A 1091144-nucleotide genomic window follows, 5' to 3' on the forward strand; every position below is an offset into this window, starting at 1 on the left:
ATTTAGTTGATTTTAGCCTAGCCTAGTTTAGATTATATTTTGTTTTCCTAAATCTTTCAGAGCAGTGCTCTGGTGGTGCGAGAGCAGTGCAAGAACCCAGCCAGAAGGGGCCTGACAAGGGGTGGTGCTCAATGCTACAGAGGACAGGCAACAATCCCAGGGCCACTCTGGGGCCACCCTGGGAGGCCAGAACTCTGCCTCCCCCCGGGTGCGGGGCACGAGGGCCAGCTGCGCGGAGCACGAGCCGCTGCCTTTGGGCTACCATAACCCAAAGGAGCCCCGTGAAGGGGCTGTGCTCGGCTGCGGGGGAAGGCAAAAAACCCCGGGGACACTTGCTAGTCCACCTGGGGGGAAAAAAGCTCTTCCCTCCCCCAGCTGCAGGACACGAGGGCCACCTTCGTGGAGCATGAGCACCGGGCGATAACCAAGCCAGACTGGATCGAGGAGCCCTGACAAGTGGTCACGCTCAGTGCTCAGAGGAAGGCAAAAAACCCCCAGGGACCAGTGCCAATCTGCCCCGGGGGAAAATTCCTTCCTGACCCCAGTGCTGGCGATCGGCTACTCCCTGAGCACCTGAGCAAGACCTGCTCCCGGTCCACTGGCTGGTTATGGCTCTTGGGGAACACTGGCACTACCTTTTCTGCCTCCACCTGGAGCCATCTCAGGGGCTTCCAACAACAGCAAAGTGACCCTGGCCTGATCAACCCCGGGGCAAGAATCCTTCCTGTGCCCTCCAGCGGGAGCTATAAAGCACTGGGGGAGGGCACTGGGCCATCTGTGGACCCTATTCCTTATGGCTGCTGCCACTATCTCCCCAGAAGATGAGGACGGCGATCCCCCTGCAGACTGAAGCAGGATTTCCACCCATCCGATGAGCTGCGAGTGTGGCCCCTCCAGGAGCTGGAATTGCAGCAGGGAACCTCCCGCACCTTCGGGCAGTCTTCCCCCCCTCTGCCCCTCCAAGTAATTCCACGGGTATCTCAAGGAATTCTTCTCGGGTGCCTTCAGGCTTCCAGCTCTGTCCTGGTGGCAGCGCCGGGTACTCTGGCAGTGGGACGTGGGAGGATGCTGCCTTATACTGCCCCGGAGCATTGTGATGCTGCGTTGGTGGGTGGTGGCACTGTGACACGGGGATGACGGGGCTTCCGCAGCCCTGCCCACCACAGCCCTGCTGCTGCTGCCCCTTTGCCCAGCATCCCTTGGAGAAAGGCCTCTGAGGCAGCACCTGTGCCCAAGAGGCCCCCGGTGGCCACCCACTGGGCACTGCTGCTGGGTGTCCATGTAAATTAATCTGTGTGTTCTGACTGTATCAATAAAGAGTTTATACCACATACGGTCATTTGACTGTGGCGATCCCAGAGGTGAAAGAAAGGGGTTCTGGTCCCCTCTGAATGAACTTTGCAGAAACTTAGAGAGCATACAGGATTTCCTCACCACTCCTTATTATCACACCAAGAGGCATTTGCTGCTACGCTGCTTATGGTGAGGTCTTCTTCTTGGAAAGAAGAAGAATTTCAGAAATCTCTTCTGCATTTGTGACACAGGGTGTTTAGATATTTGCCTGTGTTCATTAACATTCATGCGTCTAGTCTGGGGGTTTACCTCTTGTCTTACTGGTTTGATTGCAGCACTTCACTGACTGCTGCCTACTTCCATGTTCTTGATAGCTCTAAGCGTTTTGATTCCAATTCAGTTTAAACCGCGTGGACTGAGCAGTTTTCCCCTACGACACTCAGGAAGAACAAGTAACTGACTCAGTTGTGTAGACCAGTTTTAAAAACGTCAGCTAAGTATCACATGAGGGTACTGTATAGAGGGCAGAGATTTAGAGAACGGCAACAAAACTCCCCAGCACATTTGCTCAAATCCTTGAAACGCAGAATGACCGCTGGTCTCTCTCCCATAGGCTTATTTCTTGTGTGGTCTATCAGGGGCGAAAGGGAAGGTCACCGAGTTTGCTACTGGAGATGCTGGTGTAGGTTGCAGAAGACAGCTCCAGCTGGGTTCCTATCTGAAATGAGGGAATCTTTGTGTCTGCCTGAACAAAGTGTTCTTTTAGGCAAAACACCTATGTTTTTCACATACAATAGTAGAAAATGCTATTGCCTCTGCCCAGTTGCAGTAGAAAGTGAGCATAATCGCTTCTTGAAAACAAGAAGGAAAAAACAATATACCCAAACAGAAACACACCCTTCTCTCTCTATAGGTATATCAGCTTTCTCTATATATCTCTACATCTGTATCTACATCTCTGTCTCTCTCTACCTGTCTGCTGGGTTAGTGCAAATAAATCCTCACATCACAGCAGCACTGGTTAAGTGCAATGGAGGGCATGTGCTGAGGATGCCGGTTTGAAACACCAGAGCTGCAGCCAAGGCAAAGGGAGACAAGCTGCAGGGAACTGCAGCAGAGATGCTCTTGCAAAAGCTTTCATAATTGAAGGCAGGAAACAGGAGAAGCTATGAAGGGGCAGCTTGATGCCAATTCACACGGTGTCCTGAGTTGGTACCGGAAGGGAAGGGTGGGATCCAGAAGGAAAGGATCAAGGAACAGTGACCTCCCTAGGTGGGGGAAGAGCAGGGCCATGGGGAAAAGGAGGCGATGGATTGAAATCTGCTCTCTGTGTTACAGAAACACATTGCGTGCTCGGTTAAGGGAAGCACTGATGAGTTTTGCTCTGCCGGGCAAAGGACTGGTGTCCTTGGGCACATGCTGGCATGTGTATTCGTGGGCCCCAGTGTCAGCCCTGCACCCATGGCCCTTTACAGAAGAATTTCTCCTTCCTAGTTTCACGGGGATATGTCTGTTTATGTGAATAAATCAGATAAAAGGAAACTAACTGAAGCCCCAAACTGAAACTCTGCTCACATAATCCAAAATGAATTACTTAATAGAAGTACTATTTCTTAGTTACTCAAAGAGGTTTCCCTTATACAACTATGATTTCACCAACAGACACTTTTCTGAAACACGAAGACTTGAAGCTTGTCTGCAGGCTTTTTTTTCGTTTCAGGTCAATTTTATGAAAGAATGGTAAACAATCCACTGAACACAAAACCCCGGATTACAGTGCAGTCATCTGTGGGGCCTGGTAGAATCATTAGACCTCGCTTTATTCATTATGACATCTCTTTTACTGTGGACATGTAAAATTGGCATGTTTCTCAATGTGATCATCAGGCACAACAGTCAACATGGGTTCACAAAGGGAAAGTCCTGCGTAGCTAGTTTGAGACCCTTTGGTGATAAGGTCACCTGCTTAGTGAGTGAAGGGATGGTGGTGGATATCGATTTTCCAGGTTTCAGCAGGGCTTTTGGTACTGTCCCTCTCGGCATCCTTCAGGACACATTGCCCAGCTGTGAGACAAACAGATACATGGTGCACTGAGTGAAGAACTGGCTGAAAGGCAGGGCTCAGAGGGTTGTAGCGAATGGGGCTACATCTGGCTGGCAGCTGGTCACAGGTGGTGCTCCTCAGGGATAGATTCTAGGTCTAGTTCTGTTCAATCTTCTTATCAATGATCTGGATGCAGGAGTTGAATGCCTCATTGGCAAATTTGCTGATGATGCTAAGCTGAGAGGTGCTGCTGACCCTCTTGAGAGACAAGAGGTCTTGCAGAGGGATCTAGATAGACTGGAGCATTGGGCAATCATCAGTGGCGTGATACTGAACAAGAGCAGACGCTGAATTCTGCATCCGGGATGGAGGAATGCCAGCTACAAGTGTAAACTGGGAGAGGGGTGGCTGGAGAGCAGCCCTGCAGAAAGGGCTCTGGAGGTGCTGGTTGGCAGCAGGCTCAGTGTGAGTCAGCAGCACCCCTTGGCAGCCAAGAGGGCAAAGCGCATCCTGCGGGGGCATCACATGCAGCATGACTTGCCAGTTAGAAGAGGTGATTGTCCTGCTGTAATCAGTGCTGGGGCAGGCTCACTTTGAGTACTGGGGGCAGTTCTAGGCCCTGCTATTTAAGAAGAACATGAAGGTCCTTGAATGCGTCCAGAGGAGGGCAACAAGGCTGGTGACAGGGCTGGAAGGCACGTCCTGTGAGGAGTGGCTGAGGACACCGGGTTTGTCTAGTTCACCTGCCTAGTGAGTGAAAGGGTGGTGGTGGATATTCTTCTTAGCTGAATAAAGTGTTTTGATCCCAATTCTGTTTAAACCATGTTGACTGATCAGCTTTTCCCTAGAACACTCATGAAGAACAAGTAACTGACTCAGTTGTGTAGAACATTTTTAAAAACCTTAGTTAATATCATGTAATGTTACTGTATAGAGGGCAGAGATATAGAGATTTCAGGTTCAGTGACAACTAAATTCCCCTGAGGGTGCTCCTCGACATCTGTCCTTCAGACACTCATCTGCTTTTGCCTCAGATCTAACTTAGAACAACCATAATTTAAGAGATCATAATCATATCTTTTTACATGATTCATACTTGTTTTTTAAATAGGGAAAGAAATCAGATTGCCTTTTGTCATTGTATCTGATGTAACAAGAGACTGTTCCACTAGCTTGCTTAAAAAGCACATAATCACAGTATGATTGAGATTGGAATGGACTTCTGGAAGTCATTTTGACTAACCCTCCTGATCAAGCAGGACTACTTAGAGGAGGCTGTCCAGGACCGTGTCCATATTGCTTTTTAATATCTAGAAGAAGGGTTTCCACAACCTCTCCAATCAACTTCTGTCATTGCTTAGTCACTATTACAATAAAAATGTCTTTCCTGATGGTTAGGGGGAACCTTCTGTGGTTCATTTTCTGCCCATTGCAGGGCCTGTTACTGGGTACCACTGAAAACATTAATAAGATCTTTCCTGGGCCTTCTGTTCTCCAGACTGAACAGTCTCAGCTCTCAGTCTTTCCTCATAGGAGATAGGCTCCAATCCCTTCATCATCATCTTATTGACCCTTGTCTGGACTGCCTCTAGTAGGTCTATGTCTTTCTTCTACACGGGAGACCAGAACTGGACACAGTACTCCAGATTTGGCCTCACCAGTGCTGAGCGGAGAGGAAGGATCATCTCCCTTGACCTGCTGGCAACACTCCTCCTAATGCAGCCCAGGATAGCATTAGCCTGCTTTGCAACAAGGGCACACCACTGACTCATGTTCGACTTGGTGTCCAGCCAGGATTCCCACATCCTTTTCTGCCAGACTGCTTTCCAGTTGGGTGGCCCCCTGCCTGTGCCAGTGTCTGGGGCTGGTCATCCCCAGGTGCAGGACTTTACAGTTCTCCTTGTTAAACTTAATGAAGTTCCTCCCAGCCCATTTCTTTAGCCTGTCAAGGTCTCTCTTGCTGGCAGAACAACTCTGGCATATCAGCCACCTCTTCCAATTTGTTGTTACCAGCAATCTTTCTGAAGGTCCACTCTGCCCCATCATCTGGATCATTAATAAACACGTTAAACAGGATTAGACCCAGTATTGACCCCTGGTGTATGCTGTTAGTAAGTGTTGTCCAACTGGATTGTGAGCCACCAATCACTACACTCTGGGCTCAGCCATTAAGCCAGTTTTCAATCCATCTCACAGTCTGCTCATCCAGCCTGTACATGAACAGCTTCTTTACAAGGATCTTATGGGACACCATGTCAAAGGACTAACTGAAGTCCTGGTAGACATTATCCACTTTTCTCCCTTCATCTACCAGGCCAGTCACTTCATCATATAAGTGTGACTTCTAATTGGTGAATCCTTGCTGGCTACTCCTGATGATTTTCCTGTTCCTAATGTGCCTGGAAGTGATTTCCAGGGTCAGCTGCTCCATCATCTTCCCTAGGATCAAGGTGAGGGCTCCCTGAGCCCTCCTTCTTGCCCTTCTTGAAGGCAGGGGGTGACACTTGCTTTCCTCCAGTCTTTGGACAAAATAACTGTTGGATCTGGGCCTAAAGAAATATGTGCTCCCTATGGCCTTAAATGAATAGAGTATAATTCTCAGTGCAGTATGCTCAGACACTAAAATACTACACAACTTAATGTAGATTTACTTCATCATAAATGGCATTTTTGTTTCATCTGCTTATTTGCATTTCAATACTTCTTTTGTCCCTATATTTCCAAATTATTATCAGATTTCTTTTGCAAGCAGCTCTGTGTGTCACTGGGTTGCATTATCAGAAATCCTGAAAATAAATACAGTTAGAAAGTGCTATAGTGTCTTAATATTTGTGAAAAGTATACTGTATTTAAGTATTTTTGTGATCTAAATCATATAAAGAACGAGCAAATACATATTACTTGTGCAGTACAAGTCAAGATTTTTTTTTTGCAAACATCTGCATGTGTATTTAGTAATACTTGCAGGAGAACAAATATTTATAAACTACTCAGGATTAATTTTAAGAGTAAATTAGAAGATTCATTTCTGAACAAGTAGGCTCTGAAACAGCCTTCTCATCAAATTAGCAGAGGCAACAAAGGCAGCTTGTTTTAAAGAGTCTAGATGCTTTTCAGATTGACTAATGTAATTACACAGGCATGTAAACTACAGAGCTCAGTGACTCAGGAGATGTCCTCTACTCTTGTTTACCCAGACTTATGCACATAAATGGAAAATAATAGACAGTGTTTGCAGTGTCAGAGATTAAATAATTGTTGGATAGTTAATTTTATAGGAAGCTTGCTGTCTTAACTTCAAGCGTAAATTGACAAATTTGTCCTTGCTTGTGTATGTAGAGATTCTTTCTCATTACATTTTATAAAACATTTTCAAGCTACTTCCAGTAAGAAAGTATTTTAAAGGTTAATATAATAGTTATTTTTTGCTTCACATTCCTATGAAAAAATGGTAATTTGACTGTGTTCATTGTGATTTGAAATCAGATAAATAATGAATAGTTCAAGTGATAATTACCTTATTTCAATATTTACAGAAAACTGGCACTTCATCATCAAAGCACATCGAGAATTGTCTTATTACCTACACAAGTGCCTGCTTTCTATAAATATTGAAATTTGGCAATTATCTCTACACTATTTCTTCCTTATCTACTTTTCAGAATCGAGCAAACAGAAGTATTGTTTAGTCATTAACATTTTCCAAATATGTATCTGGTTTCTTTTTTATTAGAGTGCATAAGTAAGAAAAGTAAGTTGCAAAATAAGGTCAATGAAATGGAATGAAATATCATTGTATCAGAGGCATCCAAAAGAATGAGTTAAGAACTTGCTATTAAAATACCTGGATTTAGCCTGAATACATTCCTAAAAGGAAAGGCCACTTCTTAAATAACAAAAAGAGACACTGACTACCAAAAAAGGAGCCATTGACATATATGCATGAAATTAAAACCTCAATTTTTTTCTATCACATATTAGAGCCAGGCTGCACAGTAACATACAGCCTTCTACACTGGATCAGGAAACATAATATTTCCCCAGATTGTTATCTCTTATAAGTCTATCTGGGAGATGATAGACAGGATCAGACTGAATTAAGGTGTATGTTGCAATTATGCTTTCCCCTGACTTTAGTTTATGTTTACACTGATCTATACCTCAGATAATCAAGAAAAATTAATCCATAGAAGAAAATGTATGGAGATCTTTTATATTCTCATCATTCATAAGATACTATGAAAAGTAATGGGACCCTATGAAAAGAATTTTATATGGATTTTAGGGAGCCATTCATAACTTGGAGATCGGGCACAGGTTACTCCACATCTGTATTAACTGCATTTTGCTGTTTCCAGAGAAAACATATATCAGTAGATCCATTAATTGTTCTAACTTCAAAATCTCTTGTTTTGTCAATCCATTAGGCATGCTATGGTGTTTAGCTCTATTCTGGAGGAATCTTGGGCTATGTCATGCTTGTTTAGAAGGGTTGGACGAGATGATCCCTTAGGTTCCTTCTAACCTGGTGTTCTGTGATTCTTATGTCTGTACTAGTGTATAATCAGGGCCTGAGAACAGCCTCAAGCACTGTCCAGTGGTTGTCCAATAATATAATTGTTTGCCTGCTCCCTAACAGGTTTGGCTCATACCAGCTTGCACTCTCCCATATATGATGGGGAAAAATGTCAAGAATGCTCCCGAGAGTAATTTAGATTATTTTCTTATTTACTGGTTTACATACTTATTCTCAACATTCACTTATCTTCCTCTGAAACTAGATGAATTGACCGCCAATTTTTTTTATGAAGCTGGTTGGATAGAATTCGCATCATCTAGCCTGAAATGTCAAGAGACTTTATTATCTTAACATTGTATGAACTGTAATCAGAAGTGTTTCTTTCACTGAATACAGATGGAATCAATACATGGATGTCAATGGCATATATTATGTCTATAGTATATATTTGAAGGTAGATAAGATTAATCCCTCCCTTTACTGCTTTCTTAGCTTCTCCTTTTAAACTTTAAGTCTCATTTCTTAGGGTTTAACACCCCTAAGGTTCTTAGGGGTATTACAATATATTTCTTAGGGCTTAACACCCTCCATATGCTTCAAATAATTCATTATATCTGCATTAAAGAGGAGTTCAGTCAATTTGAAATTTTCAAATGCTTCCTTCCCTATGAAAGAATCACTTGAAATGAAGAAGTATTGGGGATTTTTTTTACCACCTTCCACTACACAGATATCATAAAAGGGCTGTCATATAGTCACAGAAGTACCTGATGCTATAGGAGTCCAACATGAAATTATGCCATAATAAAGATCCTACAAAATAATGTTAATTCCCTTCCTTCTCTAGGATTCTAGTATCTATATACCTAGCAAAGATGAATGTGCATTTTTGGAATTTGTTCCAAAACCTATGTCTTCCCATTTGAAAGATGAGCACTAGTAAAAAAAAAACAAACCATTATTTATAACTTGGAGACACATAGCCAGTCCAAGCTCTCTGTGGAATTCTCTACAGAACGAAGTATGGAACTATTAGCTCTCTATGTAGCGAAGTATGAAACTATTTTTCCAGTTTGTTGTGATAGTGAAAATAAATGGGAAGTCCTTGTGCAAATACTGGACTGGTGAAACTGGTAACAAAATTCTTGGGTATCCCTTTACTGTCATTTATTTTTCCCTCTTCTACTGAGGGAAGGCTGAAAGGAAAGTTACTTCCCTGGTTATTCAGTATATTACGGAAGACAAATACTAGTATCAGTCCCTGTGCACTTTTCAGAGGGCAACAGGAAAGCTATGAACCCCCTACATTTTCTTCAGTGTCCTTTGAGGTAGGGAGAAGGAAATTAGGAAGATATAATTTTGACCAAATATACACAGAATGAGATCAGAGGTGGAATTTATTAAAGGAAACTAGAAGCGCATATCACAAAGGTGCTCATCTTACAAGTATATCCTGTTATTAAAAAATACTTAAATATATAAAACCAGTAATATACCAGGTCTGGGTTATGAAATTTTAATAAGGAATAGGTGAAAGCACCAGCACTGTGAAAAAAATATATTTCCCACTTGTATGATGCCTCTTTTTTTCTGTTATGTTGGCTGAAATGTGCTTAAAAAAAAAAAAAGGGACTGCTATTCTACAAAACAGCAACACCTTTCTCAAAATGTATAAACCTTCCATTACTCTAGTCATCTTTGCATAGAAAGCATAAAAAGGACTACAGATAGAAAGTAGAAGATGGAACATAACAGGAATAAGAAACTCACTAGGTAACGTTATATCTTACATGCAACACTCATGTTTGGTACCATAAAGCGTAGTGGTTGTCTATTCCTACGCTCCTGCAAGTTTCTCCGTCTTAATGCTGAGATGCTTGCGTTGGTTAGAGGCAAGAATCCACTTTGACAGGCAAACCTCTTTCTGCAGAGCCTCTTAAGTAGGGCTTTGCAAAGACCATTTCAACAATTCAAGGACTTTGTCAGAACAAAGAGTTTTCCCTACATGCAACTGTATCACAGAAATTTAGTCCTTCACATTAGCATGGCATCCAGTTCCTGAAATTCTGCATCCACCGTAATTCATGAAACACTTCTCCAGTCCTATTAATGTACGATATCTATAGCAAAGAAGTGTAAAAAACATAAATTATAATGTGCCATAAAAAGAGACAGGAACTTGGGTGTATATGCAGCAAAGTCACCTAATAAAATGTGACATATTCCAGATTTCTATACCATTTTCCAAGGTTCTCAAGGCAGCTTTACAAATATTGTGAGTTTATTACTTTGGCAAGGGAAGACGATATGTCCAAATAAAGAACATTGCAAGCATTCTGTATTTTTACAAGGAATCAGAAAAAAATATTCCAGAGTTTCTGGAGATCAGATTCTCAAAACTTTATCATAATTCTATATATTATTCAGAAGTGGAAAATTGTATTCGCATCACAATAATTGTGACAGAAAAAAAAATCTGTTTTCAAGTTACAACTGCATTATCTTCCCTGTTATAAATAACTCAAAAAGCTGTTTTAAGTTTCATATTTCAGATCTTTAAAATAAGAAGCATTAGTTCCAAGTAATCATGCCATTTTAAAATGTTGTGCAAGAAACAATCTTGTTTCTTGAAGGTACTAAAGAAGATAATAGACAAATCAGAAGTAGATTTCTCAAAGTGTCATAAAGGTTGTCTGTCCATGATTTATGAAAAGTTAATACATTTATAAACATGCATAACTTACAATAGATTTACAGAAAGGAATAGTTTTAACATATTTACGACTGCTAATGCATTCTCTATATTTAAAAGATTCATATTTCATTATAAATGGTTTACTGAATTAGGAGATACCTTTTATATCTCTCTTTATTTAATTTTGAATGTATTAGGGTTTATTCTAGCCTGCCAGAAACTACAATTCTCCTTACTTCGTTTTCAGAAAACACCATTTTCATTACACATAGCTTCTAAATATATTTAAAGTATCTACAATGAATTTTGAAATATGAAAATATATTTTATGTTATTACAGTAGAATTTTGTGTCAACCATAAGTGTACTATATTATAGTTTTTAAGGTTTTGTTTATTTTTACGTTTATTTGCAAATGTTTACATATTACTGTAATTGCTGTGTGAAGAGCTGATTGAGTGGCAGGGCTCAAAGAATATGGGGCTGCATCTGGCTGGTGACTAGTCACCAGCGGTGTTCTTCAGTGCTCAGTCCTAGGACCAGTCCTAGTATAATATATTTACTAATGATCTGGACGCAGGGGTTGCAGCACCTCCAAGTTTGATGATACCAAAATGGGAGGTGGTGTTGATTCTTTTGAGGGGTGAGGCCTTGTAGAGGGATCTAAACAGAGCATCAAGCAATCATCAATGGCATGAAATTTAACAAGTCCAAATGCCAGATTCTGCACCTGAGACAAGTAATGCCTGGTACAAGCATAAACTGGGAGAGGAGTGACTAGAAAGCAGCCCTGCAGAAAGGGATCTGGGAGTGCTAGCTAGCACCCCCAGACTTTGGGCTTGTCTAGTTTGGAGAAAAGGAGGCTGAGGGGTGACCTGAGGGAGGTGCTTATCTCTTCTCCCTGGGATCAAGTGACAGGACTTGTGGGAATGGTTGAAAGCTGAGCCAGAAGAGGTTTAGACTGAACATTAGGAAGCATTCATTTACCAAGAGGGTGGTCAAACACCAGAACAGGCTTCCTAGAGAGGTGGTTGATGCTTGAGGTCAATGTTTGAGGCATTTGCTGCCAGGCTTCCAGCTGTGAGTCCAGAAGAATACAGTTCTGTTGTAGGTCTGGTATAATATGTCATCTCTGAGCAAATGCATCTCCTCAAATGGCACAAGATGCTTTTGCTTATGCATCTGAAGAAAAGTCTCATTGGTTGAATCATTCCTTTACTTTCTTATGGAGGTTTTCATGGTTGACTATAATGGTAATTTAGACGAGTATAGCTCACATGTAAACATCTGCACTTTAAGTATTAGGGCAGTTTGAACCTCATGCCAACTGCTTGCCACTGAGTAGTTTTCTAGGATTGTACATTCCCATGTCACCTACAGTTGAGTTAGATGTTTGATTTCTTTGTCCCATGCATACTATGTCATCATTAATCTCCCAAATTCTGACAATACTAAGTAGTCGATTGAGTCAAAAAAATTGGCTGGGTAACAGTAATTACCTACATTAGACCAGAAACTTTTATCCTTAAAACAATCCTATAGGAATAAAGTGATTTGAAGATAATCTTAGGTGAAATACTTCATTGAAGATAGTTCAGAAGGGAGATAAAAGATGAGTTTTATTTTGTTTATGATAATGTCTTCATTGTTTTCTTTGTTGGTATCTGCCTTGTAGATATTGTAGATTTTGACATCACTGGGGCAATTAATATGAGGACATCAAGCAAGATTAACCAAAAGTTAAATTAAGACAAAAGCTTGTTTCTAACAGCAATTAAAAGTAAACATCCAGAGAAAACCCACAACAACATATGGTAATACTTCTTCTAGCCTACAAGACTACCTGAGGCAGAAATGGTTTGTATGATTTTTCTGGCATGAATTTGTCTAGTCTTCCTATGAGCTCATTTACATTTTTATCATCCACAACACTCTGTGTCAAGGTGATGCAAAATATATCTGTAACTGTGTTTTGAACCTGACAGGTGACAGCTTAATTTGATGCCTGCTAGTTCCTTTATCATCAAGGGGTAAAGAACAATAGATCAGTTCTCTACATGTTCTGTCATTTCCCCCTTAGTCATTTCTTGTTCAAACAGAAGAGTCCCAGACTACTTATTTATTCCTTGTAAAGACACTGTTTCATACATTTCATATTCTTTGTTGCCCTTATCTTAACCTTATCCAGTTCCTCTATATAATTTTATTTTCTGAGGGCCTACACCAGACATAGTAAACAAAATGATTTATCCAACTTTATAATGGCATTCTCCATATTGTTCTGTGTTTCATTTCTAATTACTCAGTACATATTGTTACGGAGATTCACTTAATATCTTAATGATTTTCTCTGTTATAACTTCAAGATCTTCACTCTGATTCACTCTGATAGTGGATGACTCAGAGCTCAGTGTGGAAGGTAATTCTTCACCATGAACACCACTTTATAGTTATGTACACTGTGCTTTGTTCTTTTCTTCCCCAATGCGACAAGAATACTTGGTGGATTCTTTACAGTTGGCCTTCATCTTTTCTACTTCTGATGGCTTAGTATCATCAACAATGTTTTCAATTTGATTTTTCACCTCTTTTCTAGGTCATTTATGAATATTTGAATGATATGGGACCGAGAACAAACTCTTATGGAACCTCATTGATGGCATCCACCCACCATGGAAACTGGCCATTTACTGACAATTTCTGATTCTCTTTTTGAACCATGTTTAAATACTTGCAAAGACCTGTTACTCTGTTACTGTTATCTTTGGTGAGAGTAATAGTCAGCCATTTCTTCTTCAGCACTTGCTTGTTAGTCAGTCATGGAAATACAGGAGTAAAACTGCGGGGTATCTACCTCCAAGAGGTGAGGATAGGTGATACTAGGGCCTCCTTGGCCCAGAACTCTGTGAGACTCAGAAGGCAGCTGCCATCTGAGAATGAAGAAGAATATGAAGGGCATAAACATAAGAGATTCCGTCACTTAAAAAAGGGAGGATTGTATTTATAAACTAACAAGCTCATAAAAGTATTATCACAGTATGCTAGAGATTGGAAGGGACTAAAAGATCATCTAGTCCAATCCCCCTGCCGGAGCAGGAACACCTAGATAATGTTACACAGGAATGTGTCCAGGCGAGTTTTGAATGTCTCCAGGGACGGAGACTCCACAACCTCCCTGGGCAGCCTGTTCCAGTGTTCTGTCACCCTCACTGAGAAGAAGTTTCTTCTCAAGTTTAAGTGGAACCTCTTGTGTTCCAGTTTGTACCCATTACCCCTTCTCCTATCATTGTTTGCCACTGAGTAGAGCCTGGCTCCATCCTCATGACACCCCCCCTTTATATATTTATATACACTAATAAGGTCACCCCTCAGTCTCCTCTTCTCTAAACTATAGAGACCCAGCTCCCTCAGGCTTTCCTCATAAGGGAGATGCTCCACTCCCTTAATCATCTTCGTTGCCCTGCGCTGGACTCTCTCCAGCAGCTCCCTGTTCTTCTTGAACTGAGGGGCCCAGAACTGGACACAATATTCCAGATGTGGTCTCACCAGGGCAGAGTAGAGGGGAAGGAGACTAGTACATTTTATTATTAAAATGCAGTCAAATCATACTGAATCTTCACATTTTTCCCTACTTGATCCAGTAGGCATTCTACAGAATAACTACAAGAACAACTATGAATCAAGTATAATTCTGGCTGCATTAAATAAGATCAACAAGCATCCCTAAGAGTAGCTCCAGCACAGCAGTTTACCATCTCTTTTATTAGTTATATAAACAGCCTCAAGATATTTGTCATACGATATCCCCATGGCATCTTTAAGAAAAAAAAAAAAACAAAATCTTTTAATCTGCCTATAAAAGTTCATAATGTGCAGCTCAGCCTTGCAGCCCTTTGCCTTATCTCCATGTACAGCTAATTTGTCCCCTTTAAGCCTTTCACTGCAACCTGATGCTCTCTTAATCACCCCCTGAAACTCTATTCTGTTTATCCTCTTTTACAAAGACAGGTGCAAGGGATTTTATTAATGCAATACCTTCTTAAGTGGTTTAGTTTTATCCTTTACTATTGATCCAATGGTTTAAATCCATTAAGATGGTGTTAACAGGCACTTTATTCCTTGCTTAATAGAATCCACTCTAGAAAAGATAGGTCAGAGTATTTTGTCCTCTTCTATGCATTTTTTTTTTCTGTAGAAACAATACAGAACAATAATGTAGAACAGTAACATGAAATCTCTACTTACTGCATAATTTTGGTTGACATGTTTGGTTTTCTGTTAATATTTGATGTATGCAGATTTTAAAGTAATCATATATTATATTTTTTAAATAATTTAAATATTCTAAATAAGACTACATACTTAAAACCAACAGAAGTTTTCATATGGTTTATATGTTACACTGGATCCTTCTGTTTCCAGACAATGATGCGACAATGGTGACATTCACAGTGATCATATGGTAGTGCTTTTCAAACACATACCATGTTCTATGTGAGGATATAAAGGATAATTTGGATGATGGGCCGGCATACCTTCAGAAAATTTGCTGATGAGAGGCTGATGGGCCAGAGAGTTGTGCTGCCAGCAAGACAGACCTTGACAGGCTAAAGAAATGGGCTGGGAGGAACTTCATTATGTTTAACAAGGAGAACTGTAAAGTCCTGCACCTGGGGGTGACTAGCCCCAGGCAGGCTGTGGGCCACCCAGCTAGAAAGCAGTCTGGCAGAAAAGGATGTGAGAATCCTGGCTGGGCACCAAGTCGAACATGAGTCAGTGGTGTGCCCTTGTTGCAAAGCAGGCTAATGGTGTCCTGGGCTGCATTAGGAGGAGTGTTTTCAGCAGGTCGAGGAGATGACCCTCCTCCACTCAGCACTGGTGAGGCCAAACCTGGAGTACTGTGTTCAGTTCTGGTCTCCCTATTATGAGACAGAAATGCACATATTGGAGAGACTGCAGTGAAGGACCACAAAGATGATTAAGAGTCAGGAGCTTCTCTCCTATGAGGAAAGGCTGAGAGAGCCAGGACTGTTTAGCCTGGAGAAGAAAAGGCTCAGGGGAAAAGTCGTCAATGTGTGTGAATACTTGAAGGGAGATTGCAAAAAGGATAGAGCCAGGATCTTACTGGTGGTACCCAGTGATAGGACCAGAGGCAATGAGCAGAAATGGAATTACAGAAAGTTCCTCTGAACATCAGGAAATACTTCTGTACTGCAGGGGTGACTGAACACTGGAATAGGTTGCCCAGAGAAGTTGTGTAGCCTCCATCCTTGGAGATATTCAAAAGTCGCCTGGACGTGGTCCCAGACCACAGCTTTAGGTAGCCATGCTTGAGCAAGGGGGTTGGACTGGATGACCTCCAGAGGTTACCCCCAAACCTGACTTTTTTTGAATCTGTGTTTCCTTGCAGGAGTTAATGAAAATTCAGTCTTAGGTAATCTGAACATGTATTACTAATAATTTTTTGAAGAAGGCTCAGAGGTCCCATTCATTCAAGATAATACTGACTTTTGTCAGTCTGGGGAAGTCTTTAATGCATGTTTTCTACATGAGTTATGATACATAGCTGAATCAATCCAAACTTATAGTGTGCATTGCCCTAGAAAGAAATGCAGCGATAGCTTCCTGCCATGAACATTTTAGCAGCTAAAGTAAACAAGCATAGTAAGAGATGGCAGTAATAATAAGCAGTAATAAAACAGGAATATATTTTTTTTAAACTTTTCAATACCAGTAAATAAAAGTAAGTAGGTTATGAGCAGTGTCTAAGCAATTGCATGTTTAGCCATGGAAAACACCAAGTCCTTACGACAATGGCAGTGGAATCAGCAAAACACACTCTCTCCATTAACATGACCTCAGGGATGCAAGCTAATTCACCTATTTACTTGTTGACTTTTTAAACACTTCTTCCAGCATGACTGTCAAAGAGTGATTCATGTATATGTGTAAAGGAAGAGATTTTAGAGCAGTCCAGGCTGTTCTAATGAAAAGCAATATTTGATAGCATCAAAGAAAACACTAGTGCGCTATTTACACATTCAGTGGAGATGTACTTGGGATGTGTGTATTGGTAGCATAACAGAGATACATCTATTAAAGTTAAAACAGTCCATACATAGCAATAGGGAAATAGTTCTATTATGAAACATCTATGGTTTGAAAGCTACCTTTTTTTTTAAGATATAAACTATCTGTATAGAGGGGAAAATCATGTTCTTTACCCAAGTTACATAAAAACCTAAGTTTTCCATGAGTTTTTATATTCTGTTTGTTATATAAGGAATTTCATCTCCTCCAGGTTACATTACTCAGGGAAAAAAAAAAAAAAAGTTTACTCCCTTCCAGTAGGACAAGAGGAAGTTTGCAGTCTCTTGCACTTTAGCACATGCTCTCAATGAGGTTATTATGCTGCTATTGGCTCTGCAACAGACTGAAACCTGGGTAAGCATGAAATAGTCTGGTTTGTAGAGCTAGATTTCTGAAAAATAATTTGGTTGTATTTTATATCCCTGCTGCCTGCAGGAGTTCTGTTCTTTCTTTAAAATCCTCTCAACATCTTGCAGTCTTGCAGATGAAATAGCCGCATATTTACACAGGTGCTCTCGGTACCAGAATATAGAATGACTTACAAGTACAGGCAGAAGCTGAATGACAGACATGGATATGTTCTTCTTCTTCCTTTCCCATCTTTTCCCCTTGCAGTCTGGTTAATGTCAGTGTGAGCTGACAACACACGACACATGCAAACTGCCACCGAGTCTGTCACGTGCCAGCTGACTGCAGTTCATGCCAGCTCTCACTGAAGGCAGCAGAAAGGCTCCTTCCAGCCTGTTTTTCTTTAAAGTCTGGGTTTTCTGTCTTGTGAGAATTCATGTACTTTAAGAAAGGTCCAAAAATTTCCAAACTAATATCTTGTTAGAACACTGCAAACCTGAGTCATTAATAGACACAGGCTAAAACATTGAGGCTTATGCATAGAGCAGCTAGTGAAAAGGATTAAAGAGGAGGTGAAGCTTGTTTTGCTTTCTCTCAATATACTGATTCTCAGATTTCCACTTTTTACTCCTGAAGGAATTTTTTAGGGTGCTGACAATGCAGTACTAGTGTAAATATATGAAATCTTTTTTGCTAATGCAGGAACCGAGCATTGTATCAGCTCTTTTTTATCAGGTGTCAAGGGCAATTGTTTATGCTCCCAACTATTGGAATTGGAGAGGTTACTGCCTACTGTAATTGCAGTCACCCTCCATTTTGTTACTGCTGCCAGTTATACTGAGCCAAATAAATTCTGACAGCTGGCCAGATGCTTCTTGTGCCAGTCAGCAGGACTCCGGTCTCAAAAGAGCATCTGGTTATAAGGAAGTTCTGCAGCAAACTATGCAGCCAATCTTATTTTATAAAAATATCATCATAAACACTGAAGAAGTATTTAGTGACTTCACTAATACACCTTTATTTTTAAAGGTGAGGGTGATCCCTTTTTCACAATGAATTCTATTTATAATGGTTGTGGGTTTAAGGAGACTTATATGAAGCAGTTTTAGTTGATAAACTGTATATGTCACATCTTCATTACAGTCTGTGAAACCCACAGACTCAAGAGGATCTGCTTAGAATATAAGCCAACAGCACAGAATACATTTTTCCTAGTATTTGTTTAGTTAGGTCACAACATTCATTTTAATTTGGAAGGTCTTTGGGGCATGGACCCTTTAGCTGCCTTAAAAAGGTTTTTTTTTTACTACATTATAATTAGCAAATAATAGGGTTTCTTTATTTTTACTGATCAAAGCAGTTAGCACAGTACAGAACTTTCCATAGAAGACATCATTGGTTTAATGTAACTTCTTTAGATGAATCTGGACTTGTTTTCTTACAGCTTATTTTCACTTTGTTCACAAAACATTATATGGGAAAAATGAAGAATGGATCAGGAAAAAGGAATCCTCTTTTTTTTAGTACTGTTTTCACTGCTTCTGCTTGATGAAGTAGCTTATATATTACTGGATACAGTAAAAAGTGCTAAGGATGGATAGGCTGCCTGGTTTTCTTAATTTCTTTTCTTTCCTCAATTGGAAAAATTGGGATTATGATCTGAAAATATCTTTACTCATCCAAGGATTGAAGAAAAGGAAATAAAAGTCCATACTTGACAAAGGCTGCTGATGTAGTCATAATCAAAACTATTTTTTTTTCTTATTCTTTTGGTGCATATGTAAGTATGTATGGTTTGGATGCCTCTGCATATGCTGAAACATTCACATATGTTTCTTTCTTGAAGAACTGGAAAGCAGGTACAAATGGTGACACCCTACTAAGCCCTCAAAGAGGCCTCCCACTGCCTGCTTGTATTCAATTGTTCTAACAATACCACATAAAATGGCTTGTTCTGCTGCCATTTTCTGTCATGAAAACAAGCTGATATTGTCTATATATAAATTCCAGCATCTGAACTCCACATGCTGGATATAGTTGTTTCTTCTTTGCTGAGAATATTTCTCCTGGGGAAAAATGATGCCACAAAGTCAGAGTATTTATGGTGCAATTTGTTTATTGAGTTAGCATGATACATGTCAACAAAGGTATTTACAAATTGCAGCCTCCTTCCTATGGGAACTTCAGGTTTTCAGGTTTTTCCCTCTGCTGGATTTTTTCAGTTTGGAAGTATAAAAACATCCTTTAGAGTCATTATACTAAAGAAACTCCCAAGCTGTGTAGTTCAAAGTAGTGGGGAGAGAAAAATAGTAGGGTAAAACCAAGCATTAAAACTCCTGGATTCTCATTGTTCACACTTAGAAATAAGTGCAAGTGCCACCTGCATAAAAACAGGACTTTTGTCATTACCTTGTTCTTAAGTTTTCTCAACTTATTTTTACCATATTCAAAATGCAGTTAACATATGTCTGCATTTTTTTCCCTTTTTGACACAGGCCTTATACTGAGAGCATATGTTAATTGAAAATTTCTGAGGTTTGTATTGGTGTTGTGAGTGCTGTCTGGTATTAAATTTCATGTCACTATGCAGTAAATTCCCCACACTCATTCTTTTTTCCAATTAATGGAAAGCCATGATTTGTGAAGTTTAAATATATCTTACATTTACATCACTTCAGAAATACAGCAACAGGTGTAAATATCCTATTCACTCAATTTCATCCTTATTTCACCATTTTCATAGTCTAACTGAAATGCTGGAGATTTTACATCTGTTTACCAATGGCCACACATCATTTAATGTAATAACAGCAGCCAAATGAATCTCTCTTAAGTATAATGCTGTTACGTATGTCACAACTGAGCAGCAGTTGTTATGACCCTTAGCTTAAAGGTAGTGAAATTAGCTCCTAGGGATATATTCCTGTTAAGCAGCAATTAGCATATAGTTCTTTTCTTTGCCATTGCCAGTACAATCTAGTGTGACCAGTGGACAGCAATTCAGAAGATATAAACATCAGCCCAATCTTTCTACTTATTGTGCTAGGAAACAATAATTAGCCTCTTTGCATTCCCTCTCCTTTACAGCAAAGTGATTCTGAGCTTTTATCAAAAAAAGCTCCATATGTGTGGTGTATTCTCATTATTAAGTTACCAGAAGCTATTTCTGTTTAAACATTTTTCCCACAATGCATGGTCTTGTTTGTTTCTTCCATGACTCAACCCTGCACCACCCTTTTGGTATACTAGGAAGCTGCCCTGCCCGTCCCATGATTAATTGTTTCACATCCTTTAGGTCAGGGTCAGCAGCATCAAACCCGCTGACTGAAAAGGCTGGAAGCCTGCTGCTATAGAGACCCAGCTGAGGAAAAATGACTGGTGGTTTGATGTTACCCGGAGCAGGAGAAAACTCTATGCAAAAGACTAATAAGCAAAACAGTACAGAGGAGTGTCCTGGGTTCAGCAGTAGCAGTCATTTTTCTCCTTCTTGGTAGCTGGTGCAGTGCAGTGTTTTGACTTTCGGCCTGGGAACAGAGCTGATAACAATGATGTTTTGGTTTGGCCAAGGACTTTGTGAGCCTCATGCTCTGCCAGGGAGGAGGGGAAGCCAGGAGGAAGCAGAGACAGGACACCTGACCCAAACTGACCAAAGAGGTATTCCATACCACAGCACGTCATGCCCAGGATGTAACTGGGAGTTACCCGGAAGGGCTTGGACTGCAGGGTTGGAGGAGGTATTGGTCGGTGCTTGGTCAGGCTGGGGGGGAGCGAGTTATTGGTTGGCTGGTGGTGAGGTGATGTATTCTCTTCCCTTGTTATTTCCTTTATCATTGTTATTATTAGCGGTAGCAGTAGTGATTTGTGTTATACCTTAGTTACTAAACTGTTGTTATCTCAACCTGTGGGAGTTGCATTCTTTTGATTCTCCTCTCTGCCCCTCCGGGGGGGGAGAAAGAAGGTGGGGAGTGAGTGAACGAGTTGCCTGAGTGGGTTTAAACCATGACCAGGAGCACCCCTGTGACTTGATCCTGCACTTCAGGACGCTAGGAAGTATGGACAGACTGCTCAGAATCTATGGCTAGTAGTCAAGAAAGCAAGCTCTTCCCCTTCCCATTCTCCTTCTCATTCCCATTCCCTTTTCCATTTCCCTTTCCATTTCCTGTCCCCCATGATGTGTAGCATAAATTGAGGTGTAAATTACCAGTATGCTGTGTCTTGAGATCAGACACTATGAATAATGAAATTTTAACTTGCTCATCTTGGTGTTCTAAAAGCGAGGCTTTCACTTAGAAAATTTACTTATTTCAACTAGCTACCAGTTGAATGGCTGGTGAAAGTATAGAAATGTTGAAACAGGAACGTTTGCAGAGAGTAAGTTTTCTTTCATTTTCTTTTTTCAAAGGCCAATCCAAATTCTACTAAGTGATCAGTGGCATAGCATGATCTTTATTTGTGTACTTTTATTTTAAACTCGTAAGAGACTTTAAAATGTCAGAACAATGAAGATATTTGGTTATTGGTAAATATAGCATTTGAAAGCAGCTGTCTGTTTGATTGACGAGTAAAATATTTCTGAAAAACATGATTTCTTATAGAAAAGTATTTTGTTTATACGTCTTAAATTATTTTTATATTCACTCCTCATGTTATTTCATGAGCTTTATGCTATATATACGTTCACTAATTAACCCCCAATATTGATTTTAAATCTGCCTGAAGAAGGAGACCTTGTAGAAAATATTGCAAAAAAATAGACCTGACATGTCGATGAATAGGCAGAAGTTAAATGAGTATAAGTAATTTTTAAAAATAAATCGTTTACAGTTTATTTTCATGCTTAATAAACCTATAAAATTTAAACACATGTCTTATAAAACTAATTAGTTACAGTTCTACTTGTTTCTGTATATATTATTTAGTATATAGCATAAAATCCTTGGTTGTCTTTAATCTCAAAATTTAATTAACTTTAAAGTGAATTAAGAATTGTTGGCTAAAAAATGTCATAAAAATATATCTATGTGATTCAAAGTCTGACCTCCAATATACACAAAATATTCAATTGAAATGAATGTTGATTGACTGCCACAGATGAGAAGCAATAGCAAACAGTAGGAATGGGAGCATATCTGACTGTGGGCTGCCCTGGGATCCTTAAAGTGCCTACAGCCCCCCATCTGGGGCTCATGGAGTTGAAGATAAGGCTTCAGCTTATCTGTTCAAGGGAAAAATGAAACACCTTTTTATACCAAACTTCTGTGGTGAAAGCTTTGATTCAGGAAGAGGAGACTGGATGTTTGACTCCCCTGGAGGGATGAAACAGCCACTGGCTGGATGGTAGGTGAGTTGCATGCAGACAAGAATTCAAAAGGTATGAAGGCAAAAAGGGAGAATAACAGCAGTGGTCAAGCAGTATTTATTCTGCAGCACCTACAAGTCAATCTGTGTTACTTCCCATGACACTATAGCTATTCTGGACCATAGTTTATTTCTATTTTTAAATATCTTTTTGAGAGGTATGTAAGAAAAAAATAGCTTCATCCCAGCTCACTGAAGAAAATTCAAAAACAGTAATGCATTGAATTTAATGTCTTTAAGCAGATGTTTTCAGACATGTTTCTGCCAATGACTTATTTCATATGAATCAAGGAAGAAGTGAGTTTCCAATTCATATTCAAATATTTTAACATGTCAGATCTCAGGATTTATATTCACCTCATCGACGATCAGAAATATTACATGAGACCTATCTAATCTATCAAAAATAATTTAGAAACTTGTTGAAACTCAAACAAATGACAGAGCAAGAATTATACTCAAAGTTCTTTGGGAAGAGATTTCTGATCATTTATATCTTAAAAACATACAGATGATTTATGTAGCAAAATAGTGACATTTGCTGAATATATTTTGGTAGTTACTCATCTGTCCTAACTTAGTGTGGCATTTTATTTAAGTCATATATTTGCAGACTTCTAAAACAAGAACTTTATTGTTAGGAAGAGGAAATTGAGCAAACCACACATTTTTAATATAACCTCTTGGTTTTCTGTTTGTTTTTGGTTTTTTTTTTTAAAGTACATTTTGTTTTGAAGAATAAAATTTTACAGATTTCCAGAGGCTATTTATGTTGCAATTTATTTAACCTAACTTTAGATGTCTAAGCTACTACAAACTTACTACCCTAAGCTACTTCAAACAGTTGTAAGAGCAGTTCCAAAGCACCTAAGGCGTCTAATACCTCTGTCTTATGCATACTTATCACAATGAGATGAATTGTTTTGGGAGACACTTTTCTCTACATTGAGATAAAGGCCTCTTTGAGCCTAGAACTAATTCCGGTACCCAACTTGTAGGCATATGAGTTAAATTTGATTTTCAGCTGTAATTTAAGTGCATTCCTGTCAAATTAATGATTTTTTTTTTTCCTGTTCTGTAGAAAGGCTTAACATGGTATCAATTTTTTGAGAAGGCAAGAGTAAGATGAATAATGTTCATGCTGTGTTTAGAATAGAATCAACTAGGTTGGAAAAGACCTTTCAGATCATCAAGTCTAACCATTACCCCAGGACTGCCAAGACCACCGCTAGACCGTATCACTGAGGGCCTCATCTACATGGTTTTTAAACACTTCCCACACCACTTCCCTGGGCAGATTCCAATACCTGCTCACCCTCTCTGTGAAGAAATGTTTCCTAATATCCAATCTAAACCTCCCTTGGCACAGCTTGAAGCCATTGCCTCTTGTCCTATAACTTGCTACTTGGGAAAAGAGACCAACCCCCACCTCACTCCTTCCTCCTTTCAGGTAGTTGTAGAGAGCAATAAAGTCCCCCTGAGCCTCTTCTCTAGAATTAACCCCAGTTCCCTCAGCTATTTCTCATAAGGCTTATTCTACAGACATTCACCAGCTTTGTTGCCCTTTTCTGGATCCATTTGATTCTCTTCCCCTTTCCCTGTGCCTGTAATAGACTTATCTATGATAAACTTACTTTCCTTGCCCACTCTTCTAAGAGGGTTCATCTACATTTAAATTTAAGATCAGTTTTCATACTGCTGCAATAAAGATAGCTCCTGAACCATGGCTCTCATAAAGCTTCAACAGAAGCTGGGCCATTCAGGAGTGCCAGGTGGGAGGACAAATGTTTAGCCCAAATGCTACGTATATTCGTCCTTAAATCATAGGAGAGAGAGGACTTCAGGAAACTATAAGAGAGAAAACAAATCAGTCTTTCACTCCTTGTTTGAGACCTGATTTGAAGTGTTATGATGTCATATTGAATCTTTTAATGTAAGTTTAATGATAGTCCAGACATCCTCGAAGAAAACTCATTGAACTGGAACTCAGCTTCCATTTTCCTGCACAGCTCATAGAGAAGATTAAAGGCCTGAGGTATGAATTTATCTTAACTAAAAACATTGTTTGACTTTATTAGTGTTAAGTCCTCAATTTTTATTTTTTTTTTGTCTTTTCTACTCTAATTGAAAAAGTAATGAGCATTAAGAAGTAAATTTAAGTGATTGACACCTTTTTTTTCATGGAAAAGGGATGTTGCTTTTCTTCAAAGATCTCCTGCTGCTTTTGAACACTGAATACTCTCACTGGTGAGCTTTTTAACAGTTGAAATAACTGTGATCTCTGAATTGAAGCAGGTCAGCCTCCAAGCAATTGGAATTCCTTATTCATGTCAATACTATATTTATTTATTACAAACTCAAATAAGAGACAAAATTAGATACGGCAAGACCCAATTTCCTGTTTCCCAAAAGTTTAAGATATTGCAAGACCATAAGGGTAAAGGGCAACCTCTAATTCTGGAAAATGTTTTCCAATGTCTCTGCTGCTTCACACCTACTGTAGATAGATTTATGTTGCAATTTGAAATAGCAACAGAGACTGATTTTTTGCAGACATAATCAAAGAATGTGTTCACTAAGATCTGTAAATCCAAAGACACTTCATTATATATAACTTCAGTTTTTCAACAGTAACTAACACAAATTTTCCAACAATATTTAATGGAACAAGGTCTCTTGGCCCACAGTTGACATAGATTTTATCAAAAGTGCAGCAACGGCTGTCATGAGGTTTTACAAGGTAGACATGTTTTGTAATATTAAATTGTTTTATCAGATAACATTCTTCCATTGTTCTGTTTTCTACAACAGAACCAGTGCCTATATAGATAATAAAACCCACTGCTGTAAAATGAACAACGTAATATTGCATTACTTTAGATTTATGCAGCTGTATCCCTACTGTTGTCAATGAAAATATATCAATAATATCTGTTTTATCACCAGCATGAATTACACTCACATTAGTAATTTAGCTCTTAGGGGATAATATTCATAGTTGAAAATACATTATCTCCTATTAATTGTAAGATTCTGTGTACATGTATTGAACTGATTTTAGTTCTTGCTAGCAATACTTAAGATTCACTGAATACCCTCTAAAGTTTTGTTTGCTTGTTTTAAATTTTAATATTTAACGTCACTAGACTTATTTTTATAGGCTCATTATAGTGGGATAGTAATTGTTTGTGCTGAGGAGTATATGAAAAGATTAATGGGTTATGACTCAGTACCTGCCTAGGTTTCAAGGAAAATCATTTATGCATTCCTAACACACTTATCTTTGAATTTACTCCCCAGCAAAAACTATTATCTAAGGTGAAAGCTTTCATTGACTTGTAATGGTAATAATGTTATCTGGATTTCCAGGTAATATTATGCATATTATTGGTGTTAAAGATAAGATAAAGGCTGCAAAAAATCAAAATGTGTTGAGTCTAGCCATAGAGGTCAATGTGAGAGAGAAGTCTTATACAAATACATCAGTGGCAAATGAATTACTGGGGAAAAAGTAGATCTATTAAAAGGATAAAATATTGAAGGCAATGAAAAGAATAGTAATCTAAAAGTAGCTGACATTTTAATTTAAAAATTCTTCACAGAAAAGAAGTAATATGAATAATTAGCAAGGAAAAAAACACTATAAAGGTACGGTTGAACATGTGCAAATTATCCAGCTGAAATCTTTTGTTTCCCAAGATATTAAAGGATCTATTTAAAAGGTAGAATTGATTTTCAAAGGTGTGAAGGACAAATGGTTTCCTACTCTCTGAAAGTCAGCAATAGTCAAGAGCGTAATGACTTCATGTTTTGCTATGCTTACTAAAAGGAGATACCAGTTAGGTCTTTTCACCCTAGAGAAGAGAAATCTCAGGAGGATCTTGTCACAGTTTTCCAGTACTTAAAGGGTGGCTACAAAGATGATGGAGGGTCTTTCTTCACAAGAATCCACATGGAGAGAGCAAGGGGCAACAGGTACCAGTTGCACCAGGAGAGGTTTCATCTTGATATAATATGGATTTTTTTTTTCCAGTGACACAATCAATAGCTAGAACAATCTCCCCAGGAATGTGATAAAGTCCCCATCACTGAAGATTTTCCAGTCACAACTGGACAGAATGATAAACAATGTCATCTAGGCCCTCTTTTCCATGAAATGTTGGACCAGGTGATCCTTCGAGGTCCCTTCTGACCAGGGCTGTTCTATGACTCTGTTTCTGAGGAGTCATAAAAAAATGCTGGTACTATAAAAACTCAGTGTAAGGCCCTTTCTTAAAGAAGGTAACAATATTGGTACAATACCCAGCCATGGGTACTGAGGAGCAGTAGCAGCAAACTAAATACAGACCTCGATAGTCTTCCTTTTTTCCTTTTCTTTGTGAAAGGACGAAGAAATGGGCATGGTGGGCAGAATCCCACACATGACTTCCATTCTGGCAATACTAAAACAGGTGTCCTAGGGCAAGAATAACAAGATAATAAAGTCCTGGAAAGCAAGCAACATGGAATTATAAAGTCATTTTGGTTTGCAAATTACATTAATTTCTCATACAGCCTTGTAGAGAAAGCCTTCTTATTTTATGAGATTATGGTGACCAGCATTGGTCATAGATGAAACAAAACAAAAATATCAGTCACGCAAGAAGGAAGATTTGTGTGGTAAGAAATAAGTCTTCTTTTATACATGGCATACTACTTTAAAGAACTTATTTTCATGTATCTTTTAATAAATCAGCTTTCATCAGTTGAATATGTGTGACCAGCATCTTACCAATGCTTGCAGTGCATGTGGTGGGTATCCATATCTTGCTCTCAAGAGAGTATTTACCTGTCGCTCCCCTGCATTGTGTAGCAGTAAGCATATACCACATTTATAGCACTGCTCTGGATGTGAGTCTAGAGAGGATCTTTCTGAGCGAAGAAGATGAATTGTCACACAAATCATCTCATATTGCACCCAAAGGCCTCATTCTAAATAGATCCACAAACTAATGCAACCTTCAAGGTACATTAATGATGTATTATTTTCTTATTCTCAGGCTATTCACAATCTCTCCATTAAAAGAGTTGTCCTAGAAATCAGGGCCTGGGTCCAACTTACACTGCTGACAACAAAACAAATATTCTTGGTAGCCTATTCTGGAAATCAAGTCCATGGCAATCCATATTCTGCACCTGTCTGAACTACAGGCTTCCAGACAGAATCTATGGAAATATTTAGAAAGATACAAAGAAAGGATTCCAAGGGAGGAAATATCTAAGTTATTTGGCCTGTTTAACTATGGAAAAGCACAAAAATTTCATAGACATGTGAACTACACAGAAGGTACATTTTAGGTGCCTTCTACAGTCTTTGCTAATGGTAATGTGCAATGGTAATGCTTTGGTGATGTGTAATGTAACTGAGGAGGTGGGGTTTATCACAGATATAACTACATCAAATTATATGAGATGTAAATCTTCTGTTTCTGCAAACATTGTTTTGAGGAAAGCTGGGAGTATGTGATGTACAAGCCTGACACATTGGGATGTACTTGAGCAATTGTCTATGAGCTGCACAGATGGCCAGAACATATACAGTATGTTTTACATGTTCTAGATGCATTGCACTGATTGCATATGCTCAGCGGTGTTATTCAGAAAGTTTAAATACTTGGCTACAGATCAAAGTTGCAGCTTCTGCTCAGGCCTACAAGGAAATGCAAGCTGATACTCAAAATTTTGCCCTAGAGATGTGTATCTCTCTTTGTAACCACAAGAGTATGCTAAGACAACTCTGGACTCCAAACATCATTCCCTTAGCTAAGCACTGAAAGTGATGATGGTGACTCTGAAAGATATGAATAATAAAATTCTTTGCAGTTAAAGTATAAACGATTGAATTTTGAAAAAAGAAGTATTGAACAGAGACAAGGTCTTTTCTTCCCTGCTCTCTACGTAATACAGAAATAAACAGAATATTCCATTTGTAAGCTGATGTGGTTGTCTTTTATGATATTCTGAATTTCCTCAGCCAGACATGAGGTACCTAGGTGAATCACAACTACCCCTGTAGAAGTTTGAGGGTTAATGTAGTCTAAAATAATGAATATTCTTCATCAGTTGACTCGGTAAATTTGTTCCTGAGTTATTTATATCAAATAGAGAATAAGTGTTAAGGTACATAACAATGTAATTGAACTAAGTCTCTTTCAAAAGCCCGGTGAGAAAAGCACCACTGTACCTTTTATCTATTGTGATATAATCATTCATTATCCACTTTACAGTTGTTTATTAGCTCCCTGCAAAACCATTTACTGTTCAGAATTTCTACAGGTGCCTTTCTGAATATAAGTATACTGGCTCTAATGAAAAAAAAAATTGTCATTTGTGTGAGGCAATCAACGCATCAAACATATTGTTATAGAGATATAAATCACTCAAAACAAGCATTTAAATATTCCTAAACTAATAGTAAGGCAGACTCCTAAAATAAGAAAAGGAAAAAAAAAGTTGTGAAAAGCTTTCCAGTACTTGTGATTGCCTCCATTTGAATAATAAACCTGGATTCATTTTTTTTTTTTCCCTTCCTAAGTCTGAAGAACACTATTGATTTTGAAGACTAATGACTAAAGGAATTATGGGTTTTGTCATAAGGGCCAAGTCTTCACCTGCTCCAGTAGAAGATTTGACCTTCATAAAGGTCATAGTCATTTGGAGCCTAAGAGCACTGGCATTACACTAATGCTTTGCTGGATATCTTCAGTTAGGCTTCTTGAAATCAGCATTGTTCCAAAAGTCAATGGCCATCTTTCTGTCTCTGATGTACCATGCAGAATGCTTACAAAGGGCAAAGGACTGATTTTAAAGCTAGCTTGATCAAATAGCTTGATTAGTTCTTACCTTCTACCCAGCTCCCTAAATAGGGATGTTCCAGGGCTGAATTTTCATGGCAGTACCAGCATTGCCCACATGTAGAGGAACATTAAAATTATTTTCATCTTTGATTTCTTTGTTTGATGTCCAGTAAAATTTAAAACCAAGAAGGTTATTTATTGTATATAGGACCCAATCCTGCATGGGGCTGGGCATGCCTTACAAACTGATTATGCCTTTAATGCCTATAGACAATGGTGTTTATGGTATTTGAAACCTGATAGGAAACACTTAGCTTATTACAGGTGAGGAAAAAATACTTCATATAATAATATCCCATAGGAAAATTCTTAATTGCTGTATCTACTTTTATGACTTTACTGAATATATATAAATCCCTGTGCACAGATAAATCTATTAAAAGGTGACCTAAGTTTTTAATTTAAAAAATAAAATTCTGCTGTCCCCCACTATCCCCTTTTTATGATCCTCAGCTAAGGGAAAATAATGCACCTGGGATTAGGAATAACATGATTACATTTTAAATACAAAATTAACACCTGAAAAGTTTGAAAACTGCTCCTTTTAAAAGCATACACTTTGAGGCCAACACTAGGAAAGATAACATAAAATCACGTGTTCATATATTTAGAGCACCATAATGATTAATTTATCCATCTGTACTGCAGTATCTTGTGATCTGAACACTAAGAATATCTGAGAATATAAATTCACAGAATTTGAGCAATTTTTTGGGAAGACTTGCTCAAAATCTCTGAAGAAAAAAAGTGTATGGTCTTTCAGCTTTAGGGAAAGGCTGAAAAATCATCTCATTTAAGTCTTCATCTTGACCTACTCTTGTCATACCAAAGAGTACAGGTCTTGAACCTGCTTAAGATGAGAAAGACCTGGAGGACAGGTTTTCACACTTGTAGATTAGCACTAGACATTACTACCCTGTTTCTTCTCCTCAGATGTATTTATTATGCCTCTTTAATAATTGATAAAACATGCAGGAGACCCGACTTCTGCGATCTGAAGTAGTCAGACCAGAAATACAGATATTGTGTAGCATGAATGGCTGCATTGAAGCACATGTTTAAAGCTGGCTTGAAATGCTTTTCTGTTACACAGACAACTGAATGAACATTTCTCATAGCTCAGACAACTACCAGGAGAAAAGAGAAAACTTTGTTATTTAATCCCCTTGTCTTTATATTACATATGGCTCACTGTGTTTTGTCTGCCAGTGAAATGTTAGAGTCTGTTTCTCTGCCTTCCTTTTTTTTTGTTTTTCTTTTTTTTTATTGTATACTATATGAGACTAAAACCATCTCCAGCAAAAAAAAAGAAGAGGCAACATTTCAAGTTACTAGAATTTAGGTGGAATCTTCCAGTTTGCTTGTCAAATATATTATGTTAGTGGAAGTTCAGGTGACAGCAAGCTGCTGGATGTGTGTGTGCATGTTTTACAAGGGAGGAAAAGGGAGGCAGCCAAGCAGCAGGATTCTGGCTTTCTTCCATGGTAAAGCAGGAGGTAATTCTGATGCTACCTTATTGATTTACTCAAGGCATTTGTTGGAAATGGCTGCTGCCTTACCCATATATTGCACAGTGTGGACATTGACCATGTGTATTTGTCAGAAAGAATATTCTGGGTTTTCACAGTGCAGCATGAGTTCTTTCCTAAAACAACTGTCCTAGGTCTCCAAAGCAGATGGTGCTATTTTATTCACAGAAGGGTTTTTTTGTGGACTCTCACAAATTTTTTTTTGCATTAAGTAATAAATATTATTTCAGAACAGATGTTTGAAAAGATAAAAAAGTCCATATCAAGATGTTATAAGTCAGTGTAACTAAAATCCTTTGTGCTAGGAAAGTGATGAGATAAAATAATCAGCACTACTGTAGTCATAATTTGATCCTTTTCCTGGATCCAAAATACTTGAGAGCAAATACAATTAATGTTCTCATTTCTCTTTTGCTTTCTTACTGTAATTCAAAGAATTCATCCTAAACCCACGAGTGATGAGGAGGCCTGTTTTGAATGTCATGCAAATTAGGCAGGAGTTGGATATGTATTAAGAAGTTTCTGTAGAGGACATTCCCTAGTTGTGAATGTTGCTAATGGAAACAATAGTTGCTTTAAAGAAGTAAAATGAAGTTTCAAGAAGAACCATGACTTGGTTAAGGGTTTGAAAGAAATTAATGTAGAACAAAGAAATAGAATGGTCTAATGTGTCTAGCTTGTCCAGATGCCAATTAAAAGTAGATATAAAACTTATAAAATAGAGGTATTTGAAACAACTGAAAATACAGTTCTATAACAGATGAAGATAATTTTAGGTGGTGCTGATGCAACTGCTTCTTCCCTCCTGTACTTATTTGTTCATTTCTGACTCTCCTATGCAGTAGTTGATGGTCTCCTGTCCTTTCTTGTGATTATAGAAGAGAACTAAAGCAGAAGAATGCTAATAGATCTAGGCAGCAAAAAAATACACTCTGAAAGGCCAGAATAATAAACAAAGTTTTGAGAAGGAGGAAGATAATCTTGGAATATTCTAACTAAATATTGTTTAGTTTTAATTTTAAAACATCTAGGATTAGGTAATGACACAGGTTCTCTTTAGAAAGTCTCCTTATCCAGGATGCATTAAACTTTAACAAGAGAAAATAAATAGGATATGGAGAAAAATCCCACATTGGTTGTGGGAATAAAAAAAAGAAAATCATACTTTGTCACTGTTTTTGTTAATTTTTATTATTTGAAAACATAAAAAATAGTAAGCAAGATCTAGATATTTCCAACTGCTAGAAAACTTGTGGAGGAATTGGAAGTGAGAAGAAGTGTTCTATGGTTCAGTTCTAAAAATTGTCACTAGCTTCAACTTTTGTTCAAGTAATATAGATAATTTTTTAAATAAAAGCTTGAGAGAAAAAAAAGCCTTGCAATGTATCCACTACAGAGCTATTTGCACTGATCATTAATTATTATAGCTGTTATTATTTACTTTCATATTCAGATTCATTAATTTAAAATGTCTTTCCAGTTCCATGCAATTATATATTTATTTTGTGTGACCAGCTTCGCCTTTTCTCTTATTAGTAGAAATGTAATACAGCACTGAGTATTTAAAGCATTCAGGGAAAACTAGTCATGGAGTTGAAATAAGTTATTCTGGATATATACTGATATAATGGATAGCCAATGAACACAAAAAGCTTGGATTTCAGCCACTAAAATCCATCTGCAGAGCATTAATTTAGTTCCAAAAGGCAAAACCTGGGAAATCCTACCAAGAGGGAGTGAGATGATTCTGTGTGAATGAGGACCACGAAGAAAAGACTGATTGTGCTGTGCTTGAAAGGAAGGACTTACAGCTTTATTATACAGGTTTGAAATAATGAGAATTAAGTTTATCTTGTGAATAAAATTTGAACATTCCTTTAGCTGCAACTGCATGCAGGGAACCACTGGCAAACACAGATAATTTAGATGCTTGTGAGTAAAAGACTTGCTGTTTCTAGCTGTTCTTTTTCTGCCCCTATTACACTGGCTATTTGAGTACCTCCAGGGCTATGCCACTGCTGACTTCTGTGCAGCAGGCTCTATGAAGAGTACCTCAGGCAGGGTTTCAACACTAGCCTCCTTGTATATTCCCAGCAAGAATTATTCAGGATGGCTGTGTGAGCGTATTATAGACTAGAGTACCACATATGCAGAACCCTGATCTCTCTTAGGACACAGGAACTTTGAAGAAAATAAGCCATTAATTTAAGAGAAGTCCTTCATGTTACTTTCCCAGAAGTCTAGTCACCAGATACCTTTATTTGCCTATTGTTTTCATGGCAGAAGGAAGTATCTGTTATAGTTCTAACTCATTCCTTTGGTCTCCAAGGTTTTGTATTTTATTTAGGCTACATCAACAGCCTCAGAAAACGACCCAATAAGAAACCAAGCTGAGTAAATATTTTCTTAAACAGACATCAGGAAACCTGTCAAAAAGACATGCTTAACTCATTGTGCACAGAGTTTTAGAGACCCCAAACTCATCAACAGTGTCTCCCAGCTGGTAACTCAGAACCACACAGCCACTCTCTCACTCTCCCCTTTCTTCCCCTCCTGCTCCCAGCTGGATGCAGAGGAGAATCGAAAAGATGTAAGCCCAATGGGTTGAGATAAAAACAGTCAAATAAGTATAATATAAAACTACTACTACTACCACTAATAATAACAGTGATAAGGGAAATAACAAGGGGAGAAAACATAAAACTAAAAGAAGGGGAAAAAAAAAACAATAAACTCGAGTGATGCAGCTAGTTATCATTACTTCTGCTCAGAAGTTGCTCTGATATGATCAAATTCAGATTCCGAGCTGTGTTTTTTGAGTATTCTTCCTTGCTGCTACTGAGAGGTATGAATCATTAGTCATCGAGGCTGATGCAGAGACCAGTAAACAATTTTTTAAGACAGAATATTCACAGATTGTCCACATTATCATATGCATTTTGAGAGAGTGACTAGGTTTTATTAACAATAAATTAGCTTGAGCTGTTATTAAATAGTTCTCTTGGGCACAACACGGATAATGCCATATGTTATTTCTTGGTGTCCCTCTCCCTCCCAGAATTTTTAATTAAGGATGCATGGGTGAAAACAGTGAAGTCTCATTAATTTAATTAATGGATTGAAAGGCCAAATGACCATGAATTAACATGAATTACTCTATGGAGACAGCGTGTTTTTGAGGAAAGAAACATTTCAATGACTTCTAGTCACGTAAGTAAAATGAACAGAGATAATCAACAACCAGGACTCACTTATTAACATATAAGGAAATTTAAATACACTTCAAAACAATGCTCAAACCTGAAAGTCTTTTAAAATAGACACTTCAGGTTATGGATATTTGTCATTTTATTTCAGTCATCATTTAATATTCACTGGTGTATTTGCAAAGGAGAATGAGCTCTTTTTAGTCAGGCTAGATGAACAGAAATCAAGATATCTGTAAGAATTTTTATTTTACTTTTCCTGCTAATAAAATGTGAGACTTGATGAAAGATTATCCTGTACTTTAGGTTTCCCATCTGAAAAATTAAGATTTTTTTTATAGGCAGGTTTATTAAGAACATACTAATGAAAAATGCTATACATATGAAAAAATAAGGTCTTTTTAACATACAAACAAGGGGTAGAGCAAAAAACCTTGCAATTTTTAAAGAAAGTACTTGAAGAATTTTTAGAAACTTCCAGATACCTCTTTCTAGTGCACTAGTTGATACCACCATATGACACCTAAAGAATAGCTAGTTTTGTTTATTTTATTCTAAAACTTAGATTTGCAAAAATGAGGCTGCTGAAAACCATTTTTTTTATAATGAATATACACTAAACTGTAGAGTGAATTTTTTAAATACTTATTTTAAAGGAAGAAATTTTTGCAGATAATCAGCAGGAAGTTAGTTATTACTATATTTAGGATGTGTAAAGTTCTGAAGGATGGGTTATGTAATTGACTTCTTGTTGTTTAATTTTTTAATAAATATTTTTATGATGTTTAAACTGGTTTGTTTTATATATGTGACATTTGTCATGGATTTCTAGAGATGTGAATAGACACATTGTTACCTACATAGTTGCACATCAGAGTTGTCTGTATATCTTGAATATCTCTATATCTGAAATATGAAAACATGTCTGAAGTAATATAAATTATTACTTCAATAATTTGGACACAGACTTGTTCAAATATCTGCAACAGACATGAGATTTATGTGGACATAACAAATGCACCTGGGTCTTGTCCCAGAAACAAGAGCAGTCATATATCTAATTACACAACAATAAATAAGCATCTTTTCAGAAGAACATTAAAGTAATTCTTGTCAATTTGCCTAATTACTTGAACTACTTTCAGTATTTGAATCAGCTTTTTTATCAGAAAGGTTGTCTTGATACAAACATGCGTTGGTTTTTTTTTGTTTACAAAATACTACTGGAGTCACTTGTGGATCACTTACAGATGTATACAAATGAAATTAAGTCTGCATCTGAAAACTACACAGAATGTTTTGAGGGTTGGAGTTTTTTTTCAAAATATGGTTGCTATGCTACTAGCAGTGTCTTGCCTGCAAAGGACTCTTGCACCAGTCCTGCAGTATTTTCTCTGTATTCCCATTTTTTTCCAAGTACAGTTCATAACACCTTTTAACATTTGACTTCTATGTATCTTAGAAATCTGTTATGTCTCTATTTTATTTCAGTATTTGAGATCAGCTGGGACATTTAAACTGACTGCCTCTATATTTAATTTAACTGTCATGGGGCTGGTGACACATTCTTACAACAAAGCCATAGATTTCTACAATTCACTTCTTCAGTTGTTACATTAGAATTAATCTTAGGCAGACTTCATTCACTAGCTGTATTCAAATAGAGCAGGTTGCTTAAGAAGATTTCTAACGGACTGGGGAATTCTTTCTTTCTCACTGTCAATCTGTATTTCTATGTGACATGTCATCAAGACATTTTTCTGTATTTGTGCCTACACTTTTTTCCCCTCCTCCATCGGGAAAAAAGCAGTTTTACTTGGAAATTGCCAGGACAGCAAGAATGGGCTCCTGAGCAGATACACAAAACTTTTTTTTTTTTTGAGACCTTTGCTGAATAGCAAGTAGTAGTAAAAAGTATTTTATAATTTTAAATGTATAGAAAAACTCAAAATATTCTCTGCAGTAGGCACAGAGCATCCCTCACAAAAAAAAAAAAAAAAAAGAACCCGTCACTTCTCTTTTGATCAGTCTTCCTTATCTATAATACATTTTTATCCTCTCTTGTACCTTCCATTAGACTTTGGAATATATGAAGCTCACCAGCATGAAATGTTCTTCATGATACCCACTGAGATATTTTAGCTACTAAATGTTCAGTTAAAATACAAAAAGCAAACATGTTACAAAGTAGTTTGGAAATTTTCTGTGCAGCCCACCTCTTACGACTGTCTGCAGTATGATTCATAATGTAAATGAGGATGATGTGACCAAAATCTTACAGATGTAAAAGTTTACCCATGACTGTTTCTGACCTTCAGCTTAGGGCATGACTGTATACTTTCTGAGTAAGTCATTAAAATAAAAAGCAGTTTTCTTCAATGTCCACTTGTTTAGCTTAGCTTAGTTCCACTTAGTGTTATTTAGTAGAACGAGTCCTCTGATTCTTATTGGTAAAGGAGGTCAATTTACTAATGCAAATACACCCTCAAGTAATTTCTTTTCTGCACTTAAAAAGACTTTGACACTGAAACTCTTTAACAGTTAAATGGGAACAATGTTGTTGGACCAAAACTGAAGTTTATAAACGTCTTTGAAAATCTAGCAAGTAATTGGAGTCACATAATATCAAAAAAACTTTTCAAAAACTTCAACTAATTTGTCTGTTTGTCTGGTTTTTTTAATTAATATTCGGTTGGTTTTGACATCACTCTATCCCTACATTTTAACTGTGTCGGCTACCTACATTAGAAACTTCTACCTGCCTTTTGTCCCTCAGAGAAGATTATAAATTCCTGCTGATTCACAATAAATTAGGTAGAATTCCATCAAAACTCATTTCAAGTTAAACTGGATCTTATCTCTTAAGTAACTTCTGCTCTCCAAGTATCAGTTTTCCCTCCTGATTTCCTGGCTGTTCTGATATAGATTGGTAGGCAACACGAGAGGTGAAACTACAGGGGAAGAAACAAGAGCATAGTCAAAAATTATGGAAATTAAATTGGGAAGGTTGACAGGTTATGTAAAAAAATAAGTCTGCATATCTGTATGTGTGTATACATACATATGTATATACGCTATCCTCCTAAAATCTGGAAAGTATTTTTTCTAAAATTAAAAAAAGAAAGATATAGAATCATAGAATCAAAGAATAGTTAGGGTTGGAAAGGACCTTAAGATCATCTAGTTCCAACCCCCCTGCCATGGGCAGGGACACCTCACACTAAAGCATATCACCCAAGGCCTCATCCAACCTGGCCTTGAACACTGCCAGGGATGGAGCATTCACAACCTCCTTGGGCAACCCATTCCAGTGCCTCACCACCCTAACAGGAAAGAATTTCCTCCTTATATCCAAGGTAAACTTCCCGTTTAAATTTTAACCCGTTACCCCTTGTCCTATCACTACAGTCCAACCCCAGCATCCCTATAGGCCGCCTTCAGATACTGGAAGGCTGCTATGAGGTCTCCACGCAGCCTTCTCTTCTCCAGGCTGAACAGCCCCAACTTTCTCAGCCTGTCTTCATACTGCAGGTGCTCCAGTCCCCTGATCACCCTTGTGGCCCTTCTCTGCACTTGTTCCAACAGTTCTGTGCCCATCCTTTTTATGTTGAGGACACCAGAACCGCACACAATACTCCAGGTGAGGTCTCACAAGAGTAGAGTAGAGGGGCAGGATCACCTCCTTCCACCTGCTAGTCACGCTCCTTTTGATGCAGCCCAGGATACGGTTGGCTTTCTGGGCTGCAAGAGCACATTGCCAGCTCAGGTTCATTTTCTCATCAACCAACACCCCCAGGTCCTTCTCCGCAGGGCTGCTTTGAATCTCTTCTCTGCCCAACCTGTAGCTGTGCCAGGGATTGCTCCAACCCAGGTGTAGGACCTTGCACTTGGCATGGTTAAACTTCATGAAGTTGGCATCAGCCCACCTCACGAGCGTGTCAAGGTCCCTCTGGATGGCATTCCTTCCCTCCAGTGTATCAACTGAACCACACAGCTTGGTGTCATCAGCAAACTTGCTGAGGGCGCACTCAATCCCACTGTCCATGTCAGCGCTGAAGATGTTAAACAAGACCAGTCCCAACACCAATCCCTGAGGGACACCACTCATTACTGGTCTCCAGCCAGACATTGAGCCATTGACAACTCTTTGCGTGTGGCCATCCAGCCAGTTCTTTATCCACCGAATGGTCCATCCATCAAATTGATGTCTCTCCAATTTAGAGACGAGGATGTCATGTGGACAGTGTCAAACGCTTTACACAAGTCCAGGTAGATGACATCAACTGCTCTACCCCTGTCCATCAGTTCTGTAGCCCCACCATAGAAGGCCACCAAATTGGTCAGGCAGGATTTCCCCTTAGTGAAGCCATGCTGGCTGTCACCAAGCACCTTGTTTTTTTTCATGTGCCTTAGCATGCTTTCCAGAAGAATCTGCTCCAAGATTTTGCCAGGCACAGAGGTGAGACTGACTGGTCTATAGAAAAAACACGTTTATTTTAGATAATAATTTTATAATGAATAACATAATACATAAAGTATAAAATGCAGTTAGTAAAATATACATATATATAGCCTAATGACTACATTTAAAATCACAAATCAAGTTGCCAGTGGAAAAACTTATTTGCTTTGTTAAATATCCAGGGTAACACAAAGTTGTAGGTTTTTGGATTATAGGGCAGAGAGTACTGAAATTGTACCTCAATAACGTATATGGGCTTCAAATATAGTTACATTAATACCTGCATTTATTTCTCCTCTGAAAAACAGTAGAAGGTTTACTAGAAAGTTGTAACAGCCACAGTGCTCTAGTGGTTTGTCGTGGTTTAAACCCAGTCAGGTAGCTTGTTCACTCACTCCCAGTGAGTGGTGCCGAGCTGACAACAATCGAGGTCCGTGTCCGTCTCCCCCCCCCTGCCTCCCCGCACCGGGGCTCTCCCCTTCCCCGCTCCCGGAGGAACGGGGAGGAGGATCGAGAGAGTGCAACTCCCACGGGTTGAGACAAAAACAGTCCAGCAACAAATCACCACCGCTACTATCAGCTACAACAATGATAAGGGAAAATAACAAGGGAAGAGAATACGATACCACCGGCCAAGAGAAACGAGCTCCACCCGGAAGCCCCTGTCCTTCCGGGTAACTCCCAGTTACCCCTCACCCCGGGCATGACGTGCTGTGGTATGGAATACCTCCCCGGCTAGCCCGGGTCAGGCGCCCCGTCTCTGCTTCCCCACAGCCTCCCCTCCTCCCTGGCAGAGCATGAGCCTCACAGAGTCCTTGGTCAGGGTAAACATCACTTAGCAACAACCGAGAACATCGGCTTCACCAACACTGTTCTCAAACTGGAAGTCAAAACACAGCACTGTACCAGTTAACACAAAGGAAAAACATGACTGCTACTGCGGAACCCAGGTCATTATCCACCCCTTATTCCATACCATTCACGTCGTGCTCAGATCCCACATTTTCAATACACCATCGCTCTCCCACATATATACATCCATATACATACAGACCAAGAGGAAAAATCATTTTCTTAGTGCATGGACCAATCCCTATAATGCTGCCGAGTCCATTCGGTCCATGATGTTCAAAGTTCATTCTCTGTTGGGATGATGGCTGGAGGGAAGTCAGGGCCAGTCGCTGGTGACCTGGAGACATCTAGTTGATGGGCTATAAAGGCATTACACAGCAGGCAACAGCATACAATTGAGTTCACTGGCTGTTTTCCCCTAAAATCAAATCCCCTTGAGGTATACATCGGACTTCCCCATCTTCCCGCATTACCCACCAAGTATATCCAGGTCCCTGAGCAAAAGCAATCCCACGAGTGGGTTTGCCTTTACCTGAAGCAGGAATTACCCAGACTGTCTTCCCCAGCAAATTCTTCATATGCACCACGGGAACTTTGTCCCCCTCTACAATATGTAACAGTTCTGACTGGGCTGGGCCAGCCCTGTTGGCAGATCCTCTGGTGTTGACCAACCAGGTGGCCTTTGGTAAGTGTGTATCCCAATGCTTGAAAGTTCCCCCACCCATTGCTCTCAGTGTAGTTTTTAACAGCCCATTGTACCGTTCGATTTTCCCAGAGGCTGGTGCATGGTAGGGGATGTGATATACCCACTCAATGCCATGCTCTTTGGCCCAAATATCTATAAGGTTGTTCCGGAAATGAGTCCCATTGTCTGACTCAATTCTCTCTGGGGTGCCGTGTCGCCACAAAATCTGTTTCTCAAGGCCCAGGATGGTGTTCCGGGCAGTGGCATGGGGCACGGCGTATGTTTCCAGCCACCCGGTGGTTGCTTCCACCATGGAAAGCACATGGCGCTTGCCTTGGCGGGTTGGTGGCAGTGTGATATAGTCAATCTGCCAGGCCTCCCCATATTTATACTTCAACCATCGTCCTCCATACCAAAGAGGCTTTAACCGCTTGGCTTGTTTAATTGCAGCACATGTTTCACACTCATGAATAACCTGGGCAATAGTGTCCATTGTTAAGTCCACCCCTCGATCACGGGCCCATCTATATGTTGCATCTCTGCCCTGATGGCCTGAAGTGTCATGGGCCCACCGGGCCAAAAATAATTCACCTTTATGTTGCCAACCTAAGTCCATCTGAGCCACTTCAATCTTAGCCGCTTTATCCACTTGTTGGTTGTTCTGGTGTTCCTCAGTGGCCCGATTCTTGGGTACATGGGCATCTACATGACGTACCTTCACCACCAGGTTCTGCACCCTGGCAGCAATATCTTTCCACAGTGCAGCAGCCCAGATGGGTTTACCTCTGCGTTGCCAGTTGCTCTGCTTCCATTGCTTCAACCACCCCCACAGGGCATTTGCCACCATCCATGAGTCAGTATAGAGATAAAGTACTGGCCACTTTTCTCGTTCAGCAATGTCCAGGGCCAGCTGGATGGCTTTCACCTCGGCAAACTGACTCGATTCACCCTCTCCGTCAGCAGTTTCTGCAACTTGTCGTCCAGGACTCCATACAGCTGCCTTCCATATCCGATGCTTTCCCACAATACGGCAAGAGCCATCAGTAAACAAGGCATACTGCTTTTCACTTTCTGACAGTTTATTATATGGTGGGGCCTCTTCAGCGCGCATCACCTCCTCCTCTGGTGACATTCCGAAATCTTTGCCCTCTGGCCAGTCCATGATGACTTCTAGAATGCCTGGACGACTGGGATTTCCTATTCGAGTTCGTTGTGTAATTAGTGCAGCCCATTTACTCCATGTAGCATCGGTTGCATGATGTGTAGAGGAGACCCTGCCTTTGAACATCCAGCCCAGCACGGGCAGCCGGGGTGCCAGAAGGAGCTGTGCTTCAGTGCCAATCACTTCCGAAGCAGCTCGAACCCCTTCATAGGCTGCCAGTATCTCTTTCTCAGTTGGGGTATAGCTGGCCTCAGATCCTTTATATCCCCGACTCCAAAAGCCGAGGGGTCGACCTCGAGTCTCCCCTGGAGCTTTCTGCCAGAGGCTCCAGGTAGGACCGTTCTCCCCAGCTGCAGTGTACAGTACATTTTTTACATCTGGTCCGGTCCGGACTGGTCCAAGGGCTACTGCATGAACTATCTCGCGTTTAATTTGCTCAAAGGCTTGTTGCTGCTCAGGGCCCCATTTAAAATCATTCTTCTTCCGGGTCACATGATAGAGAGGGCTTACAATCGAACTGTAATTTGGGATGTGCATTCTCCAGAACCCCACTGCACCCAAGAAAGCTTGCGTTTCTTTCTTATTAGTTGGTGGAGACATTGCTGTTATCTTGTTGATCACATCTGTGGGGATCTGTCTACGTCCATCTTGCCATTTTATTCCCAAAAATTGAATCTCCTGTGCAGGTCCCTTGACCTTACTCCGTTTTATGGCAAAACCGGCTTTCAGCAGGATTTGGATTATTTTCCTCCCTTTCTCAAAGACTTCTTCCGCTGTATCGCCCCACACAATAATGTCATCAATGTATTGCAGGTGTTCTGGAGCTTGCCCCTGTTCCAGCGCATTCTGGATCAGTCCATGGCAAATGGTAGGGCTGTGTTTCCACCCCTGGGGCAGTCGGTTCCAAGTGAACTGGACACCGGTCCAAGTAAAAGCAAACTGTGGCCTGCACTCTGCTGCCAAAGGGATTGAGAAAAATGCATTGGCAATATCAATCGTGGCATACCACTTGGCTGCCTTTGACTCTAGTTCATACTGAAGTTCTAGCATGTCCGGTACGGCAGCACTCAATGGTGGTGTGACTTCATTCAGGCCACGATAGTCTACTGTTAGTCTCCATTCTCCATTAGACTTTCGCACTGGCCATATGGGGCTATTGAAGGGTGAGCGTGTCCTGCTGATCACCCCCTGACTCTCCAGTCTACGGATCAGCTGATGGATGGGAATCAGGGAGTCTCGGTTGGTGCGATATTGCCGCCGGTGCACTGTTGTGGTCGCAATTGGCACTTGTTGTTCTTCAACTTTCAGCAACCCCACAGCACAGGGATCTTCTGAGAGACCAGGCAAGGTGGACAGCTGCTCAATTTCCTCAGTCTCCAAAGCAGCAATACCAAAAGCCCACCGGTACCCTTTTGGGTCTTTGAAGTACCCTCTCTTGAGGTAGTCTATGCCGAGAATGCATGGAGCCTCTGGACCAGTCACAATAGGGTGCTTTTGCCATTCCCTCCCAGTCAGGCTGATTTCAGCCTCCAGCACAGTCAACTCTTGGGATCCTCCTGTTACTCCAGAAATATAGATGGGTTCCACCCCTTGACAGCTTGATGGCATCAGGGTACACTGTGCACCGGTATCTACTAGAGCCTTATACTTCTGTGGGACTGATGTGCCAGGCCATCTGATCCACACAGTCCAGTAAATCCGATTGTCCCCTACCTCCACCTGGCTGGAGGCAGGGCCCCTCTAACAGTCGTCACAGCATTGGACACTTAAGTCGCGTTGAAAGGGATTATTCTTCGTTATCACAGGAGCTGGAGTAAAATCAGCTCTTCCACTCCATCTGGGAAACTGCTCACCAGAGACTGAAGCCGTAGCTCTCATGGGACGATCAGTCTTGGCCCTTGCTCCCCTCTTCAGTTCACTCACCCGTTCCTCCAAAGCTGAAGTAGGTTTTCCATCCCACTTTGTCATGTCTTCTCCGTGATCCAGCAGGTAAAACCATAGGGTACCCCGTGGCGTATACCTCCTGTATCTCCTCTCTTGAACAATAGGACGCCTTTTGTTAATAGCTGAGACGCGTGTTGGTACACGTGAGGAGCCGGATAAATCAGATAGATTGTCCTTCAATTGTTCGATGTCCTGGGACAGTTTTTTCACAGCTGAGATGATGGAAGGGGTGAGATTGTCTTCGAACTCTCGGAGTTTATGAACCATTTCATCCACTGTTAGTGGTACTATGTCATTCCAGGTTACTGTTGCCAATGAATGGGCATATGATGACGGTGCATTCCGTGTAAGTTTTCGCCACATGGGTCGTGTACATTCAACTTCATCTGGATCTATAGGTGTATCCCCGTTATTCGGCTTGATGTGATAGATCATCTCTACGATGGCTGATTCCCTCAGAGACTGGATGCCTTTGTCTATAGTATTCCACTTGGCCGAACGACTCGTAACATCGTCCTTGTACGGAAACCTTTCTTTCACAGCTGCCAAGAGCCGCCTCCAAAGGCTGAGGGACTTTTTCTCTCTTGCAATTGCTTTGTCAATTCCCCCTTCTGTAGCAAGTGATCCCAGCTGCTTGGCTTCTGTACCTTCTAGTTCGTGACCATCAGCCCCATTGTCCCAGCATCGGAGTAACCAGGTGATGATGTGCTCCCCTGGTTGACGGGTAAAATCTTTTCGCATAGTCCGCAGCTCGGTTGAGGTCCGAGGTCGAGAAGTTACCTCTTCTTCTTCTTCTTCGTCATGTGATGATGACTCCTGATCAGATTCTGGACCGGGTGGTGAATTCATTGGTTCTTCATCTCGCTTCACCCTTTTTGCCTCCTTTTTGCTTGTTCTCTTGCGTACAGGGGCAACTGATATTGGTACGAATTGGTCCTCTGGTTTGGCTGCAGTGATTATCACTGTGGTTTGAGTAGCAACTGTACTTGTTACTGGGGGTGGTGTAGCTACTGTGCTTGGAGCTGGGGTAACCGCGCTGTCTGTTGCAGTTGAAGTTTGAGCAGCTGCTGTACTTGCCACTGGGACAGCTGTGCTGTTCATTGCAGCCAAAGTTTGAGTAGCGACTGTTGCTTTGCCCTCAGATCCGCCGACATTCTTTTCCTTTTGAAGGTGCTGGATAGTGTTGAACAAGGCCCTATAAGCATAGGCCAAGCCCCAGCACGTTGCCGTGATTTGTCCATCTCTGGTATGGCCAGAATGACCACACACCTCATTTAAGTGTTTCACTAATTCTTCTGGATTTTGCAGTTGTTCGGTAGTGAAATTCCAAAGTACTGGAGGGGCCCACTGACCTAGATACTTGCCCATACTATCCCACACACCCTGCCACTCATGGCTGTCCAGCCTCAGGGAAAATCTCTCGGTCCTCCTACATCGTCGTTTGACCCCAGACAAGACCCAAACCTGAATCTGCTTAACTCTTGAAATCAGTAGTGGGTAAAACACACTCTGTATGCGTGTTAGCATGGCGATTCCCATCACCATCAGCAAACAAGTCTCAACAGCATTAAAAGGCCATTCAAAAAATTCAAAACTCTCAAATGTAAATGGTCTGGGGGGACGACTAGGAGGGTAAAAGGATGTCTCCTTCCCAGGTTGAGCACCTGAGAAGGAGAAAAAAGATGTGTAATTGCTAAGCACCTCCATCATATACCTCCCAAAGTATAAAGGTGGTGACCACACTGGGAACATAAACCAGATCAGTTTCATGATCAATGATTCTATTGTATTACAAGTCATTACCATAAAGTACAATAGGATAAAAACCTTAGCCCAAGCCCCACACTTGAAAAACACTAATACAGCAAGTACCGGATGGACGTAAGATATCATATACTGAAACTGTGAGATCAAGAGGAACAACCTTGAGAGCCAATAAATCAGCATTGTGACGAGTGACTATCAATCCAGTCAGATCTGTTCTTATCTCAACCCTTCGTGCCCCACGTTGGGCGCCAAAAAGAACTGTCGTGGTTTAAACCCAGTCAGGTAGCTTGTTCACTCACTCCCAGTGAGTGGTGCCGAGCTGACAACAATCGAGGTCCGTGTCCGTCTTCCCCCCCCCTGCCTCCCCGCACCGGGGCTCTCCCGTCCCCGCTCCCGGAGGAACGGGGAGGAGGATCGAGAGAGTGCAACTCCCACGGGTTGAGACAAAAACAGTCCAGCAACAAATCACCACCGCTACTATCAGCTACAACAATGATAAGGGAAAATAACAAGGGAAGAGAATACGATACCACCGGCCAAGAGAAACGAGCTCCACCCGGAAGCCCCTGTCCTTCCGGGTAACTCCCAGTTACCCCTCACCCCGGGCATGACGTGCTGTGGTATGGAATACCTCCCCGGCTAGCCCGGGTCAGGCGCCCCGTCTCTGCTTCCCCACAGCCTCCCCTCCTCCCTGGCAGAGCATGAGCCTCACAGAGTCCTTGGTCAGGGTAAACATCACTTAGCAACAATCGAGAACATCGGCTTCACCAACACTGTTCTCAAACTGGAAGTCAAAACACAGCACTGTACCAGTTAACACAAAGGAAAAACATGACTGCTACTGCGGAACCCAGGACATGGTTAAAAAGCTTTTTCTAATTTCCCATTTAATACATCTTATGCACAACCCAGTTTTCCTTATGTTCTTCTACCAAAATAAATCTTATCTGAAATGTTTAACTCTTTTGCTTTCCAAAACATCTGTAGACAGCAAGTACACCTCATCTGTTTTTCTTCTTGTAGATAAACTAAATTATTTTAGTCTGTTTAAAGATACTCGTTATTCAGACATCCAGACTTCTCTATCATACATATCTAGATATACTATACTAGTCTAAGGGTACTCGTCTATATGTCAAGTAGCTATCAGTATTAGCATAGCTGCAAAGTGCATATAAACACTACATACAGCACTATGATTTTCACTTGAAATAATATCTCCTACAGCACATAGGGAGAAATAATCCAAATAAACTCTAAATCACTCAGAGCTGTCTGTCTCTCTTCTGTGACAATAGAGGCACCTTAGAGCACTAACAGTGCTAAATTAGGCACATTCATTAGATTTATAAAGTTAGGAAATTTAGGAAGTGAGTACTTAGACTTTGGGCACTGAAAACCAACTCTTGCAGGCCTAACCAGGCAAGTTTCTCCAAACTCAGGTTTTAATGAGGTTGCATGCAGGCAAAAAAAACATTTTGATCCTGTGTCAGGCTTAAAATTGCATCTTAGATGCAAAAAAGTACCCAAAATGCAGAGCATATTTTTTAAAGTTAATTTTGCTGGTCCCCACTTGGCTCTATGTTTGTTTGATTAAAAAAAAAACAAAAAACTACATTTTAAATTTGTTGTTATTCTGAACTGTAAGGCAGGATAAGAAATTTCTCAAAATGGAGGGAAAAGTATCATTAATAAGTAACGCAAAATCTAACTAAACTTATTTCTACACTGGAATAAGACATTTATTTTCTCTGCAGGGCTTCAACATTTCTTTAAAAGAAAGTATTGTTTTATCAAGCACAGTGCTAAAAGTTATGATTCCCAGGATAACACCTTTGCTTTTCATTTATTGTCTAAACTACCACAAGTCTTCTAAAGCTGTTTTCTTCTTAGACTCCCTTCTAATATAAATATTTACTATCTAATTAACTGTAGTTTGCATGCAATGTGAGAAGTAAGAAAAAGTATGGTAGTTCAGTATTTTTCTTGAGGGTAGAATAAAGACTGGAGGATTTGTCACCAAATAAATTCTGAGATTCTATAGTTTAATAATGGTGTAAGTCAACTTGCAAATAAAAACTTTGGAAACCATCAAAGCAGTTCTAGCCCTAAATCATTAGACTTTCTGTCATGAAGTACATTTCATACATCATAGTTCATAAAATAAGAAGATAGCAGACCTGAGCTAGCTCAGCAGCATTCTGATGACAATCAGTAATAGGTTGACTCTAGCTCAGAAAGGGGTTGACTTCTAGAAGATAAATGAGTCTCCAGAAAGAAGAAAATGACCATCAGTGACACTCCCTAAACCAAGATGATTGTCCAACCTGTGCAACACCACAAGCTTTGATCTTGAAGAAAATTTGCTGTCCAGTGCAAAGCTTTAGAGAATAATAATGGAGTGTGTTTTAGAACACAATTCTTAACTCTGCCAGTGGGATTTATTAGGAGAACACAAAAATCAAATGACTGAAATGGGTTTAGAACTGGAAGTAGAGTAAAACTATCACTGACCCTCAAGGTTGTCTGAAATTGCTGATGACAGATATTCTACAAGAACTTTAATCTGGTGTTTCCAAGTGTCTGCTGGTAAGCCTATTCTGAGTGTCCTGGAGAAAACAAACAAACAAACAAATGGTACAATTTTGTACTCAGTAAAAGTGTCAACTCAGTCTAATATACATTGAACATCATGAAATGTTAGGTCACCGGAAGCAGTTACCACCCAAGCTTCCTTCCCCAAACACACACACTGTGTCCTGTGGTAGGGGCAATCAAACAGTAGGCGACAATGCAATCTCACAGCAACCCACATAAACTTGCATCAAGTTTTGTCCTCGTGTCATGGTTTAACCCCAGCCACAATCTGCTAACTCACCATCCCCCTTTCCCCTCTCCCTGGGCAAGATGGGGTGAAGACTCAAAAGAATGTATAACCCACAAGTTGAGATAAGAACAATTTAATAATTAAAATAAAGTACAATATAATGCTAATAATAGGAAAATAGCAAGGAAAGATTTAAAACTAAGAGGGGAAATGGGAAAAAAAGACAATAAACATAAGCAATGCACAATACAATTGCTTATCACCTGTTGACCAATACCCAGCCTGACCCGAGCAACAATCAGCCCCTTACAGGTGACTCCACCCCATTTATATACTGGGAATGACATGCTGTGGTATGAAATACCCTTTTGGCTAGTTTGGGTCAGGTGTCCTGTCTCTGCTTCCTCCTGTCTTCCTGTGCCCCTCCTCACTGGCAGAGCATGAGATTGAAAAGCCCTTGATCACAGTAAGCATTACTTAGCAACACCTAAAACACTGATGTGTTATCAGCATTATTCTCAGAGTAAAGCCAAAACATAGCACTGCACCAGCTACTAGGAATAAAATTAACTCTATTCTAGACAAAACCAAGACACCTTGATACAGGATTTCATAATTCCTCAAAAGAAAAGAAGCCATCATACCTTGGAGTGACCACTTCTGATGCTGTACTTCAATGTCAATGAATGTTAAACACCCAAAGTCTCACATCTTCTGGGGTACTTGCATTTGTAACCATTTTAATAAAGAGAAATGAGCATAATAGGCACATTGCTATGTGCACACCCAATATCGTTCCTAAGGTTATGAACAAAATCTATGGCAGAATGTCTAACACAACAAAATATTGAAATCTTGACTAATTTTAAAACAGTGGCAAAGATCAATCCACTTCAATAGAATTATTATTAGTATTTCATAATAGGTCTCCTTCAGTTCAGTATTGGACCTTGGTTTTAGGTATATGACATACTATATAAAAATATAATGCAAAAAGGAAAAGGCAACATACCCAGACATAAAATGAAATTACCAGTCTGGAAGACCTCCCACAAACAATGCGGAAATGCCAAGGTTGTCAAAGTCTTCTGATGACACATTAAGGAATCTTTCATCTTATATTTTCATGCTAGCATTACTGAATGTTTTCTAAGAAACTGGGGAAACCATAAACGTATGAGGCACAATTTCATATACCATAATAATGACAAACTGTACCTACTGCATTAAATTAATTGTGAAAGCATGTTTTTATCCATTTTCTAGCTATTGCCAAGTACGACCTGGAATGTCAGTATTGTAGAAATCATTAATTATACCCTGTGCAAAATTATCATCTAATGCCAAGGGAAGAAGAAAATATTAGATTGGATTGTATAAATTATTCATCCTCTCCAATTCAATATGAATACTGTTCTAGTTAAGTGTTATCTTAGAAGGTGAACATTTTTCTGACATTTGAATACCGGAAACTATGATCTGACATTTATAAAGTACAGGTCACAAGGAATCAAGAAGATGTATGTCAGGAGAAGAAACAAAAAAAGAATTTGTTAATTGGGTCATATAAATATTTGCATAATATCTCGGATCACATCGATTCATAACAGATTAAGATTCTCAAAAATAATTTTAGAAATCTCTCACTATGTAATGTCGTCTCTCCACTCTTCTAACAATTTTTTTCAGTTGTGTCTTCAGAGTTAATGCACATAGCCTGTTTTGCATGCACCCTTTAGAAGACTGACCTCTTCCTTCTGTGAAGGAAATGCATTCCTAGAGCAATCCTAGAGCAATTGTTGCTACTGTTCTGGTGTGGTAGCATTTTGCCTGTACTTTTCTGAAAGATGCATATGTTGCGGGAGAAATGAAGAGGGCTACTGTTCTTTCCATCTGTGTATTGTTACCGTAGCTACATTTCCCGAATTTAAATGCTTAATATCACTTAATGGAGGTGCTATTTAGATAAAACATTATTGTCACATGACTATTTGATAAACTTTCAGATTTCATACTGCACACTTCTCAAGCTCCTTTGCTAATTCAAACAGATTTAGGTTTCACAGATTCCACTTCCCAGACTGATGTTAAGTGTTGCATGGGAGAAAAAGTAAACAAACAAACAAAACCGACCAAACAAACAAACCAACCAACAACAAAAAAAAAAAAAAAAAAACAAAACAAAAACCAAAAACCAAAACCCACAAACAAAATAAAAAACGGCTCAAAAAAGAGATAAGTCACTGTAACCAAAATCCAGTTGCTAAGCGATAAATGGAATTTAAAAATCCCATGATGACCTGATGATCTGAAAAGCCTATATTGCAAAGGTTATGCAACTTGCTCTCTGAAACACGTTTTAATATGTTTAGTTTATCTGGTTTTTATTTTTTATTTTAAATTAATATTAATTCATGTTTAGAAAATTAATGTATACTATTATTGATTAGGAAAAATATTAGGTGTTCTTAATTCATCATAGTAAATACTGTCCCACAAAAGCTGCTTTACATACTATTTAAAAAGTATCTATCCTCCAGCTGACCTTAGAGTCTGCCAACTGGTAGGGAAAACTGTAGAGAAATGGAAGGATACAACAACCACCAAATGAAGTACGGCAAGAACGTTTGGTCCAGGAGACAGAAATAGCCCCCTAAACCTTATGTTCTTTCTGTGTCATACTATGCAGTACTCAAGTTCTGAAGTTTTCAGTATTTTCCCTACTATTTAGTGAGTAATTCTCTATTAATTCTTTATTAGTTTACTATAAGGTTGATTGTAAGCATTAGTGTGATAGAGTTCTTCCTTTGCATCTTTAGATACCATATCCAGCACATGATCACTGCTTTATAATAAATAATGAAACTTTTCTGTGAAACTTAAGTTTCAAATAATATCTTCAAATAAGTTATGAGTAGGCAGGAAAATAGGAGGTCCTCTGAATCATCACTTTCCACAAAAAGATCAACAATCAGCCATTCCTTATTTCTAATTTCCTGGTAGAGAAAAAATGGAGATATAGAGGAGATAAATGCAAAGAGATTTTTTTTTCTTATTTTTTTTTCTTTCTCTTTTCTTTATTTCTTCCTCACCTCCATCCTGGCACAGCATGAGAGACTGAAAAGTCCATGATTAGGGTAGGCACTACTTAGCAACAATTAAAACATCAGTGTGTTAGCAGCATTATTCTCAGACTAAAGCCAAAACACAGCGCTGCACCAGCTACTAGGAAGCAAATTAACTCTATCCCAGGCAAAACCAGGACAATCATATTTGATGCTTAACTCTTCACTTCTTCTCTTTATTTTGGATCACCATTCTAACCTACTTCTTGGAAGAAAAAAACTGTTATAGAAGAAAACAGGTCTAAGCAGAGTAGGTAGAAGATAGTACTATGGATGAATCAAGCCTGTTGCACTTGACTCCAAGCTCCAGGTCTGATATCTGGCCACTTTTTTATTTAGTGGGCCAGGCACAATCACTCTCTCCACCTAGATTTCTAAGTCCAGTACGAGCTTGAAACCAGCACTTTGAAGGCTAGGTGATCTTAGCCACCTATTCATCTTACAAAGACAAGCACCTGCAAAAGGCAATATATTCACTTCCTGAGGAGACTTACCTAAAAATAAGGTTAGAAGCTGTCTATCCCTAATTTAGTGCCTAAACCAAGATGGTACAAATTTAGTGCCTAAAATGAGATGGGACAGCTATGTAAAATATACTTTTATACTAAAAATTTAACAATAGCTCTAATGCTTCCGAGAAGCTTGGTTTGTAAGGGACAGAAGAAGGTGGTCAAACTAGCTAGCTCTTCAAAATAAATTAGTCCAAAATTATGACAATGAAGATCCACTTGCTTCTATTTAATCACATTTTTTCCAGTGTCTGTTTAATGAAATTGTAGCTTGTGAAAAGGTTCCTAAAGTATCTTTAATGATTCAAGAAAGACACATAACATGAGGGACTGTCATTCAGATGATCACCAGGCACTATATGATGATACTAGCAAGTTACTGAATCTCTTTTAGGTGATTGTCTGAGACCGCAGTTATGCAGCACAGACTAATAGCACATCTGCTATGGTTTATAGCTATATGGATAAATATTTATCTACAGCTAAATTTTGGTACACTCTGATACTTGAACAGTGTGGAAGTAAAATATCTACTTTAAAAGAAAAGTGCCAAAAAATACATTAATGCATAAATTTATAGTTATTTTTTGCTTTAAAAGGTCAAGGGTTTAAAACAGCAGGCATATATGATACAAAAACATTATGTTATTTCAAGTATATCCTGAAAACAGAAACATGTATACACTGATCCCTACATTGTAACATAGCAATTCTGGTTGTCATGTAGAATTTCTGCACAAAAGCGTAATAAAAACATTCAGTTAAGAAAGAATCTGGAAGTTCCAGAATCATAGAATCATAGAATTGTCAGGGTTGGAAAGGACCTTAAGATCATCTAGTTCCAACCCCACTGACATGGGCAGGGACACCCTATGCTAAATCATATCACCCAAGGCCTCATCCAACCTGGCCTTGAACACTGCCCGGGATGGAGCATTCACAACCTCCCTGGGCAACCTATTCCATTGCCTCACCACCCTAACAGGAAAGAATTTCCTTCTTATATCCAACCTAAACTTCCCCTGTTTAAGTTTTAACCCGTTACCCCTTGTCCTGTTACTACAGTCTCTAGTGAAGAGTCCCTCTCCAGCATCCCTATAGGCCCCCTTTAGTGCAATATGCTGCACCTACTGTTATGCAAGAGTGGTTCAGAATGGTAGAAACTATTTTACACAATAGTAAATAAAAAACAACAAACCTGTAGCTTCAGAACATTTACTTTATGGAAGACAGTTTATTGATAGGTGTACACAGAAGCTTGATGCAGCTATCTAGATAAAAGCACTTAATGTTATTTGAAACGCTCTAGAGAAGATGAGACAGCTGCATAAGTTTATCTACTGTGACACAGAATCTGTAGCAGAATCGACTACCATCAGAGGACAATCACCTTTATGTGGGCACCTGAATTGGGCCCAGGGTAAACCATTAAATAACAGTACAAGAATGAAAAGCAAAATTGGGGGGGGGGGGGGAGGGGGAGGGGGGAGAAGGCATTTAGTTGCTTGAATATAGGTGTTTCACACATTTTTAAGCATTGAGAGTTCTCCCACCTAGCTTCCATGTCTAGAAAACCACAGGTCTCATGCTTAGATCTGTAGTAGATGATATCTAAACCTTCTCAGATGTCCTAATTCAGTAGGCACTTGCGCTAACACAACTGAATACAACCTCTAAAACCCTATAGTCATACTATGGTTTGATGCCAGATCGCTTCTGATGCCTCTTATTTCCACTCCCCCTTTATTTTAGGTGGTCAACTACTTATCTATATCTATGAACTTCCTTTTCTGAACTGAGGCATCTCCAGCAAGAACTGGAGGTGATGCATAAGTATCCCAAACACTACAAAGTTTTTAAATATTTCTGTAATTCAAGAATAAAGATAATTCTATCAAACCCCACAAAAAATAGAAAAATTAAAAAAAAAAGTGTCAAATTTATCTAAAGAGTTTTTCTATTTCATTTTCTAAAGGATTTTATATACGTATGGTGATAAGAAACACAGAGATATGTGTTTCAATATATCTAATACTGCTACTTATTCTGGTTTTGAGGCTGCCCCAGCAGCCAGCGACCTGTGTGAGAACCTGTGCTGACAAGCTCCACAGGTATCCAAGCTTAATGTAGCTCTGGAATGCTTTTAATAGATAAGCATATTCTATCTGTTCTGGCAAAGAAAAATAGAGCAGGCAATCAGACAATCGTCTTTCTTAACCTGAGTGGAATACTTAACACAAGTCAAGGGTAAAGAAAACAATCTTCCCAGATTGTTTGATGCTTTGAAATACTCCAGAAAAGAGATCACCTGTGTTTATACACGTATGTATATATATATATATATGTATGCATTCATTTATAACAATAGGAGTACAAAATTAGATATTACTCATTTGCCTGCTTAAATATATTACTTGACAAAGCAGAAGCCCTTTCTAAATAATAGTCTAGATATTGTATCTAATAAAATAGCTAGAAAAACATGATGACAAAAAAAGTGTTGACCCACCAGAAAATGAAGTTTTCCTTAGTCATTTCAGTTTTCTAAAAATTATTTTAATGCTACTGCATAAGAAGGCACACAAAAAAAAAAATACTCATAAGATTTCTTTTTTATTCTTTTTTACATTTTCCCTTTTACTGCATTTTATTCCCTTTTTATTGCCAATAGCAATCTATAGTAAAATGATTCTGGTGTAATTCTGTGTATTGCAAATTCCCTGCTACTGGATTGCTGCTTTTTTTTTTTTTTCTGTTGGTTTATACACAATGCACCTGAGAGTAGTGTACAACTGATATTTTTCTTAATTTGTTGGATTTAATATTATTATTACTACTACTACAAGATTTAAAACCTAAGTTCTAAAACGTTACCTGTTCATCCTTAAAATTTATCATGTACGTTTCAAACAAGTTTCTATGGGGAATAAAGTCTACTGTAATGAATTTAAAAAAAAACAGAAGACAATTTATTAGCTTATTGGTTACAAAATCTTTAATCACTTTTGAAGTACAACACATATGGGAATTAGAAAAATATCTCCATGGACCAATGAGGTTGGAATATCAATAAGCTGATAAAAAGTCCGACAGGGATAAGAAGTTGTTAGGGAGTTCCCATTCTCTCTGAACTGTCATCTCACATGATACGATCCATATCTTAGTAACATCAGTGTGAATGTAAGATGAATAATTCTGTGGAAGTGGATACTGGCTTCCAGTCAAGTTTTTGAAATGGTACTAAATGAAAATTGTAAAAGGGGGCAAGTGAGGGGAAGGGGTAAAAGGTGTGTGTGTGAAATTAATTACTGGTAGAGAACGAAGGAATCCAGGAAAGAAGAATTAAGTCAGAATCCTACTGAAATAAATCATAGAAAAAATTTTTATGATATAGAGGAAGACTGCCCAAACATGCATATTTCCTGACCCTAAATGTCTAAAAATCATGAGATTTGTGAGCTAGCAAAAGGCTGTATTCTTCCTTATGAGGTGGAACCTACTTAGGTCTTCAGAGCTGTAAAGATTACACAAAGATTACATGCTTTTTCTCTTCCATGAAATTTGAGATATTTACATAATCATCACTTTCAAGAGCTAGATATTTATGTAAAATATCAGCTATTGAGAGATCTATGACAACAGCATGAGAGTTGACAATGCTATATGTGCAAGTTTGTTAAAAAAAATGAACAAAAGGAAAATTATATGTATGAATTGCTAAGGTCCCTGTGCTGCTGTAATATCAAAATCAAGTGGTATAACGTTCCTTAAACTCACACTTATTTATTATGACTTAGCAAGCTATCATGGTAAAACAATGTATGCTCTCACAACCACAGATGTAAGAAAAAGAGGTGTGAATAGCACTTTGTTGAGAAAAAATAAACTTTTTTCAAATTTAAATATTACTTTTCTCTCTGGCATTTACTTTATGATCCTTCCCATATTTTAGGCTCCTTTTTACTACACCCAGTAAAAACATATTCAGAGATGATAAAACAAGGATAGGTTAAATATTGATAAGTAAAAATTAGTCTGAAGCCTACATCTGTGAAGAGCAAGGGATGTGTTTAATGTAGTGCTCTTTAGTTGTCTCATTAAAGTGGTGATGAAATTCACACTCTGCTGAAATCAGACAGGGTTTTTCCATGATGCCAGCATTTCACTTACGGATTCGACATCCACGGTATTTCAGAGTGTGTTGGCTCAGTTTTTCAGTTTACTCTCTGTTCCATCTCCTAGAGACTGATATCATAAAAGGAGGTAAAGCTGATCCTGAACTGATTGATGATGGATGATACTGAACAATGAAGGTATCAATCAGGAATCTGGTGTGATTTGACATTCCTTAAGGTGCCCAGGACCACACAAGGAGCTGTCATATAGGATATACAAAGCCTCTGTCCTTCTGGAGTTGCAGACCAGGGTCAGGGAGGATATGTAGCTCAAAAGGAACTGGACATCTTAGGCAATGCAACTGAGCTTTACAGACTGTATCTTCATACTGATAGGGCACTTCCTTTTGCTCATTTATCACAATGAACTTGGAGATGTGCTCTGCAATCTGCCACCAAGTAGTTTCTACCTGAGCCAGAAAACAGATTAGTTTTTGTCTGTAGGCTTTTCAAGGAAGGACCATCTTCCTTGAAATACATAGCTGGAGTTGTGTAGTTGTTTTAGAGGAGACTGAGCTGGTCATGGAATCAATAACAAGTCTTTAATATCTTTGCATCTGTTAAAAGATGAGAACTCAAATTATTTTGCTGCCAAACCTAAGTTGGGTTTCAGAGACTTCTGACAGCCTCAGATATTTGTATAGTGAATGAGGCTTTTGCAATATATGCATCTTTACAGAGAGAAAATTTGGCATATTGTGTAAATGTTTTGTACAGCTAACGTATTCCCCTGAAGAGAAAGTGAACTCCATTAGAAATCTGATTTGCAGGATTCTTCATTGCACTTTATTCTTGTGTTAAATTCCCCCATGGTTTCCTTTACTACTGTATTTGGTTTAATTGTCTTTTTCCTTATCTCAGAACACCAGGAGCTTTACAACAGACAGCATCTTTTAATGACAGTGTTGTTTTCAGTTTTGCTTGAATAAAAGGTGGCATTTAAGTTCTATTGAAAGAAAAAGACCAGAGGATAAAAGAAGGTTTTGTTTGCTTGTTTGTTTTGTTGACATTTGCTAGCGTCCATTCGGGGATGCAAAATACAGAACACAGTGGTAGAGGCTACACTAACACTATGTGATGGGTTATGGAAACATTTTATCACATTGAGAAACAAAGACAGGAGGTTATATCATAGTTGAACAGACATAAAACAGTCAGCCATCTCATTGTGATTAAGGGAATACCATTTAGGGTTTAGAATAAGTTCTTCCAGGTCTGTGTGCCATGCTTTCTGCTGGAAAGGAAAATTCATCCTGCAGAGAATCCTGACAGGTGACTCTCCTGTGGACTAAGGAAAAACACTGCATCTTGAGCAGAATTGCTTTTCTTTTAATCTCCTTTTATAGAATCTTATTTTCTTTCATCAAACAAGCAATAATATATTGTGCTAAGATACTTCCATTTGAAATATCTTCTGCACAACCAGAGCGGGGGCATATGATTATGTTTACTCACCCTTTGATGCTCATACGGTAAGGTCAATGATGAGTCAGACTCGGACTCTGTTTAAATCCTGCTTTCCAATCCCAGTTTACTTAATTCTTGGTTGAAAGACAAACCAAAATTTTGTCTTTTCAGACTTATCGGAAGCATTACATGAAGTTAACTTCCAGGGCTCTTCTCCATATAACGCTGTTAAGCACGTATTAACAGTTCAGAGACTGCTAGAGCAAGACAGTCACAGAGAAAAGCACCACATTGTTTCTCAATAAATTAATGTTCACTGTAAATCAAAGGCACTGAAGATGCTAACAAAAGACTAGTATATAGAACTCACTAGGTGTGCTTTAAAAGGAGGTACAGTACTCTTTGAGAAAGGATTAGATACAAAGTATCATTGTATTTTTATTCACATTCTACTTGTTTTTATTGGTTGAGTATAGTACACCACTGCATGCTGTCAAATGCTTAAAAGAGCACCTGTATACATTCATATTTCGCTTTAAAAAAAAAATCTGCTGTTCTTTTGATGCATTATTTTCTAAAAATTTCTGCTTTTTAGCTATCCATATTCTGAGTAGAAAACATATCTTTTGATTTCAAAACTTTGTTTTGTGGGAGCAGTAGTTTATTGACAAGGATTTTTCCATTTTATTAATTTATCTTTGTCACAAGATTATCCTTTCTTTTACAGTTATTGTAAGTTTTGTTATGAATGTACCGTTCTACTGTTTGACAGCTTTGCAAGCAACTCAACTGTAAAATTTCTCTTGAGAGAATGTTTGGCTTCCAAAGAGTGTATCAACACAGGTGGGTTTATTCAAATTAAAACACAGCAGTAACTTTAGTTCCTTACGACTAATGACAAACTAAAAAGCTAAAAAGTGAACAATGGGAACATATAGAAACTGTTAACCTGACAGCATACAACAACCATGGATTAGGTTCTCACAGATTTTAAGAATGAAAACAACCCTCATTAAAGAATCCTGCTGATGTTACAGACATTGTGTCATATGAAAGTTAGGTATTTATTTTAATGATGGGTGAGATTGTCATGATTACGGATTCTGAAGCATTAAGGAGATAGCAAGTATCAGCTTCTTGATATTTAGACGTAATGCTCCTATCCCTAGAAGAGGGATTTTATGTGATCATGTTCCTCATTCTACCCTTAAGTGCAGCAACTTGCTTATTTCAGTGTGAAAGTACGTGTGAAATACAAGATATAAAAGATATGAGTTTATACACCTCCCTTGGCTTTTTTTTTTTGATGAAACTGCAATATTGCCTGAACATTATAGAAGAGCAGAGACAAAGGATTAACTATGTAAAGTATTTCTTCTCTCTAGTAATTGACTTTTAGTGTTGAAACTATATTGATTTTCATCTTAATATTTAAGTAGCAAATCCCCTTCTGTAGTATGATATGAACATTTCTCTGCAGCATCTATTTGACACAGTATCCTTGTGTTATATTCTACAGTGTGGTTTTCCACTGCCATATCAGTACAGGAGATTCAGTATATTCTAGATGAATTAAGAGTATATTAAGTACAAAATATCTGACTCAGCTTCATATTTTAAAAAAAAAAGAAATCAAACCCAAACTTGCTATTACATGGGCATCATCAATGATAAAAAAAAAAACCAAGAATTTTGGTGCATAAAAATGGTTCATAACACAAACAGGGTTTATGGAGTACATAAAATCGGAACATAAACATAAATGCAAGATAGTGCAAAAACCCAAGGATGTGAAACTACATTACCTTTGATTTTAAAAACAAGTGATTCTTGCTTGCTAGAAAGAAACATCAGCCGTACTTACACTGCATAACAGAGTGCAGTACGATAGCAGCGAAGCTAACACAGACCTGATTGAAGTTGCTAGGTTCAGCATTACATCAGGCAGACCTAGTAACATGCACCTTAAATGTGTGCTGGCTGAACCATCCTGTTGCTTCATGTCGGCAAACACACTGAATTCATTATTAACTGGGCTCTATACCAGGCTACAACCATGTTAATTACTATGTTGCACATACAGCTTATGTTTGGATGAAAGCTGGCTCATATAGTTATAGTTTGGGGTTTACACAGCCGTTTTTTTTCTTCCATCCTGGGGTGTCTTTCTCTATTTTTTGCCAGTAAGGCTATAACCAGATTGGTCCAAATTGAAAAGTTATGTGAAAGCTTTGCACCAAGCCTCAGTGCATATTGCTATGAGGTCAAAGAATCTTGTCCTTAAGGAACTATTTGTCCCAAAAGAGCACAAATCCTAAGCTGCAGCAAAGGTTTTCAGCTACCAAAGTAGATGTAGTACAAAGAAAGTGATTTATTTTTTTTTTAAGGTACTTTCATAGCAATTAGCATCTGTGAAATAGACAAGTAATAGAATTTAGTCTTAAAATTCAGTTCAGCCAAGAGACATGAAAGGCCAAGCTTTACCTTTACCTTCTACCTCTGCTGTAGAAGTGCTCTAAAGTAGAACATTTATATAATAATTGCATGGATTCGCTACCTGGAGTTTCATTTATGTTTCACTTTATATATCCATGTATTTATTTCAGCAGTCAAACATATACAGAAAAAATCCTAAAATGGAAAAATAGGAAAATGGAGCATAATTAATGTTTAAATAAAACAGTGTTTGTATAATCACATAACAAAAGTGAGTAAGTGAAATAGAAGAATTAATTGGTAGGTTTAAAACAGAAGCAAAAGTAATGCTTCCTGCTCTCTTTTGTGCCTTTAATAAGCAGTTAAAGCAATTTGGGTTTTGTTGTTGCTGCTGTTGTTTTTATTTTTTTTACCTGTCTAGTTCTTCTTTGAGCAATTATTTCCATGAACTCCTTCAACAATCTAGCAACTAGTTCAGATGTACATATCAACCCAGAGAGAAGATGAAGCTCCAAACTGTGGGCACCTAAACATAGGTTCCTACCTGTGAGTGGAATAACTAAATGCTCTTGCAGTTAATGCTTATCGAATTAATATAAGCACTGGTAACTGGTGGGTTAGTCAGTTTACCAAATTCCTCCAGATTTAGGGAAGCAGAAGAACTTTTCAGATGGCCAGACTGATTCAATAGCTCACAAAACATCCACTGTGGATCTAAATCCAACCATACATATTTGGGTCCATATAGTATCTTACATTCTGGTATAATGTTATTTTGTTCACAAAATGTCCCAGTGTTATAGCAACTTTTCAAGATAGCTAAACCTTCAATTTTCAAGATACTTATGAACTATTCTTGTCCAACATTTTATGGGGAATTTGAGACATATTCCAACATGTCTCAACTGGTCTAGATAGATAGGTAGATAGATTGAATTAGGAAGTTTCAAAACAACTGTTTTTCTAAAAGAATACAACAATCTTGTAAGTATAGGCATTTCTTTCAAACATTGTTCAGCAAATGTGAAGGATGGTAACTTAAGCAAAGGTCCCTTAAAGCAGATATCCACTGCAGATATCCAGTGGTATGACTACTGAACACAAGACTTAAATATTGACAAAATAATTCCTTAATGCAATTAATAGGTGCAGGTAGTTATGCACTTTAGGGAAGTCTGATTACTAATCCTTTTGTACTTGTACTAGTTGTCTTATAGCCTTAAGTGGTGGAATGAGTTCGGTGTTTGCAGTGAAGAGAAGATTAAATTTATGTAGATACAATGTCTACTTCTCTACAGCCATACACACTTTTGAATTGTAAGACCAGTAAAGTACTGGAGTAGGAGGCTAGGAAGGTTGTGTAGCCTCCTCATTAGGAAGCAAGATAGGCAAGTCTGTCAGGAATCATTTAAAGATATCTGAGAGGGAACGGACTGCATGGTTATTTGCATTTTCTACCAGCTATTTTGTTCCTCATTATAATATAACATTTAGTCACCACCAGTAAGCTTTTTTTTTAATGTTAAAAATAAAATTATCACCTTAAGATAAACAATTCAGTAGCATGTTAACGGGTACCAAGTGCATGTCACTGCTTCTGCTTTTTTCTGTAAGATAGCTGTGACTATGTCAGGTCTTCTATTTGTTCTAAAATTTAATTTTTTTAGCATTTGTTTCAAACTGCATACGCCAAGCTTTTAGAGACTTTTGGTTTGTGCATGTACTAAGCAAACCAAATCAGTTTTATCACACAGCTGAAAATTCATAGTCTCGTTTTAGTTTTGCATATTTTGCAATATTTGCTCACAATAACAGACTGTAGAATCCTGGACTGTTTCCACAGAAAAGACAATCCTAAATCTGGTTCAGGTAATTTTGCTGAGGTCTGAGTCATCACTCAGATAAAACATTTACCAAAGTTCAATCATTGCCAGGATCATAAATCCAAAAGTCTTTTACTTTGCATTTCTCCTTACTAGTTTAATCTGGTATTTCTCCCTTGCAGAGGCATATGGATGTAGTTCAGCTCAGACACTTAAATGGATGTGCTATGCACTGCTTTAGATGTCATAGAGTCTCTAAGATAACTACATGAGGCTGGTAAAAATGACACCTGAGCTATCTATGGGAGGTCTGCACCCTTTAGAAGGAGCAGCTGAAAAGCCAGGGAGGATGTCTTGAGGCATCTCAAATCAGTAAGCATCTGTGCTTAGACATCAATTATTTGATGATAACTGAGACATGCCCTTCAGGTCTTCATTTTACCATATAGTCAATAAAAAGCCGTCAAACAGCATATTCAACATCTGATAGAATATCACTCACTGATTTCTGCTTTTCTTGCTTTGTGCTATCACAGTCCTTTCAGTAAGATTTTTCCTGGAAGGACTTTTGCTTTTTTTTTTTACAAATAAATCTTGTTTGCTGCCACTTACAGTCCTTTTCTTGACTTGTTCTTTATTTGTGGCCATATGTATTTTATTGCAGAAGCTCTCTTTAAGTATCCAAATATCCACAGTCATTTGCAAAGTGCAATCCACTTTCAAAATAGGTCTGTGAAATTAATTATGTGAAGACATAAATACATTCATATTCCCTCTGAATAGCCCACGTACTAAGAGATTACAGGACTTCTCATACGTCAGGGCACAAACAGAAATGCTCTTATACCTCTAGTTGAAATAGTTTATGAAATTATCCCCCACAGCTGCTTGCTACCAGCCTCACAGCTGAGATGCCATGACCAATCATGTTAATTTCCAGTCCATTTCTGTACAAAGTGAAATAGATTAGTTTAATCTACCACTGAAGCTGTGTTAAACAGATTTACTTCTTTGCATAGAAATGGAGGAGGTTTTTCCAATGAAACAGCTGTGTCTCAAAATGTTACATGCAAAGAAGTAAAACTACGTGGAAAGGAGTAAAACTGAGAGGAGATTTCTAGGTAAACAGTACACTTCAAACTGAGATTTAGTCAAAAAAGTAGTGAAAGTTTTGCTTTAGGAATAAAACCCCTCTGGTTACTCATACTGTTTGTCACACACTGTCTTGTTTTAACCATGGTTTCTCCTTGATTAAATAAAACATTTTATAAAGCCAAAATTCAGCATGACTTGTTCTCTGTATACTCCTTACCCCTGCAGTTCCTTAACATAACTGACATTTGCAAAGTCACAGAACAATTACACCAGAATTTTTTTCTGATCTGTAAAATGTTGCCAGTAGGTGGCCTGAACAACTAGCCATCAATTGCCTTGAAAACATAAATCCTCAGGGAAGAAGCTGATCACTATTGTTCCACATTTCTCTTATTTTTCCTTTCCCTCAGGCTGGCTTGAATCATGTTTCCTGTGCTGAGACTATATATTCAATTGCTAAACTTCTCAAGTTAAGTGAACTGATTTCTCTGCTTGCTTTCTTTCTTCCTGGTCTATTTCATATGATCAGTTACTTCCCTTTGGAAGCTAAAATTCTGTGGGGGAGGCAGCAGGGGTGGCGTATACCCTTCATCATCTTAAAGACTCTGCATACATTTGTATTCACAAGTATGAACACACTGCACAGCAGCAGAGATAGCATTATTGGGCACTGAACAGGTCTGGATCTGTATAAAATCTAAAATGACTTGTAACGTGAAGTACTACGGACTCCAGTGCGAGTATGTCTCATTCAGCACAGATACTCCTTCTGCACCAAACACAACTAACGCTGCTAAAATAAACCAGCCCGTTACCAGCTCCCAAATGAAAAAGTCAAGCAGCTGATATGGAAGACAAACAGGGCAGGGGTTATGTCAAGTGCAGCATATACATGCTTTTGCTTGCAGCTACAATGGGACGTTTCATGGCCAAAATTAATTAGGTTGGGAAGGCTTCCAGATTGCTCTCTGGGAGACACAGTAATTAAAAGAAGGCACTACATCCACTTCTTCAAAGCCTAGGCAGCTCTGACCTGCTCTCAGATATATGTGTTCTACCATCTGGGATAAGACAATACAACACACCTGGGCATGAAAGCATCATCAGGCTGTAGGAAACTCCAGCTGCTTCACAACTTACAGCACATCCTCTCACCAAATAAATCAGTAAGTGTAAACACACCCAGTTATCTCATTTATCTTTTCTTTCTCAGAGTATTGAACTATGTTGAAGAGTGAGTTATGTAAGCAGTAACTAAAGCTCTAGGAGAGACACTGCACCTTATGAACTAGTTTTTTGGGAACTTACTGTGACTGATCATGGATGGAGCTTAAGTGACAAAGTTCTCTTTGTGGATGCAAACTTACGGGGTTTAGCCTGTATATTAGTCATCTGATAGTATTCCTGAGAAGCTGGGAATTTTACATGGGCACAGGCTCCAATAGGTTGTGACCTGAACCAATATATATAGCATGCATATGCATAAAATCCTGATAGTTTATTTCTCTGAAATTTTCTCAGTTTCATTTTTACATGAACAAAAGAATTTTTTTTTTTGTGTTCACTAGAACTGTTTATCAAGGGAGTAATAGCAGTATGAATGATTAAGGTTATGTAAACACTGATTTAATCATAATATGGATCAGCTGGGCAAAAGGGTCTTATTTGAGCTCCATTACCTTTTCCCTTTCTTCTTCACTATTTTACTTTTCTAAAGCCTTGGAATAGAAAATAGAGATGTTAGAGTAAAGCTGAGCCTAATAAAATGTGCTTTTTTTTTTTTTTTGGTGTTTTTTTCTTTTAAATGGAACTGCTTTGAGTGTTGGTGGGCCTTGCCCCCTGATGATCCTGGCAGATAGATTACAAAGGCAACATTAATATGTTAAAGTATAACAGATATAAATACCTTCCTTTGAAGTTTGCATCAATGACCTCAGGAATGGGCAAGCAAAAGGTTCTTCTAAGCCCAGCTATTTTTCTCCTCTAATCTAGTTTTTTTTTGACTTCCAGATTGCATCTGCTCTGTGCTAGCCCAAGCATAAAGAGAAACTGTTTCTAAAATCAAGCATCCACTTTTGATACACCTTTGAATAAAAGCCCCCTAGCCATTGTATTCTGTTTCTCAGAAGCAGGCTTGTAAAAGATTCTGTGATGAAGCTTTGATCTTGAAATTTTACTTTCCCGATTTGTCTGTCTGCTTTCATTCTAAAATCAAATGCAGTTATCAGGCAAGTCCAAGGCTGCTTTTCATCTTGGATATAGAAAAGAGCTCAATCTGCATCTAAAAGCATGCTCAAACCATAGAGTTTGTTCCCATTATAGAGACAGATACTGAATTATGCAGCAAGTTCCCAGTGAGCAATTACATTTTAATCACTGTAAAGATTTTTCCTGCAAAGACACTCCTATAGATGATTTATTTCAAAAGGTAGGAATTGTGCCCATATAGCTTAACTGGAAAATTGTTCAGCTTCCCCAGACAAATTTCCTGGCAGGCAGAATGTTTAAGGAGACCAATAACTAATATTTAAACCACTTTTGTTATTATTATTTATTTTTTTTTTCAGTAACTACTTAACACAGCATGACCCATAGTAGCTAAGTCTCAGTCTACAGTTCCGTTTGGTTACCTGCAGCTTGCTTTCTTGGATTAAAAACTCTGAGAACTATTTTTAATTTTCTTAAATGGATTGTGGTGTTTACAGTAGTTGACTTCTGTGCTGCTAAATTGAATAACCATATAATACTTCAAAGAATGGCTGAAAATAAAAGTATATTATAGAAGAATGTACCAGTACAGTTGATGTTAAAATGAAGGTTTTACAGTAGGTGAATAGATGTGGTATTGTTCAGAATTAGTAATTTACTTGACACCATATGTAAGATTTAAAGTGTGTAAGCAAAGATTTAAATTAAAACTATATTAAAGATGCATAAAATGCATCCATTTATTTAGGTTCTGACTTCAGATAAATTTCAAACTGAGCTATCACAGTACTACCAGGAACATTTTGACATGGAAAAACATGAAGGAGACAATTGCAGTAAGAGATCAGAACACTTCATCTCTTGGTCTTTCCACTGAGAATTTGAGCACAGTCTTTGTATAGCTCTAATAAGCAGAAGTCTCCACATCCAGCTGCCTGAACATACACCAAAACTGAAAAGGGTTTCCTTTTTTGTTTCTTTGTTTTGATTGGAAAAAAAGATTACAGACTCTGGTAAGAGACATGCAAAATGAAGCAGTCCTTTGCATAGAATATGTTTTTATAGCAGGTAAAAGCAAGCTGGGCTGTGATTGCTTAATCCATCCCTGTCATTTTCACCAGCACAAAGTAGCAGGTTCTGAAATGGCAAATGCCAATCCACTTAGAGATTTACAAGAGCAAACCAAAAAGTTGCAGCTCTGCTCAGGAAACCAGTGGGCTGTGTGTCTTTTGAGGAATGTAGAATTCTGCCAGGCAGCTGGGGCTGCAGAGACACTTCTGTGAAGTTATTCTTAGCTACCACTGGTTGTATCACTAATTGCCTGAATCCACATATATAGCTATTTAAATAAATAAATAAATAAGGGCTTAACATGGATCAATGTTATGCATGGTATAACTATGCAGTTTTTACCACAAGAAGATACAGGACTTACATTTTATGACCTGCAACCAATTTTATTAAACTCTATAAAATGTAAATGGATGAAGAAATTTTATAACCTGGACTGCAGAAATTCTTGATCTACTCCAATAGCTCAATATATTTCTAGTGTTTTTCTACCGGAAAATAAACTAAATAAAAGAAAAGCTTTGATCATCACAATGGCTAGCTGTAAACAAAATGCACACTATGGTATGGGGAAAATCACTAAATCACTTAGCAAATCTTGTTCCGGTCCTTTTATATCCTGGAAGACATAGTTAGAAAGTACAACATAATAGTTATTATTTTAACATTTCTTTCTAAAATATTCACTATATAATTCACTATATAATTTTCAAGATTACTATGTTAATAATCAGTAATAACTAGGATTTAATTATACAGGGATGTAAAATTACTTCAGGACAAAATACTTTTAGCAATACATATTGTCCTTTCAAACCAATATGCTTGGCCAGTTGTTAGCTAAAGTCTTCACATTTTCTGGATATTTGAAAACCTTTAGTATCATAAGGAACTACCCAGGAGTAAAGATAATTCTGTCAGTAATCTCTATTAACCACACACAATATTTATCTGTCAATGTTTCCCAGTTGCTGACCCAGTGGAAAATTTTTATAACTAATTATTAAAAGAAAAGCTTCAAAAATGAATACACAGAGATCACAATAGGCTAGCTGTAAACAATTTTTTCCCCTTCTTGGTAATGCACTTTCACTTAAGCTGATAGTGATGTTTAGGTTTGGCCAAGGACTTTGTCTCATGCTCTGCCAGGGAGGAGGGGAAGCCAGGAGGAAGCAGAGACAGGACACCTGACCCAAACCTATTCCATATATCCTGGAAGACATAGTTAGAAAGTACAACATAATAGTTATTATTTTAACATTTCTTTCTAAAATATTCACTATATAATTCACTATATAATTTTCAAGATTATTGGCTCTATGTTAATAATCATTTGCTGTGATAATAACTAAGGTTCTTGTCTCACTGTATGGCAATTATACACGTGGCCGGGACGTAAAATTACTTCAGGACAAAATACTTTTAGCAATACATATTGTCCTTTCAAACCAATATGCTTGGCCAGTTGTTAGCTAAAGTCTTCACATTTTCTGGATATTTGCACACACACCTGTGTTTACCCACCACCATTCTGTCTGATCTCAAAAGTTAAGCAGAGTCAGGTTTGGGTCTTGTCTGGGATTAGACGACGAACAAGAGATTTTCCCCAAGGCCCAGTGGCAGGGTGTGTGGGAAAGATAATTCTCCAGTGCTTTGGAAGCATTAATCTCTATTAACCACACACAATATTTATCTGTCAATAAAGTAGCAATGGACACTATTTTTAATTCACTGCACACTGTCTCTCCTGCTCTGGAAGAGTACAAGAGATGCTGATCCCAGATGGACTCAGCAGCTTTATAGGGATATAGCTTTATAGTATAGTCCATGCACTTAGATAAGAGTGGAGTGATGGGTGTTGAAAATTATCTGAGCATTTTTGAATTGGAATAAGGGGTGGATAATGTCCTGGGCTCAGCAGTAGCAGTCATTTTTTCCCCTTCTTGGTAGGTGCAGTGCATTATTATGAAAAGAAGTGGCCAAGGACTTTGTAATGTGCAAAGCAACTGTAATATAACTGCTCAAAAATGAATTGCCTGTCTACACAGAGACTTCAAATCTATTTATGTAGTTTTCTGACTGTTTAAAGATGTTATGAATTTTGTGCCAGATTCTCTATTTTCTGAGTGCTTGAAGTTGTCAATGAAGCTGCAATAAAGCTGCGATTAAAGATTTTCCTGATGAGACCCATAATATTTGGTGTGCCAAATAAAAATAAGCAAACCAAACAAAGATTAGGAACTAGAAGTGAAAATGAAGCAGTGGAATTGAAGCTAATGCACTCAGATATATAGCAGGGTTTCTTATGAGCAAAGTGTTGAAATTCTAAATAATATCCTTTTTTCTCTTGTTTGCTCAAAGTGCTCTCACGCTTATTCATTCCTCTTCTGTAGTCAGCTTCTCCACCTTACCTTATTAAAGCCTCCATTTTTGACCCTTGTACATAGCTCACTACCATGGCAATTTTCCTTTCGATTCCTTGCCAGAAATGCTATTCCTTTACTTAGTGCAAATTTGTCAGCATACCTAGTGTATCTAATCCGTGTTTGCTCAAGGCTTTCAAGACAGAAAGTGGTATGTAAAGTTTAGTGCACTGTATTATACAGTCAGATTCCATTCAAATAATGTACCCACTGTATTTATAGAATAATTCAGAGGTGATTGGGTCCTTGAAATAACAGAATCACATTTCACTTTCCACCATCCTAATTAGGATATGTTATATTATTATTGGTGGATTATCCTATTTCATTGAAATGCAAGGAAACCTCAAGAATGAAGTCATTTGTATTTGCATAAAGCCCTGATATAGGGTTATATTGCTAATGGTACAGGTGTATCAGCTTCTCATTATGCTTTATAAAAGATCAATAGTAAAGGGTAAAATACTAACTTTTTTATGATTAATGCAAATTTTACTGTTGAATATATGGGGCAGGATTTCATGCAAAAATATTTGTTGTGGGAAATGAAGTGAGGAAGGTAATAAATAGTTAATTTTATTTATAAAATATATTTTGATTAGAAGCATGCATCAGATTAGTAAATGTGAGGGTTTCAACCAGATGGACAACTCTAACAGGTACAACAATGACAATTTATTGTATGAAGAGTAGGAGGAAGTTACCCCAGAAGCTACAAATATTGGTCAGACTCCTTAGGTTTGTTCTGGGTTTTTTTGTTGTTTTTTTTTTTTTCCATAGATGTTTCCATGTATTAAGAAACAGCCTAAGGAAAGGGATCTATAAATGGGATTTCTTCTAAAATTAAAATTTGAATAACTTTCTTTTTTCCACCTCAGATTACTTATTCATTTTGTACTTGTCAGCTTGTGAAGCCATAGTCACTCACCAGAAAACTTGCCTTTGCCATGGATTGCTTTATTTCCTAAGTCATGCTGTATTTATTATACTCCTGACTAGTGAGATCTTTAAAACTGTATTCATGGGCACATGACAAAAGCAACTAGGAAAGCTCTTTGCCTCTTCTTCTACTTTCATTGTGATATCTTAGACATATTTGGATAACATCAGTACTGTGATAGGAACTTTTCTGCATCCATACTTCTTCTAGACACTTTAGCGTTTGAATAGATATCATCCATTCACTTGCAAAGATTAGTTAGAATGAAGTAATTGGCACTAGACACAGCAGCTTTTGATTAACACTTAAAACTCATGAGAATAACTACATGGATTTCATTTAAAATGCAACCCCTCCCCCAAAACCAGTCAAAACTCCAAGCTACGTCTTTTGAATCCCATATAGATATATATATAAAACTGGTGTGGGAATAACTTGTAATAAGAGATAGCATAACCATTAAAGTTAATTTACTTAAAAAGTCCATTGTGAATTTCCCTTTCTATGTTAAAATTAAGTGTCTTTACTCTTTGACTGTCAGCTTAGAGCAAAGAGAACATAGCATCATTTTCTCAACCACTGCCAAGTCCTTGGATGAAGCTCTTTTCTCAAGAAAAAGGTGTAGGAATCATACCTTCAAATTTCAAAAACTCCATATGGAAAGGTAATGAAAATAAACACAGCCATGAGTAGTTGCTATCCTTTTCTAAAAAAAAAAATCAACAGTTTTCAAATTAGTTTTCAATTATTCCAAACCCTGAATATACTAGAAAGAAACCTGTTGATTAATTGATTCATCTACCTTTAATTTCTAAAGCATTGTTTGCTTATAACTGAGAAGGTTTAAAAAATGCACTCTTACAAAACATTTTGTCTGATGATCTCTGCTGGGCCAGAATTTTGACACAGACTAATTTTCCAACATTTTGGGTACTATTTGAAGGATTCTAAGATGGCTTATTTCTTGTATATTTTCCTTTTTCAATATTGTTGAGTTTGTGAGCAGGTTGGATTTTAGGCCCTCTCTCTAACTTCCAAAATTTGCTTCTCTGCTTTATTATGAGATTAGCAAAAAAATTACAGACTGCTAATAATGCAACTATGCATCATAAATAATGTTAAGGTAATGAATCACGGAATTTACAGTAACATCTGTTTTCTGATGCTCTTGCAATTTTGCTGCTTTCACTCAATCAGGAAATAGTCTGCTCAGGTCACCCAGAAGTGATCATATTTTCTAGTGGAATAAGGAGACTGAATGTCATGTTTCCCATTCTTGTTCAAAATCTCTTTACATACTAATGGCAATGAAAAAAGTACAAATGTTCCTGGAGCAAGGGCCAGAATCTGGTGCTATCCTCCTCCAAATAACATGTCTTAATCATCAGGTGACAGAATCAGGTTCCTTATTTGTGGTCACGCACCTGTCCTGGGCTGAAGTGATGCCTGTCTGGAATAAGAAAAGGAAAGCATTGGGGCTCTGCACATGCAGTTCAATGCCTTCTCAGTGACCTTGAATACAAATTCTCTCAAGCTGAAAGAGGTGGGGCAGAACACAGATTTTCTGTTTCTAGATTGCTTACCTGAACAGATTTTGTGTGAGGCTACTTGTAACAGCTGATATAGATATTTTTAATGGTGACATTTGAAAAATAAACAGGCTGAATTACCTTCTGCTGCTCTGAATTTACTTTGCCTGTTTTCTGAGCTGGCTGAACTTAAACTAGTTGTGGTTCGTGCTCCACACACATTAACAGCATGCTGTAACAGAGTGGATATTCTTTACCGAGAGGCAAGATGCATTAGGTCAGGCAGGGGCAGGATAAATGCAACTGTATGACTTCTGAGCTAGGCTGTGCCTGTTCAGCACAAACTGCAGAGAGAGACGATTGTGGCCATCCTAACCTATCTGTAGACAAGGCAAATGTGTCAAAACTCTGCCTGTAATAATCTTGAGCAGAATGTGATACTCTAAATGTCACCTCTAGAGTTTTGAGATTAAATTTTTCTCTTCATGAGAATTAATATGTGATATCCCTGGGTTCACTTAAGCTTTAAAAATATGGAATTTGGGAAAGGATAAATGTAATTAATGTCAAATGGTGTGAATAATTTCACTCGGTGGTCACGAGAGCTGAACTTTAAAATGGGGTAAAAGGGACTGAAATAGTTCAGATTTACCTACACTGTGAAAAAAAAATAGTTATGTGTAACTGACATAAGGCAGAATCACACAGAGATTTATTATTAATATTAAAAAAAGATAATAATTGCCAAGACAGAAAGTGCTGTGCTATAACCTCACACAGGAGTCTGCTCTGGGCCCAATACCACTTTCCCAAAAAGCTTTTGGGGGTGAATCACAGGGAAGAGTAATCTAATTCAAAGAGGAAAAAAAGCTGACAAAAAATGTAAATAATTTGGAAGCAAATGCTTTTGATAACAGAACTTTAAAAAAGTATTATTTTGGTAATCTGGAGGAATTGATGTGGCTGAACTTGTATTCAATTACAGTTTTATAACATTCACTTTTCTTTTAAAGGAAAACAAAACCAGAGAAACTTCATTGCAGTAAGTCAGGAATCAAGATATTATAACAAATAATTTGATTTTTGTTTCTTCCTTCACTCATACTTAATGAACATTTGCTGTAATTGTGATCAGGATTTCATGTTTTGAAAAGCACTTTATAGTGAGGTACTATGTATACAATAGATATCACAAAAATAAAACCAAGCTTTGGGAAAATGTCTGTAATACCCACCATTTCCAAAGCAAGAACTTGTTTTACACTATTACTCTGTTTAAAATAAAACATTCATGCACTCGTTGCAATATCACAGATGTTTCCTAAAAGATACATCATATTTTTTGGTTTTCACCTTTTAAAAACTAAATATCTGCAACAATTTTTGAGGTACTATAACTATACTGACACCTCTAAAATTCATTTTGGTGAGTTGTGTTACAAATAGCAAAATGCTCATTATATTTTAATTGAATGCACTGTTTCACTAATAGAAATTTCATATATGTTTTTTCAAAACAGAAAAAAAGTCAATCTTGTACATTTACTGCTGTGCTAGAGAAGCATATATTTATAGCTAATAACATAGTTTTTTTTATAAACCTGCAGCAAAACCTTAACTGTAGCATTGCAAACATTCTTTTAATTTACTGCAGCAGTAAACACCTAATCAGTGGATGCTCATTTTAAAAATATACAAATAGCAACAACAAAAACCCAACAAAAAAGATCAGTTTAATCAGGAGAATCTGCATGTTTTAAATAGCCAGTTGAAGGTCTTGTCCATCACTGTCTATTTCAATTCTGAGGGCACCAACAAGCAGCTCTGTGCTCCATTAAGAAACACTGGTGTGTGAACTGATTTGGAGGTCACCTGTCTTTTTAAAACACAATCAATACAATCCCAAAACAGTTCTCAGATTAATTTAATAAATAAGAAAGGAATAGGTCAATGATGCCCCAGTGATTTGCCTGTTATTTTGTGAAAGGCTCTGTTTTCTGTCAATGTAAATCAGGTTCACTTTGTGCTTTTAAAAACAACGGCATTTGCATATTTTCACAATGAGAAATTGCCTACAGAATATATATTAACACATTTGTTAATAAAATATGGGTGAGACTTCCCATATTTTCACATTCATGAACTTGCTTTTACTTCTAAAGTAAAAACAAACCCTTTTGCTGATTGCTAAGTGGTTTGTCAATCTTACACCAGAGAAAATAATTAAATTAATAATAGGCATATTAGGATGCAATAAGAACTTAAATGGTATTTTAAATTTTATGTTTGAAATCACTAACCTCTGTGGATAACAGCTGTTGTTTACAATAATGAAGACAATATCTTTGATAGGGCTTTCAGCAGCCTGGTCTAGTGGAAGCTGTCCCTGCCTGTGGCTGGGGGTTGGACCAGATGATCTTTAAGGTCCCTTCCAACCCTAAGCATTCTGTGATTCTGTGATTCTATGATTGTAAAAGACACGGGATTGTTTCCATTGAAAAAAGTTAATTGAAGCCATTCACAATAAAAACTTTTACTGGTTGCTTTGTGACAGGAGGAAATAGAAGTCGGCATAACAATGTTGAAAAGCATCTTTCCACCCATGATGCCTAACCATTTGCTGATTGGTCTATGTATTCCTGTCTACAGGTGGAAATTTAACATTTTGTGGAAACATAGAAACTATTTTGGGGTGTACTGTTGGAAAATAGCAGCAGCACTGGAGTCCATGTCTCAGCAAGGACGCCAAGCCTTGAGTGGCAACACAGGTGGTCCCAGGTGAGGACAAGTGAGTCTTCCCTTCCCACTGGCTCTGGTTCCTTCAGCAGGATCTAGGCATAAGGGAGTAGGGAATAAGGGGATAAGCCAAAAGGAAGGGGGACCTCAGCCTGTGCAGCTCCAAATTGTAGAGAGCTCTGGACTACTGGAGGGTGTTCTCAGTAGCTGGGGTCAGTGTAGTTCCCTTCCTTCTTCCTCATCTAGCCCCTTTCAAATGTAAATGAAACAAAGCTTATGTGCCCTTAATCTTGGCAGATGCCAAAACACCACACTCATAGCTAGCCATTACAAACAGCCTATCTTTCATCTGGAATGCAGCTGTCTCCTCCTAAATCTGGTGAGATTTCTCCTCTGCAACTTTATTAGCAGTCTGATCTTGCATGCATCCATCATCCCTCATCTCCTGTGGCATGTGCTCCAAGAAATTTGACCAGCCCTGAACTCCTGCTCACATGCCCTCAGCATTTGCTTCATCCTGATGTTTTCTAAGGGTTTTTGCTTAGCCTGCCCTGTAAGCCAGAGCCTATGGAGGGACAGAGCCATTTCCTTTCAGTGACCCCAGCATATGACCACCTTGGCTGGTAAGGATGTCCCCTCCAAGCATGGGAGATTACTGACCTAAATGCTAAGGGCTGCTGATTTTGACTCAGGACTAATTTCACACTTCATTCCTAAGCCACGTCATGGTGTCTGCAGGTGTATTGGAGGCTGTAAGATTTTAGGACCTGTACTTTTGTTCTGATTTCCTTATCTTTTTCAGAATCATCTTTTAGTTTCTCTTTTCTGCATTACAGCAGCTTGTGCCAGCTCAGGGGTTTCTTCAGATGTGCGATTATTGGTAAGGATAGCTTGCATCCTTGTATCTCACTGGATTCTTTTCATATCCCATAGGCTTTTCTGTTCCTTTACTGTTCATGCGAGTGAGAACTTTTGTACTATGCAACATTAATGAGCATTTGTCCTAAATATGATCAGAGACTAAGTCTTCACTAGCTGCTAATGAAGCAGTACCTCTTACTCCATTGTTCTGTGGAGTGATCTTGAATTCATTCACATCTTTTGATCACCTGTGAAGTTTCATACCCTTTCTAACCTTCCACATACACTTTGATAATTTTTAACAGCTGAAGTAGTGTTTCTTCTTACATTTCCCAGATAATCATCTACAAAGATGATGACAGAAGCCATGGGACACTTCTCCTGGCTTATGCCTAGCCCTTCTTTCTTTGCAGCCTATGCTCCTTATAATGATTTCGATTTAAGTTGTAATTCAAACAAAATTAAGAAAAATCCAAAGAAAAAATAATCCTTCATCTTTATTTTAAAATTATTTTACTTTAAAAACATTACTGAGTCACCTACAAATAGATTCTTGCAAGTATTGCCATTAAGAAAACAGACTATCATCACCTTGTGAGAAGAAACTGCTGATCTTACCCCAATACCCAGGCTTCAGTATTTGGGATAGGACACAAAAACTTCCCCCATGGGGTGCTTTTACCTTGCTACACTAAGTGATTTGGGACCACAGACCAACAAACATGAGGTAGACTCTTGCCCAGGGACTAAAACTGTAAAACGCTGACCTAAAAGAACAACTTAAATCGAGGTGTATACTGGATACAGTAGTATTTCTTCTTTTATACCCCTGTCAGTAAATGCATGAGACTCCATATGGCAACCCACAGAGCTGATCCCACTGATCTCATTTAATACTGAGCAATATTGCAACCAGATGCTGGTGTACACAACTTTTGTCCACATGCAGCAATACATGGTTTGGTCAGATTATTCAATCATAGATGTACTGCAACAGCCTTCCATATTTAAAAATGTTGTTCATGCGTGTAACCATTGTTCCCTTTTACCTTATATCAGTTAACCTACTATTTGAGATGGAGGAAATTAAAATCAATATAGTAGTTTTTTTTAAATGTTTCTTCTGAAACTACTGATATTAATAGTAATTTGGCTTTCACAAGGAGAAAAAGGAATAGAATATGTGTATTGACAGTAGAAGTGACAGGTTTTGATTCTCACAACACTAGCAAGAATATATTGCTTCGTGCTTGTAGATCCCCACATATCGTATAGTTCTTGTTCTATGTTCACTAGCTAGGCAAAGCTGAAAGCCATATTCATTTTCTGAACAGATGGATTTCTTCCAGGTTCAGCTGGAAACTTTCTTACCTTGGAAAGACTTTATCAATTTCAAGAGCTGTTCATATTGCTAAGGTAGGAATCTTTCCTCAGGTGACTAAAATGGCAATATTCTGTTTGTTATTAAGGAAATGAATGTGACTTTTATTGTCACTTTTGTACTTACTACATCTCTATGTTGTAAAAGTACAAGTATTTTAACTGACAAAATGGTTGTAACCATTTGCTCTTTCTGTGTAAAATAAAAATCCTTAGACACATTTTTACCACAGAAGTCTTCTCAGCTAGTGGTTTTCCAGATATAAAGGCAGGACAAAAAAAGAGTAAGTGTTCCCTAAAGAGGGGCAAATGTGCCAGGAGCAGCATAGCAATACCTCAACCTCAGACCTATCTGTTTAAATGTGCTTGAGCCAGACAGAATTCTAAAGATATAGTAAAGCTGTAGAACGGCCAAAATAGCTGTTCAGGCAGACACAAATGAGAGGGAGGAGAATAAAAAAAAAACAACACTGAATGTCTTTGTTGTGGATTTCTCTGCAATGGTATTTCTCATGGTTTTACCCACAGTATTAGGATTCTAAAATATTTCGGAAGACCCACTACTGTAACACTTTCTCTCATCCATCTCTACCTTGGTTTTTTCTTACTTTTCCCAGCATCCAAAATATACTGACAAATTTCACAGTTAACAGTGCTTTCTGGAAAGCTGATGAGCCTTCCTCAGAACACTTGCAAATCTATTCATGAATTCCTTATCCATGATTCATGAAAGTAGATTCTTGCTCAAAATCTGAATACTTTATTCATAAATAAAATGATATGAGATGGAGAGAAAATAATTCGTTTTGGTTTATTAAAACTCCAGGTGGCACAGTGTAGCCATCTACAAATACATTTCAGAAGTTTGTCACACAGCGTAATGTGTGCTGTACCCATGAGGGAGAGATTGTTATTCTAAAACCAGCATGCGTTAATTCAGCATGGATTTTCTGGTGTGGAGCATGGGGAGTTTATTATTGTTATGGAAACCTGGAGCCTCTTTATCCAACTATAGTCCTAGCTAGTCTCCTTCCCACTATGGCTGCACCTAGGCTACACCAAGATCATAACTAAGTGCCACGGTGCCTCATATCATGTATAGCTTTTTTGTCAGAAGAGGATGGCCTCACCCAAACTGCTGATGGAAACAGGTAACTTGAGCTTTCTCCACACCTAGCCATTCCTGAGGGACAGCTAGTTTCGTGGGCAAAACTGCTGTAGAACATCTACCAGTGATTAACAGTAGATCTAACAATAATTTATAATTTACCAGGAATTAATGATTTACTAGTAAAAAATTAAGACTATGGACAGTCCCATCCCTATACTCAAGCCCACTCACTGGTTCTCCCTATACCCAAGCCCACTCACCGGTACAAGGAAGGAGAAGCAAGACCTGTGTGCACTTGCTCACAGTGGGAAGGTGAGGCTGTAGGTCTGTAGGAGCAGGGGTCTGGTTGCTCTGAAATGAGCAGGAGCTACGGCAAGCTCTGACACAACCAGCAAACCATCATGTGTGCCCTCCAGCCAGTGTCTCCACCTCCACCACAGAGCTGATGCAGCTCACAAGGGTCTGGAAGGTCAGATGCTCCTGGGGGGGTCTGAAAGTCCCTTTTACCCAAGCCCTTAGCACCTAAAAGCCATGCTCTGTTGGTGAAATTACACCAGTGAGTGTTGCTTTTTGCTGCCTAAATAGCATACAACAGGGAGGATCTGAATAAAGTCGTTGGCACAATAATATTTTCTAATAATACTGTTGGTTTAGCTGTGACAATATAAACGGAAGAAAGGCTGTAGGGGGAGTATCCATTATTATGCCAGCTGCTACAGTTGGAAAAATAAAAATAGTAAGGACACAGAAGACACCCTGCTGGATTTTAGTTATTTCACACAATCCTAGTGAATCTGGACATGCAAAAAACATCACCTGCTCATTATATTGATTTCAATTTATTATAACTAATGCCAAAGGGAAGAATGTGCATAATTTTTCCTCACCAAAAAAGAGGGGTTTAAGTTTGAAAATCCTACTGACACACCCTCCTTCCCAAAATAAAGAAGAAAAGGCCTGTCTTGAAATAAACCAAATATGAGCAATCCCAAATTACAATGTTACTTTTGTTTGTTTCCTAAAAGATCAAAGGGGCTTGTAACCAAAAGCAATACAGAAAATGGAACAAGATCTTGCAGCTACCAATTAAAATATCTTGGGGGGGGGGGGGGGGGGCTGTTAATGTTTTGGGTTTTTTTCCCCACACTTTTAATACTGTGCTCACTTCAGCTCTTCTCTTGACCCACTGTGTCTTTTTAAACTATGCTGTGATTTGTATCTCATGTGTGACATCCAGTACTATGTGAACATTTCCCAGCTTCCCAAAGAGATTTCCACTTTAGGCATATTTCATGACCCTTAATGCTATTTTACAAAACTACTTTAATGTTTTGTCTTTGATTTTCAAGGCAAGATTTTCCTTTTGCAATTTTTTCTTTGCTGCTTTTAAGCTCTAATGAAGTATCACCCTGGTATTTTTTTTTCTAATTGGAGAATTAATAGATTGGCAAAAGGATCAGAAGTACTCATTTTATACATGTTCTAAAAAGCTTACTCCTTTGTGGTGCTGACTTACTAATTAAACTCGGATTGTTCTCAATTTTTTTGTAAGCTCATTTGAGAGGTACAGAGCAACAAACAATCTTAGCACAAGTAAAATGGGTCACCAGACCATTACAGATTCCTCCATTTGGGCTTTATTTTTTATGTGTTTAATATTTACAGTGATCTGCTGACTAACTTGTTTTTCCACCAAGTTCAAAAGGAACTGAAGATTCTCCACATTTTGTTGAACTGTTCATTTTTTTGTGAGGAGTCTCTGCTGCTTTCGCTGAACACCACTAATGGCATTCTGACTGGGAATTTGAACTTATGTTTGCCAACTATTTTCTACTAAGATGATATTTCTAGTCTGTTTATAATTTGCCAAACATGCCTATTTAGAAAAGAAAGGAAGAGCTAAGTTCCTAAGTCTAACAGCCTAAGATGATTCATACACTTCCTGAATATAAATCAATGCTTTAGATTAGGGTTTCAGCACACACTGGCATTCAGACAATGAAACAAAGCAGATGTCCAACGACACTTTGCGTTTAGCCTGACAGTTTATGGTAGCTGTCCTGCTTTCAGCAAAACAAAATATAAATTCACAAATGGAATTTTAAAATGGAAATGAACCAGAGTATCCTTGTGCATTCATACGCATTTATTCCTAGGTTTGTGTAGATTATATAAACTAAGTCTTTCTGTGGATATGAACTAGGGAACTCATTTTCCTCTTCCATTTGTCCAGCTGCATTGTTTTGAAAATCAATGGCATTATACATCATTAAATTAATTTCAGGCACAAGTGTCTGAGTGTATTCATACATAATCAAAATACAGTAGTATGATGAGATTGCTTCAGGAAAGATATATTCAGGTAAATTATTCTACTAGTGTTCAAGAAAGTATAGTTTCATTCAAATCTCTACTAGGTATATTGTAGAATAGGTATATTGTAGAAACTATAGTGACTTTTATGTCTGACATTAATGTACCTGAAAATGTTATACTTGAGGTTGAATCATCTTCTGCTAAAAGTCATTTGCAGTGCAAAATTATAACATAAATCTATGATAGATACTTATTTTTATCCCATTATGTAACAACATAAAAATCCCATAGTATATTTTTTTTCATTTTTAGTATTAAGACAAAAGATACACAAACACCAATACTAATGTGAGCAAAGTAGGAACAAGTAATACGTGTGTGAATATACTATTATGGATGTTATACTTTATTCTTATTATTCATGTACTGATGCACTATCAGGACAGATTATAGAAACCTCCTTGGAATGGCTCAAACAAGACAAGATATACTTCCAGTCGTTTTTGGCATATGGGATGATGTCTGCAAAGAAAATCTCTAACAATCCAGTAAGCATAATCTTCTCTTATGAATATATAACTTAGGTCTAGGAACATAAAGGTGTTACCTCATCATACACATATGATAAATGAAGAAAAAACACCAAAACAAACCCAAAGGAAAAAAAAACAAAACCAAATCAAGCTAATGCGTATATAGCAATTTGCCATAGGGATTTCACTTAGGATTGCAGACATGCTGAATTACTACATAGGAAATGCAGAAAAAAATACACTGTTGCCTCATACATTTTTTTCTATAGCATCCTAATTTGCTTTGGTGAGGTCCACTGTAGGAGAGGATCTGGTTCAAGCCCATCTTAAGAACCTGAATGCACACAAGTCCATGGGACTTGATGAAATCCATCTGCAGGTCCTGAAGGAGCTGGCGAATGAAGTTGCTAAGCCGCTGTCCATCACATTTGAAAAATTATGGCAGTCAGGTGAAGTTCCCGATGACTGGAAAAAGGGAAATATAACCCCCATTTTCAAGAAGGGGAAAATGGATGACCCAGGGAATTACAGACCAGTCAGTCTCACCTCTGTGCCTGGCAAAATCTTGGAGCAGATTCTCCTGGAAGGCATGCTCAGGCACATGAAAAACAACAAAGTGCTTGGTGACAGCCAGCATGGCTTCATTAAGGGGAAATCCTGCCTGACCAATTTGGTGGCCTTCTATGATGGAGCTACGGAACTGATGGACAGGGGTAGAGCAGTTGATGTCATCTACCTGGACTTGTACAAAGCGTTTGACACTGTCCCACACAACATCCTTGTCTCTAAATTGGAGAGACATCAATTTGATAGATAGACTACTCGGTGGATAAAGAACTGGCTGGATGGCCGCGCGCAAAGAGTTGTTGTCAATGGCTCAATATCCAGCTGGAGACCAGTAACGAGTAGGGTCCCTTCAGGGATTGGTGCTGGGACCGGTCTTGTTCAACATCTTTGTCAGGGACATGGACAGTGGGATTGAGTGTGCCCTCAGCAAGTTTGCCGATGACACCGAGCTGTGTGGTTTGGTTGATAGGCTGGAGGGAAGGAATGCCATCCAGAGGGACCTTGACATGCTTGTGAGGTGGGCTGATGCCAACCTCATGAAGTTTAACCAAGACAAGTGAAGGTCCTACACCTGGGTCAGAGCAATCCCAGGCACAGCTACAGGTTGGGCAGAGAAGAGATTCAAAGCAGCCCTGCAGAGAAGGACCTGGGGGTGTTGGTTGATGAGAAAATGAACATGAGCCGGCTTCAGTGTGCGCTCACAGCCCAGAAAGCCAACTGTATCCTGGGCTGCATCAAAAGGAGCGTGATCAGCAGCTCAAAGGAGGTGATCCTGCCCCTCTACTCTGGTCTTGTGAGACCTCACCTGGAGTATTGTGTGCAGTTCTGGTGTCCCCAACATAAAAAACACATGGAACTGTTGGAACAAGTCCAGAGGAGGGCCACGAGGATGATCAGGGGCTGGAGCACCTCCCATATGACGATAGGCTGAGAAAGTTGGGGTTGTTCAGCCTGGAGAAGAGAAGTCTGTGTGGAGACCTCATAGCAGCCTTTCAGTATCTGAAGGGGGTCTATAAGGATGCTGGGGAGGGACTCTTCATTAGGGACTGTAGTGATAGGGCAAGGGTTAATGGGTTAAAAATTAAACAGGGGAAGTTTAGATTGGATATGAGGAAGAAATTCTTTACTGTAAGGGTGGTGAGAGACTGGAGTGAGTTGTCCAAGGAAGTTGTGAACGCTCCATCACTGGCCGTGTTCAAGACCAGGTAGCACAGAGATGTGGGCGACATGGTTTAGTGTGAGGTGTCCCTGCCCATGGCAGGGGAGCTGGAACTAGATGACCTTAAGGTCTTTTCCAACTATTCTATGGTTCTATGATTTACTACATCCTGTTAACTATAGATGGAACTGTAGATGACTACATTTCTGCCTTAAGGATCTATGTTAAATGCCACAAGTGGAATTAATCATATTGTCGGGGTTTAAACCCAGTCATACAACTCATTCACTCACTCCCCTCCTTTCTTTCTCCCCCCCCCGGAGGGGCAGAGAGGAGAATCAAAAAGAATGCAACTCCCACGGGTTGAGATAAGAACAGTTTAGTAACTAAGGTATAACACAAATCACTACTGCTACTACCAATAATAACAATGATAAAAGAAATAACAAGGGAAGAGAATACATCACCTCACCACCAGCCAACCGATAACTCGCTCCCCCCCAGCCCAACCAAGCACTGACCGACACTTCCTCCAACCCTCCAGTCCAAGCCCTTCCGGGTAACTCTCAGTTACATCCTGGGCATGACGTGCTGTGGTATGACTGCTACTGCTGAACCCAGGACACAGATCAAACTAGTCAAGTACATGAAACAGGTAGCGTGTGTTAAGATTTCTGAGAATATGATATATGTAAGGCACTTATACATCACTTTTAGTGTTCATCCAAAGCAGACAGGCAAGAAGATCAGTCCGTGGGGTCACACAAGGTTTTGGCAAATGCTAGAGAAAAAGGCAGAGACCAGAGCAGTAGGATGAAAGTGTCACAAGAGTGAATTTGTCCAGTGAATACTGCAGTGCCAGAGCAAGAATTAAAATGGTAGAATTGACGTCAATATCTTAGAAAAACAAATATCAAAATGCTGCAGAATGTGCCTGAAGACGCAAGAAAATGTTTAGTATGATTACTTTAGTTAATTCTGAAGTAGGCAAAGATATAAATTTGGAAAGGACACAGTGTCCACATTGATAGACAACCATGAGCAGTTCAGCAACACACTCTCTAACAGAGGACTCCTTCACAACTGTAGTTCGAAGTGAACTGGCAGGAACTGTCAAAGGAGATGTCAGCAGTGACTAGTGAGTAATTGCATGCTCCAGCCTTTTAGCAGTGTCCTCAGTGCTCAATAGTCAGTAAATGTAAATAGCAAATGCTACAAGTCCCATGTTAAGGAAAATAATACCTATTACTGAGCTTCATACACTAATGATCTATTTATATAAATGTTATATATATATATATAAATGTTTTATATTTATTTATAAAAATGTTGGATTATCTAAATCAGTACTTTTGAAGACTACCTTGTATAAATCAATTAGGCAAAGAACATTACTTGCAATATAACATACCTACTTCAACATCACCTTTTTTTTGTTAATTAACAGCTCTGGGATACAATGTGCAATTAAGAATACTGTGAGTGGAATCACTTTGAGATTGTGAGGAGTTAACTCCCTCTGTTAACTTTGGCCATGATTTCTTGGTTCATTTTCCTAGTATTGATTGGGTTGGTATTTAGGTTTTTGTGCTTTCAGAAATTTTGATGTTTGCATTAAAGCAGGCAATATTTTCCCCTTCCCTGCACTGCCTGCCCTTCCCCACTCCCAGCAAAAGGCTGAGGAAGAAAGCCCTGTTTAGATGTAGATATAAATCTTCTACCTTTAGGAAAGTATCCTGAGGAAAATAAGTAAAATACATAAACGTGTTCTACCATCAAATAAGTGAGTCACCACTAAAAACAAGCTGTTGATTTTTTTTAAAAAGAAGTTCTGAATCCACTCTCTCCTGCTGCCAATCTCTATTTCAAATGTGAAGTGTTGACTTTCCCATAGCTACATTCATTCAGGTGACACCGAGACATGCGTGCTGTCAGTAGCAGGAATCTTGCCCCAGAGCTGCCCTTTTTGCCTTTGCCAGAAGCTTTGGGTATCAGATGTTTTAGCACTATGCACTGCCTAAAAAACTGATCTCAATTTCCCATTGGCACAGTACTTGCTTTTGCTGCTGCACACAAGTGTCCTGATGGGCATCTTAGTGGACTGGATCAGGGGCCCAGGCTGAGCTTAAGGGAGCCCCTGGACAGAGGCCTCAGGGGAGACTTCGTGCCCTCAGGGATCTGGTGCAGTGTTTCCTGCCATAAACATCCTCAGTCTTCAGAGCAGCTTCCCAGCCTGGCCAAACACCTCTTGAAATCTGCCTGATTCCTTTCAGCCATTCTTCATTACTGCCCACTCCCTTCAACTCTACACCTGGTCTGCTGCCATAGATATGTACTTTATTTTTAAGAAGAGGAGAAAAAAGCTTATTTTGCCTTCATGTTGGGGAAAGCAAAACTCAATTTTCTCTCACAGTGCTGAAAACAGCTTTGTACTGGCTTTGAAATTAAAAATAATTGATCTGAAACTTGAGTAATCACTTCAAGGTTTAGTTTAAAATAAACAGCTTCAGCAGCCTAGACACAAGAGTAAAGAATGAAAGGTTAAAGAAAAAAAAAAAAAGAAGGATAATTCATCTTGATTGAACAGAACATCTATAATTTTTAAATAACGTGGGTAGACAGGTGAAAGCTCTTTCTTGGCCATTTCAGGTGCCATTTGACTGTTAAATGATAAATACAAGTTTTGAGGATATAAAATTTTCCAAAGGATCATTTGTTATTTAAAAATATGTAAGCAGGCTTTCCCAAAACATTGGGGTAAAGCTTTTTACATTCCAAACAATTTCGTGGAGGAAAAAATACTATGTCACTGGAGGAAAATCTCAGCTTCCAGAATGTATGTGTTGTCTCACTTTTACAATATCCAGGTTTAATGATCCTAGATTAAATTAATCATTTTACACAATCTGGACTAAACAGTTCCTTCAAATGTTCTGCTAGTGTGGGAAAGATATTCTAAGACTGAAATCCAAAGAAATCAATAGAGAAATGACAAACAATTTAAAGGGGAAAACACTTTCTCTTAGAAGTCAGCTTTTTTGGAAGGTTTTATGACTTTTCATGGGAGCAAGTATCAATTCCTTGATTTTTAGAGATGTGTAAAAGAGCTGAATATTCTGGTAGAGTAGGAGAACTAGCAGTATAATAAGCAGTAATGCAAGCAGGAAACAAACCTCAGTTGTGCAACATCTTGAGTGTTAGCAACACTCAAAACTACCCACCCGGCATCCTTCTGCTGCATCTGCCTACAAGGAGCTTACATCTGTTTTTTAAATGGAACTAGGGGTGAGGCTTACACTGTATTCATTGTTCTGCCCTTTCCACATTTCCATGAAGGAGGAAGCTTTTCCATAGTTCTAAGACAGTTTATACTGACATCTCATTGCCAATAATTCAATGTCCTTGCACTTTAAAGGTTTACTTTGCTAAATAACCTTCTTTAGTGTTGAGGTATATATAGAAATTTAACAGTCTTTTTTCCCATAAGTATCAGTAGATAAGCTTTTTTTTCCTATTCAATTATAACACATACTAGCGTTTTAGTCTTTCCCCATGTCATGGTTTAAGCCCAGCTGGTAACTCAAACCCACGCAGTAGCTCGCTCACTCCCATGCTTATTGTACCCCCCACTCCCAGAGGGATGGGGAGGAGAATTGAAATAATGTAACTCTCACAGGCTGAGATAAGAACAGCTCAGTAACCACAAAACCACTGCTGCTACCACCAATAATAATAATGATAAGGGAAATAACAAGGGAAGAGAATACAACTACTTACCACCTGCTGACCGATACCCAGCCTGACCCGAACACTGATCTAGCCCTTCCAGGTAACTGCCCCCAGTTTATATAGTAGGCATGACATGCTGTGGCATGGAATATTCCTTTGGCTAGTTTGAGTCAGCTGTCCTGTCTCTGCTTCCTCCTGGCTTCCCCTCCTTCTTGGCAGAGCATGAGACTGAGAAAGTCCTTGATCTGAGTAAACATTACTTAGCAACAACTAAAACCATCGGTGTTATCAGCACTGTTCCCAGGCTGAAAGTCAAAAACACAGAGCTGCACCAGCTGCTAAGAAGGAGAAACAATGACTGCTACTGCTGAACCCAGGACACCCCATTAACCATCGCCTGCAAACTCTTCACTTTGTTCTTCTTCCTTAGCTCCTTATCAGATGTTGTGTCAAGCAGTTTCTTTTCTGTGGTCTTTTGGCATCTGGCTCCTCTTAGGCCCATTGTAGGCACCAGGGTTCCTAATACAAGGAATGGGGGGAATTATGCCTTTTCTAGGAGACGAACTGCAAACGACAACAGCAAGAATTGATGAGAATGATGTTTTTTCTAATATGGGCACCAGAACTCAAGTCAAATATGCATTTACTGTCAAAAGCTTTCATCGCTTAAGCTCTTCTAGAGCTTCTGTTAAAAAAGTGAGTTAGAGGAAGGTGTTAAATGCATTAGTAGCAGTCCTTCTGTAAACTAACCTGAGGTTTGCAGAAAAATTTAAATGGTTCTGACTGATTATTTCCAAGTTACACTATCTAATGCTTACAGCTGTGGCAAGTCCAAACAAAGATGAAATAACAGCATTCTTCATTTTCTTGCTAATAAGGAAAGTGAACAGTACAAAGCAGATCTATAGCTCTTGCTCATTTTTTTTTACTTTTTTTTTAAATTTTACGTAAAGAACAGGTTTTTAATAGTAATTCTCCCTTTGTTCATTGAGTATATCATTGCCCCTACTAGTCAGAAGATTTAAAAAAACCCACATCATTAACTGAATTCCTATAAGTGTCCACAACCTGTGATGTGTGAATGCTGAGCTGCAAAATGCATCCCATGAGTAGCAGAAAAGTATATTCTTTCAGGTACCTTTGCCCTCGTTACCCACCTTGTTCAGATTCATGTTTCTTTCACTAAGAGACTGGGCTCCCTGGGGCAGGCACTGACCTCTTCCTAGTGAAACATAAACAAGCCATTCATTGAAAATTAAGTGAAAGGAACATCTTTTTCTTTTATTGTGGGATCACTTTTACTTAGGAGGAAGAAAACACAGAAGTATATATGTTCTTTGAATCTAAAAAAATAATTGCAGTTCTGTGCTTGCCAACTCTTAAATAGAAACAGGCTGAAAACAAGAAGAAAAATTAAACTGTTCTCCTCACATGTTTTTTAACAGTCTCCAAAAATAAGCCATTCATTTTGGTATTTTTACAAGCAAAACTCCCAGCATTCTTCTAAAAAAATGCTTGTGTTTAGGGTGCAGCTTCTCACATTTTTTCATCACCACAGAGACAAGTGTACTCCCCATGCAAAGTCTGGCAAGTCCTGCATTACAAGACAAGGTAGCTTACTGCCAGTTGCAAACTTTAACATTTTCATCCTGTTTTTTCTATGATGGTAGTTTTTGCCAGAAAACCTTTTTGAAAGAATTAAATTCTCTTTTGGATATGCGTAGGCAGGAAGGTAAGGAATTTCACCTTACCTGCCAGTTTCCTTTCCCAGTCTGTGAATCATTTAAAACTAGAAAAATATGGTAGGATCCAGCGTTGATAGCAGAGCTGGACCACTGGGAAAATGTACTAGCAATATCGTTGGCCGGTGAAGGTCAGCTGATCATAGTGTGTTCAACCGGGAGTGTAGCACTGGGCTATAGGCATGATGCCCTTAAAGACCAGCAAATAATCAGGCTCTTTTCCTTCTGTCATTTCTTTTAATTGAACAGCAATGGATTCCCTGTGCCTTTCCTTGTGATAAAGTTTGAATGGGGAAAACAAAAGCACTTCATAAAGTCTGAAGTATAGCTGCATCAGTAATGATACAGTTTACTCACTACCTATGGCTCTGCTTAGAGTCACCACCTAGCTTTACAGCATCTTTTCTGTGTTATCTTGGAATTACAGAATGGTTTGGGTTGGAAAGGACCTTAAGATCATCTAGTTCCAACCTCCCTGCCATGGGCAGGGATGCCTCACACTAGATCATGTTGCTCAAGGCTGTGTCCAACATTGAGCACTGCCAGGGTTGGAGCATTTACCACTTCTTTGGGCAACCTGTTCCACTGCCTCAGACCCTCACAGTAAAGAACTTCCTTATATCTAACCTAATGACATCTAAAGAGTATGGATATTTTTAGCTGACCATTTCTTTGAGTTGAAAACAGCTTCCCTTTCTCTCTTACTATTGATGTTCAGTGTTGCATGAATAGTTAAGTAGACAGCCGAAGGCATGCTCCTGCTTTTTCTTCCAGCTGCTTCTGAGTGCTAGCTAGCATTGTAATGGTGTGCATGGACATCAAGTGCTATGACACGTGATGTCTTTATATCTTCAGGAATATTAATACAGCTGACACATAGGACCTTATTGAGAGAACATGACATTGTATTGTAAGATAAAATAATTTGGATATTAGTGTAATAGAAGTTCTTTCAGGCCTTTAGCCAAAGATTCTGCAGCGAAATGCAGAATGGGAAGGCGGTCTTTTGTTTTTTTTTCTTTTTTTTTTAGAGTATCTTTAATATAAATGGTGATTTATCCTTGGGTGCTAATATCAACATAGTGTCATATTGGTATATTGTAGAGAAATATCCACTTAGTTGAAAGTGAAAACTAAATATGAAGTGAAATAGAGTCATGTCAGCACTCTGTACTGCTGAATTGCTTTTAATTCAAAGAGACAGACAGTACTTTCAATTAATCTTTACCAATCATGGTGAAATTTAAAATTCCATTAAATACCTCCAGAAAGCATGAATTTCCAAAAATACTGCATTGTGCCACTCTGTAACTGGCACCAGCATAGATATGGGCAGAAACTAGAACTCTCCAATTAAACATCCATTACATTTTAATGCATCCTCTGGACAGAGGAAGAGTAGTGTTGTCATACATTTATTTTGGAAGGACTTTGGATGTTATCACATGACAGTCTTCTAAACAATCAAGGGAAAAGCTGTCCAGATTAAACAACTGTAATATGAACACAAAACTGGTGGAAAACTATTTTAAGAAAGATTTAGCTGTGGTTCATTGTCAGAGTGAAAAGTTGTTTATTGTGTGATATCACAAAAGTCCATTCAAGGCTCAGCAATATTTTTCACTCATGACAGTGAAAGAAAGAGCATCTTTATTAAATTTTCAGAAGTTATGAAACTCTAGTTCTGCAAGTACTTTGAAAAAAAAGGTAAAATTTCAAAAATCAAAATTGACCTACTGTAGCAATATGCTTAAGTAAAATATAACTCTGTAGGAGGAAACATTTGTACTTAGGGAGGGACAAATGATGATACAAATTCAAAATGGGAAATAACAGGTTCTGCAGAAAAGTACCTGAAGGTTATTACGGGCTGAAAAAATGAACTTTTGTCAACATTTATTGCAGTAATGTAAAGAAACAGCTTCTTTTTCGGGACATATAAACTACAATGACATACAAACTGTCTTTTAAAAGTTTTCACTTTCTTTCTTTCCCTTCCAATTCTTTGATCACTGATCAAAAGAAACATAGAATAGTTCAGATTGTAAGGGATATGTAGTTGAGCCTCCTGCTTAATGCAAGGTGTCTGCAATATGCCACTTTCTACCAGTCTCCAGGTAGGGTGTGACTCATCAGCCCAATCTGTCAGGTGGCAATTTGGCCTCATCCACACAGCTAAACTCTCTTAGACCCCAAAGAGATAATGACTGTGACCAAACTTATGGGAAATATTCCTGGAATAAGTTATGTCAGGAGTTATGCCCAGCTTTGCCACCTTTGTAGTAGCTGGCAAAGACCAAAACCATTAACAGGAACCATGTTAGGAATTAAATAGTATGACTAGTCAGGAAGTAGGCCTTTTACTTATATATGATCACCTCTGCAAAGTTCCTCCCAACCTGTTTTTTCTACAAATATAGTACATTGAAACAAATCTTTGCATATTATGTTCTCCTCTAATAAAATCCAGATAGGTTTATTAGCTGTTCTTTTGTCAGAAGGAAAGTCTTTACCTTAGTACTATGATATATTGTCCAGTGGTGACACAAAGAGTAAAATACTATTCCAGAAACAATTAGTCATTCCAAAAAAAGAGAGAAAACAAAACAACAACCAAATAGTTCTTTTCATTTATATGGGAGAAAAAGGATAACTAATTTTAAAGTCTCTGAAAAAGTTTGCACAGAAAACAGTCCTTCTAATGGCATGTCTATACCTTTGTGCATTCTGCAGGTAGTATTGATATATATTTGGAAAAAGTAGGAAAAGTCTCCTCTATGCCATTGAGATGAGATAATAATTCCGCAGTGTTTAAGTGTACATGCTTGGTTTTTTCTTTTTTTTTTTTAATGTTTAGTCTTTTTTTGTAGTTTTTGAGGTGAAATTAAGTTTAAAACTGTTCTACATACTTTATCCATTGTGCACATTTATTTTCATGACAGTTCTATTTGGTGAGAGAGGTTCAAACTGCTGTTTATAAATATCCTAACTCCACACTGAATAGGACAAACAATACAGCATACAGAAAATATAATAAACAGTGCAAGCTAAAATTAGGTCTTTTCTCCTTTAACAAATTAATTTTTAAATTGAGGATGCATATCAAAGAACAATAACTTTACCACCCTTTGTATTAATTTGGCACAGACATACATGTCATAAGTTTTCTTTGGTATCTTTCATCTCCAAAATCTGTTTTCTATGAGTATGATTAACATGATTAACATCCAGATTTTTTTTGTAAACTAACATATGACAGATAAATTAATCTAATTTTATATGTAATCTGCTGTATTTTACCTCTTTATGTATTACAGTGTAAAAAAAAGAAAGCAATTTTTCATATATATTCTGTTAAACCTTGTTGTAAATTAAAGCTTTCTATTTCTTTTGGAATTCATCTCTAGATCATTTTAGGTCTGCTATCTTTTGACTTAATATGTGATTTGTTAGCAGGAACCAGCACACAAAGGAATTAAATCACTAGATATTATTATTTATATGCAACTTGTGTATTTTAAAGGGCAGAAGACTGTGCTTGTATCTTACCTGTCAGCTATGTCAACAACACTGAATGTTGTCATCAATGCTCCTTTAACTCTGTGTTTCCTGTTATTTTATTTTGGACTTTGTATTGTCTGGAGAAAATACTTTTCTACACTGTTTCTCCTCTTTTTGAAATCTCTTTTCCATAATATGACTTTCATGAAGAAAGAAATGTTACTCTCTAAAAATGTTTGATTCCTTGAAAGTAAAAGTAATCCAAGTTTCCTGTGGATCTATAAGTGAACTTTAATTAGTCTGACCACATAATTTCTCAAAGAAAATCATTATTTCAGTAGTGTAAATGAAGGTCAACTTGCAGTTCACTAAGATTTTCTATCTCAGGACTTCACAGTTATATCTGCTTGCAATTCTTCCTTTGCACAGGCTTGTAGACCTTGTTGAATTGAAAGCTGCATGTAGTTTAAATAACTATTGGCAAAGTAGTTTAAATAATTTTTGGCAAAAATAGGTGAAAAGGATTGACAGTTCCTTTGAGTACAATACTTACTAAAATACTTGCTACATGCAATCATGTGAGATATAGTTGAAATCACTTCTTATGCAGGGTCAATCACAGACCCTGTTAACATTGCTCTTTTAGGGAACAGAAGGCCATAGAAAACATTGCATATATTTGGAAACTTTTGAAAAACAGTTTATGGAAAAATGAAATGACCACATAATAAGTCCCTTAGTGGGAATTTAAATACAGTTGTCTTATATCTCCCAATGACAAATTCCCAAGTTTCTTCAGTGAATGAACCCATGGCTTATGAAAGTGTTCTTAGTAGGAATCTGAGAAATTATTCCATTATGTCAGTGTTTTAACTCATGCTTTGCACTTTAAAACTGGTTGGAAAAGTAAAGTTTTCTTTGTTAGTATCAAATATGTCCGTGATGATTGCCAAATTCACAGGCAGTGGCAGTCTATTTAACAGAATAATGATCACATTTATCACTGTAGCATACATATTAGTACATAGAACCCAATGTACATACTGGTGTTGTGATATAGTAACTGAATTGATGTGTTCAATCATCTCCATTCCAGTGCACATCATTGGGTTTGTCAATTTATAAGAAAAGTATAAAAATACATTGTTTCCCAAAAAAGTTTTTTCTTTATATTTCTGAAGGTAAAGCTAGAACTTTTCTTACACACTTTTCTGAGAATACATGCATTATTTAGAGGAACTCTCTTGTCTTTTACTGCATTGTGATGCAGCTATTATTAAAAACCATCTACCCTTGAAGGAGAGAGGATTACAGAATTCATAGTATCTACATCTGAACTGGTTGCTTCACAGAACACACAGTGGGATTTTTTATGAGTGCTGAGATTGACCTAACTAGCTGAAGCTCATGGTAGGATCAGCTATAGAGGGTAGTTGAAACACAAAATAAGCACAAGGAAAGCACATAGTTAGGAGAGAAAAGGACAATAAACCTGTGATATGTTCCGGCACCACAGGATAGCTTGGAGCTTTGTTTAAGGACTGGTTTAAACAATTTCTGGAGAAACACTCAGTTACATCTATATTAGTAAATAAAACATTGTATGTCTTGATTAGAAGATGAATGTCAAGGCATTTTGAAGTTAAGCTCCTCCTCTTTTTCACCCCAAGAAGAAAAAGGTATTATTCATCTTGCCTGTTGAGACTAGACTGGTGTATTCTCTTCTTCAAATGACTCCTAGGCTCCATCTGGAAAAGTGGACCAAAATCATGCCAGGAAGTGTGCTAGCCATTACTGAGGACAGATAGCTGTATGTCAGTCATAAAACCTGTGCTCTGGATCTCTGTAAATTGTTGCTATAAATGGAGCTTGAGAGAGCATGTAAAGAAGGTGTTAGAAATAGCTGTGAGGTAGACACAAAGGTTTTCAGTACAGAGTTAATTTAGGAAACAGAAAGGGGAAAATAACCTGTTTCAGATACGTAGACTTAGCAGTACCTTGATGTTTTTCATGTGTTCATGCCTTCATATAGAAGAGATCCAACAACTCAAGCCACTGTATGGAGCAAATAGGTCCTCTATTTTAATAAGCCTCTAACTCTTTCAGGAGGAACAGTTTTTTTTCATACAGCAGATATTTTAAAACACTTCTTCTCTACTGATCTCACCTGAATTTCACTGAACTGCTCAAAAACCTTGATAATTGCTTGGTAATATTTTTTTCCCCTATTCTGACTTGGTCTCAACTTCTAACAATACACAGCACACTGTTTCCAGAGAACAACATAAAGGCATATGTGTTGCCATACTAAGACAGTTCGGGGTCTATCAATGGCATCTACTTTACCTATTATTTGTCTCCACTGGCTAATAGTAGCTGCTTAGATAAGGATTTACAAAAACAACAAGAATACAGCAATCATTGATTATTTCCTGGAATATTTTCCAGGTTCTTGTCAGTCTGCAGCTCAGGGATTTCTTGAGCCAGAAACAGTTGCTTTTGGTATTAGCAAAACATTAATACACTTTCATTTGTATGTCTCCATGCAACTGCTTAGATGTGAGCAAGATATCTAAGCTTTAATTATAGTTAATGGACTGACACAGAGTTAATGAACTGTCTAGTCAAAACAGTCAATAGGACCTCAAGAGATTCAGTTCATGCTAAACATCCGGGGTTCAGATGCAGAAGTGTTGTTTGAAGTACACGAGTTTGTCTCACCAACTCTAACCACAAAAGGAAAGGTCTCTTTCAGGTTTAACATCCACTTATATGTTTCTAGGGTGTCTGAAATGACAGTAAATGCCAAAGTTAAAGCAGATAAGCTGAGCCTTTTGTATATAATAGCTTCAGCTGAAGTTTCCTGCATCAGGTTTACCCAGCTGATTATTGAACTTCAGTAATACACCAAGTCCACAACATCTTGTGGAAAGGTTTTCCACAGACCTCATGTATGTTTTGTATGTAATAATTGCTCACTTCATTCATTCTCTCTGATCCATTTTTTAGCAGGAATGTTGAACAATTGTTTTCTTTCAGTCAGTCATGATTTTGTAGACTCCCTTATTATCTTGTGACCTGTCCAGCTACTAGTACTCCACTCTGGTGACTACATCTGAATATTCCAGACATTTTACTTTCTAAAACACCTCTTGCGGGATCAATTACAACTTTCCAAACACTTAGTTGCCCAAAAACACTGCTCATTCAGTCTCAGCCAATTTCCATCTGCTTCCATTTTGAGGCTTTATTCTCTTGCCAAATCCTAACTGTCATGGGATCTTTTAGTTTTTGAGACAGTCTTCTACATTGTCTCATGTACTGTCTCATCTACTGTCTGTCTTGAATGAAGTTACTTTCCTTTTAGGCACACATTAAAGTGCTTTTCTGAAATGATGCCCAATCTGCTAGTGTTCTCAAGCAATATTCTTTCTTTTTCTAATTTTATTTTATTAGTTTATTTATTTCAATAAAATCATGATTACATTCACAAATATTAAAGTTAGAAAGACATTTCCAGTGACACTGGAAATCATTTAAACTCAGTTTTGACTGATATACAATTTAGCTATTGGACACCGTTGAAACAAAAATTTTGGAGCTCTTGAATCTTTTATGGAAAATCAAACTAAGCAAAATATTTTTTCTGCCTCTTGAGAGTAGCATATATTTTGAAAAAGAGACATTCAATTTCCTTAAAAAAAAAAAAAAAGAGTTCTGAAAAGTTTGGCCAGCAAAACTTAATGAAATCAACCCAAGAGGATCATTAGGCTCCCTCATGAAGCCTTGTATTCTGATAGAAAACTTAAAAGCAAAAGTTGAACTTTAAAACTGTGCTTAGTAGTGAAAAGCAAAGGTTTAAAACTCAGAATATCACACCTGCCACAGATCAGGTAAGAATTCATATTGATGATCCTTTGGATGCCTACAGCTCAAAATCCAGAAATATTTTTAGAATAGACTATTTCACCTGGAAAGACCTACAATTATCATCTAGTCCAACTGCTTAATCATTACAGGGCTGACTAGGTTATAGCATGTTGCTAAGGACATTGTTCAAATGCTTTTTTAAACACTGACAGACTTGGGGCATCAACCACATATCTAAGCAGCTTGTTCCAGTGTTTGACCACCCCCTTGGTAATAAAATGCTTCCTAATGTCCAGTCTAACCCTCCCCTCTTGCAGCTTTAAACCATTCCTATGTGTTCTGCCGCTGGGTACAAGGGAGAATAGCTCAACACCTCCCTCTACACTTCCCCTCCTCAGGAAACTGAAGAGAGCAATGAGGTCACCCCTCAACCTTCTCTCCAAACTAGACAAGACAAAATACTCCAGCTGCTCCTCACAGGACATGCTTTCTAGCCCTCTCACCAGCTTTGTTGGCCTACACTGGATGCATACAGAGAAAGACCTTCAGATCCTTCTTAAATTGCGAGGCCCAGAAATGCCTATAGTACTCAGGGTGAGGCTGCACTGATGGGGATAATTACCTCTTTTGACCCACAGGTTATATTCTGATGCCCCCCAGGATGTACTTTGCCCTCTTGGCTGTCAGCATGCATCTTTTCTGTTGCGCGTCTGTTGTGGCTTAAGCCCAGTCAGCAACTCAGCCACGCAGCTGCTCTCTCGCTCCCCGCCCTTTCCTCCCCCCCCTGCTCCTGGAGGGATGTTGGGGAGAATCGAAAGAATGTAACTCCCACAGGTTGAGACAAGAACAGTCCAGTAACTAAGGTATAACACAAATCACTGCTGCTGCCACCAATAATAATAATGATAAGGGAAATAACAAGGGAAGAGATTGTAACTGCTCACCACTCACTGACCGATACCCAGCCCAACCTGAGCAGCGATCTAGCCCTTCTGGGTAACTGCCCCCAGTTTATACAGTGGGAGAAGGAGAAAAAAATGACTGCTACTGCTGAACCTAGGACAGTCAGCCTAATTAAATATCTCAACTATTGCAATGGACACAGGGACATTGCATTCACGTTCTTGTACAGAGATTATTTTTTAGTATTTAAAGAAATGCATAATGAGAATAAAATCTTTTTCAAATGAAAAATACCTTATGAAATTGTCTAAACCAAAACCAAATTAAACATACATGTAGAGTAAATTACATATGTATATATGTATATAAATATATATGTACATGTACACACAGACATAAATATACATATATGCATATAAACAATATGCATATAAACAGACATATACATATAAATACACGGGTAGGTAGGCAGGCAGGTTGCTGGATTTTTTTAAAAGATCTCATTGCCAGAGAGAGAGAAGCTTTATTTATTAAATCTAGGTCTTTTTTTCATTCACCTTCCTCTGTAGCATAAAATTTTGGAGAATTCTAAGAGCCCTTCACAAGAAGCAGTGTTTACCACGAAGAGGCAGAAAACACAGCCACACGTAACTCCTTAGAGGTATATCTTCATTGGCATTTTATATCAAAACATTTCAGAAAAAAAAAATAAACCAGCAAAGTGTAATGAAGAGGTACTGTAGTCTGGAATGAGGTATTCTCTTGATCAGTGCTGAACATATTTCTCACCTAACATTCTGTTTGTTGTAACACTAACATAAATAGAAAGACTTTTCATTCACATAAATGTCTAAATTTATCTGCAGAAAGGTACTTGTCTTAAACTGTAAGTATTTTGCTTTAAATTTTACCAAATTGTATTCTTCCTGATGAGTAAAATCAATTGAGAGTAAACGTCATTTTTGTATATCTAACAAAATATTAAAAATAAATCATAAAAGCTTTGCACATCTGCAAAATATCCATTAATGTATATAAAAACCTGTTTTTAATGTTCATTTTGAATATTTTTTCTTACATGACATAGTATTGAGATGAGCTATATTTTGAAGGGTACACTCAGTAAATGAGCAGAGAAAGCTAACAGCAACAGCTTGAAATATTTGATAAATAGTAGAGGTTCCTCCATTCAAGACTGTGACAGGGCAAAATGAGAAATATTAGTGACTCTCAGAGCAGAAAAGATTGATTCAAAGAATACTGTATTTTTCCAAAACACTAAGTATTCTAGCCACAGAGCACATAAAAATCTTAAACTGGGAGTTCCTCCAGTCTCCTATTTCTCCTATTGCCTCTTATTTAATCTTCTGAATAATAAAACAACAAGAAGAATCCCACACAAACTTAAGACAGCTTTCATTATAACTACGCAAGTCTTCTCCTATGAAAGTGCTGTGTACTTTTCATTCTCACCAGAGATGAAGTTATATTATTGAGAGCAATGTGTCACACTACACTAAATCTTTGAACACTTAATATTACTCTTCCATGAAAGTGGACTAGACTACAGAGAGAAAAGTTCTGTACAATATTATTTTTTTCCAGTACCCTATCTGGGAAAATCTTTGCCTTTTTTTAATTCCTGTAGCCTTGGAGATGGGACAAAGTATGACTCCATCATTTTAAAAACAATGGAAGAGAAAGCTGCATTGGTTTACTCACCTCCGTGGCTGATAATGAAAGAACATAGGTTTGTGATTCTGGATTTTGTGTTGAGGGTTTAGGCTTGTGGATTTTATCATCACATCTCTTTACTGCAGCTGTGTGGTTTGTTAGATTTCTTTTGTAATATCTGTATTAAAATATGGTTCATATTATGTTTTAATATCTGTTTGGTTTAAAAAGTTATAATGTTTACTGGATTTTTTTTCAGATTGTGAACCTGCTCAGAAACAGTTGGACAATGAGAACTTATATCTGTCATTTCATTATGATTTTTAAAATGTCATAGCCATGTTAATATATTGCTCTATGGGGTTTACCTGCAAAACTATTGCTCATGTTGACTATTTTACCACTCTATTCCTGAGCGAAATGCAATCAGAATCTAGTTTCTTCAAATTGTGTGGATACTTTAGCTTGTGACTTGCTTATAGGATAGGCTGACCAGTTAGCCAGATGGAAAATTCTTACTTTTCTTTCTGGAACAATATCATTCAGTGCCACAGGGGAAATGATAGTTTGCACACGAGAAGTTACTTTTTTCTATATTAAGGCAGGTGTCACAGCATGACTTTTGAAGAGAAATGTGAAAACAACACAACAATTAAAATGGACATAAAAAAAAATCCTTAATTTTCTGCAATATAAAATCCAAATATTTTTATTTGTTTAAGAAATTAAGTATTCTTTAAGCTGTAAAGAATAAAAAAAAAAGTAATTTATTTATAGAAACCTGGTATCAGTGATGATTTATTGCAATTTAGGGTTATCATTCCTATGACTTTCTGAGAAAAGTGGTTTAAGATTTTCTGTGTTGTCTTGGTTGTGATTCTCCATGGTAAATGCTATTGTTATGAATGAATATGTCATAGAAACTATACTACTGGAGTTTTCATAATGGTTTAGAAAAGAAACAGAAATTGGAAGAACAATAGCTTAGAGATTATGTCTCTGTATGGGCTCGTGCATGTTAAGCAAATCCCTGTTGCATTTGGGGCAGTAATTAGACTTGGGTTTCCCTCTTTTTAAGCAATCTATCGGCCTGGATTTATCCTGGCATTTATAAGTTTGCTACCTTTTGTCAAAAAAAAACCACAACCTAAGCTTAGAATCCTAGAATAATTTAATTTAGGTTGGAAAGATCTTTAAGATCATTGAGTCCAACCATTAACCTGGCACTGCCAACTCCACTGCTAAGCCATGTGCCTATAAGTGCCACATCTACATGTCTTTTAAATACATCCAGGTATGGTGACTCAAATGCTTCCCTGGACAGACTGTTCAAATGCTTGACAACCCTTTTAGTGAATAATTTTTTTTGTAATACCCAGTCTAAACCTCCCCTGGCACAACTTGAGGCCATTACTTCTCATCCTATCACTTGTTACTTGGGAGAAGAGACCGACACTCACCTCACTGCAACCGCCTTTCACGTAGTTGTAAAGAGCGATGAGGTCTCTCCACGGCCTCCTTTTCTCCAGACTAAACAACCCCAGCTCCCTCAGCAGCTCTTCAAGGGGCTTGTTCTCCAGACCCTTCACCAGCTTCATTGCTGTTCTTTGGACACCCTCCAGCACTTCAAGGTCTTGCAGTGAAAGGCCCAAAATTGTGCATCGTATTTGAGGTGTGGCCCAACCAGTGCCAAGTACAGGGTGATGATCACTTCCTTCCTGCTGGCCACACTATTTCTGATACAAGCCAGGCATGCTGTTGGCTGCCTGGGCACAAACTGGCTCATACTCTGGTTGTAGGGTTTGCTATTTTTTTTTTTCTTTTTTTGCCTACCATGAACATATAGCCACATTTTTTAAAGCATTTAGACGCCTAAACTCTGCTATGGCTGAAGGGGAGAGTTACTGTTTATTTTATAAAACTATTCCTAGATTTCTCCTAAAATAACAGACTCAGTTGGATAACAAGTAATTATTGTTCGCTGAGTTTAGAAAAAGGCTCTCATTCAATGTCTGCAGTTTGCAGAGAGTGCCCAATCCATGCTTTCTGTCATTATCACAGGCATATTCAAACTCTGTGCAGTTTTTTCAGGCAGATTTGTGTCATTGATAGTCACCTTGTAGTGGCTTACAGGGGACTGTTAAAAAGGGCACGTAACAGAGGAGCTGATTTATTCTAAGTGCTAGAAAAGAACTTCCAAATTTGATCTGAAATATAACACTTTAGGATTCTTCATAACTGCCATTCAAATGCCTGACAAACTAATCTGATCAGTACTACTACAAATATACCTTTCCTTGTTTTTCTGTTCATGTTTCATTATTAAAAATAAACGAAATATTAACAATAAAAACTCTAGAACCACTTTTATGGTAGGCTGTACATACAACTGCTTACTCCTTCAGGATAGATAATATTGAACAATTTGGGCAGACAGGAAAAAAATAACATTTGATTTTGAATTTAAAATTAACTCTTTGGCTATATAATAAGGTTTTGCCTATACTCATAAACTAAATGTGTAGGGGACTCATATAGTACTAAAGCCAACTGGCATGGAAAACTTAAGCCCTCTTGTTTCCCAACACAGAGGGTGGCCATATTCAAACTGGCTATTAACTTACATGTCTTTGCTCATACTACCTTACATCCTGTGACTGGCAGTGGATTTGGAGAGTTCTGTTCAGCTCAGGGCAAAAATTACCAGGGGCCATTCTGACAATATAGAATATAGATCTTTTTTCAGCACCTCAGAACACTTTCTAATAGTGCTTAATTAGTAACAAAGATGTAATAAAAGATCCAAATCAATTCTGTAGAAGTAAGTTTGATTTTTACATTTTAGGGTTTTTAACTGATTGAATTTTCAGGCAGATAATAATGCTTTAACACATTTTTTTTCTTCCTCTTTTTGTGTTTGTTTTTTTTTTTTGGTGGTTTGTTCGTTTTTGTTTTTTGTTTGTTTGTTTGTTTGTTTTGTTTTTCCCTAAAAAAAATAACTGGTAGAAATGACCACAGAATAAAAAGAAATCGCATAGTCATTTCCCTCATTCTTCAAGCAGCTACTTACATTGACTGTCAGTGGGTCTCAAGGTTTCTGATCTACTACAAAAGTGTCTGCTGTCTGAACTAAAAGATAACAACATGAGAAGGAAACCAGCAAATTCTTTTCAGCAGCAATTATACAATACCACTGTCTCTGCAATTCCAGAAGATGGTTCTTCTTTCTAGTGTGGGGTTTGGTACCCATTTAACCCAATGGTAACTGATTTTGTTTGATCTTTCTTTTCAATCATTTCCAGTCTGTTTAAAAACTTACCACTTTTCATATTTCCACTGCTTCACATTTTTCTTTCTAGCTTCATGTCAAAGTTAGTCTGCCTCAATAACTGATTTATTCCCTTTCATCAGATTCTGCTCCAGCATTGTTTGCCCAGCTACTTTCTTCATTCTTAAGTTTGGTATTCCTGTCAGTCCCACTGCCTCCCTTGTCACTTATTTTGAACTGAATGCCCTTTTCCAGGAAAAGAGTTTCTGGTCTTCCTTGTATTTCCTTCAGGTTCCAAGTTCTTCCTTCCCCTTCACTCGTTTCACAGTCTTGCTGTCACTTAATGGGTCTAACCAGTGAATTCCCTTCTCCACAAGATATTTGTTTCCACTGCATTTCACTCCCTGCAGAGTTTAAATTTACAGTAAATATTGAAGAAAATACTATAAACACAGGTTTGACCTGTATGTAGAAGCAATTCAAGCAGAAATAAAATGAGACCCTCAGATATTCACTTTGCTCCTAACTGTCCTCCTATCCACCGTTCTTGATGCACACAATATTTTTATGTGTGCTGTAGAGGGAGAAAGCAGGAACTAAATCAGTTCCTGTAATATATGCATCACAATGTACTTCAAAAAGAAGAAGAAGCAGATGTTTCTTGTGCAGGTATAAAATTCAAAAGGATTATAAAACTATCAAAGAACATGTAATGAAGTGTAGATTAAAGAGCGTGGTCTTGTTACAACATATGTTCTGAACTTTCATAAGATAGGATTGTATAACATTAGGCATGTACTCATGAAAACAAGAAGACTGAAAACACCTGCAAAAGATGTTTTCTGTTTATATTCTGACAGGTACAACCTACAGAAGGGGATGAATGTAGCCATACGAGTTGCAGAGGTGGTCTGATGCATAGTTATCAATTATCCAGTACTCTGAGACTAAAAGTGATCAAAGGTCATTATGACCAGGATATAGGTCTCAACAGTTCTTGGAATTGCTTTTGGTAGAAACAGTACGAATTCAATCATATATCTGTTTATTTTGATTAGCATTAAAATGAAAGGACTCATTTCAGATACCTCATTCTTCTCTAGACATTTTGGGTAGGATTAATTTTAATTATAGATGGAAGGATCTGCCAGTCCTTGATTATGGTGCCTAAACACATGCCTTCATGTACTTCTGTGCTAACTGGACACAATATACCTGTTTAGAAAAAATTAGATTACTTAGAAGGTTATGGGCACTGTGGTAAACCCAGGTGTCAGTAACACATGTACATCAGAATTTCATTTTTCATTTTGTCATCATCACACACCACTTAGGAAGTTGCAACAAAACCTGAGTTTCTACCTAATATCAGTGTTTTGTCCAAATTTGCATGCTTATAACTGTGACCATCCCACAAAATCTCACAAAACCCACAAAACAAAAACAAAAAAAACCACACCCAAACAAAATTAAAAACCAGCAGTTTTTTAAGTAAGTTGAAAATTATTAAATTTGTATTTCAGCTGAAGGGGGTTTGACATCCATTTTTGCTTAGTATTGAAACAAATGGAAAAAATCTTTACCCAAATATATTTATTTTTCAGCTAAGTATATGATTTGGCTAATGTACATGTATACTCCCAGCAGACAAGGTATACATACATTTACACAATTGCCTGGATTAAATGTTAGCAATCCCTATTGCCCCTGGAATTTTTCTCCAGATGCTCTGACATAATTAAATTCAGTTTAAAGCATCCACAGTTGTTGGGTTGGTTAGATTGGTTTATTGCATACTTTGAAATCATAGAATATTATTCCTGTTTCTTTCTCTGTGTGAATCCTTAATTCTATGTTACTCCATGCCAGAAACAAATTGAAATTGATGTGCTGAACACATGGATATGAAACAGTTTGCCCAGTAATAATTGTTTCATGACAGTTTTGTATTCTTCTAGTTTTTCTCCCATTGGAATAGTTTAGTGGTTTGGCTAGCATTAGTAAGAGAGAGATAAAAGTACTGTTCAAGCTAGATATTATTACTGCAGACTTGATAAAAATCTAAACATTTTTGAAACAATGGCCCTCTGAATAATTAAGTGGAGTCTCAAAAACCTCCAAACATTACTGATTTTTACTACACTTTACATTTTTCAAAAGATCACAAATGAATTCCATTCCTGGAGAGAAGTCAGTTTTGTACTGCAGTTGAAAATATTTCAAGAGCAGCAGCTATTCAGAGCAACAGTTCTTTTCATACACTACTTTTCAATATTGTTGATTCATAAATAATTACAGAAATGTTACATATAAATAAACGTTTTCTTGAAATTTAGCTTTCCAGCTTTTATTGGCATCTAGCAGAAATATTGTAGTCAGGAAATTCCTTGTTTAGAGTTCACTACAAGGCAAAAAACAATCACTCTGTCTCCAAATAAATAAATAGATAAATAACAGCTGTTAATAATTCTTGCACATCAGCTAGTCATTGCTGCTTTAACCAAAAGTAAGTTTTGTCAGGGAACTATGAAATCAATTTAATACAGAGAAGTTAAAAAATAACCAACCTTTTTAAAAAGTGTTTTGTTTCACTAAATTGTATTTTAGCAGCTTCACAGTAAGTCTGTTTAGAAAGCTGAAGGGAATTCTTCAAGTGTCATGCTTGTTTTAGGTTTAGGTCTTGATATTAATCTCAATTTACAGATGAAGGGGTCATTTAAAAAAAAAAAAGAAATCTCAACAAATAACACTGAAATACTTCTGCCATATAGTTTCCATCATCAGTAGTAGATCTTATAATATTTTGCAGTACAATATTTTTCAAGTGGAGCATAACTATTTGTATGGATACAGAGTCTAAACAAGTAAAATCTTTTCAAAGATTTAAATAATTTATAACATTTAGATGTTGATTTTCTTGTTTTATGGTGAGATAATTTTATATTTCCTTTTTTTTTCTTTGCAGCATTTATTAGGAAGTTAATCCAATAGATACATGGAAATCTGTATTGTGCATAGAAAGGGCTCCATAAATTAAGATTTCTAAATGTTCAATGGTTACAGAAGGGAAGATATTAAAAGCATATATCTTAGTTAAAAAAAAAAAAAAGTATATATATCTACTATTGATATATCTGACTAAATTTTTTGCATTTAAAGAAAAAAAAATATTTCTGCCCTATGCCAAATTTACAGTTTCGCTCAGGGAAGAAATGTCACCAGAGAGTAATTATTTATTTCTTTTAAGAGCAAGCTTTGCTAAAATATCAGCACTTTCACACAATGGTAACAGGCAGCCAGTATTTCACTGACTTTTTAAATCCTGTCTTGCCATCACTGGTAGACTCAAAACTTGATGTAATGAATCTTATAGTAGACTTACTGGCACATGCTTTGATTTCCATGTCTTTCTATGCAGACAGAGAGGCCACTGGGATAGTTTTTTGGGATCTTCTCTCTTGAATGGCATGCAAAATTGTTAGAGGCAGTATGTCTGTAAATGTCTGTACTGTTTCTCTGGGGGAACAGTGTTATAGGGCACAGCCATAATTAAACCAAGTGATGTGGACATGAGCAAACTATATATTCATGCAACTCGAGCATCTTTACAACATATATTCTTAATATTAATCTTGACTTTATATGAACATAACTGACTTGACAACAGTATGTTGTTTTGTTTTTTTTCCTTTCAATTTCTGTAAGGAGTATGATAGCTCTTTCTTTCTCTTGTTAAATATCTGGAAATATTGGAAACACACCAATAAAGAATTACGTATTTTGAATCATGAAACTCCTTAAGACTCTTAAGAGTCCTCCTTAAAATGATCGTCTCTAGCTGCATTTCAATTTGAGCCAAATATTTTGGAAAATCTGGTCCAAATTCTGAGTCACACTGTTATGCTGAGACCACAGTGTAATGGAAAAGGTATTTAAAAAAAAACAAACAATTCACATACCTTCTGTTATGCAAGCTGAAATTTTGGTCCAGGAGGTGCAGCTTTGGGTAGGCAATTTTTTTGTTTCATACTCACTCCACAGGGCAAAAATGCTGAGCACAACCTATCTGTAGTTTTAATATTGTTATTGAACATTTAGACCATGAATTAGTTTAAAATACTCATTTAGAAAATAGAGAGGAAGATATAGATCAGTTACGCAACAGGCACGGAGGAAGGCTACTCGTATCTAAATCGTCTTTTTCTCAGACTCTTAACACTAATAAAGATCCCACAGAAATCACCTACCCTCCCATAGGTGCAATATCTTTCTGTGGAAAGTATTTGCGCAGAAGAACACTTTGAAAAACGTCATCTGAATACAGAGTTTTGGGAAAAGACTAGGTACAGAATTTCTAGCATCTAAGTTGTGCTTGGGGACTTGACTATGACAATGTTCCATACAGTGCTTCAGGTTAAGATTCTATCAGCATTCAGCTAGTAAAGCCCTATTTGTTTCACCTTTATTCTAAAGGCATTTATCCCTTTAGAATTTACAAATTAATTTTGACACCAAAGTGCTCCTGACACAGTGTCTCATCATGAGAACCATTTTGTTTTTCATTTTACGTGGCTTTGAAAGATTATTGTCATTTGAGAATTATGAAAGTTCAGCAAAATATGGCAAAGAGATTAAATGGAAGAAATCTATGGTAAAAATCAAGTATTTAAAATGTCTTCATTGCTTTCAATTTTTTTTTTAAAATATGTTGCAAAGTATTTCAAGAATTAAAAATAGGCACCACAGGTCTGTTCAAGAAGAACTCATTAGGTCAGGCTATCCTGTACATGAGCACTTATATCTGATTTCATATAATTAGAGAGTTTTCATTTGAAGAGATAATGTGGAAGTCTGGCTAATAAGTATTAATTCCAGTTCAAGAGGATTCCAATCTGCACATAGATTAACAGGTCTACAGCCAAAAGGATTCAATTTTTATCATTTAGTCTTATGTATGCTGTGCATTACACAGGCTACTGAATTTCACTGTATTAAGATAACTGTACACATTCCAGATGTGTCATCTAAAAATATGCTTGGGAATGTATAATTGTTTAGGTCTGTGTGTCTCCATTTTCCTGTTTACAATTTCATGTCAGACAAATTTGAATGAGATTGACTAACTGTCCCTAACATGCTATTTTGGGTATTTGTGTCCAAGTGTTTTAAATACCACACAGTCAAAATAGAATGTACCTATAATAGACACCCTGCTGTGAGGTTGACATCTAGAATGGTGAGAGAATTTTTGGGCTTCATTTCCTCAGGAGAACATGGACAGGAGATATTTGGGGTAATGAAGAGGGAAGAGAAACCAACCACCAAGTTCTTAGGAAGAGTTCATAGAGAATAGCTTTCAGAACGATTTCTGGAAATAGTTCTCAGTCTCCTCCCTCCCCTTCTATGTCCAGACTTTCCTGGAAAGAGACACTGACTCACTGCATATTGGCAGCAAACAAGTATCTCAGAGGCTTCCATTTCTTTGGGAGTACTGTGTTCCTCAGGCTCCTCTGTTGAATATTGGCTAGGAACATAGATGCAGTCCAGGAACAGCTGGATACAAGATATCTCCATTGTGTATATTTGACAAAATTAAAACCAGCATGTAACTCCTTCTTAATGACTGACTACTGAATTTCTGCCCCCAGATGCTCTTTTCTCCCAATAGGCTTATCTGGAGGATAAAGTTCACAGCAATATATGTAGACAAGTGGATCATAGTCATTCACAGGCAGATTATGTTCTAGAAAAACATGTTGGAGTTAATCCCCAGAGAGTGAGCCAGCTGCTGCTGGCATGTACCCCCAATACCAGCAGGAATTCCCTGTGGCTGGCTTTAACATGCAGTAGTCAATATTGCAGCAGGAGAGGGCTGAGATGGGTGCATGCAACAAGGGGAGTGAAGGGAGATGTGCTGAGTGATGGACTCTACCAATCACCCGTTCAAATTGTGTGCTTGTCCCATACTCAGAAGAACAAGTGGAACAAGGAACTTTCTCAGTTTTAGGCATCCCTCTGAAAAGAGCATGAGATCTTGGGGTTTTCCTTGGAAGCTGGGGATGCTGAGAAACTTACACAAATTAAGAATTATTTTAAGACAGTTGCTATAAAGGTGTAATCATAGTCCCTATTCCGTGTCTTAATGGCCCTGACCAGCCTCACCTGCAGTTTCTACCCATGCCTTCTTGGCCATAGACCCAGTAGCTGCATTTCAACTCAGTTCTGTATACCTGGGCCTTCCCTGAGATATTCTGTGGATATAATTTCCAGTTCTGTCTCCTGAATGGCTCCAGACCAATGTTGAAAGAAACATATTCTCCAGTCCTGTCTGTGGCCCCATTTGCTGCTGCTGCTCCTGACTGGTCTTCATGGATGGACCTGGGTCTGATTCAACACCTCACCTTGCCTGGGGATCACTGGATAGCTGACTCTTACTGTCACCAACCCAGGACTGCTCAGGTGCCACAGGACTGCACTCCATCAGCAAAAACACGGACTGTGCTAGGGTCCCCCTCAGTGCTCAGACAGACATAGAAGCAATCCCCAGGAGAATTCATCTCTCCTTTCAACCTTCTGTAACCCTGCTCCCAGATTCACAGCTGTGTTTCTCAACAGCTTTCTTGGTGAAGTGAACAGACAACAGCTTGATCTGGTGTCTAGGAGGATGTAGGAGTTTGATACTCTTCTCCTGATACACACATTGAGCATCTTTGCTGCTCCCTAATTCCCTGCTGAGTATGAAATTGCTGGAGCATGATGAGGCTGTACTGGATATGTCCTGGGACTCAGCTTCCTTTGTGGAGGAGGAGCATGACATAATATCCACAAACCTGAAGGAAACAGAGGGCACAAAGGAGGAGGGCACGCCACAAGGGAGGAAAGAGATGTCATGACTACCATTTAAGCTTACATGACATTCACAGCTTTACAGTTTTATTGACTTATTAAAAACCTAGAGTCTGCGTTTTCAGCAGTTCAGTTCATTTGCTTATTCTGCTGAACTATTTTTGGAGAATTTCCTTTGTCATTTAACTTGCATTAGCTTTTGAATGCATTCATTCATTCTGCTCCAATTCTGCCTTTTTAGTTATGCAAGATTTCCATCCTTTCACGCCAAATTTCTGGTTTGTGTAAATTCAGTCTTGATCTTCTTATACTGGTTGTAGATATTGACGGTACTAGATCAGTAGTCTACTTTTCTTAATATCTCAATTGTGGCATTAGGTTAAGGCATGACCTTACCTCATCTGCCAATTTTTCCATAAGCTTTTAAAAACTACATGAGTGGTAAAACAAAAATAAACCCAACTTGGATATAGCTCCTAAAATCGAATGCTTTTGAGTATACAAGTTATTTTAACATAGAGTATGTAAGAGAAGATCTACATAAATAACTGACTTTTTCCTAAGATGCAGGGTTTTTTCACAATGTAGTGAATTATTTTTATTTATTTATTTTAGGACCCAAGCACTCTAACCTTTTACCTTATACACACAGTAATTTCCTCCAGAGCTCATATTTGGAGTCCCTCAAAAGAGAAAAGCCCAATAGTCCTGAGAAGATAGCTTGCTTCAGGACTGTCTGTATTGCTAGAAATAGATATAATTTAGACTAGGTTTTGCTTTTTCCATCCTGAACAATCTCTCAGACCTATGCCAATGACTTCATGGTCTCTATTCTCTTTAAAAAATCACAAATCTTTCGTGTCAGTCTGAAAAACAAACCTCTGATGGTCTGTGATGGTCTATACGCCACTGGATATATTCTCCTTTTTTTATTAGTTCCCCACAAATGACTGCCATGCTAAGGTAAGCACCTTAGCTTAAAAAAAAAAACTCTAGGAAACATACAGGAAAGACAGGGATGTGAATTACTGTTCTGACATTGTCTGGCATACATTCATAAACTTTCGGATATGGTCTTCTTGAAAAGCTTTCTCTGTTTCACTGCCCATGGGATCTCAGTTCAACCTTCCTTCTTTTCATCTAAAAGAATCAAAAAGTGAGTAGTGTTGTCTGCCAAGGTCATTCTTATCATCTCCCCTTCCCCTGCTGAATGGTGACACTTCACCAGAAAGCAGGAATGTGGTGGAGGAGGTGGTCTTGGTCTGCTGGTACTTATTTAATTAGAACATTTCTGCTTAAAGGACAGTGAACAGTCAAGATAAGAACTTGGTAGCTTAAAATAAAAAGAAAGCTCACACAATGACTCCATAGTGTATCCCCTCAGTCCCCATGACTCACCCATGCATGAAAAGCTAGTGCCTTTAACATTTTCACATGCCTCTTCACTGACAGTGGTACAGCTCAACTTACTATGTCCCACTAGAAGTAGGTCTAAAGCCAAAATTAGTGCCTCCCAACGCCCCAAAAAAGTGCAAACTTATGATACATTTAAAGTTAACTTTAACTACAGGTCCACATAGTGTTACTTCAAGTAGAGGTCACCTTTCTCTCTCTCTTCTCTGCTTTTCAACTCTCATCCATTTGTTACTCAATTCTTTCTTTCTTGGATCGATAACTTCAGGTTCAAAACTTAAACTCTGGAAGTTTAGCTGTTTCTATCTATCTGTTCTCTTTGAAGAGCTGTATTGTGACTAAAAACCTGTTTTGAAAATAGATCAAAATTATCAAATTAACATGAAATAAAAGTTCAGTTTCTTTTTTATGCTTAAGTTAGCTAAGTAGTTAAGTTTGAAGGGCCTTCCCCTTCAGTTAGAAGGAAGAAGCAGACACAGCTTATGTATTTTTAAGAAGAAATTCTTGAAACCATATAGATTTGCTTTTTGTTTTGGCTTCACTGATATCCACACTATCTGGAAAACAAATAAATCATCTTACCTCAATTTTTCTTTTCATTTTTCCCACATGTTATCTTGAGACTTGTTATTACATTATTTGCTTTTTTTGTTACAAGCCTGGAGACCGATATCTTGCTTTTTTTAGAGAGTACTTCCCCCCAGTCAGTTGACCAGAGCCAATCAAGTAAATGATCACCCTTGCTAGGCTGTGGGAGCATGAAGGGGAGAGCAGGCTTTTTCTGTTCAGGTACAAATGTCTGGGATCCAAACAGAAGCAGCATTATTTGTGTATTGCTGAATGGGAAGTGTGCATTTGTGTGAAACCTGCATATTGATATGAGTATCCCAACTTTCCTAGGGAGAGGTAGAACTGCTACAGGCACCAGGTGTATGCTTTAAATTGCCTGTCAGTTATCTCTAAACTTAAAGAATGCACTTATTTAGATGTTTAACTCTCTATTTCTAGTGACTTCAGGTCACAGATCAAAGATCTTGTACTTGTGGAATGCACTGAGACTCAAAACTTCCCATGGCATTTCAAAACACACTGAGGGATGCAGATCAATATTCATCAGCAAGCACTACAGTATTTATCACAGCCTGAAAGAAATTGAAATGCTCTGCCAGAAAGGACTGTCTCTGAAATCAAAATCAGAAAGCAAAAATTTGTATGAAAGACTATATCTTTAAACCTCATAATCTATTTAGAAAATGCATTTCTAAGACGATATCAGAAACTAGATTCTTTTGAGTCATACGCTTTTGAACCATTTTCAACACAACGGATGAGCTAAAACTTCAGGAATAAAAAGTTATGCTACAAAGGAGATTAGTGACTGAAGACAGTCTTATTTATAGCGAGAAAAGCTGTGCTCTCGTTTACAGGGAAGGAATGGAGACAAGGATGAGTACCTTCTTTACTGTTCCACACTTTCTTTATTGTCAGTATTCCAGTCTTTGGTGTGGGTTCACATCAGATATCAACAGTGGATTACACATTTTTCCCAGTCTGTTTCTGGGTCCTTTAAGATGTTAAGGTTAGCTGACAGTTTAAGTCCTTTTCCAGATTATAACAGCATGATCCTTCTCCTTTTGCCAGCATTCATCTGATCCCACCGTGGGGTGGTTCTGAAAGTAAGTTCAAGCTGCAGTAAAACTAACTCAGCAAGAAAAACCACAAGTCTGATCACCCACCTCTGGGAACAGGTTCACTCTGGGGATCTTGCATGTGCCAGTGCATGGCAACAGGTGGGTTTATAGCCTCCACCTGGCTGACATGATGAGGAAACAACTGCAAGCAGTTCTGCCTTAAATCAGCTTAAATTGTGGAAATATATCATTAAATATGCTTTACAGCAAAAAAATTAAGGACAGTTTAATGTATTAGTGTTTTGGGGGATTAAACTAATCTACAGGTTATGATTCTAACAGAAAATTGAATGAAAGGAATTGTAGGTGGACCAACCTGAAAAAAAAAATTACCAAAGTTACTTCATAATCTTAAAAATGGAAATAGGTTTAGTTCAGATTTCTTTTCTGGAGAAGGCTGATTTTATATCATTTTATAAATGCCATACAGACAAACAATAAAATAATGAACTGCTACAGTGAAACTGGGCCATAAACCTTGGGAACCTGAATGATTTTTTTAAAAAAATGATAAATTGAAAAATGTTTCATTTTCTTAATGGGCTTAATTGGTAATATTCCACTTCAACCCAAGTTTACACACCACTTTCAGGAGTTTCAGTTCAAATTCTTCTCTCTTTTCTAGATGGTAGTTTTGTATAAACCAGAATTACTGATTATAAATCTCCTACAGCAAATTGAAAAAAAGAGATTAAAAAAGAATGGAGAATAATTTATATGGGACATCTGACTCATAGAAGGGAATTAGTCCTGATCAGATAAAAATTCAAAGAATGAAGAATTTGCTTACTTTTTCTCAGTCTGATTTATGGGTCTTTAGCCTTATTATAATTTTGTATTGATTACAAAGCCTTTGCATAGGTTAATGATAAAGGCTAAAAGTTCCTCAATAGTGAAAAGGATTGAAAAGATGGATTTCTTCATTTAAAACAGACATTATTGACAATGCTGATTCTAGCACCCTGGGGCACTAATGACCAAGACTTATAATGAATGTGAATTTAGAAGCTATTGCATGAGAGAGCAACAGGAATAGATCTAATGAAGGTTACTGTGCTTCTGTCTAATTCAGATGAAAAATACAGTTATGCTTTAGTCTCTGTATGCAAAATGAAACCAAGCCTGTTAGACATCTAATATTTTGCTATATGCTAAAAATTACTTACAAGTAAAACTGGATGCATTAACTATTTCAACAAATAATGTTATCTCCTTCTGATTTTTAAGAAGGCAAAATAGATGGAAAGGTTTTGCTTTGTGACAACATTTGTGTTAAATTAACTCATAAAAGTTTTGTTTTCCAAATTGAAATACTGAGTTCATCAATGTATAATGTGGAACAAATGCCACTGTCAACTTTGAAAGAAAACTTTCAAATTCTAGACTAGAGACTTAATGTCTGCTGCTCTTGAGTTAAAATGACTTGCCAGACTTATATGTTAAGATCCTTGGTTACACTCTATTTCTCACATATACAGGTTTTTTAAAATATGTGCAGTTAAACATAATATGTTGGATTCATTTCCTAATATATCTTTAACCATGCAGAATTTTCTCACTAATGCTATTAGCCAGACTTCTTAATTACTTTCTGCCAATAACAGTAATACTATTCCTTTGTTTGTAGGTGACATTTCTTGCATCTTGATATTCCCTGTGCATTTTTAATTGCTATTTGTGTTAATTTGTATTATTGCAATGATCATTCAAATATATGAAGTCAAAAAAGGAGGATTTAAGATCTAATTATGTCCTCCAAACAAGTGCCATTTACCTGTTTCAGAAAGTTTCTTCATAACAGCATCTGTAGTTAGTGCATTAGACAGAAAGCAAAACCTTACAACAGCTCAGTACACTGTGTTTCAAAGAGGTCTTACCTGCAGCATGCTATGGCATACTACGTAATATGGACAGTGACTTCATTTTCCTTGGAGAAACTGGTGGAAATTCTGTCATGTGAGGATAGAGTGGATAAAGCACAAGAAAGTTGCTCTGAGAGATAAAGAAACGTAATGATGGCTTGATTATGACCACCTTTCATATACAGACTCAAAAATCCCAGTCACTGATAATGTCCCTTTGTAGAAGCAAGCTAAATGTAAATTTGCAGTTGGCTTTCTCCTGAGTGAACATCATCTTCCTGTTCCACATCACCCTGTGGCACGTAGTTCAGGTTCAGTCCTTTGGTACTTATCCTCAAGGTCCTGCCTCAGGTCTGATACAGGTTTCCTGAGGTTTTTAGCCATGAAACCTACACGATTGCATTTCACTGAAAGAAGTGACTGGCAAAAAGCAGAGGTGAGACACATGAGGACATTAAGAATTTGCTGCTAGAACTTATGTCATAGTATAGAACTTTCCTATGATTCTAAGCAATTCTCCAAATTTAAGTGATTTTACTGGCTATGTCTATGCTGTCAGGTAACTTAGCTTGTGAGTCGTCTGCTGTTCAGTTCCCATTACCCACACTGTATGCATTACTTCACTTCATGGCTCAGCATTAAGGAAAACCAAGTATGTCCCTCCAAAACAAACCTCAAGTTCTGTGGATAATTCATTCCAAGGACGCTTCCAAAAGGCAGCACAAACCAGACAGCTGAAGGCTTGGATTTCTCTGCCCTACAGTCCCTCAACAGCAGGCTTTTCTTTTTCAAAACACTTTCCCATGCCTGGTTATCACATCCCAGAGCCTGCAATGTGCTGCTTCAGTTTCATGTTTTAAAAGCCACCTGGTGGGCTGCAGCACAGCCCTCTTTTTTCTTTTTTTTTTTTTTTCAGACACTTTGAACTAAAAGCAAACAAACAGAATGGTTCTTTAAGCAAGTAGACCACTGTGTGTGACTTAAAAGAGATGCAGGCCATTGTACTATGTAGTGGAGATTTGTTTAGCACTTTCTTCTAGGTGTTGCTATCACTGAGCATAGTAGACAGAAGCATCACCACTTTGTGCGAAGGATCTCCTTCTGCATTTAGCTGCATTCTGTATTTAGCTGCAATGACTCTGTACTGTAACAGGATAACAGGAAACACTTTGCCAGAGCTATCTGATTTGGTATTGTTTTGCACTTCCACCAAAGATATAAAGCGTAATGACAGGGAATATGTTGAAAAATATTCTCTGGTCACTCAGTGGTGAGCCTGTTAATGTGACTAAATATAGGATTTATCTGTCCAGATTCAGACTAAACATCTACATCTGGACATTCCATCTTCTTCTACATTTATTTATTTCTCTACATTCATTATGATGGGAGCTGCAGTAAGTAACTTTGATGCAGGGCAGTATTCAGTTGTCTAAACAGAAGTGCCAAAAGCCAATGGAGATGCTCTAGGATGTCCAAGAAATCCTTAAAGGTTTTTATAAGCATAAGCCTTCTTGGGTTTGGTGGTGTTTTTTTTTGGTAAGGCAACTGTATGCCAAGTGAAATACCTCCTCCCCTGCACTTAAAATATCTCTAGATAGCTATGTTTAACCATCTGAACCCTAGCTGTAGATATAAACCGTACAGATATGAAAAACTAAGTGGAATTAATGATGCCCTACATATCATCTGTTATTATCTTCTTAAGCTCACCATTTAAGCATCAGCATAATGCCATAATCAGTGAAGCCTGTTTTCTGTGCTATTTCATTAATTTCATTGGCAGGGCAACAGTTATACATATGTTTGTGTAACAATAGATTCCATAATGCTAAAACATTCATTCTAAATGAATAATGTTGAGTCTTCTCTTCTTTTCTCATGAACCTTGTAGAAGATTTTGCTTCACTGGAAGAGTTGAAATATTAAGAATTCAGCTGAGTAAATTGATTTATGATTCAGATACCACAAACCACAATACTAGATTTTTTTTTTTTTTGGTCTAAAATTAAAGCCTAAAAATCCCCAAAGCTTCGCTGGAAAAATGGTTGAAAGTTTTTACATTCTCCAGCCTCTGTGGAACAGCTCTTAATTTCTCCTTCATTAAATGAAAATTAAACAAAATAAAGCAGAGATACATTTTTCACTAGGTTGATTCCTGACTTAATTCTCAGCAGAAAATCTCTTATATCACTGTTCACAACTTCAAAAATTATGTAGTCAAGGAATTGTAAGGCAGTGTATGTTCTTTCCCTCTGTACTACTTGTAGTGAGATCCAATGGGGTTTTTCTCTGCTTGTTTGCTCATGACTAATGCGGAATTGTGAAACATTTAATACTTACAGAATCACTGAATCACTGAATTGTTGGGGTTGGAAGTGACCTCTGACATCTTCCATTCCAGCCCCACTGCTCTTTTCCATTTCACTTACTGTGCAATGGAGAGGGCAAATGTTGCATTACATCACAAAACCACATAGATTTCCTGAAGAGGGTGAGTACATACACTGCTACATGTGTACTGTAAGAAGGGTATAAGTTCAGCATAAGTCAGACATAAGTCTGACTTATACTGAATATTTTTTTTCTCACATATAACTACTGTTTTGCTAAAGGAATACATATATTATTTAAAGTAGGAAATGCAAGTTTCCACAGCAACTACTACATATAAACTGAAACATGTCCAAGCTTTTTATATACAGCTCATGATCTAGTTAACATAACTATGTTTTGAAATATTTTTCATGATATTCTGTAGTTAGGAATGAAACTTGGGAAGAAAAAAAAAATAAATAAATAAACAAACAAAAAGCATACCACCAAACAGTAAAACGAATGAGACATCTATTAGAAGCTTTAAAATTTCCAGATGGTAAAAGATTGGCTAATTAAAAAAAAAAAAAAAGTTTAGTAAATAATATTTTAGTTTAGGGAATGAAAAATGTGTCGTGGTTTAAACCCAGCCAGACAGCTCGTTCGCTCACTCCCAGTGAGTGGTGCCAGACTGGAAGCAGTCGAGGCCCACGTCCCCCCACCCCTGGGGGCTCTCCCCTTCCCCGCTCCCAGAGGAATGGGAGGAGAATCGAAAGAGTGCAGCTCCCACGGGCTGAGACAAGAACAGTCCAGCAACCAATGTACAACACAAATCACCACCACTACCACCACCAGCAACAATGATAAGAGAAAATAACAAGGGAAGAGAATACGATACCACCCGCTGAAAAACAAGTCCTACCCAGAAAGACTCCGTGTCCTTCTGGCTAACTCCCAGTTAACCCCCGGGCATGACGTATGGAATACCTCTTCAGCTAGTTTGGGTCAGGTGTCCTGTCTCTGCTTCCTCCCGGCTTCCCCTCCTCCTTGGCAGAGCATGAGGCTCACAAAGTCCTTGGTCAGGGTAAACATCACTTAGCAACAACCGAAAACATCGGTATCACCAGCACTGTTCCCAGCCTGAAAGTCAAAACACAACACTGCACCAGCTACCAAGAAGGAGAAAAATTGACTTCTACTGCTGAACCCAGGACAAAATGCGAAGTAAATTTTTGGTTGTGTTGTTTGCTGTTTTTTTTCTCTTTTTTTTGTTAAAATCAATTATTGTTTTTTGTCTTAAGGTTAACTGCATAAAGTCATTCTGACTTAGAGGAATCAAACTAATATTATGTCATCCTTCATACTACAATAATATGGTGATACTAGGCAGTGTTGGTATTTCCTTGACACAGTAAGGAGATTGTCCTAGCTCTTGCTACCTGCAAAATCCTGAACTCATTGCTTTGGTGTTACTGTCCCTTCACTCCTCTAAAACATTATGCTACTCTTCTTTTTGCTTTTTCCTACAAGTTCTTCAGTTTACTTTATCAGTTGCATCCAAATTTAACTTCTGCTTCCCCAAAATATTATTGCTTCTTAATAGCATCTATCAATTCATGGCCAACATGCCTACATGTCAGCCATTTGCAGTTATCTTATTATTGTAAATTACATTTCCCAGTTAACATTATACATTCATGTACAACACATCACAGTTTTGGTCTATTCATCTGACCTTTACATATTTCATTAACATCTCATAAAGCTTCTTCTTGATCTTTCTTATGAATTTTGGGACAGAACTTCAACCAGTTATTTGTGCTTTTATTCACAGCTCATGTGTAATAAGATCCCAAAAATTAGCTTACATTTAATGATTGAAATAATTACTTGCCCTTCTAAGAAGAATTTTGCATACAACTTCAGAGGAGTGTTGTCTTGCAGAAGTTACATTACACTTTTTTTCCCTACCATCTGAAACACTGTTCCATCTTTAACTCAAATTCTTCCTCTTATTTGAGGTTTGAGGCTCATAGAAAAATGCTTGTACCATAAAAGCTGTATTTGAATCTTCCAAAACAATATAAGAATAATGCACGGCAATAATCCAGTTCTTCCTCCTTTCTGAGTCTTTGACATTGTTTGTATCCAGCAGGATTCCCACAGCAGCTCATTTGGCGGCTTTATTTCCCTTGAAGATCCATGTTAGTCCTGATATATGTTACTCAGCAGATAGAATATAATTCAGCAAGGTGTTTGAGGTTAGACTACAGTTACACAAACACTTTCTGGTTTTGTTTAAAACTAGTCCATTACTGGATAATATTCAATTTAAAATGTTCAAGATGTTTAATGTTAAAGCATGGCCCTTGGTAGGCAAGCATCTACTGCTCAAGAGTCATAGCCCATTTTAGTGATATTTTTAAAAACTTCATAGAAAAGCTCCATGCCAAATGAAAATCTTCCATGACTTTAGGTTTGACTCATCAAATGTAGCTTAAAGGCTCTTGCTGAATATTGTAAGGTAATTGTCCTGTTGCTGTAGCTATTCTGGAGAACATAACAGGTCAGCTTTCAAGGCTGCCAGTACCATTACCTATCACAAGACTCATATATCTTTAGAAGATCTTAAAAAGCATTAAAAGTATTCTGCTGCTATTATACTACAGTGAAATGCTGTAATATTTATCACAATGTCTGGTGAAATTCTTTTCCTGGTCAGTTTTTTCTAAACCAGAGCAGGACAGTATTTTAAATTGCATCCACTAACTGCATTTCACATCTGGTATTGGGGACAGGTAATGTGGAACTTCGCAGATTTGCTTTATGCAAACATTATGTTTGGATTTTAATACATATATATATAAAGATAGATATATATTTTAGATTGTAATTCACAAGCAATTTATCTTCTGTTCTGATGCAATTCTTATTTTTCTTCAGAAAAAAAGCCCACCTCTGAATCTCAGCTGAAACTTCTGAATTTTACCATTTTCCATCAAAATATATTTCATATGATTTTGATACTAAGATAGACATTTATCAGAGACAATTTGAAATAATTGGGAAACTTATATGTCTTTCCTGTAACACAACTCCAGCTTCTAGCATGTGAGGAAATTAAAACCAAAAAATTTTGCTTTTTGCTTTGGTGTATTCTGCTTCAAATATTTGGGTAGCTCTCATTGCAAGCTCGCTGTGAACTACAAAATTAATTTAGAAGAAAGGATAACTTCCATTACTAACTATGATATGTGAAAGGTGAATATATGTATATCCTAATGCATAATGGACAAGAGAACCTAATTTTTTAAACAGGAAGTACAATGTAGGTGTAGGAATTAAATTTATATTTAATATTATCTTTTATAATAAGTGATATCCTGGATGTTTACAATGTTTAAGGCCTTATCTTTCACTACTGTGACAGTGCATCTCTAAATACACTGGGAACAATCTACCCCATTACACCTATAGCAATTAGTGAACTGCATTATTGAATAGGTGAGACTTGAATTTTTCACTGTCTGTTGAAAGTAGTCTTTTTAAATATTGAAAACCCTCACTTATGCTCTGAAAAACTGACCCAAGCCATTTTTTTTGTCATTGTTCTACTTAACAAAACTTCCCTGAAAAAATCATCTTGATAAAACTTCTTTGGTGAGCTATGAAACATTCATTCAGTGCAGTGCTGAGTGACAGATCTTTTTCTAGACAGGTTACCAAACATGCATGATAAGGAGAAGTTGTATTCCCTCTTTCTCAACATCTATTAGCATTCTTCCTCCTTGTATGTACACTTGAATTGTACTTGTAGAGCTAATTTTCACCAGTTCCAGGCAGGCAAGATCACTGGATCGATAAATCCACAAAAAAATAGCCGTATATTCTGCTGTCTAAGTACAGCAGCAACTAAGACAAATTCATTGTAGAAGGCTTTTCAGACAACATGTTTGGCTTCATCTAACTCTTCCCTTAATGCATTTTTTCAGAGCTACAGGAAAGAGATTTGAGTACATACAGCAAGTTCACAAAGAGAAGCTTTCAAGCTGCTTTTAGAGAAAAGAGTATTTCTAACACAAGCACCAAAAAGATTGTTCCTTTTAAAAATGAGGTTTCTCTGTAGCTTCTGTTAAGCTAGCTTAAAAGACGATAACACCATGACTAAAGTACTTATACTTCATCACAGTCTTTTTTGAATACTACTACTAATAAAAAATCACTAGTTTATTCATCTTTCAAAATGATACAGAGGAAAGAAGTACCTAAACAATGAATAATAATGCAGAATCTCAGACTGTAAAATCAATATGTCAGCTCAGCAGAGCTTCTATTAATGCTGCTGTTCCAACAGTAGCGTTTACCATCTGAATTATAGATGTATTGACCTAATTACATAAATATTGACTTTGCTTTGTATGAAGCCTTTTTCAGTCTCAGTGTAATTACAATGTCAATATTTGTTGCATGTAATAACACTGAATTTAGACTTGTTAATTTTGATTGATAGTGGCATGCCACAACCTGTTGTATGAGATAAGACAGTTAGTCTAGAAGTATGCACAGCAAATACAAGCAGCTGACAATGCTGCCAAATCTGAATAGTCTCCAAGACCTTCTGTCTCCAATTGTTTAAACAAGCAGAGGAAACATAATGAGTGATTACAGCCTTCTTCCATACAAAGTGCTGTTTTGAGATGACAAAATATTTACCCTGGTCCAAAAAAGTACAAATATTCAGTAGGGAACTCAGTAAATGAGTTTCTGTTTAAAGTTAGCTTTACAATTTTGCCTAATAATGTTGTAAAGTCTCTTTAAATTGTGCTGAAATGAAGAGTTTACACAGCAACAAGTATACTTCACTGCATACCTTCCACAATGTATATGCTATTTTGGAATAATATTGGGACCCAGACACAAAAAGTTTCACATTAAATTATTTCACTTTTCCTTCAAATCCAAGAAAGACATAAGCGGTAGACTTCTAGGTACTACTGGGACTTGCAAAACTGTTCACTTCAGTCTGCAAATATTTGTTGAGATTTATTTCTACAAGAACAACTTTGTTCAGAGCTGGCAGATTGCTGAACTACTTTCAATGCTTCTAGATGCAATTATAAAGGATTTTGAATTTGGCAGTAACATAAGAATTACAAACCAAACTGTGACAGTATGTGTGCTGAGGATATTTAAATTTGTTCTAGCTATAACATGTTGCCAGTAGTGACACAGCATGCATCATACTGTATTTTCTTATTTGTCTCAGCAGGGATGCCAGACAAGATGAACCTCAGTGACGTAAAGCAAATCCATCAAACCAAAGATGGCAGCACTTTAGACACAACTGGAGCAGGATGTACAACAACGGATGATTATATGACATTTATGCTGATTAGTTTGGTAACACTATTTCTCAGTCTTTGGTAACTGTTTAGCTCTGGCTTGATATATGTGTCTCATTGTCATCTATTTATCCCCACTCACAGGCCTGGAATAAGAGAGCTGGTGGATATAGCAATATTCATGATAGCTTATATGATATCAGCCTTCTGATCTTAGGCCTCAACATGAACAGATTTGTTTAATATTTTTCCTGTGATCTTTTTTTAACACCTGAATAGTCACACAAAATCATGTTTCCTTTTGAAATATTTTATGTTAAAAATATGTTGACTATGATAATCTTTCTCTTAAAAACAATTTGTAAAAAAGAGATCAGAGAAACATGGAGTCATGGAGGGGCTGCTGGAGATTATCTAGACCCGCCTTGTGCTCAAAGAAGAGTCAACTAGAGCAAGCTGCCCAAGGCCAAGTGCAGTTGGTATTTGAATGTCCCCAAGGATGGAGGCTGTGTAGCCTCTCTGGGCAACCTGTTCCACTCATCACAAAAAAAACTTGAACACTCATCACAAAAAAAAAAGTTTTTTCTTACACTGAAATGTTATCTATCATATTTCAGTTTGTGTTCATTGCCTCTTGTCCTGTCACTGGTCACCACTGAGAAGAATTTGGTTGCATCTTGTTTATTCCCCCTATCAGTAATTCATACACTTGACAAGATCCCTCCTGTGTCTTCCCTTCTCTAAGCCAGAGTGCCAGCTGTCTCACCATCTCCTTGTATAAGACTTGTTCCCTTGCATCATCATGGCCCTTTGCAGGACTCTGTACAATATGTCCATGTCTCTCTTTTTCTTGGTACCTTGGGCATAGGCACAGCACTCTAAATATGGTCTCACTAGTGCTGAGCAGAGGGGGACAATCACCTCCTTTGACTTGCTGGCAGCACTTTTCCTAATTCACCCTAGGAAGATGTTTGTTGTCTTTGCTGCCAAGGCACATTTTTAGGTCATGTTCAACTTGGCATTCATTAGGACCCCCAGGCCATTTTCAGCAAAGCTGCTTCCCAACGAGCATGCATCAGTATGCACTGGCGCATGGAGTTATTCCTCCCCAGGTGGAGGATTTGGTGTTTCTTGAACTTGAGGTTTCTATCAAGCCTCAATCTGTCAGGGTCCCTTTGAATGGCAGAACAACTCTCTGGTGTATCACCTACTCCTCCCATTTTTGTATCCTTTGTGAGAACTTGTTGAGAATGCACTCTGTTGCATTGTCCAGGAAGTTAATGAAGAAATCAGGAAGTACCAACCCCTGGGATAAACCAGGAATAACTGGTCTTGTTGTGGAGTTTGTGCTGCTATTCAAACCCCTACATATAACTGATAGCAACTGTTTCAATAATTGATCAACACTTGAGTTTTGTATTTAAAGTCCTGTGTTTTGGGACGTGATCCCTGTAAAATAGAAAATGTTGAATTTGCCTTTCTGTCTTTTTCAAAAAAAAAAGAAAAAAATCCATAGTTTAAACTCAGCTAATTTTAGTAGGAATGACATTTCGTAGTTCAGAAAAAGCCTACATATTAGATGCTGTATATGCATACACAGATATATATATAACTGCATTTTATCTAGAGATAACAGAAATGTTAAGATTCAGTGTTGGATTAAGGTATCTTAATCTGCATACTCATTTGCCTGAAACAGAGTGTCTGGTGCACCTGAGATTTCCTGGAGTATCCAAGACATCCTGATTCCACTGACATGTATGATGCAGGATGTATGGGAAATTCCAGAGGCTTCTTTAAATGGGAGCTACCCAGAGCTGCAGGTGTAGGCTAAGTGGATTATCCTTGCGTATCTCAAAAAGATCAAGACATGCATATGTGGGTCCATGAAGCATAACGCCAAGTGTCCATCAATAATATAAGGAGCTTAGATACCTAATTGAAGCAATGACACACATGAATGCAAATCTGAATCACAACATGAATCCTAGTTGAAATTGTTATGCTTATAAGATGAGGCAAGCTAGTGTGTTCCACAGTACTAATAGTACATTATATATAACTGTTACAATATCTGATTATCCTGCCATGCCTAATTCCTATGTCATCTTAACCAAAAATTATTTAAGAATATCTTGTAGATATTTCTCCTTTAGAGTCCTTTAAAAGAGAAAAAAAATTAATTATTATATGCCATCATACTGTACCTAGAACTCTTCCTAGATTGTAAAAAAGTTAATTTTATATGAGACATATAAAGAAACATATGTAAATACTTTTATTCCCAAATGCATGCATTAGTCAGTAGTGCATGCAGTACAACATACATGTAAATAGATACAAAATTTAGAAAACAAGTGAACATTCCTAAGAGCAATTCCATGTCTAGTTAAACATCATTAATAGGCATGTGCGCCAGTGTGTACATTTTACTTGACCTCCTTTTTTTTTTTGTGGGTTTTGTAAACCAGTCTTTCAAATTCACTTGTCTCAGCATACATCAAAATGATGACATCTGTGATTCAGGGAAAAAAGTCTGATTTCACTCTTTTCCTTTTTCATGCCAGCTGAAACCAATAGCTGATCCAGTCTGGCAACATTATTTTTGAACAATGGTCGCTATCAGTCACTTCAAGGAAAATGGAACAAAACTTTGAATAAGAGATTCAGAAATGAAGAAAAAAAAATAATCTACCAATACTTATTACATAGAATTTTATTTATATTTTGAAGCTCCAGTTTTCCATTCCTCACTTTTGTGCGTTGCTCAAGACCTTATTGATAGCAGCAAGGAGACAAAGAGATACTGGTTTATTCTATAGTGCTTTGGAAACACAGTCCCATTTTCAAATAATGACAGTAATTAGGTCCTAAGGCCTTTTCAGGTATATGTTAGGTACTAGTCTGTTATCTCACAGTTTTATCCTGGCCTGTTCCCCTTATCTTCTACATTGCACAGGTGGTGGGATCAATTGCTCAACTGAAGCACATCTACAACAAAGCATGTAGTATGGGCAAGAAACAGGAGGAGCTAGAAGCCACTGTACAGCAGGAAAACTATGACATAGTTGCCACCAGGGAAACATGGTAGGATGACTCACACAACTGGAGTGCTGCAATAGATGGCTGAAAGGTCTTCAGAAGGGGCAGGCAAGGAAGGAGTGGTAGTGGGGTAGCCCTGTATGTTAGGAAAACATTTTGATTGTCTAAAGCTTAATGAGAGTGATGATAGGGTTGAGTTTTTATGAGTAAGAAACAGTGGCCAGTCCAACAAGGTAGATACAGAATCATAGAATGGTTTAGGTTGGAAGGAACCTTAAAGATCATCTAGCTCAACCCCCCCCACCTCCCCGAAACAGGTAGGGACACTTTTTGCTATACCAGGTTTCACAGAGCTCCATCCAGCCTGGCCATGAACATTTCCAGGGATGGGGCATCCACAGCTTCCCTGGACAACCTGTCCAGAGTCTCAGCACCCTCACAGTAAAGGACTTCTTCCTAATATCTAGTCTAAATCTGCCCTCTTACCGTTTTAAAACTTTCCCCCTCATCCTATCCCTACATGCCCTTGTAAAAAGTCCCTCTCCAGATTTCTTGCAGGTCCCCTTTGGCTACTGGAAGGCTGCTAGAAAGTCTTCCTGGAACCTTGTCTTCTCCAGGCTGAACAACTCCATTTTTCTCAGCCTGTCTTCATAAGAGAGCTGCTCCAGCCCTCTGAGCTTCTTTGTGGCCCTCCTCTGGACTCCTTCTTCTACTGGGGCCTCAGAACTGAACCCAGTACTGCAAGTGGGGTCTGAGAGCAGAGTAGTGAGAGTCTTGGTGGAAGTCTGTTATAGATCACCCAGCCAGGATGAAGAAGCAGACAATAAGTAGCTGGGAAAAGTCTTGAGATCATAAGCCTGGTTCTCATGGAGGACTTCAACTTCTTACCAAATGTTTGCTAGAAATACTATACAGCAGACAGAAAACAGTGTAGGAGGTTCCTGGAGCATGTGGAAGATAACTTCCTGACGCAGCTGCTGAGTTAGCCAACAAGGTAAGGGACCTCACTGGACCTGCTGTGTGCAAATGGAGTAGATATGGCAGTTAGGGACATGGCTTAGTGGTGGACTTGTCAGTTAACAGTTGGACTTGATGATCTAAAAGGCCATTTCTAACCTAAATTATTCTATGATTCTTTAGTGTACCTCCTGGGGAGACAGTACTGAAGTACTTTTTCTCATAACTAATGTCCTAGGATTTTAAATAAATATTTCAAGGTGCCATCTTTCCTAAGTGTAGCTGGTGAAAGAGAACAAAAAGCAATTATTTTCTTCAAAAAGAAATATAATTTTTCTTTTCATGACTAATAAAAGATGAAGCGTAGCTATAGCAATGTAATGTGCTTTTTTTTTTTTTCTGTAGGACAGACAGACAGATAGACACACATTTATTTCTCTATGCCTGCATTTTCATATGTTTACGAAGATAATATTCTTGTTCATATTATAGCATGGTTTGGTTTAGATTAACCTATCAAAGAGTTGAGTTTAACCTTAATATTTCCATAGCGTGTTCTCAGGAGCCTGAATTATAAGAAGTGGTTGAAACTCTGCTTAGGTTTTTTTTTTTGTTGAGTTCTTAATATACTTGTTATACCAGTGTAAACATTAATCTTATTCAGCAAACTATGCATTTTTCTATGTGCTCTGAGTCACCACTGATTATAATAGGAATAAAAAAGTAGTGTTCCTAGCTACATTAGACTACTAAACCCCAGATTCTCCTCCTGCAAATCTCAGCAACTTATTATTAAAGTTCTAATTCCTGGTGAATGCATGAACAAAAAATATGTCTTCACAGATTTTGACAGACAAAATTTGCATGTCTGGCAGTTGGAAATTTTATCTTTTTTATTTTGGAACCTGTAAATGTGAAATGCTAGACACTATACCTGCTATCCTGTGAACTCTTATCAGCTCACACTGAAAAGGAATAACATGCTAAGCTTCTGTGACTGGGAAGACTCAGTCAATGCATCTCATCACCTGCTGTGTGTGCCTAATTTAGGTTCCACAACTAAGTCTCTCCAGGTTTCTGAGGAAGTCTAAATCAATTGTTAGTCTCTTGAATTTAAGTCACATGGAGTTTTTTTTCTCAGTGGCAGTTTCTGAATTTCCTGCTTTTCTATGTCACTCTCTCCCATTTGTGCTGGTATGAGAGTCTACAAGACCATGCAGTGAAACTGGCTGAGTTATCTCTGACGCAAAGGATCTCCTTGATAGTGTTCACCTGGCATTTCCACAGGTTACAGCACTGATACAACAGACAGGATGACCTTAGGGTTCATGGCAATTTAGTTACAAATTTACAGCAAATGGACACAATGTTACGTGCTCATGGCAGTTCAGTTACACATTTACAGCAAATGGACACAATGTTGTGTCCAACAAAACATCTTAATAGCATAAACACATAATGTAAAAAATTATTTTCAGAGTTGCATGTTGTTCAAGGATTCATACTTCAGCAGCTAAAGCAAGATAAGGGCATTCAAAAAAATAATCATAGTAAAGTCTGATTTTATTCATACACATGCCACACATGAAAGATCTCTTGCCAATGGGCAATAACCTAATGTACATTAGTATATCTTACCCTGAGCCATTTCCCTTTCATTGTCCCTTATAGCTGTGTCTGTAAGGGATTGGTATTGTGTGGTAGGAGAATGTGTTTTCCTGTTTACTTTTGGTTTACTTTATTTCAGTATATATAGCTGATATCTTTGTGCTGGCTGTTAAAAATATTTTTCAAGTCTGTTCACATTCCTGCTTTCTAGCAGACAGAGGTGTTTGTGAAATTCTTGTCTTTTACCTTTTCATTTTTTAAAGATCAGAGGTTTATCAAATAAAACAAAATATAGGACACCAGGCCTTTGTAAAGGTTAAAAGCAATATGATCCTGAAGAATAATTGCTGTTTGTCATGTGTATCTTCACTAAACTACAAAAAATCCTGTATTTGTAATTCCAGAGCATTGGTAAGACTTGTAACTAGTGCATGAACTGTGTTCTTCTTTTAGACATTTTGATACTACTGAATTCTATGGATATAACTGCAAGCATAGCTTGATTTTGTATTCTCTACAAGGAAAACTGAAGTGATACATTTAATACAGTAAGATTGTTCTCAGAGAGGCATCACAGCATTACAGGTAATAGCAACTTGTATTTCTCTGCTCTATACTGGTTACATGCATAACATGACAAATAAAAAATTAATATATCAAATTAAAAAAAATCATATTGTGAAGACTTACCCATATGATTCCAAGGAAAAAAAAAAATCATGTCTTTTCCTATGAAATATGTAACCTGATGATAAAAGTTTCATCATTTTAGTAACCTAAACAGCAAGGGTAAGAGGAAACTACTTGTGTTCAAATATGTAAGTAGACTTGCACACTAATACCTTATTAAAACAAGTATTTTGAAATGCTGTCTTAATTGCTTTGATTTTAATCTTTTGCCCTGAAAATCCTGTTTCTCTCTAACACTTCAGAAAATCACTAAGACCAAAGACAACAGCTGACAATGGAATTTCCGTAAGAAATGTGTAGGTATACTCTTGACACATTTCTAAATTGGATCATGTTCATTATGGTGTTAGAATCATAGAATAGAATCATAGAACAATTAGGGGTGGAAAGGACCTTAAGATCATCTAGTTCCAACCCCCTGTTGTGGTCAGGGACACCTTATGCTAAATCATATCACCCAAGGCTTTGTCCAACCTGGTCTTGAACACTGCCAGGGATGGAGCATTCACAACCTCCCTGGGCAACCTATTCCAGTGCCTCACCACCCTAACAGGAAAGAATTTCCTCCTTACATCCAATCTAAACTTCCCCTGTTTAGGTTTTAACCCATTACCCCTTGTCCTGTTACTACAGTCTCTAATGAAGAGTCCCTCTCCAGCATCCCTATAGGCCCCCTTCAGATACTGGAAGGTCTCCATGCAGCCTTCTCTTCTCCAGGCTGAACAGCCCCAACTTCCTCAGCCTGTCTTCAGACGGGAGGTGCTCCAGTCCCCTCATCATCCTCGTGGCCCTCCTCTGGACTTGTTCCAACAGTTCCATGTCCTTTTTATGTTGAGGACACCAGAACTGCACACAATACTCCAGGTGAGGTCTCACAAGAGTAAAGTAGAGGGGCAGGATCACCTCCTTCGACCTGCTGGTCACGCTCCTTTTGATGCAGCCCAGGATACAGTTGGCTTTCTGAGCTGCAAGCACACACCGAAGCTGGCTCATGTTCATTTTCGCATCAACCAACACCCCCAAGTCCTTCTCTGCAGGGCTGCTCTGAATCTCTTCTCTGCCCAGCCTGTAGCTGTGCCTGGGATTGCTCTGACCCAGGTGTAGGACCTTGCACTTGCCATGGTTAAACTTCATGAGGTTGGCATCAGCCCACCTCACAAGCGTGTCGAGGTCTCTCTGGACGGCATTCCTTCCCTCCAGGATATCAACCAAACCACACAGCTTGGTGTCATCAGCAAACTTGCTGAGGGCGCACTCAATCCCACTGTCCATGTCAGCGATGAGGATGTTAAACAAGACCGGTCCCAACACTGATCCTTGAGGGACACCACTCATTACTGATCTCCAGCCAGACATTGAGCCATTGACCATAACTCTTTGTGTTCTATGAATAAAAACCACAAAAGATCAGGTTTATGGAAGACTGTAAGTATCTATGCAATTTCAAATCCTAGGGAACACCACAAACGCACTGAAGAAATAAACAATATAAAGCAAAACTGCCTTATACCTATTTGTTTCTTCAGGCAGAAGGGAAAAGTAGTTTCAACCATCTAGAATTTAAACCCTCAGTGACTGCACCTTTTCTGTCTTCAGGACTAGTCTAGTTGCTGAAATATAGGGGCTAGTTTTACACTTAGAGCTCTCTTTGAAAATATCTCAATGAGAGTCTGAGAGTGGTAATACAAATAAATTGTAATACATATGCCCCATAGTTGCTGTTGCTTTTCATAGCTTGATGTTCAGCCTTCCCTTGGCTTTAAACTGGTAGCTTCAGAATGCAGAAGAGGGATTATATTGGGTCATCATCATCAGAGGTCCTTCAAAAGGAGGAACATGATGTTGATGGTTTATTCTTCCTCACCTCAGGTTTCACTTTATGCCATTTTTATGTTTGCTAACACTCTTATAACTTTGTTCTTCCTGCATTCATCTGTTGCTTCAGATTACATGTGAATTTACTATATATGGTCCTATTTACATATGATAGATACTACCTCTTGGTTCTCTTTGTTGCCATTGAAGCCAGTTTTTTTTCCACTCCAGGTCTGCATTTCTTCAACTTACCATGGGAGAGTAGTTTATAGTCATAGAGTCCACAGGCCAGCCTCATGCCTTGTCTTCTAGTGTATACTAGTATCCTATGAACAACAGTAACTTTGTCTTTCAAATATTTCTGATGTTTGCCAAACCTCAGATTATTCATGCTTTCTTGACCGTAACCTCCTTAAATTCCTGCTTAAGTAAAGTCTTTTATGTGACTTATTGCTATCTATCAGTGAAATGTTCACTGGGCAACTAGACAGTACAGATGAGTTTTCCATTCTCCTGGGTGGGTTTTTAGCCACACTTGCCTACAAGTTTAACAAAGAGAACTATAAACTGAATCTAGACCTGTTTGCTTGGAATCAGTTTCTGTGAGGATTAATAGTTCTATAAACAAAGTGATTGCTAAAATAATTTCCCCCTATTTCACTACTAAATTTCATTCGCATCTCAGAAACACGCAGACGCTAGCTCCCTCCTCTTTTTCCTCTTCCCGCTCCTGGAGGGATGGGAAAGAGAATAGAAATCATGTAAATCCCACTGGTCAAGATAAGAAAAGTCCAGTACTAAAGTATAACACAAAATTGCTACTGCTACCACGAATAAGAATAATAATGATAAGAGAAATAACAAGGGAAGAGAATACAATTGCTTACCACCTGCCAACTAAGACCCATCCCAGCCTGAGCGCAATCTAGACCTTCTGGGTAACTGATCCCAGTTTTTATACTGGGCAGGATGTGCTGTGGTATGGAATACCCCTTTGGCTAGTTCAGAGCAAACATCCTGTCTCTGGTTCCTTCTGGCTTCCAGTGTTCCTCCTCACTGGCAAAGCATGAGACTGAAAAAGTCCTGGATGAGAATAAATATTACTATGCAACAACTAAAAACATAGGTGTTATCAATGTTGTTCTCAGACTAAAATTGAAAACAAAGCTCTGCACCAGCTACTAAGAAGGAGAAAAATGACTGCTACAGCTGAACCCAGGACAATGCCCTTCTTGACTACATTCGCATTTCTTTCTCACATCTCTTCCAGGGATTTATTGCATTAAGAATGAAGCTTTTTTCAGACCCTGCATGCATGACAGCATGAGGTCAAATGCTAACAACCCTATCAATAAAGAGCAAGAAAAAGAATTACAGATTATTTTCTTCTCTTTCACTCCAAATTTTAAAATTATGATGAGGATTAAAAAAGTTTTGAAAATAAACATACTTTATTGAGAAAAATTGTGTTGTAACTCTACAAAATATTAAAATTTTTGGCAGAATTTCAGGGTGAAAACAAGGGTCCTACTATAACAAAACCATAGAAGGTATTTGTGACTAAGCTATAAATCACACAAAGGCAATCTACTTCTACGTTTCTAGAGAATTACTGCAATTTGAGAGTTTAAAATCTCATAAAAATACTTGCTAATTTGATTTAGATAGTGTAATAATGAAGAAAATAAACCATGTCAAATTCTGTGTCTTTCTAAGGAAATGGAGATGAAATTTGCTTGTATCTGCTGAGAGTTTCTTCTCAGTTTTCTGTTAATTTAATACAAAAGCTTGATGCCAAATTCACTGTCACTCAATAAAATCTAAGCCAAAAAAAAAAAAAAAAAAAGAAATAAAGGAAGAAAGACCATTACATGAGTCCAATAGTCAGAAATCTGTGATGGAAATCCTGAGAAATTTCATTCTTGCTCCATAAGTGGTTTATACATTTTAGATGTAATTGTTCCCAGACAAAATACTGACACAGTCCAGAGACTATAAGATTTCTGACTCTCTGTGAGTGAATCTCACTGTCTGTGCCTGTTGGAACAGCTTTTTTGTTATGTGCCTATAAAAGATGTCATTGTCCACCTAGAAGATACCATGTCTGTTCCTGCATTACCACAGCTTACAGCCTAGTAATTTACAGAAACACTTTAGGGTCTAAATTGCTGTGGCACAGGCAAACACTCACATCAATGCTGAAAAGGTAGAAATCTCCAGGAGAGAAGAGCCAAAAGCAGTAATAATTTCACTGGTCTTGGTGGAAACTCTTTGCTGATGGGAATCAAAATTCCTGAGTGCTGAAACTCTAGCCAGGTACCAGTTTGGGCAGAAATTAGAAAAGGAAAATTATACACTAACTTTACATTAATATACATAAACATTCATTTACACATCAGGTATCAGGTAAGGGTCACCAGCACAATCGTTTTTGTTGTTTTTTTTTTTTAAGCAGATGTGGTTTCTTTTCCGTTAAGTCATAAGAAGATGCACCTTTCTGTATTAAAAGAAAAAGGCAACGCACAATTGACTGAACACCCAAGGAAGAAAGACAACATAAACACTTACTTTCACTATTTCTAAAGGATAAGCATACTTCTTAGCTATCTCTATCAGGTGTCCATGTACCGATCTTCAATGAGAAACTGGTTATTTGTGCACCAAAGCATCTGGTTTCAAAGACGATAATTTGTGAAAGAACAAAAGTCATCAACATCCATTGTTCTTATTTTTCCCAGTTAAACCTAAACCACACTTGGCCAAAGTAGTAATTAACATGCAAAACAATGTTACCCTTAAATGTTTTCTAAATCCCTGAATAACTATAAACTCTGTCTAGTTCTCTGGCAATACAGATAAAAGCACAGATGTATAACCACTGACTAGCATGGATATAGTTCATCCCCACAAGTGCATAATCACTTGTTGTCTCTCTTACATTATACTCTACTGCTCCTTTTGCATGCTAATTTTATTTAGTATTCTGTGTATTTGTCACTTTTAGCACTGCATTTCTAATCTGACTGTTGATTTTCAGAGCAGATCTGTTTCTCCGCAGGTTTGTTCATTGCCTACTGAAGGGGAATCTCAATCTCATTCATGTCTGCAGAGTTTACTTCCAAAAATTTATGCATAAAATTTACTAATATAAGGAAAAGCAAATCAAGAATCAGGTACAGGATATTATTGCTGCTGTGCAAAATTCAGCCTTTGTTCCCAGACACTTCTTTTTCATTTGGCATGTGTTGATAATTTTATCAGACTTGAGACCAGAAATTAGAATAATCCTCTAAATTCACTGAACTCTGAATTTCTTCATCAGATTTCCCAGCCCCAAATTTTGTGCTTTTCACATAGGCCTAGATATGTCTAGGGAAGTAATTATGTGATTTGTACTGATAGTGAGTAACTGCATTTCATGAATCGAGAGGTCTTCCCCAGTCCTGTGTTCACACCTACTTTTTACTCTATGATGAAGCATACAATGACTGTCACAGGATAAGGGCTAAAAAACCACATCATTAAATAGATACCAAACTCTCAAGGGTAGCTAAAATAAGGTGAGGAATTCCAATAACTTCAGACACTTTTTAGTCTCAGAAGGAAAATAATATTTATGCATCCACTAAGTGCCTAAGTAGGTTACATTCTCCATGTATCCTTCATACATATCTTTGTAGGCAGTAATGTTTGGCATTTCTGTTTATATATGCTACCTTCTTCATCAGTCATCTTTTCCACTTTCACTCTACTTTCAATTATTAGAGTGATAAGACATATCTTATCAGAAACCCTACCATCCAGAAGGACAAATTTACTTCTATCATACGCCAGCCTTTTCCAGGGAATGTAGCCCAGTAATCACAGGAGCTGGATAAGCAAGGGAACTGATAAGGTATTTTTGAGATGTTTCAGTTTTAGATAGGTTCTACAATTTTAGGCAAATTAGCAGCACCACCTCTTGTTTTGATTCTTATCTTTCTCCTGGTTTATATTAAACACTACAATTTTAGGCATGTTTCTATTAGTGCATTTGAATGGCAGTTTCAGGAAAGAGGAAGAGGTTTGAACAAGCAGAAGCTGAACTGCACCAAACTCTGTCACTGATTCTTCCAAAATGGAGCTGAAGATGATGTTTTGACAGGGCAATGTCAGAAAGCCTACAGTGCTGCTGCGGGTGTTGTTTGTTCAGTGTCCAGATAAAAGATGTTAGATTCTTGCACTATCACTCTGACACATTTCAGAAACACAAAAATGGCTTGTAGAAAAGGCCCATAAAGCTATCAAATGTTAAGACAAAATTAAACCTACATTTAATAAATGTAATTATAATTTCTCAAACATTGCTAGCCGGTTTAGATAAAATGTTCCTGAGGGTTTGTGATCTACAGCACATTGTATTGAAATAGCTTTACATCAAACCCTGACACTGGCTTTTCACCAAATTGTATCTTTGCTATATGATGCATGTGTAGGGAGAGACTCTCAAATTGTGAGGTTAAAAACAAAAATCTTTCTCACGGGCTTTGCTTTGCCCTTTATTTCTATATCCTTCAAGCTATATCTTGTTTATTCACAAACCTTCAAAACAGTGAGTTTTGGAATTAAATTGAATTAAATTGACACATTCAAATATACAATCTAAATGTTGCTTTGCCCTTTATGACACAGTAAGTACATTGTGAGAGCTTATATTCTCTCCTTCATTGCAAGAACTGAACAACTCAAAATAGAAAATCCATAGTGTACTGTAAACAATGGCCAGTTTCTTATGCAGAGAACCTCCAGTAGATAAAAAATTCCTAAAAGGCACCACCTTATACCCTCTAAGAGAAGAAACTATCAGGGATTCACTCCTTGATTCCTTACAGGCACATGGCCCAGGTTTAGATGCTGAAAAGACTTATTTAGGAAATTACTCCAATCAAGCATCCAGGAGGCTACATAGAATGTTATAGCAGACTTTTTTTCCTGGAAATGGTTGTACCAGCAACTTGCAACTCCTTATTGCAACCTGTTAATTTCAGGAAGTGTGAAGTTACTAAAATGTTGTCTATCCGATCTGGGATTTTGCTTCTATGATTCTTTAGACAGAAGTATGTAATACATGGTGATTCCTCTTGTGGAAAGATTAAATATATATTATTTGTGCCTCTCTGGTAGAGATCATACTTATTCCTTAACATTGTGTGCATGCAACATGACTAAGTACTCAGGGTATTCACCATACCTCCGTATCTGGTTTATGATTCATGTTTTAATTAAAACTTTGAAAGTATGCAAAGGCTTCTTTTTACCATTACATGTGAATTTACATTTATGTTAGGACATTGTGAATGAATGCTCATTTTAGAATATCAGAATATTCCCCTACTCCCAGCTACAACTTACAAGTTTTTTGAAAAATAAAAATAATTTTAAAAAACTTTATTCACTGCTTTCTTTGAAATAACTTGATAACTTACAGTAACAGGATCAATACAAAAAGTTTCTGACTTCCAGGCCTCTTTGCACTAGATAATACTACTCTAAGTCTTTTCAGATATATTATAAAATCCAGACTTTCTTCAGTGCATGAGGTACAGCCCAGCTCACTCTGAACCTTCTGTCTGTTCTATCAGCAGTGTATACAAAATGTAAGTTTCCACTGGCACACCTGAAAAATGAGTGAGTGTAAAGATCCATAGTCACAAATAAGAAATGTAAGATTCAATTATAACTATTTTTTTTTCTCAAAGAGTAAGTAATACCTTAGGTAACAGTGAAGGCTATTAATTTTGAGTTACCTGGAGGGATATCTCAGCCTCTAGCATTGAAGAAATGCTTCATTCTATGATAATAAACTAAAAAAAATGATGGGGCAGGGGGAATTAGGTAAGAGATTTTAATTCTTCTGGCTTTTAGATAACAAATAACAAGATTCATCCCCACCTCAGGTGTCCAGCAGGAGTGAGAGAAGTAATACTGTCTTAATCAACCCTTTCCTTCAACTGAAGCAATCCTAATGCAGTTATGATTCTGAAAATCTTGATTGGAAGGTTGATTATCTATTATGTAAGAAAATTAAATTGATGCTTACCCTGGGTTCAGCAGTAGCAGTCATTTTTTCTCCTTCTTAGTAGCTGGTGCAGCCCTGTGTTTTGACTTTTGGCCTGGGAACAAAGCTGATAACACCAATGTTTTTAGTTACTATTCAAATGTTTAGACTAGCCATAGGACTTTGTGAGTCTCATGCTCTGCCAGGGAGGAGGGGAAGCCGGGAGGAAGCAGAGACAGGACACCTGACCCAAACTAGCCAAAGAGGTATTCCATACCACAGCATGTCATGCTCAGGGAGGTAACTGAGCGTTACCCAGAAGGGCACTCTCTTCTCAGTCGGGCTTGTTTCGGCAGGTGGTATCGTATTCTCTTCCCTTGTTATTTCCCTTATCATTATTATTATTGCTGACAGCAGTAGTGATTTGTGCTATACCTTAGTTACTGGACTGTTCTTATCTCAACCCGAGGGAGTTACATTCTTTCGATTCTCCATCCCATCCCTCTGGGAACAGGGGTGGGGGGAAGGAAAGAAAGAGGGGGGTAGTAGAAACTGTGTGCCTAACTGGGTTTAAACCACAATAATGCTAAATACACAGATTAAAAATTTTAATGCCTTTCCAAGGTCTAGAGACTAAATAAAAAACATAGGCTTAACTGCATCTGTCAATACCATTTCTCCAGTATGCTGCTTTCAACCAACCAGCACTGCATTTTTATCAGCCCCATAGGAAGAATGAACTGGTAATAGAACTTTGGACTGGGTACATTCATAAAGCCATGATTAGACCAGACAAAGAAAATATTTTTTAGAGATCCTGACCTTCCAGCTAACAATTAGCATTGCTACAAACTCAATTTAACAGGAGCACACATAAATTCAGCTTTCTGCTTCTAGCTGTAAACTTCAAAAACAACAAAGTCATTTCCAAGGGATATTAATGGAGATGCTCTGGACCTAAAATGAAAGGTTGTTGTATTTTATATCTTTGCTAATGAAATTAATGAAGTCATAATGTCTAATGGATTAAATATTACATTAGCATCCATTTCCAAAGGATTGATGAGTTCTTTGCTTGTTTCAGATGGTATTTAAAACTGACAAGTAAGACTGGCTAGCAGTCTGAAGAGCTGAATGTCTCCAAAATGCAGTATAAAAAGCACCAAATCAACCACAACCACTACCACCACGAAAATAGCAGTAAGAAAAGTCTTTTGTTGATAAAGTTTTGCTTGAAGGCAAGACTAGACTAATCTTCCCTCAGGATATGACTCAGTATCACAGATGCCTCATACAAAGGCTAATGAGCCTCTTGCCAGTACTGAAAACGCTACTTGCCAGTGGCGAAATTAACAGTAAGTCTATATTACAACTAATTTGCTGGCTATTTTTCTTCATTCACTAGCTCATAAATTCCAACAGTGTTGCTTCTAGGGAACTATAAATTGCTATGAAAAAGGCATGTAAATAAGTCATAACTGTAAGTGCTTTTGTGACAGGATTATTAATATTTGCAATTCCATATATCACTAAAGACATGAAAGTTAAACTTTTCTGAAATATTGAGTCAAGGAAATCTGTTTGGATTTAGAAATGAAGAGTAAAGAAAACTAAATGGCAATTTAAAAAAAAAAAAATCCAGGGTTGTTGTAACATCTTCAGGTGATTTCTGTTTTACTTGCCTGAAAGGAAGAAAAACTAATAATTTGCCAACTTTTAAACACAATAGTTTTCCTGAAAATACTGCTATACATATATCATCTAATAATACTTAAAAGGTAGATAAAAGATTTATTTCTGTGGGACATATTTTTGTCAACTGTTACTATTTTTATTGATGGAGAAGCCTTCTTAAAAAAAAATATATAAAAGTTAATGGTAGGACATTTTGACTATATTGAGCAATTGTTTTACCACAACACAGTAGAAGTGAACAGAGACCTGTACTTGCATTAGCTTGTGTTTTATCTCCAAAAAGTTTTGTCTGCAAACAGTCGAGATAAGCTTGGATTACAATCATGATGTGACTCAAGGAAGGAAGGAAAGAAAGACATTTGACTTCTATTAAAAAATAAAATGACTAACTGTTAATTTTGCACATTGTAATGATAGCATTTATTTTTTAAAATAAATAAAGGCTTACTTGTAGCAACAAAGATATTGAGCTATAGTTTTTTCGCATAAGATCGACATTATATTACTGCCTAGAGGACATATATTTTTTGTGGAACAAGTGCACACACAAATTGAAAGTCTCATAAAAAAATTTTTTTCAGATGTTATATGAAAGGGCAGCTATCCTGGAAATCCTAAGTATGGTACCTCTGCAGTTTTTGATGGAAGACCTGGTGTATATACAAACAATCTTTTTTCTTTTTAATTTGCCACTTGCTTTAATCTTCTGGCTTCATATATAAACTTCTGGCTTTCATTCAGTAAAAATGCAAATGTTCAAATTGACACTTGAAAGAGAAAAAAAGAAGAAAAGCAAGCAAACACTACCTACCTTCATCGCTTGCCAATAACACATTTTACTTTTCTTTTTTTTCAGGATGTCATAAAAACAGATATGTATCAGCAGAAAAAAAGTTAGTTCGTAACACTGAAAGTCAATGATGCAGACAATAGAGATTCAGAATCTCTTTGCAAAAAGTACGCTCCTCACTGTCAGACTCAGATGTACACAAAACCAGAAACTGTATTGTAAAACGAACGAACATACAGCAGCTTAAAGAAGTCTCCTTAGCTGGCTTTTTTAGCAAGATCTTTAATATACCACATGGTGGCTTAGCTCTTCCAAGAAGCACAAATCTGTGGATGAATGTACTGAAGTGTGCTGACCAGCACTGGTGGAAAAATTGAGGCCACCCAGGAGAAAGAAATGCTTTCAGCAGTATCTTTTACTCGCGTCACTTGTGATGCATGTCCAGGTAGTTCATTTTGCCTCAGTATGCTTTTAATCAAACCAGTGATCCCCATTTAGCCTGTTTAGAGGAATCTCTGGACATCTTGGTTACAAGAAATGAAGAGCATGTATAAGATTCATCATTTATGTAACACAGCTCACTTGTATCAGACTATTCTGTGTGGGAAATCCAAACAAAGGATTTACAAAGGTTTAAAAGCCATTATTCAAGTAAATGGAAAATAGGCAAAGCACACATTGTTTAAAGTGTTGGACAACTCGAGATAAATTTTTATTTTACCTGAAAATAAATTATTATACTTATTTTTGCTCATCATCCAGGGATAAATGCTTTTATTGCAGAGTTTTGTGTTTCCTTTTCATTAGGAACTATAGTAAATTATAGCTACTTTTTAGAGGAGTTTGGAATATGAAATGTAATACACATGCTAAATGCATCCTCAAAAATATTAAGTATAGTCTTAATTTCTCTCTGAAACTGCTAGGCCTTATTCTGTATTATTTAAATGCCTTTTTATTGCAACATTTTGCTCTCAGCATGATGTTACTTGTCATCTTGCAACATTGGCCAGTCACTGAAGATACAAAATAGAAATACTTAAAAGATACCAGCAGACACTCATTAAAAGCTGTATCCTACCTTTGAAGGCAGCAGAAAAAAAGAAAATGGAGGTTTAACTCCCTTCTCTGGCAGAGTGAAAAATGTAAAGTTACTGTTGCCTGAAAAATGTCATTAGCTTTCAATTCAAGGAAATAATTATTTTAATCAAATGCATTATCGACCAATGGATTTTATTGTTAATAATAGCACCAAGGCAAAATCTTAGCAAAATCCAGAGAGTAGGACATTGATAAGAACAATATTCAGAGTTTTGAAAGAGATGGTTAAGAGAAGTGTATTTCCTTCCTTCCTTCCTTCCTTCCTTCCTTCCTTCCTTCCTTCCTTCCTTCCTTCCTTCCTTCCTTCCTTCCTTCCTTCCTTCCTTCCTTCCCTCCTCCCTCCCTCCCTCCCTTCCTTCCTTCTTTCCTTCTCTATCAGAAGACAACAAGACATATTTCTGTAGATACGTCTCAATTTCTGATACATAAACATAAAAGCCTCTTGATATATTTTTGTTCCTTTTTTTCTGTAAGGCTTCCTTACTGAAAGATTTCAAGCTGTGTTACAGAGCGTTTTTTGTGCTTACCTCTGTTTGCAAACATACCAGTTGTTCATGGTAACTATTTACCCATCCTACATATGCTCCCTCATGTAGTTCTGTTACTTTTCAATAAGGCATAGCACAAAATATTTCTGTTAAATGTGTTGTTGAAAACACACCTTCTAGCATTTGGGTTGGTTGTGAGGTTTCTGTTTATTTCTGGTTTACTATTTACCTCATTTATTCTTTTCCTTTCCCTACTTGTTCAACATGATAAAACATAGAATCATAGAATATTTTTTTTACCTATTGGCAGTGAGGCATCCCAAGTGCCTCCAGCCTGTGTGGGAACGTGTTATGTTGAGAGTGCCAACCTCCAGGCCATGTCTGTAACTGCACACTTCCACTGCCTCCTGCATTTCAGGTAACCATGCAATGAGAGAGATCAAACTGTTAATCCCCCGGTAAATTTATACAGAAAAAAATCAACATTGGTTTTTCAGTCTCAGTACAATTTGCCATAGCAGCAACTGCTTGCAGGATCACCACTTCAAATCAACAAATGCACAGTATCCCCATATTAGAAGTGCCTGAAGCTTGAAAATTAGGGTGATGAGGACACACTCCTAGACTTTGAAAGATGTAAAATTGAACCCTCTTGGCCTGGAGAGGTAGGGATCCTTCACTGATCAATCATTCTAGCTAGTTCGCTGTCATGTAAGAGTGAACAGGTCTGCCATCACCACAAGCTGTTTGTCCAAGGGGTGCCCAATATGCACCTATCATCTGTGGCTCATGAACAGGTAAAAGAGCACACAAACACATACACCTAGAGCCCTACAGGACACTGGAATTTATGACATATCTCTACCCAACATCTTTCCTGCCAGGCAGTTCCCTGCACATGTAGGACCTGATGTCTTCATGTATATTGAATGGGGAAATTAGCTACTGAGCAAAATCTGCAGTCATAAATGTCAGACCTTATAGAGAGCTTTTAAATCCTTAATTGAATATTTTACTTCCAGACTTAATAACTTGGTGTTATCTTTGACTTGTTTCATTTATTATTCTTCACATGAGTCCCTTACTGGAATGTGAAACAATTTTCTTTTAGAATTCCCTCAAAAGCTGAGGGAGGAAAACACTTTGCAACTAAAGCTCTCTATGCTGTAGCTATTTTCTGTCTTAAGAATTACATTATTTTCATCAACATCTATTTTTGAGGGCTGACATGCTGCCACTAAAATTATCTTCTTTTTTTTATCATTCAGAACTTGTTTTCTACCTTTCTTCAGTCTGGCCACTGACTCCCTAATTTATTTTTCCATTTACCCTCTTTAAAGCACTCTATAGGTCCACCTTCTCTGATATCTCTCATTTTGTTTCCAGCAGCAGAGATTCCTGTTCCTGATACAATCTGCCATGCACTTTCTATTAAATAACCCTCTGTGTTGCAAAAGAAGCTGATAATCATGTGCTATATGACCTTCTCCTCTGTCAAATTGCTCCCTCAACCCCACTTACACTGTGAGAATTGTTCTCTCTGCTAAGGACGTTGTTACGGGTTTTCTATTGTCCATTACTTGCATTCATTGCAATGAATGTACCTTAATATTCTATACAGCAATACAACAATGAACACAGTTTTTTTTGCATTTCTTGGCTTTCTCCATGGTCACTGCAATCAGTACTTCTAAAAACTCTTTTTCTCCAGGGATTTCAGTGTTTCAATGGGCTTTGAATTAGGACTCTACATTGAGTTTTCATGAACAGCAACTTTGTCTTATGGGTATGACATTTGCACTCAATGTGGTTTTGAACACTGGGCGTACCACTAGTGTAGTTGGGGTAGGTCATGTCACTAGAAGGACAGGGAATGATTCTCTCCACATTTTGAATGAAACCCTGTTAAGGAAATGGCTGGAATTGCATCAGGTTTATAAAGGTCTTAGAATTTGAAAAAGGGCTCTATGGTTAATTTGAAGGATTGATGATAAAATTTAATATCAGAGCCACTTTAGAAGAGAACAGTTTTAAGTTAAGCATCTTCTTGATATACCAGCCTGGTACCACTGGATCTTTTCAACTCCTTATTGAAGTGATATTATTTTAAGTGTAAGTACTGATAGTATTACTGTAAGTGCTACTGTTTGCAACATTACACCACGAAAAAGAGGTATTCACAAGGAGAAGACTGAAAGGAGCAAAAACAGGATGGGAAAAGAGTAGTTACTTAGTGAAACTGTTAATAAATGTTCAATAAATAAACAATTACTTAAATGAGTGTTGTAATCCTAATCGTGATTTTAGCAATAATAATCTCTGCTTACCTCATCTAGAATTGTCTACAAAATACAGAGTTGTGCCTGGTATCTATTCCTGGCATGTGCCTATCAAATTTTAATATTTATTAACTCTTTTATGTGCATTTTGGGGAATGGTATATTTTATATTATGGTTTTGCTCCTTTTCATACACACATTTTAACAAGGCTTGGGCTTGCACCTGGTAAACCATCCTTCCTTGAAACCTTTCTCACTGGAATTAGTGATTTTATTTGATGTTTTGTCAAAATGCAATTATTTAAAGTAAGCCCCAAAGTAAACAGTATTTACCTTCAGAATAATCTAAAATCAGGTTTAAGCATTAGGTCAATACTGTAAGACAGTTTCTTCCTCATTTACAACAGCAATCTTTTATTTAAAATGAGTGTAAGGTAAGATTTCTTATACCATGTGTGCCTATAAGAAATTTCTATTGAACACAATTGTTTATCCTAATCATCATGTCATCCTTGCCCATTTTATTTTCCATTCTTTTGGAACATTATGGTGTAATAATAGTTAAGATTTTATGAGACAGGCAACTTTCAGAATTCCTTTTGAGCTTTGCAAAATTGAACATGTGAAAATGAAGTTGCCAGGTGTAAGAGCAGCGGAGCATTCTGCTAGTCTGGTTTAGAGGATGAAATCACATGGTGCTGTCCCAGGAAAACTGATTTTAGTCACTGTGAACTGCATCATTATTATCCAGTCTGATAGGTCAAAGAAAGTATTCACTTAATTTAGATCAAGTAAATCTACAACCAAATTATTCCTTACAGTTGGGTTCATGCAACCTATCTAATCTAAACCAGTCTGGTACACTTTTCCATTTTGTTACAAAATTAGACTTGTTCCCACAACTGAGGAGTAGTAAGTGGATGATAAATAACTCAATGATTGTCAGGCTATATGACCACAAGAGAATGAAATAATACAGACAATTTTTAAATCTTGCACGACACGTGGAAGGAAGGACACATTTCATTTGATTTTGTTTGAAATAGTGTTGGTGTCAAATTAGATGTAACTTCTGCCAAGCTGTTCACCCAGCTTTGGAAACAGGTGGAATATTTTTATATTGTCATACCAACTAGCTAAAAAATAGTTCACTTGGTCTGTTTGTAAACAACCCTCCATTATTTTATTAGACCACTCTCAAGAGACTTAACATGGCATGTGATTTGGTTTTGGATGTGAAGAGGAAATTTCTGAGTTCCTGGAACAGTGAACAGAGAGACAGTTGAACTTACAAATGTGTTATTCCAAGATTTTATTTCATATATTCTTTAGATTCATTGGCCAGAAATATATACATATTCTGAGATCTAGAATGCTCCTTTTTTCATACTTCACAACAAAGTCTAACTTTCTTTTGTATTTTTTAAAGCAAGGTTAAAATGTGATGATGCCAGTGAGAAAACTTCACCTGTGTGACACCTGAAAAACATTTTCTGAACCCTGTTTAAAACTCTAGTTTAAAACTCAAAGGGTAAAATGTGAATAAAACATTATCACTTCTTATATATTAATTCTGCCTCTAGCTAAGTGTAAAAGAGATCACCATTCATGTTAAGAAGATTCTAATCAATGACCTAAACCAGATTATGACCAGAGCCAGTTTGTGATGAAAGAGAACACCTCTATGGAACAATGTGAGATTTGATCCCTGACTTTCACCTATCTATGCCAAAAACAGTATTTTAACCATTTTAATGGATTATACAACTTTTGCTTTTTAACATCAATAACTGGTACTGCTACACAGTAATAGAAAGAAGGAACACAACATCTCTTCTTGCACCTCTGTTAGGTTCATCACGGATATTCCACCTAAATAGACAATGCTGACCCTCAGTCAGTGTTTTTTTTATTTTTGCATTTTGAAACAGAGATTATAATATCCTAACTGATTGACTAATAATGAAACAACCACCGAAATAGATTCTACCAGAAAGTATGTATCCTGTTTTCAGAAGTTAAGGGGCACACACTGAAAAACAGTGAAAATAAGATAAATTATCAAATGATCACCAGAGTTCTGTGGAAGGCTTGTTTCTGTTGGAGTTATTCTGATTAGAACAGCTGAAAAGATGTGCCAAGCACGGTGAAATCTTTGTAGGTGCTTATCCATAATTCTGGCATAAACATCATTGTAAAAATGAGCTTCCTAGCCTAACACATTAATTTTTATCTGAAAATATGACCAATGAAGAAGGATTGTGGGATAACAATGAACTTTATGCAATGGAGAAGTCATTAAAAAGTTTGAGATTATACTTGCTCCCAAACTTCAGTTTTATTCCGTATCATCTGCCATCTTTACCATTGAAGCCAAGCCATGGTGGAGTTAGGAGCTCAACATTTCTGAGTACAGAATAAAATCCAGATCCAGAAAGCTACTGATTCTCACTGAGTACGTTCATCGTGCCCCCACAGTTTTTACATATTTTATAGTAGATGGTCACTGAATACAGTATAGTTATACCTCAGAACTAAACACCAAAACTCTGTTTGCCATATATGTTCAAGCCCATAAGCACATTTCTCTAAATAATTTCAAGATCTACTACATGAACACAAGGATTTTGAGGATTTTTAGTCGGACTTGGGACTGGAATTTAGGCATTAAATTAAATTTCTGAATCTCTATATTTCACTTGAAACATCTTTGTGAGTGGTGTTTTTCTTGAATATGGAAGACTCTCTGTATGATCCAGCAGTTAAAGTATATATCTCAATGTAAAGGACCAAATGATGACCTCCAGGCAACTTTAATTCTAAGCCTTTGTATCTTCTTGACTTCCTGGTTTTCTAGCTTCAACATTCTTTTAAAACAAACATGTAAAATATTTAAAATATGTATTTTTGAGTAGTGAATAAAATTGATAGAATAAAGGGGAAAAAAAAAAAAAAGGCAACTTATTGCAAGAACTAAATCCAAGAGGGATTTATTTGATAATCCCATTTTATAAATAAAGGATGGATCTCTTCTACCTGTTCACTACCAAACATTTTCTCATTAAACAGGAGTACATGACAGGGATATTCCAGTCCCTGCTATTGCAGGCAATTTGCTGGTATGATGCTTCAAAAGAAAACTTCCCAAATAGATTACTTCTTTACAAAGATTAAGGGAAGTGTACTCAATGAAGGCTAGAGGATGGTGAAAAGAAGGAAAGGATTTAGGTCTTATAAGAGGGCTTAAAATGAAAATGCCTGGGAGATTTCTGATGTTGACTGTACTTATAGGTGAAATTAGTAACATAAATTCACCTGTAAGGTACGGGTGAGTGAACAAATGGTTCTGTGATATTTAGCTCTATGCCAGGTTAGACCATGACATTGTTACCTTCTTCCAACATTGACTACTGGTTGTGATCCATACACATTATTAATTTGTTTCATCTAAGGATGTTCTTTAGTATACTTCATCCCCTATAACTTATCTTAAATCAAAAACTAAAACAAAACCCAAAGCCAGCACAGCTTATCTTAATCAAAAACAAAACCAAAACCCAAAGCGAACACAAAAGCACATTTATATAACCTATGAAAAGATACCCCAGTATAAGTAGTTCTACAAAAGACAACCAAAGAATGACACAACTTATACTACATATTAATGATCTACAGTCTTTCCACATTTAACTTTTCATTTAATCAAGATGAGTACATAATGACTTCTTGGATTATTTACATTTCTTGGTCTTCTGGTATGACATGACTATTGTTAGATATAGAGCATCTAATAAAGGACTTTTTCATCAGTTTTATCATTCTCAACTTGCTCCTGCAACTGCTAGCACTACCAGTGAACAGTGAAATTGAGAATGATACAGCTGATAGGTTTTACCCTTTATCAGCCTCATGCTAATTTAATGCAACACAGAATATTATTTGCATTACTTCAAAAGTAAAAAGATACTTCCTGTGGGATTACATCACTATTAGACATTTCTTACTCTATTCTGTGTGAGTCAACACAGCACTCAAAACAGGGATTGTACAAACTTCATTTGTGATAATAAATTTACTGAGCAGCAGTGAGAAATGTCTAAAAAAATGAATTATGATGACATCATATTTGCCAAATAGAGTTTTTTATTTTTCTGTCTATTGTTTCATTAAAGACACACTAGCTCTTTTGGCATGCAATTGAAAATGAAAATAGGAATGTGCATTTTAGACATCTGCTATGCTGGGCAATCACAGGAAGGGAAACAATCTCCAAAACAGATGCAAGATGTAAAATTAGACCATTCAAACTTGTTCTCTATAAAATAAGATGGTTATACTGTTTGTTACGTTTCCTGTTGCTGAATCAGTAAAATTTCCTAGTTTCAGTGTGTATCATTGACAGGGAAAAGGAGGAGAGATCAATATAACAAGACCTCTTTCATAGAATCATAGAATAGTTTGGATTGGAAGGAACCTTCAAAGGTCATTTTGATCAACTCCCCTGCAGCGGGGATCAAGAGGAGCAGGGAATTAAGAGATGTAATTTTAATCGCTTGGTTTAGTATTGGGGGAGGGCTGAAAATGGTAGTACACCAACCAAAGTGAATGGCACCTAACCTGTTCACTATATGCAACCACTGTAGAAAATTAAGAAAAAAGATTTTTTAAGGCTTCATATGTCCAGACTGTGTTTTGACTGGTACCTACTGACCCTTCTGGACAAAATCTGAGGGAGATCTTCCTTATTTGCTAGCTTTCATGTCTCAGAAATTTAGCATATAGAAGACTCTTAAGAGTTACTATAAAAGAAACTTACCTCAGAAAGAAACAAAGGTAGAGATGAAACAAAGACTTCATAGGCAATATGTCTTCCTGAAAATGAATATATCAACTTTTGCATTAAGGTTATCTGAGACTTTTATATGATTCTAACAGTTATGATAAAAGATGTACAGGAGATTTTTGCCCTTCCAAAAGGGCATTTGAGAGCAGAGAGATTTTCCAGAGAATTATGAAAAGTTGAACTGAACTCTTACATGTAAAATTATGCAGATGCGAGGTGGGGGAGGCACAAAGACAACCTATATTAATTCTTCTATTGACTACAAGACTTTCTATACTCTTTCCAGAAAACTGTAATGAATGTCAGAAACGTGAGAAAAACTAGGATAGGTATGCTCTATATATCACAAATCATACTGAAGCAATTTAAAATTGAAAAATTAAAAATATTTTTGTTCCTATTTTTCATAAATTAAAAAAAAAAAATTCCTTTTAATGTTTGGGGTTTTTTTGTTTTTTTTGTTTTCTGCTTACCACATCTGGCAGTCTTTTTTTCTGTTTTGAAAACAGAAAAACAATTTCTGTTTTGATATTTATCACCACCTTCTCACTGTCCTCATTCTCATATTCTCATTTGTGTCAGTCTGCTCTCTATTCACGTAAGCAGATCATAACTTATTTACTCTGAAGGAAACAGCATGGTGGGCCTTGGGCACGTCAATAATTCATATTGCACAGCAAAAAGGATTTGAGAAATACTTGTGGTCCCTATAAATCACCTTGAAAACTGATCATATCTAGAATGGTGGAGATAAAAATGACCTGTGAAACACTGTATTTGGGGACAGAAAAGTGAGAAGACAGTTTTCCTAGTATGAAGGACAAATACACATTAATTTATTTATTTTATAGGAATGTTGGCACAACTTCCAATTTGTATAGCTTTTTTAAATCATTTCCCATGACTAATATTCTATTATTTCTAAAATAAAATACTTTTTTTGGTGTGTTTGGGTTTTTTTTTAATTATAATTAAAAAAAAGAAAACAAGCTGAGAAAGTTGGCACTGTTCAGCCTGGAGAAGAGAAGGCTGTGTGGAGACCTCATAGCATCCTTCCAGTATCTGAAGGGGGCCTATAGGGATGCTGGGGAAGGACTCTTTATTAGGGACTGGAGTGATAGGGCAAGGCATAAGAGGTTAAAACCTAAACAGGGGAAGCTTAGATTGAATATAAGGAGGAAGTTCCTTACTGTAAGGTTGACGAGGCACTGGAATGGGTTGCCCAAGGAAGCTGTGAATGCTCCATCCCTGGTGGTGTTCAAGGCCGGGTCAGACAGAGCCTTGGGATGACATGGTTTATTGAGAGGTGTCCCTGCCCATGGCAGGGGGTTAGAACTTGGTGATCTTAAGGTCCTTTCCAACCCTAACTATCCTATGATAATATGAAGGACAGTTTCAGACTACATTGTTCACCTGGGATTTTGTTGCTAGATAGGTGTATCTTCATTTTTTTTCTATTTATGTTAGCTTTGCTCCACAGAATTTTGACAAGACTGTATATGAAGAATCAGTGTCTCTTGTTTGACACCATATGTTTCTGAAAACTACATTTACATCATTTGTTAAGTCTTTAAGGCAATTTGCTTAAAAAAGAGGTCAATGTCATGTAGAAAGTGCTGAAGATGAAGAATCCTTGAATGGGATACACACAAGGTAGTCCTACTGAAACATCAGAAGATTGTAGTAACAATCACAATTTACACTGTTGATGGTAATTACAAATTCTGTATGCATAAGAAATGCAAAATAAAGAATGCATTCAATTCTGCCCGTGGTCAGGTAGGTGTTCAGCCATCTCCAGGAAAGCAGGGCTCCATCACATGGAACAGTTACTTGAGAAGACAAATGTCATCACTTTGAATGTCCCCCCTTTCCTTCTTTGCCCTGTTTTATATGCTGAGAATGACATCATATGGTGCAGTAGTCCCATAGCGTCTACTACAAATTAAAATAAATCTAGCAAAAATCTATCAGCCAACACGAGTAGACCATTGTAGTTAATGGTAAGCTTTCACGCTTTGGTAAGGACCATTACAAAGCTGCAATAGCAGAATACAATTTTTTGCAACCTACAATATGCTTAGGGACTGTTGCTACAGTCTACAGGAGCTAAGTATTTCAGACTATATACAACTTGCTAACTTTTTGATCCATCTTCAAACCTGGTTAAGGAAAATGTTTGCAAGACAATGTTTTGCTGCTCTGCTGCAGTCCACAGAGCTGTTTTGAAAGAGCTACTGTGTGTTTTGACGCTACATTGTATAGATGGAAGAGGAAAATGAAAAAAGCAAATAATTATAAATCACTTCGAATTCAGCCTGATCTTTGAAAATGATGTGAAAAAGCTGTGAAGATACAGAAAGTTTAAGTCTTGTTTGCAAAAATCAAAACAAATAGGTAATTAAAAAATTCGAAAGGGGAAGTGACTATTTTAACTATTTTAAAACTATTTAAACTATTTGAAAAGATTATGTCAATAACTCCTGATAAAGTGTTTGAAAGAATCTCACTAAAATGATACAAGAAACATCAACAGAAATTAATTTTTCAAGTAACCATAATATCAGGCTTGTTATAAGGAGTGTCTCCCCAGCAAACATATAGTCTCATTTTCTCCTAAGAATAAATGTCCTTTTCACTGCTGTACAACTGATAAACTAAGGGTTTTTTTCATGTCATTGACACATGTAGAAGTATTTAGACAGTATTTAGACAGCCAGAATTAATAGAGCTGACTTTTTCATTCTTGGCTTTTGTTGAAATAATAATAAAAATATATATCCAGCCAACTTAATACCTTGATTTATTGGCTTTTCCTTTCCAGCACTTCAAACCATTTTTTGGTTCACATAAGTATGTGTAAACTGAGCTACATTATCTCAGTATAATGCAATTCTGGGAAGTCATCCAAATCTGGGAATGTTGGTTTATCATCAGCAGATCAAAATTGGATAGAAAACTCACCCAATAGTCAACTAAGAAACTACGACCAAGGAGTTTGAAGCTGAGATTTTGTATTTTATAAAAATTATGTAAGACACTTTCCTATTTCCTTACTAAGAGTGACAGAGTTTGTACTCTTTGAAAGATTGCTTTCAATTTACAGTTGTTTTATTAACAGGTAATAGAGTTCCAATAGTCTTTTATACAGCCAAGATTTCTTCTGTGCAAATATTAAAGATTTGCAGACAGAACCACGACACAGAGTGGTGTTGTCTATTGTTTAAAATCTGCAAAGCTGCAATTAAACAATAACTCATTACTCGCAAAATCTTTGCAGTCTAATGGTGTTTCTGCTTCAGTAGTTTACTGGTTTCCTTACCCTGGAATCAGGTTATTTAAAAATAAACAGACAAACAATATGCCTTTGCAGGAGGAATGGGTTAGGGAAACAGTTTAGAAAGGATGAACTCGGGAAGTAGCAGAGATGAGTGTCTAAAGCAATGGTAGAAATTGCTTTCCAGCATGTCAGCTAATAAACATGACAACTCCAAGAGGGAGTCATGAAATAACAACAAAAACACCTGGTAAGGACAGAGTACCAAGAAATCCCAGAACTTAAAAATCACAGGTATATAACAGCAGAGGAAGGTAGCAAAGTATTAAATATGTAGCAAATCTTTCTCAAGTCTGTAGCAGGTTACTTGCAATGGGAAATAACCTGCAAGGCAGGTTTTCTTGTTGGGCTTTCTGCCTTTGTGATTTTGGGGCTTGTAGGATGCCTTATCACCTTAAATAATATACTTCGTTTTAGGTACAATGTACACTGATTGTCAATGTTTCTCTTAAAATCTTTTGTTTAACCTTTATTTCTTGCAACTGAAGGGTCATTTCAAGAGCAAGGAACATTGTATCAGGTGGAAGAAAACGTTCATTTCATCTTCAGGTACAATTTGCTCTTTGCAGATCACCCTAAATACTGTTGAAAGCTGAAATGCATCACACAATTATTATTATTTTTGCTAGAGGTTGAATGACAAAATCCAGGCTTACTGACAGAGGATAAAGTCCTCCAAAACTTTAAAGGAGCAAAAGTTACTGGTCATCTATACCCAAATGTTTTGGAACAATAGGTTGAGCATAATCAGCACAGGCACAAATAATCCAAAAAAAAAAAACAATAACCTCCTATAAAGACAAAATCTGAAGCCTTTCTTTGAGAAATTTAATAGAATAGAAAAGATCAAGCCAGTTGGATGAACATGATTCAAAAAATCTTTCACTCCTTGTCATGGAGTTTAAATTAAATTCAAATCCAGATAAGGAAAAGGAAGGAAAGGGAAGGAAAGGAAAAAGGAAGTAAAAGGAAGGAAAAGAAAAAGGAAGGAAAGGGAAGTAAAGGAAAAAGTAAGGAAAAGATGGAAAGGGAAGGGAAGGGAAGGGAAGGGAAGGGAAGGGAAGGGAAGGGAAGGGAAGGGAAGGGAAGGGAAGGGAAGGGAAGGGAAGGGAAGGGAAGGGAAGGGAAGGGAAGGGAAGGGAAGGGAAGGGAAGGGAAGGGAAGGGAAAGGGAAGGAGTCTTTTCTAAGTGAAAACATCTATTGCTTTCTTATTCTATTTTGGTTGAATTCTACATATTGTAAGATACATCTAATGAAGTAATTTCATGTACTATTTGGGACTACACAAGACAATGACCTGATTAGAGAGGAAAAACCGTTAATTAGACATTTGTATGGTGAATTGCAAGGTTGAAGAAAACTGTGGCAGATACGATACAGCATAACAGATAGAATATCATTTTAGCAATATTAGTAATACTGCAGATATAATAGTCAAATGGAAAAGATAAGTATGCCAGTTACAATTTGAAAGGGGCAGAAAGAAGCTGAACCTGAAAACTCTATTTGCACATTAATTTCAAAGTAGCTATCTATACACTGCAGGGGTATGCATGAATATTGGATTCTGAATCCTGTATTATGAATCATTCCATGTTCTGATAAGCAAGGTAGATATGGTGACTAATTATTATTCATATAAATATGTCTTTTTTTTTTTAGTAATGACAGAAAGTTGGGAGAACTTTAAGCAATGACAAGGTTGGGCTCTTCAGCCTGGAGAAGAGAAGGCTGCGTGGAGACTTCATAGCAGCCTTCCAGTATCTGAAGGGGGCGTATAAGAATGCTGGGGAGGGATTCTTTATTAGGGACTGGAGTGATAGGACAAGGGGTAACGAGTTAAAACTTAAAAACTTTAGATTGGACATAAGGAAGAAGTTCTTGACTGTAAGGCTGATGAGGCACTGGAATGGGTTGCTCAGGGAAGTTGTGAATACTCCATCTATGGTGGTGTTCAAGGCCAGGCTGGACAGAGCCTTGGGTGACATGGTTTAGAGTGAGGTTTCCCTACCCATGGCAGGGGGGCTGGAACTAGATGATCTTAAGGTCCTTTCCAACCCTAACTAATCTACGATTCTATGATTCTAATAATATTAATGTGTTAGTGAAAACTATAGGTTGTCATGTGGAAGATATATACATAACTAAAAATAAATTACAGAAGTTAAAATACAGAAAGAAGTGTCCTGGGTTCAGCAGTAGCAGTCATTTTTCCCCTTCTTGGTAGCTGATGCAGTGCTGTGTTTTGACTTTCAGCTCGGGAACAGAGCTGATAGCGATGTTTTGGTTTGGCCAAGGACTTTGTGAGCCTCATGCTCTGCCAGGGAGGAGGGGAGCCGGGAGGAAGCAGAGACAGGACACCTGACCCAAACTGACCAAAGAGGTATTCCATACCACAGCACATCATGCCCAGGATGTAACTGGGAGTTAGCCGGAAGGGCTGGGGGACTGCAGGGGTGGAGGAGGTATCGGTCGGTGCTTGGTCGGGCTGAGGGGGGCGAGTTATTGGTCGGCTGGTGCTGAGGTGTTGTATTCTCTTCCCTTGTTATTTCCTTTATCATTGTTATTATTGGTGGTAGCAGTAGTGATTTGTGTTATACCTTAGTTACTAAACTGTTCTTATCTCAACCCGTGGGAGTTGCATTCTTTTTGATTCTCCTCTCTGTCCCTCTGGGAGCAGGGGGAGGGCAAGAAAGGGGGGGAAGTGAGCGAACGAATTACCTGACTGGGTTTAAACCACAACAAGAAGATATGACAAGATATGTGTATCTCAGAAATACACTACAAAATGAAGTAAGCAAGACAGCAAGTCAACTGAACATGTTAAAGTTAAAGAATATAAGTGATTTCCCAGCTGCTCTTTTATGTAAAAAAAATCCTTCTTCATTCCCTATCTCTTCCAAACTTCTCTTTATTGAACACCCATATGTACAATTTCAAGATGCTGAAAGAGGAGTTTCAAACTTTTCTTCCAGAAAGAACTTCAGGATGAAGTTCTAGTAGTCCAGTCTAAAAATGTATGTAAATTAGTCAATGTTCCTGAAAGACAAAACAATTTTGTTGTGTACCGTGTACTCTGCTGCTCTTCAAAAATGTTGTGTTTATATGAAATTTTATCTTCCGGAAAAAATGTCATTCAAAATATTGAAATCATGGACAGGTAAGAAAAACTTCCATTTCAACAGGCAAAAGAGATAAAGCCTTTTTCAGCCTTTTTTTGATTTTCGATACCTGAGAATCTGAACCAATATAGGATTTTTTTTGCTTCTTTTTTTCTACATGCACTTTGTTATGAAGTAGAAAGTATGGCAAACATATGGAGAAAAATTTACAAGTCATTCAGACTGCTGTTTTCTCCAGATGTTGCTCAGGAATGCAGGAGAAATAGAAAAAGGAACAGTTTGTTAGCAATGAGGAAATAATTTACAAACAAAAGAGCCAAAAATACCACTTCTGGGTAACCCTGCTGCAGAATTTTGGCCTGGATACAAACTTCTGGGTAATCTCAGATTGAACAGTAACTTCATGAATACAGAAATAAACACCAAAGCATACATGAGGCCACAGTGTTAGTCATGCCACCAATCTCTTTTATATTTGTCTGCTGAAAACCCTTAATAGGACTGAAGTTATATTGTAAGAGACATATTTTAGAGAGTAGATTCAAAAGCAGCTGAGCTTGCGCAAAATCACTACAAAAATATTTTTTCTTTTTTCTGAAAGCAGCTGGATTAAATTGGTATAATGTTCTCATGCCTTGCAAAGCATTGTAATGACTGGTGCTAGCAGACAGAACAAAATGTGGCTACAGGCAGAAAAGGTGTCTGAATCACTACTCAGTAGGAGTACTGTCCTAGTTCAGCTTAAGCCAGTTGTAAAAACAAACCCCAAGACATTTAAGAAGAACTATCATCTCAAAGTGCTTAAATCAGTCTGTCAACTATGGAAGGTATGTTAAATGATCTAATTCAGGGTTTGTACAAGATTACATGAGCTAAATTTGGGTTTCAACCTCAAAATCAAGGCTTAAAAATGTATTTTGCAACTGAATAGCATTTTCCCCTTTTCTATCTAGTTTGTCTTGTCCTTCACCCCATGTTAGTAATCTACTCAGATAACAGTTCAGAGAGCCTTTATAGCCCTGAAAAGAGAAGGGTCTAAGACATATTCATCTCATCATTATTTCCTATTAATTAGTTTGCACTAGACATTAAGCAGTCTGGCTGCTGTAGATTTCAGTGCAGGTCATTAATAAAAATACTCATTTAAAAGCTGTTTCTTTCTGCTTGTAAAAATGGGCCACAGTTATGAAAACTTAACACAGCCCATTTTATGTTCCTAAGTTAGGTACTGCCATATTTGAAAAGGAGGTGTTAGTGTGAGCCACGATGATTCTGACAATCTAGTTCTGCTGCTTAATTCAAGATGAGGAAAAAATAACTTTGTTAATTGTTTTGTAAGCTTTGTTTCCTTATGCTACTTCTGTGAACAGAACCTGGTACGTACCACTGGTCCACCCTACGTATAGAGTTCTCTTTTTTTCATTCAAGTAGAAAAAATATTGTCTTTTCATTTGCATCCTGGATTGTTTACCAGAAAGACATCTGCTCACTACTCCCTCTAAATAGAACAGAGGTCACACGTTTGATTATTACATAAACAATAATGTCACAGAACACTCTTGAAAGAATCACCTCACACAATACTTTGAACAAATCGTGATGAATTAGTAACTTCTCTTAATATTGTATCATTTTAATCCTCCAACTGCTAGGAATATAGAGCAGAAGATATTATTCACTACATGCATACATATATAGACAAATTTATTTTGCATTTCCCTTTATCTCCAGTAAGCTAGAACAGCTCAGACTCCTTGGAGCCAGAGTTTAATGAAGGGCTGTAGCTTAGTCTACTTTGTTCATTAATTCTAAATTTAGCCTTGTTATTAAACTAAACATTGAAGCAATGGATTTTTTTTTTATAACATCATATCTTAACCCTTAAAATAAATTATTTGTATCAGTCTATTCAGAATAGAAAACAACAAAAAAAAAAGGTTCTTTTTACAAGTCAGAATTTATTTTAATGACCACATTCCTTTACATTAAGACTTTTATTTTGTAAGATTTCTGTTTTCTTAATGATTTGCATATTGAATGAGTGGAATCACTGGGTTTGAAGAGACCTTACAGATCATCTGATTCCAACCCCCTTACCATGGGCAGGGACACCTTCCACTTGACCAGGTCACACAAAGCCCCATCCAACTTTGCCTTCAGTACTTCCAGAGATGGGGCATCCATAGCTTCTCTGGACAACCTCTTCCAGTGCCTCAACATCCTTACAGAAAAGATTGATAAATGGTGGAAAATGGCTTGGTGAGCACTTTTTCCAGCTCCCTCAGAGCTCTGAAGTGTATTCCATCTAGCCCCACAGACCTGTGTATGTCTAAGTGGTGCAGCAGGTAACTGAAAATTTCACATTGGATTATGGGGACTTCATTCTGCTTCCCATCCCTGTTTTCCAGCTCAGAGGGCTGGGTACTCAGAAGAACACCTGGTTTTACAATTAAAGACTGAGGAAATAAATGCATTAAGTAGTTTTCCTCACCCTTTGGAACTATGTTTCCCCACATCCAATGAAGGATAAAGAATCTCCTTAGCCCTGTTTTTGTTGTTAATGTATTTGTAGAAACATTCTTTTGTTGTCTTTAATGGCAGTACCCAGATTAAGTTCTAATTGGGTTTTGGCTTTCTCATTTTCTGCCTGCATAAACTGACGACACCCTTGTAGTCCTCCTGAGTTGCCTGCCCCTTCTTCTAAAGGTCATAAACTCTCCTTTTTTACCCTGAGTTCCAGCCAGAGTTCTCTGTTCATCCATATTGATCTTCTCCACTTGCTCATCTTTCAGCACATGGAGATGGCCTGCTCCTGCACCTTTAAGATTTCCTTCTAGAAGCTTGCCCAGCCTTCCTAGATTACTTTGTCCTTCAGGACTGCCTCCCAAGGGACTCTGTTCATCAGGCTCTGAAACGGGCCTAAGTGTGCCTTCCAGAAAGCCAAGGCAGCAGTTATGTTGTCACCCCCTCCTCACTTTTTTGAGAATTGAAAACTTTACTACTTTGTGAATAATGTGCCCAAGACATCCTCCACAACAATCACATTACCTGTAAGTCTTATCCTATAATGGGAGGGAAATCATTGCCGCAGTCCCTACCCAGAGGTTCAGGGACTTGAGAGATTTGGGAAGAGTGATTAACAGTAAAAACTGAGAAAAAACAAACAAAAAACTTTGTTGAGATCCTCAGCTTTCTCCATGTTGTTTGTCATAGTTCTGGATTTTTTTAGGGGAGGTTGGCTTCCTCAAGGGCCCAGCTGAAATACTTCTGTGCAAACACACATAATATAGGAAATTAAACGAGAAATTAGAGACTTGTGCACAAGATAACTGCAGAGGAACTTTTTACAAGGGCATGTAGGGATAGGATGAGGAGGAATAGCTTTAAACAGAAAAAGGGTAGATTTAAACTGGGTATCAGGAAGAAGTTCTTTATTATGAGGGTAGTGAGGCACTGGACGAGGTTGCCCAGAGAAGTTGTGGATGCTCCATCTCTGGAAGTGTTGAAGACCAGGTTGGACGGGGCTTTGTGCAACCTGGTCAAGTGGAAGGTGTCCCTGCCCATGACAGGTGGAGTGAAACTGAGCAATCTTTAAGGTCCCTTCCAATCCAAACCATTCATAACCATGAACCATTGTTCATCATAGATCATCACAGATCTATTGTTCTCATGACATTTAAAGTGAGCCATATATTTACACACACATCCCAAAACTATCAGTCTTGTAGTCCTCCTACAGAATTTGTATAACTTTCCTGTGAACAGTATCACCGTTATCCATTATTCCAGTAAAATGCAGCAGAAAGTTGAGGTTTTTATAAAATATATTTATTTGGGTGGGTCCTTTTGAAACATAGCTAGACTGTAAACCCTCACATTCATAATACTTTTTTTACTTCTACTGTACAATTTCTGTTGAAGCTTTTATCTACTCTGTTGTGATCAATGTGTTGCCATCTCTTAAGTGATGCTTTAAATTTGTTCTGAATTTGTAAATCTGTTTGATTATGTCTTGCAAGTCACTTACTCTACATCTGTAATTGTTATGTGTATGAAGAGTAAAAAAAAAGAAACAATTTTTTTAAATCTCTTAGCTTCCTTTCAATATATTAGACACTGCATCAGGCAATGAAATATTTTCATAACCTCGTAAGACTTTTCATTGATGTTCTGTATCCCAGACAATATTCTAGTTTGATCTCTAGTTACAGTTTAAACCTCTACATATTATGAACTAAATATTGTATTGATAATACTAAGTGTACCATCTATCATAACAGAAGATCTTCAAACAGTTCAGACAACCATAGAAAGTCCAAAAGTTTTATTTAGATCTTAATATTAGCTAGGGGTAGGTATAAAGTTTTACGCCACAAAAATATGGAACTCAAATGATTCATTAGAAAAATGAAATTTAAAAAAAAATGTTAACAATGCTGAAATGCTGGGACCATCGTTTACAGGCTACAAAAAACTTCCTACTTGATCAAGATTTGAATAATCTGTAATAGCAACATCTCTTTTTTGTATGTTATATTCTTCACTGGACAGAAAGTTGAAACACTGCCAAGTGACAACTTGATCATTTTGTGCAAATGAAATATCTATCCAGTAATTCCAGATGGTTAGGTTGGGATATATCCCATCTAATTTTGGACATATTATCAAGGTGCTCTGTCTTTAGCTGATGATTATTTTCATGATTACACATGAAGGGAACACAAATCTGATGCTAACAGAAAATGTTAACTACCTTTGGCGCTACCAGTAGTCTGGACAGAAAGGTTAAACAGTGAACAGTGAACCTGCAACAGTCTGATCTGTAGAAAAAACATGGCCAAAAGATCTCAAGAGAGTTCAATTTCTAGGAAATCTATTTAGAAAAACAATATGAAAAGCAAATTAAATGTAGTAGAAGATTAGGAACATAGCATGAGAGCTTGATGGTCTTGCATATCAAAGGACATCTTAACAATTCTTTAAAAAATTCTTTCATGTGTGTAGTTCAAATAATAAAAACATGTACCTTTAAATGTTCAATTTGCTCTTAAGGTCAAAGTGAAAAATCTCTAATTCAGATACAAACCCGCTATTTCATGAAACCAAGAAATGAAAGAAGGCATAATAATAATAAATAATGGAATCATTTGAATGCACTGCAGTTTCAAAGCAGTAATTCTCAGATGTGAGTCACAAATCCCTTTGAGAGAAGCAAACTTTTCATTCTTTTTACCACCTATTTCTTCATCTCAGAATTAGAAAGGACAAGTCATTTAAATACAGAAGGAAGACATTGTATTACAGATATTCCATAGAGATTATATTGCAGTTACTCCCACTGGAAGACTATCTAAAGCTAGTTGCACAGCATTAAAACTCAGTATTTAATCTTTGAAGACCTTAGTTAATTGCAGTCAGTGAAGAAGCTGCATGCTTTATGTAGCTAAATATTAGGTTACTGAGTAATGATTGAGACTATATATTAAATTAAATAAATATTGTGCACTATATATTATACCTATTAAAACTATGATAAATGTTGCTATGAAGTTTCTTAAATAATTAATATTCATACTAAAATTGTCCTTTATGTATCTAATGACTGCTAAAGGATGCCCAAAAATAATATAAATTAATCAGACTGTTTTGTTAATTAACAAAGTCTCTGTTCCATTTTTTCTGTAGCTATGTTTCAGGAATTCCATGGAATTTCAATGTTTTTTGTTTTATTGACAGGTGTATATTGAGATATTAAAAAAAAAAATATTTAAGATTACTGGTATTTTATAGAATATTAATTTGAAATGAATGTAATTATGTCAATTTTATTTCATAAGATGTTGGAGTACTGTCCTGGTTTCAGCAGTAGCAGTCATTTTTTCTCCTTCTTAGTAGCTGGTGCAGTACTGTGGTTTTTAATTTTAGCCTGGGAACAGTGCTGATAACACCGACGGTTTTAGTTGCTTCTCAGTAATGTCTACTCTGACCAAGGACTTTCTGAGTCTCATGTTCTGCCAGGGAGGAGGGGAAGCCGGGAGGAAGGGGAGACAGGACACCTGACCCAAACTATCCAAAGAGGTATTCCATACCACAGCATGTCATGCCCACTATATAAACTGGGGGCAGTTACCTGGAAGGACTAGATCACTGCTCTGTCTGGCTGGGTATCAGTTGGCAGGTGGTGAGTGGTTGTATTCTCTTCCCTTGTTATTTCCTTTATCATTATTATTATTGGTGGTAGCAGTAGTGATTTGTGTTATACCTTAGTTACTGGACTGTTCTTATCTCAGCCATGGGAGTTACATTCTTTCGATTCTCCTCCCCATCCCTCTGGGAGAGGGGGGAGTGAGAGAGAGACTGTGTGTCTGACTGAGTTTAAGCCATGATAATTACTTTTTTATTCAACAGAAATTTCCATTTTATAATTTTAAGGGAAAACATAAGACAGATTACCACTAAAGAGGAAATTTGTGAAAAGAATCACTTTTCTGTCTAATCAAGATAAATGGAGTAGCTGTTTGGGGGGTTTTTTTATTCCTATTTCTGTTTCTAGAAATATCTATGCTTTTCAGAGCATTCTATCTCATTATACTGCCTGCTTGCTTTTATTCTGTCCTGTCTTTCAGTGAAGTAATCATATAGGACTGAAATCCTATATATAGATGGTTTATCATCTGACTTACTGCAGATCACAAACCACATTGGTTAAAATCAGTTTTGTGGGAGGAACAAGAGGTCATCTTCCTTAAATATCATATAAACATAGCATCTTCCCATTTTCAGGATCTGTGAGAGGCTCCCTAAGGAAATAAGTGTTGAATATTGAAAACTTGCAAAATAAATCTTTCTGTAGTTTATCATAGTGTCAACTGGAAGTTTGTGATTTCAAATGAAATTAGTTTGAATTACTTTCAGGCTAATTAATGTGAATAGGTATTAGTCTGTAGATACTCTTTGAACAGAACTTTTTAAGAATTTGGGTCTTGCTGATTAGATTGTGACAGGAAAGAGTCATTAAAATAATATTCCCCCCCCCCACCCCCATCCCCCAAATGAACATAAGTAATTCATATGCCACTGCTTTCTTTAATCCATTGGAATACCCATACTAATATCAGTTTTATGGTTACGTACAACTGCTTGTTGATATTAGTCCCATTGATTGCAACTTGTTCTATTTACAGCATGTGACTTAAGAATAAGTAAATACATTCAGCGACAATGTTTTTTATGTATAAATTCAGTTACAAGTTTAAAGTTTTCTTTGATAAAATCTTCCTGCCTACAGCTGTTTCTAGGAAACATATATGAAGATGACGGATAGGTAGCTGATAAGGAGACAAGAAATTTTATTAAATGATTAAAAAATTAATACATATCCTGTGTTTCTCATGTGCTTTCCCATCTTCTGCACTGTTAAGCATCCAAGAAAACTCATCATTCAATCCAATATTTTAAAACATTATTGTTATATTTACAGTTCTTCTTCTGTCTTTTCAATTATTGTCGTGTTTGTTTAAATGAGTGATCCGAACTTCTAATCATAACTCAGATTATTTTCTTATAAGATATTTTTATTGCATCTATAGCAAGTGACTCACAGTTTTATGCAAGAGCTAAGACACATGTATTTTTTAAAAAGGAATAGCTTTAAAACTCTGCAATATTCAACAGCAGGCAAGCTGCACTTTTTTAAATAATATGCCACACATTTTTATGTTTTTAATATTTCTGTGTAGGATCAACCAGGTGAAGGGGAGAGGAAATGAGTCAAAGTATGCCAAATAACTCTTATAATTGGCTGAAGCAGCAAAGAAATTTTTATAAAAACCCCTTAATACAGTAACTTACAGCAGTTTTAAAATTAAGATATATTTTAAATTGTCCCCTGATTTGCAATTTCTTTTTCTAAAGAAGACATATTTACAACTATACAGATCCCCAGCTAAGAAGCAAATTTAATATTCATTGCAGAAGCCTTCAGTTAGGAAGCAAAACCGATATTAAAATTCAGGTTTAAAAAATACTGGGCTTCAAAAAATTACAAAGTGTATTTGCAGATGTCAACAAAAGTTACTAAATATCTTTATACAGAATGCTTTATTTACATTTGGTACATTTTTATTCTATATTAATCTAATTCATATCATGATAAATATAACTATATAGAGAATTATATATATAAGTTAAACGTTTTTATATATAAAATTTTAAAACCACCAGCCTTTTAGTTTGATTAATTTTCTTTACTTAGTTCTAAGGTAAGGAATGTGTTCTCTCTTATAAGACTTTTTTACCTACACAATTTCAGAGGATGCCAGGATGCTGAAGATCCTTTTCCTGATTTTCAATTAGGCAAAAAAAGCTGGTGCCTAAGCACCATAGGCAGGACAAAAGGTACTGGGCTATGATTGGTCCAGGGTCCCACAGCGCCTGGCTATTGACTGTCACTGTGGCTGCTCACTGCCCATCCTTCAGAAGGCTCTCACACAGCCCTCAGCTGTGGTTCAAAGTTTAGTGTTTTAACCAGTCCTGGCCCTACCAAACAGAGGTGCATACCTGGTTTGCTCAAGGTAAAGCCATATGAGCTGTTCCTGATACTTCTTTTCCATGTCCCTGAAAAAGGTTTCCCAGATAATTTAGCCCATAACCTTTCCAGGGATCTCCCATATTAAAAGGGATTGTGAGTGATGCCTGCCTTTTTGCAGTCACCAGAGACCTCCCCTATTTACCAGTTACCCTTGAAGAACTGAAAGCCTCCTCACGATGGCAGCCAGGTCCCTCAGCACTCTCAGGTCTATCTCCTCCAGTCCACTGGTTTGCTGTAATGTTCCCTAACTGGATCATCTTCATCTGTGGGCAGCCATGCTTTACAAAATCTGGTAGCACTGTAGCTATGACAAAACAAAACATTGATTTGTGTGATTAATTCTACCTTGTCTCTGCGTTAATACCTGTTAAAAGATATGAGCTATCAGATACACAGAATATTTGGGGTTTGCAATTCTACCTAAAGTGCCTGTGACTGGCAGGTAGGAAACCTGTGATTATAAAAGGCAGAATAAAGACAACAAGTACTTCTGACTGAGCAGACAGTCTAGTCATTCAAGCAGCTTATACTGAAATAAAAAAGAAAAAATAGAAGCTTGATTTGTAAGATTACATTTCTGGTTTACAAGACCCAGTAACCACAGAGTCGCATTTGAGCTATCTGGGAATGTGTCCTGGAAGCCACCAATGCCTTGTATTGACAGCTGCCCTAATGTTATAAAGCTCTCCTTTATTAAAACCTCCCAAAACTTCAGAAATCATTTCATATTTTTCAGGAATGAAGTTTTATCAAAAACTGTTTCCAAGATAAGAAAAAAAATAATAAAATAAAAAAAGTTTGATTTCTTTCTCTGGATAGTAAAGGTAAAAGGAACGTCTCTCTTTTATCTGACTGATATTACAAAGTCTCTTACAATGTGCTAGTCCTGATGAAAATCTTTTATGTAGAAACATTTAGTGTAAAATTGTAACAGAAAATTCTTTTCCTCATCTTTCAAGATTAAACATGGGTTTGAACTAGAATTTAAAATTCTGATCATTCTTAGAAATGGACATGATTAAATTATTGATTTCAGCATTAGACTGAAACTGCGGTTTATAGGTTTCAATACAACAGGAATTCCTGGCACATTTTGTCTGACTTTCAGAGCTACTGCAAAAGCAAATCCAGTATTTCAGAAAGGTCCGCTTTGTTATGTGAGCGAGTCCTTTCTGGTAACTTAGGAACACACGGACAGAACACAACATAATTCCATTCTATACAGGTACACTGTAGTTAATAAAGAAAAAAAAAAAAGAAGAAGAAAACTAATAATGTACAAAACCAAAGGAAATATTGGTAGGGAAAGATATTCTTGTTCTACAAGTCATTTTCCTAATGGACTTTTTGAATAAAAGAATTAGTAACAATTTGGACACATCAGGATGCATCAGTCACTCACATCATTTCATTGACCTCCTCACCTCCAGAATGATGCTATCTGGGAGAAATCTCTAGTCTACATTTTTACTTTATTAAGGAGCCGCACTAAAATGTATGTACTTATGTAATATTTTATTATACTTTATATAGAAGCTGCATAATGTATTAAAGGAAACTGAATGATTTTTAATCACATATTACTCAGCAATGCACTCCTTTACAGACATAATTTTTGAGAAAGTGGCATTACATACATACTCTCTTTTAACTACATACTTGATTTTTATAGCATTTATTCATCTAACTGCCAAGAATGTTTAGCTTGATTGTGCATCTCAGTGTATTTCAGATATCAAAAATGTTACCTCTCATAGTAACTTTGCTGGTACGTTTTTCAGTCTGCACATTTGTTAGGTTGGAAAATAAAGTTGATTTACTTCAGACAGTCAGAACACCTCAAAGTGGACTTTGAAGGGAAATCTATATGCAAAACTTTCATGGGTCAAATAGCTTCCCACAGGATGCTTCCTCCCTCCAGATTCTTCTTTGTACACAGTCCTCTACGTTTGACACACCCTTCTCTGACAGTTCTTAGCATAGTTCCACATCAGCAGCACACTTTTAAGAGAACTGTAAGCTTTCCCATCAGCTTCAGTCATAAGCCTACACTTACTCATCCATCTGTCATAGTGGGGTGTTACATCCAGTCATTCTTCCAAAAACATTGATTCAGCAAATTCTTGAATAACATGCATAACTGAGAATATTAATCAATTCCAGTTGTAGAGCTTGGGGTTTTTTTAGGTTTTCCCAATTACTGTTATTATCTTGAAATGAATTTTTAAAAAAAAAAAAAGTGCCACTATCAGTAAGTTAGGGGTACTTTTGCTAAGCAGAAGTAAGCTACATTTACAGATGCCCATTTGCAATAAAACAGTAAAATAAATGTTGCCTGAAAAGGAGATCATCTAGACAATAGTGTTATTTTTTTTTGCTACAGACCAAACTGATATTGCTCAGTTACTATTTTCTTTATCTTATTTCTTTCTTTTCATTTATGAGCTATGGTTGCAGTAGAAGAAAATGTGGATAATGAAGATAGATAGATAAGAAGAAAAGTAGCAGGGAAGAGAAGCAAAGAAGAAAACGAAAAGGAATCGACCTTTGAGTCTTTTTCTTAAAGATACTGAGTACAGACGAAAAGTGGGAGAACAGAGAAAAGAAATATAATCATGATGCAAGAAGAAATGGAAAAATACAAAACAATATTTGCTGTTGATCTTATTGACTACTAATGTGAGCAGTTGCATGAGTATTATCTAGACTTTCTGCAGTATGCATTTTTCTCAGTGTCTAACATTTATGAGATTAAATCTAGAAATTTCAGTTCCAAAATTTAGTTGCAAGTTCACCTGATTGACCTGGTCTGCAGCCATGGAAGGGGCATTATGAACTGCTAATTGCAATATTCTGTATGTGCATAACAAAGTAGCAGGTGAACTGAAAATGCAGTGGAGAGACATAGCGTCAGTCCCAGATTAGACTCTAAAGGATTTGTTATTAATAAAGAATGGGGATTATTTTTACTGCCTGACACAGTAAGGCAGTAACTTGATGAAAAATTTCTGTAATATTTCTAATTATCTCATCCACAAGGAGTTTGAATTTTGAAAAATATAGAGCATAGATACTTAGTACAACCATAAATTATTTCTGCCTTGTTTGTTTCGCTTTTCCATGCTTTTTTCTATGATACATCTAATTTTATGACAATTTTTTTGTTTCAAAAATTATTTTTTTTCTTAACACATAAAAATACAAAGCCAAAGCAAATTGAAAAAACTCAGTGATGGAGCCACTTTCTAGTTCAGATGTTTATCAACTTTTTGAGATTTTTATGTTCTGCCTTTCATGTCAATAAGAGTTGTGGTAATAGCCAGACTGGATCAGAGAAGAAGCCTGAGTTCAGATAGAGGATTTGACATTGAAAATGTGATTCATTCACCGAAACACAAATATCTAACTGATTCCAGCAGTCCTTGTATGTTCATGCACCCTTATATGGGGTACTTCTGCAGGTAGCACACACATTCAGACTATAAAAACTAAAGCAGAACCTGATAGGAAATAGAGCTCTTATTATCTTGGTCATCTTGTGGAGGAATATTATTCACTGAAGAATCTGAAACTAAAGTTACTGCAAGTGAGGGGATTCCTCAGCCATCTGCAAGAATGCAGTAGGGTAGCTGCAAGACTGCAGTAGGGTAGCTGCTACACAGTGAATGGTTCCAACTCAACTGTTCAGGCCTGCTGAAATTGGCAGCCGATATACTTGCCTGCAATAATTATACAGGATGTAAATCTGAGGGAAGAAGAAGGAAGGGGTGGACATTCTTGTCTTTTGTCTTCTCGAGTAACTGTTAGATATGATGGAGCCCTGCTTTCCTGGAGATGGCTGAACATTTGCCTGCCCATGGAAGGTGGGGATTGAATTCCTTGTTTTGTTTTGCTTGCATGCGTGGCATTTGCTTTACCTATTAAACTGTCTTTACTTCCACCCACGAGTTTCACTTTTCTGATTCTCTCCTTCATCCCACCAGGCAGGGATAAGCAAGCAGCTGTGTGAGGCTTAGTTGCCAGCTGAGGTCAAACCGTGACACATAGGTACAAAGAACACAGTTAAAAATACAATTTAATAATAATATGAGCTAGACTGAGGTGATGAAGTGCAGGGAGCAGGTAACCTGGTTACACTTTTACCTCTTATGTCAGTTTCTCTCTGTTTTCACAGGCTTGTTCCATCCTTTTCCCAGCCTTTGGTTTTCCCAAGGAAAATTTTATAATACACCTTGCACATTCTCAGTCTCTTGAATATATTCCACAATAAATTTTAAGCAGTCCTAAAATGATCTTTCCACTGCATCCCATAATTAATCCTATATCCCTCTTCAGCAATACTCCACTTTGCTCCGTAAGGCATCTGGGGTGTAAGCTTCTTTTCATGACTTGAAGGATGAACACCCAGATACAGGGCTTGCTGTTCTTCTTGGACAGACCTGGGCCAAGCAGGGTGTTCTTGCACTCATGTATTTACTGGGGTTCCTTGGCCTGTTGTTGTTCCTCTCTGGGTCACATGATGAAGGTGGCAGAGGCTGTCCCAGCTGGTGAAATGGTCTAGAAGATTCATTTACTTCCACTTGCCCCAGTCCTCTCTCTCTAAAATGGGAACAAATACATGACCCTATTTTAAAGCCTGGAACAATGCATAATATCTGACAGACACTCAGAAATCATGCCACTACTGTAACAAACGAAGTAAGCATTTCTAATGGTAAACAGTGTTTCCTTTCCCAGGGAGTAAAGGCTATTTAGGTCTTGTATAAAAAGTCATTGGAAGTCCCATGTCTCCTTCTCCACCTGTATATTTGGTTTCCATCTGAAGAACAGCATGAGGCAGTGCAATTTCTCCATTGTTATTTCAGTATACGGTCGGTACATATGACTACAGACAATGTCAAAGGATTTGGAACTAAGAAGTGCTCCCTACACAAAGAACTTGCCACGTGCTCTTCAGGAACTTAAAACTCTCTTGTACATGTAGTAAGTAATCATGATTCTGCTTTGAGATTTTTTTTGAGAAAGTGACAACTGTAGCATGGTAAGGTTGGACTCCACTATTTACTTTTTTTTCCCCAGCTAGTGAAAGAGAAAGAGAAAATATAGGAGTCAAGATAATATTTCTCTAAACCACAGATTTGAGACACCAAAAGCGATGACAATTGTGATGTGTACTGTGAATACATAGACTTCTCTAAATGACTCACTTTCTGGCATGCTGAAAAAAATTATTTCCTGCCAAGGAAGATCAAACAACTTGCTACAGAGAACTACAAAAGACATATATAACAAATTGCCTTGCAAAGTAGCATATCAGGGAGTTCCTATGCCTACAGCAGCAAGAGCACCACAGCAGGAAGCCCAGAAGCAAGCACCTGGTTTTAGGACAAACACAATTTCTTTGGGTAATTAAGTAATTAAATTAATAATAATTATGCTGTTTGAAAAATATTACATTATCAGTGTATATTTTACACGTGCCACACTGAGATTTATGAGAAGCAGTTGATGTCCAAGTTAATACTGCATATGCCAACTCAGTGACATAGAAATTCCTTCTTTTCATCTCAGAAAAGTACTGTATACTGTGACATCTGAAAGAAATATCATAAATGGGAATAAACACAAATTTTATATGGAGTTTTTCAATTTTAAAAGTCACGATTTATTGAAAAAAATCTCTTAGTAAAATAGTTTCACTGAATTTCCTACATAAAAATAAATTTATAACTGTCAAAGCTTTTATAAGCTTTTAAAAATCTATTTTCTGCTCTTCAGAAGAAAAAGGCTTTTAATATTAAAATATAAATACATTTATAAAGTGAAAAGTAAAAGCCAAAACTGAGATGAAATGTTTTAGAAATTACTGCAGCAGAATGTTTTGATTAAACTTTACAGATGTTTTTCTCTCTTGCATTTTCACGGAGATATACTTCTCATATATTCCATGTTTTTTCCCAACTCGGAAAGAAGCAATTTAGTTGCTTAAAAATGGGCAACTAATGTCATTATAGACATTCTATTGTTTTTTCAGGTACTTGCATGGAGCTTGCATGGCTCACCAAAGGTCATGACAGATGAGGGGCAGCAGATGGGTACCTCAAACTGCTCTAAGTGTCTATGTTTAGGCAACTGAATCCTGCATTTTGTCACCCTAGCCAAAATTATTTGGTAAACATAGGTAAGCACATCTTCACATTCAGCTGTGCTGGTTCATTTGTCTTTGTTTGATTCTTGCCAGAAAACAAGTGAAAAAACTCCACTTTCCTTAAGTCTAATGAAAAATAAAGGGAATTTGCAAAAAGATTACCTACTTCTACTCCAATCAAGTAAGTTACAAGAACATTTCAGCTGTTTGTCTTTAATAAATTTATATTGTTGATCCCAGGTTTTGATGGGTTGAACTTGAAAATGGAGACTTTAACATCTCACAGTATTGTTCTATGTGAAGAATGTAAACAGGAATTAAGGAGGAAAAAAGAAGCTTAACTCTTCTGAATAGTGTTGCTCTGATTTTACATTTCGTATCTATCCATAATTTGATAGTATTAAATACAACATTTGAATTGACAAGGAAATCAGATGTTTGACTTTTCTTTAATGTTTTTTGGGGAAAAAGCAGTAGGAATATTTCCACTAAATTAAGTAAAAAACCCAAAATAGCAGACATTTGTGTGTTTAGTTGTTAGTATTCTGATCCTTGGTTCATAAACCATATTTCCCTTATGAGTATCTGAAACCAAAATCGGACACTTAAGAAAAAAATATTTTATGCTTACATTTATGCTTGTTACAAATCAAGATTGCCCGAGACCAATACTCATATTTCAGCCATAGAACATGACACAAATACAACATAAACTGTAGAAAGTTGTTTTCACCTTATCCTTAAAGCTACTTTTTTCTAGTACCTTATCTTTTTAAGGTTTTATCTAAACCTAATTCTAAAAATCTTCTTTCCTTCTTGGATATGTATGTATCTCAAAATATGAAAACCATGGAGGAAATGTGAAGAATTTGTTAATTTTTTTTTATTCTCACTACCTGGGGAAAAAAAATGCTAAATTTTTGAACATGTATCAATTTTTTTTGGTGGACATCCAGTGAATTATGTATTAAAAAAAATTAAATGCTCCCTCCAGATTTGTTTCACTCAAATTAATGGTTGCTCTGAACCAAAATCCCAGGTCTTAATATACATTTACTACCACATTACACAGATCTGCAACTTGACAACATAGTTTTAAATGTCCGTCATGGTCCAAGCCACAGTTCTATATCTCAGCTCTTACCAGCTTTGGACAAATGAGGACACAGCACAGTCTAACTCCCTTTGCAATTTTTACAAGAGTGATATATTCAAAGATATTCACTGGTTTTGAGCAAACAACAGTGTATTTAAGGGAAAAAAAGAAAACAAGAAAACCAGCAAACAAAAAAAAGACAACCCATGCTTTCTTTTTTTGTAAATATAGTCCCTTTTCTAGTCAGAAGAAATTAGTTTCAACCCTACTAGCATTTGTGAAAAGCTTCACATATTAATGAAAATAATGCAAAACCTGTGAACTTTGTCTATGAGCAATAAACAGGGCAAATGCTTGAAAATATGCAGTTAGGTCCATAATGACTAACAAACAGCCCTAAAAATGTGCTGTCACTAAACTAACTTGTTGAAGGACTTGGAGGTCAGTTTGAGACAATGGAAGAAGTCACATCACTCACGAAGCTGCCCTGTCATACGAAGTATTTGCTTCCAGAACTGACTTAATGACACTTCTTTTCCAACACAATGCATTCTTGATTTGTCAGGAATGAGACACACGCTGTTAAAAGAGGATATTGCTGAATGTCTTCACAGGGCAAGATCTGCTGAGCAGCCTGCAGAAGTGTCACATTTTGTTAGAGATGCTACCCTGTCCTCATGTTTCATTATTCATGTAGAACTACACTTGAAGGTATCAGTTAATCACTTGAAGGTATCAGTTAATGAAATTAATGTTGAAAATGAAATAAAACCCAGGATGACTGCATAATAATGCCACAACACATCTGCCCACTTTAGAACATTACAAAATAAAGGTACAACTCTCACTATTTCAATTGGATTTCTATGTTATAATTGGTTTTTATGTACTTGCAAATCACTTTAAATGGCTGTGGGAGGAACCTATTACTTCTGCTGTTTAATTTTTTCAAATGTGTCTGAATTTACTATTTTCTTTTCCCTCTCGCATACATTACTCTGTCTTTTTAACCTCCTGTTATGTCTTGTTAAACAAAGATTTTTTTCATTGTTGGCTTAAATAACCTGTCTAAGATGCATTGGAACCCACAGGCACTATTCACAATGTGCATAGTAGAAAACAACAAATAGCAACTGGGAAAATAATGCAAAATAATGCAAAAAACATCCATCATAGAGTGTGAGTGACACTGATGTTGTTTTACCTGAATATTCTACACAGATGTTATGGAGTTTTTCATTCTCGAAAAAAGAACGTGTCACTGAGGCATCCGTTATATCATGGTAAGTAATGCCAGAGTGTTACTACAGCCCTTGAACAAACGATATTCATCAATTCATCAACGATAGCTACTCTTTGGAGCATTTAGGCAAGGTTGTGTCATCCAGCATCTCTAATGCTACAATGATGGGGTCCTGAAGGAAGATAAGGGAGTCCACTGGTTTCACAATATGGGTTGGTTTATGCAGTCTTCCTAAATGGCAATTCCTACTGCTTTTGGAATAAAACACTGGGCAAGATTCATTTGATTTGGGGCAGGGTGGGCATTTCTTGTGTTCTTGTGATAAGGCCGAACCCAAATCCCCCAGATAAATTTCTCTTTTGCCTACCCTGCCTTCCATTTGAAAGGTTATATGGGAAGAGAAAGACAAGCATACAGAGGAGTTTCCTGTTGAAAACTCGGCACTGAGCTACTAAGTAGAAGAGATTTACAAGATAAGAGGCACCTGGACTTCAGAGTCTAGTGGTTAAAGGAATTCGTCAGGCTGTGGACTTCTGAATTATTCTCCCTGTTTTTTGTTTTGCATTGAAGAGTCATTGATTTTAAAACACCTGTACTAGTATGAAGAACTGATTCTCAACAGGGTTTCCTAGCCACTAGGATAGTTATCAATGCTTTAAGCCTTTAGCACTGAAGAGAGACAATTAAATAGTCTGGACTGTCATTAAATAACAACATAGATTCTTTAAGTTTTAAACTTTGATCCTATATGGCTCCATCTTACAGAGATAATAGTTAATGATAGTCATAATCTCTGTTAGCATCATGCAATTCATTTTATTTTCCCATTACATCAGCACTCATGGTTATAACTTTTATAAAATAATTTCACTCAATATTCTTCAGGGTCTTGATTCACAAGGGCATAAGGGAAATGGGAAGGAGAATGTAATGTATCATATAAAAAAATAGATATATTTTTCTTGGTATTGTTTAGCTCACTTTCTACTCAATCAAGATGTGTATTCTGCTGGACTTCTTTTTGTTTCTCTCTTTGCATCAGGTAAATGGAAGGAAAGTTATTTCAGAATATGCAACATTTTCACCTATTGTTTCTCAGGTAAGGAATAAAGTTGTGCACATTCGACACTTATTTAACTTGCTCATGTGTTAGATTGTACTTTCTTGAATAATTCATTATGCTCCTTAGATTCACATAGACAGGATATGTAAGGGAATCTGGGATAGAGACATGAAACTGTCGAGGAATTGCTAGCATCTGAGATAAGGTTATAAAACAAACCTGAGCCTCTAGTAAACTAAATATGTAAAAATGGTGCAGAAATGCAAGACCTTTCCTAGAAAAGCTGTACACTGAAGAATTCACAGTACAAAACTTTCAGGATGTAATTCTGTTAGCAGAAACGTAGTAGTAGATTAAGAGATGTCAATACAGAAACACTACACTATAACTGTTAGACCAGTGCCTGAAAACCACAGCCTTTTTAATCAGAAAGTAATCTACTCTTCTAAAAATACAAAGGTTATCTTGTACAGTGTTAGCAGAATGGCTTTCATCTACATGCTATTAAAAAGAATAGACTAAACACAGAATGCTCAGTTGTTTTTGTAATTTCCCATTTTGATTGTTTCCTTTCCTGTATATGTACAGGTGTCATTACATGAACCACTTGCTCAGATCCTACAGATGACTGGTAATCCAGAGATCATGACTTGAGAGACAACCCCAGATTTAGCTTCTCCAAGAACTTCTTTGATTAGTCCTTCTACTCAGATGAAGTGTCATGAGTAACACTGGTTGCTATAAATCTTTAGGAGTTATTCTGTTTTTTATAGAAGCTGTTTGATAAACCAAGGAACCAAGATCAGTGTTCTGTTACATCATCAATGTATGCTGTCCATCTTCACATACACACATGAATACACAAGGACACATTTTACAACGTATTCTTTTGAGGTGATGGAAGTTGGGTAATTAAAAAGGTGTGGTCTCTCTGAAGATACCAAGAGTCTAAAAGTTGTAAAATGTATTTATATCAGACATCACATGATATCTGATTCTGTGTTTAGAATTGCATTTCGGCAGCCATGAAATATGTGATTTTTCCTGCTGACTTCTTTGGAAACTGAACTGTACCTTCAGATCAAAGTAAACAGGTTTAGTAGAAAGACAGACATTCATGTGAATTCATAGATGACTAGAAACTAATAACTATTTCATTCTGTACTCAATATATTATGAGATGGAGTTTTGTACTGTTTCTTTTCATACTATATTTAGTATGAAAGCAACAGCAGGAGATGAGGGAAATACTGTTAAAATCCCCGTGGAATTCGTTATAAGGATAATTCATTGTAATACTGAAAAAAGAATGAAAAATTAGACTGAAAACAAAAGTGAATAATGTGGGGTTTGGCCTTATGGTTTAGGTTTTTTTTTGTATTCTCTTGTTTCACTGCATTTTTACACTTTTGTTACTTGTTCCTCATTGAAAATTTTATACGTGGTGCCAGAGAGGATTTGGAAAACTGCAAAAAGGCTGAGAGAAGTGTAATAGAACTCAGAGTTGAACTGATATCTTGAGGGAAAATGGATTTTCTTGTTTCTCTTCAACAAATCTTTCACTTGTTAATTTTACGAAATTTGATCCTTACTGCAGCCACAATGTCAAAATATGAGGAAAAGAAAATTAGAAAAAGAAAATAAAGGTACTACAGAATTTTGTAAGCACAAAACACTCAGGAGTTAGGGTGAAGTATTAACAAGCTTTTTTCCTGTTCTTACATTTGGTTACAAATTCTTGGGCAACTGGCTGAGCAGAGAGGCTGGACCAGATGACCTCTAGAGGTCCCTTCCAACTTTTACTATTCCGTGATTCTTTGATTCTGCGGTTAAAAACTTTACCATCTGTGTTTCACAAATGTCAATGAATTATAGAGTTTTTAATTTTTTTTTTCTTAATTCCTCTTTAACTGTAAGGATATTTCAGAGGGAAAACATATTTGTTTCACTGACTCTGTTTCTTCAGAAAGGAGTATGTAGGCAGTGTAGCTGAACATATTTTGAAGATGTCTGTCAAATCCATAAGAGATGAGGCTTGGATGTTGGGTATGAACGTCACGTTTTCGCTCCGGTGGAGTAGTGAAGCAAATTGAAATGGTTAATGAGTGCCAGAATCATCCTGCCCCATTCCCCTGCCTCAAACCCTTATAAAGACTTTAGCTAAAGAGATTCCTGAATTGCAACAATATAGGATAGATGAAAATCTATCTTACAATGCATCTACAGGATCTTTGGAAGGCAAGGAGAACACTCATCTGACAACAATCCCTCTAAACTGGTGTCAACTTTTGTAGGTTCAGCCAATCTACACATAGTGTTGCTGTTTCTAATGATTTCCCAACCTAGAGCAATAGTGTTTATGTTATATATATACATGTACATATATAAAAGCATTTAACCAATATGTGAAAGAAAGCAAAATATGGTTTTAGTCAAAGGATGGGTTTTCTTCTTATGCAAATTACTTTTTCAAATCACCTATGGGAATATTCTGCTTAGTTTTAAATGGTTTATTCATTGCATATAAAATTGTATTTAATTCATTGCATTACAGTTATGAATGACAATTTTAATATGCTTATCCATACCTAAGTGTACTTTTTCCTCGTCATTTCCCATTGACATTAACTCCCTATAATCACTAAGGGAGCCAACGATAAATTAGATCAGTTCATACTAACTGTTGTGGTTTAAACCCAGTCAGGTAACTCGTTCACTCACTCCCCCACTTCTTTCCCTCCCCCTACTACCAGAGGGACGGAGAGGAGAATCAGAAAAGAATGCAACTCCCACGGGTTGAGATAAGAACAGTTTAGTAACTAAGGTATAACACAAATCACTACTGCTACCACCAGTAATAACAATGATAAAGTAAATAACAAGGGAAGAGAATACGACATCTCACCACCAGCCGACCGATAACTTGCCCTCCCCAGCCCGACCATGCTCTGACCGATACCTCCTCCAACCCTGCAGTCTCCCAGCCCTTCCGGCTAACTCCCAGTTACATCCTGGGCATGACGTGCTGTGGTATGGAATACCTCTTTGGTCAGTTTGGGTCAGGTGTCCTGTCTCTGCTTCCTCCCGGCTTCCCCTCCCATCTGGCAGAGCATGAGGCTCACAAAGTCCTTGGCCAAACCAAAACATCATTGTTATCAGCTCTGTTCCCAGGCCGAAAGTCAAAACACTGCACTGCACCAGCTACCAAGAAGGAGAAAAATGACTGCTACTGCTGAACCCAGGACGCTAGCATACTAGAATGTATTCTGTTTAATGCAGTAGGGTATTGATTCTTGTTCTAAATTAAGGTATTGCAAAGTATTATGTAAGTGTGAAATGCAAGCTCTAAGGATTTTGATCTAGTTGACCAAAGTGCCAGTGAGCTCAAGTGCCATTTGAACTGCTTTGGGATATACCTTCTGGTCTATGGACACTTTTTTAAAGGTACATGGCCTATCTGTAGATCTCATATCAACTAGCCCTATGTAGATAACTGAAATGTCCAAGACATTCCAAAATGGCACTTGGTGCCTGTGTACAGGCACTAAAACCTTACTCCAAAGTTATTATTCACCTAAGTGCCAACCTCCCCATTACAGTGGAATGAAAGCTGGTATCATTTCATCAGCTGGATCATTCTGTACTCTCTATTGGCTAGAAAGCAGTAAGAGGATAATGTCTTAATGATAAGACATTAGTGACTCGTGCCATTTGAAATATTATGCATTATTGTATTGGGCCTGTACTCTTCCAGAAGGACATGGGGCAATCGCAGATTGAGTGTAAGATCTGCCAATGTGTGAAAATTCAAAAGACAGCAAAATCTCCAAAAGCCTTTAAGTGGGCACCTGAATTGAGTCTAAAATATTCTACAAATACAGTGGCATATTGGATACTAGCTTATAAGTGACACCTAAATGTAGCTGTTGAAATATGCTTTGCAGCTTCTCTACATTGGCAATTGTCTTGCATTCACTATAAGGGAAGTCACACCCAGCAGCTGTTCTAAAATTGACAATATAACATTTTATTTCAATGCAGGGCACGGTGTTTGTGCTACTTTTGTGCAGTCATTGGCCAGCAAGACCCTATGAACTGAAAACAGAATGCCAACTTATATTGCACGAAATTATGTAAAGGACAAAACCATTATAGTAATAAAAGCTGTTAATAAAAGTAGGTTTTGGGTTTTTTTTTTTGCAGAAGAAAGCCTCCTTATAATGAAATCTAAATTGAGATACTGTTGATTACAGATCTAAGATTGCAAGAAGCATTAAACATAGATACCTTTTCAATTACTTTGCATTAAACTTCTCAATTACTTTGCCTTCAAGTTCCTGTTTGTAGCTCATGGCATTTGTGCTTAACAATACCTTGTATCTGTTGGATAAAAAGCAAGAATATTTGTTTCCTTTTTTAATTTAAAATAATTAAAATATTAATCAATTAGCTTTTAAAATTTCTTGTGTAACTGGAAGCAGGTAGGAACCTGAATTATTTTATTCATTATGCTAGACAGTCACCACTTTATAGGCACCACAAAAGCTTAAGTATAGTAAGTACTTGCAGCTGTTTTGTAGCAGATGGCTATAGTCAGAAAACTGATTTATTTTTTTTTACTGCTGTTGAGTACACAACACTTAATTCAATAGCCCAATTAAAAAAAAATGAAAACAAAACCAAACAAAACACCACTCCCTGCTAAACAAAAATAAACAAAAACCCCAAATCAACCAAAAAAAAACAAAAACCACTGACTATTTTTGAAGATATAATCTGTCTTTTTTCTCCTTTTGTTTTATAATTACCATATACCTTCGTCATTCTTTTTCCTCAGCTTGCTTAATATTATTTTTGTTTTGCTATTTTTCAAGACACCTGTTTGATAGGTTTTTGAATTAACATCGTATGTACTGCCTGCAGACATTCTCTCCTCTGAAGGAAACTTATGCTGATAGTCTTAAGACTTAATTTCAGAGCTTTAAAAAATTTACAATCATTTCAGTCTTGTTTGGAGAAGGGCTGGAAGCAGGAAGGTAATAATCAGGTGAGATTTTACCAAGCAGACTATAAATCTAAAAATTATCCACTTGGTCTGTAATGCCAGAAAACAAGACAAATTAGTCCAAGCTACCTTAGTCAACTTCTAGCCCATTCCTCTTGGAAGGGAGCAGGGACCCAAAGATTATGAGGGACAGCTTCTTAAGCTATAGCCTGTAGCCCACTGCTGATCAGTAAATGAAATGTAAAACATTGTAAACAATATTGTCCTTGCAGTTGGTTTTTTTCCTCCAATAAAGTTCAATGCATAACTGTCTATAAAAGTTTATATATGCACACACACATGTATAAGTCCTTAAGAATCTATAACTGGACAATAAATAACCCTCCCATTAGACAGCATTTATTAATTTCTAGCTTCATAATAGCCTTGATTTTTTATGCTAAAGCCATAGAGAAACATCTTTTTGCTGTTTTTTACACAGTGGCAGTAGGCTTTTCATGGAAAAAACTGCTCAGGTCTGGCACTTTGAACTTCTATAAACTTTGCTGAAGGTCAGGAATTTCTACACTGCGCTCAAGAAGGAACTGTTGGGGGCCTTGAATTCAGGAGTGATATTAAGTATAAGGAGACAGCTACTCCTAAAAAGCTAAGTTCTGCCTTTGTATATTTTAGGACCTTCATAAAAGCAAAATCACTATATCCAAGGAGACATATTCGTGTCCCCTATATCATACAGTTTCTGTTAATCAGAATTTAGTTAATCAGCTGTCCACTTGATTCTAGAGTAATTCATTCTAAGATAAATTGAGCATTATTTAACAAATGTCTTAGAAGTATCTTAAAACTCATTCATAATTTGCAGGTTGATTGGTAGATACATCAGGCAGCTATAGGCTCGCTGTCGCCAGCCCTGCAAAAAGTATTTTTCTTTTCTTTACAACTTGTTCTAATGCAGTCTAAGCTACTGTAAGCATCATAAGAAAAGACAACAAAGGGAGCAACTCCAAATGAAAAATCTGCAGCTGTTTTATTCTAGTCCGAAGCATATAGAAGTAGAGAGGCTGATAAGCACAGAATTAAAAGTGGAAGAAAATCATTAAAGAGAGGAAGTCAAAAGATCTATAAACCATACTAAAAAAAATACCAGGTGAAGTGCTTGCTTTAGTACCGGTTCTCCCATGCAGACTATTAGATAGAATAATATCTTGATAGTTGGAACCCAAGGTATTGTAATTCTATCTCTCTATTTTCAACAGCATCTTTTATAGCAATTTTAAAGTTGTTAGGAGAATTTAATTTTTCTTCTCCCCATCCATGCAGCAGATGAACTAACCTAATGTAAGGAGAAATCACAATCAGGACTCTATTATGAAAGCTGCTGTAACATAATGTGGAAAGAGATACTTTAAAAGACAGTTGCTGTACTATCACTTGGGAAAACTTGGACCTGCTTTGAGTGGGGTTTTGGAGAAGATGACCCCCAGAGGTTCTTTCCAAGTAAACAGTGTGATTCTAAGGCCTGGTTTGTTTTTTTTTTCAAGGAGTTTGTAGCTTAATTAAAGACAGATTATAATGGCCTATCTTGGAAAGATAGGATTATTAAAGAAAGTAAGGACTGGAGCAAAACAGTACAAACTACCATACTACTGTATCATGCAGTGGTCCTCACATGTAAATCAGCAGGACTGATTACAAGGAGGGTGAGGTGTAAGACTAATATGTCCAATTGGAAAATTCTGTCAGTCACTGTCCCTTACTTAATTCAGGGTTTATGCATAGTTGAAAGAAGGACAGACTCCAGTGCAACATGTTGTGACAGGACTACTGAAAGCTCATTACTTCACTGATAAATCCACCTGAACACAAGACTACTGCTACTAAATATATAAGCACCTACCACTGTACTGGCTGTCCTTGGTACAGGTTTTAAGCACTTTCTTTACTGTTGTGTGGGTTAGAAACTGAACGTGGTGAAGGGAGATTTTCCCTTCTTGTCATAACTTTCTGTTGCCTTATTTAATCAAAGACAGATATGTCAAAAATAGTTCAGATCCAGAAAGAAGGACTAAGCTTAAGTCTGAATCTGCATCTGCCCTTGGAATTTTAAAACATGATGAATGTAATAGAAATATTTTTTCTTCTTTGAAGTGCTTATCATAGTTATGCTGTTCTAATGTAAAGGGCATAGTTTGCTATCTTGAGCAACAGCACTAAACCACATTGATCTGCTTGCATTGTATCTCCCCATCATTGTCTTGTTAAGAGTACACTGAAAAATTTCATTCTGTAGGAACAGACTGTTACTTGAACATGCTTCTCTGAAATTGTTATGGGTGCTTGAGTGATAACTGATTGAATGACCTGCCTACACTCTAATAATGAACAGAATATAGAAAGTAATACAGCGTATTAAATTGAGAATATAAATCTCTTTCTATTACTACTGTCTTCCACAATACTAATGGAAACTTCAGCTTTTTATGGCAGCTTAAATAAGAACTGGAGAATGATGAACCAGGCAGGATTAATTGAATGCCCAGAAGACATCGCTGTTGGTCTGCCTCCTCTCTACTAGTCTCCTGCTTTCATCCTACATCTACACATTCAACTACAAATTCATCTGCAATTTAAATTGCATATTTGTTGCAGATTTAGTTTAAGATTTTCTTGCTTTATTTGATGGGATTAATTTCCTGCAAACTACAGGGGCCGTTCTCTTGTTGATTTCACATGTTTGTGCATAACACTAAAAATTTCCAGTTAGGATACTTGCCCTCTCTGTAACTACTACAATTCAGTGGAGTCAGACCCACAGCCTTGTTGCGAAAAAGGAAAAGGTTGTGCTGGTTCTGTGTCCAGTACAAAAGTGTGTCTTGATCATTTCCCTGAACCTCAGATGCATAAACTCTGCTTGAAACTTAATATCCTTGGGTTTACCTGTATAATATGCCACCTGATGTGCATACAAATTAACTCTGTGAAGATAAACTCAATTTAGGAACTTTAAAAGAAACAACTGTATCTGAACTGACAGTTCACTATTGCAGATGTGGGTTGCCTGTTGGGTTTTGATTTCTTTTTCAGAGTGAATTTGGCTTTGGTAATAAAAAGAGGTTTTTTTGTTGGCTTACTAAACTCTTTTGCTGAAGTGTATTGACTTAGGGTTCAACACAAACAGCCAAGATAGTAGTTAATTACTATTCAGTACCTTTAATTGCAAGCTACAGTTCAAATACTTCAGGTTAAAAAGTAAAGCAAATAACATTTGTCACCAGTAATTACAGCCAGTTTTCACCACCCTCACTCAAAGGCATTGAGCTGCTGCTTTCTTAAGAGGTCACAAAAGATAAATGAGTGAAAAGATCACACTTCCAAAATATTCAAATAACACTTCACTTTGAGAATTCTTTTTTTATCTTCAAACATTGCTTGTGTTCACCTTTAACATTGTTTAGACACAGAGAAAAAATGCATTTAATTTCAGTTCTATTGTTGTTAGGCATTCCAGGAAGCCTCTATACGATTTAGTTTTGCTTATGTGTAATACTAACAAGGTCTGAGGTTAGGAATGAGTTAGTGGCTGTGCTGTTTTTTTTTTTTCACAAACACCCAGAAAGACCTGATAGGCAAACACCCTTGTAAGTAAAATATACAAGAGAAAAAATGAATAGAAAGCTCTATAATAATGAAATGGTCAAAGGGAGAATGTGATTGTTTCTAAAATTCATGCATACCTCTTTTTCTCTATGCCGCATGTATGGAAAACATAAACGAGTAAATGGAGGAAGAAAATTTACATCAAGCTGTTTCTTAATTGAGCTCTAATGGATTCCTTTTGAGACATCATAACCGAGAAATTCATATGTAAACTCATTTATATATGCATTGAGCTGACTCACAGGTGTTTACCTTCGCTATCTAGCAATAACAGCCAGTTTTTAAGGCTAGCATGTGGTCTAAATCCTCATCTCTTCTAAGCAACACAGCCGAGAGCTTCAAAAATAAGTGTGCTGATATGCTGGTTCTGGCTGGGGTAGAGTTAATTTTCTGCATAGTAGCTGGTATGAGGCTGTGTTTTGGATTTGTGCTGCAGTGTTGATAATTCAGGGATATTTTAGTTACTGCTGAGCAGTGCTCGAGCAGTGCTAAAAACTTTTCTACCTCTTACCCCACCAGTAAGCAGGCTGGGAGTACACAAGAAGCTGGGAGGGGACACAACCGGAACAGCTGACCACAATAGACCAAATGGATATTCTGAACCATATGGTGTCATGCTCAGCGTATAAAGCCTTGGGAAGAAGAAGGAAGGGAGGACATTTGGAGTGATGGTGTTTGTTTTCCCAGGTAACACCACATGTGATGAATCGCTGCTCTCCTGCTGATGGGAAGTAGTGAATGAATTCCTTGTTTTGCTTTGTATTGATCTGAAAAATGTTCAATGTTCAGTCTGTTGATAGATGAAACAATGCAAAGATATAAGTAGAGCTTGCATTGCTATTGAAACGACTTTATGCCCAAAGAAAAAACTTTTACCCTGTGTCTTTTCTATTTTCCTGACTTTTTATGTGGAGACAATCATGCATAAATTGTCAAGATCTGGACATATATTGGAATAAAAGAACAAATAAATCCTTGAGAAATAAAGCAATTTAAGATGGCAAAGCTAGTCCAGGGCTATGCCTTACTTCTCTTGTATCAGTTTTTGCACCCTGTAATTTTCTGTGTATCACCTTAGCTGAGACTCCTCAGCACCCTCAGCAGGTTAAAAACTTGCGGTGGCAGTAGCAGCACATCAAGCATGAGCAGACAATAGGCATCAACAAACCTGAGCTGAACCTGTCTTCATCACTAGTTTGGTTACACCAAGTGCTTTGTCAGCAGAGTCCCTAGCATATATGCAGAGCATGGCAGCAGAAAATGCTTTCCTGCCATCATAGTTTCACTAATCCTCTGAATGACATAAACAAAGTATGACAAAAACTCTCATCTATCAGCATAAACATCTCTGCATAAGGTATTTTTCTGACATAACAATGTCAGTAAAGGATACTTTTTTTACACCCTCAGCTATGAAAGCCCTATTGATAAAAATTTTGAGTGCAATTTAGATTAAGACTGCAAGACTAAGAAATCAACATTAAAATCCCTAAGAACCCTCCTTCCTTTGCATCTATGTGGAAAAAAGTTGAGATGGCAGAAGAAGGATTTGTGAGCCACAGAAGGATAACATCAGGATGAGTTTGATGTGGGGCTGTAAAATTAAGTGTTCATGTTACCTTCATTCAAAGATGATGTCAAGGAGTTTGGGGATAATTAAGTAGTGTTTGTGGACCATAGTGATTTTAATCTGCGATGAGGTTATCAAGATACCACTTTCTGCACAGTGATGCACTGTAAAGTTGTTTCTAGGAAATAGTCTACATAATGGGAGCTGTTTTCTTTTGTTTTCGATAAGATGCTGCTGGGCCAGTTGCCATTGCTCTTAGTTCAATGCAAGTGAGAGTGCTCTGTAATACAAAATTAATTTATTTTGAATAATGTCAGAAATTATAATATTTCATACCTTCCCTTCTTAGGGAACAACCAAAAATGTGCTAGTCTAATGAACACATAAAAATATAGGTAAATAATGTGTGCTATATACCCTGCATACAGACACATACATATCTAGATATAGTATAAACCACTGTAGCATATAAAGTATATGTAAACATATACATATATATATCCATACTCTAACTCATGCCTTGAGATGCTGTCGTGGTTTAAACCCAGTCAGGTAACTTGTTCACTCACTCCCAGTGAGTGGTGCCGAGCTGACAACAATTGAGGTCCGTGTCCCCCCCCCACCGGGGTTCTACCCTTCCCCACTCCCGGAGGAACGGGGAGGAGGATCGAGAGAGTGCAACTCCCACGGGTTGAGACAAGAACAGTCCAGCAACCAATGTACAACACAAATCACCACCGCTACTATCAACTAAACAATGATAAGGGAAAATAACAAGGGAAGAGAATACGATACCACCGGCCAAGAAAACGAGTTCCACCCGGAAGCCCGTGTCCTTCCGGGTAACTCCCGGTCACCCCCCACCCCGGCCATGACATGCTGTGGTATGGAATACCTCCCTGGTTAGCCCGGGTCAAGCTCCCCGTCTCTGCTTCCTCCCGGCTTCGCCTCCTCCCTGGCAGAGCATGAGCCTCACAAAGTCCTTGGTCAGGGTAAACATCACTTAGCAACAACCGAAAACATCGGCTTCACCAACACTGTTCTCAGGCTGGAAGTCAAAACACAGCACTGCACCAGCTACCACAAAGGAAAAAAAAAAACCATGACTGCTACTGCTGAACCCAGGACAGATGCTAAGTTTTAATTGATTGTTTAGACTTATTTTGTGAAGCATAAAATGCAGTTTTACTGGAAGAGCCCTGATATTTCACTCCTTCCAGTGACAGATTCTGGTGCCGTTTTAGATACTCTAAGGTCTGATCCACAAAATTTGTACATTTTAGTCAGTTAAGTGTTTGTTTATCATTGCCATTTGTCGTGGTTTAAATTCAGCCAGTAACTAAGTCCCACACATCCACTAACTCACCATCTCCCTTACCCTCCCGATTGGGATGGGGAGAAAAATCCAGGTCTTCTCTCATTACTACTCATCCTTCTGGCTCAATGTCTCTTTTATCAGTGGTTACAGAGCGAAACACGTTTTCAAAAGTGGAAAAGGAAATTTCTCAAAAATATTCTAAAACTGAGGATGCTGCTTTAGGAGGTGAAAGAAGAGACAGACTCTAGGTAAAGCTGTTATTCAAAAGGTGAGAACTTACAATCTTTGTATGACATTTACTCTTATGACTTGATTATCTAGAGCATGAATGGTGCTTAACAGACATCTCTGACTTGGTATACTGAATCTGGGACAAGCCTGTGCTTCACCAGTCCTGTCTCTTTGGCGTGGGAAATCCTTCCTCAGCTAAAGAGTTCCAGCATTCTCAGAGGGTGGATCCCTGGTCTCTCCCTGCTCTTAGATGAGACTCTGAGGTCTGAATCATCATCTAGTGGGAGGTTCCCTATGCCTGTGTCTGGTTAGATAAATGAATCTCACCTTTAGCTGATAGAACATACTATATAGTATCATATAATGAGACTTAGCTGTAGTATTCATCTAGTTAAATTAATAAATTGTTGCCAAGATGTGATTGCCTTTCAGGAAAAATGTATAGTATTGAATATAAATGCTAGAATTCATGGACAATTTTTTTTTTTTATTTTACTGTAGCAACTCTTCAATCTGTAACTTTCTTTACACTTTTTCATGCACCACATTAAGATGAATCTTCAAAATCAAAGGCTGTCAGTGCAAGTATGGTTTCCAGACTGTGCAACAAGGATTTGAAAAGCAAATCTCAGCTAATAGATTCCCTGTGAACTAGAACAGACCTATTTTTAAACCTATTTCAGTAATTTCTTGAGAATATGCAGATTGTCTCGTCTTTTTCATGTGCCTGCAATTCTGAGATGTCAATTCGATCGGCATCTTTTCTATTTCTTTAACTTCATAGCTTTCTTAGACTTGGTCATCTATGTGTTCTGGCAAGTTACAATCTCAGTATTGCAAAAGTATTTTGATTTGTTTCTTCTAACTACAGATTTATGGATGGTATCTTTGTTACCATCTCTGTATATGAGACAGTCTGTGTTGTCTTTAACTGAAACAATAAGATTTCACGTAGTTCACTTTCAACGCTCTCTCTAAGGCATAATTTCTTATAACAATTACTTAAACAAATGTAAGATTCAGTTATCTGTGGGGTTTGATTCATTTTCAACATGATGGACTATTGTTATTGTTCCATTCCTATTGGAAAGATATTTCATAGCTTTTAGCTACAGCAGTGGGAAAATCTAAACAGTATTTCAGATTTGATGCTGATGATCCTGTAATAATTTTTTACATGCATAATTTCATGCATGTAAATAGCTTAGCAGGTACTAAAACCTTTATAAAAAAAATCCTAATTGTTTCTTAGAATGCAGTTCAGTACCATTTTAAAAGTAATGTTTTTCAGGAAGCTGAACCTCTTTCAATATGTCTAAACATTGACACTCCTTTCTGGAGTGGCAACAGGCTGCACAGCATGCTCTAGGATTATAAAAATGGCTCCAGACACCTATCTTAAGCACCTGAAACAGTCCCTAGTTGAAGTTTTGTCATGCATATAAAATATCTGAATAACTGTACTTTCAAAACAAGATTTAAAAGTTTAAATCTCTCAGAATCTCATACATTCAAAAGCATTACCATAAAATAAATTTTATGGGCTTTTTTCTGCATTTAACCTTATTTTTACTACAGATTTTATTCGAATATGCAGGGTGAAGTGTAGTAGGGTCTTTTTTAAGTATGTATTAGACATTTCATGGAAAAATATGCACAGACTATTGCTGCAGAAAAAAAAAAAACACATCCAAAAGGACACAGAACTGAAGCCCCATTGAAAATTAGAGATAAAACTAGTGTATCAAACTTAGTAAGTATTTAGGTTTGTGCAATTGCACTTGCACAGGGACAACTGAGAACAAAGTCTTTCCTCCTAATATTAGTTGGAAGGTGATGAGATGTATTATGGATTTAGCAATTATAATAAATTTTTTCCACCAATTAAAAAAAAGCCTCCAGAACAACAACAGCAAAAGTAAAGCTGGATTTTTTTTTCTGGCATAAAGGTATAGCTCTCAGCTCCAACAAGAAGAAATTCCTTGTCATGACAAATCCAGTATTAGATCTTGCTGTCCCAGTGCTGCACTGTATTAAACTTATGGTCAGAGTGCTTCTGAAATGAACATCATTTATACCTGCAACGACTGCCTGTAATCAAACTATTTCATGATCTCTGAGTCCTACAGAAAGGTTCAGAAGAGTAATTAACACTCTTCACTACAGCAAAAAGGGTTATCAATTGACACTAAAATAAACACATGAAAACAACTGTAAAATAACGGGTTGGTAAATACATGGGTTTATAAATACATAGGTTTGCAATGTGAAGATCTGTAAAGTTTAGCAGCCATTTGAGAACTTACTGTAAAAACACTGCAGTATTTTTATGTTCCTAACAGCAAAGGTGAACTGTCAATCTTGTCTGAGTTAGATAGATCAACAGTTGTGACTTAAATGTTGCAACACAGAGATAAGCATCGGTTTGAATTTGCCATCTGATGTGATTGATTGCATCTCAGCTGTTTCATTTGCTAACAAAGGGAATATTTTTGAAGGCTTCTTAAACCTCTCAGTAGTCACGTGAGATTTATAACAATTTTGCACCAACCTGTAGGTACAGGTACCTGCAGGCACAATAAATGTATCAGAAATTTCAATGTCTTATTTGAAATGTCTCATTTCTATTATGTACCTGAGCTATGCTGTACGTATGATCATGCTTGACGTGATGCCAGCCTGCTGACTTGACTTCTTTGCTTCACTTCAGACTTGACTGGCCACTGCAAACTTGCCCAGTGATTACAGGACTCTTGGCTGACTGTGGTGACTATCAGTGGTCCTGCTCTGCATACTTGTTTGCATAGTGCGGAGCAGTGCCCTTCCCAGGAAGAGCCTGCTGACCTGTCCACCTCACTGTCACCTTTGGCATCACATGGAGGGAGTGGAGACACTGATGGTCAGAGGGAGCCACTGCTGACGCTAAGCTTCCTCTGGCAGGGCAGCACAGACTGGATCAGGACTCCTCTCCTGGAGCAAAGGGGCTCCTCAGCTGAAGGCTGGGTACAGGCACAACTGCTACATTGCGCAGGTGAAAACCAAGAGCAAGGGCTTAGATGAACCTCCTGAGCAAAGAAATGGAAAGTCCCTGACATGCTACCTAGCAGGTAGCTTATCCACTGTCCAAAACTGAGGTGCACCTTCTCTCTACCAAATGATTACCACTTTTTCTTTTAACATTTTATTGAAGATCTGTGCTTTTTTTATCAGGTCATGATGAAAGAATCAGTTGTTATGGTTGACATGGATTGTCATCCACTAGCACTCAAAAATCATTCTGAAACTCAAGGGAAGTTTAAACCAACTCCGCTAGTTCTCCTGCCTTCAGTCTTCTCTATTTATGTATTCAAGCTTTTCTATGCAATAGAATTTTTAGAAGTTGTATAGAAGTTTTATAATTTTGAGTTTCTTTGCCTCTTAATTAAAAGCTCACATTCTCAGGTAATGATACAGGAGTTAAGACATATGAAAAGAAAGTATTTGATTCAGTGAAATCAGTGACTCTGGGAAATGGTTTCATGCACGTCATCTAAACCAAGGTTGTTGGTATAGTGAGTTTGGAAAAATCCTTTACCAGCAGTTACACAATGCTTCCTCATCTCTGTGTCATATTGTTAACATTATGAATGAAAAGCTGAGAAACCTTCCAAAATTTTCTTTGAAGTAATTGGCTCTCCTATACACTGGCATTCAGCCTGACACAGTAGTTGGCATTGCAAATGATTCCTTAAGTTTCTGCAATTCAGTTTGAAGCCAAATCAGCTGAGTAGACCACATTCATGTAGATCAGCTGAAGATGTTGGTATAGGGGAACTTATTTTTGCTTTCAGCATCACTCCATACATAAGGTAGCTGCAGCTCTGCCAGCCAATAAAAATTTCTTGGAAAGGAGTATAAAATAGGCAGTTTTTAACAATGAAATTTGCCTTAAAAATGACTTTCTGTAAGCAAGAAAAGATACAAAAAGAAATTAAATGTTAAATAGCTTCCATTACATTTCTTTGAGCATACAATATATCAGTTTTATCTCCCTGAAGCTGTATGAAAAAAAAAAAAAAACAAAACCAACCAAACAAAAAAAAACAAACAAACATAAAATGGTTTTAAAACTCAAACGCTGTAGATATAATTATTGGACTCTCTGAACACTATTACTATTCATTATGAACATGTCATCCTGAAAAAAGCCTTCAGCCCTCTTTTTTGTTTGTTACAATAAAGACATGCATACAACACATAGGTTCATGTTTTCCTAATTGTGGTTTTATGAGCAGATAGTTGAACTTTTACTTGAACATGGAGAACCAGGAAAATTAATAGGGAAAACAGTACGTCCCCCACAACATCTAGCACTTTCTCCCTTATCCTAAAATTGTCTGGCAAAAGCAACAGCAACCTTGCTCACTCAATTTTTATTTTTATCAGTAGCAGTAATTCAGCATCCCCGCCTGCTTTGAGAGAGATGGGTTCCAGTGTTCAAGGCACACGGAACTTAGTCCACACTGAATATCAAGTCCACACAGAAGGGATTGGACTGACAGGAGAACAGAGCAGCTTCCCATTATGATCGACCAGTGACACCATTTTCTGCAGTGCCATTACAGCCTGTGGCTGCGGGAACATTCTTCCATTTTCTCACGAATGCATTTAGCTCAAGAATATATGTGCTTAGGTACTACTAAATACTGAAATCAACATCATATAGCAAGTCCCATGAATCAGAGTCATTGCGATTCACTGCTCAAAGGCCATAAATGCATGTAGAAAAGAAACAAAAAATGTCAAAAACTGTAATCCCATATATATATTCATTTGTTCATATTATGAGGATGAAAACAATGTGCTATGATTTAAAATGTTTAGATTGCCATGTATTTCTTAACATGATTTTTTACCATTGCAATCTATCCTAGGCAATACCAAATTTTCATACACTGTTCCAGATTGCTATATTTCCTGACTGGGGTATTTTGTGTTTGTTTGTTTGTTTTTTTGTTTTAAATGGGAAATATGAGTCTCCTAAATGGCTGCCTATGTAACTTTTCCCTAGGAGCAAAAGGTATTTGAGCAAAAGCTTGCATTAATTTTATTTTATTTTTTTTTTTATCATTATTGAGTTATTTGATTAGGAGGTCGGGGTTTTGGGGTTTGTTTTTTTTTGGTGGGGGCAGGTTGTTTTTTGGTTGGGGTTTTTTATGTTTTGAATTATCTAATATAGCAGAATATCAGGGTTACTTATGAAATGGTGTATCTTGTTTTTATTTACAGGAGATTTTTGCATTTTCTACTGGACTGTTTTATACTGCACTTTAAACTTCATTTATTTTTCTGTAGAAATTGCCTAAAAAAATATAATACTAATGTGGAAGTGCAACTGAGAAAGGATTGGACTATTTATTTCGTATGATTAATGCTTGAACTCTTTTTTCCTTATTGCAAATAAAGCCAATGTTCAGACTCCTAATGAATGCAAGTATGATTTAAATGTGAAGCAGAATGTTTCTGACCCTGTGACTTTTATGCAGATAATCTGTATGACCATTATGCCCAGTTTTCTTTGATCTCCTAAATTTATTTTTATTACCAGAAAGATTGTGCTGATACAATAAAAAGTTTACAGATAAATTAATCTCTTACTTTACCTGGAAATCCTTAACAACTTACTTCCTTACAAAACAGTTGATGACAGTAGATACAAAATAAAATCATTGATCTCTGTATAATGCATGCTGAGTTTGGACTGTATCTAGGAATTATGTTACTTCAATATACTGGTCAAGACAAAAATCTTTGAAAATTATTTTGACTGCTGTTTGGACACACTAAAATAAGAAGCATCTGTCCCTTGCTACAAATTAATGGTTTGTATCTTTCCAAAATCTTCAGGTTGAAATTCAGGTATAAGCTTTATATAATGTCAAAGTCTTTCCTCTTTGCCCTAAAAAAACTCTCACTTTTATATAAAAAGGATGTGTAACCAGTTAAAATAAGTAACAACATGGATCAAAATTTGTACAGCAGACTCAATAACGCTCACTGTTGTAAATCAGGTTTTAAGTATTTGTCTCCTTTGTTTTTTTCAGGAACTTCTCTCCAAGCTCTATAGATCTATATAGGATAGCTGTTTCCTGATCTGGGATTTCCAGGGTCCTGTGACAGAAACAATTAAGTTTCTGACTTCAGACTTTGCATCTTTGAGTTTTACTTTCCCTTTTCATATGGACATGCTCACATTTCACTGTGCTATTCCCCACATGTTTTGTACCATCTTCTCAAGAGCAAATGGAGGGGAGCATTATATCGGCTTTGTCAGAGTGCAGTGCTAATGCAGTTGGACTGCTTCTGGTATATGAGGTAGCTCTTTCCAGCTGTATTTTTTCTTGATTCACATGTATTTATAAAGCAGAAATGGCTTTGGATTTTTGTTCTTATTTAACTTGCATCAGTCTAACTCAGGCTTACTTCAGGAAATTTATACCTGCACTTACATCTTTTATTTCCCAACCAGTATTTTCCTTCTTATTCCCTTGAAATTTACTCCTGATAACGTTACACTTGATTTTTCATGCAGGAAAAGCCATGATGCCTTTCCAGGAGGTTTTTCCAGGATACTCATCATTCTTTTAAGTGTGAAGTAGTCCTGGAATTTCTATGAATCAATAGTCATATAAATCAATGCTTAGCTCCTCTGTGCAATATCACCAATTCCCTAAATTCATTGAAAGCTGGTCATTTCAATCTAGGAACATGAGTTACAGAGCTAATTTTTTATATACAATTGACTTAAATTGAATTATTTAAGGTTATTTTCTATTAAATCCTTATAAGGATATCCATCTCAGTATAGAATTCACACCACTTTTTGTTGGTTCACAATGACTTAGCAAAGAAATCTGCCAGCTATAACAAATCTAAATAGCCAAGGCTATTCAGCACCAATATCATTATTAGTTGTATTTATTCTCCAATACTGTGTTTAAGAAATTAAATACCTTTGTAATGATACGTTTATAATGATACCATTCCCAGTTCACCATCTGTTGAATTTTGACTGGTCTTTATACAACACTTACAGCAAAATTAATATTGAAGTCTTCTATGGTGATTCTTGAAACATAAGCTACACAGCTTCACAAATGTGTCTTCAGAAAGATAAGAGTGAGAAAAGAGCCTAAAACCTTTACAAATTTAAGAGTACATCAAAAAATGTGAATTGGGAAATGCCGGTTTAAAAAAAAAAAAAAAAAAAGGAAAGCTAGAAGACCCAGTATAAACAAACAAAAAACAACAACAAAAAAAACAAACAAAAAAACAAGAAAGTGGGTATGATTGTCCAAAAGCACAGTCATCAAATTCTTATAACAGCAAGTTGAAGACTTTAGCTTACATATGCTAGAAAGCAAAAGAAACAGTTTCCTAAACTAACTAGGTGACACTAAGGCATTTCAGGAAGTACTTTGAGGATGATCTGCCTTTGTGTTTTCTTTACCTAAGGTTTCTTTTGTAATGCTTTCTTAATGATACCTTTTAGTTTAAAATCCCTGTAAAGCGTACAGCAATTTTGGAAAGACCTGGTGACAATAACTGGGTAAATGAAGTGAGGGCAGGGACAGCAATGAACCCATTCTCCAGTAGAGTGGCATATTGCTCAAGGGTCTTTTCCTAATCCATTTTTTGCATGCTTGTAGGCTTACATGAGAAAGGGCAGCTCCTAGAGGCCTGGCATATCTGCATCTAGCTGCAAAGGTTCATTTTGGAGTGGGACCTCCCAAATGTCTAAACTGTGGAGCATTTTTATTGCTGTTGCAACAGACAAAGAGTATAAAAATGACTATGGTATTCATGATTGTCATGCTGGTCATACTATCCTGATCTGGTTCAAGGGACAAAAGAAGATTCCCAAAACAAACCAGGAAAATTTCCTTCATTATTTTTTTCTGTTTTGTCCCCAGAAGATTTTGACACACAGTCAGTGTGCTGGTGTTTCTATGGCAAGTAGGATTCTTACAGACGAGTTTCTGATAAAAGGGAAAGAAATATTTAACAGAAGTATCAGTTGGAATGGGTGATAAAGAAACATCCGTATTTTCCAGAGCTAAATCTTTCAAGATCAAAATTCCTGAAACAAGCTAATTTATCTTCGAAAGATGCATAAAACAGAAGTCTGTACTATTTTCAGGACTCAACTTCTGTGTCAGACATATATCTCCTAACCTGCTGTGATAAAGCAATTACCTCAAGCTTTGAAGTCAGCTATAAAAGAAAGATTCCACAGTTTGATGGAGTCATCAGGCTAGAAGATAGAAATTAGTGCAAATTTATTGCACTAAGCTAAGATACATTCCGGCCAACAGCCTTAGCAGGCACCTGATGCTTTCTAAGGCTGCAAACGTATTATAGAAAACAGAATGTCTATAAACACAGTGGATGTTAAGGCCCTAAAATAAATTATCCACTGCTTTCGAATTGTCTAAACTGCCTTATCTTAAGCAACAAAGCCACAGAGATTAACTGTTTAGTAAAACATAAATATTATTTTATCAACAATCGTTGATAAATCAACAGATTTAACAATCTACCTGTTGAATTGGGTCTGGCAGAGATGGAGTTAATTTTCCATATAGCAGCGTCTTATTGCTGTGCTTCTTATTGGTAGCTAGAGAGGTGTTGATAACACACCACTGTTTTGGATACTGCTGAGCAATGCCCACACAACATCAAAGCTGTCTCTCCAATACTCCCTCACCAGCAGGCTGGGTGTGGGCTGGGAGCAGACATAACCAGGACAGCTGACCCAAACTGATCAAGGGGGTATTCCGTACCACCATATGGCATCTGCTCTGTAATAAAAGCTAAGCGAATGTAGGAGTGGAGGCATTTATTATTATAAATTTTGTATTCCGGAACAATCAGTAAGCATACTGAAGTCCACCTTCCCAAGAAGCTACTGGACATTGCCTGCTAATGGGCAGGAGAGAATATTTTTTTTTGTTTTCCTTTGTTTCCGCACACATGAACTTTGCTTTTTCTTTATTCAACTGCCTTTATCTTGACCCATGAGTATTTTTCCATCTTACATTCTCCCCCCTTGTCTAACCGATGAGGACAGTGACAAAGCCGGGGAGGGATTGTGTACATCCAGGGTCAACCCACCACAGTCTTTTCTGGCACCCAAAAGACATGAGAAATTTGAGATAAGGCAGAGGTGAGGGGTGGAATGTATTGTGTGGCCAGGGATGATTGCTATTAGAAGCTATTAGAAGCTTCCCCTGTGTTCAATAGACCTAATGCCAGCCAGCTCCAAGACGCTGCTGGCCATGGCTGAGACCATCAGTGACACTGATAGCACCTCTGGGATAACATAGTTAATAAGGTGAAAAAGAAAACTGCATGTTTTTCAGATGGAGAGAGGAGTGAGACTACCTGAGAAGCAACTCTGCAGACACCAAGGTCAGTGAAGAAGGAGGAGGAGGAGGTGCTCCAAGTGCTGGACCCCATGGTGAAGACAACAGTAAGCCAGGCTGGCCCCCTGCAACCTGTGCATGGAGGTCCATGATGAAGTAGATATTCACCTGCAACCCATGGAGGAGCCCACACTGGAGCAGGGGGATGTGCTTGAACAATGTTGTGACCCTGTAGACAGCCCACACTGTAGTAAGCTCTTGGCAGGACCTGTGGCTCCATGGAGAGAGGAGCCCACTCTGAAGCAGGTTTGCTGGCAGGACTTTGGGGACCCACACTGGAGCAGTCTGCTCCAGAAGGGCTGCACCACATGGAAGAGACCCAGACTGGATCACTTTGTGAAGAGCTGCAGGCCATGGGAAAGACTCATGTTGGAGAAGTTCATGGAGAACTGTCTCCAATGGGAGGGACCCCATGTTGGAGCAGGGAAAGAGAATTAGGAGTCCTTTCCCAAGAAGGAAGGAGCAGCAGAGGCAAAGTGTGATGAACTGATCTCAATCCTCACTCCCCATCCCCCTATGCCACTGTTGAGGAGAAGGTAGAAAAATTGGGAGTGGTCAAACCCAGGAAAAAGGGAGGGGTGGGGGAGGGGTCTTGTAAGATTTGGTTTTATTTCTCATTACCCTGTTCTGACTTGGTTAATAATAAATTAAACTTATTTCCTCAAGTCAAGTCTGTTTTGCCCAAGATTAACTGGTGAGTGATCTCTTCCTGTTCTTACCTTAATCCATGTGGCTTTTGTTATATATTCTCTTCCCTGTCCAGTTGAGGAGCAGGGGGTAAGAGAGTGTCTAGCCAGGATCAAATCATCACACCTTTATATTTATTAAAAGAAGACCAAATTCTATTGATAACATGGATGAAAATCCTCATGAAGTTTTCAATGATTTTCAGATCCCATAGGTGAGATACATCATTCTGGATGACCTCTCTTTACATCATTTGTGAAGGTAAGACTTCACACGTGGCTTAAAACAAATTCATCATTTTCAGGGGGTTAAAACTGAATGAGATGGAGTGTACCTTTACTGATTAATTTAATATTTCTAATTTTGCCATCTTTCCTTCTACATTTCCGTTAACAGTTTTCAAGATGTTTAAAACAATATATCTTGATTTCTTTCTTTCAAATAAAATTAAGTCAAATTATGCCATTTAGAAAAGGTAATTGTATAATTTAACCTTTAATTCTCTTACTTTAAAAAAATAAATTTCAAACTGTGCAGAGGCACTGAAAAAACACACAAGTAAACCCAAAGTAAAAAGCCCCGAATTATTTTCCTAATCTGCAAATAAAGTCAAAGGTTTTCCTGTCTTCATGAATAGAAACATGAATGGTTTTATCTGAGCAAATCTATGGGAAAATTGAGATTAGTTGGTGCAAGCTGCTGTATTTCCCTTTACCTTCAGGTTTTAAATCTTCTTCAGTATGTAGCATAATCCCAAAGCTATGTCCTTTTAATATTCACTTTCCATGCTTTATATTTTTAACTTGACCCATTTTCTTACTATCATGAATGAATCATTAATTAAATATTACTACTTTTTGCATTAAATTATCCAACTTGTTTCCCTTCTAAAGCTTTTACTGACACTCAGTGATTGTGACAGAACGGTACTAGAACCTTTGGGTGGTTACCTCTTCAGATGTAGAATACCAAAATTTTTACTTTCTAATTTTTACTTTAGTGTTTAACCTTAGGGATTTAAATAGCAGTTTTCTTAAAAGGTTAATTCAAAGTCCTAGAGTTTGTTCTATTTCCAATGCACAATAAACGATTCAATTACACAGTCCTGACAACTTTGATGGAAATATTTTTTTCTTATTCTTATAAGGTAAAAAAATCTATTAATTTAACATAATATTCATAAGACACTTGTTTAAAAACTGTATGTGGTATAATATGCCTGTTAGGTGATATTGGTATAAGTGTGCTTCTTTCTTTTTTATAATAAATTATTTAATGGACTCTTCTAATGGAACTTTGGATCATCTAATTTTCCTTTGAGCTCCATTTACATAGTCTTTGCTGACACAGAAAGCAGATGATGCACAATTAGCTGTTCACTTCAAGCAGGGTTGAACTAATCACCTTGCTAAATGAACAAGACTTAAACAATAGAATAATAAAAAACTGTCAGCTTTTTCATTCTGTTCATAACACTGGTAGAAATAAGAGAGGTGCACAGACCAACAACTGTGAAAGAATTCCTCTTTTCAGTAGTAACTGTTTATGTTGTCATTGAATCATGATTCGATGATTTCTAAAAGCCTTATGGACATTTAAAATAAATGTTAATAACTTCTGAATATCTATGCCTTATTATGGAGAGTGTAATGTGCTTCCTTGAAATTAAAACTTTCAGCTCTCCATTCTTTAATTTTTTAACTGTGTATGTGTACTGTGACCTCTGTTACTCCAAGTGACTCAAATGCTACCGCCAGGCTGAAAAAATACAAATAATCCCATACAATTTGACCTTTTCAAAGCCACATTTATTTTTAGATTAAGAAGAGTTAAGTATTTTCATCATTTGTAGAGGCAGCTTGTTATAAACTTCTGACCTTTGGTAACAAAATTATATTCTCCTGTTTACTGGAGAGACCAGAAATAAATAACAATGGTAAGGTACTTTTAGAGGCTAGCAAATTGACATTTGCTTTAAACTAAAACTATAGATAGTGACTTGCCAGTAATTTCTAATCAGAAACTGTATCTAAACACTCTGTATTGACACTGCTACCATTTATATTTTCACTTCATCTGGCATCTATGTTCTGTGTACCTGCTTTGACAATACGTTATATATTTGCATTTCATAAAGCATGGAAACAGCAAAAAGATAAAAATCTTCCCTCAGTTAACCTTTAGATACAACAAAACCTGAAAACAGATAAAGAAGATGGACAAGGAGATGTAACTAAGGCAGTTTAGCAATATAAGCTTGCTCACATGATTAGTTAATTGTTTTGCCAACACAAGAGAGAGGCGTGTGAGTGCTAGGATGGTTGACTGAATTTTCCCAGTTTACACTGATGTTTTTTTTACCTTAAAAGTTTCTTTCTCCTTCATTTTCATAACTTTAAATGATACTCTGCAATGAAACATAGGTGCCCTTTTCTACTGAAAGGATAAATACGTACAGAGATGATACATGCAACTGTTACTGTCTAAATGGAGGTAATATCTCACTGAATAAGAGGTGAAAAGAGAAAAGCTTGAAGTATACATAAATATTGTAATCAGGGGGATGTTTTAGACAAGCTTATTCTGTACTTTACTGTGTGTTCACTTGTGTTAAAAGGGAAGTCTTCAGGAAGTATCTCAATAGTGTTAACAAAGTCCAGTCCCCCGTATCATTGATTGAGAAAAAAAGCAGGATCCTGCTTTGAATCATCCTCTGGAAGAACCTAACTAAATTAACAACTGAGAAGCCTTTGTCTTTCTCCATTGACTGTTAAAGAAGAAATGAAGATCAGACTCTTTAAGCACAAATTAATCCTTAAGAAGACCTTTCAGTTAACTGAATCATGCCTCTAGATGATGTCACAGCACAGGATGGTTCTTCAGTGGTTCCTAATGCAGGCAGCCCTGCATGGTAACTGGCTCTAGGGACAGAGTTGCAAAGGCAGGGGGTAAAGGGACCAGTTAGCAAGCTGTATCATGGACAGAAAGCAAAGAACAGGGTATTTCAGAGTCAGAACAGAGTTCTTTGGAACACAGGACTCATATAGAAACAGGAATTTTCTTGCTCCAAATTGTCAAGACTTTCTGGAATTTTATTCCAGCTGTGTAGAGAGAAGGAAGACTGTGAACATATTCTTTTCTAATTAAACTGTTGTATAGGGCTATCACCAATATTTACAAGATAGTTGATAAAATTTTGTTCAGTAAGATTTTATGAACTTGGAGTTGTGTTTTGTTCTTCTACATGTTTGGAAAGTTTAAAAAGCCCTGCTTTGGAGGTTGTTTTCTTCTGAGACAGCTGTTGTCAGACGCATTCCTAGTCAGTGATACAGATGTTTGGAAATTAACTGAACGTGCACTTCATTGCAGGGAGAGTGCTTTCAGATGGAAGAAATTTTTCTCCAGTGGCACTCAGTTCTGCATTCATATGAAATACAGGGGTAAATGCTTGATTCCCATAACCAGTCTCCTTAATCATCTGTGTCTCTGAGATAGATACAAAACTTTTTAACACATATTCTCCTCTGTTAGTATATTCTGCCAAGACACTCACTGCTGACATACTTTCAGAAAATAAGCATTTCACTAATCGCAATCAATTTTGAACGTTTCACTTGCTAAACAGATACCCAAACCAGACAGGTTTCTATCTTAAGAAGATTTAAATGACAGAATAATAAGAAACTGTAGTCAGGTCTCCGATCAGATCAAGCTATGGTTTCTAGTTAAAGTGAGCTCAGAAGTGAGCTCAGAAGTGAGCCCTTTCAGCCCAGAAGTGAGCTTCTCTTTCTGACTGGGAATGGAGTTGCATTCTGGCAACTCACAGTCTCAGTGGAGCTGAATAAAAGTTGAGCTAATGCAACAAACGTTATATTGAACTAAGTACAAACTCAAGCTGTTGTGTGCTGGAAACTTAGAAATACATACGAGAAGTACTTCAGTCATGTTTCAGTCTCTACTGGACTACCCTTGATAATGGCAAAAACTAAGGGAAAACCCTTTTGTATTACTGTAGGGTACCAATTCTCATACAACTAGAGTCAAAGTAATGTTGCTGATGTGAAGATAAACCATTTGTAAGCAACCATTCACAGTCACATCAAGCAACCGTGCTTTTTCTTATGAGGGAAGACAACCATAGAATCAGAATGGCTTCAGTTAGAAGGGACCTTAAAGCTCGTCTAGTCACAACTCCCCAACCTTCCGATAGACCAGATTGCTAAAAGTCCAATCCAACCTGGCCTTCAACATTTCACCACCCACAGCTTCTCTGGGTAGCCTGTTCCAATGTCTCACCACCCTCATAGTGAAGAATTTCTTCCCAATACCTAACCTAAATATCCCCTCTTTCAGTTTAAAGCCATTATCCCTTGTCCTCTCACTGCATGCCCTTATAAGTGGCATGAATATCTATGTTCACATCTCTAAGCTATGATTCAACTCATCCTAATATAAATGTCAAAACCATGTGAAGCGAACTCATTCTAAAAGCATCCAGCTTGGGTTTAGACATCCAAAATTAGGAAAGATATTTCTCCTACTATGTGATCTTGAAACAAGTTCTGTTTAGGCAGTTCCTCAACAAGGAAGCTTTCTTCAGTAGTGAAATGATTTTTTTCCTCATGGGTAGGATACACGTCACTCAACTTTAGACAACTAAAATGGAACTAGTTTGCAATGCTCTCCTGAGAGTTAATAGAGATAAACAGGCATCTTGAAATCAGACTCAGTGTCTATAAAGACAGTCTGGACAACTAATCAAACGTAGACATTCTAATTCACTTATTTGAATCCTAAAATGCAATGTTAATTGTAGATAAAATATTTTCAGTGATAGTCAGTGATATCTCCCTTTTTCCTTTTTATTTCCCCTTACAATTCTTACTCCTCATTATATTATGAAGATATTTTGCAGTCCTATTAAGAGTGATTAAAAACTAGTTTAAGTAGATAATCAATGTCTGCTAAGACAGATCACCTTATTAAAGAGAAATTTAATTTTAGCTATCTCCAGAAACTGGGACATTGTATAGAACAAACGTCAGGGCAGTTCATCAAGGTCAGTTGCAGAAAGAAATGTATTCTATTAAGCAAGTGCAGAAATAACTACACACAAAGAGTCCAAGTAAAAGTAAAAATCACAGATGTAGGTGTAATTTATGTCTCAACATAGGCAGTGTAGGACTATGTTTTATGAATCTCTTGCTTAACCTTAAATGACCTTCTGACTCTGCACTTAAATGATCCATAAAGAAAGAACGTTTACTTCATTATATGAGGGATTTGGGGGTTTTCAGCTAGTTAGTGATAAGGCTTGCACCGAGAAAAAAATCAGTTACTCCAGCTGTCTGTTTAAATTCCATATATTTTCTTCCTTTCTGATTAAAGGAGGCTCAACTTTTCTTCCTTTTTTATGACTTCATATATCATCTGATCTACTTCTTTAATGATGCCAAATTGAAGGGATGTTTTGCCACCTCTGATATACCAATGGCTCCAGAAGAAGACTTTCTAATGACCCCTAATCTGTATTTAAAAAGTACACACTCTCTCGTCACAATCTTTGTTTGAAAATATGGGATCTTACAATGAACATATGTGGAAAAGACATGCAGTGTGGACTGCTCCAGATGCAAAGGAGCAACCATGGATCATTGTCGTGGTTTAAACCCAGTCAGGTAGCTTGTTCACTCACTCCCAGTGAGTGGTGCCGAGCTGACAACAATCGAGGTCCGTGTCCGTCTCCCCCCCCTGCCTCCCCGCACCGGGGCTCTCCCCTTCCCCGCTCCCGGAGGAACGGGGAGGAGGATCGAGAGAGTGCAACTCCTACGGGTTGAGACAAAAACAGTCCAGCAACAAATCACCACCGCTACTATCAGCTACAACAATGATAAGGGAAAATAACAAGGGAAGAGAATACGATACCACCGGCCAAGAGAAACGAGCTCCACCCGGAAAACCCCTGTCCTTCCGGGTCACTCCCAGTTACCCCTCACCCCGGGCATGACGTGCTGTGGTATGGAATACCTCCCCGGCTAGCCCGGGTCAGGCGCCCCGTCTCTGCTTCCTCACAGCCTCCCCTCCTCCCTGGCAGAGCATGAGCCTCACAGAGTCCTTGGTCAGGGTAAACATCACTTAGCAACAACCGAGAACATCGGCTTCACCAACACTGTTCTCAAACTGGAAGTCAAAACACAGCACTGTACCAGTTAACACAAAGGAAAAACATGACTGCTACTGCGGAACCCAGGACATTATCCACCCCTTATTCCATACCATTCACGTCGTGCTCAGATCCCACATTTTTCAATACACCATCGCTCTCCCACATATATACATCCATATACATACAGACCAAGAGGAAAAATCATTTTCTTAGTGCATGGACCAATCCCTATAATGCTGCCGAGTCCATTCGGTCCATGATGTTCAAAGTTCATTCTCTGTTGGGATGATGGCTGGAGGGAAGTCAGGGCCAGTCGCTTGTGACCTGGAGACATCTAGTTGATGGGCTATAAAAGCATTACACAGCAGGCAACAGCATACAATTGAGTTCACTGGCTGTTTTCCCCTAAAATCAAATCCCCTTGAGGTATACATCGGACTTCCCCATCTTCCCGCATTACCCACCAAGTATATCCAGGTCCCTGAGCAAAAGCAATCCCACGAGTGGGTTTGCCTTTACCTGAAGCAGGAATTACCCAGACTGTCTTTCCCAGCAAATTCTTCATATGCACCACGGGAACTTTGTCCCCCTCTACAATATGTAACAGTTCTGACTGGGCTGGGCCAGCCCTGTTGGCAGATCCTCTGGTGTTGACCAACCAGGTGGCCTTTGGTAAGTGTGTATCCCAATGCTTGAAAGTTCCCCCACCCATCGCTCTCAGTGTAGTTTTTAACAGCCCATTGTACCGTTCGATTTTCCCAGAGGCTGGTGCATGGTAGGGGATGTGATATACCCACTCAATGCCATGCTCTTTGGCCCAAATATCTATAAGGTTATTCCGGAAATGAGTCCCATTGTCTGACTCAATTCTCTCTGGGGTGCCGTGTCGCCACAAAATTTGTTTCTCAAGGCCCAGGATGGTGTTCCGGGCAGTGGCATGGGGCACGGCGTATGTTTCCAGCCACCCGGTGGTTGCTTCCACCATGGTAAGCACATGGCGCTTGCCTTGGCGGGTTGGTGGCAGTGTGATATAGTCAATCTGCCAGGCCTCCCCATATTTATACTTCAACCATCGTCCTCCATACCAAAGAGGCTTTAACCGCTTGGCTTGTTTAATTGCAGCACATGTTTCACACTCATGAATAACCTGGGCAATAGTGTCCATTGTTAAGTCCACCCCTCGGTCACGGGCCCATCTATATGTTGCATCTCTGCCCTGATGGCCTGAAGTGTCATGGGCCCACCGGGCCAAAAATAATTCACCTTTACGTTGCCAATCTAAGTCCATCTGAGCCACTTCAATCTTAGCCGCTTTATCCACTTGTTGGTTGTTCTGGTGTTCCTCAGTGGCCCGACTCTTGGGTACATGGGCATCTACATGACGTACCTTCACCACCAGGTTCTGCACCCTGGCAGCAATATCTTTCCACAGTGCAGCAGCCCAGATGGGTTTACCTCTGCGTTGCCAGTTGCTCTGCTTCCACTGCTTCAACCACCCCCACAGGGCATTTGCCACCATCCATGAGTCAGTATAGAGATAAAGTACTGGCCACTTTTCTCGTTCAGCAATGTCCAGGGCCAGCTGGATGGCTTTCACCTCGGCAAACTGACTCGATTCACCCTCTCCGTCAGCAGTTTCTGCAACTTGTCGTCCAGGACTCCATACAGCTGCCTTCCATCTCCGATGTTTTCCCACAATACGGCAAGAGCCATCAGTAAACAAGGCATACTGCTTTTCACTTTCTGACAGTTTATTATATGGTGGGGCCTCTTCAGCGCGCATCACCTCCTCCTCTGGTGACATTCCGAAATCTTTGCCCTCTGGCCAGTCCATGATGACTTCTAGAATGCCTGGACGACTGGGATTTCCTATTCGAGTTCGTTGTGTAATTAGTGCAGCCCATTTACTCCATGTAGCATCGGTTGCATGATGTGTAGAGGAGACCCTGCCTTTGAACATCCAGCCCAGCACGGGCAGCCGGGGTGCCAGAAGGAGCTGTGCTTCAGTGCCAATCACTTCCGAAGCAGCTCGAACCCCTTCATAGGCTGCCAGTATCTCTTTCTCAGTTGGGGTATAGCTGGCCTCAGATCCTTTATATCCCCGACTCCAAAAGCCGAGGGGTCGACCTCGAGTCTCCCCTGGAGCTTTCTGCCAGAGGCTCCAGGTAGGACCGTTCTCCCCAGCTGCAGTGTACAGTACATTTTTTACATCTGGTCCGGTCCGGACTGGTCCAAGGGCTACTGTTGCCAATGAATGGGCATATGATGACGGTGCATTCCGTGTAAGTTTTCGCCACATGGGTCGTGTACATTCAACTTCATCTGGATCTATAGGTGTATCCCCGTTATTCGGCTTGATGTGATAGATCATCTCTACGATGGCCGATTCCCTCAGAGACTGGATGCCTTTGTCTATAGTTTTCCACTTGGCCGAACGACTCGTAACATCGTCCTTGTACGGAAACCTTTCTTTCACAGCTGCCAAGAGCCTCCTCCAAAGGCTGAGGGACTTTTTCTCTCTTGCAATTGCTTTGTCAATTCCCCCTTCTCTAGCAAGTGATCCCAGCTGCTTGGCTTCTGTACCTTCTAGTTCGTGACCATCAGCCCCATTGTCCCAGCATCGGAGTAACCAGGTGATGATGTGCTCCCCTGGTTGACGGGTAAAATCTTTTCGCATATTCCGCAGCTCGGTTGAGGTCCGAGGTCGAGAAGTTACCTCTTCTTCTTCTTCTTCGTCATGTGATGATGACTCCTGATCAGATTCTGGACCGGGTGGTGAATTCATTGGTTCTTCATCTCGCTTCACCCTTTTTGCCTCCTTTTTGCTTGTTCTCTTGCGTACAGGGGCAACTGATATTGGTACGAATTGGTCCTCTGGTTTGGCTGCAGTGATTATCACTGTGGTTTGAGTAGCAACTGTACTTGTTGCTGGGGGTGGTGTAGCTACTGTGCTTGGAGCTGGGGTAACCGCGCTGTCTGTTGCAGTTGAAGTTTGAGCAGCTGCTGTACTTGCCACTGGGACAGATGTGCTGTTCATTGCAGCCAAAGTTTGAGTAGCGACTGTTGCTTTGCCCTCAGATCCGCCGACATTCTTTTCCTTTTGAAGGTGCTGGATAGTGTTGAACAAGGCCCTGTAAGCATAGGCCAAGCCCCAGCACGTTGCCATGATTTGTCCATCTCTGGTATGGCCAGAATGACCACACACCTCATTTAAGTGTTTTACTAATTCTTCTGGATTTTGCAGTTGTTCAGTAGTGAAATTCCAAAGTACTGGAGGGGCCCACTGACCTAGATACTTGCCCATACTATCCCACACACCCTGCCACTCATGGCTGTCCAGCCTCAGGGAAAATCTCTCGGTCCTCCTACATCGTCGTTTGACCCCAGACAAGACCCAAACCTGAATCTGCTTAACTCTTGAAATCAGTAGTGGGTAAAACACACTCTGTATGCGTGTTAGCATGGTGATTCCCATCACCATCAGCAAACAAGTCTCAACAGCATTAAAAGGCCATTCAAAAAATTCAAAACTCTCAAATGTAAATGGTCTGGGGGGACGACTAGGAGGGTAAAAGGATGTCTCCTTCCCAGGTTGAGCACCTGAGAAGGAGAAAAAAGATGTGTAATTGCTAAGCACCTCCATCATATACCTCCCAAAGTATAAAGGTGGTGACCACACTGGGAACATAAGCCAGATCAATTTCATGATCAATGATTCTATTGTATTACAAGTCATTACCATAAAGTACAATGGGATAAAAACCTTAGCCCAAGCCCCATACTTGAAAAACACTAATACAGCAAGTACCGGATGGACGTAAGATATCATATACTGAAACTGTGAGATCAAGAGGAACAATCTTGAGAGCCAATAAATCAGCATTGTGACGAGTGACTATCAATCCAGTCAGATCTGTTCTTATCTCAACCCTTCGAGCCCCACGTTGGGCGCCAAAAAGAACTGTCGTGGTTTAAACCCAGTCAGGTAGCTTGTTCACTCACTCCCAGTGAGTGGTGCCGAGCTGACAACAATCGAGGTCCGTGTCCGTCTCCCCCCCCTGCCTCCCCGCACCGGGGCTCTCCCCTTCCCCGCTCCCGGAGGAACGGGGAGGAGGATCGAGAGAGTGCAACTCCTACGGGTTGAGACAAAAACAGTCCAGCAACAAATCACCACCGCTACTATCAGCTACAACAATGATAAGGGAAAATAACAAGGGAAGAGAATACGATACCACCGGCCAAGAGAAACGAGCTCCACCCGGAAAACCCCTGTCCTTCCGGGTCACTCCCAGTTACCCCTCACCCCGGGCATGACGTGCTGTGGTATGGAATACCTCCCCGGCTAGCCCGGGTCAGGCGCCCCGTCTCTGCTTCCTCACAGCCTCCCCTCCTCCCTGGCAGAGCATGAGCCTCACAGAGTCCTTGGTCAGGGTAAACATCACTTAGCAACAACCGAGAACATCGGCTTCACCAACACTGTTCTCAAACTGGAAGTCAAAACACAGCACTGTACCAGTTAACACAAAGGAAAAACATGACTGCTACTGCGGAACCCAGGACAATCATGGACCTCTGCTACAGAGCAGCCAATTGAGAGCTTATTGTTCAGGATCAGAGAAGAGCCTGAATTGGGTCTGGCTAAGAAGGAGTCAGCTTTCCACATGGTAGCCCTTTTAGTGCTGTGCTTTGTAATTTTAGCCAGAATAGTGTTGATGACACAGCCAACAAAGATTTGGCTACACAGCATCGAGCTGTCCCTCCAACAGACCCACTGCAAAGGCCAGTAGACTTGGGGTGGCCAAGAGCTTGGGAGGGGACATAGCCAGGACAGCTGAGCCAAATGAGATAATCCATAATATATGAAATCATGCTCAGTAATAAAAGCTATGAGAAAGTTGGGGGAGGAGGGCAGGGGTCATTCATTAAGGTATTTGTCTTCTGTAGCAACCACTGTGTGTATTGAGGCCCTGCTTCCCAGGAAGTGGCTGGAAAACGCCTGCTGAGGGGAAGTAGAGAATAAATCTTTTTTTCCTTTCTTTGCTTCACTGCATGGCTTTTACTTTTCCTTATTAAACTGTCTTTTTGTCAACTCATGATTTTTTCATCTTATTGTCTCTCCCTGTTTCACTATAGTGGGGCAGTGATAAAGTGGCTTGATGGGCATCTTCCAGCCAACCAAGGTTAACTACCACAGAACCAAAATGGTGGTGGGCTACTCATATAGCCTAAGCAAATCAAGATGAAAAGGTGGATAATGTCTTCTTAAACTAGCAGAAATAATTGGCCCTTCACATGCCCTGGTTCTTACAAATGAAGCAGTAATGAAACCAAGTATCTGACTGAAAAACTGGATTTCTGGTGAGCTGAGTGACTTCTTCAGTAGCTGGTAGATAGTGGTGGGAATTGGAGGGTATCTTGAAGGGCAAAGGAATCCCAGAGAGTTAGTTTGTCTTCAAGGAGGAGTTTCCCCAAGGCACAAGAGTGGTTCACCCTCATTTGCATCAGAAAGGAAGAACATAAAGCCAGCTGGCCTGACTGGGGAGTTCCCTGCAGAGCCCAAATCATAGAATCCTAGAGAAGGGATGGGCTTCACAGACGGAGGGTAAAAGCATCACCTCTGCCATTTCCTGGGATTAATGATGACATTTACTCACAGAATTGAGTGTGTAAGTGAAGGTAGAGTTAAAAATGCAGTACTTTCCATTTGTTCTTCTTGGTTGCATCTATCTTGTTGAGGTGCATCTACCTTAGTGTTTTAGCTCACAGTAAGTCCCTTTTGATGAAAACACCTTTGTGTCTTTCTTGCTGCATGTCCAGAGCACTTACATGCACCCAAATGTGCAGATGCCGTTTCCTTTGTGTGTCATACAGCAGAACGCGTGCATTTCAGTGCCATGTAGCTAAAAGTATTTATGACAGGGACACAAGGTACAGAATTATGGTATGGACGGTATCAGTGCTGAGGTCCACCAGCACTGCCTGATGGAATATGATTTTGCTGCCGTTACGCAGGAATTGAGGTTTTCAAAAGGCCAGAAAGGAGATTAGTTGTTTGCCATTTTTTTTAGCATTTTGTGTGAGACAAAGTATTGTATACATCCATCACAGGCACTTTCTCTGGTTTTATTTTGGAAGTCATCATTGGTCTGCATTCAGCACTGCCAACTTTCATCTACCAAATTCTCATCTCCTGTGTACCTCAAAGCCCTCCAACTTCTACATCTGTAATTAGACATGGCAGCAAATGAGAAGCAAAAATCGGGAGAGGTATCTCTGTGGTGCCACCCAGACACCATCTGAGATAGCCATGCCTGTAAACCTTTCCAAAAAGTGAGTGTTCAGGGGCAGCAGGAGGATGGAACACAGCTCACAGGGCAGGATACCAAAATGCTAAACCGACAACCATAGGCTACCTGGAGACAGATAATGCACAAAATTTAGAAAGAAGAAGACTGTTTTTCTAGAGACATGGGATGGCATACATGACCAAAAATTTTACTCCACAGTTTTCCCTCATATTTTGGCATAGATGGCCACAGCCTCTGACAGTTTTAAACGAACAAAGTTACAAAGAAGCCACCTTTTTATGTCTGATTTTTGTATAACCAGTGTTATCCTAGAAGATGAGTAGAAACTTTCAAATGGTGAGAGGTGGAAAAGAAATATTTTTGTGTACCTGGCTGCTGTTCCTATAACTGTTTCCTACAGGGTGATGAGCTACCTGTGCTTCTACCTGCAGAACATAGATTTACATGATAGAGAGATTTGTTAACTGGTGGAACATTTCCTTTCAATGTCACATATAGTTGGGACAGAAACTTTTACAAATTTAATGCTTGGAATAAAAATGTCTTATTTGAATCATACCAGAGTCAGAGAATAATGTGGTCACATATACATGAAAATACTGGCATCTTCTCGTTCTTCCCAATACTGTCCCCCAACATCTCCTTAATTTGTAGTTTTATTTCTGTTTAGTTTAGTTTTGTTGTTAGCAAGAAGCAGACCGTGTCTGCTTTCAGTAGGCAGAGGATGGCAGTGGTAGGAAAGACTCAATTTCTACAGCTATCAGGCACAGAGAATGATTTTTCATAAAGTTACCAAAAGGAAATATTGGAACACATTTTAGTATCATTTATGAATTAAAGCATGCTGAGCAATAGACAACTAGTCTGTTGTCCAATAAGTGAATAAAATGTACCGCAGATGGCGGTACATTAGCTCTGACATGTTTATTCCAAGGCGCCCAGTGCCAGCTGCACTCACTAGAACTTCCCAATATTAACTTCATTGCCACATGCCACCTAGTGACTTAACACTGAATCGCAGCTTAAAAGCACTAAAACTGAGCAGGAATTGTAACATATCACGAGGACAACATTAGTTCTGAATGCTTAAAGACGTAAAACTGGCCATGGAAACAGCTAAACGCACAGCACGAAGCATAGCTTTACTTCTGACTGCAATTTCTCTCACAGACCCCCAAGGACAAAGAAGCAAAATGAAAAGACCAGGTGTATCTGGTCTGTGAATGATTCAAATTTTGTCTTCCATTATTTGTGCCCATGAAACTGAAATACTAAACCAGAGATCAGGTCATTCAGACATGAAAATAAAAAATAAAATTGTAATACAGCATGTTTAAAAGAAAAAAGCAATAAGAAAAAGAAAAAACAATTGCTTTTGAAAGAAAAGGCAGTATATTCAGTAAATGTATAAAACTATCAAACATTCCCTTCTTCTGACTTAGACTTCTTAAACATTTTAAACAGCTGGGTCTCTATAGTTTGGAGAAGAGAAGACTGAGGGGTGACCTTATTAGTGTATATGAATATATAAAGGGGGAGTGTCACGAGGATGGAGCCAGGCTCTACTCAGTGGCAAACAATGATAGGAGAAGGGGTAATGGGTACAAACTGGAACACAAGAGGTTCCACTTAAACTTGAGAAGAAACTTCTTCTCAGTGAGGGTGACGGAACACTGGAACAGGCTGCCCAGGGAGGTTGTGGAGTCTCCTTCCCTGGAGACATTCAAAACCCGCCTGGACACATTCCTGTGTAACATTATCTAGGTGTTCCTGCTCCGGCAGGGGGATTGGACTAGATGATCTTTCGAGGTCCCTTCCAATCTCTAGCATACTGTGATACTGTGATACTGTGAAGATTTTACTTAATACTATCTCATTATATTTTCAGCTTTTTACAAGTTATGTTTTTGTTCATATGAGTTATGTGGTTTTATATTTCTATTTTCTAAGAGAATATAGAAAGTGAAAGTCTCTCTGACAGTGATCTAATGCCATATTACAAAGATGTTTCAGTTTTCAAACACAGCATCACATTTCTTACACAGAATAGTGACAGTATGGTCTTTGCCTTAGAAATTAGAGATCTGTAAGGCATTATTTTAACTGCTTTACCAGTAGCAGCAGCCCCAGAAACTCACAAATTGATGTAATTATAATAACTTTAAATAAGAACTTTTGTCCTTGAGCAGGCATTTCTAAGAAGAAAAGATGTGGTGATCTCTGGATTATTCCTGCTTAGGAAACAAAAAAACAAACAAAAGAAAATGGGGTACTCATGATGCTTAGCAAAATATTGTGTCTGCTTTCTCTCAAGTGTATTTTGATTGAACACTGTCTGAGAGGTTCTTCATTACACAGGCAGTCCAGACATTAGAGATGCAGCACGACTTTATGTAATGCAGATCAGAAAGCATTTGATGGCAACTTTATATTTGAACTCTAATGAATAATTTACTGTGTGGATCCAGAAAATTATTCTCTAACTTGCTGCGTTAATAAAATTAAACTGCAAAGAAGAATCATCTCAAAACAAAACAGTATATCATACCAAATCAAAATGACATTTAGCATACAAGTCTGTTAAAAGATCTTGTAAATGAATACTGCAATATATTCTCCTTTGAGGGAGGGTTACTGTGTGACTAGTAACATAATAATTATGCCATGTATAGTATTTATTTTCATCTGAAATCTCTTGACTTGTTCCCCCAGAAGAAACTTCCTCTAGTCTGCATCAAGGAAGCTGAAGTCAAAAGAAACAAAGAATCATAAAATCACAGAATCATTGGTTAAGGGACCTTAAAGACCATCTAGTTCCAACCCCCCCTGCCATGGGCAGGGACACATTCCACTAGACCAGGTTGCTCAAAGCCCCATCCAAACTGGCCTTGAACACTTCCAGGGAGGTGGAAACATCTATTCTGAACAACGTGTTCCAGTGTCTCACCACTGGAATCTGTTAATGGCTTATATTATTCAGCTGCAAGTGTATACTATTCAACATAGGCTGGTTTTCAACAAGATTTATTAATTCAAATCTGAAATATATTTCCTTCTCTCTGGAGTTTTTTTAAATGGTCGTACATAGCATGACTCCATGGCTTTAATGGTACAAGTTATTCCCTTGTCCAGCAATTGAATGTTTACACAGATTTCAGGGTCCATTCAATAAGCTGCAGTGTCAATAATGCTATGTGTGTCATGATTAGTATAACTGCATTTGAGAATTTGATCACTTGGTCTGTTTGCACTGGATATGACTAACCAAAATTTCTTTCATTACTACATTTAACCTCCAGCCTTCCTTACTTACGAAGTCTCAGATTTGCAGACATAATTCAGGCACACAATTGTGCAATTTACTGAAAAGATCTGAAATGTCTGAATAGAAAGCATGCTTGCAATGCTAATATTACATAAAAACAAACTTGGACTGGTACTTCACCAGTATTTGACAAAAAACACAGCAAGAGAAAGGTGGTTTTGGGCAGGCATTGATAGTAAATATTCAAAATACTCTTTTAATTCAGGGGCTAAATATTCTATGACCGTTGGTTCTCCTTCAGTCTGTCATGGATATCAGCCTTGATAAATGGGAGGATGGGAGCGATTCATCCTTCCTAATGCTGTGCACTACTGCTGACCTCAGTCTCTCCTGAGAGTTCCCAGAGTCTGCTGAATTTATTGGTATCACCTATGGCTCATAACTAAAATTCTGAAATATTTTTTTACTTCAATTTAAATATATGTATCTCAGTAAAGTTACATCAGAGAAGGTAGTGAGGACAACATACACAGTGCTGCAAAGAATATCTGCATTTTAAAGGCTGTGCGTTCATTTGGTGTTTAAAAACCATCTGTTTTACAGGGGAAGAAGAGAGCGCAGTGTAATACACCACAGGCTGTCAGTGCTGTATTTACTAGATAAAGACAATGCCACTCAAACTTTAATGATAACCTATTCTGGTTGAAGCAGTACAGAACAGTTTTCTCCAGCTTCTTTGCAGGTATGGCAGTTTAGAGAAAATCTCTCATGGTTTGTCAAAGTAACTCAGTGGTTAATATTGTCTTCCAGAAACCTCACAGAGGCAAAGAGAGAGAAATAAAAAAAAAAAAGGAGGAAGAGGAAAAGGAAAAAAATAGGTTTTGTGGTTTAATGACCAGCTCTGGCAGGACAGTAGGATCCTGACCTCCTTGAAGGATATTTACCTAAACATTGGAGAGTTTTCAAAATGATAAAGAAACAGCAGCAAATGTTTTTGGGGATAGGTTAATTTTTTTGTTCATAACAGTAGCCATTTGCTGCACTGAATCTGCTGAGCGTTCCCAGTCTCACAATCTCATAGGAATGAATGCTAATCATCCCTGTAGTAGTTTGAAAGTGTATTTTAAAGCTATCAAGGAATCACCATGTTGGCCTAAAAGTGTTACAGAGCTTTTTACAAGTGGGTAGTATATTAATAGTATGATTTAGGCCACCTATATTCTTCTGAGTCCTAAAGAACTTCATGTTGTCTACATCGCAAAGCAAAAGAGGCTAGGGAGCAAAACCAAGCATTGCCCTCTGATTATCACACCACATAATCGTAGCTCCTTCATTAGCTCACTGTTCAATTGTCCTAGCTAGCTTTTTTCAAGATTCAACCTGGAATCTTGATTTAGTCAATTCTCAAAAGCATAAGGGCAAGACTATACCAGGATTGCTTTCTCCCACCCTCCACATCCTCCAACACAATCCAAGGACATCTTGCCATTTCAAAAGTACCTGAAAACCCTTATCCCTTCCCCAGGGCATGCAACTAACACCATTGGTTTCACACTAAGACACCATTCTGGTGAGCTGCATCACAGCCCTACATTATTTCAGACTTATCTTAATGGAAACAGAAGTGGTAGCAGTGAGCATAGACTGTATGCATAGAGTGTAGGACCATATCTTATAGAACAGTCCAGTTTTCCCTTTCATAACATTATGCATGTGCAGAGCATTTAAAACAAATGAAAATGCCATCATGCTGCACTTTAGGAAAATGGGCTTGCTTGATCTATGCTGCAGTTCAGAGGTAGAAGTGGAGGAGCCTGAACTGCTCTTTAGCCTCTGGTAGGGTAAAACTGGCCGGCTCAAAACTTGTTCTCATGGTATCTAACAGCCAGGCAGCACAAGAGGAGCAAGTGACTCTGTCAGTCACTGAATAAACAGGGTCAGAGCAGTATGAGGAAGGCACATCCTAAATATCTAAATTTTGATCAGACAACAAGCTTGGAGGTAAAGAATAGTTCACTCTACTGCTAGTGACCTGCTGCATACAGCTTGTATGTGGAACATTACCAGGCTGTGCGTTAAAGAAAGAACAAATTGAAAAGGTGGGGTGAGTATTAAATTAACTTCTTTTAACCTGACTCATTATTAATAACTGATGTTATATCAATACAGTGTATCATTCTACACACACATTAGTAATATAATACTAACAAAATAATATAAGTAAGTTAAGGACTTCAACTGAAATCAACATAATAATGAGTGCGTTTCTTTTAAAATGCAGACTTTCATGCTGGTCAGCCAGAGGAAATTGACTGGCAAAAGGTAAGCAGAGAACTAGTTTATTAACTATGCATTTACAACCTATGATGCTTACTATACCAAAATACAGCAGATTTCAAAGCACCTTCAAGAGCTTGTACAAATGAACAAGCCATTGTGGTGCAACATCTTCAAGCACCTCAGCTGATTTGTGGCAGCTGCCTGTACACAAGGTCTTAGCTTGTGGTAAAGTAATCTGAGCTAGCTTAGCTTCCTTTCATTAACTTTTTACCCCGTGGGAACTTTTTCATGTATTTAAACTCTCTGGCTGACACCTAACTTTCAGACTAATGCACAACAGTGAAACACCACAGCCAGACTGGTACGAAAGCCTATCCAGATTTGAAAATGTGCACATCATTTTAACCTACACTGACGTAAAGAAGACTTCAGGGGATCATATGGTTTTATTTGTACCTGAGGAACATAATCAAGCCTTATAACAAAGAAAAACTTCCAAAAGAAAGTGAAAAAGATCACGATGCATGTGCTACACATATTTTACCGAACAATGGGCTAGCTTAGTAAAAGCAGAATTCTCTAACAGTTAAAACTCCTTTACCTTATGAAGTTGTCTTCAAGGACATAACAGCTCTTAATAATTTTCTTGGTGAATGATCTATTGAGAACAATATAATTACATTAAATAAATATTAACTTTGGGGATGGGAACTTTAAAAAAAAACAATACTTTTATTTTTATTAAAACTAAATATTTTATAGATTTTTTTTTAAGATTCCCTCAAAATAAAGTTATTTCCTGCTCAGCTTATCCCATTTTCTCAGATGACTTACCTGATTTTCAAGTTCTACTCCTTTTATCTGGTTCATGGAAGAGCTAGAAACTGTCTCTCCTTAGTCTCATTAAAGCTCTTTATTCACAGTTAGTCTCTGTGCTTTGTGTTGAAACCAAGTTTGGAAGGGTTGAAAGCAGAAATGTACTAGGTGAAGGGAAAATATCACACTTTGAAGAATGAGAAGGGTGTGCATACAAGCTTTTATGAATATAGGTAGGAGACTTGGAGGGAGGGGTACTATTCTCATCTGACTGTAGATATCCAAAATGTTATTTAAGCCTGCCATCATCAGTTTTTACTGATGGCAGAAAGAAAGAGAGGTCCAAAATAAAATTTAGTTCACCTTAACATAGATACCTAAGACAGGACAGACTGACCTACAGGTTCTTGTTTCTTTCCATCACCAAAAATAATTTGGATGACACCTTCTGACTTAGAAAACTAACTTTCAGACATCTAACCTGTGAAGGAGAGAAATGTTACCTTTAGAATTATTCAGCCTTACTGAACTAATTAATTTCATGCTGCTGAGAATAATATGCAACCAAGTTAAGAAGAACCCCTTTTGTAAGAAGTTAAGAAGAACCCCTTTTTGAAGCATTCTATAATAGATATACTCCCAGTACTCTAACAAGCCCATTGTTTTCATAATTTATTTAGGCAAGTCACCCAGTTACCTTTTAGACTGATTTCCATAGCTTCCCTTTCTTGCCCCATAAAGTAAGTCAATTTTTTTCTACTGGAGTATTACATCTGAAATAGTTTTTGAGCTGTAGCACCTTCCTTTTAGCATCCCTCAATTAATCATAGAATCATAGAACAGTTAGGGCTGGAAAAGACCTTAAGATCATGTAGTTCCAACCCCCCTGCCGTGGGCAGGGACACCTTATGCTAAATCATATCACCCAAGGATTCGTCCAACCTGGTCTTGAACACTGCCAGGGATGGAGCATTCACAACTTCCTTGGGCAACCCATTCCAGTGCCTCACCACCCTTACAGTAAGGAACTTCTTCCCTATATCTAATCTAAACTTCCCCTGTTTAAGTTTTAACATATTACCCCTTGTCCTGTCACTGCAGTCTCTAATGAAGAGGACTCCCCATCATCCCAGGCTCCCTTCAGATACTGGAAGGCTGCTATGAGGTCTCCACTCAGCCTTCTCTTCTCCAGGCTGAACAGCCCCAACTTCCTCAGCCTGTCTTCAGACGGGAGGTGCTCCAGCCCCCTGATCATCCTCGTGGCCCTTCTCTGGACTCATTCCAACAGTTCCATGTCCTTTTTATGTTGAGGACACCAGAACTGCACACAATACTGCAGGTGAGGTCTCACAAGAACAGAGTAGAGGGGCAGGATCACCTCCTTCAACCTGCTGGTCACGCTCCTTTTGATGCAGTCCAGGATACAGTTGGCTTTCTGGGCTGCGAGCGCACACTGAAGCTGGCTCATGTTCATTTTCTCATCGACCAACACCCCCAAGTCCTTCTCCACAGGGCTGCTCTGAATCTCTTCTCTGCCCAACCTGTAGCTGTGCCTGGGATTGCTTCAACCCAGGTGTAGGACCTTGCACTTGTCATGGTTAAACTTCATGAGGTTGGCATCAGCCCACCTCACAAGCATGTCAGGCTTGAAGGATGGCATTCCTTCCCTCCTGCATATCATCTGAAACGAACTAAAATTCAACCTGTCTTCATATCCCATTTGAAAAAGGCATTCTCTTTACAATAATCTTAACCTGGCATCTATCAACTGCCCAAAGAAATCTGGAATTTCCTCATCATAGCTAAACTATTAAAAGATGTCAATTAGCACTATATTTTTAATATATATTATTTTAACTACTTCCTGTTATGTTATCAAGAACTGTTTTATAAAGAGAACGGTGCCTTAGTGTTACATCTGCAAAATATTTCTGTAGCTATTCCTTTAAGTAAAATGAACATTGACCAAATGAAAATATTTATGTGTAAGCAGGACCTCACAAAAATACATTATATGTGACTAGGAAAGGAAAAATGAGCAGGGCTCAGAAGAATAACAGCAGCAAGAGATATCACTATCAGAAATAAAATTAAATGTAGACAGGAACATCAAATAAGAATGCTGTATTATAAATAACTCTATCCCTAACTGAAAACATAAATCAGACTTACCTTCAATCTCTCTTTTGAACATTGTAGATGTAGCTTCAGCTGCCTAACTGCAGCCCTGAGTGGCATTTGATCCTTGGGACTGTCCGGTCAGCCTTGAAGCAATACATTCTGCCTCACATTAATCCACGTCCTGGACCAGATTTAGGCTTCATATCTGCTCTAAGTCATATCTCTTCCCAGGCTGCTTTTAAATGACTTCCCTGGATCACCTCGAGGAATATTTTGAGAATATGTGTTTAGCACTACTCCTCAGCAATTGTCATGCAACCAGTGTAATGTGCCCTGTGCTCATCTTGATCATGTTGCTTTCTTCTCTGCATCCCATATCTGGCTACCCATTCTTAGCTCAACTATAAGCTACTTGTTTTTAAAGGGTTATATAAGTATACTCAGCTGCATTTTGTGCTTGAATACCTGCACATCAATACATTCAGGCAACCCAAACTAAACTTTTTAACAGATTTCTGTTTGTTTCTTAACATGGTTCACCTTTCAAACTGCTTATGAGGGTTGATTACTGTTGAAATCAGTTTAAAAATGAGTAACAAAAATAAAATGAAATTGGCGTGAGGAGAATACAATAGAGTTGAAGAAAAGTCAAATCCAAACATTTTAGGTCCAGTGGTACACTACTTATTGCAAAAACAAACAACACTGACATGTTTCTTTACATGAAAAAAAAAAAAAAGGGAATGCTGCACATCTTTTGGTATAAAATTATTTGTCCTAACATCACTGTAATTTTCATCGTAACACACCTATAAAAAACACACAAATTAGAACAAAATAAATTAAATATGAAAAAACAGTTCTATTTTAGTATAGTGCACTGCTATAATGTCATAGGACAGAAATAGTGATCAAGCTAATAAATAAGAATGAGGTATGTTAGAATTTTAAAAAGACAAGATGACTAAAGGATTAGATATATTACATCTATGTTCATTATTTTTTCATTTAAATTAATAAACATAGTAATAAATATATATTCAAAACAGTAATTTTCCCCAGCAAAGGTAAAAATAGTCAGAAAAATTTGGGTGTAAAAAGAATAAATGTCTATCCTCCTCTCCACTGTCCCAGGTAATCTGCAACATTGTTGTGATGAGTAAGTCAACAGAAGGCACTATAAAGTCAAGGTATTAGTTTTTGAGGAGTGCTGCAAGCAGAAGTCGTATGAAGAGGGTGACATGTTGATGGAAGTATTTGAGAAACAAATGTGAAGAAGAGTGGCAGTACTCGGAATCTTCAAAGCTTATAATATTGAGGGTCAAAGAAAACAGTATGCACAGCACCACTTAAAATCTTCTAGTTTTGTCAAGCTGAGTGCTAATGAGAAAAATGCAAACCATGATAGATGTGCACTTCAGCTTCATGTATCAAGAAAGAAATTTGACAGCAGGATCACCCTGTGGTTCAGCATGCACTGTGACCTTCAGGGATTCCATTTCATTTCATTCCAAAGTCAAGCTAGCCATTTGCTTTCCTAAATAAAATTGTACTTGTGCATATCTTCCACACAACAGAAAACAAAGACACACTTTCCAGGTGTGTTTGATTTTTATTAATAACAAACATTTATTCAGTGATCAATTTTCTGCAATTGTTATTAAAGCGACATTGTGAGAGAGGCTGCCAGCAATTAACATACTCCTTCATTACTTGGTTTGAAATAAATAAGTAAACACAGGAATAAGGCTTCCACAACCAAAGCTGTTGATTCAGCTGAAATCCTAGGGTTGGATACCATCTGAAAGTAAATTAGAATAATTATTTCAGGAAACTAAGTGTCCATTAATGACATTTTGTCAGCATGTATGTGGGCACTTGCTAGCTATACAATTAAAATGAATCTTCATTTATTGCACATTCCATGGAGCAGATGACTTTGAGCCGAAAGAGTAAAGATTATATCAGTCAAAATAAAATGACTGGTCATATGCAACTATATTCCTATCTTTTGCTTAAAACACAAGTAGAAAAATACCATTTTTTTCTTTTTCTATTTTTTTTTTTTTAAATTTGCTTTGTTAGTGCAAAGACTTGCATTGTTATTTGAAACAACGGACTTAAGAACCCTTGAGCCAAACAAATTGCCATGACAGAGAACTGCAAAGGAGTTTAATCCCTTCATGGAAAAGTGCATGAAGAATTAAAGAAAGATTTACACCAAGTTATTTGAAGAGTGAACAGCAGTTAATTCTTGAACTTGTAACTTGAGCATTGTAGCTGCTGTCCGGGATTTAACATCCATGACTGCTGAGTGCTCATTCAGTTCACCTCAGAAAATTCGGGACCAAAGAGTAATTCAGTTCTCTTACAAATACTTTTGACAGTAGAATAGGTTTTCTTCTAACATAGCCATTAAAATCAACTTGGAAAATTGAAAAAAAAGAATACTTTTGACTGTCATATAAACAGTTGTTCTCTGATAGCTCCAGTTCTAATTTGCAAAGGACCTTAGTGCAGACATTCAGTTTCTCTTCCATTTTATTCTGAAGATTAATTACCAAACACATAACAAATGCATTAATTAATATAATAAACCATAAGTTTATTGTAAATATTATAGAACAAAAGGGTAAGAACATACTTATATGTCAAAAATTATTCTCAGAGTGTCTCAAGGCAGTTTTAAATGCTTGCATTTTGGTAATGCAATTAATGTGCTACCTTTGAGAAGATATTCACAGAAGAAAAGTGTTGCAATAAATCTGGCTACAAATAATTAGAACCATTTCAGGTTTTGTTCTTGTTTTTCATATAAACAAATGGTAGTTTCTATAAATTTTACCTATAATTCCTGACCAACCATGTCCTTTGAAATTTCCAGAACATAGAGTTTTTAGTCTCCTGAGGAAATTGGGGCTATTCAAGCTGGAGAAGAGAAGGCTGTGTGGAGACCTCATAGCAGCCTTCCAGTATCTGAAAGGAGCCTACAAGGATGCCAGAGAGTGATCCTTCATCAAAGGCTGTAGCGACAGGACAAGGGGTAATTAAAAAGGGGAAGTTCAGGCTAGATATAAGGAAGAAGTTCTTTACTGTGAGGGTGGTGAGGCACTGGAATGGGTTGCCCAAGGAAGTTGTGAATGCTCCATCCCTGGCAGTGTTCAAGGCCAGGTTGGACAGAGCCTTGGGTGACATGGTTTAGTGTGAGGTATCCCTGCCCATGGCAGGGAGTTGGAACTAGATGATCTTAAGGTCCTTTCCAACCCTAACCATTCTATGATTCTATATATAATATTGTAATATAATCCACAAAATAAATCTTCCCTTTCTGAAATTAAACCCCACATAGTCTGTGTAAAACAAGCATAGAGAATGCTTTTCTTCACATCCAGCATTCACAATTGTACCTTACCATGTTTTTAATGTATTGCTGAAGTGTTTCATTACAGGAATATTACAACTGCAGCCTTCTGGACTCTCTTTTCCTGCTGTTGATCTACCCTTCTTTGCAGGTGAAAGCATTTCAGACAATTCCACACAAGAAGGAACTCTACCAAGCAAAAAAGGTGTATATCCTGTGCCTGTGAGACAGTGGTCCTATATACATATCCTAATAACAATTATACTTTTTTTTTTTGCAATTGAATGACATTAATCGCTACTGATTAGATTTATTGCATAATGCTACCAAGCCTATCATTCTTACCTTTGTGGAGTCGTGCAGAACTTTGCAGTGTATTTGGAGAATTGCATCCTGTTTAGGTTGAGGATCTTTTTCCAGAGTATTTATCCATTGCATCAGGACAACTCTGAATTTTCATCTTATCTGATAGTGTGCTTGGAGTACCTACTAGGTGTTATATTCTCTTCTATCATCAAGTGTTTCAAGGCATTCAAATCTAAACACTTGGGATTGAGAATTTATTTTTCCATGACAAAATGTTCTTAGATGATTCTTAATAACAGAGGTAGAAATAAGCTTAAAAGTATTTTGCTGAACTAATGAATTATCGTGTTGATGTATGATCATTGCCAGTGCTCAATGACATTTTTCCAAGAAACACTTAATTCAGCAAGTGGCATTTTTGAGTAATCAAAATAATTTGCAAATTTAGTGAAGAGTTTAAATAAAAATACATAAAATTTATATTTTAGGTACTATTTGTTCTTTCTTCAAAATGAAAAATCATTTCTCTGATGTTTTATAACTTTTTAATCTATTGTGTGGTTTGAATATTTATCTCCATTAAAACCAGAAAGGGCTCAATGACTTGAAAATTAAATCAATACTTTCACATGACAAAAAGAGGGTGTTTGATTTACTGGGGGGGGTGAGGCACAAAAGAATTGGTAAATGCTTTATCCTTGGCAGAGTTCAAAGCCAGGTAGCACAGAGATGTGGGAGACATGGATTAGTGTGAGGCATCCCTGCCCATGGCAGGGGGTTTGAAACTAGATGATCTTAAAGTCTTTACCAATGCTATGGTTCTATGATATTAGTTGGATTGGCAGAGTTTTCAAAAAGAAAAGAGATGAGGTGTGATAGTTTGACCCACAATAATTGTATTTCTTACAACTATTTGGGGAAAATATTTAGTATTAAACAAATTTTTTTCTAACTTATTTATGTTAGATATTTTACTTTCATTGTCAGATCATAATGTTGAAATCAGAATATTTTCTTTCACATTTTAAAAATACCAATAAGATTAAGCTAAACATAACTAAAATTCATAGAATCATAGAATAGTTAGGGTTGGACAGGACCTTAAGATCATCTAGTTGCAACCCCCCCTGCCATGAGAAGGGACAGCTCTCACTAAACCATGTCACCCAAGGCTCTGAAAAATAATCCTTCATATTCTTCTCCTCAGCTCTCCCAGAGTAAATATTCTGCCACTGCTACTCAAGGATGAACATTACTGTTAATCAAATAAATGTATAAACAATTGTATCAGAATAAATTGAAAAAATATAATTAAATCAGTCCAGTGTGCAAATCCTGCTGCACCTTTTCTGGCAAATCTTATTTCATTATGGACTTATTATTCAACTCCAGGCAGCGATAAACAACAACCAATTTACCACAACAGTAGTTAATTCCCCCTCATGAGTCCTTTTCAGTCCATTTCCTCTGATCTAAGAACTTAACCGCCTGAAAACCCCAGCAGGTACTTCTCCTTCCACTTTTACTGCTAGGACAGTGAGGGTTATTTCATTCAGTTGACAAATGACAACTCTGCTTTTCCCTCACCCGAGTAAAGTCATATCAGTGACCCAGCCATGTAGGTTACAATCCTGTCCTAAGAGCCAGGAGTCCAGCATCTTCTAGTTGCATGCCTAGGCAAAAGCTGGGCATGTTCATAGTCCCTAGTCCCTAAGGCTGTCATTAGAGGATCACCTTTTGCAACCACAGGTGCAAAAAAGAGACTTCATTGTGCTGTAGCAGTTCTTCTGAGGAGAGGCCAGGACTGCAAAATGAAGTGGTGAGCTACACTACCAAACTGCTCACTAGCAATCACAGGCTTTGCAGTTGGGTCAATGCATTCATTTATGTATTTTAGTTTTATAATTTCAAGACAGCATTTGAAATTCCAGCCAAGTTTGTCTGCATGTAATTGCTTCAGAAGTTTGCAAGGTGAGTGGAATATTTCTTTTCGTTGCAGTGTAAGAGAAGAAGGCTGTAGGAGCACCAGACAATATTATCATTTAGAATTGAAAAAATTACCACAATTTGTTTACAACAGCAGATGCTTACCAACATTTTACAGGGACAAGTCCTCACGTGTAAGCTTGAGCAAAGGCTTTCACCTGAACAACACAGGCTGAGACTTGACCTGGGACTGTACAGCTACTGTATGATATAGAGTAATATACAGTTATTCCCATGAGAAGCCATCAGGGAGCTTGGAGACACACTGTACCACTGTGTGACAATAATTTATTCAGATGTTGTCTGAGTTGATGTCCTGTTCTTTTCTGAGTACTGCTGATACTGACTGCTTTGGGTTGTTGTCTGGAAAAAGACAAAGGATCGTTTATAGTTAACTACTTATGGAAACAAATATTGTGAAACCACTAAATTAATCACTGAAGCCATACATTTCATTTCACAGATTTCAACAGCACTCTCTTTTGAAGCTACCATGAGCTACGTAAGAATTTGTAGCTATCATCAACAGATCTTATTCCTACATAAAAAGCAGAACTATTTCCCATTACGATTTCCTCCTGGAAATACTCCCTGCAGGAAGATAAACATATGGTATATGTGAAAAAGTTAATTGGCTATATATTGGCTATAAAAGTTAATTAGCTGCATAGCTTTCCATATATTGGTATTTTAAGAATTTACCTTCAGATGTCAAAACTGGTCCTTTCATTTTCCTAGGTCTGTTACCTCAAAATGAGCTTTCAAAAAAATTCAATGCAATAAACACCTTTCTGTCCAGATACTGTGGGCACCTTACAGAGAAGTATTATACACTTTTGTTAGTCATCACCATGAAAAGAAGTGCAGCCTTGGGATTCTTGCCATAGGAATATGTGAATGGCCAGTCAAAAGCTAACCTGTCGACAAAAACAAAGTTTTAAGTCAAATCAGCTCCCTGATCACTTCATTGTCTGGACACAGAAGCACAAAGTCTCAAGAAAAGAGGTAGGAAGATAGTGTCAGGCATGATTTGTGTGGCCTTAACTTGCCAAGAAATTATAGTCTAATCCTCCTCATACCCTGTTGCTATGACTAGTCTACTTTTTAGCTTCCTGTGCTCGTTTGTCTCATATTGAGGCTTTGAGCAAGCTTCAAAACATGGTGTGTATGGGAAAGAGGGGAGTTTGAGCTCCAAGGACAGCTTAGGACAGTATATCAAGGACCTAACCAAGATGTATAGACACCTGGTAATGGCTATAGCCACATTGTATTTCTACATTTCTCACACTGCCTACAGATGTAATGTGGCTAATGTCAGGCAGAAAACCAGACACGCTTCTTCATTAGAGGCACAGTAGGACAAAAAGAGAATTCTTAATTTCTCAGTAGCTGAACAAAATCTGTCCGTATTACTATGCCCTGTCATAGCCCTGATGTTATGCTCCTGAGAAGAGCTGCTTTTGTAGAAATACACGGTTTCTACTGGAAATGTCAGATACTTAAGAATCAGGTGTCAAATCAACTAACAATAGGCTTCTTAATGGGGTTATGCCTTACCATACTCCTGAGTCTGAATTGTGCTACAAGGTTGGAATTTTGAAGTTTGGTATCATGCTTAATATCCCACTGGTCAAAACTCTGGGCACTGCTAACAGTGTCAAGACAGAACTCAAGACCTGAACCCCTGAACTGCCACAGTGATTATATTTTAAGTTGCTCTTTCATGTCTGTTATGGACTCCTCCAGCTAGCTGTTTCCAATGCAAAGCTACTGTAGAGACAGATGGAACCAACCAGTGTGGAGGCAAGACAGTCTGCATTCCTTGGCTTTGAGGTCCTCTTTAATTATTATAATAGTACAATAATCACTTGTTTCTCTTTTACTTATGAGACTTTGGTCTTACAGTACTTATGAATTTAATGTACTCATGCAAATTCCTTGTTGAAGTTCACTTTTCCAGGTGGCTACGGGTTCAGAATACAGCTACCTTGTCAGTAGCAGAATAGGTACTAGATCACCAAAGTCATTCTCCTTGATGTCAGGTAATTAATCAGAAAGGAAAAAAAAAAAACACTGGATGATAAAAACTTCAGACAGTGTGTTCAGTTTTCATTAAAGCTGGAGCTACATTTGTAATAAAATTTGTAATATTCAGTAGAAATTCCCCTCATTATGTCTTCAATTCTTCTCCAACTTCACATGTATGATTACTTATACTATTGATAGATCTTCTGTAGTTACTTTTCAAATAAAGACATCCTTCCATCAGAATCTGAACACTGAAAGACTGATAATCTTTTCCTTTTCATTAGATGTCTTAGTTGTCATGAAACTGAGAAAAATAAAATACTGTCAGTAAATGCCTAACAATGACTAACCATGTCTTCTCACCACTGCCCTAGTCTGACTTAACTGGCGAGAAATTCCATGATGAATGCTTTTTTTTTTCAGATTTTAATTCCTTCTTTCTATGCAGATTATTCCCAAAGACACAATAGAATTTTCTAAAGTATTTTAACTCTGTTTATTTCTGCATATTAGAACAATTCTCCTTGGATTTTATATGCGATTCCAGTAAGCTTTTAATTCAGATTTTACATAGCCAAAAAAAATCTGCCTTTTTACTGCTCCATTGGCAAAATTGGAGTAGCGTAAAACGATCTTGTGATGGTCAAACAAAGCAGTGACCTCTTTGTTCAATGTGCATTTGACAAGAATCTGAGGTGTTAAACTAGAAACAGTTCAGCAAAAAGACAAATGTGGACCAATTACAAGAAAAAAACTCATGCGTCTTAAGTCAGTATAAAGCAAATTTTAAATACCCAGGTGCAAAACTAACAGATGGCCATCTCTACAGACACTTACAGCTGGGTACCTCTTTGTCTACATCAGACTATTTCACCACCAAATTGCTTTGCAGCGGCAGCACTTTAGATCCCTGCAATCCTCATAAAGTAGGTGTGCTTTAAACACATTTGGCCTTACTAAAGGCAAATTATTTTCTTTTTAAAATACTGAAAATGAGTATGCCCACTATCTTATCAAATAGATGTGGGTGATCCAGATTCCTGTCCCTTCTCAGACTAAGGAACCATAAATCCACACCTAAAAGCTACTGTTAGAGCAAGAAACTAGTTTTCTTTCTATGCAATGAAGCTGTGGCAGTGTGTGTTGAAGAATATAAAGTTCCAGAAGCCAGAAAACAAGTTAATCAATGTGTCCACAGGGAGATGGTGCTCCAATTTCATTCTACCTGAGTAGAGAACAGGATCCACGCTTTTCATTTTTTTGTTGAATGTTTTAATAATTTTGTAAACAAGTCCTGAAAAGTGGAAAGGGTGTCATTCTGTTCTCTTGATTCTACATCTGCACACTTCAGTCTTTCAGTGTATAGTCACTTACATGGTTTCCTGGAGCTGGATCCTAAGTAGTGAAAGTGTTTGTGTTTGGTTTATTTCTTTTAATTTTTGTTTGCTAAGAAACCAGCAATTCCAAAAGAATTGGGATTTCAGGTGTTGGGTAGCCATTGGGCCTGCCACTGCATTAAATATTGAATTTTAGGTATTTTTCCTCTAACGAGCAGACTTTCTTCTTTGGCTAAATTAGGATTCCCCTTCTGAGTTCCTCTTTGGCAGAGGAGGGAATTGGCCTTCCTGGGGTTTGGCCTCCATCTCTTCTGGGAATGATGAATTCAACACATATTCAGTGGTAATGCAGTACCTGAAGGCATGACTAATAGTCTTTCTGAATAAAAGGGAACTTCCCTTTAGCATGTCTGCACTGCATTCAGGTTGAGTCCCCTGGTCTGGACAAAAGGACCAAAACTGTAACATGCTCAGGGAGGGCATCTGCTTCACCTTCCTGACACAGGGTCTGCCAACAGAGAGCCTAGTTAGGACCTTCACAAAACACTGATTTAAAAAACAACAGCTCAAAAGCAAGCCCTTGTACTCCTAGCATGTATAGAACACTGTATGTAAACACAAAATCCCTCACTTTGAGTATAAGCTACTTACACTACAGATGGGTTGAGACAATCTGTATGTCAGTTTGAATCACTCTTTACAAATATACCTGGAGGAGTCTCCAGAATGCTAAAAGTTGCCCACAGGGTATGGGTATCCTATATTTGTATGTCTCAGTGTTCTCCTGAAGAACCAGGGGCTGGTTCTATCCTTCTGGTGACTGATATGAAAGGTCTTGCAGGTTTGCCAAGTCAATTTGATCATCTTCAACACAAAGGAACTCTCTCCCTCTTCAGCCTGGATGAAGTCCTCAGATATGGTTGTATAGATCTGTGACTTATGCCAGGGACTGGAAAGAATCTTTTTAACACTTCATACATGTTGTTAGATTTTTCTCATTCTTTCTGCAGCTGGTACTCATTTATAGAGGGCAGCTGAGCCTCATTACCAAATCAGGCAGGCAAAGCAGGTAGCCTCAAGTCTATCTAACAAGCCCACTATCAAAAATGATAAAGTATACTTGGCTGGGCAGTAAGAAAACAGGATGTAGATTGTAAATGTTGCTTGAAAAGATCAGAAACTATGCTATGAAGGAGTTATTAGTGGACATTTGTATGCTGTTAGTTTTCCTAGAAGTTCATAACGTTAGATGCATCTGGACTAGTGCTTGGAGACTGTGATGCTGTGAACTTCAGAAAGCTGCCAGTGGGCTCTGGGTCTGCTATGTCTTTTCTTGCCAGTAAGTCTGAATATAGCATAATTACTGATCCTTGCTGGTTTTGATTATTATGGATAAATATGATTGTATTATAACTGCAGTATATTTGGCTTTGCTGTCTTTCCAAATCGGAAGCTGATCTGTGCTGTTTAATATCCTTTTTGCTGTTTAGTATCCTTTTTGCTGTTAATGCTTCTATATGCTATGTGTGTTGGACAATACAATTACACAGTACTTCAGTTATGCAAAAGCAGTCAAACAGACTCTTCCCAAGTCATCCAGATGTAAATCATAAAATGACTTATATTTATAGTGAGAAATACTTGCATCAGTTCAAGATGAAAAAAAAAAAAAAATCTGAAATATTGACATTTCATGGATGTCTAAATAAAACTCTTGTTCTAAAAAAAAAGAATGTGCATATGCAGACTGCCCAAAAATGCAAGAAAAATCATGATTACAATTCTTGTTAGTTTGACAAACCAAAAATTAATCACTCAAGCTAATTTTTTTTACATATTAGTTAGGGGTAAAATCAATGCAGAACTGTAAGTAGCAAAAACTCAGAACTAAGTTCTTTTCCAGAGTTGAAGAAAAAGGAAAACTGCAGTAAGGAGTAGCTTGTCATAGACACACACTTGCTTTGATTTTTTTTTTTTTTTTAGTTTGTTTTTTTGTGGGGGTTTTTTGGTGTTTTTTGTTTTTTGTTTCTTTTACTGTGACACGCAAGTTTTCTACTCCATTTTAAACCTGCTGACCTCCAAAGCTCACAGCATTATTACAGCAGACTACCTGTTTTATGTACATTTTCTGAAGTAATTTTTTGGACAAGGAAGCGATATCCACTGAAACTAGGGCTGGTTTTGGAAACATAACACTGTCATAGAATCATAGAATCGTTAGGGTTGGAAAGGACCTTAAGATCATCTAGTTACAACACCCCTGCCATGGGCAGGGACACCTCACACTAAACCATGTCACCCAAGGCTTCATCCAACCTGGTCTTGAACACTGCCAGGGATGGAGCATTCACAACCTCCCTGGGCAACCTATTCCAGCGCCTCACCACCTTAACAGGAAAGAATTTCCTCCTTATATCCAATCTAAACTTCCCCTGTTTAAGTTTTAACCCATTACCCCTTGTCCTGTCACTACAGTCTCTAATGAAGAGTCCCTCTCCAGCATCCCTATAGGCCCCCTTCAGATACTGGAAGGCTGCTATGAGGTCTCCACTCAGCCTTCTCTTCTCCAGGCTGAACAGCCCCAACTTCCTCAGCCTGTCTTCAGACGGGAGGTGCTCCAGCCCCCTGATCATCCTCGTGGCCCTTCTCTGGACTTGTTCCAACAGTTCCATGTCCTTTTCATGTTGAGGACACCAGAACTGCACACAATACTCCAGGTGAGGTCTCACAAGAGCAGAGTAGAGGGGCAGGATCACCTCCTTCGACCTGCTGGTCACGCTCCTTTTGATGCAGCCCAGGATACGGTTGGCTTTATGGGCTGCCAGCACACACTGAAGCCGGCTCATGTTCATTTTCTCATTGACCAACACCCCCAAGTCCTTCTCTACAGGGCTGCTCTGAATCTCTTCCCTGCCCAACCTGTAGCTGTGCCTGGGATTGCTCTGACCCAGGTGTAGGGCCTTGCACTTGGCATGGTTAAACTTCATGAGGTTGGCATCAGCCCACCTCACAAGTGTGTCAACATAGGAAGAAAAATTTCACTGTTGGCAAAGTGGTTTATCCTTCCTTCTATACATAGGTAAGTGAAAAACTCTTTCTATTTGTTAATAGAAAAATTAAAACAAAATTTCTAGGCAGCATATATGAGATTATAGGTCTGAGATGAAGAGAATCAAGCTCCATCTTGTACTTTTCTTGTTTAGGGTTTTGGCAGTTCTGAGAGTCAAGATCAACAATTTTTCCAAAAATACAGAATTGATACTGGAACTCAGAGTGAATTTTGCAAGTAGTTTAGGCACATTGCTGATGCAAGTTTGGGTAGCATATTGATTGCTCATCTTTTTTCTTACACATTTTTTTTTTTGTTGTGCTGATTCTTTTTGCAGCTCTTTCAAATTATGATGTGATGTATTTACTCCTATATTTACTTTTTTTCTTTCTTTTTTGTGAATAGGGAGTTTATAAAGTTTTTTTTTTTTAATGTCAATCTTGTGGTCATTTCATATTTCAATAATGCATCTTAATTTTGAGGTTTTGATCCAAATCTTCAAAGGAATCACAATTTCAAAGTACTGATTTTGTACTTTCTGAAGGGCAGTCTGCTTTTGGAAAGTTTAAGATGCAGCAACCAAAATCTTTACTCAAATATTAATTTTTATGCATGTCTTAAATTTTGTAAAGATTAAAGTATTATCTCCTAGTTTTTCTTCACTTCCAACTTGCCAAAGGCAATGCATGCATGAGTAAATAAGCCTGACAAACTTCTGTGAATATTTCCTGGTAATACATTTGTTCTGTTAAGCCAGAGAATTAATTCAATATAGCAATTCTTTCATTATTTCCTTCATGTAGGAAGATATTGCTACAACCTGAACTCGGAATTCTGATGAGTCTTTACAGTCTGTTCTGAATATTGGGTTTATTTTACTTAAAATTTAACTGTTCTTAACCCTTCCGGAGATGGGTTTCATTAAAGAACTTGCATTGATTGAACATCAAGTCCAGCTGTAAGGAAGTTTAGGATTTAACGTTACGTTAAGTTTAATTTTCCGTGTATACTTTTCCTGCACATTACAGAAGAAAAATAGATTTTTTTCTCCCTTTTTTAATATTAAGTCAATGTTTTTAATGAGATTTTCTGCTTTTGAGAGATAGAATCAGGCTAATAATTTACCTGAAGATTAATTTATAATCTGGTTATGTCCATTTTGCATATTTGGATACTATTTGCATAAACAATGAAGCTACTATTATTGGCTTTTCCCAAAAGATTACAAAAATACTAGTTAATCTAATTTACATGACAATAAAGATAGTCACCTGAGCTCATTTTATCTTATTTTTTCCCCATTTTTTGCATAATAAAATGTCTTTCTTTTAAATAATCACACTGTACTCTTATAGAACGGTTTTCCTATAAATATATTTTGAAGTTTTCAAAGATAGAGCTCAGTTTCCTCAAAATGGATTACTCTGTGATTACTTTCCCTCGATATTAACTGATATCATGCATGCATTCAGCTGAAAATGAAATCTTGGAGTCCTGAGCACTCTTAGGAGTATAAATAGCATCCTCTTTAGTCTTACATTCTCACATGCATGCTCATAAATGAGGAATTTCTGGAACAGGTTAACCCCATTGCTGTGCTTGCCTTTGAGCACCAAATTCTTCTTTTTTTTTAACTTTATGGTTTCTGGATATCTCTATATGCATGTTTTCTTCTCCAAAAAGTAGATATACAGCTATATTAAAATTTGTGTGAGTGAAAAAACATTTGCTTAATTGAGTGGCTAGCAAGGTTCAACAGCTTTAAGCTCTTAGATAACTGACATATACAACCTTTACATTCAACATCTTTGTAGTCAGTGAGCTAAAGGGTTTCAGAGAGAGTGAAAACAAAAAGATCATACCCCAAAAGATTTCTTCTCCCACCATCAGCAATAATAATCCTGAGTTTTATCCTTAGGAGACACCCACAGGGGGGAAAAAAAAAAAAAAAGAGTACATAAATGATTTGTAACAATTAAACATTAAAACAGAAAAGTTTGGGGATTTTTTTCAGAGGGTATAGCGTGTCAATGAAAAGAGAATAACAGCATACTTGCTGTACAGTCCTATTGGCATCCAAACTGAAGGGAGGATGGCACGGACAGAATTTCTAAGGACTGGCTGTGAGTAGTTACTTTAGTAATAAATGTGGGCATAAATTCATATAACTCGGTTCTTCTGCTATATGTGGTATGACTTTTTCCCTTGTGGTACACAGGTCACATTGTCTTGTGGGCTTAAGGGATGATTCACTAGAAGTGGAACAGTTGCACAGCAGCTAGCTGCATTCAGTACTATTTGTTGGGGTACCAGCTACTCATCTCTTGGTGTCAGGTTTTATGTTTTTGCTTACCAGGACAAAATATCACAGTTCCCTTACTTCTGGGTCAGACCTTGTGTACCATCTCTTGTACTCATGGTTACTGTGATGGCCTGGGTTTGGTACCTGGGATTCTGCAAGGATGCTGGAGCAGACTGATGACGCAATTTTCCTAATCCTAGTAGAAAAAAGGTTTCCTAAAGATGTGAAAAGAAGGAAAAAGCTTACAATATCAAATTGCATGGCTATTTTAACTTTCCTTAAAAGTGAATTTATTTCTTCAGGCACTACTCTTGTTTGTCCAAACTAGTTCATGTGGTTTTCTGGGCAATTAAGGGTAAATCTACTTACATTTGCAGTACCATGGCATTTCAGTATCAGTCCCACAGAGATGTTGCACTTTTCTACATGTTCCCTCTCCCCCATGAACCAAATCTTCCCAGACCCTTCCCTTTTGCTTGCATTTTTTTGAAAGAAGGTGAGGAAATGGTTTTCAGCAGGAGCAGGTCCCTGAATAAATAGTCATGCTGCATTATTTTTGATGCACTAATGCACAAAGTGATTGGAGGTGATGGAAGAATGATTAGCTTTTGGCAATTATTTTGCAAATGAGCTGACTTTCTAGTTAATAATTTTTCTCGTCTTCTCAATTACTATCAATTTTTTCATTTAGTTTAATGTTGAATGAAAACAGCTAAAATTACTTTGGTTTAGAATAAATATAGATTGTTGTATTAGAATAAAAGTGCAGCAAGGATTTGACATGTTTTAATATTCATTTTATTTTTAAGCAATGCTTTTCCATGTAACAGATGTATTTTAACATTCCTTTGCTGTACAAAGACTTATCTCTGAAATGTTATCTCAGCTTGTTTATTGGTCTGCTAATTTTGTTTCTTGTTTTAAGCTTCTTTGTGAAGTTTCAGCCTGCACTACATGAAAAAGTCACAGGATATGAAGCCAAAACTTTCATAAAATATGAAGATGAATAATATATTGTCAAATACCAACAGGGAAGAATAAGATACAGCATCAATAAGATTAATTTTTCCCTGTTTTTTATAGCCATAATTTTAGTCATGCTTTAATTGATAAAAAGTTTTAATTTTTGTGGTTTTTAGTTTTTAGCATTGTAGGCTAACATGAAAGAGGCAAGAGAACAAAACTTACATTTATCACAATTTTAAAACGGTATTATTTAAAAAACAAACAGAAAACCACCATGACTCCTTGGAGGAACTACAAATGTTGTAGTCAGAGTTCTGGGGCTTTTTTAATGCTAAGTAACAATGCTTCCAGAGATTTGTCTTGTTCTGAGACTTAATGTTGCTGCAGGACAGTACAGAGCAGCACAATAACCAAGGCAGGCCAGACCTTCAGTCTGCTCTCTAACACTCTCCCTGACAATCCTGATGTTGTCAGATATTCCTGGGAACTTCTCATTATCTATGTCAGCTGGGCAGCAAATGCTCTGAAAGATGGATGTACATTATACTAGCAAATAATGCTCTGATTTTGAATCTGGATGGTACAGTCATGACTGTCCCTGAACAGCAGCTGCAAAGAGAAAGACTAGAAGGCTTTGAGATGCCAAAATTCCCAGGCATGAAACAGGAAGGAAAGCCGGACAAAATGCTTATGGTCCTTGAATAAGAAATATGGTCAGAACTAGTAAAGCAAAAATGACAATGTTAATTTTACATTTTAAACTGCCTTATTTTTCATTTATTTAAAAGCAGAAAAAAGAGCAAGTGAGAAAAGTTTGAAAAATTCAGATTCAAATGAACTGTATAAAACTTGAAGGTTGCTTAAACTATGAGAATTCAGCAATGTGTAAGCATTTCAAAAATATGTTAGGTACTCTTTTAAGAAAAAAAGAGAACAGAAACACTGATTACTTTATGAATAGTCTTCTAGTCTTAAAAATGTGGCACCCATTAGTGCCTCATTTACTGATTTCAGTATGAATAATTTCATGCATGCAATGTGTGACTTGAACACATGCTTGGTAGAAATGATGCTGTCAACTGTTGTTGATAAGTTATTTCATACAACTTGGTATATGCTGAGGTGGCTCAAGTTCAGCAGGCAAAGTGAACTTTATAGCAAAAGCATTGAGGTGTTTGATTTACGAAGTTTGAGAGGCATTACTTGGCATAATTCAATAATTTAATACTGATTTCATAATGTGTGTTTGCAGTTGTAAGCATGAAAAACATGTCTCTCTGTTCCCAGATTTCCTACCTGTTTCAGTGAAAAATCGAGTCCTTGGGTTTACTCACTACAGACCCTGTGTATTTTTACAGAATATGTATTGTGCAAGTAGGTCACTGATAACCTCAAACTTTGTGGTGTTTGAATGTTGTTGTATGAACACCAAATTGAATTTCATTTGAAGGTATGCAATTTGCTAAAGGGGTTTAGAAAAAATTATGAAATTACACCAGACTATTGTGCTGTATTGCATCCTTTTTTATACTCCCTATTAGTGAAATAAAAATCAAACGGTCAGCATGGTAATTGTCTGAATTAGCTATATTAAATTATTTGAATCAGCTAATATTAAATGTCTGTTAAACTAATTTATAACTTCACCTACTAATTTTTATTAAGGTCAGCTCATATTTTTCAGTGTTGCTTAATAATACTCTATCTCCCCATTTACTAAACCAACTCTGAACTGTTAGGAAAAGGAAGTATTTCAGAGTATTCTGGTTATATCTTTTAAATCCCCCTAGTCTGTTTAACTGAATCCGCAATGCATTTTATGTCAACAACTGACAAACTTTACAACTTCACAATACAGTCAAGGATAACAAGTTGCATGGATATAAAGTAAATTGATTTGAAATATTGTTCTGTTATGGAAAGAATGAGTTATTGGTGTTTCTGTCAAGGGTTTGTTTCTGTGTGTTGTCATAGAATCATAGAATCATAAGGGTTGGAAAAGACCTTAGGATCATCCAGTTCCAACCTCCCTGCCATGGGCAGGAACCTCACACTAAACCATGTCACCCAAGACTGTCCAATCTGTCCTTAAACACTGCCACGGATGGAGCATTTACTACTTCTTAGGGCAACCCATTCCAGTGCCTCATCACCCTCACAGTAATGAACTGAGTTATATCTCTCCTGTTTGAACAAGTTTGAACCCGCTACCCCTTGTCCTATCACTACAGTCCCTAACGAAGAGTCCCTCACCAGCATCCCTATAGGCCCCCTTCAGATACTGGAAGGCTGCTATGAGGTCTCCACACAGCCTTCTCTTCTCTAGGCTGAACAGTCCCAGCTTTCTTATCCTGTTTTATGCTACTGATGTATTTTTACACCAAGCACTGCCCAGTGAGTTGTTTTCTGATATTTTTATTACTAAAACATAGCAAGGGCTGAATTAAAATTTTATCTTGTCAGTCTACATCTGGTGAGTGAATAGTCTTTGTTGTTTTTGCTGTACTGACCACATATTTGAACCCAGAATGGTAAGGATAGGATAAAGGAATTCCAGTCTCCAAGCGTACCAAATATAGTCTGAGGAAAGTATGGATTCAAGAAGCAGAGAATCTGAGGCTCACTGAATGGTCTGAATCTGTATCTTTTCTGCAGACAAAAGGGAAGTGGTATTGTTAAGGATAATGAGAAGGAGATATGGAAAAATGTATATAAAGTTTTCTGATTTGGGGTAATAGGTCACTCTTAAAGAAACCTTTCCTATACATTTTTAATACAGTGATTGCACTGTATTAATACTGTGATTATCATACAGTGATTATGCTTCTGTTCAGCTACTGAATCTCTTTGTATTATATTTCAGGAACTCTTTGTATTATATTCCAGGAACTGATTAATCTGATAAAACCAGAAGACCTCACTGCCAGGTGGTAGATACATCAGGTGAAGAGAATGGGTTCACATTCAATCTGATAAATCACATGTATGTCCTGAGTTATGTTTTCTGCGTGCAAATATGACTACTAGGTTCACCAATAGTTTCTTCCCAGCTCTGTTACATGCAAACAAATGCTTAAAAATAGGAGACACATTTAAATATCAAAACCCTGACCCTGTTTTAACCTCATAACTGCATAATATCCCACCTACTAATCCAGTCCATAACTTCCAGCAGGTTTTTAAACATATGCAACTGATTTAGATTTACAAGTGAATTGTAAGGAGTTGACCACCTCCCACAGTAAGCTGCCGTGTAAAAGAAAAACCTGTTCCCTCTGTTTTAGATTTGCACAGCTTCATTTCCCTAGCATTGAATCCTTTAATGCCTTTGAGCAATTTATTTGAAATCTTTACCTATATGGCTATAGCTATACTGTAATCCAACACTCTATTAACTTCTTTTAGGTAAACTGAAAAAACTGAGCATCTCAAATCTCTTATTATGAGAGGTTCTTTGCACGTGCCCTCCCAATCCTTTAATGATTCCATAGGTATCCTGATGGGTGAATACCACAACTGCAGATGGTGTTCCAGCCAGAGTAATTTATTTCTGATAACAGCTTCATGGCACAAGATATGTTTGTAAATGGCTGGATCAAGCATTGTAATAAATTACCCTGCGTAGTTAGAAAACACAGAAGTTGTTACTGATGTTTGAAAACTGAAGTCTTGCAGTTCTACTGAACTCTATTTGCTTTATGAAAAGGGTCCTTTAAACTTGTGTTAGCATGCGTTGTATATATTTTCATTTCCTTTTTACATAAGGTTTTAGGGTTTAGATTTTTCTCAATCCAATAAAAATAAGTAGAGACAGGAGAGCAGACATAGTGTAGCAAGTATTTTTTTTTAAATGAAAGGAATGATTTTCCTGAAAATAGGAATGTTAATTTATGCTTTTAGAATCATCATCTTTTCCTGTTCTGTGCTTTTTTTAGGGATGACTTAGATCTTTGAATAATGGTGAAAGCAGAAAGAGTGAAGCCACTGTAAAATTTACATGCTGTATCTCCTGTATCACAGAGATGGGGTGTAATTTTTGAGGTTTGTTCCTGCATTGGAATTCTAAATGCTTTGTAAGCTGGAATTCAGTATGTTAAACCATCTCTGATAAGTAATAAAATTGAGATGATTAAATACTATGTATTTTTGTTGGCATCTTTAAATAGGTAAATATTTGTCGGTAAAACTCTGTCCTTTTCCAGCATCTGGAGAATTATGCTGTGACTCAAATGGCATTCTACCACCCACAAAATGTTTTTGCTCAGAGTTCACAGAGACTGAGATGATAAAAACATATTCTAGCAATGAATGTGTTAGAGGAACATTTCTATTGCAAGGATGCTAAAACTTGAATAAAAAGAGCATCTACTTTAAGCCCTTTTTTCAAAGAAGATTATATCCATCCTTGTTTTCTATAAAACTCTAGTAAAGAAAAGGATTTACTCATCCTGTACAGTACTATTGTTGTGGAATAAATATTCTTTTTCCCATTTTCCTCCTGTTATCCAAGGTTTTGATCACTTGCTGTGAGTATCCTTTCTATATATTTTCAATTGTATTATTAAAATGGATATTGTTATTGCTTTGTCAACATTTCATCAGCATACTCCCTTATGAGAAATAGCATCTTCAGAAACTTAAAACAGTTTCACAAGGGTTTTCTTCTTCCTAAAAAGAGCAGCTAGCTTGGTTTTTCTTACATTAGTAAGGATTAAGTTTGTACTTTACGGTTTGCAGCATTTACATAATATCATATATAGGAAAATCAGAAAAGAGAAAGCACTAATATAATGAGAGGTAGCCCCAAGAAGGAATATTAATTCCATATATATTACACTCAGTCTTTTCCTTTCCAAAGTAGCGGATGGGATAACCAATACTGGGGGCTTCATACTCTGCAGCAGTTTTCAGGTTTATATTTTGTGAGACCTTTTAGCTGAAAATGTCTGGCTTCACCCATCAACTACAATCACTAACATTCTGGATTTGACCTTTTGGAGTCTGAGATGTATTTAGTGGCTAAATAGATAAGGTAACCAGAAATATATGGGGTCACTGAATAGGTCACTAATGTTTTGTTAATAATCATTTAGGCTGAGGTCACTGTCTCTATTTAGAGACTTTGTAAGCATCATCCTCCCCTGTTGAGCTTAAATATTCCAGTTTCTCTAGAAAGCATCTTGTAAAATTCTCTGGTGCTAATACTTTGGCCAAGATTCCTTAGGTGGTAAACTAATGCCTCCATAAATATGTCCCTGGTACAACTCTGATGGTAATTTTTCCCTGAGAATATTTTTACAGTGATCACTCTGGGAGAGATAGGGTCTGATTAACACTGGTCACCTTTGCTAGCTGTATCTTTAATCACAAGCTCTGCAATAAACAGAGAAATGAAATCAATAAAATCGTTGATACAATGAAGAAATATAGATGGGGACTGAAAGTCTCTTGATAAAATCTGGTGACTATTTGCCATCAAGACTTTAGGCTGCTATCTTCTTTACCTGTAACACAGCCTCGCAGAACTGGGTGGTTAATTGTTAATAAACACTGGCAAGTGAAAAAAATCACTGAAGAAGTTCCTCTCAGGTATGTTTCTTAAAACCTACCTTGATTTTCTTGATATATATATTTTTTTGTGTCCTTTATTATGTGGTTATTTGGTAGAAAAATCAATTATGAATGCTAATTTGAAGTGTGCATCATCCCCAAGTACAATTTTATTGTAACTTAACTTCCTAGGTAACCACATAACTTAAAGCATTTCTAGAAAATTTTTCATATTTCTTCATATGTTTTTCATATTTTCATTTTTAAAAATGGTTACAATTTTGTTTTGCTTTCCAATTAATAAAGTTGTTATTACTCTGAATGCTACAGTATCTAATCTTTTTATAAAACCACAATACAATTCCCTGGTGCTAAGTAAAGTACTTAAACCTAAATTTTCCTTTTTTTTTAACTTTTATTTTCTGGGAGGAAAAAAACGCAAGCCCTAAACAACAACAGCAAAATCAAACAAAGCCCCCAAATATTTAATGGGGTAAATGAGATTTTGAGTTACAACTCTCTTGTTTCTTTTTGTAGAAGTTCAATGCAACTGTCAAGGATTTTCAGGGAAAGAAAAAGGAAATTTATCTTAAGCTTGTCATCTTTATTAGCCATAAATTTAGTAATAAATCTTTCTATGTAACAAATGCTTAAACTCAGGTTATAATACAAAGTATATGTGCATCATATATAGAACACATGTTTGAAGACTCTAAACCTAAAGCATCATTTTAAAGAAGTAAGTTTATTGCTTAAATCTCCTTTGAAAGCAAAGAAATAGAACCATTGCTCTTGATGGTCAGGGAACAGCTCCAATATTTTCTTGATTTTGTTTTCTTTCCAAATAGGATAAAAGTATGATAAATGTGCCTACTATCCCATAAATTTATGATAAACTGCCATTCTTTTCCAGAAACAATTCATCATTGATAAATTTAAGCTAGCAGCTTGAGCATAAACTTCTTCGGGATGAGCATACCTTCTCTAAAGACACTTCCAGGCCTATTTGCAGTATTCAATACCTTGTCATTAATTATCTTTAAAACAATATCCTATTTTAATGTTTAAAAAACTTATACAATGACTGCAAGTGCAAAGCAGATTTCTTTCTTATGTTATCGGTGCTTACTTCCAAATAAGCTTAGAAAAATATGAAATAAGATGTGGTTTTCAAATTCAGATAACCTGCCACTTTTATAAGAACACATAAACATAATTCTAGGAACTTTGGAAAGGTATTTCAGAGCTGACTTCTAGATGACAATAGAGTTACTGAGTTAAATCTTTCTTACCCACCACAGCAGAAAATGTACACTGCACAGTATTCATCCTACTCTCTTTCACTTCAGTAATCACACTGTATTTCAAAATGCCAGTATAACTTTATTGCAAACTGACAAAAATGAAAAGATCATGTGGTGCACAGATTGCATATGGGGTATGGAAATGTGCTCTTCAGCTAAATATTTGCATGTGCCTTACACGTCCCCTGAGTTCAGATTTAAATTGTTGAGTCTCCTGTTTAATCCTTGCATCTCTGCAAGATGCATGTGGTTTAGCATTCAAGTGATGTTCAGACTTGTAGATTACAGATATGATTTTGCAAAGCTCTGCCCCAAACTTCCCTGACAAGATTGTATGAAGTTTTTGGCTTGCATGCAGATTAAGTCCTTGGATAGAAGCACAGAAAAGAATCACTAAGATGCAAACATAACTTCAGGGGCTTCCTGAAGCTCTTGGGCTGTAGCACTGGGTACTTGGGGCATGACTATTCTTCCCTACCAGAAACAAAGGCTGCCTTCTGGACTTATTTGCAAGACTCATCTTTAATAATCCAAAAGACTGCATAGACTTATTATTAAGTGGAATGTGCAAATTCTAACAGAAAGGAACCTTTTGGTGTTTTCCTTCACATATTTTATTCTGTGGTCTGGTTAGATATCTAAAGTGCATCAGACCATTCTGCATCTGTCAATTCTAGTTGTTACTATTTGTTGTTTGGCAGTAAGTTTTTGCATGTTATCAGTTACCTGAGTTGATTTTTCTGGCTATTGATCTGAAATTTTTCACCATCTGGAGTCATGAGACTCCAGCAAAGCTAACCTGAAGTCCAGACTAAAGGACTCTAGCTGTGCCTTGTTAGACTATGTGTGTCTAAATGCTACAGTTGGCTAGACTATTCAACATTTAGCATACCCATTTAAACATACACAATCTACATACATCTAGTAAGATACAAGCAGGGACAGTATGTGTGAAGAACTCAGTTGCAATAGTTCTACTGAGATCAGAGTAATTTAATACCTTTTTAAAAAAAAACATGGGTTTTGGAAGAACTTTGCTTAATTTTTGAGTTTTGCATTTAATAGTAAGTGCATGATACAGGAAAAGCATCAAGAGACTGTTTTGTAGCTTTCCTCTGGAAAAAAAGGGAAATGAGATTCACAAGATGGTCTCCATGGTGTATGTGCCAAGATACTAGGCTCACTTAAGTTGACATTAAGATACTTATGGTTTCTAAGAAGGTCTCCGAAGGCACTCAAGGAATAGTGAGTTTTGTCAGATGCGTATTTTATAAATATTTATTGTCATAGGATTTATACATGTTTTAGCTTGAAAGCAAACAGCAGGAAGACATTTTAGCTAGATAGAAGAACGTGCTTATTAAAGCAACATAGAAAGGTTATGAGCTAATGTTTATTCTTGATAAGTCCAGTTGCTACATGTGCACTGAAAGACAACAGAAGCCAATTAAGACATCCTGGAACAAAAGAATACAGAAGACTGCATTCAAGGCATAGACATCTCAGAGCTGTTGCTCTGCTCAGCCTCAGAGAACATCCCAGTTTCAGTCCTCCCAAGCCAGATTCATCATTCCATTTTGATAAGCAGCAAGAAAGGAGCCATTGCTGTCAATAGTCGTGCTCATGACTGCTATAGCTGAGATCTGTCCTATGGAAGAACAAAGAAAGATTGAGCTTGATGCCAAGTGATTTTCACTAACCTTTTGTGTTTTTTTTTTCTCAGCATATCACATTGAGGTCACAGGGTCATAGAATAATTTGTTAGAAGGGACCTCAGAAAGTCATCTGGTCCCATCACTACTGAAAATAGAATCATAGAATCATAGAATAGTTAGGGTTGGAAAGGACCTTAAGATTATCAGTTCTAACCCCCCTGCTATGGGCAGGGGCACCTCACGCTAAATCATCTCACCCAAGGCTTCATCCAACCTGGTCTTGAACACTGCCCGGGATGGAACATTCACAACCTCCGTGGGCAACGTATTCCCACAATACTAATACTAAAGTGCAAGTGCAAGGTTTGTTTTTTTTTCTAGGAGAAATCTTGGAGAACAGTACAAATAGGCTTATAAATGACCTTTGTATTCAGCAATCTTCATATACAAAACTCCTACTGGAATTGTAGATAACACAGAAAAATGCCTTTCTTCCATTTATTCTAAGGAATTGACGCCTGGCTTGATATTCTAACTCTGCAGAGAAACTTATCTTCAAAAATGTAAGGCTGAAAGTTACTCCCCAGCCACTGATTTCCAAGCCCTCCCTTACCTCAGCACCTTCTCTCTTCTAGGGAAGGCAAAGCACAAGCCTGCTGTCTTCACAAAGACACCACCCTAAGACTTTGTCAGATAACAGAAATGTTTCTGTGGCTTGTCAGGTTAGGCAAATGGTCTTTCACAGGCTGCCTGGAGGCAGCTGACCACCTGCCATGCTGCCTTACATGCCCACGGGATCATACATTCATTAGGAATCGCTGGGAACAAGCCATTTCTAAGGAGTGGGTAGACTGATGGATCCTCTGAGTATATGCACACCGTTATCTGCTGGGTTCCCACAGTCTCTCTACTATGTTTTATCTGCTTTGGAACCGATTTATTTTTAAAGGTTGGGATCTTGAAGTTGCTACAGAGGAAACTGCAAAGAACTACTTCCGGTGGGAAAAGAAAGTGTCCTGCTTTTTTCTTTTTTCCTTGCATTTTGCAAATAAACTCCTGCCCTTCCCACTCCAAACACTTTCTTGAAATCCTAAAATTAAGACTCTGAGCTTTGAAGAAAAAAAAAAAAAGAAAGAAAGATGGCAATATGATTATACTAATGATAATTTTGCTGACAAAGGTAAAAAGTATCAAAGGAAGACACACTGAAGCATCTTGATGAAGGGTTCATGTGGGGGTAATGAAAATAATCTCCAAAGAAAGAGGCATTCTCCTGAAACCTGTGAGCCTGGAAATTAAAATAAAGCATCTGAGCTACTTAACAAATACACATTTTATAAATAAAACCAGCCACTGTCTAAAGATAGGAGAGAGGCTGAATCTGATCCCTAACTTTCACAGAAGAGTTAAAGGTAACGCTGGGGACTACAAAGCAGTACTGAAGCAGTGCAGGAAAAGCTAGCTGTCACTGACTTAACCAACAAATAACTGAATAAGGACAGATCATTACCCGTATCTGATTTTCCTGTATCAAAATTGTAAATCAACAGAACTCTCTGAACATGACTATTGTTAAAAGAATACAGTCCTTTCTTTTGCAGCGTCTGAGAAAGAGTGTCCTGAAGGAAGTGGGGTAAACTTCTCATGAAACAAAACCACCATTTTTTTCTGTAAGCTTGGATTTGTGTCTTACTGAACGTGGACATAAGGCTGAAGCAGGCAGGTACTTATCTAAACATAGGTCGGTAAATATAGCAGAGAGGTTCTGTGAGCTTTCCACTCCCTGGAAGGAGCTACCCTTTTATTTAATTAAATGTGTGAAATTTAGTGTCCTGAGGATAAAAAAAAAAAAAACAAACAAAAACACAAAAAAACCACCCCTAACTCTTTTACATTGATATTAAAAAGTCTTATCAGTTTTGCCATTTAAAGGTCAGAAGGACATGAGCTGCATTGAATCAAACTAGAAACTACTGTTGGGACTGGAAAAAAATTCCCTCCCATGGAATACCACTTGGTAGCAAGTCAGGGGGACTTACTGGAAGAGAGGGGTGTGAGTGAGGGAGGGACTGTGCTTGTAAAGCAGAACATATTTTAGAAGGAAGATACTGTATTTGTACAGCCAGTGATCCTGCAGAATATGGTAGTTCCTGCAAACTGCCCTGACTGTGGGAAGTGGAAAAAAGCCAGGTTTTGACAATCTTTGTAACACTTGCAGGGTGTAGTTGGTAAACTGGAGGTTTATGAGGGATTTAGAAAGCATGCAAGTTTATAGGGGGTAAATGCACTGCTTCCTGCTGGAGGTCTGAATTCATGGAATGCATTTTCTAAAGCAGTTCGTTTACTTTATAGTTAGGTTATCTTCTGTTCTAGGTACATAAGATCAAAACCAGATTAAAAAATATAAAATACAAACGGCCATACTGTCTTTGACCAAAGAGTAGACCTAGCAGGCTGTTTCTTCTCCAGCAGTGTCCCAAAGCAAATGCCAATGGAAAGTACAGAAAAGGACAAATTTATAGAGATACTCTCATCTTGAGCAACTGGTTGCTCATGTTGTTCCTGAGCCAGAACGCAACTCTGTGTACTTAGCAATTCTCAGCTAATTTATTTCCTGTTAGCTTATCTAGTCTCTCCATGAACCCCTGTAAATCTGTATTAAATATCCATGGGAAAGAGACCAAATTATCTTCTTTTACACTCCATAAAATATTCTATTGTGATTATTAGGCATGTCATGCCCACCCATGACATCATTCTATTAAAAGAGCCAAGAAAAATTAACTCATACAAATGATTATACCTGAATTGTATTTTTCCATTTATCCTCACAATAGGTTTCTTGTCTATCTTTACCTAACAACATGGCCTGTCTTTTCTCTTAGCTTTCCAGTACACAGGAACGAATGCACCATTGCAACCTTCTCCCACACCTTGTTCATTGACATTCCTAAATCATATTTTGTTTTAGGAAATGGAAATACCCAAGAAAGCTGCCAAGGCAAGCATGCCAAGAAATGAAAAGAAAATTTACTTCCCAATAAAACCTCACCTATTATCATTATGAACATTCCAAGTCAAGTCTAAAATGTCCTGCATTTTTGCTGAATGTATAAGCTTATGTGACTCGTTAGGCATTGTGAAAATAGACCAGTAAATTACAGCTTTTGCAAATGGAATCATTATAGCTGCAATTTACAAAATACATTGAGCCCTTTGATCTTTGTCAGAGAACATATAATATACTTTTAAACCCATTGCTCGGAAATTGTAATTTAAAATCTATAAACCTCACATTCACAGCTTTAATGCATATATTACACTGTACTGCAAATTGATAAGATAGGGACGAAAATTGTCACCAATGGACACCTGTTGGCTTTTGCATTACTCAAGGCTATGATCTAAATAAAGACAGATTTTGTAGTGATTTTTCTACTGCATATTGAACATTTTTGACTCTGAAATATTGCTACAATATACTACGTGGTTTGGTGTCATATATGCAAGTTTAAAAGCAAGTAATATTTCTCAAAAATACTAATCTACAGTCTAAATGCTGTTAGAAATCAGCATTTTTCTTTGTGTATCAGGTGCTTTTTTGTTTTAATTCTTACTTTCTAATGATAGTAAGATGGTGTAGGAAAACAAAGATAAAAAAATGCTTAGCCATTTTTAGGAATCTTTCAGGTAATCTTCTTGTACAGCTAAGAATCAGAACAGATGTTGCATCTTATCCATGGATTAACTAGAGCAGCAGTTTCATAAAAGTATACCTCTGAAAAATCATCCCAGACTTGCATATATTCCTTCTTATGAAAAATGGCAATTGCTCTTGAAACATCTAGTAAAATGCCAAAATCCTGCCTGGGCTGGAGACCAGTCACTTTGAAGCAGAGCATCATAGTGGTACAGAAGAAGCAGTATGTAATATTTAAAATGTTATTCCTTGATCAGTGTAAGATCCACACAAATATATAAATAGTCAGATTTGGGAACTTTGCCAACATTTATTCAAGCTTTAAAAGTGCTTGAATAATAGTCAATGAAATTGAGTGTAAGAACAGAATTTGTGTATATTGGTGCACTCCACTCTGATGGTTTCACTGTTTATTGTAATGAAAAACCATGGTCTTGAAAATAATTTCATTTTTTTCCCCTTTTGTTGGAACCAGGTTTATTTAAAGAAATACAAACTCTATTAATTTTATTTAGTATATTTATTTAGTAGCAAGAATGCTACTGTGGTCCATTGTTCTTATTAAAAAAGGTCAGATTAAATGACACTACCTTAAAATATTACATAAAAAATATAATTTTTAAAAATTATTATTATGAACAACAGCCCTGGATTGTTTGCTGTAATCCTCACTTAAATGAAGCAATGGTTCTGCCCAGCCTTTGCATACTGTTGCTGCAGAGCCCAGGCATTTCAATCTACCCATTCAGTTGCTATGCATAAACTCCTAGCATTTGTTCACAAAAGGTTTCATAAAATGAACAGCTAAAATAAAGTGCTGCTATTTGCCCAAAATAGCATAGACTACAGATTTCAAGAGCAACCACTACTGCTTATAATTAATATATCACTGATTACCACTTATAAACTTTTTTTATGGGAGCCTAAGCCTCCGATATTATGCATAACTGAGCATATGGAATCTTAAATAATTTTTTACCTTCTGCCTCTGAAAATTTTCACAAGAATGAAAGCTAGTTGTATTTCATTATTTTGTGTATTTAGCAGGTCTGCCTTCTTGGCCATGAATCTGAAAATCTTTTCTAAGAGGACCTATCTAGCAGCTGTGTTGACAATTCTACTTTTGAGTGCAACTTCAAGAGCAAGATGAGTTCTTCACACCTGTGCCTCTAGAGCTCACTTTTTGGAAAGAACTGGACTTTGCATTAATTTTGCAGCAAATACCATACAGAGCAAATCAAAAATTAAATTTCCCCTTCTAGCATAAAGTGATAAGGAAGACCAGTTTCTGCTCTGTGAAGGAAGTTTTTCTATGAAGGCTCTGGACATAACAGAAAAAAAAATAGTTTGAAGGGACCTTTGATGCTTCAGTGTATGCCTTCATTGGCCCAGTCTTTGGAAAGCTCTACTGCGACAAAATCATAGCTCAGTTTCAGGGTGCTACCTCATCGCTATACAATTAAACATTTCTGGACTTCTAAAGAGCCATGTCCAGCTGGAGCAGACAATACAGACCTTGAATAAAAACGTTTTCTTCATGCAATTTTTTTTTATACTTGTCCACACAGTTTTACAAAAAAAGAGCATGTTTCGGATTTCCATTTTGGGGTGCACATCCTGGAATGTGGGTTACTTGTTCCTTAATATCGAGGATATGTTCTATACTCAAAAAATGCATTGGAAAACTGTGTGAGGATGGATCTGCCCCTCAGATGAAGGCAGGATCCAACCAGCTCTCCCTCTCCCAGAGCTACAGCTTCTACAGTGCTAGAAGGCCTGGGGGAGGAGACAGGGGTGAATTGCACAGAAGCAGTGCTCCACCTGCAGAAATAACCAACACATTAGAGCCACTTCACCAACAATAATTCTATTGGACATCTGAGAATCTCACTGATTATTGTCTCAACCTGTGAAACCTTCTTGCTAGAAATCCATTATATGAAAGCTGCAAATCTACGGAACACATTGATTTAGCGGTGAATCCAGAAGTCAGCGTCTTTTTTTTTCATGAAGTTGAGTTATAGAACATTTTGACATTTTCTAAGGCTTTATTGTCAAGTCAGGTGAAAGATGCTTTTGTGTATGCAGTCTTCTTAACACCCATGACATCAATGAGAGTTTTTTGATAACACCGACACTACATCACTGTGTCTTTCATTGTAACACCATTTATCCTGTTTCTAATGGGAAATAATTCAAAAACCTAAAAAAAATTGAGCAAAACTTCCTTGTACAATCTCAGTCTCACGCTTATGTGCTACACGTTATAATGTTTAAAATCCATAATCATATGTTTTCCACCATGTCCTCAAACTGCTCAGAGCTCAAGATGATGGCTGCTTGGCAAATGATGCAGCAATTCAATATTTATTTTTGTCCTTATTGTTTAGAGATTCCATAGCTCCTTTACTGCATAAAACTGCCTCAGCCATGTGGGGCAGAGTGTTTCAGTGGTTGGAGGAATTAATGCTGGCTGCTGCTCCATTTTGCATTGACGTCTTTATTATGTTGGGTTGTGAATGATTACTTTTAACCCAAATTTTAATAGAAGTATTTGGAAACAAAGGTTAAATACCATTTGTCTTCCACATTTTTTGCACAACTTTAGGAATAATTTGCAGAACAGTCAGTAAAACTGGGTACGAATGAACACCTTCAATTTGGAATAACAGAAAAATACAGAAAAAACACCTTCAATTTTGAATAACAGAAAAAAAAAGCCCACTTGTGGTAAACTTGGCCAGTAGATGGATTGCAAAATCTTCACTCTAAGCAATCGTCTATGTTACTACACTGAATTTGGTTGGTGGGCTCTCAAAGAGGGTAAATGATTGATTTTCAGTTCGACTGCCAAGCAGGCAGAAATAGTTTTTTGTTTTGTTTTTTTTTTTTTAAAGTGTTATTATTTCTTTCCACAGAAATGCAAAAGAAGCGAAAAATTCCCTGGTGATTAAAATACTCCATTTAACTAAAATAAAATGTTTCATTTTGGTGCTTATGCAAATGAATTGAATGTGGTTTTTTTTTTTTCCTCAAATTAATGTAGAAAAAGCCAGCCTTTTACCCAACAGCTTAGAGGTCTGAGCACTCACTAATACACAGCAGCTCAGAAACAAGTCCATCTCTACCAGAGAACACTTTAACCTGGAAGACACTAATCTCCATGTCAAGGAGGAGGAAGGAGGACTTTTATTCACCATCTTATTATACACATTAAGTTGTTTCTAATTCAGCAACCAGGGGTTGCTTGTGCCTCCTTCTGAGAGAACAAATTAAAGAGGTATTTTCATGTGTTGTGAAACACAGTTACATGGTTTTTTATAAAGTACACCTGAAATGATGAGTACGGTGTGACCACTTCAAATAGCTTAAGAGTGTGGGTTCTGAAACAAGTGAGCTTTTAGCTCGTACCTATGATATGCCTGGCAGAAGGTGTTATGTTTCTAAGGGATTGCGAAAGTCACTGGCTTTGAGCGTGTTCCGACCTGGGCTTTCTTTGGAGCTCTTCCACTTTGTACAAAATTAATTACACATGTACTGAGAACACACAATGATTCTCCCATGTGATGAGCAGGAGGTTTGTTGAAGCGGTTTAAATACCTGTGTTTAAATATGAACCCTTGGGAGAGTAAGGTGTCCTTTGACACACAGAACTACAAACGGCTGTCTGGGCCATTTTCACCTGAGGCAGGATTCAAGGATGGAAATGAGCCTGATGTTCCCGTTGTAGGTCTCCCACCTTACGCAAAGGTTATACCACATTGTCATTGCCTTCTGTAAAAGTGCTGTCATACTGGTATTTGCAAAAAATGCAGGAGTGAATAAGCCCCATTTTTCTAAGAAAGTTCACAATTTTCTTAAAAAAAAATAAAATTCCTTAGGTGCATTCCTGAGTTAATTACAGAATCTCTTCTGCTATTTTACGATGATTTCTGCACTTCAAACTAGTTTGCTGATTTTCTCATTTGCATCTTTGAGTTTGTGTCAAATTACTTTTCCATGGGTTGAAGAAATGTTGAAGATAGTTGGATTGTGGGGCAGTCTGTCATGCATGATAATGCTCTGTTTTGACCACAATGCAGAGGAAAGTTGAAACAATCCAGAAGAAATGAGATATATGTAACATTTGTAACATCCTGTCTTGGGGTGAAATGTGTGTATCTTACATACACTGAGATATTACCGACAGACCTGTCAAAACTTTTCCACACACTAAATAGAGAGACCTTGCCTGACTTTTCATCAGTATGGGGTTACTAACACGTATTATCATATTATTTGTAGTGGTCTGGTAAGACATGTTCTCTGTGGGTTGCTAAAGCAGTGACTTCACAGAATGATTGAGGTTGGAAGGGACCACTGGAGGTCATTCAGTACCACCTCTCTACTCAAGGAGGGTAGCCTAGAGCACATTGATCAGGACTGTGTCCAGCCTTCCAACCTGTCCTCTGGGAGATGAGGCTGAGTGATAGCACTTGATACTACTACAATACCTACTCATCAGTCCCCCAGTTCCCCAAAGCTAGTGCTACCGAGGATTGTGGTACATAATTATGCCCATGAAGCTTGTGGACTGGGAGAAAGGAAGGAAAGCTCTCTTCCGCTAAACTCCCTCCCAAAACTTTGCATTCCAACCTGACCTCACTGGGCTCTGGCATCTGTCCCATAAGACATCTTACCTTAGGAAGAGGTTGGAGGGACAGGTGCTTAACCCCACCTTTCTGACTGAATTGCAAGATTCTAATAAAACCCACTACTCACCACCCCTTCCTGACCTCCCCCCCAGCCCTGCACATCAAGGAGCTTTTCTAAGGAAGAGGGAGGACAAGGGCTGCACACACTCTGCTGTTTCTCTTTTGTGCACACAAGTAGTGTCAGAGCATCATCACTTGACTGATCAGGAAAAGGGGTGGGAAGAAGAAGGAATGACAATGTGGGAGAGGGAAAACAGTACAGGAGGCAAAGGGAACACACAGTATCTAATGGGACCAGCCTACGTATACTGGCCAGACCCCAAAATAACACTGAAGTTAATGTTACATTACGGCACTACTGACACCTAATAATTTCATTCTAATTTGAATGCATCTTCATGCATTCATATTATATTGTCCTATGGCTTCTCCAAGTCTCCAAGTTGATGGTGGTCTTTTATGTCTTCTGCTGGCCTTCTCCACTTCATCCTGGGCCTGACACCTCTCTATTTTTGACAAAATACCACAGTTCTCTACAGGACTCATAAAAAACACTGCAATCAAGACTTTGAAACTGTAACTTTGGATTTTACTATCAAATACTGAAGAACAGAGTAATTTTCTCTCTCCCTAAGTGGAGAGTGAACTCACCTTGCAGGAATTTTCTCCAGTTCCCCCATTCATTTTTTTGCAGATGCTCATTTGAACTAGAGAATTTATGGGTTTATCCCTTGCTCTTCTCTCCTAAGGTGACACAAGTTAGCTGGGTCAAGGACTTCCTTTCTTGTTTCCTCCTCATTCTTCTCTATCTGATGCACAGAAACATCCTTCCTTCTCTCTCTTTTAGACAATGGACTCATCCTCGTTCTAGCTTTTCAGTTCGGGTATTTAGGTGTGCAACATAATAATTATTGGGGCATCACAGAGAGCAATACCGAAGAAGAGTGCCTTTTTTGACTTCTCGCTAGCAGGCGATCTGTAATTTTGGGGCTAGAAGCAGCTGGATTCTTAACGCGGAGGAAGTTTTCGGGGCTGTGGGTGCTTTTCGTTCCTTCATCCAGCAAACAGCGATCCACACCAGGATTTGCTTTCTGCTCCCGTATTTCGGCGATGCAATTTGTAGCACGTTTCTATGTGTGTGTGCGTGTATGTGTGTGTCTGTGTGCGGCTCTCCCTCGCAGTGCCTGTCTCCAGGATTTCTTCTTGCCTGGCTCAGGAAGCTGCTCCAGCGCTGCGCGGAGCAGAGGTTTCCCAGGATCCCGTAAATACAGGCACACGCACCCAGTGCAGCACACGCACACGCACACACACACAGAGGCACGCACAGAGCCGCTGTCCAGTCCAACCCCACGCCGGCTGCTTTCCCCACCACCTCCAGCCTCGCAGAGGCAGCCGGCGCAGCTCCGCGGCCGATCGAGGGACTCCGCTCGCAGCAACACTCCCGCGTGTTCAATCTTCAGCCTACGGCCAGATTTTCACCCCCCCTTTTCTTCTTTTTCCTATTTTTGCGTTTGGAGAAGGACCGAGGGGGGACGACACGACGAGGCTGCCGCTCTCCTTCCCCTGCCGTGCGCGCCTGTGTGTGGGTGCGCGCCCATCTGCCCCCCGCCTCGCAAAAGTTTGCCTCGGCTGCCGGGGGACTCCCTGGCCGCCTTCTCCGCAGCCAGGGGGCGCGGCGGTGGCGCGGGACTTGCGCGCTGCGCGGGACTTGCGCGCCGCGCCATGCCAGCGGCGCAGGGTGTTGCGCGGCGCTGCGCCCTAGCGGGGCTGCTGCTGCCGCTGCTGCTGCTGCTGCCGCCGCTGCCGCTGCCGACCGCGGGCGCGGGTGCCGAGAGCAAGGCGCGGAGCTGCGGCGAGGTGCGGCAGGCGTACAGCGCTAAGGGCTTCAGCCTGGCCAGCGTGCCCTACCAGGAGATCGCAGGTAAGGGTCCAGGCGGAGCGGGGCGGGGGTATGCGGAGCGGGGCTGGGGGGAAGCACCCTTTGCGGAAGCGGGGCAGTGAATTGCCGCGTTGTTTGCGCTTCGCGGCTTGCCCTAGTGGCACCTGGGTGCTTCCCGGCGGGGCGTGTGTCTGTGAAAGTAAATGAGGAAATAAATATAAAGTCTAGCGGGGTTTAAAAAAATAAAATGAGAAAAAATAAAGGGGGGTCGGGGGTTCGGGACGTGGGCGAGCCTCAGCCGCGGTTCTTTTCGCCCGCAGAAACTTCTTGAGAGTTGCAGCCGGGCTGCTAGAGGCGGCGAGCGGTTCCGCAGCGGCTGCTGCTGCCGCCGTGTGCGGGGAATAACTTTGCCCTCTGCCAGCAGGGACGGGGCGTGAGGGAGGTTACAGCGGCGGCGGCTGCGGCGCGGTTGATGGGTGAAGCTCTGCTTCTCGGACCCACCTCGGCCCCGGGGAGCGGCGCGCCCCTCCGAGGGCCATTCCGGCCGCGCACCCCTGGGCCCGGCAGCTCGTCCCTTGGGGGCGCAGGCGGGCGCCTCCACGGCGGCCCGAACGGAGCAGAGGCATCGGCTGCTGGGGAAAGGCACCCACGCACATATGCCCCCCCCCGCTTTCGCCCGAGACCCAGGCAGCCTTTTACTTAGCTCTTCCTTCTGCTGGAACATGCCTACAACAGGTTATATCTCAATCTGCCTACGAAGCTGAGGAGGTTGTAGGTTTTTTTTTTTTGTAATTTTATTTTCCTGCTTTTCCTCGCAACCTGTCCCTCTCGCATCTTTCGGACTGAATGAATAAAAGGATATCCGGGGTAGATAACCCTGCAGCAGTCGGAGAGCACGACAAAAAGAGAAATGATATGGGAAGGCTTGAGCTTGGGCTGCTTGAATCGGACTGCTTGAGCCCTCGAGAAAGATTTCCGCTTTGCTGCTGGCACTTGCTGTTTGGTTTTGCTGTTTGTAAGAGTGTATTAGATGCCCCTTGGTTTGCTTGCTTCCTTTTTAAGGTTGGAAGCAGTAAATTTATCTTCCTTGAGGTGAAATAAAGCCACAGTTACTCACTGTGCAGTGTTTAGCAGTTTACATGAGGAGTGATAAATGTGGAAAATCTCTGGACAGCGAGGATGTATTTCACAAAACCATGGGAAACCTTGTTCCTCGTTGCCAGTGCAGAACAGATCAGATCTCTGCGCAGCCACCTTAGGCACCTTGAACTCATAGGTCTGACCCACTGACGAGCTTTAGGGCAAGGCAGGAGAGTAAAGGGCCTGTGTGTGTAAGTGACTATTCCACAGACACCTTTGTTCTTTCAGCTGACCGATCTTATTGTGGTCTTTTTAAAGATTTCTTTCCAGGTTTCCTGTCAGTTCCATTAAACCATGAAATCTCTCCTGTCAGCCACAGAGCCTTTGAATATGCAATAATGCTTTCCCTTCTCTCACTGTTAACTCCATTGGCTTTGAGATAGGGTGGTAGTATATGCCCTGTCCCATTTATATAAAAAAAAAAGAAAATAAAATGTCCATTGAATTCCAGACTTCCAGTAACTTTGGGTAAACACTTGTTGCTTTCAGTTCATGAAGAAGTTTTACTGTCTTATTTATTTTCTGAATGTACAGTACAAAGTCACCATGCAGTTTTTAAGTAAGCACAGCATATGCGAGTTTCCGTTAACGTCTATCAGTACAGGAAGACTTATGGTACTTAAATATTTAATAGTAAGTAGTTGAATCCCAAATTACTCCTCAGTTTCCTGCTAAATTTTGTAAGTCGTATGTACTTTTATGGTTAAGTACATGATTTATGCAGGTATGAGTTATTTTTTCAGAGCTTCCTATTGCAAGTTGTTTTCCTTGTGGTTTAGCTGCCTCATTGCTAGTTGGTGTTATCAACCTGTGAGCTGTTCTGTGTGTTTTGTAGTACGCTGGTCGTGTGCGGTGCTGAGAGCTTGTGCAATAACTGTGCAGCATCTGCTCTTGTTAATGTGAAAGATCTGTGTTTGAAAGCTGGTGCAATGTTGGGAATTTAATTAAAGCAATCAGTGTACAGGTTTCAGAATCTATATATTTTTTTTTTTTCATTCGTCTTTTTCCTCCATACTGACTTGGTTAAGGAAGCAATTTGTTACTGTTATGAAAGAAGTGTATTCTGTTAAATGCTTCATGTTTTAAAGACTTCAAAGAACTTTTAACTACAGTCGTATTTCTGAACAAAGCCTGTGTTTTCAAAACATTTTGCATCAATGGCTTGATAATATGATGGAAAATAGTAATACACAGTATGGTTTATGTGTTTTAATTTAATGGTAGTCATATGTTTTCATTTGTCATTTGTTTAAAAGCTGCTTTATAGCTAGGACTGCTGAAAGTTGGTGAACTGCAGAGGTAGTGTGTATGTGCTGATGGAAAGAGTTGAAGAATCTCTTTAAAATTGAGGGGCTGTGGACACAGAGATAGCCTTCTGTTGAATGGAGCTGCAAAGGCAGGCTTGTTAGATAAGTTTTGTAGAATTATTTATACTGGCACGTTTGAATGGAGAAGGTAGAAATTACAGATTCAAAAAGCTGTCAGGTTTTGGTCTGTAAGGTAAGGTTGTCCTGCAGTGTTCTGTTGCACATGGAATGTGTTGAAGTTGGTAATAACGTGATTGGTTATCTGCTATGCTTTTACAACAGTGCGAAATTGCTCCATGTAATTCGTACAGTACTTACTTGTAATCAACCTGCTGCATCTGACGTCTTGTCTGATCACTGAATTCTGGTGCTGTGACCTACATTGGAGAGCATTTAAAGTTGGTTGTCAAAGTAAGTCCTCAATAGAGAAACTTCAGCTGGGAGTGGGGGGAGGAAGAAAATTTGAAGTATATGTAGTATGCTGCCATAGGCTTGTTTCTGTGCATCACCAACATGCAGGGTGGGTAGCAGCAGCTTGTGGTGTGTGCTGCGCTATCCTTGTAAAACCTGCCCTCTCCTATAGCTGCTGTGGAGGATATGGCATATGAAGAAGAGTTGAACTGTCAGACTCAATGCTGCTGTGACCCAGCATTCATGAGCACTGAGTGGAGCTCCCGAGGACTTTGCAGGGAATGTTTTGCTGTAGGAAAATCTGTCACTTCAAAGTCAGTACAAAAGAGGAAAATCACAGCACATACCTATTAGCAACACTTGTTTAACTGCAGCCATGGTTTCAATAACTTGCAGCATCTTAGGGGAAACCCTGAAAGTGAAACATCAAAGTTAAAGGTGGAGTGTGTCCTTGCCTCAAAGTTTTCTGAGTGAAGGTGAATGTCTGATGGTTTAGAAGTAATGGATGTGCCTGATTGGTGCCTTTCCACTTCCAGTTGATCTAAAGATTTTGAAAGGAGAAGCATGTTTTGTTTTGTTTCTTTTTTTTTTTTTTATTTTATTTTATTTTTTTTTTTACTAGATGCTGAAAAATATTGTGTTTAAAGAAGGACCAAAAATGTTCTGGTAAAGCATCCAACTATAAAGATGTTGAATTCTAAATGCTGCTTAAGAAGTTGGTGAGCTTTGTTCTCCTGTGCAGGTGATGAACGAGGTGAGATTCTGGCAGCACAGGGACATCGTAGTGAAGGTAACTGAAATGAAAGCAGAAGCAAACTCTTCATTTTGAAGGTCAAGCAGTCCCTTGAAATAGTACTTTGATGAATGGGCTTCATACTGGCATAATACAGAGGTGCTGACTGAAGAAAGCTAGCAAGCATAACACAGTTGCTTGTAGCTCTAAAGTGGTAATAATAATAATCAAAATAAACTCAGCAGTCACTTACACAGTTGAGCTATTAGTCCATGTCAGATGTTCCCAGGATACTCTTTCTGAATGTTTTGCTTTCCTTTAAGTAGCTCTAAAATGTAATGATAGATTGACAGGAGAGCAGCAGAAAAGCCTCCTGACCGAGTTTGTATGAAAGCGCTTGTTAATTAATGCCTTCTTTTACTGTTTCTCTACTGCTGTCACTGAGTTGTGCAAAGAAAGTGCCTGTAGACCAGGAGGCAACTGGGGATTCACAGGCACGTTGTGTGATTGTCTCAGGAGTGTAAAAAAACCCAACAATAGCCTTACTGAAATCAATAATACAATCAATGCAAATTTGTGAAATGTGAATCAGGCCTTAGGGATGAATTCACTCCTGATCTCAGTGATGACAAGGAAGATTCACATGGAATTTCATGTAAACTTGTTTTGTTTTAGCATTATACAGTATATAGCCACATTGTGTATGGCTGCTCCTAACCTCTGTTTGAGATTTCAGTAACTGCAGCATCAAGAGACTCTCTGGTCACCTCCCCGTATGGTCTCCCTTATTTTCCCATTGCGAGTGTGTGGTGCATGATAATAAAACAGTGTAGTGCATTTAGCTAGGAGGAAGTACAGCTTTTCTAAGACCTGGCTTTGCTATCACTTTTGTACGTATTTATTGGTTTGTATTTGACTGATGCTGTTAAAGGGAATACAACTTACGTATGCACTTCTAAACCTAAAGGTGCTGTTTGTAAGATCAGAGCCTTTGAGAAGAAATAACATGTTTTTAGTGATCATAAATAATTCACTTTTGATTGGGGATTTTAAATCTGAGCATCTGGAGTTTCCCGATGTGACTTTATGGTAGAGTATCTTGGAAAGAGGGACTTTAAAAAAGAAAAGGCAATGCTTTAATAATTAGTGTAATGATAAATTTTGGTGTATTGTACTCTTTAATAATCTTTCTTCCTGTCATCAGTGTGATTTATACTCAAAAAGCATACCTAAAGCTGTAATATTTTCTGCAATTAAAAGTGCTAATGTGTTAACTGTTCTAATACTGTATCAGTGCTTATTTCATCATATGCTGTTGTGAAATACTCCTGAGATTAGGTGGTGTTCAGTTACCAGAGAGGTCAAGCACTATGTTAAAAGCTCAGGCCATTCTTTTTATATTACTGCAATAAAGAATATATTAATTTCATTTATATTACCACTTGGCTCTCATAAAAGGTCAGTTTCAGCTGAATGTACAGTTACTTGCAAATGGCAAATCTTATAACAAGTGATCAACAATAAAAGCTTTTCTGGGTAATTTGTCTTTAAAATTACCACCTGCCATTTCTTTTGAATGACTTGAGCATCTTGCAGTATCACTCAGAGATCTGTCTTATTCCCCATGATACATGTAAGAAAACTATGCATACTAATCTTCCTTTCTGCTTAGTAAAGTAAAAATGCATAATTACATTAAAGTTTCTAGTTGAAATAACAAGCGTGGTGCTTAAAACTCCATTACGGTATCAAAGTATCAGCACTCCCATTACTAGCAAAATGAAATTACGTTTTCAATGAACTATGACTGTATGCGCCCCTTCGTACCTGCTTAATGGGTGCTATCTCCCTGGGAAGGGAACCTTCATTCTGTGGTTTTGACTGTTCCTACTACCAGGCATAATTATTTCAGCAGCTTAAATATGTGTAAAAGAATTAACACTTCTCCACAAATTCCTAAGAACAGCATATAAAGGTTGGTGTTTAAAGGCAGAATAGTTATTATGCTAAACAGAGAGAGTACATTACAAGATGCAAAAGGAATTTAAAATGTGTTGCAGATGGCAGGAAAACATATGCCTGGTAAAATTCATAGCACTTTATTCCTCTGTATGTAAAACCAGCCTAAAACCCACTGAAACTAAGGTTTACTTTCCTCACTACATGCTGCTCCATAGCTCCTGCACACATCCAAAAAACCAAGCTTCCCTAATAAGATTTTTTTTAGTTCTTGTTAGAGGAGGCTGTCACAGCGACCACCAGCTCTCTCTGATGAGCTGCTTTCGGCTATCGTGACCTTTTCCTTCCAGCCAAGTGAAACAACGGTACGTTATTCTATTGAGCGGCTGCAAACTGCAGAAGACATGCAGCACTTGAAGGCAGGTGCTCCTGCAGATTGCAGGGGTGACAGCAGTTCGGACTCTACTGCTTACGCCCGCTGGAGCAAGTCTCCAGTGAGCAAAGCCAGGAGTTATTAGTAGCTCTGGGAGGGTTCGTGTCCCACTAGTTCACTGTAGAAACCAGGGTGCCCAGGAGGAGGCTCTGTAGGGCAGCATCAGCCCAGGGATGGAGACCCTCCAGCTGTCCGGCCTTGATTTTCAGAACGTGGGACAGGAGCCACTTTTGGTCCATCAAAAAGAAAAAGCAGCAAGGGCTGATACTCCTAATGCAAACAGCAAATTGCTCTCTGTCTTGCCTCGCCTGCGAGGTCTGTCGCCCTGCACTTCTAATGGCCTTTTAACTGCATCTCCAGCTGAGCAGCAGATGTAAAGGGTACTGAGCATCCTGAGCTGTGCTTTTTTTTCCCTCCTGAAAGAAGCATTTCTACAGACACTCGAACAGTGGAGCCTTGGACCTGCTCACTGACCTGTTGGGTTTAAAATAGGGCAAATCTCCCGGAATAAGTGAAAGTCTTGACTGCTTTTAACAGGTGCCCTGTAGGACTGTTAAATTAGGTACGCTTACAGAATAACATGGTCGTATCTGTGCGTATGTATGTGTGTTCATGCAGGGGTAAAATCATGGCTTTCACCTGGAGTGGCCTTAGAGTCACATTTAAGCACTGAAAGAGCCTGAGAAGCTGCATGTTATCAGGATAGGTGTTTGCAAACCAAGTAGAAACTTCTGTTTAATGGGCTCTATCTGAAAAACACATATGAATGCAAACATATGTACAGTAAAAAAAAACAACCTGCACAGGGCTCAGTTCATATATGTCAGAAAGAACAAGCGCCAAGTCAGTCATGCTAATCCTACTGTTTGGGGAGTCCTATTAGTTCAAGCCTGATGCTTGACTAAGCAGTAGGAAATACAACCTAGCTCCTCTGTTGCTGGAAACAAATTCTTTGTTGGTCTATGTCGCTGTGACTCTTGGATGTCTATGATAGAGAAGAGTCACATAGTTCTCTGGTATTTTTGGCCACATCCCTCTGACCTGTGTGTTGAGTTTCTAACATACTAGAGGCTACAGGGACACCCATCTGGCTTTTTTTTGTAAGTTTGGCTTGGAGGGAAGTCAGTGCATGGGATGAGTTTTTTGAACTTCTGGGTATCAGACTGTAGTATGGTATAGTGTGAGGATATAAATGGATACTTCTGTGGTAGTGAAACCTGTGGAAGAAAGATCTGGCAAAATGTAGTCTGTGAATGCCTCGCTATAGTTCTCATGTCATATGTTTGTGCTTGGCTTTTGAGTCACAGTGTCCCTTATGACCTTGGAGTTTTACTTTGGGAGTGTATAAACAAGAAACTAAAAAGGCTTTCTTAAACAGAATTATTTTTTAAGAAGTGAAGCATAACATTAGGGAAAAGATCTTTATGCCCAGTTATCCTACCAAAACGATTGTGCTGATTGATGGTCATGGCCAGGGAGACTCCTGTCAGGTCCTATGTACATTTCCTGTAGGTTCTTTTCAGTTCAGGATTCAGTTTTCTGTCTTCAGGAAATGTTTGTCTTTGAGCTGTTCTTGTATAAATTTCATTTTCCTGGTGATATCAATCAAGTAGTGTAGGTAATATTTTGCATAAAGCGTTGGTATTTATGGTTGTAGCATTTGAATCTGGAACAATCATTTCTCTTGCCCAGTAGGTGCCACACTGATCTGTGTTCTGGTTTTGGGTAGTCTTGTGAAGGTAGCAACGTGTGACTTTGGAGTCCGAATACACAGCTGTAAATAGAGGTAGGGAGCCTAGCAAAAATGTGACTTGGAGAACCAGGGAGAGAATATAGGGCAGGATGAATTGTTGAAGAAGGGACTGTTACTGAAGGGTGCATGAAAAACGAATGGGAGCACTTCTTTCTCACATTGCTTGAGTCACTTTGCATTCATTGTGTTAATTGTTCTCCCAGAGCACAAATAAAGCTCTGGGAGAAAGGAAAAAAAAAACAAAAGGGAATTGCATTCATGCTTTCATGCAAGGATTTGTATGAATAGGATGGAAAGAAGGAGGGAGGGAGCAGAAGTGCTCAGTTTCTTTTTCTAGATGTCTTACAATTATCATGAAACTGCAAGAGGACTGTCTATCTTCTCTCATGTGGCAGTAGTACACTACTCTTATGGTATAATAGAGAAGATACTACCAGCAGCTGAACATTCTTGTCTATTACTCCTTCTTTTGCATTTGACTTTCTAACTGAATCACCACAATTTGACAAACCATACTAGCAAAAGTCATCTGTTCTCCAGAACTGGAGGAGCCGACATCTGCCCAAGATGTGGGATCACACTGAGGATGCTTTGCTACCTTAGGGAAATTCTCTGCTTATTACTACGTCAATGTGTTATAGTTAATGTGGTCATATTAGTGAGTGTCTGCTGATTTTGTGGCACCTTTGGGGGCTTCTGAGGCAAATGGATCAGATTATTAGACCACAGGTTTTTATACTGCTATTTATTGTTTTTATGTTTTAAATCTTTTCTACACCTGAGGGTACCCATTCCTAGCTATATGTACCTTTGACATATAAAATAAAACTGTGAGTATAGTAGAGCTTGAAATACAAGTTGTTAAAAGCAGTGTCAGGATGCTGCTTTTCGTCATAAGTATCCAGTCGTCAGTCAGCAGACTCCATCCAGAAGCTGTTGCATGATTTTTAAATGTATGTTAATTTCTAGGTACCCTCATTTTTAAATGTGTGCTAGTCCCTAAGAAACTTAAACAGTTCAGTGACAGATCAAAGGCAAGGGATGGTGAGCACTCAGTGTCCATTGGCTAAACTTGATGTGTTTTGCATCTTTTCTTTTAAACTGACATAATGTTTCACAGAGGAAGGAGCTGTAAGTACAACCAGTGTCTGTGTCTTATTTGCACAGAACTGACTTACAGCATAAACACATAATGCAAATATTATTTATTTGAAACTAGCTTTTGACTTTACAACTTTTAACGTACAAGATAATGGTGTGTATGAGCAATTTAGATTCCTTGGATAAAAATAGTTATAATATCATATTGTGTGTCAGTATTACCTGAGACCTATGGAAAATACCTATTGAACAGTTTATGACTCAGACATGTGCTCTTTAACCAGTTAGTCATTGCAATTTACAGTATTGACTCTTGTCCATTCCAAACTTTATGTATCATGCATGTTTCAAAAATGTAAGAGGTGCCAAAGCTGACCCACAGTAAAACCTTCCTTAACAAAATCACCTCTTTTATTTTTTGAAGTAGACTAAGCTGTGGTAGCAATCCAGCTGCAAAAGAGAAAAAAAATCAGGGAAGACAGGTCATGCTAATCAAAATGGTGTAATAGGTTTTGTTGGCTCAACAGAAATTTAGGTGTTTCTGAGCAGAAAATAAAAATCTAATTAAAAAACCAAAGGTATTTAAAAGAATGGTGCAGGGGAGGTTCATTATTGAATTTGGTGTAAAGCCAGGAGCAATATTCCTTGACTGCTGCTCTTCCAAGATGGTCTGTCGTGCTGACTATGGGCTGGCAATGAGCAGTGTTAATTGAATACCTGGAACATAACTAAAATGCATTGATTAAATGCAAACACCTGTCTTTGCAATGTAGCATGGCTGGTGAAGTGAAAGGACTCACAGAAATGGCTTCCTGAAATTGAACACTGAAACAGTGATTAGCTTGTTCTTAAAGCTGATCTTCAGAAGTCCTGTACCATTCTTTGAATAAAAACTTCAAAGCTGTTTTCTTCTTTAAGACGGCATACTAAAAGCCATCTATGAACTGGCTGTAATCAGATTGGTTGTGGGGCATAAGAACATTTCTACTACTAGTTTTCTGAGATAAAGACCCCAAACCTGATTTCTGCATACCTATCTCCATTGGATGCAGCTGATGGCAGAATTTGATTGAGAATTAATTGCTGGTATTCTTACGCAAGTGAGCAAAGTAGTAAATGATTCAAGTAAATTTAGTAAATTCAAAATTGCAATTTAATTGTGTAAAGCCCTGAAGCAATGCAAAGAAGAGACAGTCCTGTCTGCAGAGAGATTCCATTTTATATTTATGCCAGTATTTTTGTTATGTACATACCATTTACACCTTTTTCTATTACATAAACAACGAACGTAGTAGAAATAGATATGCTGCCTAATTTTAAAATTTTCCATTTAAAAGACACCACCTTCATATCCTACTGAGATTGCCACAATAATTGATGGATACTTTGTGGAAGTATCTTTGTACCTTGTTAATTTGTATTTTAAAGTCTGAGTTTTCTTTTTAAGCAGCTCCAGCTGGACACTGTAAATCATTGTCTAGAGCACAGTCTATGCTCAGAATAGAAACTGGCCAAACTCTTTGCACCTTGTATACCAAAATCTGGTTACTGTCAAAACTTAAACACATAAATAGAGACCATTGCTCAAGTGGAATTTATCTGTATCTGATGAATAAATTTAAATTGCTCTTCTCTCAAGGTCTGCCCAAGTAACTAACCCTTTCTCTTAAACTGAGAAGAATGCACTGAAGTATTACGTCCACTGTGTGGACATATGTACCCAACAGCTCCTTTTGTTCAAAAAGTCTGCTGAAATCATATTATGTACCTGACAGGTTTTTTTTTCCATAAAAAAAAAACACTTTGGAAAACTTTTGCATTATAAGTGAGGTCCAATTTTCTTTTCAATATTTGCATAGTTTTCCATTCCTTTTTAGTTTTTGCTTCTTTGAATTTTTCTGGTGACAAGATGGTCATACTTTCATGCCTGCTGGATCTCACAAAGTAAACCTACTTTTGACATAAGAGGAAACTACAGAATTTCTCTGTCCTTTTTGCCTGAAACACCAGCAAAAGTCAAATACAAGATGAAGAAAATTCTGCAATTAAGAGGAGATTCATCCAGGTCTTAATCTTTAAGGTTGAACGAATCTGATGCAGCTCCATAAATTTATTTTTGGGCTGAAGAATCACACATGTAACTTTGCTATTGATTTATGTAGTTTTAGGTTATTTTTTTATAGTCCTTTCAACATCATTATTACAGTTATTGTACATCACAGGCAGTAAACCTTTCTAGAAAGACTAATGGAGTTGGCAAATTAGGATCATCATCATTTTAATGGCTGACACACAAATGCTTATCTTTTAGTTCCATTCTGTGGTTTGCCTGATACTGGGAGCTGATTAAACTGTGTCATGCAGTGACTGTTCAGATGAGTCAGAAGCACTGAAGTAGCAGACTAAAACTTCTCCAAATGGTACCTGGGGCTCTCTGTAAGCTTATGTCAATTCGATATAGATACACAGTACAAACTTAATTAGTTTGAGTTGGCAAATACGAGACTAGTTATTTATAATTTTCAACAGTAAGCATTTTGGGAAAATGATAGTAATAGCTAGCAGACATTTTCTGATCAACAGCTATTTGTATTTTTGGCATTCTCATATGAAAGCAAATTTGTAAACATTACTGATATTTATTCCACAAATACTTGTCTCATTTTTATTTCACCCTGCTGTGATCTGCAAGTGCTAATCATGTGGACCCCTTTGGAGCAAAGGTACTTACTAACTTGTGTTAGCTAGAGCAGGAACTCAACATTCAAACAGATTTTTGTTGAAAACACATTTTGGTTGTTCTTATTTTACAAGAGCGCTGCATGCTTGCCTTTCAGCAGTGAGGAGTTAATTTACAAAGACAAGCTAAGGAATATATTATGAATGTTTTCTCAGTTGCTTGAGGGGGGGTGTCCTCTTCTTCCTTTTCTTTCTAAATCATTCTTTTCTGTTCTGCCCCAAATATTTCATGTTTATGGTACATAGACACATACTTCCTCATTTCAAAAGAAGAAATAACAGATAATTTTTTAACATTGCTTGTGTTTGCTGGAACATTTATTGCTTCCATAAAGAGTTAGGGCATCACTGTATTTGCTGATACAGCCCCTTATTTTTTAGGCAGCTTCCTACCTTGTAGGATGAAGTTTTCATAAAGGTGCTTAAATAAGACTACAGGATATGATGCACAAGGAGGGTTAGTCACAACTGAGTAATCAGACAGTGAATCTAACATAGGAGAAAAATCCTGTGAGTGATGCTGATGAGTGAGAGAGTTGAGTCCTCACTCCTCACCTTTTGGGAGAACATCTTTGAGACCCTTTTTTGGAGGGAGTCATGCAATCTTTCCTTTTGAAGTGATCTCACCGTGCATAAATAATACCAGATTCACTAAGCCAGAGAAGATGCTTGATTTCCTCCCTGTTTGTCAGCACATTGGAGGACACTGTTCTGAAAGACCTGCAATATTCTCTCTGGCTTGAGTCCAACAAATGCATAAATGTGTAAGGTAGCTACTGGAAAACAGAGTTAAAGCAGGATCCCAGATCTGCAATTCTTCTGTAATGTGAGGGCAGGCTCTACTCAGCTAAATAGCTTCTTCACTCTGTTTCTGCCCAAGAAATAATTATTGCATGCAAAGCAAAAAATTGTAATAGAAAAGATTTGAGAGCAAGTTCTCAAAATCATTTTTTCTTTGCCCTGTCTATAGTAAATCTATTTAAACATAAGGTACCTTTGAAGTAGACTGGTATTGCTATTTGATCTTGAAGCTTATCTTAATAAAAAACTTAACTTGAAAATTGGTCAGCAAAGAAGTTGTTTTTCCCTTATTTTTCCCTCTTGATGAATGTTTAAACTTTTTTTTTCCTGTACTGATAATGTTATTTAAATTATTAGGAATCAAATGCTAGATTGCAAGCAGTCAGCAGTAATCTAAAAGGTATTTGGCAAATGCTTTGGTTTATGGCATAATCTGCTAAGGGATTTGATGGGAAACTTATTGCTTGAACCATTGTGTCCTAAATTAGACAAAGTGCCATGAATTGCATGTTTCTTTCACCGCATTATAATTTCTCAGTAGTGGTAGAAGACCTTTTTTCTGTAAGTACTCTAAAGGAACAAACCAGAGTGAAAACCAGCATCTACACCTTGAAATGTGACGTTCTATAGGGGCCAGTTGGCTTGTGGATTCCCACTAAAGGCAACTCAACCGCTTCAGAGATACCAGTTTTGCTCCCAGCCTCAGAAGGTATGTATTGCCTGCTCCTACTGGCCAGGATCCTCAAAAAGGGTTGCTGAGTCGTCATGAGAAATATTTTCTGCACAGAAGTATTTCCTGTTTTCTGCAAGAGTGACTCTTTTTTCTTACTTAAACGTGTGCACAAACCAGAAGGCATTCTTGGAAGATGTTTTTATTTTCCTTTTAGTGGGAGTGGGTGGTGGTGCAGAGCGATTCCTCATAGACCCCTGCTAAAGGGTTAAACACTTTGCATCCTTATAAATACGTGGTCTTTTTTTTTTAAGAATAATACTGTAAAAAAAAGAAACAAAAAATACTCCATGGAGACTCAGCAGCAGAAATCTTTGTGTTCTCTGCTGAAGATGAAGCTATTCGCCTTCTAAGGTGTTCCACTAAGGTTAAGGTGGAAGAGAGAGATCTTGAACATCCCATGGGTTCTATCTGTTTTCACTGAAAGTTTTATTTGCTTTCTGAGTCTAGGTACAAACACAGCAGTGGGAATAACAGCAGCTTTCAGATTTTCTCCTGGGGAAATTGCTTGACTTCAGAAACACCTTAGAAGGTTGGAAAGGTATTACTGGCCAACAGGCACAAAATAATTTGAAATAAAACTGAGCTCTAAGTTGCTGTTGGAAACCACCAGGATAATGAGCCCCTTTCAGAAAAAAAAAAAAAAAGAAGGTTCATTATTTTTTTTAATTGGGCTGTTTTCCAAGAAATGGAGAGGCTGCTCATCAAAATGCAAGAGGTTTCCAAAATTATGAAGTTTAAGGAAATTAAGTTCTGATTAATTCTGTATACCTGATAGGATGAATCTATTGATTGTACACTGCTGACCTTCACTACTGAGTTTTTCTATCTTTATGTATTTTCTCTTGTGAAAAACAAGCAGTACATAAATATGAACTGAAGTACTTAAAATGAAACTTTAACAAGACCAAAAACATTTTGGCAAGATTATTTCAGGGAACAGTTAAATAAATGAGAACAGCTTTCCTTTGTGATTAACGCCATTATAGTCTCATTCATTCAGGACTTTATATTCAGTCAGGACATTATATTCATTCAGAACTTACACAGCAATTTTCAGAGGAGCTTTGAGACTGGGGTATGTTTATATTCAGCTTGCTGCAGAACTGTGATGGGCAGATATAAGAACTACAGAAGCTTTTCTTGTGCAGTTACATAGATCTAACCATGACTGAGGAGGTTAGTATTTGGTGGAACGCTGATGGGTTGACTTACAAGGTTTTCTGAGATCTTTTTTTTTTTTTTAGCTTTCACTTTAAGTGTGAATTCTTTCCTTAGTGCCATCCATCCCAAAAATAAAACTGGGATCAAACCTCCTGTACAAGGAAATTTGTAATCATTTGGTAGGAGCTTAGTTAATGCTCAGCTCAAAAAATGGATATGAGATTTTAATCATGTATCTTTGACTGTGCTCCTGATTGACTAACAGCTGCATCAATCATAGAATCATAGAATAGTTAGGGTTGGAAAGGACCTTGAGATCGTCAAGTTCCAACCCTCCCTGCCATGGGCGGGGACACCTCACACTAAACCATATCACCCAAGGCCTCGTCCAACCTGGTCTTGAACACTGACAGGGATGGAGCATTCACAACCTCCTTGGGCAACCCATTCCAGTGCCTCACCACCCTAACAGGAAAGAATTTCCTCCATATATACAATCTAACTTCCCCTGTTTAATTTTTAACTTGTTACCCCTTGTCCTATCACTACAGTCCCTAATGAAGAGTCCTGTATGATGTCTTTCTGAAAGTCTCTTCCCTTAGTTTCTTCCCTTTCTTTTTCTTTGGTCCTTCTCTGAACATCCCATAAGTTTTCAACATCTTCACAGCCCCCTTAGCATATCAAAAAATTTGATACAGTCTCAAAATGCTTTTCCTTCTACAGTAAGAAATTCTTCACCTCTGTAGACAGTTTCTCTGGTTCATATGCAGAGCATTCTGGGAAGAGAGTTTCTTTCTTTGACTTATTTTTGGTTTCATATTAGATACAACAATCTCATCAAGAAATCGTTCTTCTTCTGTAGTCAGGGATGCTGGCTCAGTGTCATTGGTTTTCACTGACTAGGTTATTAGAGTTCCTCCACCAATATTGTTTCCTTGGTCCTTGTCAGGAGTTTAGTATTTAATTTGTTTTTCCTTTATTATAAAGATAGCATGACAGTAAATATCCAGTCGATTCACTCCATGTCACTTTTTCTCCAGTTGCTCCATCTTTTACTAATGATTTGTTGGTTTTTGTGTCATGTCACACACACACACACACACACACACACACACACACCCTTTCAAATTATCTTAATATTTTGCTTCTGCAACTCCAAACTGTTGTTTTATCTGCCAGTTGCTCCAAAAGAAGTATCATTGAGTGTGATCTGCTTACATTCATGATGTAGCCTCCTTTCAGTGCATTTTCTATCAGCCTTTTTTGGGAGTAGCTTCTTACCTTGTCAGGCACAAGGTTGGTTTTATCTGTATTTCTGAAATCATATGAGGATGGGGTCCATTACTGCAGCTGTTCCTGACTGGTGGATACACTGCTGATTTTTACCAAAGTCTGTCAAAACACTGTTGGATTTTAGTAGAGTCAGGATTTATTTCTTTGCATAGAATTTTCTTTCCTGAACTATTTATTTTAGGAGATTTAGATTATTTGCTCGACAGTTAAACCAGTATGTAAGAAACTTTTTGTCCTTGGGGGTATAGAGAAAAGTCCCATCAGTGTTTGTGAAGGAACAAAGTGTTGAGGAGCAAAAGCATGAAGCACTCAAGTTTGGTTCTGCGGAGCTATTTGAAAGTAGACGAACGTAGTCGAAGTCCAGCAATACGTACTTGGACAAAAGAAGCAATAGCTAAAACAAGCTGTCATAATTTTAGCATGGGTGTTACTGTAGCAATTTTGCTTAGATTTTGACAGAATCTTGTTTACAAACTCAGATTTTTATGATCCATCTATAATTAGACTCTGCATTTTATTCTTAGACTGTGACACTTAAAAGCCAGTGAGTTTCCATCAGTTTTTCAAAAAGGAAATGAAAACCACTAGCCATGCCTCCACATTCCTGACACAGCACTGGGAGTTACCTGTGGTATACCCACAACAGCTGCAGAAGCAGCCTTGATAGACCAGCAGAAAGGGCAGCTGCGTGAGGGCTTGTGGGTAGGAGATGCCAACGGCTTTCTAGTGGTCCCCTTGCTCTGCTGTGAGGGGAGTACCAGCTGTAATGAGCTTCTCTGGCACCTCCATCTGCCATGCAGCCCAGTTGCAAATGATGTGATGTGGCCCAAGCTGGGGCCCCCAACATCGGAAGGACGTGGAACTGTTAGAATGAGTCCAGAGGACGGACACAAAGATGATCGGGGGCTGGAGCCCCTCTCCCATGAAGACAGGCTGAGAGGTTTGGGCTTGTTCAGCCTGGAGAAGAGAGGGCTCCAGGGACACTTTCTAACAGCCTTCCAGTATCCAAAAGTGGCCTAAAAGAATGCTGAAGAGGAACTTACTTTTTAGAAAGGCATATGGGGATAGGACAAGGGGGAATGGCTTTAAAGAGAGGAGATTTAGATTAGACATTAGGAAGAAATTGTGCAGGTGGTGAGGGATTAGAACAGGTTGCCCCATCCCTGTGGATGGCTGTGAATAGCTCATCCTCGGAAGCATTCAAGGCCAGGTTGGATGGGTCTTTGGGTATGCCGGTCTAGTGGAAGGTGTCCCTGCTCATGGCAGGGGGGTTGGAGCTGGGTGAACTTTAAGGTCTCTTCCAGCCCAAACCATTCTATGATTGTATGATGATTCTGCATTCCACCTGACTCAGATCAGCCACATGCTGGCCAATGTGTAATACGTACATATGTAAGTGTGTTTCTGAGCTTAACAGAATGTCAGGAATTTAACCTTAAAAATGCCCTTAACAGCTCCTGTGCAGAATACATTTACTTATGTGGAGTAACAGCACTTCTCACTTTATGCAGTTATTTGATAGAGTGTGAAGAGTGCTATGCAGAGTTAGAAGAAGGTGTTAGGATCATTCTGAATTTGGATAGGACATGACATCAAATGAAGATATTAGGAATGAGAGGTTTATTACATTTGTTACCTTCACATTTGAAGGAGGGAGAAGTATTAATAGCAAACAGCAGTATGGATATATTTTTAATTCTCAGTCATCAACACTTTGTGAAGAATACAGACAAAGGGCAAAACAAGGAAAAAGCACAAGTGACAAGACAGAAGTGTGTTGAAAAGGCACCGTCTTTGCCATTCTGCTGTAGTCAGAAAAGTCCAAATCCTCTTCAGAATACAGGAGTAAAAAATGACAGTCTGCTAGACTGAAGCCTGACAAAATTGCCATGAAAATAAGCTAGCTCCAAGCAAAACACTGCTCATCTACTGTTTACCATTATGTTGATTTTTAAGATGAAAAGTCTGATTCTCTATTTGGGGAGAGGAAAATTATTCATTAGCATGGCAATTTTTAATGCCATTATTTCATAATTACTCCGTGAAGTTTGAAGCAGAGATGTCTAGCATTGCCAATAGCTTTTTCATCCTGTTGAATAACACTGAAAAATAATCAGCATAATCAAATCCAAATGTAAAATTAATGTAAAATTGCAAAAGCTGACACGTGGACTTTGAAAAAAGCTTCATTAAAAAAAAAAAAAGTATAACAATAAAAAAAAAGTATAAATTATCTTTTTAGTAACAAAAGTAGAAAGTGGAGGTTTTGACCCAAAGGAGGCTGTTTCAGAATAATGCATGAAATAAGCTGTTGCTACCTTAAAGCGTGGAACACTGAAGGCAGATGCAACTTCTATCTGAATCAGGACTGTGCCAGGACATAGTGTGTGCACCACAGGTTGAACTCATGCGCTAAGTGCTCCTTTTATCTCCCCTCCTTGCCTGCACAGGTTCAGCAGGTGTGAACTTTGTTGACATTTTTTATGTTAACTGTGATTTTAGTAACAGTGAATAAATCAAAATTTTAGGAGAGAAAAACCAAACCATTTTTTTAATTGTGTAAAAAAAAAAATACAATTTAACATGCTAGCATATTGTGATTGTAACCTAAAGCCATGTGATGTGAAAAGTATTGCATCAGCAAAATTATTCTTATGTTGTATTCTGGGGTTAATGTTAAGTAGTGGTGGTGTTCCATGCCACTTGTTTACCTGTGACTAGTTTGCCTTTATAATCACTATATAAAAACCACATGGTCAAGGTATGGCTGTTTTACTAACTTAGGTAGTCAGAACAGCCTAGAGTTCTGTCTTTTGGTATCATTCCATGTGTCTGTAGAGCAAGGAATGTTTATTTAAAACTGAAAAATCCACTTTCTCATTCCTTGCAAAAAATTAGTAGTTACTACTGATTCAGATTCTGGGCACAAACAGTACAAATACACATACCAAACCAGGTACTGTGATCAGCTGCTTAAAACTGTTTCTTGCACTACAGTTCATGAGTAGATACTGGTAGAAAAAGCTTTACTCTGAACAGAAGGTGGGGAAAAAACAGAGCTGGGGAAATAAATAAGAGAAGTCTCTGAACTGCGTGAGGTGTTGATTGAATTTGTATTTCTGTATGGTGCTAGTTGCAAGTAACTAAGATCCAAAGAGAAGTACATTTGGAAACCTGTTTGCGATAGGATCAAAAGGAAAACAAATGGAAAATAGAGAATGGGGAAAGAGAAGAGGTGCTCTAGCACTTGGAGGGAAGTGGAGGTGAAAGAAGAGGCATGTGGTACTTTCTCTAAGGCTGTGAGGCTTTAATTTGTTTTGCATGTTTTTCACATTAATTCTGTAGAATTGTATTTGCTTTCAAAATCTCATCAGTCACAAGTGCTTGTTGGAATATTTCTGACAGTATTGCTAGTCTCTGAACTTCATAGTTGTGATTAGTTCCTTCAACAAATCTTCCATGCAGTTGCTTTGATTCTCATAATTAATTACTCTCACTCAATCAAGTACTTTTTTCAAAGACTGAAATTGTTAAATATAAACATATTGGGGATCATTGTTCATGATCCCATACAAAAAGAGCAGTTTTAAAGGTTTTGAATCATAGAATCATAGAATCGTTAGGGTTGGAAAGGACCTTAAGATCATCTAGTTCCAACCCCCCTGCCATGAGCAGGGACACCTTACGCTAAATCATGTCACCCAAGGCCTCGTCCAACCTGGTCTTGAACAGTGCCAGGGATGGAGCATTCACAACCTCCCTAGGCAACCTGTTCCAGTGCTTCACCACCCTAACAGGAAAGAATTTCCTTCTTATATCCAACCTAAACTTCCCCTGTTTAAGTTTTAACCCATTACCCCTTGTCCTATCACTACAGTCTCTAATGAAGAGTCCCTCTCCAGCATCCCTATAGGCCCCCTTCAGATACTGGAAGGCTGCTATGAGGTCTCCACGCAGCCTTCTCTTCTCCAGGCTGAACAGCCGCAACTTCCTCAGCCTGTCTTCAGACGGGAGGTGCTCCAGCCCCCTGATCATCCTCATGGCCCTTCTCTGGACATGGTCCAACAGTTCCATGTCCTTTTTATGTTGAGGACACCAGAACTGAACACAATACTCCAGGTGAGGTCTCACAAGGGCAGAGCAGAGGGGCAAGATCACCTTCTTCCACCTGCTGGTCACGCTCCTTTTGATGCAGCCCAGGATACCATTGGCTTTCTGGGCTGCAAGTGCGCACTGCCGGCCCATGTTCATTTTCTCATTGACCAACGCCCTCAAGTCCTTCTCCGCAGGGCTGCTCTGAATCTCTTCTCTGCCCAACCTGTAGCTGTGCCTGGGATTGCTCTGACCCAGGTGTAGGACCTTGCACTTGGCATGGTTAAACTTCATGAGGTTGGCATCAGCCCACCTCACAAGCGTGTCAAGGTCCCTCTGGATGGCATTCCTTCCCTCCAGCATATCAACCCAAGCACACAGCTTGGTGTCATCGGCAAACTTGCTGAGGGCGCACTCAATCCCACTGTCCATGTCACCAACAAAGGTGTTAAACAAGACCGGTCCCAACACCGATCCCTGAGGGACGCCACTCATTACTGGTCTCCAGCTGGACATTGAGCCATTGACCACAACTCTTTGCGTGCAGCCATCCAGCCAGTTCTTTATCTACCGAGTGATCCACCTATCAAACCGATGTCGCTCCAATTTAGAGAGAAGGATGTTGTGTGGGACAGTGTTGAACGCTTTACACAAGTCCAGGGAGATGACATCAAGTGCTCTACCCAGTTTTTGTAATATATGTTGATTTGTAATATATATTCCTGCGATGAAGAGAACCTGACTACCTGAAAAAGAACCATGTTCTAAGATACTCCATTTAAGGATGGAGTAGGGGACTTTTATAAAAGATATTCTTGATGCCAGCCATTTTTTTAATACTTTCAAAATATTGGAATTGATTTTTTAAAGGGCAAGTTCTGCCTTGTGTTTGTGAGGTTCAGATGTATATATGTATAGCTCTGTATAGGTAGTTAAAGCAAAGGTGTTCATTTGCTGACATTTGTGAAACAGCTTTTTTTTTTTTACTGTATGTCTGAGGTTAGAGAGGCTCAGCATATGAAATGATGTGTGATACTAGCAAACAGAAAAGCAAGCAAAATGAAAGGTTGCTCAACCTGGAAATGAAGGCTGGATTGGAGTCTGTATTTTACATGTTTTACTGCATGCAAATTTGTAATCCACTTATGCAGGACCTGTGCATATGCAGACCTACTAAAATGGAATTTACAAGGACTGTATGCAAAATTTAAATACTAAAATCTTAGAGAGCAGTTGAGGCAGCTTCTCAAGAACCATGGCCTCTGTAAAATGTACACCCCGCCCCCCCTCCTCTCCCCCCCGCCCTGCCCCAAACAATTGCATTGTCTGTTTTGGGGCAGAAAATTCAACTTGCTAGTCATTAAGCTACTGAGATAGAGGAGTGCTATTCTCCTATGTGTGTTTATCAGCCAAAAAGTAGTGTTCGGCACTTGGAATCCCGACTGGATTTAGACATCTCCTTAATCAGGTTTGTGAGCCCTTCCATGCCTGGTTTTCTGACATATGTTTCCCGTGGAAATACATAGATTTCTATGGTCTATATGTTTTCTTCTTATAGTACATAAAAGGAAAATACAAAATAATACGTGGGGGTTTTCCCCTTTGTAGTTACTTGTAGTCACTGGAGAAGGAAAGACTTCTAATTAAGATATTCTGCATCATTCCCAGGAAGCATTCAGAGAACATACCTGCATTAGCAATTTTGTATGAATTAGGAATATGTTTTTGAAGTAAAGCTCCTCATTGTCTCTACATGCTGTGCTTGGATTCACATCACAGAGCAGTCTTGGAGAACACAAGATGGACTCTTTTTTTCTCTCTGGTTAACGAGAAGATGTGCTCCAACAATTACCAGATATTCAAATCCGGAGGCCCAGAGCAGAATAGGTCCAGAGCCTTTTGTATCTATAGTGCAGATGTCAGCTTCTACCCATATTTTACCCTAAGGATTTGCTCATATTTGCACTGCACTGCTTGCTGATAGAGATACAACTGAGATTTCTTAAATGCTTTGTCGCTTTTAGCTACAGGGTGAGTCTGGGTCCTTCAGCACAGGCAGTCTGAATTGCTCTGCTGCAGTGAGGTGCCTAAATCTGAGGCACTGAAATGTTCACATTAGCTATCTGAAAGTAGGTGATAATAAATACAGTTCATAGCATTCATATCATAACATAGAGCAAAGCAGTACAGGCAGCAGCTGTGTATCGCTTCTTACTTCAGTCCTGTTCAGTGAGTTATTCTCCCTGGGGGAAAATGCAGTGGGGATTGCACCCCATCTGTGCTAATCCAGCTCTTGACTGCTTGCTCTTTGAGAGAGACATGATGGTATTTAAAAAGAAAAAAAAAAAAGCAAAAAAGAAAAAGAAAAAAGAACCAATAGAAAATAGGGACCCCCCCGTCCTGCTTTTTTTTTACACACCCTTCTCCATACTTGCATTCAGCTGTTTGTAATCACTTGGCTGGCACAAAACAGTTTGATTCTTGTACTAGGATTATTAAGTAAACCATCTAAATTGTTACTAGCATTAACTTCTTTTTCCTAGCTTGTTCTGTTGAAAGCTGTTTGGTAAATCTTGTTTCACTGTCAATTTCGATATTGTTCCTCCCTCCCAGAAAACACAGACCTCTCAATTCATTCAAGGAATAGTTTAACAGTACACATTTCTTCTGTCAGGGCCATAATAAATCAAGTACAGAATGGTGCAGGCTTTAGTAATGTACTTTTCTGTAACTTACTGATTTTCATAGCCTTCGCAGCATATATTTCTACTTAAAACACTTAAAAATACTACATTACTCATATGTAGGACCAAAAAAAAAGTATTATGCTAATATATTATTAGGAAATCAGAATTTTGGCACCCACCATTAAAAATACAGATAATTAAGATTGGTGCAAGAACTTCCATTTAGCTCTCTTGTATATATGAGTAAAGATAGTTGTAGAAGTATAACAATACACAAATCCTCATATATGATCAACTGCATTTATATGATTAATTATTTTCCTTGTTTTGTACTGGATTTTTTTTCAAATTTTGTTCTAAAGACTATAAATATTCTCATACCCTTTTCTCTTACAACTGCCGTATCTGGAAACTGGATTAATTCCTTTTATCGTCACAGTACTTTCTGAGATGTTAATTTCTCTTTTATGGGTGAGAAAGAAACTTATTTTTAAAGTTTCAGATTCTCAGCTTGTGTCATATGAGTACTTAGCACTTCGTATTTTCAGACCTTTAGTAACACTGGTTTCAGCTTCAGTCTCCAAGTATATCTGTCTTCTGCATATCAGGCTCCATTGTGTCTGGTTTTGAACATCAGAAGTGGTTAATGTAAATGGAGAACCATTTGTGAAAATTTGGCTGAGACACAGGGGACTATAGCAATAAGAATGGTACAATGCAGTTCTCCATGGAAATGCTCTTGAGTATGATAATCTCATACTCATGAGATTATCCTTTCTTTAGCTGAAACTCCCATCTCCATTCACTAAACGCTTTCCAAGTTCATCAAAAAAAGACTTGCCGACTGAATAATACTCAGTCTCACTCATTTTAAAACCAGTTGAGTTCTATACCATTCACCATTGTGATGTATATGCATGCAGGACAGAAGGTGCGATTTTATCGTATGAATGCTTCCTTTTCTAACTTTCATTATGATCTTTAAACAGGACTATTTATTTGTGTATAAAAGTTATAGTGAAGGTGCCTGAATTTAAACTTTCTGATTGCCATGTAATCCTTCTGTACAAAATTCACACCATATCTGTCTTCCTGTGGTCTTTGTTCTGCCCAAATCACATCTTGGTTCATTAAAAGTGCTTTATGGCTCCTTTGTATTGTGATAAATTTCCCTGATACTCATACAGTAGTATCTTAGTGAGAATTGTATTTAAATAGACAGGGAATATGATGACAGAAATAGAAAAATGTGAGTTCAGCTGCACACTTAAGTATTCTGTGACTTTGACCAGTCGATAGGATTGGGAGATCTGCTTCAAGTGATACCCAAAACAACACCACATTGTGGCGCTCTTGCCTTGCAAGGTTAGGAGGAACCTTAGAAGGGCATTTAGGGGTGAAAAAAATAAACTGATGGTGTACAATTTGATTCTTCTGAGCATCTGAGTGGCATTCAGGTCAATACATACATGAAGAGGGTGGTTTGGGGTTTGACTTACAGGTCCTCTTCTTTGTGAAGCTTGTTCTACTCCAAGACTGACTGGCACTGGGGGACCAAAGACAACTAATGAGAAAACAGATTTTGCAAGCGGAGCAGACTCATCAGCAGCAAGGTGGGGGAAGGCACAGTTGAAGAACAGGTGTTTGGCTTATGCTTGATCTTGTCGAGAAAGGGGAAAAATGCAGTATGTTCAGGTCAAGTGTCAGCTGCTAAAGTACACCTTTAAGAATGTTGAAGTGCCAGGTTCATATGGGACGTAGACTTAAACACTCCACAAAAATGAGAACAATTCTTCAAAGCTGAAAGCTAACACATTAATTAATTTCAAATGTTTCTCTTAGAATGATTTACTTTTAGTCAACTAGACTCTTCATTTACTATTGAGTAGTTTATTATCGTTTCTGTTTCCCTTTGAGAGTTACTTTGGACATTATACTGCAAATTTCAGAACCTCCCTGAAAGGAGAAGCCTGGCTTATCTCCTCCTTCTCTCTGGTTAGTGAGGTTACAGCTACAACTGAATTGCAGGATATGAGCAAGTGGCAAGGTTTAGGAGACATACCGTATTATGGTACCTCTCATCTAATGCATTTCACTTGGTACAAGCCTCTTTACCACTTTTCCTGTTTCACATATCTGCCTTGAGAAGCCTTTCTCCTATTATTATTTTAGCCTTGTAAGGGTTTTGTTTTCATAGGTCTCACGAACATTTTGCATTATGCTGAGGTTTGCAGCACGTAATGCAGCTTCTATCTGCAGCTCCATGACCTTGTACCAGCCAGCGGTATGGTGTCAGTAAGACATGTCACTCGTTGTCAAGGAATGCTCCTCCTTCTCTATTGTTTTACCTGTCTCCACAGCAACTGACAGCTCAGATGGATTTCCCAGAAGCTGATCTTCCCTGTTGAAGGTTTAATTTCAAAGCTTAATTTTAAATTCTAATTCTAAAATGTGTGCCCTGCCCACATCTCATTCCATTTGTGCCTTCTCTGCATGCTGAAAAATTCCATCTTCTCCCTCTCCTGTCTTCTGACATAATTGTAGCATCTGGTGCCTCAGTAGATTTCAAGGAGCATAATAGAGGCAACCTCAAAAACAAATAAACAAAGCAAGAGAAAATGAACCACCCACCTTAACATGCTTTCCTCCTACTTCCATGCTCAGTCCCTACTATCATACATAACTGAGTATAGGTAGAGTCTGCATCATCATCCTGAAGAAAAAGGTCTAAATCAGAACTTGATGGTCTACTCAAAGACACGCAGTAAACAGACAGTATTAATAAAATAAAATCCAAATCGGTTTTGTTTTTTGCTTTGTTTTGTTTCACTGTTTAGGATTTTTGTTGTTGCTGTTGTTCTGTGTTGTGTTTTGTTGCAGGGTTTTTTTGTGTTTTTTTTTTGTGTTTTCTGTTTGTTTTTTTTTTGTTTGTTTCCCCTCAAATGAAAGTTTTTCAGTCTGCTTGATCTTTTCAGAGATTAGATACAGAGGCTTTTCCTAATGTTGATTCATTATGGGCTTCCTTCTCTATACCTTTGCTAAGTATGCCATCCTGTTGAAATTGTGCAGATGTTGTGCATTGTGATGTTATTCAGTAAATAATTTTCTGTTTGGTCTTGTTTCCTGTTAATTAATAATTCCTAAAATTGCATTTTGTTTTTAACTGCTACTGGGCATGAAAAGCAATAATCAAAGGATTTAATTTGGCTATTAATACTAATGAAATTTATAGGAGTCCATGACTGCTGTCTGTAGTTAGGGCTGTCCCTTCTTGCTTTGCGTATGCAGTGCTTGCCGATAGCTACTTCAAATTTCATCTGCCTTTTTTTTTCCAAGTGATTCAATATGATGAGATTCTTCTACAGCTCTTCAGAGGTTACCGTGGTACAAAACAGTGAGATTGCTAACTTGTGTTATCAGCATACTCAAAGAAAAGCCTCTTTCTTACAAATTAAGTTCTTAGGGTTACTTCTTTTATTTCAGACAAGAAAAGTGAAGACCTTGGAACACTATTCTTACAGACCCGTGAAGATTAGAGATACTACTGTAAGGAGGTCTGTTTGACTAGAGAAGTACAACCAAAATCTTCAGGCAAACATCTTTTCTGAAGCTAAAAGCACTTACAATAAGATACAGAATCACATTATTAATTCAGATGAGTGCTTCTTATAACTCACATTGCATTCATTTTCAAAATAAATCCAAATAGCGTTCTTACTTTCAGGTAAGCATCAGAGCTTTTATAGCGGCACTATAAATCTGAGGCAGAGAAGTCATGACTTCTATTTTGGGATCTATGGGAGTGGATGCATGGCTATCAGTACATAAATTTATCATTTATGCTGTTGGTCATACAGAGTAGAGTAAGATAGAAATTGCATGTGATATATAAAGTTTGTTTTGAATTTCCATATTTAGAGTTTGATCTTGCTTTCCAAGCAAGATTTATCTTTCCAAGCTCGTAACAGTGAAAAATTTCACTTTAGTTGATTTATGGACAAAAAGTGTAATTATGCTTATCTGGGGGTTGCTTTCTTCAGTGATAGAAGTCCTCAGATCAGAATATTCTAGAAATGCTGTGTAGAAATGCGGAGATTTATGTCATTATGGTAAATTCTTATGTTCTGCAGTACCAGAAATCTTCCTCCTTTTCTCCCTCCATCTCCTCCCCCCCCCCTTCAGTTTGTTTATTCTAACCAGTCTATTACTTAGGAATGTAACATTGAACTAACTTGGCTGTGAAAGTTTCCTGATATAGGTTGAAATTTCAGGGAGTGAGATCTGGTATCACTTGTTTGATTTTGCCCTCTTGTTGCAGGGATAAATATGTGCCAGTCTTAGCAGACTTGTGATCTTTGTAGGAAAGGGAAATCTCAACAGTTAACTGTGACTGAAGATCACAAGGGTGGGGATTTCTGTTCTTTAACTCGTTTATTGAAAAAAACGTCAGGTATATGTGAGGTCCATTAAATAGCCCTAGAATATTCTGTTGGTTTTTTTTTAAGTGGCTGAATTGTTGGCATTAGAAGATTAAACTTTAGATGTATGAAACTTTTAGATCTGCTTTCTCTGTTCCCATTTCTCCTAACCCCATGCCTGCAACTTGTCTGAGTCATTTTATTACAATATCCAATTCTGGTATGTTTGCACTGTTGAAGTTTTTATTATATGGCTTGCATATATATTATTTTTTTCCCTGGACTTTCATCTTCCGTCCTTATCCCATAACCCATGTTAAGCTATGGGTTTTGTTAGCCAACATTAACGGTAGCCTGCTTTCACTGTGTTCTTTGTGACCACATTTGAAGTGCCAATAAAAAGTTATGAGTCCCAGAAGCTGAGGACATAAAAGATACAAAATTCAATCCTCTACCTCCTAGTCTTTTAACCACAATATTATTTGAATCAAGGACACTATTATTATGTGCCATAAAGCCCAGTATTTTTAAAGAGTGTTTCCCAAAGTAGTTTTGACAAATGGGACAGACAAAATCTTTTTACCTGTTCATCACTTACCAGGGGTTTTAAAATATCTATATATGTTGTAAGAAAATAGTAAAAAAGGGACTTAACCAGTGTGGATACTAGAACAACTAACATGGTGATCTAGGCTCAAGATGAGCCTTCCTCAGGAGTGTTTCAGCACAAACCAGTTGAAAAAATACCCTGCTTACCAGAGATCACGGAAAAATGATAGCCATGCCTTGCCTGTATCTTTGTACAATGGTCAGGATGGGTCTTAGGCTAACCCAGAAACATTTATTTTGAAGGAGTCTAGTTAAAGCAGTTTAAAATTGTCTTGGAGCAAGATGATAATAAAGTAGTGTAGAATTGGTGCTTGAGCTCATTACATAGCCCTTTTTGTTTGTTTTTGTTTTTTTTTTAAGATAAATGTTAAATTCCAGATATTTAGAGAACACTACTAGGTGATTTAGTGACTGTCATGTCCTGTCCCAAAGTACCATCACTGAAAAATACCCTTCTTGCTCAGCGTAGTTACAATGCTCCCCCTGTCCACCTGTAACAGTTAGATGAGCATTCGTTCCCTGAAGAAGGAGATCAGTCTCCCTGGTATTTTTACTGTATCAGTATTAACTCTTCCCTTGCAGTCTCTTCTTTCTCAGGCTTTTGTTCTGCTTTCCAGAAAACCTTGATACAGCCAACTTATTTTTCTAACCTTAGACCTCAGAAACTTCTTTAACATCAGCTTATGACAACAGGTTATTGTGCCTTGTTTGTAGTCTAAAATCTGTGGAAAGTCACTGTCCAGGCAATGCGGAAGAGTTATCCTCGTTTCCCCCATATTGTGAGGGTAAAAGGGGTGTTCAGGTGGGGCCAAATGTCCCTGATGGGTGGAAACTTCACACATATACCCAACTTGTAGAGTTTGGGGAAAAAAACACTAGAAAGCCCTTGTGTAAATACTTTTACTGAACCAAAAAATAGGCTAGCACTTTTCCTAGCCAGAAGGACCACATTACTGTATGGATAAGAGGCTCCCAACCAGTCTCTGAGACTTAGACATAGGCATATATGTGTTTGTGTAAGAATAAATAACTATATAGATATATTGAGCTTTCTTCTTATTTTTCTCTAATTGTGTAGCTATGTACACCTGTGTATCTAAGAATGTGCATATAGTATGTAGGTGTATATATACGTAAGTATATATACTTGTATATAGTATATGTGTAGGCATATATCCTTGTCAAAGGATAATGTTTGCAGCTGGGTTGCCTCTGGCCACACATCAAACAAATTAGGAAGGTTCCCTTCTGTGAGGGATGCATGTGCATCACTGTACTGGCCATTACTGAAAGCATGTTAACTGTGAAGACTGGGTGTTCCTCAGTAATGAAATTACCAGTTTTCAAGTAAATAAAATTCAAGAAAAATGGTTTTATGCTGCAGTGGTTTTGTGAGCAGCATGATACATGCATGTGATAGGGACTGTGCAGGCATAGAGAATATAGCTAATGTTTTGTGCTCTCACTGTAACAGCATTTCTTGCACTGGAGCAGCATGGGTGCTACAGCTGCTGACTTCAAAAAAATGTGAGATTAAAAATGGAGTGACATGTCGCATAATGGGACTGAGATCAGATAGGCTAAATCTAGTTAGATCAGACATTATTACATTGCTTGTTAAAAGTCTGGACAGGATTTAAAATTACTGGATGAAATAAAAGCTGTTCACATCTCAGAATTTTATTAGTTTCTTTTGCCTTAATCCTTCTGTCATACACTAGTTTTCCTCTCTACTGCTGTGGAATGTGCCAGAGAGTTTTTCCTTGCTATTGCCAGGAAACCATTGGAAAATGCTTCTTCCTTTCCTGTTGATTGTTGTGCTGATTCTTAAAATATCCCATTCTGAAGAAATATATTTGTTATTCCCTGGATGCCCTAGAAATTGTCTGTTGTGGGGCTGGGCACTTTCAAGGGTTTCACTACCTGTATTTGAAGATTTGCCATGTACTTTTTATCAGGAATGTCTTCTGGTGTGTTGGGTCATTCAAGCAATGTTCCCTATTTAAGAACTAAATAGCATGTGTTTAAAATATAAATTTGCAGTAATCGATTCTCAATACAGAATTAAGATTCTAAATAGAATTAAGACAGTGCTTAATAAAAGCAATCTTCCTTGGCTTCTCTAGTCTCTCTGAAAGGTTTCATCTCTCTTACTTTTCTATCAAGACAGACTCTTCCTCTATTAATTGAAGATTATCTGCAGACCCTTTTTAGTTTGCTTTCACTGAAGAAAAATGTCTCCAAATAAAAGCTTGTGCTTTCCTCCTCTGCCATGCCTGGTCTAGAATGCTTCCATCTCTTTACTTGTCGTGTAAGATCGTAGACTCTTTTCTCCTTTTTCCTGAGCACTCCTGGTGGTAACTACCTCTGGCACCGAGGAAGGTATTACTTCACTTCTTCCCCAAGGTTCTCAGGGTAATGCTTCAGTGGCTGCTTACTTCAAAGTGGTGAACAGAGCAGTGCCTGGTGGAGGTGTGTCTGCTTAATTCATATGAGAACCACTTCTAAGAAGACTTACTGAGATTTGTCTGGGATCAACGGACTGTATAATGTGCCTTTTCATTCACAAAAAAGTGAATTTTGTGCTTTTTTTTTTTTTTTCTTTTTGCATGGGAAATAGAATGGCTCAGGTGTTTCAAGCTTTGGACGTAAGATGTGGTCTTTTATTAGGACACTCAGAATATGTAGCTTTAGCTTTTGTTGCATCTTAGACAACAAAATGTTAAAGCAAGTGCAGAATCTCAGACTAGAAAAAGAAAACAAAGTAACAACATAAAAAAAGAGAAGCACAAAAGGCGTCAATATTTCAGCAATATACATAAATGCAGAAACAATTTTTAATCCCGATAAGCTATCAATGATGCAGGTGTTGTAACTACTGTTTTCCCTACTTATTTCGGAATATTGATAAATAATTTTAGCAACTGGGACCTCTCACCTTCAGCCACCTTGTTCCTGGGTATTGCCTGGGGGAGATTCACTAAATGAGGTTGTACAAATTCATCCATTTTTTTCTGGCAACTCTTCAGAAACAGGAAGTCCACAGTCACAAGAACATGTGAGGGAGTCTCTAATCGTTGATCTTACGTTAATTAATGTCAGAATAAGCCATTTAGGAAACTCACCTTGCATCCTCTGTGTATTTATTTAGGTTAGGCAGCTGCTGGTACAGTTCAGCTTATCACTCTAGATTCAGAAAAATTGCATGACTGCTGTAAAGGTTTTGATTTCAGCCAGCGTGTCTCTAAATGAGAATGTCACCAGATAAGCAATACTAAAAAAAAACTTCCTTCTCCACCAACAAAAAAGTCTAGCAACATAGATTTCTTACAAAATGGGAATGATGATGTAATGGTAATTTTTACAAGACAGGGGATAAAGTATACCCTAGAGGTACATTTAGATCCTTTTCAAAACCACTAGAGAATATATGTAATTCCAGTAGTATTTTCTGTTATTGCTTGCTGTAAGTATACTGCACTCTCTCTTCTAAATAGGAACAAACTCTGTCCCTTCAGGTACATATGTAATTCCCTGAGAAAGTGATAGATCTATATGAAAGTGGTTTCTTGAAAGGGTTTTCAGCTGCTGAGATGCTTAGAAAGGAATGGTTGATGTCAAATTACAGGTGACCTAACAGCTGTGCTTTCAGGATGGAGTTTTCAAAAGCTTTTCTTGAGGACCTCCATAAAAACTCATGGGAACAACCAAAGACGCTTCTGTGCTGTTTTGAAAATCTGCCCTGAACAGCTCTCCAAATGCTACACAAGCATGTGAATTGGGCTATCGTGTCCCCAAGAGAAACCTTTGTGACCGCTCCTGATACGCCCTTACTCTGTCATGGGGGCATTTCTGCATTCTGCAGGCAGTGCAGAAATGGAAGTTGCCATAGCATCCAAAGGCTGACATAAAATTAAAACCTAGCAATTGAATTTATGTGGAATCAGCTGCATTTTCCTTTATTTAGTTCAGTTGTCTTGTTCTGTCTAACAGTAAACCATGTTATTCCTTCATGAGAATTTATTTCCCCTCTAATTCCTTTAATTAAATGGTACCAGGTAGGTAACAATATAGGATAAAAGCACTGCCAAATCAGGGCCACACAGATGTTCAAAAGACCCCTGAGCAAAAGTTGGAATTGTGGTCTGTTCTAAATCGGGATTTATTATTAGTGTCATCATACACAGCTCATTGTGCCTACTTAAAAAATTGCAGACTGTGTTTCCTGCCTCCTCAGCCTCATCTGGGCAGCCCTGGGCTGTATTTATGAGGCACTTATCTTTTTCTACTTCTCTTTTTCTCTGTTTTAAACTTCTCAGTATCCTTTTTCAAACTTGAAGTGTGGTCATTGCTATAGACTCAGTTGAGTATGTAGTAGAATGGTCACTTGTGGTTGGATTTAATAATAACTGGGAAGGCAATGTGAGGTCCATTTATAAATTGTAACAGCTTGAAATGCATTGTATATAATGGCTTGGGAAATACAGCAGATATATTGCCCAAGTTCAAGAGCAATTGATTAAAATACTGTCAAGAGAGACATACTTACAAGAGTGCAGTAACTGAGTCAGTGCTTAAGTTCTGTTTTCCTGACTGCTGGATCCAGCTGTTGTCTCTCATTTTCTATACACATCATAAAAGCTACATGAATGTGTTGCTGTTTCTCCAGCCTGATGAAGCCTTGTGCCCTAATCAGTGACACTAGGTTTTATCAAGATACAGGCAATAAATGTATTGCACAGTGAAAGGAGCAATTGGTAACTGTTGCATAGATGTTTTTCATGGAGGTGGCATCACTTTTGGTGAGGATCAGCTCATTCATCTCATTTCTAGACTATGCTTCCTGTTCATCTTTTAATTCCTTCTCACACTACCTGAAGTCTTTTACCACCTGCGTAATAGATTGGTTTTAAAATACTATATTAATAAGTATTTAAATATTTTATAAAAATACAAGCTTTATAGTTAATATGGTTTCTGCTGTTTCTGCTGGTTGACGTATATTGCTCATTCTTTTTAGATCTGAGGACAGTCTTAACTCTTAGGATTAGACATATGGGATCCTGTGCCCAAATGGGGTCCACAAAATGCAGAGATTTCCCAGAGCTTACTAAACATGTTGCTTGATCATGGGGAAAGTGTACTGACAGTGGACTCTCCATCACCACCCATTTCTCACCTGTCCTTTTCTAAGTAAGGTAAAATCAGGTGTGTAGTGACTTGAGTAAGGAATCTTAACATCTCAGTGTCTGTGTATTCTTCTTTCAAATGCCATTGTCAATGTACTACTTTTATATCCTTACCACACCTGCAAGTACATATTTCATTCCAAACCTTCTGTACTTTTCATGACCGCTAACTTTGTCTCTTTTACAATGTTGTATGTCATCTGTTTCTTTGGATGGCCTTTTTATGAAGGTTAGAAATAAACAATTAAAAAACTCTAATAAAAATAAGATTTTAGCTACTGAATGCTCTGCATAGCCACTGGCTAATCTTTAAATGCCAATATTGGAAGTTGCAGTAGGCATGACAGCTTTTTATGTCTTTCATGACAATCGTATAGGCTGAAAGGTTGAGAAATGGGTGCAAGAAAGCATAGCTCCTGTGGAGCAACCAGGGAGTCGAGGGTTTGAAACCTGCCTCAGGAGTGGTCCACAGAAGAACCTGGAACACATGGCTGGTCTGTCCCTGAAGTTACAGAATCATGCTCTTTCTTTTTTCTTCTCCTCTTGACTAAGGAAAAGGCTGGAGAGGGTGCTTTGCCAGACAGAATAATGTACAACCCACTTGTGAAGACACTTTCCAGGGAAGTTGGATGCTAGGGATAAAGGTTCAGCTCTGCCTGCCCAAAGAAATACCGAGTACATTAGGCAAATATATGTAGGAGAAGTGGAAACATCAAGTGGATTTTTACCTGTGTGAGCTCAAGAAAAAGAGTGATCCCAAGTACATTTTTGAAAGAGAGTTTCTTCTTCTTAGGGAAGATTTTTGCCTTGTGTACATCTGCAGAGATCTAGAGAGGGATAGCACTTAAGGTTTATATGGGTCTGCTAAGGTATGTATGGGTCTGTTTTGCTAGTTGCTGGCTACTTCCAGGCTGATTTCAGCACTGTTCTCCGAGGTTAATTGGATCCTCCTTCAGCCTGGATTGAGTATCTGTATCTGTACAGTGTAAAGAGCTGTACAATTGAGTATCTATGTCTATACAGTGTAAAGAGCTGTACAGAAAAGATAAAGATAAGACTGTACAGTGCAAGGACCTATGCCACTGATACCTCATTCCTTACTCAGGTCACATAGCTTGATGCTTTGCATAACCTCCAGAGTACTGGGAGACAGGGGTCGAAATGAAGTAGACAAAGAAAGGCACTGATCTGTCATCTCTTGAAATCTTCCTGAGTATATCCTTAACCCAGCGAATCAAGAATTTGAAGTCTTTGCTCTGAATTCTATTCTGGCTGGGATGTATATCTGTAGCAAACGTAAGTCTATTGGTGATGGGTGTCCTACTGGCAGCATGCACCTGATTCCCAGCATGAGCAGAGGGAATGAAAGGGAAAAGATATCTGACACTATGGACAAAAAAGAAAAAATAAAATAAGAGCTGTTGCCACAGAAATGAGTGAAAGCAAAGCTCATTTCTTTTTTTTTTTTTTTCCCTTGAGAATTAATAGGTAGGGAGGGATTAAATATCACTTATATTTCAGGAACTGCTATCTGAGAAATACTTTATAGATTTTGACATCTTTTGGCAGAGAGCTTGGAATTTGCATCTTCTGTCTTGAGAAATCTTGGAACAGAACAGTCTTATTTATAGTAAATACTGGCAGAATATTGGACATGTAATGAAGAATTATGCTACTTTGTGTAGCAAATAACTTTTCATACCACTTCCCCATGTCAGTGCATGCATTTCAACAATGAATCAGTGAGTATTTGGTGGTATTTTGGGGAGTATTTTTGGACCAGGCAAGGAGAAATTGTGGCATAGATAATTATGGTAGAGCATCTCAAACTAATCACCAAAGAGCTGTAAAAATGGATTTGGTGGAGGAATCCCTGTTCTTTAAACACTGTGTTGCTGCTTGGCTATAGAATATAGGCAACAAAGAGAAAAATCTTTTCTTTGTCACATATCTTTGTGCAAAAGTGGGGTTGTTTAATATGTTTGGTTGGATGCAGCTAAAAAGTGAAGCTCACAGTCTTCTATATGCATGTTTCTGTGTGCGTGTATGTTTGTGTATAAGAGTTCTGAACCTGGTAAAATCGGGAAGGGATTTAAATGTACATAACTTTAAAACTTGGCCATCCTTGTGTAGCTGATAAACTCCTTATTCCACCTCTTCTGCTACAATATGGATTTTGTATGACTTTGTTTTCATTTAAACTGTTCCTCCTTTTTATTTTTTCCCTCGTCAACCTGGTATCTTGGCTGTCTATTTAAAAAAGTGCTAAAAGAACCAGAACTAAGGAGGACCAGCTTCTTATAGATTTATGTCTCTTGGTTAATAATTTAATTATAGAGGTCTTCTTTTATCTCTGAATATACATCCGTTCTGGTACTGATATGCAGGCTGCCATACTTGACAGGAGAAATGGGCTGATAAGATTGTTAGCACCCTGCACATTAATGATAGGATCCTGGTTTCTCTTCTCTCCAGCAGCTGCCACTTTCAAAATCTATAAAGAGCATAACTGTCTTTGAGATTTCTATCTGCTCAGTCACATTTGGTTGAAATTGGGCTACTTAGTTCAAAAATTTCAGGGAGAGGACACACAGACTGTATTATACTGTTACGCAGCCTTGTTTCCTATGGAAACAAGGCTAAAAACAGCCTGATAAAAGCTTTATCTTCTGCCAAAAAATATCTCCTTGCAATCTGTGTGCCTATAGACCTATAACATAGTTGAGGATACTCTGAAGCAATTACTTTTTAGGAAGATAATATGCCTAAGCACATGTGTCAATGCCAAATACCTTCTGTTAGAAAGCAGCTTTTCACCAGAGCAGGTGTAGATAGAAGTCAGTCAACTGTGGAGAGCCTCCTGTGCCCAAACCTTCTCACGTTGTTTCTAGTGGATGAGGGTTGACGTTTTGTGTGTCTGTGAGGAGAAGTAGATGAAGGAAGAGAGGACTATGCAAAGGTAAAACATTTCTTCCATACCTGATGTTGAAGATCCAGATAAGTCTTTTCTTCTGCCTGCACTTTGCCTCTCTGTTCAAATCTCTATTTCTCTACAGGTGTAGAAACTAATTGAAAGTACATTATGAAACTAATTGAAAGTACAGTGTGAAAGAAACTGGAGGTATGACTTTCAAGTTGTATACTGCAGCAATTGCTTGTAGAACGTAACTGATGCATGACAAAGCGAAGGAAAGAATATTTGGCTAAATCACAAAAGAACTATCAAACCCCAGCATCCTGTAGAGATACATGATTCAGTAGCAGGAACTTTTAAGAATAGTTTCACATTAAAAGAATATTATATACACAAACCACTATTGAAATTTTTAATAACATGACTTCACACATCTCAGAAAACATTAAATTATCAGGAAAAAACTCACCACTATTTCAATGGCAAAAATTAAACTGTATTAAAAACCGGTAAGAGTCTATTCACCAAGTGCAACTAAATCAGTAAGAATAGCTGAACTTGAAAAGTACAAAATTTGAAGAATTTTGGTTTGGCAGACGTGTCAGAAATTTGACGAGTGTTTGTGAATTTGTTCTATATGCTAAAATATTTAATACATGTGACAAGGGAAAATATGGCAGCTTTGGATTATTCATTAATTATTGATCCTTCGGGGTAAGTACTGATCACTCAAGTCTATCAAAAATAACACACATTGTATGTCCAGTACATGTAACAGGCAAGGTATACAAATACCAACTTACTACCTTCACAAATATGTACCAACTAAAGGCTTGGTCAGTAGAAAGCATCTGTTTATTTTTAGAAATCCAAATAATGATTGCATATATAGTAATATATTTGGAAGTGTAAAATTCTGGAAATGACCTAGTATGTGTAACTGAAAACTCGCTTAAATTGAATACAGCCATAGATAATCCATCTCATTTGTATTAGACATGCAGAATGCAGTAAGTTTTTAAAGGGTTAAGCATCAAGCCTTAAGTTCGTTACCTCAAAACCCTCTGTAGTCAGTGGAGAGAAAGGGGCATCTCCGGAGTATGGTTCATCCCATGCTAAGTGTATGACTGCCATAAAAGTAGACAAAAAAGAAGAAAGGAGATATTCTCATTTTGAAGATAAGGAGTGTTTTTAAAAAAAAATTGTCACTGAACTCAGAGTGTCTTTCACCTTCAGAGCAGCACTTCAGACCCATGCTGATTTTTCTTGCGACATCTGGAGCATGTGACATACAAGCATATTAAGATGTATTTAGGGTGGCTTAGGAACTCTGCAAGGTGAGGATTTTGTTGTTTTTTTTTCTGCAGCATTTTGCAAATGGATGGAGGTTTATGACAAGATGCAGATAGAATATCTTTCACTCCAGAGTGCTCAGAGGTACTTTGATTGGCTTGTTGAATTCTAAAAGTCTTCTATTTTATCTATTATTATTTAATCAGGCTTAGTACGAGCAAATATATTCAATAGCAGTTTTACCATCTGAGGAGCAGACTCTGATTGCAGATTCCCAGAGTAATGTATCCAAGATACGATGTTATGACAACCACCATTTTTATTTCATTGATTGAGGACGGTAATGAGGTCAAAATCATACATCTATAACTGGTTCATTTAAACCTCTAATGAGCTGTGTGATATGAAAGCTTTTTCATGTCTTATAGTATAGACACATACTGTGCAGTTGGAAAAATACAGAAAAGGCAAAACATCTGAAAGAAATACATAATTTCTAAAGGCTACAGAAATAGCAAAATCATAGTAATATGGTTTTGAATTTGTTAGTCATTCTAATACCATAAAATAAATTCATGGTTAATTAAGGAGTTGCAGTGTAGTAACTTTAGGCTGCAATGTCATGTTGGCTTGCAACCAGAAATTGTTTGCCATTGTTACTGGAGGGATGTATATGCACCGAAATACATATTTCTGGGGTTTTTGCTGCCCACAGGTTGTGTATGCTCAAGGGTCCACTGTGTGGAGACTTGTGGAGGTGCACAGTAGGAAAGCGGTGCTGATTGGAGTTGTATAATAATTTAAGATGCAATTGAAAGGTTAGAAAATATTCCTGAAAGGACAAGTGAGAGCAGGAGGCTTCCAGTACAAGGGGAGCAAAGCCATGGAAACTAGCTCTGTTCAAGTCTCATATACATGGTTTTATTAATTTATTTATCAGTGCTCTTATGCCATTTCTAACTATTTTTCAAAGTTTACTGTAAAATCATAGGTACTTACTTGTTTGTATCCATTAAGAGACAAGTGTGTTCAAATGCCAAATCCATATGTATGTGACTTTTCACTTAGTTCACTCGTATTTTGCAAGACTGTATTCCTTTGGTTTGCAGTGCCTAATGGGCTGGCATACCAGTTATCGATACTGAAAAACATACACTGCAGACTGTAGTAGTTTGCAGTAGAATCACAGGTGTATGTTACTGTCTTAAGAACTTATCTTAATCCTTCTCATGGTACTGTGCTTCAAACCACTGAAACTTGGTTTTGCATTTAACAAAATTCCCATTAAGTCAACACCACACTGACTAGATTTAAATCTTCAAAGACCTCTCCTGAAAGACTGTCTTTCAGTGTAGAGCAAGGCTGTCACTTCTGTTTCTGTTATACTTAACCTCTTGCTGATTTTCGTGGGACCACAAGTAATAATGCACTGGAAGAGTTCTGTCTTGAGCGGGAATAATAGCCATTATTACAGGATCATTCTGTTTATTTCAGCCTCTTCCAGTGTTTTCTCCTCTGAGTCAAAGTTACCAGCCTGACCGGCCACAGAGGCCAAGCAGCAGTCATCCCTTCTCCTCAGGAGATGCTAGATACAGGGCAAAGAAAAAGGAAGCAGCCGTTACCGTTGCAACAGAAAGCCAAAGCCTTGCCATTTTGGTGTTGGCTCTACTTTCCCATTGCCCTTTTATAATTTTTGAAAATCTGTAATTTTTTAAGTTCATTCTCATCTCCATCCTTAGCTCTGCATGCCTGGAAAAGGAGAGAGAAGATCAGAACTGTTTTGAGCCAGTTTACCTTCCAGGAGTGAGAAGAGGCCCAAGATATGATGATGGATGTGCTGGGTATGGATGCAGAAGGATGTACTGAAGAAGTAGAGCTACTCAGGGCATCAGCTACCTGCTTTCTTCTCCTTATCTACCTGATGCAAGAATCTCCATCCCTGCCCAGTATGCTTAGTGTTTCTCCTCATCTTCCACTTCTCTTACGCACTCTTCCCACTCTTTTCCACCTTTTTTCTTATGTGTGCTTTCCATTAATGAGCTGTGCTGTCCTCACACACCTTTCTTCCTTCCTTCCTGCACCTCTGTCCATTTTACTAGGTCCATGTCAGCTTTCCTGTAGACTTTGCACCCCGATACATGTTTTATTCCAAGCAGAAAAAAAGCTGAGATACTTGTTTTTTTTCTTAGCGTCAGTCATAGCTCGTTTCTGAGAGGCTGAGCGGCAAAAAAGGTGTAACTCAGGGGATCGTAGAATCATAGAATGGTTTGGGTTGGAAGGGACCATTAGAGATCATCTAGTCCAACTCCCCCTGTAATGAGAAGGGACATCTTCAATTAGATCAGGTTGCTCAGAGCAGTGTCCAACCTGGCTACAAATGTTTCCAGGGATGGGGGATCTACCACCTCTCTGGGAAACCTGTTCCAGTGTTTCACCACCCTCATCATAGCAAATGTCTTCCTTTTATCTAGGCTGAATATACCCTCTTTTAATTTAAAACCATTACCCTTTGCCCTATCACTGGAAGCTCTACTAATGCCCTGTTTCACCACAGTAGCCTTGAACCAGGGCGTATTCAAGCACTGAAGGATTTCTTGGAGCATCTAGTTGCCAAATTCATTTCCACAGTGTATGTCAGGAGAGCAGTCTTCCAGAAGTTTGTGTTTTGTTCAGTCAGTACTTTTCCTCTAGGAACTACAAAAAAGCAGCTTTGTTTACACATTTCAGTTTGCTGCTCCAGAGTGTGAAGTGACAAGTTATCTGATGAGACTGGGGAAAGAATTTGTAAAGCTTTGGCAAAGGAAATCTTTTCCTGCCTTTCCCTGTCTAATTTAAGCCTGGAATTGAATATCTGAACAATTTTTGCATACTCAAACTATGAACCTCAACTAGAAAACAGGTGAAAGAGTTTTTGGCAAAATTGGAAATTCCTGGTGGTAGGGAATGTCATAGAAAATCTTGAGCAATACAGGTGCAGAAATTTCCCATGTCCTGTAAATAGCTTCAAGGTTTTGCTTTTAACAGTGTCTCTAGAAATAATGAGAAATAGAGCAGAAGATTAGTGACAGAGCCATTATCATAATACTGATTATAACTGGATACACATTACAATAGCTTCATACCATGTTTAGCTGTTCAGATTAGGATTATTTTAGATTTAGAGTTTTTGAATTTTACAAAGGTTTACCATGGTAGTTATCTGCTTTCTGTGACAGATTTTTTTTGTAGCTTTCCCAACATCAAACAGGGAGAAGTGAAACAAAAATTGTTCTTCCTTTATGCAGATTGCTGTTATTTGATATTCTGTTTATATGCTTATAATAGTGTCAGAGTAGCAGACCAAGAAAAAAATATTTTCTATCTTACATTTTAAAGACATTTGTAAAATTACTGTATGCCAAATCCTTCTTAATAACACTATGAAGGCAAAACAAGACTGCTACAAGGCTACTGTTAATGAATAGTCCACTTTCCAGCTCCTTTGAACTCGCTTTTAAAGTGTGGGTATGCATATAAATTAGCACTAGAAGAATCTTCCCTGTTTTCTAAGAGTTACTGGAGGGAGAGAGGGAATGAGAGAGACAGACAGGTGGACAGACAGGTGGCTCTAATACTGCACAGTTTGTGTTTGATAGTCATATACCCTCCAGCATTGATCTGGGGTATAATTTTTTAATGTATTCAGCATAATACAGAGTAGATGCTGTTTAATACACATGGAAATGCTTTTTATGTCTTCTTCAGATGTTTTCTTGTGGAATTTTAATTTAGTTATTCATAACCCCCTGAGTTCTTCAGAAGCCAGTATATTTTCAGTTACCATTAATGTCTACCAGTCTGTCTTCAGATTCCTGCGTTTTTCAAGGGAAGTCCAAAAACACAGCATAAAGTTTATAAGCCTCATTGAAAAACCAGTGCTATGCCATGCAGTTAAGTTTTACATAGAGATATCTCCACAAAAGTGATACTTCATATGAAAAAGTGTAATAAACCGGTAATTCATTGGGGAGAAGACACCATGTTTCTCATGCAAAAGCTCTTTTAAATGAAAATGCAGTCCTTTTCGGAGTTTTTGTTGTTAACAGTTTGTGGTAGTTCAGAGGATTATAGGGAATGCATATAGGAAGCAAAGAGAATTCTAATAATTTGATAAAAGTACTGTATGCCTCCTGAATAATCATGCCCTGTATGTACCACTGTCAGATCATCTTGCAGTCCCCTTTGGAATATACGTATTTTAAAAATAATGAGCGTTTTTTATCCTTTTTACTTACCCCTTTCACCCATGCACTGTTCCATTCTCACTTCATTTTGCATGAGCATGGGACAGAAGTATTCCAGACAGGGTGCATTGCAAAATAGCACAGGCTCTGTTCTCTTTCTTTTCTGGATTTCTGTTCCATATAGTCCTAGGATAGTATTGTACTACTTTCTTTTCTTTTCTTTTTTGGTCTGGTTTGGTTTTATCATCTTGTTGGTAGTTCTTAATCTTCTGGGCTGGATTTCATAATGGCCACGAGGATGATCAGGGGACTGGAGCACCTCCCATATGAAAATAGGCTGAGAAAGCTGGGGCTCTTCAGCCTGGAGAAGAGAAGGCTGCGTGGAGACCTCATAGCAGCCTTCCAGTATCTGCAGGGGGCCCATAGGGATGCTGGGGAGGGACTCTTCATTAGGGACTGTAGTGATAGGACAGGGGGTAACGGGTTAGAACTTAAAGAGGGGAAGTTTAGATTGGCTAAAAGGAGGAAGTTCTTTACTGTGAGGGTGGTGAGGCACTGTAATGGGTTGCCCAGGGAAGTTGTGAATGCTCCATCCCTGGCAGTGTTCAAGGCCAGGCTGGACAGAGCCTTGGGTGGCATGGTGTGAGATGTCCCTTCCCATGGCAATGGGGTTGGAGCTAGATGATCTTAAGGTCCTTTCTAACCCTAACTATTCTATGATTCTGTGATTCTATAATGTGTACTCTTGAGTCACCTGAAAGGTGAGCATCCAGCTTACATTAGTTGCTGAAGTGGAGAGAAAAAGACATGGATCACACACACACTAGATGCTTACTTAAGATATCAGTTTTAGTTTAGTATGAATTCATGAGCTAAAGATACTCTTCACTAACTGCAGGGAAATCCTCAATGACTGCCTTAGACTAGACATTTTTTAGATGTCTGAAGTGGGAAAGTTGTATGTGATTGATAGTCTGTGATCACTGTACACAAAGGCTTTTTCTTGCTTCTCATGGTAACAGAGAGTTCCCTTGTGCGAAAAGGCAATAGATACAGTTGTGTATACTGACAAGGAAAAAGCAGTCATCCCAGAGGATCGTTGCCTTTATTCTTGCGTCACTCTTCACAAGGCCATGTGATACTGGATATGCTGGAATTAAGTGTCAGTCCACTGAAAACATGATTACTGTCAGATTTTGAAGTAGCACACTACTGCTCTAAGCATTCTAAGACAGAAGTATGAATTATTCTGTCTATATAGTTACCCTCCAAAATTAGTCTTGGGATAAGTGGTGGATTTAACCTAAAATGACAGCCTGGGAGGATCAAACACTAGTTCCTCAGCAGAACTAAGATAGCAGAATTCTTACTATGACATCTGTGAAGAAATGTCAGAAAGAAGTTTATTAGTAAAGTGAAAGGCAAAGTTATGCACGTCTTGGTATGCACATCTTGAAAAATTGTGAAAAATTGACATTTCTGACTCTCCAGTGGTTTTCACAGTTTTCAAATTTCTCAGTGATACCTCATGTTGCAGAAACATTGATGAAATGAAAGTGTCATTTTTCCTAATGCTTTATATAGTATTACGGACCTCAAATGCAGTCTTTTAAACTTAAGTAATTGTTAGAGTTTAGAATAAAATTTTTAATGTCAAGTAAGTTACTGACTTTTTTTTTTTTTTTTTGTTCATACTCTTGGAGAGCTCATTCTTGTCTTTATTAGCTTGGCAGCTTGCTTAATCATTACCAGATGATTAACTAATTACCGAATTGAAATCAGTATTTGATTGTTCAGTGCTGATGCTTCATTGCTAACCGGTTATAATGTGAAATGACCTTACATTTTTTATACATAAACACTTTTTGTGGGTTGTATTAGTATGGATAAAAACTGTGAGTACTGCAAGATGTGAATACAGAATATAATTATTTTGAGTGATATGATGTACAGGTTATCTAAAAGTTGTACACATACAGACAGCTACATCTATCAGCCTTAGAGAAGCTTGTGATAAGGTAACTTTAGAAATCAGTAGAATTCTAATTTTTAGCTGGTTTTCTTGTCATTGTATTTGTTACCAGTTTTGCCACTTACAAGGGTCATTTATTTGTCGAGTAGCAACCAAAAAAAGTCCTATGTGTCTTGTAGCAGCAAGAGGTAATTATGTATTGGTATTTCCCTTTAATCTGGGAGATGCTGTCATTCCCTGATTAAAATGTTCTCTTATCTATACTACTTTCAATTTTGACAGGCTTGCAAATACCTAAGACAAGCACACAGTTTAAAGAAACCATCACTATGTTTCTTGAATCTTTTATGCTCAGACAACAGCAAGAGATCAAGACCCAAAGCTTCATGACTACTGTCTGTCAAAGGAGCTATGGGAACTGGTGATGACTCTGTAACCATAGCCATCTGCACTTGCAAAATGCATGAGCTTAAATCAGGGGCACTTAACCTTCCTAACTGGGTGGACAATGCTTATTAAAGGGCCCTAGTGATTTCTGTCAAGAAGCACCCATTAGATGAATAACATTAATAGAAACTGGGACAAAAGAAGCCTGGAGTGCTGGAGATATCCTGATGGCCTTGAAAGTGGTAATTTGTCTGATGAGACAAGCGTTTGCTTAAATCCCCTTGGAGTAGGTGATATCAGTTTTAGCTTTTAAGTTTGATACCTGAATAAATTAATTCCTTCTGATGTCACAGAAGTCAGCTGCTGCCAGGATTTTTTACATGGTGTCTTCTGCTGTTCACTTAAATAAACAGTGAAAGGAGTCATGCAAACTTTAGTCTTGCTAGCGTAGGTAAAATGTGATGGCGTGAGTCTCAGCGTGTGCTGTATGAAGCTAGTGGGATCTCCACCCACCAGGCTTTCCCACCACTTTTAGTCTCATGGTCGCCGTCTCTTCGCTGCTACTGCTGCAGGGTCACCTGGATTAAAGCTACTGTGAGCACTTCTGTCCCAGTTGTCTGAACAGCTGTGCACACTGTGTACAAATGCTGTGTTCCTGGTCATGGGTCATCAGCTTGTCTTTCATAGTACTGTGATGGGGACAATTATATTCGTACACAGGTTGTTGCTATTCATAGGATATGATCATAAACTGTTCTTCAGTTTGTGCATCAGAAATTATTTATTTAAATTCCATGCAAGTTTAGAATTTTTCTGTTGTAATTGACCTTTGCCATGTGCAGTTAAAAAGCTGGGCCTGTATCTGGGGTTGGATTTTTTTAAATTTTCTTTTCAAAGTCCTAATTCCTTTTATGTTTAGAAGAAAGAACCGTTACATTTTTTGCGTTTTATGTGCTAGTGATCTTTTTTATTGTTGTTACTTTCATTTTAGACCATATCCTTAACGTTTTTTATTCAGTGTTGCTGTTTCATGGAAAGGTGAGCACACTCATACTTTGAAGAATGAGCTACTCAGTCATCGCTCATGTTGCACACAGTAAAAGAACTTGGTTCATTTGACCCTGTTCTTCTTTTTTTTTTTTTCCTTAATCCATTTGAGCCCTTAGGTGAAGCCAGAACCTCCATAAAGATATGTTACATGTTTTTCTAGAAAGATTAATATTTAAGTTCAATTTGGACTTCTCCTTTTACAGAGAAAATGTAACTATAACTGTTAAAATATAACCACAAATTTGTTTACTTAAAAGGCCAAAGTGTTGGGGTGCTTTGTGTCATCTGAATTGTCTGCCCAGGTGGTGGAGATTATTCAGAGAATACCTGTTTGAGACAGCTTAAAAACTAACAAAGATGAGGATGAATAATTTACCGATACAGAAGAATACAGAAGCAGACCTATAAAGCACAAGTTCTGGACACGTTGGTGAAGTGAACGTAGTACTTGTTCGTACATTGCTGACTGGATGAGAAGGCAAATTACTGGTAAGAGTGATATGAAACTGAAGGACACATGGAGAAATACAAAACAGTGGAGATCATTCAGCATCGCTTTTGTGGAAAGGAGTTGTGGTGCTGTCTGCTAAAAGTTTTCTGAAAGAAGTAAGGTAGCATATGAACCAAGGCATATCTAGTTAGTCTGCTTGGATTTACAAAAATCTTTCAGCAAAATTCCTTACCAAGTCTTCAGTAAGAAGTTAAGCTTCCGTGGAATAAGAGGAAAGATCTTTCCATAGTACCCTGTTTAAAGATAGGAAGGAAAGAATAATAATGATATTAAAAATAATTTCTATAAATATTTATAAAACATTTATATTGCAAACATAAAAATATCTGCAGTAGTAGGGTAGCGGGATTCTGCAGCTATACATCCCAATGTAGGGAAGTGATATAGTTTTCTAGTGATACAGAGCTATGTAGGGGAGTATACTCAGAAGTGGATGGTTTTAAGATACTGCGTAAATAGGTGATAAAACAGATGAAATTCCATAATGATAAATCCAAAGACAGGCATGCTGAGTAAAACCAGTCTTACCTATTCACATAAAGGCTTGTCTCTGAACTGTCTGCTAAAACTGTGAAAATGCATTTTCAAGCTCTGTAGTTCTATAAAACATTGGAGAGGGATGACAGCTTGATCATAGGTATGGAGTGGTGTCTGAGCAAGGAGATCTAACTAGGCTTCAGTAAGAAAAAAGTAGTGACTAAAGATGAGTAGTGTAAAAGTGTACAAAATCATGCTGGGGTTGAGTAGATAAATGATTCTGCACTTTTTCTCATAAATGTCATGTATCATTAAATCAAATTACCAGGTAGCATGTATAAAACTAGGAAAAGCAAATATTTTTTCATACAGTGCATAATGAATTAGTGGATTTAATTTCCATAGAAGGTTCTGCAGGTCAAAAATACACAGGTTCAGAGAGTGACTGTCTATCTATCTGTCTATCATGGCATTAATTTTACATTTTCCCTCATAGTGCTGAGCTTTATACTGGTAGCCAGAAAGGTGTTGATAGCACACCAGTAGTTTGGCTCTTTCTGAGCAGCGCTCACCCAGCACCAAGGCTGTCTTTCCAGCATTCTCTCCCTACCAGCAGGCTAGGGCTGGGCAAGATCTTGGTAGGGAACATAGCCAGGACAGCTGACCCAAACCGACAGCAGGGATGTTACATACCATATCATGTCCACTCAGCAATAAAAACTTAGGAAAGAAAGCAGGAGGAGGGGGGACATTCATTATTACATTATTACTTGCTTGTCTTCCGGATCAGTCATTACGTGTACTGAAGCCCTGCTTCCCAGGAAGTGGCTGGATGTTGCCTGCTGATAGGAAGTAGAGAGTAAATCTTTTGTTTTCCTTTGCTTCTGTGTAATGCCTTTGCTTTTGCTTTATTCAGCTGCCATTGTCTTGACCTATGAAGTCTTTCCCATTTTATTTATGCCCCGTCCTGCTGAGGAGCGGTGCGATAAAGAGGCTTGGTAGGCACCTGGCTTCCAGCCAGGGTCAACCCACCACACTAAACTCCTCTCAAGCAGAAGCTGATCCATAACTTTGCTTATCTTTGCCATTTCCATCTTTGCTGTACATTCCCTAGTTGTTGTGCACCTGCAGAGGCACTTCAGACAGATCTTATGATGGATTAATATTAACCAAGTTTTTGCAACACTACTGATGAAGAAAGAGAAGTCTCACCATGTGTCTTGTATCACTTACAGGCAGGCTCATGGACTTCACTAGGAGCTCTTCCAAAGCAAAGTAACTACATGTTGTAAATTTAGCAATGTAAAAATGCAGAGATGTCTTTCAGTACTCTGGGTAGACATAAACTGATACATATACAGGACAGTCATCATACTGAGCTTTGCAACCACAGTAATAGAGAGGAATGCTGGAGTAGTATACAAATAGCTTAATTGTCTTTATGGAAAGCAAACATTTGGAAATACTTTTTGGTTTAATTTTTTTCAGTTCTGGTAGTTATGTTTTGCAGTCTAAAATGCATGTATAGGTTTGTTGAGATAAGGATCTGAGGAGTTCTGTCTTCGTTTGGCAGTTTAGTGGTCAGCCATGGTTTCAGATTTAATGAGGTACAAGTATAGTGGGTTCTTTTTTCATCCCATGGGCAAAAAGGCATTCCAGTGCAGCTGAGGAAGACTTGATCAGGAGGTCTAAGGGCAGTGGTCTTTTACCCTTCTTGTACCTTCATATAGGTGTCATGGGGAAGGTTAGCCTTCTTCAGTCCATGGCAGAGAAGCTCCTGCCTGTTGAAGTAAATCCTAGAAGACCTAAGACCATAAATTCAGTGTTTCTTAATGTTATACCCTATGTTAGGTGTTTAAATCATACTTGAGCTGGGATTAATTTAGCCAACCCAAAGGGTAGAGATGTTCTTACGTTTGAAGTACTCATCTGTATTGTTAGCTGTACTTATCTTCATGCAAAAGTAGTATTATTTCCTCATGTTTTTGTGCCTCCAGAACACTATCAGAAAAAAGAAAAATCTTTCTTTAAGCTGTGCAGCATGCTTTCCATTTCAGATTATCTTCAAATTCATTACAGGATTTGTAAAATCCTTCATTGCAGCATTAATCCTCTCATCCTTTTTTCTGATTTATTCTTCTTTACAATTCTGTATTTTCTTAGACTGTATAATATATAATCAAATATTATAAATCAGAATCCCCTAATTATGAAATTGTACTAAAACAAACTTTAATGATTGTAATAGGTCTTTTTTATATATGCTTCTTAACTTTATTTTTTTTTTCCTTAAGAGTGGTTCTTTTTTCAGATAAAAGCTGAATCATGAATAATGATGTTCAAATGGATATCTAAGGAAAATACTAAATAATCTAAGACTTCTGGTAACACTGTATAAACTTAAACCACTGATGATAGAAAAGACAACTTAGAAAGAATCATGCCTTGCCTATACCACCCAAGGAGACTTTTCGTTGTGCTTTTTGCAACCGGAGTTGCGTTTTTAGTCCTCAGCGCACTTGTAGTAAGCGTGGGTAAAGCCCTTCTGAAATCTTCATTCACGAAGTCAAGCCATGGTGATGATGATCTGTTTAAAATATATTTTAAATTTGCACTCTCTAATTTTCTGTGTTTATGTAAAAGAATAAAAATAATTTATAGCAGTGGAAGGTGAAGGTTTGAAGCTAAGATTGTTATCTTAATTTTAAGATTTTTTTAGTTCAGATATTCATAAAAATTCAGATAAGGTACAGCTGTTCAGTTACCTGAACAGTGAAAAAGGGCAAGACTTGACTTCCTCATGTTAAACCATTGGCTCCAGCATAGGTTTCCTGACTGACTTAAAGTGCTGCTTGTGTGTTTTGGCCCTCATATGCTGGAGCGCTTTATCTTTTCATTTTAATTACTTGAGGAGGAATGACATTTATGGTCTATAAGGCATAGTGGTAAAGGTAGACTTTTTTTTTGTTAAGGAAAGGGTTAAAAGTTCTATTGGCATCTAAGGCCAGTTTTCTTAAAGGCTCCTTTGTTTTATATGTATAATTTTACAGTAATAAATTTGTTTTTGATATTATAAAGGGAAGAAGCCAAGTTAAGATGGAGTCATAGAGTAGGTAGGGTTAGAAAGGACCTTAAGATCATCCATTTCCAACCCCCCTGCCATGGGCAGGGACACCTCATGCTAAACCAGCCTGGCCTTGAACACCGCCAGGGATGGAGCATTCACAACTTCCCTGGGCAACCCATTCCAGTGCCTCACCACCCTTACAGTAAAGAACTTCTTCCTTATATCCAATCCAAACTTCCCCTGTTTAAGTTTTAACCTGTTACCCTTGTCCTGTCACTACAGTCCCTAATGAAGAGTCCCTCCCCAGCATCCCTATAGCCCTCCTTCAGATACCGGAAGGCTGCTATAAGGTCTCTGCGCAGCCTTCTCTTCTCCAGGCTGAACAGTCCAAACTTTCTCAGCCTGTCTTCATATGGAGGTACTCCAGTCCCTTGAAAAGACTTGAAATTATAAATTGGTTAATTTTGTAGCATACCATCATCAATTTAGTTTCATCACATTACTGATAGCATTTTTTGATAGGCATAGCATACTTGCTAAAAATGTACTTTAATTCTGTGCTCGGCTAAATGTTAGTTTTTTTTCATAAATAATGCTACTTACAGAAATTATATTACTGTATTACTGTAAATTTTTCTATTTATTTTACATTTGTTGTACTGCATTTACTCAAACTGACTAGGTACTTTAAAAATGAAATTAAGCATTATTTTTTAATGTGCACAATTTAAGCAGAAAGCTGAAATGATTCCCAATCCTCTTGGATAAATGTGTATAAATATTTTTTAAAGCATAAATTGCAATTCTGAAAAAATATTTTTTACAAAATATTTCAAACCTGATATTATGTAGGTGATATTGCTTTAAATAATATTATCTGTGAAAGGTGGACAAGTAAAATGCAGGAAATCTAGTGTCAAGAGTGATGTCCTATATATATTTTTTGTGATACTTTCTATTAAATTAGACGAAAGCGAACTTTTCTTGGAGATGGTACTGATTTTCCGGGAATTTAGGCTGCATTCTTTAAGAACCAATTACTCGGAAAGTCTGGTCCATCCCTTTTTGACCCTTCTACTTATTTTTTTACCTCAGACTCAATTTAACCTGAACAACACAGAACAGATCTTATAACATGATTAAGAGGAAATTACATTGGGTCAGCACTATAGTACCTGGAGTGGTAGCAAGGTGAATAAATACAATTCTGATATTTTTTTCTTTTTTTCTCCTATTAATGTTCAGCGCTTCATGATCTTTGTTTTAAAGTTAAAAAAAAAAAAAAAAGGAGGCACAAAACCCCCTTAACAAGAACAACAACAGCAACAAAAAGTCTATAACTGCTAATTCAATTATTTTCACTGTGTACTACAATAACAGTGGTTATTCTTACGGTTAACGCTCTTAGGCAGTAGACGGTGATCTGCCAACATCTCTGTTGGTTTGATGTAAGTCTGAGAACATAACTGTTACTTCAGTAACAGAGTGGAGAGAAATTAAAAAGTTTCTTTTCATAATTTCAATCACTATGAACTGTATGGAAGGAATTTAAGCTCTAAAAAAACCCTTGTTTGGATTGGTTTTATAGGTATAAATGAAACACTGGTTTTCTTGAATTACTTGAACTTGTTGCAGCTTTTCCTTTTTCCAGACTGCAAGGAAACACACTTATTGAAATGGACACTGGGCTTTGTGCACAGGATTTCTAGCCATCACACTTGGCAACATGGTGCATCAAAGTGCAGGGCCAAGATAATGTCTTGATGGGTGGTCTGATAAGGTTGGGATGGCTTTGGAATACAGAAGACAGTGTAAGCGCACTACAGGGCTCACAAAGTGTTTGAGGACTGTATTCTCCTATCATGCCTCTTCTTTCCTGAAGTATCTGACAGTGGTCCTGGAAATCATGTAGTAGCAAGTGGAATATAAGTGTAGAAAGTATAAGTAGAGAGGTCTCACATTATTTTAAGGATTACTGTTGTCTACAAATTCCCAGTACCTTAGTGTATGTACCAAGACTCTCCAGTACCACTCTACAAATGGTGTTCCCTAAAAGCCAGATTCTGCATATGCTTGTGCATATATGAATTTTCATTTGCCAGGGGCAGTTCAGTTTCCTGCTCTGTCTCCTAGCGCAGGATTAAAAATTTAGTAAAATCTACAATGAATGAGAGTAGGTGTAGTTTAGACACTAGGAAAAAAAATCTTCACTATAAGGGTGGTCAGACATAGGAAAACGTTGCCCAGAGAAGTTGAGGATACCCCATCACTGGAAATACTCAAATCCAGGCTGGCTGGTGCCCAACCTGTAGAAGGCCCAGGATTGCTGCAACCTAGGTGTAGGACCTTGCATTTGCTTGGTTTATGAGGCTGGCATTGACCTACCTCTCAAGCGTGTCAAGATCTTTCTGGATGGCATCCCTTCCTTCTACTGTATCATCTGAGCTACATAACTCTGCGTTGTCGGCAAACTTCCTGAGAGTGCACTCAAACCCGCTGTCCATGTCGCTGACAAAGATGTTGAATAGGATTGGTCCCAACACTGACCCCTGAGGGACACCACTCATTACTGGTCTCCAATGGGACATTGAGCTCTTGACCACAACCCTTTGCATGCAGCCATCCAGCTAGTTCTTTATACACCGAGTGGTCCACCTGTCAAATTGATGTCTCTCCAATTTAGAGACAAGGATGTCGTGCGGGACAGTGTCGAACACTTTGCACAAGTCCAGGTAGATGACCTCAGCTGCTCTGCCCACATCCATCAGTTCCGTAGCCCCATTATAGAAGTCCACCAAATTGGTCAGGCAGGATTTCCCCGTAGTGAAGCCATGCTGGCTGTCACCAAGCACTTTGTTGTTTTTCATGTGCCTTAGCATGCCTTCCAGGAGAATCTGCTCCAAGGTCCTACCAGGCATGGAGGAGCCGAGTTCAGTAGCTCCATAGAGGACACCATCAACACCGGGTCGTCGGCAAACACAGTGTCCAGGAGCCTCAGTTCTGAGCGGCAAGAGCCACTGAGAGACCCTAAGAGGAACTCTCAGTGACTTTCCCCTTTCCCCCCTGATAGACCCCTCAAGAAATAAGCCTATAAGCAGTCATTCTGCATTTTAAGGATTTGAATAAATGTGCTGGGGAGTTTTGTTGCAAGTCTCTAAATCTCTGCCCTCTATACAGTACCCTTATGTGATACTTAGCTGATGTTTTTAAAACTGGTCTGCATAACTGAGTCAGTTACTTGTTCTTTCTGAGTGATGTAGGGAAAAGCTGCTCAGCCCATGTGGTTTAAACTTAATTGATAACAAAACGCTTTATTGAGCTATCAAGAACATGGAATTAGGCAGCAGTCAGTGAAGTGCTGCATTCAAGTAGTAAGACAAGAGGTAAACTCCCAAACTAGGCACATAATTGATAATAAACACAGGCAAATATCTAAACACCCTGTGTTACAAGCAAAGAAGAGATTTCTGAAATTCTTCTTCTTTCCAAGGAGAAGACCTCACCATAAGCAGCGTAGCAGCAAATGCCTCTTGGTGTGATAATAAGGAGTGGTGAGGAAATCCTGTATGCTCTCTACGTTTCTGCAAAGTTCATGCAGAGGGGACCAGAACCCCTTTCTTTCACCTCTGGGATCGCCACAGTCAAATGACCGTATGTGGTATAAACTCTTTATTGATACAGTCAGAACACGCAGATTAATTTACAGGGACACCCAGCAGCAGTGCCCAGTGGGTGGCCACCATGGGCAGGGACATCCTGGGGGCCTCTTGGGCACAGGTGCTGCCTCAGAGGCCTTTCTCCAAGGGATGCTGGGCAAAGGGGCAGCAGCAGCAGGGCTGCGGTGGGCAGGGCTGCGGAAGCCCCGTCATCCCCGTGTCACAGTGCCACCACCCACCAACGCAGCATCACAATGCTCCGGGGCAGTATAAGGCAGCATCCTCCCACGTCCCACTGCCAGAGTACCCGGCGCTGCCACCAGGACAGAGCTGGAAGCCTGAAGGCACCCGAGAGGAATTCCTTGAGACACCCGTGGAATTACTTGGAGGGGCAGAGGGGGGAAGACTGCCCGAAGGTGCGGGAGGTTCTCTGCTGCAATTCCAGCTCCTGGAGGGGCCACACTCACAGCTCATCGGATGGATGGAAATCCTGCTTCAGTCTGCAGGGGGATCGCCGTCCTCATCTTCTGGGGAGATAGTGGCAGCAGCCATAAGGAATAGGGTCCACAGATGGCCCAGTGCCCTCCCCCAGTGCTTTATAGCTCTCGCTGGAAGGCACAGGAAGGATTCTCGCCCCGGGGTTGATCAGGCCAGGGTCATTTTGCTCTTGTTGGAAGCCCCTGAGATGGCTCCAGGTGGAGGCAGAAAAGGCAGTGCCAGTGTCCCCCAAGAGCCATAACCAGCCAGTGGACCGGGAGCAGGTCTTGCTCAGGTGCTCAGGGAGTAGCCGATCGCCAGCACTGGGGTCAGGAAGGAATTTTCCCCCGGGGCAGATTGGCACTGGTCCCCGGGGGTTTTTTGCCTTCCTCTGAGCACTGAGCGTGACCACTTGTCAGGGCTCCTCGATCCAGTCTGGCTTGGTTATCGCCCGGTGCTCATGCTCCACGAAGGTGGCCCTCGTGTCCTGCAGCTGGGGGAGGGAAGAGCTTTTTTCCCCCCAGGTGGACTAGCAAGTGTCCCCGGGGTTTTTTGCCTTCCCCCGCAGCCGAGCACAGCCCCTTCACGGGGCTCCTTTGGGTTATGGTAGCCCAAAGGCAGCGGCTCGTGCTCCGCGCAGCTGGCCCTCGTGCCCCGCACCCGGGGGGAGGCAGAGTTCTGGCCTCCCAGGGTGGCCCTAGAGTGGCCCCGGGATTGTTGCCTGTCCTCTGTAGCATTGAGCACCACCCCTTGTCAGGTCTTCCCTGGCCCATTCTGGCTGGGTTCTTGCACTGCTCTCGCACCACCAGAGCACCACTCTGAAAGATTTAGGAAAACAAAATATAATCTAAACTAGGCTAGGCTAAAATCAATTAAATTAAGCTAAGCTAAGCTAAAATAAGATAAAAAATAGGATAAACAAGATAACTTTATTTATAAATAAAATACTCTTTCCACCTGTAACCTTTCTGATTTGTGTTTGAAAGTGGTTTTGGTGCTGAAAACCCCTTGGCATTTCAGGTAAATAATGGTCTCATCATCATGCAACTCATTGTGAGTGCAGGGAATGGGATAAAATGGAATGGAATGAACAGAACAGAACAGCTGCGATATGTCATGCACGTAGTCCTGCATGACAAGCTCTGACATAGGTCTAAGGGGCTGCCTGCAGTGTGGGATCCCAGGGGAGGCCAGTTCAAGGCATTGAGGCTTGTGAACACACCCTGGACCCTGACAGAAGTATACCTGCGCTCCTCATTGTTTAGACATGTATGGGGCGCCACAGGAGAGAGAGTACTGGTCCAGATGGACTCCTGATGGAGTGTTGTTGTTTTCAGGGTCTTGTGTTTTGTTCTGTTTCTCCAAAAGAAACAACTCGGTCATTTTTACAAACCAGTATTTGGGGGAGGGGTGGGGATGGGAGTGGGTGGAAATCACAAGGAAATGAGCAGGTCTTGCCCGCATGAACAAGATTTGCAACCCCACAGCTCAGGAGCACGTCCTGCTTCAGGCTGAGGGCTGGATCTTTGAGCCTCACTGATGTCAGAGATGTGGTCCTTTGCTATCCCATGGAAACCCAGAGAAACTGGATGAACACAGAAGAGTTTCACAAACCAGTTCACACGTGCTTTCACAAATCTGTTCAGATGCTCAAATGATCCAGAGACAATCGACATCTCTCACCCCCATCAGAAGGCACAGGCCTCCTTCCCACAGAGCGACAGAGCCAATGCCTGTGATAGGACGTGATACCCATTCAGTCCTTTCCACTAGTGCTGTCCTGGGAAGTAGTATCATCCAGTATTTCCTCAGCATGTACTTTTAGGGAAAGAAGGAAATAGGGAGAAAAACACTGGAAGTTGGAAGAGACCTATAGTGATCATCAAGTCCAACTGCTCGACAACTTCAGGGCTGGCCAAAAGGTAAAGCACGTTATTAAGGGTGTTGTCCAAATGCCTCTGAAACACTGATGGGCATAAGGCATTAGTCACTTCTGTAGGAAGCCTGTTCCAGTTTTTGGACATCTTCTAAAGAAATGCTTTTTAATATCTACTGTAAACCACCCCAGCACAGTTTTGAACCAGTCCCACACATCCTATCAGTGGATCCCAGCAAGAAGAGATCTGCACCTCCCTCTCCATTTCCCCTCCTTGGGAAGAGCTGTAGAGAGCAGTGAGGTCACCTCTCAACCTCCTTTTCTCCAAACTAGACAAACCCAGTGTCCTCAGCTGCTTCACTTGAGGAAGAAAATGATTTCCAAACCCTGAAAAAACATTTAGAGGCACATGGCTCAAGCGAAAGTAAAGGAAGGGTAATCCTCTGACCTTCATTGTGCAGCTGGTCAGATTAGAGGATCATAGAATCATAGAATCATAGAATCGTTAGGGTTGGAAAGGACCTTAAGATCATCTAGTTCCAACCCCCCTGCCGTGGGCAGGGACACCTTATGCTGAATCATATCACCCAAGGCCTCGTCCAGCCTGGTCTTGAACAGTGCCAGGGATGGAGCATTCACAACCTCCCTGGGCAACCTATTCCAGTGCCTCACAGAAATCTTTATGGCTTTACAATCTATGATTAACATATTAATTTTTAACTCTGTGGTTTGGTCCTGTTGTTTGCAACAATGCTCATATAAGCATGTCTTTGGAGCAGGTGGGGCCAAAGTAAGGAGTTAAAATGAGTTAAAATGAGGCTGATGTTGAAATGCTTTGCAGACTGAAGCTCGAGTCTTGCATTCTCTTTGTTTGTCAGAGTACTTGCAGTGAAATGTCATGTTTGATGTTGTGGTCTTCATAATTTCTACTTAAAAAAGAAATGAATTTTAAGGTTATAGTACTTTTTGTTTGCCTAAAGAATCATTCGCATCAATTAAGAAATGCATTAAAATAGGTTTTATTTAGATGGAATAATATAGGCCCCCGGGTTCTTTTCCACAAAGCTGCTTCCCAGCCAGGTAGATCCTAGTCTGCCCTGTACTCTTGGATTATACTTACCCAGATGCAAGACCTTGTTGAATGTCGTAAGGTTCTTGTTAGCTCCCTCTTCCTGCTTATCCAGGTAGTTCTGCAGGGTGGCTTCTCCTTCCAAAGTGTCCAGTTCTCCACTCAGTTTGGTGTCATTGGCAAACTTCATTGGGGTGCACCTGATTCCATCTTCTAGGTCACTTATGAAGACATTAAACAGCACTGCACCCAATATTGATCCCTGGGAAACCCCGTTATTGACAGGTTACCAGTTTGAAAAGGAGCTGTTCACCACCACCCTCAGGGTGCAGCAGAGTCAGCCAGTTCCCCACCCACTGCACAGATCGCTTGTCAAGACCATAACATGACAGTTTCTCTAGGAGGAGGTTGTGGGAAACAGTGTTAAAAGCCTTGGAGAAATCCAGGTAGACAGTGTCCACTGCTTGACCTTTGGTACTGTAGTTTACATCTCTGAATGTTTCTGCTACAAGTAGAGTTGCAAACTTAATTCATATCAATGATGCAATTAACAAATTTATTTCCATTTGCAAAGTTTGTATTGTCAATGCAATTGGAATCGTTACCCATGTTGCACTGGAAAATTATGATTAATGATCTCTTTTGAAAGAGGTTTCAAGTTTTGAATTTAAAATCTTGAACTTCAGTCTTTTGAATTAAAAAACCCACAACAAAACAAATTTTGAGCTACTTTCAAAAAATGTGAACAGCAAAAATAATGTAAAATTTCAGTGATGATGTAAATATCATAATACATCCAAAAGTAGTATTGCTGTCTTAGACACAGCATCACACTTAAAACACATTTTTGATTGGTCATTTAGCAATCGGTCATTAATTTTAAGTCCTTCTCAGTTTCACTGAATTCCACTGAAATTCTTCTGTCACTTGAGTATAATCCGCATTCCCTGTTTTGAGATGGAACTTTACATTTAAACCTCTGAAATTCACAGTACTCTAGGTATTCCACATTACCAAGGAATCTTAAGTTTTCTTTATAATTTACCGATTTCTTCATTGCTTTATGTCTGTAACAACTTTGGATTATCTACAAATATTTTCTATACTGATTTTTTTTAACTAGCAAGAATTTGTTCTTACCCAGGAACTACTGGGATGATTTCAGATGTTGCACATTCATAAATACCTAGGAAAAAAAACACAAGTTGAGAAAAAAAAAAATTACAGTGAAGTAGAAATAATTTATTTTTTTCCCCAAACAAATAGACTTTATTTATAGTGTGTCATTTAGGTGTGTTCCTTTAAGACTATTCCTATATTTATGCAGTTTGTCACTGGAAATATTTTGTATTTATGTAGAAATAAGAGAAAAATAAAAATCATGAGACAAATCTTTTTTTTTTTTTTTTAAGCAGGTGTTCAAAATTTGAAGTTTCAGGTACTTGAATACGTATGCAACACTCAGTAGAATAGTTGCATAGTTAATCATCTTCTTTACCACATTATGTTATCTGAGAACAACAGTATTTTTATGTACATGTGGGATAAGGGATAAAGAACTTAAATTTAAATCTATAGAAAAAAAAACCAAATATGTTAGTACAGCTGTTGCATTTCTGATGGTTGTGCCTCAAAATATATATTTTCGATTAAATCTTTCATTAGAGTATTTCAGCATCAATAAGTTAATAATTTATACCAGCTGAGAATGTAGCCTATGGTGACAGGTAATAGCTGGCATTTCCTCCATAACTTAGAGATAATACAGGGAGCTTCAGTCATTTACTTTTCACACAAGCAGGATTTTCCCATCAGTAGCTTTACAAGGTTATCTGTTTATAATCCTTCCTCACTTCTTGAACATGATTTTGCTCTTAACGCTAATGTTGAATCGTCTTGTAAGTATTGTCCTCAATCGTTTGTTACAGGGGGTTTAAGTAGGGTAATAAAATCTAGTGATGTGGTCATTGTCATATCCTAAAAGCCTGTAGTCAGACAACTTCTGCCAGAAGTGAGATTGGAAGCATTATCAATGATGATGTTTTGTAAAATAAGATGGGTTTAATTATGTTTTATAAGCACCGATGAGAAAGCAGTGTACTTGTTAACTACCATTTCATCCCATTTATTCACTGCACTTCCTCCAGCATACTATATGTGTTTCACAGGAAACATTCCAAAGACAATATTTTGAAATTAATTATTGTTATGACTTAGTCTTTTTGCTTTTAAAACAAATAGCACTGCAGAAAATCCCTGGACTTCCAAAGGGCACAGTACAGGGAGGTCTTTTGATGCAAGGAGTGTTGCAGGATGATAAGAATGCGGCTTGCACTTTTCCCTGTTTAGAAACCCTATGAGAAAAAGAGGATTGGTGAAACTATAGCTTAATCTGCATGTTGGTCTGTCTGAATTGTGTCTCATGAAGGAGATTCCTGTGCCTCCTTGTCAATGAAAAAGGACTAGTTTGTTGGATTTTGTTTTTGTGAATTGGGGATGCACTTGGTTGATTTTTTTTCCTTTTGCCACTGAAAATGCTAGACCGTTAACTGTTGCTTGGTAAATACCCTTATTCCTCTCTTTATGTTCTATGTTGTAAAGCTTGCAAGAAAAGGTCTGAAATCCTCAGATAATATAAAGGTTTTTCTAGCAGGGATGAAAATCCATTGGGGACTAACCATAAGTCAAAGCCTTGATTTTTCTTCTTTTACCTTGATAAGTGGGTTACATTCTAAATTCTGTCTTCACAAAAATAATCCCAATGTATTAGTTGATATAGTGCTCTTCAGAAGTGCACTGGCTTTGCCAGAAGCTCACTTTGTGTTGGCTAAGGGTTAACGGTGGCAGAGTAACAGGGACACAAAAAAGAGCTTTTCTTACCTGACTTTAGGTATCTGCATCGTAGATAACAGCGCAGTAACTGTAAATGACATTTAATAGAAAAAAATAAACACTTCTCAAAAACTGTTAGTCTGGTCAGCATTAAGATGAGATGCCTTCTTCTCTCCTGTGACTAGAGAAAGTGCCTAGGATGAATTCCTTAGAGGTAGATATCTATGGTATAAACACTGGGACAGATAGATGCCCATTTAGAACATCTGTCATTTTCTAGTGATGAAAACACAACACTTCATTAATGCTAACTGATCATTTGCATAAATAGAGGCAAATATACATATATAACCTATATTTTTGGTATTGCTTAAGGAATTATTTTTTTCCCCAACTAAAAATTCTATTTAAAGATGAATACTTCTGAAAAGCAGTTTTCAGCTTGTTTATGGGAATGTTGATTGAGTTGAGCAGATTCTTCATTAAATGACAGAATAATGTAAAGTTGTAATATTTTAATTCAAATGTAAGCCTACTTGGTAAAATGCATAAGGAAGATATTATTAAATGAAATGGAAATGGTTTAGTGACAGAGAAGCACTAGATACTAAGTGACTATATTTAGGGAACTAAATGAAGATTCAGGCTGTTTTTCAGGATGTGTAGAACATTACAGGCTCCTAATTTTCAAACATTTATATATTGAGTTAAATGCAGTATAAGTGTAAACAAATCAGCAAGGTTTATATGACTTATATCTTATGAGAACTTAAGGCCATGTGTCAGGTATGTGCCAAGAAAATGACATATTTGACTTTGAGTTTGAAAAGATATGTCAGAAGACTGTGATTTTTAAAAATGACTTTTCTTGTTCAGTAATTTCTTTGGGATAAAGAGGTGGGGCTTTTTTTTCTGATTTTAATTCATAATGTTTGAACCAAGTACAACAAATTAAATTCCATTATACTCTCTGTTACTTTCATAGGGAAGTAGTAATATTCTTCAGACAGGGCCTATGAACTGAAACATTTTTTAGGAAAGCTACTGTTCCAGCAATTTTCAAAATGTCTTCTGCATTAAGTATGAAATTATGGTAAAGCATCATATGTATCAGTGATCAAATGCTCCTTATAGAATATTTATAATCAATCAAGAATAATCAGAATCTCCATTGCAGGAAAAAATATGTGTAACTTCTCACATGCCTTCCTGGCTGTCTAGGATAAACAGGGTATGAACCAAAAGCCAATGAGGTTATGAGAAGGATGTCCCTATAGCTCAGCACCTTGGATTTGGATTGCTGCCGCTTGACTCGTCAGAATAGCTGCATATTTTAATTGTTTGTTCAATGGTGAGAGGCCTTTCTGTCTGATGGAGAAAGTAGCAGCATTGCTTCAATAGCAGGGCCTGCTTTGCTATCCAAATCATATGATCTATTCATATTTCAAGAGCTATATTCCAAGCCAAGCAAAATGGTTGTGCTGCTGAACGCATTGGTTTGTCAGACTGTGACGTGTCTAGTTTTGAATAAAAGGGCATAATAGATGAATGTGGATTCTTTCTTCTCTGCTTTCTTTGGACCTTCCTTGGTCTTCTGTTTGGCAGCTGACTAGACTGGTTTGGGAAGGGGCGCAGGTATCTAGATCAAACCTGAAATTGATGGTTAATGTTAGATTTTGTCTTTTAGGAATCACAGAATCATAAAACAGCCCAGGTTGTAAGGGACCTCAAAATACCATCAGGTCCAACAGTGGAATCCCAGATTGCCCCACTTGATCCCTGTAGATGTGCAGTATTGATCCATATAAGAAATACTACTACTGACTGATATTTTCTTATCACTTATTGAAAAGACCGAGACTGCTTTCTAGGGCAGCATCAAGGATCTTTTCAGAGTCACAGAATCTCAGAATAGTGATTTTTCACACTGGAATGTGAAAGCACGGGCCTCTGACGTCTCTGGTAACCAAGTTGACCCAACATGTGCTGAGAGCATCATACAAGATTGTCTAACAGCACATGGACATGCTACCTTGAATCTAAAGCCCTCATTTGGGTCAGTTTTATGCCCCATCTGGTTAAGTGTTAATTCTTTGTTGTGGGTCTCACACTGTTAACAGTTGCAGCGGTGTACTAATAAAACCAAGCTACTTCTGGCTCTTGACTTTGTGTAACTACTGTGGCAATTGGCTTGCACTGGCCATTGCATTTTCCTTGATGGTGGTGGATTGAGCTCATGTACATCTATAACTCCTAGAGATCACGTCATCTGAAGTATCCTCAAGCATTCATTCATTCATTCATCTATTTATTTTGCCTGTTGCATTTATTGCTAGTGGCTATATCATCTTTGAAGCCACAGTTGTTTTCATTAGCAATTTTATGCTGTAAACTAGGGGCAATTACATAAATTGTAACAAAGTAATAAGTGCAAAATGTGTCTACATGCTTTAACTTCGTTTAAACAGCACTGGGGTATAGAAATACTGCCTGATTTTAAATACAATGAGCGGAAGTATAATTAATGAAAATTAAGTGCTTTGTCCAAAGTGACACAACACTGCTGGTCTTTGACAGACCTATATCTGGGATCCAGTTAGCCTAGGCAACAGTTATAATGCATCCCAGGTAAGTTTTCTGCTCAACTGAAAGACCAGAATAAGACTAACAGAGTTGAAATGCCATACAATACATATTTTTTAAAGTAAATATAAAAAGAAATTGTAGCTAACTATTCCTTTACAACACATGAACTTTGAAACAGCCAGTAATGTAATCACAATCACAAAGCTGTACAAGAGAAAACCGATTATTAAGTTCACACTGAAAGTGCAGAATTATGATACAGCAAGAAAAAGTCTATCGTATAAATAATAGTCTCTCGTATATGAGAGATATGACACGTATATGATTGATGTGACATTGTTGGCTGTAATAGCTATATTATGCTCTGTACATTGTTTGGGGGTATATTTGCATAGAATACGTAAAATGCAAAACAGTATTGTATGAAAGTAGCTTTTAGAGACTGTTCAGGTCCTCTTGCATTCTGTATTTAGTTTGTGTGCTTTTATATATTGAATAAGAGCCAACTTACTCGCATTTAAGAGTATGGTATATCATTATACCATCCAAATATTTTTGTAAGATGTATTACAGAATAATAACCAAAAGCTTAAAAACTTTTTTTTTCTTTTTTCTTTTTTTTTTGGTGGCTAAACTATAGAAGGTGCACTTACTGCATTGATTATGTTGTAAATAGAACAATTATTTTAGATTATGAAAAATACCAGGTTTTATCAGTATTGTTTACCTAGAAGTCATTGTGAAACACTTATACCTGCCAAACAGAAAGTTCTGTAAATCCTTAGTACAAATAAACATATTAAGCCACAAAACTGTATGGGAACTGAAATGAAAAGGCTCGTGCTCTTTGATGGAGGAGAAACTTCAGAATATTAAATTCATGTTTAGTTTTAATTTTTTCTTAATATGTTATTAATGAAGAGTATACAAGTAACATTTTCTTTATGCAGTCTGAGGTAGTGAGTGAAAAATGTACCAACTTAGGGATCATTCTCACCCCCTACCCCAAAATCAATAAAAGACTGATCACTTTTTTATAGCGTTATTGTGTTTTTTCAGTCAAATGTGCTTCCTAATAATTGTTTGCACATAGCTATGCATTTTCACACTTGGTTTGAAGGTTTCTAGCATGGAACTTCTTCATACATGGCCTGACAATTAATTGGTTTAAGGAAGGAAAGGGGCATCTTATCTTGTTGATTAAAGCTTGTTGGTTTTATGAACAGATGAATACTTCAGCTGCTTTGGATGAATGCTGCCTTAATTCTCGGGTCATTTTACTGAAACGAGTAGGCTTTTCTCCTGAAAGAAGATGACAAATATGTTAGGAGGCAGACCTTAATCGTGCCTGATAAGATGAAAATATGAATATTTATCATTTGTTTTATACTTATTACACTAGTTCCCCAAATGTTTTGTGAAATAGCAATAAACCATATATCTTTCAACAGATTTTACTGGTGCATATATATGCTTTATATGTCTATTTGTGCAATTAGCTGCTGGCAGTGGGCGGTAAAATGGCTATTACGTACTCTCCTTTCCATATGGGAGTGAATTTCAGAATTAAATGTAGCTTGTTGAAGAGGAAATGTGCTCATCCACTGTCAGAAGAGTGTCATTTGTACCAATCTCTGCTCCTTGGGAGAGGTGGGGCAGTGGTAATGCTGGCACTGGGGACAGCAGCAACACCTAGAAGCACAGAAGCACTGGCCAGAGGAAAAGAGTGATCCAAGCAACACAGAAACCAGTATTTACTCGCTTCAAATGGAGGAGAGGGTGCTTGGCATGGGTGGTTTTTTTTATTATTATCATTATTGTTTCATTTCTGAGATCACATATGAAGAGTTAAAACATACTTGACACCAGGGAGAAAGGAGAGGAGAGTCCATTTAGTTGACACCGATCTACAAAGAGCTGGAAAATTGACATCAAGGGCAGGGAGCAGATGTCAGCACATCTGCATCCAACCTCTGGTATTATACAGGTCTCTAGTTCAGTGGCACTTAATGATAACCCATTCACTTACCTTAATATTGAGTTAGCCTATATTGTGTATTGGCCTTCAAAAGGTTTTATGCCTTTTTCCAAAGCTATTTCACTTTGGTTTGTCAAAAATGGAATGCCCCTGAATTTATGCCACTAACTCCTAAAAAAGTTTGCTCCATCAGGAGTCCTTAAGCCACTAACCTCAGCCACGGCTCCCACTAAATTCAAGGAATTGCATTGATGTAAATCTGCCATCTTTTCTTTTTATTATTATATTTATCTTAAAAGAGTGCATTTGAAATAGGAAAATTCATGTCTTTTATTTTATACTGTTATAATGTTTAAGCTACTTCCAAAGAAATTCTATACTAAAAAACCCTACATACACCAGTAATGAACAGATGAGATAAAACACTTCAGAAATAATGGGGAGCTCCAACAGTGGGGTAACCGTAATTTATTAGACTTGTGTAATAAACTGTGTAGTGATGTTATTTTTTTAAATTATGAATTGAGCATTTGTGATGACAGTGCTGACAATGTTTGTCAACAGAAATCCTGCTTTGATACATCTAGCCAGACCTAAGGCCTGAATGGTTCATAGAATTAGAATTGGGATAAAGAATTATAAGCTTTGCATTCCTAAATCAGGAATGTCACCTTTTTGATACCTGTTAATTGGTATCATAGAATTTGGTTTTCTCGCTAAGTTGCAGAAGAAGCTGGATTTTATAAGCAAGAATTCTCATCACAACTCCTAAGTTTCTCAAACAGCTGAGATCGTTAAATCATGAGAATGTAAAGCTCGAATTGACTTGAAGCGATCATCTAATTCATTACCTATACTGAAAGCAGGATCATGTGCATCCATATGTGACAGATGCTGGTGTATATTCTGTTCTTAAAGTGAGAAAGCTTTTCCCAAGATCAGACATAAATCTTTACTGCAAATTAATATAATCTCTTCTTATCCTGCATGGCTACAAAGAACAATTTATCATCATGTTTTCTATGCCAGCTTTTGCCTACTCTCCTCTTGCCCCTTCCCATTGCTGTTTCCTCTTGGCTGCCCCTCATGGACTCCTTTCAGTTTCCCTGCGTTAAAATTACATGTTTTGGTCATTTAGTATCTTCTTGGTTTTGTTTGGGCTCTCCAATTTGCCTAGGCTTACTTGTCCCAAAACACTGACAGTTCTCTGGAAAAGGTCCACTAGCAGTAAGCAGAAGAAAGTAAATACTTCCAGTGTCTCGTATGTTAACAAAGTCAAAGCGATAACTGCTTTTTTTCATGCAGCAGTGTCATGTACAATTAGTGATGACTCCCATGCATTTAGGGATCGATTATAAACCCCAGACACTTTCTATCATACTGCTGAGTTTCCAGGCTGTTGTCATTTTGGTATTATATTTTATGCCCCTTTTTAAGTATCTCACTGAAGATTATGTCAGATTTCTTTGGCTTGCCATGTTCACGTGGTGTTCCGGTTTTCTGCACAATTATTCAGAAACTTCCCCAGAGGCATGCTGTACCCCGTGAGCATTGTAAGCAAAGTCTATTCACCTCTCTGCTGATGCTGGATGAAACTGGGTCCAAGACTATAGAGGTCTGTAGGTCTGTAGGATTATGGTTGCCCATATGGTTGCTATGATTGTCCCACAGGTCATTAAAGAATCATCAGCAGCATTTTGTGTATTGTTTTTCAACATATTTTGCGCCATATGGGGCTCTGCTCACATGTCCCATATAGACACTGGATCTGTTTGAAAAAATCCTGTGTTCTACCTGGCTTCCAGCTGTGAGGTCTTGTGGTCCAGCAGGACAGGGTGCTCCCAAAAGGTCCGTGTCATGTCTATGAGCCTTGTTTCAGGAGTGTCTGGATACCTCTCTTTCTCTCTCTCTTATTCCCCATGGCTTTTCAGATGTTACCATAGACTTTTCTTTATTATTCCTTTTGCCTCTGACCCTATTTCAAAAACATACCTGTGGTATGACCTGACTTGATTTCTCACAGTGTTAAATTATGCATAAATATGTAAAATGTTCCTATAGGCTCTTTTTACTGATTTTCTTCAGACTTAGCTGAACTCTTCATTATTGTTTTGGGGAGATCTGGCGTGTTTTCGTATTTCCCTCAGAAGTGGACAGAGAAAGAATCCTCTGGTCCAGGTTTCTTTTCTTATGCCTTTTAATAAGATCCATCAATAAAGATTTTAAAAAGACATTACATTATTCCATTAAATTTTAGAAACACATTAATTCAAAATAAAAACAATTTGGTGTAGCAATTAGAAATACACCTGTTTGTTTGTTTGTTTTTTCTTTCCTCCTCATCTGTAAAGGGAAATCATTGTGTCCAAAACACGATGGTATCCTCCCTTGAATATTGTTAGACTGCAATGCCAGTATGTGCAGATATGTCATACATAAGTAAAACAATGGAATAATTGGTATTATATAAATTTCTATTTTTCCAATTTTAATTTTTCTTCACCTTTACAAAAGATCAAGTGCTTTCAGAAGAGATCCTGTCAAACTACACATAAATCTTTTGTAAAGACAGTCAGCAAAGTTGCTAAGGATAATTTTAGAAAGGAAGTTGAGTGGCTCAGGTTTTGCTATGAGAGATGTGTAACTTCAATAAATGAGAACTTTTTTATGTGGCTTGCAGGAAGATCATTTGGTTTAGTTGAAGCAGTTGTTGCTGATCTTACAGTTTCATTTTTTAATATAAATTGAAACATTTCTGGTAATAACATATATATTGATATTAAACTTTTCACTGAAGTCAGTAATCATATTGATATAAATACATTGTACACAGATAGTAATACTTGGAAGTAGCATATTTTATGTTCATCCAAAATGGATAGCTAGAAATAAGTTGAAAACTCTTCTTCAGTATCATTTTTCAACATTATTTTAAATAACGGGGATTGTTTGAACCTTTTTTATCAGTATGGCTCCAGGATATATGCATTCATTTTAGTTCCCTTTGAAGATGATTGCCACAGGAAATTAGTCTTTATTATTGCATTGGCTTTATGCAGCAGAATAAAGCCTGAAAAAACAAAGTTTGAGAAAGAAGAGTACTTTGCTTACTATGTCTTGATTTTTTTCTCCATTTTTTTTTCAATTGAAATCACTAGTTAACTTGTAGTTAAATTGCTTCTCACTTAACAGAGTTTCTAAATTATGTTTGGGATTATAGGTACTAGCTGTAGATTGGGTAGATACTGCTGAGATTAGAAATTGGATATGGATTCTTTTAAACATTTACACGAACATTTACATGTTCAAATGGAACTTCTAGCTGCCTTGTCAGGCTGTAGTCCTGATCTGAACTCTGTGAGCTGCAGTGGGAAAGTGTGATTTATGACTGATGAAAATGGAATAATGTTGCTATACCCAGAAATATTCAGCTAATTTTATCTATGGAGATACTGGATTGCATAGTCAGAGATAGTTGGCTGTTGGTGGTGGAGTAGAGAGCACCTGGGATGTCCTTTGTTCTGACGGAGAGTTAATCAGTCTCACAGGCTGTCTTCCAGTTGCTGGGTTGTTTGTCTGTCCTCCATCCATGTCTGGACACCCCTCCCCAGCCCCCCCCTCCTCTCCCCCCTTATTTACTCTGGCTTGTGTTATTTATTCGTTTCCAGTGTTTTGCAAAATACTTGCAAAATATCTAAGCTGTATATGGGTGAGGAAAATAATAAATTCACATGTTGCTTCCTAAAAAAAAATCCACTGTATCATGGCCTTATAGATCCTTTATTCTGGTTCTAGAGCTGAAGTGAATACTCAGGTTTACAAGGAAAATCAAACATCTTTTTATAGCAAACGTGATTATGCATTTTAAGTATGAGTACCTCAGCTATACCTCTTTCATGTGAGATTATGCCATAGAGATTATGTTTTAATAAAGATATTTCAGTAGTAAAGTCTTCTTTCTAGTGTTTTACTATTGGTTTAGGTTTCAGATGAAAGTCTGAAAAATAAGTTTCTCTTTACCATAACAGGAACATTTTTGTGATGAATCTTTAGCATACTAGCTTCTGGCAGGTAATAGAGATGCCTCAAGGAAATTTTAAAAGCTTTTAAAGTGCAGTGTTGCAAGTACATGGCTTGCAATACCCCAGTTTCCCTTTGAAGACTGACTCCAAAACGTACAATGATCAGTCATTATACATAAGAATATATGCTACTTTACTTCTAAAGCAAATGAGGTTATATAGAATGAGTTAAGCAAAAAATTCAGACAGACAACTAGAAACTTTATAGATGTGCTTGGACCAGAGAAAAAAACTAGAAGAATAAAGAAAGAGTGATCTTCTCATAATAGAGGCAAACTTGTGTTGTCTTCAGTTTTGTACAGCGAGTTGTAAGTAATAGTAACAAAAACTTTCGTAGGTTTACAACTTTAATACCATTATTACCTGTACATTGGAAATTGGAAATTGATGAATGATTGAATTATCCAAAGTGTATATTTTCAGCTACTGGCAAACTCCAGCCACCAGCTAGGAGAGGACAACAGCAAGCTGTGGGAGGGCTTGCAGAAAAACAAGTTAGGCAATATGGAGATGCAGGGCAGGGAAGAGACAGGGCAGAGTATTCAGTTCGTTCCTTGTGCTGGTTTTGCACTGGCAAGGCTTATCTCATGTCTGTCAGGTAGAGGAGCAAAGTTTTGGAGACAGATACTATCCATCAGAGACTGGGATAAAATTAAGGACTTTGCAGGTGAGCTGGATAGGCACAAGTCCTTCATGGGCAGCTAAGGTTGTTGTACTTTTGAAAGGTTGTAGCAACTTGAGGGATGATACAAGGGAGTTACACACCAATCAATTTCACCTCAGTCCCTGGGGAATCATAGAATAGGTTGGTTTTGAAAGGACCTTACAGGTCATTTAGTTCCAACTCCCCTGCCATGGGCAGGGACACCTTCCACTGGACCAAGTTGCTCAAAGCCCCATCCAAACTGGCCTTGAACACTGCCAGGGATGGGCCAGACACAGCTTCTCTGGGCAACCTGTGCCGGTGTCTCACCACCCACAAGCAAAACAGAAAATATGGAGCAGACTGTGGAGACAGTGTTCTCATGAGAGAATGGATATTTTGTACGTGAACTCTGAATAATGGCGAAAAGGTACAGCAAGGCCATGAGAGGCCTGAGGAAGCTTAAGCAAGCAAGATAAGAAGAAGCTGGAATTCACTGAGTTATGAGAACCGTGGACTGCTGGCAAGCTTTCGAGGTCAAGTTCTCACACCTGTGCTTAACCAATTATATGTTAGTCACTAAGGGTCTTCAAGACATGTATCCAATCATAATATGCCAAATCACTGTAAGTGCATGTAAGCAATAGTATATAAGGAGTTAAGGCTTTGCAATAAATGGCTTTTGTCTGATCATATTGATCTCTGACTGAGTCCATATTTTTTCTGCGGCAGCAGACTGTTGTGGAAACCACTTAGAGCTACATGAAGACAAGAAGGTGATTGAGAGCAGCCAGAATGGACTCACTAAGCAAAATTTCCTCCTGTCTGCTGTCTGAGGGGTGTTTCTCAGGGCTGAGACTGGAACGGATGATGTTTAATGTCCTCATCTGCAAGCTGGGTGGTGGGATAATGTCTGTGGCTGACACTGAAGAGGAAGGAAGGCAGCTGACAGGCTGGAGGACACGGCTGCCATTCGGAGGGGCTGCAGCAGGCCATCAGAATGGGCCTACAGGGATCTCATGCCATTAAACACGGAGTCCTATGCCTGGGTCGGTGTAACCCTGTGCAGTGTACACACGGGACAAACCACCACATTGCAGCTCCGCAGAATAAGGACCTGGGGTCCAGAAGGTTAACAATCTGCATGTTAATCGGTGTTGAACCTTTGCAATATTGCAAGTTAAATGCCTACTGGGCTGCACTAGGAAGTGCAGAATCTGCTGATGACAGGGACTGATCGATCTCTCTGACACCAGTCAAACTGCATCTGGGAAACTATGTCCAATTTTGGACCCTGCAGTAGCGAATTCTGGCAAACTGGACAGTGTCCACTGGAAGGCTCTCAAGACTGTTGGGAAGATAAAGGCTGGTGTACAAGTATAAGCACAGAGAAATGATTTTTTCAGCCTGATTAAAAAAATGTTGAGGGTGACCTGACTGCACTTTGCCACTACCTGTAGGACGTTATAGAAAAAATCAAGTTAAACTCTTTCAGAAGTGCATAATGGAAGGACAAGCAACTGTCACAAACTGCAATACGAACTATCACTTGAGTATAAGGAGTAACAATAATTTAGAGCAAATATGATTTATCATAAGAAAAAGCTGCCCAGAGGGACCCTCAGCCTCTTCCTTGGAGACTTTCAGATGTTCTCTGACTTGAAGCCGAGAGCAATCTGATTAAGTTTTGCAGTCAGCCTTGTGTTGAGCAGAAGCTTGGACTAATCGCCTCCAGAGGTCCCTCCCAACCTCATTTGCTTTGTGGTTCTTTAAAGGTAGATAGCAGGAAGCCCCTAGAAAAAATGTAGGTGAAAATACAAAAGGGTTCTGCTCTCACTTTCTTTAACCTGCTTAGTGGGGACATAAAATGATTTATTACATCAAAGAACAGAAAGTACAGATCATAATAAAACCAATAAATTATAAAAGAAACAACTGGTAGGGCTGATGGGTCAGATCTCATTACAAGTAAATCTAAGGGAAAAACATTTACAAGCACTGGCAGTTCGCCCTAGAAATTACATTTAAGGGAGACGCACAAACCAGCTCAATACTTTTGAAGCATAGAAGTAACTCCCTTAAGTTTTTACTTCAGTGGCCTAAGGCCCAGGAAAAAAAAATCCCTCAGAAAGTGAAAACTAGGTCAGATTACCATATTAGTATCACCAAATGTGATAGGTGACAAAACTGGAAAGACCAAGACAGAGGATTATGCATGTTGTGAAAGGAAACTACAATCATAAAATCATAGAATACCAGGTTGGAGGGGACCTAAAGGATCATCTGGTCCATCATTTTATAAACACATTAATAATAACAGCAAGAAAAAAAAGAAAGCTGATATGCTATAAAAAGGAAAAAAAAAAAAGAAATTGAAAAATAAATTTAAACCTGCAAAAATGTTCAATATCTTTTTCAGTTTTCCCTGTCTGGAGCTACTGTGCTCAGTTAACACAACTCCTAAGCCTAAGAAAAGGCTAAGATGTCAAATTGGAGTGATGAAGAAGCTTCTGAAATAGTACATAGAGAAATTAGATATTTTTAAGTGAGCTGTGTTTAATGAAGTTTATTGTATAGTATTTATGTAACTAGATGAAGCATTCTCAAGATCCGTTAGCAGTTCTCTGTTTTGGAAGCTGGAGGAAAACTCAAAAAGAGCTGGCTCAGTGCCTGCCTTTACAAAGGAGAGGAAGGAAGTGCTGTTTAGATTATGCATCAGCATAATCTGAATTTTCTAAAAAAAAATAAAAAAATACTGGAACAAATAATCATGTCAATTGAACTATAAGCACCTGCAGAGTAGTGGAGAGATGACTAATAGCCAAAATGAATTTATCAAAGAGAAATTATGTAATACCAGTCTAATATCCTTTTGTGACAGAATAATAGTTCTTGAGAAGAAGATGAACCAGGAGATGTCATTTGTCTTGACAAATAAATCTTCTGACATTATCTCACATCACGTTTTCATAAGAAAGTATTAAAAAAAAAAAAAAAAAAGGAAATTGCACTGCCATTATGTGAGTGTGTAGTTACTAAGGAAGGTGTGCAAAGTGTATTGCTCCCTGTCAAGCAACGATGTGTGTTCTGTGGGTATCCATCTTCAATCTTGTACTTTTGTACATTTATAGTAATGACATGGACAGTAGACTAAAGATTATTCTAATCAAATTTCCACCAAAATGGGTGAGAGAGTCAGCTGAATCAGCAAGCAGGATGAGACCTCAAAAATTGGTAAGTCAAAAAAACCCACCAAACAACACAGTTCTGTGCTGAGAAAGGCAAGTTCTCATTTTAGGTGGAAAAAAATCCTGATTCAGATGCAAGGAGAAGCATGTTTTAAATTTAACCTTAGATGACCTGGCTCTATCCTTTACAGTCAGTGATGTTATTTTCATGATTTTAATAATAATTCTTGTTCTTTTTTTTTTTTTTAAGAAAAGTTTCACATAATTTAAGTGAGATACTTGTACATTTAGTTCATTATGAAGGTAAACACGGGCAAATATCGTACAGGTCTTTCAACATTTTTAATTTTGATTTCTTTACAAAGTTGTTGCTAGTAATAATGATAGAGCTTACACCTTTGAATTTAAGGAAAAACCCCAAATTTAGAATCCAGGACATTCTGATTGAATCTTTGTAACTTCTTGATTTCTAGATAATTATTTTTTTTATTTTTTTTTCCCCCTACATGCTCCTCTGGAACAATTATGTCGGGTTTATAGTCCATGGTCCTGAGTTTAGACTACGGTGTCATAATAATATTTTTGCTAACTAATCAAAAAAAGCATGCATCTTTTATAATGTTTTCAGCCAAGAGTTTCCTAGAATATATTTAAGGTTTTTTATAAAATCCTCATAGATACTCTAGAAACTCTCTCTAGTGGATGAATGCAAACACTAATTTTAGTGCATGGGTTTTCACCATTGGTAAAAAACTGTTTTTATCCAAACACTGTTGGTTGATTTGAAGCTCAACATGAGCCAGCAGTGTGTGCTTGCAGCCCAGAAATCCAACTATATGTTGGGCTGCATCAAAAGGAGGACGGCTAGAAGGTCAAGGGAGGTGATGCTGCCCTCTACCCTGCTCTTGTGAGACCACATGGGCGGTACTGCGTTCAGCTCTAGGATGACCTCACAAGAGGGATATGGACCTGTTGGAGAGAGTCTGTAGGAGGTCCACAAGGACGGTCAGATGGCTGAAGAACCTCTCATATAAACACAGGCTGAGGGAGTTGAGCTTGTTCAGCCTGGAGAAGAGAAGGCTCCAGGGAGACCTTAAAACAGTCTTCCATTACTGAATTAAGCTAAAAGAGGGTGGATTTATATTAGATATTATGGAAAAGCTCTTTACTGTGAGGGTGGTGAGACACTGGGACAGGTTGCCTAGTGAGAAGCTGTGGCTGCCCCATCCATGGCAGTGCTCAAGGCCAGGTTGGGTGGGGCTTTGAGCAACCTGGTTTGGTGTGTGGTGTCCCTGCCCATGGCAGGGGGGGTGGAATTGAATGATCTTAAGGTCCTTTCCAACCCAAACCATTCTGTGATTCTATGATTTTATGAATTACAAACCCATTGGAAAGGAATCGGTATTTAATGTTGCTAAAATGATATTTTTATAGGTGTGGTTACTGTAGACTCTTCACTGTTTGCAGTTCTGTTACCATTGCCTCAACTTTTCAATTTTACACAGATAGGTTGTTTTTTGGCTGTTTTTTTTTTTGCATTTATTTTCGTACCATAGCAACCTTCACCATATGTTAATAAAGAGCATTTCCGGGAGATGTCTTGTGTAAAATACAAAAGGGAGAGTAAAAAGCAAATGTGACGTTCATCTAGACTGAAAAATGGTTCATTAAATAAAATCATATAATTTAATGGTGCTCCTAAATTTTACTAATGGTGAGCTAACTTTACTCTGAGTAAACTAAGAAAACATTAAAGCTAAGAATTCTGTGATCTCTGCTCAAAATATGAAGGACATAATCATAGAATCATAGAATGGTTAGGGTTGGAAAGGACCTTAAGATCATCTAGTTCCAGCCCCCCTGCCATGGGCAGGGACACCTCACACTAAATCATATCACCCAAGGCTTCATCCAGCCTGGTCTTGAACACTGACAGGGATGGAGCATTCACAACCTCCCTGGGCAACCTATTCCAGTGTTTCACCACCCTAACAGGAAAGAATATCCTCCTTTTATCCAATCTAAACTTCCCCTGTTTAAGTTTTAACCGGTCCTTTCACTATAATGATAGATTTAGAAAAGAAGCATTACCTCTGGTTCAGATTTGCTAGTTAAATACCACTGCGGTCTTTAAGAGGAGAACAATGGCAGTGAATTTTCAAATGCTTTATTTCAGACAAAGCATTTGGCTCTAAATGCTCCGTATTCAAAGCTGCGGGTGGGGGGAAGCAAGCTGAATCAAAACATTTGACTCTTACCTATTCCAGAACATATGTACGTGTAGGTAGTTTTAACATTTTTTAAATCTTTGAGTAGAATATGCAGAGAACCAGGAAGGGAAACAATAAGTTCACCACTGTTGTGAAGAAGAATTCTGCAAAATTAGTAGCATTCAGGTTAAACTTAGAGGCCTGGCTTTACCTCGCCCAATTTAAGGCATCTAGGTATCACACGTCATTCAACTCAGGCTGGGTCACTGTCACTGGAAAATACTTAAAGCACTTAGGCCTGGGGATGGTTTTGCATTCTTATTGCACAAACTGAAAATTGCATGTAGCATCTTTTGAGAGTTCTTTGAAGTTGCTGAATCAAGTAGTGTAGACCTGCTAAAGTCAGTGAGTACCTATGCATGAAAAGATGGTAATTTTATCTAGCAGGAATGAAGCATTTGCATCTAAATTAGCTGCATTTTTGGATAAATTATCAAGCACTGGCTTCTGAGTGTTGCTCTGTTTTAATAACTTTATCTTGAAACTAAGCTACACAACTTCAGCATAGATTTTTGAACTGTTAAAATTGTGCTTTTGATTCAGGACCAGCTTCTTTTGTACTGAGCACCTGTCAATGGGCAGTAGATTCAAATCATCTGAAAACAAAAGGAGCAGCAGTGATCATAGCTGCAAGTGGTTATCGTTATGACTGAAGGCTGTTTTTCTACCTACCTCCTTGGTTTTGTTACCATAGAATCACAGAATCATTTAGGCTGGAAAAGACCTGTAAATACCATCAAGTCTAAGTTGAATATTATCTCATTATTACATCTTCCTGAAAACATAGTCTTTTGGTCTGCCATAGTTCAGATCTTCCTGAAAATATGTTTTCAGTTTCTGTTTTGGAAAATCATCAGTGAAATTTGAGGTCTTCTTGTGAAGTGACACCTTTGAGTCTGAGGTTTTCATTCTGTCTTTTGCAGTCTGTATTGAATTGGGAAATTTATGCTTTTGTCCATGTTCGATCTATTTTTAAAAGAATAGCTAAAGGTAGATCTACACTGCAGAAGAATACCAAACAAAGGTTGATAACCTTAGTCTGAGTAGCATCTAGCATGTGTCATTGTGCAGTACTGTACAGAGACACTAGCTGGTGTCCCAAAATTCATATTAACCAAAACAGTTAAAATAGCTACACTTTCTAACAGAGGCATTGAGAGAGAAATGAGTTTTCCAGAAATGATGATGAAAAGGATAAAAAAAAAAAAAGGTTTCATCCCCAAAATTCATGCCTGGTGAGTGATTAAGGGGATTGCTGGAGGACGGTAGGAAAGTAAACAGAAGAGGTGATCAACCATGTTCCTCAGAAGCCAAAATGGTTATGTGTTATCTCTCTCCAGTGTCTGACAGGAGGTCTACAGTTTGTGAGTGAGAATATGGTATTCTACATTTTGGGGCTGAAGCAACAGATGATTGCTTTTGTAAGTGAAAAAGTCAGAAAGCAGACTAAAACCATAAAGTGTTATCATTGTTTTGTTTTAAAATCTCTTGGGTTTAATAATACCCTTTGTGACTGACAACTGAGAATAAACTTGAACAGAATTCAGCACTTTCAATACTGTAATTAAAAACAAAATTGGAAGTTGAAAATTACACTTGCTCAAGTTTTTCTCTGTTGTCAAAATCCACAGGCAGAGCAGACTGAGTTTTCCATCTTGTCCACAGACAGAACAATAAATACAAATCTAGTCCAGGTTGAGTGACTCAAGTTTCAAAATTGGAGACAATTCAGGTAAGATGTGGTATTAAAAAAGAAAATTTCTTATGTTATTTCACTAGACTATGAAATATTATTTAAGAAAGCAGAGAGCATTACTTATAGTTTTGCACACTCCCTACTTCACTTATTTTGCTAAACTTCTCTACTGTAACATAGGACAGTAAATGTTTCTGGGTAGACTTTATGAAGAAATGAAGCGGTAAATTGCATTATGTTTTGTATTATCTCTGCTGCTAAACAATGCAGCATCAAATTGAGCTCATATGTACAAGAGCTTTTACTAGAACAAACATCAGTTCTGATAAACTCATTCTGTAAATAGCAAGTTTTCTTCCTCATGCATCCCAAGTTGTTTTTCTCTGCTCTCTTTGAGTGTGTTGCACAAGATTGTGAGCCCAAGTTCATCAGGCTTTGAGGTCTGCGAAGATATTTCATTTAGTCTATCAAACCAGCCACATCCAGCTCCTGGGAGGTGCCTGAGATGGGATGGTAGATGCTGTGGTCCAGCTGAATCGTGCTGGCTGTGGCACCCCTCTGAATGCCCTTTGCAAGTGGATCTCTTCACAGCCCACCTGTGCTGTGTGCTGTGGGTAGCACAAGCTTAGTATAGGCATCAGTGCTAACAGCTCCAGTACTGCAGCTTTGGCCATGTGGCAGGAAAGGGGCTATAAACCATGATCTTTAGCTGCTGCTAAGGAGATATATGTCTCTGAAAGTCAAACCAGCTGAACTTAGAGTAAGAATTTAAAATGCATTAGTTGGGGGATGCTAAGTCACTACTTGGATATTTTGGTAATTAAGTGGTCTTTCTTCACAAGAAACTAGTCTACATCTCTGTGGCCACATGCCCACATTTTCTTACTGTGTATTAAAAAGACAGCCTTGGCCAATTGGTTTCATGCCCCATCTGAAAAAAAAAAAAAATTCATTGTACAAAAGGAATGGTACAGAGTAACAGTGATTTCTCTAAGCCCCTGCAAAGGTCAGAGCAGTCATAAAGCAATTCTTTGCAGTTAGTCCTTTATCTGCCTCTGAGCAAGTCAAGTTAAACTGCAGTGTTTATACTGATGGCAGTAAATCCTGAAGAAGATCAGGACATATTCTAGGTAAATAAATAAATAAAAAGAGCTGGAATTAAGTACCTAATTGTGATATACAGTTTAATATACACTCTATTTATGGCAAGTCACAAATTAGAGCTGACCAATTCTGGTCATCAAAATTCATTATTCTTCATTTCCACCCATTTAAAGATCATTGCAGTGCAAGTAAAAAGCACTTTTGAAAACAAAGTGGGATGAATGAAACTGAAAATTGTAAGCATCCTGAGGTTTTTATGTTTTGCTGCTGGTGTCACTTTTTAGTGGCCCTTGTACCACTTCCATTAAACAAATCACTTCTAAAACTGCGATCTTATCTTTCACCTCTAAAAATGAAGTTGCAGTGCACTGTGTCTCTTAGCTTGCACACAAGTACCTTGAAAGCTTTTCCTTGACAAAATCCTTTCAATCTGGGGGAGAGGAACAGTATGAGTCAAAAATATTCAGTGTCATTTGTCTTTGAAGAATTTGAAGGAAGCTTTTCTTTAAGGCTTTTTGCTATGCACTTCATTTCTATAACTTCCTCATGCGTGTTTTAGAAACTTCTCTGCTTTAACTGTAAGGATTTTGAAATGGATTTATTTTTTTAATTATTTACAGATAGCTCAAAAATTCTGACTAAAGCAGTGTATCAGAACAAAGAGATTGGCTAGTCATTGTATGAATATTATTAAAAATTACATACAGGATTTTAGAAATAAAAACCTTGTAGCAAAATCCTGCTCTGGAAGCTGCACTGCTTGTATGACAAAACTCTACTGATATGAAAGAGTTTAACTATGAAACAGCTGTGTGCTCTGATGGTTGAAGAAATTCCTTTTTAGTGTAATGGCTCATATTGTTGAAAAACTCCACTAAAGATGATGAATAAAAAAAGTACATTAAATGTTTTTTATTATAAAATATGATTAACTTTTCACATGATTGGGCCATATGAAAGAGATGAAAGAGGAAAAGGTAATTTAAAAAATAATTAAAATTGATATTTGCAAAAGGTTTATTATCTTGATTTTTAATAAGGTTTTCTGCTAGCTGCCCTACTCCCTGCTGCTCCAGATTTTTCTGCTAGAAATCAGTCATAGATTTTAACAGTAATTCGCCTGTCACCAGGAATTTTAATTGTCAGTGTGATCATTTATTAAAACCAGAGGTTGATCTGCCCTCTGCTATGCAGCAGATTCAAATTAAAGCAATTGTGCAAGCGTGTGTTATACAATAGAAATAACACTGCAGGAAGAAAAGCTGCTGTGTGTAGGCAGTTCTCTACTGCTAATAATGCTGAAGGTGTAGATAGATACTCCTGAGGGGCTTAATACTATGGGGCGCAGTATATGCTAACTTAGAGGAACTTCTTTTATACCACTAGGGATATTTGAAAAGACTTTTCACCAGAGGTGACCAGTCATTGAGACAGAGGGGCTTTAAAAGAAACTGCCCTTCATGTCAGCTCTGCTCCAGGCACCAATGGAGCAGGAGCCAGGTGGGGTCAGCTGCTGCTCTCCTGGAGTAATAGATTCTTGTATTTGGAAACTGAAACCTGTGGCTTGTCTAAGAGGCCACATGGTTAAATATAATGATCGTCACTGATAAAGGCAGCAAGGAAAAAAAAGACCTATAATGAGTAGTAAATTGAGATCTTTCAGGTCATATGGCTTCTAGTCTTGTTCTTTAACCATGGGAAAATAGTGTTTCACCTTTTTGTATATGAATTAATATTTAAAATATAATTTTTGTGCCAAACCTACACGCAGAAAGAAGCATGAGCTCTTAATTGGTGGCAACACAGGCCATCTCATTCTTTGTGTTAGGCACCTCATTGAGGCACTGAAGCTGGAAGAGTAGCTGGCTAAGAGCCCTCTGCCATTAGTGGAGAGTGTTAAGACTTGATTGCTCTGAGGAGGAGTGCGTATATCCTCTTTCATTGGCTCTAGAAGCAACTTCAGGTCATTAAGCTTCAAACTTAGATACATCGGATTTCATAAATGAAGCCACATATGGGGCACTGGCCTCTATGGCCCTGTGTTGAAACTTAGTTTTCTTTGACATTCTTCACCTCTTTTCTTTAGGTTTTGTTATATGACGACAGGTAAGATTCAAGGAACTAGGAAGAAAGAATACAAGAATATATAGGTGAAATCTATACATATTTAATAACACAGTCATGACTCAGTGAAAACTATGCAAGTAGTCCTGAATGCAAAGTGCCACCTTGCTCCCATATTAATGAAGAATCCAGCATGTATATCCAGCCATATAAAGACTATGGAATTTGTTAGTGTATGTAAATTTCTTGGTTCCCTTCCATATTCTCCGTAAACCAGACTTAAACTGGTGTTATTCTGTTAAATCAAATGGAATGGCACAGCACAGGTATGATCCATTACAGTCCTTCAGAATCATGCAAAGGTACCTATTAAAACATATAACTTTGTATTAAACATGCAAATAAACAGGCATCATTGCTTCTTTACCAAGAATGCTTTTTTTAGCATAATTATCTGCACCTGTAAATTATAATTATCTATAATTATCTGCACCTGTAAATGTTGTAGCATTCTCTATAAGTGCTTCTTTTTCTTGTGGACTTGGTGGAGTCCTTCCTGTGAATCAGAAATCTGGACTGTGACAGAAGGATGTTGTATATAAAGGGTGACAATGTTCCTGACAAGTTTTCAAAAAGGTGTATGGAAGTAGGAAATTATAGGGACAATACAGTGTTAAATCAGAAATCTCTCTTAGATCTAAGTATGGGAGAGGTCAAAGCTGCAGCCAGCCCATCAGCTGGGACAGCTAGCATTTGAGGGCTTTCAACAGTCTGATTATGAAGGAGATCCATCAGGAACTCCTTTCAGAGGTATGCTTTCAGCAGGAATCTCCTGCCTCTAGCAGAGCAGATTATCTAGGCGCTAAAATATACATGCCATATGAAATAGAATAAAACTCATTTCCATGTCCTTCATTTACCAGGTTTTGGCTAGGAGGATATTTAAACTGGGGAGTTTAAAGCAACTATCCAACAGAGATTTATGTTAGACTGGCAACACTGATGCCCAAATAAAAAAATACTACTGTGCAGCATGATGCCTGGAGTCCACAGAATGCAGACTGAGTTCAAAGAGCAGAGGCTGTAATTTTCTCTTCTCCTTTGGACACTAACCAGGTTTACATTTCCCTCCCTGTTGGTAGACACTCTTTCCTGTTGTTCTTTTTTATTCTTTTATGCCTCAATAAGGTTTTCTTGCTATATTTACTGAGGCCAGGTTCCCACATGCTTGGGTGACTGCCAAGGACTTGGAATTTTAGTTAGCAACAAAAATTAATCTATTTCTGGTCAGGAAAAGCACATTATTCATGGAAGTGATGGGTAAATTCTAAAAGGTAGAATTTATTAAACCCTCTTCTTTTCAAAGGCTGCATTAAATTAAAGATGAAGGATTTTGTAATCTGTTTTCTTATTTGTATGGAACATAACCAGTTAAAATTAAAAGGAAATGCTGTTAAGCTAAGCAGCAGTGTCAGTCATTTTATATGACTCCTAGCTCTTAATAAAAACAGTTGTTCGTGTAACTCGGTATAACGCTATTTAGCAATAAAATGTCTTCCTCATTACTGTCAATACCTATGAATAGCGAAGTCCTGCAGTGTGCCATGGCCTTTCTCCATAGGCAGCCTCACTTGGTGGTGAGGAAAATTGCTATCGTCTTGTATGAAACTATTTTAGCATCACCCTGAGCTTAATAGAGCAGTCTTTCATTGCCTGTTAACAAGCTGAGTTATTGCCAAGAAGTGTTTAAACTGACAAATGTTGTCAATGCTCTTTCCTTGCAAATATTTCTTTTTCTTTTTGGTGCATTTAGTGTGTTAATGTTAGTTTGAATTCTGTCAAAACATATGTTGATTATTTTATTTAAAGAAATCAGTCCATTAGTTCAGGGTACGGAAAGTCTCTAAATAACAATAGTCAGATAACAGCCTACTGGTGGTAAGTCAGAGCCTATATGCTTGTAGTTCATTTCATCATCGTTTCAGGTGGATCAGATAAAATGTGGATCCGATATGAACATTAAGGGCTGTGTTGCGTAACCCAGCCCTTTGCTCAGTAGTCAGTGGCCATTCCTATGCAATGTACAAGACATTGCTGTCACAGTGACAACCCACATTTATCAATGTGGTAGATTGACAGACGTCTCGTAAAGGCCAGATGTGCTGACATTATACAGGCATTTACAGTTGTATATGTACTTAGAGCTGCATATGATGCATACTGACAATAGCATGCATAAAATAGAGCAAAGGAAGGTACACAGTGTTTATAGAGGTTTTGTTTAAGGTGAACGGTTACATAAAGAAATTCAAAAGTATCATTCCATTACTTTCTGTTCTGGGAAGGAAAAGATGAAGCCTAAACCTGTTCAAATTAATTAGCAAAAGAAAACTAAAACATGAAGGCATTTTGGGAACATGCATCAATTTTATGATTTCAGCAGTTAGGGTTATAATAAAACTGCATTATTTGTGCTGTACCAACTTTAAATTACACAAATGGTCAAGCTGGCTTTGACCATCTGCCCTCCATTTTTGTAAAGCTCTCAAGACAGAGAAAGAAGCAAGGGGACACACTGAAAAAGGAGGTAGGTGTGAACTCCTCTAGACAGCTTCCTTCCTGCTTTATTGCATTGCAACCTCAGTTCCGTAATTTATTATAAGGTAACCCCCTTCATGCCTCATGACACAAAGTTGTGCTGTAGTGTTGTACTTACTGGCTGCCTACTTTGCTGAGTGCCCTTCAGGTAGAGCTGGTGGATGAGTGTCATAGAACTAGTAGTGGTTTTGTTTATAAGCCTTATGGTTAGGATGTTACTTTTCAGTAAGCCTGATAAAAGGAAGTAATAGTTTTTTATATTTTACAGGAAATATACTCATTCTATTTTCTACACCTCCCAAGGATCCTGTAGCTTCACTGGATTTCCTGAACAGTAAAGTGAAGTTGGATGTGAAGGGGATGAAGATGCTATTGCTAGTCTGGACCCTCTAATTTCAATTGGTTTTCAGGAAATAATTATCAAATTTATTATGGCTCTTTATTTTGGCTAGAACAGTCCTGGGTTCAGCAGTAGCAGTCATTTTTCTCCTTCTTGGTAGCTGGTGCAGTGCTGTGGTTTGACTTTCGGCCTGGGAACAGAGCTGATAACAATGATATTTTGGTTTCGCCAAGGACTTTGTGAGCCTCATGCTCTGCCAGGGTGGAGAGGAGGCCGGGAGGAAGCAGAGACAGGACACCTGACCCAAACTGACCAAAGAGGTATTCCATACCACAGCATGTCATGCCCAGGAGGTAACTGATTGTTACCCGGAAGGGCTGGGACTGCAGGGTTGGGGGAGGTATCGGTCGGTGCTTGGTCAGGCTGGGGGGGCGAGTTATCAGTCGGCTGGTGCTGAGGTGTTGTATTCTCTTCCCTTGTTATTTCCTTTATCATTATTATCATTGGTGGTAGCAGCAGTGATTTGTGTTATACCTTAGTTACTAAACTGTTCTTATCTCAACCTGTGGGAGTTGCATTCTTTTGATTCTCCTCTCTGTCCCTCCGGGAGTAGGGGGAGATAAACAAGGGGGGCAGAGTGAGTGAATGAGTTGCCTGACTGGGTTTAAACCACCACAATTAGGCTCTTTAAATAGAATCTGATATTTTCATGCAGTCCAAAAGTAACCAAAAACCCCCTTATGATAAATTAATATAAACTAAGTTGTAGCCTTTCTGTGACATGTGGTTAATGTGTAGGGAAAAGTAAGTCTTCAAAGATAATTGTTTTTGTTTGTGTTCTAAGGAATGACCAGAATACCGTAGTGATTTAAACTGAGGAAAAGAACTGATTTAATACCTTTATTTTGCCAGGTGTGGCTTCAAATCCGTATTTCTTGCCACTTTTTTCAGGATACACAGATCTAGAAATAAGGCTTCAGAGCAAGAAAAAGCTGAAACATAAAGGGATATAGAATCTCACAAAGGGGGAACTGTCTTCCTTTCATACTTGAAAAATCACATGGAGTGAAAAGGAGGACAGACCAGTGCTATAGTCCCCTGAGAAACAGTCCTCTCTATATCCTGGGGAATGAGGATGATGCATCAAAATGAGGCTCATGCTACAGCAAGGCTCAATACAAGCACTGTATTAGTTGAGACATGGGGAAAATGAGAGGAGGGAGCAATCAAAATGGAAAGATACAGGAAACTCCCACTTCATTTAAAACACTTCCAAATTGCTGAGTTCCTGAAATATGTTTCAGACAACTCTGAAATTTCATGCGTTATAATTACATACAGCAAAGTAAGATGCAGTGTTTTTTTCAAGAAGCTGATCTCCATTTTCCTTTGCATGTCTGTGAAATTCCAGTGATGGTTGAATGTACAGCCCTCTTGATTAGGGGACCAAGTTAAATTGAGTGCTGTTACTGCATAATAACTATGTTCTTCATAAAATGTTTCTTATATTATGGGCCAGGGGATTTAGCACAGTTGTGTTGGTGCTGAGAATATTATGCAAAACCCAGTAATTTTGAGTAGCTATGCTTCTGATATCACAGAGATACCAGAAGTTTTAACTAGCTATATTTTGTGCAGCTTGTGAGAAAAAAAATTGGGCACGCACAATTTAATTTCTAATTCTTCCTAAGCAGTGTTTCAAAGACACTTTCAAAAATAAAAAACCAACTTTTTTTCATAAAATACATTTTTGTTTATTTATAACCTTTTACCTGAGATACCTCATTTTGAATGTGTAAATGGAAAATGGCCCAAACCAAATGATCAAAAATAATGCCTATGGGTGCATCTGGTAGATAGAATGTAAAAAGTTAGTATACTGTAATCAGCTAGGGATGAGACCAACATTTTTGTCATCTGGTCCTCATGACTATTAAAAAGAAACATGCAGGAAACATTTATATACAATGTAATATAAAAGAGTTTGGAAGCAGAAATCTTTTTCTTCATAATCACGTAATTGTACTTCTGTTCCAAAATATGTTTATCCATACTGGTACGCTTTGGAGTCTAGTTTATTATAAGTTTTGAATTGGACTAAGCGCTTACACTTACTTTGAGCAGCTTTTAGTTTTTGGAGAAGATTCTTAGTGCTAAACAGAAGCATTTTCATTGAAGAGTGCATCTGCTGTAAAGGAACAGCCAATTGGTGTTAATACCAGTGAAGACATTGCACATGGGGGCTTTTCTTGTTTTTTCTTCGTGAAGTTTGCATAAAGTCTTTGGAACATTTCTCACTGAATCTTCCTGCACCAATACATTAAAGCTTTTCCAGAACAGCAGGGATGCTTCTCAGAGTTTGCATTGCATTCATAAAACTATCATCAGATTCCTTTTGTTCAAGTAGATCTCATGTGATCTTTCTTTCTGAATAGCTGCAGAAATCAAATCAAACAGCTTGCTGGCCACAAAAAGAAAGGATTAGCTGGAAATCTGAGGGTGGCCTTAGTGAAAGAATAATGTTAGAGAGTAAAAGTCCCGATCAAATAACAATTTCAAAAGTGTGGGGAGCAGGGAGAAAAAGAGGAGCTCTGTCTTCTGAGTCCTGGACTGGAGCTTTTTAGTAATGGCTGCTATGCTAATTGCTTAAGGAATCCTTGTTAGATTGCTTTTGGCTGCGTACAGGTGAAACTTCATGATTAAAAAAAATACCCCATAAAAACAACAAAAAGCCTATTGCAGTTTCAAGTACTTTGTGGTCAGTCTGTGGTTTATGGTGGTTTATGCATTAAACTCTAAGCAGTGTAGTTGGCTGAAAAAGGGGATATGCAAACAATCCTATGGTTTGGAAGCACATAACTGAAGTCTACAACATCCATTTATCTTCCTCCTACAGTCATTCAGCCTCTTTTGGAGAGATAATTTAACAGTGTGATTGCAAGAAAATGTATGCACAATTTAATGTGCATAACCAAGGTAATGCTGAGGTCTGCTAGGAAGGAAGAGGATTTATTTTGGAGTCTGTTTATGAAATGTATCCTAATTAATATCTCAGAATTGTGTCTGGATTGTGTCAGTTTCCTATTTTGGCTTGAATTTACACAGGATCTGCTTATGTGAGAACTGAATCTCTCAAAAATGCTGACATAAATTTTCAGGCTTTGAATCCAGTTCTGAGCAAAGCTTTTACTCTGGGGAGTTGAATTAGGGCCTATAAACTGTATAGCCTGTGAGGGGCACACCAAAAAGATGCAGTAGCTTTTTCTAATAAGGGCTTATGTTTTCAAATACTTGACACATTTGTTTGAAACTTCATAAATGCAGTCTCTTTTTCTTTTAATTTCCCTCTGAATTCTTGCTATCTGGTGCAAATCTTGCCTGAACAAACCAAAATTGTTATCCTCTCTCTTCATCTGAAAGTGATGACTGGAATCAGAAGCCCATGTTACTCCAGCCAAACTGTCCAGGTTTTCAAACAGGCTGTGAGGAGAAGTTTAAAAGACAGCCTTGCACTGACAGTTTGAATTGAGTGCCTTAAGGAGCATGTTGTCTTGTTGCATTGCATTTAGAAATGGTGTTGTACTAACAAGCCTCAAAACCTGCTGCTTTTCTGCTCATTTTCATGTAAGGATTTTATTCCATTGCTGTCTCAAAATCTATAGCTTTTGGTTCTCAAGCAGATCTATACTCTTCATATAGTCTGCAGCTTAGCTGTGATAGTAGAAGCATAATTTATTAATATGTGTATGATTTTGAGCAGTGATCGTGCTGGAAATCCTTGGTGGATCTGTGTGACTACTGAGCTTCAGAATTTCCTGTATAAATCCAGAAATTCACGTGTAGGATCTTCAAAGTCAGACATTTGAAGTAGTTACAGCATTTTGTGTTAATGAAATATTGCAGTAGCAGTATATAAGTGGTGATTATTGACAGTTATTGCTAAATTTTTGGCTTGCTTTGCTGCTACTGCTAGAAAACTTTGATTTCTGCAGCCTTCTTATAGCACAGGTAAACAATAAATTTTTGCAGTAACAATTTTCTCATAAAAATTCAGTGGTTGCATAGGGAGATGCTTACAAGCTGTTAACTAAGGGTTATTTCTAAAATAACAAAATGCAGTATTTTCTCATGAAAGATTAATCCTTTTTTCTAGGGATTTGTGGAACTGAATTCACAATAATATCAGGTAGTTCACTAAACTTGCCAACAAATACATAACCTTACTTCAAGCACAAAAATAAGTCATCCTTGTCATGGAAAACTGCATAGTCCAAAGTCTGTTAAACTCAGTGGGAGTATCTTAACAGAATGGATGTTTTCTTCATGCCTTTTCAGCTTATCTCCCCAAACCTTCTGTTTTCCATACCTACCATAAGTGCACTGTGTCTTCCATGATTATGAACAGATTAACATACTATATAATAAAATATTCTCTATGTCTCTTCTGCCTGTCATCCGCTCTTGCTCATGCAGTCTCCCAGAATTGTCTGTTTCTTGGTATTTTCCATGTTGGTCATACTTATTCTGACAGTGTGCTACATCTGTACTAGAAGTTGGTGTGTTGAATGCTTTGTGTGATTCACTATGTTTCTTAAATGTAGATGGTGTCAGGAGAATTAGCCAGTCAGAACTACTAGATATGTTCATTAAACCAATGATCATAGAAATGCAATGAGCAGATCTTTATCCATCTGTCAAGAAGGAGATCCAAAACTAGCTCATTAGGAATGGATTCCCCAGTGCAAATCTGTGCTTTATAGTCATTGAAAAATATGTCTTCATCCCTCAACCTTAGAATTGCAAGCTCTGAAGCTGATCAAGGTATTTCCTAAGGACAGAATGGTTTGTTGCACTTTGGATATTCTGGAATTTGTGCTGAGGAGATAAAGCACTTGTTAGCTTGTCAAAATAACCACTTATAAATATGGTAGGCGGTCCTGGGTGAAAAATCCTGGCAATTACTCCTACTTCAAAGTTGTTGTTGGTGATGATGATAATAATAATAATAGTCTGTTACCATTCTGTCTATTTTGCATGTTGTAAATGTTTTGAGAAACTGATGAGTAAGTAAAAGAAAAAAAGGGATTTGTTTTCTGACATCACAATTAAAACTGAAAGGTGTCTCTATGCATTACATAAAGTACTGCATTTTCAACATGGCATTCAGGTTCATTTTGGGAAAGAGCTGCTTCTTGTCAGAAGTGTAAGCTTTATAACTAACCTTTTTTTGAATGTCAGTAGCACTTTGGATAGATTTACATGTTCTCCTTCGGTTCTTTCTGTCCTATTAACTTCTACTTCTGTAAGGACTTAGTTTTACTGTTCCTCCAACTGAAACAGACATTTCCCTAAGGGATCAAACATAACTCTGATCGTCAGGTATCAAGTCCTGCATTTGATGGTCACCTCTGAGTAATTGAGGTGTGGTGTCACACTGCCCCCTTATCTGTTGACCTGCTGAGAAGTGTCTCCATCTGACAAACATCCACTTACATGTTGTATCAGTGTAGATACTGAGAATACATTTGGTGCAAATATGTGAAGGGAGTAATGTATGTAATCATTACTGAGTCATGACTGTTCCTAGACACAGCGTAGCTAACCACTTTGAGAGGACAAGAAATTTATGTCCTTGTTGATCTCCTCCATATTTTTTTCTAAATATACCACTTCTGAATCCCATAAACGCGTAATGAATTTAAAACCTACAAGGAAGATATAAGATTCGTAACACAGAAGTGTGGATCAGAACAACATATTGCAGTTGCCATACTGCTCATGTGAATAACCACAATTCAGTTATGGTGAATTAAAGGTGTCACAAATGTCTAGACATGAAATAATGCCATAGTTTCACTTAAGCATTAAGAGCATGAAAAAAGGTCTCAAAAAGACGAGGTAGAGTAATGCTGAATGACGGCGCTAAATACAGTAAGATTCAGCTGGAGAGTGAAAGTGATTATAGCATCTTTTGTTTCTACTGTCCTTTCTTTCCTTTTTTTGATGTTTTCTGCGCTATCCGGCTAAAACCGGAGCATCCATGTAGTGCACTGTGAAGCTCTGTATTTCCCACCCAGTACCCCTTGCCAGTCAGTCCTCTGGCTAGGTAAATTGTGCCATCTATATTTATGCTTTCATGATCTGCTGTATGAGAAATGCTTCATTCCAGCCAGTAACGTATAAATTTCTAATTAATGACTTTACTATTTGTGTTTTCAGCAGGATAAAAGTTTTACCAAGGCAAAATGAGATTTTGATATGCCCTCAAACTCTGAAAATTCAGACTGCTTTAAAGTTTTTGAGAAGATGACCCTTGAATTTATTAGGTATAAAATGCTCACAAATTCTCCATCTGGTGCCTATGTTTTCAAAAAAATTGTTGGTCAAGAGACTAATTAATGACCTTATATATGATTCTGAATCTTTGCAATGAGCAGATGGTAACTGATACTTAGGTTTGGTAGTAAGTCAAGAATCTTGTATTATGATATTTAAATATATCAGAAGGATTATTTTTTTTTTTTGGTACCAAAGTCTCCTTTAAACTGATTTTCATTGTTTCTCTGTGTGGTGGATCTGTACTGTGGAATTTTATGATAAAAAGCTTTCTAAAAGTTGTCTTAACTATGTTGCTGGAATTAATTCTTACGTAAATGGTATAAGAGTGTTAGATCCCGTATTATTTCCATAGTGTTTTTTTTTGTGTGTGTGTGTGTCTTTGCATATTATTAGTGTTATTTTCTCCAGATTTCTAATAAGCATAATGAGATAGATCTCATTTTCTTTTATTATTGTTCCATGTACAAAACAGTATAAAAATGTGCATTGAGGAAGGTAGGTGGCTTCAAAGATGCTGAATAACAGATACAGAAATGCTGTATCATGAAAGTACGTAAGTGTATGATTTTAGTAATGAAAAGGTTAAGAGTTGAATGACAATAATTAGGTAGACTGAAGTTTTGGATTAATCTAAATGCAGTTTAACATGGCTCAGTTGGTAAGATAGCTGTGGTAATACAGTCCTGTAAAAATACTCTCCCAACCAACTCTGTGGCATTATTTTCCAGATGCCATAGTAACAGAATTGTATTTCTAAGGATTCAAATGACCAAAGAATGCCTAAGAATGAAACTCCAATGACATTGAAAAAGAGATGGTACATCAGCAAGGTGAGTGAAGATTAGGCATCCCCAGTCAACTGGAGAGTGGAAAGGTCTTACAGAAGCACAGGAGCTAGACATGTATAGATTTTTTAAAGGATATCTATCATATTTGAAAAGTTTAGATTATAAACGAAACTAGTTTCTTTCAAGGAATGCTGTCATGTATCCATTCCTCAGTAGTAGATGTGAATTTAATTTGGTGTTGCTGAAGAATATTTGAGTATTACCTATGGGGACTGCAGTCAAAGATCATGTCTGACTACAAATGTCCTTTGCTGTGCTTGTGCTTCAAATTTATACATGAAAAGAGCAAGGAAGGAATAACATTTCTGGAGATCTGAGGGGGAAAAGTTCACTAAATTCTTAAAGTTAATTTGAATTCTCATGAATGATACCAGGTGCCCAAGTACTTAAATTGCATATTTTGGAAAGCCAGTCAATCGTATTCCAGGAGTGCTTTCAATCTATACTTTTCACTTTATGCTCTAAGTAGGGGAATGAAGTTGTACTTAAAGGAAGACTAAAAACATTCTGATTGCCTGTAACAGGAGTGATAGATTTTATGTTGTACGCCTTTTCAGAGGGTTTTCTCAGGGACCCTTGCTCACTACAGCATTTTAGAATTTTATGGGTTGATTACTAAAGCTAAAAAAAAAAAACGTTTTTTTTTGCTGCATCTTGCTTTTCTGTCAAATTGATATATGAACTTCAGTGAAAGGAACTTCTGAGATATGTGAAAAAGGACTATTCAGACTCTTCCTCCCCTAGTGTAAAGTGCATGCAATTCTTTTAATATCTCTTTGCTTACTACAGAGAAGAGTATTATATTATAGAGAAGTGAGTAAGCAGGTGAAACAGCGTCTATAAAGGATGCATAAAAGGATTTTTCACCAGTGAAGACAAGGTTCAGGATCTGGGAAATGCACAGGTTGCATATGTGGATATGAAAGGCTGTTTCTCTTAAAAGGTTTGCTGAAAAAGTCTGCAAGATAGAGATATATCCTGAATATAAGGAACTAGAGCTAACACTTGAGATAAGTCTTAGGGTTTGTATCGGAGGAGGATGGAAATACAGACATACAGAAAAGAAAGAGTAAAGAGCTGTCAGGCTGAATAGTCAAGTTGAGAGTTCTCTTTGAGCCATTATCATCTTAAGCCAGTAGTTAGGAACTTACTGAAATATATCAGAGTGTTATGTTAAAGCCAAATTAGAAAAGTAGTAAAAAATGCTGAAAGGAGTGATCTCAGAGGTTGAAAGATTACTGTATTTCAAGAAAATTCTTGTTTCAGAAGTGTTTGAAAAAAATAGAAGGGTGAAAATTAAGCTTGATTCTGCTTTTGCCTAATTAAAAACAGGGAGCCTTTCTCAGACAGTTGTGTTCATGGAATACAAGGACAGGAGTCGTGCTGAAGCAGAGAAGCTCTAGACACAAAGTATAATTAGAGAAAAAGTTTAACTCAGAGATAACTGTAAGAGTATTTAATATGTTGGGGAAAGCAGGTGGTTGATTAGGACTTGTTTCTGTTGTGTTTTTTTATAAAGTGGAAATGAGTGAGAGTTTTGGAAGGATTAGTATTGCATCTCCAGTGTCCAGAGCATTATTAGACACGCTAAGATTAAAGGGCAAAAATTACACACATGCACATATATTATATATATAATATATAAACTTATCTAACAGTAAACCATATGAGTGATAGCTCTGGATCAATCCCAAGAGACAGGTAGTCAAGTAGTATAATACTGTAGTATTGTATATCTGAGAGCCACCACTATCAGATGATGAAGCAATAGTGTGAGGCTGAGGAAGATACAAATGTTGTTCCTGACTACTTGTCCAAACTCAGTGAATTTATAGGTCTTATGTCTTTTTCTTCTAATAGTTCTTAACCTAATTCTCTTTCATGATTTAGGCAACATTCTGTTTAACATTACAGTAAATTTGATGATGGGGCATAGCCTGACATAATCCTTTCAGTCATTTCTGTTTGGAAAAGATAGCTACAGGTAGAAGCTGACATCTACCACAGTTGTGATCCTACCTAACTTGTTGCAGCATGTAACTTTCTCTTACACGTGCTTGACTCAGTCTATTTCTCTTTGCATGATTTCCTTGTAGAAAGCAATGTTCGTTTTTTACTTACTGTGATTTTTCCATGATCAAAAAAGTCAGGAGAGATGACAAGGTTTCAAAGGGTGACTCCTTTACTTGTGAAAATAAGGGATAGTTCTTTTTGGAAAAGTTTCTGTCACCACAGAATCTTTTTTTTTTTTTTTTTTTTAATATCTTTACAGCTTTGAATGTTCATAACTGTATGGTTGCCCAGCTAAGTACCTCTCAGATTTCAAGAATTCAGTCTGAGAATCAATATTTTAGTGTTGTACTTTCAAGCCTATTCCTCTCATCTCAGGTTTTAGAATAAAACCCCTTAACAGGTGCATGACATAAGGCACATCATACTGCTCCTGTCTTGAAATGCTATGAATTTTTTTTTTCTTTTAAGGGATTTTAAGTCTGTCATTTTAACTTTCTTTTTTTCTTTTTTGTTAATTTTATGCTGAAACTTAAGCTGTGGCATTTCTCATGAGTGACTTTCTGAGTTTGTTTTTTTTTTTTTTTTGAAAGAAAGAGCATTACTTTTCCGTCAGCCAGTGGGCTTTCCAAGATTGGTAATCAGTTACATAATATTCTACTATATAATGCATCTAGTGTGTCTTCTGATCACATGGCCATTGAATATCATATAAACAGCAAAAATTCTTCAATATATTTTTGCTACAGATGATTTTTTTAGTATTACTTTTTAATAGGAAAATGCATTGTAGTTCACTGAAAATGTTATGTGGTAAAGATTGAGAGGGCTGAAGAGCAGTGCGTTCTTTTGAAAGTCTGCTGTGTCACCTTTGCTTAATCATAACTAATGTATGTGCATTGCCCACAAAGTCAGGATTTACTGACTTATTAGTATCTGAAGGATTGTTTCTTCATTTTGTCAGTGAAGGTTGCAGTACTCTAAATTAAAAAGCAAGTCCATAAAACCACTCAATCCGTTCTGAGCAAGATGTGACAGAAACAGCATTAATCTATGTCATTGATAGCAGATATGCCTTTAGTTGAGTGAAGTTCAGACATTCATTTTGGTATTGATAAACCTAGTCATGTTGATTACGAAAGTTTTTTGAAGCCGTACACTTCCAGTGTTGACTTTGTTCCCACTACTACAAAAAAGCAATATGGCTAGTGCAGTCTTCGTTTTGGTTTGTTTTGTTTTTAATGCCCACAGATACTAATTCAGTCATGGAGTAAGAGGGCTGACTTTAGCTAAATTATATCCACATATACACTATTTGACCCAAGTCAGCTGATGGAGAGAAACACCATGTTGAAGTAAATCTGTTCGAAAAATGTACCTCTCAACCCACCAAGGCCCAAATTTCCAGCTGTAATGTGGAACAAGAAATAAAAATGAGAGAGGCAAATATTCCTGAGGTAGAAAATCTTAAAACCTTAAAATGCTGTGGGATTAATTTTAAGATTTATTCTTTTTGTAAAAAAAAAAAACAAAACCCCAAAAAATAACAACCCAAAATCAAAACCAAAACTATTTTCCTGTAACTTCAGTTTAAGAATCTTTGTTTCTGATACAGATAGTTCTTAATAGTAGAAGTAAGGAGAAAGCAAATATAGTGGGACATCCAGGTATCTAAGGTAGTAAGAATTACTGTATGACAAACATGACGTTCTTTAAGTGAGCATGAAAAATGCAGCTTCCAGATTTTGCACTCACTGGAATGCAAAACAGGCTATGTAGCTGAAAAAATATGTTGTCAGTAGCAGAAGTAAAAATCAGTGCCACAAGCTAATAAAAGAGTCATTGCAAAAATAAGCTGTCACTAACAAAGGAAGGATAATTACTAATATGTGTGCAAGTTATTTGAAGTGCCTCTTGTGAACGTTTGTACTTAGAAGAAAAATGGAATCTGGGACCATTTATTTCCCTCTGTCTTACATTTATTCTTAGGTGATATTGACTCATTTTGTAGTTTTACTATTTTAAGTCTGTTCTAAGGCATTTTTATGTTAGCTGCCAGACAATGCTTTAAATTATTCTATGCAAATTGACAATATTTGGTTTTATTTTATTTACAGAATAAGTTTGATTTATAAATAGCTTTGTTATGAATACCATGACATTTATAGCCTGCATTTATTATATCTTTTGAGTTACATAAAACAATTATTTTACTGTACTATGTACAGAACCTATAAAGCTACTAATCTATAATTTGATGAAATCCTGGAATCATTAGGAATTTTCTAATGATTCCAGGCATCAGAGAACCTGTCAAAACCAGAGAAAAGTCTTACCACAGATGGAAATTGTTTGTGCAAGGCAGGCAGCATTCCAGTTCAGTGAAAATGATCTGAAAACTGCAGTTGCGATTTCATGTTTGCTTATGCTCCTTTTGCATTATTTTATAACCTGTGGAAGCTGAAACAGTGGACTGTAGGATACAAAGGACCTTGGCTCACGTTTGCAGATAGTTTGCAAATGACTGAAAAGATCTTTATTTTTTCCCATTGCTACTATACCAAACACTTAGCTTTACTAATGTCAAGTGCTTTTGGTTTCAGTTTAGAAAATGCATGGGACTGGGAACACCAGTTACACAGGCAGCTTTTCCTTTCTGCTGTTCCTCATGGAACTTTCAGGAGAGAGAGGAGCATACAGCTGGGACAGTCACTGCTTCAGTGGTTTCATCATATCCTATATGTAAGCATTCATTGCGCAAGCCTGAATACTAGTTTTTCTCTCCCTAAATGTAAAAGAATGCTGTGATTTTGAAGGATGCTGAATTCTCAGGCTCAGTCTACTCTAGCAAATGTATGTTAAAGGTCATTCTGTGGCACTGAGGCCACTGGAGGAGAAAGACCACTGCAAGGCAGCACAGCCTGTCTTCTTGGTCATGCATACTCTAGGAAGGTGATTCAAAGAATGCCAGCTGGCATTTTGCATTACAGACAATCAAATAATCAATTATTGGATAATTTCAGGACCTGAATTTTAGCTAATAGTTATTAGCAATAATTTCTAAACTTTACCTTTGCTCTGTATATTACATGAATATGCTAGTAGAGTAGAAGATGTGCACCCTGTCACCTGCTGTATACCTCAGAGTAATGTATGGGGCACTGAGAGCTGGTTTGGAAAGTTGGCAAGTCTGTATGGGTGAAAGTCTTGTCTTTCACATTGCTGAATCAGCAGAAATTATTATTTTGCTGTCTTTTTATTTTCCTTTTTTTTCTTTTTTTTTTCCCCTCCCTCAACCGTCTTCAGGGAAAATGTGTATATTTATAAATATACTATATTTAAAAATGAACTATTTAACATTAACAAAAAATCCCCAAGCAAACAAGCCACACCCAAAATACATAGCAATAACTTTTTTTTCTGCAGTTCTGTCAGTGTTCTGACAGGTAACAGGTTAAATAGCACTCTGCTTTCAGCCTCAGAGTCCCTGGCTTGAGAGTTTTTAAGTGGGATTTTATCTGTTTCAAGTGCTGAAAATTGTCTTTGAGCAGCTCAGAGTGGATGCCCTAGTGACTAAGTCTCTCTCTACTTCTAAATAAAAAAGAGCTTTGCCTTCTTTCATTCCTTTCTGTTCCTTCCTCCCTCCCTTTCTCTCTTCCACCCTCCTTTCTTTCCTTCTTCCCTTCCCCCTTCCTCCCTTCTTCTCTTCCTTCACCTTCTCCAGTCCATTCATTTCTTCTGAGAGACCTGTTGGTGACTGAGTCTTCCCTTCTCTCATACTTACTGTTTCTCAAAAAATATGTTAATACTTATGTATATGTATATTTTGTATAAACAACTATATATTTGACTTCTCATATGTTTATATATATATATATAAGCCACAAACATATAAGCATATAAATATAAAGCATTATATTTATAAAGCGATAAATATATATACATGGAGAAGTCTTGACTCGAGGCTTATTTCCCTGCAATTCATCTTCTAAAAATGAAATAGAAAAAAAATTGTATACTGTATCATGAGGAATATTAAGCATTGGAGCTAGTTCCTTTGACTTGCTGCCATGTTTGATCTGTGCACAGGAGCCAGGACAGGTGGGAAAGAGCAGTTAGGTGTTAAATAAGATACCCTCATCTACTCATCTCTACTACTAGTTTAGGAGCCCCCTCTGGGGGCTCTAGGAATTGGAGCAATTGGACAGACTGAATGAAAACTATGCTGATTATAAACCAAAGAATATGAGGTAGCTCTGGGTGGAATCTCCTACCATGTGTTCAGGCTCCTATACTGTGAAGATTTAAGATACCAGGAATTCTCCTCCATTTTCTGGAATTCTTGGAAAACTTACCCCAAATTCCCTCTCTCCCAAGTAAAAGTACTTAGCATAAACTTTTCAGAGTTCATGCCACCGTAATCATGGGTTTCATAAAAATGTTCTGTCCATTCGATTAATTAACTAATTTTAGCTTTCGAAGTACAAAAAAAGTCTTCTAAAAGTGGTGAGTTTAGGTGCTTCTGCAGATTTCCTGAAAGGTGTAAAACTGCAGTATTAAAGAGTCACAGAATTGTTGAAGTGTGGGAATTACTTGTATTTCTGTATCTTCATCTTAAAATAGAAGATATGCTTTGAGAAAATTGTCTGCCATAATTGTTTCTGTTTGAAATTAGAATATGTGGCCTAAATATGTGGCCATAACAAGGGTGAAGCATTTAAAGCACTGAAAAATCTTTCATTAGGGACACAGACAAACCAAATTCATTTGTCTTGGAGTTGCAAAAACTATTGAGTGCTACTAAAACAAATGATCTTAATAAAATAAAAATTATATAGATAGATAGATACACATAGGATGTAGATACAGGGCATTGAAATTGTCTTGTGAAGTAGTGTACTGGAGTTCTAATTTTCATTACAGAACAGAATGATTATTACATTTCTACATATTCAAAAGTTGGTAAATATGTTAACATATTTTTTCACAGTACTATGAAAGAATATCCATTTGAAATGTATTTTTTTTGCATAACCTCTTGTATGACTTTTTATTTTTTTTTTTTCTGGATTAATATTTTTAATTTAGTATGAACTTGGAAGAGTAAAATAGGTTTGCATTGTATTGTATGGTTTAATAACAAGAATAGAAAAAAGAAATTTATTCCACTGTAGCTATACTGAAATATGTGTGGTTTTGCAATATCTGCATATATTGCGATTTTCTGAATATTTAAAAAATGTATTTCTTTAAATTCCTAAAGTTTAGTTTCATAAAAAGAGATGTATCAAATTGCGAAGTATTGGTGTAAAAATATTTGCACCAGAAGCAAGGATAAGAAATTCTTTAACATGGTCTCCAAACATTACAGTGCCTACAATTTATTTTCATGTTTGTGGTGCTGTTAGGATTACATTAGGGACATTGTTAGATGTGTGCTTAAATTACTTCTAGTAATGCTGCCTTCTGATCTGACATGGACAACAATCTTAAAAACCCTACAATGATACATGTCTACCTGAGAGTACAATTAATGCTATTGTGAAGCAGATGGTATTTTCAGTAAGTTACTCAGGAAGGATATGCCTTACATCACCACTTGAGAGAATTAAGTATCTTGTTTGCTACTTATATCACCTGAAAATCTTTTTTCACCCTTTTGTTCTTGGTGTATATGTCCAGTGGTATAAAATATATCCCCATAACCATATGTGTCATGGAGCACAGAGATCAAAATAATGATTTTTTTTTTTTTTACTTTTTCAAAGTAACTTATATGACTTATTTTTTTGCATATAATTAATGATTTTGTGAGCATATGAGAGTTGAAGTCTTACAAATTTATGACTAGTTTTAAAATTAGTATCACCTTTTGATCATCAAAAGTATGAGAAGTTGTGGGAGATATTTGAAAATGCCTTATTCTCTAGCAGTGTTTTTTGAAAAATGCTATAAATTACTTTCACATCTTCTAAATATATTGTTTATGTAACTAATATGATAAAGTGATCTTTATTGCTAATCTTGATGTGGGACAGAAAGAGCAACGATCTGTCTAATACAGACAGATAAACTAATAAAGGCTTTATAATGGGGTGATATGAGAAAGGGATATTGTCTGGACACTAGCTAAATATGATACTCTTATACTTGAAAGAAAGTCTTAGAAGGGATATGTTAGTGACTTGGACAACTTGTCCGCTAGGTTGCCTCCTAGCGCATGGATGAGCCCAGGGACTGGAGCGGTTTGCTACCTACAGATCTCTGCCACAAGTGGATCTCAACTTTCAGGACCCATTATCTGTAGCAATAACCTAACAGTTGTTATTATTTCCAAGCAGAAATAACTTGTCCTTTCCAGCTGTTTTATTTGGAATGACAAGTTTCAAGCTCAGTGCTATCGTTCCTAATTAGGAGGCCTTGGAGAGCTTAGCCTGGGGGTTGTTCAAGCAAAAGGTGTTCCCCAGCACAAACTTGTTTTATCTCCAATGTGAGGATGCTTTTGTGGTCTAGCTGCAGTTAGTTATTTCAGAGACATACACATTTAGCTGTGGGCAAACATGATGAGCAGCATTTGTATTCAAGACAATAGGCACTCATCAGTGTAAATTCCTCTCTACTACGCAAGGTGCGTCTTTTGATCTTTTAGAAAGAGCTGGAAAATTGGATGGTATTTGCAAAAGTCTTTCAGCTGAGAAGTGTCGATAAAATAATTGGTTTGAGACCAGTACATGGAATTGACTTCTTGGAGAGGCCACAGGGATGGTTACAGATGCAGGAATGAACTGTGTAGCTCTTGATTGCATAAACTGAAGTTCACAGGTGAGGAATTGCACAGGCTCAGCAACTCTAGGCTGTAACAGCCTGTCGTTTGACATGGTAAACTGGAGTGGAAATACTGGGATACAGTTTTTCATACTTTTTAAATGCAGTGTGTACCCAAATGCTTTGTAAATATATTGCCTTTAGCACACTAGTAAATACATAAAAGTAGTGTTATGGTGGCTGCCTGTTAACAAATAGGAGTAAATGCATAACATGATTTCTTACTGAAATATTCTTTCACATCCTGGCTCCCAACAAACACTTTTCCTGTGCGGATTTTTGCAAATTGGTAGTGTTTATTTAATGTGTCTTTCTGCAGGTCACTGCTCCTTATCCACACTACTTCCATAAATAAATAGAAATAGTTGCCGATGTTTTAAAATTATGAGTGTTCATCTATTGCATGGGTTTATTGTTAGTCCATTAACTTGAAAACATTACTGTTGTTTTACTTTTATTTTTAATATATCTGGGAGAGGTAATCTAATAAGTATACATAAATATTTTCCTTCTTAGACATTGCTACTTTGAATGTACCATTTTTCAAAGTTTATTCTTTTAATAATCCTGTAAAAATGTCAAGATGTTTGTGAAGTACAAATGAAAGCACTGTACTCAGTGCAATATTGCAGGATTGCCAGGTTAAGCTTATGGTTCATTAAAAGGCTGGTTTTAATATAAGAGAGAGGTAATCAAGAAGTGGAAATGAGAAAATAATCCAAATGGAAATACGGGGGGAAAAAAAATAAATCCTAAGGGAACATGTAATATCAGCGCTTCCTTGCTAAAAAGGTGCATGCATCATATGTAGGAAGAAGAAGGCAGTAGATTAGTGATTCCAGCACTAAAACCACAAAATAAAGGTTTTCCTGATAACAAATTAAAATCTTCAATTTTACTGGTTGATGCATGTCTCTTTGTTGTTCCTGGAGTAGCCGGCAGCATGTAGGAACTCAACAATGCTTACCTGAGCTGCAGAGGAGCACTTCAAAATAGCTTCTCTGTTTACATGTTAATATCTTCCTATAATTTTCAGTAATTTTTTTCCTGGAAAAGCTTCATTATTCAGCAGCCACAGAGCAGAGAAGCTGATAATGCTACAGCAGCTGCTGAAGTTACACATACCTAAAGATAATGTTTAATGCTGGTTACTGGTTGGTATTTTTTCCATACAGGGGATCTTTTTGGCTACAAGATGTACCTTTTAGCTCATTGAGATTTTCATGTGTGAGTTCTGCAGGAGAAATATTTCATATTTTTATTTCAGTTTGACTAAGTATTAAGCAAATGTAAGGTTAAGGAACAGTAAAAACCAGAAGATAGTGGTTTACTATCCAATACTTGGAGATTTCAAAGTACTAAACAGTGACATATATATCCAGTGACAAATTAGGGGGCAACAGCCACAAACTGAAACAAAGGAAGTTCTCTCTGAATATGAGGAAAAACTTCTTTATGTTGAGGGTGGCAGAGCACTGCAACAGGCTGCCCAGGAAGTTGTGGAATCTCCTCTAGAGATACTCAAAACCCACGTGGACACATTCCTGTGTAACCTGCTCTAAGTGAACCTGCTTTAGCAGGTCAGATTAGACAATATGCTCAGTCAATTCATATCTTGACTAAAATATACTAATTATAGGGTATTGATAGCCTAAGGAAGTTTCTAAGCTTAAAGCAACACTGCGCAGAAATTTTCCCAAGGCTTCCTGAGCCATAACGATAGGTTTGTATTTAATGATTCGCAAATGGGCTTTTTCCCATGAATTTGTCCAGTCAGGTTTGGAACCTTGTAAAATGCCTGCAGAGTTCCTTATGTTCATGGTGTTACGTGAGACAAGTTATGTCTTCCTGCCTTCCTGCCTTCCTGGCTTCCTTACTCCCTCCATCCCTCCCTTCCTTCCTAGCTGATGTTACTTACAGAGGGTCCATCACTTCTTTAATTTGTGAACAACTGAATTTTAAAAACTTATGTTTGAGTTTGTGTGAAAAATGTAAATGGAAATTAACTATGAGACTAGACGGAGTTAGAAAAGAATATTTTAAGGTTTGAGGGTTTTTTTACAAGACATAGTAAAGCAGAATTAGGGAGATTGCATTTGTTGACAGATGTCACACAGGATTTGCCATTTCCCAACTCCTAGCTTTGTGTTGAATCTCATTAAACAAATATTATTTATCTCTCAGTTTGCAATTTTGAGCTGGATTTTAAATACATTGTTGCCAGCTCTTTCTATGTATAATCTTACAGCTTTATGGATTCTGTGGAAACCCAAACTATGGGAAGGTGAGAAATAGAGTTAGTCATTCTGCAGTTCCCATTCTGCTGTGATTCCTTACTACCACACTTCCTACTTTGGTGTGTGGTATAAGAAGTAGCATTAACACCTTCCCCTAACTGTTTGGAGAGCTTAGCCAGATCCACACCTTCTGTGAATGATGCTTCTTTGATGCTGAGTAATTGTTGCACGCACAATTATGGACAGAGAACTTGTTCTTTCTTTAAAAAAAAAAAAAGGAAAAAAACCCAAAACAAAACAAACAGGAAAACCCCAAAACCAACAACAAAAAACCCAACCCAACCAAAGCAACCAACCAAAAAAACACAAAAAACCCCCACACCAATCTTAGGACCTGGACACATGCTAAAACTTGTGTTAGGAATGCAACCACCCAAACATTTGATTCCTGTCTAGATGGAAAATGTAGCCTTTGTTGCAAGGATCTGTTCTATGGTATTATTAGATTGCACAAGACTCCCCAGAGCAGTCTTCTACTGGCTTGTGATACTACTTGACCACTCCAGGACATGTATGGTTGATTTTCATGAGCTGTCTTAACTGACATAGAAAACATCTAGCTATCTTAAAACTGCATGCAAAAGACATAAACATTTCTGCATCTGCAGCAAGTTTTTATAGCCTATTGTCATGTGTCTTACCTACATGCAATTTGATCAATTCTCCAGTAGGAACTGACTGGGACACTCTACTCAGGACATTAATCAAGATATTTAACGTCTTGATTCAACGAAATTGAGTGAGGCACGGCAGGAGCTGCCTGGGGGAATCTCTACAGCTCTCTGAAATTCCCACCTGGAGAGCTCCTCAGTCAAATAATTCATCATGACAGAAGGTGGCTCAAAGTTCAGTCAGTCTCTTAGCTTCAAGTCAGTCCCTTGTCTCCAGCCAGTCCATTAGCCCATCTGAGCAGAAAACTGTCCTGGGACACTCAGGGAATCCATTACACGGGCCCAGCCATGGTATCCAGATGCACCACAGCTGCAACTCTGGACAAACTTGAGCTTCATGCTTGAGAGTTTACCTTTCATAGCCTGTGACACAGAAGAGCAACAGGGGAGGTGCCTTAGTTGGAAGGGATGTGGAAGACAACAGCCTTGGGATTTCCTGCTTCCCCAAACTCTGTTACTTTTTGCAAACTGTTACTTAATAACTGCAACCAAAAATTACCCCTCCCCCCACAAACCCAAAGTATTTTGCCTTCTTCCACTTACTAATGTGACAGTGTTTCTATTCTTAGCAGCTGTAAAAAGTCTCAATATCCCACCAAATTCTTGCATTAGGACCCCGTGGCATAAATAAAAATTCTGGATTCCTGGTAATATTTGTGCTGGCATTATTGGAGGTCTATCTTCAGATTTAGGAGATTAATTGCATAATGCGCTGCAGTTCCTTTTGCTAGATTATGTGGGTTTTGCCAGTGATCAGTAGTAGGACTCTGCCTTGTGAGTACAGAAAACTGAGTATGAGAAACAGCAGTGAAGTCTTTTAGTGCTACTAAATCGTTAAGAGCATGACTCCTGGTTTGTCTTTAAAATAAAATTTGGATTAAAATATACACACACCATAACTCCCCAAACCTCCTAGTATATATCTGTCTTACTAGTGAGAGCTGTGACACAGTTCTTGGGTCAATCGCCAGTCTGTCTGGTTTGCTTGCATAAATTTAAAATACCCCCAAAGAGCACACTGCAGCAGTTAGACCATGCCCTCTTGTGTTAGTGAGGATGCTTCAACCATCAAATGAAGCTTTGTTTTGAACCATATGCCTGGAATGACAGCATGATATTTAAAATGAAACATTGTCCCATCAGAATAAATATTTTAAAATATATTATTTGGTTTGCTAGTGTCATGATTTTAAAATTAAAGAATAGGGTCAGCACTGTTCCAAGGATCTCTTTGTTTTTAATTTGACTTTTACTAGGCCAGGTGGGTTGACTCTTGCATTGTTATTACTGCACATTAGCAGTAGGTGTTTCTTTTCCACCTCTTAATATTCCTGTACATAAAAAATAGTAAAAACAATAAATTCAATTTTATTGAAGTGTTACACAGTATTTTGTCCTTTCCTGCCAGTCTTTCAGTAATGTCAATGACACAAAATGTCAATGTCCCTCCTTTAAAGTTTTTGTGGAGATGGTGCACTTTGCAGTGCATTCTTCCAGACAGTTGTCTCCCTGCTGGGATTTTATGAAAACCTCCAAATTCCTATTTCCTTCAGGATGCTTCTTAAAATTACATTTAACTGTTAGATTGGTGGCAAGATACCACAGATGGAATACCTGATGCCTTAAAAAAATATTTTGCAAACCTTTCACCCCTCTGGGAACATCAGCTCCTGTTCACTCTGCTGATCTTCAGAAACAGCTAGTAACATACCACAGCTGAATTATCCTCAGATATGAATACTGGTTAAGTACATGCTTCTGTGTCAACAATTTTATTTGATGCAGTAACTTTTACGTTTTTAATCTGAGCAAAATTTCAGTTTGACAACCTGGAAGGTTGTCCCCTCCCTAAGCGGCAGATATGCCTTGGAGGTGCTGTAGTTTGTATGTCAGAGAAAGTCCGCAAAGACTGCCAATGAATATGAATGTAAATTGATATGAGCTGCCACACATATTTGCCTAGATTAAAATATGTCTTTGAGATATTTAAGCAATTAACTATATCTCTCAGTTCTTAGCCCAAAGGCCTTTATAGATTTGACTTTTTTGGTCTGCTTTGTGTTGTTTTATCTGACCAGTCTGTATTTTTTATTTTTCTTTTCCTTAATAGATGATTCCAGTCTTTCTGCTGTCATTGATTGGTTTTCCTGCGGAAGTACGATTCACTACCTCCTGTTCCCCACCTCCTTAGTCATGATAGCCATGCAGGGGAATCTTTCAGTGGTCAATCAACAGAAGGAAAAAGAGTTTTCTCTAGTCAACTCCTTCTTTTCTGTCACTCTTCCTGCGTTTTGTCCATTGGGAAGGGGAGGACAAAGCCTCTGTTAGTGCCTTACTTCTAGTTTTAACTAAGACATGTTCTTCCTTACTGAACGGAACTTCTTTGAGCAAAAGTAATTGACAAGACTCACACTAATGCAGTGTGAAATGCACAGATGCAAAAATTAAGATAGAACTGATTAATCTATACGGTGACTTCTTAAAAGTCATGGAAATATCAGAAATGTGAGCAAAAAATGAGAACTCTATTTTTTGGCTATGCCTATTTTGCTTACAGTGTTTTCAGTTACTGTCATCAAACAAGTAACAATATGTGAATGAAAATACAGTTGTTTTTCATAAAGAAATTGAGGAAGTCTGGTCTGGATTGAACAGCAAGAAGAAGAGACAAGAGTAGATTAAAACTGTATGAAGCAGAAATCCATACAGGGTGATAGGAATTGATCAGACACTTATTGCCAGAAACATAAACATGAAAATGCCTCCCACAAGCACATCTGTACTTGCAAACAGACCTAACCAGATATGTTAGCATATAGTGCAGAACAAACTTTTTTTTTTTTTTTTTCTCTTATAATTGGTGGAAGGGCAGTTGCCTACAGTACAGATTATTCTAAAGCGCAATAAAGACATTTTTCCAAGGCTAATCTAATGTTGCATTAACAGCACTGTGCACCTACAGTGCATAATGTTAGCCACTGCAGAAACACTGGAGCTGGCAGCATCTTACACTGACTCTGGCATCATGGAATGTAACTTACAATTAAGTAATTTAAAAGCAATACAACATCATTTGTATGATGCCATATTCGTTCTGTATTCCTGCTGAGAGATATTCTGTCTTAGGTGTAGTGTTGCATTTTTATTAGGACGTGCATCCTGCTGAGCTGCCTCATGCAGTCACAGAAGCTTGGTCAGCATTAGCTTCAGGACGTCAGTAATCTGCAGTGTGGTGGAAGGATGCCCTGTGGAGTCCCTTGCTTACACATAAGAAGAGTGCTTTCCCTGACTCTTCAGAAAGAGCTGTGTTTATTGAGTGTGCCACTGAGAAGCCTGTATGATGACTTCCTTTTACTTTCATGTTGATGGTGAATTATGTTATCAATATTCTTAACAGTTAATTGCTATCAAAAATCTCAGAATTATCGAAAACTGCAAATAAGCTTATTTTCTGTTCTCCAGAAGAACATTCATCTTTGGTCAGCTACATTTGGGCAAGACCTCTTGAAGCTGAAAATTACAGTTTTTTTTTCACAATATCCCACTGGGAGACACCAGCAACGTAAATACTAGGAAAAAAAAAAACTAAATGCAGTTGTTGCTCTTCATGTTGATATTAAGCTTTACATTTGTCTTCTCCCCTCTAACTCTCTAATTCATATTTCTGTGCCTGTCATCAAGCAGACAGTGTACAGAATCTTATAACACAGCATACTGCTGTGTGAATTGAGTTGTGCAGGGAGCCAGGCGGTGTGCTGGGAGAGTGGTTCCTGAAGGACATACCAATTTGTGCATTGTGCTTATACGTGATTCTGCCATGACTAGACAGATGGGTGGCTATAAATGAAGTACCTTCCTATTCCCTCTGAGATGCATGCAGCAATGTCCTTCTTTAGATGTTCTGTCATGGCAGTCCACACAATTAGCTACAGAATATTAGTTACTCTGCAGGATGCAAATCAACATCTTTCTCTAAGTGTAGTAAAGACACAAACCTTTCATATGGTATCAAGATACTAGATTTTCACATATACACAGTTTGTATTAGTGACTTGGTTGCTCACCAGCTGAGTCAGGGGGAGAGAGATTATAATGAATGGACAGTCTTATGTTTATTTGTAATGAAACACAATTTAATGTTTTCATCTCTTCGCATTTAAATGCAAAAGAGCACATTTCACTTTTTAATGAACCAGATACACTGATGTACAACTTCAGTGAAATATCAATTTCTTCCAGAGCTTCTCATTGAGATGTAATAGCTTCACAGTGGAGACTGACATTGTAGTTAAACGCCAGTAAGAATCTAAGTCAGGAGTAGACTCTTTAATATCTTTTATATAGAAAAGAGAAATACATCTCGCTGTTAAATTCAATATTTTTTTCAACCTGGAAGATTTCCCTGTAATTCTTTGTGACTTTAGCTACACCCATAAGTGCCTGGTTATCTATTATGAACTTGCTCAGCAGATTGCTTTAATTGAACAATAGGTAAACCACCTGTCGTGGTTTAAAACCAGTTTAAAACCACCTTAATCTAATATATGCGTACAAAGAAAGACCTGATCATTAATAGGCTGAGGAGTGTCATTTTGTTCCTAGATGTGAAGTCTAACTCATTTCTCTTGCACAGTCCTGCTTTGAATCTAGATGTCCAATAGGTGCCTTGCACCCTGAGAATCAGACTCTAAACTGAGACTTGAAACCTTAGGACATGACATAATTTTGGAAGCAGAAAAGGCCTTTTGATAGCTTTCTCAGTCGCTGCCCAAATGTAGCAATTCTATACATGCTTATTTTATTGTGAGCCATGTTCTGGGAAGATCTAGATCAGTCTTTTTGCATCAGTTCTGTCTTCAGCTGTTAGTCATCTCACGTTTCTCAGACAGAATAAGATTAACTCTCTGGAGAAGCTGATTTCTCCTCATTGATTATAAGGTAGCATAGGGATGACCAGCTTGATGAAGATGTCCGAAAGCTTGCATGTTATTGTTCAATAACCTTACTCTTAAATAAAGCAAAACCTTTTAATGATTACAGTCTGTGTCTTTGTAATATACTTTCTGCTATCATTTCCTCAACAGAAGAATACATTTATCCTAAAGCTTATGTATGGCTTTTGGAAGGACTAAGTCACCAGCAATGTTTAAATTGTAACATGGGTTCATAACTTTATTGGTTTACATACACTTTTTTCACTGCATTAAGGCAGTACCCATACCCATAAACACAGCTTCTTCCCGCCTACTACAGATAACAGTTCTGTATGTTCAGATTTGCTTTATTTTAAGCTTTCTCTTTATATGTGAAGTACCACAAATTTGCATGCAAATCTTACAATTTATTACATGTTAGGCCTTAGGAGTAGATAGACAATATTATGTTGTTAACAATTTGCTGCTTCCCTGTTTCCACAAGAAGTTGCTGATGAGCCTTGATGATACTGTAAAAGTAGGACAGAGAAAATATAGCCATAGCATTTAAAAATGAAAGGCCTGTGAGGAAATGAATCTCCGGCATGATATACCGGGACTGATCTTGAGTGTTGGCTCTTCTGGAAAGCTAGAAGACTGATCTCCATATCAAAATCAGATAGAGACCTTTAACAGCAATGCAAGTCGAATTTTAAGATGCTTCAGGGAGTCTATTAGAGTTGTGGGGTTTTTCACTCATTTTGTTTGTTTGTTTGTTTCATGCCTACTTTGCAACAAACTTGCATTTGTTTTAGAAGACTTTTCTGTTCTGTGATGGTTGAGACAGGTAGCTGTGTCTTCTGAAGCACAAGTATTCCATTCAACAATGAATTATTTGTTCTTCTACTTAGGCCAATATTAATGGTGTCTGCTGGGGGAACTGTTGAGGGTTAAGGCTTCAGCATTACACTGTTTGAACTCAAGTCTGTTGTATTACCACAACACTGAGAAATTTCAAAACATCTGTTAAGATACGAGATTCATGACTCAAGAGAGTTCTTGAAAGGAAGTAAAGCTTGCCCCAGCCTCAAGCTTCTTTCAACATCGACAACACTGAAAGCAGTTTAATAATAAGCATTGCCTTCATCTTCTGTTGCGTTTTCTTCTCAAAAAAAAAAAAAAAGAAAAAAAGAAATACCCTCAAATCAAGTTTTTTATTGTAAAAAACTGTTGCCTTCTCATGCTCTTTTTCATTCTTGTGCTGTCTTCTCTTGTACATATGTTCAGTTCTAGAAAGGTCTCAAAAGCAAGAATTCTAAAACAGAAGCACCTGCAAGAGTTGTCTTCAAGAACAATTTTTCTCTGCTGATTAAAGAAGTGGTTTCTCACATAGTCTGTTTAGAAAGTGATGTAAGTATGGCAAACCCAAATATGCACTAGTAAGATTATAATTTTATAAAGCTCTTAATTTCTGCAAGGATCCACTGGATCCAGTCATTTTGCATCACTTCAGTGTTCATTTTGTAAGCATAAAGTCAATGTGAATTACTATTTAGAATCATGTTAGGTTAATTTCCATTCAGATTGAAGATGGGTAAATAGCCTCATGCTATTTTTAAATATGTTGTTTCTAGTGGAACTAGCATACATTAGTTATGTCTAGGTGTAATAAGGAGGCTAAAAGTAGCAAGTAATCCAGTAATTCTTTGTTTAATTCTCTAAATGCACATAGGCTAATAATGGGTATACCATGCTGAATTTGTCAGTACAGCCTTTGCATTCATTTCTCTTGCCTGACAGCAGCTTCATTCTCTTGCACGGGCTTTGGGCAGCTCAGATTAACTACTTACTCTGAAGCATGTATTGCAAAAATTGTGCCAGGTCTGCATAATATTGGCAAGTTTTTGGTGAAAGCCTTGTGCCCCAGAGGTCTAAAATGTCTAGCCAATTGGGAGTGACCCCATTCCTGTTCCCTACAACCATTCATTCAGGCTGTTATTCAGAGAAAGCTCCTCCTTGGGCAAAATAAAAGGAAATTTTTGTTGGAACAGTCTCATGTCTCTTGCTTTGAGTGTCAGTATATTACAAATAGATGGCTTATAAATACAAAATCTGTTAAAGTATTATGTCAAGCTCAATTTTGTATCCAGATGACTGACATACACTGTATGTATGAAACATCATTTCTAGCTTTTAAATTCAAGTTATAGGTCACATCCATTAGCAAATTCAGAAGAAACGTTTGACTGGCATTGGTTATTTCACAGAGAACTTAAAATTATGACGGACAGGCTGCTGTTCATCAGTTCTTCTGATTCTTTTCTACTGAAGCCTTTGATAAATGCAATACAGCAAAGGTTTAGCATTGTTTTTAAAGTCAGCATCTTGTTTTTTTCAGAAATCGCCAGGTGCTGCTTTGATCCCTTTTTGCACCTCTTGTCTTTTAGTCTTATTTAAAATTACTGTGTCAATTTTAGAGTTTTTTAAACATGCTTGCATCTGCTCTTTTGTGGTTCATCAGAAAAACCTGTTCACAATTTTATCTTCTTAAAAATAAATTGTGTCTCCGACCAGCATTTCTCTTTCTTGATATGAGAAGTTAGTAATTACAGTCCTGAGGATCCTTTGTGTTAGAAGAGAAAATGAGAATGAGGTTGAATCCTTCTTTGTATTTCCTTTGTAAAATAAGTAGGGTTGTGTCAAAGTACTGTTTCTGAAGACATTATGATAGCAGATGTGCTTTTATTTGCAGATGCAGTTCTTCTGCCTGCTTGCTCTGTTGCCTGCTGCCTCTGCTTCTGTCTTCATTTTTTTAATCACCCTGTCTCAGAGATAGGTAGGACTTTGTACTATCCAGTGGAGCTGTCTACACGCTGTGCCCATCTTTGCTAGGAGCCTGCCTTTGGGTTGGGAAATGGGCTCGGTTTGTTCTGTCCTGAAACTCAACAAGAGTTCCTTCCCTGGAGCTGCTATGAGGCTGTCCCAGCCATTTGTGAAACAGTGCATTGGTGACAGCCCCGTTTCCAAGTCATTTAAGCAAAGCATAACCTATCTGAGAAACTTTGTATGACACATAGTTGGGGTTGGGCAAGGTGACCTGCACAGGTCCCTTCTGACTTCAGCCAATCTGTGACTGATTCTGTGACTGTGAACAAACTCTGTGCAGAAATTCCAAGATAGGAAACACAGTGGCCTTCAGCTATCCACATAGAAAGTGGAATTAGATGCAGATCTCCAATGACCTACTGAAGATCTAATTGCTGTATGCAAAACACTGCCTCCTCCTTGTTGACAGTAGTGGCAATGCCCTAACTACCTCTCTGTTAACACTTCACTTAGGTTGTATGACTCTCCCTTGATCTCCAGGTAGGTATTGGAGTAAATGGTTTGCATGAATTTGAAGGGACATCTGATTTTAAAAGACAAGTGTTTGATGGATTCTAATTATACCGCTCTGGAACAAAAGACGTAGAAGCTGTCTGTATTAATTAATCTTATTTGATCTGTTGACTAAATAAACATGTCTCCATCCCCTCCTTCATAACTGAACTTTAATCTTTTTTGCTAGAGCACTTGTTTTCTTTTTTGTTGTGGTATTCGACACATCTTCTGGCAATAAGAAATTGTCTTAAACAGTTTGACTGTTGGAACAAAAAAGGCAGTTACTAAAATCTAAACTGTTGAATATATGCTCTACCTTTAATGGACAATTTAGCGTATAAATTTATATACAGTTAGGATGAACCTTTGTAGCATGAATTTCTTTTTTGCAATTCCTCTGAATAATTTGGGAATAGAAGGCCTACTGTAAGTCATACAGATCTTTTTATATTTGCAGGCAATATTTATGTCTTGAAAGCAAAACAAGAAAGGAAATCATTCTTTCACTCTTAAGACACTTCTAGTATTTCAGAGTTTCTCCCACTATTGTACTGGAGTAAACCCATTACCTTCTGGAATAAAAACAAGATTATAAAGATGAAATTACGTGTCTGAATTAGGGAGAACAGCATTGTCAACCTGCCTTTCAAACATCACATATAAGCTTTGTGATCACTTTTCTATTGGATGAACGTGTGTACATGCTCCCTTTCGCAGTTGTTTCCATCTTTGGTAAAAATGACACAATGTTACTCTGGAAAGCTTCAGTCCTGCAGCCAAATGAGCCGTGATTTTTGGCTAAAATATTCCAGCTGTCTTTATCTGCAGTATTTTCCTTTGAAATACCAGCCTAACCTACCATAGAAAAATGGACATCCATACTTTTATCTTTTGCTGCTTTTAAATACACTTCAAGTAGCAGTTTTGCATGTTACTACCTAAAGGAAACACAAAACCAAAAGCTTCTCCTTAAAATTTCCTTTTGTAACTTCACCACAATCTTTCATTATGTTTTTAGTCAGTTGTTCTGTTTCCATGGAGCTGTACAAATTAGTAGAGATCTGGGTAGGGAAACAATAAAAAAAAAAAGGCACAAAGCTTGGGTGTGTATCTTATCTGACATTTTCAGAAGAAAAACACTGCAGGTTTTTTCACTATCAGGAATGTAGAAATGGGCACATTTTGAGTGTTTTGAAAGTTTCAGTTACTCTTCAGGCAGAAGTATCATTACTGGAGCGCTTCAGCAGAGCTCTTTTCTCCCCATTGAATTGTAAGTGTTCAGCATATTGTGGCAGCTGCAACGGGGTTTAGATTTTATCCCTTCTTTTGTTGAGAGCAAAATGATTCTCTTTCAGTGAAAATAGCATCAACAATACTTCTCTGTGTTTGTGGGACTTTTATGTTTTTGTGGTTGAGGACACTTTTTGTAACACAAGATTCCCCTTGCTGTTCAGGCATGCTGTGACATGATCACAGTGAAAAAATTCATTAATCAGTCCATCCATCAAAAAGTCAATCAATCTCTATGCTTTTACAGTGACTCATCAGTTAATCACTGCTAATTTAATTGCTGGTTGCCCCTTGCCAGGTTGGTAAAGATACCATTGTGGTCCCCATAAATTAAAAATAGTATTGTGCTAATGTAATAGCAGTTGTGATTAATTATTCATAAATTCTTATTTATGTGATTATTCTTTTGAGTGTGATGTAAATTATATTTAAACCCTGGACTCTATTCTTGGAAACCTTAATGGCAGAGAAAGAACTACCATTTAATCTGAGGTGAATTGAATCTCTAAAGAATAAAGGGAGAAAATAAACAGAACTGTGACGCACATCCTGTTTTTTTTTCTTCAGGTTTATGGACCATTGCATAGTGAAAGGTTAACAATTTTCTTCTAGAATAACAAGCTGCAGATTGTTCTGCTTTAAAAATGTGTTTGCTATCTTCTCAAGTGCTTGAAACTACCCAGATGACTTTTATATTCATATAGCCTTCAAATAATAGAGATATACACAAAATGCAAAACAGTGGGAGTTGTACTGATTTAAAATAGAACAGAAAGAGCTAACTAGAGGTAACAAAACAATCTGTCTGTGGACTTCTGTGCTTTAAAATGATTTTCTGCTGATTCTAGTTGCAGTATCTGTTGTAGCAAGGTCTCCTTGATACCCCTACACTTCCACCTCCAGAGGACAAAGAGACTTTGAGGTATTACATTTCTCATATAAAGGAGGGACACACGATCTGTCTGTTTCTGGAATTTAGTATAGCATCATCTGTCACGCTAGAAGGCGCTAGAGTTAGTAAGGGTGAAAACTGGTCGGGATCCTTCATTAATATGAATCTTGAGCAGCATTGATGTCCCTTTCAGGCCAGGGTAGGTCCCTTGACCCTGAATCCCAGGCTGTATTATTGCTCTGCCTTCCAGTTTCCTTCTGCTTTTTCGTTATATTCCTCAAGGAGAAATGCTCAAATTTTCACTAAAAATGTTGTGTCAACTTCTGGAAATCATACATTAAACTTCTACTCAGTTCTTTGGTCTCTCTAGTTTCTGGAGAACTGTATAAGGAATCCAGTTTGGTGAAAGCACAAGGTGCTTCAGCAGAAGTGTTGACATGATAAAGTAATACAGAAAGATAGCCACTAGGTATGGTATCCCTAAAGGAGCTGAACAAAGGAAGATGGCAGATTTCTGTCTGCTGCTGAAAATCAATTTTGCCAACTCTTTTAAGGTGACCATCCACAGCATTCTCACTACTTCAAGGTCAGTGAAGACTGCATAGCTTGAACTCTAGAATATACTTTTTTCTTAAGTGTTGGCAAATATTCTAACTAGTATAATAAAATAGAATATCTTTGGGGGGGATCACCAGACCTAGAACAGATAAATTATTTTTGTGAAGAATCTGCAAAATCCTATATAGATCTGCTGCTTTGGGTGGCTATTATAAATACATGATGATTTTGAAAGAAAATGAGTAATATAACTATGTTACGGGGAAAAAAAAACACCACCACAGGTGTTCTCTTTTATTAAAAACAATATCTCACATTTGTCCTTCATTGCCTCAAAGTGCAGTTACAGACACTTTACACATTCTTTTTTGGATTAGAAGCTCTACATCTCTTCCCATCAGCAAGAGGAGAACAGTGGGCTTTATGTTTTTCTTCTTAGAAATGTTAAAAAGGAGATAAACTCTTTCCCCCAGCTTCAATTAAAGTGAAAAAAAATGAAGGATATACTGTAATTACCAGCACTGGAATCTCACCAGGATTCTGGACCTGTTTTCTCTGAATTCCTCAAAAAAAGTATCATGGGACCCTCTAATTATAAGCAATCGGGACCACAGTTCTGTATTTGACATGAAAGACTCTGCCTCCAGCAACATAGAGCATGAGTCTGGTCATTTGCTCTGTACTGACTCAAAAATGCTATCTAATGACTCATTAGTCCTATCTTCTGTTGGTTTAGTTTGTTTTTTTATTTTTATTTTTATTTTGCCATGTAGAGCTTGTCACAATATCTTAATAACCAACATATGTACATTTTACAACACTGTTTTATACAGGCAGTAAACCAGTGCATATAATCCAGTCTATACTCCTTAACACTATTTTGTAAGATAAGTGTGTGGAAAATGCATGGCAGTACGTTTACCTTTGTTCGTGTGGTTTCATATGATAGAAAGTAGGATAGAAATGGTATTTTAATTGCAAGGAGTTTTAAAAACATTCATATATGATAAACAATTGCAAATTCAGCAGAAAAGAACAGTAAATTAGAAAGCTATATCCCATCATACTTTCAATGCTATAAAATGTGTCAGAGACTGTTTTATAACTTACTGAGAAAAGATACATTCACACTCCAGTCTCAAAGCTGATCAACATCTACAAATGAAAAATACTTGAATTTCCTCAGAATGTTGATAAAACAATCCCTGTTACTCTTGTGTAAAAAGGAGTCCCTGGTATTTTCAAAAAGGAGGATGCTAAACTCTAAAAAAACACTGAAAAAGGAAATTGAATGGGCTCACTGTCATAGAATTATTTTTACAACATACATCAAATAGTCAATGAAGATACAATAAATGGATCATGTTTGATGTGCCAGTTCAATTGAATAACTTTGTAAATTCCTGGAGTTGAGGTATCTAGGTGGAAGGGAGCGTGTATGTGTGAAAATCCTCCCATACCAAACTATGAACAGCCATAGTTTTTACTGTAAGAAGGGAGAACTGGTAATAGAATATTGATTGTAGAAAGCATATAAAGTTTCTTTGTTAACATGCTAAATAATTAGGAAAAAACCACAAAAGTTATTAGGTAGAACATATATTTACTCTTTAATTTACCTCATTCCCATTTATATGCAGTGCATGTGGTAAAATCAATGATCTGCGTGGGTAAATGAAATCAACATCAACATGTTGACTTCGTCAACATGAAAACAAAATCAACATCAGCACTGCTTAGTAAAATATTTTTGGAAATTTCTGTGATGCCTCAGGTTGTTTTCCATTTTAGAAATCATGCTTAGTCTTTCCTAAATTTCCTGTCAAAGTGTTAACCATATAAAATAGAAAAATCCCAGCTGTAGATGCCTGGAGAGAAGGAGATGGGTATTTTTGTTATTTTCATGTGTGAAGGAGGAGTGTGCATAAGGAGGTTCCTTTCTTCATAAGAGAAACCTGTAACAATTTTGTCTCCAGTGACATTAGAAGCTGTGGGGTTGCCTTGAATAAATTTTGTGGCCTTGTCTGGTCCTTGGTGCAGTGAGAGCCTTTTTGAAGTGCTGTTGAAGTGCAGTGGACATCGGTACCCTTAAAACCTGGTCACATAATCTTTGACTTCAGAATTTAGGCAGATCAGGTCCCTAGTTTCGGTAAATACAAAGTCTTTTAAAGAAGCCTGTGTGTGTGAAAGTAGGACAGAATAAGACAGGCTTTCATCCAAATTCAGTAGTTTCTTTTGGTGGAAATTAACCTGTAGCAATGTGATTATCAATGTAAATTCTTGCCTGTTGTATCAACTAAATTTAGGTTATATTCCTCTTTGTGGGGATGTCAAGCTGAAAGCAGGTCAGGACAGATGTATTCACAGATGTAATTCTCAAATTTTTCAGGGTATATGTAGGTGGCCTCCTATGAGGGAGACCCAAACTTAAAAAGCTGATAACAGACAAATAGGAAAAGTGGCATTTGACAGAAATGCAATTACGTGCTGTTTAAAAACTTTAATAATCTGGCAAAAGAAACCTGGCAGCATACTGTTACAGAGAGAATAATACTAAGTGCCTTGTATGCTTACTTGAAGTAGGGGTTGTTGTTATTACTACATAACTAACTTTTAAACAAACTATAACCCAGCTCTGGAGCATTACCACAGTGATGTTCCACAGAATGATTTAAGCAGAATAAAGATATATTAATCTGTTAATTGGTAGCAATTTAGTTGTAGTTGTGAAATATTACTTCACTGGATGAGCAAGAGAAAAGGGCAAGTCACGAAAGACATGCTTTTATTGGGAGGACCCACCTCCTCATTTAGTCAGTCAAGGGTTGTTATTCCTTTATTACCCTGTAATTTGAGGGCAAGTTCAGTGAACAATTGTAGAGACCATTAGGAGCTGTCACTGAGAATTTATTCGCCTTTGAATGGGAGGTGGAAGCAGTACAGCAGATGCTGTGTGGCTTCAAAGTGGATAATTCTCCTTTTGCAAGCTTTTTAATACTGTTTATTGTTTCCTAGTATGTCTCCCTAGACTGTTCTTTGATGCCTTTGCTGCTCTTGTCAGGAATAAAATTTATCAAAGTGTGGCCCAGGAGAACCAATCTTATTTTGCGTAGTGACTGTGCTACCAGCCCACAGTGTGTCTTACTGAAAACTTGCAGAAAACAGTAAAATTCACACCTCTGCAGAAGCTAAAGTTCTGGTCACATTTTCTTACTTCACTGCTGTAAAATACAGGTTGTCGTGGTAAAATAGACTCTTTATTCCAGTGGTTTAACTCCAGAGCAAATCTCATTAAAGTTTGTAAAAGCAAATTAATTCAGTTAAGTTGTTGCATCCTAGTTTAACAGTGTAAGCATCAGAGTTGCTATGAAAATAGTTGTTCTTTCCTTGAACATCGTTTCCTGATGTGTAATAGGTGTCTTGAATGAAAGAGAAAAATCTAGTATTTTCTTTAAACAATACATGGAACTGTTGGAACAAGTCCAGTGAGCAGGGGACCAGAGCACCTCCTGTATGTAGACAAGCTGAGAAAGTTGGGGCTGTTCAGCTTGGAGAAGAGAAGGCTGCATGGAGACCGCATAGCAGCCTTCCAGCGTCTGAAGGGGGCCTATAGGGATGCTGGAGAGGGACTCTTCATTAGGGACTGTAGTGACAGGACAAGGGGTAATGGGTTAAAACTTAAACAGGGGAAGTTTAGGTTGGATGTAAGGAGGAAATTCTTTCCTGTTAGGGTGGTGAGGCACTGGAATAGGTTGCCCAGGGAATGCTCCATCCACGAATGCTCCATCTGTGGTGGTGTTCAAGGCCAGGTTGGACAGAGCCTTGGGTGAGATGGTTTAGTGTGAGGTGTTCCTGTCCATGGCAGGGGGGTTGGAACTAGGTGATCTTAAGGTCCTTTCCAACCGTAACTATTCTATAACTCTATGATTATGTGAACTTAAAAGGCATAAGAAGACATGTTAATTTAAAGAAGAGACTGACAGCAATAAGTTCATCCAGTTGCAAATGTAGGAGAAATTTGCAAGAATCAGTGCTGCTCAAAAAAATGGAGGCAGTGATTTTGCTCTGACTGTGTTTTGAGGGTAGAGATGGGAGAGATGGAGATCTTTTTCTAACAGACACTGAATGTTAGATGTGTAAGATATCTGTAAGTAAAGATAAAATTTCCAAAGTTCGTGTCACCTGTCTTTCTGTAACTCACCCTGTGGATATGTAGTGTTACAGAAGTGTTGGAGGAATTTTTTTTATTTATTCTAAGTGAAATGAACCCATTGAGTTTTGAGCCATTTTATAGGTATGAGATTTCCTTACCAGGTTCTTTCTGCCAGTGTCTCAGAGAAAGAAAATTAAAAAAACAGTGGGTTTGAAGGCCTTAAGTTCATGGCTGTCTAGGGCTAAACTTGAGTCCTGTGTATTTCTCTTCCCAGTTAATGCTGCTTTGGTTGCCACTCAGTATTCAAAATTGACAGGATCTTACTGTGACATTGAGATCATTTATTCAAATAAATATAAACTGACAGTTGCAGTGCATCTGTATGGATTTATACCCGCTAATTTACTCATTCTTCTTAGTACTGAATCCAAATGGGGATTTTTAAATGAATGTCTGTGCATTCACTATTAGGCTTACTCTCTGAATCTAAACACTGTTTTGTTTCCTGAAAAGTGCAGTGTTGTTGAAATACTACTGAATGAATCTATATTCTTTAAAAACTATATCTAAACTATGTCTGCATTGTCATTCATCTGAAAAAATGAAATTGTTTGCAGATACACAAAATAATTCTTCTTCATAAATATATTTCCTGCCCAGCAATGCTCTATAATTATAGCATGAACTCTTAATAATGTTGATATACCAAATCTTCTAGTCCAGACAGAAGAAGACAGTCCCCAGTAGTTTATTAACTGATCAGCTGTATCGAATCAATTGCAAAGATTCTGGCACTAATTGTTTTCTCCTCTTACTTGCCTTATCAAGGAAAAATAATTAGTATGAACTTTTTAATCTGAAATTGACAGAAGGCATTGTCTGATTCCTTTTATAAATATCTAGACATTATTTAAAACATTTCTTTCACCTACTGGCTTTAAAGGCTTTGATTTTCTTCTTTTATCTGCAGGGTCTTAAACAATTTCTAGGGGCACTAATAGAGGTTTCTTGTGATGTTATTGATTTTTAACCTAAAGGGCAGTTTATGGAATAACAATAGTTGGTAAAGCCTAAGGTAGAAGAAAAGTTGGAACAAAATTGAAGGTGATAAATATTTTAAAATTGAAATTACATACGCTTCCAAAGGAGAGGCAGTAGTCATTTGCTAACCATCAGTTACTTTTGGAAAGGTTGGTTTTTTTTTTAATTCTGTCTCAATTTATGTAGCAAATAGCTGTGAAAGTGTAGCTACATAGATGCTACTCTCTGTGTTTAGTTCTGATGAACTGCAGTTCCTCAGTGAGCAATGTGCTCACCCAGTGGTAAATGATTAAATCATTAACGGGTGAAGAAAAGAGAAACATCTATACATATGAACAAGCATTATCTGACATTCCCAAGTCATCATGAGTCTGGGCTTCCCTTTCACATGCTCATTTATTAACCTGTTGTCATTTGTAGGCTACAAGGCCAATCACATTGCCCATTGTGCAGGAGTTGGGAGTATGCTATATCCCTGTTAGAGTCACAGAGTTATCTTCTTGGTCTTTTATGTTTTTAGATAAACAGTACAAGACCTTCATTACTCGTATACATGCTCATACTTCCCTGTTAGACTGCTGCCTTGAGGGGAGCAGTATGTCACATGCACTCACTCCCATCTGGTGTGATTAAGAGGATCAGGAGATGGCACTTCCATAGTAACAGTGTGAGCAGTGTTTGAGCTGCCGTGCAAAACTCATTTCCATCATTACCAGCAACCAGATTCTTAACGGCCATGGTGCCATTCCGCTGCTGCTGGCTCTGTCCTTAGTTGTGAAACCCTCTGCTGTTACCTTGGTGTTTTTCAGAGTGCTGGTGCGCAAGATGTGTACTACACAACTGGTTCCTGCAGCTTCTGTGAAAAGGATGCTTTGGATGCACTGTCAATGTCAAATAAATCAGCTACTTCTTTGTGAAGTAGTAGATACATCACTTAATTCCCAGGCTCTCTGGTGTAGCAAACCAAAGTGTTTCACCCCTCCAAGGTGAATGCAGCTACAGTTCAGGAGATGCTTCATTCTGAGGACAAATAGTTCCTCAGCCAGGAGCAAGCCAGGTTTGGTTTCTTCTGTCCTGCATGGTCATCAACACCAAACATATGTTCTGGTGCCATATCCTTCATTGCCTTAGCAGCATGCCATGTACACACCACTCTGCACTGACAGATTGCATGACAGCCTTCCTGTTATTTCAGGTATTTTGAACTGAAACTTAAAAAAAATCAAACAATTATGTCTAACAGCCACAAAGATACTGGATGAGGAAGTGGGACTGGACTGTAGGCTTCTGTATTGCAAGTCCAACCAAGAAGGAGGTTATTCACTATATGACCTGAGGCCCAGGGATGGTTAGCAGTGTAGTCCTTAACTGGAAGTGCAGTTGCCCTACATATTGCAGGATATTTACTTTCACGGTGTAGCTACATTAGCAGAATGATGTGAAAAGGTGTACCATGTATCAGAGATGGAATAATAGCCTTACAGTGGCTCATTTTTTTCACTGTCCACATTCCAGTGTAGGTGGCTACTAACAGGAAGGTCATCTTAGACCGCCTCACCTCCCTTGTATCAGTGTGAAAAAGTAAAACTTGCAATCAAGGCCTGAAAGAATAGCTGCTTTGAAGGCATGCTCACATATTATGCCTGTTAATTGCCTGATTTTCACAGAATGGGTTGCTCTGGCATGTCTACAGGACATACCAATGTCACTTTAGTGCATCATAGCTCCATATTGAACTCAGAGGGAAAACCACTCATTAAAAAGATGAACGGTGCCTGCTTTTCAGCACCTATTGCTATCAAGACATGTCTGAAATATGCAATGCACATTCTTAATGGGTACTGACAAAGTACGTTTAAGCACATTGATGTTTTAAATGTATATTTAGACTAATGAGCAAGATGTAGCTGAAGATTAACTTTCTGAGTCTTATCAGATCAGTGGGATAGCCTCCCCTGCTTTTGAATCTCACTGTTTTCTTTCTTAATGTTTTATCACTATAAGGGAGATAGTAAGGATCTAGCTGTCCTTAAAACATCCCAGATCATAGAGAGAAAAAGTGATAATCCACCAGAATAAAAAAGAACCTACATAGTAACGGCATAAAGGACACACAGTCAAGATTATTGAGAGTATGATTTTGACCTCCATATTTAATGTGTTTCAGATTTTTCAGCTAAAACTTGCTTAGCTGGAGAGTAAAGCAGTGTTGTTCTTCCAGACCTGCCATCCCTACTGATGTTGCCTTGCTTCTAGTGCCCAGCTGAGCTCTCTTTGGCAGCATGTTAGCAGTAAGGGTGCTTCTACTAATTGCCACCCACCCATGTGTAACCTTCACCTATTTATTTTCTTCAATTCCTGTGAAAGCCCATGAGAAGGCTCTGACCTTACTCTTGATGGATGGGCATGAGAACAACAGGTTTTAATGATGCTGTGAGTAGTGCTAGCAAGCTTTGGGAATGTGTAGTTTGAAAGGCAGGTGATACTGATGGCATCTCATGATGTGAGCAATCTGTCTGGGATTGTTTTCTCTGTACAGGTTAGACTGAGAGCATGACCAGGTCTGTCCTGGCATGCAACATGTGCACCTATTCAGTTAGGAAGGAAAACAGAGCTTTGATTACTTGACAGTAAAAATAGGAAGAGATGGCTATATTCTGTTTTAATCTGAAATACCGGTTGCTGTAGCAGTGTAAGAGCTTGGTGTAGTTTTACCTAAAACCTGGTTTGGAGGAAGAATATTTTAGCTCCCTAATTTATTTCGCCTGTTGTTCAATGTTCAGTTGTTTCTGCTAGTTTCTAGATCCTGTTTTCTATTACAGTTTACACTTTCCTGTAGTGCTGTGTCTTTGCACAACACATCACAAATGGACTTCTGTACAACAGGTTCTAAGTCCTTGGATCACTTCTTGTGAATGCAGGATCATCCATCAAGATAAAATGATGTGGGAGATCATAAGTGGTATTCCAGTTCAGTGTACTTAAAGATAAGCTTTGAAAATATATGACTTGGTTTACTTATTTTTTTCCTTTACTAGCAATTTACTTTCCTTTCTCCTTAGTATCAATTTTCATGACATCCAGCTTTAGGAATATTGTTGATGTTCCTAAACTAGCAGGTTATTTGCCCTAGACTGCCTTAATAATAGCTGAGGGAGATAGGTGTTTCTGACAGACTGATCTTCATGCTTAAATGTAAACATTAAATCTTATATTTTCTTTATCACTGCAGAGAAAGAATGAAAGTGGTTTTAGAATAGGAATCTATTAAAACGTGTGCCCCAGAGACTCTAATGCTAAGCCTTGCTGTGCTGTTTCATCTTTGTGCTTGTCTTATCAAAGATACAGAAATATGAGTCTTCTGATTTAGCTATATCCCTCTGAATATTAGTAAAATAACTCATAATATGTGAATAGCAGCTTTAGCAGTGTGGGTTTTTTACATTCATAGAGAACTATATACGTGATGCTCTTTCTTTTTTTTTTTTTTAAGTATGAGAAGAGTAAGGGCTTTAGTAGCATTGTATACACTAGACGTTTGGAACTTGGATCTTCAATATTGGTGTTTATTTCCAGCTTTCCATATCCTTGATGAACAGTTTTCCTTTATGTAGATTTAGTAAGAAGGAAGTGTTTATGCCTGCTGATAATGTGCTTGTAAGCTTTCCAGATTTTAGATGAATGTTTTTGCATGTGGTAGCTTGATCTCCCAATAAGTGGGCCATTCAGCCCAGGTTATTTCTTCTACCTGAAACTAACTTTCCTTGTACTGACTTTCTACTTGTTGCTTCTCCAGATACTTGTAGTTCCTCAAGAGCTTGGGATCCAGAAGACTAGAAGTAGTGGCAAAGATCTGCTTTTTGGTAGTGCAGAATTGATAGCTTCCATATCACTGATGTGTTCTGGGACATTCAGTGTTTCAGGTTAACCCAGTAAGAATGTTGGATGAAACCTTCTTAACAGGACTTCAGGAAAAATGTGGTATTTCTAGTAAAGTGCTGAAGATACAAAGGTTTGATTTGAGCCCCATTCACCTTATCATACACTGTTCAGATAAACAAGACCCAAAACAAGCTACAGAGAAGATGGCCTCAGTGAGCCTGGAGATTTCATTGCATTAAAATCCTTTTGCAAACAATGTCACTGAAAGGATAGTTAATTAGTTAAAAATTGGAAGACAAATCAATATGAAATTTGGATCTTTCAGATTATTCTCTTATTTTCTTAAAAAAAAAGAAAAAAAAAAAAGATTGAACTCTGTAGTTCCACTAAAATTTTGTATAACAAATAGTCATGTTATGTACCAGTACTTCATAATTCCACAAAATACCCTTTTAATTTAAGCTTACACATACTGTTTACTGATAAGCTTTTTGTAAAGTCTAGATAAATGCCCTATTTCAAAATAGAAGTCTTAGGCATTTTGTTCCTGGTACAAACGATCATTTACTTTACCAGAAATTGGTGTTTCTCATTCAATCTCCTAAGTTGTGCAAATCTATGTGAAGTTATTTACAATCTTTCATACTTCATTAACTGAAATGATCACCTGCAGGCTTCAATTATTTAGTCAACTTTCTCTTCCAGTATACTAATGAATAGTTTTACTTAGCATATTGACGTTAACTGTCTCTTTGAGAAAAGCAGTCTTTCATATTGTCTTGTGTTAACATACTACAGGATTTTTATTTATTTACCTATCTACCTATTTCTCTATTTACTTATTTATTTGACAAGTGGCCTTCTCACAAGGTTGTGATTTTTAATATTCTTCTGCATGCTAGATCATATTTTGTTTGCATACTTTTATAAAAAAAGAGCAGAAACCCTGCTATTGACTGTGTATTCTACAGTACTCTCTATACTGACTGCTATGAAAAAAGGGTTTTTTTCCTGGAGCTGAATATATAGACAAAAAAGATTTTCAATGAAATGGGGACATTAAAGCATGGTGTTTGCACAAGTCAAGAAATGTGGTTTTGTCTTGGTTTGGGATTTTTCTGCAACTGTAAGTGCAAGGACTGCTCTAATCACTGGCTCAGTATCCTGTCTCGGGAGCTATGGGCAATTGTCATTTACAATGATGTTTCTGTTACATTCCTTCCTTGGTGCGTGGCTTCATAGCATAACTGAATCTGTAGTGAATAACCTTTTTACAGAGCTGTCCAAGTATCTGATTTGCAGTCAGTGATTTGCTGCATTTAGGATTCTCCCTAGAGATTTCAATTTCTAAGGATCAGTTCCTGAAAAATGTCTTCAGGAGAGCACAGCAACTCCTCTTTCCCTCTTTAAGACTGACGATAAAAAATAAAATTAGCCACTGTGCTTCTTAACCATCATTTTTAGTTAGTATTTCTCCCTTTGAATTTCATTTACCTGATTTTCCTATCTGTATTTAAAAACATGCAATACTTATTTTACCATTAGCTTCATTATCTTTTGTCTTATGAAATACAGTGATGTGTGATGTCCATTTTCTGTTATCTCCATTGCTCCTGCTGAAGCTGTACATCTGTACACTTTTGCGTTCTCCTCTCCACTTCAGGGCTCATTAAAAATTTCAGTCTGTGCAGTAATTTTAACGTGAAGGAGATAGGAAGAGGGATCAGTTGTGTCAGTACTTAGCAGCAATCATCTCCTTATTAAGGCAAGAGCGGAGTAAAGCAAAAGCAAGTGTAGTAGTTGCTGCTGTCATACTTCAATCTGGTTTTTAAGGTATCAGTTTGGGAAATAATTTCCTCTCATTAAAACAGTACTTTCTCTTTACAATTGAAGAAACACTGAATTTGTATGTATTTTGCTATTGTTCTTAACACTTCCTCGTGTTCCCTTGAAACCAGTCATCATCAGAAATATTTAGATGGAAATTCCACATTTTACATCGCACATATGTTACAAAACAAATTCACTTGTGCTTTATTTTACTCAGCACCCCATTTTTTAGTTTGTATTTTCTATTTAATGTGTCCTAGCTGGGATGGATGAAGGTGGGGAACTGTATGAAGAATCTTGATAATTTTCATGTCTTGAGCAGTTATTTCTTTCTCTGCCTCACTCCCGTATATTGATGATCTGATCTGAGACATGGCATTTGCATTTAAGAAGTTGATGGAAAAATTGTAGGTTACACTAATGGTTCTGAGGTTCTGAGGCCCACTGAGACAGCAGCCTTAAAAGCCTCCTGGGGTTGATTACATAGGGATCTCACTTGGGCACGCAGGGAGGTGGCAGTAGGTTGAACCTTTTCTACCAGCTCTGGCTTAGTCTCTTGGGGCTTGAACTAGGCAATAATAGGGCTTATGTGCTCTTTCTCTTTTCCTATGAGAACTTTTGGCAGAGTTGCTGCTGCCAGGGACCTTTGTTCTGCTGTCACAGGGATTGAAATCTGCCTATAAATGTGACAAATGTCTGCCAGATGTAATTCCCCTGACTTCAATAGAGTTACACAAGGGATGATTTTGGATGTTCTCAGCAGTACTTTGTGATTTTAGTATCTGTATGCATACAGTTTGGAGCACGTATTTAATCTGCATAAGCAATTTGATAGCTGTCCCAGAAAGATAAGTCACCTTTTGTCAGAATTATTGCTCTGTATATTCCACAGTTAAGAGACCTTTAAATCATTTACTCTAAAAGCTTAACATTCTCCAACTCTGAAACTTCATTCAAGGAAATATAATGCCTAGTCCAGCATAATGTAAATATTTTCCTGTTGCTTTTTAATAAGTCTATGAAGAACTAAATAATTAATAATGCTGCGGTTGGTTTAGGACCTCAGGCAAATACAGTTTATTAGGACAAAGACCAGAAATGTGAAAGCTCCTCTTTTTCTCTTGGTGTGCTGCATTTCCAGGATATTTGTTAGACTGTGGCCTGGTATCTACCAGTCTTGTGACTAACATCATTTTCTGTATTGAGTCCTCAATATGTGACCAGAGCCAGGAATGAACTAACAATTAAGCAATTAAATGGGCGAAGAGAGATCCCATGCTTAAGCTTTCTGCTTGCCCTCTTTTAGTTTGCCGTATGGATATACTCAATTATTCAATCACAGAAGCTTTTAAGCTAATTGCATTTTTAGGTCTGTGAGGCCAAATTTCAGGTTCGAAAATCCTTTTGGAGGCTCTAACTATCATTGGGTAGCACTGCCTCAGCTCTGAAAAATAATGTCTGATGCTTTTTGGCACTCCTAGGAGTTGCAGACAGGCTTTTGGCAGTCTGGAAATCCGGTCTGATTTATCCATTTAAAGATGATAGGCCATAAAAGAAGGCTCATCAAAGGCTTATTCACCAGGACTTTGTCCTTAAAACATTAGGCATTTCAAAATAACCCATATCCTGCTGTTGCTGGCCCTTCGCTGAGTGTGATATTTGGCATTTGGGCAGAGGTGACTTTTGCCAGCCCTCGTCTTTATAGAGGCCTGCTGGGCAGCCAGCAGTGTTTGACTTCCTTCAAGCAGAGGACTTTTACAGAAGATACCCTTATTTGTAACAAGAAGCTTTAAATTTGAGAATACTCTGAGCAGTCCTGTTCATGATCTTTACATTCCCTTATTGCAGCCACCTATATAGCAGATGCTTTTGCGGTTGGTTAGTTGGTTGGGTTTTTTGCCTCAGGAAGGTTTTAACAGGGGACAGCAGTAGTAGCTTTTAAACTATTCCATAGCCTTTCCATGAGTGAGCAACATGATTTCCAGGGTAGAGAAGGCACTTGAGGTGTTTTCAGGGTTATGCAATTCTGTAGAGCCACAGTGTCCCAAGACGTCTAAATGCAGACCTGGAAGGTACAATGCATTTGAGAGGATTTCTTCTGTAACAGCTGTTTCTTTCCTTCTCTCTGTTATAGCATCTAAAGCACTGTGAGGTGGTTGAAAAGTGAATGTGCTTCATCTGGATACGGGTTTTTACAAGTTTTAAGAAATTAGTTTTTATTTTGCTTTTAGGGAATTTTTCTTTTCAAACTGCAGAGGAATTGTCCTAGAAGCATGAGAAAGCACTTAATGCACCAGATGCTTAAACAAAGGCAAAGCTGCCTGAGCAGAAGTAAAGGTTTCATTGCCATTAGCAGCAGCAATGCTAGCTGCTCATTAGGATTCTCCAGCACATTGGTACACTTCATGAGAACAGTTTATTTTGTATTCTGGGTTAGACCTTAGACCTTTCAGTGAACGAAAACTTCCTGCCATTCTGACAGCTTATTTGGTAGCAATGATTGTTAACCTTGAAGGTGCCTCAAATGGCATTTGAATAGTGTTATGGATTTATACCGCACATTGTACTCTTTTGCTCACTCTCCATTAAACCAAACAAGACATCTCCAGAAGGCTGTATTGATTCTTGACCACAGATCCCTGCTCTGCAGGATACCAGTCTATTCTTCAGAAAGGTCATGCTCTCTCAGAAGTCTTTTTTGAAGAAAATACATATTGCATTGCAGCCAAGAGCTGTGCAGATGACCACATAACCTAGTTTTAATGAAGGTTACTATCCTGCTCCTACTACATCAATAGTGCAATAACTTTTGCAAAATACATGTGTACACAATATTAGTCTAACAAGAAATAGACATATTAGACCCATCATTTTGTGTGGGCTTCAGTGAGTTCTACCTGAATTTTAGAGATAGAAACATCTCATTTGCTTCTGATGTTTTTCCTCTGTTGCCCTTTACCTCTACGAGGTAACATGTCCTCCTATGTCTTTTCCTGTTCATATTATATTTCTTTTCTCCTGAGAACTCACCACTGGGAGAAGCCACTACTCTGTACCCTTTTGACTCACCTTACAAAGGAAATAAGCCCTAGCTGTAGCTTTATGTCTTCTCTTGTACTTTGCAGAGATTTGAAGGCTTTTCTGCTTTAACTGTGCCCTATAGACATTTGCATCTAGCTTTCTTTAGACTTTTCTTACAATTAGAGGGAAGTCCATGTTCAAATAAGTGCTTTGTGGAACATGTTTTACCATTCAACAACCCATAAAAGCAGTCAAGGCAAAAGAAAAGAGAATTATCTACTATGCAGCAGTGGGCTTCAGGCTGATCTGTTACAATTTTCTGAAAATTGTGGGTGGTCTTTTGCTAAAGCAGTATCTTGGAAAAGCTATTCTATGCATGATGAGCCATGTTTAATGTGGCCTTTTAGAGCCACTGGAGGCAGACACATTTGCATCTCTCTTCTAGTAATCAGTAATGACCTCTGTGACTTTCTGGTTGTGTTTATCAGGCTACGTCCTGAAGTTTTGGTGTAAAGCAGCTATCAGAAGTGAAGACAGCAGAAGCGTGTAGGTATTGATGCACAGAAAAAAAACAAACGTCTAGTAGGCAAAAATGAAACAGGAAAGCATCTTCTAGAACATGTTCAGCTTAGTTTTCTTGTTTTGATGTTACAGTCAGCAGAAAAACATAAAGAAGAGAAAATGAAAACACAAGTTCATGAAGCTTGATGGAATGCAAAGCAAGAAACTAGAAACCTTCTAAGGTTATTTCTTCTTTAAAAAGACATTCCAAAGCAAATTACTTTTGGACTGCAGCCTTTATCTTTTGCATCTGCTAACGCATATTTAAATATGTGTTCATTTGCTTTGATACTAATGACATCATTTCCCTATTTGTAATAGTCTCATGTGATAAGTCTTGTGAATCATGGACTTTATTTCCCCAAGCCCTGGACTCCTTTGTACGTAAACTGAAGCAGTTGCAGATATAAACAAAATAATCAAAGCTACTAATCTGAACATCAGACCTCAATTAAAGCCATTAAGTAAAACAATGACGTTAGAGAGCTGAACTATAATTTACTTTAAATTAAATGAAATTGAAAACATTAGCATTATTATACTGTGAGAAATTAAATACTTCTACCTTCTAGACATGCATGAATATTGGTGAACTTTCCTAATTACATTTTATTGTTATCAGTTTAGGAAAAATGCAGTGCAACATGAATGATTTTTTGGCTCAATGAGAATAAAGGCTTCAAAAAGCAGACATTAGAAGTACTTCCTACCAATTAATAATGATATAAAAAGACATAAAAAGTGGCAAAATTAATAGATTACAAATTGTTTATATAAAATATTCTTAGAGGAAAATGTAACTGTGTTCCTTTTCTACTTAGTGCTGCTAATTACTGCCTAAAGTTAACCAGAGATCATTAGAAAATCCACTTCTGTTTTTTTTTTTTTTGTTTTTTTTTCAATTGAGATTATTGGGAAATTTTGAAATTAGCTATGGAAGAAAATTGGGGAGTGTAAAAAGTAGATTGGTCATTATGTTGTGTTTTGGTAAATTAAAATCTTGTTTTCCACTTTTAAATCATTTCCACTTTTAAAATCTAAAAATATGAACTTCAATAATTATGAAATATAAGAACATGCACTAGCTTAGCAGGTTGGTTTTTTTTTTAAATCAAGAATCACAAACATTTTGCAAACATTCCTCAAAATTTTCAGGATTTTTTTTTTAAATTTTTCAATTTTCTCAGATATTTATTTTGGGGGGTTAAAATTGTGGTTAAATATCTAATTTTAATTTTGTTAACTGAGTATTTGGAAAAGAAAAATATTTCCACACAGAATTCAGAACCAGCTGGTTTACTACCAGTACTTCCCAGCTTCCCCCTAGTGATAGTGCCAGGGTAAACAGCCTTTTTCCCCACCACTCCTGTGCTAAGAAGAAGCAGTGCAACCTCTGTGTCAAGAGGATTGATCCTTCTGCCTCAGAATTTGCTGCAGACAAACTGCTCAAGTGAGCTGGAGAAAAAAAATCTGTGGAGATTTTGTTGAGACAAGGGGATTATTCAGTAGCTATCACAGCCTGCTTTTCCTGCTGACGTATTTATTTGTTTGAGGCATCCAGTGGTTTATAAAATTCCTCTGGTCTCTCATTGACTCTTCACAGCTCTTTCCAAGAGCGCATGAAGACTCTTTGACACACTGAAGAGATGTCTGAGGATTACAACACAGGATTCACCTCCAAAAATCCGTATTCACAAGAAACCCCCACCTCTGCTCATGGGGTCTGTGATAGCACATAGAAGAGAGGGCTTGCCCATTGCTTTGTTGAATGGCAAGTGGGATTGAAGACATGCACTGATTTTTTTCTTCTGTTGCTATCTCTACTGCAGTTTACATAGTGTTTCTTCTCCCAGTGTTGATATCATGGACTAACATCACCATATTAAAAGGTACAGGTAAAATTTATCTGGAAGCACTGCATATGTATTATGAATGCTGTGGTTATATCCTGAGAGCAGGTAAAGACAAATTTGCTAACCTGACACAGTAGTTTACTGTTCATAAGTGCTTTATTGAGTTGAATTAAGTAAGCATATTTTCTCCTTTGTATGAGAAAGGCAATTATAATCAGTAAAGGAAGTATCAACTTGTGATATTGAAGCTACCATGCATTGGATGTAACAAGTAATAGATAAAAAAATTAAAATAGTACACATAAGGAATAAGGAATAAAAAGAATTAAGAATAAAGAATAAGGAATGGAATAAGTGATTACAATAATTAATAGAAGGATCCTCTTCTAAAGTTTAAGGCACCCAAGTATTGTTAAGTATTGTATATTATGTGTTTCTCAGAATAAACTGAATTGTTCTGGCTAATTAGAAATCAGTCTCCTGCTGGCAAAAAGCTATAACATGCTGGCTGGTTCCCCATGCAGGTTGTAGTGCTCTGTTCCCACACATACTTTGCACACCGAGTGGTCCCGGCTCATCCTACTCAGAGGTGTTAGACTCCATGTGCAGCACTTTGGAGTTGTGCAGATATGACTTGGGCATTTAGGAAAGTCACTGGTGACATAGAATCATAGAATCATAGAACACGTAGAAGATCTAGCTCTTCTGGGCTTAGCGGCAGGAGGCCATGAGGGGTTGGTTCCTTGGACATGTCGGATGGCACCAGACGCATAAATGCATGCAAGTAAATTGAACACTTGATTAACGTTGAGGAAAAGAAAAGACTCTTAAGGGCTAGGAGTGCTCCCCTTGTGAGTGACACTGCCTTGGGCAGGAGGTTGGACTGCAGACCACTGATGTCCCTTCAAAACTGAATTATTGTGGGATCCTATGAAAATAAGTTGAATTTGGCTTTTGCACTGGTTTCTGACTACAAAATACCACTTGGGTGGAGATGCTCCTGGGATTTTGGTATTACTGTTGAGTTCAGATTCCTAAAGGAGACTGTCCTTCAGCCTGACTGTCTTATTTTAGTACTCATGTTTATGCATAAGTAAAATTAGTAACTCTGAGATTATGCATGGATTCTACATCACTCAAGTCTCCTCTGCTGGGAAACTGAAACAAAGGGTTTGTGCTTTTTCACTGAGATCAGAATTCTACGTTACAGTCCTTCCTGTCACTGTTGGAAAGTCTGGCCAGGCACCACAAAAGAAGCGAGCTAGACCTGCTGGTCAGTCATTATAGTTTCCCCCCAGTGCTACAGAAAGTTATCTTAGATAAGCAGCTCACTACCTCAATTTCTTTTAAGTGTCTAGAGAAAGACTGTAGTCATACAGCTGAAAAACTATTTGGAACAAAACCACAATAAACTGAACTGAGCTTTGTTCCTGTTGTGAAAAAACAGCCAATATGACCAGTCAAAAATACTTGGATAATTAATCATCACTTGAGGAATGGCATCCTTCTGTTAATATCTATTTAACTGAGCAATAACTTGCTCAATAGAAGATTGATGTTTTCAGAAGCACACACCTGAATTATATCATGCTTGTAATTGACTTGTGGCTAAAGTGTAAACTTAGTTCTGTAAAAAAAATGTACCTCCTATCACTATAAATAATTGAGCCAATGAAAGTAGCAAAAAATGCTGCAACTTTCAAAATTGTTACATGGAGTAGTACATTGTGACAGAAGGTAGTAAAATGTCAGCAGAAACGAAGAGCGCATACTGAAGTATTTACAGAGTAGAGATATTTCACTCCCCTGGTCATTTCTGATGTGAGTGATTCAGCCAAGACGTGCATGAAAAGGCTGTGTAGGGATTGCCATGCAAAGACGTTGGGAGGCTGAGAAGATGGGCTGGGGTCATTTTAATGCTGTGGCTACTGTCTTCAGGGATGCCTTCTCATCACTGGGGAAGGATGGGTTATGAAATAAATAATTACCATCACCATTAAAACCAAATTTTAAACCTGTGTGATGGAAATCTGTGATGAGATGTTGATTATTTGCATAAGTGAATGTCAAGAGAAAAATAAGCTTCAAACCACTAATTGTTATATTTGAAATTATATACCTTGATGAAAACATTCACATAATTTGGGAGAAAAAAATTGAAATAGATATTTAATTAAATAGACTGTTTACATTCTCAGCTTTCAAATAATTTAGGTCTGAATATTCCTTTTTAATGACAATTTTTAAAGGAAATGTCCAGAGTCATACAGCTTTACTGGTGTGGGGTAAACTTTTAAGGTAGGAATGCAATATGATCCCTGTATAATTATATACATGTGTATACATTTACAGAAGACATTCCTGTTTGAACACTCTTAAAAAACTACAGAAAGTAGCATACCCATTCTAGCAAACATTGACAATTCTTGTTGATACTTTATTATTTATCAGGCACTTATTTTGAGGTTTTTTGTGTTTTTTTTTTCTTCTAACAAGTAATCTTTCTCATTATATTAGTGATAAGGATATGTCCTTTTTAAGTCAAAATGATTGTTAATATAAACCTATTCTCATGTGCTTCTGGGTTTTGTTATACCATAAATAAGTGTTGAAATAGTAAAGCTTTAGTTACAATAAGTAGTTATAATATCTATAGCTAAGACAAATTTCTTGGGATGGTTAAATAATGTTTTTGCAATATGCAATTTTAAGCTCAGTGAAAGAATTAATGAATTTGGGGCAAAACTGGTGAACAGTTTTCCCCAAGACATAAATAAAATCATAAAATTTAAAAAAAAAATCTAATTTTTCTAAAGACAGATTGAATTTCAATATGAAAATATTTTGAGATACTAACTATCTAGTTTATTTCATTAAAAAATCTTTACCCAAAGCTTTTTGGGGAAATCAATTAGAGCAGATGTTGCTTGAAAATGAAATATGCAGGAAAGTATTTTAGCTGTGAATCTGAAGAAGAAGCTATCCCCATGCTGCAATGAAAATTAAACAATGCTTATTTATTTTTAACTAGTTTTAGCATCACAATACTTAATAACATGGAGCTTTTACCCAGAACATTCAATTAGCAGATCTCAGAGAATCTGGAGAGGATTTAATTGCAATTATATTCTTTCCACCCCAGACCTTTGAAAATAATCAAGTATTAATAATCTGAAAACACAAAAGAAACCAAGGAAATGTCTAGTCAGACATTAGGTCTGCCTCCTGAGGGAAATTTCTGTCTGTGACATATTTCATGCACATTTTTTTTTTCCAGAACTCTTAATAAGCAAAGAAAAAAAAGTATTTTGTCTTTTTAAAATCTATTTTATCAGTGTCTTCAGGCAAAGGCACGTGCATCAGAAGATCTGTGACATACATTTCCTTTTTAAGGCATAAATAGTAAGTTATATATGTAAAGGTAACACATTGCACTGATGTTTTCAGTTCTCTGCTGGAGACACTGTGCTATTTATTTCCCATACTTATTATTCATCCTATTTAACAATTACACTTGATGCTTGTAAATAAAAACTGGTGTTTAGTTTATCACTAGTACAGACACTTCTTGACCGTGTGGTCTGTCAGTGCACTGTGTTGGCAAAGACAAGAGAAAAAGTTGACACCAAGAGCATAACACATACAAAATATTGTTGTAGGGTTAAAGAAACTTGTAAATTGTGTTCTACTGTGAGAATAGTTTGGTAAGGGAAACCACATTTCTACTTGTAAATGTCATTTCTAGAGGTCTTTCACCCAGCTGTCATATAAGGGACAAAACAAATCATCTCTGCAGTCATATTCTGGACTTTGGTAGTGTGTCAAGACTAAGGCAAATAAAGGTATTATGAAACATTTGGTTTATGATCAATATTTCTTTCTCTTTTAGGCCATTCCAAGGCTAACTTATATTTACTATTAAAATTTTTTCTGACCCACGTTCTTTAAGTAATACCCACAGTGCAGTAGTTAGCTATTGAGGATAACTATCTGATGTAATTACACCTCAATTAGCTAATTTTGTTGCTTTGTTTCACTACAAATAACAATTGCAAATCAATGGCTAGACAGTGATTCTTTCATAATATTTTGGGGTTCTTAGTACCAATAATATTTTTTGAGTATGTTAGAAACCCCCAATAACCACTTTCAGACCTAACTTGGCAATGCATTTGCTGCTCCTGTATAGTAAAATTAGGGTGGTTTTGGTTTAAGGTTTTAAAAGAACTCATGAAATCATGTGCTCTTTGCATGTGTGCCTTTTCGGAGTTCACTGGCTAACTTCCACCCAAGCTTAAAGGACAGTAGAAATCTCACAGACAAATTCACAAACATGGGGCAAAATCAGTGGTAGAGAATAGAAGAGAAACCAAAAAATTATTTTCTTGATGAAATATTCAGGATAATTCAGCTTGGCAGTGTATGGATGTGTAATTCTGTGATCACCACAGCTCCAGTCTTCCTTGCCAGTGGACATAGAGAAGGAGGCGAAGGTTACTGGGGTGAGGGAGAAAAGGGTAAATATTCTTTAGTTCCTAGTGCGTGTGAACAGCATGTTGCTCTTCTGCTGCTCTTTTACAGATGCATCACAGGGGTGCACCTAGCACCTGGCTGTAATATTTGTATGGAGTACATCCATTGGAGTGTTAACTATACGATAGGCATAGAGCAGTCCCATTGAAAAATACAGTTGGCTGAAGTTTATTAATTCAGGAGTCAACAATTCAGGAAGATCAATAGCTTCCTGACCATGCCATTGATTGTGGGAGTACCAAAACACGGTGCTCAAATGCTATTTTTGTTATCATCTGCCAATTTTAACAGCTTCTCTGGGCAGTTAACTGAAAGTCTCTTTAAAAATAATGTACAGGTTGCATTCTGCAGGTCTTCCACAGGTGAGCACCAGTTGAAAATAATAAGGGCAGAAATACATTTTCTCCAAGGAAAAAAGGCTAATGAAGAAATGAGCAAAAAAATAAATGTCTTTGTTTCACAGTATTTTCTATACAGAAAAACTGTGTCACGGGTGGGGAAGAAACAGCCTTCATAAACAGATATGTCCGCAGTTGTTCTGATAGCTAGTTCATAGAATCATAGAATCAGCTAGGTTGGGAAAGACCTCTGAGATCAGCAAATACAACCATTACCCCAGGACTGCCAAGACCACCACTAAATCATTTCACAAAAGGCCTCATCTACATAGTTTTTTGGACACAATTTTCATGTTATTTAATGCACTGGAGAGGTAAATAAACAATGAAAAATGCCTATACCTCTGTCGATTAGTGAAGATATACCTATTGTGCATTCATAAGGCAAGCATTATTGGTGAGAACGGTAGTTATACATCAGGGAGCTCACAGCCTGAAGACCTGGTGTAGAACTGTCATTAAAGTGAATACTAAATGAAGTTCATTCAGCTTAGCTCGTACATGATGCTGATGATTGATTTTCACAGTCAGGCTAATAGAACAGTTTTAGTCAGTCCTGCAATTACATTACAGGAGCATTCTTAGTTTTTTTTTTTTCTCTGGTACTGAGGTTTTAATAGAATTTCTGAGTCTTTTTCATTGCTCATAAACTTAGATGTAATTGGATCTTGAAATCTCAATACCAAAAATTTCACCTTTTACTCTTGGGAAGAAGAACTGCTTTCTTGTATTCCCACCTCCTCAACTGACTGACCTCTAAAGGATAATCAATGCTTTCATGGTGAGAGATATTCCAAAAAATATAATGCCTATGTGGCATAAACTCAGCCATGTAATTTATCAATAGGAATGCTTTATGAAGAAAAAAATTAGCATAATATCTCTCTGTTATTTTATGTGAGGTTAGAAGTCTGCAAATTTAGATCACAATTTATAATGAGAACATATTTTGTCATGTTATGGAAGTGAACCACAGACACCGAAAAACAGTGTTTGTTTTTAACATTTTTCCTGAAAAAAGCTTTTCTTTTAAATAGCACAGATCAGACTGGTCCCTAACAGAAACATGCAAGAGTCCAAATAACACAAAATGATTTCAGACTGATTAGTAAGTTATCAATGGTGCATGTGATGTTGTTAGCTCTGAAAAAATTAGACATACGTGAATGGGAAGAAAAGAGAGCAAGGCTGTCTGGTCAGTATCATCATGCTGTATCATCAGGTACATGCAGTTGGAGAAGTACTTGCATGTTTGTATACTGAAAAAGTGGCAGAAAAAATTCTTTTGTTAAATTACTATTTCAGATCTTTTGTTAAGAGTCAGTGCTAACATCTTTTAATACAGAGTATTAAAAGCAAGAGTTCTCAAAGTGATGCGTAGTAATTAATTCAGTGAAATAATGCTGAAAGAGTATTTTGATTATTTTTTTTCACTTGAAGAATGCTTCTAAATGAAGTTGGAGTTGTGTGGGTCAGTGCATAGTCATCATGAAGCAAAGCTGGATCTAGCGGCACTGTCTGTAATGTCATCACGATCCAAAACACATTGGTACACCCTGCACTGTGAAAGAACAGTGTCTCTTCTGGAGTCATTTGATCTCTGTGGCTTATAATCTGTGCAAATGCTGAATGAGAGAAGCTGGGGGGAGTATGCATTGATGATAAATTCTTCAAAGCGAATACAGATTGTGAACTTGTTTGTGCAAAAACTACAAATGATCACCAAAGAAAATATTTTTATGTGATAAAGCAGGTCTTTTGTGCTTCACACGATTGACCATGACACGGATAAGAAGGTAAAAACAAAACAAAAAAAGGAAGTGTTTTACATGGTAATTTTCACAGTAGCTGCAAGTAGATCCTATTTTCTCTTTAGGTGGTTGGGCAGAAATGCATCCCAGGATGATTGTAAGCAGCAGCCATGTAAATGCACAGGGGAATAGTTTGTATCATATAAGTTATGTGCCTAGTGCAAAAGACTAATAATCAGCAGTACATTTGCCAGAAGCAGCAGCATGACCTTTTCAAAAAGTATGTGGGCCCGCTCCCCAACTGCTAAATCTCGCAAGACTGTCTTTATGTGTATTTACGCATTGTATTTCAAGGTGTTTAAAATTACAAGAAGGTCATTAGTTTAAAAAATAATTAAGGCAAGGGAATTTCACTTTTTTATGCAGACAGTTGCCATGTGCATGATGCAGTTTCAGAAGGCTTAGTGTGAATGAAAATATCAAAAGTAAAAAAGTAAATTTATTTGTTTAGTAATGCGTGTCAGTCAAACCTAGAAATTATTTGGGTTCCTTGTCTGAAAATATATGTGAAATGATGGGAGATGGCACAGGAGTTCTACATGATAGGTAAAAGGTAAAGGTCTTATTAGCCTGTTGATACTTTCTTTGAGTTCGCCTACAGCCATCTCTCCATTTCTGTAGGTGTCCACCCCAGGGAAAGATCTTTGTTCTCTAGCCAAGGGATACAGAAAGCCTTTGTGGTTGCACTGAGTGTGACCAGGAGGCTTGTGTTACTGCTGCAGGAGCAGGACCTGTGTCCTTAGACCCGAGGACTGTCACAAGTGTTTCTCAAAGTCCCTGAAATAAAGTGAGGGCCAAATTGCAGCTCAGCAAAGTGATGTTTTCTTAGGAGGATAGTTGGTATTGTCTAGCGTACCTCAGGATGTAGCCTGAGAAGGGCAGCAGTTCAAGGTCTGATGATATATTAGAATCATAGAATAGTTACGGTTGGAAAGGACCTTAAGATCATCTAGTTCCAACCCCCCTGCCATGGGCAGGAACACCTCACACTAAAGCATGCCACCCGAGGCCTTGTGTTACTGGTGGTCATTTTTTTTTCTGCTGGCCATAAGAGGAAATTGCTTACCTACATTATTAAGAGGAGGGTGCCACAGTTATTTAGGAACAAGGGTAGACCTGATGGCTGCGCTAAAACGGCTAAAGAATCCTGTTACTGTATTTCCTAATTTTCAGTAGGAATGGAGGGCTGTCAGTCAAAAGATGTCTCTGAGGGGACTTAAGTGAGGAAAAAAAGCTGTGAAAGCAACAATTGGTCACTAACAACTCTCCTAGGCCTTTGGGGTAACATCAGTGAAAATCTGTTTTCTCCTGAGCTAGAAAGCAAGTGTTACAGAGAAGAGAGTTAAAGGGACCGGAGTTTTACAAAATGTGGAACAAGTAGCAATCTGATACTTGCTACTGAATTTCAAGAAAACATGTCTGTTGTTTTAAATCAAGTGTTTCAATTATGATGTGAGAAGTACAGGCCATCTTTTAACTCAGAATATTTGCTAATGAACTTACATATTGTATGAATTCATTGTGGTAGTAGTTGTAGATTGAAATAGTTTTTGTAGTTTTATGTAATGATTAATATTCATTAAAATGTAAAAACGAAGTAAGGTTGCAGCAGAGGCAGGCTTTTAACAACAGACCTTTTGAAGGCATTTTTAAAGCCATTCATAAAGTCAGGAAAAGTATCTTATAACCATGAATTCTAAAATATCCTGAGTAATTATTATAATTCTAAGAATATGTTTCATGCAATGAAGATTTCTGATAAAGTTGTTTCACTAGAAACAAGAAGGTAGAAGATGATGGATCTGGGAGAGAGTAAAGCAAAGGTATATGTGCAGTTTCCAGAGCATAGCAGTAAACATTGAGTATACTGTCAGTGGGAATATATGCTCTGAAAAATACGAACTGAGAAAGACTGGAAATAACTTTACTGCCTAACAAAACAAGCTGCTGCTTTGCTTTTAATTTTAAAGAGGACGTAGTTATAGCTCACTTTAGGTAATGCAGATGTTCAGATAAGTTAACATAATTATGTTGAAACCTTACCAAAATGATAAATTACCATGCTTTTAAAGTAGCCATTTATTTGTGTATTTAAAAGGAAAACAGAGATGTATAAAGGGCAACAGATTGTTGTGTAATTTAAATCTAGCAGCACATACCTGTTTATGAGAAAACAGAAAACTGACTTCTGCAAAAAACAATCATAACTATAGGTCAGAAACGCACTTTGCAAGCAATCCTTTTTAATCCAGTTCAAGCCATCAATTCTTTTCTAGGAGAAACTGTTTTATTTGATTGTTTGTGGTTTTTTTGTTTGTTTGTTTGCATTTTTAAACTTATTTAATATTTATGGAAAAACAATATTAAAAATAAGTGAATTTGAAAATTAGAAGATAGAGTGTGCAAGTAAGATGCTTTGAGGCAGTGGCTCAGAGATCCAAAACTCGCTATACACTATTTCCTATGCTGTCAAGTTCAGCTGGCCATTGGAGCCATTTATCTAAGGTTGTTTTCATGTTTCCATTTTATTTTATTTTGAGTAATACAATTTAAAATCCATTCAGATAGTTTTTCTCTGACATCAGGGGAGAAAGGGGTAGGTAATCATTTCATATACCAGAGGCTGTTGTTATAAATCACCAGCTTTAGTAAGGGCCAGTAAAAACTCTTATATTCAGACTCTGGTTCTGCATCTGCCTTCCATCCCTGCAATGCAGATGACTTTGGAAAGTGCCTGCCTTAAAGAATACATAGAAGTTAGTGTGTATGAAATGTTTGTTTGTGCTCATATCATGCTAAACCCTCTGATGACATCTTGCCAAACTGGGATGTTCAAATGCTGCCTTATAAAGGCTCTGAAGGAGGAAGGTCTCTGTTGGGATGCAAAAGATGTTATTGTGCCAGTACATTAAAGTGGAAGCTTCACCTTTTCCCTTCCACCTTTTCTTTGAAGCAGTCATCTCTATTCTTAAATTCTGGCAGTTATATATTTGAGGTGAAGTTGCTACTTACTTCATGTTTTACAGTTGTTAATGAGGTTTCTTTGCTCATTCAGCAAGTGTTTGTTAAAATGCTTCTTCAAAAATGTTGGTACATCAACTGTCCAGCTGCGAACAATCTTCTTTCTTTTTTTTTTTGTCAAAATAACTGTAGAGTAACCCCTAAATATTGTTTCCTCTCACAGTGTACCAATTAGATTACTGCATATTATATTTTTAAACATTCCTTGATAAACTCAGTTGTATTGCTCCATATTAATACTTTAAAAATACTTTAAACAAATTGTCAGCTGTCCAGGAACATTGGACTACCAGGTAATCCTGATGGATTAATGTGTTTACTATAAGTGTAATGAAGTGTGTTTTACCTGGAAAGGTTTTAATTAGGAAAGCAGCAGAGATTTCTGTAACATCAAACCATCGATCTAAAAATGGAATTATAGCAAAACCAGATGAACACACCTCATCAACTAAAACCAAATTTGCTATAATTACAGAAAATTACATAGTCTGTTTAATACATAAATTGCAAGATAATAAAATTAGGGGTCATCTACTTGAGTAACAGTGATTGGTTTTGGAGGAAAGCACACTATGACACATAATGGAGTGGAAAAGGGGTTATGGTAAAAGCTTTTCAAGCAGTCTCTGCTGATGCTAGTAAGCTGAAGGAGACAAACATGGTTTTGAAGTACATTTCTAGAAGGATGGACATTAAATCAGAATAATCATATAATACACTGTTGTGCTCACAGTATGTTATATTTAAGACGTTTTTGTAATTCTAAGGCAAAGAAGTGTTAAAAAAGGTCTTAAAGATCATATTCTACAAATAGTTTTGCATTCTTTTCTAACTTCTTTCAGTCATAAAACGTGATAGAAGGGCAAAAATTTTGCTAATAGGAGTGAGTTGGTGATAAAAGTAGCTCTATAAGTAGGTGACTAAAATGAGAAGGGCTAAATGTGTTAACAGAGTTAAAAGTCTTTCTGTTCTGTGAAGTCAGTATTGTTTACTTATAAATTAAAACCGTGTCTGTGAATATCCAAGTAGATAACAAAATAGTTACAGTGTATAACTGAGAGAGTTCAAAAGACCTGAGATCATTTGTAACTTCACATTATCAGGGCTTAACTTTTCATTAGCTTTGTCTTGTACTTTCCATCCATCTTGAAGTTGTTTCAGAGAAGTTGGGCTATTTTTAACTCTAACATAGATCTTTAAAAAGTAGTAACATTCTTTATCACTTTCGCCTAGGTACAGTGACCTAGGTAAGATAAATGACTAAGCTTATGACCTCATAGAAGCTTTTGAAACTTACAATTCAAATGATTCTAATGCAGACCTATATTCTGAGCCACCCTTTCCTTTTTGCCCTAGCCTAATGATCAGTGCCCAAATCCAGTGTTCAACACCTTTATATCTGCACTGCTATCGTAAGCAGGCTTGTATTTTACTTTGGAGGACAAAAATAAAATGCAGTATTTGTCTCTGTGGGCTGATTATTATCAGCATTGCCTAAATTTGGCAGTTTAGCAAAAAGCTTGGCAAAATGCAAAGCCTTTGGTAGATTTTAACCAGGTTCATGCCAAATTCTGACTGCGGCTGTATCAGCGCCTGGAATCCAGCTGCAAGATAAAAAAGTGCTACATATTTGAGATACATAATATGTAATACTGATTATAAGATCCCTTTTGTAAGTCATAAAGTGATAGTGTAAATAGATATGCAGCAAACAAACCTTTGAAAAGATCAAAAATGCCTTGAATGGTTTAGGTTTCCTTCTGTGTTGCGATAGATTGGCAAATCACCTTCTGGAAGTACATGCTACCCATCAGAAAGAAAAAAAAGCAATATGATATCAGGCTTCAATCTTTATACATATTTTTTCCACTTATAAAATTTATATGTATTTCTTGTGCATTATATGTAATGTATATATTACACATAAATTTCTTTTATGCTACATATATATACATGTATATATAGACACACATGTGCTTACCTGAGTTAAGAAGACTCATTAAATGGAAGGTGCCGTGTTTTGTGATCACAATTAACTAATCAGGTAAAATATAAGCATGCAATGCAGAGATATTAGGAAGTGTTCTAACCTATACTGTCTGGTTTCACAGACATCATGGCAGCTATGAAAACATAACTGTATTAAAATGCCTTTTCACAAAAATGCCATCTCAGCTCTTAATACTACTTTATGAAGAAGACCTCTTGCCTTGTAGTATTGTTACAAAGACTGACTATGCAGTATATTCTTTTAAAATACCTTCCTTCAATATTTTGTATGCTTCAGTGATTCATATGGTAAATGAAATTACATGTGCATGATGTAACAGTGATTCTAACTCTTAAGATTATTTCATCCCATTGTGGTTCAGTTTTAAACCTGAACAGTAATATTGTTTTTATTTTCTACTAACTGCACCATCCGAGAGACAGATGTTTAGCCTCAGCATCATGTTTCTGGAGGAATTTTGATTCCTGCAGTCATTAATAGAAATATAAAGAAATACCAAGGAGCCCTAAAGGACACTGAAAATCGATTGAGAATATCCAGCTGCTGTTACTTTTTATCAGGGAAATCAGGCATATTTGGATAGTGATTAACTTCTCCTGTGTCCCGTAAAATGGGCCAGCTAAGGTCATACTGAAAAAAGTTAAGACATATACTGGTAAGGAAAAGAGAAGTAAAATTTAAATTGTGTAAACTATTGTGTGAATTGAAATTATTAAATTTTCTAAGAATATTTTTTCTTCCTTATAATTAATGTCATAAGTATTGTAAGAACACTTAAATGTAGATAGCTGCTTCAGAACTTCATTGTGTGTATGTTTGCCCCTAATGCCTTCGGGCCACAGTGTTAATCAAATGAACTAATGTTTATTGCTCCTTTATTGTTTTCTCATCTCATTTATGTAAGGAGATGTCTACTGCTCACTTATATAGTTTAGCACCTCTAGGCTACTGACATGTTAAAGTCTCTTTAGAAGTGTAATAAAACATATGGGTCCACAGCAGCTGTGTACTCTGCATAGTATTAGACAAATCAATGTTTTTGTTTTTTTTTTTTTCCAAATCAGCCAGAGGATATTTATTTCATTATTTTTTCTTGAAGATGCATAAACAGAAATTCTCAGCCTCCAAAATGGTCTGTCCTTTTAGTTTTCTTTGTATTTTTACTTGCAGTTTTATCCTAGACCAATAAAAACAAGTTTAAAAAAAAATAAATCTGCCTAATACTGTGTCTCTTATCTTTAGATTAAAATTTTATTTTCTATTCCTGTGTATTTCTAACGTTAAGTTTTCTGTGAGAAGCAGGATTTTAGGTTAACATTAAAGAAAGCAATTCATCATTAATTATTCTAAAACTGTTGGGTCATCTTAATCTTGTCTTTAGCAGTGAAGAGCTTGGTACCGGTTGCAAAACTTGACTAAGAAGTGGGTAGATGCTTCATAATGCACTGCATAATCTTGTGTCTAGACTATCATGACTAGATTTTAATATAAATCTGAGCTACAACTTGGACTGTAAAGCATATGTTTTTCTTTTTTTTTAACGCTCCATTCAGTTCCATTGTCAACTACATAGAGCTGTGTGCAAATTCATATCCATTATGAGTTAAAACTTGACAGAAAACATTAACTCTGTTACTAAAAAAGTTTTGTGTACACTGAGCTGTTCCTCAATTAGCCTTCAGTACACCAGTTTCCTCCACGAATAATTTGTTAGGGTTTTACATATGTAAATGCCAGCCTCCAATAAGGTCTACACTGTGCCAGGGTCAACCAGATAATGCGTGCTCAGGCTTTCCTGTCAGTCAAATTTGGGATAATTGAAACCTCCAAATTTATGACTGAGTGCTTCTTGGACACCAATATTTGTTCATACTCTTTTTACCATGAAGTTAGTTTGTCTTCAGAACAGTAATTGAAAATGTGTGCCAGGAACAGCAGCTAAAAAGAGCATATAATCAAGTAGCAACGTTTTAGAGTTTTCTCTCAAACCAAAATATTTGCATGTCTTAATCTTCTCCAAATGTGCTCCCTACTTTTTCTCTTCATGATAGTTTATGAAAGAGAACCAGGCAAAAACGAGGAAGGAATCAGACAAAGCTATATTCCAGGTCTTCAAATTTAAACTGTTTGTGAATCTGCATAAAGAAAACTTCATGGCAAATGCAAAGGGCATAAAATATACATAATAATTATTATAACTGTTTACAGATATTATAGAAAGTCAGGAATTTATGGTCCATCTGAGGCTATTTTAGAACATACCCTAATTACAGCATAGCTATCAATAGGAAAAACAGATAAAACAGCACAACTCTTTAAGCAGTGTAAAATCACCCAGTATACGTTATAATGTGATACTCAACATTCATATTGTATTCATGGGCATAGTTAAAGAAAAGAAAGAAAAAGTTTCTATTGACAAAAAAGATTTATTTTTTTTTTTCAGTGATTAAAATATAAAAGGAATAAGACAAGGGGTAATGGTTTCAGACTTCAAGGGGAGAGATTTAGGTTAGATAGATACAAGGAAGAAGTTCTTAACTGTGATCATGGTGAGGCACTGTAACAGTCTGTCCAAGGAAGCTCTGAATGTTCCATCCCTGGCAGTGTTCAAGGCCGGGCTGGATGGAGCCTTGAGCAACCTGGTCTAGTGCAGGGGGTTGGAACTGGATGATCCTTTCCAACCCTAACCATTCTATGATTCTATGATTCTAACAGCTCCAGCAATCCTTCTAACATTACGTCTATTCATGTATTTGAAGTCTTCACATAACAAGGAAGTCTTAGCATTTTTGTTTCTACATAATAGAGACTGCTTTTATAATATATACACAGTATGCTAACACCATTAGAGAAATGTAATGTGAGGAAAACTTTGAACAGAATGATTCTGTATAGTATTAATAGTGAAATAAAATTATTCGTAATGACAGGATGAGGCTGCAAGGTATGAAAATGGCATGCAGTGTAGTACACAAAAATGTGAGTGTCCATAAATTTGTCTTTATTTTTTCGCTTGGCATTTTTCATTAAAGAACAATTCTGAGATGCCTGAAGTGTTGTCAAATGTAAATCAGAATATTTTGGAAGGATCACCACATGCTATTTTTTTCTTACTTTATTTCTTGAAGCTTCAGAAAATTCTATGGATGTCTGTAGACAACATTTAACCATCCTGGAAGAGTATTTTAAGTATAGTTGCTAACAAGAGTAGACCACATGTAATCATAATGACACTTCGCTTTCAAAGGAAAATGTAAGGGCAAAGGGAGCTGCTGGATGCATGGATTTGGCATTCTCCTGGATGTCATCAGTAAAAATGTCTTCCATGACATATGTCAGGCTTTTCAGACTATCCTGAATGTTCCTGGTGAACTGAGAAGACATTTGGATTTCACACTTTAACTAAGAGAAACATTTTTAACATCTTTTGCTAGCATCTTATTGAGGCTATTTGTCTATTCACCTGAGCCTGGAGAAGTTCTCAAACCTGTCACTCATTAGACTCTGCTCTGAAGGCATGATTAGATATCTCCTAGAAATGAAATATGTAAGTAGTGTCATAAATGACTGCTGTCTCTCAAGACATCCTCATTTTGCCAGAGGAGTAGAATACTGCAACTGGACAAGTCATCTCAATTGCAGTAACTAGCAAATATAGGGAATAGGTAAATATGCTGTGTCTGGAGGGCACATAAATATGACGTAGTAATAATAAGCAGCAAATCTCATTCACTGCACCTCAGAAATACAGTTTTCCTTTATAAAAATTCATGGTGAGATAACAATTGGTAAAATGCCTGTAGCATGTTTGAGGTTGGTATTTTCTGGTCTTCTGTTTGCTGGGTGTGCTAACACATACCTCTAAATTTACAGATTTGCTGTGTCCTCAGTCAAAAATAGATGGCATGTGGTCCGTAAACACTGATAATCTTTCCTTAAATATTTTTCATTTTTTATAAATTTCTCAAAATCATCATTTAAGTGACATACATGTACTTTTCCAAAAGAAATATAATTGCTGGAGATGAAGAATGAAATCCTGTCCAACACAGAATTGTCAGCGACTGCACTGTGCCTATGATTTACGTCAAATCACTGAGTGTTGCTTTCTGTTGGGACATACAGGCATATTCTGCAGCAATTCAGAGCACTACTAGATATTCTAAAACATTAGTTACTGTCAGTAGCAAAGCTTGAACCCTGTTGAATGCGCCAGAGAGAAAAAACAACCAAATGTTACATTTACTCAGCTTTATGACCCTAAGTAACTTGAAGTATGAAGCTCTTTTTATCTTAGATGATTTTTTTTTTCTTTATTTCTTTATTTTTCATTCTTTTGTCTGAATGTATTCAGCGTATCTTCAAGATTTCAAGGTTTACATTCAGGCCAAAGATCATGATTAGTGTGTCTGTTGTATTCAGCACTGAAAACCAAGCGGTTTTAGTGCTGCTTGGCTAGAATGGGAATCAGAGATTCCTAGAAGATCTTTGACATACTAGCGGAAGAAGTCCTTGAGAAAGGGAGGAAAATAATCCAAATCCTGCTGAGAGCCGGTTTTGCCATAAAACAGAGTAAGGTCAAGGGGCCTGCACAGGAAATTCAATTTTGGGGAATAAAATGGCAAGATGGAGGTAGGCAGATCCCCACAGATGTGATCAACAAGATAACAGCAATATCTCCACCAACGACAACAAACCAGGTATCAGGTATGTGAGCTGAAAATGGAAGTGAGGGAAGAAAGAGACAAGGAAGTAAAAGTAGCAAGATAGTGCAACCTCACACTCAGTCTCAGGCTGAGATTTTATTCTTCAGAAGCAAAGGCACACTTCTCAACAGATTCTAATACAAAAGGAAGAAACAATTAGAGGGCTCTAGACTTTCTGAATAAAACAGATCTTGTTGCATTAGTCAGTTTCCTCAAAATAAAAGGTTCTACAGTTTTGTTGGAATTTTAGCAAAAGAAAGTGTCAAAGAAGGAAAGTTTATGCAGAAGAGGAATTTCAAATTCTATAGCACTACCACCAACCGTTAAGGAAGCACTTTTACAAGCATATTCAGCCACTTCCCAAAGTCAGTCTGCAGTGATTGTTTGTAATGGTTTGCACAAAATTAATGCAGTAGAAGGATTCCTTTGCCTTTTTTTCCCAGCAGCTACTTGTATGCACCATGTAGGACACACATGTCTGCAGGATTGCAGTCCTGGAAATTGGAATTTTAGACACACACTTGTTAATACCAAGAGCCCATTGTAGTCACTGAGGTTACCATTTACAGGACCAGACCATGAAACGATTTCTGTCTGTTCTTTGCTCATGTTTCTAGCATTTCTTTTACTGAGAACTGCAATTTCCTCAAGGCTTTGAGACAGCAGCTTTATAGGGACTGGTCCCAGAAAGTGAAAAGCAGTATATGCCTTGTTTACTGATGGCTCTTGCCGTATTGTGGGAAAGCATCGGAGATGGAAGGCAGCTGTATGGAGTCCTGGACGACAAGTTGCAGAAACTGCTGACGGAGAGGGTGAATCGAGTCAGTTTGCCGAGGTGAAAGCCATCCAGCTGGCCCTGGACATTGCTGAACGAGAAAAGTGGCCAGTACTTTACCCCTATACTGACTCATGGATGGTGGCAAATGCCCTGTGGGGGTGGTTGAAGCAATGGAAGCAGAGCAGCTGGCAACACAGAGGTAAACCCATCTGGGCTGCTGCACTGTGGAAAGATATTGCTGCCAGGGTGCAGAACCTGGTGGTGAAGGTACATCATGTAGATGCCCATGTACCCAAGAGTCGGGCCACTGAGGAACACCAGAACAACCAACAAGTGTATAAAGTGGCTAAGATTGAAGTGGCTCAGATGGACTTAGATTGGCAACATAAAGGTGAATTATTTTTGGCCCAGTGGGCCCGTGACACTTCAGGCCATCGGGGCAGAGATGCAACATATAGATACTGGTTGTTTAACAAGGCAGTTTTAAGAAAATTTCTTATGACAAAATATGCATAAGAACCAACTCAGCCTTAAATAATGACATTTTAATTCTATAAAAAAGTTCTTTTTAGAGTTGATATTGTACCTTAATGGTTCATTTAAAAAAATTTATTTGGTTTCTGTAGAAATATACTTGAAAACATGAACAACAGAATTGCAGCTTTGTTAAGATTTTTATAGTCTTGGCTTCATAATAAGAATGAAGTGAATATGAGCTTCAACACTGCACTATCAGGAAAAATTGTATTTTCTGGTTGTCTTTTTAAAGTTGTAGTTGAATTTAACACTTCTGAACTTGATAGATTAATAAATAGCACAGGTATTAAATGGTCCTCATAGATCTCCCTATCAGCTTTGCTGGTATTCCCACTGCAACTGTTCTGAGCTTCTCTGAGCAAAGACTTGATTATGGGAGTGGTAATTTGTGGTCTGTTGAACTTGAAGGAGTCAGAGCACCATCAGATGCACTTTTCCCTTTTTCCTTACGGCTTAAGCTTGTCATCCAGAAGCACAAACCTGGTATACTTACTCTGTAGGTCTCAGTTACAACGTCAGGAGACTCTTTAGTAGTGGAGACTCTACTTTCTAACATCTGGATCCTCCTATGGAAATTTAGGCATATGTACTGTGCATACAAGTGTCCTCACATGCCAGTTACAGTTCTCAGAGTTATAATGTTGGTTGAGGTGTGGGGAGGGGACATAATCTCTGTAAATTTCATAGAATTGTGTACAGATGAAGAGATGTCAAATGAGAGAAGCTGATCAATATATACAAGAGAAATATTGTTCAGGACAGTGTCAGCTCACAAAAATGAGATAGACTTAGCTATTTACACTCTGAAATCAAGTTTAAGGTTTTTTTTGCCAGTAGCCTACAACCCATCACTTGAACTGAATCTCTCAGCAGTATTTTGGGTTGGCATTTATTCTATCTTTGCTTTTATTATTCTGTACTAAGAAAAAAAGAGAGCTATGGAGCAGTAATTTTCCATGAAACTGAACAGTTGATTTTTTTTCTCCATTTTCTACTAAATTGTCCTTTTCCTACTATATCAACCATTATAGTGATATAGGAATAAAAATACTCTACCAAGCAAAGCTAGAATTTAAGAAAACAGTAAAGGAACTTTGCTCTAATGACTGATGAAAATGCTTTCTCTTGTCTGTAGATTTTAGTGTTAAATCTTTTTTCTCTTTTTTCTATTTTCTTTGACATTTAGCTGTTACAGTCAGTAAGTATCATTAGGACAAAGGTACTATTTCCGAAGAAGACTGTGACTCTTACTTTACTTTTGCTTTAAGATTTAGCACTGGCATTATTTATACTTTTATCCAATAAAGAAAAGCTTTCTAGAAAGTGATTCATATTCTGTCTGTTTAAAGAATGAAGAGGCATATACACTGTGCAAAGAAAAAATTTAGGTTTTTTTTATGTCATATCTATCCTTTTTATACCATTTTAATGGTTCCTTCAGTTTTTATGGAATGGAAGCTTTATTGACTAGTCAGTCTAAAATATAGTGATAAATATTATATGTGAGCTAAATAAGTTGATTGTTGTTTTGCCAACCAGGTGTCTGAAAAATACGAAACTCCGCATTGTGGTCATCTAAAAAGAAAGCTCATTTAGTCTTTGAAGAAACTATAGAAGTGTTAGTTTTGGCGGTTTGTTTGCATTTATTGCCAGAAGTTAACTGAAGAAGCACAAAAATTCACACTGGGGAAGAAAAAGCAATATTTTAGGAAAAACATTTGTTACTTTGATTGAAATAATAGTTCATTCCTTCAAGTTCAAAACTTGTAAGCAGATTTTTAGATTACCCTTGCTCCAGTGATCTGAAATAAACTTCGGGTTGCAGAAGAGAAATACATTCTTCCTTAGAATATTATCCACATGCTGTAGAAAGAATCAGTATTGACTTTTTATATGTTGTTTTCCTTCTCCAAAACCATCCTTTCAACTGGCCAGTTATTTGCAAATGTTAAAGAAATAAAAGCAGGCCAACATGCCAAGCTTGTTCTAGCTCTTGAACTACTGCATGTGTAGAGTGGTAACAACTGTAGTTGCCTTTAGGACAGCAAAAAGAGGGAAATATTTTCCAACTAAAGAGACGAAACTCATGCTAAAAAGCTATACCACTGTAAATAAGTTATATGTAGGTGGAACTTAGGTGCTCCTTATGTGCAGGAGAAAATATTTTGAAGTTCTCACTAGAAGAGTTAACAGCTGCAGTGTTCCAACATTGGTGAAACTGAGCACTTGGCTTCTGTCTCCAGAATTAGAATACAAGGCAACTAGTAAGAGTGTAAAAAGTTTCACTGTAAAGAGAAATTCTTCACACATTGTCAAGTTTTATATACAGTTGAGTTGATTGATCAACTGTTGGTTTCTGGTCTTACTCAAGTTGTTTATCAATTACCTGGATGAAGGGCTAGAAAGTAACCTCAGCAAGTTTGCTGATGATACAAAGGTGGGGGAGTGGCTGATATACCTGAAGGCTGTGGTGACATTCAGTGGGACCTTGATAGGCTGGAGAACTGGGCAGAGAGAAACCTAATAAGGTTTGACAAGGGCAAGTGTAGGATACTGCCCCTGGGGAGGAAGAGCCCCAAGTACCACTACAGGTTTTGGGATTACTTGCTAGTGATTGGTTCAGCTGAGGAGGACCTAGGATAGATCATAAATTGACTTTGAAGCTACTTAAAACTATTTCTTCATAATTGTTCAAGTAGTACTGAATTTTGGAATGGGTTATGAAGGATACATGGATTGAGATGCAAGATGCAAGACTCAGAGTTCATAGCTTCAGGTTGAATAGTGACTGCATGTAGTGTCTTGGCAACAGGCACATCTATATTAGCATATTATTTACGATGGAAAATATTATATTGAAGCAGGTGTTCTGACCATCCCACCTTTAAATACTTCCATTACTATCGTAGAAACAGTGCTGGAGGGCAGAACATGAAGGCTTCTGGCACGAAACTTAACAAGACGATTTTCTGCAAATCTCATGTGTACCATAAGAATGAACTAGAATGAGTCTGTAGTAAAAACTCCCCAAAACTCAGCAGAAAGAGCTTTGTTCTACATATCACTCTGCTGAGGTGCCCTGTTTGCTAATGTAAAGATGACAAGGCACAGCTACAAGCCCAGGAATTTATTTTCTTTGTCTGTCACAGACAGCTAGACCATTTTGAGGTGGAAACCCCCATCTTTTTAAGAGGCAAGGTGACAACATGATGGATCATTTGTAGTAACAGCTTCCTTGTAGCACAATCTCTATGAAGTGTTTAGATGAAGTTTGCAAGTTAGAGTTTGGACAACAGAGGAGCTAACTTAACAGCATTTGGGCAGATGTTTGATTTCCTTCAATGCTGATGTATGTATGGGGATATGAGCTGTTTTCTTTGCAAATGTTGACACTGCTAAACTAATGATGTGGGCAAACTTACTGCAAGATATATGTATGTGTATGTACACACAGACACAAAAAATATACACATGCACGCCAAAGGTACTGTATTGTTTGTAAAGCCCTGTACTCTAATCACCTTCATTCAGGTTGTGTCTCACAGAAATCTTGCTGAAGGAACTTTTGCTGGTACAAATGTGGAAAAAAAAAAAAAAAATTCCCTGTGTCCTCAAAGAGCTGTTTCCATGTAAAATACACTAATGCAGTTAATTAGTATTGACCTTTTAGAATATTCATCATGCCATTGCTTTATTATCCTGAAAGTTCACTTTAAAGGGGGTATAGCTGGTCCTGCAGGGAGATGCTGAAAGAATTTCAGTTGGGTTTTATTTTTATGCTAATGTTAAAAAAAAGTAAATGGTTTCTGCCAAGTAGCCTCAATTTTCAACGTCATTACACATACCATATTTATTTAATGTTATTGTAAACTTTCTTATATTATTCATCAGATGATTACTTGGGTTGAATATGAAAGGTTTTTATACTGAAATTGCTTAACAGTCATGCTTTAGCATATTTTCTTGCAGAAAAAAAAAGTTTCTTTATTCAAATAAGCAAAGTAATAATGATCCCTGAAATACCATCACAAATCCATTGAAGTTTAATAATCAGGAGTAGTACTAAAGATCTTTTAATACAGCAAATGAAAGATTTCTTGTAAGTGTTCAGTTTGTGTAGAGATACATACAATTTTGTTTATTTGAGTTTCCATGCTTTCTGTTAATAATTTTCTGGAGCTCTACTCTAAAGACTTCATATGCTGTTTTATAAATTCAAGCATGAAGAACTAATCGTTAAGCTACCAAAAAAAGAGGTGGTGCAGGCCGTAGCTGTGCCTGGTCATTTTTTTACTCCTCTATTTAGACTTCCCTCATGAAAGCAAAATATCTCTTTAAGATACAGTTTCTATATCTGCACTATCCAAGTTACAAACACATCTGCAAAGAAACAGACTTAAAATCTACATGGCTTCTCATACACACGATCTTTTTATCAGAGTTCTCGCAGTGGTATCTTCCTGCTGCACTTCTGTAACATCTGAGTTTGGTTTTCTACAATTTTAAATCCCTACTGCTATACTGGGGTTATTCCAGTGCTTCTTGCCTAACTAGATGGTGGCACTACTAGTCTTTCCATTTTACAAGTTACTATGGTACCTTCCAAAGATAGGGTAGGGGACAGTCACTCCAAAACAGCTGCCATCTCAGCAGGGTTAATGGAAAGGCTGAGTATTTATTTATGAGCTAACCATATTTATCTCATTTTCGTATTAGTATCAAGTGTATTTGATAATCTTCAAGTTAACATAAAAAAATCATCTGATCTTTTGAATACAAGTGGAGTCACTGAAATTTCTGCTTTGACATTTATACACAGGCTGGAAAAGGAATTATCATAAAGCAAAGAGACTGTAGTTGGTCAGGTAGATGCAGGAAGCAACACTGCTCTGCTGCATTTCTACAGCAGCAGCACAACAACTTTTCTTTGGATGGGAGGGCTGTCTAAATCATCTCCCCAATAAGTCAAAGAGGTAAATAAATTTGGGAACTGGGAAGAATTAAATGTGTGTATAACTCCCAGAGAAATAGTCTATAAACCCCAGTATATTTCAGTAGGAACAGATGCTCATTAATGATGTGCAACAGGAATGCAGGACAGGAGGATCCCTGAGGGTGTCTCTGGGAGCTGGATATATAGAGAAATCTTTTAGATTTGAAGTTCACACATCTGGTTTAAGTACAGATTGATATAAACATTTGCAACTGCTTTCTATTTTACATTTGCTTTAAAGGTCTTTTTTATACTACACTAGTTGAATTAAAGGAAATGTGGAGGGTCATCAAAATGCTTCTTGAACATTTAGGGGAGAAATAATGCTTGTACACTAAAACTGGACCACTGGGGACACTGTTACATTCACCTAGCTTTATTTCTAGTTTTGACACATAGACATAACTTGTCCCAGTCTGAAAGTTAGCATCACAGAAGCTAGGAAAGGGACTTTCCTGCTCAGAGACGGATGACATTTAGGAAGGCTCTTTAGAGTAAGAGTAGTAGAAAGTTCACATGAATGTCCCAAGTCCCAAAGGTGCTTACAGTTGTACATGTTTGAAAATAGAAAAACAGCCCTTTACTAAGTGTATTTTCAAAACTTGCCACAGAGGGGCCACACATTTTCTGGAGTTCCTATGTGCTGCTGTTCTGCTGTATAAAACTGTTTCTGCTGGGTCACAAAAGGGTAAAAGTGGGCAATTTGGCCAGAGCTAGGCAGGTAAATACAAGGCTGTATAGAGATTCCTGTGTTCCCCTGAACAAGTTTGTTCTTCAGAGTCTGATTTAGTTTCCAGGAGCAGGCATCCAATAAAACATAATTAAAACTCCTAATCTGATTTTGCCACTGCTGCTGCTCCTATTCATATTGTCAAAGGACAATTACGCTCATTAACCAAATGAAAGTACTGTTTAGGGAAATGCAAATTCAACGAATCTTACTCAGCGCTTGGCCTGTCATAAAGGTAAGCAATCTCTGATTGTCTGCTAAAACTTTACACTTCCTATGGGCAGTAAAGCAGTGAATTTTTAACCAGTGTCATGCTTCTTTCTATACCTGATGATTAATGTGCTGGTAAAAACTTTATGCACACTTAATCATTCATAACCAAACATATCTGATTCTGTGCTGCTAAAAGCTTCAGCATTTATAATTAAATGACATCAGCAGAAAGAAGCCAGCTAAATCTGGAACTAGACAGTTTGAAAGCTTAATGATAACGTCTAAATCTTCCTCCATATTGCACTGTGGCATTTAAGGGGTATTCTTGGTGGATTTTTTTATTACGAAGGAAGGAATAGATAATAGCAGCTCCTTCACAGTGTTTTCTTGGGTACGCTGTATTTTCATAGCTAGAGGGGAAAAAAAAAGGGACACTGCAAGAACAGACTAATTATTTTACAGGAATATATATTACAGAATTTGAAGCCATGAGAATGAATTTTCAGCATGTAAATCTGAAGCAGATTCTCAAGAAGACAACTGTTGGCTGTGGAGAGAATGGGAAGGACGGTCTTGGGATTCTGCTTTCTCACCCAGGGACTCTGTTGTACTAAATTGGGGTGTTCATCAGAAATAAACTCATGCCAAAATCACAAGACACTCCCATCTGCTGATCCCTGTCTCGCCTTAGAAGAGAAGGAAATTTAACTTTAATCTTCCAGCCTGTGTGACAGGGCGCTTGAACCTCTGAAGGACTAGGTGGCAGATGAGGCATTAGCACCTCCTTCTCAAGCTCTGTTTTTAATGGCAAAAAGGGACTGTACAGCCACAGCATGTTCTTAGGTTGCACATAGGCTCAGTTAAGAAATAACACAGTTCATGAATTTTGACTAGATTTAGATTGAACTGCCATTTCTCATATAGTAAGTTCAAGAATAGAGGCTCATAATTTTTGTATTATTTTTTCCCACAACTTTTATGGTTTATCATAACTCATCAAATGCAGCAGATCTTAGATCAAAACCAATTATTATCTAAAACACATATGTGTGAGACAAATTACCTGTGGATGTAAATTGTTTTCTGTATATGTTTGGAAGCAGACTTTTGCATTTTCATGTAAGCTACTAAATAAATAAATAAATAGTCACACCCACTTTTAAATCTAGGTTTTTAAATAGACTGTCTGCTGTTTTTTTTTTCAGTTGGGAAGATGTTAAGCAATAGTAAAGGGGAATAAATTACAAGATGAAATGTTTCCATCCTGATTTATTTTTTTCATTTTTTTGTGGTCCCCCACAGCAGGTGCAATATATGGATCAGTGGTCTAATTTATTAATTCCCTGAAGCTTGAAAGAGATATCTTAGGGGAAAAGAATGTGGAGGCTATCTGAAGCAATGCAGTATTCAATTATTTATTTGCCTCCCTCCTTAAAGACTGCTTCAGTTCCAGATCTTCCCTTTTCTCCTATATAATTAATGGGAAGTATAAAATACAGCTCAGAGAAACTGAGTATGTATGCATGTCATGTCTTTCATTCATCAGAGAGAAAACATGGGCATATATGTACCTGTTTCTGCTTATGTGTTCAACAAATACTTTTATAAAACCCAAAGTAAATACAGTTTGCCTTTCAACAGCAGTATAGTTTAGGAATGTAAGGCAGTTTCTTCATTTGGAAAACTGCGTGAGCTGTGTGGGTAACAAGTTTCTTAATTTGCTCACATTAGGTAGACCTTCCATGGGTTTTTTAATGTTTAGGGCATGATGTGTGATGCTGGAAAAAGGGTGAACGAAAGCACAACCTCTGCCTCTCAATTGTGACAAAGGAAAGAGTAGGGAGGAAGAGAAGTGTCTTTAACAACTGCCATTGCCAAAGATTATTTAAAAGCTGTAAAAGCTTTCATTTGCCTTCAGGAGTTGTGACATATGGTCAGAAATGGTTTGAAGATTTATTGTCATCTTTGTTGGATAAGATTCAAAGTGTTTTTTAACAAGTATCTTGTCCCTCATCATCCTTGGGGAAAAAACCCTTCAGAAATGGTAAAGCATATAGAAAGCAGATAGAGCTTCAGATATTTTCTAGATTTTTTTTCTTTTCTTTTTTTTTTTTCAAATTTTTTTTTCTTTTTTGGAAAGATGATAAGCAGGGTTTCTAGATGAAATAAGAGAAACTTTTCTACTTGCAATTCATTTTTCTTTTATGTGGCACCATTTCATCATATGTATTAATGACACGTTCTTCCTTCCTCAGTTAATTCAATTTTCAGGTACAGACTGTGCACACTACACATCAGAGGATTTTTCAGTCATGGTTTGGAGGCATAAAGCTTCTCCATGCAATAACAGCTATCCATTTTGTCTGGACCTCCCTCCCCATAGGTAGCAGATGAGGATTTCATATTTTAAAGACATGATAAGACCTTTCTACCTACAGAAGCCCATCAAATCTTGTGAGGCTAACAAAGCTACAGGAAGGTACCAAATGTCAGGCCACGTGATCAAGCGAAGTAAAGACTAATGCAAAGGGAGGACAACTGCCTGAGCACAGAAATGCTCGGAACCAAAATTAGCTGCTTAAAACGTGTGCGTCTTAAAATGGTAACGGACAATTCTTCTCTAATTTCATTTTCTAAGCTGAATGTACATGGAACAACACTCTGCCTGCTCTTACTTCCACTGACTGCACACGAAAAATCACAGGTGCGCCTATGGGAATTTAGAATAAAGCCCATCATGATGAATATATAAAGGCACATTGATCTCAAGGTATATGTGGTACCAGTGAGATATGGCAAAGGGCACCTTTCTTATCCCTCTTAAATTTTGCATAAGTCAGATTGATTTAAGCTTTAGCTGAATAAAATCCTCCAATTTTAGCAGGATTGACAAGAATTTATTGTGTTCCAGTAAGAAAATAACACAGAAACATAATACTCCAATCATATTTTTAAAGGTAGCTTCACAGTATAAAATTATGGCGCTTGCACAGTAGAATTATAGTGACTTTCACATTCAGTGTCCTTGGTTGTTTCCAGAATAACAATAATATATCACATAAGTGGGAAATGAATCTTCTACATATGTAAAACTTCTCACTGCCTCCTAAGTGGGCTTAGAGCAGACCTGTTGCAAGCAGGATGGGGACAGGCCACTTCTGTGGCCATGATGTTAGTGCTCCTCAGGCTCATGGTGGGAGGAGGCAAAAGGCGCCATGCAAGCCATGCAAGCTTTTATGACAACCATATGAAGATTATAAGGAAGGTGATCCAGTAGTAATGACAGGCAGAGAAACCATGTAAATGCATTTTCACCAGGGTTTTTTGGAGCACAAAGAATCAGGTGAAAATTGACACAGGTTGCCCAGAGAATTTGTGCCTGCCCTATCCCTGGCACTGTTCAAGGCCAGGTTGGACGAGGCTTTGAGCAACCTGGTCTAGTGGAAGGTATCCCTGACCATGGCAGGGGGGTTGCAACTGGATGATCTTTAAGGTCCTTTCCAAACCTAACCATTCTATGATTCTATGAAGAGCGGTAAAAGGAAGACAGACTTGGTGAGACATTTGGCCAGGGAGTTTTAGCACTCCTTTGATTTTATTGCTGTTGTCATTGAAGTTTTGTGCTCCTTTTGCGAGGATGGAGAGCATCTAAATAATTCCTTGGTGTACTCTTTGCTGTGTTTCCAGGTTGGGTGGAATCTCAGCTGGGATTATGTAAAAATAAAACCATTTATTCCAGCATCCATTTACTATCTGAGATAAAAGAAAAAATTATGTTTGAACAGAAATGACTTCATCAAACCTGCTGGAAGATTCTGGCCACACAAGTGGCAGCAAATTAGACCTGCCCAGAGCTGTCCTCCAGCAGTGGGGCCAATACTGCCTGCTGATACCTGCCTACTGAGCTCTCTTTACCTCCAGGTGTTGCTGTATGCAACATGCCCATGGGCACAGTGGCTGCCACATGCCACTCCTAACTTTTTTTTTTCCATACAGGAATTGCCGTATGTCAGGGTTCTTTTTCTGAGTATGTTTTTTACCTGGTTTAATCTTTCTTCAAATTTTCCAGACTTTACATGGAGCTTCATACATCCTGGCAGGAGATTCGTTTTCCTGGCAGCAAGACCTTTCTAACCCTCAGGCTGTACTTTTAAATCTTGATTTGCATAAATTTGCATAAACCCACCAATATAGGGCCTCCCATCTGCTTGCACTATTACTGCTATGTGGTAGGAGCAACATGAATGTTCAAAACAGAGCTGCCAAACCTGCCTGAGCGACTCTCGTCTCTCACACAGGGGCTGCTGTAATGCAGCAACTTGAAATCAAACTTTCAGGCATGAACACCACCTACCATGATGAAAAAAGACCCCCTTCCATTCTACCCGAGGGTTCAAACTGGCAAGTGCTGTTCTAAGAACAACACAAGCAGCTGTGGAAACATCGCTGGTGAGAAGAAGCCAAGCAGTATAGATCCTCATGGACTAATGTGGAACTCCTGGTTGTGGCAGCAGGGAATCCCCTGCTGTCAGAGAGGCACAGCTATGGCAAATACATGATCAGCAAAGCAGCCACCTCTTCTGTGCCCTTCCAGAGTTCTGTCTTCCTAGGCCCATATGAATGTCAGGACTACGGGATGGATATAAGGAAGGAGTATATAAAATCAGAACTGTCCGCTGCAGAGTGGAAGGGGAACCAGTCTTGATAAGGAGTTAAAAAAACTTTTTCTCTCCACAACTACACCTTGAATAACCAAGATGAGTTATTCAAGATGACAGTAAAACAGTCTTGGCTTTTTCTGAGAGATGAATCAACACAGGCCTGTTCATGTTGCCTCAGAAATTGCTCCAACAGCCTATGCTTCACAGTATTATTCACAGTTTCTGAGATGCAGAACTAAGCCCTAACAAGTTTTCTGAATCACTTGAGATTTGCTCCGTATTAATACTAATTTATATCTTCTTGAGGGAGTTTGTAGCAAATCTGTCACAGGCAGAAAGTCTCCCTTTTTTATTTTTAGTTTTAAGGAATGATAGATTATACTTGGAAGGAAATATTAGTAATTTTCATTTGTGTTTTTTTTTTTACTTGAATCACTGAGGTACTGCTCTATGACTTAAATGAGCCTTGTTGACACAGTTATGTAGAAACTCACACTCTTCAGTAGACTTTAATTCCTAGGCTTTCTTCAAACACCTGTTTTTGAACACAGAGCCAAGGCATATATATGACATATAACAGTACATGTATATTAGTAGGAACTTCAAATATCCTGTCCCAAGGATTCTTATTGTCTTATTAAATAACTTGTAAAAAAGAGTTTGAATTACCCACAGTAAATGATAGCTAGGAGATCTGCATACTGAATTTAGAAGTTTATCCTAATAAAAAGCTGTTTTTCAGATATAATTTCTTGACTGAACCCTGGCCTAAGGACAGCTCAGTAGGGGGTTAATTATAGTGGTGCTGCTAGTGTGAAAAATAGTTGCTTTCTCTTATGGGAAAGTTTCTTTACACTACTAAGTCAAGATAATGAAACACTCATTGGCAGTTTTGAAAACAGCAAATTACAGATGCTTTTCTTAGAATTTGATGTAGGTGATTTTTTATGGAATTTATGAAATCCTTTGAAGTACTTGCCATTGTTTCCAGAGAGTAATTCCAGTGAGTAGGACAAGTAGGCTACTGTACTTTATTTAAAGATATTACATTAGAAATGTCAGCATGCATGAGTAACAGATCATGTGGGTGAAGGAACCATTGCTTCTAAAAGGAAATCAATATGTAATAACCACTAATATCAAGCCTCTATTCACTATAATAAGGGACAACATTTTCAAAAAGCCTTCAGTATGCCTGCAAAGAACTTTCACTTATCACTCCAAGGATAGTTGCTGTAACTGATCTTGCCATTCATTCATCACACTACCCATTTGTCTCTTACATCCCCTACATAGTGAGCTGTAACTGTAGCTACAGAGGAAAGGGGAACTTTTTTTATAGTTGTATAAAAACAGACTAGTTTTTATTGTTGTGCATACATTGTAATGGAGCAGAATAGCAGAGTTCAGATCTCTGGATCTGGTAATACGTATTTGGATAAACCTGAATTATATGGATTGCAGCATACTAGGACAATCAGGCTTTTGGTTTAGGCCTTTACTGCTACGCAGGTATTACCATGTTGCATACCAAGGGCAGGGAAGATTTTCTCTTCTTTTTCTGGAGTAAGGATGTATATTCATGTGGTCTCAGAGGAGGAGCAGGCAAGCAGATCTCTGTTTGAATTCTTAAGTATTGACTAAGTCTCTGAGGCTGGATTCTGAAACTATTTTGCATGTTTTTTATTGCCACTGCTACCTAGTCTAGTTTAGTTTTAATTTAGGGAATAGCTTAATATAGCACTCTCAGTGAAGCATTTGTTTCCTATTAAACACTGCCAATATTTGCAGTACAGAGTATAAAGTTAATGAAAAAAATACTGGTATGTGGTTTTCTAACATCAGATGCATTTCACTGTAGTTCCCACAGCTATGGTGTCTAAATGGTGGATGAATGAATGTGCATAGTTTATAATGGGATTAGGTCATATGGACCATTCTAACGTCTTTTATGTCAAAGCTCCACACTAATCTCTAAGAAATTTAGGAACTCAGTCAAAGTGGGAAGACAGAATGATCTTCCTAATATGCAAAACTGTCAGGGAATTTCTTACTACTGATTTGGTTCTGAGAGAATCATTCTTATTTTTCTATTTTTTTTTTTTGTTTGTTTTTTGTGGTTACATCTTTTGTCATGAAGAGCTATTTCTTACAAGTTCTCTGACTTAACCTTTCTAATTGTTATAGATGGTTGGAGATGTTTTGACTTTCATTTGTCTAAAGAAACGATGGAAAATTTGGTCTCCGTTTTATGTGCTTCTTTCTTTTTCACTCTTACTGGAGGGTAAAAAGAGAAAAAGGCTGATAAAATATAAGGCCATTCACAGGTTAGAGTGAAGGCTGCTTTTTAGAATGCAATACATAACCTGAAGTGAATATGAGGAAAAAAACACCCAGAACATTAAAATGGGGAAACCACAGAAATACAGTACACAATAGTTGATTATAACCCCATAATTCTTGTTTTACCTCAGGAATATTATGAATGGTGATTTTTGCTGTTTTATAATCAATAAAACATTTTCAGTTCTTACTAGGGACAAACAAAACCTCAGAAAAAAAACCCAAACTTCTCTAAGTATGCATATATAAGTGCATATATTCTACAAAGATGGAAACACAGACAATGAAGGGATGTTCATTAGGGATGAGGATAAAATAAAGTGTTGGTCTTCGTTCTACTGTTGTTGAAAGCGTTCCTAAGACTTAACCACACAGGTCTGAATACATCTTTTCTCCAAATTTTAGACCGCATGCAATTTTGAAGAACTGATATGGCTCCTTCATTGCTGCATTTAAATGCCAGTAAGAGCAGTGGTGACTTAGCATTTGACAGTCTAGTTTAAAGAAATCTGAAAGTAACGAGTGCATGTTTTTTTCATTGGTGCTCAGGAATAACCGTGATGAGCTTTGGACATAGTGAGCTTTGAAGCTTTCATTTCCTTTCAAAAGTAAGAAAAACAAACTAATGTGTAGGTCTCTACATTATATGCAAGATATGAGTAACCATGTCAGATTTACTCTTTCAGCATTCAGCAGACTACTTAAGGAAAGATATTAATCCATTTTTAATGTTAGGAAAATATAGTCATTAAAAAGCAGATAACATAAAATGCCAGAAATGCTTTTAACATTACATGAAGTGCACTACTTGCCTAAATAGCATGCTACTTTTGGAGATCTAGATATGCTGAGGTATTAAATATTAAAATAGAGGTTGCTTTTTAAAATGCAGTGTTTCTTATCAGAAAAACAGTTTGAACAAGCAGTGCTGTTGTATAATGCATGATGTTGCTAATAAGAGAGTCTTGGAAAATAATTTTTCAGGCTGTAAAAGTGACTACTGTTTTGAATAAGATTCTCTGTTCATGTTCTTTTAGCTCTTCATGTTCTTTTAGCACATGTATAACAGTGCTGTCAAACTTCATGCAATTATAAATTTGTAATACATTTTGGGTGACATGAAGTCCATTCTGGGTTTTTATCTTAATTTTTGTGTATTTACTCGTCATCAACTCTGTGATCAGGCTATACATAACCTTGATTGGAAAGTCTTTCTCAAAGATTAATCAGTGCTTCAGTGCTGGTTTAGATGAATATGTTGGAAGGGTTCTGCAGGGTCTCTTCTATATCTGGTGTTACTTAATATTCATAGTATTGATTTGGATGAGACTCTAGAACAATATTTATTCAATTTTCAGTGATACTAACCTGCTCATGGTTGAATCTGCAACATTAAAGATTCCAACAAGTTGGAGAAACCGTTGGGAAGAAAATATGGTGAATTCAAATTAAAAAAAAAAAAAAAAAGGGAAAATTGGGGAGAAATAGCAGTAAAAGTACAGGGTAGGGAATGGTTTATTATTTAACATTTTAAAGAAAAATCTTTTTATGGCCATAAGGCATTACAAACTGAGAAGAAGTCACAAATGGTGTGACATTGCCAAAAAAAAACCCCAAAGTATATAATGGGATGGATAGGCAGAAGCATTTTCAGAAAGATATATAAATATACTCCTTGCTGTGTTTCAGATTGTCCGGGTTTGGACACAGCTGAGAAAGAACAATTGCAAATAGTAAAGCCAGAGTAATAAGAATTATGAGGCAATATAATGTTACTCTGAGAAAAGATGGACGAAACTGGAGTTTTTCAGTTAAAAGAATGTCTTGAAACATGAAAAAAGTACATATAAGAAAACCCAAACCTAAAAGCTCTCCAGATGTATATTAGAAAAAAAGAAAAAAAGAAATAGGCATATGACATCATAAACTTTCTAACATTTAAGGCCATTGAAGCACTTGAATGAAAATTCAAGAGCAAATTACGTAAAAATCTTTCAACAATATCAGACACATCAAGAAGTGGAAGATGGATGACAGCTGTGTATTTCATTTTGAGAGAGATCTTGTCTGGGCTGGATACCATTCTTCATTCTGCAGAAGGCAGTAAACCATGGTCTCACTTCAGGATACACTTGTGATTGAGTAGAGCTTCCCAATCTTTGCCCTTATAAATCAGTGATATTAAAAATTTGCTATGATTTTTTTCATGGCAGAACTTATGTGAGCTATATGTTGGTAAGAACTAAGTAGTGTAGTTAGGACTTGGGATATGATTTTGAATTTGTATTCAAATGGACAGATTTTCATCTATTTGAGTATTTCTTTTAAGCAAATTCCCAAGGCATTGGAAAATTTCAGCCCAAATAATTAGAGATGTGAAGCAGATGGGAGTAACGCATTTATTATTGTGTGCTGAAGACTGTATGTTAAAGTCTGGTTTGGTTTGGCTTCTCTTAGTGGTAACATGCAGTGATCTGGCTTAAGAGCAAGTACAATAGCATTTTTACTCAACATTAAATAATACATGATCACTATTATGGGAAAGTGAGAGGCTTCAAATAGGCTATATGATAACGTGGAGCTAAATGACTTGAGAAAAGGGACCTCAGACTGGAGGGACCCGGATATAGTTTTTGCTTTTTACTTGCCATTCTCTTTGAGTGAACCACTTAGTCTCTTTCTCTTCCCTTGGCCCCATTTGCCTTATGTGAGCTAATTCTTTGGAAAGGAATACAATGTATGCTTCTCGCTGTGTGTTTAACGATTGGCCACCCTTGTTCTGCTGGGTACTTCACAGAGCCATTATTATTTAAGAACAATGTAATACATGACATAAAAGGAAAGATTGTAAGTAAGGTTCATATTCATAATACCAATCTAGATGGTTAGACATATAAAGCCTTCCAGTGAGAGATTAGTACTATTCAGGCAGAATCTGCTTTACTGCTTACTCCCTTTAAAAATACTAATATTCTTCACTTACTGTGTTATTCAAAGCAACAACGATAAAAGGAAGTGAGTAAAAAATTTTCATAATAGTCACTCTTGTTGTCTGCATGTATTCCTTGCATAATCCCAATCCTGTTCTCTTTCATCCCTTCTAGTATTATAAAACTCCTTTTTCAATAAGTGCTTTAATTAAGAAATATACTTAATGCTATAAATATTAAACTTGGACATTATGTGATAGCTTAAAGAAGGCACAGATTATCCCCAGACCATTTTATCTTTACATTTGCCTTCATTTTTGTTCTAGATCAGATGTCTTCATGTGGTAGTTTTATAACCCACTGGTTTTAAAGTCTACAATCCATAATAAATGTAAACATTCCAGTAATCCATTCTTTGCAAGCACTGTAAGTGAAATTTTCGGCTGCCTGTGAAAGCGTGATATTAGGTCCTTTGAGGCAATTTTTGGGTAACAGACTTCCCTCAGTGTCAGGTAGAATAGCTTTCCTGAATAATTTTAGTAGACTAATACCTCCAAACTAATCAGTTTTGCTGTTTCAAGCGGTCCGGTCCACTCTGGAGCCTATTGTGAGTCACAGCCAGGATTTTCAGGTTTGACAACACTATCACTTACGGGAGTCAAAATTTTCTGGGTTCTGGTGAATTCTTGACCAGCAGCTTAACTGGAAAACATTAGAATGAACTATTCAAGAAGAAAATTAAAGTTTATAAGACTGTAATAACTTTTTTAGAAAAAAAGTTCTAGTTGGGTTTGAACTATAGTAAAAAAAAAAAGTAAATAAACTTACTAGATTTTAAAGCATTTAGCCTTTGGGGAGGGCTGGGCAGAGGGGAGAATGTTCAGTACTTGCTTTTAAAGTATTTATCTGTGTTCATATGTTTCAGTCCAAAACCTAGAAATATTGATACATGAGATGGTGATAAATGGAAAGCCTGAGAACTCTACTAACACTTGACTGAATATTTACTACTGCTAATATATCAGCATCTGAAGATCTAAACTCCTGTCTAGGCCAGTTTCCACTGCAACCTTTGGTCTGCTCATGATTTCTCATGAAGAAGATAGAGTCTGACGTACAAGTTTAATTTCAGCCTCAGGATAACTTTGTTGAATTTAATGAAACAAGCAATGACTGAGGAAAGCTAGTTTTGGCCACACTACAACACTGAGTAGTGTGTTCCCTAAACAGGCCCATTGACACTACATTCAGCATAACTATGCCAAAGTGATAATGAAGCAATGTATCTAGTAGATCATACTCAGATTAAAGACTTCAGAAACTGTCAGATTTCTTAGGGGGTAATATATTTTGATAAGGTTCTTGTAAACAGGCTCACAAAATGTTTAGCCATTTATAATTTAAATTGTGCTCAAATACATTCTTTTTCTTTTCTAGAAAGATTTCTGTTACGTTTCTCAAGATTAGTGTTTACCTTCTGTTATAGTCTCACAATATAGACTGTTTCAACTTGATGCTTTTACATGCACATCAAGTGTCAGTAGTTTGAACAGTCTTTTGTATCTCTTGCAGTCACCATGGATAGCTTTACATCATCTTTTAAGTTACTGTAACCTCAGTGCCCAAGCATGAACTCTCAGCTTCCCCTTACAATCAAGGAAGACGTATTTCCAGAGAAAATTCCTCTCATCCTGAAATTGGTATCTATATGGGTTAAACAAATTTTGTTCTAGTGAAGTCGATTTTTTCTTCTTTCTTTTCCTAACACTCAAATTTAGACAATTTTTAGATGTCTGAAATTAGAAGAGATAAATCTTCTTACATTAGACAGATTACACACTGCACATAGGCAAATAGTATTTAACCAAAAAATGTTACCTGGAATTTCAAATGTTGTTCTTGCTCAATTTCATAACTAATTGGTTGAATTTCCAATGAGATCTGTTTATATTGGTCCCATACCTTGTACTGAGAGCAGCCTGTAATATTTAGCAGCTGAGAAACATTTTGATTTCCTGCTCTGAAGTATCAGAAATCACTTATTCCCAAGATTATATTGTATGCCTGTGTTGATGAAAATTATACAGACAATATTCAAAGGTGAGAAAGTCATACTTTTGTTTCATATCAACCAAGGAAGTAGGATTTGATTTTATACTATCTTTCAATTGGCAATCATTTACATATGTGACAAGGAAAACCTTCAGCAAATCAAAATAGTTGGCTTTATGGAATTCATTTCTGTCAAATGTCATGCACTGAACATGAGATTCCTGCCCTTCTGATTCCTGTCTCATGTTTCTTTACTATTACGCATTTATATTTGCTGTACACACCCACGGTCTCTCTCCCACTCCATGAATCCCTTCACAAAAAGTGCTGCATTGACTGGTCTCAAATCTGGTGACCAGCTGCATATACAATTTAATAAATAAAATATCAACAGTGCTGCCAGGGCATTCCTTGTATCCTGGTCTTGCTTCAAAGCACCCATAAGAGGCATTTTTCCTTTTTGCTGTCCTGTGTACAGTCTTGTAGCTGTCATGCTAACATATAGAACAGAGAGTCATGGAATCGTAGAATAGTTTGTTTTGGAAAGGACCTTAGGATCATCAAGTTCCAACCCCCCTGCCATGGTCAGGGACACCTCCCACTAGACCAGGTTGCTCAAGGCCCTGTCCAGCCTGGCCTTGAACACTGCCAGATATGGAGCATTCACAACTTCCTTGGCAGTCTATTCCAGAAGATTTCTATAATAGTATAGGAGAAAGCTAAGAAACATATACGTTTGTCTTTACCGCAGGGATAAAAATGGCAACTAAAGATGTAAAAAACTCTTGTGACTCAGACCCAACAGAGGCTTTTTGAGGTTTTACGGCAATACAGACATGAAGCAGATCTGAAACAAAATTCTTTGATTCTCTAGGAATTCGCACCTTCAGTATATTTTGTCATATGTAGCAGTGTTTTGTGGCTAAAAGAGGCAATGTAACCTATGACAACATAACAAAAATAATTTGGTAAAGCAAAGAGAAACTATTACGCCTTAATCCAAAGTGAAAGTACTGCATAATCACCCCAGGCCCAAAAGCAAAACTGTAAGAAAGTGAAGCCACTGCCTATCCCTTTCAGGGAGCGAAATCTGCCCACGAGAAGCATTTCTTTTCCTGTATGCATGAAAAAGAAATGAGACATTCAAATAATGGAAGAATCTGCATATTCATTACTTAAACGGAAATGAAATTTGCTATGATAAGAGCTGCGTTTCAGTAGCATTGATAAGTGAATGTCAAAGCATATATTTTTAGGAGACAATCTGGTTACTTTGGCAACTCAAGCTTTATTAGTCACTTCTGATAAGGCATCCTTCTTTCATTACCAACTGTGGCCTTTGTTGCTCTGTTTCCTAGTAACATCGAATTGTTTTGATAAAAAGTAATTAACATACTCTGTTGCAACAAGACTACACATAAACTAGATCTCTCTTTATTGTTTCTTCTCGAGGCAACATAACAACATTTAAAAGTATGCTTTGTTTCCTTTTCTTTTCTTTATTCCTAACCAAGCCTGAGACAATTACACTAAATTACCAAAGCATCCAAATATTAAAGCCCATTAGAATAATACAGTTTTAGGTTTAAAAGTGACAGGATTGCTGCTTTAGATCAGGGGATATTTGATTAACAAGGGTAAAAAAAATAGCCTTGAGTTAAAATAGAAAAATATTATTGTGAGAGCTTTGAGAAAATTGCAACAATTCAGAAATACAGAAAATTAATACCAACTTCAATATACAGTTGTGTATTACATTGGTTTATTTAACCCTATCTTAAAGTCGTGATAGTCCTAAGTCAGGAAAAAATCTAAATTTTAGAAAGGTTTGTACATGGAGTGTCGTTAGTTTTTTTTCAGGTGATTACTCATATTAACATACAGAAAAAAATACACATTCATGTGTATGTATATATGTACTAGGGACTCGATTTTTCAGGATGTACGATTCTTTTCTTCTGATGCACTTAATATGGCAGAGGAGTCAAGGCAGGGAAATTATACTGCTGGTGGCAGTAACAATTCTGTGAATTAAATTACTAATTCCTTCACTACATTACAGAATTAGGGAATGATTGAGTTTAGGATTCTCTGAAGACCATCTAGTCCAACCCCCTCTGCTCAAAGCATAGTCAACAAGATCAAGTTGCCTGGGATGGAATCCAGCTGGGTTTGAACAACTCCAAGCTTGAAGTCTCCAAAAAAAAGGTTTTTTCTTGTGTTTAAATAGGATTTCCTGTGTATCAGATTGTGTCCATTGCCCCTTGTCCTGCCACTGGACACCACTGAAAAGCATCTGGATCAGTCCTCCTTACACCCACCAAGTATACACTGAGAAGACCACCCTGAGCCTTCTCTTCTCTCATAGAACCTCTTCCACCATTCATACCTTCCCTAGTTTTCTATTTGCTATCAATATACCTATACAGATCCTTCTCGTTGCCTTTCCTTCCTATTGCCAGGTTCAGTTTCAGGTGAGCTTCAATTTCATGCCTGAATTTGAGACCAGATGTAATTTTTAGGGGAAAAAAAATGGAAAATATGTTAGTGTATCTGTGGATGTGTGTTTGTTTTTGTGTATCAGTGTGTATATACACATGTGCCTCTATATATTGTCAGTAAATTCTATTGACCATTCTAACAGACTGGAAAGGAATGCAGTCCTATTCTGTGTATGTCACAGAATCCAGGGGCCTGAAAGAAAAGAAACTAAAAATATGTACAGGTAGCAGGAATGAACATTTGACTGCCTGCCAGATTGCTGGCGTAGCAAGAAGTAACCACTCCATGTCCTTGAAATGTGACCTCCCTGCTCTTGAAAAATAGGTGTCGTGGAGGCAGTTACTCATGGAAGTAATTTTAAATTTGAATAGGTGTAATTCAGTTTGTAATGTGGAAACAGCAATTCAACAACTGATTAGTCAACACCGTATACATTGCATACTGTGCTCATAAACCACACAAAATAGAAAATTTGTGTCTGTAAATGAATGTGACTTTGAATATTGGAGTGATGTTGGTATCAATCCCATTGATTACAATCTAACAGCACCAGAAAATAGCAGTTTACAGAGAGATGAGAAGAATAATTTTCAATAGCTTTAATTGAAGGCAGAGAAATTAGCGAATGTTTTTTCTACTGCAATTCAGATATATTAATATTTTCAGCTTGTGGGTTTTTTTTTTGTGAAAAGTGAGAAATTCTGAATATGCTATGATGTTGCATAAATCTTTTTGTTAGCTATCTGTCACATCTGTTTTTTCTGTAGGTCTGTTTAGTTGCTAGAAAAGCCTGCACGTCATAACAATGGCATTTTCTGATTGAATCTCCTAGCAGCCTTCCAGTACTTAAAGGAGGCCTACAAGAAAGCTGGAGAGGCAGTTTTTACAAGGGCATGTAGGGATAGGACAAAGGGGAATGGCTTTAAAGTGAAAGAGGAGAGATTTAGATTAGATATTGGGAAGAAATTATTTAATGTGAGGGTGGTGAAACGGTGGTACAGGGTGCCCAGAGAAGCTGGGTCTGCCCCATCCCTGGCAGTGTTTAAGGCCAGGCTGGTTGGGGCTTTGAACAATCTGGTCTAGTGGAAGATGTCCCTGCCCATGGCAGAAGGGTTGGAATTATATTATTTTTAAAGACCCTTCCAACCCAAATCATTCTGTGATTCTATGATTCTGTGACCCTCCTCTATTTATTAACACTTTGTGATTTCATTTAAGTGTCCAGAAATGTGTCAGTAGGTTCCTACTGAGAATCAGCACTTGCAGAACATTGTTGTATGCACTGGCATTCTTTGGCATGTAATCTAGTTCTCAAAGACTGCAGAAGATTAGAATCAACTTGGGGACTCCTGCAAATATTCTGTATGAACTTTAGTTCTCTATACAGTTCTCTGTAAGGCAGTAGCATAGGGTAGATTAAAAGTAGTTACAGAATTTGCTTTGAATAATATTCATTGTTAAGTACCATTTATTGTTTCACTTCCATGATAAAATGGTTTTCAGAAGCCTAATGATGAATTTCTATGACTTTGTGCTATTTTTTTCTGATAAGTTTTGCAAATAAACTCTCCATATTCTTTGGAAGGAATGAAGGAAACCAGCTCATTTTATGTTATAACACAGGAATCAGGTGATTGCTTGCCATTATCAGCTTTATTTCTAATGTTAGTAACTGGGAATGTATTGCAATTGTATTCATAATGTTTATTCATTTTTTAAAAAAACAAAACCATTTTCTCTAACTAGATACGTCTCATGTTGGTGCATTGCTGCAACTGAACTGGGAAGAAGCTTAATGTAAATTGTGAATTGTGTGCAAATGTTACGTAGCATTTCCTGAAAATGAAACCCTGCATTTTCTGTTTTTTTCAAAAACTATTCACTCATAATGTATAATGTAAAATTATACTCAAAATTTGTTCAAACCAGAAATACTATCGACTGAGTCACACAATCTTCTTAGGGTGCAAAGAAAAATGGATTACAAATTTTCTATTGCTCAGTCTTTCCTGTTAGCTTTGAGAAGGGTATGAAGTCTTCATGACCAGAGAAAAGGACAAAATTCATCAGATAAATTATTCATTAAAAATGATTGCCCATCTATAGCAACATCATGGAGAGTAATGGTCTCTTTTTACTATTCAGGTCAAACTTAATCCACAAGTGCATTAATATTTGAATTTGATATTATAAACTAATTGGGTTAGCATTAGGAAGTTTAACGGAAACAACAATTTAAGACTTTGATCTTTCTGTTTGTTCCTAGAAATAGGCTTTTGCACTCATCATACTAGAAACTTCCCAATTTGTGTCACTACAGGAAAGATTAGTGAAAATTCAGAGTAATGTTGAAACTGTGATAAACATGGGAACAACTTACATACAGCAGTTGAATCCCAAATTATTATGTAATTTTACATAGTAAAAATCATTGGTGTTATCAGCAGAGGTCCTTACCATTTGTTGCAGTACTGAATTTGTGCCTGGAGCTACTAGGAATGATTCAAACACACAAGTAGCATATGTTCAGAAAGGGTTTTTTTTTCTCAGCTTAGCTAGAAGTCAGTACTACAATCCACATAATCTAATTTCTAAGTTATTTAAATCAGTCATTTTATCTAAGTTGTGAGCTAGGATGTATTTGTAGATAGGAGAGACAGTCAAGAGCACTGAATCCCTGGCTGTGTTCAAGGCCAGATTGTACAGAGCCTTGGGTGACATGATTTAGTGGGAGGTGTCCCTGCCCATGTCAGGGGAGTTGGAACTAGATGATCTTAAGGTCCTTTCCAACCCTAACTATTCTATGGTTCTATGATTTTATTATTCTAAGAATGTATGGAAGGCAGCTAAATTATTTCCATTAACTACAAAGAAAGGTCAGTAAAGAAAAGAAAAGGCACATATATGGACATCTGGCAGAAGAGAAATGCGATCACATGTGACTTGGAAGACTGGCAACATTTCTTTCAGTAATGTCATGATCATATTCATTTTACCCGGTGTAGACTTCTCTATGTTACTTTTTATCCCTCTGACTTTGAAAGTCCCATATGGTGTAAATGGGGCTAGCCCAAATGTAGACACCTACAATGTAGAGAGATATGTGGTCAGAGTAAATAAATCTTACTTTGCCTCTGAAATCTAATTACATTTACAAGAAGGGCCACTGACTGTGTTACAGTAAAGTCAGTCCAAAGTTTGTTACTCAGTTTCTTGACTGCCTGATAGAAGGCACTTGATGTGAAATCTCTGACCATCAGCAGCTATTCTTTCAGTCTTTGTAAATAGATCCTTTTGCAGCTCTTTCAGTTGTGAATAGTGTAGGAAATTAATTTATTTGCTTTGTGGTAAAACACTGCAGCTATATGGAATGAAAAAGAACAATAAACATGAATATGCATGTCTATTTCTACCAGAAACTTGATCTGAAAATTACACATCCAAAGCCAAATCCTAAACACTAATTGGGTATACTATATTGGTACTCCTGTATGAGATGTGTTGAAATTAAAGGTCTGTGGGCAAAATGCAATTTTAGCGATAAGGACTTAAAATTGGAAACAAAAATAAAACAAACTTGTTGATTTCAAGCCAACCAATCTCAGTATTCAAAGGAAGCTTCACAGGGAATTCCATCCCTTGATACTGAAAGCTGCTTGAAAAAAATCTTTATCCAGCAAATAGTTTTATGGCAATAAATTCAGGTACATTTTTAATCCAGAAAAATAAAAGTACTTGGATAAAATAATAACCACAGTGCATTCCTTTCAGAAATGAATATTTATAAACTTGAAAAAGTGTTTTTAATATTCCACTATTTATTTTTGTTCTCTGCAACCTTGGATTTTGGAGTTATGTCAATGTTAATAATGCCTATGCTTATCCATTTGAAAAATATAATTTCTATATTTTCTACAGAAAGCTGATTAACTTACCTTGCATGTTTGTAGGTTTTATTTCTTTAAAGGAAGTCCATTCAAATGGCACTGTGTGTTGGAGATTTGATGTACACACTACACCAGTATTCAGATTTTCAACACTAAAACTGTTATCAGAAATACATATGCTTGGATTATGATTTCTTTTCTGTAACTAGAGTATTTTTCATTTTTGTTTGAAGCTTGTTTACATAAGTGAAAGTATTTGAGAAAATATTTCCAAAAAAATAGCTGAAGACAGTGATGATATCAGCAAGAAAACAGTTGCAGCATAGTTAATGCAGCAGTATCACCTTGAGATTGGGAAGCTGTATTCAGGACACAGTAGGATATTAGGAAACCTGAGCTGTGACTATAAACAGTTGGTTAGAAAGAATGAGAACTTACTGTAAGAAAACAGATACTCAGCTTTATCCTTCTGTGTCCCTGGGAGTTGGTGTAGTGGAGCAAAGTTCTCTGCTGGAATCAAGGAGAGATGGCATGGCCATCATCAGTAAGATGAGATGCAGCTGACTCAAGATATTCCCTTTGCAAATAAATCGAACTTCCAGGTTAAGTCTAGGAAAATAATTTTGCTAATAGTATAGCACTGCAAGAACACAATGCTCCTGTCTCGTCTGTGTTTATGGTCAAACTCTTTGATGGGCAGTAAGTTGGTTTAGCTCTACAGACCTACAAGGACATGGTAACAGGTTCAGAGAAAGGCAATATAGATGAAAACCAACAAGCAAATAAGTAAAAGGTGAATATGCTTTATGTTTAGAATTGGATATAGTATGGTTTTACTACCTTCTGATTAGCTTTTGCTTTGGGGTATTCCTCTACACAGTTTTGAAAGCCATTGTGAGGGAAATACAGCCAAAAGTGTGAGAACTTAAATTACAGTTGAGTGGTGGACAAAGACCAACACAGGGCTAAATGATTCTCCATCTTATTTAAGTTTACTGTTGCTTTCTGGATGGAGTTGGAAGGAACTGCTTCAAATTTACAGGCCAGCAGAAAGCCCTGTTAAAAACTAGCAGAAATTGTACACCTTGTTTAAATTTCCTCACAGTAATGGGCGATGACAACTGCAAAATGACTGTTTAAAGGTGACTTTAATAAGGGGAATACAGACCTGTCAGTTTAACTTCTCTATTGGAAACAAAGTTGTAAACATATGTGTAGTTATCACAGAGAATAGCATTATTCATCCTTTATTTACGGAAGATCATTGAAAAAGAATTTATAAAGGTGTTAAATATACTTGATTTTCAAGAAGAAACTACTCAGTCCTCCTCAGGTTTTCTAGGGGAGTAATAACTGTTTAAAGGAGACTAAAGTTAAGAGTAAATGGTCAGTTTCTTCACAGGAGAAAGGTTCTGCTCAAGCATGAGGTGAAACTTATGCTGTTTAAGCTCTTTATGAATGACCTGAAAAAAAAAACAAATGATAGCAGAGGAGAGATAAAACTGAAGTGATTAAGTTGTTGTAAATTGTTGATCCTATCAAATTATTAAAGGTAATGAAATTAAAATAAACATAAGTAGTTTATATTATAGTTACAGCTGTATGTGTGTGTGGGTGCACAATGCTGATCTATTGATTAGATACATTTACTTTTCAGGAAAGATTTCTTAGAGGACAGATGTCAAATCTCACTTACGTAAAAGACAATGTCGTGGTTTAAACCCAGTCAGGTAACTCGTTCACTCACACACACAACCCCCCCCCCCGCTTCTTTCCCTCCCCCTACTCCCGGAGGGACGGAGAGGAGAATCGAAAAGTGCAACTCCCACGGGTTGAGATAAGAACAGTTTAGTAACTAAGGTATAACACAAATCACTACTGCTACCACCAATGATAATAATGATAAAGGAAATAACAAGGGAAGAGAATACATCATCTCACCACCAGCCGACCGATAACTCGCCCCCCCAGCCCGACCAAGCTCCGACCGATACCTCCTCCAACCCTGCAGTCCCCCAGCCCTTCCGGCTAACTTCCAGTTACCTCCTGGGCATGACGTGCTGTGGTATGGAATACCTCTTTGGTCAGTTTGGGTCAGGTGTCCTGTCTCTGCTTCCTCCCGGCTTCCCCTCCTCTCTGGCAGAGCATGAGGCTCACAAAGTCCTTGGCCAAACCAAAACATCATTGTTATCAGCTCTGTTCCCAGGCCGAAAGTCAAAACACAGCACTGCACCAGCTACCAAGAAGGAGAAAAATGACTGCTACTGCTGAACCCAGGACATTATCCACCCCTTATTCCATACCATTCACATCATGCTCAGATCCCACATTTTCAATATACCATCACTCTTGTGATGGCCAGTGAAAAAAGAAGCATCATTATACCAATTACCAAATAAATGTTTTGCCCTCATCTTAAACATTTCATTCAATTATGCTCACCTCTAATAAAATATAAATAAGAAAAGATTGAAAATGCCCAAAGGCAATCAGGAAAAGATCATCAGAAATACCGATTTCCATACAACCATAGGAAGTACTATTAAATAGACTAAGATTCTGCAGTATTGAAAGGAGATGATTAATTGAGGTCAAGGGAGATGCTGAAGATGTCCATAACACACAGAGAAAATGGTCAGGTTATGATGGGTCACCATGTTTTGTACAAGAAAAATTTATTGGTATTTAATTAAATTATCAGGCAATAAGTTGAATAGAAATGTAAGTAAGCACTTTTCTCACATGACCTACAGTTGTAGAACAAGTGTGGAACTCACAGGATGTTGCTGTGACCAGATGTATAAAAGCATTGAAAGAGTAATTGCATCAGTTTCAGCACAAAGTCTGTTAAAACTGTAGCTGAGCTGTTAAATGCAGTTATATATAGGGGATCAGCTTATCCTTGAACCACAGACTAGTGCCAGCTGGAAACATGTCAAAGGAAATGTATCGCTATGCTATTCCCCTGTTCTTATATTTCTTCTCTAGATATCTGCTGTTTACTCTAATCGTTACATCTGCAATGCTGAATGAATGAAATCTGGGGCCTTAGGTCTGGAAGTTAAGTAGCTCAAGACTGGCTCTTGTCCATTTTTGCATTAGCCCTTCCAGAGCAGGTTGGCCAAATCTGGCTCATAATGCTGAATCTCTTCTCAGCCCCCTGTAGTGTTCCTGTGGTCCTAGCACACAATTCTTTGTGTGTGTGCATTCTCGTGTGTGTTTGTTTTTTTACTAAATTTGCCTGAAATAATATGGAGATTGTGTTGCTGCCTACCAGACAGGCTCTTCCAGTATACTGTGGAGGGTATAGGTTGCATGGCAGCAGGTAGGAGGAAGTGGTTATTCCCTCTACTCACCATCCGTGGGGACATATCTGGAATATTGCATCCCCTGGATACCCAGGGTAGACATTGTTATATGTTGACATGTCATCTACCAAAAACCTGAAGCCATCTTCAGAGCTACTTCAGTCATATGTTGTTGTTCCATCCCAGAGACAGGACTTGTTACTTGTCTTTGCAGAGTTTCATGAAGTTTATGATGGCCCACATTTCTTCAGCTCTCAAAGTCTTTCTGAACAGTAGGTCTGACCTCATGCATATTAGGTGTTCCTCAGCATGTCATTTGTTAACTTACTGGAGGTCTGTTCTGAAGTATCATTCAAATCACTGACAGAAGTTCAGTGATTCATTCAGTTGGTTCATTCAGCCTCAGAATCAACTTGAGAAATAGTACCCCGAATTGGTTGCCCGTTAGACTGCACCATTAGCTTGATTCTGATTTGCACAACCAGTCAGCCACCCTGTAATTCACACACCCAGTCCAGCTTTCCCCAGTTTGGTTGCGAGGAGACTTTGCCAAAAACTCCACTAAAATCAAAATAAATGTCTTCCAGTGCTTTCTCCCCACCACCTCCACCATCCACAGAGGCCTCATAGAATGCAAGCAGGTTGATCAAGTGTAGTTTGCCCTTGGTAGATTTGTGATGGCTGTTCACAGTCACCTCTTGTCCTTAATGCACTTGAAACAGATCCATGGGGCCTTGCTTCATAAGCTTCACTAGGCCTTTATATTTTCAGGTTTCACACAGTGAAATACAAACTAAGGTATATGATCTCTTCCAAATATTCTTCTTTAAACCTGGTAGCACTTATTCAGACTTATTCCAGTTTGCATTCATCTTTTTTTGGTGAATTTTGCATAAAGTAGTCTAGATAAGGTTCTTCCTTACAAAGTTGGAGTAGCACTTCAATTCTGCAAATGCAGAGTGTGACACATAACATATGCATGTTGTAGCCTTCGTTGTCCTAGTGTCTCTTGGTTAGCCTCTCTTCAATAAGTAAACCTAGTTCTGTCATATCTTCTACTATTCGCTGTTCACTTAGAAATGTTATTTCCTAACTGTGTGGCCTTTGTCTGTTATTCCTGAAGATCCACATATCCCTATACAGTATCCTAATCCTTCTTTCATCTTGAATAAAGTTAGTGTACTCCTGCTCTTTATGCCCAAAAATCTATAATCAAAAGATTCTTAAGGTACTCCATAAATAAATTCCAGTGACATGCATTGCTTTCTTCCCTTGAGCTAGTTTTGTCTCCACCTCAATTATTGTAGTAATAAGTGTTAAACAATTTTATATAAACTAATAACTCTAATAACTTTTTGAGTCCTATAATATTTGGGAAAGTCTGAAAGAATATATCCGTGATACATCATATTTTCTAAATAATTTGTTTTCTAGATATAAAGCTAGCCTGGCACATGTGCTTAGTGCATACCTTTTTTTTTTTTCTGCTTATCAACATTATTTTAAAATATCTTTTTCTCTCAAAAATTACCCTAAATCAGCATTTTAAACATTCATCCTAAAGGAATGTACATTTTTCTAAGTCTTGTTTTGTCTTTCTCATAGGTTTTACATTTGCTGATGTCTGGTCATATGAAACCCTGGGCAAGATGCTGATGTTTCTTGCTAGACAAGAGCATCACAATTACATATTATCTTCCTAAAATAAAATCAAAATGTGATTGGACAGGAAGAAACCAGTGAGTCAGCTTGTCCCAGACAGCATCATGAAAAGGAGACGTCTGCTCTCAGTCAGTAGACATTGAGGATACTTGGCTTGTTTTCACTTGCCTTGAAAGGCTGAGAACTATCCTACCTTCTTTTGAATCTGTGTGATGGATGCACCTATTTCCTAGACCCTGGAGCAGATTTAGGGGGAAGAATATGAAGGACACTCTAGCTTTTCCTATTGATGCCTCCAAGTTTAGCATTGTAGTGTGTTGCGTTTGTAGCCACATAGCTGCAGGGTACAAACTGTGACTGTACCCAGGATAAAGATATTACAGGTACACAGGGCAAGCAGAATCAGAGGGGGAGAAGAGAAGCACTTTATTACAAATCTGTGGTCTATAGGTATGCCTGGGATATCTTGCTCAGACCTAACTCTGCAACATTACAGGATCTTGATCCACACTTACCCAAACTAACTACATTATTTGTCATCCCCTATGTAACATGGTTATAGTAGCAAACAACACAGTACAGGTGCAGGTATACCAGCAATAGCATTTTATTCTTCATGAAATCAGTGGGAGTTTTACCATTGAGTTCAGCAGCTAAAACACTGTATGATTTTGTAAAACTCACCTGACATTGAAATGTTAATACTTTAATTCTCTGGAATTAATCAACAGCCATTAAAATATAATAAATAGAAAATGTATGAGAGAATTGCCTTGACTATCCTTCCTACATGTCTTTATTCATTTTCATTTACAAAGAAAGTCACTTAAAAAGCCAGAAAATATACCAAAATGTTTCCCTGTGGCTAAAAGAGTGTTATCTTGCTTTCCTTTCAGACAAAATACTGGCTTATAATATTTACATTCAAACACTGTTTGGATCAGTGAAGTGGAAGTAAAAGTAACAGGGTGGCTGGGTTCTCTTATAATTGTGTGAAAAGAGCAATCACATCACTTTATGAACAGCAAGTTCTTAGGTCAGGGAGCATTGAGAGACAAGCCATAAAATAAAGAATAATACAGCGAGGATATCAGTAAAATAGTAGAATCAGCACTTCTTACTCTATTTAACTGGAAAGGATGAGGCCTGCCTTGGGAACTAATGCTTCTTAACAGTATTTGGGAAGAGAGCCAAAAGGAAAATGTATTTCAGAAAAAGAAAGATGGGCCAGTAGCTGGAAGGATAGGTAATCACAGCAAGCCACCCTAAAGCAGCTAAATCCAGGTTTTTAAATTGAGCATGAATGAGACTTTCAAGTCCTTGTGGATGAAACTAGAAATCAGTGGTGTATTTATTAGATTACCAGTGAAACAGAAGCTTGAAATTCAGACATTTGTTTGCTGTCCAATCCAAAATTGAATTTATGTACATAAGTAACCTAACTAGTTACATGGGCACTTAGGGACATGGTTTAGTGGTGGGCTTGGCAGTGCTAGGTTAACGGTTGGGCTCAATGATCTTTCCAACCTGAACAATTCTATGATTCTGTGTCTCAGGTCTCAGGTCTAAATGGGCTTTTACCTTAAAGATGTGCCCATCCTGGAATAGTCCATGCAGAGTTCACAAAATCTAGTTTTTCAGTTATTTACTGCTTCATTTTATGGTATTGTTTGTTTATTTGGAATTTATTACAAAATGCAATCAATGCAAATAGTTAAGTATACATGCAGATTACTGCTCCTTCATCCTTTTCTTCCTCAAGCTGTTTTCAACTTTAAGCCAAGATTATAAGTGCTTTCATAATAATCAGCAAACATAATTCTTTAGGCATACACCAGGGATTTTTTTTATTTTTTTTTCTCAGAAGTAACCACATTCTCAAGATCAAACGCATGTGAAGAGCTGTTGGAACAGAAATCTGTATTCATACTGATGAAAATCTTTATGTTGTACAACCAAGTGCTCTCATATTATAGCAAAGGTATGACATGAAAACTGCTGATATTAGGAAGACTGATAATTAAAGTACACATATTAGAATATTCATTTCCTTTTAAGAAATATTTGACATTGCTTTTAATTTGACTCCTAAATAGGTGCTAATCAACTTTGTATCAAGACCAATTTTGGTTCTAACATGTTAGTCTTTTTAAACAGAATATGTTTTCTATGTTTTTATGATTATTCATATGTCTACAGACCGCATACAGAAGAAGAAATCTAAGGGTCTCAAGTCTAAATCCATCCTTATATTAAAAGGTTAACAACCAGCCAAACGTTAACTTTCATACCTTTCTGTAAACTAATGAACCACCCTTAATCTGTTACCCATTTCTCTTCAAAAAGATTTTAGAGGTATATGATTTTGCTGGCTTGATCCAGAAGATTTTTTCCACCATTGTAAAACTATGCATTTTTTTTTACTATTTTTTTAGACTTTCAGTTTGCACTCACCTTAAACATACAGATTTCTTTTGTAGCAGGGTCCTAACAGTCCTTCAATCTACTACCAATACTTCTGTTGTCAGAGAGAGACTCAGAAAAATCTTGAATGCTGCACACCCCCAGAGCACCCTGCTACCTTATTAAAACCCCCAAACTGCATTGTATCAAATGCGTTACTAGATTATCATGGAGTTTCTCATTTTGAAGAGAGGGAAGTAAAAAAAAAAAACAAACCACCAGCACTGAAAATTTCACAGCATCTATATATTTTGTTCAGTGTGAAGATGCAGTTTTCCTTGTCACTGAAAGTGATCATGTAACTATTGATGTCACAGATAACTAGAAATAAATAGGCACATTTGTCATCATTTGGTCTTTAGAGTTGAAAGATTCACAATGCTGTGAATTACTAGTGATGTTTTTAAATATAATAAGCACTGAGTTTTGATTTTAGAACTTCTCCTCTGTTCATTTAGATTGACATCCATAGATACAGCAAAAACGTAAGTGAGCAGACCTTTTTTTTTTTTGCATAAGTTCTTGTGGGTTCATTTTGTTCTTTTATAATAGTAATTTTCATAGTAAATTATATCATCAATTTTAATCTGTCTGTAACTTAACATCCATCTTACACAGGTCTAAACACTGCACAAGCACAAAGGGAAGCTAACATACAGCCATGTCAAATATATGTATTACATAACGGGGAAACTTAAATTTCTTACGGTTCTGTCTAATCAATGGTGGAGGAGTTGCGTTCTTCATTTTCCCACAGGTAACTAAACAAAAAGACTGGGCAAGTACCTGGAAATTTTCAAGTCAGGCACTGACTGTTCCATGAAGATCTAATGTGAAAGTGGGGAATTATTGCAGGATCTTTGCCCTCACAAAAAGAATACTGCGCATTTACTAGAGAAATATTCTGAAGGATTACAATAATTTTTAAGCATGCTATCCTCATATTTACTTTATTTGTTTCATGGCTTATAAAGGCTAGCAAGACTTGAACTCTGCTTCATTTTGGGAAAAGTATCAAAAAAGATGCTAATCCAGATCTTAAGTAAAGGTCTTAAGGGATAAATGTGCTTCACTCTCCTGATTTATATCATAAGTATGCTATAACCTTTTTTGCTGAGATCAGCTTTTCCACAGGTTCATCTTTCATTCTCCTCCTAAGTAAACCACTAATGAAGTAATTGATTAGGAGAGATTGCATAAACATAGTTGAATCTTGAACTTTTTACCACCACTTCAGACAAGCTTCGTATATTATGCTGCTAGAGCAATAGTGAAAAAGGATGTAACAACCCTTTCCCCCTATTTTATCTAAAAGCAGCACCAAAATTAGTGATGGCCTTAATTGCCAATGTTTCTTTTGCTTTAAAATATTCAAAAAGGATATTTGGTAGGCACAGCAATAGCATGAAAAAAGAGTTATGTGGAAAAGACAGAAATTAATTTCACAGCAGATTTTGTATGCACCTGTAGGAAAAATAAAGCAATACTTTCAACATGAGAGAAACTTAATCAAACAAAAGCTCTAATTTTCTAAATATTCTATAAATACTTTCAAATTGATAGCCTTTTTGCCATAAGATTGCCTGTGTATTATAAATACACAGTTGCTGATGCAGCATAACTGCTTGCATGCTGTTCTTCTAAACAACAGAATCATGCTGTCTGTATCTGTTTTACATAAGATATTTAATATATCTTACATGACTTACACATGTTAAACTATTCACAGAAAATTTAATAATTTCAGGAGGAGAAATTGAGAGAGAGCCAACCTTTGACATTAAATATCCTGCCTGGAATTCATCTCATGAAACATTAACTGCTAAAGAGGTATTGAGGATTTTAGTCTGAAGCAGGAATTTAGGATGAGTTAGGTAATGGGGGAAAAAATAGAAATAGCCGTAAGACTCCATCCTAAAATGATCATCAAGAGCAGATTGCTGTTGTAAGTATTGACATTGATAACTATTGACATTTATACAGCTGAATACAATTGAAATGCATCCAGAACAGGTAATATAGGTACCAGGAGAATTTGAATCAGGTTTGCTGAGGCAGAGGTAGAGAACTGAACTGGAGTAAAGTCTCTAGCCAGTGAAATACACTTTGGTCATTTAAGGAAAGTATGTGAAGGAATAGTCAGTTTGTAAGTCCAGCAGTAGTTAAATGTGTGCCAGAAACCTACCTGCCTGCCTGCTTCAGTCAGCATGCATACAGTCTGAGTGTGGTCAAAAACTGAGACTGTGGTGCTGAAAATACACTGAAGTAGTTTAAGTACCTGGGGAAGTCATCTACTGCAACTGTTAGGCAAAAGAGCTATCTGGGGTTTTGAGGAGCTTTATTTTTTTATTTAGGCATTTGAAAGTGGCAGCTGAACACTTGTGTCCCATTTGGGAATTTGGTGTAAATTAAATTAATGTGTTCTAGCTATTTCCTAAGTCATGCGGGAATAAAAAGTCTTTGTTTTGCATGTTATTTCTGATCTATTTTGGAGGTAATTCTTGCCTTATCTTACTGCGTTCCCAAAGGATGATCATAAGAAACTATGTGCTTTAGGCCCTAAGAGCTTCTTTTTTATTATTATTTTTAAGGAAGTATATTCAGAGACTGTGAGTAAGTGTGTCCTTAGACACATAACAGAACTGCTATTTGCTTTGGCCACTTACATGAACAATTGTGTTTTAGTCATTGAGATTGTATTAAAATACTTCATATACTGTATATTTCAATGTATTTTATGCAATTACCTTTATGCTCCAAGGTATGTAATTATCTCTGCATGGTAAAGGAAACCAAAGAAGCTAATTTTGGATGGTGCATTTGAATTAGTCACCTGAACACTGGAACACATCAGCTTAACATCTGCTAGTGCATCTCTTATTCTTTAGTCTTCAGTGATGGTTTTGGAGAAGGGAGGTTGGGAGCAGTCATTTAACATAGATTCTCTGTGATCAAATTAACAGAATGTCATAACAGCCTCATTAATGATCCAGACTTTTTCCTCTCTGCTCAAATAATTTCATACTGAGTATTCAGAAAGATAGCAATTCCCCAGCTGATTCTGATCTCTGACATTAATTTTGATCTCTGTTGCCAAGCCAAGGACTGCTTTCCTTGGCTGCATTTTCTTTAGTCCTAGACCCTAGTAGCCAATAATAATAAAAAAGTATTAAAGGGAAGGTGAATGGTAAAGAACGAAATAGCATACAGTAAACTAATATCTACTGGAGCAGTTCAAATGTCGATATTTGGTGCCATTATCTTCCCTCTCAGATCATTAAACAGCTGATGATACTGAAATGGAACAGAGAAATGCTTTTGCAGTAGTTTGTATGTAACTATTATGCTTCCTTTCCTGGACTATTTGTAGACGCATTGGGTGGAGTTCTTACTTGTTCCAAGGAAAGCTTCTTTTACAATTTCATAAATAGCTGCTGAATTAAATGCCCAGTAATTTCCAACCTTTCTGGATATTTATGGGCTGAATCATTCTACACAAAGCTTTAAAAACTTACAGGCATTTGAATAAAATGCAGCTAAACTTCTGTTTTATCCAGCTTTTCTCCTAGAGAGGTTAAATGTGAAGCAACAAATTAATGCTTGATAAAGCATGTATTGTAACATCAAAGTGGGAAATACGAAAACACTAAAGTAAAATGGTACCAAAGTAACAAGAAAGATAATACTGTGCCTGTCATAGTACAATAACCAATAGAAACTCAATTTAAGTATGCAGCAAAGATTTAGAATATAAGTATGTGAAATGAAAGGATGATAGGATTACTGCCATATGAACATGCTGTTGTCATACAGATTCTCAAACTGTCAGCAGGACTGAAATGTTTATATTCACTAAAAGCAGAAAGGACACACATGAACGAGACAAATTCCATGAAATTTTGCTCTTCTCTGTCCTCTAAGATACCAGAAAATATCAGCTACTTTGTCTCTAAGAGATCTCTTATCCCAATGCAAGCCACAGGCAATGCACTAAACATTATTCTAAGGCCGTACTTTCAGCCTTATATCTGTATCAAGCTGATACTATAAGCAAGAACAAAAATAATAATAAACTAAACTACCAGATAAAATTCAGAGTAGAAAAAAAAAATACATACTTTCAAAATTCAAAATAAAGAGTTAACATCATAAAAGTGCAGGTCCTTATTTTACAGCTGTTAGGCTGCAGACATAAAGATCAAAAGAATCAGAAAAAATAGGAAGTCCTAGAAGGAACTTCAGAGGTTCATGTCCCCTATTTTGATCTAAGACAGAGACCTGTACCAACAACACTGCAGATCTGACCCTTTAATACCTCTAGCTGAGTTTAATTCTAACTGAGCCTTAGCTTTCCTAGCCTGGTCCCTAGCTTCCCAGACAACATACCTGTACTCTTCCCAGGCCACCTGTCCTTGCTTCCACTTATTATAAGCCTCTTTTTTCATTTGAATTTTCCTCAGCAGCTCCTTATCCATCCAGGGAGGTCTCCTGGCCCTCCTGCTGCACTTCCTTCTAGTTGGGATGCAACACTCCTGAGCTTGCAGCAGGTGATCCTTGAATATCAAGCAAGAGTCTTGGGCCCCCCCTGCCCTCTGGGGCTATATCCCATGGAACCTTCCTAAGCAGGTTCCTGAAGAAGCCAAAGTCTGCTCTTTTGAAGTCCAGGGCAGTGAGCTTGCTGCACGCTCTTCTCACTGTCCTGAGGATCTCAAATTTGACCATCTCATGATCGCTGCATTCAAGGCTGCCTTGGAGAGTCACATTTCCAACGAGCCCTTCCCTGTGGGTGAGCATGAGGTCAAGCATGGCACCTCTCCTTGTTGGCTGCTCTGTTACTTGCAGAAGGAAGTTGTCTTCCACACAATCGAGGAACCTCCTGGATTGCTTGTGCCGGGCCATACCGTCCTTCCAAGAGATGCCAGGGTGCTTGAAGTGACCCATGAGAACAAGGGCCTGTGAGGGTGAGACTTTTCTTATCTGTCTATAGAGTGCTTCATCTGCAGGTTCTCCTTGATCAGGCGGTCTGTAACAGATCCCCACAGTAATGTCTCCCATAGCTATTTTCCCTTTTAACCCTGACCCACAAACTCTCTGTGGACTGCTCACCTGTCCCCAGACAGAGTTCCATACTCTCCAGCCTATCCCTAACATAAAGGGCAACTCCCCCTCCCCGCCTGCCAGGCCTGTCTTTCCTAAAGAGCCTGTAACCTTCCATTCCAACACTCCAGTCGTAGGAGCCATCCCACCATGTTTCTGTGATGCCTATTATATCATACCCCTGTAGACATGTACACCTCTCTAATTCCTCTTGTTTGTTCCCCATGCTATGGGCATTTGTATAGAGGCAACTGAGCCAAGCTCCAAATGAAGCTGGCTCATTGGCTGGAGCGGCTGGAATATATCTACATTGCTCCAAGCATTTATTATAGGTGCTGGCAACTGACTGGGTGTGTTGGAATGGAATGATGCCCCCGTCCCCCAACACATCTAGTTTAAAGCCTCTTTGACCAGTCTGGCAAGCCTCCTACCAAAACTGCTCTTTCCGTTCTTTAGACCAGCTCCACCAGCCCCCACTAGACCTGGCCTACAAACTTGCGTCCTGTGTTCAAGACACCCAAACCCCTGACTATGACACCACCCTTTTAACCAGTTATTAACCTGGCTAATCCTCCTAGCTTTTTTTAGGTCCTCACCTGTATCCTGGAGAATTGATGAAAAGACCACCTGAGCTCCAGAGCCCCTGACCACCTCTCCCAGGGCTCTGTAGTCCTTCTTTATGTTCCCCAGGCTACCACTGTCTATATCCCTAGCACCCACATGTATCACCAGGAGTGGGTAATAGTCCGTAGGCCTTACTAGAGCAGGCAGCCTCACTGCCACATCCCTGATCTGTGCCCTCGGTAGGCACACATCCCTTGAGACGGGGTCTGGCCGGCAGACGAGTGCTTCTGTCCCTTTCAGTGTACAGTACCCTACTACTATGACCCGCCGCTTTTTCCTGGCAGCACCAGTAGAGATCTTCTTTACCAGTGCATCAGCCGGCTGTTTCTGGCACGACTGCATATCCTCATTAGCCTCCTGCAGGACAGCAAAGTGGTTCTGCGTGGGGACAAAGGGTTTAGGAGGAAGCCCCTTGCTTTTAATTGCCCTTTTCCTCCTTTTGTTTTTTTTTTTTTTTTTTTTTTTTTTGTGTCACCATTTCCCAGCTTCCCAGGTTAACGGCCTCCTTCTTTCCTCCATGAGCTATGGGGGACGCTTGAGGCCCCTGCAGAGTCTGGGCCAGGAGCAAGCATTCCTGCTTCCTCTCAGCTTCCCTGACATCTCGCAGCCTATTAACAGCATCCCGCAGCTCAGCCACCTGCTGCAGGAGCACCTCCACCAGGGAGCACCGAGTGCAGCCCTGCCCATTGTGCACCATTCCCTCACCAGACCAGTGCAGGCTGTCTCTACACTCAGAGCTCTGCACTGCAGCCTCCCCTCTCATCGGCTCTGTCTGGGTGCCTACGCTGGCCACCGCCGGGGCAGCCAGAGCAGAGCTCCCAGACCGGGCCCTGCTCATACGACGAGAGCTCACCATCCCGCGCAAACCGCCTCATTACGCTCCCTGGGGCAGGTTTTTACCCAGTCAGGGCTGGTGCCGCTCCTCCTGGCTCCGCCCCCTGTGAGTCAGCTGCTCGCTCCCGTCAGCTGAGCTGCCGGCTCCTGGGCAGGCCCTGTCGAGGACTTGAGGCTCCCTCGGTTGCTGTCGTCGTTCTGAGTTGAGGCTCCTGGACGCTGATCTCCCCCCCACTCCGGTGTTGAAGGCGGCCTCTCTCGAGCTACTCACCTCAGCAATTCAAGTAGCTTATATCCTTTCCAACTGCTTCTGGATATTAGAGACCATTGTTATATTCCAGCTTCAGTAATTTGACTTCTATGAACAATAAATCTGCCAGTTTGTGTAGGTTATGGTTATTAGACATCTGGTTGCTCCCCTGTAGGATCTCTAATTGGCCAATTTTTCTTTGAAATTCAAGGCCCAAAACTAGACTCAGTAGACAGAAAAGGTTTTGCCAATCCCAAAGAATTATTCCATGTGGCTTGCAAACATGTGGCTTGCAAACAATATATCTCTTTATGCATCTCACTATGATAGCCTTTTTCCACTCACCTGGCATTGGAGCTTACTATCAGCTGTCATGCCTTAGACTTTTCCCTTTACAGCTGCCACTCTGCCTGTTTTTTCCCATCTAGAATTTTTGGTGCTGATTATTCTGCCTCACTGAAGAGCATTGTAGGTTGGGTTTGGTTGTGTTTTTTTGGTGTTTTTGTTTTGTTTTGTTTTTTTTCTGTAACGAATCCCATCCTTTTTCTTTTTTTTGCCAATTTATTGGTCCTTTTTTCTGAACCGTTTCTTTTATATTGCTGTCTGTGAATTCAGTAGATACATTCTCTATTCTGTCACGCAGGTTGTCAATGAAGTATGAAGACTATTGACCTGTTACTGGATCTGTAACTGCTGATCATCATACATCTTTCGAGTCTTACAATGAACTACTGATGACTACTCCCTGAGTGCAGTTCTTAAACCAGTGTTGCAGGTGTCTTAGAATATTTTTTGTCTGTAACACTGCTTATAAAAATGTCGTGTGAGGTGATGTCAAAAATATTTTTTAAGCTAGTATGTCTTCTGCTACTCTGTAGCCTTATTCTTAGAAGGAAATTGAAATGACTTCTTTCTTGACAAATACAAGCTGGCTGCTATTCATCTTGTTATCTTTCAGGTTTCCGAAATACTTAATTTCTTCCAGTATTGTTTCAGGAACTGAATGTAAGATGACTAGTTTATAATTCCTTGTCTCTTCCTTTTCCCACTTTCTAGAGATAAAGGTTATGCTTGACCTTTTTAAATCTTCTGAAATGTCATCGTCCTCTCAAAGGTCTGAAAGATAACCACAAATGCTTCTGACATTGTTGTAGTCAGTGTTTCATGTACTCTAAGGCAAATTGCCTGAGATTCAGTTGAATTGACAACATCTGATTAAGCCAGATATTGCCTCCTTGATTCTTTTTCTGTTCTCACTTTTTTTCTTACCTCTCTGTTAAAAATGTTAGCTGCCTGATACCTACCTGATAAATGCAGTAACTGGCCCTTGATTTCTCCAGCACTAGCAAGGAATTCAGTACAGACTGCTCTTCAGAGTTCTTATATCTTTTTAAACCGAATTTGAACCTCTACTTACAGATACGTTTTTTGCGCTCAGACAGAACTAATCTCTCTCCAAGTAGCCATCACAATATTTTCTAAAGGCTGAAATTTCCATGTGGTCACTGATATGAAGAGTTGTTGTTTTTGTTGGAGGGTTTTTTGGTTTTTTGTTTTTTTACTGAAATTTCATCACAGAAACAAGATTTATGTCTCTAAATGGTCATTAAAGGTAGAATTAGGACTGTGATTCAGACACCTCATTGTAGGGGCTCAGTACAACTGTCTAAACATAAATACTCATTTTTTTCTGATACATGCTACAATAGCCAGAGCAAACTTATAACACAGGACTGGCATGACACAGGCTTAATATGCCATAGAATCATAGAAACATAGACTAGTTACGGTTGGAAAGGACCTTAATATCATCTAGTTCCAACCCCCTGCTATGGGCAGGACATCAGTTCAGTTCAGGCGTATGGTGCCATCTGAAATGGCCTACCACATGCTGTTAAACCTTCAGCTGCAGCTGCAGAACGTCATACACCTCTCATATGTCTTCCATCTTATCTGACAGTAGTTTCAGGTATAGCAGGTACACCAGAATGTGTCAGATGGCGCTTAACACCTATGTTTAAGCAACTGATTCCCCCCCATCATAATATATATATAGACCACCTATACCCTGTGAATTAGGAGTCTCACAACTTAAGTCCTACCCAGATTTCAGAATAATACAGTTATTACTAGTTGGAAATAATTCTGCTTCTTACGAAAAGTGCTTGCATGCCCTTTTCTTCAGAAATGGTCCCATGCTTTTATGTGCTTGTTTCGTGTATTCTTTAGTACTAGGGATATTAATTATAAACACCCATCCCCCAGGTTGTTTCTAAGAGTTAATCTTCTTGCTGATCTTTTTTTATATTGAAGTCATAATCTTCTATTTGTGACACCAAAACTGGTTGCTGTGGAAATAATTGCACTGTTACCAAACCTTATGAAAAGTTCAGGTAGAGAAGCAGCTGGGGAAAAAAAATAAATCTTATAAATATTCTACTTCAACCTTAGTATCTTTGGTAAGGAATGCAGTATTAAAACAAAATTATTTCTAAACAGAATTGTTTTTTCCTAAGTTCCCCAAGATGTATGACTATTTTTTCAGCCATCATAAAATATTTTTTCCAGATGTAAATATCTTTAATGAGAGAAAAAGAAATAAAAGAAGGAATATATGTAATACAGCGAACAAAAGTATTTCTAATATATATTCTGAAGTGGCAGGAAAAAAGCCCTGAGCTGCAGTTGCTGCTGACATGCATTATTCTTTCTTCTCTTCTGCAGATTAAAACATCCAAAAGTATTTTTTTTTTTTCAGGTTAGTGACTTTTTTTTTTTTTTCTCAGAAGGTGTATGGTTTTCATTCATGTATGATCAGCCTAAAATTAATACGAAAAAAAAGTGAAACAAGGTAAAACTAGATCACTTAAATAGAAAAATGCAATCGGGAAAAAGATTTCTTATATAGCATCCTAAGGCACTGGCTGCTTCAGGGTAAATTGAGTAATGTAGCCCATTTATCATATGTAAATAATATTGGCAAGCCTATCTCTTGTATGCTGAGAGCGCCACTAAACATTCAGTCACAGAGGTTTACACTAAAACACTTTGACAGCTTGCAGACATTTTAACCCAGAGACAAGTATCTCGGTGTGACCACTAATGATTCTGATGCATGAAAAGCAACGACTGAGCTGAAACAAAGCAGACAAAGCTACTAAATTGAATGTAACTACCAGATACTTGAAAGCATTGCTGATAGTTGCTGTAGTAGGTGTACACCCTAATTGTGAAGCCTGAGATCCAGACTCCTAAGTGCATATGATTTATTTGTACTTAAAAAGTACATCATGTTGACATTCTGTGCATTACTTTGGCTAAACGAGTAAGTCAAGAGGAGGTGAAGTCTGAGGTTTTGTTTGATCAGATGCGCTTAGCAAAAAAGAAGAATGTTAGAGAATTAAACCAGGCAGTAACAATCTTCAACACTTAGCTGAACTGCCTGATCAAGTGTAATTAATGTATCTTGGGTCATAGGTGGAATACAGCTTTAAATATACTGCATCTTCTAGCTGCAAAGCAATAGTGCATTTCTTATTTCAGAGAGAACTATATTCGGCACTCCACTGAACAGGAAAAAGAGCCTGCACCCAACACAGAGGAATTCATATTACAGTCAGGTTAACTTGTTCCCATTTCTTTGTTCTTCTCACTTGTCAGTATTTTTGCTCCTCTGTACGCTGTTACCGCCTCCCTCTTCTATGTCAGTACAGCTCCAGCTGCAGGAGATGTTTTGCAGACATGCACAAAGAATGAGTCCCAGGGATCCAAGAATACAAAGAAAAAGCAAAATGTGAAGGCAGGGAAAAGAGATAGAATCTAAAAAGTGTGGAAGAAAGAGGGCTGTTATAAACCATCTGTGTTTCATATGTGGAATTTCATATTCTGGACAAGGCACTAAAGACAAACTTCCTGAAAGCATAGCAATGCTTAAGCTGTGCTAGACTCCCTCCCCTGTTACTGGACACACCAAAAGCACCAGGTTGTGTTTGTAGACTTTGTCTGGAATAGTTTGTTTAGCAGTACCTAATCACTATCAGTCTGCCCCCTTAAGCCCAAACTGGTTTACAATATCTGAGTTCCAGTATAAATCACAGGGGTTTTTAGATTTGTTTTAGAGGAATGGAGCTCAGCATTCCTACTAGTGCATACAGGCAATGCACAATTTCAAATACTCATGAAGCAGCAGTGACCAATCTCCTTTCCTTAAATTTTTTAGTAGCACCATAAAAATGTCTCTAGTGGTGCCATGGAAAACCTCAAGTTTTAACAGTTTGCTGGTTTTTTTTTTCATTAAATCTGTGTGTGTTTGAGTAAGGAAGTTAAAATGTGGAACAAATTTCAGCTTATTGACTGCACTGTCAGTCAGTTAATATTGTCACACCTTTATTAGGACCATGTTTTGGCTGTGGAACACTTACAGAGAAGTAATAATCTGAACTCAGTTTGGTCTGAAAAGTGTAAAATCCTAAGTGTGAGGTAGATCTTGATTTCTCACTGCCTGATGCAGCAACATGAAAGTATTAGGTCAAAACTTAACACATATTAAATTGAATTAAATTGATTTTGTACAGATGAAATAAACTACTTTCTTTTTTAAATTCTACTCCAGACTTTGTTTCAAGCTTGAGAAGTGTTTTGTCATTGCAGTCAGCTTCTTCACACATACTTTAATTGCTCCCTTGGGATCTTGTAGGGTGTCTTTAATTTGTAATTGCTGGCCCTGGTAGTCAGTAGTGCCTTTTAAATTTGTGACTTCTAGCATTGCTAAGAGAACATGTATCATTAACTTTCCTATCACTGCTTCCATTTTGAGCCTTCTATTAGGTTGGGATTTTCTTTGTTTTGTTTTGGGTTTTTTAAATTTATTTTTATCAAACTAAAACAAAGCAGGTCACCAGTGGTTAAGAAATAAGGGTTATGGATATATTAGCAAATAGTGCAGTCCAGTAAGAGTAGATCTGCAGAGTGAAATAGCTGCTATTGAGGTTCCAGTGTCTATATTATGTGCATTTCAGGGTGTTTATTTCATTCTGGCTGTCGAATTTCTGTGGGCTGTATTTGTGTTAGATACTGGAATACTTTAGGTGAAGTCCTGGAGTGCATCTTTTCACTTGCTGCAGTTTAATTGGAAAGCAATGCAGTTTGTGCCTGCTGTCTGAGATGTGACAGGAATCAAAGCACCGCAGGTGTAGGCACTGCAAGATTCACTTCAAAAATCTCACTCCCCATCCAAACCAGAATGCTAAAGTAAACACACCCATGGATTGAATGCATATAGGACCACTGTGAAGCAGAAATACCTGGGGAAAAATGTTCTTCTTTTCAGAAGACAAAATATCCCATGATTCTTGATCAGACAGTAGCAACTCCAAAATGCCCAGCCTGTGTTCAAGGCACTGTTCAGCTGTGTATAGAGGCATGCAAAACTACTGAGATACTTGCTTATGGTGGATGGTGTTTTGCTCTGTCTTGAGCATACAAGTGGATGCTTGCTCAGCACCACCACAAAACCATCCTGCAACTCTGAATCTCCTAGGTCTATTGAAAGTGAATTCAGGGAGCTCAGCTTGAAATAGAAAATGACTTTGCGTTGTGCATGCCAAAAAAAAGGTATGATAATATGGCAAGCATGGAATTACCTGTCAAACTGGTTTGATTTTCTCATAATCAGCGGTTTTCATATTTTCTGTGCAAGAAATTTCATCTGTGTCAGTATATTAAATAGACATCTTGTTTGTCTAATAACTCCTGAACTCATTTAGAACTTTACCGCCCAAACTGAGTATGTAGCAATGAGTTAAATACTGAATATCTATTTTGTAAAGCCAATACATGATTTGATGCCTTCAGGGTTTTGTAACAGAAGATATGCTAACCATAGCAAGTAATACAGTGTGATGGAAATGAATATGTAGAATGAAACTGTTCATGCCGAGGATCTGATGCCCAGCGATAGGCCTTTGAAGGGGTTTTACTTCAAGCTAACTGTAGTCTGATTCCATGAACACCTATTAGTGGCTGGATCATTTTAGGTGAATATCTGGAGTGCGTCTTTCAGTTTATTTTCCCTTCAAAGGAATCTACTTCATGTGCACTGAAGCTGCTCTGTAGTGTGAACCAAAGTGGCTATTTTCTTCAAGTGTTCTTGAAACAAAACACTGATGTGGATTCACACGACCAGTAAGAGTTCCCTAGTCTCCTCTGCTATTCATCATTTTACAGATCTTCACATTTCCTCAGTAATCTCTTTTACTTGATGAAGAGCTCTATTTTATCTGTTTCTTCGTTGTATGGAAATATTTTACCATCCATGTTGCCTTCTTAAGTTTATTATCTCCTTGGGTACTGAACTGCAGAATTCAAATTCTTCACAGCTAAGAGACCTCCCTGACTGTGCTATAGCAGAGCTACACAAGGAAACTGCTCAGCCCCATTTGTGGGAGCACAGAGCCAGTGCCTGGAACTGAAGGCTTATCATGTTCTTGTTTCTTAGGTTGGCACATGTTCACTGTGGAGAAGCCTCATTCAAGTACAGGGACAAAATGGAGGAGAAGTGGAAGGAAGCAGACAGGAAACTGGCAATTTGTAGGACTAAAGGAATGAAAAAATGGCAAGGGGCAATTTGAGTAAATTAAAGATGAGGAAAATAGGAAAGACAGAGCAGGGAGGTCTAAAGTCACATATTTCCTTCAGAATTTGGAAGCAAAAACAGTATTCCTCTGCAAATACCTGTCAAATAGACTGGCAAAATAGCATCCTGCCTGCACAACTGGTTCCATTAGGTTGTGTCTACATACATTGTTTGCTTTGAGGCAGAGCTGAAGTTCTTGGCAGAGCCTCCGGGTCATCCCCACTTACTTGAACATCAAAGAGCTGGGTCACAGAGCTGTTTGCGTTTTTAGAGGAAACCAGTAAAGCCTTCAAAACATACCCCTCCAAAAAAGGATTCACTGCACGTGCAAGCCAGAGATACTCTGATCCTTCTCAGTGAGCAGCTAAGGGTCCTTACCAAAGACCAGTCCTTCTGTCTGTTGTTGCTACATGCCTGGTGGGAGCACTCAGTCCAGGGGACAGTATTAAATGTCACCTGTACCAGATATATCATTGCAGGGACCTCAATGCCATCTATTTTCATCTATCGATCCTCTTCTATTGCTCAAAATTACTTGCTAATGTATACATAGCCTGCAAAACTAACTGATAATTAGGTTGAACATCCAGTGTGTCTAACATTTAGTGTAGAGCTCATTATAGTTTCACAAAGCATTTGTGACATTTACTTTCTTTTGTTTATATACAGCAAAAAAGGTGATTTTTAAAAGAGCAATAGACCCCTGTAAACAGGATCTGGAAAGGCTAGAAAGGCTGGAAGGCCGTTCACAAATGATAGGAAATGTCAGTGTCAATCAGCAAGTCAAGTCAATTAGAGCAGAATTACATGCATTAAGTGTTAATGCTATTAAAATGCATGATCCATGCAGCTTTACAAAAAATGTAGCGCATAATTTGGATGGCTTTCTTTTCTCTTTAACAAAGTGCATATTACTATTAGTTCTCTAGCTGTTTTGGAACAACTCTGCTGACAAGGATCTCTGCATATTGATTGACTGCATTATAAACATACACTTACAGCTCTGTGAGTTTTGCCATCTTAGTCACTGGTAATCTATACCAAATTGCAATCAGAGCATTTTTTAATTACAGCCAAACTATTGCAGGACTGAGAATAGTCCTAAATATAAATCAAGCTGTACCGGCTGTCCTGCTGTGATCATGCCTTTCTCCCAGACAGAGTGGTGCACTCATGTTGGGAGTATGTTGCTGCTGGCTCATGGGTTTGCCATTGTCGTGCAATATCAGATACAGATTCCACTGGCACTTCCTATGCCAAGCCTGTTGTTTCTGTTTCAGTAAAAACATGCCCTTTAGAGGGAATCCCAGACTTTGTCCATTGTGTCCATGCTTTAACATGTGATCTTCTTTCCAGATGAATTTGTCTAATTTCATATTCTGTTCCTATTTCATATTTTACTATGAGGGTGGTGAGGCACTGGAACAGGTTGCCCAAGGAAGTTGTGAGTGGCAGTGTTCCCTGGCAGTGTTCAAGACCAGGTTAGATGTGACTTTGAGTAACCTGGTCTAGTGGAAGGTGTCCCTGCCCGTGGCAGGATGGTTGATTTTAAGGTCCTTTGCAACCCAAACCATTCTATGATTCTGTGATTTTATTCTAGATGGGACGAGGTGGTGAGAAGAGAGAAATGGGCATGGATCTGATAGATTCTCTCTTATGTCCTGATATGTTTTCCAAAGCTAATATTAGCTGAACTGACAGTATCATCATGTCAAATTTTCAATCTGTGTTTACAGGCATAATGTGAAATTTTTAACGTTGCCTAGCAGTGAGATTAAACACAGCTAAGTGAATCAAATGTATTGGCTTGCAATTCTCCTGTTGTCTGTATTCTGCTGTTTCCTCTAATGTTCCACTCACTGATTGTGCTGTAGCAGACACAAATTGAAAATATACGTACCCAAATTTAACTAAATGCTTATTTGGCTGTAATATTTTTTTGGAGGCAGTAAATACAATGTAAATCAGATTATGAAAGGTCTTTTAATGAGAATTTTAAAATGGTACAGAAAGATAATGTGCTTTTTCAGACACACTTCTGAAAAGATGCTTAAATAAATCTCCATTTGTGTAGGGTTTATCTGTTATGTAGTTTTGGAATAGAAATATACAAATCAAATGATTCTGAATACCTCTGTAAGTCAAGTAAAAGACATTGAAATACTTTCTGTGTGGAGGAGATGCTTTCAAATATCCAACAAATGTCTGCTATCCTGTTTTAATTTGCCTTAGTAAACTGACTCCTTTTTTATTTCTTTCTAGTTTGCATAAAAGTTACTTCTGCTCAAACTGCTCTTGTCTCCTAAGGAGGGTTTACAAATTGTATGAGTACTTTGATTTTTTGATGAGATAAACTGAATTCCTTTCATAAAAAGGTATCTTAAAGATAACATTGTGGTAAACACACTTATGCTAAAATACCAGGTTTCTTTAGAAGATATGACAACTTTAATTGCCCTATTATTGTGAATGACACTATAGCTATAATCACAAAAACCCCACATATTTTGATTTGGGGGTTTCTTCCCATTTTAATCCACTGTGTGAATAAGTTCAGCAATCCATGTTGAAAGGAAATCAAATTCATAGAAAAATATGGGTTACCTGTATTGGTATACCAATACATAATCCAAGTGTCAGATTGTATTGTAACAAGATGCTACAAAAAGTTGTCTCTGATAAGAAAAACCTGGTATATCAAGTTTTGAAATATTTCTTTATTTGTTGCAAAGAAAAAAAAAAGATTAAAAAATCCCATATAACATGAAATTGCCACTTAAGTGTGCTTTAAAGCACATGCCTTTCTTTGTTATATGCCTCTGTTTTTCACATTCTCCCTCCAATTTGGCTTTCACATAAACCTCAAGTCATGCCACCCCAGTTTCATCAGTAATGCCAGTCCTAAAGCCCAGCTGCTCTTCTGTCACTTCTGTCATCTCTTTGCATGCCTCTGCAATGCAGTGATTATGTTCCAATGAAACACATCAAGTACAGCCATCTGCCTGTGCTAACACAACAAGAAAACCTCTCTTGTCTTCTTGTCACTTGAAGCAAATCACTGCTTCCTTGTTTGTGCAAAATGTGAGTTGAAAAGGAATAAAATATCTGTAAGTAAGTTAATTCCTTCTATTGTTTTCCAAGCTGTCTGTTCTTGATCCATAGATTTCATGTTCCCAATGTGCATAGTCCTCTTGTCACTGGGGACAACGTTGCCAGTTGAATAGCAGTTTATTATTACCTCAAGTGATTCTATAATATGTGTAATTCTAAATCAACGTTTTAATCTTCATCTCAGTTATATTTGCAAAAGTTTACCAACAGGCCATAATATAGGCTATACATCCAGGCTGTATTTTGGTGTGCATTCCTTCATACTCTCAAAGTCAGTAACAACCAACCAATAACAATAAAACAAGTAATTTATTATTATGCTGCGGACAGAATTATCTGTATGCTACGAATATTCAGTAGTTCTCTGATAGCTTTAAGTGAAGGACTTTTATGATCTGAGACTGGCAAATCTCCCCTAAATAGAAAGCAGCATGTCAACTTAGGCCAAAATAGGCAGCTACAGTGGTACCTCAGAGCTCAGGAGGTAACATCATTTGTTTTCAGAAAGGTGGCTATGAAGCATCTGGAAAAAAAAAAAAGTATGTGACAGAGAGGGAGATAATTTAAATTAGAGAGACCATTAGGAGCAGATAGATGTCTTGGAGAAAATCGGCAGAATCACTAGCTATCCTGCTGCCACAGACATACACAACCTTTTCAGGATACACATACCTCTTTAGGATATATAATAACACACCATTCAGGACAGATCTCTTCCTTCATGGACACATATTCATTGTGCAAAAGTGGCACATAGACGAGCAGCATTTGCTGTTGTGGTGCATAATGTCCATGTAGGACAGTGATAGGGAGACTAGGCCTTTGCCTTTGAAATCCATGTCTCAAGGGGGAGATATGGGTTGCCCTTGTGCGCAACAGATGCCTTTGATCCTTACTCTTGTAACAGGAGAAGTCTACTTGTAAGTTACCATCTTAAATGAGTACGTGAAGTAGTTTGAGAGCTAGGGAGTGGTTAGTATTTTCATAATTTAAAAATGTCAAGAATAATTCCATCTAAATTATAGGTTTCATTTCCTTAGAAATACAAAATATTTAAAAATCTGGACATGAAACTGTAGAGATGAATTTAATTTTGATTTCCTGCTGATTCTGTAAGCAGAAAGAAGTTTGTCACAGCTTCATTTTTATTTTCTTTTTTAAACTTTTGGTTTATATAATTATTTAAAAAAATCTTTCAGGAGGCTCAGGTTTGCAGCAAAACTTGCCAGCGCTCAAAATCATGAAATAGTTTACTTTTATTACAGCACTTTATTTAGAAAAGCTGCACTGAGCTGGAGGATGAAGTGGGGTGATACCTTATCTAGTTATTCACCCCTGCTTTGGAAGTGTAGCACTGCAGTGCAATTCTCAGAGTAGTTGTTACCAGCTTCAAAGAGCAGTTCCAAACCACCCTGCTAGAAATGGGCTTGCTGATTTGATCTTCAGACAAGCCTCAAATCCCTACAGTCACATCTTCTTGTTTTCTTCCCACCAACCACCATATTTCATACTGTGATCATAGTTGACAAAAATTTACAGCAAGTGATTAGTGTTGATGTATGTTTCTTATTCCTAATAATTTGCTGCACAGCCTTATTACATCTCCATTGGGGTGATTCAAGCAAACTTTTTAATTAAAGATCGGAAGGAAAATTATGATTTGGATCAAAATCTCCATTTTATAATACATGCGAGATTTGAAACATGCAGAGTTGTAGCTTTGTTTTAAATGTGGGAACAGAGGGAAGTTGAAAGTTTGATGGTAATTGGTATCTCAGAAATCTAAGATCTAAACAATAAATAAAAGGATTTCTCAAATTGTAATCCAGATTGCCAAGAAATATCTGTAATTAGTAATATTCTTAATTAGAATCATAGAATCAGCTAGTTTGGAAAAGAACTTTTAAGATCATCAAGCCCAAGCATTTGCTCAGCACTGCCAAGTCCGCCACTAACCCATGTCAGTAAGGTTTCCCTATGACCAAAATCTGTTTTATTTTTTCTACTTGGTTTATTGAAGGCAATTTTAGGAAGAGTAGCCTTCAGGTATCATTATAAAGCAGCAATTCTTTAAAAACTTCAGGGAATAGTTTCATTCTTTGACTCTCAGAGGGAGTTAACTTGTTTGTATATTGTGCAAAGAGATAAATCCCCTCATTAAGAAAATTAAACTAAATCACCATATTCCTACTTCTCCATATACCAGTATAAACTTCTTATATGGGACCTGTGTTAGGAATTCTATCATTTGCAGGTATCCAGAGAAGAGTTAGTGATCAGTTGTTGACCACTGGAAATGAAAAAAAAATATTTTTTTTAAAACTCGTGCTCATGTGAATGAGATACCTAAAAATGATCACAGTATTAATGACAGGACATCTGTATTTCCTGTTTCTGTGGTAAAGATTGACAAATAAAAGGTTAACAACTGCCAAAGGGAGCACACCAAGACTTCAGGTGGACAACAATCTGTCTGTCGTGGTTTAAACCCAGTCAGGCAACTCATTCACTCACTCCCCCCCTTCTTTCCCTCCCCCTACTCCCGGAGGGACGGAGAGGAGAATCAAAAAGAATGCAACTCCCACGGGTTGAGATAAGAACAGTTTAGTAACTAAGGTATGACACAAATCACTACTGCTGCCACCAATAATAATAATGATAAAGGAAATAACAAGGGAAGAGAATACAACACCTCACCACCAGCCAACCGATAACTCGCCCCTCCCACCCGACCAAGCACCGACCCATACCTCCTCCAACCCTGCAGTCCCAGCCCTTCCGGGTAACTCCCAGTTACATCCTGGGCATGACGTGCTGTGGTATGGAATACCTCTTTGGCTAGCCTGGGTCAGGCGCCCCGTCTCTGCTTCCTCCCGGCTTCGCCTCCTCCCTGGCAGAGCATGAGCCTCACAAAGTCCTTGGTCAGGGTAAACATCACTTAGCAACAACCGAAAACATCGGCTTCACCAACACTGTTCCCAGGCTGGAAGTCAAAACACAGCCCTGCAGCAGCTGCCACGAAGGAGAACCATGACTGCTACTGCTGAACCCAGGACACTGTCCAACACCTAAATGATGATTATGGTTATTGTTGTTGTCAATCATTTACTTCAGTAAAAGTAGGTATGTAATTCAGCAAAAGCTATATGGCAGTTTTGATCTAACCTGGGAATCATTTAGTCTGTGGAAAAAAAATTATCTGACTGGTAAAAAAGAAGGAAGAAAAATTATTCTTTTTCTCATTTGGCTGCCAAATAAGAAAAATCCAGTGTTCTCCCACTAAAGCATGATCTTTTATATAGTTGATATATAGTTGATATTCTGTAGACACTATGCAGATAAAATTCTAATTGTGAACTCTCAGCAACTTTTTTTTTTCTTTTCTATTTAAATTTAATAAAGACTGGTTGGCAACCTGCACTGCTGTTTTCTGGTGAGAATACTGCTAATGAGAAGGAAAGAGTGGATAGTCCAGCCTTTAAAATTTTGCATAACATGGTTTATTTTTGAGGAAAAAAAAACTATTCCTTTCAGTAGTCTCACAGTGGAAGTTCAAAGAACTAGGAAGGAGAGAAGTGAAAGGAAATCCTTTAAGTGAAAAAAAAAGATTTAACAGAGTGTTCTGAATAATTTGCTGAAGCTGTCAGTCAAGATCTGTACAAGAAACCAATCATCTTCACTAACTGTTTTCCACTGCTTGAAAAATACGTTCTTTGGAAAAAAAAACACATGAAGTCATAATAGTGAAAGATACATCCGGCACCTTGGGAAATCATTTCTTCTGTAAAATTTGAAAATTAAGGACCTGTTTCTTCAATTAGCAAACAGTTTTTGTGTGCTGTTTTAGCTGAGCTGCTTTTTAAATTTAAAGTAATTGAATCTTACCCAGGAAACAATCCAAAAGCTTTAATCAATCTTGTTAAAGGTAAGCCCTGTTTCAGTGGTATGATGCTTGGGTTTCACATAGACTGACAAAGCTCACTGACAGTTACAGCTGATAAGTTGAAGAGCAGGTATCATTCAAGCTTCAGATTCTAAGATGAGGACTGAAATACTACCAGTATAGTTTTCTTATGAGAAGAGAGATTTTCAATAATGATCTTTCAAGTCCTTTTAAATACAAACATATTTAATTTCATTCTGTGTGTCTCTCAGGTACTTTTGAGTCTTCAATACTATGACTCAATCTTTTTGATAGCCAAAATGCTGTAACTTAAATTGACTTTTGACAGTGTAAGTACAGAAGAATAATTGGTAATGTGCTTGAGTTCTTCATGGAATTGTATTTTATTCTTTCAGTAGCATGTAAGAAACAGAAAATAAGCAAGATTTTTTCAGTGTGCTTATTATTGCCCTAATTAGGCCTAGAAATTTCTAATGGTGGAAATGAGAAATTGATACAGTGAAATTATTACCCTCTGGAAGCAGTGCTTGATGGACAGTTTTGCTGCACTTTTCTTTCTCCTTCTACTAGAAAACCTAATCAGGATGCCTTAAAACCGATAATGATAGAACTCCCAGAAAGTTACATATGAACTCATAGTTAGCTTAAGTCCCTGAAATCCATATGAGGCACTCAGAACTGAGATTTACGATTGTCGTGGTTTAAACGCAGTCAGGCAACTCATTCACTCACTCCTCCCCTTCTTTCCCTCCCCCTTCTCCCGGAGGGACAGAGAGGAGAATCGAAAAGAATGCAACTCCCATGGGTTGAGAGAAGAACAGTTTAGTTACTAAGGTATAACACAAATCACTGCTGCTGCCACCAGTAATAACAATGATAAAGGAAATAACAAGGGAAGAGAATACAACACCTCACCACCAGCCAACCGATAACTCACCCCCCCTGCCCGACCAAGCACTGACCCGTACTTCCTCCAACCCTGCAGTCCCTCAGCCCTTCCGGCTAACTTCCAGTTACCTCCTGGGCATGACGTGCTGTGGTATGGAATACCTCTTTGGCTAGCTTGGGTCAGGTGTCCTGTCTCTGCTTCCTTCCAGCTTCCCCTCCTCCCTAGCAGAGCATGAGGCTCACAAAATCCTTGGCCAAACCAAAACATCATTGTTACCAGCTCTGTTTCTGAGCCGAAAGTCGAAACACTGCACTGCACCAGCTACCAAGAAGGAGAAAAATGACTGCTACTGCTGAACCCAGGACAACGATACAGTTTAAAGATGCCATTTGAACACTATTAACTCAATCTCTGACTTCCCCCCCCCCCAAAAAAAAAAACAAAAACAAACTTAAGGTTCCTCCTCTGTTTGTAAATATCAGTGTGGCTGTTAATGATATTTCATAGATAAAGGCTGGTCTTTTGTGATGGGGAATAAATGACACAGAAAAGTGTTCTTATTAACTGAAATTTTAAAATTTTAAAACACTACTTAAGTTCTGTTTGAGACCAGGCCACAGTATGTGTAGAGCTCTGGTTGAAAACTTAGATGAGAATTTCCTGGCTACAAATCAGAACACTAAATCAAGTTGTTTTTCTGTTTGTGAAGAACGTACACATCACAAGTCATGAGCAATCCATGTAAAAATGTGTTTGAGCCTGCCTGTGTTTGTGACACCTCCTTGACCTCTCCAACACGCAAGTGATGTGTATTTTAAAAACAACATTAACAACAGCAAACCCAGACACTTTCAGCTTCATGGATTTCTCAGGAGCAGAGATCAGACTTAAAGGCTTTCAACAGTTGTCCTGTTCCTGGAGAAATGCTGTAAGCACAAATGAAGCATGTTGGAGAAGTATTAGCTGTTCACAGGTCCAGCTGATAAATAGGGAATAATCTCTTTTCAAGATGGACACTGATTCTGCAACACCATTTTAAGGACTTCAGATAATGGTATTTTTGACAATGCTACTTCTTTGTTTTAACTTCTGGTGGCTGCTTAGCTGCCATTCAAGAAAAGCTGTTTATTTTCTTAATTTGTAACTATTACTGTGTGGTGCAGGATTCAGGAAATACTTCCCTGACTTGATAACTTGTATCCTTCAATATGATGAAAACAAGAAAAGGAAAGTTGAACACACCTGCTATTTGCAGGCTTAGATTCTCTGGGGTTAGGAATGTTATTAAATATGTATTTTGATAAAAACTGAGTACTTAGATGAACTAACCTCAGTTGGTATGGCATTTCTGATGTTCTGAGGAAGAGTCTATGTACATCTCGTTGTCAGAAAAATATATTTAATGAGTCACAATGAAATAGAAAATAATCTGAAGAATCTCTTTAAGTGTAGATGAGGCTTAGTATGATAATCATATATATATATTGCACACCCTTATCACAGACCATGAAGGAAAGCATTGCTCAGGTGTAGTTCTGAGAAGGTAATTTTTTTATTTGTCCTTTTTCTACATGTACTTAGAACTGGGTCAGAAAAAAAAAGCCACAAATATTTCGCAATTACCTTTTTTGTTCTAATGCCTCCATATGAAAGTAACACCAGTGTTTAATGGCGAGTTCTATTTAAAATACACAGTGACGCAAATGTGAAATAGAAGGTTCAAATCCTGAGCATATAGAACATTCTCTTTCACCTGAAAAATCAAAGCACAAACCTGATAGATGTAAAAATGTGCTTTTGATACGTATGCCACATAAAAGACACTTTTTTTCTTAGTTAACTTTTTTAAGACAGTGTAGATGCATGCTTAATAAATAGGAAATTTCATATTGCAAAGACAGTATTAAATATGCCGGATCCCAGAGGTTTCTGGGATAAGAAAAGTTTTTTCATTCCCCAAGCTAATAACCATTGCCAGTTGACGACATACGTAGTAAAAGGTGTAAAATCCCAGTTTATTATATTCTTCAAAGTACTCTTTTTCCTCACCCACTGGAGTCTTAGGTTTATCTTTTATTCAACAAAGGCACATTTAGGAGTCTGTTTATTTTTTGTTTTTTTTTTTGGGGGGGGGGGGTGGGTCTGCTCTTATATCTCAAAATCTGGGCTTTGGTTGGTTGGTTGGTTGGTTTTGTGGTTTGGGGTTTTTTTTTTTGCATTTCATGATTTGTAGCTAATAATCAATAATCAGGAACAACACCATTACGCAATACCTTTGGTCAATATGGTATGGTATTTTATTTCTCAGCACGCAGAGGAGAAGAAGGTTCTAGAAGCTAACTGATGGTTATATAGTTTCAAAATGTGTGTATGGGCTTTGATTTTTAAATGTTGTTGCTATGACCTTGATATTTCCCAAACTTTCTGGTTTGGGACAAGTCCTTAGACAAGTCCTCTAAACATTCAGAAGTCAATTGTGCAATCAGTCATAAATTTTCAAATCATTTTATCAAAATAAAGTTTCTCCAGCATTTTGCAGGAAGCAGGGCTATGAAGCTCCATCATCAACACTCAAATGAAAGTCCTCAACCATAAAACCAGAGCTCTGCCGACTTAGGACAAATTTGTAGATAAGAACATTTAATTTTCAGTTACTGGGTGCAGACTGCTTCTGCATTGATCTAGCATAAAGAATTCTTGTTATATAGAAGTAAGTACAGTTTTATTGATATATTTAGATAGTACTGTCAGTAAGAGTACTAGCAAGCTATCAACAAGTTGTTAGAATTTTAACGTACCATCGTGTATGCGATTCTAAGCCAGAGCTTACAAAAACAAACAAACAAAAAAAGGTGAAGTTGTTAAAATTTGAAAAATAAATAAGAATAAAATTAATTAAGCTTACAAAATATGAAGCTTTTCAAATTGTTCGTGACAGGTAGTTTAAGCTACAGTGTAAGTCTTAACATTGATGTTGGATTCAGTGCCAAAGTACCACTCACTTTAACAGAAGCAAACTTAGCTTTGCATCTGTAAAGGAAATAATGGTTAATTAGAATAAATTAAAAAAAAATACCCAGAAGAGATCTGCCTGTTGTAATAAGCAGAAAGGCTTTTCCTGAAAAAAAAAAAAAAAAAAATCAAGGCAAATATAGAGTTGATTGGTTTTGGTTTTCTAATGTAAAATCAGAGAGGTAGCCTGGGAAACAAGAGAATGACAAATGATCAGGAAATAAAGGCAACCTAAAGTGAAAATTGTAGCAGCTTTAAAACAGAGAGAAAAATATCATTCATAGTGCTAGTTTAAATAGGTTCCTTTAAAAACATCTGTGGCAGATCATAGTACTTCTGTCTTAAAGTTATGTGGTAAGAAATGTCTCTTAGTATTTTCCCTTTAAATACTCTGACTTGTGGAAAGTTGGATTAATATTGAAAGCTACAAGAAATATTTTGAACCGTGCATTCTTTATGAGTGTTTACACAGCATGTATATGCAAGGGTGGTGGTCACTGGCAGTAATGATTTCACAATTTGGCATTATCTGCAACTTGTAGTTGCTATTACAAATATGTAGTATGGTAGAATCCAGTTACAACTGGGAGGGAGTAATGTGGTACATTAGTGAAATAGTGGTATTGTTGTCTGTAATTAAACATATGTAGTTGAACACTGTATGAAGGTCACAGAGCTTTTCCTTCTGCTTTCTAGTAAAGGGTTAAACAGATACAGCTACAGATTTAGGCATACTGTAGAATAAATATAAGAAGTACTGTTTAATACTGATTTTAACTATCTTAACTAACATATTTACCTAGCTTAACTAACATAACAAAATAAATAAAACCATTTAAATTAGTTACAGTGAAGTTTATAGAAGACAAGTGAAGGAAAAATATTCTTCTTGATTTTTTTATGTCTATCTAAATATAGTTTTCCACCAAAACTAGAGAGGGTTTGTTTATGCTGCCATTGGATTAGTGCTTAGTAACTGGCATCTGCCTTAAAATTATTTCTTTGGGAGGAATGACTCTTTTTTAAAGCATTTTTTTCCCATACGTCCTTATTTCTTTTCAACATTTTCATTTTTACAATTTATCCTATATTGTCAAAACAGTGAATACGTCCTTCAGGACCAAAATCTAAACATGTCGATACAGTTCTATTTATTGACACAAATGTATTTTTCTTATGGTCTTGTCTCTTCTTTTTTATCATCTACTGAATAAATGAATAAATAGAGCTTTGGCCATCACTGTTTCTTCCTATAGTCTTAGATGACAAGCCAGCTATGCACCAGTGTGCCTAGGAAATGTCAACAGTTTACCACTGCTAGAACTTTCTGTTCTTCTGAGAATATCGAGGTTTGCATGTAAACACTTATGAACTGAAAGAAGAGCATATGTAGGTTTCTCTCAGCTTCCAGTTCTTCACATTTGCAGTGCAAATTTATTCATATTAATGTTGGACATTCATAATGCTGTATTCTTACAATGCCAATATAAATAAATATATAAACAATCAAATAAATGTTCTTATTTCTTTGTAACTAACTGCAAGTGTCTATTTTTCGGCTAAGCTTTAGATCAACATTAACACATTTAATTTAACAAATGGGTGTGAGATAAACAAATGAAAAGAAAAATGTAGCCTAACATTGAGATTTGTTACAAAACTGGTTGTCAAAATGAGAACCGAAATGTTTTTTTTTTCTCTGTAGTCACTGAGACAAAATTTAGCAGTTAGACAGCAACTAGTGATCTAGCAGGATTCCCAAAGCAGTAAGGGAATGTTGAGGATGCTTTGGGAGCTTCCTAAACTACAGGGGATTCCAGAAAATATTGTAGCATTTGTACTTGGGGAGATGCTTTTCTTCTTCTTGTAACTAGCAGAAGTTGCATCTGTTTGACTGCATGTTGAGAGTGTTCACAGAGGAAATTTGCAATGGAGCTTGTCCCACATTGCATATGGTCTCAAACCATAGTGAAAGGAATTAATATCTTTCTAAAGTGGTATATATTCAAGCTGGGCAGTGTACATTTCTTTTGAATGAAGTTGAATGAATACTTGCCCCTTAGCTTACTGGTTGGATATCCTGTTTCTCATTTTAAAACTGAAATTTTGGTATATTTAGGGGAATTTTTTTCCTACTATTCCTTCCTTCCTGCTTGCTTTTTAACTCCTACTTCCAGTAAAGGAATTTGCAGTAAATATGCAGTAAATAAAATTTATTATAATGCACTGAAGTGTCTGAAGGGATCTGTATTGGAAAATAAGGCTCTTCTTTTTTTTTAATTAAAAAAAAAAAAAAAATGAAGTTTGGGCCAGTGTTAGCCTGTACTTGCTTGCATTCTTGTCCTTGACATAAATGCTTTAATATGAATCTTTGCACTTTACTCTGCAGAGATATAAGTCCTCACAGATGTAAGTTTATGGTTTAAGACTCTGATTCCAGTAAAACAGCTAATCTTTTGTCTGCACATGTTTGAGGATTATCTGTCTAATAAATTGAAATCATACAGCTGTTCTACTGTGTAGTAAATACAATACTTTGTGTAGACAATATGTGAAAACTTCTTTCCAAGTACTATGTACTCTTTTTTTTTTTCAAGGACAGTGAGATGATACAAAAACGAGAATAATTTTCAACATCAAAGCAAGTTTCTGAATATTTATAAGAGATGTAACATGGGGAGAGGTGAACCCAATAGATTATCACTTTAATAGACAGCTCATTTTAGTCAAATGTTAAAAAGTTGAAAAAGAATTTTAAATAAATTCAGATCTTAAATAAAGTCAGATCTTCCTGTTATTTAAATGTAATACTTAGATTGATGCCATGTGAATATACAAATTGTTGGCTGTTTTCAGAAATAAAAAGAAGAGCACTAGGAGTCAGAAAGGCAGCTTTTCTGAGACATCGTAAGAAGCAAAATGCATATGGAAAATATTTGTGCAGAAGAGGTTTCATAAAGTTACAGATTTTGAAAACTGGTAAGAAAAGAAGATTTTCAGTCTGGTGACTTATGCCAATCATCATATATGCAGCCTGTTCTACAGAATTGAAGAAGACAGAGACCAGAAAACTCCCTTTTCTTTCTGTTTGTATTAAATATAACTCATTAAAGCATCAATGTACTGAGAAGAAAAAATATTTTTATTTTCTCTAATTAATCCTTGCTGAAACTGAAAAGCATCTTAATTTATTTTGTGAGTAAAGAATCCTTGGTAAATTTGTCCCCTGAAGGCATCTACAATAAGATAATGCACTCAGCATGTAAATCTTTGCATCTTGGTAAGGCACTATCCTTATCATGGTTTGACAATGAAAACTCTTGTCTGCATTTTAATTTCTTAGAGGTATTAGATTGTTATCATGGAAAACAACATTTTTAGCTTGCAGCAGTATTTAAGTATATTATTGTAAAATACTGTATGAAGAACCGCAGTTTTTTTGTAAAGGCCTAGTTGCCTTAGCTGTAGTATAACAGCTGGGTTGCTTGGGTTTGCGTTTGTTGGTTTGTTGTTGGTTTTTTTGGTCAGATTTCTGACAAAACTGAGTTTTAATTAATATTTTTAAAATCTCAGTCTGCTGCCCTTAGATAATTTATAATTTTAAAAGACTGCTTGTCTTTGAACCTAACCCCTGTAGTAAATTTCAGTGAGACCAAACAGTCAGTTCTGAAAACTGAAGGTGTGTGTATATATATATATATATGACCATATAAATAAGGAAAACTGTATATATGAAGAACTTATATGTATCATATACCTAAAGTCGTATGTGTTTGGTTTTGTTATTACGGTACACTGACAAATACCAATAGTTACAAGTACAACTTTAAGGCAGAAACATCAGTTAGTAAAATAAAACTATCTGAATGAGATTGTTTAAATTGATATTGTTTAAACTAATCCAAGAAGTCTGGAATGCTAGAAATTACATCTAGTAAAATCGCACTGCATTTTCTACTTTTCAGCATTTCAAGAAAAGGCTAAATTTCATATGAAGAGTTATCTGCTAGCTCTTCCTCAATGATTTCACTCTTTCACACTCCATATGCTTGATTTGTCACTCATACCCAGTTATTTGAGCTCCTTGCTGCTACCCTCTTTTGGATGTGTTTTGGCATGAAAAAATATGGCTAATCAACATAACCTCCTCAAAGTTACTGTGGAAACAAGGTTTCTGTGAAAATATACCAAGGTATTGCATTTACAGCAAAGCTGTATAACATTGAGCAAAATCTTGACAGCAGAACAGAATTACCAGCTGCAGCGTATGTTTTGCAGAGTGGACCTTTGGGAAGGATGACTGCTGCTTACTGGAGATGAGCAGCTCTAAAGCTTCCCCTATATCCAAACCCTCCAGCCTTTCTTAAGAACCGTTTTTGAATTAAGAAGATGTAGAAGACCACCTGGAGATGTTTTCTGCTTGCATGCCTGGCTTAACCAGAAAACTGATGACAAAAGGGGCTGATTTTCAGCCCCAAAGCATGTGGCATAGTCAATCACATATCCACATTACTGTACATCTTCTGGAGCAGAAGCTGCCTACCTGATCCTACACTTGATATTGTTCAACCTTGACTCTGCTGTGATCCCATAATAGGGTGATGCTGTGGCATTACTGGTGCATTTATTAAGGTGATATTTTTGGTGCATTTATTCAGTACAGAGTATCTGAAACAATGTTTTGTCCTGTCTAAAGAATTAGGGTGATTTGCTTTTCTACTTTAGTTGAGAGCTCATGAAAATTAAAAAAGCAATGACATAGTTCTTTCTGCACAAATCTTACAGTATTTATACCCCCGATTATTAATATACTTTGTCTGTCTCTCTCCTTCCATTTCCCTTTCAGTCCCCCTTTCCTTCTCATATTTCATAAGCTTTAGGCCTTTGTTTGACAATTTAATTACACTGTCTGAAATCAAACTGAGACTATTTAAGGGCTGTGGTCTGATCCTTGGTCACATTTGAACCTCATAGTTATGCAAACTTATGCTTTGAACAAGTAAGTAAGGAAAATACAGCAAGCTTGACTAAATTTTCTTGAGGTTTGTGGCTTCATTCAAATTTGGAAAAGGGCAACTGAGGCAGATCAAAACTGAAGATGATATTAGCTCGACTCCATGAAAAATTAAATAAAAATTAAATAGGTAAACTTTGTGCAGCTCTGAGTGTCAGAATTCAAGTGCAGAAATGATCATGTAATGCTATGGGAGCATTTAATAAGGTGGGATGTAGTCAGTCAGGGACAACATGATTCCATGTATTTCTTTGATCAGTCACACTTTCACCAGTATAGACATTGCTCACTGTATTACTTCTACTTTTCATTTAATTAATCTGTTCTGATGTTACACCCTCTTGTAAAGGAAATTCTGCAACATTCAGAAATTTGATTTTCTCATAAAATAACTGACACAATTTCAGTTTGATTATTTTGTATTTTGAATGTGTCTTGTTAAACAAGTTTTTGGATGGTGTCTTGTCTCTGAATGATGCATCAAATTAGCATTAAATCACTGCTTGCTGCTTCTCTGTTCAAAGTCTGTACTGCAGCTTGACATGAAGTATGCAGTATCTGCCTTTAACAAATGCAGGGAGCTCAATTCGTATCTTTACTCTAAAATTCATTCCTGAAGGAGACAGTACAGCTAAAGCATTGAATCTTTTTTTTTTTAGTACTTATTTCATCTTCATACCTGTTGTAAACTGCAAATCAATTTAGAATTATTATTGTATAACCTTACAAGATTCTGTCACTAACACATATGCCTGAGTCTTATATGATTACCAATTTTGTAAGCTTTTTAACAGATTTTTATGTTAATAATAGTTTCAGATTAATACAGGAATTTAAAATCTTTATTCCACAATTACTTCCAGTTTCTTGCCTGAAAAGCTTAAGTATCACTTTGAAAGAAGAGGACAGTACAGGTGCTCAATTTGATGTTTTCTTAGGTATCTTAGGTGTAATCTGAGCATTAAGGATGTCTCAGCTGAATTTATCACCAGATTATGGTTAAGTAGCCATTTAATTGTGACCACACAAGTTACAATAAGGAAAGGCTGAAGCAAGAATGATAACTCTATTAAGATGCGATTTTAGCTTTAGATACTTTGTAACTATATTGTGAGAAGGCTAAACCTACTCAGCCATGCTGGATTGATTTTAGAAAGCAGGCTGTCCAAGTGGGAGGGGATTGAGAGTATTCCTAAAGTGATGTTAAAAGAATGCAAGTAGTAATCCGAGTCTTCCTTTAGGACATTAATCTTTTACCAGTAGTATCAGCTAAAATTGCCTTTGATAATTCAGTCACTTGGGAAGTGAATTTGCATTTGGCAGAAAACTGTTGGAAACATCTGCAACAAGTGTTGAAAACTGCTCATGTGCTGAATGGATGTAGAAAATAGCCATAAAGTTTCAGAATATTCATTAAACACAGTACTCACTAAGCAATTTGTGGACTCCACCAAATTAGTTACACTGCTTAGAAGTCACCTTGAAATACAGACTTTTACCTGAGAAAACAGTACACAAGGAAAAATATTAGCAAAATGCTTTTGTATTTTCTATTTAATCAAAATGTACAGGATTTGCTTTTCCTTTTTTTCTATGCATAGCTTTTAGTGAAGTTAATAGCACCTGCACTATATTGTTCCTCATTATAAACATATAAATCCCTTTCAAAGGCATAAAATGCTGTGAGAGCTATTAACCAGTAGTATATTGTATTAGGATCATGAATCCCTAATTCATAATTTAGAAAGGCGCCAACTCAGTGAAGAGGTTATTTCCTGTCAGGTGTGTCTTTTTCATAAACCATTCTGACTTGTATTGTTGATGACTGAATCTTGGCTTTTATGTAACATGATTATTGCCTTGTCTCAGAAACCCACTATAAGCAGACCAATCTTGATATTTTTCATCACAGAGGCAGCCAGATTTCATTTTTTCTGAGAATGCCTTTCAACAGTTTCAGAAGAAGAAAGTATATTTTTTCATGCCTTGCATTTAGTTACATGTATATGAATATGTATAAATGTTTGTAATTTATGCATGCTATTTTTTAGACTGATTATTTTAATCACCAGCCCAGAGTGACGCTACATCTCCTGATACGGAATCATAGAATCACAGAATCAAGTAGGTTGGAAAAGAACTTTAAGAGATGCTGTCTGGACATGAGGAAAATTTTTCACAATGGGAACAATCAACCGTTGGAATAGTCTCACTAGGAAAGTGGTGGATTCACCAATGTTGAACACTTTTAAGATTCAGCTGGACAGAGTGCTGGGTCATATTGTCTAGGTCATGCTTTGCCTTAAAAGGTTAGACTAGATGATCTTCAAGGCCCCTTCCAACCTGGTATTCTATGAGTCTGTGATCATCAAGTCAAACTGTTACCCCAGGGCTGCCGAGTCTACCACTAAGCCATATCAGCCTCATTTACATGGTTTTTGAACACTTCCAGGGATGGTGTTTCCACCACTTCCCTGGGAAGCCTGTTCCGATACCTCTCCGTATTGCCCATAAATTGGATCTAGAAAGACTACGTAGGCTCTGTCACGTTCAAGAAATGTGCCACAGTTGTGCAGTAACTTAGTCTTATAGAAGTGCTTACAAGGATGCTGGAGAAGGACTCTTCATTAGGGACTGTAGGGATAGGACAAGGGTAATGGGTTCAGACTTAAAGCAGGGGAAGTTTAGGTTAGATATAAGGAAGAAGTTCTTTACTGTGAGGGTGGTGAGGTACTGGAACAGGTTGCCAAGGACGTTGTGAATGCTTCATCCCTGGCAGTCTTCAAGGCCAGGTCGGATGGAGTCTTGGGTGACATTGTTTGGTATGAGGTGTCCTTGCCCATGGCAAGGGGGTTGAAACTAGATGATCTTAAGGTCCTTTCCAACCCTAACTATTTTGTGATTCTGTGATGAAATAGAAGGGCTGTTCCTGTAATAGTCAGTGGAGACCTTCCTTCAGATGCTTTACAGTTTACCAGATAACTTTATTTTTTTCCTCTGAAGTAACAGACGTTGCCTTTACTTGTCAAGGAGACAGGTACTCTGAAAAGGCTGAAAAAGACAATTTAATGTTGCTCACACATATAGTTTACCAGATGTATTCCTTAGCTGAAACTTGTCAGTTATCTTTTATATGTGTATTTGTATGTGGATGTACAAGGAAAATGAAATATGACCTCTTTTTGATAGTCAGTGATAAAGAATAGCATAATGTGAATTTTATTAGGACATTTTCTATTGAATATAATTTTATTGACAATAAAAGTTAATACTGTTGAACGAACATATCAACATATAGCAACATTACTAGAATTTAGCCATTACTAGTAACTCCTGTTTAAAGAACTTCAGGGATATTGTCTAGTATATTTTTTTCCTCTTTTCAAGTTTTCTTGCCAAGCAGCACACTACACAGGCCCCCTTGGTAGTTGGGGCTACACAGCTCCTTCTGAGAACAGCCTTGCAATAGAAGAAGGAATGGAGGGCAGGAAGACAAGGCAAAATTCAACCTGTTCTACCAGAAGCTCCTAGGGAAGCTGATAGGCACTTCTGCAGGGAATAAGAAATCCTTAGATTTAGACCTTCAGAGGTAACAATACTTGGAAGCTTTATAGCAGCATCTGTAATGCAGACTTGCACATTTTTTTATGAGAAAGTTTTAAAGTTGTTTTCTTTACAGTATTTGGGTAAGGTGGGCAAAGTCATTTGAGGTTTGTACAGACATGCCCAGAGGTTTCTTTAAATTTCCATCTGTCATTACTGTGCTATATCTTACTGTGGCTTCATCCACACAGTAGAGGCCAGGGAATGCCTTAGTCTGAGTAGTTTCTGAGAGAAGGAAGCAGTAGAAAAATGTGTTCAGTGGGCTCTGAATCTAGACAGATGCCTTAATAGTCTTCCTTGCACTAAAGAGAAGCACAAACAACTATGACATAGTCTTTGTCTATTTTTTCCTAGTTCCATGTGCTGTAGATTTGCAGACTTTTTCCTCCATGTGACAAGTATTCTCTTTGGCTAATACCTGTCCATCTTATGTCAGCTGAAGTACACCGAATAAATAGGATTAAAGAGTGCCTTTTCTTCTGTATAGGAAATAACCCATGTAGCCCTAATGAAGAAGAATTGCATACCTTCTTCAAGGAAAATACAGTGCCTATCAGACCCAGCATATGATGTTTCAGTAAATAAATTAAAAAAAAAAGAAAGTTAGTTGTTATTTAGGGGTTCTTTTTTCAAAAGCATTGGCCGTAAGCTAACCACAGGTTAACCAGAGATCACTGCTGTAAGCAGCCAGTCAAAAACTGTGACTGTACTGGACAAACATGCTGAAAAAGGCATATTAAGAAGGGAACAGTAATTCCTTAAAGGACTGATAGAACCTGTCTAGCTTATTACTGTATCCTTCTGTACTTAAATGTTTTGATTAAGTCTGTAAAAATGCACAGAAGCCTTTTATTTCTGCAGGCAAAAATGTCCATTCAAAAATATAGTTACTTAAGAGAAGACTTCAGACATGGATTTCCTTTCAAGCTGATCTTTAATCATAATGGTCAAACTCTGTTACATTCAGTTATTAATTTTGAAGACCCTGACCCTTGGCAAGTGTCACAGGCCATAGAGAGCATTAACAAATGTACAGTAATTAAAAGAGCTAAAAAACTTGTTGGGCCTTAATCCAATTAAACAAGAAAAAGGTAAAAAATAGAAAAACCCCAACACACAAACAGAAAACCCCATTATGTAGGACTAGCAGTAGATTCAGATCTCAAGCACTATTGGGAATAGTGGAAATCTGCAGTTGCTTCATCTAAGCTACTGTCCTCTTCTCTAAAAAGCTTTCATTTTCCTTTTGGCAGCCATTACTGTGCCTGACTGATATTATGGAAGCATAGTTTCTGTTAATTAGAGTGAGCTAAAGGTTTTCAGTGCAAATAGTGTTCCGTTAGAAAATATCGACATAAGGGAATACGATATTTTAAGTAGGTCTTTCTGTTAGACTGCATGACTGCCTACATTCCAAAGCTTGCAGCATCAGCAGTGCAGCACACACCTGGCCTGTGTCATCCTTCCAGCCAGGAGACCTCGTAAAGTCTAGGTCACTGTGATGCCTTCTCTGGCAGGTTCTTCAGTCCAGAGACCTTTGACCTCCGAAGGACCCTACTCTAATTGATTGTTCGAATCATAGAATCATAGATTCATCTACGTTGGAAAAGACTTTTAAGACCATCAAGACCAACTGTTAACACTGCCGGGTCCACCACTAAACCATGTCCCTAGGTGCCACATATACATATCTTTTAAGTATCTCCAGGGACGGTGATTCCACCACTTCCCTGGACAGCCTGTTCCAATGCTTGACAGCCCTTTAGGGGAAGAATTTTTGTCCTAATACCCAGTCTGAACCTCCCCTGGCACAACTTGAGGCCATTAACTCTCATCCTATCACTTGTTACGTGGGAGAAGAGACTGACCCCCCACCTCACTGCAGCCTCCTTTCAGGTACTTGCAGAAAGCAGTAAGGTCCCCCTTGAGACTTCTTTCCTCTGGGCTAAACGGCCCAGTTCTTCATTAGCTCTTCACAGGTCTAAACCACCTCACTCCAAGCACCTCCGGGCTTCTAGACACACACACGAGCAGCCTCCCTTTTCACAGGGATGCCCGTGAGTCCAGCTTTCCTGAAAGACGGTAGGACTGAACAGCTGGCCCAGGCTATAAAAGATCTAACAGCTGGTTATTGAAACTGAAAATCTTAACAGCAGCAATGAGCAAAGGATTTCAAGAATGACAGTCTGGATTGCTGAATTCTGAAATTCTTAAGGAAATACCATTTAATAAAAATGTTTCAGAATTTCCTGCTTATTCATCAAAACGTTGCCTATCCATGGTATTAATAATAGGATGCCTAGTCTTGTGCTATAGTTGATAATATCCACAGCGAAGCTTTAGATTCATACTGATAATTAGAAGCCTTGTAATTCAGAATATTTTTATTCATAATTTAATGCATGGGTTTTTTCAGTTCAGTGAAGTTTTAGTTTGTCATATAGGTGAATCAAAACCATCTAAAACTAGTCAAAATCAATAGGAAAAAAAATCATGTGCAAGAGAATTTTCCACTGGCACATTGTCAGTGGAATTCTTTTTCTGCCTGTGTCAGGTGGTATGTCCTTTCACTGAAGGAGAGTCATTTCAGCAGTGTGAATTTTGCTAGGAGTGGACAGAGAAAGGTGAGGTTTCCTTAACTGCATGAGATTTATTGCAGGAAGTCACAGAACATTCTTTAGCGCACCTTTATGAAAGAACTGAATACGTATTTTTGTAGTTCTGAGGCCCTCTCACCTGAAGGAGATGCCATTGTCAAAGAGCATCATGCAGAAAAAAGGCACTTCCTTACTGTGCTCTTTTCTCAGGCTTGTCCCATCCGGAGAAGCATCTGGGGAAGTTTTTCCCCTATCTCCTGGGAGTCAACGATGTAACACCAATTGGATCTGTAAAACTGAACCAAGGGCACACAAACTTCCACTAAACTTGTCTCACAAACCGTAGAACTCTTGCAGTGGGGTAACAAGACATTATGCATGTTTTGGACTCTTGTGCATTAAGTGATTCCACTTGTGGCCATATTCTTTGAATGTTTCGGGGGGGGGGGGGTGGGAGCGGATAGGAAGTAAGTTTTTTTTCTCCTTGTAAAGTCACACAGACTTGGAGAAAGTGCTTTGCTTTCTGCCTTTTGATTTGTGACACAGTAAGGTTAATACTTGGGAGCTGGTGGAGGCAGTTTGCTCTTTACACTGGTTGTTTCCAAATAAAAATGAAAGGACAAATGCCAGCATTTCTGGCCCTGAAATTTCATGAGTAGACCTTGAATCAGTACGATAACAGAACTCTGAGATCTTTATAAGTTGTAGCCTTCCTTTCTGAACCCTCTTTTCCTTAAGTGACTAGGAAAGAGATTAGGCTGACAAGTATCTCTATAAAGAGCTTATGGCAGTACCAAAATCTTACCACTGTCATACCCATTAGAGCCCTTGACTTAAGACCAACTCAACATACATTGTGGTTGTCTTTGTGAATTGTTTCTATGATTGGCATTGCAGGAAATCATGAAATTTTCAGACAGTGGGAAGGTAGATTCATGTTTAATGGTAGCATGTAGAGGTTTCCTTGGATTGACTGAAGCCACGTGAATAAGAAAAGAGCACTTTGATTAAAGACTTTTAACAGTTATTGCTTAGTTTAGTATGTTAGAAACATACCTGACAATATAGTGATCAGCAAGGCATCTACATAGCTTTAAAATATACTTGACAGTGCAATCAAATGGCATGACCATAGCTCATGCAGCCTTAACTTTTGATGCCTGTGTATTAGTAATGGTGTAACTATGTCAAGGACTTGTTTTGGCAGTACAGCATACCCAGTTAGCCTCAGGGAACTAACTGCAATCTGTCCTGCTGTGATTGTATTTCTTTGGATACATGAACAAAGTGATGTAAATCTGTGTCTGATACATCATGTGCTTTAGATTTCAGTTTTATGCAACAAATATTGATTAAAATCTGCATGAGTTCATGTGTGCATGCAATCTTACCCTGTTATCTTAGTAATAAAATTGTTCTGAGAGCAGCTGAAATACAAAGCCTGCATCATGTTTTATCATCATTGTAAAGAAATGTGCTGCTTGTATGCTACTTCACACTATAATGCCGTATGAGATATTTCTGCTATTATAGTAGGGGATATAACAAACAGACAGAATCAGTTGAGGGGGAGGGGAAGTTGGCTGCCATTCTCAAGAGGAAACATGCTTTGAAATCAGAAAATTGCAGACATGTAGAGAGCAAGATGTTGGAACTATAAAGCGCTGAATCACAGCCTTACCGTTTGCTTTTCATGAGGCACTGAGCACAACTCCAGTAATACACCCCCAAGAGGTAACTAAAGATTCTTCTCGCAAACTGTTCTATCAAAAACTAATTGTCTGACTGTATGCTAGGACAATAAAGTGAACCTGAGTGTCACAGTACTGGTACTGCTTCTAGTAGCTTAGTTAGGAAGACCCTAGGGACTTCATCTCTTTCTTTAGCATGTGTATAATCCTAGTCTTGAGCAAGTTTGGCTTGGCCTCTGCTTCTGTAACTTATTACTGAGGGCTTCCCAAGGACAACTGGGTCAGGACTTCTTGTAAATGAATGTTCCCTGTGGGACCTGTAATGAAGAGACTTAACAAATTACCCGTCTGTTTGGAAGGCATTCATTTTTTAATTGACCTCAAAGCATTCAAGGAACAAAAGGAATCTGGGCAAAGATGATTTGGGTCCAAGGCAAACAAATGAGTTATTTTCCTTTATGGGGTAGTTGCACAGGTTTTTTCAAGTCTACTGGACATACAAGTTTTCCAAATTCAGTATTCCATTGAATAAAATTAGGAGTGTTGTGCCTGACAACATGATCTGTATGATACAGACAGTTTTCCATTCCTTCCTTCAGCTGACATTTTCTGTGCAAATATTGCTCTTGTCATCACTTATCAGGCCAATATTACAATGGAATTAATTTAAAATATAATTTGTTGCCTTTTAGTTTGAGTAGGAAAGATCAATTCTGCAACTTGAATGTCAGGTGCAATTTTACAGAGGATGATTGCAGGGCTGTTATACCCCACAGAGAAGATAATTACAAAGTCAGAAGGAGCCTTAGGACTTTTTGGTTAGGGAACAGGTTTTGTACAACAAAATGATGTTTTAATTTTCACTATTTGAATACTGGCTGAAATGATGTAACTCTTATTTCTAATTTAGTTCTAACTGCTAAATAATTTAATACAGAAAACATGATACTGCTTAAAGATGATTGTGAGTCAAATTTTTCTATAGCACTGTTTTCTCTTTACATATGTGAGTGACAGAAGGGTATAAGTGTATTGGAGGAGAATAGCTTTTGGTAATAGAAAATTGATAATGTCATAATGAATAGTTCTCCCACGCTCCTCATTTCACCAGTAGAACACTTTGATTGAAAACTTCAAAAAGCAGGTATTCAGAAACATCATTGCCAGTACAGAATAAGATCCAAATCTCAAAACAGTGAGCAAAGGTTAAAACTGAATGAGTATTTTGTTTTAGCTTTCTTCATCATATTTTTAAAATAATTTAAAATAATAAAAATAAATACAGAAAATGATGTGGGAAATGTTAATTTAGAAACAAAACTCCATCTGTTCCAGTCCTTTATAATTCTCAAGGGTAGGAAGCTCTGAAGTGTGTGATTGCAGAACCGTAGAACAGCCCAAGTCGGAAGTCACCCTGACAAATCATCTGGTCCAAGACATTTTGGGAAAGGGAGCCTAGATGAGATTGTCTAGCACCCTATCCTGTCACATCTTGAAAACCTCCAGCAGTGGGGACTCCACCACATCCCAGGGGAGGTTGTTCCAGTGATTGGTAGTTCTCACTATAAAAAATTTCTTATGCCAAGATGAAACCTCCCCTGGTGCAATTTGTACTGTTGCCCCTTGTCTTCTCCATGTTACTCCTTGTGAAGGGAGAACCACAGTCTTCTTTGTAGCTTCCTTTTAAGTGCTGAAAAACTGTGATGAGGTCCCCCCCAAACCTTCTTCAGTCAGAAAGGACCAAAGTCCTTCAGTCTGTCCTCAAAGAACAGGTTCTCCAGCCTGTTGATCATGTCCTCTCCTTTGGACCCTCTCCAGTCTGTCTGTGTCTTCCTTAAACTGTGAGGACTAGAACAGGACACAGTGCTCCAGGTGCAGCCTGATAAACACCGAATAAAATGGGATGATCATATCTCTGTTGCTTCTTGTAATGCCCCTGCAGATCAAATCAGTATCTGATTTGCATTTGCTGCTGCCATGAGGCACTGCTCCTGTTCAGCTGCTTGTTCACCAGGAGCCCAGGTCCTTTTCAGCAGGGCTGCTCCCCAGTTGTACAAACCTATCCTGTAATGGGCTCTTTGGTTATTCTGACCCATGTGCAAGACTGTTAAACTTCATATTTAATAAACTTCATAGTTAATAAATTACACTGCCTTCTCTGCAAATGGTCGAATAGGAGCAGGTCTGAAGCAGGCATTTCTAATTTTAAAGAGAATGGTTAATGACAATGCCCAGTCACATTATTCTAATCTGCAAGATGAAGGATACAGAGCTATCTTCTCTTAGGCTCTGTTGATGCATGAGAGGTGACCACGTTTGAAAGCACACCTTGAATTTTTCCCCTTTAATTTATTAACATTTATTCATTGCTGGATTTATGAAGCAGTGTTGATAACTATGTTTCTATTCTTATCAGTCATACAGTTAGTCCTACCATTCTGTCAACAGAACAATATAAGGGTTTTTAATTCATGGTTGGGATAGAAACTATAAAATATTGACTGCTTCAGAAAGAATTGTTTTGTAAATTATTAAACTTGCAACTTGACCCCTAAAAAGTTCTGCTGATGTGAAATATTTTATGTGACCATACTTCCAGTTCTGATAATGTAACCAATGCTTATATCCAGTGTTCAGGAAATCTGGCAGTGAAATTGTCAAGGGTAATGTTATGTTCCATAGGGTTTACTGCTCCTTCAGATTGTATCTTCTGCAAGTAGTTACCATGCTCGGATCAATTCTGGCATTTTGATACACAGTAGAAGCATTTATTCAGCTTGAGAGTTTTAAGTTGCAATTCCTTAAAGACTTATGAGGTTTGTAACATGTTATGGGGACACAGAACTGCAATATATCTGAATATAAAACAAGTGCTTTATAAATTGTTTTATCACACTTCAAAGTGACATGCTAACAGGATTGCCAAATTCAACTGCAAAACTTGCCAATTTGGATCATGTGAAGGCAGGTGTGAGATTACAGCTGTAATAAAACTGAAATTGAATACTGGTAGCTGAATTTGTAGTAGGCAATTGATGTGATTTATATAACATGAGCCACATGAGGAAGGATATGTAGGTCAGCATCAGCTGGAAAGGGTGGTTAGACAAGGTGTGGCAGGTCGCTGGGAACTGCTGAGTTAATACTTGTTCAGTCTGGCAAATTGCTGGTGCAGCATAACTGCATTCTATCAAACTTATCTGGGGGAGACACCATCTACAACAAGGAAAAACTAGTCAGTTATATCCAGTGCCACTTGTGCCATAAAAATCTTCACTAAAATTAGCATAAGAGCGTAGACCATACGGAGTTTCCCAGGGCAGGAATTCGTACATTAATTGTGAGCACATTTTCAGTTTGCAAAATACTTAAGGTATATAAATACACAAATCAGTATTAATCTCCTTTTAGAGTAATAGAACAATATATTACAAAATGCAAATGGCAAATGATCCTGTTCAGGGAAATAGAGGAAGCACAATCAAATATAGCCTGCAGAGTTATTTCTAATCCAAGCAGTCTGTTATATCACAGATTTGCACAAGAGAAGCAAAAAAAAAAAAAAAGCAAAACAAAGCACATTCCCCTTAAATAAAAAAGAAAAAGCACAAACTAACTGGTAATCACCACTTTAAAACAAGGAATTAAGATTAAACATACAGAAATTGTTATTTGTCTGAGAATTTCCATCCACCATTCCCAGGCAAGGGTCCAAGATTTTGTCAAAGTTGTGAATGTTTGGAGACTGCAGCCAGTCCTGATCAGTACAAACATGCAAGGGCTTATAAGCCACAATTTCTGAAGACTTCATCTTTGCAAAATGTACTTGAATCTCTTAAGTCTACAAACACTCCACTGACATGGAGCAGTGGAAAATGCTTTTGCTTTATCTATAATCTGACCTGAACAAGAAAGAGGAGGAGGAAAAGAATTTTAAAGCATATTTACATTATTAGTTCTTGCTAACAAAATTCAGGGAGTATATGACAGGGAAGGAGAAGAAAACTAGAAATGTTGTTTTAAAAAAGGTTGATTATAGTTTAGCAAAGTTTTTGTGATGAATGGAGGTGGTTAATGTAGATGATTTAGGAGAATACATTGTTAGGAAAGGAAAGGAAAGCAATGAGGTAGTATAGGAGGTGTGAGCATTTCTGATAAATGTGAGGTTCATATGTCATCAGTCAGGACCCTCCAGAATGAATGAATGAAGATTCCAGTGAATTAAAAAGAAGAAATTTAATGGAAATACAAGTATAAGAAATAAGTACAGCAGGAATCTGAATGAGTTTGTAACAGCCAAGGTGGGAAGTTGATTTTGTAGCTAGAAAGCAAGACTGCAAATAAATAAGCAAGAATAAATAAAATAAATAATGCTACAGAAATTACTGCAATACTGATTCAATATGCTTTAATTTTTTATAATCCTCAGCATAACATAATATCTTAAAAATCTAGAGCCATGGCTATTACTAAGCACAGTGCTTTAATTATTAGCATTATTACAGTTGATAGTTTGGTCATTATGAAAAACACAGAGCCAGATAGAAGAGTAAAAAAATAAAATTGAAGTTAACAGAAAAGTGAATTTTATAAAAATTCTTCACTTCAGCAGCACTGCAGGACATCATCATTATCATTACAGGAAACATAAACCACCACCAGGGCTGGAACTGGGATAGGAGGTCTACCCAGTGCTTTCTGATGAGGAAACCCCTTTGGGTTTATTGAGGAAGGGGGTTACAGATGTTACGGATGTTTTTTTGTTTGTTTGTTTGTTTTTTTAACCAAGCACATGGCAGTGCTTCTGATGACATAGTTTTTCAGCTTTCCTTGTCTTTGTGACAGCTAATAAAAACTCAGAGCACTGCTGTTACTAAAAGAATTCATATTGTATCTTATTATGATGCCCCCACAGTCAGATGTTACCTGTTGAATAGTTTCAGTTTACTGTGACAGCAAAGTAGAGAGTAAGGCAACCATTATTTTGCCGCTATCATTTATATTTGACAGCAGCTGGCTCACCAGTCCCTGTATGTGTTGTTTATGGCTTAAATGTATGATTCTGAGAATGGAAAGGAAGTAATTTACTGTGTTGAAGGGTGTAGTAAACATGGGAAACAATCCTTACAATATTCTGATGGTCATCTCTTTTGATGTTTATACAGTGTTTTATATCATGGTGCTTTTGGACATGCTGGGGACATGTATGTAGGTAGTACTGTTGAACAGTAACTGATAATAAGGAAATGAGCCTTCCTGAAGATGTATAGCTGTGAGCTTTTAAAAAAGTCTTGAGACTGCTAAAAGAAATCTCATGGCACTATAGTTAATGTATTATGAACTCTTGCAAAAAGAAACAGATTAAGATGGAGTGATGGGTCAGGGTTGAGGAATGACTAAATTTCACATTAAAAGACATGATTCAAAACTGAATAGAAATTAGAGTGAGGACAAACTCAATATGATGTTTATTCTAAGCATATGGAAACCTCTTTTTGATGCTGTCTTCAAAATGCTGCAGCAGCTAAATGTATTATACCCCTGGGAATCATAAATCTTAGGGCCTGATTCTTCTCACTACATATTAAGAATGGTGAAAAGTATACTTAAAGTAGGTATAAATTGCATTTAAATCTTCTTTATGCCTCAGCAGTGCTAGAGTCTCAATATAAATGAGAATCAGGTCCCTGGTATTTATTTAACCCTTAGGCTTTGTATATAATTTTTTTTCACCTTTAAGAGATTTGCAAAGGGATTTTTAATCGGGATTTGTAATCAGTATTTGGTGCACAGTAAGCTAAATGTTTTCATTGCCTTACAAGTAACTTTAATCACAGAGGCAGATCATTCTTTTTATTTCTCAAGAGGGAATGGTAGAATTTTCTGCCTTTGTAGAAACTGAGCTAAATGTTTCTGACACCCATAGTACAGTGTCAATTGGAAATTCACATTTCATGTAATAACAGACAATTTTAATTTCATGAGCTAAAGGATTGGTTTCCACTTGCAGATTGTACCAAAGAAAGCAATATTGTCAGAAGAACTGGCACAGTGCTTCCAGAGATAAATCTATTGAATTAAATAAGAGGCTTTCATTACCTTTTACATTGCATTTCCATATAACATAAGCATTAATTAAACTCTTCATTGCTTTCTCCGATTCAGCAGAGTATTTGCTCTGTCTGACAAGAAATGCTGCCTAAGAAAACATGGCATCCAAACACAGTCATCAAAATACACTTACTCAAGCAGAAGGGAAAGAAGGGTAGAAGAGGGAATGCTCAGATACATTTGGGCAAGTGGGACCTATCTTTTTCAGCTTTTGACATCAATACAGCTTTGGTGACTTGTAACACCATCTCACTAGGTATTTGTTCAGGCATTTCAAATACAAACATAAAAATTGTCTTTAAATTTTTAGGTATATGTCTGTTTATGAGGAAGGCTTCTTCAGTGTGAAGAATCGCTTTTAGCATGAGACAGTTGTACCTTCTAAAGTATCAAAATGAGTCTCCAAAGTATGTCTTCCCTCCTGTGTATGGAATGCCCAACTATAGCAAAGTGGTAGATAGAGACTCAAAGTGTTTTCCCAATCAAGTGGTCAAGCCTTAAAGAGCTGTTCAGGTACCCCACCTCCCTTAACTCAAGAGACTTCATGTACGTTTGGTACCAACACACTTCTATCTGTATTCAGATATTTTAAACTTTCTTTTTCTTGTCATTCCAGGGGAACATTTGAGAATCTGCCCTCAGGAATATACATGTTGCACCTCAGAAATGGAAGACAAGTTAAGCCAACAGAGCAAACTGGAGTTTGAAAACTTAGTGGATGAGACAAGTCACTTTGTACGCACCACTTTTGTATCCCGGCACAAGAAGTTTGACGGTAGGCTGGTGGATGTCATTTACTTATTTTCAAGGTTATGGGACTTAAAAGTCAGTAACCATAATAAATTCCAATGTTCTTTGCTTTACGATTAGATATCACATTTGCAGTTGTCAGTTTGGCTAAGATAAGAGTTAACTTACAGCTGGTCTGCTTATCAGCCTTGTGAGTATTGCCTTTAATTACAATGACATCAAGAATCAGTCTGTTAAGAGCTTGCAGGCTTAGCTAATGTTGAAAAAAAGAGATTAGATATGCATAGAGGGGTTTATAATTTTTGTCTCCTAGTTTCAAACGCAAAATTTAGGTTTGCAATTATGTTCACTGTTGCAAGATGAACTATGACCTCCCATGATTTTTGTAATTGCAAAGCAGGTTTTTTTTTGTAGCCTTGAGGCAGTAGTTTTTTCCTGCATGATTTTCTTGTGGTGTACAGAGTCTCTTAGAGGGCTTCTGGCTTCCATACACTAAGGCCTCAGTTGCATTTGAGAGAGATTGTCATGCAAACTACTTAAGTAGGATGGAACACATCTTTTATACCTAGAAAGAATTGACAAGGACAGTTTGAGGTTTGTATTCGTTTCTAATCAGTACTCTAATCTCTTCTGATCCTCATCCTTTTTAGATCTTTGTAACATCAAGGATTCAGTGTCTCAATTTACTAAATGGTTGTCTTTAATAATGAACAGTAAGCAGATTTTATGGTTGTGCTTGTATTTACAAGTCACACTATATTGAGCTTTTCTCATAAACTGCATATTAGCAAAGAGTAAAAGAGCTTCAGAATATTCTGTCATGGTTTTATCTAAATATGAAATCTGTGTTTGCATAGAAAGTGCTCCCTGAGCATTTCTGCATATGCGTAAGCTCAAAAGGGTCTGACACTAAGAGGTGTAAATCAACATTGCAAAGAGCTTTGCATGAAGGTAGAAAGTCTGGAAACAGGTATGGTAAAGATGGCTAACCCCAGGTAACAGGGCATATGCACACATACAGGGGAATGGAGGAAAAGTTATCCCTGAAGTTGGACGATTACTTCAAAACTCTGAGGTTGCCTTCAGAAAAAAGTGAAGATGTCTTTAAGTCCTTAGGGTAATTCTGTATCATTCTCTCTATCTGATTAAAGACTTTTTTTTGCTAATATTGTCTCAAGATGACACAGAAGGGAAGATGAATTATAAAAGGAGAGAATGGAAAATGAGCATGAGCTGGGTAAAAGTTCCCAGCAGCAGATCAGATGCTAATATAATATAGAAAGTGTCCTAAGTGTCCTTAGGCCTTGGGAGGACTATGGTGTGGATGACTGCTGTTCTCTGCATTGTGATGGCTTCCCTTTTGGATGTGAAATTGGAACTTTTTATGTAGTGGATTTTCAAAATTTTACTTGCCTTTGAAGGGCCTAAAAAAAGAACCCAAAGGTTGTGTGCAATATTACAAGATGGGTATGCACACAGAGCAGACATTTCAAAACATCTATAGCACATAGAGGTCTTTCCTCTTTTTGGAGAAGGAAATCAAGAACAGCAGTGTAGTTTACTGCAAACACTGGGGTCATTGACCACAGAGCTCAGATGGCACCTCACTAAATCTTTGGAAACTTGAGGCCTTTTTATATTGAAATGAACTTAAGCACATTATGGCTTTCTGAGTAACCTGAAATTCTCTATCTTAATGAGAAGGTACATAGCTGAAAGTTACTGACCTGTTGTAAGTACTGTGTTCGGGGATTGTTAGGGATCTGCTCCGCAGGAAGTTGGATTAAAAGGAGTAGTGATTTGTCCTAGTTTATCATTGATGTTTTAAAGGTAATTTGCAATTTGAAGCCTTATCAAAGGGCGTTTGAACTTTGTGTATACTGTCACTATTTTGTTGCTATTCTAAAACTATTCAGTTGTTCACTTATATGGAAAAACTGCTTAGTTTTTCTAGAAGGCAAGTACATTAATGGAAGAATATATTTTCCTAACAGGTGGACTTTCACTAAAAAAAAAATCTAGATATTTAGTAGTTTAAAATAGGGTGACAATTTCTGGTATAAAGCAAATACTGGATTGTTAGATAATGTCAGTGTTTCAGCTCTTCAAGAATTATCTCTTTTTTGTTTTAATTGGTACTTTAACCGCACAAGGGAGTTCTGATAGATGATTCTGCCATTTGATGCTACTATACCACAAATAAGAAAACAAATACAGCCAATTGTGATGATTTTGTGAAAGATTTTTTGTGTACAGGACCTGTGTTTATCAAGAACAGTATTATCTAAGCATTAACTCCTGTGAGGAATTAATTTAAATGAGTGGTGCTGCCAATCTTTTTGTTCATGCAGACATTTGTATCATTTTTTCTTCTGCTGTACCAAACATGTCTTAGGCTGATGCTTTATAGGACTTTCCGGGGGTATGTAAACTCTTTGTTTAATTATGATCTGACCTTTATATGTCTCGCCTTTTTTATTTGCTTTCTGCCGCAAAACCATTCACTTAAGCATCGATGGAATAATTTTATGATTTTCATTTTGAGAAGTAATTTGATTCATGATCTAATCTACAAGGAAACTCAATCTTCCGTAACTTAAACATTGTCTCTTTAGCCTCTCTGTGTAAGGTACACATTCTTACATAGAATCACAGAATCAGAGCATGGATGAGATGTGAGATGGAGATGGCCTAGTCACTAGGCCAGTGTGACTAGGCCAATGGAGATGGCCTAGTCACCCCACCTTAGAGGAGGGTCAGCTACTGCATGTCTTCCAGGACCATGTGCAGCCTCAAGCCTTACTTTGCGTATCTCCATGGATGGAGACTCCACAGCCTCTTTGGGCAACTTGTGCCAGTTCTCACAGACCATTCTCACAGTAGAAAAGTGATTTCTTGTGTACTTTTTGGGTTTTGGTTGGTTGTTTTTTTTTTTTTTTTTTGGGGGGGGGGGGGGGGGGGTTTTTTTTTTGTTTTTTTGTTTTTTTTTTTTTTTGTTGTTGTTGTTTTGTTGGTTTTAATTTTAATTTGTGCTCATTGCTTCTTCTCCTGTCACTGGCCTCTATGATGAACATCCTGGCTCCATCTTCTTTAGTCTCCCTCCACCTGACATATATACACGTTGATGACTTCCCCTCCTTGAGCATTCTTTTCTCCAGTCTGAATGGTAGCAGCCCTCTCAGCCTCTGCTGGTATGAGAGATGGTTCAGGCCTTCCATCATCTTTCTGCCCTTTACTGGACTTGCACTGGTATGTGCACATCTCTCTTGTACTTGGAAGTGCAGACCTGGACCCACCACTCCAAATGTGGCCTTAACAGTGCTGAGCTGAGAAGAAGGTTCACCTCCCTCAGCTTGCTGGCAATGTTCCTACATAATTTCTGTGTAAGTTTTATATTTAATTTTATGTGAAGTGCAATACTTTCCAAATCTCTACAAGAACTAATTTCTGTAATAAGTAGGAGAAGCTAAATATTAAATTCATAACAGAGATTTGGAAATTATTAGGCATTTTGGAACCAACTATGATCAGAAGAAATGCATCCTAAACCTTATCCAATCTTACTCATTTCTTACATATTTGTCCTCCATATTTCTAAGAGGCTGTAATTGTCTTGAAACTTTTAACTGCTCCATTCTTCTAGATTCATTTTTTCTGAAGTGTTTTATTCTTCAGAGTATGTTACTTTCAAAGGTTCCTCAGAGCGAAAGGTCTGACAACAGTATTTTTTGTTCCATCTCCATATTCTAGGTAATCAGTGTGAATTAGCATGAGTCACTGCACAATACCAGCTGCCAGTTGTTTTTTGGCTGAGCCTTTTGTGATATTTATAGCTGTATTGCCTACACCTGTGTATTTGCCATTGCATTGCCATACTGGATGGTCGTTTCAAAACTATCAGTATCTGGAATTTCACTAATGGGTGAATGAGGATCCAGAAAATCTCCTGGGAATCTTGCCTAAGAAATCAAGCCTTGAAATGAGGAAAATCTCCTTGAAACAGTAGGTACTCAATGTTCCTAGCAATGAAATACCTGATTCAGCGATAGGACTCACAAACCCTTCCAAAAAATAGGAAAAGGAACAAAAACCTAGCAGATAGGAAACACGCAGGTGAAGAGTTCCATCAGATACAGTTCCTAGCAATAGGCAAGCAATCATGCTCCAATTCTTGGACCTCCAGTTCTTGGACCACCGCTGTATACCTCAGAGCAGCTTAAAATATATTATACTCTCAGTGCAGCTATAATAGCATCATCTTCTTATCACCAGTTCATGCAGAGTGACATTGCTGAGCAGCTGTTTCACAGACTAGCCAATTTCTTTTAAGTATTGCTCCATCAGCATCTGAAACCAGTCCTACCAGGAGGTTTTGTCAGGAATGTTAATGAAGAGACAAGTGGCAGTTCAATGACATTTTTTCACTAATCCTTTGAATAACTATAGGACAACTATAGCAAATAATTTTAATTTAAGCTAAATAGATCTGAACCTGATAATAGAGACACTGTCTCCTCATTAAAAGAAGGTATGGTAGTAGGCTTGGTAATGGTATTAGAAATGAAAGACTCTCTAAGAATAGCTGTCATGAACTTAAGTGGATATGGATAGCCTTCAGCAGAATGTGTGAGGCATGATGCCATTTAACGAAAATAACCTGAATAGTGTAAGAACCAATCTGCAGCTGCATTGATCTCTCTTACAGGCTCATCATTCCCTATGCTCCTCTTTTTTACAGTCTAGGAGAACAGTGATCCATACCCATTAGTGCTGGTTATATTTCTTACAGTCATTACTAGCAGGAGCAGGGTAAATTACAGGACAGGAAAGAAAGTTTCAATGATAATTTCCCAAAACAATACCTACAAGAATAGATACTATCCCAGACACCCTATATTCCCTTTTCTTTTCTAGCACAATTTATGAAAGAACTTGGGGAAAAATGGTGGGTTTGAAACTTTCCTTGATACTAGAACTGACAAATATGTGCTTTGTGAAGTTGCTTTCCAACAAAGAGCAAAGTAAGGAAGAAATTGTTTACTGTGAGGGTGTGAGACACTGGCACAGATTTCCCAGAAAAGCTGTGTCTGCCCCATCCCTGGCAGTGTTCAAGGCCAGGCTGGATGGGGCTTTGGGCAACCTGGTCTAATGTGAGGTGTCCCTGCCCAGGGCACGTGGGTTGGAACTAGATGATTTTAAGGTCCCTTCCAACCCAAACCATTCTATGATTCTGTGGTTCTATGGCCTCTTCAAGGAAGTGAAAACTTGTAGACAGGTATAATTATCTCATTAAACAAAGAAGAAAAAAAAAAAAGAAGAAAAAAACAACAAAAACCCAAAAGCATGGAAAGTGAGATAATGGAGATGCTGAAAGTTGGAATTCACTGAGATTCAGTTACATGGTCAATGCAAGTTTCTGCCCTCTGCTCCCCCTTCGTCCCAGCCTGCCAGCCCAACCTGAGCCCCAGTGCATGCCTGGAGCTGCACTGGCCTCCACGAACTTCTGCAGATGAGGGGCAGTGCTGCAGCACAAGAGCCCACTTGCACACCAGTTCTGTCACCCAGTGCTGTCATAGTTGGTGGGTGAAGGATACACTTCCAGCAGGATAATTTTTTCAAGCTTTGCTTACTTTGAATGTGAAAGGGCATGGTTTTTACAGGACGATTTTGGGTTGCTTCTTTGTTTTTTGGAAGCAGGGAATCAGAAGGGCCTGCCTTTTCCACAGACCTGTCTGGGAGGCAGGAGGCTTCTAAGGAGTCTGGAAAGTCAAATAGATACAGCTTAATCTCATCAGCTACTCATATTATTCTAGTGCTGCCATATCTGCAACAGAACATAGGGTGCACCATACGAAAGCTGGGACACCAGATATTTTTTGGTTTTAGTTCTGGAGAAGGTGGTGGGATTGTGTTCTGGTTTCTTTCCTTGTGTTACAAACTTCAGTGTCACTTTGCAATGTGTTTCCCATCAAATGCAAAGTCCATTGTAGGACAGGTGGATTTTTTGAAACTCCACAACTGGTCAGCTCTTAACAGTCCTAGCAGGGCCGCAGTTTCAGTATAGTTCATACTGGTTTAACACACTGCATAACTTCTGCACTTGCCCAAATACAGGCCTTAGAGCACTTAGAAGCCTTAAAAAAAAAGAAAGTTATGCTTGCTGGCTTATGTTATTTAACTGCTTGCAAACCTTTGTTGGACATCTGGCACAAGTCTGTAAACTTTACAGAGGTTCTTGATAAAAGATCCCTTACCTTATATTTGACAGGAAACAGTAATTTGAAAATAAAATATTCTACACCTGATCCAAATCCTGTCAGAATTGATAATAGCCTAAGAGGAATCTCTACTGTCTACAAATGATTTTGGGTTATAATCCTGTAAGATTTGTGCTGAGATTATTCGAAGTCCTCAGAGTTAATAATAGCCTAAGAGGAGTCTGTATTGCATACAAATGATTTTAGAGTCTAATCCTTTAAGATTTACCCTGAGATCACTGTTTATCAGTTTTGCATATTATGTCAAAATTTGTGAATTGCATTAGATCAAAATAATTTTTTAATTAACCAAAAGAGGAGAGGTGGCAAGCCTATGAAACTTGGAAGGGATGGACTGGCCCAGTAGTAAGAACAGTTTCCAGCCAGGGGTGCAAATTCCTGTAACCTGGTCAAGTCCCCTTGTGAAAGGCATCACAATGGGAACTGGTGTCTTCCACGTGTTCCCTGCAGCTGTAAATGCCTTTCATGCATTTGGATGGCTTGTTCTCTCCGCTTTTCCGCAGCTTCATTTGCTAACAGCGGCTGGTCAGTGAGGCATGTAATCTAACCAGCTGCATCAGGTTTATGAAGCTGCAAAGGACAAGCTGCTACCCTGTGCTGGAACAGGCGGACCTGACGCAGTCTCAAATGAATCTCCTTAGAAAGCGTGTTGTCCAGGTATAGACAAATCCAAACAGGCTTTGAGAGGGTGGAGAGCCAGTATTTTTCCTGTTAAACAGAAAGCAAAATTTGCCTTGCCAAATATCATACGTCCATGGTGTAGGGTACTTCTGTAGTTGATAGGGAATGATAGATGCAAGTCATGTTACTGTGAAGTTTACACCTCAGATACAGGTCAGGAAAAATATCTCCCTCAAATGCTTATTTCTCCGTATTGATTAGAGAGGGCATTTAGTTCAGACATACATGCCTATACTGTGGACTGACTTAAACATTTGTTCAGCTAAATTCCGCCCCTAGGAATGGAATAAAGGAGTGAAACATCTAAAATACTTCTGAGGTTCTCTTTGTGCTTTATTTGCCTCTTTTACAGAAGTAATCCTTTTTTCTATAGTATTTTGTGGGGGAAAAGACATTAAAAATATTGAAGCAAGTAAGCTGGTTGAAAAAATATCTGTCCTGTTAAATTTGAATGACATTTAATCTTTGCTGAAGCTCTGAATAGTGTATGTTTTTAACATTTTATGATGGAAATTGTTTTCTTAACTTAGAATCCAAGACTTAAAAATAGTAACTCATAAGTAAAATTACTGATTTACAAATACAAAAAATCCCGAGATTAAAGGTACTTTATATGCCTATGGACAAGAATAGGATTAATAAAGGATTTAGCCTCAAGTCCATAACACTGATGAAAGACATCAGCCTTCTGACAATCAGCTGTCAGAGGCGCTGTTACCCATATCTGATTCTCACTATGACAGTAGGTGTTCACCTGACACACAGCAAGGACAAAAACATGCTCTAAGAATCAAAAATAGAGATTGCATATAGAAAACAAGCTACAAAACAAGGGTATTCATACATAGCATCAGCACCCTGGATAATAGGAACTGTAGCCTTATAATTTCTCATTTGTTACCCTCAACCCTCATTAAATGCAGGAATACTATTTCTTAGATTAATATTTTGACTGTAATACACAGGCTTTGTTGTCTTTTTGCTACCCTTCTTTTCTTAACTCATTGGCCTGTGTGTCCAAACAACTGGGAAATTAATAGCAAACTTAATATATCTTGAGAAGGATTCTGGAATATTTGAAAAATCTCTGTCTCTTTATTTGCAGGGATTCATTAAATCTCTGTAGACAAAGATGCAAAAGACTTTTACAGTTTATTTTAAATAAGAGTTTCTTTTTTACTCTTTTACCTCTGTTCTGTGATCTACCAGAAAAAATATGGAAATGGCTCTTTTTTCCTGGAGGAATGTTACAGGAATGTCACTTTTAGCAGTAAGATAAATTATTTAGGGAGGTAAAGGAGCTATATACCTATGTGCCTTAAGAATACTTTCAGAGATGGTGGCCACTTGTGCTATACTTAGTGGTAACTGTGAAAACTGGATATATAAATCAGAGCTACCAGATATTCAGGAAGAAAATAGGAAAGATGTGGCACAGAGATACTGCTTCTGAAGTCTTCCCTGCTTGCTATACATAAGCACTCATTCTTTTCCAGTAGCTGAGAGGTAAAAACCCCACATATGGTGCCTACACACCCATAGTGCAATCTAGCTGCTTGCCTGTGTAGGTGCTGTTAGAAGGGAGCAGCAGTCGGTCTCTGTGTTGACAGCCTCACTCAGTGCTGGCAAAGGCTGTGCCAGGCAAGCTGGTTAGTGTAACACCATGCTTGCTGCGCAACTGTTGTGAGAGGTGACACCACCATAACTAGCACAGTTGCTCCTGGCCAGACCACTGCAGACAAAATCAAACTAAATCACCAAGATATAAATCCTACCAGATTATACTTACTTCAGGATTTCCTGCTGATTCATACTGTGTGTGAACATTCAGGTGTCATTTCTGAAACATTGGGACTTACATGCATGGCTCGGTAGATAGAGGAACCTCTATTATCAAAATGTTCCAATTTACCAAAATATACTGGAGCACTAAGTTTCACTGATTCTCCATAATGCTTTTTATGGAGTCTTTTTCTGAATATTACTGATACAGCTCCCACTCTGTCACTTCTTGGGATATTTACATAAATTGGGATCTTTATTTTAAACTTTCCCATCTTTTCTAAGTTACTCTGAAATGGTTTTCCTTAATGTGTTTATCATATATCCATCACATGCTCAGTTTACTCCAGGGTATGTATAGATTAATTTAGAAGCTTTATCAGGAATAAACTCTTCCATTTTCTTCTAGTTTAACCTGCATGCTTTGTGCATTCAGAATGATTTATCACTGAAACAGCAGCTGAATGTTTCAGCAATGTGCAGGTCAGTTACCTACAGTTAACAGCGCTGATATTGTAATGACAATGCATAGAGTTGGAGGTTAGCTGGAAAAGGGGGAATGAGAGTTAGGACCAAAAATGCTATGTATGTCATGAGTGATCTACTATGACTATAACCATGATCAGTCTTAGATGGTAACTTGATGCAGCTTTTGTGGAAGGTAGTCTTTATATCAGTGGAGAGACAGATGGTGGACACCATTGCTACTTGAAGTGTGCTTTGAAGCTATACTAAGAATTTTAATCAAATGAACAACAAACCTTAAGGCCTGAAATAGATCTTCTTTAATATATGGCAACTTACTAATTAAATATTCTTAGGTGAAATTATTTACTCTGAATGATACTTTTTTTGTGGTATCAAGCCATTTGCCATTTCTGAGTTAGGAAATTAATCATCACACAGCAAAGAGGCTATCCTTGATTCTGAAGAGCTATGCTCAAACTGAAAACATTAGACATATGTGAAGCAGGAAGGAGGTGAAAACAGCTTATTTCAGGGACATTTCAGTCAATGAAATCTCAGCAAGATCACAGCCAAAAAAGGCAAAGGGAGGCTACTGAGTTCTTACTTCAGTGAGTGGGTATGATATATGTGATTTAATTTTTACTCTTTTAAGAGCAACTTGACTATGCAGGTACTAAAATTGTAGTGAGGAAATAAATTCTGTTGTCTGGTTTTTCGTTTTTCTGACATCGAAGCATTTTTGTGGGGGTGTGTATCTTAAGGAAGATATCAGTTTATACATACTTGTTGAAGTTTGGTAGCTCCATAGATTTATCGCTGGAAGACAAGGTGATTTATGCCTGATGCAAACTAGTTTTTGGAGTATGTAAAATCTCTAGAGGGGAAACATATGAAAAGCTTACAAAGCAAAACAAGAAATAGATACATGTGAAGGAACACAGACTAGGTAATTTAGTGTTTTCTCAGAGCAATATACTACTAAGATTAAGCAAATGATGACTGGATTTTTTTAATTTTCAAAAACTGGAGACAGTTATTTGAAGAAAACACCTTTCAATCACCACACAAAGCAAGAAGCAAGATTTGAAGTTGAAATATGTATTTCATTTTGAAGGATTTCAAATGAATGTTGAAGATTATTTTCAACTAAAAAATACATTTGCATTTTAAAATGAGGAAGCGAGTTATCATAAGCTTTTTTCCAATAGTGTATTTTATGGCACAGTGAAGTTTTATGAATTTGTGAAAAGCATCAGCACTGCATTTTTCATTTTTTTCAAGTTTCTGATGTTAACACTTTGATCAGCTTTACAAGCAAATCTCAGACACTCTCAGGAGGTTTTTTCACTTTCTACTGATGTATATATCTCCATAGCTTTCCTGGCACTCCTACAAATAAGTAACATGTTAATTTAAGTTTTTACTGAATAACTTGCAGGGGAAACTTGTCTCACCTTCTCTTGTTCTGATGACGTTTTAGTACTGGCCGTGAGCTGAAAATGCTTCTAGGCTATGAGGAGTGGATCTCAGGATCATTTTTGGACTCTGCCCAAGCCCAGTGAGCTGGGATCTGCTGCCTCGTGAAGAGAGCTACAGCCAGTGGAGAGCTAGAGCTGTGAAGTCAGTCTGGATTTTTTTAGCGTGATGTCCAGAAGCCATCTTTTTCCTATATATAGTCTATATTTGAAATTTTTCCTGTATGTAGTCTGTATTTGAGATTCAGCTTCCTATTTTAATACCAAAACATACATGATCTGATATTTTAAAAGGCCACTGTGCCCTTTTAAGCCTGTTGGTAATCAGCTGCTAAAAGTTTTTATTTATTTATTTATTTACTGGATTTTAAATCTAAGTAAGGGTATACCAGGCTTCATCATTCTAATCTAATTATATATCACTGTGGGAGGAATTTTGTCTGTTTCTATTAGCTGGAAACTTGAACCAGTGAAAATTCATTGTTTAGTGAGCCTCATTACATTGCCACATCTTGCTTGGTCCAGTTTTGCCACATTAACTTAGAATCTGATCATTCTTGGAATGTTACTTCTTCAGACTCTTCTAGCACTACAGTCAGTGGGAATCATGACATTTCAGACAGAGGCAAGATGCTGCTTAATCAAATAACCTTTTTTACTCCCCAGTTTATCATGCACCCTGTACCACACATGGCATTTTTCTGCCCCAGCGCAGAGTTTAGATTGCCATGTCTGAAAAGTCACAGCAGCATGAGAACAGCTAGGATACAGGGGAGAAGAAAGGGAGCACTGAGTGTTTCCAGTAACTGTTTCAAATAAGCTGATGGGGAACACCTACTATCACATATTCCTGTCTCTACGATGGTTCCTGGGGTTTTTACCAAAATGTCATTAATAAATAGAAGTCTTCCAACACGTTCCTCCTTAAACACTTTTCAAAATTTTATCAATACCAACTATTAAGATATTGTAAAGATTCTATTTCATTGTCTTCATTCTGTTGATGTAAAGGTATTACGTAGCAGATAGATACACAGTTGTACTATTTAAATATCAATCTATCCGTGTTTATGTCATGCTTTTTACACTGGGCACAGATATAGCTCTAAATGCCAATAGGGGACTGAAATAAATAAGTTAGGACTCTGTGGAAGCTTGCATCCAAGCTGAAGTTATTTTAATGTGGGGTTTTTGGTTTTTTTTTAATCAGTCCTCTGCCACACACCAGCTTCTCAAGTAAGTGTATGGTGACATAATTAAAGATAGAATAAAATGCCTTGCATGTTAGGCATCCCTACGTGACAGCTTCTCTGATAAATAAAAATGAGATGTTGAGTACCAAGTGATCATTAAGGAATTTTAGATTATGAATTTATACAGCTCCTAGACTGGAAATAACATTGCCACAGACTTTTCTTCTCTCCCCTGTCGTCCCGTCCCCGTTCCCCCCCCTCCCCCTCAGTTTTACAGTCATGGTATCACACTTCTTGAATAAATATGGACATATCTTTAGCATTTTTAGCAGTGATGTGATTAGGATTAGGACCCACCTTATTAAATCTGCATGCCCTTGTGTAAGTACTTCTTTTTATGCCAGATCTAAATACCGTGAAAATAGGAGAGGGTTTGGAAAGTCAAAAAGAAGCAGGAAAGTTTTCAAATGGCCCTTCAATAATGCTTCTTACAGAAGGAAGATATTGGTGGTCTGAGGAATCTGAGTGTACCTGAAGTCTGGTTTTCTCTGATTTTACATAGTTTTTGAACAGAAGAAAAATATAAGTGTTAGTTGAAAGTAACAATTGGTCAGTTCTGGCAACAGAGCCAGGAGACAGTACTACTCTTGGCAGAATAATATCATGCTTAACTGTTCACAGGGAAGCCTAAAAGCATAGGGATTTATTTGGATTTTCTGGCTTCTTACATTCCTACTTTCTTTTCCTTAATGTGACTGGGTTTTTTGAACTGCTTTCTCATACATACTGAAACACTTGACAGTACATAAACTAGAAAAATTCCTGTTCAGTTCTTAGCTCAAGGATAAGTCTGTGCTGGACTTAAATATGCACAGGCTTAATGCCAGGCCTTTGCATGGGGATCAATTGTATTTTCAGCTAATGCAAAATGCAGCAGGCCAAAGCAATGTTGAGCCCACAGTTTTTTTTTAAAAGAAGCACTTTGAAATGAAACTCCTTACCCTCACCTTCACCTGGGCTGTGCACATGATTTATGTAGTTACATTGCTGAGAGATGTGTTTCTGTAGCGTGATCTAGTTTTCTACTTACACATAGTAGATTGCTTGCTAAAACTTTATCACTTCTGTAGCTTTGTGCCTAGGAGGAAATAGTTTTGTTAATCTGTTTCCAGTGAGGCATATGAAAGAAAAAACCATGCAGAAGAGTAAGGGAAGGGTATAGGTGAGAGAAGGACAGATGAGAATTGACTATATTTTTATGGTGGCCTCTGAATCCCATGAAAGAGTGGATAAGCATTGAACTCTGGTGGCCTGAGGAAGGTCATCTTGGCAATTGCTGCTGAGCTGTGGTGCCATTAAAGTCAGTGCATTTATTTTGCAAAGGTTGCAGGATCTGGTAAATCATCTAAAGTTATGAACAGAATAAGGCAGATGTTATCTGAAGATTGTTTGCCAGCAGGAAGTTTTCGTTGTTCTTAAGCATTATGTAGTAAGCAAATCTGCCTACCTCATGGCACCTACTTTTCCTCTTCAACTTGAAAGAGACTTCAGAATGCAAGGAGTGGCTGTAATTAGGCCTTCAGATGTACAGCTTGAAAGAAATCAATCTTAGCACAGTATAAAGACAATAGCAGTTTCCTGGTTTGACTAAAATTTCTAAATGTCTCCATCTCTTTAATTTGCTTCTCTAATTCTGAGTTTCACAAATTCCCTAAATAGAAAATGTTTTCCTATGCAGACTGAAAATGCCCATAATAATAATAATATATATTGTATTTATTTATTTTTACTACTTTAAGCAATAATCCATATCTAGTTAGGACTTTCAGTGATGTGAGAGGCTTTTAATGTTATCTCTGGAATTAAAACAAGTACAGTGTTAGGGGAAAAAAACACAGACCCGGTAACCATTTATGGGTGTGATTTGTGCATCTGTAATGCTGTAGGTGTGCAGAAGGTTTCCCTGGATGTTCTATTGGCTGGTCCCAAATCTGGAACTCGGGTGATAATATAACTTATGAGTTTGTGTGGTTCTGTTCATGCCCATGTGAAATGAAAAAGTTAATACTGTGGCCATGTGTTATTTCTTGTTTATTGCTTGCTCAATATTTTTGCTTGTGGATCACAGAAACTTAATTCTTTTGCACGATTACTAGACATACTAGTAGCAATATAATTTTCTGATGGCTATAGGATGCACAGATAGCAAAACAAGGCATCTTTATAGCAGCTGTAGATCAAAACATGAAAAATCATTTAAAAGACTAAATTTGCAATAAAAGGCGGGGGGGGAATACTTCTGTGTGCAAAGATTTAAATGATGCTGCCCAAAGTTACTCTTGTTTAATGAGTGACCTTTGTTTTCCTTGTCTACAACTTGTATACAGGACCTAAGTGTTCCTAGGTGTGTGTTCTTTATTTTAAAACACCCTTTTCCTACTCAGACCTTACATATCATTCTCACTTGAAATTTCCTTCATTAATATGATGAACATGTTTAGGCTAGTTGTAGTTAAACTCATATTGTTCAAGAATTATAGATGTGGAAGTTTAGGATCAACCACAAGGTCACCTTACTGTGATGTGCATGCATACCATCAGCCAACTTTAAACCAGCTAAGCTGGTTAACTTGTTAAATCAGCAAAAAATGTGCTGTGTTTTCTTCAGTTAAAAGAAAAGGGAGGGAGGTATAGAAAGAGAGAGAGGTGAAATTTAAATGTTCTGGCCATATAGTGTGGTAAATCTTGGAGATAACAAAATACTGTCAAGAGAGTAACAAAATTAGGAGGTGGAAATTTGGAGGAAGAACTTGATAACTTAATGCTTGGTTATCTGCTTATGTTCGGCTGTGGCATAAAACCATCAAAGTACCAATGCAGATTTCAGACTCCTAGGAAAGGACCAGACTCTGCTCCCACCAATGCCTCACTTAGTCTCTTTAAAAGACTTTATTAGGCTACCCAACAAAACATCACACTATCAAATTCAGTAATAGACCATCTACACAAACAAGTGCAGCAAGTTCTGCAACAGCTAAAAGGTTTCTTCTCAGCTTCTGTTTGCAAAACATGTGTGAGTTAATGGAGTATCACAATTACAGTCTTGGCACATTAATGTGAAGTCTCTTCAGGAAATAGATCTAGGTTTTGCTTAGATGTGCTGTGCTTTACGATGGAAGCAGCCCACATTTCATAGCAAGATGATAGTGTTATTTGTTCATTAAATGATAAAGGTGGATGACAACTTTTCTATTCCTAAATCTTTACCATCTATACATTACTATGCTGTTCCTTCTTGGAAGGAAGTTATCTTCCAAATAAGTCTAATTTTTCTGTGTTTCCCAACTTGATTATTGAGTAAACCAGGGCAGCTCAAAGTTTACATTAATGGTCCTGGTTTATATGACTAGGGGAAAGAAAAGAACCTGATTTTGTTTCCAAAGATTTCAGTGCCATTTGGGAAGGAATCTGGGGAATAGTTTAGAAATACCTAGAGAGTAGAGTACTTCTAAGGTCACATTCATTGTGAAAGCATGATTCTGCAATTAGTCTCCCAGATAATTAATAAACAGAAGGTTTTCTGATGCTGGTGTCAATCTATTTGTCATATTTTAATGGTAGAATATCTAACATGCTTATGGCTTGTCAGGCTTTACCATTCTTAGGTAAGATATGAAAAAAGGCTGAAAACAGATTTAGCGATGACAATTCAGTAGGTGAATTAACATTGTCTGAAAAATATTATCCCCATCCACTACCAAAAAAGACATTTATGAATTGCATGTTCGTTCACCTAGTAAGAGAACTTGTTTTCAAATCTGCATCTGCTTCAGACATTTCTGAAATTAGACTCAAGACACTTTGCTGAAAAGAAAATCTATAGTCAGATTTTGTGGAGTTGTCCTGCATTGTCATATTTTAGCCAAATACATAATTCTGTCCAGCCACATAGAAAGACGTCACACATATTATTGACAGGGGGAATAATATACCAAGGATCAGTGTTTCAGAATAACGGAGATGGAAATCATAGGTGTTAAGTGAGCATGTAAATCACACATCCCTAAAGCTTTGAACCATAAGGATGTTAACTCATTCTTTCAAGCAGTTTCACCTGTCCAGTTCTTGACAGTTCTTCTGTATGTGAAAGTATCCTTGGCATATTTTGTTTTTTCACCCCATGAATTTTTATTCTATTTATATTTTCCCCTTTAAAAAAAAAAAAAAATTAAATCAAGATGGGTTAATTAAAGTCTTGCAAGTTCTCTGTGAACTAAGAAAGTATTGATATACCTATAAAGATGATGAAGAAACTGAGGCACATAAAGGCAATCTGACTTACTTGAAGTCACAGAGTTTGGTAGCAACAAAATGACAAATGTAACAAGGGCTGCTTTTCACCTACATTGTCTTGGACCTTTAGATATAACCTCACCCTTCTTGAATTTAATGACAAAGTTTTTAGAGAAAGTCACAGGTTTTCCTCATTTTCATAGATAGAAGCTTTTTCTGTAAGCAGCAATACTTCTTATTTTCCCTCATGAGTTTAATTTTCTCTCTTAGTCACTTTTTATTACCTTTTGTAAATTCCTTTCAGTTCAGATGTTTGTCATAGAAGTGTCCAGACCTATACACAATATTCAGTGAGTGTACCATGTTGCCATAGAAGGGGTTTCTGATTTACAATGTCCTTTGCTTTATGAAATGAAACTGATTTATTTCCTTGCTGCAATAATGTGTTATGCATTCACATTACATTTATTACCGTCAGGTTATTTTTCCCCAGGTATTCCTGTTGGTTGTTTTTTTTCTTACATGTCTTAAATGCGTTCACTTATATTTTTCTCAGATAGAACCTATGCCACTACTGACTGCCAGTTTTTATTTTCAATCACTAGAAGCTTTTTGTCTTACCTCTATAGAAGTTGTGCAGCACCTCCCATTTTGGAATTATCTATAAATTTAATTAATGTGCTGTTTACTCCTTCTACCAGGTGATTAATAGATGATTCATTTTCAAAAAACTCCTTTATGTGACACCAGCTCTTTGGAATATACTACTAACATAACTAATTAAAGTGCTGAAATTTTGCCATAACCTCCTCTCATCATTGATCTTTTTGAAACAACAATGCTCTCATTGTATCAAATTTCTGCTATGCAGCTTCATGCCACAGCTAAAGTGGATTATTGAACCCCGGTTATTTATCAGACAAAGCAAGCTTTTTTCTTCAGACCCGTTACCAAGTTGCAGTAGACTTGTGGCCTTCTTAGATTAGGTGTTTATAAAGATATTTAAGATTGACTTGCACTGAAATTGTTTCTCTGAGTACTGCGTTAAACATTCCATTTTCTGGTTATTAAGGTGCTTAGTATGTCTGTAAACCAGTAAATAACTAGTCATCCTTATTTCAGTTGCCAAATACTTTATGTTTACCATGTTTCTATACAGAACTGGAAAATCAATGTTGTTGGCTTGTGATACCTAACAGCAGTGAACAACAGTTCAGCTAAGCTTCTGCCAAATAATGGATACTCTCTGATAAAATTGTTACAATCACTTTTACTGGATGTGGTATAAATAGTTGTGACAGCATACCCAGAATGTCAGCATGCCTGTATAAAACAAACAAACAAATAGACAAAACAAACAAAAATATATGCAGGTGAAAACCAGAGAAAAGGAGAAACTAACCATTACATCTTCATAAGGACCAGGAATACATAGCATAGTCAGGAAGAAAAACTATAATCAACCTGAAAGCTGGAAAAAGACGTGCATTCTATGCCATCAACATGTGAAGATGATAGGAAATTAGTTTGTAAATACTACAAATAAATGTCCATTCCTTCAACTGACAGCACACAGTGCACATAATTATTTTCCTGGCTAGCCTAGCACCTGCCTATTACAGCACTCAGCTCTGAGCTATCCAGCATCTTAAAGCACTGTTCTGAGAAGAGTGGGAATCGGGATGTCATCTTGAGCCTTTTCTCTTGAAATATCTGTACAGAGAACATCAAGCTAAATGTTCTATTCCTTATACAGCTATTGCTTGAAGATAGAATCATAGAATCATAGAATAGTTAGGGTTGGAAAGGACCTTAAGATCATCTAGTTCCAGCCCCCCTGCCATGGGCAGGGACACCTCACACGAAACCATCTCACCCAAGGCTCTGTCCAGTCTCACCTTGAACACTGCCAGGGACGGAGCATTCACAGCTTCCTTGGGCAACCCATTCTAGTGCCTCACCACCCTCACAGTAAAGAACTTCTTCCTTATATCCAATCTAAACTTCCCCTGTTTAAGTTTTAACCTATTGCCCCTTATCCTATCACTGCAGTCCCTAATGAAGAGTCCCTCCCCAGCATCATTATAGGCCCCCTTCAGATACTGGAAGGCTGCTATGAGGTCTCCACTCAGCCTTCTCTTCTCCAGGCTCAGCAGCCCCAACTTCCTCAGCCTATCTTCATACGGGAGGTGCTCCAGCCCCCTGATCATCCTCGTGCCCCTCCTCTGGACTTGTTCCAACAGTTCCATGTCCTTTTTATGTTGAGGACACCAGAACTGCACACAATACTCCAGGTGAGGTCTCACAAGAGCAGAGTAGAGGGGCAGGATCACCTCCTTCGAGCTGCTGGTCACACTCCTTTTGATGCAGCCCAGGATACGGTTGGCTTTCTGGGCTGCGAGTGCACACTGAAGCCAGCTCATGTTCATTTTCTCATTGACCAGCACCCCCAAGTCCTTCTCTGCAGGGCTGCTCTGAATCTCTTCTCTGCCCAACCTGTAGCTGTGCCTGGGATTGCTCCGACCCAGGTGTAGGACCTTGCACTTGGCATGGTTAAACTTCATAAGGTTGGCATCAGCCCACCTCACAAGCGTGTCAAGGTCCCTCTGGATGGCATTCCTTCCCTCCAGCGTATCAACTGAACCACACAGCTTGGTGTCATCAGCAAACTTGCTGCGGGCGCACTCAATCCCACTGTCCATGTCACCGATAAGATAGCTTATTAGTGAAATGATTGATCTATGCTTTGACCTTTACTGTTCAGTAACTGATCTGTTTGTCTTTGCCTCTGACAGACACAAATGCATGCCTTAAAAGGTAGCCCTGCCATGATTTCAGAACATGCTATTTTAAAGGGAAACAATGAAACCTGGTATTTGAAAATTCTGCATTAACAGAGGTGATGGTATTCACAATAATACAAACTAATTATTGCAAACACATATTTAGTTTACTTGTAAACCAAAGATCTACATGTATTGTATATAGCAGTATACTCTTGTAAACTTTAATAGATGTTATCATTTATTCACAGAAGACTGCATTAAGAATTGCTTTTAATCAGAAGCCTTATAACTAATGTTTAGAACAGCTAAATGACTTTAAAACACTTTTTCTGTTTATTACTCAATAATTTGAAGTTAATTTAATTTAGGTTTAATGCTTGATAAGGGAAACCAGAGACACCCCCAAAATGAGATATGGAGGCATTTAGGAATTTAATATTTTTATTATTGCTTGTTAATTTGCTACTATGATCCTACAGAGTCTATTGCCATCCCTAGAAACAGCACTCTGAAAAAAAACAAATACAAATCTATGATGTCCTGAATTGCAGCAGGTGCTGGTTATGTCATTTCAACATCAGTTTGGGGTTCAACAGCCTTACAGGACTGAGATTGTCAGTTTGCAGGTGTTAAAATTAAAAGACTGTGAGGCCAGCTGCATTCAGGCAGTGCAAGCATTCACGGCAGGCATTTAAGGGCAAATCATGCTTTTAGTACCTGATTGCCTCTCTGAGAAAATGGCTGGTGCTGCAGATGAAAGAAGAGCTGTGGAGGTAATATACCTTGACTTTGGTAAGGCTTTTGACACCATCTCCCGCAGTGTTTTCATTTGGTAGCTGAGGAGACCCTGGCTGCCTTATCGGACTGCTACGTGGGTAGAAAATTGTCTGGGCTGTCATGCTTAAAGGACAGTGATCAGTGGCTAGATGCCCAGCGGGTGGAGGCTGAAGAGAAGGTACACAGCATGCTAGGGGATGAATGGTGGAGCCCACCGTGTTCAGCATCATCAATCTGTGACCTTGATGGTGACACAGAATGAACCTTTTACAAAAGCACTGCACCTAGGAATGACAACCCACGTGTAGGCTGGAAAACAGGGGCCTAGGAGTTAATGCGGAAGCCAGTCTGAGTATGAACAGTCTGCTTTTTGCCTTACTGTGACAAACGTGCGCTTGGATATATGAAGAGGAGCATAGCCACTGGAGAGGACAGTGGCCACAAATTGCAGCTTGAAAGCTTCAAGTTAAAAAAAAAGTTTTCCAGGATGCAGCAGAGAGGTTGATCAGAGAGGCTGTGGCATCTCCATCTGTGGAGGTTTTCCTGGTCTGGCTAGGCAAGGTCCCAGCTGTCTGTACTTTTAGAGGGAGGTTGGGTTAAATGACCTTCAGGGGTCCCTTTCAACCAGCATTTCTGAGATTCTCTGGTATGTCTTGTGGCAATATCATCTAGAGAAGTGAGAACAGCAAGAACTTCAGGTATTTTAAAGATTTTAAATTCTTAAATAGGAGCAACAATCAAATAGTGTATATATGGAAAAGGAAGTGGGCTATTTTTAACCACGTATGTAACAGAGCTGTATGGGCCCAGAAGAGTTAACCTTGTGCAGAAGGCTGGGTAGTCTCCCTTCCTGTTGTGTTCCTGCTTCAGTGCTTTGTGCACATTTATACCTTTTTTTGTGCTTTCCTCAGGCTTGGTAATATAGTTATTCAGAGCATTTTCCTCTCTGCCTTTGGCAGTTAAATATATTCATCACCTTGTTCAGTTCTGAATTATGTCCCAGTGTCAATCTGTCTGTACTTTTTCCACTAGCATTTCAAACACTGGCCTCTCATTTTCTATTAATTTAAATATTTGTGTTGGTTCTCGATGATTGTTCTTTTTGTTTACATAGGACTTAAAAGATTAGTCACCTTTCTGATAATAGGCCTTTTCCATTTAGCTTGGTTCCTTTTGTTCTGCATCTTTGGTAACTCTCCCTCCATCTTTCCCCTCTCTCTCTCACTCCCTCTCTCTCATTTTTGAATGGGAATGTCAGCCAGTGCATGGATGACTTCATCTGAGCAAATTGTCTCAAATCCCTTGATAGTCAGTGGAAAGAAATAGGAACTCTCAGGGCATAACATATTTCCTACTTCAGAATAGGTTAGATGAATACATCTTATATGTGGCTCCTTTACTGACAATACGAGAAATTAAGATTAAGCCTCTCAGATGCATGTCAGAGATATCTAAAGTTAGGTAAGGTGATATCACAATAAATCAGAGTGATCACACCCAGAAGGAACCGTGCTGCCACTATCCCACTGTAATAGGAGATATTCCTTCTTCATGTTTTAAGGACTTGTTATTCCTTCCATGTTCAGATTCCCTGACTAAATTTCTGTGCTGGCTTTTGTGTTTCACCATATTTTTAAGCTTTTTATTTATAGGCACAGTGTATGGAGACATTATTTCCTTCCTTTTTGTACAGCATTTTATGTCTGCATGTGTCAGAAGGTTTCAGGTGCTGAAATCACTTGTCACACTCACAAAAAATGATCAAAGTACTGGGTACCTGACTGCTGGATTTGAAGATACAGATTTCATCCAACAGGAGGAGAATAGATTAAATACGTTCCTTTTTTTTTTTTTTTTTTTTTTTTTTCTTTTGTGGTAATTTCCTTCCCATCTTTTACATTCCAGATAACTTACTGGCCTCTGTTATGTTGAATACCGTCAATGTTCCCCAATCTGAGAAATGTTATAACATTATTAGCTGGTACAAAATGCTTCTGCTGTGTTTTAACTATAGCAATATACAGCCAATGAGATTTTAATGGCTCTTTATCACAGCTGGACTGTAGTAATAAATGTGTCAAGACTTCAGACACATTCTTCTTATACGTGGCTGAGGACATTAAACTATCCAAATTCATGGGAAATATAATTAGAATATTTTGATTTACAATGAAGTAGCCAATGCTGTAGCACTATTTCCAGTCTCCTCAGGTTTAAACTTGGCTCACTTCAGATTTTAATGCACCAGAAAATCAATATTAGGCTAATTTTATAGACATAGCAGCAAACCTCCAAATCTTTTATTTCCAGATATTCATGAAATCTCTGGTGATTCTTACAAGATGAGCTTTTCCAATCACAAGCGATAATGAAGCCATCTGCTTTAGAGATGTAAGATCATCAAGTATCAGGTTTCCTACTCTCCCAGATTTCATTAAAACTATGATATAAAAGAGAAAAGGTTGACCTAAAAGTTTGTTTAGTAATTCGTTGACTGACTTTTTGTCCTTTCTTATTACAGGGATGTTTTCATCCCATGTTAATCATTCTTGTGGCACAAAATACAGCCAAAGCAATTTGCATGCATATGTGAGCATAAACCTATGTATATTAATAAATAATATTGCACAAATATGGACACCTTCATCTTTCACTTGCACTGAAAAATATAGATTTGAAAAGATAAACTTGGAACAATTTTTGGACTGCAAGTTATTGTATATTTTAGATCATTGAAATTAAAGTCATTTCCAATGACAGTGTAAACAAAATTAAACATGAAGAAGCAAGTCTCCTCACACTTCATTTTAGAAAAGAGCCTGATAAAAGCATTTTTTTCCTGCCCTCTATGAATTTCATGTGAGCAGCAGAGTCAGAGACAATTACAAGTCACAGAAAAAACAATCTCCCACAATGGAATATTTCTCATCTTTTTTTAGTAAATGGTAATAACTTTACCTCTAAAATGACACCATTCTTGGTGTCTCATTCCTGTTTATCTCGCTGAGATATTAGGACTAAAGGGTCTGATGTTACTCATCCTGCCACAAGCCTCCGTATTTTGCATTTAGTTATTTGATCAAAAAGTTTGAGTGTGCCAGTGTAAAGAATGTGATGTTGTAATGCTGCTCTAGGATAATGCTGGTTGAGCCATAATGTAGGTATTTTATTTGTATCTTTCTCAAGAACAAAGGTGCAGTTGTATATTTAGGTTAGCCCCATATCCTGTTTTTGGATATTATGAAGCATCCACATTCATATTGACTCTGTTTTTTACTGCAGAGAAAAATTCCTCTTCACCGAGTCCCTGTGTGCAGCATGCATACGTGAACCCATGCCCATCTCTTTTATGCATGGTAGTGTTGCCTAGATTAATAATTTCTTATTTGTGGGTTTTCTTTTTCATGTACAGCTGGTTCTGTATAATCCACAGAATAAAACTGTTCTGCAGTATTTTAACTTTTCCACTTCCAGTCAAATGTGTGGCAAGTGTTGCAAAGTTTAAATGTTTTTGCTGTGGTTTCTCCAGTCCACTCTGTCTAGGAGGGCTTCTTTGTTCATTGTAAGGGTGTCCTGCATTGTGGAAAGTGCAGGACAATGCTGCACAAGCTTTTTCCTCCAGAACAAACAATGACTATTTCCCACTGTAATAGGGAAAGTGATGTCAAGATTTATAACAAAGATTTTATAACTTGAGTTAACCAAGATGCTGTTTCCTTACTACTTCTTACACAGCTGGGGTACTTCATATGACTTCATAACACCTCAGCCTATTTTCCCTTTACTTGCTGGCTGCTACATGTGGAGACAGTGTTCTCACGGGAGAACGCATAATTAGTACATAAACTCTGAATAATCCTGAAAGATACAGCAAGGCCATGAGAGGCCCGAAGAAGCTGAAGCAAGCAAGATAAGAAGAAGCTGGAATTCACTGAGTTAATGAGAACTGTGGACTATTGGCAAGCTTTCGAGGTCAAGTTCTCACACCTGTGCTTAACCAATTATATGTTAGTCACTAAGGGTCTTCAAGACATGTATCCAGTCATAATATACCAAATCACTTAAGTGCATGTAAGAAATAGTATATAAGGAGTTAAGGCTTTGTAATAAATTTGGCAACCGCTTGATCACATTAATCATCTCTGCATTGTCCGTGACTCCCACGTCAACAACTACACACTGTTGTAAGTAGTTTTGCTAGAAGATGTTGCTTAACCACAGTCAGGGGTTCATTTGTAGCATGCACAAGCGGGGATTTTAGCATGTTTTTGAAAATGGTACTTTTGTCTCTTTGCCCTTGAAAAGCAGAATGAAAACTTTCTTGACCCTGATTTCTTAGTCCTCACTTTTTTTGTTTTCAATATATAAATATGTAATTATAAACAAATCACTCCTTTTTCTGCCTACAGACATATTCACTATGGTTAAAGAGTTTGGTCTTTTAAAAAACATGTGCTTGCTTGCATACCAGACATCTGGTACTAGATAGATTAGACTTTGTTATGAACATATCCCAGTAACATCTTGCTATGGTCAGTGTTAGGCTGCTTTACATGGCTCATTATGGCTTCACATGTAGTTGTTCTCTCTCGTGTGCTGATAAGCAATAAATTGCATTTGTAAGTAAGCAAAATTTGCTGAAGGGCAGGGATAATATGTTTACCTATTATTATAGTCACCATTTATTCCTTTGCAATTATGGGGTTAGAGGATTTTCTTGGTTACCTCTCTTCTCCAAAATTAACAGGTTTTTGTCCTAATAAAATTGAAAACAACAGTATGCTATTTTAATTCATTTGATCATCAGAATGCTTCTTTCTAAAACTTTTTTATGAATGCATTGCAAATTTAAGTTACTTAGCCTTAAACCAAAATTCTTGGCATTTTAAATGAAAATGTGAGTTTAGGAACAATACATTGTAATTGCATTGTATTGTTAGTTACCTGCTGTCTCTGATTTTCTAAATGGTTATCAAAGTTAATAAGGTATGTTTAAACTATTTTGTTGAGAAAAATGTGCCTGTGGTTAGCTTTTTTTTTTTGTTTCAGGTGGTATTTCACCTCCAGATACCACACATCAAATTACAAGATGAGAGATTCACTCACCTTAAAAATAGACATGTTTGCCATTTAAGATGTTTCAGGATTCCAAGACACACACAGAGGCTTGGCAAATATAATACATGTGTGGGAGAGCTGGAGGGGCAGCTGGATGCCAGAAGGACCCATCTTCCAGTGTTCAAAGTAATACCGTATCCTTATATTTCAGCAACTGATTCACATGCAGAATGTCTGCTTATGAGCAACATTTCCTCCGAAATACACCTAGTGCCCTATGAAAAACCACCAGTTTTCCTGCCTGGCCTTCAGCTGTCCCTTCAAAATGGTATGGTTGACACGGAGGTCCTGCACCAGCCTTGTTAGACCTCCGAGGACATCTTGCATACCTTAAAACATGTCAAATGGCACCAGGCCCTTCTACATGGATGACTGAAGTGAGCCATTAACTTTTTTAAGTGCAGAATAAGCCTAAGTCAAGGAGATACTGACTGAAAACCCAGGAACTCCTTGTTTAAGAGAAATGGAAAAAGAAGTGTTTCTGTCATCAGATGACAAAAAGACAGTAGTAGAAAGAGCTTGTCCATGGAGTAGTCACATGTGTCAGGTTGCTTTATCAGTATATGGCAGACACAGCACAGTAGAAGCTGACTGTCTGGCATTTATGTTTTGAATTGGTGAGCATTAAAGGTGTGATAGTTTCAGCTGATGACTGCACAGTAATTCATGAATGCTAAAACATCCTGTGATGAGGATGTTACTGGGAATCAAAGCTGGAGTTGCTTAGGCAATGGTCAAACCCTGGAGCAGCCAGGAAGGTTTTGCCTCCTGCTATAGTGTGAAGGATGGAGACGGCCAAGTTAGATACCACTTTTAAACACCAACAAAGTATGACCCCAAAGTCACAAGCCTTAGAGGTCAGGAGGATGTATGGCTTATGATAAAGCAGAGAGAAAGTAATGAGAAGACAGTTTGGATATTTAGAGACTTTTTTGCCTGTCAGTAAAAGAAATAACAATAAAATAAATCCTAATGGGAAAATGAGGTTGCTTGTCAGTAGGAAGCTAATTCATACTTTATTACAGCTAATATTTTTTTTCCTGAGGGTTTTTTTTTTGTGGGGATTTTTTTTTTTGAACCAGTGTTTATTTTCTTACTTTTGTTTCAAAGAATGCGTTTTCACTGAGGTAAAAGCCAGAATCTGCATATAAATGTAAACCCTTCAAAACCATCACAGGAAAATTTCATTTTCTTGTCCAAGGATGGTACTATTATATACAGTTAATACTGAAGTGTAAAACAGAATATTTTATGTAAATGTAAGTGTAAAAAAATGATTGCAAGGGTATCTCTAAGTTAATGCAGCATCAAAATGTTGTTATTAGGTAAAAATGAATAAACACTTAAACAGTGTACTTCAGCTTTTCTATATATATCTTTTAATATAAATTTTTTTAACAAATGTGAAAGCAATACTACTCAAGACATCTTTATTTATGAAAATTGATTTGTGAGAGGTAGGACATAAGTCTGTAACTCTTTAGTTTCTTTCTAGTTTGTGTTTGAGAAAAAAAAAAGCAAGAACTTTCAGTATCCTTCTCAATAAGATATTTTATCAAGGAAATTACTATTGGTGTGGCTGCCAGTATTGTGCAAGGACTCTGATTTTCTTAATCCCAGTTTCCCTCCAGTTAGGTATTATTACATGCTTTCCCTGTTAAGACATCTGCTATTGTATAATTGCTGTTGCTGTTTCTTAAAGGAAGAACTGCTCTGGCTTGTTGAATCCAAGAGAGGATTCAAGTAATGATGCGGCAATAATATGGTAGTTCTTCACTCTCTTATTTACGTTTGTTGTAAATAAAGCTGGTTCAATACTGGTTTCTGGTACATTGAAATTAAAATAAGGTACTGTTTTCAAGATTCCCTTCATGTGTTAAAAGAAGAACAACAAAGCAGGTGAAGGGTCTAGAACTTAAACTTATGAGGAGTGATGGATTGGTGATGGATTTCACCAAAAGGGGTGTCAAGAACTGGAGCAGGCTGCCCAGCAAAGTGATTGAGTCACCATCCCTGGAGGTATTTACTTGTATAAATACAGCACTTCGGGAGGTGTCCCCACCCATGGCAGGGGGGTTGGAACTAGATGATCCTAAGGACCTTTCCAACCCTAACTATTCTGTGATTCTATGATCTAGTGGTAGACTTCAGTGTCAGGTTAACGGTCTCAAAAAATCTTAACAATAAAATAACTAAATAATTAAATAATTCTATGATTCTATTCTAAGTTACGGTACACATTCAATGTGATGTTCACAGTCATACCTGGCAGTTTGTATTTGCCATTTTTAAATTAGGGTGGTATTCGGTAACTTTATTAAGCTCCATGCACACCTGGACTGAAAGAGACTGCTAAATATTTCAATACTCTTTTCCTGGCTTTAGCAATTCAAAACCCACTTTTTGGTCACTACTGAGAAACAAGTTGCTAAAAAAACATGATGTTTTACATCTGTAAACAATTAAAGAGCTGCAAATAACTATTTTAACAGACTAGTATTGAATTTAAAAATACAGAAAAGTGTCATTAAAACACAAACTGTAGCAATATACAATTATAAAATTCAGCAGTGTTGCAAAAATAATAACAAAACACAGCTGCCTTTCAGAGGGATTAGTATTGACGCCATTAGAGATTTCTCACTATCTCTTTTTTGCAGTGACGTGATGGTACACTCCTTTTAACTCTTGATCTGTCATCTGCACTACTGAAATCTGTTGTATACCAAACCTGGCTAATGCAATTCTTTTCAATGTAAAATCAATAAATCATCAGGTCAACCACCCGCTCCTGCAAATAGAGACACATTATTATTTAGGAAACAGAGCCTTCAAGAGGTGGCTTTGAGAGACTTAGAGTCTGAGAGTATCCTCCAGTTCTTCCGAGTTCTTCAAGGGTAGGAGGATCAGAATCCGGCTCTATTAGATACCTGAGAAGGATATCTAATCTTTCATGCATAAGGACTCTAGGTAGTCTTTATGCAAGAAAGATAAATAAATGTCTCATTTTGCCATTAGGGAGGTTTTACAAAAAAAAAAAAAAAAACAAAAGAGACACAATGCTTAGCGTGATGAGTATTGTATTACAAATATTAATCTTCTTGCTCGCAAGCTGCAGTACCAGTGTTTGGATCAAATAATCAATGAATATATTTGAATTGCAGTATTTGTGTGGCTGCAGTTTTCAAGTATTAGTAAGTCTTGACATAATACATTTTTTAGAAGCCTGTTGTAATGCAAGCAATGAGCAGAAAGAAGTAAACAGATATAAGAACAGAAATACGCAGTGAAAATTCCTATAAATTGACATTAATGGATCTGTTTGGATTTAAGCAGTACTTTTGTTGGGAACTTGAGTCCAAAATTTTCACAGTCAACAGGAGCCTTTCTACACACTGCAGTGAGCTTTGATTTATTTCTTGCTATACAGATATGAAGAGACAATGTTAAGGATACCTGTGCATAGAAAGAGACCTTTCAAATTCTCATTGTTTTCAGGTTATTAGAATAACACAGATTAAAATTTTAGTCAATTGTAAGCTGCTAAGAGCATCCATATTATAAAAAGTTCTGCAACTTATTCCTGAAAAAAACCAAGCTTCATAAGCTTACTTTGTGAGCTCCTTTTCTCCTGTTACAGATTACCAACTCCAGTGTTATTGCAAATCCAAATAAACTCCCTGGTGATTACGGAGTACCGTCGCAAATCCAAACTGTACAAAACAATATACTTTTCTTAGCTAAATTAATTATTTCAGTTATGGGCAACTCAATAGTAAGAACTGAACCACCAGCTAGCTAATATGTACAGTCAAAACATTTAGCAGCAGGTTTTTACATTAGCAACAGCAAGAATCCATTTCATGGAAGACAACAGAGAATAAATGATTCTCATTTTAAGAGTCCTTAAGGCTAAAGTGCTTTATCCTCCTTAAATGTTCTGACTAACTAGCTCCACATGATGTCATCAAGATTAATTTTATGTAGGTAGATTGTATTGCAGAAATGCAGCAGAAATATGTACAAAGCTGTGGGAAGTAGGGGGGGACAGAGCAGAACAATTTATGTAAAATTAAATTTTTCAGCTTCACAATCAGCTCTTACAAGTCTTGGTTTCTTTAGAGTGTAAAGGAATCTCATTTTACCTATTGCTGATACTGTGTTTGTAAGCTTAATGTTAGAATGTACTAAGCTCTTCCTTACTCTCAGAAGTTTTCTTTCCCATGAGTCAACATGTAGGCTAGACTTTTTTTAAAGTTTAATTTGCAGCAAAGTGGTTTCCAAACATTCTTCTGGAAAATATGCAAAAAAACAGTATATCTAAGAATGTACACATTTTTGCTATTCAACTCAGCCAGCAAAGAGATGTGGTAGGTTGGGGTTTGCTGGGGCTCTTAGTTGATTCCCCCTGAGAAAGAACCTTTTATCATGTAGTTTGAGGGAGCTATGTTAGTTGTTAAAAACATTCACCACCACCACCAGTAGTACTTTAGCTATCTGAACTTCCATTGAAATCAAAGGAGTCACAAACAAGTTATGTAAGCATCAGGGTCTAGTTTCATTGGAAAAAAAACAACAACAGAATATGCAGAATATGCAGAATATATCTAGCAGAGTAGCAGATACGATGCAAGACTTGTTAGAGACATTGATGGGTCTGCTTTGCTTTATGTTGGTCTTTTTCATGAGTGGTCTAATCCAGGCTTGTTGCAATCAACAGGAATTTGTCCATTAATGTCAATAGAAAGACATGACACAGGATATTTTTGAGACCCACATTCTTCTGGTGTGACAGTTCAAAGCCAGGAAGATTACAGTAATGCATTTCAAATGACACTAGATATCTGTGATGTAGAAGCTGAACTGAGTGCTTGCAGTCTAGCCAAAATCATCATTAGATGTTGGCACTTCTTCAGCTATCCAGTAGGATAAACCGAGCAGCTCTCCAGATCCACTGATTCATTTGCCTGAACACAGTTACCTACATAAACGTAGAAATGTTAGTTGTCTAGCTGCTTGTGTCAAATTTTATGTGGGATGTCCTGTACAATCCAAGATACGTCTTTAATTATCTCAGTGGCATTAGTTTTTAGCAACTGGTCTTCAACAGTTCAACTGAGACCAATCAGCCCCCCAGTTCTTCAGCCAGTATAACAGGAGGCTTTACCATTCCCAGGACTTGATGTAGCTTAAAATTTAGCATAGTTGGCAAGGGAAATTGGATCTTCCAAAGGGAATTTCAGAGAAGGAGCTCCTATAAAGCATTTATTAAAATATTTTTCTTGCCCACTTCTTTAACACTTTGGTGGTGGTTTGGTTTGTTTGTTTTTTTTTTTTGTCACTGGAAGATGATGTTCTTCCACTCTATGAATTGTGGCATGGGAATGAATAAAAAGTTAATATTTTACTATGATGGAAATGATTTTAATATTGTCGTAAGGATACTGATAATAATATGATTGTTCATTTTATATATTTTAATCCATTGATGTTGAACTCTTTCTGTAGATATCCAGATAGTTTTTAGAGTTGAGGAAATGAGGATGCTTAAAAATCTAAGACAGAATGAGTCTGTGTTTGTTTCTTACACATGCACTTTTGTGTGTGCGCATATCTGTATCACACTGAAATCAGTGGGATACAGATACATGAATAAAGTATTCCTTACATGCACTGCTTAAAGATGAAAGACGTAATTCTGGTCCTGTCCTGACTTATTCTATCCTAATTAAGTTTATAGTTCTCCTTTTATTTGAACATTGATTAGTCAAATAAGAATAGGTAAGGGGAGGATGTATCAATTAATATACAGTATGTTTTCTGTAAAGTTTTCATGAATCTGAGAATGGATAACTTGAGAATGAAGATTTCAATTAAAATGAAACATTTTCTGGAGTATTTGGGCATTTTAAAATGTTTCAAATAACATTTCAGAGAACAAAGCAAGCACAAAATAATCTCCACTTAAAAAAAAAAAATCCCACTTTATTTGATCTTTTTTTCAAACCCACTTACATTGCTTGAAATTTACAAAATGTTTTTTTGGTTTAGGTAAACCCTGTGTTTTTCAGAAAAGTAAGCTGAATCCAATGCTTACATTTTGCCACTTTTAAACTGTGTAATGAGGTAATTTCATGCTGAACTAGTTTGTTGACTTGATGGGTCAATGTTTCAAATATCTCAGGTATTGAACCCCAAAATAAATTTTCCAGATATTTGGGCAAGAAGACATTGTGAAGGAAATCCAGAGTTTCACTAGGAAAAAAAAAAAAAAGAACTTAAAAATAGTGTTGTCATTGAATGTAAAATACTTTCCAAATGTTCGAGTAGAATACAGATGAGCTCCAGAACAAGTTGGTGCAGAAAATCATAGTAGGAAGAGACTTAAAGCAAGAGAATAAGTAGTGTTTTGAAAAACAAAGTTTGTGGAAGTATATCCTGTCTACCTCAAACCCTATGTGAACAAGATTATTCTTTAGAAGTGAACTAAACCCAGCTTTACCCAGCTTCTGAGACCAGTGCTGATCAGGAATTGACCTTTGGTGATTTATTTATGGTGCTGGAACTTCTGTTACTCTCTTACATCAGCACTTCCACAGCCTATGCTGTCATCCTACACTTGCACTGCTCTACATGACATTTTTATTCTAGAGTGAGAGAATATGTGCCATTCTGTGCCATTTTTGTTATAAAACAATGGATAATGTACATTCAGTACAGAATTACAGTGTGCTGTTACTATCCTTTAATTACGTATGTATACACATACACGTGTGTGTACAAACTGAAATTACCATAACTATTTCTGTGCCACCACAGAACTGCACAAAGCTACTGCTAGAACAAGTTAAGTTACAGCAACCTGGTTGTTAGATCCTGACATTAGAGATAAACCAAAACAAGATCCAGGACAGAATAGCAATGGCAAATCAAATGGAATACACAGCACAATCATTTTGCTAAATGAAGAAACTGAATTTGCAATTGTATCCTAATTCCTGGCTTCGAGTTTTCAGACTTCTGTCCAGTTTTGACTCCTGTAAAGAAGAATTTATCTTATTTTTGTACTTTTCATGTCAGTACAGGCAGGAATATAAAAAAAAAATTTCACTAACATAAAATTCTCAGATGCTCAAGTTGGAAAAACTGTTATCAGAGATACAGAGAGGTCTGTAGATCAAGGTGGTGAAGTCAGAGCATTGAGTTAGATTTTTTTAAGGAAAATCTGAGATAATATGACAATTTTGCCTACCACTTATCTTACATAAATACTGAAGATTTATAGTATGGCTTCTTTCTCTTTCATAGAATTTCATGCAATCCTGTTACATTATGAATACGTCTTTGTTTCTTGCTGTCATGCAGCTCTATATGACACAATAAAAAGATGATCACATGGCTTCATTTAGAAAGTAAAAAAGAAAATTGAAAATGTCAAGGTAAGGAAAACAAAATGGAAATGTAGGGTATGACTTTAAAATATCACATGGGCTTGTAGAGAGAAGTTTTCTTCTTTAAAATATCAGTTTAAGACAAAATCAAAAAAGGCAAACATTTGTGCTATTTCAGATATGGGATTTGGTTCTTTTTCCATTTCTTAACTCAATTTTTTCATTATTTAGGTTTATATTTAAACTGTCTTATTTTTGGATAAGAGTAGGAGGATGGCATGGATTTACTATTTGAAGAAAGAAATTCCACAAACATAAAAGTTTACAAAGTTAAATCCCTGAAGCTCTTTCAAAAGGCCATAGTACCTCTAAACTCTAAGAAGTTTAAGCTTTCTGATAGTTTTGACCTTTTAGTTGTATTTCTTCAGAGTGCTATCCCAACATACTTTGTTTTAAGAAGAATAAAGAAAAACAGGAACCTCATGCAGTTCGACAGTGGAAAGTGCAAAGCCCTGAGCCTGGGGAGAAACAACCCCAGGGACCAGTACAGGCTAGGGCCAACTGACTGGAAAGCAGCTTGGTGGAAAAGAATGTGGAGGTATAAGACACAGACATACTGAGGAGTCACTAAGAAGATGGGACTCTTTGGCCTGGAGCAGAAAAGTCTGGGGGCAGTGGGTCTGCAGTAGTGTCTTACCAGTTTGTACAATTACCTGAAGGGAGGATGCAAAGAGCCAGAGACAATGGCACAACCTGAAACACCCGAAGATCCCTCTGAATATCAGGAAATACTTTTTGACTGTGAGAGCAACTGAGCACTGCCACAGGTTGCCTGGGGAGGTTGTGGAGTCCCCATCCTTTGAGATACTCAAAAACTGTCTGGACATGGTCCTGGGCAACCTGCTCTGAGAAGCTTTGCTCGAACAGGGAGGTTGGACCAATTGACTTCCAGAGGTCCCTTCCAACCTCAGCCATTCTCTGATATTATATAAAAAAACAAAACAAAACAAAAAACATGAGATTAAGTAGAATTCATGGTGCTTTAAAGTTGGTGATTTGTGCAACTGTCTTAATTGAAGAACTGAGTGTCGTAGATAAGTCAGTATTTACTATCAAACAGGGCTTTATGGCAATCTGCAAAGCATCTGTTGATTTTAACTAGTTCTGTCTCTGCTGTTGTTTCTTAATTTGGGGAGAGTAAAGTTCATAAATTTTATGCCAAAACAGTAATGATCCAAAAAATAGCTGCATAAAGGGGAGCACCTCCCTCCCACAGGTAACATACTCCTGTAATCACAGAACAGTCAGTATAAAAGTAGGTTCACTTGAAATACCTTGTGAAGTTGTTGTGAGAATAGTATTGCAAATAATGAAAATTAAATGTGTGATTTATTTTTAATACAATAAATCTAAAGCAGTAAATCTATGTGAAAAACGTCTGTCTGACATTGGTGAAACAGCCTTTTATGTCATTTGAGAAAAAGCAGTAAAATAAAAGTTTTCAAAAGGCTTTGTAAGAAGTCTTTGCCAACTGTAGACATGCCTGATTTAGAACAAAATTCCCATATCCCAACAGGAAACCAGAAGGTATCTTATGAACTAACTTTAAATGTAAAATAGTATTATCTCCACAAGTAAATTTTTTGCCACTTGTTTACACAGATGTTCTGTGATTGTGAAAGAAAATAATTGCTGTAGAATATCTGAAATTCCAAATATAGCTCTAAAGATGGGAGTGTGTAATCATCTAATGATCTTTCAGTACTTAGAAGATCGAGTTTGAGTTTCATCAGCATTTTTAATTTAGATAAGCAACTTAGGAAAGTGCAGTTGTGTGATAACAATGAAAATTGCTCAGCAGTGTTTTGTAATACAGTTGTAATTTTACAGTGTTATTTTCTATATAGTTGACATTCTTTTCTGTTTCATTTGAATGAAATAGCTGTTACTGGGTCAGAATAAGCAAAGTCAGAAACTGAACCAGCTCCTTTCTATCACACTGTGAAACACAAGTATTCTCTTTCATCTTATAATTTAAATTCTTGTGAGAAAAGTTCCAGGGAAGTAAGAAATAGATGTACTTCTACAGAAGTACAAAACAGGTATGTTTAACTTTGAATGGCATGGAGCAAAAATGCTTTTCAGTGTGTCTTTCAATTCATGCCAATTTGCATTAGAAAAGTGTCTAAGTAGTTAACATATTTAAATAAGAGCTTTGAAGAGAGGTTTTATATTCTCCGTAAAGGATAGGTATTCAGCAGTGTTTACTGATTTTTTAAAAGCTTTGGGTGTTAAAAGAAAGTGTCTATCTTTCAAGAAGAAAATCTTATTTCTTCACATACATGCATGAAGATTTTTTTTTATGGAGACGTAATGCTAAATGCTTGAATTTGAGTTGATAATTTACAGAGACAAACAGTGTAAAAGCAATTTTAAAAAAAAAAACCTGTAATTAAGCTTGCAATTAAATGCAGCCTCAGTAGTATTTGGGGTTATATTTGCAGCTGTGTTTATTCGTGGAAATTTTGCTGAGAAACCACAAGTATTATAATTTTTAAATTAAATTATTATTTATCTCTTGTTGAATCTCTCTGACACCAACTTGAATTTCAAAAAGATAATTAGCAGCACCCCACCAATGTAGATCAGATATCAGTGTTACAGCAGCCACTTCAAATCTAAATACTGTTTTGAAGAAAAGCTTTAACACTGTGAGTAGATGATATACACATGTTTGATTGTATCCTGTTGACCTCATTTTGACGGGACATTAACTTCCATTATGCAGTTCACTTGGTATTTCACCTGGTATGTCAGCCACAGTCCATAGTAAAGAGTCAAGGCTTCACAGAGTGTTCAAATAATATAGCTAAGATTTGCAGGGAGATCAAGACGAAGTATTTGCTCTGAAGCACATAGGAGAGTGGTTTTAGTGTAAATAAAGTTGCGCAAGGAAGCATGAAATTGAGAAAGTTCTTGAAGCCTCTGGGAATGGAGGGAACTAGTGCTTCTGCCATATTTGACACTCTTGGTTGTGTGATTTGTCTTCAGAATGGGGTGAAATAAGAAATCAAGAATTGCCCATTATGCAGACCCTTTAACTTCTTAGAAGGTTATGTTGTGAGCCAGTAAAATGCGTGGCCAAGGGAGAAACTGTTCTATCAGTAAAAGTTTATGGTGATACAAAGTGAGTATATCAAAAACTTTACAGCAGTTTTATTTTGGTTAGTAGGGTTTTTTTTAATAGATTAATTTTTATTAGTAGCAAAATTCTTCAGTTATTAGTGCTGCCTTACTTTAGTTCTTTAAAGCAGTTCAAAAGTAGTCCTTATAATAAATTGTTTCACAGAACTTTGAATAGGTTCGTTGCCTACTAGGCATATCACTCCAACTCAGCTAGAGCATGCAAGAAAATTAATTAACCAGTGTTTTCTGAAAGAAGCAATTTCAGAGTGTCTGAACAAAATGCATCTGTGTGAAGCGATACAAGGTAGATCAGGGTGATAGCTGGAGAGAGCTTATCCAACTGAAGATTTAATCTAAGTAGGTGTTTACATTGAGGTCTTAACATTTCATTCAGAATGGATAACCAGTGATTGTAGACCAATTAATTTATAATAAATGGATTTTTTTTGAGGCACTGTTTCTTCTATTTTAATGAACAGCTTATATTCTTAAAGTAGTTTTGCTTGAAAGACTTCTCTATGGATTTTCTTTCTTTGGTTTGGAATATTTGGCTTCTCAACATTTAGCCATGCAAGATTTTGGGGAGCGGTCTAAACTAAATTATCTGTGATAATGCGGAAATGGCCTAATTAAAGTACCTATATATAGTCATCCAGTGCCATTTGAAATGCCATGGGATACTAGTTTTGACCTCCAGCTGTCACTTCAGAAAAGTACAAGTCTTGCTATATCTTAGAACATCCCAAATAAGACTAGATATCTCTGTTTAGGCACCTGAAATGACACCGAAGTTTTATTAGACTTTTGGAGAAGAATGCCATTGCTTAAACAGAGGTGCTTAATGCCATTCAAGGTGCATGGTACTGTACATACAAGGTAACTAGAAACTTATGTTTAGGGAAGAGTATTCTTTGGATACTAGAATACTTAAATTCAGTTGTGTGCTCTACAGGTGCTTACAAGTGAGCCAAGTGACTAAATTCCTATCATGTCAGTGGAGATCTGTTAAATACAGACAACCTAGTTATCGGTCTCAATTCAATGTTCATTTGACATCTCAGATGGAAATAGACACTGCTTAGGTAACTGAACCAAGATTAGGGGTTAGCTTCCAGGGCTCTGACTAAATTGGCCAAGAATGCCTTCTGGTTCTTGCACGTAGGTGCTTAGTGCTACTTGAGCCATTGCAGGCTTTCTGAGATGATTTTCCAGGGCTGACAGATATGGGACAGCACTTAACGTCACTTCTGGTGTAGCAGCTGAAGGGCAGGCAGGATATCTTAAAGAACTTAAAATGGTGCTAGATAGTTACATGCAGGAAAGTTAGTAAAAATTTTCATCCCTGCTGCTGATGGTGGGAGCTGGGGTGTGTAAATAAATATAGGTATCTTTACCTGAGAGTTGACATACCACATGTCTGTTTTCCCCTAATGTAATTGTTTGTGCCATTTGAGATTTGAGATGCCTGTGGTATTTTTCCTGTCCTCTAGCTGAAAGCCCAGAAGGCCATGAATCTCTCATAGATTTTGCATCAATTCAACTGGGATCATGCCAATATCTCAGATAAAATAGGGCATGTTGAAGGGCCTGAGACACTTTAGGTTAGGCCACTGTGGGAAATCCTTAGCATATATGTCAATGAAGTGATAACACTTCCAGAGTTTCAGAATCTGAAAGTGACCCTGAATTGAAATATAATGTCAAGTAGTTTTTAAGTGTTAATTTCTTAAGACTTCAGATCATTTGGAAACAGGAATAAAATAAAATACATATCTGTAAATTAAAAATAATAACTACAATTTTTAAAGTGTTATCCTTCCAATAAATTAGATAAGTCAGATATCTCCTAAGTAAGATTTACTAAGATTTTCACATCAGAAGTAGGCATACTATTCAATATAGGGGCAATTGTTGTGGTTTAGCCCCAGCTGGCAACTAAGCCCCAAACAGCCACTTGCTCACTTCCCCCTCATGGGATGTGGGAGAGAATAAGGAGAGTAAAAGTGAGAAAACTCATGGGTTGAGATGAAGACAGTTTAATAGGTAAAGCAAAACAAAGGGATTACACACCACTTCCCATCAGCAGGAAGGTGGTCAGTCATCTCCAGGAAAGCAGGGCCCCATTACACGTAATGATGACTTGGGAAAACAAGCACCATCACTATGAACATCCCCCATTCCTCCTCCTTCTCCCAGTTTTTATTGCTGAGCATGACATCATACAGTATGGAATATCCCTTTGGTTAGCTGGGGTTGACTGTCCCAGCTGTTTCCCTTCCCTGCTTCTTGTGCTTGTTGGTGGAGTGAGGTGAGAGGCAGAAAAGTCCCTGTCTCTATGTAAGTGCTGCTCAGTGGTACAGAAGTCATGCCTGAATTGTCAACACTGTTTCCAGCACAAATCCAAAACTTAGCTCCGTACTAGCTACTATGAAGAAGATTAACCTACCCCAGCCAAAACCAGCACAGCAATATCCATGATTGTTTAGTATGTGAATAACCCAAGATTTTATGAGATTTGGGGAAAAGTCAAATCAAAACACTAAGGACCCAAAAAGAAGGGAACTGCTATTCATTACAGAAATGTTACTGTTCTAAGAGTTGAGTGGTAATCTAGAATACTTTAAAAGGGTATTTTTTGCCTCAAAGTGAGGAGTAGAAGGAGAGGTAATTGTTTTCCCACTGAGCTGTTGAATGCTGTCAGTTTCATTCTTGGCTGTATTTGGTGTAGCATTCTTCATCAAAGTATTAAGCAAAGACTTGAATCTCCTCTGGGAACATGTAAGAAATTACCTATGACTTTCTTGAAAATAGAACTATTGAAAATAAAGAGCATTCATACTAGTAAGGGTAAAGAGAAAATAAAAGGATTTGTGTTTGTACTAAACATTATCACCCATGCATACTTTTTAGTACACATGCTGATTTTTCATGGTTCCTGTGGCCTTCATAGTAGCGTTATCAGGGTATGGTATCAACTAAGCAAGAATAGCTCTTTTTTGCTAGTCAGAGAGGGTCCACAAACTACCACAGAGGTATTTTTGACTTTAAAAGTTGAAGTGTAGATAGAACCTTTGTGAAAGGAGAGAAAAAAATCAGATGTCTATATACATAAGAGTATAAGAACATGTCTTTCTTATGGTTCAGAGGTCCACATCTTTCACTTCACAAGTATTTGCAGCCATGAAGTATTGCCAAGATGCCAAGTCTCTGGTAGCATGACCTCAGATGCTCCTTCCCTTTTTTGCTTTTGTGAAGTACTTGAGCATAGATTATTACCTCCAGTAAGCCAGACAGTCCTAGTTCTTCCTGCTGCTTGAAATAGTCTACAGTTTCATTACTTTCCAGTTTAGAGCTACTGGAAAGCTTTTATAACCTGTCCATTGCACATAATTTCAAGTTTCTGCCTATTTCACCGCAATTAACCTTGCACTAAGTGCCTTAGGTTCTTGACGGGCTCTTGCCTTTGCCATATTTGTTGGCTTTGGCTGATTTGCTAAGTGTTATCTGTAATCCCTTGTCACAGTAGGGTTTTTTTTATCCCTTTGAGCCTGGTATGTTGTTAACTGATTGATTCTGTAGTAGCGATTTGGATGTGTTACTTTTACAGTGTGTCCTAAAGTTTATGGCACTTAGCATTTACCTTGGTTCCTAGCTGCAGCTTCCTCTGTTTTATAGATAGGATTCAGTTACACGTAGCTGTTCATCTGTAAGTGACTTTAGGATCTGACTGATATTCATAATCAACCATGAACTGGAAGAGAAAATTGCCTGGTTTAAAAACTGTACTTCCATCTTTACACAGAAGTATCATTTTTATAATTAGACCACGACTCATTTTCTTTACTAATAGCACAGTTTTGTTTCTACAAATGAGGAAAAATAAATGCTTTATGTGACTACAGGGGAACTGAATTAAATCCACAGTGACTGGCTCTGATCTGATAATTTTCTGGGGTTTTTGTTTTATTTTGTTTTCATTCCCCAAAATTGGCTTCATTTAATACTGAATTAATGTTCTGTCTCTCCCTTGGTCCTAAATTCTGCATCAGAAATTCTGCTTCTAATGCCACACATTGTTTTTCCAAATGTCTGCTATTCTCAGAGATGTGACTTGATACCATGTGGATCAAAGTAGATTTTTATTTATACAAGGCAGGGAGACTATATACAGTGAGAGTCAGGCTTATCCTTATTAATTTATTTTTAGTTAAAGTATTTGCGTGGATACACATTCTTTGAGACCCTTTATTCTTAAGTGGGAATTTAGAAAACCATGCTTAAGCAACTTAGTTGTATATACATTTACTGCTTTTTCTTTACCTATACTGCTTAGGAGCAACCTAGAGCTCAGTTGCCTATCATAGTATCATAGAATACCAGGTTGGATGGGACCTTAAGGATCATCTGGTCCAACCTTTCTTGGCAAAAGCACAGTCTAGGCTAGATGTCCCAGCACCCTGTTCAGCTGAATCTTAAGAAGTGACCAATTTGGGGGAATTCACCACTTCCCTGGGAGATTATTCCAATGGCTGAATGTTCTCACTGTGAAAAATGTTCCTCTTGTGTACAGTTCAAATATCCTCAGGAGTAACTTGTGCCCATTAGCCCTTACCTTTTCCATGTGACTCCTTGTAAAAAGGGAGTCTCCATCTTCTTTGCAGCTACCCTTTAAATACTGGAACATGGTGACAGGGTCTCTCCTGAGCCTTCTTTTCTTAAGACTGAACAAACCCAGTTCTCTCAGCTTTTCCTCATATGACAGGCTTCCCAGTCCTTGGTCATCTTTATGGACCTTCTTTGGACCCTTTCCAGACTATCCACATCTTTTTTGTATAGCAGCAACTAAAACTGAACTGAACTCAGTATTCCAGGTGTAGCCTGACAAGCACAGAGCAAAGTGGGATAATAGCTAACTTATCTCTGTTGGTGATACTACGGCTGTAGTCTCAGTGTTTGGAGAATTCTGGTACATTGCTGTTGGAAGACTGATTCCTCTGTCTGCTAGCGTTCTGTTACATGGATTCTCAGGTAGTGCAAGTGTTAATTATACCCTACCTTTGTGGTCTGTTTCATAGTAGGGAATGGCTAAAGTAAAGAGTATGTGAGCACCATGATATGTCAAAAACTTGTAACCACTTTAACTCTGTGGGAACACAACAGAGTTGCTGCTGAAGGGGGTCTGGTGGTCCTCCTCTGCAAGCTCTGTTGTTTTCTAACTCACCTACACTTGAACTCACAATCTTACAAGTGCATGGGGATATATCTATTGTAAGATGTAATGAACTTCAAAATGTCATCTGTAATCATTTGCAATTGTTTTGCTTTGCTTTGAATGGTATTTTTTAAGGCAATGCAGCCTGAATTGCTTTCAAGGTAGAGAGACACAGATGGCTGTGAACTGATCTTGTTAAAGTTTGTTAAAATAAAATGACAGATCTACCTTAGAAATTGAATACAGATGCTGAAAAGAGAAAGTTATTACTTTGTATCTGACTTTGTCTGCAAACAGCTGGTGCTGCAAATTTGTTTCCTTTTTTTTTTAAATGGGGATTCGGGCATTTTGTTTGTCCTCATCTGATAACTCACTTTCAAAACATAGTTAAATGTCTCTGAAGATTACTACGAACTAATAAATGAAGAAGGATTTGATTCTGGTAATTGCCAACTATCCACAACTCCCAGTGACTTCAGTTTCAGATATTTTTTCTGTAATTTGTACCTTAGTCCAGGCTAATCAATATAAACATAGTTAGGCATAATGCCTATATATTTTACAAAGGAGATTTTTTTTTTTTTTTGGTAGAAAATTAAATAGTTCTGTAACTCCTGCATGGTACTTCATGTCATTTTTTTCAACTTATTTACTTTTCACCCTGAAAACAGCTAACTGAAGAGTTACACCTTGTATTATTACATCAGTACAGGAAGCTTCTGCGGGATTACGTGTCCATATATAAATTCAATTTACAAACCAGGAAAAAAAAAAAAAAAAGACTGTCTTGTTAGATTGATTGACTGAGCTGAGGAGAAAGAGGGCACTAAACCACATTGTTTAGATGTGTACCAGAAACAGAAAAATTAAAAAATAGCCACCAGTTAGAAACAGTTAGATTTACTTTCATTCTGCTAATCAGTAAAGCAATTTGAGAGAAAAGGTTTGGTTGGCAGTTATTGAAAGAAGGGGTTGTTATGAAAGCAGAGGTGGGAAGATGATAATTCTGCACAAAGCTGACAGAAGCAGGTGGTGAATGCCTATGAAATGTTCAGGGCTGGTTGGCAGATGTCACTGGGAAAAATGGAATGCACAATATCTTTATTCGGTCCATAACTTTTACTGTCTGGTATAATAATGGGTTTTGGTTTTCAGGCTCATATGTTGAAGATATTTTATAGGTCTCACTTGAGGTTCGGGACAGTGATATAGAGACTGTTCTGTGAAAAATGGTTTCCTCCAGCAACTGGATATTTCTGTCCTCTACCAATTGGCTTTTCTTTTTGAGATGTGGTGTAATTCGGTTTCAACTGTATGGCTTCAACAAGAACATTCTGTGCAGTGACTGAAATGTATTACACCCTGAGATGGATTGCTACAGGGCATGCAGCTTTTAATGACTCAGTTGTCCAGCTAATTAACTACAGCAGCTTAGAAGGTAAATAGTAAAGTTTTACTCTGTAATGGTCTCATGTCACTGATAGTTGTTAATTTTGGGGGATTCTCCCTCTAAGAGTGTTATGGGAAGTTAGAAGATGCTTTTAGGCTAAGAAAAAAGCACAGTACCAGGAAATTATGTTCTGATATGTGTAATTTCTATAAAGATTACAAATTACTTTGATTTTTTTTAATACATTTTAGAGTAGAACGTTATGAAACACTAAAAATGCTCTATTAAGCAAGGTTGGAAGGTGTTTTTCATGGCAGGGGTCAGTGGTGTAATAAGGGTATGTAGAATTCATGTATAATTCATGTCTGTTGTAAGATACGATCCTGTTTTGCCATAGCAGTATTGAGTGGAGGTCATCTTTCAGTTATTAGCGTGGCATTATCCTCAAATCAAATGCTCTTATGTTTGAGAATGAAATTGTATGTCACTTTATTTTGTCTGGGTCGTGCCTGAAGCTATACATGCCTAATGCTCCAAGAGAGGCTTACAGGCATTCAGCTGGACATTGAATTTACGGAACTTTCAGACATCCTGCTAATGCTGAAAAAAGACCTCATGACACATACTTAACTTGGAGCATCTTAAAATATAGGTATCTAAAATGATCTGTCTGCTTTGAAACATAATTGTTTGGTCATTATTAATTTACCAAAGTTTCTTTAGAAGTGAATATATCAAAATGCAGTATGAAATTCTTTTGTGTTCTAAATTTGGTAGAAATCAACATCACTTACATTAAAAAATGCAATAACCCTTGTGTGAAATACTATTTTTTCTTATATAAGTAGAAAAATATATTCTGGTGGACTGACATATCTCTCATAATGATGCTGGCAGCTCTGGGCAAAAATAATACTTTGTGGATGGTACTGTGAATCACTAGGTAATTTTCATTAACCACTGGAATAAGCAGAGATTTTTGAAGCACCACTAATGCAATGCATATATTCATATATCCCAACAGGTATAAAAGCCCCAGAAACAATCTTCAGTTTTCTATCTAGATTTTCTGTAAGTGGTACAGAGAAAGAAATATTAGGATGGGAGGGAGCTTATCAGATGCTTAATTTTTAAAAAAAAAAAAGATTGTGATGCATTGATAGTATTCAGAGCATGTAATTGTTAGGCATAAATTCATGCCTTTTGAGTTAGTATTTAATAGAACTGTATCAAGCTGGGAATAATATTTCCAAACAGAACTATAGAGAAAAGTTTGCTTTTAAGCTTGTTACATTAGTCCCGCTGAATATTGCTGATTAGTTCTGGTTTTTTTTAAGTAATAGAATAAAATCTGTTTCCTGTAAGGATTATAAGTAAAAAGAGTGAAACTGATTTTTCTGTTTCACTGTACTTAGTATGTGTCTGAATTACACTGTACCAGCAGCTGAAGACTTGCTCTACTTCACACCTGTTTCCCATTGGCCACAATTTGTTTTAAAGGATTTAAGGGAATCAATGAGTATATTAGCACCAAATTTAAAATAATTAACACCCCCCTCCAAGCATTTGAACCATAAATTGACCAAAATTAATGTTTCAATATGACAAATCCACTATGGTGAAGATGCTGGAAATAGAGAGACCCAGAAGTAACCAAATGAATAAGGAGGGACAAGGTGAGCTCTAGGAGGTTACAGTGTGATGCACACTCAGTAACTAGCAACCAGGATATCTCAGGTACCGGATTTCTGAAAATGATTAAAGTCATAATAGAGGCCTGATAGAGGCCTTTGAAATGATAATGGTAGTAATCCTTTAAATACGAGATATATAGGGAAAAGGCATTAAAAAGTTCCTTGAATTTTTTATTTTTTTTTCACTGCATTCTTTTATATATATCTGTGGTGGCTGGCTAAAATTTTCAATACTTGAAGATTGGACAGGTATCACACCTTTCCTTCCTCATTGTATATTCTAGTACAAGGGCAGTACAAAAATTGCATTCTTCCCTCATGAACTGCATTTAACTGTGGCTTCAGAATTCCCAGGGATGCTAGTTCATATGTCTTGATACAAAGTCCTCTGGAGTTACTGGAAGCCTGTTGATTTCAGTGTAATTTCAATCTGACTTGTATGCAATTATGAGCCCCTTTGTAAGAAAATTAGAATAGTTATCTATCATTTCTGCAAGTATAATGACTGTTGGCATACTCAGCTTCATTATGAGGAAAGACTGTTTTGGTAGAGAGATTTGAGAAAGCCTGAGTACTTACTCAGGTTTTGGCAAGGGGTAGTCCTTAATGTTATTCTTTTCGTTGTTTAACTTGGCAAGAATACTTTATCATCCATTGCTCTGCCTTTCTAAAAAATCATACCATGACCGTAATGACAAAACACTGTTTGCATACTGTTCCAGACCATGACTGGAAAAATCTGTCTTGTTTCTGTGCGATATGAAGACTACTTTGGAGGCAAATATGCCTTCACTCACACTTTTCAAAGTGTTTTATTCTTTTTCTTCTTCTTCTTCATTTCTTTTTCTATTTTACCTATTTCTTCCTCTGCTCTCTAATGCAGAGCCAGAAAAATTTCTTTGGTCCCTTCATATTTCATTAATTGTGACAGAGGGTGCCTTTGGAGGTGCTGTATCACTCCAGGTAATTTCATCAGTGTCGAAATGGATGTTAGCCAGTGGCCTTGACACTGTAAATTAGTCTTTTAGAAAAGATTTAAACAGACAACAATAAGGTGTAGGTATCTTTAGAACAGACCGTGGGAACTCAGATGGCAAAAGCATACAGCATTCTCTGTAGTGTTTTTCAAATTTTTTTGAAGGTTTTACATTTGCAACAAGACGCGCACTTTGAAAAATCAAAGCAGTAGTGGTAATTTCCCATGGGTTGTCAAATGTACATTTCAGAATCTCTCTTTCTCCTTGCTTGGATGTAATAAAATGCCATAAGGTCTGATAGTCATCCACACATACTAATATATTAAGTCCCTGTGAAATAAACCCACAAACTTTAAAGTGCTTACTTTTAGCTCCTGCAAGTGCTGTGTACTAATCACACAGATGCAGTATTTTATTTGTATAGTAAAAAAGATAACCTAGTATATGGAATGTGACAATACTGAAACAATTCTGAGTCTTTGAAATATTTAAACTGAAATGTTATTAAATATTTTTCAGCTTATGGCATTAATGCACAGGATAAAAAGGCTTCTACAACTGAGAAACTTGTGATGTATGTTGTTGGAATTTTTCATTTGTGTTTCACATTTTGTAATAAAAATGAATTCATAATGTGGTTTATTACATAACATTTTAGTATATATTCGGTAATAATCTGATTTTTTTTTTTGCAGGTACTGAGAATTCATTGGATAAACAAAAAAGTGATCTAAAGTTATATAAAAATGTCAGAGATTTTATTCTACACTTGAGTAATTTTGTTCCGTTTCTAAAGTTGCTTTTGCATCACAATTTCCACAAAGTCCATTGATGATAAGTGATCTGGCTATGTGAATAGGCAGTTACGCAAGTTGATCTAGAAACTGCAATTTTCAGCCCTTAACTAGATCAGCAATTTTATTTCATTTTTTTCGAAACTCACTGTAATGGGTTAGTTTGCCTCTTTTTAGGGTTCAGTAAGTTAAGGAGGATGCAGCCCTCGCTGATTAGGGCTGCAGATGCAGTAAAAATAAGTTCAGATAGGTTCAGGATAAGATTTTGTTTAAGGAACAGATGTGGTTTTTTGGTTCTGTTTGTACAGCTTAACATTAGATCAAGGACTGTCTAAGATTTAAAATAGTTATAAGCTAACAAATAATAGAAAACCAATTCAGACAAACAGAATCTATGTCACTTTACACAATTAGCTTCCAGGGAGACATCAGAAAATGAGACTGGGTGGTGGCTGAAGGGGCACTTCTTCCAAAGTATCACCTGTTGTATCTGCTTTCTTATTTTATGTTTTGCCAACTTGATTTACATACTTAAAAGAAATTTTCTTTTTATCAGTTTTGATTATGAAGCTAACTTTATTTAGGGTCTGTATTTTTGACAAGCTCATCATCCTCCATCTGTTAGAACTATTAATGTTGCATTAGTTGGTTGCCGTGGAAAAATTATCTGCAATCTGTCCACTTGAAGAGTGGCTTATACCTATTCTTTACCTGAACAGATCCCTCCTTTGTATTCATTGCCCATAGCACTCCGTAATACTTCTGGAAGAATGCTGAGATCTTGTATTTAAATCTTGGGTTTGGTTATTTATCCAATAATTCTGTAGTCATGTTATACGTTCATGCACAGTTATGTTATATTTATATTTTTACTATTCTTACCATAACATAATCTGTTAATAATTATGTCAGTGTCATCTATTGTAAAAAGAAGTTTAGGAGGTTTGGATGGTCACAGAAACAGCAAGGAAGCTTTAAAATAGTAAAAATGGAAACATTTCTTTGTGTTTTTAAACACAAATTTGAGGTAGGGGAACAACAATAACAAAAAAACCAACAAAATTGAAAAGAGATTTATCTGCCTACCTTTGACAAATGTGAAGTGTAGATATGTAAATCTCAGCCAGTTCCCTAGGCTTCTTTTAACGTCATCAGGGATAAGCATTCCAGAGTTTAATTCATCTTGCTCTTCTTAGACGCATTTCTTAGCATAAGATTAATTTCCCTTCATGAATTATAAAGGGAGCTCGTGTGACTACCTGAGACTTAAATTCCCAATCTGGAGTTGCCTAAACTAGGGCTAACTAGTCTGTGCATCATTTGAAGCAGAAGGCATTGTTAGCCCATTTAGTCTGAATTTCTGGGTATCACATTTCACTCAGTGTCTGAATCCAGCAACTTCAGCTAAAGCTGACTTGAAGCTGAGCCAGTATTAAGGTCAGATTTAAGCTCATCCATTGCAGAGGCTTTTGTCATCACATACCAATCTGAATTCCAAAACCTGTATTGGAACACTCATCTCTGAAAGAAAGTGGATGAGTGAACTCTTAGCCTTTTATTTTTCTCTCTCTCATGATGAACTACGATAAAATCCATCTCCTATGTAAGCCAGGTTTTCTGATAAATGATGAATACAAAGAATTATTCTATCCCAGCTACTAAGACCCTGTTTCATTCTAGTTAATTGTCTTGCCTACCTGTGGCCTGGTTCCAGACATGAAATAACTGTTGCAAATTTTTGCTCTGCTTCAAACAGCATTTTGTTCATTTCACATGCAGCAACTTTGTTCTCTCACAGCCAGTAACTTTCAATATCCTCTCAAAACACCATTTCTGCATATTAGGTGTGAAAAAGTCCCTCTGGATGCTATGGCTTCTAATCTATTTTTGAGAATCTGGTGCTTGCTCTATATTCAGTTTCATTTTCCCACCTTCAAAATATTGCCATATTGAGATACAGTTAATACCAAATGCAGCAGCTTAACTTCTGATTCCATTCTGTCTCATTATGATCCACCCGTTAAAAAAAAAATAAATAAATAAATAAAAATCACTGTACTAGTTTTCTGTAAAGTTTCTTGTAGACTAAAATGTGCTCTTTCTTTCCCCTTTACAAATGTTTTCACAATACTGGACTGGTATGCTGTGGGTCTCTGACCATCTTTTAGCACATGACACTAGTTCTCCATCTAGGCATGTATGCGTCACTCTTACTTGAAATGTCCTCATTAGCAGGTGTAGCTCTGACTGTAGAGTTACTCTATGATCCAGATTCAGCAAACTGACACCGTGCTGTCTTTCAAGTCCACATTTAAGTAACACAGGTATGCTGGAGATTTTTAATGAGTGTTTAATCTGTCAAGCACATGGTGTCTACTGTGAAGAAAGCCTTTGATGTCTGTGATTTCAGTATTGACAACAGCTATGATTTAATTTATAGTGTAATAGAATTCAGCAGAGGAAATCATATGCTATGTTTTGATTCAGTTCTTAAAATATGTTCTGTTTCAATATATCGCTGACTTCATCTTGTTTCCGAGATGGGGGCAATTCAACAGATTGACTGGTCATCTTGTAACATTGTCTCAAAATATAGGATAACTTAAAATGTAAAACAGTAACAATACATGGGGAAGTATTTTTCAGGTTGGCAGTTGTCAGGCTTTCAATGCCTGAAGATTATTTTTGGTTTAGTTTTTTCCTTATTATTTGTCAAGTTTTCATACTGATCTGACAACAAAGCTTTTTTCCTATCAAACTAATTTCAGTCAGCTTCTGACTCTTTAAACCAGAGTTTCACCTCCAGAATGCCTAAGGGACACAAGCTGTTTGCAGACATCAATGCAAATCTCAAACGATAGACTCTTGCTTTGCATAACTGGGATTTAGGTCCTCTTGTTGAGCCTCCTCCTCTGGCTTGCTCACCTTTCACAGAGCAGCTTAATCTTTCCCAGCTTTATCAACCATCACTGTCAAATGTATACAAAGTAATGCAGTGGTGTTTACAGCTCTTTCATCCCTGGATGCTATCCCACTTGATAAATAGCAGCAACTGATTGCACTTGGAGTCATGGGGTTCATCAGGGCTCAGATTTCTGCCAAACTCGAGCACTGCAGATGATATTTATGTGAGTATTGCAGGACACAAGAAGGAAACTTTTAATGAGGAATATCTCCTCCTCTTCAACCTTTGCTGTATCTTAATGTTAGTTGTTTTTTTCCTCTTTCCCTTTTACTCAAGCTCTAGTCTATTTATTCTGACATAAAATAAGAATTATATCAGTTGATCAGCAGTCCCATTAGCAACCTGTGCCAAAGTGGGATTTCCCATGGCACCCAGAAGTAGAAGGCTATCAGCTTGGGCAGCAGCATATCCTTCCCACTGACACTGGCTGGAACACTGGTGGGAAAAGTTGATGTATGATTCTGGAGAAGAAACAAGGATCTGCATATGACAAAACAAGATATATAAAACTTTGCATCTACTATGCCTGTACCTTCAGAAGGTCGAAGAAGTCGAAACAGCTACAAATACAACGGAATCACAGGTTTGTAGGGGAGGGCAGTGGTGGGTTTAGAAAATAATTTATAAATTCAGGTGAGAGTTAACAGGAGGTTGGCTGTCAGCTGGTCTAGATAGGTCATATTTAGCAGGAAAACAAGTACCTGGTACAAATAGGATGTCCCTGATTCTAGCAATCAGTTTATTTTAACTTTCTTTCTAGCTTCATGATTCTATATTCTGTAATTCTGTGATTCATCCATTTGCTATTAATGTACTAATATTAATTAAAAAATGTGCTTCATATTAACCAATTGGAATTACAATGCTTAAATATCTTTTTAAATATACTTCCAGATGATTCAGTGAGATTTGCTTATGTTCATAGCTAGCTAATAAAAAATATGAATCAGAGTCTGGGTATATGTATACTTTGTGACATATGTGTGTTTTACCTGTAAATATGCAAACAGTTTAAAAAAAAAAAATGTAGTAGGGGACATTACTGAATATTTACTTATCATTAGAACTTAGAATACCTAGCATTAGGGAATGCTAAAATTAAGGTCTGCACACATGACTGATAATATAGTCTTTGCTTGTATGATCATGTACACTTTTAACAAGAGCCTTAAGCCAATACCTCATTCTCTCAGGCTTCATTGAAAGAAAATGCTGTCTATAGGTTACCTGATTCATTTATTTCTGTTCTGAAGATGTGTAACGCCAGAAATGGAACTGGTGACTGTGAAACAGGATGATACCATCATTAATGCAGCCATGTTAAAAGCAGTATAAGTGGAAAAATAATAGAAGCTTTTATGAACCTGCGCTCTTTTTCTGTTCTTGACTTGAAGCAGCAGATTTTAAGATTGAATACCCCAGTTTAGAACAGTTGCTCAGATATCTATCAGTTATGCCACCTGTGGTAGGAAGAGGTAGCCTATGGAGCAGAAAGCCACAAGAGGAGAAAGTGAGGGGTGATAGAGTAGTTATCTTTTAGGGGAAAGAGAGAAACAGAGCTGTAAAGCATGACAGAGTCTGGAGGGAAGGAAAAGGAAATTCCTGGAACCTACATTTGAATTTCAAAAATACATCTTTCATCTAGTGCATTAAATACGCTTGTAAGTATAAACTGTGAAAAATGTGAGGTCAGATTTGCAGAACTCTTGTGTTTTCAATTGTAAATAAAATCAATTAAGACTTCCCTCAATGAGGACAATATTATAAATTAGCGTATGAAGAAGTCAGGTCTCAAGTGATCAAAAGTGTGTAAAGAAAAAACTAGTGGGCATCTTAGTACAACTGTGATTAATTTTGAAACTGAAAATTAGCTGTAATAAATCAAATCTTAGGAATTTGTGTTTTTGAAGCATTCATTGACTATAGCAAAGCCACCATGGAAACAGTGATGAAGAAAATAATTTCACTTTCAATACAAGGTTTGAATAGTGTGTGCTAAATAAGATACCGGGTCAAACACTGAATAAAGAAAACAACAAAAACGCTACCTTGAATAACAATAAATGCAACTAGAAGCTTTGAGGTAGAAATGTAACTAAAATATTATGAAGGATGTGTCAAAAAGGCTATAAACTTGCATATGCATAGGCATTTTTCTGACAAACTTCAGCGTGCTTGAATATGTAACCATGACATTCTGCTCACAAAGGGGTGTGCATACTCCAGATTAATAGAATTCTGCATATTTCTAACTTCGTAGAAAACAATCTGCCATCTGATCAGCTGTAACTGTGTTGGTAACGAATTAGGATCAGCATTTTTCCAGTCAGTGCCACAAACTGCTTCACCTTCAGGCAGTGGAGTAATAGGTAGCAGTAGTAGACTATGCATCATCTATGTAGCAGCTGCTACGGATAATGAAACATAAGGAACCCAAACTATAAAAATATTGAGGACCTTTGAAGATCATTACAATTTCTTTAAGGAAATGTACCCTACTGATTAGAGGCACTTCTACGCATATAATGTCAGCAAATCTGGTTCTCTATTTCTATATATATACACATATGCATCACTTCCTTGGTGTGTCTTTTCTGGCCTCTGGGTACTGCTTCACTCCCACAGCCTGGGACACCTGAGAGCAAACCTGGCTCATTGGGTACCTTTACCTTTTCCATGTCGTATATCACTAGTATTCCTGCTTCACTGAGCTGTGGACCTCTACTTCCCTTAGCTGCCAATATACGTATAAAAACTCTTTTTGTTGCCCTTCACCTCCCGAGTTCATTTCCACTTCAGCTGAGCTCTGCCTTTCTTAACAGCATCCTTTCATGCTTGGGCAGTGCCCTTGAATTCTTCTTGGGTAGCCTATCCCCACTTACACCTTCTCTGTACTTTGCTTTTGGTTTTGAACTTTTTCAGGTGTTCCTTGTCCATCCATGCTGGCCTTCTGTCTTGCTTGCTTGACTTTCTGCATACTGGAATGGACCATTCTTATGCTCTAAGGAGATTGCCTTCTAAGATGAACCAGCTGTTCTAAGCCTGTGCCTAGATCACTGAGCAAGATAAAGTCTTCTGAAGTTTAGTATTGTAATTATTTTTCTTGGTCACTCCTGTGAGATTTTTAAGCTCCACAATCTCAAGGTTACTGCAATCAAGGCTACCCTTGACTGCCTCATCTCCAAACATTTCTTGTTTGGAGTAGCAATTCCAGTAGACCGTCTTCCGTAGTTACATTGCCCATCACCTGTGTCATGGAATGTTTACCAGTACACTTCAGGAGTCTCAAGGGTTTACTCCTACTCTACTCCTCTTCTGTTCTGTTCTTTGCTATTTGCCCCTCCAGTAGATATGAGAATTGTTATGTACCATAAGTAATGGGGCTTGTTGTCACGAGGCTTCTTCCAGCTTTCTAAAGAAAGCTTCATCTGTTTCCTCTGCTCAGTCAGGTAGTCTATAGCAGAAGCATAGCATGGTGTCAGCTGTGTCAGTCTGTCCTCTGAACTGGCTCATCACCAATCGCAAGGCCAAACTCTAGGCATTCAGTTTACTCCTTTGCTCAGAGCTCACCTCATCGCTATACCAGTTGGTCTTTCCTGACCAACCTATGTCCATGCAGATTGCATATGCTGGCACAAGCTCCCACACCTCAGCTCCTTGCTGCACGAGAGATCATTTCAATGAAAATACCAATAAATAGCACAAACTATTTTACATTAGTTTTGCAGCCCTGGCTGTTAGGGTAGCTGCCAGATGTAGTCATTCCTTTTATGAAATCCTGTAATGAAAAAGTTACAACACTCTAGGGAGTCAGAAGCAATTGTGGAAAGCCACAGAGCAAAGTGGTCCTCAGTCAGTTTTTCAATTGGTCAACCGTATAGGCTTAAAGATTTGAGCTTTCTTAAAAGTGGGAGTGCACTTAATGGCGATTGAAAGCCTCTTTCTAAACAAATAAAAAAATCAGTCTTAGTATCTAATTTAAAAATTCTCTGATGAATTAGCCATCACTAATGGGGCAGAAGACTAGCTGTAAATATTGGAACTCTGAAGTGTCATGAGCCCTCTCCCCCAACAAGGAAATTACAGCTATGATTTAAATTGTCAGATTATTGCTATTCTAAATTATGTTTAGTTGCAGCAACTCTATATGTAGCTTGAATGTATATATTCATTCATTTTACTTCAAAAGAGGATCTGGCAGTTAAATCAAACACTGTAGTGTAACATGTTGTGAAGGCTGGTAATGTATATAAAATGAGAAGCTTGCTATTAAAACTTTTGTAATATCACATAATAATACAAAAATCTGTGATTAAGGAAGATCAGAGGAGGTAAGATCAAGGATAAACTTGTCTTATCTGATAACTGCTGTGTATGCTGAGGATATACCATATAGATTTGGCATATTTTGTATGAATATTTCATCATTACAAAAAATAGGGATGTAAGTTTGCCTGACGCCATACGAGTAGATGCAAGAGTTAGAGGTGGTACAGAAGAAACAAAAGAAAAAATTAATTTAGTATCTTTGTGTAATCACACGTTATGAGAGAAACATAATGACAATGTCAACACTATTATGTTACCTTAGGCTTAGTAGTATCATGGTTATTTAAAACATATAAGAAAGTGTGAGGAGGGAAGATAGATAGAGTGAAAAGTATGTTCCAAAATCCATGTACTCGTGGAAGTATCACCCTGTTTTGGTAACAATAATAGTGTGTATCTGGGACAGGGTGTGAAACTATTCCTAAGGCTGTAATAGCATGCAGCTTCCCAGTCATCATATATGGCAGTGTTCTTTTATCACCATCACAATTAAAGTACATTCATCTAAGACAGTCAGTGACGATAGATACCTTGAATTTAGATTTCTGAAGCACCATACTTTTTTTAATCATAGTTTTATCATTGTTCCAAATGTCATCAGTTCTCAGATGCAGCAGAATATTAACGTAAAGACTGGCTCACTGCCAATATATGGTACATTATACAATATAGAAAAAAAAACATTGTGCCTTTACCTTGATATGACACTCTTAAAAGAAACAGTTGAAAGCTGATGCATTGTTCAGAAATCATTCTTTCTTTTTCATTCCCTCATACTTCCCCTTCTGAAGAAATATTTTGTAAGTACCCAAAGCAGTATTACAAATTCTAAAGTAATTTTAAGACTACTTGTGATCCTACAGGTTGTGTTGTCCCATGGTATTCTGAACCTGTTGTCAACCAGAATCAGATACTTCATTGTGTTAATCCTGCTCAAATACCTGGTAGACTCGATTCTTACTCTGAAGCCCTGATCTTTGACTCCTGATTATGGGATATATTATAATGTTGCTGTTTATTAGTCTTGGAATACTGCATATTTCATTTTACTTAGCATTTGGTGCTATTCAAATATTCTGGGAAATATTTTTCTCCCTTTTTAATCATAGAAACTCTCTCTTTCTCTCCCCTTAAAGCAGGAGGCAAATATAGATTCGTAAGCATTTTGTTTGGATTGTTTTATGGGAGGAAGAAGTTGTACTCCATTAGGTCTCTTCCCACTCCCTTTAAATCCAATTTGTGTTTGGTTTACTATATGTAAGCAGGAAATTTGTTAATGCATTTTTTTTTTTTTTTACTCTATGTGCTGAGCTATATCCCCTTTAAGTTGAAACATAAGTCATGATACAATCAGAGAGAATTTAATTCAGAGAATTAATAAACATATCAAATTGCTTAATTTTCAAGTCTTGGTCATATTTGAGTTCCTTTTTCTGCAGTGAGACTCTCTTGATTATAAGGAGGGAGGGTAACCCACAGGACTAGGATACCTGGAGGAAATACTACATCAAAATTTAAAATCAAAGCAAAACAGAGTAACTTACAAATGCACTTTTAAATCAACTGATATATTTTCATTAACAAGGCAACATATGGACATTATTTAAGTGCTGCTTAACTGACTCCCACAATAGATCTGTTTTCTAGGTCAGCTTAGCAAAGTGCCACAAATCCCAGAAGTCACTGCAACTGTGAGACAAGAGATTTGTCTCTAGCATGGAGTAGAGATATGCTGCTAACAGCAGGCATGTAAATTTGAGAAAAAAGAGAGGTGGTAACTATTACTAGTTACAGCATAGTTTATCTACTAAAATATCGCAGAGCTTAAGCCCAGACAACACAATAAAATATCCAATCTGGTCTTTAGGTCTTTGCATTTGAGGTCTTGAGATGTTCTCAAGGCTCAGGTATTGCCAAGACAATGTGAATGTTCATCTATAAAGTTAGATGTGACAGTATAATGCCTGCGCAAGACATCAGTTAGATAAAACCACTCTAGCCTTCAGGAGACTAGGCAGTGTGCCAAAGGAAGAAAACTGTGCAATCAAAAGTGCAGCAAAGGAAGATTATTCGGATGAGATTTGGGTGTGGCAAATCTTGCCTTCTGGAACAAAAGTGTGAAAAAATAACCCAAATTATTTGTCTGAAGGGGGGGAATAAATTCCTTTCAGAGCCCAAATTAGCAAACAGTATGATCTTGATTTTTTTCAGGGTATTTATACAAAGTGTCAATCATCCTAATTATGATAAGCCAGCAATACTGTATTGAAAACTTATTCTTTTAGCAATTGCTAGTAATAGCCACCCAGTATTTCCCAAAGAACCTAAGGCAGCCTCATGATTCCCTCTGCATATATAGCATGGGGTGTAGGTGGTAGCAAGATGTTCCTGAATGCTATACTGGACTGTAATTTGCAGACATGTATTAAGAAAGAAATTCTTTACTGTGAGGATGGTGAGACACTGGAACAAATTGCCCAAAGAAACTGCGTCTGTCTCATCCCTGGGAGTGTTCAAGGCCAGGTTAGATGGGGCTTTGAGCAACCTGGTCTAGTGGAAGGTGTCCCTGCCCATGGCAGGGTGGTTGGATCTAAATGTTCCTTTCCAACTGTAACCGTTCTATGATTCTGTTATTCTAAATCTGCATGTCTTTTCCTGCTCTCCCATGCTGCACTTATTTTAGTGTACCGTTATGTTCTGCTGGATGAAATAAGTCATGTTGTGGAGAATAGTTTCTTTATAAGAGAATTTTAAAAATTAAGGGATTGCTGCTCCAAGTTTGAAAGTTCAGGGAACTTTCATGGTACAGAATTATACAAAGAAGGTTACAAATGTGATTGAACACAGCTATTCAGTACCTTTATGAACCTCTCATGTTTTCATTTCATTTCATTCCAGAACAGTAAAGTTGGATAAGTCTGATGAAGTTTCAGGAATGTTTCCAAATCTCTGACATTTACTGCTATGGTGTCTGAGTCCAGGTGTAAATGTGCTAGTGTATGTTGGCTCATCTGGACTTTCAGCAATGTCTGGGACTAATTCAGTGCCTCCTCCTATGTGTATTCTGGCAACACCAGGGGGCTGGGCAGCCATATGCTTCTATATTAATTTTGGCAAGGCTAGCATTGCTTCACTGCACATTCCACAGCACATTCATAATATCAAACTTGCTGTTGTCCCAGTTGTGCTGCTGGTGACATTACTTTGAAATCTTAGAGGTAAGGCAATAGGGTTTTTTTGCTGTTGGAAGAGGGGCTTGGTGTTTGGTTTTTTGTTTAGTCTTAAATGTTGCAAGTAAGTGTTGAAAAGATGTCACTTGTAAAATACTTCATATTTCCATAGGACATGAGAACTCAAAAGTCTTAGTTTTGCCTTTGGATGTGAAATACATGATGAGTCAGTGCAGCTGAAATTAGACCTTGACTGTCTGAGCCCGTTTAAAATAGCATTAGTAAATTTCCTGGGCTTTAAGGTAAAAAAGGGCTTCAAGTTTTAGCATACATTCTTATTCCTAAATAAAGCTAAAATTCCTACTTTGCTTAAACACCTGTCAACACAAAATAGGCTTCTGTCCATGTCCTTTTACTAACTGAACTGAGTCAATAGTTGTTCATATAAAATAATAATAGAATAGAAAAAATATAATTTTGATGTTTTAACTATTTTACAACTAAAAAGGTGTCTGAACAGGTCAGAGATTTTTTTTTTTTTTTAATTTATGAAAAGCTGATATATCTGATTCAGAAAGATTCCTCATCACAGAATAAATTTAATTATTTTGGTAAAATAATACTAATTTACAAAAGCAAGCAATGCAGCTGAGTGGGGATAAACATAATGGACTTGAAAGTTCTTGTGGATTTCTACTTTTACTGAACAATGCATCATATAAACAAATTCAGATCGGCTGTGGGAACTGTGGTTTATGGTGTCTTGGTCTCTAAGTGTTCATAAAAAGCGTTTTTAAAGAGTACTTTATTTTAAAGACGTTTTATTCTTAGCATGTCTCCTTGCAAGGTAGTTTTTATTTAAATGAGAATTGCCCATTTTATTTTATTGTACATGCAGTTAAGAAAAAGGTAGCAGTTTAATGCTGTGCAACAAATAATGCTACTGAGAAGCTGAACATATACTTTAAAAAAAAATCAAAATCTAGTTACTGAAGCATAATCATTTTAGCTATTGTCTTGGCTTTTACTGGTAAGTGAAGAAACAAGCAGTGCATCTTAAAACAGTGTGGAGCAGTAAGGAACATTTTAGAAGTTACTTTTCTCTGCAGATTCCTACTCTTTGCCAGTTATCAGGAAACATGAATGTAAACATTTTCATACTAACCTACTCACTTCCTTCTTGCTAATTCAAGTTACAGACTGTAGCAATCAACTTGGTCAGTAGTATGACCACTGTGGTAAAAAGTAGACCATAGAGAAGAAGAAACGTGTTCTTCCTGTTGAAGAAAGGTATTCAGTTTCATCGTTTAGTACCATAGCAGTGAATACATAATGAATCTTTCTGAAGCTTTAAAAAAAAAAAAAAACAAACCAAAAAACCAAACAAAAACGTGTACTGTACTTTTTCAATATTCTTTGTTTATTTCTTCAACACAAAACATCTCCTTTTAATTTATGCATAATTATGTGGAAGAAAATTCCACTCATCAGTCCTCTATTGAACTTGATCCAAATGGTTTGATGTGTGGAATGGCTTGGAGAGGAAAACCTACCTGATGTTTGTCTCTGCAAATTGATCCAAGTTTTAGTGTAGCCAGGTAAAATCCAGTTTCCATATATGCCTCATTAAACCAAGAGGAACTGTAGAGCTGTATTTTTAGAAGTGTAAAACAGTCAAAGTGTGCAGTAGTTCAGAGGAGAAGAATATATAGGTCTATAATCAGTGAGAAATATCTGGGGTAAGAGTATTGTATTAGTTTTCCTTCTCATTCATAATTTTGCTCCACAGCCGGGCAGTTGACATTTCCTTGTATTTCTTGTATTTCAGGTTCTTGCTGTTAAATGTATATCATCTCAAGACCTTTAAGGAGTGAGGTTGAGAGGGTTTTGCTTGCTTTGGGCACAGCAGCTAGATCTGTATGGTTAGTCTTACTATGTTTCTTCCATTGCATAAGCCCACATCTCTTAGTTCATCAGTTTTGTTTTTCAACAAGTAGTAATGACAAAGACTAATAGGAAATTCCTCCAGAGATATGTGGTAGGCTCAGTGAATATTTGCAAGAAAGGCTTTGGAACCACAGCTGAACCAGTACTTTCCTATTATATTTGAATTTTGATTTATATTGTGAAGTAAATCTTGCCACTGAGCATTGGAAATGAAATTGCACAGGAAAATATTTGGTAAGATATATGTCTATTTTCACTGTAGCACTGAGAGCAAAATCAAAGTAAAACTTCTTATCCATGGCTGGGTAGCACTGACCGATCTAAATGGGTTTGCAATTTGCAAAGACAATTGTGGCACTGAGGAATGAGAGTATATAAAACATTTTATCACAACCAAATGGAGTGTGTCAAAGGAGAGACATACTCCAATTCTGTGATTTTACAGAGTGTAAAGGAAATGCTGAAGTGACAGTTGCTTGTCTGTAAAGTTATAGATACTTTTCAGCAAGCTAAATCAGAATGGTACTCTGTAAATTGTACTAAATGTATATCTGGTATTTAGCTTATAAAAAGCAAAATGTCCCACAGTCAGGTTTCTTGTAAATAATTTAAGGGTATTGTTGAATTGCCTAATTTCTAGATGTGAAGCAGTTTTAAAGGAAGTGTTTTAGGTACATCATTCCATTGACATTTTCTTTCTCCTTGATTCTGTCCTTATAATGCTAGTGTTGACATTCCTTCTTTGACATTTATTTACTCCCTTCAGTAGTTTTGTAATTCTGTGAGAAATTAGCAGAAAACAGAATCCCCTTCATAGTTTAATTCAGTTTTATGTTTTTATTGGCAATACTGCTCCTTATTTGGATGAAAGAAGTTTATCTTGTTTCCTGCCCAGAAATAAGTGCTAGTTAAATGATGAAAACCCATTGGGATAAGCTAGTCTAATTCTCAAATGTTTATATTAATCCAAACAGGTAAATTTGCTTAACTACAGTGATGCATCAAAAGCCTTAAATTAGGAAGAGTTTGGACCTTTTTCTAATTAGCAATGACCTTAAAAGTCTTTGTGTTTAAAAATGGATTAAAGATAATGCACCATTACACTCAGAAGTACAGATTCTGTTCATGACAATTTAGGATAAAAATGGAGGTGATACGTAATACATTTTTCTTTAGTCATTTTAATAACATTGAACATAGAGCTTTCACAGCTTAATTGGGAGAGATGGAGTAGCACAAGGCCATTTATATTTTCAGAGGTTTGACTCAACTGGATTACCATTTTTTTCCTTTAAGTTATATGTGTGATTATCTACAGACTACCCTGTGAGCTTTTAATTTTTTTTAAATATTTTCTCTATTTAATATTGCCATGGTTTCATCTTAACACTGATTTTTTGGATATCATAATTTTGACTTCCAAACCTCAGCAGACATAATTTTGTTAAACTTGTATTTTTTAGGCATTATAGGTAGTTCGATTTTTCAAAGCTTTTGCTAAGCCTGAGTTTTTTGGCTGTGTGAGGGCAATTAAATATGTGTTTTCTTACAGAGATGGATTTTACAGTTAAGTGGCATCTTAACTCAAAGACAAAGATGCTGAATATAATTTTGAGGAAGGTATGTTGGTCAGTATCCATAACCTCCCTACCTCTAAACAGTTTTTTTTTGTTGTTTAAAAGAATAGGTATTAGCACCTGGGAAGGGAAGGTGCAGCAGCAGCAGCAGGGTTTTCAGGGTTAAGATTGCATTGGCAAAGGAAAAGCATGGATGGAGAGTACTGTCAAATTACTGCCAAGAAGTAGACAGTTAGAAGGGCTGTAGCACTCCTTCTGAAAAGGCAGATTATTTTAAAAAACAAGCACATTGTTTTTTATTAATAAATTATTGATTAGAATTTGGATGACTAAGAGGTTACAATGGTGGTGTATTATAAAACAAGCATGTGTGACTACATTATTCAACACCTTTTGAAATATTGAAATACTGGAAGAAAATGAAAGGAAAAAAAGAGAAAATACAAAAACAGGAGGAAAAAAATAACCATGGAATGGTCAGTTATCTTCAACCATTTAAACCTGCAGCTTTGTTTGAGGAGTACCTGCTGTAGTACAATTAAATATAAAAAACTATTTCTTGAAATTAGCACTGGACGTTGTACCTGCTCGTTATATCCTCAAGCGCAATGAACTGAAAAGGATCTTGATGTCAGAGTTGAAAACAGAGTTACCAGTGCTACAGGGCTACAGATAACAAACTAACTGTAACTACTGGGAGTTATTTCCAGTAGCCAGGACTAGGGAAGAAGTATTACTCAGTAAGCAGCATCAGTGATACTGTTACTGAAGTACTACATTCAGTTCTCCTGGTGATGTTTTAAAAGTTGTTGATGGAGACAAATTACTAGAGTATTAAAAGAATGGTTAAATTCATATTTATCACTCCTTTATGAATTTAAAGTAGTTCTCTAGTTTAGCAAGTAGAAAGCAAAGGGTGGCTCATTCTAAGGCTCCAAATTAATGAATGACTTCTGGCAATAAATAGGTCTATAATATAGCAGAAGTTAAAGTAAACTGTACATGAAAACTGAAACTAGATAAAAGATCAGTCTGAATGAAGGCAGTATATCTTCACAAGTAGTCACGGGGAAAATGTGTCCAGAGATCTGGTAGTTGTTTTCTGACTTTAAATTCAAGCCACCACCATTCTCTCAAACACGTATGATAACCCTGAAATAAATGAAGGACTTAATTCCGGAATTATTTCCTGACTTTCTTATAACCTGTGTTATTAAAAGACCAGATGACTGTTAAGAGTTCCTTCTGGCCTTTAAATCTGAATGTCTGCGAAGAGGCCACCGGAGAAAAGAGGTCACTGAAACTGGAGCTGACAGTGTAATCTAAACCCCATGAAAAAAAGGGAATGAAAACCGGTCCACTGGTAAAAATGAACATTCCCTCATATTCATGAATTTCATCCGACATGCCTAAATTGATGTCCAAATACATAGGGAGATTGATTTTTGCTGATTGTCAGAGCATAGCAGTATTTCATGTTGCCATCTAATAACGAACTTCTAGATCTGCCTTTGTTACTTGTGTTCATTACAAACAATATTGGATTCATACTGGTAAGAAGAATATAATAACCAAAATTATCAGATGTTAGATGTGTTTTGTTAAGGTGAATTAAATAATTTTGTGTTGAAAACTTCATCGGAAGATGAGCTGGGATATTTGAAGGTTTAATCAGGAAGCCTTGAACCTCTCTGGTCAAGCTTGACTTTTCAGGTGATTTTGCTATTGTGTCTAACCATGATTTGTCTAGGAACAATAATTAATTAGATGGTTTGGGATTATGTTGCTTATGGTTCATCCAGGCTGAAATTAGATGCTGTGAATTGATCGTACTAGTTTTTATGCAAAAACAGGTAAGTGGTATAGTTTTTATTTTGCTAATTTATATACATGACTAAGTTGTATGAGTCTTCAAGCATTAAATAAGCCTTATGAAGATGATCTACAGCTCCTCCAGTAGCATCATAAGTACTGATGGAAACTAGGAAAAAGACTCCCATTTTATGTTAATTAAAAATCACTTTGAAGCTGAAGAAATCCATTTGTAGACTTCTCAGAATTCATTTACATGAAATTAGTCAAAATGTTATTTGAGAAGACTTAAATTCATTTCAAGGAAACATCCAAATGTTATTTCCTGTTTTACAAGTATGCTTGAAGCGCTGTATGAAATGCAAATTTGTTGATAATGACGCAGGTTTCCAAAATGTCTGTCTTGTGAGCAAATGAAAAACAGTGGAACATTTTTTGTCAACAATCTTTTAAAAATCTTGTTAATTAATAGCTATTTTCTCTTTATGGAAAGCTTCTAGCATATTTAGAGACAGAACCAAATGCATAGGATCATCCTGAAGATTTGAATGACCACACTTTAAAAGAACAATTAGAACTGTTATTTGTTTCCTACAACAGGAATTACATTTTGTGCCACTTGTTCACTTTCCACAAGCCCACAAGCCACAAGATTGAAAAATCTATTAAGAGTCACATGTGAGTGAACCCACTAGCCTTTAATGTGCAAGAATAGTCATCAGTCATTCCTCTATCCCTTCTTTGTTCTAATAATTTTGCTCACTTATAGGAACGAGTACTGCATGAGTAGTATTGTATATAGGATTACCTGCTTCAGTGCCTGCGTCCGTTAAAGTTAATATTGATATGTGGAAGCTGTGCAATGCAAACTTTTTTTTTCAGTTTGGCAGCTTTGCATGTTCAAAATAAAGTGTCCATCACAGCTTAATTATTTGTATGATAATCCAAACAATTTTCATAAAGCCTAATTAGTTTTATGTTTGGATATAGAATTAGTCTTTTGCTGTCCTGTAGATGCAGTGCACATACCTCTTTACAAGCAAGGCAGGCTTCACTGTCATAAGCAGTTTGCATGTCTAAGTCATAAAGGTGTAATATAAACACGTAAGATGAGTCAAGAAAGCAGAACTAAAGCTTGTTGGAGAGAATATAATTTCATGTTCCCTTTAATGTGTCAAAAGCTTCAGTGTGTCAAAACAAAGACCTACCTAGCAGTGGTCAATTGGACATTCAGGGAAGAATATAAATAGTCTTAAACTCTTTTAGGTCAAGCTTTTGCAATAATACACATCACTTTCCAATAATCCTATGATCCATACTTGAGTACTTCATGAGCCAGGGCTATTGTCTTTATGTTAGTCGCCTGATGGATTTTAATTTCTGTCGATAGGGACCTTTTCAGCCCTATGCATATGCCATTCACAGCTTTCAGACAGTGGAAAGGTAAAATGAGGGAAAATGGTTTCAAAGGAGCTAATGAACATTGATAAGTGCGAATGAAGGAGTGGGACCTCCCAAGTGTGGAAAGCAATATTTAGGGAAAATATATTAACTGCTCGCTATGTGTAGCCCTTCTATTTCTAAGCAGCACTAATGAGCTTTCAAAATAGACAAAACATATAAATACAAAAACTAAATATAACTGCCTAGCCTACCTTGACTGAAATGTGGCTATTCCAACACTTCTTGTCATCAGTACAAAAGGATTGGCAGGAACACAGCTGGACTAACACATTGAGCTGCAACCTAGTGCATTTTCAGTTACCGAAGGGTAAATTTTTGTATTTGTCTATGATACAAGAGTTGTTGCCTTTAAATGAAAACATGCAGTGTAGTTTTACTAGCCAAGCTTGTCGGGGACTGGGATTGTATTTCACACCAGAAATATTATGTCCCCCACATCGCCATCCTGATGCTGCTTCCTGCATCTGACAGGTGTTTCATCAAAACAGAGGAGCATCCATACACCAGCTGAGCGTACAGGTCCGTTTAGCCCAGAATTTGTCTCTGACAGTTGCCAGTAATGGATGATTATAAAAGTGGGGCAAACAGTGATCAGTCACTACCTTGTTTAGGTTTTAGGCTACCAGAGAAAATAGCTGTACGTGCTGCATTTTGATATATTTTAAAGCTAGTGCTTTCTGAGATTAGAAACCACAGGTATCACTTCAGCTGTTTTCTTGAGCAGTAGGAATGCTGACAGCAGCTGTACAATGAAACCTGATATAACCATTGTGCATTCCCTATATCTGTTGAATTGCTAGCTGCTAGTATTTAGGGACTCCTCATTTCTATTTATTTTTTATTTGATCTGCTTTTGTAAGTGGGCTAGGCACTACACTGACTAATTTTCTCCCCACAGCTTCTGGTGATAAACACCAGCTGTCAACAGTGAATGCAGTGGCATGAGAAGCATGCAGTGATTTTCAAGACAAGGTCAAATGACAGGTAGTTAAATAATGTAGAAAGGATAATCTTCTGAACAAACAAAAATCTGAGGTTGGCTCAATGTTTTTCACAAAATTTGCAATCATCATATGACAATCACAGGTCAAGCTCCCAGACAAAATATATCATTTACCTGAATAAGTATTTTTGTATAAAAGACACTGTATTGAAACTAATTTTTGCTCTTGAGGTACCTACCTGACCTTCTGATGTTACTGTTAACACTCTTTAAGTAGTTGTCTTACTTGCATTTTAAGGTAGTGCTTGAACTCACGTTGCTACTGAAGCCGCATTCATGTTGTTAAATGTTTAAAGATCTGATGGTTTTGAAAGCCTGAAGGCTGTTTTTTTCTGTGCTGCTGCGTATCCTTATAAGTGTCTTATCAAGGGGAACATGCAGATGAAGGACTCTACAGACAGATAGGAACAGCCTCACGCTCGTAGGCCTTTGTTCTCATGGGGGACTTCAACCACCCTGACATCTGTTGGAGTGACAGAATGGCCTGGCACAAGCAATCCAGGAGGTTTCTCAATTGTGTAGAAGACAACTTCCTTCTGCAAGTAATAGAGGAGCCGACAAGGAGAGGTGCCATGCTTGACCTTGTGCTCACCAACAGGGAAGGGCTTGTCATAAATGTGACTCTCCAGGGCAGCCTTAGATGCAGCAATCATGAGATGGTTGAATTTGAGATCCTCAGGACAGTGAGAGGAGCGTGCAGCAAGCTCACTGCCCTGGGCTTCAAGACAGCAGACTTTGGCCTCTTCAGGAACCTGCTTAGGAAGGTTCCATGGGATATAGCCCTAGAGGGCAGGGGGGCCCAAGACTGTTGGTTGATACTCAAGGATCACCTGCTACAAGCTCAGGAGTGTTGCATCCCAACTAGAAGGAAGTGCAGCAGGAGGGCCAGGAGACCTCCTTGGATGGATAAGGAGCTCCTGAGGAAAATTCAAATGAAAAAAGAGGCTTATACTAAGTGGAAGCAAGATCAGGTGGCATGGGAAGAGTACAGGGATGTTGTCCAAGAAGCTAGGGACCAGGTTAGGAAAGCTAAGGCTCAGTTAGAATTAAACTCAGCTAGAGGTATTAAAGATAACAGGAAGGGATTCTACAAGTACGTAGCAAATAAAACAGCCTAGGGAGAATGTAGGCCCCCTCAGGAAGCTCTCGGGAGAACTGGCTACACAGGATTTGGAGAAGGATGAGGTTCTGAATGACTTCTTTGCCTCAGTCTTCACTGGCAAAGGCTCTGAGCAAACCACCCAAGTCTTGGAAGGCAGATGCAGGGATTGTGAGAATGAAGACCTTGCGCCCACTGCAGGATAGGAACTGGGTTGAGACCATCTTAAAAATCTGAACATGCACAAGTCCATGGGTCCTGATGAAATCCATCCGCAGGTCCTGAAGGAGCTGGCGAATGAAGTTGCGAAACCGCTGGCCATCATATTTGAGAAATCATGGCAGTCAGGTGAAGTTCCCGACAACTGGAAAAAAGAGAAATATAACCCCCATTTTCAAGGGGAAAATGGATGACCCGGGGAATTACAGAGCAGTCAGTCTCACCTCTGTGCCTGACAAAATCTTGGAGCAGATTCTCCTGGAAGTCATGCTAAGGCACATGAAAATCAACAAGGTGCTTGGTGACAGCCAGCATGGCTTCACTAAGGGGAAATCCTGCCTCACCAATTTGGTGGCCTTCTATGATGGGGCTACGGAACTGATGGACAGGGGTAGAGAAGTTGATGTCATCTACCTGGACTTGTGCAAAGCATTCAACACTGTCCCACACGACATCCTTGTCTCTAAATTGGAGAGACATCAATTTGATAGTTGAATCACTCGGTGGACAAAGAACTGGCTGGATGGCCGCAAAGAGTTGTCGTCAATGGCTTAATGTCCGGCTGGAGACCAGTAATGAGTGGTGCCCCTCAGGGATCGGTGTTGGGACCGGTCTTGTTTTTAACATCTTCGTCACTGGACAGTGGGATTGAGTGCACCCTCAGCAAGTTTGCTGATGACACCAAGCTGTGTGGTTCAGTTGATAGGCTGCAGGGAAGGAATGCCATCCAGAGGGACCTTGACACGCTTGTGAGGTGGGCTAATGCCAACCTTATGAAGTTTAGCCATGCCAAGTGCAAGGTCCTACACCTGGGTCAGAACAATCCCAGACACAGTTACAGGCTGGACAGAGAAGAGATTCAGAGCAGCCCTGCGGAGAAGGACTTGGGGGTGTTGGTCAATGAGAAAATGAACATGAGCTGGCAGCGTGCACTTGCAGCCCAGAAAGCCAAAAAGGGATTTTGCCTGGTTGGTCTAGTGCCTTTCCTTGCATATTCCTTTTTTGCTTATGTTTGGCTTCCTCTGTTTCATAGTGTCTTTTGAGGGGTATCCCTTTACATTGTCCAAACACCTACATTTTACTGACATAAAATTCACAAAGTGGTTTATGCTACTTCCAGAACTTAATTTTGATTCTCCCTTAAGCAAGAGAATCTTTAATTAATTTCTTTAAATTAAGAGCATTACATACACTTATTATGCAAAAGTTTAATTGAACTCAGTAAGTATCTTCTTCCTACCCTTTTAGAAAACAAACAAACAGATTGATCTTTTTCTAAAGTGGACCTCTTCTATAGGTTAAAAAAAAAATGCAGTAAAGCAATAATCTAAAGTCAGTATGTAACCATAGAACCCACAGTGAGCTGTCACAGACATAATAACACCAGTGAAAGATTTTTTAATGGAAATGTCAAATACAATTGTATTAATAGGAAGTTAGCTCCCTATGACAATATAAGTACTATTTCAGTGTCAGTTGGGATCTTAAAAGATTTCTTTGCTTTTACGTATTATATTTTAATAAAGGAAATTAAAATATCAATCAAAATCTATGCTAAAATCGTGTTAAAGGTTTTAAGGAGCTAAGCAATGTAGGGAAATTCACAGGTAAGGCTGCCACAATATCCAGAGATTAAAAGCAGTGAAACAACCCCCAGGAATTGCTTGCCTTCCATGAATTGTCAGTTGATGATGAGTTGATAGCAAAGTGAAATATTTCTTCCCCGTGAGCTGAAGGTGTGATATTGACTTTTGAAGGTGCAAAGATAACTTGATTAGATTGAATTTATTCTGAAATTTCTTTCTAGTTTTAAAGAGACAATCTCTCTTTCAGTTAATAGCATACTTGTAAGCACAATCTTCTACATTATATTATTTTTATCACTCAGGACATTCTCCAAAAGTAAAATAACATTTAAGAATTAGTGCAACCACACTGATTTTAAAGATCACAGAATCTTTGACTATCAAGACAGAGACGACAGTATTGAAGGTGGTGTTTACAGCTACACTGCTTACTGTTCTGATCATAATCTTATGACCTTGTTTCTGAAAAGGAAGTTAATATAGAATATGAAGAAGTGGCGGGGATTTTCCTGATAAAGCAATAAAGAAAATATACTGCAGTCACTTTGTGCTAGCCACATTCCTTTACTGAACCAGAAAATATGAATAAACTGTAAGATTCATATCCATCAAAATGAGAAAAAATGTTACTGACAGCTTGAAGATGATAAAAGTTATACATATGTGTATATATATATATATGAGACAAAAGGGATGGTATATTGAAAAATGTGGGATCTAAGTATGACATGAATGGTATGGAATAAGGGGTGGATACTGTTCTGGGTTCAGCAGTTGCAGTCATTTTTCTCCTTCTTAGTAGCTGGTGCAGTGCTGTGGTTTTGACTTTCAGCCTGGGAACAGCGCTGATAACACCAGTGTTTTTAGTTGCTACTAAGTAGTATTTACTCTGACCAAGGACTTTCTGAGGCTCATGCTCTGCCAGGGAGGAGGGGAAGCCGGGAGGAAGCAGAGACAGAACACCTGACCCAAACTGGCCAAAGAGGTATTCCATACCGCAACACATCATGCCCAGTATATAAACTGGGGCAGTTACCCGGAAGGGCTAGATCACTGCCAGGGTCAGGCTGGGTATCAGTCGGCAGGTGGTGAGCAATTGTCTTGTGCATCACTTGTGTTTATTTTCTTCTTTTCCTTTTCCCTTTTTAGTTTTATATTGTCTCCCCTTGGTTTTTCCCATATTGTTATTGGTGGTAGCAGCAGTCATTTTGTGTTATACCTTAGTTACTGGACTGTTCTTATCTCAACCTGTGGGATTTACATTCTTTCAATTCTCTTCCCCATCCCTCCAGGAGCAGGAGGAGGAAGAAGAGGGGGAGTGAGCGAGCGGCTGCATGGTTCTGGGTTGCCAGCTGGTCTTAAACCACAACATGGCTATAAAAGTCAAGTGTTTATGTAACTCAGACGAAAGCTGTTGTTAAAATGGCATTATATTCCAGTTCTAAAAAACGTTCTTGCAGTACCACTGTCAGTAGCTACAACTTCTGCAAATGCAATTAATTATTATTTTCTTCTTCATAACATTCAAATAAGACACATCCATCTCACGGATGATAATAAGAATGAATTACACTGTAATATTATATACACCAAGAGAAGCATAGAGGAGGTCATCAGGTTCTAATATTGCTGTTGCTGGCATTTGAAGATGACCTCTGATGGTTTAACATATGATATTTTTATGAGCATCTCTAGCTGGAAGCAGATAAAATTTTTTAATATATGTCTTTCTCTAGCTTAGCCGAGAAGGTTTGGGACTTAGAATGAGTTGTTTGCTTTTTACTCCACACTTCTATTGTCTTTGAAGTTGTTGCACAGTACTTAGAAGCTGACATTACAAATAACCTAGCAGCAGCATCATAATTGTTTGGTACTGGACATGCATTTCTATTGCTACCATCAGCTTCTGAAGAATGCGTTTGTTAGCATAGGCTGGAAATTATTGAAACGATTGAAATTCATAGCTGATGTATTAAGGTCTGTCTACAAGCAAAAGGTTTCCATGTAAATATTACTTCTCTTGGCATATTTTACCCTTTATAACACAAAGTTGCTGGCTGACAGAACTTGTGTATCACTGAACTGGTAAAAGGCCTGATAAAAAAAAAAACTAAACCAAAACTGGTAAAAAAACCTGAGCTGTTAAAAGGCAATTGAGAAGTGAACAAGGTGTTCAAGTTGTGTGTTCTGTATATTTACTTTCTGAATACAAGGCATTTTTTAACAACCATATTTCCCCCATTTTTATATGAAATTTGGGCAGAACAAATTTTAAGATGCAATAAAAGTAAGGAATCATTATTTTGGGGGGAGTTTGAGTTTGTTGTTTTTTTTTTTTCTGAACCCTATGTCTTCATATCTCTTCTCCAACTGTATTTAGCAATGGTTGCTGAAACAACTGGAGATCAAGAATGCAACTGTAGCTATATCACAGGTGAAATCACATTGAATTCAATTACTGTGTGAGTGTTTCCCCCCCATTTACGCATTTTAGTGAACCTGATGCTCCTGGGACCTTAAGTGATAGTCCTAAAGAATGAAGTCTTCTATTTAACTGCTAAATAGTTATAACCAGAAGCAACAAAACATGTGACACATAATGATGGAATTTATTTCTCTTCATTGCAGTACCCGCTAAGAGCAGTGAGAGAAAGCAGTAAGAAGGAACGTTTAACACCCGCTAAGAGCAGTGAGAGAAAGCAGTAAGAAGGAATGTTTAACACAGCAGCATATCATTCTTGGTGTTGCTGAGTATAATTAAAGCATGATACAATGCATGCTTTTGAGAGTTGTTAGCTTTTATAAACCTTTCTTGTATAGAAAAGTGTCTAGGGAGATAACAGCCGTTTTAAAGACTGTGTTGCATATGAGGAACATTTCATCGTCAGATTGTCATAGGTATTTAATCAAGTAAGTTGATGGGGAAAGGTCAAGAAAAGATTTTGATCTGTCAGGGAATTCTTCCAATCCCACAGTCTTAAAAGTAAACACTAAATATTGTTAAAGCCTTTCAGTTGCTCCAAAGCAGATTCTCTAATGCTGCCAATAGTGTAAAATGTACAGCAGGTGGGGTGCAGTTACAGGGAGCCATGATTCTCCTGTCACCCAACTTACCCTTTCTTTCATCTTTCCAGTCTTTCATCTGTTCCACCAGAATTATGTCTTCACCAATAGTCACTTTATATGATTCATGTCATAGTTCCGTAGTATTTATCCATATACATTACAATTTGTATTTTTACTGATGTCTTCTCCTCAGATGTAATCTAGTGTAAAACTAGTAACTGACTATAAGGAAAGGACTGTGGAGGTGTCAGTCTTTCTTTATGGATTGAAAAACAGAGCCTACACGATCAGTTTTGAGTGACTACCACCAGTTAAAGGACAAGTATAATTAGCAAAGTTTAATCCAAACCTGTGGTGTGGAATAATGTGTTTCCTTTGAAATTTGAATCTTACATAGAAATGAAGTTTTGAAAGGAGTGAGTCATATCAGTATAAACATATCCATATATGAAATCTTTACTTAAGATATTATTAGAATATTTTACAGCTCTGTTTTTAAGGGCAATTTAATTATAGAGAAGATTTTTCTCCCACCATTTATGATAATGTTCATGTTTGAATTTCACTGAGATTTTTTGTGTGTATTTTCTGTGGGTTTTTTTTTTTCTTTTATAGGGTTACAAATTTACTTTGGCCATAACAATTCAATATCTTGCTGTGTATTGAAGAAGCAGCCTTCTACTATTGCTTAAGCAACCTGAGGTTTTACAGTCCTGCAGGTTTTACATCCTGCAAAAGAAATAGATGACAGCAACAGAAATACTTTTCTACTGAATGATGAGTTTAATAGCTATGTAACTTCCTGAATGTTTGAAGAACACAAAACTGTAAGTTCCATACTGCTATACACAAGATAAATCTATAAAGAGCTAGGTAGTGTCCTATGTTACCATTTCAGAAATAGAACAAACAGCTGTGAAATCAGACTGATTAAGAAGGCTAAGGGTAACCAAAGTAAAAATGGTTGTTTCATCTGAAAAATGTCACATGAATCATGAGTAGATAGGCAAAAGTGATGCGTTTCTAGATGTGCTTATTGGAAAAAATATTTTGCATAACAAAATTAAAAAGGAAAATTTTTTTTTGCTTATTTCTTGATATTACCACATAATCAAACAAAACTGAATATAAATTAACTTGAAAACAGCTAAAAATCAACACTTAAACTCCATAAAAAAGAACACAACCCAGGATCAGTTTGGAAACAGAATCACTACACTATTCTATAATCCTTTAATGCATCAGTGGTGAACAAATGCTGCAGCACCACACTGAAGTTTCAGGGTTCAAACTAGGATACAGTAAAACATATGCTGGAGATTATTGGTTAAAAACAAAACAAACCACACACACAAACATGTACTCTCGGAGACGTGTTCTTTTTTTTCACCATTTTCAGATTATGGTTCATGCGTGGTTTATGCTGATTTACAGGAACAGCAGTCCTGCCACAGTTAAGATTCTGCTGCCAGCAGTGTTTGCACCATGTGGTGGGAGCGATGTGGTCAAGGCTTCATAGAAATGTAGGGATTAGCTTAACACCTTCTGTATTTTCCACAGAAGGGAAAACTGTACAGTCAAGCTTCAGTTTTCATCTTCATTTTCCACTATGGCAAAATCCTGAAGAAAATGTGGCTAGTATTTTACTTTTTCTTTCACTGTGGGACTACTGTCTAGAATATAGGAGATAGCATGGTAGGAGATGTATATAATTTGTCCTGGATATGATTCTGTATTTCAAGATAGTCTGTAAAGAGACAAAAAAGGATTTGAGGAGGAAGTTTCAACTCGTTTCATGCACAAAGCCTGTCTTCACATTTCTTCCTCAGTTTTTCTTTTTTTATCAGCTTATCTACCTTCAACACCAATTAGTGGTTAAAGGTGCTAATATTATAGTGCATGCATGAGCTCACTTCTACTGAATACATACTGCTTAGCGAGTTGTCATTACATCCTTTGCAGTCACATTTTTTCTGCACTTTTAAGTAGTTTCAGTTGTGCATGGAGAACATTTATGTACAAAGATCAATCTTGTACAAAGACATTGTGCATTTGTACAATTGTACAAAGATGTCAATTTGATAGGTGGACCACTTGGTGGATAAAGAACTGGCTGGATGGCGGCACACAAAGAGTTGTGGTCAATGGCTCAATGTCCAGCTGGAGACCAGTAACAAGTGGTGTCCTCAGGGATTGTTGTTGAGACCAGTCTTGTTCAACATCTTTGTCGCTGACATGGACAGTGGGATTGAGTGCGCCCTCAGCAAGTTTGCTGATGACACCAAGCTGTGTGGTTCGGTTGATATCCTGGAGGGAAGGAATGCCATCCAGAGGGACCTCGACATGCTTGTGAGGTGGGCTAATGCCAGCCTTACGAAGTTTAACCAAGCCAAGTGCAAGGTCCTACACCTGGGTCAGAACAATCCCAGACACAGTTACAGGCTGGACAGAGAAGAGATTCAGAGCAGCCCTGCGGAGAAGGACTTGGGGGTGTTGGTCAATGAGAAAATGAACATGAGCCGGCTTCAGTGTGCACTTGCAGCCCAGAAAGCCAACTGTATCCTGGGCTGCATCAAAAGGAGCGTTACCAGCAGGTTGAAGGAGGTGATCCTGCCCCTCTACTCTGCTCTTGTGAGACCTCACCTGGAGTATTGTGTGCAGTTCTGGTGTCCTCAACGTAAAAAGGACATGGAACTGTTGGAACAAGTCCAGAGGAGGGCCAGGAGGATGATCAGGGGGCTGGAGCACCTCCCATATGAAAAAGGGCTGAGAAAGTTGCAGCTGTTCAGCCTGGAGAAGAGAAGGCTGTGTGGAGACCTCATAGTAGCCTTCTAGTATCTGAAGGGGGCCTATAGGGATGCTGGGGAGGGACTCTTCATTAGGGACTGTAGTGATAGGACAAGGGGTAACAGGTTCAAAATTAAACAGGGGAAGTTTAGATTGGATATAAGGAAGAAGTTCTTTACTGTAAGGGTGGTGAGGCACTGGAATGGGTTGCTCAGGGAAGCTGTGAATGCTCCATCTTTGGTGGTGTTCAAGGCCTTGTTGGACAGAGCCTTGGGTAGCATGGTTTAGTGTGAGGTGTCCCTGACCTTGGCAGGGGGGATGGAACTAGATGATCTTAAGGTCCTTTCCAACCCTAACAATTCTATGATTCTATGATTGTAAGATATCCTTGTAAAATGAATAATGCTTTCTTCTATTTTTTTTTTATTCCTTTAAAACACACTAAATATAAATGTATAAAAATAGAATTAAAAAAGCACAGGAAGAGAGAGCAAGTTAAAAATACTTCAGCAGCAAAGAAGATAATCAGAAGTTATAGTTCTTGTCATACATCACTTTTAAACTTGTATTGTAGAATACTCAGATACCAAGTACCAATTAACTGTCCTATTTTCTGCTTGATTTGTGAGTTCCTTTTTGATACCAAAAGGCTATATTTGTGCAGTGGTTATAAATGGGCTACTGACTAATGTGAAATTAAGGTTTAGTTTGCATTTTGCCTGTAGTCAAATCAGAGTTTAATAGAAGCAATAGCTGAGATTTTAGGACCTTAGGACTTTAAGCATTATGGTCCTTTGTTGTGTTGTTTTCAGCATAATTCTCTCAGTGAAATGTGCATTTATCACCAGAACAGGCAAAAAGAGATAAAGGAGATATAGGCCAGGTTGGACAGGGCTTTAAGCGACCTGGTCTAGTAGAAGGTGCCTCTGCCCATGGCAGGGGGGTTGGAACTAGATGGTCTTTAAGGACCCTTCCAACCCAAACCATTCTATGATTCTATGACTGTGCTCTCTGACAAGTCCTATGCTGGATGAATGTATTTCATATTCATACAGTTTACTTTCACATAATGTCTTTATGTGTATCACAAGTATATATAAACATAAGGAAAATATGTGGTGTAGATCTGTGTTTGCATATAGCAAACGGATCTAAATTCTTGTAAATTCTTGTGATACTCAACTTCGCAATTACCAATGAATACCAATGCTCCCTAACTGTGGTCTAGTGCTAGGAATGTTTTTAACATTGCCAAAACCATGACTTTACAGGAAAAAAAAACAGATTATAAAAAATTAATGCATTCATTATAGTGGCTTTTTTTTCTCTCTACTGGAGAAATCCAGCACCTGTTAATAGTACTTAGACAAAGAGGAAGAGGGGAAGAAAATGTAATTTCACTGCACTATCCATTAGTAGCAGTTTTTAAATCATCAGCAGAAAGATGATGGTATCCTGTGATTTCCTCCATCCCTATGGAGGAAACGTAGGAAGTTTACAGTGAAATCAATATTTCTAATTATGTGGTGATAATCTAGTTTTAAAAAAGATGCTGCCCTTAACTTCTCAATTATAAATAAGTGAAAAAGCAAACAAAAACCTGGCAGTCAACAATATAAACACAATCTGATCAAACAAAATGTGGAAGTCAAAAGTGATAAGAAAAAGGGCTGATTTTTAACAGGCTGGAAAAGGGCAAAAGTAAGTTGCTTCAACGTTATATCAAAAGGCACATGGCATTTTAGTTCCCACCTCCTTACTTTGTAAAATTTTTTCCTGGTAGAAAGGAATGAAATAATAAGGAAAGGAAAGAAGGCAGAAATGTCTGACTGGAAGCTTAGACTCGGTAATGTGTTTCTGAAGCTCTTCTGGCTTATGCTGCCCATTAATGATGTGCACTCCCTATCCAGATCACAGCTGATCTTCAGCAGTTAACAAAATCTCATAATCTGGTAGTCTCATACTCTGTAATGCATAAGGCGAAATCTGATCACACTGTTACCAGTATCAGCAGATTTATATGTTAAGCGCAACAACATTGAAGTCTTGTTTTCATTAGAGAGTAACATATAGTAGCAGCATTCTTTAGTGATGGTCAAAACCACATAAAATCATAGGATCACAGATTAATTTGTATTGGAAGGGACCTTAAAGACCATCTAGTTCCACTGCCCCCTGCCATGGGCAGGGACACCTTCCACTAGACCAGGTTGCTAAAAGCCCCATCCAACCTGGCCTTGAACATTGCCAGGGATGGGGCAGCCACAGGTTCTCTGCTCAGCCTGTGCCAGTGTCTCACCTCCCTCATAGTGAAGAATTTCTTCCTATTATCTAATGTAAATCTTCCCTCTGTTAGCTTAAAGCCATTCCCTCTTGTCCTATCACTACATGCCCTTGTAAAAAGTCTCTCTCCAGATTTTCTGTAGGCCTCTTCAGGTACTGGAAAGCTGCTATAAGATCTCCCCAGAGCCTTCTCTTCTCCAGACTGAACTGCCCAAACTCTCTCAGCCTGTCTTCATAGGAGAGGTGCTCCAGCCCTCTGAGCATCTTTGTGGCCCTCCTCTGGATTCACTCCAACAGTTCCACATCCTTCTTGTGTTGGGGCCCCAGAGCTGAATGCAGCTGTCATGTTATAAGCCCAACCAGTAACTCAGAACCATGCAGCCGCTCGTTTACTCTCCCTCTTCTTCCCCCTGGCCCCCGGAGAGATGGGGAGGAGAATCAAAAGAATGTAAATCCCACAGGTTGAGATAAGAACAGTCCAGTAACTAAGGTGTAACACAAAATCACTGCTGCTACCACCAGTAATAATAATGATAAGGGAAATAACAAGGGAACAGAATACAACCGATCACCACGCACCGACCGATACCCAGCCCGACCCAAGCAGTGATTTAGCCCTTCCAGTAACTGCCCCCAGTTTATATACTGGGCATGACATGCTGTGGTATGGAATACCTCTTTGGCTGGTTTGGGTCAGGTGTTCTGTCTCTGCTTCCTCCCACCTTCCCATGACCCTCCTCACTGTCAGAGCATGAGGCTGAGAAAGGCTTTGATCAGAGTAAACATTACTTAGCAACAACTAAAAACATTGGTGTATTATCAGCACTATTCTCAGACTACAGTTGAAAACACAGCCCTGCACCAGCTACTAAGAAGCTACTAATTGCACTTGGCATTGTTGAACTCAGCTTTGCACAGGCCCACCTTGGTTTACATAGGCCCACCTCTAGTTAGATTCTGCTCTGCTAGTAAGGGCATATCCAAAATCATTAACACCTTTTTTCTCCAACTTCCCTTCTGTCAGTCTTATTTTCTTTTGTGGAATGTAATGATACTTTCTTTGCAGGAAGGTTTTATGTCTTGGCAATGTCAAGACATTTCTTCCTGTTTCTCCCAGAAATGGCACAGGGCTTTGTTTCATCATCCCTTCAAAATTCTGTCACTGGGAAATGTTTGCGTTAGTTTCAGCCTCCTCACTTTTTACTCCCTTCAGAGGACATATATTAAGGCTAACTATTGATGGCAAGTAGATTCCCTTTTTAGTCCATAAAAATAAGTTGCTTATTTTCTTGATTTATATGTTGTTAATCCTAAGAGTGTCCACACTTCAGTGCTGTCTGTTTGCGTATGTGTGTGCATATATGCAATGTATAGTCCTTATTAAATCAAATTTGTACTGAAGATTATGAAGGACCAAATGTTCACATTGATTTGTACTGTAAGAGATCTTAAAATTACATATTCTGACAGCTAGAAAGATTTTTTTTTTAGTTCTATTTCTTTTATTCCAAATGTGGTTTTTTTCTCCTTTCCCTTTCCCTTTCCCTTTCCCTTTCCCTTTCCCTTTCCCTTCCCTTCCCTTACCTCCTCTTCTCCTCTTCTGTTTCCCTTTCTTTTCTTTCCTTTCCTTTCTCTTTCTTTTCTTTCTGTCTGTACTCAGCCCTTTCATACCACTAGTCCCCTGGGTCAGAAAGAACCAGCATGACCTTGAACACAGATCAAAGCAAATGTAGTAAATTTGCATAGGATGTTTTCCTTGCAGTTTCCATGCAGTTTTCCTTGAAAGTATATCACCTAGTGGAAAATGGGAACATGCATATGCCTAGGCAATATGAAATGCGGGATAGCTTCAACCAGAGGTCTTTGACATATTAAACTGCGCTTTCTGAGAAATTTCAAACTTGTGCAATTGTGTATTACATCAGTTCAGTGAATCAGTCACTCAAAAGTGTAGTTGAAAGAAATAACAAAATCAAATGTCTACACTAATTTTTTTTTCTTCTGCTTAGACTGTAATGATAAGAAAACAGGAACAGGCAAGTATTCAGTAGCTGAGTTGTGTGCATGTGAAACTACAGAGTTAAGCACTGACTCTCCATGTGGGCTGACTAGAGCCTATAATTTTGCATGGGAAACTGCTCTTTACACTTCAGGTCTTTAAAGTGAAAAGCTAATATGTTAATGCTGTAGGTCAGCAAATGCTGTCAAGAGTTCTGAGAGCTGGTACCATTTGCAGATGTCTTCCTTCTATCTTTGCATTGCTCTTTGCTATTACTTTTTACTATATCCCTGAAATATTAGGCAACCAAGCATACTAAAGAGGTCAGACTTTTGGCCAACAGTTTTATTTCTCTAGTAAGCACACTGAGCACTACAAGACACAATGAAGATAAAAATTAATGTCCCTCTTGAAATAGAATAGTACAGATGTCTGCTATAGCTAACTTCAAACACCAAATGCCACGCTCCTTTGAAACCAAGAAAAGACACTGTGAAAGTTTAAATATAATCTCTTCATGGAATACATTAGACGATTACTGAATTTTTCCAAAAACTTTTACAATGCTTGTTGTTGAAATTATAGATCAAGAAAATTGTATAATGATGAAAATAACATGACAAGAGTCTGGGGAGTATTAACGTACATGAACAAACCATCTTGTGCTCCAACATATTTGACTGTGATATGGTGTTATGTTGGGCAGTTTCTGAAGAAGATCAACTTGGCACAGAAATGCTGGGTTTTCTTTTTAAAGCATCCTCCATAATTTGCTTAAGTTTATAATTTGGAAACACAGAGGCTGGAAGAATAATATAAAATTTTATGTTGGTTACCACTGAAAGGCTATTTATTTTTAACAGAGAATATAAGTTGGTGCTGACTAATTATGTGTGACCTGTATATCTGTCATATGTTTATTTTCAACATGTAATCCTGCATTATTTTATAATCTAGTATTTTGAAATTGTTTGTTCTGGTGACTGTACTTTATTAGTCTTTGTTCTTTAAGGATCTGATCCAGTGCCCATTAAAGAGTAGGATCAGGTACTAACAGAAAACTGGCTAGCTCCTTCAGGACTCAGTTTATGCAAGTAGCATCTGTGTTTATAGTCATTGTTTTGAGGGGAAAGGTTCTTGGAAAGTAAAAAAGAAGGGGGAAAAAAAAGCAGATTTAATTTGTGTATTATTTGAACTCTGTTACTGAAGAAATTAAAACAAAGATCCCCAACAACTGAAAGATTTCTCAACTTCATAGAGATATTGAAAATAACTGATTTTTAGCAGATTCATGACCTTTTCCTATCCCTCTGATAGGTTCCTTTTCTTATGAGCTGTACACACTTTTCACATAACTGCTATTCTTTAGCTATTTTTCTAGTTTATTTGTCTGCCAGCTGTTCTTTCTGTTATGGTCACAGCCTTCTAAGGAGCTGAGCTCCTATGTTAAACTAAGGTGTCATGAAGGCAACATACTTTTATTTATTTTTTTTTTTTCTTCCTGTATGGTGCAACTTTCCCTCTAGCATAAGGATTCTCCACACTTAACTAAAGAAATCTATAAAACAGATTGTGCTGGCCAAAGAGTTGTGAGGTTTGGTTTTTTTTTGAGTTAAAAGAGTGGTCATTTAAACAAAAAATATGTTCATCATTAGGAAAGGTGTGAAGACAGACCTGATAGGTTTCTTATTGTACAGTATGATTGTATGAAGAACTCTGAGCTTCATTGCTGCTAGTAACAGAGGAAAGTAGGAGGAAAAGCAATTCCAGCAGCTTTATTCATTTATTTCCAATAGTGAATCATCCATTACCTCACAAACTGTTTGGAAACGTAAGTAATCCTGCACTGACATCTTCTTAAACCTGTAAAATGCAAACCAAATGAGAAGTTGGTCAACTTGTAAAGTCACACTAAGACACTTCTTTGTCAGGTTTATGGCCATAATAACATGTCTCAGAGCCAGAGCATGACTATTAGTGTGCCAGGGAGAAATAACAGGTATGGGCCAACTTGGAGCACCCTGTCATGGGAGAGAGCTTGGTTGGGCTTTATGGATAGGCCTATACTGGTAAATCAAAGAGGACTGCTTCTTGTCCCTGAGAGCAAGTGACATGGGCTGCCTCACAGCTATACTGCCTACAATTTCTCTGCTTTCCACATCATTCCTCTCTTGAAAAAAAAATGTTTGGAACAGTTCAAAATGGAATCAGAAAGTAGACTAACAATGACAAGACTATCTGTTGTATGATCATATGACTTGCTTCACCCTTTATTTATGACCTTAAACTTAGCCTCAGAGGGTCATTGATACCCACATCAGTAGCCACAGCTGGCTTACCTTCCCAGACATACCCTCCCAGCTTGTCAGTCACATCACACCACAGTGCCCATTCTTACCTCAAGTACTTGGACACCTTTCAGCAGGTGATTGGCTGTTTCTGCCACAATGGCTTGATTCCATACCAACCGGTAACCTCAGTTTGCGAGTATCCACAGCATGTACATTTCATCTTGTGTATTTCCTATACATACATGTGTTCCTGTGCATTTACATTTTGTGTGCACATTTTGTTGCTATGATGTCTTAAGGACTAATAATACAGACCTTTTTTTTATAAAACCTAGAAGAGACTTCATCAGATTACAAGAACTAGCTGGATTTGGGAACGTATTAAGCCTTTCCCATCTCTAAGTTTGCAGTTACAGGTCTTGGTAGATACTGCTTGTTTTCAGTAGGTTCATATGTCTTAAAACGATCTGTAGAGCAGACAGTATTCATTCTGCTGTTATTGAACAATTTTGAAATACTAGCTGTTCATTTTCCAAAGCTTTAAGGTAATAACTTGGAATAAAAAGAAGAAGACCACTCAATGAAAAAAAAAATGAGCCAGTGAAGCAGATCTGCAGATTTTGTTTAAAAGAAAGAGAAAGCTGATATTTTAGAAGGCAAAGTGAAATCTTCACCATTTTCTGCAGCTACAAGTTTATGAGAATGGGGACCTCTGTGGGTACCCTGCTTTGCTTCACAGAAGTTTCTTTATCAAGATTGTCAAAAATATGGTAATAAAGGGTCAGGGCAGAATCAAGTGTTCTCATCTGAAAAGAAAAAATAATCTTGTTATGTAGATCTGTCTGCAAAAGGACCTTCTAAAACTTCAGTAGCAGCACTAGGCTTATTTTATTACCTACAACTATATGCATGTCAATGAAAAATCCCTCCTCTACTACATCTTTTCCTTTGCTACATGAGATGAGTTGAACTCTTGAGCTTTAAACACTTATGTTCCCCTTATTTTTTTATGTTGCTAACATGTAGTCATCATAGAAGTGAATGTACTGTGCTTGGAACAGCACATGCTCTAGAAAATTTTCTTGCAGGTGGCATCTATGTTCCTGATTTCTCCTTTGTAACCTGGGACACAAAAATCAGGGTGCACTTGACTAATTTGCAGGGTTTAAAGCCTCTCTTGCACGCAGTTTTGTAGCCCTGAATGACACCAAAAGCCACTTGAGCTGGCCAGAGTAGACCTTTTCAGGGAAAAGATCTGTGCACTCTTCCTGCCTATGGGGTTATAGTGACATGTAGAGCACTTTGTGTGATCAAAGAAAGCCAAGTTTCAGAGTCTTCATCTAAAGAGTCTTCAGTTTCATGAGTATTTCATGAGTATTCTGAGACTTAAGAGTTTAAGGAACACTGTATTTCTTTTATGGGTAGCCAATTTGTGTTGGCCAGTAAATCAAGAAACTTTTAACAGTTCTGTCTTATTCCCACCCATTTTATTTTCCAGCACTGAGTTCATGTACCAGTAAAACCTCTCTCCCACCAACTCTGAACACCACCAACAAATACAGTTGTTTGCTGGTTTGTTTTTTCCTGAGAAACTCTGTGAAAATACACTGAATGTTTTTGCACATACATAATAATGAGCATACGTAGAAATTAATTAATTACATGATCTTTCTGAATAGGATGCTAGCAGATTAAAACATAATTATGAAGTCAAATATAATTTTCAGTATATAGATCAAGTTTTAATTGCTAGACTAATTGCAGAAAGACAGGAGACCTTTGAAATTATTTGACTGAACAATTTATCAAATATAAGGTTTGTATTTTTCCTCTCCTCTCCCTGTTCCTTTGCAAGTAATACCAGTCTTCACATAGTCATGTAATAAAAGCTTTTTATTTAGTCATTTAGAAGTTTAAGTTCTTGGATAAGACCAATGAACCACTGCATTAGTATGCTAATTGGTACCTTAAGGGGTCTGGAAATGATTAAAGTCTTAAAATATTTATTGCTCTTTTGCTTTCAGCCAATGTAGGAAGAGAGCACACAATCTAAAGATTTGTTTGTTAAAGATTCTAAAATGGAGAGAACTTTTAATAGTATTAAGAAATATATCCAATTTGGGTATTTAATCCTATTGAATATTTTTGACTGAAATAAGACATTTTCTATTGCATATAATTTCATTCTTTTGGGACGTTTTTGCTAATTAAACCATGAGATGGTGTCATTCAGCAGCTCAGACTTTTTTTTCTGACAATGAAAAACAATGCCAAAATTACAAAATCTGTACTAATGACAGACTTTTCCACCAGTCCAGGAATGAGGTTCTGTAGGGGTCTGCTACAACTCCTGAACATCACAGAGTATCAGCGTGAAACATTATAGGCAAGGATTTATAATTAAATTACAGAGAGAAGTGTGAACATAAAATATTTTACAGCTACAGGAAAAAAAGCTACCTTATGAAAATCAGGATTGAGTTCCAAATTTCTTCAAAAAATGAAAATCGGATTTTATTTTCTGATTTTATATTTTCAGTAATCTGTGACTTAATGGTATGTTATCTAAAACCAGAAATAAGTATTTAAAATAGACAATGTAGGATTCATTTTTATTAAAAGGTACAGTATAAGGTCCCCTAATCTGGTTACATAAAACCACACCTACACCCTACACCCCACACCCCTACAGAACTGAGTGCTTTCCAAACCTGTTTAAAACAGTACATGTAATATGCAAAGAGCATGCTGCAGCTCTTTATGAAGGTAGAGGAGGTGTCTTCATTTTGGAGAGAGAAACAGGTGTGGTGATTTTCAGATTACAAAGAGGGAAATACCAGAGACAGATGTTGACTACGATAAGGAGATGATGATGTATATATGCTTAATATATCACTAAGTATGTTTTGGGACAGTTCTGTGTGACCTCTTTAGTCAGATTAAAAGCATGTGCTCTGAATAACAGTAGGCTTTTAACTTAATCGCATTTACCTTTATACAGCTAGGATTCAAATGGAAATGTTGTGGGCACTTAGGTTGATGAGACCTTGCAACAACTATATCATTCTTGTTAAGGACAGTAAATGGCTACATATTTGACCTCTCCTGTTATATCCAGTTACACTGTAGATTGAAAAATTATAGGAGCTGTAAATGTTGTCGTTATGTGCTTTGCCTAATACAGATCAAATCCTTTTTTGTGCATATCCATTTTGTTGTGATTCCTGAATACTGTCACAGAATCATAGAATAGTTAGGGTTGGAAAGGACCTTAAGATCATCTAGTTCCAGCCCTCCTGGCATGGGCAGGGACACCTCACACTAAACCATGTCACCCAAGGCTCTGTCCAGCCTGGCCTTGACCACTGCCAGGGATGGAGCATTCACAACCTTCCTGGGCAAAAAAAAAAAAAAATTTTTTTTTTTTTAATAGAAAAAAATTCCCCTTTTGTTCATTATAATCAGGCTTGAAATTCTCAAGTTCCTGTTTTAAGGTTGGTGCACTGACCTCCTGTTGCATTATTTGTCCTGAACTAGATTCAAGTTCTCACAACCCTTGGCACTGTTACGCCTGCCTTTCTGCTTCTTAGGCATAGTACATCCACTCTCAGAGCCACTTCCATCATTATCGGCCCCTTTCCCTACATAGGCATTGGTGATATAGCTGGAGTTATTGGTTACCACACCGTTTGAAATAGACATTCTCTCTGGCTTGTCTGAGGATTGGCTTTCTCTGTTTTCATAGGACTTCTCATTCTTGTTGTTCACATGGAATCTTATCTCACTCTGCTTTCACAAGACTGAAATTGAACGTATATGAACTACACTGTTTAACACAAATGCTGCACACTAATTCTGAATAAAGGCATATATTAGAAGTTGGATATCACAGTACCAGATTGTTCATAAACCCAGCAGAAATTCCATGCCTTGGAAATTAAATTCCATGCCTGTAAATTAAAGCCTTGAGTTTTATTGAGACTTGAAAGAAATCCAAACTATCTGTTTTCCATCAGTCTTCACCTTACCACAAAATGCATAGAAGACCATGTTGTATATGACTACGTTTTAGGATTTATTTTTTTTTTTAATTCAAGGATCATTCAAAATTTGTCTTGATAAACAGGAAAAGTCTATTTAGCATTTTATGTGTTCTGTGAATAGTATCATGTGATATTGATACATAATGCAAGAAGGAAAACTACTTTTTAGAGGCAGAACATACTGATAGAGCTCTGGTACTCTAGTGGAAAGCAGCTTTGCATGCACCTCTATGACAAGGCAGCCTACTTTTAAACAGCTTCTGCTGTTTAAAACAGTCTGCAACAAATCACTGCTCTGGACAGGATGGAAGTATCTAAAGGTAAATGCAAACATTTGAATTATCTATATTATGTCGTTAATGAAAATCTGGGATTAATTCATTTACCTAACCACAAGATCCAGTGCCACATGAGCCATCCTCTGATACACACTCTCACACCAGATACATCCCCATGGTGTTTTTATAGATCTTGCATCATTTCTACTAGTCCCATGTGACTATTCTATATTGCAGAGCTTCTCATATGGCATTGGAAGCTTGTGTGCTGACTTTACAATCTAGAGAGTGACTCACCTACTTAATAATGAGAGAAATGATCCCTGGAAGAAATGATCCTTGGAAATATTTCTAAAATCAATGGCAAGATATGGGTAACATACATGGTAAACCTATACATAGGCCTACATTCTGGGCAGATAAAATTTGAGGTGTAGACTATCCCTTTTGCTTTTTTCTCTTATCTCAAACATTTTCATAACAGTAAACACCATGCCACTGACATAATCATTTGTTTTCCACGTCATGTTATAGAAAACATTGTGATTCTTGAACAAATTGAGCTCACACGAAGTGAAACTTTCTTATACTGGATTTCTTTTAGTCACTACCAAATTCCGTTGATTAAAAAACCAAGATGCTTATGCAAATCAGTTTATACCTGCTTTCATTTGTAACCCTAATACAGATGAAGAAATATGTCTGTCGTGGTGAACTGTTGTGAAATTCCAATGAGAAAAAACTGTCAAAAAGAATTTAAAGAATTTAAAGAATTTTAAGAATTTAAAGAATTAGACCACTGATCATGAGACATTTACCTACTGAGAATACAAACAGAAGATGGCAAAGAGAGAAAAGAGAAGAAATCACATTTCTGAGCTAAGAGTTGCTTTTTTTCTGATCTGAGAGTTCTCAGAGATAAAAACAGAGAGGAGGTTTTCACTGGCCTTTCAGCAAATAAAGATACTACTTTATTTGATAAAACATGCCATTCCAGCACTCAATCTATTTTTCAAAATTAGAGCCTCTTGGAAGTCTTCTGGGCTTCTTTTTCTCTCAAGATGATGAACAAAGTCACTGTTGGTAAAGAGACTTTCAAGTGACTCTGTATCAGATAAATTAAAGTACAGGAAAATAGATTTATTCTTGAAATACCTGAATAAATTTAGCAAAGTTTTCAAAAGCTACTAGAAATAATGGAAGCCTTTAAACAGTCTTATAACTAAGTTCATGAAGGCTTTAATTATACAATCCTTCTGTGAGTATTTTCAGGCTAAATACCTGCTACAGTAGGGCTTTTTTTGACTGCAGTGACATTTGGAAGAAAAATCTTTTTTAATAAAATATAAAAGCATGAGTTTATGAATTTCAATTCATTTCTACTTGTCAAAATTATTTTATCTTAGTTATTCTGAGAAAATAGTCTTCCTAATTGCTCTGATGTATAGACTTTATAGTAGGTTTTAAGAACACAGACCTCTCTATAAATCTGCTTATACAGATTGCTCAGTTCAAATTAAATTTGGAAGTGTGTAATATAGAGAAAACTTATGTGTTTTCTGTGAAAATACAATAGAACAGATGTAAGTTATACATAGACCTACTCTAAATCATGAAAATATTCTCTAAAAAGACAAAGAATTCTATATAAGCCTGTATCAGCATTTTGAACTGAAGCTATTCCTTTTAAAAGCTCTCATTATAGCAACATCTTTCATTTTATTACTGTTTACAAAGTTTAGCTTTTCATTTTCTGAGGGGCATCTCATCATTTCTCATGCTTTTGAGTTGAGATAGACGTGAGCATGAGCGTGTGTCCTAGTGAAAAAAAGGTGATGATCTCCATGAATAAGAGGTGTGTCAGGCTTAGCATAGTAATGGCTGGCTTGTGTGGTGTATCTGTATAGCTGCAGAGAGCATACACGGCTTTATGGTAATGAAGTGAAGAACAAAGATGAATAGCTACTCTTGTACTCAAGCTATGGCATTTACCCCTTCAGTGGCACCGTCCTATATGACCCTCTATCCTCCATCTATCCACAGCCAAGCTTTGTAGAGCTACACTAGAATTATACCAATTGATGACTTCTCCTAATCACAGAGGAATCATTTTTTCTCCCTTTTGGTCAATTTTCTTCAGACAGATCTTGACTCACAGCTATATGAATTTTGTAGCCAAAGAACTTCCAGCTGAAAATGTGCTCTCTCAGTCATTTCCAATAAAAAATAAATGTGGAAGAAATAAAAGTCTAGGACTACAATGTGCACGTTTTTAGTTTAAGACCATAGAAAGGTTTGGTGAACATGGACTGTATCATCTGAAATGTTAGTCTGTTGCTAGGTTGCGGTGCAGTGGGATGCTTTGCTATGCTTGTCACTAAGCTTTCTTCTACCATATAATTAAGTATGGAACAGGGAACTACAAAGTAGCACTGCTTTAACACACTCCACAACTGGCAGCAATATAGGCGTGCTGGCATGGAACAGAATCCGAACTCATCAAAACTCATTCTACGCAACAAAGTTAATTAGGACCACAGTAATGAATTTAGACTGCTTTTGGGACCTCAGGTGTTTTTTTGACCTGGTGCCGCACCAACTTCATATGATCTGTCTCTTATTGGGATGTTTTGCATGTTTTTATGCTGTGCTCCATTGAAAACTATAGATATGCTAATGAAGACTGTATGAATTGGGTGCTCACAAATATGTTTGCCATAGATTAGAATATCAATGCATGATGGAATATTACTTTAAGAAAAGTAGCAAGTGTTCCCTCTGTTCATTAAGTAAGACACGGAATGTTTTTGGCTGATTTATGCAGTTCTTTTGAATAATATCCAGATGTGTAAATGTGCATGTGCACAATTTGTGGATGAATTCATGTAACTGAACACAGATATCTAAAATACAGATGTCTTCTTCTGCGTTAATCATACTTACTTCCACTTATAATCAGTGGAGAACAACAAAACTTGAGTATGATTCACTGCATCCTGAAATAGACTTCTAAATCTGACTATAGGATTACACCGCCTTTTTCTCCCCATTGACTGTACAAGGATCTTACCGTGACTAGCAGAGATATAAACTATATTGCAGGCATCTTAAGTGAGAAATCCCATGCTAAATGACCAAAATAAATTCTGTTTTAGAACATATCATAAGGATCTGAGTTTTCCTGGAAATACCATGATAATGAATAATCAGTGTAGTCATTAAAATATACCTAATTAACTCTATAATGATATCATCCCTACTGTATATTTGTCACAGAGCTTATGAAAATGATAATGCTTTCAACATTTTCTTAAAATATACAGTAGGTTTTCTTCAAATTGTGTTAAGAAGTTTAGAAGCAAAATGGCTGTACCACATTGTGTTGATGTGGCATTGCTTTCAAACAATTCCAGTGGGTCTACTCAGGTGAAACTGAGTTAGACACTCAGTTGATAATAATAATATATAAAATAATAATAATAGATAAGAAAATTAGAAGAATTGTACAGATGTGTAGTACTAGACTGTGCAATTTTTCTAGTTACCTACTAAGTGTCTGGACCAAAGGATGGCTTCTGTGTTTTTCTCTTTGTCTTCAAATACATTTCTAAGGTAGGAGCACTTGATTCAGGGGCTCTTTATGAATAACTGCACATTTTTATCAGAAGAGGCCAAGGAATATTCTTCCCAAATTACCTAACAATATTTACGAATGTACTGATCTGCATATATTTTTTCAGTATGCAGAATTACCTGACTTTAAAGTATTATTCCAAATTTGTGGGAGACTGAGGTTTTGGAAGAAAACCTAAGATCTACAGTCTCAGTGTCAAACATCTGTTTCCTAAATATCATGGGACAGAGTATATATAATCTTATATATATATATACCTATATATAAATTTTTCTGTTAAAAAAAATGTGCTGCTTATAAAGATAGTAAATGAAGGCAGTCCCTAACCCTAACAGATGCCTAGAAGTTTGAAGCCAGAACTTCAGTTGACTGTAAGTGTTAACGTAGGCACCTTTTGGACTCTTATTTTAGGATAAATTAATTTCCTTTTAGATCAATCTATTTGTCTTCAGAGACAATGAGTATGAGGAGAGTTCAGATTACTAGGTTCAGTGCTAAGTGGTTAGCTTACATGTCTCCATACATTGGAAACAGCATGCCCAGTTGAATTCAGGTGCCTTAAAGGCCACTCAAATAAGTCTAATTTAGTCCAGACTAATTTTCAGATGTATAATTACTTTCTTCCCCAAAACTGAGTTGGGCTGCTGCAAAAATTATGTGAAATGCAAAGAGATCAGACGTTTACTAGTCAGCTTTATAAACTAGCCAGAATAGATCATGGGCTCCCCTTGAAGCTTTTAATATTAGAGTTTCTTCTGCTCCTCCATCATAGGATGGAGACCTTATTCTTTCTTTTGCCTGTTCTGTGCCCTTTTCAATCTTAGAATTATCTACCTATATCCTAATGTGAGCTGCTTTTCTTTTGCTATGCTGAGTGTAGTTACCATAATTTCCTTGGATTCTTTTCTATGAAGGAAAACCACATGACTATTTAATAGTAACAATTTACACACTTGTGTAAATTTATTATTTACATTTTACTACATTCAGTAGTGATTTTGTACTTTTGAATTTTAATATCTTGAAATGCTGTATCATGGTCTGTCATGAGGATTTTTTTGGTAGATATAGCATAAATGGGAGGTTTTAATATTACTCAACCTACTAGTGAAATCATTAACACTGCAAATATAAAGAAACTGTCTTTCTGATTAATGTAAATCTCAGGAAGATGAAATAAAAATATGACATGTTATCATAATCATTCCATAACAAGGAAAGATGATAATATGATAAAAGAAGCCTCTGGAATAAATGATACCCAAAATTATTTTAATCTCTTATGGTAATTATTCTCTCAAACCCCCTTTTTAACACCTTTTCTTATAAATCCTGTACACTAGATTGGTGCAATGATGCAAGAGCATTTTTAAAAACTAAAAAAAAAAAACCCTTCTATTGTAACTGATAATATAATAAACCATGACAGAGATTGTCTCTTACTTCTGTCCAATCTCAAGATATTTATAATCTCTTAGTTCCCAAGCAATAGACATGTCAGTTCAGCGTAAATCAATAGCACTTATGTATACAGAGGTAAAGATAAAGAGGTTAAGTATAAATAAACTGACTACTAGGAATGATGTGGTTGCTGACTGCTTTTATTGTAGACAGAACTGACATTGATGCTGAAGCTTCCTATTGCAATCATCAGTGTTTTCAGTAGGTTGAGTAGCTGTGAGACATCAACAAACATTTGGTTTCTGCTAAAGGCAGATACTAGTCTTAAAAGTTTTATTCATCTGTATTTATGGCACTTTCTAAGCCTTACATTCTTGAATTTGAAGTATTACACTTCTTATAAGATGGTTGAAGGTTTTCTCATTTTATATAGCAGCGTAATTCGATAAGCAGGAAAATACATTGTTAGAGATAGCTATCAAAATATGTGCAGTGTTTTCTGTGCACTCTCCTACTGCAATAACTAGAAGACTTGCACACTTGATTTCAAAAGAAAAAAATGTAATAAAATTATTTTTTAAAATAAATTCATAGTGTCAGAATCTTTTGCTGTATTTTTTTGACTCTCATGAAGATTTGTGTAGTAGCATCATTAAGACATTGAATCAAAAGTATAACTTTCACTTTTCTTACTAAAACCACTTACTATGCTTTGCCCCTTTCTTGCACTCTCTCTTTAAATGCTTCTCTTCAGAATGTAGATTCTATAGACTTATTAGATTTTTTTCTATTTGTCAGGCTCTACCCTTGCAGCTCAAAAGAATGACTTTGCAAGTGCCATGATGCGTTGCTTCTACCGCTCACAGCTTTGGAAACCTCCTTCTCTAATACAGGGTTTTCATTATTTATTGTAGCTGATAGAGCATTATGATGCAGTAATATAAATGCACAAATAGGAAGACCTTTTTGCCTGGCAAGAGATGGAAATATTGAAAGTAAGTCTTGCCTTTTGTGATGGAATAAAATACCTTACCGCTCCACAAAAGTCCCGTAATTGTCATATGTGGTAGCATTTGAGGGGTAAGAAGACATTTCATCTGGATATATTCTCAAAGGGACTTTGCTAATATTGTAAGTGAAAATGAAGGGAAAATTACCGTGAAATATTAGAAATGCTAAATTTCTTCTGAGAAATATAAAATCAGCTTACTCATCTAATGATACTTGTGGTTAACCTTAGAAAGAGAAATAAATTAATATCAAATTGTTCTGTAAACTGAAATGTCCCACAAATAAATACTTTCTTGTGGGTAAATCTTTTTCTTTTAATAGGAAGAGGGAAACAGCTAATTCTGTGGTATTCAGATGCATTTTCTGCCTAAGTGGTGAGGGTATTGTGTTCCTCTCATTAACTCTTACCACTATTCAGACATACTGCCTTCACAAGAACATCAGGTGAACTATTTTTCAAGTTATATATGTTCATTTGTTGTTGTGATATCCTGCCTGATTTCGATGGTCATAGTAAATACTGATTTTGTTAGGGAATGAAGGAAAAATCCAACAAACAGATTGTATTCTTGTACCAACCGCAGGCAAGTCAGACTAAAATGTAGTTTATGAAGCACTAAATTGAAACTGTCTTTGTTAAAATACAGTCAAATGAGAGTGCACAGGCATGCTTTATTTTAGTTCATTTCCAGTCTGTCAGGAAAAAATGGGGATATCAGTCCTGCCCTCTGTTTGATTATTCTATTATCTAAAGAATGGGGAGTGCCAGAAACATATATGTTGATTTAATGTTGCACTGATGAAACCATTCTGTTTGTGCGATGTGTCATTTTTCATTGCTTTCTCATCAAGGTGTTTCACCTGCACCTAACCCAGGTCTTGTAATTGCTTCAGTTGCTTGTGGCAAAGTTATGTCAATGTCAATTGCTAAATAACTTTTGACTGCTTCATGTTTGATCTCTTAGAAAAGAAAGAGTGCAGGATGGAGTTTTACATACCAATGGTGCGCTACTACAGATTGCAAAAGAAGAATTTCTACCAAAGAATATGGCTACTAGTAAATGTATTAGATGTAAAGTATTAAACATGAAACTCTGATACAGGGTTTAGAAGAGTGAAAAAAACACATTTACATTAAAAAGAGATATAAAGCTATGAGGGGATCAGATGACACATTCACAAAATACCAAGTAGCCATCCAAAGGCAAACCCTGTTCTGCACACAGTCCCCAGCTGAAACTCGGTGGACATGCAATGCTCAACCGAAGGCAGAGATAATGCCCATTTGGGTGCTGTCCGCAGGCATTCCCACATTTCGTTCAAATGAGATGGCAGTGCAATAGGGAAGGGCTATATAGGGAAGTGCGTCAATGGTAATTAACAGTTACTGGAATATGGAAGCTTGTTCCTCCTGCTGAGTAGACAGCTGCTGAAGCAGATTCTGGAAGACACCACTGTTTTTCCTGATGCCCATTATGTACGGGGAGTGAGAATTTCAGATTCTTGTATCAACCCTACATTTTTTTAATATCATACATCAAAAGGAAAACGGAGTGAGTCTGAAGACTAAATGTGCTGTGTGTCAGACAAATTAATGCAATGTAGTATTTATTTCTTGCAATAGTCATGTTAACTGTATAGCTTACTAAAGTACAGGGTCGTATGTGTACATGTGAAATAGGGAGACAAGCACAATTATCTGTTTTGCTGTGATACAAGTTTGGAACAGAAGGTTGACGCTCAATTCTCAGATTACATTTTTCAGTGTGTCTGTGTCAGAAAACCAATGGGAACATATTTCTAAAAATAGTGCCACTTTTTTACTGCTCTGAATTTTTCATATCTATGTCATTCAGATACTGCTATAGCTCAGGTAAAACCTTGCTGAGCTCAAAGTTACTATGTTTGTGTTCCAAGAAGCTCTGACATGCCAGGAACTGGGATCTCAGGCTGTTGGAAACACAAGCAGTAGAAGTAGGTGCAGGAAATCTCTGGGGAAGAAAGACTGAAAAAAAGGAAGGGGCGATGGCAGACTGGTTTTCAATACCTGCCTTTGCTTTGAAGATATGCTTTGGAAGTACTGTGGATGCTTGGGAGTCAGAATGGGATCGAAGACAGAGAAAAAGATTTACTGACATGACCACCACTGGTGTGACCAGCTACCACTGATCAGTGACCTTTGCCTGTAACTATCCACAATTCCTCTACATCCTACTTTTGGCATGCCTTAGGAATGAAAGCCACTCAGTCTTCATTTTGGAGAACCTGAGGACCACAGAGGATGAATTACTGAGTTTCTAGCTGACTGCAAAATAAAAATTATAAACAGATATTACCATAGGATTTCTATTGGCTTTGTACCCTTGTTTAAACAGGAGTGAGCTCCTACCTGTTGGAACCTACAGGGCTTACTGAGTACTACTCATCTGTGTTTTCTTCACATTTACTGGGAGACATTACATTTATAAAATAGCTCTTGTGCCCTTGTACTTACTGTGAACTTTGGAACTGATTAAAGCAATATGACTCACAAACACATGCAAGTGAGATCACAGCTAAGATTCAAAGAGAAATAGAAAACATTTTCCATTACACAGACTGGACAACACAGTCTGGTAGAAGCAACATTTCTTGCCTGTATTGCACTCTCTGAGGCTGAAATCACTTCAGACATTTAGTTTTACAGACTCTGGTATTTAAAATAATGTGTTTCCTACACAAACACACACACAGAGGACACTACAGCAGAACTTACTTCCTACTACTTGACTGTGTTCAGTGGGAAGCAATTATGAATGTATTCTACCTGCTCAAGCAGGCTTTATAATCCATGTTTCAATGGCAGGTGCAAGAGCTTTCTAGTGAGTGCTTCCTGGGACTAAAAGAATAACTTTTTTCAGTCATGTACAGAGCAGTAAAGATACAGAAGATAAATTCTTCAAGATATGGTACCTATGTGTAGATGTCAGTGCTCTCAGGACAACCAGATGCTCTGTCAATATGACAGCATTGCCTTTTGTGTGTATTTGACAGCCCAGTTCTGCTGCATAGAGCAGAACAAATGATCTGGTTTCAATTTCCTGACCCCACCAGACACATATTCTTCCTGATTCCACCAAATCAAGTTAAGCATCTTCCAGAATCCATTAGCTTTTCTATGACCCCACGCACCCCACTGAGCTGTTATTCCTGTTGTGAATAATTATATATATACCACCCCCTAAAGTAAAACTCTGTAGAGTCACTGAAGATAGGGGCCTATAGGGATGCTGAGGAGGGACTCTTCATTAGGGACTGTAGTGACAGGACAAGGGGTAACAGGTTCAAACTTAAACAGGGGAAGTTTAGATTGGATATAAAGAGGAAATTCTTTCCTGTTAGGGTGGTGAAGCACTGGAATGGGTTGCTCAGGGGGGCTGTGAATGCTCCATCCGTGGCGGTGTTCAAGATCAGGTTAGACGAAGCCTTGGGTGAGATGGTTTGGTGTGAGGTGTCCCTGCCCATGGCAGGGGGGATTGGAACTAGATGATCTTAAGGTCCTTTCCAACCCTAACCCTTTTCAGAATTTCTATGATTCTAAGATAATGACAAAGATTTAGACATTAGTCAAGATCCTTGAGTAAGGGTCCATGATTGTGCTATTTAAAACAAAAAGGAGCCATTCTAGCTTCTCCATATTAGAACAATGTTAGAGATTCAGCTGCTGTACAAAATAGTGACATTTAATTCTTAGATGATTTATATTTGTCAAATTAACATGAAAAGGGCTCAGAGTTTCTGCTGACAATTCACCACAAAGTTAATTTAGACTTTAATCACAGGAAGACTTTCTAATTTTTTTTTAAATCTTTTAAAATTGTTCCAAATTATAGTTTCGTTATTTCATCCCGCAGATATGATTTTAGAAAGGATGTTCTTCTGTGCATTTTAACTGAGTGGAAAATTAGTATTTCCGGCAGCCTCCTTTGGCAGGATTTCATTTCTTTTTGTTCATTTAGCATTTCTTCTTAATCCTTCAAGACTCTCATTTCTGACCCATGAGATAGGTATGGAAACAAAGCAAGCTATGTCTCAGTTGGATGGAAGTAATACAATATTTCTTCCCCAGTTTTCAAAGTTTTTGTTAAATAACTAGTCCCAGAGTTTCATAACACTACTTTTCAGATTTTAGAGCCTTTAACTTTCCCATACATTGATAATTCTTTATAAATTTTCAGTGACTTACAGACTATTTTTGTGTGTTCTCTTCTCTTATGATTGCTTTTGATACTTTTATATTCACTTAAATCCTGTTAAGTGCATTGATATTTTTGAGTCAATAATTTCAGAAAAAAAAGCATTCTGGTGATTTTTAAATGCTACCTTTACTTTGATGTGCAAAAATTCTTGCATGTTCCAAGATGTTTATAAAACTGTTGGAGACCAAGAGAAAAATGGGAAATGTAAATATCTCTTTCTAATCTGTATCTGCTTCTAAGCTCAAGAAGCTGTCAGGACAATTTAATTGAGTTTATATTTTGTTTCTTAGACACATTTCACTGAGCAAAATCAATAGTTTACACAGGCAGTGAAAACACTTTAACATTTAAAAAATGTTGAAAATATTTTAATTGCCTGTCTTACTTAATATGCACTGCTCACCTGCAGCAGATGCCTGAATTCCCTTTTCTTTTTCCTGGTTATTCCACAGTTCCAGTTTGTCATTAACTTGCTTCTTAGAGGAGATCATTTAGAAAGGCAAAAAATTCTGACTGCTATGGACATTGATGTACCCTGAATAACTGAAAGAATAACCCTGATGTAACCTGAATAACTGAAAGAATAAAACTTTGCTAGAAATAAAATACTAACCCTCATTTGTAAGACAGGTAAGTATCAAATACTGTTGTAAATACATTTATAATACCAGATAATTAAAAGAGGGCTAGCTAATTTTCAGATATTGTGTCTATCACTATAGATTCCATAGGAGATCTTGTAATTGTTTGCAAACAGCAAGACAATAATAGCTAAATATATATTTATAATGCATCTTCCAGCGAAGTCCTGAGGAGAACTTCACACCATTTTGATTCTGATTGGAGTCATGTGTTATAGCCTAACATCTAAAATTGTAAGCTCATTGAAGACATCAGAAAGCCAATGTTTCTTTTATTTTCAGTCTAAAAGTCATAATAATGTAAATGTGAATTACTTTCTTAGAAAACTTTTAGGTGCTTTGCAAATAAAATGCAGACTAGGGACAATGTAGGCCCCCTCCGGAAGCTATCGGGAAAACTGGCTACCCTGGATTTGAAGAAAGCTGAGGTTCTTAATGACTACTTTGCCTCTGTCTTCACTGGCAAATGCTCTGACCACACCACCCAAGTCTTTGAAGGCGTATGCAGGGACTGTGAGCATGAAGACCCTAAGCCCACTGTAGGAGAGCATCCGGTTCGAGACCATCTTAAGAAACTGGAAGTCCATTGACACCAAGCTGTGTGGTTCGGTTGATACGCTGGAGGGAAGGAATGCCATCCAAAAGGACCTTGACATGCTTGTGAGGGGGACTGATGCCAGCCTCATGAAGTTTAACCATGCCAAGTGCAAGGTCCTACACCTGGGTGGGAGCAATCCCAGGCGCAGCTACAGGTTGGGCAGAGAAGAGATTCAGAGCAGCCCTGCGGAGAAGGACTCGGGGGTGTTGGTCAATGAGATAATGAACATGAGCCGGCTTCAGTGTGCGCTTGCAGGTCAGAAAGCCGACTGCATCCTGGGTTGCATCAAAAGGAGCGTGACCAGCAGGTCGAAGGGGGTGATCCTGCCCCTCTGCTCTTGTGAGACCTCACCTGGAGTATTGTGTGCAGTTCTGGTGTCCTCAACATAAAAAGGACATGGAACTGTTGGAACAAGTCCAGAGGAGTGCCATGAGGATGATCAGGGGACTGGAGCACCTCCCATATGAAGACAGGCTGAGGAAGTTGGAGCTGTTCAGCCTGGAGAAGAGAAGGCTGCGTGGAGACCTCATAGCAGCCTCCCAGTATCTGAAGGGGGCCTATAGGGATGCTGAGGAGGGACTCTTCATTAGGGACTGTAGCGACAGGACAAGTGACATTCAAACTTAAACAGGGGAAGTTTAGATTGAATATAAGGAGGAAATTCTTTCCTTTTAGGGTGATGATGCACTGTAATGGGTCGCCCAGGGAAGTTGTGAATGCTCCATCCCTGGTGCTGTTCAAGGCCAGGTTGGACAGAGCCTTGGGTGAGATGGTTTCGTGTGAGGTGTCCCTGCCCATGGCAGGGGGGATGGAACTAGATGATCTTAAGGTCCTTTCCAACCCTAACAATTCTATGATTCTGTGCTTTTCCCTTTCACGTGATTTTGCTGTTAATAATTTTCATTTGCTTATCAAAGGCAACAGTGAATAGTGTTCATTTGTTTACCAAAGATAACAATGGAAATTACACCAGAATCATTAGCTTAGTTATTGGTGACATACTCATTTCATCTAGGTAAGCTGGATCAGAACCAGCCCTCAGACACCTAGAGAGAGAATAATTTCACTGGGAATGAGAACATTGGACTCATCACTGGCAGGTTTTTTGGCAAAATATTCAAAATTCTTGTAAAAATGTACACTTCTCAACTGTGTAAAGCTAACATTAGGGCTCCAGTGAATCTTAGCAGACTGTTAATATTGCTCTTTAAAACACAGTGCTAAGCAGCAACACTATATGTCACTCTGGGATAATGTGAAACAGTTTTAACAACCAGTACTAAATTAAAAACCATTGCATAGAAAAGATTTTTTTGAAATGAGGAGGAAAACAATGAGGGGAAGGCTGCATAAACACTCCTTAAAACATGCCTAGGACATTAGCTGCCTAGCTCTGCTGAGGCAATGTTTTTTTCAGGTGTCACTCTTTTGCTTTATATCCTTATGTTACTGCATATGTACTTATGCCTAGCTTAGTGACCTGACTAAAATGTCTTATTTATATTTCATTAGGTAAAACATAAGCTTACAAAATAAAGATCTTCCTGAGCTGACTAACCGTAACACAATATATTCTTTTTCCTGTTTTATGTTTATGCAGTTCTTTTCTATGTCAAAACTATTTCTTTATAAAATTTTATATATAGACCATGTATTTTTATTTTTTTTCTGGGAACAGATTAGTGAATACTGATTAAGCACCAGGAAAATAACTGAAATGCTAATGGAGAGTGAAATTATGAACAAGATAAACATTATGCTATGGAGTGCTATCAGTAGAGAAAAACAAAACAAAACTTTCATTTCTTGTTTAAAAACCTTTAATAAACTACGTTGGTAGATGAAGAGAAGCTTAATGGCATAATCCATTTTCACTTTGAAAGAGACTCCATTGGAGTCTTTCACAAGTGGCAGTTAGCAGTAGGGTGTCAAAGACAAAACTCAGAAGTAATTTCAGTGATGTCTGACTAATAATTTGGAAGAAAAATTTCCATATTTGGAGGTGATACAAAATTATTCAGGTTATTAAAGAAAAAAGGAAATGGGTAGCACCTCAAAGCTAGGTGGATTAAGAAAATGGGATCATGGTTCCAGATAAGTTCACTGTTGAGAAATGCTAGGAAATCTATTTATGCTTGTATGATTCTATTTAAAGAGTATGTGAGATGTTTAACCAGCTCAAACTTAATTGCATAGGTTCAGGAGAAAAGTAACTGAAAATACTAATTTATGTGATGAAATCATAATAATGGAATGGGTGAGAGCCTATAAAGCTGCCAAAAAAAGAAAAAAAGATTAAGGCTTCTTACTTGAAGGAGACAAACAAAAGGATTAAACCCTGCAAAGACTAGGGGAAAAATGATAAAGACGAAGTAGAATAGAGAAAGTTGACTGGATGCTGTGGACAAGGTGCAGTGATCTGTCCTATACTTCAGAAGATGCAAGCAACAAAATAATATTTGGTACAAGAAAAGCTAAGTATAATCAGGGTGATTCATGGAATATGGGAGAGTGAACTTCCATTATTGTTGTCTCTTGTATTTGTCTTCAAAACTGGGCTCCATTTATTTTTTTAAAAAGACATGTCATCTCTGCCTCGGAAAATCTATTTATTTTTAGTGTTTCCTTTAAATACTCTGAGTGGTTCAGCATTTAACAACCTTTTTAACATTAAAATATTTTCATTCGTACCATATTTTTCAGGCTTTAAGCATGATACAGACATTGTTTGTGAATGAAACTACCAGCATTGTATCTCATCAACAATTACGTTAATAAACAGCTATTTTTTAAGAGTGCATTTGTTAGATAAATATTAATTTACTGGATCCATCTATTGTATGCACAGTACAATGCAATTAGAATTCTTTTTAGATTCATCATACAATTACATTTCTTTATGCTGTAGACATTAGTGGTTTTGTGAACTATTCCAATAAAATAGGGCAAGTTTAAGAAAAAAAGTTTCTTGCTATTATTAAAATTTATATTCAGAAATGTTAATCTTATGCTGTTAATATTCTAATAGCTAAGGCTGAGGTATTTTTATCTATGGAAATGTATTCAAAAGCATGCAGCAGTTTGCTGCTAGGCTTAAGGTAAAAGAGTTTCTGAACATTCTGTAATGAGAATGTAATCCAGCATAGGTTCTTTAGTAAAATTTTGTAACCTTCTGAATATGGCGAATGTACTTGAAAGGATAGAAATCGTTACTTCTCAGAGATATAAATGTTTTTCTCACTAACAGTGAGAAAACTTTGAGTAATTGGGGGTTAATGGACTAGGCAGGAAAATCATAAACTCTTTTACACACATCCTAGCTTGGAGAATAGCTTTTTGGAAAGGACACATTTTGAGAAGCTAGAAGTTTATAGCAGTAGATGACCATTTAACATATGAGCTTGGAATGTAGTACTTATTAAGAAAAATGAAAGATTAAGAAAAATATTTCCATTGAAGAAAGCATATGCAAAGGTGCTTAAAGTAAAGCTGACTCTGAAATTCAGTCACTAGTAATTTAAGTGGAAACACGTCCATGAATTCTTCTCTGGTTTAGGGAAAAAACATGCACGTCTGCTTTACAGTCAAATATACAATGAAGTTCTTTCCCAAATAGGATTTGTGAGCCGTCACATGTCTAAATGAGGGACTTCTCTCCACACACACGCCATTGTATATGGTGTTGTACAACTAAATTTATTTTGCTGCTGGTTTTAAGGACTAAAACAATGCATGAAAATGAACCAGCTTTCCAAAAAGTGTGAAGCTCTTGGATATGATTTTCAACAGGGTAGCACTAAACTCAGTTCCAAACCCTGTTATGCCATCAGAGGCCATATCACGGTTTAAGGAGCATTTCTGTTTTCCTTGATGAAACTTGATCCATTTCCTTTTCCAGTCCTGATGCTTCCCAAATGTTTCATATTCAATTAGGTAATCCCACAAACAAGGAGTTACTACCCTCTGAAGGTCATTGAATTTCATAAATTTTTATACCTGCAAATATTGCTCCCAAATGAGTACTCCCAAATCGGTAGCTCTCCTGACAAACACAAAAAGCTTTTGCTAGAGGTGATGGAACAAGCAATCCTAACTTAAGTCAAAGAGGTTTTTTTTCTTAGACCAGCTTTGAAGGTTAATAATAAACAAATTTTTGAAAGATGAAAGGTGTGCTTATCAGGATGACATGCTCAGAATGTGGCATTTTGTATGACTGATATCGTGTCCAGAGCTTTTGACTGTGCATATCAGACAGCTTACCCCTTTGCTGCAGAGTCAATATGAAGTTGCATTTGGAAGGCTTCTAAACCCAGTTCTACTTTGTCATTTCAGCCTCGGTTTGTTTTGAAACTAGCAATCAAGACTTCAAGTATGAGGACATAGTAAAAGGTGATTGTTAACATTTAATAGGGAGTATTTAATGTCTCTGAAGTGTCGCTACAAAATCTGCTAAAAATTGATCTAGAGAGCATAGTATCAGCACTATAAAACTAATGCATAAAAAACAATAAGGTGTGATTGGAGCAAGTTGAGCAGATAATTTTTTTAAAGACTTTGGGGATGGATAGGTGGCAGACAGGAGAGAGATGTGTATACACATGTGTGCACATGCAATCCCATGAATTCAGCTAGCGTTTGTGTTTCTCACTGCAGCAATTTTTTGCACAGCTCTCACATCCTCTCTTATGTGTCGTGATCTTCTGAAGAAATTAACTGCATGGAGGCTACAAAAGCATCAATATTCTCTTTTTTAAAAAAATTTTTAAGCTGCTCTTGTCTTGTTAATTTGCACTTTATAATTTTTATTGGATTTACATGTAAAGCGGGGCCATAAGCCTGCTGTGCGCAGGTCTGTGATGATAATAGAGAAGGGTACTGCTAAGAAAGCAAGTCAACAGTACTGAAAGAGGAAAATAAAAATAATCTGTAATTTCTTATTTCTTTGCATATTTTGGATTTTGTTGTGATTCTTCATATTTGAAAACATGCAGTTGTGTTCTACCTGCAGGATTGTCATTACTATGTGAACAAGAAAAAAAATCAAAAGAACACAAAACCAAATCACATTTTCTTTCTTTTATTTTCTTTTATTTTTTTTTTTTTAAGGTGTTCTATCCACCAGGATTTCCATTTAAACAAAAAAGGGTAGAAGCCTATAATCTCATATCTGTTTCCAGATTTTTCAGGATGTAGGGCAGGGAAAACATTGATATCAAGCACTTATTCAACTAGCATCTTCAAACAATAAAGACTGAGGATAGGACAGCCACAGTATGTATAAAAAAAAAAGTTTGTTCCAAACCATTGTCTGCATTTTAGAACATTACAAATGCTAGTGATGGTGCACATGCGGACCTTGTGTCATATTCAAGTAAATGGCTTAGTTGCACCCCTTTTTATTATGAATTCCACATGTAGAACTCATAGAAGAGATAAATTGATTTAGAGAGTCTCATTAATGTTATGAGTTGATTTATTGGCTTTGCATATGTTTTCCTAAATATCTCTGCATTTTATTTCACTCTTTTCTTCATGTATCCCATATCTACTTCCTTCTTAGAGAAGTACTAACTTCTTCCTGTTTCTCTTTTTTACTGAGCCATCAGATTCAGGCAGGTATCTACTTTTGACCTAGTCACTGGGTATGCTTAGTAAAGCATATCCATAAGGTGGGTCTGAGAACTGGAATGCTGCTTATCTTTTAACACACAGTCCTGGCATGGTTTTGGCCAATGCCACCTAGTCCTTTCATTGCAAGATGGTGCCCAAGAGTTGTCTGTGGAGGACATTTAAGGGGCCATTCCCAATACAGGATATAAAAAGGACAGCACCAGACCTGGCTCTTCATAGAATCATAGAATAGTTAGGGTTGAAAAGGACCTCAAGATCATCAAGTTCCAAACCCTCTGCCATGGGCAGGGACACCTCACACTAAACCATGCCACCCAAGGCTTTGTCCAACCTGGCCTACATAGTTCTTGAGCCCATACGGCAATGACAGTAATGTCCCATCTGTCCTCATGCTAATGGCGCTTCTGGCACAGAGGACTCTGTGTGATTTTTTTTTATTCACTGTTGCAGGTATTGTCTCTTTACAGCCAGTGGAGGAAACCAGGCATTCCTTAAATGGAATTAAGCTCATTTTGCTCTAAACATCTTATTTGAATTAGCGAAATTCTGCTGTAGGAGACGCCCTTAGTGAGGTTGGTCCCACCCCAGGTTCTGTTGCTGTATACTCTTTTGTAGTGTTTTTATTTTTTTGTGTGCGTGTGTGAGGTGGGATTTCTAAGGGCTATTACACGTAGTCTTTTACAACAGCTAGCCAGATTTCCCTGTTGGGAGAGCTGTGCCAGTTCAGGAGTGCTCCTTCAGAAAGTACGTTATATACTGAAAGTCTGCTGATAACTGCTGTATTTCTGCATTTATGCATCAGAAGAGAGTTTGCCCTTGCTTAAGAAAGGGAAATTCAAAAAAACATTTTCAAATTGCACTGTCACAGGTGTTGAATCTTATCTTATTGGAACAAATGTACAGATAAACCCCTACAGAGTTATCTCAGGTTCAATAAAAAGCTTAGTTATTAAGGTTAAACAGTGCTCCTGAGAGATATGCTAATGTCCACCTTGTTTTTGACAAACCGTTTGAACTGTTTTACACTCTGAAGGGACACTGGGTTGGAATGGCTCACATAGGGACGATTAATGATTGGATCTAGCATTGAAATTAAAAGCATCTTTGAAGAATTTTTTAAGAAAGGTATATGTAGCAAATATACTTTAAGCATATTGCTAAAAATCAACTGCATTGTACTTAGCAATTGAATATCTTACATTTTTTCTTAGTTCAGATAAATACCAAAAAATGTAATGCAGTTAATATTGGTATAAGTTCAATGTATGAATTAACAGTTAATGTAGTTTAGATAATACATTGATTTAAAATTGAAAAGACTCAAATACTGAATCTGTTGCAAAAAAGTAAAAGGTTTCCTACTGCTTCTGCTGTGTCAGTGGTGATATATAAACCCAGAGCAAAGCTATTGCAGCAGGTAAAAGACAAATATTTAAAAGCTTTCAATATAATGTTATGGTGTACCTTATTATAGAAAACACAGCTACTCTCTAACAAATATTCATAACTTCAATTCTTAAATAGCAGTCTTCTGAGTAGTAAATATTTCTTTAAAATATTCTTGGCTAAAGGGAATTATATGGCAGATTTTTAATGGATAATGAAGCAAGTTGTTCTTCTGGCCTGGAGAAATGACAGTATAAGTCACTGAAGAGCAATCAAATCTTTAGTTATGGAAAGACTGGATACAGGCTGAAAGGTTGTTTGCAAAAACAGCATGAGGAGGTTCAGCAATCATCATATCTTACTGGTTTTCTAGACGAACTGGTCTTTTGCATAAAGAAGAGGTGGTTTTGTAATTGTCAGAGCTGCAGAATAGCTCTAAACTGGTCATCAAGGTGAACTGTCTTCCTGCCATGCACCTGCTGCCAGAAGGCAGCAGAGCAGTTGCACAAGTTTCAACAGGGGTGTATGTCAAAGACAAGTATGGTTTAGCTGTAAGTTAGGCATCATGTAACTGAAGATGCTCTCCTACGAATTTTGTGCAGAATGAGAAACCTCAATGTCTAGAAAGCAAGAGGAGGTTAATTTTAAGGTTCTGTTTAGTATTTGTGTCCAGAAATTGTCTTAAAATCATCTCAGTGATAAGACCTGGGAAACATAGTGAAACTGTGTGATGTAAATGGAAGTGACAATATCTAAATCAGTAAAGTGACAATATGTAAGTCAGTAAAGAAAGAAGCATAAACATGAGATTATGCTGTCTTATTTCAATTCATATTCAGCCTGAAGTATTCGCTCTTACAAAGCTTATTTTGACCTAAATGGTCAGGCTTTTAAGCAGTGCTATCAATTCATTTGTTCTGATGATTGTATCATTAGATCAAGGATGCAAGTCAATGAACTTTAGCAGCCCTGTTTCCAAACCTGTGATGCTAGCATCATACTTAGGGGAGCAAGCATCCACTACATGCTGTGCAAAATATCATGGGTTTGGGTGGCAGCAATGCAACTATAAATACTATAAATCAGAGTTATTTAAGGCTGTAATTCCATATGAAAAGACAAAAACTACAAAACAAAAAAAGGTCCAGTAACTTCAGTATTGTGTTGTTCTGTCTTTTTACGTGCATGTTCTCTTACCAGGTGTATCGGTATTGTATAAGGATGGATATTTCATACACTTCAACGTATTTCCCTGCCTATGACAGGGGGTTTGGAATTAGATGATCTCAAGATCCTTTGCTACCCTAACCATACTATGATTCTATGATATTTAGGTTAGTTCTATAGGTAAACTCGTCACCTCATTCATTGTGAACTTGTGACAGTGCAGTTGTGGAAATAAGAAAATACTTGCTAATGGTAGAGCTTTACTTTTCTGATTGTCAGTGTGAAACTTATAGCACATACTTATTTACAAAATACTTGAATACTTTATGACTGTAACTAAGTAAATTAAAAGCTATACTGAAACATATTCTCTACAAATAAAGTTTAACACAAGCAACCATCACAAATTAACTAAAATAAGTATAATGAATAAGTAAAATGAAAATAATCCCAGTACAGATTTATGATTTGCCTACCAGAAGCTTCTAAGTAAGTCCATCAAGGTAATTTCTTTCTCCTCCCAATAGAATGAGAACAGTTGATACATTTTTTCTGTTTATTTGCAAGCAGAGCTTTTATTCTATCATTTTGCAACAATCAAAAAAGGACAAAGCTTTGAATATAAGGATGTGCATTTATGCATATATGTGTAAGAACAGGGATTGTCTGTGTGAATGTAGCTTTTCGTAACATCAGAGTCACTGTGAATAGATGGTAAACATGTTAGGCAGAAAATGCATTAGATAGAATAGGCAATGCTGTATAATTTATATATAAAGAAAAAAGAAACTATGAATCATTCCCTTAAATTTTCAGAAAGCTAAGATTCATTCATGATATGCCATCATCATACAAAAATGCAACAAATGCAGACTTCCTGCACCCGGCTGGAAAATCTTGGATGCTTTCATAATGAAGTCAGCTGTTTTAATTAAGATTTTTCACAAGAAAATTAGTAGATATTATTCTCTACTAATGCATAAAGATTTCCAATACATAACCACTAGAAGATACAGGAATCCTCAGTAATTAGAATTCCATTAAGCAGAACACTGAAGAAATTAGGGAAGAGAGGAATGAAAAAAGCTTTTTTTGCCAAAATCTTTTTTGGTTTGCTTTTTTTTTCCTTACACTGTAGATTCTCATTTCAGGAATTAAAAATATTCATCACTGTCATCGGATATTTTATGAGTGGGAATTTATTTTGTTTAATTAATATATATATATATACACACAACCCTGATGTACCACTATAAAAGGGGATGAAAATTAAAACAGCTGCATACATGTTGGTTCTGATCACAGCTTGTGTCCTGATTGTTTTTGTGAACTCCAAATTTGTCTAATTATTGTTGATAACTATCAGTTATTTTCCCTCGGGGTGTATGTGGTAATTCCTAAATCCTCTGGCATTTTACTTTAGATCCTGACTAATCTTTGAGAAAGCCTTTGTAGCTGCCCAGATTATCCTTATAGTTGTTTCTGACAGTTCTAGAAAAGGACTTGGGGATGTTGGTCGATGAGAAAATGAACATGAGCCAGCTTCAGTGTGCACTTGCAGCCCAGAAAGCCAACCTTATCCTGGGCTGCATCAAAAGGAGCGTTACCAGCAGGTCGAAGGAGGTGATCCTGCCCCTCTACTCTGCTCTTGTGAGACCTCACCTGGAGTATTGTGTGCAGTTCTGGTGTCCTCAGCATAAAAAGGACATGGAACTGTTGGAACAAGTCCAGAGGAGGGCCACGAGGATGATCAGGGGACTGGAGCACTTCCTGTATGAAGATAGGCTGAGAAAGTTGGGGCTGTTCAGCCTGGAGAAGAGAAAGCTGCGTGGAGACCTCATAGCAGCCTTCCAGTATCTGAAGGGTGCCTATAACAATGCTGTGGAGGGACTCTTCATTAGGAACTGTAGTGACAGGACAAGGGGTAATGGGTTAAAACTTAAACAGGGGAAGTTTAGATTGGATATAAGGAGGAAATTCTTTCCTGTTAGGGTGGTGAGGCACTGGAATGGGTTGCCCAGGGAGGCTGTGAATGCTTCATCCCTTGCAGTGTTCAAGGCCAGGTTGGGCGAAGCCTTGGGTGACATGGTTTAGTGTGAGGTGTCCCTGCCCATGGCAGGGGGGTTGGAACTAGATGATCTTAAGGTCCTTTCCAACCCTAGCTATTCTATGATTCTAATCAAAGTTTGACTACAGGCTTTGTCTAAGAGTCTGAAGTGATTTAATTACAATGGCCTAAACCATTAGGTATTCTGTAGGCAGAAACTGAGGATTTAAACTTTATTTCATAGATGAAATAAGGGAGATACAAGAGATTTCTTTTGTTGCTCTTGAGTAAATGACTCTGCTGGAGATGTGACCTACTACCTATTTTACTCTTGATGGATTTTCTTCAGTGACAGAGGCTTCCTGTCTAGACAATTTGTGTTTCTGTGTACAATGGAGGCATAATTTTGGGATCATCAGATGATATCAGGTCATCATCTACCAAGAATGGAATAAATTATTCTCATCAATTAAGATGGTATTCTTCATTCATTTATGAAATCTTTTTCCAATGAGTAGTCTAAGATTTTTCAGAACTGCTGACCAGCTGTGGACATGTGCCTTAAAACATTATGCAACTAACTTTTTTCCCTACAACTTTCCTTGGCACATTTCTCACATTATGCATACCATTCTTTCCCTGGGAGCTTTTGCTAATTTAATTCAGATACCTCCTGTAAGGAAGGGGGTATTGGGGGTGTGGAGAAAGGCTTTAAAGTAAAAGTACAGTTTCTTCTTCTCTGAAGAAGACTCCTTAATCTCGTAAATTATTTATTTATGGTGCTTAGCTGTGCACTAGAATAACCATCCATTTCATTGAAGTACCTTTTAAGAATGCTTAAGAACAGCTACAGAATATTTGCAGAAGGAGTACACAAGTTTCAGAACAATGTCTTAATATTGTATGCCTTGGGATGCAAAAAAGGACATCTAAGAGAGAAGAGCAGTTTAGCTTCTTCATGGTAGCAGCCATATTTCTCCAGTATTTCTATCAAAGGAGAATACTCATGTAGGCAAAACTTAGAAGAAATACTTGTAGAAGAGATTAATGAAGTAAATCAGTCAATAGCACTAATTGGAATTTAAAAGAATGAACAGATGGGTTTTATGTGAGTGGAAGTATCAGGATGAAAATCAGCGCATGTGTTTGCTAAAAGAGCTCTGCTCCAAGAAAACACACCTGTTTACTTTTCTGATAATAAAAATATTGTTAATACAATTTTTATTTACAATTATCTTTGCAGTTAAATTACTCTTCAGTGTTTTAGTCCCTTTTGTAATCACACAGATAATCAGCTTTAAACTACTTAATATTATTCATATAAGTGGGTTTCCCCATGGGTCCAATAACATTAATCATAACATCAGAATAGCAAGGTGATCTTTCCAGTTTCCTTAATCCTATTTACACCATATGGCAAATACAGTCCAACTAGAAATAGAACAAAAGTTGTGTCTTCACAACTGGAAAATAGAGTTTATTCCAAGCAATAGCAAAGGAAATTCCAGCTTTCACTGAAATGTATTGCTTATCTTCCTAATAACAATGGAATAGAAATGTAGCTACGACAAACTTTTCCTACATTGCCTAAAAAAAATGAATGGATGTTAAGTATTTTTCCTTAACATAGCCAAGACACAAGCAGTGCTCTGACAAAAGCATTCACACTGTGTCACCTTCCAACTGCTCCTTACTAAAAAGTGCCCATCATCAAAGGATTTGCTGTGGCAAAACCTTAAGCCAATTCTTGGAGTTTGGTGGGGAACATGACCCAAGGATTCCCAAGCTCATTTTGAGTTTCAGAAACCCAAGAAATGTAACAGCAACATGGCTTTATATAGAATTTAAGAAAACAGGTTTCTTTCTTTGTTCACATGACCTTGCGTGCTAACTGAATAAGTCTACTAAAGTGAAAAGAAACTTGACTATGCAACAGATATCTAAGTATTTAAATGCTTTGTTTGGAAGACAGCTCTAAAGAGGAAAATCAAATAACATGAAACTCTGTATGTCCTCACCAAACGCATTGAAAATCTTCCTTTGTTGCTTTCACATTTCTAGTAATTCTGAGAGAAATGGCCCCTACAGTTTTCTGAAACTGCATTTTCTTACTGAAATTGTTCAGGATATGAATCTCCTCTACTATCTAATCATCCCTAAGTGTCCCTAAATTATATTTCTTAATCAGCTTTTGTGTGCTAAGCTTTGTTCATAATATTCAATACATTTTCAAATGTAATAAAAATATAATAGTAATAATAATAATGTTATAATAAAAAGTAATAAATTACTTGTATATTTTCATGAGTTGCCTGTACATACTTCATAATATAATGAAGTTCCAGTAATTGATAATTAGAATTAGATTAAGACCGTATCTGCTAGCCATAGCATTAACCAGTTAGGCATGAGATCATGTTTTTCCTTTCCCTGCTTTCTTACATCCCTTTTACCAGTTTTATTGCTCCTGATGTCATGAGAAACACATATTGTGTCTTTAAGTGCAGCTCACATAAATTCAGGGGCACTATATCTATTAGTCAAATGGATATACATGATACCATACTTTCTGCAACTGTATTGCTAGCCCTGATGGTGATGAAACATCATTAAAAATTTGTAAACTCTTTTTTTTATGATATGTCAGAATTTTTTAAAAATGCACTTAATTAAGTACAGCATTTTAAAACAAAAGAAAAAAAAAGTGATGCACAGCTTCAGGTTTTAAATTTGCAGTAGAGTGCTGCAAACAAACAATTGCTACAAGTTCTACATTCAGAAAGATAATCTGTTTCAGGACCTGTCAGAGACGTAATTCAGACCAAGCATAAAACTTATGTTCTTTGATCCTAAACTCAGTAGATAGCTCAAGTGCTCAGGCTTGTTCTTAGATTTTGCTTTTAAATGATAGCCTTTGCAGGCATGAAGTCAATGATGTAAGGGAATGGCGCTGAAAGAAAGTAATACCTGGTGAATCATAAGTAGCCTGTAAAATAAAAGGCATCATAGGATCATGTAGATTGAAAAAGACCTTTCAGGTCACTGAATCAAACTGTAAATCTAACACTGCCAAGTTCACCAAACTCTTGTGTAACATTACTAGGCCTGACTTTTACTGGAAGATCTTAAAGAATCTCTGTGTCTCTAAGGTATTTTTATACTTGGCTTATCAATACTGTAGTGAAAATCAGTAATTCAATTGATAAAATTCAGTAAATAATGATACTAAAATCTTTTTATTCAGACTAGCTTTTACTATAAAGAACATGCCCGTGCACCTGTCACCATTTTATTACATTTATGACTGCATATGAACCATTTGAAAATCAAAGCTATTGATTCTATGCAAAAGTAGTGCAGTAATGGCATTTAATATATTTTAACTGCAATTTAAGACAGAAGAATGAAAGAACAGAACAACTATCTATGGGATGCCCTGTAGACTGGGGTTGTGAGGATCTATGATCTTTACAATCAGGCTGGAGTCTTGATCCATGTCTAAGCTGTTATATACATTACACTGAACGCAAGAATCTTGACTCCTAATAGAAATATTTTCTGTAAGATTGTGTATATTTTTAAAAAAACTATGAAAGCACAGTACTTTTCAGCTGTTAGAAATTCTTCAGTGAGAAAGCAGGTGAAGTTTGTTTATGATTAGATCAGTAGCAGTTAACAAAGCAAAACTTCATGGTTTCTTGAATAGTTGGTCCCACTTCAAATAGTTCAGAAATCAGGTCAGAAGAAAATCAAAGTACACATCATGCCCTCAAGCCAAGAAACATGTTCACTATACCATTTACAAAACTTAATTAAGTTATTTACAAGCCATGGGTAGTAAGTTACAGCAAAAAAAAGGGTAGAATAGAACAAAAGTAATTAGAAGATTGTTTATCCCCACATATATATGCCCCACAGTGCTTGACAGTTGGAGATTGACCCACACTGTGAGTGAATTTCATTTAAGCTTCCTTGTCTTGCTTTGGAAATTAGCGAGTGACAAAAATACACCTTGTTAATAGACATCAGAATACGTTTCACTCCACTGAAACATTTTCTTATCATGTACTAAATCGTATTATCCATATGGCTGTCATTTAGGCCACAGCTACCCCATTTATCTTTTATTATTCTTTAATTTTATCCATAAGTAATAGAATTTCAGAGAACTTAATTCTTGTCATCTATCACTATATGTAATGAGCATAAAATAAACTAAAGAAAACTAGCTTTGCACAGATGGCCAAGAGCTGCCTGATAATGGTTCACATGATGTCTTCCATCACCGCCTGGATATATATTGTTGCTTAAGTAAACTGTACCTACATATACCCCTTCTCACTGAAATGCTCTCACCTGCATGGCCCGAAACCTGATTCTAATACCCAGATGTGCTTTTTTAATTTTCTACCATAGCCCCAGTTCTACAAAGCATTTAAACCAGGGATCAGGTTAAGAATGTGAGCATCATTTGACTCAGTGGGATTACATATAGGCTGGAAGAAAATGTATTCAAATTACAAGTTTTCCTTTGAAAGGGTTTGGATCTTAATGTTAAAAATGCCCTAAGTGTTTTGCTGAATCAGAACTGCTAGGGAGAAACTCAGAAGGTGAAGAAGTGATTACCTCCGTCTTCTAAATTTGACACTGTACCATTCTCTTCTACAGAGCAATCCTTGTGGTGGTTTGCAGGAATTCTTGACAGATAGACAGATAGATAACCCATTCAATCAATTAAGTAGTTATCACCTCATCATTCTTTTTTTCACTTGTGGCTTATTTTAGAAAAGAAAGTTGTATTTTCAGTCTCTTTAAATGCTTTTAGAAGTGTTCAAAAGATGTTCTTTAGCAATTTCTCATGGGAGTAATTTGTACTTTATGTATTATTTCCATGGTAACTTCAGAGAACAGGAACAGGGCTGTATGCTATGTTACATCCATCTTAATTTAATTTAGGACATGTTGTTTTTTCCCAGGGTCAGTTTTCATTTAACAAAATATTAAAGGGCCTGTAAAATGAAGATTGAAAAGGCAAATGTCCTTTAATATAATACTGTGCTGAAGTCCTTTTTCACACTACATTAGCTTTCATCTTTGAATGAAATAACAGGGATCTTTTTATTATTATTATTTTTAGCAAAGCAGCAACTGAAATCTGTTGTAAGTTTTCTGTGACAACAATGTGGAATGTATCCTGAATCACTTGGAAACTTGCTCCCTGCCCTTTTCGCTGTACTGTTGCGTGTTAATGAAAGTACTAGTCATGGACAGAGGCAAGTTTTTTCAGGTGAATCCAAGCAGCAGATTGGTTTGATATATCCTCAGGAGGACACCCTCAGGTGCTTCTGTCTTTGCTTCTTTTTAGTCTACAGCTTTGAAGCACTTTTCTATGTTCCTGCTTGGCTCTCCAGCCCACACATTTTGTCAGTATAATTAACAGGTTTTGAGCTCTGCATCCTATTTAAACCAACCAAACATGCTTTGATTGCCCACAGTGCTTTTATAATCTTTTGGTTCCCAATTCTATAATCAATTACTTATAAATATATGCATCTGTGTGTATATATATATATATATATCACTAAATCAGATTCCTTATGCAAGTAAAGTTGGTAAAGTTGTTACTTAGTATTCTCACAAAGGTAATTTAATTCTCTCCAAAGTGAGACTTTTTATTGATTTTCTTCATCTGCCTATCCCTTGGCCAAATATGCATTCATTTCTAAGTAGATTACATAAGAAGTATTGAGCCAATAAAGGAATAAACAAAGCTATGAGAAATGAAAACAGCAGGTTCTACTGTTGCGGATAGTGGCATGCTATCTAGAGATGTTTAGGAAAAGATTAGGTTTCATTCTTTACCTGCATGTTTGTCCTCCTAAACATTAAGAAACACTATGTAAGATACCATACAACTTCATCATAAAGCTGTCAGGGTGCAAAAGCATGCTTTGCAGACCCTGAAATATACTGGATAGAGAGCATTTTTACAAAAATATCAATAGAAAATGTACTTCAGGGAACAGTTGTGCTGTGTAGAGACAGAATTACATTATAGTTGTCTCCATTAAGATGTTAGCAGTTACCGATTGGCTCCATGAAGTCATTTCCTGTTTGCAGTGGGAGGAATAGCTATCAGCTGTATGATGAGAACAATTGAGTTTAATTATACATAATGTTAATTTATCAGCAGTTTAATGACCATCACTGTATCTCAAGTACAACTTCAGAATATTTTCATGTTCACAGTGAGGCCATTTTTTTTTCGCTGGAAAGCCTTGGATTTTTTTAATATAAAATAACTCTTCATTTTGAAATTCTAAGTGATTATGGTAGATATTTTGAAGAGTAAACAGGTGAAAATTGAAACTATTTCAACAAAACTTTTCAAAACTGAAAGTTTTTATTAGGTTCTTCTTATTTTTCTTATTTTTGTAGGGAAACTGACTTGAGTTCCCTGATTTGTTAATTCTTTTTTTTCCTCATCTTTGAAATTTTGAAATGTCCCTATATGTTTCTCACTCACTTCTGTTTTAGATTTGGATTTTGCATTGATTTGGACATATGGTTTCAAGTTCAAGAAAGAAATTGTGTGTACTAAGTTTTGGCTGAAGCAGAGAAACATGGAAATAGGATTCTGTAGGAAGCGTTTTCTGTAACAAGTGACACTTTCATCTGTAAAGATGCTTATGACTCCTCAGCTCCCGTCTTCTGCTCTTTACAGCCTCTCACTTCTTACAGTTGTTCCCACTGTTTGCTCAACTTGGTGCCTAAACAAGGGGAATTGAAAGGCTTGAGCGTATTTTGGTCATTACGTGCTGTTTGTTGTGTGTTTCATTCTCCTACTATATTACAGATTAAAATAAAAAATAAAAAAATAATAGAAAACCACAGCTGACATCCAGGCTCACTCTCCTACGGAAAAATGATCCCTTTTGAGTAGCTTTGAGAGAGGGCATTGAGGTCATTGCATCTCTATGACTGTGATTTCAAAAAATAAAGAGGAGGGAGTCGAGGTAGTTGGTTGCCAGTGAGGGCACCAAGTTCATATATTGTGCATGTATTTTAAGTCCCACAGGACCCACAAGGTTTGGATATTGTGGTAAGACAAAAATATTGACAGCAAACACAGTAGCAGAATCTCAAGGGGTTGTTTGGGTTTTTTTTTTCTGATCCTTGTGATGAATAGTTTTACTGCCTATCCAGAAATAATGTCTTAACTGATGCAAAGAGAACATCAACATAACACTGAAATTAACAGAAAGTTAACACTTTGTCCTTTTGAGTATAAGGTTTGATTTAGCTGCTTCTTTGAAATTCATGTTTTGTTGTTCAAGTGCAGGCAGACCAAGAATCTAAGTTAACTTTCCTAGTTTTGTGAAACACAATTCACGTTTGTTTTGAATTTTTTTATTAAATCATTGTTAGAAAATAATTACTAAATGTTAACCAAGGTGGCATTAAAGCAAAATATAAGATCACATTTTGCTTGAAGTATATGCAAGCTGACTACAGACACCTCCCAAAGACCACCTCTTTGAAATCGTTTGACATAATTTTCACCTTTCAAAATAATTGCCTCACTCTTTTCTGTCAAAAAGCTGTTATATCAGAAGAGGCATCTGATCTCTTTTATTAGAGATTTAGGTTGGAAAAGATCCTAAAAGTCATCGAGTCCATGGGTCCCAAAAAGTGGCAGACCTGGGTTATTTTGTATGCTTTTTCTGTGGGGATATAATTTCATGTTTCTATGTTTGGGGTAAATTCTTCTTGAAGCTGGGTCTTTGTATTGCTAGAAATGTAATGTGTGTGGGACCATGGAGTAAGCCTGACTTGTTGGCCCTGTATGCAGGTACCAATATTGCCTTTCAGTCTGTGAACCTTCAGCAAAAAGAATTAGGGGATGCCTGCAGTGTGGATCATAACATAGCTGGCATTTCTCCACGGAACCCTTTCATTCCCATAGTTTATCCTTTTGATGCATACGTTCTGTGAAAAATTCTGTTCTCACACATCTAATGATTATTGTAACATGTGAAGAGACAAATCCTAATTCTGTTCTTAACCAGCATGTTGCTTCATGTTTGAGAGCATTAGACATCTAAAGTCAACCTGACCTACCCACAGCAAGCCTGAACTTCAGCTGCAGGAAAAGTCCTAAGGAACTCTGCGTTGTACCATGCCGTTATAGCCAAGATCTTCTAAAAATTTAGGAGTCAAAATCTAAGTATCTGCTAGAAAAAAAAATGTAATTTTGACCTAATGTGGGCAGATCTGTGTTAGAAGTGACAGGAATTATTCACTTGCACAGAGGCTGTGCAGATGACAATGTTATGCTTGCACTAGGTTGGAAGTGAGGTCAGTGTCTCAATTTCAACTTTTCTTCTAACTTGTAAAATTATATATGTTCTTGAAAGTTTTGTGTTCTAAATCAGCTTTTGAGGTCATTCTTGCCTGCAGTGAAGTGACTGTCTGCCAACTCTCATTAAGGTATATTTACTGTCATTTGCAAAAGTAAAATTAGTGCATTAATCCTCCCTTATAGTGTGACCTAATTGTATATGGAGATGGTGCTGCTGCTGTTGCTAGTATCACTGATTTCCTCCTGAAGGTGACAAAATGCCTTGAAGATGCTAATGAACACCCTTGCAAGAAAATTAGGTAACTTTATTCTGCATTATATGTGGGAGAAATTCAGATGCACAGGGGACTGATGATTTTCTCTGAAGGGCATATTTTGAGACAGGATAATTTATAGGGCCAGATTTGAACAAAGGCTTCTGTATAGCTGTCATGGTTTAAACCCAGTCCGGTAACTCGTTCACTCACTTCCCCCCCAACCTTCCTGCCCTCCTCCTACTCCCAGAGGGACAGAGAGGTGAGTCAAAAAGAATGCAACTCCCACGGGTTGAGATAAGAACAGTTTAGTAACTAAGGTATAACACAAATCACTACTGCTACCACCAATGATAATAATGATAAAGGAAATAACAAGGGAAGAGAATACAACATCTCACCACCAGCTGACCGATAACTTGCTTCCCCCCACGCCCGACCAATCACCGACCCATACCTCCTCCAACCCTGCAGACTCCCAGCTCTTCCGCTATCTCCCAGTTACCTCCTGGGCATGACGTGCTGTGGTATGGAATACCTTTTTGGTCAGTTTGGGTCAGGTGTCCTGTCTCTGCTTCCTCCCAGCTTCCCCTCCTCCCTGGCAGAGCATGAGGCTCACAAAGTCCTTGGCCAAACCAAAACATCCTTGTTATCAGCTCTGTTCCCAGGCCGAAAGTCAAAACACTGCACCGCACCAGCTACCAAGAAGGAGAAAAATGACTGCTACTGCTGAACCCAGGACGATAGCACTGGTCATTCTTATCATAAAAAGATATTACAGTGGCATATTTTCAGTGTAAGAATGTTTGCTTTCTGCTTTTCCAATCATCCCCTGCAAATTCAAATTTATTTCAAGATGGGGTTTTGAATTATCAAAAAATTAAAACTACTGCCATTATTCTTCTTGGATCTAACTTAAACAAAATTAAATAAATCTAGGTAGCAACTTCATCTGTGGAAATTTTCAAAGCCAGTCTGGAAAAAGCCCAGAACCTCATCTGACTGAGTGGCTGACCCTGTTTTCAGCAAGAGATTGGACTAGTGAGCTCCCAGATTTTCCTGTGTACCTATGTTTTGTACTGTTTAGTGATAGAAGGTGCATTCCCATGACAATTACATAGAATCATAGAATAGTTAGGGTTGGAAACGACCTTAAGATCATCTAGTTCCAACCCCCCTGCCGTGGGCAGGGACACCTTATGCTAAATCATATCACCCAAGGCCTCGTCGAACCTGGTCTTGAACAGCACCAGGGATGGAGCATTCACAAACTCCCTATGGGCAACCTATTCCAGTGCCTCACCACCCTAACAGGAAAGAATTTCCTTCTTATATCCAACCTAAACTTCCCCTGTTTAAGTTTTAACCCGCTACCCCCTGTTCTATCACTACAGTCTCTAATGAAGAGTCCCTCTCCAGCATCCCTATAGGCCCCCTTCAGGTACTGGAAGGCTGCTATGAGGTCTCCACGCAGCTGAACAGCCCCAACTTTCTCAGCCTATCTTCATACAGGAGGTGCTCCAGTGCCCTGATCATCCTCGTGGCCCTCCTCTGGACTTGTTCCAACAGTCCCATGTCCTTTTTATGTTGAGGACACCAGAACTGCACACAATACTCCAGGTGAGGTCTCACAAGAGCAGAGTAGAGGGGCAGGATCACCTCCTTCGACCTGCTGGTCACACTCCTTTTGATGCAGCCCAGGATACGGTTGGCTTTCTGAGCTGCAAGCGCACACTGAAGCCGGCCCATGTTCATTTTCTCGTCAACAAGCACCCCCAAGTCCTTCTCCACAGGTCTGCTCTGAATCTCTTCTCTGCCCAACCTGTAGCTGTGCCTGGGATTGCTCCCACCCAGGTGTAAGACCTTGTACTTGGCATGGTTAAACTTCATGAGGTTGGCATCAGCCCACCTCACAAGCATGTCAAGGTCCCTCTGGATGGCATTCCTTCCCTCCAGGGTATCAACCGAACCACACGGTTTGGTGTCATCAGCAAACTTGCTGAGGGCACACTCAATCCCACTGTCCATGTCAGCGACGAAGATGTTAAAAACAAGACCGGTCCCAACACCAGTCCCTGAGGGACACCACTCGTTACTGGTCTCCAGCTGGACATTGAGCCATTGACAACAACTCTTTGCGTGCGGCCATCCAGCCAGTTCTTTACGCACCGAGTGGTCCATCCATCAAATTGATGTCGCTCAAATTTAGAGACAAGGATGTTGTGTGGGACAGTGTTATATTTCCCTTTTTCCAGTCATCGGGAACTTCACCTGACTGCCGTGATTTCTCAAACTTCATCCGCCATCTCCTTCAGGACCCACGGATGGATCTCATCAGGACCCATGGACTTGTGCACGTTCAGATTTTTAAGATGGTCTCGAACCAGATCCTCTCCTACAGTGGGTGCAAGGTCTTCATTCTCAAAGTCCCTGCATCTGCCTTCCAAGACTTGGGTGGTTTGGTCAGAGCCTTTGCCAGTGAAGACCAAGGCAAAGAAGTCATTCAGAACCTCAGCCTTCTCCAAATCCTGTGTAGCCAGTTCTCCTGAGAGCTTCCTAAGGGGGCCTACATTCTCCCTAGGCTGTTTTTTATTCGTTATGTACCTGTAGAATCCCTTCCTGTGATCTTTAATACCTCTAGCTGAGTTTAATTCTAACTGGGCCTTAGCTTTCCTAACCTGGTCCCTAGCTTCCCAGACAACATCCCTGTACTCTTCCCATGCCACCTGTCCTTGCTTCCACTTATTATAAGCCTCTTTTTTCATTTGAATTTTCCTCAGGAGCTCCTTATCCACCCAAGGAGGTCTCCTGGCCCTCCTGCTGCACTTCCTTCTGGTTGGGATTCAACACTCCTGAGCTTGGAGCAGGTGATCCTTGAATATCAACCAACAGTCTTGGGCCCCTCTGCCCTCTAGGGCTGTATCCCATGGAACCTTCCTAAGCAGGTTCCTGAAGAGGCCAAAGTCTGCTCTCTTGAAGTCCAGGGCAGTGAGCTTGCTGCACGCTCTTCTCACTGTCCTGAGGATCTCAAATTCAACCATCTCGTGATCGCTGCATCCAAGGCTGTCCTGGAGCGTCACATTTCCAACGAGCCCTTCCCTGTTGGTGAGCACGAGGTCAAGCATGGCACCTCTCCTTGTCGGCTCCTCTATTACTTGCAGAAGGAAGTTGTCTTCTACACAATTGAGGAACCTCCTGGATTTCTTGTGCCGGGCCATACTGTCCTTCCAACAGATGTCAGGGTGGTATCTTTAGTATATGATTGTGTAGGAACCAAATATCAAAATAAGATTAATGGAGGATACATTCTATTTGTTGTAATATAATACCATAACACTAGAACTTTTTATCATTAAAGGAATGGTGGTATCTTCTAGAACTTCTCCTGCACTAAATTAGGAAATTACTTAATTATAAACAAAATGCTTTCTGATAGTAGAAACAGAGAGTAGTCATGGAATCTGGAACTAGAGGATGCAAAATGTAAATGACTCAGAAATTTTTCTGAGTATCTGTGGTATATATTTTCAAGTTGATTTAAAAGATACAAAAAATATGAAATCAAATTATGATCCATCTATCCCTTTCATAATAATGGTAAAATATGCTTTGTCTGTGAAGTTACAAGAAGTTATGCATAAAACTTATACAATGAATTTAAATGAGTTTGCATTGAGTGTAAATTTATCATCTGCTTGCATCATCCAAACACTGGAAGCCAAGCGACTGCAGCCTAGATATCATATCCTTTCAGCAGATTAATGCATTAATTGACACATAGTATACATAAACTTGTTTATTTAATGAAGTTCATGGTGGTCTCTCTGGGTGAGTGCGCACATTAAGATATTGCAAAGCATGCCTAACACTTTTTCTTCCTGTAATTTCTGGACATTTTTTGGAGTTAATTCTTGATTATTTTCTACTCTTCAAGCTTAAGGTGGAGGTAATCCATAATTAGGGAAATCTAGGGAACCCCTAAAATCATGGTGTGCTCTCTGTCTCTCAGCCTGTCTTGCTTTGTGTCAGCAGGGAACTATCATGACGCTCTGTGGAGCTTTGGCAGATGAGAATGCTGCCCTTTGTATTTGAAAGATTATTTCGCCTCCTACCTGTGTAGACAAGCTATCTTAAAAGTCAACTGTCTGAGAGAGAATAACTAGATACAGGCTTTTTAGAAAGTTCTTTTCCCAGATAGGAAGAAAAAGCAAAAGACCCAATGTCCCCATTTGAATGTGCAGTTCACAGTGCAAAACTGCAGTTTGTCAATCTAGTGAGAAAATTCTGCCAGTGAGGGCTGCTACAGAAATCAGTACCGAAACTACCAGAAAAGTAATTAACTTCATGTCGTGGTTCAAACCCAGTCAGGTAATTCGTTCGCTCACTTCCCCCCCTTTTCTTGCCCTCCCCCTGCTCTCAGAGGGACGGAGAGGAGAATCGAAAAGAATGCAACTCCCACCGGTTGAGATAAGAGCAGTTTAGTAACTAAGGTATAACACAGATCACTACTGCTACCACCAATGATAATAATGATAAAGGAAATAACAAGGGAAGAGAATACATCATCTCACCACCAGCCGACCGATAACTCGCCCCCCCCAGCCCGACCAAGCTCCGACTGATACCTCCTCCAACCCTGCAGTCTCCCAGCCCTTCCGGCTAACTCCCAGTTACATCCTGGGCATGATGTGCTGTGGTATGGAATACCTCTTTGGTCAGTTTGGGTCAGGTGTCCTGTCTCTGCTTCCTCCTGGCTTCCCCTCCTCCCTGGCAGAGCATGAGGCTCACAAAGTCCTTGGCCAAACCAAAACATCGCTTGTTATCAGCTCTGTTCCCGAGCTGAAAGTCAAAACACTGCACTACACCAGCTACCAAGAAGGAGAAAAATGACTGCTACTGCTGAAACCAGGACACTTCAGAAAGTAAGAATAAAGGAAAAGCTAAAGAAACAAAAATGTATTCCAGGACAAGCATTTGTTGCCAGCTGCTATAGTATGTTACTGTAAAACTTGACCCAGAGGTCAAACCCATTTAGTGGTGACTGTCTATAGGTAGTGTCAGGATCTCTTCTTCAGTGAGTCACTGTAAAGCACAGCATCTAAGGTATTAACGGGGAAAAAATAGTTTGACTCCGATATATATGAACTTTATAATCTGACCTCAGTTGTCCAAATAAGACCAAAGAGCTTGATCTAATTTTGTTGGCACCAAAGAGAATACATTTGGAAGAGGTAAAAGAGAATAGCAGAATGTAAACCAATCGCCTCCTTTGATTTTTACTTACATGAAATATTTATAACTAGCATTCACTTTGTATTTTCCACTCAAGTTGAAAGCATACAACTTAATACTTATGTGGAAAGCATACATCTTAGTATTTGTCATCTTGTGAGTGGGCCACAGTAGCAGTCTGAAATCTGACCTATCTGTTGTCTGGCTCTTTAATTGGAGCTGTTATGGGATGACCCTGCATACAGAAAAATGTTCAAAGTACTCTATTTTTTTGCAAGTATTTTGTATGTTTGATTATCACAACACTGGCAATGTACTTATCCATTATGCAGTGAATAAGCATAGTGGTGGCTATACAGCTATGGACAACTGGAAGCTTCTTTCTCCTAAAAGGAGATATTTGGGTGCTGTAGCCCCCCCCAGTCGGAAAATGTTCCATGGCAGAAGGGACACAGTGCTCAGGAAATATGCTGACTTCCCAGCTTGGGTATCTTATTCTCTTCGTTACCTATTCTGTGAGCACTTCTGAACAATATGGATAGTAGTCCTACAAAGAGCATGTATATGTTTAACACTCAGCAGACTTTCAGGGTCAGGGCCAATTAAAACCATGTCAGCAGCTAGCAAGAAACCTGTGCTGGGGCATTGACTTCCAGCTCTGATAACATCAGTGGACCAGAACCAGAATCAGCAAGGAAGCCTAATTTTAGAGAAATGGTCCATAACCATAACATTGAAGAGGTTTGCTACACACAGAGACTTACCAATTTTTTAATTTTTTCTTCTTAAGGAAGAACAAGATAACAGGAATTGAATTAATCTGCACAAAATTAATCTGGAGCACCGATGTCTTTCACATTTCTCCTGACACAACTGCACCAGACCAAAAAACCTTTTCTTCTGCCACCACTACTCTTCCCCAGCTGCCTTGTACAGCTCTGACCACTGTGGTTTTCTGCCTACCTCTTCTGCCTTCCCCTGTGCGTGGTGAGCATGCACAGCAAGTCAGATCAGCCTAGATGGCCCTTATTCCTAGTTCAGAAGTGACACCTTTGAAACAAATGTTGTGGATTTTTCCATCCTCTGAGTGTTAATGTGTAGCCTGAGCAGCCTCCTGAGTCCTGGTTTCTAGGTCTGCAGAGAGCAAACCAGGAGGGATTAATAGGCATCAGAAAGCTCCAGCCCTCACACTCTCCTTGCAAGGTATTTGGTTACCACCGCAGTCTTTAGGATTAAAGGATTTTGTCAGGATAGCCATGACACAAAAAAATCCCTTCACAGTTCAGATGCAAAGGCTGTGCAAGCCACATGTACAGATTCTATGGGGGTGTGTGAATCTTTCTTGCTTGCTTTCTGTATCAGCCAGCTCTCTCAATACAGATCAATAAATTTCAATTAGCTACAGAGGCTTAAAATAACCAGGCTTAAAATCTGTAGAGCAGCTTTTAGCACTTCCCTTTGTCATCTTTTATCTTAAAAAAACTTAGTGAAAGTGAAATAGGGAATATTAGTACCATGCAGTTAGATAAAAAAAAAAAAATAAAAAAAATCTTCATTTGGGTTCTTTCAGTCTTTGTAACAGGTATGCTTTCAATTTAATAAGACACCACTGAGTTCCTGTAGAAAAGCAGCATGCAACAAGCAAGCTATTCTTTGCAAGCTGTTGGGCTTTGTGGGTGCTTTCCTGTTCTGTATTGGGATTTAACTTGAGGTCAGACTACAAATGGGTTAAGATGATGCTTCATATACAATACTTCTGGACTTTTTTGCAATATTAGATAAAGCTGATAGGAAAGGTTTAGTAGGAAAAATCTGTATGTGTTTCTGTAAAAAGATTTCTGGAGAAAGAGAAACAAGAAATAGCAAAACATTTACTGTGATGATGGGCGTCCTACATTCAAATATCTTATTGGAAACTTGGACTGATATTTCCTTATATCCTGGTCTACCCCTGACTTTGTGGAGGGGGTGAGGTGTTTATTCTTTTCTATGTGATGGGAATTCTTTTTCATGATTTATCTTCAATGGGTTCTTCCTTCATTGCTCGATATCCCACTTCAATCAGAAAGGCAGAAGTTTAAATAGCCTGCAGTGGCAACACTGAACTATTTAATGTTTCCATTCCTACTTTTTCCTCTTGAATATATTTCAAAGTTCATAGAAGTTTACCATATATCTAAGTAAATTTTGGTATAAAGAACAGTGGATCAGATCCTTCCAAGTCTTAATTATGATACTGTAAATTCAAAGGGATTTTTTGTGCTTAGTGGTTTTTTGAGTACATGAAAAACAAGCAATAATTTGTCATGGAAGGAGTACATTTTAGTGGTGAAACTTCCCGTATTAGCTGGCATAACCAACGTCAGCAAGTCACACCCCCATTCTAAACTCAGGTGGGTGGGGGGTGGCATGATGTCCTTTCCTATCCCCATCTGAAATACATACATCACATATTTTCAGTGTCTGTATCTATTAAGTGTTGTTGGACAGTTTCCGTAACATTGGTTTCAGTAACATTTGTTTCAGTTTATAATAAACCACAATTAACTGAGTCACCAGTCTGGCTTCCAATGCTCTCTTATCTTTGTTAAAGAACATGCACACTGATGTGTTATTTCTGGTATAGACTAATATATTGCTTCTGAGATGTTTTGGTTTGCCATGCTGAGTGAAGTGCCGACTGTTTAGAAAACAATCTCTGCCTCTCGTTGCAAAAAACATTCACATAAAGAACTGTCTGCAATGTGTGGCTAGATGGGCAGTGACCCAGCTAGACTATACATCAAATTTACATGTCAGGAACTTCACTATTAATAATTTTTACTGTCAACTTTTAATATCAAAGAAGAAAGTGTTTTAACACACTCCAGAACACTTTATTAAATAGCATAGTGGTACACTGCTGTAAATTGAGGTCAGGCAGAAGGATAGGAGTACTTCACAGGCTTAGAACATGATGCTCCAGTATACCACTGGGATAAGTCTCCCTCCCAAGACTGCGGCTGACAGTACGTTGTGGTTTAAACCCCAGCCAGCAACTTAGCCCCACACACCCAAGAGAGAGGCTGAAGGGTAAAAGTGAGAAAACTTGTGGGTTGAGATAAAGACAGTTTAATAGGTAAAGCAAATGCCACATGGGCACAAGCAAAGCAAAACAAGGATTTCATTCATCATTTCCCATCGTCAGGCAGGTGTTCAGCCATCTCCAGAACAGCAAGGCTCCGTCACATGTAATGGCTACTTGGGAAGGCAAACACCATCACTCTAAATGTCTCCTCTTCCTTATTCTTCCCCCAGCTTTATATGCTGAGCATGATGCCGTATGGTCTGGGGATATCTCTTGGATCATTTGGGGTCAGCTGTCCCAGCTGCGTACCCTCCCAGCTTCTTGTGCACCCTTAGCCTACTCACTGGTGTGATGGGGTGAGGAGCAGAAAAGGCCTTGACTCTGTGCAAGTACTGCTGAGCAGTAACTATAACATCCCTGTGTTATCAACACTGTTCTGAGCACAAATTCAAAACATAGAAAATTAAATCTATCTCAGCCAAAACCAGCACACAGTGCTATCAACAACTCTAGCTCATTAAGACAACAATAATGGGCTGGGGAAAAAAAAAAAAGAAAAGAGAAGAAAAAAAATCAACCAAAACAAACCAACCAACCAACCAAACAAACAAACAAAAAAAAAAACCAAAGAAGTAATTAGGAGAGATATAGGTACAAAAAAAAAAAAAAAAAGGATTTTAGGATTTTTTTTATCTCAAGCAAAAGGGCAACCAAAAGGGACCCCTGGGACACCTGAGGGAAGAAACTCTAATGCTAATTGACGTGATTTAAAAAGATGACTCTGTTATTGCCAACAGTCTAATTTAGTCATTATCTCCCCTATGTTGAGGCAATCAAACCAGTTGTTATAATTTTAGTCGATGGATAACAAGGTATACCTCAGTGTACAGCTGTATATGCTAAAAGGTAGGCTAAATGAACAAGAAACCAGCTTTATAATAAATACATTTTGTGTATCTTTTTATGAAACATCATTTCTTAATGTTGTCCGCTGAATGAGCTTCATTATATTTTGTGTAAATTGTGTAGTAGCAACTTGTCGTAAGATTTCAGAAAAACAGCAAAACCAAACAAAATTGCCTGCATCTCCTTAATTTCAGCATATTTCAAATTAAAATGTTTACATCTTCTACATAAAACAAATTATTTGTTAGAGAGAAATTGGTTTTGCTGTTGGTTTGTTGGTTTGGTTTTATTTTTTTTCTCCCTACGCTGTATGCTTGCTTTGCAGCAAATGTCTCTGTATTAAAAAACTCTAGTGTTCACCTGGAAGTTGATGTACTGCCATGCTGTCCTCACATCTTTTCCCTGAGTACAATTTCCGCTCTGAAAGTGTCCTATCAGTACATACATTTTTACCAAATGATGTGACAATGTCCTGTAAAGTGGCACATCTGCTCTAACTAGCCTCTTTGTTAAAACATACATGGTTCAAATGAAAAGTGAAGGGGGGAAAAAAGGTAATATATAGGTATATATAGAGAAAAGTCTCTTCCCAGACCTCCCTGTTGTCCCAAAAAGCTCTCTGGGCCTTTCGTAAAAAATTGTTGTTCTCTCTTGACTTACTAAATTTGCTATAAACTTTTACATTTTTCAGTAAGTTTGTTGCAACTCAAAATGTCTGTTGTCATAAGAATACACTTTGAGAGAGGAGATAGCCTTTAATTTAGAAAATCCTTGGAGTGCACCTTGCTGATACAACACCGTGATGCTAAAAGTAGCAGTAACTTTATTCCCATTAAATAAGAGAGTCAGGAGCTTAAAACAGTTTTTTTTTATTTTCTGTGAGGGCTGCGCATGGTCCATGGGGCCCTTCTGCTACGTACTTTGCTTGAAGAGCACCTGCTGCCTTCCTTTACCCTCTTGTCCTGGGTTCAGCAGTAGCAGCCATGTTTTTTCCTTTGTGTTAGCTGGTACAGTGCTGTGTTTTGACTTCCAGCCTGGGAACAGTGTGGGTGAAGCCGATGTTTTCAGTTGTTGCTAAGTGATGTTTACCCTGACCAAGGACTTTGTGAGGCTCATGCTCTGCCAGGGAGGACGGGAAGCTGGGAGGAAGCAGAGATGGGGCGCCTGACCCGGGCTAGCCAGGGAGGTATTCCATACCACAGCACGTCATGGCCGGGGTGGGGGGTGACTGGGAGTTACCCGGAAGGACACGGGCTTCCGGGTGGGACTCGTTTTCTTGGCCGGTGGTATCGTATTCTCTTCCCTTGTTATTTTCCCTTATCATTGTTGTAGTTGATAGTAGCGGTGGTGATTTGTGTTGTACATTGGTTGCTGGACTGTTCTTGTCTCAACCCGTAGGAGTTGCACTCTTTCGATCCTCCTCCCCGTTCCTCCAGGAGCGGGGAAGGGGAGAGCCCTGGTGCGGGGGGGGACACGGACCTCGATTGTTGTCAGCTCGGCACCACTCACTGGGAGTGAGTGAACAAGTTACCTGACTGGGTTTAAACCACGACACCTCTGCATTTCCAGGGGTTATCCAGTTCATGCAATTTTGTCAGGCCCCAGTACAGCTGATATACTGACACCCAAAAAGAGAAGCTTCCATTGTGCTTTGTTTGCTTCTTTGCCAGAAATGTTGATGCTTTCAAATCAGTGCTCTGTCTCAGTGACAGGATTGTGTCAGTCAAAGAACAAATGTCTGAATGAGAAGGGGAGTAGCCAAAAGCCCCAAAGATAAGGTGTTTTTATGCCATGTGGAGTTAAGAGGTTCAGTATTTACTGACTCAAGCAAGGTATTAACAAATATATATCCTAATGTCCCTGTTTCCAAATTCTTCAAACATAAAATTCTCAAAGGTCTATTTCAAAAGTTCTAAGTTGTCTTTTTAAATTAAAGATAAAAATAATGGTTCAACCCTCACAAAAGTTGAATTTTTAAATTAAATGTTTAATATTAATAACAGGTTATTGTTGCTTACGCTATTTTCAGGGAGGCAGAATAATGTAAAAATACTAAAAATGAGCTTTAAAAAAAAAAATCTTATTTGCTTAGCTGTTATCTGCCAAGATTCTAGCAAATTCTATAGAGTTAATGCCCTTCTGTGACATTACTACACTTTATCCCTGGATGTTATAAAGAGGCCTTAGGAAATGATACTGCCAGGAGTGGATTAAGAGAATTAACTTGCATAAGGAATCAAATCTCTGACCTTTACTTAGATTCACCTCTCATGAGTGCCACGGTCCACTGGGAGAAAGATGGAAGTGATATCCTTTACTGATGAGCAATGATGTACAAGAGCAGATGAGTGCTCTTGTACATAGAAGGGCTTTTGAGGCCAATCTGAGACTCAGATTGCATCTGGGTCAGTCCAGTTACAATTTAACGTGGTATGGGCAATTTGCATAGGGGAGATTTTTATACAGCTTATTGAAATAAGTATAAGGAAATTATGGGAATATTAGCAAGCCAGCAATCTGTCATTTCCTGATAATATTTTAAAGCATAAGCTAGTCATAACCTACAGTGTACAGAATGGGAAAATGCCATACAGTCCCTCCTACCGCACAAATACTCCAGCTCTGTTTGGGGAAAGAGTAGCATCTCTGCAAAAAGGAGCCAGTAAGGCAGAAACCATGCCTAAATAGTGGTTCTTCACTAAAAAAAAATGCCAGTGTGCTTTGCTAGTCATTCCAAAAGGAGAAGGAGAATGAGTAAGGACAGGAAGAGAGTTCTGCAGCTGTGAGCATGGTCATGAGTCAGGGTTGGCTTTCTGTGAGGTTCACAGTTCTGGAAGTGTAAAGACATGCACAGTGTGGAAAGTAACAGTCATTTTAGCATGAGTTAAAAACAACCACAGTTCGCACCTGGATGCCAGCTAAGTATTTCTACCCCTTGATGTTAATATATTTTCTGTAGATATCATATGTGTATGTAAATAATTAAGCATATGCTTTCTGTCAGTTGAACTGTGTGATGCTGTGCCTAATAAGGGGAACATGTCTGTATCTCACATAAATGGATATCTGTAAAGATTTCTCTCTTGGCTCTTGTGTAGGGTTGTAAATAATTTTGTTCAGTTTTAAGAAGAAATTGAGCTAGGACTTGGATCTTAACAATTCTGATACTTGTAGTTGCATATTATTGCTACAGTTGAATTTTGAGTCCAGGAAATAGTTTTGAGAACCCAAATCTGTTCCTCTGAGGGGTGATGTGAATTCTCTGGGCAAGGGAAGATCTTGATGCTGCTGCAAATTACCTGCCAAGTGGGGCTTCGATGGCTCTAGAGCACACCTACACTGCTATAGTTTTGGTTGTGCAACTCTGATGTAGTAAAATCACAGTATCACAGTATGCTAGAGATTGGAAGGGACCTCAAAAGATCATCTAGTCCAATCCCCCTGCCAGAGCAGGAACACCTAGATAATGTTACACAGGAATGTGTCCAGGCGGGCTTTGAATGTCTCCAGGGAAGGAGACATTCAAAATGCTGTTGCTTTGGTGAGTGTGTGTAGAGGTCTGACTGGATAAAACCCAGTGTTGGAAATATTTCGCTTGTGATCCCCAGAGTGAAATCAAGATGCAAACAAGGCCACGTACCACAATCAGTCAAGATAAAAAAAAAAGAGGACAGATTGTGATACAGAGGGTTGACCAATGTACAGGGGGGTAGTACAGGGATATTGTACAAGGGGGTTGTACAGGGGGGTTGTACAAGGGGGTTAGAGGAATTTGCTTGCTTAAACAAAAGTATTGTCTGTTGTAAATGTCTGCTAAGCAGAACAAAGGCACCTGGTCCTATTGATAAGCAAAAGCAGACACCTGGTCCTATTGGTAAGCAGCTATTGATAAGCAGCTATTGATAAGGAAAAGCAGACACTTGGTCCTATTGATAAGCAGCTATTGATAAGGAAAAGCAGACGCCTGAATCTACTAACAAGGGGAGAAGCAGATGGTTTATGGCTGGGATACCGGGCCAAACCCTAAGGCCATATGCGAAGACTGAAAGGTGAAAAGTGCAAGGAGAGGAAGACTCATTTACTTCATCTTGAAGACCCCTACGCACAGGAGGAAGACTCAGTTACTTCATCTCGAGACCCCTGCCCATGACCAGAGGGGGCGATGCGCAGGCGCAGAGGACCTTCTGGCTCATTATAATACGAAGCGGGGATAGGATATGAATATGTATAGGCGTGTTGTGCAACCTTATGAATATATATAACTTTAGAGGATAAATGTAGAGGGAAACAACACTGAGGCACGCATGACTTTGAGGAATTATCCCTATGCGTCTCAGCGCTGAATAAAAGCATACCTACTTTGCAACTTTTAACGAGTTGTGGAGTCTATCCGCGCATCAATTGGAAAAGAGGATAGAAATTAAGAGATAGAAATTAAGCAAGCATTCAGAGTACAGAGAGCTAGTCACCACTATGGATCCAGTGGCATATAGTCAACAGTCTTCAGGGATGGGTGGCCACATGGGTGATTACTTTCATCCCCTTTCATTGTGTGTTAGGGAGAAGTACCTCTGTTCTTAGTGTCATTTACTGCTCATTCCTGGTTGATCATGCACATCCGGTTTTGCTGGTCTTGCAACCAGCTCTTCAACTGCATGTCTGTCAGCAATCCTTAAGGCAATGGGCAGCAATCTTTGAGACAGTGGACCTCAGTTCCTCACACCAATCCTTGAGACAATAAACTGTGGAGTCTTAGCTCCTCACACCCATCTTTCAGACAGTGGACCTCAGCTCCTCACACCAGTCCTTGAGACAATGGACAGTGGAGTCTGATTTCAGTTCAGTCTCTCACAGTTTGTTACTTTATTTCTCTGTTCAGAGCGGAGAAATCCTGGTGTGTTAGTGCATGAGGATTTCTCTGCTTTGAGTAGAGAAATAAAGTGTCACTGCTCACTTGTCCCATAACTGGTGTCCCCAGTCCTAATGCTCAACTGATGTAATGCACACCTTGCATGATATAAGTAGCATCACACACCTAAATCTGTCGGTTGGCATATGCTATAAATGACCACAATACAGAAACAGAATAATTCCCACTACAAAAGAAATTTCTGAACTTGTCATTCAAAGCTAGACCATGTTTGCACATAAACTCTGTCTGCTAGTAGCTTTCTTTCACTTATTTTATATTGAGTCCCATAGATCAAAAAGCTTGGGCTTGATGAGAAAGGAAGGATATGAGACCACATTTACTTGTAACTGTGAACTGTTCATAGCTTTCATGGGCTCTACCCTTCCTCTACCCCATAGAGTATCAAACATCCCAGCAAGGTCCTAGATAAACAACACAGTTCTGCAATGCCTAGCAGCTTAGTCTTTTCACAATTGCACTTTGGAATTTAAATATGATGGGCAAATGTGGAGAATGGGTCACCTTAATGGAATGCCTGGTGCACTTGTCTTATTATTGTCACAGGGAGTTAGGTGATTGTATGAACGTAGGACCTTCTATAAAAGACTGTCTAAATTATCTTCCTTGAGCTTATATCATAATACTGGTGATGAAATTGGGAAAGAATTAATTGGGAAATAATTAGAGAAATTAAATTAGGTAATTGGGAAAGAATTAGAACTTATGTTATTTCTTTGTTCAGTAGAGCCTGTAGGAAAATAATAATATCTTAGATCATAATCTTGAAGGTGAAAATTTCCACAAAATAGGACTTAAGAAAGTTGTTTTTCTGGGACTGCTACTAGACAATAGAAATACATCTTGCCTGGTTTTGATAAGAGCATATATATTAGCCATTACCGAGAAAACATCAGTGTTTGGTGTAATTTAGTCCTCAAAATCTCCAGTAATTTAGATTTTAGCATTAACACTTGTGCATTTGTATTATGATTTCAAAATACGTGAGTGCCTATATAGGCATGCAATAATGATTCTGCCTTGGAAAGTTAAAAGTCCGTCTGGGTCCAAACAAATTAGGGATAGAACAATGCGCTCAAGCACATATATATTTTTATATTTTCTTTATATTTTAAAATTACAAAAATTTTAATACACTTCAAAGATCTGTAATATTCCTCTAAAATGATATTTGTTAGAGCACATAAGATACTGCAGTTTCTTACTTTTAAAAACAGGGGCTCTTCTGAAAGAAGTCTAGTTATGATAGTGACCTACCTGCCCCTTAAATTACTTTTTCCTCAGCTGCTGGCCTCAAGTTGTGCCAAGGGAGGTTTAGACTGAATATTAGGAAAAAGTTATTCACCAAAAGGCATATCAAACACTGGAACAGGCTGCCCAGGGAAGCAGTGGAGTCCATCCTGGAGGTGGATACGTGAATGTGGCACTTAGGGACATGGTTTAGTGATGGACTTGGCAGTTTTGGGTTTACAATTGGGCTTGGTGATCTTAAAGATCTTTTCCTAACTAAATGATTCTATGATTCTACTAATATTTTGATAGCATTTGTAAAGTATTTAGAACATGTAGGGGCCCTACTCTGTAGGAAAGAATTAACATAATTAATCATGATAATTATGGAAGGTGTATGCTTAAGAAAGCACAATACAACAACTGTGCAACAAGGGGACTGTCACTGGTAAATCAGTAAGCAAACAAATGGGGCAACAGTCTTGTTTTAATGTACTACATTACGAGATGCAGAAGATAAGCCTGAGTGGCTTATCCCAAATACTCCAGTGGGATGTTGTGCATCAGAGACAGAATAGAGTGCAGATCCTTTGAGATAAGAGTCAACTGATCATCTTTCTTGACTCTCAGCAGGAAAAGAAGAGCAGTACATTTAAGCATGCAGATTGATGTGCTGAATGTAAGAACTGGGTTGAATGTCAGCAAGAAATGGGTAAGGCAGAAATATGAAAGTAGGGAGAATATGATACTCTCATGTTCTCCAACCAACATGCATTAAGGTAGAAGAAAGTCTGACACTATGGCTATATTCATCTGAGAAATCTATATTCATTAAGATAAAGTTCAGTCTTCCAGATAGATATACATGAAAATATGCACATACTCACAGACCAGCTGCACGGTTTTAGTTTGTGGTAGATTAAACCATATCTTTAATAATTAGAATTTACAAACATTTTATTTAAACAATGAATTTCAATACCATTTATGAAATATACCAGGGAAAAAAACCCACAAGTTATACCTTTGTAGGCCTTTGCATTTTTAGCTGAAATTTATACTAATCCAACTAGAAGAATATTTTTATGGGTTGATGAAGTGCAGGGCAAAATGACAAAAGAAAGTAATGACATTTCTTCATATTTTCTTTGTCATTTCCTCCATAAGAGGAAATTTGTGACCATTAGCTGTTAAAGTGACCTGCATATCTTTTTAGGACATCATCATATCCATAGGACTTGGTACTTATTGCCAATAAGACACTGCAGATTATTCTCACATAAAAGGTTAATCATGTGAATAACTGTTTGCAGGAAGAAGCTATTTGAATGTGCCCTGTATGCAACCCACTAGTAAGGCAAACCTTGAATAAAAATGAAACAGAAAAATTCCATTCTTTAGTCCTTGCTGCTTATCTGGCAATTTTTAGTGTTCAGCTCACACAGCCACATTCTGGAGGAACATCAAAGGGAGAGAAATCAGCATTGCAATTATTTGGAATATTTCATATCAAAGCTTATAACATAACTAAGAAGTGATCAGGAGCAATGTCTCACTACTAACACATGCGTTGGCTCTTCAAGGCTGAATGCCTTTTACTCTCAGTGATACCAGAAACAGAATAGTGAATTGCCTGCCTTTTGCCATAGGTTTGTAGAACAGTTGCTGTGCATCAGCCAATACACTGCTAACATACTAAAAACATTGTAAAACCTTCACACACTGTTTTCAACCCACTACCCATCAGAAGTGGTAACGCGGGCCATTCTCACCTGCATCTAGCAGTTCCCTCACCTTAATTTCCCTCCTAAAGTTTTTTTAGAATCCCCAAATCCATCAAGCAAAGTACCTTTCATTTTCTATTTTGAAATAAAATACAGACATTCAAAACCACATGTAGAAGCATGAGCTGCAAAAGCTAGGCACAGATTTAAAATGCCTTTAGTTCTAGTACATATGGTAGGATTTTCTGCAATTATAAATATTTTCATTGCTGCTTTTCTTGTAATCAGATCATAAGTGAAGGTTGAATCCTACCTCCTACATTTCTACCCTTGGAATTCTCATCTAAAGGATGCCACAATAGCAGACCACAATAACATATGTCAGGCTAAAATGTTTGATTTCTTAATTGCTGTGAAAGATCTGTTTCTCTTCACGCATTGTACACACAGCATTACAGCCTTCAAGTATTTTTAAGGTATCTCTGTGTCCTAGGTTTATTGGTTTGTTTGGTCTGGTTTGACTTTGAAACCAATCTTATGAAATATTTTTTTCCAAATTAAGCTATGACTTTCTCCACATCCATATTTGGTGGAAGAAGTTGATCACATTTGTTGTTTTATATTACAAAATATCTAGGTAACACTGTGCAAATATTTCAGAATGCTTCTTGTGAATCTGCATTTGCCAGACAATGTTGCTTTCCCTTTGGGTGCACTGCCTGATCCACCACAAATATATGAGCATAACTCAACTGTGGGCTACAGGCAGAAACTAGTCTCGTAAGGCTGCAGGGTCTTAACATAAAAATCTAAGCCCAGTGCAGCCAGTGGGGGTTTTCATAAGACATTTACAGCCCTTATCATGCTAATATATTGCAGAACACTGAACAGCATTAGAGGCAGCGCACTTGATGTTACACACAGAGCTGAACCCCCCAGTACAAGAGGAGATGCCGTATACTTTCTGTAGCTGGAATGGGCTCAGTGTCAAACTTTTTATACACAGCTGTGCCCACACAACCAAACAGCTACATGCACTTCAGATTCAAATACCAAGACCCAAGTCTGTGAGATAAACTGCCACCATGGAAACCACCTTTTGCCTTTTATTAAACATGCAAAAGAAGGAAATAAAAAAATCTCAAATGGCTGAAAATGCCTGATATCCAATAACTCTCGCAATTCTAATGACCTCAAGAGTTTCTAGAAAAACAATCTTTCTGCTCCACAGTTTTTAGGTAGTAATGCTGATATTATTGGAAAAGGTTAGCCAAGAAGAACTGCAGCTTTCACTACTCCAGTTCTGTCCTTTTTCCTCAAAGGCAAAATAAATCAAACACATGCAAAAGTGAGAGGAACAGATAAAGCAGAAAATACAGCATCAGTGACATCATTGCTTTTGAAAAAAAGCAGGTATTACACACAATCTTGTCAGCTAGTCTGACACTCGGCAAACTTGTGGCACTGTCAAGCTGTTTGGGATATTATCATTAGCTGTCTTTCTAGTGCTAAGCTTATTGCAGTCGAACAAAAATAGAATGTTTTAAGCAGCTAAGACTAGCAGGCTTGCAATGAAATGGATTAGAAGGCATAATCTGCTAAACACATCTGTTTTGACATTCCCTGTTAACAAAGTGTGACCTCTCATCATATAGCTGAAAAAGGTATTTCAACCATTAGCAAGAACCAGCCCTAACACGCTGAATGTTTCTAGTCCCCAGGTCTATGAAACAGATCCTTACTCTGGGGTAGAGTTCATCACATCCATAAATCACTGAGTTGGTGGATGCACCTGTACAAATACAGCTGTGGTCATCTCTCTCTGCCTTCTTCTTTTACTTGCACTTAATTTTAGGTCTTTTTTCTACTGCAGTGTTTTTCATGTTGATAGAAAATATGTTCAGGGTTGCTGCTGTGGCTCTGCAACTGGAAATGTTTGAAGAGAAGTATGATGTCAACACAAAATAAATACAGGAAAGCACGTGATGTTAGGAACATAAGTGTCGCGTAAAACTGGAGATCTGCCTTAGCCCAGGGAAAGCAATGATATCCTCTGTATGCCTTTTCGGGTCTTTTGGTCTGATCAGGATTCTAAGGATCAGGATGAGGAAGAGCAGTGTTAGGTTTGGGGGGTGAGGGAAGGGGGAAGGAGAAGAAACTCCAGGAGGTGGTAGAGTCTGTGGGTAATTCTCATTCTATTATTGCCAGACTATGGGTCCTGATAACTGCTACACTCCTTCTTTATTTTGCTTCCTAGTTAGGTCCCATGTTTTATATCGATTTAAAGTAAATAACTTATGATCTACCCATATGTTCCATAGTTTTTAGGTGATAGATGTAGAGAATTTAACTTTGAAATGTTCTGGTTTTATATCAGTCCTGGGTTCAGCTGTAGCAGTTACTTTTCTCCTTCCTAGTAGCTGTCACAGTGATGTTTTTTTGACTTTAGTCTGAGAACAGCGCCGATAACACACTGATGTTTTTAGTTGTTGCTAAGTAGTGCTTAGTCCAATCAATGACTTCTAGTCTCGTGCTCTGCCAGTGAGGAGGGGCACAAGAAGCCGGGAGGAAGCAGAGACAGGACACCTGACCCGAACTAGCCAAAGGGGTATTCTATACTACAGCACGTCATGCCCAGTATATAAACTTGAGGGGAGTTGCCCGGAAGGCCCAGATTGCTGCTTGGGTCAGGCTGGGTATCGATCAGCAGGTGGTAAGCAATTGTATTGTGCATCACTTGGGTTTATTGTTGTCTTTTCCCCTTTTAGTTTTATATTCTCTCCCCTTGTTATTTCCCTTATCATTATTGTTATTGGTGGTAGCAGCAGTAGTTTTGTATTATACCTTAGTTAATGGGCTGTTTTTATCTCAACCCATGGGATTTACCGACTTCCAATTCTCCTCGCCATCCGTCCGGGAGCCAGGGGGAAGAAGCAGTGGGGAGTGAGTGAGCGGCTTCGTGGTTCTGAGTTACCATCTGGGCTAAAACCACAAAAATATCATAATTGCTGACTGACTTTATAAATCACTTTATGCAAGAAGATGAGTCAGATTTTTTGTTACCTTGGACAATTAAAATAACTTTATAAAAATGTCTTCTCCATTCTTCACTGTGAATTTTTGTACAATTTCATTAGAATAATGTTAGACACAATTTCCTCTGTAGTCTCTCTGAAAGGCTGGGAAAGAATCCAACCAAATCCAAGATATAAATACTGAACAAAAAATAAGCTCAAGTTTAGCATTAATTAGCTTACAGTAAAATTGACACAAACTCAGCATACTGGCAGCCCCAAAGTATTGAATTCAAGATGGAGAAGTACACCAACACAAGAATGTTTGGTAAAGCTCAGAGAAAAGGGAGAGGACACCTGGAAAAGCATCCTGATTGTACTCCAAGGCAATTAGCCATCAAGTCCTGCAGGAGGTCTTGTTGCCTTGACAGAAGTCCTGGAAAAATTGTTGCCATTATAATTCTCCTGCTGAAAATAGCAGGGAATTCTCCTCAAAGAAGGTGAGGGAAAACGCAATGTCAGCTGGAGACAGAGGTGGCCTGATGAAATTCTTTAGTTACTTTATATGATATACCTCACTGGACCCTGGAGTGGTTATTTGCAACCAAGTCCAAACAGAGGACTTGCTAAAATGTAGAGAAGAAATAGAGGAGTACTATTTCCAGAGAAGAGCAAAGCTAATGGAAACCTGGAAGAGTTATAAAGAAACTGTCAGATGGAGAACTGTAATTGTAGTGTAGAAGAAGCAGGTTATCCCCTCCAAGTAATAGAGAGACTGAAACAGAGCATCAACATGCTTAATTTTTTTTTCTTTTTAATTATGGCATTTTGAATTCTTGTTCCTATTACTTGTAAATGTTTTATGAAGTGGGTCTTGGATACATATTATGCTGCTACTCATTGTGTTAGTACATTTAGTATTAAAAAATGAAAAGAAAAAAGAAATCAATTATTTCCAGACAGGATATTTCATGACCTGTTTAAGAACCTCTTACAACAAAAATCTGCTGTAATTCAATGTGGCTTCTACCTCTTCCCCAGACCCTAGGCCTGTTCTCTTTCAAACCCCAGTTGATCAAATTCCTCTCTAGGCAAGTGTGAGACTTGCTTAGTAATATACTTTATCTTTCTGGTCTCCTTGATATTACATTTCCAGCTGCAAGATGCATTAAATTCCCTTTGCAAAATCAATAATGATAAAGAAAGCATGCAAAGCTGTATAATCCAAGTGTCCTTCTATTTTGTGTGCATCACTGCCTTAAATCTCAAGAACTTCAAGTGCCTTGTCATTAAGGCATTTGACTCCTTCTGTTTTCTAAAGACATAATGAGATTTGTGAGCAAGGAGGCAAGATCTAAAAGCAGAGATTTCTTCATGGCAAAGTACAAGAAATCTTTCTGCTAACAATGACAAATAAGGATTGATACCTGGTTTGCTTTGTTCTTGTTTTTTTTTTAAATAAATTGTTGGGATTTTGAGAGAGAAAATTATCTCCACAAAAAAAAAACAGACTTTGAGAACAACCCAGAATGAAAATTAAAAGAGGACAGAAACCAGGTCATATAGAAAAAGGTTCAGCAGTAAAGTAAATAGTAATTCCAATTTTTCTGGTTTCTGAGAAATGAGTGAAATAATTGACTCACTGGCTCACTACCAGTTTTATTACCCCGATAAATAGACAGAAACAGTTTTGGGGGAAAAAAGTAAAAATCAGTAACAGAGCCACTGGAAAAGCTGTCAATTCCATGTCCACTAGTGAATGGAATGTATAATTAACTTGTTCTTTTTGCTTGGAAGGTGTCATCCCTTTCTGTGACAGTTTTGTTTAGAACAAATCAGCAGACCTCTAAACCACTTCCTGCTGTGAATGATTAACACTCAGAATTATAATAAAGGAGAAAAAGTATTATCCAGCATATGTTTCTCGTAGCTTTAGCTTAGCATACTAGCGTCAGCTTATGACTTCTGTCATATTAAGGGCTATATTTTACACTTAGAAGTGTCTCACAATTTTGACAGAACCACAACAAATATAATGCATAATTTACTTTTCATTGTCCATTTTAAACACCTTACAAAGGGGTCAGAGGCTTATGCTGGATGCTCATTCAGTGTTATAAATATCTGGAAAATGAACTTCAACATTTCAAATATTTGTTATTTCTTTGAAACAACTGTATTGTTCATGATTGGTGTAAAACAGTGTCTTTTCACACATTCCAATATAAATGCACATTTAGCTGCATAGATGCTTAAATGCATAGCTATGGCTCTGATTTTTGCTATTTTTTTTTTTTAGGATAGTATCATAAGATCATGGAACCATGGAATGGTTTGAGTTGGAGAGAACAGTAAAGATCATCTAGTTTCAACCCCCGCCTGCCATGGGGAGGGACACCTTCCACTAGGCCAGGTTGCTCAAAGCCCTGTCCAGTCTGCCCTTACACACTGCCAGTGATGGAGTACCCAAAACTTCTTTGAGCAACAGTCTTGGTGTTGACATCATATCATGAATGCCACAACATGATTCCTGAGGGAGGAAGTGTTAAAAGTCCATACAGGAATATAGGAATATTTTCTCTGTATAACCACTTTTTTTTTTTTTAATCTTTCAAATTATATATATTTAGTATCATTATATAGTTCATGTATTATGTGTAAGTAATTTATGAACACTTGTGTATTTGTGAATAAGGCTGCATGGAGACCTCATAGCAGCCTTCCAGTATCTGCAGGGGGCCTATAGAGATGCTGGGGAGGGACTCTTCATTAGAGACTGTAGTGATAGGAGAAGAGGTAACAGGTTAAAACTTAAACAGGGGAAGTTTAGATTGGCTATAAAGAGGAAGTTCTTTACTGTAAGGGTGGTGAGGCACTGGAATGGGTTGCCCAAGGAAGCTGTGAATGCTCCATCCCTGGCAGTTGGGATTCGAGGCCGGGTTGGACAGAGCCTTGGGTGAGATGGTTTAGTGTGAGGTGTCCCTGCCCATGGCAGGGGGGTTGGAACTAGATGATCTTAAGGTCCTTTCCAGCCCTAACTATTCTGTGATTCTATGATTCTCAACTGGGACTTTAAAGCACCAGAATTGTGTTATTCTGCTTTATTTTAGCACCTAGACCAGTATTACCTTCTTTAAAATTCAATTAAATATTTGGGGATATTAAAAATTGCACACATTTTGTCACTGAGGTGAACCAAGGCGAATAAATGTGTATTAGTAGAAAATGACTCCCAATAGAATCAATCCATGTTGTTTCATTAATTGAATAATGTATTAAGCGTTACAAAGTGTGATGGATTTTAACAGCTACATTAAAATAGAGGTATCATGTTGCAAATGGTGACATCTGTACTTTAGACTTCCTTTAATGTGTGTCATCTCTAATGCCCCAAACCATTTAACTTAGCTCAGCTACCCACATATACAAATTCTGTATTGGCTGAATTGCTTGCTGGAGCAAACCATTGTTTGGATTGAATTATGTATCCAAATATTTGTAATTTTGCTGCCAGTTTGTTTTCCCCAGTTCCTACCAAGATATACCCCGATATGCTGACTTTATTTACAGGCCTTTTGCCATTTTGTCTATTTCATATAAAGTGTTATTTACATAAGTTTAAAGTAAACTTGAAATTGAATTATACTGTATGATGTGACTTTTTAGCACCACATGCAGTGAATCAAATAATGCTCAAAGTTAAGATGTCATACGTAAGGGTACTCATAGCATCAGGCTTGGTGTTTGTTTTTGCAGAGGAATAATAGTAATTCTGTTTCCTAACTTGTGTTTGAGTCACTGCTGTGCCTATCAACAGGGAGCTTGTCTAATTATTCTCTGAATTGACATGAGTCCTTGGTTTCCATTATACAGCTGATAGAAATACGCCATGCTAACGTTGTAAAATAGAGGCGCTGTTTCTAGTAATTAGCTCTAATCAGATGTTTGTTCCCTAAATCACATATACCCGCTTCTTACAGTATAGCGTTCTGGTTGCTGAAAGACAGAATTCTGTTTGCCTTTTACTTGTTTACCTGGTATCATCATCCTGATTTTTGTAAATATTTGTGAATTAATGGATCCATTGTTTACAGGCTCTTCTACAGAGCTTGAGTGTAAATCTTCTTATGTGGTTCAGATCTTCTGTAAATTATCATACATTATCATAAGCGTAAAGAATTGACTAATGTTCCTTTATACTGTAGTCATCTTTCTTACATTCTATTAGACATATATTAAAAATCTCACTTGGGCACTCTTTGGGAAAGTTAAGGTTGTAAGGTCACAGAATTCATGTTAATCAAACCCCACATTAGTCACAAAAGAGACCATCCTATAGCTGTGCAAGATCTTGGGGAGTGGGTGGAGGTGGATGTTTGAGGAGACCAACCACTAACATACAGTATTTGCATCTTGAAACTTCATTCTAGCGGTGGTATCTTAAGGATAATCTGTACTGAAACTGAGTTTTCTTCAGCTAATTGATATTCATTGAACGGCCTGACTCACACCAATGAGGAATCCTTAATCAATTCTTTTTTTTTTTTTCATTCCAAGTCTTGATATTGTGGAAAAAGAGAAAAAAAGCCATCAGTTTTTAAAAGGAATTTTAGGTGATTTTCTCTCTTCTCAGAACCCAGAGTAGAAAGATAATGTTATTGCCAGTCCCATCAAGGACCGTGATGATTACTGGATAGATACATGGTGGAGTGACACAGTTATTGGGGTAATGTTACAGCATGACTGAACAATGCACCTGTCAAACCTGCTACTGAAGTTTTATAATTAATGCTCAAATAATTCAGTAAACTGTAACACATTCACTTGTAACTGGTCTTAATGTTGGATGGAATCAGTCCAGGAATTGTTTTGTGCAAATTAGAAGTGGCCAAGAACTTCATGACAATGTTTTGTTTGTTTTATTTTAGCTAGAAAATCCAATTAATTGAAACAGAAGCTCTTTATTGGTTTATACCAGTAAAGGACTGGCTTTTGCTGCCAAAGCCTTCTCAGCTCCTTAATGGAGCTTTTGGTCAAAACCAATAGTGAGAGAAACTGGATTTAATGTGTAGGCTTGTGGTCTCCAGCATGAGAAGACAGTTATTCTGGATTAGGCTTTTTCAGGTTTTCCTGCTGGAGCTGTTCCACTTCGTGTGACTAATTGTGTATGAATTGATGAATTAGTATCAGCAATGTCCAAAGTAACTTCCCTGGCTACTGAATTTATCCTTAATAATTTTATCCAGAGTAGAAGTTCTTCAAAACTGGACAGTCATAATAAGCAAGGTTGAAATCTGGTAACTTCATCAAAAAGAGCATCTGTGAACGAGGAAGCAAAAATGTACATACGTCAACCAGAGCCAACAGGAAACGTTGGTATAATTCAGAGCATGTTGAAGGCTGGACATCACTTATCCTCCAGCCATCAAAGCAGTGACAGCAGTAGGACTGAAGCAGAAGCGTTAACTTGTGTGGAGATAATGCTGTATGATACCTGAGACAGCAAAGAATTAAATTCGATGCTTTTCGAAATTAGTCCATTTGGTAAGGATCCCTAGGCACTACTGGCCTTCGGCAGTCACTCCTCAACTGAGGATTCCTGGCACATATTATGCATCCAGATTTATTTCTTCTCCTTTCTTTCTCAACATTTTGGAGTGGTTTTGCTGCCACTCGCTGATCAAGGTTTCTACTCTGTTCTCATGCAACCAGATAGAAGAGAACTTGAAGGGAACTACAGCACGAGGAAATCCACTAAGTGGGTTTAGCAGAATGGCTGCAGGATCCTGGCTGAGCTGCTTCCCCAAATAATGACTACAGATTAGATGTCATAATAACAGCTGTCAATGAGCAGTGTGCAGAAGAGTTTTTTTAAGTCACAATTATTCGTCAGCCTCTGTTCCCCTTGGGTACCAGAAGCATGTTTGATGTGCTGTCTGTTACCTCCTATCTAGCATTCCCACTGCTCTCGGCCATACATGCTTACTGCTGCTTGCAAAATGAGTCACACAGCTCAGCAAAGCATATCCTTCAGCTGTGGAAAATGAATAATAGTGACACCAGCATGCTGGCTACATAAGATGTACTAGTGCTTTCTCAGTTTAGAATGAAACTCTTTGCATTTGGGATTGGTGTTGACACAACGTTGGAAGTGACGACTCTGTTACAGCTTTTGTCTGTAATTGGCCTCTGCTGTCCGACATCTCAGTGGGAATAATTAATCTTTCACCCACTCAGGATATTGACTGTGTAGTTGGAGCTAAGATAGATCAGCTAGAATTGCCCTGAGTGACCAAAAAATTGGCATAGGGAAAAGCAGGATAAAAAAGGATAATGGTTTTCTACAGTCAGGAATGCAAGACCATGCAGGGAAAGAAAACACTTTCTTCTTTTGCTTTCCTTACAGAGCAGCCGAAGAAAGTGTTTTCTAAGTAACAGTGTAAAATATTGGGTTGATTAAGATCTACTATATGAAGAAAGTATTACTTGCTCTGTTTAGAAGGCAGATATCTAACAGTGAAAGGTAAAACATTATTTTCTTGCCTTAAAAATGATAAGATAGTTACCTAAAAATTGGTTCCATGTAAGATGAAAAATGTGCAAACCCTGATATAGCTCCAGTAATGTATTTCCTTGCTGTTGCTTCTTTCTGCATTTAAATTCCATCATTTCAAGTCTCTTAAATGGTATATAAATCAAGAAATCCAGGATTCTGAGAATGCCTGATGTGCATGAGGATACACACTTTGACAGTGCAGAAAGTAATACTGATTCAGCCAATTCTTCATAAAAGAAAACAAGTGCAGGAGGAAAAGTCTAAGAGTTGTTACTTGTGCTCCCCATGTTTCAGTCTTACATGGGGAAAGCCATTTGTGGGTGTGGCAATTACTGTTGGGTTCGTGTTACAACTCCTCAAATGATGTAAGCAGCCAAAGGTGTCTAAGAAACGGAAAAAATGTGTTTTTCACCTTTACCTTTTGCTGTATTCCAAGCATAAGGCTACCTACACTTCCAAGTCTGCTTATAGTGAGCAAGAGGTCTTTTGCACTGCCTGAAAGTCTCAGGGGGATTTTGGAAATCAGTACTCCTCTCCTTTATCCTGAATAGATCATGACACGCTATACTGACCATCTTATGTTAAAATTCTGTTTAATTCTTTATAAGCCAGCTGGACTTCAATACAGATTTAAATGCAAGAGGAAGAATGGAGAAGGCTGAGTCAGGAAAGAGTTACCTATCTTCTTCTCTTCTAGAATTTGAATACATCTAGAAGATTTCCTTGTGCCTATAGGATTTTGGCCAAGATTTAGTCAAATGTTTTCATTTTCAACCCTAAACCAACCTTCCTGTCTGAGTACATAGAATTTTCCATACCCAGTTTCAGCACAAGCACAGTAACAAAACAAAATTTAAAAAAAAAAAATTAAATTTAATTAAATGAAATAAATTTTAACAATTTAAAAATTATTTTTAGTGGAAAGATCAACTGGTTAAACCTGCTGGATTAAATTCTTCAATTAGGTTAAGTATGGATCATATACATGGGTATCTATATTCATATATTTTTTTAGGTGAAAGCCTTAGTCTTCATAAAGTAATAAATAATCACAAGATAGCAGATGACAACAGATAATTAAAAAAATCCATTAACGTGATAATGACTAAAGAAAATACATTGGTATACAGAATTTGGCTATTTCAATTTACAGCATCTGCTTTTGTTCAAATTTTCTAAGTTCTGATTAATAGAGCTTCTAGAAAATGTTAGACATTTTAAGACTGTCCTTCAACTAAGAAAAGATGTTTTGTTGAGTATTCAGTTTGGCCAGGTTATCCAGGGTTCAGATAAAGCTCATGACATTGAAACTTTACCTCAGCTATTATTTTTTTTTTAAGTTTTAGCAACATCATTTCTTTAGCTTTTTGTCTAAACTTCCGTAGACATCTTGTTAAAGTTTCAAAACTTGCTCCTTTAATCCCTGCTAAGGTTTATTATTTCTCTGTTCATTAAGCAATATGGTTTTGAAACCTTGGGGTTTGAGATTTCTCTAGGGTATGAATTAAAGAATTCACATTTCTTTCCAAAATCATCTCCATGGACTTCCAGCAACTTGTTGCCATTGCAGCTTCACATCTTCCTTTACATTAAAAAGCAGAAATTTGAGTTTTATAGCTGCAGACTATTAAGGTAAATAAAAGAATGTGCTGGAAGGTGAAATCTGGGAATGAGATATGCCCTGTGGCCATGTCAAAATTGTTAAATGTCCATCATACAAACTAATCTTTTGCTATTTTTTACCCCCTGAAGCAACAGGGTGTGATCTCATTGTGCTTTGTAAGCTAAGAAAGGTCAGGCCAGCCTTCTCAGTCACTGGATGAATGAAATCCCAAGAACTCAGCTGTGCTTAGGATGATGCTGATTAAGTTAGTGCATAGACAAACAAGATCAGCTAGAACAGTTTGAATTTACTTTTCGCAGCTGTTTATTGCTGCTTTTCAAGGTAAGCCTTACAGCCCCCACAGAGGATGCCCAATAACAGCTTTTGGGAGTCCTCTAACTCTGTTTCAGCACATACCAGCTGAATTAATTTCAGTCACTGTGAAAGATGACTCAGGTGACTTTCTAGTGCAGCTCAATATGGGGATGATGGGAAGCAACTATTAATAATGAGGGCTAAAGCTGCTATTGCTACCTTCAAAGTGAGTACTTTATGGGTCTGTAAGCTACATTGCATGGAAGGGTGATGGCAGGAGGATGTCCTACAGCATCACAGGTTGTTTTGGCAGATACAGTTCTTATTTATTAGAGTTTTGGCAATGAAAATGCCATAATGAAGACTTTAGGTACAGTTAACAGTGTTAGGTGCCACAATGGTTCAAATAGCTTCATATTCTTCTTTTTCTTATAAGAATGGGTCCTCTCTTCCTCTTAACTTCAAAAGAATCAAGTGAGAAAGAAAAAGTTTTTCAAGTAGAATTTTAATTTCTTAATACTACATTGGATTGATTATTTTTTCCTCCATGCAAATGAAAAGCAATGCTGTTTAATAAAAAGAATGAGTGAAGTGCATGCATTTGAAAATAATTTAAGTTTATCTCAAATATTATTTGTCCATGACTAATGCTAATTTTCTAATTAAATTTGGACTAAAACACAGGTTTTGTTTGGGATTTATATCCAACTTTATATAAATGGGAAATATCATTTAATATTTCTCTTCCACAGTACGGCATGCTGTTGATGAATGCTGTTAGGTATACCGTCATGATCAAATATATCGATGTTGATAAAAGAGACATGGGAAATCAGCCTGAAAATTCAGTCCCTGATCATCTCTACCATTTATTTTTAAGACAGTCTTTTGGTGTGTTTCAGACATCTCTAACTAGCTCACTCTGATAATCCTGAGCATTGTGAACACAGAGACTTGTGAGCAAAAATTTATTTATTTTCAAACCCTGATATTTTAGGATAAGGTAACTGACAGATGTTATGCAATCAGTGTATTAGACTATTTGTGCTTCTGTTTTCTAAAGTTCAGCTGTGCCCTGTCATTAAATTTCTGGTCATCTTTTTTTTCTCCTGAAGTTTCCTGAAAATCACCTGTTTCCTGTGGCACCCCTTGCCTCTGCATATGAGATTATGATTTGCACAGAAGGAGGAGATAAAGCTTTTGCTTAGATCATTTGTGTGGAGTCAGAGATAGATGCTAGCTCTTTTGACTCTCACAGATGAAGAAGTATATGCAGTCTTTGCAATACTATCATTACCTATTATTTATTATCTGAGAGAAAGACTATGCTTCTGGCAAATGAAGGATTGAGTTGCTGTCAGTACTGTCGTTCAGTGGCCATTGCTGAGGGACACATTTATTTCCCTCTGGGCTATTTTTGTCACTGCCTCCTATGCAAGGAAATGAGAAAAAGATACCTGGTAATTTTCTCCCATATGATCCGAAAGAACTCTACAAGATGACCCTTGGAGAGATTCTTAATTCCATTTATAATGACTGAATTGCAATTTATGAATTATGAAATGATGCTTATACCTACATAACTGTGTGTATAAATAAAAGTTTTGTAGTAGGCAGTCTCTTTTCTCCTAAACAATTTATAAAATAACTATCAACAGTACCATGCAATTAATGCCACCATTCAGTCAATGCCATAGCTTAGATATGGGTTTCAACTAAAATTGCATTAATTTATTCTTATTTGGCTCAGATTGGAGAAAAGACCTGCAATGCTCTGTGAATTATTTAGTTACTTTATTGTGGGGCACCAGTGAACAGCAACTCCATGATCCACTTCTGTGGAAAGGTTCATATTAATTGTGATTCATAAATGTTATTCCTCCCATTGTCCTATTTCAGAGTAACACTCAATCCAGGTAATTATGGCCCATTGACTCCACTGCAAGAACACACTATGTAAATCCTTCAGACAAGGTGGGCTTGCCAGGCTGAGAATAATGTGCAGGTCCTCAAAATGGGTTTATATTCGAGATCCATTCAGGAGGTGTGTTTTGCATTTTTTCATTTCTCAGAACTGATGACAAACGAAACTAGTTGGTTATTCCCCACCAATGCTATTCTAGTGATAGGATGATCGATAATCTGTGATTAATTTAGAGTCACTCATACGTTAGTACTAGGCAGTTTTGACAGCCATATTTTAAGTATCGATTTCTTGTGTAATTTACAAAAGAGGGGCATACCAGATATGACAATGTTTTGCAAGTTGTTTTCATTCTTCTTTTAGACACCCTCCTCCCTATCAGAAAAAGCCCTGTGGTATAAAGTTCACTTGAATGCAGTAGTACCCTGCTCAGGAACACTTATTTTATTTGCTCCATCTTTCATTGATGATGGATTTAAATTCAGCTTAAAAATAAACAAATAAATCTTTCAGCAGTGTATTAACAAGAGTCTGTCCCAGCAACATAATGTGCTAGTCCCTTCTTACTGCATGTATTCTGGTTGTACAAGGCCTCGCAGTCTCAGGGGCTGAGAAATCAAGACATGTTTTGCTTTCTTACCTGTTCCAAGAAAAGCCCTTCTCGGTCAGCATAACTAAGGAAGGACATAATGACATTTGAGAAAGTAAATGCACATTATGGTTGTGTTTTAGAAACAGGAATTTTTTCTTTTCCTGGAAAAACATGCGGTATTAAATTCCTTTTTCTTATTTAAGAAGTGCAGTTTCCATTAAAATTAATAAGCTTATTATGGCTGAAAAAAAGATTTATTAGTACTATGTCAGAGTGTGTGGTTGGAGCACATAGAAGTTCATCTGATAGGAATGAAGGATGATAAAAAACTGTAGTGGAGAATCCAGGATTTTTGCCCAACAAAACATCATTTTGGATAATACATTCTATTTGGAAAAACCAGACAAACATTTTGGAACTTTTAATGAGGCCTAAGGATAACAGCCTTCAGTTCATGGAAAAAAAATGAGTCATTTATAGCAAGAAAATGTTCCTCTCTGTTAATTGTGATAAATGGCTGTTTTAATAGTGGGTTAATCTTCCCTGACATCCCCAAAACTGTGAAGATTTGCTAAACAAAAATAAAAGATTCATGGTGAAAAAGAAAATAATTCCCTTCCTTTTCTTACTAGTGGAATCCTCAAACTGTAAGCTATGTAAATAATATTGCAAAAAGAATTCCTTCTTAGGAAATCTGCTAAAATAAATTTATCTAATTATTCTTTTTCATTTCAATACTTAAATTATTTAAATGAAGCTAAATCATAACAGAAACAAAACCCCTTGTAGCATTATATGAAGACAATGGACACCAGTTTAACAAGAGATCCAACAACTGTGCTGCTGATAATACTAAAACCAGAGCTCATTTTCTGGTTGTTTTTGTTGTTTTTTTTTTTTGGGGGGGGGGGTAGATTGGAAAACTGTCCTGTGGAACATTAATAGAATAAACTAGTTTGGGGGTGGTTTGATTGTTTGTTTGGGTTTTTTGTCATTAGATATCAAGCTGAATGTATTAGTACCTGCATCCTGCTGTTTTGCTAATTCATCTCCAACTAGCTCTATTCCATATAGCAGAATACAGAATATCACACAAACAGCAGGTAAATATGCAGCTGTGTATACAAAATGAAATCAGAATGCAATATTCAAAACAGCCATCCAAACCCATTGAGAACAGAGAGACTTCTAATGTGATCTGTAGAGCTGATATTTTCAGCAACATAGATAAAGGTTGCTATAAAGGTGCAATGTATGCAAAAAAATACCCAGCTCATGTTGGCTGTATCCTGTCACCATTTCTGATTACGTTTTCTTTTGCCCTCTCTTGACCAAACAGAAGGTGTCAGCCACTCAGCCTTTGTAAGAAGGACTGCTGCCTAGTCCAAAAACTGTTGGATATTGCTACAGAAAAATGAAGCACCCCAGTCAGGAGCTAGTGGGAGGAAAGTGGTAATACAGTTTACAATATAGTTTTATGATTACACCTGTCTCATGAGTACAGCAGTTTTAATTCTTGGTGAGAATTTGCCCACTACTGTGACAAACATGCACATCTCAGGTGATCAAGGCTGTGCCTGTACAGCATAAAGCAAGCATGTGCTGAAATAGTACTCATTTTATTTGAAAACATTGCGACACAAATATCTGGGTGATAGTGGTAAGGGTATACTTTATCCACATTTTGTGGCTTGGCTTGCAATATCAACCCTAAGGCTCTGATCCCACCATCTTTTGCTCACTGGCATGGTGATAAAGTAAAGCAGCACTGCAAAATATGGCAAACAGCATGGAAACAGTCAAAACACTGGACTTAGGCCATATTTATTTTAGAAGGACTTTACTAATAGAAATCCTTATCTTCTTCATTGATGCACTGAAGCCTAGGTTTATCCCATGTAATTTAGGCATTTGACAAAAATATCTAGGTCAGAATACATTTTCCGTAGAATCCCACACGGAGGAGAAAGAGGTGCACTTCCAGAGATTCAGATCTTAAATTTCAGCAGAGCACAGAAAACTCCATATTGTACAAGAAGTCTACAGAAGTTAATGTTCTTCATTTAAACTCCTAAAAGGAAGGCATGTGAATCTGGTACTACTGAGCTTTAATCTGTTTTGTAGACTTGTATTTTTATCACTTGTCATACCTGAAATAATTTGTAGGAATTAATCAAAGGAATTCTTAATCACACTGACATTAGATTTTTGTCAGAATTCTGAAGAAGCAAGCGTATTTCTATGCAACACAAATTATCATGCAGTAGGAAGATTAATCTCTCTTAATAATTTACCTGTGTGCTCAGTCAAACAAGGTAGGGTGGTCTTGAAACTATCACTACTGAGTGAATTGCTATCAGAAAGGTCCAGAAAAAAGTGTATTTCAGATTTTGCAGAATAAGTGAATTAAACTTTCTGTGAAGTTGTACTTTATACTGTAGGGGGGTTCATGAAATTCATGAGGAAACAAGGAACCTGGTTGTTGATTTCTGTCACAGACCTGTTATTTTTCTAGCTAGTATCTCTTATGCTGGCAGCTGCATCTGGCTTTCTTCACAGCCTGCTTCTGAGGGCTAGGCAGATGGGTAAGGGATTTGCACAGGCATAGGAAAGGAAGCTAAGGGTTATGAGAGCAGTGACCATAATAGCATGAAAATCCCAGGCAGGGAATTTCATTATCATGTTAGATCATATTTAGTGCTGTTCCAAAATGTTTTTATTTTAGTTATTCCTGCTCTTTTTCATCCTAAAGCAAAGAAAAACATGAGGTTCTGCATTTTCTTTCTTTGTTTGTTTAGTCTGCAGAAAACACAGTTAATGAAAGGGAAATTATATTTAAAAGGATGATGGGACTGACAGGAAGGCTAAGGAGGCTTTTATCTTCAGCATAGGTTCAGCAGCCAAGGTATTCCCGTGTTCACACATTTACTAGGGTATGCAAGTAGAAGTCCATCTTATGGCCTGGTAATGAAATGACATGCAATATTCTATGATTGCCCTCAATTACCCTATGCAAAGCAAGAATTAATTACTAGCATTGGAAAAGTTCACCTTTGGCCTGCATTTCAGGCTCTCATTTATACTGAGTGTTTCTCAGGTGATATTAATAGAGGTCTAAGTACTTGATAACTGGGTTTTTTTTTCCTTCTTTTTCTTTGTAATGGGGCTGATCCTTTTACATGATAGCTGTAGTCTAATCAATCAATGGCTGAAGTAAGCATTAAGGTATATACAGAGCATTTTAGAAGCGCTGAACCCACCCATGTACTGTTTGGCACTTTGTTGTCCAGAGTTGTAGTACACAGGATGGTTAATTTGATCCCTTTGTTTTGGAACAAAGACTGCCACCACCAACTTATTTTAATGTAATGCTATACATCAACTTGAAGGCTGAAAAGAAAAACCTAGAGATTCATCATATTTTGTCTGGTTTTCCCTGTTGAATCAAGAGATGTGTTTCTAAAAGAAAAACAATGCTAAGTGATCATTACCCTTGACTCCCTTTGATTCCCAAGTTGCCAATATAGTATTATATTGGTGGAATGAACTGGCTGCTTGCATGTGATTTTGAAATGCATTCTGTCTGTGCATATTTAGTGCAAGTCTAGACATTAATGCAGAGCCATGACCGGAAATTTAAACAGAAATTACTCTAGCCACCCAAAAAAAAAAAAAAAAAAAATTATGTTAATTCCTGCATGTAATACTTATCATACAGTGAAGTTGACCCTTTATTCAGGTCTAATGTGACTGGTAGAAGTGATGCTTTAGTAATAAAAGACAGTGTAGTAATACAGGAGAATAGATACTAACAGCGTTATTTCGTTCTAGACATTTTCATGGAAATAAAAATAAAGGTAGTGAATGGGAAATCAATTCCAGAGACTCAGTAACTTTGGAATCTCTAGTGAGAGCTGGTAGCGAACTGCTAGTGAAGTGGAAGCAGATTCTGAAATTGGTTGTTCAAATTAACCTGCTTGACTCTGCTGTGAAAAGTACTGTAAATACTTACTCGGGAAAGAGTAGGATGAAGTTTCAAAAGCCTTCTGTTTTTTCAGCAAAAATCCATGGAAGGAGGTCTCTGATCTGTGTATGCATCTATAATGTGTTGTCAGTATCTGAAGTAGTCATTCAAGCTTCCTTTATAAAAAAAGAATAGTCACATCTAGAGTGCTGTTTCCCTGATTTCTTAGGTAGAGATCTGATACAGACTACTTCAATTGTTCTCTAAAAGTCCCTACTTCTCACTACAACTGAAAAAAGAACATCTGGAAAACTAAATCTGTTGTAGGTGTGTACAGAGAACTACAGGTGCATGAGATTAATCCCTTCTCCAGTGATTTACCAGTGCTTCAGTCTCATCTGGTACTAAGTCAAACTGGTTATTTTGTGTGATAACCGAAGATTTAGGAAGCTGATCCTAACCATTTCCAGTAGTTAGAAGATTTCAATTGAAAACAATTTGAAATAAGCTATTCACCTTTGCACTGAAGGGGACTGGAATATATCACACACCAGCTATAATCAAGAAAGGTTTCAGAAAGCATCTCTCATCAAGAAAGTGGTATTTGACTGTAACAGAACAGGGAAGCATCCATGTCAAGTTGGCATATTAACCAGGAGATTGTGAATGAGTTCCAGATAGACAGCCAAGGCACATGATCAGGTAAATTTATTCTTAATTGCTTTCTAAACAGTAGCAACAGAGGTGTTCAGGCAACACAGAAACATTATCAGATGCTAGTCACAATGAAGACTCACACACTGAGGACTAGTTTCATTTTATACATATACTGCACTTTGTCTCTTCTTTAGCATTTTTTAGTGCAATGTTAATAAAAGATAACATACAAGTGGGGGGTGTGTCTTTTTCCAATAACTCATTATTTTCTTCCAACTCTATCTGTTCCTTGCTTTCTTATATTCTTATATTAAGGGATGGTGCTTTTTTAGGAATTTTTTCTGCTGAAAGGTAATATGATTACTTTTTACAAAAGTAAAGGTATATAAAACCAAAGAATTACAGAAGTTAGGCCATAATTCTGGAGTTGAGGTTTCATTTTCATGGAAAGGAGGATTAAAATCCTTCTCTTTCACACATTATAAATGGAAGTATGTTTTTAACCTAAATTATAACCTTCACAGAACATGTTTTTTTTGTTGTTGTTGTTGTTTCTCCTTGGTTCTTACCTATATTATTATGGAACTAAATGGAGAAAATATATATCTGAGACTGTTATTTGTTTTAATGAGCTGTGATCTCTGTAGTAACTGCACTGACTGCCTTCACAGCTAAATACACCAAAAGCTTTCCTGATCTGCAGCATTTTTGATGGAAGCACAAGCTCAGAAAAATAAAAACATTAACAGAAAGAACTTAAATCCTTGCATGTGACTGAATATAAAATTAAAAAAAAAAAAGTCATTCTATACAAGAAACTCACAGGTCTATGTTTTGTTGACTTTACTTAATAAATAGAGAAAAGTTGTAATAGCAGAGCATTGGGCTTGATGAGAGAACCAGACTGGCATACTGGCTGATGAGATGATACGTGTAGGAGTACTGCTAGCAGAGAGACTTCTAACAGAGGAGATACAGCAGGTATTAGCAAAGTCATGTAAGAATGCTGAGGCTGAATGAGTCAAAACCACAGTGCTTTTTCCTGGGCAATACATAGCATTAAAAACTTCTTGGGTAATCCTGAGAGTGGGGTGAGAAAAAGGAGAGCAACTACATATATTTACCTATATTTTATTGCACATGACATGGTGTGGTATGTCAGTGCAAGCATTTCAGTCGTTCTCACCTGCTTAGGAATCTGAGGCCAGCAGAGATTTTCACAGCAAAATCTGATCATCTTAGTATCTGAATGATTCTTTTTTTTTAAGACTGTGTATGTGGGTGTCATGGTAGGAAGCTTTGTAGTATCCAAATGGGAAACAAGTGTTCACAGATTTTGGATTATGATACTGTTACGGTGTACAGAATACGGACCAAATTTAAAGTCTGGCCCTGAAACTGTAAGCAATAGATGTTTCCCTGCCCTTCAAGTTAAGGCTAATTTGAAACTTCTAAGGAGAAATTAAATGTGTCATTAGAACACTGATAATATCCGATTATATTTCACCTGTAAATGAGTATGTTTCTACATAAACAACTGGTAAGAATAGAAGTTTCTGAAAGAATAGGTTTGTTTTCCATTGGTTTTCAGGAATCTTTATATGCCGTGAAACATCCCTAATGAATGTCCAATCTCAACACAAAACTGCTCAGTTAAATGAGCAGAAGCTCAGAGCAGTAAATTGTGGGCTACATTGATTTTCTGGCCTGCATACACAGTAAATTTTTTGCATTGAGGCTACCCACAAAGTCCTTTGTTTTCCACTTCTCAGATTTCAGTTTGGAATAATTGAGAGGGAGCTTTCAGAACCTCCTTTCAATAAGCATCTTTTGGAGGTGACCTTTGACTTATGAAAAGTTTGACAGTTAAAGCATCTCTTCAAATATTGCAAAATTACATTATTTTCAGGGAACTTTTACTGCTTGACCTCGCAGCTAAGATGTTGAAAATATAGTATAAAATTCAAAATTGTCCAGAAAATCAGAAATTCCCTTGGGTTCAAATTCCCTGGGTGATGATTGAGGAAGGAATTAGAAATGTAGCCTTCTCACTGAAAGTCAGTATTCTTCCAGCTGATACACTTGCATAGTCTATTTGTGATAGAAACAAGAGTTCCGTACATAAAGTTTTTGATCAGGAGGTAGAGATGATTTAAACAAAGAAAAAATAGGAATACCAATGCAGAAAGCAAAATTTTATATGAATGTTTAATTTTTTCAAGAGAAGCAGTTGCATTCCTTCCAAGATAGCAATAGTCTTTTTGTGTTGGCGTTAGTTTGGGGGTTTGAGGGGTGGTGGTTTTTTAGGAAGGGAGGGAATAATGTGACTAATGTGGTTTTAAAGGGATTTCATCCCACTAAAGCTGATGGGAAGCTTTGTGTTTGATCTTCATACTTCAAATAACCAATTCAAATCTTGCTGCTCAGATCCAGCTCTTTTCCTGTATCTGTTTAACTTCCGGGAAAACAGCTGGCTTTTTTGCATCACTGATTTAAGATGCAAGTTTTGACATGTTTTCAGTCTTTTTCAGTCTTCACTTTTCCTTGTAGGAAACTAGACTGCAGGAATTTCTGAGGAAGGTGAGAGAATGGAAAATAAAACTAAGATTGAGTATTGACTGCCTTATCATAATGAGAAAGCACTTTCCTATTCTGAAAAAAATAGTGAGACTTACAGCACATTTTTCATCCATGTATTCTCTGATTTGGTGGGAGAGGACATTTATGGCTAGTCTGGTAATCAGAGTCTTTCTAGCAGAGACTGTAAATATAATTTAGGACTTTGCTTCCAAAAGGTAGGTTGCTGCCATGGGTTAACTATCACATATCAGATGCAAAGTAAAAATATTGAGCTAAAGACAAGCCAGTGTTATTTTATTTGGAACTTAGGCTGTAGATGCCTAAATTAAAAAGAATAGTAGCTCTATTAGGTATTCAAATTCAGTTAGTGAGGAATGAGTATGTGAGTAATGTCATAGTAAGGAAAAACAAAAAAAGCACTTCTTTTCTCCAGAAGACAGCACTAGACCGTGATGGAAATTATTTTAGTGTTGCTTTATTTCTTTAATCAGCCTGAGCCTACACTGATGTTGATAGCAAATGAATTTCAAGTTTGGTTGATACCTCACAATATTTTCCACTGTGGGAGTAAAATTTTCCACTTAATTAAAATGGAAAATACAAAAAATATGAAAAATACAAACATTGCAGTTGGACTAGATGATCATTGTAGGTCCCTTTGAATTGTAATAGTTTAATTCCCTTCTCCTTTCGTCTCCTCTCCTTTCTTCTCCTCTCTTCTTCCATTCCATTCTATCCTCTGAAAGAATTCATCTTGTTTTCTCATGGCCACATCCTAAGATGAGCAATAGGATCAGGCCTGAGACCTGAAACACATCTCCAGCCCCTAGCAAAGAGCAATTACAGCAGCTCCTAGCAGGATGTCCCCTTCCCTTTAGCACTCCCAGTTCTGATGGAAGACTTTTACAGAGCTTTGATCCTTCATTACGTTTGCTGTTAACTGTGGTTAAATTTCCAGATCAATTTGTGTCCAGTTGATACTCACCTGGCTTTGTGTCAATATTGAACTTAAGCTTAGCTAGTTCTTTTCCATACCTCTCTGAAGAGTTACATAGCCATAAAGCTGTAAATATGTTACTTTTTACATATATATGTGTATATATATTATAGTCACATGTACTGTAAAGCACAAAAAATGAGTAAAACAGTTCAAGGTAGCAAACTATTCTTACATTTGAGAAACCAGGGACTTAAAACCCATGTAGTATTTGCATTTTGCAGTATGACTCACAGCTAGAAATCAGTCTGTACCTAGCAATTAACTGTTATCTGGTGAAACAGCTTAGCCAAAAGGGAATCTTACCTGTTCTTGGTGTTCATGGTTAGCACTTAAAAACTAGCTATTGTGCAGAAGCACTGTATTGCTTTAATCCTGGTTAACTTCTGAAACATGTATCTTCTCAGGCTCTCATATGCCTCTGAGCCATTTAGACTAAGTCCAGGTAAAATATTTTCAATTCAGCAATCAGCTTCATGCTGTGGTACATTGTTAGGAAGTACTGAAAGGTGCTTTCAGATTTGTAAATAACAAGGATGATGTAAATAATGATGATTCTTCTGTTATGGAAAACTTTATGTCGACCAAAGTATTCATTTTAGTCTTTGGAGATAGTGCAAGCATCTGGAAAGCCCTGTTAATAGAGAAAAGAAATCCTACAGATTATATTGCTAAATGTAAAGTTACTAGATTTTTTTTTTCATTAAAAATTTTCTCAGCTCCTATGCTGAAAGTGATGGTTCAAGAATACAGATAAGCACATAAAATTTGTCGCTTAAAGCCATTTAAAGAAAAAGCAGAAGATGCTGGAGTTTGGCAGTTGACTTTTGAAATACAAAATTGCACTGAATCCCTGCACTGAAATTTCCACTGACTGTACTACAGGTCAGGAGGTTCTCAAAGGCTTAAAAACCTCCATAAGTTTGATAAAAATTATTACACTCACGAAGAACAGCTATACCTTCTGAACTCTTTCATAATACTGATCTGGGCTAGTCCTTTTTGAAATTGTCATGTAACATAAGGAGAGCAAACCAAAATGACACCAACCCACTGGTGGAAGTTTATTAGACCATGATCTTATGCCTGTTTATAAAAGATATGAATCGTCACAGCTGCTTGATGTGAAGTCTTGATTTTGTTATTTCAAGCTGCTTCTTTTTAAAGCAAGATGCAATAAAAGAGCTAAGTAGTATTTGGACAGTATTTAAGCATGTGCAGGCAAAATTGCAATTCTGATGTTTTACATAAATTTCCTATGATGTACTTGGAGAAACTGAGCTCCTGTCGCACGCACCTTGTTTTCTGATCTTAAACTTTTGCACTTCCAGACCACTCAGAATGGCACAGACAAAGTTATAATCACAAAACATAGTTACTCCTTGCCAGAAGTTGCAGCTAATGGTTATTCATGGAGCATTCCTAAAGCAACCTGTAGGATGGGATTCCCCACAAAATGCAATGGTGATTTCTGTTTCCTTTCATGATATTGAAGGCTTCTGCAGTGACAGTTGTCGTAGCAGTGTTCTTGCTGTAGATGTTTGTAGATGAAGGACTCTCCCAGAAAAACCGATCTGTATCCACTTTGGTATGAGTAGGCACAGCTCTGTATTATGCAGGTTCTGAGGAGATGGTTGACATCATACCTCTCATCATCACCTGCTGCTTGAGCTGTAGCACGGTCTTTACATAAGATAGAAAGAACCTTCCCGAAGCTGGAGCAATTTGAGACAGTCTCAGTAGGTTCTTGTGAGAGTCTTCAATTTCAGACTATAGGTGTCTGCATTTAGGTATCTAGAAATTGGTGTCTATATGTAATGTTGTATCTATGGTCCCATTTTAGTCTGGAGAGATGTGGACCTTAATTCAGTTGCCCTTCTTGCCCATTTGAGGTGCTTTAATGTAGCCACAAGATTAGCAGGTGTGACAGGGTAGCTAGAGCTACATACAACATGGTAGCTGTGACCTGTAATGCATGTCCAGAATTACAGTAGTGAGTAGATAATCTGAGATACTGTGTGGCTCTGATACAGTCATGCATTCTTAAAATAAGGGCAGATAAATAGTAAAAATGAAATTATTCCTGATAGAAGTCATTGTCTATGGGTGACTGCATCTACAACAGAGCAATAGGGGCAGCACATTTTTGCTTTAAGAGTTCTCCAGAAGATGAGGTAACAAAGCACATGGAATGAAAATTAGTGTCAAAGCTACTTGAAGTGTAGCAGAATTAAAGAAAATCTATATTATTACATTTCTTGTAATGTACTTTGTTTTTTGTATTTTTGTAAACATTGTACTCATTGCAGGTTATATTTTCAAGAAAAAAATATCATTCTAGCCTTTCATTTTTATCTTGAAGTGGACTTTTAGTGATTTACCACAACTCAGATTTCTATCCCTGTGAGTTTTCACATGCTTAAAAACCAGTGTGAACAGTTGCAGTCTAAGAAATCAACACTTTTCTTCGTAGTAAAAGAAGAGAGAATTTCTCTTCACTGCTACAGGGGCTCATTTCAGGGTAACTTGGTTAGATGGTAAGCTATCAAGTTTTATGTCATTCAGCATTTGATATGGGACATGTACAACTGGGGGGCTTTTTGTGCTGCCCAATTCATAGGATTCTGGTATCAAAAGCTAGCAGGCTTTAGTGCCTATTTCACTACTTAATCTACATGCATTTTAGAAATGTTTACATTAAAGAAAAAATGTTGAGGTTTTTTGGTTTTTTTGTTTCTTTTTTTTTGCCTTGGTAACGTTACCGGTTTCCCTCATTCAGGAAGTCTTGCAGTTGGTGAAAGGAGGAAAACTGAAATTATCAAAAACAATGCATGGTGAGTGGGCTCAGGTACACTAAAGATCTGTGCTGAAAAGATTTGCATGATAAAATATTTAGGACTATAGGAAGATATGTGATAATTTACATATAAATCGATTTTTCTAAAGGAAAAGGTTAGCATTCAGAAATTTGAGGGAAGAGGCATGATGCAAATTATATTTTGTTGACTGCTGAACAAGCTCAAAAATTAAATTATAAAAAATGAAATTAGAAAAAAAAAAGACATTTTGAAAAATGTGTTTCCATAAAAGACACAGAAATTAGCTGTTAAAACAGTGAGCCTCCAGTTTCAGAACTTTGACAAAAGCAGAAGTTCAGAGGCTTTCTTGCCTGTGAGTTTTCAGGAACTGGGAGGAAGATATTTTAATACAGGTGAAATTTGCAGTGAATAGCATTTTGTTTTCTGTGAAGTTTTAGGATCATCCTTTCTTTTTATCATATATTACAATGTTTAATACAAGTGTTATGGATATGTTGCCAACTCAAAAAAACAAGCTCTCAAACTCATGTTTTTGTTGGCATTTTCCAAAACATTTCTATATTTAGGGATGTTGATTGTGTCTTTGTAAAATAACATCTTGTGAAGTACAGAAGATTGCTCACAGGGTATGGTGCAGAAATAAAGAGGCAATATCCAACTGACCAGCAACCCCTTTTTTCCCTTACTGGAGAATGTAAGTTTTCCCTAGTCTCAATTTAAAAGCATGTGCCAAATCGTTGCCTCTTCCTGTACCGCACTGTAGATAGAGCTACTATGTTTAAAAAATAGAAGAAATTTTATGTAACTAAAACAAAATCATTTAAAAACCAAAAAGATCTCTGCACAGCTAACATTTCTCAGGCTTAACCACTAGTAAAAGCCTTTTTTCTCCTCTTCTGTCTCTCCTTAGAGCAATCATCTTGTTTCAAAAAGGCGGTGATTAAATGTTTAGTGAATGCTGCATCACTTTTCAGCCTGGCAGAAAGTTCAGTTCTCAGTGAAGTGTTAAGCGACTTCAAATGGGCAATGAGCAAATTTTGCTGCTTGACGATTGCTGAAAGCAAATGATGGGTTCCCTCAAGGATTTTCTCTCCTGCAGGGGAGAATAGCAGAACCCAGCTCAAGCAAGCGAGGAGTGGCTGTGCATCCTCTCTACAGCAGGCAGGAAGAAGATTAGCCATTGCAGGTGAAATGTACCAGCAAAGCTACTTCATCCAGGCCATTTCCTGTTCATGTGAAGGGAGTGAGACAGCCCCAAAGTGTTCCATGGCAGTCAGGGCATTAATGCATATTTTTAAAGAAATATTTTTGATATTTTGCTGGCCTTTATTTCTAGGTTTTAAGATTACTGTAATTCCTGCTTTTTGTCAGCCTCTTTTCCTACACAGTGTATCTCCCAGTTCTCTTGTCTACTCTCCCATTGTCTCTCTTTCTCCCTCATTTCTTTTTCATATCCTTCATATGAAGCCTTGGTGCTGCTGTCTAGGAACTGGAGAACTTGAACAAGCAGCCAAGTTCAGACACTGAAAAGGGAAAGGGGTAGTTTTCCCAGGTAATATTTGCATGAGAAGCCAGCTCCTGCTGCCTTCTGCCACCATCACCCCTTCCAGGGAGAGGACACATTGTTCTTTGCTGCTGCTAGCCTGGATTTTGTTTCTTTACATCAATTTCTGGCCAGCAAGTCCAGAGAAGCACTTTTCTGAGACTAATTTGATCCTTCACTGGAAGCAATCCAAGCATTCTTGCTAAGGATTGATAATAGCCCTGTTCAAGGGATCCTTCAGTCTGCAGTTACACTCCCTATCTTACCTCTTAAAACTTAATGGTTTCTTTCAAATTCACAATGACATGATAAGAATTTATTGCTGAAAACCTGGGACAGGACCCTATCCGGTATTTATACTCCTAAATCAGAACAGAGGACAAATATTCTGCATAGTTAAGAGCTAAGAGTTAGTGTTGGACTTGCACATAACAGGGAATGTGACTGGGATTAGTTACCACTTCAAACTTCGAAATGCAAATAGGAATGCCCATTTTATACCAAGCATGAGCTACTCACAACATGGTGCTTTTCAGAGGGATTGGAAAATCCATACAGGACTGTCGTATTAACTTGGAAAAATGACCTATTTTAAAATGGACTCACTCAGGAAAGCCATACTAAGAGCTGCAAAGAGGCATGTTTAACACCGTAAGAAAAAAAAAAATCAATCCTAACCAACCAACCAGAAAAAAAGAAAGAGGTCTTCAGGTGCCTGGATAAAAACCTAGCTCTGTAAGAAAAATTATTTCCTGGCTTTGGTGGTTTCAAATCTCCTGCACTTTTGGTAAATAAACAGGACTCTTGGAAGAAGCACTAGTCATCATGTCTTTCTTTTTCTAATGCAAACAATTCCCCCCACCTTTGAGTACCAGTTAACCCCTTTTTTTTTAAGAACAGAAGTCCTAAATAGCTGCTTTCAGCCAAGCCCTGAGGAGGAGTATAATGTAAAAATTAAGATTCCTGCCAAGACAGGGTTGTTGTTTGCCCACAGTAATTTCAACCAGCATTTCAGAAAATATTGGGCTACGTATTTTATTTTATTCTCCCACAGTTATCTAACCCGAACCTTGAGATTTGTCTGTTATTGTTGTACACCTGTAATTCCAAGCAGGACAGCTTAAGTTCTTAATTACCTGTTCAATTCTCAGTTTTCAATTGTATAAATAGCATGTAATGTTTCCCAGTGTGCAGCCATATAAGTATTTCTGTACATGACAGGCATGAATGCTCACTGAGACTGCTAATCTCAATGGCTGTGCAGTAGGTCTTATTTCCTCTCCCTTCTTCAAAGCTATGAAGTTTAGAATCACTATTAAGGATAAGAGATTTGCATTTTAAATCCTTTAAAATCAGGTCAAGCAACCAACACCTTGTAAAACCAAGATTAAACAGCAAGTGATAGTGCTTAATCCGATTCTGTTAGATTTTACATCAGAAGTAACACATAAGCAATATAAATCTTGTACTGCGTTTTCCTCCAAAGTCCAAATGTGTTTGCTGTTTCTTCCCCAAGCTATCTTAAAAATATTAAACCTTGGCTAAATTAAATGTTTGTATATGCTTGGCATTTAGCTTCCTGAAGTATACTTTATGACTTCTGTCATTGTAATACCTAAATACTTCGTAGACTGACTGGGTATGTTGTTAAAGCTCTCAAATCCTCTCTGAGGCATGCAGAGTCTGATTAGTCCCATTTTTGTGAAGAGGGACTAAAACATAAAGTTATGCTTAGATCTTTGGCAAGCCGACACCTCACTCTGTTGGACCTACAAATAATGTCCTCAGTAGGATCTTACAGTAAAAGTTAATGTCCTTTACTTCGGAATCTGCCAAATCAGAATGCAGACAGGCATAATTTGACTCAGATTGCATGAGATTCTGTGCATAAGTGCAAAGAAAATCGGAGTAGAAGCTAGAATCTCAGCCTTGAGTGCCTACATTTGAGGCTACATGAACGCCTGACAGAGGTTTTCTTCTCTGGTGTTGCTTAAAACGAGATAGAGGTACTTGCTCCCTACTTCACATGCTATAATAGCAATAGTCATTTAATACTGATATGAAATGCTGAATATAATGGGATTCCTATACCTACATGCATTGAAGGCATGAGTTGTGACTTTTCATGGCCAATACATTCTTTGGAGGTATATAGAAACATCCTTTCCCTATCTAGTTACTGGGATTTCACTCACTCTTGTTATGTACGGTAGCAAGTTGCTGTCTTCACTAAAGACAGTGACCCAGTGGTAGTTGAAGTAACATGAAATTCCAGCATAAAAGGGCTTTCCATTGTTGCAGCTTATTTCTCAGACAAAATCACTACACATCACCATTTCCTTAAATATTAAACCACCATTGCTTACATGGGCTGCCTAAGTGCTTCTGGTTTAACCACACAGTCAGAGATTGCTTTTTGGCTTCTCATGATAGTACATCAGAGACACTTAGTAATGATAAATAGGTACCTGTAGCATGCATTATAAAGCTTTAAAATGATTTAAAAAGAGAGAAATTATGTATAGTCTTAGACATTTCTTGTGCTAAGCTTTGACTATGTGCTATAAAAAAAAAAATAAAAAAAAAGTAGAATTCAGGAACTAGTCCATGTCTCTTCATTCTTTTTCATTGCTATTTTGTCTGCCTTTTGATTCTTGCTAGCTTTTGTTTTGGGATGTATCTCTTCGGAAGAACCGGATGTTGCATCATAATTGCAGTTGATTTCTCATAGGATGTCACACTGTTGTAAAATCCTCATTCCATAGGAAGTTTTTCACACTTCCTGAAGAAAAATAATGATTTTTCCTACTGCAGATCTGTTCTATCTTTCTATCTTTCTTGTATAATGTGGTAACTTAGCATCTTCCAGCAAAATTTTACTTTAAATATACAAATATAGTTGCATAGCTAAAAAGAAATATAAAATACTGTTTTCTTGGCTGAGGTGGCAACACCAGCTGAAGCATGTTTGCTATGTTCACAGCGAACACCTTCTGGATTGGTTTAATTTCAACGGAATCTAGTTGCACAGGACGGGGCCTTCCTGTCATGTGAAAACATGATTAAGTGCATCCAAAGGGCATGCCTGTTCCAAACTAAAATCTCTAATGTAGATCCATCCCTTCACTGTAAGGAATAGTGTCCCCAGTCAGACACAAACTTCCCCCTTGTGGAATCTGCTAACTAATCACAAGTATTAAATCTGACAAGTAGTAATGATTTGGATGGTTGGACAAATAAGTCACCTACCAGATAGATAGGGATGAGATCACATATCAATATGCTCAGTGTTATGTCAGAAGGTGGCTGAAGTAAATACTATAGGTCAAAAAAGGAGGAAATTAACCTGTGAAAGACATTAGAAAAAAGATGGTGATGCTGCCTTGTTGAAAAAATTAATAGGTACTTACACAGAATATTTTATGAAATGGCAAATTTCCTAAAATATGTTTTGCCTCACTTACACCTACAAGAATGTGGTGCTTTTTCTTGTAAATTATTTTATCCGTGAGCCAAGTATGTGTAATGTGTTTTGATAGGTAAGGAAAATTACCAGTGTAAATAAAAACTGTGTTAACGTCATGTGACAAGTTAGAAAACTAGCTCAATTTTATTCTGTATCTCTATTTCTTGTTGTCATAGACAATTCATTTTTTAATTGTTATAAATATTTACAGAAATAGAAAGAATACTTTAGTGTTATCCATTGCAACCTAATGAGTAAAAAAATCTGCTGTCTGGTTTAGGCTGCTAAGGGGTCACTGTCTTCTACTAACTCAAGGAAAGATAACTAGACAAAATAGTTTTTTTCATGTGTATAAGCTTTTAATGTTGCCATTATTTTAAAATCCTCACTATCTTAATGAATAAGGATTTTTTTTCTTTTTTTTTACTCATTTGTAATGGAGTATTTTGTATAGATAATATTCATCAGGTTTCATTATAAATCAAATTAGCATAGGTCATCCACGTCTAAAGGCTAAAGCATGAACCTGTCTTCTTAAAAGCCTTCCTCAGCTTTATTGCCCAGTTATTTTTATTGGAAATGTGTTGAAGAAATCGCCTTTAATGTTTAATAGAAATTATCTAATTCCTAGACAAGCTGTTAATGGCCTTTTGTTCTTATGCATATTTTATCCATCATCTTAAATAGCTCTCTTTTCTCCCTGGTGTTTAACACTCTTACATACTAGAATGTAATCATATCTGGCCCCTACCCAACCATCATAATGTTAGGTTAAGCATGACACATTCTTTTAGCATCCCATGGTATGACACATTCTCTGTTCTTTTGATTATCCTAATAGTCACATTAAAATGACCAATTAATCCCTTGTTGATATGTTTAATTTGTTATTATATTTCTTTTCAAAATGCTGAGAAGACAACCGCAAATAAATGAAGTCCATTCATTGTACATTCATTCCAATGATCCTTTCTGTCCTTATTTTATTAGAAAACTGGATTCCCTAAGTAGCAAATAACCCCTAAACATAATTATGACGTTCTTAAACTGTGGTTATAATCAAATGAACGTCAGGAGGCAGCTATGATTTACCAGCTTGTTTCTGCCCACTGGGACTTCACTCTTTATCAGCGATCAAATCAGCAGCTACTAGAGCGGTTCACATGTAACTCAAATGCACCGAGTTCCACCTTATTTTAAGCCAGCCTCAGCACAATATTTGCTTGACAGTTTGTTTCCCAAATTGCTATCACCCACTTTGCTTTTAAGCTACAGGTTGACAAGGTCTGTTCCATGGAAAATCTCACATCTAATAGCCTAAAGTTAGAAGTAATGTTTCTGTTCCCTGGAGGAAATGGCTCATGTCATAGAAGTAGACTTGCTGGTCAATCAAACCAATTAGCACATGCCTACTTGCCTTTCTTATCTCCCAGTGTTTGCAGTGTGTTCTGTCATCTTTAGACATGTTTACCAGGAATGTGATTGCCAGAATGAAACTCCATTATAACAGCATAAAAAAAAACATACGGAACTGCCAGAGCTACCATTTTGGTTTGGGGTTTTTGTGGTGTTTTGTTTTGGGATTGATTTTTTTTCTTTTTTTTAAATAGAAATTCCTCAGAAGCTTCCATAGTTGAAAACAGCTTATAAAGTGCTTTAAGATCTTTAGATGAAGAATGGTAAATAAATGCAAAGTATTAGGTGCTTTTATTTGGGCTAGAATCATGCATATTATGCTTATTTAGGAGGAAAAGAAGAGTATCAATACAATATGCAGACTAAATATCATATAAATATTGTGAGACATGTATAGATAATAAGAAATGACAATGTATGGACAGAAATACAGTTTTATTAGTCTAAAATTTATTTTCTGCTCTCGTTTATATAAATGGCATGAAGCTCTAGCAAAATCTTGGAGGGGAAGATTTGGAATCACTTGGTCTCTTAACATCAGCAATCTGGGTAGGTCAAGTAATTAAAAGGGCTGAAGAATCTAGCTGGCAGATAATCACAAGCTTAGCTTTTCAAATAGGGAAAGTTTTCAGACTTTTCAAACACTCTGAATGCAATTCACATGACCAAGTACAATGTAGGCATCTTCATCTGCACTGTCGCTCTTGGTATTTTTATAGTAAATTAAGAGAAATAAGCACTTCAGGGTGCAGTTTATATGGAATCATAGAATGGTTTCAGTTGAAAGGGACTTAAAGACCACCTAGTTCCAACCCCCTGCCACTGGCAGGGACAGCTTCCACTAGACCAGATTGCCAAAAGCCCCATCCAGCCTGGCCTTGAGCACTTCCAGGGCAACTTCTGTAGGCAACTGTTTCAGTGTCTCACCACACTTTCAGTGAGGAATATGTCCTTAATGTGCACTCCACTGTCCATATTTCTAAGAAGCACTCTCTGTATTTCTAAGAAGCACTAAACCTATTTACTAACTAAAAAGGGACTCTCCTGTGACCAGTTTGGATGCACGTATCTGCACTGACAGCATCCCAACTTAGATGACATGAATGCACATCCTTAAATAGGTAAGTCACAAATCAAACCTTTCCCCAAACTCACTCTTCACCTTGCAGTATAAGCATAGACTTGTGAAAGTGAATGATACATTACGTGTGTTTCTGTGTCATGAATTGTGACAAAACAGCATTTTCAAACCAGAGGGCAACCATGTCTTTAATAAACTGTACAGAATTAGCACAAGCTTCACCCACCTTTGTATCTTGTCACTCCCATGCGCACTTGCACACTTCTCTCCCATGCAGCACAGTTTACACTGGTTTAACACATCTGACCATAAGTAAATTCTGTATGAGGGGGAAATAAAAGAATTAAAAAAATAAAAAAAAGTGGGGCTTTTTATTCCTAGTTTTATCAGTAAAAAATAAAATAAAATAATGCATAGTTTTTTACTAGTTTTTACCCCTACTATTTTCATGTTTTGGTGTTGTTTTTTTTTCTTGTTTCCAAGCTGGTCATTGTAACCTCAATGCTTTGTAACTATAATAGAGAGCAGTTTAGAGAAATGCTCCTCTCTGTCACACTCATTAAGTATTTCTCCAGAGACAATTTAAAGTGCTGTATAAGGGAAATAAACATTTAGAACAAAAAAGGAAAAGAGAGTCATAAGAGGTTAAGAATTCTAAATTTAACATTCAGTCACTGCCTATAAATATTTAAAGTACTATTGATGATGATGAATGAAGTGAAAGGGTTATCTGGAAATAATGAATCAGTCAGAAATTCTGACTATGTATTTGTAGAAATAAACATTTTCTTGCCAAGTAGGCATTTCTATGGAAAGGAATGCATTTTTTTTTTTTTTTTTAGCTTATACAGTTAGAAAAGACCTACAATGCATGTTATTGCAGGTTGGTGAGAGTAAGTCAATATTTTTAGCATTATTTTTATTGTAGCATAAAAAGAATTGCACTTAAAATTTACAAGTGTGGATCTAAGTAATGGTAGTCTTAAAAAGTGGCAATGAATTGGTAATCATGTCTATTTTTAACAGTCATAGATTTATTACTTTCTGGGGTTTTATGATAAACATTAGAAATACTCTGCACAGTTTTGTATTTTATGCACACTTGCTAAAGATGCTGTTGCTACATACATTAGTGTGCATAAAAATGTATAATACTGACTTTAAAAGTTCCATCTTTATGCACATGCATAAATATCCACACATGAGAGACAGCAAAACACGTTGGATAATGTTAGAATTGTGTTAGGGTGATCAGTAGCTTATTATCTGAGTGTGATATGTCAGAAGTCATGCTGAGAGGAAAATGAGAAAGAATCAGCTGCTTTGATTTCAATGACTCACTCTGCACCATTTAGGTTGATTCAGGCCTCTTCCTCAGCTCAAGGGTTTTGTTTGGGATGGGTTTTGGAAAGTTTATCTTTTGTGTGTGGAAAGGGTCAGTTACATGTTTCTTAAAAAACTAAGCATAATTCTACTTACTTGATGGTGATCTTCACTGTTTTGAACAGTGATTGGTGTAACCTTTCCTTCAAGGCTCCAGACCTCCAGCTCCAAAAGGACTGTGTGAATGACCTTCTTGTTACAATTTGGCATAAGCATTGGCATTTTATGTTCTTAATGCTTTTCTTTTTCCTTCTGTCTGTGCACATCTTGTATTGGGAACATTTTTAGCAAACTTTTATGGAAGAGAAAACTGTACTGTACTCAGAATTAATAGAATCTGATTTTTATATTGCATTTGCAAGTGATCATGCGAGCAATAAGAAGTTAAGCATGTTTGACAAAAACTGTCTGCTAAAGTATCCATTCACACCATTCAGACAGTCACAAAGAGACATTGTCTTTAGAGCTTGCTGGAGCAAGGTTATAATAAATAGGAACAAGGAAGCAAATTATATTATTTCTGTGGTTAGCCAGGAGTTGCTAACACAGTCCACCTGTTTTAACAGGTTGTCCAAAGTCTGTATGTTTCATTAACGGCCAAATGTGAAAAAAAAACAAACAAAAACCTGCCAAGAAAATCTGAGGTGGTGGATAAGTGTTGGTTTTGGTGCTTTTCTTAATCTCCTATGATACATGACAGTCTTTTTTAACCATAGGCACAATAAATTCATTTCTGGGGACAGTTCGTTCACTTTTGTTGACCTATGCCCTCAATGGCAATTCTAATTAGATAACAAGAGGGCCAGCCTTCAATATCAACAGCTACATGGCCAGCCCATATCTGATCAACCATATCTGCGTTATAATACTGTATGTGTATGTGAGCGACTGCGCTGGTTGTAGCCCTTAGTCTGGTGAAGAAGCATGGGGAACTGAATCTCTGTCTTGGTAGGTATACAGAGAATAAATCTTGGCAGGGATCGATAATGGTTTCTTTGTGTCCACTTGGCAAAGTGAAGAGACCACTGAGGTTTTGAAGTATGTTGTTGATCTTATAGCATGTGTGTTAAAGATAACCAAACTCAGGCCACAGAACTTGATGTGCAAATGAGAAGCAGAATGAGACAGCAAATGAGTAAAAGACCTTGTAACTTTGAAAGGTAGGGAACATTTCTGGCACTTCAGAGGACCAGCAGTTTTTTCCTTTTTCTGTTCTCTGATCCTTCAGAATCTCCCTCTCCTCCCCAAGCTAATTCTCAGGGGTGCCTGAGAGACAGTCTCCCACATTGCATCATTAAGACTTGCCTCAGGAATTTAAAAGCCTATCATTAACAGTTTCCTGAAATAAGGGATAAAAAATAAAATTAAAATCAATTCAACTGCCAAGGTCAATACCTTCTTGGACAAGGTAGGAAGAAAGTGGAAATAGTTTTCTGGACTCTTTTTTGGCTTCTTTCAGAAATGGCAGTTTACAGTAGTGAATTCACATACAGTTGATATTCTGAGCTTTTTAAACCTGTGTTTAAAATCCTTATTAATAACAATAACTGCTACAATTACTTGTTATTGTAATGAATTATTGTAATTTTGTATTTCAGTCTAGGATAGGCATATCATTTGAGGGGCAGCAACTTCTCATAAAATCCATGTTTGTTCGTTTGTTTATTTTCTTAAATTTTGGGTTTAGTAGATTAACAAAGCTGTATTTTATTTCTTTTTTTTTTGTTCACGTTATTTGAACAGCCAAAGTTTTATCAGACATGTCAGCCTAAGGTGATGTGTTCCTTAGAAGTTTGGCAGCACTGTGCACTTTGGTTCTACAGAACTTTTTCCAGCATTTGCTCAAATGCCTGTGGCCAAACAAAAAATGGATGTCAGAATACTGTGCTAACGAGAAGCATTGCCAAATGATAAAATATTTATTCTTTTACTTTAGATGCAGATACAAAAGAAGAAGCAATTACCCCCACTTTGTTTCATAGATGAGTACAATTATTATGTTATTCATTCTGTCTGCAGACCAAATGTAAAAAATAACATCCACATCGTATAGTCAGAGATTTCATTTTAAAGTAAACCTTAGCAGTGTTAGATATATTAAAGCAATAAACCAAGAGATTAAACTTTCATAAACAGAAAGAGCTCATTGTTTTGTAAATGGGCGTATAATAACATCTTTGTAGCTCAAATGAAACCATAAAACTGACTGGGTGCTTTAATCTTTCTGCAAACTTTTGATTTATCTTTTTAATCACTTGTTAGCTTTTTTGTATAGCAATTAACCATTGAAAATGGGCTCCAGTCTTCTTGCTGCATTATTCTTCTCTTATTGAACTGCTGTCATTCCTTCATGATGACAAGCAATTTAGAGGTGCAAAAAAAAAGCAGTTAAAGTGAATGTGAATCCCACTGCTACAGGCATCTGTTACTAATGAATGAAGTGATAGCTGTTGCTGGAATGTTAGATTTATCTTTCTTTGTTACTCGTGCCACAAAGAGTGAATGGGATACCTTTGAAAAGCTGGTGTAAACAGGCCACGATCACAGAAAGACTGTAGCTAGAGCTTAAATCCATAATGCAAGAGATGCTAGGAAAAGGTTAACTAGATTCATTAACTAGATTGCAGTTTTGAAACTTGCTGTAGCTACAAATAAAAAATGTATTAAAACAAACATTATGGTCGATCCATTACAGGAACCTGCTAATGTTCCAAACATTTTTTATTAAAACCCCACCTAATATTTAGATATATATCATTAAGAAAATGCAACAAAATAAATGATAAATACCATAACTGCTATAAAAGAATTAAACACTCTATAAAACTGCTGGCACATGAACTGTAGCAGCCATTGATAGCAGAAGCTATACCTAAGATTGGGAAGCAGTTTCTGGATATCCCAAATTATTTCAAAGTTCTCCAACTACACCTTATGATAACTGTTTGTTTGGTGTTTGTCTTTTTTTTTTGGGGGGGGGGGGAGAGGGCAGGTTTTTGGGGTTGGGTTTTTTTTTTTGGTTGGTTGGTTTTTGTGTTTTTTTGAGAGAAAGACTGTTCATGCCTAACAAAAGTTACTAGGACCCTCTCTGTCCCCCTCTGCCATGTTACTGCTTCAGAGCTAAAAGGACTAGAGGACTAAGAACGTATTTTGTCACTGAACAAATCTGTTGACTCAAACTGCCATTTTTTATGTGGCAACTTCTGAGAGGTGAACAGCACCCTAGAGAAACTGCTCTATGGAGGAGGAAAAGTAATAACAGCAGCAGAATTTCAGTTTTCATTTCACATTGCAATCCAGCTGCTTGGAAATGTTATCCATCTCTGTACCCAGCCCACAACGAGGAAAGAATCATAACCGGGGAATGCTTCAGTGCTGATAGGATCAAGTCTTTCATACATTTAAATGCTAAATGCCCTCAGTGACTTTCTGTTTTTTCTTCTGCTTTTAATTTCCAGCGTCCTGTCTTCATATTTTTTCATAAAGCATTTATTGAATTTCACATTCATGTATTTAAAATGCATTATTTTAGTCTATCACATTAATTACTCTCTGCATCCGCTAATGATTTTTTCTGTCAAATATAATCAGTGTGGCTCTGCAAATAAGCTTGACCTAAAAATAAACCAGAGAATTAACATCTAGATGTCATGGAAGAAGGTAGTAAATCCTGAAACAGAATCAGCTTTGAATTCTGTCTTTTTAGATGACTTTCCAGCCACAAGTTGCATCAGTCAGTCTGTGTATTGCTGGTTATCTCTACTTTGTGGTATTCTTTTAAATAATTTTAATTGTGTGGTGTTTATATAAGAGGGAATGGGAAAAGGAGAATTTAAGGGATGAGTCTGATATTTTTGCTTTCAGTTTTTTAAGCTACAGGCATTATTTGCGTGTAACTTTTGTGGTATAATTATTTGGTTTTTGTTCTGCTGACATTGTGGTGGGTTAGCAGCACAGATAGTAACAGATGACAGTTTCTTTTGTGGAAGTTAAGAACTAGCTGATTAATTGTTATTATGTTACACTCGAGAGGAAACCTTGTTTCCTTGAAACCCTAACCTTGAAAAGCTAACATAATGTTAAGGGTCTGACTTGATCCCACAAAAGCAAGAAAATTCAAAGTTAATGATGAAGAGCATGGTGTTATGGTGTTTTAGGCCAAGTGCTGTTCTTTGGAAAAGAGCTTTGTCTGACTATTGTGATTGTTTCTGTGTGTGATTAGGGCAGCTGCATTTGAATCAAGTAAGTCCTTTGACTTTTCTTTGCGTGTGCTTGCAGATTAGGCTTTATAGAAAAGATTATTGGCCACTTAGTTCAGCAGCTCTGGAGCTAGATCTGATGCTAGATTTCATGCTTCCAGGTACCTAGTCCTGGGTTTAAATCAGAGGATGAGCTCCTCAATAGTTCCTGTATTTGCAAGTATATTTCCTGAAAGCCTATCACACTTGTTTATGTGGCATGTTTTGAATTTCAGTAAAATTCGTTTCTTTACTTGTATAATATGGAAGAAGAGACACCTTTGTCATTTAAAGGAGGGACTGTAGTGATAGGACAAGGGGTAACGGGTTAAAACTTAAACAGGGGAAGTTTAGATTGGATATAAGGAGGAAATTCTTTCCTGCTAGGGTGGTGAGGCACTGGAATGGGTTGCCCAGGGACATTGTGAATGCTCCATCCCTGGCAGTGTTCAAGACCAGGTTGTACGAGTTCTCTTCTAGAAGCTAAAATCTTCTAAGTTTTAATACACAATTTGTTCTGGAGACAATTTTAAATTCTTCCTGCAGTCACACTTCCTGCTTCACATGTCTTTAGCTCTTTTATCACACCTGTATATACTGACGAGATTTCAAATGCTGTAGAGATGTCTGTGGAGACAAACTGCTGGGATGGAACATACCACTAAAATTTGTGTAGGTAAACGTTTGAGGTAAGACAGTTACTAGTCTGACAGGCTGATCACAGTGACTGCTTCCCCATCTCTCCTTCCTCCATTCCAGCCCTTGGGCCTTGAAGAGCTACAGGATCTACCTGCAGCCTGGGTTGTTAGTTGTCGTACCCTTCTCCACAGCTGTTTGGGAGCTTTGATATTCCTGAAAGGTCTTGATTTTATATAGTCCCCTTTTGTGTGAACAATTCAGGTAACGCAGACATTAATTCTCTATTGTCTAGCCTGTATGATCCTGTGGCAATTTAATACCCCATTTCACATCTGTCATAGGTAGAAAATTACACAAAGGTTGATAAGTTTGGCAGTGAAGTGGCAAAGACAGATGATTATCTGAAAAAAATCACATCCTCTAAGAAAAAGACATCTCCTTAGGCATGGGCATGCTCCCCCCTTTCATGCCTAAAGATTACATTAACATGTATTTACAGAAAAATTAATGTCCAATGCTTGATGCTAGGGAAAGAAACACATAAGTTCATTAATTGATTGCAGGATTCATGTGTAGTGGGTTATTTCTTGCCATTTGTAAAGACATGTACCATAAAATGAATTTCAAGAGCTTGTTACCATAAAGGACAGTAATGACAACTGAACTGTCTATCTTAAAACTTTATGAAAACAGAAACAGTTTTTTAAATATTGAGAACTCACTCAATTATGAAATTTAAGCAATGTAAATGGACTCCAGAGATACGATTGCAATTCTAAGAATAGAGTAGTTTGCAAGCTGTCACAGCTAAAACATTCAAATTGAAAATGCATTTTTAATGTAGTTCTAAGGCTCTAAAAACAGTAAAAGCAATCTTTAACTTTCTTTTCCAGTTTCCAGATTTCAGACTTAGTCCAGTACCCATTTTAGATGCATATTCCATCAAATCTGTCCTACTTAGTTATCATGTGAGCTCATCAACCACTGAATTTTATATATGATGTAGTTGTCCTTGTTTTGGGAAGCTAAAAAAATCCCATATTACCTCCAAAGGGTTTGTTTCACCCCTATAAGTATGCAAGAAGCAAGTCCTATAAAAGAAAGACAGGGTTTCATTTTTGAACAGTTTTTTTTGTTTGTTTATTGGGTTTTATTTCTAGAGCATACTTTTTTTCAGTGCTGTCCTAGATCTGAGCATGCAACATCTCTCTGACTTTCTCTGAGCTTTCCTGGCTCTTTTTATGTGCACTTCTAAATTGCATCATTTGCTTTTCATCCCCTCTCTCCCTCTCTCCCCTGGAGAGGAGTCTGGCTGCTAGCATCTGCACAGACAAGGTAGCCCCCAGCCTCCATCCTCCTGGCTACATCATGGAAGTGCAATAGTTTGCATACAACTGATACATCTTCATCTTTACCTTTCTGGTTTATATAGGCCTTTTAATTAATTTTATCCTTCTCCTAAATGAAGGCCAGACACTATATCACTGGCTTCAATGATATTTGTTCTCTAAGCAGACTAGTTATAATAATTTAATTTTGCTTTATTAAACCACAGAACTAGGTCAGTTGGTATTTTTTTAATAGATGCAAACTAGAACCTTAGAGGTTGCAGGAGATTTTATCTGTTTTATCCACAGAGGATCCTAATTGACGTATGTAGCAACAAACACCAAAACTATCATCTCAAGGAATCTTCTTAGAGCACCTGTAAGAGCCTTATCTTCATGTCTTCAGATACCTGACTTAAACTTGTCCTTGACAAGCATGTTAAAAATGGTCACTCATGAGCTACAAATCTCTTAGCTTACAGCTAATGCATACATTGCGCAGCTGGCTGTCACGATGCTAGCAAGATTTTTCTTCCATGATCAACCAGGAGCTTAACATTTGAAGCATTCAAGATGCTTTTCATTTATTGTCATTTCTGTGTCTTCCTGAAAATGATGAGAAAACACATCTCCATTGTCCAAGCACCACCCACCTAAGATGTACTTTTAGCGAAGTTGCCAGCGCCATGCTGAATGAGAGTACCTTGCTATTTTTGCTGAAACTAGACCTTTGCCAAACTCTGGCAGTTGAGGCCCCCTTAATTTGAAGTACGTGGAGCACTGTACAGAAGCCAGACACAGGAGGACACAAAAACTACATTGGCAAATGTACTGTCAAGTGACCCATGAACAAAATTGAGATTGAGTTGCCCTTTGAAATAAACCTATTTGAATTTTATTATCTCTAGAGCACCTTGTGTCTCTAATCTTGTGAAAGGTTAGTATTCCATCCATCAGAGCAAGATCAGCGCTCTCGTTGATGCCTGTGCTTGATGATAAGTGAATGCAGCAGTTTGGGCTGGAGGAAGGCGATTCATTACCATCAGCAGTTCAAAGAAAGATTGGGTAAACAGATGCTCAGGGAAGCAGGTTCACAACATAGACCATGTATATTCCAGGTCGAGACAGCAGAAATCATAGGAGCAAAATGTCAGCAAAGATTTAAACCTTTTAAAAATAATCCAGGCAAAGTAATTTTACCTTATTTCCATCATTTTATTTTGTGTCACAGATTAGCAGACCCAAATGTCTGCTGCCTACAATGCTAATCACTTCTATCCAGAAAAAAAGCTAAGACTGAAGGAATAAATGAGAAAATAATAAAAGAAAAAAAAAAACAAGGCTCATGACCAGATTAATGTCCACCAGACAGAAGAAAAGAAGGCAGACTGTGGTATTAAAACATAATGCTCTGGGTTTATTAATTCAGAAGTTGTCCCTCTCCTACCTCAGGTAAAAATCATTCCTCAGTGTTATGCCTTCTTAAAGCTTACCTGACATTTTGAAAAAACCTTTTGTGAACAGGCATCGTTTTCATCTCCTTGTTTGTCTGAACTTTCTAATTTTGTATTATGCTCTGATTTATACATATGATTAAGTTAATAATAGTGGTGACATTCCTTCTTGTTTTAAAAATAGAAGTATGATTTGGTTCTTCATTGTTCTGTGGCAATGTCAGCTCCAGCCCTGTGCATTCCTTTGAGAATATAGAAGTAATCCAAAGAATTAAAATGTGTATATTTTTCTAATCCTTTAGTTCCTCCTGGTGGGTCTGGATTTGTGCCTCTGGCTTTTCTGTCTGTCCACAGCAGACCATGTATTCATGATCTCACATTTAGCTTTGAAGGATAACAAGAGGCCCTTTGGCCCTGATGCCAATGTATCAGCCAGCAGCAAAATAACATGAGACTGAATTTTTTATTTGCTGTCAAACTTCATAACATCACAAAGGAAAAAGAAATAGAGGTAGTTCTGAGGTATTACATAGGCAGAGGCATGTTAAAGCGGTAGAAATGGTTGTATGCAAAGTAGGAATCTGTTTAGTTCTTAGGCAGTATCTGCAGTGCAGTCACAAAATTTAAAAAGAAAAAACAAAACCCAAGCAAAACAATGCCAAAATAAACTCAATTTGTAATAAATTATACTGAATTTGTAGTAACTTGTACTGATGCTCACAGTATAAAAAAATCATAACTTTCAGCATAATCAGATTAAATCAGAGCCTGTAACAGAATGTACAAACCCTGATGTCTCCTTAGAATAAATAAAAGTGTTTAGAAGAGGCCAATTTTAAAGCAAATAACAACAACAATAAAATCCAGGGTATTTATGGTGTTATGAAATATTTCTGTGCAACTTCATTCCAGAGACAAAAGCTGTTGTTTCTGTGTAATCAACAAAAAAGATTTTTCAGAACCCTCTACAGTTCATTTTCAGCTACTTAACTAATTTCCTGTATTTAAGGGACTGACACTATAAACTATACATGGGTGCATAACTCTAATTAAAGTGCTTAATGACTAAATATATACTAGGTAGGCTCTATGGCACCTGTTGCAATTATTGTGACATTAAACATAAAAATTTCAATTGAAATGTATTATAAATACACATATTACAGTCAAGTCTGAGTGGACATATGGTCTTTACAAGAGGAATGTGTGACTAATAATGCTTCTTCAGTGAAAGTGGACGATATTTTTTACATAATGGGTTGAACGAGCAATAGAATTTAATACTGAACCCTAATATGAAAGTCACCTGTTGGAAACACATTTCTAATTATGTGTTATGTAAATGAGGAAGCAGTGAAAGTATAAGGTCATCTAGGCTACATAAAATTATAATGTACTTATGAAGTTTCTCATTATGGAAAAGGAGCAGTGTAATTAGTGTCACTTAATATGTAGCATACCTAATGTTTTCATTTCAGAAGTTATTGCTGTTTTATTGTGAGCTTGAAAGTCTTCTCACAATTACTTAGTTCTCCATTCAAGGCAGTATGTTGTCTCAATTAAAAACCAAGTGTATTCTCTCTTGTGCCCTTTTCAAAGAAATACATATTTTTTTTCTAGCTGTACTGAAATATATGCCCCTTACTGTGTTTTATGTCTCAGTGTTTCTCCTAAATAACTAGTATATATACATTTGGAAAACATAAATAAAGAAGTTATTGGATAAAAAAATTTACAATCATTTCTTACAATAGGTATTTGTTTTACTTCCCTATCTTACCAGACTGCTAAAAACTTTAGTCTTTCAGATGAAGTTGTAGAAGAAGCACGAAAATCACCTTATCAAGCAATAATACATATACTCATGTGTATTAAATGAAAATACTAGTACTGATCCATTGGGGTCAATATGAGGAGAGGGTCCTGCGGGTGTGAAAGGGAGCTCCCATTTTTTAGTCACAGCCAGAATTCTGATCTAAAGCCTTCTTCCTCTCCCCATGGAGAACATAAAGGCAGAGCTGGAGCAAGGCTTCATGCGGAGGTTCCGCGGTCCCGTATCTGGAAAGAAGCATCATGTACCCTGGACTACAGATCCTCCTTCATTTGACAGGCCCTATGACTAAGGCCTCCTTAGAATTAAACCTGGTGAGAAGGGTCAAGGACAGCAAAAAGAGCTTTTTCAAATACATGGCAGACAAAACTAACACCAGAGGCAATGTAGGCCCACTGATGAATGGGATGGGTGCCCTGGTGACAGAAGATGCAGAGATGGCAGAGTTACTGAAAGCCTTCTTTGTCTCTGTCTACTCTGCTGCAGGCAGTCCTGAAGAGCCCTGTACCCCTGAGACCTTAGATGAAGTCAGGTCAACGGAGCGGTTTGCCTTAGTCGATGAGGAATGGGTTAGAGATCAGTTGAGCAATCTGGACATCCATAAATCCATGGGTCCAGATGGGATGCACCCGCGGGTGCTGAGGGAACTGGCGGAAGTCATTGCTAGACCACCCTCCATCATCTTTACCAAGTCTTGGGAAACAGGAGAGGTGCCTGAGGACTGGAGGAAGGCAAATGTCACTCCAGTCTTAAAAAAGGGCAAGAAGGAGGACCCGGGTAACTATAGACCGGTCAGCCTCACCTCCATCCCTGAGAAAGTGATGGAACGCCTTATCCTTGGTGCCATCTTAAGGCATATCAAGGATAAGAGGGTTATGAGGGGCAGTCAACATGGCTTCACCAGGGGGAAATCATGTTTGACCAATCTCTTAGCCTTTTATGAGGAAATAACGCGGTGGATGGATGATGGCAGAGCGGTAGATGTGGTCTACCTTGACTTCAGCAAAGCATTTGACACAGTCTCCCACAGCATCCTCGCAGCTAAATTGAGGAAGTGTGGACTGGATGACCAGGTAGTGAGGTGGACTGCGAACTGGCTGAAGGAGAGAAGCCAGAGAGTTGTAGTCTATGGGGCGGAGTCTAGTTGGAGGCCTGTAACTAGTGGAGTGCCTCAAGGGTCAGTACTGGGACCGGTATTATTTAATATATTCATCAATGATTTAGATGAGGGAATTGAGTGTACTATCAGCAAGTTTGCTGATGACGCTAAACTGGGAGGAGTGGCTGACACGCCAGAAGGCTGTGCTGCCATCCAGCGAGACCTGGACAGGCTGGAGAGTTGGGCAGGGAATAACTTGATGAAATATAACAAGGGAAAGTGTAGAGTCCTGCATCTGGGCAGGAACAACCCCAGGTTCCAGTATAGGTTGGGAAATGACCTGTTAGAGAGCAGTGTAGGGGAGAGGGACCTGGGGGTCCTAGTGGACGACAGGATGACCATGAGCCAACACTGTGCCCTTGTGGCTAAGAAGGCCAATGGCATCCTGGGGTGTATTAGAAGGGGGGTGGTTAGTAGGTCGAGAGAGGTCCTCCTTCCCCTCTACTCTGCCCTGGTGAGACCCCATCTGGAATATTGTGTCCAGTTCTGGGCCCCTCAGTTCAAGAAGGACAGGGACCTGCTGGAGAGAGTCCAGCGCAGGGCAATGAAGATGATCAAGGGAGTGGAGCATCTCCCTTATGAGGAAAGACTGAGGGAGCTGGGTCTCTATAGTTTGGAGAAGAGGAGACTGAGGGGTGACCTTATTAGTGTCTATAAATATATAAAGGGGGAGTGTCACGAGGATGGAGCCAGGCTCTACTCAGTGGCAAACAATGACAGGACAAGGGGTAATGGGTACAAACTGGAACACAAGAGGTTCCACTTAAACTTGAGAAGAAACTTCTTCTCAGTGAGGGTGACAGAACACTGGAACAGGCTGCCCAGGGAGGTTGTGGAGTCTCCTTCCCTGGAGACATTCAAAACCCGCCTGGACACATTCCTGTGTAACATTATCTAGGTGTTCCTGCTCCGGCAGGGGGATTGGACTAGATGATCTTTTGAGGTCCCTTCCAATCTCTAGCATACTGTGATAACTGTGACAAGATACACAGTTTTTGGGATCCTTGTTCTGCCTATGTGTCATTGATAGACGGTATCCAAGGAACCTCTGGAAAACTGAAATTTAGCTTTCTTCTTATTGTTTTCTCCCTTTTATTTAATTGCCATTTCCTTGGTTTTCTATTTTCTCTATTACTATTTTTGTCCCCTCTGGCTTTTGATTTCCCACGACACCTGTACTGCCTCATTTATGCTTGTTTATACTCCCATATTTTAATGTAATTTAATTTCTGCAGTAGTATAGTGCAGGAAAACAAACATAAGGCCTGTAGTCAACATGACTCACCCTGGACACTTCACCGCCTGCTGCTCACTAGGACTGATCAGCTTTTCAACTTGTTCCTCAAACTCCATCTCAGAGGGCTGTCACTCTCAGCTGGCATGATTTTTATGAGAACAGTTAGTGGGAGTTTCAGCTCAAACATGACACAGCATTAATGTTAGGGCAAAAAAGGGTGGAGAAAAACACTATAATATTACACAAGGAAATAATGTCTAGCACTAATTCTAGTCACTGAATGGAAACACTTTGCCAACAAAAGTGACATGGAATCTCCACTAGGCTCAGGAGGATGCACTGAACACCAGTGAGGAAAATTTGGCCTGTACCTACACTCCCCATCAAGCTGTCTGATAAAAGCCATATAATGTGAGAAATCACATCTGTCTGAGAGATAAGGATGAAGATTGTACAGTACAGAGAGCACACAATGGGGTCTCAAGATTGCAGAGATGGAAGAAGTAGTAAATGGAAGAAAGTCTAGAAGTCCAGTGGCTGTTCTGCAAAAAAAAAAACCCACCTCAACAGACAAACAAAACCTGTTAAAAAGAAATCCAGAAATAGGTTCTATATTGCCTAGTTTCTACTGAGACATACCACTTCATTTCATGATAGGACCATAGGAAGGAGCTACAGACATTGTTTATTTGCTTAGCAAGTCATCAACTTGTGGGTTCATTGAAATATTATCGTCTGTATGTTCAATATATTAAACAACTAATCCACAGACCAGCATAGAAGAAAAAAACTTCCTTATTACTACATGAAATACCCATTTAGATGGTAGCATTATATGCAATACAATTAATGCTAATAAATGGGAACAATTCCCCAGATAAACTTGTCCTAGGAATTTTAAGGCTACTCCTCTGTAGTTCAATCAAAGAAAAAGTAGATTATACTCTTTGGTATCTAATATAAGCCTAAATATATAGAAATCTTGCAAAGATCATTTTTTCAGCTCATGATACTACTGTATCTTACACTGAAGTTTCCTTCTGATTGGAAAACTTTCCCAGTAGACACACTCATAGGAGAAAAGTTTTTTCTTCAGAAGATAGGTCAGATAAAAATCGATCATGCAGTTTCTTGACCTAGTGAACTCATGTCTGCAGATGAAGATTTCTGTTGACTTTAAAGCTATTCAAATACAAACTTAATTTTTTGATCCCTGATCTTTGAAACATCCAGGTATGAAAGTTTATTGACTTTACAAAACCACACAGGGGACTCAAGATCTTCCTACCAGTACATGCAAGCAGATCCAGGTTCTGAAATAGTTTCCTTCAAAATAATAGATCTTTTCCGACATTTGTAACTTCTTTGAAGTCAGCTGTATTATCCTTAACCTTTGTTCTTAACCGTATGCTTAATCTATGATTTTATGTATTGCCTTAAGTCACTGACTGCCCAAATATGCTCTCCAAGACCATTGTTGCTCCTTAACTTTCCTACTATTACCTTTGAAAAAAAATATCATCCCTCTAACAATCTGAGAACATCTAAGTTGAATTTCTGAGATTTAAATTAACTTAATTTGATGTCACAAAAGAAAAAGTTTTTTTACTTCAGTGAAGTTTGTGTAGCTCAATTTACAAGCAAGAAATTCAATCATACCTCTGTATTATTAGTGTAACAAATAGTACAGCATGCAGTGTACAAACAGTCAAGAAACAACTGGGAAAACAGTCTGGATGTAATACTGCTTGGCCTTAATGGTGCATGGAGTTCCTTTGAGTGTGGATGTGGGGAAATTGGATAAGCTTAAAAATAAGCAAGTTATCTTGCAGGTAGTTTTATCCTTTTTTTTTAGTGGCATTAAACCATAACAGAAGTTATTAGCTGCATTCAGGGATGTCTGGAAAAACCATCAACATGGCTTCATTACCTCTTAAACTGCAGACTTATGTACAAAATTGACTTTATAGATATAATAATTTCAATAGGAAGTTAATCTTCAAACTGCTCTTACAGCAGGCTACTGCCAGTTACCTCAAATCAAAGTCTTTGCAGTTATTGTAGTAACATCTGTCTCTGGGCTCACATCTTAGAGGGTTTTTTTGATATAATATTCTGATTTCCTTAAAAACACTAAAATGAGCTTGTTTCAAAGAGAGAGAAAGGTGAAATGAGATCGAAACGAAAACTGCAATGGATTTACAGCAGTTACGTTAAATAAATATAACTGTGCAAATATGTCTTAGCTCTCTGTGCTTGCAAGTGTGATGTAAAAGTAGCTGCAGTTCTCATTTTAAACATATTGTGATACACCCAGTCTGACCTGTTTGATACCTGTCTTTCCACACTGGGATTCAGGAGCAGCACTTCCTACTCCTTTGCCAAACAGATATGATCCAGTGGATGCTTCAGAAAACATGCTGGTCTTGACGCTGAATAGGGCCCAAGAACGGCTTTTCAAAGTAGGAAGAAACAACAACAAAAAAGACACTGTTCAATTCTAAAAGAGGCAAAGAAGCCCTCCTCAATCTCTTACGTGTGTAAATCCAGTTTGAGATTTCTGCCTCCAAAGCCCAGTTCCAAAGTGTCACAGCTGTCAGTTTGTGGTTAATCACCACATGGTAAATAAAAGTAAATGAAGATTTCAGTGTTTTCCTCTGGTCAGCCAGAGCCTCCTTCCAGATGAATGACTCCTGCCCTTAGTCAATTCAAGCTGTCTACTCTGAGATCAGGTGTGAAGGATCACAGTGACTTCAGCACCACATTCCTTTCCAGCACAGCACCTGGCCTCTGAACACCACAGGACTGAGTCTACTGATAGCAAATGCTGCCTGTGATTTAGGACCGGCTTCTCAAAAAATTGCCTACTGTTTTTCTTTTTTCCTTCTTCAGGGAGAATATATAAATTATTCTGGCCTAAATCAGTTTTATCGGGATTCTAGCAAGGCTAGAAATGGTTGTTAATTTCCCCCATGTCTTCTGGTCCACCTTATGCTTCCCTATATTAGAAGTCAGCAACTTTTAATACATTTAAAAGATTGATACAGATTATAGGCATGGCAAAGAATTTTCATACAAAATGTTAGATGGTGAATCTCCTTAACTGTAGTACTAGATATTTAATAGCCTCTAGTGGTGTGTAAGGAAAAACAGAACAGTCTTTATATTTTAAAACAATTGCTGCACTGGGTCATATAGTTTATATTTTGTTAATATCATTTTCATGAAAGCTTTAAATGTTTCTCAGAAGAAACTGTGGTGACTCATGAATGTTTCATGAGGCATTATGCATTTTTATGAACATATGATGTAACATTCATCATTCTGAAATTCACAGATAGCCATGAAATGCTGCATGCCTCTTTTTGGTCATGGATATTCATGACAGTACTACTGCTGTAAGCATTTAAATGCCCATTTATAAATATTCTAGAATGTCACCCTTCTGATGCCATGTCACATTTTGCTTACATTTTATGAGTACTTCACTTGTGTATTTTCCACTTGATAATGAAAATCAAACCTTCAGGTATAGTTACTGGTATATATATATGTGTAGAACTATCTCATTGCTTTCGTTTTATTCCTAGCATTTTCTTTCTTGGTTATTGCTATGAGTTCAATAAATTCTTTGAGGGGGTCTTGGGAATTTCAGGTTTCATATTTATAATCAAGGATACATTATCAGTATAAAGTACCAGATGCAACATATTCTAGAAAGCTGTAAAGACTTCAAAAAGTATGTGTTAATATCTAATTTAATTGTTCTCATGTGAAAGTGTTACGTTTTGCCTAGTTGCAGGATTGTCTGTATAGAATCAATGGCAGGATCAAGTCTCCCTTTTAGACATACTCAAGTGTTAGTAAATGACCTTCTGCAGTGAAGAAACACGATGTTTAGCATTTAAATGTTGCACCTGCATCCCCTGAAGTTGTTAATAAAGTTCTTATTGATTTCAGTGTTGCAGAATAAGGTCTTATAGACCTTTATCAATGCATATAAATCAGCTTTGAGTAGATGACAGCTCATATAAGTCTATATTAACTTTCATTTGTACAGTAACTTCTTTGTACATCCATGTTAAATAATGCCTTAAATTCTTCATTGGATTAGGTTGCCATTGTGATAATGGCATTTGATGTATAAATATCAGCTTAAAGGTTTTTTTCCCATTTGCCCGCACTTGATCTAACCTGGCCAACCCAGCCCATGATAGATGTTCATGTTTCTTCCCCATCCTCATGTCCCTCATTTTAGCACACGACAATGCAGTCAAGACAATGCATTGTCTGCATTCTCCACCTTGGGGAGTGGTTAAGGTTCAGTGGATCCTTCTCCTGGGTGTCCTTGTTTCCTCACAGCAGGTTGACCCATAAGGGGAAAGAAGTCATGGACTCTGAGCAGGAGGCAGGGAAGATCACAGTGAATTGTCTTCAATTACAAGTGTTGCAGTAATCTGAGAAATGGAGGGTTTAAAGAGGAGATAGAGACCCTCATTTTTACTAACAAACATTGAGACTGTGCTGGCTTTTAACAAATTTAGTAGGCTCCAAAAGATTTCATAATGTCATGATATTTACAGGTGTAGTACATTCTAGAAAGGTATCAATATCCATGAACAGCTAAATCATTTCACCTGTAAATGATTTTACCCAAAACATATAAGTAAAGGATGTGGATCACCTATTTTGAAATTTGCAATTACACAATTATCTGACTTCTATTTCTTAACTTTAAATGCAATGTGCGTACATTCAAAATGAGGTAAAAAAATGAGAACGATTTTCAACAGACCTCATCACACTGCAGCTTTTGTTGTTCCTAACGGGAGATGAAATTGGTTTCCCCATTGTGACTGTTGAGTGTTTCTAAAGGTCAAAGATGTAAGGGAATTTTAAAATTAGTTATTCAGGCTCACTAAAAAGTAATAGCAATGGACTGGTAGCCTTATGCATACGATTAATTCACTCTTGATTATAAATACAAATGTAATGTTAAAAAATAGGGGAGAGCATCATCTGCTCTAAGTATTCTCCTTACAGCAATGTTTTCTCAATCAGGAAGTTAAATTGAGTTCTTTTTGTTTTGTAAGGTTAGTTACTGCTACAGGAATGTCTCTGGAAACCTAAAATAAGACACTTGGAAAATATAAAAGTATAGAAACCAGAGAGATTAATTTCATTTGAATTTCCTTGAGATAAATCACAGCTTTCACTAATTGATAGCATTGTGAAATACTTCTTTTTAAAAAAATAAAAATTAAAAAAAGAAAAAGAAAATCATGCCTTTGCAAGGATCCTGCAAAAAGATGAAAGTTCACAAATATTTTTTTTCATGAATGACTTTATAAACAAAGAAAAGCAGAAACAGGGCAGTGAAAAAACCCACACCAACCCAAAGCCAACAAAACTATGATTGATGTATGTCATGAATGTAAGTACCTGTACCTAAAGAACCCCCAAAGAACCTGTCTAAAAAGTCAGCTTACCTGAATTCTAATATCCTTCTTACCATCAGCCTTATCAGGACTGGGAAGTTCAAAGACATGACATTAATTTAGGTAACTAAAGCCCACATAGGGTGTAGATGCATGCAAATCTTCACAATAAATGGTAGATCAATAGATTTTATACATCTAAATTCTCAAAGCTCTTTGCAAATCAATGCCCACAAGCAGGAGAACAAGGCTGTAATAGGGTATTGCCTGTATGTTTTGGGTGGTGTTAGTCAATGATGGATTAAATCAGTATGCCACCCTGATCAATCTTTTCCAGAAAGGCTGATAAGGCTGATCTAAGATCAGACATATATCTCTGTCCACAGCCTCTAAAGTGCTCTGTGCAGCTGTGCTGGTTTTTTTCAGATAGGATTCAGACTGCTTGTCCGGTATATCAGATGCTCCATAGTATGGCATTCAGATGTCAAGTTCTGCTAAAAAAGAAAGCTGAGCAGACTATATGATAATTAAATGAAATTTCCTTTGGGTCTTTATGGTCTTAAAGCTCATGCATATCTTTTTTGTTTTGGGAATTGTACAACAAACTTTTTCTGGCTTGTCTTACAGTCAGGTGTTGGTTTTGCTTAAATTACAGATGGAAAAGAAAATGCAGGGGAATTTATCATGCTAGAAATGATGATGGAACATCAACTTCAACATAGCACAACTTTTTTTAATCTAATAATTGCCAGTAGATGGTTGTGAATATATTTTGTTGAAGGTAGGTATTACATCATGTCATACTCTGATATTAGCCCAATCCTGATGCACTGACTTATGGCAACTAGTCATCACTTTGGAATTGGGCTAGCTCCTAGGTTGAATTGCATAATGACACTAGATTACCTATGCTAAAATGGAGTGAAGAAATCAGCTTTCAGTTGAGAAGGTAGTGTGAGAGCTGGCAAGACACTGCTTTTAATCTAAGAGCAGTACCTACCATTCAGTAAAAAAATCTAGTAATGCATTGTGTCCTTTCACTTTGTAACTGAGTTGTCTTATCACAGACAAAACATTTTAAAGCAATTCAGACTTCATTTGCAGAGTCTGTTATTATCTATCTTTCATCCTTAATTTACAAATAATATTTAAAAATGAAAGCTAGCCCAAGTGTTATCCGTTGACTGGCAACCTACCATTTAAGCCTATATAGAGCATGTAATGGTTTGAAATAGCAATCTTCTCTCCGTCTTTTCAGTAGTTCAGTGTGCTTTAGAACTTATCTTTTCTAGCTACTTCATAAGCAGAATGGAAGGGGCTTCCTCAGACCATCTGGGTAATAGATGAGAACTGTAGAAAAAAGTGTTTGCAACATAAGATGTAGCCAGGACATATTCTGTCATATAAATGAATCACCACTTAAAATTAGGAAGAGTTATTTCCAGAGTTAATACTTCTCATGACAGCCTCTTTTGGCAGCAAAAAAAAATCACAAGATATATATTTTAAAACACTGTGCAGCTCTGTCTTATATAGATTCTCCTCTCCCACCCTAGTACTTGAGTGCCTTCCAGAAGCACATTAAGCAAGATGACTAATGTCTATCTCATCTTCATTCTTTTACTTTGAGCTGAAATATTACATTGTTTTTCAAAAGCTACCTGCAAGTTGATAAAATATCATCTTTGCAATGAACATAAAATCTTTGCATTACTGTGAAGACCATGGGAAAATTCAGCCTTTGGAGAAGCTAGTACAGTTTCTCCTGATCTAACTGGACAAGTGCCCAGTTATACCAGGACACAGTTTCTGTACATAAGATTACATAAAAAGATGCAAATCAGATATCCATCTTGATGTATGGAGGATTAAAAAAGCAAATAATTCTTCAGAGCAGCATTTGTTTTGCTGGACAGGAGTTGATTGAGAATTTTTCTAATTAGTACAATAGGAGATCTCTTTCTTTCTGGAACTAAAGAGTTATTCGATTTTGTAGTTGTTGCTTCATTATTATCCTGACTCTGCATAGTGTTACTGATGCAGATAACTCTCTTAAACTATCTTTTGTATCAAAGCTTGTAGACGACTAACAGTCTAACTTTTTAATGGCATCATAACTCACTCTAAGCAATAGCTCTCAAAAGACTAGAGACCTATGAGAAGACTAAAAATTGAATAAATGTAATGCTATTTAGAGGGTATTAGCTTTCCTACAGAATGTATATGTATGGTGTCACATTTGGACTAGCATGAAATTTTAAGCTTGTGAAGTTACTGATAATGTTTGTATCGCAGTATAAATAAAGATTGCAACCAGCATGACCACATTATGTTACATGCTGTAAAGCACAGATTAAGTATCTACCCCTCCCTGAAAAGTTTGATTGGCTTCCAGCAAACTGACTATGAGATTGCTAAATGATATCCCCGCACAAAGAAATAGTAGGCTAACAATCTCAGAAAAGAGCATCTGTCAGCAAGCTCAGTTATGCCTTGCTGTGACTGACTTATGCAGTGGCATCATTTTATAAGATAAATAGTGGGATTCCCAGTATAGCTATGGATTGGGAGGATCCAGCATGTGAATTGCTTAACAGCAGCCCCCTAGCATACAGGGAATTATGGAAGAGAAAATGAGGGTCCTGGATTTGCTTTTTTGTGATCGTCTTTCCCAGTTGTCATTCAGTTGCACTGTTCCAAAAGACTGGCTTAAACTTTAAATAAATTTTAATTCAAGCCTCAAGTTCTCTGCCATCTTTTTGCCTTTCAGATTGTGTGACTAGAGAGCTATATGTATTCAGCAGTACAGCCAGTGTACATTATTTCTTAGACCAAGAAATGCTGAATATATAAAATAGTATCAGGATGGTTCAGACATCAAGGATAACACCAGGTCAGGGTTAGCGTGAAAAACAGCTTTGTTTTGCTTTTCTCTTAAATAGCTTTGTTATAACTAGTGGATAATTTGGAAAAACAGCAGAAAAGACTGTGTTGTGTACCTCAGGTTATTCTGTTTGGCAACAAAGAATAGCATGGGTTTCTTTTTCATTGTGTGTTTTGTTGTGGTGATTTTGGGGTGGTGGTGTTTGGGGGGTTTTTCTGCTTCTCCTTATATAAAATATTTGGCAAAAGCATATTCTTTTCCAGCTGGAATTTGTTGCCTGTGAAGAACTATGGTTTTAAGGAGAGTTTAGACATTGATACATTTATTAGAATATATTTTGCCTTTAATAAATGCTTTGATGTAGTGAGTACATTCTCAATGTTCTGTATCTACATTTGCATGATAAACCCTTTGCAGTTATCTGGGAGATCAAAGACTGAAGCTCTGCACGATTTCTGCCAAAAAGATAGGCTCTTTTCTTACTGAGTCCTTGTAGACTGGTCCATACTGTTCAGTGGGTTCTGCTTTCAGCTGTTCACAGTTGCAAATCTTCAAATTTAGTGTAGATTTTTTCTTACACTGTCTTAGTCGCCATCATGTCTTTAGCATTGCAGTGTTTTTTCATTTTTATGAGTCACTGCAGCCACAGCAGGGCCCTATTTTTTAAAGAGTATTCACATTATAGCATTAGCCAAGACTGTAAGAAGTAAGCACGTCCCTGCAGTTAGCACACACAGATGTGTCTGTGGGCAATGACCACATATTTAGAATCTGGTATCCCAGAGTTGTCTGTGGAGATGACTTCTGCATCAGTGTGAATCATTTAATTGCAGCAAATATACATGTTTTGCCAAAGATGTTGCCATCTCTGCCTTGCTGTCTGCAATGCCCCATTTGCAGGCTGTAGCAGTCAATGAACTTTCTCCCAAAAGAGGTTTAAGAAGGTTGACAAGCGGAAGGTGGGGTCTTCTAAAAACCAGGATAATCTGTGCCAACTCTTAGCAGATGTGTTTAAAGAACTACTGTACATGTTCAGTTAATTTCTTGGGAAAACCTAAGCACCATATGGCTGTTCAAGGATCTTAACAGAAGAGATGATAACATATTTCCACTGTATCTCATGGGCTTGGTTTCCAGTGTGAATAAAATCCACAAGCTGAAATTCAGAAATAGGTTATAGTTTTGGCCTCAGCAGATAAAAGGCACAGAAACAGTAAAGTCTGATATCCTTTCAAAAAATTTTAAGGTCTGCTGTTCAAAAACCAGCAACTAGCACAAACTGGAATTAGAAGGCTGGCTGTGACATGACTAATGGAGGGTTCTAGTACTGCTCTTCAGCAGAGTAGCAAATTATTGAAAATACTAACAATTTCTTAGTATTGCCTAGACACATAATCCTTTTAAGAGGGATCCTGTTCATTACCACTCAGGTCTCTTTCAAATTCTCTTCAAGATTATTTGCAAATAAGTTTTCAGATTTATTTCAATTGTATATTGTCCTATAATGTAAAAACTTCAGAAAAATTGAACTTCTCATTATCTAGCTAGTCTGAAATCCTTAAATTTTCAGTTAAATCATCATATTAGTGACTTCACTTTTAGCTTAGATGATGTAGTATAATGCCTATGGAGGATATTGCAAGGGATAGAGATCGCCACATTCAAAAAGTCCATGAAGAAGAAGTGGAACTACCTTCCCTGAAGTTCTTTTATATGGGTTTTTCATGTTCACTGTTACAGGTTCTGCATATTTCTGCTTGGGGAATTCAGGTTATAATCTATTTTTCTTTACATCTAAATTAAGCTTTTTCCTGTCCAAATAGAAGCATTTCACTAGTAAAGTGCTGTGGTAGCAAAGTGCTGTGTGTAGACAAACTTTACTAATGGCCACAAGAATGCAATCAAAAACCCCTTTGTAGCTTACTGCTATATCCATTAACACTTGCTTGTTTCCCCTGCAGAATTTTTCCGAGAACTTCTGGAGAATGCAGAAAGATCCTTAAATGACATGTTTGTCCGGACATATGGCATGCTGTACATGCAGAACTCAGAGGTGTTCCAGGACCTTTTCACGGAACTGAAGCGGTATTACACAGGAGGCAATGTGAACTTGGAGGAAATGCTGAATGATTTCTGGGCTCGGCTGCTGGAGCGGATGTTCCAGCTCATAAACCCCCAGTACCATTTCACTGAGGACTACTTGGAGTGTGTAAGCAAGTACACAGACCAGCTGAAGCCATTTGGAGATGTACCCAGGAAGCTAAAGGTTCAAGTGACTAGAGCGTTCATTGCTGCACGGACCTTTGTTCAGGGACTGACAGTAGGAAGAGAGGTTGCGAACAGAGTATCCAAGGTAATCTGAAATCGGGGGGCAAGGTGTTAAGCTTGAATTTGTCTCAAACTTGCTAGACAATTGAAATGTGACTGTGCAACTTCATTTTTAATATGAGTGGTGGGTGTTTGATTTGTTGGGTTTTATGTCTACTGATACACCCATCCTAAGTTTATAAATAGGGGCGACAGTCGTTTTTAATTCCTTCTGGAGATATTAAGGCAATACTGACTGCAAAGCATTTCTCTGTGCTTAGGACACAAATACCAATATAAGTCAATGTTACAGCATGATACTGATTGTCATTAGTAATTCAAAACTGGCTGCATATATAAAAGATGATGATTATGATCAGAATTTAGATGTTTCAAGCAAATTTATGCTTCTGTTCATTAGGGCAATACAGCTCTGCCAGCATTCATTCGTCATGCAGCTGGGTGATGGATTTTGTTAGAAATGTCTAGTCGTGTTTGTGATGAGAAAATAGACAAACAGTGACACCTCTGAAGCTTGAGCTTTCCCAAAGGATGGTTTGACACGCATTTATTTTAGTTTTATTTATCTATGCAAATATTTTTGATAATTGTTATCTTTGAGGGCTTCACATAATTAAAGCTATGTAAGAAAAAAACACACAGAGAAATAACCCATCTGGCTACCAGAAATGTGCCTGAATTACTGTATCTTATGCAGTGGTTCAAATTCAGGTTTATTTTTATGAATTGCTCTTCCAGCTAGATACTTGTTCTGTGATCTGGCTATTTCACAGTCCTCGTAGTATATTTGGACCTTAACTGTATTCTGAATTCTGAAATGCTGTAGTGAGATCCACTATAAAATTCCCAAAGACATTTGAATGGTAAGTGCATGAATGATTTTGACATTTGCCCCATGCAGTACTTGCATTTACAAGCCTAAGCCATTCATTTTCCTCCTGACGACTGCCTCACTTTCTTCATTTAAATCACAGCCAGAAGGTGAGGTAGAGGTAGAGGCAGATTTTCAGTAGACTGAAAATTCAAGCACTCAAGATGAGGCTTCTAAACTTTTCTTATCCTGTATGATGAGATATTTCGCAATTACAAATTCAGAAGCCATGAAGACAAAGAAGTAGTCACCAAATGAGAGCCTGATTTTTATGTCTAGGTGACTGGATAGGAGGAGGGGGTCATTTTGCACTTGGAAGTCAGTGAATGAAATACATGATCCTGGTTACTCAGCTAGAACCAAGGTCTCTTCCTCCCAAGTGCTTCCTGGACTATAAGGTTGTCTTTCCTTTTCTTCTGACACTGTCAATACTTGCAGTCCTTTCCAAACAGTGGCAGGGCATCAGCATGAAGTCCAAGTCCACGTAGTCTGACATGGGGAAGATACAGCTTTTTAGACTCCAAGTTTCAGAACTCATAGATCTACAGCCCCAGATTTCCTCTGAAGAGAGATGATGTCCCCGTGGGCCAGGTTTTAAGAGATAAAAGTGCTGAGCTCTGATGTCCGTATTGTCAGTATGCATGAGGTCTTGCTGCATCTACTGGATCAGACTGTATGGAGTAAGCTATGTAATTTGTGCAACAGATGTGTAATTTGTGAATCCCAAACAGATTAAGGCTTTAAGGTTTGAATTGTCTGATGAGATGTCACTTTCCCTGTGTCTGTACATGACTACAGAATGTGCAGGTGTCTCCTCTCTCACGTATCCAGGAAATTTCATCTTTCCTGCTGGGGTTTGGGCACATAAGCCCTTTCAAGAATAGGGTTTGTCACAAGATCTGTAAATGGTCCTATTATCCAGTAATGAGAACTACTAGCCCTGTAATCATGTAGAGAGCCTTTTTGTTGTGTTACTACCAAAAGTGTAGTCATAGACAGACCAGCATAAATGACAAATGCAGAAAATGACATCCTTTTCTTTAAACATCATTTAAAAAACCTGCAGCCATATCTTAGAGTTTATATGTAATTTTAGAAGCAGAAAAGAGGCATGTAAATATTTTTAGTTGCTGTTTTGGAAGTCATCCAAATTCAGCATGAATTTCATTTTCATTGTACTCTAATATTGAAAGATTCTGTGATAAGGATGCCACATCTAGGAAAGTCAAGATAAAGGAAAAAAAAAAACCCAAAACCAACAGAAAATGAAAAGAGCTGTTGAAGCTCTTTTACAGAAATCTTTGTACATTGTCTGCACTGGCTAGGAACAGGGGGGGATCTCCTAGCTGTAACATCACAAGCTAAAATGATTCTTTGCTTTGTATTTGCAGACCCATTATCTCACTGAACTGTCACTGCCAAGTGCCACTCACATAGAAAAATGTTGAGTCCGTGCTTTCAACTCTGAGAAAGAGTTTTATTATTGAGAAGGTTGTAATAACATCTCCTTTGCACCTTTATTTTCTCAGCCTTTTATGGCCCATTTCTGTAAAGCAGTTGGTGGGCCACACACTCAGAAGTATTTGTTCCCTATCTAATGTCAGGGACACATAATTTCTAAAGATTTCAGAGAGGGTGAAATGTTGGTGCTAACTGAAAATGAGGCAGTCAAATTCTTTCCAAAGGAGCAGTACCCCCCTCTCTTTCCAATTAATTATGCACTCAAGCACAGGCAAAATAGACAACACATATCACAAACATTTTCCACTTGCAATAGTAGTTTGCAATTTACTTATATCACTGAGATTATCATTTCGATAAGTCCCATTTAGATAAATAGGGAGGGAGGGTAGTTAGGATGTCTTGGGTTTGTAACTTTTTCTAATCTTATATTTCAATTGTAAGTAGTCATAGTTACATTCAGTCTTTCTGAAGTTGTGCAGTCTTAGTTGAATGGTGTTTTCATGATCTCAAAGTTCAATTGCATTTTTTAATTTTCAGAGATTGTAAAGACATTTTATTTCTCATGCCACTGCATTAAAACTTTGTCAGTCTGTGTTGATAAGGGCTTGTTAAATCTCCACTCAATGCAGTGTATTTATTTCCACTGTTTTGAGTAGACCTCAGCTCATTAAATTATATATATGCTTTGTAAAGATGTGTGTGCCTATGAGCAAAAAGGAATTACAGTATTTCTTACAGTGAAAAAATGAAACCTATTCATTCATCAATATATAAGAATCATAGACTATCTCAGGTTGGAAGGGACCCATAAGGATCATCAGTCCCACTCCCTGCTCCTTGCAAGACTATCTAAAACTAAACCATATGACTAAAGAGCATTGTCCAGATGCTCCTTGAACTCTGACAGGCTTGGTGCTGTGATCACTTCTCTGGGGAGTCTGTTCCAGTGACCAGCCACCTCCTCAGTGAAAAACCTTTTCCTAATGTCCATTCTGAACTTCCTCTGATGCAACTTCAATATATAATATTCAATATATGACATAAGAACTGTCATTTAGGCACACCAAACATTTATTTAGTTGGAATTTTTTTCCTCAAAGCTCAGGAGCAGAGTTCTCACCTAGTATACTTTTTTAAACTATAGCTAGTAGCTGGTTTATAGACTTTCTGAGCCACAGTCTCAGACATAACTGGTAAAATTTTTTGCTGCCTGTTTTTCTACTAATTTGTCGGATCCTAAAACCCTGTAGAATGGGCTTTTTTGCTTTGTGACCATTTGGTGGCAAAAAAAAAAAAGTGCTGTCCTTCTCCTGTATGCTGTCTTCTAGCATATTCAAATTCAGTATTTTTAAATGTATTTTGTTTTTCTCAAAAAAAAAAAAAACAACAAACCCAAGCTGTGATTTAGTATTTAATGCTAAACTGAACAAACTACTGAAAACATTTCTGAAGTTGCTGCCAGCTGTGATTGCCAATAATATGATAGAAAAGATGTGCTCGTATTTTTCATTTTCATGTTTATCTGAGCTCTGGATACTTTACAAGAAAGTAATGCCTAGTTATTCTTTCTGATTCTAAGCAAAACATTCTCAGTGGTCAGAATACTCTTTCTTTGAACTGAACCGTCATTGGGTGGTGGAAAATGTAACAGAAAAAAAAAAATGGAGAGGAAAATTTTGAAAAGGGAGGGCATTTATGTCTTTTGAGGAGCTTATTATTCCTGAAATACTTTTCACAAATATATTCATAACTGAATTAAGACAATTATAAAGCTGCTTGTACTGGAGAATCTTTTTCATTAAATAAGGAAGAGTATGAGTTCCAGACCAAACACAGAATGTAGAAAATAGAACTAATTCCCAAAATCGGATTAAGACTGAAACTCAGGATAGCATTCCACCTAAGGAAGACTTTTCCTGGAAACATTTTCTTTCCATATACTTTTCATTGCAAGTTAAAGAAAACAGGAGGGAAAAAAAAAAAAAAACCACACAAAAACCCCACTTTTTTCTTATGTTTCATGAGCATAATTTCCCAAGCCTGACTTATGCCAATTTCATGTTTTAACCAGGGTAAACTCACATTAAGAACATAGGAGTTTAGTAGAAAGAAAAAACAAATAATGACTTATGATTGGTCAGTCCTGTCCAAAAGCACAGTCATTAGCCAGCTGTCATTACCCCGCTGCTGTTCAGAGCTCTAATTTAATCCTAGGCAGACAGTTATATCTTCATTGCCTCTTGCAGTGAATCTGGCTCACTAGGAACAGCACATGAATGCAGAGTACTTTTATTTACATAGAACTAGAGGTTTAGTTATTGTCTGCCAGTTTTGCTTTTCCCTAAGTTTGACTGGTTTGTGATTTGTTTTTTTTTCTAAATTTGACTGCTTTCTTCCCATTATATACTGGAATAAGGACAAGAAGAATTGTTCTTAGTTTGACTGCGCCTTTCACACTTGCAGATCTGTGCTACTGGCAACAAAAGTAGTTTTTATACCAGAAGTAAAGTGAAACTTAGCTCAGAGGCATCATTAGGAGCAGTAAGTGATTTTGTTAGTGGAATAAACACCAAAGATTTGTGACCCAGCCACTAAGAACTTATTTCATTAATGCATTTAAATATTAATTATCTTGTATTGCAGAATAAAAAAGGCTGTTACAATAGTTTTCTCATTGTATGGCATAGGCTATATGTCTCCCTCTTTTTAAAGGAATTAAAACCATTCCTCCCCTGAATATTATCAAATTATGTTAATATCAGACTTATTAGAATCTGGTGATAAATGGGCAAAGTAAAACAAGTTCAGTAATACAATTACAAGGTTAAACCTAAGATTAGTAGCGAAAAAAAGTCTCTAGTAATTGCCTGAATTACTTCTACTCACAGAATGCCAGGCCACTGCTTTTCTAATACACTAAATCAATATTCTTACAAATTCTGCTTTTCATGGTTTATAAGTAAACATTCAACAGTTTGTGAGACACATAAACAAAGGTCAATATTGAATGTCACACTGATTCAGAATGTAATTATTGCATGGAGGGGGGGAGAAATATGACATGTTGATAGTTCAGGTAATTAAAAGCCAAAACAAATCGTACTTCAGTGCTGGAAAATGTGATTTGCAGGGTGTGACAGATAAAGAGCTACATGTCCTGTATATTTTAACTTCATTGGATGAAGAGATTTGGCGTTTTAAAGTCACAGAGGGAAGGAGATCTAAAAAGGACTGTGGTTTTGACTAAACTTTAATCCTTAGTTCAGATTGTTAGTTAGGAACAACCCAGCTGAGCAAGCATAATTTTTATGATATTTTGTTTCTATTGCATTAAGTTTTTTTTCAGTCATTGATTCTTTGAGTTTTAATTGAATTATCCTATCTTTCTAAGAACTTGATCACACCAATTCAGGAGTCTATCCTTTGGTGTTCCTCAGGCAGGGAGTCCAGGGATTAACGAGCCAGGGGAGTTTCAGAGCTCAGAGATGTCTGTGACATAGAAGCAGGAGTGCATGATACATTGAAGTGCTTTGTGGGAAGTATCCTTTAAATTGAGGTTCTCCAACTATGCAGGAAATCTTTCCTACTTTCTTGGGGGAAAAGAAAAAAAAAGAGAGACATAAACCAATCCTGTTAATTTGCAGACATTTCATGGAAAAATAAATGATATCCAGATATCTCAAGCTTGCTGCAGGTGCACTAGAACATGTCCCAGAGGAGCTGCTCAGGAGAAAAGGCCTAAAATGAAACAGCAACTCCAACAAAAGGAAAACAGAGGTAGGAGGTCTGCAAAAGCTGTGGTCCATGACCTATTAGAATTGTTAGTTATAATCCTGCCTGGCTTCTCCATTTCTTATGTCTTTAAATTTCATCCAGCTAGCTTTCTAGCTAGCTTGAGTTTAGCTGAGTCATACCACTCAGTAAGATATTCAGTCTTGCTCAGTTCCCCTTAAATAGGTCTACTAACCCGGTTTCCTGCTATGTATCAGTTCACATCTCAAAATCCGCAGTAGTCCTGTCTTCTTTGTATCATTCATAAGCAAAGATCTTCTGATTACAGTGCTTTTGCTCAGTTTATGTCTTTTTTTAAATGCCTCTGACACAGAAAATGCACTTTTATGAGCTCTACTATATTAAGAGCCAAATGAAAGTATTTTAGTTTAACAATGTCATTAAAAACTCTCGTGACACATTAGAAAAATAATTACTCAAATCAAGGTTTTCTTTAGGATTGCTGAAAAGCACATTTTCCACACAATCTTTCGAAGTTTTCTAACCAGTTGTATTGCTCACCTATAAAAGATGTTGGTATGGCACTTGCAGAAGCTATTTAAAGAGATAATGTAGAACATTTCCAGAGGAATTCCTGGAACAAAGGATGTACCCTAATGCATGTCATGATACACAGCCAAATCATGATAAAAATAATGGTGAAGAAGCAAAGCTCACCTAGGAGTTTGCTGACCTTGCTAGATTTAGACCTTCTCTGTAATTAATCTTACAGCAGGATTTACATTTTTGCTGGTTTAGCACAGGAGCTTACAATAAAATTCAGAAGAATCAAATGGAAATTGGAAGATGAGAAAGTCTGAAGGTTAAGCAATGTGAGAAGATCTGTATCATTTTGCAGCATGCTGACTTTTTAGAATGCCTCTTTTTACAGATTGTCTTCATCCTGTTTCAAAGGCAGCTTATGGAAACACTGTTTTTCAATCAGAATTTGTTAAAAGCAATTAATTTTATTTCTCGTGTGAGCCACAATCACAAAAACTAATAGGTTCTTCTGCCTTCAGGTTACTGCAGAAAACATTAGTCAAGGAAATACCTGATTTTCTTAAAACTTGTCAGGAATACTGACTGGAATTTAAATGTATATCTGCTTAAGTGCTGTAGTCAACAAATTCATCAGCAACACATTGAAAAGGTCAAATTTTCTTTGAGACTTTAAAATAATTAATTTGGAAATCAACAGTGTGGATCCAAGTTCAATTCTCAGTTATTCCAAGGTCAGTGACAGTTGGCTTCATTGCTGAAGTCTTGAATCTCAAAATATATCAAAAGAAAAACAGCATGAAAATATGAATACAAAATGAAGTATTTCATTTTGGAAAATAACAGTTCTGGTCATCTATAAAATTTTAAACTTATCCCCATACTCCAGTGTCTGCTTCTTATGGAATTTTTTTATTCCAGAAGCTTGCTGATTTTTTTTCCATAATCTTTTCTGAAGAGAAAGTGTCACTTCTGTCGAGTCCACATGTCAAAGGCTGTCATTGCTTTCTTTTTCTTCTACCTTTCTCCTTCTCCCTTTTTTAATTTTTTTAAAGCCCTTAGGAAGAATTCATTTTTTGAGTGAAAACTAAATGTACCAGACAAAATAGTGGAAAAGTAGAGCTTCAAATAAGATTAGGAGGATTTTGCTGACCTCAGCTATACATATCTGTCACCATTATATGGCCAAGAGCAGAAACTAAGTGTATTGAGAGAGGATTTTAATATAAGAAATGCCTGCTGGTCCTTCATAGTGGGTTGCCATCCTTTGGCAGCTGACATACAAAGTTTTGCCATTTCCCAACGTCTCAGCAGTTTTGGCCTATGAACACCTTTGCCATTCTTGAAAATGGTTTTACTTTTAAAACTGCTGGGGATGTTTTCATGTCTGTCCTAGTACTGGTCAAATTTGACTTCAGGTCTTTGATTTTAAAAGGTTTATCAATTTTGCATGAATGCACCAGTGGAGATATTGCTTGATTTATTCAGGAAGCATGTACAGCCTCCTCACTTCACTCCAGCTTACCTGTATCGCCAAGCAACAGAATTGCATCTACACTTGCCTTTTGTACTTTTTCTTCCCATGATTCTTTCATTCACATCCATACATTGGCACTATCCGTGGATCCAAAAGCAAGTGTGTGTAAGGCAGTTATCTGGCAAGCTGACAAAGCTAAGAAGGGCTAGTGCTCCATAATCGAAGACACTGATGTGATTGTTCTATTTCAGATGGAGGTTTTATGCATCCATTTGGTAGAGAGAAGCCTGAGAAGCCATAGACATGAATCTGAATTTCACAAAAGTAGCCTTCAGTGTTTAAATACAAGAAAGAGAGAAATTACAAGCTGTATTCTTCAGCAATTTGCTGGCCCAGCAGTACCATCACTCGCTGTGATGTTATGGCACACTGTGGCAGCTGTTAGGAACCATTTGTCAGACAAAACAAGTGAATGCATATGGATCTAAGCACTTAGTATTCTCTGGGGAATGCAGTAATTGATCAGCTGTGGTCTGTGGCATCTAAGCTGTATGAAGTCAAACAAGCTCAGGCCCAGGAGCCAGAAAAACTTAGGAAGAGCTTCTCAGCTCAAACACCACCTTCTTTTAGCAACCTGATATACTTGAAGATGTCCCTGATCATTGCAGGATGGTTGGACTAGATGACCTTTGAAGGTTCTTTCCAATCCAAACTATGATTCTAAGACTGTATGGTCTTCAGTGTTGATGGAACAGTGAATTAGTCTGGGGCAAGTCTGACTTAATTCTCACCCATATATGTGTGGCCATCAGTATTTAATTCTCATCTTTCACAATGCCAGAAACCAAACCCATCTTAGGTGACAAACTCCTCCTTGTCAATTCCACACCCAAACCCCTTTTGCCATGTTTGCCATTTTTCCCTATCAGATTGCTTTTGGGTATGGCCTCACCACCTTTTGTATTTGCCTCTTTCCCTGTTAAGGGCATTTATGCATCCAATTTCTTCAGGCTAGATCTGTTATTTTGTTGCTCTTGGCTTTAACTGACTATATTAATATTAGAGTGCCAGTCAATTTGTTAGATATTTGAAACAATTTGATTTTGTGTGCTATTCTGCAAAGGACAGCCTGAACAAAAAAAAAAAAAGTTTTTCTTCCAACGTGAGTATTAGCTTTGAATTTGCACTGACATGTTCTTTGGAAAATGTCCCCTGTTGTAAGATGTAGTTTTGTAGGAAAGATGTGCAGGTGTGTATCATTCATCATCACCCATCTATTTGTAAAGAACATTGCACATCTGCTTTTCAAGAAAAACATATAGAAACCAAACTACAGGACAAACTACTGTCAGAAGCTTACACACTGAACCTCAAAACTGAAGTTCTTTTGAAACCCTCAGGAAGTTTCCTGGCTGTACATATGAAATTAAAGAAATCTCCTTTTTTATTGCTTTTTTATTGGTTTATTGCTACATAATTCATTGTAGGTACCATTCAACATTTAAAAGTAAGAGAGAATGCACCAAGTGGAAATTAATGCAATTCACATTTTCACTTGAATGAGAGTTAAAATTTTGGGTGAAGAATGTTTGCAGATTAACTTACAGTCTGGAGTCTCCAAAGCTAACAGAGGGAGCTGGAATCTTTACTACTATATATTTAGTTTTTCTTCCATTTTATTTTACAGTCTTATAATGTATGCAGTAAAGTTTGTTAAAAATAAAAAGGGGAGGGCAAGGAGCAGGAGAGGTAAAAGTTAAACTCAAAGTGCCTTGACTGTCTTATTTTTACCCTGACTCCAGAGAAAGCATCCTAAGGCCATATTTTATTTTCAGTCTGATTACCCGGAACTGCTTCTGAGATAAACGTCTTCCAGTCTTAGCCTAGTACCGAAGCACTGTGAATGTGCATATATCAGCATACTGCATATTTTTATATGTAAAGGTCGATTCTCTATTTAAGATTCGGTCTGTGCCTCACTCACCTTCGTCCCACTATCCTTTCTGAATCAGTAAAAAGTACCTTTAGCCATTGACTTCAGTCTGAACTTGATTAGGGTCTGATTGTTCAGATCTGTATAAAAATCAGGTATAAAACAAAGTTTATTAAGGCAAAGACCTTTACTAGGAAACTGAAGAACTTACAGACACTTATTGCTGAGGAAATCTGTGTGGAATAATAGATTTTCAGTCAAGAAATAACCATTTAAAGGCATAAGAACAGCACTTAGGAGTTAACATAGGTAAAATGTTTATAGACTATCAGTATATGTAGTTAAATTCACATAAAATTATCATCAGTGAAATTTCACCCATGTGATTTCTTTAAACACACTGTGAAAGTTTAATACATTTCTGAAGCATATAACCTGCCACTACAGACGTGTTCCATACTGGGGAGCACAGTGCTCACAGTTGCTAATGGGAATTAGGGTAATTCGTGTGTCCAGTAGCAATTAATTACAAATAAAAAAGCAGAAGAGATTACATACATGAAGAAGAACTTGAACAAAATTCACTTCTCCATCTGACTTGGTAAATTCTCACTCACTCTAGTGAGCCAGGGTTTGTTTGACGGCTGAGGATTGTCCAGTCACAGCAGAATAAGGTGTATCTGTGAAAATGGATTGAGATCCATCATTTACTTTTTATCCATCTTTTTGTAAGCAAGTTTTTTCTCTGTGAGTTAAAATTTTCTGTAAGCCATTTTTTTGAACAATAGCTATAGAGTAACATCAAACACTGTTCAGAAGAAGTGTTGGAAGAGAAAACTCTGCTAGAGACTGAACTTAATTTAAGTTTTAAGTATTTCTTTTTCATCATCCCATCTGCAGATATTCAGTGCTACAAGGACATTCCCTTCAGCAGTATCAATACAGTGTGGAGATTTAAGAGCCGAGACTTTAACAGCTGGCTGAACATGAGTCAGCAGTGTGCCCAGGAAGGCCAATAGCATCCTGGCTTGTATTAGAACTAGTGTGAGTGTCTGGACTAAGGCAGTGATCATCCCCTATACTTGGCACTGGTGAGTCTGCACCCCAAATACCTCATTCAGTTTTGGGCCCCGCAGTACAGGAAAGACATTGAGGTGCTGGAGCATGTCCAAAAAGAGCAACAACGCTGGCAAAGTGTCTAGAGAAAAGTCTTATGAGGAACGGCTGAGGGAACTGGGCTTGTTTAGCCTGGAGAAAAGGAGGCTGAGAGGAGACCTTATCGCTCATTACAACTACCTGAATGGAGGACGGAACAAGGCTGGTGTCGGTCTCTTCTCCCGAGTAACAAGCAATAGAACAAGAGGAAATGGTTTCACTTTGCACCAGGTGAGCTTTAGATTGGGTATTAGGAAAAATATCTTCCCTAAAAGGGTTGTCAAGCATAGGAACAGGTTGCCCAGGGAAGTGGTTGAGTCACTGTCCCTGGTGGTGTTTAAAAGATGTGCAGATGTGGCACTTAGGGACGTGGTTTAGTGTTAGACTTGGCAATTCTAGAGTAATGATTGGATTTGATGATCTTAAAGGTCCTTTCCAACCTAAATGATTCTATGATTCTGTACACACCAAAAAGAATTTTAATAGGCCTTGACATATGTTGCAGTAATAGTGCTGATGTAGAGGCATAGGACCTACACAGTGGCATGTATAAAGCACTAAGGTATTCTTTAATGCTGGCTAATATATGTGTCCTGGGTTCAGTAGTAGGAGTCATGTTTCTCCTTCGTGGTAGCTGGTGCAGTGCTGTGTTTTGACTTCCAGCCTGGGAACAGTGTTGGTGATACCGATGTTTTCGGTTGTTGCTAAGTGATGTTTACCCTGACCAAGGACTTTGTGAGGCTCATGCTCTGCCAGGGAGGAGGGGAAGCTGTGAGGAAGCAGAGACGGGGCGCCTGACCCGGGCTAGCCAGGGAGGTATTCCATACCACAGCACGTCATGCCCGGGGTGAGGGGTAACTGGGAGTTACCCGGAAGGACACAGGCTTCCGGGTGGAACTCGTTTCTTGGCCGGTGGTATCGTATTCTCTTCCCTTGTTATTTTCCCTTATCATTGTTGTAGTTGATAGTAGCGGTGGTGATTTGTGTTGTACATTGGTTGCTGGACTGTTCTTATCTCAACCCGTGGGAGTTGCACTTTTTCGATCCTCCTCCCCGTTCCTCCGGGAGCGGGGAAGGAGAGAGCCCAGGGGGGGGGCCCTCGATTGTTGTCAGCCAGGCACCACTCACTGGGATTGAGTGAACAAGCTGTCTGGCTAATGTTTAAACCACGACAATACGACATCAAACAGTCATTTGGTGGAAGAAAGAAATGTGTTATATAAATGTATTTAATTGTGGGGGGGGGTTAAATTATAAAAATTCTTTTCTCAGTGACTGTGTACTGCTTCTTACATACTTATCGATGAATGATTAGATTTCCATGAAGAGACTGATCTTACTGCTTAATGAAGGGATGATCCGTGTCAACACTTTTTTCTCTTGTCCTGTCTTCACACACACACATACAGATTCAGAGTACCATGTTGGCAACTGAATAGTGGAGAACTCATCCTGTTATGAGAGGTGAATTGGATTATCTTCCTTTTTAAAAATTAAAAGTTGTTGAGGTCCACTCACCTATGTTTATGCTCAAATATATTTCAGCATACAAACAACATGAGAAGAGTGTGTATATGCATATGGGTACGCAATCTAACATCAGGTAATAGCACACAAATTTTGCTTTTTGAGCTTGTAATGACTACATGTTGTTACCATCTGATGAATTTTTATTGCACTATGTGAAATGTCAATATATATATGTACATAGCTCACAGAAAGCAGTCTTTGATCCAGTAAATTTGCAGTTGATCTTAATGCAGAGGAAGTCAACAAGTACAGAAAATTACTTTAGATTTTCTGTACTATATAGATTTAACTTTCGTAGCGTTAACTTTGACTTTTGGGGTCAAAGCTGAAGCAATGCTGAGAGTCACATTTTCTTGTTAAATTTTATCAGTGAGTAAGAACTCAAGTCTGCTGTGCTGTCAAGCTGATGTCCTTTAAAAACAGTAAGAATAAACAAATGCATTCTAATGGAGACATTTTTCACTATTATGCTTTTACCTACATCTATTTGCAGCATGATCCAAAAAGCTTCAGAAGTAAAATGTTTCCCAAATGCCCTGAGATATTCAAATACAATGCTGTGTTTAACGTGAAACTGGCAAATGGGCAGATGTGAGAAGAATGGACTTTTTTTTTGGCAGATGAAAATGCTTAGAATTGTGTTTATAAGCAAGAAAGGTTAAAGGTTTATAGTGCAGAGGATGTTAAATGAGTTGAGAAGGTGCTAAGCAGCAGAATGCTTGATGCGGAAAAAGTAGAGAAAAGGTGTTTTTGGAAGCTAAGATCAAGAGTGATATTTAATAATAAGACATTTATATTGCCTAGGATAGGCACTGATCTAAAGTAACTAAGTTGAAAACAGAGTGACTTGATGCTGTTTCTACAATCCTTGGAGAAAAATAGGCACCTCCAGGGGGGAATTCACATCTTGTACAGGTTGAATCATGTTCTAGAGCTGACAGTCTTCTCAACAAAGGAGAGGGAACACAGAGAACTGCAAGTGACCATTCAGTGCATGAACCAGCCTATAACTAGTCCACAATGAAACTGCCTTGATAATGTGGACATCCCGCAAACTTAACGATTAACTTCCTCTGCACCCAACAGTGGGAATTACCTAAGGTGTTCTTGCCAAAATTTAATAAAAGTCTTACATTCTTTTCTGTACTTTCTCCCAGCTGCAGAAAACACACTTCTGCAGTTTGTTTGCAATATTTATTTTCTTTGAAATTAGCTTCTAGTTTACATTTTCAAATTACTCTTTAAGTTGGTATTTATTAATCGTGGTTAGGATTTCATGAGGCAAGTTAAGAATAGTGATGATGCACTCCTTAGGAGCCCAGAAGGTTACTTTTTGCCTCCCACTTAGCTCTATATTACTTATTTCTTAAATAAAAATCTGATTAAACTCAGAATTATAATGTCTTCCTGCATAACCTGTATTCATCCAAGTATACAATAACTCAGTGATCAGAAGCTAATTTTGAAGATGATGAATAAAGATTAAAATTTTTATGATAGACTCAACCTTAATTTCCTTTATATATAAAATGTGGTGTTTCATAATTCATTTTCCTGAAATCAGACTATAAAAAGTGGGACTGCTGTGGAATTGAAATGTCCTCTTTAATCTGTTGCTACAGGTGTATATAGATTATTCATTATTAGAATAAGAAGACCTTGTAAATTAAAGAATGGGTGACATGACAAAAGAGTTTAGCTGTTATACATACTTATAACAAAATTGCAATTTGTTTTTCTTAGCAGTCATTAGGGAAAAGAACCTTTAAATTACATTACAGCAACATTACAGCATAACTGCAAATGTAATGGGTATGAATTTACAGGTGTTGGTTAGTACCTTCTGAAACAAGTAATACCTGAGTATAGAAATGTGAGTCTGCCTGTTTAATTTTTTTTTTAATTGCCAGTGTTATGTTACAGTATCACAGTATCACAGTATGCTAGAGATTTCGAAAGATCATCTTTTGCCGGAGCAGGAACACCTAGATAATGTAAAACAGGAATGTGTCCAGGCGGGTTTTGAATGTCTCCAGGGAAGGAGACTCCACAACCTCCCTGGGCAGCCTGTTCCAGTGTTCCGTCACCCTCACTGAGAAGAAGTTTCTTCTCAGAAACTGTTACTGTCTTACTCTTTTCCCGAGACAGTAATCTATATCCTAATGCGCATCCGATTTTGTTCTGATTGCTGTCAAACATATTTCCTGATTTTTTTGGCATGAGGTAAAAGTGAGGATTTTTGAGCAGTTGCCTCAAATTAAATGGTGGTCATAGAGCAATAATCAGGAAAAAAAAAAAAAAGTTAAAATATCCCATCCCTGTCCCTGTATTGTGCGTGAAGTGAGTCAGAAATAGACATTGGCAGTTATCAACTGGAAAACATCCAAGAACTGCTCCTGTCAGTGTTCAGATGGTAGGGTTTGCTGCTGGTAGGATCTGAAAACAGGTGTAATTTCAGGAGAATAAAGCAGAGCTATTTGTAAAAGAGGTTGGATTTTTTCCCAATTGTCCAATTATTGAACACAAATATCCCCACTGGGAAAAAAAAAAAAAAAGGAAAAGAAAGTACAGATAAATGCATCACTTGAATATCGATAAAGTTCTGCTTTGCTATGTTGAAGTTCCCAAGTAGTTATGTTCCATTTAGACAGGTAGATTTGCCTTTGAGTGTTATTGATCTGGAGAAGGGGAGTGTTTGTTTTTTACCCCCGGGACCATAATTTTCTTCTTTTCCTTTCCTTTCTTTTTTTTTTTTTTTTTTTTTCCTAAGAGTTGATAGATTCTGGGTTTTCCTTTTTGATACAGAGCATGAAATGAATCTGGTGAGGGAGTTACTGCCTCAGTAAATACAAACAGCTGTTTTCTGGGATGTGCTTGGGCATTTCAGTGTGTCTCATCTTAAAGCATGTGGTTTAGCTAATTAATGAGAGAATTGACTTCAGATTGTTCCATAAATTGTGTTCTTGTGTAGTCTGAAAGGTATAAACTGATTTACTGTGAGAGAAATCTGTCCTGCCTCAGGAAGCTGTGGAGATGGGAGATGGTAGGTAAGATTCAAGGGGAGCTGTAGTTGGAAGGAACAGCCTACACTAGCTTGGCCATACTGTGCCAGGGAAAGAGCTGTTTGGTCATGTATTCTCTTCTCTGCAGCCTTGTCAGTCACCCTGCTTCACATTGTGTGAAGATGTGCTTAAAAATAATTTTATCAGTCTGATATTATGTAATAAGAGTTTCAACTATGTACTCAAGACTAAAACTTTAGATTGTGTCAAAACTTACTTTCTGAGCTAGAGATAAACTACACATATTGAAAGATTCCTTAGCTCTTTGTTTCCATTACAGGGGAAAAAAAAAATGTATTCCTGTTTCTCCTATGCAATTTTTATACTCTATGCACTAGTTTTAGTATATATTTCTCATCAGGGGAAAAAAAAAACCCTCTCAGCTATTAAACTAAGCAGTCAAGAGCTGTAGGTGAAAGCTGACCTTCCCTGACATATTTATTTTCATACAGATTTATTCAGAATCAGGTTTCTCCGAACATGGAAATCCCTGGGTTAGCTCAGCTACCCTGATTCATTAAGCAAAAGAGTGTTACTTTCTTCAACAGAATTTCAGATAATCCTGATTTTAGATTAACCCAGGTATGTAGGTTTGGAGTGTTATTTATCATAGGCTTCTTCAATAAGCAGTGAAAAGAAATAAGCATCTCCAGGAGGCAGTTCCTCTCCCCAGTAACATGAGTTGACCTCAGGATGTTGCTGTCTTTCTTTACCAACTGTAGAAGAGAAAATAACTCTTAGAAGTAATATTTTCTTCACTTATATTCTTTGGTTACATGCACAACATTAGGTAGGAAAAAAAATCTTAAATACAATTGTTACTTTTTCTTTCTTGGAAGTTTTGTAAATTGTAAGTTAATTAATCACAGTATTTATCTGAGGAGCCTGCTGTCAGTTTGTCAGTAGCTGAAGAATTTTATTTTCAGTAAAGGATCTAAATACATGGCAAACTAGTCAGGCAGGGAATTATCCAATTAAAATACCCAGTCTGTAAATAAGTCAATAGTAAACATAATTTCTTAAGTTCTGGTGTGCTAATGTTGTTGCATAATGAAGACATCAAGAGAAATAGAAATTTGTCAGCATTAGAAAAACACCCTGAATCTCATAACCTGTATAATTTGCAATGATAACTCATCAGATATACTGATTAGGATTATAATACATAATGCCTATGTGGTTCTATAGCCATGAATCTTAATGAATACTATATTTATTGTTTTTATCATGGTTTGTGTCTCACATTTTCTTTGTTGCTCCCCTACATCCCAGTAACTCAATCATTAATTAATTAGTTAATTAAGATGGGGAGTGGTGGTGCTGTGTTGCTGGTTTTGTTTGTTGGTTTGTTTTTTTCCTAAGAAAGGACTTACTAATTTGAACAAATTTAGATGGCTTATTGGCTAGGAGCTCAGTTACTTCCCATCAGCAGTATGATGTAAATAGCCTCTACCAGTGCTGGTTCAACAGCTGCATGAAAGTCATTAAATGGATCAAGCTCAAGACATGGGCTTATGGAGTACTACTGCAGTGCTGCACTTGTTGATCATAATGAAAACGCTTAGATTTTATTCATCTTTTTACATCTGACTTGGTGTGCTTGTGGTTAACATTCTGCAATTAGCACAGAGATCTCTGTAGCACTTACATTAAAAGTAAAACATTAGCATGAGCGTTAAATATCCTGGGAATACAATTTGTGTCTGTACAGCTTAAGAATTTATATTGCTGGAAAGGTTTTTAAAACACAACTTTAAAGAGTTACATAAAAAGTTATGTAAGTACATAAAAGCATACATTGGTTGCTAGAAAAAGTCATGACCAACAAAAACTGAGAACGTGACTGGAGTGTAAATAATGTACCTATTGAAGTTGCTTCTTTCATACTTAGTTGTCGTGGTTTAAACCCAGTCAGGTAACTCGTTCACGCACTTCCCCCTCTTTCTTGCCCTCCCCCTGCTCCCGGAGGGACAGAGAGGAGAATCAAAAAGAATGCAACTCCCACGGGTTGAGATAAGAACAGTTTAGTAACTAAGGTATAACACAAATCACTGCTGCTACCACCAATGATAATAATGATAAAGGAAATAACAAGGGAAGAGAATACAACACCTCAGCACCAGCCGACCGATAACTCGCCCCCCAAGCCCGACCAAGCACCGACCGATACCTCCTCCAACCCTGCAGTCTCCCAGTCCTTCCGGCTAACTCCCAGTTACATCCTGGGCATGACGTGCTGTGGTATGGAATACCTCTTTGGTCAGTTTGGGTCAGGTGTCCTGTCTCTGCTTCCTCCTGGCTTCCCCTCCTCCCTGGCAGAGCATGAGGCTCACAAAGTCCTTGGCCAAACCAAAACATCCTTGTTATCAGCTCTGTTCCCAGGCCGAAAGTCAAAACACTGCACTGCACCAGCTACCAAGAAGGGGAAAAATGACTGCTACTGCTGAACCCAGGACATTAGTATCCCATCATCAGTCGCAACATGTGATTGGACTAACTCAGTTTTCTCAAGGCAAATGTAATATGTGAATCCTGGGCTCTAGCTTATTGGTGCTTGAGAGAGTTTCCTCGCATAGATGTATATATATATGAGTGCTTGAAGACTGCACCTGTTGCTGCAGATGCTGGACACCTGTGTTCTTCATGGGCAGCCAAGGGTACCTACAGCAGTTCATCCACTCTCTGGCAGAGTCAAGTGCCTGCACCACCACACCATCCTCTCTTCTTTGTTCATGTATCTCATTTTGGCTTGGGTATTTGGCACTGGTATGTTACTCTCTCAAAAAACAAAGCTATTCATGCAGATATGGGATGGCCTTGGCAGGGCAATATACTCTCCACACCTCAACCCACAGCTGACTGACAGCTGTGTCCTGAAAAACTGGCATATTACGTTGCAAGGGGCATATTGCCATCCATAGACAATCCAGAACCTCAACAGCAAAATGTTCACAAATGAGTATCAGCTGTTAACTTTCAAGAACTGATTCCAAGTCATTGCACTTGGCTAGAAGCTTGAAGTCTTTATTCACTTTATTGCTAAATGCAGAAGTCTCTATTTACACAGAGCCTGCTGTCTTTCACATAAGAAGGATAATTGCCCATACAATATTTACAGCACAGATATCTGTGCTCTTTCATGAATAGATGGAGATACGCAGCTTTCACAAATATTTTGAATTGAAAAATCAGAAAATATGTTAAGCATGTTAGGCTTTGATATCTTCTCTTACACATGCTTCTGAGAAGCAGTCTGTGGTCAGTAGTGAATTAGATGCTATCAAAGCTGGTAAATGAATGTTTCATACCACTGTCTTTTCAGAACAAAAGACAAGAAAATGAATGATCTGAGCCTTGCCCATACTCATGGGTGCAGAACACACCTTCTTACTCAGGAAATCAGATAATGCAATAAGATACCGCAGTAAAAAGCGCATCTCAGACAAACTTAGCTACCATTTAAAAATGTGATTTTGATCAGAAAAATATGTCTGGAGCCATTTTGAATTCAGTTTTCTTCACAGATTTATTTATTGTATTCAGCCAATTTTAACTGATTGTTAAAAGAAAAAATAAAATAAATAATTAGCAAACCTGGATGTTAAAATAGGCTCAATTTGGCTCTTATGAAGATCCACTGAGACAGGGTTCTTACATAGTTCTGGTTTCACAACAGGTGACATTTCACAACGGGACATTTGTATTGAGGAGCAGGATGAAACACTGAGCAGTTGTGGAGACCTAGAAGCAGGAACAAAATTGAGTTCATTCCCCCGAAATTCTGTGCAGCTTATAGTACAAAGAAGAGTAAAAAATACTGGTGTTTGATTTTTCTTACCAGACAAATATAACACCGAATGCATGTAGCTGTCTGGAATGTTAATAACATACTGACATTTTTGCATACTGTATTCTCAGACCAAAAATGAATTTTGATTTATCACACAGTTTTTAGGGCAATTTTATTTGACCTTTTCTAAATTCTACCTCCATTTATCCCCAGGCAGCTGACAAAGTCGCTTTTTGCTGTGATACAGTATTTGTTAAAAAAATATGAAAGTCAAGGTTGATTTTAAATTACTGTTTTCCCACATTTAGTTACATTATGAAAAATCTGGTCCAGCCTTAGCCTTCTTAAGCAGGCTAATGAACTGCCCCTGCACCCTCCCAGTTTGTTCCAATATTGTGGAACATTTTATTTTTCTCTCTTTTTAATTGCCTCACTTTTCCCAGGTACTTTTAGCCAGTCAGCCTCAGCTACATGGATAAGACAAAAGGGATAAGGGACTGAAACCTGGCTTCAAAGTTGAATGACACAAATTAATTCACATTTATATGCCCCTGCCGCTATGTACAGTGAATAGTGCCTTCCACATTCATGCACAAACTAAATTTATTTTTTTAACAGGGAAGATTAAGCTTACATCCTGGGGGGTGGGGGAAGGAATATTATGTGCTGGTTTTCAGCACCTCTCCCTCCTTTCGCAGGAAGATGTGTTATGATCATCATGTGGAGTTTCAGCTCAGCTTTGTGTTGTAATTGCCAGCAGAGCAGCAATATATAATAAGCTGGCTGCCAACCGGGCTAAGACTCACAGCAGGGTGGGCAAGTACATGAGAACCCCATGTGGAAGGACACATCTGAAACAGGGCTCTCGTCCAGCCGCTCTGAGGCTCTCTGGAGTACAGTCTCTCCAGCTGCAAGTTTCTCACAACCACAGTGCAAACAGTATGAAATCTTTTAGATGTTCCAGCAAACGACAAATTTACAGAAGGGAAAGAATATGCTGTCAGCACTTTGCTCACAGCCCATTGCAAGGTTATGAGAATTCAGCCTTAAAAACCATAGAACTGGTACTTTTTAGAATAACTGGAATGTCAGTAGGTGGAGGTGTCCAAGTTTATTCCCTTTTTGTTTTATAAAGTCAGCCCATATTACTAAGCCGACAAGGTGAACTCCCTATGAGAATTAGTATTCACTGCCAAGTTTCCCAGGCCTTTATTTCAGGGAGTGGAGAAGGTGCTAATCGCAGGGAGGGGCTGTGCACCCGAGATGATGTGGGAGTGATATTGTGTGGAGGTACCGATTTCACATACTGATGGGAAGGTTAAACTTTCTCTGCTCCCATTGTGATAAATCTGTCTTTGGACCGCTGAGCTGCTCCTGCAACACAGATGTCATGCCTTTGAATAATACCACATTTTAAAGTGACTTAGAGTTTGGCTTTATAGTGTTTTTGCACACTATCCTCACACAGAAAGGATTACAGATGTCAATTATTTTATCTTTTAAAGAGTGAAATGAGATTTTCTGTACATTTCTTGATCCACTGTGTGGATCGGAATACTGTTACTGTAAGTTTACAAGACCTCTAAGGCTGATTAACTGCACATAAAATAGGAATATGAGAGAGCATCCTGTTAAGAACAAAGAAGCTATAAAATAATCCAGATGCAGCTGCATCTCAGAATTACTTCATATGCTGGCTGTTAAACATCTTGCAAATGCTGTTGACTCCTCTTGAATGCAGTTCTTGTTAACTGTACGTTAATCCTATTTGTATGCAGTGGCTATGTAGATTTCTTTTTAAACGGGCTTCTTTTCCCTGGCAAATTGGACTTGCATACAAGAGGTTTTGATGATGTTGTAATTCATAGGAGGAACCAATATATTACAGAAAGGGAGGCATGACAATCACTGCAAAACAGTATTATGAATCTCAGGTGGATGTCTGCAACCCCCTTCTAGCTTAAAAGAAACAGAAAAATATCTTATTTTTTTTCCCTCTGAATATGAAATTCAAAAGCGTCTTTCATTGCCCTATCATAGGAGAATTCCATGTTTTCTGTGCTTGCTGTTCTGTTACTGTTTGTAATATATCTCAGTATGTTGATTTTGTACCTTAGTTAGGACCTGACAAAAGACCTAAAAACATATTCATCTTTTTTAATCTGATGTACTAATTCAGAACTAAGAATGTCACTTAAATACTTCTCTAAATCAGGGCCACGGGCTGCACAAAAAAAAAATGTAATATATATATATATTGAATTTGTAGAAATACCTTTTTCTCTTTTTAAAGTGAATAAGTTTTGGTAATGCTTTCACCCAATGTTTTTGAAGTGTTTAGCTATTATTCAGCAGAAGACACATAGAAAGAATATGGGGAGTTTTCCACAAGCAGTAATTCATGGCTTCTACCACACCAATTCAAGATGACATCCTTATCAGAATTAATATTAAATAAGTACTGCCCAGGGAGTACTGTCATGCTCATTGTTATGGCAGCATTAGTAGGGCTTAAAGATAAAATTTATTTAATTAATTTTTTAAAATAAAAAGAAAAAGGGATTGCTGAGTCTAAATTTTTCCTATTTTAAATAAAAACAATGATACTTTTTGAGGCTAATATGCTCAAGAATTAGGACTAATATGATGTTTACAATAAAATTATCAAAAATAAAATTATTTAATTATGTAGACTGATGTTTGCTAAAAATGAAGTTATTCTTATTTTTGAGAGAAGCCTGAATATCCCTAATGCAAGTTATTACTCTTTCAGTGCAATTACTAAATTAAGATTCACTTTTGCATATTACATGGATGCCATTAAAGCTAAGAGTTTTAAAAGCAGCTAGAGATTTGTGCAGTTTAGTCTGAGACACCACAGAAGTGGGATTCTATGAATTCTGAAACTACTGAGCAGTTTCTAAAACTGTGGACTCTGAAATGCTCAGAGTCTGGGCATCTGGATTCTCTAATCACTTTTTATAATCTTGGCTTACGGTTTAATAGAAAGCAGACCCCTTAGAAATTAGTTTAAACTACTAGCTTGAGACAGAGGAGGTGATTTATTTTTTTTTTTTCTAGAATATATAAATCTTGTATCAGGAAAGGTTGGATGAGGCTTCAAGGCCAGGTTGGACGGGGCTTTGAGCAACTTGGTTTAGTGGAAGGTGTCCTGCCCATGACAGGGGGTTTGGAACTAGATGATTTTTGAAGTCCCTTTCAACCCAAACTTCTGTCATTCTCTGACTCTGTGATTCAATGAAACGCCAGGCTATCTAGAGTACGCACAGGCTTAGACCTCTGTTTGTTTCACCAAGCTTTGCGATCTGACCTAACAGTTTTGGGAAGATCTTAATTTTCTTATTTTGAAAGCGTTTGCATGTTTACACATCACAGTCTTAGGTGTGACTCTCTCTGATTTTTGTTTCTTTCCAGAGCAGTTTTGTAGCGTGAGCACCAGAATGTGTTTTAAGAACTGTCAGTTTGGTGATTAGGGGGGGAGTATCTTAGAATAAAGATTGTTTATACTGATTTTTCCTCTTCTTTCTTTTGCTTCTCCTAAATCAACCTAAGTAAAAAAAACCTCTGAATTATTATTGATTAATTTTGAATTGTTCTCTCTGTAAAACTTGAACTTAAAAAAATAGAGTCAGATTTCTGTGCAGAAGAAAGATTATGACACCACAAGTATAGTGCAAGAAACATGGCTTTTTAAACAGTTGTCAGGAAAATACAGGGATGAATAAAGAGGGAGCTTAGGGAACTCCTTTGAAATACATGAAAAGTGCAGAAATAAGTATTTTATTTCTAAAGAATAGTAGATAGCAACCTCTTGACTCAAAAAGGTTGCAGTGGATGAAAAATTGACAAATAAACTTGAATTTATCATAAAATGAAATGATAAAATTGGTCAGATTCAAGTGGGTGTGTTTAGTTCGGTCTGAAAAAGATTTGGCCACAGTCTACTTTGAATTGAAAAAGTGTTCCCAGTGTCCATGTGTCAACAGTCCAAGAAAGATATCAAAACAGTAATGAAGACTCAGAGGAATGTCATAAAAATATTTAGAAGCAATTAAAATATGCCCTATAGGCAGAGACTGAAGGTCTCTTTTATTTACAATAAAAAAAAACAAACAGTATAAAAGTTGATTTAATCATGGCTTTTACACACATATGTGTTGAACAGCAGCTTGATGATTGAAGAGACTTGCTTTTAGTTGACAAAGATAGATGAATATCCTCAGACTGGAAGCTGAAACCACACAAATCCAGGCTCTATTCATTACACACATTTTTATTGTGAGTAATTATCCATAGAAACAGCTATTGAAAGGTTATGATGGCCTCCTTAGCACTTGAAATTCTGAATATTAAATTGGATATTTTTTGAAATAGCTTTTCCAAAACATTCTGCTGTGGTTTTAACCTAGTTATTTGACTTGAAGTAGGAATTCATTCCAAGAGGACTTACTGGTTGTGTTTTGCTAGTCTTTAAAACAGATTACTGTACTGGCTCTTTCTGGTTTAACATGCTGTCAATAAAAAGGTTAAGAACTGAACAGAATGACTTTAGTAAGCTTATGTGAAAACTTATCCTGATCACATTCATTTAATAAATATTATGGCCCCACTTTGAGCACTCAGATAAAACAGCAGAGAATAGGTTCAGTGGGGAAGACTTGTCCTGAAGTAATTTTCTTAGTATTTTGATCCTTTGCTCAAGAAAACTGAAAGACCCCTTACTGAATAATTTAACATTCTGGTGATTTAGTATGTGACCTATGTGGGCTGCCTGCTATTTTTATTAATGCTGATATTAATAAATTCTAATTTCACAATATATATAAGCTCCCACTCCTAGACTACAGATCCCATGTGCTGGATGCTATTCAAATGCAGATTTTCCACTCACAAACTGTGTGAAGGGACAGGTCTCCATCTTGCTTTGTCTGCATAACAATACCACTCTGTAAAGCAAAGCCTGTGCCTCATCCTGTTTCTCATTGAGGCTAAGTAGATTTTATTAGCCATGTCCAAGGCCCATGAGAAAGAAAATCCCTTCCTACTGCTTTTAATTTCATACTGTAGGATAGAACTTTAGATCGTGGAGGGCATGATCTCCAGGACCTCATCTGTGGGGTAAGCATGGTGATAAGATGTAGGGTGTTCCTATTAACTGAACAGGAGCCGCAGAGCTGTACCGCAGAGTATAACCTAGATTAATGCAGCAGAACATGATGTTCAATAAGTTTAAAGCATATTCATGTTTGGATATAGGATTTCAGAAAGTGTACCCTCCAGAATGTGAAACATGTGAGGTATGCCTCCGTATTCACAGAATGCATTAGAAAAATAAACACTTTTAGACTTTGATATGAACCTTGCTTGAATGAAAAGGTAGAGCACGTTCTCCTCTTGAATTTCAGCTAAACCTATTCAACAGTTTAGTTGAATGGTAAAAGTCTTTGTTCAAATTCCTCACCCCTTAAAGGGGACTAGTTCATCATATTTCTTTGGAAAGAAATCACCTTGCTACTTTAAAACCCTGTGTTATCTACTGTCATACACATATTTCTTGTTCAGTGAGTCAGTTCTTGCAATGTTGAGTACACAAAGTGCATGTGAGACTTCAAAAGGTAAAATGATTAGGGAGTGTGCTAGGCTACAGTGATGTCTCCATGAATGTAGGTTGGTTTGAAAGATATTTTAAATATCCATTTAGCATTGCTTACTGGTCAAACATGGATATTTAATTCAGAGAGACAATTTGTTATTTATGAATGTCAGATTACATGAATAATTTGAATATCATTCATGACATTAAGGTTTAAACAAACATCAACCTAAAGGTATGACTGAAACTCCTTGTAAGCATATAAATAAATGTCATCATCCAAGGTACTTCAAAAAATCAGGTCAGCTATTACAGCACCAATAATGATATAGGAGATTTTAAGGAAGCATTCCCTATAAAAACATTGCATAGGATATTAAAATTACTTAGTAAGTGGCATTTGTCAATACAAAAATTCATAGTATCATAGAATGATTTGTGTTGGAATGGAGTTTAAAGACATTCCAGTTTATTAAAGAAATGTAAACTGTTCAATAAAGCGTGATTCTGTATCATGCTCAATATCTTTTTGCCGTATTCAACATATGCACCAACATTGCTCCTTCAACAGCTCTCTCATTTGGGCCACCTGTGGTGCTGGGTCCTCAGCCTCAGATCCGAGATGCCTGTTAGATTTGGGTTAGGGTTCAGAAAGCCTGCAAAGCCTATAGCTCCAGGGATGGTGGGGCTGCAAAAGGTTTGACAAATCTTTTGGCCCTGCTTGAGCATGTCCAGAGAAGGGCCACAGATATGTTAAGGGGGCTGAAGATCCTCTTCTGTGAAGACAGGCTAAAAGAGTTCGGCTTGGTCACCCTGAAGAAGAGTGGCTCCAGAGACACCTTTTAGCAGTCCTCCAGTACCTAAAGGGATCCTACAAAAATCTGGAGAGGAACCTTTTACAAGGTCATTTGGTGATAGGACAAGGGGGAATGATTTTAAACTGAAATAGGGGAGATTTAGATTACACATTAGCAAGAAATTCTTTACTATGTGTATTGATGAGACACCAGAACAGGCTGCCTAGAGAGATTATGGATGCCTCATTTCTTGAAGCATTTGAGGTCAGGTTGCATGGGGCTTTGAGCAGCATTGTCCAGTTGAAGGTGTCCCTGCCCATGGCAGGTGTTTTTGAACTAAGGCCCTTCTGATCTAATCTTTAACATCTCTTTTAGTACCAACCATTCTATGATTCTATAACTCTTATGATCTCATTGCATTTTCTTTTGAGTGGGTGGTATGTAAAACTTTCATTCTTTACTTATCCTTTTTAGCACAAAGCGTGTATCGTAATAAATGACCAGTGTACTTACACTGTTTGCTGTAAAGCAGCAGGATGTTTTCCATGTTGAAAGCAAGAGCAACATGGAGACAAGGCTCTGTGGGAGACTAGGCTTTAAATTATGATTTAGTTGGAAATACTCAACAATGACTTGTATGCAAGCTTCTGTAAAGCTTTTATGAATGTTCTAGGTGCAACATAATATAGCATGTTCAGTCCTCTGCTCATTATAAAAGGATGAAATTGTTGAAAAATATGCAGTTGGCTTCCAAACAGTTACTTTTCAATATATTTAAAAGAGAAACGTATGAAATGTCATTAAGTATTAGCAAAGCAAAAATTCACCTGTTCCTTACAGGGCCGTTGTTAAGTAATCCGAAAAGAAACAATATAAGGAAAAAAAAAAAAAAGGCAGATAGATAACTATATTTGGGTAGTCAGATTTGTAATTTCAGAAACATTCATAATTGCTAATTATTTACTTATTTCCTTCTGTGTTTGAAAAATTGCGTCTGAAATAAATGCTAAGAGAAGAGATACTGACTGATCTGAAGTAAATCTCTCTGAGAATCCAGCTCTTTGCAGTGATGCTTACAGTACTGACTTGCACTGTTCACAGAGCTGGTGCTATTTGGAAGCTATGTAGGCTTATGTTCAACACTAGAACTTTAAAAGGCAGAATTCCAATGTGCTGTCATCTTGTCCAGTGCAGGAAAAAGACATAGTATCAGATAACCTTTAACACTGCAAGAAGTGATTTCACTGTTCCTTACTGAGGTGCAGGCTGAACTTCTCATATATCCTTGGGACCCTTTACTCCCAAGCTGTCTCTGGACAGGAGAACTAATTTTGTTTCATTATCCTAACATCTGGCTCTGTTGACATCCTGCCTTTGAGCAAAGGTTCAGCTGTGGGCAGTGACCCTGCTAGGTGGAAATGCATCCAAAGTCAGCAGGGAGGCAGATGGCAGCAGATTCTCCAGGTTGTGATAACCATTAGTAACTGTCACTTTTTCAGCTCAGACCTGCATAGTTTTCTGGTTCCAGGTGGCTTCATTTAAGCATTTGGGTTTAGCCCTTATTCTTGATTGCCAAGGTTGCTGGTTATCTCTCAGGATTGTTGTGGGAACCAAGCCCTTACACAACGGGCTTGGGTGTCCATTTTGGTGCTGTAAAAGGAGTTCCCAGCTGGGAACCTGATGACACTCATCCTTTTCCTCTGCTTTGTGCCCAGAAGGCCTTTCTGTTTCAGCAATGGTCTCAGATAAGAGAAGAGACAATTATGAATCATCTCCAATGAATGGAAAGGATGGAAAAAGCTCCTATTGCCATGTCCTCTTCTCTGCTGAGAAATGACAAATGAGAGATGAGACTTTCAAGCTACCATGTGCGTCAGAGCTTGACATGGATGGTAGGTTTGCCTTGATTACTCCAGATATATCAAAATAGGTGTTTAAGGGCTTAGCAATCAAATGGTGTGCACACATAACAAATTAGGATTTAAACCCAAGCTGTGACCTGCTGTAAATATGTTATAGTGACAAATACTATAAAACTATACATATATATGAATAGTTGTCTAAATTGTAACACTGCACAGTAAGATAGCCTTTAGTTCTCATTCAGGGCTTTTTCCTTCTAAGATTATTTTCTTTATTTCTTGTTACCTCCACATCCTTTTTATGTTTTCTTCCTCTTACGTAAGCTTTATTGGACATTGAATCGTCTAAGTATTCACTTCCCCATACCCATTTCATCAAGTACAGCTCCAGCCTTATCTCGAGCTCTATTTTTTTTAACAGTTTTGTTCATCTGTTATTTTCTCTGCCACTGTATTGCTTTCTCTTGACCTTGACTTTGCAAACCCTCTGTTTTCAACTGAAGAGTATTTTGGAAAGTAGCTTTCACACTGTGAATAAGCTGTTTTACAGGAATTGTTTTTCCAACATAATGTCCTTTGAGATTATTTTATATTCCTGGAGTGCTTCCTTACCCATCCCTCTGGTTTCTTTCTGCTCTGATACCATCCCTTTTTAATGAAGATTTTATGCCCTGTATCCTGTTTGTTTCTTTCCGTCCTGTAATTGATCATTATTGCATTTATCCAAATAAGTATCAGTGACAAGTGACATCCTGAGGTCAGTCACAGAATCTCTGATTTCCATTCTTCCACTGTCTATACCACTGTCATAGTGTTTCTGCATTCATTTTCCAAACTATGAATATTATTGTTTTCCTAATGTCTACATACACTTTCACTTTGGGAAGTTTGACTGTTTGAATACCTTTCTTGTGAACTTCTCAAGAATTACCTTACTGTCAAGTGCTAGATTCTGCTCTTAGTTTCAAACACAAGAAATCACTTTAGAGTTCAAATCCCTATCACTTTGTTATGCTCCAGATGCATTCTCCTCATGCCATATACATTGTCAAGGTGATGGTAAAGAAACGGGAAGCAGTTGATATTTTCCATAGCTATACTGTGGACTTCACTTCTTTGAATTTCATCTGGTCAATTGGCAATAGATTATCTTTCCAGAAAACTTGTCCTATTGTCCTCACTGATCATTTCGTACAGGTGTTTTGAGAGGGGCTATTCTTTGCAGTTGTCCTATGTCGAAAACCACTCTGCTATTTTCAGGTTCCTGTCCAGTGCTTTTTTTTTAAGTTAACAAAACTGGAACTAGCACATTTCAGTCAGAAGATCAGTGAAGATAATTTTTCTTAACTTTAAGATAAAACTATTCTTACAGTATCTTACAGTATTTTGGTCTCAAGTCATCATTTTCAGCCTTTCTTCACTGGGAGACAAGGCAAGTACATAGTATTGCCATCCTGTTATTTCTTCCTCCTACAAAACATCTATTTCTGCTGTATGTGGCAGTTACCATTGTTTGTCCCACTTTATCTCGATTAAAGCAGTGGGAGGAAAACATGTGTCCTGGGGAGCTGGCATCTATATAGCCTTTTTTCCTATTAGGCTAGTGTGTGGGTTGCACCTGAACTTATAGCATGCTTTCTTTCCTCCACTTGAAGGTCAGTGGGACTGCCTGATTGTTAAATAACGTCTGTGTCTGCTACCCTCATGCAACTCAAAATCACGCTTCTCACAGGGGAAGAAGATCAGAAGCAAATTGAGTCTGCTTTTTTTTTTTCTTTTAGTCTGTCTTTTTGATGAAGAACAGTATATTATTATAGTAAAATTCTGTTCCTCTGTCATAGAATCGTAGACTCATAGAAGGGTTTCGGTTGAAAGGGTTCTTAAATATCATCCACCCCCTCTGCCACGGACAAGGACACCTACTAAACCAGGTTGTTCAAAGGTCCGTTCAGCCTGGCCTTGAACACTTCCAGGGATGGGGCATTCACAACTTTTCTGGGCAACCTGTTCCAGTATTTCACCACCTTCATAGTGAAGAATATTTTCCTAATACCTAATGTAAATCTACCCTCTTTTAGTTAAGAGACACTATCCCTTGTCCTGTCACTACGTGCCCTTATGAAAAGTCCCTCTCCAGATTTCTTGTATGCCCTCTTTAGCTACTGGAAGCTGCTTTAAGGTCTCCCTGGAGCCTTCTCTTTTCCAGGCTGAACATGCCCAACTCTCTCAACCATTCCTCATACAGGAGGTGCTCCACCCCTCAAGCATTTTTGTGGCCTTCCTCTGGACTTGCTCCAACATATCCGTATCTTTCTTATGTTGAGCACCCCAGAGCTGAATGTAGTACTCCATGTGGGGTCTTATGAGGGTGGAATAGAGGGGGGAGAACCACCTCCCTTGATCTGCTGGCCACACTTATTTTGATGTAGGCCAGGATATGGTTGTCTTTTGGGGCTGCAAGCCCACACTGACAGCTCATATTCAGTTTTTCATACACCAATAGCTTGACGTCCTTCTCTGCAGTGTTACTCTCAATGGCCAATATCCATGTTTGGCCCTGACCCAATCACAGGATCTTACATTTGGCCCTATTGAACTTCATGTGGTTCACATGGGCTCATTTCTCTAGCCTTTCAAGGTCCCTCTGGATGGCATCCCTTTCCCTTGTGGTATGAACTACACCACACAGCTTGGTGTCATTGGCAAACTTGGTGAGTATGCACTCATTCCCACTATTCATGTCACCAGAAAGATGTTAAACAGTGCCAGTCCCAATACTAACCCCCAGTCTTCCATTTTTGCCATTTTAAAAATGGAGGTGATATTTCCCCTTTTCCAGTCAGAGGGAACTTCACTGGTCAAATGGTGGATAGTATTTTAGCAACTTAGTCCACCAGTTCCCTCGGGATCTGTGGATGCATCTCATCAGGTCCAATAGAGTTGTGCACATTCAGGTTCCTCAAATGGTCTCAAACCTTAACCTTCTCCTATAACAGGCAGCTCATTCTCCCATGTTACTGCATTTGAGTTCTGCGAATTGGGTAGTGTAGCTAGAGCACTTGCTGGTGAAGACCAAAGCAAAAAAACTGTTGAGTCCGCATTGTTAATGTCTACATGGACATTAAACAACTCTAGAGATAGTTTCTTTTAACATATGTGTATTGTCATTCTTATTTCTACTCACTGAATGTCAAACTTATGCAATCTGGAGGAGGGGGGTCTTGCTTACCAACCTCTAAATATTTTTTTCTAAATTTTATCTGAAATAATGTGTTGTTTGTATCCTGTGTTGTGACATCTGGAGCACTAGCCCCAGCTGTGTTTGGAACCAGTGTTCATGTGGCATCAAAATTAAGCAAAGCAAGCTTACTCATTTACGTATTTTGCATATTTATAAAACCACCATTTTCTTGTATCAGTAAAAATCTGGGTGAGGAGGCAAATCAGCCCAGCTCCATTGATTTTTAAAGGACCTGATATGATTGACACCAGCTGAGATTTTGGCCTGCTATATTTAGCTGTGCTTTACATTGAATCACATAAAGCCAGGAAACATAATGTGGCAAATATGTAGAAGTGTTTTAAGTCTTCTCTTGAGAAGCTGCTGCAGAACAGCTAATTTCAAATCCACAAAACTTTACAAGCACTTGAAGTTACACTGCTGTGGCCACCACATAGGTGGAATGGTACCTCCAAGATACATTTCTGCTGAAATATTATTTCTTGATTTACTTTTCAGCTTCCCCTGCAGCTGGAGACTTTCCCTAAGTTTTAATGAAAATAAAACCACAGCTGGCTAGGAACATCATCTCCTGGAAAGCAATGAATTCTTCACACTTCATGGAATAACATAAATAAAGAAAAAACACAGTAGGGTATCAAAGATTACACAGAGGAGTCAGTGACTGACAGAAGTAAAAGAAAGAGCTTCATCTAAAAACACAAGCTTGGGGAAACAGTCTCAGGGGAGGTCTGAGCACAGGTTCCTGGGGCTGGGGGGGGGGGGATGAGTATAACTGCAGCTGTACCAACATGCAAGCTCGTGTTGTTCTGGTCACCTGCAAAAGCCAGGACACACCTGCAGCATTTGAAAAGGGATTCAGGCATAGTAGCTGTTGCTAATCATATAACTAATCCTAATGGACTTAATTGCAGATGTTTCCTTATTCATGTGTGCATGTAGGCATATTTTATATATACGCACAGATGTGTTCGTTAAGATTGTTTATATGGTTACCAAAAGTTTAACAGTGTTATGTTAAGTCATTAGAAGTACTATGTTACTGACAGGACTACTTGATATGTTACTAGATTTAAATATTGGTTTTATGAGAGGACAACACCAACTTGAAATCTCACTTGCATCTGAAAGTTCTTTTGCTGTTTCAAGGTTTACATAAATTTATGATAACTATAAGGTAACAGAGGTTGAAATATTTCACCTGTTGTTCTGTTTATTTAGTGTGTTTAACAGGGTTTCACATACAGTGGGTTTCCTCAGCTATTCTGTGTCACCTGTAAAGGTCTTGTTGAAAGCAAAAAGAAAAATTATTCTCAAGGGTGAATATTTTTCTGCATTTCTCTCTTTACTACTTATCCCTGATCCAGACCTGTTTTTAAGCATGGCTTTGAAAGTGAGCAGGAAAAAAAAGCTGAGGAAAATTATATTGTTTGTATGCTTTAAAAAATAAAATTTCTGTAAAGCTGTCTGCTAGATCAGGCCCACTGCCAGGGTAATTAATGGGTAGATGTAGTCCTTGAAACTACTTTTAACTCATCTCATAAAACTGATTCAATTTTAATTTTATAATCTCCCTTTGATGGTGCCTATTGTACACTCAGTGCTAGTTAATAGGAACATTCACTTCTTTGCCAGGAAGTAGTTTCATGTAAGGTATTTATGGCTATATTTTAGACCTTATGCCAGATATTATGGATGCCTGAGAATTTATTACCTTCATACATACAGTAGTCCCTTGAATAATATCTTTGAAATGGGAAAAATGTTGCATTATTTTTCAAATATGTGGAGATACCACAGAAGGAAATAGTGGTATCATTACAGGTTTAACAATGCAGCTTACATTTCTTCCATTTTTACAGCTGAAAATGAGTCCTATTCTATGATTATGATATCTTTTGGTCCTTTATATGTGACAGAAAGGCATATCTACATTTTATCCGTCATGATAACAAATGCTTGCATTTGCTAGAGATGACCTTCAGTTTACACTTGGAAGAAACTGAGGCTTTGGTGCTCCAAGGATGGATTGTCTTACATAAATGGAGCTGTCTCCTCTGTACAGCTGTGTTTGAGATCTGGTTTGAGACATGGTAATGATTAAAAAATGTAGAGGAAAGGAGGCAAGTGATTCTGAGAAGGAAATAGACTGAGGTTTATTTTTTCTTTAAAGTGTGAGATTTGGCTCTTCTCTGTACCTCCACAACAGAACCTTTATTATGCTCTCTGGAATGGCAGTTTTACCGTCAATTTCCCATATTCAGTTTTTCAGCAACATCTCCTGTTAGTTTTTGTCTTTTTTCTTATTTTTAATTGCCTTTTAAAATAAGACTGCCAACACTTTCTAACCATACTTAAAATTGTCAGATCAAGGAAAAAGGAGAAATAATTTATTTTATCTTTCCCAAAACATTATCTCTCGCATTGAATTTTTGGTTCAGGTTATGCTAAGTCTTCACCAAATGATGGAATATTGTGCCATTACTTGTAAATGGAGCAATTGCAGTTTGTCAACCAATTAGTTGCAAGCAATTTTTTTCAGTAAGACTGGGGGAGGAATGACCATGGAGTGAATGAGCTGTGTGGAGAGGGCAGTGGCTGTAATGGGAATGGTCTATGAATTGCTTTGTTGTGAACAGAATGGCTCTGTTAATCTGTTCAGAAAAAAGAACAGCAGAGCAGACTGTTTGCCACTTACTATATGGTTTATTTCCTCTTCTTTTGAGGCATAGTTGAGATCTCAGAGACTGTTTGCCCTCTTGGTTTTAGTTAATGTCTCTGTTTTATTTCCATTATTTAAATAATTGACGAGTCTCCATAGTTCAGGATGGTTAGGAAAGGGCTTGAGTTGCTTCTTTGTTTCCGTTTGGCTTCAAAATAACAATAAAAAACACATTTCATTAGTTACATAGCAGTTAAAGTGCTGTTGGACAAAATGTGAACTTATTGTTCTGGGATCAACTTACGTAATGAAAAAGAAGAGAAAACAGGAAATACATATTTCATTAATTTTTTATTTAGATTGCACATCTTAAAAGGGTGTTTGCTTCAGCGGGTCCAAAATATAATTTATACGTTATATTCACTTTATAGCATTAGGCTGCCTAAAGCAATAACACCCAACAGCTGAAGTAAAATGTGTTGTCAAGCAAATAGTGAAAAAGAGAATTAAAGGGAACACCTGTGTCTTGTTATTAGAAATCATATCCATGCTGGACTTGTAATAGCCTAAATGATACAAATTTAGCTAGAAGTAACAAAGCAGGTGGAAACATCTGTATATTGTATGCAGTGACAGTTATTGGATGGTAGAGTATCTGTCCCTGGTTTTCCCCTCAGTAAACATTATTTGCATAGTAGTTTTCATTCGTTGGTTATTAACCCTTAAACATCTTTAATTTCTGATGAAGGTAGTAGCCTAGTTCATATCAAAAGATTAGTACAGGGAGGCAGTCTGGTCCTGATGCCAACACACAGGTACAGATGTAAGTCATGTAAATGTCCAATACAGAAGTACAATGAGCATACTGATTGGCATAAGTGAAAAATAAAACATTAGAACTTTCTTGAGCATTCCATTTTCTCACTAAGTGAAAAACTCAAAGGAATAGGTGTTGCAATGCCAGGTATGACTGAGGTAACAAACAGCACATCAAGTGAAGCCAGATTGCCACATCATCATAGGTCAAAGCTTAAGTCAGAGGAATTTAGCTCTCCCTAATATCAGGTGTCTACATTGGAGGTGCAAGAGAGCACAAGCAAGCTGTCTAGTTCTAGTCAGTGAGGTCAAAGTAACGGGGAAACCATTCAGCTGGGCAGATATCCATATCTGTTTTACCGTGAGCTGAACATCTCTGCAGCCTCCATCAGTTGTATTAACTAGATCCTCCTCTGGCTGTCATGGGAGCTTGGACATTGACCTTGCTTACAGACAATTAAGCTGTAAAACATCTTAACCTAAGTGTCTGAAACCCAAAGCTGAATCCCACATTTGTAATTTCCTTAAACACAGATTCACCTCCCAACATGTTAACTTTTAAGATAAATCTGTTAGATGCCACCTGACCATGGTGGGAAACGATGCTTTCCTGCTAGAGTCATGCATTTTGTACCTCATGTCTTCTCCAGCCAAAATTTCCTGAGAGAATGGATAGAAACCACAAAGCAACAGTAACAACAGATCATACATGATGTGTGGATCATACAGGACCTTAAAATTAAAGAGATGACTATTTAGAAGATGAATTTGAGTGAAAATTCTGCAAAGAAGAATTCTTAAAAAGTGTCCCCTCTTTATAAAATACTTAAAGGGGCCCAGTGCAATAAATCTCCTAGACCAGATTATCTTTTTCATCCTTCAAAGATGTAGCATGAAATACGATTATTTTTTTTTTTTTCAGCTGGAAGGAGTTCTCTGCTTTAGCAGCACACTGTGATGGTTGCCACTAGGAATGTTGAGCCAGAATAGCTCTATGATGTATCAGTGGCAGATGCTAAACCAAACCTTGAAGCAGATAAAGCTAACAATACAGTGAATGGTGAAAACATATTTTTCTGGGAGTGATTAATGACATGTATTATGCTTTTTGAGACATGAAAGTGTTGCAAGAGAATACATTCAGAGTATGACTAAGAACTGACTTTTTGCCTATATGGACAAGTGAAGCTTCTGAACTGCTGATCCATTTCATTCTGGTTTATATCTAATGCTTCCAATGAAAGTGTTGCCAAATGCACCTATCCAATTGTGGGACTTATCTGACAAAAGGATTTCTTCCTCAGACTATCTGTGCAATCCCTGATTGCATTCATGTTTCTGAATTATTTTTTGTAACTTTTTTACATAGGTATAATGGCTATAGTTGGTACTGATGTTTGCATAAATTAGAGAATACTTTTTAAATTCTCCCAGTGTAGTCTCAATGATTGATCTACAGCAGTCCCATTTTGCTTGACATGATGGCTTTGAGTTGCTTTCTGGGGATAGCTATGGCTAAGCACACTCACTGTTAAGATATTATTCCGATGCAAGAAGAAGACTTGTAATTGTAGAAACAGTAATTTATTTTAGTCCAGCTTTCCTTCATACTGCTGATTTTATTAGTAAGAAAGTAAGTCATACATACTTCTTCATTCAGCTATTAAGCATGTTATAGAATGAATGGGAAACATGCTACTAATGAAATTACATTTCTTTATGTATTATTCACCAATCACTAGGGTTTCAATGCTATTTTGTATTGCTAAACACTTACTATATTCATTATTTAACATGCAGTGAAAATGCAGATAAACCAGGCCATTTGGGTGGTAGATCAGAAAGCGGAGGATATGAATTAGCCAAGGAATGTCTTTTCATATCAAATCTTATTATGCTCTACCACTGAATTTTCAGAAATACTGCAAAGAGCAAATCTCCATTTTAAAAAATGCCTTGCATCTGTTGCATTCTCACCTATTTATCTTCCTCATTTGGAAGGTTGCTATGGCTCTGTCCCATATTTAGGCTTAGAGACCACCTCCCTGTTTTATGACCTTCCTTACTCTCCTTTTCCAAGATACTGAACACATTCCTTGATCTCTTAGTCTCTGCTTATATGTTGCCCGTATATATCAATGACAGTTGTCATCTTGTTCTGTAGCATCATGCTACAGCAGAATCACGAGATTCTTCTTATGAACCTTTGTGTACTGTTTAAATCCTTGCTGGCAACCAACCTAGTAAAGCTGATGAAGGCAGGTAAACTATAGAAAACTAAAAAAAAAGATTAAGAAAAAATAGTAGTGCGTTCTCTAATCCAGTGAAGTTTAGTGTTGAAAAAGTGTCTACACTTTTAATTTTATGTCTTTTGAGTTTTCTACCACTTGTATATGGCAAAACCCAGGATTCATACCTCACACACTGCCTAAATGTTTCCAGTAATAACACTGTTAAGTTACCCTTTTAAGAGAAACCTGGGGCTTTGTCTAGATCCTGCGCCATTGTTATAGACGGGCTCTGCTTACAATTTTAATAACCAATTTTTGTGTTTCCATTAAGACATAATACTCCTTTAAGGAGGTCAGTCATCTAAGGCTTTGTAGTAAGTTGAGAAGCCCATGGTATCTCTTGTCCTAGACACTGAGATGACATTTTTATTCAGTCAAGAACCAAACCTCCAAGGTATTTCTTTATGAAGTCACTATAAACCCTGAAATTCTTTCCACATTAAAACTCTTTCCTCATGAGATGGTCTAGTAGAGGCTGTCTAGAGAGGCTGCCTAATAGAGGCTGTTCCTTTGTCTTTAGAACACCTCAGGGCAGAGAGCCATGTCATTCCTGTATCCATGTTCTTTCTGCCTTAGCTCAGGTTCATATAGTTCTCTGAATTATATTTCACTCATCCATGTGTCCTTTCCTGACCTTGGTGTCAGAAGTAAGAAGATGTTTACTTCTTATACAGTGTCCCTTAATGATCTCGAAACCATCTTTTGATGAACATGTATGGAGGCAAGGAACCCACAAAACTTTCTTTCCTGTATCATGCTGAAGAGTTCCTTGGACATTGTCCATTTTGTCTCAAAGTCGTAAATTACTTAGTACCCTATTAAACCCATCTATTTAAAGAGCTTGTTTAATCCTGCAAATGGGAATAAGAATATGCACAAAATATTCTCTGGACTGAGCCTGGAGTTGGACACCATCAAAACCCAAACCCCTCTGTCCCTAGCAGTGTTAAAAAATTACTTTCTGTGTTTTCAAATAAAAATAAAATCTTAAGAGGAACCTGGTCTTCTTTTTTGAGTTTAAACTGAAAGATATTCTGCCTAAGGATCCATATTCTTTCTCTTGATTTTTATGGCAGCTGAATGGAACCAAGAATCTTATCCTCTCCCTCCTTCTTTTTTAAATGTTTTTTCTTATATATTATGGGCTTATTTATCACTTACTTCATACGTAGATATAGTGGGTTTTCATAGGGTAGAGGATTTAGCTTTTAATTTAGTGGTAAAGGCACCAAAATCATCTTTTTTTTTTTTTTTTTTTTAATCTTTGGAATTAAAATTGCAAATTTGATTTGGGGTATGGTAGTTTTGATATTTTTTCCTTTCTTAGAAAATATTTTAGGGAAAGCAAAATGTTTGCATACACATCTAGAAGTGTTCTTCAGTCCCCTGAAATATACACAAAAAATTAATAATTAAAAAAAAAAGTATGGAGCATGTATCTCAGTCCAGTCTCTGTGCCGAGTGCATTAATGCTCTCTAGTCTCAATCCAGAAAACAATGAATCTCTGCATTATATTAGTGAAATTAGTAAAATAATCTTGGCTTTTACTATTAGGCTCCTATTAACATTTTATTGGATTGGGGCCATTAAGACTTTCTTTAATATGCATTCTTACGCTCCCCAACAGCAGAAACGTGCCAGTGTCATTGCAAGCAGCACATCATCTACTCAGCAATGAGTGCCTTTGGTTCATTTGTTTGAGGTATGTTTGAGCATTAACGTAAAGTATGTTTGAGCATTGATGTGAGATGCATGCACATGGAAATTCAGCACCCTTCACATTGATCAGCTTCAGATTCACTGTACTTTGCAGTTATAATAGGCAAAAAGTTTACCACATACAACCATAGCGACTGATTGGCCTATTTTGTAGTCTTTACTCCAAAGAAGAAATAAGATGAATCATCCTGGAGTAAAAAGAACAGTTGAGGGGGTGAGTTCTCTTTAAAGATGCCAAGAGGCAAGGAACACTGTGCACCCTTACACTGCAACAGGCTTTGTGGTTTGTTTTCCTTCTAGCACTTACATCTGTAGTGTTAGTTTGCCATCCATCACGGGTGCTACTGAAGAAATGAGCAGTTTGCAAGTGAAAAAAAGAGAAAAGTTATCATCAGGGAGATAGCACAGAAATCCAGAAATATGGAATGAAATAAATGGCAAAATCTTCTCTTTGTTTACATGCCAAATTCTAGCCAAAGAAATCACCTGCAGTTTTAAAAGGGTCCTGCCAGAATCTCTCTGCAATCAAATTAAAATTTCAAGCTTGTCTTGGAGACCCTGTGATTTTATTGCCACTCATGTGCAACCCAAATAAGCCACCAATGTCTAAACATTTCATACACTGAGTAATTTTTCAGATTCTGAAGATGACACTATAATTCCCATAGCATATTTTATACTGAGAAATGTTTTCTGCACCTTATCAGTACTGCATGTTCTGCATACAAATAAGTGCCAATATTAAATGCTTCAGTGAAGTGCTTTTCACCTTATTTCTGTATAACTTCAGGATGATAGAGACAGGTGAGGGTAAGAGAACAAGCTTCCATTTTCAGTAATTAACATATGAAAAATGCAGCAATCTCCTGGTTTTCTGCAAACAAACAAATTTCCTTTCATGTTCACTGAATATCAACTTCGAGCAATTTTGGCACTGGGATATTATACAAGGCAGACCAGAAGGCCCCAGGTGGTAGGTAGGAGAGGACTGCCCCTCAAAACTCCATGGGATGTGCTTTCTTGTATAGAGGAGGTGGGGGAAAGCATGTTAAACATCATAGCACTGCTATGTATTCATTCCATTCACTGATTCTCAAACTTTCATTCTGTTATGGCTTTAAAGCCAGCCCAGCCTTCATGTGAATGCGATACAATTAGACAACCTTTCAGAGTCTGTTGCAGATATCTTTGGGTTTTGGTTTTGTATTTCTCAAATTAGTAACCGGGTTTTAGAAACACAAGGAGAGTTTCATTAACATGTCTGGTTTCATAATTTCTCCAACATCGTTTTCAAAGGATGTCATAACTCTGAGTTACTTACATTAAAATTAAACTATTTAGCTTCACGGCTGACCCACAAGAATGGTCTTTGTGTTTTATCACGTTTCCAGCGATTTCACCTTCTCCTTCATGATGAAGCAGTTGCAGGATTCTCTCAAACCTTATTTCTCCTTCCTTTAAAGAGTAAAAGTTGAATTTTTTTTCAGGCTGTAGAAGTAAATAGAGAAATTGTTATTATTTCAAATGTGGGAATATTTACTTGCAAGACTACAATAAAACTGTAGGAAGGGGTGTAGTCTTCTGTATTTTACAAAAATGCTTGAATGAATTCAGAGTTTCCTAAGCAAAATTGTTTTCCTGTGTTCTCTAATCAGAAAGTGTGAGGAGCTTTAGTTGCTAATAACACACACATCTACCTGTAGTGTTCCAGCATTATTTTGTGGCTTTTAAAAAAATGGAACATCCAAATAGAAGTATTTAGTATGAAATAGCTGGCAGCCATCTGAAAAGCTTTCTGTTACCTCAAGAAGTTACAGTAGGTTTTGAAACAACTGTGTTCAAAACTTTGCATGTGTAAGTAAAAACTAAAACCAGAGTGCTTACAGAAAAACACAGTGCAAAAATGAAAAAATAGGTTAATGTTGTTTCCATATGAGAAGGTTAAAAAGTGTTGAAGTTGTGTTGAAGAAAAATGTTCCATTTGTCTTAACATGTATATTTTAACAAAAAAACCTCCTCTATGGACTGCAGGTTGGTAAATTGTAAATAAAACTATTAATGACAATCATTGTAGTATATGTTGCGATGGAGATCACTTGAGAAAAGAGGTATAAAAGTATAGCTTGCTTCTTTCAGGAATTGAAATAAATCATGACATTTAAAGGAATTTGTTCAATTGCAATATTTAATAGAACAAAGTAATGGAAAACATGTATCTGCTTATTCACAGAATTTCACAAAGAGAGGAGATCTTGATGACAGAATTGTGATTTTGGTGATGGGAAAACTAGAAATCTTCTATTTGTCTAATTAAAACCAATGGAAGATACTGTTAGTCCGCAGCAATGGCATATGCAAAATCCATGCATAAGGAGAGGTTTGTTAATCCAAATTATGTTTATGGGAACTTGTATCTGGGGCTATTTTCAAAGCTCGTAATATTTGCTGGATATTTATGACTTCTCTATGTACTCTAAAGAATTATTCTAAATGGAAAACTCTGGTTTAAGGAGGACAGAAGTATTTGAACACATTTTTTTTAAGGGTGTTCCAGGTAAATTATTTGTAGGTTTAGCTTGTTCATATTCAGTGGCCATTGTGTCCCCCAACCTAAGGACATGGAATGGAAGGACTATTAGAACAAGTCCAGAGGAGGGCCATGAGGCACCTCCCATACAAAAACAGGATAGGAAAATTGGGGCTGTTCAGCCTGGAGAAGAGAAGGCTGCCTGGAGACCTCATAGCAGCCTTCCAGTATCTGAGGGGGGACTACAAGGGTGCCAGAGAGAGACTCTTCATTAGGGGTTGTAGTGATAAGACAAGGAACAATGGGCTCAAACTTAAACAAGGGTGATTTAGGTTAGATAGAAGGAAGAAGTTCTTTACTGTGAGAGTGGTGAGGTACTGGAACAAGTTGCCCAGACAAGTTGTGAATACTCCATCCCTGGCAGTGTTCAAAGCCAGTTTAGACAGGGCTCTGAGCAACCTGGTCTAGTGGAAGGTGTCCCTGCCCATGGCAGGGGGGTTGGAAGTAGATGATCTTAAGATCCTTTCCAACCCAAACCATTCTACAATTCTATAAAAGGCTGCAAGTAGCATAATGTTAAGGCAGCTTATGTTTTAGTTTTCTCTTTAGGCTTGGTAGAGAAATATCTCACTGTTCACTGGGAGTGTTGGAACCAGTGAGTATTGTAACAAAGGGATACACTTCTGAAATTAATACATGCCATCATCAAATGCAAATGTGTGAGAAGGGAATTTGGAGCAAAAAACAAAAGTAAAAAAGAAGAGTGAGAAGAAGTGTATAAAAAGATGGAAGAGTGAAAGTAAAGCAAAGCAAAGGGAAAGGAAAATAAAAATGTTTTATTGAAAGCTGGTTTAAGTTTTCACTTCTGCAGTGGTCATTTCTAGTCTTCATTTAGCTTTGATGTTTTTTCCAGTTCTTTCTCTTTGCCAGTTCTCTTTCTTGTCTCTTCAAATAACTCAGAGATGCTTCTTTTCACTTTTTCTTATTCTGCTTTCTTCACATTTTTCATCTCTTCTCTAAGAAAAAATATGGCTCCTGAGGGTATTTCTTCACTTGTTTGTCAGAATTCTGCTTCTGAAAGGGTGGTTTCTTGGAAGCTCTGGTAACCAAACCCAACTGTTGCCATGCGTAGTTTTCTACCCTATTTCCAACATAGTTTCATTCTGGATATTTTCTGGGGCCTGAGTTTCTGTTATTGCCTGTATAACACCATGCTTTCTGTTCAGGCTAGTTTAAGTGTGTGGTCTTTCCAGTTCTATTGGTCATCTTTTTTTTCTTTTTTTTTTTTGACTCATTTTGAATTCATTTTTTGGCTAATTTTGAAGAGGATTTAGATAAGAGTGCCTACCTTCCTTCTCTGAAAGCCACATAATGAAAAAGCTGAAGTCTGTCTCATGGTTCAGACATTGTTCAAGACCATGGGCAATGGGGTATTTAGGCAGGGAGGAGAGCTCCGGAAGCATTTCCAAGCCAGAGAGGACAGTGATTCTCATGTCATCATATCACAGCACTGCAGTGGGGGCTGAGGACTGGGCAGGGGTTATTTGGGCTCCAGGATGACCAACCCATAACATCATCATAAGAAGCCCTCAGAGTCTCATGTCCTCCCGTAGCTGTAAATGGCTGTACTCAGCAACACATGGCATAACGAGAGCATGGGAGAATGTTTGTGAGAAATGAAGACCACATACAAAAATATTTTAGCCAGAGTTTCATCAATTTAGGATACTTCTTGTCCAGTTGGTAGTTCATATGAGTTGAACTGACCTTTAGTCAAACTCATATATACCTTAGTATTTGCTAAGGATTAAGAGACAAGCATGCACACAGAGTGACTCAGCTGAAACAGCACTCTAATTTTCCTTGTTTTAAAAGTAATTTATTTTGCATTAAGTTCCACTTTTCCCTTGTCATAAGTGGAAATATATTCAGTTTAAGCCAATGATAGACATTTAGTTACTTCGATTGCTAAATTTATCCCCACAGCTTCTTTATTTATAATCTGAAATTGGGATGGAATTCTTTTGAGAACAAAATGGTAGGCAAGGAGAGAATGAATTTTGAAGCACTTGAGAAAGAAATAACTGAAACTAAACACAGAAAAGGAAACGCAGCACAGATTAGTGTGAGGTAATTTACATTCGAAACAGAGATGAAAGCGTTGTGAATTTAAATTAGTGTAATGACCTACAGAAACTACAGCAAGGTCTCTGGAATTATTCAGCCCTGGCAACCAGAAGGTATTCAGATTTCATTTTATTTAGAGTTCAAGCTAAGCACAAGCACTGCTAGCAGTCATTGCACCGTTCATATGGAGGAAGCACTTCAGAGAACTTTGTTTTTCTCAGCAAAGCCTGTTGCAGTGCTCCACATTGTGGTATTGTAAATCGGTGTTGTACAATTTTACTCTCAATTTTTTTTTTCTTTCTTTCTTTATTCTCTCTTTCCTCTTTCCTAGAATGATAGAAACAATCACAGAAGAGCTCAGGTTGAAAGGGACTCCAACAAATCATCTGGTTCAGACTTTTGTGGGAAAGGGAGCTTAGATGAGATTATCTAGAACACTGTCCAATCGCATCTTGAATCTTTCAGTGATGGGGATTCCACCACATCCCTGGGGAGATTGTTCCAGTCATTTATTCTTCCCACTGTAAAAGATTTTTTTCTTATGCCAAGATGAAACATCTCCCACTGCAACTTGTACCTGCTGCCCCTTGTCTTCTCCATGTGGCTCCTTATGAAGAGAGCCACAATCCTCTTTGTAGCTACACTTTAAATGCTGGAATACTGTGATAAGGTCCCAAACTGACTCTTCTCTTCATGGCAAAAAGACCTAACCTCTTCAGTCTTTCCTCACTGGGCAGGCTCTCCAGCCCTTTGGTCATCTTTGTGATCTTCCTTTGGACACACTCCAGTCTGTGCACATATTTCTTGAATTGTGGGGACCAGAACAGGATGCAGCACTCCAGGTACACTCCTCTTTCTTCTTTCCTCTTTACCTTCATTTTATTACTGAAATAAAGTGCTCTGCTTAATTTTGATTCTTTAATTTAATTTTATGGTGCTTTTCTTAGTCTTTATATTTTTTTTTTTTTTTTTTTTTTTTTTTTTTTTTTTTTTTTTTTTTTTTTTCAAAAAAGAGTGAACACTTGAACTTTTAAATCATGTGAAGGTAGATAACAAAGCCATCCATTCATTATTTCAACAGTCGGAGTATTGTTAAGAATCTTGCTTTATTTCAAGAAAGTTACAGATCTCTGGAGCCTAGTTCATAAAATTTAAATGGATAAGTTTGGCAATACTGAGAATCAAGGTTTTGAAATATTTCAAAGAGGATGGTTCTTCATTTGTTAAGGTCTATCTTCTAAAAGATGGGATTGGTTTGTTTTTTTTTAATAAAGCAAAATGAATCAGACTATTACGATAGAGTATTTATACTTGCTTTTTCTTAAGCCTAAAATGTGCAAATACATTTGACATTGAAACCAAAAGACAAAGTTCAGCTGGGAAAAAGTTAAGAACTTAGATTTGCTTCTTTTCCCGAAAAGACTATATCCCTGGATAATCTACCTGTAATCAGCAGCATTAAGGGGGACGGTACACAAATCAGTGCATAAATGTTATTTGGAAATGACGTCTACACTATTTTACATATGATTAAGTTCTGAATTGGCTGTAATCTCTCAGGGGAAGTTAAAAAAAAGAAAGCTTTAAATGCCATCGTGGACAGTTCAGTGAAGACATCTGTTCAGTGCACACTTGCAGCCAAAGGGAAAATGTTAAGTGCCTTTTATTTCAGTTCAAGAGCTGCACAAGGGAGAATGACAGGAGCAGGCTCAGAGTACTGAATGCCTGCTTGAGATGTCTTTGTCCTAGTAAGACAGAGTAAGACTAAGTGACCCTTTGTTTTGTCCCAGTATGACAATTTGTATGTTCCTATAATGAAAGGAACAAAACTTTATGTGCAAGAAAGAACAAAGAGATCCGCAGATAATGGCCAATTAGTGGATCAAAGGCTAATTAGGTAAGTTCTAAAACAAAGTTTTGAAGGTGATACGGGCAGCTAAGCAGGGAATTGTCATAGAAAAGGATAATGAAGCTCTCTATAAAGCTCAGGAAAGGACAACCAGAGAGCTCAGTGATGCTTGAAATAGTAAGGAAAAGAAATATGTTGAAATACACATGCCAAAAAGAAATTCCTTAAATGAGTGGTTCTGGAAGTCACTGGTGGAATTTGGAGCAAATGAATTATGAGACAGATATATTCTATTTTAAAATAGAACTCATGTTCTACTCCTTATTTCTGAGATATGAGAATAATCAACAAATAGTAGAACATGAGCTAATTTATAAATATAAATATCAATATGAATAACAAACATGAATATAAATAAAATTATACATGTACATATACATAATATGCATACTGTACATAATATGAATAATATACCTATATATGTATATATACATATACATGCACATAGATATACACACACAGATATACACACTTAAATGCACACATTGCCTGTAGTCACCCTGAAGTATATTATTTGAGACCAAAGGCATAAGGCCGAGTTCACTCCTGAATTAAAAGCTCAGAGAGATGCTCTTAGATGCTAACATACATCTTAGATGATCTAACATATATCTTAGATGATCTAACATACATCTTAGATGAAGTCTATTATTTGAGACCAAAGGCATAAGGCCAAGCTCACTCTTGAATTAACAGTTCAGAGAGATGCATCTTAAATGCTAACCTATATCAGCTTTCCATCAAACTAATAACCAGAGATACCAAATGAGCTAAATTACATTCAGGTGTGAAAGTTTCCCTCACTGGGTTATTATTTCTTAAAACCTTTGGGTGTTCCTCAAACAGGAAGGTAATTTGCAGATTGATTTAGTCAATTTTTTCAGAATCTTGTTAGTTTAATGACAGCTAAATAATGGAGGGTATGAATTTTGACAGAAAGGAAAGAAAGGGGGATGAGTATGCTGTGTGCAATTGCAAGCATTAAACACTCAGGCAAGTACAGAAGTTGTTAGCGGCAAGTAGGATCTAAACCAGTAATGAAGTTACAGAAAAGATTCCTATATGTAAATTGCCTTACTTCACCTATAAAAGTAAACCCTCTCCCAGCAAACACTGGCATACTTCCTTAGTGAGATCCAGTCCTCCCAACATGCCTCAGGCAGTCCTTCTCCCACTCCTTCAGACTGGTTGCTTGAAGCCAGCAGTCCCCTGGTTTCATCCTCCTGCACACGTGCTAGCACTTGTGAGGTTGCAGTGCCTGCCAGAGCGCAGAGCAGACCTACTTGAAAACCCAGCTGTGCTGAGCTTTTCTGCAGGATTGCTTTCCAGAGTAGCTCTGTGGTCATGCGGTCTTGTCAGCTATGCTGCCAACACAAAGGAAATGACGGGAATGGGCCACCAAGGCAAGGCTGTTGCTTTCTGCCTAGAGTGAATTGTTGTCAGCAAATCATGAAATTTCACCCTTATGTGTTCTTCCTTTAGTCTCCCAGATATACAAACTGTCTTCTTTTGCATACCCTGATTTCTTATTCTTATATGCAGACAATATTTGGGTTTTCATATGGTAATCCTCTTATAAGAAGCAAATAATGGAATATATAATATTTATGAGTTATTATAGTCTGATTCCAAAATTCTCCATGTGAATTAATGTCCTCCCTAGTTCAGTGCTACAGCATAAACTATGAAACATCTTAGATGCTAACATACATCAGCTTTCCATCAGACTAATAACCAGAGATACCAAATGAGCTAAATGACATTCAAGTGTGAAAGTTTCCCTCACTGGGTATTATTTTTTAAAAACTTTGGGTGTTCTAAAACTTTGCAAAGTTGGATTTCCGAATTTTATCTTTGTTGTGTGTTTTGTGATTCACATCACTACTAAGTTCATTACTCATTAAAGAGCACATTACATTGCAGAATATGTGGGATCACTCGTCTTTCTAGGCAAGGGAAAGACTTCGTAATGCGGTCCTGGTGCCACCAAGGACAGACAGTGCTTTCAAGATGTGGCACCCTGCATCTTGCTTAAAGGTCCCTGTAACTTTCAAAGAGTTACTGAAATATGCTATATAGATGTAGTGTTCCTACATGGTGTTTTTTTCCACATTCAAGCAGAAGAAAATATTCATCATAAAGGAAAATATACTGGGCTCCACGCTTGGCAAACTTGGTGTGTTCAGAAACATATCTATTACCTATACTATATTTAATTTTTGTTTAAAATACCCTGCTCTGGAGACATTAAAAACCCACCTGGATGCATTCCTGTGTAACCTGCTCTAGGTGGCCCTGCCTTGGCAGGAGGATCAGACAGGATGATATCCACCCTTCCAACCCTAATGATTCTGTGAACTTCTGTAACAAAGGGCAGGCTTCATCTAACTTAATTGTAATAATCTAGAAAGGTTTTTAGTAGCGTACACTAATTATATATGCTTGCTGCCTTGGTGATCAGAATGAGATGGCACCTCCAAAAGCAATTTGGTTAATTCTCCTATAGGCATTAACAGAGTTGGAAAGAGTTGCTCTCTGGGACCATATGTCTCCTAGAGGGCTTAAATTAATTGAGATAAAGCACGCTGCTCACAGTTAACTGTCTTTTCATGTAAAATTTTCTACTGTTGATAGGAAATAGTATTTGGAAAGCAAAGGGAAAAACTATGCTTTTTGACTGTGAATTAAGATCTTTAAATAGGAATAGCACAATGCCAATAATGCTGCATTTCCATTGTTTCTTAAAGATGTTGCCATATTTTTTTTTACAATTTATTTATATCCTGTGTGTATTCTTTGTATATGTATGATGACTGTTAAGTTTTACAGACAACTGCACAGGTTTCTTAGAGGGACTTTGTATTCTTTTAAGGGAGACAGATGATGCATATTATCTAATTAACTAACATCTCTGGCATTTTTTTTCTTTTTGTAAAGTATCCTCTGAGTGGGTATCTGGAAAGCAAATACGTACTACCAGAAGCTGAAAACGCATGGGGCTTTGTTTTGATTAAAATTTGTGCAGGTTGTGCTTTATAAATTGGAAAGCTCTAGTCTGCACTTCATAGAGGTCATTTAGACAATTACGATCATGATTATGCTTCCTTTTCTTTGCCCATTTCATCTTTCACTGTATTTCACATAGTGTGTCTGTTTTGGGGTTACTTTCTTAAAACCTAGGTCCACAAAAGTGCAGTTTCAGAAAAACTCATGTGCTGAATGTCGTACCAGTGCAAGGATTCCTTTAATAAATTTTTATCCTACAGATCCTCATGAACATGGTAAGTACATGCATTCAGGTAACGTATTCCAATGCGTATAACCAAAGTTATTCTTGTAAGATAAAGCCTAAAGGTGTTTAATGCTTTGCATTCTGAATATGCTGAGAAACCCTCTAACATCTGTTTTAAGCTTTTTAATGCAGAATATAACCCCTCCATAATAAGTTCAGGCAGTTCTAGCCACTTCCAGTAATGCTGCAAATTATTTGCTCACCCTTCTCGGAATGACAACAACTGCACTGAATGTATTATCAGTTTTTCAAGGCCCTGGACGTTTCCTAAGCTTTTGAAAGTGAGTCTGTGCACTTTTAAAGGTGACAGAACAGTGTGCACCAAGGATGTATCACAAAGATGCCGTTATCCTGCAAAGTTAGATGTATTTTCTTATCAACAGGAAAAGAGATACATGGCATTCTTAATGTGTTACTCATTTCCAGTGATTTTATGGAGTATTGCAACTGCTTTAGAGTGGTGCTTTTTCATCCTGAAATATTATTTTCTTCTTTACAAATACACCACAGGTAGCCATTCCAATTAAAAACTATTACTGGCATGCTTTCATCTTTAAAAGCTGTTTCTCATTTTCTTAGCCAAGTATCTAAATCTACTACTTATATGTGCTATTTGAGAAAAAATAAGAAAGTGACAACTCTTATTTTAAAAGCAGAGTTCATAGTTCTGGGTTAAGCAGCTTCATCAAAACAAAAAAAATAAAATGCTAGAAACACAAATTCTAAAATCAAACTCAACATTTAAGAAGCTCAGCAAAGAAGGAAAAGTTAAAGAATAAAAGACATCGCTTCTTTTTGATAACTGGAGAGTAAAATTTTATAGTGTCATACTACACTAAGTTTATGTGGCAAAAAACAGCTTTTAAATTGGTTAAAGGAGTCATGTTTTTTCTTAGTCTTCTACTTGAAAGAAAAAAAAAAAGATGAGCTCAGAAATATAATTACTTTTGATCTTTTCTTTTTTTGTTGTTGTTATTTGTTTATTTGTTGGGTTGTTTGTTTTTTTTTTGTTTTGGGTTTTGGTTTTTTTTTGTTTGTTTTTTTAATGAGACCAAAAAGCCTGTTGTAAAGCACTGTTAGAAGATTAACAGAGGGGAAAAGGAAAAGAAAAAAGGAAAAAAAGAAGGGAATAAACTATTTTTTAAGATAGACTATTTAAATGAGAGAGAAAATGACAATTTTGAGTCTTCATCTTAAAGAAAAATCAATGCTGTAGTTGAGATCAGAAGCAAGAAACATATAGGTTAATGATCTGGATGAGAAAGTGGGCAATGAGTCAGATATTTATTAATAACAGCACTTGAACATTTTTTACTTTGATTAACATGACTGGGCAATTAAAAAGAAAGCTATACGAATGTAGTCACCTCTGTCCTTGAGCATCATGATGCCTATGAAATTCAAATTCAACCAAGCTGAGTATAATGTTCATTGAATGACTGGGTTTGGGGTTTGGGGTTTTGTTTGGTCTCATCTGAAATATGAGAAGTGGTGAGAGGAGGATGGAGAGGATGGCTCATCTAAAGAAGAAGTTTTCTTTTGGGAGTTTTTTGTTTGACATTATTCATGCTATTTGTGACAGCTTAGCTAAAAAAATAACCCTCTCAAAAAAAAAAAAAAAAATCTTCTCAAATAAGAAAGTAAAAAAGCCAGAAAGTGATAAAGTCATAAAGATGACATTGTGAACCAAATAATGTTTCTCTCTTGCTTAATTACATCTTATATCTTTGATCCTATGACTTTAAGGCAGATGTTGCTGTGACTGAAAGCACTGTGTCACGACGATGTTTACAAAATAAACAGCATCACCCAGGAATGTCCTAGTCTAATGAGCAACTCCTATATAGCTAAAGAATTAAAAAAAGAGAAACAAACCCAAAGTCAAAGCGAAAAGCCAACCAACCAAAAAAAACCTCCCATAATAAAAGCACTCAGAGCTATGGAAAATGAGGGCCAAAAAGGTCTTTTTTATATCATTCAGTGGGAGGTGCGCATGTTACACTACTGGAAGAGCAGGAAGCCCTTTGGTAAACTCGGCTAGGAAGGCTAGGGGCCACTAAGGTTACTGATGGCATTTTTCCACAGACTGTCCTCAGACCCTGCAGTCATTGATCTGACACATTTTGCTTTCTGTGAAATCAAGCATTTATGCATGAGCTGCTTCATGACACTTTTTTCCATGGCAGGAAGGAAGAGTCAAGTTGAATAAAGAGCACATATCTGGTTTTATATATAAGTAATCCTGACTTGATATCCATTACTTTTCTAGTTAAAGAAGTGAAAGCAAAGTCAGAATAAAATCTTAATCTTCAGGGAGACAGTCCATCACCTGCAGAGGTCAGGAAGGAATTTTCTTTCCCCTGCAAAGAATATTGCCTTGGGTGCACTAGACACATCCTGTCTTGCTAAAGAGCATGAAGTGTTTGATCATTGTCAGTGACAGGCAGGGCACTGTGATAGTTCAGTTGTCTGATCCAGTCTGACAAACGCTGTGTTTCTAGACTTAATTTATTCAGGTTTAAAGTTTGCTTATGGAGTTGATAGGGGCATAGCAGCTGGCAACACAATATCATTTAACTTTTTCTGGAGAAATAGTTATGGTTTCAGAACACACAGCCTCTAATTAGGGTAAATTACTCCTGATGGAATAAGCAATCCAAGAAAAGGAAGAATAAAAAGTGCCTTAATTTCTAGTGCCACAGGGAAGTCTTGACTGCTCAAAAACTGTCTTTAAATCTTAGGAGCTTTGCTTTGAAGTGATAGCTAAGAGCACTGGGCAGGAAATAGGCTCGATTAACATTTTGTTAGTAATTTTAAGCACAAAGATGTACTTATGATAGCCAAGGCTTATCATCTTCAACTGAACTTGATGTTTGTTTAAGGAAAAAAAGCAATTTGAAGCCATTAAAATGACATGAAATAAGTTAGGATATTTATTTTGTAGATTGCTTATCACTTTCTCATTTTGAAAAATATGTTTTTAGAAGGGTTAATATTAATTTATAGCACAACAATCTCTGCACTTTAATGCAGCAAATCAATCAGCAATATCTACAATAAAATGACTGGGAGAGATGTATTAGTTTTATTGCAAACAATTCACATCTGTAACCTTAAGGCCTTATCCACAGAATTGATTTGAATTCTTTTCAATGTATGAAGCAGTAGTGGGGTTTGGGGTTTAATGTTTTTTTTTTTTCCTACAGCGTAATTTGATGTCAAGCTTGGATGGGCCACATCTTTTTCTCTTTGGATTCTCATGGTACCACTACATCAAGTAATTGTAAATGGATTTGGGAAGGGAAAGAGGTTTTCTTTTTGCTCTTGATTTAGCCTTTGTTTTTCATATCTTTAATGAAAGTATTTCAGAGTAACTGCTCTTTTGCTTGGACTTTTTTTGCTGTTGTTAAGTATCTTAGCTCAGTTTTGTGTAGAACATAGAAGACAATAACGAAAAGCTCAGAATAGTGAAGAGAAACAATATTTGTCCCTGCATATTGAAAAGAATAATCCCTTCAAAACCTATAATCAGTACATCCAAAAGGCAGAAACTTCATGTGATCACACTGCTTAGTTGTAGAGATGGATTTTCAGACATTTGGGGTAGGGAGGCAAACTTTATATTTTGTAGACAACTCACTTTCCTATAAGGAAGGGGAAAAAAAAAAACACAAAACAAAAAAAGGAAAAGGAAAAATAATGAGGAGATTGAAAAACAGATGGAAAAGAATCCAAGTAAAAACTGTGGAGGTAGATGAATACTAAGGTATTCATTGATGTGAGCTTTTCTTTCTGGGGGTTGTTTTTTCCTCACTGCTTTACAATTTCTCTGGTAGTTTTTCTGTCACATGGGGTTTGCTTGCCACTGCTTACAGTAGGTTGAACATGATTAGCTGGATCCTCTCAGTGTCTTCAATTCCCCTGACTGCCTGTGGACCACTTATTTCTGTCTGGTGGAGGCTTCTGAAGACTGTGGCAGGAGAAAGAAGTCTGTTGCTGCAGTCAGTAACAGGCAGCTACATACTGATAGCAGTACATATGTATTCCTTTTTAATGGGGATTTCAAAAAATTCTATTTTCAGCTTTACATTTATGTATTAGCATATGAACTTCAGTAATTTCTTTTCAAGACTTGTGGCTCAGGTGTGCAATATGCTGACTCTGTTCAAGAAGTCCTTTGTACCCCAGAGACAGATTTGTTTAGCTTAATCCTCCCATGTTCAAACATGAGATAGATGTTCAGATCATTGGCTTGAAACACTTAGAGGACCTTGGAAACTCTTTTCCCCAGGTATTAGAATTCTTTATAAACATAATTAGTGCCAGGTGGTTTGTAAAAACACTGACTCTTTCTGTTTCAAGTCATTAATTATTCAGGTTTCATCCATTTAGTTTACATTTCAGTCTAAATGAGTTCTGATTCCTCAGTGAGGAAAGGGATCACAGAAAAACTACTGTTGGTATAAACCAAATAATTCTTAGTATTCAGCATTGCAACCTGTTCAGAGAAGTGGGTGCAACTGTGTAACCTTCTTCCTCCTAAAGAATGCTGAAAGCATACAGCAGTTTAACTGCTGAAATTTAACTTTTTGTGATTCAGTGTTTTCAGCTGTAAAGAAGTGATGTTCAGAGAGCACATATCTGAGAATATAATCAATAGATTGTATGTGTGCAGTATATGTTTCGTCTGAGTTCCACAAAAGTGCTTTTAAACAAACTTTCCAAATGGTCACTAGTCTCAGTCAACATGTTTCATTCTTACATTAAAAATTACCAGTGTAAATAAGGAATTGCTCTACTTTCATGTATCCTTATTTAAAGATAAATATCAGGTTGGAAAGCCAATAAAATTGAATCATTTTAACTTGGTTATACATGGAAGTTTATACCTCCAGACATAGACCAAGGACTTTTCTCAGATGCCTAGTTTTAGATTTAACCCGACCTATTGCTGCCTTGCCATGTTCATTTGCCAGTATGTGAAGTTTCACCTAATGCTATTTGCAAGGGTGTTTGTATGCAAACTCTAAAAGTTCAAAGGTTATATTAATTTCTTAAGGGGAAACAAATCTTAAATTGTTCTAATGGATATCATCAAATAGTGTGTTTTGTGAAACAAAAGACTGATCCTGTTGTCTGCCCTTGTCTAGCTCAGCTGAAATGAGATGCTTGAAGGGAATCAAATTTCCCCTTCTGACACTTCTATCTCCAGTTTTTGAAAAAAATAGTTTTCCTCAAAATATTTTGCCTTTTGCTCCCATGACTGCGAAAAGACAAACCTGACCCAAAACTTTTAAGAATGCTGGAAGTGTTATATTGCAGAATATCTGTAGCCTAACTTGAGGCTAAAACCTGCCATGGATGAGATGATAGGCATAAGCTGTACCAGGGGAGGAGTGAGGATGCAGCCTCTGCAGACTTTGGCCCCTGCACTAACATTGCTTATTTTAAAGAGTCTTTCTCTCTAACCCTACTCCAAAATGATGTACCACAGACATCAAGGCAGGCTAACTCACAGATTTCCTTCCTGAATCTCTGTACCCTAGGGCATAAAAATATATATCCATTGCAGGCAAAACACATATTCTATTTTCCAAAGATATCTGTTACACTGTCCTGCCCATAAGAGAAGAAACTCCTCAAAAAAGAATGTGTAGATGCAAGTTCAGCTTTAAACTGCAGCATTTAAACTAATACTTGGTGATGCCACTGAATCAGCAATTCTCTCAATAATTTTAAATGCTCAAGTCTTTCGCACCAGTCTTAACTTGTAGTTATTCTCTCCATGTTAGACATGCCCTAGGATCAGAGTAGGGTGAAGGGAACGGTTTTTTTTGTAGCACTTCAGAAAACTCAGAGTTGGATTTGTTTCTGAGCTTGACCTTTGAGAAAAAGGAATTAGATGTCCTCATTACTGACTATAGGATTTTCTTAACAAAGGATCGGTTCAGGTCAAAAGATGAGAGATACCAAGGCATATAGAAGATAAACAGGAATCAGATAATCATCATTGGCTGCTTTTCTCCGTTTTGTTGCCTTGAACAAAGAAATCAGTCATCAGAGAGTCTCTGCAGTGCACTGAGCTGCCAAATTCTAGGGTTATGCCCTTTTTATTAAACCAAGCATGGGAAATATGAAAAAACAGAAAATCCAGAATCTCTTTAATCGCTGGCTTGGTTTTCCACCTCAGATGTGGCAGTGTTACCTCATATATGCCTTAAATAGTTTATCCGTTCCATTGTTATCTGCTTGATAGTCCATCACATTCCCAGATAAGTGAATTGTGATTATATTTCCCATATGTCAAAGTCATATCCTTTCTCATGTATCTTAAATGCACTCCAGGATTTTGACTACCCTATAAATTGTCTGGATTGGCTGTTTGGATAAGACAAGAAAGCATAAAAGCAGGTGTTAAGTCTGCATCATACAATGAAGTCCGGAGCAGAGTCCTGAAAGCTGGACTCTCCAGAGCCAAGAGCAGCATAGATGTAGCTGCGCCCCACTCTGAGACAACCCATGGAAAGGAGAACTTGTTTGAGAGGAAACCATAGCATCAGTTAGGGTAACACACATATATACAATTTTCTCTTAATAGGTAATATTAAAAGGGTATCTTCTTTTTATTTTTTTTTATTTTTTTTTTTTTTAACTTAAGCAGACACTACATTATTTAGTGTTTCTATATGCAGTTCCACAGGGCTGGAGCTGATTCCCCATTGTATTCTGTATATCATAGCTCTAATAAAAGGTTTTGGAAAGCTTTTCTATTCTGTTTGCCTGTCTTGTTGTTAATAAGATTGATCTTTTCCTGGCTCTCATTGCATCTCAGACATTCTGTGAGCAGCAGTAAAAGCAGGGAGAGAAAAGGACAGTCTTAAAGACATGTATCGTTTCCTTCACAGGTACCTATGGACAGACAAGATTTCTCTTGATGACCTAGAAGGTCTAATTACACTGGAGGACGGTGGAAAAATGTAGAGGATACTAGTCTGCTTTGGGAAAACAATAAAATATAAGAATGATCCTTACCACCCTCTCATTAAAAAAAAAAAAATTAAAAATCTTGCAATTCGAAGCTAGTAAGAGTCTCCATACTAAAAATTCACTTCACACTCCAGTCACAAGTTAACAAGTGGAAGTGAAGGATTGACAAATCCCATCTATGGAAGTGAGAAGCGGATTTCAAAGAAATCCAGCAGGGAGCTTGCTATGACAGCTGCCACTAAACTGTAACATTACTTTTGTAAGAATCTGCTTATGGAACAATTTATTCTTATAAATGTTTGCACAAGCTTTTGCAATAGTGAATAAGTGGCATGCATAAATAGCAAGACAATGCAAAGATTAAATAATAAAAAACCTACTGTATGAGTGGAGATTGAGGAGCCTTCCTCAAAGGCTGCTGTTATTTGCAAGCTTTCATTTGAAAATCTTAACTCATGGATAACAAGATAAAGTATGCGATACCTAATAGGATTTTCAATTTTTAGTTTACATGTTTCCATTTTAATTTCCTGAGCAATATTCCTTTTCTTTTCTGGATTCACGTTTTCCTGTCTTCATCTCTATGTGCTCCCTAGTCCATCACACATTCGTACTTCCATCTTAATAGTGTTTTCTGTAATCTCTGTATTTTATTTTTCTTTCTTACTATTAATTCCAAAAGGAAATATTTGGCATTTAGTTTTTATTATCAATTATTACCTTTCTCTTGTGGATATGCATCTGCTGAGGGGATGCTACTTTTGCTACTTTTGGCTTTTTTGAGGTATAAAAGCTGGATCATTTAACCTCCTCACCAACTGTAACACAACTCTGAGAGAAGTAGAAACACTTTCTTTGTCTTGGTGAAGCACATGAGGTGGATGCCAGAATTCTTTCCAGTATTAGTCCTGGCCTGTATATGATGGTCATAATGTAAGCATCTAACTGGTCATTGATCCATCTATTGACCCCCTTGGTCATGTCAGTACTGAATTATATGTGTCCAATAAAGGTCACATGTCACCCCACCACCCAACAGGTTGCTCTGGTTGTCAAAAAAAAAACACCCAAAACACAAAATCAAAAAAAAAATAAACAAAACCCCCAAACCTTTCATTTCCTTCCTTTCAGGTCAGCCCTGGTGTCTAGACCAAGGAGATAAAAAGAAAATAGAGTGCGAAGAAAAACCTATGAGTAGGAGAAAACTGCACCTACAAGCAGTTTTGGATCTACAAGATTAGTAGACAGCAGAGAATTTCCACTTTTTTCCAAGTTCTTCTTGTTCACCATTAAAAACTGACATGTTTTTCACTTACCTAGGAGAAAAACCTGATTCTGAAAATGCTCGTGGTCATGTGTTCACTGTATTGGGCATACAAGGCAGAGTAGTTTTCCAGCTGATCACTTTTTAATCCATGAGTGCATAACAGCAAATAAATATTTTATTCACTTTTTTATTTGTCTGTTTCACGCAGCTATGTTTGTTGATATGGTGTAGAAGGAGAGTCTGAGATAATGGTGTTTGCTCAATCTTGAGAAGAGAGGGTTTTGCAGGGATCCTATTGCTGTCTATAAATCTATAAATACCCAATGTGTGCTTACAGAAGGGAGCTAAAATCTTCTTAAATGTGCACAGTAGCACGAGAGGCAACAAACCCCAGCTGCAACATTGGAAATTTTAATCGGATGTTAGGATTTTTTTTTTTTTTCTCCATGAGGGAAGGCTGTGGAATCTCCATCTTTGGAAATATTCAAAATAAAATAAAATTTGAAAAAGTTGTCTCAATTGAGTAATAATACTCTTAGTGACATAACAGCTGTATTGTCAGTTCTCAGAGCAGTATTTTATAGCTGTCAGCTATATTTTTGGCAAATTTTATTCTCCATGAGATAAAGTAGCTGAATTTCAAAATTATTATGTTAGTTGATGTGGATGTGGAACTGAGCTAACCTAGGCTTTATTTAGAGGTGCTCTGGAAATTAAGTAATTCACTGATTGCTTCTCAGTGATTGTCTTCAGGCTTTTTTAAAGATACCAACATTGCATTTTTATTAAATCATGCTTTTTATGCATTCTTTCCTTTAAATTCTAACTTAAGTACTTAGTTTACAGAAAAAGTGAGGGTCTGTAGCTTGTCAGCAAAATGAGGAGTCTCTGAGCATGCTGAGCACCTTTGCAGATCAGCAAGAGAAGTCTTTATATACAATACAAGGCAGACACTTCAGTGGAATTTCTCCAGAGCCATAATGGCAATTTTAAGGAGTCCTCATAACTTAATACACAAGAGGCAGAGAGTGCAGTGCTGCTTTTCATATGAAAGTGAACTGAAGACCTGGCATTATTTTTTTCTGTCTCTGACTACTGCCTATTTTTAAAATGTTCCTGAAGTAGCCAAGGATGTTTTTTTCTGTAACATTGATAGTACTGTTCTCAAACACTTGGCTGAAGTCTTGGACTTCCCATTGACTATTCCTGATACTGACATCTACACTCAAGAAAATAGGAAATAAATAAATAAATGGTTAATCAACTCTAGAAATAGTAGTCAAATATTACTGTGTCAAGCAGCCTGCTCCACTCCAGAAAGCAAAGCAAAAAGGTGTTGGAGGGAGAGAAGAGAGGTAGGGGAGAATGGAATTAAAATTACAGAAGCAAACAGTAGAAAGTGATCTATATCACAAGATTCACAGGCCATAGACAAGAGTAAAAAATAAGCTAGAAGAAGACTCAGGTTAGATTTGTATTTTACAATATAAAGAAATACAAGCAGGCTGTAGAGCTGTTCTGTATAAATCTCCATAGCAGTCTCACATGTTTTAATCATACCTCAATTTGGAAAATGTTATATCTTACATCCAAATAAAACCATTTTTCTTTTTTTATTATTAGCTACAATGACTTAAATTGAATAAGAACAGAAACAAAACTGCTGAAATTAGTCAATCCAGACAAGCTTTGCCAGTAAGTTGCTGCTGGTGCACTTCAACCCAAAGTCAGTCTGCAGCCAAGCAGAGTCTGCCCCTACTGACATGGGTTTCATCTCCACTGCAGTAAGCCCTGCAACAATCACCATGTTGCAGGAAGGTGTTGCAGAGAAAGAGCGTGGAATGAATCAGTGCAAGTTGTTGTTACTTTCATGGAAAGCAAAAGTGGCGCTTAGCATTCAGCTGCATGTTTGTTGCGGTTCTGGAAGCTCAGGCTCCTGAGTGGCAGTGCTCTGGACTGAAACAGTGAAAGGCACTCCATGAGCACTTAGTGCTTAAGTATCCTTTTATTTTGGTAACACTCCTCTTCTTGAAATGTTCTTTATGCATGATACATCATTTTTGTTTAGGCACATCAAGAATCATCCCACAGTGATTAAAAATCACTATTCCATTAACTTTCATGTCTAAAAAAGAATTGATGACTCCATGAATCATAATTAAAGCTTCTACTTCTTTTGGCAAGCAGAAAGCCAGACATTCAACAGGCCTTCTTGTTATCTATTTTGGCTCTTCTCATGCTTAATTTTTCATCTTGCTTTCACGCTAACTGAGATCTGCATGCTTTTCCTTCTTGATGCTTTACTGTGCTTGGCCATAAACTTGTTGAGCAGCAGAGCAAAACAGATCAAGGAAAAGTCTGTATGGGTAGGCAAGTATTTTTGTAGTCTTCCTGGAAAGTTTAGAATCAAAAGGTATAGGTTGTTTTGTCTGTGATTTTTTTTTTTTTTTTTATTTTATTCTGCAAACACAAGGTTGGAAAATGTTTGCTGTATTTTACCAAATGACAAAACTGATAATTTGTCTTACTTTTGTCCTGCTGGTTTTCCCATTTTATCAAATGCTGTTGTTAGCAAGGTCGTAGAATCATAGGATAGTTAGGGTTGGAAAGGACCTTAAGCTCATGCAGTTCCAACCCCCCTGCCATGGGCAGGGACACCTCACACTAAACCATGTCACTCAAGGCTCTATCCAACACAGCCTTGAACCCAGCCAGGGATGAAGCATTCACAACTTCCTTGGGCAACACATTCCAGTGCCTCACCACCCTCACGGTAAAGACCTTCTTCCTTATATCCAATCTAAACTTCCTCCGTTTAAGTTTTAAACTGTTACCCCTTGTCCTGGGGCTATGCCTAATGAAAAGATGTGCTGCCACTTGGGTATGAGCAGATAGCCAGCAGTCTTCAAGCTTACAGACTTAAAATATTTGCAGATATTCATATATTCATCCATATTAGTTAGATGAATCACCAACTAAATCAAAGACTTTCTTGTAAGTATTTTCAGGCAAATCAGTTATGGCCCAGTGAGGTGACATGTTTCAAAGGTCAGAGGAAAAAACTTGTATATTCTATTAACATATATATATATATTTGGCTTTATCATAACAATCCAGGGAAAAGCATGATGAGTATTAACATGTATAATCACTTGATTTGATACAATCAGATGTTCTTGAGAAACAAACAAACTAATGTAATTTACCAGCTTTCTCACAGCTAACCTGTGTAATGATCCTTTCCTCTTGAAACCTGGCCCTTCTTTCCTCTTCAGTTACCTCTCTGTTTACCTTCTGCATCTTCCTCCATTTCCTGGTAGTCCCCTGAGCCCAGCCATGTCAGCCTGCTATAGGGTAAATTGCAGATGAAAGCCAAGCAGCACCTAACACAATGGATGCCCAGATCTATTGTTGCTTTTAAGTAGTAGTAGTGCTGCACTTCTGAAATAATGGTACTAACCGCAGGGTCTGAAAACAAAAGATCGTTCCTGTGGAGGAGGCATTCAGGCTGTTACCTGCTAAAGATCAACTTGCAGTTGGAATTCTTGTATTCCTTAGTTGCAGTGTAGGGCTTTTTTTTCCTTTTCATACCACAGTATTAATCATAATGCACATGCATACAGAATTAAAATTATGATTATGTAATATTTAAACAAAGAGATTTGTTATAATAAGACACTGGTGATACTGGCAGAGATGGGGTTTCTTCCCTGAAGCATTTTTCTTTGTGGATGGCAGGAATCATTAGTTTATCTCAAATACTAACTTCTTACTACATTTTTTACCCAGCATAGCAGACCAAGCCTTACAATATTTGAAAGAGGTAATTTTGAAGGTAGCCTTCCCTGACTCATTAGTCTGCTCTGTCTCCCTGCTAGCAAATAATGCCCAGTGTCACGGATCTTAGTATCTAAGACATTTTTTGATTCAATCTAGGAACAGAAAGTATCCTGTGAAGGTACTTCCTTCTGCTGAAGAAGGGATTGCAGGTTAGCAGGACCTGCTTTGTTGCTACAAATCCTATTTCCACATTAATTTTGAAGAAGGAGACTGCTGAAAGAACTGTTTATTAAAGAGTGGAGTGATTCTTTTTCATTGTTGTTTTAGTTGATGGTGATGCAGGCTTTTTTCCCACAGTGCTCTAAGATGTGGATACAAATTATTTGCGTTCTTTTTCCAGTGAATCCACAGTAACAAATTCACTCAACCAGGAATTCACAGACCTACCTTTGCAGCACAACAGTGAGAACTGTCGGTGTCCCAGGTGATGTTCAAAGATGTCCGTAATTCTTAAAACTCTGGTTGGGGGTATTTACATTCAGCACCTCATTCATGAGTCTTAGCTTCTGGGTCACAAAATGTATAAAAGAGTTTGATTCACTTGCCATCTGACAATACTTTTTACTGGCAAGCTAAACAAGCATTGCCAAACTGTAGGAGACATCAAACCACTCCAGTGTCTGAGTGGAGATACAGTCTGGTTACAGTATGGTTTCCCAAGACGTTTGTCTCATGCCCATCTACCATTGGCATCTATTGACATTTTGGTGGGAAGCTGCCACAAGGTTTGGCATTTCCATCCCTCTTCCTATTCTTCTCAGACTTATAAAAAAAATGTTAGTAATATGTTCATTAAAAACTAATGCCAAAATATTCTGTAGATTTAACGAGAACAATCTAAATTTAAACAGAGATAAACAATAATTTATTATGTCAAGTGTGGAAGTTAGTTGTTAGCATAGTTGTTTTTATTTTTTTCTTTTTATCATCTAGTGTTGCAACTCGGAGAACTTTTTCAGCAGCAACTTGAGAATATATATTATGAACAGTGACTTGCAGTCTCTTTCCCTTGGGGACATGAAACTCTTTTAAAGAACCTACCATATGTATTCCTATAAGCTGCTATTCAGAAGGGAACAATGCACTCTAAATTCTTTGGAAGATATAACAATGCCACAAAATAAAAATGAGTAGTAGGACATTGAAAGATCCCCCACCCCCCACCTTTTCTCCTTCCCCAATAAAGCAGAACATTTTCTAAGTTTCATCACAGCAGCTTTCAGCAGAGATGATTTCTTGCCCAAAGGCACAGGAAGATTAACCAAGTATTCAACTGCTCAACCAATAACTCACCTGAAAAAGGGTCTAAAGAGCATATTGTAGGCTTCACAAACGCAATCAGTTTATCAAGGTCAGATAAGGACAAGAGCCTGAACAGATGTCATTCAAGATAAAAATTGAACAAATACTGATACTGTATGATTAGGCCAAAAATGAGGCTACCTGCTGGATTGCAGGGATGAAATACCACATTCTACAAAAATTCACTTTCACTAAAGCATACACAGGCTGAAATCCCTCCTGATGATAAGAAATTAGCTTTGTAGTCAACAAATTTATTGATGCTCTCCTTTCACAAATGTTCAGTGGAATTACTGATGAGATTCAGAGGAAATTTGTAATGCATAAATGAAGAGCTTTTATAAGCATTTTCTATTGTGTCAGTGAAATGACAGTAAACCTCCATCAGTGACCTCTGGTATAATTATCATTAGTGACAGGGCAAGATGGCATCTGCTGAAAGGCTGGCACCTGACAGGTGAAATATGGATATCTTTTATGTAATTTAGGGCAACATTTTAATGAAAAAATGCTGCATAAATAAAGGCAGCAAACCAAATTGCTGTGCAACCTCGAATGTGTAAAATGGGGAAACAAGTAGCCTATTTTCCAGATGATGTGAGGGAAGAGGGAAAATAAGAAGGGAGAGGATCATCCCAGAATGAAACCTGAGAAGAAAGAACGTGCAATGGCAAATGCGCAATTCAGCAACAAAAACAACAAACAGGCCAAGGCAAGTTAAAAATAATTTATGGCTTTGCAAATCTTACCGGTTGAAATCAACTGCGTAATTTCTGTTATCACTTTTTAATTTATAACTCACAGGAATAGATGGCCTGGTATTTCCTAAATAAAGGTCCTTGCACTAAGATAATATTTTTTCTGCAGAGTTGGTTGTCCCGCAAGATAGTGGCAAATGAGCACTTCGGCTTCCGATTTGCTGTGCTGCTGTGCTCATGTCGTAGCACACAGTCACTAGGACTTCAGGGTTCAAACTGCACATTTCTTGCTGTCATAAAAAAAAACCAATATCCCTAGGGATCTTTTCCTGAGACTATTTTGTCTTCTTGAACATGTGGGTGGATTGTAGAAATGCACGGGAGAAAGTGACTCAACATTTGAGGCAGCGTTGTATTTCTTCCTGCTGTGTGGGTGTATAACCACCTGTTATTCCCCAGCGTTTCAAGTTTTAGTAGGAAAACACACCTCTATGTGGTGGCATAAAGGTCTCTTCCAGAGAGAGCACCGACACTGCTGTAAAAGAGACCTGTCTTCAGCCCAGCATTCTGGTAAAAGTTTATGTTGTTTTAGATACTATAGGTGAGGTAACTGCTAGCCAGTGGCTCTTAGTGGTTCACATTAGCAATGCTCTCTCATATATGGAAAAAAAAAATACCATCTTAAGACTGTTTTTAAATAACGTAGCATATTTTTACTACTTAATCTAGCAAGCCAGCAGTCACTTTGGATGCTTATGTAAATAGATAGGCATTGAGAATGATCAAACCCTTTTTTATTGCTTATCTACTGAGTTTCCCTTGTTTTCTGTCAGCACTGATTGTAACCCTGTAGTTAAGTTTTCTGTTAAAAGTTTGATCTTTACATATAATGTCCTCTAAGTCTTTCAAAAAGAAATTCGCTACATGAAGCTGTTCTTGAATCATCTTCAGACAGAAAGGTTTGTGTGTAGGTACACATTGTACATATGGTACAGTGAGGCTGAGATTAGCCACAGATTAGCTTGACAAGAGGTTGTAGAAGTCAGAGGCATAGAAGGGAAATATTTCCTTTCCACTGATGTTTGGTTCACATTCTTGGTTTCCTTTCCCTGTCAGTAAAACCTAGGCCATTACAATATTTTGAAAGTATTCCAGTTTTCATTTACACATCAGCTGCAGAAAAATTGATGGTTCTTCATTCATACTGAAGCATATCAATCTTACAAATGCAACGTAAACCCATGTAAAATATGATTTTATTCTGTCCCTCTTACATGAAAAAATGATAACTTGCCAGTGTGTAGATGCCCAGCCTGCTGCAGTTCTTTGCACTGGTTCCTCCAGCTACACCCTCCAGAAACAGTTCTGCTGTATCCTTTGCACCATACTTATACACAAAATTGTCACTCAAAAAGAAAAAAAAAAAAAAAAAAAAAAAACATAGTGCATTTGTTTGTGTGAAGCTTCTGTTGCCTTTATTCTACTAGTGGAAAAAATATTACCCACTGCCACAAATGAAAAGAATACACTGAATATGAAAAAAGGAACAAACTTAGGATTTATCTATTTAATTTTTACTGATATACTCTTTACCTGTGTAATGTTATGAATAAGTTTCTAATTGCGTTGTGGCTTTAGTATACCTCAACATTTTCACAAATTCTGCTTTGCTTCACAAAAGATTACATGATTATAGATGTCCAGCAGTAGTTTACTGTTAAGAAAACATATCAAGAACTGGAGCACATGGGAAGTATATTTGTAGAGATAGAAGACAAAATCTAAAACTATATTAAAATGTCCAGAAGTAGAATATCTGAACTCTGAGAAGCTAGAAACAGGGCAAAAATCAAATGTCATGATTTAGAAGTTTTGGGTCTTTTCCCCAGAACTTCTGCATTAGTGCTGCAAATAATTCTTGTCATGCAGAATATGGAAGAAATCTCAAAAATTACCTTAGGATAACAGTCTCTGGACCTTTAGCAAAAGATACAGTCATAACAAGAAAGAAACTCTTAACTTTAAAGACTGCATAGTTCAGACAGAGGTTTGTACATATATCTCAGCTACATTTTCATAGAATCATAGAATGGTTTGTGTTGGAAGGGAACTTACAGATGATTTAGTTCCACACCCCCTGCCATGGGCAAGGACATTTTAATAGTCTTCACACTTAAAAGTGCTAGAGTTCTGAAAACTTCCTTAGACAAGGTTGTTTCAAATACTTGATATCATAAAGTGATATCAATGAATAGTTGCATCAATGTAACCTACCACTTTTGTGAAATTTTTCTAGACTGACATGCTTCACTTTCTGACTAGACAATTTTGTGAAAAATACAAAAAAGGAAATGGCTCTCATATCCATAAGTAAAGGGAATTTTTGTTTAAAGTAGTTTTGGAAATTCTAGATTGACTAAGCCAAGGAAAGAAAGGTTTGGTTGGATATCTGGTGCTATAAACAAATAACAGAAATGTACCATAGCAAACAACAAATGTTAGAATAGAAACAGACTACTTAAAACATCTAAAAAAGTAGATGAAAAAAAAAAAGTTGCAAATCTTTGAATGTCTTCTAATTCATATGGACCAACCCTTCAGCAGAACCAGCAATAGGAACACTGAAGCTTAGTGCTTTGTTTCCAACAGGGACAGGAATCGTGCCTTTTTTTTTCTTTTTGTAGAGGTGCATATTGTGTATCAGGCAGAGATTAAAGAAGAACAGATATGACAGTTTCACTTAAGAATAGAAGCTGATGTTTTGCTCAGTGGACCAATACTGATATGGTGGTAATCATGTGTCAGGCTTGTGCTGTCCTAGTGAAACCATTGCAGTCCCCTAAAAAAGTGGTGTATATTGAAAAATTAACATATGAAACAGATTCTAAGTGCATCTGAAATTCATGAGCACTACAAAAGCTACTTTTCAGTGGACTGTGCACATCCAGGGTGTTTTGGGGGTATGGATCAGTGCAGAGTTTGCTGAATTTTATAGCAACAAGTGATCAGATTGGTTTTTAAATGAAAGGTAAGAATAATATTAGCTTAACATAGATGTTGTTATGAAATATTGTCTTCTTTTTTTTTCAGGATTCAAACTTTCTTCTTGTGCACAACACCAGATTTTTCATACCCTTATATGAAGAGGACAGGTAGAAAAATATTAGGAAAGGTTTAGGGAGAGATGGACCACAGGTATATAAATAAATAATAGATCTATTAAGACCCGTGCTTAAACTGGTGAAAAAAATATATATATATATATTTCTAATAGTGAAAAGAAATTAGAAGTCCTTGATCATCTTCCCACAGACAGGATAGCCAAAGCCAACTCATGGAAGAGCATGAAAGAGAAGAGAACAATGACCTCAAGCCAGATTTACAAAGATCTTTGTGACTGGATTTCTGCCTTAATTTGTGCATATAATTATTCTGTATCTGTGTCCTCTTTCAAGTCACTTGAAGATCCATCAAGAGTTTGATTCATTATCTCTTTCGATAGACCAGATAAATTAGCTAGAAAGAGGCCCTAAGGTAACTCACACTGAGATGTCTAATTTGTGAGCAAGCAACCCTCACTTTATGCTGTCAGTGAAGTAAGATCACAGAGTACATCCTCTACAATTGGCATGCTGAGCTATTTCCCAGTTCTTTCCTGTAACCTCTAATCCCACTCTAATGAAACAGCCGTCATGAGAATAATTTTTCAGAGCTAAGTTACACTATAAGAACTTTATTTTTATCTTCTATCTTTTCCTCACTTTCAGGACCTCTGTCATCTTCTTGAAATCTTTTCAGTCTCTGCTCCCAGGCCTCTGTTCTTTTCTGATTCTCTGCTTCTTTATTTCCCTTCCAATACAGTAGTTATAGCTGAAGGCCGTCTAAGGTCTGTCCTGGTCTTTTCCCTCCTACCACTACACCATACCTGGGGGTAATCTCATCTAACAGCAATCTGATTTACTACCTTTTCTACTGGAAGGTATGTAATTTACTATCAATACCAATCCTGTTTCCTTTGCTCAAGCTAAAACCTTGTTTCTCTGATACCTCCAGGTTACCTGTTCTTAAATTTACCTGCAAAATCTTTCTCTATTACCTTTCTCTGCAGCATTTTGAACAACAGCCATCTTTCTACCAGAAGGTCTTGTATGAACTGCAGATATTAGTCTCCACTTGGCATTTTCTCCAGATTATAGACTAATTGTACATTATATCAAATATATCCCTTTTTCTTGCATTAAAATGGTTTTAGCCAGGCTCCCAGATCATATGTAATCCTTTTCTGGCTTTGACCAAGGCAATCTTTCTTTTACTCAGCAATCTTGCTAAAGCTTCCAGAATGCTGTTAAGATTGTTATTCCAGTGGGTTGGTTTGGATTTTTTAAATTTCCTTTTGCAGTCCTCCACTGGATCCCATTTTTTTATTAGATTAAACATAAGCTTTGGGTCACCTTCATAGCTTATCTCCTCCTCTCATCACATCACCAGAAACATGCAACTAGCTCAAAAAAAAAGCCTCCATCATTGGTCTGCTCCTGATTCTTATTGAGGAATATCCTGAGGTAAACCAATTTTAAATCTCCTGAAATCATGTCCACAAAGTAACACCAAAACTGGCATTAGCTGTGCTATTCATGTGCTATATGTTCCTACTGCCTATTATGCTTATCAATTTTTGGTTCACTTCTTGTGAACAACAGCTTCTTTCCACTCTTCTATTATGCTCAGTCTGTATGCTTTCCTTTGTCCTGTTTTGTTGTGTTTTTTTGTTTTCCTCACAGTCTTTTTTATTCATCAGGCCTTGATTTATGGCCAGAGTTCATGGTAGTAATGAATTAAAAGAAAGAAAAATAAGGGAAAACTTCAGGATTTATTGTAACATGTTACCTGTTAATAGGGGGGAGCTTTTTGCAGGAAGTACTAGAAGCTAATTTGTATTTATTTCATATAACTTAGAATGAGGTGCTTTCAATGGACAAGGATTATTTAAATGATATTTCATTACTATAGTTTCATTTTTCTAATGAAAAGAACGTAATTGAAATCTTTTACTACCAGGAAAAATAAAATAATGCAGAAGTGAATGTATGCATCCACAATCTTGAAAATGAGCATATAAGATTAGAAGTGATCATATGTTTCTTTGAACATGGTATTTTGGTGAACATCACAGATTTATCATGTCCCTCATAGCTTCTGAAGGCGTAAGTGTCCACTCAGGCTGATTGACAGTGGATTCATTATTTTAGTCTATACAGCTTAGCTATATTGTGTTACATTATTAGGAACTTTAAGCTTATAAGAGATTTCTGTGTGTATTATTATGTAGTGTAGCAAGAACTCCTTCAGTCAAGAAAAGAGTTATTTCTGAATTATCATGTTCCAGTAGCTGAATTCAGCAACCGTGCTTATTAAATTAAAACTTTAGAAAAAAAAACATAAAACCAATAGTCCATATAGGTGAGAAATAGATTTCTCAAGATTTGCTCAGAGGTGAAAATCAGTGCAAGCTATACAATAACTCACATGTTGTGCTTAGAAATGGATTTTCATAACAATATGTTTTTAGCAATTGCATGTTTTATTTCTTCATGGTAACAGTACTGGCTAATTTCTAATCATTTATATAAGATAATCATTATATGAGATAATCATTATATAAAATATAAATCAAAAAAAATAGGATAAAAAAAAATCCGGAAGCACAAAGAAGGATTGGGTAATTCAAGCTGCTTTATAGTAATGAGCTACTCCATCAAATTAGATAGGGTTTTTTTTCACCCCTCAAAATTTGGGCAGGAAGCTATCAAACTAATTTGAAGTTTTGGCACACAAGCCTGTGTGAGTTAGATACCCAGATCATAGTTTGATCGTTTCTTGCAACGGGCAAACTCTTCTTCTCTACATCTGATTCAAAAGCCTAAATCAACTTCCAGTTTTCTTTTTTTTTTAAGTTTAAAACAGGTAGAGTCCTGCAGACGGAATCTCCTTGCTGTATTACCTTTTGATTAGAACTCCTTCTTTCTTGATACATTTTTTTTCACAGGCATTTTTAATACCCATGAAAAGCCACTTTTCATTGGAGTCAAGCTGTCAAGCAACAGAATTCGGATGGCATTGAAAGAAGGCAAAACAAGCTAATTTGTTTATTTCACAAACTGCCTCTGAACAATAATTCTAGCAGGTGCAAACTAAAAAATCTAATGGGCTATGAAGGCAGGCAATTCTCCAAGTCTAGGAGAAGAGTAACTGATTTAGTCATGCTTTAAATAAAATCTTGCAAACTATTTTAAGCATTCCTTTTAATAAGTCTCTTTTTATACTATTCATGCTATAGGCTTGTTTACATAAAGTCATATCTCACAGTCAGAATATTGCAATGTCTTATTCAAATATATTATAAAAAGAGATGTCGATGAAATAAATCTTGTCATCTCCTTACTGCACTGTTTGGTAACTAGAGCTAAATTATCTGCTGCAACCATTTTGTTTGCTCATCTTATGGTTTCCTTGCTCTTACTCCTCTCTGGTATCTGAGGATTCTTTAAAAAAACATGCACAGCTGCAATCTCTATGGTTAAATTATCAATTTAAAGTTAATATGCTAAAAATTAAAGATTGTCATTGGTAGTGTATGTCCAGTGTATGATTCTAGATTACCATTTCCTAACACATCTTTTCATTTCAAGCACTTTATAGCAATTGCAGTTACTCACGTTCATAATGAGCTAGGAGCAAAACACAAGGCAACAGCATGTATGATAAAGGCAATGCTCTTGCAGACACCCTGTTCCAGCATGCCTGTTTCTTTCCTGCCTTCCACAGCTCCATGTCCTCAGTCTCCCTAGCTGCAGACTATCCCACAAAGTATGTTTCTCCTGAAAAAAGTGCTTGTCAGGGAGATGGGAAGATAGCTGGAGCCACTGGTCTTGTGGAAGATCAATCCTCAGCCTATCCCCATTTCACAGACCAGAGAGCTCAGGGGGCTACCCTTCTGCTCTTGTAGCAGAGCTGATCAGCTTTGCAGGGACAGGGAACCTGTCCCCTCAATGACACGTTAGCCTACTGCAAATAACGACAAGCAAACGTGTCGGGAGGAATATTCCAAGCAAATATTAAAATGGTCACTTTACTTTTGGGTTAGAATGTTTTCTTTAGAGAAGCTTCAGATTTAATTAATTCCAGTACCCTGAAGGAAATCACAAAACATCGACTTTGGTATGTTTTGTGTGTTTAGTCTGCCTGAGGCTTATGCCTGGGGTTTTTAAAGATGCATGGAAATGTTAAACCACAAAAAAGCAAAAGCAGTGAAAAAATAATGCTAACGAGCGTATGTGCTCTGTCTTTTTCTTTCCCAATGAGAGGGGTGTTCTAAATTGAACTGCTCATACTTTGGTTCTGCAATTCTTACCATAACAATTAACCACTGCTAACAACACTGAATTTGTTCTTTGAGGACCAGGCTGGGTAGTTTTTAGCTCAGATTGTTCATATTTATAGAACAAATGTTGTAGAGAAAAAAATGAAGTAACCAAACCAAAAGGAGAAAAAAACAGTCTTAATTCAAACTGATTCTTACAAATTGCTTTTAGTTATATTTTTTGTTCTTTATAAGAAAACTTTTTAAATCCAATATGGTTTGGATTTTTTCAGTTAATTTAAAATTAGTTTCTAAATAAACAAACAATAAATAATAATAATTTTTAAAAAATTACAAACAACCCTATGCTAAGATGCAGAAGGGGACACCAAAATTCATCATTTTCTAAAATCTTTCCACATTATACTTGCATTATTGGCATTATTTACCAAATTGTGTTCATAGAAATTCTAAGCTTACTGAAAACTATTCGCAGGCATACCTCCTAATAAAAAAGTAGGTTTTTGAATTTTGTATAAAGGTATAAATGAAAGGAGGTTTATGTAATGTTTATACCATCTATCTTGCCCAGGAATCAAGCAGTCATGGGAAGGGAAACCATTTTGAGGTGGAATTATCACAGTCGCTATACGTTCCATCAGAATAAGGACAACTGTCCCTTTCTGACGTTGCCCTGATGACAGAATATTGCATGATCTTCAAATGCTGTTACTATTAAACTCCGCAATCGTATTCTTACAGGTCAATGAAAACCCTTTGAGATCTCTTGTAATATTTCAGCCACAGATAAATGAAGCAGAAAATGACCGTATGAGACTTGTCAATTAAAGAAGAAAAAAATCTTTGCCTTTTCTGCCCTTGTTTTGACAGATTTATTTTTGTTCCTCTAATAGAGGGGGTTTGGGGTTTCAGGGGCTTTTTGGAACTTAAAAGACTGAAGAAAAAGCTTATATAGGGAAATGAAACCTTCAGTTTTGAACAAGGAAATAGAATTTCTGCTTAGTACAAGCATGCAAGATTTGCTGAAATATTTTTTCAGTCCTCTCAATGGTAGTGTTTTACCTCTAAATTCCATTGCCTGATGCATTGAGGAGTAATGTGCTCTCTGCAGTTGCTTTGAATCTTTCACATACTAGTAAGCATTTTAGAAAAGGTACCTTGGTCTATCCACTGATTATGTTACTGGGACATGCGCAGTACTAAATTACAGTCCTCTCTTCTTTCAAATTTTATTAATCACTGATTTATAACACATTATAAGCTAATTCTAGGGAAAAAAAAAAAAAAACAACAAAGCAGATATTGCTAGTGTAATCCATTCCCATGAACTGTGCAAGTAGTTCACTATTCATTATTTATGTTCTTTTCTTAATATAGAAAACCCCTAAGCTTTCCAACTTTCCAGCTTTGCAAGTTGGGTACATGGACTTGTGACTTAGAACCTAATGGTTGAGATGGGGTGCAGCTTCCTTCCCAGTTTTGAGCATGAGTTGAATATGGTCTGTGTAATATATCTTTACACTGCTAAGTTCCATGCGATTGACAGGCTTACTGGTTCCCTTTAGAGTGAAGAGGAATTTTGGCTGCAAGTTCACTGTTATTCGCAATGTCTAAAGACATTATATACCCTTTTCTCTATTTTCTTTCAAAAAGCAGAATGGAAGAAAGAAACTTAAGTTTTTGCAACAAGCAACTATCTGTTTCTCCTCACTTCAGCCCATTTCTATCCCACTGAGGTTATATGGGTCCATTATCTATACATATTCCCTATTAAGATATCTGTTTTGCACGTTCTTCTATCAAAGAGTGAGGAAATCATTTATTAATACTGCTTAAAGCTTTCCATGTAAATTGTCATTGCACTTGGGAAAGCTGCTAAGTGAACAAACATTGACATTCTGAGGTGAAAATAAACCTATAGTGCTTTGGGCAGGGGAGGGGATGGCAGGAGGGGAGCAGGGCAAAGAACCATCATTTCATAATTTTATCCATTTGTTATGGGCTAAAACTCACTTTTAATGAACTGACTCAATGACATGATAAAATTCCATCTTCACTTCAGTTTTTTTTTGCTTTTTAGCCAGACTTACTGGTTCATACAGACATTTTCCCATCTGCAGGTCTGTGGTAGATGGCACAGTGTCTTCTGCTTTTGGTTTTCCCCTGTGCACTGTATGTTGTTTTCCTCCATTCTGGCTGCTCTTCTTGCACAAAAGCAGCTGAGTATGCTCAGGACAAAAGGCTTCTAGCACTGGGAGAACAGACTAATGTTAGGCATTCAGCAAGACAGAGAGGGATGCCACAAAAACTAAAGGGATGCCATGAGGGAAAGTCTTCCTATGGATGAAGGGGAGATTCTCTTCAGCCTGAAAGGCAGTTGTAGTGAGGTGGGTGTCACAGACTCATAGGATCAGAGAATCATAGGATGGTTTGGCTTTCAAATATTATCTGGTTCCAACCCCCCCTGCATTGGGCAGGAACACCTTCCACTAGACCAGGTTGCTCAAAGCCCCATCAGTCTCTTCTCTCAAGTAACAAGTGATAAGACAAGAAGAAATTACTTCAGGTTGCACCAGGAGAAGTTTAGATTGGATATTAGGAAAAATTTCTTCCCCAAAAAGAAGTATTGGCTGTCCAGGGAAGTGGTTGAGTCACCATCCCTGGAGGTATTTAAAAGATGTGGACGGCACTTAGGGATATGGTTTAGTGGTAGACTTGGCAGTGTTAGGTTTATGGTTGGACTGACTGATCTTAAAGGTCTTTCCTAACCTAAATGGTTCTATGATTCTATAATTCTAATGGTCCATTTGGCAATATCCTTCCTCAGTACCTGCTGTTATTAACAGTGAAATAAGTAAAATATTCAGGCTCTAAGTAGAGAAAACTACCCATATTCTTTATTACTTTTAAACTAGACCATAGTTTCATGAGGGCAACATCAGACAGACTAAACACTAAAATCAGGGTGACATAACTGTAGTCATTTTTTCATAATGGGCTCTGGATCTGGAGCTGCTCACAGATCTCTGATCAGAAGAGTTGTGTAAAACAAGGGCAAGGCATCCTGTACTCTGCCAGGTCATGTAAGACTTTCATCAGGATGATGTTTATGATGATGTTTATGGTGATCTGCAACGGCCTGCAGCATGATGATGCTTTGCCTTCTCTAGGTGAAGAGTTCCCCAGAGTTTACCTTTCTGGATGTGCTCCCATGTTAATGAAACTGCTAAAGAACTGTGTAATTTGACAGCTTTTAGAAGCCATTGGATTTGGTGGACATCAGGATGCAAGGGATTTCGCCAACATTGATAGGTTGGAACTAACTTTGGTGATCTCTAAGGCATGGGGGGAAATTGGGACTATTTCAGACTAATGAGGCAAAATGTTTTTGGTTGGTTGGTTGGCTGAATGGTTGATTCATGCTTTGTCCAGACCTATTCTGTACTGCCCTAGGGATTCAGCAATGCTCAGACTTAGTATTAATGTGCATGGAACCATAACCTTTGTCTCATCAGTACTTCTCCCGACCCTCTTCAGTGGGAAGACCAGCTTTCCTGGAGCTCTAAGGGCTAAAACTGTTTGTCTATAATAGATACTTGTCTTCAGGTTCCTAATAGATACTTCTCACCTTGCTCCACTAATGCTTTTGTCATATGAAGAAAACCTTTTGTACTGTGCTGAAGACTGGCCTTGGGTGATATGATTTAGCGTAAGGTGTCCCTGCCCACGGCAGGGGGGTTGGAACTAGATGATCTTAAGGTCCTTTCCAACCCTAACGATTCTATGATTCTATGATTCTATGATTCTATGATCATATGTCAAGAGACCAGAACATACTTCCCAAGGGAAAAAAAAGTTACAAAATAAAAAGCTTAATGCAATACTTTGTAGTCATATAGTCAATATAGAGAAGGGCTGTGATGCTTCTGTTCTTTCAATGAAGCACTCCATTTCACTGTAATTTCTACTTCACAATATTCTGTTACTAAAAATTTCATAAAGAAGGGCTGTGGGCTTTTCCCCGGGACTTGTAAGTAACTGTTCATCAATGGGGCTGTATGCAGGAGCAAGGACTGTGTACCACTCAGTGTATTTAATGTTCAGATGATGAGAGTTAAATCCTAAACCCCATTTTTCTGCAGCCAGTGGAAACCATGCATTCAGCCCTTGCAGTCAGCAATAAAATTAGCAAACATTTAGAGATAGTTGCACAGATATCTTTCCTTTATTGAGTGGTGTTTTAATCTGAGCAGGCTATTCTTTTTTCAGAAACAGAATTTCAACACATGACAGGTGCAGATACCTGTGCACTGACACATACATGCATATGTGTGCTTATGACATGCTATGTACACCACATGTGAATTTTTGTCATTCAAATATGAAACAGAAAAGAACATCAGCAGGGAGGTCACTGAATAAATAGCTATATTGAACACAGCACTAGGCTTCTCCATATTTTTCATCTACTTAGCGTGTGAGTTTTCCAGTAATTTCCCTCTATGTTTTTGTGCACATCCATTCTTGAAAACGGGAGAAGAAACAGACTTACGGAGGTCCATTTAACAGATTCATACCTGAAGAATCAAATATTTGCAAGGTTCAATTTCCATTTCAAATTCAAAGTCAACTTAATTCTTATTAAATAAGTATTGATTTTCTGCTGAAAAAAATCTAATAATAATGCTCCTGACAAAGGAAAGGAAATTGAGTGTAGCATAGAGGGTCTGTGGAAGGATATTCTCTTTTTCTGAAGAGGCATATGTTTTTTTGGAGCTTTGAGCTTGATGTTCTTGATGCTCTTCTCAAAGCAAAGTCTATGAAAATAAATACTTGAAGTTTGGACTCTTCTCTTGCTATCTAGGTGTTCTACTCATGACATACTTCAAACTACAGTGACTGTTATAGCTCTTGGAGTCATGAAAGCTTTTATGAGATTTAAGGCCAGTCCTTAAATCTAATCTCCTTTTTCCAGGATCTTTGCATGAGACCTGAAAAATACATGGAATTTTTGTTTAATACTGGAAGAAGACGTAGTCAATTCACAAAGGTCAAAGTGAGAAGGGACTACAAAGATCCACAGGGTTTGGTCATGGATTCAAGATACTATAGAATTTGAACTTTGTAATGGACAGAGTCCTGATCAGCCTCAACTATCTGCTTAGAGCAGAAAGATATTTCAAATGACTTTCAGAGAAGAGTGACATTTTTCCTTGTCACTATGATAATCAATTAAAATAAATCTAGAGTAGAGAACCCAGCAGTTTCCAATTCTGCATCCTGGCTCCATGTTAAGGTAAATTTCAGGCATGCTCCACTCCTTCCTTCATTTCCTGCCTTTCCAGATTCCCTTTGTAACGGCCTGGTGAAAGCAGCAGTGCGATGCAACAAGTTCCAGCTTGTCAGGAGCACAGAACTAAAATGTTTGTTTAGAAGAACAGGATTTTCTGTTGACTGTTGCCTTACTGTAATATATTTCATTTTCTTCTGTATGAAAAATATGACAAATCACCTTCCCAGTGGCCGTGGCTTGTGATATTTGCAATCATGGTCAGAAGCAAAGAAGTTAAAAGACCAGAAAAATGCAAACTGTCACCCCCCCTCTCCCCCACCCCCCCACCCCCCCACCTGAGGGCTTTATTGAATGGACTTTTATGAATGTTGTTAGCTTTTCAGCTACAGGACATTTTAAATGATGGATGAACAAAAGCATCATCTGTGCAAACACGGGGATGTTTGAACCCAGAGGAAGGTTCCATAATTAGTCATGCAGAATATTAGTAACGCCCTCTGGTCACATTCCAAGTTCTTCCTGGATTGCAACACAATGTCACAAATCATCAACTGCTGTGACTGGTGTTTTCACAGAGGAAAAGATTCCTGGTGCAGTACTGAACCTTGGAATAATATTTAATTCAGCTTTTTCACTAAAAAATGATAGTATACAGTGACCATTTCTTCCAGCAAACAGTTTTTCCTGCTTACATTCTGGAAAATGAACTGGGTTTTTTTTTTTCCTATTTCCTTTCCAATCCCATCATCCCTACAGAACTGACTGCATTCAGCAGTAGAAAGCAGAATAGTTTTCTACTGTTTATACTGTCAGCATAACTATGAACAGTTAAATATGCAGAGCCCTCTCTATTACAGCTTCAAATGAGTACTAAGATGCATCTTTCTAGCCCCACTGTGGGCCCTAGGCTACATGGAGGGAGGTAAATGAGGGCAGGATTTGAAGTAACACTTTGTTCTTTCCCAGTTGTACCCTAAGGAAGCATTTGCCCAGTGGAAAGGTTTTTTGATAATATTGTGCATGGAAGAAACAGCATTGTTTAGTTCCCAGTCTCCAGGAAGGTTTGTAGAACAGATGCATAGATAAAAATGACCTTTCGGTCATTCAGTCTCAAAATTGGACTGTAGAGACAGTATGGAAATAGAGATTATGTAAAGAACAGTAATAAAAAATAAAATGCATTTCTCTACATGGTTAAGGTTCTTCAGCAACTAGCAGATTTCACAGTTATTGTTATTGACAGCAAAGGCTGATACAGCATTAAAGATATCAACACAGTACTGCACATTACTCAAGAAAAAAGGCCTATTCACCTAACATTCTCCTTTTAAGTTAGCTCATTGTGCACTTAGTATCACTTCAAGATAAAAAACACATTTTGGTCAGGCAGGTTTAAAATGGAACTCAGTCAAGCACACTTTCCTGGATAAATCAGGCTAAAAATCAGGCTAACTTCAATGCACACGTAGCTGAAACCTCCTGTGAGGTGGCTCTGTATGGCAAGGCATTCTGGCTGTGACTTCAATTGTCTGTTTTAAAACACAAACCTCCTGCAGAAAAAAAGATTATTTAGTTAGCTAAATAAAGTGCTTGTTGAGAATCCAAAGAAATCATTTGTGTGATAAATAAGGTTGCTTATTACCAAGCTAGGATGATTATAGCCATTTTATGAAATTTTAATTACATTATGTGGCTGCTCAAATATTGGTTTTGAACATTAATCAAGTTACTTGGGAAGCGTTTCACGGAAAGGAAAATAAAAATGAAATGGCTTATTTACTTATCCCAATGTATTAAAAGCAAAATTCAGTGGGGAAATCATGAAAAAGCCATCGGGGGAAAGTGCTGCTTAAGAGTGTTCACAGTCAATAGAAGTCTGAAACAAATTTTCACTTGAATGATTCACCAGCACTGACTTGGTAGTATCTCCATGCTCCAGACAACACAAGGCTTAAAAAGCCATGTGTATAATTTTATAGGTAAGTTTATAGCCTGAAGCACTTAGATATTTTACATGTTTAGGAAACCATTAAGACATTCTCATGTTACTAGATAAACAAAATGTCTACCAATTTTGTTATTTAAAATACAAAGATATTTATGGGTTCTGAAAAGTCAGTAAAAATTCTTGGTCAGAGAGAGAGTTTGCAGTGGGGAAATGTGAATGTAAGTCTGAATTAACTAGACTGATAACGGTTTAACACTGAACTGATGTAACAAGTCCCATGTTTTGCCACTGCATATGTTTCCCATCTCAATGATTTATTTTCCTGTGGTCAATATATACACTACCCGCAGTCTACATTTAGACTTTATTCATGCTTTGGTGATACGAATGTCCAATCCTAAATAACAGTAAAGATCTGAGCTGATCTTTAATGAAAAAGCTACCTTGGACAGCAGTTTTGAAGTGATCTACATAATATATAGACAGTTGGCAGTCAGCCTTTGGATGAAGATTAAGTAGTTAGAGTTTTCTGTATTTAATGGTTGTGTAAAGCATAGGTTCTCCCTTGGTCTTTCAAGCTATCCTATGGTTTGTTCCAAGAAAAATAGACTGAAAATTTTATCCGATTATCTGAACTCCAGATTGTTCCACTTTCTTTTTTCTCTTCTCAGACATTTTGCCTTGTCAGAAGAGGAAAAAAAAAAACAAACTAGAAATCATATCAGATATCAGTATTGAAATTATTATCAACAAATGGAAATAATCTCGATAGGGTATATAATGTATAAAAAGAGTAAAATGCGCTTAGGAAGAATCATACAATGGTTTGGGTTGGATGGGATCTTAAATATCATCTAGTTCCAATCCCCTTGCATTGAGCAGGTACACAAGACCAGGTTGCTCAAAGCCCCACCCAACCAGGCCTTGAACACTTCCAAGGATGGGGAGGCCACAGCTTCTCTGGACAACTTCTTTCCAGCGCCTTACCACCCTCATAGAGAAGAATTTCTTCTAAATAGCTAATATAAATCTCCCCTCTGTCAGTTTAAAGCCATTCCCCCTTGCCCTATCACTACATGCCCTTGTAAAAAGTCCCTCTACATATTTCTTGTACCTTAGGTATGGCAGGGCTGCTATAAAGTCTCCCAAGTCTTCTCCAGGCTGAACAATCCCAGCTCTCAGCCTGTCTTTGTAGGAGAAGTGCTCCAGCCCTCTGAACATCTCTGTGACCCTCCTCTGGACTTGCTTGAGTAGGTTCATATCTTCCTTATGTTATGGACTCCAGGCAGGGTCTCACAGGAGTGAAGTAGAGGAGGAGAATTGACCTGCTGTCCATCCTCCAACAGCTTTTGGAGTCCTGATGAGTAAATAGCAGGTGTACCACAGCACCAACTTCAAGATGTTTTGTTCATACAGCTGGACAGAGATGCAGAACAGCATCTGCTGTCTCTTTTTTGTCCTTTCGCTCTCCCTTCTGGGCCAGAGGAAACCTGGTAAGCTGCAGCTCCTGTACTGACTAGGCAGAAGTCTTCTGAGCCTTCTGCAAGAAGCTTCTGCAAGGGAGAAAGTGAAGGGAAAAGGTTCCCCATTTATGGAGCTAGGTCACATTTAGTGCTCTTTTTTTATCAGGCAGTACAGAAGAGATGCTTGCCTTCAAATGAAGGGCTCATTTGAATATAGCTGTGAGTTCATGGATGTATATGATGAAGCACCACCAGGAGGCTTTTGCCACTGTCAGTGCTGATCTGCACCTGGTAAAACTGTATGCACAGAAAATGCCCTGGAATTGCTGTTCCAGACAGCAATGTTAATATAAATCTGGAATGTTTCTGAAGGCTTATAAAAACATAAAACGAAATAACACAGCAGACTTCTGGTGATGTCTTTCTTGCTTTTGTTGGTTTATTTTTAGTCTGAATTGTTTATTTAGGTAAGTTGAGCAAATTTCCCATACTTGCATTAATTATTAGCATCCAAAATTTTGGTCCCAAGACAAGAAAAGGTTTTGAGCTCTTCTGTCTATGTGTGTTTCAGCTTCTTAGGTACCTATTTAGCCAAAGTGAAAAATGATAAATCTTACAAAGAACATGGCAAAACAAACATGCTGAAGACTGTGAAGGGCATTTCATAACTTCTGAAGACACCAGTAGACATAGTACCTGTTCCATTGCATTTCAGCTGGGTATGCCTTAAATTACCTTTGAATAGTAGGAGACTGAAGGAAAAGGGATACTTTTAAAGAAAATTACATTTCAGTACAAGTACCATTCAAGTCCAAGGACATCCACATTTCTATCTTTTGAAATTTTTAATGTTCATTTAAAGAAGAATTGGGTAAGAATATTTTATGTCCATAGAATTATGTAATTATTTTGTTTTATAATATCTTTCATTCTAAAGAATACCACTATCTCTAAAGAACTGGGAGATATTTTGCTGCAGGACACCAGAGTACAGCTGTAGAGCAAACAGCTTTTTGTCAAGTCAAAATTTCAGGATTTAAAAACCTGTTTCCCAGTCTTTTCCCCAGTCTTGTCCTCTCTTCAGGTTAGTGACCAGTGAACTCATATAATAAACTTGCAAATTAGGTGGAGTGTTGACAGCTATTAGACAACCTTATTTCAAGAAAATTGTCAAAAAATGTTTAACAGAAGGCTCTTCATAGCTTTTTATGTTACCCTAAGCTTCTAAGCACCTTCCAAATGTTCTGTCATGGTGAGTTCCTATGGCTTCAAATTTGGAGGGGCTGCACTTAATTGCCATTTAAATTTCCTTGTGTGACCTAAAGAAAGGTGAGGCAGCTACCAGCTCAATGCATTGCATTTACTGGAGTAGTGGACATTTTTCCAACATCATGTCTCTAGTGTGATAGTTATTCTCTTTGTATAAAAGAAAGAGAAAATACTCTGCTCACTCACTGAAATGGGAAGAGAGCCTTCTTCATTTAAGTTCTCTAGGTAGCATGGGATTGATATGCTCATTGTAACTTAAAGAAAACTGAACCGGTGGTTATGTGTATGCTTATTCTTAATCACGTATATCACATACTTTTACAGTAGTCAGATTTTAAGTCAGTGTCACTTCCTGATCCTCATGGGTAACATGAAGGCTTATCCCTTTAAATGTATCTCTTGTATTACATTACTTTGTTATTTTCTGTATAGGGATGATGATTTTTTTTTATTCTTTTTTTTTAGAAATCATGGTTTTCAGTTAAGGTTTGTTTGAGCTCTGTTATTGTACATGAATTTAATTTTGATATACAGTCATTCACTGCATCTCTTTTAAGAGCAGTTGATTTAATTACTTTTGTTTTCTGAAGAAATCATCTGATCACACTAGATAAAACAAAGCCTTTGAAAGTTTTCTGCAGCATATCATAGAAGAAAAAGTCCAGGCTGTCTATCCCTCCTATCAACACTACTGGATCAAACCACTGTGGGCAAGCATTCAGTCCTTAGCAGAATTACTTTGGCAGGTACCTCACAGAGTTGCTGATACTACTTTTGCTGGGAAATGCAATCTGATCATGTAGTATATAGGGGGGTAGAAGGTCAGATCTCATGTGGCTATCTCTACGATTTAAATTCCTTCTATTATGATTCAATTTAAATCACATGCCTAATTCCACACATGTTATTTCATGTTTTGATTGTGTTCTGTGTTGTAACTTTCAGGTTCTTTTACTGATAATAAGCATGTATTCCACGTAGATTAAATGCAAGAATCAATTCAGTATTAGTTAATAAATTATTGACAAAACCAGAATAAGGAGAATCTTGACTTATACAATAACAACTTGCTTATATCTTCTTCTAATATGAGATTTACTGTGAAGATAAAAGGGCAATATTTTCTGACACTAGGATTTCTACAGAAAACTTACTGTTTCAGCAGATTTTCCACATAGGAAGGGGTTTCTTTGTTTCCCTACCTTCTGAATTTTTTTTTGTTACAGGCTCCTTAATTTTTCTTCTGTCTTAACTTCACTCATTCTTGTAGCTCAGCTCAAGGATGCATTCAGTATTTATAGCTATATTTCTTATTGTGAGGTAAATTTAAATGTATTTTTCTATAATTTCCCGAACTCTGTCAGTGTTGTTCAGATTATTTACTTTCTTGTCTGGACAGTCTTATTATTTTTTGCAGACATTATGTTTAGTGGATACTGATGAGATAAAATATATATGAACAGATTTTCAAAGATGCTTAGCAGCCAGTTTCAATTGCTTTCAACAAGAGGTTTGTGCAGGATCTTCAAAAACTGTGTCAGTAGAGTTCTAGATGAAGAAGTGTTTTAGTCCAAGTTATTTAAAATTTCAAGACTGTACAGATGTAGTATTGGAATGCTAAGATATTCAGGTAACTGACTTTTGTAGTTTGAGATGTTTAAGTAGTGGGTGAAGCAGTAAATGTCTTCTGCAACTATGGTAACCAGTAGAAATGGAATGGCATTTTATTTATGTGAATTTGGAAGCTGGATGGGGTTTTACTGTGTATTTGTAAAATAAGTTAGTGTTATTGATAGACCTATTCTTGACATCTTTTTGTTTTTCATGCTGTTTCTCCCAATTTTGTGGCTGCCCTTGACAAATAAAATTGGTTTTACTTTATCCGTCCTTCATATGACAGAAATGAAATAGCAAGTACTGATACGTCCAAGACAAGTTTATCTATGTGGTATCACTTCTCTTTCATTTTGATCTGTCACTTTGTTTTCATTCCACACTCTTCACTCCCAATGAAAAGAAAGATACATGTAATAGTTCTGCTGACTGAATGCAGAAAACCACATTTTATCATCAGTTATACCCCATCTAGCTGGAATGATGAAGCACATTCGAAAACATTGTTTGAGTTCCATTTTAAAATGTTTTTTCCAAATGTGTTTCATTTCCAGTGTGTTTACTCAAAGACTACCTATTCATGGGGTTTTGGCTTTGATGTTGGTCTATTTATGTCAGGTGAACTGTTAAAGTTGTTGCCTATTGTTGAAGTTATGTTATATGTAAGAAGGAATTGTTACATATTTCATTGTACCTGTGGCCATTTCTTTTTTTATACTTACAATCCTTAAGGCTGAATTTTCAGAACGTAACATGCTTGCATCACTGCATTTTTGTGTGCATGCGTGTGGCAGAGAGTAACATATAGAAACCTGACCTACTATAAACTGTACCTGACTAATTATTCCAACTAAATTTCACATCAGTGAAATTCTTTTTCTTTTATGACACTACCATCATCACAATCACTGGTATTGTTCATGGAAACCTTCATAGAGAATTCACCAAGAACAGGTGAGACTTTGCTACCATTTAGAAACAGGCTTAAATTTTGCCATTTGTTACTGCTGCATGTATTTGCAGAGTCGAATTTGAAGTAGTTGGTTTATCTTTTTTATTTATTAATGTGGGAACATACAAAATTAAATCGGTCATCACAAAATCACCAGGCATACTATCAAAATTTAGATTACTTTGTATCAGTCATTAGTAACTATCTCTGTTAGTGCAAATCATAATGTTAGATTCAAAATGACTAGTTTGCAGCATTATATTATATTTCATTAGTAACAGCATGGCCTAATGTTGATGTATCAGGTAGGGTGTATACCCAGGAAAAAAAAGTTTCATCAGAAGTGGCTTAAAGAGAAGTTGACCAAGTTACAGTATTAAGGGTGGAGAATAACATACAGTAGGAAGGTTCCTTTGCAACATCTTCGAGTTTTGTTGATTTTTTTTCAGTGAAGTTGAACTTTCTGCTATAATCTAGTGTGGGCATGTATCTTTATATTTCACTACACTTAAGTGAAGGCAAGTACAGTTTTTCCACTCCCGTGCCACAGATCACTTGAATTCTAGAAGAAACATAGAATTTTTGGAAATTTAAGCAGAAAATAATAGTGGTTGTTTTCATGCTGTATGAGAACATAATCAGGAAAACGCAGTAGATGTTTAAGCAAAACTTTGTTATCCATGGTCTTGCTCATATTTAAGCATTTTGTTTAAATATAAGCACACGGGTTAAATAAAATACTTGATTATTTTAACATCATTAGACAGCTCCTATTGGGATTTTACTATTGGATATTGCCTTTTGGTTCTATGGGTTCATTACCTAAGTCACTTTAACTACATTTTACCTTCTAATGGAAGGCAAAAGAACAGATACAGGATCTACACATTGGCCAAAGAGAGAAGGTCTGTGGTTTTTTGAAATTACTTCATGACACCCACTGTGGTAATGAGAACAGATTGAGAATTGTAAGGAACAAAGCAACATTTATGTCATCTGAACATTATTTTTCTTTATGCTTTGTTTTAAAAGGTCTGGGTGATATAAATGAAAGAAAAATAAGTATAAGCCTCTGTATGAACACTAGAGCATATTGCTGTTCATGTATCAATGAAGTTTTAAACAAGAGTGAATGAGCTACAATCAATCAGCCCTCCCTTTTTTTGCTCTTTAATAATAATGTTTTCATTGTCAATATTTTCATGAATTGAAATGCAGATGTTTCTTTAAGCTTAATTTTGTATGTTTGGAAAATATTGTTGACTTTTTTTTCCCAAATTTATTCATTGTCATGTTTACTTTGGAAAATGCATTAGAGATGTTTTTTTCTATCACACAAGAAATATACTGATGAAAATTTTACATTTGTGGATATTTACTATTGCTGCCAGGATTGGCAAGGAGAACTAGCTTTTTAAAACAGTTTTCATTCAAGTGAAACAAGGATTTCCACATGCATAGTGTTAAAAAAGTTAAAAAAACAGGTCATCTGGATGGGTCCTATAGTGGTAGTCATCCTGTAGTCTGTTTGCTGGAGGTGTTCTTGGCAATGCAGAGCTATTTTTGCATTGTATTTGTTAAAAATACTTTGAAAGAAATGGAAGCACTCTAATCATTAAAGCTTCATTTCTGCAAGCACCAGGTGTGAGAAGCACCATGTGATGGAAAACATATTCCTTATTTCCAAATGTCATGAGCTCCCATGAGACGAAGTTCAAGTACTATCATCTGTGACTTTAGCTGATGACAGAAATCCATACAGGAAATTTTGTAATTGCTGCTGTCCGGGTGTTCTGATAACATGTCAAGAATTGCAGAAATTATACATATGTATGCAAACTTATACACTTGTGTGTGTGTATTTTTTTGTGCTGATGGATTTTATGTTTAGAAAGATACATGTCTGCTTTTGGATCATCTCCCTTAAACAGATGGCATCTTTTTGATTGTTTTGACACTTCATTGTTGCTGCCGGCTGATGATTCACCAAAGGAAAATCCCAACACATGCAGTAGGAGAAAATAAGGCTGTTTGGTGTTCTTTGCTACATCTAATTTTCTAACAGAATTTCAACAGATGTGACAATTTTGCAGAAATGTTGTCAAAATAATAGCAACAACTTGACAAATCAAATCTGGCTCATGTTCTGTCCCCTGGTATTATATTCATCTGCAATAACAAAGGAATTGATATCAGTGTCATCTTTGACAACTTGATCAGTTTAGTTGGAACATTATCAGTTTTTTTTCCTTGCTGTGCTTTGGGGTTTTTTTTTCTGTTCTCTCTGGTACTTTTTAGAAATAAGTATTACCAAAGGGAAAATAGCATTCCTTAATCCCCAACTGGCAAGAATAAATAAGGAAATCATACATAGGAACTTAAAATCTGAGGTGAATATGTGAAGGAAACTAAGCTTTAGTAGAGAATTTTCCTATTTTTTGCCAAGCAAAACTGGGAATAGCAAGACCAAAAGTACCCAACACCTGCAGCTCTGGAGTACTTCACTTGAAAAATGACAGAGATCTCTGGGAATTCAGACTGGCTACAGCATCTGATTACATATGGTAAATACGCTTTCTGAGAGAAGTTATTTTGCTCACTCTACCAAGCATTCCTATGTAAAGATATTATTATGGGTCTACAGTGAGAATTTTTTAATTGATCTTTTTCCTCTGTTCCCTGAGTAGAACTGATTTTAACAAAGATTTTGCTGGCATAAGGGAAGATGTAGAACCAAAAGAACGGATGGCTTCTTTAAACAATAAGTACAAAGATCCCTGCTGTGTCTGAGTGTGAACACAGAAACACCAAAATCTCATTGCCTGTTACCCAAACAAAATATTTGCAATACATTCACTGCTTATATACTCGACTTCTCAGCTTTGTAGCTGTTCTATTTTACATGGGAGATGAACAGTCATTAGGCAGAGGCAAAAAAGACCCTTACTTCATAAACCTGGTGGTCATGCAGAAAAGGGATTTGAACTTTAGCCTTTCAGGCTCTGCCTCTCCCCCTCGGGGAGCTTTTTAGTTATTCACTGTCTCAGGTACTTTGTTTTGTGTTGTACAACTGCTGAATTCTCTAGATCATCATCAGTATGAGTTCAAAAGTCATAAACGCACTGCATGAATGTGCAAGGTCACAACAGATAGCATATTTAAATGACTGTCATGGTTTAAGGATATAAATCAACCAAAATTCCCCACATAAAGTACTGTTAATTAATCAGTGATGCATTTTGAGATATGAAACTGGGATCTATATTGGAAAGAGAACAGAGTTTTTCTTCATTTCTATTTTCTTTGCAAATGTTGTTTTAAGATTTCAGTGTGAAACTTGTTATTTGTAGGTAGAATAATCCAAACACCAGCCTGAAGCCTGATGTGTTGTCTGGATTGTCTTTTTTTGTAAAAGAACACTGCATTTACAATATTTTTTCACAATTTAGTAAACTCAGTATGTATTTATATGAATTCATTTTGCTAGGCTATAACTGTTCTACTGTCAGCCCAGGTCTCAGTGCATAAATATCAACATCAGAAATTACACTTATTGGTACATTAGTTGTAGCACTCTGTAGAAAGATTAAGGGCTAGTGATTCCTATCTCACAACAATAGCAGTAGCCTGATTTTCAGGGTATTTTGAGTGATTCCCTATTTTGCAGCAGAAAAAAACTGACTGCAAAATTTTAGAGAAAACAGAAAGTAATGTTGACAAATCTGAATGTGGCAAAAAGTATGCTATGGAGTATGTCGTGAATTTTAATGTCAATGATGTTCTGCATTCAGATGGTGTAAGAATGGAATGCAAAAACAAAATAGGCAGGTAGAGAAATCGACCATCCACATCAGGAATGAAAAGGAATGCTATTTAATATGTAAACAAATAAATTAAAAACCAGTCCTCACAGCTGACAGTTTATTCATCTGTAAAATAACTGGTTTGTATATAAAATACTGTGGAAGATTTAAAACAGATCTGACACTTGCCTTTCTGCAGCGCACTTTGTAACATAAAAAATACCATTTCCAGTGGTCTGGCATCCCTAAGTGTCATGACAACATACCATTTTCTATACAACATATTCAGACCAGCTGAAGTGAATGTGATCATGACTGCCATGGGATGACCATCAACTAGTGACAGCATACTAACAAAATTGAGGGGGAAAAGACTAAATTAGGACAAATTAGTCTTCTGAAATAATTGTCCTGATCCAAAAGAAGTATTTTAACTTTTTACGTATTCTGCCCCCTTCCTTCCTTATTTAGTGTGAATTTGAAAAATGTAATTTGAAATGTCAGATAGTCTGATTAAAATACTTAGAAATTAAATACTCTTTTACTTTAGAAAATAAAAATAAGAAGAACAACTTTGCGTTAAAATTAGATTCTGAATTCGAGTCAGATCAGACCTTTACCTTAGTCACAGATGGCACTGTGTGCAGCATTAATGACCTGCCTTCAAATATTTCCAAAAACTGAAGAGAAGAGGAAGCCCAGCACTGGAGTCTCATGCTGTTTGTGCTTTCAGGGGCAGCTTTATGGAGAATCTAGAAATAATCTGGTGCTGGTGAAAGTTCTCAAACACAGTCTAGGCTTTGAATAATTTGTTTGTTTGTTTGTGTTTGTCTTGTTTGCTTCTTGCCCTCTATCCATGTAGACAGAGCGATCACAAACAAGCCATTAACAGCAACTTAATAGCAATTGCAGTGAGGGTGCATCTTCCCAGGAGTTCAAGGACTAGAACCTCAGCCTTTGCAAAGAAACATTTTGTTCATTCCATTCAGCAGGGAAAGCTGCTGCATTAGTTCCGCAAAGTGACCGAAAACGCCAAACAAAAAAGAATTACATGTGCATAGCCTATAGATTGTTACAGAGGTGTTAAAAAAAAAGCCAAAAACAAAACAAAACTTCATCTTGGAAGCAGTGGGGTTTATATTCTGTAGAGGAAAATGAAGATACGTAGAATGAAAGGCACTTCCTCCCAGCAGTTTAGAGTCCCTTTTTTTACTTCTGAATTTGCTATGGGTTAGAGCTGGATTCCTTGTCCTCTTCCTCTCTTGGTACAGATTATCAGTCTTTAGATAGTGAGACCCTTTTTGCACTGCAAAGGAGGAGACGTTTCCCTGTAAATGTAGATTATCTGATTAGAAGTAATTGGAAGTAGTGTGGGTTTTCTTCTGTTATGATCCATCTGAGGAACTAAGTATAGCTGTGCAATGCAGTACAAGGATTTGTTTGCCTTCTCTTTTTTCAATTGACCTTTTTACAAATAATTTCCAAAATACAGTAATTTGAGAGAGTATCCCTGTACAGTGTAGCAGTCATTTGCACTATATGTAGTCTTATGGAAAGGAATCTTATAAAGGCAAATAGTCTAGCATTTTCTCTGATAGGTGTATCCTGGTTTGGCATAGTTAATATAAGAATTCATGCATTTGCAGGGTTGAAATCCATAGCATACATTTCATTGTGCTCCAATGTAGCTGATGTAGTGGTCAAATGCAGTGGTTTGTGGCATTTTGAAAGCTTTAATCATTATTAAAAAGAGAGAGAGACTTGTGTGAATCATTTTTACTCGCAAAACCTGCTGTTCTGGTATCATGAACCACAGAGGAAAGTCTGTGTTGTTTTCCTTCTAGGAAAAAATAAATATTTTATTTTTAACAGCATTCTTTACAGATCTGCAGGAAACCATCAGGCTTCATGTATCAGTTTCCCTTTTTTATTTCATCAGAAAAGAACAGCTGCTGTCTATATTTATAGTTAGGGCTTTATGAATTTCTTTAACTCCATCTCGTGTCTTACTCATAATCATTTAATTGCAAGGTGATGCAATATGTCAAAAGATACTGTTTAAATACAGAGCTAAGGCAAACATTGTGCATGGTCTCCTGAATTTCATTTATGTCAGGACAAAAATCTTCACAAGAAAGATGATTGTCTGAGACCACCTGAGGATGCTCTTTCCCTACATGGTTCGGTTGGAAGGTTGAAAGTGGCTGGCTCATGACCTCTTCTCCTCAGGGTACTGACTGTGTGAAATTAGAAGTCTTCCCTTGTTGGCTAATCTTTGAAGTAACTATGATTGCTCAGAACAAAGTGAAAGAGGTCAGAACATTGGTGACATTGAAGGATGAACTTTGACTGATTACTGGTTGACCTTAGGGCCTCATGACCAACCAGGGCTCAAGTATGACCTTGAGTAGTTTCCTCTTTTACTGTACATCTAAAACACTAGGTTGCTGTGCAAAGATAACGTTTACCTTAATAGACATACCAAAGGAACATATTTGCCAAACCCAGGGGCAAATACCTGCTTTTACCTGCTTTTTCCCTAGTTTCATTTCCTAATCTGTATATATCTAGTCAGTGGAGGCAAATCTTCTGAGACAAGCAGACTCATTTGCAGGAAAACCATGCCAGCAGCACTGTGTGATTAGTAACCTTCCATCTCAAACCAGAAAGTTTTAAAGAAATATAGACTGGCATATGTTAAAAGTAAATCTACAAAATGCACTTTTGCACTGACTGAGAGCTTGAAATAAAACAGGATTTTAACACGGAATGCTAGTGATTGCAGTTACTATTATTTTTACAGTGCGCGTGATATGCTAGGTGTCTTACTGTCCTCACGATAAATCATAATCCCTGGTCCTGTAAAACTTCAAAACAAAGTTCAGCTACTACTGAGTGAAAAGATAGAAGGAATTAAGTAGAGATAGGTAGGCTGCAGCAGGACAGTAAGGAATGTAAAGGAAAGAATGCATCAGTCTGAAGTTTTTCCAAATACTTCAGATTAGAAGTCCTAATAAAAACCCAGGACTGATTTAGGAATAGCTACTTTAGTGACTGGTATTTCTGTGCATAGGCCCACTCAGAAAACTGAAGATCTAAAAACAGGTGTATCCCAGTTCTACGCTGTTTATGTTAGAAATGTGTGTAAATGAGCTGCAGTGATATTCTTTACCATGTTATAAGTGTACAACATCTTTTCAGTAGGCTGTTTAGCTTAGATAATAATACTATACTACTGCAATTCCAGAGTTTAATTATCTTCCAGCTCAAGAATCTCCGTGCTACATTTTACTAGTTACTTCAAATGTAAGCCTAAGCAGGTGGCACATGTTAACAGAAGTAGAATTGCAAGTTCAGTGGATTGCCAAGTCATAGAAGATGCAGCCCTTTGGTGTACACTATTTGTATTCCAAGAACTACTAAAATTAAATTGCTTTAAAACCAGCTACTATATTCTGTTCTCCATAAGAAACCTCACCTTGAATATAACTAGTTATGAGTTTCAGATCCAGCAAAGATCAAGTGAATAATTCCTGATACATCTCCCTAGACTGATCTCACTAGACATCATGAACCTTTACAATGGTCTGCATGTTATCCTAAACATGCTCTGAATTTCATCATGTATTACATTGCCTCTCTCCTTTTCTATTATTTCTTTTCTCACCAAAACATCTGTTTACTTTCAGCTCTGTATTAAGGTGGCTTGTGTTTTATCTTCAAAATGTAATAAACATTTCTTAATCCTTTATCTTAAGTACAAAGAAGGAAGCAGTAATTTAAAGGTGTGTGAGAAATTAGTCTAGTTGGGAAAAAGGCAGAGCTGACCATGCCAATATTATGACTTGTTTTATTCTACAGGTACCTGGAAAGAGCAAGAATGATAATTTTCAGTCAGTAATGGCCTTGTTTGAGTGATCTGTAAGACAAACTGATGGGTTTTTCAGAGCACCATTTCCATCTCTTTGTCCCTTTTTTTTTCCTCTTATTTTTTATCTCTTTTTTTTTGTTTCCCAATTGACATTTCATAGCAAAAAATGACTAAAAGCAGCTCACAGTAGCGAAGAACTGGAAAAAGAATAAACTGCATACTCCAAGATAAAAGTTCTGACCTTTCACATCTGGAAGCTCTTTTAAGAGGACAGTCTGCTGTCATATTGAGTTAGGTAAGATAATTGGTAAAAATGCTTTGGAAGTTTTTCATCAAAATGCCTCATCCATATACAGGTAATATGCTTTGTTAGACAGTGTCACCTGACCTTGTTATGCCTTATTCATTCCTAATTAGAAATGAGGCATCCAGATGCGAAAGGTCATTACACTAGTTTCTATGACACCTATCATGGCATATTTGTGTCACCTAGATTTTTATTAGAAATGCACTGAACAAGCCCAGCTCTCTCTGCCATATGTTTATTGCTGTGTTCAAGGACCCGCAGGTAAAAAGAATATTTTGTCTACCCAGACGGTTATTGCCACATTTGGTTTTTAACTTCCACAGCATCTCATAGCGCTAATTGGTTTACACTCTGATGCCAGCTTACAGAGATGTTATTTTTGGTAATAACACCGTTGATAGCAATTCTTCTGTAAGGAACATCTCTATAAGGAATGAAAGAAAAACTTTAGGGGCTTTCCTAGGCAAAAACCTTACTTAAGAGTGCAAGTTGTAGGGGTTTCAGGTTTTTTTCTTTTTTTTCTGTTGTAGCATTTTAAAAAAAAAATTCATATATGTTTTCTGAAGTAGCCAGAAAAATAAGGGGAAAAAGCACTAAAATTAAAAGGGTCCTTTAAAAAGAATCAATTTGTCTTTGCTTAAGAGCTTTTACATTAAAAAAATATATATATTTCAGAGTATATGAAATGTCTAGTAGTCTTCACAAGTTTTGGTTTTAGTTGTAGAAGGTGACTTCTGATATCCTGTTTAGTCTAAAGAGTTCCTTATTTGGCAACTAACACCATGAAAATCAATCACACCACTTGCTAAAAGAGGCACCATTCCACATGAATCCAGGCTAACAGAATCTGGCTCAGAACTGATACTGTCAAAACTGATTGATTGTACTCACTCAAACTCACTCAAATACTGAAAAAGTCTGGAGCTTTTCAAAGTCCTGTACAACAAGGGTATAATGGCTTCATCACTCTCCAGTAATGACACATGTAAGGGGTATTGTTTCTTAGTTCGGAAGGAAGAACTATGATCCAAAACATATACTGTTGCATGAGGACCAATACGCATCAGAAAGTCAGCAGATTACTTATCCAGTGTTAATATAAGGGCATTTTATTATCTGCATACTAGAATTAATTTCTTACTTTTCCTTGGAAACAAAGATAGACTCTGACATCTTTAAGGATTACCATGTATCCATCTATTTTTCCCAAAGTAACAGAATGTGATTTGTGACTGAATTTTCAGGTAATTTTCAAATACATTCATTACATTTTTCTTAGGGTTTCAATATGCAATGAAATAACAGTATAGCCACAGACATTTTCCCAATCACTTCCAAATTTCATATACTCTGAAATGATACAGTTCTGCTAAAGACTGTTTTGAGGATTTTTAAGTGCCAGAAATATGTTTACAATGACAAGGGTTAGGTAACCTCAACAGGAGATCATTTGCTTGTTATTTAAAAGACTAGTCTGTAAAAACAATGTAATTTTCCTATCAGGCCATATATGATAATTTATTTTTTTCCCACTAAATTGTTAAATTACTTGCTTTTCATATTAATTTATTGGCAAGTCTTCTGAGATGTTCAACGGATGCAGAACAGACTATGCATATACCAGGAAACAGGTCCAGGGACTATTCTCTAACCCATGGATGGTGACTGCATGGCATAGCTCTTTCCATTAAGAGCTAAACTCTTTTCTACCCCAAAGCAGGCTGGCCTTTTTGAAGGTGCTTTTTGTGGATTGGTATTGTCTGCTAAAGCTCCAGGCAATGCGGGCCATACTTATGTTTGCCACACTGCAACTGTTAACAGTTGGACATATTGACACTTGTGCCAGCTCTCCCCCTAGCCCAGCTTAGGTTGCAGTACAGGCTGTGATGGTCTGCCAGAGCCCTCCTTAAGATTTGTCAGGGTAATGTGCTTAGGAGACCTGCCTCCCAGGCATCCAGATCCCCTTCATGCCACCATGCCTGAGTTTCTTCAGGAACCCTGGAATCGGTGATAGAGATTTCAAATACAGACATTTGTGGTAATAATGCTCAAAGACCACATCAAAGAAAAAGTTCTTTTATATTTTTTCAAATCAATGTACAGTACAATAAATTGAGAGCACTTTTATGTATCGGTAACTGAATGAACCCATGTACATTAAAACTAAGGGGAAAAGGTGATATAACTCTTATGGGGTATGGTTTAAAAACAAAACCAGATAAGGCAGACACTCTCCGGCATTGTAAAGGACTTTTCTACACAACCTTGGGCTTGATGACTGTTTCATGAAAAATCAATAATTTCATACCCATGTAAAGTGAAATTTTAAAATACAAAAAAAAATCAGTCTTTTATTGTTAGCAATAGGAACTGCTCACCAAATTCTTTTTCTCTACTATCAGATATCTCATTTGTAGACAAGACCTTGTGGTTGTTCATTATCTGTTGTCTCTAGGCCCACTTTTCAAGAAAAACAGGACACAAACGTTAAATTCAGTGTAGCCCCGATGAAGATTGGCCTTGAGTGAGTGCTCTAAATGAATACATCATTTTCAGGAATATTGTGTTATGATGTTAGTCTGTGGAAATTTCATTTTACTACAAATGTGAAAGGTAGATCTTCCTCTGTGGACACACTATTTACATTAGCCTAATTTCAGACTCTGAGGATTTTTCACATTTCTTAGCATTTATCTTAAACTACTCATTTATTTTTAACAAAACCTGTTTAAGAAATCTCTCAGATGTTTGAAGAACTTCTCTAAAAAATTTCAGTTATTGACTGCAGCAGCTTCAGGGCTTTTTTAATTCATTTTCAAACATCACTTGAGTTTTCTAAGGACATCAAAATGTTGATCATTCTGACTGAAGTCTTTCTTTGCATTTCATATTCCCCTGGTTTTTGGAAAAAAGAAAAAATAAAGAAAGAAACATGACTTGAATTTTTATAATACGTAGTGCTGTCAGAAATATCATTATTTGTGCAGACTGCCATAGCACTTCTGGGTGTCTGGTGTGTTACAATCACAGGTAAATTTTTTGTGAGTTAGATGTGGGTCAGAAGTTTGTTATTTACTTGTAACATTAAAAATTAGAAGGGGATAGGACTTATTTATTGGCTTGGAGATTGTGAGACAAATGATGCAATTTTAAAAAAGCGTAAGTTTTTTGCTGCCAATAAGTGTATCAGCTATATAGCAGGTATTTCCTGTGGTGTGGATCTGTTTAGTCTGAAGCAAATGCTCAGCGTAAAAGATCAGAGGGGCAAGACAGAATGAAGTCAGTGTTGTTCTGAGATGTATGGCAGCATGTTTTCACTTAAAAAGGAAAACTGCAGTTCCCGTCCTGTTCTAGCTCCATTCATCTTCACTTAAAAGAAAGTTGTGTTAGTATTGGAACTGGAATATAGTCAAAATACTGGATCCAGAAGTAAGCAGGAATGCTAGATCTCTGTGTTGGCAAATAGGTGACTTGAGCCAGAAGAAATTATTTCTTTTAAAGCAAGCTAACAGACTCTAAATTATTGTGTTTTGCACAAATTTACATTTCCTCCCAGACATAGGCACTCACTTGCTGGTTTTTCCACCATCCACCTTATCAGTAGAGTTATGACAACAATCAGAGAGAGACTAGTCATGTCAAATGACACAAGCTTTACTGTCTGCTAACTTTGCATTAAGCAAAGTTTGTCATGCTGTATTAAAAAGTTTGTTATACTGCATATGGAGACCATGAGGTTTCCAGAAATTGGCACTGTAATTTGTACTCCCTCCTTTTTCAGGCTCCTTGCTGTTAGAAAATAATTGTTTCACTTGGGTTTTCCATGGATAGAAGAGTGATCAGTCCTCACTGCCCAAGAAAGATGGGAAGATGTAGAGCACAAGGCAAGATTTTCTTTCTCAGTCTTTCTGTTTCCATGGCTTCTGCTTAGGAATTCTTAAAGCAACTCTTTGAAAGCTCTGTCCAGAACTTGTGCAAAATCCCGTTTTGCAGATTTGTGGTTTTGTTTTTTATTTTCAGAAGCAAGTTCTACAGTGGTGGAAATGCTGACATTGAAGGTGATTTAAATCCTTTTAGTTTTCCGTAGGTGGGACTAGTACTAGAAAATACTTGGTAAGGGTGGATCAGAAGGCATGTAATGTTATGAGATACATCAGCCTCTGTGGGTTTTTTATTATTAATAATTGTTAATTTTTGTTATGAATGGCCAACTTAAAAAGTAAACAGCTTTCACAGCTTCCTCTGTTATTCCTAGTCAAGTAACCAGAAAGTGTTGTTTTAGTGCTTCTTAGTCCTTTGCCATCAAACGTATACCAACTTGAAAGAAAAAAATAAAAATATTGATTGGAATGCATTATAGGGGACTTAGGTATGTTCAGCTGTTCTGCAGACTAACTTTGAAAACGTTAGCATATGACATAGTGCACCTTCTCTCATTCAAGATTTAGCCAAGTTCCTGATTATCTATATGAAGTGATACCTGGCATAACTGCAGATGGAGGTCATTAGAGTCCTCTTGGCAAACAGCTGAGCAAACTGAATATTGAAATTATTAAAGGAGTGTTGACTGGAAGGAACATATGCTGTAAAAACATGGCAAGCATTTTATCTCATTTTCTTTTCTGGTTGCAAGCCATGCAGTAGATGCAGCAACTGGTTTTGTTGTCCAGGTTTTAATGTGGAAAGATAAGATGGCATGGGAAGGATGTTTCTCCCATCATCGCACAAATGATATTTGTTACAGAATATAGAGATGTTGTAAAGTCATTGAATATATAAGATCATTTTAGGATAAATAGGTCACTGGCATTCAGTAGAATTTCTGTTCCATGAGATCTTGATTATCATTACTGACTGTAAGTCAGATGAAGAGCTTGTATTTTGATTGCAGTCACCCACACTGGTTCAGTGTTTTTTCAGAAAGAGTGAGTTACATGAAGTTTACCTACTGATTCACAAAGACTTTACCAGTGTATTTTCATTTTAGTCTGTTCCAAGGATAACCACTCTATTACCATGTTGGAAGCTCAAAATGCTTGGAGAAGCAAGCAGCAGACATTTTTTAAACAGTGGAACAAAGCTTCCTGCTGTCCATCTTCCTAGAATAGAAAGAAACTCCATGTCACTATGGCCAAACGTTAGAACAGTACAATATGTCACATAAAGAATTAAATTATAGCTGATGTTTAGCAGTTTTCCAATGGTATAGCCCTCCTATTTTTTGTATCTGAAACTGTGCATTGGTATCCGTTGCTTGATAAAATTGACTGCTATCACCAGAATTTGAAATTACGAGTTTTTGAGATGATATGACGCAAACTTAAAGATTTACATCATTTATTTAGCCCTTTATCTTCTTGACTTCTTGCTCCAAATATTTGGCAAGTATTTCTGCATGATGGTAGATGCTGTTGAACTGGGGCCAAGTTGTTAAGGAACAACAATCACTGTTATGCTGTATGGATGATTACTTCTAGTTATATTCTCGTCACATGAGTTTTGATTTAGGACCTCGTTAAATATTAATCTGAATGAATTTGCTCTTAAGTTTCTACCTAGTTTAAGTAATAAGTGGACCTCATTTTTCTTTATGTGTTTGAATTAGCTGATACACATTTGTCTATGCAAACAAATTTCATTGCAAATGGATGTTTTGTGAAATCCTATGAGCAAGTATTAAAGCAGCATTAGGATCCCAAAGTGGCTGTGGCAATCTTAATTAGTTTTATAGACTGAATCCAATTATTCTTTATTGGAAGCCATGCTGTGTAATTCCAGTGCTTGCTCTTGGCAAAGAGTCTATTTCACTATTGCAAAAAAAGGAAAATTTTTAAGAGGTTCTTTACAGAACTGAGGAACTGTTTGCATGAACATGATGCCTGTCATTTTGACAAAATGCCAGGGAACACCAGGACTGAAAAACATAAACTTTCAGTTTGAAAGGAGCCGCCAGGGCCGTAACACTGAGGACTGTCATGCCCTGAATCCCATGCAGACCAACCACAGAAGCAGCACCCACTCTCCAGCGGGTCATCTTTTTGGCTGCTCGAAGGTGTTTTCTCAGCACTTGAGATCTACTGCTCACCTAGTCCTAGGTGATTTCCCCCTCAGGAAACTGCCCGATGGCCAACACGAGAGGCTGAAACACAGATCTCCAAAGCCAGCAGCACAGGTCATTGCTCTTAGGTGTAAACACGCTGAGGGTAGGAGGGTGTGAGAATTAGCATCAACTCCTGTCATCTGTTGAGTAGCAAAACCAGTGGTTTACACAAGTGTTTGCAATTCAAATGAAGAAGGTATGATTGCATGTAATTTAACAGACCTGATCGGCCTTGTTGTCCCCGAGTAGTGAGAATTCAATCTTTTGCTATTCAAACACTAATTAAAAAAAAGTCTTCCACTGGTTCTAGTGATAATAATTTCACTATATCTCTTTTCTTTATAGTGCTGAATGTCTTAGCATTTAATTACTGTTAACAAGACCTTTATGGGCAGAATGAAAAATTTCATGTACTGTAATAGCATTAGCATATTAAATGTAATTGTCAGGTGGCCCTCTTAGGATTACTGCTCTTCGTTGAAGCATATTCAGCTTTTTCTTCACTGTCATTTAAACTTCATTAATGTAGAAATTCATTCCTTTTACTTTCTATGGCACACTTGCAATCGGATCAAATTTATATCAATCAAACAAAATGAATTGCTTGCTTACACAATTTTGATTGCATTTTGATTTGGAATGGTCTGAAAGGTGAATTAGTCTTTTTGAAGTTGAAATAACCATGGAAATAGTTATGCTATATAGAAGTAAATAAATTAGAAGCTACTTTTCTTTTTTTTTTTCTTTCCTTTCAAGGTGTTCATATTTATAGAAATTTGCACTTAAATGGCTTGACTTTAATACTGCTTCAGATTTCTAATAATTGGCTTTTGTTTTGGAAGGACAATCCTGATTATTACAAGGACGCCAGTATTTTAAAAGTCATTCTTAAGGTCATAAAGCATGACCAAAGTTAATGTTCTACAGCATCAAGGCTCCTGTTACTAAGTGAACACAGTTCATCCTTCCAGAAGTAGTGTAGTGGTTAATTTTACTGCTTCTCTGGTTAAAATAGAAAAATAGGATGAGAATTTGTTTTCTTTAAAAAAGTGTGTAATATTCCCCACTCTGCAGTACTGTCAAAAAGCTTCTGACACTCAGAAGAGAATAAAACATCACTAGCACCGACCTTTATGACAAGAGGTTACTTCTCAGTTCTTCTGCTATTAGTTAGCGTTAACATCTAAACATTATTTTGCATTGTTTTAATCGGCAGTTCTACTAAGATTAGGACAAAAAATAGGTGATGTTTCCATGCATAGCTAATTTGCTATTATTTTTCCCAGTCTCATTTGCTTTGTCAAACACTAACATGTAGATTCCCTCAGCCTTATGATACAAGCATAGCAATCGATGATTTTAGGTGGCACAACGCATTCTAGTTTAGAGCAGTGAAACACACACATCTTTTTTATATCTGATTTGATTTGCATGGTTGATGATGATCCTGAAGGAAGCAGTGAATGCTTTGCTTTCAGCAGATGGCAGATTTGGAACACAAGGTCATGTTTGTATCAAGGAAGCATTCATGTGGGGCAGTGATGATGTACCAGCCTGCAAAAACATTGCATGTGCAGACAAAAGGTCTTGGCTTTGGTGTCACAAAAAGAAAGCCGAAGCTGGTGGAACATATGTTTTAACTTGATAAAAATAAAGCTTCCTTTTATACCTCTAGTCTAAAGGATTTGTTATCTAAGCTTATTTCATTTAGTGCTTTTTGTAAAAAAAAAATCCTTTTCTTTCTGCAATTCATTTTGATTTTGTCATTAGTACCTTTGCACTGAAGAAACGTATTTTAATCCAAATGTATACATATATGATTGTGCACAAGGCACCAGTTTGTTATTTTTTCCCTCTGTTTCTTATTTAAACTTTTCAAGAGGTCTCAGTTTGAGTAAACATGACAAAAACTTTAATGGATAAAACAAGTTAACAATTATATAGCAAGTGCCCAATTCCAGTACAATGTGGTTGAATAAGAATGTTTCATTGCCATGAAACACTAATTTCTTTTATGTGGAGAAGATGCAGCTTATTATTATGTAGTTATTTAACATGACATAATATCACAGAGCCATTTCCCTCTGTATGTGCTGGTGGCTGTGGCTCACTCAGCTGAACACCAGATGGACCTTTCCCAACAAGCCAGAGCTAGCACCTCTGCCTTGGCATGGACACCAAGGTGGATGTGGCATTTCACATTTTCATCTTCACTGGATTTGGTGAAAGTGGACAAGGGAATAGTACATCTGAAACAAACAATTTAGATTCACTCTGCTTTTTTTGCCTAAACTAAGGGCTCTAGTCATAAAAGCGATGATTCACTGCACCGTAATCCAAGAGCCTTTGTCTTGGACTTGGGATTCACATTGTCTCTTTTTCCTACATGCTAAGTGAGTAAAACTCAGAAAGGTGCTTTTGTCTACTGACAGAATGCACACAATTGCCCTTACAATGACAACAAAGAAACAATGTCCCAAAGTACGGAAGTCTTGGTAAAACAGCCAAATTTGCTTCATTTCTTTCACAGTGGCTGAAAGGAGGAATTTGCCTAAAGGAATGACTCTGGAAACTTCCTCTTCTCTGAACTCCTAAAATGATGTCACCAAGAAATTTTGTTAGGAAGAAATAGAAGTAATTGGTGGTTAAAAATCCGAGGGACCTGAAAACAACACTGTAATGTAGTGTTCTACTGAGCAAGCACAGGAAAAAGGAGCAGCAAATCCATGCATAATCAGTTATTCAGATCATTATCTTATGTTGTAAATAGGTAGAATGAAGAATGGACTGTCTCTGTTTAGAATGGGGGCTGCTGTTACTGAGCAGCACTAAAAGCATCCAAGCCAAATACATTCATGAAGATGACCTCATAGACATTTTATTTGTGATCAGTTTATAGACTGTAGGGGAAGAAGGGATGGACCAGCAGACACCATTATGATAACAAACTCAGTTCTAGTACAGAAGTATTTTTCTAAATTAGCTCAGTGACAGAGTTAACACTGTGTTAATGAAACCTGCAGGTGTCATAGCCTGGGACAAAGCCTGAGAAATAACTGGAAGCAATACAAAGAGATTGAAAATATGGGCAAAGAGCTCTCTTCTAAGGGTTCGTAAGGAAAATGAACGATCACACACTCAAAGGAAACAAAGAAATAAAATTCCCAGGCAGAAAAGTTGAAATTAGAGCTATTTAATGAACAATGAAAAGATACAAACTAATATTTATTACAGAAAAAAGAACAAGCTAAATGAGCATGAGTTTACTAGCTATTGCACAGAATTAGATAATATGATGATCTGAATTTCAAGCAGAAAGGGGAGATATTTCATAAGGGTATAAAAGCTAGGTAGAAAAATATCATTCAGAAAAGGAAACTTTGCTTCACACAGTAACTAAACCTTCATGTCTAGCTTTGTATGAGCCTTCCAAACATGATGAGAAAATAAGTTCTTCCTGCAGGAGAGGTATGGAGGGGATTTGCACTGTGAAGAAAAATCTAGGTTTTCAGGAATAGGTACTAGATGTCCAAAGGTGATTTTTTTTTCTTTAGCTTTAGTAGTTTTGACATTAAAAAAATGTTTTCCATAAAATAGCCTAAATATATTCAGTAAGTTATAATTTGGAAATAGAAAACAACCATCTATCAGTAAATTTCTACTTTACAGAGAAGGTTAATCTGTAGTTTCTTTTATTTTATGTTATGGTTATTGTAAAAAAATATCCAGAAACTTCAAAGCATGAAAGATTCATGTCACCATCCCAGAATTCTTTGCTATTTTTTTCCCAACAAATTGAGTTGTAAGTCATTTTCAGGTGGTTTCTCCGATAAGCTTAGGCGAGTGTAATTTCATGCAGTGCAATTCAGGCTTACATTCCCACTGTGAAACAGAACACATCAGTCTGTCTTCTGGACAGAAAGGCAAAACCCCTCAGAATTTCTTAATGTCATTTTTTTGTGGGTTTTTTGTTTTTTTTTTTTTTGCAGTGCAGAATAACTCTTTCCTGGGAATGGAATGTACCTTGTGTTTGTTTCCATTTATGGCCAAGAACAACCAATGTAATTCAAACAAAGCTTTTATAACTATTTATAGAACTACGTATTTGCTAATAGTGCCATATTAATATTGTGGAGAATTAAACACTCTGTTAGCTGAAGAATGAAGGCAGCAGTAAAAGTTTTTATCCTTTCTACTGGAGACTGGCATGGATAACAGACTGATTCAGCATCCTCAGTATAGTTCTTCAGTTTGCCAGCAAGAATACCACTTAATGCAAAACATGATGGTGGTGATGTGATGGGTGGAGCTTGCTAACTTGTCTCTTTGTCTCATGCTGGCCACCAAACAGTCATCAGACAGTATGAACAGAAGCCAGGATCCTGCAGTGATCTCTGCATGAAGAGAATACTTTTCAAGACTGGAGCCATAATATGGTCATTATCAGTTTGCCTAAAGATTGGAGACTTTATTTTATTATCCAAGGACAAGATGTAAGGGCTGCTTGCAAGAAGATTTTGTTTGCTTCTTCTAAATCATACAAAAATGAGGAAAAAAGAAATTGATGACTTGAATAATCCTTGAAATGGTCAATGTTGGGGGAATTCTGTCAAGCTGATACTCCTACTTTGATATTGACTAAGAAGTACCAGTCTTCTGCAGCTCTTAAAAAGGTAAAGATATTTCATTGCACACTATTTTCACATTCCACTTTAGTAGGAATTCCACATTCCTACTAATTCCTAGTGGAATTCCTCATTCCACTGAATTATTTCATATTCTATTCCAGAATCTCCATTTTTAGAGGAAGGGCCATAATACTGTAGAACTTTAAGGCAGAAGAAAAAAATAAGAAATGGTGGCAAAAGCTCTTCATTTTATGTTTCAATGTCACTTTGAGTATCTCATGACATAGATAAAGCGACAAACATGTATTTGAAGATTAATTGCTTTTCAGCCAATAGTCTTGTAAAGACACAAACCAGTAGCAAAATCTTGGGCAGAAAAAATTGTTGTGATGGATCAATCATCCTGATTTTATTCTCAAACTATTAATTACATTAGAGTGTGTGTTGAGTGAGTTATCATAGATCCTTCCAGTATTGAATTATGAAATTAAATTTCAGTATATGAATAACACAAGCAAATTACCTGTTAAAAGTTGAATTCTTCAAAGAAAGTTGATTAAGAAGTGGTTTATTTGGATGCGACATTGGCAGGAATGATGAAACCTACAAAGGGTAGGAACAACCATGTAGCAAAAGTGAAGAGACAAAGCAGACACAGAAAAGAGATTCTTAGTAGGAGATACTGTGGCACCAGATGATGGATTCAAAATATGAAGACTGGTGTTTGAAATAATTTTGTTATTTGGGTTTAATTTGTTTGTGCTCAGAAAAATATTTTTATACAGTTGTTTGAGCTGTTAGAAAATAATTCTAAAAATGTTTGTAGTTTAACGCAAGCTCTATATGTTTAATTGCTCCCTAGCCCGTTTCCTGATGCCTGATGGGCCTACTGCTACGCTAAAACATAATGAGCACTAACTTTCCCATTCTCCACCTCATTACTTAGGTGCAAGATGTGTGAAAACAGCAAGGAAAGACTTGTCAAAAGAGCATTCAGAATTTTAATTTCTGCTACTGTACTTAAAGAGAGCTCTTCATTGGAGATCCTCTTCACTTCTGGGGTTGGGATGGGCAAGAAGTTTGGGGTTCTTTAATTTAGGCAAAGATAGATGAAAGAGATTCTAGAGAAAAACAGAACTGTAGAAGTCTGCACACACTGCAGCCAAACTACACACCCCTCCAACTATGTAGCAGTTTCACTTCTCTGCAAGCTGCTTTTTCACTTTTTGTTGGATTCCTATACTTACTGTCAGTGATTACTTACCTCCCATATATGCAATCATTTCTTCTACTGCTTTATTTCTCTTCTTTTTCAGGAATTTTTTATGAAATTTGTGGCATCACAAGTGATTATATCCCCCTCAAAAACACTTTGCCTCTGTGCATTACAGTAGCCTCTATTACGTTGCAGTTCATTGCACTGTAATAAAAAGCATAAAAACTTTCAAGGCAGTTGACGCTGTTAAGATTGCATTTGCCTACTGCACCAGACATTGTGCACTTACAGAATAAAGCAACATATAAGTATTTAGACTGAAGTGGTCTTCTTCTTTCTCTATGTAATGCTTCTATTGAATGTTCTCTCAGTTGTCTAGAGGAGTTTCTATGTGTCATTCTTTCTGATACTGCTGAACCCAGGACAGCTGTGATATTCTTGCACCTTTAAATAATAGTTCTATTTTGAAATCCTAAAAAGCATTAAATTTATTTTTCAATGGATACAAATTACTTTCTGAAAAAATGTTAGGGCTTTTTCTTTAGTTTATTTTTTTGCTTATTTTATTATAGGATCCTGATGATAAGGTCCTAACCCTATATTTATGTTCTTAACTTTAATCATCTACTTTTTGGAAGGGCTAAGCAGTCTGTTCCATGCAAGTTAATAGGGATTTGTTAGATGCCTGGTCATTTTGAGGTTACCCAAAGACTAATTTTGGTATAGGTGCTTAGTTGGAGGTTTTTTGAAAGCTTGGTCCACATACATAGCTTTTCACATAAATCAGAAGCTGTAATTTTATTAATAGCTTGTAATTTATCATCTGTTTCTCTTAACACCCATCTTATGCTCATCATTTACAAACAAGAATCAAAAAAAAAAACAAAAGTTGGCATCAAGTATAAATAAAATCAAAATGAAATTAAATAGCACTAGATGGAAACTGGTATCATGCCAAAGAATTCAAAGAAATTGGGCCCATTAAATATATCCAGTAGCCCTCTTCAGACAAAGCCCAAAATATGCAAATCCTTTTACTCTCTTTGAAAGAGAGAAGTGTATTTCACTTCACCTTGGATTAAGAAGAAAGTACGCACTAAATTTTCCAGGGCTGAAAATAGAATAGGACATGACTGTAATCAATAGGTTCAGAAATCCCCCCACAGTTGGCTACTTCAAATAATTTGAGAAGCAAAAAGAAAGCCCATAATGTTCAGCATTTTAGAAGAGGTCTGTACTATGATTTGTTCAACTATACACAGATATCAAAATCTAACCTACACTCCCTTAAACATATTCACTTTGACCCAAAACCAGGCATCTAAAATTCTCTCTTATTGCTCTCTCTTTTGGTGCTATAATGACTAATTCTTGCACAAGAATCTCCATGTGTATATGTTTAAAGGTAAGCAAGAAGAATCCACTTTTTTTTTTTCCAACTGGAAAAGTAGAAGGATGTTACTAGGCAATGATGTGCGATTGCCTTGTAGAATAATCATAAAAGCCAAGTTGAAAGAGGCATTAAGAATGGTGAGGAAAGAATGCCAGACTAGGCTCTGCATAATCAAGCAAAAGTGGTTCTGTGCTCACCAGGAGGAAAGAAAGTGTTGCTGAAAAGTAGGTTAAGTATGACCCAGGTAAAAGTCAGAAATAGAAGAGGAAGTCCTTGATAATCTGGAAGTCAAACCCTCAGATAAGCAGAAGGGAAAACTCTGAGAAAGCGTTGGGATGGAAAAAGAGAACTGCCACAGCAGGAGATAATGATCCAATTGAGCAGTTAGACATGTTGTGCAGTAGTATCTGGATAAGAAAATGATGTGAATTATGGTCAGCTAGTCCTGCTTGCAACACCTGAGAAGCTTGAAATGCAGACTGCATACCTGAGAGCAGTCTTGCTGACTGCACGTCTATGATCACAGTGCAAAACAGAAAAGCATCTAAGAAGAAAATCAGTTCTCTCAAACAGAGAGAGAGCAGCAAAACTGTTCTGATCACTCATAAGTACCCACAAGTACTCACTAAGTCTTGTTTGCTGTTCACTGACCTGTGAATTGTTTTACTGATTTAAAAAGGGCATTGTGCTGAGAATGGTGCAGAGGGCTGTGGGATGTCTTAGTTGTGCAATGTCAGCAAGAACATACTAGCTCTGATGAGAAAGAAATAAATGCACACATAATATTGGCCATCCTGATCAATGATGTTATGCAATAATTTGAGGTGACAAGTGACAACAGATTGACCCAACATGTTTCAGCTCCTTCCTGCACTAACAAACATGGATGGAGTCAAACACACTTTAAAGTTTATAGTAAGGTTATCACTATCTGAATTTCTTGACGACGCCAATCTCCTAGACACAGCAAGTAAGTATATGCAGATTCCTTAGAGGTGCCTTCCCACATGATTGATGAATTATCTGGGCTGCATATTTTCAGTGAGTAAAGGATAGGGACGTGGTGGACTAGCACTAAAAGGAGAGTATTCTACTAGAGAGAGAAATAAGATTTTAGGGATAGCAAAGCAGGTGACTCCGAGGTTGATAGCTTTGTCTACTTGATAAAATTCATCATATTCCTACATTGAACATTTTTCAAGTGATTTCAAAGGGTAAAATCCCACAAGTAGCCCTGGGCTATTTGGAAGAAAAAAAGCAAATGAATCTGTAGAAATAAAACATGTTTTTTCAAGTTGCCCATATTCTTGGTCCTTCTTCATGAAATTCAAGAGGCCAAAAAGAAATTGAAAGCATGCTTTAAAGACTATTTGCTGAAGACTCTCCTGTGCAATAGAAAGCAAGATGTTGGTTATCCAGAGCACAACAGAGTGTATATTGCTTTGCTTATGCTCCTGTTTCATTTCACGATGTTAATGAATCACAAGATGGAGAACAACAGTCCGGACAGGCTGGACAGTAAAACAGTCTGTGTGGATCATATGCAAGTACAGAGATTGAAAGGGAGCATCTTAAATTGTTTTCCTAATTTCTAAAGTGAAGAAGAGCGTCAGATTTTTAAGATATCCCAGTAAGGGATACCTTAAATATACATTGCTGAGTTTTAATAATCAGCCACTGGCTCCTCATATAATACACAATGTCTTGTGTATTAATATTAATATACAGAGTAGCACAGAAGCAGAACGATACTTTATAAATAGCTCACTATCTATTTATAGGATCAATAAATCCCCACTGCATTATGTGGGCCCAAATCATGTGAGATCACCTTATAGCTCCATGTTAACATTTCCCCTTTTACAGTCTTTCAAACGCACATTAGATTTTCACAAAGCTACTTGTAAATATAAATACCATATATAAAATATTTAAATGATGCTGAAAGGGCACCTTGTGATGGTGACTGTGGTCTGGAATGACCCGTTTATGGGATGTGTGCCTACGTTTCTGCTGAGTATTGCTGCTGCAGCTTTTGGAACTGCATAGTAGAAAGTAAATGTAAATCTTCATCCCACCATTTAAGTATTCTATCCTTTTCTTTTCTTTTCTTTTCTTTTCTTTTCTTTTCTTTTCTTTTCTTTTCTTTTCTTTTCTTTTCTTTTCTTTTCTTTTCTTTTCTTTTTTTTTCTTTTCTTTTCTTTTGTTTTAAATCTCTTCCCTACCGACACAAAATGTATCAACAGAGGGGTCCTCACTAGTGTCTGTGTGTCTTACCTCCAAGCCACGGTAAAAGAAACAAAGGAATGTATTTAAGTTTATAATAGTTGGGAGAATTAATATCTCTACAGTAATAATAGGGATTCTTCTCAGCATTTGTCTCCAAGTTAATTTGTGTGCTAAAGAAAAACATGGTCTAACGTATTAACACGAGATGACTACATTATATGAAGTCAAGTGTATAATTTTCCTGAAATTGTTTAATTGGATCATATTAAAACAAACTAGTTCTGTGTAAAAGATCCATCTTTCTTCTTCCTTCACACTCAAGTCCACATAAACAAACAATCATCTAAATATATAGTAAAATTAGATGCATTGTCTTGTTCCCTAATATTTAACAGAACGGTGAATTACAACAGCAAAATGCCTCTATTACACTTATTATAAAATTACAGCTTAGGTACTATAAATTTTGGAAAGTATTCTAATGGAAAGTGAGGACATTGTAGCACTGGTTTGAAATAAGTGAGTACCCAAGGAAAGAAAATTTGCTGAGTTCAAACTGGTTATTTGTTCACTCTTGCAGGAAGTGAACAGAAATGTACACTATAAAATTATATCCAACAATCAGGTTTGCTCTTTTATGGAGAGATAGACTAAATGTGAATTTACTATTCAGCTTCATTTAATCTATTGTGAATTTTAGGTTGATGTGCAAAACAGAGGTAGAGTCTACAAGCATATGAAAACATTCCTTTTAATATTTTCGCCTTATAAATTCTCATCAGGTATGGGGTAGTTGTTTTTTGTTTTTTTTTTTCTTTAGCCAAAACTGAGCAATATAATGCATTCTATGTTGAACTGACAAGGACCTAGAAGGCATCAGATCTATAAATATAAAAATTAAAAGAAAATATTAAGCTGGGGAAAAAATATAGCCAAAGATTATTTTCTTTCGCTCAGACATTTTGCCATAGTAATGTAAAACCCAACAATTTCAATTATCACAATACACTACTGTAATTGTCTTGATTTATAGTTCTTACTTTCTTAAGTGCAGAAATCACTCATACAAAATAACATTTACGTGTTATGGTTTAGATCTGTCAACAACCCTTGGAAACACTTATCCTATATCATCCTCAGTGGGATGGAAGCACTCTGCAGTACGTACTGAAAAACCTGTCCCAGATGCACATTTCCCAGCCTTTTGCTAAGATCAAGTGCATCATCTTTTCTTACCATTTTAATATATGATACATCCTCAGCTTGAAGATTTTGTATTAAATGGATTTGGAGGGCATGGGTAGGAGTACCTGCTTCTTCCATCCACTCTATACATCAACCTGTGCTACCAGGAACCATGGCCAAATCGTGACTGTGTGTCAAGATGTGATATCTGCACATAAACCCACTCTGTATGGTGTGGGCTGACCTGCTCCTGAATACACCTGCGGCCAAGGGATTTTGTATTTCTCCCCCAGCATGCCAAGTTCTCCTTTAACAAAGTGAAAGATGTTCAGCTTGTTAAATAAGATGTCAGCCCCTGCTAGATGGCAAAGCCCCCATTCATGATGAACCTGAAAGGACTACAGAGATTGGACTGAATAACAATTTGACTCATGTCTCTAAGTGGCAAATGAATGAATTTATTGCTGCCTAAGTTAGATAATCCAGTGAAAGTAAAATACAGAACTGTATAATGGCTACCTGACAGTAAATTTGTATTTAAGCCAATTCACTGCCATTTGTCTTTATCCGATTAAGCCACCTGATTTATAAAACATGCTGGAATACAATTTATATACAGCTGTATAATCCACCTCGTGGTCTGGTTTCCAGAACCACAAGGATAAACACGCTCAAACCATAAAGGCACTCTCAATGCCAGATATCCATTTATAATGCCTGCTGAAAGATGTCTCATTACCATCTCCAGTATGGATGAACTGTCAGCTACAGTACCACAACCTCCTTCCAAATCTTTTAAAAGTAAGTGAAGTTTCAGTCATGTCCAAAACACAAAGGTATTTCACAAGCTAGGAGATTTCCTTATCAGTGCAGTACTTTCATTCACTTTCAGTGAAGAAGATAAAGAGACATCACTGTGAAGCTGGTACTAATGTAAAACTTCAATGGAGAGACCAAATTTTCAAATGGGTATGAGAAATGCCACAAACTTGGTAGTGTGTTGGGTATATAAAGGTGAACATTGGAACAGATTCTGAACCTGACAACTTTGGTCCAGGTACCACAAACCACCATTAAAAAGTACATTTTCCCCATGCCAGACCATTCAGCAAAGAGTACATTGTTTCCAACAGTATCTCTAGATATGTCATAAGTAGAATACTAGTTCTTAAAGATCTATGTCTTACAAGGCTGCTGAAACATTCCTAATGAAAAACTAGAGGGTAGAAGACACCTGGTTTTCTTTCTTAAACAGCAGCAGAGTGAATAAAATAGATGCTACACTGACAGCTACCAAGGTTCAAGTTTTTATTTACATGGGCAAATGCTGTGAGGTTCAAAGCTGTGCAAGGTCTCCTGGCAATCCCGTGTATTGCCTGGATTTGAAGCACTGCTTCCAGAACAAAAGAAAGAGTAAATTTGCTTATGCTTACTTGATTTTCAGAATAACTGCATAAGATATTTTAAATGTAACAACCAACAGTAACTGGATTCTATAACATGAGTATCTCTGGCGCAGTAATCAAACTGGGATCACCTGCTGATTCCTCATGTCAGTAAAATGCGATTTGATGTGTGGGGATAATATCACGTGTTTAATTCTATATTTAGGCACCAACATCTGATGTAGTTATTTGGAACCTTTTTAGAGATAAGAGAGAGAAACAAATACAGGGTTTAGTCAACCTCAGATTTAAGGAGGTATAAGTGTCTCAGATTTTAGTTAGAATAATCAGGAAATTATTATAAAACACACAAATGAGAAAGCTTGGAGCTGTTTTAATGTCAACACTAAAAGCTATGTATATTTACCTTTATTCTCCCTGCGTTATTCTTTGCTGTCTTGGTCAGTGACATTGACTCTCCTCCAACCTCAGAAACACATTTCAACCAGACTTTGTTCCTTTTCTCTTTGTGTAAAACATTTGGGCTTTCGAGAATAGAAAATGGAGCTGTGAGGGTGGCTGAGTTTCTTCTTAATACAGAAAGGTCAGTCTTTAGTAAGTAGATTAGGATATGTCAGGTGGCCCAGACCTGCCCTTTACTAAGTGCCAAAACACCAGGGTTGATCCAGCTGTTCTTCTGTGCATTGTCAACAACTGCAGATATAAACCCCAAAGACAGCTTTGGCAAATAATATTGGAATAATAAAAGTACAAAAATATAGAAATATTTCCTAGTACAGAATGACTCTTGGAAGTGGGTTCCTACTATAATCAGCCCTTTACAACCCATGTTCCCATTTCCTCCTCTACCTACCACGCTTCTGACTGGCTGCATGAACAGACTTACAAAATGGTGAGATCAGTGACATTGCTGCTGCTAGAGATCAGACAAAAAGGACTGCTGGGCACCTACTGTGATAAGGAAAAGTTGAAGACATTAAAAGTAAAAAAGACTTTATAAAGAGAATACATTGAGCCAAGACTGGAATCTTGAAGCACATTAAGTAGTCTCTCTCTCTTAAACCTTAGAATTGTCAAGTGTCAAGGGCAGTGAAAGACAACCTGAACCAGGGTAATTTCCCTATAGCTGGATTTCTTCATTCAGAGGAAAAGCATTAACAAAACATTTTATATATTATCTCTCCAGTTTAGATGTATATGTTCCCTCTGTAGTAGTTGAAAAGAGATGTGAAAATTTTAACACTATTACTTATGAACTTTGGTGCACAAGAGAGAAATTTCTTCAGTCTTCCTTTTTTTTTTTTGACATATTGTTCTTGCTATACTATCATTTAATGGAGAGTCACATGATACCAATTAAGCATGCAAACCCCTTATGTACTCCATTCTATTTGTTTATTTTTTGAATGTCTGATTAGTAAGTGGCAACTGGAGATGATTATTACAGAAAGCTCTTAAGGTTACTTACTCATGTCATATGCTGAGTTTTTCTCTCTCTCAGGAAAAGTTTTAAAATAAGAATAGCATTTGCAAGAGAAAAGTCCACACGTTGGACTAAATAACACTTCGCTATGTCACTGGGAGTACTTGCAGAAGGCTGTGTTTCATGCATTATATCTTTTATCTTTCATATTCTGTGAATGATATAGTTTTGGTTTGATTTTTTTGTAATAATGTAAAAATACAGTATACCAGAGAAAAAAGAGTCTTTGGAGATGAAGCTTTCATCAATATGGTGGGATACAGTGAAGATCAGATTAAACTCTGCAGATGGATTTTATGTATTATTCTTATTAAAAAAAAATAAATTAGATTTTACTCCCTTTTATTGATTAATTAGACTCTAAATCTCTAATCAACTTTTTTGTGAAAGTGAGTTATTTTTTCCCACAATATAATTATTGTCTAAGATCTTTGTTCTGAGCAACACTGTACTATGTATAGTACAAGCCCAGAATTAGATGCTTCCATGTTCTAAAACACTAAACATAATCCTGCATTTAAAATGTGAATTCTGCTTATTTTTACATGTTACTTTTCATATAATAACATTATAATGACAACCAGTTGCAGCTTCTTAATTGTTGAGTCTTAAAATCTGTGTAATTTGACAAAATAGATTAAATCTTGGTACACAAGAGATTTAACCCTGAATTAATGATAACTTTTTATTAGTCACAAATTTGCCAAATAGATCTGTTTCAGAATTAGGAGAATCAAGGATCTAATAGTCAGCAATGCAATTTTGATTGTTCAGTTTATGTTGGTGTCACTTCATAGATGCTTAAATTTAAAAAAATGTTTCTATAGCAAACCCTTTGCTGTTGTATCTTAAGTCCCAATTACTTATTAACTTCTTGTAGGTCCCAATTAAATTACTTGCATTTAGTATGAACAGTCAGTTTAGAGTCTATTTCTAGAGATGGTAAAAAAAAATAAAAATTAAACCACTCAAGAAGAGCAGGAAAACCATTTGAACATTGGTTTGTTTGCATGAAATGTAGAGAAATTTTGATCTGAAAACCCTCAGAGAATTCAAGACGTGCTTCCTGTACTTAGAATTATATCACAGAATATTCTGAATGGAAAAGTGAAAACATTTGCTTGCTTGCTTTTTTATGGGAATATGACAGCATGTGAGGTATAATACGTTAAAATTTTCTTCAGTGCATATTTTCATTCCCTACTCACTTATGAACACAAAAGAAAAGTGAAGATGGAGTTGCAGACATCAAACTCAAGTGCAGTCTATTCTGGGAACCATTTATAGTCTAAGTAAAAGTGTAGTTAAATAATGACTTCGTTTCAGCAGGATCCCATGGTAAGAATCAATAGTCAGGCCACTGATCTTGCATTAATTTGCCCTTACATTGTCACTAAATCTTGTCACAGTCACACTTTTGTGACACCCTGAATTAACTTTGACTATAACCTTCATTTTAAAATAGAAGTTAGAGTTATTTTTCTTTTTCTTCCCCTCTCCAAGGCTTCAATGTCTGCTTTCTGCAATTACTAATATTCAGCATAATTCACGTATACAAGACATGATCTTCAATTTTAAAAGGCGTTAACAGGTGTAACAATCCTCATGTCATGCAAAGATGTCTTCCAAAACATAATGAAAACGGTTACATGTTTAACTTACCTGAGCCTTGGCTGAAAATCACTTTACTTTTACTTTAAGCCTTGCGTATTCCTTGAAAGTAAGCACTGCATTTTGAACTGAAGTCATAACTCCAAAAAATGCGTTAGAAAAAACATACAAAGATACAAAGAAAACAAAACAATTACGCCTAAAACGTTGCAATATTATTTGCAAGTTTTTGGCTTATTGTTGATGTCTTTTTTGGTTTTATTTTCCATATGAAAGAACCTTCTGATCTTTGCATTCAGCAGACAGCACCTGCAGTACATTTTAAATTTGCCTGGATTGTATTTGCTGTCAGAGATCTCGTGTTCCTGCAAATACAAAAGGCTTCCTGCTCCTTACATCTCTTCAGAGATCCACTAAAAAAATGAATTGCCTCAGAAAATTTTGTGGATACTATTTTATAGCTTTAAAACTGTATGAATACAAACATAAAGCAGCTCCCTGTCCAGACTGATAGATTGGGATTTATGGACAGACTGCATTTTCATATCAGGGTTTGTTAAGAAATGAGAAGCTGCAACGAATCTTTACTCTTCTGGAAATACAAAAAGTGCTCTTTCAATCCTATCTATCTACAAATTTCATATTATGTAATTTCTTCTCTGGTGATACTTCATTAAGTTGTACAGAAAACTCATTAGCCTCCCTCTCTGGAAAAGTCGATACAGTAAATGGATCTTTTTATTAAAAGAATCAGTTTCAGATTCTTTGCTTTCCTAAAGGCTTAGAAACTGAGTGTGGCCTCACCTTCTCAGTCTAACATCCATGGAGGGCCCTGTCCTACATGTTATACCCTGCCTTAATCCTGCGCCAGACCTGACCAGGTTACTTTCATCAAGACACTGGACTGCTTTCTGCCTCTGACTAGGAAATGGGATAGTCACCCGTTTGCCTAAAGGGTGCCTCAGTGTTCAGAGTCAGTATTGGTCCCTGAAGCTCAGCATTCATACTGTAAAAGACAGTTGCCACCAGAGCAGAGAGTAAGGAAGATCAAAGAGCTCGATATCATTTGCTGCTGTTCCTGTATCTGTGTGTTGTGAAACACAGAAGCACACAAATGAATTGATGTAATTTTTCACATCACAACATCCACAGCAAAGAACTCAGTTATGAGGAGTGAAAGGAGATTCAGTATCTTTTATATTTAGGCTTCCTTAATGGATTTTTTTCATAGTGGTTTTATCCTGTACTACCTTGTGCTACTGTTTCAGGCAGTTTGGAAATATAAATACCAGTATAAATAAATGCAGGAACAGCACTTCCTAAGAGACTCAAGAACTTGCTGATACTCCAGTACTGGTAGTCATGACCACTTCAGGGTGCACTGCTGTGTTGACATCCAACACCCACACTATTACACACAAACCACTGTCATACTAACCATAAAATTCCAGTGTGGTTTGTTTTCTGGAGTTTCCCAACACTCATTATTCATTTAATTTTCCAAAATTAAACTTACAAAACTAAGCATATAGGAACTCAGCTGGCTAGGGTCTACTGAATGCTCCAAATGACACAGACTCCTAAGGGCATATGAACAAGTTTCTGAAAGGCTATGCTTCATCCAGCATAACTTACTTTTTAAATACAATATTCTAATCAGTAGTTCTCTATTCCTTGCTGTTCATTTGGTTTGTTTTCCTGTATTCAGAGAGATTCAGATGTAGGAGGAGGGAATAGCTCAATAAAAAACTGGTACAAAATACATAACATTCTTCTTCAAAATGTGTTTTTAGCAAAGCCACTGACATACAGATCTATGCTTATTTCTGCTTTATCTCCATGTGGATTAATGCCTAATTTTGTGTGACCAAAGAAAAGGTTTATCTTTGTTACTTAACTGGACAATGCTTCTATAAAATTCAGTTTTAGAGCATTAATAAAAGCATGATAGTAAGTAATAAAGCTTAACCTACAGTATTATTTAAAATCCATATAAAAAAAAAACTGGGAAAGCTGCTAGGAGAATTTGAGCTGACAAGTCAGCATTACATGTGCTTTCTCCGTTTTCAAACTAAAAGGACCATTTTCCAGCACTCTCAGTACTTAGCTGACATTAACTTCTTGTATTAGTCCAGAAAGGGCAACTAAACAAAGCAAAACCAAGTAACATGGACATAGCTGATAAACTAGTGCCTGCCATTTCATCTTCACATCAGTCAGAGAATCAAGTAACACCAAGCAGAATCAAGCTAGAACAAAATAGATTTATTGCCACTAATGAGTGACCATAAGTGTGTTCCAAAAGGTGTATTTGAAACCCATTTGTAACCCATTTTCTTTTTGGTTTGGACATTATTACATGGTAAAGAAAATACAGACATGGGGCCTACTTGTACACAGGATAAGCTAAGAGTTAAAACATTCCATGTTCCACAGTGGCAAATTAGCTATTTTTTTTTTCTTGGAAGCCAGTAAGACAAAGCTGAGATCTGCTTGTCCTTCATCCCATAATATACTTATTACAAAACCACTATTCAGATTACAGTCGCATATTATTAGACAACAGATAGTCTTATCTAAATTGGTTGGCTAATTCAGGTTCAGGATTTCTTATTAATAAATGAATCAAGCTGTCCTAGAACTCTCCATGAAGCCAGCCATGTCTTGCAGTTAATGACTGCTATTCAGCAAGAAGCAACAAACTTATGGAAATTTGTATAAAATGTGTTACTGCAACTACTTATGAGTCTTCATTATTGTCTCCTGTAAGTGCATTTCTTCTTACACTGATAGGTACCAGAGTCTATTTTCCCACTGTGATGTAATACACTAACTCTGTGAAAAGTAAATGAAGATAATCATAATAGAAAAATCTATGAAACTGACATGACATTCAACTTTAATTTTATAGAAAAGATTTACTCTTCTAAATGAGATTTCCTGTCAAACAAGCTTTTCTAAATGTGTAATAATTCTTCTGCTATAAGCTTTCAGCTAGTAAAATATTTTTTAAAAGATGAAGAGCAGAAACCTGACTACAAGAACTTTCTGATTGTGGAAATATAAATTCTGGTTTTGCTACATGCTTTTATTTTTCATCTAAGCATTTATGTGAAATTGAGCACTACAGCTTCTGCCTACAAACTCTAAATTAAAATTCACACTGTTATCTCTATTATCCCACATACAAAACTGAAGCGCTCACTGAAGACAATACAGTGTAAGTCTGTCCCTTTTCAGGAAACATTAAGGGAGGGCTTAATCTCCAGTGACTGAAAAGCTCCTTCCTGCAATGTCTTTTTGCATCTGTCCTGGAGAACAGGCTAACTGTCGTGGTTTAAACCCAGTCAGGTAATTCGTTCGCTCACTTCCCCCCCCTTTTCTTGCCCTCCCCCTGCTCTCGGAGGGACAGAGAGGAGAATCGAAAAGAATGCAACTCCCACAGGTTGAGATAAGAACAGTTTAGTAACTAAGGTATAACACAGATCACTACTGCTACCACCAATGATAATAATGATACAGGAAATAACAAGGGAAGAGAATACATCATCTCACCACCAGCCGACCGATAACTCGCCCCCCCAGCCCGACCAAGCTCTGAACCGATACCTCCTCCAACCCTGCAGTCTCCCAGCCCTTCTGGCTAACTCCCAGTTACATCCTGGGCATGACGTGCTGTGGTATGGAATACCTCTTTGGTCAGTTTGGGTCAGGTGTCCTGTCTCTACTTCCTCCTGGCTTCCCCTCCTCCCTGGCAGAGCATGAGGCTCACAAAGTCCTTGGCCAAACCTAAACATCACTATCAGCTCCGTTCCCAAGCTGAAAGTCAAAACACTGCACTGCACCAGCTACCAAGAAGGGGAAAAATGACTGCTACTGCTGAACCCAGGACATTATCCACCCCTTATTCCATACCATTCACGTCATGCTCAGATCCCACATTTTCAATACACCCATCACTCCACTCTTATCTAAGTGCATGGACTATAAAGCTATATCCCTATAAAGCTGCTGAGTCCATCTGGTCCATAATGTCAGGCTCCATCTCTTGTAACAGTCTTCCAGAGCAGGAGAGACTGTGTGCAGTGTTCACACTCGTGAATAACCTGGGCAATAGTGTCCATTGCTAAGTCCACCCCTCGATCATGAGTCCATCTCTATGTGGCATCTCTGCTCTGATGGCCTGAAGTGCCATGGGCCCACCAGGCTTAAAATAATTCACTGTCCCCTTAAGCAGTTTCTGCACCTTGTTGCTGGGGACTCCATACAGCTGCCTTCCATCTCCGACGCTTCCAAAGCACTGGAGGGGCCCAGTGGACTAGATACTTGCCCATACTGTCCCACACACCCTGCCACTCATGACTGTCCAGCCTTGGGGAAAACCTCTTGGTCCCCCTATATTGTTGTCTAACCCCAGACAAGACCCAAACCTGACTCTGCTTAACTTTTGAGATCAGACAAAATGGTTGTGGGTAGAACACAGTCTGTGTGTGTGCCAACATGCTGATCCCCATCACAATCAGCAGGCAGGTCCCAAGGATGCCCAAAGGCCATTCAAAACCTTCAGAACTCTCAGTTGATGCTGCTGTACTTGTCACTGGGGCTGGTGTAGCTGCTGTACTTGCCGGCTCTCCCACCGCCAGCCTCTCTTTTCCTGAGTCCAGCTCTTCCTCCTCTGCCTTGCTGGGAAATGCTGCGTGGTCTCCTGCATCCTCCTGGGGCTCGGCGGGCGGCTTCCGGGGAATGCTCTCGGCCGTGGCGGGGCTGGGCTCGGCGGCGGGGCTCGGCTCCTCCGCGGGGCTCGGCTGCTCCGCGGGGCTCGGCTCCTCCGCCGCCTTCTCCCGCTGCTCTGCAGCCCCTTCCTTCTGCTCCTCGACCGCCCCGACCTCCTCCACCTGCAGCCGTCCCCTCGCGGCCTCCGGCCCCGCTCCCGCCGCCGCCTGGGCCCCGGGGCCGCTCTCCCGGGCCGGTTCGGCTGCCGCCGGCTCCCGGGGCCGCTCCCCCTCGGGTCCCCGCAGCCTCACGAAGATGGAGAGTAGGGCGAGGGCCAGGACGGTGAAGAGCAGCCGGACGGCCAGGTACAAGTCCACGGCCACGTCCGTCCCGCCCTGCTGCTGGAGCCCGCCCGTATTACAAGCCATTGCCATAAAGCACAGTGAGACAAGAACCTTAGCCCAAGCCCCATACTTGATAAACACTATCACAGCAAATACCGGCTCTACGTAAGTTACAACATTCTGAAGCTGTGAGATCAAGCGAAACAACTCTGAGAGCCAATAAATCAGCATTGTGACGAGTGACTATTAATCCGGTCAAATCTGTCGTTATCTCAACCCTTCGTGCCCCACGTTGGGCGCCAAAAAGAACTGTCGTGGTTTAAACCCAGTCAGGTAATTCGTTCGCTCACTTCCCCCCCCTTTTCTTGCCCTCCCCCTGCTCTCGGAGGGACAGAGAGGAGAATCGAAAAGAATGCAACTCCCACGGGTTGAGATAAGAACAGTTTAGTAACTAAGGTATAACACAAATCACTACTGCTACCACCAATGATAATAATGATACAGGAAATAACAAGGGAAGAGAATACATCATCTCACCACCAGCCGACCGATAACTCGCCCCCCCAGCCCGACCAAGCTCTACCCGATACCTCCTCCAACCCTGCAGTCTCCCAGCCCTTCTGGCTAACTCCCAGTTACCTCCTGGGCATGACGTGCTGTGGTATGGAATACCTCTTTGGTCAGTTTGGGTCAGGTGTCCTGTCTCTACTTCCTCCTGGCTTCCCCTCCTCCCTGGCAGAGCATGAGGCTCACAAAGTCCTTGGCCAAACCTAAACATCACTATCAGCTCTGTTCCCAAGCTGAAAGTCAAAACACTGCACTGCACCAGCTACCAAGAAGGGGAAAAATGACTGCTACTGCTGAACCCAGGACACTAACTGAAATAAATTATTGCTCTCTTCACAGAGCTTACTTACCTTTGGGTGCCCTCATGAGAGCTAGAGCTCTTCTGCACGCTAATGTGCAGTTACAATGCCTGGAAGCTACTGATGAGATGTTTCTCTCTGAAGAAAATGCAGTGGCTGTATTAGCAGGCTAACCCTTGATGACAGCAGATTTCAAAAAGCTGCAAGGTCGTGACAGAAAACCTGGCACAAACTTCGTCAGACACTGAAATGCCCCAAGTGCACAGCTGGCTCACTCTGTGCATAGCTGCCAGTGTCTGATTGGGTCTAGGTTTCTGACATGAATTTGATGGTCACACTCAAATAAGGAGATTAGCCATAAGACTGGGCTTTTCACACCTGAAATGAAAAATGGGGCCAGTTCTTAGTGCAAGTCAATACTTAATTTGCTCTTAAGGTGATCACTGAGACTGAACCAGTTGCGCTCAAAGCAATCTGCCCTGATAGAGGTCCCTCCCTGTGGCAGACAGGGAGTCAGTCTGCTTTGGCTGCAATTGACCGCTGTTTTGAGTGAGCCCATTTTCTAGGATTAACACAAACTATTGCAGAAAGCTTGAGGCTGAGCAGAGACAGAAGTTAATGCCAAGAGTGACAATGAAACAGAAGTCTTCATTGGGTCTGGAAGCTGAAAGAGATGTGGTTGAAATTACATCTTGAAAATCCAGTAATATTTCTTGATTCAGAGATAATTAACCTAGAAACAGTTGTAAAAATAATTGAGAAATCCTAAGAGAAGAATTTAAAAAATACCTAATGTTTTACCAGCCCAGCCCTTTTATGGGTTAATAAAGGGGTTCTAGATTACCAAGTAACAGTACCTTTCAAGCCATTAAATTAACAGCTATACTATACACACCAACGTTCACATCTCACAGCCATACCATGTAGAACAGAAACAGTTTTAACAAAAGAGGACACAGGTTTTGAAAGTTACCCACAACCTTGCCGGTAGTATTTGCATGCTACAGGTGTAACATAAATTCTTCATACTCACAGAAGATGAAAACCACCAGAAGCAGCAAATAGCTTCTAGGAATCAAATCCTGACCTGTGCAAATTTGATAGGAAGACATCACCTGGCCTCAAGAGCCAGACTGACCCCTCCATTTGGAAATTCATGTATGCTGTTATAAAAGAGCTCTGAAGGTAAATAATTAAAGCAGAAGTCCTCGTGAGTCAAAGAGGAATAGATCCTCAGGATCTGTTGGAGGCCATAGACATTTCTACATGACGCTGGAAGAAATCAGCACACTCCCTTTTAAGTGAGATGCAGTGCGTTGTTTTCTCCAGGAAGAAAGCAGAGGAAGTACTTTTTATTAAGAGAGTGTCTTAAAGTTTATGTGCCAGAAGAGCTGGTGGGATTTGAAAAGCCTAACAATCTATTAGATTCCTTCCTTATTTCTGTGCAACAGAAAATTTCTCATCTCCTGGGAGTGAAAGAAAGAAATCATTTGAAAGTTTTTTTCACCTTATCTTTGCCCTTGAAATGCTGGGGAAACAACAGGCAAAATCCATACCTCAAATTCTATTACATGTGGGCTTACTCTAACAAGAGATGTGAAAGGTAAATATTTTTCCAGAAAATTTGCAGGACACATTTTTCAGCTCAGTAATATCTCACAGCATGTAAACCCTCATATACTGTAGTATTTTGTCAGCTTGCACTATTTTCAGTCTAAGAAATTCTCAGTTTGATCATGTTTGTAATCAAGCAGCATGCTTCCAGCTACTTTGTTTGAAATTTGATTATGCCTCTGACAGGTAAAATTTAAGGGATGTAAGAAGAACATTTTGATGTTGACATCTGAGCATTCAACATTTTATTTTGTAAAAACTTAAATAGTAAAAAAAAATGCTTTAAAACATCTCACAGAAGTGATTCAAGAGATTAAAAAAACAGCTTTAGAAAAAATATCCCTGTGACTGCCGCATTCCAAGTGGTTTTCTAAATTTGGATTTTCTGCATTCAGATAATCTGATAAGTAATTTTCCCAGTTTCCTAAAAATAGGAGAAGCTATTATTTTCCTCTGTAAATAGAGGTTCAGTCATACCCATTTTGTCCTTGTGTGATTTTGCCCTTGACTTCTGTGGGGAAGTTACGAAATTCCACAGTTCATTTCTCCAAGAATAATTTATCATTTGATACACAACCTCCTGATGTAATCACTTAGAGACTTCCAGTCCTTATTTTCCTGTAGCCAGTTTCAGAATTACATGTCATGATAACTGAGGTAAATCACAGATTAAAATGGCACTTATGAGCAGCATTGAAAAATTCTGGAACATAGCTTTTAGGGTTTTATCCATATATATACCTTTAAAAATTGCTTGTGATATGTTGTTTGTTTTTTTTCATTTGTAAAATGGAAGAGCAATATTTGTCAGCCTTCCAGAACTACATATATATACAGGAACACAACTATAGACATACTAAGAAGACCAAATAATAAAGTATGAAAAATGCCTCAAATTTTAATAAAGTATTGAAATTAAATCAATTTGCCATATTTCTCATGATGTCAACATTGTTGACAATGAAAAAGGACATCTCAGTTGGACAAGGACAATGGCTAAAAGTTCCTCTTCTTTTAGAAAAAAATAAGATGGTTCCTCTCAGTTGCAGTGTGGTAACTGCTTAATGCGACACAGTTTGTATCAAACAGTAAATGTGTAATTTCTTTTTTACAGTATAAAATTTTCAAGGGTTCAATTATATTGCCCTAAATTTTTTTCTAATAGCTTGATTACCATATCGAACTATAAATTCTTTGTTTTCTAAAAAAAATATATGTTATTGGATGTGAAAATATTACACGTAAATTTACCTTGTTTGATCTCATCACATTCTAGAGATATACTATCCCAGAATTGAGGGAATTGTACATCTGTTTAACTGGCTGTAGCTATTTATTTTTATTTTTGTATTATTCAAGCACAAAGTCAAAGATGCAAGTATGAAGCTGTAGTACTCAAACCAGGTCTCCTACCATTCAGTCATCTGGAATGCTATGAATTGTTAAAAAGATAACTATTTATATCTTTAAGAGGTTAGTATTAGACTGGACATTTGGTTGATATAAGCAAGTATTCTCAAATTGATCTACAATATAAATTCCCAACTGAGTATGACTGATGCAGTATTTCTGGTTTTATATCAGGTTGTGCTATTAAAGCAGTGAATTGAGATCTTAGCATCTAAAAGCCAGACTGAAACAATGAGAAGTACTTCAATAAAGCATTCAAATATCTTGTGAATATTTCTATGTAGTTACAGAGATATTTTCAGCTGAAATTTGATGAAAGGAACTTGCTTGATATCTACATTATTGAATAAAATCAGCACTAGCACAGTGCTCATGAAAATAGCTAAAATATGGACAAGGAATAAAACAAATCATTTGGATCCAACTGTGAGCAAATCTTGTTTGAAGAAAAGAAAGAGCAAAAGGAAGAAAAGCATCATTGCCAGCTAGGCTTTACCTGCTTTTCCTGGTATTAAAAAATAAAATAAAAAATAGGGAGCAATTGTAACATTTTGAGAAGATAGTTTCAAATATATATGACAATAGCAAATGATTGGGCTAAATTTTAGTCTTTGTACTAAAGTGAATTAAAAATGAAAGAAAAAAGTGCCTCTAGCTCTTAGGATGGGTGATCCAAAGGTTTGCTGTAATCCTGTGTACCTTATAAAGTTTACTTCATGATACATCTCAATCTGATCTAAGTTACTTTACTGTTGCAAAGGGTGATTAGAAACCCTTTTTTTGTGCTTAGGAAAAGTATCCTCAGTTCTAGCAGGCTTAATGCAATAATCAGCAGTTCTTAATTAAAGGTTTTTCTTCCCTCTCTTCTGAAATTACAAGCATGAACTTTTATTCCTTATGTCCCATTTGATTTTAAATATAATTTTGGATAGAAATACTAGAATTATACTGTGGCGATTTTGGACATAAACACTCTCTCCAGTTGTGCACCATTTACATGGGATTGCAGGAATAAAACTCACCTTCTTGTCTAAAGGAAAGTATTTGATAATTCATCTTGAACACCAAATGGGAAGGAAGTGGAAGTTTTTACTTTTTATCCAGCAGCTGGTTTTTAATGCATTCATCAAGTTTGTAAGAAATAAAATTCAATCATCTTCTGCTTCCCAGACTATGGGTTATTCTAGAGTAGAGCATTTTAAGAGTATCTACTTCCTGGTTCAGTTGGCTAGTAATCAACAGGTTCTTACCGCCAGTTTCCCCCCCAAGATCTTCATGGTCTGTGATTCCAAACGGGATCAGTTCCTTTGGGAGCACAGGTAATGCAGGAAGAAGTTGTGTCCCCCCAGCTGTTGTCTCTGGGATGGCACTCATTTGGATTAATTTTGCTCGTATTTGATAGATTTTATTACATGCCAAGATTTTATTATATGCCAAGAAATGGCAGTATCTGGACCTAAGTACGGCTTTATGCTGTGAGTTTAGGTACCTTCTTTGAAAGAAAACCGCTACTGTATTATCAGACAACATATACCAGCTACGTTGGTAGGAAATCTATAAATTAAAGTGGAGAAACCGCATGTCAGTGTATCTGATCCTTCTAAAGGTGACCGGCTGTTTAATCAGTTTGTCTGATTGCATGTACCAGAAAGAAGATTTATGTTTGTGTACCTGCCAAAGCCAAGGCTTTTGATTATAAAAAAAAGGTCAATTACATAACAAAGCATTTGCAAATGCAGTGTTACAGGAGAGTACAATTTCATGGCTTTTACCAAAGAAGTTCTCTCCTCAATTATTTATATTTGCACGTTCACCATGCAAAATCTGTTTTCTAAATGAAATAATACTCCCCCTAGAATTTCTGAAGGGGAAAACAAGTGTTGAGTAATAAAGCCCTTAAGAATCTTGCTTTGGGGTTTTTTTGTATGTATGCAAAAACATACATTCAGATAAAGCTGAAGTTGTCAGAAAATGTTACAAAATGCAGTGATACAACATGTCCTGCAGCTACTAGGTTCAACCAAAGCTCAGAAATGCACTTTTCTAATGGACTGTCTTCCTCATATGCTTATACTAGAATGAAGATGTCCTAGTCAGTCAGGGAGGCAGCATGATATAATTAATGACTCCTTTATAGCAGTTTCCCCCGTTATATCATTCAGTGTGATCTGATTGATTTATAATACACGATTTTACATGAGGGCTACTTATTTCTAAATGTTGAAGTTCATGGAAATGTTTCTGCTGTGATTGGCACAGAGCCAATTGCACTGGATTTTAAACACACACACACAAAAAAGCTGCATCCATCCATAAATATCAGTTGCAGAAAAAATATTTAAACTCCTGAGCTGAGCATCAGCTTTCCTCAGCAAATGCAGGTCTTGAACACTTCTGAATGAAATGAATATCTGCCTTTTGACTGGTCTGCAGAAAAGTAGTATTAGCCATGAGAGACTCTAATTATTTTTTTCTTTTTTTAAGATAGAAATGGGCTTTGAAAATACATTTCACAGAATTTGCCATTAGCAAGAAATAGCAAGACAATTACAGGTGGTTGAAAATCAGTTGTCTGCGATAATCTCCAGATTTCATGTGTTCATAGCTTTCTGAAATACACTCCAAGTATTTTTATATTTGGGATTTTTTTTTTAATAAAGATTTCAGCATGTTAGAGAGAAATTTCATTATTTTTTGCATGAAAGATACTTCAGCTGTTGTTGAGGGTGGAAAAAGACCTGACCATCAGCTGAGGCTGAGAACTAAAACATGGCTGCTCAGTGAAGGCTAGGTTCACAAAGGCACTTAACTGCTGTAACACAGTATTTAACTTCTAGCTTTCAGACTTCCAAGACATGATAGCTACTTACCTCTCTGACTACCCTTGTAATAAAATAAGGCTCATGTAAATATTTATGATATTTGATATATATAAATACAAAGACAGAGGCTGTCTTCTCTCCTCTTGCTATGCTTTTAAAGAATGAAATTGTCAGGAAAATTTTGTGCAAGTTCAAGATCCTATATGTGCTGTTAGTGCAAGTACAAAGTGGTTTTGGGAATTAAGTTCTGTATGGGAGAACATGTGGATTCCAGCTGAACTCAGGGGTCAACTAGGTGCTGACAACTTTACATTGACATGACTTTTGGGCCGGGGAAGAAGCATAGTTTTAAGCATAAAAGGAACTTTGTTGATAAAACTCTCAGTACCCACAGGCAGAAATTACTCAGGCTTTAAGCAGCAATCTCAAAGTAATTTTGAAGATTCCATGGGTATATGTATTCTGCTAACATGGCTGCTAAACTTTTTGTAAAAATGGGCCTGTTCTAAGTTTGGAGAGAAAAAGTTAAAACAGTTGGATAAAAGCCTCTAAAAAATAGTTCTGAGCAGTGGAAAATGAAGTCCAGCTTTCCTTTTTGCATTTTCTGCTGTTTAATAAGGTGAAAGTTCCCCCTGGTGCTTTTTTAACCCATGGTTCATTCATAACATCATTCCTCCACATGGATTCTTTGATATCTGTGAGGAACTGACCTCATGCTTCAGCCTTTTCCTCAATAAAGGCAGTAACAGATCCTCTCTTTTTCTTCTCCCAGCTGTCTATTTTCAAAAAACTCATAGGAACTTCATGTTCTGAGACCTGAAGTCCTCTGTCAAACTTGATTGAAATTGGCTAAAGATTCAAAGCTATCAGAAAAGGATGGATAAATATACTTTTACACACACCATCAGATTGTTGTGCTAGTAGAGTGCATTTCCCTAGGAAATGAAGGCAAAATTCATTTCTGAGAATACTCAGAAGCATCTGCTATAACTCTTAACAGAGTCATTTTCATGTAAAAATGTCCAGTGTGAAGAATATGTTCTGCATACTTCTCTAAAAATCAGTGTTGCATTTATTCATAAACCAACAGAATGAGTGAAAGGAGTGCTGTTGCTTTGCACTTTCCTGTCCAGGAATTTCAAAATCTCTGAGGAACCTGTAGGCCTTTGTCATTGCTCTAGATTGTCACCTCAGCACAAGAAACTTGTGCTCCACTGCACCATGACAACTTGTTATTGCAGTATACCTAAGGTATGCTTTTAATGCAAAATTTCTGGCCTGAAAACATATATTGTAGTAGTACATAGGATTTTAAGTCTGAGATGAAACAATTAAATATGGAAATGAGAGGATGAGGGAAATAATATTTACTCAAGGAACTTCACATGATTGTCAGACGTGACTAATTTGTGCGTTTTAAATTTAAGTATGGAGGATTCAGTGAATGTCCTCCAGATGATGATTTACCATACCCTTCCAGAGGTAGGATAAATAAAGAAACAGCCAAAAAGGACCTATTTCTCTCCACTGAACACAGAAGATACATTCCTGAATAGATGACCACCGTTTTGATGACTAAAAATGATGAAGTAAAGGGAAAAAATAATGGAGAAGCCTTATGCAAAAACACTTCTCTAACCTCCATGCTCCCTCTCAAGGAAACCTACACCATTCCAGACCAAACTGTAACACATATTACTAAAAAAATAATATCTACACACTACTTCTTTCTGTCAGCCATGCCCAGACTGACTGGAAATCCTAAACTCATTGGGTGTCTTTCCATTGATGCTGGTGGCTGCTTTAAGTTCACCACTTGCAGCCATGTTGTACCATGCTGATATGGAAATAGAAATGCATTAGACTGCTGTCGATAATGCTTTTGTCACTCGAGATGTTGAAAGCATACAAAAAAACACCCTGCCTGATCTCCTTATGAAATCGTCTGAGAAGACAGAAGGATGTTTTTTCCTGAAAACAGAATGATATCCCTCTGTCATGGTGCAGTTCTAAATAATTTTATAGAAATCATCACAATTGTCTGGATTTACTATGCTTTAATGAAGTGGAGAATCTGATCCAGTGACAATGTGACTGACAGTTCTAGCTTGAGTAGCAAGAGCATGGGGTCTCCTCAGGTTCCTCTGTGTTTAGGATCAGTCAGATACTGTCCAGCTGATTCCCTGGAAGTTTTTCCTTCTCTTTCCAGTAGACTTTGTGGGGGAGGGCTGGGCAGACAAATACTGCCATCAGTAGGTCATTGTTGATTTTTGCATTCCTGAAAATTGCTGCTGGCTGTACTAAATGAAATTAATTGACAGGAATCAATTAGTCTCATAGGAGAATGTTATTAAGGGTTGAGTTCTTTCCACAAATTGCCCCTTCTGCACTTATTGCCTGAAAGGCATAATCTCAGCAATCCCAAAATTCACAGAACAGGAATTGATTTCCTCCTTTTTCTTTTTCTTTCCCCCCCTTAAATTCTGCAGGTCAGTCCCACCCCAGGGTGCATCCGGGCGTTAATGAAGATGTTGTACTGCCCTTACTGCAGAGGACTTCCCACTGTGAAACCTTGCAACAACTATTGCCTCAATGTAATGAAGGGCTGCCTAGCAAATCAGGCTGATTTGGATACTGAGTGGAATCTGTTCATAGGTAAGAAGAGTTTAAATATTAGTGAAGGGAAATGCTTATAATGGCAAATATCTGCAGAGTTTTGTGAGGTTAGAAGACACTGTTGATATTCGCAATGAAGCAACTGCAGATGTACCTTGCTTTCTAATTGACCTTATGGCTTTCAGTAGGAGATTACTCTTCTCCTCCTGAGCCAGTAACATTTTATATTTCATATTTCAAAAGGAATGGTGTGGTGTTACGGCTTCTGAGATGAATTATTACATGATACGTGAAATGCTGAGAAAGCTTTCATTGAGGATTTGATAATGAGCTTAACGTGGCAGAAATAGTATGTATTACAACTGAAAACTAGGCTTTTGCAAGCTAAGAGAGTAACACTATATATCCAGTCAACATAAATCACAACAGCTGCTGTTCTTTATTCTGGTAGTATATAGGCAAAAATCTTCAAAAGTTACATAAATGACAAATTATTAATTCCTTGTTCTGGACTGAAGTATGTTAGTCTCCCTTTCACTGTGTTGAATAGAAAGTACCAAACATGCAATCAAAATGTTAAGATTGAGCACACAGTATGTATTTAAGGAAGACTGCTATTACAGTTTTTCTTTACTCAAATAAACTAAGAAATTTCCTTTAAACAGCCATTCAGATATCCTGTAACAAAGAAAAACAACAAAAAAAAACCACACAAAAACAAACAAAAAAAGTCACCCAGAAGAGTAATATTTCACAAGAAATAACAGCTTCAAGTTGCTTTTGATGATGGACAAAATAGGATGAAGAATTAGGTAAGGCTAACGATTACATAGAAAGAAGAGAAACAGGTAGTTACACCAGGCACTAATGAGCATCACAGTCTAGACTGGATTTCAGGAAAGTAAAAGCACCTGGAAAACATGGGATGAAACACTTTTTATGACAACTAAAGAAAAGGAATGTATTTTCTAATTTTGAAAAGGCAAAATACAAGCAATCTCATCTTTCTTAATTTCAAACCCCACTGACCAATGTGACTTTAAAAATTTGACTCTGACTCATTCATGGATTTTCACTTTACCCAGTGGTGCAAGATGGATAGGAAAAGGAAAACAGGCTGAAAAATGAATCAGAGCATGAAGAGTGAAAAACATCCAGTGCTCTATAAAAACAGCACATGGCAAAAATGCAAACAACAATAATAAACAAATATTGTAAATAAATGTGTCTTCTCAGTTCCTCCAGCTGGTTAAAGGAGCTGACACCACAAGAAGTGCTGTATGGAAGGGTAACTGTGGGATTACTGGTGTGAAAAGAAGAGTCAGTTCATCCTCAGAAAGCTAAGTAGGAGCTGATGGGAAAACAATACCAATCTATTGAAGACATTGAATAAGTTACTACCCTTTACCATTAAAGAGTAAGCAAGAGCTGGATTGTCATCAATTCTGATCAAAGAAAATAATGTAGGCTTTTAGAAAAACAAACAAAGAAAACCCCAAACATTTTAACTGAAATAAACAGCAGGTTTTATTAAGGCAAACAGATGTTCAAATCAAAAGCTGAAAGGTAGGATTTCAGGTCTTAAGAGAAAGCACCTTTTCTGGTGCTTTAAATTCTGTAAGAGTGCTGGGCAGGGTGAGGTATGTGTTGGAAAGCATGGAAATGCTTACAGATTGAGACTTTCAGAGTCTTTGATGCAAAGCCCTTGTCTTCATCACTGTCCTTCAGATTTTTATTGTTCCTGTTCTCAGAAAAGAAAAACTGCATGAAAGCTTGTAAGTTATGTTAAAACAGAGTGGTAATTCATTAAATGCTGTGCAATACATTTTGTGCTTCCTTAAAGGTAAGCAGGTTTAAAGGCAATTATCCCTTCAGGTCAGTGATGACAAGGCAGTATAAAGTACAATCACATCAAGAAATGTTTCCTCTTTCTTCTACCTATGCAACATCTCCTCAACAACTTGATGGGGAAGGGAATAGAGAGGGAGAGATGGAGATTTTCCTGTGTTTGGAAAAGGTATTCTGTTTTATCCCATTTTTTAGGCCTCTGACAGTTTTGCTGAGAATGAGGGATCTTAGTCCTTCCTTTCTAAAAGACTGAAATGTAGCAAGTTGTCGCTATCTCTGACAGCTGTCAGAGGCTTTCTAATAACACACATAATTCCCTTCGTATTAAACACAACAAAACTTCTACTCACTGAATTAATACAGACGGCACCACTTTACAGCACCGCTGAGCTATGAAAGATTGGAAGTTATGCATGAGCAGTTTTTATCTCTATTCCAATACTAGGAACCATGAACTAGGAAAAATAAAAAAAAAAAAAAAATACTAATTTTGTGCACTAACAGTCTCAGCGTAGGCAGGAATCCCAAATGTTAGAGCATATTAATACACAAGAAGATAGTTTTGCTTCACTCATACTCTGTGTATTGCAAAAATGTTTTGACAGAAGTGAGTATTAGGAGAAAATTCTCAGATGTGTTGTCAGTAACTAAGCAAATTCTATTGTTTGGACTGTCTCTGGTATTGTTCTGTAGTTCCTGCAATTGTCCAGCAACACCCAAGATATGCAAGTGCGGAGGAGCAGAGGAAAGTAAATGGGGTCTCTGACAACAGGATGTGTTACGTGTTCCACCTAGTTTATAAATATTAAAGTCGGGACTGAAAACACATTTATATAGCACTAATAAATCTTGCATCTACTTTCAAAGCTAGGGAGAGTGGGACAGCTTCCCCTAAACATCTGGTGCTTTCCAAGATTTTATAGACTGTGAAAATTGGGAAGAGGTGAAACAGCTGCAGCAGCATGACACATGGTTTATTATATTTTTCCTGTTTGTGTCACCTTAAGGTCTGTGTCCTTTTCATGTAACATTTCATTACAGACTTTTTGTATTTTGTCGCCTTCATTACTGCACAATAAAAGCCAAATGAACCACATCTCACTCTAGCAGAAATCCTCTAAAATTCAGAATTTTGCCTGAGAAAGGAAGACAGTCTTTAATAAATATATTATAGCTATAAAACTATAATGAATAAATGCTTCTTCTAGGTATCTATATAAAATAGGTAAGAGGTATTTAAAAGTAAACCAGTCACACTGACTTTGGACATGTGTATTTTGGCAAAGCTTGTTTTGCTTGTTAATTACGCCTCATAATCTCCTTTGCACCAGCCTCAAACAAAGTTAGCAAGTGAAAGATAAAAAGCACAGTAGAGGAACTGTACTGCTGAGGAAGGAGGTTGCCTCAGGGGAGGAGCTGACTGATTCTGTGCCATGGGGAAAAAGGGATTTTCTTTGTCTCATGGCCCAACAGGTATAGTCAAAATTATACCAATTAACAGCAATAAAGATCAGGGATCCCACTGTTCGTTCTGTCATGAAAACACAGAAGAGACAGATAAAATTATTCCCATTTACAAAAATTCAAACCCCATCTATCTTAGGGAATTACTTTCAATTTTAGCAATACTGTTAGTTGTCTTTCTCTAGCTACTCTGTATTTCAGTCCCTGTTTCTATCTTGAGATTGTTTGACTTTCCTTAACATTGGCTTTCTCTACAATTGATCATTTATTTCCTTTTAACTGCTCTTTTTCTCAAGCAGGAATGTCAGTCAAGGAATGAGCTCCCCTTAGTGGGCACCACACTTTCTCTTGGTGCCCTCCTTCAGCTTCAGAATCAACACCCTCAAAAAGATGATTTCCATGAAAGCAGGTGCATCTCATTCTGACCACTGCGTTATCCACTAGTTCATATCCACAGCTATCCTTCTGATCAGGCTGGAGAGCAAGTGGCTTTGCTAGCAGTGTCTTCAATATTTGACAAGCTCTGTAGTATATAGCAAGGCAGATCAGCATGTGGTGTAGAGCTCAAGGCCAGCAAAGCTGGCATCCAGGCTCAGAGATCCAGAGCCACCTCTTCTGCCACTGCCGTGCCAGACTTCAGCCACAGGAGAAAATCGTATCTGGAAATTTTCAGCAAAAGCTTCTCCTTCCAGTCTTGAAGTTGTTTCATGTAATGACATTACGGCAGCTCTGCACTGAAAATAAATTTTCTCATTATTGTGCTTTAAGAATACCTCTTTTAATTCTCATCAGTATGACTCAGACACCTTAGGAGACCTCTTGAGGTACAGCATACCATTCAGTCTCACTTGATTGTTTTAAGCAGAACTCCCCATCAAAACCTTAACTACTTATTCCTAATTGAAGCTTTACAGTGATGAAAATATGCAGTCAGTTTTATTTAATGCTTACAAAAGCCCTCAGGATAAGGACAGACATTTTCTTTTTAGTGCTTCAAAAGACCACCTAAATTTGTCCTTTTTAATGGTTCTATTTTAAGTATGACACCAAGACCTAATGGCTTGCTTAGAATATATAGGAGAACCCCTGAAATAAAGGGAACATCACCATTCTGTGAGGTAAATAATGTGTAGAAGAAGGAAACTGTATTAGCTGTTCCCCTACTGTTTTTTTCCCCTCAGAAGTAGAAAGGATACACAACCTGAGCATGTAATTCCTTAGATGGTAATGAATTCAGCCTGAGAGAAGCTTTCTGAAGTTGTGGGAGTGACAGCAGCATGCAAATAGCACCAGCACTTGCCTGATGCTTAAACTCTACTTGCCCTGCTAAATCTCTGTGACTCCTCCTGGGGCAATGCAGTTTCTTACAAGCAGCTCACAGCATCTGTTGCCCTGTATATTTGCTCTAGCATATGCCACTGAAGAAGGAGGTTCCCTTCTGTGGGACTATAGGAATCTTCTGCTCCAGTTACTGGCTAGGACTCATCTGGCCTGATCTTGCTGTTCACTGACACCGTTGGCAACTCTTTATGAGAAAGATGCATCCTGAAAGGATGCTAAGGGCTTCACTCCAGGTGACTCTTGAAACCTGAAGCTCCTGAAGAGGAGCTGTGGATTCTTGGAAATGCAAATGCTTAGTTGAACGATAGCATCAAATTTCCTGGGCTCCTGAACTTTGGCATGACTTGTGGAAATGAAGTATGGTGATTAACTATGACATTTTTGTTAAGGGCAGAAAGATATTAGCACATGTGAAGCACATCACCCATCATCATGTCATGTGACAGCTAAAAACACAGGACTGAAGTCAGCAGTTCCAGAATTCTGCCTTTGCCACCCATACACAATACTCCTGAACTGTATGATTTCTGCATTTGTAGGGAAAAGCTTCTCAAAACTTGAAAGTGGTATGACAGCTGCACACTCAGCGTTTCCACCAGGCATAACAGAGCCCCAGGTTGACTGCAGCATTTAGATTGTACAGCATCTTTTGAAAATAACAAAGCTGATCAGCATTGTCAAAAAAGTTTAAAAGATTTTTATAATGAAACCCTTGGACCTAAATGATGACTTTTTAGTTCCATATTCATTCCTCATATCCAACTCCTTCACATCATTTTAAACCAAAGTGAAATGAATGGCTCATGAGCGCAGCTTACAAGTTGCATAGAATAGCAAATTTGTCTGTGTTTACATTCAAGGGACGGGAAGTGCTGGGGAAGCTGTTTTGCTACTGCCCTTCAAAATGCTGTGAATGAACACAGCATAGTTACATGAGACACCTCTAGAAACAGGAGAATGTGTTAATTATTTATTGCTCGAATGCTGCATGAAACAAGCATTATTATTTTGTACTTCTAAGTCCATAGCTACATTTCCTCAAGAGAGTTCTTGCTTGCAGGAGTGCAGTAAACAGTACTGCTTTTTCTGTCCTAGGCTACCGTGTATATTAACATCTCAAAAGAGTTTTCAGTGGAGGAATGTAGCTCTCAATTAATTAGGCTCATGTAGGGCTGAATCCCTGTTTACCCATAGGGGCATCCCTCAGGCACTTCACTGTGCTGATTTCCGTTTCACAGGCCGGGGATGAGATGCAAAATACTGTGCTTCTTACCTGGTCTGGTTTCACTTCTGGTTTAGGGGGTTTGGGACACCATGTCTCCCTGGCATATGAAATAAGGCTGTGAATAGAGAACACACCCAAACTGCAAAATTTGGCCATGCTCTTACAGTTAAGTTACCTGAAAGAGCTACTTCAATGCAGTTGCTTCTTCAAGGAGTACAAATCCAACTGAAGAACATGTGACTTTTTATTTTTTCACAAGCAGAAATAACAATAAATTCCTCTTTAAGAAAAGCTTGGTTAACCAGTAACGTGGGCTACGATATAAAGCAATTTCTTTCAAATATTGTGAGCAGGAGGGGTTAAATATCAATTTAATTGGTTTGAACTTGGTACTTTGGCTGTAGTTAATTGGCACAATGCTGTATTACACTAGGAAGGGTAAAAATTGCATTATCTCTATAAACATGTCTTCAGTTACATGATCATTTAGCTTGGTCAATACTGATAAACTTCAGATGACCTGAATTTTGTTTTGCAGTCACTCCTATTTTTAACGGAAAACATAATGATGCAATAATTTGAATTTTGCCCAGAGGAATACTGAAAGTTATATTTCAACATTTGCCTCTGTGTCTATTTTTTCTATGTTTCTTTCTGTATTCAGCTGTATTTAAGACCATCTATCTGTATTTTGTTGCACTATGACACCATTTTATAATTTTAAAATTTTGTCTTGGAACCTGCATCTCTTTCAGAAAATGCATAAAGAAGAATCAGTTTTCATACACAGAAAATAGAATTTGAAGCTACATAATATTTTAAATGATCTGTTCTTTCTGATAGATTGATTTACCAACTATTCCAGATTCTGTAAACTTCATATTAGAAACAAACGTCAAATTATGTTCTCCATTATCCAGGTAAATGTAATAGAGAGATACATGTAATTCAGACAAAATTTGTTCTACAGCAGGATATCTCCCTACTTTACTACTGTCAAAACACATGGTTATGTCTGTAAATGCTTTGCAGAGGTTATTACACATTATCAATACAAGGTGATAGGTGCAAATCCCTTACCACAATCATGTCTAAGCAAAACTGACATTGATTCACTTTATTGTAATTTTGAGCCATTGCCTGATGAAGGGTAATCTATTTATGATAATAATCTCTCAGGTAGTTCATTATGTTTTTTACAATCCTGTCCTGGGCCTTAAAAGGAAACTGCACTTTTTTTTTTTACTTGAAATATAGCTTTAATTTCCTTTTAGAAATAAATCTTAATGCTCTACATAAACAGTATGCAAAAAAGGAGATTTGGGGTTGTATCTGCCAAATTCCATTAATGAGATATTTAGGGGGTTCTTAGTATCATTTCCCTATGCTTTTTTAGTCCTTAAACTTCAGATCAAGTGTCAGTTTGATGTTTCTTGAAGAATAAAAACTCAACCAAAATTCAGTAAAAGAATTCAAATGTGTAGATAGTCTCAGCTTAAATCACTACATTTCCTTTAATTTTTAACTGCTTATGTAGGTCTTTTTTGACTGGCACATAAATGACACCATGTTGCCAAAAGCTCCAAACCTTCTTATCAATATGGCAAAACCTATTCAAGTATATAATTTTGTATGGATTTTCCTTTAAGTAAATATGTTCCTTAACGTAAACAAAATAGTGGGTTTTTTTTCTAATGATGCCACGTGGATATACAAGGGCATATATTACACTCAATGTTCACATTTCAGAAAGACTTTTTAAGGTTAAGCTGATAGAAAAGAGTGAAAAGTGGTTGACAGAGCTATAAATTTCTTATGGCTTGGCAAAGAGATTATGATGAAGATCCCTACACAGTAACTCATATCAGTACCAGATTACTTGAAGTAAAAACTTCAAGTTTTTGAAGCAAAAACTTGAAACTGTTAGATCAGAATTTTAGTAAAATAAAAGACTGGGTGAATAATCCTTTCTTTCTGGAAAAGGTCCTACGAATTCCCTTCTTGCAGTATGTGAAGCCTCCATGTCATCTTGTAATTTTTTTTTTTTCATATGCAGGAATTATTGGGAAAAACACAGAGTTTTTTCCCTCCTTTCTCTCTACCTCAATATCAGAAAGTCTTACAATTTCTATAGTCAAGAGAACCAGTTTGGCCGACAGTGCTATGACAGAGCTGCTACGGACAAAATTCATTCAGCATTTTGGCAACTGTGAAATCTAAAAGTGTTCTGAAGCATTTGGAAGATTCCAATGTGTTTAGAAGGTAATATGAAGGTAATATGAAAAATTCAGCTCTTTATATTTCTTATTTCTCTGTGTAACTCTGTCACCTGCCCTGTAATATAACATTCAACATCCCTTAATGTCATTTATATTGCAAGTTAACCTATGGGAGTTTAAACTCCCATGACACATATTTTTCATTTAGCCACCAGAAGCACACACTGAACTTTCCATGTCAGTGGGAACTCACCTTCATAATATCACACTTCCATCTGCAGCAGCAATAAAAAGCCTTTCTATCTGTCTTGTCTTGTTAACTCTTAAAATACAAATAACTATGTAGGGAAAAAAATAACAGCTTGAAAAATAAAGAATGCAATTTTGGGTCCACTGGATATTTGTTGCTGACCTCAAAGAGAATCCAATATTTCAACCAAGCTTTGCGTTACATTGTGACGTTGTGAAATGAGATGGTCAGTCTTTGCCTTCAGTGTGCAGGTTACAATAGCATCATGCTTAGCTCAACTGTAGGATGAAATGAAAACTATCACTAAACTGAATGATGTACCATAGTAAATAGACAGTGCCAAAAAGGCAAGAAGTTATCCTGAGCATAAAGCAATGAAACATGGAGTACTCACAAGTTGCTAGTTTGAATTTCATAAAAGAAATTATACAGAATGACTTCTAATAGATTTCATTCTAACAAAACATGCAGGATCACACCCACTGGCATTTAGTTATTCTTCAGCATTCTTATTTTAATACACTGGTTAAAGGAAGCTGATAAACAGGATATAGACTGTCCCTACTGTAGGAATGTAAGAGTGACAGTTTTTGATTTGTGTTTCAGTTACACACTCAAAAGAAGGGGGTTATGTATTTCTTCTGACAAACTAAAAATAAATCCATGAATGTTTTGTTAGTTGAAACTGGTGATATCTATTGTGCTGGAAACATGCTCTAAATCAGATTCTCATCTTTGTACTGCACTTACTCTTTCATGAGCTTTTCATACCAATTAGAAAATTAAATGGTTGTGTTTCCTTTTTGCTTTATCCTGGGAGATTTTCTGTCAGGAAAACCTTTTTGTGGGAGGCATAAGAGATGCCTGCTCCAAGCTATGCTGATGGCTTAGAACACATTTTAGTAATAGGGAAATCTTCTATTCCAGATATTAATGACTGACATTCTCATTTTAGCTCATTGACTGCACTCAAATAAATCATTTCTAAATTATTAGACAGTTTTGAGACCTTTCATAATATTTGGTGTAACTGTCTTACAAGATTAATACATTCTTACAGTATCTTTCAGTCTTTTATTCATGTAAGTGCATATTATATTTGGTTTGTTCAAATGCATTGCGAGAAAAATACATATAGAACCTAGTTTTCTGTCTGATGCATGTTCTGAAGACTGCATATATAAATTAACATTTTTAAAATTACAAAAAAGATAAACTATGTCAATGATATGTTACCTCCTTTTTAAGAAGCCTCTCTCATGTCAGTTGTGATCAAGCTTTTTTATAAAAGTTTAATAAAAGTATAATAAAGTACTCAGGTTGAAATCAGGAGGGACAGCATAGCAGAACTTTAGCTGATGCAGATCATGTACTAATGGAAATATGGCAATGAACAATACACAGAGATCTAATTCCACTGATATTGAATGTATCTCTAAAAAATAATTCCAAAATTATTTGTTCCTGACAGATGAGGAAAGCAAGGACTTATTTTTCTTTCTATGAAAGCACCTTCAAGTTCGCTGGTCCCCATTCAGTTCAGGAAGATAATTTGATTCTAAAATTTGGGGTGCTTTCACTCCTGTTACAAAAAGGAGTTTCATAGTTTGAATATTTAGTTATACAGGTTATGAAGTCAAAAGCAGAGCTGCTGCATGAAGTCTGATGGGTAGACTAAGGTTAGTCTTGTAAAAAGGTTCAAGTTGTATTCACATTCGTTTGAAATCTGGCAATACTAAATCCAAGCATAAGCCCAGGTAGAGTTTACGTGAACATACTTCTGATCCAATCTGCCCTGTTGCTACAAGGCGCAACCTCTAGACAGCTACTCCTTACAGGGAAAGAAACCATCAGATAAACGTGACTTGCACTTTTTGAAGAATCAACAGTCTCAGAGGGAAACAAAATAGCTTTACATATAGCTATTTTATAGTTACAAATAGCTTTTTCCAAAGTACACAACACTGAATAATAATTCTCATTTGTGACTTTATAGTACACTGTGACAAGAATGCAGCCCTTTTCAGCTAATTACAGTATATGTAGTGTTGTTGCTGTTTGTAAGGGTTTTCCCAGTTGTGCTCATCTCTAAGCTCTTTTAGTGTTCCATATAAATATGCAAAGCATGTTGCACATAGGAATCATACTACAGTTTAATCAGTGCTGTAGATGTGTTTCTACTCACCACAATTCTTCACTTACTTTTCTAAGAGCATTCTACTTTAGTGTAGCTTCACGTCTGTGGACTTCTGAAACAAACAGTTAAGCTGAAGAATATTGCTTTTGCTGTGGGTGAAAATAATAAGCATTTATGAAGTTGAATAATCTCTCTTTTTAACTTGGTTACAAATTCTTGTTTTATCAGAAGTCCTTTTGTTCAAATTTTGAATGCTTGCCCATAAACCTTCACAAAGTTTGAGAGATCTGGGAATACTATGCAAAGTAAATAGTTCTGCCTAATGTCACTTTTCTATATCTCATGATGTTTTAGTATCCTAGCTTGGTTTATTAGCAGATGTTACCATAACATCTTTTTCTTGGAAAATCTGCCTTTCAGTATATGCTACACATACTTGCTAAGCTGTTGTAAAAGAGAGATGGAAGACACTCAGCTCTCTGATTTACTGTGTTTCAGGAGAGGATTTTTTGAGGGGAGTAGATTTTCTGAATTTTTTCCCTCTAGTTCAGAATAGAGTTCAGGATTGACTATGCATAAAAGTATTATTCCAGTCATTGGAGATCCCTAATACAGACATGAAAAAAAAAATCAGCTTTTCCTGTAGACCAAATTACTTTTCAGTACTTGTAAAGTATACTCTTAAAAAGTGAAAATGGTATTGAATAAGTAGTCACTGGATGTGCACTCACTACTTTGCATTACTTTTTACTGAAATTCTATTGACATTAATAGAATAAATAGCTATTATATTGCCACAGACTCCTTGCAGAAAAGTTAGAACTCAAGGCAAATGAGTTAGTTATGAAATCCCACTATTTTCAGTGGAAACTATGTAGGTATTGAATTTTCTTCATTTTAGACTGAATTCCATAGTTTTCCATAGCTTTGGTTATCTATCAGATTCCTTTAATTTAAACATATGCAGATAATATAGAAAAAAATCCTTCTGTTTGATTTCGATTTGATTCATGGACATTTTGATGAAGCATATAAAACAAGCTCACCATATCCAAACTATCTGAGGTGACCTCATTTGGGACAAAATTGGAGAAGTTGGAACTTGATGATCTTAAGGTCCCTTCCAATCCTAACTATTCTATGATTCTATGATTCTTAGTTAGGTAATGTATTGAAAACGTAAGACAAAAGGTGTAGAGTTGTGCTATTGCATTGTATTATATACATGGATACATTTTATTTATTTTTCATATTTATCAAATGTAAAGGTATGGGAGCTGAGTGAGTTCCCAGGACTATGTCACAAGACTTTTTAATAAACAAAATTTAAGGATATTAAAATGTTCTTACATTAAAAAGCTGTTTTCAAGCAGAGGCAGCAGTCTGCTTCTTGAAGTATAGCAGCTGTAGTTTGTTTATTTAGGACAAACAGAGCAAATGCCTTCATAGTCTTTAGAGAAGTGCTAAGAATGTGAATGGGCACCATTCGAACCAAAGTGCCTACTTACAATACTACTATTTGAAAGAAAAAGATTCAACATTCTGCAAATGTACGTACGTACGTCACCTTTCAGTGCGTTAAAGAAGCACAGAGATACAAAAAACAGACCTTTGGGAAATCAGGTGTTTGGGGTTTTTTTGCTTGACCGTAGGACATCAGAACAACAGGTTTCTTCCACTAGAAAACTTCCACAGCATTCATGGAGTCATGTGGATCATCAGCATCCCAGATGGAGCACCTGGATTAACACAAAATATTTTCTAATTATTGCAGTAAATTGTGGGGTGAATTGGTGTCACTTGGGGCACCTAGGAGCACCCTCATGACTTACACATCCCTTCCCACTATTTGAAAAATTGAGCTTATCTATCATCATTAAATGGAAGATTGTCTGCCTAATGACAGTGTCACCTTTTGGGCTTTTTTTTATCCACACATGCCTATTCTCACACTAGCTTGCTGGAGTAGGGGAGTTTGTATGGGTTGGAAATTCAGGTCATACCATAAAAGTGTTACTATTAAATGAGCAGTGAAACAGATATTGGGAAGATGCTGTGTCACATGGTTTCACTGCAGGTAAGGTGCAACCTGCGTTTTATTTAGTTTAGGTACTAATATCTGGTTTAAATACTAATTACAATATAAAACGGCAACACAGAATAGAGCCTAGGCTTGCTGTCTGTATTTCCTCAAGTTCCCAACTGAGTCTTGTTGTTTACAGTTCCCAACTGTAACATGTATTGAGCATGTAAAACAGCCCAGCCACGTCTATTAGCACCTGTGAAACTACTGTGGATATTCCCAAGTAGACTACCGTCTTCCCTCTTGCTACAGAGACTGAAGGAATGGGTTAATTGCCTTTTTTTTAAGGAAAGAAATGCACAGGCAAGAAGAGATGTTGAATAACATTTTTAATCTGTTTGATTTCCAATATGTACAATTCCTGCAGGTATAGACCTGAAAAGAGATTAATTATCACAGTTTAGGGCTTATGGCCTCATAAACTGCTAGTAAGGCATCTCAAAATTCCCAGAATAATTCAGACTCTGTCTCTACATCACTGAATTTCAGTCTGAAAAGGCTTAACTCAATTCCCAGTCTTTAAGGTAATAATTTTTAGATTTCAATGTACATTCAGATAAGTTATCATGACTATCTGAAATTTCTCATAAATGCAGACAATTGTGTCTTTAGGAAGCTCTAACCTAAGACAGCTGAAATTATTTCTTTCTCTGAAGAGATTTTCTGTGTAATATATGTAGCAATGATGCATAAGAGGATAAGAAGAGAACACTACAGTTCTCATGGGCTCTGAGCAGCTGCTAACCAATGCAGATTGCACCCAGGCATGAGAGTAGATGTGCAGTTTACATGCTTTTCATGCAGAATTCTGAATGTCACCTGAAGGTGTGTCTTCATTATTAGCTGACCTAAATTGATCTAAGACTACGCTGCCTCAGAAAAGAATGATGACAGGCACACACGTTTGCACTTTCCTGTGTTCCAATCCCAGCTTGAGAGGCCAGAAAGCTGATCTCTATGATAACCACATTTTTTTCTTTCCTTTTCTGTTTTTTTTTTTACTGAGTGTGTTTAGCTGAGTTTGTTCACTGATTTGTCTCTCCCTGTGACCCAGTGAGCTCTGGCACCATGGCAAAGGAGGGGAAATGACCAATGAAACAAACAGTGAAACAGCACCTTGAGATGCTCTGTGACCTAATTTACTTGCATTGGGTATCCTAGTTTATAACAAAAAGCTAACCAACCAACCAACCAAACACTAGATTTTTCATTCAGTACTTTTCAGTCCTTTTCCCTTACGGTCACAAAGGGTCTAGCCAGACCCTCCTCAGGGATTCACTTAGGGTGAGGTGTAGTAAGGTAATGGCCCACTCACCTTTTAATATTCAGGAGTCAACACAATACCCAGAAGCTAACAAGTCATCTCCCTCCTCTTCCTCAGAGGAGACAAGGAGAACCTGAAAACCTCCTCCTGTGTGAAGGAGCAAGGATCTGCCAGTTCTGTTATTACTGTCTCATGGGAGGGACTGGGGCCAGTCCCACATCTTCTCCTAAGCATATGGTTTGGCATGGAGTGGGAAGGTGTGACAGAAAACATTTCTAGTCCTATGAAGGCAGCATTTGAGCAAGTCACATTTGGAAATCACTGTCTGGCCACTATTTCGTATTTTGCATCCATCCTGGTTAAGCCAGTTAAGGCAGTCCCCACAGAGCAACCAGCTGTGGGTTTGTACCCCTGTATTATCAGCGATCCCCTGATTTTGTGATCCTCTGCACAGACAAACAGCACCGCCAACACAGAGAAGAGACAGGCAGCATCCTGAGAATGAACCACTGGGAGAAGAGCAAAAGAGTTCTCTAGGTCAGTGACATCAACAGACGTACCAGTCAGGTTGTGATTTAAGAGATTATTTTGATGTTACAGAGAGATGAAACTATGGGCAACCGCCGCAAACAGGTCAGTCACATTTCTGTCCTCACCATGTGTTTCTGCTGTGTCTTTTCCAGCAGCACTGGAGCCCTCAGCCTGCAGAGAGCTGACTGGGGACAGAACCATCAGAAAGCTAACCCCTGCCACAAAAGATCCTTTCTGCTGCCTCAGCTACCTGAGTTAACTCATATACCACAGTTTTACAGCGGAAGGAAATAATGCAAGACAAGAGGTGGAAAGCTAATTTCGTCTTCATCAATAGATCTTTAGATGCATTTATCAGTGACATCCCAAGGTGTTACTGCATAAGGTGAAGCATCCTGAGATGGCTGAGCCAGTCTAAGATCTGGAAGCTATCAAAGCAGAAAACCCTTTCCCAGCCATATGCTCCTTCTGTTTCCCTTCTGTTCTTCTTTCCAAGCTTTCTCCAGCCTACTAACCTGGTAGAAGATGAACCATAAGAGGGAAAATAGTTTGAAATTCTCAGCCAGACTGGTGAGCAGCAGTAACTTAAGGAGTGACTATCTCAAGTAGAAATGCAAATCATAATTTTACATGAGGCGGCTGAGGTCGCCATTGCAGAAAAGGTGTCCTGTCACTTATTTTTTCTCCATCCCAATGACCTCCTATGGCTGCGTATTTGCACTGGTCCATTTGCACTCAACTTTGATGCTGACAGGATGTTTTTGTGAACAGGATCATATCCAAGCATGAAATAATCCCTCCACCCAATCTTTTGAGTGGGTTGATAAACAGGGATATGTAGGAAAGCTGAGAGAGATGGCAAAAGCTTCATTTAAGAAGGCTCCTGCATGAATAATGGTAACAAAATGAAAAATGACAAAGAAAAAGATAGTATTAGACAGAATGAATGGTGAAATATGAAACACAAAGACTGGGTAGTACCTTGCAGTAAATATGTCAGAGTATTACAAGAGGTCTGGTTTAATCTGGATTCTGAGATTAATTCTATTTTTAATATAGTTGTTTTTCATCATATCCATGAGAAAATAAAAAAGCAGTTGTGAATACAGGCCAACAGTGCTGAAAGCTCTGAGAAATACTGCTTCAGTCCACCTCAGAACTGTGTTGATAATCCTCTTTCCTTGTTTTTTTGAGGTTGTTAATAAAGAAATTAGAACTGCAAGAGCAGGTTAGGGTAATCAGCAGTGATAGTAAAACTGACAGAAGGCATTACTAGAGAAACTGAAGGTGAAAACTATGGTTAAATTCACACAAAAAAAGTTATCATTTAGGACAAAGTCCTCTCCATCCTCCTTATTATGACTATTTCAGGTAATGAAATGTTTTTTCCTCATAGCTATGCTTTAAATAACCAGGTTGCTTTTTATATAGATGTTAGTGAGAACTAGAACACAATGAGAATAGTTGTGCACATGAGGAAGTATCACTTTTGATGAAACTTGCCCAAGAAAGATAAAATACAATTTCTTGCCAAAGCACACAATGCATACTCTCAAGTTGTTATAGTAACTGTCTCTTCAAAGATGGTTAAGCAGAAACGTGGATTTGACAAGTCCTAGGAATGACCTAGATTACATTGGTGAGTTTTCTTCATTTTTCTCTTACTTTTAGTATATTTTCACTTTACATGGTTTAAGCCTGACTTACAGGAAGCTTTTTAACATTTCAAGGTTTCACTGAGCTATACATTGGCTTTAAAGCTTTTTGTATGGCTGGTATGGTGCCACAGCCTTTTAAATCACAGTAATATCGCATTATGTTAACTACAGAGAGCTTCCTAAATAGATATTTTAGTTAACATAGCATTCTATGTTATCTCCTAAATAAACATGAGGTTTTCTGTTACCAGAATGCTCAACAGTAGCACAGTTCTGAGATAAGAGTAAGCACATGAGGAGGACTGTAATTACAGCAATTACGGAAAAGTAATTTACTGGTTGTATAAACTGAACAGCTTTGAAAGAGAGTATATCAACCATAAAAAGAAGTTCAATATTGAAAATAAATATTTTGGGATCTGTGAAACGGTTGTTATGTGGATAAGCAAACTGTAAACATTTTGCCTAAAGTGCGTGTATTTTCATTTTAGAGGTCCTTATAAATATAAGTTTGTCACTTTATAAAAAGACTTAAAGATGTCAGAATTATATAGAGATACGCAGATCTGTCATTTCCCATCTGGTACACAGCTTACTAACGAAACAAATAAATACAGCTGAATTTACATGTTGTTGGGGGAAAAGAACAAAACCCAAGCTTTTACATTTGGAAACAGGTAAAATGTTTGTTTATTTAAAAGGAAATTAATAGGTGTCCTGGGTTCAGCAGTAGCAGTCATGTTTCTCCTTCTTGGTAGCTGGTGCAGTGCAGTGTTTTGACTTTCGGCTTGGGAACAGAGCTGATAACAATGATGTTTTGGTTTGGCCAAGGACTTTCTGAGTCTCATGCTCTGCCAGGGAGGAGGGGAAGCTGGGAGGAAGCAGAGACAGGACACCTGACCCAAGCTAGCCAAAGAGGTATTCCATACCACAGCACGTCATGCCCAGGAGGTAACTGGGAGTGACCCGGAAGGACACGGGCTTCCGGGTGGGACTCGTTTCTTGGCCAGTGGTATTGTATTCTCTTCCCTTGTTATTTTCTCTTATCGTTGTTGTCGTTGGTGGTAGCGGTGGTGATTTGTGTTGTACATTGGTTGCTGGACTGTTCTTGTTTCAACCCGTGGGAGTTGCACTCTTTCGATCCTCCTCCATGTTCCTCCCAGAGCGGGGAAGGGGAGAGCCCCGGGGGGAGGGGGACCCTCGATTGCTCTCAGCCCGGCACCACTCACTGGGAGTGAGTGAACAAGCTGTCTGGCTAATGTTTAAACCACGACAGTTCTTTTGTCGCCCAACATGGGGCACAAGGGGTTGAGATAATGACAGATCTGACTGGATTAATAGTCAGTCGTCACAATGCTGATTTATTGGCTCTCAAGGTTGTTCCTCTTGATCTCACAGTTTCAGTATATAGTATCTTACTTCCATCCGGTATTTGCTGTATTAGTGTTTTTCAAGTGTGGGGCTTGGGCTAAGGTTTTTGTCCCATTGTACTTTATAGTAATGACTTGTAATACAATAGAATCGTTGATCATGAAACTGATCTGGCTTATGTTCCCAGTGTGGTCACCCCCTTTATACTTTGGGAGGTATCTAATAGAAGTGCTTAGCAATTACACATCTTTTTTCTCCTTCTCAGGTGCTCAACCTGTGAAGGAGACATCCTCTTACCCTCCCAGTCCTCCCCCCAGACCATTTATATTTGAGAGTTCTGAAGTTTTTGAATGGCCTTTTAATGCTGTTGAGACTTGTTTGCTGATGGTGATGGGAATCACCATGCTAGCACGCATACAGAGTGTGTTTTGCCCACGACTGATTTCAAGAGTTAAGCAGATTCAGGTTTGGGTCTTGTCTGGGGCCAAACGACGATGTAGGAGGACCAAGAGATTTTCCCTGAGGCTGGACAGTCATGAGTGGCAGGGTGTGTGGGATAGTATGGGCAAGTATCTAGGTCAGTGGGCCCCTCCAGTACGTTGGAATTTCACTACTGAACAACTGCAAAATCCAGAAGAATTAGTAAAACACTTAAATGAGGTGTGTGGTCATTCTGGCCATACCAGAGATGGACAAATCATGGCAATGTGCTGGGGCTTGGCCTACGCTTACAGGGCCTTGTTCAACACTATCCAGCACCTTCAAAAGGAAAAGAATGTCGGCGGATCTGAGGGCAAAGCAACAGTCAGCGCAGCTACTCCAGCTCCAAGCACAGCAGCTTCACCACCCCCAGCGACAAGTACAGTCACTACTCAAACTTTGGCTGCAATGAACAGCGCAGCTACCCCAGTGGCAAGTACAGCAGCTGCTCAAACTTCGACTGCAACAGACAGCGCGGTTACCCCAGCTCCAAGCACAGCAGCTACACCACCCCCAGCAACAGTGATAATCACTGCAGCCAAACCAGAGGACCAATTAGTACCAATATTGGTTGCCCTTGTACACAAGAGAAAAAGCAAAAAAGAGGCAAGGGTGAAGCGAGATGAAGAAACAATGAATTCACCACGCGGTCTAGCATCTGATCAGGAGTCATCATCACATGACAAAGAAGAAGAAGAAGAGGTAGCGTCTCGACCTTGGACCTCAACCGAGCTGCGGAATATGCGAAAAGATTTTACCCATCAACCAGGGGAGCACATCATCACCTGGTTACTCTGATGCTGGGACAATGGGGCCGATGGTCACGAACTAGAAGGTACAGAAGCCAAGCAGCTGGGATCACTTGCTAGAGAAGGGGGAATTGACAAAGCAATTGCAAGAGAGAAAAAGTCCCTCAGCCTTTGGAGGCGGCTCTTGGCAGCTGTGAAAGGAAGGTTTCCGTACAAGGACGATGTTACGAGTCGTTCGGCCAAGTGGACTACTACAGACAAAGGCATCCAGTCTCTGAGGGAATCAGCCATCTTAGAGATCATCTATCACATCAAGCTGAATAACGGGGATACACCTATAGATCCAGATGAAGTTGAAGGTACACGACCCATGTGGCGAAAACTTACACGGAATGCACCGTCATCATATGCCCATTCATTGGCAACAGTAACCTGGAATGACATAGTACCACTAACAGTGGATGAAATGGTTCATAAACTCCGAGAGTTCGAAGACAATCTCACCCCTTCCATCATCTCAGCTGTGAAAAAAACTGTCCCAGGACCTCAAACAATTGAGGGATGATCTATCTGATTTATCCAGCTCCTCACATGTACCAACACACGTATCAGCTATTAATAAAAGGCATCCTATTGTTCGAGAGAGGAGATACAGGAGGTATACGCCACAGGGTACCCTATGGTTTTACCTGCGGGATCATGGAGGAGATATGACAAAGTGGGATGGAAAACCTACTTCAGCTTTGGAGGAACGGGTGAGTGAACTGAAGAGGGGAGCAAGGGCCAAGACTGATCGTCCCATGAGATCTACGGCTTCAGTCTCTGGTGAGCAGTTTCCCAGATGGAGTGGAAGAGCTGATTTTACTCCAGCTCCTGTGATAACGAAGAATAATCCCTTTCACCACGACTTAAGTGTCCAACGCTGTGATGACCATTAGAGGGGCCCTGCCTCCAGCCAGGTGGATGTAGGGGACAATCGGATTTACTGGACTGTGTGGATCAGATGGCCTGGCACATCAGTCCCACAGAAGTACAAGGCTCAGGCACCAATGCCATCTCCTCAGCCCTGGGCAGCTCATGCCATGGCAATGCTCTCTCAGGGGCTATGCAGCACCCCCAGCCCAGCCCCACTCTGAGCCTGCCCAGTATCAGTCAGAGCTTGGTCAGGTTGGGGGGCAAGTTATCGGTCGGCTGGTGGTGAGATGTCGTATTCTCTTCCCTAGCAGTAGTGATTTGTGTTATACCTTAGTTACTAAACTGTTCTTATCTCAACCACAACATGAGGTCATTTGCTTTTATTAAAATACAAGCTAAAAGGCAATCGGAAACTAAAATGACACAGTAGACAGATCCCCACAGATGTGATCAACAAGATAACAGCAATGTCTCCACCAACTAATAAGAAAGAAACGCAAGCTTTTTTGGGCGCTGTGGGGTTCTGGAGAATGCACATCCCAAATTACAGTTTGATTGTAAGCCCTCTCTATCATGTGACCTGGAAGAAGAATGATTTTAAATGGGGCCCTGAGCAACAACAAGCCTTTGAGCAAATTAAACGCGAGATAGTTCATGCAGTAGCCCTTGGACCTGTCCGGACCGGGCCAGATGTAAAAAATGTACTGTACACTGCAGCTGGGGAGAACTGTCCTACCTGGAGCCTCTGGCAGAAAGCTCCAGGGGAGACTCAAGGTTGACCCCTCGGCTCTTGGATTCGGGGATACAAAGGATCTGAGGACAGCTATACCCCAACTGAGAAAGAGATACTGGCAGCCTATGAAGGGGTTCGAGCTGCTTCGGAAGTGATTGGCACTGAAGCACAGCTCCTCCTGGCACCCCGGTTGCCTGTGCTGGATGTTCAAAGGCAGGGTCTCCTCTACACATCATGCAACTGATGCTACATGGAGTAAATGGGCTGCACTAATTACACAACGAACTCGAATAGGAAATCTCAGTTGTCCAGGCATTCTAGAAGTCATCATGGACTGGCCAGAAGGCAAAGATTCTGGAATGTCACCAGAGGAGGAGGTGATGCGTGCTGAAGAGGCCCCACCATATAATAAACTGTCAGAAAGTGAAAAGCAGTATGCCTTGTTTACTGATGGGTCTTGCTGTATTGTGGGAAAGCAAAAGAACTGTCATGGTTTAAACCCTAGCCAGACAGCTTGTTCACTCACTCCCAGGGAGTTCACTCACTCCCAGTGAGTGGTGCTGGGCTGAGAGCAATGTCTCAACGTCATCCCAGATGGAGATGGGACCATGACCTGAGTGCACCCCCAGGGCCTGAGGGAAACTCCAGTATCTCATGTTTAAACAAAGCTCAAATGGTTTACTTGCAGTGAGAAAGGCAACATCTAGATCTCGCTTACCCATCAAGCCAGAGCAGCTCAAAACTTAACATAACTGACTGAATGATACTCATACTTCTTTGATCTGATGGCTGAAAATGGATGGTCTAATTATCAGCTGCCTATTACCTGCACATTGTGATTTTGCATTCACATTGTTCTCTGATTAATAGCATCCATTACCACCACTGGCCATATTCCACAGTCAACCTAAACCACATGGCAATTGTATGTTCTATTGCTTTGTAGTAAGTCACAGCATTTAATTGCATTATCACAACACTAAGCTATTACAAGCAAGTCAGAAGCAAATAACAAGGCCTGAATATTTACCACCATTCAAGTTTTGAGGGCTGTTACATAAGAAACTGTCACACTTTGCTTGTAGAAAATTAGGATTTCTGTCTATGAGTTAAGTGCTACTGAAAACTAAAGGGCTGGGCCAAAACCATTACATAAAATAAATTGCTTTAAAAACAACCCTGCTGCTGTAAATGCTTCTTTTTTATGTGAAGCATTTGACTTTAAATGGATTGCAGTTACTCTTGACTGTATGAAGGAAGGTACCCTGAAACATTTTTAAAAGCTCTTGTATTCTACCTTTAAAGCTTTCGTGTATTAACTTGGCAGAAAATGGCTTATAAGAAAACCTTACTTACATGAATGACAAAGCTGAAAAGTTCTGTATGCTAAGGAAAGAATACATCACTTTGTCAGTAGGAAAGAACACAGGTACTGGTGCGAGATCATAAAACAAAAAAAGAGCATCCAAAGGGATAAAATATCATAACCCTTGATCTTTTATTTTGTAGTATGTCCAGAATTTTTCACTCCTGTATATAACTCTTGGTTTCAAAATAAGTGAAGCTGAGCAAGAGGGAAAAAAGGGGATACTTATTTGTACCTTACCAATAATTCTCATGTGATACAACTGATTTCTTAATTACATCTTTCTGAAGCAGTCCTGAAGAACTGAGTAGGTATGGAAGTACCAGGGCTCTGCAGAAATCTTGCAGATATTTGTACACAAGACTGCGAGATCCTACTTAATGAAATCTGGACTATAATGTTACCAGCTTTAACTAGATAGCTTTAACGAGAACTAAATACTATTCTGTGGAAGGAATAATGAGCTTCCAAAATGTATAGAATGGCTCAAAGCCTTAACAATTATTCCACAATGAAAATTCTTGTAGAGTCTTTAACATGCATTTGTCATCTTTAGGTTATTTACTTTAAAGTAACTTCATTCAAATAAAAACTACTATTAACCAGAAGATAAAAGCAGTCTTCTAATTAAACAAAATATAATTCAAACAAAAATAGATACCAGGAATAGAAGCCCATTTCTATAGCAGAAATTATCTTATACTTTCAAAACAAAAAACCAACCAACCAAACAAAAAACATAAACAAGTCTCATTTCATATCCCAAAATTTTATTATCCTTTTCAGAAAACCCTCTCAAGTACTATGAAAAAAACACTGAACTTTTTCCACATGCCTAGGGCTGAACTGGCTAAAGACGTCTGTAATAAAATAGAACTTGAATTCCATTTGAGGAACCTTAAAAGCAATCGCATTATCTGCAGCCTCTTCTAATATCGATCATGTTTCTTATTAGTAGATTTCTGTGATGGAAGCCAATCAAAAAGATTTCTATATGTTGCTTTTGAAGACTATGTTCTTGCATAAAAACCTGTTGCATTTTAAGTCAACTGAAAAATAAGACACAAGTTCTTGCAGAGGAGAATTAGGAAATACATTCTCTCAATTTTCTATTTCTTCTCCAAGCAGAAAACTCATTTTATAAAACCTTATTAAAGGAACCATTCAAATAAAGATAATTTTCCTGTTTAATTCACTGTAAAAACTGCAAAGGGTGAGTAATATGCCTTTGTATCATTTTAAATTCAACTTTATCCAGAACATTTCTTTTCTTAACAGCGCAGAGAAGAATGTACAAAAGATCGCTAGATGCTGTAGTTAGTTTGGGGTAAGTAAACAAACATTAATTTCTAGGATAAATTATGAGGACTAGATTGAGTCTGGATGTTAGGAGGCATATACGAAAGAGGAAAAAATCTGATGGGATTTAGAAAGGTATGAAGTTGATGAGATTGCAAAATGTAAAATGATATGGTAAATGCTAGCAGGTATAGGTAAGGACACACTCTAAATGCTGGTGTAAAGTGAGAGAAATACAGTCTGATTTGGACAATGTGAGAAAAACAACAAAAAATGAAAGTAAGAATTTTAGCTTAGTGTTGAATAACCTGTCACCATGCTGAACAATCTTTAAAAGAGTAGCTGTGATTCTCAAGGTCACAGTTCATCTGGGATAAAGGAACTCACTGCTTTGTTTGGAATTAACTCTTATTTCCATCTTTTGTATGCAGGACAGGTTACTTCTGCTCTTTCTCACAGGAAGAATTTTCTAAGAGCAAAAGGTCTGCTACTTTCTTTTCACATAGAAAAGGCTACCAAATGAGCTTTCCCTGTCTCTGTGACACAGACAAGCAATAATGCATCAACCAAGAAGCCTAGCGAGGCATCATTTTACTTTTGTATATTTCTGTTGGCTTCAGCAGCAGTATGTGCCTGAGACAGTCAACTAGGCAAAGTAGTTCCTAAAAAGTTATAAAAAGTTCATAAAAGTTCATAAAGCACACCTTTGCCTTCAGCTTGAAGCACACACAAAAACAGGATCCATGTTTGGTGACAGTGATCATCTTTGCTTTCTTTGTGCATCTTGTGGTGAGCAGTGTCCTTGTTTGGAACATGGGAAAAGAAGAGAGGCGGTGAACTAAATGATTGAGCCTATGTCTGTGCTGTGAGGAGGGTGAATACACCTATGTCCCACAGCCATGGCCTCCTGAGCATTCTGAGGACAAGGAGGGAACAATGCTGCAAGCCAAGGTTTCGTCCCATCACAGTATTAGTAACAAAGTCACACACCTGGAAATGGAAAGCATTTCTAGTCCAACAATATAGACAACCAAAATGAACATACAGGGCAAGATGTAAAAATTTCAAAATGCAGGTGAGATCAAGGCTTATACAGAATGTGTGGATGACCTAAGAAATACACAGTTCATCTGCATACTGAAAACAGGAGCCAAATAAGTAGCATGGAGGATGACTCTCAGGTTATGCAAAGAGGCAAAGTAGAGGGAGAATAGTCTTTCTAAACTATTTAGCCAATAAACACATTGGGGAAAAGATTGTGTCCCCTAATGGATTTATGAATTGTTTTCCCCATCAAGTTATCTGCTTGTGGAATAAAATTGTTAGAAAAATGAATAAGAACATCAGCATTGACATGATGAATAAAACACTCCAGTGGCACATCAACAACCACCCAAAAGCCTTTCTTTCTAAAGAGTCAAGGTATCAAATTTGAATATAGGTAACTCACAGTGAGAGAAAATAGGTTTCTTATACTTTTCAGAATTGGTCAAGTTCGTAAGAGTCATCAGCAGTTTTCTCAAGGGCTTATATGTCTCTAATGGAATTATGCTGAAGATTGATTACCCTAATAATTAGAAGGTCTTTATAAGCACTTTACCTTTGATAAATAGTATTGTTAGAAACTATGGTAGTCTTGTTGTAAACTAATAAGGTTGAAATGTCAAGTTTTAGAATACATTTTTAAAGGCAATTAATAATCCAGCAATAATCACCAACAAAAAACTCCAATCCCTTTTCGTTGTTTAAGAAATTGTATAGAGAGTATAGATGAGGTATTCACATAACAGAAAAGTTTATAAAAGGGAAAAGACACTTTCCCTCATTTTGAATCAGCGCAGGAGGGGGGAAAATTGAACAATAGGACCAGAAGCCTTCAGCAAAGGCTCAACACAAAAAACTTTCAGGAGAAGCAGGGTCTGCAGTGAGATCCAGAAGTAGCAGGGCCATGGGCTGAACTGGCAGACTTGCACAGCTCATGGTTCTGGTGCTGTGAACTGCCTCCACATCTACAAGGTAGCTGAGCTGCTTACTCCTGGCCTGGATGAAATCCCATTCCTGATGTGCAGACTGTGTTATGGATTCACAGCTTCTTCCTAACGTGATATATCTGCCCTTCTAGGAAGGACAGCGGTCAATTTTTTCTGCCCAGCATTGATCATGGAAGATTACTGCAAAAACAAATAGATAAACTGCTGAGTGCTCTGGGATCATGCACATACTCAGAGTATGATTTTTAGGGAATTTGTGAACTCTTTCGCAAGGAGTATCCCAGTTATCCCAAAGGCAGCCCTGAAGACACTCCTACAGCACATAATGTGGAGAGGAGGTGAATTTGGTCTTGGTCCTGATCTTGGTCTTGCTTCTGTACACCTCCATAGGTGCATAGAGAGAGTCACTACTGCAACAGTTGCAGATTTACTAAAAATCAAAACGGGGCTGGATTTGGGGAGAGGAGATAAAATTGAAAACCTGGAACTGGGCTCTTAAAAGAGTGTGCCTGTTCCTTAATTCAACTTTCACCTCATTGTCTAGTAGTGACAAAGTATTTTCAGACACACTCCCACTTGACGTGCTTAAGTATCAAATGGTTTTGAATGGGTAGAAGAAAATAGTCATCATCCTGAGGCAATGTGAAATAAAAGCAGTCCCCCTCCTCTTGGAACACAAGGATTCTTGTGAAGTTCATAAAGCTCTTGCAGTAATACGGTATGTTTTAAATATTAAGCAAGTGAAAAGATAATTCATCGCAGGGTAATTAAATATGTTAATTCCCCTCACTGTCCCAAAGGGATTGATCATGACTATTAAGTGGGCAAATTTCATTTACTTCATTTAAAAGCAGAGGCAGTATAATCAATGTTAAATTTCCTGATTAACCATAAAAGCCCTGTTTGAATAAGTGATCCCTGGCATTTTAATAGGTTTTGATACAACTACAGTGTTTAAGCAGGGTTTATTAATGCCATAGGACTGGAAGCACAGTGTGATATGGGTAGAATTGGTTCCTGTTTTGTATAAATGCTAATATCCTGTGTAGATGACCTTGCACCTCCTTTCACATATATTTTAGCTCAAGGCAGGTAGTGAAATTTAAAGCCTAACTACATATAACAGTGTGGCAGAAAAAGTAATTTTCACTTGTGAGGGATCTGAATAGAATTTTATCTTATTAAGAAGATGGATAAATAATTACACATTTGAAAAACTAAACTGTACAACAAAGATGAGGTAGTGAACATTAAAAGAAGAGAACAGCATTATAGTTTCACTAAATACATGCACTAAATATATGTGGCAGGTAACCAAGGCAGAGAGTTCCCTAAATCTTTAGGATTTACTGGCATCCAAGACAACTCACTTTGCAGGTGGAGGAATAACATTTTATTTTTATTTTAAAAGCTTGCTAAACTTTTTTTCTTTAATGTTGTTGCTGTGATATACTCTCTGTGGCATGACTGAAATATAATAGTGAATATTGCTGTAAAAGTTTCGCCACTTGTTTGGGATGACCTGTATAACTCACAAGTGGCATACTGGCAATAAAACCTTTAGAGCTCTCTACATGTTTACTGATTCTAACCATATGTTGACACATGCACTTATATATAATAAATTTGATAGCTATTAGGTAAAAAAGCCCACCACTTACAGATCAGGAAGTCCCAGAATCACACATCACTTCAGGTTGAAAGATTATCAGCAAAAATCATAGAATCACAGAATAGTTTGGGTTAGAAAGGACAGCAAGCTTGTCTAGTTCCAATGCCCCTGTCATGGGGAGGGACACCTCGCACTAAACTATGTCACCCAAGACTCTGTCCAACCTGGCCTTGAATACTGCCGGGGTGGAGCATTCACAGCTTCTTGTGAATGGGCAACCTATTCCAGTGCCTCCCCACCCTTACAGTAAAGAACTTCTTCCTTATATCTAACCTAAACTTCCCCTGCTTATGTTTGAACCCATTACCCCTTGTCCCATCACCATAGTCCCTAATAAAGAGTTCCTCTCCAGCAGCCTTTTAGGTCTCCTTCAGATACTGGGAAGCTGCTGTGAGGTCTCTACACAGCCTTCTCTTCTCCAGGATGAACAGCCCCAACTTACAAGAGGTGATTATGCTCACTTTCTATTTGAACTGGGCAGAGGCAGAAGCATTTTCTACTATTGTATGTTAAAACATAGGTGTTTTGCCTAAAAGAACACTTTGTTCAGGCAGACACAAAGATTCCCTCATTTCAGATAGGAACCCAGCTGGAGCTGTCTTCTGCAGCCTACACCAGCATCTCCAGTAACAAACTCAGTGACTTTCCCCTTTCCCCCCCACAACAGACCACTCAAGAAATAAGCTCATGGGAGAGAGACCAGCCATCATTCTGCATTTCAGGGATTTGAACAAATGTGCTGGGGGGATTTATTGCCAATTGCTAAATCTCTGTCCTCTATGCAGTACCTTTACGTGATACTTAGCTGAGTTTAAACACTGAGTTTAAACACTAAGTTTAAAACTGTTCTACATAACTGAGTCAGTTACTTGTTTTTCCTGAGTGTTGTAGGGAAAAGCTGCTTAGTCCACGTGGTTTAAACTGAATTGGGATCCAAACACTTTATTGAGCGATCAAGAACATGGAATTAAGCAGCAGCGAAGTGTTGCACTCAAGTAGTAATACATGAGGTAAACCCCCAGACTAGACGCATGAATGAAAATGAACACAGGCAAATATCTAAACACCCTAACAAATGCAGAAGAACTTCTGAAATTCTTCCTTCCAAGAAGAAGACCTCACCATAAGCAGCATAGCAGCAAATGGCTCTTGGTGTATTGATAAAGAATGGTGAGGAAATCCTGTATGCTGTCTACGCTTCTGCAGAGTTCATGCAGAGGAACCAAAACCCCTTTCTTTCACCACTGGGATTACCACAGTCAAATGACTGTACGTGGTATAAATGCCTTTATTGATACAGTGTGAACACATAGATTAATTTACAGGGACACCCAGCAGCAGTGCCCAGGGGGTGGCTGCCATGGGCAGGGACATTCCCGGGGCCTCCTGGGCACAGGCACTGCCTCAGGGCCAGCAGCCCAGAGGCCTTTCTCCAAGGGATGCTGGGCAAAGGGGCAGCAGCAGCAGGGCTGCGGTGGGCAGGGCTGCGGAAGCCCCGTCATCCCTGTGTCACAGTGACACCACCCACCAACGCAGCATCACAGTGCTCTGGGGCAGTATAAGGCAGCATCCTCCCGGGTCCCACTGCCAGAGTACCCGGCGCTGCCACCAGGACAGAGCTGGAAGCCTGAAGGCACCCGAGAGGAATCCCTTGAGACACCCGTGGAATTACTTGGAGGGGCAGAGGGGGGGAAGACTGCCCGAAGGTGCGGGAGGTTCCCTGCTGCAATTCCAGCTCCTGGAGGGGCCACACTCACAGCTCATCGGATGGATGGAAATTCTGCTTCAGTCTGCAGGCGGATCGTCGTCCTCATCTTCTGGGGAGATAGTGGCAGCAGCCATAAGGAATAGGGTCCACAGATGGCCCAGTGCCCTCCCCCAGTGCTTTATAGCTCCCGCTGGAAGGCACAGGAAGGATTCTTGCCCCGGGGTTGATCAGGCCAGGGTCATTTTGCTCTTGTTGGAAGCCCCTGAGATGGCTCCAGGTGGAGGCAGAAAAGGCAGTGCCAGTGTCCCCCAAGAGCCATAACCAGCCAGTGGACCGGGAGCAGGTCTTGCTCAGGTGCTCAGGGAGTAGCCGATCGCCAGCACTGGGGTCAGGAAGGAATTTTCCCCCGGGGCAGATTGGCACTGGTCCCCGGGGGTTTTTTGCCTTCCTCTGAGCACTGAGCGTGACCACTTGTCAGGGCTCCTCGATCCAGACTGGATTGGTTATCGCCCGGTGCTCATGCTCCACGAAGGTGGCCCTCGTGTCCTGCAGCTGGGGGAGGGAAGAGCTTTTTTCCCCCCAGGTGGACTAGCAAGTGTCCTGGGGCTTTTTGCCTTCCCCCGCAGCCGAGCACAGCCCCTTCACGGGGCTCCTTTGGGTTATGGTAGCCCAAAGGCAGCGGCTCGTGCTCCGCGCAGCTGGCCCTCGTGCCCCGCATCCGGGGGGAGGCAGAGTTCTGGCCTCCCAGGGTGGCCCCAGAGTGGCCCCGGGATTGTTGCCTGTCCTCTGTAGCATTGAGCACCACCCCTTGTCAGGCCCCTTCTGGCTGGGTTCTTGCACTGCTCTCGCACCACCAGAGCACCACTCTGAAAGATTTAGGAAAACAAAATATAATATAGACTAGGCTAAAATCAACTAAACTAAGCTAAGCTAAAACAAGATAAAATTACTTTATTTATAAATAAAATACTTTTTCCATCTGCAACCTTTCTGGTTTGCATCTTTGAAAGTGCTTTTGGTGCTGAAAACCCACTTCAGGTAAATAATGGTCTCATCATACAATTCATTGTGAGTGCACTGAATGGAATGGAATGGATTGGAATGGAATGGAATGCAATGGAATGGAATAGAATATAACAAAAGACAGTGGAATGGAACAGAACAGAATATAACAGAACAGCTATGACATGTCATGCATACAGTCCTGCATGACAAGCTCTGTCGTAGGTCTGAGGTGCTATCTTCAGTGCAGGTACCAAGGGAGGCCGGTCCCAGGCATTGAGGCCTATGAACACCCTCTGGACCCTGACAACGTAGAGCCACCCTCCTCATCTACTCTCCTGTAGACATGTATGGGGTGCCGACGCTGCCAGCGACGGGGCAGCCAGAGCAGAGTTCCCAGACCGGGTCCTGCCCTGATGCCAGCTGCCCGCTCGCGCTGCTGCGCCAACCGCCGCGGCACGCCCTGACTGCCGCGCCACGCGCTGTTCCCGCGTTGCCCAGGGCGGGGCCGTCCCTCCTGGCTCCGCCCCCTGTGGGTCCCTGCTCGCCTCAGCGGGGCTGCGGCTCCTGGGCAAGGCCTGGCGGGGGCTCGGGGCTCCGGGGGGGCCTCTCCCCACTCAGAACTGAGGCTCCTGCACGCGGGGTTTGCCCTGGCCCCAGGGCTGGAGGCTCCTCTCTGGGGCTGCTCCCCTCGGCAAGGGAAATGGTGAAAATACTGCAATACTTACAAATACAATGTATTTCTGTCACTACGGGCTTGTCCTGGCCTCACAGACTTCCCTGTTGGGTCCCAAGGTCAGAGACAGGGTGATAGCATATAGTCTGACCTCATTCGGGCATCCTATTGCTTATCCACCTGAAAGAAATGTATCATGTCAGAACACATGCCTGGTGATCCTGAATTACAGACCTTCATTTACCACTGAGCCCTTATGTTGCCTTCAACAGACTTTCTCCAGCTGTGGAATACATAAAGTAGTATTGTAGATGAAATGATTGGTTACAGGCTTCTACAGGCTCATGAGTGGTGGATTGAAAAGCTTGTAAAAGACTGAATTATAGTTTCACAAAAATACTAAAACCACTTCCTAACAGAGCATCTTGAGCATTAACCATTGTGCATATTAGGTGAAACAGGCACCCTTTGGGAAAAATAATGTGTGGGCATGGCATTAAAAGTGGTCACATGTACACAGGGGCAGCAGTAGATGTAAAGTTTTATGTATAACCTAAATTATGAAATTTCCTGATTTTCAAGCTTTTACATCTGCAACAGGAATTTGTTATTTGGGGCTGCACTGCTCTTCAATGCAGCTTCAGAAGGGTTGGATCCTTCACATACTACCGCTTTCCTAGGTCCAGCACAGACCTAAAGAGTAAACGTAAGTATCCTTCCAGTAACATCTCAAAACTGACCCTTATGTTTAAAGCTAAGTAAGTGGTTTGTTAGACTAGGCTGGTTTATTTTCTTGGAATGGAGCCTTTCTCCATTAACTCTCCATAACATCTGTTTAATGGCTTCACGGAATACAGTATATGTTTGTTAATGTGCATTAATCAGCTTCAAACTGGAAACAAAGAGAGGGGAGAGAGGCTTAACACTTCTAGGTTTTCTAAAAGCAAAGAGTGTTTCTTAACTTAGGAAAGTGTCCAGTACACCAACCCATACTTTCCCCAAACAAAATCATATCTATGACTGTGCATGCTATTTTGAAGTGCTAGTATATAAATATTTTTTAATTGGTGGAACAAGCAGGAGTACTGTCAACATCAAAAGTGTATATTGACGAACTGTTCAAAACAAAGTCAAAGTTCTGGTAACATCTGGTACTTTGTGACCATCTATGAATACTTTCTAGGGGCCAACGTTAAAATTGGCCCCTGTTAAGTCCAAAATTAAATAAAGTGCTGTAATTTTTTTTTTTTTCCTATTAACATAACACCACCTTATAGCACTGGAAACTCATACTTATTTTTCCAGTAGGAATAAACTGACTGTAGCACACAGAGTTGGACTAAAGGGAATAGAGCTGTAAGGTTACTATAATTGCAACCCACTATAGCTTTGGCAACACTCCTCTTTCTGTACCTGACTACCTTTCCGTAGTTCTAACACATATTTATCCTTTCACCTGTAAATTGATACTTTTCAAAGGTATTCTGTCAGCACTACATGAACTCTTCCCAGTAGAGCTTTTATTTAATGTTGAAATGCCCATTTTAATTAAAAAGAAGTGGGTTCACAAGTGCAGTATTGCAAAGTGTGAATGGCTTGTCAAACAGAACCTGAACTCTAATTTTCCTTACTGTTCTCAAGATACAGGAGTTTCAACTGTATTTGTTTTACTTTTAGAGTCCTAAAATTTATAGGGTGTATGTGTTTGGGAAAAAAAAAAGAGCTATCCCTGAAGAAATTTTGTGATTCCATTAAAGACCATGATTTTCATTTATGGGATCCCTAGTCTAATATTAATGCATGTTGTGGGTTGACCCGAGCCAGCAGCTAAGCACCCACACAGCAGTTCATGCCTAAAATATGCGATTTTTTTTAAGGTATTTGTTGCTATTTTGGTGTGGCTGGTGAAAGTAAAAAGAGAATGCAGAAGTACAGTAGGAAAAGAGCGAATGCTTGGACTAAGCCCAGCAATGAAAGCACATGAGGTTTTTTTAAACAACTGAATAATCCCAACCTGATTTAGTATAAGATTTTGCAGATGAATTACTGGAAGAAAAGTTCCATCACAAAAGATTGTTTATATTGCTAGTCATGATCATTTGTCTCTTCTTCTTTTTTTTTTTTTTTAAATTCTAAATTGTGTCAATATTCTTAGGAATAGTAAAGAATTCAAGAGAACAAATAGCACTGAACAGTAGAAATGTTGAACCAATTCATATACAATAAGCTACCCTAATTGTTTGCCAGATAAAGCATTTGAATGGGTTTTACTTCTTTTGCAAGGGCTCTAGAGAACTGGGGAACAAGCTAAGGCAGTCATCCTCCAGGAACTCTTTTAGAAATCATGATGTCTAACATAATTTGCTTGTTTCAGGGCTAGTGAAATTGCCTAAATCCATCCTTCGTAATGGTTTCAACAGGACTGTTGTGATTGCCACCAGTCCTGCTTTGCAATTAAAGCAAACCGCCATTACATCCATTTTCAGCAGATCCTAGATGATCTCTTGGAAGGGAATGGGAACATTGCCACTTGGCCCACGAAGCGTGTTTGCTTGACAAAAGTGATGGACAGATGTGATGACTGAGATCTAGTTACACGGTTCTCCCAGGTTTTAATTGTGTCAGGTTGGCCAATTGCCTTTCTCCTTCACATTCTGAATTATCTACTCGTTTTTGCATGAGTCTTAGCCCTTCAAAAGTTATGCAGAATGAACAGCGCGAACATTGGACACACCTCAGAGAGAAAAGTGTCTCATCTTAAGTATATTGAAAAAATATTGGACATGTCCATATTTTTTTTCTTGGTGGCAAATGTTTTTGCAGTTTATAATTAAAAAAAGGAAGGAAAGGATAACGATAATTTTCAGTGCACCCAAATGTACCTCTGAATGACAGGCAGTAAGAAAATAAGTCCTTCCCATGCAGAACTCCACAAATACTGTCTGGACTAATGGTGTCTAAAATTGCCTTGAATACAGTATAACTTTGAATTCATTTTTAAATCGCAGTCACTATAAAAACTTCCTGGACCATAAAAACTATCCTAAAATGAGCACTTTTCCTGTAGTATTCTTTCATGGAGATTTTGTCATCAAACAATGTGGAGGTATTAGAAATTCTCATTCTCTCCCTCAGTTCTCTCTCTCTCCCTCTCAATGGCATTTTAAGATTTATGTACCACAACAGTTTGTTTCACAAGGTGAATATAAAGAGGTATTTAGAACAGTCCTGGTCTTGTTAAAATATATAAATAAGTGACCAGGTTTTCAACACTACTCTGCATGCAATTCTTAACAGCCTCTTTAGGATGTGCGGAATGCTGGATATGTGACTTGAAATGATAGCAATTCTAAAGGTGATGAATTTATGTGGATAGGAGGACTGGGAAATTTTTGGTGCTTGTTTAATTACCAAGACATGCATCCAGTATCTGCAGCAGCAACCTGATTTTCGGGAAATATCAGCATTCATGACCTCTCTCAGGTCTTTCTGACAGCTTTCAGACAGTTTGCCACTTCCACACATCACAGCTGTGACAATGGGTTAGAGGGGTCCTTCTTTTTTTAACATCTGTAAGTAGCATATGTTTATCCATTCAAGCTTTCACTTTTTCTTCTGCTCTTCAGATCAAGCGATCGCTTTTAACTTGTACTAATAGGGCTGTATCTGGGATATAGTGCTTAATCAATGGACAGATTCTGTTTCTCCCACCAGACAACAGAAGCATCCACCTGTTCTTAATATGAACTCCAGTCTGGTGAATGAGTATTAGTGCATTTTTTTCTTCCCATTACAAAGCACATTGCAGTCATTGTATAACAGCAGAATATGAGGAACAAAAGGACATAGCTACTGGAAATAAGTTGCTTTGGGATATAGATTTTTAAAGTATGGCATGCTTTTGCTATAAAAACACTGGAAACAATTTCTCCTCATTGTATAATTGTAGATGAATCAGAATCTGTACCAATTGAAAAACAAAATCAAAAAGAAATACATTATTTTCATGCTAGCAGCTGCTTCTGTAAAGGGAGATACACCACATCGTTACATACACACTATTGCTAAACTGTCTTGAAAATTCAAGAAGAGAATCCTCAGCAAGCCTAATTATACAAAAAGTAATGTCAGTGACACTAGAGTAATCTTGAACAGAACACTCACATAAAATGGAGGTGTTCATCTGGGACCTTGGATGGTATTAATAAGGGTTTCATCAAATCAAGAGATCTTATTAAAGAGATGTGCTGTATATATCTTAATGACAGACTATTTAAGAGCTTATAAGGATCCCAAATGAGTGTGGTAATTACCTTAATGGCCTGCTGATTCTTTCCAGACATAGGACAATAGCTATTGAAGTAACGTCTGTCTCCTAATTTTTTGACTTACTGTAATAAAATAAGAAATACAATTCCTGTTACTATAAAAACAAAAATAATCACTCATTCAAAGTAGAGCTGTAGAGCTCCATTAAAATATCTTAACTAAACTACCATTTACCTTTTTTCACGAAGTCTGGGTTGAGTTTAAATAGAATTTATGGATGGGATACACTGCTAAATTGGTAGGGACCAAGGCAATTGCCTCTATGCCTGCTGCTTAAATCTTCTTGGTTGTCTTAGAAGGACCTTCTGTAGCACGAAAGAAAATTCCAGTTTTATCCTGGAAGTCTACTTTTTTTTTTTAATCATATATATTTTGCATAGTAAATTTAGGTTATTTGAGAAAATGGCAACTAAATCTGTACTAGAAAGATACTGTAAAGGTATTTGCAGAAATAGATATGAAAAGAAAAACAGGCAAGATTACTCTTTCTGTGCAGATATCTGTGTTTAAACATCCTTTACTATCTGTCATGCTTCTTGAGTCATCAAGTAACAGCTGTCTTGATAAAATTGCTTGTTTCACTGATCATGAGAATTATGGAAAAGCAGGAAAAACAGCAAGCCCTTTCCTTTTTTTCCCCTCTGAATCATGCAAAGATGTATCTAACCTCCACATCAAGAAACTCCCAGAAGAGGAAAGCTGCGTGAGTAAACCACTGATACTAGACCTCTCTGGGCTGTAGGTCATAGGTCTGCTACTTCAAAGAAAAATAACTTGCAAAGTGCTCCTAAGAAAGAAACTTTAAAAATGAAGAGAGGTTGAGTTGATCAGCTTTTCCTCATGATTTTGACTGGGCCTGTGTTGCTGCTCATTGAACAAACTCTATTAAAATAGAGGCAGAATTATCTTGGGCCCTAGTGTCACTGCTGAAGAAGCCAAGCATGGACTGGCTTGGATTTCCTGTGCTTAGTAGTAGCTGTATTCACAGAAGACAGGCCTTGTCTGCAGGACATACTATTAGGCTCTAGACTTTATCTGATGCTCCTCTGTCCTTAGGATTCAAATTCTGTGTGTCTCAGTGTGGTGTCTGATATGATTTGAGGACTCTATACAAACCTTGTGATATTTCTATAGCATGAAAAATTATTGCTTTGCATGAGCAGTGATGTATCAACTGGCATGTATGGATGTCCGAGGGTGTAAAGCTGGCTGGAGGAGTGTTGCGTGGAGGAGATCAAACCTGATGCAGTTCAATCTCAAAAAGTATTGACTTTCAGAAAGGATAGCAGAATGAAATATCTTTCAAGCAATGTTTTAGAACTGTCTACGGGACATATTTTTGGAATAATCCAGATCATAGGTAGGAAACGGAACTAGGAGTTAAGCAGTATAGGTGATCAAATGGTTTCGACGTGCTGTTCTTAACAAGATTTATTAAACTCTTAGTAAATTGAGAGCTGCCAGAATACCATGGCTGCTGCCATACAGGAGGAGAGGAAGAAAATGATTTTGAAATTCACCTCACTAGTGCAGTCCTTTGCTGTGATTTGTCATTTGCTGAAGTTCTTAAAGTCTTCTCAACATTCAAGTTTAAAAAAAAACCTTTGCAGTATCATGAATGGGCATGTGGCAAATGAGAAAAATACTACAAATTCTGTAGTGATAGAGTGACTTTTGTAAGACCATGCTTATCCAAAATATCTTCACATTTATTAACCTTTAATTCAGAAGTATTAATTTTTTCTTTGCTATTTCCAAAGGCCTGAAAATTAGGGGAATGGGCACTAGTGGATGAGAACTTGCATTGTTAAGCTCTGCTTTCCACTGATTTTTTTTTTCAGCAGCTGGTGACAGATGAGAAGACCAGAAAGAGTTGGAAATTATGTCTTCTATGGAAGACCAGTTTCCGTTATATCACCCTGTATAACAGTACAGTACCCGAGACTGACAAAAAAGTTTATCTTATAACGCTTGTGCTAAAGAGATGGAGCTACTAATTCAAGAATGACTAAGGTGAAGATGCAGCAGCATTTTAACTGAATGTTCAAAACTGGACCCTCATTTAGTTCAAACCAAACATTAGTAGTCAAGCAGTTAATGATTTTTTCCCCCATGTCCATGAAGCTGTTGACCTGTGACATGGTTTTTATTAGAATATAATTTACATTTCATCCTCAAAATTTCAGGTAGTCATTACTCATTAAAATATGAAAGCAAAGATGATTATCAGAAGGAAGAGCTGCCTGTGTGCATATGTTTCTGATCTTGGTATTGTCCAGCTGAATTGAACTGAGGTCCTTTCCTCCTGATCCCTCTGCTGACTGCTTCTGTGGGAAGTCAGGCACTGGGAAGAGATTCTTTACTGTGAGGGTGGTAAGACACTTGAAGAGGAGCTGTAGATGCTCATCTCTGGCAGTGTTCTAGGCCAGGTTGGATGGGGCTTTGAGCAACTTGGTCTTAATGGAAGGTGTCCCTGCCTGTGGCAGGGAGGGTTGGAGCTGGATGATCTTAAAGGTCCCTTCCAACCCAAACTGTCTGATGATTTTTTGAGGCTGAATTTCTAAGAGGAGAAACAAAACACAATTCCTTTAAAATGTGTCTTTGGCAGAGAAATGTTCAAAGTTATGAAGAAAAGGGCCACTTGCTCAGGGTGGTATTACCTCTGCACTGTCATCTTTGTGGGGCATACATAGGCTTACTTCTCACTGTAAAGTGTCACTCAGCTGCAGGAAGTAAAAAAAAGAGACAATAAAAGTGTGTGTGGTCCCCCACTCCTTCAGCTTCCTCCTTTACACGGCTGCAGATCTGTTTCCCTCTACACTGTCTGTTTTCCAGGGCATTTTATGGATCATGTACCTTTTTATCAGCTTCTTACTTGAATTCTCCAGCTCTACTATTTTTATATGGATTTTTTCTCCTGGAGTCACTGTGCATTTGTTCTAAACTAATGCAGAAAACAGTTTTGTGTGGCTGATTTTCCTTCACTTTCTCGTCAGTTAAGGCATGCATATATTGATAATGATGGAAAAAAAATAGTTGTTGCCTGAGTTTTGGTGTTGGCTGGTTGGTTGGTTCATGCATTTGTTTTTCTGCTGCAACTGGCATATGTGAATTGATGTTTTCACAGCTCTGCTCAAGCCTTGTACAGTCAATAGTGCAGGTAAGTTACAGGCTGGGTGTTTGCATTCCGATAACCTATTGAGCTAAATATCTGTTGCTTATCTGCATGCTAACAGTATTTCAGAAATGCTGACTTGTTTATCCTAAATTCTGTATTGAAAGTTTTGTTTGCTCCCTTGTTTACTGCACACTCAGTGACTGACAGAATGACAATTTACACATACTTAACTGGTTCTCCAAAACTTGCACACCCTTTGATGATCCTTACACATAATGCCCATTTACAGTCTCTTGTTATAGGCAAAATTTTCAGATATACACAGGCTTACATCAGTCTCTTTCATGATCAGGAGATGGAAATAATATTCTTCTAGAAGCTACTCATTTTTGTCACTTTTGTACCGTTTTCTAAATGAGCAGAATTAATTGGCTGAATGGTTAATTATCGGTAAAATATCCCCAGCTTCTCTCCATCACCTGACAATAAGAGTGTTAAGAGACAGTCATTCTGACACTGCGTTATGATTAATCAAGTCAAAGGAAGACTTAATCACAAACATGACATTCTAGAAATCTAGCTGGAATATATTTCTGTTGATGTAAGAGCATTAGGACAAGTCTATGTTCAGTGCTTGACTGAGTGGAATTGCACAGTTTCAGAACAGAATGTTTCTCCATCTTCCAGGTGTTGGGGTTTTTTGCCTTATTTTTAGTCATAGCCTTATGTGGGTGATATTTTTGTTTGGTAAAGGGCACCTCAATTTCACAGAGATCATATGACATCAACAGCCTTGTCATTTTTCTTAATGAAACAGCTACCATTAAAAGATTCTAAAAGACACAAAAAAACCCTTGATCATAATAACCTGTAAGATGCTTGTTTCTTTATCATTATTTTGACCCATCATAAGAACTGCTAGAGATTTTGTGAAGTACATCTTTTGCTTATTTGCAGTGGAGGATACAATTACAGAGCAATTTTGTTCTTAGACAGTATAAAGATGTTCTGTCAGCAGAAGGCAATGACAGCTGAAGGTATTTTATGTGGTTCTGTAATTCACTAATTAAAAAAGATCATTCTAGCAAACAGAACTGCCTCTTGAGATAATGCTTAATGAACATTTCAGTGACTGGATGCCTTTAAACCCTGGTCAAGATTGCTACAGTTCGCATTGCATTCAACAAGACTGTATATGATAGCACACAAATTAGTTTTAGTTTTCATCAAAGAAATTTGAGCTGTTTAGCATATTTATATCTCTGTATTTACATTTGCTGAAATAATTGAATTTGTAACATTTATAAGTCTGCACAAATCTCTTTAACTGTGTGTATTGATTGTTACACAACATCAGTTTTATCTCATTAATAATAGAGTCTTTTGGCATAATGCCTCCATACAGACACTGGTTATTATTCTTTGGGGAATCGTCTGTTTTGGGAGATAGACCCAGGACTCTTTACAGGGTGACATGTACAATGCTGACTGTCTGAATCTTAATAAAATCAGCCTTCTGTGAGCACAACCACAGCTTTGGGAAGACTCCTTGTGGAAAATGTCTGGTAGGGTTTGATGAAGTTAAAAAAGATCTCAGGAGCACTCATTATAAGGACTAAACATTCTTGATGATCTTCATAGGTTCCATTGTCTTCAGAGGGGAATTAAAAAAATACACTGCCCAAATTAAAAACATAATGATATAAAGCCAGTGGCCATTAATAAGCCAAAGCAGATGTTCTTCTCATCATCTGGGATACTGCCTGGGACTCAGCAGCTAATTGCTGATATTGCAGCACTACCAGAAAGAGCAGGGGATTTCTGTTTGTTCAGATTATAGAATCCCTATTTAACACTGATGAGTTGAAGATTTTAATGCATTGTGAGCTGGTAGTTGCTGCTATAACAAAGCCTCACCACGTGTTCTGTCTTAGCAACAGGCTCTGTAGGGTGGCACATATAGCAAGCCTCCAGTGAAACAACTGTGATGTGTTTTACACTTCATCAAGGGGGTTGGGAAAAAACAAAACAAGTTTATTAGGTGAAATATATGAAGAAATTTGTCAGATCAGGAGTGACTGAAGGTAACTTACGGAAATAATATAGTACTGTGCCTGTTCTTCCTCTTATTGTCAGGATAATTGAAATACTTTAAAGAAAAAGCAGTCTCACGGGTATAGAAGCAGTGCTCCAGTTTTAACTCTGTCTTATGCTTTGTCTCTTCTTTTTTCTTTGTGTTTTTTTCCTGAGCTCCTTATGTCTGTGCCTAGAAGAGTTGATACTAACTTGGTATTCAGTCAAGAAAGTGGAACATTTGATAATTTCCTTTCTAATTATTTTTTTATTCATTTTCATCATCAAGATTGCCATAATCCTGCAGGTTTTTGGTAGTGGTTCTTTCAATTCATAGAAGTTGTGTAATACAGGACCATATTCACTGTATATTGTGAACCTAACAGTGAGTTCCACCAAAGCACACAGGCACAAATTATTTAGGATTCTCAGTGGTTTTCACTTGAGTATATGGAATTTAAGATACAAGGAGTATCATTATATCTGATTTTCAGGTGTCTGGCTCCCAGGGTGCTACTACCTATACAGAGTATAAAAAAAAGACACATGGAAATGTACTCCTCATCAGCCAGCATGTCGTTAGCTAGATGTCTGAATTGCTTAAGAGAGATTCCTCTTTTTATGAATAGTGCTTTAAGCCCAGCATTGCATCAGATTTGAAATTCCTCCTCCCTTTGATTTAAATGGACCATTAATTTCAGTTGGTTACAGGCATCTAAGTATCATTTCTGGATTTCAGCCTAAGTGCAAGAATGTTGTTTTGTACAACATGTTTTTTGTCACATGTAAAGTGATGGCTGTATGAAAACTATTTGCCTCTGTGTTTTGGCTTTGATGGTGTGAAGCTAATTTTTTTTTTTTAAGCCCCCATTTGTTCTGGTGGTTTGGTTTTCCTGTCATATCACATTAAATGACACTCTCTTAGTTTGTTCTACTTTTACTTCCTTTATCCACATATTCTTTACCTCAATCCTGAGAGTTTAATATTTACCAAAAAAATGCCAATTCTAGGTTTGAAAAGACAAATTTGAGGTAAAGCTTCACATTTTCTTCAGTTTCACGTGTGCTTTTAATTAATAACTGCTTTAACATTAATAATTTCACCAGAGATGGAGATTAAATAGAAAACACATTAATTAAAATGGTATTGAGTTTAACTGCATAATGTTCCCTTATAAAATAAAAATGTTTAAATCATAAGGAAATATAATGATTGGAAATTATTTTAGAGTCTGCCATGTGAAATTACGTCTGTTTTAATAAATTCTCTATGAAAGCAGCAGGAAACCTTGTGAAGCAGTGAGCAGCACTAAGACGCTCTTCAAATATGTTTGCACTGTCAAAGTCCAGTGTTGCTTTTTGTTTCTGGCCTTGCAGATCCCTTGTTAGCTGGGGCAGAAATTTTGTAATTGGGTGGGATATTCTGCTTTTCACACAAGGATGAAGTTGACTTATTTGAATCTGAGGCTGAACTGAAGAGCCAGAAACTGCCCTTATGGCTGTGCTTTAGGAGCAATGTAGAGCCTGATTTTTTTGCCTTCCTTCTCAGGCTGACACTTGACGCATGGGCAAAGCAGGTTGCAATCCAACGTGCATCACTTTAGTCTTTCATGCTTGCTTTATATAGGTGCTCATATGTAGACATTCAGACCTGTTTTTCACGTGGCAGGGTATGTGATAAAAGAGCCTGGACGAAGTCAAAGCCTTGCTTGCATTTTGCTGGCTGGGCTTATTCCTGTGTCCTCTGGACTGCCCCAGAGCAGACTTCTCAGAGCTTCCCCAGGCCAGAAGCTTTCCATGGCTGTGGCTGGTAGACAATAAGCAACACAGGTCCTCTTTTGCCTGCAGTCTCCTCATGGCACTTTTTGTTCCCTCTGAGTCATTTTTAGTTCCCTGTTTTGTCACTTTATCTCGCTGCCCCAAATGGAAGGTTTGCATTTTTTGCCTTTTGCTTCCTTTAACTGGCCTCCAGAGCACAACTCCTGTGTAGACACGTAGGGTGGTCATTAAGGTTAATGACTTTTCACTGTGCCTAATCTGGTGAGTGGTACAGAGCTTTTCAGAAAATGACAAAATTCTCCAGCCATAGATTGAAATAAAAAAAAAAAACAGACTTTTCACAATAATTTTATACAATTGACTACATGTCATAAATAGCACATTGGCAAAAATCGCAAATCATCAAAACCTTGGAAGTATTTCTCTGAGATAAAAGGAGGCAAGTGCTTTCTGCACTTCCTTTCTCTAGGAGATTTTGGGTCACTGGATGCTTCTAGTGTTTCCTGCTGCAATCTCTAGATGTTGCAACTGTAAAATTCCACAAAATGTATTGTAGATGCTGAGCATAAAGTGGTGGTTAAAAGAGTATGGCTAGATTTATCCCCTGTTGTGATAGGGTGCTGAATATAATTATGTATAGTGAACTTCAACTCAACATATATGAAGTGGGAGACTGAAAATTATCTTTGAGATTGAGTTTAAATTTACAGAGTCTTGGGGGAATATACGGAGAAGCACTTGTCAGTCTCACAACATCTGCAGCCTGAGATGAGGGGCAAATTACTGTATCTTCTGAGAGTGTGAAAGTATCTAAGAGTAGCCAGTGACATACAGTGTTAAGAAATGCCTAACAAAATTCAATCTAAATTTGTGTAATCCATTAATCATCACAATTTGAGTTCCTTAGGTCAGGATGAGCCACCAGTGCGCTGAAGAAGAGTTTACTGTCTTTGAGATGAAATTAAGATTATGTGGCAGTGATCCAAGTCAAACAAAGTCTTGAGTGAGCAGTGTCTGAAAATAAGTATTTGGATTCTGCTTAGAATTAGGCAGCTTTGAAAGTTCAGATCCTTTGATGTTTAGAACAATACAAAAAAATCTGCCATTTGTGCTTAAAAAAAACCTCAGGAGAGATAATTGCAGGCACTACGAGACAGTCGATCAATTGCTTACAACCATCAGAGACACAGTGTGGGGGATCCTTACCCCAGGTGCTGGTCTGGGGAAATAAGCCAGGAGAAGGGATCAGTCTAACACCGCTCATAAAGTGGACTATGGTTATGGCATCTCCTCATGGATGTGTGCTGGCCCACGTGGGCATCAGCATCACTCAGTGCTCCCGCACTCTGGCACTAGGATGCAGAGTACACGAGACACACGAACATACTGGACCAAGTCCAACAAAGGCCCACTAAGGTGCTTAAGGGACTGGAGCATCTCATACGTGGAAAGGCTGAGACAGCTGGGACTGTTGCCTGCAGAAGGGAAAGCTCAGAGGAGAATTCATCAGTATGTATCAATACCTGATGTGGGGGGAGTAAAGAAGAGAGATAGAGACTGTGGATATGGAACACAGCAGCAAGACGCACTGGTGATAGAGAAATGCCAGAAAGTAACTGATACATGCAATGGACCTCATTAGTTCTGCTACTCATGGAACAACTCTTGATAGCTGATATTTTACAGTAATGTATTGCCCTTGAGTTAAATAGCTACACAAGAAACTCCTTGTTTATTTGGAATTATATACTGAATTAATGACTTGCAAATTGTAAACCAGTCCAGCTTCAATAAATATCAGTATGAGCAGCAGTAGGTTTTCCTACACAAATGTTCAAAACAAAATTATTTTGTGACTACAATAAGATTTAGGGCACAGTTATGCTCCCTATAATGTAAGTACTTAAGGAGAAGCTTACCATGTGTTTAAAATTATCTGTAGCTGTATTTGTGATCTGTGATAACAGTGCATATATTTTCTGGATTGCAGCACTTCAGAGGTTTTCCATTTTATTTTTATAGTGTTAGTGTACAATTCACCTCTAGCAATTTATAGTAAGGCTTTAAAAATTCTAATAATAAAAGAGTTTCTTTCTATGGCTGTGACTAGTAATTTAACTTTACATTAAAATGTTCTCTACAGAGAAGCCAAAAATAGCTATTGCTGACAAGTTTAATAAACTATATTTCCACTTCAGTGCAATGCCAGATTCCAGGTAGTGTGCTCTAGGATTATCATTGATGTTATTTAAAAAAAAGGAATTTATGGTAACATGTTTACTCATGAACAGTAGGGGACTTTATTTTCTTGTCTGAAATCAACAAAGAAATATAAAGCACTGGTAATATGCAGTCTCTAAAAGTGTGTTCTCCTAACCACCTGGGCCTTTGCATAGTCTGGTGTGATTTCAAACACGATGTGGACTTTTTTGACCAAGTCCAGGGAGGGCCATGAAGACCTATGAAGATGGGCTGAGTGTTGGGGTTGTGCAGCCTGGAGAAGAGGAGGCTCCCCAGAGATCTTCTAGTAGCCTTCCAGTGCCTAAAGGTGGCCTGTGGGAAAGCTGGAGAGGGACTTTTTGCAAGGGCATGACAGGATAGGACAAGGGGAAATGGCTTTGAATTGAAAAGGGGAGATTTAGGTTAGATATTAGGAAGAAATTCTTCACTATGAGGGTGGTGAGACACTGGAGCAGGTTGTCCAGAGAAATTCTGGATTCCCAACATTAAATGGTTGTGAGTGTCAGTAAGGGCATTGTTCTTTCTCTGAGGATTCAGAGAAATCTTGGATCACTGAGATGTAATGTTTTCAGATGCCTACATTGATAATTAAGTATTCCACAGCAGTTTGTATATGTGGATGTTTTGGGAACAAGTCCCAAAGACTGGAGGGAAGCCCTGCAGGCACTGGTAGAGATCTTTAGTACCAACTGATTGTTATAACAGAAAGCAATCACCTTTTATATAACCTATTAGTCTTGAAGGCGGATCATTATGTTAAAAGTAGTCATTTGTCTTTCCTGTCAATGGGTATAAACAGATCACTTCAGCAGGTTGTTGAATTCTTGAGATAGAGGTCGGAATAGGTCAGGTGAATCCCTTATAGGAAGCATTTATTTCTTTCTGTCATGAATCACGAAAGAAATCCAAGTTGTGCAAATTACACCTGATACCCAATGATCACAGATCTAGAAGGAAGAGCTGAATGCCACCTGAGATCTCTGTTGAAGGCAGCAGGAGTTTAGTCACAGTCTCTGATTCACTTTAACATGTCTAGCTTGTAGACCTTTAAGTACATATAAATTCCATCTGAGGCATCCAAGAGTTTGCCTCAGTGGTACAGACTAGCAATGTAAGGAAAGGTATCTTCAATGCTAGAACTGTTTCAGCAAAAATAAGTATTTTGAGATGGTCCAGAGAAGAGCCACAAAATTGATCAGAGGGTGGAGCACCTCTCCTACGAGGAAAGGCTGAGATAGTTGGGCTTGTTCAGACCAGAGAAGGCTCCAGGAAGAACTTTTTGCAGCCTTTTGGTTCTTAAAAGGGGACTATAAGAACAATGGGGAGAGACTTTTAATCAGGGCCTATTGCAATAGGGTGAGAGGTGATGGTTTTAAACTAAAAGAGGGAGATTCAGGCTGGATGTGAGATAAAAAAGCTTTTCAGTGAGGATGGTAAAACACTAGCACAGGTTGGCCAGAGAGGTGTTGGATGCACCATCCCTGGAGATATTCAAGACCGGGCTGGATGTGGTTCTGGGCAATCTGATCTACTTGAAGATGTCCCTGCTCATTGAAGAGTGGTTGGAATTAGATGACCTTTGAAGGTCCCTTCCAACCCAGACTATTCTATGATTCTGTGATTTTATAATCTGTTGTGGTTACGAGCCTGGGGTCCATACTGCCTTGTTCGTATCTACTTGGTTTGCAACCATTCAAGAAAGATTCTGGTCATTGAAAAATAGAAATATGCAATATTTGGGAGTTATCAAGCCATTCGATTCTAGATTTTCTATATTTTCACTTACAGAAAAATATTAATTTCATTTGTAGTGATGAGATAGATTTTTAAATGATGCATTCTTTTTGCCTTTGATTCCTAAGCTGCTAGACTGAAAATGGCACTCTAGCTTTTGACTGAAAAGAGAGAAAATATATTTCTGATAAAACGTGAAGTCTCCCTAAAATATTCTTTTTTTTTTTTCTTCTGTAAAGTATCTGATAAAGAATATGCAATGAATTGACGTTACAAGAAACTTGTGTACTTACTTGTTTGATATGCTTATAATATGTTCCTGGATTCACCCTTAGGAGCTGTGCACGCATTGATCAGCTCGTGATGATTGTACAGATAATGCCTATATTATATGCTATAACATGTAAGTACGGTTATTGAGCAGAGGTACATACAGATTACGTATTCGTGTGCACATCTTACTGTTTGGAGGAAAAGACTTTAATTCTAGTCCAGAGAGCTAGGGGTTCTTTCTCCTGTAAGTTAAATAATTTTGTATGAACTAAGAGTGAATTATTTTGTCATTCCTAATGAATAAAGTAAAAGACATCACTGTCCACCCATGGAGCAGTCTGTCTTCTCTGCTTTTTACCATCATTGAAATTCAGTTCATCATCCATCTGGGAACCTTCCCCCAGAGTCTATGATTAGGAAAGACAGTATTCTGCCAAAGTGTTATTTAAATTCTGTTTCAACTTTATTATATGATATCAGACAACTTCAGAAATCTTGAACACCCAATTTAACACCTCATAATTGTTCTCTGTGTGTTTGAGCATATCTGTAGTTCTCTCCACAGGAATTCCTCAGGCATCCCAAGGGCCAGATTAACAGATGTATTCACCTGCCATAGTGTTTAATAGTGCCCCATCAAAATCAAATGTGTAAGGGGATATTTAGGAGACTATAAGTCCTTATGCACTTTGGATATAACACTCTTAGAGTATCTTTGACTATACCTGTTATGCCCCTTCTTCATCTCAACTAATTTCTTCTGTGAGCAGTGTTTCTTGCTGGTTTTGTTGGAACCACACGACCTACAGAATCTTAGAATCATAGAATCATAGTCTACTTAGGGTTGGAAAGGACCTTAAGATCATCTAGTTCCAAACCCCCTGCCATGGGCAGGGATACCTCACACTAAACCGTCTCATCCAAGGCTCTGTCCAACCTGGCCTTGAACACTACCAGGGATGGAACATTCACAACTTCCCTGGGCAACCCATTCCAGTGCCTCACCACCTTTACAGTAAAGAACTTCTTCCTTATATCCAATCTAAACTTCCCCTGTTTAAGTTGTAACCCGTTACCCCTTGACCTATCACTACAGTCCCTAATGAAGACTCCCTCCCCAGCATCCTTGTAGGCCCCCTTCAGATACTGGAAGGCTGCTATGAGGTCTCACACAGCCTTCTCTTCCCCAGGCTGAACAGCCCCAACTTTCTCAGCCTGTATTCATACAGGAGGTGCTCCAGTCCCTGATCATCCTCGTGGCCCTCCTCTGGACTTATTCCAACAGTTCCATGTCCTTTTTATGTTGAGGACACCAGAACTGTACCCAGTACTCCAGGTGAGGTCTCACAAGAGCAGAGTAGAGGGGCAGGATCACCTCCTTCGACCTGCTGGTCACGCTCCTTTTGATGCAGCCCAGGATACAGTTGGCTTTCTGGGCTGCAAACACACACTGAAGCCGGTTCATGTTCATTTTCTCATTGACGAACACCCCCGAGTCCTTCTCCGCAGGGCTGCTCTGAATCTCTTCTCTGCCCAACCTGTAGCTGTGCCTGGGATTGCTCCGACCCAGGTGTGGGACCCTGCACTTGGGATGGTTAAACTTCGTAAGTTTGGCATCAGCCCACCTTAGAAGCATGTCAGGTTCCCTCTGTATGGCATTCCCTCCACTGTGTCAACCGAACCACACAGCTTGGTGTCATCGGCAAACTTGCTGAGGGCGCACTCAATCCCACTGTCCATGTCACTGACAAAGATGCTGAACAAGACCGGTCCCAACACCGATCCCTGAGGGACACCACTTATTACTGGTCTCCAGCTGGACATTGAGCCATTGACCACAACTCTTTGTGTGTGCCCAAATGTAGGAGAAGAGGAGTTTGAACTTGGTCAGAGTATGCTGAGTGACTTTAATTCTTTGGGGAATTAACTTTGATCCAGACTCTGTAATTTTAGCTCTGTGGGGAGCTAGCCTCAAGCAAGAAAAGTGGAGCTAAAGAAGCAGAACAAAAGGGGATGAAAACAAGAAGTAGGAGAAGGAACTGAGAAGTGAGGGGAAGGTTGAAAGGATGGTGTCGAAAAAGCAGACTAATCAATTATAATTTTAGATTATGCACGTTGACAGCAGCAACTAACCACTTGTATTGTAGCTTTCGGCGCATGGATATGATCAAAAACGGATATAAACCATGTAATCTAAAGTAAAAAGGTCTTCGACCAGCAATTGGAGTCCGTGCCTTAAATCCCCTCAGCCATCCAGCCAGTTCTTTATCCACCGAGTGGTCCACCTATCAGATTGATGTCTCTCCAATTTAGAGGCAAGGATGTCGTGTGGGACAGTGTCAAACCCTTTGCACAAGTCCAGGTAGATGATGTCAGCTGCTCTACCCCTGTCCATCAGTTCTGTAGCCCCATCATAGAAGGCCACCAACTTGGTCAGGCAGAATTTCCCCTTAGTGAAGCCATGCTGGCTGTCACCAAGCACCTTGTTGTTTTTCATGTGCCTTAGCATGCCTTCCAGGAGAATCTGCTCCAAGATTTTGCCAGGCACAGAGGTGAGACTGACTGCTCTGTAATTCCCTGGGTCATCCATTTTCCCCTTCTTGAAAATGGGGGTTATATTTCCCTTTTCCCAGTCATCGGGAACTTCACCTGACTGCCATGATTTCTCAAATATGATGGCCAGCGGCTTCGCAACTTCATTCACCATCTCCTTCAGGACCCGCGGATGGATTTCATCAGGACCCATGGACTTGTGCATGTTCAGTTTCTTGAGATGGTCTCGAACCAGATCCTCTCCTACAGTGGGCCCAGGGTCTTCATTCTCACAGTCTCTGTGTCTGCCTTCCAAGACTCAGGTGGTGTGGTCATTTGTCAGTGAAGACAGAGGCAAAGAAGTCACTAAGAACCTCAGCCTTCTCCAAATCCAGGGTAGACAGTTCTCCTGATAGCTTCCAGAGAGGGCCCACGTTGTCCCTAGTCTGTGTTTGATTTGCTACGTGCCTATAGAATCCCTTCCTGTTATCCTTAATACCCCTAGCCAAGTTTAGTTCTGACTGGGCCTTGGCTTTCCTAACCTGTTCCCTAGCTTTCCGGACAACATCCCTGTATTCTTCCCAGGCCACCTGTCCTTGCTTCCACCTTTTATAAGCCTCTTTTTTGCCTTCGAAGTTTCCTCCACAGCTCCTTCTCCATCCAAGGAGGTCTCCTGGGCCTGCTGCTGCACTTCTTTCTAGTTGGGACACAACACTCCTGAGCTTGTAGCAGGTGATCCTTGAATATCAACCAACAATCTTGATGCTCTAGATTTACAAAAATTTTTAATTGTACTTCACTTCTGACATTTGCATTGGTCTTTATTTTATTTTATTTTCCCCCTTACTTTATTCTTCATTTCTGAGACTGTCACACATAAGAAATTCTGTTGGCACCTAAAAGACTGGATGACTAATGAAATTAATTTCATTAGAGTGCTTGTGCCTTCCAGACCCTATAATAATCCAAAGTACAGACGTATGGTAGTTTTCTGATGAACAAATACTATTTTATATAAATAAAACCATAGAATGCTAAGAAAGAAAAAAGTAAGCTTCATTCTGAGTCCTTTGTGAGTCAAAGTAGGTACAACTGTATAACTGTTGTAAAACAGTTGTGAAAAGGTCCTGATCCTACGTAACATTAAATTCCTGACACTTCAGTGGATTATGATCCCTAAGGCAGATATTCACACAGGCATAGTTCTGTTGGTTTGTGTAACTACTTCATGAGCCACGATCCTCAGCTGGCTGACAAAATAGACAGTACTTTCAAAACCATGTACAAAGTGACTTATTTCTCAACATAAGTGGTAAAATTGTAAAGAGGTCCCAGGAGCCCTACCTTAATACACTCTGAAAAGGTGCTGCTATTGTTTCCTAGCATCTAAATAGTACTTTATTTGTTGGTCACCTTTTCCACCCCTCTGTGCTCTTCTTCCCCTGAGAATATGAAAGCACAGATAAACATCCATGTTCCTCCCCCACTGAAATTGAGAGAACTGTTGCTGTTAGCTTCAGTGAGACTTGGCCTTTGCTTTGTGGTGTACAGATTTTGGTATGCTGTCAGTCTTTGAAACATGACTCTGTTTTTCTGCATTGATGATGCCTTTTTTCCCTAGTGCTGATTGCAGGCTGCTTAAGTGGCATTTCATTACTGAGTCAAAAGGACATCTCCTCTGAGAGGCTTTTTGCGTCTGTGCATGTTCCAGAGTAGGCAGTATAAAGTTACACTTTAGGCTAGCTTGAACAGGATATTCCTGATAATCACATCCCCCCTTGGCTAAGCTGACACAATGTCCTGATTTCAGCTGGAATAGAGTTAATTTTCTTCCTCATAGCTGATACAATGCTATGTTTTGGATTTAGAATAATGTTGAAAGCATACTGTTAAAATTGTTGCTGAGCAGTGCTTACACAGAGCCAAAGTCTTTTCTGTGTCTCACCCCACCCCACCATCTGGGGGTGTACAAGGTGTTGGAAGGGTATACAGCCAGGACAGCTGATCCCAACCACCTAAGGGATATCCCATAGCATATGGCGTTGCCCTCAGCATATATACTAGGGGAAAAGCTGGCTGGGAGGCTGCTGCTTGCTAACTGGCTGGGCATGTCTACAGGTGGTGAGCAATTGCATTGCACATCACTTGTACATTCAAACTCTCATTATTCTTCTTATTATTGTTGTTGTTGTTTTCCCCTCCATCTCTGTCCTATGAAATTGTCTGTATCTCAGCCTATGAGTTTTACCTTTTTTATTTTTCCAGTTCTCTCCCTACCTCATGTCTCTCTCCAGTTAATCTTCCAGTGTGCAAGTGGCTATGTGGCGCTCAGGTACCTGCTGGTTTAAACCATGACACACAGGCATCTTTTTTCAAGCAAAAGAAAATTATTAAAACTTTAGGCTGGCACTGATGATGATTAAAAAAAAAAAAAAGAAAAAATTCCTGGTGGAATATCTGAATGCATTGGCATAAGAACCTATGAAAGGAATGATGCGAACTGGAGATGTCCATCTGCTTTCAAAAGCAAGCTAAAGTGTTTGGACAGTCACACCAGGTAAAGAGTATGCTGCAGCAACTGATTTTATGGCTCCTACTACTGTTCCTTTGAGAAGTCATTATGTAAAACTTGCTTCATTGTCTTCTTCCGTTCCTTTTCTGCAGACATGTGGTGCTGACATCTTTTGTTTATCTATTTTTATTTCTACTAAACCAGTCAGTTCTGGTTTTCTTGAATTTGTTGTCCCAGGCCCAAGGGCACCTAGACAGAATGCAAGGGACAAGAGTTAAATGGATCACAAGATTACTATTAAATTAATCTGCAGTCCATCAAGCAATAAATTTTCCAGTTCCTTTTTTGACTGTCTTCCAGCTGGTGTAGCTCAGCTGTCAGTGCTCACAGCCTGCTGCTCTGCATCCTTTCACAGCTTGGCTGTTCTGAAGCCATCTTACCTTATTTCCAATTTTAAGGTTAACAGGCTGAGGAAAGAAGATTTTATCAGGCAGTGAGAGCTCATCTCCTTTTTTGCCTTCCTTAGGGGATGCATTCTCCCAAATCCACTGCTGTCAGCTAACAAAGCTTCTCGTATTGAAGGCCTATCAGACATGGATGATGACCTTGAGTTCCCCCCATGGCTCATTATCTCTTGTGGCTTCTGCTCTCTCCTATTGTACAGATTTATAGACTTATAACAGGGTATTCAGAAGATTGTGAGATTGTGCTTTGGAAAGTAAATGGAGTTGATGTTATATTACAGCATTGTCTTAATCAGGGCTGGAGGATGACCGGAAAGGATTCAGTGGCCCGATAAATGTCTTTCCAGCTGAACACACCTCTATCAGATAACTGCCTATGGACAAGCAATAACACAGCCAGGACAACAGGAATCTCAATTTATGTTACCAGTTTAGCTTCTCTTCAGTGCTTGTTATAGAGTGATATAACGGAAAAAATCTCTTCTTTATTATCAAGAAAGCCTGTTGTGACCAAGAAAACATTACTGTGACCAGTAACATCCCTTAGGATAAAAAATACTTCAGTGTACAGAATAATATGGGACTTGTTAGAGTTTTTCTTCTGCCTTAACATCCTGATGCCTGTTTAAGTGTGTTTTCATAGGGAAGGTCCTATCACTCAAGAATGAAAGATGTCTTAAATCAGTCAGATGTCTCTGTAACAGCTCAGAGTTTCCTATCTTCCTCTACAGATAGAATCACAACACAGAATCATACAATAATACCCATACATGTATTGGTAGAAATAGTAGTTCAAATAGCAGTACTGTTTTCTAACAGCTTTGGTAGTTATCTTAGATATTCCAATATTGGACCATTTGACTTAATGATTAGTGAACACTAAATATCATTCCTAGCTTTCCCCTTTGGAAAGCAGAAATTTTTCTGTTAGATACAAAACTATGATCTGTTAGAAATCCCCTCATTGATATATTTTTAGCAAAAGCTGCTTTATTTCAGATGTTACAGAACTTAAGTGTACATGCACCGCACAGCAGAGAAGATTTATACAATATGTCACAAATTACCAGTGAAGACTTAAAATGTCATTACAGGACACCCTTTGACCTTTCTGATTTCATCATTACATTGTTTTAAGGGTCTTCTTTAGAAGGCTTTTGATACATTTTTATTTTATGCATGTACCTCAGTATTTACCAAAAAGCCCACTTTTTTAGATTCATAAATTCTGCTAGACATTTTAAGACTCATTAGCCTCACAGTATTTAGACACACTAGGAAATCCATCTCACGCACTCCAAAAAGAACAGCTGTCTGTACTTTTTAGGCACATTTGAATTCAGTTACGTTTCACCATATCATCATACCCTAAAATATCATAAATAAATAAAAGTAGCAGTATCATTCGGCAGAACCCCAGACCAGCATGTAAACCAAACTGTTTCCAGTTCCAAATGCCTAGGACACTAGCAATGCTTTGCAACATGATGGAAGGTCAGTCTAATCAGTATTTTATATGATACTAAGCAACAGGTGCTCTAGCTAGTACTTACAATCCAGCACTTTGGTCTGTAAAGGTAAGGAAGATTTAGCCGAGCTTTCATTTTGTAATTGAAACTAACTGACCTATTTACTGAAGATATCTGTATGATTATGAGAAATGGGCTTTAAAATCACCAGCTAAAATGGGAACTGCATCCATCTCATTAAGAACCTGTATTGTGAACTTCCATGTGTATGCATGATCTTCCAAGAAAATGGTATGAGTAACATGAACCATACATCCTGATCTAAAGATGAGGTTATAGAGCATACTGAGCTACAGTCATAGAAGAGAATGTAGTGTGTGCTATTTAAAAATGCTAAGGTAATTTAAGTTGTAAGGAATGACAACAAAAGTTAGAAATAAGCATGAGTTAAATCTATTTTTACTTGGGTTTTTGGTGGTTTTTTTTTTGGGGGGGGGGTCCTTAGGTTTGGTTTGTTGGTTTTTTTTACCCTGGCTTTTGTGGGTTTATTTGTTTCTTTGTTTTTTTTTAAGAAAAAGCTAACGTGAACCTACCTATATTGTTACAGGCTTCACTCATATGTTAGGGCTCTGTTGTGGCAGCACCTAGATAGAGTTAATGGGTTTGGATCTGGTGATCTGGCCCAAAACTTATGGGGATTTTTGTTTACCTATAAGCCTGAATATGTAACTGTGCAGTTCTAACACATTAGTTAGATTCCTATCTCATTTACCATCTGTGTTACATGGCCCAACTGTGCAGATACCTATAAGCACTTCCCCCTAGGGAGCAACAGCTAATTAAAATAGTGACTGAAAATTGCATCTTCAAACAAAGCAGTATGTGATTTTGAAAGGGATTTTTCATTTTCTGCTCTTGTGAGATCTCACTTGGAGTACTGTGTACAGTTCTGGTGTCCTCAACATAAAAAGGACGTGGAACTGTTGGAACAAGTCCAGAGGAGGCCACGAGGATGATCAGGGACTGGAGCACCTCCTGTATGAAGATAGGCTGAGAAAGTTGGGGCTGTTCAGCCTGGAGAAGAGAAGGCTGCGTGGAGACCTCATAGCAGCCTTCCAGTATCTGAAGGGGGCCTACAAGGATGCTGGGGATGGACTCTTCATTAGGACTGTGGTGACAGGACAAGGGGTAACGGGTTAAAACTTAAACAGGGGAAGTTTAGATTGGATATAAGGAGGAAATTCTTTACTGTAAGGGTGGTGAGGCACTGGAATGGGTTGCCCAGGGAAGTTGTGAATGCTCCATCCCTGGTGGTGTTCAAGGCCAGGTTGGACAGAGCCTTGGGTGAGATGGTTTAGTGTGAGGTGCTCCTGCGCATGGCAGGGGGTTTGGAACTAGATCTTAAGGTCCTTTCCACCCCTAACTATTCTATGATTCTATGATTCTATGTGCAGAACAATCACCCTTTCCCTTCACTCAACCATAAGAAATGCATTTCTAATGCAGATAAGCCCAGCTTCCTCCAGCATCTTACCATTTTTTATCGTTTCCAGTCAAATCCCAAAGACAGCTATTGCCTTGCTCCGGAGTCACTATAGTAAGTTTAGGTTTAGCATCTCAAATCGCTCCTAAGAGTGAACCATTTTTAGCCATATGGAAATAAATACAGAGATTTCTCAATTAACAACAAAAAAAAAAAAGAATTCCATTGTTTTTATTTTCTTACTTGTTCTTTCAGCAAACACTATGATGGAAGTGTAGGTATTAATTCTAGAAGGTACAGTATAGGTAAACTGGAAGATTTATGGCATTTATTAAAAAAAATACATTCCTGTTCTATATGTTTATAAAGATTAGAAAAAAGTAAATCCAGACATCTAAGACTGGTTATTTTATAATTTATATTTATATAAATATAATTTTATATATATTTATATTATTTATATCTTATATATATTATATTTATATTATATAAATATAAATTTATATTTATATAAATATTTTTATATATTTTATTTTATATTTTCTCAGTAAGTGAGTTTAATAGTTTGTGAACCTATTCCTTGAATATTTGTAAATTAAATATATACTGCATTTCTGGGTCTGATTTTGATCCCATTTTTATGGGTAAGAAGTGAGTCTGCTGAAATCAGTGAAGTATCACAAAAGGAAAGCTAGTACAGATGAAATCGATTAAGATTTGCTCACTAGTTCTCCACATTCACTTTAGAATCAGTTCATGCTAAATTGCATCTCATATCCATGAGATAAAACTTTAAGAAAAGGAAGCTTCACATGAATAACAACTGGAAATGCTTAATGACTCCTTTAATCTGAATGAAAAAATAAAGCTTCATATAAAGCATTTTAACTCAGCTGAGTTGACTTGCTGCTTAAGCTCCCTGACTTAAACACGTTATTCTGCAAATATGAAATTGAAAGTGTTTTTCCTAACCATGGCATATATTGTGCACTAGACTGGCCACTCTCCAAACATCTTTCTTAATATTTACTTTTTCCCTTGTAATGGTATATAAATTGCTCTAAGTTAACTTTTATGGACCAGGCTCTAATTTAGCTCTAATCTAACACAGAATCTGACTTGGAGCAGCTACCTTTACTGACATATGGAAGAAATTTGCTTAATTTTGGCAGTTAAACCAGTCACATTTTAAATATGGTTACTGGCCATTAGCACAAATTATCTTGGACTGGGTACATTTACATAATACATTTTTTTGCCAGGAAAATCCATTACAAGAAACATCTTGTTTGCTAGGTTATTTAGGGTATGAAAAGCTGCAATAAAATGTTACTTTATATAAAAGAAATTAAATTTAGTTAATATAATCGTGATGACCATTCTGCAATGACCAATAAAGCAATAGACTAGTACTGTGCAGATGAGTCACAATTTCAGTCTAAACCCAGTTGTTGCAGCAGGTTGAGTGGCTACTCTGTAAGATGACTTGAAAATTGCCCCTGAAGCTGAAGAGATCAATAAGAAAGAATGTGCTCTGAAATTTGAATTGTTACCAGATTGTTCTAGATTTATATCAGCAGTAAAACTATCTTTTAAAGACTGTTGTATTACTAGTCTTCAAGTAATGCTAAGTTTCTAGACATCTTTAATAAAGCTTTCTAGTAATGACAGAATTTTGGAAAGCAAACCTAATGTAGATTAAAAGGTGTGAATTTTATCAGTGGACTTCCCAAATCATGCCAAACAAAATGCCCTAGTAAATGACACAAACAGTGGAACTGCTCTAGTATCAGTTTGAGCTGCTGGGAACATTTTCATTCAATTTAGTGGGTGCTGGATCAAGCTCATTTGCAATTTGGGAACGATTTTAGACAGTAGCAATGTTAAATCAGTCAAGGCAGTTAACAAATTTTAGCTAAGCCAGTCAGTCCCCTAAGATTGTAGGAAAAAAAACAAACAAACAAACAAAGAAGCCATTGAAACATAGGTCTGATTGCTTATCTCCATGTGCCTTTATTTTAATGTGAAAACTTTATTTCATTCACATCTTAAAATACTTATAAATTCATACTTTATTTTGGAAACTAAATCAAAACAAGCTAGTGCCTCCAACATTAATATTTCAGGGTTTCATTTCAGATGCAACATATAGTATGAAATGCTTGACCTGACCCTTTTGCTCTTTTCTCGTCTAGAATATTATATGTTATATGGCATCAAGTTGTCCGTGTTCCTGCATGATCAAGTAACGTAATGTGGGAGAGGTCACGACACATTACTGTAAACATAAAAATACAGCTTTATAAATGAACAGCGTAACTATAAAAATAGCTTGGTTTTACGCAATTTTTTTGGACCAAAACTGTAAATCATAACATTCTGGCAGAGCTAGCGTAGCTATACTAATTTAATTAGCAATCACTATATTTCAGTTATCCTTGTGAAGAGAGATATGTAACAAAATTAGAAGTATTTCCCTGCCACGAAAGCCAGAACAGTATTAAAGTGTAACAGCTTCTTTCTTGTAACTAATCAATTCTATGAAAATTTATAGACCTAGTGTAATAAAAGGCCAAAGGTAAGAAAAAAGATCATAAACTAATGAAACTAATAGTATTAACAAAGTATTAAAGCAACTAATTATTAAAGAGACATAAAGGTTAGCTGACCATGAAATGAACATATTAATTCAGTGTTATTTTATGGTGTACTTACAATTTGTTTCTAAATTTACTTGAGTGGTTCAGGAGAAAATATACTTAGCCTTACTTGTGTTAGGTTAAAAGAATACCCACCTGCAGGTCAGATTTATGGTAATCATATACACTGGTGATTCTGACAGCACCCTCCATTTGTCAGAATAGAAATAAATCCATAACACTACCTCAAGGTCTGAGCTGCTTCCCTCTCCATTTTGAAATCCAGGCAGGCCAAGTAAATTTTTCTCTTCCTCAGGTACCCAGCTTTGTGTGAGGTGGACCCAGGGCAAAACTCTAAAAGCTTCAAACACCTCCACCTAAGAACTGTGTTCACAGAGTGTTAATCAGCTTCTTCTCAGCAATGAAATGACTGAGATAGATACTTAACAAATTTAACAGAAGAGTCTTTAAGTAAAATTATTCTCCTGACAGTAAACTGAAATTACTTACAAAACTATTCACACAGGTTAGCCTTAATCTGTTCGGAACAAGAATGCCAACATACTCGATTGGCTGATTGTGGTTTGGTTCATGTTCCCTTGAGATGCTGTTATCTCAGCTTTGTGAAGATTGATTCAAAGAGAGGTAATGACAATACATACTGAGTTTTGAAAGCAAAAAATATAAAATAGCCTGGCCAAATTAATGAGTTGCTGACAGATATGAACAATTCTACTGTCTTCTTTTTGGTTTCCCAGGATCACCCAACCTGGGAAGGACCTCAGTAGGTCCACTCCAGCCTCCTGCTCAGAGCATGGTCAGTTGTGAGATTACACCAGATTGATTAGGGCTTTATGGGGCTCCCTTATACATGTGTAATATATCAAATATATTTCTACCTCTCAAATGCACTTTAGCTGTGAATTCCCTCTTTTAAAATTTAATGTGTTATAAAATACATATGTTGTTAATTAATGAAGAAAAATAATGTGTGCATTTTTATATAATTAACATACATGTGATAGATTTATAGATACAGACATATATGCTAAATCATGAAGTGGCAGTTTGTGATTTTGATTTGTATCAGTAGTCAGCTGCCCTTGTCATGGAGCCTGATCTTGCACATCAAGTTTTTCCACTGGCAGCATAGGATGGCTGAGAGTGCTGCCTAAAGGAAAAATGTGTGCAGGGGGAGCACTAGATACACATTTAATGAACCATAGAATCATAGAATCAACCATGGTAGGTGAAAGAACGCAAAAAAGGCAGGAACAGTTTCTAAGTTCAGTGTGAAAGACAATACTGTCACCCCTGCCCCTGAAAATGTTTACCTGCTGCACCTTCCCTCTTATCTTTGGTTGCTTAGCTGGATACTTAAGAAAATTAAGGCTTTCTACATCTGTTTTTCCCAAAGATCTATGGTGTTATGCTTTTTGACAGCTTGCATCCAATCTTTCCTTTCTTGAAAATGAGATAAATACTGCCAGGGTTGCTGCTTAGAGAGGGCCCAAGTGTCTAGTGTACCTTTGCCATATAATAAAGTAAATGATTGCTTTGGTTTGCCTGTGTTTTTTTAGGTACTTGAGAAATAGAAAAGCAATGACTGCTTGTGCCTTGGGGCTGAGTGGAGCAAAAATTCTACAGATTAGTGACGACTCTGGGAGGCTTATAATTGCAAGTGGTCTTAGTTTTTTAGTATCACCCATTAACAGCAATGCGCATAGACACTGCTGGTTTCATTTGCTATTTCATTACAAGCAGTGGCAAAGAGGTGCACCCTCCCAGTGACCATGGGTCAGGCAGCATAACTGTTTTGATTGGTTTTGTCTCACTCTGGGTCTCGCAAAATGGTACAAATTTCCAGCTTATACCAGCTTTGTTGTTTCTACTCTTTCTCTGACTCCTCTCCCTCCACAACAGAGGGAGCTGCTGCCGTCTCCCTCAGGAGATGTTCAAAGAGCATTTCTCTTTTTTCCTTCTCTCTCTGTTCTTATTAAGAGGAATTGGATCTGGGAACTGTCTCATGTCTTGGCTCATTCACCTCTGTGCTTCCTCATTTGTGAGCATTTTCTCACTCAGGTCTGACAGTAAGAGACATTGTTCAGCTGAGGAGAGAGGGAGGTACAGCATATCACTGAGCTGTTCCTGCAGTGTAATGGTAGGGCATTTGCCCCAGGGTGAAGTTCCCCCTAACCAGCTCTCTGCTGTGAGAAATCACTTGATTTGTATCCCATCACAGGATAACTGCACTACTATAACCTATTTGCCACCCCTTCAGTGTCATTTTGTTTCCTAAAGGGATTATCACAGAAGGTGCTTCTGCCTTCGCTTCTCTCCCTGCACAGCTCTCATTCATTTGGTCCAAACAATATCCCTGAGTTGCCCTTCTTGACCAGGGAAAGGAAAGAAAAAAGAAAAAGAAAAAGAACAAAAGTTGAGTTACTTATGTAGAATAAGAATAATCTCGTTTCTGGCAGGAACTATCATATTTGCTAGTAGACACTAATGTCTACATCATTCCCTTCTTACTAAGTCTAGAAACCACTAGGTTTTTGAAAGTTTAATAGCACAATTTGCGAGATTTCATATTCAACCAGTTGCTACCCTGTTGGACATTATTTATATTAAAAGATTTGATGATACCCTTTCCAAATTAAAAATAGCAGGAGATTAGAATGGGATCTTTGCTCTCTAAATCTTTTAGGTTGTCACCTAAAGCAGAACTTGCAGGTTCTCTCCTGCAAGCACACAGAGAACAACAGTGAGTGCTTCTCTTCCTTGCAAGCTCTTGCAACCTTACTTTCTCATGACTGAAGTATGTGAGATATTTTAGGGTCCCAGTAGACCTGCTGGAGCCAGAGGAAAAGTCAATTCACTCAGTACTTTTCTTCAGAGGTTGTATTTCCCACACAAAAGCTTCTAGGTCTGGAAGTTTTTCCCTTTATCCTTGTTTCTGCAGCAGAGACAGGTGGATTGTGCAGGCACAGATGTTTGGCATCTGGCTTCAAATATGCTTATCTATTTACATCTGAGTGAGCAATGGATCCCAATGAATTGCATTCCAATAAAGCAACTCTAAATGGAAAGATTGAAATCTCTTCCCATTTCATTCTGCCGCTGCCTACTGCAGAGCTTTATACCTAACATACCTGACTTATACCTGACATATACGTGACACCAAGGAGGTGGCATAGGCAGGTTCTAGATGGTGGAGTTTGGAGCTACAGCCTCCTAAGCAAGACCCTGGGAGAGGAAAACAGTTCAAGTTCCCCAATTCAGCAAAAAAAGAACAATAGGTTAATGCCAAGAGAATGGGTCCTTTGAAAAGCAGCATCTCTTAGACCCTCTAATATAATCTGGCATGTGACCTCTGAAACATCAGCTGTCTTCTTTGGTTAGTTGTTGTTAGTTGTGCGTACTTTTTCCAATAGGTTAGAGGGTTGGTGATTTGGGGTGGGGGGGGGTATGTGCTAAGTAAAGCCTTTTCTTTTGAAGTTGGGGGATTCTATAAATAGCCTGAAATTATATTTTTCTCAGCAGGTTTTTGACCTGTTCAATCAAAAAGCTTGAACTTGAACGACAAGTAAAAGCTTGGTAAAATGAAGGCATTTCTACTGTTATCAATGTCTCAGCAGAAATGTCTCTTGTTTGTTTACTCCACACAGAGCATTTAAACTTTCCTGTGGGGTTTTTCTTCAAGAGACTATGGCATAGGCTTTTTGTAGAAATTTCAGAAATAAATGTATAAAATTGTCTCCTTAACTTTCAGCTGATAAAGAAAGATATACTTGTGATTACCTTGGAGAATGACTACAAAACCTGAAGTGAAAGCTATTTCATGATGGTCAGCAAGTAGTAGTTTTCACATAATAGCAGGATTTTTTAAATCAAGCAAACGAGTGAGAAAAATGTCTAATGTAGTTCTTCTGCAGAATAAGTTTAATACAAGATGGTAGTTTTCAGGTATCACAGGCAAAGTTGATTAACTTCACAGGTCAGGCACAGTACATTTCCCAGATAGCTCATAAGAAGGGACTCAGACTAATTCTGTGAAAAAGCATACTGGCACAGACATTGCAGCTGCACAGTGTTTATGAAAGAGAACCTTAGCTTTGAGATGGTACATAGCACCTTTTGACAGCAACTGCATAGCTACTCAATTGTCTTGACTTCAGCTCCAGACCAGGAACTGGGACAATAAATACCCCAAGAGGAGATGCTTTGCCCATTACCCACTGTTTGAATAGTAGATTCTAATTTTCCAACCTTTGCCTCAGACCTAAACAAAGGCTAGAACCATCTAGAGACAAGGATTCATCTCCTTAAACTTCTTCAGCCATTTAAAACCTGGATATCTAGTCTGCCGGGATATCTGGTCTAAGGTGGCCACCTGGGATGGCTTTGTAGTAAACGGAGATAGATGGGTGCATAAGACTGGTGAGATGAATCATCCTCTGTGCCTGTTCTTCCGCTTCTTCATTGTTTGCAGAGAGAGAGCTTAAATTATGTTTTTAGACTAGACACAACTTTTGGAAAAATAATCTTACCAGAAAGAGTAAACAGTTAAAATGCACAGCACCAAATAGGCAGTTGTTATAACCAGGATTCTTTTTAAATAGTGCAGGATAAGATTACTCTTAAAAAATCTTCCTCAATATCCTTTGCAGTTGGACCCAAGAGAATTTTATGTGACAGTATCTTCTGTATTTTCCCATACTAAGAAGAGCTTGTAATTGCCAGTACTCTAATGAAGAAAATGGTAGGAATCCAAAGTGTCCATAAAACCATCTAGACATGTGTTGCCAGTCTGGTCTATACTGTATGTACACAGGCCAGCTCTTGCCTGCAAGTCCCAAATGAGGCCAGTCTTCATGTGGGTTGGTGTCATATCTGCACTGAGTTCAAAGTGTCCAGGTTGTGTTTGATGTGCTGTACACAGAGCACGGAGTTACTTTGTGTCCTGCACCAGCACTGCCTCAGCTACCAAGAAGGAGAAAAATTGACTGCTGCTGCTGAACCCAGGACACTTTGGGTGCAGATAGTAACTATTTGTCTTACATTCCAGGACAACCAGAAACCCAGTGCATTGCACAGACAGAAATCTGGTAGGTTGTTAGGAAGTCATCGCATGGTACATTATTGCTAAATGCAATAAACCCAAAAGGGCATGTGGTAGATAAATTTCTGTCATCGAACAAGAGAACTGTTTGAGTAAAAAGACTGTGAAGAGCAACTACTTTGTAATAGTAGGGTACTGGGAAAAAAAGTTCAACTGTGTATTGAAAGTGAGTGAAAGTGTGTACAGACTGGGAAGAGCTGCAAGGAGTGGCGTCCACCTGAGATGCATGATGAATAGTTACACAAAACCTTGATGGGTTTTTATGAATCCAAGTGAAACAAATCTACAACATGAGCCAAGAGGTATAAAAAACTTCTAGCAAAATCTGAGAGGAGTTTAGATGCCAACTAGGCACAGAAGGTAAAATCTACATGTATTCTGTAATTTTACAAAATAGTTACTTCCTGTCAAGCCAGTGCAAGTCCATCATATCAAATACAAACTAAGGCCACTCCCTAACACTCTATGAAATGCAGAGTGCCTAAGTTGGTGCATGGTCTCCTTGCTTAAATACACCAGTTTCAATAGTTTATACCAATTTGATACATAGTAAATGCCAGGAGTGATTCTTGTCCTAAAACAATTACTCTAAACTGCTTGGTGTTCACTGCTGGAATTCACAGCTGACTGCAGCCATGTGAGGCAATTCATATTACTGAGATGGGAAAGCATATTGAATGAGGAAAAGAAGAACTATTCAAGCAGTGCAGTTCAGTGTGCTAGCCTGCTATCCACCCACACAACATGTCAAATGAAGCAGGTTAGTAGTGAAAAGCAGATGGAGTGGGCAGCTAAAATGCAGTGGACCTCTGCACTCAACAGATGGCATCAACAGGATGCAAGAAAATCGTCAGTGTCCTTGTGGACTCAGAAGAACAACAGAAAGGTTTCCAGAGATAGTGACTGAGGGTCATGCCACCATATTAATAGCTGGCACATGTCATAGCAATTCAGCACCAGCTCAATAACTTTCAGAAATTAGTTCAGTATACGTTCCTCCTTCATTTCATCTAAACCCTTAATGACAAACATCCCTGTTCTTTCAGAAAGTTGATCCAGATCCAAATGTACAGCTTAAGATGATCTTCACAACCTGTTCCCTTGTCTTTTTGCAGCTTAATACATCTCAGTATTCCTAACTGTAGAATGATTTTTTTTCCCATACAGTTCCTATCCACTTCTTGGCAAGATCTTATTTATTCCTGGTTGTCTACAGTTTTTCTTAACTCTAATTGCAGTAGCTGCTTTTTCACTTGTGAAAGCTAATTTTTGACATATCCTGGCAAAAAGAAAAGCAATGGTAGTGTCACACTCCCGAACTAACTCCATGAAGAGTGAGTTTGGTGTGTTTTCCCTAAAGTTATATTCACATACAGGTATGCCTAAGATGTTTTGGACGGTGTGTAGGCCAATGGTTCTTAACTGGTTTCAGGTGAAGGACCAGTTAATCTTTTCTGAAAACACATTCTGAGACTATCTCACTGTGATTCGTGGGAGGGAGTGAGAGATAATAAACAAAATAATGAGAAATTAACTAAATGCAAATTATTTTATAAAAACATGGTGTTCTAATTACAAAAATTTTAATTGCAGGTATTGATAATAAGAAAAATAATTAGCAGTGGAATTGTGCCTGAGGATAGACACCAACAGCAGCTAGAAGTTATCTCATGATGCCATCAGTTCACAAGAGAAGACTTGGGAAAAATGTTAGATGTTCAGTGATTATTATTTTTCCCCCTTTTTGCGTTCCCTGCTTATGAAGTGTTAAAAACAACTATATTTGCAGTGAGACCGTGTAACACATACTGATGCAATCTGATATGCAGATTGAAAGGATAAAGATACAATTCCTGTCTCAATAAATATAAAATCTAAATTCTAGTCATGTAGCAAGTAAAAGGGTATGAGGCTTTGTGTGGTTACTAGATACCTTGAAATTACCTTTTAGCCACACTATTATCTTCATAACAAATTTCTGAAATGGTTCTTCGTAGATACATACTCATAGCTCCTCACATCTAAAACTAGTTCAGTAGGATGTGTGGGTGTTCTTGGTGTATGAAACATTGTTTTGTAAACACTGCACAGATAAATTTTATTTAGTTTGTGACAGAGGTTTTTTTATCACAATGTGCTCATGAAACACTTAGGAAAGCATCACTCCAGTCTCACATTGAACCAGTATCTACAGCTATAGTATCAGGAATAATTTATGCATATAGTCAACTATGCATGTTCACTGAAAATTTTCAGGGGTTCATCCACGCTTCTAGCTTTGACATTTTTTTCTCACAATTGGCTGTATTCATGTTCTTTGCCATACGCTTGGTTGGACCAGACTTTGGTAACTCTGGAGATACTTGCCTCTCCCCACGTTTAGGGAATTAGGCAGTCCGAAAACTGGAACATTCTTGTGAGATTTATGCTAATCCATAGCTGGATTAGAACCACTAAGGCTAAAATTACAAAGTTTTCAGAAACACAGTATCTTAAAAAGTACAGTGATTTCGTCAATCTCTAAAATTACCATATGAAACATTTTCACCAAATTAGGTGACTGATGTATTGGAGTCTCGGAGTGCACTTTCGCCAAATATATTGAAGGTCACCTAATAGAGGCTCCTGAATCAAGACCATAATTGTGCTTGAGTCTCACTAAAGCAAACCCCGCAAGAATAGCTATATGGCTGAGTCTTTTGGGAAGTCTAGGAGTCATGACTCTGCTCTTCAATACTCTGTCTTACTCTCACTCGATGATCAGCTTCAGATAGATAATGTCATTATGGGATAAACCTAGGCTTTTAAGAGTAAGAATAAGTAATAAAAGTTAGAGCAAAAACAAAGTTGTCTTTAACAGAGCTTGGGAAAATGTTGACATACAGTACCCTAATCCAAAGAATCCAAAGGATCCAAAGATCCAAAGGAAGGTTTCGTAGTTGATGCAGACACTAGGAATATGGTGTGTCCTCAGTCATTCCACATCATTGGAAGGTACCATTCCAGTCACTACAATAACACTTTTAACATGAAGGCATTTGAGACCTGCAAGTTAGCCTGTAAGCAGTGGTCCAGAATTCAAAGGGGAAAACAGAGCACTCATCTGCTGTTCTTAGTAACCCATGCATGGGTCTTGTTTTTCTCTGCAGTTCATTCTAAAATGCTAGATGCACCATCAGGTTTATGATTTTTACAGCATCTGCCTTGACAAAAATATGACTGAAATGAGGATAATATGATCATGGTGCCAGAACATTGAGAACAGTAATAATGATAGCCTCTCTGTTTATTATGATCATCATTTTATTACACCAAACAGTATAATTTATTGCAGTAATATGACCTGGCTATGAGTGATTATACAAATACATATTTTATATTGTTTTGGATTTTTACATATTCATGCTTTCCTGATGAAAATATATTATGTACCAACAGGAAGGTCTTAGATGAAAAAGAAAGCAAATTTCTTCTACTTGGCAGCTATCTGTTTGAGATCCAAACAGGGTATGAGAAATGCATACAAATGTGTCACCTGCCTTTTGATACTAGGATTTCTATGGATCATTTATTAAAGCAGCACTGTGTTATCATCTTCTGCATCCTGATCCTGAACTATGAGAATTTACACTTAATAACAGATGAATCTAACTTTAAAATACATCTGTCTGCGAAAGGTAGAAAATAATCCCTTGGGTAATGCATTTCAAACAATCTCTGCTTTCAGAGTAAAAAGAACCTATGTTCATTTACCATATAAATAGGCTTTAAAGCACTGATCCTTAATGGTTTCTTAGAGCTTTGGGACTTCCTTTCTATAAAGAAATACACAAATTAAAAATAAAAAAAAAAAGTCAAAATTTACCTGAAATATGTCTTTATATAGCAATCTGCTTGGATTCCATTTCATGAAAGATGGACCTGAGCATACAAATAATTCTATTCACAATAAAACTGTCAGTGATTCTTCTCATATAAGTCAGAACTAAGCTTTTTCACTTGATCAAGTGCTTACAAGATCAAAGTGTCTGAATTGCAAAACAAAATAGTGTAGATTTTCATTTTGTCTTTTGGATGAAGTCAACTCAGATATTGTTTTGTAGACCAGGTTTTTTAAAAATTCATTTTCCATCTAAGAAAACAAATTTGAGTGGATCTAATAAGCTTTGCAGAGCATTTACAGCAATCTATTGTGTGATCATTTTTTATGAGGAAGGATAAGGTACATGGTGACCTCAGTCATAATTCATGGTAATGCAGTATATATTCTAAGCTCCTCAAAGACAGGAAATATTAGATTTCTTAGACCAAAAGGGTCTGGCATCCCAAGGGCAGATTTTCAATATTTTTGAAAGCTATCCATAATCTAGTTATATCTGACACAGTTATATCTATATTATAAGAAATGTTTGGAAGAATTCTGTAACACAGTAATAAATTAAACTATAAAGTAAACTACAAAGATTAAACTACAGATAGTAAACTAAAGATATTAAGCAGTCTTCTAATACTAAGCTTATACCATAGCTAATACTTTATACATAGGTAAGTGCTGAATTTTGCTTCATAGATTTTACACTATCACTCTAGCAAAGCGTTTGTACAGCTTTCCTAAGAGAAAATTACTTGGTTTGGTGGTTTGTTTTTTATTTGGTTTTGCTGATTGGGGTCTTTTTTATATCCTGAGAATAAAATTATGAACTTCTTGCAAATAATACAGCTTTGCTGCAGGCATAATTTTCAGGCACACTCAGTGAGTTTTAACCTGATGGTGCTCTCATTGTTGGCAATTGTAAAGCTTTCACTGCAGCAGCATGGTGCTGGTCCTGAGGATATTTGAAATGTCACCTGGAAGCTGTTTTCTGCTGAAAAATAAAAAGATCAATCTCTAAGTAATGAAAGAAAAAGAAACCAGCTCTTTTCGTAGTTGGCCTGAAATCTTTCTTGAAGCTCTGGTAATAAAAGAAGAAAGAGATATCACCCATACATTAATTAGTTAATACCTTTCTTCAGTTAAACTGAATTTATATATGCTTCTGGACTGACACATGGATATCAGTTTGCTAGTGCATGGGTTTTGTAGCCTGTTTTTTATGAAACTGAAGACATTCCTTTTTCATAATGCAGATACACAGCACGCATTAGGTGGCAGAAGTGAGCTCCATAACCCGGTTCTGAGAGGATGGGTGTCCCAGCAGCAGCAACAGTGACTAAAATCACAGCCGTGCAAGACCAAGCAGTGCTGTTCCCAGTCTGTTCCCTGCAGGGCATCCTGCCATGGGGCCACGCAGCAGGGCTGGGCCATGTGGTTTGGCTTTCCAGAGGTCAAAATCTCTCTTTGCTTTCATAGACAGCAAAGGATGGTTTAACAAGTCTTTTGTTATACTGTAAAGTTGAACCAGAGTGTTTACAGCAATAGACGTGTTTCTAATAATGGTTCTCTGATGTGTTTTCAGTCACAACTGTGTTTCTTGCAACATCCCTAATAAAATGTTCTTTATTGGTGATCATGTTCCCTGACAAGTTCCTAAACACTGAAGAGGAAGTAATGGCAGTAGCAATTTGGAAAGAAAAGGAAGACATACAGATTAAGTAATATCTCTTTGGCTTCGAACACTCAAAGATACTTCCAACGGCAATTTCCATCAGGCTTCCTTTTGAAGCCTGATGGTCTTTTGGTCTTCAGCTACCTGTAATTTATTGACTTAGTTTAAAGCTCTAGCAAAAGTAGTATGAGATAAAGAATATTATTGGTTGTGTTGTGATTAAAGGAAAATTTGCAAATATGAGGATATGGAAATAAATGGCATTCCACAATGCTTTCTCATTAAAGATCTAGCGGGTTGTTTTTTTTTTTTTGAGAAGCTATGCATACAGGCTACCACATATTTATCACTAGTCTTAAGTGCTGATATTCATATGAATTGAGCCTTGCTGGTTTAGTGTCATGGTTCTTATTTCTATGTTAATCACACAATTGCAAATATCAGAATATCAAGAAACACAGAAGTACTGTGTTGCCGTAATCCCTTATATGTGTCCAGTACACGCTTCAGAAAATGTCTGCATTCAAAACTGGGTAGGCTGTTTCCACAGAGAAAAGCTATACATCTTTTCCCTTCTTTTTCAGGCCAGCACTGCGCTAACAAGATTCATTCTAATTACTCTTCTTTAGGAGACACAACTTGTGAAAGGAAAAAAAAAAATCTAGCCTCCAAAGAGCTGTAGTGTAGTACGCCAGTATCTTTCCAGGAATCAAACCTCTCAGAGCCTGTTTCTCTTCTGCAAAATGGTTACAACAATGTTTTTGTCCCAAGCAAAACTCATGGGTAAAGTGAACAGTTTAAGATACTTACAGCCTCATGTTTTTAACAAGTAAGGGAGGCAAGCAGGTGGCATGAGAAGCATTATGGTTTGCCAAGGTTATCATAGGACTTGGACCTTGGAGGATGTACCAGTGGTTACAGAGGTGGTTGTGATTCAGAACCCAAATAAAAGCTCAAGGTACTATCTTTGAACTACAACAAATTGCTTTTCAATAAACAGAGCTTGATTTTTTTCATTCTTCTTTTAATATTCTCATGGCTTTCTGAAACATTTCCATTTTATCCTTCTTACTAAAGTGCAGGAAAAAAAATTAACAAAGTATGTCAATACCAGACATGTAGGCAAATTACTTCTGTACCCGTCAGCATCCTTTTCATACAACTGTCCCATAGGCTGGAGAGTAGATCTGTCTTGCAGATCCCCATTTTTTGGCTTTGGGTCCAGTGTCAGTGATACCTCCAGTCCTGATCAGGTATAGGATTTTCTAAATGAGGGTTGTGAAACAAAAATACATTCCATTTAAGCCAAGGCTTTTAGGACCTTTTCCCTGTTTCTAGCTGTAGGTTTACACCCGAGCTCTGCAGGGCAGGATCAGAAATAGTTTTCCCTTTCTGTTGCTTGGCTCTCAGTGAAAGAAAATTCTCTCTGGGTGACAATGTAGGTCCCTTGGCCTTGGGAGGCCAAGACTGTGGGAAGTGCCTGAGCGCATCTTGCCCTATGGCTCTTCCTTCCTTTTATGTCAAGTCCATTATTGCTGCATCTGGAAGTTAGCCTCTTTCTATCACTCACTCTGGCCCTTTCTCACACAATGCCAGTAATAATTTTACTGATTCTTACACATCTTGAACAAATACATGATGCATCCAAGTGCCAAGAACCAGTCCCTGAGGGAGTTCACTGAAAGGATTTGATGATGAGCAAGAACAATCTCAATTTATAATGACATTTTGAGACCTATCAGCCATCTTTAATCATTTTTAAATATCCCTTGCAGAGCTTTAAAATAACTTTCATTTGTTAATTAAAGTGACATGTAACATCAAGTCAAATGTCTTCTGTAAGCTTAATTCAACACTTTTACCATCTCCATTGATTTTACAACTCATCAAGAAACTGTTTAAATTTGATCTCCATAAGCTTCACTTACTGAACAACTACAGTTCCATCTTTTAGCTCTTTACTTACTAGGTGTGTAGCACCCACACCACTGTTTTGTCTGAAATATTTCTCAAATTAGCTTTCTTCATATGTGTCTTCTACTTAGAGCCTTCTTAAATTTAAATAGAAGTGTCAATCACTGAACTGCTTCTCTACTTCTTTCCCTCTTCTTATCCTTATAGATCTGTATTTATTTTACACTCCCAGTTTAAATGTTTTTAATTTCTTAATAAAATTTTCCTTTAAACTGTCTATAAAATTAGGCAAAATATATTATAACACTATGATTATTAAATGTCAACTGTGAAGACTACAAATGTTTTCTTGGCAGAAGTTGGAAAAGCAAACTTTTACAACTTTTCAAATAGGTTGTGATCCTTAAATGTACACCAGCATTTGCTCTTTTTAAAATAAATGCTCTGAAATATCTTAAAACAAGCCTTTATAGATGAGAAATTAATTTATGTGTGCACTTGATAAATTATTGAACAGAAGGAAGACGAATTATATGGACTGTTAATAGTGCAACAAAGCTTATTCATTACCAACAAAGCACAGTTTTGAAAGAAACATCTGGAATTACCTTTGGCATTTTATACTTTAAAAACTTTTATTTTAAAAAAGTTGCAGCTCTTCAAATCATATTCAACTTTGTAGTTTAATTAATGATGTGCTGCCTTTTCCCTTCTTAGGCAGAGATCATAACTGAACGTTTGCCTTGAATCACCTGCATTTTAAATCTGGAGATTAATACACTGCCTGAAGAATTAAAAGCAAAAAATAAAAGGAATATGTACTCCCATCTATGTTTAATACATAGCTATCATTAGCAGTAATAGGAGCTTAATTTTCACACTGAAAGTAGGACAAACCATGTCCTATGTGCTTTCAGTTCTGACTGGTGCATAAATAGAAAATAACAAATTATCCTAGCATAGCAGATAATGAATATTGTCAAGAAGGGGAAAAAAAAAACAAACCAAAGCTAAAACTAAAACAACCAAACCACAACAATTACAACAGACTTTCTCACATCCTACTTAATTTTACACTTAAACCAGTATAGTGTTTATTTTAGTGTTTTAGTGTAACGAACTCTAGACTGAAAACATGTGGTGTACAGCTACATAAACCTCTCAACTTTGAAGCTGCCTGTGGATATAATGAAATAATAGAAGATACTGTACAATACAGGCACCTAAACACTGTCAAGTAAAAGAAAGTTTCATAGCAGGAGTAAGTTTCTGCATTTCATAAAACGACTTCTGTATCACTGTCATCCCCAGATGACTTACATTGCACCAACTTTGACATTACATCTTTTGAAAAAACTCAGGTTGGGATTTGTCATAGCACTTCTGAGGAAGAAAAAAAAATTTGAGAAGTGGCACATGAAATTTCAGGAGATGTCACAATGGAATGCACAAAATAAAATCAATTTATAACAGAAAAGTAGCTCTAGTACTTTAAAATTATTGTGATTCAGTAACTAAATAGTGTGAGAAACTGTGGTAGGTTTTCAGAAGGTATCTTAGACGATAGGAGTACAGACAGGGTGCAGAAATGCTCTTTCAAATCAGCTATATGAACTGGAGATAAAATACCATTTTCAATGTCAGATCAACAAAAGTCTTACATATGCTTAGATATTCTAGTAATAATAACAGGAAATTTTTTGCAGGTTGTGTTCTCTTCTACTAAAGAAAAGAAGCAAATTACCTTTTAGGACCTGAAACATACAGAAATAAAAAGAGTATTAAGACAAGCAGAATTAATCTTGTTGCTAGACTTACCAATGCATCTCTTAACAGACCAAGGCTAGGCAGATCAATTTTTCTCCTTTCACATAAAAGATTATTGTAATTTACTCTACTTAAATATTTAAAGGCATATTAATTAAAAGACATCAGCTTTAATGACTATATTCTGTAACTGATTTGTCCCACCTACATTTAGACCCCTAAGTGGAAAGCCTAATGACTCAAGGCATACTGCAGTGGGCAGTCCAGACCTTAGTTTGGCTATATGGTCTTTCAGAGTACCTGTTTCTCTGCGCTGGTAACTTCTGTTGCCTCTATTGACTATTCCCCTAAATGAAATCCAGGTCTAAACCCTAACCTACTAAAATCAGGGAGCGGGCGATGGCAGCCTGCTGAGGTGCTCCTGCTCACCAGACACCCTGGGGCTGGAGAAGCACGCTAGTCCCTAAGGGCAGAGTCTGACTTGACACTCTGTGTTGGAAAAGAAGTTAAAAAATACTGTGTGGAGGTGGAAAGAGAGATTGCAAGCTGAGGAAAAGGGGGAAATGAGAATATTGATAATTTCACTTCACCATCTTGGTCTCAGTTGCATAGCTATTAACAGTTAGCATGAGCTAATCACTTTAGCTGAATTTGTGTGGCTTTGCTTGCATACAGCTAATGTAGTTGCATATGGCATAGACATAAGTTTGACGATGCCTGAAGACTTTTGCAAAACAGGAAGCTTTAGAAGTACAGACCTAATAGCACTGAACAAATGAGAATTCTTTGGCTAATCACTAGATATCCTCCTGTGAACACCTTGCTACCATTGGGTTAATTAGAAAACAGCTGGCACTGGCAGGGGAGAAGAAGGAAGTGTAGGGAGATGGAGTTTGATGATTCCCTATAACATTTTATTATCTTTCTCCAACCTTTTAGCCTTAATTGCCATTTTAGGAAGCCTAACACAACTTAATGAGATGCATGTTTCCAGAGCTATACCCCTGAAGTGGTAGGAAGTGGGTTTGCTTGGGTAAGTGTGTTTAATCCTCTGGGTTTTCCTGCAAACTGCTCAATTTAGTTGGATTACACAAGGGGTCTGACTAGGTGTGACAAGGGCCCTCTTCACAGACCCTTGATTGCTTCGTGTCATGTTCATCCTCTTTTACTTCAGCCTGGTGGGTTGTAAAATGTGACAGACTGTATATCTTAAGAGTTAGTACAACGTAAAGTTTGTAACTAGGGCAGGATATGCTGATTTCCAAAGGAGGACACTTAAGGAGAAATGTGGATACATATGGTATATACAACATTAACCAAAATATCTGACAGCAATATATTTTTTCAAGTTAATGAACTGAGTTACCTGGTGTTCAGAAACAGTATTTCATAGCAAGGATATCTGGAAAAGATGAGCACAGCAAGAATAAAATCAAGAGCACCTGCCTTTAGAGCTAGTAAGAGAGGACAGAGTAAGAGAAAAAGAAGATCTGAGGAAAGAAGAGCTTATCAGATGCCAAGCCACATGCAGAAACTTTCAACCACCTGTCAGTTTGCTGGTGGAAGAGGAACTCCTTGGGGAGAGGAAACTAAAGAGGTAAAGAATTAAAACCTTCTAGAAACAACCACAAGTGAATATCACACAAAAAAATTATGAGGATCATGAAGTCATACAAAAAAAATGTATGTTATGTGGGTGATTTTTAGTCTAACTCATGTGCCATTATAAGAGAATTAAATGTTTTAGAACATATTGGAGAAACAGCTGCACTCATGCACAAAGAGCGTGGATGAGGGGACTGCCACATGCTGTGGTGTGGGCAGATGATGTACCCCAGTCTGGGGAACAGGGTTTCAAGGAGAAAGTCACACACACATCATACCACTCTCTTACCTGACCACCTCCCAATGTTACCCCACCTTCCTATGCAGGAGATCACTGCACAGGTAGCCATAGTTACACACACACACAGACCCCAGTGCTATTGCAGCAGTTACTAAAGGGAAATAAAGACAAGGCTGCTGCTGGAAAGGAAGAGAGAAACAAAATGTATTTTACACTGCAGGACTGGATTGGGTATTGAAATGAAGAGACTGCAAGATTTCAAATCATTCCCAGTACTTTCTGAACTTCAGTACAACGTTGTTGAAAAGCAAAATTTGCAGTGAAGTTTCAGGTGAACAGTTTTGAAGTTCCTGTATCATTGCCCGTAAGTTATCCATAGGATGAAGGCAATCTGACCATTTGTCAGAATCTATGAGTCTTGGGGGCTAGAAAGCAAATTGAAGAAAAATGCAATAGGATAATTTTCTAAGAAACAGAATAATTTTCTGGGCATGCAGTCATAAATATAATGAAGATAGGAAATCATAAGATCTTGAGTCTTTTTAGATGCTTTCTGGTCCACAAAACTGTTAACAGGTGAAAGAAATGACAACTCAGTAGGTTAAATGCATTCACCAGAAATAGTGGTAGGAAGGAGCTGAACAGCAGGGAGGAGAGTACACTCATGGAAACCAGCTACTGTAAGCAAGGGAAAGTTGCTTAAATGAGGAAGGAGAAACAAATAGGAAGACAAAACAATGGGTTGGGGTTTTTTAACTGTAGCCACACATAAATTCTCATAGAAGCATTAAGTATTTGGACCTAACTACTCCTGGTATACAAGTGACTGCAAATTGAATATTCGTTACACTACAGCTGTAGTGTAATGTTGTAGTGTAATGTAGTACATTCTGTAGTACATTCCTGAACAATTTTAATTTTCTGTACATGGCAATTACAATGACGTTGGCACCATGGCAGAGACTGTCAGACACATACAAATGAAAAAGGTGTGTTATACAATTAATTCAAGATTGATCACACGAATGCTGTGAAAGTCTACAAAGGATTGCTACAAAAACTTAAAATAAATTAGCAAGTCAAAAGAGGAGTAGAGGAGGAACAAAGAACAAATTTTGAACAGCAATTTAAGACAAATTTCAAAGAACAAACATTAAAAAGAGCAGAGGAAGAAAAGAAAGACAGGGTTGTAAACTTTTTCATAAGACAGATATAAATACAGTTTATATCTGAAAATGTGACAGTGGAGGTCATTTGTCATACTCTGAAGTAAGGCTAGAGCAAAAGAAGAAAAGGAAAAAAAACAAGTTGATAGCCTCCAGTTGAAAAACATATAGGAACATACAGGAGTTGTAAATACCAAATCAGAAGAGAAGAAATGAGGAGTCTAAAGCAAATGGTTCAAGTTCTGAATTAGTAAATTTAGTCTCATTACATAAGATAAATAAATCAAGAGATTTATTAGTTCTGTGGTTAAGGCACAGCATTATTCTATATATCCAATAGGGAAAAAGGAAGAATTTAGAGAAAAAATTGATCTTTGGCTAGGACTGTGTGTGGTAAATATAAAGGGATTGCAGAAGTGAATATGGCTCTCTGCAATTGTGTTCATAACCTAATTAGGGTGGTAATTAGGACACAGGTAAAACCACAAAAGGAAAAAAAAAAAAAAAGGATGTTAAATTTCAAAGAGTGAATTTTAAAGGAATGTAAAAGCACAGGATGAAATCAAGTAGAATAAATCAATAGAGATAAAGGACACAGAGGGAAATGGAAAGCATTCAAAGATAAATTAATGTATGCCCAAGGGTTATGCATGCAATCTCGCTAAAAATACACCAGAAATAAAGAAGGCTAATGTTGATGAACAAAGAAGCACAAACCTGAAAATACATACTCTAGCTATATCCCAGGGGCTGTATAAAATGAATACAGCTGAAAAACAAAAGGTCAGAGATAAAGATAATAGTACATTTAACAAATATCAAGAATACATTTTCTATTAAGAAAATACATAATTTTGTCAAGACAGAAAAGAAAATATCTCTTGGATTTAGAAGTAATCGTATGCTAAAGACCAAAATAATTACAGGGAGCAGGATTTCAGTGTAAGATGGTGAAAGAAGTAACAAAAACGGTCAAAGATATTTTGGATTCAGAGCAGAAACTGTTGTGCTCAAGGACTGCAACTCTTGATATTTACTTTTTGCAATACTTTGTTAAGCTACTGCAAGAGACCATATGAAAATCCTAAAATTAGTTCTAAATGCCTCTTGTAAATTCACCCATTTACTCATGCCACTTTATGAGTTCTTTTATAGGTAGCATGTACACTGTTAGGAGATTGACCTCTTGCTATTGATAATCTGTGCATGCTTTGGACCTAACACCTCCTTAGAAAAATAACTATTGCACTCCAGAAACCCAGATCATCAGAGATACACTGTATACCTGCTACATGGGTAACTGACTAATATCAGAAGTTGTGAAAGCTGAAAGTCTTCCAAAGTTTCAAGCTAGCAGGTGGAGAAAAACTTTAGAAAAATTTAACTAAATTTCATTCAGTGTGTTAAAGGAGAACAGTTCCAGATTTGCCAGAACCATACTGCAGTTCAGAACAGTGAACAGTGAATCAGTTACCTGCCTGTGTGTTAATGGCCATAACCAAAACCCAGCCAGGCTGATTCAGTTTTCTCACTGTGGCCACTTAACATCTAAATTTCTCTGACAGCCTTTCTTCTTCTTCTACAAAAGGTAAAGGGAGCATCTTTACCAGGAAGACCAAAAAACAATCACAATTTACACACTTAACTGAGATGCCTAAAGTTGTGGGAGGGTAAATCAGGTCTGAGTATAGTTTATTACCATAATTACAAAAACAATTGCTCTCTGTACATAATAATGAAATGAGAAAATTGAATGACTGCCTGAATTAAGTTGATAAATGCACTACAATATAGTAGGTAGGATGGATCCAGTGAGATAGTTGGTTGAAAATGAGTAATTGATAATCATTTTACACCAGCAGTTCTTACTTGCTACAGCCCATAAACTGTCTTTCTGTAATTTTTACAAGTATATGGCTCTTTTTCTTTTCTTTTTTTTTTTCCCTTTTTTTTTTTAACCAAGTAAGAAAGTATCTTGGCTTGACAGAAATTCTGTTCATCCTTAAAAAAAAATAATTAGAAAGCTAAAATACAGGGCAAGAAAACTTCATGTGCCACGAAGCAAGCATTCACAAATCTCTTTAGCTGGAGGAAGAAGGACAGGGAATTAAATTTATGTTTTAATTTGAATCTGATCTTCACGGTCCTTTGTTACTGTGTGAAAGAATTCAGTATTCTGTTCAGAGCTGAAAAGAAACTGAATTTAGCTTAGAAAATTATAAAATAAAAGTTAGAGAAATATGGTGGAAATGAAGGGTATTTAGGGAGTACTTCTGGCATGGCAAAATAATGCAAAAAAGAAGTATTCATATCACCTAACATTACAAGTAGCATTCAGCTCCAGACTCAGGAAACTTAATTTGAATATCTGTGGTGTAAATGTTTACACATATATGTCTGAATTTTGAGCTGAATTGAAGCTGTATCCTGGAAATGAAGTAACCATCCCTGTATCCCTAAAAGGATAAAAAAGGAATTAGCTTTAATCTGCGCAGAAATAGGTTTATCTTACTATTTAATATGTTTACATTTAGGGCAAGATGAACTCTGCCTTATCAGTGCCTGTCTTTTTATGTACAAGGGGAAAGAAATGACAAAATAAATCTGTTGTTTGACAGAGGTATTTCAACTCTAAATTTTTGTGAGACAACATACACAAGCCAATTTCTTCTGGACAGGGCAAGCATTCAGACCCAGAAACCAGGCAACCATGTTGCACCTTGTTATCCATGATAGGCACATAACGCTTTATTGTAAGATTTGTGGTATCCACTCTAACCTTAATATTTTGCACATTTTACATAGTTGAATATATGAAGCACACAGCTTAAAGAGTTCACGCTTTACTTTCTGTAAAGCACCACTGATGCTTCAGAGATTTGAATCCTGACCTCACTGTACAGTTCTGTAAAAAAAGTGAGCAAGTGCAAATGTTTTCCTTGAAAATGTATGCCATTGTAATATATAATAACAGTAAATTATTATTTGACTTGTCTTAGTAGTGTGAACACATCTCTGATAACATAAACAGCATTTTCCTGTTGTTTGAGCTGTGCTGGTCAGTGAAGAAATGGTTGGCAATATCCACAAGAACAGGAATTAGCAATCAGAAACTTAGGGTATCTGAGTGTGACCTGTTGGTGCAATGAAAAAGAAAACTAAACCCTGGGATGCATCAGTAGAAATATTTTCATTAGAGAAAAACAAAACAAAACAAAACAACACAAAACAAAAAACCCTATGGCATAAAAGGCAGTTTGTAGTCAGGATAGAGGATGCAAAATGGAACTGGTAGAGAATGGTTTAGTATGTTCCGGCTCTGAGAAGGGGTACTAAAATGAAGACTGGAAGAGAGTTAGAAAACATGATTGTTGTCTGTATCAGTGGTGGGTTGACCTTGGCCAGCTAAGTACCCATCTTGTCACTTGCTCACTCTCCCCAAGCAGGATGGTGGAGAAAACTGGAAAAAAAGCAGTGGATGGAGATTAAAACAGTTTATTGGGTGACACAAAGGCTCGTGTGGAGCAAAGCAAAATAAGGTATTCATTCACTACTTTCCATCAGTAGGCAGACTGTTAGCCATTTTCATGAAAACAGAGCCTCAGCATGTGTAGTGGTTACTTGTGCAGGCAAGCACCATAACCATCAATGTCGCTCTCTTCCACCTCCATTCTTTGAGCTCTTGCTACTGAGCACAACACCACATGGTGTGACTATCCCTTTGGTCAGTTGGGGTCAGCTGTCCCAGCTGTGCCTGTCCCCTCCCAAATTCTTTTGCACTTCCAGTGGGTACCACTAGTGGTGTGTTGAGAGAAACAGAGAAGGTCTCAATGTGCAGGCACTATCCAGCAATAGTCGAAACACTGGTGTGTTATCAACACTGTTTTAGTCTCAAATTGAAAATGCAGCACCATATGAGTTGCTGTGAAGAAAATTAACTCCATCCCAGGCAGACCCAGCCAGTACATTATCTGAGAAAAAAGCAGAAGGAAAGAAAAGAGAAATTTAAGTTGAAGGATGATAGCACAATATTTATTTTTTTTTCCTGGAAGTTAAAGAACAGCTTTGCAAAATTAGAGCAGTGAGATTCTAGAATTCCTTTTCATTCAAGTAGTGAGGACAAAATTGATTGCTTTTAAGGTGCAGCCTGGTAATTTTATGAAAAGTGTAAGAATCTTGAAATACTGAATCTCAGTGATCCACATCTCTTCCAGTCCTTTGTTTTTCATTGCTAGGAGAAGTTTTTTAAGAAGAAATAGATCAACATCAAGAATTGCTTTTACTCCCTTTTCAAGAATGATAAACAAAGACTAAATCTGAAGCACAGCGTCTGCAGGTAATTTTGAATTAACAGTGCTGCTTTATATCTGTCATTTCAGGCATTGGTAGCTGTTTAGCTGAGGTAGCACAGCACAGAATGCAGGGAGAAGCCACCCATCAAGAAAAGTAAAATATCCTGTCAGTTAGCATGCACTGGACTCCCTGCTGCTGCAGCCTGCTGATAATTTTAAAATGTGTTTAGATACACCTGCAGTGACTGCAGGTCAGATCTAATCTAAAGGTAAAACAGGGAAGGAACTTCCTTCCCAGCCAGTGTGTGAGTGAAGTCCACTTCCAGGCAGCTAAAGGATAAATAGCATGGAGCACCTAGTCACATCTCCTCATTGATTCCCAGCTCAAAGCAGGGATAGAGACCAGGTTCTTTTATCTTCTGAAGTGTACAGTTTGTCTCCAGTGGTTCTAGACAACTTCAGTCTGTGCACTCAATCTGTTTACAGTAGTTGCAATAGGCACAAGCAATTTAGAATCTCTTCTGTGGAAATACCTCCTCCTCAGACCCAGCTGACCTTAGCAGAGCCATGCAGTTGTCTCTGTCCTAGACTCCCACTGTAGCAGTGTGTATCATCTTGAGCATGGCATCAGACCATGTATATTCATTCCATTCTGTCTCTTAGCAATAATCCCTTGGACTATGAGAGCTTCTGGAAAACAGCACAGAGACATGGAGAAAGAAAGCTCTTTGAGCTGTCATGCAATGCCCATCAAACTCTTTACCTCCTCTGGAAGCTAGTTGTGCCAGACTTGGACTAGTTCTATGCAGAGCCATTTGGTTGACTATGCATGGTGCAGAGAGACCACATGGTATTAGTTTAGGCTCTGTAAAGGTAGTCTGAACCACTTCTGGGCCAACTTGACTGTGGAAACTGTAGACCCACTTTCCCACAGAACTGTATATTAGCGTACAGGCCTTGCCAAACCAGACATGGCTCTGCAAAGAGCCAGCTTAGTGTCCCTCCATCTACAGTTCAACTAACCCACAACTTGTAAACCTCCCACAAATAACTGAGAGTTGATGGGATAGAATTCATTTCATCCAGGTAAATTCCCATTAATCTGCAATGTCTAAACAGGAAATTATGTGGAAGGAGGGGAAAGGACATTTTACTGCAGTGAATCCAAGTGAGACATTAAGAAAGTCATTATGTTAAAATGCAGAAATAATACATGAAGCAGGATGGTTTTGGAAATTAAACAAGCCTCTGTTCTCATAGGCTGTGGTATGAATGATATCCGGTCATTTTCTGTGTGGCTTCTTTGGTTGGGATAAGTGGAGGAAACTTACTGCAAGGACTGGAACAAAGTGGATTCCTTATCACAACTGTCAAACCAAAAATAATCTGGCCAAATGCTGCACTCCTTTAACAAGAGAAGTTCTGAAATTAATCCTTGAATTTATTATTGAGCAGCCTTCTCTGCTCAACAAAGCTGCTTTACACAATCACTCAGTTATGCCATTTTTACATGTATATGAAAATAATCGTTCAGTCTTCAGTGGTCTTACTCATTCTCAACAGTGTATTTAAGTGCTTTGCAATGTCTTTCAACTTAAGACAGGGAACATACATACTTTTCATAGCACCCACTGGCAAGATCTATGTGGTGTGGCATAAGTAGCCAACTGATTTTCAAGAGGTGGCAATTGGGCAACTGTTCTCAAAAACAATAAATGACAGTGTGATTCCCGTTTCATGGGGATACGGCACCAAAAAACAAACATTATCTTATATGGGTCAAGCAACAGACCTCCAAGGGAACAGAGGAGGACTTCTGGGATGTTAAGATGTAAAAAAGGATTAACTGGAAAGGCAAAGCTGCTAATTATAAATAAGGAAAAAATGCTTAGGTTTGCCAATCCTTCATGAGAAATAGCTCAGTTGCCAAGAATCCATCTGACATTTTATAGGGGCTTGGTCTGTTTATTCAGCATAAAAGGGAGCAGATATGCTATTTATACTTTAAAGCATCCAAGTGGCAGTACCTTTGTGCCCTAAAGAAATTCTGGAGAAAGCCAAAGAAAAGAAATATAGTCCTTTTCTCATTTTGCTATGCTAGTTAAAAACTTCTTTCCTGAAAAGAAGTGATAAAGTTGTCACAAGCATTCAATTACATTAAATTCTTGGACAATACACATTCTAACAGCAAGCCACTGTTATCAAGGGGAAGAGCAGTTGGGTGTATTCTTATGCCAGCAAGGTGTTGTCCTATGAAGGTGCCAATAAAAAGGGAAAAAAAGAAAAATCTTGAGCGGAACTTTGCCAGTACTTACGGTATAAGTACTGAAAAAACACTTCCTTGCTGCTTTGCGGATTGAAAGCTGCTTGAGAAGCAGCCTCCAAAGTTTATTTTAGAGGTATCTGCAGAACATGGATTCCTTATGTTAAAGTAAGTCAAATCCATAAAAGGTCACCTAAAAACAAATTACAGATTTTTGCTCCAATATTTCTATTCCCAGCAAAGTCAATGGTCAGATTTGTTCACTGGCAGCAGATAATATAAGCATATTTATGGAGAAAAGTAGGTATTTTGAAATGCCTAAGAAATAGCTACAGAACTAGAGATACCTGTCTTGATATCTTCGAAGGGATGAAACCTCCTGCTGTGGGTTATTTTTGGGGCACTTATTTTCCTCTCTTTGCCGAAGGAAGTCTGCTGACGTAGGGCTTGAGTGCTAATGAGTTCCTGCAATTCCCATAACTGACATAACAGATGCAAAACCCCATCCAAATCAAGCATTCAGCTACAGGAGAAGCAGGAAGAAGCATCTGGTTTTGCCAAATGAAGCACTGCTCAGCATTTCAGTTCAGGAGGGAAAAAAACCACAGTGAAACCCTAGCCTAAGGTGCACTTTTATATTCAGTAATAACGTACAAAATATGTCGTTATTTCAAAGCAATAATGAGCAAGCAAAGCCTTATGTCTTAAGAAATACAACTCAGAGCAACTGTGAAAATCCTATTCTCACGCATGCTGACAGTAAAAGGAAAACCCTTGGATTCTGTGTACAGGACAGCAGCATGATGCAGCTTTGTGTTTAGACAATGCTGCTGCTGACTGGGAACATTTCTGTGAAAACATACGCAACGAGATGAAAAGATAATTGGAAAAAGCCATTTTGACTCATTGGACATTTTTCAGTTTGAATATCACAACAATTTTTTAACCTAGTTCCTCTAGTAAAGGTGTCATGACATTCCTGTGAGCTCTGGGAAATGTGTCATTTATGTATAGCTCTTAGCACTTTTTCACTGCTGGCCATACTGGTAATGGTATCCTAGTTATCTGGAAGAACAGAACACCATGCAACCCAGCATTACTAAAACTTCAGTTCTGATGAGCTGATTTACAAACTTATGACACTTTACAACATGATCCTTGCCAGTGTGGAGTTTTATTTGATCAGAAAAAAAGCCAGTGCTTGATAGGAGGCATATGAAATAAGCCAAATGTCTTAAAGAGCTATTTGACTTGCATTAGGAGAAAAGGCTTGAAAAAGAAAGCTGTAGTTGCAGCCATAATGATTGATTTGTAAGAACATTTACCTACTTATTCAATAGTTTTCCTAAACCCATATTCTATTCATTTGCTGTTATTTTTTCCAAATTCCTTTGGGCTCTTGAATTGCTGCTGCTTCAAACAGAAACCTGAATTATTCCCAGTTTAGAATGGATATTAATTTTGCCATTTACTATTCATTTCTAAAGATACTGCTTTTAATAGGTCATCCTTTGTAATTTATTTTCTAAAGGAAGCTATTTAATTTAATCATCTATGAATTCTTGATACTGCCTTAACTTGAACAGAAACTATAAAAGAAGACAATAGAAACACAGTGAGTGGGAACATGGGATGGAGAACAGGGCACACACAGGGGATGTATTTCCTTCCTTGGTTCTAAATCATCCTCTCATTCTCTACAAATTAGCTTCTGTTTTCAGTTTAATTTTCATCTTTTTTTGGTTTTGTTTTTTTTTGGGGGGGGGGGGGGCGTGGGTGTGGGTTTTTTTGGTTTTGAGGTTTGGGGTTTTTTTTTGTATTTTTCTGTGCTTGAGGACTATTATTCAGGACTATATGTCTCAGCTCTTCTTCAGGGATGTCATCCTAGGATCTCCTGATTAACTCATAGCATGACAGAGGCCTGGTCTCATATCCCATCCTTACAGGATAGAAAAAGATATGTATTCATAAATATGGCCTAAAATAATGTGGAGGTTAAAGGAAAGCTTAGAGGGGTCCCACCTTTCTAAATACAGCATAATAAGCAGCCTCCCCACCATCTTGAGAGTTTGCACAAGGCCTGTCTTCAACCTAACAGCCCTACAGCCCTCGTCCTTAGCAAGATAACCCAGGATCCCAAATCATAGAATCATAGAATAGTTAGGGTTGGAAAGGACCTTAACATCATCTAGTTCCAACCCCCTGCCATGAGCAGGGACACCTCACACTAAACCATCTCACCCAAGGCTCTGTCCACCCTGTCCTTGAACACCGCCAGGGATGGAGCGTTCACAACTTCCCTGGGCAACCCATTCCAGTGCCTCACCACCCTCACAGTAAAGAACTTCCTCCTTATATCCAATCTAAACTTCCCCTGTTTAAGTTTGAACCCATTACCCCTTGTCCTATCACTATAGTCCCTAATGAAAAGTCCCTCCCCAGCATCCTTGTAGGCCCCCTTCAGACACTGGAAGGCTGCTATGAGGTCTCCCCGCAGCCTTCTCTTCTCCAGGCTGAACAGCCCCAACTTCCTCAGCCTGTCTTCACATGGGAGGTGCTCCAGTCCCCTGATCATCCTCGTGGCCCTCCTCTGGACTTGTTCCAACAGTTCCATGTCCTTTTTATGTTGAGGACACCAGAACTGCACACAATACTCCAGGTGAGGTCTCGCAAGAGCAGAGTAGAGGGGCAGGATCACCTCCTTCACCCTGCTGGTCACGCTCCTTTTGATGCAGCCCAGAATACGGTTGGCTTTCTGGGCTGCAAATGCACACCGAAGCCAGCTCATGTTCATTTTCTCATCGACCAACACCCCCAAGTCCTTCTCCGCAGGGCTGCTCTGAATCTCTTCTCTGCCCAACCTGTAGCTGTGCCTGGGATTGCTCCGACCCAGGTGTAGGACCTTGCACTTGTCATGGTTAAACTTCATAAGGTTGGCATCAGCCCACCTCACAAGCGTGTCAAGGTCCCTCTGGATGGCATTCCTTCCCTCCACTGTGTCAACCGAACCACACAGCTTGGTGTCATCGGCAAACTTGCTGAGGGCACACTCAATCCCACTGTCCATGTCACTGACAAAGGTGTTGAACAAGAGCAGTCCCAACACCAATCCCTGAGGGATGCCACTCGTTGCTGGTCTCCAGCTGGACATTGAGCCATTGACCACAACACTGTGTGCGGCCATCCAGCCAGTTCTTTATCCACTGAGTAATCCACACACTTCCATAATTTTCCTTCACCTTCTCCACACCAGGAAACCAACTTTGTTTCTGTTTTCCCCTCTGCTTCCACCTCTGTTTCTGCCTGTACTCCAAGCATGATTCCTACACTCCCCAGCACTGAACTATGCACTTGCAGGCAGGTGAGGCAGGGTCACTCTCCAGTACCAGAGCTGCCCATTCCTTGACAGCCACTGTAAATGCTGTCTGCAGGCTCTGTTCATGACACAGTTTCCAGCCCCAGAAAGCTCCAAGCAGCTCCCTTCACTGCTTGGCCGAGATTTGCTCCCACTCTTATTACTCTAGCTATCCCATGGGCAGACACAAGTGCTGTTTCCTCATGCTGCCTTTAAGTTCATGGAAGAGAAATACACTTCAGGGGAGTGGTGCATGATACACTAACATTGGTATGTGTGGTTCTATGCAACCCAGACACTTTTATTTTCAGCATGCACATGCCGTCATAATGGGGGTCACTGACTCTGGCATAGGACTATTCTGCTTTGCCTACAACATTGAATCACCTTAAAGCTGTAACTGCTCCAACTTCTTATGAGCTAAAAGGAGAGGGGAAATGATGCACGTGGACATCTACCACTATTTGGTATCTTTATTTTACTCTTCTGAAAGGAGCAGTTACAAGGTTCAGTTGTCTTAATGAAGGCCAAATCGTTTTGGTTTGATTTGTTTGCTGGTGATATACTTACCCTAGTAAAACCATGCCTAACTGCCCTCATTTTCATTTCAGAATATATAGTGGAAAGCAAGAGCTGCAATGAACCATTCACCCATACAGAATAAAAATATGACTACATCTATACCCACTAGCTTTGCTATAGTTTTGATGATACTGCAAAACTGTTTCCTGCTCCAAAATTGCATACATCAGTGTTGCTTTTGTAGCAGTTTTGCAACCCTGTTCTAACTATTTGGCGTGATTTGGAATTGTCCATAACGTATAAACGTGCCAAAGACCAAGTACACTACTGAAGAATAGAGTTATAGATTATTTTTTTATTTAAAGGAAAAATATTCTGCACTTTGCATCCCAAGCTTATGGTAAAGCTTTTCAGCAGGAATTGACCCACTTTGTTGGTTATGTCTGCTGTCTGTTGGAAGAGTAAAATATCCAGGTATGGATTGCCTGGTCATTATGCACATATTTGTGAGTGCTTAGTGATTCTTAATGTGACAGAGCAAGGTGTAGAAACTGGCTGTCTTTCAAAAATTATGCTGTCCCTGTTTTGTGTTTGATTGCACTATCAGATATATCCAGTGGCTTTTCCACTATCAGTCTTAGGCAGTTGTTGTTATTTCTGCAAATATGAAAACAGTCAAACCCCTGAATGCAGAAAAAATGGGAGTATAGCTCAAGGTCTTGCTGTCTTTTGGGAAGGTGGATAAATACTTTGTTCATCTGCAGAGAGCTGTTCCTTCATTTTAGCTTTGCTTCTCTTTCAGAAGATATCATTATGTCTCTGTTTTGTTTCTTTGCTTTTTCCATGCTGTCAGGACTGAAGCTGTGCAAATTCTTCACTGTAAAATGAAGAAATAAATTAAATTTTCCTTGCTTCATATTTGCTTACATAACCAAAAATCGAATCCAGATAAATCAAAAAGAATGAAGTAAGCATTTTGGTTGAAAATTATGTGGAGAGCAATGGTAGAGGTGTGAAAGAAACCAAACTTGTTCCATTTACTCAGCTCAGTATTAAAAGAGAAAGTTGTGGGATGCCTCTGTTCAGGAGTACAGAATGAAACAAAACAACTGTCTAACCTACTGGAAACTGGATTCACTGGGTATTATTAAACTCCAGTAGACATCCTTATTTCTTTCAACTGTTCACCAATTTATGCTTCTACCAAGAAACTTTTCATTTAGAATTTTCAATGCTAAATAAATTTGCATCTACTTCACTTCTTAACATTTTCTCTTACTTCAACTTTGTTGTGACAGTAACAGCAGTAACATTAATACATAATTAGATGGGAAGGAATGTGCTCGCAGTCAATAGCTTGTAATAGCTCCTTTGGAGCCATAGTAAAGTATCTCCTACAGCAAATACATGGTTATGGACCTGCTAAAACAGACATTTGTTACCCAGTAGTCCATTATGGCTCCTTATAGTCTACCATTTGTGTAGATCTATATTTAGAGTCATATTGATCAGTAATTAAGAGATAACATGGTGGCAAAATGGAAATATATCATAGAAAAATTTTAAACAAGTAATTTATAGAAATAGTAAAAACCATCAGGAACTGGTAAATGTCTTTTGCACTATTTTTGCTTTCATGTATAAACCAATAAACTCAAAATTAAAACTGGTATTATGAGATTCCCTTGTGTAGGCTGAGAAGCTTACTTCATCTAGAATTAATTTTTAAAACAGAGCTATTAAAACTAGGAAAGAGTTGTGCAAGTCATCACCATGTATGCAGTCTTCATCTACTCATTATAAAAATTAACTTTATCAGTAGTGAAAGTAAGCACTGGAAAAGGGAATTCAGCCACTTCTAATCTGAGACATCAAGACCTTTCCCATCTCTCATTAGTCTATAACACCATACATGTTAATTTATCCACTTTGCTATATTATAGCTATATTCACTGAAATACAATTATAATAATCAATTGATTCCACAAAGTTAAAAGTCTTTATTAGAATATGCCTAGAAAATCTGTTCAATCTTTTAGAGTACTGGAAATGCCACAGTAGTACTAATGCCTTGCGGTTTTCTCAAGATACTGGGACATGATTAAATGTAAACCTAGAAGGAACAGCTATTCCACACTTGGGTTTACATTTCCCTCCAAAAGGGGACTGTGATATTATTGCTTGTGTTGTGTGTAATGGACTTGTTTAATTCACAGTAGCTCTTGTGAATGTAAAGATCTAGTTATCATGCTTGTACTTACTGAGAAAAAAGGGCTGTTCTGCTGTGAGCCTATTCTTCTAATTGTTCCAGTCTCTGCATTAACTTTAATTAGCAAATTTTTTTTTCAGCCTCTCCCAGATGGGGTATGTTTAGTCAGGGTTGGATCGTTAGGGAATTTAATTAATTTATCAGCAAATTGGATTTTTCATTAGGTGTCCTTGATTTGTGTTTTTTTTCCTCAAAAATTTTGATGGTTTATATAACTACAGGTTTTTTCATCTACAATTCTCTAATGCAGACATTGTTAATGGAATGATATTGAACAGAAATACCTCATTTATAAAGGGTTGCAAAAGAGAGGTTCTGTCTGTCTCACTGATCATTTGTAAGCAGGTACTTCTGTTAGTGGAAACTTTTTCCTGTGTTGGCTTGCAGTCTAGTGGGAATATTACTTTACAGTAAAGCTGCCAATAGCTGAGTGTATAAATGCCTGATATTTATGGTATAAGTAAAAAGGGTATCAGTGTGTGAGAATTCAATTCAACAAGGCTAATCTCAAATGCAATTAATGTTCACATTCTTTATGTGCCCCTATGGTAGTTTGTTTTGCCCAAGGAATTTATTGGAAGTGATACATTTAATTAAACTTCTTGAAGCACTTGGGCAATGATATCATTTAGGCGCTAAGGCACCACTTTTGGAAAGTGGAAAGAGGAACAGCCCAACTGTTGCATTCATTCCGTATTTCTTCACATTTACCAAAGAGTATGTGTGGTTCCATGGAGGGTGCGTGTCAAGTGCTGCTCAGAAGAGGTGATTTCCTCATGTTCTACCAAGCTGCCAAACAAAAGTCAGAAACATTTTGATCTTGTGTCAGTTTTGATTTAGCTTCTGTAAAGTAGTTGTTATACGTACTGTGTGAACAAAGGTGGATAAGCAAGGAAATGTGCTAAACAGCTCATCGGAAGAATTGTGGCTTGCTGTATTTCATTGAGGACTGTTATGTTGCTAATAGAAATTTTTTTTTCTGCCTATTTAGCATCTATTCTTTCTAACTTGTTAACCATAAAAAATTAAAACCATAAATAACATAACCAGTTCTGGGGAAGGTTATGGAGCCCATTGTCTGGAGTGTCATCCCGTGGCACGTACAGAACAACCAGGTGATCAGGCCCAGTCAGCATGGGTTTATGAAAGGCAGGTCCTGCTTGACCTACCTGATCTCCTTTTATGACAATTTGACCAGTTTACTGGATGAGGGAAAAGCTGTTGATGGTGTCTACCTGGACTTTAGTAAAGCCTTTGACACCATTTCCCTAAACATTCTCCTAGAGAAACTGTATGCTCATGGCTTGGATGTGTGTAATGTTTGCTGGGTAAAAACTGGCTGGATGTCCTGGCTTGAAGGTAAAAAGGCTCTGCAGGGGATCTGAACAGGCTGGATCAATGGGGTTCAACAAGGTGAAGTGCTGGCTCATGCTCTTGGGCCACAACAGCCCTATGCAGCACTACAGGCTTGGGGAAGAGAGGCTGGAAAGCTTCTCAATGGAAAAGGACCTGGGTGTGCTGATTGACAGCTGAGCATGAGCCAGCTTGTGCACAGGTGGCCAAGAAGGCCAATGGCATCCTGGCCTGTATCAGCAATAGCATAGCCAGCAGGACAATTGAAGTGATTGTCCTCCTCTACATGGCATTGGTGAGGCTGCACCTCCAATCCTGTGTTCAGCTCTGGATCCCGCACTACAAGAGAGGCATTAAGGTGCTGGAGCAGGTCCAAAGAAGGGAAACAAAGCTGGTGAAGGGTCTGGAGAACAGCTCCTATGGGGAAGAGCTGAACTAACTGAGGTTGTTTAGTCTGGAGAAAAGGAGGTTCACGGGGGACTTACTACTCTCCTGAAAGGAAGTTGTAGTGAGGTGGGTATCAGTGTCTTTTCCCACGTAACAGGTGATAGGACAAGTTCCACCTGGGAGGTTTAGATTGGATATTAGGAAAAATTTCTTCACTGAAAGGGTTGTCAAGCATTGGAACAGGCTGCCCAGGGAAGTGGTTGAGCCATCATCCCTGGAGGTTACATGTAATGTGGCACTTAGAGGTAGACCTGGCAGTGTTATGTTTACAGTTGGATTTCGTGATCTTAAGAGGCTTTTCCAACTTAACTGATTCTATGATTCTATATAACTTTAATGAAGGAGAGATTCCCTTCCTTGCTACCAAGGCATCTTCCATTCGGGGTTAAATGTGTGTTGTTGCAGAAATGACAATATGAATTTTCATATTTTTGTATTTCTTGTGCCTTTTTTTGGTTAGGCTGTGCTAACCTCACTCTGCAGATTCTGATCAAGACTGATATTCCAAGATAAAATACACAATGCATGAAATTATTGTCATTGTTTGTCTTTAACAGCCCTGTTTTCAGAATCTTCTTCTAACAGCTCAGTGCTACAAATGAAATCAGTGAAGGCTGGGTGGGTAAAATTTTCCTTTGTGTACTGTATGCTAAAGTGGAAATTTGGGATAGTTTAAATCCCCATAGCCTGGGTTTTGACTCCCACAGTTTAAAAATGATTCCTTGCTAGAGAAGGTGAAGATAAAAATACATGTGTAGATGAGTCTCAGTAGGGTAAAAAAGGCAAGAGGAATTTTGGTTAATTGCTTGCAAGGACCTTATAAATTCTAAGTTATTTCAGTAATTTTCTACAACACATATATATAAGCAATATCTCATGTGAAGACTAAGAAAATTTTCTCTGAGCCTATAACCCATAATATAAATTCAATACTTATTTCAGGATGATCTTAACAATGAAAGTTCCTCCTGGACTCTCTTAAAAAATAAATAAGCACAAACAAAAAAAAGCCCACACAAAAAAAAATCAGTTATGAGATTTATGAGCACAGTTCCAGTACAGACAGTAAATTCTGCAGTGACACTCTTGTCCCAGACATGTTCTTTCAGAGAACAGAAGCATGAGAATTGCGATGTGTTGGTCCCATTTTTTGTTATAGAGGCATTTAGATTAGACTTTTCAAATACAGATTAAATCTAATTAATCATTAGATGTGCTTCAGTAAGAATGATGAAAAATCTTAAACTCCTGAGTAAATGTAAATGCTTTCCACCATCTTGTGTGCATGTCTTCGTGTCTCATTCAAAGAAATATAAAAAACATGAAATACATGTAATGAAAAAATGTGCTGATTTCTTATGTATGTGCATGTGTACATATCAGGAAAAATCGGAGTAAACAAGGTTTTTGCTAGAGTGCTCTAGAGTGAACTTTTATAATAAGTTCACTTATGGCAAAAGTGAACTTATTGGCAAATAAGGGCAAAAGGGATAAACAACCAATGTCTAAGTAGTGTTGAACATGCCATGCTTTCCTGTCTCATCAAGTCCCTCCAGGCTTAGTTGGAGGACAAGGTAGATGCTTCTTGAATAATATGAATGCTTTCTTTTCTGCTTATGTACTGACACTATTTACATTGTACAGAATACCATGGAGAGTTGATTTGTGTTTTCGAAATGATGTATTTCTCCCGAATTTAAACACAGGTTACTGTAGGGGGCTTATTTTCATCTGTAGGGAAATAAACATAGAGAAAATTTTCATCTTTGAGAAAGCCTCCTAATACTTGATTAAAAAAAATGAGGAAAGCGGATTAAAGAGGCAATAACAAATGAGAATGTATGTGCTAATAGCATCCCGGCATGAGTCTATGCATCTTACCAGGTGTGAGTGTGCCAGTCTTCAGTCAATCCACAGAGCTTCACTGACAGTAAGGTTATGAGGTATCCTTCAGTCTCATTAGTTAGACTGTCTGTTCATCATGCAGAGATTTTGAGTGCTGAATTCGGATGAAAGATTTCAGACATCCCAGTAGGGATCTGCTGAAATTACTTTGACAGCATCTTAAGGTCTTAAGTATTACTTTAATCTATACAAATATCCCCAAAATTTAGAGAACATCACATGCAGTCAGTCATATCTACCATTCCTTCTTTTTCAAGGAGCCAGAGTACATGTTGGACCTGTGCGTGGACCACCCTTGGACCTTCTTAGTTGCACTTCTAGCTCAAGTGCAATTCAGAGTTATTTGAGACTCCTAAACGTTGCTCAAATTCTGTGTGATTTTGGCAGACATAGTACAGAGAAAAGTTCTTTCTCATTGACTTCATGAAAACTTTTCATTCATAGAGTCTTTGGGGGGACAGGAATAATAACTTTATCTCCTGTTACAATACTCTGGAAGAGCTGTTTAAAGCCACTTATTCAACCTGCATGAATGGTAAAGAAAAGGTTATATTACGCAAAAAAGCCAAGTCTGAAAAGTTCTATTGTTCTTTCTTTTCTTAAATAAATACAGTACATCTCACTGCCTCTTAGAAATTCATGAAAAAATAATATCACTTTCTTATTGCAGATTGGTAATGAAGCTTAGCATTTGCTTCTGTGGTGAAATGTAGAAGCATAATTACACTGCCACTATAGGAATAGCATAACTCACCAAGCAGGAGAAATTCAGATATTACTTAGAAATAAGAGTATCCATGCAAAAATTGTATTGGTAGAATTATTTTAGTAAATACATCAGAATGACAAGTCATCCTGTCATGGAGGCAGAAATCTCAGCTTCGGGAGAGTAACCTGGTAATTTGAAGATAAGCTTGAATCAAGTACTCATGAACACAGTTCAGCTCAGACCGGCATCTGAATATTGCACTTCATTATGGCCTCTACTTGGAGGAAGAACGTATCTAAAAGTAATGACTAGTTCTTAAAACCAGAGTGAGAAACAGCTATTATAATTTCACAGAGAGTGAAACTATACTGGTAGATATACTAGAGGAACATGAGTTTATAGTCTGGCTTTTTTGTAGCTGTTAAGAACAAGTAGATGAATGCTCAATTTAAGTAAATAAATATGGTAATGTGAAGCATTTGAATCTGACAAACTTGGGTGGTAAATCAGTCTCAGTTAATCATAATCGTGTCTGAAATCACTGAGCATCATTTAATGGTATTTTAAGGCTCATTTTATATGAATAATAAACAGGATAGTAAGATGCATTTGCATATTGAAATAATTTTACTTTAAAAATTTGATGCCACTTTTTTATTATGTGGCAATTTTAGAGTAGAACCTCTAATCCAGACCTCCACATTTATTTTTTTTTTAACATGTATGAATATCAAACATGTTCATCATTGCTATTGCTAGTCTAACATCAGTTACAGAAATGTAAATAAATATATTTGTTACCTGCTTCTTCAATCAGTTAGTTCAAAGCCTGTAGCAATGGTTCCCTTCACTGTGGCAAACATTCTCCCAGTTCCATCTCCTCTTGCAAGCAAGCTGGCCCTCTGTGTGCCTTTAATCATTCCTACACTCCCCAGTGCACTCAAATCAGCTGAAAGAACTAGGGAGGTGTCCTTTGCACCACTACCACTTAAACTGAGGTGCTTAAACCAAGGGTCTTTTAGTCTAAATGGTCCAGCTGTTCTCACAGCTATACTAGTCCCAAGGAGACAGAGGGCATACAAGGTGTTGATGGGCACACATGGTGTTGGAACATGTATAAATCAAAATCAGTTCAAACAGAAAGGTCCTGTCTGTAACTGTCAAGGAAGTGGTGTAATTCACACCTGGTGAATATCACTCTTGTAGAATGGAAGATCATTTAAAGTTACATGAAGAGGTGAACCTGCATACAGTATTTTTATTAGACCTAGATAATCTGTGTTTTGTTCTTCTCTAGTGCAGTGCAGTCTCAAGTTGATGTGTTGCAGATGAGATGAAGCAAGCTGTTTGGACAAAACAAAGCTTAAGGTGAAACTCAAAGTAGCAGATAACTTGCAAAAGTATCCCTCAGAATCCCATTGGAGAAAACAGGACTGTCGTATGCCACAGGAGGTTGTCTGCACTCTATAATAGTACATCACTGCAATCTTTTAGAGCATTCAGGCTAACTGTCCCTAAATATAAACATCATACAGAATCAAATATAGTTGTGTTTTTATCACACCTATTACCCTTTCATGTTCAAAGATCACCCAGAAAATGAGATTTGTGTTTTCCACTGTCACATGAGTGATCTTCTGAAAAAATCTGAGTAATGGACATACGTTCCCTGAACAAATCTGTCATCTCCCTCTTATGACCCTCGGTAACAGAACACCTTTTCAGAGTATAAGCAGCTAGTGTTAAGAGTTCTTCCCACAGGAGAAAATCTTTTGGATAATATGTAGTTAAATAAAACATCAACAGTATAAAATATGAAGCCACACTTAAGGTGTGGTATGTTTTATGAAGCCTGTAATTCACCGCACAGGCATCAAAAAACTTTAGATGCAAACTGCAGTCACATAAATTGGAACTAAGGTCTATAATGCTACCAAAATACAAAAAATAGTCACACTACTTCTCTACACACTCTATGCTAAAGCAGATACTTGTTCAGAAGCTCATATCTTATTGCTCAGCTCTACATCTAAACTGTAATATTAGCTGATGTTAAATACTCTGTAAAGCTTTGTCTTCTCCATCTATAAAGCTTTGTCTTCTCCATCTTGAAAAAGCTTGAGTAAAACCAAATGTGGTACAGAACAGGGCAAAGAGGACAAATGAAGAAACAGAAAACCTTCCATGCTATGAATGACTCCATGGACCAGTACTTTTCAGCTTAGAATAGGGACACCTTCAGGAAGACATTGCAGTGACCTATAAAACCCTGAGAAAGAAGGGGAATGTGCACAGAGAATTTATTTCCTGTCTCTCATAGGACAAGAGGTGAGAAATATCTGATTCAAGCAACAGATAGCAAATTGCAAATCAGAAGTGCTTTTCCATACATTGCACAGTTAAGCCTCATATCCTAGTGCAAGATGGTGGTGTGAGTGCCAGAAAAGTATGCATGAGTATAGAAAAGGGGTTAAGCAAAAGCATTAAAGGAAAATGAGGTAGGGGCTTTCAAGTGCAAAGATGCTCCTCTGGCATTTCAGTATGTGCCTGACCTGCTCTTCCACGCTTTTCTGGACATCTCCTACTAGCCACTGTCAGACATTAGTGAATTATATAAACCTTAGTCCGAATGAAGCAGAGACAGGACACCTGACCCAAACTAGCCAAAGAGGTATTCCATACCACAGCATGTCATGCCCAGTATACAAACTGGGGGCACCTACCCGGAAGAGCTAGATCACTGCTCAGGTCGGGCTGGGTATCGGTCAGTGGGTGCTGAGGTGTTGTATTCTCTTCCCTTGTTATTTCCTTTATCATTATTATTATTGGTGGCAGCAGCAGTGATTTGTGTTATACCTTAGTTACTGGACTGTTCTTATCTCAACCCCTGGGAGTTACATTCTTTTGATTCTCCTCCCCATCCCTCCGGGAGCAGGGGAAGGAAGGAGGGGGGAGTGAGCAAGCAGCTGCATGGTTCTGGGTTGCCGGCTGGGCTTGAACCATGACAACTGGTGAATGTTAGCATGGATCATAAAGCTACTACACAAGTGTAGAAGTGAAGAGTATGAAGGCAGGAGTGCTGTGCATCTAGAAGAGCTTTTAAACTCTCTGTCTTAACATTGGTTCTCAAATGATTCTGAAAACTGAGAGCTTCTCAAAGTGACAGAAATGAAGTAAAACACAGCAAACTTCATCAACCTCCCATGTCGGTATACTAGAAAATTGCCAAAGGAAGAAACCAGTATCGAATTTCATATATTTCTATTTCTTATTTTGTGCTGGACTTTGTGCCATGAAATTGATAGCCATGTAGTAGACATAGTAGTTCTATTAGCAATGGTCAAAATAAATTAGGCCCCCAGGTCCTATTTCTAGACATTTGATTGAAATACCTTTTGTAAGACCCATCTAGCTGTTCTGTCTTATTCTAAGGACATTCTTGATAGTTTAAGTGACACGTAGACACACTGGGCAGATGCACAGTGGATCAGCTCTTGAACAAATCCAACCATCCCAGTGCAAATAGATGTCTCAGGTATTTTGTCATCCAGATTAGGGACCTGTAAGAATGCACCATGGCTCTCATTTGACCGCATCTTTGATTTCCTTTCCGTGGAAACCAGGGAGCACAGGAGGGCCAAATGCAAGTGTGAGGCAGTCCCAAAATTACAGAAGGAAGATATAGAACCTGAGAAACATTTTGGTTTCAGGCCAGGGTTACTTTTCAATCATAAGAATTAGAGGTATTTTTTAAAGCCATATGTCTCTGTAAAGGAGCCAGGAGGTACAAGCACACACCTCAGTAAGGGAGCACTACACAATTGTGAAATGCTTTGGCTGAACAGAACCTATGCAACAAGAGGCCATGTACAGTCATGACTACCCCGATGGGTGCAGACCCATAGGAGTGCTCACCCATCCAGGAGCTGCATGTACCCTGTCTTCATTTTAGATCTGGCACAGGAAGGTTGCGTCTGCTGACATCAGGCATGTAAGGGTGCCCTACATCTATCTCCCTCTAAACAAAACTATGTGACCTTCATTTTCATTGGCACCAGGAGTGAAAGTCTTTTTCTTTTTTCGTATTCCTATGTAAGTTAAACAGGGGTTTTTATTTTTGTTTTTCTTTTTTTTTTTCATATTTGGCAGTGTCTTTATATACAAGACCATACTGTGATAGTCAGTATAAATTTAAACACATTAGACAGGATCTGGGCTGAGAAGTGAGGAAAGGCACTAAGTAAAGAGTTATGGATCTTGCATTATGAAATTCATATGTCATTTCCTTTTGCAGATCTTGTTCTTTGTTATTTTAGTTCATTGATTTTACTATATATCAAAGCATTTGGTTTTCTTTCAAATACTGGCAACATTATGGCTTTTGGTTGTTGTGGGGGGTATTTTTCGGGGGGGTGTTTTTTGGTTCGTTGGTTAGTTTAGGGTTGTTTTTTTTTTGGGGGGGGGCATTGTAAAAAATTAAAATGCTCTAAGAAAACACATCTGATTTACAGCCAAGGAGGAAAGATTAGTGCACTTCTGCATTCCCCAACTGAAGAAAATATATTATTTTTTAAAACCTTAGCAGTGTAAGACTGTCTTTACACTAAAGTTAAAGCATTTGCATAGAAGGAAAAAGTTTATGAGGAGTTTGTGGGTCCGAATTATCTCAAGTGCTTCTGTAGGAAAGCAAGCTGTGTAACAATAAGGAGAAAATCTAATAACATTTTTTAAGATGCTCATATTTTATCTGCCATTTAACATGACATGAGCAGGAAAAAATTGAAAGAGGAAGTTTCTGAGGTTGCCAAGCACACTGATGTTAGAATGTGAGTTACGATGTCCTCAAAGAAAATATACCTTTACCTTACGTAAAGCTTTCATGGAATCATAGAATACCGGGTTGGAAAGGACTCAACGATCATCTGGTCCAACCTTTCTAGTCAAAGCAGGACCTAGACTAGACGTCCCAGAACCCTGTCCAGCCAAATCTTCAAATTATCCAACACTGGGGAATCCAATTCCAAGGGGAGATTATTCCAATGGCTGATTGTTCCATTGTGAAAATTTGTCTTCTTGTGTCCAGTCAGAATCTCCCCAGGAGTAACTTTTACCCCTCAAGCCTTGTCTTTTCCATGTAACTAATAGTGAAAAGGGAGTCACCATCTTCTTTGTAGCCACCCTTTAAATACTGGAACATGGCGACAAGATCTCCCCTGAGCCTTCTTTTCTCCAGGCTGAACAAACCCAGCTCTCAGCCAGGTTTAGTTTAGCCAGTCTATCTATCTATGACATTTATTGGACATTTAACTTTAAAATACCTAGGTCCTATTTAAATCTAATTTGCTTTCTTGTCTTCTACAATTAGCATCAGTCTCCTCTGGATGTAACAGTTATCTTCCAGTTAAATATGAAGTAGCTAATAATTTAGGCAGGTAGCTTCAACATGAATTGAGTGGGCAGACTGAGACTTTCTAAATGTGTATGTTTTACTTCATAATTTAAGAGACAGGGAAAGAAGATTTTCAAAAGCCAGTTTTTAAGAGAAGTGAAATAGAAAATCTCTGTTTCAGTTTTGCCATTAAAAGAGAATATTTTCAAAAAGCTTTTAAGCCCACGACTGGAAGACAATATATGAAAGTATTATTATTTTAATATATATGAGTCTATAGCATTCATCCTTTTCTCCTAAAATGTTTATTTGGTTTCTTTTTTAAATCATAGGAATAGGACTGTGGAAGGAAACAATAGTGTCAGTACATTTTAGATGTATTAGATGCAGTACATTCTGTATGTTACTTTTTTATTTGTTTATATTATAAACTTTCTATTAAAAGAAAAAAGGTCAGTTTAAAAGACATTTGATAATTAAAAAGCTGTACTAAGTGTCATTATTTCTCTTTGGCTTTTGCTTATCTTACTCTTATAAAATGCATACTGTTATGTATGTTTGTAGTGAAGGTTTTTATAATGGTTTGTGATAATTAAACTGCAAGATAAACACAGTATATGTTGTATGATTTTATTTCACTATTTTAACTCGTAGGTTTTTATTTCATAAAACAAATAGAGGCTACAGGATAAAGAACATTTTTGTTTACTTATTTTTATATATGTATATTTTACAAGTTTCCTCAGATTGTCTGGCATGCAACTCTCGTTCACAAAATAAATAATAATAGTCCTATGTGGTTAATTGTGATATATGGATAACAATTTCTTCTTATTACTGCATATACATATTATGCAGAATTGAAGCACCAGCTTTCTTGAAACCAACAGGAGTTTAGCTATTTGTTTCAGCAGAGGTGGATTTCATTCTGGGAGTGTATCTGCAGTTGCAGCTGCTTTTTTGTACAGCAGGTTAGAGCACAGGTTGAAGTGCTCACCCCTGAACACTGTTTTTCTGTTCTCACTTTACTGCTTCTCACTTTTTACGTTGGGAGTCCAAAGTAATTCCCACCATATCTCTCTTCAGAATTGTTTTCAGACCTTTGCAAATCCCATCCCAGCTCTCTTAACTGCTAACTTGCTCCATACCCAATATTAATAAACTCTTTTCATACAATCTTCCCAGAATGGTTACAAGAACTTTCTTCTTTTCCTCTCCAGCCCAGCAGAACAGCCCTTTGCTTCACCTGCTTTATAGCTTTTTCCTGATATTAGTTCAAAACCTTGTGTCTTCTCTTGGTGGTCTCCCACAATGCTGCTTGTCATTGTGACACTTCATAAGAAATCCTCTATGCCAAACAAATTGAAGCTATTTATTATTATTAATTCAGCATTTTCAAGTAAAGTTGGCCTGTCCTTTTCATGAAGTTCTGGTTCTAATAAGAAGTCCTTGGTAGCTCCTTTTCATTAAAAAGAACTTTTAAAAGTGTGTTTCAAAATTAGAGTCAGAAATATTTGCATGCAAATATTTCAGTAGAAAAACATGATTGCGGGCTTACACAAATTACTATTTTTACTTATGAGTGAATACACAGAGAGGAAGTAGAGCCAAGTGGTTCAAATAAGGGTATGCAGGAGAGCTTTTAACAGCACCATTTTAAAGACAGAAAAATATCTCTACTGCAGGCAGATTCCTTTGGTTGGATAGGCCAGCTTTTTTCAGATTACTCTCTTTTTTGTAGAGGAATGACTACTCCATTCATCCTTCAAAAACCTCTTTCATATGGCAAAGTTTAGTTTAGACCTCAATTTAAATTATAACAGGAACCAGCAGAATTTCTCACTATTTATTTTCCTGCATTCCAACTAAAATAAGATAAGTTTCCAGACCCGGTGTTGCACATGCACGCACACATCACTAGTTCCCATCACATCATCCAATATATATATATCAGCATTTACAATCTCCCTCCCAGAAGTCAGTGTTGTGAGTCTCTAAATATGTTGGCATTGACACTAAGATTAACAACAGGACTTTTTTGCAGCAGTGTTGTCCTGGGAGAGCATGTAAAGCATTTTTAAATTACACAAAAATCCATTTTTTTCAGAGAAATTGCCCTGATTTAAAAGTTTTATGCACTCCTAGCTTGTAAAAGTCTGAGGAGCACTAGTCCAATGCATTCAAATACTTAGTGTGAAATGAATCATAGATTCAAAACATTGCAAACACTACTTTTTTAAATTTTTTTGCATTTAAGAGGTAAATTTAAAGTACTTTCAGGTTACTTTTTATCAAAAGATATTTTTTTAATCATGCAATAACGTATGAACATAATAACATATAACTACCTATTTTAAAGGTTGGAATCTTAACTCAGAAAAGTCCCTCTGACTAATACTGTGATGCAGACAGATTAAACTGTGGTCTCAGGTCTTTCATATGTGTGTGGTCAGTAGTGTTGTAAATCGTCAACAGCATGTCTGAATCAAAACTGAATGTGCTACCGTGTATACTTTAAAAATCTGAACTGGGTCTTGATGCATATTGAGCAAACAATCAAAGAGTGTGGGCAATGTAAGCCTGCCAGCTCAATTGGTAGCTCAGAAAACACGTGTACAACATTAGTTCACTAATTTTAGGAGTTAGAATAGTAGCATCCCATACTTTTTTCCCTATTAAAAGAGAAAACCAACTTCAGTATAAAAAGCCCACAAAAGCTGAAAAAACTTGTTTCACCCAAAAGTTTAAAAGGGTTAAAAAGGGTTCCGTTCAATTTCTAATGTTATACTAAAATATTCAAAATATTCCATTTGAAAAGGCTGTGCTGAAATAAGGGTATGGTGAGAAGCTTTTTTGTTTAAAACAACAGTCATCCTTTCACTGAATTAGCTCATGTTTCTGGTGGACTTCTGCGGTCAGTTGATGGAAAACTCAATTTTCAGTAACGTTTGGGTTGAATATGGAGTAAATACCAATTTAATTTGTTAGACTCGTAGAATCGTGGAATCATAGAATCACGGAATGGTTTGAGTTGGAAGGGACCTTAAAGCTCATCCAGTTCCAACCCTCCTGCCATGGGCAGCAACACCTTCCACTAGACCAGGTTGCTCAAAGCCACGTCCAACATGGCCTTGAACACTGCCAGGGATGGGGCATCCACATCTTCTTGGGGCAACCTGTGCCAGCGCTTCACCACCCTCATGGTAAAGAATTTCTTCCTAATATCTAATCTAAATCTACCTTCTTTCAGTTTAAGGCCATTTCCTCTTGTTCTGTCACTACATGCCCTTGTAACTGAACGATGATGTAGTTAAAGTGATGAATTCTTGTTATGTGCCCCACTTTTAGACACCTCTCTTGCAGTGACTTGTCAAACTTCTCCAGTTCTTCAGAGGAAACACTTGGTATTGCACAGGGAAAAGAAAGACTGAACTACCCTCAGGGTAGCTCCTCAGATTAGAAGCAACTAAGAGATACACTTACTGTTTATAAAGAAAAGAAACAGGTGTTTGATCATTTATTACCTTAGACCATTTTTTATTGAAATGCCAGAGCTTAGAAGTTGGCTTGCATCGTTCTGTGATAGAAGTAGGAGCAACACAAATCTGCACTCCCAGGATTCACTAACTTGAAAGGCCTTTTAATATGCAATATGGAAGGTCACCATCTCTTGATGAATAGGCTGAGGAAGAGAAAGATAATGTCCCTTTCAATGGATATTCATCCTGTTTAATCATGTATAAACGCCATGTGGTTACACGCTGTTTTCTGCTTGCAAGGCTTCTCTGGTTAAGTACACTTATCATCCTAGAACAATAATTATGTTTTGGGCTCCATGTAGGTAACTCACTTCAATGCACAGAGGTAAGTCCTACAGCTTTGAATACCCACTTTGATGTTAATAGAGTTATTTTATGAGCATAAGTTAGGGAATAATATGATCCATTCTGTTTCATCTTCTATCTTTTTAGTGGATAGCAACTTTACCAGACCATCTGTTTTCTATAAAATATTTATATGTACATATAAAAAAGAGAGAGACCTAGAGAGAGAGAAGTAGGACACTACAGAAATAGAAAGTGTGTCTGAGGGCTACTTTAAAAATGCAAGAGATTTAAAACTTTTTGTGTAAAATGTAAGTATAAAGCAAAAGTCAGGTCTGAAATCCTTTCTAAAGAGTTTAATTTTATGAGCATTGATACCTGCTAAAGGGAGTTCCTTTAGAGAGAACAACTTTGGTATTAATATCAGTCTGTTGTACGCGTAAAAGTTAGGGAGCCAATAAACATATTAATATTTTTAAGAAAATTATCAGTCTACATGTCTGCTCAAAATAATTAATTGGTTAAAGAGAGTTCAAAAGCAGGGCTGCCAGCACTCAGCCATCAAGGAAGCTAAGCTCTACTTCATTACAACTTGCACCCAAACTTTAGGTTTATAAATACTATATTCCTTTATCTAGACAGTGGAGAAGGTGGCTCTGAAAAACCTCTCCGGAGAAATCTCACCAGACTGGTTATGGTGCTTGGGTTTAGGCAAACCAGGATCTCCTGGAGGCCTCTGCTGCCACCTCTCCCCACTGACTAAAGAAATTGTATGTACATTAGCCAGAAGCGTGGACCCACAGGGGAAGATCTGCAAAGCAAACCGATTGGTGGTGAGGACCTGGTGTCTGCAGCATATACATTTCAGAACCCTCCCTTGATCTTGAGCACTGATACCCAGCAACACTTGGGAATGAAATGGATGTGAGTGTGAAGTACATCTTCCCATGCAGGGAAGGGATCCAGTTTTTGTACCTCGAGCCCACACTGCAAAGTGAACCAAAGCACACTAAATGAGGGCAGGCAAGGAATGCAGGAATGCACTTAAGAAGTGATCTTGATCTGGGCTAAAATACTAGTGCAAATGCACCCACAGTAGATGAACTGTTTCACTGGACAACTAGGCTTTCTGTGCAAGCCGGATACCTAATTTAGGGTGCTATTTCATTTACATGTTCAAAACTAGAATTGTTGTGATTGAGTTTTCAAATCTTAAAAAGAGCTGAAGAAATTGGACTTCTCTGTATCCTTTTCTTTCTTTTTTTTTTCATAGAATATAATCTTCAGTAATTTTTTTTCAGATGCCTTTACTTAAATGTCTAAGGAAAAGAGTATCAAAATTGCATGCAGTGTTTGATCAAACAAAATTACCTTCAGTCAATAATGGAACAATTTCCATGCGCATTTTACAGTAACTAAAATGAATAGCAAGGCACAGATGCACATTCTAGAGATTTGTTCTTGGGTACCTTGGATAAAGCCCTGCAGCTTGGATAGCTGCAACTATCCCTTTTCTCTACATTTCAGTGTAGACTGAATTTAAGACTCTTCAAAGGGCTGCTGAGTAGTATTAATGTTTTGGTTTTCTATAAATTTCCTCCTAAATTTTGCAGTACACCCATTTTGAAAGGAAGCATCCTTACACTATATTCCCTTACATTCCCTCCATTTCTTCTAATCAAAGCCTCTCCTGATATTCTCCTTCAGAAACAATAGTTGTAGTACCATTTTCAAGAAAGACCAATTTTATTCTTTTAAGGATAATTGTATATGATGTTTGTCCTCTTGCTGGGGACAACACCAAAAAAAAAAGGCAGAAGAGACAAAACACAGAATTTCATTTGTGGGGACAGTTCAGCCCTGGGAACAGCAATACCTGGTTTCTGAGCATCATGGGACAAGGACAACACTGCTCTTATTCAGAGACCAGGGCAGAAGGAGCAGAAATGCTGATGTCAAAAATGGGAAACACTGGAATGGGAGTTCAGTTTCTTTCTCAAGCACTAGACACCATGGGTCTCATGGACTGGGTGAAGAACAACTCTCCCGAACAAATCAAGAAAGAATTTGACCCAGTGCAATGGAACAAAGCAGTTCAGTCATTAAGTCAAAACAAACAACTGACAGTGAGTGCACTGGAAGGTTGGGACAACAATCCTTCTATGGTTGTATCAATGACCCAGTTGTTAGAAAGCAAACAACCTTTGGACCAAGAAGATCTGTCAATGCTTGTCTATGACACCATTGCTATCAAAAGCTACGAAAAGGAAGGGCTCTGATATGGCCAACAGTGACAGCAAAAGAGGCACTACAGCCTCTGCAACATTGAAGCTGGTAGTTCTGGCTGGGAGAATCAGCAAGATGTCCACTGTCTTCAGCTGGATACTAATTGCCCTCCATATTTTACTGGTGAGCTTTTTGTTGTTGACAAAAATCCCTGAAATACTGAGGGAGCTAGACTCATGGTGGACTTCTCTCAGTTTTCCTGTGGAAAGAATGCCTTGTCCTTCTTCAAAAGGTTTCAGGAGGCAGCTGAATCTACAGCAGTAAAGCAAGGTGGTATGTGACAAATCAGTTTGCAGCACTTTTTCTTTCTTTATTCTCTGCCTCGCCTCTGTTTAATGAATGGATCACAGAAGGAGAGAAAAAGAAAGGAAAAACGGTTTAACCTGAAATTATGAGAAACCCAGAGGCTGCAGTGCTTCTATAGAAACAGCTGCACATTCTGAAAGAAAGAAAGTAATAAAGAATTTTTCTGAAGGTGAATTAACCTGATGAAAGAAGGAGAGCACATTTTATTTTCAAACTGGGGTCTCACTTGACAATTTGCAGAACAGATTAGGCAGTGAGTAAAGATGTGTTTTAACAGGAAACATCAAGAAGGCAGCTGACTTTCTGCTTGCCGCTGCCTTGCTGAGCAGCCTAGTCTCACAGAGCTCTAACCGTACTTCTCTCTAGCTAACATGGCTCAAATAGGCATAACACTTGGTTTATTTGTACAGCCAGGCATGAGTGCTAAATGATTAGCGTTAAAATAAAAGGAAAATAACCCCATGCAGTCATTGGTGCTAGTGATGTTCTAACGCAGATGCTGACTTAGTCTGTCTTCGAACCCCGGTGCTTCAGGTCAGTGCCCAAGTTTAAGCAGGATAAATCAAAGCAGAACAGAAAGCCAGAGATGAGAAGTGAAGGAGGAGGAAGAGATATAAAAGGTTTGGACTGAGCAAGGGCTTGCAGAGAGGCACCACATATCAGATATCAGCATGGGACTTGTTGAGTCTCCCCTAAGCCCTCTGCGCTACAGGTGGGTGATCACCCCGGGGCTGCTGTGAAGCCGCAGCACTGCAGAGCCTTGGGTCAGGTAAGAGCTGCTCTGGTGATGTTTGGCAGTGTGCTGGAGCTGCTGGGCCCCAGGAGGTCACAACCTGAGTGTAAGAAATCCAAGCAGTTCCTGTGCACCAGCCAGGGAAAGGAATGGGGTCTCGCTATGCCAGTCCTACGGGAGACCAATGGTAGCCAGCCACGCACAGCCCTGATGCATATGGGAAAGCCAGTGAGGGAGAGGAGTGCATGAAAAAGTGCCCAGCGTTAGGCACATTTCCCACTGGAAGCAGGAATACACTTGCTTTTCAGGTCAATGGGCGCATTAGTCAGAAATAGCTAATGCTCAAGGCTCCTGGCTTTTGGATGCCCCTCTGGAGCTGAGCACCTAGGGTGGTGCATCAAACAAAACATCACGCAGCAGCTTCTACTAGCCCAAGATACTAATTTTCATTTAATTACTAAAGCAATCAACTTACTCTGTGCCTACATCATCATAACATTGAAAGAAAATATGCATTTATTTAATATTAGTGACTTTCAAGTGCAAATAGAAAAAAATCATCTTTTACCAATAAATCAATTTGACATTTGTGTTGGTGACAATGATCTGCTTTTGACATCATAGAATCATTTAGGTTGGAAAAGATCCTTAAGATCACTGAGTCGAATGCTTCTTTCCCATTATACATGAGACACAGTTTCAGCTCCAGCTCACATTGTCTTCTGCCTGAAGTTAGAAGAGTGTTGCAGAGTGGTCATTTAATTCACTTTTATCAAAGTGGATCTTAGATCAGAGGGAAAGTACTTATCCAGATGCAGTGTTCAGTAATCAGTAGGGATAATACGCAAGCAATACATCAGTGCTTGAAGCTATTCTGTATGAGCCCTGCCAGGGCCCTAAATTGCTTATTATAGGCAAAACTGATGCATTACATTTTGTCCCCAACTTTTCTAAAAAATTATGGCATCATTTCTGGAATTATTCCAATACACCAGGCGGGTAACTAGTTTTGAATCAAGGTCATATTGTATGGTTAGGGTTCTGATATTTTGCCATCAAATAAAACAACCATTGCTTTCCCTCTGCAGCCTTGGTTGGAGACAAATGCACACTCATATCCAAGGTTCTGCAGGCAGTGGTACGCACCAGAGCTCAGCCGCAAGGGCTGTCATTGCTCAACTCACTATTTAACATTACAGGGCTTTTTTTCATTGAAAAGCCTCTGAAGGGGGAAAGATGCAGAACTCTGCATCCTGAAAACCTCTGTGAACAGAAGTCAGGCGAGGACTTCTTACTTCCTTGCCAGTGTGCTTGCTGATTAACATCCATAAGGACTAAATGAATGGCTTGATTTTTAAGCACTTTTGGACATGGCCTTTTTGAGAGCTGTGCACTGGGCAGCAGTTTGTTGATCGGCTCCCAGCCAGACTGCATCACAAAATTGCTGACAAAATGGGGTTCTATGAAAAACACAAGTTTGTCAAAAAAAAAAAAAAAAAAAAGAAAAAATCCACCAAAAACATTTAATCAGATGTTTCACATCATTTCATCTCCTGCTTAGTTGTAGATGCATATATATTTTATCCTGTGGGGTTCTGCTTTATGTGTGCAGGACTGTGTTCATACACACATACATATGCATGTACATATACACATGCACATTTGCCAGCCTGCACATTAATTTCATATGGCTTATTTGCCTCAGCCTTGACATGCAAAATACACACGTGGAGATCCCCACACTCCTGCAGCTCCTGCTCTGTACTCGGGACCAGACACCTCAGGATCTCCAAGCTCTGAAATGGTGGCTGGCAAGATATTACAGATTCTCCCTCATTAGGCAGGGGATGTTCCTCCAGCCAGCTAGAGAGATCTCCCACTTCCTGATCCCATAGCATGTGGAGCCCCCGGGAACTGGAGCAGATAGTTGCTCCATTTTACAAATTATGAAGCTGAAACCATTAAATCATTTATCTCATTTTCCATAGTGTTTTTCCCCTTTCTGTGGGCAGTTATTGTAAATCATAATAACGTACAAGCCAAAAATGCATTGCAAAATTATTGAATTTTCCAGGGACAGGAACATTGTCTTTTGCTCAACACTCTGCCCAGTTTCTTTGCTGGACTCCTGTGCAGGTCAGTTTTAAGCAGCATAAATAATTATGCCCTGCACCAGCACAGAATATCACAGACTCATAGAATCACAGAATAGTTAGGGTTGGAACGGACCTTAACATCATCTAGTTCCAACCCCCCTGCCATGGGCAGGGACACCTCCCACTAAACCATCTCACCCAAGGCTTCGCCCAACCTGGCCTTGAACACTGCCAGGGATGAAGCATTCACAGCCTCCCTGGGCAACCTATTCCAGTGCCTCACCACCCTTACAGGAAAGAACTTCCTCCTTATATCCAACCTAAACTTCCCCTGTTTAAGTTTGAACCCATTACCCCTTGTCCTGTCACTACAGTCCCTAATGAAGAGTCCCTCCCCAGCATCCTTATAGGCCCCCTTCAGATACTGGAAGGCTGCTATGAGGTCTCCATTCAGCCTTCTCTTCTCCAGGCTGAACAGCTCCAACTTTCTCAGCCTGTCTTCATACGGGAGGTGCTCCAGTCCCCTGATCATCCTCATGGCCCTCGTGGCCCAAGACCCTCTGGACTTGTTCCAACAGTTCAATGTCCTTTTTATGTTGAGGACACCAGAACTGCACACAATACTCCAGGTGAGCTCTCACAAGACCAGAGTAGAGGGGCAGGATCCCCTCCTTTGACCTGCTGGCCACGCTCCTTTTGATGCAGCCCAGGATACAGTTGGCTTTCTGGGCTGCAAGCACACACCAAAGGCGGCTCATGTTCATTTTCTCATCGACCAACACCCCCAAGTCCTTCCCCGCAGGGTTGCTCTGAATCTCTTCTCTGCCCAACCTGTAGCTGTGCCTAGGATTGCTCTGACCCAGGTGTAGGACCTTGCACTTGGCATGGTTAAACTTCATGAGGTTGGCATCAGCCCACCTCACAAGCGTGTCGAGGTCCCTCTGGATGGCATTCCTTCCCTCCAGCATATCAACCCAAGCACACAGCAAACTTGCTGAGGGCGCACTCAATCCCACTGTCCATGTCACCAACAAAGATGTTAAACAAGACCGGTCCCAACACTGATCCCTGAGGGACACCACTCGTTACTGGTCTCCAGCTGGACATTGAGCCATTGACCACAACTCTTTGTGAGCAGCCATCCAGCCAGTTCTTTATCCACCGAGTGGTCCACCTATCAGATTGATGTCTCTCCAATTTAGAGATAAGGATGTCACGTGAGACAGTGTCAAACGCTTTGTACAAGTCCAGGTAGATGACGTCAGCTGCTCTACCCCTGCCCATCAGTTCCGTAGCCTCATCATAGAAAGCCACCAAATCGGTCAGGTAGGATTTCCCCTTAGTGAAGCCATGCTGGCTGTCACCAAGCTCCTTGTTGATTTTCATGTGCCTTAGCATGCCTTCCAGGAGAATCTGCTCCAAGATTTTGCCAGGCACAGAGGTGAGACTGACTGCTCTGTAATTCCCTGGGTCATCCATTTTCCCCTTCTTGAAAATGGGGGTTATATTTCTCTTTTTCCAGTCTTCAGGAACTTCACCCAACTGCCATGATTTTTCAAATATGATGGACAGATATGCCAATAATATTTCACGTGAATGAAACTGTCTTGTCCTGCCCTTAATCCCTGAAGCCATCCAGTATCTATTACAAGTTTAACAAAAGAATGGAAGAATAAATTTCATTAGATTTCCTTTGTGGAATAGATCCAAGAGAAAAAAAAAGAACAAATCAACAAGTGGCTTTTGAAGACTGTATTTTTACAGGGCTGGAAGTTTCTGCTAAAATTCATGAATCTACTGCAGATTTTGAGTCTATTTGCCATAACTTGGTACAAGCAACTAGAAAAAAATCCTGGTGTTTGCAGCCAGATATGCATCTGTGTGTCTGTGTGTCTGTTTACTTGCACTGTGAATTATGAAATTTGTATGCATTCTGGCAGATGCACACATGTGTGCTCACATACATGATGTATATAGTCATGCATGAGTAAAGCACAGTCCTGCAAAATACAAGTGCATATATATCCACATGGATAAAACTCCAATCTTCTCTATAGAAATATCATAAATAGACAAATCCTCAGTAATCTAAATGACAAAAATAGGTCTCACCAAAGTCAATATAAAGATGAAATTCTTTTACCACCCTTCGCTATGCATTTTAACATTAAGTAATAGATGAATCAGAGCAGTCTTTGCAATTAGAATTCTTTGATCTTGTTCTTTAAAACGAATGATGGCAGGGGGAAGAAGCACCTCTTGCCATGTGCGATTAATAGTGCAGTAGAAAGAGCATGAAACACAAAATGAGAAAATGACTTGAACAAAGGCTTAAAGTTTACTACAACTGTTATAAAAAGACAGATGGATCATTACTTGGGTGAAGCCCTCTTATCTGCAGCTCTGTGCTGCAGGATTCATCAGCTCTGACTAGAGAGGTGCCTTACTTAACAGCTGCAAGACATTTATCCCCATAAAGTAGCCCTACTCCATGTTCTCCTTCCCAGTCTGATGCATGCAGTCTGCTCCATTTTCCAGTAGTCCTGGCTCCTCTAGTGCACTGTAGAGAGGCCTTTTATAGAAGGCTGAAAGGGTGGCAGACATCTGTCTTTTGTGACAATTTGGTATGAAAACAAGCATATTAACCTAGAAATTCAGTTGCTTGTATATGTGGAATAAATATTCCAGACACTATCTGGAATAAAAAAGTGTCTGTTTATTCTCTTGCTTCTAACTCAGTTAAACTCTTGGTAAATAAAATGTCTTTCTGGTGACTACATCCAATTTGTGCATGATATTTAGGGGAATATGGGGCATCAGGGAAATTACTGTTAATTTTCTAACAAAATTAAATGCATTGTAAACCTTCCAGTGATATATGGGAATTTTTTCAGTGTGTGACCCATGAGGAAAAAATGCAGCTGCCAGCAGAGACTTATTTTCTTGCCCCTAAACTGTGCTTGCACAATCTGCTGCTTACTGCAGGAAAGCAATAGGAGGAGACAAGGCGCATTTCAGACTGTCATGATCTTATTTCCCGTGCTATCAAGCAGTGTTTTGGGTAAGATAGGATTGGAGATATCCACACAAAATGCTGTCCACTTTTAAGAGAAAGGAAAGAAATGCAAAGCTTACAAAGACCCATGATTTTTTCTTGAGTCATCTAAGAGTTCAGGGAGAATGTGAGCAAGTGATTTATACAAACTGGCTAGCTAAGTGTGAAACAACTAAGCTGAATGCAAACAAGGGTATTTTATCTCCTTGTCAAGAACATGCATAACGCAGTGCAATCTCTTTTGTAAACAAATCTGTAAAACTACTAATCAGAGAGGATGCCCTAATGGTAAAGGGATAAATAATTGCATAATGACAGTATTTATCTGAGAAATCACATTCTTTCAAACACGAAGCTCTACAAAGCAGCCACACTTCAGAAACCCTTAGATTTATTGTAAATTACAATAATAATAAATATCCATCTTTAACTGAACAAAAATATTGTGAATAAATATGTCTTTAGTGGCCTCTGTCCCCATGAATCATTGTTTTGTTCTTCAGTGTGCAAAGGATTGTGATTCCCCCATTCTTCCCCTATATTTCAGATTTTCTAATCAGCCAGAAGAACCCATTAATCTGCTATTACAACCTGCTTACTGTTTTCTCAGGCACACAGTGTCAGGGAGCTGGAAATGAACAGAAGGTGGTACAACGCATTACACCCTTCCTGATTAGCATTTACTGTTACACTTTCCTGCTTCTCCATAAAATACAAAGGACTAGAAAGCATTTACTTTTTAAAACAAGATTGATTTATGGGCACCTTTTTTGTTTAGGAACAATTAATTTTTATATCACATGTTCATTAAAAAGCCTATATATTTCGGCATATCAAGGTGTCATTTTACTGTTGTGTTTTCTTTTTCATTTATTCTGTGGAGGCATTCAAAACTTCCAAGTGCTTTTGAAGCACACAGTGGTTACTGTAAAATAACAAAAGTCTAAGAACAACAGCAGATGCAGGAAAGGAGCCCAACTGAGAAGTAGAAATTGGGCAGAACTTTGTTCTTGGTGCTGTTTTCACAGTGCCCTGGTGCCATTTTCATACTGCCCTGCAGTCACCTTTTCCTGCAAACACCTGGGATGGTGGGCGCCACTTAAAATCCTGAAGCAGATGGCAGCACTGGTTTGAGTACCTGTAAAAACCATCCTCATGCAAGCTGCTTTTTGCAAGGCAGTCTTCTCATTCCCCTCATCTCTCCAGCTGCTCTGCAGTCGGTCACACCCTGCTGAAAATGAACCTGATTGAAAAAGTGATTCTGTTTCCAACCAGGTCCATCCTCCCTGCAGCTGTCTCTGTACTCCCTGAGCACCAGTGCTGGCATGGAGCAGGATGATATTTTGTCCTTAGTGGTGTGGGGGAGAATAGGTTACTCTTTCACTTGGCTTAAACAGGTTGTGTGACTGCGCACTGAGCTCAGCAGGCACAGCTGGCGAGTCTTCTGCCACTGCTTTGTCCCTTGGAAGTTATCTCTGCCAAGCATGGCATCCCAGTCCTCTTTTTCACTACTCCATGTAGATTTCCAGGCTGCATCATGCATCCAGGATAGCAGCAGAACAGGAGAAAGTGCCTGAGGAGACACATGAACACTGTTGTGTCCCTCGTTCCTTCAGGCAGTATCCAGAAGCACGCCATCATGCCATGACTGCAGTCATTTTTACTACATGTCAAAGAACAGCTTTCATAAATGGATTTTCATAAGTGGATTTTCATAAGTGGATTTGCAGTTCTACTGAACCATTTACACTAAAGGAAATCACAAGTAGGAATTTTAGCCAATCTGGTGTGCTTATTTTGTAACTGGTCTTTCAGATTCCCAGTCCTTCATTAGATATTCTAGCCTTTCTGTAGGAAAGAAGGAAGGAAAAGCTTTGTAGTAAGAAGTGTAATAGAGGTATGGAAGTATTTCATATTCTTTCCTTGCCAGAGTCTCTTTCTTTTTAATTTAGTGACATTCCTTCTTATCAAAGGAAAGAGAAAAATAAGAACCGTGCTTCACGTATTTTTACATTTAAGTGACTGGTGTTTTAATGAAACTTCTCTGTGTCATATTTCTGTCAAGAAATTGCGGGCTGGTACATGTGACAAGGCCGAACAAACTCCTCTAAAGCACAGGCACAATAATTTGTTCATGACTAAAAACTCCTCTACAGATTTGTAGAAAACTAACACCAAGCACACCAATATTTGGAGAAAAATAAACAAATAAAGGAAGTTAAGCAATACGGTCAGTGCAAGGGGTGGGTTGAATTTAATGGCTGTTATGTTTCCAGAGAGAAAGAGAAAAAAACATGTTTGAAATAATCAAAATGAATATTTCTATTCCTTGGTTTTAATGAACATCACCAAGAGAGCAGACTTGTTCCAGTTCCATTTGTTCGACTTGCTTTTGGAAGAACATGTTGCCTAACTTGCTTTTCCAGAAGAAAATATAGATGATTTTTTTAATCTATATTTATATGTTGCTACGCTGATATAAGTGTTAGCAAAGCCTTTTGGTATTCGTTCTTTGGCAGGAGAGGAACATAATGTTACCGAGTTAATAATCATTATTTATATTATTAACTGTTAATTTTCTGTATAGCGCTTGTGGCAAACAATGAGAACAAAAAATGTGTCTCAAATTTTCCTTTTACTGAAGTGAAACCAAGTTGACATACCTTTGGAGACCTCTTTTGGTTACTTCATGCCATCAATATTAAGTGCCTGTGAGCTAGTTTCCCCTCCTAACAGAGAGGATCCAGTAACTAGCGCAGCACAACAGTGTTGAATAATGTCGTATTTAGTGTTAGATTTTTCCTATTTTTTTCTTTGAAAAATATGTGACAACTGTAACCAGCATTTTAAGAAAGCAGACATTACCCTATCTATTTTTAGAATAGTGATTACTGCAGTTTTTCTGCCTCCTCTCTTTTGTTTTCTATTGAAAACATAAATACAATTTCCCCCATCGATGCCATCCTATTCCGTTTGACAAATACTAATTTTTCTCCCCCATGTTTTGAGTGGAGCCAAACTGGAATGGCTTACTTTGTTTAATAGGAATAAAAATACCAACTTAATTACCACCTAGTCCTGTCCTGCCAGAACATGTTGATTTCTGTATAGCACTGTCCACTGATGTCAGTACAGTACTGAGAATAATAGTTGTTCATTTGCTGCTGTACGCTTAGCCAAAGGGAAACAAAATTGGAACAGCCTCCTCTAAACCACATTGTTGAAAAGATGCTTTGTGACTTTAGCAGACCTTGGATCACACCCTATTTGCTTGGCAGACAGAAGTATTAATAATAATCTTAATGTCTTCATTGGAAGGTATAATGTTTAAAGATTTTTTTTAATTTTTTTTTCTTTACAGTTTGGCGTTCAGAAAATCTGAAATCAATTTTATTTTTATAGCAATAAATCATGGGTACAACAGCATAGGATAGAGCCAAATTTTTTTTCCTATCTATGCTAGTGGCTCCACACATTCTTGCTTATGCCTGTATGGAAGTGGCAGCGCTGCAATAAAACCAGTGTTAACATCCCAGAACTATAGCCGGGTTAGTGATAGCAGAATTTCACCATTTGTTTTTCCAGTAAGCAGAGGAGCTGAGTTAAGTGGGTGTGCATAAAGTTCAGGATTTGCATGAAAACATCTCCTCATTTAGTGTACAGGGAACCGGGGAGGACTCCAAGTTCCACTAATACAGTTACAGAGAATTGATCTCAAAACATCCCCATAAGTCCCTACATTCCCCAGTCTGTTTTTATGACATTCAGCAGTCTTATGGGGAAATATAGTTAATTCATATTCATAAATCTCTCTTAGATGAAACTGGAACTGATTGGATGAATTTCCTTCTGTTGGAAGATATTCATTTTAGAAAATAAATTTTTTTTGAGGAAGAATTAATGGAATGGTTCCCTGGACACTGGCCTGCAAGCCGATGTGCAGCCAGGCAGCATCTTTAGTGAAAACTGTTCCATTTAAAAATTTTTCACCCTCAACTAAAACATTTTTTTCTTGCTGTGAAAGTTTTAGTGGGAACAGATCTTTCTGCCAACACTGTGTGTTGTTATTAGTATTTATGACGATTACAACATATCAGGCAAGTGGCCTTGTGTGATGAACATTAGGTTTTTATATTACTTTGACCTTCTCTACACTGGACAAACATTTTTACTCTTGGTCTCCCAATCGTTTAAAAGATTAAGACACAGATAATTTAGAATAATAAAGGAGCTCAAGTGTAGGATTTTTTACAGTGTTGCCCTATCTTATTGATTAGTTCTGTTTCATACCCTTAACATAGTTAGTGCAGCTGGGCAAACATAGAGAAATTGCTCTTTCCTTTTAAGAGAAATATCAAAACAATTAATAGATCAGTCATAGCAGCTGTATTGATTTATGACAACTTCGATGTACGCAGTCATTTGGGATTCAAACATTTATCTTAGGGGAGGAGGGAGAACCCACTATCTTTATTTGCTGTATTGAGGCTCACTAGGAGAAAATGCTGTTAAGCATCAAAATTCTCTGCAGAGTGGCAGGGTTTTAAATGCAATGAGATATCTGCAGTACATTTCCATATTAATCAATAAGATGAGAGGCAAAAAAAAAATCAATTTTGTCTGTTCAACTGTGTATGACACCTCCCTAAGAGCTTTCCGTTGGGATGGAGTCATGCCAGCAAAGCTGGCCATAGGTTGATTGTTTATTTATGGCAAGGAAAGGCATAAAGTCAGCTTAGTGGCAAAGTAACAGGAAAGATGTTTCTTATAGGATGTCTATTCAGAAATCTGGCATTGGTACCTGAGAAATATGTATTTCAGATCTTAATAGCAATTGTGGTTTCCCACACAGAACAGGGCAAAATTTTTCTCTGATTCAGAAGAATAAAAGGCTAAATTTACCAAAGGAATTGAAGAGCATCGAGATGTTTTCTGGTAGTTATGGCGACACTAAGGAATTTGCCACAGGATTAACAAGGCATCTTCATTATAACATTAAGAAATTAATAAAATGTGATCCTCTAGTTTCATATTCTACACCCTTCCTGTACTGGCATAGACAATGAACTTTAACATGTCCTTATGTCACCTGCAGTTTGGCTGGCCTCTATTACATCCTCCCATAATTTTTCTAATTCAAGATTATAGAATGTTAGGTTACTATTTTTGTCATATTTGAAAGCTTACATTTACAACTTCTTCTGCAATGCAGTATCCAAGATGTTATTTCACTGTAGATATGTTCTTAAGTATATGTTTTATTTGGTGCTCTGTTCCTTTCCTAGTTATTTCTAATACTCAGTGTGGGATTCTGTGTACACTGTAATGGTAAGCACTTTCAGGACTGCATTCTTCTTCACTACTCTGTTGAAGAACTCTGTGCTCTAGGCAGAGCTACAGAAACAACTGGCTCAGAAGGCTGAGAGTGTGAAGAGATCCCCCTCAGACTGCCATGAGGTGTTATTAAGCTTTAGAACACATTGAAGACTGGCCTGAAGTTTGTATAGGGTCTAACTTTTGCCTTGCCCATTGCCAGTGTTCTCTCAGAAACAGTTCTGCCATGCCAGTCAGGATGGGATTCTGGCCGCTGTGGCAGTTCATTAGGAGAATGCATGTAGACCCCTTTATTCACATGCACACGAACATCTTGAACCAGCTCCTTTGAACAGCAGCATGGACCTCCAGGCTGTGCACCCAGAGACCATCCAGACTCTGCACCCAGGCCTAGACCCTTCACCAAGTACCCAGTTTACACCTTGGGTCTTTTCCAGCTGCTAGTTTCCTCCTATTTGCCAGATAGTCCAGCTTTAAGTTTGCTAGCAGGACATCACACGTACATGCACAGAGAATATGATGCATGCCCCCACTACTATTGCCAACTAGAAAATGTTTAGGAATAGAGTTTAGTAAGAATATAGAGCATACTGCAGTGATCAGGCAACCAACAAGTTTGCTGACCACCAGTGTTTCCACATGGATGGCACTTTCATATGCCCTCTTCACCCCGTTTTCCTAGCTCATGTTAATCCATCTTTTCCTTTACCCTTGTTTTCTCCCATGTAAACAAACCACCCTAGGTGTTTTTTCTTCATTGCTCCATGTTCTGCTAACCATCTGTGACTTTTGTTCAGCTGCCTACTCTGTTACTTGTTACCTCCAAGAAAATCTCATGCCACATCCAGCAGTGTCTCACGGTTTGCTCACTCACATAAACCTCAGGCAAGGACTAGTAATTTTCCTACGTACCTTAACAGATGAGCTTAAAACTGGATATTCGTACTGAATAGTCAGAGAGGAAATCTGTCAATTAAGCCTCATCACGATAGTACCATACAATGCTCTCATATGAATAATGAAATAAAAAAGGGGTCTGTGGACCTGAAGTAAAATAGCAGTTTTGGCATCACTGCCATGTCTTATTCTGATTTCCTGAGAAGAGAGTTCTTAGTACCTAATTAAATAAAAGGTGCAGTTCTACTTTCCTCTTCTTGAGTTTTTTTAGTAAATCATAATCTAGCAGTCAGTTTTGGCAGAGTATTACAGGGATGTATTTCCTCTGTTATTATGTTTCTAAAAAGTCGCTTTATACCCATATTTCTTTTTTCAATTTTTACTTTTTATTTTGTTTCATTAATTTACCATATAATGCTCTAAAGATTTTATGACCACTATTTATATTTAGTGTCATGATGGAAAACTAAGTGAGTTTTGCCTACATGGTGTAGTAAATGGAACCCTCTTGCCTCCCCTTGCTTTTGGTCAGAAGGTTGGGAAGCTACCAAATGAGCATTGCTTTGGAGCCCAGCATTTTAACAGTTACATCCTTTTCCAAAACAGTCATTGCCGTTCTCAGGGTCATAGTCAACTACAGTAAGTTGCTCAGTCTGTTTACAGCTGGTTCATCTCTCTTCTTGTTTAATCCACGGACTAGTCCCTAGACAAATCCTTTGAAGCTTCCCAAATAAATATTTATCCTTATATTCTTTCACAAGCAATTAGCACTTCACAGTTCTCCATACATAAATGTAAGACAACATATATGGGAGTAGAAAAAACAGGAACCTCCTGATAGGAAATTTAAGAACTTCCTCCTTTTTTTCCCTAAAACAAAATATACTTTTTTTGTGTAGGATATGCAATCTAGTATTTCACCATTCTTTGTCTCCCTGAAGAAACAACATTTTTAGAGATTTTATCCATAGATGCTCTTCTGGATTTCTCTGGGAAGAGCTCAGCCACTGATGGACTCTCACTGATAATTTAGAAGAAAAAATTGTGCATGAAAGGAAAAACTAATGTTGCAGCCAAGCTAACATAGACCCAAAAAATGCCCTCCCTTATCAGCTCCCTGAGTCTTTCCTGTCAGACTTGTCACATTTTCTTGATGATAGAGAGGTGTCAAGAAAAAGGAGGTGTTAATTGTTTTTCAGGAACTTTGTATTTCAGTCTAGTTTCGGGGGGGTTCCACTTGTCGGATAGCTCATAAATCAGTGTTCTTGTCCCTGATCATTTTGTTTCAGTCTAGGATTTACTAGGAAGTTTTCTGGAAACCTGCCCTGAAGGAAATGCAACACGAACAGGAAGCCATCATTTTTGGTATCAACATAAGTCAAAAAAATAGTAGCTTGATGCAGTTCCTAGAAAACAGAGGCAGATTCTTGTCTGTTTATATTATTAGTCTATCCATTATTTTGCCTGAAGATGCTCAGGGTTCACAAAACATCATCATCTCTTGAAATTCACACATGGCCTTCTGAATTTTCAAGTTACACAATAAATCATCTATCATGGTGATCAGTTTTGTCCTGTGCTTATCATTAAAAACTTAATATAAAACAAATAATAATCTGTGAAGTAAACCAAGCATTTCTGCAGGATCTTTTTTAAATATATGGCTTAAAATGAAACAATGTCTGCTAAGAACCTCTGTCAAATGCCTATGGTATATCTTGGTGTGGACAAGGGAATACCAAAGCAGTTAAACAGAGCTGCTGTGCCTAGCCAACAGAGACATTTTGTGGCCCCTGAGACTAAAGGTTTGGACTCCAACAGTCTTGTGGTTTTTGCTTTATCAGGAAGGTCTCCACTCGTGTTTTGAGCAACATGCATCTACTGTAAGAGGTTAGGAGCAGTGACACTGATGGTGAATCTAGTGTGCCATATGCTCTGCACTTTCTCAGGACGGTTTTGCAAGCCTGTGGGAGTGAGCAATTAGTCATGTTTATTGTTTCCTAGTCACTAACAAACCTGCAATACAAGAATGACTTATCTAAACCGAGTTCCTGATCCACTGTTTAGACGCCAGCTGTTTGCCAAGTGCTGTAGTATATGTAGAGAGAAGACATGTACTTAGCCTTAACAATGCAGATTTTGAAAAACGCAAAAGAGGTAAAAATAAAGAGCATGCGTAATTGAAAAACACAGTCCAAGTGTATTAACAGCATAAAAAACAGATAGTCAATTAACAATCAGTTTTCAGATTTCTGTAGTGCAAAATAATTTAGCTCCCACTAACAGACTGAGAAATTATTCAACCCATACAGAGTCCTACTAAACAGAATTAGGCTTTCTTTGAGTTCAAGGGTCTGTTCTTGAGAATTAAGATTTCAAGACTGAGGCATATAGATTTTCTTAACTTCATTTTGAAATCTTTCCAGCTTCTCCTGTAATAATGTTCTTAACATTTTTAGGAGAAAAAAAGATTTGGGACAATAGTGTTATTTTTGTTTCTATATAATTATAGATTTAAAGAACTACAGTCTGGGAAGGACCGTTACATCATTTTGACTGTCATATCATAAATGTCAGATCATTAAATTTCAGCTGATTTTCACTATATGCAGCCTAACAGCTTTTATTTCATTCAGTTGCATAGAATACCTGATGTGTGTGTATTGTATGCATTCCTGGGCAAGTGAATAATAAGGTTTAGCACTGGAGTGAGGGTTAGAGCTGACAAGAAGATGAACCTAATGAGCTGAGGAAATATCTTCCAAAGGAGGAATTCACCTGAAGACAGCACACTGAGGGTGTGTTGGTTGGTTTGTTTGTTGCTTTTTTATAGGATAGGAATGTTAATGATAGGAAATTCAGTCTGAATTTTAATCTGAGGGTTAACTCAAAAAATCAGTAGGTAGAAGCTGGTTAACTGCAGCAGTGATTATGTTCCCAAGGGGCTTGCACGCTTGAAATGGCCACCTTTATCTTTGAGGCTTCTTTCGGTCTAAGGCTGTCAGGTAGCACCTGAATGGCTTTGATTTAGTATTAAGAACAACTTGATGGTTAGAGAAATGGTAAAAAGAAGAGCTCAGTCAGAGGCTAAGAAAACAATTTAGTAGTTTATAGAAGTGGCACTTGCTCATCCTATTTTGCTCAACTGAGCTTGTCATGCTCCTACCAGAAGCAAACATTCCTACCAGAATCAGCCATGGCCCCACACACTTGCTAAAACTGAAGAAGATAAAATGAGTCCTCAAACAACATCAGTTTTCCATTTGTGCAAGAGCTCATCCAAACTGTGCAATTACCCAAGACTACTAGTCCTGTGAGTCCTAAAATGAGCTTTAACTGGAAACACAGTTTGTGTCAGCCTCAGAAATAATGTTGCAGGAGGAGCCTGTTTCACCTTAGCCCTTCAGGCATTTCCCTTCCAAGCATTTAATCCGTTTCTTAGACTCTGCCTCTCCAAATATGTCCCTGTATGGGCTTCTAGTTTAACACTGGTCTTGTCCCACATTCTGTCTCCAAAACAAAAACACAGACTGCTGATGTAAAGATGTACCTGTCATCGATAAAGGTGTGGAAATTTCAAATTAAACTTTCCCGTAACACATTGGTCCCTAGCCATACTCCTATAATGCTAACTAAATAAAAGATTGCAGGGCTCCAGTGTCAAGTGATACTGTTGGCTCACAGCCTCACTGCTTCAGGCTCACTTCTCCACGGATATGTGTTGTGAGTAGCTGCCTGGAGTGGTCCAGAGTCATTCCACACTAGAGAAGGAAATAGCAATTAAAGATTATGGACAACCTGGGATCCACTGCTTTATCTTGCTCTCTGTTCTTTTATTATTGTTGTTGTTCTTTTCGTTTCCTTTTTTATTATTTTTTTTAGCATAAAGCTATAGCCCATGTGATTGAAATATAAACTTGCCTCTAGCCTTAACTCAAACCCAAGCTCTTGAAACCACCATCAGGCCTATACCATACTATACTAAACAAGGAAGCTCACCACAGCAAAAAGCTCAGACCTTTGGCAGCTAGAAATTGCCCACATCTCAGACTCTGCCAACTTCCAGTTCAAAGACTAAAGAAAGAATAAATCTATGGATAGGGTTAGGGTTCAGAAAACAGAAGCTGATGAACTGAAGGATGTTCTCTCTAAAAATAGAAGTATAAGTCAGAAACAGATCTCTGCATCTCCTAGAACTATTAATTTTGAAGTTGAAGACACTTTGCTTGAGGAAAGGCTATTCTTATAATTAAATCTTAATGAATTAATTTTATAATTAAATGGTGCATTTTTCTGACATGTAGCTGAGATTCCACTTCAAGTTTTAATTCATAACTAGTGTCCCATGCCATCAGAAGAAAAGGCAAGTAGACTTAACACCCATTCTCATGAGAGGTCTCCAGCAATTACCTTTTTTACTGAACTCTACTTCAACACAGACCCTTCTGCAAAACATGTTCTTGAGCTTAGCACTAGGCTTGTCCAACCTGCTAGTTCCACAGCTAAAGTGTGCTCATACAAAGGCAGCTGTCTTTAACTTAAGCTGTGGGCTACTTCTACAAAAAAAAAAAAAAAAAAAAGAACTATCTCATGACTGTTTTATGCATTAACCCTAATCTTTACCTTAATCCTGAACTAAATCACCACAATCCAGCCACCAAGACATGTGTCCTACTATTGGTTGTGGCAGCTAGAATTTAGGCTGATCAGGTTGTTCACAAAGTGCTAAGGCATAAATGTTGTATACAAGTCGTTCCAAATGTGTGAAGAAGAAAATATTTTATTCTCTTTGCATGTGGAAAAATAGCTAATTATTGCAGGAATCTCTTAAGTGTATGCCTGCGCATGTGTATATGTGTGTGTTATCTTTGTGCGTATAAAACCTGTTTTGTTTCCTGTATCAGAGCTACGTATTGTTTTCATCAAGATTCCCACTGGAAAGTGTTTAAGCTAAAAAATTTTAAAATCACATACAGTCAAAATAACACCCCTGTTTGAAATCAAATTCCTATCCTCTCACCATTTCTCACAGTTAGCAGCAAGTGCTACGTGCCCCACTCCAAGTAACTGACATTAGACTCTTTCCAGTCTAAAAATACTCTGAAATATTAGACCCAGATTTCCAGAAGTGCTTAGGCTTGCATGCCCAGTAATTTTAGTTTCAGTAGGATTTTTGGGCATGCACTGAGTGCATATAAACAACGCACTGTAGCGCTCAGGTCAGGCTGGGCATGGGAGTCTGTGTCTCAATTGCTAGGGTGAGGCACCAGCCTCTTCTTCCCATACATCCACACATGTGCTCCTGTGGAGAGGGAGAAGCTCACATAGCTGCCATGGGACTAGTGCTCACAATAGCAAAGCACGCATGGGGTCTGTTTTGGAAAGAATTCTGTTTAGTACCTTTTGGAGTCTAAGTCTGAGGAATAAATAAGAGCATGTGAAGATTTTTGTTTATCATGTTAAAATTGCAAGTGGCATCTGTTTAATTAGATGCTGAAAATGTTAAATGCTAACATGTGAGACAAGGATCAAATATGATGTTCAAAGGCATAGTATAAATCACACAGCTATTGTCATAGAAAGTGTGATGAATCTGTGTCTCTGTGTACACAAATGTGATGTATGGAAAAACCTTTTTTACTGTTAGTAATTTCTGTTCAGTTGCTTGGTTTCTACTTGTTAATGACTACAGAAAGATAAAATTGTTTTGCAGAGGGGCTTTAAGGTAAATTAAGCAAATGATCGTTTTTAAAATCCAAAACATGCAAAGAATATGTGAGTCTGCATACAACTTTCAAACATGTTTTGAAAATGTAGCAAGGCAAATATGGTTTATACCTATATACTATGGCAGAAATCCAATATTCATCTGCTGTTTATATTGCAAGAAAATGAGATCATTAAGGTCAGAAAGAACAGCTGCTTTAATTATAACACCCTGATATATCATATCAAAGTTTTCATCATCTCACACAAACTCTAAGAACATACCCCAGGGATTCACTTTTATCTTCCTGCTTTTTTGCAGGAAGGAAACTATATAAATACATGCCAAAGCACTACTGGCTGCTTCAAGTGGAGCTGTGTAAAATGATTTTACCCCGAGCTCCATAATGTTATGGCAACTATTATGAATCTAACTTTTACAGTATTTCTTCCTCTTTCTATGGTGGCAGCAGTAGTGGAAGATACTTTTGATAGCTGGGAAGCTGCCCTGCAGGCTTCATGGTCTTGCTGCCACATGTCCCCATGTGCTCCTGCTCAGGAGCATTCAATACCCACTCCTCCAGCTGCCAATGCTGGTCTGCCTGAGTCACCTAAAGGTATTCCTTCTTTAAGGGAATGGCTGCTTTGTGTTTTAACAGATGCTATGCTTCTGGTAGCGGAGAGATTAGAGGGACCATTCAACATTGAATCAGTCATGGATCCTATTGATGTCAAGATTTCTGAAGCCATCATGAACATGCAAGAAAACAGCATGCAGGTGTCGGCAAAGGTACTGTGTGAGTCGCGCCTTTTCTGTTGCTGCATGGTCACAAGTAGGGGGAAAAACTTCACCACCATTTTTCTGTCTAGACTTGGAGAAAAATTGTCCAGACCACTAGAAATTTCTTTTTCTTGTTCAGCTGTGCACCAGACTGCCTTTGAACCCTTCACCTATTTAAGCAAGATCAAAGTTTACAAAAGGGAGCGACAGGGAGAAAGGTACTATTTAGCTAACTCAAAATTATAGCTGTAAGAGATTTAAGAAAAACAGAGAATGTCAAAAATTAGCAATAACCCTGTAAGCAATATCCTGCAGAGTATGCTTGGTAACTTCTGCTCGTGTCTCATCTGTGATTCTCCACATTAACTTCTGAACACATTTTGATCTGTCTAGGTCAAACTGAAGTACAATGTGTTTGAGGTGAATACACAAAATGTTCCATTTAACCTCCTTTAATAGCCACTCAAGGGAAATATCATTACATTGGACAGTCTGTGATTACCAGACCTCACTTTGATAGAGTTTTGTCTCGATTCTGACACAAAGATAAACAGAGTTAATGGCACCAGCTTCCTCCTTTCCATTTTTCAGTGCGTATGTGTGTACACAGATCATCACCACCTCTGCACCTCAGGTTAATTAGATCCTTTGAATTCAGTAGCAGGTGCTGTTGGGCCAATAGTCAACAATTAATGGCTTTTCCTTAATACTCATCAGTGCACTGCAGCTCAAAATCTGAAGTTTGCAGGTTCTCTGCTTTAGGAGTTTCTACGACCCATTGATCTCCAAGTATTCAGTTAGGTGTTGGCTAGACTGCCATCTGAGATGGTGAATTTCCATTGCTTGGAAGGAAGCTGCATAGCTAGGAAAAATGTGGGGATGAGGTGGAGGCTGAGGTTAATATTCTTCCTGCCAACCCAAAATTAGATGCTTTTTATGGTCCCAGTGCTGAAGGTTTTTAAGGATTTCCTTCAAGATGCTTTTTACTTTCAACTTACATGAAGTTACTTGGATTTTAAAACCTGTCTACATCCTGCACGATGAGACTTTGTTCTGGCAGCCATGATCAAGGCATCTAACAGCCAAATTCTCTCCAATACTTTGGGAATGAAAGGCTAGCTTCAGCAAACTCAGCTCGTACCTCAGGAAAAGAAATAAGAAATATTTTTACTGAAAACTTGCCCAAGGCTCAGGTGTATTTAATTTTCCTTTTTATTTGCTTGACTCTCAGTTTTCAGCATTAGTCAGGAAGCTACATCCCCTGCCAGCATCCAATGACATCTTGGCACAAACTCATCTCACTACTTGTTTGCAGCAGAGTTTCTCCTGCCCCTCAGAAATATTTTATTTGCTGCAATGATTAATAAATCACAGCAATTCTGTTTGCAATATAAAGATTTTTTTCTAAGAGAAACCTTAGCCAACGTTTTTAAACTCTTGAGATACAGAAACCAAATTATATCAGTGAAATTTATTTTATGATATTTTCATAGATAACAGAACTGTCTATCCTTGGGGGGCTTTTGTATATTTCTGTGTAGACCATTATTCTCCTAAAATGGAATTTCCTTATTTTCTTAGGTCATATCCATACTTTTTTTTTTTCAGGTCCTAACACATGAAAATGCTTTATCCTTAAAGAAAAGTATAAGAAGGCAAGGACTTTGGGTTTGGTGCTGCATTCTCCAATGTCCTGTCAGATCTGTAGATACGACATATGAGCAGATTTCGAATCAGTCATCTGTTGTCTAATTTTTCCCCCTTACACATACTGACCACTTAGAGCTTCAGTGAGAATGACAGATACCTTGCCAGATGTAATGGGGTGCATGGAATGCAATTGCAGACTTAATGTAGGAGAAAAGACACACTTCTCAATTATTCTGAGACGCTGCTCAGAAAGCTTCAGGCAGGGTGTTGAAATCTTCAAACAATTTTGTTATCTTGCATTTGACTGTACCCACTGAAAATGTGATGACTAGGAATCAGAGCTATTTTTCCACAAGTCAGTCAGCATGCTTTTACAATGGGAAAATGATGATGCACTAATAACGTTATGCCTGCAACTCCCACATACACACAGATTATTTCATCACTGACATGCAGCTTTTTCTACCTAAAAATCTGTTTGATGTATGGGAAGAGGCTCTATGCTGAATTCAGTAGAATTTTGGTCCATTTTGAATAATGTTTTTTTCTCTTTTAAAAGGAAGGGAACAAATGAAAACAGTTTCTTCCTCAAGAACCTCTCACTAATCTTACTGTCTTTGTAGGCAGAAGACCCAGAATTCATTTAACCCCAAATTTATCCCCCTCCTTTTTCAAGTATTTATATAAAATTTCCCTATTTCAAAAGTCAGTCACATTAAATTGCAGTATCAGTTTGTCTTAGTATCACCAAATGATGTTTTATATTATACCAGCTGCAATCATGTATTGACCTTTATTTGAGAAAAATATATGTCTGATATAACACATTGACTGTACATGCAGGCAAAATTAAATGAGCAACAATGTACACTCTCCAAAAGAATGTGTATAAAAATGAGTAAAAATGGGTGCTCTTCATGAATGATGAAGTCTTCATTTTAAACATCAGGAGAAAAATACATTGTGAACTTCCTAAGTCTCCATTTTCATGGTTTGTCCCTCCATTCTTTGCTTGATGTAGTACTGAAGGTTTTGTCCAATATCTTTTTCCTATAAACCTGCACCTCGTATTCAGCACTATTTTTCTGAGAAATAGTCTTCATGGTTACAGTTATACTAATAAATAAAAGGGAGACAAAGACCAGTGCCTGATCTTGAGGCCAAAGTATCACAGCCTGATTCATTTCTGTACTGCTAAGAGCTACCTACTCTGGAGCTGTTTCATTCTGCCAAGAGCAAGTTGGAGCAGTCCAAGAAAAAGCCAGTAAGTTAACAATTAATCAGTGTGGATATTTGGGGCTTATTGCTTGGGTTCATACCTTGTTTTTCATTTCCTTAGAAGACACAAACCCTCTGTCTTCGAGTCTTGATGGGTGCACATCAATATCAAGACAGAATTATAGAGGTGCCACAGGTACTTATTCTATCTTTGTACTTCCAATCAAGGACATACAGACTTAGCCACATCCTAGCACCTGTCACTGCCTAAAATGGAGCGTCTCTGTTCCTGGGCCATTAATTTCTCTTGATTGTATGCTGATTGTGGTTGATTCTTTTAACACAGTTCACATCAACCAGGTACTAATATTATGTTAAGATCCTCAAATTCATCCTAAAGCTGGAATTTTTCTGTGTTTTCGTGGTGTTTCTCTACAGCCTCTATTCAGGACTGTATGTCTAGGAAGTCTGGCCCACAAATCACCAGGCTTCATAGGCTCCTCAACCATGTGTGGCTGCCATGTCCCTGAAAGACAGCCGCATGAGGTCCTTATTTTGCCTTGGGGAAAGTCCCATTCCTGACAGCTGCAGTATCTGGAGATGCTTTTCAAAAAGGAGCAGTGGTTTAGAAATTCAGACTTCAAGTCCTTTCTGCTAGAGAAATATATGTGCTCTGAATCAGACCTGAGTTTCCCTTCTCCAAATAAAGGTAAGAACTGAAGATCATCAAAAACAGTTTCCATAGCTTCATCATCTAACACTGGCAGCTATTCTGACAGATCATCATCTGCAAAACAAACCACAGAATTCAAAAACAGTCAACGTGGGCTCTTCTGAGATGCCTCCCAAGACACTTGTAGACTTTTCAATCTGGGTCTGCCAAACCTTCAGTGGTTTTCCCTGAATGTTGCTTCTAGTAGAAGTCAGGTTGCAATAGATTTACCTCTTGATTTCTCCTGATGTCTTGAGACATTTATCTTCATTATTGAAATCTCTTTGTTATTTGCCAGTGACACTTCTTTGGTATTTGAACGTTATAGCGCCAAACTCAGTGCTCAGCAACAAGTTTAATTATCTCTCAGGTAAAAGTTTTGCATTCTGCGTATTGTTTCTCATGGCTCAGTTCATATGCAAGACTTAGTCATAGCATACACTTACCTTATTCTTATTCTCCCTGGGGCATTTCAAGGAGTCACATTTAGAGAGTCATAACATATAAATTGCTCATTTCAATCTTGGCCACAACAAACATGTTTTGGGGACCTTTAAAATATTCCCATAAGGCTGTCAGTACCATTACCTTTGATTTCTGCTTCAAGTCAAAGAGTAAGCCCTACATCTGTTCCATTTTGACAGTATGAATGTTTACTAGTTGACATCTGCAGAGATTGCTTGCTACAGGTGGAGAAAAACTCAAAAAACAGCAGAAAAGAAGTTATTAATTTTTCTTCAAAATGGAGAAAATTCCTAATCTGGTTGCATCAGCATAATTATGCCTCAAAATGCAACTCAAAACATAACAACTAGCCTATCTCCTGCGTTTTAAACAATCTGGTTCTGTACAGCTATGTTTGGCTGCTGTGTCATTTGGCTGACATGCCAAGATTTTTCCACTTTCATAAAGGCCATCACATAACTGAGCCTTCTCTTAGTAAGTCTTAAATCTACTTTTATCTGAGCTGATGGATGTGCCTTTTTAACCTATAGATATATGTTCCTTTTCAGCAATTAACTTCAGCTAAAAGGATGAATGAGCTCCATGACATAGCAGACCACCTGTGCATTATTTATAAGGAGGAAATCTTCATAAAAACTACATCCAAGGTTCTTCTTAAAATGGCCCTGAGTCTAATATTAGCATAACCTCTTCATTTATCTGTGTTCTTTCGAGAGCTCTGTGCAGAAAAAATATAATGGCATTTCAGGAAAAAAATCTATTCTATTCTATGTGAAGATGAAAGAGCCAACGGAGCAGAATCAAACAGAGAAACTCCATAGGAAATACTGAACACTAGCACATGGCTAAATAACAGTATAGCTCAAGACTTCACAGAGAACAAACTATCTGCTAGGACTCAAAACTTCAAGTTCTCCTGGGAAAAGGACTTTTTTTTACAGTATCAATATCCTGATTTTGAAGTATATACCTCTGTTTAGTCAGCTCGCTAAGATATAATCCTTAACTGGATCTGTTAACTTGATCTCATAGCTCATTTCATATCTCTTCCCATAGAGGTCTTGTGACATCCTAGGGTAGCCCATCCCATTTGTTTTAGCTGCAGTTCAGTGCAGAATGGTCTTGTGTTAAGACAGTCTTAAAAAAAAGTCTCAGATATACCAGGACATCACAAACTATTGTAGATGCTGATGTGAGAGCAACTGAAGGGAGCTTTTGATCTCCACTGTCTAAAATGGAAGTTTTGATGTCTAGCTTAAATATAGGCACCCACATGTACACACCTAAATCAAGTTTCTTGATTTAAAATGGAATCCCTTCTCTAAATTCAGCTGAAATTGACTGCACCATTTACACATAAAATGCAGTTTTCTGAAGAGAGTGGATTAGTGCTGCCAATTCACAGCATGCGTATAGATACATCTGGATATTTTTTCAGAAATTGCTCAATATCTCTGAGTAGCATTGTGAAGAAAGTATTCCATGTCCTTCTTCTTAGGAAGCATTTGTTAATTTCAGGTATCAGCTTTACATTTTCTGTTCTGTCAGTTAATACCTGGACGCAAATTAGAAAATGTTTCTTTTGCACTCAAAATGTAGATACAAAATATTGTATCCTTACTGTATTTCTGCCAGGTCATTTTAAAAGTAACTTATTTTTTTCCTGTCATGTAAAAATTGTTATCTAGTTTCCATTTCTGTTATTGTCTGGCTGTAGGTAAATTTGTTCATATAAAATCAGTTGCTACAATGATTTGTAAGATGCTAAATGCTACAAAGTCTATGTTGCAGTTTATTCAATATGTCATAGGAAAGATGAAATATAAATGATGTAGACTCACATATGTCACAAAAGTAGCCCAGCAGTCACACACTGTGAAATTTAAGGAGAAGATTCAGCACTCTCACTTCTCTTCCGCCTGAGAATCAAGCAGAATGTTTTGGATAACTTGCCTTTGTAAGCAAATACCCAGTTGCTTATTTGACTAAATAGAATTTGTTAGATATCTAAATAAATGGTTGTTTTTTCTGCACATGATTTATGTTTTGCCAGAAGAAATATGAATACGCTTTTGTAAGTGTAACTGATGACCCCAGCATATCTATTTTACCCTTTAAAATGTACAGTAGCATACACAATCATGTAGAAATCCTGAACATTAATCTTAGTTGAATTTTCTTCAAAGAGGAAAAATAAGATTCTTTACTGCTGAAAAATGTAAAGCTTTACAAGCTAAAATCATCTTTCTAGATTGATTAAAGGAACTTGTTGTCTAATAGTCACCACGGCTAAAGAAGCTAGAAACTCCTAAAAAATTCTTACAGATATTGTCAAACCAGACCAAGCAGTATTCCACTCATAAATTAAAAATCCCAGTGGCTATATAACAGCTGACTTGCTGGACTTTGAGCCAAAAATAGATCTGATGATTAGACATAAATTTAGTATGAATCAATTTCTTTCAGCAAATTTTTAATCATTTGGGGCCTCTAAATTAACATCGTGAAACCTAAGAGCAGATTTTAATGTATCCTGAAACCAACAAAACTCACACCATCCATGGCTACATCAGGACAGAGCAGCTCAAGTCTCAAAATCTAAAGGTCTCAAAGTGAAATGTGATTCTTTCTGATCACTGCCTAACAACATAGGTCATGAGCTCATCATCTTATTTACTACACAAAAAAAGTAATCTGGTCCTACAAACAAAACACAGCACCTGTAAAAGAGTTTTCACCTCCACAAAGTTCATTCAGACAGATAGTTTTGTGACATTAGGGATTTGTAAATTGCATCTTACAAGAAATTCTGACATTTAATTTCTTTTTTTCTCTGAATGAAAGCAAAATCTTGAAACAGCCAAAATACAGTGGTCACAAAAAAGAACTGAAAGAGTTGGCATGAAGGCAAACATTAGGATCCTGCTTCATGAGAGCACTTGAAAAACTTAACTCTGAATATTTTAGCTCCTTTCAGTTGAGCAGCTTCTGGGAGAAACCCTCTGGGATATATACTTGACACCCACTAGTCAAAAGTGTTTTCTGTGTCCTTTAGTATCCACCAGTTATATGCTACTGAAACTTTTTCCAAGTGGAAATACATGAAAAATGTAATAACCCTGAATATTATTTTTTATACCTAGAAAACAAACACACTAGCTGAAAATAATCCTCACTATTGCTCACTCAATATGCCTCACCCCTCTTTTATGGAGGGATTGGTAGGGAATAAGAAAGTTATCTAGTTAATAAGACTATTCCATCATTGCCATTTTCTGAGACAACAAACAAAATTACAAGGTAGGAAGAGCTGTGGTTAGGGATTATGAAAGAGCTGTGTTTCTGGATAAATACCGCATTTTAGCAAAAGCTAAACCAATTTTCAATTAAGTCCTGCCACAAAGGACTTCTTTTGTTTATTTGTCTTCTTATAAAGACAGCAATTAAAATGCTTTCAGATGTTAATTTCTTACAATAATCACCTTCCTAAGTTAAGGGGGTCCCTATATGTTTTTGTACCTTAACCAAGTAATTAATAGTGCTTAATTGTTAACCTGAGCTTTAATGCAGGGCAAGTGCTCAATTCACTAGTATCAAAATGTCAGTCAAAGTTCATTTCAAATATATGAGAGAATAAAAAGTCTATGAAATACCAGCTCCCTTTTTTTTTTTTTTTTTTTTATGATTCTCATATAACCTGCAATGTCTTTTTCAGGTTTTCCAAGGATGTGGCCAGCCTAAACCAGCACCTGCCCTGCGATCTTCCCGTTCTGTCCCTGAAAACTTTAATGCGCGGTTTAGAACATATAACCCAGAGGAGCGACCTACAACTGCTGCTGGCACAAGTTTGGATAGGCTGGTAAGGCAAAAATATACTCAGTTTTCAAATTAGTAGAAATGGCTTGGTACTGTAGTGGAAGAGTGGTAACCTCCTGACAACTATTTTTGTAATCATTTCCTAATCACTCTGTAGAATTTCTATACCAGCTGTTCCAGCATTCAGTAATTTTTTTTTTTCTCCACTGAAATGGTAAAAAATTGCTTTCTAGGAGAACAATATGACTCAGTTTTTATGTATTAGAAATGTTAGAAGAGAATAAGCTCTTTCCTGAAGACCAAAAAAAGCAGATGAACCACAGCAGGTACTTTAATGAATAAATTCTCTTTGAAAAGTGATCTACAGCTATATTTTTTTTTATTAAAACTAATTTTACGTATTAAAGCAATTTTTAGCAGCTAGTTCTTAAACGTATGCATTTGCAAAGGCACATTGATTTGTTTCAGTTATTTACTTAGTTATAATGTTACCACTGCTCTTTTTCCATCCATTCCATCCAAAATTTGACATTTATTAGCTAAAACTTCAGTGACCATTAATCTTGCTTTATTTATTCTATCATTTTGAAAACAAGAGTTTAACATAACACTATTTGCTTTACTACCAGTCATTGAATTTACATTTCAGACTTCGATGTTCCTTCTATTTACATATCTATAGATTTATAATGTACTAATTATGATAGCTGTTAATACTGTCTCAGCAATCATCTAGAGGAAAAGCCAATGAGCAAAATTAAAGAGTTGTACAGCATCTGAATCAAAACAGACTGCATCACGCACCCTCCGCTTGCCGAGCTTATTGCTGAACACTTGCACAGCACTGGTGTGTCTGGCCAAAGAGAGTTGTGCTCAGGACTGTAGCAAGAATGAGTAGAGACCCTAGCTGGAAACAGCCGCTATTATCTGGGGTATGAGGTTTTGTGAGCTGCACTCCCGCTGAGTGTCAGGCAGGTGCTGGCTGCACTAGGGCACCGAAATGTTTTTGCTATGGTTCTTACGAGCCTTAAATTGTCTAGAGGTTTCTCTGACATGCAGCTTAAATCACTGGGCAGGAACCCAAATATACTAATTCAGATAAGGACCTCAGTATCTTCTCAACACCATCATTCAGCAAATCCCTTTGACAATCACAGTAGTTTTCCACAGTGCAAAATCACCTCTATCTATGCTGTATTCTATTTACTGTATTCTGTCAGTCTTCATGCAATTCAAATGGAAAATGACATTGCATTTCTAGTCAAGACATGGGATTACCCTGCAGCAAAAAATCAGCATTTGTTAGTTCTCTGCTCTTCTGGAAACATGTACCCTGGTTATCGCAAACGGAGAAACAGAAAAAAAGGATGTTTACTTCCATGGTAGACTTAGGCCTTTCTACCACAGCAGTTTCATAACCCAGTGTAGGATCTCAGGCTAAAAAGGTGTATAGGAATATTAAATCCATATTTGGCAGGATCTTAATTTTACCCTTTCACTTTGGATTCAGAGAACCAGCCCTTGTGTATCACTCAGTGCAGAGGCCTGGATCTTAATCTAGAATTGGCTAAGGTGAAGTTAAAAGTCATCAAAGCCTGTAGGTTTCAATTATGCTCCATCAAAGCTAAAAGTTGCAAACAGAGAAGGTGGGAGGAAGAGCGTAAAAAGTATGGCTGCTAGCACAGCTGAACTTGCGTTAAACTTATGCTCTAAGAACAGAGAAGGTGTTTTTGCAATGAAAAAGACAGGTTTAAGAAACATTCCATACTGACATAAGGAGAATACTTCTAAACACATTAATACCCTCTTTAAACTAAAAGCTTTGAAAATACTGAGCAGCATCCTCAGTAAAGCAGAGATGTGTTACATGCTGCCAGCCTCTAAAGGCTGTAACTAATGAAAACTGCAAATGCAGAAAATCCTTTGTAACTCCTAATAACTTGTAGATTTTCAAAGGGGAACTTGTCTCCATATGATTTAACTAGGTTTGTTCATACATTATTTCAGAAAAAAACAAAGAGCTTAGCATTGCTGCTGTTACTTTAAAAAATGTTCAAGCCAAATACCTGTTTTTTTTCTTGCTAGTGATATTCAAAAGAATAACTACTTATGCTCTGTTTGTGATGAGTGTTGGTATCAAATCCATCTCCAAATGGCAGCGATGTGCATGTTATCTCCTTTTGGGCTGAGAACAGCAATCCCTTAAGTCAGAGGTGGCCACTGATCTCAGCTGAAATGAGGAAAGGCTATTTATGTGGATTTGAGCAGAAGGCCTTGTTTCAGAGTTGTAATCCCTTAGCAACACTTGGGAAAGGTCACTGCCTGCCTCGCACACCAACTTGGGTAATTTTATCCAGAAGGATATATATGCTGCACTCTTGCCTCACAGGAACACCATTCAACCTGCCTGCATTAAATCCTTGGTGTTTAATGTGCTGAATCATTCCCTGAATCAAGTATCTCTCTTCATTAACTATAGACAGAGCCTGGAGGACCAACTTCATTTAGGTCCTCCTAATCCTTGAGCTGTTAGCAGAATGTGAGAAGAATCCTGCTCACAGCAGTTTTCCAGTCTGCACAATGATCATTTCTTACTGAGTGCTTAATACAAATATACAGCAATATTAGTATTTTGATGATTCTGTCAAGCAATTAAAACCCCTTTTGATTATCATAGATATAAGAAGCAGTTCTTTCCTGAGTCAGGTGACTGTTCAGTGTTACATTACTGCTTTTAGAAGTCTATTCTGGAATTTGTATTCATAAAATACTGTCAGACCACTTAACTTTAAACTGTCATCACAAAGTCCAGACATGCAGGGATGTAAACCTCAAAAGAAGTGACAAACTATTCTGCTTTCATCTGTCTTTGACAGCATGTCCTCAGAAGACACCAACTTTAGAAAGTATTTCCTCTGCATCTCTATCTTATACAGACATGTAGCATATCTGAACCATTTATTTTTACTCCTACTCATGTCCCCATTTATAAGCTTAATTCAGCTGAACATAACTCATAAGAAGCCTACACTGAAATCACCAGGTACTGAACCCATCTGAGAAACTGCTCCTTTGTCCTTGTTTGAACTAGTGTGATTAATTCAGTTATTCCATTCCAAGAGGAGGATAAGCAGTTTCCTTATGTCATTGTCATAGCTGTAACAAGCAAAGCCTTATAAATAAGAAAGAGATCAAAATAAGTTGTGCAAAATGTGAAAAAAAATAAACATCCCCCAAAAGCAGTGGTATAACTGGTTTAAAATTATCATATATATTTAGGAAGATATGCATACCTTGAGAGAATTGTCTAAGCATGGATTTAAAGTACCATCTGGGACATTCCAGAGAGTCTGAAACATGGGACCAGCAGATATGGCGCAGGACTAGAAGAGACCAATACACTTATGGAGCAGCAGTGGGGAGCTGTGTAGAGTATGCTGCAGCATCTCAAGCAGCTCAAGATACCTGTGCTCAACCAATTCAATCACATATTCACAGCACAGGGCCTAAAAGTCAGGCTCTTTTTGAAGTGAATGGAGAGAGACACACATTTTTGGAGAGTGATTCACCCCATTTGTCACAAACACCTCTCATAGATTGGGAAATGAAGGGCTCAGCTGGAATTTCCACAGGCAGACATGCAACATTGAGACATCTAATTGAGCTCACAGATAGGACAGTAATTTGGGATGCTCATGCCCTCCTGACTGGCAGTTGAAGGCTGGGTAGAAGACCGTATAGGATTCCATCCTGTGCGGCATCCAAGTGGTAGAAGAGAACTGAGCCCCAGCTGTTCTCTGCAGGTCCCATTGGGTGGGACTCAGCTATGTAAACACAGTCATGTAAAGCTACTTGAGATGCCTATGGTCTGCAGGATGTCCAGATATGAAAGCAAAGTTACAGGAGACCTGTCTGGAAGTAAGATGGGATACCTCAGAGCTCCTAGATTCACTTACTATTTAGGTAACTGCATTCCACCCTATTTCTCTACTAACTGCAACAGAAGCAAAAACAAGGACTTTTCTGACTCAATATAGAGATCCATAGTGTAGATACCTGTAACCAGCTACCTAGATTTGAAGACTAGATGACCGTAGTTTTGACTGTTAACAGAAATAAAGGTCTTCATTCAGTTATTTAAACACAGGTTTAGGCAACTGAATAGGCATCCAACATTTCTAAAGCATGATTCATCACTTCCTAAAGTATAGTTTTAAACAGCTCAGAGAAATCATTCCATATACCTCCGCTACAAAGCGCCAAAAAGTGACAACCTTATTCTAGGCATCTAGCAATTACACCTGAATTTCAGTGAGATAAATACTGTCAGAAATTAAACAATTTTAACCACTGAGCTCTGTCGCTTCTGTAAAGCATGATCTAAAACTTCTCATTTAAAATCAACTGCTTATAAAGATTCGTTATCTTCTCTGTGGTTGCCTGTTTGGTATAACCTGTGGTTTATTTTGTTTTGTTTTGTTTTTTGTTTTTCTGTCCCCTGAATCTGTTTCCCTCTTGCTTCCCAGAGGACTATCTGGAGGACAATGCAACATGGTGTAAGCTTTGGTATTCTTATTCTTCACTTTCATTCCCATTTGTCTTTGTACAATGCTGGGCAAAACACTTCTTTAAGTTTCATTTTCACCATCTTTACTTTGTATGTGTCTTATAGGCTAAAATGCTAGCAGTTCTTTCTGTAATTTTGCATTCTGGCTGATTTAATTCTGCCCAGTGCCCAGAGCTGATGGTTCCTTCCAGTATTATTCTCCCACTTCAAGGATGATGCCTCACCCCCAGAAAGGAGGGTATGTGTTCCTTCAGGGAGCTAAAAGGTGGTGTAAGTGTCTCCATGGTCTCAGCCCCCACATATGCATGTTCAGCAATACAGACACCACTGTGGCATTCAGGTCTGAGTCCTGTGCCTTGAGATAGCAGTAGAGCAATGGAAACAAACTCCCAGGCTTTCCTGAGCTCTCTCCCTAGAATTGCCCCTATCTTGCTGTCTGATTTTGGGCAAACCACTAAGCTTCTCCATGGGAGCTTCATAAAGTGGATTCCCTTATCCTTTCCAGCTTTGTAAGTTTCTGCGAATGTTAGAGGTTCCCTGATTTCAGACAGAAGGGCTCCTCAGCAGGGTTCAGCACAGCCCAAGGGCAAGGCAGACACACAGCACCATGCAGATATGCATCATCTAACTTGTGAAGTACCTCAAAGGACTTAGCTTGGACTATTATAACCTGCTTCTTAGCAGGACTAATTAGTCTACAGAGAGCCCCATGCTGATAAAAACATGCTACCTCCTGCTTTTGAGCTGCCCCAAGTACCTCTGTATCCACCACATCACCATACAGCACAGTGCTGTCTTAATTCATCTGGCATTTCTCCCGAGAATATCCTGCAGCCTGACCTGGCTGGACGTGTATAAAATGATTCCACATTTTCTTTCAGGAGGACATGGAAGCCTTCTTGATTATCCGCTATGGAGCCGATGCACTATTAACCATATAATACATAATGCATATGCACACTATAGAGATAGGCAAATGAGAAATTGGCTGTGGCATTTTGCAAGTGATTTACATTCAAGTACAGTATAGAGGCTGCATAGATAAGTGGATGGGCATGCATCCAGTATCAAAAAGAAAACCTTTCACACTCTTTACCCTGGGGAGAGGACTATATACTTTGTAGGAAAATGTTCTTTTATCTTCCCTCCTATTTTCCTTAAAATAAAGTAAATAAAGTCTTAATTTCTATGAGCAAAAGACCCTGAAATATTTCTTTAGGAATAAAGTGGGATGTATTTTAAGTGTCCATTCAGTCATATTTTTAACTATTTTTTATTCCATTGTGTAATGATTTTTGTTACAATAAGAACCTAATAAATCTGTTGTGAACAATTCCTTACCAGTGCTCCAAAGACTATATAGAAACCATGATTTAAAAAAAAAAAACAAATCTGCTTTGCATTTTAGCTATAAAAAGACTAAAATTAACAGGTTGGTATATACTGTGAAGACATTGATCTGAATTGCCCAGGAAATTCTCTGGGACGTTCATGAAAGTGGAGCTTATGTTTCAGGTTTTTTAGAATCCCTTTTGTCTAGACTCTAGAAATGGTAAATATATGCAGTGATAGGACAATTTCCTGATATAGGATGTTTATTCTCATCATTTTATTTCCCTAGAGGCCTTAGAATAAAACCCAGTAGGTATAAATCTTAGATGGTTTAAAATACTGAGATTAATTTTTCAAATACCTGCACAGAGAGGCCATTGGGAAAATACAAACAATGAGCCTGTAAAAGACTTCATAGCTCAGGAGGTTTTGGTCACACTCTTAAGAGTGAAAATGACAGTTTCATGCAGGTGTTTTAGAAGCACGCCGACTTCCCCCAGGTTACTTCCCCCTGCAGCCCTTAGATGCTGTGCTGTTGGACACACCACTTCACCCTGTCTGATGTTAATCAACAGATAACTCCTTTAAAACACAAGGTGTACAGCTCCTCCAATGTCAGGTTTTGTGTGTTTAAACAGTTCTGTTTCCTATTAGCTGTCTGCATGCATTGCGCACAATGAATAAATGTGTTTTACAATGTTTGTTTTGGTCATTTGGTGTCAGATTCAGGATCTGCTTGAATCTCCAAAATAGGTGTTTGCTTAGTGTCAAGTTTTGTTTATTCTCAGTTTCCGTGCCAAAGCAATATCTAAGTTCAAGTCTGTGAAATCACTCCTTCCCTCATGGTTAATACCAGTTTCAGGTGGCAAAGGTGGATGAATGATGGTGGCTGTCAGAACCCTCCTGGGAGACCTGCCAAAGTCCCGTTTTTAAAAATGGTGATACTATTTCATCCCCCAGCTGAATGGTTCTGCACGCTGTTGTATCTCTCTGATGCATTGCACTCCTAATGCATGTGAGGCAGTTACTAAGAGCATTATTACAGTGGTCACTTCTGTCTTCGGGTGGAATAGGTCTGCGTGCTACTCAGACCCTACTTAGTATTAACAAGGAAAGACTATTCCAACAGTAACAGGAAAGACAGATTTCTACCTTAATAAGTTGTCAAATAAAATGCGCGATCTTGACTGCCATGCAGTGTCTGCCTTGCCTGAAGTGATGTGTTGTCTGTCTTATTGAACACAGTGCCTGCTGGAACATCTTCTGAAAATGTACTTGTTAGTATTAGTTGAACTTCTTTAGCCGATGGGTGGTGAAGACCCACTGAGAGTCATCATCTCATTCCCAGGAAAGTTTTAGGGGTATGAATAGTTTTTGCAATATACAGAAAGTTTGTATTATCAGCCCCTGGAAGATGAATCTAAGCAGGAAATACATCAACACTGCTCTTTTAGCTGAAAGATAGATCATGTTTCATTTCATGTGTCTGTGCATGAATCTGTGCAGAAGGAAAAGTGAATTCTTAATGTTCTTGTTAATGCTAAAGAAATGTAGTGACTATGTAAACATCTTCTGCACTTTAGCATTTTGACAGGATAGTAAAAGAAAAAATATGGTTTAAAAATTGGTAGCAAAGCTTGTGTCCCCACTTGCTGTGCATAAACTGTGTTCATTTAGATGCTTACAAGTAGAATGATTGTAACAACAGTAACTGACTACCTGCCTGGAAGGTGATGAATTCTTGAACTGTTAATATGGGTACAACCAACAAGTTCTCAGATTCCATAAAATAATGGATTTATAATACATCACTAGATCATTTACCAGTAGAGAATTAGAGGGTCCTTCTGTGCAAGTGACTCCAGACCATAAAATGCCTTTTCAGCAAAAAGTCAGTTGTGCACAAGTGTGGATACCAGCAGAGAAATTAAAGTTTTGCTAATTCCTCAATTAATTTCAAATAATGATTCTCACTCTCAAAATAAAAACATATGTTATACTTTACTGGCAATTAGTTTTCTCCAGCCTTTTGCAGCTATTTTTATTTTGCTGGACTGCAGCACACAGATATATTGTGAACTCATAGCAGAAGTGCACAATGCCAGACTCCACTTATAACAAATTGTAGGTTACAGTGGACTGAAAACTGATTTCCCAAGCCAAGCATCTCATACATTTTTCTTTGGTTGTAATAGACAGAAATTGACACTTTATGGACTTTTATGTGTATTACTAGTGGTTAGAAGTCAGGTAAAATACAAGGACTAGAAAGGTTTACCTTCACACAAATAGTGACCCTTTCATGAACTTTCTTTAGTCAAAACCAAATATTTCATATTAGGAAAGATTTCCTATATTTTCCTCCAGCTTTTATCCCCCACCCCCCAGTTGTATCAATGTATCAGTCTAGGTTGCTGGAGTAGCAATACAATGCTTCTAGAATGCAGCTGTCCATAAACAGCAAAGCTTTAGCGGCTAGTTACAGATATCACTGATGGGGAGAGGTAAGACATTTAATAGTACTGGGGAAAGGGGAAGGAAAAGAGCCATCATATCTGATTTTATCCGTCATCCACTAAGGGCAAGTCTAAGGTTGTGCATCTGTTGGCAGATCCAGCAGCACTTCTTGGATCCCACAGGTCTTGGTGTAGGCCCTAGCAGCACCATGGCTCCACGTTAGGGCAAAATGCACAGCTCCCATGTTGCCACTCCATATTCTTAGACACCATGAGAAAAAGAAGAGTACCCACAAGATGCTTCAGCAGATCCCACTCTGGACACTGGCATGTACTAAGGCACTGCATAATAGAGAACCCCAGCTGCAGGTTTTGGGACTTAGTAATATGGAGTCCCTTCACAGCAGGATAAGAAAGCAGGCATTTTCAGAGCATTCCCAGTCTAATGTAGACATCTGCCTGAGATTGCATGAATAGTTCCCTGGAAGTGCCACTGCTTCTCTTTCAACTGTGAACAACTTTAGGCTTGACAAGATACTTAGCTTACAGAGGGCTAGAGCTGAGTTAGATTAACCCCTGCTGAGCAGTCAATACCTGACTTCTCCACAAATAGCCCTAGCGAAGTGAATGTGACTGAGGCTGTAAAATTCAGAACTTAGGTTTGCTCACTGGGGACTGAGTAGATGCTCACAAGTTTACCATGTTCGGTGGCTTTGCACTCTGGTGGCAGCAATCATAGATGACTCTTGTGTACATGTCTTTGTTGGTTTTCTTGGGTTTTGGTGCTTCTCCACTGAGTATATGTCATGTACATGTCATTTTTGGTACATAAGAAATGGAGGTTTGCTGTCTTTTATTCAATGTCTATAATATACGTGCTCTGTGGAGCTGGGTTTGTTGATCTCCCATGGTAGCAAGTTAGTCAAGGTGGTCAATAGCAGGCAGAATTCACATGCTTAAACACAAGTACCTCATGCTGAGTGAGATGCCCTGAGCTATCTAGGTACCTGCAAGGAGCTAACAACATGATGAGGGCCTTACAGAAGTTCTTCAGCCTTTTGAATGCTCCAGAGGACTCCAAAATGGCATTAGGTTCATTTATGTCTGTATTGAATGAGGGATCTAGGAGCTACTAGTAAGGTCCTAAATAAGACAGAAATGAGGCAGCTGTCTACCTGAATAACTCCCTACATTCCAGTGACTGAAAGATCTTAGGCTGTCCAGAGACAGGCATCTAGGTCCTTCACACGAGGGTCTCATGTATGGTGCAGGACATACTGGAGACCTGTAGTGGCATTTGGAAGAGAGGGAACATCTCCAAAGGCAGTAGATACTTGTGTGCAGGCAACTGAATTCCGCTCCAGGTCTTCACTGTTTGTGGTGGGGCTCTTGGACACCCATCTCACATGGCAACACAGAGAGCTTTTAAATTCAAGAAAGACTACACACTACCAGAGCTTGATGGACAACTGACTTTGCTATTCATTTGTGTCAGAGCTAACCACATTGCTGGTATGCACCCAGCTCTTAGCAGTCCCTAGGTTAATTGTCTTTATTTTAAAGTGCTGGGAATTTTGCTTTCCTATTATATTTGGACAGAATAAATACTATATAGTAGCCCAACCAGACTGAAATGAAAGTTGTTTTTCTCTTTAAACATTCAAGCCCATAAAAATTTGCAGTGCATCATAACTGTTACCTAAGTAACTGCCACAGTGACTAGAGTGAAAAGCTAATTGCTTAAAGTGCAATGCCTTTTTTGATATAACATACTTACAATGCTCATATATTAAAGTGTGATAGATATGCAGAAATAACAAGAATTTGAGAAACATATTTCTCCTGCTGAAAAAAAGCAGCACTTACAAGGGAAAAAAAAAAAAATCACTGCATAATAAATGAGCCTGTAAGAAACCTCCTTTTCCATGATCTCATAGTGAATGTCAATGAGGTTAACAATCAGAGAACATTTATAATCTTAGAAATAATCAACTGTTATTCATTCATTCTTTCAGATAAAGTCCAGTTGACAAAAAGGAGGTATTTAGCCCTAGAGCTACGCAAATAATGTATCCTTTACTGTCAGTTGAGAGATATAGGCATTTTCAGGGTACAGCTGTTCTGAGCTACTTTAAAAGTCTCTGTTGGATTAAGATACACTTGCACCCTTCAGTTCCTGTTTCTCGCCATTGACTGCAGAAGAGTTTGTAGCTTGGACATAGACACTGACATCCTGTGAGATAAACTTCATTCTCAGACTCTGTTTTATGGAGCTCATGGTCTACAAACCTGTATAGACTGTGAAATTACTATCATACACCTTGATGGTATTTCTACTTCATTTGTTTTGGCAATGAGGGGTCACCCTGTGCAGGGCATTGAGCATGTATTAAAAATATGTTCTTGTCTTGAACACTTTAATGAGATCTTTCAGGCATCTTTATCTTCTGAAATAGAAGGTGCTGGGTTCCTAGTCATTGCTCATTGTCTCTGTATAATTTTCTAACCATTCATTTGCACTATTGGAATAAAGTGATCCAGAAGAATTAATCAGCTGTTTCTGTAAAGCATGATCTTCATAATATCCAAGTTTACAAGAGAGAGGAGAAAGCTGACATAGTCTTCCCCTTGCCACTTGTGCCTGAGCAATTCAGTTCAGATTATACCTCTAAGTGCAGAGTAGTAGAGAAGCAATGCTGTCCAGGGCACAGGGCTCCTGGAGACTGTGAATACCCTACTCTTTGTGAGCAACAGAACACTTTCACAGGTAGTGATGGGACTGTAAAACCATGGCTGTTTTTACCTGCAACCCATCTCTCCCAGTATAATGTCCACATTGCCGGGAAAGAGCTCCTGTCACAATCCCACCAAGTTCCATACTCCCAGGCCAGCTAGAGTACATCCAGGTAAAGACCTTTACTGTTAGATGGAAAATAGTGAACTCAGCTCCTCTCTGCCCACAGAGAGAAGCACAGCTTCATCACACTTTTCATCAAGTCACCCCTTGCTTGATAAAAATCAGCATGGCAAAACTGAGTCGCCTAAAAATCTCTTTTACCGTGAAGTCAGCTGGATGTAGAGACACAGGAGATGGATTGATTGAATTAAAATGCTGCCCGTGAAATGTGCAGTAGCTCACTAAGGAATGTGACCAGCTGCAAAATTACTTGGTAATGTCCTGGGATAAAACCCCTGAAATTCTCAAGCTAGTTGTGGAAGCACTTGTCAAAAAAATCCCATTTCCCACAGGTTGCAATGCTTATTTATTTCTGTGCTAAAATGTGAAATAACATGGCTAGCAAACACTCTTTCGGAAATCTAGAAAATAGTTAATGATACATAGGGACATATTCTTCAATGTCATTTCTTCCTTAATGTCACCCCATGGCAAAGACACCATAATCACTTCAAGGCCATTCATCCCTGTGCTAAAACACTCTCTTGTCTCTCTCAGACATTTGCTTTATCAGAAAGAAAACAGAGATTACAATGGCATCGTTGTAAGAAAGATGTGACCAAGATATTTTAGTGTCCTGTAATGACCCTAGGATATAACTCTGCCTTCCCGGACCAGATGACCAGGGCTGTCCTCTCACTTCAGGATATGAGCCATACCCTGCTGGTACTCAATAGATGCTAGGGACATGAGCAAATTGCTGAACTTTACACCTTGACAGGTGCCCACACACACTCTGGAAGCTTTCCAGAAGATTCAAGTGAACTTACCAGGCTTTCAGGAAGGGCTCAGATGTTCCATGTTGACCACATACCCACATATTTTTTCCCCACTTGAAGCAGTAGAGTGTCCGATGCTTAGAAAAATCCAGATTTGCTTTGCACTTGTTCGGGTAGCCATGCCCTAAACCAGCCAGGAATGTTTTGTCATGTTTTACAATTAATAGTGACAAATTGCAGGATTAAGAACACTAAGGTTCTCTTTGGGATTTATTTCACTTTTGAATGCAATGTTACGTGGTTTTCATACCTTACTCTGCTAGTTGTTGGCTTGCTGAAGTGTCTTATAAAACAGAAAGCAGTACTTACATTATAATCCCAGCTAATTACAAACTCTAATTACAAACTTCCAGCAAGGAGTCCAAGGCTCAGCCCTCATTTGCACAATTCACCATTTAGTTTTAATGGATTAAATTGCATAGTCAGGGGAAATGTGGACTGATTAAGAACATACCTGTGAATGCTTCATTCTTGCTGCACTGGTGGAAGTTGCCATAGTAACTTATCAGGATAAGTTAATCAAGCTTTACCTGTTATCAGAAACCAGACAGAGCAAAGAATCCCAACTATGACTCTTTAGGCAGCTGTTAGAAGTCAGATTGAAGTTCAACTAGAGGTAAATAGGGAAAGGGTCTGTCAGGCAGAAATCATAGGCATAATATGTTGATATAAAGGAATTGCAGAGGCAAATGTAGAGATGAGGCAGAGTGTTTTAAAATTTTATTGCTGACACTTGAATGGTTTTCTGGTTTAGAAAGTATGTTTATTTAAATAAGATTCTAATATTCCATATGGTTAGCTCTATTCTTTATGTGACTACCGTATTTGCTTCGTCAAAGCAATTTTTCTTTTCTACTCAGTTTTATAGGGGTTAGCCCAGCATAGGAAATAATTCAAATTATCCTAATTCTTTTTCATATGCCATCATTTATATCTTCAGGGAACTAAACTCACTTTATTTTACAGTACATGTCTATGATTGAGTGGCAATTTGTGAAAGGGAAAGGCAGTGATTTTCATGGGCTAGTATGGGGATCCATGCTAGACTAGCAAAAAACTCATTACATGGAGTATGACAGACACCAAGAAAGTGATGCAGAGAAAGGTGCTGGATTTTCCACCAAGGGTGCCCTGGATAACAATAAGGAGAGGCCTGAACAGGCTACCCCGTGTTGTGAATATGCAGACAGGAAGATTTCAGGGTGGCCAGGAATTTCAGTTCTGGGAATCAGCTGTATGCTTACATGCAGATTCAGGGAACATCAAAGCTCTTGAGGCCTTTGTGTGGGAACACAAGGTGTGTCCTTGTCTCTTTCTATCTCCAGCAGCCAGAGTGCAAGCAGTTAAGTCTTTACTTTTTCCTGTATGTACAGGCTTTAATTTACCTGTAGGCTTTGGGTGTGAAAAGTCATGAAGATATAACCAGCACAAGAAGGTTCCTAATGCCCTGTGCCTACTGGCCTACATGATAAGGGACAGCAGCACAGTAATCCAGCCTGGTAAATATAATCTGCCACTTTGAGTGCAAAGCATGCCATGCAAGCTGCCCTCGTGGGAGTAAGCTGCTACTCCGCACTATGAATTCAGGGGAGGAAGCCTTGGGTAGCCCACTTATGAATATAAAAGGAAAGTCAAGAGTGCTTTTCACCAGCACAATCACCAGCTTTAAGCCTTTGGGGTGCATCATACAAGACAGCTTGAGCTAACTTTGCTCTTCATTAGAAGAGGTACTAATCCTGAAAGGATCCAGGAGCATGAAGTTAATTTGAATTTCAACAAGCTCATCGGAAAGCCCAAGGTTAGCTTGGCTTGAGAAGGTACTAAGCATCCATCTAGTTTCCATGAAGAGCACTCATCTGCACATTTTTGTTTTGATATTTTGCCAGGTTTTCCTAAGTAGGAAAATAAAATGAGATAAAATTGCTAAAAACACCTTGAAAAGAAGTTTAAACATCTGAGAGATTTGGCTTGCATAATACATTTCTTAAAGGGCTGAAAGCCATCTGTGGGATAATGTGAGGCAAGTTATATCATCTGAAAATAGTTGAACCCAAGAAGCATATGCACATAAAAGGATGATGGGTAAGCCCATTCAGATCAAATAAAAAGTGACTCTACATTTTTTCCCACGCCTGATTGAGTTTAAACATTTTGTGTTTAAATTAGTGGGACTATTTTCTTATTTACTTTTATGGTTATAATCCTTTTTAGGATTCCCAACAAAATGCAGGATCGATTAATCTAAGAATTGCACAAACATTTAGCTCTTGAACCAAGAACTTGAGTCAGAAATTAATTCAGATCCTGACCACTCCAGCCCTTGGCCATCAAACCATATTTCCTTTGGAAAGCAGGCAGGAGATATGAGTAAGGCAGATAATTCTTGTATGTTTCTTCTTTATCCTGGTCAGGACTAGAAACAGAGATTGGCAAATAAATGAAGTACAATAAGCTTCTGACCCTGTCTGCTGCCTCAGGTTGAAGCTGAACTGTAGCCGCATTTTGCAGATTTTGAAGGTTCAGAAAAATTAAGTGCTCCAGTTTTAGGGTGGTTCTGAATTGTATTCTGAAGTGCAGCTTCAGCATACAATTGCAGCATAGCTGGGTATCTCCTTGCTTTCCTTGCTTGATGCATAACACTGCAGAAGCTGGAATGCATCTGTAGATTGCAAAGTCCAGGCAAGACTAGTGGGCTGCCACTTAGAAATAAACCTGCAGAAGGATTGCTCTGAGAGCAGCCTGCTGATTGTTGTGATGCTTTGCACTTTTCCAGTTCTGTTTCTTTGGTTTGAATAGCAGCTTTCAGCTTGACTGCTTGCATGATTGTAAGCCAAATCTTAAAGAAGTTTTGACCACAATGGTAAAGTTCTCCTGGATTTTTATGAAGTAGCATGCAATCTTTTTTTCTTTTTGTAACACTTTTTACGCAGCTTTGCCTTCCTCTTGAGCCCACAAGTGGAGTACTAACACTTTGCTTTTTCTGTCACCGGCTGTAGTTATCCATACAGCAGCTGAGTTAGTTACAAATTCAGCTTTGTGAGCAGTTGTACTGTAGAATAATGTTACACAAGCAAAGCATCTATAAGAAACAAAACTTGTTTAGATGGAAGTGCCTTTGATCAGCAAATGCGGCAAGGGCATGGGGAAAATAAATAGGCTTATCTTAAAATAGGACACAGTTTAAAGCAAAGTCATTCCCAGTGTGAAAACATTCTCTTTGCACAGCTGAAACATAAATGATGTAGGATCAATGTTAGATGTCGGCTAGGCTATCCTAAAAAAGAGCCTGTAGAAACCGTGCTAACTGATCACCGCCAGTGAGTTTACTTGCCGTATGCCTCAAGAAACAGAAATTGAAAAAGCATGTAAAACTAGGCACAAGTTGATGAAGAAATTAAACTACAAAAAGACAAGTAGACAGGAAATGTAATGACCAGTATAGGTTGGTTCAGCTGGTTGTTTGAAATAAAATTATTATATATGCAGCCTCAGGAAATTAAAGCTCCCATCCCTTCAACACAGTTTATAAAATTTAGCTCCAGTAATGAAAAATGGAAAAGAGCCTCTTTAATGACTTACAGCAATTATCTCTCTGCTGGGGCTAGGCAACTCTGAATCCTGTCACAGTCCCCTAAGAAAAGAAGCACTCTGTGCTGTTATTCACCACACACCTCGAGAAGTTCAACAGCATTTTCTTGTTATTCTTTCTTTGAAACATGAGGGTACTCAGCAGCCTGCCTGTGGCACTTCTGGATTTCACACTGTGAGTAGCCTTCAGCTTCACTGGGCTGTCTGCACGGGGACCTCTCTGTGTGCAAGCAGCAGGTTGACACAGAATTAGGTTTATTCCCTACACAGTTACAAGGCAGTAATTTATTCATGGATTATGAATCTGGTTAAAATAAAAGACAAGTTATTTCTCACTAATGGACTTTAGCTGATTTGTGCAAAAGGAAACTGGTGCAAATCATATAAATGAAAACACTTCTGTGATACCTGTCATGGAACATAAGAAAAGTAATTCTACTGTTTTCTTGTAAGACTATCTAGATTTCCTGGTTGTTGTTATAGAGACGGCATAAGTGATGTGCCAAGGTGAAAGGACTAGTACCAAGTTTAAGTCCATCTGCACTCATTCCTCTACAGGTAGGAAAGCTGTGAGTGCTTCATTTTACCATACAGGTACATTTTCTTACACACAAAATATTTAAATTCAAACTGGCTGAAATACATTTTCGTTCAAAACCTTTATCTAAAAACTGAGAAATTTTCCCATTAAGTTATGTTTGAAATGAGCAAGAAGTAAACTAGTGCAGGTAAATAGCATTCATTGCAGGGCAAAAAGTCTGTTATCTGTTGAACCTTTTTAGTGAAGAAAAAGCATATTTAATGTGTCCCCTCTGCAAAATTAAGTTGTTGTTCACCTATATTAATAAAAACTGAAATATGTTGTCTGTGAGATCACTGTTGAGAGATTAATAAAAGCTCTTAACTTCTCATGTACCACAGCTATGCTGGAGCATTATTTTTATGCCAGATGTTATGGTGAACCAAAAGCATTTGAAGCATCAGGGATGTCTTTATCTGAACATTTTCATAAAAGTATAGAGATATTTGTGTATTTTTATCATATAGGTGTATCTCATATATATATAGCTGAGTTTTTCAGACTTGCAGACTGAAAACTTTGCACTCTAAACACAGACTTTTTTAGCATCCAGGACAGAAAATCTTGAACATTGCATGTCTGTACCTCTATTTAACAGAGAACAACCTCTACAATTAACTGTTTAAAATGGACAGACCTTGTTTTCTCTTTCTCTTTTGACAGTGATAAACTCTTTGCATCATGAACAGCCCTAGCCATAAATCTCACTTAAGGCCAAAGCTGTGCATCATCTCATTGTCATTATTCAGCCACACCACCCTGCACTTGTGAGCTCCAAGCTCAAGTCCCAGGATTCATAAAACTGCATCAGGAGCTTTTGTCTCAACACACCAGGACAACCCTGATTTCTGAAGGCAAAGCAGGAATCATCTTTCAGAGTTCACACTCCCAAATGGCGACTAGGGGAGCTGCCCTCCAGAACCACTGTGTGCCTCTGGCCACCAGCTAATCAAGAGGCTTGTAACTGCCAGGGAGCAAAAAGCAACAAGCAGAAGAGTTGTCTGCCTCGGGAGTTTGCAGAGTTCATTGTACTGTAAAACAGAGCTGAAAAGAAAGAATGAGACTGGCTAATTTCCAACTCATTTCCATGATGCTCTATTGAAATGAAAATACGCCTAAAAGCTGCACAGTGTAGAAGAGGGGCAGACCCCTGAGGCTTTCATCTGAGGAAAGCAGATACTTTCTAGGACAAGACTTCACCCTGCAGCCTCTGTTTTATCCCTATGGGTCTACTTGTTATTAATACCCATGAGTAACCTAGTGGCAAGTTGCCATCTCTTTCAGGTCTCTTTTTTTTCCACTCTCCTTATGCAAAGTCCTTAATGGTTTCTGATTGTTCTAGGAGATACTGCTGCTCTTTTCCCTCCAGATTTGAACTTTACAATTAAAAAATGTGTAATGGGTCAGCTCTGTACTCTGCAGTAACACAGACTAAAAGCTCTGAGTGAGCTGGTGTACCTCTGCCACCCAGCACTGAGCCACACCATGGGAAGCTGCCAGCTTGGGTTCTAGAGGCATTAAAGATATTTTAACACTGTTCTGCACCTGCTGACCTGCCTCTCCACAGGACTAACTTGTTCAATTGACATAGCATTGCTATCCAGCCCCAGGTTTGTAATGAGCTTGGCTGGGGTTCTCTCAAGGATCTGTGACTGCTATGATGTAGCTGCACCCCTTGTTCATCCTCTTCCTCACTCATTCTTTTCTAAATAGCACAGGGCTTTCTATGTCAATTCTTCCTTGTTTATAGATTTTGTTTCTCCTAAAGGAGCATATTTCATGCTGTTGAAGTAGGCTCTTAGTGAGCAGATCTGCACCTATATCTGTATTGTTTAGGGCTTGGTGTTGATGTGGTCAGTTTGATGTGCAAATTACAAATAAAGGGCACAACTTCAGCACCCTAAAACACAAAGACGAGCCCAAGCTGGACATCTAGGCTCTGTATGAAGACAGCAAAAGCAATCTCACAACTATCCAGACCATGTACTTTCTCAGAATAGGTTGAACTGGCATCTAGAAATTACTGCAGTGGGAACCCAGGCTTCCAGTAAGGAATAATGGGTTCTCCCTCTGTCATTTTCCATCTTTAGTAAAATTCAGTGGCAATGGGTGAAAGTCCTTTTGCAGAAGTTTTAAGACTGTGTTCTGTCTGTTTGTAACATCCACAAACTCAGGACTGTTAATTCAGAAGATAAAGAGTTAACTGGGAATATTCTTTCCAGCAGAACAGATGAAACTTGAAATAGATTTTGGTAAAAGGTTCACTGATAATATATTAGTACAAAAGATCCGAATGAATGTGTAATGTGTTCTTGGGATAGCATACATCTTAGAAAGCAGCGAAGCAGTGGCTATATTCCATTTTCCAAGTGAATTCAATAGGTCACTCCAGATAGAGTACATTACAGTAATCCAGTCTTCAGCTGATAAAGGTATGTGGTAAAGTTTTATTGGAGTGAAGAGGTTGTGTTTGCCTTTTCAAGCATAGATGGAAACGTTATTTGGGGCTATAATTGCAAACCAGGCCTGCTGGAGGTTCATAAGAACCTATAACACAGCTTAATGGCCACCTATGACCTCCCACAGTGCAGATGCACTCTTTCCAGTTTGATGCTGATATAATATTTGACAGCATTCACACCTGCTCTTCCCAGTTCACTCAAGTTGTCTCAGGTGATCTGTAATACACCTGCAGACAGCTAATCATCTTGCAAGCTGTCTCGCTCATGGGGGTACTCAGTCAGTTGGCTCATTGCACCAGCTGGAACCAATGGGACAGATATGTAAAGTTTCATTGACATGCCGTGTGCAGGCCTCCCCATGCCATCTACTGTCTCCCTCAGTTCCATTTTGAGCTGGCTCAGTTGTTTTTTTATTGTGCCTTTAAAGCAATTCATTCAGAGCTGGAAATAATCCCCAAGCTAGAAATAAAACACTCCCTCCTGTTTTAAGGGAGGGGTGCTAATTAGGTTAAAATCTCACAGCATTTTATTTATATAGAAAGCAAATTTGTCTTTGAAACCACTGAGAAGCAATAACCACCGTATTTTATGATGTCATTGTTAAAGAGATGTTTTTTCAGGCTTTATTTATGATCTAATTTTATACAAACCACCTGCAGTATTGTGGGCATATAGGAATACTAAGTGCAGGGAAATCAGATGTCATCTGAAAAATTCATTTGCTCCGTGATCACCATGGGCTGGTTTCAATAGAGGACTCAGGTACCTACAAGTTATGTTTCACACCACCAAATTTTCAAGCATCTGGATTCCAATGTTGAGTCCGAAACACTGAGGCAACTAAATAGACATAGGAAACCGAAGAAGTTCAGAAATATCATTTAAAATACGAGTGCTGAGTAAGTGGTGAAAGTGCATTGACAGGCAACAGAAAATGTAAGCACTGGAGTATATCCAAGCTATAGCAACCACACACTAATATAACTAACAATATAATATTATTATATTATACTAATGTAATATAATACGTGAGACTAAAAGGGGAATCACAGAGTAAAGATACACAGGTTGTAATATACTTAAATATACCAACAATGGTTCAAGCACTGCCCTGCCCACTGTGCTCACATTTCTAGCAGTCTAGGTTTAGGTGGCTCCACCTTCCACAGACAGGATTTTAGGGTATCCCTTTATACACACCTGACATTGCTGATTTGTGTACTGCAACCTCAGTCTAGCTCTCTCACTCACCTTCTGGGGCCAGGAGTTTGTAGTGCTACACTGGAAGCAGCAATGTGTGCCTTCTGTGGTGACTGTGCCTCTTTTTTTAAGCACATAGAATCACAGAATCATAGAATAGTTAGGGTCAGAAAGGACCTTAAGATCATCTAGTTCCAACCCCCCTGCCATGGGCAGGGACACCTCACACTAAACCATCTCACCCAAGGCTCTGTCCAACCTGGCCTTGAATATCGCCAGGGATGGAGCATTCACAACTTCCTTGGGCAACCTATTCCAGTGTCTCACCACCCTTACAGTAAAGAATTTCTTCCTTATATCCAATCTGAACTTCCCCTGTTTAAGTTTGAACCCGTTACCCCTTGTCTTGTCACTACAGTCCCCAGCACCCCTATAGCCCCCCTTCAGATACTCTTGAATTATTTCTGAATACTGGTACTAAACAATAGAAGAGAGATTAGTATCTTGCTGAAAATTATTCTCCATCACACCCCAACTCCAGCCCCAGTACACACTTTCCATTCATCCGTTAGTAGCAGAAGGTCTTTAAGTGCAGGACATATGGCTCTGCAACAGAGTGGTACTGTATCTCACAGCTTATTTTAGCTATCAATAGCTTCCTGTCATGCATATCCCATGCAGTCTCCTTTACTCTGTGTAAGGTCTAAAAGAGACAACAGACAACCTCCCAGCAGTTAGGTAAATTTCTCCCAGGTACTGCATTTGTCCCAGGCTTTGCGTGCTCACAGCCATGCAAAGCCTTCCTTTGATTTTTAAGGGTTCTACTTTTGAAGCTATTTTGGTTATTTGGATCCTAAAAGATAGACGTTGTCTCCAGACATTTCTCTTCTGCCAGTGCTTAAAATCCCTTGTCCCAGGAGGGTGAACAAGCCATTCGCCTCATCTCCGCTGAGGGCAATGTTCAAAAGTTTTATTTATATATACATCAACTTAAATCTCAGCTTCAAGTGGTATGACCTATCTGCAAAACCTGCCAACTCCCAGATGTTCTTTGTCTCGTGCTGTATACTTATCTCTCGGAAGACTACCCTGGGTCAAGGGGTGCCAGTGACTGCCCGTATTTCTTTCCTACATTCAAAGCAATCATTTTGAAGCTACAGTCTTTTCTACAAGCCCTTGCCAGGGTCTTGTCTAGGTCATATATTACTACTCAGTGTGAAACTGCAAAGTCTTGCTAGATTGACTATAAAATATCCGCAGGTTGCTGCAGGTTTTTGATTTGTTGAAGAGTACCAGATAAAAATCCTTTCAGCTAAATATGAATGAAAACTCAGGTTTATATAGCAGCCATGCAAGAAGAGAAGGTTGTCATAACTCTACTCTCTTGAAAAGAAAATGAGGGCTAAAGGAGTGTAATTAAGAATTTTTTCTGCAAGTAGTAGGACAGCATTTAGTAAGCTCTGTACTTGAATAGTTTAGGGTAGCAATGGCAGCCACTGACACTTATGCCACATTTGCTGCTGACAGGTTACTTGGGCTGGTCCCAGCAGTACTGACCCTTACTGCTTTATAAAAAAACATTTTTTCAAAAGATGACAAAAAAGGTGCACTATTAGTGCTTTAAGAAAAAGGAATTGCTTACAAGACTCAGTTCTTGTAAACCTGAGAGAGACTCTGTGGCCGTCGTTTTGAAAGCTGATCATCAGAACTAAACGTAACGCTTCATGACTGTATTGTGAAAAACACCAAGCAACATATGAAGATCCATCATGTTGGTAGTACGCGCAGGTAATGGGGCAAAGCTACTCCTTCACGGTCTGGCTGGCAGCATGTTTCAGAAGAGGCAGGGGGGCTCCTATCCAGGTGTGGTCCAACCACCCCCACGCAGAGAGAGTGGAGTGTTTCTAGAGGCCGCTGCCTGAGCTGCTCCTTAGGAACTATAGCATCAAGGCTTCTGTGTGGGCACACAGACTTCTACCAGGGAGATTATTTTTTCAGTTCTCTACCCCCCACCTTGTCCCAACACTTTTCTTACACATCCAGACAATCTTGAATGCATCACAGAAGAATAAATATTGCAGATTTGCTCTGGATTTATTTTTTAGAGATGTTCCCACCAGCTGTGTTTGCTGTACAATCTGCTAGCCACAGCCACTGCCCTGCTGAGCTATGTCGACTGAGCAACTCCCCCACAGGGCTTCAGTTCCCTTAGAATGGGATCATTAGCAACAGGATTTTCATAAAAGCTTTGCAAGAAAAGAGGAATTTCTTTTTTCCTTTTTAAGAAAAATATAATAGCTACAAACTCTGATCCCTTCTCATCCTACCGATTAATGCAGGGTATGGCAGATATCAAGGTGCTTTCGTCTTGGTTTGACTGACAGGATGTTTCTAAATGCATGGGCTGCAGCTCTGCTTCTGCCCCTAAATACCTCAGCTGCCATGAAAGTATTAAACACTTGTCTAGCCTAGCCAGAAGCCTACAGACCCACTAACAGTTCTCAGGGAGCTCTCTCCCATCCCTGCAGGAAGTGCTGCCACCCAGCCATTTCACTCTTCCAAGGCTTCGAAATAATGTCTTACATAGAGAACAGAAAACTGCAACTTTTCGTGTTTATAAAGCACCCGGGCAGTATGATTCTCCAGTAGGTATTGCCCATGCACATGAAATTAGTTTCATTCATGTATCTAGTTAAAAAATAAAGAATAAGTTAGGGCTATTTTTTTTTTTCAGATTTCATTTATAGGGTGACAAAAGATAAGATTGTTAGTATAGTATTATTATTCCTACTTCAAAGAAATCTAGGACATGGTATAATTCCATGCAAGCGCATAAAGCCCGTACACATTTCTTCTATACCATATTTTTTATTCTCACAGTGGCTACACAGAAATATAGGAAGTAAAAGTACCACTCAAACATGATAATCTTCTAGAAAGAAATTGAGTCACTGGATGCTTCAGAAACAACTGTGACAAATATATTAGTTCATTGTTGAGTTTATGTTTCAAATTGCCAATTGCTCATGGCCAAAGGTAAATTAATTATGACAAATTATGAGCTCACTGAGAAACAACTTTAGGAGATCAGTGAACAAAATCATCACAATCACATAGAAAGCTGTGAAATCTTTGTGCCAAACAGCTTTGAATGTCTTCAACACTACTTTGTCACTTACACAGACTACATAGCAGTGACAGTATCTTCCTGGCTGCAGTCCTCAGACATCTTCAGAAGTAGAGGTGGCAGTGAAGAGATGTCCTTGCCAACAGCAAATATTTTCAGAAGGAGGTCAGACAGGTCTTACTGCATGTTAAAAACTATGTGTCGTTTTTAGGAGGATTCTCTGTCTGGGAGAAAAATTAAGTCAGGTAGCATATAATCATGCCTGTGGCAAACTCCTTACTCTGTGATTTCCCTTTTAGTCTTATGTGTTAACATGAATATGTCAGGAAATGCAAGCAATAGATGATTTTTAATGTTATCCAGTTCTTTTGGCATTGCAAACTTGTGTACTGGACCTCTCTTTTGTCAGAATCCCCTCAGAATTTTTTCAGAAAAAATAATGACAAAAAAATTCTGAGATACAACTTCCATTCTCAGCATTTTCGCTCCAGAGTATGTATGCTTGAGCCAAATTTTAACAAAGCAATATCAGGTAATAGCTATTCCTTTAATTTCTCTAGTCCCTTTTTAGGTTTCTCACATGGTCGTCTTTTATCTATAAGGGTATAACTGAACTATATCCTTCTGATCTGTCCACATTACCCATCCTGTCCAATTTCCTTCTCCACAGGAAGAAAGAAGAGTGGAGGCCATTTTACATTTCAGACACTAAGCACTTTGATTCCCAGTTTGAGATTCAGATTGGGTGCTAAGTAATTCTACTACTAGCTCAGGGAGTTTGATTTGGAGTTCTTGTCCTCAAAGGTGCACATTTTCAGATAGATATAAATGCTTTTGGTATTATTTGTCTAGACTTCTGCATTTGTATCTGCTGATGCTTGTAACCCACCTATATTTGATAAGACTTGTAATGATTTAGCATTTCAAATGACTCTTCCACACTTTCCCTCATGGTAAATGAAATGTATGTAAAACTCTAAAGGGCATTGGAGCAAAACCTAATTCTTGGACACTGTGCATATATTAACCTCTCCAAAGACTTTGATCAAATTCTCAAATGTCACCAGATTCTCTTCTGGTTCTTCTGGGTCATATAACATCACATGCAACATGAGAATTGACCTTTATTGTTTGCTGGTGTGCCTGAGGATATTTACATACACAGCCCAGAGATGCAAATCTCTGCTCCTTAAAAGATCTCAGTAACTCACTGGATGCAAAGCAGAACTGTATACTCGTAGAATAACTGAGACTAGAAGGAAGTTATGAAGGTCATCTAGTTCACCTCCCACCTCCCTTTCATATCCCCATTCTCTTCAAAGGATAAGTTCAAAGACAGATCTATCTTCAAGTTACATCAGATTGCTTGGCCTTGAATCCATCAAGTTTTGAGTATCAACAGAGATGGAGATACTACAAACTGACTCAACAGTCTGTTCTGATATTCAGCCACCTTCATGGTGCAAAAAAATTTCTTAACATTTAAGCGGATTTTCGAGTATGCTGCTCATGTCCACTGTCTCTCACTTTTAGGCTGTGGACCTTCAAGAAGAATCTGCCTCCATCTTCTTTGTAACCTCCCATTAGCTAGTTGAAGGCAACAATACAGTCCCACGAGACTTTCTATCTGTATTTGTCCTCATTTTAGTTAAAATGAAATACATTACTGTGATGACTTCGTGTGTGTGTAAAGGAAGACGCAGACAAAAAGATACACTGAGGAATTGCTTGATTTTAAATAAAACCAGCCTCAAATCGTATTCTCTAACTTTTCATAAAACTAGGCTTCTAACTACCCTGGATACCATTGATCTGAGAAACAGCACTTTTTTACTAACAACAAAAGAAGAAATCCTATGCCAATCACTGTCTTGCTGGCAACTGTACCATAGACCCCAAACACTAAAAAGGTTTAATACACATATTTAAGTACCTTTGTCTAAGACTTTTAGAGCAAAATCTATATGGAGCCCACACAGTAAAAATCAGTGTAATCATTCATATATAAACACATCTTTTTTCATGTAGACTGTCCTTTGAAAGTCTTAAAAACAGTATTTGTTTTTCAGACATGTATACTCCCCACCTGGAACACAACACTCAGATTAGAGACAGATGAAGATGTGATGGTGAAAGACAGCTAACAGTTTTCTGAATATTTTGTACCTGATGTTTGTCTCCTTTTGTGAAGAAGCAAGAGATTGAGAAAATGGCTCCTCTGCCACCTTTCACGTCAGTATGAAAAGTGAAGTGCTATCACTGAAGTGATAACTAATGGTCAGAATCTTTTAAATAGCTCTGTCAGGCATGCTTGAGCTGTCTGACTGATTTTGCTTTTGCATCCAGGAGGAATGTGATGCTCAATTAGGACTCAATCATGTGGTGTGCTAAGAGGAAAGTTACTTATCTACTCAGTAATTTCAGGTCTTTGACATGCATTACCTCTGTATGCATTTTAGCTCTGCAAGTGGGGGTGTGCATAAACTTACTTGCTGGAGACTCTTTCCTGGCCAGGCATCCCAGCAGTAGTGATGTACAAGTGGCGTTAAGTGAAATGGATTTCACGTTCCTTTTATTTTAAACAGGAAGCGATTCTAAGGGGGTTGGCTCCCCTGCATATCCATTCAGAAGCAGAGATGGCATATTCTGGGTCCCCACAGGACTCTCTGAAGGGTCCGGTGTTCTATGGATGAGATGGTTTTGAGTTCCGTATTGGAGAAACTAGTTGCTCTGTCCCATTTGTATTTCCCCAGAGCCCTCAGCAGTGTGGAAACCGCGGGGAATGTAGACATTAATTGACCCGTCAGTGCGTTAGAAAAGCATTCTGGATTTGATGCCTCTTGAGCAAAATTTGACACATCTTGCTTGTGCCGCCTACTGAGAGGTTCACAGCTAGACACCCACACTTCTGAAAAATTAACAGGATAATCAAACTTTAGATCTCCTATTCATGATCTGTGGAGAAAACACTCATGAAGGTTTCCAGCTGCTATTCTCTGTGGGCAGCATGTGCACCACTGACAGAGCTCTTACAGTACATACACTGCTATCAAAACATTGGCTTTGGTGTAAAACTAAGGAGACTGTTTTCTGGTTTTGTCTGTGAATATGCTATTTTCATGCTGTCCAGTGTTAAGGTAAGGGCTGATCCTGACGGATAAGGATGGATGAAGGGCTGATTCTGCTGTGTACTGAAATACTGCTGTGGAACAATGACTGTTGGGGAATTCATGCTCTCTTTCACATGTCCAACCAAACAGGTTTAAAATCAGAACAGACTGTTGAGACAGTTTGTGGTACCTCCATCTTTGTTGATACTCAAAACTTGACTGAGGCAAGGCTGAGCAACCTGCTCTAACTTGAAGACAGACCTGTCTTTGGAGGTGGCCCTGCTATGAAGTGAATGGGGATATGAAGGGGAGGTGGCTTAGATGACCTTCATAACTTCCTTCCAATCAGTTATTCTATGAGTATACAATTCTGCTTTGCATCCAGTGAGTTACTGGGAACTTTTAAGGAGCAGAGATTGGCATCTCTGGGCTGTGTCTGGATGATGTAAATATCCTCAGGCATGCCAGCAAACAATAAAGGTCAATTCTCATGTTGTGTGTGATGCTATATGACCCAGAAGAACCAGAAGAGAATCTGGTGACATTTGAGAATTTGATCAAAGTCTTTGTAGAGGTTAATATATGCAGAGTGTCCAAGGATTAAGCTTTGCTCCAATGCCTTTTAGAGATTTTAAAAACAAATAACTTATTTGACTCTTTGCTGAAACTCCTCCTTTACTGAGGCTATATTCTCTATCAATTTATATTCCTTGTTTTCCTCTCAAACAATGAGGTATTGAAATCTTCTGTTATGAAAAGTAAATGTTTATCCTTTTTGTAATTTAGCTCATCAGTACTGTTCAATGGAAACATCAGTGGTAGAAATTTAATGACAATTTTGAGCTATGTGTATCTATGTCTTCATTAGGACATGGCCCAGTGTTAACAGTAATCATCCCACTGCTGTCAATTAATTTTGAATCAGGTCTTTTAGGACTACATGCAAAAAAAATGGACTCATTGCATGAGCCCAGAGCTGAATCCAAATATTTGGATTTGAGTCAGGCATTAGAGCTACTCGTATCATTTCTAGGGACGGTTTTGTGCCTCCTTGTGAGATGCAAAACAAATTTCAGAACTTAAACCAACAGTCTTCAGGCTTAGTATTCAAAACATACAGAACTGTGCTATTTATAGTGTTTTCAGCAAAGTGTTTCTAAGGAAACAAAGTTACCCAGGGGAAAGTTTAAAAGTTTGCAGTGATTTGTTGTCCAGAAGTGTTTAGTAGCCACTAGCCTAGAGGTAGCCAGTCACTGCTCAAAACAGGCTAACATTTTAGATCTTGACTTTCTTGACATGTTCAGTACTTTACTTATCAGTACCAGGAAGCACCTCCACATATAGCCTGGATCGTGTATCTATGTGTGTTCAGCATATCTATCACCTTGAACAACTAAGCAGAGCTCATCTTCCAAAATGGACACCAAGCACGACAGAGCTCATTATCACAGCATTCACCAGGACACAGAAAGTCTGAGTTTAATTTCTTTCCCTGGATGAAGAGACTCCAACCTCCTGCCTACCTAGAAAGGGCCTTATCCATCACCTGTTGTCCATTCTGGCACAAAAGCATCCTCTGGCTGCATTCACTAGTGAAAGAAAGACATCAAAATGTCTTAGGGCAAAGTGTGTGTGCATGACTGAGCCTGGCTGTGAATTGCAGTGACTAGAAATCTCACAACCCTCCCAGTTAGCTAGTGTGCTGCTGAGGTGACTTCACCTCATTTCAGTTTACCACTGTACATTCATTGTTGGTCTCTCTGCCAACCAGTTTCAGTTGCACTTGATGTAAGAACTGATGGCTTCAGCACAGAGGCAATCCTTAGGAGCAGATTACACGTACTTTACTACCACCCTTTTTAGATGCAGTGTGGAAAAGTACATCACAGCAAGAGATAAAACTGAATGCTGAGTTTTGCTGAAGATTTTCAGGGGCAACATGAAGCCTGAAACAGATTGTTCCTCCCCTGGAACCAGTGCCTCTTTCCTAGTGAATCTTATCTGGGGGTATTTGGGCAGCTGTTCTTCTTCTCCTCTACTGAAGGTTTACTTCTGTTGTTTTCTTCCACACCCCTGGGTAGAGAAACTTTCAATCTCACATGGCAAGTCCTCATTTGACAGTCAACACAGCAGTCTTTCACTTTTCATCAGTGAAGCACCAATTGTTTCAGTGCTGTAATTAAAGGATATTAAACATTGCCTATGAAGTTTTTTATTTGTTTGGGCTTAGAGGGAACCTGAAATATGTTACCAAATTATGAATGCATCATCAGTGTCATCTATTCTATTAGAAGTAATGATAGGTAGAAGAGAGACAGAGGTGTAGCATAAAGATTGTATCATCCTTTTTTGACAGATTGTAGTTTTATGGTACGTGTCATTTTGGATTGCCTTCAGTTTTGAGGAACACTAAGATGGGGTCATTTAGACTATTATTGATTCTGCCATTATGGCACCACTCGTAAATATTTAAAGCATTTAACCCTCCATGAGGATCTTTGAACTATAAATGGCTTTCTCTAATATGGACATCCTGCTGTTTTATGACAGTGACACCAGATGTGTGGTCTCTTTCATGGCTGCCTCTAATGATACAGTAATTTCTCTGATTCTCATGTTACTTGGAATGGTATTTTCATTGAAGACAATGAAATTACACTCATGTTAAGATATGGCAAGATCATTTTTTGTCTATATGCATAAAATCTTTTCAGCTACATTGGACTGTCTTTTCCGGAATGATGTTATCTGAGCTTGGAATCATGGTGAGCAAACTAACAGAATCTTGTCACAGGTAAACAGGAGGCACAGAATAAATATTAATACAAGACACCATGTTCCTTTACTAGAGCCCACAGTTAGGCTAATAACACCATACTGAGCTTTTTCAGCAAGTGGTCTCGATTTTACAGGAAGCATCTGCTCATTCCTCCAAAGAGCATAAGTGCGAACATAACAGACTAACTCAGATACCATCTTAAAACAAACCCAGGTATAACATTTACAAATCAGCCTGTACATAGAAAAGAAAATCTAGAGCCTAATGCCAAGTCCAGTGAAGTAAATGGGAAGATTTCTGTGCATTCTGCTAGGTCTTGATTGAGTTACAAGGCAGATTCAGCAGAGTTCCAAAGATAAAGTAACAGCTTTAAGCTAATTCTGGCCTAAGCATGAACCCCCAAAGCATGAACAAAAATAATAAATGCATTCAGTTCACAGATATATTTTTTCTTACCACTGTCCCTTCCAATTTCAGATAGACCAGCAATTTAATATTTTAGCCAATTTTGCCAGAAGAAAGCATGATTTTTACACCATTTCTAATTTTCAAATCCCTGTGGACTCCATGGCTGCCCACAAATACAGCTCTCCTAAGTGTGCCCATCTGTGGTCTGTACCCATTCTGTAGACCACCTCTTCCAAGTTGCTGGAAGAGAAGCACCTCCCAGGTGCTGTTCGTTACTGTCAGATAAGCATGAGTATGCGTATGTTCAATTCTACTTTGAACTACAAAGGGATGATCCAGAATTTAGTATGCACCCAATATTTTAGCTCTGAGAGCTGAATGCATATGCTTAGATGTGGTACCTACTGCCCTTTGAAATGGTGTAGATTATGTGAGGCATATGTATGGGGCTATCACACATGACACAATATACATACCATAGCAGTGCTTCAGTAGGATAGCAGCCACACACCTTTCTGAAATGACAGTGAAAAGCCACGTAGCCTTCTCCAGGGCATCTCCACCATTGATGGCAGCCTATATTTGGGCAATTGGACCCTATCCATCAAGTTAGGCAAAAGAGTTTACACATGTATTGGAAATGCCAACCTGGCCTATAAGGGTAATTGATACCACTAAATAGGGTGAGGGCTAGGATGTGATCCTGGCATCTTGAGGCTGTATAATGTAAATTCTGCCTTGTTCATGTTTCTGTGGACTAGTTTTCACAGGAGCAAACTGCCTTGTTCACATTTCTGTGGACTAGTTTCCACAGAAGCAAACTGCCTGCATCCACAGACCACACCACTTGGTCTGTTTGTGTATCTGCTTCCAATAGAAACAATCTGAAATAATGTTGGATCTGTGCTGCGGTCCGTTAATGTAGTAGCATGAAACTGAGCATATATGTCATGCACCCTTGAACATATTCAGGCAGATATATGATTGTACAAGAGAAGGCAAAGACTGCCAGGGTGGCCTTAGAGAGCTGCACAGAAGGTATGTGCAGTCCCATGTGCACTGCCTACTGGGAGCAATCCCTGGACTGAACTCTTCTCCAAACCATGCCAGGACATTGTGATGGAAAAAGCACTTGAAGTAGTCCAGTATGGTTCCAAGGAACAAGTTAACAATTTAGCACCACGAATCATTCGAGGTGCCTTCTTTCACTTTAATTTAGCAATCTAGATCTACTGCCAGTGTCTAGTGGTTGGTATTATTGATGCTCCGGTTAAAAATAAATGCCTTTGCATATATACTTAAACTTATAATTTTTCGAATACAGGATTAATACAAATTAAAGTGTGCTTGACACTTTGATATTATTATTTTGATCTAGAATGACTGTGTCCAGCTTGAACAAAAAAACTTGGATGAGCAAGTGTAATTGCTCTTCCTGGAACTTCACATACCAGCTCCCTTAGCACACCATGCAAAGAACCACATTCAGTAGCATTCCTGCTTAAGACATATGAAATCATTATATTCATTGATGTAACCAACATCCTACAGAGAGTAGATGGTCTGTGGATAATGTACATATCCCCAAAATGACAGTCAATGAGAATTAAGCACTTAATGCTGGCTAAAATCAGCTCCTGGCTACAATGCTAGACCAAATCAGTACTGTGATGCACTGTTGCTTTAAGTTTCAGTGACTTTCCTGTTGTGGTGAACAAGGGGGCTCTGGGGAAGCAAATGATCAAGACATTGATTCAGTATCAGTTCCGATTTAAGTTTCTTGTAGCAAAGTGCGTTATGCTGACTCTCAGCCTGTGTGTGCTATTATTTGGCTTCTAGATCCACAATGATTCATTAGAAAGACACTAGCGCTTTTGTTTTGACTTCTCAGGGCAGGAAGGCAGGGGAATATGCCTTACATTTGCATTTTTTTTAAATTTTAAGCGTTGGACATCACAGGTAATTTATATGTCATGTATTTTCATATCAGCTCAAAATATACTTCATGAATTTTGCTGCTGGTAAAGGAGCCATGCTTCCACGTGGCTTTGCTGTTCCTAAACAAGTTTCCTTTTTACAAGTGGATACACGGATCATTTTGTAATTACTGTACTGCAAGCTCCCATCAGCAAACCACAGTATTTGTGGCTTTCACAGTATCATTACTTCTGCATGTGAGGCATCTCATCCACAATGGTCTGCACTGTGAGCATTTTGCACAGGTTATGAGGAACTATCTCCTGGATTTTCTAGGACGCTTTAATCCCCAAGATTGATTTTTATTTTATTCAGTAGTACTTTTTCTTTGCTGAGGTAAAAAACCTAGAAATCATCCCTCTGCTGAGATAAAATAGTTAGCTTGCTGTCTTTAAGGATGTCAACCAGAGGTACCTACTCCTGGTGCTGTATTGGCAAAATTCTATTTTGATGAAAATAAGAGCTGTAATGCAGGCTACCACTCCCCGTGTTCAAGCAACCAGCTCTTGGTGCTTGAGTCAAATTAAAGTGAGAAGGAGACATTTTAAGATGCTGTGAACTTAGTCTGCATAAAATAATTTTGTTACTGATTGTACAGGACTACATGTACCCATTGTACAGCCATCAAAAGGAAATTTTAGTTCTATCCCTAGAGTTACCAGGCATGTCTTTCTTTCTGTAACTGAATTTTTCAGTTTGTGCATTGCGCTCACTTGACTTTTCGCTGTGCATTGTTTTCCCCTTCCTGTCTGTTATAACCTCTTTTTTCTATTTCTGGTAAGAATATTCCTTAGATTTTTCATGAATCTGTGCCATCCTTAGGGAGCTTTGTTCAGTTTATTTTTCTGGGGTTACTTCTGATGCTTTCTACCTACTGAATTCCTTTTGAATTTCAGATAAAAATAAGATCCTGTTGTCTAATTTTGAAGGAAAAACTGCCCCTAGAATCTGAATCCAGCCTAGGTAAATCTAACTTGTCAGGTCTTTTAAAAAATAATAATAAGGAGAGAGGTTTCATTTGGCTTTGTTTTGAAATGAAGATGTTTTTCAGAAAGTTAATCCAAAGCATCAATTGTGACAACCACAGTGTTTTGGAAAACCAGTTAAGAGAAATGTCCCCAAAATTACATTGCTCTGACATTCTTGTTCCACTGCTTTTTTTATGAATACGACATGATCATCCAATGGACTGATATGAAAAGAGACACTATAAAAATGTATTTTGTGCACAAAGGTTTGTGTTGCTCCTGGAACAGTTAAAAGTAGGATTTTCAGTGCCTGCATCTTCAAGCCATATTCAAGGGCACCTTGATTCAAGCCGTAACCAGTGTCCCAGTGTATAGTCACAGGGTTATTTCTGTTCTTTGGGGAGAAAATCAGGCTGCCAATGCACATGTCCTTCATAGCAGAATATCTGTCTAGAGAGAGGAAAGCAGATGTGTGTATAAGGCTAAAAATCCCAAATATAGCCTGTAATAGGTGTGATAATTATTTTCAGGAAAATGTGATAAGATGCAGTTTAAATCCATGGGGCACATTGTTCCAATGAATGTGTAGTGCATTTATTAGGATACTCATAGGACTTACAGCTAGCTGCACCAAAGAAGTACATCTGCTCTGTGGCTACAGGCAACATTATTTTCAATGGAAAGTTTCTTGAAACATCTTTTATTGTGCTTTAACCTCTTGCATGCTGACTTGATATATCCAAAAGTGAGTTGCTCTGCTTAGTCTTCACTGACAAAGGCAAGATGACAGCTCCCAGCTGCTCTGGATACTCCAGCTCAGGCTGGAGTAACTCCTCTGGCTTGAGTCCCAGCTCCAGACTGGCAAGACTCAAGAACACACCATCCCAGAACCTGTTTAATTCCTGGTTTCTGGGAAAGGAAAACCAGGTATAAAGGCCAGATAGGAATCATAGGTCTCCAATAGTACCTGATTTAAATCACCAGGGGTTGTAGGACACACCATGGCATGCAGCAGCAGTTAAGTGTAGGGGGGTATGTTTATGTACCTATTTAGAGTGACCTGCTGGTTATGTTAAATGGATATGCTAAAGGAATAGCCCAACAAAACCCTGTGTCTACATTGCATGCTTGACTTAGCCCTGTATGCAATCAGTGCTTTGACCCAGCAAATCTCCTGCCCTATAGCTGTGCTCATGCAGGCAGGCTCATAGCTTTGAAGTGCCAAGAAAGAGTCTCTTAAACCACCTCCTGTCTCTGCATGCCTACATGAATTCACCGTCACAGAGCACAGTCTATCCTGTCTCACCCAGCAGAGCAAGCTCCCCTGCAAGTGTTTACAGAATAAAGATGGAGCTGCCATTATCCTGGAGGATGGTTAGAAAGCTGGACCACAACCTCAACATATCCCCAGTTGTGCAGAACAGACAGAACCAGCTTTGAGACAGCTTAAGAGGAAAATTCTGTTCTGTACAAAGGAAGAATAAGGGAGAAAGGTAAAATATAAAAAGAAAAAGGAAAATAATCCAATGAAATGAGAAGTAATTAATTTTTCATTGCATTTCATGGCAAGTTATTACTGCTGTGACAAAAAAAGTTGGACCTCAGCACCCCTCCCTGTAGCTGCTGAATTCATATGACCAATGCTGCGTGACTGTTCCTCCTCCTATGTGCTCATTTGGGGATGAAAATGTGAAACAGAATGCAACTACTTGCTTGATATTCAGGGCAGAGTAGCCAACAACTGTTAGTTCTGCTGGCAAGTGACCAGTAGATCAGGCTGTTTCTCAGAAATATTGCAGGGCAATGTTGCCATTCAGAGTGCTGACTAAGGGAGAAAAGGAATGCCAAATGCATGATCAATCATCATGGTGTTGTGCTTAGGATGGAAATGTCAGTTAGGATTCTATACTTCTCCTGTTTCTCTTTCTTCCTTGTGGCGGTCTTTTTACACAATAGCAAGGTGTTAACAGTGCTGAATAAAAGGCATGCTAATAAGTATAATTTTCCTTGAACATCATATTTACTTCATGTTCTTTCTTCCATTCCACATAGGAATTGAATAAGGATTGGGCTGTTTCTTTCCACAAGACTTTTAATTTTGCTCAAGCCACCCCTCTCTGATCACTTGTAGAGCAAGTGTGCATTTGCTCCCTTTCCTCCACAAACACCAGGTCCCTTCTAGATAGCTTGCTGTTCTTGTACTCAAAGATGTAAAAGCAGTGGGTAGCAGCAGAACAGTGTCCCAAACCCATTATCACCCTTATTTTATTTTTATCCCAAGTGTTATCTCACTCATTATAAGAGTTCTCTTCCTCTATTATGTTTTTTAACCCTTTTTTATTTTAAAAAAAATTCCATGTGTCTACTGTTATTGGCTTTGATGGTCAGATGAAGTGTGATTGCCTGAGACTCATTTGACAGAATACGACTTTAACCTGAATAAATTACTGTCAGGGAATTTTCAAGGAAATACTGAAGTTAAATGTGTTATAAATTATAGCATAATCACTGCTGCTGAACAGTTTGATGGGTAAAGCAATTAACCAAGTTTATATTTTAGGTAAATCCTCATAATTTCTCCTTATACTTTATCTTCTTACACTGCACTGAGCCCTTTGGGGAAAAAGATTTTATAAGGGGCATTTTGCAGCTCTCTTGCCTAAAATCATATTACTTTTCTGCCAACACTGTGTCCTTCCTCTCACAGGTAATCCAGAGATAGTCGGTTTTAGTCTTTCCTCACATATTCATATCAACGTACATGGGTGGTAGATAACACTCTACTGCCCTGTGCCAGTGTCTGCCTGGTCTTTTTCTACTCCATGCCACCAAATCCCAGGCTTTTCAAATTATATTCTTGAAATTTTCCAATTAAGAGAATAAGAAATTAGAGTTTGTGAAGCTCAGAATACTTATGGGATGCTCCTGAAAATACACTTCAGGCAGTGGCCTATATTTTATGCATTAGTATCAGTGGTAGCTTTGACTCAATGAGGGTAATCTCTTCTGTCTGGTGAACAACTCCTGACTGGAAAATATCAGTTGCTTTATAGCTAAAGTAGAGAGAAAATGTGAACCTTTCTATTATTATCTTTAGTTGATTTGTGACACTGGCCTTTGTGAGGGTGTACATATTTTTTTAATTTTGACTATTTTTTTCTACACTGTAAATAAGTCTGGGTTTAGTTTTTGTAGACAAAACTGCAAATTTTCTAGATTTTTCACCCTATGTCTTGTGAAACTGCTTTTCTTAAAATCAGCAGTCTATCATGGTAAAGCAAATCCAATTTTCCAACCTTTGTGACTAATACTAAATCCTCCAAAACATGAATTCTAAAGCTTCTAGATTTTGAAGGCAAATAAACTACAACACTCGATACTTTCATAATGTCATTTTTTTATGATAGACTCATGACCATGAGGATACAGCCTGTGATCACCAAATGCCTGGCACGGCCTTGCATGAATCCTCACTGAAATGCAGCAGCTGGCTAAGGTGGGGAAGGCTCTTTGTAGAAGAGACAAATAAACCAGTGTGCAACTGCCTCAATCCTGAGGGTGCTGACACAGAGGCTAGGCTGCTTTTAAGCTGCCTGTGGGCAAGGACTAAGCATTGATTTTCTGCCTAGCTGCTCACTTCCATCAAGAGGGGTAACCAGCAGGATTCTGCCTGCAGCTATAGGCAGCTCTGCAGCAGGTGACACTCAGTTATACCTGTTTGTGCTCAAAGAGGACCTGTGAAGACCAGGCAGAGGATTGCCTGGGCTTTGAGGGAAGAATGAGACAAGAATATTTTACTGTTCCCTGTGAAGTGACTCCCTAGCTATCCATTGCAGATTGATTGCTTCAGGTCTGGTGGCTTTGCTTTCACCACCCACCCTGCCTTCACAGCCCACAGCAGAAGATGCATATCCTATTTGCCCCTCACATATCCCAGTTACAGCATCCTAGTCACCCCAGAGCCATGCCCTCCCTCTATACCCTCTGTGATGCAGGGGCCTCTTGCATTAGAAGTAAAGGAAAGGGGAAGGGGCAAGCACAGCAGGACAGCCGATGCCTATTGCCACTTGTGCCTGTTGCAGAAGGCAGGCTTGACATCACTGCCGTCACTGTCTAGCACATGCATCCCCTTTCCCAGACCACAGCTTCAGCTCCTCCATCTCTTCCCAGCTCTGTCTGTTTATCTTCCCATTCCCAGGTTGGTGATTGCCCTTCATTTTTGGGAGGCAAAATCAACTTTACATATGCAGATGCCTGACTGAGGCTTCTTCACTTGGCAGCATCCAGAAAATGGTGTGTCCCCCTCAGCAATGTTGTGACATACAGTGCCCAGATGCCAGCAGCACACTTGTGGTGGCAGGGAGATGGATGGCAACCTACAAGACCTCAAGAGCCACAATAAATACTCATGCAGTGACACCAAGTCTAGTTGCATGCTCTTGTTCACCTGCTTGATTTAAATATAACTTGAACTGTGCTATGTTGTCACAACTGTTAGGTAGACGTATCCTTGGAGGAGTGGGGAGGTTTATTATCTAAGGCAATACCCAAGCAGGGAAAGTAGACTTTTCATTATGAAGGGTGCTAAATATGTGGGAGTAATACCTTGCTTATCCAGTGACTCCTTGTTTGATTTCAAGAAATTTTCTTTGCATATAATTTTTCACATATAAATACTTTTATATATAAAAGGGTTATTCCTTTCTGCTCTTCCTCTTTCTGTTTAGAATGAAAACTATTTGGGATGCACACCTTCTCATTCAGATTCACACAGTATGCCTGAAGTGCTTGCTGCTGTGCTCTTTCTTATCCATACAAAATTTCTCCATCAGTGTTTGCACTTTATATTCTCCAGATTAGATTCCACAGATGGTCTTCAGAGTGTACTGAATTTATGGCAGAGGTGAGCAGTGCACCTTGATTTTCATACTGCTCACTGAGTCACGATGCTCAGACTCCATATATATATGCATGCACTAGCACTTTTAGCTTCAAAGTGAACCAAAAGCTAGAAGGGGTCCATTTCCTGATTCAAGATTAGATTGCACACCAATCTTGCAAGAATATCTAAATTCATGGCTTTCCACCCAGCCACGGAAGAAAAGAGGAAATCGATTAGTCTCATTAGATTTCTGCTGCTTTAGGATAAAATCTTACGAGAACACCTCATTACTTTGCTGTACTTCATACTGGACTTAAATTTTCTCCCTCTTTTAGAGTGATCCTTAGTGGTCCTGTAAACACTAGTGGTAGCTGGACCCTTACCCATCCTCTGTGTTTCCTGCCTGAGTCCCTGGCAGCCCTGAGAAAGCTGCATGCAGCTGTTCTATTACAATCCAAGAACTGAAGTACTTAACGCTATCATGAATGGACAAGAGAGTGCAACTTCACGTCAGCAGAGGATATCCCACTTCTCCTTAGTAGGGAGGCAATGATAGTCATTAGTATATTGACATAGTAGATTTACAGTACAAGGCTCTCTCTGACTCAGATTGTTTTCCTGATAAGCACTTCTCTTGCTGAGCAAACTCGTCTTGACATAAATGTCCTTTGATAAACCTTTCTGTCTCTGAAAATATCATTGTTTTCATTCTAAATCTTTTGTGATTTTCATTTTGGACATAGATGTTTTAATAAATTATATTTGCATGTGATACAACACGAGTTTGTTGAATCTCATCTCTGAATCAACTCTGAAAATGAAATTGTGCATCTTCCTTGGAGGATCTGGAAAGAAAATTTAACAAAAAATAACTACAGAACTCCACATAACCACAATCAGCACATGCAGTGCCACAAAGCCTCTACACTGATTTTTAATTCTTTTTCAACTCTATATATTCACCACTTGTAGTAATGCAGATTTGTATATTTGGATTAAAATAATCCAGAATGCAAATATCCAGGCCACTGAAATCAAGCTCTGGTTTCAGTTAAGCTGAATGACTGGCAACCAGAAGCACGAGGGGAGGGAAACCTACCAAGCATTAACACTCGATGAAATGAAAACCTACTACTGGAGGACGCAGGAGTTTGCATGCTGTGGCTGAAAGTTTTGGGGGGTCCACTAAAACATTAATTACAGGTTATGATGCAGAAAAATCCATTTTGCTAGCTCTAATTTCTTACTCTTTGCAACCTCCCTCCCTTGGGCTGGGCCTGTGGGGCCTGACATTCTTTGTGGGATGAGAGGGCTGGGATGTGACGGGAAAGTGTCCAGGCCCAGGGGTGGCAGGGGTGTGCACCCCTGGTTGCAGCAGCCATGCAGGAGATTTGTGCATGATCATCTCCTTGGAGCACACACAGGAAAGAGGCAAACCTGTTTCCACTAACCTTAAAATAGGGGTTTAATGGACTGAAAAAAGGTGCTATAGTCTGATTAACGAATTAATTAATTAATCAATCACTTTGCAGCATAAGAATGCCAGTCGTGGAGGAGCAGGTGCTTTTACACTCCCTCAGGAAAGATGTAGCTGGGCTCTGAAAAACGGACGCTGAAAAAATGACAAAAGATGCCTGAAGTCCGTAGGAAAAACTACTGTTTTTTACATTGTATGGAAGATATCGCAAATATTTTATGACAGTGTACAGTAATTTCAAGATTTTAAGGTGTATCCTTTATCAAAACCCTCACTTGCATAGTCTGCCTTTATATATTTCTTTGCTTTCTGTATTTTCGGCCCCCTTAGCACAACCTTTTCTCTGTGGCTCTACCTACTCTGGATAAAAGGCTGGATAAAAGGCTGAGGGAGAGGAAGGTCAGAAGCCCAGAAGCTTCTGCCCAGGGTAGCCATCATCTTGTTGCTGAATCTTGAGTTATTTCAAGGAATTAAGAGTCCCTGAGAGCTTCTTTAGTTTGGAAGAGAGTGGAGCTATGTCAAGAAGTAACCACTAGAAGAAACGAAGTTAAATGAAAGGCTACTTCAAGTATGAAGTGCTATTATCCCTTCTTGCTCTGTTTTGGGAGGATATATCCCAACTCTTGCTGCCCTTAGAAATCATACGCTTCTCACAGCTGTTGGGAGGCTTGAACTACTCATCTGTTGCAACACATGCAGTTCCTGTAAACACTTGAGATTTAAGACAAGAAACAACTGCTTCACTACTGGCACCAGACGCACGTTTCCAAGACGAATGAAAGTCTATATAAGCTTGAAATACTCAATTAGTAATTGTTTACATTAGCTATTAAGATTTTTGTTTGGTGAGATGAAGGACTGTTCACAAAGAATCTGTGCTTAACAGCTAAGCCTTGCCACAGAAAAGCCTCTGGCACTTTATCTTCAAGATTCCAGCATATTTCTGTTTCTACTTTTATACTTATCTGCAATAAAAAGCTGATTCCTCCAAGTGCTTTGGATTTGCTTGAAGCAAATTTATAGACCAGCTTTTTAGCACTGCTCCCAGGTATTACAGGAAAGGGGAAAGCTGCTTCAATTTGCTGCAGAGGTCCATTTCAAGGCATTGAAGTTTCCAGTAGCTTCCACTTTCCAAAAGCAATGTTTTTATTTACTGGGGAGCCAAGTGCAGTGAAGTTGCATACCTACTTACATACCTACTTACAGAGGCTTAAGACTGTGCAAATCAAGCCAAGAGCAAAGGTGAGGGTAAATGGAGTAGAAGTTTAGCCCAGATTGCTCCACCATTTCACAAACCCCCTCCTTCCTCTTTCCCCAACCAAAATGAAGGCTGAATGTGGAAAGAGTTTTGTGTCAGGCTCTACCTGCCTGTAAGCAATAACGTCCGTGGTTTTATTAAAAAAAAAATATTCCATGTTTTTGTGATGATGTGAGGCAGTGTTAAGCTCTCTGCAGAGCTGTGGAGACTGCTGGAGGCAGGGTCTCCAGGTTTAGACACAGAAAGGTAGCAATGCCATAAGGCACCCGATCACTTTGCTTACATTATTTCTGAGCATGGGGCTGTCAGCTCTGAGCAGTGACAGTCTAGCCCCTTATACAGGCAATGGCACCTGTCCCTGGAGCCAGCTAGCATACTGTGTGGTACAAAGCATTTCCAGGCCACAGATGGCAGGGAGACTTCTGCAAGCATTCATGCAGACCTGTAAACTATTTTCCCAAAAAACATGCAATAGGCAAACTGTATCGCTTTAAAATGCCTGCTTCAGCTCAAAGCTGAATGAAACAAAATGCAACTAGGTCATCCACAACAGCATATGGGGTGATCACACATAACTTCAAGGAGACTTGCCCAGATCACCGCAGGCATCTCAAATGGCACTAGAAACTTAACTGAGTAAGTGCCAGGTTGCTGTCAACTATACTGTGAATGTAGATACATAGTGTAGTACTACGAGTATGGGAACTGAACTCACCCTAACTCTCCAAAGTTACTATCTGTTAGTCTGAGAATTCAGTAGGGCTACTAGTCATTCTTTAGAATCACAGAATCATTGAATTATAGAATCATAGAATAGTTTGGGTTGGAGGGGACCTCCAAAGACCATCTGATCCTAGCCCCTGCAATGAGCAGGGACATCTTCAACTAGACCAGGTTGCCCAGAACCACATCCAGGCTGGCCTTGAATGTCTCCAGGGATGGTGCATCTACCACCTCTCTGGGCAACCTCTGCCAATGTTTTACCACACTCACTGTAAAACATTTTTTCCTCATGTCTAGCATAAATCTCCTCTTTTTTAATGGGAGCTTTAACTTTTTCTTGTCAAAAACATGGATAGCACTTAGAGACAGTGACAGCAAAAAAATGATTTCATTTCACTTTAAAATACTCCAGTGAGAAAAGTCTTGCTTTGGACAGTCTCCTAGCTCATTTGTTTTATTTTGCAAATCACTCAAGTACCCATTTGTGCTTTAGAACTGGGATTCAGCATTAGTTCTTGATTAGAAGTCTGTCATCTGCCTTTCTGTTCAGAAATGTGAATCACGAGCTGGCAGTTATCGGTAGAGCTCCGGACCATTTAAAGTCACAAAGTCAAATTAAAAATAAATAAATAAAAAAGGGGGAAAACCAAGAAGCATTTGTGGTGCAAGAAGGTCCAGGTGAAATTCTCAGAACTTCTCGGATCTGAGAAAGTGTCAATAACCTTAAAATTTCACAGCCCCCTTTTTAGAACCACAGCCTTAACGTTTCGTAGGGAAAATAAAGCTTTGGTTAACCTTGGCACTGGCAGACCTCATTAAAATAACAGCCTGTCACTTTCGAGTTTAAAATAACAGGGTTGTCAGTTTTATATTCAGCAGAACAATCTACGGTCTCATTCTCTGGGAAACCCTGTAGATGTGCACTGGGGAGAGGCTGGCAGCAGCACAAAGGCTGAGCAACACTGCCATCTTGAGGCCCCCCCCCCCCCCCAGATCCAGGCTGCTTCCCTGCACCTGGGGTGATGCGATGCTCAAATCCTGCCGAATCTGTGCTCATACGCACTTCATTTTTTAAAAGGCTGAAAAATAATCCGTGGTCGAGCATGTAGTGCTTCATCAGCTGCTTGGCATTTACATTTATTTTGTGAGAGAGTGGGGAAATGTGTAATGTATGAAGACATAATCTCCATATAGAGCAAATAAAGTTCTGCTTTTAATCACTCTGAATAGAAGCCGGTAGCCCTCGCTGAGGTAGCTAATGTGCATCAAAATTTTGGGCATCTGTTCTAAACAAAAATATCTAAACAAAAAGCATATTAAACTCCCTGTATCTAATCAGTGGAGAAATGAAGGTGCCTTTTAAAAAAGCTCGAAGAGAGAGGTCCTCCTTATCTACATTCAAATACCTGGGTGATACAGAGGAAGCCCAGTTCAGCTGTTTATACATAAGTGCCTAGTCCCTCTGAGACATCTGTATAAAGATGGCAGATGTAAAACAGGACATACAGGAGATGCATCTTTCTCAAGGGGCAGCCACTAGAACTTAGAGGTCCAAGTAATTTATTAAGCTCAGTTTATAAGGAAAACTGTTTGGCAATTAAAACGCCCAACTGTCCTATACTAACCTGCTTGGGACATATGATTCTTGCCCTATGACACCCATGTGGAGCAGAGGCATAAACATAATGACCAGTTAGAAACAGTATATAAAATATGCTTGCTGACTTAGTCCTTTTAAACAAATTGTTGGCCATTAGCCTTAGAATGCTTTTGGATTAAATCCCTAATGGACATAAATACTGATGTATGAAAGTCCAGCACAATTTTCTGCTAGTACAGCATAACAAAAATCTCCCTCCCTAGCCATGCCCCAGCATGCTCTTCATGATCCCACTGGTAGCTCAAGTGATGAAGCACCGTATCCTTAGATGTGCTATCCAGATGCCCATCTATACAAGGTCTACATCATTTTAATAAAGACTGCAAGGGTGTTGGGTATGTGGCTGGGTATGTTAGACATGTCTAGAGGAAAGCAAGCAGCAGGCAGTAGAAAACTGCCTGTTTTTTCACCTGGAAATAATGTAGCATGAAGAAGTAGCATTAGTTAAATGTTGCCTTGTGACTTAAAGGGCAAAAGAATACATGACACTGAAGTTTAGTTTCCAGTGGAAACACACTTCTTCAGCAGCAGGATAATGTGTGCTCAGAAACAATGGGGGCAAAAAAAAGCAAATTTTAAAGGTGGGGGCCCTAAAAAAATTCGGCTGCCAGCTTCACAAGCAAGTGTCTTTCTGGGATCTTCCATGCCTTATAAAATGAAGTCATCTCACTTTTAGTTTTGAGTGGTATTTTCAATGCTTTTTTAAACTATCCTGGTGAGTCTTTCCATTTATCCAGATGTCCTGAATATAAAACAAGTAATGCTAAGGTCTGATTCCTGCTAAAATGATGGGCTTGCTTTTTAGCTTGCTTCATTACTTTGGAATGCAAGGTGAGTAAATAACACAGAAATGTTGGTCAGCTTTATTTACCTGCTTAAAACCGTTCCCATGCTGTTAGGACTAGAACTGAGTTCATGGGTGCTGTGCCAAGTTCTGCTGAGGAATTGCATGACATACATGACTGACTTGGCCTCATTAGAAGTCAGTGTCCGGAATAAGAAATTAACTGAATTTCTCTATGTATGACACGTAACTATACAATTTCCGTAACTCTGGCTATGAATTTCTCTTTGGAAATGATGCAAATATTTAACTTTTCTCACCTACACAATAATAGCTTTCCTCTGTTAGCAATTCTAGATGAAGGCCAGGGTATTCTAATATCCATTTCTATATATTCCCCCCATTAAATTAAAAATTTAACTCTGCATGGCTCTTGCTATATCCTTCTTCTCATTAGAAAGTATTGCAATGCAAAACAAATTTAGTACTTTCAAAGTAGCTGAAAAAAGAGTTCAGTATAATATCAGGGCTATTTCAGGAAGATAACTAAGGAAAGTCAGGCTAAGTACAGGCCGAGAAATCCAGCTGTCTTAATCCAAATAAATCTCTGATAGAGAAAGTGGAAAGAAAATATGTAAAATGTCAAAATTGCGTATGTGTCATGTTTGAATGCTTCCACAGAAGTCTAACTGAGCTTGAAAGTTAATCTTTAATTCAAAGAATATGAAATACCAAGGAATCATTTACAAGGCCACAGGTCACTAGGGGAATACAGTAGCCTGACATCATAAATCACAAGCAAGCAATGTTAACAGAATCCTTTAGTGGCTTTTATCTCATTTTCGAGGGACTGTACATCTGTTACATATTTTTTAAGTGCTGGTGGTGAGCAAAGTGATACGTAAAGGAACATGTATAACCATGGGGACTAATAAGAGACTTTCTGTGGTCATGCTTGAGGACATCCCAAACTGAAGCCACCAAAACCCACAGGGAAAAGTTTTACATGTGATGGCAGGCATTACATTGCCTAATTCTATTCTGCATCTAAAGTTGCATTAGAAGTACTCCAAAGTCATTGCCTGCCCATACATTTATCATGCAGAAGTGAACGTGGCCATCAGGCTACATCCTGAAAGAGAAGGTGAAGCAATCAGTGCACGTAATTCCTCTTTCAAGGCCATCAGAAACCACACTGCACTTCCAGAACACCAGTTTCAAGGTGAAGTTCAAGGAACTGTGTAGGTAGATGTGTAAACTCCACTACCAAAAGCTGAGAGGGTTAACAGAGATCCAGTCACACACTGGGAAAGAGCAAGACTTCACAGGATGAGTCCACAAGTTGTTTAAAGCTCAGTGGGGAAATAATGGAGTGGGGAGATGGGAATAGCTGTGAAGGGAAACATTTGAGGGAAAAAAAGTGTTAGAATGCACCAGAATTGGCAGGATATATAGAGGGCTGCAAATGGTAACCTTTCCCTAAACTGCATTCACTTTTGCTATTGCTGCATTTTGTGACTCATGTAAATGTCTCCCTTTCCCCCAGGCTCTAAAATGGAAATGACACCTCAGGGGGATGTCTGTGGAATTTAATTAGCTGTCTTTTACCAACAATCCTGGATAAAGTAAGACCTTTACCAGGTGTACTTCTGTAATACAACAACAAACAAAAAAACCCATAGTTATTGTTAGGAAATTTAATGAATTGTTGTCTGTATGCAGTACACATGCAGAGTATGTAAACATCATTTAATAACTTCAGAAGTGACGGGGGAATGGGAGACTTCATTCTGATTTTCAGGGAGTACCTGGAGACCATGTGCAGCATGTGAGCTGTGAGAACCTCCATTCTTTTGCTGACCTCTATGAAAATACAAGGTTTGTACTTCATATTGCAGCCCTTACAAGGGCCAGGGGGAAAATCATTTTCCAACGTATGTTAACTCACTGTGGTTCAAAACAGAAGTCTGCAGGTCCTAAAGCACCAATTCTTGATTTGATTATGGTAGAAATCTGAATATAACTCTGAACATCTGAGTTTTGAATAGCTTAAATTAACTGCCAGCTAACAGCAAAGTTACTGCTCTGAAAACTAATGGCTCAACGCTGATCAGTCAGATTGCTTGTGTAGTTAGCCAGGCAAAAGTAATAAGTGAGAAGATCTGTCCCTTTGACTCTTGTGTTCCCCAAACTTATATGAATAGACCTTCCTCCCTGTAAACTCTCCTTCCTACATCTTACACACAATTTCTGATTTTCTGGTATAACAGGAGTTTACATACCCCTTCATGAACACCACACAGATTAACTTTGTTTCTTGTGCTGGTTGGTTGTACCAGTAGGGACCTAGGGGTTTTTACCCTCAGCATGGGCAGAAGGAGAAGAAGAGGGCTTGCTGTCTGCCCAAAGTCCCTAGTCCTGTGGACCAAAGACATCAGAAAGAGCAGGCATCCTGAGACCATCCCCACTTGTGCTGAAGGCTTGTCCATGGAATTGTCAACTGGAATTTAATTTTTGCCTTGACAGGGCTCCCCTACTGAGACTTTAAAGGCTTGCAAATGCTGCTAGTATCTCATATGAAAACAAAGCAACAAAGGCTTGGCAAGGGGCACAGAGATTTATAAGGTGTCGGTCATGACAAGAAACACTGTGAACAGCCCATGCAGCCAAATACTGTCCTACTTATTTCTTACAAATGAAAACGCAGACAGTGCTTCTGAAATAATATCTCTGGCTGTTTCTATCTCCTAGGTTATAAAGTGACTGTTCCACAGAGTTTAAACATGGCAAAGCAGCGTGGGCCATTTGCTCAGAGAGCTATCATGTCTTCAGAACAAAAGATAAAAGAGATAAACAGCCAAGTACAATATTATGCCTCAACAACCTAAAAGCCAGTCTCAGAACTGAATGGAAGAATGGAAAGCTTTTATTTCTGTTTTTTTTTTTTAAGAATAAAGTTCAGCGATTTCCTTTAAAAGCTATTCAACAAGCTCCCCTAAATCCTATTACAACTTAATGTGAAATGCATCTGTTTCCATAAGAACAACAGTGGCACTATTCATCCTTTGTAGTCTGTCCTTTCTTGTGTTTTCTATCTATTCTTGTAGGGTTTTGCACTCTGGTATACCAAATGCAAAACAAGAACTGATAACATTTTAGCCAGAGCATTTATTTAGTAAGTTGATGCTCGAAAATCAGTTTGTTCCTGCTTGCTGCCTGAATCATGACAAATTAAATTATTGTTCAAGGAATTTATGATATAAAGAAACTGCTTTGATACTGTCCCAATGTTTCTTGAATGTGGATTCCGTATCCAGCTGCAGATATCTCTCTACTCCTAACCTCAAAGATGGATATAGTCTCTGCATGCATGTATATACACAAACTTCCTGCTGTTACTGAGATCCAAATGTACTGCAATGTATTCAGCCTGTGTCTTAAATCAGTTCAACATCAGCTCAGCACTGCACCATTTTTTTAGAACCTGTGCATGGAGCTCTAAATATAATATTTATCTAAGACATGACCAAGTTGGGGGGTGAAACATTTTATCTGATGTACACTGTTTAACTGAATTTACATTCAGCAGACTGCAAGGCATATGAGTTCTTAGAAAAATATATATTTAGAAAACCTTAGACAAATGGAGACTAGAAAGAGCAAGATGTAACACACTTCTATTAATATCTTGCCTGTGGAAAAAGGTGACCTTGATTATTTGTACTCTCTGAACCCAAATGCTGAGTGCCTTGCTTGTAAATACAGGAATCTAAGTTTTAGCACCTTCAGCCCTTTTAACTTCAACATCATCACCATTGTGGAATTAAACAGCCTACTATTGGACATGATAATTAACGTGGCTAATGTTTTTAATCTGTTTTCTCTCTCATCTCTTAATTAGGTAACAGATATTAAAGAAAAGCTAAAGCTCTCCAAAAAGTTCTGGTCAACATTACCCTACACAATCTGCAAGGATGAGCAAGTGACCGCCGGTCCATCAATTGAGGAGGACTGCTGGAACGGCCACACCAAGGCAAGGTGAGGTGGACGCCTCTCCACCACACTCAGTCCAATTCCCCATTTGGCCTGAAGCAACCATGAAACTGAGAGTATTTCACAAAAATCTCTGTAAGAGTGGAAAAGAAATGGGGAGAACAATTGTCCACTTGCAGCTTGTAGCTGAGATTACGTATTGTCAAAGTGCCATTAAAGCCAGGGTAAATGTGCGCAGCGTGAGTCAGGGTAAATGTGCACAGTGTGTCAGCGTGTGAACACAGAAAATGTGCATTGGTTCAGCTCCAGAAGGATAATTTATACTGAGGTTTCAAAGAGCTCTTTAGCTCCATTTGGCATCTCTGTGTTGGGACTGACAGCTTGTGAAGCAATTGCACTCTCGGGATATCATACTGGGATGAAACAGAAATTGGAATTTTGGCTCTATTTGTGATTGGCTGGCAAAGCTTAGAGCTACTTGCTGGGGAAAAAAAATAAGAAAAACCTGAAAAATACCCAGCAGAGAATAAATGCAATGCTTCTACTTTTGTAGAAGGTTTGACCTTATGTTACTTGATCAGAGATTCTGTGGTCATCCACACTTGTTTGTGATGAGTTTTCTGTGAAGTTTCTTTGGCTCTGGCTGTGGCAGTGCTGGAGCTGGCAGGTGAGCAGGTGTCTCCAAAGGTCCCAGTGTGGATTCATCAACTGACAAAGGAAAGGATCTGATTATCCCTTCTGGGAGGGGAAGGAGCTGATTCAAGGACCATTCCGGGGCAGTCAGGCTTCAGGTCTGCAGTGGTAGCCTGGTTTTGGAGATACAAGAGGAGTGGAGACGTTTGAGTGTCTGGTGAGCACTGAATTGGGAGAGCAGTGATATTTCTTGGCACTCGGGGACTGGAAGCTTTATTTTCCTTTTACCTGATGATAGATATGAATCCAGAACAAAAAATCCTTCAAAACCAAGGGGAAAACAAAAAAAAGTAAAAAATAAAAAAAAAGGTAGGGGAGGGGGGTAGAGTGAGACAAGCACATTTATAAAAACTCAATAAAAATACAGCAACAATTTGCATGGATGGGTGGATGGACAGATATATAGATAGACTGCACCCACCCCACAATCTAATCATTTTTATAAGGAGCACACTTTACAGGGGGAGGTTTTGCACTGAATGCACACCCTTTTTCCTAGCCTTACTACATAATGCTCAAAAGAATTCATTTTACAGATGAGAATAGAGGGATGTTTGGGATGCTGCTAGCCCATTTAAACCCACTTTCACATGCACATGAACAAATCTGTCCAAAGGCACGAGTCACTGCTCGGTTCACAAGTCTCAGATCCAGGGAAAGCCCCTGGGGACTCTGAGAAAGACAGCTAGGAGGAGCGTCTGGCTGTTACAGGACTCATCACAAAGGAACAATGTGAAGATAGAAATAAAAACCTGTTTTTATCTTCCTCTATTACACCTCTTTTTGTTGGCGGGCTTTGTAAGATATGACCCCAGGCCAGTGTGCTGCAGCAGTTAAACAAAATTTCCAGGCTTCCTAGCTGGATGCCATGAGTCACATCAGGATGCACGCATTAATAAGAGATATATGCTTTCTACAAAAGAGCAGTCTAACCTGCAAATACCCCTGTTGGTTTCTATGACCAGCGCTAATGTCTGTACCACGTCTGGCTGATACTTTTCAGCTCTCTTCTTCCCCAGCACTGAAGAGTCTGGCACAACTTTCACATTTGTTAGGAGTTATGGAGTTGCATGTAGTTTTTCATGCTCCTTTTGCAGTATTTATCTTATGAGAAGCCTGGTTATTTTCATGATGTCTTCTCAGATTAATGTTCTGGAGCCACTAAGAAAATGTATCCTCTGCTGATAATCTCCTTGATTAACATAGACATTTCACTGGATGTGGAAACACAGCTTCAAAGCATCACTTGAAAATGTGTTTTCAGCCAGCCCAGCCACTCCACCACTGTCCAGTTTCTATTTCACATGCATTCACAGAATCAATGTATAGTCATAGTCTTAATAACAGAATTCAATTAATTCTTCAAGTAGAGAGAACAGTAATAAATCAGAAGATACATAGAATACCATGCCATATATATGAACTAATACTGAAAATATTATTGAAAATATTATTGAAAGTAACTTGCTTTAGATGTAAAATCACCTCTTGGCTGGTGAACAAGGACATTCAGTGTAGCATAAAGAAAAAACATTAATATTCTTTTCATTATATTGATTAGTATCTGGTAACAAACACTAGTTCACAAGAGCAAGGGTGGCAAAAATCTGGCCAATATGCTATATCTAATCATGTCCACTGTGTCACCTCTCATAAGCATCCTTGTGCTATATGAGGAGCTGCATTTTGAATTTCAGGGAATATGACAAAAGCCCATCGTAGAAAATATGAAATTTAACCATCCCCTCTTTTCCTAGACATTAATACCACAAGTAAGAAGACAACATGGTGTTGGCTACTGTTGGGAAAGGAGATTGTTGCTGGATTTTGATCAGATCCTATGGTGGTATAAGGAATTAGAAACTGAGTTGCCACATAGGCATTATGCTTCATGTTTCATTTTACATATCACCTTTTGATGCTGCTTTTAACAGAGGAAAAGAGTTACAAACCTGAGGTCACAGAAAATGAAAGCTAGCCTTTCTCCCGAGAGAGTCATTACACCAAGGTCACTTGTGGTTATTACACTCCCCAGATACCACTTTGCTGCCATGATTAATTTACAGTGACAACAGGTTGCCAAATGAAGGTCACCAATTTGGAAATAATCATAGGGTAACAGAGCCATCCATTCTCTGGAAGGTGTTCTCGAAGGGTGCACTTGGCTCATTGCTGATCCTGTATGAAGACTGGTTTTAATCAGGTCACGTCAGGTAGAAGTGCTGTGGAAATGGGAGAACATTTATTAGCTGGATGAATCTGTTTTTTTTTAGTGAAAAAGCCACATAAAAAAGTAACAGCTGCTTAAGACAAAATGTCTTTTAGAGAAACACCCAACAGAACTTGCCATCATATCTGTATTCACAAAAGCACATAATTTTATGTTTAAAGAATTAATGTCTTCTGCCAGATGTACAAAGATTTTTTACAGATATTTAGAATCTAAAAGCCATCATTAATATCAGACCTTAAAAGTTTAGCTCCTTCCCTATACATGGATAGACTCTTAACAACAGCTGATAACCTCTTCACTAATAGACATTCACCAGGAATTAAGGAATTTTCCCAAGAATGATGGAAATCAGGCTTTAGGACTTGAACCAGATACAAGGTATTAGCCCTTGAATGAGTGACTATTACTAAAGTGAGAACAGTAACCAAATCTGCAACCACTCTGCTCAGGAGAAGAACCTCAAATTGTTCCAGCTAACTCAGCCTACTCTTTTCAATCAATCTGAGAGACTGTGTTCATGCACTATTAACCTGGTGCTCATGCTCACCGGGACTATAGATTCATTAACATGTCTTATCTCTGGAAGTCTGTAATCTACGGAAGAGATGAGACCTGCATTCTATTCCATGAGGAACCTATTACTCCTTCAAGTACAAAGGAGAAGAAATGGAATTATATATGAGACAGACAGAAATTATAAACAAATTAAAAAAATAGAGAAAGGTGAGGAATACAAGGAAAATTTAACACTGAAATTTTCAAAGTCTAGCTCAAAACTACAAGGTATTTCACCAAAATGAGCACAGAATAGTCTCAGGTGGCCTGAAATTTTCTTTTTCACTCTCACGTATAGGGGAGTGCCTACTTCCCTGGCAGAGAACCTTTAAATCCTGGTGAGGTTCAGGTGGGAAGAAAGACCCAACAGATCAGTGGCTGCTTTGGAAAAGTTGCTTGTTACTGGCCAACAAGGCTTGCAGTGAGAATCAGTTGGATGTCGTTTACGAGGAAGTAGGCAAAGATAACCATTTAGCACCACTAGTAAAAGTGTGGATAAACCACTTCTTGGTAAGTGTAAGAACTGTCAGTTCTTAATTGATGGCTCTAGCTTATTTTTACATCTTCTTCCTTCCAGCAAACTGGCAGATGAACCATTTTCTCCCTTGTGTCTCCTCAAGCTTTTCTCCAAGATGGAGGAAAAAAAAAAAACCCTGAAAATATCCTATGGGAACTACCTCCTGAGCAAACAAAAGTGGGTCGGGTGGTCTAGTCAGCCAAACAAGCCAATTTTCCACTGCACTTATCTTTCTGGACCAGATGTGGCTGCCTACCCCCCTCCCAGCCCGAGTAAGCCTATGCTGTATACTGAACTCTATTGCCTACAATTCTGTGCACCTGGAAAAACTCCAGTGCTGCCTAAGTGCAATGCTGCAGTTGAACTGCAAGCAGTTGCTGTGGCAAAACAGTATGAAGAATGCTGCCCTTTGAGGCAGATGTCTTTTAAAAACAAAAGATTTCTTCTCTGGTTTTGGGTTGGGTTTTTTTGCAGGGGAGAGGGTTATCTACAGGCTTTATGTAAGTGACCTGATTCATCAGTCATTTTTAGACTTGAAAAGGAAGCACACACCCTGCAACATTAGCTGGATATTACAAAAGAAAAAGGTTTTAAATAGGCTTTGTGGTACTTGGCTATGATGTGCCAAAAGAACTTCTTTGTTGTGTCTGCTGAGACAAGCAAGAACTATGGAAAGGCAAAGAGAAACAGAAAGCATTAATATTTTAGAAAACAATGTGAATTACACTAAAATCTGACAACTGAGCAAGGAGCAAGCAGCAGAAAACACTATTGTTCAGCTTCTCTATACTCAGAGGGCTAAGAAAGAAAGCTAGGGTTTTTTTGATTTTTTGCTAGGATAATGCAAATAGCAGACACTGATTCAGGCTGGCACTTCGTTTATAATGGGCATACAGTTCTTGTAATGGCCAGGCCTACAAAGAGATCGTTAACAAGAGCAGAAGCAGCAGGAAAGCTTAAAATTCACAGGGGTGTCTCCTCTTACAGAACTGCAGCAAAAGCAGATGTGTCCAACAACTTTTCCCAGCCAGCAACAAATCTTCTGTCAAAAGCTGGTCCCAAGACATGGCTTCCAATCAGTGTGACTTAACCCTACCCCACACACATCAAATGCTTTTGTCAAAACATGCGCTGGCTGGGTCTCAGAGGCTGTCGCTCACAGAACACCTTGGGCTGCATGTTCCCATATCTTTACCAGTCCTTTAAAGAAAGGAAAACAATTCAAAATACTTACATACAATATTGGCTTTTCTGCCTTTTTTCCCCACTGAAGGAGCAGGTGAACTAGTTCAGTGGTGAGGACAGAATCCAGCTTCACATTCAGATATGTAAATTCATGCACTTAAATACTGGTGAGACAAGGAGTCATTTGTGTTGCTCAAGTAAGAATAGTGTCATTTCAGACTCTCCAGCATGTCCGAGGTGAATATGACACAGGACACTACCTCCCATCTGGACCAGAGGCTAGGCTAGAACTGCTTGAGTATTTTAATAATCGCTAGTGTCAGTGTGCCTGAAGAAAGCCCAAATATCCTGCCAGTGTCGTCAAGGAGGCAGTTTTCCACTGCCTAAACACATTTATCTACTGCTATGTGAGATGGTCTAAATAGTCAAGACACCTTCATGGAACTGAAAAATAAGACACTGGACCTATGGGATGTTTAAACCCTACTGGAGCGGCAGCAGGACACCAAGCAGCATACACCCTGGTAGCTAAAGTGGCACTCAAGACCCCATTCAGCTGCCTAAAGATACCTAATACAATTTTAGATGCCCCAAATGTCCAAGACCGTCCCTTCAAGCCTAGAGATATGATGCAGAAAGCTGCACCTTTCAGGGCTAGTAATGAGAAGAGGTGGAATAACTGAAAGCATTCAAATGGCACCAGATGTCTATGTTTGTGCAACTAAATCCCAGCAGGTGAAATCTAATGAGGAGTCATCTGGCCAAAGGCATGTGGGACTCCCACAGCTGTCCCCACTCCACTGACAAATGAACTCCTGACTAGGTTTGGCTAGATCTTGTGTTCACTCGATCTGACGAGAGTGGGACTCTGCTCATATGCAGACACATTTAGACATACAGGTTTTGGTACCTGCATAAACCTAAAGAAGAATCTTCAGCCTCTCAAATACTTTTGCTTTTATACTCTAAGTGCCAAGAGGCTCATTCACCTGGGAATTTAAGTATCCACCTAACCTTTAGGCAATCATAAGGTAATGGATTTCTTTTGACTCACATCCAGTATGGTTCCCTTGAACACCTATGTGAGAATCACTGGACCATTCTCCTTCCATGCCAGGAATGCTTTGGGGATCACCAGATCCTGAGGCCGATACTGCAGGGGGTGTGACAGTCTGAATGGATCACTTCCTACAACTGATGGGGTAGTCCCATTAAAGTTAGATGGTCTTCAGAAGGACACTGTGATCCACACTGAGGGCAGTGCAGAATATGACCCTCAGTAAAAAGCACACACTACAGCACTCTCTAATTGTTTTAAATCTCCAAACTAACTCATATTGTCTCCATATAAAAAGCTCACTAAGAAGTCAGTACATTATTTTTTTATTATTGATGATAAGACAGGATGGAATCAAACATAAATCAGTCAAAGAAAGTCTCTGAACTTCTGTTCAGAGCTAGCCATAGTTTTTCATGTATGGATTGCAGTAAAGAGCAGCTAACCCTTCATAAACAAGGAAAGCAATCCACATGAACACTCAGTGATTTCTAATCACTTCTGGCTGCTAACAGCTATGGCTACTGTCATACACAAGATACTGGGCAAGATGGACATCCTCTCTGAGCCAGTAGGGCAATTCTTACATTTTTACCTTTTTTAATCAACTCCACCTTGATACCATTGATTTATTTCTAGGCTGAGTAATTTATCTGCAGCAGCCATTTCATTTGTAGAGACGTGTGACAAATGCAGGTACTGTTCCTTTGCAGCCCAGAGCTTCCCTGCATGTCAAGGTCTCCATCCTGCTGCCTCCAGGCAGCTCTGCAGAATTATTTCCAATTTCTATCTTTGGTGATTCATAACACTCTGGTCTGCAATCCCCAGTACTAGGGGAGGTGGATCTGTATTCTCACCATAGTTAAACCTGTACCACAAGAGTCTGGATGAGATGCCTACAGCATTGTTAGTTCTCGCTATGGTACTAATGAAACAATGGGACATGCAGTTTGAGGCTGGCTATTTTTGGCAGTCATGTTTTGTTCTTATATGTTCACACTCCCCCAGGATTATTTTCATGTAAGCTTTCAAAGGCCACTGATGACAAATGAGTCTCATCTTGCAAAGCCAGGACCTATTACAGCAAGACTAAAGCCTTCCCTGGTGCAGCAAAGCCATCACTTTTTGAACCTCCAGAAACAATACAAAACTTATTTTCCCTTAACCATGACTTCAGCAGAGAAAGTCCTTTACTCTCCCTTACTATCATGGCTATTTTCAAGGGATATATTTATTTTCCAGGCCAATATGAGAATAACACTAGCACTAATGCCAAATTTGAATACTGACAGAATTGGGCTGGCACAAGTGAGAGTGAAGTGAAATATTCTTAAACTATATTTGGTACCACGCATCGTGATAGTTTTCTGTTAGTAGGCTAAACTGTGCTTGTCATTACTGCCTGAGCACATACCCACACAAGGAGTTCCACAAACATCAGTGGGATAGCCTGGTATGCAGACTAATTACAAAATAGATCATATCCTGATAAAGAACATGAAGGAATGGTAGATCTGCCCCAAATCCTTTGCAGTCTAAATATAGGACAAAGATAGTAGGTATTTAAAGACGGATGAGAGACAGCACAGAAGCATTGATACTGTCTTTTCCCAGGACACCGTGCCAGCTCAGAGAAATAATGTCAGCCCTTTATCAGCCTAGCAGCTGTAAAATGCCCAGATAGATTTTAACAGCGATTCAAAGCAGGAAAAAAGGTAGCTTTGCAGATGCTTAAAAGAAGAGTTTCCTGAGGACAAAGAGCAGCAGGAGACAAATTGTGTGTATTTAACAAAAGATGATAAAGACTTTTATCACAGGATGATTGGAGGCATGGGCTGATTTTTGCAGGGGAGAGATACCTGCAAATGCACACTTGATGCCTGTGAACAGCCTAAGACTGCATTTGCCAAGGTCAGAGAAGGGAATGATGCAGTAATCAAGAAATGATAAGCTAAAAGCCTGAATAAAAAATTCAAATGTGTAGATAGATAGGAAATGCCATACCTTTAATATGTTATGTACAAAGCACATGCAAGATGCAAGTACAACCTATTGGCAAGGAATAAGGACCAAATCAAAGAGTATACTGGAGTTTGGTAAATTCACAATGCAGACTGGAGACGTTGTTCACAATGGTCAAAAAAGGGAGACCTGAACGAGAAAAATAATTGCTTTCTTTAAACAAGGAGAGTCATAATGCCTCAAGATAACCTTCTAAACTATCTCAGAACAACAAATATGCTAAATATAACAAAGGAGTTGATATTTTTTTAAGCAGAAAGAAATAAAAACAGAAGAATGCATTGTTAGATGCTTAATTTAGTGTGCAGCCGTTCATGTCGGTAGAGGAAATGAACATGCAGTGACTGACTCCTGCCTGCTGAACTTCTTCTGTTGTTCACAGAGCCAGTACCTTTGCTGTGGACTATGTGCAGGGTTAGGAGGTTAGAGAGCTTAAATTCTTTCTGCTCTCAATGCAGCTGAGGTACTAAAAAGATCCTTTAGAGTCTGTGAAATTAAAAAACGTGTTTTGAAGTGGTTTCACTGGATCTGTTTAAGAGCTATATAATCATTATCAAAGTGCTCAGCACAGTATTTACTGTGCAGTGCTGTATTTCTGAAACTTAATGCATTTTCAACTGTCATTCATCCTGCTATATAGATACTTGCCTGAGATTATGAATGATGGCTTGACCAACCAGATCAACAATCCAGAAGTAGATGTGGACATCACAAGGCCAGACACCTTCATTCGACAACAAATCATGGCCTTACGTGTCATGACTAACAAACTGAAGAACGCGTATAATGGAAATGATGTCAACTTCCAGGATACAAGTAAGAAACCATTAACTGTTATTAAATAAGCATATTTTTGGAACACATTTATACATTGGTTCTGTTGCAATGGCTTTCTTTGGTCTTTGTGCTCTGCGCTGTTGAGAACATTAAAAAAATTATTATTCTGTCCCATGAAATTACAATTATATATTTGTTTCTTTTGCTTGTCTTGCTTAGCTGCATGTCAAATGCAGTCCACTCCTTTTTCAGAAGAGCTCTTAAGTACCTAATTGAATCATGGTGGCTTTCATTTGGATGCTTTACTGAATGAAAGTTAGCATCACCAAAACTTTCCCATTTCCAAGGTGTTCATCCCTACAGGGTGGAACGGGAACAGAGAAAAGGAATGAACCCTGTTACCCATGGCCCTCATGTTGTTTCCCTTGTTCCTTTGTGCCAGGTGATGAAACGAGCGGCTCAGGCAGCGGAAGCGGCTGTACAGATGACATATGTCCCACCGAGTTTGATTTCATCACCACTGAAGCACCACCAGTTGACTCCGACAGACGGGAGGTGGAGGCTTCAGCCACACAGCCTGGGTGGTCACTGCAGACATTGCTTGTCATCTTCATCAGTCTCGTACTACAGAGACAGTGGAGATAATCCTGGATCTGGCCACAGAAACTGTGTTTTAGCTACAGAAACAGCCAACTTTATTCTTTTCTTATACTCTTGGACAATGGACCATGCCACAAACACTTGCAGTTTTCTACAAGAAGAGAGCAGTACCGCAACCTGCTTCCCTTTTTTGTTTTCCCAAAGAGTACCAGGTGCCAGACTGAACTTCTTCCTGCTTTTTTCAGATATCTCTGAAGACTCTATCCACTCTTGAGAGAATTATTTCTCAACTCTTTATTACAGACTTACTGAGCTTCATTTCCTTTTATGCTGCAAAAGTAAAAAAGGATCTTACAGTGTGTGTTTTTCCCTAATGAGAAAAAAGAGGGGGGAAGAAACCAAGAAAACAGTTTTCATTCTGAATCAGGCCTGACTCAAGGCTGCTGCATTTCAACAGCATATCAACAAAACAAAAAAGAAGCAACCGTTCTTCACTGACAGACAGGTTTCCTTTAAGAACTTCTGTAGGATGATTCAGGTCATCAGAACGATCATTGCTCTAAGAAAAAAGTCTGGATTTTTTTTCCAACACAAAAGTATGTCTCAGCGGTGAATGTCTTGCACTCCATCTGCCAACCACATCAGATTGGTATGAAGGTAGAGAAGCTGAAAAATAAGTTTATCTTTTAGTATGATAGTAACTCCACTAGCTTCAGAATATCATGTTACAGTTGTTTAGGATTTAAATCTTAATGCCCAGTAAAAAATTGAGTAGTAGCATGATTTAAACTAGCTTCTTTTAGGATTTATCCATGTTATACAATTGGCACAGTTTTCCACTTAGCTCACCATCAGCCATGGTGGTAATGCTAAACAACGCTCCTGACAAACCTCCCCTCAAGGGTTTGGACAGAAAATAATCTCTTCTCTTTGTCACTGTTCTGACATTGATTAGGAATTTCTGCTACTATGTTCATTATCCTACCAAGACAGATATTCTCCAGTGGACTAACAGTGACGGGATCAATAGTGTGTTTCACACCTCAACTACATCTTTCATATCAGTTAATTTCAATGTCACAAGGATTTCTTCTACAAAATTTCAGAACAAATATATAGTACTGACATGGAGATTTCTTTCACTTTTTTAGTCTTAGTATGATCATCTATTTTTATATATATAAATATATATAAATCACAGATTTTAACTTCTTAATTACAAGCTCAGGGTTGACACCTCTTTGTAAGAAAAAAAATGTTTGGTCAACCAGCTCTTCTTTTTTTGTGCTGCTCTGAAAAGTAACCCTTTAATGACTGGTGAGCATGAAAAACAAAGAAGAGAATTTTTTACATATCCAGTTGTCCATTTATTAACAGGCTTGCAGGATGAGAGAGAAAAACTCTCTCATAATGTGTGTATATGGGGGGTACATGTGTGTTTGTGTGATAAGCCTAGAGAAGGACATGGTTGTTATTTGGGTGGCAGTTATACTCTCAGATTCTTCAAGGATACATTGCTTTAATAATCACTGCGTAAATAACTATGGTCCTGGACAGCATTTCCATAATTTGTGTCTGGTCATAAGACCCAGGATGGAAGCTGGACAACTGAGTGTCAAGAGTTAGATATCAAAACCTTCCATCAGCCACAAACAAAGGGCTTCTGGGAAAATCCTGCATGGTGTTGAAATGATTTGCTAGAAATTTATTTCCTGATTCTTATAGCGACTCTGGAAATGGCATAGACAAATTGTGGTAACACTATACAGCCAGCCAACCACATTACAATTTAACAGCAGAGCAGGTAGATCATATCCATTGCAATCTTGTTTTCTTCTCAGATTATAATTAGCTATCGATTTAGACATGAAATTAAAATAGAAAACACACAGCACATTAGGATAAAGTATATTGAAGCACTTTTGCCACAAAGTATTTCCAGACTGTCTAGATACTATGTCTAATAACAAAAAAACATAGATTTTGAGCCACTTGTATCCATTCCTTTTTTTCCCATTTGCTTGTTTACTTTAAAGTATAATGATCTATTCTTCTGGGCACAGCCTAGTGTGCAGGAGTTGCTGGCTGGGTGTTCAGTTCACACATCTTACAGAGGCCGTGGCAGTACTTCCTCCTTCTCTGATGGTTCCCTCTAGAGCAGATCTTGTGATTCAGCATTTAATGTCTTCAGGATGTTAAACAGCAGAGTTTAAAGCAATTCTCACAGCCTTTTTTTGTTGGCCCTGGTAGAGCAGGTACCAAGCAGAGGATATTTTAATTTCCTGAACTTGCACATGCAGCTTTCTTCAAGGAGAGTCCTTTCAAACTCTTCTCTGGTCCACCTCTTTCTATCCATACACACATCCTTTCTCCACTTCTCCTCCTCAGCAACCTTATTTCAGGTGAAGTTGAGTGTCATTTTGATTTATTACCTTGTGTGTGTATTCAGTGGCAACAAATACTATTTCCTTCTGATTATTCTGGGCCTGAAAGCTTAGCAACAGGTAACAAAGTCCAAGCCCTCTGAGGCAAGTCCTCTGTTGCACTTGCTCTACACTGCTGGTTAAGAAGCTCCTGGATGGACTCCTAGGGTCTCTGTTAGCTTCAGTCAACATTTAGGTGATCCAATGACAGTTTTCAGCTGGTGCAGCCAAACTGGTATCCACAGTGCTCTCAGCTGTTTGTGCACCTTCAGGGACTTGCAGGCAAGGAGTAAGAGGGATACCTAAAAACTAGGGGGTTTGATGAAGGCTGTTTTCCCTCAGGGAGCTTGCAGGAGGGGCCTTGCTTTGCTTGGACTGCATGTTACAAACTGCTGGTGAAACAATAAACAAGACCAATCTTTGCTGGAACGTGATTGTCTCGTGGGTGATCTGCCAGAAATTTATGTCTTCCATATTATTTCCCCTCTTAGTTTCCTAGTATGCATGGTGATATCTTGTCAGGAGAGAGAGATGCCTTTGCATGAGGTATTAGGCATACATTTCATTAATAGTCCCTAAAGGCTGAATACTGTCTTCATACATTGCATTTTTCTGAGATTAAGAGAGCTATTAAATCTACAGAGCAAATGAATTTGGGAATGAAGGAAAGAAAAGAAAAAGCATTCATGTTCATAAATGTGAGAATCTGCATGGTTTCCAATATTTCTATTTGCACATCCTTTGCATTCAGTAACTCTTCTTCTAAGGTAATTTTTTGGTGTTCCACAATTTAAATATTTCTCTTCTGTTAGCAGCTGGTAAAGGAATAAATGATAAAGAAGACAATTATCTGTTCAAGAAAGAGTACCTAAGTCCTAAGAAAAAATCTTTCGATTGTGTAAACCTTTTATGTGTGCAATCCGCTTCTTGACATTATATATTCTTTTTAAGTGGACACTATTAAAAAATAGATGCAATTAATAAAATAACCAGTGCTGTAGACCCCTGTGAGGTTTTCCATTTTAATATTAATTGAATTGTGTTTGCATCATCCCCAGATTTTTAGGGTTCAGTGAACTGCAAATTTTCCTTCTGATGACTCAGTACACACCACTGTAATTGCAGTGCAGACTGCCTGAACTCTGGCTAAACTTTGTCATTTCAAGAAAGATAATCAGAAAAAAAAATAAAAAAAAAGAAGAAGGTAGATATTCCTGCTAAAGAGGAAGAGCAGAGGAACATGTGTCTCAGGTTCTGGGTAAGGGCTGATCTATCACAGTTCCCTAAGAGGCATCGCAGAGCTCTGCCCATGGAAAACTCCTAAAATCTGAGCCTCAGACATACAAATCATCTCAGTTCTATGGGATTTTTAGGAAGAATGATTCCCACAGATGTGTGAACTAGTTTACTTCCATGCAAAATGTCTGTGAACTAGAGCTGTTCTTGGGAGGTGGACTGCATGTGCAGCGTCTCAGCAGGCAGCAGTTGCCTTCAGTTTACTAATCAACTCTGAATCATTATCAAATGTAACTATACTTATTAACCTAGAATTCTATTACTTTAACATGAAAAATAAAGTAGAGCACTGAAGCAAGTTGTGGTTTTTGTTTTTAATTTACTTCCAGAGATAATCCATTAAAACTGAATACAGAAAATTATAGAGTGATTCTGCTGGGAAAATCAGGTTTCTACAAATTGCATTATGGAAACAAATATCTGAACAGGCTTCAGGTGTTAAGAAGAAATCCACATTTCAAAGACCACAAAGCTATATTTACTATATTAACCCATAAATGTTCAGACTTGCTAGATGAGAAAGAATAAACAACAGCGAAATATTACATAAAACTGCAAAAACTGTAATTTCAAAGTGAAATTAAACAGGCAAAGGCTAAGTCTTACCTGTGGGGCTGAGATAATTTTGTCAAAATATAATAGATGCAGCAATGACTACTTCCAAGAAAATTAGGGCAGGTGATGCACTGAACGGGGTAATGTTTCCATTATAGCTACTCCCATGGACTGCAAGAATTGCATCAACTTGTGTAATTATGACCCTTTTTGATAAAACAATGATAAAGACCTGAGTATCATAGTAATAGGGCACATAGAAAGATAAACAACATGATAGTAACCATTTTCTCATATATTAAACAACATAGGAAATGTCATGGAGAAAGTAAAATTCTAGCATCAATCAAGAGAGATGATATCAAATTAATTCAATCAGAACATTTCCCAGCAGGCTATGCTATTCACATCTGCTGACCAATATAACCAATCGCCTGAAGGTAATTTGCCAACATAACATGAAGTGTTCACTTACAGTACTTACTACTTTTTTTATTAAACTGACTACATAGTTTACAATTCTGATTATGCATCCTTTATCCTGGCACCTCTGTGAGGCTTAAAACTTCAAGCACATGGCAGCATCCAGGGGTGTAGTTTTATTAAACTCAGAACAGCTGTGTTACCAAAGGAAGTTGTCTTTTTTCTTAAGAGGGAGTAGGGAAAGAGAGTATCCATTCATCATTAGCAAAAAAGAGGTACAGAATGGCAACCATTTATCTTAGATATATGGTGTACCATCTGTCGGTATCTCTGAAGACCTTTTAACAGCAAATTTCCAAGGAAGACAAATCTACTTCCTCTAAAACAGAAATCAGTATGATTTTCTTCCTTGAAAAAAACTCCGAAGGATACAGCTTTCTGTTTCAAGTGTTGGGGAAGTTGGAAAGAAATTGGCCTTCTTCAAAGTGAGAGGCTAGCCATTTAGAGAGTTCTGTGAAGCAAGGAGCCTTCTGGGCATTCAAGTTGTCCCTTGTCAACAGTGGAGTTCGTTCTTCCAGAATGGTTAGAGAGACAACTGAGGAACAAGTGAGGGAGCAGTGACTCCACAGTGAGACCCAGCAGATATATGATCATGAGGGATTAACAATAAAATCACACAAGGTATAGGTGGTGCTCCTCACAGGTGTCCAGCTCTTCCTTTCGACCTACTGTCAGTAAACTTTCTGTGTAATCCAATTATAACCATCCACTTGTGAACATAGCAAGGGCCCAAATATTGCTTCACAAGTGAGTGGTGTTTCTATAGTTTGCTGCAAGGTTTCTCTCTCTTAGTTTCCAGGTATGCTGGCTAATTCTGTATCTTTCAGTGTGTGAAGAACTTACTATCTAAAACAGATTTCCATGTGTCAGTAGATCCTTTTTCCTAAAATATACATTATTTAGGCACAAAAGTCCTTCACATCTCTCATAAAAATTTCTCAATTCCATTATGGACCTAGTAAGTTTTCTTCTTAAGCCTGAAGATATATCTCACGGGGCTTTGGAGAATGCCCAAACTTCAGTCATTCAGCCAAGGTTTCTTAGAAGTCTCCCATATTCCACTAAATACCCCAAGCACAAGGTTACAGGTGGGCTATGCTCTTTCTTCTCCCCTGTCTCATCACTACTCACCTCAAAGTATCATCCTGAGCCTGAAAAAACTTTCAAAATGAATGTTTAAAAGTCCTTTTTGGCAAATACATATTTCCTGATGATAAACATTTCTAACTAAAGCTTCCTGTCTCGCTCTCCTCCTGTGTGCCACACGTCCCATCCGTCTTGCAGTCATCAGTGCCCCTATGACCATTTTCTTGTCCAGGCTAAACTGCCTTTTCAGTCATTTTTAACTCACTGGATTTTCTGTCTTCCTTCCCCAGATCTCTCTGGCTTTGGTAGCTCTTAATGCTTCTGTTTTCAAACAGAGGATATAGCAATATAGCAAGAAAGAGATTAGTTCTACTTATTTTGTGGAGGGTTTTCAGGCTTTATCAGACCCCACTTTTAGCTTTTGTTTTCTATTCTAAACATGTTCTGCTGCGGGTTTCTGTTTTGTTATTACCTGCCATGCTGTTGAGCCAGCAAGGCCAATGGCAAAGAATTTATGGATTTTCTATGGCAAGATTAAGTGAACAGGTAACAACATCAGGAAACATTTTGTATCGGTTCTGGAATTGATTGTTTTGAGGTTTGGTGTTGGATTTTCTTTTTTCCTTTTATTTAATTTTAACATTCCAAGCTCCATTTGATTTACTTTCACATTGGCTATGTGTATATTAAGTTACAGGGATGCAACGTAACTACAGATTAACTCTTTCAATCTTTAGATATCACAGGCTAATTTGAAATAGTTGCTCAATCTTAATTTGCTTGTAAAAGCTACAAAAGGGTGGTAAGTCTTAAAAATCTGTCCAAAGAGAAATCAGAGTTGTTCAGGTTTCAGCTTTATGCAATTATTTGAGTATGAAGCTGCAGGAATATTTTGTAAACAATTTGTGAATATGTACATGTACTTGAGGGGGGAGAAAGGAGCATTTGCATCTCCAAAATATTCTGTAGCTTCTTTTCAAATTTTACATAATCTGGACACAAATTTGCAGATGAAGAATTTGCATTCAGATGTTCAGGGACATCAAACTATATCTGTCGATGGACATTTATATACCAACATGTCCCAAGTTACTTTGTTTTGTTCGTGAGCAATATGATTTAGTTTCCACTAGCAATTTTGTTACATTTATCAAATTCAAAGAAAGGTTGTTTTTTAAGTAGGTCAGATGTCTTCATTTGGGTATCAATTGATATTTATACATGTTTGTTAGAATTTTACCACTCCAGGCATATGAACATTGCTTGAAAACATGCAAATTGTTAGCTCTGGTTTTGACACTGCATTTCTAGATCAGTATTTAACATAGTTAAATGTGAATTGATGGGGGAATATTTGAATGCAAGTCAAGTTTAGAATAAAATCAGTTTTAGACAGAAATAGGATTGGGTTGAAAAAAATATCATTAAACATTAAACTTGCTTTGCTATTGATACAATTTTAGCATTTCATCCTGATCTGACAAAAAGAAAAACAACCTACAGATCCTGTTTATAGATCATACCTGAAACTAAATGGTACAGTTTTGGTTTTGGAAGAGTTCCAATCAAAATGAAAGCTAAAGAAAATCCCAAGATCTCCCATCTCCAAGCACTACTTACAAAGATAGAGTATGTAGCAGCATATGGCAGTGTGTGTATATATAGCAGCGTAGCAAGGCACAGTTTTGACTTCTAAGGAAATTCTTTATGGCTTCATAACTTCAGAGAACTTATGTACCATGGACATAAATAGAAAAATATTTACAATCATTTTGATACATTTGTGAAATAGGCTTCACAGAGCCCAATATTTTTTGTGTAAAATGCCTTAAATCATTTTCTGTAGGGCTGACCAATTGAATTTGTTTCTGTATATAGCCTTTTATAATAATTACTTCGGATGCAACACTAGACTTTTATTTCCAGTACAATCATATACAGCCTTATGATTGTTAACTACAGTAGACAAACCATAAAAGCTCTGCTTTCTTAGCTGTAAACGCACTTTCGGTCCACTTGTAGACTCACACCTTGGAAGTGAAAAGAGGCGAGAGTGCCAAAGAGCACTAAGACCATCCTGCTGGGCAATCCCTACGTTCTCTCAGGCTTGAAATCTTTTCCCACCAACTCCTTTTCCTCTCACTTCACCTGTCTTCATGAAAACCAGCTGTGTCTTAGGGCCTCATGTCATCCCACTTAGTACTGGGCACTTCAAGGAGCATGTTGCTCAGCAGGGTTGTCTTTTTAGATCTCTAGTTAACCAAAAGAGATGGGTACCTCCATAGCTGAGAAACAGCTTACCTCTCTTCCCTGTACAGGAACCCTGGGATGATGAGGCCCGTTATTAGGCACCTTGCTTAAGCGCCTGGAGGTAGACGCCACGGGTGAGACAGGGGATCCGTGCTTCACCCAGACTCTCTCCTGTCCTCCTTGTTAGCACAGAGATGCCTCTTCTTCATGCCAGTGCTTAAGTGAGGAGCCTGGAAAGGGGATCCCATCTGGGGAAGTTATAGTGTAAGGACTTTGTTTCTGGGCCAAACCACCCCTGATGTAACCAGACATAAAACCAACATGAATTCATTGTTCTGAATACTGCCCAATGCTGTTATGTTTATGTTCTTCCTTGTAAGACATTTGAACCTGTCAACCACCCTAGCTACAAATACGCAATGCAATTGCCTCCAATGCGCATATGCACAAGGGATGAATCTCAAACAGATCTCTCCCAAAGTCCTGGATGCCTTTCCAAGGCTGGTGAAAGCAATGTACAGGGCTCAAGCCAGCTCAGAGAGTTAGCGTGGAGTAAGGTGCACACCACTTAAGGGCAGAAAGCAGATTGATACAGTGCCTCAAGAGTGAGAACTGTGATAAAGATACTCTTTGCATTTAATCATTAATGCACTTGTTTTTCAGTCTCAGCCCCAATGACAGGAAAATCCACATCTTCTAAGAGACTGGTAGAGAAAGTAAGGTTAAAATACACAGGTTGATGCTGACAAACTGCTAACATACCTCTTGCAAAATAGATGATTGTTATGCTAGAAAATAAGATTTTACAAAATGAAAATAATTAAGAGTAGCTTCATTTGTATCCTCTGGAATCTTTTGGGACTCTATAATGAGACTCTTTTTCTTCCCCCAACCTGCCTTTTAGGGGTTGGTACTTGAAATGTGGCAGAAACCAAAAGCCCCAGCTGTAAGGCACCCATTCAGTGTCCAATTTCATAGTTCTCTTGCTCTTCCACTTTGTTTTTCTTTTTGCATTTCTGAGAATGGCACACATATAGTATATGTGAGTGTGCATCTCTCTCCCTGTATACACAATTATTTACACATATATGTGTACCTATAAATACAGCCACAAGCCATTAGATTTCAAGTGCACATGCTATGAAAGAATATTGCAAGGACTCCATTTACCACAATACTTGACACAGACGTAACGAGGTGAGTGCCAGGCAGGGACTTGTCCTTTAGGATGATTATAGCTTGTGTCTCTGTAAGTGCTGTTGCAATTTTCTGAAATAACTGTGGAAAAGGGTGAGTCTGCAGAAGTTATTTGGCAACATCTGCTGGTACTGGTAAGGAAAATGTCAAAAAAACCCACACAATTATCCAGATTAAAAAAAGCAACCTGGATTGTATCTCGTTCACAATATTTTGGGGGGTTACTAATAAAAATTTCATTATTTCTTGTCTTTTATTTGAAACAAAAAACTTGTAAAAGCTTCCCAAGCTTTTCAGAACCCCTACCTCATTCTTTTCAGTCTACAATAATTATTAAATTATAACTTTTCCGTATTTATGAAAATACATTCTTCAAAAATTGCTTGCGTAAAATACTGAAGATCAAAACTATCATCCTATTTGGTGGTTTAGTTTTTTTAGTTTAAATTCATAATCCGTAGAAAGTGGCTTTTACTTCTGATGGTATCATCTCACCCCCCCCTTAACTGAATTAGAGATTTATAATTATACTACCACTGTCCATCACCCAAAACTTGTATGACACAACAATACCCAATGGATTACCCCAACAGCCACTGGGTCTTTTTCATTTCTTTCCTTTCCGCACACTTTCCTCCCGAAAGTTTTGTTTAGTAGAAATACATTCAGATTTCCCTGTGGATAAAAAGAAGGGAAGTGTTTGACATTTTCAAGACAATCTCAGATGATACTGTTCGGCCCATTGCTTTTCCATTTCCCCTTGAGTCTTTATTAAGTCCAGTGCACAACAGTTAATATGGTTTTCACAAAGCAGTGATCAGTAATGTAAATACCATTTCTTCCCTCAAGACTTATAATGAATTCTGTGTTTCTTAAGCTTCTTTTTTTCACAATGTGTCATGTCAAGGATGTTAAAGATGATATTTGGAAATCACAGAACAGTTAAACCATAAACTGCTGTGTTCCTGTCCATTAGTAAGAAAAGTTTGACTGCAGGGATGTTTTGTTCAAAGGGTTGTATAAACAGTCATTTACATTTATATATATATATATATTTGTAATACTGCACCTGCTTCTTTTATGTACCTTAAAATTACTACCAGGTAATGAATGACTTCCTATTAAACTCATTTTTTGTAACACATCTTCCTGAAATACAGGCATTAGAAGACCTTGCTCCTCAGCAAAGGCAATTTTGCCTAGTGCAATATTACATTACTAGACAAAGGCATTTGAAAAAGGCCATACATTTTATTTTCTAAATCAATACTTTCTTTGCTGTCTATTGAAAAATCCTTTTTTAGTGCTTACTACACATTTGAGAGTTAGGATAGGATTGTAATATTCAGTAACAGACTGAGACAATAACTGGCATTCTTAAAGATTAATTTTATTTGTCCTGCCTTTTGCCTGCAAATGTTATCCACATAATGCTTTTTGAACAGATTGTACCTTGTTAGTTTCCCTGCTTCATAGTATACATATATTAATGAATATGTATTTTCATTGACGACAGTGTAAGGCAAGTTATTTCTCTCATAGTGTTATTCTACTGTTTACTCATATGCATATTTTATATTTGCAATGGCTTGTTGGAAAGTTTAATTGATTGTCACTGATTACTAGCCAAAGTTTTGCTTTTGTTAAGACACCATTACATAAAATACTGATCATTACATGAAAGTTTAATTCTAGTTATTAGATCTGAAGGATATTATTTTCAAAATCACAGCAAACTCTTTATCTGTGAATCTCCACAAAAACACTGTGTTAAAAATGTTAGAAAACACAGCTTCTCCAGTTGCCTGTATAATGAGAAATAAAAAGACTTTTCTCAGTTAAACAAGAAGATATATTGACCTTTATATTATTCTTGCCATAACTGAACTGGTAAAGTATTAGAACATAAAATCCACAATTAGCTATCTCTCCATGCAAAGAGAGCAATATCTCAGCTAAAACAGGATCAGATTTCATGTCAGGAAAGTCTTACTGATTCAGTACACAAAGTCATGAAGACCATCTACTATAATTATCCAGTTGCAACAACTACTGTGGCATGCAGTGTCAAGAAAGCAATGAGGAGGTCAAACTATATGCCACCCGCTGCCATGAGATCTCAACTGTCTACGGTTTCAACAGACAGAAAGAGGGAAACACATTCTCTCCACCTGTTGTAGGTGCATATATGTTGCTCCTACTTCTCTCTGTTGACAGTACAGAGGATGCTTGATTCAGCATCACGGCATAATAAGCCACATGAAGGATCCATGACCGTCTTCAGCTTAGAAACCGTTATAGACATGCACAATGCCATAGTAGGTGGTTTGCGCCCAGCCTATTAGCCCAAGTATTAAAGATAGGTGATCAGAAGTAGTCATTTTTTGTGAGGTAACTATTCCCAAAGTGTATGGACAAGGACTCCCAAAGTAACCTTTTTCAATCCAAAGTTTCAAAGTGTTACAGCAACCTGGACAATGTAATTTATGCTGTGTGAGGACTATGCAATGGAGGATCAAAAAAGCCTTCCCCAGCCTTTCCAGTCCTTCTACTGAAGCTAGTAAGAGTTTGCCATCAGCTCCAGTATCAGGAGAAGCATATCTAAGAAGTTTGAAAATCACCTTCTAAATCTGTGCTTACATCCTCAGTGTCTATCTCGCAAACAGCACTGGTGACACTTACTTTATTAGTTTATAATTACAACAGTAATAAAGTGTGGAGTGATCCTTTACACTGTTGTTTAATATTCAGTACTGTATGTATATATATATATATATATATATACTTGACACCTCAGTGAAGACTTCGACATGCCTTATTCATTCTAGTTATTTTTATGGTACTGGTTTTGTTAGATTGCTTTACCATATAAAGAATAAAACTTTAACTGCTCTGACTTAAAAATCGTCCAATTCATTTTTATCTGAGATGTGTTAAACAAACCTAAATCATGTTCATCAGTTCTTCTCATTCTCATCACCCTTCACTCACACCATGAAGGCAATGTATATTGGTGGTTTGAAAACAGGGATTTGATATTCTCTGATGGACTACAATAAATATCTGAAGTAAGTATCTGCCTTGTGTCTTGTGGTTTCTTGGCTGCAAAACGAAAAGTGGTCTCTGCAGGCCAGCAATGTTAACCCCGTGATTGTCAGCTCCTGGAGTATCCTGAGGTAAAATGAATCTTTTAAATAATTTCTGAGTTCATTCTACAGCATTCTTTTTCTAGCTATATTCTTGTACTAAGCTTGTTCCCCTAAAATCTGTCAGGGGAGGGAAGAACATTGTGGAATTATCAGAAGTCATGACATCTAAAGATGAAATTTCAGGCAGGAGTTATTTATTCTTTTGCAAAAGGTAAGACTTTTCCATGACTATACATAAGATAGTTTAAAAAATTATACCCAAGTGTTATTTTGGTTTACTTACTAGTTCTAAGTAAGTCAATCAGATTGTGAGGTAAATTAATTATAGTACTTTACTGCAAGTGTTGAACACTTTATTTTTTATATGCTCATGATACTCAAGTCTTAAAATATAAACCAGTTGTGTTCTCTAAGAAATGGGGGATCTGGCAAATCAGAGGGGACTGTTTCTCCATTTTGATTTGACTAATTCTGATTCCTGCAGTGAAGTATAAGATTTCATAATAGGTTTTCAACCTTTCAAAACAGACTCCTTTAAATTCTTCTCTTGATTAGGTTCTAAGTTTTGAGGTTTTGTTCAGCTGTCTAAATGTTGAAGTCTGGTGTCACTTGAAACAGCTTAGGCTAGCCAAGTCATCTGCCCAGAGCCAGCAGACATGACACAGGACCTGCAGAGGCCCTACACCCTTCCAGACTGGCAGCTGGATGTCCAGGTGGGGTGGAGTCAAGAACCTTAAATGAAACTAAAAGCCTGAGTTTAGGCAAGAGAATCACCTCAGTTTGGGTGAGCTGAACCCCACCCTAACCTGGCACAAACCTAGATTTGGAAGAACTGAATCTCTCCCTGAGGAGGCGTTTTGTTTTCTAAGAAGAGGCACTGTTGCCCTCTACTGCCGGTTCAGCTGCCCACTGGATCTGTTGTGTATCCTGTGCCTACATCCTCCAGTCCCACTCATTACACTTTGAATTTTCTAGGATATCTCAAATGCCACCAGATGCTTCTGTGGGACTTGTTGAGTCACAGCTTGTATTTCATCCAAGATAACTGTGTAGCTGTCAAACATGCAGAGCACCAAGAAAGCCATGCCTTTCTGGGACAGGAGCTGGAGCCAGTGTGTGGTACCACTGAGCATCACTGATGGCACTGTATTACCTACCTCTGGGTAGCCATACTACACGTCTAAGATGAAGCATGCTACCTTTTGGGGATGTCTGTCACTGAACTGAGAGAGACCAGCTCCTTTTAAAACAGTACTTGTGAACCAATTGTTTGGGCAAGGTTGGGGATGCACTCATTTGTAAAAAGCTGGCTGCTGTGTTCCCCATTCTGAACCAAAACACTGAGTTTTCAAACAAAAAACAGTATTTTGCAGTTTGAAGCATCCAAAGAATGATTTCCAGGTTCTAATAATTTTGCAATATTCTTTACTTTCTAAACACAAGGCAAACCTTGTTGTGCATGCTGCATAAGGAGCGAAACAATTGAGGAGGAAAAAACAATTGTTTATGATAGAAGAACTCAGAGGAACCATCAGTTTGAACTTCTGCTGCTTGCCTGAAGAGACCTTACCTGCAATGGTGCATAGAGTCTTCTGTGAATCATGAAAAATCTGGCAATTAGCAACTTCGTTTAATTATTATTCTTTCCTCAGGCACCTACCACAAGGTCCTTTTAATTAATGATGCCTTGCTTTAAATCCTGATGGAACAGAATGAAAATGGGAATTGCTATATTGGATTCAGTTAAGTGTCCAAAATCTATCTGCCTGTTCAAACATCACTGAGTCCCTTCAGCCTAGTTATACTATGATGACCATTTTTCTCCGCCAGATTCCTGATATTTCATGACTGTATGAAACACTGCAAGTCCATTATGATTTTTTGTCTCATCAGAATGCCAATAAAATTCAAGGAGAATGAAATGTGAGAAAGTATTAAAAAGAGTGAAAACTGAGCTAGCTAACTATTTGAAAACAACAGATGCTTTTATTTGAATGGCAAGTAAAGGTTCTGGTCTCTTCTTTTACATTTTAGAGATGACATTTGAAAACCAGCCTTAGCACTTAAATGGTATCGATATATTAAACTCTGAGGCTTTGCTAAATTTATTAGCACATTCTTGTTTTAATGTGCTATTTAACATAATGTCATATTTGCATCTGTGCAATGCATATCCATTCACTTGAATGCTTGGGTAGTATAGACAGCAAACATTAATAAATCCAATCGAATGTTGTCACTAATCCAGGAAAAACTGTGGCCTAAGGAAAAATTTTCTAATGCATTGCTAAGCTCAGACACACCAGAGAGCCATCAAACACAGATGCCAAGCTAATATAAAGAATGTGATGTAAATGCAAGAAAACCTCCCCTGGAATTTGGATCTGCAAGGGGAATGATATTGTCTTATAAGAAGAGAGATGATGGCTCATCTCATCCACGTAATGGATGGTTTTCACTTTTGAGATCAGCTTTATCTGACCAAGCCTGACCCACAGGAGGGAGTGCAGGGCTGGACAGTCTGCCCACCCAGGGGCTCTGGGGCTGAGGCAATGAGACAGCATTAAAAAGGTGAGGGGCTTGGAGAAGGGACCAGCCTACTGCAACAAGTCAGCTTTGATTCTTGTGCTTACTGCATATAAAATTATTTGATGAGAGGGTGAGTATGGAAGAGAGAGAAGAATGGGAGAAGTCCAGGAGCCACAGGATAACAGAATCAAGAGGAAAAATTTGAGCTGAGTGTCAGTAAAAATATCCTTAAAGTGAAACAGATAAAGATGCAAAGTATAGCTCCTGACTTTATTTCTTGGGATGAAGTTTCTCTTCTTAGGGTTGTTTGGTTGGTTGTTTTCTGGTTAATTTATTTTCCATTTTGTCACAGACATTAATTATCAATAAAACAACTCTCAACAAAATCATCAATAAAATTAATATAAATATGGAAATTCCTCACAAACTCTTAATTAGATTTTAAAAGCTTCCATCTTTTAACTGTAACCCTAACTATATTTAAACCAGCATACAATACATAAAAGAGTATATAAAATACAGATGGTTAGTACCAGGACAACTATTTGTGCCACACATTTCATAATGCTTGTTAAAAATACATCTAGTTTAAGCTTTGTTCTACCTTCTCCCACTGTTATAAATATTAATAGACAAGTCAGAGGAGTCTGAAATAGGTGTCTTTCTAAAGCAAAGCAGAAAGAGCCAAAAGGACAAGGCAAGCAATGTGGAAGAGAAGATGGAGGCTGGAGAAGGAACCAGAGGAGCCAGCAGAGGTGAAATCTGGATACTTCCCAGCAGAAAACACAGCTGTTAAAATCCTGCACCACAGCACAAGCGCACTAGAAATTGTGTGTTTTGGGATTTTTTCCTTAACTGCTGTGAAGTAATTCTTACTGTAGTGTATGTGTGCCCAGAAATGCTGAAATACTGGGGGGGGGGGGGGGGAATCCTCCCTAAAACGGTTTCAAAGATCCTCACCCATGCCCCAGCCACACCTAAAAATTAAGGGATTCCTATTGTAGACCAAGCTGCTCTGCTACACACTCCACAAAATGTGGAAGACAAAATCTGATACTGTCTGGCTGCAAAATGAATTTACTGGAACTTGTCAGGCAAAGGCAATATTCCAAGCAGTCATTTTGTTGTTCAATAAATTCCCATTCCCATTCACTTTGCTCTGCAAAACCTGCCCTTACCTTGCTTCCAAGTGAAATAAATCATGGAATATTAGAGAAAAATAGAGGGAGCAATTTGGTGAAATGCTACTAGAGATGTGCTTTCCAGCTAAAAACCATACTGATATTGAATGACTGACAGCAACTAAGGCAAAAATGAGCATGAGACAAGCTGTTGCGATGAGCTGACACAAATTCCTCTGTCTAAATAACACAATTAAGTGTACATCAGAAAAACATGACTAGCAATTCCCAGGCAAAGCTAAAATATCTAGATACAGGCAAGACTGAAAAATGGCGCTTTTTCCCTCTCTTTTCAGCTTTAAGTAGAAATATACCTTTTATCTCTCTGTTTCTCTATCCTAGCACAGCCACTAGGGTATACTTCTTTCTCACCAGCAGAAAGACATAGTGTAAATGAACACTGAATTTTGTCCTGAAAAAAGGGAGCACAAAATCACAAAATGGAATATAGAAACCTTTAGAATTAGATTTAAGTAATGTTAAGTTTGATGGCTTTGTAACACTAGCAATGGAAAATTACTGAGGTGCATGATACATCAAGAAAAAAAAATAGAGTACAGCTAGAGAACATACTGAGAATTCTCACAAGACAAATCGTTATAGTTGACATAGTTTAAGAAAAACAGTCTAGAAGAACAGGACACAGGGATAAGAACAGGACACAGGGAAAAGGAGTATCTGGGAACCGCAGGTGTCCAGGATGGGCTACAGTTAAACTAACTGATAAGTAGGAGGATAGGAGGATTATTATGTCTCTGGTGCTAACGAACCAATTAAACTGGTATGAGCATCTACTGCACATGCTTCAAAGGCTGCCAGAAGTGATGAAGGTTGTTGGAAGAAGTAAACAACCCCCAGAGACCACCACCACAATTCTGTATGCATGCGGGGAACTTTCTGGAAAATTATGTAATCCATACGCAGCCTCATGAATATGTATGTATGCCCAGTGGCTATAAAAGGGCGGCTTGTGTGGCAGTGGGGAGACACATGTTAGGAGGAGCTATCCCCCGTGTCTTCCAGCGCCGCAATAAAGAATACCTGCTTGTCAGCTTGAAAACTTTGTTGGCAAGTTTGTTCCTGGAGTTTTCTCTGAATCAGTCCTCTCTCTCTCCATATGCCATGTCTCTGATCAAATATTTTTAGTTGGTAGATTGCATTTGAAAACAACAAGTTCTACATTAAAAACAAATGCCTTAATTGTTTTTGCAAAATCACGGGTCTTATCCTAAGACTACACATGGAAAGTGTTGGAGGGAAAAGGATGTAGGAAACAGTGTACATGGTCTGAATAAAAGGATGCTTTTTCCTTCTGCTAAAAAATCCAGCTTTTTCTTTTCCCAGGAAAGATTGTGCTTTGCTTTCACAAGTGGTATTTTTCAAAGCTCTGAGATAAATCCTAAACCCATAGGATTTGGCAGACCGAGTGAGTGTACACATCTGCAGAAGAAGCAGGCTTTCTACATCTCACTGAAGTTCCCATCTCCAGGCTTGGTGAGGAGATGCAGCCCCCTTGGGATGCGACATGAATCTGAACAGTCTTAGAGCTGCTCTAAATGAAGCCATTTGTTCACATCTCTGCTGGACAGCTAAGCCAAGGGGACCAGTGGGAGCACAGCATGCCAGGCATGAGTGCACCTGCTAACCACAAAGCCAGTTGTTAACATGGGTCCTTAGGACTCTAAGTAAATTTGATGTGCATCTGCAAGGGCTGAATGCACCAACTCTCCTTATTATTCTCTCACCATGCACAGCCAACCAGCAACAGAGAAAGAAGCAGCTCTGTGCCAAGGTCTCCCCACCCTGAGCAGCTGCTGACCATGGGATGGCAGGGCACAGCAGCAATAAAGGTAGTGGAAGAATGTGTTGATAAAAGACTTTCTGGAGTCTGAAAGTCCCCAGTAAAAATGAAAAATAAGTCTAACAAAGAAGGTTTCATAAGCATTTCAGGCTCTATCTGAGACTGGTGGCAACCAGCCCAAAAGAAGTCAGTCAGTCAGTCATCAGCCTTATTCCTGATACTAACAGCTTCAGAGCATTTAATGTGTTTAGTAGCTTTTCAGTTAACTCAAGCAGAGGAGCCAACTTTGGAACTGTTACAGATATTTGAGCAATAATGTCTCCACATAAAAATTAAGCTTCTGAAAGATGTTTTCAAGCAAAAGGCACCAAAAAAAACCCCAAAGTCAGTGAAATCTCAGGATATATTTCTTCTGTCTTCTATGTCAGAAATGACAAAATCTGCTGACAGGTGGGATGGACCAAACCCTCAGAGATGGATGGCACAAAAGAGGCCTGGAAGCAGCCTGGAATGCAGCAACAGAATCACCAAGTGAAGGAAGTTACAAGAGAGGACTCTGTGGCCACACTACTGAACACTTAAGCACCTGTCTCCCAGGTATCGACCCACATAATGCAATTCACCATATCCAGGCCGCTGAGCTCTTTCCTACGTGACTGCAGAAAATTAGGAAACACAGAAGGAGACCCACCACAGGCAGAGCCACAAAAGGAGCTCTTTAGTCTAAGAAAGCCTGAGGATAGAGATAAACCCTGAAAAGGCTTCATCTGAGCTGGAGATCAAGTGACTGCCTCCTTTATTCAGGCACTTGGAAGAGCTGCCAAGGGCAGTGGTTGGAGACAGCCCATTCTTTCTTTCCATCCTGCCTGTTGAAGTTGCTCCAGGGTTCATGGGTTTGTCAACAAGCAAGGGAGAGCAAGGCAGTGAGGGGAGGAGAGGCAAACAGGGAAGGATCATCCTGCTGTGGAAGAGACCTGGCTGCTTATTCCCTCCTTACTGAATAGTTTGGTATGTCAGGTTTCTTATTCTCATCATCACATTTACTAGCCTAGTTGCTATCTGCAAATCCCATCTGTCCTGGCACAAGGGTGGCCTCAAGACCTTTTGAAGGGGGAGCACATGGGGATGGTAACATCATCATGAGTGCAAACAAGATCGGTGAAGAAGATCAGCACAGGCAAAATGAACCAGACATGCAGATTCTGCAGTTAGGTAGATATCTGAAACTTTCTTCACATATTTAATCCTTGGGGGGTGCCCTGCTAGTATCAGAGCATGATTTTGGATTTACACAACGCAATCGCTGTACATTGGCTTAATTTGAAACCCAGTGTAGAGGTAACTTTTGATGTCCATGGTCTTTCAGCCCTTAGGAGGGGAGGAGATGAGATCTCTCTTCCTGGATCTCACAGGGAGAGAGATCTGGTATAAAAAGATGGCCAGCACTGCTACCATTTCTTCTGGTAACCCAGGTCTCAGAAAGCCTAGTCTTAGCAAAGAGCTTTAGGTAAAGAATACCTGCTGTGTCTCAGCTGCAGGAGTGCTGAAGTAGAGCAGGATTATAGATGCAGCCTTGTTCGTAACCTGACTTTCTCCAGGCAGCTCTGTGCAGAGCATTGAACTGGGCACATATACTGCATAAAGGGCCAAAGCAGGTACTTCAGGGAACTAGGTTTCCTTCCTGGTTGCCATCAGCCTACATGCCTGCTTCTGTGTGTGCCTTCACTACTAAATTCAGCTGACAGTCTTTAAATCTGCTTCTCTTCTTTCTCTTTTCTCCCATTACAAGCACAGGCGCACATCTCCCCAAAAAGGAAGGCATTGAGTGGGTGTATCACATCCCCTACCATGCACCATGGGAAAATCAAACAGTTCAATGGGATGTTAAAAACTACACTGGGTGGGGGAACTTTCAAGCACTGGGATACACACTTACCAAAGGCCACCTGGTTGGTCAACACCAGAGGATCTGCCAACAGGGCTGGCCCAGCCCAGTCAGAACTTTTACATATTGTAGAGGGGGACAAAGTTCCCATGGTGCATATGAAGAATTTGCTGGGGAAGACAGTCTGGGTTATCCCTGCTTCAGGTAAAGGCAAACCCACTCGTGGGATTGCTTTTGCTCAAGGACCCAGACATACTTGGTGGGTAATGCGGGAAGATGGGGAAGTCCAATGTGTGCCTCAAGGGGATTTGATTTTAGGGGAAAACAGCCAGTGAACTCAATTGTATGCTATTGCCTGCTGTGTAATACTTTTATAGCCCATCAACTAGATGTCTTCAGGTCACCAGCGACTGCCCTGACTTCCTTCCAACCATCATCCCAAGAGAGAATGAACTTTGACAAGACCAGACAAGTTCCTTGGGTAAAACACACTCTGTATGCACGCCAACAGGGTGATCCCCATCACAATCAGCAGGCAGGTCTCAAGGGTACCCAAAGGCCATTCAAAACCTCCAGAACTCTCAAATGATGCTGTAAACGGTCTGATGGGGGAGCTGGGAAATTAAGGGAATGTCTCCTTCACAGGTTGACCACCCAAGGAGGGTAAAAAAGATGTAATTTCTAAACAATTCTATTATTTACCTCCCAAAGTATAAAGGTGGTGACCACACTGAGAACATAAGCCAGATCAGTTTCATGATCAATGAGTCCATTGTACTACAAGTCATTAACATAAAGTACAGTGAAACAAAAACCTTAGCCCAAAGGCCCCAGCTGATAAACACTAACACAGCAAATACCAGCTGTAAGTAGGGTATGACATGCTGAAACTGTGAGATCAAGAGCAACAACTTTGAGAGCCAATAAATCAGCATTGTGACGAGTGACTATTAATCCAAAACAATGAACACTTATCACAAATACGATAAGACACACTCTGGTCAGATCTGTCGTTATCTCAACCCTTCATGCCCCATGTTGGGCTCCAAAAAGAACTGTTGTGGTTCAAGCCCAGCTGACAACTCAGAACCATGCAGCTGCTGGCTCACTCACCCCACCCCCGTTTCTCTGGTTCCCCCCCCCAGCTCACAGAGGGATGTGGAGGAGAATCAAAAGAATGTAATTCCCAGGGACTGAGAAAAGAACAGTCCAGTAACTAAGGTATAACACAAATCACTGCTGCTGCCACCAATAATAATAATGATAAGGGAAATAACAAGGGAACAGAATACAACTGCTCACCCCCCGCCAACCGATACCCAGACCAATCCAAGCAGTGATCTAGCCCTTCCGGTAACTGCCCCCAGTTCTACATCCTGGGCATGACATGCTGTGGTATGGAATACCTCTTTGGTCAGTTTGGGTCAGGTGTCCTGTCTCTGCTTCCTCCCAGCTTCCTGTCCTCCCTGGCAGAGCATGAGACTCACAAAGTCCTTGGTCAGAGTAACCATTACCGAGCGACAACTAAAAACATCAGTGTTATCAGCGCTGTTCCCCAGCTGAAAGCCAAAACCACAGCACTGCACCAGCTACTAAGAAGGAGAAAAATGACTGCTACTGCTGAATCCAGAACAGGAAGTCAGTACTGGTAGTGCAACTTCCAATTTTACAATAATAGCCATAAGATGTGGTTGCTTTACATTGCTACTTTCCTAAAGCAGGGGCAGACTGGTAACATTCCTTTTCAAGCAATTAGCTAAACAGCCAGAAATGAGATCTAATTCAGTTCTGAAACCAAGTTCTCACTAATTCCTTCAGAGTATTTTCATGATAATCATGTGCACAAAGGCTCGGGCCATGACTGACAGAGATGATGTGGCTGCCACTAGCTTACTACAGAATCAAAAAATTAGGCACCTGACCCCCTGGAAGACTCAGAAAGAGGCATTAGCTGCCCACAGCTCCAGTACAGCCAACTGAGAGAGCAATTAACTAGTGACTAGAGAGAATTAAACTCCTTAGAAAGATAATCCACACAAAACCCCTACATGCAGAGCTGGAAGCTGCAGGGTCTAGCTAACAAAAAGGCTGACAAAGAGATGGTTTTGGGCACTTCTCCCTCTCCAGAGCTTAAACACCTCATTTGCAGCTGTGTTACACGTTCCTATGCGACTCGGAGCTTTTTGTCAGAAGAAAGCAGGGATTCAGCAAGAATTATTTTAAGGGTGGGAGTGCAGTGGGGTAGTGATGATTACGCTCATCTCAGCTTGAATTCTTTCAGGAGCGCATCTCCGATCCGACAGCAAAATGTCTAGAGTAAAAAGTGACCACAAAGACGGATGTGTTGGTCCGTCACCCTTCCCTGGACGACTGCTCAGTTATGAATCTGAGAGAAAAAAGTGATGGGCAGAAATGGACCATGGGCACCAACTGAGGTCAAGCTTTGCATTGATTTGTAGGAGCAAAAACCCAGAGAGTGCTGGGCTCTGCGGAGATGTGGTATGGTGTGCTTTCAACAGTTTCCCTCATCTTAGGAGTCTATGGAAGCCTTTGAGAGTTCCTCTTCATCCCACTCCAGCAGCAACAGCTTCAGTACGATTTATACAACATGAGGTGGGAGGTATTTACTAACACCTGCATAAACCAGCAACAAAAAAAAAAAGAAAGTCCCTTTTCTGTAGGTTTAGATGAATGGAACGTTCATCTACAGAACATGTAAAACCAACCTTTCCTTGCTGTAGGATTTCCTCCATCCGTTTTTTAATGTGCTTGTGCTCAACTTCCTTTCTTTTTAAGCATTTCATGTAGAGATTATCTACCCTTCCCCCTTTCACCAAAGACACAACTGTCCTCGGTTCCTAGACTCAGACTGCACTTAAAACAGGAGAAAAACAGCTTTCTGGTGTCACCAGGTAATTTTCCATTAAGCCGCAAGAGGGCAGGCTGTGCTCTCTAGACAGCTTGCCTCTGCCAGGTCTTCACAAGCAGCTCCTAACCAGTCTGCCCTAATTATTAAAGTAAGGGCCAGACAGCGGAAAGAGTAACGCATGGATCTCTGACCCCAGTATCTTTCATGTGCATATTATCAATCTAGTGTCCTCAATGTTTTGTTTTTTTCTGGAAAGGAAAATAGCTTTCCACTTAATTTACAAGCAAGAGCAGAGCAACTCTCCTTTGTTAGACAAAATCAGTTCTAGGCAAGTTATCTGCTATTCTACATTTCTTTTAATTCCTCTCTACCCCACTGCCACTGTCATTTGCCCATATTCAGGGCAGCTTGCAAATCAAACATTTGGGACTCCAAGGTGGTGAAGCTAGTCTGGTACCCTGTGACCCCAAGGGAAAATCTCATTCAACCTTGGAAATAGCAGCCTATCCTGTCTCCTAAGCTTTGGTGTTCATATCACTTGAAGGCCAAAAAGGTGTCAATGTCTGTCCAAAGGCATCTCTCTAAATCAGTATTTAGCATTAACTGGTGCATGTTTTGGCTTGCTCTGACTGGAGAAAAGGCTTCAGAGAGACCTGTTTGTGGCTTTTCCATACTTAAAGAGGGCTTATAAGAAAGATGGGGACAAACTTTTTATCAGGGCCTGTTGCAATAGGACAAGGGGTAATGGCTTTAAACTGAAAGAGGGGAGATTCATGCTAGATATGGGGAAGATTTTTTTCTACAATGTGGGTGGTGAAACACTGGCACAGGTTGGCCAAATAGGTGGTAGATGAACCCCATCCCTGGAAACATTCAACGTCAGACTGGATGGGGCTCTGAGCAACCTGATCTAGTGGAAGGTGTCCCTGCTCATTGCAGGGCAGTTGGATCATATGACCTTCAAAGGTCCTTTCCAACACAAACCATCCTATGATTCTCTGTGAAGACTCACAGTCTTTTAGTGCTGTGTCCTGGGTTCAGCAGTAGCAGTCATGTTTTTCCTTTGTGGTAGCTGGTGCAGTGCTGTGTTTTGACTTCCAGCCTGAGAACAGTGTTGGTGAAGCCGATGTTTTCGGTTGTTGCTAAGTGATGTTTACCCTGACCAAGGACTTTGTGAGGCTCATGCTCTGCCAGGGAGGAGGGGAAGCCGGGAGGAAGCAGAGATGGGGCGCCTGACCCAGGCTAGCCAGGGAGGTATTCCATACCACAGCACGTCATGCCCGGGGTGGGGGGTAACTGGGAGTTACCCGGAAGGACACGGGCTTCCGGGTGGGACTCGTTTTCTTGGCCGGTGGTATCTATCGTATTCTCTTCCCTTGTTATTTTCCCTTATCATTGTTGTAGTTGGTGGTAGCGGTGGTGATTTGTGTTGTACATTGCTTGCTGGACTGTTCTTGTCTCAACCCATAGGAGTTGCACCCTTTCGATCCTCCTCCCTGTTCCTCTGGGAGGGGGGAAGGGGAGAGCCCCGGTGCGGGGGGGGGACACGGACCTCGATTGTTGTCAGCTCGGCACCACTCACTGGGAGTGAGTGAACAAGTTACCTGACTGGGTTTAAACCACGACATGCTGGAAAGTGGCTGACATCTCCTTGAGAAGGGCATGTGGAGAACCTCAGACCTAGCTACAGACTGAAACTGATCATGGTCTAACCAATATGACATATGCCCAAGCCAGGTCCCTGGAGACCTCCTCTGATGTCCTTAGCACCATGTAACACTGGTCCCTACATGTCAAAACCACCCAAAAGGCAGCCTGGATTGGGAGCTCAGCACTGGGCTGAGCAGCTGTACAGAAAGTGCTGAACCATTGACATCTTGGGCATAAGCCAGGAACAAGTATGCTGGGACCCCCAAAAGGCATTACAAAAGAGCAGAAATAGCAACAGATCATTGTCCACTTGATGCAGCAAGGGAGATCTGAGCATGTGGTGAGCAAATCAGAAATTTTCTTTGCCCAAAAAAGTCTGCATTTTAGAGGTAAGTTTTGTGAGTTACAGATATCCAAAGCTAAATGAAGACTTACTGAGATCTTTCTAGTCCACACCACTAGTATTGAGCAGGCCTAGAAAAAAATGTCACAAAATTATGACTAACTGGAATTTTTATTCAAGGTTACAAAAGCAGATTTCTTATAAGACTCAGGACCTAACAAAATGCAAAATCTGAGACTCCTTTAACGTAACATATTAAGCACCAAAGCTGACACAATCTCTTCAGGACTTCATCTGCTGTGTAAAAACCCTGTCTCAAGGTAACATAGGAAAGCTACCTAAACGTGGTCCAAATCTATGGCTAAATAAAGGAATATACAGGGAATGTATAAAAGAATGTTTATGATGGGGTCTAGGGAGTGCCATAGCCAAACCTGACTCCCTACCAGCAGACTGGGTAATGTGTATCTTAGTCTTGTTACCTTGAGCCCTGGGTTCTGGACTTGGGAAATTTAAGTCTAGATTAATGAACAGTGCAGCAGAGCCAAAATAGAGAAGGATGAGCAACATTTTCAACTCTGTCAGAGGTCCTTAACATTAGGGGTAAAACACAAGTGTATACCTAGCTGACAGAGCTTCTGCTCTAAAATTTTACAAATATTGGAGGTTTGTCTACGTCTAACATCACCCTGATTGGAGATAACACACAGAATTGATCATGGTTCTGAAATAAACTGTGACCAGGGGGATCTTATTGTATTTTGTCAAACATCACGAAACATTCTGAACCTTAAAAAAAGACTATGTTATTCAGCATATTTATTGATAATTGTAAAATAATATGTTATTCAAATATATATGTAGAATTCATAATTTTAAGCACATCTTAGAGCTGCTAAATGAAATCAAAAACACATTGAGGTGAAAAATTATCTTGGTTATTCAAGTTGGTTTTCTTCTATTTGTATTCTTACCTGTCTTGATCTAAATCTATAGAGGATGACTTACAAGTGTCACACAGTCCAGATAACATATGCTAATGAGAAAAGCCTGTCCTGTCTTGGGTCTTTCAACCAGACACTTCATTTATTACAGTTCACAAGATAACAAGAAAACCTGAATGAGAACAATGTAGTCAGCTGCCAAAGGAGTGTGTGATAAACTCTCAATGAGGCAATCAAGGTCAGTTTCTACAAGAATAAGGAGAGAAACCGAGCAAGGGCTCTAGGCCTCTTCCGTGTACTTTTTGGGGCTGAAGCTCACATTCATCAGTGGTTCAAAACCTCTTCTCTGCCTTCGGTGCTGGAAAAGTACAAGCAACAGAACAAGCATGGCCAGAGCTATAAGTGCTCCTCCAATTGTGGATCCAACCGTGACAGCCCACACTTGAGTTTCTTCAAAGGAACCTGGAAATATGAAAAGTCTGAAGTGAGGACAGCCGACAATTTCATTTTTCAAATCACATGGAAGAAAAACCATGTCCCACAGCCTGGTAATTATGATTGCTTGTGTAGCTTAGTGACCCACTGACCACAGGGGAAGCTGGTAATGTACCATGTAACTGACACACATAACAGAGCCAGAGATGTTTCCTGCCAGAAAAGTCTACAGCTGAATTTAAATTTCAACCTCTCATGCAAATTGAAGTCTTGAGAATGGGAAAGATTAACAGTGACAAGACCAAAAGACCATTCTCTTATCTAATTTGTCCAAAGTTATGAATGATTTAAGCAATTTTTTTCTATAATGACATTTCAGCATAGCTGTTTCCAAGCAATCTGAGTCAACAGAAAACCCTCAAATTTTCCTAAGACCACAAAGCAGCCTATTGTCAAACTTTTAACTGAAAGCACTAATTAGCGACATTCTGCAGACCAACTCCAGATTTTATTGTCTGATTTGAACCACTTCTGAGGAACCACTATCTTCTGAGATAATATTGTCCATTCTTAAAATAATACTGCTCCACTTGGCTGAATTTTGAGTTTTCTTTCATACTTTCAGAAGCAAAAATTGCCTGCTCTCCTGTTCTGAAAAATAATACATATCATGAGATGGCAATAATTACATTTGCCTAAATAGTCACAAAAAAACTCCCCAAAGGACTTGAGGTATTCGGAAGTTAAGAAGACATGTGGGTTTAAGGAGACATGGCTGAGGGAGATATCACACTGATCTGTAAAATCTAAAAGTTGTGTGCCCCAATCTGCAGTCTCTGTCAACAAGAGTCAAGGCAATCATGCCCAAATTCAATGAGGTCCCAAAATCGTTTACCACTTTACCATTTTCAAGTAAAAGCCAGCAGGGTGTATTGATTTCTAATGTGGTTACATGAAGTAGAATTAGCAACCCATATATCTAGATAAAAGGGAAAGGCTTGGATGTGAAAACTTTGCCTGAACACAGACAATGCAGACAGGGATAGATACACAGCTTCACAGAGAGCTAACTGTTTAGGTGGGAGTAGAATAGCCGCAGAATCACAAGATGTCTTTGTTCCCCTCTGCATACCTCATGCTCAAGGGGCAGTAGCATTTCCAAAGCAGGAGGTGGGACAGTATTCCAAAAGGAAGAAAACTTAAATTTCATAAAAGGGGAAGTTTTAATTTTTAGCAAAAATTCTGGAGACACCTCTGAGAAAAGCACTGCAGAAGCAGCTAGCAAACCTCCCTAAGTCAGGGCTGTCCTGTGTGAATGCAGCCTGAGGACAAGGTTTTCAATCTTTTGCAGTCTATAGACCTTTAAACAGTCTCCACAGATTAAAACCACAGATACATGGTAAGCATTTAGAAGAAATTCCTGGCCACATAGGTTAGATAAGCACCTACTGCCTCCCAAAGGAATACAGAGGTGAAGAAAGTAACTGTTCCAATTTAATCTTTGGCAAAGCAGCTGAAGCTTGATTTTCATGCATCTGTTACACTTGTAACTGCAAGTTAAGTAACTGCAACTTCTGTTGCAAAATTTGGATTTTGTGCATAAATACTTTGCTTTCTTGCTTTTTATATTTAGCTGATTTGTGTCAAAGGTAATTTCAAATTAACAGACAAACCCTAAGGCACATCACACTTACAGACATGGAAAAGCATTAAAATTAGGGGTTTATAACATAAAACACCCAGGTACATCTCCCCAGGGTATCTAAAGATCAACGGAGTTCATCTCTAATAAGATTTTCAGCACATTATTATTCAGGGCCCTGTTCAAAACAAGAATTTTCTAAAATGACTGGCATTAGCCAGACAGGCTCCCTGGCAGAGTGCCTGACCTCTTGACAGGTTAAAGGACCCTGTAACAGGTATAAACAGTGCTGGCAATGGGAGCCAAAATCAAAGGCTCCTTCAGCCCCAAAGAATCGTTATTGTCAAGAATGGAGCAGTTGAAGTTGATGCATTTTGCAGCAGAGTAAACTAAGTACATGCAGACTCGTACTTTCCACAGCTTACATGGTGAGTTGCAACTACCTGTGTGTGCTTGCTAGCAACAATGTGAACAGACCCATGCCTATTGTGAAAGGTGCCTTATTTTCCATACGCCTGTGTCACTGAAAACATGAGCAGTCTCATCGCTTGGAACAGCCTGCACCCCTCTGCAACATACCTGGCAGGTCAATGGCATAGGTGTAGCCAAGCTGCTCCGCAGTTTGGAAGAGCTCATTGTTGGTCACAGGAGGGAAAAAAGGGACCATGTTGTAGAGTCTGTTGTGACCGATGGGGGCCAGCTGCTCAGGCCAGGCATTGTCAGGGGGGTTAAACCGTTTCATCCACTCGTCAAAGATGGCATCAGTAAAGGAGTGAAGAACCTGCAAAGCCAGTCACGGGCAAGCACATTTATTAAGCTCTTTCAGAACTTGGCAGCATTTAAAACACTCTCACCTAACGTGGCAGCAGCTTTTGAAAGAGAGAGAAGAGAGCAATCTAATTTAGGTGGGTTTTACAGAACAAGAAACCAGGAAAGCTCATGAGAATCAAGTAAATTGCTCTACATAGGACATTTGGCAGTATACATCCTTATTGCTGCTTTTTCATAATAAGCTCTTCATCCAGGTGGCTTAATATCAGCTGGCTATTGAACAGGCAGGCCCATCCTCTCTGCTGAGGGCCCTCTGACCTCATTCAAGTGAATATATCTCTCAAACATATTTTAACCTCTCTCGTCTCTGAGCAGATATGGAAAATTGCATGAAATTTGACTCCTTCATGTTCATTTTAAAGTGCGCCACCAGCTCCACAGCTCCAGGTACTCGTGAATTAGATCAGGTTTTTCCAGTGAGTTTATAAGTCCATAAAGCACTAAAATACACGAAAGTTGTTTCTGGCAACTGTAACAGATGTCTGGGGCAATTCAAATTAATTTATGAGGCACTCACGGTTTTTTTATTACAACCTTGGAAAAAACTTAGTAAATATCCGTAGAAAATAAACTTGCACATAACATTAGAGCATTGTGAAATGAAGATTTCATTGTGTAAGAAAGAAATTAATGTAGGAATTCAAGAATTATTAAGGAAATAAGCTGAAGAACAATACATAAGTATTTGGACTAATTTCTCCAATAAAAGACTGAAAACTTAAAGGTAAGAAAAAAATCATTGCACAAGAATTTATCTATGTAATCACTGTGGTTTAACAAAGAAGAAAATCAATTAGCATAAATTTATTAGAAGACAAAGATGTGCAAGCAGAGTCAACTGTTGGCATTTTATTCACACAGTGGTGTTTGTGCTGTTCATTGCAGTGCAGCACTGTACCAGAGCACCAGTGAAACCACATTATTTCTATTTCCCAAGAGCCCCTGAGATCAGATGTGCTTCTTTTTAGCCTGTGAAATTCGAAACAAAGGAACAAACTGCTCAGTCTACTGCTCTAAATTAACAAGCCCCACTTTCAGTTTACCTTGTTGCTGTAAAATTGTCTGGCATAACCCATTAAATTTCGATACCACCTGATGAAAGGACTGGGGGCAACGTAACTTGGAATAGCAGCTTTTCTCCCTAGAAACTTATTTTATATTTTGCAAATCCCTCCGTATTTGACTGTTGTGCAGGCTTAGCAGTGTTCAAGAAAAGATACAAAATTTTTCTTTTCTACTTAAAAGACTTATTTTTTGGAATTCACTTGATTTCTGCTCTGCAAATCTCTGGTGAGATAGGTGCCTTTCAGCCACAGCCAATGCCACTCACACTGGGGAAAAAAGACATACCACAAAGATGGGATCGTTGGCAGCTGCGTGAGGGAGAGCACTGGTCCCATTCAGGAAAGAGTGAACCAAATTATGAAGGCTCAGCATTGGTGAGTTAAGGGCTCCACTTGGTTTATCGAAGCCCTCTAGTGCATTCCTGCAGATAGGTAAAAGCAGCATCCAGTAACCATATTTTGCTGAGAGATGCTCACATAAAGAAAACCTGTGACCCACCCAGCTCTGGAGAAGCTGAAGAACAAACCTGAAACTGAAACTGGAATTGCGGAAAAAGGGGGGGCTGTCAAAATCCTGCAGGGAAAGGCACCTCCTGACATCCTCTGCAGTGGGTAGCTGCTTGCTGGAGCTCCCAGGCGGCCTCCGCCGCAGCGGCCCTTCATCACTCCCATTGCACAGCGTGACCAGGTGGTTGTAGTCATCCAAGCTGAGGGTGAAACAGAAACACAAGTCAGCATAAGGTGAGGACTTGTTGGCTTTTAGACCAAGGCTTTTAGAACAAGGCCTTGGCTATACGTGTGAGAGAGCAGGGGTCAGGGACTGACACCTCCTGGGGTACCTCAGTCTACCTCTTGTGTCCTGGGAGATAAACTCATTGCAGAACTGCCACTGTGCCATACTTTACTGTGGCTCTGCATCCTCTGTGGACCATCAGTCATTTGGACAAGAGTTACCAGGTTCATTGTCCACAGAGAGAGGATGCTTCAGAAAAGCAAGCACAACTCCCTTCACACCTTCTCTCTCAAGGGCTTTGGAAGAACAGCTTTTGCCAAACAACAGAAAACATTCTTTTGAATTCTGAACTGACAAACTTTAAGTCCCGAGTAAAGACTAATTTTTTAACTCAAAAAAGAGGGAAGTCCCACTGTGGAGCTGCAGGGTGGGCTGAGAAAATGCAAGGAATAACAGAAAATGGGACTTCACTTTCCATCCCTCATCTCCTCTAGAAGAAAAGCAACTGCAATGCTTTCCATACGCTTTTTCAGGGTCTGGAGGACATCCTGCTTTTGCAAGGGTTGCCCAGTACCTGATGGTGAGCAAGTCCTTTATACCAGGGAGAGAAAGAGGAAAGAAGGAGGAGAAAAACAGTGTAACACTTGTGAAAAAATTCTGTGCTATTCAGTGTGAGATGAAACCGCATTTTCAGAAACTCCTGAAGTAAACAAAACCTCTTCTTTGTTTGACCTTGTCAAGGCAAAAGTTTAGTCACTTCAGTTTTCAGAAAAAAACAAAGCCCTATTTATCTTAGAGAAAAAGTAGAGGTGAGATTTAAAGCCAAGTAGTGCCTAAAGCTAGGATTTCAAGTAGCTCTTTAGGTACCCAGAGAAAGAGACTCTTTTGAAAAGCCCTAAGCTCTTGGTACCTCCATCTGACTGATTGCACACTATTCCTGCTCTGAAAGGAGAATGTCTATATGGGTATTGTAACAGGCAGCATCGTATGTCATAAGCACCACAGTCCTGCATGTGAATAACCTGTCAAAGCCCTACTCTCACCCAGATCAGTGTATGCCTACAGAGAGCTGGCAGAAAGTTCCTGGTTGCCCCTGTGTTGTTTTCCATGTGAAATCTCAGGCACTTTGAAGTCAGTCACCAAGCCGCACTAAGTATTTCAGGGTCTCACCCAATACAATGAAACAGATTTTTTAGCCTATCTCTAGCTTCCTATATGCCAAAACAGTTTTCTGTTTCTGCTGTCAGAATCAGTTGGGTTAGGGAGAATCAACATGCAGGCATTTCTTCTTTTAAAAGGTACTTGCCAATGTGCAAACTCTGCACTTTTGGCATCCTCAAAATGGCTGAACTGGCTAAAATCCTGTATCAAAAGAGTCATCTTTAAAAAATATACTTCCATAATACCAGGGAGAGAATTTACACAGCACTATCTACGCACACACTGACCATGATACCCAGTTTTAAAAAAGATGACTTGGCTTTTTTCCTGCCTCTCACCCACTGAGAGGGGAGCCTATGCTGTCAGTACTGAATTAAAGCAATGTTTGGTCAGTATGCAAGCTTGCCTTGGATATTCTCATACCTGTTACAAACTATTTGCCACTGGGAGAACCTGGAGTTCAGGCTGATCAGTCCCAGGTCACCTGGCTGTGGTGCCCCGAAGAGCTGGTCCGTGCAGATGTCGCACTCGTTTCTACCCGTGGCAAAGTTCCAGTAGGGCAGCGCAAAGGAATCGTTGCCTATCAGTCGCTGCAATGGACAGAAACATGTTAGAGAGAATCACCTTCAAAGGAAAGAGGAAGAAATGGACTCCTGAAAGATTTTTTTATTGGGTATTCATTGCATATTTCACTGGATAGTCTACTTTTTGTTCTGCGTTTCAGCTACGTGCATTTCAGTGTTGCTTCAACTCCTTTCAAGAGATTGGGGCATTAAGTCGGTCGTAGCAAATACATTGTACTAGTTTCTCTACTGTTGGACTGCACTTCTTTTGGCCATGTTAAGCTTTCTGCCAACTCAGAGACCATGCAGGAGAACAGGAACAGCCTGAATTGAGCCGTAAGCAACAAAGAGGCTTTCTGAGTGATGTAAGTGGGTAATGGGTAAAATTGTGCATGTGGTTTGCTTTCGCTCTGGAAAGCCTAGCCCTAGGCAAGAATCTGAACTTGTATTAATAGAGGAATACAGTGCATTTGCTTGTGCTTGCTTGTTAGCTACGATTTCACACAAGTGAGATCCTGAAGATATTTTGATATCAACCATTTTCATTAGAGAACTGCAAGGCTGAAATACAGTAACGTTGCCAATGTAGAAGTAATGCAACTGGAAATGAGTCAATGCTTCGGCAACTGACTATCGGCCGCATTAGCATATATTTCTTTTAAAAATGCATTGCTAAATATGTGTATGCATTAAACGTACGCATTGGCACATTTAAAGAGGTTGCTATTTAGATTTACATAATACTTAGATTTGTATAATATTTAGATTTGCATAATATTTAGAGTTGCTTTCATTAGGATGGTATCTTCAGCATCACCAGACGATACCTGTTGCCATGGTTTACGTGTATGTGTTGCTTTGATTTTGTTAAAAAAATAGTGTTAATTCACAGCTTCTGTCCTCTGTTGTGGAGATGAAATAAAAATCTCCATGATAACCTTCACATCATTGTTCACAGTGAGAAACTGATCAGTACCTGGAAAGCACTAATTTCACTTTAAACAAGAAAGGATCAGTGAGCAAACACTCCTGGGAGTTTAGATAAGAAGCTATCCTAGGAAATAGGTTACCCTTGTCTGACTCAACAAAGTCACATAGTAAAAGATAGATAGAATCTGAATGAGGAGCAGGAAGACTGTTCAGCTAACCTGTAGGTCTCTCTCCAGCAATAGCAAATGGTACCTATGCCAAGTAACAAAGGCAGGTCCTTGGTGGGAGAAATCAATACCTGTGAACGGGTGGCCAGGTCCTACAAAGGGAAGATAAAATAAGCACTTAGGCACCAAATGAGGCTTGAGAGAAAGGCGGCACATTCTGCTATTGCCTGGAGTGGAGTTAAATAAAAACCTGCAGCTCTGCACCTTTGGACAGAGCATGCACATCACAAGCTACAACACTTACCTGGGACAAGTAAAAAAAACTGTGGCTATTCACTTCAGTGCTTCTCAAAACTTCGCATTCCCCTTAAAGTTGGACATTGTGAAGATTTCTTATCTGTTTAATGGATTTTGCTTTTAAGAAACATTTTTATTGTCTGAAATCTGAGCTCCTTGCTAATTATGTACTGCATTATCTCATTCTCTTGATCAGCCGCAGGACCTACACAATATATCAATAGAGAACCTCAGCATTTTCCATAACCTGCCAACAGTAATTCAATGTTCTTTGCCAATTTTCTTTAAATTGTACTTATTATATCTTGTATTGTGTTCTTGCTATTACACATGAGAATTAAGGCACTCAAAGGCTGGAGGCTTCAAACCACATATGGATTTATTACTGCAGCAAGCTTCAATCCACATATGAATTTATTTATCACTGCAGCAGTACTAGAAGTTGCCTCTTTCCCTTTCCACATTTCTGTGCTGTCCCTGAGGGACCTTTGCTCTTGCTAGGCTAGAGAATGCTTCTTTCAGCCCTGCAAAATAGAACAGTGTCAGAAGGATGCACTGAAGAAAACCTACTGCAGAGTAGCAGATACCCTCTAGCGAGGAGGTAGATATGGGTTGTTCAGCTTGCACATAGGACTGGCAGGTAGAAAGGTCATACTAGTGCTGCCTCCAGTGAGAGCTAGTCTTTGCAAAATGGGCTTAGCATAGGTACTTCTGCCTAGAAAAGCTATGAGGACTGGAATTCATATCTGGGAGAAATCATAGTGTTAGAGACCCAGACCTCTGACCTGGTTTGGTTTTAAAAGCTAGCTGTGGTTGGTCAGGCAAATCCCATCCTTAGACACTTGCTGATGGCTACAGAAAGCAGTAGTACTCTGGTCCCAAACATGTCTGCATGTTCTCTGCCTTCATTGCAGAGCCCTTTCCCTCTGTCCTGCATTTACCTTGTCCTATGAAGTAAGAATGCCTTTTTGAAGTCAGTCAGTCTGACCACACTTCAGTTCACCCAGCAATGGGGCCTGTGAACCACTCCTCTGTCAGACAGAAGATGCACGGCGAGTGTGGCTGGTGTACTCCAGCAGCCATGGGGTGAGGAGCCAGAGCACAGCAGGTCTGAAGCACACCTCCCCGAACTGTGGATGACCACCAACTTCTCATCATCAACTATTTCACTCCTCAGATCTGCCCCTCCTGCGACTCACTGCTCAATGAAGTAGCACAGCTGTAGTTAAGCATAGTTGTCTTTGTTCAGCAATGATACTTTTAACCCTTCCCTTTACCTGCAGAGCCCATTGGATAAGAAAAGCACTAACCTAATAGCGTATCTCTGACTGAGTAGTAATGAAGCCAAACAAAGTAGTTATAAATACTACAGTTGGCAATTTGTGGTTCCTCTCCTGTGGGACCAAGCAGGCTTCTCCAGTGCTGAGTTGCAATTACATAGTCTGGGTGAATGGTTGTCTTTGCACGGTCTAGAGCACTGAAGAACTGATCTCTCTCCTCTGGCGTCAGAGAGTGGACATCCTTCCTGACAACTGTTGGCTTCTTCATGTTGCATTCAGGGCCGCTCCAGCCGAACTTACAGTCACCACAGTTATAGCCAGCAAAGTTTCCTGAATCAGGAGAGAAAGAGAAGTCATGACATTGTGAATCAGGGAAAACTAACAGTGAATGCAGAAAAATTATGAATTAGTACTCTTTTCTGCCAGAGATGCCAGTTCCTGGAAGGGACAGCAGCTGAGCACACTGGCAGCTTTGTCAGTTGCCTAACCAGAAGGATGGCTTGTTTCCCAGAGACACAGCAGGGCCAAGAATCCCACTGAGCCAGTCGGGCTCAGATAATGGGCTTGATGCTCCAAGATGCTCAGAGCTCCATGAAGCCCTCAGGCATGAGAAGAGTCTCAGTGAACCGAGGGCTGAGCACTTCAGGTTAAGTGAAGTGCTTTGCTTGACTAGCTCTCAAGTACTCCCAGGCTTCCAGGATCAAAGCCAAAAAAGGGTCAGTTCACATGGATCCTTAGCACAGAAAAAAAAAATACCCCAAACAAAACAGTTCTCTTAAGAACAAAACTTTGGAAAAACTGATGCCTGTTAACAGTGTATCTGAGACCTGATACGATCCAGGATGAGCACCAGGGGTGCTGCAGGTCATGCTTTTAGCATTATTAAATGGTGCTGCAATAAGAGACTGTGAAACACTGCAGTACCATCATTCCCCACTGGCATCATTCCTAAGGCAAGTAGTTGGGTCCGCTCTAGGCTATTAGCTCAGACTCTGAAAGAGCTCAGGAAAGCAGAGCTTTCTTCAAGCATGGCCTCTCATCCACCACAGCAGACTGCCAGCAGCAGCAGAAAGGCCCTTCTAGCGCTGCTGCTGCCTTTGTCTTTGCTTTGCCTTTTCCTGTCAGGAGAGATGGGGAGCAACCAACCAACTGCTCCTGCAGCAGACATCTGCCTCCTGCTGCACACAAGCAGGCTGCTGGCATAGCACTGGTGTAGGACAGTGGGCATTGCTGCCAGAGGAAAGAGGGAGCAGAAGAGCAGCCAAGGGTCCTCTGGGACTTCCACCCAATTCTCCAAAGTCTACACCGAAATTCCCTAATCCCAGCCTCCCTCCAACCCCACGTACACACTCACTCCACAACAACCATAGCATCATCTTCCAAAATGTCACAAAATCTAATTGCTCCCCATGCATATCAGCAGTGCTAGGCTAGGACAGGCTTTGGGCTAACACAGAAATGAGGTAGTGGTCTACAAAGTGTTCCTCAATAGGCAGATGTCCCTCAGCTGTAGGGTTGAGTCTATGAGCAGAGCAACACTTAACACTAAAGTAAGATTTCAGGTTGTCATAGACTGCAGGGCTTATTACCAGATCCAAAGACCCCCAGGCTGCAAGGATTGTTACCAAGAAGGCTCTGTAGCTTATGGCTAGCTCTATGATAAGGACTGCTGAGCTCTAAACATTTGTGACACACTCCTGTGAGACTTACCAAGAGGATATGGGCCCTTTTAACTGTAGGTATGGAGACCTTATGTTTACTTCAGAAGCTCTGGGAACTATAGGTTTACATGCTATCATAAAGCTTAGGACCACTGCTAAGGTTAGAGATCACAAAGGTGAAGACTTCAGCTAGGTTTTGGACTGTGCATAGCCCAATGACATTCCATGGGGACAGCTTCCAGGTGTGTGGCTTATATTTTGTCCTGTTACGGGTAGGAGCATCTGGGCTTAGCTGCCACACCAGTTAGAACAGAAGTCACCCAAAGCCAGGGGCCTGCATTTGTTTAGGGGGATGAAGACATGCCAGAAAAAGCAAGCAGTTTATAGTTTTGCAAAAGAAATAAGATAGCATACATTACTATGATGAGGGCAGAGATTAAGATAGGGAACATGGAAAGTTGATTTTATCACAGTATCCTGAGAATCCCAACAGAAGAGCGCAATTGTTGTGAATTTGGTGTATTCCACTATCTGCATACTTGCTCACTCTTGACAACTCAGCCTAGCCATTAGGGCCCATCACATACTCCAGCCTGGACTGACCAGATGACAAATATCAGGAATATCTTGAAACACTGCCTCAATTATGCTATGTGTATTGTGCAAGTTTCAGTACCTGGACCATGAACATCTGGAAAGCAGCTGTTTTCCCCTCATGACCAAAGGTACAATTCAATTCTTTTTAAGAGAAGGGGCCAAAGCAGAAATTAACCATGAAAAGATCTGTCAGCAAACTTTTTTTAAGACTGGTGGTCACACTTCCGTTAATTCGAATGACCCATCTATTCACAGTGTTGGATAAGCATCACACTGAAACATAGCACTAACAGAACCAAAGTTAGGGCAGGACCACGTTTCTCCTGTCTGGTCTTGGTACCAGAACAAGACTCCACCACTCACTTGCTGAGGCTCTGATGGTGCCTATTCCTTTCACAATGAGAGCCCTGTAAATTCATCCAGCTCTTGATACCCATGCTCATTTTATCAGACAATACCCATATTTTAGGTATATTTTATGCTCCTTCCTGAGGCTATGAATAGGAATTTGCAAAAGCCTGAAGTTATGAGTTATCTTCATGGGGAAAAAGCTTTTATCCACTTGTATGGGATCTGGAGCCAGGTAGACCAATGAGTCCTCACCTGTTTCCTTTGGGCAGGTGCTAATTAAATCCAATTGATGCTCTGCAGAATTAACCAGCTTAACCACCTAATCTATGAAGTAAGCCAAGTGGTCCTTCACCCAGTTCTCCCCCTGACACTTTTCAGTGGGAGATCAGCTTTTACTGAATAAGGAGGACTGCAGTGAGGAAGACACTGGCAAACAGGAGACAATTTCCAAGTGAAGTTCTGCTGGTTGTGTGGAACATTTTTGTATCATCTGCAGATCTATTTGGCAATGTTCTCTTGACAGAAATGCACACAACAGCAACACTTCATGAAATAGAAAGTTGCTTTTTGTCATTTTTTTTCAGCAGACTCCATGCGTCACAGGACTGTCATTATGAAATGGTGAGGAGCTGATGGAGGTCTGGGATTTCCCACACTGCAAACAGGAATGACTGCAGTACCCAGACCCAGGTGTTTTATGTCTCACCCAAACCACTTTTTCAGCCATTGTTTCTCAAGCATTCTACTAGGCCACTGGTCTGGAAATGATGCATTGCTGCTTTCAGAAAGTCCATTTACTGCCTTGTGGACTTCCCAGATGATAGCACTATGAATTGTTATGTCCCAATCTCTTACAACTTAACTTCAATTTCTGTTGCACTGGTGATGGTGGACTCCAACTATACAGCTCTAGGAAAGCAGGAAAAGCAATCTCATGTTATCACGATATAACACACAGTAGACATTTTCAGGAACACAGTGAGACCCTTTCAAGATCTTTTTTTTCAATACAGGGACCTTAGGAACCTCCAAGGATTCATGCCTTAACACATTTTTCCTTCACTGACTAACAAGAGGCAATTCAGTGTACTACCTTCCCTGGGGCTATGCCAACAGCAGAGATAATTTTCACCTCTGGTGGTTTCTAGAGAATATGGTGTGAGAGGTCATTCTGGCACAGAGGCAGGAAACCATGTCACAGATGGGATACAAATGCTCCCTGCCTTTTCCACTGCTTTCAGAAATTACCATCATGCTGCCCCTGGGTAATAAAAGTCATCTGGGGTGTCTTCCCCCCTAACCCTTTTGTCTGGAGATGGGATCACATGCCTTGGGAACTTTCTTCTGTGTCTAATCTTACCATCATTAATAATGCTCTTTCCCAGTCAAGTTGGGTGAATCTGGCTGTTTCTGTAGGCACTATGGCCACGCAGCTTCCCCTAGTGGGTCAGTCCATGGGCATGACATTGAGAAAAAGACACTTCTTATGACACAACACTTGGTATGTGTTAATATATATCACTGGTGCATGCTAACACCAGGTATCACATACCACTGTAGCTGCTCCTCCATCCCAATGATTGCCTGACCCACAGGGATTTGCCTACCTCTGAGCAGTCATAGCATGTGGTTGGCCTTCAGGCACTGAGCGTAACACAACTAAATAACCCCATCAATTTGGTGTCTTTTCTTCAGTAAAAAGGAATCCATCTAACACTCATCATCTTCTGCCTTGTTTTTTTGTACCAAGATGAAATTAGAACAGCTGCCATGCCTCTTCAATTCACAAAGACCAGCATAATACACACCATTTATCAGATGGGGAGAAAGGACTGTTTTCAGACTTCTTTAGCCATTCCATTAAAACAGGAGTTACATTAGATTTGAAAGACCAGCATACTGCAGTATCCCAAATGTAGAATCAGGATTGCTATCATGCAAGACAAATAGCTCTTTTCTTCTAGCTCTTCATCTCGACATACTGTTAGGCTATAGAATGTGGAAGATCTGTACCTAGCAGGGTCATCAAAGTATGGTTGCAATTTACTATTATTCTGCAGCCACATTGCCCTACAATAAGTAAATGAAGCATATTTTGTAACTACTTTGAAAACTCATTCTAACTAATGGGAGACCCATCATATCAGATACATGGCTTACCTGGCAATTTGCTTACAGCTAAACAGTAGAACTTAAACTTAAGCTTGATTATACATTGAACAGGAATGTGAAAAGATTTAAATATTTTTTTATCAAGCAACTTCTATGGAAAAAGAATTAGAGTCATGTTCAGCACATGTCCACACGTCAACCTTAAATGGTGGCTGGGAAAAAAAATGAATTATGTTTAACTCTTCAGTGAATTCAAACTACATCATTGTTAATCACTGTCACAATCTGTACTAGCCACCACATGACTGACTGCAGTGACTTTTTCACAATAACCTTCTGTACTGAGTATTAAAATGTTATGGCAGATCTGTATCCCATTAGCATAATTCTTTCCTTTAGAACTCGAAATAGCACTTAGTTCCTAAATCTTCTAAAACAGTATTCTTCTAAACTAAATTTAGCTATCCCACCAAAATACTGCTTTGCTGTGTAACTACCTACAAGTGTCAATGTTCAGGGTTAGACCACTAAATCCAACATTTGGTCTATTTCAACACACCTTATTGAAAAACAAATTGCCCTTCACACAGTACTGCACGCTATCAGGAACTGTCATAAGGTCATTGAACTTTAAGAATTTATATAAATTGAATTAATACTATGTACACCCAAATCAATTGTAGAACACATACAATGGATTCAAAATTGAAATCAGGAACTAAAACCTGTTTTCTATCTCCTGGCTACATTCATGCCATAACCACTTCCTTTTTTCTAGAGATTATATTTTTGCTGCCACCAAGACAGAATGAAACATTCAACAAGAAGCATCCTGACAACAGACTTACAATTATCATTTTGATTACAGCTCTTTATACAAAAATTGAAGCTGAATCTTTCTGTTGTACTAATCTAATTCTGTTATGTTTGTCCCCAGCTAAAGAGTCACTAGTGCGTATTATCTGCTAAAGCTTAGAAATGAAAATGTGTTTTTTTTCATTTTCCTTAGAAAATCTACATTAATTTGAGAGCAAATGTAAAAATAATCTGATCCCATAATAAATACTCATCAATATCTGTTTGTGTTAGGGATATTCTTTCCCCCCCCCCCAACATATTCAGCACCCAGGCCTGGATGGACGTGATATTAAGACACTTTTCCTCAGTGAACTGAACAAATAGCCAGATTTTCAGGGTTCCTTTTATCCTTAGCTAGTAAGTTTCCAGCAGATTAGTTTATTGCAAGAACTCCAGAATCCTTCTTTTGGAAAATCCTGGCCCCTGATCCTCACAACTCCTCCAGGTTTCCTACCGCACCACCATCAGCTATGTGACACATTTAAATGGCAGTGTCTAGGCAAATACAATCAGCTACATGGCAGCTGGAGTTCCCACAGCTTATCATTTACACCATGTCTAAACTATAAATTAAACAGTGCCAAGATGGCATTGGAACACAGCCGTTTATATTGTTAAAATGCCAGAAGGAGCCTTGGCACAGGTTGGAGTTTGCACTAGCCAGAAACTATTTCAAATAGGCAGTTTGCACATAACATTCATTTGGAAAGTAAGATACCCTAATAGTAGACATGTACACTGTTCCATGTCCCTTTGAATGTGGATATTTAATTTATGTTACCTACCACAGGCATCATAGCCCTAGATGCCTAATAAAGGCCACATGTCACACAATCTAAAACTCTGATGTGCAGGCAGCTAACCAGTGTATAAAACAGAGTGAAAAAAGTGCAACAAAATACTAATAGACACAGACACACAATCGCCACCATTGTAAAAGCATCAGATCTAATTCAAACCCTGTGCAGTTGTGAACTTCTCAGTGTTCACCCAGGAATGCCTTTGCTTGTAGCATCAAGAAGGGTAGAGCCCAGGAAACCTTTCTGCAAATCATCCTTAAGGATGCCGTCCACATTATCTCTGGCATATTTAGAGAAATAATGACTGAAGTATACAAATGAAATAAAAACACAGTGGGAGAAGCTGGACTTCAAGAGCCAAGGAGAGCAGACAGCTCAGCAGAAGTAAGGCTGAATGAGAGGACAATACATTCTGGTCACATAACTTGGGACCCAGACATGCAAATATCAAAGGCCAGTGCTAACCTTTACCTGGACAAGCAAATTAATGTCTGCCTATGCAGACCATGTCCATCTACACGGCTTACTCCTAGGTTTTGATGCCCTAATCATTTGGACTGGTGTATGCCCATGTGTTTCAGTGCTCTTCTGACTCATGGTCTATGCTTGTATGTGATATCAGTCTTCAGTTTTGGAGTTATGTAAGCCCTTAAAATGAAAAAAAATATATTCAATTTTTGTAAGTTGTCTGGAAAAGTACTTCCACACAAGCATTTAAAATCTAGTCAAAGGACAACATAAAAACCAATTATACTCTGAAGTCTCTTATGATTTTGAAGAGCTTCAGTAACACCATGTATAGTGTTACATAGCATGGAAGTCACCTGCCCCTACCTCTCCGCTTTCACTTGATAATAGTGCTGCAAAACTTAACATCATCGGCAGAAATTTTCTGCAGTGCTTCCTTCTCAGATTGATCTGGGTTTTTTTGACAGCGAAAGCCAAGACATATTTTAGACAAACCAGTTCAGCTAGTTCTAAGAATCAGCTTAAAGGAAAGCAAGCTATTCTTCCCATGTTAGAAAATTCATACAGTTTCATGTTCCCAACAAGACATCCTAAGCTGTATTTGATGTCTGTCTAGCAAGTGACTTCAGTGCTTGAGAAGTGCTTTTTGCCTAACTACTGGTACCATCTCCTACCAGCCCTGCAAAGCAGTCTGGGCTGAGGTTGCAGTTGCTGTTCATTTTAACCCTTCTTCAATCAGGGATGCTGCTGAGAAAGGGTCCTGTCATCTTATTCTGCCCTGATGTCACCTTGCTATTCCCCCTCTCCTGCCAGTACTAGTGCACTGGTCTTATTACAAGCTGGTCATTTTGGCCAGGTTATTCTTCAAGTAGAACTTATCCCTGATTGTTTCACCTCCAGCATATGAAGACAGAAGCCCAAGCAAAGCCATGGGTGGGAGGGAGCAGCTGGAGACGGAGAGGAAAAGGACTGATGGCCTCTTAGCTGATTTACAAACTGAGTGAGCTGAAGACTTAGTTAACAACCCTGAGAAACACCATGGCATTTTCAGTGCACAGGGATATATCATGCTGCCAAGTTCTGTGCCAAAAGGAATATATCTCTGATCAACAATGATAAGATCTGATCAGATTGGAAGTGATCCACCACACCATGATTAGCAGTGACAGAGTTTTAAGGGCAGCACTGAAACATCCAAAACCCTGTGGAGAAAGGTGATGGGTGGCTACAGGGACAGCTCCAGAGGCAAAGAGGAAAACCCAAAAGTTTGCATGAGAGAAAACACTTTTTAGACTCCACTGCTCTGAAAAAAAGCTGATAGTATCATGAACACAACAGTACTTTTAGGAAATGGGTAATATTTGAAGTCTTCTTGTTGCCTTACACCACCAGGGATGTTTCTGGCCTTTGGAGCATCCAAAGCTCCAAAGTGGATCTTTAGTGGACCCATCCATCCCCATCCCCTCACCCCAGCACCCCTCTCACCTGTGCACTGACAGCTCTGATTGAAGAAGTTGAGGGGCCACCGTTCCCGATCATCCACATTTCGAAGGGTGTAGGGCCCACTCCAGGGCCGAGTGTCTGCCTGCACGCCCTGACACCATCCCCGGCCCTGCAGGGACCCACAGATATTGCGTGGGTCTGTCCCCAAGGCTGGGCAGCAGCGCTTCGAGCGAAGGGTATCCACTGTCATGCAGGCACGGGGGAACTGTGCCTGAACCCTGGGGAGACAGCAGCAACCCAGGTAGCCCACCACAGCCCAGAAGAGCCACCTCAGGGTGCCCATTATGGCTGGGTGCAGGTTCTGCCTGTCTGCTGGACCTGAGTGAGTGGAGCAGGGAAATTGCCGCTGTGGGACAATCTGTCCTTGATGTGACTCCATGGCCCAGCCAACTGGGATAATCCCTCTTACTGCTGAGGATGCTGGTGTTGGGTGTTTGTTTAATCCTGGTCTCAAATTGTCTTGAGTGCAGTTCAAAAGATGGATGCTTTAGCTCTGTGGTGCCAGCCCAGCAGCCACGGCTTTGAGCAGGGTTTATATAGAGGTTGGGAGAAGCTCTCATTAGAGGGATTAGCACAGCACAAATCCTCGTGTTTTGCACATGACATAAAGTACAGAAAAAATGCTAGCGTGAGAGCAAGTTCTGCTCTGGCAGCCTGTCAGGAGAGTGAATGCCTCAGATTCATTTCTCCAAGTCTTTCACAAGCTTTGAGAAATTGATGGTCTTTTTCTAGATGAGGTGGCTGGAGAAACAGGTTAAAACTTTTAATCAAAACCCTGTAAACAGATGATAAATACAAGAGGAAACCGCTTCTCCTTTCACTGCAAGATAACACTTCCCACTAAAGCAGTAACAGTAGAAAAGTAGAAAATGTACTGGAAGCACAGTGGATATAGGTGCACCATTAATGAAAATTAACAAACCTGGTAGCAATAGTTTGGGATAGAGACTCCATCTGCTGACTGCAGAACTCCAGTGCTTGTACTGTAAACAGTGGCAAGTGGAAGGCTCCCTTCTTAATGGCCTTTTTGCATGCAAAATAAATTATTTAAGTGTTTTTAAAGGGTAAATGGTCCTTGTTTGCTCTCTGATCCTTTCCCCATCATTACAACGGAGGCTGTTCTGGGACTGGTCTAGCGGCTAGACTTTCAGAACTGTCACAGCTGAGTATTTATTACCCACCTGGCAGGAGACAGTCTGTAAGATCAATACACACACCAGACACACAGACAAGTGGTTTTGTTCAGGACATCGACAAAAATTGCTCTAAAAAGCTCCTCATACCCAGTAGTGCTTGCCCACAATGCAGCTCCTATGTGCTAAAGGAATAAAATTAATAAATCAAAATAAAGTAAGGATAAGTCATGATAGAAGTGTGAAGCAACAGCTATTATTTCAGCTCCACCATACTGAATACAAACTGGCAACTCCCTCTGCTTCACTAAAAGCTTTCACTACCTCCCCCCTCCACACCTCTGTTGTTTAGCCATTTTTGGCTATGCATAATGAAAACAACTGTGGTTGTGTCTGTTCTATTCAATATTTCCATGGATGCTCAACCGCACCATTCTGGCACAAGAAGTCTATTACTTATGCAGCAAACATACTGCCGTCATGGCAGCTAAAGCGCTCATCCACATTGCAGACTCTGTCATCAGCACTTTCAGGTTCTCAAATCTTTATATCAAAAATTTTTTATTTGCCAGACAAACTAAAATGGCTTTCTACTTCATTTATGGAAGCACAAAGCCAATCAGCAATACCCTGTAGTCTGAAATGGGTTTCAACTCATCTCTCTTAGGATTCAATTTACCTGGCACTGGCTTTTGCTTGCTCTTTTCAATGCAACATGTGAAAAAGACAGAAAGAACAACTGTGTGCTGGAAAATCATGCTGAGGAAGCTCAGGAGTTACAAATGGAGGCACTGACCCAAGGACAATCTGAACAACACACCTCCCTGTGCTACTGAGCACCTGAATATACCTTTCTGGTGTGGAAAAGATGAGTCTTTGAATCTAGATTAGACAATGTCTTGAACCAAAGTTATCAACATACCATGTGAAAGCAATTAAAGTGAACACACATTCATTGGCATCACAAAGAAAAAGAAAGGATAGGATTCAGTTAGCTGATTAAACCCCTGAACTGAATTGTCTATACATAAAACGTGTCCAAGTAGGCACTATAATCAAAGCTGGCTCCATTTAGACACCCATAGGAAGATTCCTATGGCCATTTGAGATGAGGCAGAAAGAGTAAGCACAGAGAAAGGCAAAGTGCTGAAGCATGCAAGGCAAGGTAATGCAAGAAAAAATGCTTCTAATGTAGTATAGGAAAAGGAGAAATCTGTCATGTTCAGAGAAGTCAGTGAGGAGAAAAGGATCGGCAGGTAGATGATAACATGGAGATCACCTAGTGAGCAGGGGAAAGAAAACTGTGAGTAGAAGAGTAGCACATATGTAACTTTTATGATGATTACTTCCCTCCATCACAACCATGTAATTTTACAAAACTGGGAGCATGCTTCAGCATGCAGAACTTGTACAGATCTAGCGCTGGCCTCTGGTCCTCAGTAACACACCAACATTTTAGGAATAAGAGGGAGCGAACACCTAGACAGAAAAAGAATGGACAGATCCCACATCCTGGCGTCACAGTGTCGCTGCCTGTTACAGGCCTGCCAGCACAGCAGCTGCACGCTGCTGCATGACAAACCATGAAGCAAGATTATAAAAAGACAGTTGTTTTTCTATTAGCCATTGGGAAAACAGGAGATACTGTCTGTTCCTTAGTGCCATCCTCTCGAGAAGTCCCTGCAGCTTCCCCATGGCTATTGTGCTTAAATAAAGAAGCAATTGTCAGTCATTGCTGACAGTAACAGCATTATACCAGTTTACAAAATAGCATGCTGAATGACTTTTTATTTACTACAGAGTTTTACTGTCTCCTGCGAAATGAGTAGTACTGTGTGTCGGCACTGCTGCCCAGAACTGCTTTGCAGCAACTATCAGACTTCTCAGGCGGTGAATCTGAGTACATGAGCAGTGGCCAGTGCCCTGGTCATCCAAATGTTGACCATGCTGCCTTGTCCACACTTCTAAACTAACAAGTCAGGCTACCACACCTCAAATTCTGTTAAATTTCTTAGTTAAGATACATAGGCTTTACACTGAAAGTATAAGAAAACAGTATATCAGCTACTTCATGTTCTGGATTCATGTCCATGTTCACCCCCAATAGCAAACTTCACACCCTATTGTCAAAGGGTGGTGAAGAAATATATCACATGGATGCCAAAGCATTTTAGGGGTTAATATACTCATGTATTTTATTTTTCAAGGGTAGGAATATAGGAAAAGAATACTCAAAGCTACAGGTAAAGAAATCACTGAACACAACTCTATCAAGCAGTACAGAATTCCTGAGCAGTAAGTAGGCAGTGGGCTAACATTTTTTTCTCAATTACAGTATTGTTTCTCAGCTCCTTCTACTGTACTCAAGCACAGATCAGCATTAAGCCAGAGAAATATTTAGCCTTTGGAATTTTGGACAAAAAAGGAAAAAACAATAGAGGAAAGAAAAGGAAAGGGAAAGGGAAAGGGAAAGGAAAAGGGAAAATGAAAGGGAAAGGGAAAATGAAAGGGAAAGGGAAAGGGAAAGGGAAAGGGAAAGGGAAAGGGAAAGGGAAAGGGAAAGGGAAAGGGAAAAGGACAAGCAAAGGGAAAGGGAAAGGGAAAGGGAAAAGGAAGAGAAGGAGGAAGGGAAGGGGGAAGGGGAAGGGGGAAGGGGAAGGGGAAGGGAAGGGGAAGGGGAAGGGAAAGGGGAAGGGGAAGGGAGAGGGGGATTGAGAGGGAGAGGGGGATTGAGAGGGAGAGGAAGAGGGGGAGAGGGAAGGAGAAGGGGAGGGAGAGGGGGAGGGAAAGGAGGAGGGAGAGGGGGAGGGAAGGGGGAAGGGGAAGGGGAAGGGGAAGGGAAGGGAAGGGAAGGGAAGGGAAGGGAAGGGAAGGGAAGGGAAGGGAAGGGAAGGGAAGGGAAGGGAAGGGAAGGGAAGGGAAGGGAAGGGAAGGGAAGGGAAGGGAAGGGAAGGGAAGGGAAGGGAAGGGGAAGGGAAGGGAAGGGAAGGGAAAAGGGAGAGGGGAAGGGAGAGGGAGAGGGGGAAGGGGGAAGGAGGAGGGAGAGGGGGAGGGAAAGGGGGAGGGAGAGGGGGAGGGGGAGGGGGAAGGGAAGAGGGAGGGGGAAGGGGAGGGGGAGGAGTTTGACACCATGCCACATGACATCCTTGTCTCTAAATGGGATAGACAGCAGTTTGATAGGTGGACCCCTTGGAGCATAAAGAACTGGCTGGATGGCTGCACCCAAAGAGTTGTGGTCAATGGCTCAATGTCCATCTGGAGACCAGTAACGAGTGGTGTCCCTCAGGGATCAGTGTTGGGACCTGTCTTGTTCAACATCTTTGTGGCTGACATGGACAGTGGGATTGAGTGCACCTCAGCAAGTTTGCCGATGACACCAAGCTGTGTGGTTCGGTTGATAGGCTGGAGGGAAGGAATGCCATCCAGAGGGACCTTGACACGCTCGTGAGGTGGGCTGATGCCAACCTCATGAAGTTTAACCATGACAAGTGCAAAGTCCTACACCTGGGTTGGAGCAATCCCAGGCACAGCTACAGGTGGGGCAACGACGGGCCACCGTGCCGAAAGAAGAGCAAAACTGAGCTCTCAGGGATGGCCAACTGAAGAAATTCAAGCAGGGGAAGAACGAGGCACCCAGGTATGTAGCAGAGCCTGTGTTCCATCTATTTGCCAAGCTCTGAGTATAGGAAACATTCCTGAGGTGCACAGGATGGTCCTGCCTCAGGGGAACATGTGTGTCAGGAGAAACATGCTACCCCAGCATCGCCTGCCAACCTGTGGTTTTAGTATGGCAGAGAGAGGGATGCTGCTGCTTGGATTTTGGAAAGGACCATATCCCAGCTTCCCAGGCTCCCTGCCGAGCCCTGCTGCCTGGCAAGGGGGCACTGTGCATCTCTGTCAACTCGCCGTGCTCTGAGGGTATCACATGTGTTGAGAAGGGACCAAAGCAGCACTGTAGTTGCCAGTAAAGAACCAGTAAGGAGCCTCTCTCCTGTGCTAGCAATGACCCTTTTTACAGCACACTTCCAAACAACCCAGGAGCCCAGTCCCTCCTGCTCCTGCCCTCACGGCTTCATCAGCACTTTCTGACTCTGCCCTTGTAGGTGCCCATTTACTGCTTCGATTCCCCACATGAGCTCTGCTGCCTGGCCTTGGAGTTCCACCCTGCGGCCCCAGCACCACCTCGGCAGCGGCGAGGACAGAACCACCACCTTCTGCTCTGGATAGAAGGTTCCACCACCTCGCCCCGGAGCCAGAGCAGCGCCCTCAGACCCATCCCAGCCCTCGCAGGAGGCCTTGCTGTCTCGCTCCTCAGCCCCGCCAGCAAATGACAAACCGCTGGTGCATCTCCCCAAGCGGGGAGCTGGCCTCTGGACTTCCCCTTACCATGTTCACTACCACGCTGGGTACTGTGTTTGCTAATACACTTGTTACTGTGTTCACAACTGTTTATTAGTCTATTTCTATGTCTTTTACAAACAAATTTTAGGATATACCTTAGGGTAGATATAGGATATACTTTAGGAAACACATTATAGGATATATTTAGGATATAGTTTAGGAAGCACATTATAAGGTAGTAGTTAATTCACATTGTTCGAGTACTCACTTTGTAGGATCACAGAATAGTTAGGATTAGAATAGGATAGTTAGGGTTGGAAAGGACTTCCAGTAATTTCGTGGTATGTCACAAGACTACTCTTCGAGTGGCTTTTCATATGTATTAGTAGAAAGAAGAAAGAATTACAGAAGTTGTATCTCTCTGCCTTGCCATCTGCATCCTGCAGAATGGAAAACAGAAAAGAAAGTATGCTGAGAGACTCTTTGGATTAGGAAAGAAATGACAGATATTTATGAATGCATGAGAACTACTGCTACACCTTGAAAAGGATTCAGATAAGCTCCGAAGAGTACTGCCTGCTGTTGGAATACAGCTGCATATCTTAGACACCTGTTAAGGTCCAGAAGTAAAGAGAAACTTGCTTCTAAAAGAAAACACAGGCAGGCAGCACAAAAGAGCATTGAATTGCACCACTGTGTTTTCATTGACAACTGCTCCTGGTGGGGAGAGAGATGCTGAAACAGAAACAAAAGAAACAACAACAAGGCAACAGAACTGAGAAAAAAAAAACAAAACAAAGCAACAGAAAACCAAACAACACCCTCCATCCCTCCCCCCCCCATCCCCCCCACACACGCACTCCGCCACCACCACCACCCCCCAAAAAAAAAAAAAGAAAAAACCCAAACAAACAAAGCCCTTAAATCCTATTTTGGAAAAAAAAAAAAAAAGGGAAAAAGGAAAAATACTTTAGGTCCCTCTGCACTCTGATGGGAGAAACACTGGGAAACGCTAGCAGGTGTCCCAGGCATCTGCAAACAAAGCTGTCTCAAACTGGGTACCAACAGAGTGATTTGTCGGTAACAGGGGTGAGCAACTGATACGCGTTTATTCCCTTTTGCATTTGCTGGAATACATTGTGCAGACCGCCTGCAGTTCTCAGCTTTGCTTCACATGTATTATGCCTTTCTGAATTTTCTTTACCATTTCTATGCAGAAGTGTCAAATGCATACCTGGCCAGGCTCTGTGTTTGGATGAGTCCCTTCCCTTTTTATTCCTCTCTCCGTCTCTGGGTTTCCCTTCTATCTCTCTCAGATACTTACCTGTCCAAGAAGACAAAAAAGGTCACGCAATGGTCGCATTTCTATAAGCCTTTTCTTTCTCCCAGGAGCTTTGTTTTTTTCTCCTAAAAGCTGTGTGCAGCTCACAACAGAAACTCTTGTTTGGATGACAAAATTAGCTCTAGTGATGCTAGTCCATCAGTACTCATCTATGGAATATCATGTTCTGAGTCTGTGGGCAAACTCAGGGTTAGGGTTAGGCACTCCTCCTGCTTGTTGGGAGTCACTAGCACTTTCCTCAAACTGTAGAAGGAAGACTCTGTACTATCCCTTGACACAGCAAGAAAGAGGATAAATACGCACTTCAAACAAGAACTCAGGAGAATTTGGAATGTCAACAAAATAAATATGTAGCATAGAAAGAACAGAGACAGGAAGGAAGGGAATGCAAAATGGCAGTGGGAAGAGAGGATGAACAGAACCAGAGCAGAAAAGGGTGGGATATAAGAAAACAGCTTGCAAAAGTCCTGTAGAGAACAGGATAAAAGACATAGGCATGAACATCCATGAAGAGTATTACACAAAGGAGAAAAAAGGATTATATTATGGGCCCTGTGAAAATGGGTGCAGGTGGGGTTATGATGCTTGAAGAGCACTTTGTCATAAAGTCAACTCTGTTATTCTGGAAGGTTTTCATTCTTTGCTGATCTCTCTGGGATGATCTACCACTCCCTAGCTATATAAACTAAGGAGAACCTCCTAACCTGGCATAATTACAGAAATGCCACAGAATTTGTCTCCTCTTGAGGGAGGAGCATATGAACCTATATGCTGGTGTCATACCTCTCAATAAACAGGAATAAACTAATTTACAGAATTAGAAAACAAAGAGTGTTAACTTCAGGAATTAGTTTTTTTTAGTATCTAGATGAGGCAGTAGTCTTGACTGATACTATATATACACAAATTTGCAAGGTTTCACATTGAGGTCTAGCTGGTGAATCTGATTGGATTTCTTTGATCTAGCTGAATAACTAGAGGCGTTACCTATCATAATTTTTGATTGCTGCTAATATATGGGCTATAACTAGGTTTAGCTTCCTTAAGGCATTCATATAGCAGTGAGGCCTCTGGTAACATGAAAAATAAACTCTTGCTTGAGAATCCTATTCTTGTCTTTGGGATTTACACTAGAGTGCAATCTCAGTATGTCAAAGCCCAGGTGACTTGCATATGTTCACTGGAATGTATCTAAGGCGCTGTGATTAGTGTAAATGGGGTGGGATTTATTTCAAGGCCAGGTTGGATAGAGCCTTGTGTGACATGGTTTAGTGGGAGGTGTTCCTGCCCATGGTAGGGGGGGTGGAACTAGATGATCTTAAGGCCCTTTCCAACCCTAACTATTCTATGATTCTATGATCCTAAGAAGCAAAGTCACTGACTCAAATGAATTCATGGTGTCTCTAGCTGCATATCCAGAAGTGATGAGCATTTCTGGAAATTTTAGCCACTGTGATACTTTCCATTTTCTTTTCTCTGAAGAAAATATTACACCTTTGATTATGTGTTCTGCCAAACCACCTTGCAATGTCATAAACCTCACCTGAGAAAGAACCTGAGAAAGTTTCTATCGTTAAATACTCCAAAGATCACGTAACATATCTATAACTTACACATGGCACAAAACTTGCCATAATCTGAGTGTTTTGAAGAGAAACTAAATCATGCTAATTCTCACTCAAAGTTTGCATCAAATTAATCTTTTTGTTTGTATTTTAAGTGGCAGATAAGTATTTTGGCTGCTGATTTTAACTACTGTGAATTTATGTGCTCCAGAGCTCATGAAGTAAGAAGCATGATCTAATGCATGGCTTTCTAGCAATGCCACCAGAAATGTGTTACTTGAATACTCATGAAGGTTTCTCACTGAAAAATGTGTGAAGCAAAGCTATCATACAAGTTGAAAGACAATTCAAAACTAAGGTACCTTTATTACACATCTAATATGTATGCATTTATCTAGAAGCTTCATGTCTTTAAGTTCCCATTATAGACAATAGACACCTTAATCATTATAGTTGGTGGACCCTAAAAAGTAATTCACCTGGAAGAGAGAGGTCTCAAAGACATACATTTCCTATGAGATTCAGGAAACCTGGCAACTAGAAGAGAGAGCTGTTAAGTGCCCCATCAGAGGTAAAGACTTGTCCTGAGTTTAGCAGCAGCAGTCACTTCAGTGAGATTCAGCATCACCGGACACTAGGGACTCCATAAGTAAGTGAGTCATTTTAAATGCCCTGTGTCCTGGGTTCAGCAGTAGCAGTCATTTTTCTCCTTCTTGGTAGCTGGTGCAGTGCTGTGTTTTGACTTTCGGCCTGGGAACAGAGCTGATAACAATGATGTTTTGGTTTGGCCAAGGACTTTGTGAGCCTCATGCTCTGCCAGGGTGGAGGGGAGGCCGGGAGGAAGCAGAGACAGGACACCTGACCCAAACTGACCAAAGAGGTATTCCATACCACAGCACGTCATGCCCAGGATGTAACGGAGAGAGACCCGGAAGGGCTGGGACTGTGGGGTTGGAGGAGGCATCGGTCGGTGCTTGGTCGGGCTGGGGGGGGGGGACAAGTTATTGGTCGGCTGGTGGTGAGGTGTTGTATTCTCTTCCCTTGTTATTTCCTTTATCATTGTTATTATTGGTGGTAGCAGTAGTGATTTCTGTTGTACCTTAGTTACTAAACTGTTCTTATCTCAACCCGTGGGAGTTGCATTCTTTTCGATTCTCCTCTCCATCCCTCCAGGAGTAGGGGGAGGGAAAGAAGGGGGAAGTGAGAGAACGAGTTGCCTGACTGGGTTTAAACCACGACACCCTGACAAAAGAAAAAGCTTGCACCTGAAAAGAAAAGCTGCTCCTAATACTAAAAACAGCCATCAAACAGAAATACGTGGGAAGAAAGGCTTCTCTGCATCTCCTCATCTTGCTCTTGCTTGATTCTCTGAGTTATCCAAGTGCAACCAGATTCTACACAAAACCTACTAAGCCATTACACTCGGAAAAAAATGGCCCAACACTTGCAGAAACAACCTTTGCTCTCTTAGGCTTAAATCTCAAAGCAGTACATCTCAGAAAAACAGCTTTGTAAGCAGCGAGGAGAAGCAGACAGGCCAACCCAACATGGGTGATAAGCAAACTTCTACTTTATTTGTGACGCAGTTCACATATATATAGGAGTGGTATTCAGCCACTCCTTCTTGGCACAACAGTATTGGTTAGCCCCCCACAGCTTCCTCCACATTCTCCTCCCAGGTCTGGTCTCCGGTTACCTGTGGGGGCCACCCCCTGCCTTGCTTGCACAATCCTCCAGAACTCTATGGTTCTGCTCTTAGAGTCATTCTGCAACACAGCTTCTCTAATATTTCAACATTTTCAAATCCTTCAAAACTGCAATAATGGATGACCTAAGAAAAGAGTAGCTCCCACTCCCTTCTATGTTGAACCACTACCTATGTAGTTTTGTATGTATTTGCAAGAATATCATTCATTTCTAGTAAGTCTGATGATGCTTCTTCTAACTTTTATATTGTCATACTTATGCCTTTGATTATTCCTATCTCTGCACTGGAAATGTTTCTCCTTTTCATTTTGCAACTTAACTGCTCATCCCTGTTCTTTACCATCGACCTGAAGGGCAGATTCCCGTGAATCTTTTCTCCCAAATTTGCTTTCTCCTCCCCTACATTCTAGTCTTTCTTTCTTTACACAGCCTTTTATTCATTCATGTCTTCACTTTTTCTTTCACCACCTTATCCTTTGTCTCCCTGTCCTGTAGCCAGCTGTTGTGGTTTAACCCAGCCGGCAACCCAGAACCACGCACCCACTCACACACTCCCCCCTCCTTCCTCCCCCTGCTCCTGGAGGGATGCAGAGGAGAATCAAAAGAATGTAACTCCCATGGGCTGAGATAAGAACAGTTCAGTAACTAAGGTATAACACAAATCACTACTGCTACCACCAATAATAATAATGATAAGGGAAATAACAAAGGAAGAGACTACAGCTGCTCACCACCCACCAATCGATACCCAGTCCGACCCAAGCAGTGATCTAGCCCTTCCAGGTAACTGCTCCCAGTTTATATACTGGGCATGACATGCCGTGGTACGGAATACCTCTTTGGCTAGGTTGGGTCAGGTGTCCTGTCTCTGCTTCCTCCCAGCTTCCCCTCCTCCCTGGCAGAGTGTGAGACTCAGAAAGTCCTTGGTCAGAGTAACCATTACTGAGCGACAACTAAAAACATCGGTGTTATCAGTACTGTTCCCAGGCTGAAAGTCAAAACCACAGCACCAGCTACTAAAAAGGAGAAAAATGACTGCTACTGCTGAATCCAGGACACCAGGAGAATGAGGCCAAAATCTGTGCATTCAAAGCAGCTCTGGAGATCTCATGATCCTGCCCGTGCAAAAAATCCTTCTGCATATGAACAGTCTCATCAGGTCCTGCTTTCTCATATTTAAGTTATCTGTCCAGTCTGTTTCTAATTTATGGACCTTTCCTGAAAACCAGTTTATATGGTACAACATATTGTTAGAACAGAAGAGTGACTCAGAGAAGAGTAATCTGGCCAGGTCTTAGAGAAAAAAACACAAGATTGCAGCCAGGAATTCAACCTATTATTATTATTGTTGTATTGTTATATTGTTATATATGTTAATATTGTTATATATGCTATATTGTTATATCCTATTCCCTCACTTAACCTGTCTGAGAAACCTCTTCAGAGATCATGAAGCAGTACCATGATTTGGCTAATGAGACTCAGTTCCATGTCACTTTCTACCTAAACAAGCACATTTTTTCCAGTGTCTGTAGTATGCAGGAACATGGATGAAACCTTAACCTATTTATAGTTCAGACAAATACAACGCTGACTGGTAGATGAAACCATCCTGAGTAAGCAACACCACTTATCCCAGCATCTTCAGCTGGCAAGAGATGTGTAAATAATGTCAAAGATATCTGCCACTTGACACCCTCTCTGTATCTGCTTCTGCACCACCTGCTCAAAGGCTGTCCAAAGACAACTTCATCTGCAGTGTTATTTCATCAGCTTTTAGCTTGGGTTAACTATAAAGGTAGTCACAGAATGTAAAGTATGATTCACCTAAGGAACCCAGGCATCTAGAATGTAAGAGCTAAATCTCAGTTAGCCTGTGGTTCCCCAGTAGTCTGTGAAGGAAAAGTAGAACCTCCATGGAACAACTTATCCCATTCTCAGACAGGCATCTCAGCAAGGTCATATGACCTCTCTCTGTCCTCATTTCTCTGCCTAGACCTTAAAAGGAGGTGAGGGTGACCAGTCTGAACTTAGACACTGAACTATTAAATGTCTAAAGTGAAGTGAGACGAATGTCACTCTAAATGGCTATGGCAGGAGAGGACCTGATTTACACAGAGTAAAATTATGATGGTTGACAAAGACAAATAAAATGTCAGCTGGTTTAATATCCTGTTTTCGGCAAATGTGGAGCTCTGCAGATGTTGTACAAAAGCTGCAGTGAGCCTGCAGCCCAGCTAGCACACAGACTGCCTTTGAGGCTCATCATTCAGGACATGGTCAAGAAGGCATGAGCCTAAGACCTTATGTTTAACATGAAAGAGTAGGACAGAGGGTCACATCTGTACAATTCAGCAATGCAACAAATTGTCCCAGTCACAGGGCAAGGAATATGAAGGAAATACAGATCTGGCTCTGTACCACATTAAAAAAAAAATAATCTGAAAGACTGTACAAATACAATATTTAAAATAACATTATAAATTCTCTAAAGCCTTGACCTTAGATTAATCTTTCAAGGCCCAATTCCAGAAGATACTCTTCTCTCACAATTTTTATTTGAAAAACTAACTCTACTACTTATCCCTAAGGAAAATATAAAATGGAACAGAAAGATATTCATCTCTCATGTCATGTGGGCTAAATCCCAAGAACATTGTTGGGCAAAGTAATGAATGCTCCCTTGCTTTAAGCAAGTAGATGTATGTACATCAAAAAAAACTATAATGTTTCCCCTGAGGTTCACTGAGGATAAAGATAGCATTGATAACCAGAGCAGGATTGGAAGTAAAGATTTCACTTAACTGCCCCAAATCTGTCTTATTCTACTATGGAATATGAGTTCTATGCTCCTACAAAAGCCAAACCAAGAACCCTGAAGGGGGAGGAAAGCCCCCAAACTCCCAAGGAACTGGATCAGAAAAGAGCCTCCTTACATGGGGTTCCTGAGCTGAACTCAAACAGAATAAAGTTCTCCTAACTTGGTCACTCATAGGGAACAAAATAAAAAGACTTGACTATAGAGTGCTAGATTCTATAACTGCATCATCAGCTGAAAATTTTGTTTCTCTTTTTAAACACTTTCTGAGAAAGTTAAAAACCACAGTTCTAGCTCTTCTACAGAAACTGGATAGAAATAACTAAGACTTGTTATTAAAAATACACAAAAATCATAAAAACTAAATGAGAGTCCTGACCCATGTTTTCTAAATCCCTTGCATCAATCATACTGCTTGACTAAATGAGATTTAACGGATGTGTGTAAACAGTACGGGAGACAAAGTCAGAGATCTTTTAGTCAAGAGACACAAACAAATGTTTTCTATCAGATGAACCCAGTTTTCCATCCAGAGAGAAGGAAATTTTACTACATGTGAGAGTAACATTTATTCACTGCTGAGAAGCAGACAAGACAGTGACAAATATCAGGTGCAGAAATTGCCTGCAGGGACAAGGAGGGGAATTTTTCAATCAGGTAGATGTGCAAGTCTGGGGACATAGAGGTGGAGGAGGAGCATCTCATCTGAGGAACACCTCAACATGAACCTTCAGAAAGCCCACAGAAAATGACAGGCACTCCAAGTTAGTCCCACCACTGTCAGAAATACCAGATAGAGGTATTTCAAAGTAAAGCTTTAAGCTTCTTCCTTGCTTGTCATGTTCTGTGGCTGCAAGTGGTTGTAGCTTGCAGCAGAGCTAAGATGTGGAGTACACTTCTTGCTGAGCTGCTCCTTCCGCCCCAGGTTTCATTCGCTTAAAATGGTAACCAAGGATGGTCATGGAAGAAAAAAAAATGTGAACAACTTCCACCAGATTCTGAATATTTGAGGGAGGCTGAAACAACATTTTAAAATGTGATTTTTCCCCTGAGTTCCTGTGAGGTATCAACTTCAGTTTGTGATGGTCATTTAAAAAAGCATACGCAACCATATCTGTAGTGGCAGGGAAGTTTCCCAGCTGCAGAGAAAGAATCTTGTGAATAAAACACAGACAGACATGACAACAGTCTGGATTTGCTTCCTAGCAGGAGGTTCATCTTGAGGGAACAATCTAATAGTGCTCTGGGTTCAGCTGTAGCAGTCATTTTTCTCCTTCTTAGTAGCTGGTGCAGTGCTGTGCTTTGACTTTAATCTGAGAACAGTGCTGCTAACACTCTGCTGGTTTAGGTGTTGCTACGTAGTACTTGCCCTGACCAAGGACTTTTCAGTTTCCTACACTCTGCCAATGAGGAGGAGCACAAGAAGCCAGGAGGAAGCAGAGACAGAACACCTGACCCAAACTAACCAAAGAGGTATTCCATACCACAGCATGTCATGCCCAGTGTATAAACTGGGGGCAGTTACCGGAAGGGCTAGATCACTGCTCGGGTCGGTCTGGGTATCGGTCAGCAGGTGGTGAGCGGTTGTATTCTGTTCCCTTGTTATTTCCCTTATCATTATTATTATTGGTGGTAGCAGTACTGATTTGTGTTATACCTTAGTTACTGGACTGTTCTTTCTCAGCCCGTGGGAGTTACATTCTTTCCATTCTCTTCCTCATCCCTTTGGGAGCAGGGGGAGAAGTGAGCCAGCGGCTGCATGGTTCTGGGTTGCCGGCTGGGTTTAAACCATGAAAAATAGAAGAAAAATGCAAATAGAAATTATTGGTGGCAAGAAGAAACCTAGAAAGCAGCACTGCTAGCAAAAAGATGGTGTAAAGAAGATACAGTTGAATGAAATATGCCTGAATATTTTGTGACATAAAAGCAACAAAGCAACAACACTTGGGGTTATTTTCCCAGAACCTGCCAAATCACATTAGAAACCTGCATCAAGCCTGCAAAACCAAACAGACAGAAGTTATTAAATACCAGAAATACAGTTATCTCTTAATTTTATCTTCTTCTTCCACATAAGACCTGAAGCCTTATTCAGCACATGCTATCCAAATTCCATACGAAACAAAAATGAGATTTTCTTCTCAGCGTCCCCATGGCTATCACCATCATTATTTCAGTGCTCCACAAAATTTCTGTTTAACATCACAAAACCTCTGGGAATGGAATTGCTATTACAGGTAATACAGCTTAAAAGCAGACTTTTCAGACACTACCACACCACTGTCGTATATCCATGTGTCTGGGTATTCCTGCTGAAAATCAGACCCTTTGAAAAGGCAAGAGTGACCCACACTGTTCCTGGCCCTCAGGGAACTCAGTGGCAGATGGGACCCAACCTCTGGTGCAGCACTGATGGGGCATGCCTAGACAACTTGGGGCCACACCCTGCCCCCCAGGTGAGTGGCACCAGCCAGCTGGTGTCTGCACTGCATGGGGCAGGTCCCTCCATACCAAATGTACCTTGGAAAGAGCTGGCTACCAGGGTTCTGGTGCAAAAGCCAAGCAGAGAGAGGTGTAATGTTCAAGCTTGCTCTTTTATTCAGCAGTATGGAAAGGGTCAAAAAGTAAACGGCCATTCTCTCATTTGCCTCTTTGATTACACATCTGCAAGAAATCAATACCTTCCTAATTAACTCCCAAAGTTAAAATCTTTGATGAATAATTAACACTTTTTGCAGAAAAAAAAAAAAGTGTTTATTTCTAATATCACATGCGCAAAAGTACAGATGAGAAATCACAAGTAACCTTCATTTTAACATTCCCATCTGTCACTGAGTACTCAATTGTGCAGTCTCAATATTCTCTCAAAGGCTCAAGAAATTTTTAGGAAAAGTAGTAATATAAGCAGTTGTACTATGCCTTATCTGTCTTACTAGTAGGAGTCTCAGTAACACTTCTGTCTGCGCTAATAGGACATTCATCAGCAGTGAGAGCTCCTTATATCAGACAAGCAATTCAACAGCAGTGTTTGATGGGATGCTGTGATTAAAAAGGACCAGCAATACCTTTTCATGACGAGATGAAAGATGCTAAATAAGGGTAAGGATCTGATTTACTGCTGTGTTTTGCAGTGGTGATGCCAGTAGTGAAAGACTCTTTTCTGTCTATTGCTCTGGTGTCAGTATATTACAAAGGTGACAAAAAATCACCTGAAAGCAGGAGAAAGTGTTTTAAAATGAGGAACTCAAAGCGTTCCCTCAGTCTCACCGCTGGGAATGCCTCCACCGCTTTTTATTGGTTTAAAACGAGCCACCTGAGGAAGGCAACGGGAAATTCCAGGCCCTGCTGAAGCGCCCCGTGGGGGCCATTGAATCCAATGCTGCCACCGGCTCCCGGGAAACAGATAACACGCACGGTGCGGGGCGCTCACAAGCGGCACGCTCGCTATCACCTCCACCAAGCGGCCCCGGAGCCTGGCGCCAAGGCAGCGGCCGTGCCGGGCAGGAACCGGCCGTGCCGTGGGGATCGGTCAGGGCCCGCGGGAGGGCGGCAGCCGCCCGCCGCCTTCCTCGCAGCCGCAGGAAAAGAATGAAAAGCTGAGTGCCGAAACCCGGGATCGAACCAGGGACCTTTAGATCTTCAGTCTAACGCTCTCCCAACTGAGCTATTTCGGCTCCGACGGAAAGTGGGTCGAAGCGATATCACTAACCCCTTCTTCTCCACCCACTTCTGGGACATATCTGTGCATGACGGGTTCAACGACAGCCGTCACTCGTCCCATATTGCCGATCCATGAATACTGCGAACTAATTGATGACGAGTCTTTGTAAACAAAACGTCTGAAGGCAAAGACAAACATAACAATAGCACTAAACTACATCAATACATCTATGCACAATACAAGACCTACATGCATTTGGTATCAGGTTTATAAAGGTTTTTCAGCTGTGGCTCCCTGGATTATTTGGGGAGCAACAGGAACTAGAATATTCTGTGGTATTCAGGAGTGTTAAATCGGCAGTGGTTTTGCTTCAGTTTTCAGGGACTTTATTTTGAAATCTGACAAACTACAGAGAGATGATGTACCACAAACAGACACGAACAGCAAGGACATCTCTAGCCTCATTTTTCCATGGTCTTGCTGAGAGACGTACAGAAGAAGATCTGTGTGTCTGCACAACTCACAAATCCTGACTAAGCATAACTGCAAGGAAAAACAGCTCATCCTCACACTGCCAGATAGGCATGTGTTGCAACAGGCAACTGTTAATCACACTCCTACAATGTGATATGTATGGCTACAGGTCAAATGCAAAGGATGCACCCAAGTGTGCACATTGACACATGTGGTGCTGGAGACTCACATCTCAAGTTTGTGCATATTTGCACATCCCATGGGTCTAGACAAAGCTCCCTATGAGAACATCCCCTACCCATGCTCCCTGCAAGCTGTGTGTGGAGAAACGCTCTTTGCAAGCTTGTCCACTGCTGCTCCCTCATGTCAGTCAAAAAACAAAGCCAAACAAAACTCTGCCTCTTCCGCAGCAATAGAAGAGTTTAACAAATCTCTCCTTTTCTAGTGTGGAAACAGCCTTCTCCCAACCTACCCCCGTGACTATCTGGAGACACACACACACACGCAATTTCATTCTGCTTTCAGAGTGTATTTTTCCTCAAGTTACCCCATTTTTGGAAAGTCTTTTGTGAACAACCACTGTTCTTCATGAGCTGACATTTTCAGAAGTCAAAATGCTGAGGCCTAGGCCAGCAGTTCAGTGTCTGGAACCAAAACCTCTATAACAAAAAAAATTCAGTTAGGAAGAGGTTAAAAAAACAAACCCAAACCTCACACCATTGTACTAAAGAGGTGTGCTAACAACATACAGCTACAAAATCTTATATTCTCATGATTTTCCATTGCCACTGGCAGCGATTGTTTCACTCAGAAATGGTGAATGTAATCACTTAATGAGCGTGTCTCCTACTGATGCAGTTAACATAATCTTGTGATCTCTGGCACAGATAAACCCCAGATGTGTGATGACAGGCATAGAAGTCAAAAAACCACTATTCACTTTAGCATCTTCATACGTTACCACAAAAATTTGAGCTAAAAACTAAAGGTAATACAAAACAAAGCAAAACAAACAAAAAAAAAGGAATTCATCCTCAGATATTACCTATTTAATAAAACACTTTCCCAAACAAAAGTTGGGGGTTTGCATGAAAGTTCCTCTTAACTGAAAAGTAGCAACATAGCAGCATTTCATGGCCATTTGAAGAGCACAAAAACAGAGTTTTAGCAAAATGGAGCATCCTGACTCCAGACAAAGCTATTCAGAACTTTCTCCTAATGGGAAACCAGATTTGTACTATTTCGTACCCTTCCAGAATAGGCACTGGAGTAGGGAACAAAATAAACACCAAAAAGCCACCAACACCACCACTTTTTCCACCCACAACCTCTCTCCTGTATCTGGTAACGGGCAGGCTGGACAAAAAAAACCACCTGTTTTCTAGTCCACCCTGTTACAACAACATACAGCAGCCTCAACCACAGCTGGCACCCCTTCATGCCAAGCAGCATACAAATATAAGCAAGGAACTGGCAAGGTCAGACCAGAGAAAACCTTAGGGCCAGCAAGGGTTATGCCCATCATGAAAACAGGAAGAGATACAGACATACAGGATGAACAGGCCATGAACTCCAGGACAGGTGGGCCCCAGGCAGCCCTTCATCAGCTATAGGCTTCACCATCTTCCCAATCCCTTCAATTGCTGCTTCAGTAGGAGTAGTATGCCAAAATAACGGGGTAGCAATGCTGGTTTTCCCCAGTGCAGAAGGGATTTCAGGAGTTGCTTTCTGAAGCTCTGATCCAAACAACAGTAACTCCAAAAAGACATGACAGCTATCCCCAAATAATTTCCTGTATGTGAGCCACTTGTGCATGACAGAATGTCGTGGTTTAAACCCAGTCAGGTAATTCGTTCGCTCACTTCCCCCCCTTTCTTGCCCTCCCCCTGCTCTCGGAGGGACGGAGAGGAGAATCGAAAAGAATGCAACTCCCACGGGTTGAGATAAGAACAGTTTAGTAACTAAGGTATAACACAAATCACTACTGCTACCACCAATGATAATAATGATAAAGGAAATAACAAGGGAAGAGAATACATCATCTCACCACCAGCCGACCGATAACTCGCCCCCCCCAAGCCCGACCAAGCTCCGACCGATCCGTCCTCCAACCCTGCAGTCTCTCGGCCCTTCCGGCTAACTCCCAGTTACATCCTGGGCATGACGTGCTGTGGTATGGAATACCTCTTTGGTCAGTTTGGGTCAGGTGTCCTGTCTCTGCTTCCTCCCGGCTTCCCCTCCTCCCTGGCAGAGCATGAGACTCACAAAGTCCTTGGCCAAACCAAAACATCGCTTGTTATCAGCTCTGTTCCCGAGCTGAAAGTCAAAACATTGCACTGCACCAGCTACCAAGAAGGGGAAAAATGACTGCTACTGCTGAACCCAGGACACAGAACCTGGACAGAAACCCTCCAGCAAAGACCAGCCCTCCTCCATTACAGTTTTAGCAAGTCAAGTGATATATATGCTTACTCCATTTATTTTTCTTATTGGTGCAGCCTCACATTGTTCTGCAAGACAAACCTTGAGAAAAGTGGACTGAAAGATTCCTGTATTCACAATGTTGTTGTAATCACTACCTTCACTTTCTGCAGAACTGCTTCTTCCTACCTTCCAAGTGAAAACAGTGAGAAAAAACTAAAAGCATTAAACTCCTCTACATGAACAGTTCACTAGTTGATCCTCTGTCGTTTTCTTTCTATAAAAGCCAGAACTTTAATGGCAAAAAAATGCTATTTTCTTTAACAGTAAAAAGACTTTTCCCTGTGAAAGAAACACTCCTACCAGAGCACTCACCTGCTAATGCAATCTGATATACAGTACACTACTGAGAGCAGTAGCTCAAAGCAAAAGCCTCATTTTTTTATTTTTTTTTATATACTCATATAAATTTAAGTTTGAACACCAAGCAAAAAATCTCAAACACTTTGAAGGATTAAATCTTCAAAAACATTTAAATATGCTAGAACAGCCTCTGCTAAAAATTAAATTATTTGATCCTTCTACTGCTCCTAGTAATATTGTTTGGATAGCCCCACAAATGTCAACACTTGCATCTTCAGCATCTAAACATTCAAAACTTTCAAAAGATCTATTTAGTAAACCAAACACACACTATTGTTTTCTTCTATGTAGTTCTAATCTGATAACACTATCACAAATTAATTGATTTGTAATGTTCCAAAGACACTGTACCTGCTTTCAAGGTTTAAATAATTTAATAATCTATACTTTAAAATTAAAGACAAATCACACAAGCAGTATTCCATCAAAAGCAAGTGTAAAATAAACATACTTTCATGCAGTCCACCCAAAGCAGCTGCCATTTCAGCTATTTCTGGTATTGACTTTTGTAAAATACAAAACAGTAAGATGGATAAGTAACTTTCTGCATTTTTCAAGGAAGGTGTATATGAAGATAGGCCAAGAAAGTTGGGGCTGGTCAGCCTGAAGAGAAGGCTGCATGGAGACCTCATAGCAGCCTTCCAGTATGTGAAGGGGGCCTATAGGGATGCTGGGGAGGGACTCTTCATTAGGGACTGTAGTGACAGGACAGGGGGAAACGGGTTAAAACTTAAACAGGGGAAGTTTAGATTGGACATAAGGAAGGAGTTCTTTACTGTGAGGGTGGTGAGGCACTGGAACAGGCTGCCCAAAGAAGTGCTAAATGCCCCATCCCTGGCAGCGTTCACGGCCAGGCTGGACAGAGCCTTGGGTGACACAGTCTAGGGTGAGGGGTCCCTGCCCATCAGCAGGGGGATTGGAACTTGATGACCTTAAGGTCCTTTCCAACCCTAACTATTCTATCATTCTATGAGCTTAAGAGAATATGAAAATTAAGAAAATATTTGAATGCTACCAGCAGTGCATGTTTGACAATGAAATTTAAGTGATTCAGCTTAAACTTAACTATCTGGTAAGCCAAGTATTCTAATAATCTCAGACATACCAAGTCCTGTAACTTTCATGCTTCCCAAACGGAGGTTTCAGCTACCAAACCAAGTATCAGAACCTCCCCAAAAACACAAGTGCAATGTAATTCTAGTATAATATTATTATCCTACTTTGTCCTAGAAAACTCACCTTCAGTAACACAGTCCTGGACTTTAGAATGTCTAACTGGCGTCAAAGTAAGCCTGCAAAATTTACTGTTCAGCCTTAAGATGACTCTTGACAAGCAAGTGGCATTTTATCAACAGCACCATACAATACCTAGAATCATAGAACACTTTGGGTTGGAAAGGACCTGAAGACCACCTAGTTCCAATCCCCAATACATAAGAGGTGTTACGAAGCTGGGAGCAGCATGGGCCCAGAGGCAGCACTATTTGTAGATTACCTGGATCAGTACTATTAAGTTCTATGTTCAGTAACTACTGAAACTCTAGCAGGTATTTGCTAAGGCAAATGTCCCAAGTTCTGTCCTTCCTGCACTTCAGGTGATGAGGGAAGAACTGCACATACTTCTGTTTTGAGAGTTAACTCCCAGTTGCTGAGAGTCTTCAAAAGTTTCAGTAATTTCCAAGTACACCATAGCATCTTAGTCCTATGCTTCTGCAGCTCTACCCAGGAGCAAAAGGGTCTGTGACTCTGCCAAGTACAGAAGCTAAAGCGGTTAAGAGCAGGAAGAGACATCCCTTCTGTACCTTCCACATAAAAGCCAAAAAAGTGAAGATAGTTCTTCCCATATGCTGAAAAAAGTAAGAAATACTAAAAAAAAAAAACAAACATCACAACACCCACCGTTTGCTTTTTCAATGTTTACTTAATTATGAGAAAACAGCTACACTGTAACTCTTATTACTCAAATCAACTTTGAAAAATATTCATCAACATATTCCTAGAATTGAAGTTTCCTCCCAAACTTTACATTAAACCTCAGATCTTTAAAATGTTTGTCACCAGAAAAAAAATAAAAAATTCTGAAATACGACATTTAAGGTCTTCCAACCTACAAGGAAGTGTTGAAAATTTTTCTCCATAAATATCCTTCATATCACAGGAAATAACAACATCACTGGAATGTTAACCGTGTTACAGTATTTCAAGTTGGTTACAATTAGTTAAGAAAGGGAAATTAACATGTAAAAGACAGTAATACAGGTAAAAAACAAACAAATAAACAAAACCAACATCTAAAACAGCAGTTTAAGAAAATGCTTCTGGAAATCTCAGTGAGAACACCTGCTATGTCCTGATACTGTTTCTTCCCTGCCTCTCTTTAAAAAGGGCATTTAAAGTGATGGAGTAGGTAACAGTTTAATCAGTCAGAAGGGAATACCACAACAACAGAGAAAAGCACTGAACCATATGGGTGCTATATCTAGCTTTTGTTGACTGATTTATACTCTCCAGAAAAATATAGGATTCTTCCCCCTGATTAAAACCAAAATGCAACTCTTTAAAGTGACAAAAATAATATATTACAGTGTAAAAACAAATTAATACAGATCAATGATTCCAGAACTAAAAGAATTTTCACTGAATGTACCAAAAGCTGTAACCACAAATTACTAAGGCAGATTCGACTTCAGTTACACTAATTTATAGCATTATAAATATTCTTCACCCTGCAAATGTCTTTAAAATCAATACCTAGTGATTTTAAACAATCAACACCTATTGCACCAAAAGCTGAAATTAACAGATTCTATTTATAAAGTGCTGCAACCCTTCCAAATTTGTGCCATACTGTACTTCTGTATTTATCTTGGTTCCTGTATCTTGAATACGTTAAGAGTTCAGTGAGACCACTTGATTGCAGGCTTTGAAGGAAAGACTGTATGAGGTAGAATAAACTCCTTCAGGTTCTCTGCTACCCTAGGGACCACTGAGCTGTGCAAATGGCTCTGCCACAGGAAAGGGCTCCAAAGCTTTCTCCGAGTTCTTCCAGTTGTGAAAGTTTTCTTTGTACCATTCAACTAGTATGAAGAGAATGTTAATGAGTCAAGTTGACCAGCAATAACAGGTAAATTAAAATATTCTACACATATCATAGGACTACCAACATGTTAACAGTTTATTATGCAAACATTTAACCCACAATATTTAAAGAAATCTAGCATAGGTTTTGTAAAGTCTTCATGCAAGACTTAATCTAGCATTAAGAAGTAATTCTAGTAGCTCATGCTTTATTGTGATTAACCTTTTTTTTATTTTTAATCAGGTAAATTCCCTACTTAAAGAACAGCCCATTTATGGAAAATTAAAATGCTAAATTCATTCTCTTTAGCTTCTCATTAACAAACCTATATGCCTGTTTTCCACCCATTCCCTCCTCCCATCACTTCTAAATCAATTAGTGTAAAAGCCATCAGTCCTACTTGTTTTCTTTATTCCTTCTTTCCAAGGCACTTTAGGTCTCCATCCTAAGCTGTGCATTTTTTCTGAATTCATGGGGTATCTCAGGTCATTGGTAGGTCTGATGAAGTATACAATACAGATGAAAAACAACTGGATTAGATTACTTCATTAATTAGAGATGCAGTACCTCACACTGTCTTCAACATTACACATGCTTCAATTCTGAAAGTTCCCATCAACATGAACAGATTATATTGCCTTCAAAAACTATGTGGCACTGAGTACAGCTTCTACGCCACAATTCAGTTTGTACAGTTAACTTCTTGGAATTGAGTAGTATAAATATGAATTATTATCGTATTGGTACAGAAATGAATGCAAAACTTAAATTACTGCCAGTGCAATTGTGCAAATCAGTGCCTTTGCAATGCTTTAGGCAGTCACTATCCAAGCCAGTGTTTTCTAGTATCTGCATTCACATTTTTCATCCTGAAAGCCCAAAATTTTTCACCTACTTCAGATTTGAAATACATAGACTTCCAAAGCACTGTCATTACAGTCCTTCAGTAGCTACGCAAACTTAGTAATACTCAATACGTAGAATCCCAGGCCGCAAGATTCAACACAGAAAGAGATTTCCTACATTTAAGCATGACACAAATTTTCCCTTTCACAGTCTGGCAGTTAGGCAATCTCATCTAGCACTCCTGCATTAGCATACTGAATCTCAATGTGCAGAGAGAAACCAACTACTTATTAAAACATGCTGATCTCAAGCAGAAGCAGGAATAATTTTTCCATGGCAGATAACCCCCATGACCCTTAAATTGCTCATTCTAGAATTAAATAACTGCTAGTTAGGTATCTTAAAAATCTTTTGTAAGACCTCAACATTCTTTGAAAGATGTATAGGGTTAGTTTTCTCAATCCCATTAATGTTTAAGCATCAGCGGACAGGACCTAGTACACACGAAGAAACATCTCAATCTGAATTATGCTGAGACCTACTGAACACCCAAATCACACGAGCCAAAGACTATTTGTTCAAAGTCCTGCAATACACCCAGATTTCTGAAAAACGCTTCCTTTTAAAAACAAAAATTAGTATATTTAAAGACACTTCAGTTTGGTAACAACTGACACACACTTGGGTAATAATCCAAATGTAAACAGAAAGTGAGAGATTTAACAGACATAATACTTAACTGCTATCAGCAGGTATGTCATTTCTAATCACTAGTGAGAGTGCAATATCTAGAGTAGAGCAGACTCATTGTTGCAGAAAAAAAAAAAAAAATGGAGATAAAAGAACAGAGCCAAACCAAGCCTGAAATTAAGGACAAAAACACAGAGCAAAAGCATATTTATAAAAGTTATCAATTTCTGCCACCACCCTAAGTTTGGCAGCTGGGAATCTAAAACCAACTACACTCCACAGGTGCGTATTTCTGCCTGTAGAGAGCAGGTCTTATCTATAAAGCAAATTTAAGTCTGAACTAACTACCTTATTGTCAAAATACTAATGCTATATGAGAGATGATGGAATTCACCTCACTCAAGTGATGTTGAAGAGAAAGTACTGAATAAATTATCTAAACTATGCTTAATAGTTAGTTACTGTGTAAAACCAGCCCTTTTCCCAAAGCACACTTCAATAGTGAGAAGGCTGAGTAAAATTAAGACAGATTAGCAATACACACTCTCCTATGTATGTGCCAGATATCTACTCTGACCTAAAGATCCAAATAATAAATGGAAATATTGTTTTTCTATGCTTTTTCTAAACTGCTGTCACTCCACAAAATAACTATTTGGCAAGAGTCCCAGAATTCCTCAGGATAGAGAAATTCTGCATAACCTTCACAATTTCCTTACCTATCTTTGACATAATCCATCCAGTGCTCCATTTCAGATTCTGAACTGGTCTTCTTTATCTGTCAAGAAGAGAAACAGAACTCACCCCCATACATTCTGCACTATCTTAACATAAATTTTAAAATAGACTTTTTAGCAACATTTAAGTCTGCTTAAAAAGAATCCACACATACAAAATGGAAATGGTCTTTGTCTAAACAGAGGTTTTTAAAGTACTGAAATTATTAAAACCATCCAGAACAATTTCAGTGCTACTTCTTCATCTGAGTGCCACATTCTCAAACCAGAACTGAAGCAGCTAGCATGAAAAAACCCTAACAATTGGTATTTAACCATTAATGTCCCAGATCAGATAACTGATGCAGTAGTGCAACACATGATAGCTTGAACTGAAAACTTACATAGTACAGCTGCCACAGAAAAGGTAACACATTGTTCTGCTACAATTACCTTCTAAGACCCACCACAAGCTTGATTTCTCTCACAGGTATGAATGGTTCATAGTAGAATTGTTTATATGTGCAGTGACTGGTAAAGGAAAGCATCATAACTGTTTACTCACTAAATGGATTAACTCCTTAGCAAGCTGCGAAATGGACATCTCAAAGTTCGTTCCAATGTTATAAATTTCACCTGGCTTTCCTTCCTTCAAGACAGTGAGGAATGCTTCTACCACATCAGCTGCATAAAGGAAATTCCTTCTTTGAAGTCCAGAACCGTGGATACAGCTTAAAACCAAGAAGAGATAAAAAATTTTTGTTAATCCTTAAACAGAATTATTCAATTTATTAGTGTGCATTTTAAGCCATTTTGTCCTTAGCTGTTACCTGAAGGTATCTTAAGTAGCTGACATGCAAGCAATCCTCTAGTTTAAGGAAATGGTATTATCAAAATAAGCAATTCATAACTTCGTTGTGAAATACAGTAGGTGGTATAGTTTGTAAGGACAAATGCCACAAACAAAAGAGCAAATTACATACCATTTTCTGTTCTGCTGCAACAAAGATATAAACTTTGGAATGACCTAAGGAACAGAAGATGGGGGGAAAAATAAATAAATAAATAGATAAATAAATAATCACTATTTTAGAAGCTGTTACTCTACAAAGAACATTGTGCTTCACCAGTAAGTATCATGAAGTATCTTAACAAGACCCTTTAAATACTTCTAAGTTTTCTTAAGTCTAATCAAAAAGTGCATCAAGCCTAGGAACTGTAACGATTTTCCGGGGGGAAGGGTGGTTAACAGAACATGCCTGTTGTGAAGCTTATCTTTCTGGTCAACAATTACAGATCAGTTGTTACAAACTTAACATTTTTATGAATTACTTTTCACACACAGAACTGCACTAGAGTCTCATTAGTGATAACTCCTGGAAAGTGTTTAGAACATGATTTAAACATCCAGCAAATTGCATTAAGTCTATAGTCAAAAAAGTTAGTCATTCAAACAGTTAAATTTGGAAGAGAATTTCAAGATAAGTAAACACAGATCAAGCAATAGCCACTAGGTGAGCACAAAGATTTACAGTATTATGCTCAGCTACAAGTTTAGATCCATTCAGAACAGTTGGTCCTGCTATTAAAGTTATTAGACTGAAGCCATTAGAAAGCTATTCCAATTATTTTAATTTTGTTAACTTACTACCCTAACACAGGAGCTGACATACTCAGTAAAACTAAAGATCCATCCAGCCTAGTAACTTCTTAGCAGTAACTACAAGTGGATATTTGAGGAAGAAATTATATAGGCCAAAAGCAATGATGCGTCCCCTGAATACACTTCCAACATCATGCAACCTGTAAACAGACACTGTCCAAGTCACACATCAGTAAAAAACATTCTTAAAACCATTGCTTACCCTCCTGCAATAACTGAGGGAAAAGTGAATATGCAAATATACCAAAAAAAAAAAAAAATGCAAACACCCAACCCAACACACAAAACGGATTTCAAAATTTAAGAAATAACTCACTAGAACTCAAAATACAACTACATTTCACACAAGCTCTGAACTCCAAAGAGTACGCAGGATTATCATTTTGTCAGTGTACTTCCATTCACTAGCATAGCAGTATTGCATACAAAGGCAACTTCCTCTCACCAATAACCATTTTAAATAGATACACTGCAAGGTACATGCAAAGAACAAGTCACTTTGCAAAGCTGCTCACCTCACAGCTGATTGCCATAGCTTCATCTTACCAATTTTCTGTACAGGCTGGAACATCACTATGTCAGGCATACTGCTTACGATTTATTTCGAAGCGCTTAACTCAGTTAAACATTGTTACAGCACAACACGTGAGTTAACTGTAATTTGTAGGGGAACCCTGAGAGACATAGGGCAGTTAAATATCCTTTGAAAAATAACAAAGTTACAAAACAAAGTAAAACTCATGTCAATAACTAAAACCTCTGATGCTTTACTGACAAGCAAAGCAATGTGTATTATTATGTTGATAGTTAAGACATATCAGTGTGAGACCAAAATACATAACCACAGCTAAGTGTGGACATATATACTTGCAAGACAATCCTTTTTAAAAAAAATCAATCCATTCTCATAAGAAAAAAGTAGCAATACTGTAACCCTGAATTACAGTATACTGAAGCTCAGAGAAAAGCATAGATGTAACTTACTTTTTCTGGATACTGATGTGGTCCATAGACATTACTGCTCCGTGTGATAACAACTGGGAACTGAAGAGCATGAAACGTGCATACGATTACGTAAGAAAATATACACCAGTAAAAATCTGTAGGCTTCTTGCTGATCAGTAATAAACTGACACATCCACAAGGCCTTACTAACATTAATGAATTAAGCTATCCACCAAATAGGCAAGGGCCTCCAGACTTCTCAGTTGGTTAGAAGCATCACAGGTGACAGATATTTGCAATCTCAGTCCTGCTACAGATATACATAGTCCACTGGAGACTGGCTTACTACTCATTCCAAGAAAACGTTTCAGTCACTAACATCTCATTCAAGAAAACTATGTCAAAAAGCTTTGCAAAAGGACATGTCAAGAACAGAAGACTAAAGTATTAAAAATGTTAAATATTTTTGCTTAAATGAGTCTGTATACTAGGGGTTTTTTGTTCCCTTCTCCCCCCGTTTTCTTTCTGCTTTCACTATGAGACCAGTCTTAAAACAACTTGAATATTACATACGCTACTTCCCTATAAACTTTTCTTCAATCTTCACACTGTTTCTTCAATTGTTAATGTTCTCTTTGTTTACCATTTTATCCAGGAAAATTTTCAGACATAAGAGTTCAGATTTGCAAAAATATAAAAATATTTGACCCCTCCCCACTGTCTTGCAATGAATCTCAAGCAGTAAGTGGTGGCCATCCCCAAACACATCCAAACAAGAAGAATAACAATCAGCCCTGGGGCAGGTGGTTAGGGGCTCTGGAGCTCAGATAGTCTTTTCGTCAATTCTCCAGGATACAGGAGAGAACGTAAAAAAAGCTAGGAGGATTAGCCAGGTTAATAAATGGTTAAAAGGGTGGTGTCATAGTCAGGGGTTTGGGTGTCTTGAACACAGGACCCAAGTTTGTAGGCCAGGTCCACTGGGAGCTGGTGGAGCTGGTCTAAAGAACAGAAAGAGCAGTTTTGGTAGGAGGCTTGCCAGACTGGTCAAGGAGGCTTTAAACTAGATGTGTTTGGGGACGGGGGCATCATTCCATTCCAACACACCCAGTCAGTTGCCAGCACCTATAATAAATGCTCAGAACAATGTATAGATATCCCAGCCGCTCCAGCCAATGAGCTGGCTTCATTTGGAGCTCGGCTCAGATGCCTCTATACAAATGCCCGTAGCATGGGGAACAAACAAGAGGAATTAGAGATGTGTACATATCTACAGGGGTATGATATAATAGGCATCACAGAAACATGGTGGGATGGCTCCTACGACTGGAGTGTTGGAATGGAAGGTTACAGGCTCTTTAGGAAAGACAGGCCTGGCAGGCGGAGAGGGGGAGTTGCCCTTTATGTTAGAGATAGGCTGGAGAGTATGGAACTCTGTCTGGGGACAGGTGAGCAGTTAACAGAGAGTTTGTGGGTCAGGGTTAAAGGGAATATAGCTATGGGAGACATTACTGTGGGGATCTGTTACAGACCGCCTGACCAAGGAGAACCTGCGGATGAAGCACTCCATATACAGATAGGAAAAGCCTCACGCTCGCAGGCCCTTGTTCTCATGGGTGACTTCAACCACCCTGACATCTGTTGGAAGCACGGTACGGCCCGGCACAAGCAATCCAGGAGGTCCCTCGATTGTGTGGAAGACAACTTCCTTCTGCAAGTAATAGAGGAGCCGACAAGGAGAGGTGCCATGCTTGACCTCGTGCTCACCAACAGGGAAGGGCTCGTTGGAAATGTGACGCTCCAGGACAGCCTTGGATGCAGTGATCATGAGATGCTTGAATTTGAGATCCTCAGGACAGTGAGAAGAGCGTGCAGCAAGCTCGCTGCCCTGGACTTCAAGAGAGCAGACTTTGGCCTCTTCAGGAACCTGCTTAGTAAGGTTCCATGGGATACAGCCCTAGAGGGCAGAGGGGCCCAAGACTGTTGGTTGATATTCAAGGATCACCTGCTACCAGCTCAGGAGTGTTGCATCCCAAATAGAAGGAAGTGCAGCAGGAGGGCCAGGAGACCTCCTTGGATGGATAAGGAGCTCCTGAGGAAAATTCAAATGAAAAAAGAGGCTTATAATAAGTGGAAGCAAGGACAGGCAGCCTGGGAAGAGTACTGGTATGTTGTCTGGGAAGCTAGGGATCAGGTTAGGAAAGCTAAGGCCCAGTTAGAATTAAACTTGGCTAGGGGTATTAAGGATAACAGGAAGGGATTCTACAGGTACACAGCAAATAAAAAACACACTAGGAAAAACGCAGATCCCCTCAGGAAGCTCTCGGGAGAACTGGCTACGCAGGATTTGGAGAAGGCTGAGGTTTTGAATGACTTCTTTGCCTCGGTCTTCACTGGCAAAGGCTCTGACCACACCACTCAAGTCCTGAAAGGCAGATACAGGGACTGTGAGAATGAAGACCTTGCACCCAGTGTAGGGGAGGATCTGGTTCGAGACCATCTTAAAAATCTGAACGCGCACAAGTCCATGGGTCCTGATGAAATCCATCTGCGGGTCCTGAAGGAGCTGGTGAATGAGTTGCGAAGCCACTGGCCATCATATTTGAGAAATCGTGGCAGTCCGGGGAAGTTCCCGACGACTGGAAAAAGGGAAATATAACCCCCATTTTCAAGAAGGGGAAAATGAATGATCCAGGTAATTACAGAGCAGCCAGTCTCACCTCTGTGCCTGGCAAAATCTTGGAGCAGATTCTCCTGGAAGGCATGCTAAGGCACATGAAAAACAACAAGGTGCTTGATGACAGCCAGCATGGCTTCACTAAGGGGAAATCCTGCCTGACCAATCTGGTGGCCTTCTATGATGGGGCTACAGAACTGATGGACAGAGATAGAGCAGTTGATGTCATCTACCTGGACTTGTGTAAAGCGTTCGACACTGTCCCACACGACATCCTTGTCTCTAAATTGGAGAGACATCAATTTGATGGATGGACCACTCGGTGGATAAAGAACTGGCTGGATGGCCACACGCAAAGAGTTGTGGTCAATGGCTCAATGTCCAGCTGGAGACCAGTAACGAGTGGTGTCCCCCAGGGATGAGTGATGGGACCCGTCTTGTTCAACATCTTTGTCGCTGACATGGACAGTGGGATTGAGTGCGCCCTCAGCAAGTTTGCCGATGACACCAAACTGTGTGGTTCAGTTGATACGCTGGAGGGAAGGAATGCCATCCAGAGGGACCCTGACACGCTCGTGAGGTGGGCTGATGCCAACCTCATGAAGTTTAACCATGCCAAGTGCAAGGTCCTACACCTGGGTCAGAGCAATCCCAGGCACAGCTACAGGTTGGGCAGAGAAGAGATTCAGAGCAGCCCTGCGGAGAAGGACTTGGGGGTGTTGGTTGATGAGAAAATGAACATGAGCCGGCTTCAGTGTGCATTTGCAGCCCAGAAAGCCAACCGTATCCTGGGCTGCATCAAAAGCAGCGTGACCAGCAGGTCGAAGGAGGTGATCCTGCCCCTCTACTCTGCTCTTGTGAGACCTCACCTGGAGTATTGTGTGCAATTCTGGTGTCCTCAACATAAAAAGGACATGGAACTGCTGGAACAAGTCCAGAGGAGGGCCATGAGGATGATCAGGGGACTGGAGCACCTCCCGTCTGAAGACAGGCTGAGGAAGTTGGGGCTGTTCAGCCTGGAGAAGAGAAGGCTGCGTGGAGACCTCATAGCAGCCTTCCAGTATCTGAAGGGGGCCTATAGGGATGCTGGAGAGGGACTCTTCATTAGAGACTGTAGTGACAGGACAAGCGGTAACGGGTTAAAACTTAAACAGGGGAAGTTTAGGTTGAATATAAGGAGGAAATTCTTTCCTGTATGGGTGGTGAGGCACTGGAATAGGTTGCCCAGGGAGGTTGTGAATGCTCCATCCCTGGCAGTGTTCAAGACCAGGTTGGAGGAGGCCTTGGGTGATATGATTTAGCGTGTGGTGTCCCTGCCCATGGCAGGGGGGTTGGAACTAGATGATCTACAGGTCCTTTCCAACCCTAACCATTCTATGATTCTATGAATCAGGAAAGACATGGATATTAAGGACAGGTATTAAAGTTTTTGAAGGTTACATCAACTTACTTGGTACCTTTCCCAGTAAGACTGAACAAAACATTCTGCAGCTGCTTTAGAGGAGGCATAGGGATTTGTTGGACGTTTTGGTGAGGATTCATCAAATTCCTAAAATGAAAAAGGAAAATTTGCATTACTTCATTTCTTTCACCCAGTTAAATCTTAAAACATTACAAAAGCTGCAGTTGCAACGGAAATAAAAATCCCTAAATAACCAAGCACACCGAGTCTGAGAAAGTCACCCTTCCACTTACAGCATAAGACCAATAACAAAAGGTAGTCTATTTATCAAATACAGGAGGCAGCCAGCATACTAGCAGTAATGTTCTTATAGCAGAGTACCTGACAGCAGCAGGTCCTCCAACCTTTATCTTGTTAAATAATCACTGTTGACACAGGTAGGTTGACTCCTTTTCAGGCTCATATTGCTTCAGAGTGCAGTTGTACTAGCACTACCTAACTGACCTTTCAGTCCTAAATAAGAGAGGTCCATTCTCCCTTTTCTATAAACTTTATTTCTATAAGAAAAATAGAATTGCAACCCAAAGCCCTCCAAAGCAAGGCATTAACAATTCTGACCTATTCCAGAACAGGTAGCTTCACAGCTATCCTGCCACTTCTATCTGTTTCTCATGCAGGTCGGGGGTGAAAGAAGGGAGAGGGACAAAGAAACAAACTAAACCCAGATATAATAATGAACCAAAGGAAGTATGGATGCTACACTGTCCAAAGTTCAATTCATAACAATTGCCTTAACATGTGACTAAGCCTCATTTTGGAGGCAAAGGCCAGACAAGAACAGTGAATTGACCCCAATTTATTTTCTGACCTCCCTTCCCCCCTAAAAAAAAAAAAAAAAAAAATCTTCAAGAACTTCTACAATGACCTACAAATAGAACAAAACCCAGAATAAACGGAAGCGTTCAAGGCCCAGGGGCAGAAAAAGTTCACTTGAAGTTCTCAGCCAAACCACTGGTTCGCATGCAGGAAAACAACAGCCACGGGTATCATACGTGTCTATAGACTGAATTTGTGTTGTAGGAATTGATGAAGACATTTCAACAGTAAGAAAGTGCACAGAGCTTTTCTGAAATACATTAATATTTTCACAGACTATGGCACAAGACTCCTTGGCTGTTACTTACGCCTTTAGAAAGACAACTATGCATAATTGTCTTTATTGAGCTATATTGTATTTCCTGAGTTAACATCAGGCATAAACTGCCAAGTACCAAAAAGATGTGCTATGGACAAGAAATATCTGCATATCTCTTCCAGTAATACAGGAACCATTTCCTGTTCAAACTGTCAGCACCTACAGTTCTGTTAGTATTTTAGCTAGCATACAAAAACAGTTCCCTGCCTGTCCAGCTCACAGTCAAAGCAGAGCCGGAAAAAAATAAATTTAAAAGTAAAACCAAAACCAAAATATACTGTGCACATTGCTTGAAGTCTCATGACTTCAAGGCAAAATTTGAGCAATACATTCATTTGATAGTATCTCTGAGGAGTATTAACATGCCATTAATGACCCCAAACTCACTGCTTTAGGTAATACACATTCAATACAGAACATGCTACAAAAGAATTCAGGACAGTTTTGATACTTGGCTTTCTAGAAACAACCAATGCTTGTTTACAAGTTCCAGTGTTACCAGGAATAGTTCAAAAGTCATACATTGACAGAAGTCAAAGAAAGTTAAGACAACTTTGTTTTCACTATTTAAAGCAAGTAAAGCTAGAAAAACCCTCACTTCCAAACTCACCTCATCAGTGCTACCTCCGTATACTTCATCTGTACTAACATAGACAAACTTCTCCACATTGGCTTCATGTGCAGCAGCAACCAGCACATTAGTGCCATAAACATTCACATAGGCGAATTCCAGGGCATGCCAAAATGAAAGATCTACATTAAAAATATCAGACAATTCTGATTAAATTTAGGCAAGATATGGCTTCCTACTGAACCATAATATTAGAGGTTGCAATGCAGACTGGGATTTTACCACTAGTGCTTTCTTTGACTGTCAGATAGCAAGGTCATTATTAAAGATACTCTCTACACTTAAAGACAAAATCCTTGCTCTCAACAAGACGCTGGAATTGGGAGCAAAAGCTCATTGACTGTGGACAGTTCCATTTGAAATAGCATTATCTAACTTTTAGTGGTAACATAACTACTTCCCCTCGGCACTAGGAAGGGCCAAGCTCAGAAAGAAATTCAAAGACATCAGCAAGATGCAGTAATAGGTATATATACCAACATATATATATATAATTAATTATATATATATACACACACCAGTAATAGGTATACATACACCTATTACTAGTAATTAACTAACAACTGTTTTAATTCCTAGAATTGTCCCACTGACCTAATGACTTTGTGCATATCAATCTGACAATTTTCAGAAGCATTTTCCTGGAGAATTTTTCAAGTATTTCTGCTCATGGTGAAAGGCATTTTAAGTGTAATTCGTGCTCTGCTTTTTAGAATCCAGGCAGGACTCTGAAGGGAGCTATGCCTAATCCTTCATCTTCTGCTGTGGTTTTTTCCCACAAGGTTGAAGCCAATCAAGTAAAAACTCAAGAATGCATACAAACTCTTTTCTCATTGTCTTTATGGCTATACTGCCAGTTATGTGTATGTTTAGATGGAATTTAAAAATGTAATGCAAAAAAAGGGTACCACAATTTATGCACAATGAAATTAGACAACAGTCAGATGAAGCACTTTTAAATCAAGGCTGTAAATCCCTTGAAGTTAGAAAGGCTACCAGACACGGAATCATGTAGTTTGTCTCTACAAAGTGAATCCTTGTTTTCTGTAAGGGAAAAGACACCAGTATGCATTTCAAACAAACATACTTCTGCAAAATAATATCAAAACATGCAACAATGCTCACCTACATGTGTTTGGGCTGCAAAATGAAGGACGATATCTATCTTCTCAGTTTTGAAGAGCTGTTTTATAAAATCAGGTTCACAAATATCTCCCTAAACAGGACAAAAAAAACAAGTTACTTTTGATAGAAAATGGTAAGCTCTCATTTGTATCAAGCACCACATAACAAACCATTACAAAGAAAGCACAGCTTACTACCAACTGAGTTTTGGCCAATTTGTCTCATGTCTTAGATAAATGTCACACATTTTAAGCAACAGCTTCAATTAAATTTATTTCAGGACTTTTATTACTATTAAACATTAGAAACAGCATTGCCTCCAAAACATACACAACCTAAGTATAGTGTTTAGTTTGAGTGCTGAGATGGAAATGACAAGTTCCCTCACCAAGTAGGAGTCTGGCGAACGGAGAGTGACATCTAGTGCCATTATGAAAGGTGAACTGGATTTCCACTTCAGTCAAAATACATGGTTGGATGTCTTGAAAGGATTTTGCATTTTGTTTTTTGTTCTGGTAATTTTTTTTTTTTTAACAGATATAGTTAGAAAAGAGTCAGACATCAACACACAAACCATTCTTTAGTTTGACACAGAAAAAACAGCAGCTCTTAAAGGTAAACACAAGCTAGGAAACAGTTTTTTGTATTTATCTGTTGACTCAACTTGTTTAAACAAGAGAGTACCTGAGCACAGATGTCTTGGGGACAAAGACGTGTATTTTCAATAACAAGGCAATTAACAGTTCAAATGAAGGTATGTTTTAAGAAGTTCTCAAGCAACAATTCTGAACAACAGCCTCAGATGTCAGACATGGGAGGAAGATGAACTGATTTTCCTGTTTCTCATCCCCGAACAGATCTGAAACACTCCAATAAATACATTTCAGGCTCATACATTGAATTTCTTTTTTTAATTGAAATTCAAACTCCATACATCTGTGCTGAGCAACCACAGAAACTGATAAAACTGAATCTTACATACAGTCCCTTAAGCAAGTTTTGTAAGCTTTTACTTCTCTATCTTCCATAACAGGCCTCTTTTCTACTGCACCACTACAGCATTTATCCTTCTTGCTCTCTTCTAAAGCCAGCAATAGTGTTACAGTTCTAACTGCAGGGCATGCCCATCAGAGAATATTTTTCCAGAACATTTTTTCTTATCAGTGTAAACTCTTTGGCTGCAAGGCTGCATCACAGCTGCATATTAAGCTCTGACCTTTGTTAAAAAACAGTTTATACTATTATAATTATACTGATGTAATTTTTGTGAGAATATATTCCTACCCAAGTTCAGAAGCAGTACAGCTGTATCATTCCTTGTTGCTATTCCCCATTTCACACAGGGATCTATTTATAGGGTACCTTCTAGAAGTCCATGCTATCCCCAGCAATTAAATGTTAATATATAACCAGGTAACAGGGCCTTTCTAAAGCATTCATACATTTGATATCACATACTGGAAACCATCAAAAACATTAGGAAAAAATAACCAGAAAGCCAGTTTAGGCATGCTGAAACTACATTTGCTTAGCAGACATCCCCTTTCTTCTCATGAAACTTTTATCTCAACAGCTTAGAGATAAATAAAGAGGTGATTTACAAACATGGAAACAGTCCTGGGAGTCACCAAATAGGCGATGACAAATTCAATTCCCCACCCTGCCTGAATCCAAGAGGTACATTTAACTTATATTTACTATGTCCAACAAAGTTGTCACAAAGTTGCTGTTTCAGAAAATTAAATTGTATAGATTTTTCCCATTTTGCAACCTCAGGCAGCCCAGCTAGACAGAGAGATCAGCATTAGTACCAACTTTCATAGAGGGGAAGAACTTCAACATACAAACCCACCCATCAGAACACTTGTCTGAACAACAAATAAAAATCTATCCCATGTCTGAAGATGAAACTGTGGAAACAGTAAACTAACTGACAAAATTTTTAAAAGAGAAAGCATACCTTGAATGGTCCCATGAGACCCTGTTCCAAGACAACTATGAACTACACAGCATCTACAGCAGCAAAAATAATTAGCCTGATGTCTAATACTAGCAGAACAAGAAAGAGTACGTTGCACATGATGGAATATGACAAGTGGCAGCGTTTGAAGCTGCAAAATCTAAGACAGCATCAGAGAGTCATGGAGGAGATTAATATGAGTCCATCTTGTCCAAAAGACCATTTCCAAAAGACTGCTTTATGTAAGAGACAGAATTAGTAGAAGTAATTTCAACTTAACCATAAATAGAAACAGTGGCTTCTAGACCTGGAGACATTATCCTGATACAAAGGCCTAAAACTCAATATAAATTCACTGGAAAAGAAGCCTTTATTACCTGGATAAATTTGTAGTTTTCCTTCTCAGAGACAGTTTCAAGGTTCTTCAAGCTTGCACAGTAGTTGAGCTAAAGAGAAATACACACACAATCTCACTAAGTGACCTTCATGAAAATAAGCTAACACAAATCCCACCTAACCACAAGTAAGTTTGAGAACAAAATTTACAACAGAAAAGGCTATTTTGCAAGTAGACATGATGAAGTTTTAAAAACACAAGACTCTGAAATATACCTTAACTGAAAAAAAAAAATTAAACTGAAGTCTAGAACTCAAAAAAAGCCTCATTTTTTAAACTAATTCTTTGTGATGGGCACATGAACAGTAGCTGATTTTTTTAATAGGAACAAATAGTCAAACAAAAACAATGAAGAATTATAACCCACATAAATTTCAACATGTTATAGACTGCATTAAAAGTAATTTAAAACAGTTTTCCATATCAAAAAAGAAAACAAGATATTACCTTATCTAGATTTATAATCAGATAGTTTGGATAGTTTTTCACAAGAGAGACAACTACATGCGAAGCACTGTGGAACAGAAGAAAAACATTTTACAATTATATAGACAGCATTAAGGTAACAGACACATGATAAATTATAAGTTTAACAATGTCAAAGAGCTTTGGGTTTAGAGGGGACCGTACTCAAGACAAGCAACAGAAATTCACAAATGTATTTCAAGATATGTCAACATTATTCTATTGAGAATGTCCACAACTGCATACTGTTGAACTAAAAAAGAGTGTAAAAGTCCATGCTATAACAAAAGAAAGCAGCAATGCTCACAGCACCCACTCCCCCACCTCCATAAAAAAAAAAAAAAATCAACCAAAACCAATTCCAACCAGGCGCATCCATGGTACATTCAACTGCCAGTCTAAAATACCTTTACACCATTAATTTTATAAATTAGGGAGAACTAAACACACTAATCTCCTAACCCACAATATTTACTCTCAACATGCAACCCTCTGTCACAACTGCTAGGCGTAAGAAGCAACGATTTCCTGGCTGCCAGGTGGCATTTTTCTCTGGTACAGTCGTGTATATAAGAAGCTCACGCTGCGCGTTCAGGTTTAGCAGGGCTTATTCACATCGTCTCCAGCCTCCCAAGCTGGGGGGGGGGGGTACACAGAGATCTAGTCCTTTCGCGGTTTCAGGCTCTGAGCACGCTGACGGGCTCAAGCTTAATACGGATTTGAATTTTCTTTTTCTCCATCAGGACCCACAGCACTAGAGAGTGAGCAGAGCTCACTGAAAGTCGTACCACCCGCTACCCCACCGCGGCTGAGGCCGAGCAACGGCTCCCACCGCCAGGAGGCACAGGACATCCCCAGACAACTGATGCACGACACCGGCGAGACAGCCTCTAAGGCAAACCCGGCAGCGCAGAAACCGATGCGCTCCCCCCGAGTCCGAGTCTGAGCGAACGCAGCCCGAGCCAGCGACGCCGCGAAATCGGCCCGGGACAGGCCCAAGGGAGGCAGCACAGCGGAACCCCTCCCACCCCGGCCTGGTCTCATCCAAACCACGAGAAAGAGAGCCAGCAATCCCCACCCGAGGCGGAACTCAAGGCACCGCGGCTGCCACTCACATGAACCCCGCGCCACCCGTCACCAGCAACCGCTTCTCGAAGACAGACGGCTCCGACATCGTCCGCGCTTTACGGCAACAGTCTTCATCCCACACACACACACTGCCTTGCGTCACGGTCTCTCGACTGCGCATGAGCCAAGAGGACCGAAGCCGCCGCTCCCCCGCAGATTTCACAGGCAGAGCCGCAGCAAGAGCCTCCATGTAAATACGCCTTCCTCTCTCCCCACGCGTCCGAACAGCAGAACTCGCTGCTCTGAACCGAGCGGCAGCGGCACAAAAAGACCAAGGCTTTACTTCCGCCTTTAATGGCGACTGTCGTATTTTACGACGCTGGGTCTCAACTTACGGCTGAACCCAGCAATGGACACGTCATAGTCGGGGAGGGGCCTAGAGTGGACTGCTCCCCACTAACGGATCCCTCTCGCGCGGCTCCCATTGGCTCTCGTTCGGGTCCCGCCCTCCCGCTCGGCTGTCCCGCGGCAGCTTGTAACCCGGGCGGGAGGTAGGCTGTCACGTGACGCGTCGGTGCCAGCCGGCGGCGGGGACGGTTGCCGGCGGCAGGTCCCGAGGATGCGGTGGCGGTTGCTGTGGCTCCTCTGCGCCGCCTCCCGCTGGTGGGGCGCTGGCGGCAAAACGCTGCGGGGCGGGTTCGTCAGCGCCGCCGCACGGCGGGACCCGTGGCGGCCGGTGGCGCGGTTCCAGTTCCACGGTGGGTGCTCGAGGGAGGAGCGGGGGAGGGGAGCTGTTGGTGTGAGCCATTAGAGTGGGATGCCTCGGGCGTAGTGTGCAACAAGTCTGATGCGCGCCGTTTGCGGGCAGCGGAGGGGCAGCTGTGTCAGGAGCGGGATCCCGCGTTCCAAAGCAACGGAAGAGGAGCTGGTAGGAACCCGGCAGCGCCGCTATTCACTAGAGAAGGGAAAAATGCCGCTGTGGGCGCTGGGCGGCGCGCCGCCTTTCGTGTGCCGCGGCCTGACGTGGCGGGAGTAGCTGGGAGCGCTCGGGTGTTTTAACTTTGACATGAATCTCTGATTCTTCCCCCCTGGAACTCCACCAAGCGAGAGCTGTGCTGGACCCTGCACGTGGCTGTTTCACGTCACTGGGCGTTTCTAGTGTCACCGTGCACCAGGACGTAAATTCTTGCCTGATCCCTTCCAGATGGGTTTTCTTCCCTGTGTTATTAACTCCTCGTTAGTAATAATTCTTGACTGTTAGTTCTGAGAGGCCTAGCAGTGGGCTAGAATCCTGTTAAAATAGCCTGTGCACAAATACAGGTTGGAATTAACGCTCTACTACACAGAAGTTTTCCTTTGCAAAATAGATGCAAGCTTAGTGAGTGCCATGTACAACGAGGCTGTGCTAGTCAGCATGCCTTTCCTACAGGCTCAGTATTTCAGTAGCTTAGGCTATTAGAGTTATCTTCATGGCAAAGGAAACTGATGAAGAGTCTCGAGAATAAGTCCTATGAGGAACAGCTGAAGGAGCTGGGGTTGTTTAGTCTGGAGAAGAGAAGGCTCTGTGGGGACCTTATCGCTCTCTACAGCAGCCTGAAAGGAGGTTGTAGTGACGTAGGGGTTGGTCTCTTTTCCTAAATAATAAATGACAGTACTAAAGGTAACGGCCTCAAGCTGTGCCTGGGGAGGTTTAGATTGGATGTTAGGAACAGTGTCTTTGGAGAGAGGGTGTCAGGCATTGGAACAGGCTGCCCAGGGCAGTGGTGGAATCGCCGTCCCTGGAAGTGTTTTCAAAAACAGGTAGATGAGGCCCTCAGTGACATGGTTTACTGGTGGTATTGACAGTCCTGGGGTAATGGTTGGACTTGATCTTAAAGGTCTTTTCAAACCTAATTGATTCTGTGATTCTACAAAAAGTCTGTGGAATGCTTCAAAAGACAACCATGAAGATCATACTCAGGCTTCCTCCCAGACTGGAGGAGTCCTGTGAGAGGAAAACAAAACTGTTTGCAAGAAACAAAATCTAGTGGGATGAAGGAAAACGTGACCTAAGCCCTAAGAATTGGAATGTGACCTTCCAGCACTGAATGAGAGATGATAGATAAGGTGGGCATAGCTTGGGTAGTGATTTGAAAACAGTTAATTATCGCTGTCCTAGAAGATATTTGTAGAAGTGCTCTATATAGGTCTAAAGAAAAGAGCATTGCTTAAATCTGAGAAAAGAATGTTAAGGTTCAAGATGAGTGGTTTAGGTGTTCAAATGTAATTTATTCTACAACTGCATGTATTTGTGGTCTTAGTGAATCCACAAGGTCTTTTTTTAAGAGCCTTATGTTAAGTTTTCAAAATCTTTTATTAGCAGCTTAGATAAACTATAGTCCATAGAACATTTTACAGATCCCAGAAGATCACCTTTTTTGAGATTTTATTTCAGGACTGCTGTCTTGCAGCTGGTTCTGAACAAGAAGGTATTCCTGGCAAAGCCTTATTTGAAGCTGGTAGTAGTCCATTGACTCACATCCAGCTGGTGCCTAGGTTAGGTGGGAGAGAAGATTGCTCTGGCGGTTTAAAAAACATACAAAGCTTGCTTAAATTTCAATAAGTTTGTGCTCTTGCAGTACTAATTGTTTTTTCATCATTAAATCTCCTTCTAATTTAGGGCACTGTTACATTAAAGAATTACATGGCAGCATATAATGAAAGAATTTATCAAAGTAAGTTTGAGGATTATGGAATTACCCAGACAAGATAATTCTAAAATGGTTAAAGTATTTCTCTAGGCCAAGATGGAGCCTATAGGTAGACTGACACATTAGAGAACACTTTTGAAGTTTGATTTTCTTTGTATCGATTTGATGTCTGTCATCTACAATTAAGTATTTTAGCTCTAATCACTCCATAATATGAAGGCAAATTTACGTAACTTCTTCTGGTATTAGATTCAAGAGCTATTTTATGATGCTCATAATCATGCTACTAAGGTCATAAAACACTAGACTTTGAACCAGTTACTGAAACTGGTTGAGGCACTGCCTTAACTGGGGAAAATAAAATTTGGGGTGGAAGTAAATAAAATGTCTGAAATTCTGTATTAAAAAAAGAGGGAGTAGGGAAGGCTGTAGTAGAGAAGGCTAATGACATTTGGGTTAGGGCAAAGGTTTGTTTAAGTATCATCACAGGAAACTGTGCATGCAGTATTGTGTTAGAGATATATAGAAATTATTTTCTGAAAGAGCTTGAAGAATTTTATGGGAAGTAGTGGTAAAAGTTTAGGAAATAAAGTGAAGCTATAGTCCTGCTACTGATAAAAAAACCTCTGTGCCACACTAGCTTTTTGTCTGTAACGGACATCAAAGCAGATTAGTTGATTTTATTTTTTAAAAATCAAGGTGACCATGCTGTTCTGTGTGTCAGAATCAAGAACGTAGCAGTAGCTGTGACAAAAGCAGCTAGACTTCACCTGTTTCAAGCACAGGAATGGCAGAAGCTGCAGAATGGCATCGAAGATCAGACCTGTACAGAGAAGTTCTCCAAAGCTCAGCTGACAAGTGAGTTGCTGCTTTTTTCCCCTTGCTAATTAAATTTTCTGTGTATTTAGAACCCTGTGAAGTTACCCATGCACATTTACTTCAGTGAATTTGGACTTCGCATCAAGTGAAGTAAAAGCACGACTTCGTCCTTCTGTAATTAAGAATTATTACAAGGAAGTAAAATTACTTTGTTTGCATCACTCCAGAAGACTTTGTTTGCAAGTTATGATTTATTTCACTGCTGCAAAATGAACAACTAGTAATGGCTTCAGTTCAAACAGCCAAACTTTATGAGCAGTTCTAGCCTCATGCTCTCACTTGTGCACAGCTCAGAAAGGGTACATGTTTGGCTGAAGTTTCATTCCTCATTCAGTACAGAGATTTTCTTTAACTTAGCTTGAAATAAAAGTTTGTTTGTTTGTTTTTTTACTTCCAACTTTACCATAAAAAAAGCTAATGTTGAGTATTAGAAAGAATTTTCAAAGAATGTTATTGTAATATGAAACTGAAGAACTTAATCTAATGCTTAGGTCAGTCAAATGTACAGTTTGAGCTGCAGCTACAAATGTACAGTTTGCATTTTATTGCAGTGGAATGAAAGAAATTAGAGGCAGCCTGCTGCAGTTACCTCTAAACTTCTGAAATGAATGCTTGTAAGGTGGGAGTATGTAGCCCAAGTACACAGTAAAAAGGTGTAATTTTGTACCTGCGAAGATTTTCTTTTACAACTTTGTAATCATTACTTTTCCAGAGGTTCTTTTTTTTTTTTTTTTTCTGTCTGTAATGTTATCTGCAAAAATTAATCTGGGTTTTGCTGCATTACTTTAAATCTTGCCTGTGTTATCATTTAATGTTCTTTCACCCTTTAATTTTATAATTTGGTATTCATCACTGAATCTCACATTCATATGTTTTTAATATTTGAGCTGGGAATTATACCAATACAGAATAGGTAGGTTATCTTGTTACTCTGTTGTTTATGAAAGAACATTTCTCATTTGTCAGGAGGGTCTTGTTCCCCAGTTCCATGGAAATGGCGTTTTTCAAAGATGAGAAAGCAAAAATTAAATTGTATTTTCATTTTCATGAAGGCACAAACCTGTCATGCTTTGAGATACAAAACATGTTAGAAAATTTTTAATACAGTAGCAAAGATGAGCTAACTTGAGTATCCATCTAAATGTAAAAGAACAGTAAAAAACTGAAGCATCCAGTTACGTAACTGGAAGACAAACATACTGAAATAATTTTTTTACCATTTATTCATCGTAATGTTGTGAAACCCACTTAAAACATAAATTTTCCTCTAAGAAATTAAATTAACATTAGAAACTTCATTCAAATATATCTTAAATGAATACAGCTTCTTTAAAAAATACATTTCCTCTGTGCGGCCAGAATCCCTAGAGTAACAAATTGATCTCCTGGAATGCTGTCACAGTGAAATCTTACACAGATGTCACTTCTAAGGATGTAGCTCCCTTACTCTTGATCTGAGCTGAACATGAAGTGCTGCTGAAATGACTAGCAGTTGGTCCGTCACTCCTGTCTGTCCCAGTGGTGTATCGCTGTTTTCTACTGTGTTTAAGAATGATGTGACCACAGGGTGAGTTGGATCTGTTTGTGGATCTTGGGCAAAATCAGTTGCATTTTTATTTTATCTTAATTTCCTGTGTGTTTGCTTGCAGATTTAACGGAGAAATGGTAAAATACACTCTGTGTGATCTTTAGGCTTGATGCAAATAACAGTGTGTCAGAACTCAGCTGAGGGTTGAGGTGGAGAGTAAAGCTAACCCTGTCAGCTGCAGTTTGCCTTTCATTTGAATTAAGCATCATATGAAATCTAAAATCTGTGTTTTTAAAAATATTGGTTGTTTTGAAGAGAGCTGGTTCACTTTGTATAATCTGATAAGGTATGTAGCTCCAGAATTGAATACATTCTTATCGTTACCTGAACAAGAAAAATCACCTGTGTTAAAACACTTTTTTTTTTTATTGTGATTCTCATGTCTGAATTTGTACTTCATGACAATTGCTACAAAGAAATTTATACGTTTCTTACTGGATCATAATGTTGATCAGTTTGCACCTTTAGATAACAGAAAATAATGAAGTTGAAACAAGTTTATTTAAATCACATAAATGTTTTTCAAGGTAGGCTTCAAGTTAGGAATTAGTTCTAAATTTTGCCTACAAAATGTTTAGGGATAATGAGTTTGCTAAGGGTTGTTTTTTAAATATGTTTTCATTTGGAAAGGCCTTTACGTAAAAAGCAGAAATAGCTTGTTTTGTAGATTTCAAATGAAAATTTTTCCTCAGGCTTGGCCATTGTCATCTTCAAACTATTAAGCTTAAATAATTACAGTCTAGTCATTATATTGTTGTTTCTTCTACAGAGATGGCTTTCATTTATGGTTGAACTGATCAGCACTCGAGTTCAGTAATCAGTGTAATAGTATTTGCAGTTCTTGCAGTTTCACCCCAACATACATAGCTACAGATCTCAGTTGCAGCAAACGTTTATTTTGAAGAGACCGTGCTTGGTTAATAGTTGCTTTTAGGAGAAACAGTGGTAAGATTGGTGAGCAGATGAAACTTCAGACTCCTGTGTAGTTGATTTTAAATATAATCTGATTTGAAACATGCAGTTTTATTAGACACTGGTCTCAGGCCTTAGCTGTCAATTGAAATTCAGTCTGTTAGGAAGATGCTGTAAAATATGCTAATTTGCACCTTTAATGCGTGCATGCTGTTGTTTACTGAGATCATACATGGCTGTTCCTCTTTGGTGCTCTAAATATCTTTGAAAACAGAACAGAATAAATTTCACAAAGGTATTTTTCATACTGCAGAAGTATCTGTGGAATAGCTAGTCCTGTTGGTACTGTACTAGGGGACAGAAATGTGTTAAGTGTAGGAGACACAGTCTGCAGTTACTGGCTTGTGGCAGAAAGGAGCCCTGCCAGTGAGCCTAAAAGCTGAGAGATGGAATGAAGCATGTATCCTCACCAACTCTTGTCTCTACCCATCTGAAACAAAAGATGAAATTGGAAATCTAATCTCTGGTGTTACGGCTAGCTTTGAAAGCAAAGTCTGTTTGGTACTGTTTGTTGTTTATAACCTGTATATCATGATGTGGATTTAAATTTTATCTTTATTCAAATATGTCTTTTCTAAAAAAACAAACTAATCAAATGTTTAATCCTATTTTTGTTTTTTCTTCCAAAGTGACTGTGAACCACACAGAGCAAAATCTGACAGTGTCCCAGATTCCTTATCCGGAAACATGGTATGTGTTTTATGTAGACAAGTTTACCTGCGAGGAGAATTATTCTGAATCCGAGGATATTCAGTTTGAAATGGTCTTACTAAACCCAGATGCAGAAGGCAATCCATTAGATCACTTTAGCGCAGGGGAATCTGGTAAGATTTTTTTTTCTTAAAACTAGATTTGTAAGTTAAGAATTTGATCACCCAAAGAAATCAGTACTTAACTGTGCTTGCAGAAGTATGGGGAATGGATGGTAGAGTCTCTTATATTCTGCTTTCTCATGGAGAGTAAACTTTGTTTTCTGGCATTACAGAAAACTCTTTAGACTGACTTTCCAAAACTTGCCTAACTGGAAGTACAGATGCAAAAGGGAAGTTAGTGAAGGTAGCTCTTTGTTGACAGGTATTTTTCCTATGTTGAAATTGTAAATTTCCACTTGAATGTGAATTTAATCCTTGATTTTTATTGAACTCATTGAATGCCTTAGCTGTGTAAAGTTTTATTCTGTGCAACATGAACACATGCACAATAAAAAATTTTGCCAGTTCAGTGTTTAGGTCTTTAAGTATCTTTGTCACAGACTGCAGATTAAATATTTGTCAGTCCAGATTTTATTTTATTTAAAAAATGCAATTTTTAATCCTTAGGCATGCAAGGAAAAACCTCTTAGAAGTGGCTCAAGACAGCAGTGAGAGAAATACCTATAAAATTGTATGGTTTGGACAATCTGGAGCAACCTAATGTCTGCTTCACTACAGTGCTTAGCTGCACTGCTCTGGGAGGCCTCATCAGCCTGTTACTAACCTAGGCCTGTTGTAAGGGAAGAGTCCCATATGTTTAGTCTGCCTTCATATGCAGATTCAGTCTACATACCCATAATGAGCATGATTGCTATGCTCAAAATCATATGCCCTGCTCTTGTTCTTGGTCAACGGCAGCTCCCTTTCTAGAGGGAAGAAAGTATTCCCTGAAACATTTAGCAGAATCTGTAAGAAATTAGCACTATTAATCATTCATTTTTCAAGGCTTATAAATTGACTTACCTGTCTCTTTAATTTCTCAACTGTGCTTCTTAATCTACAAACGTAGTTGGCAGGTTTTATTTGGTGAATCCATATCCAGAACTGATAAGGTTAATTTACTAATTCTCGAAAAACAGTAGTAGCATTGTCTTGCTAAATCAAGAGGCAGAGCAGCTATAAGACATTGTGTGGCTACTAGAAGTGGTGTACAGACCTCCTAGAGAGGTATCTCAGTTCTGTATTAAGTTTGTAGGCAGATTTTGAGCTCTTTGTAGCAGAACTCTGAACAGCTTGCGTGCTGAGTAAATGCATTAGATGCACATATTTAGATATAACGAGTAGGAAACAGGATGAGCTGTACATGGCATTTCTTCCACAGTTGCAGAGGAACACCTCTGTCAGAGTTAAAACTTGCATCGGGGCCATAAATCCTGAGGTTATGTGCTTGTGTCTACTTACAAAGAACTGAAGAGAATTTCATGTCTCCTTTGCTCTCTCTTTTCATGTTTGGTTTGTTTGGGTTTTTTGCTTTGGTTTGGTTTTTTTTTTGGGGGGGGGTGTTTTTTTTGTTTCTTAGGGGTTTTTTTTTTGTTTGTTTTAAGGGCTTTTTGGTTTTGGGCTTTTTTGTGTGGGTTTTTTGTCGGGTTGGTTTTTGGTTTTTTGTTTTTTTTTGGTTGGTTTTGGGGTTTAGTTTGGTTTTGGTTTTCTTTAATGTATTTCTGGGGAATAATAATTGTCATTTTTCCAGAGAGGTGTGCAGCTTAGAACATTAGGGTATCAGAGAGAAGATCTAGCTTCATTTTGTGGTTCTTTCATTCAGGCAACTAAAAAATGCATAGTTACAGATGGTTCTAGTTAGGTCATGTTCCACTGGAGATGTGTGGCCTGACACAGGAGATCTCAAAATTAAATGGACTATAAGGAAAGTGTTTGAGACTGTAACATAGTGAGATGTTTGCCTTGAGGGAGAGGAAACCTGGCAAGTAATCTTTTATCATTTTGCGTGGTAGTGAGCTTTTTACATAAGACATGATAACAGTGGAAGCTAGGATTTCTAAGGGAAGTTGACAAGGTAACATTTTGAAGATGAAGTTAGGTATTTCAGATTAAGGTACATAAGTTTTATTTTCTCTGTCAACTCTAGGTTACTTGAAAGTCAGGAAACTTAAAGACAGGTTGAAAATTACCTTTCTGTGTTCTTCATAGTTGTATTTCAGTGCAACTTTCTCTTAAATCCTTTTGGTCTCAAGCCAATCATCTGCAATCTGTCTTTGGTTGGAAGGAGCTTTCTATCGTAAATGTTTATTAAAAGCTAGTTCATTTTCTTAAAGAGTTTTCCATGTGTACCCATTCATCACAGTGAGAAATAACTCATCTACAGAATCCCTGCCAACGTCAGTGGGTGTTTTTTGAAGCAGAAAGATAAAAAGTAAAAGAAAGAATAACAGATTTGATCTGAAATGCATATTTTTGTCATTCATAAATTGTGCTTTTGGGTAGGTATGCAAGAGAAGCAGAGTTTGGGGTTTTTTTGTTGTTTTTTTTTAGGAATCTTTATTACCTTATGCTTTTTCCTCTCTCATTTCACTGTAGGCATGTCAAAGATAATTGAGTTTAGCCATAGAAGTTATAGTAATAGCAACTATTCAGAACTCATCCAGTTCTAATGTTTTTCAACTTAGATATTGAAATGTGTATGATTGCACTGTTTCTAATCTGTTTGTGGAGCTGGTTAAAAGTTATTCGCCGTTATTTTCTTGCTGAAGGAAAAACACTGCTCAGAATCTGATTTTTATGGGCACTACTTGGTTTCAAGGAAGGTTGGATAAGGTTTTCTGTGAGAAGCATCTGTTTACCCGTATTTGCTTGTAGCTTGCTCGTTTTGACCCTTTGAGAGCTCATATTGTGGGTTCCAAAGCTTCCAGTCAACAAAATAGATTGTCAGGATGCAGGTCTTCAGGGAAGCATTTTACTGGACTACTTCTAGACTAAAAATTTGAGGATTTCTGATTTATACATAAAATCAAAAACTTGGGGCATTTTTTCAAATTGAAAAAAACAAAATCCATTCTGTGAACTTACTCTGTGTGCTATTTTTCATCCCATTTTTCTTTATCTAAAAATTTTCCGTGTTGGTCAACAGTGCCCCTTGGACTTACTATTTTCTGTGGAGGAAGAGTGACACCCTGTGGTTGAACAGGTTCAACCGCAGTCTTTTCTGGGTTTCTCTCATCTCAGATTATGCCTTTAAAAATTGAAGGGGGGCAGGGGAAAGAGTTAAAAGTGAGTCCTTTAATAAATATGTTTCTGACTTATCAAATGAGCTACAATTATTTTCTGTTTATCAAGAAGCTGTATGCCACTTCATACTATTTCAGTAGTAGCTGCAAACCTCTTCCTATTTGAACAGAATCTCTCCTACACTCAAAAAAAGTTTTTGTTGAATAGAAAATACTTTATCAGATCAAATAATAGGTCTTTCATTGACTTTCTTGGGTAAAATAGGCTAGGATTTACTTATTTTAGCTGTACTATCACTTTTAGGTGACAGTTACTATGTATTTCCCCGTGATTTTATAAAAATACCCAACATAGTTTAGTTATTTACTGCTGGCAGCAACGTTTCTTTACAAAAACTAACCCATATTTATTCTTCCTCTTTTTTTTTTCTTTTTTTTTTCTTTTTTCCCTTTCCCCACAGGGTTGCACGAGTTCTTTTTCCTGCTTGTCCTAGCATACTTCGTAACTGCTTGTATATATGCACAGTCCCTATGGCAAACACTTAAGAAGCGTGGACCTATGCATACTGTACTAAGGGTGTTGACAGTTGCATTACTGTTGCAGGCTGGTTCAGCTCTTGCCAACTACCTGCATTTCTCAAGGTATCTTTGTTTATTTTTACTTTCAGGTCTTGAGACTTCAAGAGCATTGTGTTGTAAAGATCAGTACATGATCTCTTTTGTGTCAATTGTAACAAAACATAGGACTGACTTTTTAGAACTACATTGTTGCCTAAATGTACTTTTAAGAGAGAGCATGCATGTAAGACTCACCTAAAAATATAATCTTTTTATTCTTTCATCAGTTATTCTAAAGATGGGATAGGAGTACCTTTTATGGGAAGTTTGTCAGAATGTGAGTATGGTTGTCTACTGTTTTTTACATACTTCTACACATTAATCTGTATGATACATTAGCAAATGCCATTGTTGGACTGTACAGTAGCACTGGATTTTTTTAATTAATTTTTTAAATTTAATTTTGAAATACTGAAGTCTTCTGAAAAACAGATTTCATTCTCTTTACAGTAACTGCATTTAAAGTTATACAATTCTGATATTGTTTAGGATTTTTTAAAGTATTTTCTTGTCTGAAGATTCCTTCCTACAAACATTGAAATAGGTGCCTATCACATGAGCAAATGTTTTGGTACCTTAAAGGGTTTTGTGGAGTTTGCATGATCTAGAATAGTCAAATTTTTTAGGAAACCTAATCACATTTTATGGGGTGTGTCATTTCACTAGCAAATTTAACATTGGTTATAACAAAAAACATCAGCCATTTGCAACACGAATGATATGACTCCTGTGATGCAAAAAATGCTTATGTAAAGCATTATGTTAACAAAATATTTGTTTCCACTCTCTATAAATATTCTGAGTTATCACTGGAACTTAATTCCTATAACACCCCTTCCCCAAATGCACTAATTTACTCCTGCTGTGTTCTTCAGGGTTAAGTGCTGTTGGGGCGGGGGTTGTTGGGGGTTTTTTTTCTGTAGTTCACCTTTGAAGCTCTGGGGGGTCCTTCTAAGCCTTTTGATTGGCTTGAAAAACCTCAAGAAAGTAGTACTGTGGTAATGGGATAGCATTGGAGAATTAACAGCCTAAACAGAAAAATATTTCCCTTAGAGTTCATTTAGAAGCTTGCAGTTGGAATTAACAGCCTCTTGATGGCACTTGGCACCACAGTAATTACCTCTTTCTTGTTTTAACATTTTCAGTTAGCGCTCCTTGCAGCCTTTCCAGCAACTGTGTTATTAACCTTTCCTTCTTCTGAAATGAAATTAAATCAAGAATATGGAGGTAGCCATAACTCCTCCACAGTGGGAAGACCAGTATTAACTACCCACCCAGAACTTCAGAAAGAGTAGCTGCACGTTAGATTTTCTCTGTGAGTGTTGCAGTGAAGAGCCAACTTTTACTTGCTTAAGGCAAAGTTTATTAAGAATAAAATATTTTTTTCAATCAATAAGCTGAAATTCAGATATCCTTACTGTTTTTAAGGTTTGTGGTTCCCAAACAAGTAGAAGAGGTGAAGTAATAGAAGTGTGGAAAGTTTCAGTGTCAATTACAATTCTAAATATGTCTGTTAGGAAGAAGTGTAGTTTGAAAGTGGAAGGTGCTACCATTTTTCCTATATCAGAACAGAAATCCAAGTTAAAAATAAATGGTAGAATTTCTGTTCAATGCAGTGGTACCAGAATTGCTTTCTAGAAACATGTTCAGATACTGTCCTAAACAATTACTCTTTTCATACCATCACTTAGTCTTTACCATATATAAACACCTAACCCTCAGTCTAATTTATCACTCAAGTTAATTGTGTAAATCACACAAGTAATGCTGATACTCAAAAGCATCACAAATAATGATGTTATTTTTTCGTAAGATTGAAATGTGAAAGTCGAATAATATTATTATGCCTGTTGAATAGGCAAAAAAGATGAATTGTGATGAAACCAGATAACTATGGTGTCAGTTCAGCAGCATGTGACTTTACACTGACCCTGGATATCATAGGATTATTGTAACTTTAGAAATTTCTTTCAACCTTCTCACTTTCTGACAAGGTGTATGAGATGTCAAAGATTAAGGCTGGTGCTGAATTTTTGTGTTACACCATTTTGTCTGGGAATCCACTTGAATTGTTGCCACACTGAAGCTGAGCAATATCTGTATCCAAGATGTGATTGAGAGATGATGTCTGGCTATATCTTATAAAGCAAGTTATCTTAAGGAGTGACAGAAAATAAAATGCTCTCTAGAACATCCTGATTTGCTCAGTCATTTCTCTAGCTTGGATTTGGGACACTGGTTTGGCATGCCTTTGGTTCACGTAATAATTTTTTCTAGCAAGTACTATGTCTCCATAGCTAGCATTGTAAAATACTTTCAAGATCATTTTGTCCAAAATCAGTGCCACTTTATTTTACTAAAGAATGAACAAGCTTGTATTTACTAAAAGCTCTTCACATTTCTTAAACAGCAAAGGTGTTGGAATACATTAAGAAGCATTTAAGCATACAGACTGTGAGAATACCAGATATATCCCAGGAATAACATATTGAATTCTGTTATATTTTGCTAGTGTTTGCTGTCAGGGAAATACTGTAGCTGATCTTCATTCAACATACTTCCCTTGTGTGCATATTAATCTCTGTACAAGGACAATATTTTCTGTTCCAGTATTTTTAGTAAATGTCAAAGTACATTAATCTTTAATAATACAGCCCAGCTGATCAGGTCTAAAGCTAACAACCACCTAGGAAGAATCTTCAGTTCTTTCTACCATCAGTAGTACTTCAGCAAGGCTAACAAGTAAAGACTTTTAATATATTCTATCTTGAAGTTTTCTGTATTCAGATAGAGCTTCAAACACAGGTTTGAGACACTGATTAATAATGTAACTTTATGTTGTATGTGTTAATTGTTCCCAAACAAAGGGAAAAAATGGACATAGCAAAATGAGGCAAAGGTAGTTTGCATTTAATAAAATGAAATACAGGCAAGATGTCACTCCAAATGAAGTTTGTGTTTGGGCTATTAATTATATTTTCCTCTTTAAGTATCTCAGAGTGGAATTTGTCCTGAATATTTGTGCTTTCTATTGCAAGCTACTGTATCCTTAAGGTACAGTGCAATTACTTTAAAGTACAGTGCAACTATCTGACTTTTGAACAAAAGGTTTTCAGAGAAAAAAAAGGAGTTAATTTCATCATGGTTTATATTTGCAGTGTGATTAGCATACATATGATTTTAGTTCTTTAGCATTTATAAGTATATTTATGCAGATGGACTCCTGAGCCCAGACGTCTTTGACCCAAGAATGGGACTTGGAAGGATGTGTCTGTGTTGTTGCAGAACTGCAGCATAACTAGAGGAAAGCTGATAGTGGTCTGTTTTGTCACTGGAAATTACTCAAAATATCCATATTTTGTGGCAAAACAACCTCATCTAGTCAAACTACTGTCAAAATTATGACTAAAGGTGATAGAGAGACATAAATGTCCATCCTTCGTTTGTGGGTATATAAAACATTCTTTTTGCTTTAGAAAATAACTTTATTTTTGTTGTGACTATTTTTCTTTTGTTTTCAATAGTGTGTGACATAGTCTTACAGATACAAATGCTATATTTATTGTTGAGTCTGTGTATGGGTTGGACAATAGGCAGAATGAAGAAATCTCATGGCAGACCTCTTCAGTGGGATTCCACTCCAACATCTACTGGCATTGCTGTAGTAGTTGTCATTACACAGGTTTGTGTTTTATATTCATTCTTATACTGAAATACACAGCTGCTATTAAGTATGACAGAACCATGAACCAAATAACTTCAATATTTTATGAGGGAGAGAGTATCAAGACTGGAAAAAAAAACACAGCATAATGTGCACCCAGTATGTCTAATAGGTAACAACGCCTTTCTTTACTTGACCAATTTAAGGTGTAGCTCCACAGTATGTTTTTGTTCAGTAGTAAAACCACTTAAGAAGTTCCCACAGTTTTTCAAGCTCCTAGTTGTGCCAATTGTTTTTAGCATTATGCTGTAAACCAGATCAGTGGAATGATCTAGATTTGCACACACACAAAAAAGAGAGAGAGAGAATGATTTCAGCACAGTAATTTTGCTGATCTGATTTATAATACGATCCTATAAATAGTTGTAATCAGTGCAATTGAGGGGTTGTGAACTACATTGTGCAGGATAACAACAAGCAGCATGAGAGGAAAGATGAAAAAAGCTGCTGTCAGAAATCCTGTCACAAAAAAATCTGAAATCCTCAGCACCCATCTCTTAGAACCACTCAAATAGGATGTTTAATGGCCTTTGCAGTCAATATCAGGGAATTCTTGAAAGGTTCATGTGCATGATTGGTCTTGCAAATATACAAATGGTCTGACACATAATTTCATTCAAATATTTTCCATTAGGATGAATTAGAAAGTCAAGTAAACCAGCAACTTAAAAGTAAATTGTAATGGAAATCTTGCAACCCTCGTGGTGCCTTTTGTAAACAAATTTTTTTAAATCAGAGCATAAAGGCAAGAGAATCTGAAAGCCATTGAGAAAGAGAAGAGCAGGGAGAAGCTGGAGACAGTAATGAGGAAGAGATTATACTGAAGATTTTATGCTATTTGAGTAGTATCTGTAATTAGTGCTGCTTCCAAACTAAATAAGTGGACTGCTAAAACATTAAGAGTAGCTGGGAGCTGATGTTTCTTGCTAATTAAGAATATAAACCAAAGGCTATTAAGGTGAATGGGACTGTTGAATTTTAAAGGTAGGTTCATTCCACCTTACTTTGACACCCATCTAGCACCAGAAATTTTACATGCTGGTAGTAAAGAAGACTTCTAAAGTGTATCATTTTATTCATGTCTCACCATGTACATACATGGGTGTGTTAGTAGTTTGTTGCTTGAGACTGAAAAGGTTTTTTGTTGTTGCTTCCTTTTTACTATACATGGAAAGGACATGGTATCATCAGCTTGATTTTTTTTTTTTTTTTTTTTTTTTTTAGTTGTTACTTGTAAAAATTGGGGAAGGTATCATATGTCTGTGCTGCGTCCTCCAATGTTGACCCATTACACGTTTGTGTTGGCTTTTTGAGCACTGCAGGAGCATTGGCTATTTTACTTTTCTCCGCAAAGCCACAGTTCTACCCCATCTCCTGGTACTGGTGGGAATGCCAGGCTTGGAAGGAGTCGTGTCGGAACAGAATATGGATATTGGAGTATGTCATTGTCTGGGTGGTTTTGCACACCCATCTCAGTGTCTGCTGCCTGCAGCAGAAGTTCACTGGCACCGAGAGTATCCTTGCCCCTTCTGGAGAAGATATTCTTCATCTCATGGTTCAGTACATACAAAATACACCTTCTGCTGCATTTCTTCTCCTTAATACAGGCTGCAGCTGTTGAGCACAGGGATGCAGGTCCCAGACTGCATTGCCCCTATCAAAGATTGTGAGCTCATGACTTCATTCTCTGGGTTATTCTGTTGTTCACTGGTCTGTCTAGGTTGATGTGGGTGTTGGATCTGCTATAGCACTTCTAATGACTAAAACCTAGAACAGTCTCCTTTCTATCCTGCTCTTTCCTATGAATTTTTATGGGAGAGCCAGTTTGCTCCAATGCCAGAGCTTGGACAGATTTACATGGATGATCAGAGATGATCTGAGGACTTGTTGTGGAGGGTGCTGGAAACCACATATATTACCCTAATGCAGCAGATGAAGATTGAATCATGTTTTATTGCCGTTCACTGCCTGGCCTCATCTCAAGCAAGTGGACAGTCTGGGAAAATACCTTATTCTTCAGCTTTACTGCATTTTGACTGGCAAACTATCTGACCCTGTTTGCTTGCTACTAGATTCAATTAGCAAATTTTCAAGGTTTCTTCGTCCTCTTTGTACCAATGCTGTGGATTCTTTCTTTTTGCTCTTTTAGAAACAACAGCAATTTCCCAAGCTGTGTTTACAGGTCACCGTCAGTCTAGGGTGGACACAGCCTACACTGTGGAGGTGTGGAGGATTCCACTTCTACAGGTAGCGTCAGCAAATCTCTTGTGGTCTTTGCAGCTGCAAAAGAGGACAAGTCTGACATTCAGCATCTCCCTTTGCCTTAACTTGTTCTTTATTTCAGCCTCAAACAAAAGGTTCCCCGGCTGCTTTATATTCATTGAAGATTCCACCCTCTGCTGCTGAGACACAAATCTTGTTCAAAACTTTCTTGATGGCAGTCCTTTCCCATCACATAGACCTAATGGGATGTGTGATGAGCAGTTTCAGTTTTCAGAGCCGATTGGAGTGGGGGCAGTGATTCTGGGAAGACGGCTGATCACTTTGTACCTGACATAGATTCTCGCTGCATTAGACATCACACTTCACAGGGGTTCTTAGGTACGCACCAAAGGTGTGCTCAGAATGAGGTCTACCTCTGACCTTACATCTCAACCAGTTTACTGTACTGGTATTGCATGACATCAGAGACCCAAGGACTAGATATGGTTAGAAGCAGGTAGTTAATCCACTTTGCCTTGCTGCTACTTTTGATTTCCCTTTTGCTTCCCCCTTCCCCTTGTGTCTCAAAACTGATCTGTCCCATGAGAACCCACCCTTACTGGAGATTGATACGTTATCTTGGTTTGCCATAAAGTCAGTGTCGGCATAGCGAAGGCAAGGAGTTCTACCATAATTGTTTACTCATGAAAAAAAGGAAGAGTGTCTGGTTCTTCAGTGTATGAATGTGGAGGTTCAACTTGTATATCTGAAACATCATGATGATGTCCGTGGCAAACATTCTTCTAGCGTTTGAAGAGGAAGACCGATGCTGGCCAGTGGTTGGTGTCCACTGGGAACCAACATAGGTCAGAAGTATGTGCAGGTGAAGTCAGGCATTTTGAACAGTGTGTTATGTAAATAAGGAGATGGTCATTCTCCTTTACAAAGAAGCAGTTGTGACTTTAATGTTGGACATAGCTAATGTGAGTCAGCTCTTTAGCTACCTAGTGCATCCAGTTCTTTTGTCTACAGCCTAAGCAGAGTTGTTCTTCGGGATAACAATTAGAATTCCCCCCTTGATTTCTTCTCAGAGCTCAGACATAGTTCTGCTCACTGCCAACAAAATAAAATGTCCCTGATAGCCACTTCAGCAGGTTGCTGTGTGGGTGTTTTTTAAGCTTGTTCCTGATATTGCATCTAAGTGAGGTGATACATGACTTTCTGTGCTCAAGATAAGAGACTTCAGGACTTACTGACCTTCATTTCTCAGGCATAGCAAATTAAAGAGGTCATGCTTGGCTGTGAAAGTTCTTCCTTCATTGAGAACAGATTGCTTAATCCATTGTAATTTAGGAGCACTTCGTAGCAGAGAATCCTCTTTTATAGGATCCCCCTTTTCCATCCCAGCTCATAATAACAGCAGTGACACATGTTCACCTTGTCTGAGTTTCTAGTGTCTTGCATGGATGGTTCTGTCTCTGCCTCTAATGTCTCTGCCTTCTGCTTATTTTGGAATAATCTAATGAAACTGAAGGAAGCTGGATTTCTGTGATCTTACATTGCTGTTACTACACACAGTCTTTGATCAACTGATTCCTGTGTTGTTTACACAGCTTACAGTCTTTAAACAGCTAGTCCAGAGCATACCCTGCCGTCAGACACTATTTTCCCATGAGGATCTGGACTTTGTTCTCATGATTCCTTTACTCCAGCTCTTTGTCATATTCTCATGAAAGTGGCTTCCGTCATTGTTGTTACTATTGGTGTAGGTTAAGGAAAATTCAAGTCCTCGTGAGCTCTGTTCTTTATTTTCTCAGACTATGTGTGTCCAGTGCAGGGAAGTATAAACATCAAAAGGGAAAATGCTCTGTACAAGAGTGCAGTGTAACACAGCTTACGAAGTTCTTTTGTGTAACTGCTAGAACTCTTGTTGCCTAAGCCTGGTCTACCCAGACTGAAATAAATTCTGTGACAGGAATACATCAATTTTGTGCTGCAGACACAATTTTACCAAACACTACAGTCACTGTATTTCAGGGTTTCAGGAGCCATTTAGTCTTACTTCAGTTTTACCCCCTGACAGATTTCTCAGTCAAGTAATGTGATCATTTGAAGATGTTTGCTTGGAGTTCCTCAGAAATAGAGAGCTATGGTGGGGACATTTGAAGCCTCTTGGTCAGATTGTTTACTAGTGATCAGTGATGTTCAAGACATGCATGCTTCACGTCTGTCCTTTTCCCATCCTTTCATTTTCCATCCAGGTGGTTGAGGAATGACTGAAATAACAGCAGTCATGCTTGCCCATGTCATGGCCTAGGTAAGGGAAGGGAAAAGTGTGAGTACTCTCTGAGGATATTGTAAGCAAAAATGATCCTGTTTTGACTGATGAGACACAAGGCCACCCACCTTTGGAAGGCACAGGTGGATATTTTTTTTTTTTTAAGTTAATATCAGTAACCTTTTTGTCTTTATGTAGTTAATATAGTGAGAGCACCTTTGAATGTGTTCAGAAAGGAATTTGCCTAATTTAGATTTCTAAATTGAGGCACACAGTGTCTGCTTCTGAAGGCCTTCAGAGCTACTTCACTCATAAATCAAATTTGCCTACCTTTCTTCAGAAAGCCTGCTTCATTAGGCACCTGAAACCTAAGTGCAGGTTAGATGTGTGTAGTAGGTAGACTGGATTCCAGTGTATATTCAAGTCGTAAAATGCCATTCAGCTGCTACATGATGCTGGGAGAGTCTAAACTTTATGGGTATTCTAATTTATAATGTTAACACTCCCAAAGTCTTAAAAAGGTATTCTTCAGCAAGACCCATTTTTTATGCAACAAGTAGGCGCCTGCCTCCTACCCAAGTAAGATTCATAAGCTTAGGCACTTCTTCGTCTGGTTTTCATTAGAGGATCTATCAATAATGTTCTTTCTCACAGTGCTCCTACAAAATTGGATTCTGCAGGAGATGGATACAGTGCTGAAAGTTAAGAAGGATTACTTTCTTTTGTGTAGTTATCTGTTGGCTAGAGCATTTGTCCAGATTTTGGAACAGTATTTGGAACCTGTGCTGCTCCCTATCCTGGACCCTCAGAGGTTTCTGAGCTGCTGGCTTGCAGAGTCAGGCTCACTCGCCTTCCTGACCTAGCTGATGTTGAATTCTTTTCTCCACAATGGCACAGCTTCAATAGAAGGGGTGGAGAGTGGCCCACCCAAGAACAACCTATAGCCTGGCAGTTGCGGCACTCTCCAAGAAGGTGGGAGATGTGAGCTGGATATCCTTTAGGCAAAGAAGGGAATTGTGGGAGATCCAAGTTCAACCTGGGTGAATGCTTGAGCCTTTAGGCTATTGTATAAAAGGGGCAGCAGCACCACCCTCTTACTTCCCCATCTTTGAAAAGAAAAGTGAATCCTGTTAGGATTTTGAAAGAAAAGGCGTAGTCGCCTGCCTTTGAAACAAGCTTTACAGGTTGTGGATCTGAAGTGGAAGGAGGCACCTCCCTGTAGCCCTGTGGAATCATTTCAGTGGGCTTCCTGCTGAGTAGGCCTACTCCTTAACTAGATTATTTTTAACTAGGTTATGTTTAACTAGATTATTTGGTGTCTTATGCTAAGATGCCACATTCCTTCTGTTCAAATTAAAGGAAACTTTATCTTGTCAAACTTTTAGAAAGTTACAAAGTTCAGGAAGTGAGACTGTTCCTGCCAGTTGCACTTGGAGTAATAATAGATAAGTGACAAACTAAAAGCAGTTTAGGCTAGGGACCAGTTGTGCGAATAATCTGTGATGGGAAGATTAATTGAGGTTTAGTGTAACGTTCTTTACTCTAAATGTGCTTTGCTGCTGTTCTTTTCCAGAGCTTTTTACTAATCTGGGAGCAGTTTGAAGATACGAATCACCACAGCTACCATTCACACCACGGCTTAGCAAGCAGTCTGCTTGTTTGCCTCAGAGTTTGCCTAGCTTTATCACTGGCTGCTGGTCTTTACCAGATCATCACAGTGGAGAGAAGCATGCTGAAAAGGGAGTTCTATATCACCTTTGCCAAAGTATGGGTTGCATCAGGGAAACTGATCCTTTCTGCTGTAAATATAATTGTGGCATGGAGTTGACGGAAGCACTAAACTCTTTTCTTCCATAAGAAAGTTAATGTTTAAGTGTCTGATTTGATTAAATTGCACTCTGTCATCAAACTCTGAGTAGTCCTTTTAATTTGACAAGGAGTATAGAGCTTTTTTAAACAGAAATCCCACCTTTCATTGTGTGGTTTTTGTTCTGTTGATTGAAAATTAAACAATGGGTTCATAAAATAGACAGAAATGTAAATGCAGTTCCTCTAACTGTCATTTCTTTCTTAAGCTGGCATGTAGTCATTTTATAACTTAAACTCATCTTCTCTTTCAGGCCTGCATTCTCTGGTTTTTGTGCCACCCATGTCTTGCAACCATTGCTGTAATATTCAGAGAATATCAAAGAGAAAAGGTATGTACAGGCAAGATAAAAGAGATGGAATTTGAATAGTAGTTGTTCTTCATGTTCGGTGTTTGTTAGCAAACTCATGCTCTTAGGCGGTTAATCTTATGACCCCAAAGCAACTTGAAAAGTCTTAGTCACACAGCTCTCATTGATGCTAATGTGAGTCATATTTTACAAAGGCATGCAGGGTTTGAATCATCTAAGAGTAGTAATTTCTAGGTTAAGGGAGGGAGAGGGGGGAGATTGTTAAGTCAAAGGAAAATGTGGAGGGGTGTTTTGTTTTATTGTTTGCTTGTTTATTTTTAATTAAAAACACCTTGGGGTTTCTTTTAACAAAGCTAGTAGAAAGATAAATCAGTGGATTTTTTCTGTTGTTTGCTTTTTAGTCTTCATCCTTTAAAAACTTTATGTGGCTAAATAGGTCAGGGAAACTGTAGCTGAACTGTATTCTTTAGCTTAAGAAATCTGTCCAACTGTGTAGTTTGGTTTTTAAGCGCTAAACAGTTAAAAATAAAGGTGGACTCACTGGGTTTCTTGGTTGCTTAAATATATTGGGAGCTAGAGAACTAGTGTGGAGCCTGCCACATTCAGATAAAAAGCACTACTATTCTCAGGTGATTGACTGCCTCATTCCAGGTTTGCTTCTTTATGGTTATAACCATCTGTGCATTTGTATGCAAATATGTTCAGAAATTGAGCTTTTGTTTGTATAGAGGATACGTAAGGGAAAGAAAAAGGTTCCACTAAAAATATATAGTAAATTAAATACTTTGTTTGATTAAAAAAAAAAAAAAGACATTGAAGGAGGAAAAGGCTCCTCTAAAGCTACGAATAAGCCTTTTAGTTGTTGTTTGATTAAATTATCATCAGGGCAACAGATCCTGAGAGATCAGTAAAGGAAACTTGCAGTTTTGAGATTTTAAGCTTGCTGAAGAGAGTGCAGTTGCTCCGCTCTTGCATTTAAGCAAGTTTAACCATTGTGTGCAGCTGCAGTTCCTGCATGAACTATGATAATTTAGCTGTATTTCCTTCTTTAAATGCACTTCAATACAATAAAGAAATTCACAATCAATAAATATCATGTTTACGTAAGGAAAACGTGTTTTAAAAGACTCTTTATGTATAAACTTAGACTTTTGCTGTCTCAGAAACAGTAGTTACCTTTATATGTTTGATAAATACCACCTTAGATATCTTCTACACCTGAAGAGATTCACGCTGAAAAGAGGTCTGGCTAAGTGAGACTTATAAATCACTATCCTCGCAGCTCCATGACTGTGTTAGTGCAAAGTGTTTCCAGGCTTTTCCTCCCTCCCCCTCCCCAACTCTGTTTGTTGTAAGAATAGAATATCTAAACATCACCTCTGCTTGTGAAACTGCATGGGTGGTGAATTGCAAGTCTGAAATTCCCCAGAACAGAGACTGCCAGAAGGGTTATGTGACTTGCCAAGGGCTACCTACCAAGTTAAAAACACCCAGGTGTGAGAGTCTGAATCCTGGACTTGAGACTCATGTTCAAATCTTTTGTAACTGCAGCGGTATTCAAAGGTTTAAAGTTAGACCTCAAGCACTTACACAGTATGCTGTAGAAATTTATTGTGGGTTATTTGGTGGAGGTTGGGTTGGGGTTTGGTTGGCTTGGTTTGGTTTTTTTTTTCACTTTTTTTTCTTTTTTTTGTCTAGATTATTACCATGGGTATTATCCTCTGTCAGTGCATCTCCATGGTTATCCTCTACAGACTTTTTCTGTCTCATAGTCTATATTGGGAAGTATCTTCACTGTCATCAGTGACATTGCCACTAACAGTATCCTCTGGACATAAAAATCGACATCACTTCTGAGATGTTTAGGAAGAGTACCTTCTGTAATAAATGTGCAATAATGACTTGAATATACAGGTATTTTTGTCACAGGTGTGTCATACATTGGTTTCACTGGAAAAGAGTAATAATATAAGAGCACTTCACAGACCTTTGGTCTGACAAGTTCCCTAGATTGATCTGTTAAAAGTATTGTGGAGTAGAAAAAAAACATAATTTGAATAATTTTATAAATAGTATATGCAGCATGTGGTGTTGAGCTGTATCACGGAGAAGTACGATGAATCTTTTCTCTCCCATTCACAGACACAAAAAAAATGTCTTTGTTTTGTATCGATACAAGGTTTGAAGGTCTTACAAAATGCAGTTCTTAAAACACGTACAGGCTCAAACAAGTCTGAAATTGGCCGGTTGTGAAACTGGTGTGATGTGTAACGATGAGTAAAAGTTCCTTTATTTTCATGCTTTAGAGAAAATGTGGTTTATGTATAAGTATAAAAGAAGGGCAAACAAAAGAAGGGGAGTCCTCTAGAAAACACATGTAAAATGTTCCAAACTGCCTGTGAGAAACTTTGCTTTATTATCGGTGTAAAAGAAAAGACTATTTTGCAACTAGTGTTCATACTGGTTAAAATTTTAAGGGGAAGGAAAATAGGGTTTATCTGCATTTTGTTGTTTTTTTTTTTAATAAATGTAACTACAAATTTAATCCAGTAATGAAGGTCTCAACAGTATTTGACACTTAGAAGACATAGCAACATGAAGGTGGTTAAAACAGCAGGCTTGCATCTTTTAAATAAAAAAAAAAAAGGCAAAGAAAATGGAATGGGTGATGTGGTACTAGAATTTTAATCCTGATATAATTCATTTCTGTTACATTGAGGATTCAATCATAATTAAGCCATATACACAGATTAAATTAACAGAAGCATTTCAAATAAATGTTGGTTTCAGTCATCAACTACCCATGAATTCCTGCCCAAGGATACTTAATCAGGATTAAATTTTCTATGAATAATTGAAAAACAAAATACTCACTGGATTTGTTATAATCCATGTTGGCACTGGGTTCTAAGTAGTTGCCATCTTCCATCCATTGTAATAAAGCCATACTACTTTGTGATGCCCTAGCATTCAGAAACCCAGTGTAAATGTATACTTTATTGAAGTGCCTATTTATTATGATTAAATCATGCTGACATTTTATTTCCTTCGTAATAAGAACATACCTGTTACCACTGTGAGTGAAATCTTTCTTTATGAGTTTACTTTAGTATTTGTCAAATGTTAGACTTCTTTTCATACATATGTTTCTTCACAAAATGGGTTTTATTTTCTAGTAAATGAATATTTGTTTCTTCTTAACAGTATGTATTTAGTTATGTCTCTATGAGAACGTGAAGACACCGGGGTTCTAGCTTTAAAATAGCCCTAACTTTTCTGTTCATGTTTGCTTCAGTTGTAAGCATAGTTCAAGTCTATTCCATTTTAGTTTAGAGGCAAAACTAGACATTTGCCTTTGACTAAGGCAAAATGGCAACATGACAAAGTTGCTCATTAAATCATCTCCTTTCTTATTGTTTGTAATTCAGATCAAGAATGGCAGGTTGAGGCTGGAAAAGATGAGATATTATGATTTCACACAATCTTCAGAATGATTAAAAGATTAATTATTACATTCCTCTGATAACCACACAAAAATATTATTGGTTAAACTTCAGTCTTTATTTCCCTGCTTATCTCTGTACTTTTCATCTTCGCAAGAAAAAAGCATCCTGTTTTTTGATAAGTCTCCAATAATGCAGTAGAAGGGTTCTATCTGTCCTTATGTGTAAGACATGAAATTCACACATAAAATAGAATTTTCTGATAGACACAAGAACTGCTTTACAGTTTACAATCCATTATGATAAAAATTTTAACCTATGCAGGATAAAAAAAGTATGTAACTTTCTGAAGAGACACTCTGTTTGTTTTATTCTCCAGAAGTATTTTTTTTTTTTACTTCCTGTAGTCCCTCACTTCAGTCGGTCAGTATTAAGGTAAATGATACCTTAATTTCACCTTATAAATACGCCCTACAACAACTCATAAAATGAATTCATAGTTAATCTGATTGTAAGTACAAAGCACAAGATGTTGTCTCTTAATCTTTTCCAGATTGCCTCATAAGTCATCTGGTGACATTATCCTCTTAGTTTTGACATTGAAAATAAAATTTTAATTTTGCTATTAATGTAACTGTAGCAATTAAATATGGCTTCCTCATGGTAAGCAGTACAAAGGACATGGTTTTTCTACCCAGGGTCTGATAGTGTTCTTTCAATACCAGCACTCCTCAATTTTATGTTACTAAATCATTAATGTGTAGTAGTAGGTCAGTATGACTGCAATAGTATTCAAGATGTTAGTTGATTCAGTACAGGATATCTTGGGGGGAGGCTTCAAGTATGACTAATTTAAAAAGCTTCATCCTCACCTGGTCTTTAGCTTGAAGCTTAACTGCCTTTGGATCATGCCTGAAGAGTGGGTTTGAGTATGTGAAAGCCTGTCTCTTCTTCCCAACTTACACCTTCTGTGAAACCAGCTGATAAGACATTGCTTTTTTCATGCTTATTCACAGTTACCCATTTTATCAATTTGATTTCATAACCTCATCTTGAAAGAATAGCTTCCAGCCTTTTTTCAGTTGTCTTCAATCAGTGCATCTTGCCTGGAAAACTTTCTCTTTTTCTAAAATGTGCTTTTCGTCATGAAGAAAAAAAGTATGTTTCCTGTCATGAACTGGGGCTTTTGCATACATCTGAGGAACTCGTGATGCACCCTGTGTCAACTGTGCGTTAGGTGACAGCAGTGGTCAAAAACACTCCTGCAGTATGCCCGTAGCCGCAGTGCGTAAGTGGTGTGGATTTGTGCCTGCTGAAAGGTGCCATGTATTCAGGGAATTCTCACAGAGGGCTAGGGCAGCTCTGGGCTTCTGCCACCTCACCACTGCAAGGGGCTGAAGTGTGTTCTCCCCTAAGGCAGCACTGAACAGCACTGTTCAGTTGAGGTCAGATGACAGCACCTCACTTGAGAGTTTCTGTGCATTCTGCAGTTCTGTTCTGAAGCTGCAGTTATATTAATTCTATTGCCCATATATTTCAGTGCTCAGAAAAGCATAAACTGAAGTTGGTTGTGTTCTGAAGAAACCCACTTCTGTGTGTGAAAGGGCATCTTCTTACCAGCCGTCACCTTTCCACTGGTATAGATGCCAGTTTATGTCAACTGTGATTGATTGGTCTGGGGGGAAGTATCCCAGTTCAGGAGAAATGAGGGTGAGATCATTGACTTGGTCTATGAGACCCCCCACAAGCTGGCAGGAGGGATCATCTTGCATTGCTCTGGACCAGCTGTGTGGAGGATGGAGCAGTTCTAGGGCTCATCGCAAGTCTCCTTAAGCTATTCACTCATCTTCTGTGTAGAATGTGGTTATTGTACATTTATTTAAAGTGCTTCAGGTAGGAAAATTAATACTTAAATATATGTAGATGGAAGTGGGAAGGTTTGATTGGAAAAATATCAAGTTTCTAATACATATTGCTATACTAAGACCTCCCACACAAGATAAACATTTATAGTCAGGTCTGATGAATATTCCTCTCTGGTTCATGTGCCAGTGGAGAGCCATGGAAGTATCAAAATCTTTTTGTTTGCATCTTGATCCTCTACAGAACTGGAAGAATATTTTATTTTATTTGGCTCTAGTTTATTCCGTGCAATGTTACGTCTCTAGTTAATCCAATGTTTATTGGGCTGGCCAAAGGTGATGCTGTACCTTTTAATTCTTCTTGTGTGACTATGCAATGTACAAAGAGCAGGTGATCCTTGCAAATGTCAAACATTAAAAGAGAAAGTATTGAGCTGGTTTTCAAAGGATGGTTCTTTTCTAAGCGTGCTGATGCAACTAGGCTGTGATTTTTCAGTGAACAGTAAGTCCTAATTCCAGTTTTTCTTAAACCATTATTTTCTGCAAATCTTTTTCCTGTTGTGTGAATTCCATCTCTCCCACCGAGCTCTGTTTCTGCCCTCCCCTCTCTCATACATACGACTTTGAGTGTAATGGGTGTCATTTCTCTCTCTATCTCTCCATCTGTTCCCACGATCAACACTCACAGTCCAGCCCCTACTTTGCATCTAGTATGTGTACTCTCTTTATCCTTGGTCTGTTTTGATTTCGCACTTTTCCTGCCTCTCCTTCACCCTCTCTATCATGTCTTTAGTCTCCCTAGCCATCAGACCTGAGTGTGTGGGTTGACATTGCAGCTAATTTGGGCTGCTAGCTGCCTAAAAAGAGTGTCCCTGTTTCTCTGGCCACACACTGCCCTGGCTTCCCCTTGAACTGACACTGGCTGTCACCTAGCAATTTAAGTGAGGTAGAGCTGAGGAGTTAAATGAGTAGAAAACTCAGCCATTAGTAGCAGAAGAAGAAAAAACATTCTTGGTGGGTTTAGCTCACCTAACCAGGTCATCAGGATTTGGTGAGTACCGGTACAGCTGCTTGGGGACAGGGTAGGAAGGGCACATTAAAGAGTGGCAAGATCCCCTTTAGGAGAGCAGCTGCAAGGTCAGTCAGTCTCTTTAAACTATCAGCCTTGAAACTCCTCCATCTCACTCTCCTGTATGTCTTCTGCTGCATTTTGAGTGCTAAGGATTGGCCTGTCCCTTCCCTGAACAGCTCTTTACTGGGGATGGGGGGGTTTCCAGCAAGAGGAAGATTGGCTGCTTTAAAGTATTTCAGATTTAACAGGGTCAGTTGTGCCTTTGCAGCCTTACAAAAGGGGCAGCGGAGGTGTAAGAAGCAGTGCCTTATTTGAGAAAGAGTTTTGAGGGGAGAAAAGCCAACCACCATAAAAAGCTCCATGACTGGAGTGGGTGCCAGTTTTTTTGACAGATGTCATCACAATGGTGGAAGGCAACCAGCAGTGCCACACAGCTCCTCACAGAGGTCTGCTTGCGGCTAGTGAGGCACTTAATCTGAACAACCACAACGCAAAGAGCAGAGTTTTCCAGCAGTGGGTGCTCTGTAAGGCTGATACCTACCAGTTGGTTAATGGGCCGAGACATCTGACTTGGTGAGGCTGTGGTAGGATGGTGAGGATCCTTCTGGCCTTGTGGTCAAGGCCTGATGAGTTTGCCCAGGCTGGCGACTGTGTTTGGTGTTCAGTGCTGCTGCAACACAAATCCAAAAAAAAAACTTTTATTCATGGAGACTGCAAATGAGCAATCTCAGGATTCTCCCCTTTTGTGATCCCGTACTTAAAGCTGAGAGACCCATACATGTGCCTTGTTAGGTGGAAACTTTTTTTTATCCTCATTTCTGGCCTTTTGAGCCTCTTCTAAAACAATGGCATTGTTTTCAAATCAAATTTTATGAAGTGAACATCGGAGTTGTGAAGAAGAGATTACAATTTACATAAGACTTCTATTTAACCTATTACCTATGAAAATGCACTTCAGGCTGAAACGTGTTTTCCAAAGTTTAGAGCATACAAAACAAATGGTTTCTAAAATTTCCTTACTTATGAGCCCCTTAAACTGTGCTTTCTAAAAGAGAAAGAAAAGAAAATCTTGGAACCTTACCAGTTTAATTTGCATTTTGGCTCTGATGTAACTCAAAATAGATTAGATTAAAAAAGGAAATTTGGCAAGTGATTACTCAATTACATGATTTTACTGCTTTGGTATTTTGAAAATAAAAATGAACAGATCTGTTTTACTTTGAAAAGTGCCTGGTGCACGTGTGCTATAACCACTTTTCAGAAACCGTATGGAAGTTTCCCTACACTGCGGATGGCAATGTTGCCCAGGGCTCAGATCTGTATTACTGCAATGGACCGCGCAGGATCCAGTCAGGTCAGGGATTTTAATGTATATCTTCAGGTAATCCTGTATTGAAGCGACGCATGGTAATGAGTTTGGTGTGTATAGCACAGGAAGTTCAGAGTGACAGGGCTGCATTGCTTCTTTTTCATAGAAAGGAACTAAAATTCATTGGAACTACTGCCAGGTCAAAAAGTTAGGAAGGATTTGGGGAAGGGATACAATTTATATGCGATTTATGTTGTGCAAGATATAAAGGTGGGCAGCATCAACAGGTATTTCAACATCTAGAACTGTGGATATTTCTCTGTGCCTTCCTCATTACCTTTGATTCCCATGTAGGCATACCTCTGCTTTGCCCTCATGAGACCCCACCTGGACTATTGTGTTCATCTCTGGGACCCCCAACATAGGAAGGAAGTGGACCTGCTTGAGAGAGTCCAGAGGAAGCCATCAAGATGCTCAGAGGGCTGGAGCACCTCTCCTATGAAGACAAGCTGAGAGAGTTGAGCTTGCTCAGCCTTGAGAAAGCTCCAGGGAGACCTTCTAGCAGGCTTCCACTACCGAAGGGTGACTACAAGAAATCTGGAGAGTGACATTTTACTGCGTGATAGGACAAGGGATAATGGCCTTAAACTGTAAAGAGGGTAGATACAGATTTGATATTAGGAAGAAATTCTTCCCTGTGAGGGTGGTGAGGCAGTGGCACAGGTTGCCAAGAGAGGCTGTGGCTGCCCCATCCCTGGGAGTGTTCAAGGCCAGATTGAATGGGGCTTTTGGCAACCTGGTCTAGTGGAAGGTGTCCTTGACAGTGGCAGGGGGTTGGAACTGGATGATCTTCAAGGTCCCTTCCCACCTAAAACATGCTATGATAAAAATTAAACATACTAATTCTCGAGGAGAAGCAGCAATGATCCTCATGTGCTTGTGCTGTCAGTGGCAATTAAGATGGTCTTGAGAGGAGCTTTTTTTGGACAGCAAAGGTTCATTTCACAGACTTCTCAGAACCAGATCTGCCAAGTATCGGTTGTGTAGTAGCCAAAACCAGATACTTGTAAGAAGCAGCAGGATGAAACCAAGAGGTGCAGATACAACCAAATCTCATGTGCCACATAACTCTTAAGACAGTTTGAGGAGTAGGATCTCCCTGCTGCAACAGCAGAACACTCACCTCTCCGCAGCAAGCACTGTGTGAGGCACATCTGGGCAGTGACCCTTCTTCAGACAGGAATGGTTTGCTGAAGCTCCAGAGGCTCAGTAATCAAGTGAAATCCCATCTGCCATCTCCATTCCATGTCACTGTTTCAAAAGGCATTTGTTATTTTCTAACAACTCCTGGGCATATTCCTGCCTTCATCCCCTACATTCTTCCTTTCCTTCCTTATGTTATTCCCTTCCTTCACTTCCTTCTTTCCTACCTTTGTGGGGACAGGGGACAAGCTTAGACCCTAGTCTTCACCACTGCAAGCAGAAACCTGTGCTGACACTGTCAACAGCCTGAGTCGCTCTAGGATTAGCCTTTCAATGCCAGGAGAGGAGCTGACAGCTGCCATCAGCCTGATGTATTTCTGCAAGGGGGCAAATTGCCATGCACTTAGCAGAATCGTTGACCACCTTCAAAGGGAAGGGGGGAAACAGGAGAGTTTTCTACCACTGAGTCTGTGATGTGCAAACTGTGAGTTTTAATTTCTTATCTCTGAGGTCTGTTACGAGAGACTGGAACACGCAGCGGTGTGTATATAGGATGGTGCCATTGTAAGTGACTTTGTCACGTCATGCAACGACACGTTTCTTTGTCAGGGGAAGCAACAAATCCAGGGCTTCTGTTCTGGAGATGAAAATAGGATGATAGGACCGGGATGGGGAGAAATCACTTCCCAGGCACTGTATGCCGGTGGAATCGTTGCAATTCATGTATTATTCAAGTCTAGATTTTGCGGCCAAGTCTTTAATTAACCTTGAAGTTATCTGAAAAGTCTCCTCTTCACTATCGTGTATGTGGTTGTCCCAAGCCAGTGCCCTTACCACTTGCGCATCTCACCCCACGGTCATGGCTGTTACACGTGCTAGAGAAAGGAAACACAAGCAGTGTCTTAAGAGGTGGTCCAGGCGTTCATTCGAGTTAATTCCATCAAGTACGACTGTGACAGTGCAGGGCTCCCGAGGAGCTGCACCTCTCTCAGTCGTTGGGTGATAGCTGTGCGGAGAGATGTGTGCTGGACCGCGGCGCCCAGGCCCGTGCGGGCCCTTTCGGCAGCAACTCTTTCTTTCCATGGGCTGGAAGTTTCTCTGCCGGGGACGAGCCTCATGGAGGGGGATGCTCCCCTTCCCCATGGCGAGGAGGCCGGGGCGCCGGAGGCTGCCAAGAGCGGGCGGAGCGGGCCGCCGCCGCCAGGGGGGGCCCTTGGGCCGCTCCAGGCCGCCCCGGCTTGGCGGCTACAGGGGGCCGCGCTCCGGCGAGCAAAGCCTGAGGGAGGAAGCCGCGGACCGGACCGCACCGGAGCGTGCTGCCCCGGCTCGGCGCGCAGCGAAGCCGCCGCAGAGGCAGCGCTCTGCCCGGTGCCCGCCTGCCCAAGCGGGGGCTGCCGAAGCGGGCAGGCAGGCCAAGAGGCGAGTGCGCCCCGCCCTTGGCAGAGCCCGCGTCCCGCCGCCTCCTGGCCTCCCTACCCACCGGCGGGGAGCCGGGTGGTGGGGGTCCATTTTCCCTCGCACTGCTCGGTGTGCCGACAAGGAGAGGGTCCGCAGGGGCCACAGCCGCCTCGGCAGCTCCCCCGGCAGCGGCAGTCGGCGGGGGATGAGCCCGCAAGGAAAGGGAGAGCCTCGCACGGCTCCCCGAGCCGGACCGGTTGGGCAGGGAGCCGGGCACGGCCGGGCTGGGTGCAAGGCCGCCTCTCCGGGCTCCTTCTCCTTGGTGAATGGGACCAGTTTGGAGTTCGGGGGATCTTTCGCCCTCCCTTATACTCCCCCCCCCCCCCCCCGCCCCATGATTATTTTAACACACCTGACCCGCTATTTCACACGCTCGGGCAAACCCATGGCGCGGCTGATACCGAGTCCCAGCAGCGGATGAGGGGAGGGAGGAAGAAGAAGAAGCCGGCGAAGTTTAGGAGGAAAAGTGTGAAATAAAAAAATAAATAAATTGGTAAATAAACAGGAGTCTTTAGAAAAACCCTGAATGTCTGAAAGTGCGCGCGTGTTTCCCTTCCTGCCAAAGCAGAATGTCAAATACTGTCCTTTTTCCCCTCTTCTTTAAAAGCAGCCTAAAAGGAAAATTCTTCACAGAACCTTAAAGAACTTTTTGACACAACAGCTGCAAAATCTATTTTCTAAACAAAGATTTATACATATTTATACGCGCTTAATCCAGATTTTTTCTTTTTTTTTTTTTTAATAAATCATTCTCAGAACTGCAGAGGTAAACTATATGTAAATACCTCAAGTAATAGGCTTGTAGTGCAAATCACATCATTTTATCTTCAATTTTGCATTCGTTTTTCTGGCTTAAAGGTGCATCAGAGATATGCATTTTAGCATATTCAGAACACGGGGCGTGAAATTAAATGTTTGACAGAGTGAGAAAAATATACAGACTTTGGAGATGCCTTAAAAATAGTAATTTATGCAGATCTAGAGGAGTGAAATCATTTGCAATGGAGTGACCCTCTCTCCAGGAATTTTTTGCTCAGTGTTCTTCTCTAATCTCCTGCTGTATCTTCATTTTTCATTGAACTAGCCAGTTTTCTGCGAAGCAGTCTTGTAGATAAGGGAAGTGCTAAAAGAAGAAGAAAGAAGAAGCTCAGTGGGTCCGTTTCCATTGCACTTTTACCCAAGGCAATGGGCAGAATTTAACGGATTCCTTCCAACATATGTTTTTGCCAGATAAGTAAACAGTGTGTGTCGGAAATGAAAAAGCATTTGCAATTTAATGACATTACAGCTCTCAGCTTAGGCTGGCGTGCTGCGAGGCGAAAAGCAGAAAGAGAGAGGAGAGTAGAAAGAGAAAAAGAACAAAGTTCATCTTCCTTTTTGTGCATTTTTATCAAGGAAAATATTACTTCTTTCCCCCTCTTGTTCTCTTTTCTTTTTCTCTTTGCTTTTTTGTCTCACTCATCTACATTTTTTTCTTTTGTCTCCTCTGTTCACTTTTACCTTTTGCTTCCACTGCCACCGACTCGTTTCCTTTCACCACCACCCCCCCTCCCATTGTGTCGCCTTATTCATCTATTTGCCCCATTCAGTTTTTACCTATAAGGAGCTGTTTATCCAACAATGTATCTTTTTTCCCCCCTTTTTTTTTTCCTTTTTTTATTCCCCATTCCCCCCCCCATCCCCGTGTTGTACTCCGGGCGCTGGAGCTCACAGTCAACAGGATTGTTGGAGGGATTATAACGTTTCATTTCAAAGCGCGACAAATCTGCTCGCCTCCCTCCGTCCCCGCTCTCCCCAGTCCTTCGCACATCCCCGGCACCCTCGGGGCCAGGATCACACCCCAACTGCCCCCCTCTAAGTGCCGCCGAACCCCCTGGGCCGTCCCTCCGGGGCCGCGGGGGAGACCCAGAGGAAGGGCGGGTCGGGGGCAGCGAGACTCTTCGCTCCCTCCGCCGCCGTCGGACTCGCCTTCGCTTCATGTCCCCCCCCCCCCACCCCGGTATCCCCGAGTCGTTCGGTGAGGGGGAAAACCGGAGGGTCCCGATCTCCACTCCCCCACCCCCTCCCCCCGGGGGTTCCCTGGGTTGGGTGTGATTGGGAAACACCTCCAGCCAGTGGCGAGTCCCATCGAGAAAGGTGTTTAAAGCAAAAACGTACTTGTCTAGAGACCCGTCCGTGGGTTATTTTGGGTTGGGGCTCTTTTTGTTCGTTTGTTTGTTGTGTTTTGGTTTATTTGTATTTTAACCATGAAATTACATCTTCCACATCTCCCAGCCCCGGTACTTGGTAAGTAAAAAGGGAAATCTGTTTGGACATAAGGAGGTAAAGTAGCTGGAGGTGGTAATTTAATCAACCGAGGATATATTTCAATGTTGGTTGTTTCTTTTTTTTTTTTTTCCTGGTCTTCTAGGCATTAGCACTTTAAATTCATTATGTCTGTTTGACAGATATATGCAGCCTTAAGGATCTAAAAATGAAATCCAAGAAGTATAGCCTGCTAGAGGACATATATTGAAGTTAAGAGATTAAAACGCTCTAACCATTGCAAACAGAATGGAACATCTCGCATTTCTCATCCCTTATAAGCATGACTATTTTGCAGATGTTAAATACGGTCTGCTCTAATTATCAGCGGGGGGGGGGGGGGGGGGGGACACCCGCTCAAGAGCCGAAGCTTGCTAACTTCTACAACGGTGAAGTGGATATTAGGAAGACAGTATGTGCCGTCTCTGGAAGTTTTACCGGGGGGGGGGGGGGAGATTTTCTCTATCAATAATTTAATAAGGAGGGTGCAGCAGCAGCCGTCTCTCTCCTACGTGCTTTAAAGACTCTGGAATCCTGCTTGAGGTTCCTGTAAGGCAAATAACAAAAAAAGCCAAATAAGAAGAGTGGGTCTTTTTTCTTTTTTTCCCTTCTAACTGGGACACTGAGGACTCTGTGTCATTACAGTAATTTAGCCATGTTAATGATCTGTAATATTAATACATCATACTTGAAAACGGGAAAGAGTTGTCATAATTAAACGCATTAAGCCACAATTAAAAAGTCATCTAAGCAGTTGTAAAGATACCAGTGACGATAAGCCTGTTCATTACGCTGCAAACCTCTCTCCCTGCCCGTGGAAGTCAGTCGCTCTCCGGCAGCGGTGACTGCAGCATCCCCGGCCCGACACACTCGCGCAGCGCCCGCGCAAGCAACCGCGCAGGGCCTTATCAGCCCATCGCCAGCTGCTCTGCTGCGCTTCCTACGCAGGGCATGGGGGGGAGGGAGGTGGAAAGAGGTGGTGTATCAAAAAGCCTTTTGGCAGATCAGCTTTAGTTCTTCGGGGCGGAGGAAGAGGGGGGAAACACAGGCACAATCTCAAATCACGTCTCCATCCGCACCAAGATGCCGTGTGCGGTATTCTGCCCCAGCGCGGAGACAGTGCGATGTTTAAGCACAAACCCGGTGGCTGAGAGCCCCCGCAGTCCCCTGCTTGTCCGCCATGGGCACCTGGGGCCCGGCTGGACCCGCGGCTGTCGGCAGTGGCTCCTGGGCGAGTCCCCGGGATGTCTAGTACACGTCTCCTCCGTTCCAGCATCTTCCCCAAGCTGCCGGGGGTCTGAATCGCTGAGCCACAGGCCTGAGCCATGGGCAGTGGGGCTGAGCCCTCCACCCGTGGGGCTGAGCCCCTAGCACTGTCTCTGCCCATGCTCTACCAGGCACAGCCTGCTTCCTGGGAAGCCAGTGTGCTCCTGGTAGCACTTCTGTGAAATCAGGACATCCGGGTCTGGGGTGCGAGCAGACACAGTTTAGTAGTGCAGGCTGTAAGGCCTTGCTCTCACACTGCCCTGATGCTACCAGCCATCCCACGGGGGCAACAGCCCCGTGTGCTTCCTCCTGAAACTCGTGAAAACCTCATCCCCAGCATAGTTCTGGCAAAATGTCCTGAAACAATTCACTACAAAGGAATGTCATGCTCAACCAGATCACTGCTTGATAGCCAGAGCACTGCTTCTTCCATCCCTAGCAGATTTTTCATCCCATGGACTTTCACGGTGATTTCCAGGCTGTTTTCCTAACGGCAAAAAGGTTGCATTACCAGGCAGTAGGGCTCTCTGGTGGTCCCCTCCTGAAAACTGCTTGTCTCTTTGGCCAAATTCAGTCAAATCCGGCTGAAGGAAGATGGTCCGGCAGCCTTTTATTATGGAAATGAGCGGCTGGGTATAGGAGGAAACTCCAGTCTGGTGATTCCAGGGGGACAGACTCCAACACAAGCTCAAACTGATGAATCAGACATAGAGATGATGAGTGCCCCAACCCAAGGAAAGGTTTCAGGTAGATCTGGAATATAATTAAAAAAATTGGGACTATTTCCAGCCCTAAACCACAACTCCATGCAAATGTAGGCTTGCTTTACCTGGAGAGCTACAGCACATGGACACTGTCACTTGTGCAGGGTCCCAAGAGGAGCGCTGTGCATTTCAACTGCTTATACCTTTACAGTTTGTGTTAATAGAATCATATAATAGAATGATAGACTGGTTTAGGTTGGAAAGAACATTAAGCTCATCTAGTTCCGACCCCCTTGCCATAGGAAGGGAAGCCTTCCACAAAACCAGCTTGCTCGAAGTCCTGTCCAGCCTGGCCTTGAACGCTGCCAGGAATGGCGCAGCCACAACTTCTCTGGGCAACCTGCTCCAGGGCCTCACCACGCTCACAGTAAAGAACTTCTTTATATCTAACCTGAGCCTCCTTGTATACCAATTATGATTGTGATTGCTAGAAATAATAGCAGTATGAATAAGGGGACACAAGTAATGACAAGTAAATGAATACAAGTAAAGAATACAAAGTAAAAATAACACATTTTGCTCAGTCCTCAAACACAATATTTAGGTGATGTCAATGCCATTGTATTTTGTTTTGTATCACTGTTATATTCAAACATCACCTAGAAATATCCATGAGATTAATATACAAGTTGGATATTGTTATTTACACCAACATATTAATGAAAACAATTTGCATATGTAACTATTTACATATTTATGTCCAAATTTCATATATGGTGCATGTATTGCCTTGGAGGTCTCTGTCTTCCACTAGAATGTGGCTCTTTTGAGTAACGGCATGACAATAAGAGCTCACTACTGTCACCTTTACCATTGAGAAAGTCTTCATTTGGATTTCTTAAAAATCTACAGGTAGAAAATGGGTATATTTTGCAACAACCTAGTGTAAATTGTGATAAATCAGGGGGAGCAAGTAAAAAACAGCAGTGTCAAAGCAATGGAATATTTGCATATATCAGTGTGGATTTCTGAAAGGGTTGAAGGGAGCTTTATCTTCCCTTCCCCTCCAGCATCCATCGACACTGTACATATTCCCAAACTGTGATAGGATCACAGTTGTGTGATTACACGGCCTCTCATTCAGATCAGAGCTGGATCTATTTCTCTCTTGTACTGGTCCATCAGAAGAATCTTACTGATTCTGTCTCACTGCTTTTTTGAGTTTGCCTAATGCCTGTGCTTGATCCAGCTTTTATATCCAAACAGTTGGATGCAGAATAATCTTGGACTTGATCTGGCACTTAGGTCCATGGTCAGAATTCCTTGAAACCACTCAAAATAATCTTGACTTAAGTTGGGAAGGAGTTGTCACCTTTTACCCTTGGACATGGGAATGGACATTTCATGGTCTGTGGCCACACTGCATCTCAGAACCTCGTTTGTGGTGCACTTGTCCAAATACAATACAAGCATGTTTCAAATTGTATCTTCATACAAAAATGAACATTTGTCTCACAGATGTGGCACAGAACTTATGTGATGTCCTGGAAAAAACTTGTCCTCAGTGTGGAATCCTGGAAGACATTTCTGGTGGACCTTCCCTTTAATTAAGCCCTGCAAACATTGCCCTGAACCCAGCCTTCCTAAAAATGGTCTTTATGAGCTTCCCCACTGCCTGCTGCAAGGCTGGAATTCAGATCCCAAGCTCTAGGGTGATGTCTTAGGGCAATGTCATAGTCCTGGGCCAGCCTGGGTGCTGGAAATGCCTTACATGTTCAGAGAGCTTCCACAGTCGCCTGATGACAGTAAAGAACAAGGGTTACTTCGACAACTGCAGCACACAGGCATGCATTTTATTTGGAAATGTTGTATTTTGGTGTTCTAATAGGAATTTCTTTCTCTAAAAGTGTCCAGGCTGTGAAAAACATTTTTTACTGAAATGAAAGTTATATATAAAATAAATTCTGTGCATGTGTGAGGGCATGTTTAAGTCCTGACAAATGAAAACTGCTTTTCAGCCATCTCTGCTGTGCATGCAGCCTGAGATACCTTTCTGGGACTGGAGAGAGAACAAGCCTAGTATATGATAGCAGAAAACTGATAATCCAACATGGAAACAGGATGAGGAAAAGCTAGAATCGTCACTCACATCAGAATAAGCAGCCATCCAGCCCACCAACTGCCTTGATTTTGTTGAGAGTTTCACTGGTGCTATTGCAGACGTCAACTTTAAGGTAAGAATAGGAGGAGTACACTACACACCTAACCTCCTTACACGCAGAACTGGCCAAATCTGGAGATGCCTGGGAGAGAAGCTGAATCAACAGGCCATGAGGATGGTCTCAAAAGCACAAGAAAGTCAGAAGTACATACAGCAACACCATAGTTCAGGAATAAGATGGGGTAAGACATGCAGTTGTCAATGCTAGCTTAACAGTTGTGTTGAAACAACTGCATGGAGAAAAGAGGTGCAGAAGAGGAAAGCATAGCAGGAGACCCATGCAATGATATAAAAGAGTAGAGGGAAGATGGACAAATTGTGTTTGTCAAATGAATTTGCATTAATCTAAATTATGTAAGACTTGACTGGTGGGAAGAACACTAAGAGAAGGTCAAGGCTTAGAGATGTTGGTAGGAATATTAAGCAAGAGAGGAGAGTGGAAGAAACACTCAAAGCCTGAGAAATTAGGGATTTACTCTGAGTCATGCTGAATTGATGGTGATATGTTAAAAAACATGAAGGTAAGATATTTTGAAAGCAACAGACACTGAACAAAGAGGCATACTCTGTGCTGTCACAGTGAATGTGATAGATGAAGCCATCTTCTTCTCTTAAAGTCACCAGCAAAGGGAGAGGTAAGGGAAAAAAAGGGTGAGAGAGGCAAGTCTTTGGGACTGAGCTAAAAGTGAGCTGCATGAGGGAGTTGTCACATCCCTGAGCTGGACAATATAGATGGCCTCAAAAAAAAGAAGTCCCAAAGAAATGAAGGCTGAAGAGCATGGCTGCAGGTGTCAAGGGTGCCTGGGAGTTTGAAGATGAGAACCAAACATAGGCCAGAACTTGAAAAAGCTGGATGGAAAACCATGAGACAGCAAGCACAGGTGGCATGTCCAAGGGATGAGGTTGGCTGGAATATCAATAGGAGGTGTTAAGAGAGGTGGGATATGGGTACATCTTGCAGCTGCAAGTCATACTAGTTTGTTGCTAGATATTCAGCTCTATTGGAGCTTTGTGGTGAGCTCCCAGGTGACAGGTGTATTTTTCAGGAGTATTGTAGTAATAGGCTAATGCGGACTTGCTCTGAGGTTATTATTACTTCTGCACAAGTGTTTTAGTAGGTGACTTAGCTCCCCCTTCCCCCAGTTTATAGAAAGATACCACAGGAGAGAACTGATGTTTTCTTTTAAGTGTGGGTTTTGGAGACTGACAGAAACTTCAAGTCATACGGAAGCAGTACTTAGAAAACCGGTGCCTCATAAGCGGTACACTCTCCCTAAATCCTCACAATCATAGAATCACAGAATGGTTTGGGTTGGAATGGACATTAAAGATCATCCAGTTCCAACCCCTGCCATGGGCAAGGACACCTTCCACTAGACCAGGTTGCTCAAAACCCCATCCAGCCTGGCCTTGAACACTGCCAGGGATGGGGCAGCCACAGCTTCTCTGGGCAACCTGCGCCAGTGCCTCACCACCCTCATAGTGAAGAACTTTTTTCTCATGTCTAATCTAAATCTACTCCCTTTCAATTAAAAAACATTTCCCCTTGTCCTATACACCTTATACCCGAATCCTTCAAAAGTGAGAGATCTTTTTCTTCATTACGAGCTAAAGGTAAAATATGCTGCTTGTTTAGAGGGAACTTGCCTTGCATATATCTAATCTGATGTAATAAAAATTGTTATTGAGGATTTCAGAGCAAATAAATGAGAAAAAAAAGCCAACCAAGCAAACAAAAAAACCAACCCCAAACTGTGAACTGTCTTCAGCAATTGTTTTGGTTAGTAATCTTGAATAATGTGTCCTAGCTGGTCATCTAGGAGCTAAGTTAGTCATTAGCTCATGCCAGAAACAGAGCTCAGGAATATTTATGAGATATAAATGGAGGACTGAATTTTCATGTAACTCTCTATCGTCTTCAACTTTTCACTTTATTAAGCAGAAAGGAACTTTTGCATTCATTTAAAAAAATGTTCATGTAAGTGATCCAGGTGCAACTTCAAGAGGGAGCATGTTTTTCATCAGGATTTATGACCCTCTGAAGAGTTTGGAGCCCAGAAACTAATTAATATATTGCAAAGTATCAACGAGGTGAAAAAAAAAAACAACCAAAAAACCACATTTGCGTAAAAGCCTGGTCCTGGTGTAGCGAAATACATGGTAGAGATGTCATTCTCCTGAGTGTGGTCTGGATTTTCCCCAGTGTCTTTCATCTGTGACCAATATAAAACCGATGCAGTTGCTTTCTGACTACTTTTACATTTGGGAGATTTTCTATTGAAATTGCTGAGATTACGTTCTGAATACAGTAAAATACCAGTATTGATCTTACCTATTTTAAATTAAATAATCTGGATGTGACAATACAATTTGATTTGTGTGGATATGTATGAATGGACTGCTTATACAACATGTTTTGGTAAATAGTGGCCAGCAATACCGGTTCCTGGACTATTTGAATGCTGGCTTGCTAATTGTCAAATTTAGCTGATGAGATGCAAGAGCAACTAGTATTTATTCTGTATGCAGAATATTCAGGCCATAAAAACAAATTTCAAACATACCTTTATTCTTCGGTAATTACAGTAACAAGGTCAAGAAAGGCTGGTGAAGAAAGGACCATAGCCCAGCCACCAGCCAGACTTGGGCAATTAAAGGAGGATTATAATGAAGTCTCATTGTCCAGTGACACCCGAGACCAACCATTCAAGAAATTGAATCCCCAAAACCAGATGTGTCTAATGTCCATCTCCTGTAGCTGTCCCTAGACATCTTTTTGAAGCTGGGCGTCAGAGCCTGAAATCACTTGTTTCACCCAGATCTGAGGCTCCCACTGGAGTTCTACATGCTGAAAAACGCCTGCATTTTATTCCACAAGTATTTAATATGAAATATGGTAAGCAAAGCACCCACGGGAGCAGAATGAGCAGAACCTCGGGACGGGATACCCCTCCTTAGGAATGCCTTAAATCTCCTTAGCCTTTAAGCTTTTCTGTCTTGGGCCTCTAGCTATCTCAGCCTCCAGCCGGCAAAGTTCCCCGGTGAGAGCAGATCCCTCACCTCCACATCCCCATGGCCAGGTAGGTCAGACAGGAAGCAGGAGCTGTAAATCCCCCATTGGAGAGGCACACCCAGGAGCTGGAGACCCACGTCCTGGGCGAGGGTTCCCTGCCAGGCAGGAAGCACACGGGCCATGGGGTGAGCTTCGGGGTTGCCTGATTTGGGGTCCCAGGTGCCTGTAGGCAAGCGAGAGGCTGGCGATTCAGGGCTCAAGTCTGCGGGGACCCCCAGCAGGTCGGAGGATCTTCAGCCAGGCTGCGTAGAGGGGTTTTCCTGACCCACTCCCCCAGTTTTAGGCTGCCGCGATGACTTCAGCTATTAAAATCGCCAACGGGTCCTCAGGGGAAGCGAGCCCACAGGTGCGTGTCCTCCTTTCCAGAGCTGGGGTTTTATTTGGGGTTTGTTGGTTTTTTTCCAGAAGAAAATAAATCAAACCGTTCCTGGATGCAGCCCCGGAAGGAGAGGGGGTTTATTTGCTGCAACGCTGTACCCGGGGGTAGGCACCCCGGCACGGCACAGCACTGCGAAGGCGGGACCCCACGATGCTGAACTCATCCCCTAGACACCCCCATCCGTCCCTTCTGGGGACGGGTGAAACAAGGCAAAGACCCACAGAGCTCTGTCCTCCGCTTTCCCCGACGTCCCCCTCAATTCCCGTGTCCGCACGGTCTGTCCCCGGAGTGGTTTTGGAGGCGCCGTGTACGGCGCGGAGGCAACGGGAGGCACCGGAGAAGCATTGCGGACACATGAGTCGCACCGGGGCGCTGACACAGCATCGCGCCCCGTCGGTGGGTGCTGCACGGCCGGCCGCGCTACTGCCTGCTGCGCCGGCGGGGGCGTCGTGAGAGGGTACAGCGGCGTGGAAGAACACACACGCTCTCCTGCCGCAGCAGCCAGGGAAGCCTCTCTTCCAGAACCGGGGAATGCTGGGGTGGGGGGGAACCGGCTGCCAGCCCCGTCCGGGCGGGACCCCGGCCTGGAGGCTTTCAGCCGGGCTGCAGAGGGGGACTCACCTGGTCCCTCTTTCACCTGCTCCCCAGCAAACGGTGCCGGGGGCCACGGCAAGGAACGACGGGAAGGTCCCCGAGCCCAAGCCCAGACCCGGCGGGGCGGGCAGGAGGCAGCCACGGGTGGGCCCGCAGCCCCCCGGAAAGCCCTTCTGGGGCACGGGTGGGATGCGGAGCAGGATGTACCCCTGTCCAGCTCCGCTGCTCGCGCCAGCCAGTGGGATTTCCTCAGCAGGTGTGACACGGGCGGCCAAGGAGCGGTAACCCCTCATGTTAAGCCAGCTGACCGGTATCTGCACCTCGTCATGCTGAAGCGTTTGAACGTAGGAAGAAGTAGGATCGGCGCTAACGATTAACTACCGAAGTATGTTGAAAATGCAGTGTCACTTTTCTTAAGAAGGGCTTGGTTTTGTCTGCGGTGCTAATTGATTTCTGTTCAGGCTGATCCCTCTTAAAACATGAACAGATTTAATGGTTCTTACTCCCGAGCTCTATGCTTTAGAGATAATTTTGGTTATTAAGACGCATTAATAAACAGTTAATAGACACCTCTTTTTTTTTTCCCCTGAGAGGGTAAGCTCTTCTTCAGCCCGAAATAAATGAGCAGCCTCTGCTGAAGCTCTCCCGCATTCGGAATCAGCATTTACTGCCCACGAGTGTCAGAAACACCCTACAACTGGGGAAGTGGAGGAGCCTTGTCCCATCCAGCCCAGGGAAGTCCATCTCCGGCGTCGCAAGGGAGAAAGACGAACTGTAGCATCTAAACAAGGGA

At 38.3% G+C, this 1091144-nt stretch overlaps 4 protein-coding genes, 1 long non-coding RNA gene, 1 other non-coding gene and 1 pseudogene across 12 annotated transcripts in view; 4 read left to right on the forward strand and 3 right to left on the reverse strand.

Moving 5' to 3' along the window:
* Positions 1-245230: 245230 nt before the first annotated feature.
* GPC6 (glypican 6) lies at positions 245231-971090 on the forward strand. Of its 3 annotated transcripts, XM_062624577.1 has the most exons (10): positions 245231-246230; positions 466995-467153; positions 654080-654471; positions 780363-780528; positions 901879-902009; positions 909761-909904; positions 914388-914417; positions 956836-956972; positions 965830-966005; positions 966409-971090. In XM_062624577.1, exons 1-10 carry the CDS (start codon positions 245420-245422, stop codon positions 966609-966611), a joined length of 2349 nt encoding a protein of 782 aa, XP_062480561.1. In that variant the 5' UTR covers positions 245231-245419; the 3' UTR covers positions 966612-971090. The 3 variants fall into 3 exon arrangements, with proteins under 3 accessions (XP_062480561.1, XP_062480562.1, XP_062480563.1); XM_062624578.1 differs by lacking the exon at positions 914388-914417; XM_062624579.1 differs by lacking the exons at positions 956836-956972; positions 965830-966005; positions 966409-971090 and adding an exon at positions 915310-915732.
* On the forward strand, positions 761611-761751 carry LOC134166785 (U2 spliceosomal RNA; annotated as a pseudogene).
* Positions 971091-991437: 20347 nt separating the features above from the next.
* Positions 991438-1010256, reverse strand: DCT (dopachrome tautomerase). The gene is made up of 8 exons (XM_062624586.1): positions 1009643-1010256; positions 1001341-1001640; positions 999785-999885; positions 998497-998663; positions 996707-996886; positions 996466-996601; positions 994864-995065; positions 991438-992669 (listed from the first exon to the last, which is right to left on the reverse strand). The coding sequence occupies exons 1-8, from the start codon at positions 1010037-1010039 to the stop codon at positions 992488-992490; spliced, it is 1665 nt and encodes a 554-aa protein (XP_062480570.1). The 5' UTR covers positions 1010040-1010256; the 3' UTR covers positions 991438-992487.
* A 15911-nt stretch (positions 1010257-1026167) lies between these two features.
* On the reverse strand, positions 1026168-1026240 carry TRNAF-GAA (transfer RNA phenylalanine (anticodon GAA)). The gene has a single exon. It is a non-coding gene; the product is annotated as a tRNA-Phe (tRNA).
* Positions 1026241-1031485: 5245 nt separating this feature from the next.
* On the reverse strand, positions 1031486-1048666 carry TGDS (TDP-glucose 4,6-dehydratase). 4 transcript variants are annotated; one of them, XM_062624587.1, is made up of 12 exons: positions 1048449-1048666; positions 1047316-1047382; positions 1046849-1046917; positions 1044512-1044602; positions 1043366-1043508; positions 1041609-1041707; positions 1037524-1037583; positions 1035860-1035903; positions 1035442-1035607; positions 1034880-1034938; positions 1033025-1033122; positions 1031486-1032622 (listed from the first exon to the last, which is right to left on the reverse strand). In XM_062624587.1, the coding sequence occupies exons 1-12, from the start codon at positions 1048649-1048651 to the stop codon at positions 1032522-1032524; spliced, it is 1200 nt and encodes a 399-aa protein (XP_062480571.1). In that variant the 5' UTR covers positions 1048652-1048666; the 3' UTR covers positions 1031486-1032521. The 4 variants fall into 4 exon arrangements, with proteins under 4 accessions (XP_062480571.1, XP_062480572.1, XP_062480574.1 ...); XM_062624588.1 differs by lacking the exon at positions 1048449-1048666 and adding an exon at positions 1048166-1048352; XM_062624589.1 differs by lacking the exon at positions 1033025-1033122 and having other exon boundaries at positions 1032519-1032622.
* A 317-nt stretch (positions 1048667-1048983) lies between these two features.
* Positions 1048984-1075201, forward strand: GPR180 (G protein-coupled receptor 180). Of its 2 annotated transcripts, XM_062624591.1 has the most exons (9): positions 1048984-1049159; positions 1051791-1051949; positions 1055160-1055354; positions 1058926-1059106; positions 1059310-1059359; positions 1062607-1062764; positions 1068860-1069051; positions 1069407-1069484; positions 1071162-1075201. In XM_062624591.1, the coding sequence occupies exons 1-9, from the start codon at positions 1049021-1049023 to the stop codon at positions 1071318-1071320; spliced, it is 1311 nt and encodes a 436-aa protein (XP_062480575.1). In that variant the 5' UTR covers positions 1048984-1049020; the 3' UTR covers positions 1071321-1075201. The 2 variants fall into 2 exon arrangements, with proteins under 2 accessions (XP_062480575.1, XP_062480576.1); XM_062624592.1 differs by lacking the exon at positions 1055160-1055354.
* A 14272-nt stretch (positions 1075202-1089473) lies between these two features.
* The window catches only part of LOC134166774 (uncharacterized), a 1957-nt gene continuing 286 nt past the window's right edge, over positions 1089474-1091144 (forward strand). Inside the window, exons 1-2 of the long non-coding RNA XR_009965990.1 lie at positions 1089474-1089724; positions 1090943-1091144. The exon at positions 1090943-1091144 is cut by the window's right edge and continues 286 nt beyond it. This is a non-coding gene — a long non-coding RNA (uncharacterized LOC134166774). The remainder of the gene's footprint in view (positions 1089725-1090942) is intronic.

This window comes from Pezoporus occidentalis, unplaced genomic scaffold, assembly GCF_034315485.1.
Source record: "Pezoporus occidentalis ecotype Australia unplaced genomic scaffold, CSIRO_AGI_Poc_V1 ctg27, whole genome shotgun sequence".
NCBI classification, from domain to species: Eukaryota; Metazoa; Chordata; class Aves; order Psittaciformes; family Psittacidae; genus Pezoporus; species Pezoporus occidentalis.

What these genes read in the sequence shown, in the direction of transcription:
- GPC6 (XM_062624577.1), top strand. Translation starts at nt 245,420, where the DNA reads ATGCAATTTGTAGCACGTTTCTATGTGTGTGTGCGTGTATGTGTGTGT. An exon ending in TGAGTGGAATCTGTTCATAG is followed by an intron (nt 780,529 to 901,878) that starts GTAAGAAGAGTT and finishes GTGTTTTAACAG; the next exon opens with ATGCTATGCTTCTGGTAGCG. An exon ending in TGTCAACTTCCAGGATACAA is followed by an intron (nt 966,006 to 966,408) that starts GTAAGAAACCAT and finishes CCTTTGTGCCAG; the next exon opens with GTGATGAAACGAGCGGCTCA.
- DCT (XM_062624586.1), bottom strand. Translation starts at nt 1,010,039, where the DNA reads ATGGAGTCACATCAAGGACAGATTGTCCCACAGCGGCAATTTCCCTGC. An exon ending in TCAGAGCTGTCAGTGCACAG is followed by an intron (nt 1,001,641 to 1,009,642) that starts GTGAGAGGGGTG and finishes CTCCTGATTCAG; the next exon opens with GAAACTTTGCTGGCTATAAC. An exon ending in TGGCAAATAGTTTGTAACAG is followed by an intron (nt 996,887 to 998,496) that starts GTATGAGAATAT and finishes TTTCACCCTCAG; the next exon opens with CTTGGATGACTACAACCACC.
- TGDS (XM_062624587.1), bottom strand. Translation starts at nt 1,048,651, where the DNA reads ATGGAGGCTCTTGCTGCGGCTCTGCCTGTGAAATCTGCGGGGGAGCGG. An exon ending in TGATTATAAATCTAGATAAG is followed by an intron (nt 1,046,918 to 1,047,315) that starts GTAATATCTTGT and finishes ATTTCTCTTTAG; the next exon opens with CTCAACTACTGTGCAAGCTT. An exon ending in ATGGATTATGTCAAAGATAG is followed by an intron (nt 1,033,123 to 1,034,879) that starts GTAAGGAAATTG and finishes ATACTTCATCAG; the next exon opens with ACCTACCAATGACCTGAGAT.
- GPR180 (XM_062624591.1), top strand. Translation starts at nt 1,049,021, where the DNA reads ATGCGGTGGCGGTTGCTGTGGCTCCTCTGCGCCGCCTCCCGCTGGTGG. An exon ending in TATGGGAAGTTTGTCAGAAT is followed by an intron (nt 1,059,360 to 1,062,606) that starts GTGAGTATGGTT and finishes TGTTTTCAATAG; the next exon opens with TGTGTGACATAGTCTTACAG. An exon ending in TAGTAGTTGTCATTACACAG is followed by an intron (nt 1,062,765 to 1,068,859) that starts GTTTGTGTTTTA and finishes GTTCTTTTCCAG; the next exon opens with AGCTTTTTACTAATCTGGGA.